The sequence below is a fragment of the Caenorhabditis remanei genome, chromosome III (genome assembly GCF_010183535.1).
Source record: "Caenorhabditis remanei strain PX506 chromosome III, whole genome shotgun sequence".
NCBI lineage: Eukaryota > Metazoa > Nematoda > Chromadorea > Rhabditida > Rhabditidae > Caenorhabditis > Caenorhabditis remanei.
In genome coordinates this window covers 9,498,706-10,572,363 of record NC_071330.1, presented here as the reverse complement: position 1 = coordinate 10,572,363, position 1,073,658 = coordinate 9,498,706, and the positions used below count along the sequence as shown (strand labels likewise).

Sequence of the window (1,073,658 nt, the reverse complement as noted above, 5' to 3'; positions counted from 1 at the left end):
AGTCAAAACATTCGATTGCTTCACGGTCACTAGGCACTCAAAACATAGCCATGACCTCTCCTCAAGTAAAAACAAAACATGTTGTAACAAGCCTCCCATGAAGTAATGAATACATAAAGTTGACTTCTTCGCCTCTCCAGAAACTGAATCTCTACCAAAAAGTTCAAAACATTATTTCATTCGTAATGTTAATCATTTTCCCACATCTCTCGCGATTGGATATGTCGATTCCTGTGAACTGCCTCCCACGGCAATGTGTAAGAATATAATCAAAAGTTTTGAGGCATTTTTGGAGAGAGAAATACTTGGTTTTTTTGCAGAAATGTGCCAGTGAAACGAAATATGTATATGTGTTGAGAAGTTGAGCTTCTAAGTAAATTGGCATTTGAAAAGTTCCAAGAAAACGGAAAGGATGAAAAGTGAATTCAGAGCAAGAAATGTAGTATTACCAATTATACTTTTGTTCAGACTACAGTAACCAAAACTAATCGTAAGCTTCAGTAATCATCTAAAATCGTCAGACTGTTTACGGAAAGCTTCCATCTCGGAGTACCGTAATCTCGTGTCCAACTTTCCCTTTTTTAAGTTGATTTATCAGTGAACTCAGAAGCAAAGGAGCGCACCTACACTACGTTTTAAGCATCTCATCTAAAAATGTCCACCTCTATTTCACTCACTTCACGTCATCTAACATATATGTCGCTTTCATTTATTTCAGGTGAATTTATACTATCCCGTACTCCCGTCACATTGAATTTCCTCTTCTAATCGCAACACTACGTGTATAAACAATAAATTGTCTTTTAAGTTCATTTCTTTTTTTTGGGTAGCTTTACAACAAAATATGAATTTTTTGCAAAAAGAAACGGAGTGTGTATGAAATTCGGGGTAAAAGCGGGGACACAAGATGTGACCCAGAATGTTGCAGAAATGACACAGAGACCAAAGCTCTTATATGACTGATACTCATTCAATTTCCGATCTAAAAATGCATCCGGCCGTGGAAAGTTTTCAGTATTTTAATTGGAGATTATTTGGGTTGTTTGTTATTAAGAAAGGTTTTCTACTCAACATCAAACATCTCATTCTTTGATAAAAGTTTAAAAGAAAAGGCTAAGAAAATTATAGGTGAAAAGGTAGAAATAGGTGTGTATTTACATTTGGAACAATACGATTTTGGAAGAGATCTCACGAAATTTTGCAGGAGAAAAATCTGAGGAAAGGAGTTGTGAAAGAGGGCGAATTAGGAAACTGGTAGTATCAGAATAAGGAAAAACCGACGAACAGAGAGGTGAGAAACCACCTGGACTTGATTACTATCTGGCAGAGATATCACTCTTGACACAGTTTCTGACTCCCATGCTCTTCGGCTCAAGAGATTGATATCTGAGGAAGTTATTCTTATTCTGAGAACAAAAGAGTTTTTCTCAACAACAAGAATCCAAAGTTCCCTAACACATTATCTCGAGGAAATGAGATGTACGTGAGTTTTTGAAGAAAAAAACGATGTGATGAGATATGATGAAGTGTCAGCAGAAAGCGTTGCAGCTTTCAAGAACAGATCAAAAACGGATAGATGAGGGAGCAGGGAGGAGGCGAGAGAGATCTGGAAGTGTGTGACTAGCTTGCACCTTAAAGTGATAGATAGAGATCAAAAACTAGAGGGAACAATTTCGTAAAATCGAGAATCGTTCATGCAGGTCACATGTGGAGCTTCTCTTTTGACCCTTCATGGGGAGTTACAGTTCGACAATGTAACGTCTCCCTAAAAAAATTATCTTTTCAGTTGGTACCTCAGATATCTGGTTCAATTTTTACAATCCCTAAGTCGTTAACTTTTCTTTAATCATAACTTCAAATGGGGATACATATGCTCTTGTGATTGTCTGCCAGAAACTCTTTACAGGATTACGGTAGGTTCATTAGCTGACAAAATCGTTGCGAGTAATCCGATGAAAGAGAGGAATTCTTTCCAGAATCTAATCCGCAAGTCACTTGATTTTCTACGAATAGCTCTTTCAGCAAAAAAGCAATTTCAGAATCTCCTCTTTTCCAGAACGAATAAGTCACACACTGGCACTAATCCCGTAAAAGTATCCGTGCACTTTCAACATTTTGAACGTCAGAAAAATCCAAAAATTCGGAATCGAGTGGAACAGTAAAAGGGATCAAACTACAATATATGAGTATTCAATTAGAATGAATTAAAATGAAGATGACGAAGAAAACGGGGTGAAGAAGGAAAAGAGAAGAGGATAATATGAAGAAGAAGAAGAGAAAAAAGAAAAAGGAAACAGCATTAAAACGCACAGGTAGGTTTTTTGGTCGGTTCGAGGTCAAACAATATGGAAAAAAGGACAACGTGTTTGCTTTTGTTCATCCAATTTAAAACCACCCGTGAGAGAAAACTAAAGAAAGAGAATCGTTATATTTCCGTGAAGTATGCTCGTACGTTTCTAAATTTAAAAAAAGAAGAAATAGAATATGAAGAGCATGAAAATGTAGATCAAATAACAGAAACAGATCAAAGGAAAACAACTGGTCTGATGGGTTGGATCAACTTTTATAAAGCAAGAATTTAGATTTTCTATAGCTTTTTTGTAGGGGGAGTCTCCCTTGACAGTAATATCCAATTAGGAAACAACTTTTTTCCTCTCTGGAGAGCTAAAATAGTAGTCAACTACTGAAAAAAGCTATGGATTTGATCAACGATTACTTAAAGAACCTGACAACCTGTAACTCTAGGATAACCTCTTAAAGTTCGTAAATTAAAAGTTTTATAAAATAATATCTGTGAAGAAAAACGAATAGCAAACTTGAGTGAGTATGAAATAGAAATGAACATGGTACATTTAGAGAGATGAATCACATTTTAGAAGTCATAATTTAATGTAAGATTACTGTATCTTTCAGTACATCTGAACCCAACATAAATAATGATTCTTGTTTCCAGATTCTAAAAGTTCAAAAACCGAATTTTCCCATTAAACGGTCAATCATGTAGATTCCGGGTACTGTTTCTCACGGCTACTTCCGATAAAGAAGTTTTATGGAAACTTTCGGAAAATAGTAGTGAGAGAGAACAAGTTCAATTGAAAAATTGAAGGTAAGAGAATGACGAGAGTGACAAAAACTAAGGAGATCAGAAAATGAAAAAAAAACAAGAAAATAGTTGCAGAAAGAAGATGTAAACAATCATAATTTGAATCAAAATAATTAGAAAAGTGAACGAATTCAGAGTAATTTATATCGAGCATAGTAGATAAAACAATGAGATCAAGTTCCCAAAAAAGACAAAAAGTTATAATAAAGCAATGAATATTTAAGAATGAATAGAATTCGAATAGAAGAGAAATGGAAAAAGTTGCAAATATATGAGAGAGAAATGATCGATTTTCGGATTATGAATGTAGAGAAAAAGTTCGGAACGAGAAAAAACCAATGCACTCAAAGCGATATTGAAGTCTGGTGTGAATGTATAGAAAATGATATTTGAAATCAGAGATGAATTCAAAAAAATGGAAAGAACAAGAAGAGAATAAGAATCTAGATAAGGAATAGTAGTACTGTAGTTTACAAATGATCATGAATACTTTTGGTTGAAAAAGATAAGAAAAGGACGACACATCAGGAAGAATTTGAATAGATCAGAAAAAGGAAATTGGAGGAAAAAAGAAGAGAAGAGGAGTTTGAAACGTTGAAGTTTGAAATCTTCGTCCAATTTTCTGCAAACTTCAATGTTTTCTTTGAAATGTCAAGAAGGTCAAAACTTTTTGCAGGAAACAGAAAACATTAGGAATGGGACAAAATAAGAATGAAAAAGAGAAAAAGGAACTGACAGTATTTGAAATATGAGGAATCCCTTGGACAAAGGAACAGCTGCACTAAAAGTTGTTTATGATGGTAACCGCCTGGCACCGTTAAGTACGAGAAGCACATCCGAGAGGACGATGAAGGAAAAAGAAAAAGAAGAAAGAAGTTGTTACTTAGGAGATGATGGACAACAACAGATTTATTCAAGAAGAGAAATAGAGAAATAAAAACGAACGGGGGAGTTTTTATGGGAACGGGGGAAAAAGGCGAGAGATTCGCACTGGATATTCCCTCTTTTGTCCCCTCCTCTCCAATTTCTATTTTCCCGCATTTTCTCGCGCAGTTCCCTCCTTTCCTCTAATCATTTAGTCGATGTGCCTGGGCATTGTGAGCCGTTGTGTGTTCGGGTCGCAAAACGGAAAAGGGAATCGCTGAGAGGGGACAGAAGATAGTGCTTCTCTCGAGGAGAAGTTTGACATTGGGCACGCGAAATGTTGACTTGTCTGCGTCTCACATTTTATAACTATACGGGGGCACCAGTTGGGAGTATTCAGTTCTTTCTCTCACACTCACATACAAATGCCGCCCATTCTTTCTTTCTCTCTATCTCTCTCTCTCTCTCTCTCTCCTTTTCATTTCCTCATATAATCTTCTCTTTCTCTTCTTTTTGATGCTTCCTCATCTCCTTCTCTCTCCCTCATTTTCAACCCACATCGACCACCACTCTCGCGTTCGATTTGCAGCAAAAACGAGTGAATTTTCAGAGAGCAGCACGTGCGAAAAACGGAAAAAAGAGTGTTGAATGGTTTAGGTAGGATGTGGATGAGTGAGTGAGTTACTCAGATTATGCAAAGCTTTTTCCCCGAAAAAAAACAAGAGGAGAAAAAGAAAAATAATAAAATATGGGGTGATTTTCAAGGTCGTATCCCGTATCCTCCGAGTAGAACAATCTTTTGAAAATAAGAATGTTTCGGGGGAAAGAGATCTAATATACAACGGAAGAAGTCTCCGAAACATTTTAGTAGATGGTATCAAGTCGAGTTGTACTTCGAAGTTACCGTGGAAATTTTGGAATTACGTGACAAAAAAGGTGTGGAGTGAGAGAGAGAAACAAGAAAGGACAAATATGCTCGGTGAGAAATAAACAACTGGAGAATGCGAAAACAAAAACATCCGGATCAAGAAGAGGATTTGATGGAGTTAGAGAGGGAGCTATTCCAAAATAGAATCAGATAAAAGTGATCGGTTGAATGAACACTTTTTGCTGCAATTAAATGTATTCAAACTGGAAAATACAAATGTGACAACAAGTAATCTCTACGGCTCCAGAACACAGTTCTGATTGAATATATCTGAAATCAACAGTTTTTTATCCCAATGAGATCTCCTACAAAATATCTTTCATCGTGTTACTCTGTATCACCCAACTAATTCCAAGACCTCTCTTAGAAACTAGGCAATCACAAAAATATATAAATTTTACTCTTTTTTTCGGACCACCAACTCCATTTCATTTTGTTAAAAGGGTTCTTTCTCTCTTCTTCCTCTTCAGTGTAATGCCCACCCGTGTGCAAAAGAGAACTTGAGCAGAAAAAAGACCTCGAGCAGAAAGAAAAAAGCTCTTTACAAATGAATGATGATGGTTCAATGGTTCTCTCTGCACTTTGTATCTTTTATTTGTAAAAGAAGTGAAGGGACAAACAATCAAAACACAGAGAATTGGTTGATGAGAGAAAAAGAAAAGGTTCGACTCATTGTAGTCACAAAACACGATTCGATGGTCAAATAAACACGAAACCATAATGAGATAATGCAATTTTATGGAAGTTTGAAAATATTTGGATAGCTGGGGGATTTCGATTGTTGTGAATATTACAACAAATATTGCAGAATTTATCAAATCCGACAGCAAAGTTTATTCTCATGAGGGACAAAATGACCGCATCGGCGATACTGAGGGTTACTGTAGCTCAAAAAAATACGAGACAGTCGAGTACTCAATTACAGTAGCCTTCAGGGGTACCTAGAAAACGAAACAATACGAAAATTGAGAATCGTACTCAAACTTTCTTAGGAATATGAAAACCAGTGAGCAGATTTTTTAAAGTACATTTCGATGTTACAAGTTTTTGATCGGTACTGTACTTCAGGAAGCTTTTATTAAAGATCCAGATAAAAGACTTTGATCATCAACTCTCTTTTTTGAGTATTCCTTGCGTGCGTCTAATTTATTCTTGAAAACAACAGGCATTCTTGTACATTTAATTGGAAATTTCGTCAATTTTTCAAGAAAAAAAACTAGTTTCAAACCCTCGAAAATGTCATTTATGGCATGAATAATTGGGTTTAAAGTCTGACATTTGTTTCAAATCCACATGAAAAAGGTTGGAAATATATTCGAAAGGGGGGAAGTTGAATGACTCAGTTATGATGCGAACAAAACTCCAAAATTGTCAATTTGCTCTATGGGACTGCTAGAGCTCAGATTTCCTTTACCAGTAACATTGTTCCTGAAATTCCTGGAACGTGAGAACGGAGAAGCCAGATTCGACAATTCGAATGAAAACAATAAGCTCTGAAAGGAAGTACTTTCCCTTACTCCTTCTTCTTCATTCTTCATTTCTAATCTCGTCCCTAGATAAAAGGAAACAGAACAGAGTGCAACACAACACGGAACTTCCTGTTCTTCATTCTGAGTAATCGGTTGCCCTTATCAGAGTTCATTTCAATACAGCTGTAATTTGTGTGTCCATACTCCTTCAACACTCAATTCATACATTTCGAAAATATTTGAGAGGAGAGACCGCTGTTTAAATATGACTTTAGAGTGGATATTTGGAGGGGAGAGCCATCTGTATGAATTGGGGATAGATGGTAATACTAGAGGATTATTGTAACCGGTATTACGGGAAGTTACATGAAGAATACACGGATAATTGATGCAAGGGACACCTGTGGATAATTAGAGAATTAGGGAAGAGAAGAGCCATTAGTAATGAATGACATTGGGAGAGGTGTTTGATTGAAATCTGATTAAAAAAGTGGTTGGCATTTGTTAGAGATTTCAGGTAATATCGCAAAAAAACTGAAAATGAGAGTGTGAAGTCAAATATGCATGCCTAACATCTTCTGATGTTTTAGTTCTGATTTCATTGAAATGCTCACAAAGTCTTAAGCTCTCCTGACATAAAGATACACTTCAAGCTAGTGATTCCATTTCACTCAAATGCCACGTCAATGCCGCTCTATTGAAAGTGGAAGTTGAAGGAGTAGACCGCAGTTGTGAGAAGCGAACGGCATGAATATTTAAAAACTTCACAATTTCCATTGAAACTTTCGAAAATAAAAAATTTTTCACGGGAACAAAAATCAATTCTTACAAGGGTTGGCATTAACGTGACCTTAGATTCAGAATTACAGTTTCTTGAATTCATTAAATAAACTATTCTCTATCTGAACGTTCATTCAAAATGCCAACTGTTACAACTCCTCTTCCAACTACAAAACGCGACCCACATTTCCAGGATCGATGTAATTTTTCAGCCGCATTTCAGATTATAATCAATAATGTGTGATTTCAGTCAAAATCACGGTTCATGTTGAACTATCAATCTACTTGTTCATGGGTCTCACACTAGCTTTCATTCTTATTATGATTGGAGTTATGATGGTTTTTCGTTGGTATTATCGTCAACAACTCGAGATTCGACTCAAAGAACTTCAACAAACATACGAACCGGGAAGAATCTTCCGTATGTTTCTGTTTCAAAGAGATTTCTGATATTCTCAAAATGAATTTTCAGTGATGGAGAATGCAAATGGAAATGAAGTTGTTCAAGTTCGTCCTGGTCCATTATCTCCTCCGATTACTGATCAAACCGAATACAACGTCGTTGCTGGATACCTTCGAGACGATAAAAGAGGGCAACTCTTTTAATTTTTCTCCTTATTTTCAGTTTTGTTTTTGTTTTTCAATTGTTTTTCGTCGGAAAGAAGTAAATAATAAAGATCTTGGAGTTTGAAAAAACACTCTCACACTTCAAAATCAATCACAAACGCGTGTTATTTACAAAATTTCAGCTTCACTGGGCACAAGAGGTGTGACACATTCTGACACATCTTTACTTTATGAAAAAATATAATCTATTTCGGCAGAAAAACGAATAATTCATTGAAAAGCAGATGTTTTGTATGCTTGAATGCATTCTAGCTCAACTTCTTTTCTGAAATAATTTGAACGTCATTTTGTGATTTTTGAGAAAACTTGAGGGAAGTTTTGTCATTGAACTTGGAACATGGACGTTAACTTTGGACTAGTTCCATTTTGAATTTCTGAAAAAAAAAACATGGAAATTCTACAAATTCGAAAAAACATAAAGACTTGCTCGATAAACAAATCATATTATAGTTTATTTTATTTGCACTTTTTAAACTGTCACTTCTGAAACAACTTGAAATAAACTTCAATCATAACTCTTCTCGCATGATAAATATCATCTTCATCTGTCAATGGACTTCCAACACAAAATCGAAGTAAGAAGGTTCCATGAACCATGGAAGGAACGAGATGAATACGACGATCTCTGTTGATTGCATCCAGAAAACGTTTGTTATCCGAATTCGAGTGCTGAAAGACAGAGATTTGAAGTCTCTATTCTTTGAACTTCTCACAGAAAAAACATACGTTTTTCAAACGAAACGTGGCAAGACCCAGATGGGGAGGTGTAAATAATTCGAATTTTTCGTTTTCGAGAATAATTTTCGAAAATTGCAAAGCCAGAGCGACCGTCTGAAAAACAAAGATTTTCAAAAGTTAAAACTAGATAATTCACTTTTCGCTGATACTCTTTAATCTTGTCAACTCCCATATTTCTCAAAGTGAACCATATTTTGAGAGATCTGAAACGACGTCCTAACGGTATTTCCAGATGCTGAAAAGTTCAGAATAAGAATTGTAATCTGAAAGATGTTTACTCTATAATCAGTACTCGTTGATTGATATTCATGAGCCAAGTAAACCGGGTCAACATTATAATATCTCGATGCATATGTTCCATTTTTGAACCAAAGTGGCGAACAATCGAAGTTAATCATTCCAGCTTTATGGAGATTTGTGTTATATGAATCTGCGTATTCAATCCCTTTCACTAGATATTTGAATTCCTCACAGAACGCAAAGGAACCTGAAAAAGCGAATAAGAATTACGAAAAAACAAATTTCTCACCAGCATAAGCAGAATCCACGTGTAGAAATAATCCCTCTTTCTGACAAATTGGTCCAAGTTTCTCGATTTCATCTACTCCACAAGTTGCCGTTGTTCCAACTGTGGCAACCAGCATGAATGGAATGAATCCACGTGCACGGTCTTCCTGAAAAATAGATTTCAAGTTCTATTTTCAACATGAAGGAAGAACTTGTTCAATCAGTTACTCTACCTCAATCGCCTTCTGAAAGACATCGGGATCCAATCCATAATTATCTAAATATTTTCTTGTTCCTTTTAGTTTTCGAAAACGAACACCAGCCAACATAGCTCCTTTTTCAATTGAAGAATGCCCTTGGTCACAAAAATACATTACGAAATCCTTGAAAACACGTGGATCATGATAATAGGGCGTAATGATATCAGTTGAATCATGAATCGACCGGTTCGATTGCCAATAGAATATCTTATAAAAAATGCTCAATGTTTCATCTTTAACCCATTTATAACTCGATGGATTATTCTTCACTTGTTCCACTTTCGCAGCTCTTGCAGTCATAATTGCAATTAGAGTAGAGTCAGATGCACTGCTTTGAATAATTCCACAACCGGGACCCGGATGAGAATTCTTGAAATATTCAGGAAGATTCATCAGTGTTACGAGCCAATCCAATGTCACTTTTTCAAGTTCTGTAATCGGAGGGCAGGCAATCCACGTGAAACCAACAGAGCTCAATCCACTACTAATTATATCTGCAAGAATCGAATGATATCCGATTCCAGCTGGAAAATAAGCAAAGAAATGTGGATGATTCCAGTGACTACTTCCATTGAATACAACTTCTTCCAAATCTCCCAGTATTGTTTCCCATGTTTCAGTGGTTTTTGGTGGGTGTTCGGGTACCTGTTAACTATGAAAATCTGGTATATTTCCACAATCGCCCCCCACTCCGGAAGGACCCCCCACGTTATGGTATCACCCCCCATCCCACAGGTTTGGGGTATGATTCCATGGTGGGGGGTTATAACAGAGCGGGGGGTGATCATGAACTTTCGACAGTCCATGATCGCCCCCCAAGAACGGGAATGGGGGGTCATTCTGAACCCTTAGGTATACTTCCACTATCACCCCCAATGAAGTTCACAATTGCCCCCCTACTTGTACGGTATATTATCTCCCCCCATGGGGGGCAATCATGGAATCACTATCAGAGTGGGGGAGGAAAGTGGAAGTACTATATGTTTCCACAATTGCCCCCGCCCGGTTCGAGTAAAGACTGGATCTTTGAACCTAAGCCTAAGATCTAGAAGAATCCTATGCCTAAGATTTAGAAGAAGCCTAAGCCTAAGATTCAGAAGAAGCCTAAGCCTAAGATTTAGAAAAAACCTAAGCCTGAGATTTAGAAGAAGCCTAAGCCTAAAATTCAGAAGAAGCCTAAGCCTAAGATTAAGAGAAAAACTAATCGATGAGCCTGAAAATGTGGGGGAGGAATGTGGAACTACTCCAAGTTTCCACAATCACCCCCCATAGAGTTCACAATTGCCCCCCTATTTTTACATGGGGGCAATTATGGAATCCTTATCAGAGTGGGGGAGGAATGTGGAACTAGTCCATGTATTCATAATCACCCCCAATAGAGTTCACACATGACCCTTACTTACCCCTAATGGTCCCTACTTGCCTCTATAACCATTCTGGAGTCTTCGATAAATCGAAATAAATAATAAAAACGAACTGCTACTACGAACACGAGGGCCACGCGGTGCATTGAAAGGTCACGAATTTTTAAAACTGAATCGATAATGAAAGGAAAATGGGGGGCCATTCCCTACCGTGCAGGTGGGGGGCAATTGTGATAGAGGAGGGGGGTGAAAGTGAACGTACACCGAAAATCTTTGTCTAGTATCATTTTTAGTACCAATTTATTGAGATATCCTGGTTTGACATCCGGAATCGGTTTTCTGTGCCGAATTTCTTCCCAATAATTCGCTACAATCTCAATCATTTTCTTCCCTTCAATTCGAAGTTTGACCGGATCCATTACTTTTCAAAATGAATATCTGTGTATTTTCTCATTATTAGTTGAACTAGCATGACCTTTCTAACTGCTTTCCACGTGTTTCCCATAAACCACGTTTCCTTACTGTGAGCCTAATTATGAACACACTACCCTTTCCGGTCGTTAGAATATAGTGATCTCCGTCATAATTGTTCCTTGTTCCCATGTAATAAACACCTGTTATTGCCAGCTCTATTATTCAACTATTACTTCCATCTGTCTTATTATCCATTTATTGTTCATCAATGTCAAAAATCATATAAAATTCCTTAGTTAGCAAAGCGGGGAAAAAGAGGAAAAATCTGAAAAGCAAGTAAATGATCAAAAGAAGTGTAATGGGAAGCATTTAGAATAATCGGTCAGCGATTTCATAGATGACGTCACGAGCATAAATGACATCATCAAGAGTTGTCAATTGACTACAGACAACCATTCGAAGGAAATAAGTTCCTTGAACTGTTGATGGAACCAGATGAATTCGACGATCGTCGTTGATTGTGTTGCACAATTTCTCATTATCAGCGTTAGGCGACTACAAATATATAAAAGTTATTGAAAAAAGATTTCAGATGTAAAGTCTTACATTTTTCAATCGGAAGCATGTCAAACCGAGATGTTGTGGAACAAAATGTTCGAACTTTCCATTTTCCAGAATAAGCTTTGAGAATTCAGCAGCCAAAACTTCAGTCTGAAAATTAAAATTAAAACTACAAAATGCAATATTATAACCCACTCTTCCCAAGTACTCTCTAATCTTATCTGCTCCCATGTTTCTGAGTACAAACCAAATCTTCAAAGATCTGAATCTCCGTCCGAGAGCTACTTGCAAATGCTGAAATTTCAAAATCATGGTATATATTTTTTATAAAAATTGTAGTACTCTATAATCAGAAGCAGTCGATTGATATTCATGTGCCAAATACAATGCGTCAACATTGAAGTATCTTGAAATATGAGTTCCATTTTTGAACCACATTGGAGAGCAATCGAAGTTAACCATTCCTGCTTTGTGAAGGTTGAAATTGTAGGAGTCGACGTGTTCCATTCCACGAATCAAGTACTTGAACTCATCACAAAGAGCAAAAGTTCCAGCATATGCAGCATCCACGTGGAGATACAATCCTTCTTCAACACAAATCGGCCCCAGCTCATCAACCTGATCGACTCCACAAGAACATGTTGTTCCAACAGTCGCAAGGAACATGAATGGAATATATCCACGTGCACGGTCTTCCTAAATATTCTAATTAGACGAAGATCTTTCAGAATTCAAACTGAAACCTTAATTGCATTCTGAAGAGTTTCCTTGGAGACACTATAATTTCCTAGAAATCCTCTAGTCGCTTTCAATTTTCGGAGTCGAACAGCAGACAACATTGCTCCCTTTTCAACAGAAGAGTGCGCTTGATCCGAGCAATACATCACGAATTTTTCGAAAACAGTTGGATCATGGAAGTATGGAGTTATGATTCCAGATGCTTCATCATCAATCTGAAAATGTTAAATTTATCCAGATTCGCACACAATTTATTTTTCAAAGTGTATCCACATCAACAACCACTACCACAATATTCAGCAACTTACATTCACTGAAGCCTGAGTAACCAAAGTCTACAAAATAAGAGAAACGGTAACTTATAATTTATCCCCTTTCAATTAATATTCAACCTACCTTATTGGTTTTAACACGATCGAAAATTCCCTTCAAAGTCTTTCCAACTCCAGTCTCAGAAACCCATTTCATGAAAGATGGCTCTGCTTTAATTCTCTCAACATGAGATGCTCTTGCAGCCATAATAGCAATCATTGTACTATCAGATGCCGTCGATTGAATTATTCCACATCCAGGTCCATCATGAGAATTCTTGAAATGTTCTGGTAATCCCATCAAATCAACAACCCAATCCAATGATGACATCTCCAATTCTGTCATTGATGGACACGATTTCCACGTGAATCCGATTCCAGCGATTCCACCAGAAAGGATATCAGCCATGATTGATTGATAGCTGAGAGCAGTTGGAAAGTAAGCGAAGAAGTGAGGATGATGCCAATGGGTGGCTCCATTTACAACCACATTCTCCAAGTCGTCAAAGATTTTCGACCAGTCTTCTGGAGATGATGGAGCTTGTGCGGGCACCTGAAACAAGGAAATAGATTTTGTATTTATATACGGGACTACAACTTTTCAAAAAATTCACGGTCCACACCCTAAAATCCCAGACCCGCCGGCCAGGCCCGTGACAAGTCTGTAAAATCCTAAAATCACTGAAATCCAAACTCACAAGTTCGTTGATATATCCTGGTTTGATTGCTGGAAGTGGCTTCCTTTCACGTATTCCATCCCAATAATCGGCAACAAAATCAATCATTTTCTTTCCCTCTTCTCTCAACTTATCCGAATCCATTTTGATGAAAATTGAAGTGGATTCAAGCTGAAAAACCAAATTTCGTTGGGATTACATAAACGAAAAAATAAGAAAAAGAGTTGTTCCCACGGATTTCCAAGACAACAAAATAAGAAGACGTAGAAGAAGAAAAAGAAATAATTGAGAATGTAGAAAAGAGAAAAATGCTATGGGAACCGTCAAAGGCCCCCACATTTCCGATACCTATCCATCTGAGACGCCGTATGCTTCATCCGGAAATGGGCGTCGCAAAGAGAGAAAAGAAAAGAAGCCGTTTGATGGATTTGAGAAGACAGAAAATGGAAAAATGATGTGGTTTGGATGCGAAGAAAATATCTTTTTGGTTTGTGTACCAAACAACACTATCTTGCAAAAAAAATGAAATGTATTGAAAATGGGAATGATGAGAAAGTTGAAGGAGGGAGACGTTGCTTATCAATTTGTTATCATTTCGGTCAGAGAAATGGGTTGTCTGATTGAGAAAATATTAAACGAGGAAGAAGAATAAAGATCATCAAAGAGTAGAATATGTGTTTTGTTTGTTTGAACTTTTAAAATATTTCTTGCATCCATTATATTCAAAGTAAAACTCCAGAGAACCGGATATCAATTTTCGATAAATTTAGACGGTAAACCCCAACAAGAATTATCTCAGTCCAATTGATATCAAATGAATTCTGAAGGTCATTTACTTTCCAAAATTGAAACGGCATATCATCTTTTTATTCAATTGATTTCTGCAGAATACAACTTGTGAATGAGGCAGTGCAGAAATGAAGTTAAACGTAATCTGAGTTTTTTCCCACAGGCTACCAGAAAATAAATTGAATTTCGGTACATGAATGAAATACTTTCAAAGTCTATACTCTCGGAACAAAAACATGAACACAAGCTACAGTAAGCCATTGTTTGAGAGGAAATTCAAATTGGTCTGTAACTTTTCAAATATCGTTTTTATTCTTATAGACAAGTACCAAATATTACATTCCGTTGGAAGGCAGATTGTATTCAAAATACCTGAAATAGAAGAAATTAAGAAGTCCTTTTTTGAAAATTTGAGAAAATCCCTTGCAGACTAAAAGAGAAAATCAAAAGTAATACAAAACTCGGTTTGCTTAAAAGTTCGAAATGCTTTTTGTTTTTTTTCAATGTAAACAGTAATTAACTAATTATCTTTAGAACTCGGTGAGAACAATAAAACAGTAGTCTCTCTTTCACTAGTTTTTCTATCTATTTCTCATGAGTAATGACGTGAAACAATCGGAATAGTCTTTATATGATTCGTTTGACATCTCCATCTTGCGTTTAGACCATTTTCCAGTAAGCAGTCTTATCAGAGAATCATAAAAGTTGTGCGGTCTCTCTGTACAGAAAATAATGCAAACTCGTTCAAACTCTGCTAGTACGAAACCAGTTTGCATGATTTATATAAACTTTTCATTCCAAACGTCTTCTTGAAATTGAAAAAAGAAAAAAGAAAATCAATCTTCTTCCAGAATGAATACGAATAATAAATGATTCTCTTTTCCTTTCTTCCCCACTACCTCCGACGCCTCTCTCCACAAAATTTTCATTGAGAGAATAAAGAAAAGAAATAATTAATTGAATACAAACAAACGCCATCTAACCGGTTGAATTCTTGAATGAATAATAGTGATGTAATGTGGAAAAGGACAAGGTCCGAATCGAAGAAAAACACGGGGACAAAACGAGCAGAGAGCACACTTTGTTATCTATATAGGCATAGTCAACTAGTGATAACGAACACTTTTCCGCTCATTTCTAACAAGACAAAACGGGTTTCATTTTGACTATCATCTCGTGTTTTATTTCATTTCGCTTTTCCAACTTCTGAATATAGAATAACTTCCAATTTCAGTCATGTTCTGGCTCTTTTTCGCGGGTGGGGCTGCCTATTTCATCCTCCAATTCCTTCTCAGACCAGATCCGATCAAACTTTTGAATATCTATGGACAACCTGGAAAATGGTATTCAGACTACTGTCAAATACTCGTTGCTTTCTCATGTTTTCCAGGTATTTTCTGAAATTTAATCTGATGAAATTCATCATTGACCGTCGTCAAAAGAAGAAGAATGCGAAGCCAGAATCATCTGAATCCAACAAAGAGAATCTGATGAACTCACAATGGGGAGGCGATGGAGGAGAGAGAGATATTCAGGAAATGGAGAAGAAACATGATCTGAAAGAGGTGAGAGACATTGGGATTCAAGTAACAAAGGGACATTCAAGCATACTTGTCAACCGGCCCGAAACGGGCCGACACGGGCCGGCGCGTAACTCGCGTCAAAATGAATATTATGAGCTGAAAAATATACCAAAAGGTAGATCTCGACGAGTTTTATGCCCGTGACCTACTGCGGGCCGGATGGCTATTCCTTAATGTGCCGCGGGCCGGGAAAAAGTACCAAAAAACGCGAAAATGGCCAAAAAAACCATTCTAGCCCGGCCCGCGGCATATTAATGAATAGACATCCGGCCCGTAGTAGGTCACGGACATAGAACTCGTCGAGATCTACATTTTGGTATATTTTTCAGCTCAGAGTATTGAGTTTTGAGCGAGTTACGAGCAGGCCCGTGTCGGCCCGTTTCGGTCCGGTTGACAAGTATGCATTCAAGTGTTTATTGGTGTGGGCTCGCACAACAATTATCACTTGAAAAATGATTCTAAATGATGGAATGATAAGGACTGAAAATTATTTTGTGACTCTCCGTTTTCCTATGGCATTCATTCTTCCAACGTCTAGCCAGATCACTCTCCGTAGTTCAACTTCTTTGTTGCAAAAAATTTAAAGTTTTAATTTCAAATATTCGTGATTTTTTGTTATGTTCTAAAATTCTAGGAATGGTCAGCTGACGCCGTGTTCTTCGATGCATCGAATCAAGATGGATGGTATTTTACACTTGGAACTGCACAACGATCAAATGATATCATCAATCTATTTTTCATTCTTCGAATTCCAGAAGTTGGAACTTTTGTAAACGAAGAAATCCACACTGAAACGAATGTCAAGGTAAAGGATTTGGATTTATCTCGAAACCTAAACTTTTTTAATTCCAGAGTATTCGTTGTTCAGAGAAAGAATGGAAAACTGAAAGTGGATTCGTTGTTTCTTGTATTGAACCAATGAAAAAATGGAGACTTCGATTCAATGGAAAACTGGCGACGTCTCCAGGGAAAATCAACTTTGTGGTGAGAGAGCAAGTTACGACGAAGCGAAATGTATGATTTTTAGAAAAATGGAGCTGAAAAAATGAAAGATGATGTTGAGGTTATCGATGCAAACTTCGATTTGACCTGGACAAATTTTGGTTTGGTTTGGAAAATATGGAACACGTTTTGAATGTTTCTTTTGTTTCAGGAGGGCAATTCGATTTCGATAAGATGTGTTCTCCGACAGCAATAGCTCATTCGTTGGCAATTGAACCATGGAGTCGAGGTCTATTTGATAAAATGAGAGCATCACATCAAACTCATTACGAACAATTTGGTAAACTAGTGGGAGATATTAAAATTGGAAATAATGAGAAGAAAGGAATTAGAATGACAAGTATGAGAGATCATACTATTGCAGGATATCGTCGTTGGTCTGACATCAGAAGGTTTTTTTCAGTTGATAAAAAGTAAAATTCTGAATTTCGGACTTTTCAGATATATCATGATGATCTACCATTTGGAAGACGGAACATGTATTCACACATCTGTAATTTCAATGCCAGAAACTGTTTTCAGTCATCTTGAATTCGGATATATAGTTACTCCGTAAGTTTCATCGCTCGTTATCTATAGAACTTTTATTTTTAGATCCGGAGAAACGAAACCAGTGGATCGTGTTCATTTCTCGCTTCCAAATCACGGAGAAGATCGTGATTTCCCTGATGATTTCCACTATTCCTTTGAAGTCGAAGGCAACACTTATCATGCTGATGTTCATATCAAAGAGGTTGTCTCGTTCAAAATGGGTTTGGATCAAGCTTGTCAGGTCAATGAGGGCATGTGCGAGTATCTTGTCGACGGAAAAAGGGGATGGGGATTCGCCGAGGTTGAGTATCGCATTCACCCATACTGACTGTTCGAAAAAAAAATAAATTCGTTTGAACAACATTTATCACATACTGGAAAGTGAGGTGAAATGTATTTTCCCCATGCTTTCCAGTGAATTAAAAACGAATATACAACATTTTAAAACAATTTTGAGAGACAAGGGGGCAGAAAAACAACAGGAAATTTTTTAATTCAGGCAGGCGGTTTATAAGTTTAAAAAAGCGCATGACTTCTCATTAACACGGAATGCATGAGTAGACTTGTTAACATAAACAATTTATGATTTATTGATGGAAAACGTTCCGGAGACTTTCGAAACAAGACCTTCAACAACGTCCACGACATCTTCATCAATCTGGAAAATTTTTCAAAATTTAGTACGTTGACTAATTTCAAAACAAACCTCACAGAGTTCCTTCTTGTAAGATCTCAAACGGCGAGTAGAAGGTTGTATAGGATGAACTGTCAGCTCAGATGGTCTGATCTTCCTTGGACGACCTCTTTTCCTCGGACCAGTCATAACTATTTCCTCCTTTTTGGGTGGAGTCGAATCTACTTTCTTCATAACTGGAATCACAGCCATCTTGGGAACGACGTATGATGGATTTGGTGGACGAAGTATTCTCGGAGTCTGGATTGATGTCCAACGTAGAACTGTTTTTTTCAATGGCGGAACCAATGATTCTGGAGGGCTAACAGACGGAGAAGAAGATTGAAAGCTCGTGGAAGATGGAAAACTGGATGAAGGTTGATAGTACGTGAGAGGATGATGTCTAAAAAAAAAGATAGCAAATGGGTGTTCTAAAGAAAACGGCAAGTACCTCCTATCTTCATCTTCGTTCTTCTCAGTTTCTACTGGAGGATTCCCCATTCTTGGAATGGGAGGAGCGATGTTAGAACTGGACGGTCGGCGGCTTCCTGCTATAGATTGCGATTTTTGAGCGTAATAGTGAGTGAGCACATGAGGTGTTCTCATGGTTTGTCCGAGAAATTTCTCCGTTCCAAATGTGGATTTCAATGAAACTAGTTCATTTTTCTGAAAATTTCAAAATCCAAGTGTCTAAACTGCAATCTTACCGAAACACCAATCCTATCAGCGCACCTTGGTATGATAGACAAGTTGGCAATCTCAATGCATCTGCGTACAGTGGCACTACAAAATCCAGTCATCTGAGCTGTCACTTCGTCCGGTCTCTGCCAGACCGTTCCTGCAGCACGATCACCGAGCCGCTTCGAGTATTCACGATTCCACATTGCTGTTCTAGCAATCATGACTCGTGTTTGATCACAAAGATGTGCACGAACAGATACGACTGTAGTATCATCGATAAATTTGAAAGTGGACATGTCTACTGGACTTCTATCTCGACATCGAACGCATCTACCTCGGACATCTTTAGATATACTATTCAGTGGCTTCTGTAAGAAAGCTCTGTTAAGAATATGGAAATAGTTTGATTACATTAATGTTTGAATACAATGTCATCGGTGTATTATCATTGTATGCAGGAATTTGAACACTTTTCGGAGCAACTGTGAAGTTTTTGAAACTTGGAGAGTTGTATTTTTTGATCACAGCATGTCTTGTCATTTCGATTGCCACTTTTTTCCGTTCCATTATAGATTTAGAAAGCGGAAGAACAGGTATAGTACTCGACGAGACTTTCGTTTTGAGTATTTGAGCTGAATTGAGCTCTTCCAATCTGAAATTAAGATAAATGAATGAGTGAACTTGGAACGATTTGATAATGTCACCCTAATCGTTGTTCAATCTGTCCGTCCTCACACTTTTTCTCTTCATCTGCGCCAGCATTGTCTTTGGCTGATGAAATGGAGCCACTTGTTGCTTGAGCTTCAAGCAAAGGTGGAGGTGAAATGTTGCACAAGAACCGTGCATTGATCATCTCTTCCTCTTCGGAATCGTAGCGGAAACGAGCTGAATGAAATATTTTTATTGAAAAAAAAAACTTTGCAATACAACTAATACCTTTTTTGGATTTGTAGCTAAATCGAGAACCAATTGAACTTTGAGGAGGTAGATCTGGTGGATTTCCATCTTCGTTTGCTTCTATCGAGCTGTAAAATGGAGCATGTAACCATCAATTCGGGGACAAACCTACATTGAATTATCTTCATCAATCCCGACAACATCCACATCTGCATCCGAGTCAGAAATATCATTGATAGTGGTGATTGGTGGACTATCTGCTTTTGGTGGGTCTGGCATGTTATCATTGTGAGTGACAACGTGATGAGATGTATCTTTCTCTCTATTTTGCTGACGAACAACGTAAACTTCTGAAAGCATTATATCTACTTTGTACTCCTAATAATGTAAATTCCCACTTCTCTTTAACGGAACTGGCGCAGAAGTGTGTTTGGCAGGCTCAGGAGGAGAAGGGGGTTGTGACGGTAAGATAGATTCACCGAACGAAGCCCATCCGAGATGAGCTTTTGGTTCAAAGCTATTTGCAGACGGTGGAGAATCATCATCATCTTCGTCGTCGTCGACGACAAGTAGATCATCTATTTTGAATGTTTTTCGATTGAATGGTGGAGTTGAATCCAATGAAGGTTCTGGGGTAAACGAAGCACTTTCTGAAAAAGTTATAATAAGGAAATAATAAAGAAACCGATTTGTTACTACTATAAACCACATATTGGGACTTTCACATACTTGAGATGTTCCCTGGACGATTTATCTCTGGTTGGAAATGTCTCCCGGGAAAATTGAGTGCCGTTCGTTCTTCCTCTGACATGAAAGCAAACGAAAGTGGGGATATTGGCGGTGCAGATATAGTTTCCTCTGTTGTTCTTACAGGCCAACTAACTCCATTTAAAGTTAGCTGACGCCGGGGTTCTTCAGAGCGGAAGTTCGGATTACAATTATTCATTATATCATTCATACTGTAATGAAGAATAATTAATGAAAAATAATGGGATACGAGTTTTCGTTTTCTTTTGTGAGGAAAAATTTATTACAGAAAAGCGTCAGTTGAAAATTGAGTGAAAACAGCTAAGATTACGAACTTTTTTGTTATTTTGTTATTTTTATTTTTGGGCGGGTAAAGAAACAATAAAAAAAATAATTTATGGCCAAAAAATGAAAATTTATGATAAAAATTTTCTTCTACAGTAATGTAGGGTCTCGAAACGATTGCTGTCTGTGGTCCGCAAGCATCATTGTTATTGCTTACCGTACTCACAAAGTTCAGATTTGTTTTTTTTAATATTTATTTCAGTTTTAAAATGGTGCAACTATCAAAAATCGTGGAAAAACCAGCTAATGATAAATTTGTGTTTACTTTTCAGTCTCCTAGTCAACTATTGTTCCCCAGGCGTAGTAGCTAGGGACATATTTTAGAGACAAGTTTAGTAACTTCTGAAATAATATAGTATAGGCGTCATTTCAATTTCCAGCAGAAGTTATTATATACACGTGGGAAAATTGCAGATTATTGGTAATTATTCACAGCTCCAGTGTTTCAAAACATTTTCCTTCTGTTTTTTTTTGAGTTCGATGGAATATCAGAAGCTCCGACATACATTTCGATAGATTTAGATACAGGTTCTATTTAAAAAATCATAGTATCATCCATCAATGACATCTTTCGAATTGGGATGAGTTCAAATTTCATGTGATTCCGGCTCCCTTAGGTTCCCTGACTATGTTTCTCGTGACAGTATACTTCAACACTCCAAACTCAATTGGCTCCATCATTCTCTGGTAATTCAAGACGGCGAGAAGAGGGGCTCCATAATATGAAACCATGAAATTGGGAAAATAGTGAAACTACGAATAGCAAACAAGAAAATTATTTTACGAATCGTTTTCATTATTTTTCTCAAACAGAACGAATAATTAATCAGACTTGTCAAAAATCGGGCCGGGCCGAGATTTTTCTTGAGTTCGGCCCGGGCGGGCCGGGCCGGGCCGAAATTTTTCTTGATTTCAAAAAATGGGAACCCGTTTTTACCAAATTTTATTTAAAATTTTTCGGAAAATAAGAGTAAAAATGCTTAAATTATTATACATATTCACATTTTTCCTAAAATTTCCAAAAAAAAATCAAAAACTCAAAATGTTTCAAAAGAGCCGGGCCGGGCCGAGATTTTTCCTGAGTTTGGCCCGGCCCGTGACAAGTCTGTAATTAATAATATGCTCAGAGAATAGTTTCCTCTGACTATAATTAAATGAGTTTCTGTTCTCTGTTTTCTCTTCGAATATCTGTCCCCCAGGAATTTCTATTCTCTCAGGCTGATATAGTTGAAATTTTTTTAATAACACGAAGACCCTGTAATTTCGAGAATAATGACTCCATGATTATTTCTCGAAACATGAAATTTCTGTCTGCATTTTGAATTACATCTTCGGACAGTGTGAATTTGTCGATTTTCAGTTATTCCATTGTTATCGAGACAGGTGTTTCACTATCCGACTCCTTCTCCTCAGAGGTTTATGTAGAAGCCGTTTCTCAGAGCATTTATCCTTTTATATTCGCGATGCACTCCAAAACTCTGAATCACAACTCTAGCTGCCTTTACGGCAAGTCGCTGGATAACTCCATCTGGTTTTGGAGTGCATTCTTTTTTCAAGAGACGCAGACTAGTCACACTGTCAATACGAGAAGGAGGCGGACTAGTGTCCGACCTCCCCATTTTCCTCTTCTCGGCCGTGTGCGCTCTATCGATGTTTTGTCGTTTCGCTCCGTTTTCTTTCGAATCTTGACCGCTTCGCATGCCTGTTCCGTTGCGGTTTCTGAAGCGTTTCGGTTGCGTCGCGGTTCCCAGCTCCGCCCTTCTTTTGAGTCTCAGTCTGTGTCTATCACCTGTGCGACGAATTGCACTGTTTCCTTTCTACTCGAGTCGGTTTCTTTGGCTCACAGTGTGACTCGAATCGAGAATGGTATGTAATTCGAATGCGAACTCGATGCAACCGAAACGTATGGGAAGCGCGCAGAAAATAGACTAGAAAAATAGTTTATGCTGTGGAAGGAAAAAAGTGTTACGTTCTTTCAGAATTTTGTCCACACGTTTTCAAATGACCGATCGGAGAAGGCACGGAGCGGATGGATTTCACTTAGCAGGGATGAAAAATACAATGACAAGTAAGGACAAGCGGGAATGCACTGAACTTGATGTTTCTGGTCAACAAACTGTCGTAAATATGATTTTTACCAAGACAGTCATTCATTTGAAAGCCATTACTAAAATTGATAGTCAACAATCGCATTTATTGCAAAATTACAGTTCTGGTTTTTTAAAATTTTTTATTCTCAGGCGTTGTAACCAGTTCTCATAATATTCCACGAGATACAACTGATCTCCAACAACAATTCACGCGAGAAGATGTTCCAACCAAAGCTACTCAATACACTCTTGTAAGATTTATTAATAAAATCAAACTATGACTGAAGTTTTATAATTTGCAGCTACAACTCATCACTATGGTACGAGATAACCCGATTCTATATGACGACGAATTACAAGCACAGATACCTGATAATCTGTTGAAAGCTCAGAAACGAGAAACTTGGGATCGAATACGTAATGATATAGTGTGGCAGGATGTATCTCTTGTACAAGAAGTATGGTCAGATCTTCTTGATCAATATGCCAGAAAATCGATGGATATGTCGGATAATCTTATAGAAGCAATGCGTTGGACTGATTCCATACTTAATAAGAAAAAAAGTATGTGAAATAACTTTCAGGTTTCCATAGTTACAACTTTAGTTTGCTGCAATCTAGTCTGCTCTCGCGTTGGCTATTCATTTCACTGTAAAATTTAGAGTTTTTATTGCTTTATTTTTTGAGGCGATTCTCGGCCTTCTTCGCAATTGAACTCAATGTCATCGACACTCGACAAAAATTTTTATGCCGACGTTCCACTTGCCGAAGATGTGTTAGAACCCGAGCAACCCATTGGTAACACTTCACCATCTCTCAAATATGATTATGTCGTTATCCAACCACAAGTGAATCATGGACGAACGAGTTCCCATCAAACGCATCAGCCAATTCAGAACAGTGCATCTCAATATTCGAGAAGAAAATCACCTTCACCAAGAGAAACCGAAGCGATTGTCAGAACATATCCACTTTCCCCGAAAAGAACAAACGTAAGTATCTGAATAATCTATTGTTTTATCAAAAGAAACTGATTCGCTCTCTGCAACCAGCGGAGAGGAGAAATAAGAACTACAGGCGTACAAATACATACGAGTCTCATTCGCCTCTCGCGGTGATGCACGCATGGCTGACTGGCTAACAGCCGCCATCACGAAACCGAAGAGGAGAGTTCGTATCCCTTGCAATGCTTTGTGGTGCAATACACATTGAAAATTACTTTGTGTGCGCGACTAATGAAGCAATATCAATATCTGCAGTATCTGCTCATTCGCCTTGTTGTAGTTGATGAGCTCGTAGTCCGATAACATTTTTCTCAATTTTCAGCATAGGATGGAGAGTTCGCAAGAACCGAAAATTCCACCTATTCACGCCGATATCAAGAAAGATATACCCTCGATGAATTTTGGGCGGCAGTCAGTATTGGTTGAAGTTGAACCATCGTCATCATCTTATTCAACTCCTAATTCCAAAATGTACAAAATGGTGAACACTCAAAGAGGTTCAACGCCTCAAGCAACAGTGACTGTAACATCAACTCGGAGATTAGTGCAGTTGGTAAGACAATATTTTTCAAATCACTGAAACTCCAAACAATTTTACAGCCACATCGAACAAGTAATCTCGGTTTTGAATCGATGCCAGATCAATTGATTGAACCGTAAGCCACATTCATTCATTCTAGATTCATATATTACTTTTTAGCCCAAACATGCATGCCGAACCTCCAAAAAAGAAAATGATGATGGACGTAGGGAATCATCATCAACATCACCATCATATCCATCATCGAAACAATACAATGGTCGGGCCTAGCTCGTCAACAATGCCGACAACTCGTTCTGATGATGCACTGCGGAATACCAAAGTTATGTCAGACGTAGTTCCGATTGCTGACGACGAAATTATTCTGGACGCAAGCGGAGAGTGTAAAATTGGACCTTCCGGGATGTTGTTGGCTTCTCAACAACCATCGAGTTCTCGAAATCTCGAGTTGAATCCGAATATGCCGTCTACATCCGAGGATGGAATGCAGCATTATCATCATCATGAAATCGGTATGTGCAATAATCTAGCAACAAGTTAAACTGTCGTTGAGAAATTATTGTAGAGGACGGTGGAGTTGTGGAAGAAATGGATCAGCAAATCGTCGGTGGCGCACAATCAGAAGAAATGGCAATTCAGTATGACGAAGATCTCTCGTTTCAACAGCATATTAATACAGTTTTAAATAGGTTAAATGATGAAGACGTAAGATACATACACTCATTACTATACATGTACCACTATTCTTTTCAGAAAGCCCTAATGAAATTCCAAATGCAAAAAATCATTCTTGATGCAAGATTTGGCGTTGGCACAGCCAGAAACTTGCTGAAAGACGAAATTTGCGAAGTGGAGCCACACGATGAAATCGATCCCACTCAAATGCCAAATGAAGAACCAATCTGAAAAATTTATTTGTCTTCTGATATTTATTTATTTCCGAAAAGATCATATCTGAACCGTTTAAGAAAGATATTTGACTGCTTGCTCTCGAACTCTGTATCGAGTATTTTAATTCAATTTTGCACATGTTTTAAAACTTTCTTGAATAAAATATTATTTTTGTTTTGTAAATTTTTCGGGTTTGTATTCACAAATGGTTCTTGCACCAGCCTGGTTACTGTTATAGTTTTTTGAAACGATCCATCTAGAATGAAAGTTCAGAGGGTCAATGCCGCAGGAAAGCTCGAGAGATGCGGAGAAGGAGAAAGTGATGCGTTCAAGAAGAGGAACAGTGGATACTGAGATCAGTGCTCTCACAGCATTTCAGACCTCTCTGGATGTAGATGATGCTCCGTACAGAGCTCGTCTTTATCAATTGTTTGGGCACATCGAGAAAGAATTCGACACTTTGTATGCAGAAAACTGTGCATGTCAGTTTACAAATTTCAACGGTCGCATTCCAATCGTATCATGTTTCAGTACGTGCTCGAATAGTCCAACTGACTCAAACTGAGGGAGAAGCAGGAAATGTTGTAGCCCAGGAAGTTTTCGGTGTGCAAGAACCAGGAAAATCAAGTCGAAAAGCCATTCAAATGGGTCAGAAGTTGCGAACCGCTCTTCGTGGGCCCCCAGTGTTCCGTGACGGCTCTAAATTCCGATTGAGTCGACTTCTCGAAGGTCACAAGGATGGCGTATGGCATGTAGCTGCGGATTCAACTAGAAACGTCTGCGCCAGTGCAAGTGCTGATCAAACTGCTCGTGTCTGGTCATTGGAGAGTGGAACATGTTTGGCAACGTATTTGGGACACACTGGAAGCGTTAATTGCGTTGCAATCTTAACCAACTGCGCAGTGGACACCACGGAAGGTTCCGGTACTGCCGCAGGACTTTTACTTGCAACAGCTAGTGGAGATGAGTCAGCTCATATTTGGAGAGTCCCCAGCAACAATGGTAAGTTGGTAGATAATTGATTCTGTCGGAAGAGTAATAACTGTTACTTGCAGCGCCACTGGAGCACAGCTCTGAAGAGGAAGAAGAGAATCATGGTGGCGGTGGAAACAGAGATCCAAACAACCTTCTTGGCCTCGAACACAACAGATTCACCTCGTCAAATGAGAAATCAGATGGTCACAGAATTCGAGTTCCAGTCATGAGACTAACGGGACATCGTGCACCTGTGAGTTGTTGTGAATGGCTTGCCGGAGGGCAACAAATGGTCACCGCGTCTTGGGATAGAACCGCTAATGTTTGGGATGTCGAGAAAGGAGAAGTTGTGAATATTTTGAGCGGTCAGTAACACCTTCAAGATGATTTAGTATCAAAACATTAATTTTTCAGGTCATGAAAGTGAATTGAATCATTGTAGCACTCATTCAACTCATAAACTCGTTTTGACCTCATCAAAAGATTCTACATTCCGTCTTTGGGATTTCAGAGAGTCAATACAATCTGTTGCTGTTTTTCAAGGTCATCAAGACTCTGTGACTTCTGTCAGCTTCAATACCGACTATCGTATCGTCTCATCGAGTGACGATGCAACTGTCAAAATATGGGATCTCCGAAATATGCGTACTCCTCTTGCCACAATACGCCTATCATCACCTGCAAATCGTGTAGCTGTCAGCAAAACACATGCTGTAATTGCAGTTCCTATGGACAATCGTCATGTCAGAATATATGATCTCAATGGAAATCGGCTTCCAAGAATGCCGAATCGCCGGTGTCACGAACGAATGGTGACGTGTTGTGCTTGGCTTGATGAACATCCAACCAACAACTTGCTCACATCAGGTTTCGATCGATTGGTAGCCGCCTGGAAAGTCAACACAACCACTTCATAGTATAATAATATATATATTTTAATCGAACATAGTATTTTCGAGACATTCCGTTTTATTTGCCCCATGTAAAAATTATAAAAAGAATAGCATATAAAATAGTGCAATATCAAAATGGTGAGTTCAAATATCCGGCAAGTACTCCGGCGTAGAACCCTTAAATAGCACAAGAATACATCAAAACACCGCAAAACAATACAAATGAGTTATTCTTTTAAGTTCATAACTTTGGGATTCAATCGATCCGATGGAGTTCCATACTCGCTTTCTCCTTCAATTCCTCCAAGATCTCCAGTTTGTAATTGGCCAAACACGAGTGTCCCGTTGTTCATTGCAGCCAATTTCTTTTCGACTTCACTGATCATCGCATCATAATCAGCCGCAGTTTTCTTTGGTGGGCCTGATGAATCAGAACTTGGTAATCTTGCAATTGCTTCAGAAGCAAGAGCAAGAGCTGAAGCAGATGGTGGTGCGGAGTTAGTGTTTTGAAGTGCTGGGAGAAAATCAGCCCCAAATGGATCTGAAATGAAAAATGGAATACGTATGATGGGAAGCATGAAACTCACTATAATCAGCTGCTTCAGAAACACTCTTCTTTTCTCCAGCTCGTGGATCGAATGAGTCATCAAACACATTGCTATGTGGTTTCTTAACTTCACCAAAGTTCAATCCATCCAATTGTCCAGCGGTTGAGTTCTTCGGTGACACCACAGGAACTCGACGAGGAGCGACAGGAGGAGGAGGAGCCAACACAGCTGGAGGACGAGGTGGTGGCATAGAAGGTGCAGGTCCTGATGGAGAATTTGATGAAGGACTTGATGGAGATGTTCCATTTGGTGAAGTAGCAATAGGTGGCATTGGAGCCATTTCTGTCGGAGCATTATCATTAGTCTTTGGCATCGAATAGATTGAAGATGGTAGAAGACTAGGTGGAGGCCCTTGAGGCATTGGAGATAGTGGGAGTGATGGAGGTGCAAATGCCGGATGCGGTGGGATACCCTAAAATCATTATTTCATTCGAATTTCGGAATTTTTAAATTCTTACGTAATCATTAGGTTCAGCTCTTCTTCCTCCATTTGTTACTTCCTGCAGGAGAGTTGCGAGTTTTTGATTCTCATTCTCCAACTCCACAATTCTTCTTTGAAGAAGATAAGTGTTCCGTTCATTCTCCAGCGACGCGCGGTTTTTATCGAGGAATCGTTTATAGGCCAGATCGAAAGCTTCTCCTATAGTGCAAGTGATATCTTCGGCTAGTTTCTCAGAAGTAAATGCATAACATGATGGTTTTCCATCATCATTACGAGCAATGAATGAGAACATTCGTTTATCCTAAATTTTTTTTAATGACATGAAAAAAACACAACTTTATATGTCTTACATCTTTATCATCTGCGCAAAATGATATTCTTGGAAGCGGGAACTGGTGCATCACTGCTTTTGTTTTCGAGTCAGCAATAATCACATTATCAATTGAAATTTGAATTTCAACTTTTTGGAGTTTCGCCGTTTCTCTTGATTGTTCGGATCTCTTCAAATCTCGTTGGAAACGTATGGCGTGAATTGCTTCACGAGCAGCGGCTGTTCCGTTTTCATTTGAAGTTTCGACGCATCCAAGAAATCGAGCGACATATTCAACGTGCCCGTTTATAAGAAAATCTGAAAAAGAACAAAAGGTTGCTTTCGAATATTATATGACTCCACTACTCAATTTTAAATTTACCTGGTGGATGAATCCATGTTCTTCCAGTACCTCCACGATACTTCACCTGACCTGTACTCGTAGAAGGACTCGATGAGCTTTCCCCATTATTACCACTTCCACCGACTATGCCAGATACGGATCTTTTAAAGGTTTTATAGATGTCTTTGGCCATCTGCAACAAACAACAAAACACTCAGTGAATGGCAAAAAACGAAGGAAGATTTTGCGGAAAAGGAGGAAAACTATGACGAGCAAACTGTGTAAACATTCAGAGAAAAGAAAAAAAGAAACGAAAGAGGGCTGTCCATTGGCCAAGAATTGATAAAAGATGAGTCATCGGAAATGAAAGAGAAACGGATGAAGAGACCCGAGTGCCGGCCTGAGAAATGTGCCTGAGAAATGGGTCCAATAGATCATGTTGTCAAATCTGAATATAATAATGCCTCGGGTCCATTATAAGAATAAACAACGGGAGCCTCGCCGGCAAAACTAATGAAGTCGTAGGTCCGAATGCGAATACAAACAAAGTACGAATGTAGAACGAAGAAACCAGAATCAAAGGAAAATGAGTTGAGACGCAGACATCTCAGCGGAAAATAGAACATCAACAAAAAGCTGCATGTGAGGTAGTTTCGGGTTGATGTGAAAACTGGGAATTAGAGAGAATCGAGGAGGAAACTTCTGAAATTACTTCTATTGAATTTATTCATGATTTTCAGTATACTGAAAACAAGACGAGAAATAAAAGAGGTCACATGACTGTTTCTCTCAATTTCTTACTTTCTCATGATTGCAAGCGAAAATAATGAAAACCTGTGATCGCGAGAGGTGTTGGAGGGAAAGAAGGATTGAATTCCTCAATATTGAACACCTTTTTCGAGAATGAAATGACGTTGGAAGGATATAATCTTTGCCAACAATGGTTTTTCAAATTGAACAATCTAGAATAGTGCGTAGTATATAACTGACATTTTGAGCTGTCCGAATTGATTTACTTGTGAAAACTATTTATACCCAAGCCAAAATACGGTCAAATAAAGGAAACGTTTGGCGCAAAGCGAGTTGAGTAAGCGGATAGTCTAGGTGGGGCTGACAATAAGTGTGCGAACGTGGTCAAGGCCAGTCAACCGGTGAAAGAGACACAACATATCGGCTGGAGGCACAGATATATGTTGTCCAAATGAGAGCGATTTTTTTTCCATCAGCACGGGTACAACCAGTGACGCTAATTTTCCTGTCCTTCTATTTTTTTTTAACTTCGGTGGAATTAATAAAAAAGTGCGAAACAAACGAAGCAGTGGATTGTAGATTTCTCAAAAAACTCTCCGACCAAAGAAACATTTTTAAGCTTATTCGTCAATTCATTCATTCATTCTGATTCCAACCGTGCAAACAAATAACGCTACTCTAATAAAAAATAATAAAATAATGGATAAGACGAACAGAAAAAAGTTTTTCTAAAAAAATCTTCATAAAGAGACGGGGAACGAACGGCGAAAGGTACATGAAGAATACGAGACGAGTGAGATGAACTTCGTATATCGACATCTCTTGGACACGATCTTCTTTTTGCTTACAATCTCCACCACGACATACCGGCACGAACGTGAGCGTAGTTGGGGAATGCTTCCGTGCGGCCTGAAATAAAGAGTTTATTTTCGGTAAAATGAACTGTTACAAAAATGAACTAACCAACTCCAACGGCAGCCAAATCACGATCGTATACGTGTCTGGAAATAGCCTCGCGAACGACTCCAGCATCAATCTTCTGAATTTGTGCCTCAAGTTCCGAAAGCTGTCGAAGTTGTCCAGAGTAAAGAAGCTGAAAAAAATTTTGAAACACCAAAAATTCAGTGTTACATACTTCTTTGGCGTTGAATCCAGCCTTTTGTGTGTTGGTCTCGAGGATTTGGTACAAGTTGGTTCTGAATTGGTTCTTGGCCATAGCAACCTCCTCATCAGTGGTAGCAGAAGCCAAATGCTTCCATTCGTGAGCAACGGATTTCATGATTCCACTGGTGTCGTTCAAGTCGTGAGCATCAGCCACAAAGTAAATTCCGAACAATCCAGTATCTCTAGAAAAGAATTGAAATATCAGTTCATACCGAAAAATGTTACTTATAGTTGATGTTGAAGTGTTGGAGGTTTTGAAGTCCGTGATCATGTCCGATCTTCTGAACGAGTCTCGAAGCAGCAGTTCTGGAAGTGGCGTGAGTTACATCCCATTGTCCTGAAAAATACTATTTTCCTTTCCCGAATTTCAGTATCTTTGTATGAAATAGAGAAATCTTAGAAACAAAAATACGCACCGATGAATTGATTAGCGATTTGAAGAGCAAGGGCATCTTTGTGAGCATATCCAACTCCCTAAAATTGTTTCTTTTTTCGATGAAAATCGACAACAAACTTTTACCTCAACTGCGAATGCGGCATACATGTGTGGAACATTATCATTACGGTATCTGTACTCAGATCCGGTAAATCTAGTTCCGTCGACTTGTGGGACTTTTCGTGGATATTCATTGCTCAAATCTCCAAAATATTTCTCAGCTAGACTTGGCACGTTCGAAACTCCTCCTCCAACGGCAGAGAGAACCATGCGAACTGGTCTGTAGTGGTCCTCTTGCCATTCTTTCAGTTGTTGGGCGGTGATGGCCTAAAAATTAAAATCAATTCAAAAGCGAAACATTCCGAAAACAAACTGGAATGCTATCGCTGGTTCCGAGAACACTGAGAGCAAGTGGTGTTCCTTGATAGGCAGCTGCGTGAAGCATATCGAAAAGAACAAGTTGATGGTAATTGTCGGAAGCGTCAAGCTCCTTCAACAGAGTAGCTCTCTCGGAATCAATGGTCGAAGCATCAAGTTTGCTGTTACGGAGAACATCGGCGAGGATGTCAACAACTGAACGAATAAACTAGATTTTGATAAGGGAAGAAGCAACGAACCTTTTTCAACATCTTGAGCTCCCGTTTGTACAAAAACAGCGGTTTGGTCTCGCTCAGTGAAAGAATTGAGTTTAGCTCCGATGGCGTTCAGCTCGGACTCAAGAGCAGCGGAGGCTCTCTTTCCGGTACCTTTATGGATGAGTCGTTCGAGGAAGTGAGCAACACCGTTATTCTTCTCGTTCTCAAAACGAGATCCAGTCTCAATCCATACTCCAACCTACAACAAAATTTACAATAAATAAATTCTGTAGGATCTATTTACAGTGGCAGTGGCAGTTCCATTGTCTTCGGTGACAACACGGAATCCGTTCTTCAAGGTAGTTACTTCAGCTTGTGGTGCATTGGCAAGGACATCTTTCACCGAAACAGCGGAAGAAGCATTGCGCACCTGAAAGATGTTCAATGATTTATTTCAGAAAGATTGGAATAACTTTCAATTGAAGACAAAATATTGGATTTTTTGCTGCTTATGATATTTTCCTAACTTTTTAAATTGAATATACCTGGCTGTTGATAGCCGGGCGAAGTGCAGAGCTGACGGCAAGTCGGAGAGCCATATCCCTCTAGTTTTCCCCTGTTCTCTGTAATTAATTAATTTGATGATATACCATTCGATAGATAAAAATGTTGCGAATTTTATTATTTTATCACCAAATTGAAAAAAAGCATTTTCAGATTTAAAATCTGCTGAAACAGTTATTTCCATGAAGCCGCCCAGCAGTAGAGAGACGCAGAGAAACAACTCGTGGCGAGACCCTCCCACAAAATTAAAGGCGCACCCGTAAATCGTAACGAGAAATGTTCGAAAATTGAAAATCCGAGACCGTACAAATCGGGAAGAATGCTCAATCGGGAAGAAACGGATCGGGAAGAAACAAATCGGGAAGAAGCAAATCGGGAAGTGACGAATCGGGAAGAACGCTTTTTCGCAAGTTTCAGTGTCGGAAATGAAAGAAAAGTTAATAGTTTTCTGTTTAGTGTAGTTATTTTGCTTATTAATGGTGTGTTTTCATGTTTTTGTATTGATTTTACGGAAATTCGTTTTGCGAAAAATTTTCGAAACTACGGTATATCGAGCGAAATTCAAAATTGTCATCAAAAACAGGTAAAGACACCATTAAAAGTGGCAATAATTACACAATACACCTTCAAATGACAGTTTCTTTCATTTCCGACACTGAAACTTGCGAAAAAGCGTTCTTCCCGATTCGTCACTTCCCGATTTGCTTCTTCCCGATTTGTTTCTTCCCGATCCGTTTCTTCCCGATTGAGCATTCTTCCCGATTTGTACGGTCTCGAAAATCCCACTGACAACGGTTTTGAATAAATACTTGTATTTTGTGTTTTGTCTTCAAATTCGTCATATTTGTTTTTAATTCGATCATTTCGTATTACTTTCGAATTTTTCGAAATTCTCCGAAAGGCGCTTGGTATATAACGGATTTTAGGAGGAACTTGCGATGTCTTCAAGGCACCGATTGGATTTGGACGGCAGCGGACGAGGAGATAGGAGAAGGTATTTAAACTTTGTATTCACCAATATTTTTCTGAGCAGTGAGGATTCCAGGTCTCGTTCCCCTAAAAGACGCTCAAGGTCTCGTTCGCCAATCCGGCACTCTTCTCCAGACCGACAACGACAAACAGGCGCAATTGGAAATATGAAGGTGAGCGAGCAATTAAGTTTTGTTTCGTCAATCTCCCACATTCAGGTTCAAATCAATCCTTACAACAGTCAGCCATACAGCAATCGGTATTGGACAATTTGGGAGAAACGAAGCCAATTGCCTGTTTGGGAGTACAAGGAGAAGTTTATGGAGTTGCTTCGAAACAATCAATGCATCACGTTGGTCGGAGAAACTGGGTCTGGAAAAACCACTCAAATTCCACAATGGGCCGTCGAGTTCATGAAGCAACAGCAACTCGGTCAACCTGCTAGTCAAGCCAAGCTTGTAGCGTGCACACAACCGAGAAGAGTGGCAGCAATGAGTGTCGCTACAAGAGTTGCTGAAGAAATGGATGTCGTTCTCGGCCAAGAAGTTGGTTACAGTATTCGTTTTGAAGATTGTATCAGTGAACGGACCGTCCTCAAATACTGTACTGATGGTATGCTTTTGAGAGAAGCCATGAACAGTCCACTTCTTGATAGATACAAGGTTCTGATTCTTGATGAGGCTCACGAGAGGACACTGGCTACTGATATTCTTATGGGACTGATCAAGGAAATTGTAAGGAACCGTGCCGATATCAAAGTCGTTATTATGTCTGCCACTTTGGACGCTGGAAAGTTCCAGAGATATTTTGAAGATTGCCCGTTGCTCAGTGTTCCAGGAAGAACATTCCCTGTGGAAATTTTCTTTACTCCAAATGCGGAGAAGGATTACCTTGAAGCTGCCATTCGTACTGTCATTCAAATCCATATGTGTGAGGAAACAGAAGGAGACATTCTTCTTTTCTTAACAGGTCAAGAGGAAATTGAAGAAGCTTGTAAACGGATAGATCGAGAAATACAAAATTTGGGATCAGACATCGGTGCTCTCAGTTGTATTCCGCTTTATTCTACTCTTCCTCCGGCCGCACAACAAAGAATTTTCGAACCAGCTCCACCTAACCGTCCCAATGGGGCTATCAGTCGGAAATGCGTTATATCTACCAATATCGCCGAAACATCGTTGACTATTGATGGAGTTGTTTTTGTGATCGATCCAGGATTCTCCAAACAGAAAGTATACAATCCAAGAATTCGTGTCGAATCTCTTCTCGTCTGTCCGATTTCGAAAGCATCTGCTATGCAAAGAGCTGGACGTGCTGGGAGAACTAAACCCGGAAAGTGCTTCCGACTGTACACCGAAACTGCCTATGGATCAGAAATGCAAGACCAGACCTATCCAGAAATCTTGAGGTCAAATCTCGGCTCTGTGGTTCTTCAATTAAAAAAACTTGGAACTGAAGATCTCGTTCATTTCGATTTCATGGATCCACCAGCACCAGAAACTTTGATGAGAGCTCTGGAGCTTCTCAACTACTTGCAAGCAATCAACGACGATGGTGAGCTCACAGAGCTTGGGAGCTTGATGGCTGAATTCCCACTCGATCCACAACTTGCAAAAATGCTGATTACTTCAACCGAACTCAACTGCTCGAATGAAATTCTATCGATTACTGCTATGTTGTCTGTACCACAATGCTTTGTTCGTCCTAATGAAATGAAGAAAGAAGCAGATGAGGCGAAAGCTCGATTTGCTCATATCGACGGAGATCACCTCACACTTCTGAATGTTTATCATGCTTTTAAACAAAGTAATTTAAAATTCGATTATTCATATCCTGACACAACATCAATATTTTCAGACGCAGAAGATCCGCAATGGTGTTACCAGAACTTCATCAATTACCGAACAATGAAAACTGCTGACACTGTTCGTACTCAATTATCTCGAGTTATGGATAAATTCAATTTACGCCGTGTCTCAACGGACTTCAAGTCACGTGACTACTATCTCAATATTCGGAAGGCTTTAGTCGCTGGATTCTTCATGCAAGTTGCACATCTTGAGCGGAGTGGGCATTACGTCACTGTGAAGGATAACCAACTCGTCAATCTCCATCCATCAACAGTTTTGGATCACAAGCCTGAATGGGCACTTTACAATGAGTTTGTGCTGACAACAAAGAACTTCATCAGAACCGTAACTGACGTGCGCCCTGATTGGTGAGTTTTCATTTTTACCTCAACTTTTTCATTTCCACATTTCCAGGCTTCTACAAATCGCCCCTCAATATTATGATCTCGCCAATTTCCCCGAAGGAGACACCAAACGAAAACTAATGACTGTGATGCAGACCTTGCAAAAGAATTCAGGAAGAGGATATTGAACTCATCATAATTTTATCTGAATTTGATTTTATTTTTCATAATTGTTTTTATTTATATTTGTTTTTTTTCCAGTTCTCCTAGGGGGCTCATCTCGTCTGTCCTATTTTTGTCTCCAATAAGATGAATAATTTCTATCTCTTTTCTCTTTTCTCGTGTTAAACTCTTCGGTCTGTTTTGCTTCAAGAAAGGGACCCTCAAGAAATTCAATACACTTGTCTATGATGGGAAATCGACATCAAGGTACTTCTGGGTATTTCCGTTGAATAGCTAGATACACTTCCAAAAACGGCTAGTAGCGTTTTAAAAATCGGCAATCTTTAAAATAATAAATCTCAACAAAACAAAATGTTTATATTAATAGTGTAATTCATATGACAAACCGGTTGATAATATAATAACAATGAAACAAGAAAAATATGTAAACTACTCGTAACTATTAATCACCGGCTTCCAAATCTCCCATTCCATCCGGTCCATCATCAAAGTGTCCCTCTCGTTCCAACCATTCTTCTAGCTGATCCTCGATTTCGAAATCGACCGAATCGTCACTCTCGTAATCGCTTCCTTCGTCGAATGCCATCTCGAACAGGTGATCGTCTCCCTCTTCTTCCTCCTCGAAGAAGTTATGAACACCTTCAAAGAGTCGACCAGAGCAGGTACCCTGAAGTTAATATTGTATAAAAATTAGTTTTCAAAGCTGTTCAAACTCACATCTCCTTGGAAGTGCTTGTAGGGATCTACTTTGTCAAGTGCAGCAGCGCAAAGCCAACAGAAATATGTATCGCATTTTGTGCAGTGCATCTTGTGACACCCTTCATTCTTTTCAATACTGACTGAGCATTTCGGACATGGTTTACTGTTAGAATCAAGCCATTCCTCATTGAGAAAACGTTCAACAAGAGCTTCAACATGTTTCTCTCCTCCAAACTGTCGACACATATCAGCTTTGATATGTTCATCGTCTCCTTGCCACTGTTTTACTAATTTCTCCTTATCTCCCTTCTTCCATTTGCATCCTGATATTCCATGAAACGTCTGCTTACACAAATTGCAAAAAGAGAATTGACAATATGAGCATTCGGCAAGATTTCTCTGTCTGAAACAAAAATTACGATGATTTTTAAGATGCATCATAAATACCCACCTGTCCGTAACATATGCCACTTTTTGGCAATTCTCTCTAGGACACTCAACACTGTCGGCCATCTCACGAATAGCCTTTTCAACCAAAGTAACTTCATACCTTAAAAATAATTACTTCTTTCATTTATGAGAAGAAAAAAAACAAACTTGGCATAAAGCTCGTCTCCTAGCGCCTCCTTGACGATATTTTCCTGTGCTTCGCTTTTGCATCCCTCTGCGAGGCATTGCATAGCTTTTGACTGAAATTGTAAATTAAAAACAAATTCGTACTTGTTTCCTCACCACAACTCCTTTTGCCATCGATCGATAATAATCAAATGTACAGGATTTACAGAAAACATGTGCGCATGGCTGGAATTTAATGCAGTTGTGTCCCATGAAACTGTCATAGCAGACCTACAATGATGAAGTTAGGAGATTTGATGAAAACGAAGAAATCTAACTTCACAGTCGAAAAGTGTGTTCACAAAGTGTTCTTCAGCTGCTTCCTCCCCTTTTCCTAATATTTTCTTTTTCAGTGAATCAATTGATCCTCCATTTTTGTTTAGAACATTTGCTTCGTTCAATTTGATTACTCTTGTCGGTAACTGGTCTATCTGGAAGATATTAAATACAAGTACAAATGTAAAACACTTTTCTGAATTTCATACCAAATCAATAATTGCCTGATAGCAAAGGAAAAGCACACCCATCATCAGATTATCTTCACAAATCTTCACAAGTTCTGCCTCACACGTTGTCATTTGTTCCTGATTCATCCAATCGCTTTCCAACTCTAGAATGGGTGATGAAACTGAAGGATAATCTGCAGGAAGGCGGAATTTCAGTCGAACAGGAGGAAGTATATCGAAGGAAAGAGAGAAGTTTTCGCCTGTTTCAGAAGTTCCTTCTATTGTGACTTTTGGATCGGAAATTGAGTCGAATCCCACCTGTAAAGTATTTATTAGATGTCGAAAGAATTGATTGAGAAGCTTTTGACAGACCTCAATGATTCCCTCAATCACAGCATTTTTATTTGTCCAATCACTCGTTTTTGTTAATTTATTCTCTCTGAGCACGCTTTCTAACGCTTCTAACTCGAATAATTGCGTCTCACGATCATCATCTGTCATCTGGAAGTGTTGAAAAATTAATTATTTGTTAAAATTACGAATATCGGAAAGAAGTCAGCTGATAATCAGCAGAAATTATAGTTCAAAGAATAAAAAGTATATTAAAAAGTAGTGGTGCAACAACGCTTTACTGCACCTTTGAAAAAGCGCAACAATTTAAATGCAGAAAAAGTGTGAATGAATTACGAGTGGAAGTCTCTAATATTAATATGATAACATGATAATATTAATATTTGTTATCAGTTGAAACTGTGAAGGAATTCAGGAACAAAACGAACAAAAATTTATATATTTATGTTTCTTGTTCTCTAGCAGATTGTGAAAGTTTTAACACAAAGTGAAAGATTGCGCAATATGATCAAGTACTTTGTTTCCATTAAACTGCGCCAACACTGTTTCAGAGACATTATGATGAGGAAGAGAACTTTTTTGCAGCAATCAAGATAGGTAGATATTTTTCCCGAAAAAAATTTAATAATTTCATTCTCATAATACAGTATGGAGTACTGTAGTGTCTATCTTCTGTAGTACGCATAATCTTCTGAAACATCACTGGAACTCCAAATGATTTTTGATCACATCGTGAGGAAACTGCCACGTCACAAACCTCCCTCCGCAAAAACAATTCTCGTCACGTCTCTTGTCAGTCTGATATCTCGGGAGGTGCACTTTCGTGTATACTTGCTCTCATAAAGTTGAACGTAAAAAGCCGGAAGCGGTTAGGTTTAGAGGTCGCGCAAAAGCAGCGCTTAGCATCGCCGTCAAAATCGTGTGAGACCGCCCATCTCACCGGACGGAGACCTTTTATTTACTCCCAAACAGTACGCGGACCGAACCGACAGAAAGAGAGCCTCCTCACTTGTCTCTCATTGCTTTTCTCAATTGTCCACTACTGTCCACTCTCATTTTTATCCATCATCCAACTAATATGAAACGTATTCTATTTCTTTCCGTTTTGACTGCGGTCAACGCCTTTTACTATAAGAGAACAATGTATGGAGATGCAAATGAAGGAGTTCCTTCTTCTCCAGATTATGTCAATGCTTACTATGTAGGTCGTACTGAAAAAAGATAAATAAGATCTATAACTGTCTACAGGGTTTCCCATCTGTACCTCCACAAGAGCCACGTCGTAGACCTTCATTCAATATGTATCCACCACAAGGATATTTCCGAAGAGAGCATCCATTTGATTTCGGACCATTTGGTTACGGTAGCTCCAGGTTGTTTCCGAGATAATTGACATTTCAAGAATTTTCGCTTATTCAGAATCGGAGATGCTAACTTCGGAGAAGAGAAGACCGAACGTGAACGTTCGATGGAGAAGGCAAAGCCAGGATTCTGGAGACAAAATCAACGTGAAACGATGGACAGAATCAAGCAAATTATTGGAGAGCAAAGAATGAATATGGAGCAAAAACACATGCAAATTAGACGAGTTCTTTCTCATGAAGGAGATGAGATTAGAGTGAGTCAGGAGGATTTGTCAGGGGTTACGGTAGTTTATGACAGCCCGAATTTAAATGATTTTCTTCAGTCCAAGTTCGCTGACCTCCACAAAAGACTCATCATGAAGAATAACAAAATGGCCTCCACTGTCTCTCCAGTTCCAGAATTGAGCAAACAAGCAAAGAAACTTGAGAAAGAAGCCAAGAAAATAATGGAAAATAGAAAGATGAGCGTCGAAAAGAAGCAAGAAAAGCTTGATAAACTTATGCTAAAAGCTCCAGAATCTGTAAAAAATGAATTGAATGCTATGAATGATTCCGGGTTAGAAACCCTTTCAAATGTTATGTAAATTCAACTTTCTTTTCAGATCATCCGCCCCAGTTCCAATTACAGCTCCAGCTCCAGCCTCAGGACAAATGGAAGCTCTCAATCGTGTCAATCCATCAATGACTTCACAACAAGAGATTCTGAACCGTACTCAACAAACTCAAGCAGTCGTGGAAGCTCGACAAATAAGAGTTTCTGAAGATGGAAAGACTGTCGAAATCTAAATTATTTTCTTATCAAGTAATTTTTTAAACCCTGTGATTTCTTTATTTATCTCTCAACTGCCCAAAGTCTTTCCTTGTGCTCTTTGTCTCGAAACCTTCTCGTATTTCTTCTTTTTATTCTCTCTTTTATTTCAAAAAGACCATCCGAAACGACAAGCTATCTGACTATTTCCTAAAGTGATTTCAGCTTGCCGTTTACCCACCTGCTCAGTTCGCCTTCTGTAAATATTCTAATTTATTCTGAATTTTTCTTTTTCTTTCGCCCTTTCCCCTTCTCATCATCAATGTTCTTCTGAAACTCAGTATATTTTCTTTCCATAATAAAAATGTTTTATCCGGGAAACATCGGGTTGGGAATGACAACAAAATAAGTGAAAAATGATAGGAGAAGCACGAAAAAACGAGAAAAATAAATTGTGACAAAAAGAAAATCCCTGGGTAAGAAATGAGCAAGAAACAAGAATTCAGAAACCCGTATTGGAAGAGAAACACGACATTTTAGACACGAGTCGCATCGCCAAAAAACACGTCTTTTTCGTCGTTGATGATACGTGGGGAACGGCTTATGGATCTGAAAAATACAATAAGTTATTCTGGAAATTGAAGAAAGGAAACTAGCAAAAATTCAAAATTAGGTGAAGGAAACTAGAGGAAAAGGATGTAACTAAATTGAACAAAAAATCACGAGGGTACTGTAGGTTTGGGCAAAATCTTGGAAATGTTTTTATACAAGCGAATAACTAAAGAACAGATTTTAAATTTACAAAAGTATTGACTTGGAAGTTCAAAGATGAGAGTCTACATGTTAAATTAACGATCGAACTAGTAACCTTATTTTGAGAACCATCGCCTAGCGCGAAATAAGATGGCAAATTCATGGAATATTTGGAATTTTCTCAATAATTTTAGAAGTTTTCCTGGCTTTGATGTTCTCTTGTTCTTTTTCGATTCTCAATTAGTTCTTCTCCAACTTTTAGCATGTATTCATCAAAATCATAATATTTTAGAAGCATTGATAAATGATTGTAAGTAGATTCTCCATGTTAAAGTGACACAGGGAAAAGTGCACAGCATGGGAATACACTGACAATCAAACCTGCGAAACTGACTGCCTCGTCGAATGACGCTGTTCCTCAGATTGTCCATTGCCCGTTCCACACTCTTTCGTCGTTCTCTTGTTTTCACATTTCCGCAACATCGGAATGCACATACACAACCTGAGAATAGAAATTATTTAAAATATTTAGATGATTCAGGAAGCTCACATGTAATGAAAAGAGTCAGTCCAACTGCTAATCCAACAGATAACAGTAGAGATAACGTCCCGGTATCAAACCTTGGTTCTGGTGGACCGTTCAATTCATTCGATATTTCTTCTGAAATTTCAAAATTAAAAATGGTTATCATTCCTGAAGAAATAACTAATTATCGTTGAAAGTGCTGGAAACCAATCATCTGTCTGCGCGTAATCATTCACTTTCGTAAGAATCGCCTTTCTCTCCTCCGTTGTTATATATTTTTCAGCCAATCTTGCAGGCCAAATTACCATCTGAAAATCATAAAAGAGTGATGCATGTGAAAGTATATCAAACCTTTTTATAATGTTGCCATACAAAAACAATGACTGAGTTTCCACAATCTCCGAGAGCCCATCTTCCCTCGAGAGCTCTACAAAAAGCTTCTGCTCGTTCCGTGAGTTGTCTGCAAAAAGAAAAAAATTAGTTGCCAGTTCACGGGATCAGCGGAGTATTACAATGACAGATTTCTCATTTTTACCATTTTCTTGTTTCGTCGTTCAAACAGTTCAAACAGTTAAATCAAATGGAAATCTTGTTGGAGAACAATGATGATACTGTGTTAGTTTCTCTCAGAAATGTTCTATTTTCTTTGAAACCTCATTTCTTAATTTCAGTGTACTGAAAGACGGAGTCGAGATTCCAAAGGTAAAACCCTATGTTCCTATTTTGAAAGATCGAAACGGAAGTGAATATCTTCGAAATGAGGAACTGTTCCGCGGAAAATTTCTTGTCAAAGTAGGTCTTCATTTATCTTTTTCTTTCTTCAATTTTTTTATTTCTAGGGATTGATCGGACGTGGTGGTTACGGTCAAATCTATTATGGTTCCGACGCCACTTTTCCCGAAGACGTCGTCATTAAAATTGAACCAGTTATCAGAAACGGAAAGACTGGAAGACGAATGCTTCTAGAACAAAAGATTTTGTATCGTCTTCAAGGAAGACCTCATGTTCCAATTATGTGTGCTTCTGGACATACCGATCATTTGAATTTTATTGGTATCTTATTTTTGGCTATAAAATTTTCACTTAACGACATTTTAGTAATGCAACTATTGGGCCCAAACATTGGAGACTTGAAGAAAAGAAGTCCAGTGAGACGTTTGAGTTCAACTACAGTAGCCAGAATCATGATTCAAGGAATTGCTGCACTTCGAGATGTCCACTCTCTTGGATATATTCATCGAGATGTTAAACCAGCTAATATGTGTTTTGGAGTTACTCAAAATGTGATAACTTTCTGTATAATCTTTTGGGAATAATCTATTTCAGACTCGTCACGTGCTGAAACTAGTCGACTACGGTATGGTTCGAAGATACAAGAATTCCGATGGGAATCGTCGGAAACCGAGATATCGACCTGGATTCAGAGGAACTCTTCGTTATTCATCTGTTCGAGTTCATGATGGAAAAGAACAAGTTCCTTCGGATGACTTTGTTTCGATGGCGTATTCTGGAGCTGAGTTGCTACTCGTCAACTTGCCGTGGAAACTTGTGTCAGTTGAGGAAATCAGACAAACAAAATTGGATTTTGTGAGTAATTCCACAAGACATTTACAGGTTATTTTTCTATTCTAGCACACCCCGAATTCTCCGTTTCTCATGCTAACTGGTCCGTATTTCTCAATGTTCTGCGGAGCAATTTTCAGTCTTCGTTCCCAAGATGAACCAGATCATTCCTCATTGCAAGCTCTTCTTTTGGTGAGGTTTGAGTAGAATTAACCAGAAAAGTGAACCAGTTTTTCAGGAAATGACAGGTGGAAAATCATTGAGAGAAGCCTACGACTGGGAAGAGAATTATCGTGATGCGCTAGGAAGTAAGTGAAAAATGATACCCTCATTCTATTCTTTTTTCTTTTTTTCAGGTTCCACAACAGAAAGTGTCTGAACTATTGAACTTGTGTTTATCCAATCATGAAGTTACTTCTCTTTCTCTTTTTTCTTTTCTAAGCAACACACAGACGAAAAAAAAAACAAAAGGATCTGGTGACCTGGAGAAAAGAAAAAATAATTTATGTTTTTTGAGGCGTTAGCTATTTGCGGTTATTATTTTTCTCTTTCATCAACTTTTCTTTCTCTTGGGTTTTCTTTGAAAGTAAATAAACGGACAATGGTCCTTTTTTCTCTAGAATTAGGTTGTTTTCCTGCGAGAAGAACTTACGTGTCAGATGGTGAGTGCATGTGCATGTAGAGATTTTTTACGATGGCAATGGAGACAATGAATCCGTGGAGACCCTCTTTACCACCGCTACCTGGAAAATTAATGTTGCGAGAGGGAGATAGAGAGAGAAGAGAATGAAGAATAGGTTAGAATTCTTTTCAAAAAACTCAGAAGCTCAAAGATTTAAATTTAGATAAGTGCCGGTAAAATAGGGGTGTACGTTCACTTTCACCCCCCACCTCTATCACAATTGCCCCCCACCTGCACGGTAGGGAATGGCCCCCCATTTTCCTTTCATTATCGATTCAGTTTTAAAAATTCGTGACCTTTCAATGAACCGCGTGGCCCACGTGTTTGAAGTAGCAGTTCGTTTTTATTAGGATTTCTTATTTATTTCGATTTATCGAAGACTCCAGAATGGTTATAGAGGCAAGTAGGGACCATTAGGGGTAATTAAGGGTCATGTGTGAACTCTATTGGGGGTGATTATGGATACATGGACTAGTTCCACATTCCTCCCCCACTCTGATAAGGATTCCATAATTGCCCCCATGTAAAAATAGGGGGGCAATTGTGAACTCTATGGGGGGTGATTGTGGAAGCTTGGAGTAGTTCCACATTCCTCCCCCACATTTTCAGGCTCATCGATTAGTTTTTCTCTTAATCTTAGGCTTAGGCTTCTTCTGAATCTTAGGCTTAGGCTTCTTCTAAATCTCAGGCTTAGGTTTTTTCTAAATCTTAGGCTTAGGTTTTTTCTAAATCTTAGGCTTAGGCTTCTTCTGAATCTTAGGCTTAGGCTTCTTCTAAATCTCAGGCTTCGGCTTATGTTCAAAGATCATGCCTTTACTCGAACCGGGCGGGGGCGATTGTGGAAACATATAGTACTTCCACTTTCCTCCCCCACTCTGATAGTGATTCCATGATTGGCCCCCATGGGGGGAGATAATATACCGTACAAGTAGGGGGGCAATTGTGAACTTCATTGGGGGTGATAGTGGAAGTATACCTAAGGGTTCAGAATGACCCCCCATTCCCGTTCTTGGGGGGCGATCATGGACTGTCGAAAGTTCATGATCACCCCCCGCTCTGTTATAACCCCCCACTATGGAATCACACCCCAAACCTGTGGGATGGGGGGTGATACCATAACGTGGGGGGTCCTTCCGGAGTGGGGGGCGATTGTGGAAATATACCAAAATAGGTGTCAGTTTTCGCAGTTTCGAAAGAAACAAGTGAATTTTGAGATTAACGAAAATCTAGTTGGGTGCCTCCTCATCTTTCTGAATAACGTTTGCATTTTGGGATATCTCAAAATACTCAAAATCTTCTAAACATGTTCAGTTTTCATCTCAAGTTTCAAAATAGTGGGCTTTCCATCCCCATTGCTCCCAAAAACTTCCAATAATTCACCTTCAATTCCAGTCGTACACTGAGATCTTCTCTGACAATGGCAAGGAGTTCCAACAGCCAATTCTTGTAATTGAATGTTCAATTGCATTGCTGTAAATTGTTCATTTAAGTTGTTCCATGTATTCGGATTGCTCTCCAGTCTCATTCAATACACTCACTCAAGTGCCACATGTTCTTTCTTTTTATTATTTCGCCTATTCTTCAGTCTTTTTCTTTTTATTACTATGCTTTCGAACAAGTCTTTGTTCTTCTCTTGAGGACAACAGGAAGTTTTTATGAACTAACCTTGTGTATTATTGAGCATGTGATCTGGGTCACATACATACAGTTGTTGCTTGTTTCGTGGTAAAACTGCCACACATTGATTGACAGAAGGGCCACGAAGATCCGGGAATTGTGATGATGTCCATTGTGATGAAAGGATTACGGTTACTTGGTAGACGAGGAGTAAGAGTAGAATACTCAACATCTGTAATACAGAAGAGATTTGGATGAGGAAAAACGGAAGACAAGCGGAAGAAAATTGATAAAATTATGAGCTTTTCGTTAAAGTTCACACATATCCATCAAACTGTCACTGCAGAAAATTATATTCCGATTCCTTGGAGAATAATAACTGCTTTGGACCAAAAATATGAATTTTTCCAAAAAAAGTTCGTTTTCAGAACAAAAATTAAAAAATCCTTTTTTTACAACGTTGCGTCCTAAAACCAGAGTTATACAGATTATAGTTTGGCTAATAGTAAGTTCTGATTCAGAAAGATTTGTACGACAAAGTTGCTCTTTCTAGCACTACACGGAACTTTTTATTTGAATAAGTTGAAAACAGAAATTTCTAAATAAAACGAAGGAAGAAATGTTGGAAACATTTCTGAAAAACTATAAAAAGTTGAAATTCAAATAAAAATGTTGTTACTGTAGTCGTCTAGATCTTCCCCGTATTACTCGAAATATGCGAATTCGAAAACTCAAAAAAAAAAAGAACAAAGTGAAGCATAAAGAAAAAAGAGAAAATATGAGATATTATTATGATATAGGTTATTTTGAAAAACTGCGGGTGGTTCTCTCCTAGCCGAGACAACTCATCTCCGACGGGAGCGCAAAACGAATTGTTACAACTGAAAATCGAGAGAAAGCCGTCGAATGAGACGATAAGAAGTAGAAGAAAAGGGAGAGATGAAGAGCACGGGAGCATTGGGGGGAGCCCGGTTGGAAATTAGTAGAAGGAGGGCATTATCAAGAAGAAAAAAGAGAGATGGGGGTGGAGAGAGAAAACTACTGACAGAAATCTTTTGCATTGCTTGCTCTCTTTCTCTTTGCCAAAACACAATATTCTGCATCTGCTGCTCCACCACGTGCACTTTTGAGGAAGGAAATGAGAATTATGAAGACGTGCTTCTCTTCAGAAGTTACGGAAACGAATCAAGAAAAAGACAAAAAGCAGAAGAAGTCACGGGGCCATCGGCATCGTAAACACACCTGCCACACAATGAGTTGACACAGAAAAAGAAAAAGTTCAAATGTTTTTACAACGAAATAAATGGGTTAGAGAGAAAAGAGCATTTGACTTCTTCTTCTCCCATCATCCACATTCCATTGTGTCTCTTTAAATTACCGTAATAAAACTGAGGAGAGAGCAAGTTGTTTATGTGTGTTCCGGAGAAGAACTTAAGATTTCTTTAGATTCTTTGGAATGTCTGGAGAGAAGGAATTTGGGAAATGAAAAGGAAGAAAAAAGAAAAAAAGGAAAAGTAAGAAGGGGAATGATTCATTCCAAATGGAAGAGAACTACTCAATCATTCTACTCATTATTCATCTCGTACGTATTCAATTTTCGAGTTTTTAAGAATTTGGATCTTAGAAATCCGAATTTCTGGGATCAGTATTCTCACTTGTTCAGCTTCAATGTTTGTTGAGATGTTTCTAAACATTTTGATCTACATGTTCTTGGTCATCCAGTTAAAATGATATGATCTGCGCTCGCAAGTAATCTTCTTTCCACCAGACATCTCCGAAAAAAGAAACAAGAACTAAAGATGTTCTACTGTTTCAATGGAGGATTCACATATCTCCTCCAAAATTTAAAAAAAAAACAGAACCCAGAAAATAATACGAACATTAACCAAGAGGCGGACACAAGCCGACAAGATTGTGTTCTAAATGAAAAATGACATTGGCTTTGGGTTCTTCTGATCTTCCTCTCCAAAACCCAACCCGAAAACAAACTCTTTTTCCCTTTTCTGGTCTTTTTTGTGCTTGTATGTGAAAATGAGGAATGGGTTGGATTAACGAGAAGAAAAGGAAAGAAGGGAGGAGTTACTACGACGTCTGACTGGAAGAATTATAATCCTCGCAGATTCCTACATGAGAAACGACCGAATTCTGAATACCAAACGAGTGTTTGTTTTTGTTTCCACCCAGAGACACCCATTCCCGTTCTTCTTTATTCTTGCATCTGATTGTGACATGTTTTCAGTTTTGTGTCCGTCAATTCCAAGTGTTTTCTGATTGTCGTCGTCTCGTGGGAAGATGAGAAAAAAGTAGAAGAAGAGGCTACTAGACGCATCAAAAAACGCTTGACAGCTCACCGAGCACGGCGATTCGTGAACACTGGATTGGATCATCGAGAAGCAACTGAATGACCGCACATCTTGATTGATTTCCTACAAGATCTTGTCACCTGACCTAGTGTTGCAAATGATCTGGAAGAGGAGGAGGATATGAGTTGGTGGGAGAGATACGGAGTGGGTTTCTGGATCATTAGTAGACAATGGGTTAAACATCCAGCTGATACAGTTTTGGAATACTCTAACTTACTGATGAAGACCGACAGATATTTCAATCATAATATTGAAGCTTCAGATTTTCAGATCCAAAAAGTCAACACATATCCTCCAGACTGTATCAGCCTCTTAGCAATCACATTGAGAATAACTGAATTCTTGTGAACTACAAATTTTTAAATAAACTTTGGACTTGTCGGGAAACAACTCAAAGAGAGCACTTTTTGATTGATGTGATACAAGATATCATGTCACCTGATCTTGTTCTTGACCAGCAAATGGGAAAAACGATGAGAATTGAGGTATTAAAAAAGATGAGGGGAACAAGTTGCGGAAAGTTTCAGAAAGTTTTCCAGAAAAACAAAAATCTTCCATAAATAGCCATTGTGTGGATGAGTTCATCTGTTCTTTGCACACGCACATTCGTGCATCTTCTCTTCCCGAATTTCCATTGTTTCCCACGTTTGCAAAAGGAAATCCGGAGAATCATAAGACATTTTCCTCATTAAGCAGATATTAGATGAAGTCATGTTTCAATTTGAAAAGTCACGAACAATCGAGACAATTTATGTTAGGATGCTGGAAAAGTCACGGATTCTACGGACAAATCCAAAATGAGAATAAGAGAGGGGAAAATGAAGAAAAGGTAATAGACCTGTTGAGCTGTTCTCACATCCGTATGACTGTATATCCGAATATTCAAGTAACTGACAAAGTGTTGAGACCAAGGCTGTCATAAAGGACGTCGGGCAGTTTTATATTGCAGTTTTGGAACTTAACAGTTTACCCAAAAAAGTCAGTCTTTAAAATAAACAAACTTTTTCTAAAAAGGAAACTGATTTCGTTGAGATCTATGCTCGTTGCTCAAGGATATGGCTGTTTCCGTTAAGCTATTTTTTCGTGTTTTTACTTGTGTTCTGGCTTTCCAACTATTTTAAAACTCAACTCAATGAGTGCTTCTGATACGTATTTATCTGAAACACCTTCCTCTCCAACATCCCATATCACATTCTTTCTTGTTCTTTCTCTCTTATTCCAACAATTTCTCACTAAAAACTAGCTACTACAACATAGATGCAACATTATTTAGAACATCTAATATTTGCTCTCTCCCCCTCTCTACTTTTACTTTTTTAGCTCCAAATGCCGCCAAAGACTCATGTGTCAACTACTTGAATAAATATAGTAGCTCATGAAAAGAAAAGAAAAACGTTTTGAATAAAGAGTAGGAACCAGTTTTTTCGGTTTTTGTAAAAGTTGTGTCTTGGTATAAAATGGCAACGTTTCTCCAATCAACCATCGAACTTTTCAAGTCGCTTCAACTCAATTCATCATGTTCGCTAAGTGGTAAGTTCTGACTTCTCTTGAAACTTTAATTTCAATTCTCAATGAATTTCAGCTTCGCCGCCGTCCTCCTCTGCGCCATGATCATCGGATCTCACCAACAAGTCGTTGTTCCAGCCTATTCAGCTGCCTATGTTCCATCTGCGTATGCTTATCCATCAGTCTATTCTCCATATGTTGCTGCTGCTGCCTATCCATCTGTTTGGGCTTGGGGATCCAACAAGAACAAGGATGACTCTGCTCCACGTGCTTTCGCCAGACCATCTGCTCTTCTCAACAACCAGAAGACAACAAGCGCTTGAATTTTCGAAATTCTACGAACGTTTAATTTTTTGTAAATTTGCATAAGAAATACAAAATAAACCATTTCCATCCACTTCGTCTGATCTCACAATTCTGTGCACAGAATTCTTTCTACTTTCCATGGAAAGAAATGATTTGTGAATTCTCTTTTTTCAGAGTTTAATGACGAGATTCAAATATAGTTTCAAATCACATCGTTATTAATCGAGACTTTCAGTTTGCACCTTACAATAAAAATCCGTACCTAATTTTGGAAAGAAATCAAAATCAACAGCCATGTTTTCTTGGTTTTCCTTGGAAGTAACCGTCAATTACAGTAAATTGACTCTGATAAATCGACCTCAACGTTGTCGAATTTCAGATTCAAATTCGATTTTTACGGATAGATATTTACCACAGAATCGAAACGTGAACCAATTTCTTTTTGAAATAGGATCGGTTACTGTTAAACCTTTGAATTTGATGATAATTGATTTTGGATTCCACTTTTTGAAAATTAGCTCCAGAATTTCACGCGTCATTGGTAAATGAATCGAATCTTAATGAGACTATTCAGAGGGAACGAAATATTGTAAGAGACAATATCTGAGTGATTCGACCATAGGCCCACAGGCCATGTTACACATCGGCCAAACTGATCCGTACCGTTTGTCCTTCTCCGCCCTTTTTGATTTATTTGAATTTTGGGGGCTTTTGAAGCAATTTTGAAGTTGACTACAAGCTATTGTAGCTATTTGGAGGGATACAAAGGAGAATAATGTTAATTAATAATTATATCAATTTAAAATAAGAAATGTTGTTAAACCCAACGATTTGATTTTAGTTTTGAATTTCCGGGATTATATTTAGTCTGTGAAGCATGAAGGAGGGAACGAGTTCCAACAATTCAGACTTCGGTAATATATCGAGAATTACGTTTGCTCGAATACTTGATGTTGTATCTTATAGAGTATTGGTGGCGTCTCGGTAGTTTATGCGTAAGGAAGTAAGTTATCGGATTATTATCACAGAATGTTTCGTTGCTAATAAAATATTTGAAAATCAAAATTTAGTCGCATAGAAGATGCCGATTTTCTGATGATTCAAGACGGTTATAATGATTCCAGTCTAAAAATCTCTCAAAATCTGATAAAACTTTCCCCGTTCTTATGTGTTTCCTTCGAAATGTTGCGAGTTCTAGCCATCCTTTCCACCCGTTTACTCAAATGTGCTCTCTTTTCATATCTAAAGTTTTGCCTCACCCCTTATCTCTCCCATCCAGAAAACATTTTTTGTGAATCATTCGGAAAATACTTCGGACGTTTGCAACATCGCCCTTATTCCGTTTGTTTTTAAGAAACGGAAAATGTTATCAAGTCTGTTAGCTCCCCATCTCCATGATTCTATCTACTTCTATTGTCCTTTTTGAATGTTTCAAAGTTCCAGTTTCACGAAAGTGTTTGGATATGCTCAACTGGATTCGAATCCTTTATGAATTCTGAACAAGTAGAATGAAATATTTTTTCCTATCAACGAAGGTGTTGAGGGTACCTTGAGTAAGTTTAACTTACCCAGGAATCATCCGTCAAGTGGTTTATTAAATTCAAGAAACTTCAATACGAAAGGTAATTTTTTCAAAATTTTATCAAAAGAAATCCTCTGAATTGACTCAGAGTTTTGAATGTATTTGAGAAAAAAGTGTAAAAGAAAACGAAAGATTGCAACTATTTTCTATGTTTGAAACAGAAAATTTGGGGGATGCGAATCTCCTTAAAAGCAATAGCAAGAAAAAAAGAATAATAAACGACTATACGATCCATTTATAAACAGAAGAAGACCGTTTTAGAACGGAAGAAAGAGCAAAATTCCAAAATTTTTTGATTGGGGAAAGGGTGGGAAAGTTTAGAGAAAAAGAAAGAAAGGTCATTAGTTTGGGTGTTGAATAAAGGATAGCACAGTGCAGAAAATGATGGTATGGGGGATGGAAGGGCGGGCGGAAAACAATGATTTAGTCCTGGTCTGGGAATGGTCCGGCCAAAACCTTCTTGATGAAATCTGAAAATGAAATGGATGATTTATGAATTCGAGAGATGAATTCGAGATGAACTTACCCTCGTACTTGACCATTCCTTCTCCATCTTCAACTCCCTTGAGGAGCTCATCAGCCTCATCAGCGGAGAGTCTCTCTCCGAGTGCCAAAAGGATGTGTCTGAGCTCAGCAGCCAAGATCTTTCCAGTCTCTTCCTTGTCGAAAACCTTGAGTCCCTCGTAGAAATCGGCGTAAGTTCCTTGCTCCTGTAATTAAAAGTTCCCTTTTTGTTTCTTTTCATTCATCTATATCTTTTCTAAACTTTTGCCAATAGACGTGTAGAATGATTCGCTTTTGTTACACTATACTCAATTCTCGGGAGTCGGTTCTCCCACACATGCTCTGAGAAAGAGAGAGAGAAAGAGTGGGATCTATCTCTGGATCTCTCTTTTCCGATTATTGATTCGTTGTGGAAGAAGAGAGATAAAGAAAGAAAGAGAAGAGATGAGTTGGCATGTGCCGTTGAGAAAAATGAGAAAAAACACATGAGAAGAGATGTTCGAAGATAAACATGATAGACAACTGAAACATCACGTCATCATAAGAGATTCGGAATTTCGGGGGTTTCCTCTAAATCGAAAATTCATAAGATTTAGATCCTAGCTTCCAGATGTACTAGAAACCATCTTCGAAAGTTGGAATCTAGGACTATACTATCCTAGTCTACAGTAGGAAAGATTTATGTAGCCTGGGAAAAAGCAGTCTACTACTGTACTCATTCGAAACTTATGAAGATTCTAGAATCTTCATTTTGATTTCTAAAAGTCGAATCTATTTCACTTGTTTCTTACTCTACAAATCCGCGTGTTAATGTTTGCTTACTCCGAGATATCTTACGTAAGTAGCTCTCTCTCAACTCTCTTTTTCTCAACTCTCTATTTGATTATCACTTGGCGCACACCTATCTTTAAACACCAAAAACTTCTAGACCCCCTCATCCTAAAATATTCGTACCTTTTCCTTGGAAAGTTGCTCGTAGATTGGGAGCCACTCCTCGAAAGTGATTCTCTTCTCTCCCTTGCGCTTGAACTCTTGTCCGGAGGCCTTCACAACCATGGCTTGAGTTGGCTTGAGTCCGGCGGCACGAGCGACATCTCCGATTTGGGTGCCATCGATCTTTCCGTCGAGTTCCTCGTCGTAGAGGTTGAAGATCTCCTTGAGAACGTCTACAGAAAAAGGAAAATGATGGATGAGAGAATGGAATTCGGATGGGCGAAGGAGGGAGTACTAACTATAATCCTGATTCTAGAAGTTTCTTATTATCAGTTGAAGATTCAAATGATCGTCTTCTCTAAGAAGGTTCAGAATTCAGAATGTTGAGTTCAGAATCTGGATGCTAGAATGAAGAAGAAATTCCTAATAAGGGGATGGATTCTATCAAAGAAAGCAATGAATAAGAGACTCACCTTGCGATGGAGCTGGCATTATGTGATGTGTCTGTTTGGGGGGACTCGAGATGAGGAAACTGAGTGAAAAGAGAAGCGTCGACGGCGGGCCACCCTAAGTGTACACTGTGTGTGGAAGCGACTTGCCTTCAAGATGGGGGCGGATGGATGGGGCGGATACATAGGCGATTTCTCTTCAACAATCATACTATCTCTACTGGGTTCCCGATCTTGAGAGAGCCAAGGAAGTCGGGATGTAAAGCCGCCGAAGAAATATTGTGCAATTCGAGGAGGGACGTTTCGAGGTACGGTAGGTTCAATGAGACGCCAGGAGCCCCGCGGGGGGTGAGCTCTTTTTTCAAGTAACTGTTTCTTTTAGAGTTGGAAGTAAAGTTTAGAAATTCTAGTTTTTCATATTACTCATACGAGGGAAAGTTTTGGTTTTCAACGTATTATTCGGGCAAAACTGACTGAAAAGATAGAATGAAAGTGTTTTGTAGCTATGCGAAAAACAAGATTGAAACAAAAACAAAAAGATAATTCTGACAATATCTGAAAGCGAGTAAAGATGAAATGGGAGAAGATTAACTTGAAAATGTTTAACAACGGGAAACAAAAACAACAACAATTACAAATAAGGATAACTGGATTTTGAAAAATCTACTCGGTGTATCGAGCCAAATCTAGACGTGGTACGATATTCATGGATTGAAGTTCCTGGAAGAGAAGCTTGCAGGCATATGGAATTTTGATGTTGGCCATCGACTTGCTGGAACGACACTTCTGACACCATCCCTTTGATCCGATCACTCCGCAACCAGTACAGACGTCAACCTGGAAATTATTTCAGATGAACTTAGTAATGTTATCCGCTTATGGAGATCTTTGTGTTTTGACCCTTTTTCTTAGAAGTTCATTTTTTCGCGGAGAACCCGATTAATTTATTGTAAACGCGTGTCGTCGTCTACGTTTCTCTAGATCTTACTCAATTTTTCTGCCCTCCAATATTTCGCACAATCTTTCTCCTTGTCTCTCCACTGCGTGCCACTTCAATTGCACATTTTCTCGGCATTCCACTCCTAGGAGCACAAAAAGCGCAGAGGACGCACCATTGCTACCGCCTCTCTCTATCTCTTTCTGTTTCTTCCTCCTCAGTTTTTCTTCTCTGCCAAAGCATTTACTCGAAAAGATCCCGGAGAGAAATGAACGGATAGACCATACCGATCAGTGGAGACGCAGAATCGCTGCCGTTGGGATATACACTGGTGAAATGGCAATCAAGAAGAGATCAGCAAGCTGACTCGTGCCTCCACCTTCTTAACGCTATTTTCTCATGCACCGACAATATTTTCTCTTCAATTCGTTGACTATCTTGTGAGCAAAAAAGTAGTAGAAGAATGAAAATGAAGAAAGGCGGGGAGAACTAGCATTGCCGCATCGGAGATAGATGGCTCATCGGATACCGAGCGGGGGTCACGTCGTGATAACTCTGACACCACTGGGATAACAAAGTTCGAATAAATCTGTTTGCTGATTCTTCCTGTGCACTAAAGCTACATCCAATCTCGATTCTTGTTTCTCTCCATGCTACAAAGTCTCATATTTTCAGCTAATACCATTTCCGCAGAAAAAGGATGTGCCAAAGTAGATAGAGGATTCCAGGAATAGCGAGTGCGCGCGCGAAGGTCTACCCACGCAGTAACATCAGCACAGTCTCCCTCTTACTGTCTTTTCGTCTCGCGCGGAGAAACTCTCGCAACAGTTTCGCTCCTCTTTTCGAATCCACTTGAGTTATGCTTGCGGCGAGGGCGACCTAGTGTAATGATGAGCAAAAATTGCACACATAAAGGGAAAAGTCTAAACGGCGATGTGGGTGAAAGGGGCGAAAGATCGACTTATTACCTTGAACTCATCGGACGACACCATGAGACGTTCAATCAACAACATCGATGCTCCGTAGGCAATAAGGCAATCTCTTTCCATTTCTCCGAGACGGAGACCTCCTTCTCTGGACCTTCCTTCTGTTGGCTGACGTGTCAAAGCTGCTCTGAAATTGCAATTTATGAAAGCGGTTGGGGAAACATTGTATCCTACCTTGGTCCTCTAGCACGAGCATGCATCTTATCCAAAACCATATGCTTCAGCTTTTGATAATAAATGGGTCCGAAATAGATGTAAGCAGAAAGTGATTGGCCAGTAATTCCACTGGTCAACATATCTTTTCCCATGTAGTTGTACCCTCTCGCAGCCAACTCTTCGCACACATCTTTCACTTGGTCTCCTCCAAAAGCTGTTCCATAGTGATATGTTCCATTCATGACTCCAGCTTTTCCAGAGAGCAACTCCATTAGTTTACCAACTGTCATTCGAGACGGATATCCATGAGGATTCATGATCATATCTGGCACCATTCCCAGATCATTGAATGGCATATCTTCTTGTTGAGCAATCAATCCACAAACTCCTTTCTGACCATGACGAGACGAAAACTTGTCTCCAAGCTCTGGACGGCGTGTTTGTCGGAGTAAAACTTTGATAAGATGGGCCTCGTCTTCGTTATACGTGAGCAAAACTCTTTCAGCATATGATGGTGTAGGCGTTTTGTAACTGATTGAAACATCTTTGTAATCAACTTGGCGACCAGCAATTCCAACTGAAAGTAACAATTTATTATGAACACCGTGTTATTCGAAACAATAACCCTACTTGTATTGGCAGATGCACAAGGCCCCGGACCACTTTCTCCGCTAACAACAGGCATATGCTTGTTGATGATAGTTTGCTTCGGAAGAATACGTGCTCCAGCGAAGACGATACCTTCTTGATCCAGATTCTTGTGTTTGGAAATCGGCAGTCTAGTGTTTGGATCGAGAGCAGGTCCAAGGAGACGGTCGAACGTCTGATTTGGGTACTTCCTGACTGTTCCTTTTACATGCTTGTACACTAAACAGCGACCATATCCACGATCGAGGGATGCTTTATTGAGAACAAGAGCATCTTCAATATCGTATCCACTGTACGACATTACAGCAATGATACCATTGGCACCGGCCGGAAGTTTTTCAAAGTTAGTCAACTCGATAGTCTGTGACGAAATAATTATGGAATCAGTATGTAAGGGGATAACAAACCTTAGACTTCACAAGAGGTCTTTGTGGATAACAAAGCAAGTACATAATAGAGTCAATTCTTTTCTGTTGATTGTATGCAATCGTTCCCATTGCTTGCTTACCCATAGCGCATTGATAGGTGTTACGAGGAGACTGATTATGATGAGGGTATGGAATGAGACCAGCACAAACTCCGAGAAGTGTGAATGGCTCAATCTGGAAAAAAACTTTGTAAGAATGTCAAAAAATATTTTAAATATTACAAACCTCCAAATGCGTAGTCTCTGGTCCTATTTCTTTTTCATAGACAGCGATCAAGGCATCATTCATTTCATTCACATCCAGATATTCAACAATTCCGTCGTCTACAAAATCCTCAAAAATTCGCTTCCCCTCTTTCAGCTGTTGTACATGGTCTTGTGTGAGCATAGGCTTTCCATTCTTGACAATAATGTAAGGACGACAGAGACGACCTCCATCTGAGGAAATGAAAACGGAACGATTCGTGATAGATCTGGAGACGGAAACGAACTCCGATAACAATCCGCTTCTGGAACAGAAACATTTGTAAGAAAAAAGTTGATTTCGTGTTTACCTTCTCAAATCTCTAACAGCTCTGACTACTCGCTCCGGATCAATAGCTGTCCCAATAAGTACTCCGTTCAAGAAGATCAACGTGTTTTCTCTGTAATATTCTCTGATATTATCTTTTAAAAAGTTATTGGGATTCAGACTAACGGTTTGTTAACATGAGAGAAATGAACATTGTGAAGATCTTCTACTCCAGAATTCAAAAGTAGACGTAATACAGGTTTCTCATCTGAATCAGTGGTGATGTGACTGATAAGTGCAAGATTTTTCACAAGACCGCAAGCCTCTCCTTCGGGAGTATCACTCGGACATAACATTCCCCACTGGGACGGTTGCAACGAACGAGGTCCCGAAACTTTTCGTGTCTTTTCGAATGTTGAGTTGATTCTTGTCATCATACCGAGAGCTGAGATGTAGGACAGACGACTGAGAACTTGAGTGACACCTAATCGTTCCATTCTGAATCTTTTGATAATCCAGTTTCCGGTCGACATTGCATTAACTATAGTGTTTGTGATCATATCTTGTCGCATGTGCTTCACAATATCCAAGGGAGCAGCCATTGTTTTCATCAGAGCATTATCCGCTATTCTTTTCAGTTCCGAATTGAATCGTTTGAAGACATCTTCGAAAAGAAGTGCTAGCAAAGATCCAGCCAACTCTAGACGTTTATTTCCATAGAAATCCCTGTCATCCAATTCATTCTCTCCAAGTTCTGTTTGAATCAATCTTCTTGTCATCAATCCCAAATAAATCGCCTTCATCTTGAAATTACCATCTGGGCAGGCGATATGAGTAATCATCGAGTTCGACAGGAAATCAACAGCTTCGTGTTCTTTCGGGGGAGTCAAAACACTGACAGACGTTCCTGGAAGCGATCCAAACGGGGTAAACTTGCGTGCTTTTACTTTGGAAGTCACGTATGCGAGAGCCTGTTGTTGAGTGTACACTCCAGCGTTGATACATTCTTCAAGAGTTTGTGCAAACGCTGAAACGTACTTCTCTTCATGTCCAATCGTGCTGACAATATCGTAATCTGATTCAACACCCATAGCCTGGAAATGGGAAAATTCTGTTTTAAAAGTGCTTTTAAACTATACCTTGAATATAATCGAAACAGGAACATCATCGGTGAGCTGATTATGACGAACCGAGTATTTTCCTTTCTTCATAGTAACGTATGTTTTGCTTTTTCTCTCAGATGTAGATGACAAAACTTCACACTGAAGTTCTTTGCTCGAGTTTCTTCCAACCATAATTCGATTCTTTGACAACTGTTCTTGGATCAGAATAACCTTCTCACTTCCTTTGACGACAAAATAACCTCCTGGATCATATGGACATTCTTGCACTCGTGCGAGTTCTTCTTCAGCAAGATCTCGGAGGATGCATTTGCTTGAACGAAGCATGATTGGCATACGACCAATAATGAGATCTTTTTTGAAAACTCGTTGATTTCCACGAGTGTACTCGATATCGACAGAAATTGGAGCAGAATAAGTCATATCTCGGAGACGACATTCTTGGGGAGTAATCTTGTCATGTGTCATATTGAGACCTTCTTCACTACTCGGGTTTCCAACTCTAATATCGAGATATTTCAGGTAGAAGTTTGGATTAGCATCAGAGGTGATTTTTTGGTTCGATTGCATAATGTTACGTATTTCTATGTTAACAAAATGATCAAAGCTGACTAGATGCTGCTTGACAAGTCCTCGAACCTAAAAAACAAAAGCGTTTCCTATAATTTTTAGTAGCTCTCTACCTTCAAAAAAGCCGGAACTAGAAGCCATTTGTCTTCCAACGGCATACATTTCTGATCTTTGCCGCACTCTGATTTGATCCGAGCGCGGCCATTCGCTTGGCCACCTGTCATCTGATCTGAAATGAATTAGGCTCGAAAATGCACTGAGAGAAAGTTAGAGATATCGAACAGGAAAAGACAGAGCGAATAATAAACATGTAATCATGTTTTTAAAAATTTATTTTCATTGAAAAGCTATTCACATGGTACGATAAAATAAAAGGCATGATTTATAATACACCCGAAAACTTTAAATTATAACTAGAATTTTAAAATACATCGGTTCCTAAGCACTAATAGTTTCAAATATTGAAATTTTACAGCTTCAAATCTGCATTGTTTGGCAACGGTGAGAAGTAGTGATCGATAGTCGATTCCTTCACTTCTGACAACGTTGCTGGATTCCATTTTGGCTTGCGATCTTTGTCAATAAGAACTGTAATTATAAAGATAATCGATGTAGTCCGAGTGAAAACATACTAGCTCGACACCCTTCATGGAAGTCTTTGTCAGCGAGGAATCTTTGTGTCAAACGATATTCCATGGTGAAGATCTTGGCGTAATTCATTTTGCTTCCCTCTGTGATTTGCCGATGAGTGACTTTCAAAGAGGTTGGGCTCATCTTTCCAAGAGTTGCTGCTTGTTTCTTCGCCCAGTCGGATCCGTCTTTTTCGAGGCTCAAGAGAATTTCTTCGACGCTCCTGAAAGTAGCTAAATTTCGAACGCTGAGAAGGATAAACTCACTTTGCCCCAAACGAATCTCTGATTTGAGCAAGATTCTTCGAAAGACTGAAATCCGGAATTTTCTTTGGCTCGAAAGAGCGGATGACTTCGTCGACTGCATTTTCGTTGACATCTTTCATATTCACAAGCTCGTTCTCCAATTTCGCGAGCGCAGAAGACTCAACAAAATGAGTTGCGAGTCCAGCGTGAAATGCATCAGCTCCAAGAAGACGATATCCAGAGAGTGCCAAGTACATTCCAAGATTTCCTTTCAGTCGAGAAAGGAAGTATGAACCACCTACGTCAGGGAAAAGGCCGAGAGCAGTTTCTGGCATTGCGAGCATTGTATTTTCCGTAGCCACACGGAATCGGCCATTCACAGAAAGACCGCAGCCCTACAAGAATGAAGTTAGAACATACTTATTTCATTTGCAGAATCCACTTACACCTCCCATCACTATTCCATCAATCAGACAAACATATTGTTTGTTGAAAGTCCCGATGAGATGGTTCAAAATATATTCCTCCCGGAAAAAATCTTTGTGCATTGTGCAGTTCTTACCGCTTTCTGCGTCTTTGAATGATCGAACAACAGCAAGAACATCTCCACCAGCACAGAATGCTTTATCACCGGATCCTTTCAAAATGACCAAATCAACATCCGACGAGGAATTCCATTCTTGTAACTTTGGATAGAACTCTCGGACCATATTCAAGTTCAATGCGTTGAGAGCCTTTGGTCTGTTGAGTGTTACAACTTTCTTCGATCCATGACAATCTACAAGAATCTCAGATTTGGTTGATCCGCTCAGTGAGAAAGACATCTTCTGGCAGACTCTCTGTAAGTAAAACTTTATGCTATTCAGCTAGGAAGAAAAGTGTTAGTATATTGAAAAAAATTAGAAATCTTTAAACCTTTCCACCGAGTCCGCGGAAGAGTGCGGGCAAGTTTCGTACAGAACTCCCCATGTTTCTGAAAATTAGATCAATCAATAAGAGAAAAAAGTGAAAGAGAGAACAATAAAATAAAATTAGCGGCTTTTAAAGACGAATGTAAGAGATCGCTGATCACAAAAAGAAATGTGCACTTTGTCTTGCAAAACACAATCAAGCTGTTTAACGAAAAATGAGAACATTCCTGGTTTTTGATTGGCATATTACAGTTAAACTCGGATGAAAAACTTCAACGTTTAAAAATTACAAAAATTACTTGATTCTGGTTTGATTCGAGCTTTTCGGATCCCAAGAGCCCAATTAAGAACCCGTGTATTGCAATATTAATTTATTTTTCATAAACTATGTTAAAACTTTCAAACGGAAATAGGATACCAATTTTTACTAGCGAACTCGTTAAGAAAGAAATTTTTAAAAATAGGTTGGGGTTTCCGCTGAAAACTTCATTATGGGAGGGGCTATTTCTTCAAAACGCAACTGCCGCACGCCTTTTCGCAACTCTGCTGCGCGCCTCTTCAGAAACAGAAATTTTTGCAGCTGGATTACGATTTCATCTCAGAAAATCAGAAAACATTATTTTTAAAAACTAAAAGAATAAACTGTAATTTTCTTAGCAAAAAATAGAAATGCCGTGTTTATTCTCATCCCGTTTCCTAATAGAGGAATTGCTCAAAGTTTCGTAATTGCAGAAACTTCATCTCAACATGGGGTCATCTGCGCAAGAATGTGGATGTAAAGGAGCCCGATTTTGTGCCCTTTGTGAGACTACAGAGAGAGTCAAAAAGTTGCGTGTTGAAGAAGACAAGCATACCCACTACAAGGTTCGTTCCATCAACAACGAAATCTTAAGCTAGCCCTTTTTTCAGGTTTTCATTTATGATCCTATTCGACAACTCGCTATCCCAACTTGCAACTTAAACTCCAAATCATCCCTTCTAGAAATTATCGACGGTGAGTATCGTACCTTTGATTTGCAGAGAGAAAAGCTTATAAGAGAATTGTAAATTCCTTTCAATTTGGATGTTACAATGAACGTTTTCGTCAAACTCTACAAACGTTTTTTATTCTTGAAATTTTCAGAAACTTCTGCCTGTCAATCTGTGACTTCTGATGATGCGATCGAAATTGACGGGCTCACTCTCATTCACGATTTTCTAACAGAAAGAGAAGAATCCAGTATTCTCGAGATGATAGATAATGTAGAATGGGTACAATCGCAGAGTGGCCGAAGAAAGCAAGTAGGAAGTAGATTTTATCAACTTTTAATCATCATTTTAAAAGTTTAGGACTACGGACCGAAAGTGAATTTCAAGCACAAGAAAGTGAAGACAGACTCGTTCATCGGAATGCCTGAGTACGCTGATATGCTGTTGAACAAAATGAGCGATTATGATCTGAAAAAGTTAGGAAACTATCAGCCATTTGAAATGTGCAATTTGGAGTACGAAGAAGTGAAAAAGAGTGCGATTGAAATGCATCAAGATGATATGTGGATTTGGGGAAATCGACTAATAAGGTACTGTTAGCTTCTTATTAGTTTTGCACTCTAATAACAATCAAACAAAGTTCAAGTTTAATTTTCAGGTTCCAAAGTCCTAGGTTGCATATTATCCATAAATAAAACAACTTGTTCTTAAATTATTCAATGTTCAGCATAAACCTCATCAGTGGTTCCGTCATGACTTTGTCGAATGACTCGAAAAGCTTCCTCTGCTACGTCCACATGCCCCATCGTTCTCTAATTTGTATGGCGGATGAGTGCAGGTACGATTGGAAACACGGAGTTCTTGCACATCATATTCGTGGTCGAAGAATAGCACTGACAATGCGGGAAGCTGCCAAAGACTTCAAAGAAGGAGGCGAGTTATACGAGAAGTACGGTGCTGAACTCATTCGCCTTGGAAATATTCGAGTGCCACTCTCAAAAACTTCCGCGTGATAATTTGTTCTATTGTATAATTTTGTTGTTATTCCTTGTTTCCACCACTTTGATTGAAGTCATTTCTGTGTCTGGTCTCGTTCAGGTATAAGTAATTATGATGAACACTCATCGGCCAACAACCGTCTTTCCCCATGGTCTAAAAACAAGTCGAATTATGGTGACGTTGTAGTTAGAGCCAGTGAACAGAGATCATCAGACAACCATGTGACTGACTAGATAAGTGGAGAGTTAAGATAAGAAGGAACAGGAGCAACCGTAGTTTGATGATAGAATTATCAAATACACTTCAGTAATCTGAAATGTAATGTGCACACTGCAAAACCATATTTCTCTGGGAAACTTCATTTTTAAGTACAATTCAGCAAGAATAACTCAAGTTCCTCAAATGTCACACTCCCTTTATTCTAAACGGTAACAAAGAAGAAAACGAAAGTCGTCCGTAGTATAATTTAGATAACCATCTCCATCACCTGTTTACCTATAGTTTGGAAAAAGACCACGAGACGAATCTATATTTGAAAGAAGTAGTTTTCAATGAAAATGGGTTCACTGAAATGTGATCGATGATTCTTATTTGTATTCCAGTTCACACCTGTTTACAGAATAAAACTTCAACGAAAAACCTATCAAAGAACATTTTATTTATTGCTTCATTTTTTCAAATTTCCTTTAATCGGAGTTCGAAAGAATCCAAAAATCCACTCAACGTGGAGCTTACTGTATAGAATATCCTAAAAACGCATTGCGTGGTGAGACTATCGGATTAGATAATAACAGTGACTGGCTGCCTAGAGACAGTGTACTCACCGTACGCCTCTCTTGCTCACGTCTCCAAATCTATTGACATTGTCGGATTATGGTGAGGTTTTCTCATTGACATCTCATTTTTCTTATTCGTTTTCCTTCACGTAAATTGAATCTGAAGTGCAGGTACTATAGTATTTTGAAAGCTGTAGTCGTGTAAATTCTGAAATAATATCCCATTTTTGTCGTTATGAAGATTTTAATGGTTCCACATGATGTAAAGGTTTCGAAAACTACGAAAGATTTGTTGGATGAATTTCTCTTTTCCGTCTTCCAGATCTCAACAACCCTCCTGAATGTATCAATTCCGTAAACCGTCAAAGTTCTCTGATCATTCATAACCCAAATCGATGTCTGATCGTTCATTGAATTACTCAGACAATGCAACACTTCTCCAACGTGATTCCTCTCAATTCTTACCTAAAATCAAAAAGCACACAAAGTACGTACTCGTACAGTCTGTGTCTCTCTTCTCTCGATCCGATCCATCCTTCAAAACCCTTCTTTCCATCTGTCTTATCTCTGTCACCTCGTGGTTCTCTGCGTCTCTTCCTCATTCACACACACTCACACACTCTCTTCTATCTGTTCTTGTTGTTGTTCTACAGTTTATTGCGTCTAAACTCCGCCTTCAGGCCCTACCTTCTCACATATTTTTTGATCATCCCCTCCTCTGTTCATTGTCCATCATTTCAGTCGACACTTTTTGCTTCTTTTTCAGTTTCCATTCTTCCTTCTTTCTGCCATCTTCTTCTTCTTCTTCTTCTTCTCCGGACAGGTCCATCCGTACGCAAAAAGAGATTCTATCTCCGAAAGGATTCACTAGTCCGGGTCACTTCTTTCTCTCTTTCTCAGTTTTCCTTCCTTCTTCTGATCTCCTTTTTCGAATTTTGATATTTTCAGAAACCATTTTCAATATGTGCGACGAAGCCGCCCGTCTTGCCAAAATTGGCCGTCAAGAATACGATCTGATTCGTATTCACGATGCACCAAACTGCGACGATCAGACGAAATTCGAGTGTGACTTGGAGCTTGCTCGATTCCAAGTCATCAGAAGTCAAATCGCGTTGGTAAGTTATTTTTCTTCTCTGATTGCCTTCTTGAATCTCATTCTCCTAATTTCAGAAGAACGTTTACAACGAGGAGTTCGTGACTCCAGCCAAGCTCCGTTATCTTCGTGACGATCTGGAAGCAGCCGAGGAGCATCTCAAGAAGTTACTCGAGCTCTCTCAATGAATATATTATCGACAATCGATCAAATGATTGATAAACTCTCTGTACATACTTTTATACTATTGTTTTTTGTTCACAACACAAAGAAATAAAGAACATTTTTATATTTGATTTGTCAGTTGAAGTTAAAAAAAATTCTTTACAAAGAAAATGGAATGAAATGGCACTGGAATGTAGTTTTGACTAGATTGATTGAATTCTCAGAAGACATGATCTAGAATCGGGTCACAATGAGCTCGTCGTGGACATCAATTTCAGATTCAGAATCTGAAGGGATTTCAGTGATTTGAAGGTGAGAGATCTGAAACGTGCGTTGTTGATCAAAGTTTTTTTTACTATGATATTTTTGTTCCCAAATTTCTTTTCTCTCTAAATCTCTTTCTTTCAGTCAGCTGCCCCTGGTTATTTGTCCTAGATCTCGTGATATGATTTATCCAGAAAACAAAGATTTTCCCCAAAAAAGTAAATCTTTAAAATGTTATTTTTAAGCATAAAGAATTCACCTTTTCTTCTTTCTTCTTCATCTCCACCTCTTCTTTTTTTTCAAACTTTCTCGTAATCTCTTCTTTTCGTCCATTTTCTATTTGTGAATCCACAACCATCGACGTTTCGATCACTTCAAACTCCTCCCCAATCACGTTTTCTCTTTTCATCTCTTCTTCTTCAACACCCTCTTCTATCATTGTCGGTTCCGTTGAGACCTGCAAAACAGAAACTGATTGTTGACTTTTTGGTGTTAGTTTCTTTGTGAATGACACATTTCAAAGATGAGGATGGAGGAGTAAGAGATCAATCAAGAAGTAACAGATGTTCAATTAGAAATTATCAGAAACTGAAATATAAAATACCTCTATCCCGGGAAACACTTTCTGTTGTGAAAATATCTTTCTCAGCGAAACAAGCAAAAATCATAATTTATAATATAATTAGTATGACTCACAGTTTTTCTAGTTCTTGGTTTCGGAACTGGCGGGAATTGCTCTTCGATTTCCTCATTTCTCTTCAGAACTTCCACAGGATCTTCGTCCAAAGCCGACAGAACACTTGATACTGCATCTGACCTAGTTGACGTGGTGGAGAGATCAGTGAATCCGGATGACGTTGTCATTCTACCAATTGACATCGGCATTGTCGCAGATTTGATTCTTTTATCGAACAAAAATCTTGCCATAACTGGAGAAACTCCTTCGTCACTTGAACGAAGATCCAGAGCATTTTGTTTTGTTAGATTTCTTCCGTTGATTAACCCACTTGGTTCATAGACTGGAGCATCAAAACTTGGTGCATCGTATGACGGTGGTGGACGATTTGGAGGCATACTAACTGGACGAGAAGCTGAGAATGGAGGAATTGAAGGTGCTTGGAACGTTGGAGAAGAGAGAGCTTCTGGTGGAAGACGTGGTGCTGGACCCTTTTTTCTTCTCAATCGAACAGTCTCTGGTTCGACTCCTAGTTCATATTTCTCTACTAAATGTTTCATAAAAACACGATCTTTTTCATGAGCGAGAGTCGGATATCCACTTTCATCTGTACTAATTGTAGATAGTTGTTCTCTATCATCGTCATCTAAATCATCCAACCAATCATCTAATTCATCCAAAATCTTCTTTCCTTGAGCAGAAGTACTTCTTATAGTTGACATATAATTTCCATCTTGATAATTCGGAGGACTTGATGGTGAGAGGATTGGAGTTTCTACGTTTGGTCTTGGAATCGCTAGAGTTCGATGTAATGGAGAAAGTGTTTTCAGTGGAGACGTATTATTCATAATTGGAATACAATCATCCAAGCCAAAACTGAATGCTACGCCCAAATTTCCAGGTCTCTCGATCACAACTGAATACGGTTTTGGTGCTTCAATTCTTTCAGGGGTGTGGATTTTTGGAGACGGGAGTGGTTCGGAAACATGGGAACTTTTAGAAATTGATCTGAAATTAAGGAATTTTAAAAAGGAGTGACGATGAAAAACTTACCGAAACACGACGGGAGGATCAGAAGCTTCGGCATCCGGGATGAGATTTGGTTTCGTATCTCTGAAAACAAGACAGTTTCACAATCAAAACGTATTAACTCACTTTGGCGGAGGTGTTGGCGGAGGTGGTGCTTTATAATTTTTTCTACTTGGTCTGGGTGGAGCAACATTGATGTATTGATGGGAAGTCGGCTGATTCTCGTACCCTCTCACATTTGACACGTCATCTTGATTTGGAGCAGGGAACGCGTCATCAAGACCAACTCTCTGGAAAACTAGGTTTGCTATCTTCATATTTTGAGCAAACTTCCCATCGATTGCAATTTAAAAACAAGACAATTTCAGAAAATTCAGAGTAATTTATTCAATCAAGAAACATTATCTTTTTAGCTTATAACTTTTATGTAAAAGGTCCTCCTGAAGTTTTTGAGAAATTTTGACAATTTATAATTGAAAAACATAAGTTCAAAGTTGAGTGATTTCAAAGATGAGAAAAAACCCAAACCATTATCTTGGGTTAGAATATAACAATATTTTAACTACACAGTTTTTACAGGACAGCTGGAAAAAAATATCAGAAATTTCAGAGCAGAACGCATCAAATTATTTCTTTTAAAACAGTTAGATAATTGAGAAATGACATTTACGATTGTGATACTTCTCCCATTAAAACAGTTTAAAAAGTATGACAAAATGACTTTTTAACGTTCTTTGATCTTAAATGTGCGAATATAAAGTTTTTGTTGAACTGCAGAAGATTACGGTAGCTACAGTATCACGATTTTACAGTTAAAAACAAATTCCAGGTGACCTCATTTCTGAGTTAAAAGAACAAACCTCTTTCTTTTGTGACCGAATAGTTCCATTGGAAGATGACGGTTTAACGTAATAACTTCTGAAAATGATATCATTTCACTGCATTTTCTCTTTCTTGTTTCTAATATTTACCCTTCATTGACCGCATCGATTACGTTCTCACTGTTTCGAAGATTCTCGATTTCAGATGCTCCCATTGGGCTGACATGAGCCAAGTGTCTGGAATCCAATAATACATTTTATACTAATAAAACCAAAACCCAAAAGAATTCAAACCTGAAATCGGATGGAAGTGAGATCATAGTTTTATCCAAGTGTTTGTGTTGGTTTTTAGGTGGTAACAAGGGTAAATCGTTGGGCATTTCGGATAGTATTCTGATCTCCTGAAAGAATTGAAGTTTATCTGAAACAGTATGAATTGCCACGAGTGAAAAAATCAATGGTCGAACCGAAAGTTGTTGCAAAAACTGTCGAGAACAGCAGAGAGAGGCAACCGTCCGATAACAACGTGTAAGCAGAAGTAGATGATAAGGAATAAGAAAACGGAGAAGAAGGAGAAGAAGAAGGTAAAGTGAACTGACTCATACGGACTCCCGACAAGACATTCAAAATGTCGTTGACTGCTGAAACGTCTCCCTTTTCCCTCTCAATTCCTTCCTCTACTAGTGATTCTGATGGTGATCTGAAAGTGAACTGAATCTGAAGAGACACAGAAAGTGAGAGAAAAGAAAACATGTGTCGATTTGATGAGTAATCTCTCAGAGGGAAGCAAAACCGGGTTGGTATTATGTAGGTTGGGTTAGCATTTTTTGATATGAGAAGGCGACATAAATTTTGAATATGATTTCGTAACACTTTCGAAACCGAGAGGATGTTACGGAATCAGTTGAAAATTAGTGGCACGTGAAATAACAAAAAAGTACAACATTTTGAGTTTGAATAACAATTTTCGGAACTGAAAAAACTGCCGAGTTTCAGATTCAGGTTACTGTAGGATTACAGTACATTTAAAATGTGACGGAGTTGTCAAAATAAAAGCGGATAGTTATGTTTATTTGGTTCAATAGAATATTAAAATCTCTATATTCTGAAGAATAGTAATTTCTAAAATTAGTTCATATACTTATAATTATATCTTCTCCAACTTCATTGCATGGTAATATCATCCAGAATCCCAATGGCTCGACTCAAAATCTCTTCTGCCTTCTCTTCTCTTTCTTTCGGTTCTTCCTTCATATCCAATGACTCGTCTTTGTACATTTTGTAGTAGTAGGTCAAACTGAAGAGTGACGTCGCATTTATATAGTTAAAATGATCAGAATATGATTGTTTGAGTTGATCAAATGTGAATGGGATTTTTGACTCAGGGAATTGTTGCTTGAAGATGTCATAGTAATGCCGGAGGTATCTGAAATTGAAAAGAAGTCAAATGGAGACAATTGAACTTCTTCGATTCACCTATCCGTATTTTCCTTTCTATTCTTCACTGATAATCCGAGACAGAAAATTCGGATGATATCATGTGTCACAGCTCCTTTCGATACATGTTGGAAATCTATGAATGCTTGAATCTGAAATTCCAAATAACATTTCTAATCTTCAGAAATATACACTTACTCTTCCCGTTTCAGTATTCCATAAAATGTTAGATGTATTCAAATCATTATGAACAATCACAAATGGCATTCCCGATTCTCTGTTCAATTCATCTGATTTTTGAACTGAATCCTCATCGAAAGCATGTTTCACTGCTTGAATTCTCCCCACCAACTTCTCGGGAACCAGTTTCTCGAAGTCCAATGTATCATTGTACTGAAATACATCCTTTTTGATAAACATATAGAGATCTAGAAATTTGAAAATCAACAACTAACCAACATTCTCATCCATTTCTGATCATATAAATCATTTGTGTACTTATCCAATTGAATCTCTTCACTTATTTGGATTGTTTTAGCATGAAATTGAGCGAGAGATTCCATCAGTTGAAGTGTTTGACCGGCATCAAATCCTGGAACAAAGTCAATCGAAGCCCCTATTCCAGAGAAATCTTCACAAGCTAATCCAGTCATTGACTCGTTTTCAAAAGACTCTCCATAATAGAAACGGGGAAATGGGAATCCAGGAAAATTAATGGTTTTGAAGTCTTTATAGAATTGTATTTCTCTCTGAAAATGAATTTGTCAACTTGGAGTAAGCTACTAGAGACATACCGCAGTGAGCGCTTGAAGAATTTGAGTATTCTCTTCAGCATTATCCGGATCGCATGCAAGATTTACAGCCGAAATACGTGGAATCTGAGTATAATCAAAACAAAGAAATTATAACGTAGATGAGTGAACTAACCTTTACAAAAAGTGGAGACACCACTCTATTCTCAAACTCTTCTGAATTCGATTTCACTATTATTTGGTAGCATTCTGACCAGAAACTTCTTGAATTTTTGAGAGGTTTAATGGTGACATTGAACTGAATATTTTGGTATTCCAGATGAAATAGATATTAGATGACTCACATTTTTGAAAGGTTCGGGAACTTCAGAGAAGATTTTTTCTATTATTTTTGGAACAACTTCCGCGACTTCTGACATTTCTGAACTGAGATTCGGTTGATTAATAAATACTTGCAAAAGGCAAAAAAGTTAAATTCGACGATAAGTTCCTGGTCAAGAATTAGCATAAACGATGAAGTCAGCGATTATTCAGATTACTTGTCTATTCCAGTTAAAAAAATTTAAAGCGAGAAAAATGAATGCGGAGACTAGTAAAGTGACTTCATTGTTTCACCAAAGACCAGGAAGAAGAAAATGTTGGTTGAAATTTTACACTCTCTGCCAGACTAAACCCATTTTTCTTATCGCATTCAGACACGAAAGGAAAGTTTTCGAGAACATAGATGATCAATGACAAAGGGGACATAATGTGAATTTTGAATTGGAACTAATCTTTGAACTTTTCCTCTATTTTTGTGACTGTACAGTTCTTTTTAATGTGAAAAAGAAAGAATGAGTTGTCTTCGAGAGTACTGTACTACATTTTAGCGTAATCAACACAGAGGAAACTCCAATTTGTTTCTACCGGGAACTGCTTCTGAAAAAGCCACAACTAGATGGAGCAATTTTATCTGATTATTCAAAAAATAATAATTTTAGTTGTTCGATTCACCTGCAAATTTATCTCTGATGGAAAACTGTTCAATACATAAAGTCAGAACACTTATCTTATCTTGTCGAGACCTTTTATTGAAAACAAATGTGCGTCTTTCGGATTACGGTACTTCTAAAGTCATTGCTTGTTTTCTTTCCCGGGAAATCTTCCGAAACTTTTATATTTTTCATTTTTTATACATTCGATTTTATTAAGCATCATCAAAATTTCCTCTCGGAATGGTTTATAAAGTGAGTTTAAAAGAAAACTGTGAAAATAACAAGGAAAACCAATATTTGTGGCTTGTTCTTTGTAGCGAGAGCTTTCCATTTGTGGACGATAAGCGGTGTGAACGCGCAGCGAGTGTCGTAGTGTCGATGTTCTGTTATTATCGGTCGAGGCACAGCAATTATCTCGAAGACCCAAAACAAATACTGTTGTTAATAAACACACCCCGCGGTAGGTGACTCTGACATGATCGATGTGTGGAGAGTGGAAGAGCGGCTGTGGGAAACTTTATGAACTTGAAAACTGTAAAATGCTGTAGTACGTCCGGTAAATCAAATGAACATGAATTTTACTTCTGAAAAATGTTCACCCATTGTCAGAAAGACAATATTCTTCTTTTGGCGTAGATTTTACGCTTCCATACTTTCTTTATTTGTTCCTGCTGCTGGCAGTTATCCGGTCACATTTGTAAAACATTCTACGATGTTACAAAAATTCGTCGTCTTTCTGCCTTCAAACATCGCCTTCTTCTTTCTGTTGAATCATATGTGGCAGGCCGCATCTGTCTTGCGACCTCTTGTCCGTTCGCAAGTCTGCGACCTCTTGCTGTGCACACTGTCTCGCTCAGCCAATTTTTTTGTGTCGATGTCGGACCATTGTATACACCAAAGTACCAGTTTACTTTTTTTTGAATTAGGAAACCTCGCCACATTAAGATCAAGCGAGACCTCTTCTTTCGTCACACTGTTCTGTAATCCGATCACCTTCTTTCACGCCATACTTATCAAACAAAAAACTTGTAGGTAGGAAACGCATATTTCGGTAACGATGGGAAAGAAGAAAAAGGTATTATTAGTTTGAAAAAAAAAAACTGCTTTGTATAAGGGTTTCAAAGTATTTTTCCAGCCACGTGTCCGAGAAGAAATACTCAAGCTGTTCGAAGTCTTCGAAGATGTGGAATTTCCACCGATACCAAGTGAGTTTACTGTCTATTGACTCTCAGCTGACATTCTAAACTTCAGATATGTTACCGCCTCAAAAGTCGCTGAAAGAAAGATTGCTTGAACAAGAACAAGAACGAATTGAAGAGATCAAAGCTTACGAGAAACGGTTTTCTGGAAAATCTCATATTCCTGATGATGTTTTCATGGCACTAGATCGCACATTCGGTGGATATGAAACTGTCAATGTGGAGCATTCCAACATTTTCAAGTAAGAATAAATACCTGACAAATCTTAATACACTTAATTGGTCACAAGTAAAAACATGAGCAAGCAATTACCAGATAAGCATCTGTCATTATGAAAAAATCCATGTTAGCGAGCGAGAAATATTTTAGGGCTAATTCACGGAAAAAATCATTTTTCATTACAGCAAAAATTGTTGTTTGCTATTTTTGCTGCCTCAGGAATAGGCCCATTATATAACAAATTATTGTGAAGCTTCCTAAACTGAATTTGAAAATGGCGTTTACTGTCGTAGATGTTATTAAAACCAAATAAACAAATATATGCAAATTTTGCCTTGAGTGATCCATGTTACAATATTTTTTGAGTATTGTTTTACAGGGAAGAGATGGATTCATTCATCAAAACAAGCGAGCCAGAGCCTGATCAGTTCATGACGGAGCGTCCACGTAACGCATTCGAATCACTTCATGATCGACGACCGTTAGTATACTGGCGCGAACAAGTGATCAAAGGTTTCAAAAATTCGAGTATGATTCTTGAGCGATTTATGGATGAACGAGATTTGGCAAGAGCTCCTAATGCAACCAAACGAATTGCAAAAGCGGAGTGTATCAATTTGCAAATTAGAAGATATAGTGAGATAATGAAAACATCTTTAAAGAAGCAAACTAATATTATTGCAGCTGCTGAAGAGGTTAAAGACCGATTACGACGCCAAGCTAAGGATCCTTTCGGGCTCTTTTCTCTGATTCCGCATACGATCAAAAAATCGAACAAAAGTCAACATGAGTAAGTTCAGTATTGATAGGTCTGAAGGTAGCATCTAATAAATTTTACAGACGGAAACAGATTCTTTTGGATTCTTATAAGGATTATCTTCAAGACTTCAATTATTCGGAAAGACCAGGATGTATCGCCATTTCGAGTTATTTGGATATTCAGAAACGAAGAAACGAATTGAAAGAGTTCCTGAACTCTTGTGAAAGTCGGAAAACACCAGTTCGCTCTGTTTCTGTTCCACCAAAAAGAGTCAAAGAAAACGGACATGAGAAAAGAATTGAGAAGGAAAAAGACAGAAACAAGAGGAAAATTTTAGAAAGTTCTGATGATGAGGTTATCGTTATTCCAAAGAAAGTCGGAAAGGAACAACGTTTGAGCAGGGAAAGTGGTCGTCTGAGTACCGATAATACTCAACCAAGTGCTGAAAATGGTCGTCCGAAAAAAGACATGATGAAACCTCTTCCTGAATCTGAAATTTTCATTCCGAAAAAAATCTCCAAGGACCGCTCAAGTGTCGAATTGGTTCGTGAAAAGAAGGATAATGTTGATCCTTCGCTTGAGAGAAAAAGAAAGGAAGTTGATAAAAGAAGAGAGTTAACACAGAAGCATGATCAGCAATACTGTGAAACCCTGAAAAAGTCACAAGAAGAGCACGAGAAGAAAATGAAAGAGGAAGAAGAAAAAAGGAAGCAGGAGACAATCAGAATGAGAGAGGAATACGTTAGAAGACAACTGGATCTTAACAAACGAATGGAAGAAGAAAAACGTTTACGCGTGTTCGAAGAGCAGGAACGAAAGAGAGTCGAGGAGGAGAAAAAAGAAAGAATCAGGAGAAAGGAAGAAGCTGCAGAGCTAGAACGAATCAAAAGAAGTATCACGCAGCTCAAAGAGCAAAGTTTGAGACAGGAAGAGGAAAGTGCCAAGAAAGTTGCATCGGAAGAGGATTATCAGTTCATTGTATTGTACGTTTTAGTCGGTGAAACTTTTGTACCATCCGTTCTTTCAGGCCGGCCCCAAAGTTTTTCGATGGTTGGAAGTACTTCAAATGTAAAAAACCGGACGATTGGACCCAGAGAAAAGGTAATAGAATTCTTATGACCAATTCGATAAATAGGGAACGTCGTACGATCGCAAGATTCAGTTCGTTTTAAAGAGAGTTTTATTAAATAGTGCTTCCTAAATCGCCAAAAGCAGCAAAAGTGACAAATCTGCGCCGTCTGAAAAATTACTTGTTACTTTTGTAAAATTTGCAGATGCGTTTTATATATGAGAACTTTGCGCGCACCCGTAATTCCCGAGTACGGGAGCATAACGGCCAAGTTTTGAAATAAAAATAATAATTAAAATGATATACGTGAGCCCCGGAAAACACTTTTCGAATACATTTTTTCATTTCCAAGAATTTTACGTGATAGAAAATGTTCCCGATACCAAACCTGAGTTTTCAGTTATCCCGCTGTTAGATTTTAAGCAAAATTTTGTGCGAGCGGTTATTGAGGTCTCCAAATTGAGGTATACAAATAGATAAAAAGAGAGTAGGAGGGAAGAGAAAGCTTCCGAGGGTCCCTATTTAAAGTTAATCGCTACTTCCGGGGGTCGTGAGCCAAGAGGCGGAGCGAGAGCAAGCTCCAGGGTGTCCATGTTTTAAGGTAATCGGTACTTCCAGGATTCTAAGCCAATGCGCGGGGGGAGAGCAAGCTTCTGGGTGTCCATGTTTTAAGGTAATCACTACTTCCAGGGTTCTAAGCCAATGCGCGGGGGGAGAGCAAGCTCCAGGGTGTCCATGTTTTAAGGTAATCGCTACTTCCAGGGTTCTAAGCCAATGCGCGGGGTGAGAGCAAGCTTCTGGGTGTCCATGTTTTAAGGTAATCGCTACTTCCAGGGTTCTAAGCCAATGCGCGGGGTGAGAGCAAGCTTCTGGGTGTCCATGTTTTAAGGTAATCGCTACTTCCAGGGTTCTAAGCCAATGCGCGGGGTGAGAGCAAGCTTCTGGGTGTCCATGTTTTAAGGTAATCGCTACTTCCAGGGTTCTAAGCCAATGCGCGGGGTGAGAGCAAGCTTCTGGGTGTCCATGTTTTAAGGTAATCGCTACTTCCAGGGTTCTAAGCCAATGCGCGGGGTGAGAGCAAGCTTCTGGGCGTCTCTTCGTTGAAATTCACATTCCATGGCAAGCGGAATAATTGGTAATGAACAAGAAAGTGGGAAACACGCGGTGAGAAAAAAAACCTCCCTGACCTCACGTGGTCTACAAAATTCTGAAAAATTAATGTGGCCTTTATGCTCCCGTACTCGGGAAATACAGAGAGGCGAACTTTGCTCATTCTTCTTTTTTCAACAGCGAAATCTCTGGAATATCGTAAAATGTTAAAATTCAAATTCCCTCCATAGGGGTCTCACACCGATCAGAACAACAAAAACAACATTCGGGCTTTTTTTTAGGAATCGTTTGAAATTTGAATTTCATTTTAGAAAAATTTTACAATCACTTCAACTGGCCTCTGGATGAAATGCAACGTGATTTGGAAAGAAGTGAAGCTAAAAAGTCAGCATCGGGTGAACCTATTCGAATTCCTCACGAAAATACTTCCACAACAAAAATAAAACCGCTTTATATGCCAGCGAAAAAGAACCCGAACCTTTCTGTCGCCATCAAGAAGCGTCCAACATCCCCGAAGCCGTCGACGATTCAAGCAAAGCCTGTCGAAGAAATAATTGGCGAGATAAAACTGTTGATGGCTCCCTCACGTAGGAACATTGCTCATAGTATTTCATTGAGTAAGTAGTTGAAAACAAAACCAATTACAAGGAGTGTAACTGTTTGAAAATGATGACCTGTGTTGTGAAGGGCATCAAAAAAGTTAAAACACAAAGTTGTTATCATTATTTTTCCAGGATCTCAAGAAGTAGATTATCAAGGAATATACTTGAACCGACTGAAGAATGGTTACATCTATCCGTTTCATTTAGCCGACGGACAGTACTGGCCATTATTTTTTACATTGGAAGATACTTCAGCTGTTGGCCACGTTGAATCTCTCGTTGCTTGCAGTTCGTTTTCCGGAAAATACGCTTCACGATACCTCTTGACATCCTCCCTTGAAGATGACGATCGTTCTAAAAAGTTTGATCAGGCCTACAGCGAGAGTGACGGTGACTGGTTTGAGTATTCTCAAAAACCCGGCAGATTCAGTAACAGAATCGGCTTCAAAGGACATTACAGTAAATCAAAAGAGTCTTTTGAGCAGCAGAAACAGCGAGCGAGAGATCAATTGCACGACGCGTTTGCTAACGAAACAAGAGAACAAGATGAGTTCTGCAGATACATGGAAGGTTACAGAAGAGGATCCGATCGGAATAGAAAAGAATTCAGTAAGCCGAGTCTTGGTTTTCAAAGCCTCCAGTTCACATGAAGCTATAAACTACTGATATTTTATAGAACAACATCTCTCCACTCATCTACGTCAACTTGTGAGAGACGCTCGACTCGATGTATATTCCATAAAAGAAATGTTCCATGATATCGAAGACGGAGTAACTGATCATCCAGGAACTCGGGACAGTCCGCTCGAATTGTGGTGGCATACTCATGGTTATAGAATCTATTTGCATACAAGAGATCATGAGTATGGTATGTACATGTACGATGCTTGTGCCGCATATGAGAAATTGTTGCCGCCACAATTGAATTCAGGAAATGTTGATAAATTCAACGAATGGTGTTTTACGCCGATGTTGGCTTCTCTTCACTATCAGGTAGTTCAGTTTCAATAGCACACGAAATCATAATATTTTGTTCCAGAGTAAATACAAACCTTTTGATGTATTTTCATCAGAAAAGGTTAAACGGTTGTCGGAAAGACATAGTAAATATACGGCACTAATCAACGGAAGAAAGTTCTCACTGAGTCAAGCCGTCGAACTCTGTCGATTGACAACTCTTGATAAGTACCAATGGACAATTCTTCATGATCAACTTGTTTCCCATTTCAGAGATTTTCGTAAGACTGCTATTAAAAAAAAACTTATTTTTATTTTTCAGCTGCCATCTTCCAGTTGATGTTTGACCTACCACTTAATTTGATACCAAGAACGGACAAAATTGCATGCAAACTCTTGAATTCACAGTTCAGATTATCCTGTAATTCGTGGAGTTATGGACAATCAATGTACAGAAAGGATTCTAAATAGTCTAGTTTTTTTTTTCTGTTATCAACATGTATCATCATTTTACTCTATTTTGCCCCCCACACGTGTTACATCCGGGTTTCTTCCAAATCCTCAGCGCGTTTCACTGCCATCCCACTGGTTTTTTTGCCTTTGTTGTAATCCGAGTAGTTTAATAATTGTTTACGGTTTTAAATGTTCATTCAAATAAAGATAGAATGACGAATATTGAGTTATCCCGTCAGTAAGCAAACGCTAGTCAATCAATTACAGGTAAAAAAATACAGGAAAAAGGGAACAATCGAAATAAATGATAATATGAGGCAATCTCTTGGCGAAAAGAAGACAATTATAACAAAAATAAAATTGCTTTTATTAATGGAATGAAATGGCTCATAATCTGACGCATTCGATCAGAGTGGATTCCGATGAAGACTTCTGAATCGGAAATCAATTTGACTTTTGAATAAAAGAAGTAGGGGAAAAACAAACAGAAAAATGATGAGAACACGCAAAGAAAAACGGTGAAAATGAGCATATGTGAATGTCACAACAATTGAAAAACAAAGCAAGTTTTTCGAGAAATCTGTGTGGATTCAAATTATGAATAGATTTCTCGAAAGACTCGTCTAGAAAATTATTAGTGAGAGAATTGAGAAAACACACACGCTTTGTGGTAGTAGTCGTTGATTAATAGTGCCCTGCATATGCGTACCGCTGAAAAAGAAGCCGAAATGCAGAGTTTTGAAAAAATATTATATTTCATTAAGACTGAAAACACACCGTCTGATTAGTATACCCGTTGTTAATGAAACTCGGCGGAGATTGTCGTTCTTGTGTTGAAAGACGTGCTGGTGAATGACTGGATAATGGAATATTCCAATAACTTCCGTATTGGGAGACTTTGCCCGCCTTAAATGGATTAGAATTAGGATTTATTAGATAGTCACAACAACAACAACAACAACCACACATCATGATCCTTTATTAGACAACACCACAAAAGGAGGAAAAATGGAAAACTGACCTGCTGACCTGAAAGAGCAGATTGTCCGTTCAAACGGGCTGCTCTTTCTAAATGATCCTCATATGTTGATTCTTTTCGTTTTGATTCGTAAGCTGTCGGACGGACGCCGTAAGCAGCTCCATACATAGCACGAAGTTGGGATGATTCACGTGAATTTCGCTTCTTACAGCAAACGACGGCTCCGATACATACTAGAATTACTAGCCATGCGAGGATTATCATTACTGGAAGCAGGATTGCTAGCTCTGAAAGAAAAATGAATTTGAATTGAAATACAGTGAAAACCATCAATAAAGATATACTTACTGGGCGATTGTTCTTCAGCATGTCCAACATTAACAGTTGGCTCATTTCTCTGTTTTGGTGGTTGTGAATTGACTATGACTGACGGTTGTTGCTGAATTATTCTTCTTTGTGTTGTTGTTGTCACACGTGGCTTCTGAGTTGTCGTGAAAACAAATATTGATGGAGGAACTTCTGTAGACATTCTCTCTTCTGTTCTCATCATTGTTGTCGTTGTTGTAGTTGGAGCCATTGTAGTTGATGTTGTTGTTGTGCTCATTTCAGTTTTCATCTCTTTTTCTTCTTTTTCTTCTTCTTCTTCTTCTTCAGAAGTCTCGACGACATGTGCATCACCAGTAAGGTCTACTTGTACTGGTTCTGGTGTCACTGACAATTCAGGTCTCTTTTTGGTAGTTTTGAACTGAAATCAAAAAATTAATTCTAAAAATTAAGGAACTTGATAATTTAAAAACTTACAGCATTATCGAGTGAATCCAAATCAAATTTCTCTGTTTCTCCATCAAAAGATCCAGTTTCAAACGGCGAATCTTCATTTTCAGACATCTCTGTATCGATTGGAGAACGAGATGGAATTGTTGTGGATCTCGAGTTGTTAGAAGACGTGACGCGAGAATTCGACTCTGTTGATGTCGATACTTCCTCTCTCAATGGCTGAAATTCTAATTTCTTCAGAATCCTCGACGTCTTCAAACTTACCGTTTTAATGGAGAAATCTGGAAGTGGTTTCTGAGATCCTTGCAGTCGTTGATTTGGTCGGAATAGTTCGGGTTGAACGGTAACAAATGGAGGGAAAGTGACTTCGAAAGCATCTGGTCCAATTTCAAAGTCTTCATCAGAAAGTGAGACGATTGGTCGATGTGGAGTACTTGAGAAGTTGGGACGAGGTCTTGTTGTAGTTTTTGTAGTGGGCCTCTTTGGTTGATTTTCAATTGGAGAACTTGTGACTGTCAGAATATTTCTTCCTCTCGTTACAGTACCACCTCCACGTACAAGAGTTGGAACTATTGTCTCAGAAGGCTGATCGATTAGGAATGCTCCAGGAGATGGAAGTGTCAAATCTTCTTTCTTTTCTTCGAGAAGTTTTGATGGAAGTCTTGGAGCTGTACTCAACAAGTGATCACAGTATGGAGGAACTTGAATTGGTTGAGCACAGGGCATTAGTTGTGGTTTATCGATACGGTAGAGCCACGTTCCTGGCTGCTTTATATTACTGTTCTTGGCTAATTGAGCAATTGCCTCAGTTCCAGATGCAGGAAGAAGAATAGAAGAAGATGTATCGGATGAGAGAATTCCTGCTTCTGCACCACTTGCCCATGGAAGATCTCTATACATCAACTCGACGAATGTCATTTTCTCGTTGCGGGCTCCAGAACCATCGATAAGAAGTGCTTGGAATGTGTTTCCCTTCTGAAAATATCAATGGTTAGTTCAAACAATCAAAGAAAAACTCAGACAATCAAAAATTGGTTTTTTTCCGTATCTAACGAAATTTGACGAAGAATTACGACCTTTACAAATTCAATTTTCAAGTGTCTTTTGAATATCAACCCCCATCATTACTTCCCAAGCCATAGAAATTCAACTAACCGCCTGTCTTCCATCAGTCACATTTGAAAAAGTAACAACGAGAGCACTCTTCGCTTCGAACGTCGGATCATTGTAGTTCTCAGCAATCGTTCTTGTCACTCTCCTCAACACTTCCACGTCATCAACTTCTGCAACACTGACAGCTCCATTTCTAGATAAATCAATCGGTCCAAAGAAGGGAGCAATTCCAATAAGCTTCATATCTTCTAATCTTCCACCATCCTTATTTAATTCATTTACAGCAATGAGTCCTGTTGATGTCACTGTTAACTTCTCTGTAGTTTCTCCGAAGATTTTCATCGGTTTCTTGAGACTCCACTCCATTTTTGAATTCTTTTTACGAGGAAGTTGATGATGTGTATCATATTGGAAAAGGAATGATTGCGAGCAGTCCGTCTGTCCATCTCCACTGAATCCCTCTTTACACATACAGAAATATCTTCCGGGAGTATTTGTACATACTGCATTTTTGTGACAGAGTGTAGAGTTAGCTCGGCATTCATCAATATCTGAAATAACTTGAGATCGAATGGTCCTTCGTGATACATTGATATATTTACCTTCACAATTATTATATCCATCTCCTTTGTATCCATTCAAGCATTGACATCTTTGAATTGGCTCGCCGCAACGATCATAATCATTGAATGAGAGAGCATTCGATGCACACTGAGTCTTTGTTGCACATTTTTCTTGTCTTGTTTGGCATGCAACACCATCCCAACAAGTAGCACATCCACGTGGACAATCTCCAGAAATCGGATGACAAGTTCCTTCGGAACAGTGACAGCAATACGCACAGTCTGGCCCCCATTCGCCGTTGGAGCATTCTGAAGTGAAGGATATTCGATTTAATGTTGTGATTACTGTTTTCAATAAAATTGGTCAATACCCTTTTCTCGTTTATTTTCGGAATTCCATTTCAATTCAACGTTTGTTTTCTCCCTCACCTTGATCACAAGTATCTCCCTTGATTCCAGATTTACAGCTAATAACTCTCAAATCGGACAACTCAAACATCCATTCTCCAGGTATTCCAGTGTTACCGTACTCCTCCAAATACATTATATTTGGAGTTCCAGATGTGGGAAGTTTGAAGTGACTTGTTGCGTCACCAGCATTGAATCCAGCCTGAAAATTGCATGGGTAAGTTCCCTGTTCATTCCTCTTTTCTCACACGAGATTTCAACATTCCACAAAGTTTCCCATCTATAAATCATAATTATTTTTGATGTTTTGCGCGTTTCCCCCTATTTCCGTCTCTTATGGATTCAGGTTAAATCAGATGAAAATCGGACGGAAAGACAATCGAATTGTCGTTTGATTTCATCTGCCTAATCTCGATTTATGTTTCCCCTCACTCATTTTCCTTCTCTCTTATAGTTTATCTCAAAAGATCTTAATTATAACTTCTTCCACAAACCTCGGCGCCTTGTGTCCATCCAATGTTACTGTAGATAAAATTGGCAAATGTTCCGTTGGCAGTGATGAAGATTGCTGCTTGGAATGTGTTTGTGTTCTGAACGAAAAAAGTATTTACATACATCTAATCTCGTTTTTAGACAACTCACTTCTTCTGGAAGGGCTGCTGTATTTAGTGGTTGCATTTTATCCCAAGTGATAATGAGAGCAGATTTTACTTTCACATTTTTGTCATATTGGTACCGAATTTCGGATTGTCCACGCTCCAGAACTCTTCCTTCTGAAAAAAAAGAAATGAGTCAGTTTTATTAATGTAAAATAGACATACTCGTCACTTCTCGATAGTATACTTTTCCTCCATTTCTCAGATCATTTCGATTCCAGAACGGTGCCAAAAACCGCGTTGATCCGGGGAGGATTCCAGATTTGAAAGATCGAGAACTCGCTTCAAAACCAACTGCACCATTCGACAAAATCTGTAAATAGGGATTTCAGATATTGATGGAAACAAGGAAAAACTCGTACATAAATAGTTTTATAGTCTGATCCGAAGAATTGAAGTGGGTGGACAAGATCGAGTTTCTTTCCAACGTCTAATGCTTGCGGAAGTTCTTGATCATCAGCAGTGGGACCGTAGTCGAATAGACGACTCGAGAATAGAGGAGCAGTCACCTGAAAATAAGGGATAATGAGTCGTTAGATTCCATCTCTAGTTGAAAGATTGAGTCTTGAATGAGAAGATTTTGAATAAAGTTCTAAAATTTTTGTGGTTTTAATAGTGAAATAAAGAGCGAGGTATGTGAGATTCACAAAGAGAATGATAATATTTCGAGATGTACCATTCCCACATCAAAAAAATAACGGGGAAAAAGTTGATGCACATCTATTTTTAAAGATATCGTATCCGTAAAAAAATTTCCTATTCAAAGTTTTTATTTGCACCATTTTCAAACAAATCAGTTATATAGGATTTTTCTAAAAAAATGTTGATTCAGCAGGAACCCGAGTGTAGATATTCTTAAGAGAAGCGTAATAATTAGGAGACTTATCGTGCTAGTACCATTCAAAAGTTTTCTCTTAGCTTCTAAAACTTTTCTCTTGGCATCTGATCATTCTTCCAGTCATTTTTTCAACTTATCTCAACCATGTGACCCAATGACACCCATTCAAATTGGCCCCTATCTCATGTAATACATCATTCTATTCTAACCCGTGTAATGTCTTTTCCTCTTTCCCTCTCTCTTCCGATTGCCGTATCGAAACGGCAGGTGTCATACGAAATAGACCGGTAATTGATGAAAAGAATGCATCTGTGCAAACATAACTGTCCACACCAAAGCTCGTTCGTTTCCGTTGGTCAACAGGAGGAAAAAGAGAAAAAGAAAATGATATATCTGACCGTCAACGGACAACATAAAAAATTACAAAAAAACGAGTAAATGACCTTCCATTTCGTGTCTCATTTTCCGTTAAGCAAACCACGGAACATTCGAATTTGTTCAATGCCAAACATCAAATACTCACCTGAATACTAATTTCTTTTGGCTGAATTTGCCGACCTCGTCTTGATTTAATAGATTGAAACGCTTCAAGTTCATCCCATTTTTCATCGATTCGTAGACGGGCTGCTATCCGTTCTGGATCGAATTTCATACATTCTACTGTGGATAAAAGTAGAAGTAGAAGGGGTGGCAGTGCCCCAATCAGGGCATGCCTTTGCATCAGGTATTCTGAAAAAAGTTGAAATTAAAAGAAAAAAGAAAGAAAACTGAAGGCGATGCAAAAAGAGAGAAGGAGACTGTCGAGAAGAAGCTAGATTTGAATAGATAAAACCATTTGAAATACGGAGAAAAAAGATCAGGAATACTGATATATCTCGTCACGGAGGGGGTGTTTTGAGTGACTGCTACAAATACTAAAAACCGGAGAAAGTAGTAGATAAACAAACGGTTTTTGTTGGAAAAAAGAAGAAAGTGAAAAAAAAGAGAAAGCATAAGCAATGGACATGTAGGGGTTGGAAGTTTTGTTTCCGGAGAGAGAGAAACAGAAAATGGCTAGAACCGGATTCTACTTCTGAAAGCGAAAATGAGAAAAGACGAGAAAGGAAAGAATTGAGTGGGATCTAAGGAAAATGATTCGTGAGCTCTAGACTCTTCTTGTTTTGAAAAACATTTTTTTTCGAAAAGAAATCTAGTCTTGATATTTTTAAAAATTATGAGAGAAACTATCGTAAAGTGGCTCAATTCGGAAAAGAATTGTTATAAGCGGAGAAATTTAAAATGATGATATTTAGATACCGTAGCCCAACAATTTTACTATTCAAAAGTCGTATATTTTCAAATTTCAAGTCAGATCTAATAGGAATTTTCAAAGTTATGGATACACTGTTACACTGTTTTAGTTCTATCGAAAAACCGGATATTTAAATTTTCAAATTGTACAGAAGCCTAAATATCATTTTATGTACCATCAGTAAATCATTCTAATATCACGGATCCTAGGTTTAATACAAACTTAAAATAGCGGTCTAATCTGATCTAAGTAGGTTAAAGATAAAATCTAACCCATAAGGGAACACATAAAACTGATAGAAAACGACTGTGACCTGTTCCTTTTTTAGAGAAGATATGCAGATGAAAGTTCAGAAGGTATCAATAGAAAAAGGTACAATGATAGCAAAGCTAATAGATTTATTAATTCGACAGCGTGAGCTCTATACCTATCCTCTCACAAAAGCTTCATAATAATATATTCGAATAGATACGGTGCTTGCATCCAATATGAAAGGGATTAGTGTGCACTTTCAATACACATGTCTCTCCGGATGGTAACAGTTGGAGAGCGGTATGGAGAGTCTCAAGACACAAAGAGCCTGACCGAGGGAATGTGAAGGTCATTTGAGGTTGGTCCGCATGTTCCTCCACAATAATTATTATCGATTTCATGAGCCATGAGGGTATTTGGAAAAGAGAAAAACGGGAATAAGTATGATCCGTTCTATTGAAAGAGGGAGAAGAGAAGGGGGTCCCGCCTGTTTGTACCAGTGTTTGCACTCAAATTGGTTACCAAAAGGACAGGGGACGACCTTCTTGAAAAGTAAGGAGAGGATGTCTTTTGTTTCAAAGAAGGTGCTAAACGGAGAGAGTGCAGACAAAGTCTAGTATGTACTCCCGCAAAAGGAAAAGGGGAAAGAGGATACCGTAACGGGAATAAGGAGAAGAAGAAGTAGGCATTGAGTAAGTACCTTCAGAGGAATGAGAAGAGGGAAAAGCTTCTCTGTAATCATGAATGAACAGGCTGAAACAGATGAAAGAGAGAGGATAATGAAGTAGAAAAGTGGAGAAGAATAACAAGATTATGATGGTGTCGTGGCTAGCAGAAAAAGAAAGGAAGAAGAAGAAAAAGAAGAAGATGTTGGACTTCTTCTGAATGCGTACACATATAACAACCACAACATAACATCACAAAACACCTCATTGTATACAAGATTACCATTTGTAGCTTTAGGGTGGAAATGGACATGATTATGACGCATGGAAACCACTCATTGTTCGAATGGACGAAGAGTCTGAATGGAATGGACGACGGGTTATGATTATGGACATTTAGTGTGGGATTCTGAGAGGAATTATGATAAACAAGGAATGGGTAAAAGGGGATTTTCTGGTCAGAGAAGTGAGGAATGAGTGTGGAGAGAAGTGAGAGGTTGGAACGAAGCACAGGTTCCAAATTCGAGCATTCCGTTTCTTGAATCTAAAGTGAATGTCTACCGAAACAAAAGATCAAGAGGTTTATTTTTATGGCTCCTAATAACTTCAAAAATGTCTTCCACACTGAAAAAATTTGTCTAGAATTTTCAGATGCAAATGGTCTTTTCTCAGTCGCAACGGAATCACAAAAAGTCAGATTATTTCAGATACACAAAAATTCAAGGTTTTTGATTTTTCAGTTGATATTACAAAAAAAAACCGTTAAACTTGTTCCAGACTGGAATTGATGCAATACTACAGAAATATTGAGATTTTCAACTGATATTTATGTTGATTACAGTATATCTGTCGGGCAAAGCTCTTGCAAAAGTAAATAATTTATTACCAAAATGACGTTATAGTTTTCTTCTGATGTTCTCACAAAACCGAGATCTTGAGAAAACCGGTATGTGATATCTTGCTCTCGAAACAAGCCAGTTTCAACCAAAAAATCTATGACTTTGTATCATTTTTGCCAGTCCTCCCCGAGATTTTTAACTACTTCCAGCAGAAAGAAACAATTGATCTACATAATCTTATCAAAACACAATGTCATTTTCCCACCTAATCAGATCTTTTGGTGAAATGAACGGGAAAAAAACTCAAAAAAGGAGAGAAGAGAAAGTGACAGACTGCTAACAAATCACGGCGGGCATCCTCGATGATCAAACTGTGATAAAGTGATAAGATGATAAGCGAATCAAATAAAAAAGAGCTGTAGGTGATGGCAGATGGAGGTGAGACGAGGGGATTTAAGAGAGAAAAAGGGATGAAAAGGTAATCGAAAGTGAAGAAGAACAAGAAAATGAAGGCAATTAAGGAGAAGTCAACAGTCAGTTGACAGGCTAAAACAGTTTAGAAACAAGACAACTATTTATTTCGAACCAAAATTATGAGAGAACATGGAGAAATAAAAGGAAAATAAAGTGAAGTACAGTGTGGATTACGGAAGAAAGTATGTCATTGGAAGGTGAGAATAAATGTTAGGATAATGAATAAATAAACCAACAAAATAACACTTGAGACTATCCGTACGGCACATTGGAAAACGGAAAAGAGAGGAGAACAGCTCGGATTACAAATAGGGAAAAGTACGAAAAGTGGGAATTAGGAGAAGAAGAAACTGAATGAACGTGGCAAAACGGGAATAAAAGGAAAAAGAAGAAGAAAGAAGAAGAATAAGAAGGGCGGTATGTTATGATGACCAATCGAGATGAAAAAAGTAGATATGCAAACGATTTGAGCTGCATCGAAACGGGGAGAAACAAATCGGAAAAGAGGATATTCATCTGACGCGGGGGGCCGACAAGGAATGCTGTATATTTAGAATGGAAAGGCGACTGGAACGGGTTTAGAAATACAATATAAGACAGGCCAAATTTGAAAATTTTTTTTCCTCGACAGTTTTTCCGCAAATTTTCAACTTTCCTGTGAGTTTTCACACAAAAAATTGAGAGGTGTGAAATTTCAAGAATTGATGTGATTTCAAGAATTGACTGTGGACATAGACCATTCATAAAACAATCAAAATGAAATAGAACGGCAGTTAAATTCTGGCCATTTCGAATGATTCAGATATTTCTTCAAACCATAAAAATGCAGTTTCCTCTGCTCCAATTGCATCTGAGTTTTTCCAGCAACCCTTACTCTCCCCCAAAATTTCTGATTTCTCAGCAGCAAGAAGACGAAAAAGACTTGAAAAGAGATAAGTAGACCTAAAAGATCATGACCATTAGAAGAAGTTACTGTCATACCCGGATTGGATGGAAAAAGGAGAAGGGATCCCCCTTCTTGACTGGATGTGATATGAATCACATACAAGTGTTCTTGAGGGCGACGCCAACCGATTTGAATTGAATGTGATGGAAAACAATGAAGTGAACGGAAAGAAATAAAAAGAGGAGGGAGATACATGAAACCATAATGAGGGAAAACGGTCATCAAAAAGGGAGAAATGAATTAGAGGACTGGCGAGAGAGATATGTTCGAGATTCCATGCTAACAAACATTCTTTTAACCACTTATGACTAATCCAGCCACTTAAAAATCGATGAGAAAAGAGAAGAAGTTGCTTCTGACTGTGTCACTACTCAATGACGAAGCGAGGAAAACTTTTGAGAAGAGAAGAGAGCTGTAGGGTCGACCCGAACGAAGACATCGACCCGACCACCGTCAATTATAATTCGGAAGAGGAGGTGGGGGTTGGAGAAGCATTTCGAGAAGGTCATGCCATGTGTACATACTTATACCATTATTTATGGAAACGTACACCTTCTTACGAACTACTATCCCACCCATTATTACATTTTACGAAATTTGCGACTCCTTGAAAACTGACCGTCAAAAACGACGAATGAACGCAAATTGAGAGGAAAAAGGACTCGAGATGAATGGGGTGAGGAGGGATGGCAGGTGGAAAAGAACGGAAATGTAGACGTTTTTGAAATGAAACTGTATCAAATAGGTAAGTGGATTCTGGAGAACCAAGGTCAAGTTTGTTGCCAATGGTAGATAATTTCGGTCAATTAAGATTCACAATAATGGCAGAACTGGTATAATTAGGGTTTTCAGATAGAAATGACCAAATTTGAAAGTGGGTCACTGGGCCAAGGAGGGTTTCTTACAAAAATATATCTTATTTTCGTATTGGTAGTTCAAAACGTTTTGTATGAGTCAGCAATATAGCCAGGCAAATGAATTTTCTCTGAAATAGTTGGTGAGCCAAAAAAAATTAAGCTTCAGGTGACACAACTTTTGTATTATACTTTGTGTTATTCGATAGTCTGGAGCTCCGTGACACACAATGTAAATTTAGTACTTCGAATGAAATATGGTAAAAAGAAACTCTTCTGAACCGTACTATCTCTAGAACACTTCAAGTTGATAAGGTTTCATTCTACCTAGTGGCTTTTTGGTCGCAATTGAAATCCGAAAAAGGAAAATTGCGTGAAATTAGAAATGTGGTGTTCTTCTAGGTTAAAGTAGAAAAGTAGTACGAATGTAGAACATGTAAGTTAATCTGTACTAAATACCTCTATTTGAAAAAAAAACAGGAACTGAAAAAGTTCAATACCTAAATTGGACGAATCGGGAAGTTTATAAGAGTCCAATATAATGTCCGGTTGATTCAATACGAATCAAGAGCCAGGAGAGTCCGTAACAGACAGTTATAGCCACGCCAGGACTCAACCTGAAAGCATTTCTAATACAGTTTGTATGTTTAGACAAAAAAAATTGAAAAGGGGAAACCCAACATTTCCAACTTCTGGAAGGTTTAAACAAACAAAATGACATTTTCGTCTGTAACCTATCTAGTTTTGGTATGAAAACCGAACGCACGAAACGTCGAAAAGTACAACAGATATTCTTCAGATGAATGAGGAGAAAGGCGTTTCCCTTGCGAAAGGGTCTCTTCTTTTCGGTACGTGAAGCTGTAACGCGGAAAGTAAACGTGCCGTAGTAGGTGTATAATGATAGGTTACTGTAGTCTCTGATGCTTTTTTCTCAGCCGTTTTCGCTTTGCCAATTCCTCCGAATCGTGTTGAATTTCTTCGTTTCCAGAAGTTCTTTTGAAATATCACACACCTGCGGCAACATTCTGTCGGAGTGTGATTTCAGGCGGAAGCATTTGAACAAACGAACGACCTGATTCAGATGAGTGTCACGTCATAAAGCAGATGACGTGGCGTAGCAACACTTACTAGTAAGTGGTACAAGTCAAAACAAAAGCATCTGCAAAGACGGTTTTTGCCGAACCGAACATCTCCAAACCGTCAAAGACAGTAGGAAGCTAATCGACTCACATGGACGAAAAGATCATAGAAGACAGAGAGAATTAGACAACGACCAGTTGTCAGCATCAGAAGGCACTTGGAATTGAGAAGAATGAGTAGAAGAAGCCGCTAGACACAGTGTCCCATGTCCCCTCCTTATTTTCCAAACGACAACGCCTGGGCCGACAACAGCGTGAATTAGAATAATGAGATATTTCGGGGGTGCGAAAAAATAACTGAAGAAAAAAGACGTACGGAGGTGAGTCAATCGATGACCGAACTAATTGCGAAACAGTGTGTTGCAATATGCTTCGAAGAAGATGAAGAAGCTTTCGGTGGGAAGAGGTAATTTGGTTGATGAGAAAAGACAGAGAACTGTGGGATGAAAGAGGAAGAAGAAGGTGAGGTGAATCGAATTAGAAATTAAGAGTGATTCAAAGAATGTTGCATTTTAAAGATTAGTCTATACGTCAGAAAGGTTGAGCTTGTCAGAAAATTTGAAAAGTTATGAACTGTTGCAGCTCAAAAAACATCTGAACACGGTCTTTGGATCTGTGTCCGCAGTTCACCACAATTCTTTTGTATAGTTACCAATCTCGGAGAAAGTTTCAAAGTTTGTCTAGAAAATGAAAATTTGAAAAACGGTCACACTTCTAATAGAGAAAGAGTGTTTTTTAACCCCCATCGGTTCTTCTTACCGAAAAAGAGGTCTGAATCAGAAGCCGCCCTAATTACAAAAGTGCAACGCCAGCAATAGTATTTGATGAAGAAGTAGACTGGAGCCTCTAACCTAACCGGAGTGATTCGAAGAACTTAGTTTCTGATCCTAAAACAGTTTTAAAACTGAAGAAAAGCTAAACTATTATTACTTTTCCCTACTCTCACTCGCTCAAAACGAAAACTGGCTAAAATAGGTTGAGTGGAAGATGAGTCGGTTTTATTGAAAAGGATGAATTGGATTGAATTGAGTAGTAGTAGTATGAGTAAGGAACAAAAACACAAGGTCAGCATTTGAAGAAGAAGAAGAAGTTGGGTCGTTTCGAGTAAGAAGCGAGGAAAAAGACGAAGGAAGTCTTCGTCTACTTATTCATGTCGAGGACGATGATCCACCACTCTCGAGAAAGTACACACGAGAACAAAAAGACACTTTGAGTGATTCAATCCATTTCTCTGAACTGTTTCGTTCTTTTCAATTCATTTCCATAAAGATTTTGAAAAGTTAATTCGAAAGAAACTATCAAGTTTATATCGAAAGATTTCGGATGGCAGATTAAAAAGAAAGAAGAAAAAGTATGAAAAGCTAAGGAGAGGGTGTGACTACTCGGGTAGAAATGCAATAACACAGCAGGTGATTTTCTAATCCGAACTTCTTTTGGATTGAATTATTAGTTGAAACAGAAATGTATTTTCTTTCTAAAAAAAGAACAAGTAAAGTTGCAGAACCTCTCTGAAAAATTGTAGACTGTCTGGATAAATCAGAAATTCAAGTGTCAAAACGAGAAGATTGGAGGAGAAAACCATTCAGTCCGTTTTTCTTTTCAGTCACTGAATTAGTTTAATTTAGCTACTTCAGAAACACATGGAGAAATCATAATCAAAATACAATATTTATTGCAGCTCATAGCCTTTCACAGGGTTAGTTCGAGTAATTGAAGTAGACTTTTTACTTTTTCTCTTCTTGGGTTTTGCCGTCTTCAAGAATATTGCTGGCTTGACGAGCGATGGTTTTAGTCTGAAATCAAACAATCTTATATCTTTTCAGCAAAATAAAACTGACATGACTAGTAGTGTTAGCACTGGAAAGATTCCATTCGGAACTCTTTTCCCATAATTTATTCCCTTTGAACGAGAATCCAATAATCTCGACTTCTGGTTGTTTTTCAGCCAAAAGCATGAAATTTACATTGAGAACAAGACGTTTCTTATCAATCATCATGTCCAATTGAACCTCTTCTTTGAATGCTTTTTGTCCAGAAACAAACGAAGAATTGATAGATGGAGAAGTGTCATCAGAGACTTTGATTGGGATGGCATCCAATGTTTGATGGGTTTCTTTCACTGAAAATTTAGAATTCAAAAGGAAAAATGAGAGAGAATGAATACCTGTACTCAAAGTGACCATATTCTGATTCAGAGTATTCTTCAGTTTAGGAGTTGCAGGTGAAATTGATCTTGATTTTCTATCAAGTTTAACCTTTTCCTCTTTCACAGTTTCTTCTTTTTTCTCATTCACTTCATCTGGTTTTCCTTCTTCTTGACGTACTTCACGTGTCACTTTTGTCTCTTTTACACGCAAAGTTCCACGTGGAGAAACCAATGATTTTGGAGCAGAAGAAGATGAAGAAATACGAGAATCATGAAGATCTTTAGCTGTCATGTATGTCGAGTTATTGGCATTTCCAGTTGAGTACATGTATACAGAATTACCAGGAGATGTTGGTGGTTTCGAACTTATTCCTTCTTCTTTTTTCTTCTGTGATTCCACGATTCGAGCCAAATTCTTAGAAGCTGTTGGTTTCTTTGAACTCAAACTTTTATCCAAATCAATTTCGTTATCACTGTGCTTCTCTCCTTGTACTTTGATTGGAATAGATCCATGACAAAGTGGACTTTTATTCGGAGTTGTTTTAGAAGCCGATTTGATATTTGATTGGAGAATCGTAGAGGAATTCAATGGAGATTTCGGGCTCTTCGGAGTAGAAGTTGCAGCTGGAAACGAGTGATAAAATGACTCGTTGGCAGTAGAATTCCGTTGATCCGTTGACTTGATTGAACTCAATCTGAGGGGTTCTTCGTCTGGACGAATGGATTTTCGAGATGATTCACGATCTGGACTTTTAGTTGTCTTTTTGAGAGAAACATCACTCTTCTTCTTCATTGTTTTCAGTCTTTTAGTTCTGAATTTAGCCCGTTTGGAGCTAATTGAACTACCAGAAGCAGAAGAATTGGAGGAAGAAACACTCTGATTGCTCGAAACATCACTAGATTTACTTGAGTTTTCAGTCGATTTCTTGGGAGTTTGGACAACTGAAGATACTGTGGCTCCAGCCGTCTTTTTCTGATCTTTTCCAGTTTTTCCATCATCAAAAAAGAAATTAACTTCGCGATATTCAGACTGTTCTTCTCCGAAAGATCCCACTTCATGATTCCACATCTTCTCCATTCTGGCAGTTGACTCGTGACGGATGTCAATTCTGAACGAAACATATATCACTGTTATCTTTTATTCTACTCCTACCCGATATTTTTGTTATCAAAAAAGACGAATTCATTGAATGAAATCGTCTTAGTTGGATCAAAAGTAGTCTTGAGAGCAGATATTGGGACATTTCTGAAATAAAAAATACATAAAAAAGCATGAGCATGAAACCTAGTTTACCCAAAAACACTCGAATCCTTCAAACCAATTTTGAAATGTTCAGAACGAGTATAATTCTGATTGGTGACTGAAACAGTTTCAGAACAAGTAACATTCAGAAATCCCTCAACTGATTTTCCCAAATCTCCCACAATTTTAGTTTTGCAGATGTTGGAATAACTCTTTTCCTCAGTGATTTTCGATGATTTTCCATTTCGAATTTTGTGAACATTCTGCACGGAATGAATGTATATTCCTTTTGAAGAATAATACATTTTCAATTGAAAATCTTCTTCTGGTTCATCATCTGATGATTGACTGAGATCAGAAGAAGAACGAGATGTTCCAACATATTCTGCTTCGACCATCTCTGCATACAACTTCTTTCGATCATCAATTGACAATTTGTGGGAAGTCAAAAGGATTTTAGTGACAAATTGAACCGTCTTTTTCTCACTTGCTCCAACGACTTGTTGTTCAGTTAGAATAAATAATGGAGATGGAAGTTGAATTGATTCGGGAGCAACTTTTGATCTACCTCCGAAAACGCTTTTATTCGAAAGATGAGTTGGAAGACGGATGGATAATGTTTGATCAATCTGAAAATATATAAATGTAAATTAATTAAATCATTGAAATTACCTTGTTCTCTTCTTTCTTTTCAATTGGAATCGGTGGAATTCGTCCACGAGATTTCGATCTAGAACGAGCCTGAAGACTTGTAGATCTCTTCTTTATCTTATCACCACTGGCGGATCGAGTACGAGTCAATGAGCGTCCACGAGATCTGATACGATTCCTCGAACGACTTCTCGAACGACTCTTGGAACGACTTCTGGAACGAGAAGAAGCCGTCGATTGAGCTGAACGAATTGCATTGTTGACAATGGCTTGACGACGAAGATCGACGGATCCACGACGAGGACGCTTCGGTTTCTCGACTTCACTGATGATCGTGATCTTTCTTTTCATGTCTTTCTCCAGATTGATTGTTATTTGACCTGGTTGATCAGAAGCTGACACGTAAACAGTATCATCTTCACTCATCGGAGAATCATCTTCGTTGTTCTGCAAGAAAATAATTCTTACAGTTCTGAAAAAGACTGAAAGGATACCTTATCGGTTGAACGATCGTTCTCCATATTTTTCGATTGATTCGAGTTTCGATATCTCGACGAAATTAATTTCTAGACTGATTTGTTTCACACGATTGACCTTTTGACTATGATAATTGGAACTAGAAGAGGGGAAGGACACGGGAAAAATACAGTCTGTTTGTGAAGTGCGGCCACATCGAAATTAAAAATGAAAGAGATAGAGTTCTACTACTTTCTCCAATTAACTGCGTCTAGATAGACTTTTTATTGACAATTCAGGACTACTTTTTCACCTGCACTCAATTTCAAATAATGAATTGATAGTTTATGCCATTCATTTTTCTAGTAAGCTGTTTTGAATATCAAAGTTCTGTCAGTTCTCTCATTTTGATGAAGTTTGTTTCTTGTAACCGAATCAAACTAAACTCAAGAATAGCTTCACTTATGTGGTATAACTACTCATTTCAACTTCCATCATCTTGAAACATCATAATGTTTTCTGATTCTTTTTCTCAACTCAACTCTAGTTTTATCACATTTCTATTTTCGCCTGAAAATATCTATTCTCGTCATTGATTGTTAGTTTCCCAAACCTTTCATATCGTATAATCTACGTCAGAAAGCTCGAGACTCGTCAAAAAACATTAGAAACTATTCATTTTCTCAACCGAAACATACGTCAATTCCCAACATTTTTGATATCCTTTTGGTTGGGTTAACAATTGGATTACTCTCACACTCTTTCCCTTATATATTTCATCTGCTTCTCCATTTGAGCAACATAATACGGGACGGGCTCAGTCGTTTTTCCTTTTTTTTTCTTTGCTCTGTGCTCATATTCTCGAGTTGTCAGGGGAGACGTGCTCTCTCTCTCTTTTTCCTTTTTCTTTTCTTTTCCTGCTTCCTTCCCTCTTCTATTTTCTATGAATTTCAACATAAAAACGTGCCAACATAGCAACTGGTGTTCTCTGAATCTCTTTTCTTTCTTCCCATACGTCTTCATTGATTTCATCTTTTTTAGAAAATGTTGTGATGGCGGAAGAAGAAGATCATCCGTTGCTTGAATCTTTATCTGTTTTCAAACTTGGTGAGCCGTCATTCGCTCGAAATGAATGCGAGCTTCTCTCCAGATTTTTGTAAGCTTCTCAACTGCAGAAATCAGTTTTTTACCGGAATAATTTCCAGAGAGGATCAACAAGAGAACAGTTTAGACAGCTTATCCCTTCATCAGTTGTGCACTAATGTCATAAGAAATCGGATTTGCAGCGGGTAAGTTAACTTGGGAATAGAGCGATGGGAAGTATTGCTGACTTGGTTTTCTGATGGGTTAGGTCTGACTGAGTCTATTTTAGAGATCGCGCTCGCTCAAGTCAGCTCATTCACAAATCAATTTTTGGTTTCTAGCTAAATATCTTTTCTTGATTTTAGATCTAATACTGTGAGCTCGTTTATTCAAAAAAGGGAGACTTTTAAGAAGTAACAAATTACATTTTTCCTACAATCAAAGTAGAGTTCAAGAGTTTTCATTACGTTTCTCAAGTCTACTTCAAACCCAGTTTTTCCTATTTGAATTTTCTTTGAAAGTTATAATTATATCGCTTGTTTCTTGTCCACATTTCGAGTTTAGAAATGTTTGTCGATTGCTTCTGTTTTCAGAGATTTCATTGGAAGCCGCCCAGCTAAAAAGTGGATATTCCTTATCTTCAGATTGACTCGAACTCTATTCAGAGAAAAGTCAAGAATTGCAACTTTTCATTCCATTAATTTGCATGCCAACTTTGTTCAGGTAACACTATTTCCAACTCCCACACATCATCTCATCCTGTTATTTTCAGACTTTTCAGTTCATTGCTTCTCGTTTTTTACGCAATGAGCATGACTGGAATGTGACGGTTGTTAACTGTTTGAGTGAGGGAGAACTTTAAATTTTTCTATAAAGTTCTTTTTTTTTTATTCAGATGTGACTCAAAAGCTGATTGACAATGGAGAAAATGCCCAAAAGTTTGTTGAATGTAATCTGGAAGATGGGGTGTTAGTACTGCTGGCGACTAGACAAATGACGGTTTTGCAGCATTCATTGGAGGTTGGAAATGCATTTCAAAGTTAGGGAATCAATCAGGTTTTCAGATTCTCGGAAGATTATCTGATTGGTCAACAACTTGTAGAGAGAACTTGTGTGAATCGAATACAATTGACGTTTGTTTGCAGCTGATTCCAGACGGAGATATATTGACACAAAAGTGAGTCGGTCTGTGTGCACGTTTGTCCAAATTTTTTTTTTCAGACTATGTGTCAGCCTTCTTCGGATACTTTCCTGTGAAGAACAAGCTCGGGAGCAAATCAGAATCTACGACGGTGTTCCAACACTGCTAGGTCTTCTCTCTATCAAGAATTCTCGTCTTCAATGGCATGTCGCATGGACACTTGCTCAACTTGCCGAACAACATGAAACATCTCTGGAAATAGCACAACTCGGTGGAATCAGTCTTATATTTGCTGCTATATCAAACCCGAAACCACCTGGAAAAGCAGTCGGAGACTGGGTTGCAATGCTCACTGGACTGACTGCTCTGCTGGCTCAATTGGCACAAGCAAGCAGTAATCAACAGTTGATGTCAAATGCAAATGGAGTGTATATTCTGGGAAAACTTCTGGCAATTCGCAAACAAGTGATAACAGATGAACCAATTGATTCGTGGCTTCTTCTTCAATGTTCCATATTTCGAGTTCTCCGTTTAATGTATACTTTTGAAAGATCAAGACAGTTATTGAAGAAAGTATTGCCGACGGAAATATTTGAAAAGTTTGTGGACGTAGGGAATTATAACAGTCTATTGACGGATTATGATGAAATTTCGAGAATGTATGATGATCTTATTGTAAGTCATCCACTTTTAAATCTATTCAACAGATTGGAAATTTCAGGAAGAGAATATTGATATAATGAAAGATTGGGAAAGTGTGAACGAGCGAAGACAAGCAGTTGGAGAAGTTGGCGAATACGAATTACTGGATCAACTTGGGGCGGGAGCATTTGGATGTGTATATACTGTACGAAAGAAGGCACAAAGTCATTCGGAGAGCCCAGCAAAACTGTTTGCTCTCAAAGAAATTTTCATGACAAATCTGAATGACCGAGAATCGGACAAGAGCTTTGGTGACATGATAAGTGAGGTTAAGATTATAAAACAACAACTCCGTCATCCGAATATTGTTCGATATCGGAGAATTTTTGTGGAAAATCACAGATTGTACATTGTAATGGACCTGATTCAAGGATGCTCACTCCGGGATTTAATTGTGACGATGAAAGAAAAAAAAGGAAATTTTGAAGAGAAGAAAATATGGGCCATGGTAGTTCAGGTTGGTTGGATTATTAACAGAGCAAGCTTTAAGACTTCTTATGTTTCAGATGATGTTGGCACTTCGTTACCTTCACAAAGAGAAACAAATTGTACATAGAGATTTGAAACCAAATAATATAATGATGACAACTAATGAAAGAATTGTCATAACTGATTTTGGATTAGCCAAACAAAAAGGACCTGAATACTTGAAATCGGCAGCGGGTACCATTATATACAGTTGTCCAGAGATTGTACAAAACTTGCCATATGGAGAAAAAGCCGATATTTGGTCTTTTGGTAAGATATTCTGCCTCCATTTCTCAAGTCATACACATGAACGTTCAGGATGTTGTATTTATGAAATGTGTCATTTGAAACCAGTGTTCCATTCAACTAACATGTTAACTCTTGCTATGCAAATCGTTGAAGCAAAGTACGATCCGTTGGATGAAATGTGGAGTGATGATCTTCGTTCGTTGATAACTTCTTGTCTTTCACCTGATCAAGCCGATCGACCAGATATTATGAAAGTTTCTGGAATGTGTGGCTCTCGGCTTCTGGAGTATCTAGATGACGTTGCACGTCAACAAGCCACGACTTCTGATATGAACACATCGGTGTCCAGTTATAGTATTTCAAAGTTTGATGAGTCACCCTCTTCTCTCAATTCCTCGACAAGTTCTTACAAACGACCGGGAAGATCAAAAGTTGCTGGAACTGGATTACTTCCACCCATCAATCCGGCCCCACGTGAGTTTTAGCTTAGCTTCAGTTGCATACTACAATGTAATTCTGATATTTTCAGGTAGAAACCACTCGATGTCAGCTGGAGAAACTCCACGAGTATTCTCAACCAGCATTGTTTCACTTCCCAGAATAACAAACGATCGATACGGAGTGATGTTTCCCTCTGCTCCATCGGCGATTCCAAATCGACGTCGCGTTCAAACATGCTCCACTGAGCATCCAGCAAGATCTTCTTCTTCTACTGAGCTGAAAGTATCAAAACAATCAGATGGACTAACGGTTAGCAGCAATGTTCTTCGGCAGATTCAAGATCCAGTTCTTACGATTTTGAATCAGATTCACAGAATTTTGGTCGTGACTGACAAAGAATCGATTTCAACAACAATGAATCATCAAAGAAGACTTGTTGAAATGTTTCGAAAGAACCTTCTTGGGAGAGAGCATGATGCAGTTCAAATGAAAACTCATCTCAGAAAACTGGCGTCAGAATCACCAGAAGAAATCAATATGAATTTGGGATTCTCGGATTTCCGACCAGTTTTAGTTCAGTCTCATATAAACGGATATCAAAAGGGTTTGTTCTGTCTGTGTGTAGGTTTTTCGAGATTTCAAATTTTCAGATCAAAAGGTGACACGAATAACATACGAACAACTATCTGCTTGCATCGAATGCCTTATTGTTGAGAATCCTCCGGTTAAATAATTTGTTAGTTCAATTTATCATTTCTATTTTTCACCGAATGCACAAAAAATGTGTTTTCTGTAAATTGTATTTTTCTAATAAAGGTTTTTCAAATAAGGAAATTTTCATTATTAGTCGAAACACCGAAAAACAATTTGAAGGAAAACCCTGAAAGAATAGAATTTACTAAATCATTCAAACAAACAAATTTAGATAAGAAAGACGGCAATCCTCCCATAAATAAAGTTTTCATATTTAGTGCTTTGTGACCTCCGCTCATCCTAGTTTTTTCAATTTCATTCTCCTAATTTCTGCTCAGTCATACTTTCAACATGGGGAGCAACCCCGTGAAATTTTGGGAAAAAAGCAAGAACAGGTGTCCAAATAAGGCAAAAAAAAGAGTGGAGGGGAACGAGATTCACGAAAAACTCAAATATTTTTCACTGTTGGCGCAAACCGATTCCCGTTTCGACGTGCCCAAAAAATCATGATTCGTTTCCTTTTTCTATTGGAACTTTTGGTGATAACAGGTAAGAACTGTTGACAATTTATTAAGGAATAGAAGAAAAACTACGAAAATTTCATAGAATTTCGAAACTCCTTCAAATGAATTATTTTTCTAGCTAAAGACTGTAGGATTACTGTCGTCTACCGTATCCACAACAATGAAAGATGTTCAGATATTGGAAGAGTTTGGAAATAAAAAAGTTGGAAATTTGGTAGTAGCAACAATGATGTCTCAAGATAGCGTTTCAAATAAGAACATCTGATTATTTGTTTATTTTTCAGTGTTATCACAATGTCCTCCTGGTCTCACTCCACTTTTCTCCAACAACAACTTCAATCAACCATTGGTAATCTATTCTTTAGATTCTAGATTTTCAAACTCATAATTCAGACGTGTACACCACAAGATTCATGCAGTTGCTATTCGGGATCATCTCGTTTTGGAACACTTTGTCAGTATGCAAGCACTTATAACAACTACATTTGCTGCTATTCTACAAATACACGTAATAACGAAACTATCTTTAAAATCTTCCAAGAACACTGAAATTTTCAGAATGTGGAACTAACTCAAGCCCTCAAATATCAGCATCTGGCCAAGTTGTTTCATGTTCCATGAACACCAACTGTGCATCTGGATACACTTGTAACAACGGAGTGTGTTGTCCCAACACAAATTCCAGTAAGATTTGTTCATTAATATTTCCCACTATAGTTATTTTCCAGATTCGTGTAGCAATTCTGGAAACAACGGATGTCTGACAGGACAAGTTCTCGTCAACGGCCAATGTTACAACTCAGTGAATATTGGATCAGCATGCCAAAGGACAGAACAGTGCACCGGCGGATCACAATGCCAAAATGCAATTTGTCAATGTCAAAGTGGTTTTGTTAATGTGAATCAGCAATGTGTTGTAAGCAATGGACTGAACTGCCAGCTCGGAACTGTATCCTACCAGTCTCAATGTATTAGTCTCGCTTCTCCAGGACAGAATTGTCTCACTTCTTCTCAGTGCATTGATAATTCGATATGTAACAATGCAGTATGCACTTGCAACAGTAACTAGTAAGTTTCAGACAAATCTTACCTTTTTCAAACACTTTCTGTTTTCCAGTCAACTTGTATATGGATACTGTGTTCCATTCACAACTGGAAACTGTCAGAACACTCAAACTCTTGTGAATAACCAATGCGTTCTCTATTCCATCGTCGGTGAGACTTGCATTGCTAACCAACAATGTGTGGGCGGAGCTATCTGCAATTCTGGAACATGTAGATGCCAATCGGGAGCCACTGCAATGTATGGATACTGTATCAGTTCCTCTTCAACTTCGTGTAATTCCAATCAAGTTTCCATCAACGGTATATGTTATCCCACAGTGCAAATCGGTGGCTCTTGCTCTTTTTCACAGCAGTGTCTGAACAACGCCGTCTGTACAAACAGTGTCTGCGTCTCATCTTTCTGTAATATCCAGTGCAATTCAAATCAGGTGGGTGATGGAAACGAACTCTCCTCTCTCCAACTTTTCATTGATCTTTTGTGCAGGTGTGCATCTCTAACCAATGCTATAATTATGTGTCCGTCGGGTCACAGTGTGTTGGTTCACAGCAGTGTCTATCGAATTCTCAATGTTCAAATGGTATTTGTCAGTGTCCGCAAGGAACTCAGATTTCCAATGGAGTATGTACATCCAATAACAATAACAATGGATGTCAGACAAATCAGGTAACAGGGATCAATCAGGAACGAATAAAATTGATTTCACTTTTAGATTTCCTACAATGGGCAATGTTACAATACCGTTTCAATTGGAAGTCAATGTATGATAACTCAACAATGTCTTGGAAATTCTCAATGTATCAATTCATTCTGCCAGTGTCCATCAGGATCAACCAATGTGAATGGATTCTGTCAGGGATCGAATATGAACTGCAATTCCAATCAGGTACGTTCTGGGAAAAAACAATGAGCCAACACGCAGATCGGAAACTGTGGAAGGTGCTTTGAGCTGATTTTAATGAAAATGGAAAAAAGAGACTTTATCCATATTTTGTCTGGCACTGAAGTTGATACAATTCTCTATCTTATTCAATACAAAAATGTGATCACGTTTCATTGTTCTCCGAATAATTTTTTCTTATAAATATTTAGTAAAGTGAAGTTCAGATTTCCTATAATGGACAATGTTATAATACCGTATCTATCGGAAGTCAATGCATAATAACTCAACAATGTCTCGGAAACTCCCAGTGTCTGAATGCTTTCTGTCAATGTCCATCTGGATCAACCAATGTGAATGGATTCTGTCAAGGATCCAATATAAACTGCAACTCGAACCAAGTTTACCTGATTTTTCTTTGCTTTCCTTTTTCAAGTATTTTAATCTTGTCTATATTAGATCTCTTACAATGGACAATGCTACAACACTGTTTCGATCGGATCACAGTGTGTGATCACACAACAGTGCCTCGGTAACTCCCAATGTTTGAACTCCTTCTGTCAGTGTGCTTCTGGATCCAGCAATGTGAATGGATTCTGTCAAGGATCGAACGGACAATGTGGAGTAAATCAAGTCAGTTTATCTTCCATTTTTTCGAAACCTTCCACTTTTCAGGTATTGTACAACGGACAATGCTACTCGACGGTTTCTATTGGCAACCGATGTACCATTACTCAACAATGTGTTGGAAACTCCCAATGCTTGAATTCTATTTGTCAGTGTCCAACTGGATCAAACAATGTCAATGGATTCTGTCAGAGTTCAAGTGGGAATTGCAACACCAATCAGGCTAGTATCAATCCTTTTTATTTGAAGTTATTGATTATTTCGAATTGTCAAATATAATCTCAACTTATGTTTTGCAGGTTTCATTCAACGGACAGTGCTACAATACAGTTTCGATTGGTTCCCAGTGTGTTATCACACAACAATGCCTCGGGAACTCTCAATGCGTGAATTCGTTCTGTCAATGTCCAACTGGAACCAGCAACGTCAACGGTTTCTGTACGACGACCTCAAATGCAAATCTGTGCTCGGCAGGTCAAACAGTTCAGTTGGACAACACAAATCAGCCAATCAACTGTTTGGTTTCCACGTGTCCAACTAACTCATTCTGTCAGTATTCGTCGAGTGGACAACGATACGTTTGCTGTAGGAGCACAACAGGAAAGAAGAAGTAGAATGGGGTCAGACGAAATCATTGATACTTTCCAATCAGATTAAATCAAAAAAAGGAGCCTATTTTCAGAATCAACAGAATAAAATCTCTAAAACCAGTTTTTAACATTAACATTTTATTCAATCATTATCTTCATTATTCCACAGTTTGAAGCGGAGTTCTTCAAAACATGATGGTATTTATGAACAAGCTTCGCAGGAAAGGGTAAAAAGGGTTGGGAGGAATCAATAGACGGTGTCTCGACTACAGAATTTTGACAGAGTATATATAGAATTTGTATTAGTATGAAAGGAAAAATGATGGGTTGAGGAAATGAGGAAAACGGCTAGACGACAGTTTCTACCTTTTTTGAACAGAAGAACGAAGATGAAAATGTGATTAATCATCGGGTGGGGGAATATCTGTCGCGGTCCTGCCGCTATGAAAAAGATGGAATTTGTGGTGGTGAGAAGTGAATAGAAAAGGAAGATGGGACTAATTACAACTTGCTGGTGCAATATCTTTGCCTAAAAATAGAGAACCAGCTCTATGGTAAAAGGGAAAGAGGAAAGAAGCCGAAACGAGCATTGAAGCACGGCGGACAAATCGTGGATGCATGAAGATATAAACAATTATTGTCTTCTCTTTCTGAACAGTTGAAAAAAGAAAGAAAGAAGAAGAGAAAGAATATTTATGCCAACACATTGGATGTTTCGTGGCAGGTGGTTGAACCAGTGTTAATGGTACACTGTTATGGAACAGAGAGGTGATGACGGATGGTATAGCTGATTAACACGGAGTAGGTTGTAGTGCCCGAGGGGCCGGCGAGGTGATGTACTCGGAGGCTTCAGAAGAGGGGGCCGGAGGATGAGATGATGGGTCGTATGAGAGTGGGCTGTCTGTGTCCATGTCGCTGTCTTGGTCGTCGAGGTCTGCGAGAAGATGGAAAGTCGATGGCATCGGAAGCATATGACGAGACCAGAGGTTAGAAATTTTCACTCGGCATCGGTTGACTTCGCTCATTGGAATCTGAAAGAAAATAATTATTAAAATGCTTCATTTTTACGGTTAACCTTGCAGAGACGAGCAAGCGCATTGATCGGATACTGCCAGTGCTTGTTGGTGGCTTCAACGAGAAGTGACACGGTGGAAAGAGCAAGTACACTCCAACGGAAGTTCGACGTCAGAGCGGAGTCACAGAGCAGAAAATCCAAGTGCTTTCTGAAACTAGGTGGGATTAAATTGGGAACATAGTACTTAAATCTTACTTGATGGATGGCAGAAGGAAAGTTGCTTCGAGCTCCGACAGCAGACATTCGACGAAGCGATTGAGATTAGGAAGATTTGCATCCCAACGAAGAACTTCGAGAATCTTAAGCTCCATGCGCTTCAGTTCTTGTGCGCTGTACTCGAGACGAAGACGACCAAGAAAAACTGGCGCATCTTCTTCGTGATCCTCGCAGAGCTTTTTGGCAATGCTCAAACTTCCGACAGCGACACAGTTGATGTACTTGCCGGGGATGCGAACACTGGTGACTACACGATCGAAGATGGATACCGCTAATGAAGCAGCGTCCATTTCAAGTCCGATTCGTCTCGCAGCAGCACACACCCAGGCGCATTCACGGTTCCGCTCTCGCCAGCCTATCATACCCTCCCCCTGGGCCAGACTTAGCGGGTAGTTCTGAAAATGGCATGAATTAGATTAATTGTGAGACAAATTTGATTATTTACCTGATAAAGAAGTTTCTCTCTTTGCAGCAGCATGTGGAGCAACTGCGTCGAGGAGATCCCATCTTGCATCAGCTTTCCCGCCGCAGCCGAGGAGCCGCTAGTCAACCCTGAAAATGAAACATGAATCATAAAAAACCTCGGGAAAAAGAAAAATGCATTCAGGCGAAAATTGCGACACAAGGAACTCACTGAATCTTATTTTTCTCATGACTGCACAAGAGAGTAAATTTGTTGAAGGACACCAAACAGAGTGCTAACTCAGCAAGAAATATTATGGAGTTATCGTCTAAATTGATTCAATACGGAAACATTTCGAAAAAGAATGTTCTCGTGTCACTAACACTACGCTATGTTTCGAAACTTTTTTGCATGCTGTCTCCGGCAAAAATGCGACAAGACGCAGATTGCGGGAGAAAGCCGTTGAGACGGAGAGAGAGAATATAAAACTTTTCATCGAGTGCTAACATAGACATTTTTAGAAAGTTATTTGGAAAAGAAGCATTGTGAAAAAAAGAAAACTTGTGAAATATCTGGGTTGCAAAAAGAAACGAATTCAGGAAAGCAACCACGACGAGTCGAAAGTTTTGAAGGCGCATGTAAATATCACCGTTGGAGGTCTCGCCCCGAAGAAAGAAAATTGCGGAAAAAATGGTAGAATTAACTTTATTCCAACCAAATGTTGAGAATTTCATGTGAAACTCTTTCAAGAACGATAAACGCTTCATAAATGAAAGAGAATGTGAAAATAGTTTATGTTTACATTAAGCTGTTCCATACTGATGACCACTTTCTTTTGTCTTGTAGAATAGTAGATTTCACTTTGAATAGAATAACGATTGCCACATTTTCATGAGGATTAAAGGGACATGAGTTCAAGACAATCAAAATGCTAGAAAACTATTTTCTCGAAAAGTTTAGCCAACAAGAACCATCATTGTTACAGCTACATGTGCATGCATGTGTAACTTTCTTTGATAGGGTATTCAAGACTAGGTTTTAGTGATTTTTTTCCAGTAAGTTCGAAAAAAAAGATAGATAGAGAAGGATACTGCGATCCTAAATAAGTTAGAGTGCAAACATTACAAAGTTTTCGAGAGCTCTCGAGAAATAGAGCAAAAGATGGTTCGCGACAGTAAGACATTTGAGTTTATATCGCTTTTGTCTGGTGACCCAAAATGTCCATTGAAATGCGGGACGCGCACACAAACCGAAGAGACCTTCGCACCAACAACGACTGCCCCGTGCTGGACTTGTCGTCGTTTCTTTCCGTCTCAACGCCGCGCTTCGCCCTCATGTCCTCTCTATCTCTCTCATACTCAAAACACTTTCTCATTTCGGTCTTGTCAGCCAGCCTTCACCGCCCTGCTGGCTGGCCGGCCATAGTTTCTCGTTTTCTCCCAACTCTCGTTATCTTTCGTCTCTGTCTCACCATTTCTCCTGATCTATGTTCCCAGGAGACTCTAACTCTCCACTCTCTTCACGAAGGACAGCAGCTCTTTGCGCTGATTTCAAGCGTTTTTCAACGACATCTGAATGTGCATTATTTGTGAAAAAAGACAATAGAAAGACGATGCCAAGTATATTGTAATGAAGCGCTCAGATTGCTTCAAACAAAGGGTTTTCAGTTAAAAGCATAAACCATCTGAATAGAAATCTCGCGAAAAAAATGCATATCAAACACGCTCATCGTGTCATTCCGAGAAGCTTCTCTTATCAGCACGGTCATGTGGTCACATGTTTTTGTGCGATAATCATCATCGACGCAATCTACAAAATGGGTAGAAAGTGGCGAACAAAAGGCAAAAGGGCAGAAACTGGAACGTGCGTGCCGCCCGGTACGCTTATTTATGAAGTGTTTCGTCAGCTGACGACACGAAAACGAAGCGAAGCTGTACGTCTACGCCGGGTGGTAAAGATTTCATGGACATATTTTCAAGTAGAAACTAGTGGTGGTGGCGGACAGAAGAACGATAGTAAATTTTACTTCCTACTTGCATATTTGTAGAGTCGAGGTGGCAGGCAGAAAATTCTATTGAAAAATTGTATGAATTTGTGAGCAGAACCTCTGCAGACACTCACGCGTTTGATTTGAAGAAAAATACAGTAATACCGTAAGCCGTAAAGTTTAATCGTGGATTATTTAAGGAAGTTGAAATGAAATAAACAAGTACTGGGATTCCAATTCTGACTATGAGAGACAAAATTCAAGAAAAATCAGACGAATATTCAAATTAAAATGAATCTTTTTCTAGATTCTTTCTGATACCTAAACTTGTTCATTCTTCTTTTTGAGAATCAAGGTCAGACTTGTGAAAAGTGAAAATCGAGGTTCTAGAAGAGGAGGCCTTTAACTTCAGCTAATACATCTTATGGCCTACGAGAGATATTTGAAATCTCACGTTTTTGGAAGATGAATCATCCAAAAGCAATATCTGAAAATCATGAGACTGCGCATCAAAAATTCCATGAAGATGCTTCCCAAATTCAAACAAAATTCCGTTAAGACATCAGAGATGAGTGTTTTTCTATTCTGTGTCGGCAGGCAGAGAAAGTGCGAAACGAAGAGGAAAACACAGAAAAATATCTATTAGCAGTTGAGAAGAGGAGTGGATGATACACTCACCATAGTCTGAGTCGTCGTTCATCTTTGTTGTATGTATTCGAGATTAGTGGGGATTTCAGAAGACGTCAATCAAAAGAAGCTCATCCTGCTTCTTATCGTCTTTCTGTAACATCAAGGAAGTTTGACGATTTTAGTGTCAGAAGTTGGCAGGTACTGTTTACTCGAACAATCACATGGGTTAGTCACATGGCACTCTCGTGCCAGCAGAAACTAAGAGGGAAAAGAACATGAAAACGGATAGAATAAGACGAAATGAAATTGAAATATTTTGGTGGACTTGACAGACCGATGAATTCTCGGAAAAAAGGAATTCTTTGGCAGAAATGAAGGGAAGATGATAGAGTTAGAGATATCTCAAATGCTCATTAATAGGGATGTATTCGCAGAAGAGGAGTCAAGTTTTCAAGAGAAAAGGAAGATTTATAAGGGAAAGAGATGAGAGAAGATGCGGAAATGTATGCACATCTTCTAACAGATGGACAACCAGATGCCGTTCTGGTGGGGACAGATGTGAGATAATGTTGATATGCATACAAGGGAGGTAGGAGGATAAAATGAGGAGATCGGAAGCTTATGTTAACTCCGGACAAAAGAAATGACAAAGCTCCAGGAATTAAGTCTGAGTGTTGTTCTAATAGGACAAGAGCTAATCTTCAGTCGTTTTAGCTGAATCACCGGATTTGAATGGTGGTTTAGAAACTCAAAGACTTGTAATTAAACCTCATTCAAAGCCTTTCTTGAAGAGATTTTTTCAATTTAGAAGGAAAAAACTGGACTGAGCGTTTGTTTGCTCTGAAAATTGAAAATTATCTATTTCTTTAGAGTCTCATTTCATTCCAAGGATTTCTCTCTCTCTATAATGAATCTTATTCAAATCCAGTTTTCTGAAAAAGAAAACGGGATTTATATTCTTTAATTAGCATTCCAAAGTTCAATGCGACTCGGAAAAATACGGAATTCGGAAATGTTAACAATTTCTGACAGTTGTATAATATCAAAATGGCATTCGCGAAAAGAAGACTAATAGAATTTATGAATACCAGAAGACGTCACGTTGCGTGTCGGATTAGAGTTGAAGCACAAGATCTTATTCAAATTTTGTATTCGAGAGGATATTAGGACTACAAGAACGTAAGTGAGCCAATTCTTAGAATCTTGAGATTTATTTCTGTCCGTTAGCTACATTTCCCAGATGCGAGAGTAGCTTTGTTAAAATTCGGCACATGCGAGAATGAAAAAATTGTTATGGAAACGAGAGGATGCCTGAAACAGACCGGATAATGATGAGTTTTGGATTATAAAGAGAGAGCAGAGAAAAAAGGTGGAGTTATCTTTCTCTAGAAGAAAAAGAGCAACGATGAATCATGGTTTTCCTCTCGTTTTTCTGTCAGAATCAGGGATTTCAGTTTGAAATGAAACAATTACTTCGTCTCAAGGAAACGGATGTTTTGAAACATATGCACAACTTGTTATTAGTTGTTCCTAGATTTTGCCTGGCACAGACATATAAACATAGAATCAAAGCCCCGTGATGAAGGCGTCTCTGCGGACCAGACAAACAAGAAGAGGTCTATGTTCTCTTCTTTTTTCTCTATATAGCACACTCTCTCGTCGTTCTGTCGGACCATTTCTCGATACCTTGGGGTCAACTAAAGGGAAAAATGGAGGTGGGAAGGATCATCCATACCTACGCATGGGTGACAGAAACAAATAGTGAAGAAGACATAAAGAGCAAAAACATGTATTAATCTCGGTAACAAAAACAACGGAAACCTATCTACTTCAGAATAACACACATAAAAGAAACACCGGAAATTATAGCTCCACAGCCGCATGTCTCAATGATTTCTTCTCGCTTGTTCTCCGTTTCTCATAGAGACGATGTTGCGTGGCTACTGCTGCTCTCTAGAATGTCGAAATTTAGAAAAACTTTGACAATTTGAATAGTATATACTAACCTCTCTCAGAATTTTTTCATCTTCTTCTGAGGTTTTTCTTTTTCCTTGTTCTTTTTCAATTGCGTAGATAGCAGATCTGAGTTTATCGAAACAATCGGCAACATTCAGATGGCGTTCCCGGGTTCTGTCACTGTCAATGATGAGCTGAAATTGAATTTAATTTCTTTAATTCGAGCTTATTTTTGGCAAAACAATGTGAACGGTTTTGAAAAGATCACAAACCTCTCCAGCGGAATTAATTCGGTGTGACAGCTTCTCTTCAATGGCGTTTCTCAATGTTTCAGATAACCATTCTGCTTCATTCACTTTGAAACGAATTTCTACTTTAGTTGCATTCTTTTGAACGTTTTGCCCTCCAGGTCCGCTACTCAACGTATATCGTTTTTCGATTTTTTCAGTGGGAATGACACCGTTGAAGGAAGCAGAAGAAGTGGCGGCTGATATCTGAAACCTGACATCACTAAAAATTGATACAATGCTTCGAATGGATTACCTTAATTTGTCGAGTTGATTTTAACACGAAAGGAGAAATATTTCGAAGCATCTCAATAAATACAGACTTTTTTCTAAACTTAAAATTAATTCAGGAGTAGTGTATATTTACGATAAACAACACGCGATGCCGTTAGATCGGAGCATCGTTGCAAAGTTTTTGGCAGCATTTTAAATTTAATTTCCCGATCACTGATTCACTGATTGAAACATGATTTCAAAAAATTAGAAACACACAATGAATGCATACATCAGAAACAGATAATATTTTATGACATAATTTCAAAAGTTGTCTAAATATCAATGAAACTGTGCGGGAAATGAATCATAAATCATCAAGTGATAAACAAAAAGAAGACGTTGACTGCAGGGTGATCACATAACTTCAAAAATCAGTGATTCTCTATCGATGTATTCTTCGAATGCAGTTCATCCGTTTGAAATGGATTCAAGTAAAGTGAGTGAAGTTGGAAATCCTACAAAATGTTGTCTTCTTATGACTTCCAGTCCACTGCAACATCTCATTCAAAAGGAATGGGATGGCCCAAAGCTTCATTATTTCTGATTGGTCATTCAGCTGGAGCTGGAATGTTAGCAATGCCAATGGCGTTCACTGTAATGGGTAATATTTTTTCTTCCGACTTATTTTTCATGGAAATTCTATTTGTATTTAGTTTAGAGAAGGAAGTCAACAGAATCTAAATTCATTTCATCATTTGACCTTGTTTCGTTTCTCTCATAGGGTTCATAACTTTAGAAAATAAAAGACTGTAAACCAAAGAGTAGACCTTAGACGAAAAAATATCAATAATTTTAGGAGTGGAAATGGGTACAATTATGACGATTGTTTGTGCTGGGTTTTCACTGAACACTGGTCTCCAACTAGGATGGATGTGGCCAATGTTACAAGAGATGTGGCCAGAATACAGAAAAATGTAGGATTTTAAATAAGAAGAGTTTGAAGATAATTAACTATAATTCAAAACATATTCCATTCCAGTTGTCAGAATCCATACGGAGAAATCGCCCTACGATCCTATGGACCAGTGGCTCGAACTGCCCTTGAAATAATGATTTGTTTTGCTCAATTGGGGTATGCTGTTGTTCTTTTACTGCTAGCTGCTAAAAATGCTTCAGTCCTTTTTCACTTCTTCTTGTCTGTAGAAATCAATCAATGTTATCTGATCATTGTTGTTGCTCTTCTTGTTTGGCCGACAACTATGCTTCGAAGTCCTGCGAATTTCTGGCAGATTGCATGGCTATCGACTGCTTCTAGTTGGGCTGCAGTTGTTTTGATAGTCATTGGTGTTCTTCATGATTCTCCTGTTTGTCAGAAGGATGTACAACATGATCCTACAGATTTATTCAAATCTTTTATGTCATATGGATCAATGGTTTTTGCATATGCAGCTCATTCATCCTTTCCAACATGTCAACACGATATGAAAAGATCTTCGGATTTCTCATACTCTCTTATTCTAACATGGACTATTATTTCAGTTTACTATTTGACAGTTTCATATCTTGGATATTTCGTATACGGTAGTTCGATTGGTGACTCTATTATATCTTCGATTCAAAATGTTACTCTTCAACAATTGGTAAAGTTTAGAGTTTCTGACTTTTCAGATTTTGTGAAAATGGTTTTCAGATAAACCTGATGTTTGCAATTCATGTCGCTTCAACTATCATTATTGCTTCATCCCCCGCGTTTCTAATGTTAGAAAGTCTTGCCAAAATTCCAAAAAGTAAGGATTGGAGGAACTTTGTAAACTCAAATATTCTTTGAATTTCAGATTTTAATATCAAAAGATTCTTTCTGAGATCTTTCGTGTTCCTACTCGTTACATTGACAGCACTCACATTTCCGCATTTTGGTCCAATGATAAATTTGGTAACTTCATATTCACTAAGTGATAAAAATTATCATTTTTCAGCTCGGCTCTTCTGTAAACTCCTTGCTTGCAATGATTCTACCAACTGTATTTTATTTATCATTGAGAACATTTCAGTTGAAATGGAAAGTGGATAAGAAGAGAAAAGAACTTCCTACTTTTGGAGAGTGAGTTGGACAACAAGATGAGTAAAGTTCTATAAAAAAATTTCAGAATTTTTGAATCAACGCCAAAGTCCATTCTTGCTTTTAATTGCATTTCTATGAGTAAGAGATATTATCCAAGTCAATATGAATAACTCATTTTTTCAGCTTTCGGACTACTCGCAGGCATAATTTCCACGATATCAGCCATCCGAACCTTCTCTAATTCATCACTTCCTCCTCCTTGTTACATTCAGTATTTCTCTTCTGGTCTCCCATTTTCATCTCCAAATGGAACAATTGATTGTTGTGGTACTTATCGAAATCTGACGGTTTCCCAATCAGATCCGAATGGATTCTGTTCTTTCAGAAATAAATGAAATAGATAAGATACACATAATAAAAATAAAATAATGTTACCTCCTTACTTTTTCACTCTTTACCTCTTTCCTCTTTTTCTCTTTACCTCTTTTTCATACGACGAGATTAGATAACACAGTATGGGAGTCCCAAGATATACTTTCCCAAGAGCAAAATATGAATATTTCCATCGACAGAACAAATACACGACATTTATTATTTGTATCCTGCCGAGTACTTTCGACCGTTTCTTCTCTATCTATTTAAAATATGTCATACACAACCCAATCCTCTGAATCTTTTTCTGAAACAATCCACTGGATATACTCTTCTCAAATCATTGAAACTTCTGAGGAAGTAGTAGAACCAGCTGATGTATGTTATTTCATTGACTGATTTATTATAACGCATTTCGTTATTTCAGAACATGGAGTTGATTGATAAGGTGTTCCAAAATGGAGAACTTCTCGGAAATATTTTGAAAAATGTCTCGAAAGACGGAATGAATCACTTGAGTTTGCGAGTGAGTTGTCTTCTTATTAGTCTCTTCATTTTTGCTTTGTTTCCAGTTGGTCAACAAGGTTTTCAACTCTGAAATGCTTCGTTTAATTCGAAGGAATCATCGTGGAATTAATGTCAGTAACGTTTTCAAAAGTGTTGACGATGAATGGAGAATGGAAGAAGAAGACGTCACGTATGATGTAGCAATCAATAACCAAAAAGTGAACAGTGCGAGAGTGTATGCATACTGCAGGTGACAATATAATGAAGAATACTTGAAAAATAACACAACGTTTTAAGATTTCTGAAAGAGGTCGCAGAAGTGAAGATTTGCAAATTGACAATTGAAACCCTACCTATGAAATATACCTATGAAGATCTTCATGATGCATTAATCAATATGTTAACAGGATCAGATTGTAAGGCTCAATAGGTATGAGTTGAAATAAAAATAACTTGTCAATTTTCAGATGAGATCGTTGAAGAATTTATCGGAACAAAACAAATCTGTAGATTTGGGTGTGACAGATGTTCAGATATTGTCAACAATGGAAAGTGCAAAAATTACGGGCCATTAGAAGAATATATCGTCTTGCATCCACACCACTTTCATTGTTTATTAGTGTCAGATGTGTACGTTTTTCAAATGTTTCTAAGAGAATTTTGAACTTCAACAACTGTATTGCAGGTTACTTTTCCAAATAGCTCAGAGATGCATCACATTCTCAGATGAAAAAGAAGAAACTTTGGAGAAATTAGATGAGATGATCAGTCCGTTGATATCTTGTGATAAACTCCATCTAATTCTAACTGACTCATTTGGAGCAACTCGTTATAGAAGTATTGGAGAAGAAAATCAATTATCTCACTCTTTTCCACGAGAAGTTCTAGATTTAATGATTGTTAAATGGAAAGTGAAATCTCTAAAGCTTGAATTCCAAGCAACGGATTCAGAGACATGTACTGTATTCCACTACGGTGATGTCTTCGCGAAAGGAAGTTTTGATACTCCTTTCGCAAATCTGAAAGTTTCAAATTACACTCTCGAATCGGTCGAAATTGATTTGAAATGTACAGAAATAGTTATCGAAGAAATGGAAACATATCTGAATACGAGACAACCTTCGCCGTTTGATAACTTGGTTGCAAATGCGAAAAGATTGTTTCCGACGAGAAATATGTTAGTGAAGTTTCCAAACGAATACTGCTTGATAACACCGGAGAACATAGCTTCATTTATTCTAAAGTTAATGAAGATGTCCGAAATGGAGAAGGATCGAAACTTCAATTCGACATTCAGAATTTACTCCCCAAACAATGGAAAAAATTACAGTGATTACACTCTGAACATTCCGGATATTTTGAACTTAGGAGTTCGTTTTTTGACAGAAGAAGGAGAAGAAAACAACCACTTTTTATTGGAAAAAGTTGTTCCTATTCCAGTCGAAGAAGAGAGATTAACTCTTGGAAACAAGTGCAGATGGCATGGAAAATCATTCCAATTGAAGAATGAAATGACCAACAATCGAATACATTTTCAAATCGTTTTTGAGGAAGAATTTTTGGAAATGCTGTCATCAGTTCGAGATAAATTGAAGCAGGTTGGATTTCTGGAACATTATCTTCCCTAATTTGTTGTTTCTGATTATATTTTCTATTGATAATATCAAATTGTGCATCCAATTAATAAATGAATAATAAACACAGTTTCATTACCACACGTCGTTGTTTTCCATAATGAGAGAGAATCATGAAAATTTCCAAAATATCAAATGATTGATTGCATCTGTCGATGGATCTTGTGTTGCAGTTCCATCGTCTAAACCTTCTCCACAGCTTACCAGCATTAACTGAAAATTGATTTTGAGTTTTATAGAATCATTAACTAAGTGATTACAAACCTGTGAGGATTGTTGCGTTGGAACATTCAGAGAACTTCGTTTTTGTTTCCGTGACGGATTATTGGAATGTGTTGGAGTTTGTACTGGTAGAAGAATTCGGCAGGGTCCACTGTGACCGATTTCACACACTGAAACCAATTCATTAATTAATTTCACATTTCGAGAACGCAAACCTCGAAGATCAGGGGTTGGATTCGATTTTGCTGCTTGAATAGAAGTCGATAACACGAAACCAGCAGAGGTACCAATCCATAGATGATGCCTCGCAACTGTTAGACAAGACACCCGAAGACATCCCATCTTATGCTCTCGAAGAATATGTTCTCTGCCTGATAATTGAGAACGAACGAATGAAGTTACGTTAAAATGATTGAGAACTGATAGTTCGAAAACATCGACGACGTAGATTTCAGTTGATTTTCTCCCGCTCAAAAATACATGTTGACCGGTGACGTTCATGAGTGTTATTACATCAGAAGATGGAAGAATTTCAACAGGAGGCTGCAAAAACATTCATTGATTAGACTTTTATTTTTGATTTCTTGTAACCAGGTGCTAGTTGGTGGCCTAATTCATATTAATAAACTTCTAATTCCTCACCTGAAATTTTCCAGTGTCCATGAAAAATGCATGTAATGAATTTCCACTAGCGATGATAACACGTTTTCCGATTTGTTGCATATTAGTAATCGGTGCTTGACAGACGTGTCCAACAGTCTGAGGATTTTCTAAATCCCATCCACCATCCGAAGCGGGTCGAAACAGAAGTAATTGCACTTGATTTGAATATGAAGTTGCTACTAAAACATTGCCGTTTGCTGCACACATTGAAGTAACACTATTCCGTAATCTAGCTAATCTATCTCGTGTTCTTGACCGTATTCTTTCAGTGGAATTTACTACAAACACTTCTCCATCGTCATTTCCAATCCATACAGTTGTTTGTCCAGCAGTTGATGTTCCCTCGTCTGATGATGATTCTGTATCTGATCCACTACTATTTATATCCATTATTGATTCTTTTTGCATTTGTTCGAGCGACTTTTGAGACTTGATTTTTCGTTTTCTCGGTCTTCTGAAATTCAACTTTTTATTTCTGAGTTGATCATGCAACTCACGTTGGCGGAGGTACTGTACACATTGCAGTAACTGCTGCATTCCCAATAGCTGAACAAGTTTCAATAGTGATATCTCCAGAATCCAACGCCATCACAGCGACTTGTCCACTGAATTTATCACTCGCACAAACCCAGAGGAACGGAGTACTGTCCACACGTTTTCCAGGGACTACTGTAGCAGTGCATAGCTGAAAAGGAAAGGTTAGTCAAGTGAGTGTAGAACGGAAAAATGCCATTCTGGAAAGTTTGAAAATAACAATCTTCAGACGAGCCATGTTTTTTTTATGGAAAGAAAACGATTTCTAACTGAAAGCTTAGTCAAAAGTCGTCGAAAACATTTTTAGATTATGCTCACTTGCACTTTCAAACATAAGAAAAAACCTTCTGCAAACTGACAGACAAAAATTGAAAAGTTATACAAAGACATTCTTCCATTTTTATAGAATATATATTTAAAACTGAAGATCAATTTACCTGTAATCCTGGTCTCGTTTGATGTGCAATAATAGTCTTGAGACTCCAACTAGGAGCCGCAATCAAATGTTTTGCCAGTGTAATCTTTGCATCTTTGAATGTTGCTTCCCATACACTCCTCTTTTCCGCATTTGGGAACTCGAGGACAAACGGTTCAAATCCATTTCTGGCAAAAATAAACCGGTTTCATTTTTTGTTTGTTTAAACAATCGTCTTACGATGTTAGAACATCCAAATTGACTGCACTCAAATCTGGATCATTGCTCATTTTTTCATTGAGCTCCCTTATGCTCATCGAGTTATCCGTCTCCATTGTCTCCAACATCTCCATCAGAATCTGTAAACCGGTTTCATTTCCTTCTCTTTACTTTTATCATATCAACTTTGTAAATCAACATTACACTCTTTTCTTCATTCACTGATCAATTCGCATTTCCATTTTTTCTCTCTATCTCTTTCTGAATCTGATTCAAAAGTTGAAGTCAAACATTTATTTCTCATGCAAATCAGTTTCGAGTCAACGTGATTCTAACACATATTGTCATCAGTTCTCTTTGACCTTTCGTTTCATTTTTGCCTCAAATCTCTACATTTTGAAATAGTAGGCGTGACGATAAATAAGAAGGTGTCATAAGTTTTGTTGTGATTTATTGTTTGTTTTTGGTCTAGTCTCTTATCATTAAAAAACATACATCATTCTTTTTGTTTTCTTGCTTTTTCACACCCTGTTTGATTGTTAAAGGACGAAAAAATTTCAGTATTGAACCAGAATCAATTTTAGACCGTAAATATGGGTTTGAGCAGAGTTTGGTCGACAACAGATGTAAGTATTTGAACTTTTCGAGTTTAGGAAACTGTTCTTTAATTTCTAGTTTAGTTGAATCGCAGATTTCTCTGCAAGGCAAAATAATGTTACAGGAACGGTTATTAAGCTTGGTCGCCACTAGTTTTTTATTAAACGAATTTCCAGAAAGATGGTCCGACTTCCCACATAAATGAAAAAGGAATAGGATGGATAATTGGAGCAATTTTCATAATAGGTGAAACTGCTGGTGGAGGGATGATTGCACTTTCTTATGCTCTAACATCAATGGGATTAATTCCTGGACTCATTCTTCTCATTTTGTGTTCTGTATTCTCTTTGTATACGGCCTTGGAACTTTGTTGGACATGGAAAATAATGCAGAATCGATGGCCGGAATATAGAGATCAGTAGGTTGATTTTGTTTTGAAACTGTGATAGAGAGACGGAAAAAGATACTTATCAATCAATTTCTTCTATTGATATAACTTCAGTATACAATCTAAACCACAGAAATACTTTTTGATACATAGACTATACGAGGAAGTTGATAACGAGGTAAAGAAAGTTCAGAAGAGATGTAGAATAGAACAACTATAAACATTCCAAAACTTTCAGTTGCCGAAAACCTTATGGAGAAATGGCATACAGAACAATCGGCCGGAAAATGAGATCATTCATTGCCTTCATGATTTGCATAACTCAAATCGGATTCGCCACTGTTTTAGTTCTTCTTGCTGCCAAGAATCTCTCAATTCTTCTTCACTTTTTCTTCCATCTGGATATCAATCAATGTTATCTAATTCTGATTGTCGGTCTCGCTGTCTGGCCCGCCACCATGCTCCCATCACCAATGCATTTCTGGCAGGCTGCACTGTTTTCCGCAGGTTCAAGTACTCTCGCAGTGATTCTTGTTGTTGTTGGATTGGCTCACGATGCTCCAGTTTGTTCACAAGATGCTCCTCATGATGAGCCGAATCTTATGAAAGCATTTATGGCGTTTGGAACATTTGTATTCGCTTTTGGAGGCCATGCAACTCTTCCAACAATTCAACATGATATGAAGAAGCCTGCTCATTTTGTGCACTCTGTGGTTTTGGCAATTATTTGTAAGTGCTTCGATCGGAATTACTACTGAAACTAGATGATTATTTCAGTCTGCACAATACTATATCTTTGTATTGCCGTTGGTGGTTACTTCGTTTACGGAAGCACAGTTGGGGAAGCTATAATTCCTTCGTTGCAAATAAAATGGATTCAACAAACAGTGAATCTGATGATTGCTGTTCATGTTATCACAACAATTGTCATTGTTATGTCACCACCAATTCAACAAGTTGAAGCATTATTCAAAGTTCCTCATAGTAAGCAACTAGGTTCAGGAAAAAAATCATAAATTAAATCATAGGATTTGGAGTCAAACGGTTCTTAGTTAGATCCGTTCTATTCTGGTTCGTCATCTTCATCGGCCTCACGATTCCTCATTTTGGTCCCGTTCTTGACTTGGTGAGTTCTAGTTTGAAGCACCGTACTATATCTATTTTTAAGATTGGAGCTTCAACAATGGTTCTCATGACACTCATTCTGCCACCAATTTTTTATATTTCCATCAGAACTCAGGAAGTGATCTGGCTCGAAGGAAACGAGAAATCAGATGAAGCTGAGCCAATTCATGAGAGAGCAACTTTGAAAGAGTAAGAACTCATTTGAGTTCAAAGGAGAAAATACGATTTTCAGAATTCTTCGAATTACACCAAAAGCTATTCTTGCCTTGAATGCAGCAGTACTAATCTTCGGAATCATTGGAGGAACACTTTCCACGATCACGTCTATAATCAGATTAGCTGACTCTGATATGGCGGCTCCTTGTTATTGGCAATACTTCACAAAAGGTATTGTTTCCGTTTCCGTCGCCTAATTATCTAATTGTTCACTTCCAGGTCTTCCATTCTCTGGTGATAACATTGGATCAGTTAGTTGTTGTGGAACATTCAGAAATCTCACAGTTTCTGGACAAGACCCGATAGGCTATTGTTCAAATCCCGATTTCTAGATATGAGTTCTAGCTTCTCTACGAGTATTTATATTACACTTTTTTTCTTCTTTTTCTCTAAAATAAAGTAGCAATTCACTTACCTTCTTTTCACATTTCAGAAGAGAACACAACTGAGACATCTTCTTCAAAACTCGGTCATCTTCACGAGACGATTCAAGTTTTCTCTCGACTGCTTCTAACTGAGAAAGTGTATCTTTTGATATTTGAACATCCTCGAGAGCAATTTTGTAGAGTAACTTGAAACGATTACTTTCCAGGAAATCCATGGAGTGTGATCTGAAGTTTCAGAACAATCAAGTGAGATTTTTAAGACAACTCACGTCATTTTAGTATACATAACCTTTGCCTTTTTCTTGACACTTGTCACAAGAAGAAGATCAGAAAGCATAAAAACGCATCGTTCTCTTTCTGTCCCTTTCAAAGTGATGATATCATGACGTAGCAGTGTTCTTTCTTTTGTCACCAACTAAAAATATGACTTATTTTACCCGATAGGGAGCAAAAGCTCACATCATCTAAGCCATCAACAATCGCTTCAATCTCTCTCAATCGTTGTTCCATTTGTTCACTTCCATCTTTATGTTGGTTAATTGCAACTGCTAAACAATGAATATGTCTCTGTGCACGTTGAAGACGTTCTCTATCTTCATGTTCCACTGGAGTATGCTTCAACATTTGTTTCACTATCAACTCGTATCTTGGAACCCGTTGAATTGGAGAGATCAGGAGAGCATCCAGGTCTAGTTTATTCGGATGGTCTCGGCAACATCTCTGTAATTAAATAGGATGAGTGATCTTGATCGGTGAAGAAAATGTGTGTGTTTCCTGCCATTTGGCTCTATCGATTTGGGAAATTTCTCCGATGTACATTGAAACGTTTAACTCAAAATTTATAAATGACTTACACTATAATATTTCTCAAATGCGTGTTTCTGCCTCGCTTGTGTGATCGATGCTTTCGCAAACTTGAAGTTATCCACGAATGCAATGTATGTCTCAATCATAGATTGCTTCGAAAACTGAAAAAAAACCTTCTTCATCAATAATTTGTTTACCTAAACCTACATGAGCTAACAACACATCTCCCAGTATTGCATCTTTATGCCATTGGTCTATTCGTTGACTCAATGTTGTCAGGAGAACTTGATGATGTGCTAGAATTTCTGGAATTCTGTAGAATATTTTGTCAACTAGAGACGCTTCAATGAGAGTGCATTCAAGTGGTTGACGCAGTGGTCGCATGTATTTCTAAAGATATTTTAATGGCTTCTGAAAAAAAGCAAAAAAAAAGGCTTACTGTAACAAGAAACTCCAGACCTTCCACAAACGATTTCTCAGTATCCAAAAGTTCTCTTGCAGCCAAATGCCGTACACTGTAATGTCTTCGTAAACTCGCTCGACTTCTCTTTTTCCATAACAAAATATCAGCTTCATGAAGTGAATCTTCCATTCCACATGTCTCCAAAGCTTCACCACCATCAGAATACACGTATGGATTCCAGGAAATAGAAGGATGTTGTTCTGGAGAAGTAGGTCGGCTTCGGAATGTGTCGAGAAGTTTTGCGAATCGATTCACTCCGGCAAGAGTCTCAGATGGACGATCAACAAGAAGAGATGTTGAAGAAGAAAACATCTCATCCACGATTCCACGTCTTCTGAACAGGGTATAACAACAGATTAGTTAGTAAAAAAGTGAGTTCAAATAATCAAAACCAAACAGATCGATGTTACCTATTTCTGACATTCGGGACTGGATCTGACTGTAATTCGTTGCTCATGAATCCATCTGGAACCGATGATTTCCTTGAAATCGAATTCCGACGAATTTCGGACGTTGGTTGGAATTGGTCATTTCTGATGGAAGGAATGAATTGCATAACACCACGTGGATGACCCAACCGAGTTGAAATTCCGGAACGTCGTCCGCCATCTGTCGTATCAGTTGCCAACGAGGACTCATCGACATCGGAAAATACTGAAGATTCAAGGCACGACTCAACTGGATCAACGGTTGGGAGACGACGATTACCTCCACGATCAGATGATACTTGGGATGGATATGCGAGAACTCTTTGAAGTGATTGAATACTTTTTGCTGCGTCTTTTAGTTCTTCGATCTCTGTCGTCATCTCTCCACCAGAATCAGAGTCATGACGATGATTCTGAATGTGATCATGAAATAAGGTACTGAATATGAAAACTCACAATTCTCGATCTAGAAGCAGATGCGAATTTCGGAAGGGATAGTAATAACTTCTGAAGTGCTTCAACGTCAATCTGAAACTTTTTTTTGTTTTCAAATAATCTAGATACTCTCTTACCGAAGGCATATCTACATTTGGTTCACTATTCGTTTTTCTTAAATTCTGCTGCGATGATCTTCTAGATTCACTTCTTTCTCTACTTGCTCGAACCATACTTCTGCGTCTCTCACGTTGCCGTTCTCTCTCGTTGAAAAAGTTCAGATTTGCATCGCTTCGTCTTCTGATAAATAAATTTTCAGTATATAGGATAAATGAAAGACAAACCTAGAATTGTAAAAAGAGTTCCTCGTACTCGGAGATACGGTAGCTGATCTTTTGGGTCTCGACACGACGGGCGGTGGAGAGTCAGTTGAACTATCCGAGTCATCCGCATCGTTCGGGTTGAGCATTGAGTAGTTGCCGGGAGAGAAAAAGAAATACAGTGGGAAAGTTAGAGACCCAGGATATGGGAAGAGGGCAATATGAGCTTGAAACTTTGCTGCAAAAAAAAACCTGAAATGTCATATGTCGTTTCTAGAAGACTTAGAAGAACAGAGGAGAGGAAAGAACAAAAGTTAAAACGAAGAAAGAAGAAGTAAAAGAGAAGAATGAACTTTCAATTGTGAAAAAGAGAGAGATTTTGCTAGGTGTAACTGACTCTTCTTAGTTGTGAGATCGAGTGATAAAGGAAAGGAAAAGAATGGGAAATGTGGATAGGGATGGGATGGGGGACTCGAGGAAGAGCATGTTCTGACCTGGAAGGGGAAAAGCTAAAAATAGTCAAATTTAACAAGCTCAAGGTAGTATTTCTGAAAACAATTATCGGATTGATGTGAATCAGGAAAGAGTCCGGAACTGGTAGTTCAAAATAACGGCTCAGCATAGTTAAAAATTTCTTATCTACACTAGTTCTGACTTCAGCCAACTCTGCTATCAAGTTCAAATTCTTGCAGTTTTGATCAATATCAATTTCTGAAATATTGATGCAAACAGTTCTGATACGGAACAACTCATTTTTCCTGAGGATCGTCAAGAGTTACAGAATACGTATTTCTGTGAAAGCATATGGTGGTGGTTAAGAAAAAGATAACATTTTTTAATTTTCAGATAATCACGACAACATCATGAGAAATTCTGAGGTTAAAATAATTGAGATGAGTGAAAACCAATGTCTCGCAGTTAGGTTACAAAGAGGTTTTTTGAGGAAAAATTTATCACAAACATGGCTGACATTAAAGTGGAGAATGTTTACTAACAAATTGACTTTTGATCTTGTTGAAAACCTCTCCTCGAAGGAGAAAATGAATGAGCTTGAAGTCGATAAATCGTTTGAAATGTCACTGGACACTCATTCTCTTTCTCTCTCCCTCATAGGCTCTATTACAATTGGTTTCAGAATCGGAAGATCATGATGACGTCAGCAGATTATTTATTACTGATACTACTACTACATGTCAGTCAAAAAAAAGAAAACATTTTTTCAGAAGGAAAAATGAGAGGGCGGATAGAGAATCCCTCTATACTCTTGAATGTGATAAAGGCCAATGAGCAGGCAAAAGTGACCAATCAATGCGTAGTCCAACTTGATGAAGAAGAGTAGTAAGATGACAGCTGACGGAGGCCTGCCGTTCCTATGTCTAGAGCCAACCTGACTGCCAGAGACGCACGAAAAGTGACATGATCATCACTCAATTGATAGAGAAGGTCAACTTTGTTTTCACTTGGTTCCTTCTCTAGAAAATGTTGATCCGGTTACTGTAGGAGGACTGCGGCCATGTTTTTCTATTGCAGATTCCGATACTTCTGAAAATTCTGAAAAACACTTTCATCACTGCGGCATATGCTAAACTCTCTTTTATATTACAAGTTTCAATATAGTTTATTTACAATCTGACAGGAATACAAAATTACAAAAATTTACAAATCTATAATACAAGTATGTGAACGAATAATCCAATCAGATGGTGAGAGTGAGGGTTTATCATTGACACTGAGCAAGGTTCGAAGCGTCTACACACTGGCCTTCAATCATCGAGAAAACTGCATTTGCGTCGGCACATTCATGCTTTATGAGTTGACCGCCGTGGCATCTATAGTAATCTCGAGAACAGAGAGAATTTGAGAATAGTCCATCAATAGCACAGTCGTATGTAGAAATAGCGGAGTCACGGATGAGAAGAGTATCTGCAGTGTTTAATAGTTTTATCAATTTTTAGTTGAAACCGAGTCATACCTTCAATTCGACATTTGAGAGAAGTTTCTGGAAAATCACAAGTGAGTGACTGCTCATTGAACACAAGACTTTGAGGACATTCGAAAACTCGTTCATTTCCATTCTGGCAGGATAAGACACGTGGAGTACAGTCAAGGGCATAGAGACCGTTTTCCATATGAATGCATGGAGTTAGAAAATTGTTACTTGTATCCTTTTCGGAATCATCATCCAAAGATGATTCTGAGAATTCAAGGGTCAGATTTCTCAAATTAAGCTATTACCTTTTCTATTCCGATCTTCGCACTCCAAAGTGTTGTACTCGTAATCACACATTTGAGTGCTTTGAGAAAATTTGAGCCCTGTGGGACAGAACATTATGATAGCTCGTCCGTTTGTGCATCCAGTAAACGACGAGGCGCATAGTCCGAACGAGAAATAACCATCTTCTTCACATGCAGGTGTCGGCTTCGGAGATCCTGTGCATCCAATAATATTTTGTTGCCTATCGCAAATAAGAAGAGAAGGATGAAAGAAAAGAGTTGACGGACAATCCATAATACGAGAGATTCCTTCAGAACATGTAAGGAAAGTTTCGGAACACTCATCAATTGGATAAATTCCATCAGATTTATCTTCGCAAGACTCGATGGGGTGACCACTACCACTTCCTGACGATTCGTCCCTATTTTGTTGATCATCGGGGATATATTCTTCTGCTGTTGTCGTTATTTCTTTCTGGCATTCTTCGACTGCTTCTTTCCACGAACACTTTTGTTGAATTGGATCATAAAAGAGAGGAGTTGGGCAACTTAGGAAACGTGGAGTGTTCGAACTGCAGATGAAGTAATAGTTAGTGCAGCGTCTCGAAGAGTATACACCATTAACCAGGTTTTCACAAACTGAATCGGAAACACGTTTGGGAATATGGTGGAAAAAAACTGACCATTCTCAAGAAGTTCATCACCTGAAGACTCTCCGGAATTCTCGCCACTCCCATCCTCGACCTCAGCACCGGAACCGTCTTCGGTAGCATCACCAGAGGCGTCACCGGATGATTCTGCAGAAGCTTCTTCAGCTCGGCCACATGCAAAAATATTGTGCCTCCAATCGCAAAACTCCAGGCCTTCGTGATAAATGAGATCATCAGGGCAATCCATGATAAGAGCAATTCCACCGGAACATGTCAAAAACCGTGGTTCACAGCTGCCTAACGGATACAACCCATCAGCTGTATTAGTACAATCTGAAATATTCTATTTGTATGATTCTAACAGACTTTTAAACCTGGTAAAAAATTAGTGTGAACTGCTGCTATTATCAGAGAAACCAAGAAAATTGTAGACGTCTTCATTTTATTCTGTAAAAAAACTGAATTAATTATCGAAATATGTAGTATCAGAAATTAGTTGAAAAGTATAACATTCAAAATTACAGCTATTATTGAACTCAAAAAGTGAGGAGAAAATATATCATGATATATCAGTCATGCCTAGAAAAAACTATTAAAGGAACATTTCATACATTCAACGTTGTGTCTCGGCGCGAACTGTAGCGGCGCGAAAATCTTCTCTCCATGTTGATTTGTTTTACTTCATGTCGGAGCATGATTTCTGTTATTTTTTCAACAAATGGGGGTCTTATATTCGTTTATTACAGCATGGCATCGTTGCCACGTTCAGCTCTCCGGGAATTACTCGTGACGCGTTATGTTCCGAAGATAGAAGATATCGAAGTAGAAGAGGTGGAAACGGCAAGAGCAGGCTGCTCGGTGCTCCAACCAAAGCGCACACTACAAAATGAAGATATTATAGAAGCACAAGGAGAAGATGTAGAACTTGTCGAAGATGAAAATTATCGGTCGGTGCACAGAATTGATGAAACACCAAAATTGATTGTCAAAAAGCCGAATGTATCTCAACTACGCGACGAAGCTGTGAAAGTTCTTCGAAACCTCAAAAAAACTCCAGCTGAAACATTACGCCTAGAGCGCTATGAGTACCTTGTACAAAGATGGTTCCACACGTCACGTGAATCAGAGAAAGAACTTGTTGAATACGTGCTTCTCCATCCAAATCATCGCCCATATCTCTTCACGATGCAATGCCGTCACATTTATATTGAGGATCTTGCTGGTATTATTCTGGTAAGTGCAACATACTTCTAGTAAATTGTCTCTAATTGGCTTTAGAAATCTCTCCTATCGGAGCCGAGAGAAACTGGGCAGTGTCTTGCAAGGTTTGCCATACAGACAACGATCGAAATGCCGTTTGCTGTGCTATACAGTGTTCTCGAAAACATGGTTGCTGAAAACGAAGGCTTCCAGCTCTCGGACGGAATAGTAACCGCTTCCATACTTTCACAGCGCGGAAATAGGGTCAGTTATAGTATATTGTCTTCTCAATTCATAATTGAACCATTCAGAGCATAACTCATCGTCTCAAAACCGATAAATGCAAAGAATATGGCCAGTTGGAACCAGAACTAGACAATAATGGTGGTCTGATTGCTTCGACCGCTTCAATAAGATGCTCCGTGAAAGGAAAACAACACGTTGAAATGCAAGTTGTCTACAGAAACAATTCAAGCTCAAAGAACCCAACTGCTAGGAACAGAGTTAGTTTTGACTAAGTGCTGGTACATTCGAGTATCTTTTTCAGTATATTGAATTGGAGCAGACAGTCAAATGCATGAACCGAAGAGTGCTGATTATGGAAGAACAGAACGAGTTGGTTGAGTTTGAAGTCGAAAAGGATATGATCCCTTTGAAGAATGGAGTTCCACCTGTAGACGATTTAATTTCATTTCTCAAGATGGATAACTCTGATATTGATAGCTATAGTGATTAAAATAAGCCAATGACAAAAATACTAATCTGTATCAATGTATATGTATAAAAATAACCAAAGATTTCTTGTTGAATATACTTCAACTAACATTTTCTATTTCCTTCCTTTATATTTCAGTCCTCACATACCCTCGCAACTATTTTTGTTTATGTTCAACATGTATATTGCTTGCCCTTATTTTGTCGCCTCAGAACCAACAATAAAACGTTCCCGACAAGAATATTGTTGTCTTTTGAATTTATAAAATTTGTGTGATTCTTCGCATACACAACCATATCTGTAATTTTCGTGTTCCGATTATGAGTAAGCGTAAACTTCAGAATTTAAAAGTGCCTCCGAAATCATAGTTCTGTAGAGCGCAAGTGCTAGTGCAGTGTTTTTCGTTGGAGACCCCTCCGATTCCGCGGAAGAAAAAAACGATGGAAAACGAAAACGATGGAAAATGGGCGGAGTCTTTAATTGCAATATCGCCGCGCACTTTTTTGGCGATTTAAGTTTCTTGTATATGGACGAATTTTGATATACTTTTTTGTTACACGAGTAGTAACACCTTCTGTTATCTCCACAAAATTAGTACTAGAACTATTACTTCAAGAAATCAAGAAGTTTCAGACGTCTAACGCTTCAGAAAAGTCCGTGCCGCAACATTGCAGTTTTGACTCCGCCCATTTTCCATCGTTTTCGTTTTCCATCGTTTTTTTCTTCCGCGGAATCGGTGGGGTCTCTTTTCGTTGAGACCCTTTGCCTCTTTGTGTTTGTTTTCACAGAATAATATTATTACGGAATTTATGTTTTCTGTAACTAGGACTCATTTATACTTTTTTTTAAATCTTAAAATTCATTTTTATAGATGGAGGATGCACCAGAAAAGAAGCGAAGGAAACTGACAACAGCCCTGAAAGAAGCAATCGGGGCGCACTCCCAAAAACCAGAAGAAAATATTGAAAAACCGATAGCTCTGGCATTGATTAGTAAGAAAATAGAGATTCAAGTTTCGAGTCTGTAAATTAACTTTTTCCGGTGATAACAAATCAGCTCAAGATCTTCTGAACAAGATTCAAGCATCCCGTCGCCCACAAACTGTTTTGGAAGTGACCTTGAAGATTTGCAAGGAAAAGGTGAGCATTAATTCCGTTTCACCTGCTTTGGAATGCATATGTTCTTTTAGAAATCAGAAGCACACGTCGAAGAAGCTTTCCTTTCGATTTTCCGAAAACACTTTGCCATTCTGGGAATTGATTCAGCAATCACATGTTGGAAACTTATTGAAGAACACTTGAATGAATCCGAGTCTTTGTATGCTTAACAATATTCTCATCGAACACGAATCGTCAGTCTGAAATTTTTCAGAAATGAAGTCACCATTGCGAATGAGTTCATCAAGACATCTAACCTTCTCGGACATGGATTCGGAAAATTGTTACAAACAATTAAGAGTAATTTGCCATCAGTTATCCGTAAAACGTGGAATCATGGGCGGCTAGGTATGTGTTCATCTTTTAACCTTCAAATTTAATAATGTTTAATTGTTTCAGCTGATTCTCTTTCCATTGCTTACTCATTGGTTTCTTTAATCTTGGCTGAAAGTGTTTACGGTGATGATCAGACAAATTCCGAATCTGTCTCCGAATATTGGAAGAAAGAAATTTTAACAGAAAAGTCGATGAAAAAAAATTATGGAATGCGTATGCTCAGTTTATTAGCTGGCGAAGAAGATCTTGGAAAGTATTTCCTAACCAAAACGGAAATCGACGATAACCAGTTGCAATTGGTAACTTGTTTTTAAAAAATGATTCTAAATATTTCATTAAATTACAGCTCTCAGAAATATATTTCAATCATATTGAGTTCTTCAGTGGAATACTTCACGAATCAAACTGTATTCAGTTGCTCGGTAAAGTTATCGACACTCATTTGGAAAATAATCAGGTAGGTGATATCTATTTTGAATTTTATCACAATGATCTATTTTTCAGCTGAGATTGTTGAAAAATCGTATCCGAACAGCGGAAACTAGCTTGTCCCCGATTTTGTATTACTCCATTATCGATTCTTTCCGTCGTTTCTTCGAATTTACGAACAACGAGTTAATCTCAATCGAGAACTTTGAATCGTTAAAGTGAGCAAACTAATGTTCTATTGTATTCAATTTCGAAATTCAGATCAAAAGAAGTGGCAAAACAACTCCCATCGATTTGTAGTATTTCTAAGAAACCTCATAAGATGACCAACAAGAACGCCAAAAAATTGGAAAATTTTCTTGATTTAATCCGACATGTTGCTGAAAAATCAGAGGACCACACGTGTTTAGCAGCTTTTTCAATTCTCACTATCAATATTGCTATCCTTTTCGATGATTCGAAAACATGGAGTGTTTGTAAAAGCATTCTAAAAAATCAGCCAATAGATGTTCTCGAAAAGTTGGTGAAGGCTGGAAAAGGATTGGATAATGAAGCAACGTCGATTTTAAGAGAAACCAAAAACTTGACAGAAGAGAGAAATGAGCCGAGGAAGTTCGTGAATAGATCTGGATCAGCAGTCATTGAGAAGCTGGAAGCAGATATTTCAGTCGAAGATTCCATCACTCTTCTTCAGGGTGTTCATAGCTCGGAAGCAAAGAAAGATGTATTTGGTATGTGTTTCTTTCGACAAAATCTGGCTTATATTGTCGGAATAAAAAACTTCCGACATTTTTTACCGACGCGCAAGGTTCGCGCCACTGATCTACGGTAACGCCCACTCATCATAAACATTTCTTTTGCAAGATCAGGGCACGGTTGGTTTCATTGATTTCGCGGTTAAAAATTTATTTAAAAATACCAATTTTTCGGTGCACTCTCGTTACCAAACTGTTGCATCGTAGAACTGACTCGTTGTAAAACTGTTGCATCGTAGAACCGTTTTCAACTGGAGCGCGATTGCTTACTTGGCCCCTTACGGCTTATTGCGCGAATAAAATGTTGACTTTTTATGAAAAGTAGGTTCTGTTTAGCTTTATTGTACTATACAATAAACAAAAACTAAAACTTATTCACGCAATAAGCCGTAAGGGGCCAAGTAAGCAATCGCGCTCCAGTTGAAAACGGTTCTACGATGCAACAGTTTTACAACGAGTCAGTTCTACGATGCAACAGTTTGGTAACGAGAGTGCACCAATTTTTCATCAAATTTGATCTACTTTTTTGAAATTTGACTTCAAACTTCCATAGTAGAAATGAAATTTCAAGGAAAATAAATCCAATTTTATGAAAAAGTGGTATTTTTAAACAAATTATTACCCGCGAAATCAATGAAACCGTGCCCTGATCTTGCAGAAGAAATGTTTATGATGAGTGGGCGTTTCCGTAGATCAGTGGCGCGAACCTTGCGCGTCGGTAAAAAGTGTCGGACGTTTTTTATTCCGATAACACCTTTTATTCACGTTTTTCAGATTCGATAGTCAAGTTTGTTGAAGATATTCCCGGTGGAGAGAGCTTGAATGAGCTCAAGTTATACAAACTTCTGATTGAAATGTATGGAGGAAGTCCCATTGAATCATTGGCTCTGCAAATTGTCTTCGCTCGAATTGCAGCAGATGGATGGGCAGATTTAGACCGAACTCCCGGAACAGAAAAAACTGATGAATCGTGGTTCCTTGTTATTGTGAAAATGATTGATTTACTCGAAACTGCAATGAAGTCGGCAAAGAATTCGATCATCAAATCGTACACAGCTTTGTATTGCCAACTTTTCAGTCAAGTTTTGAAGAATAGTCAAAAGTTTATCAGAAACAGTTTGAACGCTGTAGCTTCTAAAACTTTAACTTCGGAAATGGAAAGCGAGTTCGTACTTCGACGTCATAAATTGACTCAGGATGTGGCTCGTTTGGTTGATGCGATGAAAAGAAACGAATCTTATTTCTCTATGGTTAGAAATTCAACAATAATGTTTTCCAATTCATTAATTTTTCAGCTAACTGCATCTATCATCGGGGATGCTGTTTTCTACGGATCGGATAGTTTGCTCGCAATGTCAAAACTTCACTCATTGGCAGACAAAAATACGTCTGGTCTTCTGGCAACCAATCTTCCAGTTGTCGAAAGAACTAGATATAAAAAATTCTTGTCTACGATTACTAAGGCTTCTAAGAGAGTCTACTAAATTGTTGTTCCGTTTTTGTTGATTTTTAAATTTTGTTTTGTTGATATATGTTTTGTTCTTATTAGTAAATTTTTGATTAAAAAAACAATTTAAAAGAGAAATTCTTGCGTTCCCTGTTCACTATAACTGACAGGTAATAATAATTATCATAAAAACGACATCTGTTGATCCCGTTACTTCAACTTTTCGACGCTCTTTTCAAGAAATGAAAATTATTAGTAAAAGAGAAATCAGAGAAGTTTCAATCGAATAAAATCGCAACTTAGAGTGAACACATATTCGAAAAGAGCACGTTCTCAGCTTTTCATCAATATATAATTCGACCCAGTTCTCCAAAATATGTCTAGATCATTCCCTAGTTAGAATAGAAATTTCAGTTTGAAGAATATCCAGGAACGGAATAGGTGTTCGCATTAGATCAGTACAACAATGAAGCTGGTGAAGCAGTGGAATTTTTGGAAGTATGGGGAAGAGAAAATATTGAGAATGGAAGAATCTGGAGGATATGATTTGAGCGACAAAAATAATTTGTTGGAAACTTGCAGACTTGACTACTCCCCGGATGGAAACCATTTCATTTTTAATGTTTGAAGAAATTAAGTTAAATGCACATTCAAATTGTTAACCAACTATCGAATATTTCAACTTTTTTCATTCTTCTCACGTTATCAATTAATTTCATATTTTCAAGATCGTTAACTCCGTGTAACCCCTCCAAGTTATCTTTGTTCTAAATCTAAACCCCGCCCACTTTTTGCGAGTGCCCTATCATCAGAATTAGTTATCTGTTCAATTTAAATTTTAACAACTCACAAAACTACTAGCATCCCTACTAACACCACTCAAAATGTATTATCGTCCACCAGTGCGTTTCCTTTTTTCTCGAATTGCTCCACTTCCTACTCCATCAAATTTTCAGACCGTCGTTCCATGTGTCACCCCAATGGTCACTCCAGCAGTCGTCGCAACTCCAATGGTCACTCCAATCGTTGCTTCACCGGTTATGGCAACTCCAGTCGTGTCTCCTGTCGTTGCCGCCCCGGTCGTTGCTGCTCCGTACGCTGCTCCAATGGTTGCAGCTCCGTATGCAGCTCCCATGGCTGCTCCGTATGCAGCTCCCATGGCTTCTCCATACGGTGGAATTCGTTTCATGTGAACATATTGAATAAAAATAATAAATTATTATGTTTTAAAGTTGTTGTTAATATCTTCAGTTTGGTTTGAAAAAAGTGACACCCATGAGATTCAGATTTTCGATGATCTTACGCTCTTCACAAACGTGTGAACCAGTTCTTTCTAATTTCAATCTCTCACAACCAAGAAACTTTCAATCATTCCTATTTCTTAATTCTGACAATAACTACAATCAGTTCACAAGATACCCCATGTGTTGCGAATGTCTAAAGTCGCGTTGCTCATCTTGTATGGATACGTTAATGGGTAGACCACCAGGTGGTAAGAAGGCAAGCTCATAATAGTAATTGAACTTCTCTTTATTTCCAATTTTTCAGGGAAATCAGCCTCCAGTAAACAAGCAACCTGGCGCCACTCCTCCAAATGGTCCTCCAGGAAAAGCAACTCCTGGAACTCCGAATGGAACATCTCCTGGTGCTGGAACACCTGGTACTCCAAACCAACCTCCACCGGCTGCTGCTGCTCCTAATGTTCCGAAAGGACAAGCTCCTCCTCCTGCTCCAGTTAAAGCTCCTGTTGGCGGACCAGCTCCTGCACCGGCTGCTACTCCAGCTGCTGCAGCAGCAGCTCCGGCCGCTGCCCCGGTTGCAGCACCACCAGCACAAGCTGTAGCTGCAGGTGCACCAGCAGTAGCTGCGGGAGCTCCTGCCGTTGCTGCCGCTCCTGCAGTCGCAGCTGCTCCGGCTGTAGCCGCTGCTCCTGCTGTTGCAGCTGCCCCTGTAGTAGCCGCTGCTCCGGCTGTGGCAGCGGCACCGGTCGTAGCTGCGGCTCCTGTCGTCGCCGCTACACCGATGATCACCCCAATGGTTTATGGAGCTCCAATGATGATTGCTCAACCGATGGTAGCTGCTCCAGCTCCAGTGATCATACTTTGATGATATCACTTCTAATGTCTATAAAGTATGTATTCTCAAAAAAAGAAGATAAGAAACTCGCCTCGATTACATTCAAACATAAAACAAGAATGCAAGTAGCATCTATGAGTTCTCAACTTTATAAAAAGCTGGAAGAATTCTTGAAATTGGGTCTGCTATAAAACTCGTGGTTCTCCAAACTTCATAATCAGATGGTCACAGATCAAATGGTGTGAGAGATTAGACAAAAACTTCAGAAGTAACACATGACTATAAAACCTAGACTTTCGGAAAAACTTTCCTATCATTTTTGACAGAAGTTCAATGTTTCGGGAGAAATAACAGCAGTAGAAACGTAGAAAAGTTTGATGAACTCAATCGCCTGTGTAAATTTGCAAAATGGTAGATTGAATGAAAACACTAAAAACTGCGACAAGTTGTACTTTTTTATATAATATCAGTGTAAAAATCTCGGTATATCACCTATACATACACACGAATAAATAATGCAGCGGCATGCACCCGTTGGTAAAACAATCCAAAGTTCATCGGTTATATCGGGAGGGGAAAAGAGGTGAAGGGGGCGGGGAAAAAGGATTCAGAAGGAATGTACAGACTGCTTGAACGGATTTCCAGACGGTTTCTTCATCACAGAATTCATGCTCTCAGTCGGAATTGATCATCATCAGCTCCCTCCGCCTCAGCGTCATTCGGATCAACGTCCTCATCTGGAGAACAAGTCGTCGTTGGTTCTTCAGTTGTTGTCATAGTTGTTGAAGGAGTTGTTGTAGTTGAGTGTTCGTAGTTCTTCGGCATATAGCAAAGTCCTTGATAACATGCTGGAGCATTCGCTGGACAATTGGAGCATCTTCCATTGTCACCAGAAGCCCATGTGAAGGCTGGCATCTGGAGATATTAAGAAATTTAGAAGACGTTAATAAAGAGAAAATGTTATCAACATGGAAGATAGATATGAAGAGCTTGAGCTGAACCAATCCAAAATTGGATATAATAAAAGCTTCCGAGAATATTTGTGGCAAAGAAACGGACAAAAAACCAAGTTCACTGCACTCAAATTAGGCGAAGCAACGGTTAGAAACAACTCAGAAACGTAGATTTCGACAGGGGACAACGAACCGCATAAAGCTGTCCTCGCGCTGTGACGAATACCGTATTTCCTTGTGGATTATAGTGACAGACGAAGACATTTCGATGACCACGTCCCCAGACACCTTGAACATCACGACAACGGGAGAATCCACATCCAACGAGGTTGGTCTTAGCCCAGACAACCTAAACAATATTAGATTAACAATCAAAAAAAGAAAGAGAAGGGAGGTAATTAATAGAACCTGAACGTAGTGACCGCAGCAGTGTTTGTAGGCATGATTGCATCCACATCTTGGATTGTGGACCTGAAAAATGATTGATGGTAATTATGAGTAAAATAAATAGAAGAAGGAGATGATTACCTCATTGAACCAGATCGAGATGGAGTCTGAGTAATTGCTATAAGGCGCCGCCCATATGTTCTCACCGACGTTGATACGTCCACGTGAATGACGGAAATCACAAGTGTCAGCATGGCGTTGAGCAGAAGCTGCCAACTCATCAGACCAGTAAAGCATGTTCATATCGGAAGCTGGGACCTGGAAAAGGATAATTTATATTTGATATGAAAGAGATCTAAGGATTATAACTGGAACGAAAGATTGCTTACCATTCGCCTGTAGCGGTTGTGCTCATGAACAATCCATTTCTTGAGATACTCATTTGGATGCTCTGAACGAGCCAATAAACCACCGTCATTTTGAAAATTTGAAGGGAAGAAATAGCCCCTTTTCTCTCGCTTCACTTCATCATCACCACCGTGTTGAAGTTCTGCATCGAGATCGTTGGGGCCAGAGTGTGAAGTTACAGCTTCACCTGCAACAATAGACAAGATTTGGAAAAATCATCACTTTTGGTTATAGAAGAGAATAATGTTCCAGTGAGGGCTGGAAGATTCTGATTTCCACATAGATTGCTTTCCAGAAACCATTGAATGAACTTAAGTGTCCAGAATAAAGTATTCTTATTGTCCATATCAGGTTCTCATGCCCTTCAGTTTTGGGTTACTGTAGTTCTGAGGTTCATCTAGATGCAACAAAAACGTGCATGAAATCTCAAAACAGAATTCTAGAAAATTGTTCCTCTACCTGTGAGGAAGCCATGTGGGACATTGTACGCGAGTGCCGTTGGAGCCAGAAGAGTGAGAAGTGTCAAATAATTCATTTTGCCATATGATGTGACGTGTAACCCAGTTGTCGAATGTATCAATCTGCAAATACAAATCCATTTTCTCACAAAAACATATATGTTTCCACCCCTAAATGAATTGAGTGTTGCAAAGAAAAGATACGCGGATACCGAATAGGTAGGAGGGAGGTGGAGAGATCGGGACGTTGTCATCGGACACAACGAAGGAAAAAATAAGAGAAAAGACAAAAACTTTGTATCAATCGGAGGGAAACGAAGGACTGTGCGCTGATTAGGCGCTCCGTCAAACAACGAAACCAGCCAAATGACGGGCGGTACTCACTGACGAGATATATCAAATAGTGATGGGAATGAAAGCACAAGAAGTAGAAAAAGAGTGGAGTGAAGATTACAGTAAAAGACTGGAAAGAGGTATAGATAGTAATAGATGATTGATCACAAATCTAGAAAGGTTACACCGGAAGTATCTCTTCTGTAACTAGAAGATGAAGAAGAAGAGGAAGAAGTATTCAAGAAACTTCTAGAAGCACATCTTAAAGATCTAGATCAAAGAATAGAGAATACGGTAGTTGGGAAAGAAGAAGAAGAACAAAATGGTCATGTGTATTATCCATCATATTTATATATGAGATGCTGCAAAAAGGAAGAAGTAGGAGGTGGTGGGAGTGAAGAAGTTGGAGGGGGAGTTGTGGCGAAACAGACATTCTGGCGACACAGCAGACAAAAAACGGATAGTCGAGGGGGCGGAGCCAAGGCGGCCGCGGATTTAGGCGAGGCGCGACAAGGCGCAAGAAAACGGGCGGTGATTAGTTGAACAAGCGAACATTCTGCTGATTGTTAAATGTTTCGACCGGAAATGGAAGGGTAATTATTTGGATAAAAAAGGAGAAAAAGGAGAAGAAGAGATAGGGAAAGGAGGTAAAAGATAGTACCTCCGTGAGGGAAAAAGTCGGTTGAGAATCAGAGAATGGTCAGCCCGAGATGAGATCAAAAGGAAAAAAGTTTCTTTAATCTTTGCACGAAACTTGATGACTTTTCTTCTCGTCTAATTGAGATTTCAATGGATAGAATTCGACTGTTAAAAGATATAAAGAAATCGGAGAGGAAGAAAAACACTTTATTTTATGAAGGGAGGTAATACTATAACAATTGAACTTTGTCTGGGTCAATATAGAAAGTGAGGAAGTTGGAGAAGAAGAGAAGAAGAAAAAGAAGAAACTCCGAAAATGGTGTTGAGGCTAATTCAAATGAGACGGACGTTGTCTGGAGGGGGTTGACAAGAGGGGGGGGGGAGTCAAAGTTTGAGACGTAAAGTTCAATTTTGGAGGGATGCGAAACATGGAGCAGCACTAATTGATAAGTTAATGATCCATCTGGTCAGAGATTTAAGTACTCGTTCGGTCAATTGACACTGGGCGATGGAGCTAGTAATCTAGATTACTGTACCTAACCGATTTCTATTTTTCTCCGATTCTTCAGAATATTTCCGGGCCCTGTAATTCAATATCGAAGAATTGAAATGAAATAGCGAACAGATTTTGAAATGGAATGACTTCAAACACTAATTCGAGGTCTTTCCCATATTAAGAGTGGGGCCGAACATAAATTCCCGGTTGAGATCTATCTAGTAAATGAATCTGGCAAAGACCTAATTCTTCTTCATTTCAACCTCAACTACCACCTGCTGCATCTAGTTAACCTCTTCTGTCTCTCCGCCCAGTTAACTCTCGGGACAGCTGACCGAAAAAAGAGAGAAGAAAAAAAGAAGAAGTGGGATAGAAGAGTATTCAGAAGATACGGTGACGGAGCGGTGTCCCCCTCATCGTCCTTTATAGTCTTCGAATCACTTTTCGCGACTATTTATTCAAATTTAATGGGCCAACCCATTCCGCCCTCTTATCCTCCCTCACGCGTCAAGGCGGGAAAACAGAAGACGTCGGATGGATAGAAGACGTCGAAGGGAGAAGACCTCCCACGCACGCGTGATTTACGAGTCTGCTGCCGAGCAGCACCATCTGCAGAAGATGTTAACAGCTTCCGAATTCCGCGAATGCTTCTGATTTCATTCTGATCCGAACTACCCGATTTATTTACGATATGACTGTGTGGCATCCGATGACGATGATGTTGAAAACAGGCGGCATCTGAACCTTTCATCTTGACCCATTTGGGAGGAGGAGAGAAAGTTGGAAGAAAGTGGTGATTAGGTTTTAAACCAAACACGTTGAAATGGCAAAAAGTGGGTGGAGAAGAAGAAGAAGAGATTATGAAGAAGATGGCAGATAGTTTTCAGGAAGAGAGAGAGAGAGTCAAGAAACTGGATTGGGTTACAGTATGAGGTGATGAGACTCAATGTAGAGAAGAAGCAAATTCTGAAAAGTTCAGGTCGATTAGGCTCTCACAGGTAAACCGGAATGCGGAAACCTCATTGTGAAAGTTGCGAAATGAAGATTTGATGTATTCAAATCTGAAAAGAAGACGAGAAAATGAGCTTCATTTGATCTTTCATTCCTCTTTTATAAAGGAAAACAATCTCAAGAATGTTGCCGTACCCTCCGAATTCCATCGCCTTTTTTTCCCAATTTTTTCGAACGGATACCACGCCCGAGATCCCAGAAGATATCGTCCAAAAAATTCAAAAAGGAATGCGGATCGAGTGTCTTTTCCTTCATTTTTTCAGAAGAATGTTCCCGAATTCTTTTACTTCGAGCTGTCCATTTTTCGTGTTTTAGTCTTCGCCTTCTTCAGACAGTGGCCGTCCGATCACAGAATTATTTCGAGTGGATTCAGAAACATCCTCTAGTTATATTTCCGGTCGACACAAAAACACACACTCTAGTCCAATTCGTTTCCTTCTCTCTCAGACATGAATAAGATGTTCCTTTTGAGTTTTCGACCTTGAAAACCAAGTTTTCAAGTTGGCCGGCCATCCATTTTCTACATCATCTCATCATCTTTATCCTTTCTGATTGGATTACACGAACACGAAACAGTCGAATCAGATTAAATGATAACGGAGATGATGGTGCATCTGTCTCCAAAAAAAACGGAAAAGGGCAAACTTAAAATGAAAGAATGTCTTGGAAGAAGATTTGCACTTTGAGATCAAGACGAGCAGAAGAAATAAAAGAATTGAAATAACCTTGAAGAAGAACAGAAAGTGCAACACTACGGTAGTGTTGAGTCAAAAGAAAAGTGATGTGTGGAAACGGAAAACAGCTTGAAGAGAGGAGAAATACACGTCTTGTTCTTTGGATTTATGTGAATAGGAAGACATTGAATCTTGATTTTACAGTGTTCATTACTCATCGTTTTCAACAGGATTAGACTACGGAAAGGTCAATGAATTCTTGGGAAATGGAATAGGAATACAGTGGGAAGTGTCTAAATTATACAATGGGAAAGGCAATGATTCAGATCTTCTGTGATGTTTATTTCAAGACCCTCCTGAAAATGGAAAATGTGAACAAAAACACCAATTGAGTCGGGATTCAGCTGAAGTTTCTTCCAAATACTTTTATTTTGAAGAGGTCTATCTCAGGCAGGAATTAAAAATTCTAGAAACCTGATTTTGGTTAAAACTGAGCTCAATACGACAAATCTAGAATAGACTCTCTCTTCTGAAAGCTTCCACAACTTTCCAATTTTTCCAGAACTTCAAAAAGGATCAAAATACCAATACATTTTTTTCCTAATTTATCGTCACTTCCGTCAGCTGTCTCAACCAATTTCTCTCTCAATTTCCGATTTCTCACACCCTTTTTCGTTTCGTACTTTTGTATCTCTTTCGTCTTCTCTTCTGTTCGGTTTTGCAAACCAAACCGTTCAATGTGTTCTCTTAAATCATCAAACATCGAAGTACTTGTTAATAGTTCATTATATGACTCACAAAACACTTTTAATTCAAATTAGAAGGAGGATTTAGAAGGTATAGTCATAGGTGGATGATGAGAAAAAGAAAAGGAAACTGGATGACACGGTCATTCGTCATTTCCCTAATGACTTTCCGGGATTATTCGCGAATATTGAGTAAAGTATGATGTGGCATTTATCTTTCTTTCTTCGACATCAAGAAGATTTCGAAGATTTATGAAGGGTAATGAAGAAAATGAACTGTTGCTGTGACAGATTATCAAGGATTCGAATAAGGAATTTGTGTTGATGGAAACTGGTTCAACGTTCACAATTTTGATAGATTTCCGGAAATACAAAAACAAAATTTCTCGTTTTTCAAACCTTTCAAGTCTAACAAGTTCAAGTTCGAGTCAAGTCAGTTTTCAGTTATAAAAGAAGCATGATGAAAAGAATCTGATTCTAATATCCATGTATCAGACTGTTGTTTGAAGATTATGAAATCCGTCGAAAATGTTGGTATCAATATCTGAGCAAAATTTCTAAGTCTTCAACCTTCTTACTGTCAAATAGTTACTGTTGACTCTATAGGAACGAAGTAAAACTTACTGAAACGAGGATCTTTTAGATATCGATTCCTTTTTCTCTTCTAAGCTCCACCATAATTGTCTGAATACCACGTTTTTTTTAAATCTGGGCACAAAGTCACAATCCAATTCATCGAGACCCAGGTAAAGTTCCCAATACCTCCCCCGAATTTGCAATTGCAATTTTCTCAACTAACTTGTTTTTTTCTAATTGTTTCAAAAATTGTTATCAATTCGCTGACATTTCAAATCCTTTTCCCCATCTCTTCTTTTTTCTCATTACCTAATTCACAAGCTGGTGCAAATCTCTCGAGATCAGGGCGCCGTGACCTTGTCCTCTGACCACGGATGCGACCGACCGAGAGATGATCGAGTCTCTTCTTTTCTTTCTTTTTTGTCTTGATGCTACGGGCTTTCGAAGTGCATGAGAGATATTTGAGATTTGGTCGCACCGAATAAAAAGAGAGATGGAGACATCACAATATTTAGGAATTTCGGGGTGCGGCTAAATGATTGAACAAGATTTGACGTTGAATGAAGAGAGAGAGAGAGATGAATGATGAAAGGAACGGTAAGAGGGAAGAATAAAGAGAAGAAGGAGAAGCTGTCACGTGAATAGGAACGATCAACAATCAGAACACGCAACGGAAGTGATAAGAAGCCGAAGTGGGAAACCCAATTATGAAGAAGGGGACTCTCTGAAGACGTCCGATGACCCCGATGGGATAACCAGTTAATTGCAGGGAAGCATGTTATAAATTATCTCAATAATGATAAGCAATAATGATAAAGAAGAATGAAATACTCGGTCCGTCCTTCAGAACATCGGAATGTCGAGATAGGCTTTCCGCATCGGAAGTGACGCGCGCACCCGCACTCACATCTTCATATCCTTCTTCTTTCTTTTGTTGACTGCATCGTTTGTTTCGTTTTCTTGTAAACTTTTTCCAAATAGAAATGTTTCTCTATCTTTCTAATCTTGATAATCAGAAACAACGCCCGATTTCTGATCAAAGGTACGAACACCGTCCTTCCGTAAAAATGTAATCATTCAACAATTTTTATCAATTTACTCAACAAGAAAAGATACCGAAGAACCATTATCGAATGGCAAATAGCAATAGAAAAATGAAAAAGAGATCTATATATAACAAATAATGATAGGGATGAGGGATCATGAAGAAATAATCAAGTTAAGAATAACCGGCGAGCACATTGAAAAAATGATAAATTTCATCAGAATCCATCATGGCCACAATGGTTCCGCATGAAGAACATTTCACTTGCGTATACAGATCCGAATCGTCAGGTAGCGCCGGTGCATCTGCCTGTAAATCAAATGACAGGTGCATTTGCATGTCTCTCGACCTTCTTCAACTCACCTTTCCTGATTTTTTGGCCTTCTGACGCTCCCGTCTTTTCTCTTTTCCGGTCTTTTCGATTGACATTTTCTGTCCATCGAGTGTACAGTTTGAAACGAACATGGCTCTGAAGAAGTAAGGTTAAAACCGGAAACTAGTTCAAAAACTATACCTGTACTGGGTTTTGTAGATCTCGTGACGTTGACAGTCTCTTGTGAGCTCTACCATACATCCTGGACAAGAAAGAACGCCGTCTGCTTCACCATCAGGAACGTCTTGCCTGAAATTAATATGATTTCTTACTTATTCTTTATAAATTAAGCCGACCAACCCTCTTGCAATCTTGCGGTGCTCTTTAACCCATTTCTCATTATCATCGTCTTCTTGGTCATCATACAACAACTCATCGTTCTTCTCAATCTCTTTCATACGATCCATTGCAGCACGTTTGATAGGATTCTTCTCCTCCTCAACATTATCAACTTCCATTTTCACTTCATCTTCTTCCATTTTCATTTTCTTCGGAGAAATCTTCTTTTTCAGAATCGATGCAAGTGGCGAAGACGTTGATGCTCCTTCTTCATATTTCTTCTTGATGGGTCTTTCATGACTCTCAATATCATTAGTTTTGAAAGTATCCACAACAGTCTTGATCAAGTTCTCTCGTCGCTGCTTTTCTGGAAGACGTGAAGCAGCAATGCGCAATCGACGTTCTTTTTGTAACTTCCGTCTGGTTTCCACATCAAAAACCTCTCCGTTTTTACAACTGTACACCAACTTGACCGCTTGTCCGCTTTTATCTTTGAGAACGGCAGCTGGCATTTCAGGATCAACTTCACTGTCTGTAAGATCAACATCGAATGGAAGAAGTTCCAAAGCTGCCATTTTTCTCTCAACGTTCTCTGTTTCTTGACGCCATTGATCGTCTGCATTCCGACACTCTGCGTCCAGTTCAGGATTCACAATCTCTTCTTTCTTAGTCTCAACTTCTTTTTCAGGAGCATCTTCGATTTCCACAACTTTTGGTTTAATACCAAGATGCTCACTAGCGTATTCAGTGATACTTCTGTCAAGTTCATCGTCCATATCATCTTCGAACTCTGAACGTCTTCTACGTCTTCCGAATGCATCCTTTGTCACTTCCTTCTCAATACCGGCCAGTTTGCGCAATTGTGTCTTCACCTCATCATCCGAGCTGCAATCAAGAAGGCTTTGATGAGATTATCATTTCTAATGAAAAGTGCAAGTGTCGTGTGTTTTGGTTTTCTGATCTCTTTCGAGAGAATCATGTCTACCACGTCATTCTCCGCCTATCACTTTTTTCTTCTTCTTATATTCTAAACGCTCTTTAAACGCATATCAACACACTTGAATCGTTTGATGAATGGGTATAAAGAAACTCGGAAAAGGTAATTCCATTCTATCTTTTATTTTTTCTGTTAGTGACGCACTCAATGAACATGTATTGAGAAGACATGAAAGCGCTCTTCAAATGATAAATCTTCTCAAGTTTATATGTTGAATATATACGTGATGATTGTGATAAAGATAATGCGGAAATTTTTCGAAACAAAAAGTTGATGGAGGGCAATGTTCTTGCGCGATATCGAATCGGACTAGATTCAAAGTGTTAATTTGATCAAAGGGAACCGATAAATGATCTATGTACCTGACTTCATCATCCGAATCAAATACTTCATCACCAACAGCTCCCCCTAGATAGTAATCATCATCCATTTTTTCGAAAGCGAGCCTTCTCATCGTAGCTGCCGTCACTTCGTCAGCTGGCTGTTGGTCATCGAACGCTTCATCGTTGATCATCTTCCCTCTGAAAATAAAATACATTTATTACCGGCATCCGCGACAAATAAATACGATTACGACAGATTAAAAGAAGAGAAGAGAATAAAAAAGAGGCGACGAACCCATAAAGATGCTTATCACAATATAACAATTCTAGGATATAATAGTAAAACCACCAAACCAGTAAGTGTGTTTTAGGAAATGTGGATTATTCTACAGTACCTGGAGCGAGATGAATAGTGAGGAAAGTGAAAAGAGAAAGAACTGAATTCAAGAAATGTACTGTAGAAAATATTCACAAGTTATATTAACGGATGGTAAAACATGTGGAAAAAAGGAATTTCAGAGCTCAGAACGAGATGCATCAGTGGCGACTTGGAGCCCTGAACGTCCAGCAACACGACCGAAAACGACACATTCCAGGAGGGAATTTCCACCAAGTCGGTTGGATCCATGAACTCCTCCGGTAACTTCTCCAGCTGCATAGAGACCATCAATTGGTTTCTCCTGTTCGTCAATCACACGAGCATGCTCATCGATCTTCAAACCACCCATTGTATAATGAATAGCGGGAACAACAATAGCAGCATAGATTGGTTCATGTGGAGAGATAGCGGAAACTGGGAACGCCTGAAACTAAGAATAACTACGGAAGTGAAGTATTTGGATACCTTTTTCCCGAATGGGTCTTCTTTCTTTCCTTCGAAGATTTCCTTATAATCATCTAATGTCGCTTTGATAACAGAATACTCAACATTTAACGCCTTGGCCAATTCTTCGGAATTTTCGTATTTTTCTGCAAGCAAAGTGTTAAATTAAGGAAGATATTTTTTTAGCCACTTACTAAAGAACTTTTTCACAATGGCATAAAAATTGAACGCGGGTCTTCCGAAAGCATCAATAGTAGCTTCGTTCATTAACATGATTGCAGCATTTCTTTCAGCTGATCCACCTTGGAAATCCTCTCCAATTGGTTTCGCATGCTCTAGAATGCGGTTTGTCGTGTAATCTCGTCTCCCAAGTTCATTCCCGAAACGTTCTCCTTCAGAATTAATCAAAAGAGCTCCTTTTCCGCGAAGAGCTTCTGCAGCCAAGAATTTTGTACCGGCTGCTGGTTCCTTTGGATCAACAAAAGCTGTTGGGTGAATTTGAATTCGTTCCATCCCGACGAGCTTTGCTCCGAGGGCGCGTGCAATTTTAACACCATCTCCTTTAGCGAATGCCCCGTTGGTTGATGGAAAACCAAGAGTTTGCTTTCCGAATTCACTAAGAAGACTGTCATTCGAACGGTCAGCTGAGAATCCTCCAGTTGCCAAAATAACAGAATCTCCAGTCACTTTTGATTGTTCCCCTTCAGCTGATAAAACTTCAACACCAACCACTTTTCCTTCTTCTCTGACGATTCCAACCATCTTCGTTTGAGTCATGAGACGGAATGATTCTGGATTCTTCTCTTGCAATTCATTCAATCTGGTTCTCAGTCTTTTCATAATTTCGAATCCGGCTGGAATAGGTCTTCCTTCTTTTGGTGATGGAATCCAGTGTGTACGAGGAACAGAGTGACCACCGCACAAGTTTATATCGGTAAGATCGACTCCTACATTTCGCAAAAATTGAACAGCTTCCACTGATTTTTCCGCCAAGATTTTCACAAGAACTTTATCATTTTCATCATCTCCTGCACTGAGTGTGTCCTTGACAAGAAGTTCGGGCGAATCATGAATTCCTAATTTTTCCTGCGTATCAGTTCCCGCTCCATTGATTCCACTGGATGCCTAATAAAACGAGGTGTTTTAATGAATATAGGAAATCTGACTATTTTTACCTTTGCTGAGTTACCACCAGTGTTATTCTCGCCTTCAATGAGAATAACTCGCCCACCTTCAGTGATGATTTCAAGAGAAGCTGAAAGACCAGCCAATCCTCCACCGACAACAACAACAGTCGGCTCAGCAGCCATCAATGGAGCCATTACTGCAACCGAAAACAGAACCCAATTCATCAAATTCTGAACAGTTCAAAAGGTGAAAATCAACGGACAGTTACAGAGGGAAAAGCAAATGTTTGATAGAAATGGATTGAAACCAAAAAACTGGATAAAAATGAGAAAGAAAAAAACCCATAATTTTATAAACAGGCAATTCGAACATGGTTGGGAATGAAATTAAAGCTGATATTTCACAAAGAAAATGACAAATGAACAGGGAAAAAATAAACTAATCAAAACCGTAACTATTCACATTGATTTAATATAAATATCTGCACATTTTACAAGACTAGAATTTAAAAGAATATTTTGATTCAGTAATATTAATCTTTTTCTTCTTCTTCTCCAGCCTGGATGTCTTCCAGAAGTTTCTTCAAGTAAGCTCTTTCCGAATCCTTCATACGGTTTACTGTATCGGCTACGTCAAGAAGGCTCTTTGCCACTGCATCAAGCTCGTCACTTTGGACTTCATTGCCATCTGCGTCGAACATTTTGATTTGAACTTCAGCTATAATTTTGAATATTTTTTTTCTTCGAAAAAATTAAAGCTTACTTTTCTTGCTGAGTCCAGCTTTTTCTAACAAATCGAGAACATGTTGCATATCATCCAAATTGGAGAAGTCATCGTCAGTTAAATATATACTTTCCTTGATGGAATCCACTAAAAGGAAAATCGGGATTATCAATGTTTCAAAATTAAAAATTACCATCTAGGTCATCCGCAGATTCTAACATTGATAACTTCTTCAAAAACTTCTCATCGAATATTTCTTTCTTTTTGTTAGAAGAACCACTGTTACCACCTAATGAAACAAACGCATCACTGTCATCTTTGACCGACAAAAGATCCTTCATTAACCCTTGCATTGATTGAGCTTGCTTCCGCAGTTTCCGATCTTTCACCCAGTATTTTATTTTGTATCCTTCAACCTTTTTCTTCCAAAGAATTCTTTTAGCGGCGTTCACCATGGTAGGACCCATACGATCATAAAGAACAAACGCCGCAGTCTGGAAATTATTACCTTTAAACTAAATGGTTTCTCATATAAACTTACATCCATTGTCTCCTCATCAATTACTAACGGTTTTTCCATGAAAGAATTTTGAAGATCTTCATCCGTTATTATTTGTTCATCTACCACGCCATCTCTCCAGTTTTCAAAGCTAAAAAACAATTGAATTTTTCAAGAATTATCGCTTTTTGTCACTCACTCTTTGATTTTAGCCACGGTGGTAAAGGCCAACATTCGACCAAAAAATCCCATGTCACGTGCAAGATTGTAGTGGAATTTATAGTCGTCTGAGTCACTTGGTTTCAGAAAATCTCTTGACGTTGGACTAACATGGAAATAGTTTTCATTCTTTCGGTGGAACCAATTGATCTGAAGAGTTTTTTATAATAGTTATGTGATGGAAGATCCAATAGCTTACACTCAGAAGCTGATAAATGGGAGCGAGAAGATGGAAATATTCTGTTTCCATTTCATGAGCAAGTTTGTCCTCCGGAAGGAAAATCTTGTAGTTAAACCTGTGTTTTCCTCTTCTTTTAGGCTGATCTTTCGGGTATGGAATAATTTGAAGAATTTCATAAATTCCTTTCTGAGCGTTCGATTCGACTTGGAAGATTTCGCTATTTGGCCCATTTTCACTGATTTCGATCAAATCGTCCCACACTTCATCAATTACGTACGAAAGCGCTTCTTCTCTGGAAATAAACGAAATGATTAAAAAACAGTTATTCGAAGGTTTACTTACGATATGTTTCCCAATGGAAAATAATTTCTTTTCTTCTGAGGTTTCATAATTGATTCAATAATCTTCTCTATAAGCTCGAATTCTTCTCTATCTTCCGACAAACGTAAATAGATCAATTGAAGCCACGCGTATCTATCCATAGAAAACTCCGTGTTGATGTCAATAATAGTATCGTAGACATCCATTGCAGGAATAACTAAATTTGTTTCCGGAAGGACTACGCCAGTTTTAAGAAACTCTCTTATTCCAACGGCAAACCCATTCTTATCATAGTCTAAATTGTAACTTGACTGTAGCACTTCTCGGACCTCGTCGATGTACGCATTTTGAACCTATAAGAGTTTAAAATAGATCAATACTTTTGTTTGTTTTATACCGCTGTTGCAAGAATATCTTTCGGAAATTGATCTTTTGGCCAAGTTGGATCGTTGAAGTAATACCATAAATGAGCACGATTTTCGTCGGAAATGGAATCGTAATCAGCTGTGAAAAATAAAAGTTTAAGCAGTGATAATTAGAATAAGTGAATACCATAGAACATATAATCGCCCACATCGGCAGTGCTGAAAAGCTTCCACATGTAGTCTTGTTTTTTCTTAGTAATCGGTTCTCCTTCAAGTTCTGAAAAACAAACCTCTCATTTCTCATTTCCAAGAACTTAGGATCTTACCTAGACTCGCGATAAGCAAATTGAAATGAGCAGCGTGGTAGTCCATTTCAGCATTCTTCTTTTTAATATCATCTTTAATATACATATTTCGTGAAGATTTTGTGATTGCATTATATCTTGCAAGAGATCTATGAAACTCTTTGCGAGCCAATGCCACCTGCTTCTTATTGCGATCCTGTCGTCTCGTTTCTTCGAGCTGACGTTCCAGCATCAGACGTACATCTTTCTTGGACAAATATGGCTGGCATCCGATATTCTTAGTATTTGCTTGACTGGCGGGGAGAAATTCAGGATAATGGCATAATGTTCCAACTTTAATGATCATCAGATATTGACAAGGTCTCACTTCTGCTACTGATGAAACGTATGCTTCGTTAGTGCTTAGCTGAGAATCACATTCGTACTGAAAATTTCTGATCGAGATGGTGAAGTCTGAAACAATTTGAATACTTACTCGAACTGTTGTTTTTCTTGGTTCTCGATATTCTTCAAGATCACAGAATGTTCCACTTGTGTATAATTCTTCCACATAAAGAAGGCGATCTTCTGTTGATTCTTGATAAGAAGGCATTGTCAAACTACCATCATATAACCCGAGAATATTTTTTACATATCCTTCTTGCCCAGCTGTAAAATAATATATTTATATTTTCGTAAAACTTAACTTCTTTCTGGCGTACGTTCTCCATGGGTTTGCTCCACAGTTTGTCCTCTACAGAGAGTATATGCCCACCAGTGATTTCCACGTAGTTTCACACACTTATCAACATAGAAACTAGCAGCGAGAGCATCTCCGTATATTTTTGGGTTTTTGCTGCTTCGTGGAGAGTTAGGCTTCTGAAATTGTGATATTTACCACATATTAAAAGATAAAATTCAATTTATGTCAAAACATGACAGCTGATATACCTTCAATTCTTCGACATCCGGCAAAGAACATGCAAATTTCTGTCCGCCTTTACTCGTCACAAATACATAATTTGGAAGTGATTCATCAGGAATATTAGCTACAATTCGTTTCTCAAAATCATCGATATTCTTAACAGTCACTTCTCGAAGGTCCAAATCTGGAGCGAACCAAAGAAAGTCTTCTCCGATACTGGCGTCATAAGAAACCCGTCGGTATTCTGCAAGGTCAAACAGACCGGCAGTCGCTGTCGCAAAAGGCAAAAATAAAACGATTAGAAGGTAGAGAACAGTTTTCATCGTTTTGGCATATCAACTGCAAACTTGTAGACTGTAGTTTCTCTTCGTAATTTTTATCCAAGTAATTTGTCAGACTTTAACAACACTGATATGTTAAACGCCTTCCCGGATAACCTTCAATTTGATAATGACCATTTATTTCGGAAAAAATGATGAATGGGTTCAATCGGAAAAGTTCGGATAGGTTACAGAGAAAGGGAACGAGAGGAAGTAGGGCGTATGTTGAAAAGAGAGAAGATAATGTATAAATTAATAGATTTTGCAGTTAGAACTACAATAAGTTGTGTCATATATGTGGGACTAACATTTACACATGAATAAACGATTTGAGAAGGAAGCGAGGATGACACACCTCAAAGATTATTTGTGTTCGAGAGCAAGAAAAAAGAAAGAAAAAACTCGAGAGAAGAATGAGAAATGGAAATTGTTAGGAGATTCCAATTTGACTAGTGATATGCCCGATTACAAGCCGAGACCTGAATAACATTAGTGTAGAAAATACAATGGAATGTAAGAATAACCAACCGTTTCTGGCTTCCTCTGCAAAGTATCGAACATCAAAATCGGAGTCCTTTCCAAGCTTCTCGAGGAGTGGTTTCACTTCGGATGTCAGGGTGCTGTAACACAATTATACTACTGTAGCAATACTGACTACTAACCTGGCTGTCAGATTCTTTCCGATCCTCTTCAAACTTTTGGCCGCATTGAATCTGACATTTGGAACATCGTCTTCCACAAGCTGAAAGATAATTATTTAAAAAGAACTTTACAAGAACACAGTTTCAATTACATCTTTCACAATTGGCATTATCTCTTTGAGAATCTGTTCCTGTGTCATTGCCTCACTGAGTGTGTTCAGGCAGAAGAGGCAAGTCATTCTTTGCAAATAGTTGGTATCCTTCTGAAGTTTTTGCATTTTTGGAACGATATTTGTACTAGCCCATTGTCCTCCAAACTTTTGCGTCAACTCTTTCATTATGAGAGTAGAAGCCTCACGGATTGAGAAAACTGAAAAAAAAAATGCATTGAATATGAAACTGCTTAACTCAAATTACCGTGATCAGTAAGCCAATTCAAGCAGAGGGGCAACAGTTTCTCATCGAAGAACTCTTGTCCTAGTTGAGATGCAAGAAGTGGCATGAATTGAACGATTGCAAGTCGTACTCTCCACTTTCCGTCTTCAGCCAATCCGACAATTGCTGGGAGTAGTGAAGTCGACAATTGAGCGGCTCCAATCACCTCGTTCACTTTATCCAAACTGGAGATGATGTTTAGGCGGACTTCTGGGGTTTGATCGTTGAGGAGTTGCATGTACAGTGGGAGAAGTTCGGAAACAGTTTGTTCCTTGCCGATTAATGGGGCAAGTCCCATTATGACGCCGGCGAGTTCTGACTTAACGAGTTGATTACCGTCTGTGACGAGTTCTTTGGCAACTGCGAGAAGCTGAGAGCAAATGATATTTTGGCGCTTGTCCTCTGGCAAATTAACGGCGAACTCTTGAAGACGTTGAGTTGCAGCGCATCTAACTTCCCCTTCTGGATCTTTGAGGAGGTTGGTGTACAAAGCAACAAGATGATTAGCATCCATGTCCTCTCCGAGAACATTTTGGATCTCAATGAGCTTCTCGGCAACCATGTAACGAACTCTCCAGGACTTGTCGTCGAACAACTCGATAAGAATCGGCTCGACTAGTTTTTTCTTGTTAGCCTTATCAAGAAGGGTTCCAAAAGCAATTGCTGACTCTACAGTGAGCAAACGGACCGAATCTTGTTCATCAACGTGAAGATCAGTGAGACTTGAATGAAGTCCTTCGACAACTGTAGTTTTCTCGAAGACCTTGGCAAACTCTCCTAGCTTTGCGGCCGCAGCACGACGGACCATCGGAGTATCATCGCGGCAAAGAGTACGGAACATGCTGAAAAACATATATGAAATTTCAGAATTTTCATTGGAACTAATTCAAACCTTTTTAGTTCCGACTTGATTGCCGGACTAACACGTGGATAAACGACAGAGAAGAGCCCGCATGCCGAAGTACGAGAAGTGAACCAATCTCCAGTGGCAAGACGTCTGAGCATTGGGACGAAGTGCTCTTCTAATGAAGCTGAGCTGTGCTTATCAGCAATCTTGCGGAGACTTTCCACGGCCTTATCACGAACGACTGTTTCCTCAACAGTAGCCAAGTTCTCGAGTGGAGAAAGAAGACAATGAACGTGGTCCGGTCCTCCAACCTGCAATAAAAAACTGAATTGAAACTCATTTAATGGAACTTACTAATGGAGTGAAGTTTCCAAGTTGTTCAGCAAGAACAAGAAGAACCTCATCCTCGTCGTAGATAGTGTCGGTCAAAAATTGAATAAGCTCGTTGCGAGTACGCTCAACACCGAGAGCCAAAGCGATTGTAGACAACTTCCGGATGCTGTTGAGACGGAGAGTGACATCTTCATTGCGAAGTTCGTCGATAAGAACGGCGATCGGGTAAAGTGAGTCGTCCGCGGTTTCTTCGACAGCCGACATGGTTGAATGATATAAGCTGAAAACTGCATAGTTAATAAGCAGCAGAGAAACAAATGTATGCAACAAGTAGGTTAGCAAGGACTAAATATACAAATACGGATATTTGAAAAGAAAAACAAATGAATCTATATAGATAATCTCGTGGCTCTCAGAAAATGCATCTTGTTATTCACAACCAGAGAATTGAGAAAAAAGGGATTATCAAGAAATATCAGACGATAGACAGAAAGAGGGTGAGAGACGGAGGCGCAGATGTGAAAGAGAAGTGGAAAATTATTGATTGAAACGTTTAGTTTATTTCACCAGGAAGAGAATAGTCAGCCAAAATATTGAAGAGTAGTAATTTTGTTACTATTTTGAAGTTTGTTGTCATAACAAGGCGAGAAATCACGCACGATGAAATATACATACAAAAAGAGCGTCGAAGGGAAACAGCTGTGATGCGCAGAGAAGCAGAGCGTGGGCATCTCGCTAGCACAATCCGCCGCCGGCTGCAGTGCAAGAGCTACTATTGATTTGTCGTCGGGTTCGGTGTACTGGACGTGGCGCACATTGAATTGGAAAAATTGAAATTGAGAGAACGACAACGGCAATGATCGTGAATTAGGAAACTTCCTTCAAAAACACGTGAACACTCCTTATAACCAGATAGTCCAACGAACAAAACACGTTATGGAACAACTATCGCCAAAATTTCCAGTACTTGAAGAATCAAAACACCTTCACTGGATGCTTGTGAAGGAATTAAACATTTGCATAACTTACAACTTTTTTGAATATGTTTGAAAAACAATGAGCAACTAACGTCAATAGTCACAATGAAATATTCAGAACTAGGCACAGGCCGACCTTCTAGTCTTTCAGTTGCATGTTTTTTCCTATTGTGATCCACTTATTCTCTTTTTTAAATACAACTAACTATACTAACTGATAATGGGAGATGGCGCAAATGTTTTCAACACATTCAGTTTCAATAAATGGGCAGACGGCAAGCGCGAAGAGGAGATAGACAAGGAAAGCAGACGCCGACGTGCTGAGCAGGTTCGTCGCGTGAAATGTGCTTCTCTCACCATATTCTATTGGCAGATTAAACGGCTGAAAGAAAGGCTTCGAAAGGAGAGAGCTCTTAGAGAAGCGCAAGGAGACGGTGACCTAGATTTGGATGCTCTTATTGAGGCTATACAGAGAGGAGAACTTATAAATATGCGTAGGAAACGTTTTATTGAACCTAACATAACTTCTATATTCAGCTCAACAAACGGACGTGATAGTACCGACTACGTCTGAAGATTCAAGTCGTAGAAAAAGGGGAGTTCCGGATTATCTATCGGACGACTATATTTTTAATGAAATTAATCTCTACGCGAATCGCTCCGTTGGGCTCAATCAAGTTGCCGAAAAATTTGAACACTCAAGCACTGGAGGAAATGTGCCTCAAATCGGTAACCCTTTTGAAGTTATTCTATGTAGATCTTTTCAAAACTTTCAGATCCACTTTCTTGGAAATTCAACAGACGCAACCAAAACAATGAGATTTTGGCTAATGCTGATACCAGAGTTGAACAACGACAGAATAACTTCAAATTTAATAGAATGATTAATGAAATTCCAAAATAAATTCTTATAGAGCAGCTAATATGATGAAGAACATTACGCGGAGCATATTCTGTTTCAATGTCACGAATCTCGCCAAAACAGAGGCCTAAAAAAAATTTTATAGAAAATAGAAACTGAGCTATAGCTATAAGAATTCTACCTTTAAAACAACGAAAAATAGAAATCTATCGATGAGTCAGTTGTTTCGAAATAACTACATTGTAAATTGAGAAACATGATTGTTTTTATATTTTTGAATCAATTACAAACCAGACAGAATTTCCAACACAAACTTCTTGTAGCAAATGAGCGGAATAACAGTCGCGATAACGAGAGGAAAACAACACGAAGAGGTTGAAAAAATCTGCGAAAATCGAGAAACGTTCAAAATTGTATGTGCACTGGGGCGCGCGTGCTTGGACACAAATTCGCGCCAAACTTGAAAATGATTCCCGCGCCCGCGAAACTCATTCGAGGATAAAACATTTGAGTGATATTTCTCCAGACAAGAGCATATTAAAACATTCTCCATTTATTACAATATCATATTTATTGCAAATGTCTCGCTTTACTGCGAGATTTACTTCTACTTTTGAAGACAAAGATGACTCAGGAGACGAGAATAAAACAGGTTAGATCATTAGTTCGTCTTTAGCTAAGAGCAAGTACCAGAATAAGAATTTTTCAGTATTCGCGGATGAGTCTGTTTCTGTCTTCCCTTGTTATAATCTTTACCCCAGAAGCAGCAAACTTTCAGTCTCCGGAAAGTAAGGATTTTATTGAGTTAATCCCATCTACTTACATTTTTTAGTTCTGCTCGACTCAAATCAATCAGTCTCAACGATAACAATGATATTGAAGAAGATACTCTCCCAATCAGAAGAATCGGCGCTCGAAAAAGAGACAATCCATTCAAGAAGTACCAAGTCCCAGACGAAATAGTCGACGTCATCTTCTCCAATTTGCGAAAAAGAGATCTTTTGTCGGCAATGCAAGTTTGTCAACAGTTTTATGCTGTTGGACATGTGTCGGGAAACTGGAGAATTACTGATGTCATGGAACGTCCCATCACGGAGTTGACACTAATCACATTAATGAAAAGGAAAATTCGCATTCTCCGCCTCGCTGGTGCAAAGGTCAGTCAAAAATGGTCTTATAATCTCACAAAAATGAATTACAGCCAGATCCCATTTCACGCGTCAACGTCCGTATGTTTGCTTCTTGTATGCTTGGAACTTCACGCATTGAGTGCCTGGATCTTTCTCGTGCAAATCTCACTGTTAGACAACTTCTCATTTTATTGAAACCTTGTCGCAAACTTCAATGCTTGTCAGTTGAAGGAAACGTTTTGGATGATCAGGTTGCAAGCTGCATTTCGGACAATAAAAACCTTAGAGAACTAGATATCTCAATGACTCGTGGAATCTCGATCAACGGAGCCAGAATGATATCTCAAAAATGCAATAAGTGAGCTTAAATATGAATTCAAATTTCTCACCATCTCATCTGTATTCAGTCTCGAGCAGCTCAATGCATCATGGTGTGGTCTTTCTGAACCTATTTTACGCGTTATCATCGACAACATCACGGACAAGCTTCGAAAGTTGAACCTCTCCGGTTCGATTCGTGAAGACGGATTGAACGATGAACGTGAGCCATTAAAAAAGAAAGATATTTTATTCATCATAGAAGCTTTCCAGTAGTCGATGCGTTTTCCGCCAAAGCAGATAACATCACGGATCTCGATTTGTCAGACAATGGACAGTTAGGTGATGCCGTAGTTGCTACCATTATGGCTCGTTTTCCCAAACTGACACATCTCTCCCTCAATCGATGCTATGCGATGGACCCAAACATAATAGTGTAAGTTCTTTTTTTTTCAACCAGCTTTTAATATTAAAACGTTTTCCAGTCACCTAAACATCAAACCATCGTTAATTTTTCTAAACGTTCACGGATGCATAACGGAAAATAACATGAAGCTTTTCCTACAAATGTGTGATCGTTTGAAATGCAACACTCAACTGTTCAATTTTACTGCAAAACCCACTTCGAACAATGCTCCTTTCATCTGGGGACATAACATGCTCGAGTATTGAAGAATTCATCCTTATTCACATCATGTCCATGTTTAATTGCACTGATACCTTTCATAGTTTTAGTTTTCTAGATTCTGTTTCACACAATGTGCCAACAATAATTCTTATCTTTGTCAAAAAACCATTCAAACCGGGCAGACTACCAACAAGATATTTTTATTCTCACTCAGTTGTATTTTTTACACACAAGGTGCGATAACCGAAAAACTGGGATGAGATTAAATAAAGTGTATATACACTTTATGTATACGAAGTAATTTAGAGCAAAACAACGAGACAACAATAAAGAGATCATCAATTCAATAACACCGGAAATGACTATTCAAGAATTTTCGAGTCGGTTTCCATCATGTCTTTGAGAGTCGATCCGAGAATTTTTCGCTGCTCAAGTGATGGACGAAGCATAACGGCGTTGACGTCGAAATCTTTTACTGGGGTGAGAACCACAGAAATTACAGAGCAGATCTGTATAAGCGTCGAAAACTCGTCTTTGTTTCCAGTTTCTGCATTGGGATCGGCTGACCAGAAAAGAGTTAATTGGTCAGATTGCTTGTTGAACTCTCGCTTCATTTTCTGAAAAAATTAGACAATACAACATTATATCGGTTCGGAAAGCGCTTACATCAACATAAACTCGTTTCACAACACCGTACTCGACGATCAAAACGTCGAACGACGAATCCAAAACCCCGAGAACCACTGCTTGACAAGTCATTCGGCCTGTCGAATGAATGAACACGCCAAAGTAAAGCATTGCAGACTCTTCCGATGCCTCTTTCGACGCTTGCTTGGTTTCATTACATCGAGTACACTGAAGTATTATTTTTATTATCAGTAGAAGAAAGATGAATAGAAACGTACGATGTTCTGAATTTCTTCAGCACCTCGATTGCACTTCTCATCGTATCCTAGTGAGGCAGCAAGTTGACGGTGAACAATGACATCCGGATAACGTCTGATGGGAGATGTGAAATGGGTGTAGTGGTCAACATTCAGAGCATAGTGATGGAAAAAGGATGGTGCCATTTCGAACGTACAGAAATATTTGGCTTGCTGCATAGGTTTGATAGTCAACGATGAGATCACTTGACGAATGCACATGAAGAGACGAGAGTTGCCTTGATACTTGCGAAGAGAAGTCGATAGCATTCCGGAAGTCTTTCCGTCTAATGGGAAGCCAATTCTAGCACATTGATCAGCAACGTCTTTTATCATTTTTTCTTTTGGAGGTGGATGATTTCGAAGAAGAGCTTTATCTGGGAAGCAGCTTTCAATCTTTTTTGCTACTTCCATGTTAGCTAATAACATGAATTCTTCTACGAGTTTGTTGGAATCTTTTATCTGAAATTTTTTCGAATAAGAACTGACAAAACTCTGGATCAGAACTCACTTCATAAATAGACACTCCTTGAGGTCTTTTAGCTTCATCCATAACGAACTTGAGTTTTGGTAACTCGATACGCAGTGCACCACTGTCCTCCCGTTTTTTCCGAAGAATCTGCGCGACTCTATGAAGCATCAAAGTTTTTTCTTTAATCTCTGTTGGAGTATTTCCGTCGGAAATACCAGGCAGTTCGGTAACTTCGAATTCCTTATCTGGATTCTCGATGAAGTCTTGAGCATGTTCATAAGCAAGTTTCACACGTGAGCGGATTATGGAACGACCGAACCAAACGTCTTTCAATTCTCCTTCATAGCTCATTTTGAAGACAGTTGAAAAGGCCAAACGATCAACTCCGGGATTCAAAGAGCACAATTGTTCGCATAGAATACGAGGCAACATCGGAATCACCAGTTGAGAAAGATAAGTACTGTTTCCACGTTCAGAAGCCCAGCGATCGAGTTCCGTTCCTTCTTTTAGGAAGAAGGTAACATCTGCGATATGGACGCCGATTTCCACTCCTGGTGTTCCTTTTCCGTCACAGTCATCGATATGTTTTGCATGTAGAGCATCGTCTAGATCGCGTGCGGTTTTAGGGTCGATTGTAAAAACGATGTCATTGCGGAAATCACGACGATATTCGAACTCTGAATCCGGAATTGTCCATTGCTCTGCTGTTGAAACTGGAAGGGAAGAAATACACTCATCCGTAAATTCTCTGTGATCAATTTGATGTTCGTATACTATGCGCTCAGTCTCTGTGTCGATTTCACCGGATACTCCCAAGAGCTTAATTAGCTGACCATCAGCATAAACCGAATCAGCACGCCAATCGATGATTTTTGCAGTGTACAGGAACTTTTCAAAATCTTTAGGCCGTGAAAAGAATTCCTGATCCACCTCACTTTTCGGAATGAGAATTCTTGGGATTCTGGAATCGGTGGCCACAAATAGAACGTTAGGGTTGGCACTATTTGGCATCAGTTGAAGTTTACCAGCGGCAACTCGGAAGTGTTTCTTTTCATCAATTCTCACAATGGATCCAACAGTAATGAGACATGATTCAGGAACTTCATCTACAGTTACTCCGTTATCATCGATTTCATTTTGAAGACATCTCTTTTCCGGTTTGTTTGTATTGTTATCTGTTTTGCCCAATTTTCGCTCGACTTTTTTATTTAATCCCCACCACTTGACGTACTCGACGTAATTCACCTGAAAGCAGTTCGTAATTCATGTCAACCCAGAATAGTTGATTTACCAGCCACTCTTCTTTTGGACTCAACTGCACAATTACTATATCGTTTTGCATAGCTCGATTACGATTTTGACCCAACACCAGAACATCAGAATAACTTGTTCCTTTCGGATGATCCAGGAAACATTCTTGGTAGTTTTTTGGGTTTATCCGTAAAACTCCTCGGAACATAGACCCGTTCTTGATACCCACATTAGATTCTTCTTTTGAAATATATTCGGTGAAGATTTTCCGCTGATTTTTTTGGGGACTGTTGTAGTGGTTCTTAATGAATGGTTGCTGCTTTCTTGGTGTGCTTTTGACTCTGAATCTCAGAATTACCAACACTGGTTGTAACGTAGTACAACTCACGGAGCAGCTGCACCAAATTGGCCACCAGTAGCTGTTTGGCTGAACCCAACTGGTTTCAGAGAGTTAGGAGTGTTGTCACTAGCAGTGCCTGAGAACCCTGTTGACTTCAGCGAATTTGAAGTTGGTGGTTCAATAGTTTCAAGATCTGTGACTTCTGACATCTATAAATCAAATAATTAATTTCTGAAGCGGTAGGTTTCGTATCAAAATTGAAGGAAAGTGCTGTTGAAATGTTTCGATAGTCATGAGCAATAAGCACTGTATTGCGCTGAGTTTCGCAATTTGAGAACAACCATAATTTCACTTTAAAACTAATCATTTATTAAATATAATCACGATATATCGTTATTTTTAAATTGTTCAACACACCAGTTCGCAAGATATTAAAGTATTTCGATCTTAAACGCATCAAGAGAAGACTAAAAAGAAAATTGGAGGCAAAAATTAGGGATTTCACGGTGATTTTTTCGGAACCAGCTAGTGGGTAGCGCTCAAAAAAGTTCGGCCGCAGTGGAAAATAAAATGGGCGGAGTCTGGATGCAAGCTTGGCACGCGGTTTTTGCAGCTGCGGCACTTGTTTTTTCTGCGTCTCTTTTCTCTCGTGCATGCAGAAAGAGCGCGTTTGAAACATGGAATAATTTTTTACACTGTATCGAATGTCAAGTAAAGTAAATGGCCGATTAAACTATGAAACTGAGGACAGTATAGCATGAGACTTATTGTTAAAAATTCTTCATTATTTTCTTTAGGGAAACCGAAAGACAATTTGGGGAAATTTTAAGTAAATTTTTAGAAAATTCAAGACAAAGTTGAGGGTCTAGAAATTTCAACGGAGCATTGGAGCGGGTTTGGTCGCGGCCGCCAATGTGATGGTCTAGAAATCTAACCAAGTGGTTCCGGCAAAATCGGTGCACTCTCGTTACCAAACAGTTTCATCGTAGAACTGACTCGTTACCAAACTGTTGCATCGTGGAACCGTTTTCAACTGGAGCGCGATTGCTTACTTGGCCCCTTACGGCTTTTTGCGTGAATAAGTTTTAGTTTTTGTTCATTGTATAGTATAATAAAGCTAAATAGAACATATTTTTCATGAAAAGGCAACATTTTATTCGCGCAATAAGCCGTAAGGGGCCAAGTAAGCAATCGCGCTCCAGTTGAAAACGGTTCCACGATGCAACAGTTTGGTAACGAGTCAGTTCTACGATGAAACTGTTTGGTAACGAGAGTGCACCGCAAAATCACCGTGGGATTTGAGATACGGTACGCAGAGTCCGCAAACACGGTGCACACATTGAATTCGACCGTAGCCCCTTTTCTTCATTCATCCCTCTTTGCCGTGTTTTGAAGGCGGGCCTTTCAAAAATTGGAATATAATTCAAGCATGTTTTCCAAGTACTTCATAGAAAAGGCTAATTAGATCTTAGGTTAGAAGCACGAACACCGCATGACATACTAAATGTAATCGCTCCTATTTATTAAATAATAATGTCATTAAACAATGATTTATTGATTTTTCTTACTTGCAGATCGCAATTGGGCTAAATCAAACTTGACAAGACAGTACGTATTATGGCGACTGAGGAACCTATTACTTCTTTCCCGATGGATAAGGAGGTATTTAGACTCTGTCGAAATTTTATTGTTATTCTGTTTCAGGCTGCCGAAGAGGAAATCGCACTATTGGTCCGCAAGCCTGGATTCGATGATCTCACAGTTGCAGATATAATAAGACACATGAATGTGAGGGTTCAAATTTTGTTTGGAAAAACAAAGACAATTTAAAAAACTTTCAGAATCGTTTCAATACTAATTTTGATTCGTATAAGTCCCAGCTGAAAGAAATGGTTATCGAAGAAATCAAAAAGAGGAATCAGGAAAAAGATAGTTCTGATGAGAGCGGATCGGACAGCGACAATGACAGTGATCACGAAAAGGAGAAAAAAAAGAAACTGAAAACTGAAATCCCAGAAGAAAAAGAAAAAGTGGTGAAAAAGGAAGTCAAGGAGGAAGTGGAGGAGACAAAACCAGAAAAACCACAGAAACAAAAGAAGTCAGCAAAAGAGGACGATTCAGACTCAGATAGTGGAGTCGATGATGCAGTAATCAAGAAATCATCGAAAAATTCGGCTCCACGAGTTCAGTCTGATATGGCAACTACTATCAAATCATCGAGACGTGCAGCAGCATCTGATGCATTGAAACAAATTCGCTATACATCTGGTGGCGGAAGATATGCGAATAGCAAGAAAAACAAGGTCAAGGATCCAAATGCTGACAATTCTGGAAAGTTTGGTCCAATGACCAAACTTTGTTACATCAGCACGGAGTTGCAGCAAATCACTAAAGACCAGTGGATGAAGCGTTGCGATGTCGTTAAAGTTTTGTGGGACTATATTAAAGAGAAAAATCTGAAAGATCCGAAGAACGGACAATTCATCCTTTGTGATGATGTTTTGAAGTCAATTTTCAATAAAAATCGCATAAAAGGTTTTGGAATGACCAAGTTTCTCACAAAACACATCATTGGTACCTCTGATATGGTACCTGACATGAGAGAAGAAGCAGAAGCCGAAATGGATAAAAGGAGAAAGGAGTGGAAGGTACGTTCACTAGCTTTTCATTATCAATCAACGAACATAATTTAAGGAGAGACAAAGAAAGCGTGAAGCAGAGGCACGTGAGGAGTCAGCGATTTCAGATGATTCGGACGGTCCATCAGCGAAAAAACCGAAAACAGAAGAACCAGAAGAAGATGCTGACGATGATAGTGATGATGAAAAAGACGGTAAGAATAATGACGGATCGTCTTCATCTGACAGCGATTAAATCAGTAAAAACATCTCCGATTCTTATGCATTCTGACTCATTTTCTTCATTCCATTTTCTCTCGATGTTATTCTCTATTTCTCTGTAGAAACCTCAACTTCTTCCCACGCTTTTGTGACAGGTCAACACTTTTATTTAAAATGCAAAACTTGTTCATTTATGTTCGACCCTTATTCATACATCCCATTCTCTTTCGTACAAGCGTACACACACAATCGTCGTCTATTTACGACAGAACTCCCTTTTCCCCTGAACCTCAAATGTGTACATTCTTCTTATCCCTCTTTTGTTTTTATTCATATGGCTGAGCTAGAAGATGTTTGATGTTTTTTTCAATTGTTACTCTCTCCCCCTTCGAAGTACGTTATGCCTATTAAATCGACCGCTGCTCCCAGTCTTCTTCATTGTCCCGTATGTTAAATAAGTCTGCTTCCTTCGTTTTTGTTGAAAAAGAATATAAAAGACAGTAATAAAACATTTTATGAACTTCTTTATTATCTTACAGCTTCTTTTTCGAGTCTTTTCTTGTTTCTTCGCGAGAATCTATCATACTTCTATGCTAAATTTCATCATTTCTCATTAAAAACAACTTTGTAGTTGCTTAAGCTATGTCGGATAGGGAGTCTAGAAGTAAACCAAAAAAGACAGTTATTGGCAGCTTTTTGGGTCGATTGAGTCGAAGCAAAAGTCGCGGTGTTGACATCGACAGAAAGAAGGAGTGAGTAAAATCCGCGTGTTCATATAGAAACACAACAGCAGTGAAGGAAATGAATCGTAATCCGATTTTAATTTGTTTAGCGCTAATCAACATGAAGTTGCAAAAATAGTTCCTTCTTCGAAAAGCGATGGTAACATCAAATCAGTGAGCGACCGTCGGAGTTCAGAGACATCCCATCGAGGTATTCAACCATTAACTTACCCAATCGAAAACAATCCTTAAGTTCCAGAAACATCAGAGGCTTTTTTGGCTGAAGAAGCCAGAATGTCTCCCGCTCGACGTTTACTTAACAGATTCACGACTTTTCGTTCAACTGGAAGGTTCAAGGTATGCTGAAAAACAGTAGAAAGAAGAATATTTGAAGGAAAGTAGACAAGACCTTTTGAAAAATTGCTTTCCTATTCACACAATTAATCAAAGAAATTTAATGAAACTTTTCATTGCAGTCAGCATCGCGATCGTCTAAAGACGCCTCCTCTGACTGTCTCAATACATCGAGAAGTAGTCTTACCGGTAAGCTGGGCCCCTCACTCATTCCATACAACCTCTTTCTATCCTACATCCGCTGATTCATGCATTACTAAACAAAACAACATAACTCATCACGTTGTATTCTATGTTTGTATAGTAAAGCAATGTGATTGCAGCCAAAACAACGTCTGAACATGACCTCCATGCCATTACTTCCTCGAAACCAAACAGAATTTTGGTCTCTTCAGGAATACCGACCGGAGCGCAGTCAGAGACGGATTTACGTTTTGTGACCTCTCGTGACAGCCATGTAAGTAACAGCAGCTGCAATGAATCTGCACTCGTGCTTTTTTTAGAAGAGTGTTCCTCTCAATGAACCATTCGGGTTCAATGAAAAATCTCCACGAGCATTCATGTCCGAAAATGATTTATCTTCTGCTATTACCGATTTTCCTGAAGTTAACCGAACACCGAGTTATTTGAGAATTTCATGTGCTTTAAACGGGTACACCAGGTTGAGTTTCTAGTTATTGCAAAAACTTATGAAATTTTGAAATTTCAGATCTCCGAAAGCCGATCTGACACCTAAAGCTCCAATGGTTATGGGAGAGAGTATTGTTGAAAGGTAATAATAAATTCAATACACGAGTTGCCACGTTTCATTTTTAAAAAAAAGCTTGGTCTTGTTTAAAGTTTCAAGATCCGCTTTACAATTTCGAAATGAATAGTCCACTGTAGTTTTTCATAACTAAAAGCGAGTCTATGAGTTTGCCGAAATTGAAACTAATTAAACTTTACGAATGATAATTGAAAGATTGCGTCCTTATAACTTAATAAATGTAATTGCAGACGGTCAAAAATGTTCAACCATCCACAAGAACGAAAACCGGCGCCTGGATTCGGTAGTCCATTGACAACCACGAAGTCTAGCGAATCAAAGACTTCAGAAATTGAATGGTTTGTTGTTTAACTTCTGCCTTTTTCCTCATCGCTTCCTTTCATTTAATCATTTTCGTTCGCATACTTATACTTTTTGCCCAAGACATACGGTATCACAGTTGGCGAATCGGGGGAGCGTTCGGTTACCGCAGTATCAAATGTAATTTGATAAGCGGTATTAATTGAAAAGAGATAGAGAGAACGAGACAGAGAGAAAGATACAGAGATACTGCACTTATTGTGACATGGTGGGTGTGTTTGTCTCCGGACGAAGATGTCGCGACGATGACAGATTGGCGCACAAGTGCGAACACACGAAGCGAACAGGGTGGGTCCCTGAGACACAATTACCCGCCGGTTGACCGCCTTTTTCGCCACCCTCGCATTACTCTACTGCCTTTTTTGTATACTTTGGGTTTCCACCTACTTGGTTGCTGAGAGAGCGGCAGCTTTCAATGGGTGTGACCATAATTGCATGCCCGCGAAGCATGGAGCGAATGCCTTCAGAAGCATGTAGAAGCTGTATTCTTGAAACTTGTGGATTTTGTGTGTTAGAATAAACCAGTTCCATTTTTCGTTACGAATTTGAGGATTAGTGTGACAATTCAACGCCTCACCGTAACAGTTGTACAATCTTTTTTCATCCGATCGTGCGTGTCCACCAGCCTGGTTTTTTTATGACATGTGTCATCTTCTCGAAACATGCAAGACTACTCTTCTTTTCTCGGACCATATCCGATTTCTCGTTTCTTCTTCATCTTCTTTTTCCATCATTCTTTTGCTATTTCTTTCTTATATGTCTCCATGTTGTTCAAGAGCCCTCTGTTACCCCATGTGTCACTCTAATTATTCATCTTCAGAACAGAATTGCCCTCTTGGTTGGTGACACAAGGACCTTCTCCTCCTTTCTACCCTCTTCTTTTATTTATGAAAAAGGTCAAGCTTGAATCGTCACCAATCCAAAATTTGTCGTTCAGTTTCATATAAATTTAGGATGGTTGTTCCACATCAATGTGTACAAACATAACTAAACCTTTCCATAAATTCGAACAGCCGCGTTTGGTACCCGGGTGTTCCATTCTCCATTTTTTCGTTCAGTCTTCTCCGATGAACACCTGTTAGACTCAGCGTGTTCTTGTTTAACATCTGGTCAATGATAGTATTTTTACAACAGTACGTCAATGTGAGACTTGCGAAATCGTTTTTCTACTCGGTGAATCTTTTTTTCAATTCTAGAATGTTACCGTTTACTAGTTTGAAACATTAAAAAAGGTTTCCAATGGTCACTCTCATTTTCACATTACCTTCTTCAACTTAGTGTGACATTTTCAACCTTGCCCTCCAGTTCGTACAGTAGCTGCCTTATGTTTTTGTCACTGTTCTCCCTCTCATCACCACTCATTTTTGCTTTTCCTTCTTCTCATCTTTTTTCCATTCCCTCACTTTCTCCTATCTCTGCTTCCTACTGGTTGTCTTCATCGTCTTCCATTTGATTCGAAACGAAGCAATTGAATAATTCCTATAAATCCATTTGTCTACGAATAGAATATGCTGTTTGGGTTGGCCTTGCTGCATTGACTCGATTCTATCCCCATATACAATACAATCGTTTCCCTCACTGACAGATGAATTAATTCCGAGTTTAACCAATGTTTCGACCTTTTCTTTCCGCCAGATGGTCATATTTCAGTAGTCGATCCACTCCTCCAAGTAGGGATGTTAAAAATGCGTTTTACGGTAACCTTCGCCTTTTTCATTTTCGCCGACGGCGATATTTGCCGCTTCAATTTCAGGCGAAGGCGGCCTTCGCCTTTTTCATTTCCGGCGAAGGCCGCCTTCGCCTGATTTTAAAACGTAAATTTTTGACGCGTTTCATTTCCCAGTGGTAAAAAAATGCTATTTTTTTCTAATTTTGTGTAGAAATTAATTTCAAAAAGCGTAAAAAATGCTTGCCAAAAAATGAAAAGCGGTAATGAAAACCTGCGAGAAAAAAACTAAACAGGCGAAAATCGCCTGTCTTGGAAATGAATGCGGTATTTTTCGCCTTATTGGGAAATGAAGCTGGCGCAGCGTGAAGGCGAAGGCCGCCCGCAACATCCCTACCTCCAAGTCAATTCCGACGATATCCAAATCTTACAAGAATTGAATTCCGCCTTTCTCATAGTTCATTATAATCGCTATTTCTCATTCTCTATTAATTTATGATTATTATTTCGATAACCACGACGGGCACTTAATCCGACAACCGAATCGGTAGCTGACCTCCTCTTTATTCTTCAAATCGAACCGATCTAGATGCTAATCTCAACAGATTTCCTGCTTGGGCCATTGTTAAATTTCTTTTCTTTTCTTCCCGAAAAGTTGTCCGAATTTTCACTTCTACAATAGGATTATACCCGCCAGATTAATAACTATGTTGGTCAGCCAGAGGGCCATGTTGTGTTTGCATTTGGGTGTATGTTTGTTAATACAAATATCAACCCAAACGCTTTGTGAAATCATTCGACCGTCCTTTCATTGCTTGCGATTCTTTTGATGACCTACAGTTAGTGACCAGGGAGTGGAGGTACCAACGTTCATATTGTTTCCGTCTTCTCCCAAATATTACTTTTTCTCTTTCATATTTTTCTTTTTCTTTCTCCGGATACTCAGAAAGTCATAGAGGATATCCTCTAATCGCAAGCACGATTTCGGTTAGCCTTTCTCTCGTTCCTTTTCATGATAAGCGTGCCCGTGTGTTTGCCCTTTTCCCATTTTTCTTCACCTCGTTCTCGCGCTTTTCGGTTCCGCTCCCGTCTATTTCTTGTTGTGTTGACTTCCTCCAGGCGGTAGTAGGAGACGACACAAGGCGTTTACCTGGAGAAATGTATCATAATATGTCAGTGATGGATACATTTTCTCGATGACCACTACTACCACCATCACCATACCGCCTGTTGTCGTTTCTTTTCTCTCCCGATATTTTCTCTCATTTTCTCTTTTGACTTTCTTTCTCCTCCTACTCCTCCTTCTCCAGTACGAATCACTTCATTTTTTAACGTCGCTACGACATTCACTGATAAAAATGAGAGTTTATTTTTCGAAAAATTCTATTAATTGGCTCATCAAACCTATTTTATGAAACGTCACAAATGTGAACTTTCATTATTTTCAAGCGGTAACCAGTTTCATTAATCTCGATCATTTTGCAGTCTCACACCGATCCCTCCACAACATAACAATCGACTAAACTCTCTTCTTCAAAACGAGATGGGCAACCATGTCTCGACGCCCCAACCTATAAGAGATCTTATAAGTAAATTCGATCAGTTGGATCTTTGTAGTGCTCATAAGAATGAAAAAGATGGTGTAGAGAACATTGAACCACACAAGTTTATTATTAACCAGCAGCCGGTAAGTATTGAAGAAAAAATACGTTTGGTTTTATTGGTAAGAATATAGTATCAGTTTTTGAATGGGATGTTTCAGGTGTTCGATGAGATCGATCTGAAAAAGGATGCTAATGGAAATGACGAGGAAAAAAGTGTTGAAGAATCGAATTTGAAAATATCGACAACAGATGCAGAATCTGACAGTGGAATCTCCGGATCATCACCTGCAAGTTCGAAACGGAATGTTGAAATTCTGAAAGACACTAAAGAAGATGAACAGGAAGTGACAACATCAACACCATCAGATGCACATGAGTTCAGACGTCTTCACGATAAAGTGAAGGCAGATTTAAAAGCGAAGATGGATGTAGCGAGCAAAGATCTTGAACATGCTGACGATTTCCCTGAAAAGTGTCAGGAATCTTTGCGAGCAGCACACGGAAACGCGCATCTTTTGGTCAGAAAAAAGTTCTCGAAATTCAACGAATTGATAGAAAAGAACATTGTATGTCTTTATTGCATTTTATGGAACAAGTGGTAATGAGATTAATTTCCAGAATCCAATTGCAGACGATCCAATGCCAGTGACCGTTCAAGACTTGGAGGGTTTCTGGATGACAATCGATATGGAGTTGAAGGGAATCATGAAAGAGTTCACAAAAGTTGAGAAGTATCGAGCGGCTAATTGGGATCCGAGTGCTGTCGAAGAAGAAGTAGATGTTGCCGATACTACAGTTAAAACAACAAAACCAAGGCTTTTGATAACGAAGAAAGTTACTCCAATCGTATCAGAAGAAACCAAGAAAAAGTTAGCTGAGCAGGTAAATTTGTTTTCTTGTCATTCGTGGGAATGTAGTCGTATATGAGATTTTGGAATTTTCTAGAAAGAATGTACACAAATATTATTTTAGTAAATAAAAATATTGGGAGCTGTTGAAATAGAGGTTACTAGAACCAATCGTATAGGCTAATTGAGAGAAAAATTAAAACAAAAATGCATATTTTCAGAAAGCACTTGCCGAGCAGAGGAGAGCGGAAATGCGTGCTCAGATGCGCCAAAAAATGAAGGCGAAAAACCAAGAAGAGCCAGTGTTAGGAGCATCCGAAGAATGCTAATAGAATTAACCAATTCGATCTTTCTGTTCATATCTCATTTTCACTTTTACCCATAGACGCTCTTTAATTCTTCCCGTCCACGACACATCCCGAAAATTGCTCAGAATCTGTAACCGGGATCACTTTTTAAAGCTATAAATTATTACTAATTTGTTTTGACCGAATAATACGATCAGTAGATACAATTCATCCCGACGATATCACTACACTCGATGTGTGTACAAAGTACAATTTCAACTGTCCCAATCTATTCAAATCTTTATTCTTTTCTTGTTTCTCTAGCATATTTTAATGACTTGTTGACCAAAACGCGGGTCATCTCTTTATCTCTCTTTGTCGTTTTTAAAATTTAAAGATATCCCCCGTTAAAACATTTGTAAATGAATACTACGACTAACTTTGTTCTTTGTTTCTTTTAAAATCAAATGCACATAATAATGGAAATATAATATCTCACTAATCCTTTGGGAACACTTTTAATGTGAGACTTGTTTTTTCTTGTCTGACATCACATCAGAAATGTCTGCTTTTTGTTGCCATTTGAGTATCAAACAGCTACAAATGGTCACGAGTCTTTTTTGGAACATCTTCGAATGATGGATCAGAACGAGCGATACTTGGTCGAACAATGTTCTGCAAAGGTCAAGCAGTTCGAATAGCACATTTGAAAAAATAAGATTTGTTGAAACACGTTTCTCGAACGAACAATAAGGTTAAAGTTATTAGGTGAGTTTCAAATTATTTTTTCGAGCTCAGATTCTCCCGCAAAGTTCTGAAAAAGTGAGGAAAAAGGAAGTTTTATTACTCTTTTTGATTTGTAGGAGCATCAGAAAAAGGCGATTAAAAATGGAGTACCCTCAAAGCTGCGTACTCCCAGAAATGAATATCCAACTGTCCTCAGTTGTTCAATTTCAGAAATCATGCTATTCAATCCATCTGGCGATTTCAAGTTCCTCGAACAGTTCAGAAACCAACCACACCTCAAATTATTTTTAGCTGACTAACTTTTTTCAGAATAACCACTCCCAAGATTATTGCAACTGTTCCGATTACGTCAAACTTTTCCAAGATAGACATCAAATACCTCACTCTTTTCTCTTATCACTTCCGAATTTTTTTCATATTTTTTCGGTCAATGGAATGCTCGAATCTAAGAATGAGTTTTCGTCATTGATAACATTAGACCCCTCCCTTCCTGGACTACTGGGTGAAATAACAGCCGAAGGCACGCCAGCTCCGGTGTATAAATAGAACATACTGAAAAATAAGCTTTACCATAACTCTAGAAACGACATTAAAGTTCCTGAAGAAAACCTTTTTTGTTTTTTGATTATCAAAATTTGAACTATCCCATTTCCTATTGTTTTTTCCCTTTTTCTTCCCTACATTTCTCTTTTTCTTCCAGATCTTCTTGACCACTCCCCATTTCCGGACACTTGAGTATTCCCCTTGCCTTTCACTCGATTTCTTCGTCTTCTCTGTTCTCTCGATATGCTTTTTTTCTGACATTTAGAAGACATCTATACGATTTTTTTTCCTTCTTTTTTTTTCGTCTTTGATGTGGTCACTTTACGAGTGAGGATCTTGCGGACTGCCCCTTTCAATGTTTTTTGATGAGAGTGTATATTTGAAAAGAGGTCCCAGTTGTTGAGGAGCCACTCGAACAACGTGCACTTTAGCTCAACCCAAACTAATTTTTGATTCTGAAGAGACAACGAGAATCTCTTTTTTGTATTCTCATTCTTCTTCTTCTCCTTCTTTTAGATGAACTCTAGTCACACGCCAAGATTTGCACTTATTCTGAATCCTTTTGGGAATCGAAAAGAGATCAAGATGCACTCGAAAACCAGGTTACCAACTGGACCATTTCCCTTGTTCACTTCCCAAATCGGAGTGTTTTTTCAACAAAAAAAGAGTCAAAAACGTGAGTAAAATGAGTCATGTGTAGAATTTGAGAATTGCTCTTTTGGGAATTCAAGAGAACCTGGAAAGAGCAGGAAGTTCAAAAATTGACGTAGTATTTTGCCAGCTTTGTTAGTTTTCGCCTTTTTTGGAACAGAAATAGAAAAGGGGAAAACTCCAAAAATGATGTTCGAACCATTTTGTCACATGCAGAAATTGTACTTTTGGGAGACGTCTGGGAATAGAAAGAGCAATCTGAAAAAGGATAAAACGATGGGGTTGAATTGAAGAGTTTGTGTAGTTTTTCATTAGTGAGAAGTCCAGGATTTCCAGTTTTCCGCTGATTGTCTTTTAATTTTTATAAAATATACAGTAGCGATCATAGGTGAGTACACCTGCATACTTTCATATGTATCTCAGCTGAAGTCTGTCCGTTTTGCATAAACTTTTTTTTCAAAGATAGCTGAAACATTCAGCAATACGAAAATCGGTTTTTTGAAATAGTTCCAATTTTGATTTTTTTTGATAATCGATTTTTCCTGATCGTGATTTGAAAATTCAAAAAAAAACTTTTTATTTTTCTCTTGGAGTTATTGAGTTTTTGATGTCAAAATGTTGGAAAACACTCAAATAAACAAAAAATTATGTTGAATCCGCATTCTACTTTCTGAGCATCGTGCCACAGCTCCAGAAGTCAAAAGTCGCGCCCTCGGGAAAATCATCATAACTCTTCAAAAAATGCTTCAAATTAGTCGAAACATGTACCAACATGTGTGTCTTGAGTTTTTCTACAAATAAATATTAAAAAGTTACAATTTTAGAAAAATAATTTTTCAAATTTTTTTCACTCAAAGATTTTTTTGATTCCCATTTTTTCCTAATTTCCGATATTTTCTCGCTATAAAACGAGCATACGTCTCACAAACAGGATTCAAAGTGTTTCTCCACACGTAATCAAAGACATTTCTGCATTCTTTCTTTGTTTTATAGCGAGAAAATATCGGAAATTAGGAAAAAATGGGAATCAAAATAATCTTTGAGTGAAAAAAATTTGAAAAATTATTTTTCTAAAATTGTAACTTTTTAATATTTATTTGTAGAAAAACTCAAGACACACATGTTGGTACATGTTTCGACTAATTTGAAGCATTTTTTGAAGAGTGCTGATGATTTTCCCGAGGGCGCGACTTTTGACTTCTGGAGCTGTGGCACGATGCTCAAAAAGTAGAATGCGGATTCAACATAATTTTTTGTTTATTTGAGTGTTTTCCAACATTTTGACATTAAAAACTCAATAACTCCAAGAGAAAAATAAAAAGTTTTTTTTTTGAATTTTCAAATCACGATCAGGAAAAATCGATTATCAAAAAAAATCAAAATTGGAACTATTTCAAAAAACCGATTTTCGTATTGCTGAATGTTTCAGCTATCTTTGAAAAAAAAGTTTATGCAAAACGGACTTATTTCAGCTGAGATACATATGAAAGTATGCAGGTGTACTCACCTATGATCGCTACTGTACTTAGTAAAAGTTCCCACAGTGAAAACTTTCGATAATGCAGAGCCGAATATTTTGACTTTTCTAGAGCAAGAAAACCGACATTTAGCTGATTCAGGCTCAGTTTTAACAGAAATGAAGAACGTAGGACTATATGTATGTTTTTTCAGTTCTGAGAAGAAGGTTTTAGCGTGTCTAATAGTTTGATTCAAACAAATTTCGCTTACCAGTTCGCTTACCAGTTAACTTCCACAACAGTGTTATTGTTCGAGTTACTGTAGTTCCCAAAATGGAATTGTCCCTTCAGCAAAGAGTTCCAATCGTTTACCTGGATACAAATACCCTTCTAAACATAAAATCAACAAAGGCTCAATTGATTAGTATAATTATGTCTTTTTCTAAACGAAACTAGATTCACACGTTAAAAAAAAGAGTCTTACTGGGTTTATTGGGTTGGTTAGCACTCAATATCTGTCATGAACCCAATTTTCGTGTAATCTTCCTTCCTTCTCGTTTACGACTAAAATCTGGCCTCATTTTCTTTTCAATTTCTTCTTCTTTTCTTCTCATTTTCTTCTTTCTTTTTCTTCTACGAGAGCTCATTCTCGTATCAGCTGTTGACTATCTTCATGCATTTCGTGCAATTTGCATCTTCTTTTTCCCGTCATTTCACTTGATTTTCTTTGATAACTGGGACTACCCGCTGTGTGATTGTCTCATTTATGTTCTGTTCTGTTCATGAAATATTCAAACATCAATATCCACATACATATACTAACTTTTTCTCCTTCATCTCTTCCTCTTTTTTCCTTCTTCAAACGGATAAACGACTATCAGGTTTCGACACTTCTTGATTTTTCGACCGAAGAGTATATAGTAGTTTTGGAAGGAAAAAAGAGGATGAGATCTCTCTGGTGGATAATATTTTGGTTGTTTTTTGTTTGACACTAAGGATTGAGTACGACATCTTCTCTTTTTTTGCTCTTTTTTGTTGGTTTTTTGTAGGAAATGGAACAAAAAGTGACACGATTATATAATTGAGTTTAGGAAAGAAGAAGAAGAAGAAAGAATTCTAAAAGTTCAGAAGATTTAGAAGAATTTGGTCATGTGACTGCTCAGAAAACGAATTCCATCATCGAATTCTTCTCAGGATGTCGTCTATTTTAAAGAGAGCCAAAACATTTGATTTCCAGATTTGTATATAGGCATTTTGATTTGTAGCCTAAAATGTATATGAAAGATTCACAAATGTAACGATGGCCCAGTTTTCACTTGTTTTTAAAATCTAAACATTTTCCAATTCCGAACTCAACAGTAGGAACAGTTCTGCAGTAAATCCTGATTATCTCAGATTTTCGTTTAATGTTTCCATTTTTAGTTTTGGGAAATCATGATGAGTTCTAGTTCTTTTTGAAGTGCACAGATCATCTGACTCTTCCCCAAATTCAGATAGTTGTTATTTGTCGAAACAGAGATTTACCTTCAAATGTGTTTATATTCAAAATCTTCCAAAATGTGTCAAACTGATCCAGATGAATCTGACCCTAATTCATCTTCATGGTTCAGATTGAAATACAGTACCCCATCTCACTAACACCTGCTTGTCCCTAATGTTTCTCTTTGATCTACTTCTGATGTTTCTCATCTGATTCTTCTTTTTTCATCATCTTCTCAAATCCTAATTGTTCTTAGTTCTCGCCCCATACAATCCTCCTCAACTTTCTCTCTTTCTCTCTTGTTTTTCGTTCGCAGTTTCTTCGGTTGTCGGCTTCATTGCAGTTGGCGTCTTTAGCAGAAACATGTTGAGAGAAAAGTGAACAGCCGGACGCTCGATTACAAGTGAAAAGAGAGTGGAATCAACGTCAAGCACTATCATATATCTCATCACACACACATTGAGTGATTAGAGGATGTAAACGGCAAAAGGTTTCGGGCGGCACGAATGGGACGAAGAAGAAGAAGATTCCACGGGGGGAAGAAGGTTTAATCCGATATGATCCAGCGTAGAAAAACTGAACTTTGACATTTTTTGCTCAACTTCAGAAAATGATATTTCTCAATTATCAACCAAACAGGTTTACGTTTTCTGGGGGTTTTCAGTACGAAGCTTTTCTACTTTTTGAGTAGAGCAAACCTAAAACGTCTGATTCTGATAAGCCAACTACAGTAGGAATTTGAAACTAATTGTTTGAAAAGCTTAAGATTCTCATAAGAAGATTTCATTTCTTTCATCAAGTCGGCTTGTTTAGAACATTCTATTTCAAACGAACTATTCTTGATTGATGCCTCTTCTCAGCTGTAATGACATATCTATATTTGTCTTTCTCTTCTATTATCAGAACGTCTTTTGACATTTCCTCTGATAAACCACACCTTCACTTTTATATTAATTAAGCTGTCTAGTTTCTGAACGTTCTTTACACACACCCAACTTGCCAAACGTAATTCGATGATTTTCTCCACGTGTCTTTGGCGTAAAAGAGCAAAAAAAGGAGCTTCTCGAGCATTCCTCTAAACAAAAAGTGTGCGCGTGCGGTTTACGGGCGTATACCGTTTCAAGCGTTTGCCGTTCCGTCCGGTGTGATGATGGGGCGTGTTTCAAATAACTCGATTCTCCTCAACTCCTCTACTATTTCTGTTTATGCGCTCACGCACGAGAGCGCTCGCCGTCCGCTTGGTGCTAACCGCTTGGAAAAAGAGAAACAAGGCGTCTCGTCCAGTAAGAAGCCATCTTTCTTTTACCTTCTTGAATATTCTTTTCTCTTTTCTTCCTAGTCAAACCTGTAATCTTTTTGCGGTTTTGTATGTATGTATGTGGTAGTTACGGTTGTTTCTCCTTTTTTTTCCTTTTTTGTATTCTTTTTCTCGTTTTCCACCAATGCGTGACGACTAGTTGTTTCTCTTGTTTCACTGGAGGAAAAGTCTTCTAGAAGTACATATTTTTCCTTTTTTTTTGAATATTGACCGTTCGGATTGGATCACATGTTCATATAAACAGAGCTGTAGAATCTCAAAAATCAACTTTCTGAATAGTCTAATGATTTTATTTGCCCAGGAAAGTGTTTCACATTGAAAACCTTATATTCAGATCATTTTGATTCCATAAGATTTGATATCTGTCTTAGTTATTGGTCCTAACCAATTTTAGAATTTTTAGTAGATCCATTTTCAAAATTTTGTAGGATAAATTATTTCTAGCTCAATCGAAGAGCACTTTGAATTTCAAATTGCTCGTTTCCAGAAGATCCAGTTCATGGAAGATTCAGTAAGATGAAATTTTTTGAAAATTACAGACTAACTAGGTTATCATAGTTAACCTAAATAGAAATCTATGAAGTTAATTAAACGATGGATTCCGCCAATAAATTTTCAAAGAAAAAAATGAGACATTTATGGCATTATATAACTGGACACGCCCTTGACCACAACACCACAAACTAATAAACTACGGGAAATAGTTTCTCATCTATTTCTCGTTCTTCTTTCTGCTTTTTCCTTTACTTTCCAAAATTATATTGTACATTTCGTACAGTTAGCCATTTTTCCCTTAACGGAAACCACAAAAAAACACGGTGGTTCCGGGGGGAAGCGAGAAAAAGTGCAAAGACGAACGTGAAGTTTACCGCGCAGTATCTAGTTCTTCCCCAGTTCCCACCCACTCCCATCCCTTTGGCCCCTTCTGAACGCCCACAATCCGATTAGTTCTTTACTTTCCCAAATCGTTCCACGTCGTCGCCTCCTCTCGTATTACTTCCGTTTGGTATCGGCCGGAATATATTCAGAAAAGTAGTAATATGTGTTCTCATCATGTCATGACTTTCCATTTTCTCTTTTCACCGTTTCACCTCTTGTCTCACTCACAATTGTCCATTATTTCAGTTTTAGATACTTGAGAACCGGTCAATTGAAAAAGGAAGAGGTGAATGGGTTGAGTGGGTCATGAACAGTTGTTTCCACCTTCTTCCGTTATTCGATGAAAATATGTCGGTACTTTTGAAACCCAAAAAAGCTTCATTCTTTTCTTTCCATTTCAAGTGTCTATCTGTGTGTCTGTATTTCCATAAAAAGTGAATCTTGTCTTTCCGCTCCTTCTTAGAACCTAATACCCTAGTTAGCAGCTTCGGTTTCTGGCGGTCGCGTTTTCTCCGCCATTCGTCATAATGTCCACATTGGCCGGTGGGTTCTAATCCATCTTATGACCAAACCAAACGTCATTTCCTATTGACCGTTCGTCTCTTTCCACGTCATATCATTATCCCCTCTGTTTCGAAATCCGTGCTCCAGGTGGTACCATGTTCTCATCGAATGGCCTAGATTCTTCGGTGCGTGATCTTGTTCTTTTTTTTCAACATATTCTGTGGTCGCCGTCGTTGTCTTGGCCGTAGCCCTTCTCCATGACAGATTGATTGACCGCCGACGCCTCCGACGCTCCTCTCCGCTTCGTAAAATGACCTTGAATCAGTGAGACACCTACCAAAAACGGACCTCCGAATTCGATTCTTCTTTCGTTTTTCCAAAGTTTTCTTGGCAACATTCCAAGTGTGTTTGTTCGAATGTTCCCTCACTGTGTACTTTTCTTCAATCCGAGACTTACGGTGGGGTGATGCGGTACGATGTGTTTGCTGACAGAGGGAACGCGGAAAGGAATGAAAAACGAGAGAGAAGTGTCCCAGAAGAAGATTCTATTCATAACCATATGTGTATAGAATATCAGTTATGCAAGAGAAGAGAGCGCCCGTATTATTATTATGCGTGCTTGAATATTTTCGGAGATTGATGCTACTATATACACACTTTGCAACATTTTTTTTCTTTTTTCGCTTCAGACCAAAGTTTCCTTTTCCAAAACTTGCCTGAATCTCTCTCCATTTTCTGAGAAGGTCGAAGCTCTTCTCAAATGTTTCTTGCCCGCCCCTTATTGTCAATTTTATAACCTCATCCAATGACTCAGAATACCCAGAAAATGGAAATATATTTAAATCCCCCTTCTTTTCCTAAACTATTAGATGAATCAGTTTTCTTTTTCTTCCCCTTCGAATTGCGGAAAAGTTTTAGAGGTCAGTTTGCGGTAGACGAGGAGACACAACTGAAAACAGCTGTTCCGATAGGATCTGACGCGTATTTAGTACACAATGACTTCCTTTCTGACCCCTTTTCTCTTTCTGAGTCCAATTATTCTTTCACTTCATAAGATGTAATTCTTATTGACTTGACCTAATACACTTCATTTATTTTCTCAAACTAAGGTTATTTGGGGGAAAGTTGTCTCTTCTTTTTTCTTCACTCCACGTCACAAAAAGCATGAAAAATCTAGTCGGAGGTCATAAAGCAATTAAGCTTTCGGTCGTCGTCACATGAACGAATAATTATGGAATAGGAGGGCGCCAGATGTTGAAAGTTTTCGAACAAAGAAGAAGAAGAGAATCGGAGAGAATGAAAAAGTGAGAAAGTGTTCATAATCTCGCCGGACATCTGTCTTTCTTCTGCCCCCACCGGAAACTTATCTCTTTTTCAGAATCATTAAATTCGAATTCTCTTCTTTTTTTACCCATCATAATCACTAATACACTTAGTGACCCTTCAAGTACGAATTGCTTCCAAATCTTTCCATGTTTCTGCTGTAATATGTCTAAATCTCTTTAATTTGTGAACTATTTCCACTTGTCAGGGTCCTGACTGATCACAGAGATGAATCGTGTTTTCGGCGAAACACACACTCTTTCTCAAGTCAAGAAATGAAGAAGATGAAGAAGAAGACTTTCTTTTGTTTCTGTTCATTAATTTATAGCCGTTTTACTCCACCCAGTTTAACTTTTCATTTGCCCTTCTTCTTCTTTTTCTTTTGTGGTAGTCTATAGGTGTTGTCCATTTGAAACACTGACCGACAATCACCTCATCTGATTGCCACGTCACTCCCCCCTGTTATCTCGGCAGTTTTCGTCTCGCCCCCTCGTTTTTCAATTGATTAATCAGTTAATCATACTCCACTAAATGAGGGAAATAGACAGTCATTTGAAGTTTTATAGACTTTCATCTCTATTCTGTCCCTAGTTTTAGATGTCTACTTTCTCTTTTTCTCTGGTTTCTGGGGTAGGATATATCAATTACTGTTCTCAGATTCTTTCCATTTCAGATACTTTACAAAGTTTTTGAAACTTTTTAGGCTTTATTGACTTTTCTATTTTATAAAACATTTTCGAACACCTCCGCAACATACAAAAAAAAAGTCCAAACATTTTCAAATTGCTGTTGCCTTGCTCCCGAAGCCATCAGTTTTCATTTAACAAAAAGCAATTCTGAAATTCTTTCACACCCCACCCTTTAACTCTGACCATAATCTACTTTTAAGCCCTCTATTTTATATTTTTGAATCGATGGCATGCTCTATTTTTTCATATTTTCTGAAATTTCCACCTCATGCCCACCAATTTTGAACTAACTAACTTCACAGTTTTCTCTTTCCTATTCTTGTTTATTTACTCTTTTTCCATCATCAGCACTTCTACTTTCTTATCATCTTTTTCTTTTTTAAATTTAATAATTACTTAAAATTCGAGAAGAAAACTTTGATCGTTTCTGTTTCTTATCTATCTTCTATCAGCTCCTCCTCTCCATTTATTTACCAAAATATTATTCAAAGTTGTTTGCTGTCAACTAAAATCGTCGTCGTCTGCTTTTTTTAGAGAATTCAATTATCATATCATCAAAAAACTTTTTTTGAACGTGTACAACTTTATACTTTTTTAGACGTTACAACCTTAAAAGTGTATGCAAATAAACGGAGAAATGGGAAGAGCATCAAGTTTCCGGTGTAAAAAAAGTAAAAAAAAAGGGGGAGAGGAGCCAGAAAAATATTATTTTGTACTATTTCTTCTCTTCAATATTCCAGTAGAATAATTGAAAAAGTGTCAGTAAATGTAGAAAAAAGTGTGGTAGTTGTGCATAATCGACCGGTTTTTCGTCTCCTCCCGCTTCACTCCTTCTCGCCACTCACACAACTTTTACTCTGAATGTTACTCTCCCCTCCGTTTCACTTTTTTCGGTTACTGTCTTTTTTTTTGAAATTTCCTGCAAAAATCTCCATTTCTGTTGGTATTGAAGCTTATCCTTTTCTCTCTACCGCCCGTTCGTCTCTTCTCTTTTTGCCACCTTTTTGCTCTCTGCTCACAGAAAAAGGACGTCGTACTTTTACAGGTAAACTCGATTGGTTTGGTAATAAGATGGCACCAAGAGAAGATTCCCCATATACGACACTTGGTATTTCCTCAACTTCAGATGATGTCGAGATTAAGAAAGCGTAAGTGAACTCTGATATGATCTTGATTTTTTTAGTAGAGTCTCAGTGATAAAATTTGATCTTAAAAATAGGGAAAAATATAAAAGACAAAGTTTGCATAAGGAAAATGTATACTTTTGTATCATTTTGATTGCACAAGATCTTTCGAAAAGTACATACAAAACAAACAATGTCTGAAATTTAACAGTGTACATAAAATATTGTTTCTATCTGTCTAGGATACCAGAAAATATAGAATTTTTTAAGTTCAGAATATTCTGATCCAGTTGTTTTAAACAATTATATTTCAGATATCGTAAACTTGCATTAAAATGGCATCCCGACAAGCACACAGACGACAAATCGAAGGAAGAAGCCGAACAAAAATTCAAAAAGATTGCTCAAGCCTACGAAATTTTAACCGATAGTGAGTCTCTTTTCTTTTTTCTGAAATTTATCAGAAACCGAATCTGAAACCAAATGTTTTATGGGTTTATTACGTTGGTCGTTAACTGTTTTATTCTTGAAAAATTCCCTATCTATTTTGTAGTTCGAACTTCAGTTCATACCAGAAATAATCTAGAATCTGAATAGAAAACTGATTTTTCTCCTTTCTTACCCAAACAGAAAAACAAAAGCATGGAGGCAAATGAATAGATTCATGTTTATTTACCGAGACACTTATTCCTTCCTGTTTTTTGAGGACGGTGTAAACTTCTCAATACGGAAAAAAAAACAAAAAACATCCAATTCAATCGCCCATTTTATTTGGGTTTCGGACGGATGAACATGCAACAAAAAACAAATGAAAACAAAAACAATTATTACAATTACACTACAGAGAGATTCTCTCTTTCATTATTTTAACGAAACGAAAGAAAAGAGCAAATGAAATATGGAAACGGAGGGACGTAGAGAAGTGAAAACTAGTGTATTGTTGTGTAACAATCAGTGTCTTTTCAAGCACCTGCTCTTGAGAAGTTTGCCAATTAGTTGTTGAAAAAAGAAGTGTCGAAGGGGAAAGAAGAAGCAGATGGGCACGACTAAAGAACGGATAAGAAGAAGAAAAAGATGGGAAAGAAAGTATATGATATTGTGAGAACAAATAGAATCAAAAGATGAACTGACGTAATTAAGAAGTTTCGGGAGCAGTGAAGAAAAAACAATCTAATCGTTTCGATAAAACTGTAGTTGTGATAAACTCATCAAAGAAGTCATTTGGTCTGATGACGATCATTGATTCATCTTTGAGGATTTAGAAGCTTTTTGCTGTTCAGTTTTTTCCTCTCAAAGTTTTCTAAATCACTAATCAAATTTAATAAGAATCGGACCTATAATATTTTGCCTGTGGAAATAATGAACAGTTTGAAATTTGAAAGCTTATAATTTCCGATTTAGAAAAGAAACTTTTATCAGCACTTTGAATCTTGCAATCGAACTTTTTTAAACCGGTAAAACTCAGGCGACAGCAATATATCAGTTTTGGATTTCCATTTTCCACCGTTTCAGGTTTTCCTCTCTTTCCACCTTTTCACAATTTTCAAAAATGAAATATTACTTTCCACCGGTGGCGTATCAAATTACCAATGTCTAGACTATCAATCAAAGTTCAAATTCCCAGTTCAAAACAATTGTTTTGTTTCAGAAAAGAAACGCGCCGACCTCGACCGAACAGAGAATCCGGGACTTCATCGTCGTCGTAGTACACCTGGATACAGAATGCACAGTCACGATATGTTCCGTTCGCCATTCGATATTTTTCGCGAGTTCTTCGGAAACCGGGATCCATTCGAGAACGTATTTTTCGACGACGCTTTCACATTTCCCGATGTCGACTCATACGCATTCAAGAATCCACCACGGTCAGCGGATTTCACGACGAAACATCATTACCATCGATTCCCGTCAAGCAGAGTTCACATTTTCTACGATGAGAACAAAAATAAGGAGAGAGATGACAAAAAGTAAGTCGGTTTTATGAAAAGATTCAGATGATTTATATTTTTATTTCAGCTCATTCTCGACCGTAATCAGATTTTCGAGTCCAACAGAACCAGGAAAGAACGCGACAGTACGAAAAACTTCAACATCGACAAAAGTGGTTGATGGAAAGAAAATTGTAACGAAAACTGTAGAAAATGGAGATGAACATATTGTTGAAGTGAGTGAAATCGAAATGTGCTCTGATTTGAATCATATTTCGAAACAATTTTCATTAGTTCAAATTGAATTTTCCAGGTTCATGAAGACGGAGAATTGAAATGCCGAACAGTAACAACTCCACCAACATCCCCAACAACAGTAACAGTTGCAGCATAATCAGTTGGGCTCATCTCAAACATTTACTCGTTTTTCCAACTTCTTTTCTAGTCATTTTTTTTCATTTCCCTCAATATATTTCTTTTCTTTTTGTTTTGGGTATCACTCTCTTCATTCTTTTTTCTACCTTTTCCAAATCCCATCATGTCTTTTCCGTTTTCTATCCGTTTTTGTCTCTTTTCCATTATTTATCTATACTTAATTCCCTCCCAAAACTTGCTCTTTCACACAAAAAGCACACAAGAAACTGTTTCCTATTTGCCCCTTCCATCTCTATATTCTTTTCATTATTCACCGTCTCTCTGGACCCTCTGAAAAGTATTATGAATCGAATTCTGTCATGTACATAATGTGGTTTCCTCATATAATACTTTTTTCTGTACTATGTAGGTTTAGCTGTTGACACAATGAAACATGTTTTCACGATCTCGGTTGTTGTTGTTTTCATTGAACAAGAACTGGTTTGGATTGGGAAAAAATGAAACAATGGGAATGTGGGAATCATCAAAAATGAGTATGAGTCGTTACGACTGAAAACAGATTTCAGTGAATGTAGATGCTGTAGATTTGTGTTTTCAAAGATTCAGTATTTGGAACATATTATCTAAAATCCGACATCTGGCTAAAGAAAGGTTGGCTACTGAACGGCACAGGATTTAAACTAAAACTTGTGGCATCTAGAAACAAATCAAATGGGAGTTGGAGTTTTCAGACAAAAGCTGGAAAGTTGACTTCTTTAGGATTCAAAAATATCAAATATGGCCGAGTACTTTTGCCTTCTAGTCCGATTCATAAATCAGAATCCGCTGAAAGCATATGAAGAATCCACACAATGTCACCTTTCCAGCTATGTACCAAAATAATCTGGTTCAACATGTCTACTTTTCTGTAAAGCCTTCATTAAATGAGAGCAATCAAACTCCTTAAAAGAGCATTCCTATCATGATCTGAAAATCGAGCGTGAGTTCTCTCATTTTCCATAACATTTATACTACTTTACGTAAACTTTTGAGATGTTATCTCTCTTTTTTAATCACGTAAACAATAAAAAGAAGCAGTTCCAAATAATTCTTCTCATTCCCAACAATCGACGAAACCACATCTAGAAGCCTTGGTGAATTGAACACGATTTCATGATGAAAGTGAGTTTTATTTTGATAAGAGTATTCTGAAATTCTGAAATTATTCCAGTTGGAAGTCTCATCTTCTTCGTTCAACTATGTCATCTTTCATCTTCTCCACTTCTTCAACCTTTTCATCTTTCTTGTTGTGATCATGTCAACAGGATGTGGAAAAAAGAAAGCAATGAAGAGCAAGGAGACAAGTAGAAAGAGTTCAGAAACTGTTCAAAGTACGGCTACACCCGTGAAATCAGTTCAACTCAATCCAACTGAATCTCCAAAACCAGCTGAAGCTGAAGCTGCTCCAAAGAAAGAAGAAGCTCCAGCTCCAGTTCCTCCGGTTGAGAAATCAAAGGAGAAATCAAAAGAGAAATCAAAGATGGAAGAGAAACCAAAGGAGAAGTCGAAGAAATCGGAGAAGAAATCCAAAAAGTCTCAAAAATCGAAAAAGGGAGAAGAGAAGAAAGATGGGGTAAAACAGTCGACTTATGCTTGCGGTTTGTACTAAAAAAGTATTTCAGGACGATAACGGATACGAGAATTGCGCTGATATGACTCCAGATGAGTTGAAGAAGATTGCCGAGCAAGCAGATACAAAGAAGTAGTGGAATAGATCTCTTTATTTTTTATTTTTGAATAAAGTTTTTGTGAAAAACTTGTCATTATTCAGAAGCGTGAGACTCGGTTATGAAAAAAGCGCAATCAACTTGGCGAAGTCAAAGAGCAAAAACAAAAAGGTGATAGGGTATCTTTGATTTGATATCCCATTCTATCAGATGTTCGGTATCAACAAGAGTTCGATTTTGGCTTAACAAAAAAGTTTAAAGTTGATAAACGCAAAGTATAGGTCTATGAAAACCAGCTTCATGAAATGCTTCACGCTAAAAATTGTACCTATTGTCGTGGTTCAAAGCACAGTTTGACTTCTCTGAAGGATCAGTTTCACGTCTCGTTCTACTTCATTCTCAATTTCAAATATTTGACATAAACTGTACACAAATTGTTTGTTTGACCTGCTCATATTGTCTGGCTCTCCCCCTATCCAACAAAAAAATCTCAAATAAACCGGAAATTCCAGTTGTTGAGCAGCAGCGTTTAGTCAACACAATCAAATCTGAATCTTAGACTAAAAGAAGACAAATTTGTGATACTTGTTTGTTGTGAGGGATATTACATAGTAGTGACCTAATTCGCAAAGTGAGAAAAACTGGAGGGATGACATAACAAAGGAGGAAAGAACGGGTAAAGTAGCCGAATTATATGCATACTCGGTTCCAGATAAATCAAGGAACGGGATCTTGAAGGACACTATATAAGAAGTAGAAGGAAGGTTTGTAATCCCATCAATTCCAGCGCCTTCTTCATCTAGAAGAACGCCTTCGTCTTCTTCTCGATCTGTTGAACATCAGTATTTTTCCATTTCTCAGCTAGCTGCCAGATGACGTGGCAGTCATTAAACCGCCGTTTTCTTGTCTTGTACTATTCGACTATAAATATTTACAATCGTGAATAACACCCTCTCCAATCTTATAAAAGAGATCCAGTCCAACCACATATCCTCTTCTTTCAGAATAATCATCAGCAGAATGCTTCGTCTCACTCTTCTCTCTATTTTTGTTGCTTCATCATCTGCATTTTTATTCCCAATGGCTGGTGGTGGAGGAGGTGGAGGTTGTGCTCCACCACCACCTCCACCATCTTGTGGATGTGCACCTCCTCCACCCCCACCACCTCCATCATGTTGTCCACCTCCAGTGTGTGGATGTGCTCCCCCACCTCCACCTCCTCCTCCACCACCTCCAATGTGTGGATGTGGTTGTGGAAGAAAGAAGAGATCGGCTGAGGAGCCAGCAATTGAAGGAATTCTTAATATGGATAGTAACTTGGAATGTAATAACGAAGAGATGAAAAGTGCTCTAGAAAAGGTATGATCTCAGAGTATCAAAATGTGAATCTTAACTTCTTTCAGAACATGAAATCGACTCCATCTGATTCTCTTTTATCGATCCGCGCATCCCTACCCTCGGATGAATTCTTCGTGATGTGCACCCATGGATTGACTGCTTATTCTGCTCCAGCTGGAACCAAAAACTGCGCAATTCGCAAAGAAAATCATTTCTGTCAAATATTTTCATTGAACGAATATAACTAATTTTTTAATATTCTGTCTATCACATAAATTATAAGGCTCAAACAACTGTTATATTTATTTTTGTAAATTATGTGCTCAGTTCAATAAATATTTAAAACTACAGATGAAATCTACTCATTATCATGTAATTTCTTATGGTTGTTTGCCATTCTCTCTTTTCTCTGCTTCTCGGAAGTCACTTTCTCTCTCTGCTTCATTTTCACCTCATCTTCTCCATCCATTTCAATTATACTATCAAGAAAACGGTCAACCAATTCTCTGAAAATAATACAGTTCTCATCCAGTTTGATAGATTAAATCGAACCCGAAAGTCGGTCTATCAGACGGATGATATCTCATACAATCCAGTGCAACGTCATAGATTGTCTCCGACATATTCGGAAGTTCATAATGACGGAAACCATCATTCAAGTACTGATAGAGAGTCGATGCATTTATAATTCCATACGGTTCTCCCATTTTTGTGCAGACTTCGAAGCAGACTATTCCAAATGCCCAAATATCAGTTTTTAGAGACAGTGTCCTACTCGAAAGCACTTCTGGAGGCATCCATTTGAACGGAATCTTTGTTGGATCGTCGTATTGTGTATGCAGTTCATCAAGACATGGTTTTGCAAGACCCAAATCAGTGATTTTGCAGATATATCTGAAATTGATTGACTGAACGAAGCCGGATCTTTACAGAAAACGAACTTCTTCCAATAAACTGGATGCTTTTTCAGAAGAACGTTTCTAGCTGCAAGATCTCCATGAACAATTGATGGTGTTCTTGTATGCAGGAAGCTCATTCCACGACAGATCTGAGAGAGAATATCGAGTTGTTCATTCTCCGAAAGAATCGCATCTATTTTATCAATGAACTTGTCAAGTGATGTTTCCATTAATTCGAAAACGAGATTGAGAGTGATTGCACTGGAAACTCCATTCATTGAGCCAGAAATCATTGAAAATCCATAATACTCAACGATATTCGGATGGGAAACCATCTGAACATTTTTATGCTGACATAGTCTCGATTAGCCTCAAACCTCAAGAATTTCCATTTCAGTGAATGCAGGATGTCTCTCATCACTTTCATTCTCTTTCAATGCCAATTGTTTCACAGCAACTGGCACTCTATCCTCCGAGTTTCGAACCAAATTCCCTTTTTTTACGACACCAAATGCTCCTTTTCCAAGTGTGTCTTTTCCCGAACGACAGTCAAACTCCTTAAAAACAATGCATTAGGAAAATGAAAAGAAGAACTCACAATCTGGGTTTCGTCGATATAAAATAGAGAGTTTATTCTGATTGCAGTCTCATGAGGAGGGCATCTTTTCTTTCCTGTTTCCACGCTGTCGTCATCAGGAGATCTTGGTATGTCAAGGGTTTTCATGTAAGATGCCATTGCTGCCTTTTCAGGATCTCCGAGATTCAATCGATTCGCAATAGCTTCGTGACTTCTTTTCTCGATGTCGAACAGAACTTTAGTGGCGAAGAGTGTCTTCTCACCACATTCCACTCTACGTGTCACTTCATCAAAATGAGTTGCTGCCCATTGTTCAATAATCATTGGCTGGCATCGTAAGTCTTTTCGAAATTTTGGAGTTGGTGGGGGAACTACGTTCCGACCGACAACAAGTGGAGATGATCTACAGTAGACGAGTTTATGTGGAAGTGCAGAACGATGAGTGGACAGATGATGAACTAGATCGTACAGAGTCTCGTATCTATTGCCCATTAATTCATAATGTCCAAGAGGAGAACGATGAATTGGAACAACCTAAAATTATTTGATTTCAAATTAAGAGATATTAGAAAACATACCGCTGGTTCGAACGGAGTCGTTTCAATCTCTGACATGAATTCAATAAACTCGGTCGCATCTGATTTTTCTGGTTGTTCATTTTCTGGAAGCATCTCCCCGAAAAAGTGATTGATGGAGTTCACCATGATTCCGTAGTCTGAAGATTTGAATGATTCTCCGAAAGCTTCTAATTATCCTTACTTCCTCTCTCAATTTCAATTAATTCTCTCAGCTCATCATCATGATGTTGATCTCGTTCTATTAAGATCATCAGAAAGAAACAACGATGTTCTTCTAGATCAATGTTTAGCCAGACAGGAGAGAATATCGCAAATAGTCCAGGACAAAGAGCAGAACGATCACTGTATAGTTTGTGAAGAACTTCATGAACTTCAGCACTTCCATGATACCAGACAGGCCATTTGAATAGAAGGGGATGATCTAGAAAGAGAAAAAAACGTTTGAAGAGAAGTGAGAGATGATATACCCTCATAGAACTGGCGAGATACAATGTAATGAGAAGGGATCAATCCAAGATAAGTATTGACGTTTCGTTCAGTCATCCAACGAGCAAGAGACCATTGGAATGGCATCCGCATATAGTTTTTGTCAACTACTCGAACTCTGAAAGATAGGAAATTATAACAGAGAAATCAGAGTGGCACTGTCGATGTAATTTTCACTCACTGATATTCTTCTGCGATTACATTGATAGAATCTCCAGCATGAACATTCAAGTCATCATAATTATCTCCTCCAAAATAATCCCACAGAGCAACACACTCAATTTCGTGAGATTCTCCACAAAAAATTGGTTGCGAAAAAGCAGAAGCTTCATTGAATGAATCGAACAGAACGTCATCTGGAAAATCTCTTCCATCCACATCGTATCCATAAAGTTCGCAGAGTTGGTCAAGTGTATTTATAGTATTCACTCTATTATCTTCTACTCTTCTTTTCCCTTTTTCATTTTTCTTTTCTCTAGTTTTCTCAAGATGGTCAATCATCATTAGTTCATCTATATCAGCAGTTTCAACTATGCCTTCTTCTAAAGAAACATCACTCAAATCTTCTTCCAAATCTTTCGATGAAGGAATCAATCTGGTTGGGAGAAGAAATACTTCATTTCTCCTTACGACAATTCCCTGAAGACGTTGTCGATGTGACACTAAACGGTGAATTCTTGTTACCTGTTCTCCTGGTGGTGTTTTGGACATATCGATGGGAGGAAACTGAACTTTTTGAGAAGCTAGAAGACTTATCTTCACGAAACAACGTGGAACTTATTATTTTTATTATCGTAAACAACACGGAAATTTCATCGAAAAAAAGAGATCACGTGGAAATTCAAAACAAGACTAATTCACGTATCTTTGTGATAGTGGCGGTAGAGTTTCCTCGTCTTCTGAAGCATCGCTCGATTCAAAAACTCGTTCATTATATCCAGTACATCCACGAATAATCAGTTTCGGTGGTTTGAACACCATGAACCGAAATTCGAAAGCATCTGTGAGAAGGAAAACAGAGAATGCAAAGTAACAACACCACTCGTAAATTGCATCGATTGCCACATACTGTTTCGCTGGATCAGGAACCCAATTCGCTTGGATCACTGTAGAAAAATATAATTTTTTGGTTTGAGGAAACGAATAAACTCACTTGCAGCTGCTAATGAAAACACAACAAATGCGAGAGATATTCTGATTAGAAAAAGTATCCATCTGGGGACATTTGCATCATGAATTTTCAATGAAAGAAATGCATGAAACCATATGTAAAGATTAGCAAGAACAAGGGAGAGTTTGTTGCCAATCAGAGCCACGTGGTTGATTTTCGTAGCCTGGAATATTGAAGTTCTTAAAACTACAGTAATCCTACAGTAATCTCAACTAAAAGTAACGCTCGATTTACCACTGATACGCAAGGAAGAAACAGTAGTCTAGATTTCCTTTTTTAAAGGAAGAGTAACTATTAAGCTGTCCATTGTATTCTGAGACTAATGAAAATAATTCAAATTCACCGGAAAGTTGACAGCCAACTGATAAGACGTGAGTGCAGCAAGCCCAATGAATAGATTCACTCGACTCGCTTTTATGAACAATGCTGGAACATCAGCTTGACGGAAAAATGATTTCAGCTCTCGATACTTCAGATACATCCATACAGAAACTGTAAATTCAACTTATTTTTTAACCTAAAAATACATTTTTTACGTAAAAGAAGTATGTGATTTGTCATTATAGTGTATGCATTTTTGGCAGGTATGTACTTGGTGAAGTCACTGGAAAATCGGAGATTAGGATTCAGGAAAAATATTAAATTTCAAACCTCAAGTAAGGCCAATGACCGGGAAAATGTTTAGAAGTAATCGATAATATAACACTGAAAAAAATGCGAATTTAAGATTAGATTGAACATAAACCCACCAAACAAGTAGACAAATAATAGAATATAAAGATATCAATAGAGGAAAAATCCAAATATTGATGATTGCCATTGTGAGTTTATCGTGGAAACAGTCTTGCTTTATGCCTGTTATCAGTAAGTTTCACTTCGCAATATTTCCTATTTCCATCTTATTTCTCTTCTACTTCAAATTAGGCTCATGTTTTCAAAAGGAATGGTAAGTGATGGAACTCTTTCCGTTTTTATTTAAAAATGAAAACGTTCTTCAAATGCGAGTTCTCTCAGTATTTGCTTTCAAGAATGAGCAATAAAATTCTTTTTTTTGTGTTAAACACTATTTTCCTTATCAGAACTAACATTAGGAAGACACTTTGCGAAACCTTTTTTCGAACGACCGCCGAAAAGTGTATGTTTCTGTCTGCGTCTCCGTTCCCTAAAGCGTGTCAATGGAGTGCACTCGCATTTTTTTCTCACAAGAATTTTTTTCAAGTCGCAAGTAAATTATATATTTATTTGGATGCTTAATGTTATCAAAAAATAATTTTTAAATAAATTTCAGTTTATGCAAGAGCCAAGTCCTGGAAATGTACAGAAAAAAGCGTCGTCGGAAATACTCTTCGCCGATTATGGAAAGAATAGTACAGATGGAGAAGTAAGTATTTAATTTACGGCTCTTTTAATCTTCCGTTAGCCAAAATTACAGGATCCCACTCCGGAGAACAAACGGGTTATTGATTTGTACGATCCAGTAGACGCGATGAGCTTAAATCGGGAGAAAGATAGAGTAGTAGTTTCAGGAATTAGAGGCGGTAAGGATTTTGAAAAGATTGTTCTTTATGTATTTAAGTTCTTCTTGCAGTTCTTCAAATTATCAAAGTTCAAAGAAATAAGGATAGCGATGAAATAGAAACTCCTTCAATTGTCAAAGATCTCGATATGAGAGTCTATCGAAAAGGAAAAATAAACATTTTGTACTCGGCACAAAATGTGAAATGGAATCAACTTTACGGTATGTAAAATTAACTAATTTACTCTCCAAGTATTGGTTTATTTTTCAGATCAGTATATAGCTACAACTTCTTCCAATGGATCCATTGTTTGTTGGAACGTTTCTAGGAAAAATAGTGAGTCTTTGAAAACACTCTTCTTCTATTTTATACCATCCTTCGATGGTCTATCGTATATGATGCAGTTCAGATAATAATTAACAATTGTATTACAGAATCCGTTTTCAAAGCTCATGAACGGTCGGCAACATGTCTCGATTGGCACGCAACAGCTCCTTATATTCTCGTTTCTGGATCTCGTGACTGTACAGTTAAATCATACGATATGCGGGTGAAAGATAACCATCAGCTCACATTCAGGTATCTGAAATTTGTTTGGAAAAAACTATAAATGCACCTATTGTAGTGATCGAAATTGTGAATCGATTCGTGATGTTGCAATGTGTAAAGCACCTGGATTCGATGACTATTTCTTCACTGGAGATGACGGTGGAGTTCTTCGTTTGTGGGATTTACGACAAACAAGACGGTCAGTTTTTTTTCAATTTTGAAAAAAAACGTAGCATCATTCTGGAACTTATTTTGAGATAATTCAAGGAAAGCCCCCTACCTCAGTATAGCCCCTCACGTTGATAACAACCTTGGAAGAGCCCCCCACCAGTACTAATTTGGTGAAGGGCTTTATCTGGATTTGGGGGGTGATTGTTGAATGATCTGGTTCAATAAAAGACCCCCTCCAACGCAAAGTGGGGGGGGGGCTGTTCTTTAAGAACCTGGGATTCTTAAAGAATAGCCCCCACCCCCCTTCTGAAGAACCAAGTTTTGGTGAAAGATAAGCCCCCACTATTCAACAATGGGCCCCCACCTAAAATAGCCCCCCCACCTAGACATGATCATGGTTCAATTTCCTCCCCCCCCACCATTCAATATCCACCCCTCACCATTCAATAGTAATAAACGTGCACAATATTCAGCTAAAATGATATTTTCATCTAAAAAATGATATTATTTTGATAAAAGTAATACAATTTTCTAGAAAACCAATAAAAAATGCATTAAAGCGTGATTATTTGTTAATATTGAATGGTGGGGGCTCATTTTTCAATTGTGGGGGCACATTGTTGAACATAAGGTTTTGGCCTTCAAGAATACTCCCCCACCCCAGTTTAACAAATGGGGGGCTCTTCTAAGGTTGGTTTTGGGTGGCGATACTTCAATTAGGGTGGGGCCATACTTGAATAATCCCCTTATTTTGAATTGCATCGTAACATTTTGGAAAATATATTCAATTTCTTTCTTCTTCAATTTAAGGAAAAATAATCCATAACCTTTTCCTAAATACTAATCCGAATACACCCTACATCATTTCGTAAAGTCCTCGCCCTTTTCCTCTCTTTGTCATGCATATTTGCATCATGTGGATGCAGTCATAATTCGATGCTCCCTCTTTCTCCCTCCAAGAATTGTTCAATTGAGCAACTGGCGAACTCAATTTGGCAGTGCAGTTCCACTCGCTTGCTCTCTCCATCCCTCTGTTTACATGTCTAAGATTCTGCTTCTCACAATAATTGTTTCTAAAAGTAGATTTGAATTTTAAGATGGATTTTTCAAAAAGTTGCTCATCGATCGTTTGTTTCCACGCTTTCTTTGAATCCGCACAATCGGCAACTACTAGCTACTGGAGGTGGAAGAGACAAGATGGTGAAGGTAAACATTCACATACGTTGGAATTTCAGCTTCATGGTTTCATAATTCAGATTTGGGAGTGGTCTGGAGCAGAACTCAACCGTGTATCAGTGGTGGAAACAACAGCTCCACTGGGTAGAGTTGCCTGGCGTCCCGATAAACCATACCATCTGGCAACGTGTGCAAGTAAGATTCAAGTTTTGTTTTACACACGACATTGTTATTCATTGAAGGTGTAAACGAAACAACTGTTCATGTTTGGGATGTAAGAAGACCATATCTCCCTTATGTAACATATGACGAACATCGTGATAGTGTAACTGATGCCTGTTGGCCAACAAACGATTTCGATGTGTTTTTAACCTGCGGAAAAGATGGACTTGTTGTTCTTCATAATATTGATTCAGGACATGTAAGTACTTATTCAACGATCAAAGATTATTTTTATTTTTGTGAACACCGGTGAAACAAATCAACAAACAATACTTGGTTTCACATCATTTTTTATTTCCTTATAGGCACCTATTTCGTACGCTTGTGATGTTGCGTTTGATGTTACTCCCGATGGAACGATGGGAGTTGCCGTTAACTCGGAAATTCATGCCAAGAATGATGCTGAACTCGAACTGAATGCTATTCCCTTAAAGGGGAAGAAGATAATCCGTCAAATTCCATACGAATCATTTAACAAACCAATCAAAAGTTTGGTATGTTTCGGGGTCCCTGAATCTCTAACACATAGTTTGCCACCTACGATATTCTATAAAATCGCTGAAAAGTACATCATTGGTGGTGTAGAAATTATTCAACTGTGTGAAACGAATTCAAAAACTGCTCGAAAAAATGGACTCGAACATGTGGCACAAACATGGAGACTCGTTGAAGCTCTTTGTGAACAAGCAAAAATTCAAGAGGAATACGATAGATTATCAGTTGAGGAGAAGGAAAGAATTATTCGAGCATGGGCTGTGTAAGTTCTGAAAGATTCAATATGTTAAAATTATCACATAAAATTTACAGAAGAAAGAAAGAGCTTGCCGAGGAAGGTCGTAGATGGCTTGCCAATCTGAACGATCATTATCGAGATGATGTAAAGAAGCAGGTCACACAACGACTAGAAAACACTCAACATGTGACAGCTTTCTTAAAATTCTCCAGTTCCTCGGGATCAGAAGCCTCCGATAATGAGAAAGTCGGCGATACTGACAATAAGCGAAACGAGGTTGATAGAATGGCACCAAACTTTGATAGACTTCTTAGTAAGCAGAAGAAAAGAAAGAAGAAAAATGCAGCACCCATCGATTTCTATTTTGGGGCCGGAGAAGCGAATTTCAAAGGCGGCAAACGGTAAAAGAATAAATCAATTTTGTGTATTTTTCATATATGTTACAGAGAGCATCTGCATTACAATGAGTTCATGGGTTTGAGAGCGGAAGCTTATGAGTTGCGAGACGAAGAAAAAGAACGTAGATTCTTCTGTAAAGCTCGGAAACAACCAACTAGTGAGCATATTCAATCGTATTCATTATTATTTTGTTGATTTTCAGATGCTCAAGAGTATGAGGAATTTCTAATGCAAGATAGTGAAGCAGATTATCAAGCGTGGTCTCCAATGCTTGAAATTTACCGTCTTCTCCTATATCATGCTGAACAGGGAGACATGCAGACTTGTGCAACCGTTTCGATGGTTTGTGGAAAGAAACTTCTCGATGCAGTTGATCCATATACAGTGAATGGTTGGATCAAGTGTTATATGGGTATTCCGTTTTTTTAGTGACAGAACATAATATTCTCTTACAGAAATGCTCGATAGATTAGAACTCTTTCTGGTTACTGCAAAAATACGAAAATACTGCACTCTGGACAGTATTAGTTCTGTGTCTCGTGAGAACACTACAATTCAGCTAGCTCATGCTGATTGTGATGCACTGATTGTCAATGGACGGTGTACGAAATGCGAAGTTTTGGCACAAGCAGACTGTACTGTATGGTATGTTGAAAAGTTCCAAACGAGCAGTGCAAAATTACTTTTAGTCGATTCGCTATTGTCGGTATGACATATCAATGCAATCTTTGTGGACATTGTATGCACGCTGACCATGCCTATGAGTGGTTTCAAAAATCGAATTCTTGTGCTTTTCGTGGATGTCCTTGTCCTTGCGGAGGGAACACATGGCCTGATGGAATCCGCACGTTTATTGGAAACGACGAAGTGAAGAAAGGGCATAGGAAATTCAACCATTTAGAGCAGCAAGTTGAGCCCATAAGTAACAGTGAGTAGATGATCGTCATTTGGTAACTAATGTTTTGGTTACAGGAGTTGATGTTTCACGACTTGACACTGATTCAGAAGAAAGTCCAGATGAAGATTTAGAGTGGTCACCCGCCAATAACATTCTTAAAAATAAGTATGGAGAAGTTCCATGCAAAGATTGGAATACGGAATGGGCCCAACAACTTCTCCAAATGTGTTCATTGCGAAATATGAAACCACACGAAATCGCTGCACTTGAGGAAGAAAAAGAGAGAGAGCGAGAGAAAAGTGAAACTGAAGACGAAAATCCTCATATTTGGAGTCCGAAAACTCAAAAAGAGTTGGATGAAAGTGACATTCGAAGGACATTTATGTACCGCCTTGAAGATGACGATAGAGAGAAAAAAGAAGTAATTGAGTCCACGCCAACTGAAGAGGAAGCATACGATGTTGATCGAGAAGACTTCGTTTGGGATTTTCTGGCTTCATCTTCATCAGAAGACGAAATAGTAGAGACGGAGAGTGTGGTAGACCAATGGCCAAGATTAGAGCAGATTCCAGAAGAAGATGAAGATTTTATAGAGGATGAAGATGGAAATGAAATACGGAAGGTTTTACCGAAAGAAAAAGAAAAGAAGAAACCAAAGCTGAAACCGAAGCCGAAGAAAAAAGGAAATGAAGTCGCTCGAAAACGATTTGTGGAAAAAATCTCTAATCGAAGTCGCGGACCGGAAGAAAGACCTCTTGTTCTGTTCGATGAAGAAATGGCTTCAATGAAAGAAGATAAATGGGACATGCTCGAATGTGATGACTACATTCATTCAATCGGACACATCGGAGTTCCGCCACAACAATTCTCAGCAATATATGAAAGAAAGCGTCGAGATAATGAACGAGTCACTTCTCCGACATTAACATTTGCAATCAGAAATCATGTGAAAACTAAAAGTGGATTATATTGTAGTACTTCTGCTTCTGAAACTGACGTTGATGAAGAATTAGGGTTTGAGAAGAGATGTTGCGAAAGCCGTCAAAATGGTACTGATGGTATCGTTACGGAGAGAGAAGGAACAGTAAAACCAACACTGTCGTATGGAGAACGAGCTTTGAAGATTTTGAGCATGGTGACTTTACTAGCTTGAAAACAAAGTCTAAGCATATTTGTTTCAGAGCAAAAAGGAGCTCAAGAAACTAAAAGCCAAGAAAGAGAAGAGGAGAATCGATATAATCTATGGGAACATTTTTGGCAAATCAAATCAGCAAACAGCCGAATTATCCCCAGATGAATTTATTGTCTCTAGTTCATCAGATGACAGTGACTCAACTAATTCCTCTAAATCAACTACAACAGTTTTTAGTGAATCGTCTGCTTCTGAGCTCTTCATTCCTGTCCCAGAAGCGACGCCACTCAACGTCAATGAAGGTTACAAAGCAGAATCAGAAGATGGTTTCTCGTCAGAATCTACATCTCACGAACAGTTGTCAGCAGAGCCAACACTCCGATTACCTACACCACAAGCTACCGGCGATCTTTATTTAAAGCCAGAAAGTGTAAGTTTTTAATTCATAAATGACTGATCTGACAGTATTGTTTTCAGCCGAAGCGTGTGGTCGTTCACAAGATGAAGAAATACAAAAAGGTAAGAAGCGCACTGGCTTACTCAGTTGAAGATGTGGGAAGATATCCTGATGAGCATGCTGACAACTACTTCATATGCATAAATGGGGCAGTCCCTTCTCCTACACAATCCCGGTTATCCAGTCCACAAGTGTCTCCAATGCAATCAATTCCCAGTTCCCGGTTTTCTTCTGAACTGGATCCCCCTCCTGCGCCCCTTACTTCAATTATGGCACCAAGTAAAAAAGATTCAGAAGTTGAAAAAGAGTCAGAAAAACTTTCTGAGTCTTCTGAAGAACACTTTGATTCTGGGGTTCAAGAACACATACATTCTGCACCACCTTCTAGAAAAACGAGCTCAATAATTACCTCTGACGCTCCAATAATAGAACCACCTGCTATCACATCATATGCTAATCCAATATTCTCCCGAATCACTGGGAGACCTCGATCAAGGCCAGTCACTATTTGTGGGAGCGGGTATGAGAATGTTACTTCCGTAAATGGATCTGGTATGCATAGTGCTCCTGCAACAAATGCTGTCAACCAACTTTTTCCACCTAGCTCATCTTTACCAACACATTCAATATTTGCCGATAGTAAGAATGGGGATGCAAATGTGGTTGAAACTGGGAATCGTCATAAACTCAGTGTGCCCTCAATGCCCTTCGCCCCTCAAAAGAAACTATCTAATGGGAACCAGAATAATCTTCTGGTCACAGATTGCCCGCCATCATCTCCCAATTCAAGACGAGAAAACATTTATGTGGGGAGTGAAAGTAAAATGACAGGGTCCCATTCCTCCCTGTCTATTCATTCTAAAATCAATGGAACCGAGAACAAAATTATGCAGAAACAACCTGAAAAAGGAAAGAAGACAACAGAGGCTTCCGACTCGGATTTGTTCTCAATAGAGGAAGATCTCTTTGGATCAGAAGGACCTTCAGACGAAGATAACGGTGAACCGTTTTTCCCTGCATCCGAAGATATTCCAGTGATTCGAAGCACAAAGCATCCATGGGAAAACGAACAACAGTACCAACAACGACTTCTAAGTGAAAAGGAGGAAGAAGAAGAAGAACGAAGAGAAGAGGAGGAAAAGGAGAGAGAGATTGAAGCTCAACTCGCTATTCTGAACCGGCATACGCCGATGATGAGGGAACTTGCCAAACGAAAACGAAGACTGCTAAAACCAAAAATTCCACCAGACCGAAAACCGTTTACTAAAGCAATGACATCATTGAAACGTGTTAAATTCACAGAAGAAGATTATGATGTGGCAATGACAGTTGCACTTGGGGTATGCCTTCAGATCATCAGATACTAGAATGAACAATTATATTTCAGAATTTGGAATCGGATCATCCATTAAAGAGTGACAATTCGGACTTCGAAGAATTCGTGCGAGAGCAAGAAAGATGTCTTCCATGTCAACATGAAGTCAAAGAAAACAAACGAGAGAAAGAATATGTGAATTGGTTGAAAAATATGTAAGTTCTGTAAAAGTAGTTCATGTTCCCTAAAATCAAATTATTCCAGATCGGAAGAGAATCAAATGTTTTTTGCCAAATCTCTTAGTGATCCATGTGCCGTATTCCAGCTATCTCACCTAGAGTAAGTTTTTAACATGTTTCAATCTTATACTCAAGTTTCAGCTCCTACATGACTGATGCTGAAAAAGCCAGAAAAACTGCTTCACATTTAATCGAGTTCATCAAAATGTTCTATTTCATCAAATGGGAAGAACTTCTTAAAATCGACAATGATTTCATGCTGAAAGAAGTTTATGAGTTATGGCAGGACTATCGGAATAAAAGACCAAGAGTTTGCAGGACTCATTTCCGAGATTATCAGTTCCGATTCTTCGCTTCTTCGTAAGTTTTTCGAAATTCGCATCTTGTTGTATTAAACTTTTCCAGAATTGCCACCAAAATGAAACAACATCTTATCACGGATGAGTCACCAACTGTGAAGCAAGGATTACTCAACTACGATTGGCTGCACCTCAAACCTTGTGTTAATACATTAAATGATGATTTGGCAACAATTGATGACATGATGGATACTGTCGTTCAGCGAAATCCAAATTGGACAACAGAAGAGAAGGCAGTTGCAAATCGATATTGGGATTTATTTGGGGATGTTCCACTTCATATTGAAACCACTGATAGGGTTGCAGTCCCGCCGTTATCGGAAGATCAGCTAGAGATCATTGATGAATCGAACTGTTGGACGAAGAAAATGATCAAAAAAGCACTGTATAAAGCCAGAAAATACGATATCAAACTAACATACACGAAGCAAAAGAAGCAGAAGGATATGTTTTATGTACAGGACAGATCGGAGAAAGTGCTGAATCGAGAATGGCAAATGCGTTTGGAGAAAATGGTCAATGAAACTCGGCATGTTGATCTCGCAATGAGCACTTTTCGAATAAATCCCAATGATAAACTGATCTACACTACTGATGAACATCATCCCTGGCCAATATGTCAGTTTGATACAGGAAATCACTATGTGACAGTTCAACCAATGGTTTCAAGAAGATATGATCAGATGAAGTCTCGTGTTAGAAGGAAGTTTACATTCAGACGAACTCATAAAGCTGTCAAGAATGCAAAGCATATTGCGATTACAGTAAGACAAGAAAACATTAAAAATCAATCATTCGGTTTTTTAGACCGATGAGCTTCGCAAGTTACCTTCGTTCAAACGATTTGAGCCAAAGCTACAAAAAGCAACTGAGTTCAAAAATAGTAAGTGATATTGATTTCATTTGCCACCTACAAACATGTTCTTTCAGTGATGTCAAAACACTACAAAGTCGTTGATAGAGCAATTGTCGAAAACCGACATCATTTGAACACAATTGTAGAAGAAGATGACGAGGTGGCACTCATTGTCCAAATGCTCGAAAATCGCCCGTTCAAATCCGGAAAACGAAGGCTCGATTCAGAAGATGTGTTTGCAGAAAGACGTGAACAAATTGATTATAGAGATCGGGACGTTTTGGCGAGAATGATTGCAGAAAAGTATCGAAAACAATTGGAAGACTATGAAAAACACGAGGCAGCCAAAATGAAAATAATGAAAAAACACTGGATGCCTGAACTTCGGAGAAAGATTCATGTTGCTCGAAGAGTTATAGAAATCGGAAGATTGATGGTCGAAGAAGATGTGCGAAAATGGATGGAATATCAATATGAACTGATGTTTGCCAAAAAGACTTTCAGAAAGAATTCGTACATTACCAAAAAGCTAATGAGTAATAATGTTCCAGTCGAATGGCTTGACTCAGTCGACGACATCGATTTTGAAGAACCCTTTTCTCCTCCTGTTTACGCTAAACCGTTGACTCCGGTTGCAAGATACAAATGGAATCCTGGTCCTTCTGCTTACAATTCGTCTTCAGATGAAGAGGATTACGACCCAGATGATGAAAAGCCTGAAGATGACGTTTTTGTTACCTTTGAAACACAACCAGATTTACCTGTTATCGCTGGAAAACTGCAAAACATAATCAAAGAAAAATTGGAGTTAGCAGACGATCTGGTTGATGATGAATGGGAGTATTCTGATGATTCAAGTGTTTCCACGTGGTTTGATAACGATACAGATGACATTGTGAACAGACTGATTAACAAGGATTATGTGGACGAGCATATAGTATTGAAAGAGAGATTAAAAGGCCCGCTCGGAAGAAAACTGTGGGAAGTAATGGCTGAACGACAAAGTCCAGAACCGCTGTCAGATGAAGAAGAGAATACGTCATTTGATTTGATGCTGAGAAAAGATGAAGAAGAGAAAGAAAAGAAACAAGCGGAATGGATGGAAGAGAATGCTGATCTTGATGATATAGGCGTTTCTGATGGGAAAACGAGGAAAGAAGTAACGAAGATGGAAACAGAAAGAGATTCATTGAAGTATTTCAAGAGAGAAGACAGGAAAAAAGAGATGGATCAAATACGATGGTTTTTCAAAAAATTTGCATTGGACCATAGTTACACATCTGAACCTTACGTGTGGAATGATGAGTTGCACGAAGCGATCGCCACGATGCATCGAAGTGAGTTACGCAGAGTTGGAAATCGAATTCATCAAAACATGAAGAACGACTACGAGTTGAGAATGATGCAAGATGACATGGTGACTGAAATCATTCCTGCGGATGAGACTAGTCTTCAATACAAATTGATCAACTTTTTATTGTTCCGAAATGATGGAGAAAATTTCGAAAAGTCTTCAATGCGAGCTGCTGATTGCTCCAAGATGTTAAAACCCATTCAACAGTATGAGATGTTTTTCGGTAGAGAAGGAGCATACAAATTAAAATCGATAGGCGATGATATGCTGGTGAGATTTTAGGAAAGTTGGGAAACATTTTATCGAGTTTTTCAGGCATATCAGGATATTCGTAATTCTTTCAAATATCTTTCTCGACACTGGGGTGACAATCGTTGTATTTCGGCAGAAGCTGTACGTAGATTCGTGAAAGTGTGGTGGTACAATTCGAAAGTCACACTTCAACGTTTCCTTTCTAGTTGTAAGGTGAGAATGGTTATGTTGATTCTTAGTTTTGGAAATTGAAATCTTATTCCAGGAGACTATGGAAACTGGTGGTCAGATTTTTGACAGCATGGTGCATTGGTACTACAACTGTCAAAACAGAAAAATTGCTCAAGAGACTTTTGATCAGCTAGAAATAGGGTGCCTAATGAACGATATTCTGCATACTGTGGACGAATATGTAGAGGAAACGGAAATGCTGTGCCGTATGACAACATCATTAGAGGAGAAAAAAGCATATTCGACAATGGATTACTTCGATTGGTATTATTTCAAGCATGGATATCCAGATTGGTACGAAAGCGAAGAAGATACTGAATCGGATTCGTCTGCTTCGAGTGTTTCCGAGATTATACCAATCACGGAAGACTCGAAACCAAATTCTCTCAAAGCAAATGGTTTGCTCTCTGAAGATCATGCTTCTCCTATTAAAATAATGCCGGATCAACCTCGAAGAGCATCGGAGATTGAGGAGGAAGAAGATCATCAATCAGTTAATCCATTCACCAGAAGAAGAAAAAGTGTTCTAACCGGAAATCCTAACAAAGAAATGATGGATCATTACTCTAAAGTCTACAATAAACTGAAAGAACTTGAAATTGAAAAACGACGAAAGCAGGAAGAGGAAGCTGCAAAGCTAACAGTAGCAAGGTGGGAACAGGCAGAAAGAGAGAAACTATGGGATATTGAAGATATGGAGAAAAAGGTTCATGATTTCTTGATGATGAATTTGTCAATAAAGGAGAAGAAAGGCAGAGAGGATCCTGATAAGATCCCATATAAAGACTGGAGAGATGTTATGGAAAATTCAGAAGAAGACGGATATAAAGACGTCCCGAGTTGTGCGATGTACGGAAAAAGTGACATGTCAACTATCAAAGTTCTAGAAATGTGTGGACTTCCACTTAGTTTGGACAACCAACTGTTTGTAATGGAAATGGATGAATGCCAGTCAGCTGCCACGTCTGTTTCTGATGCTGAAGAAATAGCAAGTGTCATCGAGAAAGACTTCGTAGATGACAAATTTGGAACTAGTCCTGACATTGATGACGACGCAAAAAGTTACTCATCGACCAGGCATGTTCTTAAACATGAACTTCATTTCGTAAGTGATAGTAGACAGTAATCATAGTACTACTTACATCATTTCAGCAGCGAGATCTGGAATGCCGAAGACTCCCTTCGTGTGTTCTTCTCTTCAAACCAGAAGAGTTCTTCGAAAATCCAACCGACACTACTCGAGAATTCACGAAGTGGAAACGAATCATAGAAGCAAGCGAATGTCCATTCTCTTTCAATAAACTTGTTATGAGAGAACGATTGATTCAAAAGTGTAGAGAAGAATGTCAATACGGTCTGATGGAGAGATACTTTGCAACAAATGAAAGGAATCATAAAAGTGTTATCGAGGTTCGTTGAAAAATTCCAGAAAAAACAATCTTCACAATTTTCAGGTTTTCAAGAACTGTTTTATTCTAGTCGTTGTGGATACAGAACTCAAGCCATGGGATTGTAGAGTTGTTTCTCTTGATGATTTATCAAAACCAGCAAAGGATAAAATTAGTTATCTCAGAAAACTAATGGTCGAAGAGTATGTATAAGTTTCCCATTTGCAATACTATCATCTTTTCGAATTTCAGCTCTCAAGAACAATTGCTCAAGTGGCTAGAGATCAATAAAATCGACACGGAAGTTTATTCTCGTTGTCCTGTACTCATTGTCACAGATGAAAATCTAACATTATCTCACGCAACACAAATGTCCGAATTTCTGATTGAAGATCGTGTGAAAGATGAGTGGCTCATTATAAAGAGAGAAGAAGGAGTTCGAGCATTAGATGTAATTGTTTATTATTCCATAGTAAGTAGTTATTGGAAATGTTTCAGGCAATAATCCGAATGCCACCACCGCCGAGTCACAAGCTTGAAGCCTATAAAGTCATATTCAAGCCAATCTACGACGCGTGGTACAAGGTTTGGAGCTTTGAAAACGCTCAATCAAATGCAAGAACACCCGTTGTTCGGAAGTTCGATCCGGTAAAAGAGTATTTGCATAAAGCTAGAATGATCGTGAATTACGCTCATCAACATTACCGTATGAAGAGGTTTGATTCATTAATGTCGAAAGATCCAACCGAATTCCAATGTAGGTTTTTCATTAGAGTATATGAATTTGTAATAATATATTACAGTGGTGGATCGATCAGATGTCCCAAGTGCTTCGTTGTTCGATAGTCTTGACGCCGCTGTCAGCAAGTTCTGCAATGAAGATTCGAGTTAGTAGTTATTCATTTCTTTCTCTTAGTTATCGTTCTTCCTTTCAGCTCATCTCGACGAACCCAGTAAGCAAGTTGTCAAAGATACACTTATTCAATTAGCAACTGGAAAGATTCCATACTTCACAACTAATTATTTCGGTGGATATGACTACACTGAAAACGTATGTGGTCTCTTTACCCGAATCAAGAATTTTATGTCTTTTTTTCAGTTGGGACTAACCACACAAGAAGACGAGGAGAATGACGATGACAGGCTGCCAATTTTGAGAAATACAGATTTCGTTCAACCAGATACTCCTAATGCCAAATATTTGGATATGGAAGACTGTGAAGAAGAAATAGAATGGCTCAGGAATATGTATGAGGAGTCTGATTTCCATAGACGGCGATTCATGGCTGTACTTATGTTTGAACTTGCTCAGAAAGCAATGTTCAAGTTTGCACCGAATATGGGAGATTTCGAGAAGGCTAAGAATAGATTCGAACATTTGTTAACTATGCACGCTAAACAGAGACCATTGCTTGACATGATGATAACAAAAGTTCGAGGAACTTACTTCATGGTAATGCTTTTCACGGGATAACTATTAGTCAAACAGAATTTTGTTTTCAGCCACTCGAGACAAATCTCTTCCTCTACAATTCTAAGCTTATCACGTTTGGAGAATTGGTCGATTCTGAAATTCATCCGGAAGATTGGAAGAATAAAAAAATAAGTTTCGAAGACTACAGAAGACAGTTTCCAAAAGAACCACACGCGATGTCTGATTTCTTAGAAATGAATGAAAATGATAGTGACACTGACAGTGGATCAGAAGTCCGTTCAGATACTTCTTCATCGTTGGGAAGTTCTACAGAATCTCTAAACAGCTCGAAGAAAGCAAGACGGACTCGCAAGACAATCAATAAAGCACAAAGAGAGCTGATGTTGATGAAACTTCGATCAAAACCTGTCAATCCGGATGAAGTGTTTGCTCTGGAAAAAAGAGCGCTTGGACCTAAAAAGTGGAAGTTAAGAAGACGGTTGAATGAATATTTGGAGTCCATAGCAGATCTTGACCGTAACAAACTGGAGGCGAAGTTACCAGCGAAGAAGCAAGATCTTCTCAAATATATAACTGACCTTATTGTTAACAACTCGGATACTGCTCACTGGTCATGGGGAGACCTGAAAATGAAAACGAAAGTCGGTTTAATCCCACCTGTAAATAGGATGAGACCGAAGCATTTCAATAGGATTATGAAGGGAAAAGTATGTTAGCCAATGCATTAAATATCAATCATATATTCTGTTTTTCAGAAAATGTACAAACCTCCGAAAAAATATGATCTGAATGATGCCCAATCCAATGGCCGCAAGTGGTTCTAATGTTTCAAATGTTTTATTGTAAAAATTTGTTATTGTTTGTTATCTATTCTACTCATGTTTTCATTATTCCAACTGCCACGACAATTTTTTTAAGGGTATGTTTCAAACTGTGATATCACTTTATTAAATTGCTCAAAACTCGTCAAAATTCTCTGTAAAATGATTGAAACATAACATATAATTTCTTTCTAATCAGTTACTCTCTAAAATGGTCTACATATCCATCGAAACTTTCTTATTTCCCATCAGTGTTGAGTTAATAATGTCACTTTTAAGTTCTAAACGTTTTCAGGCATGATATCCGGGTCATCAAAAATATTACTGTACAGATTATGGATTCAGAGTCGGGCTGTTTACGCGAAAACTATTGTGCCATCCAGAAAGATTGCAATTGCGTTGGGAATCGGAGCAGTATCAATAAGTAGACTACGAACAGTGAGGTGCGATGCTGACCATCAAGACCCATGGCTGCTGGTTCCTCAAAAGGTGAGTCATCGTTATGAAGCACATTTCGGTATTTTTAATCATTAGATTTCAGAAGGTAATTACTGAAAAATCAACGGCGATTGGAATCATCAGTTTGCCAATAACGTTAATTGCCATAACCTATACAACAATCAGGAAATTATTGAGGTGAGGCTCATTTAGGAGGTCGAGCTCAAAACTTTTTCAATAATTTTCAGGTGTATTGGCTTATTCCTCCGATTCTCTCCACTTCTTATCACCTATCCTCTCACTAAAATTGAAGCATTTGAGAATGTTTGGTGGAGAATTCTTCTTTGGTCTGTTCAAAACTCCGGACCCACATTTATCAAGTTGGGACAATGGGCTAGCACAAGAAGAGATATTTTCAGTAAAAAGTTTTGTGATAGGGTTGGTTATTGAATCGAATTACCGGGATACAAATATATTTTTCAGCTCTCAGTTCTACACATTCAAACGAAGAGGAAGAGATACTTCCGTGATAAGAAAAAAATTATTGATGAAGTGTTTGGAAAAGGGTTCATGAAACACCATGGAGATCGAGTATTCCTTGAAATCGAACCGTATTCTATCGGATCAGGATGTATTGCTCAAGTTTATAGAGGAGTTGTAGATGTTGCCGAATTAGAAAAAGCTACAGGACGTCATATTCCGGAATTGGATGGAAGGTCAACTCAAAAAATAGCTATCAAAGTTGCTGAAAAGGATGTAGATAAACAGATTGAACTCGATCTTTCAATTCTTCGCAGCGGCGCATGGATTATGCAGCAAATTGTACCTTCCCTATGGTATCTGGATCCAACAGGAGCACTGGAACAGTTTGAAATGGTTCTCCGTCGTCAAGTTGATTTGAGTAACGAAGCAAAGGCTCTACAGAAGTTCTCGAATAACTTTCAACCTAAAGAGACTGGAATTAGATTTCCCATTGTGCTTGGCTATACTAAAAAAGCAATTGTGGAAACATATGAAGAAGGAATTTATATCAATAAGTTGGTAGCAGAAGAAGGACAACCAGAGGTATTATATTACCGAGCATTATGCTTTTTTAAATATCAAATCGGTTTCAGTTAACAGCCAAACAGTCACAAGCGGTTCGCCGACGGATCGCATTACTAGGAGCCCGAGCACTACTCAAAATGATTTTCGTCGATAATTTTGTTCATGGAGATTTGCATCCAGGAAACATTCTGATTCGATTCAATGATAGTGAAAACAACTTGAGAGGAGTTCACAAAGCACCAAAAGCCGAAAGTATTGTGAAAAGAGGGGTGAGAAAGGATATATCTAACTAGTTCTATATTTCGTGTTTGCAGTTTGATTGGTTCCGCTCACTTGTGAATTGGAGATCAACTCCACGTATTCGATTCACTGACTCACCTGACCTTGAAGATGAACCCACTCTTGTTTTGCTTGATACGGGAATCGCAATCTCAGAGACTCCAAAAAATCTTCATAATTTGAAGTCTCTCTTTCGAAGTGTGGTTGAAAAGCGTGGGTACGATGTCGGTAAACTTCTACTCACGCAGTCTCCGTTTCAACAGTGCAAAGATCCAGAACGTTTCTGTCGACAAGTGGAAAAGTTGGTATTGAAAGCGAGGAGTGAGAAGAGTTTGAGAACAGTAAGTGAGAACAGTCATTCAAATGCTAATGATTGATTTTACAGCTGAATATTTCTGCATTACTTTCCGAAATGTTCACAATCGTCGCAGAGCATAAAGTGGAACTGGATTCTGCATTCACTACAGTAATTCTGTCAGTGATGGTTCTTGAAGGATTCGGACGGTCTCTTGATCCAGATCTCGACTTATTTCAATGTGCAAGACCATATCTTTTGAACGTGTTTGTATAGAATCATAATAGTTGTACAGTTGCAGTTATAGAGCTTTAATCAACAGGTTTAGTTATTAGATTCTTTTTTCATATTTTCACTTTCCGGTTTGTATTTTACTTTTAATAAAAGTTGCATTTCATTTCTATCTTAATTTAATTTGTAACTGGTTTATGTATCCAGACTCGTTTTCTTCAAAAAGTTCGAATAGTTTTTTGATTGCATTTTAATTTTAATTTATATAGATGCCTGTCGTGTGGTTGCATGAGTTGACATGTTGTGTTGGTATGATTGTACTTTTTGATCCTGAAATCAAAGTATTCTGCTTCAGATGACCTATCAAGTTCCACCACTTCGCCCTGAAGGAGGTCCGCGCGGAAAGGAATCTTTGTCATGGTTGGAAGAATACTTGGAGGGAAAAGATGAGATTCTTCTTTACGTGACAGCTGCGCTTGGCGTTCTAATGCCCGGATTTGTCTATCTTCTCTATCACAAATGTCACGCCTACTATGAGAGATATGCAAAAGTGAATTGCTGAAACCAAAGTATATTTAATGCAAATGCTTTCAGAAAAAAGAAGAGCAAAGGCTTGCTGAGGAGCTCGCACAGTCGGAAGCAGTAGTCATAGTTCTCGGAAAAGAAGATGGAATAGCAGCACCCTGGGCAAAAGTGATTCATGACAAACTTTGTGATGAAATGGTTCGAAAACCAATGATTTGGTGGTCTGATTCTTTGAATGTCAAAGAATTAATGGAATTCAAAGGATTCTGTGTTTTCATTGCTGAAACTACAGCTGGTGGACAACCAACTCCATCATCTGAATGGTTCCTTGAATGGCTTGAAGATTTGGCTGCGGATTCAAAGCTTCGGAAAAAAGCGAATTTTGATAAGATCCGGTTTTCGATTGTTGGCTTTGGAAGCAGTGATGATGGGCCTGCTGGCTTCAACAAAGTTGCTCGCACTCTTCTGAAACGTTTGAAAATTCTCGGATCGAAACAAATAATAGAAGTGGAACTTTTCAATACTGCCGAGACAGGTTTGGGTATGATAAGAAATGTTATATTCTTCAGTCTATGTTGCAGACAAGAAAACTATGGAGAGGTTCATTGAATTTTCATTTGAACTCCTTCTCCAAATGGACAAACATCTTCCCGGAATGGGCGGGGACACCGACGAGTCAGAAGCTCCTGAAGGTTCGAGCTCCGAAAGCAGTTCGGATGATGAAGAAACAGATGAAAAGCACAAAAAATCGAAATAAACAAAAATAACAATTTGTTTCCTTGATTTTATTTAATGTCTCCTTAACTATATAATTTTAATAACCGATTAATTTCTCACTGATGTGGAAAAATAAATCACTCATCTTTTTATACCTGTATCTAGAAATGTATTATCAATATGTGGAAAATAAAGTAACTTATGAGATAACAACTATGCTTGGAATTTATTTTTACGTTCAACTGATACCATGAGACCAACTACCGTAAAAACTGTATTATAACGGCACTTCAAAATTCTCACTCCTAAATAATATTCCTACTGACCCCAAATAGTCTGGTTGCACTAGACCCAATGGTTGCACCAGACCCAATAAATAACGCCATGCCGTTAAAATACAGTTCTTACAGTATTTTTGATGGAACATGTTGCTTTAAGCATGGGTCTCGCAGAGAATGTTTGAACTTCTATTTTTCCAACCTTTTGTTTAAACTATAGCAACAGTTTCAACATATCCAAAATTAAAGCTATTAGTGAATTAAAAAATCTGCAGATTTTCCTTCTCAAGTACTTATTTTCTCTTTATTGCATAAACTTTCTCTTTCAAGCTTTCTCTTCTCAGTTTTCTTTTCTCAGTTTTATTCGTCGTCAACTAATATACTTCTTCATCCATCTCTAGTCTTGTTTTCTCTACCCCAGAGATTCTATGAGATTCTCGAGACTCTCGTCATTACGAAAAATGAAAATGCGCTCCATTGAGTGCTTCCAGCACGAGATGTCTGCTATCGGCTCCGTTCCCCTCAGCTTCTTCTGAAATAAACTAGAAAAAAATTTCGCACCTGTCGTGCACTTTGAACAGCGAGAAAAATCAATAATCGTCGCCTCTCCACTTGTTTTTCTGAACTCTATCGATTCTTATCTCTCCTATGTTTGTTTCGAGGCAGGCGCCTGACTGTTCATCTTTTTTTCCATACTTTCCGTGAAATTGAAACTCTGTTGTATTGTTGTATTGATATTTTTCAGTCGAAAATGGATGAAGATGATTTGGAATCAACGACTCCGGCCGAAGCACAAAAGCTTCTTCAAAAAGGAAACAGAAATTCGTTTGACGAAGTGAGTGATTCGCGTGAACACGTTCAACTTGATAACTAGGCTTAAAGTAAAATGAAAAATACTTGCATTTCAGAGAGATATGGTGATGGTGTTGGACAATGACCAGTTGATCATGGAGAATCGAAATAGCAGCGATTTGCAGAGTCCATTGAGGAGTGTCACTGTATGTTCAAAATTTGCATATTTATCATTTGCCGTATTGATGTTGGCCCTTTTTTCTCTTTTGTAATGTAGTTATGGTTTCGGAACAACAGCCAAATGTAGATAGTGACGCTCACACAACACCTGTTTTTCTCACGGTTAAAGAGAGGCAAAAAACAAGTAAAATGAATGAGGTTTGTTTTCAGGATGTGCTCCGAGAAGCAGAAAACATTATCACTGACGGACCGCTTCAACAGGCGACTACACTAGAAAATCAAAATGTGATCGTTGATCAAGTAGATGTTGAATTGTGAGTTTTTTTTCTTTTGAAAACAAATTATCACATCTGATATTACAGCCCAAACACTCAACCGGCTGACGGACAACGGTTCGAGATTATCGTTCGACACAGTAAAGTAGTTGAACAACCAGCAAATCAACAAAGAGACGAATCGATGTATGCCACCAGACAAAATAGACTTGCGACTGTGCTCGAAGGTTTGTGTTTTTTCTTCAGAAGACAAGTCATTTCCTCTATCAAATTAATCAAGTTGATGTGAAATGACAGAAATGCACTCGCTCGGTTATTTATTGGTTTTTTGGCGAGAAGACTATTTCCGTCATTTTTTTCAAATTTCTCTTCTGAATGACAACCAATTCAGGCATCGAGATAGATGGCAATGATGGTCCATCGACATCTGCATCAACCAGCACATCTACATTCAAAAAGGGACATCGTAGAGCATGGAGTATGCCAAATGCCAAAGGAGAGAAAATGACAGTTGCTGTGATCCATGACAATCACGAAGAAGGTGGAAACCAACATCGACGGCGGATTGTGAAGTACAAATTACACCCACAGCGAAAGACTGATGAATCTGGAGCTCCACAAAAACACTTGAGATTTGTAACTGCTGGTCATGATGCAGAGATTCAATTAGATCATTCGGATGATGATGATGAACTAGAAGTGGAAATCAATGAAGAAGAGGTCATCATTGCGAGCGAAACCGGAGAAGGCACTCGTGCTGTTATCAAAAGGGTTAGCTTAATTTGCTATTCGGTTCAACTTTTTCACGGATTTCTTTACAGTTTTGGGAGGCACGTTGGAAAGCAACCAATTTTGAGACGCTCCCAGATTGGCTTCAAGACAACGAATATCTTCGCACTGGACATCGCCCACCACTTCCATCATTCAGTAGTTGCTTCAAAAGTATTTTCGCTCTTCATACTGAAACTGGAAACATCTGGACTCATATGTACGGATGTGTTGCCTTCTTTGGAATTGGATTATGGTTTCTCACGAGGCCAAGTGATCAAATGCAATGGTTGGAGAAGCTGATTTACTCTGCCTTTTTCCTGGGTGCAGTAATATGTCTGGGAATGTCGTTCCTTTTCCATACAGTTGCCTGTCATTCTGTCGAAATGAGTAAACTGTTCAGTAAACTCGACTATACTGGAATCTCATTACTGATCGTGGGATCTTTTGTCCCCTGGATTTACTTTGCCTTTTATTGTCGACCTCAACCTATGATCATCTATAACGCAATGATCATTATTCTGGGAATTGCTGCTATGGTAGTCTCATTGTGGGATAAGTTCGCAGAGCCCAAATTTCGTCCAGTTCGAGCAGCAGTCTTCATAGCAATGGGGCTTTCAGCTGTGGTCCCTGCATTCCATTTGTTAGTCGTAGATGGAGTCGATTATATGATGGAAGAGTCACAAGTTCATCTGATGATCTTGATGGGTGCAATGTATATCGGAGGAGCAACTCTTTATGCAACACGCGTACCTGAGCGATGCTTCCCTGGTAAATGTGACATATGGGTAAGCTACCTTCATAAAGAAATAGCTGTGATTTCTTTTTTTTTTTCAGTTTCAATCTCATCAATTGTTCCATACTTTTGTCGTTCTTGCCGCTTTTGTTCACTACCATGCGATATCGCAAATGGGTATGAACAAATTGATGAAAGGATCTTGCCCAGAACAGCTCAAGATTCGATATGGAAACGAATCGAATTCGTCATTTCTGGGAAGATTACTAGGGCTCGACGAGCCAGATGGCGTACAGAATTGGTCCCCCAGAGATATTGGAATCTAGATTGTATGTCGTACTAAACGTTAAAAAATTAATTAATCGCTTTCTTTCAGAATACATGAGGATTTTGATTCGTGTAAACATGCTATGCTTTTTCTGCAGCTGCGTTCATCCTTCTACTACCATTATACTACTCTCGTTCCCGCTCATACCCATCTTTCATGTGTTCCTGGTATTACCCATCTTAACATTCTCACCCATTCTATTGTGATATTTCCTCTCGATTCCGTTCGTGTTCTTCTCCGTTCCGCTCCTTTTTTTTCCAATTTGTTTTCTCTGTTCGTGCCCTCCTATTCTTCTTATTCTTCTTTCCGAGCAGCTATTCTTGTTTGTTCCAGCTTTGAATCTTTCTTATTTTAAAGGTCTTGTGTGCAACTAAATTTCTCACTTCCGAGCTTTTTCTCAAAGATCACAATTTATTTTTTATTGTATTGATATCTTTTAAAACCTATCCTTTAGATCCATTCGACTTTTCTCGTAACACTACATTTAGGTTAGAGATAATCTTTGTTAATAAACAATTCATTTCTTATTTCTAACTGGACAAACTTCAAATAGTGGGCAATTGAACCATCTATCCTAATACCGTAGTTGTATAATTGTTTCCGTTGAAAGGCAGCTTGATGTGTCGTTCTGTTCTCGTGTGAATAATTCAAAAACACAAGCGATCACTTGCAGGTCACCATATTAATCTCTGAATTGTTTATTTTTATTTCAATTCCACAAAAGTTATGCCATTGAAAATTGTCACGCGCACTCATCCTGTTCCCTACACTTCTTTGCTTGTCTGCGCCCTCTGCTCCCAGTTTAGTCTCTCGTTTCACTGGTTGCTCAATTTTTCGTTTGCGGTCATCGTCCTCGTCTTTTTCTTCTTTCCCTCGCCTGTCTCTTCTCCTTTTTCTTGTTTTTCTTTCCTGATAAAAACAAAAAATTCGATTTATTAGCTCCAACTTGTCCCTCTTTGCCTTCCCTGCATCGGCAATTTGTCTTCCAGCGTCCTTTTTTGATTCCTCCTTGTTGGAAGAAAATAATAGTCGGTTTCTCTTTCCCATTTTGCAGAATGTTTTCCTTCCTTCCAACTTATAAAGGAGGTCTTATTATCTATTCTTCTTTTGTTTTTTTAAAGAAAAAATATTTTAGTCGGGCCATGAAATCCTCTTTCTCAGGGTGGTTGTGGTGGACTCACTACGTTTCTTTCCTGGAATCAAGTTTCCGTCATTAAAAGTTTTCTAGTTTTGTCTACACTCCTCTAACAAAAAAGTTCCTTTTTGAACTTTCCGACTTGTCACCCACGTATTTCTATTGAGATATGGATAACACAAGTTTAGTTTTCAATTTACGTAGTAGAGAGGAAAACTTTTCTGTTATGTGAAACTAGCTGAACAGGCAGTGGCGAACAATAATTCGACTGTCGCCGCAGTTCATGAACGCATCATCGAATTAACCGCATAACTTTTGTATTTGTTTTGTCTAGCAAGTGAATAGTAGTTAATTATTTTACTGTCAATGTTCAGTCTTAAAAGATAATACTACTATTGCTTCAAAATCATGTTCAGAATCAATATAGCAAAGTTTTCATATTATCATAACCCCTTCTCCTTTCCCAGCGAGTTCTTCTTACAAAATTATGGCCGTCTCCGTCTTTTGCTGAAAATGATGCTGATGTCGTGAACACATTTCATATACCTTGCTTATTTTTCAAAGTAACTAAACCGGCTACTCACATGAAAACATATTTTGAAATGTACGCATTTTTTTTCTCGTATTCCCCTCATCTATCTTTCAGTCTCGTCTTCTTTTTAAGTAGTTTTAGATTTGCTCATGCGCGTTATTATCATCTCTGTAACCCATAATCTTTAACGAGTGGGCAGAGTATATTCTCTCAGAGTTAGTAAGTCTCTATCAAGGATCATAGATCGAGGAGTGCCGATATTCTGGAGGCTTGACTAAAAACTTTTTCTTCTCGGTGGAAAAAAGAAGATGCGACAGCAAACAAGTCCTGTTTCCGAGGGAAACGCTATACAGTTCTGTCTGTCAACACAGTGAATTGGGAAATCGGTCCGACTGTGATGTCACTTTTGCCATCATACTCAATGTTTAACTGACCCTTCCTTTGTGGCTACAGCTACTCATATTGAAGTCTCAGCTCGTCGCCCTCACTATCAATTTCACTTTGCGTCACGCGACGACTTCTTTTTTTGTGCGACGTAGCAAATTCTTCTTCTTTTCTTCCTTCGGCCATCCTTTGCTTTTTCGCTTGAACGCGTATCTGTGTAAGAAAGGAGCCGCCAGAAAGAGAGAGAGAGGGAGAGAGCACAAGTGGCTGAAAGTAGGAGCACGCGCATGTACAGACATCAAGAGGCGCCAATTGCATTATTGCTCTTCGCTAGTCCGCAAAGACGAGCTCGGCCACCCACTACGTCGTCTTCGTCCAACGGTCTCTTCTCAACTTAGTGGACTCGTTACTCTCGTAGAGTTGCTCTCACACACTTCCGTAAACAAATTGGTAGCTTCTCGAACGCTTAAAGAATGTTTCTAAATTTCCTATACAGGGGGTTTCCTTATGAAAGCTCAGATTGTACTTTGATTGTTTTCTATCGTTTTGAATAAGTTGTAAAAAATTCACTCTACTAAGAAATTACTTATCCACAAAAGCAAAAAACTAGAAATATGCTTATGAGTGGACGGGGAAGGCCATTAATCATTTGGGATCTACTAGAGGCTCTTTTGCGGAGTTTGCTTTTGCACAACAATCACACATTCTCCGAGAGAAACGTTTTTGTCCAGAAGAGCTTCGTCCCGCCCTTGCTCGTTTTTCTAATTAATTCTTTCTTTTAGGTTGCAACCATTCTTTCACTCCTTTCATTCCACTCTCCACCAAAAACTCGTAGTGGTATATTCCATCTAGATCCTGAAAACCAAAGTACAAGAAAATTATTTTGATAGGGTTTCAAAGTGTCTGCAAAATCCAATGTTCAGCTCGAGATCTTTCTGAATTTTAAGGATATGTTTTTTTTTTTAATTTTCGAAACTTTAAATTAGAACTTCTGATAAGTTTCTTTAATTATTTAATCAGTTGTTGTCCCCTTTTTTCTGAATCTTCAGAAATATTTAGTTAAACAATTTTTTCATTGGCATAAACATGAATTTACCGAAATTTCGTTTCCCATTTACTGCATTTTCAGAGAATGTCATCACCTTCGGCATCTGCAGAAGACGTCAAACTTACCGCTGATGGTAAGATTTGCCTCGACGACCCTGCTGAATTCCTGAAGAGAAAACCCAAAAAGAGCATTCTCAAGATGAAACAAGACACATCGCTTGAGGGCAAAGATGGTCGCGCGCACTTTGACGAGATGAACATTCTCGCCACTTACCATCCCGCTGACAAAGACTATGGTAGCATGAAAGTGAGAGTCATGTTCACTGCGAACTTCTCTAAAAATTTCTATTCTAGATTGATGAGCCAAAAACGCCATATCATCATTCGGATGGAGAGAGCGAAGGCGATGAGGGAGTTCTTGGAGTGCCTTCAACTCGGCCAAGAAGAGTCTCTCTTGGAAATGCTGTCGACCCAGAAAAGGTCGCCGAGGGACTTGCGCATCCAGAGGTGCTATAAAGTTGAATGTGTTCCTCTCTAACATTTTCCTATTTCAGTCAGGAAAGTCGCTTTCATCGGCAGAGGATTCTGAGGATGAAGGGGATCTAACAGAAGAACAACGAGGTAACTGATAATTCGAATATTTGCGAATTAATTATGCTTTTTTCAGCTCATCGTCGCGACTTCGAGAAGAAACGTCGTGCTCACTACAACGAGGGAGCTGCTTTGAAGATGCATGCTGATTTGGATGTTGAAGAGGAGGAGACCGAAGACGGAAAAATGGAACACTAAAAAAGCATATTTAATTATCTCATCATGTAACGTACAATTGGGTGTTCGTTTCATTTGTATTCTATCCTCTTTCCTAATTACTATGTGAAGAAGCTTTTTTTCTTCCTCTCCAAAGACGTTTTATTCCATCCCAAAAGCATCTGAAACATTTTGTATAATTCTCCGATTATTTATTTCTCGTCACTGTCCCTTCCCATATTTTATTAAGAAGATTCTCGAGTGTTTTTCTTTGAATCAATACATTATTCACCAGTAAAATTTATCGTTCCATCTTTGGTTTTAGAATCGGATTCGATTTTACTACCTGAAAATTGCAGTTTCCTTTCCGAGTTTATGTCCTTTCCGACCAAAATTATTCAGAATTGAGAAAGCTGCGAATTTTTGAATTCATATCTCAATGATCTTACACTCAACGAACTGATATCGTTGCCAAAATGTTGTCAATTAATTTATTTTGAAATCAAACATTAAAATAAAGTGTCTTGAAAATGTCACTTCTGTCTAGACTATCAGAAATTGTAAAGTCTAGACTGATTGCAAGAAAAAAAACTTATTATTCTGTTATTGGTAGTAAAAAATAGTATAAAAGCTTCATCCAAGTGCCCATTTGATGTAATTGATACATTATTTGTCATCAGCCATCAAATACCCTACAGCGTAGAGATTTGTCATCATAGATGTTCTCGACACAATGGGGTACACTCTAGCCTGTCGTTAGTTTTTATTTTCACTCGTTTCCTATCTTATTTCGTTTTTCTTCCAATGCCACACACGACATGTTTTTTTTCTTTTTTCACTCACTCGAATGTTTGGTTTCTTCTCTCGTGGTCGTTTCTGATAAGGTTTCTTCTTTTTGTTGGTTGGTTTCACATGAGAATCATCAGAAAACTGACAGCTGAACGAAAGATTAGTAAATTTGAGAGAGTTTCATTCTATGTTCATATGTATTTCCAGGTGGAAATTTTTCTTGAAAATTTGTCATTTATCCGTTTTTCCAGCTGGACGTTTAGTAATCATTTACAACTTTAGATTTTAAGGTATCGAAAGCAACATGTCACTTGCTGGACAAATTGCGATTGTTACGGGAGCATCTCGTGGAATAGGTAATATAAGATTTCCTTAAGTTTGGGTTCTAAACTACAACAGCTTACAGGACGTGGAATCGCACTCCAACTCGGTGAAGCTGGAGCAACTGTTTATATTACCGGACGTAAACCAGAAGAGAGTTTGAACGGAAAAGTTGGTTTGACTGGATTAGAAGAAACTGCTGAGGAGATAACGAAGAGAGGCGGAAAAGGAATCGCTCGATATGTAGATCATCAAAATATGGAAGAAGTCAAGAATTTCTTCGAAATCATCGAAAAAGATCATCATGGACAACTTGATATTCTTGTTAATAATGCTTATCAAGGGGTTACGGTAAGATTTGTTTAGCAGTTTACGATTCTCAGAATAATTTAAATTGTAGACAATCTCTGAAAATATGGGAAAGCCATTCTACGAGACTGATCCGTACGTTTGGGATACAATCAACAACGTCGGACTTCGCAATCATTACTTCTGCACCGTCTATGCTGCTCGTTTGATGGCTCCACAAAACAAAGGACTCATTGTGAATGTCAGCTCAGCTGGAGGTCTTCGTTATCTCTTCAATGTTGCATACGGTGTTGGAAAACAGGCTCTCGATAGATTGTCAGCAGATACTGCAGTTGAATTGGCTGTTAGTTTGACTCGAATTTTCTATTTACTAGTTATTTTATTTCAGAAAAAGAACGTCTGTGTCGTGTCAATTTGGCCAGGAGCCGTGAGAACTGAACTTGTCAGCAAGTTCTTCAAAGATGCTGATGGAAAACCAAGAGCTGATGTAAAGAATTCTGATATATTTGCGAACGGAGAGACTGTCGAATATCCAGGAAAAGCTGTAGTAGCACTTGCTTCAGATCCACGAAGAATGGATAAGACTGGCAGAATTCTGGTTACCGAAGATCTTGGAAGAGAATATGGATTCGTTGATATTGATGGTAATGCATGTTTTGAAAGAGTAGTTGAAAATTGAATTGTTTTTTTTCAGGACTCAGACCACCAAACTTCCGTTCTCTCACTTTTCTTCTTCAACATATGGGATGGAATACCACAGCCAACTTCGTCCCAAGTTGGGTTAAACTACCTGGATGGATCATGTGGGCCGGAAGCAGTCGTTTGTAAATAGTTACTGGATTTCTCATTAAAAAGAACCACTTTCAATTGTATCTCTTTTTCTTTGTAAAAAATATTTTTTGAAAAATTTATCCAAACAGTTTCAGCCGTTTTATTCAAAAAGTATTCACAGATTGACAACTTCGTCAGAACTTCCTTCTGAGAACATTACTTTTGGATGGGCAGATAACTTTCTGAAAATAATTGAATGTTTTCTTTTATTCCCAAAAAACTTACGATAAGATGAGTCGGTAATACTCTTTGAACATTTTTCGGTACGGCCGGAAACAACAAATTGCAATGACTGGATTCAATATATTTATAGAACTGGAGATCGTGCCTGTAATCAAATAATTACATCTCATGAAGTATGTGATTTAGCTCACCTAGAAAATACTCGATAAACTGTGGAGGTAGAACTTCTAATTGACAAAAGAAATAAATTAAGACATCAGCAAGAAGGAATAGTGGAAGAAATGCTTTCATTGTGGACACTTTCCGAAGAGTTGTATGCATCCGAAGGGTCGACGTTGACATTGTTCGTCGTTTTAGATCATGATTCTGTTTGTGCCGGAAGCAGTAAGCAAGAAAATAATGAGGAACATTTGGGACTAATAACATTACTATCGTAAATGGTAGTGGAGAATTGTAGAATGATTCATATCCACTAACTGAAAGTAAATGTGAAAAAAGGAAAAAAGAGAAAGGGACTTACTGTAACTATAGGAGAAATCTTCATCATAGCATCTATGAATCAGTTCGAGTAGTCGAGGACGCGAGAATTTGTAGGTAACATGTAATACCTGGAAAAATACTTATTGCGCTAATAGGTTTCTTGGGACGGTTATACGTTAAAAAATTTAAACTAAAAGATCTGACTAGAAGTGAGAAATCTAAAACTACAGTATCCGACAAAAGATCGAGTCGTTATCTCTAGTCAAAAGCCGAGTCTTTTTCTCTGGTTTGATCTGACAGATTTTCTCAATTCGATTCATCTTCTTCCAGCCATTCAAATCAAAGTTCCTAATGAATCATCAAAAGACTCACCAATGAGACAAGACCGGGAAGCCATGCTAAAACACAGAAAAATATTGTTCGTTTGACAGAAAGAAACGACTGAGCAGATGAGAGCATTGCTGTTCGAAAACCAATCAGCAGAATCTGGGATAATATCCAATTCTGAAGGGCATGAAGGTGAACTGCATCAAGAACATGACAAAATGAAGTGGATATATATGTACATGGACCAAAGAAAACCATTGCGAGAGTCTCATGACATTGAATTATTCTGGAATAAAGAGAAAGCGAGGGATGATCATCGAAACAAACATCAACTAACCGTTTAATTGTTAAGAGAAGAGTAACTGAAATGAGGCAATCGTTTATAAGAGTGTATGTGAGGAGGATGCTGAATGTCTTGTGCAATTTTTGATAGTTTTGAACAATCATGTAGAGTAAAAAACAGTTCAGAATCAATCCTATCGAATTCAATATTATTTTTATTGTCATCAGAGTGATAGCGAGAATTTGATGAAAGGTTGGTGGGGGACCAATGAATGTGGCATTTGCAGAATAGTGAGATGAATTCATTGCTGAAAAATAACTGTTTTGAGAGGGAGAGGGTGAAGAGAAAACAGATCAAAAGAAGACGGTTGAAAAAGAAAAAGGAGAGAGCAAAGAGACGTAACCGATTGGAATGTTTATGGTTTGTATTTTATAGTTTGTAGGAGAAAGTGAAAAAGGAATGAAGAATATGTGTGAGAGGAAGGAAAAGTTACTTTTTAAAGAGAGAAACGAGAAAATGAACAGACAGAAAACGGATATGTTTGGGAAATGTCGAGTCTCTTTGTTTTTTTTGATGATCACTTCGAAAACTTGGGATCCAGGATCTAGCTTCCGATGTTTTCTTCTCAAGGTTTAATAATTTTATGTTTACTTTTCTGGAGAATCCAAAAGGAAACATATTAATTTGAATTTAGAAACTAACTTAAAACTCTGATATTAAATTTATTTCACCTGTAGCCAGAAAATTCATAAAAAATAGGAATAGAAAATATATAATGATCTAAAGAGTACGTTGGTAAGCTATCTCGATGTTCGACAGGAAAATATTTCGGTTTTTGGACTATGGCATCAGTTTGATGTCAGATGGAACAATAGTTTTCTCTTCTAGAAACTCAAAAGTCAAAGCGTCGAAAGAAAAGAGTTGTTTTTGAAAACTTGGGCGGATACAATAAAAAGAGTAAAATAGATTTTGTTTTATGCATAATTTGCATATTTTTTCTTTCAGGACAGACTACATTGAAGAGAATAAAGAGTTGGTTCATTTGCTTATTAGACGACACCTAGAGTTCCAATTTAATGAGATTGTAGAATTAATATTTTCAATTCTGAAGGTGTCTCTGAAGCAATAGGATTCATCGGAACTAAGAGAGGGATTAAGGAGAAACACACACAGACAGAAGTTTAAAAAAAAACTATGTTTAATCAATAAGTATGTTTCTATTATCAATAAGGCAAATACGATTTATACGAAATTCGAAAAATTACGAATTTTAGAAACTTGAAAGTCAAATAAACGTGTGATGACAAAAAGGAAAAGATACGTATGTCTGGAGAAGTTAGGAAGAGAACCAGTCAACAAGAAGGGCAGCGTTTTGGAGTTTACAACGAAACGAGAGTACTCATGGAATAACTCGAAGGCACCCAATTGAATGCAGAAAAAAAGAATTCGGAGAGGGTTAAAATTGAAACGAAAAATTGGTTAAGAACACATAATTTAGTGAAGATTAGAACGATTTGGTGGCGTAATGTTTTCTTTTTCTTTTTCGTTTTTGTCGGCAAGAAAGCGAATAATCCGGGCGGTCATAAGGGGTACAATGATGGACTCAGAAGCCAATTTAAAGGAATCTAGAGGAGTTGAAGATGAAGAGAAAAGGATTAGTTAATGTGAATGGATGACGAGAAGAAGGAAGAGTTATTTTGGAACTAAAGATCAGTTGAAAGAGTAACTTTTGCTACAAGTATTGTAGTTCAGAAATCAAGAAAACCCTTGGAAAGGGAGAATTTGAAATGATGCTGATGCAGAAAAGGAGCAGAATTCATTTTTAATAATGTCATCATCACGAGCCAAGTTTATAATAACTCCATTGCAACAACAAAACCTCCCATTGAAAACTTGCGACATCATTATTAAAATGGAAAGAAATTAAATTGAACATCAACTTTTTCCAGGAAATCGAAAGTTGTTCTTCTTTGTTATTTGAAAATGAACATGGGAAAACTGGTGTTTTCAGCTGTTTTCTTTTAGAAGAAATGTTTGACAGTTTCTAGGATTCAAGCATTTCGATATTCATATTAAACTAAATACTTGAAAAATAATTTTTTTAACTGAGAACTTTTAGAATGAAAAAAGGAAAAAGGAGTCGAGGCGTTGTCGTTTTATAGTGTTTTCGTTTTTTCAGTTCGCGAGACTTTTCTCTTCTTCTCAATTTGACCACAACACGGAATTTCATTTCAAAAGAAAAGAAGAGGAAAAGGTTTCAGCTGTTGTATCTTTCGAGCCACTTGTGATCTATTTTTCGAAAGGAATTTGTGATAAATTTCACACGAGTCAAATAAATAATTGAGAGACACAATAGGGATGGGGACTAAAAGGAGGAGAAGCTATAGTTTCTCGTTGAAGAGAGAAGAAGAAATGAATACCCATCAGGATTATAGGAGACAATGGATAGAGGAAACCCAATTGAGACGGAGAACATTCAAATAAGATTTCGAAATGACCAATGCTCCAATTGTGAGATGTTTGGATCAGAACATTGAAAATTGAATAACTCTTTTTCTTAAAAACTCAAATTTCGATTCATTAGATGATTTTAGACAAGTTCAAGAGGACAGTTCAGACTTTCTTTGGTTTCATTGTCTTCTTGGATGGGGCCTTCTGACTTTTGGTGAACGGTTTCTTGCTCTTTGATGGCGCTTTCTTGCTCTTTGCTGGAGTCTTCTTGCTCTTCTTGACAGAGACGCTCTTGGTTGCTGACTTGGTACTCTTAGTTGACATAGTTGCTGAAGTAGTCTGGAATTATATCAATATGCGATTCTATAACAATATGAAATGTACGACCTTGGAGATGGAACCAGATTTGGTGGTGTCGCTCTTCGAAGCAGCGGTTGCTCTCTTCGGAGCTCCAACCTTGAATCTTCCACTAGCTCCACTTCCAGAGGTTTGAATGATAGCTCCAGAAGTGACACCTTTTTTGAGAGCAGCAGAGATGTGAGTACGGGATAATTTAGCATCCAAATTGTAATTCGTATTGATATTCTTGTGAATTGCTTGATGAGTGGCACCTCTTCTATCGTCAATCTTCTTGATGGCTTCAACAATCATAACTAAATACGATGGATGATCGACAGCGGATTTTGGTTTCTGGACTCTTGGAACTGCATTGCTCTGGAATTGACTAGATTTTAAAGTTATTGGAAATTCCGTTTTTACCTTATTCCCTTTTGCAGACTTTGTCGACTTCGCAGTTTTCGGTGCTGATGGTTTTCGAGTCGCTTTGGCAGATACCGCGACTTTGGATCTCGCCGCTTTGATGGAGACAGTTGGAGGATCAGCAACATCGGCCATTATAGCGTGAAAAGAAATCAAAACTTTACTGATAGTGATTTCAGTTCCGTAATAACACTTTTTTCCAGACTGTGAAAGCGGACCATTGAATCAGATGGAACACGTGGAGGGCGTGGAAAGGTCACGCGGAAATTAATGTAGAGGAGACTCAAAACTATTCTTCAACTTTCTAGACAAATTTAGAGAGGGAAGTATGTGATTCAGAAGTTTATTTTGAGAAGATGTCAGTTTCAGGAGGCTACTTCTAACTATTTTCAGACATAAAATTATGGCATATTGACATAATTTTATGAAATGGGAAACAAAAAGGCAACATTCGAATGAAAAAAGGACTAAAAACATGTTTGTTTCAGGATATAATTGAGCTACTTTATCATAAAGTTGTCGTGTGAGCTATTTTTGTTTCAGACGAATCCTTAGAAATCTCAAGAGACAGAATCACAATCTCATCTGTCTCGTGAACTTTTGCTGTTTTTCTTCATTTTAAGATTTTCATATTCTGATATATTGCTTCATCTCTATTCTAAAAGCTTTGTGTTAAAACGCTTTGTTTCGGTTTTTTTTTCAGATTAAAAAAAATAAAATGAAACAATGTTGAAGAGTTTATTCACAGAGTTTAAAATTGAGAAAATTGAGAATATCTTGGCAATCTTAACATGGTCAGAAGAAAGAATGAAGACTGCCTTTGAAGTTTTCAGAACGGGGAATGAGAAGAAAGAGAAATTGGACAGAAACTGGGGGATTTGCATTTGGAAATTATAACATTGCATAAAATTGGAAGACCTAGAAAAGTGATTAATGAATATAAGTTTTGGAAACTGATTCGAGAAGTTTTGAAATTTTTACAATGAAAATTTGAAGTTTTACAAAACCTATTCCCTGAGTTTTTTAAGCTTTGAAACGTGAAGTTATAGTGAGTTTTTACATGAATTACATAAGTCTTTCTGTCTTTTTGAGTGTCTCAAGATACTAAACTGTCTAGACAAGAGAAAGAAATTCGATTTGTGTCCCAGAAGTCATTGATGTTCCAACTGTGAACCCAATTGCTCCATTCTGATAGAATACATGTCCGTTTGCATGTCTCTGCTGTAGATCATCAATTAGCGAATACGCAATTTCTCGATCCATTCTCTCAACTTTCAAATATCGAAGATCTCTTACATTATTCGGATTCTGAAATGTTCTCGTGAATGTTGTTTTTTTCGAATAACTGAATAAACCAACTTCAAAGAATTTCAAGACAGCAGCTCTGTTGAGTGTTTCCTCTTCTCCTTCTTCTGCTCTTCTTATCAAAAGAAGTCGTTGTTTTGTGATTCCACGAGCCGATAAGAACTCTTCAACAAACCTCGGTGTAAGATCAGCATTTACATTCATACTGAATAACAATTCATCGAGTTTTTCACATCAAAATATTTGATACCTGATACTTATATATTCTTTCATATTTACATCCAAATTGAAACTTCTGAAAGCTTCCAATAATTGAGCTTCTGTGAGATTTTTGATGTGTAAACTGAAAGAAACTAATTCACTTTTAAAATAAAACCTTCCACTAACCATAAAGATTCAAGTTTGAAACTTCTTTTGGCTAACTCAAGAACAGATTGAAAATAATTTTGAGATTCTTCTTTTTCAGATTCTAAATTGATCTGAAATTGTATATTTCCAAGAAATAAATCAACAAAAACGGATTCCTCACCGATAAAAGATTCTTACAGAATGAAGTTGAAACAGGAAGAATTGATGTTTGTATAGCTTCTAAATTGGCGTTGACACAACAAATGACTCTTGGAGAAACCCATCTCGTTTGTTTCGTTCCTTTCAGTGTTACCTGAGATTAACAACAAAATAATAAAAGGTTTGTATATGAAATCATACAAATGTAGGCTGATCGTTCTCATCGTATTGAGATCCGATTCTATCTTCTTCAATCCATACTGTTCTAACTTGCCATTTTCTGAAAATCTTAATGTAAAAAGACTCAATAGTTGACTATTCACTTTGTTCCCTGAACCGGAGCTCCGTCTGAAATCATTTTCAGAACTTGATTCTGCCCTCGAATTCTCCAAAGATTTTCAATTTTCATTTGACAAAGAACTGTCTCAATTGATAATAGAGACATTGGTTTCTCCATTGTTCTCTGCAAAAAATAATAACTATATGTAAAGGAAGCAAAAAAGAAAAAAGGCAGCAGCCATTTCCATGAAACATTTGAGGAGAAAAGTGTAGGAAAAGCAGAAAATAGTGGTGGTGTTGAAGAGAAATGAGAATGAAAAAGAAGAAAAATAACATGTGTGTTGTTGGTCTATGCAAGTGGGAATAGATACGAAAACGATGAAATGTCAATAGAAAAAAGAGAGAAGTGAGAGAGGAAGATAGGAGAAATATGATTTTTGGAGTTGAAAAAGCTGCTTTTGAAGGATTCAGGTTAGGAAGAATTATGAATCGGAACGCTTACCTCGATGCAAAAAAGAAGAGTTGAATACTCTTCGAGTTTGCTCTCTGCACTGTATTTTTATACATTTTCCTATGATTCAACGATCATGAACTCTTTTTTAGGTCATTGTAACCAACATCACACAAAAATTCACAAGTTTATGAATACAGCAGACTTAGACATACAAGTTTAGAGGTAGGTGAGTTTTGGGCTAATTGAATGTATAAATAATCGAAAATTATGATTATTCGTGAGGGGCGTTCTCTCCAGTACATTGAGCGATTGCTTCGAAGAGGTGACCAGAATTGCGGAGAGCATCAAGTTCTGTGTATCCACCAACGAATCTGCCGCAAATGAAGATCTGAAAATTAAAGTTGTTTTTAGAACCATAAAGTCTATGTGATACTATATTGCTCATTCATTTACGAACTCTTCATTACAATTAACGCATTTCACCTACCTGAGGCACACTTGTCTGTCTTGTCGTGTAAACTAGTCCATTAACAATTCCGAGATAATCGTTTGGTTGAGCTGCTTTGAGATTGTCCAAGTTCACTTCTTTGTATGCGACTTTCACATCAGCGAACAAATCCTTTGCTTTATTACAGAATGTGCATGACGTTTTTGTGTACATCACCACGGGATCTTTTTTCACCTATAATTTTTCAAGTACGAAATTTTCAGCGAATATATTGTTCACCTGGTCTTGCACAACGTCCACGTTTACTTTCGAAGTGACTCCTCCCATATTGTCTGAAAATGAAAGATTGAACACTTTTTCACAACATCGATGCCGTTAGATAATAAGAATCAGGAGTAAACCCCTTTAAGTTTATGACGACATTCATCTATATTTAAAAATGTATTGGAATAAAAATTCATGATGAAAATTAGTGGGGAAAGAGATCACATAGGGAAATCAAGAAAGATCAAAGTGTTTCAGTAGAAGGCTCAATTGCTCCTTGAGACTGCTTGGATTGTCTACATATAGCGACTCGTCGTTCAAACGTTCTTCAATTCCCTGAAAAATATACGTTGAGATTGGGAAAATGCAATTAGATTAAAAAGTACATACGTTGACTATCTCCGAGTTGGCATCTTCCGGTGCATTTATTCCGAAAAGAGCTGCGTGACGAGGATAATCTGAAGGGATAGACAAGAATACGATGAGTCTGTAAGATGAAAATTATTAGTTTGTACAGCTCGTGAACAGTTACTTTTTATTATCACCATTCGTAGCTTCTAATTTGAAAGAAAAACGATCTGATGATGTCCCTCCAGATATTTGATCACGCAGAGATGTAGGAATCGATGCAATAAATGCTTCATCTTCACAATTCTTGAAAGAACAAATCTTCACATCCGTTGCAACTTCGAGTCCCTCTGTTTTCTTCGATTCCAAATCCCGAATGATACTGTCCAATGCACATCGGTCTGCTACTCTCTGTCGAATTGCTTTTACTATTTTACGCAGATGCTCCGTGACAGCGACTCCCTCGATTTGCTGGTCAGAGCCACTCAATTCTTGTATGAATAAATACGGTTTTCCTGTGCTTTTTGCGTTTGAATTGAAATTGAGTCTGAAAATTGTATACGTGTTCAAGAGATGGAAAAATGGTACATACTTCAGATGCTCAATCTTCAAACTTCCAACTTTGTTAGGGCATTTATCTCCGGAGTCATTCTCGAATAAGTCAGACATTAACGAATCAGCGCAGAAAAGAACTGATTTCCTAGCTTTGGAATCTCCGTGAACCATCCATTTCGCTGTTGTAACCTTCAGCTCTGTCAGATATTGGATTGTCATCGTGATTTTTATTTCATTAGCACATTCAATATCGAATTCAAGACTCATAGGATGAACATCTAATATTTTTGTGGCCGTTTCGTTAATCTTTTCCTGAGTTGATTCGTCTTCTTTTCTTCGACGTTTCGTTTCTGCTTCATCCTTGGGATGTTTAACAGTGTCATTGCTGCCGACAATACGGAACTCAAACATCTTATCTGCAATTTCAAATATTGTTTTACCCATATACAATAAGGCATACTTGTCACGGCCCGACCCGGACAAGTATGAAATAAGGTGAATTACCATCGTGTATCTCCTTGTACGCTGTTGCGTGAATATGAGCAACCGCGAGAGGAGCTGGCAATGCCAGTGATAATTTTCGTTGTTCTCCATCTAATTTGAGATCCTTGAACTTCGCACCTACTATGTCGAACACTGGTTCTGCCACTTTAGCAAGATCCTCGAGTTTTGGTTTTAATCCTTGAAGACGAACTTCTTTGCCACGAATATCACTTTGTAGTACATTTCTACGCCCTTCGAGTTCATTAAGCGTAGATAGTAATCTGGAGAGTTAACACCAGATTTTAATATCAGTATTGTTCAACCTAATAACTTACTCTCGTCTTTGATCATCCTCGTACTGCAGTCTGACTAAGTACTGTTCGTGTTCATTGCCTGTAGTTTCATCTGGTTTAGATAGTGTCACTGGAGCTTCTGCGTAAAATTCTTCAACTGGAATAAGTTCAAGTCCTTCATCGCCGGCGCTAAAGTCCAAACAACGATCGATTTCTTTTTGAATATGCTGTACTTCGCTTGTAACATTTTGTAACTGAAGAAGCTTGGCATCTACGAGATCCATCCGTTCTGCTACTTCTTTTCTCATTTGAGCGGTTGCGTAATGACATAAACGAGTATTCCGCCTCAGACGGGCTACTTTTGCAAGTGAAGCTGTGGTGGTCGGCTGAAATATTTCTTATCTTTTATGCCCTGAAAAAAACTGGGCTCACTTTTCCTTCCATATACTCTTCTAATGCTGCTCTGAGAAACTTGTAGTCCTCATTGAACTCTTCGAAAATGGCATCATGAGTCATTTCAATCGCAATTTTGTCTTCGAGATTGAATAGTTTCTGTTATATTATTGGTTCTAGCTCTTAATCATATTATTCAATTAGTTTACCTCGGCGACATCCATTTTTTCGATGCTCTCCAACAGTTTAGTTGACTTTTCTGTTAGTTTCACCTCAGGTTCTTTTTTCTTCGTTTCCTCCGTTGATCGTTTCACCACACGGACATTAACAGACATCTTAAGAAGGTTATCAGACAGTTTGAAAAAGTTCGAGCGAACCAATAAATGTGAAAATATTTTCTGTTAACAACTTGTCCACGAGGACTACACAGTTGACGGCCGAGGCAAACCTAGACCGCACGCACAAGATTTTCGGACGGCGCGTTGTTAAAAAATTTGAAGGCCTAAAATCCTAAACGTATGGGCACAGAAAAAGAGGAAAGATGGATCCGGGAGTCTATAAAATTGTGTCGCTTAATTTTACTGTTATGCTCAGGTAACATGTTGAAATTTATACCATGATTGAACGAATTTATATGAAGATTTGAAGCAGTTATATGATTTATTGTATCTTTTTATTAGTGATACGAGTAGGATTGAGCTTCATGTATGCTTTGAGAGAAATGTTGTTTTTACTACCAAATGGTATTTACAAAAAAAGAAGGCCTAGAGAAACATGTGACAGAGGCCACAACTACAAGACATGCTCAGGGGTTAAAATGAAACAGAATAATTAAGGCCTAGACAGCCACCTCGGCTTTGGCGGATGTCTTCTTGGTGACTGGCGCCTTCTTGTTTTTCTTAGCAGCTGGCTTGACGGCAGCCTTCTTTGGCGATTTGGCCTTCTTCTCGCTTGGAGATGGAGCAACAACAGACTGTAAAATTGAAGTCATTGACAGAAGCTGCATATTCAGTTACTTACCGTCTTCTTTGCAGCCTTTGGTGTTGATGGAGCTTTTGGAGTCGCTCCAGCCTTGGCGAGCTTGAATCTTCCGCTCGCTCCGGTTCCCGTGACTTGGAGAAGAGCTCCAGAAGCCACTCCTTTCTTGAGGGCAAGAGCGAGCTTGCTGCGAACTTTTTTCTCGGTGTTAACAGCGTTGACGAGATGGAAGCTGTTGGAGATGTGCTTCAAGATCGCTTGTTTAGAAGCACCCTTTCTCTCCTTCAAGTCGTTGATTGCGGCGGTAACCATGACCAAGTAAGCTGGATGATCGGCGACAGCCTTGATCTTCTGAACCTTCGGGATCTTGCTTGCAACAGCAGTCTGTAAAAATTACAATGAGAAACGCCTAATGGGACGAATCTTCTTGAAAACAGAGTAGCTTTTAACAGAAAACCAAAACCGAACGCATATAAACAGTCATGCGTAAGATTTTTACGGGCACTGATGGAAGTTTATCCGGTTATACCGATTTTTTGGACAAATGCTCCCTGATCGTATTTTCGAAAACATTTTGCTTACCTTTTCGGCTTTTGCTGCCTTTCCAGCTCTAGCTGCTGGAGACTTTGGTGACTTCGGAGCCTTTGGGGAAGCTTGCTTAGCTGCCTTCTGGCGTGGGAGAGCGACGCGATTAGCCATTTTTAGTTAGGGAGCGAAAAAAATGAAAGAAATGAACAGTAAACAGGTTTCAAACACCTTATGTACTGGCGCTCTACCACCCTGTCGGGACACCATAAGTGGGCGTGGCACAAAGTTCCCGCTCCCGAGAAACTTTTTGTTGCCAAGTTAACTTAAGTTTACTCATTCAAAAACATAGTGGCCTAAATTATATTTTAAAATTAGGCTTTGCTGACAAGATAGTCTTTCAATAGCGGAATAAAACAAGGAAACATCTAAAATTGTATGAGAAATGAAAACACTTACGAATCCCAGGTTTATTTTCAAATTCAGACAAAAATCATAAGCTTTCATATGATTTGTGGCGAAATCGAGAGAAAATTTTGTTCAGAGACAATATTGTACAGAGGACAGTAGCTAGAAAAAGTAAGAATAGGGAAAAAGATAGAAAGCGAGAAACATACAAAAATAAAGATATCTATAAAATGACTAGAGATGAAAAATCCGTATTTCGAATCATATTCATAATCGTAATATTCCGTTCGGATCCAGATGTTTGGCGATATCTCGTTCAATTTATCACAATCTAAAGCGCGCTAAATACGGAGTGAGAGAAAGAGAAAAAGGAAATAGCAATAGGAGAACAATTTTCAAATCAAATCTGCGAATAAAATTTACATTAAGAACAAATTATTACTGCGAAATTTCCTCCACCTTCTCAGCGTTACCAGAGCTCTCCGTTTCTTGATTCATGCTTCCGTATCCACCATCAATGCTCGCCTAAATCTTTCTTCTATTTTCAACAACTATGGTCATCTCATTGTGACACACTTACCTTTATAAAACTATTCGCAGTTTCCGCTTGGTGACATGATGCATATCCTTGTTGTTGGTCAGCTGGAGGCACCACAAAATGAGTAACGGGTGGGAACGGTTGTGTTTGAACAGGATCAACTATCACTTCAACTTCCGGATGAACAATCGGCTGATATTGAACATATTGTGGTGCCCCATACATGTACTGCATCCCAGCAGAAGGTGGTCTTCGCTGGTTATAATCATGAGACATGTATCTTATCGGACGAGCGTACTGCTGAGGTTGAACAACTTGTGGAACATATTCGTAATATGTTCCTCCAGGAGAACACATTCCAGGTTCAGAAACTGGTGGATAATTTGGAGATCCCATTGGCATTTCATCAAATACTTGGTAGCCGGTATAGTTCGATGTCGGTTGTTGGACATGAGAATGGTGATGATGATGATGAACCATAACAGATGGAGGTGTCTGACAAACCATTGGAACATTCGATTCATAGCATCCATGAGTTATTCCGTTTGTCATTCCGCCGAAACTTTCAGCTTTCTGAAGAACACTTTTTTATTTTCAAACACTTTAAAAGAACTCTTACCCTCATAATTGGATGTTTTCCAGTACATAAATAACTATTATTAGAACAATCGAACGATCTTTGTGGTGCCCATTGATGCCCATGCGCTCCACTATTTGGTGACCCAACAATCTGTTGTTGTGGACAATTCAATGAAAGTTGTCTCATTGGAAGTCCTCGAACATGCTGAGTTGGTTGAGACGACTGCATCACAGATGGTCCAGTAACAGGTGCCACGTCGAACGATTGAGCTCTTCTCATCATGAGTAAATCATGATTTAAACTCGCCTGACTTCCATATTGGCTTGTTTGATCTCCAAATGACTCCATATGATGTAATTCTTTTCTCGATCCACCAGTATTTTGTCTCTTGAAACCGTCCTCTACGTAATTATTATGACGAATGAAGTCAGTGAAGCACTCGTCAGGCCTGAAAAATACTCAAAACGTGTTGAATTATATATAGGAATATCGAATACATTTTAGTTCTCTCCGATTTGTTGACTACAATATCCGTCTGTTTGTTCGTTACATTATGATCCAAACCGAACCAAGCAGCACATCTGTGAAGAAGCATACGATGATAAGATGACGGAAGTTCGAACTTTTTGGATTGAACACTGAAATCGATTCATTTATTAAATTCATTCATTCAATGCGTCTTTCTAACCTTTCATCAAGAATAAGATTTTTCAGTTCCTGTTCGAATTCCAACAATTGTTTCCTGTCTTCTTCACTTTTATGAAGTGTCCGATCAACAAACGTGCGTAGATCAGTTCCACTTCTATCCGAATACTCTGTTCCATTCGATTCACGACTCAATGATTTCGAAGTTGACCACGTCTTTTTCTGAGCAAGTCCCGGTGGGCGGAGCTTGTGATCATCACTTCGTTCGATTGGTGGTTTTTCCCCAGAATCTTCTTTTCCCTCTTCTGGATGTTCCTCTATACACGGAACAGTTTTATCAGAACTTTCCGATGGATCAGAAATAGATAGAAGAGAGATTGGCTGAAAATATTGAGAAAGAAATAGAGGAACACTAGTTGAAATAGTTTGAGACAGATCACTCACTTTCATAAAATATACAGGAATGAAATGATAAATGAACAGAAAGGATAAGAATTTCAGGAAAATATAAAAAGGAATTGTGTTAACTAAGATCAAAGTAATCTCTAACTATCCCTATTTTTCTTAAATCGGATCAGAGTGATGTATCTTCTGTGACTCAATATAAAATGATGACATGAAAAGTAAATGATTGTGTTCATAACAAATTTCCATCTCTATCTCTCTCACCTCTTCGATAGTTGCATTCTGTTTGGATAGTCTTCTTCTCATACTTCCATTTCTTCTCAATCCATTCGTTTCTCCTTCAGCTGGCATTGTCACATTCATTGTCATTATTACCGTAGTCGATCGTCGCCGCTCATTTTGTTTCGAGTCATCGATCTCAGAAGTCTCTGGAGATTCATTCTCAGTGGTCATCTTGTTACCTGAAATCTGTTTTTTTGAACGGGAGAGAGGAGATAGTACAGAAGAAAAATTGAGGAATGAATAAGAAGAAGCAAATGGGTAAGCTCTCTAACTCAACATTGAGTACCGCCCATTTCGCCCCCCTATCCTACTAAGCTCCACCCCCTTTTGAGAACCAAAAAAAGAAAAAAATGAAGGAGAAAGGAGGTTTCGCAATAACCACCTAGATATTAAAATTTGTTTTTCTTTCAGAGTTCTCTTCTATAAAAACGAGATTTTAGCCCGTTCCATTCGAATGAAATTCGTAGATAATCTAGTCTGATCAGCACGAGACTTACAGTAAGACACGACTGAAAGGACCTATTGACAGAGTCACAAGATTTTTCTGAAACTCAAAACGAAATAAGCATCAATTATCACCAAAAGGACATAGTTTTGATGTTAATATTAAAGAAAATTGGCACCTTGTTTCAAAAAGTTTTCAAAAATTTCACCTTTTTCCCGACTTATAGGATCTACTTTTTGAGAGCTCAAGATCAAATCAAAATTCTCTGTGAGGAGGATTTGGAGAGGATTAGAAGATGAAATAGTGATGTGCTTTGAGTAGATAAAATATGGTGTTCGGAAAGGAAATTGGAATAAAAAAAATGTAATAAAGAGGATGAGTTTTCAGGAAATTGACAGAGATACGTTTTCGATGAATCCTCTTTTTTCACTTTCAGTTTCGGTCATCGAACTAATTTTCAACTCTATTCAGACTTCTGATAATGGAGCAGGTGTTTTTCGAGTATTCTTTGACGTATATTTTGCTTTGTTTCACTCACTATCAGATGACGTGAATGGAAACAGAATGAATGGAAATGTGGGCGCAGTGAAAAAAGAAAATATAATGAATGAAGTTTAAAGAGAGATGCAGCAGGAATCGACAGAATCAGAGTTTAATTTAAAACTTTTCAGATATCAAAATACAGAATATTTTGGGAAAGAACGAATGAATTTCAGAAAGCCAAATTTCCATTTATGTTTTTTTCTAGAAATTGTCTCAGGTATTGAAGGCGGATCTTCGAGAAAAACGTTTAATCATGCTGAATTCATTGATGCTCACTTCTTGCAGTTGATATCAAAAGAGGAAGTTTTTCAGACTTCCCACAACTTGTCCATGTTTCCTAGTTCTGATCTTTTAACAAAACACTGAAGAAGCACAGATCTGAAAGAGTGGTTTCATGTTGAGATGTTGCAGTTCAATAATAAACTTATGGTTCTCCAGATTAACAAAATCTTCCAATTATTAGCCAAGAGCCCATCAAATTTCAGGTAATTGAACCACTCCCCAACTATTTAATTGCTCTCTCATGTTCATATATTTCCCAAAAACTATTCATATTTCGCAAACGAAACCTCTTGTTTCCAGGTGAGTGCACAATTACTCTTGAACCCGATGACTCACCGAAAAGAGCCTCGGACCCTCGAAATGTTTCCTCAAATGCTCATAAATCAAAAGTGATCCACGCAACCAATTTTGATCCCACTCGCCGTGGCACCATCTCTAATTCTCTTCTTCTCTCATACTATTTTCTTGGGTTTTTTCCTATTCTCAATGTGTTCTTTTCACTTTTCATTCTTTTTTCTTCCCTTTTCTTCTTCTCTTTTCTCTCAAACAACAGAAAACTACATAGTAAATATGAAGAAAAAAAAGAGAGAGCAAGAGCAGGAAAAAGAGCAGAAAAGGAAAGGCAAGTATTCAATGTGACACCATAGAAACAGATACAAACAACGGGTTTTTTGGATGAAAAGACACAAAAAGAATAAAATAAGAATCGCCTTGATTTTTAAAGAAGAACATAAAAAGAAGATGCAAAAAGAAGGATTATCGAGAAAAAATAAGGATAAACGAAGTGGAAGTTGAATATAATCTCCTCGTAGAGATCAAGATAATGTATCGTTTTCAGACTTTTTAGATCAACAATATATTAGTTTCAGAGAATATATATATATATATATGATTCTCTAGAAGATTGAGTGGAAGTAGTTAGCAATGAATGAATGGATGATGTTTGAATATTGAAGAAGGAGAAAATGAATTAAACATTCAGAAATTCAGCAGGATACTTAAAAATGTACATCATCTGAGAGAATGTATATATCTGAAATAAATGAAAACGACGTTTGAAGTTTAAAAAAAATCAAAATTTATCAAAAAAGGATCTCAACGAGAGCAGATTTTTGTAGTTTTCGAAAAATTGAAGAAAGTTGAAATTAAAAAGTTTATGTTCGGGAGTACGTTACAAAATCTTCATTTATCTCTTGTTCAATGAAAGTTTCAGAATGCACGAAAGTCTTCATTTTTGAAATTCCTAAGAAGTTTCTCAAGTTCGTCATGACTATCGTTTCACACGTTTTTCTTTCCAATGGAAAGTTCAAGAAAAGAGACAATTATCCATCTAAAAGTATATAATTTCCCGACTAGTTTCAACATTTCAAGTTTGAAGTTTATATGAATTCTCAGAAAATTTGAGAGAATTCAAAAAATCAAAACTGGGACTCAAAAGGACAGAGAAAAGAGCACACTCGAAAAGAAAACTTTCGTTTTACATTCCCTTTTGAAATGAATCAAAATTGACATAAAATGAGAGCAGGTGAAATGGAGAAGTGCTCGATTTAAGTACTAAATGTTGGTTGAATAATAAAACAAATCTTTGAAAATCTCCGATTTTTATTGGAGATGAATAAGAAAAGATCTGATCTCGAGAGCGGAAAAAACTGCAGGTGCTTCTCGAGGAAGCCAACCATCTGGTGTACTTGATGTAGGTTGTGTTAAATCAATTCAATTATTCTTTTATCAGGAAAAAAACGAATAAAGTTTTGATTGAGTAGGAGGCTGGGAGACACGTCACACGCACTTTCAACTACCGTAATCCCGTTATTCGTTGCCTATAATTTTCTGAAATTTCGAGTACAACCTAGTAATTTTCTTGGCATCATCTTGACATCCATATATCTCGTGTTCCTATATTTGTACTAATTCAATTCAGAATTCGTGGAGAGAAACAAAAATAGATAAATTGGAAAAATGAAATCAATCGGTTGCCGCTTCTTGATTTTTATTTTACGAGCGAGTTTTGACGGGAAATGAAAAACGAAGAAGAAAAAAGAAGAGAGAACCAATAGGATGCGTTTTATAGGATTTTGGAGAAGAGGAATGAGCCAAAATCATTGGAACGGATTGATGATTGGAAAAGAGAAATGGATGGATGCGAATGAAGGACGTCATCTAAAAATGAGATCAACTTTCGACCGTCACTGTTTCCGAGGGACACACATAGAATGAGGATATCTTTGTTTTTTTGGTTGGTGACACCATCGAAAGGATAAAAAAAATAGGAGAGATTTAGATGACACAACATCAGTTTCAATCAAATTACGTATTTGGAGATAGGCGTAAATAAGAGTTAATACTTCCATTTAAGAATGTCTGAGAAATGAAATTGTCTGCGAAAGTAACAGTTTCAGTGAAACGAAAAGCAAGACATTCCCGGTGGTCTCTGATTACACACAGAACAAAAGATGTGCACGGTAGGTTGATGAGAATTTTGGCACTTTTTGAAAACGTAACTTTCGAATTCTGCAATTCCAGGAGTATTTTTTCTAGATCTGACATCGCATAAACCATTGAGAAAGATAAAAAGTACGGGTACGAAATGGAGTTGTTAATATATATTTTTAAATTCTGTACAGCAGATGATTGATTTATACTGGAAACATAATAATCGACGTCTATAAATCACGAAATAAAATCAAAAGAAATATTTAAAAAAAAAAGAACTTATTACGAGGAAATGGAGCGAAAGACCAAGGTTTTCTTGGAATTCTCTTTTCGTTTTTTCTTTCCTTTGCAAGATCAAGACTAGAATGGAAACCAAACTATCGAGAAGGTTAAGGGGTCAGAAACATTTGTGGTAAAAACGAAAAATGTGAGAATTCATAAACGAAACATTGCGATATCGATCCAAACTGTTGAAAAGGAAAAGTATTGAAATCTCATATGCAAATTTTGGTTTGAAAACCCATCATTCGGAAGAGAAGGTACTCATCTCAACTTTTGAATAATCCAATCAAAAATGCAACATCAAATCAAAGTTTCTATCACAAGCTCTGTCATCATTAGCAAAAAGTGTTCCGCCTGGATTCCTTATTTCTACAAATTCTGCAGAAAGTCATGTGTTCTCTAGTTTCCCCCTATTAGTTGAAACCTATTCAGAATCTCATCAAAACGTTCGGAATAGCTATAGTTTGGATTCAAATAACTTGATAAATCTGATTCGGAGATCATCAAAACGAACAGACAATGAATAATACGGAAGTCTGAAATTTGAAAAAGGAAAAAAATAGAAAGACTAGGAAGTGATTCTCATCTGACAATGAATAGGTTAGATTTCGAATTGTGTGGGAGAATACTAGTCATCGGAAATGATTACTGTGATTCCAGAAAAATTAAAATTTGAAGTCATTAGAGTAGATGAAAACTACATATTCGTATTTCCAATTTCTGTAAACTAGTAGAACTACCGTACTCCTTTAGCTAACCTTTAAACAGTTTTCAGAAAGCATAAAAGTTCGATTTCAAACCCATTTTGTTTTGCTTTTTCAAAACATGAAAATTCTCATTTCAACAGAGTAAAAGAAAAGGAAAATAAATGCATCGAAACGGAAAATTAGTGAGTAGATTTGAAGAAGGAAAGAGTATTTAACAAACTTCGAAATATATCAAAATGCGATATCTGTAGACGGTATTTATGAGGAGAACGGCTGTAGGGGAAATGGGTGGATCTTCGTAAACTCAGACTTCAAAAACTGAGCCAGCAGTTGAGAGAATACAAATTGATATCATTTATTATGGAGGCGTGGAGGGGCGGTCGAAAGATTTATAGGAGGGGGAAGAGGTGACTCCTTTGCAGGTTCCATTCAAAAAAGAAAACTACGAGGAAATGTATTTGACGAGTCACAGGAAGATAGAAAGGGATACAGAGCTCAATTGAGCCCACGGGAGAAGAATGACAGACAAATGGATAGATCAGAGGTTTAATGATATGTGATAAGAGAGATATAGAGAAAGATAGTGGTAACAGACAACTGGCTCATTGGGGGGCAAAAAGAAGAAGAAGCCCGCCCAGCAATACACACACTCCAACTTATTTTACTGCTGAGAAAAAAGAAAAAGTTAAAAAGTACGTGAACCCGGGAGTAAAGACGATAGGTTTGAGAATCGAAGTGAAATAACTCCCCTCTTTTATCCGATGGAAAGCAGTGTTCTCAGAGAAAATCAAATGGAAAAGAATGGATAAGAACGGTATGGATCTAGATACAATTATAACAGTAAAGATGTGAGCTTGATTTAAGATTTCTCTTTTGAAGTTTCAAAAAGGTGTTTAAAATGAGTATGATTGCTGTTAAGATTGGTTAGAATACTGTAGGGTTTTCAGAAGTTTCATGTTCTGTGAAGTATTTGAAACTGAAACTATCCATCTCAGTATTTTATTTTCCAAATTGTTTTGAGTTTTCGATCTACTCAATTTCTAGAAATATCATAGCCATCACTTACCAGTTTTCTGGGATTTTCCCTTGGATCAAAAACTGAAGAAATCGTTTCCCAAAATCTTTTCTAATCCTTTTCCGGTTCAAAATGAAAGTTACTAAACAAAAGATTATGTGGGTGTCTCGTTCTAAATCGAGCTTAATATATGATTTATTTTGAGAAATGATATCAGAGATTCTCCCATAAAAATAGATTCGAAAACGTGCATAATGAGGTCAACACATTGATCCGGAAGCTCTTAATCTAATCCTTCTTGGCGACTCGGAATTCGGATTTTGAGCGTTTGCTGAGAAATTGAATGAGTCGTGGTATAAATCAGATTTACAATGAGAAAACTTAGAAAAAATCTAGACTCGAGAATTTAAAGGAGGACTGAAGTCATATTTTTTTATTTCAGATTCTGATACTTCAGAAAATTCTGAGCAACTTTCATCATTGGAGCATGTGCTAAAAATCGCTCTAAATGCCCTAAATTCACGTTTTCCCGGCTCAAAAGGAGCCTAGGTGGAAGAGTTTTCACACGCGAATTTTTGCCCCCGTGTAGTCCTCTCGGACAAAATTATTTATTTTAATTTCTCGATTTTTCGTTTTCTTGCTTTTTTCAACAAAATTTCGTGTTTTTCTTCTTTTATTTACGATATAAAGTGAAAAAAACACGGAAATTTGTTGAAAAAAGCAAGAAAACGAAACATCGAGAAATTAAAATAAATAATTTTGTCCGAGAGGACTACACGGGGGCACAAATTCGCGTGTGAAAACTCTTCCACCTAGGCTCCTTTTGAGCCGGGAAAACGTGAATTTAGGGCATTTAGAGCGATTTTTAGCACATGCTCCAATGATGAAAGTTGCTCAGAATTTTTTGAAGTATCATAATCTGAAATAAAAAAATATGACTTCAGTCCTCCTTTAAGCATCAATGGAAACACTGAACTAAAATGACCTCGAACTACAGTTTTAACTGTTTGTGTTTCGGTTCTTCTTGTCATTTTTTCCGATTCGTGTGAACAAGAGGAAGAACAGTTCGACAAATGTTACTCGTTATTTGTTTAATGAGGAACGAAAAGCTCAAAATGGTTCAAACGAATCACAAGTTATAACACAATTCAATCACAAATAAGTAGGAAAAATTATATGAAAGAGAAGGAATATACATGAAGCCGTAAAGAAAATATTCATATTTACAGATTATTTAACACATCAAGCGAATTGCTCCATGACTCGAACCAATCAGATATGAGCAATTAAGGGGAAGCGGAAGAACTGCAGTGGGAGTTCCTGGTAATTCATCAGGGCGGATCTTAGTTTCTATTTGGAGCTCTCCACTATTTCGGTACACTCTGAAGACATTATAATTAAAAGATGAAGAGGAGAAGGAGGAAGAAGCGGCAATTACCTGAGCATGGAACCAGTTTGGAGAGTGACCAAAGAGTTGTCGGTCAGAACTGCAGCGCTTACAGGATCTTGAAGTTTTCGGACAATGTGAGCTCTCGGGTTAGTTTCCAGAAAAACTCCACATTCATCAGCATCACACACGAGAAGTCGGGAATCACTCAGCCAGTTCACCTGGAAAATATATTAAGCTTCTTGGATCTTAAAATATTATCGGTTCACGATGCCGGAATTTTTTTTAGAATGGTATCGTAGTTGAAAACCAATTTTACAGTAAGAAACTATTGTTTTTCACTTGTTCAACTACGAGACCATTCTTAAAAATTAGATATGCCCCTAACTCGCCCGGCACAGTGTCGTGAACCGATAATAAAAGAAAGCGCAGATCATTGTTTGAAAATTGTAACAATTATGTTTTTTAACTATGAATTCAGTATTATAGGAATATTTAATTCTCCCTTTCTCCGTCTCATTTATGGGATTGGAACACTATAAATTAAACCACTAAAACCATCTAATTAACTTCTGCCCGCGTTCGTTCCCTTCTGTCAATACGAAACCAATGAAACAAATGAACAACAAAACAAGATCATTTGAAATCCATACATCCCATAATACCTATATTCTAAATTCGAGAAATTCTGAATTCATTTGATGATAAAGTTGTTCTCTGGATATCGGAACTCATTTTTTATTCCTACTTCGGAATTTAGAAGTCAAGAAAAGTGAGAAAAACGATGACAAACCGAAACGGTGTGCGTGGAATTCGTTTGAGCAAGAGCATTGATCTTTCCGTTTCGTGCATCGAGAATTGCGAGAGTTCCGTTTGAGAGAGCAACTGCCATTTTGTTTCCTGAATAAGATATTGAGATGAGAATCAAAAAATTAATACAAACCATTATCTCTGACTGTAATTGCTCTTGTTAATCCAGGTCCAGGAGACACTTTCAATTCACACGTCCATCCACCAACTCTACTATCGAATAGTTTAACAGTGGAATGGAGACTACAAATAGCCGATAGAATGTGTCGATCGACATTCTCAATTCTCATTATATTTCCACCATTTCCCTCTTTCGAGTCCCATTCTAATTGTGCCAGCAGTGTAGTTCTAAATGGATCCCATACATGAAGGACACCATCGGTGGAGGCAATTGAATTATCAGCCAGAATTGTGACATCGTGTACAGATCGAGTGTGATTTGGATATGTCCATTGACAACCAATCTCATCTTGTTCCGGTTTTATAGACCAGAGTCTGGAATAAGACTTTCATAACAAATGAATTAAGGAAGTGCTTACTTGACAGTTTTGTCTGACGAAGCTGACACAAAAGAGTTTTCATTTGATATTGCAGCGAGCTTTCTGATTCTTTCCTGATGACCAGTGAAGTTACAAAGGGATAAATGATCGAATCGGTAATTGCTACAAAAACAGTTTTAGGTACTTCAAAACGTTTCAAAAACCAACTCGACTCCGCAAACAGCTGCTGAAACCCTAGCACACCAAACAGCACTCAATGATCCAGAATCGCACAAGCTGCAACATAAGAAGTTCTCCTCTTCTACGAAACAAGAAATTACCTGAGGCCGCCTAAACTGTTCGCAGAACTGACAGGACTAGAAGCAGATAAAGAAAACAGACGGTTTCCAGAAGACATGCTTCCAAGAGAGTATGCTGTGAATGAAGAAGGAGGCGAATGGGCCATTTGTGATGTTATATTTGGAGAGGACGATACCGTATTTGATATGAATGGAATCAAAAATGCAGGATCGTCACAAAAAGAAGAGAGAAATGGGACTCCCCACTCTTTGGCAAATTTGTCAACGACATCTTCAACCATCCACAATGGAACTTCGAAGAGAGTATTTTCAGGACTTCTTCGTCTCACATTTATTCTCAATTCTTCATTTGTTTCATATATTTCACTGAATGTTGAGAAGATCAGTTTGAAAGGTTGACTTGCGTAGATTCTAGAGTTCTCTGTTCCAATTTTTTGAGTTATCGAGTGGAGAAGTTGACAAACCTGGAAATTGTATAAAAATAATTGAAGAGATTTCTGATAAATACCTTGCAAATGACAATGTTACGCACTCGGACGGACGAGAATTGAAAGCTGACATCAAGGAGAATGGTGAGTACTCGATATATCACTTTTTGTATGATGAACTCCTGTAAGAAAAAAGTGAAACTGGAAGGGATCTCAGTTTAAATCGTACCTCCAAGTAATTCATAAGTTGATGATCGGACATGGATCGAATCGAAAGTTCAACTATTCGAAACACGGATACAAGTCCTGGCTCGAGTTGGACAGATGGTCGTTTGTGAAATTGTTCGATGAGATCAACACAGAAAGGAAGAAATTGAACAGTGATGAATGTGACAGTGTAGGTCAGCACTATTTCCGACAGCAATGATTCGATTCTAGAACATGTTTCGTCTCCTTGAAGGATAACACCAAACACTGATTTTGGTTCTTGATCAAATCCAACCAACTCGAATCCTTCGTAACAACTAGCCATGATCCGGAGAAGATTTGAAGAAATAAATTTGGCACAGATCACTGGTCCATATCGCTTCGCAAGCCACATGATGCTCTCTTTTGCAACAACTGATCTGTCACAGTTCATTGATGCACTTGCTTCAACAATCGGTGGGAGGAAAAGATCTAAGAATGTATGAGTTCCATAACAAATGGAAACGTGCATTAGGAAGCGACGATCGAGAAGCTGAAATTGGTCACATGATTTGTGGGAAGTTATAACTGAAATCCTACTTTAACTGAAGTTTCACATTGTATCAGTTCAATCATTGGATTAATAAGATCTTCAAGTGCTGATTGACTCAAACTTCTTGTAATTACAGGCATCAATCGATGAACTGCTTGAATACATGCTTCCTCATCTTCCAGTAGTTGTTGAAATGCAGCAACTACACATAGTTCCATATGATCACATAATCTAATCGACTTCTTTAAACTTTCCACTTCTTTTATCAGTAATAATTGTGATCGTTTTGCTGAAAAGTTGAAATTTAGATGACAAAAAACCTATAATTCTTACAAAACGGTGGGATTACATCCAAGTTTCTCAATAGATGTAGAGAGACACATTTAGAAAACTCTTCTGAAAAATTGGAAATTGTCGTTGGAATATTAAGTCGTACGGAGAGGAAGAATGCAAATTCATCACAATCTGGGAAATCTTGATTCAAATTCAAAAGAAAATCGAAAAGTTTTCGGTAGTTGACTGGAATTCGATACGCGAATAGACGAATACATCGACGGATATGATTAGGGTCGTCGAATCGACCAACTAAATGTGGAGCTAACACGATTTGGGCCATCATTTCCATCAAAGAAACCATCGACGAAAAATATGTTTTATGACGAAGACGCTGAAATTAGTCTCGTTTTCGCTGGAGGAGAATGAATTTTTCACTTACTCGAACTTTTTTTATTTTTTGAAACATTTGGCAATGACTGTCTTCATCAACACTTTCTTCGACATCTTCAATTGTCTTCTCTTGTAGATCCACTTTCATTCCGTATCCAAAAGATTCCATTTGAAGATGATAAGAGTCGCTTTTCGGATTCTGAACTTATTTGTTATATAACATATATTTTTTAACAAAAGAGCAATACATAATTCGACGGGATTCTTGATGGATGGGGTCTATTGAAAAGTTGAACCATTCCGTTTGTTCGCAGACCTCGACGATTTTTCTCAACAAAGCAGAGATGAAGGTTCAGGGAGTTTTTACTGTCTTCTATAGAAAGCTGAAAACAAAAAAGGAATATTAAAAAAAAGGTCAGATCTAACATTGAATCCAAAAACTAAATCAATCCATCTATGAAGATTCATCGAAACTTCTTCATCCTCCAGCATTTTCCGGTGCCAAATAATGAATTCTTCAGGGGAGGATACAAATTCTGGGTAACGGAGATCTGACATATCCGGGTGACAAGATTCTGCAGTATATTACTTTATGACTGTTATCACAGACTAATTGTTACTGAATATAGAGGGATCATCGTAAAACTCTGGAATACATTCATCTGGAGTCCATTGAAACATTCGACTCATAGTTGATGGATACTCTTCTGGAACCCATTTTCTCCGTACATGACGACACAATTTCTCTTTCGATTCAACGCGAGCACGATACACCATATAGCCAATGTCGGAAAGAAGTTCAGGAACATGATGAGATGGTTCACGAGAATACATTTCTCTCAGTTGATCGTCGCCTTTACATAATCGATATTTTGTCCGATTCAACTGTCGAAATCCCGAATTTTCAGATGTGAAATCACAGACCCATGGGAATATCGGATGATTGTGAACTTCTCCCCTCACTCGCCCAGTTATCTCATTGAGATAAGTCAAGTACTCATAGTTCGTCCATTTCCTTTTGACCCAGTTTGCAGTAGCTTCGTCCAATGGAATTACGGTACTTAAAATATTAAAAACGTTTTTTTTTCATAATAAACAAAGCTTACATTTTCGACTGATGATCTCCTTCAATTTTATCTAAAATCGGTCCAACCACATTGTATTGAAGCCAAAGAGAAGGCAAACACCGAAAATGTTTTGTTTTGAATTCGGGTGCTATTTGCCTCGAGAACAATTGAGAGTACAAATCCAGAAGGTTTTTGGATAGAAAGTGGACTGTCTGAATTGAAGGAAAATTTATATAATTTATAATGTTCAAACCTGTAAACTTCCATCAGGAATATTGCTGTAAGAATGGCGAAGAATAGTTTGTAGATCAATTTCTTCTTTTAAACTTTGTCGCTTCCCGTAAATAATAATTACATTTTGAGGAGCTGTATGAGCTATGACTAAGATGGGCAAAACGTTTGGAAGAATTTGGAGTCGTCGAAATGTGACTGTATTGGTGTTTTTCTGAAAAATCAAGATGTGTTAAATGAAACTTGGTTTAAAAAATTTACATCTATGTGTGAGATAGACAACTTTTCTGCAATTTTATACCAGTCTGAAATCCAGTTAAAATTGTTCTTCCCGGATGATATTTCTTCTTTCACTTTCTGATGTTCTTCATAATCCATCAATGGATCAAATGAAGTATTCAATCTGAAAACACTCTCAAACATTTGTTTTAATTTGCAAATCTTACAATCTTTTGAACTCTTGTTTGACTCCAACTGTATCTGAACGATTTGTGAGCCATCTTATTTCAGCTTCTAATTGAACTGATTCAAGTTCTATGGGATTTTCGATATTTCCAGACGCCCATTTCGGAAGAATATTAGATAAGGCTTGTAATTTTGATTCGTTCCATTCAAACTCAACTTCGGTCATAAAATCTGAAAAATAAGAATTCGAACAATTATTAATCATTAGATTGAATAGCGATTATAAAATTTATCGATTGAATGACTTGTTTATATTTCCTTCTGCCAATTCTCTGCTCTCATTTAAATAAACAACTCGAGAAAACGATTTTATGAGGGACGAAAAGTGAAAACTTGTGTGTAACATACTAATCTTCATTAAGCTTATAAAATGAAACGGAAACATTAAAAACAAACAAATAGGGTCAACAATTTTTAATCTAAATCCTAATTATCTAGAGTTTTACAATTCCAAACGGATGCTAGTTGGGAAGAATACATCGAGTTTCTTTTGAGTCCCACGGATTGTAATTATTCTGTCTGTCAGCTCAGCATCTTTTGGTGTTGGATTACTGGAGATGTAGAGGCGATGAATGTACGACTGAAATAGTTATCATTTGGAAATGAAATTTTACCGTTATCCCCGATTCAAAATGTACTTACCGGTAGAGATGTAATTTTAAAAGAAATAGAATTTGCCAGAATGTCTGTGTTATAAAACTTCTCATCGGTACTTCTTCCGACAATATTCTTCGAACACCGCTTCAATCCATCAGATACCACTCCAAACCGTCCAATGTCATTACCGCCCATTCGGAAACGAAGTTGCGAGTAATCATTCATCTGCTCGTTTTCAATCAGAAGTTCAGCACCTTTTGCATCAATCTCGTGCTTTTCTCCACACTTGACGTTAATAATTCCAGTGTAGTCTTTTTGTGCTGAAGGAAGATACAGTATGTGTAATGAGAAAGAAAAACCAATTTAATATTAGCTGAGCTATGCAAAAAGGAGGACATTATATGAAATTACCATCATTATTCTTATACTTCGGTGTCCCAGTCAACACGTGCCACCATCTCCATGTTGGTGCCTGAATGACTGGTTTCGGTCGACACTTCTCACATCCTGAGCACGTCTCCTCATACTCCACGTGGCATTCAATTGGACGTGGTGATCTTTTCAGCATCTCCCAAACGTAGGCCCACCGTCTTTTGATCACAGAGAAGTACCAAAACTTCTTGCGAGTGTCCTCAATTTGTCTAAACCATCCAGCACTAACATCTCCGAGACCGTATTCAGGTGCCACCTCAGAGTTTTCCGTTGTCAATTCAAAAGCAAATACACTTTGCTTCTGATCCTCTATGACGGCCATAGCAGATTCACATGCATGTCGAACGTCTTCTGATTTCTCGAAAACAGTCGGAATCATTCGTTTCAGCCACAGATTATCATATCCGCCAGGATAAAAACCGACAGGAAGTTGCGCCTTCTCTCTGAATATTGACTTATACAGTTCGGTTATACAGTTCGATTATTCGATGTTCCCCACCTATTTCTGAAAATCCCAGTCACCACTTTTCCTATTGTTCCATCTCCACCCACAACGTATAAAACATCAGCTTCTTGTGTATCCACGGCTCCAGCCAACGCTTCAAGTTGGGCTTCGTTATCCGCCTTTAATAAACGAGACAATTAAAATAATCCGAGTATTTTTTTTTAATGTAAAACTCACTTTGACAACATCCACTTGAACTCCTGACAACAGGAACAGTGGTAGAGCATTTTTATTGAATGCGTCGAAACAACTTCTGGAATTTCCTTCGACATTGACGAGAACGAAAATTCGTTTCGGGCGGTCTTCCGCTAGAAATAATTGGATACTTTGATGAAGTTTTAAGACTTAAACTAACGCGAAACAGTTTTTTGTCCATATTTCACTGCAATATTGGCATAATGTTTTCTTATTCCTTGGTTCTTATCCCATCTATAAACCCAATCAGCTCCAAGATATCCGAGAAACGATATGAATATTGCCTTCTTTTTATGCTCATACAACGTCTTCGGTATTCTCGATATCTTTCCGATTATTTTTGACATCCTGAATGTTCTCCCTAATAAATTAGTTTTTTTTTCTGTCTCGATCCAAAAATCAATCCGGCTTCTTGTAACCATTCATTATTCTAAATAAACACTAAATCAAAAATGAAATCCATTCAACATTTTATTCTCCAGTAGTATGTGATTGAAAACTAGCAAAATCTATTACACTAGAGAAGCAAAAAACAGGAATATGCTGAAGCAATATTTCAGATAAAATATACGATTGCAAAACCAAAGGTATTACAAGATTAACGAGGGAAATTATTAGATGGGGAGGAAAGTGAAGAAAGTAGAATAAACCGAGAATTTAATTAATAGGGAAGATCTGAATTCAGTGATTGAAGTACAATTATCGAAAATAAAAATACAAATGTGAATTTTTACTGTTCACATTTCAATTGCTTTGAGTTTGGAAACATTTTCTGGGTTTTTCAACGCGAAGTAAATGAGATCGACACAGGCAACAGCGTCTTCATACGAATCGTGTCCAACAGCATCTTCATTATCACCTTGAATCATTCTCTTGAGATATGTGAGGGTTAAAAGTCTCAATGAGAGTTTGGTGTTCGATTTGCTTGAAAAAATAACCGAAGTATCGATCACATTCTTGTGAACAATTCGCATCGCTTTGAAATCAGACTCGAGAGATTGGCCGATTAAGACAGTCTCGGAGTTTACGAACTTGAAAAGCTTTTGATGACACTGAAAATGGAAACATTAATTAAAAAATGTTTTGAATACTTACCGTTTGGAGTGTATCTGTTGCCTTCTGAACATCTGCCATTGTGAGTCCTGAGAATTCCGTATTCGGATCGATAACTTCCGTTGGTGGTTTTACGAAAACGTCCAAAACTTTCACATTCTGCATATCAACCATTGTCAAACGAGCCAAGGCAGGTCCAGCGATCGTGTAAACCATTTCACAATCGAGAGCGTAAGCCTAAAGATGTAAAACAGTTATTAAAACATAGTTTAAAAAATATATGAATAACCTTGTTGGTTCTTGGATCATTATGGGATGAAGGGCGTGGGGTAGAGACAAAAGTTGTAAGCTCTTTTTTGAAAAGCTGGTCGAAAACATGAACATCACTGAATTTACAGCCAGGAGGACTGAACTTAGTTTCTTCATTACAGCAGGTGTAGCGCTTTTGGAATGTTTCTGAATCAAACAAAACAAATCAGACTGAAAATCTCACTAATGTTACTACTAACCTTTTTTTCCATTTGAGGATTTTCCTCGGTTGTGGTATCGGCAGATATCTTTCTCGCGGATAATGGTGCCGTCAGGATTGAGTCGAAAATCTTTGTTGCATCTGCTGCATGTACGAGTCAAATCATAGTCCTCAAGGAACAATTTTTTATTTTGAGTATACTGATTTTCCGCAATCGTAGCTCTCTTTGGATGTTTGTTGAACAGTGGATACCCATTTTTTTCAAGATCGTCCTCGGTCATTTTGAGTGGTTCAAGCAGTGGACCAAGTTGTTCTGAAGTCATCTTGCGATGATCAATGTGCACTTTTCTTCCTTTTTCGACAGTACAATTCTCCTTAGGTACACCGGTGAGGATTTGTTGATGAGAAACAGCTGAAACTCAAAAAATTAGTGGTGAAACAAAAACTTTTTGATTGTATTTGTCTGTTAAACTTGCTTCGTATTGGGGTTCTTGAAACTTGTTGTGGAGCTGGTGGTGATGGTTGATATACATACTGTGGATATTCCGAGTAATGAGGGACCGGATCAAAAGAAGTGCTCGGATAACTAATATAGCACGGAGATGGAGCAACCCAGTATTGCATGGGAACAGGAACCGGTTCTTGATAATAAACAGGGTAGTTCATATAAGGAGCATAACAGTAATCCTGCGTTGGTTGCATTTGTGGTTGCGGAGCCACCGTAACCATTTGATTACTGATATTTCTAAAGGGTGGCGAGCCCGAAGAAAAGTACATTGTCAAGGTAGGTACCCACTCTGCAAACCGTGCACTTTGATACAAAAGAAGAGATAATTGAATATGAGATACGGAGAGAAGAAGACAGAAAGAAGGGTGCGAACCTTTTCGAAAAACGCGCCCAGACGTTGGGGTACATTTGAACGAACGACTAGGAACAAAACAAAACGGTTAAACTTTCGGCCGATAAACAAAAACACATACTGCCGTTATCAGTAAAAAATGTCGCGTTGACTCGTGAAGAAACACATGCGACAGGAGAATTAAAGCGGCACAAACGAGTGTAGGTATGAATCGATAAGGTATATGAACTATCAAATGTGCGATGAATCCAATCACATGGCTTCGATTTGCGTGAGAAAGTTCATTAATGTCAAAAATATCAATTGAAATGAATGTTAGAATCATCGAATGAAAAAAAAAACATGCGACTGTTTTTCCCCGTATTCGGTGAATTTTTTAATGTGAAAAGACACTTTTGAATATAAGAACCATTCACAGAAATACATGGAAGGTCTTGTACTGAAATAGGAAAGAACGCATTTGCCTTGGAGTATACAGTATGACAATGCAAGAGAGTGCAGACAACGATACACCAGAGAGATACCAGACGCTACGAGCAGAATAATGTTGGGTCATTCAATGAACTATATAATCGTTTCGTTATTGTCTGAGATATTGCTAGTTTAAAATATGCGGAGTTCGAAACTGTTATTTATCCAATTTAAAATAATAATAAAAGTTCCTACAGTATCGCACATAAAACACTTTCAGATTATGTGCTAATAAAAGTGATTAATCCTGATTGGCAGCATTTTTAAAGTATCTTCTATGTGATCGATTCGAACAACATACTGAATGCAGATAATCTAACAGTAGAAGAAAGAAAGCGTGCGTATTGTGTGATTTCTTTTGGTATGACGCAAATTCGTTCGAAACATGAAGAAATAGAAAGGCCTGGGAAACGTTTCGTTGTTGTTGGAGGTAGCCAAGGGTGTAGACATTAAATGAGAAAGAAGGGACAGCAACATGTTGCCAAGCGCAGCGAAACAGAAAAGAAGAATATCTGCGAATACGGGCTGAAGCCATTTTTTCGGCAAACACATGCACAAAGTTTGCAGAGTTTTGTAAACGACTTTATGCGCTTCTCACTACTTCCTCGTATTTCACAACCACATTTTACCCACCAGTCTCCTTACAATTTTCATCTACTTATTTGGGGTTGTGATATAACTTACCGTTTTTGTTGACTTCGATGATTCCAGAATTGCATTCTTTCCGTAATTTCTCAATTTTGTGCGCAGCATTAGTTCTATACTTCTGTTCATTGGTAGGGTGCAGTGTGGCAATCTCGAGCTCAATTCTCTGTGCTTCTTCAGAAGGATTTGGTTTATGTCCTTCCAAAAGAGCACTATGAATGGCATTGATGGCCCATTTTCTGAATTTGACGAAACTCTGAAACAGCCGGCAATAAATATATTAATATAGAGGTAACTAACTCTTCCTTTTGTTGGATCAAGATAATCTGGCGGCGGTGGTGGTGGAGGTAGCCTTTTGACTGGGCTCCCAACTTCTTGCTTGATGGTAACTCGTTTGAAGCTCGATGAAGTTGAACCAGATGCTTTAGATGTTGCCGCTGGACGTGAAACTTGGTTTATGTTTAATAACTTTTCCAGTTTATTCATTCGAAACTTCTCTAGATCCGTTAGTGACTTCTATAATGAGTTTTGTAAAAATGGAGGAAATGAAAATACTGAACAGGTACCTTCGCCTTGAGTGAATTGTATTCTTCACGATCCTTCTTCTTTTTATCAGCCGATTCTTTTTGGCGTTTCGCTTCTATTTCAGCTTGATTTGGACGATTCTTCGAGAGAGGAGGCTTTGAAGTTGTTGGACGATCTCTAGACCCCCCTGGTACTGAATTTGCATGAGCAGTTCTCTTAGCTGGTATGTGAACGCCGTCGTCGTCCCTATCATCAGATACAGATGGTGTTGCACGTTTCTGAAACTGATCAGATGGTTTCTTAGTTTCATGGGTTGTTGTATTACATTTAACTGAACCGCTTTTTCTCGTCTGTTATCTTTTCGCTGCTCCTCTCGAGAGCTCCGTTCATTGCTCTTCGGGGTTTCCTGGAATAGCAAAGTTTTTGTCACATCTGTCTTCTTTTTTTCAACGAGCAAGCTATAACTAGTATTTTGAAAAAAAAACCTCATTCTCAATCATATTGGTGCATTCCGTATAGGATTGTAAATTAATAAAGCAACATGATATATCGGATATGTACATGACAATCGAGTAGAACATGTGTGAAGCGGGGAGAGCGTTTGTTACATAAATAGATGTCATTCCTTTCTCCTCACCTTGACTGCCCGATTAAATTGGTTTATTGTAAAGCTCAATGATTCATTCAGCGGATCAATGACGGACAGCTCACTGCATCGTGTGCGTCTACCTACTCTGGCCTGATACTGATTCATTCTCTCTAACTGCGCCAGCCGTACTTTTTCTCGATTTTCTTCCTTGGTCTTCATCGATTTTCGGCGCGACGCTGCTTTCTTCTCCTCTGACGTCATCGGTTTAGACGGGGTCGATGGTCCTGCTTCTGAACTGTTTCTGTGCTCATCCACACTTTTTGACTTTCCTTTTCTTGTCGGTAAACAAACGGGAGAATCTCTTCTTTTTTTGACTGGAGTTGGACTTTTGCTTCTCGGAGTTTGACTTTTTCTATCATTCTTGCTGCTTTTAGAATACCGATCACTTCTGCGTGTTCTATCATCCTGATCAGAATCTTCGCTATCTTCTTCTTCTTCTTCGATCTCATCTCCATCATCCACAATGAAGTTGCTCAAGTCATCATCATCACTTCTATCAGTTCGAGCATTGAAATTGTCATCGTCATCAGTAGAGATAGTTGCACCGTCATCCCACTCATCATCATCATCGTCGTCATCAGAAGATTCTTTATTCAATCTCTTTTTCTTATTGCTGGTCGGCATTTCATCATCGGATTCCTCATAAGTCACAGGTCGTTTTTCTCGCTGATTTTTAGGTCTCGTCGAGAAAGCAAAAGATCTCTTGGCAGAGTTTCCTGGTTTCTTATGAGTAGTATTTTCCATCTCATCATCGTCCTCAGATTCTTCGATAATCTTCTTTCTGGGACGCATCGCTAAAATGTCAGAGCCTACAGAACTAGTACGTGATCTTGATGCTTCAGAAAGTGGCGAAATAGCCGGTGGTTGAATGCATTGTTCACTAGTGCTAACTTGTGATTCTTGTACATTGATCTTTATTTCCACTGGGCCAGGTGTTTCGACCTCTTCCGGATTGATTTGATGTCTATTTTGGGCGTCCTTCGCTCTCTGCAGTTCTTCTAGTAGTGCACAGTTCTTAATCCTCAGTTCTTCCACTTGTTTCTCAGCAAGTCTATTTATTTCGGTTTGCTTTCTTTCTTTTTCGATTTTCGCATCGAGCACCGCTTTCAGTCGTCTCAGTTCTAACGTCAATTCTCTGTTACTCAATTCCTCCTGTTGCGGTTCTACAGGTTCTACAGGCTGAACAGGCTCTGTCTTAACAGAAACATTATTTGCAGCTGATCTCGGTTGCTGAGGTTGCTCCTGCTGGTCAGGTCGTTGATAGTTTCGGGCGCATGTTGCCTCTTCATTGCGTTCTTGTTTGATATTAGGAGGAAGACGAGTTGATGCAGAACTAGATGGCACATTCGAAACGCTTTCAGATGTCGAAGATACAACTGCATCCAAAGGCTCTGTTTTGATAAGAACTCGTCGAGGCTCATCATCGTCTATGGTAATAACTTCTGAAAAAAATAATCTAGTCTTATATACTGCTATGCAAACTTACCAGGCACTTTCTTCTTTTTTGTTGGTTTGCGTTGATGGTGCACAACTGGCTTCAGTTCAGCTGCCTCTTCTGCCTGAGGTGATGATGAAGTGGGCGAAGGGGTATACGCACAAGGTGGTGGTGGTTCGTCAGCTGAAATACCGATATTCAGAATCGACACAATTGGTGTCTCGATAGATCCGTTTAGTCCAGATTGATCTGTCAAAACTGGCGTTGGCGGTACAGGAAGAGGAAGGTTCTGCGATTGAAGTTGGGTGCCAGGTACGTTTGGGGGTGCAGGTTGTTGTCTGGATTCCGGAGGGTGTTGCTGCAGCTGTTGATTATGTGGCTGCTGACGTGGTGGTAGATTTTGCAGTTGTTGATTCTGTCGATGTAGTTGCTGCTGGCGTTGTTGTTGCTCTTGTTGTTGACGTAACTGATGCTGTTGTTGTTCCTGTTGTTGACGTAATTGATTACGTTGCTGTGACTGCTGATGTCGTTGTTGTGCCTCCTGTTGTTGACGCAATTGATTCTGTTGCAGATGTTGCTGCTGTTGTCGCAACATATTCTGCTGTTGCAAATGTTGCATTTGTAAAAACTGAATATGTTGTTCTTGCGACATTCCATTCGGGATCATTTGCATTGGATGGTGATTTTGTTGACCAAAAGGGACTGGTAATTGTTGCGCTCCAGCTGGATGAGGGAACCCTTGTTGCTGAGGGTTTCTTTGAAGAACTGCTGCACCGGGGACATTCTGTTGCGACAGGTTGGGAGGTGGGCCTCGAGAAATGACTGCGGTTCCAGCACCTTGCCCTGGAATATTGGGAACTTGTGGCTGTTGCCTTCTTTGACCAGACGGATTCGCAGCCCCTAAAGGCCACAAGGGTAATTGGCCTCCGATCAGACGTAACCGATGGCCCGGTGGTAGTCGAATTCGGAGTTGAAAAGCGGCCTGTTCTGTTATGGCAAATCCCGAAACGGGAATGCTCTCCACGAAATCCACTAATGGCACTATATTATTGTTAACAATAACATGGGTATTACAGCTAGGATGGTTTTCCAAGTACACATAAATGTCGGGATTTTGTTGAACCCGATATATTCTGGACGCATCAGAGATAGGCATTTGACCTGGTGGTCTCTGCATATTCTGTCCTTGAACCTGTTGTTGAACGTTCATTTGAACTTGTGGTGGTGGCACCAACATTCTTGGCATTTGAGCCAAAGCATTGAGTGTTATGTTTGAAGTTGAATTTCCGGGGTTCAGTTGAGCATTATTCGCTGGATTGCCTGTGCCATGTTGATTTGGAAGAGGTGGTTGATGAATCATCGGCATGAAACTGCTCTGCATGTTTGGCAAATTTCGTTTCTCAATTCGCTGTTGTTGCTGATAAGTAGGACTTGAATTAGCGGATGCATTTTTTCGAGCGGCAGAAGGTCGAGTGTCCCTGGGTTCCGCATTGCGTTGTTGCGTAGGACGTTGTGATTGCTTTGGCTGCGTCGCCGAGCTTCCAGCACCGGTAGAGGTATTCTGAAGAAGACCACACGGAATAAGCGACACAGTAAAGAAATATTAGGGGAGTGAATGTGATGTCCGATTGATACTGGCACTGTATCCGCACAAACTGACTGATGTTCTACTTTCTTTACCAACAGGATGGATTTTTTCTCATCTCACATTATATGATCAAGAGATATAATGACAACATGTACAGTGGAAGAATAAAATAAATGTGAGGATAGTGCATAACCAATAGACCATTCACAGATTAAGAGGGGAATATTCATTCAATTCAACTTACATTAATCGGAGTTGGAATATACGGAACACTCCTTGCAATCTCTCGTCTCATTTCTTCTGTGCTCATATGCCGCCTGATTCCACCACCCTATAAATTGTGTTTTTTGTAAATAAATTTAAATTTCAAAATATACTTACGTCTCTAGCGGGATTCTCATCTCTCCCCGATGACTGTGTGCGATTCATTGGTGTGCCGGTCTGAAAAATGTTAACGCTTTTGAAAATCTTATGACGTGTTTCTACACTAAAAAAGTGAAAATAATAAAGCTTTTCGCCTCCGGAAAAAACGCTTCTTCCCTCGATTCATTTACCGGAAAAAGTTTTTTTTTCGATTTTCGCCGTATTTTCCGGTAAATGATTGAGGGAACATTTTTTCCGGACGTTAATAGCCCATCACGTACTGCAGACGGGCCTGGCTGTGAATTCCTATTCGGAACAATGGCAGGTTGCTGTGCCGTGTTCTGTGTGGGTGTCTGGGGTGGCACCATTCCTTGTAAACCGTCTGAAAAAAGGTATTATTGGTTGCAAAACAGTAATAACTCACTCAGTGGATCTACAGGAGCATAATCCTGAATTCTGAAGGTGGAGGAGCCTCCGTATCCTCCGTTGTACATGATTCTGGAGTTAAAGATATATAAATCCGGCTCGACAATTTAAATATAAGCAAGTGGTAAAGATACTATATCGGATGGAAACCGTGAGAAGAAATAAAAATGGGGAGCAAACAATGAGCAATCAACAAATTTATAAACAATTACATATATTAACGAGAAGGAAATCATTTCTTTGCGAAACTACGATCCATGTACCCGTGAGATCGTTGCACACCACGTTTGTTGCTCTGAAGTCGCTTCTCGACAGTCATGTCATCACAAGCCTCACGCATTTGGCTTCTGAAAAGAGTATTGATGTGAAGAATGTGAGTCTAACAGCCTGCGTCTCTTCATAGTCACACATTCAAGGACATCATACGACCAGCGTGAATAAAGAAGAAAGAAGGAGAGACTAGCGAGGAAGTTCTATGAAGAGTCTCCCGTTTTCGTAAAATACTACAGCTAGAATAAAACTTGGAGGCTCAATGAGCAATTCCTTTCATCAACTCTTTATCCTCTATTGAACCTCTCTGAACTTTTCAGTTTCAGATTTTCAAAACCAACCTTATGAAAGAGGGAGCATATCCAGTTTTGTCAGCTTCTTCTTTTTCTTCTTCATCTTCAACCCTTTTTCTAGCGACATTAGTTTCTCGAATCTCTTCCCTCCATTTCACGTTTGCCTCCATTTCAGCTAAACGAGCAGCCTTTTCCTCGTCGGTCAAAGCTTTTCTTGCTTCTCGCTGCTTTGTGATGTTGTTACCGCCTCGCCCAGTTGGTATCTTGATCAACTTGTACTCTTTGATTGGTGCTTTTGCTTCTTCTTCTCGTTCTTCTGATGTCCGCTTCCTCATCTGAAAACGAATGATTACTAACTAACTTGTCTGCCCCGCCTTCGGCAGTTCATCCGGCAGGCCTCTCCTCATTTACGTGGCCACCAAACAATGTCCAAGATACTAGATTTTTACAAAAAAAGAAAAATAAACAAACCTCAACCAATCCGTAGGATTTCTTTTTCGCGTCATCTTTTTCTTCATCACTTCCTTTTTGCCTTCTTTGACTTTTATGATCTGATTCAGAATCAGAACTCTGAAAACAATCAACATTGTAGAAATTAACTTCACTACTTACTGAATCGTGCCTTCTTTGCAAGTGACGTGGTATGTGCGAATCAAACTTCCTTGACCCATTCTTATTTGATGAAGACGGTTGGTCTGAAGATCTCGAACGAGAACGCGATTTTTGGAACTCTTCTCTGGAACGTTTTGCTGGCAAACGATTGCGCTCGACACTTCCTGCCCTATGTTGTCTTTGAGACGTCGAACTCCTGCGTGTTCTATCCGGGCTTCGACTCCTTGAATGATGTTTTGACGACGGGTTTCTCTCGCTATGTCTGGAGCGCAAAGGATTACGTTTTGGTGACCTTGAGTTCAGTCGACTATTCCTGTTCTTATCAAACGAACGAGATCTTCCTCGCTCAACTTCTTTTCGGTTCTTTTCAATAGATCTCGATCTCGATCGATGTCTCCTTCTGATTTTTTCAATCGACCTCGATCTTGACCGTTGATTCCTCCTGCTTCTTTCCACTGATCTCGACCTAGAGCGATGTCGCACTTTACTATTTTCGCCACGGCCAGAGTTGATATCTCTTCCACTAACATATTTTGATTCTGGACTTCGATCGCTCATTCTTCTTTTCCTTTTAGAAGATGGTGACCGTTTATTCTTTTTCGATCGCTGAACATCATCATCACTGCTTGAGCTCGAAGAACTTCTCGACCTTTTCTTTTTCTTCTTCTTTTTGTCCTTTTTATCTTTTTTGTCTTTGTTCTTTTCATTTTTCGAAGTCATCATGGTTTTCAGCATGTTTTGCAATCTCATTTTCATCAACGGATTATCCATGAGTTCGCGTCTTTTTGTCTCCTCGCGGACCTTCACAGCGACAAAAGGGTCTTCAGACTTGATGATATCTTTTTGAAGAGAAGAAGTTTTTACCCCAGTTGACTGCCCAGAGTTGAATACTGCTCTAAAGAGATGCATGTTGTGAAAACAATCAGAAAATTAATGGATTTTTCTAACAAACCTTGTACTAACAATTGTATCGATTGTCTCCGCTTTCTGTGTGTTGACAACATCGGAGTACTTTTCGAAATTCTTGTCAACCTTTAAAATAAAGACTATTTTAATGAACTTTCAAAATCTTTCACTACCTTCTTTCCAAGCAAGTAATCTTCCCGATGCGTACTCCCTTTTGCTCCTTCATACATCCATCCAATGGAGGCATCTTTACTCATCTGAAAAATAATCGATATATTTTGGAACAAACAAACACAAACGCGGGAACATGAGAAGTTTACAGTCAGCAAATTTGGTACTTTTCCTAAAAATCAATAAAACGTTCGTTATCGCGATCTCAGCAAACTAGACCATGCGCACTCGGCCATGCGTTTCCTAGGCCACATGGGGGGGGGGGGGTTAAAAGCGCGGAAATTCAAATCGTACTCCTTTGAGTTCCCGAACTAGTTTATTAGTTCTTATAAGACCAAGGTTGCGAAATGTCCGGTTTCAAAATGACCGGTTTCGAAAGGTGTGGTTGCGAAATGTCCGGTTGTGAAATGCCCGATTTCAAAAGTACAGTGGCGAAATTTTAGGTTTCAATATCACCTGTATCATATTAGTTGATGTTCATGACCGTTTGGATTACACGTAAATATCAGAATACGATGAATCATTTGAATACTCATTACATGGTATGGGAACGCTCCCGATAAAAGTCTGACTATCCGGTTGTTCCTTCCAAGCTTATCCTTCATTTCGGTTACTGTATCGAATGAAAAGATATTTGTTTGTAAATAGTGTTCGCAAACATCACAATTCACGATCACTTTAAAATTTTCCAGATTTTTTCGGCTCTTCCATTTTGAGTAGTTAAAAAAACGTGCCTCTATGAAGTTTTCTTTGGATAGCGAAGGCCAACCCAATCATGTGGATTAATCCGAGTCCATGACGACAGCATACCTCCCATTCAAGCAGGCGAGGAATTGAAGAAACAGAATTGTGAAGAGCAGATTGCGAAGTCACAGGATTTTATACTATTCAAGAGCGTGGGCAACTCTGAAATACAAGTGTTAGAGACAATCTAGATCGAGGAGAAAAGGAAGAACACGAATATATTGCAAGAATAATAAAAGCGTGCTTCGCGTTTCGATTGAAAAGAAATAAACTTTGGGTATCTTTCAATTCTTTGTCGAAGATCAAGATATCAGAAAATATAAAGAAAAAGTGCACATATTTTGTGATAATTTGAAAAGAAATGTAGATAGTTCTTCAATTGGATGAACTTTGATATGAGCCTTCTAACTCTACAGACCAAATACAGCATGACCAATAGCTCATATTCTCTGCTGGGGGGATTACAAATCATTACATTTTATAATGAAAAGGTGGTATTCGCTTTTGGAACTCGGGGAAATAGAACTGTTACAAAATAGAATTGTGAGAAAATGGAACTGTCTAATATAGAACTGCTACAATTTGGAACTGGGTAAAATGGAACTCATTAAAATGGAACTGCTACAAAATGGAACTGAACAAAATGGAACTGCTACAAAATGGAACTGCTACAAAATGGAACTCTACCACTGGTTTTGAAAATGCTTATTGGGCTTATATAATATAGTTTTATTCAGTTTTTTGTTGACTATTAAATAGACAAAGACAATCTCTTCATGATGTAAGTGTTTTTAAACCTTAAAAGTCGACTTTTCCCCACAAAAATTGGTTCTAATTCTTCTAAAAAGTCATGAATGCAAACGCGCTCCATTCGAACAAGAGTTCCAAATTGTAGCAGTTCTATCACGGTGATTTTTTTGCTACATTTCCCGTTGACAAATTTTCGCCTCATGGCGCACGGAAAAATGGGCGGGGCTAAGGAATCAGAAAGATGCAACCCTGCGGCACAGAAAAATGAGGTTAATAAATTGCATAGGAAGTGCAGAGGGAGTTTTATGAAAAGTGTTCGTTTGGAATCTAAAAATGGAAGATAGGTCAACAATCGTTCGAAAAAGAGATTTGGGTTATGAAACCGGAAAGTTTCAAGTGGAAAACGTCTAAAATTTGACAATTCAGCTGTGTTCATCTGTTCTTCGGTGAAAAGAGGCTTAAAAAGTGCATTTTAATGTTCAATTCACCTCGATTCTAATAAAAATTTTAAGACATCTAGGAGATAATCTGATAAATGAATTGTTGTTAACTCCTATTTACATTTATAATCACACAAAAACAGTTTTTGAGATAAAAATCAAAAAATAAAGTGGTCGAATTTTCGCCCATGGGCTGGCCACCAAAAAACTTCAGAGTTCGTCGAAAAAAACGACTGAAAGTGTTCTCCTGTCGTTTGAAGCGCACTATGGTTCATTTCAATCCCTCTGAATTAGCTTTTTGGACGATTTTCGTAACTTTTCCATTTTTATTACCGAGATCTCACAAAAACCTGAATAACTTTTTTCACAGAATCGTTCTGAAAAATTTGAATACAGATTTGAAATCAGTGGAAAATTTCCGTTCTATTGACATATGTTTCGACCCATAACTCCATTTCTTTCCCTAGTTAAAATACACGTAAAAGCTGAGCTTCTTCGTGCGCTGCCTCAAATCTAGGCCATTTCAAAAACTAGGCCATCTGGTTTTAATTTCAGAAGAATCTCGTTTTCTATATGAAGGAGTTATCAAAATGATTAGAATTTTTTTCCACAGAAACTAGATCTAAATAAAAATTTCCTATGGAAGGTTTTTTTCAATTTATGGATTCAGTTTTTTTTAAAGCCTCTTCAAAGTTTGTGGAAGAGAAATTAACACTGACGATTGTGACTTCAGAAGAATCTCGTTTTCTATATGAAGGAGTTATCAAAATGACTAGAATTTTTTTCTACAAAAACTAGATCTAAATAAAAATTTCCTATGGAAGGGTTTTTTGAAAATTTTGATTTTAATTTTTTATATAGCTGATAAAAGATTATGGCAGAGAAAATTACACTGCGTTGTCCGGCGGAGCGCATTCGCCTCACGGGGTCGTGTCCTAGCGAGAAGCAAAAATATGGAAGAGAAACCCAAATTTAATGTAGCAAAAAAATCACCGTGTTCTATATTAGACAGTTCCATTTTCTCACAGTTCTATTTTGTAACAGTTTTATTTCCCCGAGTTCCAAAAGCGAGTACCACCAATAAAAATGTAAATGCTTTCTTTTATCTAGACGAATAGATAGGCGGTATCGGGTGAGAGTTTCCAGGACGAGAATTCCCTATCAACCGCTGGATGCTTCCTATTTATACTGCTATCAGAATGTGGGCGGACGCAATATTTCAAGAGAGGGGTGGGCGGAGTTTCGTTTGTTGGATTGTCCATACCCCCAGGGGTACATTGGTATAGGGGACATCGTGCTCAAAGGGGACATTCACTCAGAGGGATCACTAAATCTTGGGGGCATTTCTCATATGCTCCTGGGGGACATTGACCCCCCATTCTCAGAGGGTGCATAGATATTCTCGGCCCATACTCAAAGAGTACAACGGATTGAGAGTACAACGACTTTTAGAGTATAATTCATAAAGATTGGAATCCTTGTTTTAGTGCGTAACGTAGAGATGTATTCATATAAGAAATTGGAGAACTGGTTCCTTCACTTTTAGAGAACCATGACTCAGAGGGTACTATTCTTTTAGGGTGAAACGAAGTATCACCCTTGAGTAAAAATTGAAAATCTGGAATAAATTCACTGGGAAGCAGTAGCCAAACCAAATAGCCTTTCCAGTAAAAATGTAGAATTTTTATTCCAGATTTTCAATTTTTACCCAAGGGTGGACACCAGTGATTCTTCTTTGCACCCTAAAACTAAAGTACCCTCTGAGTCATGGTACCCTAAGATCCGTACTCTCAATCCGTTGTACCCTTGGAGTATGGACCGAGAATATCGATGCCCCGTCTTAGAATGAGGTCAATGTCCCCCATGATTATATGAGAAATGCCCCCAAGATTTAGTGACCACTCTGAGTGAATGCCCCTTTGAGCACGATATCTCCTATACCAATGTACCCTGGGAGTGCCTACGTGTACGAAAAAAAGTAGATCATAAACTGAACTTCAGATCAACATTTGGTGAACAGATGTGTGAAATGTTAAGCAGGTAGATATTCGAAATCTTTGTTATCGAAAGAAAGCTAGATTATGTTCTGAGAGTTCCAAGAATCTTCCAGGCACGGTTCAGTGAAAACTCAGCAAGACCTCTGCGTGTGCCTCGTGTCTCACCACAATGATAATTCAAGTTAAAGTCGAGCGCGTTCAACAAGCCTTTGGTGCATTCGGAAGTCGGAAGTCGGAAAACGGAATTCCGTGCGGATGTAGATGTCAGCTGATTTTTCGTTATGTATCGTTCGGGAAAAAACATATAAACAAGAACCGATCAAGACAGAGTGTTTATATCTTCTGCTGGGCATCTGCCAAAAGTGTTTATATAGCAGGTCTTATAAATAAACAATAAGGGACTATCGAAGGAGGTACCAATTGGCCTATTCCCAGAAATGGATTTTCTTTGTTCTTGAGGATTATTGAGAACTGTGACATGAGAACCTGCTTTGTTGATCTTCTGATACTTCTTACCCAAAATGGCAATCAGAAAACATATTTACGAACTCAACGACTTTCCTCAATCGCGTAATAAGCTACTATTTCAAGCAGATGACACCTGTGCTGAGATAAGAAATAAAGGGAAAGGAGAGACCAACTCTGGGCTACCTCCGATTAAAACATACACTTTACAGCAGTTTGCAACTTTACAACAACCGGTGACACATGATATAGTATTGTAGGATTGGAGATCATAGGAAATTGATTAATAAGTACAACAGCTGTGCAAAATTGTGTGAAACAGTTGGCGACATGACAGACGAACGCAGTGAAGAAAAAAGACGCCGAAACAGTTGGAGGTGGATTTGAGCGCGTTTGAGCGTGCCGTCTGATGCATTTGTGTTGTCGTGTGGAAATACTTGTGGGAACATGGGTGTTTGGGTCATGTGCTTGCGTGGGTTTGGTGTCACTCAAGACAATTTTTGGGAGTGTTATGATGTGGAACTTTTGCAAGAGAGTCTTTGAGTACATCCGGAATTCCGAATTCAGGTTACTGAGAACTCATTCCTAGCTCTGAATTCCGTGAATGGAAATGAGCTTCCGGAATAAATGTTTATCAAAATCCAATTAGTTCTAATTTTTTCCATATCCCAGTTCCGGCTACCGTATTCTAAATTCCTCTTCCGGATATTTTTTCAATCAACTCTGCCTCGCAATACGATACGAACCGAGGGTTTTGGATTCCTGCTACGGAATTCCGAAACCCTTTTCAATCTCGGAGTTTTGAAAGTTCGGGTTTAATAGCGTCAAGTGTAGTAGCTGGAAATCTGTTGTACAGATTCAGAAATTCGAAATTTAGGAGAGAAGTACAAGTTAATCGGAAATCAGGAATCCAGGAACCGAACGCCAAAAACACCAGAATAAGGAATTTCGGATTCACGGAATTCCGGGTTCCGGGTGTTTCCCAGTCTGTTGCCCGTGAGTCGTAGAAATGAATAGCTTCCTCGGTCTCTCCTTTATCCGTTTCTCTCATATCTTGTTTAAAGTGAAGGAAGGAAATCTGAGATCTCGGAATTGTTTAAAACGATTCTCGGAAGAGTAAATAAATCCAATCGAGCAGGTGGTCGTTACAGTAAACTTATTTTTTAGTGTAAATAAACATATGTTGAGAGGAAAAGTGACTTTAGTGTAAATAAACAGTTGTTGGGAGGAAAAGTAGCAGGGCAGCTGTTGGCACGTAGGATCGTAGACGCCTTCTGGTGTAACAGACTTCTTATATATCATCTGGAGCTACGCAACGAGCAAGCAAACCCAGCCGGAACCTCTGATGTTTGCACCGCACCACAGATCAGTGAATCCTAGGGAATGATTTGATTAATGGATTTGTAATAATAATCTTCTAAGAGATCGGTCGAATATCAATCATATTGCATAACTCTGCTGATGCAACAAACGATTAAATACCACAGCGGCAAACGGATATTCCATGTTTCATATGTACAATTTGGTTTGCAGAATGAAGTCGATGTTATGATGACGTGTCATGAAAAAAAAGGATTTGACTACTTCAGTTAGAGCCTCAAAAAGAAACAAAAATTTGGAAATATGAATTTTTAAAACTAGGAATATGACGGTTGAGAAATCAAACAAGCATTTGTTTCCATCATTTCATGATTGATCCAAAAATTCGACAAGAAGTTGGCATCAGAATACAGAGGCACAGATTGAAGTTGAAGTGAATCTCTGTTCAAAAACAAAATTAACATTTTCACGTGAGTGTCTTGCTTTCTAATCTTGAACAAATACTCCAAAAGGTCGACTTTCCAAAGAATAAGTGTTGAATTTATTTCGCCGAAATATCGCTACTCGAATCAATCGAAAAATATGGAGAACGATCGTCCAACCGATAAGGTATCCTTTCAGTCTTTTTCAGAGCTGTAAGAAATATTTTCTTACAGAACAACGAAGATGATTCTCCAATGAGTGAAGATGATACGGTTTACGTGTCAGCTTCAGATCAACCAGGTCAAATAACAATCAATCTGGAGAAAGACATGAAAAGAAAGATCACGATCATCAGTGAAGTCGAGAAACCGAAGCGTCCTCGTCGTGGATCCGTCGATCTTCGTCGTCAGGCCATTGTCAACAATGCAATTCGTTCAGCTCAATCGACGGCTTCTTCTCGTTCCAGAAGTCGTTCCAAGAGTCGTTCGAGAAGTCGTTCGAGGAATCGTAGCAGATCTCGTGGACGCTCATTGACTCGTACTCGATCCGCCAGTGGTGATAAGATAAAGAAGAGATCTACAAGTCTTCAGTCTCGTTCTAGATCGAAATCTCAAGGACGAGTTTCACCGATTCCAATAGAGAAGATAGAAGAGAAAAAGGTAATTTCAACGATTTAATTAATTTACATTTATATATTTTCAGATTGATCAAACATTGTTGCTCCGTCTTCCAACTCATCTTTCGAATAAAAGTGTTTTCGGATGTCGATCAAAAGTTGCCCCCAAATCAATTCAACTTCCATCTCCATTGTTTATTCTAACTGAACAACAAGTCGTTGGAGCAAGTGAGAAAAAGACAGTTCAATTCGTCACTAAAATCCTTTTGACTTCCCACAAATTGTCAATTGATGATCGAAAGAAGTTGTATGCAGAGATGGTCGAAGCAGAATATGTTGGAACATCTCGTTCTTCTTCTGATCTCAGTCAATCATCAGATGATGAACCAGAAGAAGATTTTCAATTGAAAATGTATTATTCTTCAAAAGGAATATACATTCATTCCGTGCAGAATGTTCACAAAATTCGAAATGGAAAATCATCGAAAATTACCGAGGAAAAGAGTTATTCCAACATCTGCAAAACTAAAATTGTGGGAGATTTGGGAAAATCAGTTGAGGGATTTCTGAATGTTACTTGTTCTGAAACGGTTTCAGTCACCAATCAGAACTATACTCGTTCTGAACATTTCAAAATTGGTTTGAAAGATTCCAACGTTCTTGGGTTAGTTTAATAGACGCATTTAACAAAAAATTCATGTTACTCAATTGCTTTTTTTCAGAAATATTGCCATAAACTCTCTGAACACAACTTTTGATCCAACAAAGACAATTTCATTCAACGAAGTGGTTAAATTTGATAACAAGAACATCGGGTGAGGAGGTAGAGAAAGAATAGTACAGAAAATTTTATTTTATTTTCAGAATTGATATCCACCATGACTGTATTGCCAAAATGAACAAAATGTGGAGTCATGAAGTGGGATCTTTCGGTGAAGAGAAGTCCGAATACCGTGAGGTCAATTTCTTTTTCGATGAAGGAAAAACTGGAAAAGATCAGCAAAAAACGGCTAGAGCCACAGGATCTTCAGTTGTCCAAACTTCCAAGAAATCGACTGAAAACTCTAGTAAATCTAGTGATGTTTCCAGCAATCAGAGTGTTTCTTTATCCAATTCTTCTGCTTCTGGTAGTTCAATTAGCTCCAAACGGGCTGAATTCAGAACTAAAAGACAGAAAACATTGAGTTCAATCAAGTCGACGGATCAACGGAATTCTACTGCCAACGAGTCATTTTATCACTCGTTTCCAGCTGCAACTTCTACTCCGAAGAGCCCAAAATCTCCATTGAATTCCTCTACAATTCTCCAATCAAATATCAAATCGGCTTCTAAAACAACTCCGAATAAAAGTCCACTTCGTCACGGATCTATTCCAGTCAAAGTGCAAGGAGAGAAGCACAGTGATAACGAAATTGATTTGGATAAAAGTTTGAGTTCAAAAAAACCAATAGCGTCTAAGAATTTGGCTCGAATCGTGGAATCACAGAAGAAAAAAGAAGAAGAACTCACTTCGAAACCACCAACATCTCCTGGTAATTCTGTATACATGTACTCAACTGGAAATGCCAATAACTCGACATACATGACAGCTAAAGATCTTCATGATTCTCGTATTTCTTCATCTTCTTCTGCTCCAAAATCATTGATTTCTCCACGTGGAATTTTGCGTGTAAAAGAGACAAAAGTGACACGTGAAGTACGCCAAGAAGAAGGAAAACCAGATGAAGTGAATGAGAAAAAAGAAGAAACTGTGAAAGAGGAAAAGGTTAAACTTGACAGAAAATCAAGATCAATTTCACCTGCAACTCCTACACTGAAGAATACTCTGAATCAGAATATGGTCACTTTGAGTACAGGTATTCATTCTCTCTCATTTTCCCCTCTGAATTCTGAATTTTCAGTGAAAGAAACTCATCAAACATTGGATGTCATCCCAATCAAAGTCTCTGATGACACTTCTCCATCTATCAATTCTTCGTTTGTTTCTGGACAAAAAGCATTCAAAGAAGAGGTTCAATTGGACATGATGATTGATAAGAAACGTCTTGTTCTCAATGTAAATTTCATGCTTTTGGCTGAAAAACAACCAGAAGTCGAGATTATTGGATTCTCGTTCAAAGGAAATAAATTGTGGGAAAAGAGTTCCGAATGGAATCTTTCCAGTGCTAACACTACTAGTCATGTCAGTTTTATTTTGCTGAAAAGATATAGGATTGTTTGATTTCAGACTAAAACCATCGCTCGTCAAGCCAGCAATATTCTTGAAGACGGCAAAACCCAAGAAGAGAAAAAGTAGAAACCCTTCCACTAGAACTAACCTTGTGAAAATGGCCAGAGCCACAATGAATATTGAAAAATGATTCTATAATGTTCTGTTGTCTCAAAAAGATTAGCCTGTCGCCTTACTGAACCACAGAAAACCAGGCAGTCGTGCACTGAACTTCATTCCGTTTCCCGACCACACCCTCCTAAATTTTCCGAATTTTCAATGACCGGATTTGCAACGATCTTTGTTTTTTAAGGTTGCTAAAGTCTCGAAAACCTATCGGATAACCTAAACCAGGCCGTAGCGGTTTGTTGGCGATCGGGTTAAATAGGTAGAATACAAGATTCAATTTTACGATAAAACGAGAAAAGGCGCCATTTCATTCAACTTGACCACTAAAATCATTTCCGTTCTTTTCTCATTTTTCCTTGAAGTTTACGACTTTTTTCTTTTTTTACCGTTTTTTCTCCCGTTTCTGATCAAAATGGATCAATCGATTCGTCCTTTTTCTCTTTCTTTTTTGATCATAATAGTTTCATTGGTTCTTCTTTTTCTAAAAGCTGTAATCAGAATATAAACTCGTTTTCTCTTTTTTTTTCTCACTTGTTAACAATGACACCCGTTGACCATGTCATCACTCACCTCTTCTGTTTGTTTCAATTCAATCATCACACAAATTTCTCTCATTTTTTTCTTCATTTTTTCAGATAATTTTTCAAATCACCGTGATGAATTACTAGCCTTTTTCTTCCGTTTTTCCCTCAAAATTGTTGTTTTAAAGTGATTGAAACAATTCAAATGTGTACTCTTTCGGTTTAAAACAATTAACCTTTTGACGAGAAAATCATCAAAAGAAAAGAGAAAAATGATGCGGTTTTCCTATTTGGGTCTGCGAACAAAACTTTGATTCTGGTCATTTTATTTCACGTTTTCTCTCTACTACTAGTCGAAAAGGTATTCGCTTGGACAGTTTTCAGATTGACACAGTATAATTCGAGATTCCATTTTGTTGATCGGTTGAAAATCCCATTTTTGTAGGAATCGTAATCAAAATAATTTTTGTAAAACCTTTCAGAAAAATGAAAGACATTCGAGATTTGACACTGAAGTTTGTTTTCGATTACATCTAATTTCTTATAAATGAAAAAAATGAATGGGTTACGGTAGGCAAAGTGCAAACTACAATATACAGATTCCACTTCTCATAGTCATCATCATCATCTCAAAAGACTTATGAAACACTGAAATCATAGTCTACTCCTTCTCGTCTTTCTGTTCTCGTTTCTATTGGTTTCCATGATGACAAGACTTCGAGACACTCCAAAAACATGACTGATTTAATTATTGATCCTAACCTTTCGTCAATTCATTCTTCCAGTTTCAAGTGTTTTTTATTCTCCCATTAAGTGCACTTTCCACCTCCGCGCATTCCGATAACAGCCTCCCAATTTTCGAAGAATGGTGGAAAAAGGCATTAGAAAATGTCAGAAATCTTATCAAATTTGTGTATTGTTTTTTTTGAGAATCAAAGTTCTTTTCCATTTTTGAACAATCTCTGAATCCACACATGGTCACCATGTGATTCTATTTTCATGCCTTCTCTCATCCTTAAAACCGTTTATTTCTTTCTTTTCTGAAATCATTGAGATCAACTTTTTTACAAAAGAAAACATTCTGAATATGTACTTGGAAAAATGATGGATTGCAATATTTTGAGAAGAAAAAAATGGAAAGAGACCAAAAGAGAAAAAGAGATGAAAGAACGTGACGATTTAGGTAAAAGAAGAAAAAAAGACGAATCATCGAATCAGTGGCAGAGAAATGATAATGTACCGCGCATGAAAAAAAAGAGATTTTGTCGTTTTTTTCTTTCTCGATGACGATAAAACTTTTGAATAAGACCACCTCGATTGAATGAATCGGAAGGATAAAACAAAATATATCTGTGATACGTGAATCACTGTCAAGTTTCTTATCTTTTGATTTCAAAGTTTATTTTTTTCTCTGTAGTTTTGTAGTTCTCTCAAATATCATCGTTTTTTTCCGATACGATCATTCATAATGTTAAATTTAATCTCGGTCTGTTGCATGGAATTCCGACTTCCGAACATGAAACTTTTACTTCCGTTTCTCAATTTCTGAATTCCTGTTCTTTGTTGTTCATCGAATCAGTTTGAGTTTTCGGAACAAGCTTTAGTATCTGCACTACTGAAATTATTCTAATTGTTCTACCGAATTACGAGATTGTTACTCTCAAAATAGAGAATGAAATATACGCTGAACTTCTTGGAATTTTCCAGGAAACGTGGCTGAATGTATACAACTTCACAAATAATGTTAGGAAAGCCGTTTTCCTGTTGATTATTTCAGTTCCGTCTGTATTTGAATCCATTTCTATTTCTGTTCTCTAATTTATCTCCACATTATTTTTGTGTTCTTCTATCCATGTCTACTCAAACAAAACGTGAGTATCATCTTCTTCCCAACTTTCCGATCCTCCGCCCAAAATGAACTTTTATAAAAACAAACACTTCTAATGGTCGTAAAACCAAGTTCAACCGCACGACGACGACTTCTTCTCGATAAATCATTCCATCGATGTCACATTTTGATTTCTTCTTCCCAGCCAAAAAAACAAAGAAATTAAAAGATTGGATCAAACCTTCTTCCTTTCTGACGATTAGGCGCTTCTGGAATATTTGGGAAGGTTAAGGATTTTCCTTTTCCAAAGTTTCTTTTTTTCTGGTATAAAAAGAAAAAAGAAGAAACCTGTTCCCAATTTCCCGGTTTTCACAAATCATATCAGTCGATTTGAGTTGAAAATGGGGACGAAAAGAACTAACTGCCGTCGAAAAAAGAAAATTTTCTGAAGACGTCTAGACACCGGATTTCGGTCAAAGATTGTGTTCCAAGGGTTATTTTTAGAAAGTAATTGATAACTTTTAGAAGTTCTCAAGTGCAAAGAATAATTGAACTCTCCATGTTAAGTTTCAAGTGGAGAAAATGACTGTCGCCTGTGACTCATAAGAGCGTATTGTTTTTTTTTGCTATCCGAATATCCAAATTTAACAATAACCCGAATCCCAAAAGCAGAACATTGCAGTGTTTGCTTATAGAATCACAAAGATGAACTAACATAATATCATTATAAAATATACACTTTAGAAGATGAATCCAGATGTTTTTTTTGTTTAATGACAACTATTTCTGAACAGAATTTATTGTTAGCTCTTTGTTGGATTATGATTAGATGTTTTTTGATTAAGTCAAAAACTGAATGATAACCTTTCTGAAATTCAAAAAAAACTAAACTTTCCCGAGTGATCTTCTGATCCTCTCTCCCTCCAACCTATTTCTCCACAGTAATTACACATATTTTCCTAACAAGCCATGAATCTTTGAAATACCTTCTTCTTCTCTTCATTTTCTTCTTCTAGTCGACGGCATCGCGAACATTCCCAGTTTTTCTCTCTTTTCTCCGCCTCTAACGATTGCCATCAACTTGTGATAACTTTGTCATTTTCACTTTTTTTGTCAGAAGAGTGTCTTTTTTCTCTTCTCTCATTTTTTGCCGCCCGTGAACGTACACCTCTCCAACAAAATAATTCACCCCATAGACAGGACGGTTTACTCTATTTGAATAACAAATTCAGTACAAACTTTTTATGAACACCTCTTGATTTTGATGACTGCAACTCTTAATTCTCTTCTTCCCAACCTCAACTTTTTGTCATCATAACAAAAACATTTATGGCCAATTAGTGATTTTTGTGTTCTTCTTCCTTAAAAATGTTTCAAGTACTTCCTCATTTCGAAATAATGTATTCAGATGGAAAAGCACAATGTGCAGGATTTCGAAGAACCCGGCGAGAATCTCAAACACAAAATAGAAGATGAAGACGATGCTGACAAGTTATTATGCGGGTACGGAGCATGTACACCTAGATGGCTTCAGGGTTTTCATAATGCGAAATGTCTACTGTTAGTTCTTGGAATTTGTGCTTTTATTCAGGTATGTTAGGTTCTCGATGTTTTCAGCAAATAACAGTTTTCAGAGTTTTGTTGTCAATGCCATTTTTCCAGTTGGCTTATCGACACTTGAGAGAAGATTCAAAATGACGAGGTGAGGGGTGTACTAGGTTAACAACGGACGATAATAGTAGAGTCTAAAAGATAAATACAAATTCTACTCAAATTTAAAAAAAAGACAACCTAATCTTTTACTGAAGTTGTAAAAAGCTAAAACATTTTCTCCAAATGTTCTCTCATGAAGAAAAATAATAATTAATCTTTTCAGTACCCACACTGGAATCATCTCCAGTTGGTATGATTTCGCTGTACTTCTTGTCGTTTTCCCAGTCTGTCATTGGGGAAATAATGGACATAAAGGACGTTGGATTGGATGGGGAGGTGTCATAATGGCACTTGGATCACTTATTTGTGCACTTCCTCATTGGATGGTTGATATCTATCATCCAGATGGAAACAGTCTCGCTAACCAAACTGATTTCGGTCAATGTGTCAATCGAGATGACCCAGAATGTGCTGGAAAACCACATTCATCATGGTTTAATCCTTATTTCTGGATGTTTATTTTAGGTAACAAACGATTCGATGATTCCTAAATAGTCCTATCAACAATTTCAGGTCAAACCCTCCATGGAGTTGGATCAACTCCACTTTTCTCCATCGGAACAACCTATATGGACGAGAATGTTTCTCAAAAAGCATCTCCAGTTTATCTTGCAATCCATGCTGTTCTCACTTCATTTGGTCCAGTTATTGGAGTGTTTGCTGGTGGTTTCCTTCTGAATCTTTACGATGATTTTGATAGAGTTGATAGGTAAATTGTTGGAAATTTGCTCTAATTTCAAAATTAAATTTCAGAATTCCAATGGAAAGATCTGATCCAAGATGGGTTGGTGCTTGGTGGGTTGGATTTATCATCTCTGCAATTTCTGCTCTTCTAATTGCTTTCCCAATTCTTGGATTTGCTCGTGAACTCCCAGAAGCAAAGAGACATCGAGCAAAAGATGTGAATCAATGTCATATTGCAAATGGAGATGTTAATGCAAAAGCACCCAGAGATTTGACGAAGTTGCCAGCTTGTGTTTGGGTGTGTTCCCAATAATAGGCAGATTCCGTAATCATTTCGGTATTCCAGAAAATTCTGAGCAATCCAACATTCCTTGTCTGTATCTTCGTGGGAATATTCGAGTCTATCATCATCAACGGTTTCGCTGCGTTCATGCCCAAGATTTTGGAGACTCTTCTATCCACGAATCCAACATTGGCCTCATATCTTTCATGTAATTCATTATTTTTTTGAGAAAGAAAGCAAAGCGTTTTTGTTTCAGCTGTTGTAATTTTCGCTGCTGCAACTGGAGTAATGGTCGGAGGAACAATAATTCGTCAATTGAAACTTCAGGTATCATTTTCTTCTTCTTCTTCTTAAATATTTCCTCTCTACACCATGTGACTATTGTTATTTTTCACAACACACGAAACCGTTCACTCCAAATTTGGGAATGTTTGCAGAGATAAGATAAGCAAATTCAAAGAACACTCAATTCTTTGTTGTCTCATTTCGAATTCTCAAATCACCGTGTTGATCACATGGCTTTTTTGATCCTCTTTTCCATCTACCCACCACCATCAAACCGTCATTTAATTGTGTCTAATACAAATCCAATTATTCCATTAAACGGAGAGAACAAAAACTTTCGTCAAAAAACTTGTTAAGTGGATTGAGATGGTGACGAGAAAGGTCAAAAATGGTATGACTTAAAATTAAAAAAAGAGAAATTGGAAGACAGAAAATGGGAAAATTCAGGTCGGAGGGATGCTCAAAATGATTATAGTCTGTCATTTCTTTGCACTTATCTTCACAACTGGACTACTCAGTCATTGTCCACAAAGAGAATTCGTCGGAATTAACTTGGGATATGAGGATTTGTAAGTTATCTAATAAGCCAATTGATGGAAATACCGAATGTTTTCAGAACTATCGAGAAATCTCATGACTTCAGTATCGCTTCGAAATGCAATTCAGATTGTCACTGTAAAATGGAATGGAATCCAGTTTGTGATCGGAACACAGGACATATGTACTATTCGGCGTGCCATGCTGGATGCACAGCAATGACAAAGAATCAGGTGAACTAGGGGAACGATTATAATTACAGACACAGCAGAAAAAACAAAACAATTAAAAGTGGTTAGAACACAAAATAGAATATTGAAATAGTCATTGAAAGTAGAAGGTTTTCAGGTAGATTATCGTAACATTTTTGTACTCATGTGCGATCAAATATTATTCAATTTTCAGTATCTCTCATTGTTTCAGGGAGCAACCGAATGGTCTGGATGTGGATGTTTGACTTCGAACAACACGTTTCACAATCTAATTCATGGAATAAAAGAGCATCCAGAAGTATTGAATCAAGGATATTGCCACCAAGACTGTGGATACCGGGAGTATATTCTAATGGTTACTCTTTTCGTCACCGTAGTTGCCAGTTTCGCTTCTGGAATTCCAACTCAACAAATCATGCTTCGTGTCGTTCCATTCGATCAGAGAACCCTCGCACTTGGTGTCAATTGGACCTTCGTTCGTTTATTGGGATTCATTCCAGGAGGAATTCTTTTCGGAGTTATCATTGATACAGCTTGTTTGGAGTGGGGAGAAAGTTGTGGAAAAGCTACTTCATGTCTAGTTTATGATCCTTTCAAACTCAGTTGGACTATCACTGGACTCGGTAACGATTCATTGTTTAACTGATTTCATTGGATTTCTTTCAGCTATTGTCTGTAAACTTCTTTCGATTCTTGCAACCATCATTGGATACATGACGTATCGTCCTTCCGATCTTGATAATGCCGGTTAGTTTATTTTTGAAAAAGAAACAATTAAACGGAATAGTGGTTTAATTTAATTTGATCAGTTTGATCCCGCCTTACTCAACTTAATTAGTTAATTACTGTAGGAAAAGGTGCATACCGTCGGAAATTGCGTCGAAAACAAGAATCTACCAAAGCAGCTGACGAACCTGAGCCACTTTTAAGATCAATTTAGACGGTAAGAGAGTTCGTTCTAACTCTCATCGTCTGGCTCTCACTAATTTTTTGTAATGAAAAAGGATAAATTATTTAATGGTCGCTTTTTGTGTCCAGTTTCTGAAAATCACTCCAATTGTTTTCATATTTTTATTAATATTTTTCAGGTTCTATCCAGACAGTTGACAGTCATTGTCATACAGCTCTTCATCTTGTTGTTAACGACGATCGTCTTCCTGAACAGGCCATCATTCATGCAAGCTACGGTCACATGTGATTTTTCTCTTTTTCGTCTTATTTTCCCAAAATAATATACGGTAGTAGATTATTCCCTTTCCTAAACGGGTGTTCTTCTTCAGCCAATTTTTGTTGTTCCCGCAATTTGTGCATCTCTACCGTAAATTATTGCACAATCAGGTTGTCCTCTTGCTTTATGTTGTGCCTTGTCTCAAATGCTTGTCTATGTACATACCGTTGATCGATGAATCATAAATCAGTTTTACTTGAAGTATATAGCACAAGTATAAAAAAGTATGAATATATCAAAGTGAATAAATTAAATTTTCATAAGTTGGATAAGGGAATAATCGGCAACTGTTTCTCCTGGCATCATTTCTCCTGCATGCAAATTGATCGACATCTTCACATAGTTCCCAGTTGGTCCTTTGGCCAATGTTGAAGAATTTATGAAGACGCTGCCATTTACAGATTTGGCAGATGGAGCGAGTTTTGTAGGTGCGAACACAATGTGTGGGCTTGAAGTGAGGCGGCAGACTTCGAGAAGATCTCCCATTGACGATGGAACATCTGTCGGCTCTAATGGGTACAGAGTTTGCTGAGTGAGCATATGACTACATAGTCGAGCAATACGATCAATGTTTTCCTGATTTGCTGACCGATGGAATTCAGAATTGCTCAATCCTTGAATTGGTTCGCTGCTCGTTACTGCCACTTCGATGCCTTTCTGTCCAATACGAAAAATACACGGGTCTGATACAAAGTGAATTTCTTTTCGAATGGAGTCCAGTTTTCTATTTTTAAACTGAAATGGAGGACTGGGAAACACGGAGGGAGTGCAGAGATCACGGGACGCACTTGGTTGGATGATAACTTCTGTTCTCGTACTGAAAACATTGCCATGAAAATTTCAACAGTAGATTCCGACTTACTTGATAAGCTTTTCTTTTATTTTGCACAAAAGATCTTCCATCAGATCATCATAAGTGATATTGAAAGTAGATTTGTTTAAGAAAGCGTTCTTCTGATCGACAAACGGGCCCGCCAAAACCAAAATATCAGGTTTTTCGGCTACAACTTTATCGAGCAATTCACAAAGTTGCTCGTATCCGCAGTTATCCATTGCAGTGTATGGTCCACACGCAAACCAGATATCTTCTGAAAAAATGTATTCATTTTTAATAGGAATCAAAGCTTCTCACTCGTAGTATCGCTCTCAACAGGTGAAACTGGGAGTGCCGATGGTGTAAAGATTTTGTCAACTTGAAGCTCTTCGCCAGTTTCATTAGTTCCCCGAACGGCAATAATCTGTCCCGGGAATAGTGTCACGTCTTCAGTGATTTTACTCAAATCTAATCGAATCATCGTTCCATCCTCATCATCTGAAAAATATGAGCACTATCAAAAGTTGTACTAACCAGTAAGACTTACTAATCATCAATGCGACAGAATTTTCACCGAACTTCTCGTTGTCTTTTGTTTCATCGTGAACAACCTGTCCATATGTATAAACGATATCCACTGATGGAATCAACGGATTTCCCCAATCAGCGATTTCTTCAAACACTTTCTGTATGTGTTGGGAGATATCAGTCATTCTTCTTGATTTAGCTAAAAGCTTGAATGTGAATTCTGGAATACAAATATATATATCTTACCATCGATAACCATTGAACATTTGTCTCCTGCATACAAATTACTTGGTTGCTTTGAGACAATTTTCATTTTGTCATCGTTCTTTGAAGCTCCTTTCAGTCCCTTGTCTTGATACTTTCTGCCACGTATGCTGCTGATCACTTGTCCTGGATCAGCGCGCTTGAAGAATTTTTCATTGGCAGGTGAATTCTGAAATGGCGAAAAATCCAGATAGTGACCTTCGAGTTTTGCATTCGATGAACTATTCATATGGTGAGGCTTATCGTCATCTCCAGGACCTCCGCTCAAGATGAAACCACTTCTTTCAGCAAGAGGCATGCGCCTGAATAGAAACATGGTTTCAGAAATATCATTTTTATGTTAAATTCTTACGTTGGTTTTTTGACTGATCTAGGTGTGTGAATTGTTTTCTTCGCTTCGGCTTCAAAAAGTTCTTCTAATTTCTCGAGAATACTCGAGTCGACAACTTTTTTGTTCTCATTCGTCATCACTGAAGCGATATCGTCGCATATGTCCTCATTAGTTTTTCTAAAGTTTCGGCATAATTCATCCACTGAAATAAATAAAAGGGTCAGAAAAACAAAAAACCAAAAGATCAACCTACATTTTTCGATGAGATTGGTTTGATTAGGACATTTCAAACTGAAATGTTCAAGATTTTCATTCAATGTATCCAAATCAAATTCATATGCCATTTTCTAGCCAAATATCAACAAGATACAATTGATAAGTGATTCGAATTCGATAGTATCGGCAGTCGATCGTGTGAAAGTTGGTGGAAATTTGTTTAATTCTTATATTTCGCGCGCTGTATCGGTTGCAACAGAGCGCGTTTTCCCGCACCGTATGCTGGCTGTGACCGTACCCGCAAACAGTCGAAGCATCTTTCTTGGAGCCCCCGCAATAAACAAAGAAACAAAAAGAAATAGTTTACTCGGAACTTTTAAAGTGAAAACGTGTTTTACTTCACAGGTAGCATTTCGCAACGTCAAGATCACGCTCCGTTCAACGGTGCACTTTCCAGTTTCAGTCTGTTTGTATATGTCAGTGGGTGTTCTTCTTCTCCTTCGGCTCTCCCACCCGTTATCAGTGGATTTGCCAGAGCTTCCGAGGATTTTAACTAAACAATATCTAGACGAAATATACGCAGACAGCAAGTTGAAATCTGCCGACGGGAGCCAACAAAAAAGTAGTGTAACACACGGGAAAGAAGGGGCAGCGGCATATTGAAAAGAGCATCGGAGCCGGAGAGTTGCAGAGTACAGGAGCTGATGCTGCTGCCCGCGGGAGAAGAAATAGAATGAGAGAGCATCTCAGAGGCAGAAGGCACCCGCAAATCCTTGCATATTTACTCCTCACACTCTCTTCTTTTCGCTTTTATCTTTTTAGAAAATTGACTGAAAGTTGCATTTTCTCGTTACAGATCGAAATGGCTCAAATTGTGAGACAGAGTAAATTCCGGCATGTTTTCTGTAAGCCGGTCAAACATGAAAGTTGTATGTCTGACATTAGGGTATGTGATTGGGACTCGCGTTTGGAGATTTAAATTATGATGGAGTTTTGTCTTGGAATCAAAAAATATATCGACGCCGTCTAGATATAACTAGATCTCGATATGATAAACCAGAAGTTGAGGTTCACACTCTAGATATACCCGACCTTCCAAATTCACATACTTTGGAAGTGTTAGAGGTGCTTACAAGTCTGGAGTGTTTCATCTGATTTGAAATTGAGTAGAGGTTCATGAAGTTCGAAACGAATTTGTGATTCAAAAACTTTGATTTAAAAAATTCTGTACTGTTAGATTATAAGCTGAAAATCGAACATTGAATACATCTATTTTGGTATGAGAAACCTAAATATCATTTTTCCCAAAAAAGGAGTACTGTAGGTCTCAGTCCAACATCATTCTTCCATTTCCAGGTAACAGAAATCACTTGGGATTCTCTTTTCTGTGATGTCAACCCGAAATTCATTGCATTCATCAATAGAGGAGCTGGTGGTCCGTTCATGGTTGTTCCAGTAAACAAGGTATCATTTCTTATTTCTTTTTCTTCATTCTTTTTTCCATCAAACAACCCACACATATGTTTCCACTAACCTATCATGTGGGCTTGTTATTTCATCATTTCCCATCTTCTCTGATTCTCATTTCTCTTCGTTTCTGATCATTACAACAGTTGTTATCTAAGGGAACACTTCTAAAATTTCTTAACATTCTTAGATTGGACGTATCGATAAAGACTATCCGTTCGTTGATGCTCACAAGGCACCATGTCTTGAAGTAGCTTGGAGTCCATTCAATGACAATGTGATTGCTTCGTGCTCTGAAGATACAACATGTAAAGTCTGGGTAATTCCGGATAGAGGACTCAGCAGAAATCTTACGGAACCAGCTGTCGAGTTGACTGGACATCAGAAAAGAGTTAACACCATTGCGTGGCATCCAGTGGCGAATAATGTTCTTCTTACTGCTGGTAATTTATTATATTTATTAGTACTTGGAAGTCTACAAAATTGAATTTTAGGAGGCGAGAATGTAATGTTCATGTGGAATGTTGGAACTGGAGAAGCTCTTCTCGAAATCTCTGGACATCCAGATCAAATCTGGAGTATCAATTTCAATTATGACGGAAGCCAGTTTGTGACAACTTGCAAAGACAAGAAAATTCGAATTCTCGATTCTCATACCGGAGAAGTTCTTCATGAAGGAACTGGACATGAAGGTGTCAAACCACAAAGAGCTATCTTTGTGAAAGATGGACTTGTTCTGACGACCGGCTTTACGAAAAGATCTGAACGACTGTATTCTCTTCGTGCTCCAGAAAATCTCTCAAATCCAATTGTTGAAGAAGAACTGGATACATCGAATGGAGTACTCTTCCCATTTTACGATGAAGATTCTGGTCTGGTTTATCTTGTTGGAAAAGGAGATTGTGCGATTAGATACTATGAAGTTAACAATGAAGCTCCATTTGTTCATTACATCAATACCTATACTACAAATGAACCGCAAAGAGCGATTGGATTCCAATCAAAAAGAGGAATGTCATCAGAAGAGAATGAGATTAATCGAATTTATAAATTGACAACTAAGGGAGTTGTTGATATTCTTCAGTTCTTCGTTCCACGAAAGTCTGATCTTTTCCAGGTAACAATCTTCTTCTTGAATAAAAATGAATAGTTCTCATTTTTCTAGCATGATCTTTACCCGGATACCCGATCAACTATTCCAGCTCTCACAGCTGAAGAATTCATGGAAGGTATGATTCAGAGACTTATTAATCAGAAATTAACAAAAATAAGTTCAGGAAAGAACGCTGCTCCGAACCGTCAACCAGTGAATGCTGCCGCCGCCGCAGCTGCTGCGAAACCAAAAGTTCAAGTTGCCAAGAAAGCGAATATCTTAAGCACATTGGCTCCAACTGCGTCAGTATTAAAAACACTGAAATATACTGTAATTTTAAGAAATTGAAAAAAAAAACGACAAAAAAGTTTTGATTATTTTAGAAACAGGCTTCACTAGAGAAACAACTAGAATACTCCTTTTATTTAATTTTTCCAAATAAATTTTCAATTTCAGCGCTGATGTAGTTCAAAGTCAATCGTATGCTGAACGACCTCCATCATCTCAACAACCATCTCCTCGTCCTTCTTCTTCTCCGAGACCTCGTCCTGTCGTTGACGAAGATATGGGAATTGTCCCAATGAGAGAAGCTCCACCAAGTAGGCCTGCCTCTTCAAGAGCATCTAGAACTGAAATTCCACCGAAAGAGGAGAAAGGACCAGATCCAATGAAACCGAAACAATCTGTAAGTTTTCTCATTCAGTTCCCTCAATTCCATTCACAGCACACACTTCTCCCTTCTCTATCCCATACTCACCGACCCGATTTCAGGTAACTCTGAAGTCTCGTGCAGCTCGAGATGAGCCAGGAGGCGGTTCTCAGACTCCAGGACAAAGAAGAGCTGCAGCTGAATTAGAGAGAATCAAGAGAGATCAATCGAGAACTGCAGATGAAGATACTCTTGCTCCACCACCTCAACCAACAAGAGCATCTGCATCACCACGTGGAAGTGTCTCATCGGCATCGGATGTGGGGGCATGTGTTTTGTAGATAGTTTTGAAAATAACAAATACTAAGAACGGTATTTAAAGAGGCGTGGATTCAGTTTTTATTATCAAAGATTAAAACAAAGCCAACTTGTAAAACTCCTAATTTTTATGACTTCAAAAATAATTATGACCTCAAAGCGTATAACAACCAGAAGAAAGTTTCCTATTTCGAATATAATTCTCAAAAGCTAATCCTTCTCATACCTTGAATTTTCCTACTCATCATAACAGATTGAAAACTACTCCAACTTATTTGATTTATCAAATTGTCAATTTTTAGCATGTTCCTCAAAATATGGATGAACTATTGGAAGATTTAATGAAGATGAAAGCCGTACTTCGCCAACATGAACGACGCATTCGGATGCTCGAAGAAGAAATCGCTGATCGAAATATGAGCAACGCTTATTCTTTCTAATTTTATGTTTTCTATAAATGTTTGTAAAAATGATTTTTTTTGTAATCCACATATTCATTCAATAAATAGTAACTACTTTCATCTCGAATCTCTCACCCACTCTTCCCTTTTTTATCCCAGGGGACACTCTGATTCCGGTTATTTGGAAGAGAAAATAGACGAGTGTTGTTATAACACACGCCTTCACTTTAACCACACTTTCGCCTTTCTCTTTTCTCCCGATTTGTCTCCGTTATCATTGTTTTGCGACCCGTATCTCTGTCGATTCACTGATTTCCTTCTGGATAATCCGTTCTTTGAATGGCTCTACTTATTCTAGTGTTCTCAATTATTATCTCATTTGTTGGTCCGCCAACGGCTGATGCTTTCTTAGCATCTGCGTTTTCATCGGTTTCACAAGCTGGAAAAACTTCAAATTGTCATGATTGGAGTGAATATGGACCATGTTTCAGGTAACTTGAAATATTTTTCGAAAATTTACTTTTTGAGTAAGAGAATCGGAGAATTAAGGATCACAGTATCTGGACAACCGAATCTCTACGGATTACTGTAGTATTCTGTCAATTTTGAAAGTTTAACGCGTCAAAAGCCAAATAACATGACCTTGATGAACTGTTTTTGGGAATCTTTGAAGATGATACTTACCTTTTTCATCATTAGACAGTAGCTTCGTTGGTATTCAAAAATAGATATCGTATCTTTCCAGTACATCAGATCGATCATTCTGGCGGAACCTTCCCCAACAATGCTATCAAAACCGATACATGTCATTAATCACTGGAATAGGAAACCCAATTGTTCAAAAAGTGATGGATTACGCTGAACTATTCAATAAATCTGCAACTGCGTGTGGAATGTGCAATGTTCAAGTCGCGTGTTCACCTCGATGTGACTATGTTGCAGGGTAATTATGAGTGTGAAAAAGAGGAGAGAAACATCAACAAACATTTACTTTCTAGGGGCAATTCGTTCGGAGTCGTCGACCGGATTTGTGATCTTCCGACCGAGAAACAGGCATGTGCCATGACTCCACAGGCATATGATGAGGACAGTGGATTGTGCAAAGTTTGGCCACCGAGGTAAATTGAAATTAATTGAAAAACCGGAAACACTTTGAAATTTTGAATTGGATACTAATTAGGCGGTTCGTTAATTTTTCCAAAACTCGGTTTGAATTGTTGAATTGGTTTAGTTTTCAGTCATCAAACGAAAGTCTTAAAACTTATCCAGAAACTCAGAAACACCACCCCCTTTGTTTTAGCTACATGGACGAACGCTCAGCTTGTTTTTTCTTCTTCTAGACACACAACTGCTGTTGATTTCTTGGGAGCACTTGTTCCTCCAAACATTCGTGATCAAGTCTGGTCTCTGAAACCACTGAATTGTATCAGTATCAGTGGAAAATGTTATTGCTGCTGTGCTCCATATACTCCGAACCCTTGTGATGCTCAATGTACTCTACATCCATGCTCTAGAAGACAAACTTTCTCAAAAACACAAATCAAAATTCTTCGAAGAAAATGGCTACAAAAACAAGAGGAGCAACAGGAAGAGAGAGAAGAATAAAAGACGATTTTGAGTTTTAATGTTTTTATTTCTAATAAGGAAAATGTAATACCGAGAAGATTAATAAATTCCACTTTTAAAAATTCCAAAATTAAATACAATTAGAGAACTTTTCACCATCGTACATCAACACATTTCTTGTATACATCGCAGAAACATTCTTCAGCCTTTTCAGCAAATCTTCTGGAAGTATTTATCAAGAAAATAGTTACAAATATATCTGGATACCTCTCTCTTTTTCTGTTTCCTCCACTACAGAATTTCCAGTTTTCTCTTCTTTTCCCTCTTCTTCTTTCTCCAAAAAATCCCAGTTTTCGAAGGGGTCAGTCTCATCAGGATCACCTTTCTCGCATGCCTAAACAAGGCAGTTTGTATTGAGATTTTGTAGTTTATAGTCTCTGATACCTCTTCGCTTTCCCGTAAATCAATAACAACGACAGCCCTTCCATCATTTCCATGACAAAAGGAAGCAAGTGCAGCCAATAATGATCCAAGTTGTGAGCAGTTTATAGGGAGATTGCATGAGCAGATGAAAGCAGCAATCTCAGAATCCATACTTGCTTTAATTGCTTCATCGATACATGCATTCATAAGATTTTTCTTGTTATATCCGAATCGAATTCTTCTCAATGCTCTGACTTTTGAAGACCACTCAACATCTACTTCAGGAACTCTGAAAATCGAAAAAATGAAAAATTTTTACTGGAAAGAGCAAACTTTTCTAATGCTTTCCGCCGAGCCCAAAAAATAGTGTCTTCTGGATTTTGATCTGCCCAACGAATCGCTTTGGCAAAGAGATGATCTTCAATTTTAGGTGAACCTGTGTAGACAACCGACAATGAGTCACAAAGTTCAGACATTATCTGAGAATCCTTTTTAAAATGTTTTTCGTATTTTTATTGAAATATCTGAACTGGTTTTGAAACGAGAAAGAGTCTTCATCGCAAAATTAAGTCAGAGAGCAAAGTTTATTTACAAATTAAAACAATTATACATCAACATGAATTGCCCACAAGTCTTGAAGAGTGAATCCATTGCGAATTGGTTCCATTGACAATCCAATTTCTTGATTCAAGACAGGAAGTTTCTTTTCATCAGTTGTACTATGTTGACCGTCGAAATACGCTGCGAACGGATCTGGACGAATATTTTTCTCGATTTCCACATCGTCCTCATTAGTATCAATAATATCAATTTCTTCGTCTTCTTTGGTGACTTCTTTTCGCTCTGTTTTCTGAAATTAAGAGGTTTATGAATACTAAAATGCTCGCTTCTGTAACTTACTTCTGATTTTTCTTTAATAAATGTAACACCAAATATAGGTTTCATGCTTTGTGCTTTATGGAGTGTTTGAATAGTTTTCACCAAGTTTTGGAGTCTTTCAGGTGGATCAACTTTAAATCCGAGTACGTATTCTCCACTGCTGGCAGTCGTCTCCAAAACCAACGCCATTCCAAACTTTGACTCTCTAACTCTTGCAGAATAAAGAGTGAGATATGGGACAGACACATTGTATCCGGTATTCAATTCAGCATACCAAACAATACGAATGTTTGTGATAACGAATACTCCAAGACTTCCCTGAATTAATTTTATAAAGATCAGAAAATCTAATCTTAAACAAACAGTTTCCGTTGACAAATTCCATGCACCTGCGACGATTTCAACAATATACTCTTGAGGTAGAATGCGAAGGGTTCCATCTTCACGAATAAAAATTCCACGCATCTTCAGTTCTCTATACATTTTTGTGGTTTCGTATGCGCGGTTGATAGAAGAGATTGTGTTGAATAACTTTGAATGAGAATTCGGGCTTGTTGCAGTGAATATAAATTCAAACTTGGTAGTCGTCGAGGAAAGTTTGGCAAGAATATAAATTGCTTCATTGGTTCCTCCACGGTTTCGTGCCGCCAAAGATGTAGAGGTTTTGCTTTGAGTTCCAGTGATTGTGTTCCATCCGATTGATATATTGATACGTGGCATATTCATAGCGTACCAGATTAATCGTAGATTAGTCACCTTCATTATACCTTCAAAATATTATCGAATTCCACTTCATTTGTATTTACAATCTTACCTTTATCCCCATTATTTCCTTTTGTGTCTTCCACATGCTCAACTTTTGCGACTGCGAATTCTCCTTTTGCCATACGAAGAAGTCTGAATTATTTTCGTTTTTAATCAAAACTCTCAATACTCAGACTTACTTGTGATCCACATCGAACCTAATCTCTCTATCTTGCCAGATATCCTCTCCATTGACTCTTTCCACACGATCCATTTTGAAGAAAGAAAAAATCGAAAGTTGTTAGGGCGGTACGTTGTGCTGGCGAAGCGTGCGCGTGACGCGTTGTCATGGTAACCGAATGCAGATGCGAGAAAGAAATGGAGAGTTTTATTTTGCGCAAAATTATACATCAGTTAGTCAGCATCATCACGAGAAGGTTGGGAAACCGGGGAGGATATGAAACATCAACAATCGGGGAATGAAAAATGTGGTGTGCATGTGGGTCACAAAGCTAAACCGTGGGTTTTTAGACAAAAAAGAACATGATAGACATACTCAATTATTAACATACCTAATTAGTCTTAAAAAATACAATTGAAAATCTAATATAATCGAAAACAAAATCAACTGGCAACTCCTTTGGAATATGTTCCAGATGGTGGGCGAAAAGCTTTGGGAAGGAAGTGCATTTGGAAAGGACTAAACGAATAAACTGGTTTTCCCACATTCTTCCGACAATTTTCACGACGAACTCCATCTTTACGCAGTGAATTCACTATTTCCGATATCTTAATAATAACAAATAATTTTCGCTCTAAAAGAAGAACAAACCTGCGTGGTGTTGAATCCGCAAGTTTCACGAAGAACCCTTCCTTGTTCCAATGTCGAAGCCATTCCTGTTCGGTCTTTTCCACTTTTACAAGAAATGACTGCTTCAGCACCAAGCTGTTCGCTTGCCATCATTGCCCATTCGAAAATCGAGAGATTTTTCCGCGAAGGTTCGGTTGAGACCTCATTCACCACTTCCATAACTGCTTCTCGTGCACGCTGACTAGCTTCGTTTCGATTCGCAAACATGTTCAACTTCTCAGCGGCATCTTGATTTACACTACTTTCCACGGCTACGCCTCCGAAAGATTGACCGAGTGTCGCCTCATGATTGACTCCGATATTGAAATAAGATGTTACAACAGTGAATTCAGAAGTCCATTTGAAGTTATCAGGCAAAGCATCGAAATACTCGTGGGGAAGAGGAATAGACACTTTGAGACTACTTCTAGTTCCTTGCACCATAGGAATACAAGTGCGACATACTGCAGATGGAGCACGAACCAATCGAAACCGAACTCGTTGCTCCAAACATTTCCATGCTTCGACTGCATCCTCGATCATTCCTCGCTCATCGCCATAAGCACTCAAAAACGAGAATACGATTAGAAGGAAGTCTGAAAATTGATCGTCATGTAATGAGAAACACTAGAATAAATACCGTTTGTGAATGGTACATCCTTCTTCTGAATTCGATTCAAAATAGCAGTAGTCGCTATCGTGACAGCTTGAGAGAGAACGAAATCAGTCCTAATCATGATGTGTAGGTAAGACTGAGCAACTGATGGTTTTTGTAGTGATTTTACCAGAGAGAATAGCTGTGATTCCAGAATAGAATCAGCTAATACTAACAAAATATCTAAACACGTAGAAACAGCTTGGCGAGTGTTCTTCTCACAAGCTTCACGTTCGTGTGGTGCCTCATTAAGAGTGTCAATAACAGCTATCTTTGTATTAAGACTAACAATCATCGCATCAATTCGATCGATTTGATTTTGAATGTTGTCATAAACACGGGTCTCTGGCATCTGAAATAAACAGAAAGATAAAAATGAACTATCAAATTTCTACATACTGTTCTTCCTGACGCTTCCCTCTTTTTTTCTTCTTCTAGTAAAATATCAGAGCATCGTTCGATATCCGGAAGACTTGAAAGGACGTCTTTCAGCCCTTCGTAGACTTGTTTGATTCCTGCATGTACTTGAAGGCATATTTTATCGGGACTGCCGAACTTGGCAATTTTCCACTCTTTTTCAATTTTATGACTCAATTCTCCGATAGTCTTTTTCAATTCGAGGATAACTTGACGCTTATTCCAGAACGTATAATCAAAATTGTAAGGTTCAACATCTAACTGGGTATATAGTTTCACAAGTCCACCATTCTGGAAAGTTGATATAAAAAGTCTCTTGTGCTTTAACTTACATGATAACGATGAGGAATGGCCGACGCTGTTCCGGCTGTGATGAAATCTCTTCTGTCATTAGAATTTATTTCATACGAATGTATGTGAAGATTCGTCGGAACAAGTCCGAAAGCCACGCGATGTTTTTCGACTGACTTTCGGAAGCTCGGACCCTGAGAAAATTATAGTGAGATATTTTGATTTGAAACTAGCTTACAGAATAGTGATCCACAAATTCAAAACATTGTTCATAAGTTTCTGACATTTCACGAAGTTGTCTGATGACCTCATGAAGCCAGGAAATCGACACTTGCGGCCATACTTTCAGACGACTTTCTAATAACCCGGAAAATCTGTGAACTTTGTTAGTTTCAATTGTTTCAAACTTTAAACTTACTCAGATATTTTCTTTCTATTCAGTTTTATTATTTCTTTGGGAACAATCAATGAAAGCTTGGACTCGCACATACTTTCTTCTACAATCACTCTTCGCGGAGGCAAGTTGTTTTGTTGCGTAATAGCAAAACTGTGCGTCACTCTCAACGGGGCCGATTGATAGAAATTTTGAAAAGAAGATGTTTTCGGGTCAATTACACTATCTGTTTCAGAGGAAGCAGAAGGAGACATTGTGTAGAATTTATAAGCAACCTCATCCAATTCAGCACGAGCCATTTGATGAGAGCAGGTGGCAAGCTGAACGTAAACAAAAAGATTATTATTTTGGAGAAAAATGAATGACTCACTTTTACCATCCAATGTTCTCTTTTCTCTTCGCTTTCCAATGTAATTTGAATATTTTCTGCTGGCTCACTAAATGTGACAACGAATGAGAATGTTGGAGGTACTTCTGACTGTAAGTATTTCTGTTTTTTCACTCGAAACATGGAGTCTTACATTTTCTTCAGCCTTTACGATTACCACTTGCTCCAGAAGAAAAATGAGAGGAACACATGCAGTGACAGCTTCAGTTCCACTAGACTCGGAGACACAGAGAACGTTACCATGGAGAAGAACCTGAGAGTGAAAGTTAATATACGACATGATTTTATGAAAAGTAGAATAAAACTCACTTTTGCCGAGTACGTTTTTGATTTATAGCATACTGTAGCTGTCTCTTCTAAGTCATATTTTATATTCTGTTTTGTGAACGCCTTGAATATTTCATTGGCGTTGTCTTCATCCATTGAACCTGCAAGCACGTTTATGATGTAGAACAAAAATAGTTTTTATAGAGAACTAAATAATTTGTTTAAGTGCAAATGAATTAGAAAGCCAGGAAAAGCTAAGAAAGTGTGTGAATAATTGTGTTGAAACACCCCGTAAATCCACATGGAAGAGGGAACTTATCGTTCACTAGGCCACAGACTTGTCCGAGAGGAGTACACAGGGGTCTTAGTAGGACCCGCTCGATAATTTGAGCAATGCTCCTTTTTCATGAAAAGTTTTGTTTCTACTGTAATTTAATTTTTTTAATAATTGTTCATTTATATTCAGTTGATGAGTTTCGATAACAAAACACTAGAGTTTGAATAAAAATAATATGAGCTAATGACAAAAACTACTCATTTATTAATTTAACGGACACCATTGTTTTTCAGCTGTTTTCCGGCCAAGCTAACATTATGTGTTGAATATTGCGAGTGTGAATATGTTCTCAACCACAATGGGATTTCCGTCGACGCCACTTGAAGCTAAACAAGCTTTGGGAATCTCATCCGCCATTAATGCGGGTAAGCTGGCCATGTTCTGTTAATTCTTCAAAAAATCTGACGGCATGTTGCTTACTGTAAGGACTACTGTAAGCGCGTATTTTTGAATTTTTTTTTAACCCGCGTTTGCACCACTACAATTTAACATGCAATCACAAACTCGTCATTTAAGTTTACGGAGAATAGGTGAAAAATATTGAAATTGAAGAACAAGAAAACAAAATTTCAGTTTCGGCAGGCCTTCGAGCGGGCAGTCCTATGCTCTCGGCCAGCTATGAGCCCCAATTCTCGTTTGCTCGATGTATCGAACAATGGAAAGGAAAAGAAATCACAAGATGGATTGAAGGTCAGTGTTCAAACGAAAACTGCTGAAAAAAGTTCAAATTACAGGTCTCGGCGATCAAATGCATCCATATTTAGGCTTGATTCGTGAAAATATAAAGTGTGGAAAACAACTAGAAGCACTCGACGATGATTCACTCAAAAAGATGGGAATTTCTGCTCTTGGAGCAAGAAAAACTATTCTACAAGCTGTAACTCTTCTTCTATATTTTGTGAGTTTTTTAGTTCTTTCAAAAAAATGAGAAAAATAAACTTTAGTGTTATGAATCTGAGCAAGAAAACTTGCAACGACTGGCACAACAAGTCAAAACTTCGTGCTATTACGTCGAAAGAACAATGACAGCAGCAATGCGAATGCGTGAAAAAGCGATTCGTCGATCGGAAATCGTCAATATTTTGAATAGTGTATCAAATGCAGTTCTTCAACTCGCCGAGCACACGAAACGACTCGTTTTTTGGCTTGATCGAACTCCATTTGATGAAGAAGAAGAATTTAAAGCTGTTCGAAACAGCATTTCTTCATTTATGTGGAATCTGCTACGAAATGTGAATGTTCAACCAAAAGCATTGTTCGAGACTGGAAGTCAGATCGTTCGTGTAAGTTTTTTAGTTTTTGAATGTTTTTCGATTGTTTTTTTCAGATGAGCAAAGAACTCGCCTACGAATCACAAAAAATCGTTGACTGTGAAGATCCGATAGTCTTATACGCATGTTTCGTTGAGACGGCTCAACTTCGAAGGAGATCAGGCACTATTAACTGGGTATGCGTTTTTTAAAATAAAAATTCATTTGAAGAAATTTTAAATTTTCTAGGGTCTCAACATACAATCGTCATATCGAGGTGTACATGTCATCAGTGAAATTAAAGAAGGCTCTCCAGCTGATGCTTGTACAAAAATCGATGCGGGGGATGAGATTCTGATGATTAATGGAAGAACTTGTGTTGGTTGGGATCTAACAAGTGTTGTTCAACGTATCGGAGACGCAGATGTTACTGAACTTTCATTAGTTATAAAACGACGACCTCGAGAGCCGCAACTACCGAAACAATCTAAACTTGCTGCTCGCGCACTTGCTCCGTCCAGTCAAGCTGCAAAAACTTATTCCACTGATGATTATGATCCGTTTGGACAATCTGAACCTCTGAAAAGGCATCGTAGTTGTCATGTAATATCAGAAATTATTAAAGAAAACGAGAGGAGAATGTAAGTTTTCAACTTTAATTTGAACCTGTAAGATTATAAATGAATTTGTTTCAGAAGGACAAGTCGTCGTCTCGCCCGTCGTTCTTCAATAGCATCTGCGTGTCCCCGAAAAGAACGGAGAAATATGGAAGAACCATCTTTAGATGAAGACGAAGATGATTGGGATGTTCATGGATACATTCGCGACGTTGACGGCGAAGAAGAGGCTCTCGTGCCACGTATAGCAAAGAGAACTCGCACGATGCGTCATCAACCGGATGGTTATGTTCGAAGTTTCATAGATAATAAATTAGTTACTGACATAGAAGATGACGTCGTAAACGATCAGTTAACATTCAATGTAAAATGTAAGTTGATCCTATTCAGAAGAAATGTTTTAATTGAAAAAATCTTCAGGTCCTAGTGAATTTGCACAAATTAAAGAAGTAGACAAAGAAGAGCTGAAAATACTGAATTTGCCCGAAGCGAAAGTATCAGATGAGGAATGGAGAGCTCCATATCAGGAGTTTTCTGGACCAAGTTTTCGTGCTGTCGGTGATTCGAATCTTTCTGCGTTCAGTCTTGATTCACCAAGGTTACTCCCTGTTTCGAGGTACTTCCATTCTCTTTTAGTCTCTGTTTGTTCAGCTTTGTAGTGTTTCGCTCTGTAAAGAAGGGAATACGGAACTTCAATTTATATGTTTTATGTCAAATCAATAGTAATTTTTCAGTCGAATGAACTCATCAGTCGACGATTCCACCTTTGGCGTTCTTCCGAGTCCATCAACATCTTCAATGAATAGTGTCAGTAGTCCTGCCCCATTCGGAAAGTTTCAAATGAGTACAAGTCAAACGGAATGGTCACCAAACCCTGACGATCTACCTGGTTCACCTCTTACTGCCGCCCATTCATCAATGGATAAATTATTCGAAGGATGGGTCAGAAGACGGAAAACTCGTGCGGAGTTGAGTGCAAATGAATTAACGAATAAATGGCCGAAAATCTGGATGTGTTTACGTGGTCACTACTTGCTTCTCTATTCAAATCAAAATACGAAACGACCGGAAATGACAATAAATCTAATAAAAGCCACAATATCTGACTCTACGGATTTGAAAACATCAAAAAAGAAGTGAGTTTCATTGGTTATTAACTGAATATTTTCACACTACTAAATGTATTGTTTTTTTCAGCATATTTCGCATCACTAGTCCTCCGCTGGACTATCATTTCTCATGTTTCACTTCATTGGACTGGAAAAAGTATGTGTTTGTTCTCGTAGAATTCTTAATATCTATTCCCTTTCAGTTGGATTCAAAAAATGAAAATGTCAAAAGAGATATATTCGACAGCCGCTAATCAGTCAAGAATCATGTCACAATGTAAGTGTTTCTTAAATTTTGAAATATTTAATGAAAAATATTTTGTCTGTACCTTCTTTTTCCTAAATCTAAAACCAAACTAAATTCTATGTACGTTCTAAAAAATATTTCAATTTTGCGAATTTTCAGCTGTCTCCAGTTACAATAATGATCTGTCCGACCAAAATTTCTTCCTAGGACAACATCAAATGAGTACAAGTCATCACGGAGAGCTCAGCACATTACCACGTATCCAAAACGGAATGTCCTCTTCTAAATCTGGGTCATCTGGCTTCAAATCCAAATAATTCATGTTATTTTTCATCCTGTTACTATCAAATCCATGTGAATGTTCGTGTTAAACCAATCTGTAAATTCTAAACTCATCACAATTTTTTCAGTTGTCGAATGCTTTATATTTCAACTGTCACATCACCTCCCCCAGCTTTTCTTCCCGTTGCAATTAGATCCACGATCTTCTTTCCTCCAGTTTTTTTCCTCTGCGGCGTCTCCAAACAACACACTTTCATGATCCTCTTACCATCATCTCCTTTTCAGTTTCACAAATTTCTAGTCGCACCATTAAGAAAACCTGTCACCCAACGCGTTAATATTAAGAGAAAACAAAGCAGTTGCCCTCCATTTCCATCTTTTTCTTCCTCATATCCGCTCAATACTCAGTCGATTTATAGTCAATTTTATGTGAATCTGTGGGTATTGAAATGATAATAAACCTTTCTCATTTACACTTTAATAGTTGTCTCGGATGTCGTTTAAAGCGGAAATTTCCTGGAAATATCTAGGTTTTCACAGAGAATAATTTGTGCTCTCTCATTGCTATTTTCTAGATGCACTTTTCCTTCCTGTTACTGGTATTAGGAACAGTATTAGCATATGTTGATGACAGTAGTCATAACACAGTTTCACGAGTAGACACAAATAAATATTCTGTTGCAACCGAAAAGAAATTCCTTCTCTATGATGTGAATTTCGGAGAAGGATTCAATTTGAGAAGAGATGTCTACATGAGACTTGCAAATACAGTAAGATTACTTCGAGAATCTGGAGACAATTGGATTCTTGTTCTCCCTCCGTGGGGACGTCTTCATCATTGGCAACGAATGGAAGTTGCACTTTCATGGAGACTTTTCTTCGATTTGGAGAGTCTGAATCGATTTGTTCCGGTTATTGAATTTGAAGATTTTCTTGATGGTACCGATATTTACTGTATTGTTTTAGAAGACTCATATTTTTCAGAAACTGAGAACAAGCCAATCGATCAAGTGGTATATCTTCAACATTATGAAGAAGGATGGGGCACGGAATATGTGAGAAAATTTGATGAGAGAAAGTGTCTTCCACCTGCAAACTCACATTATAAACAGGAAGGAGACTCTTATTGGTGAGCGAATTGACATTGTTTTTAACTGTTTTTACATTTTCAGGAGAGGATGGTTTTATTCATATGAAGATGTACGGGCAACAAATTTCAAATGTGTTTCGATTCAAGGAGATTCTGGAACATTGAGGGATCTTCTGAAGCAATCCAACTTTTCTGAAATGAGTTCTGTGATGATTGACCGAGCCGAAACTATCCTTCATGAGAACTTTGGAGATGTGAACTATTGGAAAGCGAGAAGAAGTATGAGATATAGTAAAGAATTGATTGAAATTGCAGACACGTTCAGGTTTGAAGTTTCATTTAGAATCCAGATATATTCTACAGTTTCAGAGATAAATACCTGGATTCTGACGATGAGAATGATGATACCGGAATGACGACAGATTGGAGAAAAGAAAGAGCAAAAAGAAGTGCAAAAGGTGGACCATATATTGGAATTCATTGGAGAAGAAGAGATTTTCTTTATGCGAGAAAAGAGCAATTACCATCGATCAAAGGCACTGCTGACATTCTTGAAAACTTAAGTGAGAAGCTGAAATTAAATAAGATTTATTTGGCAACAGATGCACCAGAAGAAGAGATTAATGAACTGAAATATTACTTGAGAGAAGAATTGGAAGTGTTCAGATTCACGGATTCACAGAAATTCAATGATGGACAGATAGCAATTATTGATCAGGTAAGTTGTGAAACATTGGAAACAAATTTAATTTAGAAAATGTGACGATTTTCTCAATCTAACTGTTATTTCAGTATCTCTGTGCTCATGCCCGTCACTTCATCGGAAGCCACGAATCTACGTTTTCCTTTAGAATACAAGAGGATCGAGAGATCATCGGTTTCCCAATTTCTTCTACTTTCAATCGTCTTTGTCCTGATAACAACTTGGAATGCGAGCAGCCTTCAAAATGGAAAATTGTTTTCTAAAGCTACTTATTTATTTATTGAAATTCCCACCCTTCAGTTGCCTTCAAAAGTACGGATCTTCAAACTCGCCTGTTCTCTTTTTTTGCATAATACTAATAATAAACATTTCGTGTGTCGATCATCTCTGAACCGTGTCCAATTTGAATGCCTTCCGCAACACTGCTTCCGAATTAATGTCCTTTGTACCGCCCGTTCGATGGTCTTTTCTTCTCGCTCATTTCCACTTTTTTGTTGTTTTAATCTCTACACAAAAAGTCAGATAAACACCTTTTTTGTTTTCGTTTTCTCGGTAACCAACGGACGATTCAAACTCAAAAAAAAATTGTAGAAAGGAATGAGTAAGAGATCATGATAAATAGTAATATCAGCATCGTATCCAATTTTGATTTGCGAAATTTCAGAGATTTCGGAAAATGACTACTGAAATTCAAATTTTGGAAATGTGTTGAAGTCAACAAGATGATCGTATTTTTGTGTTTTGGAACATTTCATGAGACGGCGTTGAAGAACACTGCGAGGTTGCTGTCTTCAGACTTCTGAGTTTTTAAGTTCAGTTTTAAAAGTCAATAGGATGAAGAGATATTTTTATGTGTAATACATTATCCAGTTTTGCAACACAATAAATATAACTTCTAACGGAAAATTTCAATATTATTTCGAAAAACCTAACTATTTCGTAAACTGCAACTAGACATCCACAGACTAGACAGACCCTTTTTCCATCCGAAAAAGTCGACGAATCCCTTGTGAAACATCAAATCTGTCTTCTATTCAACCCCAAACTTCTTCTTTTTTGTCATTCTTTCTCTCCTCCTCTTTTCGGATATTACGAAACTCAAAAAAGGAACGTGATTTTATCATTTTCTGTCAATTTGGCATGAGAAGTTCTAAAAATAAACAAAAGAGTTTCCGAATGAAACTAGTTTCAATAATCGTTTCGTCCTTCCAGCTCTTCTCCGTCTTCTCTTCTTTTTCAAATGTTTTTTCTCTCACTTTTTGGTTGCATAATATTCAAATACGTCTGCCTCTTCTAGTAGGTTGAAATGGAGGGTTTTTCTATTTGCCCTCTTCTTTCCCTTTTCCACTTTTTCCCTTTTTTCCAAAGATTTTTTCATATTACTTTCTCCTTTTTCTCATATTATTCCAAATACATATTGATTTCAAAGCTCTTTCTTTTCTCACGAGGTCATTGACCATTGGGTGCTTTTAATACAAAAAGAGTAAAAGAAAGTCTTTTGACACAAATACTTTCTTTTTCATTAGATTGATCAAATTTGTGCGAAGAAGGAGATGGTTGTAAGTGAGAATCAAGCTTTTTTTGAGAGATGGGGGACGTCTGAAAAGGAGAGAAAGAAGAATTCCAGAAGACTCGTGACATTGACTCGTGTGGGATGCCTCAATAATTAATGAGATGAGATGGGCAAGAGATGGGGGGAAGGGACGTTGAATTGAAATGAGTAGATTCTGATTCTCTTCTTCTGAAGTCCCTCGGGATGCGCTATTTTTGGAGATGGATCAAGTTGTGTGCTCTTCCGAACTTCTGTTGCTTCATCCTCGTCCTTAAGATGAAAGTTTTAAGTTTAATAGAAAAGTTTTTGGGTTTAACTGGGAACCGTTAAGCTTTAAAAAATCAACCCTCAATTTCCAAATAAAAATATTAAATCGGAGGGTTTTATCGGTCATCGAAACCATCAATAACCATGTTTATGGAATCTTTTCCTACGAAAAACGGTATAAAACCGAGAATCTTTCAACTTTTCTGAAAGATAGTAGAGATTTTCAAACCAGGTGAACTTGATTTCAAACTGATGCAGAATTTTGAGCTCCGAGCAAAACACTTTTTAAAAACTGCTTCTTTAGGAAAACTTGATATCTTCAAAGAAAATACCTAGAAGAAACAGAAACTCACATTTCTTCCTCCCTCATAATCCTATAGACGATTTACAAGAGATTCCAAAAGTTGGTTATAATCATTCACAGGATTAATGAACATCGTGATTCATGAACAATCGTCATTTAATCTCTTTTTTCAATGAGCAACAGCTGAATATGCTCTTTCCACTTCATGGCTAAAATCCCTTTATCAGTTGTTTTCGTTACTAATAACTCCTTCAATGCACTTTCAGTTTTCAACGTCTTCTTCTTTTACGAAATCCCTATTTTCTCATTTTCGAAAATCAAATATTACGTTTTTCCTAGTTCCGAAACGAAGAAGCCTAAATTTCTCTGATCATTTGGAACATTCAGAAGATATCTTCTCTAGGTTCAACTCATCCTTTTCATCAGTTTTCTCTCAACTTGCCTCTTGTGTTTTGCTCCTTTTGAAGTGCCTCTCTAGTCAAGTTGATTCCATTTAGAATATTTCCGAGTATTCACAACATAAGCTATTTTATATCAGGTTTCACAGGTTATTTGGTTGGAAAGAGAAGGAAAAACATGTTCTTTTGAGACAAAAGAGTTCACAAATGGTACTAATTTTCTATGGAGAGCCACTCTTCATCATGTGAACACAAACGTTTATTTTCTTCTTTTCATAAACTTCATTTTGTTTTTCATGCACAAAAATATTGGAAGAAGTGCTTGCAATTTATAAACTCTTTTAGACGAGCTATCTCTGGGCAGACAGTCATCGCTTCAAAAACTCTAATAAACTGACCTATGGCATTATGACGGTTACTCAGAGTTTCCCCTTTTCAATTAAAAATTGCAAAACATAATATTTCATATAGACATACCAAATTTGAAAGTATTCGATAGATACCGTAACCTCCGGATCGCCCCGCGACTTACTAAAAACGTTGCGATTCCACCTGGCAACGCAGGATTTTGGACTTTGTCATCTAGTATTAAACACGGAAACATTCAATTTCCTCCTGAATATTCATATATCTAAGATAACCAATTTAAGGTTTCAAAGTTCATGTATATTTCTGTTTTCTCGTGGTCTCTGCCCCCTTTTCCTCTCCCATCTGATCCTATTAGTAATCAACAAGTGGTGGTTGGAGCAAGGTGCTCTCCCTTTGCAGAACGTCATCTCTAATTGTCTACGTCTCTCTTGAATCTCTTATTCTATCACTGATTCGATCCTATTCCCAATTCAGTGTTCTTCTACTTATTTCTTCTCTTTTTGCCATTTTTCATCTATATCTCTGCTTCTCTCTATCTCTCTTTTCATTTTTTTCCCATTTTTGTTGCTCCATCTCTTCGCGAAACCCCCTTTTGACGGGGGGTCAGTAGTGCGTCTTAATGAGAATTCCATAGTTGTCATCGTGTCTCGTTTCTCTCTATTTCTCTCACTTCCATTTCTGGATTCGTCCTTCTCTATCCTTCTGTTTCTCCGTCTCACTTTGAGCTCATGAGGAGCCCGCCCGACCACAACCACACGTCTTCTCCTTCTTTTTCTTTTTCTTCTTCTCCGTTTCTTTTCGATCGCCGAGTCTCGACACGAGACACTCTCGCACTTTGTCTCACACTGCCTCTCAGTTTTTGTCAGTTGAATAAAAAGAAGAATCCTGACGGGAGAGGGGAGGAACATGCCCCAGAAGACGTTTTGGCACAAGTTGATGACGTCGTTGAGCTGTGTGCTTCTCCTTTTTTTCTCCCTCTTTTCCATATCTATTTCTTTGTCGTCGTTGTCTTTTTTCTCTTACAATACCAAAGGGAAATTAAGAAAAGTGCAGAGAGCTATTGTTCAGGAAATTGAGAAAAGCTAAAGACCTCTTCTCTTCTTTCTTCTTCTCTTTTGTTCTTCTCATCAAATGAACATTCACTGAGTGATAAGATGCCACTGAGCAAGGTATATCTTCTATCTCTCTTTAAGTTATGACTCGTTTTGAGTCCAACTCTCTCCTCTCGAGAGATAGAGAAAGCTCAACACCTGTCTTTTTCGTTTCGTCAGTAGTTCCGCTTTAGTTGATTTCTCTTTCAGGTGGTGTTTCCCACACAAACTTTTTTCTTTTTCTAATTTCTCCACTATTTTCTCACACAGATTTGGAACGAAAACCTAATTTTAGTCTACCTTGATAATCTTTTGATTTATGATTCTGTAATTTTTTCTGGTCTAGTGAGACTTTACGAGGGCGAAAGCTGATTAACATTTTTTGATTGAATCAGAGAATGAAAAGAATGTTTGTAGTAGTCAAATGATGAATTGGTTTTATTCTGAAATAAATAAAGTGTGGTTGGTAGATCACAAAAAACGCGTGTTGATTAAATAAACTAGCGGAAGTAAATTGAAAATGATAACATGAAGATCCAGATTTCATCAACTCTATTTATCGTTTCCCCACCAGTGAGCTTCACAAATTTCTGAAAGTTCATGTCGCCGTTTATCTTCATTTTCTCTAACCATTCGCAACCATCCGAACAGCAGCCTCTTCCGATCAGACATCATTTTGATTTGAACTTTTTCATTCGATAATTCATCAAGATACAACTTTCTCATACCAACTAAACATCTCCCACAATTTGTAGTTTGCTCTTTTTATTTTTCTTCTCGAATCGTAACAAAGCCAACATATACTTCTTCTTTTTCTCTGCTCATAGCTGATTCACTGTTTTCGTCAAAAAACAAAAAACTACGTGTTGATTCTTCACTTCTCTCCTTGTTTAGCTCTCAAGTTCTTTATTTCTTCACTTTCTTTCTCTTTTCTATTTCGTTTGATCAAAAAACACCATGTTCAAAGTCTTCACTCTTCATCCGAATGACCTAAAAATCCGCGAGAACGTGTCGAGTTAAGCTCTCTATTTATTCAACTTCTATGTGATCATTTATCACTTTTGTTTTCCACTTGCTCGCTCCCGGAAGAGAAATATAATTGAAATTGGAGATAAGCAGAGAAAAATGAGAAGAAAGATTCAGAGACGCAGAAGAAACTTGTTTTCTTGGGACCACTTGGACATGGGTGTCTTTCGTTTTCTTTTTCTCTCGTTCCCTTCTTTTTCAATTCTGTAGTTTTTTTTTCAATTAACAATGACACTCCGAACTGACAATTAGATCCCTCTAGCTGAAAATGGAGCATAAAACGCACCTTGTTTTTCTCATTCTCTTTTTCCCATTTTCTCTCTTTTTTTCTGAATTTCCCTCAAATTCTATTGATATGAATTGTGCACCAAATTGAGTGTTTTCTTTTCTCTCCCCCACACATTCCTTTTTTCAATATCTCACCCACTCAAATACATTTTTACTTTTTTTTTCAGAAAAAAAACATACGAGACACTCGTATTCAAATTGATTCAATCGTGGATCTGATATCCTGATCCTCGTCGGATTCGACGCGGGGACACACATCTTTCAAAACGACGACGACGGCGATCAGTACGACGATTGCGAACTCTTCGGAGACGCACGTCTACACAACATCTTCTGGTTTTGGGAACACTTTTTGGTCGACACAATCGATGCGGTGTAATGATCTCAAAGTAGGACTCTGTTGTCATCTTCTGAAGTCTGGTTATTAGCCAAAATGTAGTTGGGAGAAGCTCATTAAAGTGAAATGAATTCAGGAGACGTAACCGGTTTCTAAGATTTCAATGTTTCGTTTTATATTATGTGACCGTAACCTATTCTAGTCGAACTACCGCGGAAATTTATTTTTTCTATTTCAGTATGAAACTAAATTCTAGACATGATTTCAAGTAAATCATCGCTGCAAAACTTTTCACCTTCCCCATCTCAAACTTTAAACCATTTTCTTTTTTCAGCGTGCGGTGGAAGATGTAGTACTCCGTCCAGACGAGAATCGTCTCCAAGATCTCCATCATCGAGATACAATAGCAGCTCTCGATTTATGTCAGTTAGAATCTTCATCCACTTCCGCAACTAGACCAGATGAAATAACTGCGTCTGCAATGAATGCATGTTCCTGTTCAAGTGAAATCGTCGGAATCCAAACATCTTCGACCGTAATGGCTGATTCCTCTCGTCCACCACCTCCATTGTGTGCAAGTTCTTCCCTTGATGCAATTATGTTTCGACAACAACCGATTCCATCTCATCGTCATTCGGCAAGTGGATCCAGGAGACAATCGAGAGTTTATTCAAATTTACATTCAAAAAGGAAGCGAAGTAACTCGCTAACTAATTATAATAAAGGGTAAGTGTTGAAACAATCAAACAATTATAGTTAATTTTGATTTACAGTCAATCTTTATCTGTTTCCCTGCCTCCATCTGCACGTCACACACCACATCGATTTCCGAATGAGGAAGATGCATTTCGAAGTAGGAATTGTTGAGTGTAAAGATGCAAATAATTTGAGATTCAGATTCAATAGTTTCGTCCGATTCTCATTCATCAGTTGCTCGAAGTGACGAGTACAACAATGGTTATGTGCTAGAAGAAGAGGAGTCTTCTGTTGGTTAGTTGCCTTTAAATATGACTTCTGGAAACATTTTCTCTCATACAAAGGGCGGTTTTGAGTTTTTTAAAAGGGGTTGTCTTATTGGCTTCTAAAATTTTCAGAAAATGTCCTCTGCTTATTAAAATGTCTAAAAACAGTATAATATTAAAAAGTCCAACAACCATTTACATACATTATTATATTTTCAGTGCCAGGAATACCAAATGAAGCACCTCCGCCATCTCTACATCATTCAAATCATTCAACATGTTCTTCATCTTCTTCATCTAATCCATTCACTTCTTATCGTCAACCAAAAAATGAATTTGATGATGATATGATGGATTGCGACTGACACATTTTAACCATTTTCCTTCTGATTTTACTCTCATTTCTCGAGCTTTTCCTTGCCGTTTTGATCCATGTCATCCGTTTTGAAACTATTCCGTTTCCTTCATTTTCCATCCTAATTTTAGTCGTTTTCCATCAGATTCTCGTCTAGAACCGGTCGTTTTCATCCTGTCCCTTTCTCTCTTTTTGTCATTTTCTCGGCTGGGTCTTCATTGTTTTTTCTGCTTTTTTGTGATTCTGCTGAACTGCTTTCCGATTAAAAACAACAAAACAAATTGAATGTTCTGTTGTGTAACTAGTTTTTAATTTTTGTGATAACTTTTTTTTTAATGAACAATGTTTCTTATGCAAACGATCGAGGTTTTTGAAAATAAGGTTATGAAGTATGGTAGGCAAACAACTAAATTTTAGATTAAAAATAACCGAGTTTATGAACGAAACAAAATCAACTACAAAAAATAATCAAAATAAAGAGTGCTTTAGCAATTGCTCAATGACCTGATAGTTATAGTTTGAGACACAAATTTCTTCTTAAAATATGGATGAGTCAAAAAGAAATAACACGAAACGATAGTCACTCGACAATCCAGAACAATCGGTCGAGCCAATATGATGTAACAAGAAAAACTGGTTGCAAAAAGACTTGAAATCTGGAATGAAAACGATTTCATCTATGGTGTGTTTGAGATAACGAACAGCTAAAACTTGAGTGAAAATAGCTGGAATCAGAATAATGAACATTGTGATTGTCAACGTTTTTTCTGCTTTTCTTTTTCGATTCGAACTGTTATTCCTGGAAAATTGTTACGAGATGTTGACAATTGGAGAAACTTACATCAACTTCAATGTCTTCAATTTTGACACCATCAGTGATGTCATCACAACTATAGCAATTGTAACTATAATGGAGAAAATGCCGTTTCCAATCGTTTGAATACTCTGAACATTAAATACACTACTTGAGAGAAAACGAAGCGGAAAAGTTATTGCAAGAACTACTTCGTATATTATGATTTCAAGAATTTGACTTTTTCTTTCTTGTCTAGACTTATCAGTTCAACTGTTTCCATAGCTGATATGCGTAGGTTTACATCATATCAAGTGATACTCTGTTTTCTCAGAAATCCTCTCTGAACAACAAATATTTCAACATAGTTCTTACATTTCCGTATGCGAAAGTAGTTGTGAGAAACATAGCACCATACTGAAATGGAACATCCAATTGCATTCCCATTGCATTATGCTTTATATGGGGAAACGACGCTACAAAACTTAGAACTAACGATAAAAATAACCAGATCATGAAGATGAAATCATACATCTGAAAAAGAAAACTTCGAAACTTCAAGTATTTTAAATTTCTGAACAAACCTCCAAACGTTTTCTTGGATTGAAAAGAACCAAGACTCTAATGAAACAGAAAATAACGGTGAATAGTTGAGAAAGATACTCATATCCATAGAAAGCAGCCACGACATATCTGATAATACTATCTGGTTTCATTGAGTAGAAGTAGGAAGTGACAAGAGATGTACTTGGAATTCGAACAAGGAAGAAATCCAATGTTGTATAAATGATATTACTCGATTGCATGTAGAGAAATGATTTGAATACATATGGATGAATCTCTTTCGAAAAGTTTCTAGATAGGTTTTTCTGATAAAATATAATCATATTCGTAGTGGTAATCACTGTTGGAATGAAACAAATGAACGTAGCGACCGTGATGATTGAGACATAATCAAAATGGTAGGAAAAATTCTGATAGTCAGGGTACGTGTCAATTGGGAGATAAGCATTCGGAGGGTGTTCTGTGGGAGATGCCATTTCAAAAACTGAGAAATTCAACTTCTTCGTTTGGACTTATTATTCAGTTTCCACTTGATTTCTTCTTGATTTCCTTGTCAGAAACGGGTGCATGGGAGTAAAGTTTGTCTCATTTCGTTCAGCAATGAGACACCCTTCAGTTGGTGAGAAGGAGATCATACGAATCACTGAAATGGAAATGAATCATTCAACGTCAGAAGGTACCATAGGAGGTACTCCTTCTGCATATTACATAATAACACAAAACGGAGGAAATGAAGCAAAGTAAATCACAATTTCCAAAATTGAAACTGTGACATCAGTTTCAACGTATCGTCTACGGAACGTGATTTATATGATGGGTTCATAATTTTCCGTTTAGGCAAAAAAAAAACGAGAAAAACGCGCACCAGATAAGCTTTATGTGAATAATAAGCAATATTATGATTATATTCTGATTTTGAAAGATTATCAAAGTTGGACAGGAGCACCTACATTAAATACCCGTTTATATATTAAAACAGGGAAAATAAGTACAACTGACATCCTTACAGACAGATTCAAAATATTAATGCTACAAAAGGGTAATAATTTGCTAAATACTGCTCACAGATTTGACATTCACTGATTTTAGACTTGAACTGTTTTTGAAATATGGATGAGTCCAATAGAAATAACAAGACACAATATTTACTCTGCAATCCAGAAGAATCGGTCGAATCAGTATGATATAACAGGCATATTTCGCATCCCCCAAGCACGTAATCTGCATTTTTTTTTGTTTTTCAGTTTGGATGGAAACAATAGGAAACTTACAGTCATAACTTGAGAAAGAACTGATGGAATCAAAATAATACACATGGTTATCGCTAGTGTTGTTTCAGCTTTTGCTTTCCGTTTTGAATTTTGATTTCTGAAAATAAATTATATGAAGAATATTACCGGAGCTTACAGAACTCACATTAACTTCAAACGCTTCATTTTCAGTACCATCATTAATGTCATCACAATAATGCAAATTGTCACAATAAAGGAAAAAATTGAATTTCCAATAATATGTAGAGGCTGAAACATGGAATCGTGTTGAAGTTTTTTGAACATTCATTTTGAAGATTATGGGAATTTTCAAAAACTTATGACTGTTGGTTGACGTTCTGTATAGACATAACGTATTCAGCTAACGAATTCAACGTATATATTTTCTTTTACCCATTTCATGCTACAGATAAGATTCTTACGTTTCCATATGCAAAAGTAGATGTGAGAACCATTGCACCGTACTGGAAGGGAGAAGATAACTGCATTCCCATTGCACCATTTATGACATGAGGAGAGCAACCAACGCAACTAATGACCACTGATAAAATGGACCATACTATAAAAATATCACTGCATATCTGAAATTTATATTTTCGGTTATTTCTTTTTAGTTTTCAAGACTCGCCTCCAAATGTTTTCTCGGATGATAAAGAACCAGAACTCGAATAAAACAGAACAAAATTGTAAATAATTGAGCAAGATACTCGAATCCATAGCATGCAGCAATAACAAATCTCATCAAACTATCCAGTTTCATAGTAGAGAAATAAGAGGTGACAAGTGATGTACAAGGAATTCTGATAATAACAAAATCCAGAATTGTTGAAATTATATTACAGGATTGCATACAAACAAATGATTTGAATACATATTGATGAATCTCTTTCGAGAAGTTTCTCGATAGATTTCTCTGATGAAATATCATCATACTTAAAGTGGAATAGATTGATGGAACAAGACAAATGAAAGCTAGAAGGATAATGATTGTGACGTAATCAAATTGATAGGAAAACTTCTGATATTCAGGAAATGAACCAATTGGTAAGTATGCATTGCGAGGTTGTTCTGGTAGAGAAGCCATTTCGAATAATGAAATTTTCGAGTTCTCGGTGAAATGATTCGGTTCGTTCCTCATTTTGTTGTCGTTCCTTGTCTGAACAATACGAGTATAGGAACTACGTCATGTTCGAAATGTGTCTCGTGTCTATGAGACATCTGAGACAAAACATAGACCAGCAAGTTTTGGTTGAAATATTTATTTCTTATTCATAATAATAATTTTCAGATTTCTGTAAGAATTAAGATTTGATAGCCAAAATTTGTGGAGGGTGGTGATAGGTTGGGAAAATTTTTTAAAATTAACCTTTCTGATTGGGCGGAAAAAACCAGTTTTTCCTCCAGCAGAAACACGTCTGACTCTGATCTTGACTCGTCAGACGACTTGGTTTCTAAACGCCCCCGATTTGAAACGTCTCGGAAGTCCACGTTTCCTATAAAACATTAATACTCGCTGAACAATAAACAAATCCTATTTTATACGCGACTTCTCCCTATTTCTTCCTTCAAAACGTGGAATTTCCAAGACTCCCGTGACACGTTCTCGTTAAGAAAAACTAAACCAGAGCAAAAATGATTGGAAAAGAGATAGGATACAACGAATGAAATCAGATCCAATTCATTACAATCTGATAAGCAAATCGGATCGACCGAAGCAATCTTCAAGAGAATACTACGGTGAGTTTCAGCAGACTAGGGGGTAATGCCAAAATAACAGTACGGGGTCCTCCGGCTTCAGAAGGCCGCCGTTCAGTCTGAGACTGATTATGAGATTTTCAGGTGATTCTGCTACTACGATACTCAGATCTAGACGATCCAGACGATGAGCCCCGACGCCGAGCCAATCAATCTATCCATACAGGAAATTGCAAGTTTTTTCCTATCCATATAGATACTTCTAGTGATTGGGGGACTAACTCTCAGCCTGAATCATCGGTACGTAGGTCACGCCTATGACGTGTCCTCCTTGATACTTTCCGAACAAAAACTTTTTATTATGTTGACTAATTAGTAGCTTGAACCATGGTACTGAAATACTGTACGTACGCCTCGCCCACGACGTGTCTTGTGATCATAAAGCTCTAAAATAAGCCGCTCTTATCGGAGGACTAACTCATAGCTTGAATCAATGTACTGAGGTCATGCCTGTGACGTGTTCTCTAATCTTACTGTAGCTCTGATTGTATTCAATTTAATCCGTTATTTCCTGAAGTTTTGAATTCTTGAGTTCATGACTCAGAACTCAAGAATTCAAAATTTCGGAAAAGAATATATTGAGAAGATGGGTATGATTGTTGAACTTGCATTGTTTTCTCATTATTTTTTAGCATTATTGTTTACCAATACGTGGCACATTGCACGCGCGCGCTTCTAATAAACTCGTTCTTTTTGGAATGACATGGTTACAGTGCTCTGAATGCGTTCACATTTTAAAAAATATGGGGATTCTGACACTAACAGACGAAGACGAAAAAAGAACATGAATCGGCACAATCTTCTCTAATAGAGCTGGCCAAATTTTTTCTGTGGTTTTCCGAAAAAAATTTAGTTTCAAACTTTTCGAAAAAACCGTTCGAAAAATTTTGGAAATTTCTTTTGAAATTTTCAAAAATTAAGTAACAAAAATAGTGATTTTTTGGTGTTACTCGAAAGTTTTTCGAATTTTTTACTCATTGTTGATATCTTTTTAGATTCCAGGTTTTAGATCAAGTGTATCTGACAACGGAAAGATGTTCTAGCAATTAGGAATGGAGCATGTGAGTTTATGTTGACCTCATGCTCTTTCGAACAATTTTAACCTGATTTCAAACTGATATTTTTCAAGAAAATATTGAAACTCTGGTGAGCACCAGTACTGATGCTATTACATACATTTCCTCGTTCTAAAATATGCCTTCCATACCGTCCGCTTCAGATCTACAAACCTTAAGACATCCATATAACAGAAATCAGGTCAAGTTTATCTCACAACTGAAAAATAAACTCATAGACCCTGGGTCACAAAATTCCCCGTATTATTTCTTGTTGCTAGCTAGAAAAACTTTGGCAAAAAAAGTAATCACAAACAAAATAAGCAAACTTAAATTCCCATAAACACAGCCAACAGCACAATGATTTATTATTCTTTGTCCATCTTTTGTCCGACTGTTCATTAAAGATCACTCGTTTTTATGATAAGGGAATTGACCTCGAGAAAAGGGAAAGATAGGATGAAATGGAGAAGAAGAAGATGGAAATTTTCCGGAACAGTTATTTGGAATACAATTCACTTGATAATAAACACTTTTCAATGATCACATTATAGAAGTCTGGGAATCTGAAAAATCTGAAGAAGAATGATGAAAAAAGGGAAATGTGAAGAAGAAAAAAAACAAGTGCAACATCCCTCGCATCATAATTTTAGCTCCGATTCAATCTGTCGATCCTGTTCAAAAATACACCATCTCTATCTGCGTCAATACATATCCCATTGAGGTTTTTTCGTTTCTGTGGAGCGCATTTATGAAAATCATATTCTGAAAATAACAAGTTAGAGAACGATTCTCGAATTTGAGTATATAACCAAGAAAGTTTGGGAACGAAACATTACTTACGGATTTTCATACTTATGATCATTTTCGTTTTTAAATTGTGGAACACTGAAATCAATTGTGAAAAAATTTGTAAAAGACTTGAAACACCGAAAAAGCGTACTTTGATATGTTCTGATTGCAATATATTTTTTGAAAACTCCCAAAATAAGTAAAAACTACACATCTCACTAGAAAATGATGCAATTAGGTATCATATCTTTTCTTCGCACTCGTCACCAATCAATTGTCATCCTGGAATCAACGAACCGCCCATCTAATATATCATATCTAATCGTCGGCCCTTGTTCGATTGAAATCTAAAATCTCCTCACTGAATGATATTTGACAGATGAAAGTCTGTTTAACAAGAGAGAACATACTTCTTCTTCTTCCCCTTTTCTTCTTGTTTCCCATTTTTACGATCATCGGTATCTTTGAAAGTTTCCATATACTTCTCTAATCCTCTCTGATCTCTAGATCCCTTACTAACCGAATTGTAAACTATCCAAATTAGAATCTTTTGTCACACTTTCTCATTTCGAATTGAAACTAAATGATAACGAATTCTATTCTTCTTCTTCTTCCTCTCATCGGTCATTACTTCTCGTGACCTTCTTTGAACTGTAATAATCTGAAAATGCCCATTCCATTCCATAGTCTGACCATTTCGGTTTTTCTGATTTATCGCTTTTTGTCATTGAATTCATATCATTCAGATGTCTTCTCCCATCAAAAGAATCCGCATAATTAATGATCGAGTACTTTGATGGGCGGGTGAATCTTCTACGGGCGGTCTCTTCTATCTCTGACTCATTTTCTCTTTTTCCACGTGTAGATTAAAATAAATACAAAGTGTCTTGATATTAAACCAGTTCTTATTCTCTAAAAGATCTCATTAGATGGGGAAAAGAACGAAAAGATATCAGTCGAATCAAAATTGTTGTTATGAAGGTTACCTACTGTCATTGATGCAATCAATCTTCTTTTGGTTTTTTCACCTTTGTTTTTCTCATCTTTTCTTTCATTTCCTTTTCAGTTTTAATTATCACTAAAAATAGTTAGTGTTTTTGATTCAATGTCTTCATGTGATTTGATATGTGTTCTAGATTTGAAAATCAAATGTGATATTGCTAAACAACGTGTTTCTTTGTTTTTAAAACATCAATGTGACAAGGTCATCAGGATGGGAATGACCTGTTTTATATCGGAGGGATTCCCCAGGTTTTACACGTTTCCGTCTAGGTATTCACATCTGAAAGCATGAAGATGTTTCATCAATTCATAATTGGTCAGTGTTAGACAGTACTTCCCAAAAAATGATATCAGTACTTCCTTAAAATTACCGTAAATACTGTAAGGCAAACCGTTATATTTTTCAACTGCCTACGAGAGAAATTTAGTGGTTTTAGAAACTGATTTAAGTTAAACGGAAAACTTTTTTGAACATTCTATTTGCTGATTTAGAAGTCACTAAGCCCGATTCTTCTAATCAGAACCAATAAAAACATCAGGATAATCATATTTATGAATTCTGGGTATGGATAAAGTGCCGTTATAACACAGGTGCCGTTCTATTACAGGTTCCGTTATAATACAGTATTTAGGTATCTTATGATTTTTCCGTATTCCTGACGAAAACTTTAAGAAAACCAAACCTTAATCAGGTTCGACAGTCTATAAAGTTTTCTTCTCGACTTTCGTGGCAAACTAAGATTTCGACGTTTCCATGCTTATAAGGTGAGGCTCCGAGGCCTCATTACGGCTCTTTTTGCGTTTTTCCTCTCAATTAAGTGTCATGGAATCGCCTAAAAATTAGACTTATTGTGAGCGTGCCAAAACTGATTTTTGAAAACCCCCATAAAATAATTTCATCATCCCATGAATTGTCTGATTTCAAAAAACTGGATTATAAAAAAGAAGGTTGCCCTCTGAAATAGAATCATCAGAGATCAATACAATGTATAACTTTGGTTGTATCATTGATCTACTATCATGCCATATTTCAGAAAAAATTCCCCGACTCCGCCCCTATCTCATAAATTCTTTTGAATTCAAGGATACATTTGATCAACTTCTTCTCGAGAATCGGTCGTACTACAATTGCTTTGTGTCCTTTCTTCTCAAATAAACTATCACTACTTTCTCTTATTTTCACACAAAACGCTATCATCAAAATGAAGAGAAATGGGCCCCTTGTATTCGATAGTTTCAACGTACGTCACAGTTTGTCCGGGGCAAACATTCTAACCGTTCATTTCATTTCTCTTTTTCTTCTTCTGCCTTCATCTCTTTTTTTGTGATTTCCATCTTCACTCTGAATGCGTTGAAAACATACAGTAACTGTGAGTTGATTTGAGAAAAGAGAGTTGTAGTGGGTTTGTTTCAATTCAAAAAAAAGAACGGACTGGCTACTTCTACAGTATCTTTTCGCCGAATTCATTGTCAACTAATTCTGGTTTTGATCTTCTTCTCTTTTCTTTTGTTCGTACTTTCTATCAGTTCATTTTTATTTTTTCTGTTGCATGCTGTCTTCTATTCTAGAATGTTCCTTTTTGAACTTTTCTGTTGTGTTTCTTTTTGAAACGTGTTTTGTACTTTTAGAAAAACGACAACTTAATAAGAAGTAAAACTTCTATAATCTCGAAAATTTTCCAATAGTTTTCGAAGTCTTGCTTGCAACGCTTAAATCATCTAAATCATTTTTCTTCAAAGGTCTCATTCTGTCTACTTTTGACGAGAAAATCATCAGTCTCCGTGTTTTTCGATACTTTTCTGCTGTCTGACCTTTGGACATTCTTTTGATGATTCTTCTCTGTTTTTCATCGGAATGATAGTTTTTCAAAACTATCAGAATGTGACTATGTTACTTTGGAGAAAACGTTTCTGTTCATGACAAGTCTCACTCAGAACTTGCATCGGAGCTGTTATCCTTATCAAGGAGTGTCAATTATAGAAACTTACAAATTCCGATTTAGACTGATTGTGATCGCTTTTCCATCAGTCTAATGTATCCCAGCTCCTGATGATTGTGACCCACCGAACAAAGACAGATCGATGATAGCTTTTATTCCGATTTGGATAGGAGCAGAAATGTGAGTTTCAATTCTTCGAAACGCAAAATCTGACAAGGGAACCTCAGGGGGTCGCAAGTTTGGAATCGTTCCAAATTTTTACCAGGCAATAAGGATGAGGACAACTTGATTAGGAAGATCCCAAATTTTTGTTTTGTGTATGTCACTTCCCGCTGAGAAAAACCGTCTTCACCCCTGGCCTTCCCGGGCTTTTACGACAGGGGTGAAACTTTGAGACAGTTTTTCTCAGCGGCAAAATAATATGTCTATTCAAGTTTTCCTCAATACCTGGTAGCAACTTGGAACGATTCCAAACTTGCGATACCCTGAGATTCCCTTGTGAGACATCAAAAAAGTGCCAATACAGTTAGATCTATGTTTTAAACGATAAAGAGAAACTATATCTGATTGAGTCACTGTCCATCTCAATTTCCCAATCTTCTTTTCATTGGGTCTGATCACACTACACATATTGGTTAGCCTTGAGACTCCAGACATCCCATTTCTAAATTTTGTTATTGAATATCGTAAATGATTGGCATGATGTCGTGGTCTGTTTCAACGGCTCATTTCATATCAGATATCTGATCCATAAAATAGAAAGAAAATGATCCCAATTAAGTATATTTTGTTTATCGTCTTCGATGTCCGTGTCCTTTTTCTTTTTTCTTAATTGCTTCTTCTCATTCTCCTTCGTCTTTCTCTTCTTATAGTTCTCCTATTCCATATTGAACAATTCATTTCTTTTTCATTCGCTATACGGTTGTAATCATCTCTCAATATTTATTACTCATCATGCAGAAACCAATTGAACACTTTACATCGTTTTCTTCAATTCGAATACTTCCGCATAGCGTTTCAAACCAGAAAAAAGAAACATTTGTGGCTTGGAATATAAAAATCGAAAAACAATTGAGTTCGCTGATCTTAGAGAGAACTTAGTTGAATCAGTATCAACTTATCAGTGGACGGTCAAAAGATCTTCTCTTCTCAATTTTTTCCGCCCATTATCTCTTTTTTTTCTTCTTCTTCTCATCAAATTACTGTAGTTTCTCCCCTTTTCCTGTCAGGCGGGGAGGATAATATCAGCTGAATTGATTGCGTTTTCATTGTCGTTGTCATACGAACCAATATCACTCTTCTTCGGCCCCCGAAACTTGTTCCCACGCCTTTTCATCTCTCCGCATATACATTCTCTTTATCCATTTTTATCGTTTCTTTTTGTGTATCCATTGGCTATTTATCAAATCAGAAAAGTTCGATTTTTATCCTTTTTTAATGATCCCCACTTTTTTAGACACAACAACAATCAGAATCTAATCTCATTATTCGGTGGTATCGTATTTCAAAACTACTAGTGGACTACAGGGATCTCCATTATGGCGAGTAAAACGCTGAAAAAGTCGGCATCGGCGATTTCGGACACTCTTCGAAGAACTTTCTCTTCGAAAACGTGGGAACATCGAGAACAACTTCATACTCTTACTGAAGATGTGAGTCTTTTTTTTCTAAGTTCACGTGTTACCGTATATTTTCAGAATAAGTTCTTTCTCCGTAAGGTTCGATGGCAGATAGCTCTTCTAGCTCATTTAGGATTTGCAATTTCATTTGGAATTCGATCGAATTTTGGTGTGGCAAAGAATCGAATGGTCAATAACTTCACAGATGCTTACGGAGAAGTTCATGTACGTGTTTTATTTTCTTAATCGTTGGAATAAGAGGATTCTGAGTCCGAAGCCTTTCTGCATCAACTGATTTCCTAACCAATAATATTTTAGGAAAAGGAGTTTTTCTGGACTGGAACTGAAGTCGGAATGATGGAGAGCTCATTCTTCTACGGATACGCTGCTTCTCAGATTCCGGCCGGAGTTCTCGCTTCCAAATTCGCTCCAAATAAACTCTTCATGCTTGGTATTCTCATCGCCTCTCTTCTCAATATCCTGACTGCCGTTTCTCTGAAATTTCACCCATTTACTGATATATTCGTGATGGTTATTCAAACAATGCAAGGGCTCGCTTTGGGTGTCTGTTATCCAGCAATGCACGGAGTCTGGAAGTTCTGGGCTCCGCCTCTCGAAAGATCAAAGTTAGCAACGACGACATTCACAGGAGCATCGGTTGGAGTAATGATTGGATTACCGGCATCTGCTTATCTAGTATCTCATTTTCACTGGAGTGCTCCATTCTATGTATTCGGAGTTTTGGGAATTATCTGGTCTCTCGCATGGATGTACGTAGCTGGAAGTAGTCCAACAACTCACAATTACATTAGTGAAGACGAGAAGAAATTCATCACTGAGAAAGTAGGATCTGTTGCTGTTAAAAACATGACGGTGAGTATACATATTTGCAGAAGAGTCCATAAAAACCAATTTCTAGTTAACCACACTGCCATGGCGTGACATGATGACATCTACTGCTGTCTGGGCTATCATTATCTGCTCTTTCTGTCGTTCATGGAGTTTCTTTTTACTTCTCGGAAATCAGCTCACTTACATGAAAGATGTTCTTCATATTGATATCAAAAACGTGAGTTTCATCATGCCACGAAATTCCAATCAATTCTCATTTCAGAGTGGAATAATTGCAATTTTCCCTCAACTTGGAATGTGTATTGTCACTCTCACTAGTGGTCAACTCTCTGATTATCTTCGTTCGTCTGGAAAAATGAGTACAGAAGCCGTGAGAAAGTCAGTGAATACATTTGGATTCACTGTTGAAGCTGTCATGTTGGGAAGTCTTGCATTCATTCGGGATCCTGTTATCGCTGTAACATGTTTAATCATTGCTTGTTCTGGAGCTGGAGCTGTTCTTTCCGCTTTCAATGTTAATCATTTCGATATTGCTCCAAGATATGCACCGATTCTCATGGGTATTGCAAACGGTTTGGGTGCGATCGCAGGAGTCGGAGGAATCGTTACGAATTCGATGACTTTTGAGGTAAGAGAACTAGGTTACTGTAGACGTTTGAAAGATTTATTGTCTGAACTTTGTTAGAATATACTTTGTTCTTTTTTCGGATAAAAAAGGAAGTGATGTTTGAAACTTTAATGGCTTGTCTAGCGAGGAAGAAATCGAACGGTATCAAGATTCAGTTTATTTTTCTGTGATTCAAGATCTGATGATCAGAAAACGAAGTTTATGATTGACTGAACTGAAACGGAATGAGTGATTAGAACTTGAGTACCGGAAACAAACGAATCAAGTTTGACAAATAACTGAAACATCTTTTCGGTTCTATTAGCAAGCTGAATGAAATCGGTTTCTCAAAATTCTAAAGTATTATACACAAAACTGTGGAAAGAGGTGTAAATCCTGACAATCAATCAAATTTGTACTTTTCAGAACCCGGAAGGCTGGAAATGGGTGTTCCTCCTTGCCATGTCCATCGACATTTGCGGAATCATTTTCTTCCTAGTTTTTGCAAAAGGAGATGTTTTGGTTCGTACCAAACTCCCGAAATTCTCTTCCTAATTTTCAATTTTTCAGCCATGGGCGCGTGAGCCAGAAAAGGAAGAGACATTCAATGAATTTGTGCGACGAATGTGTACGTTGCTTGGCATGAACTTTTCAATGAATAAACCAACTCTCGGTTTCTACTAACTCTCTTTCTTTTTTTCTATTCTTCAGTTTATTTTTCTTCCTTGGTTCCGTCCGTTTTTCTGTTTGTTTACTTCTTCTTTCGATGACATTTCGATGAGATTCTGAGAAATTTCAGCCACAATGGTCAGAAGTTTGTCAAGAAGAACAAGGAGTCGCAGTACTGATACCAACTATGCAAAGTGAGTTATCAGTGAAGTAGTAGCTACAGATGATACTGTGTTCCAACCAATTGAAAACTATTTCCAGAATGGAAGAGGAAAGAGTCAACTCATCAGAAATGAAAGCATGTAATAAAACAGAGACACCAACTGAAGAGGGAGTTCTGAATGAAACGAAGGCAGTTGGTGGAAATCTTGAAGTTGTTCCAGAAGAACCATCACAGAAAAACTTGAAAACGGATAGACCAGAAGTCTAGAAATGTCTCATTTGGCATCTTATTTATGCATATATTTCCATTCCCGTCCAACCGATTCATCGATCTCTCTGTAAGAACCATTTTCCTTCAGCGAGCCTTTTTCTTCTTTGTTTCTCTTGACTGATGACCATGTCATCACAAATTCTCTCGTAACTTCTGACACCATGAATCTACTTTTTGACGTCTTCATATTCAGATGTTTCCGATGTCAAAAGTATATTCAAACCTCTCATTCTTTGCAATTATCTTTTCATTTCCTTTCTTCAAATTTCTTTATACTCATTTTTCTCCTCTTCCCTTTTTTCAAGCTAGTCACGTTTTATGCTCTCAAAATTCAATACATCACATAAACTTGTTCCAATTCTTCTTCTCTCCATTCTCCATTTCTTTGTACATTATTGGCTGAGTTTTTCCAATTATATTGTGAACTTGGAAGATCTTCATACCATAAATTTCCGTATTCGAACTGAAAGTTTTGTGTTCAAGCAAAAAATAATGATGGGGATTGCCTTACAATTAGCATTTTCTGAGGAGAACAAGTTACCCAAAAGAGGTATCCATAGAGATCAGCGGCACACCAGGGATCATATTTAGGATAAATGTATTTATACTTTAGGGTATAACCTGGAAAAGATAAGCTAGACTTTTCAAAGACTCGGATCTTGCTCACTTGCTCCTCCAACCCAATTTCGAACATTTCCATTTCCATCAACAGCTTCGTACATCAAAAACAAGTCTGTATTTACCTTGTATCCGGTTTTGGTAGTCACGGTCAATTCGAATGAGTCATTCAGCTGCAAAAATATCAATTGCTCATAGTAAATTATCAAAGTTTCTGACTCACCAATCCAATTTTTCTCACCAATTGGAATGGCGAACTTCTCGACTGTAGAAATTTGACCAAATCCGGGCGAAAGTCCTTCGCAAAAACCGCAATATCCATATCAGTTGTATGCGGAATGATTCCGCATTCTCTGTACCAACCTGAATAAAAAAAAGAACGTTTCCAGACTTTAAGAAAAAAGTGAAAACCTAAAAGGGTTCCTCCATTCAAAAACGGGAACATATTGAATTGCAACATAATATCCCTGAATTCAGCCAACTTCCCTGCTGCTTCTTTTCCATTTTCAATAATATGATGAGTCTATAATTTGTTTGGAACATTATTGCTAATCATAACTTCAAAATGACATCATTCACTTCCTCTCACCATATTCCTGTTCATTGGTAAATTCAAACATTTCAAGAGAGTTGATCGCTTCCACATTTCAAGAAACAACGGTATGTTACTCGGAATCTGGATATTTCCCACGAAAAAAGTTTTGAAGTTTCTGAAAATTACTTATTAAACCCTTGCCTGTTTTCAGAATTAAAACTTTGGAATCGCTCGTATCGGTTGTGTTTTGAATTGAAAATAATCTTTGTTTGCATGATTCTCCATCCCAAAAAATTGGAAGCGTGACTCATTACTATCTGTATTGTTCCGAAACGTCTTATCAATTGCAACCTGAGAAAAAATGTGATGGGAACAGGGAAGTAAAGTTCTCTTTTGTCTACCTTGATTCTCTGTGTTGATAATTTCTCACATTTCTCTTCATGAAGAGACTGTAGCACGTGGATATCAATCAAAAGAACCGGAAAAGAGACAGAGAGAGATTCAAGAAACGAGATACATGGAGTTGAGGTGACCTGGAATAAAACTAAAAATAAATTATGAATCTACTAAAAAGAATAAAAATCTTTAATGCCAAGCTGCCTGAAAGACATAACAACCTGTTAGAAACGTAGGATATTACCCTAAAATTCTAGGCATTGTTAGTTGTTTCGCATATTTTTCAACTCGGGCATTCCAATCACTGGCAAACTCTTCGATAAGTTCTTCCAAAGTTCCTCTTTTTCCTCTTGCCAAACCCTTATGATTTTCACGTTTTTCTTTACCAGGAAAAGAGTCTGGCTTTCTTCAAACTACAGTAACCCCTTTTTATCTTAACCCAATAAGCTTTATGATTCATTCTATAAGTTGAACCAACGTCTTCTAAAACTTCACATTGAGTAATATTTCATTGTGGCGTAACGATTTGTAATAAATCAAGTGAAATCTATATAATTTCGTTTGATCTTTGTATCGTTTTCACATGATATAGTGACGATTTGCCAGACTGTACTCGTAAACTTAACAGGTTTGATTGGTCAAGTATGGTTTGAAATGATCTTAGTGTCGTTTTGTTCACTGATTCTCTTTTTTGGGTTTATTGAATTCGGGGATCCGACTTGACTTGAAAACGAAAATTAAATTGAACTTACCCCTTTCAAATCAAGAGAAACAATGAAAACATCATAATTATCCTTGCTAAATATGAAATTATAAACGGAATAAAATGCAGATGAAAATAAATAAACAGTAAACATTGTAGCAGCTCCTATCGTCAAAACATTCCGAATCATTGGAAATAATTTCTTGAGACTTTGGTTTAGTTATGAATGGAGGAATGACCTTTTTTGTAGATTTCGATCTCTTCAATCACGGAAGACTTATGTTTTTTTGGAATACCGATTCTCTAATAGATCGCCGATCGAAATAGTGGAAGAAGGTCAATTTTGTTTTATCGAGCACAATCTTTTATGAAATGTTTATTAGAATTGAAGACAGCTAAACGACTAGTAACAATAGATAATGAACGAGATTGACTAGAATGAAAAGGGAATATAAAGTTTTTTGAGGTGATGAATAAATATGGGAAGAGTAATTGCTATACTTCAGCAGGGAAGAATTAAAGTTGTACATAAATTAGAGAAGAGGGTTACGTGCGTGATGTTCTTGGAGAATCTGCCTTCAAAATATTGCAAAGTTGATCGAAACGTTCTTTTCGAGACCGTGGAAGGCTGATATACTCCTCGGCTCCAGCATATCGGAAGTTGAAGATTGACGCCATCTGAAAAACATTCCTTTTTAAATTTTCGGTTTTCAGTTAATTGCTCACCTGTCTTTTCACCATCTTCATCAGGTTCGTTCTATCCGAATACTTGGTCATTTCAAACTGCAGTTCCGCCAGTTTAAGTTCAAAATGAGCAATTCTCATACTATGGAGAGCTCGAGATTTTCTGGATCCGTATGTATTCGTATTCATCTGAAATTAACTGGATAATTTATATCGGGATGTTGGAAATTACCCTCTTTAGTTTTTTATCATTTTCAGCATCTGTGTGCTTTTTCTTTTTCATTTGATAAACCTGAAATTTAAAAGTTTTGAATTGGAATTTCGAAGGTCGTCGGATTGTTACCTCTGATAGTTTTCTGAAATTTGCATCTTGAGACTTTCTTTTTAAAAACTCAGAATCGATAGATTTGATTCCGTTAATAAAAGTTTCTTCGTCCATCAAAGTGGGGATTCCATCCTCCTCAGATACTCTAACAACGGTTCCTGTGTATGTATAACACTCCAGAAGCAAATTCTTCATTTCTTTTTCCTCATCTTTCATCCGCTTCAAACAAGCTTTCTTCTCTTCGTATTCTTGATTTAAACTGATTTCTTTCGACTTCTTATTCTTGTTATAGTTCTTACTATTCTTCTTGTTCGCTTCTTTTCTTCTTCTCTCCAATTCTTCATCTGTCATTTTCCCTTTCTGAGTTTTCGAAAGACGACGGGGTTCTCTATCAATTTCAGGTAGCAGTGGAGATTCACTGGCGTTTCTTGTTGTATCTGGAAGAGAGAAATGTTCAAGATTTGAATATTAAGAGTTCGAATGTCTCACCAATAGACGATGGTCCAGGGTTCCAATCAGAACCACTGTCGTCTGATTCTGTAGAAGAAGGACTGGTTGAACCTGGAATTTGATAGATAAGAAAGACAAAGAGTTAGATTGTACTTATAAAAAGACAACGACTATGTGGCTCCAATCTACAGTAACTTTGTAATCAAGAAAAACAGAATTTAGAAGAACTTGATACAAAGAGCTGTCAATAACTATTTCACATTTTGAACTACTTATCTGAAAAGTATGAAAGATCAATCGGAAACCTTAAATTGCTTATCAATAAAAAGATAATCATTCCTAATCGCAAATTCCAATTTAACATGTTCCTCTCTTGTTATTAGTCATTCCTCAAAATGTAAACCATTCAATTTCCGATATTTCCCACTATCATCCTTGGTTAAAATGAGTCAGCAATCAGTGATCATCGATAAACGTAGACGAAAAAACGGAAAAGAAAATGAAAGAACGAAGTTCTACAAGTTGTCTAGTTTGCTGCTAATAAGATTTACTCACCTTCACTTTCCTCAGGAAATGGTGGCATCATTGACATCTCTCCCATTCGGATTGAGACTGAAAATTTCAGATTTTGGGGTGTTTACAGAATTATGAGTAACAAACTGGATTCTGGAACATTAGATAAGTTCTAGAACTACAGAAAACCCTTTCATTGAAGTTAAAATTCTAACTCACTATCTTGATACATATAGTGATATTCAGTCGACGGAACATCATTTCCTTCAGAAGTCCTCGACGACTGACGTCGACTCTCTTCAGAAGCAGTTTGAGATCGTCGACGCATTTCGAATAGGTCTGAAACTGACGACGTAATCAACGAATGACCTCCTCCTCTCCTATTATTTCCCTTTTCTTCTATTCGTTTCATTGCTCACTGTTAGAGTTTCCTCAGCCTTAGAGAATCCCGAAGAGGCGGAGATTGAAAAGGGCATTACTCACTTCTTTTCAATTTTTCCGAACTTTGTAAATATTGGTCTGGCATCTGAATTTGATTATTTTGCATCCATGATCTCATATCCGAGTCTTCTGTTCTCAATATTGGAATCGTTGGATAGGCGGAATGTGTGATCACTACAACATCATCTTCTGGAATCGCTCGGTCTGTTTCTGTCTGAAAATAATATATTTTGAAATTTGAGATGCTAGAATATTGTTTACCAAATAGCCCACATTATCCACAAGAACATCCATTATGTCATCCCAATCATTTTGATTGTTTGACATTTTTCCAAGATTTCAAACTAGAAGAAATGTTAAATTTATTGAAAGAAGAAGAAGAAGAACAAGAAGAATATTAGGTCAACGTATCAAATCAGTCCCACGTGGGAAGAAAAAGAAAGAAGAGAAGATGAAAAAGAGAGACAAAAGACGGCGATTGGCCGCGCTGAAAAGGTGCAGACAACAGTACTGTAAGAGCTCTTTTTCTCTTCAATTTTTGTTATTTTTAATACCGATTTAGTGATGAATTCACTCATTTATATAACTTTGCAAAAGATGAAAGGCGGAGTCTTCGTTTTCTACGGTAGCAAATTACTCATCAGATCGGATGACTAATTCAATCTTTAGCCAGAGAAAGGCGACTTGTTTTATGTTGATTGATTGGGACGATTGTTGATTGGAAATCAGTATGAAGCTATGAAGTTTATAACTCATTTTACTGGAGAATCATTGTCTTAAAATTATGTCATTTTCTCAAATGAAATCATGAAGCGGATTCATGTGAAACAGATGTTCTCCTTTCATCTCATTAATCAGAAAAATTTATCAAACACCGATCGGAAAAAGAAGAATCTGAGGATAAATGATAGTTCTCAAAAATCTGATCCAATTTAAAATTCCCATCTCATTATTACAAAATTAATTTTCTCAGTATAAAATCACAACCAAAACACGCAATGTGGTTAGATGTTATTACGTAATATTACTCATCTCGTTTAGAGGAAATCTCAGTTTTTGGCGGGGTTACGGTATTAGATGAAATGAACTATCCTCACTCTAAAAAAGAAAGAAAGAACTCCTTCATCAATCAATTAGTGATTCGAATGAAATGAGGAAAAATCTGAGGAAACGGAAGCTTAAAAAACAACATCAACAAACATTGTTGCGATAGAATTTTGAGAAGTAAACTGAGGAATACACTTTTTATCTCTCCTATCTCTTCTTTTTGTTTACTGTCGTTCATAGGGAGATCTCTTAGAGAGGTTCAAAGATGCAGGTGAATCAGAAGTGGTCACCAACTTTTCTAGATTTTATAAGAGTTTTAACATTAGTAAGTCAACCCACGACAATTATTAAAATCCAGATTTAGATTTTTGAACCGTGTAAGAACCGCGAGGTCACAAATATTATTTTTCTGCGTTTTGAATACTGTGGCCCTGACTAAATAGTGAGATTTTTATATTTTAAGGGAACTTTCGGAAACCAAGTTGAGAAATAGTTAAATGAAAAAAAGTGATTGTGGTGCAGAATGATTAATATCCCTCTAAATATACATGAAACTGTGAGCCTAATTGAATTTTCAAAAATACTACCACCTATTACTGTAACCTCACTATCTCTAAACGAACATAACATTTGGTTCTTTCAATTTTTGAACACCCTTGCTTTTCTGTTGTTTTTTGTTCTTCTCTAGTCGTGCTCGATCATACTATTATAAAATTACCTCTGTTAAGTTATTTGCGTTAAAATCTGTAGAAGAAGAACAAGGAAAATCATAAATGACGTTTTCGAGAGGAAGAAGACTATTCTTATCAGCGGAAGTATTGGTTTGAAGATCGTTTCCGAATTTGAGGTTTTCCTTTTTTATCGCGGTAACCAACTATACATCAACTACACTTTTCGATCCGGAATGGACGTTTTATTTTTATCAAGGGAATAAATTATGTTAAAAAAGAATCAAGAAAAGGGACACGTTTTAAACAAAATCAGTTAGCTGTTCGGGAATTTTTCGGCACACCATGCAATAATTTTTAGTTTCAAAGAGCACACACCAAGTTAGGTTTGTCTACCATCTACAATTTACAAACACAGGATTAATTATTTCACTTCTTACAAACTGTTGTGTTGAGGAGCGAACTTGTGTGGCTCAGCACGGGAATGGTAAAAATAGAGAGCTGTTCTGGAAATGTTCCAGCCGGCAGTCAAGGTGGCTACAAAGAACATAAAAATAAAAGAGATGGGATATAGGAAATATTGCGTCTTGTGTAGAATCGGAAGAGCAGTGTATCCGAGGAACGTGATGTAGACATAGTAGCAGGCTGCGAGGAACCAGAACGTGTTCCCGAGAAACACGGACAAGAATGATGGTGAATCGATCAATGCTGAAAAGTTTTAACTAGATTTAGGTTAAACGAGTTTGAGATCTATTAAACAGCATTTGATTTTTATTCGCTTTAAAAATGAACATTCCAAGGTCCTCATTTTCACCAGTCAACTGGAAACATATTTTTACGTTTTAAGGGAAATGGTATATGACACCTTTCGGTTTATTACAGATTTAATGTTAAATCCCCTATGCTTCTGTCTATTGGTTGAAAAAAAAACTTACTCGGATAAAGAATAGGAACGATAACATGAAGGAGAATGAGCATTGGGAAGAAAGCATTGAGGTGTACATCAAAGCAGTATCCCCATTCTACATCCTGGTCTCGAACTTTTCGAAGAAATCGGTTCGATACCCACCAAAGAATCGTGGCGATAACGACTCCAACAGCGATGCAATCCACAAAAACTGACCAAAGGAAGAAAGTGAAAAAGCCAGTTTTCGAAAGACCGAGAGCATACGCATAGAAAATCGAAGAAAACAATAGTGAGAGAGACAGAAGTACTAAGAATGCCGGATCATCTCTTGCAAATTGATCTTTGGTACCTGAAACGTAGAAGTTTGGCCATAATATATGTACATGAAGTCTTACGTTTTCTGTAAATAAAGTTTTTGTACACTTTTGAAGGCTGGATAAGTAGATAGAGCATTTGCCAAAGTGCGAACTCGAAATCCATTTGTCGGATATGTACCAGACGACGTGTGAATCTGGACAGCTTCGCAAATGCAGACATTCTTACTGCTGTGAGACAGCCGACACGATCAGCAGTGCTGAAAAATTACAAACTGTTCTAGTTTTAGAAAACAAACTAAAACCTCGTTGAATAAGTTGAATACTGTCCAGGTGATGTGTAACCGCTTCTTGCTGGTTCGTATCGGAAGTTTCGTTGTGAAATCGGTGAAGTCACCGGACTGAAGGAAGGACCTGGCTGTGAACCACGTGGCTGAGAGCTCATGACATATATGATCTGTATTCAGACCAATTCTAAACAGAGTTAGTAATGAAATGAACGTCGCAATTTTAAGAAATACTTCAGGCGTTTGAAACACTGGAACTAATGATCATCATAGAAAAAATGAATGAATAATTTATTAACTTTGCTTAAAACTGATTTAACCCATCCAACAAGAATAAATTATTGTCGATTTTTGGTAGATACTATCACATTGAGAAGGTGGTTGGAGGTCTGAAAAAAGAAATTATACATTTTGAAACTTTTTACATGAAATGCAAACCTTCCTTGGAATTACTTATTCTTCTGGTTGGCATTCAAGTAGTGGAAGAGAACCACGAGCATGAGCATGGCGATTCCGAGAATGTTAGCAGCAATTCCGAGTTGAACGTCACTGATCATGGCTGGAAAAAGATAGAATTCAGATGAGAAATAAGGAAAAATGAAATGCAAAGTGGCAATAAGTGACGAATAACAAAGCGGGGCGCGATTGCATTGCCAAGCTGGCGTTTCTCTGCGTCTCTCCAATTTCACTACTTTTATTGATTTTCTCTTCGGACACTCTTTTCCGCTATAGTGACCCTTCCCGAACCGACCACTACATACACTCCCTGCCTTTAACACGTCACATTTATTCTAGTTTAAACTAACTTTACAATGAGCCAGAAAACTGAACAAGACGATATTCCATTAGCCGACGATGGTAAGCGATTTGAATTTTTGTTAAAGTTGTTCAATTTCATAAATAGAAAACCATTTCCAGATGATACGGTGACAATAATCAGTGGCGGAAAAACTCCAAGAGCCGCACAACCGTTGCCCAAAGAAGAACCGCCAGAGGATCCAGAAGAAAAGGCTAGATTGATAACGCAAGTTCTTGAACTGCAGAACACTCTAGATGGTCAGTGCTTATGGTAGTCAAAGTTGTCAAAGTTTAATTAATTCAGATCTCTCCCAACGTGTCGAATCAGTGAAAGAAGAAAGTTTGAAACTGAGATCGGAAAATCAAGTTTTAGGACAGTACATTCAAAACTTGATGGCGTCTTCATCAGTCTTTCAGTCTTCGCAGCCACCCCGGCCTAAGCAGTAGGTGTTGTGTCGTCTTTCCCTTTTTCCCCAGCTTTGTAGGAGCTTACGGCATTTTTTCAATTACCCTGTAACTTTCTCAGTCAATGTGTATCAGATTACTTTGAACACTCGATTGTAACCTTGTGACCATAATTTAAAATCAGTTCCTTCTCAACCTGTGCATGATTTACTTACCATAATTGCCTAACTAATCCAGCTTTAAACGCTTCATTCTCCCCGTTTCTTTGCCTATGAACGTTCGGTTAACGAAAGTTTTCATTTTCCGATGCTACACGTCTAAATTGATCGTTGAATAAAAATTTTAAATAAATCATATGTATGACATTGCAATTATTGACATATCAAAAATATATATTTCCAGAGCCGATTCAGTTCACGATGATGAGTTTGGAGAGTACGAATATTAAAAATTATCAAAAAGCACTTGTACATAGAAGATGATCGATCCTCGAGGATGCCTTTAACTAATGTCTTTCGTTTCACATGTGAATTCACATCTATCGAGTTTAACAAATGATTATGTTATTAGAATGCTTTAACTTTTTCTTATCTTTTCTGTTCAATTCGTTTATCAATATTGTGTTTGTGTTGAAAATTCGTGAAGTAAAACTATCAACTATTCCCTTTCGAAAGGCTTTCCTCTTTCTTCTTTTTCCTGTGTTTCGTTTCAGTGTGTTGTCATAGCCTCCAAAACGCAGCAATCATCTCAAAAAATCAACTGGTGAAGGAAATACCTTGAGGATCAAATTTAGAGAACTGCCATAAAACAACTAAATATTGAACACAATTGATCTGGTATCTAACCGAAAACAAGCAAGTAAAATTTGAGATAGAAGACGTTTCTCAAGTTGTGGATCCTGTGTACGCAACAATCCGTAACGGTGTTTGCACGCTTTTGAAAATTTGAAAATATTTTCGACCGAGCTCGAGCTTTAAAAATCGCGAAATATTTCCGCTTCCTTGCTACATTCACTACTGTTTTCAGTCATAAAATAACTTATGAATGTTTCGGAGGTTCCGACCACAGATAGTGGTTATCCGACTCCTCGAGATGACCTCCCATCGTCGGTAAGTCGCAATAGTTTCAAATTCTTTCATTGAAAAATCTATCCTTTGTAGTCTCGCTCAGCATCTCCAAGGAGTTCTCCCGATGAGCATCAGCTGACGTCCACGCCAGTTCGAGGGCGAAGAAACATGCCGATGAAAGAGCACTTTTCTCATTTTCGCCACGATCTATCCATCATTGAGTCAACCGGTTCAGACTCCATCTCGACTGCAAATGATTCTAACGTTGTCATCGGTATTGTTCCCCAACATTACTATCGCATTTCGTTTCCTTTAGACAGTGTAAAAAGCTTGTTGGCTGTATCCAAAGAGTTGAAGAAAAAATCGCGAGAAAATACTGTTCTTCGCGGCGAAAATGAAACACTTCGTGGAGAGAATGAGTCTCTCCGAGAGGAAAATTGCTCATTGCGTGAAACCTCACGACGGACTGAAATGGACAAATCAATCAGCCCTGAAATGGGTTACGAAGGAGTAGTATTTCCAGTCATTCCCAGGCTTCAACTTCATGATGCGAGCAAGGAGAACGATACAAATACTGCCACAGAACATCCAATGTCTAGTGATGACATCAAGAAAGAATTGCTCTCAATCATAAAAAGTGAAGAAGATCGAACTATTCTCGAATCGAAAATGGAGAACGTGCGTGTAATTTTAATAGTTTTATGAACGAACAAAAACAATTTCTATTAACAAAAGTTGTTTCAGATGGTGATTAGCGATTCTAAACCTTCTGCCAAAGTATTCACTGGTACAGCTACAATTCAATTAAACACCGAGAAAATTGACGCTGATGTCCAAACTGAGAATGACGATCATGTGAAAATCGTAAATGCAAACTTACAAATTGTGAGTTTATATGATCGCATAATTGCATAATACATAATTTAAATTTTTTAGGAAGTTGATCAGTTGCATTCGGAAATCGAAATAATCGGGAAGAGGAAAAGTGACTTGGAAAATCGGTTGTTTGACTATGAGAAAATGAAAGCCAAGTTCGAAGAAGATGAACAGAAATTGAGATCAGATCTTGAAAAAAAGCTAAAAACAAGCCAAGCACAAATCGCACGATCTGAAGCTAAAAACGAAGAGCTTCAGGCTCGCTTGAACAGCAAAAAGAAAGAAGTCGAAGAAATTTCAGCTGAGAACAGACGTCTTCTGGAAGATAAAAACACGCATGAATTCGAAATGGATGAAATGAAAGTCCATGAAGAGCACCTGATGAAGCAGAACTCTGATCTCGAAGTGAAGTTGGATGAAACAGCGAAAAAAGTTAACGATCTCGAAGATGCTCTCAAAGAGGAAAAATTCAGAATGATTCAATTCGAAAAAGAAGCTGAGAATACCGCCAAAGATTTTGAGCTTAGTATCAGTGGGCTCAAGAAAAAAGCAGATGAGGCTCTTGAAAAAGAGACTGAAGCCATGAAGAAACTCGAAGAAATTCGGAAACAGAACAAAGAACTTGTCAAAGAAAATAAGGTATTTGTGTAGTATAGTAATCGTATAACTTTAAGTTTTCAGTATCTCTCCGATTCCCAACACGTATTACTCGATAGCGAAATAAATTCGAAAAATGAAATCAATGTGTTGCAAGCAAATATTCGGAATATTGAAGCACAGTTATCAGTGGCAAAAGATCAAATAGCAGAAGAGAAACGTCACAAAGAACTGTTGAATGAAGATGTGACACGATTAGAAATTCAAAACCAGAAGGTAAACAACTCCCGGTAAAACAGTGCTATAAAACGTCATTTTTAGCTGATAGAAGATAAATACGATTCTAATGAACTCATGGATGAGCTGAAGAAGGGAAAACTTGAAATTGATCATTTGCGTCAGCAAGTCCAACTTCTATCTCAAGAGAGTAACGATGTGGCCCAACTGAAAGAAGAACTTCAATCTAGGACAGGCGTAGAACAACGATTAAGAGAAAAACTAGAGCAAGCACTCAGAAAAGAAGGAGAATCCGATGTCAAGATAGAAGGATATATTCGTTCTGAAGCTGCTGCAACGGCAGAGTTAGAAAGATTGAAAGTTGAATTAGCTGAGCAGACTTCAGTGTTCGTCGCTGCTCAGCAAGAGTTGACACAAAAAGAGGCTACGATTTTAGAATTGGAACGAGCATTCGAAGCTCTGAGAATAGAGTTTGAAGAATTCAAGGCAGATGCAAACGCTCAATACGAAAATGAAATTTTCGTGAGAGAACAGGAACTGAATCACCTACGTGCTCGTTTAATTGAACTGGAGACATATCCTGGACATACGATTTCGGTTTCCCGACAAAGCAAAGAGGTTCAGACTGATGATATTGTACTGGAAGAAACAACAATAAGTCCTTCACATGTCGTGGAAGAACAAGTTCTCAGTCCAGTAGTGTCACCTGTCTCTGAAGAATTAATTCCCCGTCATCTGATCCGCTTGGATGAAAAATTGAATCGGTTGATAGAAAAACTGAAGCAAGTCGGAACAGTGGAAACTATCGGAGACACGTCTGCTGATAATCAACTTTCTCCGCTTTACCAGTCATCTGAGACTGTCAAACAAATTGTTGAGATTTTGGAATCGGTGTTGCTTGATTCTCAAGAAAAAGATAATCAATCTTCCAACTACATCGACAACTTCTGGGCATCTTTGAATAAGCGTGCAGAGCATTTAGTGCAGATTATGGAGGAGAAATTTGAGACAGCTCACAGAGAGTATGGAAGGAACGTTCAGAAAATTGATCAGAAATGGAAGATGCAGAATGAGAAATTGAGAATGGAGCTAGACAAGGCTAATGCACTCAGCGAGCAACGTGTATATCTTGCAACGCAGTTCCGGGAGCAGTATGAGGTGAGTATTGAGCAGTAATATTAAATAAAAACTAAATCATTCAGATGGAAGAAAAGATGAAGGATGAAGCTCTTGCTGAGATTGAGCGGCTGGTTGGTATGAGAGACGAAGAGCTTGCGGAATGGGAAAACAACGAAAAGGATCTTCGTAAAAGACTAGAACGAGCTGAGCATGCAATACAAGTGTTCGTTTTATACTCTCACAAAGTTTATATCAAATTCGAGTTATTTAAGGAATGCTCGTGACAAGCTGAATCGTACAGAAGAGTTTGAGGCAGAACTTGAGCATTTAACAACGAGATTACAAAAGTCGGAGGTCGATCATAACAGAAAAGTCAAAGAGTTTGAAAAACAAATTCATGAAGAAAAAGGAAAGCGGGCGTTTGAAAGAGAGTCATTGAAGAGGATGCATATCAGTTTTGACAACACCCTTGAGCAGTGTGGGTATCTGAGAAAGCGGAACACTTCCCGTCAGAAATTGCTAAATCACATGCATGCTTTTTTGCACGGAATCAACCTCGGCAATTGCGATGAATCAATGCGAAAACGGAACGAGTTGATTCATCGAGTAGAAAATGTAGGTTTTACAGTCTAGAAAAGTTCTTCCAATACTTTGCTTTTAGTCCGGTCTTCTAAAGCTTAACCGCGATGAAATTGATGACGAAAGGATTGATCGTCGCATTCTTGGCGAACCGAATCGCTCACAATGAAGTACTTATTATTTTTGTATTCCTTAATTTCTGTATATTATGTTTGTACTATCTTGAAAAATCATGCGGGAATATTTTTGATCGTAAGGTTATCATATAGATAAATTCGAAATGTGTTTATTACTTCTTAAATTCAGGATCAATTTCACAACTTGCAACGAACCGGGCCGAGCCGAAAATTCTCCGGGCCCGGAAGTTCAGTACCGAGAAAAATTCAAATTCTGTTTCGAAAATATCCTAATTTTCTCTTGTAGATTGAGAAAACAGTAGTCGCTTCCAGAGTTACTTGAGTTCCAGGTCTTCTTCCAGAATGAGGATTACAATTTGCAAATATTTGTATCATAAATTGAAGGTTTTACTCAGTCTGTCTTCTACAAAATCTTCTTCGTCTCACTCAAAATAATTTATTTGTCTTTCTGAAAGCGGCCATTGACTGCTATCTTCTGATTAAGACGATTTCATGGGTTATCATAATACGGAGTGTTCCATTGAGCACATTTCCAGATTGAACCGTCTTCATTTAAACCCGAAACGGGGATGACAATGTACATCCTTCATTAGAGTTTCTTCCATGTTGATGTAACTATTCTGCAATTTTTCTATTTTCCATACTTGCAACGGGCCGGGCCGGGCCGTGACGAGAATTTCCAAGGCCCGGCCCGGCTGAAAAATTTGAACTGAAATTTTGAACGAAAATTTGAATTTTTTCCCAAAAATGTCGAATTTTTGACTATACTTCAGAATTCAATCAAAAGATAGTTTTGCATCAAAAAATTGAAACTTTTAATGTAAAATTTCAAAAAAAATTCAAAATATTTGGCCAAATATTTTGAATTTTTTTCCAAATTTGGTAAAAAAATAGGTTCTTTTTTTGAAGCCGGGCCGTAAATTTGCAAGTATGCTATTTTCAAATCAACTTTCACAAACCGTTTCACGCCTTGAACTCTATGAAAGAAACAAGCAAACATCAACGATGTCACGTTTTCCTATAACAGAAAAACGCAGTGTTCATCTTCGTTCAACCTTCCTTTCATTAATTATTTCCAATTTTCATCGGAGTCAGTGTACGAAAAGAAGAAAGAATGACTTCTGAAGTTGTTCATTTCACAGGGTTCGTTCGATCTTTTACCTCTAACTGAAGAAAGAAGTTTCAGTCAAGAACAACTTCCTCCTGTATTGAAACTTATCGCTGATTCGAGATACCAGTTTTCAACACATAAATATGCGATTGAGAAGTCTGAAGGTTAGCAGAAAAATGATGGCTTCGATGCGCTTGAGAATCCAAACAAAAAATTTTAATTTTCAGGTGGAGCTCATCACATTTATATAGTGACAATGTCATATGAACCTCTCATAAAAGAAGTAATGACAACTGCTCGCAGTTCTTCAAATATCAAAGAACAAGCACTTGTTAGTCAAATTAAAAGTTTGACGACCAGCGAGAAGAAGAAGAAGAAAAAGAACAAGTCTCCAGTTGTCCATCAAATGAAAATCTTGAAAGATTCGACACATCCAAATCAGTATTTCATGTTGCCAGATGCCTCTTCTGCTGCTTCTTCAATTGCCACGTCATCTGATTCCTTTTCTTTCTCTTCGATTTCAGCACGAACTGGATCGAATGCCAAAAGTACTGGAAAAGCTGTGACGATGGTTCATGTCAAGTTCATTTTACTCTATCGTGATGTTTGTAAGAGACGGTGATTGTTGAGAACTGTGTTCTTTCATCCAACAAATAGTTCTAATTCTCAGCGTCCAATCGAACTTCGCAGACGAGTTTTCATCTGACACTCTTCTCCAGGACGTCGTAATCAACTTCCAACAACTATGTAGTCGCCAGTAAGATCTCCCTCTCATATTCTCTCGAATTTGCCTCATATTCTCTCGAATTTGGTGCAGAAATTTTAGACTCCGTGGCCAAGAGTTTCATCCACGTCTTGCTTATTGTATCGGAGAAGTCAGTGAGAAGAATTCGAAGCCAGTTTTGGATTCCGATTTGGGAAAGAGTTTGGCTCAGTTGGCATCGACTAACTCGATTATTCAATTCTCTTTGATTGCGGATAATGTGAAATATGGTGGAGAGTGAGGAGAAGAGAGAGAGAAGGAAATTGAATCTTTTTAAAATTTTGACTTGAGAAAATGAAGTGTTATGAGGTGTTAATCATTTGAAGTTTCTTGTTTTTAGTTTATAGAATCAGCTTCCGGTTGGAACATACTTGTCATCGGGCCGAAACGGGCCGACGCGGGCCGGCTCGTAACTCGCGTCAAAATGAATGTTACGAGCTGAAAAATATATCAAAAAGTAGATCTCGACGAGTTCTATGCCTGTGACCTAATAAGGGCCGGATGGCTATTCGTTAATGTGCCGCGGGCCGGGAAAAAGTGCCGAAAAACGCGAAAATGGCCAAAAAAGTCATTCTAGCCCGGCCCGCGGCATATTAACGAATAGACATCCGGCCCGTAGTAGGCCACGGAGATAGAACTCGTCGAGATCTGCATTTTGGTATATTTTTCAGCTCATAATATTCATTTTGACGCGAGTTACGAGCCGGCCCGTGTCGGCCCGTTTCGGCCCGTTGACAAGTATGGGTTGGAAAAACAATAAATTTCTATTGTTCTAATCTGAGGGTGTCTGAAAATAGATTTTTTGTTGTTCTTTTTACAGTTAAATATGTGAATCGTGAGCAACTAATCTAGATATTTATAGTCGTAATTGACTCAAAAACTGGAAATTCATGATGATTCGTGTCTGAAACCGGGGATTCTGAAATCTTCAGGTCTATCATGAGCTTTTTTCTGAAATCAACAGACCCTCAAAATTCGGCAAACAAATTGTTGGGTTTTGACTTGAAAGAATATTCAACTTTTTTAGAATATTTCAACAAGAATATTCACTGATAATGTTTATATTAATTAATTGTTTTATACTATTGTCATGTAAAAGTTTTGATCGTGAGGTTGATATAGTTGAAATTCGATATTTATTCATTACTTTATTTTTGAATCAGGATAAATGTTATGCGTATTCTTTTAGAATTGTTGTGATTCTCAAAAACACAAGTTGAGATTGCAGTTTTAAAGTTGTAAGCGAAATCAAAAAGGGAAATGGTGTATACTGTGTGGAACTATCACATGGTTCCACGATTTCCATTGACCAAAGCGATAAGCCCCTCCTTGTAAGCTCCAGAGCAATCACCCTTGATCATGTTTTCCAAAGTTGTGCGATAAAGAGATTGGAACATATTTCGGATGTCAGCCATATCATATTCAGCACGTGTCACACACAAACGAATCAAATCATTATCACGAGTGCCGAGACCTGCAAAATTAAAGTTTCAGAATTCGGAAAAATCTAATTCACAAGAATACCTTTCATACTGTCATGAAGAAGTTTAGCGAAGTAGGCTGGACGATTGCGAACGACTGCAATAACAGCCAGAAGGCCATCACGCACATCTCCACTGAATTCAGATTCAATGGCTTTTTCGATTGAGTGATTGGACACTTTCTGATATTCTTCGAAGACCATTCGAAGTTGATTGAAGTTTTGACTGGCCAAAATTGCATTGAATGTGGATTCATCAGTTCCCAAACGTTTTTCTCCTGCTTGATAGAGTCTGCGAGCATCTTGATTAGCCCGAAGGGCATCCGTTTGATTGGATTCGTCACGTCCTCCGGCACACAATGAGACAAGAAGACGCTGAAAATGTATAGATGAATAACAATTCCTTTTCTGAAAGTAAATACCTTGAAATGTCCGCTGGTTTCTCCAATCAAATCACGCTCCAAATCCTTCTTGTAGAGCATTTTGTATGCATCTCTGACTTGTTGAATTTGAGCATTAGTTCTTGATGTCATAATCTCGATAAGAACTGATTCTTTTGTTCCCAATCCATCCATTGCCTTATACAACTGCTTTGCATCATAGATAGCTGGAGCCTCCATCAATGCTAGAATGAGATCTTCGAAGTCTCCATGAAGTTCTCCTTTCAGTTCTTTGATCAAATCTTTTCCATACATAACTTTGAAGGCTTTCGAGATTTCTTGCCTTTGTCCATTTGTTCTTTGACAGAGGACACTAATCACTTTCGAGTTATTACATCCGAGTCCTTTCATTGCTTTACGAAGGACTTCCGCGTCAGCATTAGCATTGAATCCAGGAATCGGGAAGAGAGAAGGTGTTCCAATCATCACTGAAAATGGGAATGAATGTGAATTAATGGAATTTCTCGAGATTTTATTTTTATTTGGTCAATGATTGGCGACCTTCGCGAAGTGTTGAAAAGTAGAAATTGCGGGCAGAATAGTGAATTGTTTGATCAATCAAAAAATGAGAGGAGAGAGAGAGAGGATAGAGAAAAGAGTCGAAGAATTCGGACATGAAGTGGTTGATATTGAACTGTAGTTTAGAGAGAGTGGATAGAAACTGTTCTATTTCGGAGGGTCAACATGATAATCCATATTTGTATTGTAGACATGGAGAATGTGTGATGGAATACATTATATTTATGTTCTGTTCAAACAAAAACTGAGAAGTATGTTTGGGATGAATAAAGAGTGTTATGAGTTATGTCTGGGACTCAGGAACCTGAGAATTTGGTCAACAAAACTTCAGTGGTAGTTTCCGTAGGCTGACTCTAGGAAATAGGGTGAAGTGAGGATTATGATTGGGAGAATAGGCTTCAATCTACTTAAGTTAAGGTAATCAACCAACTCTAATGTTTACAATCAAAATCTGACCCCTATTCGAAAAGTTATCAACCTGATGTCTGTTTTCAGTTTTGGGAGTACAATTCTAACTATCTCTTCACTACACTACTCCACACCTTTTTAGGTCAGTTTCTTATTCTGTCGCTATGAAAAGCTTATCATCTTCCTAGAAGTCGTTACTCTAATCCTAGAACTATACAAAATGATGACTTCATTCAAAAGTGAGTGAGTTTCCAAGTTTCCACAAGAACAAAAGTATTCAAGAGTGGATGAACAGGTTTGTTATATTTACGCCCATCCATTTCTCATTTTCTTTCTTTCTCTCCGCCTCTTTAACAATTTCGTAACGCAATTGAAATGGGAATGTTGTGTGACGTATGATGAATCATCTCTTTTCTTCTCAGAATATAATATTACCTGGTTGTCCGTATCCGTGATTTGGGAAGAATCCCCCACCCATCTGTGGACCACCTCCTTGTTGGAAATTCTGTTGTGGGGGATATGATGGTTGTTGATGTTGTTGTTGATAGGGTTGTTGTGGTGGATATCCACCAGACTGTGGTCCACCTGAGAATCCATATTGCGGTGGTTGTGGATATCCTGCACCACCACCACCTCCTGGATATGGTGCTCCTTGTCCTTGGTTTGGATAACCTCCTGGGTACGGTGGTTGTCCACCTCCACCTCCTGGGTATGGCTGTTGTTGTTGATGGTTTTGACCTTGACCGTATGGATCGTAGCCGCCATTTCCATATCCAGGTTGTTGTGGTGGCATACCTCCATATCCTGCATTCCCATAGGATGGCTGATTCGGATAACCTGAATTTGATTTCGAATATGATAATTGTTTTGACATGAGATTTGACTACAAACCTCCTGGATTCATATTGTAATCTTGTTGTGGTTGATTTGAAGAAGACGAAGAAGAATTGTCCCTTTGTTGACCGTTATTTGGTTGTTTATTTCCGGAGAGTCCACCGAGTTTGTTGTCCTGTAAGAAAAAAGTTTCAAACTGGTTGATTGTTTTCTGTGCTTGGCGCTGAGCACCGGGCACATAAACTGCCAAGACATTAGAGGAAAATGATAAACTCAGACGAGCAGAGCAACTCGAGATGAGCCGCGAGCCGCTGGCACTTTCAATACACGTGTTCATCGATAGGAAGCCTTCAGGACAGAAAAAAAAATGGAAAGAAGAGATCGAAAAGCGAGAGATAGAGAAAATGTGTTTGTACAAATCGAAGAAGAACAAACAAAAAATGGCGTCTGACTCACGAAAATAAAAGATATTGAATTCGATGATTCTCAATTTCCGGCGATGATAAGGAAATTATATGATAACAAAAACTGGTGTTTTATGAAGCGTGATAGGGACTACGTGCTAGTTTTCGTTTGAAGTTGGTTTGATTCTCTGACTCAACGATTAAATAAGACCGCCCTCGCCAGTTGTATTTACTGTTAAACTGAAAATCTATGGGATTATCTATCTAGCGCTTTTTTGTGACCCTGAATGGAGACTATGTCGTTGAAAACAGGGTATCTTACATTTTCTATCAATCACAAAGCTAGATTAAATTACAATACTGTGAAATTCAGAAAAAGAAACTCCATCAAAATAGACGCAATTTGTTTTTATGCGACAGTGAAAATAATGAAACAAGATTTTTGTACTGTAAATCGACACGAATCACGGCTCTTCCATGCGAGACTAAGTTATTTTTCAAACTCACAAGAACGTCCTGAATTCCGGACATAACAAATTTGCGAAGCGACATAGTTGTTGATTAGGTGTATCTGAAATTTTGTTGTTCATATCAGGAATGAAGAAAATCAACGGAAATTGAAGCTACGTGCAAGGTTATAAAATTAAAAACCGAAAATTTTGAAATTGCAAGAGAGATAAGAGGAGGACTTATCCAGAGAGATCTGAGTGCCCGACATGACAGCAACTCTCGTTTGGTCGGTTAAATACGCACTGTTTTGAGTGGTGAAAAGAATAAGAAAACGAGAGAGAAAAGATGAACAGAAAGAACAAAACATGAGTCATCAAGAACACTTGGGCAGGACAAAGTGTCCAAAAAAATGAAACGAAATTACGAAATTGATGAATAAAACAATTGGAAGAGTTGAGGGGCGATGAGGTTGCTCCTCTTGTGAAATAGAAATCCATTCGGTATGAACCAAAGAAAAAGGTTGAAGGGTAAACATTGAAACCTTATTGTCCTTTCAGTGAATGTTTTTTGTTTGGAAACTGTCATGTGGTTGGCAATTGGGGTAATCTGACATGGTAGGTTTTCGTTTTGAAATTATTTTTTTTTGTGGAATAATCGGGAATAGTTCAAAAATCATCTTGAAAATAAATCAGGATAGTTTAAGATCAACTACGAGTAATATTGCAAAATGACATAATAAGTTACAAGAAAAAATATATTACAGTTTTATTTCTTCTGGAAAAGGTGAACTTTATTATTGATTGTTACTCATTGTGTTTTTTTCTTGTTCCAATCCACTTCGGGGGTCATTTTCAATGTATCATAAACCGAGTTACTCTGGGCTTTTGACGTCTGAATTGGTTATCACATAATTATTTTTCACGTAGGAAAGTCTACCGTATCCGATGGAGGAAGAATAGTTGGGACTCCGACCACTGGATTCAGAGGCGGTTTATTACCAGGAGAAGGTCCCAATTCAGTTGATACTGGGCATGAAATGTTATCATACTTTGAGATATTTTCAGGAGAACTCGGATTGTTTTCTGGTTTATCTGGACCAAGAAGAATTCGAGAACTAATCTGAAAGTATGATAGATATAATTTTGAAAAAAAAGGGATTCTTCTGAGAAATTACATTATCGTTCATGTGAACAGTTGGTGCAACAAGACTTATAACGAGACCCATTTGTTGAGTTGAACAATTTTTCGACTATCCAAGAAAGGAAAAAAACTACTGATGTCAAAACAAATATTACGGGGAGGTCACGGAGTGTAACCAACAAAATGAGTAATTTTTCTGAAAGTGGTACATGCTGCCTTTGGTTCGGACGGATTCCAATGACACAATATTCACTGATGTGCCGAATTTTCATAGAAAAAATAGTTTTATTTCAAAATGTTTTGTAATGAACAGAATGTACATGAAGAGCAACGAAACGCTTATATGTATGTTTACAGTTATCTATAACTCTCTCTACTCTTGTGGATTGACAGCTAATACAGCTGAAGCAAGTTGTTGTCGAAACTGTGCGAACGAATCAATGTCGAATTCGAAGGTTTCACCCTCATTTGTCGGCATTTTGATGGTGATGATTGGACGGAGGCTTTTTGCAACGTGTGAATTCCCAATCACTGTGAATTTTTTCATTTATTAAGTATATTTTTAATTAAATACCTATATTGACGTTCCAGTTTATGTCATCTTTTCCAGAAGCCTCCACTAACTTTTGGGTTACAATATTTTTTAACTGAACTTTTTCTTCCTCGTTCAGATCAGCAGCTTTCTGAATGTAATCGGTGGAGTAACAGGACTGGCATGCTTTGAAATATTCCCCTAAAATATATTTTTATTAATCTTTGTAGACATTTTTGTAACATTACCGTATTGAATAAGTTTTTTAAAGTCTTTTTCACCGTCAGCGAATTCATTCGGGAGCCGCTTCGAAGTCGTCGCGCAGTCATATAGTTTGGACAATTGATCTTCTGTGAACATCTGTAAATATTCTATTGGCACATTGTGATTTCGGCACGATTCACCTAAATAGTGAGAAACGGTAGAAAATTCGAGTTGTTCAATAAAACTTGAGCACTTGGAACATAAGGATGTGGAACAAGAGCATATTGACGATATAGAAGAATAACAATCAGGAGAAAGCATGCATTGCCAACTGAAAAAAAAACGAGAAAACAGTCAGCATAAATCTAATTTCGAACGCACATGTCTGAGCTATGAACTTTACATAAATATTCATGTTGACTTTTGGATCTCGATTCCTTAACCAGTTCACATAGTTGAAGAAATTTTGAGATGTTGAGTCTAGCATCGATGAATAGAAGTTCCTCCACTTTCTCGTCAAATTCATTCTTCTGAAACGAGTCAAGACAGTCGCGAAGTTCATGCTTGACATCATGTTTTCTTTGGTTCAAGAATTTGTGAACTATGTGGAGATTTGTACTGTTCATCCAATTGTGATTGATAGAAATCGTGTCAGCCTGCAAGCAGACAGTTTATTTCAATCTTTAGTTTCTGCAGTACCAAATTGTGAACTTGATGATACCAATTGGAAGGAACAAATACGATTTCTCCTGGTTCTTGGATGAATGTAACTACTTCAGCTTGTTCAAATAAATTTGGAAAATCGCGAATATCCTCAACAAAACCCGATTCCGAGAAATTGCATTTGAAAAAATGTTCTTTTCCCGGTGGCATCATGAACCACTTCTTTCTTCCGCAGATATTAGCAGACCAACTGTAGGAAGAAACGACATCTGCATGAAACTTAGTCCTATAGCAAAATTTGAGAGTAGGTTTTCTGTTCTTAAACTTGATGAATTACCAAGATTCTGCAGCTCCAATATAAACAAATCTGTAGTCATCGCCGAATGGATTCTTGCTTTTTTCGGTTGTCCATTTCTCGCAGTTCACGAAATCTCGAGAAAAAAACGGATGAAGTTTATACACGGAAGTTCCGAATCTGAACACGTTCAATATGTGGAAGAATTTTCTAATCCATCTTACTGATTTTGAAAGTGCCAATCTTTGAGGTATACTTTCGGATCTCTCATGTTTTCAAGGAATTCTGTTAGAGTTGTTGATTTATAATCAGATCCATTCATTAGAATGGGTACTAGAGAATTTCCTAAACATTCAGATAACTTGCAAAGCTTCTTCAAGTTTAAAATTCGAACCATATGCTTGTTTAAGATATTCCTTGTTTGGTTGACCATCTGGGAGGACCCACTCTTTTCTAGCTAACCAAGAACTACTGAAAGTTTCGCCGAGAATAAACGGTTTGTTTTTGAATCCATGTTCTACAAGAATATTCAACCAAGGAGTGAACTCATCTTCGATTCGAGGGATTTCAAACGTCATCTGAAAAGAGCGAGTCTAGACTACTGTAGAAAAAAGGAATAGGAGTATTCCGTGAAAAAGCAAGCGATAACAAAACATGTAATGACTGCATTCGAACGAGTAAAGAATATACTTTTCTGATTTTTCACAGTCTATTCTCTTAAACTGTCAAATAACAATACTTGAAAAAGATGAAAAGTTTGCATTTTTGGCAAAAAAACCGAATGCGCCTTCCTTTTACTGACACCTTACTTCAAACGCGCGCTGCTGGCGCACTTCTGGTGCACGTGCGTGCATTTTTCAACAAAATAAAAGCCTCTTTGAAACTGCACCGCCTTGTTTATCCGATGAATCTTTTTGTTTATGATAAGAAAATAAGTTTGTTTTCAGGATGATTAATATTCCAACTTCGATTCTTTGCCGTTTGGGCGCCAGATCATCGATTTCCCGTTCATTTGGAACATCGGTAGTCACCAAGGTTAGTCAAGTTCTCATTATAACTGTATTCATAAGTTCTTCGAATTTTTCTTTGGTTTCACCCTGAAAATACCGCAACATCCATTATTAAGCTATAATCAGCTAATTGCGGGGCAAAGCTGCGTTCGCTCTGATAAATCGATTTGTCAAAAATGTAATTTCTTGGACCAGATTCTCAGCTTATAAAACAAAGAAAGAAGTCCTCCACTTTATTTTGAAAAACGCTTTTCCTGTAAATATTTTAATTATTTCTTTAAAATTATGGTTCCAGTCAGAGGCAAAGACACCTATTCAAAAGTTCGGATGGGAATACCTCATGAAGCAGCGCGCCAAGAACCGCCCTATTGCTCCACATCTCACCATCTACCAACCTCAACTCACCTGGATGCTTTCTGGATTCCACAGAATCAGTGGATGTGTTATGGCTGGTACTCTTCTCGTCGGAGGAATTGGATTCGCCGTTCTTCCATTCGATTTCACCACTTTTGTTGAATATATTCGTGGATGGAACTTACCATGCGCCGTCACTGCTGTCTTCAAGGTATTTTTTTGTTCTGATTCTTATCCAAACTCTAATCAAATTGTCAGTATATCATCGCGTTCCCAATCATTTTCCATACTCTCAACGGAATTCGATTCCTAGGATTCGACTTGGCTAAAGGAGTTGATAACATCGGACAGGTAATATCATATACCGTAAATACTGTATTATAACGGCACCTGTAATAGAACGGCGCCTGTATTATAACGGCACCCCATCAATACTCAGAATTCATGAATATGAATATCCCGGTGTTTTTTATTGTTTCTGATTAGAAGCAGCGTGATTGATAACGTCTTGATCAGCGAAAAGAATGCCCAAAAAAGGTTTTTCGTTTAAGTTTAGTGAGTTTTTAAAACCTCAAAATTTCTCTGGGAGGCAGTTGAAAAATATAACGGCATGTCGTTATAATACAGTATTTACGGTATGTGTCAAGCTTAACATATACTGTTTGCAGGTTTACAAGTCCGGATGGTTGGTATTCGGAGTGTCGGCTGTCATTGCTCTTGCCATTGTCATCAACTCTTGCCAGAACAAGAACAAGGCTGTCAAGACTGCTTAGGCACCAAGCTCCGCCTTTTTTCCTTTTCTTTACCCCTTTACGCGCGACCATTTAATCTGTATTCTCACTAGGTGTTCATAAATCCACTCTCCCAACTGTTCCACCCGTTCATCCGTAGCCCGTCGATTTATCACCGTTGCTCTTTTTTCCGTAGAATTATCGTTTCCTTTTCAAATGTATATTTTAAAACGAATAAAAATTTTAGATCAATGACAATGACACGCGATGGAAGGTTCGATTCAATGGATAAGGCAGCTCCACAATTCTCGTTTCGCAGGAGGACAATGGCAACCAGCGAGATGAAGGAATTTTTATCAACAAAAGGAGTAGAATCTACTAATTTAAACTTGGATGACGCTCCAGATCAATCTCCTCCTAGTACTTCGACAAGAAGAATGTCATTTGGAGAGACGATGCCAGAAAGAATTTATGACTGGGAAGATCCACGACTTGGAATTCAAGGATTTGTAGTAAGAAATTTGAAAAAGTATTTTCGTATACCAAAATTTTTAAAGGCGGATTACTTCACATATCGTATCGAACAAAGCGGTTTAGATTGGTATGATGCACCAGCACTACCAGATGGAGTTCAGGATGAATTCAAAATGATGAGAAGTTTAGCGACGATTTTTGAAAAGAAACATACAGAAGAACTTGAGAACTGCTCGGAACAACTACTCGCTGTCCCCAAACTCACATTCCATCTGTATCAAGAAGTTGCTAAATTTTTTGACCGAAGTATCGGACCTGGGCATTGTTCGATGTCTTACGGACATCTGGTAAGAAAATCACTGGTCAAATTATAATTAGAAGTTCCACCACTTGGTTTCTCCACTTTTTACACCATTATTAAATTTCTTTTTCTTTGCAGATAGGTCTCATTTCGTTTGGTGGAATGGTCGCAGCCAAGATGATGGGGACCGCTGAGCTACAAGGACAGGTGCGAAATCTACTTCTGTACACATCGCTCTTCATCAAAACGAGAATTCGGCAATGTTGGAAGGAACACGATCGTAGTTGGGTAAGAAATATTTGCATAGACATCGAGAAGAGCACTTGACTCAGCAGGGGACATCTCTCCTAGCAGAGGTGTCGTGATCCGATAATTACAGGGTCTGGGAATGTGAAGAGTACTATTAAGAAATAATAAGTGACTGGCAGGTGGAGAGAAAAAGTGTCTTCAGGACACTTCATAATAATATTATTCTTTTTAGGCTGGCTTTATGGCTCTCGGAAAACAAATGAAAGAAGATTTCGAAAGGGACCAAGCAGTTCAAGAAGGACGACTCCGAAACTGGTCGTTAATCGGAGCAGGTGTAATCGCAGCGATTGTGTGTGGAAGGATAGTTTACAGCTTCAAATAACTGTTTTCCCTTGATATCTGTAAATATTTTCTGTATGTACGTTTACTTTCTACAAATATTTCTTCTGTTTCTTCGTACAATTCTCCCACCCATCAGTATTCATAATCTCACAGAATCTCATTTTCCTCGCCCTATCTCTCATTGTGGCGTGATACTTCTATTTCTCTTTCTTAGTCTCATTGTGTTTACTCGAACATTGAGCTTCTCCTACAGTTTTTCACTTCGAGTTTTAAAGTTTTGTATTTATAGAAATAAACGGTTCTTTTCAACTTTTCAACCACACAGCAATTATGATAATAGCCGTCTCTGAACAGAGAATCTTTCCGGTTTTTCTGTTTTCATCACGTCACCAGTTATTCTTTCTCCCATGAAATAATGATTCATGATTGAACTGACGTGGCATGTCTTCTGACAGTTTTTTTTGGGTATCAAGATTTCAACATTCAATCAATTGCCTCTCTCTCTCCCTTCTTCATTTTGAGAAATGACCTTGTTGTGTCCATCTCTCTGCTTTAGAATTGTTTTGTTTAGAGTGTAAAATGCGATTCGAGACTATCGCATTTTCATCTCACGTCGCCTTCAAAGTCTCCGCCTACTATTGTCAATGTTGGGTCATATAAAAGTGTTGAAGACAGGAAGTTTTGACTAGACACCTTTCTCAAAATGCGTGCTCTTCTATTCACTTCTGCCGTTCTTTTGGCTATTGCCTTCGTTGAAGCTAAGAAACAAACGATTACTGTAAAGGGAACAACCATCTGTAACAAGAAGAGAATTCAAGCTGAAGTCACTCTTTGGGAGAAGGATACTCGTGAGTTTTCAATTCTTTTATTTTGGAATTCACTATAGAAAAAAGTTTTGTTTCAGTTGACCCAGATGACAAACTCGCCACCATGACTTCCAGCAAAGAAGGAGAGTTCTCTCTCACTGGATCTGATGATGAGATCACTTCAATCAATCCATATTTGATCATTACTCACAACTGTAATGTCAAGAAAGCCGGATGCAAACGTGTCTCTGAATTCGTTGTTCCAAAGGAGAAGATTGGTGGAACTTACGATATGACTTACGTGACTCTTGATATTCTTTCTGCTAAAGACAAGGAGAAGTGTTAGGTTTAGTGATAGACATTGTCCTTCATTTTCTATTTTTCACTCATCAATAAAATATTTGAAGAAAAACCTTGGTTTTTTGTTTTGTTTTGGTTGACCAGGAAGAGTCAAATAAAATGACGTAGAAGAAACGTGAACTGAAAGATAGAAGTAGGTGAAAACTCAACCATGTCCGGCCCGAGTGAGCTCAGCGGGCAGGAACAAAAAAGTTAGAAAATTAGTTCCTGGTAGCCTTTTCAGCGATGTTGCTCGTAGAATAATGTAAACTAAAAAAAGTTTAGCCTGCATCATTCAAACTAACGAAACGAGTATTTCTGTGATACAAACTAAATTCTTCGTCGAATTTCATCATAATCTTGTGATACTTTGGTCACGAGCATACATATACTTGTCATCCGGGCCGGCGCGTAACTTGCTTAAAACGCAACGTTATGGGCTGAAAAATATACCAAAATGTAGATATCGGCGAGTTCTATATCCGTGATCTACTCCGGGCCGGATGGCTATTCGTTAATGTGCCGCGGGCCGGGCTAGAATGGCTTTTTTGGCACTTTTTCCCGGCCCGCGGCACATTAACGAATAGCCATCCGGCCCGGAGTGGATCACGGATATAGAACTCGCCGATATCTACATTTTGGTATGTTTTTCAGCCCATAACGTTGCGTTTTAAGCAAGTTACGCGCCGCCCGTGTCGGCCGTTTCGGCCCGGATGACAAGTATGGTCACGAGAATAGTAGGCCAATCGATGTTCTCTTGAGAATAAAAATGGAGGAACGTGCATCGAGAAAGTACGAAATTCGAATGATCTGTGAAGTTAATTCTGATTCTGGTAGCTGTCTTCATGTGAAATAAAGATTTACCAAAATTTGTCAACTGTAAAATGGGTCTTCTGAACTGAAATTTTGAAGAAGGATTCCTTTAAACATTTATTATGTGACAAAGAAAATAAATATTACATTTTAAAAATAAGAAATTCACAGAATTCTATACGAATATTAATCGAAGAATTAGTTCAGAACATCAATGTCTTCCTCAGATTCTTCCGGCTCTTCCTTAATCACTGTCAATTCTTTTTCGGAAGAATCAGAAGGAATCGAAATTTCTGGAGAAGACGATGAACGTGGACTGGATTTAGGAGAAGACGGAGTTGGAGTTGTAGAGAATGGAGGCATTCCGAATGGGAAGAATGGGAGAGATGGCATGTTTCCAGAGACCATTTGAGAAAATGGAGGAAGAGAGAATAGGAATGGATTGATTGGTTGACTTGGTGAGGGTAGATCAAATTCGGGGGGAGATGAAGAGCTTGCACGAGAATATTTTGGTTGCGGAGAAGAGGATTTTGATGTGCTTTCCGTCGAATCTGTTGAGTAGTCAAAGTCGGATGGAGATCTTCTCTTTCTGTTCTCTTTCTCCTTACGGAATCCCTTAGCGTAGTCATTGAATTTAATCTTCAACTCGGTCACTTTTTGATTCTGAAAAATGAAAATAATATTAATTCGATTTTTTTTTAAAGAATGAACTCACCTGGTATGCTGTTACAGCAATAAACTCAGTATGTGGAATTCTGACTGACGCGATACATTGATTCGATGAGTTTGCGACAAATGGACTCTCGGAAGGAGATTCATAAATTGTGAGCACTGGGACATACTTGTGCATGGAATGAAGTGGAATCATCCACGCATTTCTTGTCTGCAAATCGTTGCTGATTTTGAGTCGATCGAAGGCTACTGTAGTGTCCATCCATTCTCTGAAATTAATACAATTAATACCAAAGTCGAGCGTGTAATTGATGTCTCAAACTCACTTTCCAGATCTAACTCCATCAGCGTGCCACGCCTTCTTTGCTTCTGCGTGAACATCTCCTTTTCCCGAGACCGCCCATTTTCCGTTACTGAATTTGTAACGACTATCTCCGACAGGTTCAATTTGAATCATCATGGCGTACAACTTGCTGGGATCGAGTCCTTCGACTATGTACTCCAGTTTTGGGAAGAAATTGCGACCAGTTTTCGTGACAATCATTTCGTTGACTTCCGAATGGAAAAGCATCCATTTTTCATCATGACTTGGGACAAGGGAAACTGTCACTTGGTTGAACATTTTTGATCTAAAATGAATTATTCGTAAAGTGTTAGAAGAGATTGATAAGATAAAGAAGGTGAGAAAAAAGAACGATTGTGAGAACCGAATGATATCATCTCGACTAGAACATGTAAAAAAAAGTGCGAATCCGTTACACATAGCTACAGTACCAACTAACTAGTGGGGTCTCCTACGTGTTAAGTCTGAGTGAAGATGGGATGAGGAAGATAAGGAATCGTCCCAAAGGAAGGGTGAAGTTACACCAGGCTCAATGCATGGGAGAATGAAAGACTTCTTGGCTGGAAGGAGACTACAGAAGAATGGGTGGAAAACGAAAGTGGGAATGAGTAACATATTCCATCTGACCCATCTCCACCATTAAGCCACGCCCGCCTGTACGCAAGAATGGCAAAGCGGTGAGAAAGTGATCAAAGAAGGCGGGGCTTGTAAATAGTTTGCCGATGGGAAGATTATAAATGGATAAGAATATGAAAAGTAAGTGATAGTATGCGGTAACCTGTAGATTCATTGATGAAACTCCAAAGAAAAATGATATATTGACGGAAATGTGTAGGAACTAGCATCAACAGAGAACATATCGAAACGGAAAGGGACTGCGTAGAAATAGCTGAATTCCAATTAAAATTGTTTGTCACAATCGGAAAGAGTCAGAACCAACTCATCTAAAATGAACACTTTTCTGAAACTGACTGAAGTTTAAGGATGATTCCTCAATATCATTTTCAGATTCAAGCTGATAGGATTGCTACCAATTCACGACAAGAAACAATTTCCAGAGAATAATGCAGTCACATCAGAGAATAATCCTTATCAAAAATGAGAAACAATCGTAATAATTTATCACGATGTCCTTGTTTTCATTCCCTACCGTAGGATATTGAGTCGTGAAAATGACATAAAACTGATTTTATGGAGTCCGCAAATGAATGAACTGGGTTATTGTTAGGAAAGAGACAAAACGAGATTGATTGTATGATATAAATTTACAAAATACAAATGTCCACTTAAATCTCGAACTCATTTTTTTCCCACGGTATAGTGACCTATATATTCAAAAACAGTTGTAAACCTGTTATCTATCTTTCCCTTGGATCTTATTACAGGAGGATGTTCCTTTTTACAACTATCTTCAAATAAGATAAGCTAAAAACAACAACGTCAACAAGACTATAAACGAACTCTTTTGAATTTTACAATGGGAAACTGAGGGATGAATGAGAATATTTGGTTTGAATGGAGTTTTCTCCAGTTGAGACGAATGATCTAAAGTGTGAAGTGTGAATAGACGGCGGCTTTAAAGAATCGAATTCACACTTTTTCTTCTCTGATGAATCGTGACATTCGTTGTTGTCAATTCAGTTGTTTCCAGACATGTGCCATACAGTAATCCAACATGACATGAGTTACACTAGAACAATAGAATTGCCATGGAGAAGAATGGTTTCATTCAATAACTTCCACACATTCACTTCAATAAGAAGAAACATCAGCGGGTCATATATAACCTCAAAGAGGGCACGGTTTCAAATCCCGCAAAATGAAAACCGTTTGTCGGAATTGCGTGATTATCCACTGAAAGAGTAACTGTTCCATGTTACATCATCATCTACATGAGTCCAGTCGGGTTCCGACTGTCGGCTGTAAACTTGAGCAGACGTACAACTGGCGCATTGCGGGGCGGCTCTTTTTTATGTTGTTGCATAACGAAAATGGATATATGGAGTGATCAACAAGTAGGATAGGATAAAAGCGATCGAAAACACTGTGATATTACAACAAAAAATTTTTAACAGTTTATGTACGCGCTATGTATATCACGTCATCTGAATAATCTCCCGTAATGTGCCGGCCAAAAATGTTTGTTTGCACAGTTCTAGTACAAAAATACTAAACTTAGAAAGGTGTAATGGGTTTTCGATAGTTTCAAATTCCAGAAAGTGAGTAGAAAAAAACAAGAACTTCATTTTTTCAGAGAAAATTCAACATGTATTCAAAAAAACCGGCTACTTTAACTTGAAAATATCTTTGGTTACCTGATGCATCTATTTGATCGGCTTTTCTCAAAGTAAAACCAGCACAACAGGAAACTTGTCGCGATTCAACATAATCTGATTGAGAGAGCTCCCGCTGTTCTGATGATTGACTTTTTCTTTTTTCTTCCGTTTATCATAATCTTTTTGAGTCCGACTCTGTTATCTCGAAGGAATCTCCTGATAGTCTCACTTCGTTTTATGGTTCCGGCACAAATTACAAAACGTATACGGTAGAAACGGTTTCTTGTCTCCAACACTTCGCTGATTCTAATCACCATACTAACAAATAAGAAGAGTACGAATGTGTTCATCCGGTCGGATTCTTGCGTCATGGGCCGCGCATGAGCCGTGTAGATTGATTGAGTTGTCATCGGAGATGGTATCAAAGAGAATATTATGATAACCGTGCATAAGAAGAAGGTGGTTCTTTTCATTCCGTTGCGCTTATATTGGAGAAAAGGAGGAAAGCGGAAATGCACTGATTGAAATGATAAATGTTCACTCTTAGTTTACTGATCTTTTAAGCAATAGAACTAAAATTCAACTAGCAGATATTTTCTCACTGTAGTAACCAGAAAGTCTTCCAAGAAAATGTTCATAATCAAACCCCCTCCGTACCACTTTAATTGGGCACACTTGTTTTGACTTTTCCACGGTGTCATAAACAAAACACCATAAAAGAAATCAAGATTTCCTAGAAGGATTTTCGGTTTGCTTCTTTCAAAGGTGATGAGTTTTACAGCCAGCAGACACCCCTAAATCAGGTGGTCGATAAACATCCGTCGGTAAGATTTATGATAGTTTCCTCCTGTCTCGATATGGTGGTTAGTTGGCAAACTGATCTATTGGTGATAAGTTTTACAATCACAGATAACTGATCAATTGGAGGAATGTCGAGGAGAAGAGGTTTGGAGAAGAGGAACCTGGTTTTCAGATTGAGAACGAAGAAAGTGACACAGATTGCGGCTGACTTCGTTCATTGAATTTTAATAATCTCGATAAACAATTCTCTACAGAAAATGAAAATAAACTGTTCTCATTTCATGTTACAGTTACCTTTTAGTATCTACATTTACCTAACACAATGACGACATTTCTCAATTTTTCGTTCAATACCCTTCTTACCACCCAATGAACTCCACAGATGCGCTCGTGTTCACCAGTAGTGTGAAACAATCACACTATGTTTTGTTGTGATAGATCGGTTAGATGAAAGTGTTAACACCAATTATCTCATTTTCTGAGATCCATGGGGTGTTCATAATTATTTACCTTATTGAGGGAAAACAATAAGATTGAAAGATATATTTCCCGTCAAGCAGTGGTATCACCGTTTAAAACTTCAAAGGGAACTGACTCGTAAGTCCGCGAAATGAGAAACTATTGCCGAAATTGCGTGATTATCAACTGAAAATGAACCTGTTCCCCGTTACATCATCATCCATCTATTCGGGTGCCGACTGTCGGCTGTAAACGTGAGCAGAGGTATGGAGACGGGCGGCACGTTTCATGTTGTTGCACAACTCCTACGGGTCTCGTTAGAGAGTGAAAAAGAAAAGTACCAATTACAATAATAGAGTTGAAAGGGCTTCAAGAAGATGAACTAATATACAAACTACTTGAAGATACTGATTTTGATCTAAAATATTCTGATTATTAGCATCCTGAGCGGTATCTTGAGAGAAAAATGACTTGGCCTCCTGCTGTTCGGTTGATTGACCCTTCCTTTCTTCTTCCGTTTGACATATTCTTTTAGGCAACTAAATTGCTATCTATGTGTATAAAATGTCAAACCAATGTCACTCACTGCTACACCAAATCGAAAATCTTGAAAAACGTTGGGCCTAAAACTCTAATCAAACTCATTCATGAACAGAAATCTACAGTAGCGAGCATAAGTGAGTACAGATTGATACTTGCATGTGTAACTCTACTGGAACGTGTCCGTTTCGCATAAACTTCAAGACACATTTTTTTTGTACATGTTTCGACTGATTTGAAGCTATTTTTGATGAGTTATGAAGATTTTTCACGAGGGCACTACTTTTGACTTCTGGAGCTCTGGCACGATACTCAGGAGCTGAAAAATCACAATTCAACATAATTTTCTGTTTATTTAAGTATTTTCCAATTTTTGAAAAAAAAACATAATAACTCCAAGAGAAAAATGAAAGTTTTTTTCTTCGAATTTTCAAATCCCAATCAGGAAAAATCGATTATCGAAAAAATCAGAAACGGAAAAATACCAAAAAACTAATGATCTTGTTACTGGATATTTCAGCTACCTGTCAAAAAAAATTTATGCGAAACGTACACGTTTCAGCAGTGTTACACATGAAAGTATCAATCTGTACTCACTTATGCTCGCTACTGTATAGGAAATAGAGCAGTAGCGAAATTTATGTACAGGAACCTGAAATTTTATTCTAGAAAGTCAATAAAAGAGTTGATAGACCGTTTTTGTTTTTTTATTGATCAGAAAACAGAAAAATCGTGATTATGATTAACAAAATGGATGATGAACATGTACAAACAATAAACCCGAACGAAGGAACATGAGTAGTTTTGCATTTAGACAACATTAATCTCCGGCTCAATTTCTTCCTGATCTTTCTCTTCTACTTTAACGGAAGGTTGCGGTGGAAATGAAAGAGGCGAGAAGCATGGAAAACCAAGAGGAAATGGAAATGGATTAGGAGGTAGGACTCCAGTGGAAAACTGAGTGAAATAAGGAAGAGTATATATGAAAGGATTGATGGGTGTAGAAGTTGGAAAATGAGAATTCGGGAATATTGGAGGTGGTAGACGTGGCATTAATGGAGGGGAAACTGAAGCAGTTCTTGATTTCTTTGGTTGAGGGGAGGAGACTTGAGACGTACTTTCATCTGTAGTTGAGTCATCTGCAGACGGAGAACTTCTCTTCCGGTCTCCTTGACTTCCTTCTCTGAATCCTTTGGCAAATGGATTGAATTGAATCTTAAGCTTGATCACAGCATCATTCTGGAAAGAGAGAATAAGCGTTAATAAAAAGATTGGAAACATCGATTACATGAAAGTTCACACATGTGTTAATACACGTGTTAATGCAACAACAAAAGTTATCTAGATATGCATCAACTAGTTGTGTTTTCGGGTGTTACCTGGTATGCAGTGACAGCTATGAATTCTGTGTAGTCCAGTCGTACTGAGGTGACGAGACGAGTCGATGGTTGAGGGATTCCCATTGGAGTCTCGGATTGGCTCTCGTAAACAGAAAGCACGGGCGTGTATTTATGCATTGAATGGAGGAAAATCTGAAATATCAGTAAATACTTGAGTTTAAAGGGCATTTTAGATAACTTACCATAGAAGCATTCGAGGAATCAACGCTGTTTGTAATCTTGACACGGTCGAAACAGATTGGATTGGCCATCCAGTCTCTGGAATTAATGGATAAACTGCGGAACCTTCTCAACTGTAATTGTTCTATTAACATTCCAACAAACTCACTTTCCACTTCTCACACCATCTGGATGCCACAGCTTCTTTGGTTCTTTGTGTTGTTCAGCTTTCCCAGATTTCATCCATTCTCCACTACTAAATTTGTATCGACAATCATCCGACTGCTCGATATGAAGCATCATTGCATAAAGCTTGTTCTGATTGAGTCCTCGAACTACGTAGTCCAATTTTGGAAACATTTTTCTTCCGGACTTGGTCACAATCATTTCATTTCTGTGAGAATGAAACAATCTCCATAGTCTATCTTGTTCTTCTTTGAGCGAAACTTGAACTTGATTCGACATTTTTTACCTTGAAATCATCAAGTTTATTGAGTTATCAAATGTTGAAAAACAAAATGCTGAGAAAAATAGGAACGTAGCGTGAAAGAGAGAAATGAATAATAACTCTTAGTTGTGAGCAGAGAGAATCGCTCAACAACGTCTTGCCTCGTTGCCACGCCTACATGGGCGGAGACTCGGGATACGGTATCTCGGTGTTAAGGTGGGAGAATCTTTCTGCGTTCAATCGATAGAATGTATCATAGGCGTGGTTTTTAGGAGTTTAGCGGCTGAGTGAAAGAATTTAGGAGACAAAACTCATAATGGAAGCCAAGAAATTTACTAGAGAAAAGCTTCGCCTCAGGATAAATCAGCTAGTATAATAAAACTCATTCTTTGAATTACGGTAATAGAAATTTTACAATATATTTTTTTAATCATAATCTTCGTACGTATTATCCTGATGTCGCCAATTTACGTAGGCACAAATATTACATTCGGTGCGCTTTAAAGAATACGTCTAATCAACGTTCACAATTCATTGGAAATCGTACACTAAATTGCTGGAATGAACTTCCTGAACATGTTTTCCCCGTTAAAATTTCTTCCCGGTGTTTTAAATCTAATATTGCCAAACTAAATCTTACTAAATATCTTACCCTCAATGCCCATACCATCTAATTCTGTGACCCGGTCTAATTAAAATCTCACTTAACTCCTCTTCTGAATGTAACGTGTCAGTGACTTGTTCCTTCGTTTCAAATAAATAAATAAATAATCATCTCAAATTTCTTTTTTTCAATTCAAACAATGAATCCAGAAGAGAATCTCGAATGTGAGAGACATTTGGATAGATTTATCATTTTATTGTTCCTCACTGAAAATACCGTAGAGATAATGTCAAGGAGATGTCATAAAATGCATTTTATAGGCTTTCTAAACAAATAAACTGGGTTATTGCTGATATCGAGATTCTGGATATCAGAATGAATCAGATCAAGGTTAAGAGAATTGAAGCCGACCGAATTCTGTAAATGCTTGTATAAGTTTTAAAAATGCCAGAAATAGGAGTATTGAGAATACGGTCGCTACTGTTTCAAAAAAGCTCTGGGTGCCGATGTCATCTGAGCTGAATTAAAGGTGTGAACGAACTCATGATTATTTGACTTGTTTCGGGCGGATAGTTGAAAAAAGTATGAACTTTACACTTGTGCAAAGAAAGATGAATTCTTCCACTTCAGAGGGCTGTTTTTTCAATTCAAGACGAAAATTCCGAAATTATGATTAAGACAACTAACAACGAGTTGAGAAAAGATAGAAACCTTTCGAAAAGAAAACAGTTTGTCAGCATCGCGGGATTATTGAACGGAAAAGAAGTATTCTCATATTAAAACTGTTCTTCCCACGATATAATAAACGGAATACACGAAAATAGTTGTAAATCTATGACCTATCTCTCACCTTGGATCTTATGACAGGGTGGTGCTTCTTTTTAAAACTATCTTCAAATAAGATAAGCTAAAAACAACATCATCAACAATACTATAAACGAACTCTTTTGAATTTTACAATGGGAAACTGAGGGATGAATGAGAATATTTAGTTTAAATGGAGTTTTCTCCAGTTGAGACGAATGATCTAAAGTGTCAAGTGTGAATAGACGGCGGCTTTTAAGAATCGAATTCACACTTTTCATTCAATGATGAATCGTGACATTCGTTGTTGTCAATTCAGTTGTTTCCAGACATGTGCCATACAGTAATCAAACATGACATGAGTTACACTAGAACAATAGAATTGCCATGGAGAAGAATGGTTTCATTCAATAACTTCCACACATTCACTTCAATAAGAAGAACCATCAGCGGTTCATATACAACCTCAAAGAGGACCCGGTTTCAAATCCCGCAAAATGAAAACCGTTTGTCGGAATTGCGTGATTATTCACTGAAAGAGAGCCTGTTCCATGTTACATCATCATCTACATGAGTCCAGTCGGGTGCCGACTGTTGGCTGTAAACTTGAGCAGACGTGCAACTGGCGCATAGCAGGGCGGCTCTTTTTATGTTTTTGCATAACGAAAATGGATATATGGAGTGATCTTAACAGAGAAAAGTAGAGGAGTAGTTGTTGTGAAGTTTAAAGAAAATAAGAAAACGAATAATCTTGAACTCAACAAGTTCAATCCATGAAACCTTCTCATATTCAAATTTATTCATAATTCATCGAATAAACCAAAACTGAAATTCTCTTCAGAATTAAAAGTTGGCATGAATTCTAAATCCGCCGTAGGAGACCGTGCACCTGTATGTCTCCAACACTTCCCTGATTCTAATCACCATACTAACAAATACGAAGAGTACGAATGTGTTCATCCGGTCGGATTCTTGCGTCATGGGCCGCGCATGAGCCGTGTAGATTGATTGAGTTGTCATCGGAGATGGTATCAAAGAGAATATTATGATAACCGTGCATAAGAAGAAGGTGGTTCCTTTCATTCCGTTACGTTTATATTCGAGAAAAAGGGGAAAACGGAAATGCACTGTTTGAAATGATAAATGTTATATCGTAGTTTCATGATCTTCTGGGAATCAAGAGTAACCATCCAAGGGAATTGGAGAGCTGAGATTATCATTTTCTATTAACTGAAAATTTCAAATTTTTTGCTCGAGTATTATCATATCAGTTCGCCAGAGACCTTCGCATCCAGATCTCAAATTCAAATAACTTTTCGTCGCCCTCGATGACGTGGTAATAAAATTACACAAATGATGTGTCACCCTCTCGCAACCGTACTACCTATTCGCGAGCGCCCATTCTTTTCCCATCAGAGACACTTGCAAAATATTCATACACTTTTGTTCCTCCTCTTTCCCTATGGTTGCTCCATACTACCGCCTCACTCTCTTACTTTCGGTAGATTATCATTGTGTTTATGATCAAAGCCGAGTTTGAAGTGTGTGCGGATTTGCATAACACACAAATCAACTTCAATAGAAGGAGTACCGTCTGATAGATGTTACGCGTATAGTCGGTCATGTTCGATCAGTTAGTTCAGTTGTTTCAAAAGTGCATCTTCCCACTTGAGATACGTTTGCACCGATGTCTCAGAAAGAGAACAAACGGCGCAAGTTGAGTTATTTCGAGATGGCTTTCACAAGTTACTATTTAGCAACGTTTGACACTAACGTTTTTTTTGTTTGATTATGCAACTAGAGGATATTTTTTATTAACTAAACTATCTTCTTCATTTTTTGGCAGAACTCAATTATTTTTAAAACCATCATTGTATATATAAAATTCCCTTCTGAAGATTATTTGAGACGGCCGTCAACTTCACTAGATTTTCTTCACTCCTAGTAGTGCAAGAAACCATGTAACAGTGTGAAGCGATAGAGGCGGAGGCATTAAGCAATTAGAAAAGTAACGATGTTCATGCTTGTTCAGCGACGAAGTGTTTGCTTAACGGATCAAGAACTTTTAAATCATTTGTTCACTCCCGGTTAACAGTGGGTTTATGGAGTTCAAGCGTGTTTCCGAGATTTCCGGTGACATTTTCATTTAGAAACTGAGAAGAACTATCTCGTTAAACGACAAATTTAGTAGTGTGGCTTCTTTTGGTAAATATTTTGTACACATCATTATTCTCATGCTACTCTGCAGACAGATTACTGTAGTTCACATTCTGTTCCTTTTTTCGTTATGGTGTTTACGGAATAAATTGCACCGCCTATTTTGAAAAAAATCTGCTCATTTCTGTGAATTTCGTTCTTGTGTTTGCTTTTTTAAACTTAATTTATTTGATTGTTAGACCATAAACGTCTTGTAACAGCTGTTGAAGTGACTTGCGACCGAAACACGCGCCTGTTTTTCACACACTGTTCCACATTTCGGGTTATCTAGACCACAAAATCTAGCCACCACTCTTTTGAGAAACCACTCGTTTTGTGTATATGTACATCTTCTATCTTCCATTGAAAAACTTCAAAAATTACTCTTTTAGGTGGTCCCCCATATTCGCTTACTCAATTGAAATCAGATACCTTAAACTTGCATTTTTGTTTCCGCTAACTGTTTGGTTTCGTTATTTATTAGTTCACTTTTCAGACTCGTAAACGAATTCTTTGGCATAATACATAACTGCGAAACAAGTATCAAGAAAAATGACGGATTCTCAAAGGTATGGTGCATGTTAAATTGCGTCAATTTTTGTTATTAGCTTCGATGTATTGTATCCTCCTCTCTTTCAATTTTCTTTCTCTTGGCGGTGTGAGCAGATGCCAAAACCCAATATGTACTTTTCTCAATTCAACCGGTGCTTCGCACTGACAACAGATGTTAAAAATAACTTTTATTTTAAAACCTTATAAAGCGTCGGCCTGACTGGTACTACCGCCGGCTGTTTGGCACCTGGCATCGTTATAATAGCTTCTATGAGCCTTTTTATTCATTCAGTTTAATTATTTGTAGCACTCAAATGGCTCGTGGGAGGAATGCGAAGCGGAATAAGAGTACCGCCTCAGTGGGTAGCAAGAAGAATCGGACGCAATCGACAACATCGACGAAATTTCAGCAAAGTGTTGTAAGTTTTTCAACGTATATCCTTTTCACAGTTAAATTGGGTTTCAGGACGGATTCAGCGCTTTTATTGTGTCTGTCTCAAAACTAGGAAAGAATGGACACGAATTCACCTGGCACGATCTAAGAAAGGTTTACCACAAAGAGACGCAACGCCAACTCACTGCTGAAGAACTAAACGCGATTTTCTCCGCGAAAAGTTTGACGAAGTGAGTGACTAAATGAAAGTGCGGCCAGAAGTACTATAATTTTCTTGCAGAAGAGAAATCTTCGAGTTGCCGAAAGTGAAGCGATTCATGGAATCTATGGATGGTAGTATGATGTGCAGATTCCGGTTGATTGGAGAACCAGACGGATATCAGTCCGAAAATGACGATATTCCTCCACTGATGTCCACTTCACTCGAAAGCGATGGTAAGATGCCTTCGGACATTTTGAAAACAGTATAACTTGTTCAGTCGTCACTCAAAATTCTACTTCTCCTAATTTTTCGCAAGCAGCCTCTCCAATAATGCCAAACGAGAAATCCATTGCCATTTCCACAGATTGTGATGACAAAACTGGTGGTCCAACCTCGGATTTGAGCAAATCTGACAATTCTCCGTCACAAAGATCTCTTGTACAACAGTCATCTATGACTGACGATGAAGGATGGGTTTCAGGAAGGGATGTGAGTAAAAATTAATTTTCTAGATTATTTATTGATGGTTCTGATTTTATAGACTCGATCAGATAATTCCTCTCCGGTTGAAATCCACACAGATAAAGATGAGGTCGATGGAGGCTCCAAGATGGAATTAGACGACGAAGTGTTTGAAGACGAGCATAGAATTGAAGCGGGCAGCGATAATGTTGATGGCCATCTTGTCACCGATGTGCTGGTTGTAGAAGAAGCAACTGTTGAGCAAAAATACAAAGAAGCTGAAAACTCGTATATTGCTCCGATTGTGATGACCGAATCTATAACTGCTGCTTTCGAAGCCGTCATTCAATCAGTACATGCGAATGCAACTCTTCCTGAAACACAGTAAGTTCCGATACAAGACGATTTTCGACGTCTGGCCTATGTTATCTTCAGTCATCATCTTTCTTAATGCTTTCCATTTCAGAAATTCATCGGCGACGGCGAGAGTGCACGCGACGCCGCGGAAAGTTTTGTCGCCTCCAGTGCCTGCCGAGAGAACGACTGTTTCGTCCGACGAACTGTCCACTGGGGCACCAATCAAAAGATTGATCGAAAAATTTGACACTGCTGTCAATTTTGTCGAACAAAAAATTAAGAGAGATGGTTCACCTCAGAAGTCGATTTATACTCAGGTTCTAGAAGAGATTAAAGAAACGGAACATTCCGTAGATCAAGAGGTTTTGTCAACGAAGACTGAAGAGCATGAAGAAGCTGAAGTGACTAATGTCATATTCAGAAGCACTTCTACCCACAGCAGCATAATTGCTAACGGGAAAGAGCAACTGGCAGAATTCGTCGCAGAACAAGAAGCAAAACATAAAGAGAAGCCTGCTACACCAAAAATCACGAACGCCAACACCACCACAGAGGAAACTGAAAACGCTTTCTGCGCAAAAGAACAGTCTTCTATGTCATCGTTGGATCGTGAATACTTCGATTCAAAAACCAAACACAATGTGGATCTCTTCGCAGAGGTAATTTTGGCTCAATTAAAATTCGAAAGAAATATTTTTAGCTCGGTGTGAAAGATCCTGATGGTTTCCAACTGAAGACTGTTGACAGCTGTGGAAGCGGTCCGGCTTCTTCAGAGATTATCACAGTGATCGAAACTCCTTCAAAAGTTTTAGACGCTATGAGAAAAAGAACAGACTCTGTTGAGGTAGGATTCTAAGAATAAATACTTTTCGATTGAGTTAGTAAATTTTCAGAGCGATGCCGATGTACCATACTCTCTCTGCAGTGAAGACGAAGGCGAACCAATGACTATGATAGAAAAATCCATGAAAGCTTCTCAAAGTGCCGAGCAACTATCCAAACCAAAAGAAGAAGTCAGAGCAAAGACAGTAGTAGTAAATGTTGAGTTGGATGGGCAGGCAAAACGAGACTCGAACGATACAAACGCAGTTCATGTCAAGGATAGGGTTGCTGCTCTTCAAGCTCTGGTCGTTGACAAATCCGTTCCTATCGCCAAAATTGACAGTCTCGACAAAGAAGAAGTTCTAGTGCTTAGCCGTAACGAAGAGCTACCACACATTGCACTTGAAGCGAAGCCAGCAGTAAGTTATACCAAAAATTATGAGGACAAGATAAGTATTTACAGACTGGAACCATCCGTCGCCGACATGTCAGATTCATGCGTGGATGCTGTGTTGTTCAGTAATTCTTACGTAGCTGATAATGTCACACATCTTCTCCTCATTCAAATCACGTGTCAAGTGCTAATTGGTGCTCCTCCACTTTAAAACTCCCGCTGTAAATGATTTCCGTAAGCGCACTCTTATTTTATCTCGACTTTTTCGTGCGTAGATGCGATCCAATTCTCGTTTTCAATGATATACGTTATTTTTCTCCCCTCTTAAATCAACAAACTATTCTTAATCACCCTAAAAGACATTGTGTCTGGTTTGAAAATCTTGAGTTTATTTTTCTAGTTCGCTTTCGAGTGTTCTCATGGTAGGTGAGAACTCAAATTACTAGACACTCAACTGCCGCTTACCCCCAAACTCTTACACAAATGTTCCCTTTTTATAACTACTGTCCCCGAACTAATTTCCTCTTTATTTTTGTTGTTGTTGAACCGAGAATTATATGATGAAACTGATTAATCATTGTGTTTGAATTCATTTGGAATCATATTTTCTGTAAGAGTCTTGTATTCAGAAGAGATTAGAGGTGCTCAGGATAGTTCATTTCAATCTAAATGGAAGTTAACACAAATCGACATCCTTGCAAGCTTTCTCTGGAGCTTCCTTATTTTCAATATCCTTCTTCAACTCTTTCTTCACTTTCTTCAACTCTTCTTCGCATTCGTGGTGAAGTGGGAGAAGCATTGTCCAGCAGAGAGTTCCAATATTCACATCGAGCCATGCATCGAGATCATCATCTCCAACTTTCTCTCCTCCCTGAAATTGGTTATTGAAATCAAGTTTTAAAAAAAACTGAACCTACATCGACCAGAGCCTTGCAAACATCACACATAGCTCCATGATGCTTTTTGAGATTCAATGGGTTTGATGGAGAAGCGAGGAATGGAGAAACAGCAAGAAGGACAAGGAAAAGGCAAGGAAGAATTCGAGCCATTCTGAAAACGGAACTAAAATTTTAAAGTTGAGTATGATTCGAATTTCAACCAAATAGGTTGAATGAAAAACCGATAAAGACAGAAAATTTATTCGAGAATGTAAAATCGGCCTGAAGACTTAACTGATAAGAAACAGTCGATTCTGATGTTGATTTAAATAGGAAACAAAAAAGATCAAAGGACATTCTAGAATACACCAACCGTTCACACATCCCATGACACTTTTTCACTGAAAAAGAAAAACTCAAATAGGTTATAGATAGGGGGATTATATTCTATAATCCATACAGATTGTGATGATTTTGACAGAGAACATTATTATCAGTTGGCGGAAAGCACGAGGTCGGCGTTTTGCTGATTTCTTGATTTAACAAAAATTTGTATTGATAAAAATTTGAAGGGGGACATTTAGACATTCCGATGCAATTTTTTGAAACGCTCGCTCCTTTAACTAAAAAAACTTGATAAAAAATATTCATAAAACGTATGAAATAAATAAAATATTGAACACATAAAATCAGTTACAAGCTTTACAAACAATTTTCATCCGAAAGAGCTAGAAAGCTATGAGCTTCTCAGTGGATGCTTGTGTCGTTTCTGGTAAGAGCTTCCCACGCGATTTGACGATATCTGAAAACGGAAGAATGTCATTTCAGAACCAAAAAGCTGGAGAAAATGTACCTCTTCAACTGTTGAACTGGTTCACTCGAAGAAGTGACACCTCTTCCAACAATGATAATATCGTTCTGTTGGACATCGATAGCTTGATCGACTCCTCTCCACTGTTGTCCAGTTGAATCAGTTTTTGCATCGAGATTAACACCGGGAGTCCAATTCAATAGATCAGAGCATGCGGACACCCTTGTCTGAGTGATGAATCCTGACACTACATCACGATTGTCATTTCCTATCTCCACAGCGCGTTCAGTGTATCCATTTAACGCAGTCAATGATCCTTTCGTACTCAATTGAGCGATGAGAAGAATTCCACTGAGTCTATAGGCTGGATCGACGGCTAATTTTCTGAAAACTCCAGCAATGCTGTCGCTTCCTTGCACTGCGTGAACTGTCACAACATCAGCCCAACTAGCAATTTTCTGTGCACCAGTAAGCTGAAGAAGATTGGTATTTCCAGTGTCTCCAAACTTCCGATCTTCAAAGATAATAAAGTTCATGTCGTTCGCCATTGTCGTTAACTTTCTAGTGAAATCTTCATTGAAATCGGTGATTGCATCTGCATGCAACTTGATAGCCAATACGAATGGACCCGCTAACTCAACCATCTGGAGCACTTCAGAAGTTGTAGTGTAATCAACGGCGAGACACAAATTAGATTCCTTATTGCGCATGATAGATATTATTTTTCTGTTGAGTGACGATTCGGTGAGTGATTCTCGTTCGGCCAATGGGGTACGAGCATTCTCAACATATGGGAGATTGCTCAAATTCTCAAGATCCTTGTCGATGATTAGTTTTACAGGAGAAGTATAACTGAGGTTGAGAGCCTATAATTTTAATTTTGTTCGAAAGTGTTTGTATTATATTTATTCTACCTTCACAATCCCGTGCCATTGTTCTTCTGTAACCGCACCAGTAGACAAAAGGAATGTAAGAACTGTATTCATGTCAAGGAGACTGTGAAGTGTAACTCCTGCATCTATCAGCTTTTGACTTCCTCCTTGCTCTCTGTCCAGAATACAGAAAACGTCGGAGGCAACCAATGATTCAGCTTGAATTACTTTCAAAACATCGAGAATACTTCCTCCAGTTGTGACAACATCTTCGATCAGAACGAGTTGATCATTTGGTTGGTAGAGTCCTTCGATTAGTTTCTTCGTTCCATATGACTTCGCCTCTTTTCGAACAATCAAAAGAGGTTTTTTGAGATATTGACCAGCCGCTACTGAAGCATAAGGAAGAGCTGCATATGGAATACCAAGAACTCCAGTATATTGAACTCCACTGCTCTCAATCTGTCTAGAGAGAGCTTCTGAGATCAGCATCTGGAAGAATGAATTGATTCTACTGACGAAAAGGCGGTCAAATGACGAACCAGTAGCTCAGGATGTCCGAAACACTCACGAAGATCAATGTAAATTGGAGAGATTTGACCAGACTTCAGTTGGAATTCACCAAATTTAAAAACACCTGCCTTGAGCATCTGGCGAAGCAGATTTCTTTTGAGAGCGCCATTACGGGTGTTGTCGGTTAGGGCACTCATTTACTCTGAAAACGAAACTAACGATATTATACGATTCTTGTAAAAATGAAGAATGAAGTGAGAAAAATTTCGAAAGAAATCGAGATAAGATGTAGATAACATGCTTTTCAAACAGACAAAGAGAACCAAACGCAACTGCAGTAGTACGATTTGATAACAAGTTTCATTGTGAAGAAGAGTAGCAAAGTTGCAGGCAAGACGCAAAGAATCGAGTGATAAGAAAATCTTCACACCCAACTTTGTTGTGTTAACTTCTTTATTTTCAAACACCCGGATAGATTGGAAAAAATCTGCGATGTACAGTATCGAGAGATCGGATCCGTAATGCATTTAGCAGAAGACGCAGAGAAAGTTACGTAATGTTAGGTGTTTTGTCCGCATTTTCCCGCAATCACAGCAAAGAGCGGGAGTTTGAATTCAATTATTTCACACATCAAGTTGATCACCTTAGAAACAGTTAGATTAAATCTGTGGAACAAGAACAAGAATGTAAACTTCATCTAAATTTAAATTGATGTCTCAATCAGAATTCCAAATGTCCAAGAAAAGTGAATGCCGATCAATAACATGAAATAATATCTTCGGTGATACGAGAAGTCTCCGAACTGTTTCAAAACATTCCTGTAATCCCACAATAAACATAAACTAAGAGCCCAATTCATTAAACTCATCACCTTTCCCTTTTCTAACCCAACTTCCTCCACCGCCACTTCCTCATTTTTTCTCCCTGTGTTCAGTGATGCGTTGTCAAATTATGAGTGGATGACGTGCTCACTCAATGCTCTTTTTTTGAGTCCGGAATGGGACGACATAAGCAACAAATACACTCACAATTTTCGCAATTTACTAAATTGAGTGTAGAGTGAGTGCGTATGACCAGGAGAAGAAAAAAGAGACAGGAGCAAACGAAAAAACGGAGAAGAAGTAGAGTCTTCTCCCATCCACAGATGACAGGCACTTTTACTCATTTCGACCCTAAAAATGAGTTTTTGAGAAAGATAAAAAAGGCTCCAAAAATGAGTCGTCTAGCCTCCCGAGTCCCGTTCTAATTCAAACCTCAAACCACCAAATTATAGATCACTTTGTCTCGCTTCAATGGAGTCAATTGGACTTCACTAATTCATTCCATTCCAAAGGTTTTTCTCTCCAAAGATCCATGGCCTTTCTGAGGTTCTTGAACCCTTTTAGGGAGAGCAGTTTTTGACTTTTACTTTTTAGGTGACCATTTTTTTTGTTCTTTTTTTTTTGTTTGAGTGATGTTTGAGGATCAAGAAAAACGCAGAAGAGTTCAGTGATTCACTCTTTTCAGTAAAATTCCGTGCTTTATCTTTCCTATAATTTAGAAAGAACTATTTGTTTTGAATTGTGGATTTCTAGTGATTTTCGGCTTAAATTGGCTTTTGGTGTGATTTTTACTCCAAGTGGCAGGGCGAGGTAATCTAAAACTCTTTTCAGATGTGCCTGGTGTGAATTTTCTGATTCTGATTCTGATCCCAAACGCAGTATGTATCACAGTTTCTATAAACATAATGTTTTATATGTATTTTTCATCTGCAGGACACCTCGGATCCCTACAGTTTTGCATTTTGTTCTATCTAGTAAAAACGCCTACATGTCTCAAACTCCAATCATTCCCCGACAATGTTCCACAGAACTTTCAAATTCGACTCTTCTCTGAAATTGAATTCTTCGAACTACTCCACTTTTCTTTTCCTGGAACTCTTCTTTTTATTCCAAAATCCTTATTATTTCTTCTAATTCTTTTTCTTCTCCGCCCATAATTGCATATCCATTCAATGTTTTATTGCCTTCCTTTTCTTTTTTTCTTCCTAAAAATCTCTCAATTTCCACCCACATCTTCTTCTTCTTCTTCTTCTTCTTCTTCTTCTTCTTCTTCTTCTTCTTCTTCTTCTTCTTCTTCTTCTTCTTCTTCTTCTTCTTCTTCTTCTTCTTCTTCTTCTTCTTCTTCACGTCATCCCAATTACCACACCCCACTCTTTTTCCCAAAATCAGATGAGAGAGTTGTCGAGGATAAAAACATAAACAAACTATGTCTTATTCTTTCTTTGATTGTTATCCGCCGTTCCCAATTGTTTTCTATTTCTGCCTCTGTACTTGTTTCTTATTCTCTTTTTCCATCCTTAACCTAAACTCTTGTTTCAATTAAAACTATAATCAGTCGTCCCTCATTTATGTTTTGTTTCTCTATCCCTCTAACTCTGATCTTCTGCTCCTTAATTCCATCCCCTCAAATTGAAATTCGACACTTTCGACAAATGAGATCTAATTTTCCTGATCTTGGATCACTTGAGTTCTACTTTTATTTCTAAAACGAAAAGTGGTGTTCATCTGAAAAAAAGGGGATGAGGTTGTTGACGAAAGAAGGAAAAAAGTGATGGATAGGAGAGAAAAGGAAGCTTCTTTTGATTAGATAAGTCAACAAACGAAGAGATGATGTGACTCTTCTCTTCCTTTCTTCTTTTTTCTTTCTTCTCTTCATCTATCCTCTCCACCACTTCTTTCTCTTGTTTTTATTTCAGAATGTGCTGTTTCTCCATGTCCTTTTCCATGGACTCATCAAGTACTATCGTCAACGATACACTAAATTTTCTCTTATTTTCTCTCTTTTTTGTTGAATTGACAAAAATGGGTTCGAATCTCTTTTTTTTCTGGTTTTCAGAACAAATTAGGGCTGAATCCATGTTCAGAAACTCTTCTATTCAAAACTCGCCATCGAGAATGTCCCAAACGGTCCCAGTTACAAAAATGTCGACTTATTCTGTCTAGTTACCGAACATTTGTTTATGAGACTTCAATTCAAAATCACTGTTTTCGGTTTAAGCATTAAATGCTTGAAGATTTTTCAGAACAAACTATAATTTGGATTCTGTAATACGCCAAATGCTATATTTACACTATACTACTTTTACTGAGCCAAGACGGGTTTTTCGTTATTTCACCCAGAAATTCGATGCTCCGCCCACTTTTCTTTAATTGGACCTACAGTATGCAAAAGACGCTGTTTCATTTATTTTCCGGCTATTCTCGTTCTCTCAGAAACTGTAAGTCCCAAAATCTCAAGACAAAAACTTCACCGTTTACTTACCGTAATCTGGATTCGGAGTAAATTATCCTTAAATGTTTAATTTATTGTGACTAAAAGGAAAACATATAGATGCAAAAGACTAGAAACGATCACGAGACAGTTTCGAGTTAAAAAATAGTGGATGACATGAAACGTAGGAAACGGGGAATGAGGAAAAAAATAATAAAACGGAGGGTAGTAAATACAGACATATTGGCAAGGGGGAAGAGATAACCGTAACAAAGGCAAATTAAATGAGAAAATAATGATATATATTTAACAAAATGACCAGATGAGGTAATTAATTAAAACCGGGTGATGGCAGAGTCAAGAAGAGATATCCTTACTTGAAAAAGTATATAGGTTTAGGTAGTGATTTGCATTCTGCAACCTTAATGAAAGCAACATCATTCATCTCTGAACTCTCTTTTTTTTCATTTTTGATTCCAGACACGTCTATATTTCTCCTGATTCTAATACATCGACCTGTCACTCAACTCGGACTTTTTTATCGTCAAATATTCTTTGAAAATCGAGTAAACTCCTCCTCCTTCTGTTTCCTTTTCTACACAAATTTTGTGTTTGTTGCTTCTTTTTTCGATTCTTTGGCACATATTGCATTGGACGTATTATTGTTTTTTAGAAGAAGAAAGGGAGAGGGTGGACGTTGTTGAGAGAACAGAATAGGGGTCCACGGAGACGAGAAAAAATAAAAAAGAAGAAGAACGCAACCCAAAATTCTTTCAATTCTTAAATCTTCCTGGTTTTCACTTTTTATTTTCTTGTTGGTTTTTATTATTTATATTGTGACTATACATCCTCTCTGGTTTAATTTATTTGCACTTCCTGAATTATTATGTTTTTCGAACTTCTTCAGTGAGAGTGTCGTCTTGAAAATACGAAGGGAACAATCCGTGCCAACCACTTAAACTTATTCAATTATAGGATACTCATTCTTCTGAAAACAAAATAATTTGGAAACTCAATTCAACTTGTAAATACTTTCTTTTAAATAGAACCTTGGTTTCTGGAAAAGAACTCAATTCTCTCTTTCCTAATCACTTCATTTTCTGACCAAGGTTCACTTGACCAACTTGTTGGAATTCCCTTCTTTTTCTATTTTTGGGCACCGAGTAGTCGCCTGAAACATGTTTGGGATAGGGTACTTCATTCAAATTGTCTCAAATCAAACTGTTGAGGCATTTGCATGCACCGTTCCATTGATTCAAAACTCCAGCCGACTGCTCTTTCGTGCAAGCTTTTGCACTCAAGAGCGTCGAATCTAGGATCTATTTTATACTCTTCAAGAAATTATGAAAATGAATGAAAAAACAATTATTCGGTTCGAATATTACTATGGAAACTCAGGATACATCCAAATTCGTCTCACGGGAGATGTGTCTTCATCAATACTTTCTGATTCTTGTTCAGATATATATTTTACTTCTGGGATTATACTCTTTCTCAATAATCATTATTGCCAATAATACCGTAATCTTCAACAATTTTTGGTCATTCTATGAAAACAAGTCATCCCCACTAAACAACTTGTTCTTCCTTATTGCTTTTAATTTTTTTCTCTTTTCAAATCTTCCAAGAACTAATGGATGAACTCAAAAGAAAACGTTCTTCCGAGAACATTCTCATGCTTTTAACAAGTGAATCAACCGAAAAGAACCCAGTCATCTGAAAGTTGTTTGACCGAAAAAGGAATTAAGAAAACAGCTGGTCGTTTAAGAATGAAAAAAAGAAAATTAAAGAAAAGAAACAGGTGGACTTAATTCTCCACTGCATTTTTATTTGATTTCAACCGATTTGTTCGTACTTTTGGGCATTCTTTCTCCTATTTTCTTAGGTTTTTATCTGCTACATTGTTCCTATATTCATCTGAAAATTATCATTCTTCTTATACACCAGGCTTACACATTATCATTTAACACGTTCGTTTTCTGATTAATCCTCAGATTGCTTATTTTTTCCCTTTTTTCTTTTTTTTCCTTTTTCGGAGATGCACACCGATTTTTTGACCACCTCTTTGTTTTTCAAGGTCAAATTGAATGTTCATTTGTTTTTTTATTTTTTTAAAGGAAAATTCTTGACAAACAAATTCTCGATTTGTGTCCATTTAATTTTCACAATCAAAAAGAGAGAAAAAGAGAGTCGGAAGTCAATATTACGTGTCACTTTTTCTGGAACATTAAACACATTAAAAAGGAAATGTGACTGACTTCTGAGTGCTTTCCACAGTAATCCATTGGAAAAAAGAAGGAATCCTCTCAGTTCGGTGCTTGACATTTATGGGGTTTCGGAAGCATTTGAGTGTATTAAAATGTTCGAAATTGAAAGAAATTGAATTAAAATGACAGACACAAAAAATTCAGCGGATTAGATTACAGAGTGTTGCAAACTATGAGTTTTGAAAACTTGAATATGATTGGCAAAAAATGTTTAGCGAGTTACTAGAAGATTTGAGAAAGTGACGACTCTTCAATACGCGTGGTACGGTATTTTCAACTTTGCTCCACTGGAACTACAAATTGTAAAAAAGAAACCAGACCCAGAAAAAAAGAACCAGACCCAGAGAAAACTTTAACTGTTATAGATATCTAGTTTGACACGTATCGTTAACTCGGAGAGTAAGTGATAAACTACTAGCATAAAATTCAGAACAACACACGATAAACTGCCGAAAATCCCCATAATAAATCAAATTATTCCCTGAAAAAAGGCGATTGACAAGTCGAAACGTTGATTTATGAGTTCTCCTCTTCTTGACTTTCCAACTTTTCCTCTCTCTCCTTCTTCTTCTCCACCCAATTCAATCATATTTTCGTTTTCAGCCATACACGTTCGTGTTTATTTGAATGTGACAAGTTCAAGTGTCCTATCAGAGAAAAACATCTTCTTTTGTCTTCCGTTCACATAAATTCAGATGCATTTTTCTTGTGTTCCACTTCTTTTTTTCGTTTTTCTTCTTTTTATTCACTCTTGAAAATTCATTTCTTTTCACTTCACTGCTCTCCAACGTTTTCATTTTTCACCTAATTTTTTATTCTCAGAGAACAGGTGGAACCAGTCAAAGAACTTTTTCTACTTCTTTTCGCACTTTTTGTTTCAATTTCAATATTTGTTTGGTGGAATAAAAAGAGTGTAATCCAAATTTCCATTTCTTCCCAGACAATTTTTTTATTGGTATTTCATGTCAATTATTTTTCTTTTCTCTTTCTTTTTGTTGAGATCTCCGATGTCTTTTGCTTCTTCCTTCTGCTTCCTTCTCCCAAAAACTACTGAATATTCAATGCCGATTTCAATTTTTGCTGGGACGCTATCTTGAAATGTTTCCCCAATATTCCCCTCGCTGTCAGCTTCTTTTTCTCTTTTCTCATACATTTTACAATGTTACAATAGGACATTTTAAACCATTCTAAATCTAGGAATGACTAGAACTTTAAAAAATTAAAAACTAAATGACTGGGGTGCCTTCGACGCGAAAGACTTCCATCAAGTTTAGCCAACGGACTACGATATTGAATGAGAGTAAGCCAGCCGATTCCGGTCTTGTTCCAATCTGTATCTAGTCTTGAGAGCAGAACTATTGGAGGATACAAAACAAGTCCTGATAAACGATTTGAATTTTGTCCCCACTCTATTATCAAACATTTCGAAACGTCGAGAATATATGGTTTGAAACTAATTGCCACTTTTAGAAAACTAAAGTAGAATATTCGAAACTCCTCACTCTGTTTACACTCAACAGATCAGCCACCAAACGGACTTTTCCAACTCAGATTTCTCCATTTTTGTTATTATGAATTTTCGCCCAATTTCCCATTTCTTTGCCTTTTTTCTGACTCATCACCACAATCATCTCTTCTTTTCTTTTCCTGTTTTTTATTCCCTGTCGTTGAGCATTTCCAGTTTCCTCTTGATTCATGTTGATTTTCTTCTTCTTTGCAGACTGACGTGTCTCGCCGAACGGCCAATTATCTGTGTGGTTTGGAGTGAACTCCGCCTCTGAGCACACCTCGTCCGCCCCAATTTCTCTTTTGTCTCGATAATCTTGATCCGTCGAAAAGATGCAAATGTTTCGACATTCATCTGCGGATATGTGGAGAGCGAAGAAACCGACATTGGAGAGAAGATCAACGGATGGAAGAAGAAGTTCAGTTGTTGATTGGATCAATGGTTTATCAGATAATAACAACTATAAAACTGATACTTGGGTTGAAAAGTAAGTTCCGGTGTCTGTATTCTAATTAGCTCTCTATCTTTTAGAAGATTTTAGTTTTCTGACGAATACTGTATGTCAGCTATCTTCTAAGATCTTGTGAAAGTATATACTGCGTTTTCTCCAATAGACCGGCTCTCCATGTAATGAGTTTGAAAAAAATCATTACTTCGTTCCTAGAAGTTCATAAAATCTTTCAAGTTTACTCGTGAATAGTTTTCTGTTCAGTTCAGTTTCGTTTTTTTCAATGAAGTCTTAAAGTTTTAGAATTTTTGTAGAAACTAGTGACATAGTATTCAATGATAAGTATGTCTTGTCACTTATAATAAATCATAAATCCTTTCGTTTCCTGGTCTGACCGAAAAACGAAATACCCACGAGTTTCAAACCATTCATTATACTCTTGTCATATCATTTCTTTCTTTTCTAACTCAACAAACACCAGAATGTTTTCAAGTAGCTCAAAACTTTCTAGACATGATGAAGGGTGTGAACGAATGACAAGAAACGGAAGTGTGTGTGCTGTTGAAGAATCAGAACCAGATATGCCCACGCAGCACAAAGAAGTTTTGCTGACGAAACTCAAAATTGAGGTTTGCTTCAGAAATCGAACTAAAGGGTTCTATCAAGTCATTTTCAGATCAAAAACATTATGGCAGAGCATGGAGCAAAGAAGTATTTAAATTTGAACTCTCCCTATGTAACTTCTCTATGTGGTACTCATAAGTACGCTGATTCACTTCAATCCAGATTTCTTTTTAGTTGCTGTCGACGCGTGTCTCATGGATGGACTTCGACGACGTCTTCTCACACTTTTCAATAGTCCTTCTTCAATGTCTCTTCTTCAAATTATCGCCAAATCAAACGGGTCAGCACAGCAGGTTTTAGATCAAACGAAAACGATTGAAGAGCATCATACGAGTGTTATTCCGATGCATTTAATATGGATTCGTGAGGCATTGTATATGAAATCATTGTCAACTATTATCAATCATTTCATTGATTCAAAGAGGTGAGAAATGCAATAAGAAAGACAGAAAAATGAAAAATCTAGATCGAAAGCTCTAATTACTTCAATAGGTATTTTCTAATCACTGTTACTTGCTAGAATTTTATGAAATCCTCGAATAATAATTAGGCGTAATCTGTGAAATTCTGCCTGATAATGACCTAGAAACAATATGCCCTGTATTTCTCCATACGACCTGAACCAATAAAATAATTAATGAGATTTCTAAACTCGAGAATCTTTTTTGTTTGCAAATATTTTTCGAAATTGCAGTGTTCGCCGGTACTACGATAGCAATGCACTTCTAATGGATCCTGTTAAAGGACGACTAGTGGCTACACTTTTATGTAAGTTAGACTCTGAAACACTTCTGAAAAACAAGGACTGTGAGAACAGAATTCCCCGGATTAAGTAGATTATACTAGGTTGTAAAGCTTCTGACGTCTTCCTCAAGCTAATTTTTGATTAGTGTTTTTTTTTACTTCTGACAATGATGTCTCTTTTTCTGTTTGGCTCCACGACTCGGTTGGAAATAACGGGCGGGCTCCTCTCGTCCGTCACCACTACCAAATAAGTGAAAGTGGAAGCAAGAAAATGGAGACGTAGACGTCAAAAAAGAGAAAAAAGAAAGAAACAGAGAAGAAAAGCATGGCGAATCTAGAGAAAAGGAGCCTGAGCCCCACACGAGAGAGCCCTCATTTCACGTCTCACATGTAATTCTATGTATGTCTATGTGCTCTTCAACTCACTGAGTCACTGAAAAAATGAAGAAATAAAAGGAGAAAAAAGGAGATTTCTCCAATTCGTCGTCATTCACGTGATTTATTCGACATTTATTATACGAAGAATATCCGGTCTTTGAACTTTCTCCTCTCTCTCTAATTTGTCAGATTTCTCCGTTTTTTTGCTCCCGCGCATCAAAAATCATCTTAAAATGTAGATTCGGTCTGCATCTTCATTCTTCAAACATCTATCATTTTGGAGAGGAAAAAAACAGAAACCGCCGTGTGAAAATGCTCATAAATAGAGAATTACGCCCTTTCCGCCTCTATTTTGACGTTTTATTTTGGAGGAGAAGCAGTAGGCGAAATGCAAAAATAGAGAAAAAATTCGGAAATTTATTCGTGTTACGATTTCCTAGCTTTTTGAGTTCTATATTTACTAGAGCATATCAATTCAGCGAGAGAATATAAGTTTTGCAAAAAATAGTTTTATGGGAATATTAAGATCTTCAGAATCTGTAACACAAGGTTTTGAAAATCATTTGTGAAGCCCGATTTTTACATTTTGATACTTAGTGATGTGAGGACTCAAACCATATTGTGACTTTGAATTTCTTGGTTAGGATTCTAGGATTATAGCCGTAGTCGGTAGCCCTTTTGTGCTCATTTACTAGCGGGGAAGAGATTTGGTTCCTAAAAACCGTCCCAAACTCAAATAAAGGTTTCTTTAGTTTCAGTATCCAGAAGACACGGCAGAGTAGGTTGCATGATAATGATCCAGATAAAAATGCAATTAATTTCAGCTGTAAAATTCAAAAAAATAGTCCTCTTCCACATCACTCACACCAATTTCCCCGGCTCGATCCATTCTTGTTTCGAATAAAAAAGGCGTTCTTGGGCCATCAAAGTAATTTTAAAAAGAGACTCATCTGCGTTGCAGCGTATTTGTCCCTGTTTACAGACTAATCGAGTTTTCGTTTTCTCTTAAAAGACTAGTCGCATGCTGCTGCTTCTCGCATATCTCCAACTAATGGAGCAGCAGTTCTGCCTTCTTCTTCTTCTACTCGAAAAAAGAAAAGAGGCACTCTTTCTCTCTCGTTTTTATTATACACACACTAATGAATATTGCCCCTTTTAGCAACTATAATATATATATATATATATATGGATCGCTCTTTTTTCTTTCTCTTCATCTTCATTTTTTTTCTTCATTTTCATCTAGAATTTGTGCTCTGAAATGAGACAGATGATGAGCAAAAGAGAGCTATTTCCCTCCCCTCTCCTTCATTTCCTTTCTCCAATCTAACTAGTTTCACATTTTGAATTCGTCTTGTTTTTGCCAGAAGAGAGAAGAAGCCCTTCTATACGAAATCATAAAACAGAATCAAATCTCTTTCAATTCCAATTTTTAGTGGCTCCGTGTATGGTAACATATCGAAGAATGAGCAGCCGAAATGATCAAGAAGCGACTGCTGAAGAGCTTGTTGAAGGAGCCGTTCGCGTGAGAAACGGGGAAAATTCTGGATCGACGTCTGGTGTCGGATCAAGACCTCCACTTTCTGTGAGTCATTTTTATTACTTTAAATGACAATGAGATTTAAACGGAGATTTTAAATCAATTTCGATTCAAATGTGATCTATAAAAAACCTTCGAATTCACCAAAAAGTTTCGTTTCTTGTCATCTAGAAAATTCCAATTTTGAAAGTACTTCCCATGGTCTTAGATTGTTCCATCAGTGTAATCCGTAATAATCGTTTATATATAGTTTCAATTCGCGTAGCGTACAATTTTTTTGTAGTTGACTACTTTTCTGTACGAGCCATCCCGAGAGAGGCACACTATAATGTATCTGTCAGGTGAGGATTTGTACTATAAGGAAGTCACTACAAAAGTAAAGATATTGTTTTGTTCTATATATGCTACAAATACTATCAGATACTACCATTATTTGATCTATCAAGTATTTTTTTGTAGTTCATCAATGCTGCATAACCTTCCATCTCATCTCGCTTATTTCAGATAACCCGTCAAGTATCAAGTATAGCTGCATCTGTAGAAAGAAATGGATCAGTGAGTCGTGACTACGTATTCTCATTGCATCACAGCTGCAAATCAACTCTGCTTTATGGAAAGAATAATGTTTGTGTTGCAATGAATGGAAATGATTTTGCAAAGGGTAAGCAAAACAAGTTCTATATGTCTTTCTCGTGGGCGTGTTTGAGAAAGAGAATCAAAAATTCTGTTTTTTGAAACCTTTTCAATGTTTTGTTATTCTTTCAGGATACATGTCACTTCAAAAGTTTTACGATGGAAATCTTTCTTTGAAATGGGTGCCTAATCAGCTTATGCATGCAAGTTCTCAGCCCTCTTCAGGTCACTCAAACAATGGAGAATTCACTAATATTTGGAAGAATACAATCAATATTGAAATGCAAGATATCATATACATTCATCTTCATCAAAAAGATGAATCATCTCCCACATGTCTCACTTTTGTTAATTGTGAAGGAGTTCAATCAGCTCCGTTCCAATTACCAGCTGGACAACATTCAATTGCATTTCTATCTTCTCTTGAGACTGGTTTAGCTCCCCTTTTACGACTTGATCCTCCATTGTGGACTGGTTCGACGAAAGGTTCGTTTCCATTTCCATTCTTATTTTTCACCTGACCAGCCCTCTAGAGAGCTAAGATTAATGAGATGGACAGCTGAAATCACTAATAAGAATTTCAGAGAAAATTCTACCTCGTCTTCGAAAGAGATCGACTGCGGTTGCTAATCCAGCTATGCTTGATTACGTTTTCCGGTTGGTGAGAACTTCTGGAATTGAACCGGCACCAGAAGACATTGAAGATCCGCTGGCTCCGTCGCCTATTCCACCGATGCATGATAATTGGTGAGCACATTTTTATACTTTCTGAATTGAGTAAAACAACAAACGGGGAGTGTTTTCTCCACTTACACTTACAGACTGTGGAGTATTCCAAAACCCTGTTTCAAAATTTCTTTTTCAGTGTTTCCCTTCCGAATTCTCCATATATTGTGGACAATGTGGACAGTATTGTCAAGTAAGAAAAGTTTTCCTTCTATAATTTTCAAGGGTTTTATGATTCAGCTTCCAAATCGGAAAGGCTTGTCAATCAATGAGAAATCAAATAATGGCACGTGCATTCTACGGATGGTTAACATATGTTCGTCATTTGAGGACTATTCGAACCCATTTATTGCATTTGGTTGACACGAAAACATTGATTTGTGATGATGACTGTGATCCAGTTGATGAGAAATTTTGGAAACAATGTAGAGCGGAACCTACAGTAAGACCAAAAAGATAAGGGAATCAAATGCAAAATTCAATTAATTTTCAGAAAGAAAACGAAGAAGAATTCTTGAAAAGGGTGTACTGGAGAGGGATTGAAGGGGTGAATTCGAAAGAAATTCGAAGAATGGCATGGCCTTATCTTCTTGGATTATTCGAATGGGCTGAATATCCGGAAGGAAGATTGGAACAATTCACAAAACGATATTGGGAAGATATTGAGGAATGGAGAGTTCTGGAAGCAGAAGTCAGAAGACGTGACGAAGAAGCATTCAGAGCAGCGAGAGCAAGAAAAGCCGCCTCTCCAGTGAGAGAGGAATCGTGTGAAGTTTTTGAAGATCCGAATGTGAGTGCAATATAGATCTCTCAAAGTTTAAAAAATAGCGTTGCCCATCTTCCCGTAGAAGGTTCACATTTGAGAAAACCTCAACATGAAATTGAAAATCATAAAAACTTCTATAAATTCAGGAACCAACATGCTCTCAGCACTACGATCGAGAGAACCTGATTTCTTTATTTCGAGCAAATCTTCACAGAATAGACAAAGATGTTGAAAGATGTGACAGGAATCTGATGTTCTTCTCGAATAAAGATAATCTAGAGAGCTTGAGGTGAGGATTCTAATAGACCGATAACAAGATGAACTGAATTTCAGAAGAGTAATGTACACGTATGTTCGACGTAATTTAGAAGAAGGATACACCCAAGGAATGTGTGATCTTTTGGCACCTCTTCTTGTCACTTTTGAAGATGGTCAGCTCAATTATACTTACAACAGAAAGTGCATTAATTTGATTTCAGAAGCATTGACTCTTGAATGTTTCTCAATTCTAATGATTCGTCAACGCGGAAAGTTCCCACAGAGACCGGGAATGTCCAAATGTTTACTTAATTTAAGATCTTTGATTCAGGTAAAATAATAAGAATGTGTCTGATAATTACAACTAGATGAGAAATTTCAGGTCGTGGACCCTCAGATATATGCATTGATAGCTGATATTGATTACGCTCAAGCACTTTCATTTGCCTTCCGATGGTTTTTATTGGATTTCAAGAGAGGTGAGTTTAGGAATTCAACAAAACATTTTGAAATTCCTTTTATTTCTTTCACATATTGAACCAGAAACCTTACTATTTTCAGAATTATCCTACGAATGTACTTATAAAGTATGGGAAGTCATATGGGCGGCCCAACGTCTTCGTATTTCCAATGATTTTTCCATTTTCTTTGGTCTCGCCACAATCACAAACTATCATGATGTTCTTATAACAAACAATTTTGATTATACTGATATGATCAAATTCTTCAATGGTATGTCATCTATTTCCATAAATATAAAACATATATTTACATTACAGAAATGGCAGAAAGGCATGATTGTTCACGTCTTCTCTCTTCTGCTCGGACTCATGTTAAATGTTTGCAGAACCTTGTGCAACATCTCAAATAGAGAACCCATCCCATCGATTTTTCCTTTTCTCTTCGGGTTTTTTCTTTCCATGTGTAATGACTCCAATTCTAAATTATATTTCAAAATCTCCCAATGTATCTGAAAATCTCTTTCAACATAATCAAATGATTTTTCTTTTTCCAGTGTCCCATTCAAACCATACAGTCTCTTTCAATCCCGATTTTTTATTAGTTCCGATTAAGTTATTGCAAAATTACAATAAAATTGGAGCAAAACAATAAAATATGAGTATGGTTCAACCATTTATTCACAACAGACATCCGTTTTAAAGGAAGAGACACAGATGGTTTACGAGCTTAGAGAGAGGGGCTCTTGGAGGGGAAATGAACAGATACATCCATTCATTTGACACCCCTCAAGTGGGTAACACATTCGGAATACAATCGTATTATTTCTTCTGAGAAGTGTGAATGTTTTTTGAATAAAATCAGTTAGCTCTAGTGTAATAAGCATTTCTCTTGTAAAGCAAGAATGTAATAATTGAGGAGTGCCAAAAATAGGAACCTTATTTGTTGGAACGGTATTTTCCGATAGAGTGAAAAAGATACATTTTAAAAAAGAAGATAAATTATTGTATCTGAAACTGCTTTTTCTTAGGTATTTTTTTGGAAAATTAGACTCGAGTGCCACACAATACGGCTGAAAAATTTTAAGAAACGAATTTCAGTTTTTGAATAATAATATTTCGAATCGTCAAAACTCGACTGGTTTCGCATCGAATGAATTTGTACTTCTATCATCTAGACGAGAGATTGTGTGTCAAAAAACGATGTCTCCCAAATAGATCACTCTCGCATTTCATTGATCCGCCTGGTCATACTACAGATATCTTTTAATCCAACTTTCCGACTGTTCTCTCGCCTTTTGAAATGTGAGAATATGTGATTTGATCCCGGAAAGAGATTGAGAAGAATTTGATCATTTTCCCATTTGAACATCTTCTCCTTTTTCTCTTCAATTCCGTTTTTGGTGCATCAAACCGAAACCTGTAAACCGGCTATTTGAAGGATCAATTAGCCGCTTTCTTGCCGAATCCTTCAATTTTTTGTTTCTTCCTCTCGTCTTCATTTCGTCTCTAATAACGTGTATGACTTCTTTTGGGTGAAGAAGAAAAAAGGAAAAAGAGGATGCCCATTCGGAGTGTTTCGTATCGTGGATACTAGAAGAAGTTGTCCGTAGTGACCGTTTTATTCACTTTTTCCTCTCATTTTTATTGGATTTATGTAACTGAATCTCAGCTTCTACCACATATTTATATGTTTCTTTTAGAATTGAATTATCTGATGATGTCTTCATTCTTAAACTTCACATTTGAGAAATGTGTGAATTATTTGACGATGGAATAGAAGACATTCCCCGTTATTTTCTAACTTTTTGAATGATGAAAACTGACTTCAAAATCTCTTATTTTGGAATTGTACTCCTCAATTTCATTTTGAAAACGCTGCTTGGGTGGCCTGCGATTTTCATCCTCAGATATTTATTTAGTTTTCACTATTTACGGTTTTTCATCTCCCAATTTAAAAAACAACGTCTCCACTATTCGAATTCCTTCATTTCAAAGCGTCTTGTATCACTTCTAAAGAATCAAGAAGCTTACCATCAGTTGGTTCCTCTTTGACAAAAAAACCACTTGAAAACAAAAGACAGAAATAAAGAAATGTGTTACACTTAGCACTTCAAATCCAACTGTTTAGTTTAACAACTCTTCAACTTGATTCGATTTATTCAAAGGTCATAAGTCGACTTGATTCCTAATTTATTCTCATATGATTTCACTAACATATTTGAAGAAAACTTCCGGTTTACTCATTTTCAGAAAATCTTCACCGAGTTAAAAATCGTAAACTTCATACTATAAAAGTTCCGCTTATCCCTCACATTCAATGACCTAAATTGTCAACTCTCTAGTCTCATCCACCAAAAACTTTTTGCAGAAACAATCGAGAACTAATAAAAAGTGTGTTGGTGTTGCGCAAAGCTACTCGTAAAGCACCGTCTCTTCGCTTCTTTCCCCGGTTTACAATCACTATTTGCACACCTTTATTCGTCCATGTTCCACGTTTTGAATCTATTTTCCGGGAGGAGGAACAGAATATTTGCAAAAGTAACAAAAGACCCTCTCTCTTCGCCCCTAAACGATTTGAATTAACTACACTCTGAGTTCTTATTTGCACACTGACCACACCCTTCTGCTGCTCTAAAATGATAACAACTCTTATCATTCACATACCTAAACCCCCGCAACATCTTCTTCCTCTCTAATCAATATTCAAAATGTTCGACGTCATGTGATTTCTTTTCCAATCACTTCCGTTACTCTTTTCTCTTTTGTACTTTTCTCTTTGTAATCCACTCCAATTGTTCTTTCTGACGAACGCGTCCGGGAAAAAGTGGCCAAGTCACGGCCGAACAGGTAATCCGATGGCTTCTCTGGCAGAAGTTAAACAAAAATAGAATATTTTCTCTGATCCCAATTCAACGAGACCTATTTTTATTGTGAGGAGATCCTGAATTTAGTATTCTCAGTTTTGAATTTATAATTTACAGCGAAATTATGGTTAATTCTATTCTTGATCTTTCTGCACACTCAATTTTTTCCAATTTGTCCGTATGAATACCGAAAACAAATAGACAAAATATTCAACATTTTGAATTCATAAATCTCAATTATGCTGATTTTTTTACTTTCCAAAAATACAGTAATGCTGAATTAGAATATTTCGCTCCAACGTAGAGGTACACCAGCTGAGTAAACAGTGCTTCATAGTAATAGAATGTGTTGAAATTCATCGGGAAATTGATAAGAAATCTGAATATTTCACAACTTCCAGCAACCAAAAGAAACCATTTGCAGACATTTAAACACTTGTTGCGAACTTCTTTTTTCTCTTGTCAATATCCAAATATTGGTTCAGTTTGACCATTTCATAAGAGGGTCGAGACAAGCTTGTACAATCAGTGGATAACTGATTCGTGCGGACTCGTCCTCGAATCTTTTTCTCTCTCTCTCTCATTTAGCCTTTCTCATTTATCTTTTTCAAACTCTGACATAGTATTGCCACGTCAGTTTTCTCCTCTCGCGCACCGCCCGTCATAGGACGAAAAAAGGAAACGGTAGCGCAATTATACGCGATTATTGAAATCGAAACCATCCTATTGTGAGGGATGGCGAGATATATGTGACTGACAGTTTTTCAATTTCTCCTCTCTTTTTATTCGTTTGTCCTTGGAAAAATGCCAGAAAAACGAATCTTTGTGTGTGCCATTTCTTCCTGGACTAATTCGACTTTTTGTGTATTGAGAAAAGGAAAAGAGAAGAAGAAGACCTTGTCATTTGTATGACGTGGCAATTGGATTCTCGACAGAAAAAACGAAAAAAGAAGGTCAAATTTTGAGCGGATTAGAGTAGGAGATAGAGTACGAGAAAAAGAAAAGGCCACGTTTCATTTCGAGAATGAAATGGGTCGTTCAGCTGTGCACACAGTAGACTGTCTACTGAAGAGATGGACATTTTGGATCATTCCAATTTATACGAGTTTTAATTGTACTACTTTTAGAAATTCCCTGTTCCAAATTTCGCTTTTTTTGGTTCTTCAGCATAAAAATGTTTTTGAAAAGGTTTTGTGTCTCAAAAGCTGATTTTCACCGTACCGTTCCTGTAAATATTTAAAACTTCCTCTCGTAAAACGCTGTAAGTAATTCTATTCTTGGTTTCAAAAAGTTGTAACTTTGCTCATTGAACTCACTCTCACAGTACCGATTGTACGTATTTTGATTGTTCTTTTTGAAAAGAAAGAGTGCGAATTATTTCTTTTGAGTAAACAGCATGAGGTTCTGGCATCATTCGGAGGAAGAGAACAAGATAGTTGATTTGGCAAATAGTCCAGAAGACAAGAAGAGAAAGAGTACTACTTTTCAATCTCGTCATCACTTTTTGTTCGCAAAGAGAAATTTGACACTTTCGTGTTCGAATGCACTTTAAAGTGAGTCGTCTACACTGAGGGAAGATATTTTCCGGCTGAATTTCTTGATTTTTGGAAGGGTTAGAATTGATGAACGAGAAGATTCTAATAACTGAGAGTTGACCTGTGGGAAGTTATCTATGTATTTCCGTTTAGAGTTATGAAAGTTTCGCATCTCTCATCAGACTTCTTTCAGGACTTAACACCAGAGAGCCCTCCAACTGTTAATATGTTTTTCAAAGTCTGAATTTTTCTGTTAGTTTCAAATTTTGTGTCAATTCCATTTTTCAAGGTTCTCTTTAGACATGTCAATGCCATTTTCTATATATTTTTTCTTATTCTTCCTGTCCTTTCGAAAGTACACAATTTACCAGAATCGTCTTTTCATTCGTTCAGGTTCAAACAGTTTCTTCGTCCGTATGGAAAGAGAGAAATGATCCTGATCAATATATCAATGCGTTGATTATCGGCAATCCAGAGAAATCGAGAGAAATAGAGAGAAACTGTCCTACGGGAGCGAGACAAAAAAGACCGAAAAAGCAGCTTTTCGTCTTCTCCAAAAATGACATTGCGCCTAGAGAGAGAGAGAGAGAGAGAGAGAGAGAGAGAGAGAGAGAGAGAGAGAGAGAGAGAGAGAGAGAGAGAGAGAGAGAGAGAGAGAGAGAGAGAGAGAGAGAGAGAGAAGAAAGAGAGAGAAGAACGATTTGATGCGATGCTTTTGGTGGCGATAATCGAGACACCCTCCTCTATTTCTTATTCTTCCGATGTTTTATCTCTATGTTGTTTCTTTTTTCGTTTTCCATATTCCATTCTCTAAACTTGTTCATATTTTGATTCCGGTGTCAACCCACGTCATCTCTCTCTGCCAATCATTTGTATATATTACGTAGCAGACGTGGACTGGCTAGCAGAAGGGACACATATTTCTGCACCAACCAAACTAAATATCATTGAGAACGAGGAGAATCAGATTCACGCCAGATGCTTGCACAACTGACACTCACAAATAAAACTTTTGTTTCTTTTTTTTGTTCTTTCTTGATCCGTTTTCGAATTCTCTGTATATTTCGATCCGAATATATGAATAAGTATTTTCAGATAGATCCCAATAGTCTTCTGATTCTTCACTTGACTTTTATTTACTCATTTAACTTCTGAACCTTTTTGAATGTGGTCATGTGTTCCAATTTGGCAAAGACAGCATCCACTATTTTTGGAAAGTTTTATGAGGAATAATATCATGTTTGGGCTCAAAACCCATTCCGAAGTTCTTTCTAATTTCTTTCTTCTCAAATCAATCTCAGTTTTATAATAGAAAAAAAGATGTCGAAGGAACCATGTAAATCTATATCAATCATGATCCATAAATTGTTTCATTCCGGAATCAGAATACGTTTAAACTATCTTTGTTCCTCTCTTCTTTTTCATTTCTTCCTCATCTTCTTCATCTTATTTTCTTCTTTCACTCTGCGCTTCTTCATCCTGACTGTTCCCTTCTTTTCTCTCGATTCTCTTTCATTTCAATACTATTTCTCATCAACATATTTCCCCTCTGAATTCTTCTCATTGCCCAAGCTCTCTTCTCGCTCGAATTTCCATATTTTCGGGTACTCTCCTCCCTCCTCATCCTCTTTTCTCCAATCGTTCCCTTTTGACAATACATCACAACTACGTGGCACACGATTTGACTGTTTTCAAAATATAAATAAATTCAACCCCTCCCTTTCTACCAAAAAACGAAAAGAGTAAATCTCAGTTCTCCCTGTTTCAGGGTCATCTTAGTTGGCTAGAGACCGATTCCTTTGAGTACTTTTACTTTTATTTTGATTTTCACACTTATCGTCTTTATATCGGTCTGTTATATTTGGTGACAGCATGGTCATTTAAAACTGCTTACTTCTATTAGTATTTATATGAAATCCTTCTTCTCATGAAATTTGTTTCACTTCCAACTTCTAATTGAATTTCTGAATGTTTCCTTTACTAGTATTGCATTAAATCTTTCTAATTAAAACATTTCAAGGATACAATTACTTTCAAAATGATTTGGCAGATTTTGAATCCGAACGTTGTGCCTTCCACTTTTGCATTCTGCCCCTTTTGACCTTCGCTCCATTCCAACGACACGAACGTGGATGCCACAATTTTGTGTTAATTTTTAAATAGTTTTATCTTTGAAGAACTTTTTCCCGTGTCTTTATTTCATTAACCCTTTTCTGCTCTATTTTCTCAAAACCCCCTTCTTTCTATCTATAAAAAGTTTTCTTTCAGATGTACTGATATGGCAAACTGGCCACGAATTTCTCCTCTTGCCTACGTGGCTCTCGGTGTTCTTCTTGGCTTGACTTTGTCAATCATAACTCAATCGGGAAACGTGAGTTTTAAAAAACGGTGTTTATGGAAGTCACGAAACATATTGTATCAAATCAATTCACTTTTAAATTTTTAAATTTTCAGTCAGCCTACGATGCAGCATCTCGGATAGCAATCATCAGGGCGAACCGAAATGATCCACAACTAGAAGAGCATGATCATGCACATGGAAATGATCCAGTGAGCCTTTTTTTCTGTTTTCTGAATATGTAATTTTCAAATTTTCAGCACGGAGATGAAGAAGTAGACGACAATCATGCGGACTTCGCTCCAGTTCAATTCCATTCGAACGATTCATCACACAGTCATGATGGTGAAAGCATAATTGCTGATGAAATATCGAAGAAGGTTCGAGTTTTCTGTTGGATTCTCACGGGTAAACAGAATCATGAGAAACGAGCAAAACACGTGAAAGCCACGTGGGCTAAACGGTGCAATAAGTGAGTTTTTTGTTCGTGGAAGAAGAGTTTTTAGCACAATTTATTTTCAGATATGTATTCATGTCATCTGAAGAAGACGCCGAACTTCCAGCCATCAATTTGAATGTTTCTGAGGGAAGAGATTACCTTTGGGCAAAAACGAAAGGAGCATTCAAATACATTTATGATCACCATTTGAATGATTTCGATTGGTTTTTGAAGGCTGACGATGATACATATGTAGTTATGGAGAACTTGAGATTCATGCTATTAGCTCATTCTCCGGATGAGCCAATTCATTTTGGATGCAAGTTTAAACCATTCACAAAAGGAGGTTATCATAGTGGAGGAGCTGGTTATGTTTTGAGTAGAGAGGCACTCAAGAAGTAAGAGAAATGAAGAAAAAGAAATATGCAACATCTTATTTCAGATTCATTGAAGTGGCACTTCCCGACAAGTCTTTATGCTCTCAAAATCATGGAGGAGCAGAAGATGCAGAAATGGGAAAATGTTTGGAGAAGGTTGGAGTGAAAGCTGGAGATTCGAGAGATGCTGATGGACATCATAGGTTGGAATATATTTGGAATATTTGATAAAGTGAATCGTTTTGCAGATTCATGCCTTTCGTTCCGGAACATCATCTCTCTCCTGGCCACGTGGATCCAAAATTCTGGTTCTGGCAGTACACATACTATCCGATGGATCAAGGACCGACATGCTGCTCAGGTTGGTTTTTTTGGTTTTTTGATGCTGATCTTATTCTTCTTCTTCGTTTTTTGTTTCATCTTCCCTTGGCGACCGTGTAAACAAATGGCCTCCCGGTCCGTAGGAAAGATGAAAAAGTTGAAGAGTGATCAATTGTTTTCGGCTTGACTATTTGCTCTCATTTTTTCAGATTATGCCGTCTCTTTCCACTACGTCAGCCCGAACTTGATGTATGTTCTCGAGTATCTCATCTATCATTTGAAGCCATTTGGTGAGTTTTACAAGATTTTGGGGAAGAATCATTCGAAATTTAAGAGTTTAGAAATAGATTTCTGCTCATATTCGAAAAGATTATCCATATTTTTAATGACTACGATACCACTTGTTTTTTAGAATGTAAAAAACGGAATTTCTCATATACAGTTATCCTATAGTAAGCCAATTCGGGATAAACGGCGAATTTTTATCAATCTGTATAAAGAAAACTAATTAGTTTCAATTATATTAGCAACAGTTCAAATATTGTCATTTCGATTCTCAGTTAATCCTCATTTTCAATTTCAGGTATCGATCGTGCAATTCGTATTCCAAAGAATGATACAATTATCCATACAGCATATTCGATCTCTCGTTCTGAACGTGGTCAAGATGATGCTTTCCTAGAGAGACCCGAAGTTCCTCTGTAACTTTTGATCCTCTTTTATTCTTATTTCCAATTGTTTAGTTACTTGTTAGCTAGTCCTCTGACAATATACCGGGTGATTTATGTTCCCATTTCCTCGTATTCTCTTCCCTAACTTCCTGTGTTTCCGCTTCGCTTTGGGCTCTCTCTTTTCTCTCTCTCACCGTCAAAAAAACATTCCATGACTGTTTTCATTTGCCTCCTCCATTCGCATTTCTTTCCTCACTCTTTTTCTGTTTTTTATCACTTTTTTCAGTGAACTTAATAGTTTCATTTGGATGTTTATGTTTTTTACGGGAATCATCAGAGTTTTACATGTAAATTGTGGTTTTTTTGAGTTTGAAGGGAACCGTATCCGTGATTTCTAGTCAATCTTGTCGCTTTCTGTGTCTTTTTTCTTTCAAAGAAAATGAATAAATCGGTTTTATTATTTAGGAATTGAGCAAAAGAAACAAAGAATTACACCGTACGATATTTAAACGAGGAGAAAAAGAAAAGAAAATATGAAATTATAAAGCAAAACAAATGGACAATTTGGCCATGTGACATAGATGAATTTGAGATGAACTCTGTACGAAATTAGATTAAAATTATGAAAAAATGACAAGAAGAAGCATAAAAACAACTGCGGTGAAGACGAGAAGAGCTGCAATTATAGCGACCATAAGACTTCGATGATGAGTATCTGGCATTGAACGGACGGCTGTCGGAAGGACAGTTATTGGAGTTGCATCGTCTTTTGGTGGGCTAAAATTTTTGAAATTTAATTTCTAGGAAAAAAGTCTCAAAACAGAATTAAAATTAGAATTTCATGAACAAGCGTCACGGAACTAAAACAATTGGAAGAGTCAACAATCGAAAACAGTCAACAATTGATTGATAAAAAAAAGAAAAAGTCAAAGTTACCTGATGACAATAAGTGGAGATGAGGAAGGGAAACGAGATGATGGAGAGACTGGAACATTGTATTCAGAAGATGTTGTAGAGAAACGTGGACTCTCGATTCGTTTCTCTCGCACTGCTTCGGCTCTGAAATTGAGAAAATATACTACATTGAATCTAGGGAAAGAGAATGTTTGTCTATGATTCATATCCGGTAAAGAAATGTCAAGTATACGGTAGAATAGATAATTCAACAATGCATCTGTTGAGTTGGCAGCTTCGGAAATTAGTTCAGGAACTATGAAACTTTCAATCCAAAAAAACGAACTCTTTGACAATATTCTGATTAAGATATCCTTTTGGAGTAAAATATCCGCTGTTCGCAGATCCATTCTCAATTGTTGCAGCATTCGGAACAGGAACCACTGTGTCCATTTTTATTCTGAAATTCAGAAAATGATATAGTTTTAAACGAAAACTAATGAATAGACGAGGAGAAATGAAAAGAGAAAACAATGAAGAAGGCGAAGAAGGTATTTTCACATTACACTCTTCATTCATCTTGCCCTCAAGAAAAACGAAATCAAGTTTATTCTGATGATGACGTGGCGGAAACAGAAGTTGTGAGAGTGGATTCAGATGATCGTTAGACTCCGGAAGAAACGAGTCATACGTGTTTGTGGATATCATTAAATCGCTTTTCGTAGCAAACGGAGATTAGAAAAAACACAGGAAAAGAGCACATCATTGTAGTGAAAAGAGTTAGGAAAAGAGGGGGATAGAGAGGGCAAAATAATGATAATCCATGGACAGGAAGCTATTGAAAATGAAATTGAAATGAACTCGTGGGGGTACTCTTGTATCGATACATTCTTTTTTTGATAAAGATGAATCATTGAAAAGTAGAAAAAGAGACGGAGACCGAGAAAGGGACAATTTGTTGATTGACATGCATTCTTTTGTATTCGAAAAGAAAATGAAATGATCGAACATTCTCAAATAAACATATTTTATATCAGATCTTGTGATTGTTCATTCTGCGAAAAATATGTTTGTGCAGGTTGAAAATAATCTATCAGATTCAGGAAAAAACATTATTAAAACATTGAAACAATCAGGGCTGGCAAATAAAAGTTTGCAAAATCTGTAGAGCTTTTGGATTGTTGAAAACGGGAAGTTTGCTCATTTTGGTATTGGAAAACAATCAGTCGGAAGATGTTTATTGATGAACTAGAGAAGAGATTTTTTTAAAGTAAAATGTGAATATATGTTTTCAAATTCCAGTTTTGAAGGTGCGTATACCAAAGAACCATCTTAATGATTTGTGAAGACGCTTATTTATTCCAACTTCAGAATATTTTATCATTATGAACTTAGGAATTTCAGATCTTGAGCATGAAACTATGTCTTGATTTGAATAGAAGAGGACAAATGGACATTCCGAAAGTGAGTTTTTAAAAAATTTTGACTAGAATAGAGTAGGGAAAAACATTGATTTGGCAAAAGGTAATAATCAATTTGTGAGATTTGAAGAGTGTTCAAAAGTAAAAGAAAAAGGATATCTGGCGGTGGGTGAGAAGTTATGGTAATGATTGGCAATTTAAGGGTAGTAAAGTAGGAATGAAGATGAATGAGGTAGGTGGCTGATGGATAATGAGAAGAGAAATACGAAGAGATGAGGATTAGATTATAAAGGATTTTGGTGATGAAGAGAAGAGAAATGAGGATCATTGAATTGGGGGTGGAAAGAAAAAAGAAGAAGAAAGAGGGTAGTTGATAGGATTATCTACAGACTGTACGAGAACAAAACCACTGCCTTCTTGTCTCTTTTTGGAAAGAGTTCATTTCTTTTGAAAAAGTAAACGAAGAGGTCGGGAAGGCATCATGGGAAAATGGTCAATAATCAAAGGAACGATGAGGATTCTTTTCATTATGAATAGGAACTGATCAGGATGACCAAACATTTTTAATGAAGAATTTATTTTCTTGCAGAGATTGTTATCGGGTATTCCTCTTTTACCACTTCACAACTAACCGTCCTCACCACTAATTTGTGATCTTCAATCTATCGGAACATTGAAAACGTCTTCCCAATAACATTCTAAAGTTATCAATATCGACATTAGTCAGATTTTCTCATTTGAAATTATCAAAAGTTGCAAACATAAATGTGTCTTCCTCATCCATAAATAGGAAAAAGGATAATCCAAAGACGCAAGTTCCTCCTTTTCCCACGAAGAATTATAAGATGAATATTTCCGAAAATAGTTTTTTTTTTTGAAATGAAGGATAAAAATGCATCAGTGATGAGGGAAATGAGGATTTAAAATTCGGATAAACATCTTGATGAGGTGAGAAATTGAATGAAACGGCTTCTGAGATTAGAAATTATTTTAGAATAGTTCAGAGATGACCGGATGAATGTTGTTGGGGGGGGGGGGGGGAGTCAAAGAAAGAAAGATTTCTTTTTCAATGAACACATTATATTCAATTTTAACAATGAAAATAAGTAGAAATCACTCCTTAAAAAGGGTAAAAACAATCAAGAAACGAATTTTGTACCTTTTCAATCAATTATTGAGAAAATCGAGCACTTTCTGAACAGGAACATTCTACTCTCCGAGCTTTCCAACATTTCATCAGAATTAGGATTTAGAGACAAAGAGATATGACTGGACGATAGAAAACTGAACGATAGTGACTCATTCTCTTCATTTTCTATATAATCCCAGTTGTTTTTTGTCCCTTATTTTGTATTTTCGATCCAGGATTGATGTTGGGAAAAAAGAGAAAAATTTCTTCTTTCACATTTTTCTTGGATTCACACGGTGAAGAAATAGAGAACAAGAAGTGGAAGAATTCAAATAGAAATAAAAATAACTTTAAAAGCAAAATAGAGTCAATCAGATATAGGGGAAATATTATATTTTGACAACATAACATTTCGGACAAACAAGTACAATTGATTGGCCAATCCTTCTCGGTATTTTGAATGAACTTGTTGATTCTGATTTGATTTTTCAAGAATTCAATGGATTTGTATTTTCATTGAATATGAGAAACTACAAAGAACTTTCTAGAAATAGAAATATTATCTTAATGGAAAAATGACAAAAACACGACGATAGGAATTTGAAAATTTCAAGTGTGACTGTACCAAAACAAGTGTAGAAATCCTACTTCCCGTCTGATGGAAAGATTGAAAGAAGCCTCGAACAAGTCTGTAAGAAATTTGAATAACAGAAAATATTCTAAGCAAACGTTGAAATTAACTATAAATTCGAAATGAAATGAGTCAGTCACTGCAGTTATTAACAATTTATGAAGGGGTTGTTAGCCATCAAATGTTCCTTTTTCCAGATTTCTAGTATTTTTTTCGATTAGATGTAAAATGTTGATCTGGATTCTGTATTTTTTTTCAATAAAGGAAAGTGTTTTTAAAACCGATTGTAAACAAATTGAATTCTAGATTCATGTGTTTTCAGATTGTGCTGCACATCCTTCAGAGCAACACCATTTTGTAGTTTCCATCTTTAAAATACAGATTTTCGGCACTAATTTTATGGATAACAGCCACAGATGGGAAACCACACATTCATAATTTGTTTCTGAATGAATGAGATAATAAGAGCTCGAAAAATGAACAAGGATTTGAGATGAGTGGGGGATTTTCAGGTAATTTTTTGATAAATGATACCTTCTTATAACATATTCTTGAGAAAACGAAGAAGGTGGACTCATCCTGATAAAAAGAAAAATATGAAAAAGTAAACAAGACGATGCAAGAATCATTTGTTCGGCGTCACAGTTCCATGAAATATGGAAGCAAAGTTTTTAAGAAAAAGCAAGGATTTTATCAGTGAAATGAACAAACAACTTGGACGTGCATTTCTGATGATCTTTTTCTGAAAACTGACGTCTGTCAACACATTTAGTCGTACCTACTATAACTTTTGTGCGCAATCCTCTCTTCAACGTGGGAATATTTAAAGAAGAGGCAGAGATGAAATTGAAAATATACCTACTCGAAAACGAAGATATTTATAAATTATAGATAAGTGAAATAGATGGAAAAAGAATGAAAAGAGAGAGAAGTGAGTAGTTGAACACAGAACTGTGATGAGCAAATAACAGGGAGAAACTGTTTGATTTTTTGGGAAAAACGGATCAGATTTCAACTTTTGTGGAGTGTTAGCAAGTTGGCAAATGTAGGTCAAAAGTCAATAGGGAACGGAACGAAAATGAGGAATTAGGGGAAGGGGATTCGTCGTTTTTATTTCTATTTCTCACTTCAGATTTTTGACTTTTTGATAATCCGAAAAAGAAAAGAGATTTTTGAGTGGGTTGAGGGTTTGGGAATGCTCTTAACATAAAATTTCTATTTTTACTTTTATGGGAAAACCTTCTGATGAGAATCAGTTCGATCAAATAATTTTGCAAATTCTGAGAAAAATAATGTAGTTTTGGCTTTGAATAAACAGAATTGAATTGGTTTAGTGGGACAAAACATTTGCTTCTCGGAAAATGTTGCAGGATTCGATTTGATTGCTTTCGCTCGCTAGTTAATAATAAAAAACGGAGCTTAACAGAGAGAAATACATCAAAAAACATTCAAAAAATATTTCAATTGATGTGATTGGAGAGAGAAATGTACGTTTCATATTAACAAAACTTGGGAAAAAAGAAATTCGTTGTCTGGAACATTGAGCAGGTGCTCATATATTAAGCTGAATGTTTTTGAATATGGAACATCCTCACAATGATAGAAAAATAAAAAATATTTTTGAACATGTTTTGGATGATCTTCAATTTGAAAAGTTCATCAAAAACAAGTTTGCATAAAATTTTATAAATATTTCGGGTTTTCAAGAAGAACATGAAATTTGAACAACTCTTGACAGGAAAAATATAACTGGAGCTGCATTGACAATTATTAGTCCGGATTATTTTAATAACAGTAAGGAAAAAATCGGGAGAAGAGAGTCTTCACATGAAATAGGAACTCCAATTTTGTTGTGAATGAGACACCGAAAAAGTATAAAAGAAGGATTCAAGACAACTGAATAATAGAATATAACTTCCTTTTCAATACTGAAAATGTTTCTTTTATAGTCAATACGTCAATAACAATTCTCTTAAAATTGTATTGTTTAGAACATCATTTTGTCGCCAACGACTTCTTTTTGTTTCATTCAAAACGTCATTTTCTATGAAAACTTGACTTGTAAACGTTCTTGCTTTGAACAAAAATGGAGAAGAAGAAGAAATAAAAAAAAGGGAAAATCTGGAAATAAAAGGTCTTGTTTTCTCTTATTTTCAGATATTTCCCACAAGCACTTTGCACTTTTCTTTCTATTTTCAGATAGAGAGAGAGAGAACTTCTAAATCTTTGAGGAAGTGAAGGAGTCTCGATTCTGAGGAGGAAAGTGCCACTTCGTAGGTGGTTGAAAGCAATGAGAAGGTAGCCAGTTGTCTATCTAATTGTGATTTCTTGCCCTGATTCATCAGTGCAAATATTTGTATAGACTGCTTGCTCCGCGACCGGAATATTGAAAATGTGGAGAACGACTCATGTAAAACTGTGTTCTTTTTTTTATTACTTTCAACAATTATGGAACCGTATCAATGTTATGAAAAGTAGGATAAAAAGGAAATAAAAAACAGAGAACAAAGAAATGAGATTACTAGTTTGATCTACACAATCCATTCGGCTCAATTTTCATATTATGACGGGAGAAGTCGATGAATGCCTGAAAATAATGTTTTGAGGTCAAGAAATATTTCATTTTCGATTAGAAAAACTTTTCAGTATTCTAACTTGCCGGGCGCTAGCAACTATTTCTGACTGCCGGCTCCCCCCTTTTTCACTAGCCAGCATAGAGTCAAATTCATCAAAGCTTACTTTCGAAACTTCTACCAATGCAGCATTCTGTGGTTCACTTGAACTTCTCCCTGAACTATTATTATGATTTGTTCTTCTTCGATGAATTGGTGTAGAAACTAGAATTCTCTCTTCAAGTTCATACATCGGATCACAGTTAAGACCCTCTTTACATGGAATGAAAACTGGTGCAGGTTTTCTGAAAAAGTGGAAATATTACGAAAAAGAGTTTTTGCTCATACCTTTCAAAAACACTTTTGAAATCTATTCTCTCTGTATACGCATGTTTTTTGATTGCTTCTAAACCGATTATTCTTTTTTCCTTGTCAAATTTAAGCATCGTATTAATAAAATGAATCAGATCAGTTGGCCAATGAGCAGGATAGGGTATTGACGATTCACGGAATGCAACATATGCCTGGAATCACATCAACTTTTCAATACTCCCTTGAATCTTCTTCTCACCTCCTCTGGTTTCGTCCTCGAACTAAATTCAAACGGAGTCCTTCCTCGAAGCATTTCATAAAAACATACACCTAATGCCCACCAATCAACTCTACTATCATATCCATCTTCTAATTCCAAATACGTTGCATATATCTCTGGAGCCATATAAGGTCTTGTTCCCGAGTATGACGTCGCCAATTGATCATCTTCTAATTGCGTGGCTAAATTCAAATCTGTCAAGTGGGCGTGTCCTTGTTCATCCAACAAAATGTTCTCTGGTTTGATGTCTCGATGCACTATTTTCATCTCGTGTAAGTACTCGACTGCCAAACAAATCTCACACAAATACAATTTCGCTCTGAATGAGAGAATTTGAAAATTCATCACATGGAGACACTCACCGATCCTCTGCGAATTTTCCCTGCTGACTCAAATGATATCTGAGATCTCCGCCAAGTAATAGATCAGAAACCATATACATATAGTCTGGATCCTGAAAATCAAAAGAGTGGATGAATAAGAAAAAGAGAGTAAGAGAGAACTCACCTGGAATGTATACCATAGGTTTACAATGAAAGGGTGAGAAATCTTACTAAGAAGTGTCAGTTCACGGATTACATTTGCAGCGACACCCTTCTCAATACACCTTCTTTTATTCATATATTTCAACGCAAAATACTTTTTTGTTTTCCTTTCTTGCACAATGCAAACCTGAAATCTCAAAAAAGGAAAATTATTTTGTCTGCTTCACACTCACTTTCCCGAATGCTCCTCTTCCAATACTTCTTATAACTGAAAAGTGTTGAAGACACGGTGCGGCTCCAGATTTTCCAGAGCTGGAAACGTGCGACGTGACGTCACTGCCACGTCTGACCACGCCCATTCGGCCTCCCATTCATCGATGGACCTGGAATTCTGAAGAATGGAATAGATGGAAGGAAATAGGTTGATAGACATGTGATAAAGGGTATTGATAAGAGATAAAGAGAAGAAGAAGAGAGCATTATTTGTGTTTACATTAGAAAGAGAAAAGAAAAAGGGAGTGAAACTTGAAAAAGTTCAAAACAAGAGAATGAAAAAGTCAAGTTTGAAGAGGAAGAAATCAAGAAAACGAACAAAAGAGTTTCCCACGGTCATACTATTGGAAGAGAATCGAGAGAAAAGGGAAAAGAATACGCAGTTTGGTGCAAAACTGTCATAAGACTGGTCGATCAGTTTGTTTATTCTGCATATCCTAATCTGGTAGGTCAGTGTTGGCGGTGGCTGGTTTCTAGATTATTGTGGTTTTTGTATTGTTAGTGAACGGTACTGCTAAAAAGAGTGTCTTGCAATTTTTAGGAGCGAATGACGCTTATCTAGAAGAGGCCATTGGATGTCAGATGACTTTTTATGGGAGTTGTATACTCAGGTACAGAATGGACAGATTTCGTGTTTTTCAGCTCCGGGATGCAACTGTCAGGTAAATCTATAAAAGGATCAAGTAGAGTAATCTTTGGCAACAAAAATTCTAAATCGATTCTACAATTTGAAGGAAATACAAACTTCATCTTCAATTAGTAATACGGGGTAAAAGTAGGAATACTCTCACATGAATATACAACTTAAGAGGCCCTCTTTTTATTTTTCTCTCATCTCCAAATTTTAATTAAACTTGCTCGCGGCCTCCCCTTTCTCGTCCAACCTCTTTTTCTCTCCCTTCTTTTCTTCAGTTTCTTCTAATTATATTCAGAATTGGCATTATTATAAGTAGTAGTAGTAGTAGTAGTAAGCAGAAGTAGTAGATGACCCGAAATGTGAAAAAATAAGAGGAAGAATAAGTTGAAAAAGGAGGAAGAAGAAGACGAAAAAGAAGAAAGAGAAGAAAAAGAAGAAGGTCCGTAAATACAGAGGAAGAGAGAACGAAGAAGAAGAAAACGGATCGAATCTGTTGGAGCGCCACGCCTAATTGTCTGCATTCAACTTTCTCCCACTGCAAAACCATAGAAAAAATGAACTTTCTGAGAAGAAAACGAAGAAATGAGACGACGACTTCGGGGGAAAAGAGATAAACAGATGTCTGAATTCTCAGGATGAAGTTTTCTTTTTTCAGTTTGATGTGTTTGCCACAAGAAGACACTAGAAGACGTCGAGTCGATAGGGAGGATTATTTTTGAGAAAACGAGGTGACAGGCAACGACTCTGGCAAATTGTTTGGGAATTCATTTCTTTTTGGTGGTGGAATTGGTGGTAGGCGGTTTGAATGTAGTGGTCACTGGATCAAAAAAGGAAAAGAAAAAGAGAGAGAGATGGAAAGAGTTTCACGGTTCAGTGGAATGACGTATGAACTTATATAGATTGGTTCTGGTTTCAGTTATTTAGAAGAGATGAGTTAAAGCTGAGTTGAGAGATTCATGACTCGACACTCTTCATTCCTGATAATGATGTGAACGATTGGAAAAAAAATCTAAAGATCTACCTTTTCCATGAATGTTTTATAGCCTCGCATATGTTTAGTTTGTAGAAGCAGTTGGAACAACTGAATAGATGACGTCATAGACATTCAGAATCTGATTCCAAGTTTCGACTTTACTAGACTTGACCTAGTTACAAAGTGAGGTGTGACTACATTTCAAAGTGAAGCACGGTACCCATTCATTGACTAAAATTGATTTGTTCTACAATTTAATTCTAAACAATCTAGAAACCTTCTAAGTCTTTGGTACCTTATATATCTTCCGTTTACATTTCAAAATTTTAAAATTGAAATTTGCAAACAGCCAGGTACAAAGAAACAAAAAGTTCTGGAAGAAGTGTGTCCATGGAAAGTTTGAAATGTTAAATCATAGGAATTTCTGGCATTTCAAAAACGATTGGACTCTCTGCAATAATTAGACAAATATCTTTCTTTTTTTCATCTTTTTATTTTCTTGATTTTTCACTTTTCACGAGATTTCTCTCTCATTCTGCTCTTCTCTCTCAATAAAATAAAACCAACGAAATAAACAAATCTTTGAAGCTCAAATGCTCAAAGCCCTCCACACTGACAAACATTCCTCACCGGAAAGACGGAGTGGTGATTCTTTTAGAAGAGAAACACAAATTATAGATTCCAGGTTGCCTGCTTGAAAAGAAAAAAAAAGTATCAAGTACGAATCGAAACTGATTGAAAATGTATGAAAAAGGTAAAGTGTTCTCAGGGAGAGTTGGGAAAACGTGTCCGAAGCATTTAATATGGTCTTTGAATGAGGACTGAAGTCTTTTTTTATTGCAGATTACGATACTTCAGAAAATTCTAAGAAATTTTTAGTATTCTAGAGTACGCTAGTATCGTAATCTGCAATAAAAATATGACTTCAACACATCTTTAAAGTGGAGAAGTAGTCCCTCTAACCAAAGAAAATATTGGAATTGCCTAAAATTATTATTTATCTACAGAAATTTCCATTCTTTATAATACAGAATCAATTGTTCAGAAAACCTTCACGAATTTTCGATGAACGAATTTCTATATTTTTGAAACCGAGAAGTTTTGAAAAATATTAAAACAAATAAACCATTTTAGTCTAAATCTAGAACTCCAGAGTGTTAAAATTTTGGCTCTTTATGATTTAACGGGGGTTTTAAGAATTAACGGGGGTTTTAAAAATAGACGGGGGTTTTAAGAATAGACGGGGGTTTTTAGAATAAACGGGGGTTTTGAGAATAAACGGGGGTTTTCGACAAGTTCTATTTACTTATACTAAGAAAACCCTAAAATGGTCAGAAATGACTACACTCCCTCCAGTATACATTTTTTTCATAGGCTTTTCCAATTTTTTTGGTTTTTTTGTTTTTTCTGCATTGGAAAGGAAAACTAATAAGGTAGATTCGATAATCCTGCTGCCCATAATCAGACGTAATCTGAAACCTGGTATGTTATGAATACTAAAGAAAGGCCTTCCTTTAGTAACACAAACCAGACATTCTGCTGAGTTAGAATTTTTGAGTATTCTCAGCTCCATCTCTTTTTCTCGTAGCTGTCATTCGGCGTCTACCTTTTTCATCAGACGTAGAGGACAGTTGTGGATTGCGTATAGGAGGGACGTACATTCCATACATCTCCCTGTCGTGGCACAGTATCTCATGAGTACACCCTTATTCACTGTGCAAGCGGAGAGAGGATGTCTGCCTTGGCAGAGTTCGCATGTAGTTTGGTCGATGTTGCTGTTCACCTTCGATTCTAATTGGTGGTTGGACTCACTAGTGAAGCGTGGATAATTTTGAAGAAACCGTTGTTGATTTGAGACGGACTCATTGTCATGACTTCTCGAACGTTCCAGATTGGTTTCTGGATTCTGCGCATTACGGTCATCTTGAGAGTTTTCTCTGTATGCCGAATGTTCAGGTTGTTTAGAGTATTCGGTGTTAGTTGGATATCTTGGCGTGTTTTGTGCTTGTTGATTACTATAGTTGTTGGTGTTATGTGTGTTATCGAAGAGTTGTTGTACTCTTGGGTTTCGGAAGTTAGTCCAAATTTTCTTCTGGAGAAGCTGGAACGCTCACGTTCAATTCATGAAATACAGTATAGTCCGTTTTAATACGAAGTAGGTCGGCTATGATACCTTTCTTTTCGTCGATAATCGGAACATAGCTTTGGACTAGAGCTCTCCCTAGTGACTCGACTTCTTCTGGGTCGGTGCCCGACTCAGAAGCTTCAGGTTTAGCTCTATTAACCTTTTTTCCTAGTAAATCTGGAAGCTCACCGATTTCTAGCAGATGTCTTTGGAGGGATTCTGCGATACGGGGAGCGTGGACCTGCAGACTGAAAAGCAACTTTTTCGATTTTTCAAGTTGTGAAGCTTGGAATTGGACGAAAAGGGACTGTCTTTGACATAGTTTGTCGGACTTGAGGTCGAAGTGCCTTTTGACGATAATTTGGACACTCCCACGATTGATTTTTAGAACCATAGCGATCTTGTTTATGCTGATATCATAATTGCGGGAGATTTTTCTTTTGATTATTCCTCGAGTCCTACAAGTGTTGCCTGTTGCTGGTCGGCCGGATTTTTTTCCTTTCTTAGAGACTTCCATCCTTTTTGAAGGTAACCAACATCGTACTGATGCTGATGGAATGTCAAGACGTTTTTCAATGTTGGCGCTCTTCATTCCCTCCTTGAACAAAGCCCCTTTCGCTGATAATCGTTGTTCTTGCCAAAATCTCCTTTTTAATGTATTTTTTTTCAGAGATCATACCAGGTTTCAGATTACGTCTGATTATGGGCAGCAGGATTATCGAATCCACCTTATTAGTCTTCCTTTCCAGTAATCCAAAAACCCAAACAGTTGGACGATCTACCATATGATCTCGATTATATTTCGCCCGAAACATCGCCGTTTCGTCGATTTCAAATATAGAGCAAAAGAAGAAGGAGGACAATTATTACACTTCTCTGATCAAAAAACAATGCGACGTACAAAATAGATAAGTAAATGAGAAAATGCAGAAAAAACAAAAAAAACCAAAAAAATTGGAAAAGCCTATGAAAAAAATGTATACTGGAGGGAGTGTAGTCATTTCTGACCATTTTAGGGTTTTCTTAGTATAAGTAAATAGAACTTGTCGAAAACCCCCGTTTATTCTCAAAACCCCGATTTATTCTGAAAACCCCCGTCTATTCTTAAAACCCCCGTCTATTTTTAAAACCCCCGTTAATTCTTAAAACCCCCGTTAAATCATAAAGAGCCAAAATTTTCACAAGTATAATATATGGCTACAGTATCCCTCACTTTCTGACCAAAAGAACACTGTTTAAGGCATTTCCAAAGATTGAACATGTTCTATCAATTATTCTTTGCAGAACATATAATTAATCAAATTCTCGCAATCCAGCAATCTCAGTTTATGTGACGCGCGAACGAGGAGGCGACAGGAAGAAGAGAAACGGCGACAGGACGACATCTATATTAGCAGTGCCGTTGTCCTCATGTGCCCCATGCTCACAGCACGCCGCCATCGATTCTTCCCTTTTCTGTGCGTATATGTCTCTTCTTTTGTGCTTTCCGTCGTTTGAGGAGCAGAAAAAGAGAAAATAAATGGCAGCGTAGAGAAAAGAAGATTCCTACTTTGTTCAGCATGTCAGCAGGCGAAAGGAAAGAAGCTCAGCTTAAACCTAATCATATTTGCAGCGGCGCTACGACCGCGGGGCAGGAGGGCACCACCATATGTGTGTCTTTCCCCAGTTCCTGAATTCGTGGAAGAGGTCAGAGGATCTTTCCTTCTGCTGACTATGAGAGAATGTGATCATGGCATGAAAAAAAAAGAAGAGTATCAGAATAGAAATACAATGACACGCGATTTGTTATTCATTTAGTGGAATTTGCTTTAAAAAATAAATTAGACTTTTGGATGATTTCTGAGAATCCGAGATTTGTTTGGGTTCGATCACCAATCCACGCGGAGAGCTTGCATCGTGTGGACTCTTGTGAGAATCTTTCGTCGAAAAGGTATACTGCTGCATAGTCTTTCCTGTGGCGAATTGCTCTACCGATGGATTGATTCACAGAATGCATACACATTGACTCATAAAGCATGTTTCCTCCATTTGGCATTTGTGAATCGAGGAACTGAAAATAGAAAACTCATGATTGAACAATCACTTGAAGACTGACCCGCATTCTTTCTCGAAGTTCAACTCCTGTCTTATTCGGATATGGTAAGCCGATCACAATAACAGCACGACCAAGTTCATCTGAGAAATTGATTCCTTCACTCATCTTTCCACCCATCACTGCAAATAGTATTGCTCCTTTCGGTGTTCTGGCTGCAGTACTGTAATCTGCCAGCATGTTCGGAGTGGAATGGCGAGATTCGGCGAAAACTGTCTTTTTCCTCTGGAAATAAAGTGGTTCATTAATTATGTTTCGACTTCGACACAACCTCGATTTGTTCCATTATTCCCGTCTCTTTCGCTTTTCGAATGATATCAGCCAGAATTTCATAAGACGGAACAAAAATGACGATACCATTCGGCAGATGTTGAGTTAGTACTTGTAGGGATCTACATAATGCTTTCAAGGTTTCGTGACTTTTTCGAGTTTCAAATGTTAATTTGAATGGTTTTCCATCAGTAGTTTTATTGATTGTTACTGCCAATAGTTGAGAATCATCGATGACATGAGCACATGAGAAGCGACTAATCGAATCTTGTCCAATTGATCCACGAGATAAAGTTTCCACAAGAAGTTGAGAAGGTTCCATTGTTCCACCGATAAGGATTGTAGCTCGACAGGCCTTCACTACTTCAGCCAAACGATCAGCTGGATTCAGAAGAATGTAACGGAATCTGAAAAAAAAAATTATTTTAGTAACTCTTCACTATCCATTACTTTGAACCATTTGTTTTATCAATAATAATTCTTCCATCTTCACATTTATTTGTAAGTGCATCGATGAAAGATTTTAAAGAAAACAGTGGTGATGAAACTGTTATTTGTGGTTGTACTTCTTCTGATTCATCCGCTTTTTGTTTCTGATTTTCTTCTTTTTTAACCATCAACTTTTGAATTCCGGTTAGTTTCGGTTTGTCGTTTTCCTTTTTAGTATTCTACAAAGTAACTAAATAAAACGAATTTAGAACAATCGAATATGCTTACGATCTCATTGCGTTTCGACTGCAAATAAAATCCATGGAATTTTTTGCACAGATCTGTTTTCTCGATGTAGGTGGCCAATTTGAACAAGTTGAGCTCCAAAATATTCAAATTTCTTGAAAGCTGCGCCATCGTCATCACATCTTCTTTCGATTCACTATTTAGAAAAATCAGCATTTTACTGGTGAGTTGTTCCAATTGTTTCATATACAACAAGTTCTTAGCTTTTAAGAGTAATTTGTATTTTGCATTGTATTCTCTGATGAGTTTGAGAGCCAGTGTCAGCGATTTTTCAGAGACTTCGGAAGAGTAGATGCTATCTGAGTCACAAAAAGTCGTTTACGATATAGGAAATCAACTTACTGATTGTCGAAAGAACATTGTGAGCTTCATCAAGAACAATGACATTATCTTTCAGATCGATTCCCCATGCATTTCTAGTTCCTTCGTGAAGAAGAACTTGATATGGTAAAAGCACCAATTGACATTGAGGAACTGCTTTTCGAGAGGCAAAGTATGGACATCCTTTCGAGGAAATTCCTTCTTTTGTCAATTGAAGAGCCGTTTTTAGTTTGTTTGCTAGAATTCCGTTAACTAAGTCCTCAATTTGAGAAGAGTTATGAAATTCACATGATTTTGTGCAGGATCTGATTTTCTTGGCGCCTTCTTCGGTTTTCTGCTTTTTGTCTTTTTCAGAAGTCCCATTTTTTCGTAACTCCATACATTTTTCGTTAATAAGATGATTTAGTTTTAGCTTCTTCACTTCTTCATTAACACACAAGTTTCCTCTTGAACTACAAGTTACGACACGTGGCTGGAATCGAGTCTTTCCTAGTTCGTCGATGAGCTGTTCTAACTGAGAATGAGTTCTTGAAGCATAGAAAATCTGGAAAGACATTTTTCAATGCTCCCTCTGTACTTTTTTCTCACTTTGAGGCACTTCGGTGGCTCATCTTCTTGTTCAATTTCACAGTTTTCGTCCAATAGTTTGGCAATTGACTGTCCATTCTCTCCGTCAGAGTGATATTCTTCTGATGGAGATGCTTCCTATACGTTTTATTACAATGAGTGAATCGATTTGCATACAAAACACATTTATTTATGTTATACTGTTTTCGAGTGTTATCATTCACTTACATCTGTTGGTTCATCATCTACGAGCGCAAAGTCATTGTGTCTTGCTGGCGCTTTTCTCTTCCTGGAAATGTCGATCACTCCCTGTTTCGCCTGATCGATTCTCTTTGTTAATCTAAATGTTTATTCGCATGTTGACAGTTCATTACATACTGATGGATTACCTTTTTCTTTCTTCAATTTTCTCAACGATTCCTTCTTTTTCTTTTTCCGATTTTATTTTATTTTTGAGAGCAGCTTCCCAATTTTCTGTTGTTTTCTCGCTTTCATTCAACTCAAGTTGAACTGTTTTCAGTTTTGATTCTAATTCTGCTTCGATCTGTTTATCTTCATTTTCTAGCCACGTCAATGTCGCACACAACACACTCAACGATTTACCAGTTCCCGTCGGCGATTCAAAAATACCGACCTTTCCATGCTCAATGCAGCTTCGGATTTCGCGCATCAGTCGATTTTGAATGTCATATGGTTGAAATGGAAACGAAAACTCTTCCATTTCTCTAAAAACACCATAATAATTTTAAATAGCTGGTCCAAGATTTATTGGTGAGTTTTAGACAAAATATTGTTACCAAGCTCAGAACTGGAAAAATCAATATATCTCTTAGTGCTGCAATACTTCAAGATCATCATTTTTATCAATCATTCACATTAAATGTAAATATATTTCAGAAATTTAATTGTAATGAGTATAATTTCATGTTAGAAAATGTTGGGGTGAGCTTCGATGCGATCGATCGTCTTTTGATAAGATTCCATGAGTTTGTCATACATTTGCACCAGTGTTAAAAATTTATTGTCCTCGTCGATTTCTCCACAAGCAGCCTGGCGGAGTTCCTCTGCAGTCAGAGCCATATTCAAACGACGCCAATCTTTATCCGATCTTTTCATGGGTACGTAGAGCCGTTTCTTGACATCGATGCGTTGAGCTTTAAGAGCTTCCTTGTCCTTCTTGTTTGTCGCACGGTAACGAAGAATTTCGTAGACCCGACGAGACTGCATCTTCGAGATTTTCAGCTTCGTAAGACACGCCGAACGCATGTCTTCAGTGTAGCCATTCTTGAGGTTTTCCGACGAAAACTCGGGGAGAGACATGCAGTTAACACAATCAACATAGTCGCGAAGATATGTGAATTGCTCTCCAGGTGATTCCACGGTCACATCGAACACTTCAGGAGTAGCACGGAGATCGCGAAGAAAAGACTCCATGAATTGAGCTCCGATTCCAGATTTTCTGTACTGTGGAAGCAGAAGCATTTGGGCAATACGAGGACGAATTTTGTCACAGTAATTATAAAACTTGTACAGTGTCGCGAATCCAACCACGTTGGCAACTGTACTTCCATCTCCTTCGCCGGTATCACATCTCTCATATCTACAAAACGGTAATGATAGGGGTTATTTGCTTATTAAGGACATACATGAAATAGTGAAGCCAATTCTCTTCAGAGTTATCCGTCAAGCTACAGCATTCAATGAAGCTGTAATGTTTCAATTGGGAGAGTATAACAATTCTTGTCACTTACAACATTCCAAGAGTTTGAATTCTCTCGAGAAAGAGGTTGAACTCTTCTGACTGTTCAGAAACTCTGTATACTTCAAAATCTTTGCCCTTGCTTCGGAACTTGTGAACCATCTCTCCAAACGGTTTGAAATCTTTTTGACCCAGAAGCTTTTGCTGGAATTCTCCTTTTCCAGAAACGAGCACATTGGGTCGAACATCGGGGTGAACAAGTTTCTCGACAATATCATCTGCTTCAAGTCCTTTGTCGTTCTTAACTTTCGAGGAGTAACTTATGTTAACGTAACAGTGAAGAGTTTGAGCAGTGTGGTGAATTGTCACTTCTAAATCATCATAACCGTAAATGGTTTCCTCATCACCGAAGTGTTGGTACACCATTTCCGGAGAGAATCGGGGAGCCGTTGCCATATCATTCATATTTTGAACTGAAATGATTATTAACTTTTATTTCAAGATAATAATTTTTTAACTGACGGAAAGTCATTTTGACAGCACTCAAGCCATCCGAAATATATTTTCGATTCCTGTTGACGTTCGTAAGATCTTCCATAACCATCCTGAAACTTGAAAACTATAGTTTTTTTTTAAAAGTTAATCATTCTTATCAGTTTACCGATTTCAAGGTAAATTGTTGTGTCAAAGTAAGGAAAAAGAGGAATCGGAAGCAAGCACAATATAAATTCAAATGGATGCGAATTTTTTCGCGGCAATGTCTCGTAAATCAACACCAAGGTATGCCTTTTTCCGTGCGAGACCCCATTTTCTCACTTTCTCTGCACCCTCTCACGAGCGGCATTTGTCTTTTTTTCACCTAGCTGTCTAGAGTATGGTCGTGGAAAGTACTCTCTCGTCATTAGGGTGGCCATCTCTCTAGCCATCGGCGCTTTTTTTTTCGAAACACCCTCTGAGAGTTGGCATGTTGCCAGAAGCATATTGAGGTATCTGTTCTGTTTGATTCCTTGGTATACGCTTGAATCGATTCAAGGTGTTTAGTTCTTTCCGAATACATGTCGACTTGCTCTTCTCCGTTATCATAACTTTCGAAAACTCATTTTTTATCAATTCACTAAAAGTTTGATTTTATTATCTTACCCTTGATTGCATCATTAAATACCAATAACTTTTTATTCTGAGTAAAACAGTAGCAAAATTCAGTATTGTTGGAATTCCGGAAAATTGTTTATTTTTAACCAGACGATGTTTTTATTTCAAAATTGTAAGCAACCAATATTATCAATTTACATCGTTTGTTTTTCTTTTGTTTCAAAACTTCTTTTTAATCTTTTTTTCAGAAATCAAACAATCTGTTTGAAGTTCATCTTCACAAATTGATGGGAGGACCATCAAATAATGTATGAACGTTCGCGTCGAACAGGTTTGACTTTTTTCGAAACAATGGACAACCTGTTTCAGTTTAAGGAGAACGTCAGTCCACAAGTTCAATCTACGAGTCCATCAAATTGTATGGTGGTGAGAGGTGGCACAATTCCCGCCTCACTTCAGCCGTTCCCTGGTATGGAACATGATCGGACGCTTTTAAATGAGCTGTCGCAAGAAACATCTTCTAATGGTTTCTCACAGTTTGTTGAAACTCCGAGGGAATTCGATGACGATAAAGAAATCGAAGTAAGTTCGAAGCAAAAACATTTTTCATTATAAATAACTTAAAAATCTATTTAATTAAGACGAAGATTTGAAAATTTTAGGCTGCTGCTGCTGCCTCTGAGAATAAAGAAAGCCCAAAAACCTTGCCAGCTAATCGAAGTCCAACACCTCCTGTGATAAGAATACTACCAGAGACCGCTCCTTCTAACCAAACTCTTTCACCTCTTCATATAAATGTTAATGACTGTTCAAAAATTGATTCAGTGAGTTTTTCCATTTATGATATGGTTCTTAAATAATTTTTGTAGCAATGTGACAGCTCTCGAGATTCGAAATTATCAAGCAATGGATCATCTGTTCAAAAAACGGTTTTCCAAACACCTTCGCTTCGAATTACCGACCGGGCAAGTACCTCGACGGATTCAAATCCAATAGTGATGGGACCTCCAAGCAGTACAAACACACAGGTGCTACTCAGTCCTGCTGGCAATTTGCACAATGGATTTCCGTTAGTTTTCATTTGTCAGAAGAGTTTTTAAAGTAATCAGTTTTCAGTAGAAAATCATCTGGTGACTCTTCCCCTAGTGTTGTACGAGCGAAGGGCAATAAATCTCCTCATCAATTCTCATTTCAACGGAACCATCCATCTCAACGTTCAAATAACATCTCTGGGGTATCTAGTCGACCTTCGAGCTCACTAGCTTCTCCGCAAGGAGGAGGACGTAAGGATCATGAAATGACACGACGACGAGCTCTAGTAGATCGAATAACAAAATGTCGAGGTTCTGATTATGTTCACTTGTTACCACAAACTGAGGGCTTATCGCATACTCAAACTTCTATTCTTTTGCGTAAAAATCGAGGAACTCTGATAACCGAAGGAATGCCATATTCTATGCAGAAGTTAATAGATTGTGGACCTGAAGCTGACAAGACAGACAGAGCCTTCGTGGAAAAAATTAGGGAAGCGAATCAGAAACGAATCCGGCACAACAATCAGGACGAGCTTACTGATGTTAGCGACCTCGAAGATGATCACGAAACTTCAAATGCAGAGCCTAAAAACAGAAGATCTCCAAAAAATTTCCCTCGTTGGACACCAAAACGAATGAGATATTCTGGAATGTTGTCAAGAGCGGAAACGTTGCTTGACGAAAAAATTGCCCTTCTAGGAATGCTCAAGAACCAATATTCTGTAATGGACGGTTCAGCAGGCGTGAGGTTCGAGAAAGAAGAACCAATTCCACGTCGCAGACGGCAATTAAACGGCATGTACTTCCTCTACGATAAATCGGCATTTCGAAGAGTATCAGCAAATCATTTTGGCTGTTCGAGAGCAATGCCGATTCAGTCATGGACAAAACGAAGTTTACAACAGGATATATTTGAGTGCGTTATTTTTTTTTGTTAGAAGTGCTCATAACGAACACTAAATGCATTTTAGAGAGTCGACGAGTGAAAAACCACAAAGCGCAGGTCCGGCGGTAGTGAAACCGTCACTGAATCCAAGCGACAAATGGGTTGCCACAGCACAGAAAAATGTAGTCACATATCTAACGAATGGAGAAAAGCGAGAAATCACTGAATACGATTATGAGGAATACAAAGCTGGTGAAGGAATTCAGAGAGTGAATGAACTGTCTTCTTTAGATCCCATCGAATTCGTTGTGTCCTCTGACTGTGAGAGAACATTCGTTTATATTATACATCAATATTCTTGATTTTCAGTCAACACTTTCGAGGATCGACAAATGTCTTACCTTTACCGGCAGTCCACTGCGCCGTCGTGTATTATCCGTAAGAAACATGGAAAATCTGTCCACTTCGAAATAGACGATCGGAAGCCTTTGGATCAAAACTCTGTGTTGAAGTAAGTTTTGAAATTGAGCAGATTGCCTAACTTAATAGAAAAACATCTAGGAAAAAGACCGATAAGAAGAAAGAACGAAAACCAGTAGAAGAGGACAGTAGTAATGATGAAATAGAAGAAGAAGAAACTGAAGAACCGAAGGTTCCATCAAAGAAAAGACCACGCGGGAGACCTGCAACTACAAAAAGGAAATCTTCAAAAATGTCTGTGGCAGCAAAACTAAGTAATGGAATCTATCTAGATTATTTGTTCGAAGACTTCATGGCTGAAGATGTATGTACGAAACAGCTTCCCAACAAGATCACATACGCGGTATGTTTTGTTTTCAAAGCTGTTAAATGAGTTAATTTTTTTACAGAGTATTGCTGTTCCCAATTGGTACAAAATTCCTGAAGACTATTGGGATGATGTGCCGGCAAGTTCAAAAACAGGTTCTGATGATTTGCTGATACCTGTTGCTAAACAACATCATAAACTGATGCATGCTGAACGAGACAGAATAAAGGTACTTAGCTTTCTATACATTCAGTAACAGTTTTCATATTCAGCGAGAAACTGATAAACGCATAAGGAATCGGCAGGCACCTACTTTGAACGAAGATGGCTTAGACGCCGACGGATATCCTCCATTTGATATGCAGCAGTTCGAGCCAGATATCATAACTTCCAGACGCCTCTACGTTTCTGTCGTAACACCGTATGAACAACGTGATTTTCTCAACAATCTAAATTCCCAGTCAACAACATAGTGTCATTTGTATCTCATTAAAATGTACTTGTCCCTCCAATTTATTCAATTTCTCCCATATACTCTTGTACGATCACTGAATCTCCTTCTCATCTCGCTCTTCCTAATGAGGATCTCATTGCAGCGTTAACCCATTTCCCATCTAACTGGCAAGTTTAGAATTGTAAATTAAAATAAACATTAAGCTCGTTTTTCTTTCCCGAATTGCCCCGGTTCCTTATTGTTAGATTATTAATTCGGTTAATTCCCCCCTCCCCTTTTATCTCACACCTTCACAATTTTCGCTCTCAGTAACTTCTTCTTCTTCCTCTTCTTCACTTTTCCTCCAGACTAGGTTAAGTTATTTTCATTGATTTTCACATTTTGCCACTGTTGATTTGTTGTTCTCACAAATATCTTTTCTTTAGAATTACATCCACAAAATCACATCTTCCAACTTAGCCCTCCTAACTATACACATCGTTATCTCTTGTTTTGATCATAAAATCAATTTCAGAATTTTGATGCATTAATATTGATTTTTCTACTTTTTGTTGATTATGCCGGTTTCTCCCCGTATATGTGTTGTTTCTTGAGAATATGAAACTAAATTGGAATTCGTTTCTCAAAATTAGTCATATGACCTGGATCCAATACTTGTGTATCTAGCGATGACGGCGGCGTCGCGTGTGAGACCCCACATATTCCTGGGAAGAAAAACTCCTGTGAAAAGGGCGGAGCCAAGCGCTGTGACTAATCAGTTGCTAATTAGCTTCGAGCAACCAATCAGCAGTTTTTTCCTCAGAATTTGTGGGGTCTCGTCTCGTTTGCGTCATTGCTGCAAATGCGCCCTGCTGGCTGTCCGGCTATGCCCGTCTTGCGAGTCTACGTTCAGTTATCATTCTCTACGGACGAGCTGTTACTCTCTTTCTCTAACTTACAGCGCACTTAATACGTTCACGTATCCAGTTTTCTTTCATCTGAACATTTTGATGCAATTTCAGAAATACACATTTATGCAGGCTGTCAATCTCAACATCGGAGGTCTTCTTCAAAATACAGGGTTGCTTAGAAGTCGTAATGGTAGGCATATTTTAAGATTGTGCCTGGACATTCAAAAAAATTTAAATTTTATCAGGAATCAGTCGAAAGCCATTGGATATTGATAAGAAGGCAACTTCGCTCTGCAGAATATACTATTCAGTCTGGAGACAGTTCAGCACAGCGACACCGAGCGAAATTAGCAAAATGAGTCAAAATCTTAGAGGTGATTCTGTGAAAATAATGTCTATCATACTATACATTTTATTCTTGTTTTAGATAGTATGCTGACACGCAGGATGGCTAGGAAATCAGAGATATTCCTAAACTATGATGATGCAATGATTCGGATAGTTCCATCAACGTCGTCATTCTGTAAGTGAGGAGAGAATAGCAAATCTATAAAAATGAATTTCCTAGATGTTCAACGTCGCGGCTTCAGAACTAGAAAACAAACTTTTGGAGTTGGAAATCCAGGAAAAACGCAAGAAGAAGAAGTCAAGTCCCCGTTGACATATATCTCAGAGTTATTAGTTGGAAAAAAAGTAAAAACCTCGGAAGGAGGAGTAGAAAGATGGAATCAGTATGAATCAGATCTCAAAAAGCTACCCGAAGGCCAACAAAGAACCTACACAGTAATTCCCCATAAACAAATAATCATATTATAAAGTAATTATAATTTTAGGATGGCTTCGTAAAAGGTCTTTTATCGAATGGTACTTCTGGAGCTGGAAAAGATGTGAAGAAGTCAAGTACTCTCACCCGTTTTTACATTTTTCTGGTGTTTTGTATTTTCTTTGGCTATTTGACTGGAAGTAAGTTTTTTTCTCCTTCAAACTCTTTAAACTATTATCGAAACACGATTCATTTTGAAATTGCCTATGTAAAAATGGGTTTAAAAACCTGAACCTTATAATGAGACCCTCACTCATTATCCTCCCCTAAAGGAATTCGTGTGCGTGTAGGCGATCGACAAATCGGATCATTGTTCTTCTCGAACCCACAAGAAGTTAACCCTGAGGATGTACAAGTAACATTTGACGATGTCAGAGGAGTGAGTATTGTATAATCGGAATAATTTATTCAACTAAATGTTCAGATGGATGAAGCTAAGCTAGAAGTTGAAGAAATTGTCGATTACTTGAAGGATCCTGAAAAATATTCTCGTTTGGGTGGTCGATTACCGAAAGGAGTTCTTCTTGTTGGGCCACCAGGAACAGGAAAAACATTGTTAGCAAGAGCGATTGCAGGAGAAGCACAAGTGCCATTCTTTCACACTTCTGGATCAGAGTTCGATGAGGTTCTTGTAGGTCAAGGAGCTCGTAGAGTTCGAGATCTTTTTGATAAAGCCAAGGCTCGGTATGATAATTTTTAATTTTTATACATATATAACCTTCTTTGCAGTGCTCCATGCATCATTTTCATCGATGAAATTGATTCAGTTGGATCAAAACGTGTTTCCAATTCAATTCATCCATATGCCAATCAAACTATCAATCAACTTCTCAGGTATGTTTTGCGATAATACCAGTTTGTTTAGAATATGACTGTTTCAGTGAAATGGATGGTTTCACACGTAATGAAGGAATTATCGTGATTGCTGCTACAAATCGAGTTGAAGATCTCGACAAAGCACTTCTCCGTCCCGGTCGATTTGATGTGCGTGTTACCGTACCAAAACCTGATCTTGCTGGACGAGTCGATATCTTCAACTTCTATCTTTCTAAAATTGTACACAACGGTGCTATCGATCCAAATATTCTTGCGAAAGGGTCCACTGGATTCACTGGGGCCGATATTGAGAATATGGTTAATCAGGCTGCTCTGAAAGCTGCTACAGACAATGCAGTAGAAGTGACGATGGCATATTTAGATGAAGCGCGAGATCGTGTTTTAATGGGTCCTGCACGTACTGGTGGACGAATTCCAGACGAAGAGGCTAACAGAAACACAGCTTATCACGAGGCGGGACATACACTTGTTTCATTATACACAAAAGATGCTACTCCATTACACAAGGTAATGATTACTATGCATTGTTTTCTTCATGTGTTTTTTTCAGGTAACAATCATTCCACGTGGACAATCTCTAGGACACACCGCAATGCTTCCGGATAAAGATAGTTATCAACTCACCAAAGCACAAATGCTTGCCACTCTTGATGTCATGATGGGTGGACGAGTAGCTGAAGAACTCATTTTTGGAGAAGACAAAGTAACAACTGGAGCAGCCGATGATCTGAGCAAAGCTACTCAATTGGCTATACAAATGGTGAAAGTTTTTGGAATGAGTGATAAAGTGAGCTGAAATAGTTATCATGTCAATCTAGAAATTATCGAATTCAGGTTGGATTACGGGACTTCACAGCTGAAGATAGAGACAGTTCTCTCGTGAAAGTATCAGATTTGTCACCACAAACAGCGGAACTAATTGATGGCGAGATTAATCGTGTTCTCCAAGAGAGTTATAAACGAGCAAAAGTTATACTGGAAACCAAAAAGGTATACATTCGTGTTTCTGATATCGATTTATTTTTCAACTCTTTTCAGAAAGAACACCAATTGCTTGCTGAAGCACTTCTTGAGTATGAAACTTTGTCTGCTGATGAGGTGAGACGAGTTATCAGTGGTCAGAAGATCAAAAGGCCGACTCCTGCCGCTGTGAAGAAAAGCAACGAAATGAGAAAAAATCAACCTTCTCTTGTGCTTCACTTGTTTGAGGAAGAAGGTCGTGGAAAACAATAAGTGATAGTTTGTCTCTCGTCTTGTTCTCATCTAACTTTTCGAATGATGTTTTTTTTTCGTCTACTGGTTTCGCCTATTCCCAAAGGTGGTAGGACATAATAAAAACTTTTTCATAAATTTCGTAGGGAGAGAAGTTGAACTCATAGTCACATGCGCGTGAATGCAAATACATTGCCTACTTCGCCACGTAGCGGCGATAAACATGAAAATTTTGTGATTTTCAAAATCTAACTTAAACTCCTAACACTTTCATGTCCCACCACCTTAAAGTAATTATATTTTTCTCTTGACATCTTTCATTTGCCCGTGTAGTTTCCCTTGTTTGTGAAAGTTTCCTTGTCAATCATGTTTCCCATCTTATTTAATTAACCAGCCTGGCTGCTGCGCCTTCGGCGCTTCATCCGGCTGGCCTCTCCTCATTTACTTGTTCAACTTCTCAAAAATGTGTCCGCGTGGCCGAGTGGTCCAAGGCGGCGGGCTTTGTGCAAAGAGCGCAAGTTAGATTTTGGGCCCGTCCGCTTTTCTTTCTCATTTCTCAAAATTTGCGGACATTGGGACAGATGGACAGACTCCACATGCGTTTTATATATAAGAATGATGTTTCTCGGTTGTAGCTGTTTCCCGATGGATATGTAAATGAACTGGTTTGAGTTTAAACTTTATTCAGTCTTTAAAAACATTTCTCATTGATAATTTTCAGAAACTTCTGGCAACAAGCAGTATTATTTGCAATCACTCTACTTTTCATGACATCTCCATCAATTTGAGTGTACACAAAAATTCCTTCAAATCGGTCACTTCCAGTATATAAACGCCACGTTTCAAAATCGTTCTCAACAAAAGTTGGAAAGTTCCGTCGAAAAATCGAAAATTTTAGAGACGATTGGATTTCTATGTGACTGTAGACCACAAAAAGCGATTGAACAATTCGAATGGCACCTTAAATTCATTCAAATTATTAAATGTGAGATAGAATTACTTCAAACGTACTCTTTTCGTCCATATACTCAATTGCCTTCAAATCCAAGTCTTCAGTAGCTTCCGCAATAGAAATCAATTCGGAAATACATGCTTCCGGGGGAGCTGCTGCTGTCTGATTACATTCGATAAGGAGCCGGAAAGGGGAGTTGAATCTGAAACAAGATTTGGGTTGTTTTATTCGAATGAAATACAAAATGAACATACATTTGGCTTTGAGCCTGGATGATTTTGCCATGAATGCTAAGAGAGATTTTCTCGTCATCAAAAAATGCGGAGAACGATGCAGAGACACAAAGAACAGCTGACTGGTGAGAGCTGTAATTAGAATAGGTTATAGAGAACAGTGAACGAATCTACCTACCCAACAACTGGAGAAACAGTAGTAGATGATTGATTCTCGAAAAGAATCCAGCGAGCGGAACAGTCTTTAGCGCCGACGGATATGTTGATTGATATGAAATATTGGACGAAGTTTAGATCTATCTGTAGCACAAAACTCACAAATCTCCTTCAGAAGTGTTGCGAATTTTGAATCTGGCAACAAAGTGAGTTTCAAACCGAAAAGATTCAATTAAGTCTGCACAGAATATTTCATTTATGGAGCACGGCATCGATACTTCACAATTAAGAATCTGCAACAAACCATGTTATAAAACATTCTCGGTATATTCTCCTTACTTCTCTTATGTAAACCCTTTTCTTTACACTACTTGATTTATCCTGATCTTTATCAACTGTCCGAAGAACTTCTTCTAGTATTGCTTTCTTTGCATTGATCTCAGTTTTTATTTGCTTCACTAGTCCTTCCAACTTTTTAGTTTCTTGTTCAGGCATCTGAAAAGAATCGGTCCATGTATTCAGTTAAGTTATTTGTGCATATAATAAGATGATATCTACAAAGAAAACTTTAGGAATCAAGAAAATAAAACGAAATGTTCATTCAAAGAAAAATTATAGAACAAATAAATAAATTCTAACATTCGAATCAGGCTGTTGGAAGAATATCTTGTCCCTCCAACAGTACAGTGGTGCTGTAACAGAGATCCCAATACTGAGCGACTCCATGTTTCTCGAAAAATTCTCGAGCTTGTTTCTCAAGAGTCGCAGTATGAACAGTGAAGTCACGGAAGTTCCGGCGCTTTACTTGTCCTTCCCAAATCTGCAAAAGGGAGAATTAAAGTTGTAATTAGAGTAACGTGTCGACCAAATTTTCGATGATTTTTGAATCGATTGTTGAAGGAGAACGGTCGATAGGTGATCGAGTCGATGTTCAGAAAATGAATCGCGACTCGACGATAAACAAAAAGTCATGCTTATCGTCTCAAAATTATCGACGATTATCGACGATCATGATCACTGGTGATTATTGATAATTTTTCGACCGGCGATTATCGATAGTCGGTCGTCGATTATCGACGATTTCGATAATCGTCGATAATGAGCAAAAATAAAATACTCCGGAAACGGTTTTAAATGGCTCAAACTGGTCAAAAATGGAGTTTTGATAGATTTCTGAAGCTACTCTATCAATTTACACCAAGAAAAACATTTTTAAACAAAATTTTTTTTCTTTTTTTTTTTGAAAATTTTGAAAAAAAAACTTCTTTAATTTTTTAATTTTTTTTTTTGATGGAATCAATAGAGGACTCTTACAAGACTATCAAAACACCATTTTTGACTAGTTTGAGCCATTTAAAACCGTTTCCGGAGTCTTTTATTTTTGCTCATTATCGACGATTATCGTCGATAATCGACGACCGACTATCGATAATCGCCGGTCGATAAATTATCGATAATCATGAGTGATCATGATCATCGATAGTCATCGATAATTTTCAGATGATAATCATGTCTTTTTGATTATCGTCGAGTCTCGACTCATTTTCTGGTCATCGACTAAACTAAATTTTGATCAAATCGAAATAATTTTCCCGATTATCGTCGACTCTATCGATGATCATAGCGATCGACACGTTACTCTAGTTGTAATTATGAAAACAAACGATTACCATTTCACAGAGATTTCTCTCTCCTGGTGCATCTTTCTCCGCGTCTTTCTTTTGTCCGACGATTTCATCAGTCCATTTGATTCGATTCAGCATCAGATTTTTGTAAAACTTTTGCTGTTTCGGACCACCTTCCACCACAATAACATTTTGAGCCTTGTGCATCATAATAGCTCCACTCATTTGCAATTGCTTTGCATTCGTCTCCACTTTAAACTTTTTCGATGGATGAGCCAACGATTTGACTCTGAAAAATAACAATAAATTGAATAAGAAAAATAATTTTCTTACCTATAAACAGAAACATTAACAGCAGTCGAAGTATCTTCCGATAATTTTTTCGTTTTCTTAGCTCTTTTCTGATCTTCAGTGAGCTTTCGTTCAGCATTCAGCGTCTCGTGCTTCTTTAATCTTTCAGCCATCTGTTTTCTCACTTGAGCCTCCATTTTCGTCGGGTCTTGGATCGCTTCGTTTCCAAGGACTCTCATTAAGTTGCTGATCTTGACTTTTGGTTCCGGTGCTTTCTCTAGACCAAGCCTAATCTTTTCAGTCTTCTCTTTCAACACTTCTTTTCTATTCTGACGACGAATCTTCTTCTTTTCTTTTGTTGTCAAGTAAACTTTCAGATATTGTTGAGTCAGTGGTTCAGTCGGAGCTCGCATGGAAATTGGATGCTCAACGAGTTCGGAAACGGTTTGTGAGTATCTTTCGACATCATCTTCGGGCGGAATCTCATCGTAGCTGAAATTATAAAGAGTTATAATTAAATATCGGTGAATTATTCTTGAAATATGGAAACAGAACTTACTTGACTTTGTCGAGTACCAACATATCCCACCACTCGATCTCTGGTACACCATTCTCAATTCTGGCCGTTCCTGAAGGTGTAACCATTGCCAGTTTGACAGCTGATGAAATTCCTGTTGACTGTGCTGCCGAAGACACTTCGTTTTGAAGTCGTTCAAGTTTTGCCAAAGCTCGCTGCTTATTAGCAAGTTTCTCGAATTCTCCTTTTTCGTGAAAGTTGAATCCACGTCTGCGTCTATCAGCAGTTTTTGCATTGATACGAGGATCGAGATACTCAATCAGTTTCTCGGGTTCTTTGGACTCCTTAGTAATTTGTTGTTGCACCTTCTTTTCAACTTGTTGAACTGCTTCTGACAGTGGAGCCATAACTCCAGCTGGTGCGTTAGCTACTAAAGCATTCAGTTTAGCGACAACAGGTTGTCTGGCTAATTTTGCTTTCAGCTGTTCAATTCTAGTTGTTTTATCCATCGAGAAATTCACGAACATAGTCGCTTCCTCTTTACCAAGTGACAATCCTTTTGCTCCCGCAGAAACTTGAGCTGATGCGGAATGGGAACTCTTAAGTTGATGTGTTCCTGCAGCCATTGCCATTTTCCTTCTTTTTTCTTCAATTTCTTGTTGAGCTTTGTACATCATCTCCTTGGCTCTCAATTGATCTTCAACAGATGCATTAACCGTTGCCGATGGCTTTCCCTCTTCCAATCGCGGTTGTTCCACATTTTGAATACCTACATTTGTGTCTTCTGGCTGATCTTTTCTGTTGTTTTCTCTATCTTTCTCCTTTTCCATTCCCCGATCCTTTCGATTATCACTTCTGTTCTCTCCTCGATCTCTTTTTCGATCACGGTCCCGCTCTTCGTCTCTGTCATTTCTAGTTCGCTTTCTGAGTTGTGGATAGTGATCGCAAACAGCTGAAATCACTTTTGTAGCTTTGTGTGAATCCTCAACCACATCTTGCACTCGTTCTCTCAGCTTCTCGAAATCGTATCCTTTTTTAAGACATCGTTCAACCGCTTCGATCACCTTTTTCTGTTCTTCTCTTCTATTCAAATATCGATCACAAATATCTTCGAGCTTTCCCATCTGAAACAAAATGTTGTTTTTCATATCGAAAAAGCATAGTTGTCACCGGGCCGGGTCCGGGCCTTGAGATAACTCGCTTCAAAATGATTCAAGGCCCGGCCACTAAATGGATTGTACAGCGGCTCTCACTAAACTCACAAAGAAAGTAAAAATAGAATCGAGTAGAGCTCACCGAGACCTAGAATTTGACAGGTTGATCGACTCCACATTTTCATTTTGAAGCGAGTTATCTCATGGCCCGGACCCGGCCCGGTAACAACTATGCGAAAAAGTATATACAACAACAATATATAACTGTGAAGTAACAAGATTTACGAGCAGGCGTAAGAAGAAATCAGAAACCCCCAATATTCATTGAATACAAGCAGATGAATCAACTTTGTCAATTAAAGAACAAAAAACGATACTAAAATAAGTTAAAATAGATAGTGATACAGAAAGATAAAAATATAAATTCAAAGTTAAAGAATGTTATCGAGGAATAAATTGTAGTTTTCAACAGGAGAAACAAAATATATGGGATTTTTAAAGAGTTCGAATTAAAGTTATCCGGTGCGGTGAGATATAAAAGAGATCTTTTTAAAAATTGGTACTATGGGATGAATATGAATTTTAAAGGGATGACAAAATAAATTAAACCGAGGTGATTATGCAGATGTAGAGGGTTTAGATTCGTCTTCTTTAGCATCAACTCCATTTGAATCTCCAGAATCTTCTACATCATCATATCTGCCATTGATAGCAGATGAGAGCAGTTTACTAAGATCTCTCCCTTCTATTTGTTCCCCACCTTCCTCTTCTCTTAGCTCACGAAGTGTATCTGTAATACGAGCAAAAATAGAAAAAATGTTAAGAAGTATTTTACCTTCATCAAGTTGTCCTTTCACTCCATCTGTCACTTGTTTCTCTAATTGTAGTTTCTTTTTAGCTAACGCAAGCATTCCGATTTCAACAGTACATTTGCTGACTAGACGAGTGACATGAACTGACTTCTCTTGTCCCATTCGGTGACATCTGTCCTCAGCTTGCTTATCGTTGTAAGGATTGAAATCGATATCATGAATGATAATATGATTCGCTGATGTCAAGTTGATTCCTAGTCCTCCTGCTTTTGTGGATAAAAGAAATACGAAGAGATCTTTTGATATATTGAACTCATTGATCATTTCTTGTCGATCGAGAACAGGTGTCTGGCCATCAAGTCTTTTGTACGAGTAGCCACGAATGTTGAGATACACTTCCAAGATATCTAGCATTGACGTGAATTGAGAAAAGATCAAAACCTTGTCTCCCTTCTTTTGGATTTCTGGTAACATTTTATCGAGTTGCTCACATTTTCCACTTTTGAGAGCCAATTCCTCATTCAACAAAAATTTACTGGTACAACGGAATTTTTCGCAAAGCTGGTGAATTTTAATATCTGAGAGCCAGGCAAGATCTTCAGATACATGCTGCCATTTTTTATCGGCGTAAGCTTTCTCTCGTAGGCAAAGCAACTTCGCTATCTTATCCAACTTTGCATCAGTGTATTCAGAGCGACGAAGCAGGGGATGATTGGCTGCTTGACGAAGCCTCATGAGTGAACCATAAGAATCGCCGGCTTCTTCCGGTCTTTGTAACCTGAAATTTTGAAAATAACACACTTTGAAAGTAACAAAAACTTACACATCCACGATATCATCATACAACTGTTTTTGGGGTTTCTTCATTTCAACTTCAATAATTTGTTCTGATTTAGATGGTAAACTGCTTAGAACTTGATTTTTGAGACGTCGAAGAATGTATGGCTGAAGAATGGATTTCGCTTCTTCAATTCTGTCCTGTTGATACAAAGCTTTATCCTTAGATTCGAGAGCAGGACCCAGTTGTTTGAAATGTTGAAGAAGATGTGTGATGTCTTCGCAATACTTGTTGAAAACTTTGAACAAAACAAAGTACATGAGAGAGATTAACTCAATGAGATTGTTCTGGAGTGGTGTTCCCGTTAATAGAATCTTTCGTTTTCCTTTGACTTTCATCAATCCTTTGTAGCGATCGGAGTCACAGTTCTTGAGCATGTGGCCTTCGTCGTAAATAACATAGTTCAGAGAGAAGTTTTTGAAAAACTTCTTGTCATCAGATTTGGATGTGACCATGTTGTACGTAGTCAGAATCACGTCAATCTGAAAGTTTAGACATAAAAATGTCGTTCAATAGAGCGTGATGTACCTCCGGGGAGATAATTCCTGTTTTCTACTCAAGCTGATAATTTCTCCCATTTTAAGGCATCAGTGACATGAAAATCGTCTGATGGAAAGATAATGGGATTACACCTCGCGTCTACATTCTACTGCGCCCCCCTTAACCAACTGCGCCACGCGGACGCTCTGCTTTGCTCAGTCTCCCCTCTATACACTTACATTGTCTTTTTGCTTCTTCACTCTATGCCGCAAATGTTTCCTCTCGTCTTGAGTTCCGTAGTATGTGAGCAACTTGAGGCTGGGACACCATTTATGAAACTCGCCAATCCAATTCTCGATAGTAGATGAAGGCACGACAATAAGATGTGGACCAGTTTTACCTATTTGTTTCAGGTAAGACAGGAATGCGACGATTTGAATGGTTTTTCCTAAACCCATTTCATCTCCAAGAATTGCATTCAGTTCTTTATTGTTCATCATGATGAGCCATTTGACTCCAACGAGTTGGTAATCATGTAAAGTACATCCTTCTTTCAACAACGGCAACTCCAACGGACCTTCCGTACATCGTTCGAAGTCTTTCGCTACGGTTTTTGCGTGATCTTTACAGTCATCGAGAATACGTGACAAGATGCCTCGTTTCTCCAAATACTCCATGTATGCTTCAATTGCATTCGTACCTCTTGTCACACCTCTCATAGTATTCATCATTACGTTGTATGTTTCGAATGGTCTATTCGCAATAAAAAACTCAGCAATCTTATCGTTGACACGAGCTTGTTGAAGGAGTAGTTCTTTTGTAGCAGAGTTGAAAAACTCTCGGCATTCTTTTTGATTCTTCGTTTCTCCACGTTTTGCCCGGCGTTCTTCGATCTGGAGTTATGAAACTGATAAAGCAAACCAACAAAATTATTCACTTACGTCACTGTCATCGGACGGCGTTTCGTCCCCATCAGCATTAATATCGTCCTCGTCTTCTTCCCAATCTTCATCAGATTCTACCTTCTTTTTGACTTGTTTCTGTGTCTTTTCAACAGCAGCTTTCAAACTTTGTCCTTGTCTCATAGTCAATTCTTCGTTGTCCGAAACTTTATCGGAATCTTTACTCGAGCCTTTTTCTGAATTTTTCCCAGACTCCTTATCGGATGCATCATCATCGTTGATGAAATCATCATCACTTTCGTCGTCTATTATAATTTTACGTTTAGAAGCAGCTGAGCGTTTCGCCATTTGTGTTCGCATGACATTCTTTGGCGACACAGAGCCGTTAAAACGAGGTTTGGTCAGCCATTCATCATCACTCGAATCGGAAAGTGTCCTGATTCTTTTCCTGTAAAATAAAATTAATGCAACTAAACTTCTGTTAGTTCCTACATTTCAGGTTCCGGAGTTTCAGAGTCTTCTCTTCGATAATTTTCACGAGGAGCGGCCGTCTTTTTCCTGAAAATCAAACGCTTTGAAATAAAATTCTGAAATTCTCACTTCGCAGGAGTTTTTCTTTTTCTAGAAGTTTCCTCCTCCTCATAATCATCATCATCGTCTTCTTCTTCATTCACATCGAAGTCTTCTTCATCTTCACTTGGAATTGCTTCATCAACATAATCTTCGTCATCCTCATCACTTCCCTTTTGTCGTTTAGGTTTCCTCTCTGCAATCATTAGTTCGCTTTATATGAAACTTTGTGATACTCACCACCATATTTAAAACCGGCACCGGTAGTTCTTGGAGGTCGAGCTGCCGAGTGATTCAATGAACCGTTTATCTGAAAGAATGATTATAAAATACCGACACGTTCTTCCTTCAATTCTCACATTTTGGGAAAGTAGGGCTTTCTTGGCATCCATATCTGCTTGCAAGCTAGACGACTGCGGATTCCCTTGGTGAGCGATCCGCACCCGTTCTCCAGTCTCAAAGTTACTCGAAGACATGACTCCTATAATTCAGAAATGAAATTCCTAAACTTAACTATTCAATAAAATAATTATAGCTTAAGTATAATGAAAAAAACATTGATTTCTCTGAAATTCTCAAAAAAGTCATGAAATTTTCCTGCATTAGGGTAACGCTAGTAAGTTCTAGCAATCGATGTGACAAGCGCGAATTTCGAAAAAGAATCCTGCCGTCACCGTATGCGAATTTTGCCTGCGTACGTAAACATTATATTTGACGACAGTCCGCAAACATCACAGTGCGTTTTTGAGTTCTTTCAATTTAGAAAAATACACACGAAAGTTATGAAAAGTGACACCTGGAAGTTTCCGGACTATAAACATAAATTGGAATTTTACAAATGCCAGATATCACTATCTACATTTCGACAATGGGCTTCGGAAACTAGTCCAGGAAGAGCAGGAGATATCAATAGCAAGAATAAATATCTCAGGGACCACATAAAAATGTGCTTTCTATCCAATTCATTTTAATATTTTGACCATTTATTCAATTGAAGGAACAATAAATACTATACAGATGCAAAATAAATTAATATTTAATCTATCTCCATTTTGATTTCAAACCGACTTCCTAGTCCGGTTATCTGTCCAGCAGTCCCTCTCATGACGCGATCTATCACAGTTTCCCAATCGACTCCGAATTGTTTCGACCTGTTCTGAGTGCGAAGAACTACTTGTAATGCGTCAGCAGCAACAGTTTTCTTTTGCTGTGCACATAAGTCATCCGCTTGTTCGAGAAGATTAGTAATAAGCTTTTCAGCATTCACTGTTTCTTCCGGATGCCAATTTTCAATAGTTTTGACCAACTCGTTGAAGAAGAACTGTTTCGATTTCCAAGCAATTAAATTGTTATTTACATATCCGGCAACTTGATTCAAAGACTTTTGAGCCTGTTCGGAAGTGTTGAAGGTAGCAAGAGAGATAGCTAGAGCAGTCAGATTGAGAGTAACTAACTGCGAGGCCCGAATCTCTTTTTCCAAATTAGATAGTCCATCCATGTTATCATCTGATTCATTCCCTTCGCGGATACTGAAAATTATTAATGAGCATTTCCAAAATCATTCTTCGCATTCACCTTGTCAGTTTTGTGACATTTTCGTCTACTTTCTCAGCCAACCAGTTTGCCGATTCAATGTCCTTTGTGATAACTGACCATGCAGCAAGGGTTGAGAGACCAGCACATGCGTAATCAGCATTTTTCTTTGAAGCTTCTCTTCGCAAAACTTTAACTATCTCTTCTGCTTCACTAGATTGCAAATTTTCTACGAATTGAATTCCGCCAGCTTCGAAAGTCTTCGTGAGAGCTTTCAGAATTTCAACTTTACCGTCCCAAAGCCGTCCGTTCAGATTTTGAAGCAAGCAAAATGCGGATTTTTCTGAAAACATATAACATCATTTTTCTAACCAATTCAGACATACTGGCAATTTCAATTCCCGCCTCACTCTTCAGAGTTTCGAAAAGGACACCAATCATAACTGCAGCCTGTTTCCGTACTGCCCATACTTCATTGTTTGTCACCAACTTCATTGCCAATTCAAGAATCTCCGATTTGTAAAGTCGCGCTGCAGCACTAGTGGATGGCACCAGTTCTGACCAAACATCGTTCCATTTTTCTTGTTTCTCTCGTGCAACATCGTCTCCTTTCGGTACTTCTCTGCATTTCTCGAGAAGCACATATGGCACAATTTGAGAAGTGTAACCTTCAAGAACTTCTGAAGAATTGGCAGCTAAATTGCTGATGACGTGACAACTGGAAACTTTCAGTTCTTCTGAAAAAAATTTTTTACAATCTGAATATTTGATAAGATTAAAATTACCATCACTACCTGTTAAATCAGCAACAACCGTTTTGATAAGTTTCTTCATCTGATTCGAAGACGAATACTTTGCCAAATAAGACATTGCGTTTGCAAATTGTTTTCGAATAGATGGATTACGATCTCGAACTCCCGGAATTAATGCTGCAAACAGTTTATCACATTGTGCTGTGTGATCATGAAGAAGTTGTGGAGCACGAAGTGCCAACTGGGTGACAAACTGAGCTGCTGACGAACGTGTTGATGTTCCAACAGACGATCGAAGAGTTTCAGCCACTCTTGGGGTCATTTTGATGAGAACTTCAGAATCAATATGAGGTAGTAAATCGTTCACAGCTGTCATCATTGGAGAGCTTCTAGCAAGACTTGCACGTGCATCATCGAGCATTTCAATCTGATGTTGATCAGATCTAGCGGCAAGGTAGTTGAGAAGTGGCGTTTCGTTTTCACTAACAGCATCCATGAGTATTGGTATGAGATCGGCCATGTAAGGTTTCAGCTGTTTTCCAGCAGATTTTGTTAGTTCGAGTACTAGACTCAAACAGAATATCATGTTGGATTTCACCGTTGATTTTAAGATTCCTTGATCAATTATAGCTGGAAGTGCAACCGAAAGAAAACGATTAGCTTTTTCCAAGTTACTGGATGACCCAAGGCGAACTATCAACTTGGCGATTGCGTCGGCAGCTCTGTTTGCTGCTTCTCTGACGGATTCTTTGACATCATCTCTTACTCGAAGAACAGCTTCAAGGTATTCCGGAATCAACTGATGCATCTCAACGGTATCATGTCCACGGAATAAATCTGAGAGCGCCAAACATGCTGACTCTCTTACTCGGTATTCTCTGTCCGTAAGAGCGGGCAATAGTTCTTTTGAAATTTCGTTTGCAAATTCATCCACGACATTCTTCCGATCAGCTGTTAAGATTCCCCAGATAGACCTCATGGCATTTTGTACTTTAACATCTGGATCGTAACGGAATCTAGAAAGTGACAATGTTGTCTACATTTTCTTTCATATTTTCGAATACCTGAAGAGTTTCGGTACCAGCTGCTTAAAATAGGGCTCAAGTTCTTCTTTCGCGTTCTCCAATAGTGCACCGAATCCATGAGCTGCTCCCATTTTCGAATTCCAAGTAGCATTGTGACGAGCAAGTTGCATAAATTTGTAAACTAGATCTGGTTGATTCAGATCAGAAGCCAACGTAAGAAGTTCTTGATATGTGGTGAGCTTTCCTCTGTAAAACCATTGATGGCGTTTAGTAAGATTAACATTCCGATCCATTTACCCAGTTGGAGTTGTTCCCAGTTGACCAGCTTCAAACAGTTTCGTATCTTTTTCAAGTTTTGTTTCGGATCTTTTTCCTTCGGAGAGTGTATTCATAAGAGATTCCACCAATCCTTTTTTAAGAGATCCATCTGCTAGACCGTAAACAACACCCATCCCTTTAGCAGAAATATCCTGTGAGAATTCATCATTCTCAGTGAGACCATCTGCGAACGATTGCTGCAAAGCTCTCAATAGTTCGGCTTTCTTCAAAACTTCTGCCTTCAAATTTGCGAAATTTTGAATGACAATCAGAAGCCAAATGAGCTCTGCTTTGCGGAAATGTTGGTTGGCATTTGTCTTCTTCTGCAAAAATACAATAGTTATGGGTTTTTTCGTCATAATGAACCTACATGTTCTAAAGTCTCTGTGATGAACTTGATGAGTCTTTTATTCACAATTTCCAATCGGACATCAGTTTCTAACCGCTGTACCAAAGTCAAACCAGTTCCATCTACTAAGTTGAAATCTCTTTTCGTCATTGCTAAGTTTCCAAGAATGGAGTCGACAATTGCTTCGCCAACAACCATCTGCAATTCCTGTTGCGGGGGACCTTGACCAATACGATTCAAACTTTGTGCTAAATGTTCATAACTTGACTCATCATCCTCAATACGTCCTCCCAATAATCCTATGACTTTCGCTGAGAATTCTCTCGTCTTTTGAGTGAACGAATCCTGTCTTGAAACAGCGATCTTCTCACAGTTTTCAATCAAGGAAATAATTATGCCGCTGTGAGCTTTCTGATCCAATGCTTCTGTATTGTTTTGCAGAACAAAATATAATGCACCAAGAGTGGATTCCAGGGCAGAAGTCGGACGATGATATCCATTTTTAATGAGCGGGAGAAAAACCTCCATGATGAACTCCGAAGTGCCTACTGGTGGGATGAACTGTGCACCTAACACTGGTGTTATGGCAGCAGCGCAGGTAAATGACAGTCCCGGAATTTCTTTTTCGATCAGCAGTGATTTTGAAGAATTGAAAAGCTCCACACGCGTGACCTGATCTTCGTGGAGTAAAATGGACAGTAGATAAGTTAATGCAATAGAATACTCCATTCTCGTAGAATCTCGAAGCTTCTGCGAGCACTGTTGGACGGCATACTGGAAAGGGGGGTAAGATGAATGACCACTGTTGTGTTGAGGAAAAGAACGATATGCAGCGATAAAACATGAAGCGATTCGAACAAGATGAACATCTGGAAAGAATATGTTTGTGAAAAAAGTTAGTTTGAAACACAAACCTGTTGAGTTGATAGCCGAAAACAAAGCAATTTCCGCTGCCTTTCGGACCTTTTCAGCATTTCCTTCTCCGTGTAACAACTTGACAATCCGTGGAGCGACAGTAATCCAATGATCATCTCCATCCACTATGCGGAGGTGAGCCGGCTCTCCCATCACTTTCGTTTCGAATGTTCCATAGAGATATCGAGATGCCTGAAAAGAACGAAACTAGTATTCAAGAAATAAACGATTCTCACAGCCTGATGAATCAGAATATTGAAAAGGGGAAGAGTACCCTCTCCCTTATTTGGTGGAAAGTCGGGATGAAGATTTTTCCAAAAACCTTCGATTATTGAAGAAGTGTGAGGGGAATGTTTCTCCAAAGATTTTTCTAGTTGACGAAATGCTTCTGATCGAATCGTATCTCGATTATCACCGGCAGATCTGATCAAATTCCAGAGAAGAGTCGTGTTTCCATCTCCCATCATTACTTCCGCATATTTCATTGCTACCATACGCGCATGGTTCTCTTTCGACATCATAATTTCAGAGATGACTGTGGTCGTTTTTTGTCTCAGTTCTTGATCTTTAGCTTCAGCGAACAACGGAATCCATGAAATGAGACAAGCGGCGATTGCACTTGCTACATCTTCAACAGTTTCCTAGAAAAACATGCCTAAGTTATCAAAACATTTATTCAGTAATGTACAAACCGTATCGAGACTTATAAACATTTGGTAAGCTACTCTCCAGTTTTTCAAGACATTGTCTGGATGTTTGATACCCAGGACTGACAAGCAACGGTATATTCCACATAGCGCCACTTTGTTCGGAGAAGAAGAAGCTGCATTCTGGAAACAACATAACCTTTTTTATAAATAAATCTGCTACGAAAAAAAGAATACGTATTCACATGAAAAGAGAAGATTCGCACCCTTCCGTTGAAGAAAAGGGAAATAAATAGAAAGAGAAAAAACTTACCTCTGGGCGTGGGAGTAGCTCGAAAAGTTTTTTGAATAATACGGCAGCGAAAAGTTTCAGCGCTTTATCTGGCATTTGCTCGACAACAAGTTGAAAAAAGTGCATTGTGCTGACTTGAACTCGCGAGCTTGGACTTTCGCATCCATGTAGACATACCTGAAATGTATTTCAAATGTATGAGTGTTGTCTTCATTCCATACCTTGACATTATTCATATATGCTATTGGAGCGATTTTTGATTTTGACAAATAAGTCAGAACAGCTGCCTGAGAAAACTCGTCACCATGAGCAACCTAAAATGTGATATCTGATTCTCGTTTGAATCATTGGTAACTTACCAACAGTTCTGCTTTGCCAGGCTTAGTAGTCAAAGCTTCTGAGCCTAAATAGGCGTACATCAGCTTGTCTACAACAGATCTTTCATTGACCAAATTTTCAGTCGGAATTTTTTTCAGAAGACCTTGCGCTAAATCATCTACTCTGCAAAAAGGAAAAGTAAAATTCATATCAAAACTTACGGAACGAACTCATTCAGCCTCGAAGCAGTCGCCACCACGATCAGTGGGAATGCAACTTTATCTTCAAGAAGTTCTTTTCCTAAGAGCTTCAAAATCATCATTTTGGTCTCTGCCAAGTTCAAGTTCTCATGAAATAATTTCTTTCCAATATGGATAAACTCGTCTACACAGAGGCCCGGGATCTTCGGTTTTTCTGCCAATCCAGCAATCTGCTCGAGTCTCCTCCCGAGTACTTCGCTAAAATAAAATCTTTCACCGTGAAGGGACTGAAAATAACAAACAAGTTCTTGACGGAGAAGGTGAGAACTGCTTGAAAACATCTTGCAAGAATTTCAGCATCTGTAGAACTTATCTCTATTTTTGGCCAGTCTTTTCTCTCCATTCCTGCCAATTCGTGAAAGCCAGGGAAGCAAATTGTGAAAACACTGAAATTACTCTATAAGTCAAAGGTCTTATTTGCAAAGTTCTCACTCATATATGTAATTGAGATCTGTCGGTTTTTTGCTGAAATATTTCATATAAATCGGAAGAACCTTCAATTGTTCGGGCCCGTCCATTCTCTCTTTTGCATACTTCAAATAGATGAGACTCAAATTCTGAAATTAAACTGTTGATTTTAAGGGAAAAGCTTCTATCGTGATACCGAAGAGCAGGCACCATTTTTTTCAAAAACTTTTATAAGTTGAGAAACTGGAAGACGAATAGCCAGGTTACTCCTGACAACTTTGTTGAAATGGTTTAAAAACTCGGAAATCTGAAAAAAACAGGTTCATTTGTAGTTTACTGGAGAATCAACAAGATTTACCAGATTAACGAGTTCTGTTTTCCTGTCAGCTAACTCAAGAATATCACACAAATGACGATCAGTTACCGATTGCAACTTTACATCGGTGTCAGCATGGACGAGACGAAGAAAGATACGCTCAACTGAAAATAGTTTTTATTTACGTTGATGAATGTTTGTTTTGATGAAGCTTACCATCATTAGCTGTTTCTAAAGAACTAGAAGAAGTTGACTCTTTGGGAATAATTGCTTCCTCGGAAGCCATTCTGTGACTTTGATACTTGAGTAAAACTGAAAAGTTTCCAATTACAGAATATGATCGAAAAATAAAAAAATGATATCAGAAGATAAACTTTTTTCGGAAAAAAAGAAAATTGAGAAATCGAGCTTCTAACTTCTAACTCTCGAGAACATGTTCTTGAATTTAGCGAATGTCATCAAAACTCTTCCACATTTTCCTACGTCTCGCATTCTCTACATAGTGTGACAGTAGAGCGCAAAAGACTCGATCAGAAAATGTCGGAAATTTTCCGGAGGCCCTGCAAATTCCGTGGAAGAAATTTTCCGTGGAAAGTGGGCGGAGTCTGTTTCGCAACATCGCCGCGCAGTTTTTCTGAATCGTTAGCTGACTGAAACTGGTTGATTTCATAAAATGCGAATAATTTTTATAATTTTGCCGGTATCTTAGAGGGTGCCGCTATTTTTTTGTGAAAAAATTTTAGCGAAATCCCTTCGCCTGAAAAAAAAATAATTCGGAAAAAAACTGCGCGGCGATGTTGCGAAACAGACTCCGCCCACTTTCCACGGAAAATTTTTTCCACGGAAAATTTCTTCCACGGAATTTGCAGGGCCTCATTTTCCGCTGTCTTCAGAAAAAAGTAGACAAAATATATAAATGCGAAGAGCGCAAATTTCTCAATGAGCTGTTATCATTTTGAAAAAATTAGCGTAAATCCATTTTCAACGTGCAGCAAATAATGGTAGCTAGCACAGTTTGGGATGAAAAGGTTTCAGAGTTGAAAGTTTGAAAACTTTAATTTGAGCAATTGAACTTCAGGTTTTCATTCGGGTACATCTGCTAATTACTGGAAAACGAGTTCAAACTATCTCGTAATGTCTTCACCTGATACCTATTTGAGAATAATTGACAAGTTTGCTCGTTCGACACGTGAATTATGCTGGCATATGCTGGCAGACAATCCGTTAGAGTTTGAGGTACGGCGTTTTGTGGGGAGATAAAAATCCAAAATACAAATTTTGCCGGGTGGTAGTAGTTCAGAATCTCGAACTGAACATATCGACCACTTTTTGTCCTCCCGACTAGTCTTAGGCTTGTCTTACGGTCGATCGTGAAGTCTAAAAAGAATGATGGAAGGAGAAAACAAACTCGGGACTCTAAGTTATTGAGGAAATCTTTTTCAAAGCCAAACTCTCAAATTCCCTGAGAGAACTTCTAGCACATCCTAAACTCCCCCTCAAAAAATACTCAGAAGATCCGTTACGTTTACGGGCATGAAGTCACAAATCTAACGGCAAAACCAGACGACGCTTCCCTCTAAAATTGAAAATGAACTTTTCAAATGTTCTTATCGCAATCAAAATCTGACGTGACCTCAAAACCTGACCTTCCGATAACGATCTGTCCTAGAAACGTGGAATCGCTGCATAAAAGGAAGAGAAATCACCAGTTGAAGTCAGTTTACTCTTCATCCGAGAAACCCTGCTGTCTCAGTCGAAGTTTTCCAATGTCCAATGGTCCCAAGTTGCCCAATTGCCTCTCGATGACTGGGTCCTTGCCTTCAGTGGTTACGCTGCTCATGCTTGAGGTCGTGTCATCCTGCTATCAGCCATGAAGCACACAACTGGATTTAGCTGGAGAACGGTGCAAGGCAGCGCAACGGTGCAAGGTGACACTGGATCTGTGACGTTGTTTTTGATACCAATCATTTCACCAGGACTCGAATCAGAATATATGTTAAGATTGTTTAGGAGCTAACGAGTTTAGGAAGAAGTTCTAAAATGTCTAAAACGTAATCTAGGCCTAAGCCTGCCAAAAGACTAAAAGCCCAAAAGCATAAAAAGCCAGAAAAGCCTGAAAAGTCCGGGCCGGCCTAAAAAGCCTGAAAAGTCCGGGCCGGCCTAAAAAGCCTGAAAAGTCCGGGCCGGCCTAAAAAGCCTGAAAAGTCCGGGCCGGCCTAAAAAGCCTGAAAAGTCCGGGCCGGCCTAAAAAGCCTGAAAAGTCCGGGCCGGCCTAAAAAGCCTGAAAAGTCCGGGCCGGCCTAAAAAGCCTGAAAAGTCCGGGCCGGCCTAAAAAGCCTGAAAAGTCCGGGCCGGCCTAAAAAGCCTGAAAAGTCCGGGCCGGCCTAAAAAGCCCGAAAAGTCCGGGCCGGCCTAAAAAGCCTGAAAAGTCCGGGCCGGCCTAAAAAGCCTGAAAAGTCCGGGCCGGCCTAAAAAGCCTGAAAAGTCCGGGCCGGCCTAAAAAGCCTGAAAAGTCCGGGCCGGCCTAAAAAGCCTGAAAAGTCCGGGCCGGCCTAAAAAGCCTGAAAAGTCCGGGCCGGCCTAAAAAGCCTGAAAAGTCCGGGCCGGCCTAAAAAGCCTGAAAAGTCCGGGCCGGCCTAAAAAGCCTGAAAAGTCCGGGCCGGCCTAAAAAGCCTGAAAAGTCCGGGCCGGCCTAAAAAGCCTGAAAAGTCCGGGCCGGCCTAAAAAGCCTGAAAAGTCCGGGCCGGCCTAAAAAGCCTGAAAAGTCCGGCCTAAAAAGCCTGAAAAGTCCGGCCTAAAAAGCCTGAAAAGTCCGGCCTAAAAAGCCTGCAAAAGTACGGCCTAAAAAGCCTGCAAAAGTACGGCCTAAAAAGCCTGCAAAAGTACGGCCTAAAAAGCCTGAAAAGTCCGGCCTAAAAAGCCTGAAAAGTCCGGCCTAAAAAGCCTGAAAAGTCCGGCCTAAAAAGCCTGAAAAGTCCGGCCTAAAAAGCCTGAAAAGTCCGGCCTAAAAGGCCTGAAAAGTCCGGCCTAAAAGGCCTGAAAAGTCCGGCCTAAAAGGCCTGAAAAGTCCGGCCTAAAAGGCCTGAAAAGTCCTGCCTAAAAAGCCTGAAAAGTACGGCCTAAAAAGCCTGAAAAGTACGGCCTAAAAAGCCTGCAAAAGTACGGCCTAAAAAGCCTGCAAAAGTACGGCCTAAAAAGCCTGCAAAAGTACGGCCTAAAAAGCCTGCAAAAGTACGGCCTAAAAAGCCTGCAAAAGTACGGCCTAAAAAGCCTGCAAAAGTACGGCCTAAAAAGCCTGCAAAAGTACGGCCTAAAAAGCCTGAAAAGTCCGGCCTAAAAAGCCTGAAAAGTCCGGCCTAAAAAGCCTGAAAAGTCCGGCCTAAAAAGCCTGAAAAGTCCGGCCTAAAAAGCCTGAAAAGTCCGGCCTAAAAGGCCTGAAAAGTCCGGCCTAAAAGGCCTGAAAAGTCCGGCCTAAAAGGCCTGAAAAGTCCTGCCTAAAAGCCTGAAAAGTACGGCCTAAAAAGCCTGAAAAGTACGGCCTAAAAAGCCTGAAAAGTACGGCCTAAAAAGCCTGCAAAAGTACGGCCTAAAAAGCCTGCAAAAGTACGGCCTAAAAAGCCTGCAAAAGTACGGCCTAAAAAGCCTGCAAAAGTACGGCCTAAAAAGCCTGCAAAAGTACGGCCTAAAAAGCCTGCAAAAGTACGGCCTAAAAAGCCTGCAAAAGTACGGCCTAAAAAGCCTGCAAAAGTACGGCCTAAAAAGCCTGCAAAAGTACGGCCTAAAAAGCCTGCAAAAGTACGGCCTAAAAAGCCTGCAAAAGTACTTCCTAAAAAGCCTGCAAAAGTACGGCCTAAAAAGCCTGCAAAAGTACGGCCTAAAAAGCCTGCAAAAGTACGGCCTAAAAAGCCTGCAAAAGTACTTCCTAAAAAGCCTGCAAAAGTCCGGCCTAAAAGGCCTGAAAAGTCCGGCCTAAAAGGCCTGAAAAGTCCTGCCTAAAAGCCTGAAAAGTACGGCCTAAAAAGCCTGAAAAGTACGGCCTAAAAAGCCTGCAAAAGTACGGCCTAAAAAGCCTGCAAAAGTACGGCCTAAAAAGCCTGCAAAAGTACGGCCTAAAAAGCCTGCAAAAGTACGGCCTAAAAAGCCTGCAAAAGTACGGCCTAAAAAGCCTGCAAAAGTACGGCCTAAAAAGCCTGCAAAAGTACGGCCTAAAAAGCCTGCAAAAGTACGGCCTAAAAAGCCTGCAAAAGTACGGCCTAAAAAGCCTGCAAAAGTACGGCCTAAAAAGCCTGCAAAAGTACGGCCTAAAAAGCCTGCAAAAGTACGGCCTAAAAAGCCTGCAAAAGTACGGCCTAAAAAGCCTGCAAAAGTACGGCCTAAAAGTCCGGGCTGGCTCAAAAGTTCGGCTCGAAAAGTGTCACTGCTCTCCAGCTAAATCCAGTCCTGTCTAAATTGTGTGCTTCACGGCTGATGGCGGGATGACTCCAACGACCACGAGCAGGAGCAGCGTAACCACTGAAGGAGCCAGTCATCGAGAGATGAGAGGGCAGGATCCCGGGTCCAGTTGGAGTTACATATTTTCAAGAATGACGCATCTACAAAAAATTGTCTGATTGTCTGATTTATAAGAAGTCCCAACACAAACAACACAATCGACATGAGTGGAAATACACGAACATATTTGAAATCAGCAAACATTTCCGTTCTAGTGATATACGTCCCGACATGTAACTCCATCTTGACTAGGGATGCTTCCCTTGTGAGACAGCAGGGTTTGGGCATATGCTTCGTTGGAGTGAGCCGTATCGGCTTAGATTACTTTTTAGAAGTTAGCGGGCCCTTCCATAGCTCCTAAACAATTTTAACATACATTCTGATTCTATGGGTTCTGGTGAATTTCAGTACGTCTGAACCAGATTAGCTTGTACGCGAGTCGAAGGTTGGGCTCGAAAACGACATCACAGCACCGGTATCCAGTCCCGCCTTCTAAATTGTGTGCTTCATGGCTGATGGCGGGATCACTCCAACGATCCCCAGCAGGAGCAGCGTAACCACTGAAGGAGCCAGACAAGGAGCCAGTCATCGAGAGGCAATTGGGCAAATTGGGACCATTAGACATTGGAAAACTTCGACTGAGACAGCAGGGTTTCTCGGACTGACTTCAACTGGTGATTTCTCTTCCTTTTATGCATCGATTCCACGTTTCTAGGACAGATCGTTATCGGAAGGTCAGGTTTTGAGGTCACGTCAGATTTTGATTGCGACTATCATACGGTATTTAGTTCATAAATCCTCTCCTCCCATCTTCTTCTAGGCCATCTGGGCATTCCAAATTGAGACATCAGCTGATTCCTCCAAATTTTCTTTATAAATCATTGTGTTAACCCTTCCCTTCCGTTTCCCTGTGATTCTAAATTCGGGCCCTCTCCTCCTCTTTTCTCCTAATTCTCCATAATCTACGATTGACCCTTTGATTCTGGTCTCAACTCGAACTTAAAACTCCAAAAATTGCTTCATTAAATATTGAAAAAAATTTAAAAATTCTAGTTATCCTCCGATACAGATGACTCTCGTCGTCTTTCTTTGACATCTTCCAATAATTGTGTGAAACAATCCTCCAACAAGTTATTATCTGCTGGACCCTGAAAAACTTTAAATTGCAATCAAATAATCTAAAGAGGAAAGCCTACCTTTACTCGAGCTGTAATCTTCTTAGTTTTTAAAAAGAAAGTCCAAGAACAATCCTCGTTGAATTCTGGCTCAGTTACTGAAAAACAAAAACAAAATATGTCAAAATGTCGAACTTCCTCTCACTTAAAACAAATGAAACAAGTTTATGATGGAGTTCTGCGAATTCTCTGAACTTTGTTTCACTGAAATAGTAGCATTGACTTCCATTCGTTGCAATATAAACTGGAAGTCGCAGCACAACGACTGGCTGAAAAATATTCATAGTATACTATAGTATGAGTTTTTAAGATTTTCAGCCTACTTTTTCAGTGGCGAAAATATACTTCCTCGCTTCCAAAACTGTAGAAACAACGTGATAATACGGACTAATTGATGTTTCCAATCGCTCTTCGCATAACTCAATAAGTGGGTCCAATAAGAAATATCTAGCTTCAGCGAGAACTTCTTTCACTTCACGATCAGAATCTGGTAATGCCATTTGGCCATCTCTCAAGAAGTTCAAAATCAATCGAAAATGTTGAGAGTCTCTGTCAATAAAAATGCATCCTTCGTCGTCTTTTTTGACCTGAATAATATGAATTTGAAAAAAAAAAAAGAAATAAGAAAACTTACTGGAATTCTGGTAACAAACATTGTTTTCAGCATTGAATCATGTTTAGTCAATGTAGAAATTGAAGTCTTGAATATCTTTCCACCAACATCTAGTTTTACAATTCTAGAGCAGTGGTCATCATCATAAGCGGTCATCGTACAAAATGAAATTCTTCTTCAAATCAGAATGTTTCTACAAATGACTGATAACTCAGTCTTTTATTGATAAAAATATTCTCTTATCACTGAAGTTTATTAGTTTTTCGAAAGAAATAGACACATGAGATTGTTTGTAAACCAAAAGTAAGTATATTTGTTCGGAATGACTGTTGATATTTACAGAAATAGAGACAAGAAATTCAAGAAGAATTCAAGAGAAGGTAAATCAGTCATATTCAATTAGTTTGCCTCATCGCCAAATCGAACTCTTCATCAGTTATTTCTCTTTGTTCATTTTCAGTTTTCTCGGGATCTATCAATCCTATTTCCGAGGGTTCAGAATCTGATTTGTTCCAATTATCCAATAATTCAATAACTTTGATTCGTAATTCTCCAATGGTTGGTCTCTTCTCAGGATCCACTATCAGTATTGATTTGATAAGTTCGATTGTTTTCTGGCTCACAGATTTTCTGAAAAAAATTCATTTAAATCCAAAACAGTAGTCTATTCCATTTATTTTGTCATCTTTTTTTAAACGCCATGTGACTTTCCAGCCGTTATCAGGAAGAATGTGTTTTCACAAAATACTGCCCACACACCTTTTTTTGTCTGATAGTAATAACTCGAACTCATGACAGTAGGGAGAAACGTGATTCAAACCATTCGTTTCAGAGGATTAATTTCCAAGAGAAAAGAGTGAAACGTGCGAGGTGTGGGTGGACGATTCGTATAGTTGGTTTCTTTGTTACAAGATTTCTGTTTGGAATTGACACGAAACACAAGTTGATAAAACAATTATTGATACGGTTTTAGTTTGAAAATTTACTTTGAACTTTGTATGATCGATACAAAACAAGTTTCGAGAAACTCCAAACTAGCTTGACTTTTTATATTGTAACTTTCTACAAATTTGAATTCTTTGGCTTACTGTAGCTATATTAATTGTATACTTTTCTTTTATCTGGTCAGTTGAAACCATTTTCAAAAGATGACATTCGCGAAAATCGTTGGATAGGCTCACAACAATTGCTTCCATTACTAGAAACTACAGTAACCCGGAGAACTTAGCTGGGCTAACATGCAAAAGTCTAGAAATACTATCGATAAATAGCTCACTCTGAAATCCATTTAATCATGTGAGGACTTTGGGTCGCCAAGGCAATACTTCCTCCTTGTTCGTAAGTTTTATTGAATGGATTCTCAAGGTACATGAATTCATAAAGACACACACCGAGAGCCTGAAAATTAGAGTTGAATAAATAAATTTGTATTGGAATGTTTACCCAAACATCAACAGCTGTCGTCAATGTTGAACCAATTTCACAATTAAATAATTCAGGAGCTCTATACATCATACTGCATAACTCTTCTGCATCTTCTTTATGTTTGTGATGATCTGCTGGTGTTTTGATTTCAATTGGCATTCTAAATAGAAAATTGGTTATTTCAGTTTCCGAGGACCCTACTTTGTGGCTGAACCGAAATCAATCATTTTGATTTCTTCTCCAGATTTCATTATATTTGCTGGTTTGATATCCAAATGTGCAAACTCGAAACTATGAAGTTCTTCTATTGCTGAGACGATTCCAAAAAAATATTTAAGATGCTGAAAATACAATTTTAGAGGACTAATCAGATTATCAAATTACCTGAAGTTCATTGATTGTGTCTCTCGTTTTTTCAGTTTCTAGATACTCTGAGAAGTTCGTTGGATACCGTTTAAAGAGTAAATAATGATTGATATCATCTACAATATGGGCAACTAAATCAATGACGAATTCATTATTTGCAAGTTTCTTGTATAGATCAATCTGAAATAATCCCTTCTGATTATTATTTTCTCCATCTTTTCACATACTTCTTGATTAATTCTTTCTTCTTCTCTCTTCGAGAATGCAACCATTTTCTTGACTATCATTGATTCTTTGTTTCCTCCTGGATCCACTTCCATTATCTCAATTAAAAAAGATTACGGTAGAACAAAGAGCGCGTAGGGAAAATTATTTCCAAAGTTTCGTATTATTGAACTTCTTGCGGATTTGAATTCGATGTTTTCAAGTGCAAACGTGCAACCAGCTGAGGAACTCGCCCGTATATCTTTGGGTCGATGCCCCAGGATTCGATTCGATGTGAAATGCAATCTCTTTTTATGAGAAATAGAAAATACCTTTGCTGATCCGCCAACTGCTACAGTCTTCTTCACTTTCAAATGATATCCTTCTCCAATAATAACTGGTATTCTTGATGACACACATCCCATATTCTGCCACTCTTTTTTGAAATTCAACTTTATTTTGTTTATATTTTCCTGAATGAAAGTATCATGTGTTGATTTTAAATAACAACTTTTAGCTTAATCAATTTCAATCATTTAAATATTTAGAATCAAAAACGAATCATAAAAACAGGAAATCTAAATAAGATACTCACTTCAAAAAAACTGAACATTTCTGAAACGAGAAAGGCACTTGGAGAAACAATTCGTAGAGAAAAAGAAATAAATTAAACAATGACAATTCAATCAGAGTTCAGTGTTTTTAGGTTTTGGTGTCACGATCACTGAATCTTCTGTGTCGGAAACGTATCCGGGTTCATTTGTATATCTTTGTGGGAATACAACTAATGGATACAAAGTGAAAGCATTCAAATCAAGCGGTTCGAAATGTGAAGACCATTCCTGGAAAATGAAATATTTGGATGATTTGGCACACAGATAGAGACAGAATTACCTTATTCGGATGTTTATTGAACATAATTGGAAGATATTCATCAACTGGAACCACTTTCTTCAATGGTTCTGGAACCAATAGCTTCTCTGCTCCACTCAAAGATAACATATAGCCAAGTGTCCAATACGAATATTCAACACTTGATAGATGTCTGTGAAGTGGAATCCACAGTTCTTCATTATCCGATTGTTTCTTTCTGCCCAAATAAATCAAATCCCATTCTTTCTGAGATGCATCCAAATCTTGTAAAACTTCCTTTATTCTCGTCAATCCATTATAAGAAAACCGAAGATCGTCCTCAAATACAATCACTTTTTTCAACTTGTTCTTGACCACATCTTGCCAGATTCTGGAAATCAATTGATGGTTTTAATCAAGAAAGAACGATTACCTATAATGACTCAAGAAACATCCAATCTCCCCTTTTTTCATCGGTCTCTTCGTAATTGGATCCAGATATCCATTCAATATATGATAGTTCTTCAGATCTGCGGGAAGATCTTCCAGTTGTTGCCCATCGGTTGCTTCTAATAAACTGTATTCAACACCAAGAAGATCAAAGATTTTATGCATTCGATTGAGACGTTCCGATCGTCTCTTCAAATTTATCAGATAGATTCTGAAATGAAATTATAAACTCAAAATTGATGTCTAATTGAAGCATAAAAAACAAAACTCACTTATCAACCCCTTGTTTCGTTGATTCCGGTTGCCATGGTCTAACACTTCTTGATACAAAAGGAAGGGTTTTTTCATCTGCTATAAGATCAGCAATTTGATATCTAATTACATTTCTTCTCTCCTCAATATCGAGTTCTGGGTTTACAAATATTCCGTAATTCACTTGATTATCTGCCCATAATGATATTCCCATATTCTTCGCAGACATCACAAATACTTCACTTGGATCATCTGCTCCTTCGTAATACGGTAGATTATTTTTATCAAAAGTGAGATAGGAGGAATCCATTGAAACAAGATTGATTACCATCGGAAGTGCAAATGAAAATGTTTCTTCTCTTAAATTGATCCTTCTTAAGAGATTCTCTGACGGTTCTTCAATATTTGATGAATCATCAATCGATTGAAATAGTGGAGATACTGCCACGTGGCTTTTCTCATTCGATAACATCTATAGCTTAATATCATGATGGAAGAATATGAATGAACTAACAAACCTGTATCATATTCATTTCTGTTGGTACAGTATCTCCTGAAATCAGAAGGCATCTTTCTGTTTTCTGAAGTCGTGCATTCCGCAGGGCAGTTTCCAACCAATTATCCACATCTTCTGTCACTTTCACTGACTTGAAATACTGTTTGGTTGAATCAAGCCACCTGTAACTTGTATTTAAAAACTAAGTTTCACAAGAAATGTTCTAATTACCATTTGACTTGATGAACAGTCGCATCTTCCTTGTTTAAAATAAAGAATTCTAGCTTAATTCGATCTTTCGGATAATCCAAATTCTCCACCCATCCCAGTAAATACGGAATCGCATGAGCATGCTCTGCTAATCCAACGCCAATATAAATCGGTGGATACAGATGACGGACATCTCCTTCATCTGGTTCCGCACCAGGGAAGAGAGAGGAAGATAATCGGATACAGTTGAGTAAAATAACGTAAGAGAACATCAGAACATTATTTGTATATTAATTTATCTGTAATTGTATATCTCAGTTCTAAAGACTACGAATAAAGTGAGAAGAAAATGCAGAAGGAAAATCGCGTATGTTTCTTCTGCTCATAGAAAGTATACAAAAAGAAGAGACAACAGAGTGTGCATTTGGTGAACAGGAGGACCTTCGGGTCACTCTGAGGAGACAGAGAGAGCAAGGGGTTGTCTCCAATCGTTGTAATAATTCGTCATCGATTTTTTGTTCACATCTGACCTTTAGAACTATTTTCAAGTGGACGCTCACCTTTTTTCATCTGTGTTTTGGACGAGGACTATGAACGAACTGAAGTTTTTCATATCTTCAGTGACAATACTTTTCAAGTAGCACTTTATGTCTGCCGTGTCGTCTTTAAGATAATGTTCTTATTTGTGAAAAATCTTGGACCGAGTATACGGCTCTAAAAATTTCAAGTTTCGGATAAAAAGAACCTTCATAAGTCCAATATCATTTCGGAGGGAGAAAGAGAGAGAGAAAACGAAGTCAGGAAGACACCCGCTTCAAAACAAAAAATAGGAAACGATCAATGGTCATAATAGTTAGGGCAGTTATCGAATTGTCTGAAACGATAATCTGCTATGATTAAGCAACCAAGTAGGTTTGTTTCAGGCATATCTAATGATGAAAGAAAAACAAAAGAAAATTAAAGAATTATAAAGACAGTAAGATGAGGAGAGAACTGTTTCGATCTTATTGAGCCTAAAATGCTGGGAACATTTTGAAAAAATAATATCAGGCGTATAAAAGTATTCGGATATGCTTGAGACTTCAAAAAATTCACAGAGTTCGTAATGAAGAAATCGCAAGTTTAGGCGATGTAATCGTAGAGATCCTTTTGGTTTTCTACCCGAAGCATGTACTCTTTCTCGATGAGTGATCCTATGCACCTTTTAATCATGTCGACCTTCGGCTTGAATCTTCCTTGCAATTGAACGATTACCTGAAATTATAGAATTTTAAATGTCATCAAAATAAAAACAAACCTCAGAAATTAACTGCTGATGCGGAACTCGTTTTCGTGTCTTCATGATTCTTACAATGCAAGCCTGTAAAAAATTTGAGATATTCTGCAATAAAATCAAGTGAAACATACGCTGATAACACTCTTTCTGTCTTCATCGACGTTTTTCTGCACGCTTTCAGTGTCACGAACGGCATCTTGCTTCATGCTTAACTTCGACAAATCTACACGGACTTTCTTGTTAGAGTATGAATCGCTGAGGGTAACGGTCGCATTCATTGGAATATCATCACCTTGAAGAGGGACATCAGCTTTCAAAACTTGGTTCTTAATTAGAGATCCAACTATCATTGAAGACGTTTTCGCATCCATTCCCGTAGCTGCAGAAATCTGTTCCATGTTGTAGCTGCGTTGCTCATTGAACAACAGCAAGGTACACATTTGAGCGGTTGTTACCTGTAAATAAGACATTTGATGTAATCAAGATAGAATCTCAAACAAACAGTGAATACGTATTTCTTTGAGAAAGCAGACGAAGTGATTTCTCCTCGACATTGCGAGTATACCCAAGTCAATCGGCGGCCATTGAATTTTTCATGATAATATTGACCAAAAACTTCGATTGTGCTCGAAAGTTGCTGTGGAAGTGTCAGAGTGCTGTTAGGAAAAGTTGGCCACGATCCTGAACTGAGGACGAGAACGTTGAACTCAATGGCCTTCTCTCCAAGCAGATGAGCTTTCTTCTCTTTGAAGTCGGAAGTAAGATCTTTACTGACTTGTGTATCATTAACCATTTTTGAAAGACGAGCTGTATATTCATAGCCACACATGCTCTTCAATTTTGATATGAAGTTGGCTTCTGCTTCATCACTAGCTGACAGATCACTAATTAATCGTTTACTGAACATTTTTGTGTAAAACTTCGAGAAAACGTCCTTATCATCAATATACTTGAACACGATCATCTGCAAACTTAAATAGATTATTATGAACATTAAGCTAAACAACTCTACAATTTTAGTCTGCAGATCTTCAAGTTCATTTTCGTCTGGCATTTTAGAGCTTTTTCTGAGAAGCTGATCACAATATCTGGCGAGGAGTTCAGCAGACTTGGTCAGTTGAGCAGCCGGGGGAGCCCTTTTGGTAACAGCATTGGCATTGATGAATGAAGTGGCGGCTTTGTCGAGGGATTGCATGAACCCTGGCTCATTTTTGAAAGACCGATTGACAAGCATTTGATATCTTTGGTGAACTTCAAGGAGGGTCTTGACATATAATTTCGCATCATTGCTGGCCTCTTGTGCAACACGTTCTAATGCTTCAAACCCTTCTTTGGTGATATGACGTTCGAGTGAAAGTCTCAGCTGATCAAGTCCATTTTGAACTCTGTCGCATAATTTGAACATTCTGGACAGATCATCGTCTCTTTTGTCCACAAGAAGATTTCCAAAATGGCTTTGGAAGAACTCGAGCTGATTAGCAATAAGAACAGATTCGCAGCAATTAGCCAACGGTGTTTTGGTGGAAGAATTAAGATATAGGAGACATCGATCATCTTCTTGTTGAAGCCGGGTTTCAACTTTTATCATGTAGTCGGTGACGTTACCGCCGTTACCCAGAAAGTTTGATGCTTCTTGTGCATAAAATTCTCGTGTCGCCGCGAGGAACTTATTCTCGAAGCATTCTTTATACACACTCAGTTTTTTAGCTTCGGCGTCTTTCTTAGCTTCTCCAGAATCGGTATCATCTACTCCGAGTTCAACGAGACACTCAACTACTCCCGAAATGTATCGATTGTTAATTGTGGAACCAGTTCTCTCAGATCGAATAAGTTCGAGCATAGCGTCGATGACCTTTTCTCTCAACTCGTTGAACACATTTCGTTTCCACACGACCAAGGCAAGTGTGTAGACCATGAAAATGTTCTCGTGTCCTTCATCGAGCTCTCGCTTAATCCAGTGACGATTCAAATATGCGAATATACCATCCATGACTTTTGATGAGATACGGAAGTTCTCCCATTCAGTTGTGTAAAATTTGAGAAGGTCCTCTCCAGAAAGTTCAGCTCCCTTTTCACGGACGGCTGTGACGTATGCACTGACGTATTCTTCGACTTTTTGATACATTTCGTGCCCGACGAAATCGGCACCAGTAATCCTTTGTGGGTTGACCATATCTGCGCCAGAAACTCTCTCATCTCCATCTCTTCGATTGGTGGACAACGTGATAGAGGTGCAATAATCATATACGCTCCTGAAATATGTAAATGTTTCATCAATGTTCCATGGTAAGGATTTACTTACGTATACAGAGTCATATATGTTTTGGGAGACATAAATTCTCGGCGGTATGCCACATCGAGTCCTTCGCGGAGATTTGTCCATACTTCTTCTGAACCCGCCTGAATCCGTCTTGCTTCAGAATGGCTCATCTGTAGATTCTATTTTGTACTTTTTGTATCGGCAAACGACAAATAATCAAAAGAAGCAGAATTAGAAATAGAGCAGAGCAAGGTATATTTTAAGCTTTATTTACGCACGTTTTTTTTAAATTGAAAGTTGAAGTACACTGAAAGAGAAAAGTGCTTGACCGAACACGGAAAAGAGAGTTGAAGTGAGAAGGAGAGGTAAACCTAAAAGAGAATATTTCGACAAGTATTCGACAAAAATATGACTAATTTGATGAACACCGCAAAAATTAATAGCAACGAAATCACTGAAAAGTGGCCTTGAGCGTTCATCATGTCTGAGAAGCGATTGGGAATTATGGATTTAAAAACATTCCACGGACTTCACATTCCATGAATTGCTTCACAATAGGAAGTTTTGACTTGCCAGTTGAAGCTTCGATATTCGAAGTTTCAAAAGATCGATTTTAAAATTCCGGATGCAACATTCAGATCTTCTCAGAAACATATTTTTTGCTCGCAGATTTTCATTTTAAAATTTTGAGAAAACACTTTTATTTATCACTGCATTTCATGCATGGTATTGCTGATATTTCACAGTATTTCATAACCGAAAAAGCGGAAGAATTCTAAAAGTTAGAGTGAGAAAATTGGCAGACACGAGAGGGAAAAATGAGCTGACGCAGCGCCGACGCAAGCGCGCTCCAATCCGAAATCATCATGTGTATTGCGAAAAAGACAGAAATTGAGGTGGAAAAGGGGAAGACGGCGGTGGAGAATGGCCATAGAATAGGTAGTTCGAACTAATCTAGGATATTTCGAGGACGTTCCGTATCTTTCCGAAAATAAACGTACAGTAGCGAGATACTTCAAAAACTGGAAAATATTGAGTCGATTAAACTGATCGTAAGATGCTAGGTGGTATTGGAGTTGGCTTGAAGTTATCAATGTTTATTTTAAAGGTTACATACCGACTTAAATATAAACTTTTAAATATATTTTCAAGCGTGATTTATCAAAACTTTAAAAAAAGAAAGACGAAGAGACGTAGATGAATAGGATACATATTTTTTCCAGGCCTTTGGTAAATCGTAATGTAAAAAGCTTTTCTGTTTATTGGAGGATACTATGGGAATAATGTTTGTCGGACATGAAAACATTCATAAGAATGTAAATACAACTGTTTCAGATAATGAGGTTTCGCAATTGACCATACGTTAACACTACTTGCGTCAAAATTGAATTAATGAAGAACTGTGTTTATTGAAAATTCATTGGAAGAACTGTAAGATGGACTAGAAATGCGCAGTTTCGGTTCTGGAGCCCAGAAACGAACAACATCCAGAATCGGGATGTTGTTCGTTTCCAAAGAACTAGAGAGCCGCCGCCTGTTCTAGTTGGAACGCTCGGAAATAGTGTGCGAGAGACGAAGGCGGCGAGTGTAAAGTGTGAGACAACGAGGAACAACTCGCGGAGAACGACGCCAGAGTAGGAGGTCCGCCGGTCCAACAGGCCCGTTTGTGCTCATCTTGCCTCATTGATTCTTGGGTCATACTGAGAGTGCATGGGACCTTGATAGTCGGTCACATGGTTGCATTGAAAGTTATTTGAAAACGAAACGAAAGTTATCTTAAATCTATGAAACTCTGGTTTCAGGGCGTTTCATCTGAAAACCCAACCGAACCCGGATACAGTAGGATTTCATAAAAGTTCTCAAAATTATGCTATTCACTGTGAAAACTTTGATCCGAAAAAATGATGGACATAATCTCGAGGAGCAAAGTATAGTTGAAGGTAGTTATTTCAACTCGGGTTTGCATCTGAACATCAGATATTTCTGTGACATGTCTAGGTCCTAGGAGAACAAAGCAAGTAGTTCTCACGACTTTCAGTAGTTTATATTTCCAAAACAGGGATCAATGAGCTCGCGGGAATAGTTGATGTGGGATCTGCTAGACATCGCAAGAAACTGGTGTGAACTTATATTCAATGTTCTTCTCTTTCAAGAACTCATTTCACAACGTTTCAATGAAAACAGCTATACCGTATACCTTAAAAAAGGTGAAACTAATGGTATTGAGTTGGTTGAGAAGTAATCTCTAAATATTTTTAGTTGATGGGCTTCACATTCCTCTGAAAAACTCGATTTTATCATGTGTGAAATGGTTTTCTATTATTGCATTCATTTGTATTTTATTCCTCGTGAAATAAATATTAAGAGCACGAACTGAGAAAACGTCAAAATTCACAAGGATAAGAATATTCAGTCAAACATGAAATTCATTTCTCAAGTTACGGTCGATTCTTCTTTGTTGCCAAGGCAAAATGGAAGAAATTCAAGCGATCACCGAAGGAAAAGTAAGGACTACTGTGGGTTGTTTAATCGATGTAGAGGTTTTAGATAATCGCTAAGCGATGGAAAGTGGTCGAAAAACTCGGTGAAGGTGGAATGGGAGCTGTTTTCAAAGTTCGTGACCTCACTCGTTTTCAAACATATGCAGCAATGAAAGTAGAAGGAGACGTTTCTGATGGCGGCGTTTTGAAACTCGAAGCTTATCTTCTCAAAGCTTTAGCTCCATTACCGTTCTGTGCAAGATTGATGGATGCAGGTGATCGAAAGACGTATTGTTTCATGGTGATGACTCTACTTGGGAAGGATTTGATGGCTCATAAAAGAGAAGCAAATATCCCAAAACTATGTGATCAAACAACTCTTCGTCTTGCAATGGCTACTCTTTTTGCAATCAAACAGGTCTTTTGTTAATTTCAAAGTTAAAAGTCACACTTAAGGTTTCAGATTCACGAAGTTGGATACACACATCGGGATATTAAACCTGGAAATTGTGTAACTGGAATTCATGGAAGTGATGCTAAAAATGTTTATCTCATTGACTACGGTAATACTGTCAAAACTTATAAATTCATTCCAACACTTTTGCAGGAATGGTTCGTTCGTTTACTGCTAAGCGTGATAATGGCCAACTTGCTCTCAGAAAAGCCCGTTCTGGTGAACAACTGTTCCGTGGAACTCCCCGTTACTGTAGTATGAACGTTCATAATCGAAAAGAACAGGGACGTGTCGATGATCTTTGGTCGTGGCTTTACATGTTAATCGAGTTACACTGCGGATTGCCATGGCGTCGTTTGACTGATGAAAAAGAAATTATGCAGGCGAAAAGTACATGTCCAATGGAGGTGTTGCTGAAAGGATGTCCCCAAGAGTTCACAAATATTCACAAGTATTTGGAATCGTTGGAATACAAAACTCGGCCCGATTATTTTGGATTGTGGAGTGAATGCTTTTCTGGATTCAAACGAGTCCGTGGATCATTTTTTGGACGTTTCGAATGGGAATTGGGCAAAGCTGGCGGAGAAGAAATGCTTACGGCGCTGTCGATTAGCGAGAAAAGAGGTCCGAATGATTATAAATGTGCTACCAATATGCAAATGGCGAAAAAGATTTGGCCATATGCAGACTCTGCTCACTTCAAGAAGAAAATTTTGAACTTGTGATAGTAGAACTTGTATTCTTGAGACAAACATGAATTGAGCAGTAAAAACATTTTATTACATCAGAATATTCACTAGAAGATGAGTAGATCGATGCGCATCTGATGATGTTGAATATGGAAAAGCGAATATAGAAAACGATTTTAATAGAAAAGGGGATGGACTAGTTGCTCATAAGTCAATGCACAATTTGCAAACTATTCCATGAAATAGTGTTGTAATCGCAGGGCACTGTCGAAAATGAGAAAAGTTGCTCAAAAAGAAAAAGAGCACATACGTTAATGTAAACGCTGTGACTTCGCTGTAAAAAAGTGGAAAGGGTGGAAGGAATAGGAGCGTAGACTTTCAACTTTAAGAAAACAGTTAGTAGGTGGAGCTTTTCAGCCTTCGTGTACATCTTTTATGCATCAGATCAACTAAGGCCGTCAGCAATTTAGGGTGAGCACTACAAGTAAGTTTTGTGAACTTCCTCAACACTTCAGGCGCGCAAAGGGATTATGATAACTGTTCAAAAGGAACGAGTGAAAAGCGCCTGAAACCGGAGGGTTCTGTAAACTAGGATCACATTAAATTCGTGTTTATGACTATACAAAGAAGTTCTTAAGTGTACAGGAGTTTTGAATTTTTGAAGTGGAGTCAGGAACAAATTAGATTATACTGAGGCGCTTCCAGAAGAAAATTGAATTTTCAAAAGAAAAAACGTATCAAACGCGACGAGAGGATATAAAAGCGGATTGATTCTAATGCCGCCGAGAAAACACTTTTTGAGTTCGGCTTATTGAAACAAAGAGGAAGGAAGGATGGGGAATTGAAAGTAAAATAATTTTTAAAGAAAAAAGGAGCATTACAATAAATATTGAAGCACTGAAGAGCGCAAATTTAGATAAAAGAGAACACACAATTACTGTGGACTTTGAGCCTGTTGTTGATGTTCTCTTGGTGGACCACCTTGCTGCTGTTGTTGTTGTTGTTGTGGAGGAGGAGGAGCAGACGGTGGAGCTTGTTGGGAAGAGGGATTTACACCTTCAAAGCTTGATGAACTGTTAGAGAGGCAGTTTATAAACTTGACGTTACCTTGATTTCCTCCAAACTGTTGCGGCAGGGAGTTTTGACGAGGAATGTGGGGTGGATGCATTTGTTGATGTTGCTGTTGCTGATGTGGTTGGTTGGGTTGATAGTTTGGCATTGTACGATAATCGAAAATATTGTTTTGTGAATAACCGGTATCAGCACGTTCTCCCATTAAACTTTGCTGACCTGAAAACCATAGAAAAATAATTTTGAGGGGAAATTCTTAATTCTCACCATGTTGATTTTGCGGTATCTGCATTTGCTGTGGAACCACCATTGTTGGATAATACATTTGCTGAAATAGTAATAATATTAAACAATTTTTGATAGAATTAAGTTTGCAAACGGAAATTGAACAGAAACTGCATGAAGAATAAGATAGAAAGTCAAAACATGCCTGCTGTTGATAATAATTTTGCATTTGCGGATGCATTTGATGATGCGCTTGCATGACCATAAATTGCATTGGTTGTCCCACCATGGTTGCCTGGGGTGGTCCAACATGTGGCGGGGCTGCATGAGGTGGCACAGCATGTTGGGCTCCACCATGTGGTGGTGGTGGACCGTGCGGTGGTGGTGGTCCCTGTTGGTGTTGTTGCTGGGGTGGTACTCCAATGTTTTGAGGCGATCCACTACGTTGTCCAGACTGTGAACTTGCCGATCCACTCAAACTCGCATTACTACCAGCTTCTGGTTCCCGATGCATTCCATTGTTACCATTCTGAAACTAGCACATTCACAATATTCAGAAGCATTGAAGGGACAGATAAGAGTGAAGCGGATTATATCATGCAACTGTTTTTGTTCTTCAATTGTACCTGTGATTGTGGCGGTCCTTGCTGAACTTTCTGTCCATTGATTTCCCCTCGTGGACCCGGTGTCGTTGGTTGACTATTTGGATGTGATTGAGGTGCACCCTGTTCTCCAGCAAATTGATGTGTTTGTTGTGCGACTCCTTGATATCTTTGCTGTGGTAACTGTCCTTGCGGAACCATGTAAACTTGTTGCGGTTGTTGTTGCTGGAATCTCTGAGGATAGCTTCCTTGCGGACCCTGCTGTGGAATAAGTTTCATCGGATACTGCTGTTGTTGCATGGTTCCTTGATACTGCTGGGGGTAGAATTGCTAAAAAAAAACAAATGTGAAACCTTCACTTGCCGTGTATCTAATACCTGTTGAACTGGCATCATCTGCCCTGTTTGTCCATAGGATGGATAGAACAATGGTTGGGCTTCACGATACTCTCCATCTTGTCGCCTACCATGAGCATTTCCTTGTCTTCCGTCTGTTGGTGCGCTGCCAGCAGTGCTCGTCGGAATTTGCTGAGTTGGCTGATTCATTTGGTTGACTGTTATCGGATTCGTAGCGGCAGGACCATACATCTGACCAGGTACTCCTGGGACTGCAGCTTGTTGGGCGGAAAATTGATGAGGTTGGGGGTATCCTTGTTGATTTTGTTGCCACATCATAATAGGTTGACCTTGATTTTGTGGGACTCCTCCTGGAGGCATATGTGGCACCATACCTCCAGGCAATCCCATCGGTGAGCCTTGTGGGCCTACCGGTTGAATCATCCCTGGATGTTGTTGATATTCTGAAGCTTTAAAAAATTAAATTGAGTTTTTTTTTCGATTCATATCTCTTACCAGCAGGAATGAACTGCTGAGAAATCTGTGGCATGTTCTGTGAAACGGGTCCAGTTGGTGTCGTTGGAGTGGGCGTAGCTGCCGCAGCAGGACGTGGTTTGAACTCCGGGGCGTTTATATTGAATTTGAAGGATGAAGATTTCGTTGTAACAACAGAAGACGTTTCAGAACGATCAGTGATGGAAACATTATCTCCGTCCTCCTGATGTCCATCTGTCTCGTTGTTGCCTTCTCCGATGTTGGACGGCGAATCTTCTGAATAATACTTTGAGCATTTCCATACTTGATCAAATTACTTACCTTTTTTCTGGGGAACTGTTCTAGGCACACTTGACTCCTCATTTTCAGTTGCCAGTGGAGTTGAGTCTGTCGTTGTTCCTTTTGCAACAAGTGAACTTGGCGGCCCACGGTTCCAAGCACTACCCGAGTTTCCTTGAGGTGCAGGCGGGGTAGATCCTGGAGCAGGAGATTGCTCTTTCGTAGCAATCGAAAACTCATTGCCCCAATTTTTAAGTACCGTAACGCGAGATCCAGAACTTTGACTCTTCTCACCTTCCGGTTGTTTGGCACTTGGCCGTGGGTCCAGCATCTGTTTTTGTTGTTGACGGAAAGACTGATCGTTCCCCTGGTTTTGGCCCTTCCCCTTGGCCATCTGCCAGTCTGAAATCATAAATAATCATGGAACAGTAAAGAGTGAATCACAAGTAAACGAGTAATTAGAGAATGACTCGATATAATTATTTGGACAAACGCCTGCCGGCCAACAATGTGCTAGTATTTATTGCTCACTCTCGGTGTTCTCCCCGTGAAGAGAATGAGAAGATAGTGATCAGCTGATGATGCAAGGCACGTATTACATGCCACTTGTGGGGGGAAAAGTTTTAAGCGAGTCGGCCAACGTAGACTGTTTCGAAATAGTTTCTTAGTCTCTCATCCTATGATATAAATCTGTGAAATTCAAGTTGCAGACAGACTTCTAGGGGGTGATGAAAAAACATGTAGCACAAAAAACGCGAAAGTGTTTGGATTGCTATCTAACGAAAAAATCAGGAAAATATGAACGACTAATTCCGTTAGAAACACTATGAGCTAACTATTTAGATAGAAAGTGAAATCAAACGAGAGACGCAGGCGGAACAAGTCACATATAGACATAGATGAACTTAAAATTAACAAACAAATCGAACGAATAGAAAAAAGGAGCCTCCGGAAAGGGAGTGAAGTGGTATGAAAACTATGGCAGGCGGGGCGAACGATGCACGATGACGTGTGGCAGTGTTGCAGCACGGACAATCAGGGGAAAGGAAAAGAGAAATAGAGAAAGTGGCGTCTACTCGATCGATTGGAGAACACGGTTTCGAGAAGAACAACCAGCAATTGATAAGCGTAGGAGCGAGGAAGAAGCGGCGTGCATCCAATGAATCAGTCAGAAAGAGCCTACAAGTCACAGAGACGCAGCTGAATGAACAGAAAAAAATCAACATGTACTAAACGAAACCTACGAGGGATAATGAAGATGTAGGAGAAATTTTTTACAATAACTAAGAAAACTTGATTAGTATGTCCTGAATTAACAATAATTGGAACCTAATAAATCAGTTGAGTGGGTAGAGGAGACAGATGCAAGAAACAACGGGAAAAACTCTTCTCTTTAATGTTTGCAAACGAAAGAGAGAACGGTTACATCAGTGGTTAGCAGTTCGCATTATGTCATGCGAAATGGGTCAAGACAAAAGAATACCCAAAAAAACTATGGAACGAAGAGAGAAAGGAAACCGAGAGTAAAACAGATAGTGTGAGGACAAAATCGGTCATTTTTCGCTTTCAATAGAAATTAGATAATAATCAAGAGGTTTGATGGAGACAAATACTTGGCAAAAACTCACCATTGTCACGATATTCCTCGTTCTGCCGTCGGTTGTTGTGACTGCCACCGCTTTTTTGACCTTGTTGTGGCTGATAATTTTGTACGGATGTTGGTGGACCGTATCGGCTGTTATTCGCTGATGAACTTCCACTATTTCGACGATCTCCACGTAGCCCCTCGGCACGTCGATTAACAGGTTGGCCATTGGGTGTGATATTCGGATTGCGTCGTTGTTGTGGTGGCTGATTGAAGTTATTTCTGAAAATACATAGTCTAACATTTTCAGATCCAGTTGGATAAACTGATGCAATATGAACAAGACTGACCTTTTGCCACCACGCTGATTGCTTCCGTTGTCGAAGTCTTCTTGACGAGTCATTTTGTCTAAATCACGTTCGTCGTCGTCATTTTCAAGATTTGCCATGAACTTCGATGAGGAGTTAGACTCGATTTCTCTAGCGAGTCGTTCAGCACGGGCTCTATCTTCTTCACTTCCCACTACTTCGACTCTGAATAAAAAATTGTAAAAGGAGTTATGCAAGAATAAAACTACGTTGTGTATTGTGTCAAGTCTTCTTTGAACGTTGAAACAACGTTCATCTTTTCATTAACAGCAAACATTTCGTTCACTGACCATCCATTTCCATTATTATGATTATTACGTCGAGAGCTTTGTGAGCCAGTTGTCTGAAATTAGAAGTCATATATATTTTAGTTCACTTCCCTTAACACACCACTACATCATCTTCGATAGATCCTCCGAGGCCATCTTCGTCCTCTCCTCCATTCCATTCCTGGAGTTCCTCGTTGTCATTTGGAGCATCTCCATGATATTGCCGATCAGTAACAAATTTGCTGACTGAAATCTAATGTTGAAGATGATTAATTTTTAAAACGTAACTGACCAAGATGATTCTTTGTGTCTTCTTGAGTGACGTAAGCGAAGTCAACGATATCTTCGAAGTTGAACATCATCTTTTCGACTACTTCTGATTCCGTTCTTAGCAAATTGTTTTCATTCTCTTTTGTGAGTTCGACAACACATTGAAGTCCAAAAGCGAGCTTAAATTTTTAAAAAATTGATATACAAAAACAAAAATTTTGTTAAATTGGAACCTACATCTTTAGAAACCGCATCAAGAACTCCGGAGTACCGTTTTTTATCTGTAGTGCTGACCAAAATTACGCGTCCAATCATATCATTGATGGCGCACAAAACATCACCATTTACTGCACCAAGACCCGTTTGAGATGACTGAAAGTTTTTATAATATAACATTTGCTCACTTATGTGCCCTGATGTTTCAATGACTCACCATTTTTATTCACACGTTGGATGCAAATAAAACGAATAAATATAGAGTTTTCTTCTGTTGTAGAAGTCAAAAAAATTCAGCCTGGGTACTGGAGAAATGTACCTGAAAAATAATGACGAATAATCTAAAGTTAATAAAAATATCAGCGGCCAGTTCGGAAGTTCTCTGGCTTCAGAAATACAACACAATTGTCGAATAATTATTGAGAGAACAAATAAATACGGAAAATCGGAACAACAGCTTCAAACCGATGAAAGACCATGAGCACAAAAATAATTCAGATTCAGAGATATTTAAAAAATAAGTTTGGAGCACCTGTTTATGAGACACACATGAGATAACAAAAATCACTAAATTTGAAAGAACGCGTTGAGAGAGAGGTAGCGCACAAAAAGAGGAGGACATGCAATGCAGCGAATGACGCGCCGATTTCCGTCAGGATTGCCACTCGCACCGCCTCTTTGCAAGTGTGCGCGCAGTATATGCGCAACTCGCCGCACATCACAGAGTTTTCCTCCTTTTCATCTCCATATTCGATGGATCCGAAGAATGAGAAGGGTGAAATAAACGGAGAAAGGTCTTTCACAGAAAATGTTTAAGGTTACGAGAGTTATATTAATGCCGTGCGAATTGGAAGTTTCGGTTAGATATAATGTCACATTCTCCAGAAAAACGTATGGGCGCGGGAATGTTATTCTTAGGTAGAATATTCAATTCAAAAGGGAAAACTGACTGAACCAGAAAAACTGGAATAAGCAAACATTAGAGAAAAGCATCTGCACTTCATTGTAATCTAATTGTAAAAATGAAGAAGAAACAACAAAGTTCCCTTCTAGAAAATCATATCCTCAATTGAACCTTGAAGTTCGCTTTGGTGCAGTTTTAAATTTAACCATTAACGTTTATAATCTGAAAAGAAGCTTTGAAATATCTTCCTCGAGGAGGATGAATGTTCGTAATTAATTAAGTAATTAATAATAGTTAAGGAACACGTCAGTATCAATTTTCTTCGTTTACATAACCTGCCACGTTTCACAACGTGTAATTGATATAAAAGATTCCGATGAATTGATCAAATCAGTTTAATTAAATTTCACAACTTCTGTGATCTGTCATTAAAAGTGCTACTAGTTCACTGAATAGTCTCTTCGATGTGAGTTAATTTCTTTGGACCGTCTAGAATTAAGCTCTAGTTCTCAAAACTTTTCTAGAGCTGTTCTCCAGGTCCAGATGACGAATAGACCCTCTAAAAGCAACACAAAAAACAGTACTCGTGGAAAGCAGAACAACGATGAGACTTCGAAACATCCTAAAAAGTCGAAGCATCCTAGAAAGGTTAGAGAAGTTAAACAGGAGCAAGAACAGTCTTCTGCAATGTCAATCAAAGCAGTGAAGAAGGGCAAGAAGGTATCGAACGCACAGGTGTGTCTGAACCTAGTTCTTCTGTACATTTTGGCATCAGCTATTCTGAAGGAAATATGTTTCAATTTTAGCAGTCTGTTGACGGTCTTGGAGGTGGAGTAACTAAACCGGTCCATGCAAAAAAGGAGAAGAACTTGACGATAAGTGACGATGAAGCACCGACTGCTGGAACTGCAACATCCACTCTCAGCACAGTTTCCACTGCTGGATCTTCAGATGTTCCACCCCAAACTCCGCCGAGGAAAGAACTCGGATCAATTCGAAAAACGAAGGGTAATCATGGAAATGATCATATTCCCTCATCTATCAAACATCATGCTACCACACCTACCACTCAAGATAAATGGGTTGGAGAGGCTGCGGCCAGAAGTTGGATTGAGAAAGCTGGTTAGTTTCTGATTTTCTGATTATATGTTTTTCTTCATATTTGTTTAGACTTCGAAAAGGCTAAAGCTGACTATGCGAAGATACAGTCAATAGGTGTGAACGTCGAAAAAGAATGCAAAATCTGGAAATCGAATTCGAAATGGAATCAGTCTGAAGAGTATCCAACTTTGGATTCGAATTTGGTGAAAGTGGACAATGAATATGTCAACATGGCTCAATTAGACACTCCTTTTGGAAAAAATGTTTTTTTGGGACAGTTTCCAGTTAAGAATTCCGAAGAAGCATTCTGGAAAGCTGTATTCGATAAACGAGCCACCAATATTCACATCATCGTTGGGAATGAATCTTTCGACTTCTTTCCACAAAAAGCTGAAGACTACAGAAACTACGGTAACATGTGGATCAACAATCGTAAGGTTACTCAAATCCATGGAAATGACGATGTCTGTCGGTATCACATTGAAGTTCTGCCGCGTGATTGCTCCAACTCGATTGTCTGCGTTCTGGATGTTATCAAGAATTGGAACTTCGAGAATGTTCCTGTAAAGTATGCAGTTGCCATCAAACAGACGATTGAGCTGACCAACTTTTTCTCCAACGCTTCATCCGATGAATCTGCATTGATAATGTCCCAACACGGTGCAGGACGTGCTGGATTTCTCCTCGCTCTTACTGTAGCGGTAAACAAGTTAGACTCAAAAACTGAACCGTGCATCGCTGATATCGTCAAATCGATTAGAGTTCAACGTCCAAAGGCGGTTGAATCATTGACTCAATACGCTGGTTTGTACACTTCGTTGTTTTACTTCATTAAAGTAAGACCACTGAGAACTCCCAAATTTCATATTAATCATTTTAAGAAAAAATTGGGAAAGTCCGATGGATTGGTAAAGAAGTCAGCTGAATTGACCCAACAGTTTACAAATGCGTTGAATGCCGAAATTAATCAGCCAAGTGTCATTGGGTCAGTAGCATCTACTGTAACGAATACAAACAATGGATCTGCAGTTATGAGTTTGGCTATTTCCGGGCAGAAATAAAATAAGGAAATAAGAAATCGATATGAGCTATGCATTGATTCAGTCACCAAAATAAATTATTAGTTCTTTATGTTTTTCTTTTTTGTAATCTTAAACTGCATTTTTACAGCAGAGAAAGAATGAACCGCACCATTTGGCCCAGCTTCTTCAATTCAGATAACCAACTGTTTCGTTTTAGTTTCACTCGATAATGCATGAAATCAGATAACTCAAATAATTTAGTAACGATTAGAGTTCCTTTGATATGTTAATGAAATAATATTCGAGTGGAATATTTTGTTCAATTTTTACGGAATAATTGTTTAGATCATTTTCCAAGAGTGTTGAGAGAAAGTGGACACAATTAGCGATTGACCTCGAAATGATAATAGTAGTTTCCGTGAATCGGAGGAGGAAAAAGAAGGGAGTAGCCACTCAAATGTTAGTTTTTTTTTGTTCTGTTCGCCACCCTTTTCACATATTCTTCACGTCCAAAGTGTTCAAAGTGCAACCAGTTTTCTTGTGTATCGTGATCCCAAAACATAATAATATAGTTTTTCTTTTTTGTCTTCTTTTGATTATGATTTGATTCTATTCTATCACATATGTATTTCTATCAATTGTATGCTGTAATGTCGGAAAACTTCAAGAAATTAATCTAATCTACCTATTTGAGTCTGGAGAATTGATTCAGAATTTTAAAATCACAATGAAGAAAGTCTGTTTTTGATGTCCTATTCTCATAATGTCATTTCTTTTTTCCTAAAAATAGACACTGTTATGTAGATAACGTATTCTTCATTCAAAATCTCAACATTCTTGTTAATCTTCCTTAGTGTCTCTCCAATTTTCAGTTACGTAGCTTTCTTCTGAAATCTATAACAGGGTCTTGAATTATCCCCTGGTTTCAATTGTTTGAGCAACAACTGAGTGAATAGAAACAACTCGAGCCAGTTTAGAGAGAGCTACAAAATGTCGTAAAAATAAGGTTCAAAGATTGATCTGAATATCCTAATGAGTAAAAACTATTGGACATTTGTGAATTCGTGATATCAAACTTATTTTTCATTTCAAAACTAGAAGTCTTTCTTGCTCAAGTACGTTTTTAGGCATGACACACCATTATTGTACAATCTTTCTTACTTTCAGAATTCAACTTTTCTATTCAATCGGATCACTAGTTTCAGATTCTTCCTCTTCTTCAAAAAATGGTATCTTCATCATCAGATTCATCATCTTCTGGAGAAGACCACTGGGAGGTAAGAGAAAAGATAATTGCGACAGTTTTGTGTTCATCTCTCGAATATCGCAATTAACACATGATATGACCTTTTCCTTTCATCCACATGCCGCCACCCCGTTCCTCTTCTTCTTTAACATTTGCAAATCGGAATGAGAATTGGAATTCTCCGTGTTCTTTTAGCGAAACACAATTCAATTGAATTGTCAACCGGCTGTTTATTTATCACTCTTCTCCTTCTTTTCATCTAATAATCGCTCTTTTGTTTTCCGAAACGCATTCCTATGATTCTTTAATGACTTTGTGATGAACTATAAGATGAAGAAGAGCGGAATGAAATGTTCATTTGATAGCGGGTTATTTTGCATTTCTAAGCTTTCATGCTACTCATTTACAGCTAAAGATGTTTTAAGGAATTTGGGGTTACTATAGTTTTCAGAACATGTTGGATTTCAACCTAATTTTTTTCGTATTGCCAATGTTCTACTTTTCTCAGTGATCAGTTTCCATAATGATTTCAAACGGAACTGCAACCCAAACGGCGGAAAGTATACTGTCGAATGGTCTACTTATTCTGTAATTTTTTGAAAGTGTAACCACAGATACTATGTGCAACTGATGTGTCGATTTAGCCCCTCCCATTATACAGAGTGTTTTTTGATTAAAAATTCAAACTTTTATATTGAGTGTCGTCATGATCTCTAGGTTGCTTCGATAGTTTACTGTCCAGAGTCCGAAATCCTGTGGAGAACTGAACCTTCAGTCACCGAAAGAATGGAATGGAAGAAGGTTTCAGACGGAATGAAAGAAAAGAAACAAAGTACTTTCTTATTGTTATTTAGAAATGAAGTGAATTGCGGTAGTTGCGAACTGTAAAACTCAGAAAGGAGAAGATTCCAAAATGAAGTTGTTTCGTACTTTTTAAAAAAATTCAAGATTTTTCTACCTAGTGTTTTCCAAGTTCTCTTCCCTATTCTCCACTTGTGTCATCAGAATAAATGGATTCCCGAACACTTACACTTTGAGTATATTCTTTCCCGACCCAACATGAGAATATATCCTCTACTGCCCACTATTAACTTATTTTAGGCGCATGGAGGGCGCCAATCTTTCCTTCATTTACTCAATGTGAAGGTGTTCAGATCAACTATCAAGATAAGTAATTTGATTGATCAATCACTTTGACATGAAAACACAAGTTTCGAAATTTGGGGAGAAAGAGAGAGATGAGATGGTTATCGAGATATGGCATTACTGTAAATTCCGAATTGAACACCATTTGTCAATCATATCCGCCTCTAGTAGTATCAGTGTGAAACGAACGAGAAACGCGTTGAAACTGTAGTATTTAGGTCAATTATTCAACATATCCGTCCGTCCGGCATACCGATTTCTATGTTACAACTTTATCAACTGTACCGCAGCCCGGAGCGTCCAGTCGTCCTCTTCTATGCACTATATCTCTTATTTATCATATTGTTTACCGTGTTTCGTCTCTTTCTTGGTATCCAGCGTATTCTTCAAAATCATCGGTACCAGCCATCTTCTTTCTCCGATTTCTCTCTCTTTCTTATCAAGTTTGATTGACGACGTGGCAAATTTTACTGTTTACCTTCTTTTTTTCCCCTAGACATTTGTTCGATATCATTCACCTTCACAGTCACTTTATTTTTCTGATTTTATGAATCATCTACCTCCTTATCTTTTCTCCATTTACCCGTCGTTCCCACCTTTTTCTGTTATATCTGCATGGGAACATTCAAATAATTCATTTACCTCCTCCCATCCCCTCCTTCAGTGTCCTCCATCTTCAAAAGCCTCCCCGCAATCAGTCATTTTTCCAGGAAATGTCCTCTTACTTTGGCGCCTCTGGTGCCTTGGGGCCTGATCACGTATCCCGACAAAGTCCAGCCGCAATCAGGTTTCAGAGAAAAACTTCCACAGGATCAGCACCGGTTAGTTATCTTTTAATTTTTTGAATGATGTAATTTTATAGATAGAGCATTATCTTCTATTTTTGTTGTGAGAAAATAGATAGTTTGAAATGAAATATAAATGGAAAGAGTTCTATAAATTAAAATTTTACTCTGTATAAAAGGAGGAAAATGCGATTTAAAAAGGTTGTGTTTTTTCAAAATAAAATCTCCGAAAATGCGGTCTCAGATATTTTAGACTTCAGATTTATTGCAGTTTCTTATTTTGTCTGAATCAAGTGTTCAACTTACCATGAACTTGCCAATTTACCCTTTCCTAATCACATCGAATGTTGTTTTTAAACACTTTTCAAACTCGTCAAATAACTTCTTTTTCCTTTTTTCTTTTCCCCACACTATCCGAATAAAAAAAAACTCGGGAGTCCATTTCCTATTCCCACGATAACTCCGCCTCTTTTCCATCTTTTTTTCCGTCTACAGTCATTGAATCCGTCCGGTCGTTTTCCACTTTTCTTCACTTCTTGTTTTTTTATCGTCAGTTTCCCCGTGTCACCACTATCATATCCACTCTCTCTCTCTCTTTCTTTTTCTGTATCCATTCACCACCGTTTTGCACTTTCTTTTCGTTTCTTTTTCTAGCTGGTTTAGACCATGCGATATGGTTTGAAAAAGGGCAAAATCTAGAGAAAAGGAACAGAAAGAAAAGAGAGGAATGGATGATGACACCTTATTCTGTCCAAAACGTGTTGTTTCTTTTTTCATCGTTTCCTTTTTCTACTCCTTCTAACACAACATATCCCGTTGTGTCACTCCGCCTGATTGCTCTAATTTTCTTCGTTCCGAGATCTCATTTCAATTAACAAGTTGTTGAAGTAGCTGGTGATCTACCCATTCTTTTGTTAACAAAGTTCGCTTTTAAAGAGATTTTGAACTGAAATTATTAGTGACAGTATGATAAAATATACCTTTTTATCTCATCAGTAGCCTTGAAATTTCTTAAATGTAGGGTTTCATCTCGTATCTCTTCGCAATGTTTCGGATATAGTAACATTGTTTCCTCACACTCCGTCTTGTCCAAATTTTACCTAGATTCGTAAGAACTACCTGATTTATAACTTCAATCATCTAAAACGTTTTGTATCAATTTTTATTTGCCCTTTTTTAATTTGACCATTTTTGGTTTAATTTCGTCTTCTGACAATAAATTATTTCCTAGTGCAACTAGATCTTCCTATTTTGATTCTGAAATCACAATATTAAAAGGGAAATTCCTTTTTTAAAGTAATAGGTGTTTCACAATTGAAAGTACCCGTTGCTGCTTGCCTTATGATTTGAAAAGAGCCTATAAAACCCGAGTCATTAGATGCCCAGACTCAATTAATACCGTAAAATGTTCGGTCTTTTTTTGATCTTTTTCTTTATTTATTTCATTCCACTTTTCGATTGTTCTGAATGAGAAACGAAACTGAACTTCCCGTTGATATGATCTCTTCCTCTTCTTCTATCATCCGATATATATATATATATATATATATTTCGGAAAAGTTTCAAAACTTTCGTCCAATTTCTCAACCTTCTCAATTTGATCTATTCTCTCTCTTCTGTCTCCCGTCGCCCATCTGTTTATCACTGTTCCTCCTCACTCCTTTTAAATGGGGTCAAGATCATTTAATCAGTGTCTCTCACACTATTCTTTCCCTCTTTTATAACTGTTCGTTATCTAGATGATAGGCGGTACAAAACGAGGGGAATAAGAAGGAAAAATGAAATAATACAAGTGTTAGTTATAGAAGCTAGCTTATCATATCAATCACGATGAAACAATATTTGACATAATAAATCATTTCACAGAGAATGATCAAGTTGATTTCAGTCAGTTCCACCTCCATCAGTACCTCCACCGGAGAGCAGTGCAGACGAAGAAGAGCCAAGAACAAGCTCAAACAATAATTATTCGTCGACATCTACAGTAGCTGCTCCAGTTAGAGAACCAACTAGAGTCTCAACTCTGAAAGTAAACACAAATAAATTTTAAAAACAGAGAAACTTGATTAATTGTTCAGAGAGAAGAAAAAGAGAAAAAACAAAAAGAACGCATGGAAAAAGAGAGAAGAGAATTAGAAGAAAAGAGAGTTAAAGAAGACGAAATGAAGAAAGAAGAGAATAATCTGAATACAACAACTCATCCAACACTTGGAGAACGAACGAGTTATGTAGAAGAGCCTCCATCAACGACGACAACTTTGGATCGGAGAGATCGGAAAGCTGAAAAAGCATTGGTAAGGCTTGATGTTAAAAGTTACAGCTTGTAGATACAGTAGACAAATACAGTTCTGATAAATAATGTTCTCGTTCATGCAGTTTTCAGTTGGAAAATTTGACTATGTCACGACGTGACGGATTGTCTAATGCTCTCATTTTTGAGTTTTCCACGTATTGACGAATATTTAGTTCATTGAACTAAAACTGATATAAAAATTAATTTATTGCCGAACTGTTCGTCTGTCGTGATCAACTTCATCTGAAACTGCAATCCTAAAATAAGACCGATTTTAAATATTCAAAACTTGCAGGTGCGAAGGATCACGAATGAAATGCAAATGGCTACATATGTTCAACAAATAGATTTATCGACAGTGAAACAACCAGTTGGTGCATATACGCAAGGTGTCTACAGAATCAGAGCGTTTCGATTCGCTGAAGCAATATTCCGTCGAACATTCTGGACACTCGGAAAGTTTATTGCAAACCAAAAGATGTTCTCAATACTCGTAGCTCTTTTCTGCTTTGCGAGTTCTTTCATTCTGCCTAGTATTCACAGAGAACAAATTTATATCGACCTTCCATTCAATCATCTTCTCGGTTCTGATAGTGATGTAATCTCAAATGGAATTGGAATTACAACCAAAAACCAAGAGTTTAATTCTTCAAATCCGGCATTTTCATGTATGAAATGGCGAGACAACAACCGTTTTGCAGTGCTTCTTAAGACAATGTAAGTGGTGGAAAAAGAGAAAAAAATGAGAAATGTTTTCAGGACGTCAAGAGATACAATCCTAAGAAAAGATGCAGTTTTAGCCTACACTGCTCTCAAGAAGAAATTAGATCATTTTCCAGTTGAGAAGAGAGAATTTATGAATCAATGCTCATTGGAATGTGAAACTGATAAAGATATGGTTGATAGAATTATCAAGAAAAGTCCACAAGTTGCACTCACTTATCCAGAAACATTTGTGAGTATGAGCAAGGACTCAACTAATCTGACACGTGTCTATCTTGGTGCATCAATTGGAGGAGTTGAAACAGATACAGATGGAGCTATTTCGAAGGCGTCTTCACTTTTGATGAATTTCGAATTGAAGAATGATTTGACTGGAAAAGAGCATAATTCATGGCACAGACATTTCGAGGAACAGGTATTTTAATTGTTGGTTTGATGGTATTAAAGAGGAATTTCTGAGTTTCAGACGAGACTCACCACTGCTCCAAATATTTCTTTGATGTCGTGGTCTCCAGAAACATTCAAAGATGCTGTCGTTTCGTCACTGAAGGACCAGTATTGGTAAGAATTGTGGGCGTACCAAATCCGTACCCGCACTTTTGACGTGCGCACAATTTCAAAAATGTGAAATCAATCCAACTAACTTCCGTATGCAATAAAAAAACGTAACTAAAACATTCTGACGCATTGAATTGACGTCTTCATCTGTTCTTCGAATACTACTTTTATGCTCATTATCAAAAGTCAGTGGTCAAAAATGTAATATTGAGAAGACGGGAAATCCTTTTTGCTCAATGAGCCCTAGGGTCTTCTGCACCCACTATTTATTTTCCTTTCAGGTGTCTTCAATTCTGTCTCATCATTCTATTCGTTTTCTGTCTCATCTGTTCGTTTGGTGCTAATGCATACAAGGTACAGTAATCTTATTCAGAATTTACATCCTTTTCTGTGTTATTTTCAGTCGAAGCCATGTCTTGGTATCATGATATTCATCACAATTTCCGCCGTTTCAATCACAGGTATGACGGAATGAAGTTTATGAGATAAAAGAAGCCCTTCACAACAATTATTCCTAAATTTGGATTCCAAATCTTGAAAATTTTGAAATATAATCCATGTCCCCAGTTCTTTTCGTTTTTTTCTTTTCCTTCTTCTTAGTAAAATCACTTCTTTTTTTGCAGGTTTTTCAATGCAATTCTACAGAAATCTTCCAGTTGATCCATTGGTTTATCCAATTTGTTTTGTAACAATTGGTAAGTTATTCTCCTTTTTTGAATATTCTATGACTCCATAACAACGTCTTCTTTGTTTCTTCCCTCTTCAGAAATGCCCTAAAATGAGAGATCTTGAGAATCGCAATCCGAGACCAATTATCGTATTTTCTGACTTTTAACGAGCCATCTCTCATTTCATATAACTATATTTTTCTCTATTTTCATAGGAAAGGGAAAGCGAATTCCGTCTTATTTTATACGAGTGTAATTTAGATTTTATGACATGAAATCATTCTCATATGTCAATTTGAAAAATCTAAAAAGTATTTTTATTTCGAGAAAGCTTGAAGTTTTCATACCCACGAATGTTTGTTCGAACACTGTTATGATAAATATGGAATCCAACAAAGAATATTATAATGCTGTTTGTTTTTTGGTTTGGCGCTCTCCGAAAGTGAAATTCCGTTTTTTATCAAATGTTTTTTTTACACCGAACAACAAAAAAACGTATTCAAAGAGAATCTTCAGCCACTCCCCAAGAACTTGTAGGTAAGAGTTCTTTTTTTAATAGACTTTATTGGCTTTTCCGCAGCAGGTAATGCTTTTGCAACTATGAGCATCCACCCATGATTCCTCCTGATAATCATACAACACTTAATCAAACGAATTTCTTGTCCCACCACCTCAAATCGCCCAAGATTACTGTATTTGCACTTGAAAACTTTTTCCAAAACCGTTAATTTATACTCTAATCATTCTCAGGAATCGGTCTTCTCTGGTTATTCCAATTACACTTGAGCTGGTCTCGATATTCATCTGCAGCCGTCCATCCAACTGAAAAAATTGCGTTCATTTTGGCCCACGATGCTCCAGGAATTGCTGCTAGTGCAGTTGTCATTGTCCTGACATTCCGTTAGTTACTCTAGATCTGTCCTTCACTATATTATAATAATTACAGTTGCAATGGGAGCTGCCATTCAGAATGGACATATGGTTTCATCGTTCCTTGGTATTGCCTCTTCTGTTGCTATTCTTCTAGTCTTCACTGTTTGGTTTGTTTCTTTTCTGTTGATCTTTTTCATCTGTTTTCTCTATTTCAGTTTCATCTCTGTCTTCGTGTTCATTGGTGGAAGTCGTGAAGCTCGCGGCGTCAAATGGTATCAAATTTTCAAGACAGGAGATACTCATTTCACTGCTCCACAACTTGCTTCTTTCGATTCTGCGTCTCTTTTCTCTCTTCATGATCGTCTTCTTGATTCTCGTCCATGTGCTTCAAGAGCCATCGGAGCATTCGTTATCAGCCCAAAAATCCGCTATCCAATTCTTGTTTTGTGCACCGCCTATGTGTTCTTTGCCATCTACGGATTCTATAATACTGGGTAAGTTCATGAAAAGGAAACTATCTAATTGCAGAAGTTTACTTCAGAATTGACATCAAAGAAGAATATTTCCTTCCATCCGGATCATCGGAGAAAACATTCATCGAACAATACAGAGAACAATTCGGAAAAACAACTCAATTCATTGAATTGACAATTGAAAGCAACATTGAATACCACGATCATAATGTTCAAAACAATATTTTCGATATTATGGACTTTGCAATTGTAAGCTCTTTTTCATGTGAAGAGATCTCAATACATTTCTTTGCAGGCGGAAGGATATGCCACGAGAGCTGTCAACTGGCTTGCCGAATTCGCGAAATTCGAAAAAGCGAGCATTTACGATGTGAATCCGGTGCGTTGAACGTCTCCATGGAGAAGAGAAAATATTATATTCTCTCTTTTTTCTTTCTTTCAGGATACTTTCGTGCCAGTCGTCAATCTCGTTTTTCTTCCATCAGAAACATATAGAAAATACACTTCGGATATTGTGATGGATCGTTTCCAAACTCAAATTATTAAATCGAGAATGTATTTGGAGCTAACTGCAAAAGGATTCTCTGAGAGGTTTGTCTTTCTTTTCTGAATAGATAGAAAAACTATTTTTTGGAAATTTTACTAACAGAATTCAATTTTCAGAGCAGCATTTGTGGATACAATTCTGAAGAAGGCTGCTACGAAGGGAATTCCACTTTCTGTTGATATTCCATCTTCAATGTCTCTTCGTCATGATATCAGTGTTTGTACTTCTGGAATGGTTGCATTTGGAGTGGCTATCCTCATGTTGTTCATTCTTTCATTGCTTCTTCTCGGTCAACCAGCTCTTACTGTTCTCCTATTAGTTACTTCTATAGCAGGTATTAATCTTTTTTCATATTAAGACTTTCTAATTCTCTGAATTTACAGTACTCGTCGAAACAGTTGGATACGCATATTTCTGGTCTGTTCCCATGAATATCGTCACTCTTACGATGGCTCTGGCTGGAAATGCGTTGACTTGTGTCATTGTAATGGCATTCTGTTATAGTTATTCAATGTCTGGAAAATCACAAATTCGTGCAGGAGTGAGAATTCAATACACTTTCCAGGTACACTTCTGTTCTCATTTGTCCTCCCATTACCATTCAATTTACAGGCTACTCTTGTCCCAGTTCTTCTTGCTTGCATTGTTCCAGTCATTACGTTCCTCCCACTTCTTTATGTTGATGTTCCAGTTGTCTACCATCTTTGCAAAATTATTGTACTCAATGCAGCTGCATCTCTTATCAATTATCTTTTCTTCTTGCCAAAGTAACTACCTCATTTCGGTATTTTGCATTTCCAGTTTTGTGAATTTCAGCTTGATGGTCGCATTCTCTGAACGTTTCGGTTTCTCGTGCACCTCATTGAATTGTGCTGAACTATGCTGTGATATGGATGATGAATCTTCAATATATTATATTCCAACAGGAGGACGTGCAATCCATCCAGAAGGTCTTTATCATCATCCATCATACACTTATACAGTACCGAAACCCCTCATGAATGCTCCTCCACCGCATTATCTTGCTATTGCTGCTCCACCAGTCAACTCAATATATGGACAAACGGAATATTCATCAAGAGGAGAATTGAAGAGAGAATCTAGAAGACATCGAAGACATAGTGAATCGGGAGCATCTGAAACTGATGGAACACCAAGAAGAGACCGAGAATCTAGAAGACGTCGACAGAGAAGAGCAGTTAGTAGAGATAGTGAAATTTATGAGGATCTTCCGAGTCCGGTACTTTCGATATTCCACGTTTTCAAAATTTTCCATTTTCTGTTTTTCAGAGAGTAGTAACATCATCTCGCTCAACATCTCCACGTCGACAACAACCAGGAAGTATGCGTCGTCAAAATCATCCATCAGGTTCATCGAATCCACGTCCACAGGCATTCCATTACGATGAAGGAGCTCAATGGCGTCCTTACGTGCAGCCATCTCCTTATATGTTCTATCCAGGACCAGTTTATGGACAACAAAGGCGCTAGTTTCTTCATTTTATTTCATTTACCACAAACCTCTCAGGGACTCTTTTTCAAATCATAATTTATTTTTTACAAGGTAAGTTGTGCCTTCTGGAACTCCTTCCTCTTTTTTCTTTTCAATTTCCTTACTTCCACCGTGACAATATCATACACTAACTCCCCCACCCCCTCCTGCCAAGTTCTTTCATTTTGCCGATTGGTGCTATTACAATTATCACAGTTTAATTTATTGAAAATTTGCGATCGAATAAAATATTAATGTTGAGAAAAGGCAATAAATGATATACATTAAAAAAACATTTTCACAAACACACGAGTAACCCAGAAATTGAAATTTGTCAGTTAGTAGAAACAGAATTTTAAAGTTTCTGCGAATAAGGAAAATGTTAGGGGAAATGTATTAAAACCCATTGAAATCCCGTTTGAAGGTCAGCAACAGAAGCCTTCTTCTTCGACGTTTCCAGTTTCGTTCGCCTTCAGAATTAACCGTTCCTGCTCTTTTTGCTGCCTTTCATCTTGTGATTGTACATGCATTGGTTTGCTCTGCTGAAGTTTATGGAGAAGTGTCAGAAAGATGGATTCGACGTGATCAGCTTCAGAGGCAGCTTTAGCAGACGTTTCAAACAATGCCATGTTATTTCTGTCGGCAAACATCTGAAACAAAAATAAAATTACGAGCTACCCTTTTGTGGAGTGATTCACCTGTGCTTCATCAGTAGAAACTCGATTTTGACATTCCACGTCGCATTTGTTGCCTATCAGAATTCGAGGAACCTGAAAATAAAGCAATAAGTTTATTAGATGAAAAAATTATCTAGCTTGTTGTGAAAAAGTTCTTACCTCACTATCGCTAACCAATCCATGTTTTTCACATTCTTTGATCCACAAAGCTAGATCGTTGAACGACTCACGACTGAAAATTATTCAATAAGACTTGCGAATGCATCAATAGAAGGTTACCGTACCATGTAACATCATAAACAAACACAACAGCGTTGACATTTCGGTAATAGTGAGCCACAATAGATTGCCGATAACGTTCTTGTCCCGCTGTATCCCACAATTGCACTCGGAGAAGCTCATTCTCAATAACACAACTTCTCTCTCTGAAGTCTACACCGATCGTTGCTTCAGTGTGTTCAGGGAATCGACCACAACAAAATCGGAAAGATAGACATGTTTTACCAACTGCCGCGTTACCTACTATGATAACCTGAAAAATTGAACTAGAGAAATAAAAAGGAGGGAAAGAAAACCTTGAAAGTTCGTTTCAGTTTATAAGTCTTGTTCGACGGCGGAGCCAGAGCCATTTTCTTTGGAATAGACGCTGAAGGTGTCGGAACTGGGGGAGATACAGAAGAAGCTGCAGGTGGTGCTGATGGATACGGTACACGCACTGGTGTCGATGACACGGTAGGACTCACATCTTGTGAAGGAGGGTTTTGAGTTGATTGAGTTGGAGTGACCTTAAATAATTCTTATCTACCAATGCGTTTAAGTAAATTACCATTTCATCTGGATGTGTAGCTGTAACTTGCTTTGGAGGATCGATGACAGTAGCATATGTGGAAAATTGTGGAGCAGGAAGGTTAACATGATGCTCGGACATCTATTTAGATTTTTGAATAATCAGGGATAATCGGTGAAAGAAAATAGTTTAGTATGTTGTGAACATTTTAGTCATAGTGATAAAAACGAGTGATTTAACAAGAACCGTATACCGATTTATTCAAAAATGACACAGGTGAAAAACATAGAAAAACAAAGAACAAGTAAAAACAAGGAAACCGTCTATTTAAAACTTCTTTCCATACGGAGGCCATAGTTTTCCATCCTGATTGAGCTTATTAAATGCAGCTATAATGTGATGTGGTTGGACTGGTCTGTTCTCTTCGTTAGATGCATCACGTAATTCCACAGCTTCTTCCACTAGTTCACCAACAAACAACTACAAATTGCATGCGTTCCGGGGATTTCTATCAAAGAAATTCACTAACCTTTGCAAGACCACCAACAGCCAACGCGAGAGGATCGCTTACGGCACTTCCTGTAGCTTGCGCGATAATGTTTTTGACAGCTGGCTTATTGAACTTGGACCTGTAAATATGTTGTGTTTGTTGGGTTTTCTACTTTGAGTTTTTTCAACTACTCATACCTTCTGAACGCAGCATATCGATCCAGCTGTTCGGTTGAAAAATTAGCAATCAGAACTATATCTGATAAAATCTCTTGCTCTTTGATTTTCTCGGCTAGTAATTTTTCCTCTAGTTCCTAAAATATTCATTTTTCAAATGCTCTAGAGAAAAGACAAACCTCATCTGTGAGTGATGAATTATTTCTAGTTGGAAATTTCCTTTGTGTGAAAGAATCAGAAGGTTTCGACATCATGAAGTGTGATGGCGCATTCGCTTTTTGAAGAGCCTCATGGCGTTGCACTTGAATCTGATGAATTGGCGGTGGGATCGCTGATTCTTCGACTTTTATCTCTTCTGTGGAGTCAGGAATGGGGTCTTCTATGTTACGTCTATCCTGATTGTCGACTGAGTTCTTTAAGACCAATTCTAATTACTTTAGCTTACATTAAAAAGATACCTCTGCATTTTCACCGATCATTTCAATTGAAGTGTTCGGGATTCCTGTATGTTCATAGTACGATGAATGACTGGAAGAAGTGGAAGCGGAGAGAAAACTGGTTGAATATCCATTTTCAGAGCGGTTCGATTCATTCTGGAATATAACAACTTCAATTTCAGAATAATAAATCTTATTCTACTCTGTTGTAACGATACTCTTCGAGCGATATTGACTCCGGACTTGGAGAAAGTTCCATTGGCTGTGTATCTTCATGACCCAATTCTTCTTCACTGCTGCAGCTGTGTAGAATTTCAGGAAACGTAATTTGCTTGAACTACGATTACCTCATTTCTAAATCTTGAAACACAGTTGCAGATGCTCTTTCATTTTCGATTCGGTCCTCGTTATCACTGCTATCGCTATCGCTGAGACCTCCAAACAGGTCCGCCGACGATAGGTTTGATGTCATTCTGAAAAATAGGTATTTAAATAGTTCTTGTCTTATTTTTATTCAGACGCAAAAGTTATTCATAGTGGAAAAAGCATAGAATAGCAACGTTCTTTTTTAGAGAACACGTCATGAACAGAGGTTCTCTGCCGTCTCCAAACTCTTATACGTGTCAATCAAGCAGGTTTGTTGCATCTGCCCGTGTACTCCTCACGGACAAGTCTTCTTTTTCTTTTTTTAAAGAGAGATTTTCTTTTTTTTAATGGACCCATTTCCAAAATGTTAAATTTTTCGTTACGGATCGACGTAGAATTTCTGGTAAAATCGAAAATCCTCATGGGGTTAAATCTGAAAATCGGTCTGGAATAAGTTATTCTCAAAAAAGGGAATTTCGCATGACAAACCCCTACTTTTAACTCTTTTTTGCGAAAAACTTCTTCTAGACCACGGTATTCCAAACAGCGAAATGGAATTTTTCACGATTTTTCTCATTAGAGCGCATTTGCAAATTACAAAAATTAAAAATTATTTTTTGCACTGAAAATGCTGTTTTTCGGCTCTTGTGCTTCACAGTCCTTCAAAGTGATAATCCGCGACAGAGCGCGATTGCGACGATCGCTGGCGCGATTCTCGTTTTTCAGCTTAAAACCGATTATACACCGATTTCTCGAAATTTCAGCATTTTCGCTGGTTCAAAAGAAGTAACAAATGTTCTGCGGACAAAAATACATCGTTTAAGTGTAACCTTCTCTCACATTGTCGAAAAATAAGAGAGTTGAAAGACTTTTAAGAAAATCAACTAAAAAAACCATTTTTTGCCATTTTCAGAAGAAATACGAAAAATTGGAGCGATTTCATTTGTTCTCGTTAAGTAACATTTATGAAGATGACTGTTGCGAACATTTTAAGCCTAAATACGTGTTATAATATTCAGAACTGGAATTATTGAATCAATTTTTAAGTTCAACTTTTTTCAAAAAATTCAGTTTTTTGTTAATTTTTCGGTCTAGAAGTACTTGAAAGGATTCAAAATAGCATAACGGCAACTGGAAATACTTAATTAGCAGGAGAAATGCATTTTTTATTGAAAATTCGAGAGTTTTTTGTTTCTTCAAAAAAAAATAAAACTGACTTTTTGGCGTTGAAAAGCGGTATATCATGGTTTGATGGGCACCTATTCACTTCTACACCTTTTTTTTCGACGAATTCACTCGTTTTATCATAGAACTCGGCAATTTTGCTCGCATGCTCAATTAATTGAATTTCGGGTTACTGTAGAATTTAAAGGGAGGCGACACAAAACTTTAAAAAACGGGAAGCGCGCCAGCTATGTCTGTTGTGCGCATTATCACTTTGAATGACTGTGTGCTTTTGTTTCGAATTTTTCTCAATTTCTGCAACGACAGTCTGATAGATTGGCTCAATACCTATCATTTGAGCACAATTTGAAAAATTTCTGTCGGAAATTGTTATACTTTTGCTCCGAAAACACCGTTTTTCCTGAAAACTACATTCTGAGCCGTAGCGGCATTTCCAGACAACCAAAATTAACAAATGATAGCTTAAAATGAAGCAAACAACATTTCCTATCAGATGGTCGTTTTGGATTTTCGTTAAAAGCTTTTTTTAAGCCAAAAAAGCTCAAAACGTGCTTCATGTGTCAAAAAAGCGTTCCCACGTGAATTTTAGATCAAAAAATTTTTAGAGATCACAATAATTATTCACGCGGGAAGCTTCGCGGGCTGCACGTAAAACGCGTCAGTAACCGATAGGCTGAACTGGATTCGCTGTTTGGAACACCGTGTAGACCAATTTTCAGATTGAGCCCCAAAAGGATTTTCGATTTTACCAGAAACTCCGCGTCGATCCATATTGAAAAGGCTAACACTGAAAATGGTTCCATCTTTAAATCTTTTTTGTTCGAAAAACTTTCAATTTTCCAGATGAGCAGTACAATCCCAGTTACAATAGATTTTTCTGGTGGAGCAGAGTTCTTGGTAAAAGCGAAAGTTCAAAAAGTTCAGATTCCAGAAGGTATGGCTTTTAATGAAATGTATTTTTATTTCGACCTACACTAACGTAAATATCCGACACTAACTGGGGGTTATGCAAACACGCTCTTTTGAACTCTAAAAACAGGCGCGAAATTTAAATTTTTTGACTATATTTATAGAATTATAAAGCTAAAGTCCCCCAAGTTTCGTAACCAGTTCACACTGGGTCAGAAATCCTGCATGTATAGAAAAAAACAACAAGAAAATATCAAAAATTTTAGAAGAAACTTCAATAAAGGCACAAAGTGAAAATCTCTCGAAATAATAATTACCAAAGACATCCGACAGGCTTTAAAAGCAGAAAAAATGTTCCTAACTTACTGAAGAACTGAGAGTTAATGTTTAAAAATATCAACAAAAAAATTCCGATAGCATAGGTTCGAACCCACAACCTACTGACTACCAGCCGCACCCTCATCCACTGAGCCACCGAGGCACTGAAACAAGAGGGTGCGGCAGCTCCCTATGTGTGGGATTTTTTTGATAATTAAAAATATGGGTGTGTGGGTGGTGCAACGGGGCGCGTTTGCATAACCCCCAGTTAGTGTCGGATATTTACGTTTATCTTTTCGACCTTCAAAATTTATATTGCAAGCATCCAAGAAGAACCCTCTTCGGCTCGTTTTTAATCCATTTTATTGTCTCTATTCTGGTAATCAGATTTAGTCGCTTTTAGTTCCCTCGTCGTTCAAAATTCTCGGTGCTGTAAAAAATAATTTCCAGAATCAACACTCCGCGACGTTCTCAAATTTGTTCGCGACAACCTTGTCACCGATGTTCACAGGATAAACATGTTGCTAAACGATGATGCAAGTGAAGTTGCACATGGAGTCATCACATTAATCAACGATACAGACACGGGATTGCTATCCGAGTATGATACCGTAATCGAAGCTGGAGACACTATCACTTTTGTATCAACACTTCATGGAGGTTGATTATAGAAATTTGTTATTCTTCAGAAAATAAAATGTTTTCATGATATTACCGATTTCAAGACTTCCATATTAACACAATCTCATCCATATTTCAATGGTGTGAACAACTTTCCGTTTTGGAAGTGTTTCAGTTTGATGACAACTGTATATTCTTCTGTTTTTTTCTTTTTTTTGGAATATTGTGATAAACAAAGGATAATTAAAATATATTTATTGAGCAAAAAAGGCATCTGTGCATTAGCTAAGAATCCGTACTGAACCAATCAAAAGGCGTTTTGAAAGAGATATTCAAGAGAAAAGGGAAGAGGATCGAGATTAATGAAGGTCTGGAGCTTCGCAACGGTCGCCTTCGTGCTCACTGATATATGGAAGACGCTTTGATTTATAGAGAAGCATCAACCAGAAGACGATGTTGAATACAATAAACTGAAAATAAGAATTGAATGAACAGTAACCTAAATTGAGGACTCTGACCACAAGAGGAAATGCAGCACGACTGACAATGTCAATGTGACTGTGACTGACACAAAAACGATTCGGTTGTTTGATAACAGCAATGATTGAAGTAGGAGCTGCATTACATGTACATTCCGCCAATCGAACGTCTGGAAATAAGAAAAATATTTAAAAATTCAAAATCTCATGTTACCGTGTAGAATATCAGGAGTAGGTGGAGCCGGTTTGTGCTCCATCTTCTTTTCTCTTCTACGACGATCTTCGTTCTTCTTCTTGGAATATGCAACACACGCATACTCAATCAATGCTAAAATAACCAACAAATAACAGAAGCCAAGGAAAACATCAACTGCTTTAACATAAGCAACTGGAGGTAAACGACGATTCGTTCCAGTCATCAGATGAGTCTCAGTGAGCACAGTCATTGTGCCGATAAGAGTACGAGATGGCGCCGAGTCACGATTGATCCAGAATGAGATCTAAAAGAGATGGGAAGTTAGAATAAATGAAGAGGCCGTTGAATCTTACCCATGAAAGAACAACGACAAGACTGGCAGGAAAAAATATTTGAAGAAAGTAAAAGCCGCTGTCGCGATCAAATATGAAACTGACCCGTAGACGAGAGTAAGTCCCTGAAACGAATTAGAATTGAATAAAGATTTGGATCGAGCAAACGAACCCGATGAAGTGCTGGCAAGTGTCCGTTTTTGGCAGATTTTAGTAAACTGATAGCTCGACAATTCGATGTTTTCGTCGGCTTTCACCGCTGTTGCACAATTCGGCTCCTTCGAAGTACACCAGTTGTATTCAATTTCGGCCGTTGAATATGCATCTGAATTATCCTGATTTATTGATTGATTTCCCCCTCTACATACACGTGGAAGCATCTATTCTATGAGCAAAGGCAACATAATTACGACTAGTTTCATATTGGCAAAAACGAACAACAATACTCGAGACAGTTCAATGGCACTATTTAAAGAAATGTCACACACCGGACAAAAGTTGTACATGAGAGAAAAAAGAATGAAGAGTTATATACAGAAATGGGAGAATTGTTGGGACAAAACGGGGATGATCAGAATGAGAGAAAATTGGAAAATACATGACATGCGAGGGAGTTGTTTGGAAGGATTTGGGAGTAAGCTTGCACACAGAGAAAATCACAAAGTTTGATGATGTTGATGATGTGGAATAGATGATGTTGACGTCATCATGAATATTCTGGAAGTTGAGAAGAGAGTACACTGCAAACCATGCAAAAGCGAGAACCGGGCGAGACAAGCCGATTGCACTGGGAAGGTAACAACGAGAAAGGCGAGAAAAGAGTGAGAAAAGTGAAATAGTTTGGTTTTGATGGATGGAATGGCAGGAAGGAGAGTTTTATATCAACTGTTCACCAGTGGATGTGCTGCCATTTGTCGTTTTCCTGGATTTTGTCCGAGGAGTTTAGACTTAGATATTTCATGTACAACCAGTAGACTACTGAAATGAAAAAACAATAATTAAGATGGTGAAGGATAGAGAAAAATGACAGACCATTGAAGATAGAGAAAGAAAGTGGAAAACAATATCGACTCAGTTTGTCTATTTTTGCAGGTGTCCACCGCTGACAGCATGTTTTTGATGCCTGAAGATTTAGATTTTTGCTGAATTGAGACAAAAATTATTATTCGAAATCTACAGTAACCCGCAGAATAGGAAAGATAATTTATTTGGTGCTTACTTTCTTCGGTCTTGCAAACGGAGCTGGCCATAAAGTATGTGCTCCATCTGTGACTAGACGAGGATGTTGCATCATTGGAATCGTCCGACAGTCACAGTTTTCAGGAATTTCCATTAATGGGTTCTGAAATTTTGAAAAGCTTTACTTTTGATTTCCTTCTGGTGGGAAGTAACTGACCATAGAAGAATTGTGACCAGCAAAGTACAAATCAGCCTGAAAATGGAATTGATCAGTACATTTCATTCTTTCCGTAATGATAGCAGTCTACTGTGGGACACCACACTCTGTGCTTAAAAAGCGTGGAACACACACACTCTGAATAACTTTATCTTTCTTCTAAAAGTGCTTCTTTTATTGATTTACAACACGACATTTACAAGGCGGGATTGGCCTGAACAAGCTATTACAAGTACCTGTACATAGCTCTTGGCAGGTGTCGAATTTTGCGACATTAATGTCATTTCGTATGACTATAAAAAGGTTAAAAATATAAAAGAACTGTCTGAATGGTTAGTGAAAGAAGAAGCTATTTGAGATCTGACTCACATTGTTATTAGCTGCTTTCGGACTCGCATTGAACATTGGCATCTCATTTCTTTGTTGTTGTTCTGCTGCTTTCCTTCGTTTTTCACGGCGAAGAACCAATCTTTTGTTCATGTAAGAGACAATGGCGTATTCCAGAAGGGAAGCAAATACCATCACGAAACTGAAGAATTTAAAATAAATTAACATATTTCAAACTTGTTGAGTTACTGTAACTACGGTAGCACGTATCTTCTCATTAGAAGAAAAATGACCTTACCAAAAATTGAGGAACACATCCAATCCTTTCACATAAGATACTTTTGGCATCGAGTTGTTGGTTGTCGTGATAAGAGTTGTCATTGTCAGCACAGTTGTCACTCCAAGACCAACACGAGCAGGTGAAGCTTCTCGATTCAACCAGAAGGAAACCCATGAAATTGTGACGATTAGAATAGATGGTATCACGATATTCATTGTATAGAATCCCATGTTTCGAACCAAAATTACTTCCAGAGCAAGACGAACGTATTTTCCTGAAATTGAGATTTTGAACATGTTGAGTCTTCATAACAGATCAAAATCTCACCTGATGAAGTTTCAGCCTTTGTCGTGTTCACAAAATAAAGAGTTGGCTGGAATTGTGGCAATTGAAATGTATCGAATTTGACAGCAGTTGTCTCCAAATCCGTTCGTTTCTTTCCCCAATAGTAGTCGATATCTTTTGTTTGATACCCATCTGGAAATCCGTTCTTTCTAAGAACTCTTTCTCTTTTTTTCTCTTTTTAATATATAAATTGTTCTAAGTGGGTTAGGCCGGCCATCGAGAAATTCAGATATGCAAAGAAAAGGTGTGTGGTGGTTTACAATGAAACGAGAGAACTTTGAAACGTTTTGAAACTTTGAACAAGGGATCAAAAGGAAGAAGATTTAAAGAATTTGACTGTTCCGTTGTTGCTCTTCGATCTGACTGAGACGTATGAAATAAGCCCAATAGCCAACATTGAAAAGAACGAAAATCTGAAAAGAGACGGACGGTACAATGTGTGAAAAGAGGAGTGCTCGGTTACAGAAGGAAACAAAGATCGTGAGTACTTGTCGATATTCGATGGGCGGAGCCATCTCCAGAATCTTCCGAAGTCATCATCTGGTATAATTGCAGCTGAAATTGACCGGATTGGTCTTCAATCAATTCATTCATAAATATCTCACTCTGATACAGAAATACAGATGCTTGTGAGTTACTCCGTCCAAGCATCGGAGTCAATTCGTTAGGCACTGCATCTTCATTCTGTAAATAGAAACATGCATAGAGAGAGACACTGTTAGTCCACATACTGCAAATATAATTGTACGTTGTGACTCCGGAATATATAAATTAGAAGTTCGGTCTGTGGAAGAATAAAATGGACGATACGTGGTGTTGTTGAAGTAAGATGGAACTGAAACTGTCCGTTTTGGAGGTGGTTCGAGATGTGGAAGTGGAGTTAGCATTCTGAAATTATTAGGGTGCACAGTAGAGGGGAAACCAACGGAATAATCAGAGATACCTGGATTCTTTTCTAGCTCGAACAAGCTTCATTCTTTTGCTTATATATCCAACCGCAGCATACTCTAGAAGGGAACAGAACACCATCATGAAACACACACCTGAAATAAGAAGTTGATTAAATTGAAGCATGATCATCTACAATATTTACTGTGATCGTAAAATGCCTTGATTTCCACAGTAGACTTTCCCTATAAGCCCCGCCCACTTTTATCGCGACTACTGTAGATTTATGACTTGAAATTTCACACTACTGTTTCCAGATTTCAGTCCCTCTTCAGTTCAGTTCAATCGTTAGGTTTTATTGGTATGTCGTCAGTGTGTGGTGACATGTGCGTTTTTAGTTGGCAACAAATCCGAGCACATGTCATCGACACACACAGAAATCTGCGTTTTCCGTGTCCCTTTCTCTTCCACTTTACTATCTTTTTTCTCTTCCAATTTGACGTAATATTTGCCGGCAATTTGCCAGTCAATAGATTGATGACAACACTCTGCGACTCCAAAAAACAAAAGATATCTCTGGGGAAAGTAGCTAAAGGAGATGATAGAGACCCCAGGCTTGTGTGAAACAAGTGTTAGGAGGGATGGGTGATAAAACAGATAGAGATGGATGTGTCGACACGAATTGCAACAATTTGTCGCATTGGACTCTCTACATATACCAATGGAATAAAGAGAGAGGGACCCCCACGCAATAAAGAAAAGGTGAGAAGAAGACATGATAATTGATTTGGGAGGATCAGAAATCTTGACCTCCTTTCTATTTTTCTTCTCCCAATGAAATCAACTGACTCACCTAGAAATATATCTATACTCTTCACATACGACACTTTCGGCATGGAACTCTGAATTTATTGAGATTAGAAGTTGAACAACTTAACAGGAACGAACATTTGTCATTGTCATCAGAGTTGTCATTGTGAGCACAGTGGTTACTCCGAGAGCAACACGAGCTGGAGTGGCATCACGACTCAACCAAAAAGAGACCCAGGAAATGACAACAATCAGAACGGATGGGAGATAGATTTGAATAATGTAGAATCCGATGTTTCGTTTGAACAAGAAAAACCAGCAGAGGCGAGAATATTCTCCTGGAAAAGTTGGAATCAGATCGGAACTCTTCTCATCTGGAATCTCTCTTACCAGAACTGAGTTTCTGTGTTTGATTGACCACTTTGATGGATTGAAGAACGAATTGTGGTAGTTCATAGGACTCTGTGGACACGGACTTCTTCTCATGCGATACGTATACAATGTCCAGGATACTGTAGCCGTCTGAAAGCACGCAAAGCGACGCGTCACCCACCACATAAGTCGGTTAGAGTATCGGCAAGCGCACTCATTTTTTGGTTTTAAAAATATGAACATGCGCTTCGGGTGGTTAATTAATGGAAACTCTTGTGTCCATTATTTCAAAATATGAGTAACAAAAAACTGCCTTTCCTTGCGATGGGTTAACGATAAAGACACGAAACGAATTAGGATTACAACAAGATTCCATATGGTTACTGTAGTTTTTGAAAGGATGCAAGTATGCTCCACTGATAATTTCGCAAAAAAAAACAAATTGGATAGTATTAGCATGAACCGAAAAATATGCAAGCAACGAAATTAGAATGATTATGTGAATTCCGAACGTGCAATACAGAAATTAAACTCACCTGTATTATAACTGATTCCGATATTCAAATCAAAATGAGTGGATTCTTCTAGAGAATAAAATTACAATTGAAGGGAAGGGACAATAAGAGGAAAAAACAAACAATAGAGACATGGGAATGGATTGAGAATAAATCAGATGATGATGATGTTTCTTTTCTTTATTCAATTGAAACATTTTCAGAGAAAAAATATTTGGAGAGGATGAAGAGGAGAGATGATAAGAAGATGTGCAATCGACCCTTTTTTAATGATTCTCTGGCTACAAACGGCACGCCTACCCCACGACTAGGTTGAAAAACACACTCGAGATAAAAAATGTCCCTTGGACATGACTTACAGCTCTCAATTTCCAGTTTACAATGTTGTGAATCCATTGGAAAAAGCTTCAGATCCATTGGACATGTTGCTGTTACTGTTAATCTGAAAATATCGGGAATTGGTTGGTGAAATGATGCATTTGAATCGCAATTCATTTTTTGTAGTTCTTTTCACTGAAAAGACAAAACGCTTGAGAACAAAACTCCCAAAATCTTATCTAAAACGTAAAAGTTATTGCTATGTGTTATTTTCTGACACCGAATCTGTCCTTAAATAAACTTCACTAAAACTCATCAGTGTTAACATGAAATCAAATATTGAAGTCATTTGATCAATTCTTTGAATTTAGGATTTGTTTCTTTATGTCAAATCTCCCAATTCCCAACATTCCTTTTCAATACATTCCCTTCTTATTTCTCTTCAAACCAGAACACATCGCAACTTTCATGAAATCATTCATAAACCATTATAATCCCTTTGACCATTTCTCTTTCTTCTACACATTTGCTCGTAAAAAGGCCGTAAAAATGAAACATCATCTAATCCTGGCCGGTCCGTTTCTCTTTTTTTCGTACTGCTCCTTGAATGGGTGGTATTAGAGAAATGATAGAGAGAAAGGGAGTACGCTATCTGATTGTGAGCCACTAAGAGATTATTCTAAAATTTATTTCTTTTTTCTCTCTTTTTCTTACCTTTGACTAGTATAAACCGTTCCATCACTGTCAATTCTAAGAAAAGAATTGTGAGTTGTTGCCAAGTGAAAGAATGATTTTTTCTCGTTTGGAAAGAATGTATCTGGTTTCCAAAGTTTATCAAGATAATCCACGCCTACAGTAAGCGAATCGATTTCTTTCGAGAGGCCCAAGTCAAGACTTCCGAATGCTAGACGAGGATCTTGCCACGTTTGACGCATGTAGAAGTCTAGTGTGAAATCCTGAAAAAAGAGATTTATGATTGAGAAAATAAGTACTTGCAGATGAGTCAAGAGGATCCCCCATTCCGGATATTCAGTCTGCCATTCTATACTTTAGTCTATCACGACAGTCAGGAAGTTTTTAATTTTAAACACCACTAAATGGGGTTGTTTGTGTTTTTTTTCTGAAATTTGTGTAGTGTACAATTTCCTCATGCTTGGTTCTACAACAATAGAGAAAAAGACAACAGAGATTCAGATAGTCAAATCAAATTTAAAACAAATTGTAAAACACTGACATTTTTTATGCGAGTTTTCCGGAGACATATAAAATTTTTCGTTGTGGGGCCATCAAAACTTCACATTAATACTTAAAATCGGGATCTAATTGATTCAACAAGAGCTAGCTCAGAAAAGGTTTTCCACTGAAAATTTAATTTTTTATGTTTAAACTGTTGTAGCTTTCTTTAGAGTTTTGCGCAGCTCTGTATACCTACAAAAAGTAATATCTGAACTATTATATCTGGCTTCAAAGTGTACATCAAGTCTGCTTCTTTGTTCTTTAAGTCATAATAATCCTTTCAAGTTTTTTTAAAGTCTTGCCAACATCATTCATCTTGTTTAATCAACTTCTTCTATCTCAGACTTCGCCTTACCATGTCTACTTCTGAAACTGCTGAAATTGAAGAGACGTGTATCGTGATTCCTACATCAACCGGTTTCTCTCCGTACCTAAATATTTCTTTTTGTAACTACATCCATCTCATTTTTCTATTCACCTGGGTCGTAACCTCTTGTCATAAGTTGTTCGATTCGTTAATCTATCAAGAACTGTTGAAAGAAGTGAAGTATTGATGTGTGAGTCCCTGCAAAATGAAATGAATTGAGAGAGAAATAGTGCAAACTTCTTCTCTTTTCTTTCTTTTTTGCATTCAACCGAATCGAGAGCTCTCCCAGTTTTCTTCTTCTTCTTATTTGTTCAAATTGAATTTCGACTACCACCGCCATCATTTTTTTGTGTCAGGGAAATGGCAGAAAAGGTGTTACAAAAACGGAGAAACGAACGTGAAATTGACAATTTCTGTGCAATGTCAGTTGGCGGAAATTGGATTTGATGACGCGTTGGTGGTGGATGTAATGGATTCTTTTTGAGAAAAAGAGATACATGTTCTTTTTTTATTTTCTATTTTACAAATATGTCTGAAGAAGAAGAACTTTTGGGAGAAAACTCAATTTTAGAAACAAGTTTTATAAGCTTTAGAAGTGGTTTTTTGGAAAAAGTATATCATTTGAAGTTTGAAAAATGTAATAAAATTTTCTAGTGCTATTTTGGAAGCATTACTCTTCTGGTCCTTTTTTGAAAACTCCATGTAAATTTATTTCACATGTCTAAAAACTTTTGAAAGCATAAATTTATGAGAAAGACTTTGAAATGAAAACTTAAAGATAATGGCTTCAAACTGAAATTATTTTCCTATTTTCTCTGCTCTGTTCACATTCAGAATTGAGTTTTGAATAGAGTCCATCTCAAATATCTCCGAGTGAACATACGCCCTTTGTGAGTGTGTCACGGAATCACAGATCGTAACATGATTACTAATTTGCAGGGTATTTAGAATAAACCTAGAGCGTATTTGATGTTCAGATCATCTCTAGATGGTAATCGTTTGATTCACTACAATGTCATTCTGAAGGTGAAATTCTATTACCGAGTTGACTTATGGATAGATAAAAATGTCAGCTACAAAAATTCAGATCAAAATTTGTTTTAGGTATTCTACAAAAATCAAAGAGAATTTGGGACTCCTAGACATAATGTCAGAGCTTGAATTCTGCAAATTGAAAAAAGAATACTTACTCATCCTGACACAAGACGACGTGTAGACAAAGTTGTGCAGAAAGAAGGATAACAAATATGAACGGTCGGGCCATCGAAAAAGGAGTTGGTTGTCTCGATTTGTCCTCGTCAACTACTGCAGAAGATCATAATCCAGTTGATAGGAGGCAATGGGAGGGCTGTCTCCTATCGATAGAAGCAAGGAAGTGAGAGAGAGAGATCCGGTGGTGACAACTAGATGAGTAGGGAGGCCCCGGGAGCAAGAAATGAAGAAGAAATAGATGTAAAACACGCACAAGTTGAGCCAACACGGGAGAACACGGTGTGCCTCCGGCAGAAGTTGATCGCCACCCGAAATGAGATGATACGTTGGGGACGGAGGGAGCAGACGTGCCCCAACTGTTCGGACTGAGCCAGAAGTTGAGGAAAGAAGGAGAGAAGGATGAGTCGATACAACCTGAGACGACCCTCTGGAAGGAAAAGATAAAGAAAAGAGAAAGAGATGGTCAAGATATATAAACACTCTGAAAGGACGGGAAAAGATCAACCACGTCATTCGAAAAGAGAGAGAGGGGAGCATGCGATTGAAAAGAGAGCAAGATTAGGATCAGTGATTGGAAGATAATGAATTGAAAAGAGTACAAGAAGCAGATGGAAAAAGTACAAAGAGCGGAGTAGGGATGTCACTGACATGTGATGAAAGTAAATATCAGAGAATGAAATTGACTCAAACAAATCTGGTTTCTCTTGATGATTTTGGTTTTCTGGAAGCATCAAAAATCTTTTTTGGATGCATGATATATCTCAACGTCGCTGAGATTTTCTTTTCGCTGGTGAGATCACTTACTGTTTCAATCCTGTTAGATCCCAACGATGAATCAACACAATACTCTGTCCCAACATGGAATCTTTTCTCGTTTTCTGAATCAAATTGAAGAAATCTACGTATTCTACCACTTCCAGGTCGAATCCAGCCTAATTTTCCCACTGTAGAATTCATAAAGTTGTCAGCATTTTCCTTGCTTTTGCAAAGCGCAATGAACTTACGACAAGCCTTTGACTCAACTAATGGTTCACTAGTTTTTTGAATTCAGAATTTCATGACAAATTCAAACAAAACACCAAAAAGGGGTTCTAGATGTTTCAGAATATTCAGAACAATTCTGAGCTTTCTCAATGACCAATGAATTTGATGTCACATAAAACGAATAAGGAACTAAAACATTTTGAATCCCCATCTTTCTGTCATTGACACATTCTACACATTTCAAAATCAGAACTTTTTTCAAATTAGAATGTTCAGAACAAAGTAATTTATCGACAAAAAAGATGATTCCACGAGACATTTCTTCTCATACATCATGTCAGAAGTTATGAAAGTGAGACCACCTGATGTTTCATGTATTCCAGGAGAAACAACTTCCCCCTTTAGCTCCAGAACTCTTTTTTTCAATACGTTTCCAATTTCGAATTCGATTTCTCATTTTTCCTTTTGCTTGATGCGACACGACACCTGTATCAGATTTCTGCCGTTGGAATGATGATAGGCCGCGAAAAATGATATTCGATACAGAATGCATCTCACGGAGCTGTGGAAACTTTACGCTTCTCTTGTTCCGAAAAATATTGAAAGAAGGGGATGAAGGGTGTCGTCGCCACTCATTATAAATCAATAAAAAAGTGATAAAAGAGAAGAAATCAGTTCTCATCTAGAGAGAGGGAAGATACGAAAGGGAAGAAAGAAAATGAATGGAAATGTCTGATTGGAAGAAGAAGGGGGAGGAGCTGAGTAAAAGATCAAGTGAAAGGGGAAAAAAGCATCTGGATTTCATTTAGTCGAGGCTGTCAACGATCGGTGGGTAAGTCAGATGGCCAACTTTAATTGTTTCGGGTCACTGAATGGATCTTCTTTGAGGATTTCCAATCTCTAGATTAACTGAATGAAATCAGACTCTAAAGAGAAGGGAAAAAAAACTACGAAGCAGATCAAAAGTTCACGCCTGAATTGACAAGCTGAAACTTTTTGGAACAATCTGAATTCAGGAGATTCCCCACCATCGCAATAAACATCTGTGTCTATATATCTTCTCATCTATTTCTCTTGTTTTCAACTCATTTGCTCAAAGAGCAGAAGTTCTGGCTCTAATTTCCGGCGGATCTCTTTTCTGATTCATCAGAAACATTTTTTCTATTCTTTTTTGAACCATACTTTAACCACATACACACTTACATGTAGCTTACAATAAATAATAACACAAAAAATTACACAGCTAACACCGACAATAGTTTGATAAAGAGATGGGAAAGCAAAAAAATGTTTGAATATATTTCACAAGAAAAATTGAGGGCGTAAGAAAAGGGAAGAATTTGAAAGAGAGAAGGACCAGAAAAGTGAACAGAAGAAAAGGGGCGTGGCTCTGAGAGCTGATGATGATGACTCCGCCTCTATTTGGAGGGGGGGGGGGGGGGTTGCAGAAAAAAATCGAGAGACGAAAAGACCAGTATGGTTCGGGACAAAGCAGCACATCTTCTTTTAATCCGAGGCGCGTCCGAGTCGAGTGAGCTGAAAAAATGCATAATTATTCAAATTGAAAAGGAGTTTTGCGAAAAGCGCCGAGCTTCAAATGGTAGGTGCCTCAGATATAGAATGTTCTTTGTTTGCAGAATAACTCGAAAAGTTTTCTAGAGAAGCAGAAGAACTAAAAACATGTAACTAAATTAAGACAAAATGAAAAAATTTCAGAGCTAAGAAACAAAGAGAATGAAGAAAAAACCATCTTGAAAGAAATCATAACATTTTTTGAAGTTTGAACATTTTGGAAGAAGGAAATGAGCCGAACGAAAGTATTGGTTTTTGATATGTTCGCAAAGAAATGGTAATCGGACCCGCTTTTTTCCAGCCGAGCAACTCACACTTCCGCATTAGAAACGCTTTGTGCTCTTCGGAAAAAAGGACTTCTTCAGACAAAAAAGTAAAGCAAGACCGTCTTGTGATGTGTGTACTTCATAAGCACCAGGTCCATCGTAGAAGAAGAAAAAACTAGGCAAAAGAAGAAGTAGTAGACGACGAAGAAGAAGCTCAACGAGAAGTGAAGAAGAAGAAGAATAAGAAAGGGATGGGTCCACCCGGGCGGCGGGTGAAGAGAAGGACAGATTGTGCAAGTGTATGTGGCCCGGAGGAGAGAAAAATGCTTCGCACTGAGTGATTCAAGCACCAGGATGATGAGTAAAGTGGAATAAACTATTTTAGAAAAGGGAGAGACGGAAAAAAGAAACACATTTTTAGAAAACGTCAGCAAGCGTTTTGGAATTCTCATGAAAATACGATACCGCATTTATGTAAGGTATTTGCTCCAGACATATGATTTTTACATTTTTAAACAGACACTTCAGAATGTTTTTAGTTTCCACGCTCTTCTCACGGTTATTTTCAATCGGAAACCATAGCCCAACTTCTCCAAACAGGTCTTATGATAGATCACAGGGACCCGGAAAAGTAAAGAACGTGTCAGGGTAACTACAAGATTGTTTCCTCAAATAGGCTTTTGGCACCCATGTTCCCAGAGGTTGCCCTGCGGCGGCGCCTTTTACTTCACAGCTCTTGTTCACGAGTCATTAAATTTCTGAACCGAGAAGCTGCTCCAACCCTTACCAGTACCAGAAGCCGTCATTGTTATGTCTTCTCGGATCAACTCCCGAAAAATGACTTGTCGAGACCCGAAAAATATATTTGAATTGGCGTACGAGAAACTATTAGAAACGACTCAGTCTCCATCGCCGCCAAAACGATTTTTTTCGTTGCACTCCGACCGAGAAAAGATGATGAGAAGGCTACGAACGGAAATTAAATGACGCATTTTTGAATGAGATCAGCCGAGTATTTCATCAATAGCAAAATGATACTATTGAACAGAACCTCTCGTCTGACTAATGCACTCAGTCGATTGGATTAGACTGGTAGGACGCCAAAACGTCTAAAACCTTGCAATGGTTCGTCTTTGTGTTTTCGGCAAACCCTAATCGACTAATCTGCCAAATGCATTCTGGCGCTCATTCTTTCTGCGAATCCCATTTCCATATTCGCCTTTAGAGGAAACCAAAACGAGTGAGTATGCAAATTTCAGACGTCTTGTTAATTGTTCTAAGCTTGATCACAGTCCTCTGAGGAAGATAATTAAGAACGTCTAGATATTCCGGAATCGAAAATTAAGCGAAGCTTAGTTCCTCAATAGCCTCCCATTTTTATTTTCTTGTTTTCATCCAGTTCCAGTCAATTTCAGTGAAATCAGTAATTAAGCACATCTCAATGCTCCTTCTATTCGTTTGTTGTCTCTACTGCTACAAACTGAAGAAAACAATTTCAGAGCGAGGCACCAATAGTAATTCGAGTTTCAATGATGAAGACAATGAGCATCACGTGATAAGCATGAATGGAGGTCTTCTTGAGTGGCCCATCTTTGTCTATTCTTTGCTTTCCCTCCCTCACTTTCCAAACAAACTAGGAAGAAAAAGTAAAATAAAAAGGAGAAGCAGCTAAAAAAGAAGTGTCTCTTCTTATTCTTCGCGCCACGCACAGGGAGGCAACGGCGGTTTCTCCGGGTCGGGTCGTCCAGAAACTACTTTCTTCTATCCTTTTTAGGCCACCGCTAAGAATCCTCAAAATTTTTTTCACACTTGCAAATTGTGGCAACAAGCGGAGGACACAAATAAAGACGAAAAATGAATGAAGGAAGAAAAAATGGAGAAGAAAGGATGAGATAATAATGAGGAAATGAATCACGTCATGGGACGGAGTAGTGACGGAAGTGCAACGGGAGGTCTGGAGAGCTGAGAGCTAATTTTGCAACGTAAAAACTGTAGAACGGAAGTCAATTTGCAAGACAATTGAAAAATTCTGTTTGCCGTCTTGCAGTATTGTAATGACGATAGCATTGTAGTGATCATGACTTTTTCAGATTTCCGTGAAATCGTGAGATTGGGTATTTTTTGAAATAGAAAACAAAAGAAAGAAGAAGAAATATTTTGAATTGCAAATGCATTTGGACCAAAGTGAATGTTTTTCGTTCTTTCTAACGGCCATAATTCTAGACTAAATTCTAGACTACTCAAAATTATTTTTCTAGAACAAGAAACAGAAAAGGAGAAAATCGAAAACTAAGAATCCACTGAAAAAAGTTTTCACTTTTTTCAACGAACAGGAACGAATAGGAGTGAAAAGTAAATAGGCATTTAATTTTCATCAATGAATAAAATATCAAACTGAAAATGAGTTCCCAGGAACGCGCTACCACCAGTAGAAAGATAAGAAGAAGACGTCTGACATCAGATCACTGTTATGGTTATCTTCGACTAAAATTTTCTTTGAACCGAGTCAAGCTGGAACTCAATAATTCGATAACTAAACAATGGACAGACACAGATACTCGAAAAAAATGAAACGAGCCGAGGAAAGTTGTCGGCGACAAAAAGACGAATGTGTTTTGTCCGCCAATGTTCGTCATTCTGCTGCTCCTTTCTTTCCGAACCCGGGACTCTTCACTGGATTATTGTTGGCGTCCCTGAGGGATGATACGGCGCCCACTCCGCCTGCTAACACGTCGTCCGATGCTGATGGACGATGTGTCCGGACGGACATGACACCACGAGGAGAATGAAGTTGAACTATCAGTCCATTCACAAAGACAACGTGATTATATGATATCTCTTTTTTGCCCTCAATATGTTTCTCACTGCAAAGACACAAAAGTTTGCAGAAGATACGTCGTCGCATCATTTCCTATTTCATGAAACAGCACGGAATCTGGAGACTCATCGGACTTAATTGGAGAGAATTGTGCAGAAACATAATTGTTCTTCTTCGTTTTCTACTTTTTCTCCCAAAAGAATACTGCTCGTTACGAAGGAAGACGGCTCGTTACAAAAGCCATAAAAATGGGGATAACCATGGGAACTGGAAGGAAATAACGATAATAATAATAAAACGAACGAGTCCCATGACTACCTACTTGTATGCACAATGATTATACATATAACTCCATAGATGGATTTCTCGGGATCAGCATAAAGTTCGCAAATGTGTTTTTTTTTATAATGATGAAAATCAATTCGAAGAGAAAAACAGTAATATATGACAATTTCCGAGTCTTAATTAGTTAAACGTGAGATAAATACGAGTTAAAAAAAATATTGCCCACTAGAAGATATTCTTAGCAAGTAGAATCATCTGAGTAGGAACTCACGTTAAGCAAGCGTCTCAAAGAAATATGGAGAAACACATCAAATCAGATGGACAAATCGAAAGGAATACTTGTCAACTGTCATCGCTCAGAATGTAGTCTCAAGGGACTGTGAAGAACTACATTTTTCCCAATTTAAGAGAACAGAACGGGAAGCCAAGAAATGCCGACGACGACAAAAAGATATTGAAGACGAACGAAGTGGGGGAGCGTTCACACGACAGGAGGGAGGCTCAATTCGATTTGACTTTTACGGCTGCGACGTCGACAACGTGAAAAAACGAGAAGGACGTTGAGGTTTCGAGGTTCAGATTTCATCTATCCATTATTCCAAAATAAAGATAAACTTTAGACTTTCTATGTATAAAAAACAGAGAATAGAAACAATGTTTCAAACCGATCGGCTCGTCTCTCATCTTTTAAACTAGAAACGTGGTGAAACAAGCATCCAGTATTCCACAGGGCTCAGTTCCGGTCGAACGGCGTTTATTCGTAGAGGCCGTTTTTGTGAGGGCAAAAAAGGAAAGCAAAAAGTATGTGGGAGGAAAAAATGAAGAAGGAGGATGTAGAAAATGCATTATCAACAAGGTCAAAAGTTATGGAATAAATTGAGTTATGATAATAAGAAGAAAGCATCGTTGTAGTGACGTAGATCAAAAAGATTACTAGGAATAAACGTTTCAGAGTGAACAATGAGAAGATATATTGAGACAAAGATGGTTCAGAAACTATCAATGTGAAAGTTATAATTTCCAATCATCGTTTGTTGACAGTTCTGTCATTTTTTATGTCGTTCCTTCTTCTCGCACCATGCGTTCTAATTCGATTCACGCTGGTTATGAAGGAAAGAAAGAGCAGACGAATTTTCGACAAAAAACTACGGTGAATGGTGAAGCGAAAGAGAGGAAGAGAGTAAGAGGCTGAAGGAAGGGATGCGTTGAAAATCAAATCAAGTCAGTTCTGCGTCAGAAAAAAGCAAGAAAGAATCTCAGGAAGCACCCAGTCAACAAGGGCAAAAAGCTACAAGAAAGGAAGAATACGGGGACGAACCTGGTCGCAAAATTGAGAAGGGTTGACAAGTTCTGTGCATCCGTATGTCACTCGCATCAGATTTTTACGTTTACCTCAAAATAAATAAATGAAGCAAGAAAAAAACCAAATAGATACCGTAATCTACGAGATTTTGATATTCAACGTAGTTTCCTCCACCGACAACAAACAATACAATGTCTTGAGCAGGTTGCTGACGAGCTGATGTGATAGTTCTGCAGTTAAATTGAAGTTACAGGACCAAAGAAGAAATATACGTACTCTTTCGTGGGTTGATGCATTAGCTTTGGATCGAAAAAGCAGTATGTATCATCAATATCTGGTGCCTGAGAAGAGCCTCCAATCATCTGATTTATTCCGACAGCAGATGAAATTCCTGTCGACGATGGAGGAGTATTTAAGGAGTCAATCATTTTTGTAAGAGGAAGATTATGCTCTTTCGGAACAAGATTCTTCACTCCTTCCATCACAAATTTCGAGCTATGACTCAATAGTTTTCCAAACATGCTTATTGTCTTTGTACCAGCACCTTGATGTTCTTCAGTATGAGTAGAGTTTGCTGCTCGAGAACCGAGTTGGGAAATCGATCTGAAAGTTTCCGATGAATACTAACTCGATTTTCAACGATACTCACTTGAGCTTCTGTACATGTTTCAGCGCCGATTCTTCAATTCCTCTTTCTCGAAGCAAATTCATCATCTGATCGTAGCTATTTTGACTGACAGTGTCTTGACATAAAAAGGCAATAATAAGTACACGAAGAACATCTTCTTGATGGCTGATATTGGTTAAGAACTGTGTTACTGGCTGATCTGAGATTTTGAAAATATAAACACGTTGAGGTTGAAATATAGTGAATACCAAGTTGGGAGTGTTGCAACAACTTTTGCTCAAGTTCGAAAAGAACATCTAACTTTCGTTCTTTTATGACATCCAGTAAAGTAGTTGCAACATTTGTATGCAAATCAATAAGTCGTTTTGCTTCCAACAATTGTGGGAGACTGGTAACTGTAGACCCAAGTTTAGCAGTAGTATCAGCGAGGAGACTCGTCATAGCTTCGTCAGCAGCGTCATTTTCACCGCTCATACCCTGCAAAAAACATAGAAAAATTATATTTTTCTTAAATTAACATACCATGGCTTGTTTCAATCTTTTTATCTCCTCTTCACTACTTCTGTAAGCATCAAGATCCTCCTGAACAGCTTCGGCGACTGTTGGGAAAGCACTTCCTTTGTGATTGTTCCATAGCTTATCCGTTCCTCCAGTTCCCATATCGTACTCCTTTTTCTTACCAGCTGTCACGTTGTTGATAGTTACACGGTTTTGGTCGAGTTCCTGTAAAATATATAACTTTGGAAAAAAGAAATTAAATGTTATATATTACCAAAACATCGTGCATCAGAGCTTGATATGTCCATGTATGATGTAGCATTGTTGCGAGATCAGCACCACGATCACCAATGACCAGAAGCGGGCGAGTAGTTTGCATATGACCCATTCGAACACCATCCATAGTGAACAAGTTGTTACGAGAATCTCTCAGATTATCACGAAGCTTTTGGTCGAGTTTCTGTTATAGAACCTTCGATATCGAGAAGAAAACTAGAAAGTTACCTTTGCAACCATTTCTGCAGCATTTCCTTTCGGGCATCTGATTATTGGAACTATTCCCATTGTAGCACAAACAGCGAAAAGACCATCGGCGATTGATTCTAGCATTGAATTGACGGCAACATCAGAAGTGCCAGGAGAGTTCATAGAATAATATGAAAACAAGCTGTTCTCATTGTAACGACGAAGAACAAAAAGATCGTCTTCTAGAGAAATGAAGTTCAGATATTGGTCGACCACCTAAAAAGATTTTCTTCAGTTGATCATTGCTCGCACTTTCTTACTTTTTGAACTTGAGACACAGCTCCACCGTGAACAGCTGCTGAAGCAAGTGATTCCAAACGAGGACGTGCAAGTGGTGATATAAAATTACAGAAAAATGAATCATACATCGCTTTTTTGAGATCTTCACTCATTAGATCAATGTTTTCATCAGTAGGAGAGACAAAATAAACTGCGGGAACATCAGTGAGTGGCTCTCGACGATTTCCGAGCATCCTGAACAATACATTTTTTATGAAACTGTTAAATAAAGAATCTTACAAATGGAGAGTAACTCCGAGATCCCTGAGTTGCTTGACTGGAAGAAGTGGTGAGATGATATCTTGTCCAGTTTTATCGAGGATCAAGATTTTCCAGACCTGAAATATTCTTGAAATTCCAGAAAATTGCTTATTTAAATTTACAGGTTCTTTCACTCCTGAGCTGACGACTGACTCATTCAGGTTGATCATTGTCCGTAACGCGACTGCAAATTAAATTAACACAGTTGTTTTTTTCTAATAGAACATACCAATTTGTCGTGTTCGGATGCTTTCTAACTCCACAGGCATGATTCTATGAAGTCCCTGATGTTGAATACCTTCTTTCTATCTTGGAATTAAATCTAATGTAGATTTACGGCCACGTTGAGAAAAAAACGAGAAATGTGTCGGCAGGAGCGTTGGCGCCTCTCCTGCGATGTGACGCGATTCGCGAGACTTTTGGAGGGTTTTTGAAAAAACTAAGCTGTTCGCTATGGCTTTCGCAACCTGAAAAATTGTTAATATGAAAAACATGTGAAAAATTATGTAAAAAAGTTTTTTAGGCGAAAACTCAAAGGCGCATAAGATAGTTTCACAATGTCTGTAAGTTGTCGTCAATTAAAGCGTTTGATCTTCCAAAACTTTCTGGAATTGTCTCGATGATCTCGTAAACAAGTAAACATGTAAACAAGACTAAACTATAAACAAACGGTGGGTATAAAAGCCGATCGTTTTCGACAGTTTCCTTAGACGATTTCATTTTCTTCTCATCTAACTTTACTCAACTATGTCTATCTGCCCATATACCGGTCGCCCAATGGGACTTCTTCGTGACTTCGAGCCAATGATGCCATACTGGGCTCAGCGCATGAGCATGCTCAACGACTTCAACAACATCGTTCCACAGCAACACAACGAAGTCGAGAACACCGACAACAAGTTTGCCGTCAAGCTCGATGTCGCTGCTTTCAAGCCAGAGGAGTTGAAGGTCAATCTCGAGGGAAACGTTCTCACCATCGAAGGCCATCACGAGGTCAAGACCGAGCACGGATTCAGCAAGAGGTTTGTTCATTCTTTTGGAGTCTTTTCTGAAAGTTTCGCTTTTCAGATCTTTCACTCGCCAGTTCCACCTCCCAAAGAACGTTGACTTGGCTCACATCCACACTGCTATCAACAAGGATGGACAGATGACCATCGACGTTCCAAAGACTGGCTCCAACTCCTCTGTCCGCGCAATCCCAATCCATGTCTCTGCTGGACACGCTGTCACCCAGAAGCCAGCCAACAACACCAACAACACTACCGGAAAGCACTAATTGTCCCCTATCCCCCTATCTATATTGTACATTGAATTTGCACGAATAAATGTGTATCATTCCCCAATGCGTTTTGTAATCTTGATTCGCGGGCATGAGTTAATCTGCCGTAAATCTATTCCGATTCTTCTGTCTGCTTGTGATGCTCTTCCTTAGTTTTGATTGACTCTCCGTCCGAAGATTTCCACAGGTAGCTTGCAGTTCAATCCGGTATTCCAGTACGACTGAAACATCGGTTTCATGATTCGGTATAGTAGCCTAGCCTTAGCACTTTGTGATCCATTCTCCATGAAAATTCAGACAACAAAAATTAAATTTACGATTATCCAAATAACACTTCAGATGGACACCTCTGATGATCGTAATATTCATTCAAATACCTATAGATTATTGACTGATAGTGAGCTATTATTTTCTCGATATAATCGAGAACCCTAAACATTCCATATATTCTTTCAGCTGGAAGAAGTCTGTTTACCTGTCCTTTTTATCCGACTTCAATCCTCCGTACTACATGCGAATCCCATCGACGTCATGTTTTTTCATGGCGTTGTCTGGGCGGTCATAAAAAATTTATATTCATTTTTGGTGATTCGTAGTAGTGGCGTTGTGAGTTGCTCGTGATCAAAATGACTCAACAACAGGCCACACAACAAAAACGTTCAGAGTCGGGTGGTCGCCACCACCGACAAATTAATTCCATCTGGATGACCTCTGGCTATTTCGAAATAGGTGTGTGACGTAATTGGCGATTCTCAACGAACTCTTTCGACCGAATATTATTCGTAACAAAGAGCAAATGTGCAGAGACTTTTCGCAGAATAAATATATTTCAAAAAGAACATTTTGCAGTCCAGAGGTCCGAACACACTTAATTTATGTACGAAATGAGGACCACATGTGCCGAAACGTACACAATTTACGATGCAAAGGGAAAGAACGAAGTGAAACACTTGTAGCATTTTTTAGTTTACAAAGTAGCTCAGCTACTATACATTCCTAAACAAAAATCTCTGAGGTCTTTTGAAATTTTCGGAGTTGAGCTTTTCCTGACTAAACTTTTCTAAAAATTCAAGGCTACCGTATCCCATATAAGCTCAGCAGAACAAGAAACCTGAATAGAAACCTATTTATCTTATAATTACATCTCTCTCTCTCTCTCTCTCACACACATTTTCTATCTGTTCTGTTCCCAATATAGCCTTCTCATCATGACCCATAAATCTGAAATGGTAGAATAGATTCCACGTCAGATCTCTCTCCAGATGCAGACGACGTCACACTGGCTCCACGAGGTCCATTAAAAAGGCGGGTTTCCCTCGTCCAGAGTAGATTATTTAAATGTAAAAACACTTTTTGGTTTACTTCCATTCTCTGTTCTCTGCTTTTTTCTCCTCCTACACTTATCAGAATTCGGGTACAAAGACTTCTTACTGAAAATAAATATTTCTGAATTATAATAAAATCGTATTGTTGTGAGGTTAACAAGAATACTTCCACCACTAACTTAAAAAATACACAACATCGAAAATCATCTCATTTTCGTTCTCTAAGTTTGTTATTCCATATTCATTTGGGATTTCGAGACGTTTAGGTATTTTGAGTATTTTCGTTAATCCTTTGGATTTGGAACATGAAAATGAATGACGAGAAAAAAGAAAACAGGGCTAAATCAATGGTCAATGAGACATTCTATACATTAATTCCTTTGCTGTAAAATCTCAAAAAATAAATAGAGAATTACTCAAACCAACCACCACCATCACTTAATCCAGATAAACTTCTTGCGTATTTTATCCCACGCAATTGAGTTTAAATGAAGCATTTTTCTTGGATTTCTTGGCTGAATGAGTATTTGGGGAGTTCTGTAGGTTTTGTTTGGAAGATTACGGTAGTCTAAATTTTGAAACTGGGAAGGTATGTTGATATCAGAACCATTTTGGATAATAATCTAGACAAATAATTTCAGAAAAAGTTTAATTTTGTAGATTTTTATACCTGGCACAATGTCTTCATTATTCCCTGTTCCCTTGAGGAAAGACTCTTGCTGACATGAATTTTCACGGTTTTAATTCTCCAGAAATACTTTTTTTCCCTCTATCCTGCATCTATACACTTCCGTGTTCCCTTCTATTTCGGACCCATTTCTCTCTAAATTTCGTTGACCGACTTATCCACCACCCTCCTACAAATTCATTGCCTTCGGGCCATTTTGCATATGACCTACTCCCTTCAAAAGTAGTCAAAACGCCCACGAGAAATCACTGATAGACACCAAAACACTGCTTTTCTTATGCTGTTTCGACGTGTCGACCGATTTGCAGCATAGACATCTTCACCAACTCTTACCGATATTTATATGCGTCGCCCGTTTTCATTCGATGCTGTACTTTCTTTTTTGTGCATTTGCCTAATTTTGTTACGACTCTTGTTAGTTCCTTCTGACCTCTCTTGTTATTCTTTTTTTTTGTTTTCTCATGTCATTTCCTGAAGTTTTCCAGTGTTGCAATGAGGTAATTGAGACTCTATGAGTTCAAATAATCAACTTTTCTCCGAAAATGAACTTCAATGCAGTACCAAGAATTCTGAAATAGATGTATTTGTTCTGATCGTTCCGAGAAAATTGTAAATGAAAATCTCTTCGTCCCTCATAGAAATCAGTCGCCTATCAAAACAAGCGAGATAAAAGGTCATTGAGCTCATCGTGATGCTCTTCGGAAATGACGGAGTCCAGTTTCCATTCAAATATCAGTGCGAAGATCGACGACGAGCGACGTTAAACTTGCAGTAATCTGATGCTCCGTTCTCTCACACCCTCCCAAATTTGTTCATTGCTTTTTTGTGTGTTTCGTGTTGCAATGGAAGTCCTTATCCTGTGTCACATTATCCCATTGTAGTTTGCTTTTCTTCTTTACGAGTGCGCGTGTGGATTCACGCCCCCAGCACAATTACAGTAACCCATTGAATGGGATATTTGATTTGTTCGAACGCGTGGATAAATCTAGTGTCCAGTTTCCGTTGGAAGACCTCTCGTATTCTGTTTCGATTTGCAGATTTGAATTTAAGTGAACTTTTTTGTAGAATCAGTGCATGTGACCTATCAATTCCAGGTAAGAATCCAAGTATTTCTTCAAAATGTTCGGAAAGTGACTGATTCTAAAAGAATGTTTAGAAGCCAATGATATAAGCTTTGAACTCAGACAAATCGAAGAGACGGGAAACTTGACCTTTTCACTCTAAAAGGAGAATAATGAATTATCTGGTAGTTTTCTGTCTGTAGTTTTGGTACATTCATATGACTCAACGCTCATTCTTCAATATTTCAGAAACGTATTCAACTTTTTCTTCTAATTCTTTCGTAGAACTGCACGTGCTTTCTCAAATTATTCTGGTTCCTTCCTCCCATTCCAAATCCCAAAAATTGTGTTCGTTTCTTTTATTCTCAACACTAAATTTGTGACGGGAGGTACGACGTCGCAGACATAATTGGTATGTTTATGGCGACGACGTGTACGTAGGTCAAAAGTTTAGATGGGCGGAGTTTAGTTGGGGCCGTGCAATTCGGGTACCTTTAAAGATACAATCGAATTCTATTTCTATCTTTCCGGTTGTCAAATGTATTGAAGACTTGATTCAACTAGTCGATTTTTGATCTTTTTTGACAGACAAATATGATATTTATAGATTCAATCATTTCACCAACAAAACAATTGCTTTCGTATCATTTTTTGTTGTTCTTTTTTTGTCTCACACAAGGTATTTTGGACATGGATTCCTGGAAACTGAGAGGTCGCACTTTCTGTAATTGATTCTAGATTACTGTAGCGATTTCACTTTTGTCTGAAAGTTCAGAACAAATTCGGATTCTGAATATCTCATAATACTCATGAGTTTCGACTAATAGCATTTATTTTTGCAACATTTTGATCTTTAGATTCCCACGTTCTTGTCATCTAATTCCACTCAACCTTTTCCTTCATTTTTACCACCCAATTCGTATTTCTAACTACTTAATGCCACAAATTCCCACGCTTTTTCGTTGTAACCTGAGCTCGTCTAAACATGTTTTGTATCCTCCCCAATTTCTGAATCTCTACGGACGGTCCTTTTCTGACGTGTTTCCTCTCAACTTTTCTGCTACTCTTTTTATGATTGACATCTGTTTCCGAAAGGTTTCTCTATTCTTATTCGTCTAATTTGCTGTTTTTTTTTAAACTCTCTTGGATTTGAAGATGAATAATTCAGAGTTCGAAGTACGATTGTGATTCGGCGGATATTTTGACCGATTAACATGTTGAAATTGTCGATAACTTTATATTTCGAGCTGAAAATCAAAGGTTTTCCAGATGGGAAATGGCTGGAAATCTCATTCGTCAAAATTGATTTTTATTGAAATGGACTGGGTCCGCAACGTTTTGCAAATATCATATTTCCCAACTAGCGCTTCATTAGCAATCTATTTCGGTATTTTATGGAAAGTAACCTCAAGTTTCTTTCAAAATGAATTGCAAGTTGACTCTTAGGAGATTGGCTTGGAGGTATATCTACAGTTACAAAAAGTATCTCTTCTGCCATTAAAGACTGATTAAAGATGGTTTCGCTGAGCACCGTAACAAGCGCCGAGACGAACACGTCATTCGTTACAATCTAGAAAAGAGTATAGGTATAAAAAAGCATGAGAACAACATTATATTCCCTTGTTTCCTTAAGATCTTTGTAATTATAATCTCCATATTGACTCATCTCTTTTCCAAATCCAGAGTTTCATGCTTCAAGAACATTCATTCATTAGGTACGTCAAAGGGATGAATACTCACAAAACAAGTTAACACAATAGTATAAAAGGCAGAAACCTTAACGCGCGTCATTAAATCAAGAGAGAGAGTGAGTGAGTTGGTAACCAGGTAACTGGATCAACATCCTTCATTTTATTCCTTCTTTCTTCACCACTTCACTTTACTATATTATTCTGAATCGAGTGGTTCACTTCCCCGTTTCCTTAAATCTCTCAAAATAGTTTTTTTGGTAAGGGCGACCACCAGAATTCATTCATTTTATTCATTTTTCTTTCTTCATCTTCATCTTCACACTCCTCCGACATTAATCTTCGACACATGACGTAGTAAAAGGATTCAATTGAATGGAGAACTCTAAACGAGAAAAGAAAAACGCGCGAGAAGGACCTGAATAGGTGGGCAACTGACGACGTAGTGGGGGTCTCCTCTTCTTCTTCTGAATCTTATAGAAATCCGAAAAAAAATCGAGGGCCCACCAATTTTGTTTCCGTCTCGTCCCGCCATAGTCGTCCAATTTCCGGTCCAGCTACTATTATTTCTACGATTTTAATTTTTATTATTTTTTGTTCAATTTATAATTGCAGACTAGGCGATTTAAGAAGAGGGGCCGAAACACTACAAACGTAGTTGTTTTCTTTCTTTCAATCTCGCAAAGGAGTTTCAGAATTGACACATCGAAAAGTATACATCTCAGGATGGATGTAGGCGTTACTTTTCTCTTGAGATGATGTTTGTCAGATCTAAATGACCTCGTTCCATCCACATCATAATTACATTTAAGAGGAAGATCTCATTAACATTTTAGTCTGGAACATTTCGTCTCATTAATTTTCCGTTATTCTGTTGTTTTATAAGTTGACTTTTTTGTTCTGTGAAAGAATAATGAAAGCTTGAACTTCCTGAATGCTTCTTTTGAGTTTTTGGTCAAAATATTTGGAAGTTAACACACCTGAAAATGACATCTTTCGTTTTTTGGTTACTAAAAATTTTGTTTGGATTCTAGTGAGTCTAGGGAACTTGGCCATATCATCGAAAACGTGCTTCTCGGTTGAATTTAATCTCACAGACAGTCTTCTATCAATTTTATCAAAAGAGCAACGACCAAACATTAACAATTCAGTAAAATTTAGATTCAATTTTTTGATTGAAACCGTTATTAACATAAAGATCTTGAAAGTGTTCCGTCTTTGGCCGCTGGACTACTGTAGTGTTTCAATTTTCAAAAACGGGAAACCACCCTGAGAATGTTCATTTCCTCCCTTCATTTTCTCATATTACCAATTAAAATCCCGCTGCAAAAAGCTCTTCAACTTGTTGTTTGACATTATCTTCTGCTCTCCTCGTACTACCGTCTCCTCTTCAACTCGAACATTTTCATTCATTATTCATCAGATATTGTTACCTAATCTCTCTCTCTCTCCCTCTCCTTTTCTTCTTTTATTGTCAAGTGCTTTTTCGGGAAGAAATGGGCGGAGCCTAGGAGTCCACCAGTCGTTTTCCACATCTCAAATTTCGAGCTCTTCAGTCTCTTCCACTCAAATTTTTGCATGAGTTCGCACCCCCTTCTTTTCTTTTTTTCCTCTTCAAACCACCACCGCAAACAGCTGGATTCATTTGAATGAGGGTGGGAAGGATTGATCTACATCAGACTTCATCAATATCCTATTACTTCTTGTTGCATTGACATCCGACCTCTTCGTACTTCCCACATTTAGATATGGCATTTTCATATTTTTCATCCCGTCATTTCTTCGTTCCAGTCCATTTTTGCCGGTCCTTTATTTTGCTCTTTGCTCCATTTATCTGCTCTTCGTTTCCTGTTTTCATTGCATTCTTCACAAACGCATTCTGACGGCGTCTTCTGAAATCTAACCAATTCTGAAAATGTACATTTTCTTATTCTCTTTCAGATGCTGTTGATTTCGTTGTTCAGTTTGTTCTCGATCGGTTTCGGAGCCCGTATCCTTCGTCGTGAACTCGATGATCAACCGACAGCTCTTTTTCTCGAGTTGGGTCCCCAGGAGGTAGTCTCAACCTCTCCGTCTGACGATGATGTCTTCATGATTCGTGATTCTTCGCCTTTTTTCCCAACTGGTGATTCATTCCGTGACAAACGAGGTGTTGATCCTATGAGTATTCCTCGACTAATCAAGGAACCACCACTGAAGAAACGAAGTGGTGACTTCAAAAGAGGCGACGTCGTCTATCCATCGGCTGCGAAACAGACGGTTCCGTTGGTTCGCGTGAGGGAGCCACCTCTTAAGAGGGGACAACGTAAGTTTTGAAAAAAGACGGATTGAGTGGGTGGAAAACTGATTAGAATTCGTTTCAGTGTTCCTTGAAGAGCTTCTTCAATTCAATGATGACGCCCACAAAAGATTTATGAATCCTCTTAGAAGGATACGGTAAGTAATGGGAAACTATTATACGTGAGCGGAGAGATGATGTAGTCAAATAGAAGATTGAAGATCAGAATATTTAATTATTTATATTCATTCAAAGGCATACTATAATGAATCAAACTCTTTGATATTATAAGGTTTTCAATAAGATTTTTGAAAAGAGCCCGCGGAAAATATTGAACGGCATTTCTTCTTTTCTATGGATTTTATTCAGATCCTGTTCTCAGTCTCTTCTTACATGTTTCAGAAAAGTGTTTTCAGATGTTACATTTTTCAATCTAATTGTTTTCCAGATATGGCTCAAACCGACACATCTACGCGTGGTAGACAATCAGACATCTTTCGAGCTTCTACCAGTCCAGCAACCAGATACTACAAAAGAAAAAAACAAATTAGTGCACATTTGGGTACCACACTTTCTTCATCTTTCCCTCCATTCCCCCAATTATTTTCGCCATTCTTCAATCCATTTTCCCCCAGATTTCTTTGTCGAGAACAATAAACACGTGGCAGAGTTTGAATGTGTTTTGTCTGTGTTGATTTTAAAAATGTTGCGGAACTTTCGGAAATTTCTGGAAGATACGTCAAAGGACTTGAGGAAAAATGTTTGGTCTCAACCGAGTTTTTTCAAACCAATTGACTATGAATACGTTTTTAGAATTTCCAGATGTCAATGCACAGTTAAAAATAAGATTTAGTTGTTTATTACGACGAAATCTCTTTTTTAATGACAATATATGAGTGAAAAAGAGAAAAAAGTAACTTATAAAAAAATAAAACGAATTGAGTAACCGTTCGAAGGAATGGGTATCTGGAGTTTTATGATTGTGCAGTACATTTCAATTACCACACTTTCAACTGAATAACGACAATTTCATGGCACATTGAATTCACTTTGGTTGAGAGAGGTTAAACAAGAAACTGAAAGAAAACACAAATTACTTCTTCTCTCCGTCTTTCACATTGTCATAGAACAGATTTCCTCGTTTTGTTTGTTCCAATTCAATTGATTCGAAAAGAGCTTTGAAGTTACCGGCTCCGAATCCTTGATGATTTTTTCTTTGAATAATTTCCAAGAAAAGAGTTGGACGGTCTTGGCATGGTTTACTGAAGATTTGAAGAAGGTATCCATTCTCATCGAAGTCGACAAGAATATGAAGTTTCTGAAGACGATCCATATCTTCCTTGATTGTCATTGATGATGCAGCAAGTCTTTGTCTCAAATTGTCATAGTAACTCGATGGAATCGAAAGGAATTCACAACCACGAGCTCTTAATGCTTCAATTGCAGTGATGATGTCAGTTGTGTTGAGAGCAATATGCTGGACACCGGATCCTCCGTAATAATCAACGAATTCTTGAATCTGAGAGACAGCTTTCTTTCCAGATGAAGCTGGCTCATTGATTGGCATTTTGATGGTTTCCTCAAAGTTAGTGACAACAATCGAACGCAGAGCAGAATACTCGGTATGGATCATTGAATCATCAACAGACCAGAATCGATGGAACTTCAGAATATTCTCATACCATTCGACAGCTGAGTCCATTTGTAAATCTGGTTGATTTCCGACACAATGATCAAGGAAGTTGAGACCAACACGTGGAAGTGTTTGGAAGAAGTTACGTGGCATTGGATGTGGCTTGAATCCAGGAAGGAATGCTCCTTTGTAGTTCTTACGTTCCAAGAGAGTGTGGTTCGTTTCTCCGTACTGAAAACTTGAATAATAGAAGAAAAAACTAAACGTTTATTTCACATTCCTTTTGGCTATAGTCTTGTGGTTTTTTAATCAGTTTCTTAGTGTTATCAGTTAAAGATCAGTGCAATGCAATTTGCAAGTCTTATCTGACAAACCGTCGCGAAATGTATCTAACTCTGGAACTAAATGTCCTTATTTTGATGTTTAGCAAACATTTTTCAAGGCATTGAAGTAGTTGAAGTTTCAATTCAACTTCATTGTGTTTTGAGTCAATGAAACTTCAAAAGAAGAACCCTTACCGTTCTGAGCGTGGCAAATCGGACAGTTCCATCTTCATCTGATTCTTCCGTGATGTCATGAACAATCGTGGCTCCAGCAGTCTTAGCGTGAGCAACAATTGAATCAAGATCTTCAACTTCGAAACAAACATCCTTGACACCATCTCCATGTTGAATCAATTGATTTCCTAATTCACTGTTATCTGGTAGGAGAGCAGACTCGAAGACGAAGACAATCTTATCTTGTCTCACTGCGTGTTGAGCTGTGATTCTGGATCCAGTCTCCAATCCCTTGTAAACGAATGGCTCGAAACCAAAGTTAGCACAATACCAATAGGCAGCCTAGAATATATTTTAGATAGAGATATTTTCAAGATAAACCAACCTGTTTAGCATTTCCGACGACAAATCGGACATGGTCAAAGGCGACGAATGTACCAATATCTGGCTTATCTCCTTTATCGAAAGTAGACATTTTTGGAATTGAGAAGGTCTGAAAACAAAGAAATCAGTTAACGGAGACCTTCTTTGATTGAGTTCAGATAAGAAAGGTGTAGGAAATTAGTTGAGTAGAAAGGAAAGGAAAACAATCAGATCAGAAGGGTCTTCCGAAGTTTCGGAAGAACGAAAAGTTTCAATTCTCACACAATCAAATGACTCTTTTTATAGCGTCAAGTAACAGTTGGATCAAAAAGAAAATTCGTCGACAAACTGAAAACAGTCGACGTCGAAAGAGGCGGTAAATGGGCGGAGCCTAAAGGGGACACGTGACAATGACCAATCCAAAAATAGTGATGCAATCTAGAGAGACAATAAGAATGGAGACTGATAACGCACGTGGGTCTGTGAGATGATAATGTTTCGTTGAAATATGGGCGGACGCATGGCGACGAAATATCATGCCAGTTTTAGAAGAAGAGAAGTGTCTTTGAAGATCGGAGGACTAATAGAAAACGTCATTGATAAGAATAACCGTGAGAAGAAGTCCTTAAAGTTTGTGGCCGTGGAGTGTAATGATTCAATCTCTATATTTTGATTTATGATGTCTTCTTGGTCTGTTAATCTGATGGAAAACAACATATACTGTGTATAGATGGAGAATTGGGTACACCGAGAAGAAGAATATTTGGATTATTCGAACAAAAGAATTGAAACCGTCAGGGAAGAGAATTGTTTTCAACGGCAATTTTTTCAAACAATTTCAAGAAGCTTCTACATCAACGATCTTTAGTGTATGTTGCATGTATTCAGCTGTTCGAAGAAATTGAAAACCGGGAAGAATTGTCAATAAAAGAGGATTTGAACATGTTGAGATCCATACCATCATCATCATAGTTTTCCTACATTTCATCATTCTTCTCCGATCTATCTGTCATCATAAATCAGTGTCCATCCTGTTTCTGTATATTTTTCTTATCAATACAAAATCCTTCTTTTCGATAATACCTCCCCCATTTTAAGACATCTATGATTCCAATTGATCTCGTGTCGTTGCTGAATGATGACCTGAAAGTTGTTTATGATGCTTATTCTCTTCTCACATTAATTGACATGAAACCAACGTGTGAAGCGACGAAATAATTTGGAGATTCAGTCGATCAGAGGAAACGATTGACTGTTTTTTGATAACGATACGTGTTGTTTGTTGCAAAAGAAATGGAGAGAAAGAAGAGTTGATCGAGGAAGCAGTTGATCAGAATGACGGAACAAATAGTAGATAAACGTCAGAATTGGGTTGAAATTCTGCACGTATCCCGCTACTCGCATACTAGATTCCCCGATAACCATAAAAATGAACATAAACTTTATACAAACATAATCTTATTTACTTAGATATTTAAAGAAAAAAAAAGTTATGACCCCTGAAAACGTCCGGAAAATCTTCGTTTCGAAAAAAGTCCACTGGCAACAAAAAGAGATGGCACTCAATTTTAATCCCTTGTGATGAACGTGATGTCCTTCAGAAATCGCTGAAAATTTAGAATAATTCTCACTTGAAAAAAGAAAGGTCAGTGTTTCAAGAGTTTGTTAAATTTCAATCATTTCCTCATATTGATTTGAGACTTCTAACCATTGCCAAAAGAACGGGTTCAAAGTGAGTGAATCTCTTTCTCAGAGATAAATTACCAATTCTTTCAGATGCCACTTCCAAACAAAGGAGGAGAGCCAGAGTTCAAGTTGAAAGTGGAGCCAGCTGATATGATAATCATCAAATATAAGATGAAATCAGAATCACATGTTCCGCTGAATATAACGAATCCAACCAAAGATCGCGTCTGTTATAAAGTCAAATGCACTGATAATGAAATCTTTCGTGTCCGTCCACCACTTGGTTTTGTGAAGTCTGGAGAAACTGCATCGGTTACAATCACTCTGAAACCAAAATCTGGAATTGACCCGAATCGGCATTTCTTCGCCATTTATCATGTTGCATGTGTTGATAAAACTGATCCGAAAAAGATATGGAATGTGAATACTAAACCAGATGGAGTTATTAGAATGCAAGTACAACTGGAATGTGATGAGAAAGAAAAAAATGAAGAGAAAGAGAAAAAAGATGAAAAGAAAGAGGAAAAGAAAGATGAGAAAAAGGACGAGAAGAAAGATGAAAAGAAAGATGAAAAGAAAGATGAAAAGAAAGATGAAAAGAAAGAAGATGAAGAGAATAAAGAAGAGAAAAAAGAGTGAACTGTATTTCCAGACCAGAGTTATAAACTGATTACTCGTTCTTTTATTTTAACTTGTTCCAAGTTTTTCTACAACAGATGTTATTGAAGTTCACTTTCTGTCCCATTTTTGAACCAGTTTATTACTACGTCACCCGATCGACGTAAACAAATTCATATCAGAAAACAATCTTCAGATTCAACAAAATTTGAAAAATTGGTCCCTCACCGGATACATATTTGAATTTAAAAAAACACTAGTCCGATAACAGATTGGCTATTCGACGTTTACACATGCATACAATTTTGAAACTTTTTGACAGATTTTTACACAGAAAATGTATTGTTGGACGTGTTAAAGCTTTGATGTACAGTACTATTTTCGTGGTGAGACCCGCCAAAATTTCGAAGAAAACGACAATAAACTTTTGTTGCCGCGAAAGCTGGGGAGTTTAGAAACTTTTTGATGTGACGCACGATTTTCTTCATTTTTTCCGCAAAAATTTCGTCTAATTTTAGTCTGACAGTTTTTTGTTATTTTATACGTTTTTTTTCAGAAAAAACCGAATAGCGAAATGTCTCCATCTTTTTCTATGTTTTCAAGTTTTTAAATTTTCTGTCAGTCTGTTATAATTTTTCCGTTTAGTTTTAATATTCTCTGAAAGATTCTACTTTTCTTTCCTTCTGCGATTCCGTTACTCTCCACAATAAAATCGCGTACTATTTCAGGATGGAAACCTCATCCATTTTCAAACCTTACCTCAGCTATGATACATTACGCGGAGATAAACAAACTATGCTGAAAAACTCAATCGGTCGGCAGCTGCCATATATAATCAACTTCAAGGAAAACTCTTGTCAAGTATTCGATATTGAATTAGAACGGATCACTCACATATTCACATTCCCTGATAGTTGCCACTTGGTAGTTGTCGATTACTTTCCTACAGCAGGTACCGAATAGAAAAGCAGGCAATAATTGAATTCATATTATATTTCTAGATGGTCAATTCGGAATAATCGTTGGTATCGAAGACAAGTTGAAGACTTGGGGATCGGAAAACTTCGTAGTTGCGCTGGCGGTCACCGAGAACTCGCCCAGGATGGTGATCACGCATTCGATAGAAGTTCCTGACAGAATTACAGTCATCAAAACTCTATTCTCGAACGTTGATATGGCGGAAGGAAAGGAAAAAAGATCATTGCAATTATATCATCGATTGCTCTCGTGGCCACATGTCATCGCAATTGGTTGCAAAGGCACAAAATGTTTCTTATCAAGTTTACAAAAAACAGACGAATCACAAGAAGTTCCCGCAATAAATACACCTAAAAAGCCATTGCTCGACTTACTGGGTAAGCTTTGGTTCCAAATGACCAAATTTCTAGTCATATAAATATAATTATTCTATCTCACAACAAAAACATAACTTTCAGCATGCTATGTGGAAAACGATAATTTACGGTATAGCAATGAAGACGGGACATTTCGTGAGTACACTTCAAGTGGTGTCTATGTCTCCGCATTGGCTCTGATGCCACGTAGCCGAACACTCCTCGTCGGACTTTCTATGGGAGGTATTTTGGCTGCCACATTAAACGCATCCAATCAGATGAATTTGATCGAGTTGAGACATGAGCGGCTGATTCACGCGATTGCACCATTAGAGCCTGAAGATGATCCGGACAAGTTCGAATACTTTATTGCCGCGGTTGACCGCGACCCTCGTCATTCGATAATGATTCAATTGTGGCGTGGATCATTCAAATCATCAGAAGAAGTGAGTGATGATGAGAAGTATGATCGACCTCAATACAATGTATGTCTCGAACATAAAATACCATACGGAGAACGGTGGCTATCGGTGAAAACAATTGTAACCGAAAGAGGTGTCATGGATGGGGTGGTTCAACGACGAAGAAATGATAGCTCAATGGATTCCACGGTTCTCAATGTGACACAATCATTTGGTTGCACATCCGATCGAAGTAACGTCTTTCTGGCTTACGAACGTCGAAAACCTGAAGTAATCAATCCAGAAGAAACTATGTACATTGTCGAAGCTGCTATTTTTGATATCGATGCATGGTATTATAAAAGAGTCCCTGGAAGAGTAACAACGGATGGACTGAGTCTCAGACAAAGCCCATTTATGTCATGCATTAGATCGGATATAAATTCTATTCAAGTGAGCGACATCGGGATTCTTACTTTAGATTCTATGGACATATCAAGATTCACAAGTAAAATCTCAGATGCTGATCAGCTTTTTTATCCATCTTCCGTTTCGTATGATCGGGTATTTGTGGTACACAATACGCACATCGACTGGATGAAGATTCAGAATATTCAGGAAACTGTAAGTGAAAAATAAAATATTACTGAAAAAGTTCTAATGTTTTTTAAGGATGCTCTTGAATTATTCACTAAAGTGACACTCATTAAATAGTAAAAATGGTTTTACTCCTTTTTTCAGATTCTTCAAAGATGTGCATCAAAACTATCATGGATCGTTCGATCGCCAGATTCAATGGCCACAAACATTATTGCAGCTGGACTCATTCGAAAGAACATTTTAACAGGATCTCCAAACACAAGTGTCGCCGAAATAAAAGATGATGATCAGAAACTACCGATGAAACTACGTGTTGTTTTAAATGCAATGATGTATTACGGGAAGATCAACGAGTTCACTGGTTTAATCAGCCAGAACGACTTGAGTGACAAAATCAAGTTAGAAATTGCCGATTGGGCTTTTTTTGAAGCTGTGGATTACAAACGAATAATCTCCGACAGAACTGTTGCGTTGTTTCAAGGGAGTACGTCTGCATTAGCTCCGTTGGCTGAAGATACAATCTACCAAGGAATCAAATTATTCCGAATCGTTAACGAATACCTCAAGGGATGCTGTAAATACGTCAGCAATAGAGCTTATCTTCAAAATCTTGCTTCATCTGTGAAGTGTATGTTCAATCATACGAAACTTATGAGTCGATTCATCAATGTTCTCATTGTCCCATTAAGTCGGCACGATCAAACTATTATGCGTCGAATGCACGAAGACAGGAAAAGTGCTGCGTCAAAAAACAAGTGAGTCGATTTATGGCTTGCTCTTTGAACAGGGATGTGGAGATGGAGGCGCTTTGGGCGCTGTAAAAATTAAAAGTGCTCGAAAATGCGACGAGAGAGAGTGTGTGAATTGGAGAGAGAGAGTATGTCTGCGTCTCTCCAATTCACACACACTCTCTCTCGTCGCATTTCCGAGTTTTTTGAAAAAAATGCGAGGCGCTTAACGCCACCCGGGTCTTTGAATACGGAATCAGCACGCATTACGTACGATTTCTCTTTGGGTACAGTTTTCGAAAATTGACTCATTGGGTTCCTTTAAAATTAAAGACATCATCAGAAATCATCATTAAATATAATATACATAAGAAAAGTTCGTAGTTTGAAACTTACTAGTTATTTCACCACATCACTTGTTATCAGAAAAAAAAGATTCCGAACAATTCGATGTGATGGACCTATTCTCGACCTATTCACAAGGTAGCAAAAAAGCAAAAAACTACTTTTTACTACTAGCAAAAAATAGTTTTTCGCTTTTTTTGCTACCTTGTGAATAGGTCCATGAACCACAATCATTCTTATATATAAAAGACAATTGGGCGTTGTCTGAGGCGATGTCCGCAACGATTTTGGAAGGAGAAGATAAACTGAGCCAGCGGGCAAAACCGAACTGGCGTGCTTTGGACAACGACCGCCGCTTTAAAGCTTTCAGATTTTTCATCTAATTAGACCACTCGGCCATGCGGGCACATTCGAAAGTCAATGACCACGTGAATGAAGAGAGACCAGCCGGCTCAACCGCCGAAGGCGGGGGAGACAGGCTGGTTTTATCATAATGGAATATCCCTATCTCATTTTTTAGGTTTGAAAACCAGTATCGGTCGTACCAAATGAGAAATTTGCTGTTTCGGTACCCGGAGAGTAGTTGTATCCAAATAGCAATCCATAACCATTGAGTATTGGTCTTTTTGTTTTTGATACTATTACTTGTGTTTCAGAACGGCGCTTCCAGTTCAACTTGCCGTTCGCAACATGCACCGAATCTCTCCTGATGCACAATTCTGGAATGACTTACCATATGACGACTGGTATCCTCCAACACCGTTAGACCTCCTCGAATCCATTCTCAATATCTCGATATCGGAAAGAATCAAAAGAGAAGTCGTTATTCAATACATTCTGGATTGGCTTCGCGCAAATCCGAACAAGTCTGAACTTTCTGATGTAAAGTTAGCTGTTGAAGTTATTCAAGTGATGACAAATCAAATGCTTGACGTTGACTTGGAAAAAATCTTATATGTCTTGGATCAGGAGAAAACAGCATTAACACGAAAGGCCAACGTAACACTGACAGACGATAGGAATAAGAAACACGTGTTCTCGCTGGAAATTGAGGAACTCACTTATGATCAGTTATGGAGCGGAGAAGCGCATTTAGCTTCAACAATTAATTCAAGAGACTTGGAACGTTTTCAGCAGAGGTTGAAACTGGAGGAAGATAAAGAAAAAGGGAAGTTGCCAATTTTCGATTCCGAAACTGAGAAACTCTATCAAGTGTTTCTTTTCGAGAAGCAAAAATACCGTCTTATGTCTTCGGAAGCTGTCCAATCTCATAATCTCCTCAACAGTTTCCTTCCAACAATGCTCAACAAAACATCTATTGAACCAGTGCAAAAAAGTTCGAAAGAATTATCAATTGAGAAATCTGTGAAGGAAATGTTTGAAAAACATTCGCAGAAAGAGATAGAAGCTATGCCACAAATGTTTGCAAAGTTCGATAAGAACAGTGTTAAGAAAAGAAAATCGGACGCAAGAGAGTTTAATTCCAGCCCAATTTCTTTTGTTCCACCGGTAAGTACTCTATTTATGATCTCCTAAAATAAAAGACAATAATAAGTAACAGTATTTAATTTTCAGACTGCTAAACGTATCCAACAGAAGACAAAAGATGAAGAAGATGTTCCAGAAGGTATCGATACGGAAAAACTCGAAAGTGTAAACGAAGAAAATCTGAATAGAATGATTGCCACTCCAGCTCGTTATTACAAGCGTCCGGTTGAAACAGTGAATTACACATCACCGTCCGATACTCAAAAGATGCCATTCGTACCACAACAAAATAGCATTTTGAAGACGGCAAAGACTGTGCAGTCACCAAGCCGTGGGCGAATCAGATTCGATGCCAGCGTGAGAAAGGGAGCGAATGAAAGTATCGATTCAATTGTAGCAGAGGAGAACGAAATGGAGAACGCACCAAAGAAGATCAACTTTGCTATTTTGGAAGATGCTGAAGAAGAGGAGACGCGTATTGTAAGAAAGTCTAGAAGTAATTCGGCAGCTCAAGAGACGGAGAAAGTAGCTGAAGTTCAGTTTGAAGTGTTGGAGGAACACCAAGATGTGACTTTTGAACTTCAAGATGACGAAGATAATCAAATGAGTTTGAATAATGGGGAAACATTCGAGTCTATCAGTGCAGCAGAAAATTTGCAAACTCTTTCGGAAGTTAATGATCCAGAGAAGATTCCTGAAGTTCCTCTGCAAAACGGTACAGTTGAAGTGGTTGAACAAGAGTACGAGGAACATTTATGGGATGGAGTTCATCGCAGTTTCGAAGCCCAGAATGAGGACGATTGTGGATCATATCGGGTTAAAAAGCTGAAAAACGTCACCAATGAAGCTGAGATTCAAATAGAAGCAGAAAACGATCCAGCTGTAGATGTTCCGTTGGATCGAACATTCGAAGCTCAGGAAGAAGAGGAAACGGGACCGCTCGGTGACACTGGTGGCGCGGAAGCTTCATATAAACCTGTATACATTTATACTGTAAAACCCGCAGCGCCATCACAGACGCCAATGACAGAAGAGGACAGGCCACCATCTGTGAGTTCAATACACAACTGAAAATAACTGAAACAGCATGATCTTTATAGGCTAACACACGCTCTCGGAAAAAAGAAACGAATTCTCGTTCGGCGACACCTGTGGAAAACGAAAATGAGGCGGAAAAGAAAAAAGTACGAAAGCCATTTGCTGCGTCAGTCAAGACGACTTCGGAAACACGGGATTCCAAGAAAACCGACGAGGAATCCATTCCAAAAAAGAAGATGGTCAAAAAATCTCGAAACCGTTTGGAATCGACGATAATGAGCGTCCGTTATCTAGAAAAACACGCGGTGTGCGAGTTGAGAAGACAGTAGAAGTCCAGGAAGATGAGAGACATGAAGACGAAATTGTCGTTGTGGTGGCTCGTAAAACACGAGGTGTTGCCGTTCAACAATCTTCCACACCCGATGAGATCGTGGACAATCAGCTTCCTTCCTCCAGTAGAACACGCGTTGGTTCTGAGAAACGGAATCGAATTGCAGTGAAAAGGGAAGAAAAGAAACCAGTGCCAACTCCTCGAACAAGATCTTCATCTGCGAGTAGATCTACTCAAACTGAACTAAATGTCGATAGTAGCAAAGACGACGTGGAGTCGTCTACTCCAGTCATTACTGGACGTATCACCCGATCCAGAGCCAACTCACGCTGTCAAACTCCATCGAGAAAGGAAGAAGTGGACAAACAAGTATCACCAACCAGGAAAGACGAATCGTCAGTTGCAAACCCCAAAATCCGTGCTGCATCTGTTGTGCCAAAAAATACTCCAGCTGCTGTATCCTCCAAAAAGACGACACGAGTGTCCGTGTCTGCACCATCAACTCCACGACGCGGAAGATCAGCGACAATGTCAGAATCGGAAGATCCGGTTGCGACTAATAGAGGATCGACGGTATGCTCAACACGGCTGGCTTTGTTTTCTAAAAGTAAGTATTTCAGAAACGTCGAAACCCAACACCAGATGATACTCCACGTGAAGATGTTGTCAAAAAAACGCGTGGTTGTGCACGAACACCACTATTGAAAGTGATACCTGAAAGTACGGGAGATGAGCAAGATAAACCAACAGATACACCAAAACGAGGTCGCTCACGTACCAACAGTGTTTCGTCTTCTGCTACCACGTCCCGTTCAGTGCCTACAACTCCGAAACGAGGAAGAAAAGCAGCATCTGTAGCACCAACTCTTGAAGAGGTTGTCGAGGAGCATGAACCAGTAGTACGTTCGAAGTTCAACTGCGCTTTCCTTATTAGGATTTATTTCAGACTCCAACTCGACGATCGGCACGTCGTCTCCAACAGAAGCCGTGATGATTTAATCATCCAATAACAAGACCAACATTTCATAACTGCGAGGCCATAATTTACTTTCCTTTTCAAACTTTTTTTTCGAAATTATGCCTGTAACATGCTAATTTTCAACAGTTATTCTCAATTCTTCTAATGTTAAATAAATATTTGAATGGCCCGCTTGGATGAAGAGATTTTATTAAACGCGAAGTATTCAGTATTTAGAAAATGGCTCGTCGATTTTATCGGCCCACCTTCTTACAGTTTCGGCAAATAACTAAAGTCTTAGATGATGAAGAATTTAACGAAAATCAACAAACTACCTTGAAACTTTATTCATTATAAAGGTTTAGAACCATTCTTTTTCAGAAAAAAATCAATAGTCTCGTCTATCAGGTTTGAAGAAATATTGTTCGGTCATCAGAGTAATCGCCAGAAATATAGAAAAGACGAAGAACGAAATGAAGAATTTAATTGCAACATTGTAGAAGAAGATGTACCTTTCTGAAGTGAAACAGTATTATGGATGAAAAATCTGAAACTTACTTCCATCATTATTGACCTCCCGATGATTGAGTCGACATGAAAATAGTCCTTGAAGAGCGAGATCCAGGAGAATACCGAGTGAAATAATGGAAATAACAATAGGAATGATACTAGAACCGAGAGATCTCTCCCAAACAAATACTTTCATAATTGTCATCACACTGCTACTCAAACCAGATTTCAACTCTTTCATGGTACCCATACATTTATGACGTTCTTCTGGAATACATGAATGAATTATGTCAAAATGATATCATTATTTTACCTTTGACATTCATTAGTTCCCTGTGAGCTCGCAGAACTTCATACATCCAAGCGAATCCGAAATTATCTTCACTGAAAAGATGACGTGTATTATGACCAGTTGTGTGAAGTGTCAATTCAAAGAGAAGAATGAGCCAAATGACTGGAAATATAAAGATGAGCAATCTGAAATAAAGTAGGTTCTTTCAATGAGTTCTTGCTTCTTCTCATACAAATAAAGCTGAAATTTCATTTTCACTGGATACGGAAAAGAAGCCAGCTTGTCACGTGGAAGGAGACCAAGAAGCTCTTCTGAATTCACGTTTTCTTCAAGAATCAAGTAGAAAGAAATGGGAACACTAACCAGTTTCTCCTTCAGCATCTTCCGATCTTGTTGTATTCTGAGAAACAGCTCGAATTGTCCCGGGTTCATCGATGTTGCTATCTAGAAGGGATGTATCGAATAGACGGTTTCTCTGGAAAACAGAGAATTTTCAGATCAAAAATATCAAAATGGGAAATAATAACCTCAAGAATATCCAATCTTTCTTCTTTATCTTCAACCTCTAAACACCAATTGTGACGAAAGAGTTCAGCTTGATGAACCAATTTTTCATTGGTTAATAGACGACGAAGGTCTGGAATTTTTCGAAAATATCGGATATGAGAGTAGCGAAAAACGGTACATATATAGAAAACAAGACAAATGACAGTTCCAGTTAACAACCCCATTCGAACAGAAACACGACGAAAGAATACGGTAGTCGCGTGGATATCATGACCCATTGCGAAGAGATGACACTAAGAATAATTTGGATTTCGTGACATTTTCTAGTCTAGATAACCAATATACTCACCGGAGCTTTGATTGTTCCATTCAGAAACATTTCAATTTTATTTATTGACCTCATTTTTAAATACAAATCGACTTAAAACAGAAAATGATTCTTTATTCTCGTTTTTTTTTCAAAAAACCACAAAATATTCCACATGGAGTCACGCCCATGTTCCATTTCTTTCAGACACGTGAACATCTTTTCTTGCTCTTTTTCTCTTCAATTTGAATAAATTTTTCCACGGTCTTTTGATTTTTTGAAACGGTTTCGGTTTCTCTTCATTCGCAAATTCTTCTTCTTCTTCTTTTTGGGATTTTGGTCTAAAATATTATTGAATTTAAAAGTTTTTCGAGAGAAATCTCACTCTTCAACTTTTTCCCGGATCGATGACTTTTTCTTCTCCAATTTTCTATCTGATTTCTCCATTTTCTCTTTCTTGGAACTCTTCGAACGATCCGATTTCTTACTTTTTGTCATTTCTTTCTTCGATTTTTTTGATTTTTTCGAAGATTTTGCTGACATTTTCTTAGATTTTACAGAACGATTCAACTGATCATCTGATCTTTTACATCTTGCAGTTGTCTTCGAATCATATTTTCTGTTGTTTTCCAATCCTAAGAAAATAAATTAAAAGAATAATGTATGCAACCAACTTCTGACACTTCTATCATTTCCCACAACATATCCCTTCACTTTCTTATTTCTATTCTCATTTTGTTGCCTTCTTTCTGATCTTTCTTTTATCATTTCTCTCACATCTGGAGTCTTCTCTGATCCCTCTACCACAGGAAAAAGTTCTTCAGCTTCCAATGGTTTCACTCTACTACTTTTGGCTGGTGAACACTTTCGAGGAACACTTTTTTCCGATTTATCTTTTGATCTGAGAAAATTTATAATATTTTCTGAAGTGGACTCCCAGTCTGGACACCTACTCTTTCTTTACATATTCATTGCTTGCTCTGGTTGCACATAAATTGAACATTGGAATCGAGAATAATAAAAGAAATGCTATATTGAAAATAACATCTGAAATAATACATTTCTTAGCTGAAAGTCTACAACTTCACAACTTACTCATGAACATGACTTCACTTCTGTTGCAAGAAATAATTGAAAAAATGAAACTATGAAAAAAAGGAGAAAAACTAGAACTTTCTTGCGTGAGTATTTTCGATTTATACTTTAAATTTTATAAAATAGTCCAATCAATTCAATTTTATATTGTAGTCTAGGGACTAGTTTTTAACTACAGTAACCCGAAAAAGAAGGGCTCTAAATTGAATGTGAAACCAAATTTCGGAGTGAACAGTTTTGATACTTTAGTTTCATACTCAAAATAGAACAAAAAGATTACTGTTGGATTACAGTAGTCTAAACACAAATTTATTACGAAAAGACTGTTGAGTAATCAAAGAGAAGAGAGCTCTTCTTGAATTGCTTTCGAAATAAGTTCCATCAAGTTGATACCATTGATTGGGAGCTTTGTTTGCTGTTTTCCACGGCATTGTTTTATCGGAGTTTCTTTTTCAGAAATCAATGAATTTGAGTGTGGAATTGGATGCAATGAATTCTTTTTATTTTTCGGACATCCTTCCTTGTGAACTTTCATTTCTGTAGAATTTCCATCAATACTTGGAACATCTTTGAAGTTAACAGTTGGAACGGTTTGATTAAAATGATGCTCTGGAGCATAATGATCATGAGTCAAACTGGCAGTTGATGAAATCAAATCTTCAATTGAAGAAGCTTCTGAACAGACAATATATGGTTTACGGCAGTCAATTCCTGTCTTTGGTTCTCGTTTTGTACGATCCAGAATGTCAGAAACTCTGAAAGACTATTTCATTGTATCGTAGTGGTTTCAGACTGTTCACCTTCTTTTTTCGACATTGAGAAGCCATCTGGAAGCATCGAACTTCTCAATATTTCCCTCCATTTCCTGTACATCTTCATACAAATTGGCCTGCTCTCTTACCAACATTTCGTATTTTTTCTGAGCTTCATCAGTTTTCAGGGACAAGGAAGTTCGGGTACTGATAGTCTCTCTCAAACGATTCTCAAATTCAGCCTCCTGATGTCCAATCTCTTTGCACATTGCTTTTTCATTGAAACTGGTTCTCACAATAATTTCATTCAAAAGAACTTTCAGATGACACATTTTCTCCCGATATGCTTCTCCATAGACCATATCAACTTCCTAAATAAAACACTTAAGATGTAAGCGATTTTTTAGTTACAGTACCAATGGTTCTTCAATTGAATGCATCAGCTCTTTTCCAACATCTGGTTCAGTTCTCATCGCAGCATCTGTCAGTCTTGCCACGTCCAATTCCAGCGAATCCTTCCTAGAATCTATTCCGTCACTCGTACTAAACCATCCTAATACCTTTTCAGAAGTCTCTCTAACTTCTCTTCGCTATTCTTATTCGCTTTGCTCAATTTTCGAAGTTGCTCATTCATTTGTTCAATTCGCATCAATTTCTGTCGTGTATATTCAATTCGACGTTGCGTTTCGACTGGAATAAAATCACAATCAACCCCCATCTCTCGTTTCTCCCCTTTTTCTGAGCTTTTATGCGTTCGGAGCGGCACAGACTATTCATTCAATCGCCTCACTATTGTGACTTTTCCTTTCACAAAACTGTCGACTCCTTTCCTCTCTCAACTATATTTCAACTACTTTTTTTCTTGTTATTGTCCCTTCGTTCCATTCAATTTACTAAATTTGTTCATTGATTTTTCATCAATTTTTACTCCTGTCTCTTCCAAGAGGAAACAACAAGTTCGAGGAAGCGTCACTTTTCTTTTCATCTACTCCAATTCAAGATGTACAACTCGAACCATCGTCCGGTGAGTAAAATTGAAACGTGGCAGCTTTCAAACAACGCATGTCGGTTTGATGTCAGTCATGTGGAAACTGGCAAGTGGGCCCATGGGACTTTTAGGGTTGTAGACCAACAAAAATTTATGACCAACGTCAGAAATGAATGAGTGTGAGTGTACATTTACTTACCATCCATGATATAATCACTTGCTGCCATCTTGCCAGTTTTGGTTCCGAAAATAACTTGATTTAAACAAATGTTATGTTTTTTCGAACCTCAACGTGTCTTGCCAAGTATTAGGAAAGGTCATATGATAAATTAAAACTTAAAACATGGAAATTTGAATTGTATAACGTGAATCATGCTGTTTCCACATTAGGTCATACTTTTTCACTAATCGGGAGTGCCTTGTAATATTGAAAGGGTACTGTATGTTTAAAGGAGCATGTTTTGAAAGATTTAATCGTGTCAAGACTACTCGTTACATCAAAATGTTTTTGTTTCTCTCAATTTCGCATTAATTTTCAGAACCAGTATTTTATCTCCATAATATTTGTAAGAATTTTCTATAACCAAAAACTTTGAAAAGTACATTTTTGTGTTACATATCGATAGAAATTTACTGCTAGAAACTGAAAAAGTCTTCGAATATAACAGGTATTCGCGTAGATACGTACACGCTCTCTCTGCTTCTCTTCACGTGTCGGTATCGCGAGGCGATCTCCGGCTGTTGAATTTCTCCGTTGCAATACGTGTGTCATCATCTATTCCACCGGCATCGATTCATTCATCCGATCCGCTCAATCAATATTGTAATGAAGGACAGGAAAATAGAGAAGGGTCGTGGCGTCCGACTGGTCACCGAAAGAACTGCTGCTGCTGGTGGCCGCGCATTCCCGTACGGGAACATTTGCCTTTGGACGTAGAAAACTGAGCGTCGCAATTGGCTATGCAAACATTCCTTTGTTGCTGTGTCTGTGTGTCGACCCTATTTTTCATCATTATTATTATATGAATTGCCCAATTTTTCGCGCATGCGCCAAGTCTTTTATACTAGCTTGTCCAGCTCAAACTTTTACTCTTCTCCAGTTGGCCTAGAAAATGAAATCCCAGCCACGTCTTACACCCCTCGTTTCTCTCTACTAACAACAATGAACCGCAAAACGTGAAATAACAAGAACAACTAAAGAAAAACTTCCGCTTCCAGGCTCGCCATCATTGGATGGAGGATTACAAGTACCTGTTCAAAGTGGTACTTGTCGGAAATGCTGGCGTTGGTAAAACGTGTCTAGTCAGAAAGTTCACACAGGTAAAAACTATTCACTACTGTCTGAAATCGAACTGAACGAAATACTTCCAGGGTATCTTTCCTCCAGGTCAGAGTGCAACTATCGGCGTTGATTTTATGATAAAAACTGTCAAAGTAGGAAATGATAAAATAAAAGTGAGTGATAATTTCTGACAACTGATAAGAAACTACTGATTTTCAGCTCCAAATCTGGGATACAGCTGGTCAAGAAAGATTTCGGTCCATAACACAGAGTTATTACAGGTAAATCATATACTTTCTTAAATAGTAGTGGTAAAAATATTATTTTTTAGAAGTGCACATGCAATTGTCTTAGTATATGATGTATCATGCCAACCATCATTCGATTGCCTTCCAGAGTGGCTTGGTGAAATCGAAAGTTATGCAAATCGACGTGTGCTGAAAATTCTCGTTGGTAAGTTGCCAGGCTAATGGTGTGTCCAAAGTTGCTACAACGACAAATCTGCGGCGTCCAAAGTTGATTTGTAGGTTTGTAGGTTTTGCAGGTTTCGCAGTTGAAAAATTAAGGATGAGCAATAACGCATAACTGCAAACCTGCAAATCTACAAATCAACTTTGGGCGCCGCAGATTTGTCGTTTTTGCTGTTTTGTAGCAACTTTGGACGCACCATAACTATTTCATATTTTGATCCGATTGGTATTCACTGTTTATAGGTAACAAAGTTGACAAAGGAGATGAAAGAGAAGTTCCCGAACGCATTGGAAGTGACTTTTCCGACGTATGCTTTTCCATTTTTGCCATTTTTTCATTTTTGCCATTTTTCAGGTCAATCATTTCGACTATTTCCTTGAAACATCAGCTCTCGACGCTACAAATGTAGATCAGTTGTTTGAACAAGTTGCCACGAGGCTAACCAACGATATGAAAATCACAGATGAAAGGTAAGCACCATATGGTGCACCATCAACAATTATTGGTGCACCATCAACAATTATTTTCACTGTGAAAATTTCACTTGAAAATTCTATATTAGTATCGAGAACAGAATCGAATGAAACAGTAATATTTATGAGACCATTCACCACATTCCTTTTTCAGGGTTCATCAATACCGTGCAGATGCAACCAATACATCAAGTTCAGGCGGTCCCATAAAACTAATCGATCGTGCACAGACGCAGCTGAATTCTTGTTGTAGTCGACAATGAGTTGAATACAAATGATTAAATTGTTTTTACCTGTGATATGAGCTTCTTTCATCTTCTCACAGACCTAGTCAATGTTGAAATATCGTCAGTTTGTTATATCCTGTGCAAAATATCTCCAGTATTCCCGCATTTCCATTTGAAACCCGTCTCCCCACACCCAGTCAATCTCAAAATGCTCACATAATTTGCCTTTATTTCTGTACACTTGGGTTTAAATGTTCGTTTCGCTGTATTTATCTAGTTTATAAAAAATGTATTTTGTTACAAATTCAAATAATTACAGAACCTGGTGCTTGTAGTATTTCAAAAACCGATTTTTACTTGTGACCAATTAAACAACAATCTGGCTACACGTAAGAACTGACAGCAATCAGTAGTGATATCAGCGAGGAGAAATAAGATAGTTCTATATTATTAGAGACTCAGACACACTCTCTTCTTTGCTGATAGTCGTTCTTGATTCTCTCACGTTCTTTTTATTGACTACACTAATATTCTTTTCCATCAGAATATACCCGCCCACTACGTTCAGTTATGCATCGAATCAAGCACGTAGTTAGGTAAAGATCTGCTTTTTGGACCATTTTCAAGTCTGCCTTCCTTTCAGAATGGCGTCATCGTCCAGTACAAATGCGACTATCGCTTCAAGGCATACACAATACAGTCATGCCAAAACAGGCGGATTCAGTCAGGAGGCTCCCACTTTACACAATCCATACAGGTACTAAAACAGTTTGATCTGTTTTTTTCTTTTTTCAGACAAGTTCTAGTCTCTGTCCAAATCTATTCTTATTTTCAGAGATGACCCAATTCTTGACCGCGTTCTCCGTCGTCTGCTTCCTGAATCCCAATATGTGAAAGTTTCTGCTGATTTGACCAAGTTTGGAGATCGCATAACTTCGGAAATTGAACATTTGGGTAGACAAGCTGAATTAGAACAACCGAGACTGGAACATCAAGATGCATGGGGAAAAAGAATTGACAAATTGGTTGTCTGTAATGAATGGCAAAAATTAAAACACATTTGTGCTGAAGAAGGTGTTATCAGTATTGGATATGAGAATGATGTGGATCCATTTGTTCGTCGTATTCATCAAGTAGCCAAGCTTTTCCTCTTCTCTCCATCTGCCGGTCTTGTATCTTGCCCAATGGCTATGACGGATGGAGCAGTCAAAACTCTTACGGTTGGTATCCCTTATGCATTTAAAAACATTTCAAAAATATTTTAGTCTCTAAACCTCTACGGGAAACACAAGCTCGCTACAGAGGCTGTCGATAGACTGAGATCTCGTGATCCAACCAGCGCATGGACAAGTGGACAATGGATGACTGAAAAGAAAGGAGGAAGTGATGTTGCAGGGGGTTGTGATACTTATGCAGTTCAAATCGAAAACGATACAGTAATCCATTTTGGTTTCCTTTGAGTGAATGCAACTCATGTTTTCAGTATCGTTTGAATGGATACAAGTGGTTCAGCAGTGCAATCGACGCGGACGTTGCATTAACTTTGGCAAGAATTGTCGATTCAGACGGGAATGCAGTTGAAGGTTCTCGTGGATTGTCGTTATTCTTGCTTAGAATACGTGATGACAATGGAAATTTGAATGGGATTCAAATGGTTCGTCTGAAAAATAAATTGGGAACGAAGCAGTTGCCGACTGCGGAACTTCTTCTCGATGGAGCTATTGCGGAGAGAATCGGAGAACCAGGACGTGGAGTTGCTGGAATTTCAAATATGCTAAATATTACTCGTATTCATAATGCTGTTGCATCTCTTGGATACATGAGAAGGTTTTCAGCCCTTTTTTCGTTTCTTTTCAAGTGTTCCTTTTCCAGAATAATTTCTCTGGCCAGAGACTACTCTACAAAACGTGTTGTATTCGGACAAACACAGGTAAAATATGTTATTTAGCACGTTAAAGTATTCAAGAATTCCAGTCTAAATGGCCTCTTCACACCACAACTCTTGCTAAAATGGAAGTCGAAACCCGTGGATCAATGCTTCTTCTCTTTGAATCTGCTCGACTTCTTGGATTATCGGAAGCTGGAAAGAGTAGTGATGTTGATGCAATGATGCTTCGTCTCATCACTCCTGTTCTCAAATTGTATGCTGGAAAACAAGCCGTACCTCTAGTTTCCGAAGGAATAGAGTGTTTTGGTGGTCAAGGATACATGGAAGATACTGGACTACCAACTATTCTTAGAGATGCTCAAGTGACTCCAATATGGGAAGGAACAACAAATGTATTGTCACTTGACGTTCTTCGCGTGTTCTCTGGAAAAGAAAATATTCTTCTCGCATTTGGAAAACGAGTTTCCCAACTTCTTTCCAATACGAAGTCAGGTAAGTGAAATATTTAACCTGAGAGACTTAGAAAAAATAATTTCTGTGTTGCAGAAGAGCCAAAACTCCAAAAATCGAAGGAATCGATTGAATCCGCACTGAAAGAACTTCAAAAACTTCTTGTGAAAGCAAGCGATTCCGCAGTTCAAGGAGAAACTCGAATCGATACTGTAGCTCGTCACATCTCTTTTGCAATCGCCCGAATTTATTCCGGAGCACTTCTCATCGATCATGCTTCCGATTCCACAGTTGCTAATCAATCCGATATTGAGGTCGCTTATCGTTATTGCTGTGAACAGCCACTGATTGATCTTCGATGGGAATGGTTTGCGAACGAAAGAGTGAAATCTGACAGAGCGATCGTGTTTGACAACTATTTGGGACTTCAGAAAAGCAAGATCTAAAGACTTACAAAAATATACCCTCGATGTCTTTAGAATTACATTTTTATCATTTTTCTTGTACAATAATGTATCCGCGAGTCCTAATTTTCAACCATGAAATCAAATGTATTGTTTATAAAAGTTCATAAAATATAAATGTGTAATGTGAATACTTGAAATCGCAATTCAAAACATTGCGAAACGAAAAGAAATACCCTTTGAACAGTGAATTGAGACAGAAGATGAAAAAAACTTTGAGGAAGTAAATAGAAAGAAATATTTTCGAAATTATCACAAGGTGGAGCAAAAACGGAAGAAAAAGAATTGATTAGCTCCAGGAGCCAAGCGACTAGAATTGATTTCCTACTGAAATAAGTTTAAAGAAGAAAATAGAAAACAGGGGAGACGAAAAGGGAGAAAACAGTAGAAAGTGAGGAAACTGAGTTGATTGTTTCTTCCTGAGTCTGTTCATGTTGTTTATGGTGATGTTTATGGTGATGGTGAGCAGATCTGAAAATTACAATTTTCCTGTTTTCATGATTCTTCTTGTTATTTTGTAATCGAAGCAATTCAATGATTTTCGAGCGTTCCGAACTTTTTACACTCGAACGAAAATGTAATTGGTTATTTGTCAAGCAGACTTATCGTTCAAAAACTGATTTTTATAGATTTTTATAGAATACTGATAGATTTTTTCACTTTTTTTCACTATGTTTCCCAACGCTTTCATATAAATGATGTCAGAATCTGATCTAAAATCCTAATTCAACATAACTTTTTTCTGACTTCATTATGACCTTTTGACTCGTTTCAAGTTACGTTTTCCCTCCATTTCATGACCTAGTTCTCTCCCAAAAATCAATCTTTCGTCATTCCATTTCAGTCACCAAAATGCCTTCTTCCGATTCGATTTATGCGTCTAGAGTTACCACAAGAATCGAGAAATTTGACACCTGATTTCCGGGGACATTTTTGGAATCGGAAGAAGATGAAGGAGTACTTGTATATAGATATATTCGTGATACTTACTTGTCAGGCCACATCGAGAAATTACAGAAATCTTGAGAGTTGCAACCACAAATTCTCACTTCAGCTCCACTTTTCGATGTTCTGAAAGAGGAAGAATAGAAGGGATATTTAGTAGTTGTCTAGATACTTGTTATGACATGATCCATCTTTCAATCCTCTCGTGTGACATGTGTAATGAACTCCCATTGTGGGATGATCCAACATGAGACAAGCTGGAAATAAGTACAAGTTATTCAGAAGTTATCTGAGAAGAAGCAGGTCTCTCCCCTCGCGTTTTCTCGGTTCTCAGATATCCATTTGCCCTGTTTGTATATGTATTATGCACACTTAGGATTTAGGTGACTGGAGGGACGAGGCGGATTTGTTTATAATAATCTCGAGTGTATGGCAGACGACAAAGAATCGAATGGACAGCCATTGTTAATTCATCTCTTCTGAACAGAAAGAGAGTGAGACGGAAGACAGTAGTAACACCTCGTATAATTACTTGTTTTCCATCAAAATATGGCACTTTCGAAAGTAGAACGAGGATTATTAGGTCGAAGGATTTCGGTATTCCAAATTAGTTCTGACGTGAGAAAGATATGCTCATTCCGAAAAAGCGAAAGAATGAATCGGTGTCTGATATCACCAATTTCAGAAATCGAATTGATTTGGATATCTATTGGGACTAGAGTGTCGTATCGCGAGACGATTCCAGCTGATTCCAGCATATTCTCGCAATCGTCTCGTTTTGCTCTGTCTCGTTTTGTCCAGCATAAATTTCAGCATATTCTCGTTCAGCATAGTTCAGCAAAGTTCAGTTCAGCAAAAGTTCAGTTACAGCATATTCCAGCACGTTTAATTTATTTTTCATTCCCGCATAATTTCTTGCTGGACATTGCGAGAATCACGCGAGACAAACGTGAATTATTTTTCTGTGAGAAAAATAGAAAAATCTATGCTACAGTGTTACTTCCGTGATCTTTCATTGTGAATCAAGTACAGTGTTCCTTTATTTTGAACTTTTTTCGAAGGTCACGGTTCTCAAAATGTCAATTTTGCTTTATTTTCAACATTCATTTCGTAAAAATTTGCATGAAAGAATGATTAGAAACGTCAAAATTAAATTTCTTTATACAATAGAAGGACCACGTTCGTCTCGCGAGATTCTCGCAATGTCCAGCATGAAATTATGCGGGAATGAAAAATAAATTAAACGTGCTGGAATATGCTGTAACTGAACTTTTGCTGAACTGAACTTTGCTGAACTATGCTGAACGAGAATATGCTGAACTTTATGCTGGACAAAACGAGACAGAACGAAACGAGACGATGATGGATTCAGCTGGAATTCTCGCAAAGTGCTGTAACTGATTCTCGCGAGACGACACTCTAATTGGGACGCAGAACGCAATGTTCCTTATAAGCAAAAGCCATACCTCTTGCTAAGGGAACATAAATTGATATGACATCGCTAGATTACGAGGTGCCAAATTCAGTCCGAAATTGAATGACAAACATATACCGAATTATGGAATTCCAATGAATTACCTACTGTCACTACATTAAAGAAGACTCGAATCCTTTGATCTGTTCATTCCATAAAATGTGTCTTTGGCCTCACATCATCATTTCAATCAAACTGAATGTCCCTCCGTCTCAACGCTCAAAAAACGCTCATTAGAGAACCCTCCCATAAATTATTTCGTCGTCTGTTTGGTTGCTCCCTTTTTCTCTTTTTTCTTCTTGTTCTCTCATTTTGACTTGTACATAAATGTACCGGAAGTTCGGTCGAAGAAACAGATTGAGTCAATTTATGTGGAAACAGGGACAACACATTGGGGAGTTACCTCTCTCTCTTTCAACTTACATCCATTTTCAGTTTCACATACTCCATCTGTACATGTCACTGTTTCAGACTCTTTTGTACATTTGCAACGAACAGCAGCCACATGGGATACTGTAGTGAGTAGAAGGATTGCAGAAAGTGCCAGAATATAGTCAGATGGATGCATTGTTGAGAGAAGCGAAGAAGCAGCTGAAGTAGATCAGAATAAGAAGAAAATTGGAGTGAGAGAGAGAACTGAAAAGATGATAGATGATAATAGATTCAATGAGTTGGAAAATTGGATAAAAAGAAATAGAACGGGAAGAGAGGAGACGCAGAGAAGTCATGTTTCCAAAGATTTGCATTTGAGAAAGTGAACGGTTCGAAAAAGAGGATTGTATCATCTCATAAGAATGAAAATTGGAAAATGCGATTCTAGAATATTCTGGATTCAGCTTATTTAGAAAACGTGCCAAATAAGAAAACGATTTTAAATTTATTACACTTTGGATAACTATTTCTGACATGATTAAACTAATTTCGAGTTTAAATTCTCAATTCAACTTCCAACGAAGCCAATTTTAATGTATTCTGAAATCAGAATCTTTGAATGAGATTCGAACGAAACCAGTCGGCACTCAGTGAAATTGGAGAGGAAGTTGTCGTTCACGGGATTAGCAATTCCAGAATATTTGATATTGAGTCCTCAATTCTTCAGAATCTGGAACCACATTCCTTCTCAGTTCAACTAATTTCGTAATTCGAACCAAAAGAGATATATTGGAACTCTCGGAGACTCGTAAAAGTTATATATTCTGTGTGATTCAGAAGACGAACTTCTGGAGAAATGCCATCTGGTCACGACACTTTTTAGCAATAAAACGGACGGTGCATGGTTTAAAAATGATATATTTATTTATTGTTTAAAGGGAGGAGAAGAAGAAAAAGAAGATGATAACGAGTTGGAAGAAACGCCAGCTGCGAATCTTCTTAGTTCTTCTGGTTTAATTTTTTTTTTGGGAAAAACTCAAAAGTCGAGAAAATGGATGGATGAAGTGTGTTGGTGGGAGAAAGTGGACTGATCGGACGGAAAATAAGAAAAAATAATAGATAAACCAAAATGTTTCTCTCATTTTTCTGGTAAATTGAGAAACGAAAAAGAGAGAAAAAGACCTTGAAATCAGAGAATCGGTGCGATATGAGAAAAATAAAGAGTAGATAGGAAGGGGAAAAGAAAAGAATTGAATAAGTACCAATGGAATAATGAAGAGAAAGAATGAGAGTCTCCGTGGAAACAGGTATTAAAGAGGGAAACAATAGGTAGAGAAAAGGTTTATTAGTTACGGGGAGGTCCGTTTGAGGGGTGTAGCTCTCTCACTCGTGAGAATGAATTGTATAGGAAAAGGAAATTAGTCTCAAGTGGAATGGAAAAGAGTGGGACCACTTCGGAAGAATTAGGATAAAGAAGAAGTTGAAATGGAACACAGAATCAAAAGATGGGAAGTAAAGAAACTCGGACTGGAACAGTCTCTTTGATCGTGGAAATCTAGAAGAACACGTGAGACTACGGTATCAATAATATGAAACATTTCCTTCACGAGATTGGTTCACGGACCCAAAAATCAGAAGCTGATAACATTTGATGATTCTATTGTTTTTATTCCTACAAAAATAAACAGTTCCATTCAATCATCAAACAGAATAAACCTTTGAAAAGTCATCAAAATTTCCGGATTTTTGAGAACTTAGATTAGTGATATCTCAACGGGAAGTTGATTGATATTTCTAGAAATTATCACTGGTAACAAGAGACGTTGATTAAGATGGAAGGAAACTTTATAGAAGGAGACTGAGTAAATTCGTGTACTCCTGTTCCAGAAAACCTTAATATCTATATAATTACAGGATGAACTCATATCAATTAGACAATTTTTTGGATTTTCCCCAAAAAATGAAAAAGAATCGTGCAGTAAAAAGAAGAAGAAGAAGAAGGATGCAGAAGATGACTGAAGAAGCAGAAGAGGCAAACGCCCCGACTGACTCCGCCCACTTTCACCCGTCTCGCGATGAAGTTTGCCCGTCTAATGAATAGGGTGAATAAGGAAAAGAGAGCAAGATGTTGAAAGAAAGTATTGCAAAAATAGAAGGCGTCAAAAAGAAACTTCTAGGTAACGTCATCCGATCTCACGGAAATGGTTGAGAAAAAGAAGGAAAAGAAGCTCTTCAGTGGTAATCGGATTCGGAAATGCGTATAGTGCAAGAAGGGATTTGAGATGAAATGATGATGATGTTGATGGGTGGGAAAAAACTAGAGATAGAGGGTGTTTTTGAAATAAAAGGAGAGGAGATTAAAACGTCCCAATTGTAATCAGAAATAGATTAACAAATAGAAAAAGAGGGAAAACTCTGTGATGGGAGATAACTCGAATCTCTCAATTTTGTAAATCGATAGTTGAGTACATACGCTGTGTCTACATTACTGTTTTATCAAATTGACTCAACAAAGTTGATTCAAAAGGGGATAGAGAACCAGTGGGTTCGTTTAGAAGGGAGAATTTCGCACGTTTCAGTTGGAAAATCTGAGAAAAGTTATGTCTGTGTAGAAGGGCTACAATGTGAAAAACTATGCTTTCAAGGTTTTTTTCTGGAATTAAAATTTCCTTGAGTTTTACATTCATTCAGAGGCAAGATTCGGAACTGGGAATTTGAAAATAAGTCATGAAGATTTCCAAAGTCAAAACCCTGCCAACACAGCGGTTGAACTATTCTTCAATCGGAATTCCCAGAAAAATCTCTCAATATAATCGAGTTTAGTGTACCCTAGAAATAGCTGAGAGTGCCTAGAAGAAGCAAGGTCAAGAACTTTGATCTAATTTTTTTCTTGTTGGAAATTGGTTTTTTTCCAATCGGAGCATGATTCGGCAGATGACATATTACAATAGCTGGATGATAAGATGATCAAACTATCATGTGATCCTACTTGATCAGGATACCAATGACTGTTGACTCAAGATGAAGGAGAGTCTTCGATTAAAAAAGGGAATGAGACGAATCAAAAATCGAAAAACGTACGACCAGAGCAGAAAAACTCACAATATTCGATTATGTGTGGCTAATTCGATGTCGAGGGAGTGCGTGACTCTCGAGTTTTTCAACGAGAAAAAGGAAGATTGGAAGAAAAAAGTGAATCCCTCCCAGTCCAGATTGACACCCAATAATTACGACCGATCCGATTTCCTGTTTTTCGTTAAAAAAGAGAGAAAAAAAATAAATACGGGGAAGAAGAAGAAGGAAAAACAAAAAAGGGAGAAGACGAATAAGATGGAAGAGCTTCCAAAACCAGGAACTGTTGCATAGAAAAGAGATAAACAATGAGAAGAGTCACCTTTTAAACTCCTGATGATCTCAATGTTTATTCTGAGATTACCACTAAATATTAACAGATATCGAAAGAGAAGAAAATGGAGGTTGAAGATAAAAAAAGTAGAAGAAGAAGACGTTATTGAAAAAAAAAAGTAGAAAAAGAGAATCCGGAAATCGGAGACCAACTCGGTTTTCTCTCAACACAAGAAGTCTTCTTCTTCGATTTCACATATGTTGAAACACCGGTGGAAATGGAGAGAAAAATCAGAAGAGATGGGAGGAATGACAAGAAGTTCCTACCAGGAGACGGCAAAAAATGAAATGCGTTTTTCTTTTTTACCTCATCTTTTTTGCTCTCCCGAACACTTTTGATCCCACTCATACATCAACGGGAGTTTAGAAAATAGAAATAGAGACCTAGAATGTTAGATGATACGGGGTGGGATGGGGAGGATTGACAATGAAACAAGAGATGGGGGAAGAGTAGTGGAAGAGAGTCAAAACTCATGTTTGAGCAGCAGTCTCGACCTTTCCGAAGAATAATACAATTGGACATTGTGACGTGGATATTTATTGTATTTGAAATCCACAAAAATCCAAAAATCAAATACATATTAAGAGAAAAGGAAGTTAAAATTAGACGTTAGAGTAAGACAGAATTGTGTGGGAAGGAATGACGAATGAAATCTGAACTCTTTCGATTCGCATCAACAGTTACACTTATTACAAAGAACAAGGTTAAGAGTGTTTTCAGTTCAAATTATTAATGGGTAAATGAGGGTCTCAATGGTTGAAAATTGTAATTTCGGAATTGCATTGAAACGAAAAGCGATTTATGCTTATTTTACCAATAACTTCAGAGTTGAATCTATTTTACATTTCCTGACAAACATCCAAATTGCTCGATCAGATCTTGAATCCTTACGGCGTCAGGTTTCAAGTTCCTTTTATTTATTCTAGACTGAATTCTGATAGCAATTTATAAATTCGATCTAAAATTGTTCAAATATATGAAAAACAAGAAGAGTCGTGAGAGAAAGAAAACTTCTGATTCGTGTGTGTATCAGGAAGTCAACTTCTTCTTCTTCACCTCTATATTTAATGACAGGTTTCTGTCTGAAATAATAATTTCTTCTTTGCCGTCAGAGCTGACGTGGCAAATCAGTCTTATTGACGAAAAAAGTAAAGGTGAAACCAAATAAGAGAGGAAAAAAAGTACTTCAAAATGCATTGTTCTGATTGAATGCATTGCTCCGGAAGAGTTTTTGAATGGCTTATTTTTATGAGAACCCCCACTCAGAATACTATTAAAAAGTTCAGATAAAGTTTTAGTGTAGCTGTAGTTCTCCGATTTATGGTTTTGATCTTTAAATTGATTTCATTTTTCAGAATAGAATGATTCAATTCCAGAATGAAATTATATTATTCTCATCTCGGGCGACACAAAATAAATAGAACGAAGATTGTTATTTTCCCGGCTGTTAATAAGCATTCTTTTCAATTTTCATCCAAATTGGAATGTGCAGAAAAATGTGAACTAGAAACGGGAAGGAAATTCAGGAATTCAAAAAGTGTCTCAATTCTTTTCTAGATTCACAGATTCTTCCCAATATGAACAACTTAAAGAGACAACTGGGAACTGTGTGAGTCCAATAAAATTTTATGATCAGTATTTTTTCATAACTTCTGACCATTGTAGGTGAAATAAAACGGAAATACTCAAGTTTTCAACTTTTGAAACGAAACATCTACTGACCAGTTCCCGCTTCGAATAGAATCATAAAACTGACCCATAACTGTATGTATGAACTTTTCACCTCTCCGAAAAATCAAAGAAGTGAAAGTTTGTAACGGAAATAAGCAAGTGAAAACTTTTCCCTTCCACGGAACCTACGTACGTCATTCATACTTCTGAATTCTATCCGGTTGTGTTCAAATGAAATTTAAAAGTTCAAAAGTGTTGAAAGATGTTTGAACGAGAAGTTGAAAAAGCAACAAAAAAAAAGAAAATAAAAAAGGAGTTTCTGGCTTCAAAACGACACAAACACTCGCGAGTTTCGGGACGACGTCTCACCGCAAAATTAAGTTTATCTATCTTTAACACGTTTTCTTTTTGAAGAAACAGACGAAGGAAAACATGGAAGTATAGCATGTTATAATCAAATTTACCCTTTTAAAATTTCAAAACTAACAAAGTGAAACAGGGCGGAACATGAACACATAGAAGGACACTCACTCGATTTGTCGACCTGAATGAATCCATTTCTGGGTCTCTTTGAGTATTTGTGGATTCTGTAATTGGTGTGTTCTACTCCAACTGTTCAATGAACACGGAAAGGTGTCTCATTGACCCTCCAAAGATAGAAACTGATTGGTTTGTTGAGGTGAAAATAGAACAGAGAATTAATCCAGGAAAAGACAGTTTTTATGAAAAAGAAAGTGAAATGGGTTGAGGAAAAATGAGAAAAGAAGGAATAAGGACGGCTCCTCTCTCGATTTCAAAAAAGTGAAATAGGCGGGTCGAGTGTGTGATAATCCAAAGTATGCAAATAGGAAAAGTGGAAGGGATCGGTCTTCCCGGCCGACTGGCGGCGGTCATTGAAATTGACGAGTGTGGGAAAAAACGAACTTATAAGAGGTTGAAAGAAGAAAAAGAGTCTGTGAGAGTGATTGAAAACGAAACTAGATTATGATGTACTGTAGACCGTATACTCTCTAGAAGGGCGTTTTCTAATTTGTTAAATGTATATTCGTTTTTCCGAGAAGTGGAGAGCCATAATTTTCAGCTTTCAAGTGATATCAGTGTTAAAAAATTCGAAATTGAAAAACCAATAATCCACAAGACCACTCAGAGATGCATGGAAAAGAAAGGGCATAACTCTGAAAACTTGTTCTTTTATTTTTCAACGTCGTTCGATTCAACGAAACTTATTTTTTATTCGCTGAAATAGGTTTTTGTTAAATCCTATTTTGGCGACAAAATATATTTTCTGGTGATAAGTTCTGAGAATTTCCTCTCAAAAAAGACCTTCGTCTTATTCGAATCAAAAAATGTGAACAAAGTTTTGAACGTGTTAGAGTGGCTATCATGTACTACAGTATCCAAAAAAGCCATACTTGCAAATTTACGGCCCGGCAAGGCCCGAACGCCCGGGCCGGGCCGGGCCGGTAGAGAATTTTCAAGGCCCGGCTTCAAAAAAAGGTACCTATTTTTTACCAAATTTTTTTGAATTTTTTTGAAATTTTACATTAAAAATTTCAATTTTTTGATGCATAACTATCGTGTGATTGAATTCTGAAGTATAGTCAAAAATTCGATATTTTTGGGAAAAAAATTCAAATTTTCGTTCAAAATTTCAGTTCAAATTTTTCAGCCCGGCCCGGCCCGTTGCAAGTATGAAAAAAGCTAACACTTGAGAAAAAGTTTCTGCAACACTCAAAACATTCACTTTTGGAAAATGTACTTTCCATTAAACTCTCTAAAAGTTTTGAGCAGGCATTTCCGAATCGAGTAGACAGTTTTTTTCTCTTCACACACCCACATTATTTGAGAAATCGCCGATTTCCTGCTGACTCAGCCTCTCCTTTTGTGTGCATTTCCCTAATAATTGAATTCTTGTTTTTAGTGGTTTTGGCTGGTCTTTATAGTGGTAGAACAATTTATATACAAATATGTAGAACCAATAAATAACAAATCGATTTAGCAGAGAAGACAAGTTGCTCCACACAGATATTTTCGTTCGTCGTAAGTGTACATCGTATCATTGCAGAAGCCATCATCGAAGAATTGTGGACAACTTAATTGAGTAATTAGAGGCAAATTAGGAGAATTAGCGATAAACTTACTTTTGATGACGATCTCTACACATTGGAATACAGTGTCCACATACTTTTGGACAGTAGCTCTCCATAAGAGTCTTGTATTTGGAATGTTGACACAGATCACGATAATTCTTGCAATCTGGAGTCATATCCTCACAATCCTCTGAAATAAAAAATAAATGTTATTAACATGCCGAAAACAAAATGCTTCTAACCAGATCCTTCTTCAACCCTTTCGACATCATCACATCTATCACAAGTTAGTGAACAATGAGAAGCCATAACTTCAGAGAATGCTGGATGAGAGCAAAGAGAAGTGAACTCTCTACAATAGGTGTACTCATCGAAACAAGTTCCTCGGATTACTGTCTTCGAAAGAGAGTTTGACAGGGAACTCGGTTCGGCTGTTGTGATTTTTGGCATTGTGTCCTGAATGATTTTTTTTCGTAAAGTTCAATAAGAACTGGCTTACCCTAGTCGTCTTCAGCTCTTCTAAAGTAAGTTTTCGAACAACTTTTGTTGAATTGAATGAAGACGGCAAAGTGATAGAAGTGGTTGTTTCATTGTGACGTCTAGATGCGAACGTCTTCAATTTCTCATTCGAATCGAATGAATCTATTGTCTTTGGGACTCTTGATCTAGTTGTCGAACTTCTTAATGTAGTCGAAGTTGTCGATTTTCCGACGGTTTGAAGAAGAGTTTTCAAATCAACTGTCGTGATATTTGAGATCTCTGAAAACAAATTCTAAAACTATTTTTCTATAAAAATCCAACCGTTAGATGTCATTGGAAATTCAGTAGTATTATTGTATTCGGGGACATTTCTAGCTGATCCTACTGTTGTTGAGTTCCAGTTAAGTTTTGATCTGTATGCAACAATTGGATCAACAATAGTAGCAGTTGTGTCATGATTAACCGAAGGAGTTCCAGTCGAATTCAACATTTTTTCTTTTGGAAAAACACATTTTCTTGGTAAATCACACTCTTGTCCTCTTGCCAATTCATCAATTCGTTTCCTTGTTTTCTCTACTTCTTCAAATGTTTTAAATCCGCAAAATCCACACGTTGCTTCACATTTGGCTTTCATTTTTCCAAAATCTGATTCATTCAGACACAATTGTTTTTTCAATCGACAGAATGAACTTCTGTCTTTACATTTGATTGTCGACTTCTCACCTAAACATGAAGTGTTTCCTTTTTGAGCGTGAAATGTTTTTCTAAGAGTCAATTCAACACTGAAATAAATTCTCATAAGAAATCGAAATACTACTCGTTGAGGAATCTTGGATCATTTTGAAGATCCACATAATCTCAGAGTATTTTTAAGAGTTCACAAGTACTCATCACGTCTTCATCAAACTCACAGCATTTGTATTTTCCATTAAAACTTTCACACCAACTTGCTGATGAGTTGGAACTTGAGCATTCATAGCCACTAGATGGTATGAGTTGGCAGACTGAATTTCATAAATTTTCCGAATACTTTTAATTATTTAATTTCTTACGATTTCCTGCTCGAACTCCATTTGAACAATATTCATCAGTTGTATTATTTTCAACAGCTTGTAATACAGAAAATGATGAAAATAACAGATAAATTAAGAACATAACTAGGATGACAAAATTGAATTAGATATTGAAAGGATCTGAGCGGTCACTCGAATATATAGTACACATGCCGACTAAAAATATCAGAAAGAGAGCAGGTGTGCAAACGTGACACCGAATATCCTAGTGGACTACCGTCTCCAAATCGTTGTTTCAATCTGTACGGTTGTGTAGCGAAATGTGGTGAAGTAGAATGCCTGGAATAGATTTTTTTAGTAAAAAGCATAAGAATTGGAACATGAGGAATACCTGCCACAACGGAAACATTCAAAGAAGTAACACTTGATTGATGTTCTCTGGTAGGAGCGATTGAAATTACGGTATCACAAAAATTCAGAATTTCTTTACTGATTCCAACTCCTTCATCTCCAAGAACAATTCCAACTGTTTTTTTGGGCTTCCATTCATTTAAAGATTTCACTGTAATTCCAGCTTTTTCAGCTGCCAACGGATCACATGTCGCTACTAACCCTCCACTATTCAATTTGATAGAATCCCTGAATTCGTGAAAATTTTCAAATTGTTGAACTGGGAGATGTTCCAGAGCGCCACATGACGACTTGATCATAGAAGGAGTGATAGTCTTTGGTCTGGAAATAGAGAACATATATAGAAAATTCGAGATGTTCTAACCCTCTTCCTTTAACAAGACAAATTCCATCAGCTCCAAAATACCAAGCACTTCTTCCAATAGCTCCAAGATTTCCAGGATCTAGGACTCTGTCGACGAAAATAGATAAGTTCTTTGTTTCAAAATTTGAAAAGTTCAAGGGACTTGCATCCATACAAATTCCCTGAATAAAAATGAATATAAAATGAAAATCGAACAAAGCGATACATTATGAAGTTGATACTCCGTAAGTCTGTCCAATTGATCGTCTGTCAACGATTCCTTTTTTATACCCAATTCTTGAATTATTTGCAAAATTTCTCGGATCCGTGTATCCGAATCTGCCCGTTTTCTAAAGAGATCACTTTGATGTTATTTATATTGAAGTGGAACTTACTCAATAGCTTTCTTCAGATAAATAGAATGAAAATCTCGTTTTCCAGACCGGATTGCCTCTAATACGGCGTGTAATCCGAATAGAGCTTCTCCTTTTATTTCGGGAATTTCAATTCTGAATTTTAAATTTTTCAGGATTTTGAACAACTTACTCTTACTTTTTCGCTTTATATTTTTCAACAGATTTCTTTGCCATTTTCGCTTTTCGAAACAACAAATTTGGTTTGATTTCAGCGTAGTTTTGAATGGTTCGGGAAAACATCTGAATATCAGACACACAGTACTGGATCTTTATTCTTTCTGATATAATATATTGAACGACTTTACTCATAACTGGAGTATTTTTAAAATTCTAGAAGCGAGGCATTCATTCATTGATTTCAACAAATTAAAACAAACAAGCGTAAAAATATCAGGCAAAGTGAGATTCAGAGTTGGAGAGCTTGCAAAGTTTCGGCAGACTTTTGAATAACAGTAAGAAAATCGAAAACACGAGATGTGTCTTCGGTTGAATCTAGCTGAGAAGTTGCCCATTCTAACTTCCGCATAACGGCGCTTTTCGCTGATACAATTGTATCAGTATAGTCATTTCCGTTGGTGTTCTCAGCGATCTTCTTCGATTTCTTGACCACAGGTGCTGCTTTTGGAACGATTGCTTTTCTAGTTGCAGGTGTTGTTTCTGCTGAGGCGGTTTCCCGAGCTGGTGACTGATCGACTGCCTCTTGGAGATCTTCTTCTTCTGAAAGCATAAACGTTTATTTTTAATTTTTAAACATACAAACGGAGTGGTATCTCAGCAACGATATGTGATGTTTTCTCACGGAACAGTTCACATGTGACGCAACGACGAACACCTGTACGATCTTCCATTAGAATTCCCTGGAAAATTAATCGTATATAATTTTACAGATGTTAAAAAAACCAACTTACACTGCATGTTGGACAGTATTCATCGAGCATAGTTTGTCCTTTCAGCAACAATTCACCCATTCGTTTCGATACTTCATCACGAAACGAGTCACGAAGACGGATCGCTTCGTCATTATCCTCGTGAAATCCGTTGATCGGTGCCATTTCGTCGAGATAATTTCGTGCTGATGGGTGGGGAGTACGGTCAATCCAATGAGATTCCTTGGACGAAATTGGATTTTCGAATTTTTTGTGAACCATAAACCTTCGAAAAATCAACTGGTTTTTCGAACGATGGGACTATAAGTTGAATGACGTGATATTTTTCGAGACATTTTTAAAAGTAACTTGGATTCCTTGTCAATGGAAACAGGAAAAGGAAAAAAGTTGAAAAAAGAAACAATAAGATGGTTTACTCTATGGGTGTTAAACCACCAAGAAAGATCAACAATGATGTACATAAGATTTCAATACACAGAACACGAGCAAAGGCAACTTGGGAATTGAAAGAGGTAAAAAAAGTACCACATATATGTAACAAAAAATAACATGATTAGGGTAGTTTCGAAGCAAAAGGCCGTTGAGTATGTATATATTTACACTGGGTAAAAAATGACGGAAAACTTCAACGTTTGCATTTTATCGATTTAGTCCAAAGGAGTTCGGAAAAATGAAGCATCGGCTGAGAATTCTAACAGCTCCTCGTAGAATGGTGGCGAGCTGTGTACTTTTCCGTTAACATCTTTGCTGAAATGGTATCTCCAATATGATGCATCTGAGCAAACTGCCACAAGACCGGTAAGACTCTTTGCTGTTTCTGAAATAACTTTTTGGATTTTCATGAAATTTTGTTTCAAAGACTCACGTTTACTAAATCCGAGAGCCAAAACCTGACGATCAAGTTGAATCTTGAGTATACTGCTGCTTCCAAGATTCCTTTCGAGAACTGTCATTCGTTTTTGTGGTTCCGCATCTCGAATTCCGAAAACATGAAGAGTTCCTTTATCACTAGCAACAGCAAGATAACTGGAACATGGTGAGAAAGCAAGGCATTGTAAATGCGCATGAACTGATCCACGACGAAGTTCGTACAGCATTCCTTTTGTTCTCGCATCATAAACTCGGATAACAGTTCCCTTCGTTGATCCGGAAGCAACAAGAGTTCCCTGGCAATTCAACGCAACTTGAACAATTTCTGTGACATGAGCATCGATAACAACTGGAGACTTTGATTCACGGGCAGTGAGTGTGTTCAAATTCATAATTTGGATACTTCCCGTTTTGAAACCAGGGTAAGCAAGATAACAAGCTGATGTTGTAGGATCATAGCTCATCGCAGAAATTCCTTTTGGGTTCGGACGGATATCTTCGGATCTGATTTGATTAATATTGTCCGGGAACTGGTAAACGAACAGTCTGGTGGCAGTGAATACTGCGAGACGGTTGTGAGAAACTTGAATATTTGTCACCGCGCCATATCGTGATGGTGTTGTAATTTCAGTTTCGTCACTGTTGGTTTCCACGTTGAATACGATCACATTATTCTGTGAATATTTGCCATTCATCATTGATACGTAGCACACTTTATTCGATACTCCCATCTGCTTGGCAATTCGAACTGGGCCAACGTCCGGGACTGAAAAAACAAGTTGGAAAATCTGAAATTATCAATCAAGCTACCAAAGTGCTCATGCATTCGGTAGTGAAGTGGGAATAATTGATACATTTGAAAACCATTTCTATCTGCAGTTGTGAAACCCGACTGTTCCAGAGTGATGGCTGCATGAGATATAGTACTCATTGTTTCTGAAATTTATGATTGAAATACATGCGTTCATGAAAAAGAATAATTGGATGAGCAAGACTGAATATTTCATGCTAAAAAAATCACATTTAACCAGTGTGAGACCTTTTCTATTCGAATCTTGTCAACAAGTTTATCGATCGATTTATTGTAGCTTATTTTTTTCTTGAGAATAGCTATCAAAAATTAAACGAAAACGTTGAATCTGGTCTAAAAGATTGGCGATTCAAATGAATTCAAAAAGGAATGAAATTAAGTTCTTTCTAAACTTTCACTATGCGATCGATTTCTTTCTGTCGTTATGAAATTACAAAAAACGAGACTATTAGACATTGATCAGAGTACATTCAACTAGTCAGCTGGTAGAAGTTGAATGTGAGACAGAGAGAAACGGTTGAAGAGCGTCACGAGAAAGAGTGCACACACCGATGTCCGCAAATGCTGCAACTGACGAGCGACTGGCTATGATTCAGCGTTTTTTCATTGTTGAAATTCAGCAAAACTTTAGTTTTTAATTATTTTTTTTTCATTGAATGACAACTATTTAAAATATCAACGCCATCGGCTATTTAGTTAAGATGAGTTATAAAATTACTAATATATCGTTTCATTGAACTGATTCGATTTTTTTAAATCTTACTCACCGAGTTTTCCAGTCCATTCTCTTCGAAATTATATTTTTCTTCTGACCCGGCTTGATTTCTTCTGCTTTCTCTGTTCGAAACTAATAGAGCTGAAATATAGAAATAGGCAGAAACAAGACCATAAGCGGAATATTCAGAAAAATCAAACTTTGAATAATTTTCTACCGGTATAGATAGAAGAAAACTGAAATTTCGAGATAGATAAATGCGGTATTACTGTATTCCATTCGGGACCATGCCGCAGATTTCTCGACATGTTCCTTCAAACTACGGTAGAAAGCTTCAAAAAGCTTTAAAAGTCTGCAACAATAATTTCTATAATGCGTTTTTCGTTTTAAAATTTTCTTCGAAAACAATTATTTTCTGAGAAGGAAAGGTCGATTTAAACACTGTTTTGATCACGAATATATTCATAGAATATTCATTGATTATCCTTAGAATTGTGTTAGTGTAAATACTTGTACTCGGTACTGATTCTGTTCGTCGTATTCTTTTGACGAATTTGTATTCCAGGTAGTTGTATCATGACCAAAGTTCAATATTTTCTAGTCATTCGTACTCGATTAGTTATCCACTTCCGTGCATAATCCGAATCATGTGAATAAGAAAGAATCTTCAGCTCCAAAAAATAAATAAAAAACCACGCAAAATTTTCTCTCACCTAATCCAGTCGGCTAATTAATTTCTCTTCCTTTTCTTGCGTTTCATTCTTTTTCAATTTCACTTCTTTCTTACTTCTTCAATTATTCTAAGCCTTTCGAGTGAAAATTAAGCTCATGACTGGAGTTTGTGAAGAAAAGACATTAAAATCCAAACCCCGACAGCCTCATTCTCGCTTTCCATATTTCCTATCATGCGAAAAAATTATCGGATTTCCGGGTATGCACTCGTATTCTGTTCAAACGAGTGTGCTTTTCCTTTTTCAGCTGTTTCCAGTCTTGAAAAGCGCACAGAAGAGGGGAGGAGCTTGAATTTTGCGATTGAAGAGAGGCGCAGAGAGGCGCCGTACAACTTGTGACCAGCGTTTCTTCTCAGCTCTCCCACATCTTCGTTCCTCCATAAACGACCAATGGGGCAACTTTTTTCTTCACGGTCTCTTATAAAAGGCCTAACTTCTTTTTTCTCTTTCTCTGTGAAATATTTTCTATTTTTCTTTTAATAACGATTGTTTCAGATTAAAATATTATGTCAAATAAGTATGGAGACGAGGATGAGAGCAAGAAAGCAAAAATGCATTTAAAAGCAAACGATTTGGTAAGTTATACTATTTGATTCCACAAAAAAATTATTTCAGTTGTGTGTGAATGGCTGTGGATTTTATGGAACACCTCAATGGGAGAATCGCTGCTCGAAATGTTGGAGGGCACATCAAAATGAGCTTAAAAAGAGTCAAGACTTTGCTAAGAACAAGTATTAACTTATTCAAAAATTAAAAAAAAAACAGGATTGATTTCAGGTCTTTGTTAAGCTTCGACCAATTCCAAGAAAGAAGGAAATCAACGACTGAAAGCAAGTCTCGTGGTATCAAAAATTTATTTAAAGCATCTCCGATCCCTGGTGAGTTGACGTGCTCGAAGAAAGTAATTAGGTCCCTTCCCTTCTTCTTTTCAATCTTCAATATCTAATATCTGTTACAAGGAAAGTTTGGGAAAATTATCCAATTCCATTTTCAGAAAGCGGAGCAAGTTCACCGACTTCAACATCTCCTGCAAGCACACCAACAAGGTGAGTAAATACTATATGAGACTCAATAAGAATCCAGTTGTAAACTGATTTGCATTGTTGTTGTTTTTGCTTTCGGTGAGGCGTTTCGTATATTTTTGCCCGTCTTCGACTTCTTGTTTTTTCGAGTACAAGTCCCTATATAGCTGTGTATATTTATCGAGACCCCCCCCCCCCCCCATGGCGTCGTCGTTTTCTAGTCGTTTGTTGTTCTTCTATACGAATAGGCGAAGAGTTTTCTGAAAAAAAGAATTCATCAATATAAGGACTTTGTGCTTTTTCTACTTTCGATTCATTTAATTGAATTAGAAACAAAACACAATGGTTCACAGCTGAGCCGCGTCGTCGTCGTCGTACTCCCTGCTTGACTGAATACATAATGAGATGTGCTTCACTGCAATGCGTTGTCCTTCAGAACTACATTCTAAGGGCAAGTTTCGATCTGGTCCACTACTGAAATATAATCTTTCAAAAAGTATACCAATGATCTGAATGCTCTCGACTTCCTTCTTAAAGTATGCGTCATGTTTTTCATTGGAAAACCTAGTAATTCCGAGGAAACTTGAAATGAAATAGCAATCAAATCCGCTATTCACTCACTTCAAAAATCATCGTACTTCAGCCTGACTCATACGTTTTCCGAGTTCCCTTTTCCCAAGAAGTGTGCTCTCGTATTGGCACGTTTACATCGGTTTGTATTTTTGTGTTCGGGTCGTTTGTAGTTGTGTTTTTTCCCGTTCAACTAGTGAAGGAAGAAGAAAAACAAGAGAAATCCACTCTCAAACTGAACAGACAACAAACTCATACACGCACGAAGCGGATATTGTCATGTTTTCTGTTTTATCGCTACTCAGAGCTCATATTTTATAGCTTTTAAAGCAAAGTGTCGTCGTGGATGTGTACTTCATTGAGATAGAAAGAAAGGATATATTAGTCATTATTCGGAGAGTAGGACAAAGAAAGTACATAAATTTCAAGACAGAGACGAGAAGAAGGGACTGGACATTTATATGAAAACGAGATATAATTGAGTAGAAAAAAGAATGAAGAAGCAAACGTTGTCTGAATTAAATGATGAGCTTCGCACTACCAAAATTGTGCCATAGAGTAATTTTGAAAACAATTTCAGACGTCGTGACCTCTCACCAGACTCGTTGGAAGCCCGTAAGCATTTCACCGACTTCCTCGTTGCGAATTTATCAACAGCGATGGCTCAAGAAATTGCACGCTCTGTGAAAAACGCAGTAACGAAAATATGTGAAATGCGAATGAATTCTGATGAGATGTCGGAACTCGTAATGAGTTATTATCAATATCTTGGAGAACGGATTGGTGGACATTCTCTGTTCGATTCACCAGATTGTAAAGTGAAAGTTGAAGATGTAATGGATCAAGTGGAAAAGTATATATCAACATGCTGTTACACAACATTTTTTTGTGCAAGTCATGAAGAAGAAGTTGCTGATGTGTCATTACAGGATCGAATCCGTTCTCTTCACTGGGTTACCGCTGGATTTTTAGAGACAAAATTAGTGTTCAAAAAGCAAACAGTTCGAGACAAAATTGATGAAGGAATATCCGAATTGATTGAAATAAATGCAAAAAAATCGGCGTTTGAGAAACTCGAATGTCTCACCCGTTCTTGCAAAGCAGTATTTGAAGCTCTAAAAGAGAGTGGTGAGTTTTTTTTTTCTCTTGTAAGACACGAGATTCTCAAAAGCGAATTTAAGAATCGTCTATGTCGGCTGATGAATTTCTTCCTACTTTAATCTACATTCTCTTCCGTGGAAATCCCCCTTTGATTCAATCAAATGTTAAATTCATATCCCGTTTTGCCATTCCGGCTCGACTAATGAGCGGAGAAGCTGGTTTGTATCCCTCTTCAACATAGTAAATTATCGACTTTCTTCAGCCTACTTCTTCACCAATCTTTCTTGCGCTCTGGAATTCGCAAGAAACATGAATCATGAGAGCCTTCAAATGGAAAAAGCCGAATTCGAAGCATACACAACAGGGCATTTGGCTCCTCCTCTTTCAGTCATAAATTCAGCATGCAATCAAGCAATGTATGTATTGGAAGGAACTATTGAAACGATCACTACTGTCGTCAAAAAAGCAGGAGGTCTGGCATCAAATTTGACAGGTGTTCATGGAAAAGCTGATGAGTGAGTAAAAACGCGAAAATATTCAAAAATAAAATTAAGTTTCAGTGACCTGGAGAAAATGTTGATAGTCATCAAGGAAACAGTCGACTTCTATCCGACGGAAGAGTATTTGAAAATGAAAGAATCTGTGAGTTTTATGTTCTACATCTGAGTTTCACATTAAAATTTTGAGTTTCAGATATTTGGCGAAGAACAAGAAACTGCTGATCTTCTGGTTTCTCTATCTCGTCAATCTTCTGAATCTGGTCGTGGAACGCTCTCAACATCTGCTGATTCCGAACCATCAACTCCACAACCACAACTTGAACCATCTCTTGAGTCTCCGCTCGCAGCCTTCAGTCAAAAATAAACTGAATAATATGGTTTTCATCAAGAAAGCCCAAATCGTATGCCATTTGCTTTACTATTTACTATAGGTTTTGTATATATGTATTTTATTTTCCATACTCTCCCGGTGATAATTTTCTGCTCTATTAAATTTTAATGTTGTGCCAAAGCTTTTTCTCCGTTTAGGGTTTCAATTGTTCTAATTCCTCCGCTCGAATGCCTTCCTCATAGTAACCTTTAAATATGATTTGGAACGGGTTGTTTCTAGACCGATTGCCTTGTCGCTTCTTTTTCATGCTTATACTTTTCCTACGTGTCTATAATTTCTAATTTTCCCCGTGCACCAATTCTAATCGCGTTGTCACCTTGTCGCTATTCTGTTTTATTTTAACATTCCCATTTATTCGTGTATTCGTCCTCAACATGCTACTCGAACTGATTCTTCTCGGACTAGTCGCCTACCTCCTTCTGGCTTGGCATCGCAAGGAAGTCGAAAAAGTGAGTCACTTCAATAAATTTATTAATCAAACGTTAAAATTCAAGGGTGGTGAAGGCCTTGGAGCAGCCGGTCCTATTCTCGAAGAGCTGGAGAATGTCGTCTTCAAGATCATTGACATTTTCAAGAAACAGGCCAACTCTACGTCGACATCTAAGAGAGGGTGATCGCATCTTTCTCTTCTTCGAAAATCCTCTAGACTAAACACTTTTTTTTCAGTTCTACGAAAAATACTACCCCGATGTTCGCTGAGGAAGCTTCGACTCAAAGATCGTCACCGCGAATTGCTCAGATCGAAAAATTTGAAAGTGTTCGACAGCCAAGAGAGAAGAGTCGATCGAAACATCATTCCAGACATCGTTCGAAGATGGATAGTGCTCTCAAAGCTGCACAAAAATAAATAACCATGTCTCTCCTCTTCGATTTTATGTCAGGAATGAATGAATGAGCTCACATTGTTTGTTTAAATGTATTCGTAATTCAGTTTGGTTATGGCCGTTCTGATTCAACTATTTTTTTAAATACTGTATTCATCATCACTAGTTTTAGTTTCATCAGAATGTTGCGAGTGCTGGTTCGTACTGGAACCGAGTCATGCCGAGCAGTTAGCACATCTTCCGCTGCTTTTTCAATTCCGGTGAAAAAAGACGAACTCTCTGCGAAGGATGTTTGGGAGAGACGTTCGAAACTGCGTATTCCAAAGCTTCAAAAAGATGAGCAATTATCGTCGAAAGTGTACTTCGCACCAGAATGGGATCTCGAAAAGAAACCTAATCTGGACGAAGGGTTTGTTGATCCATTGAAAGGATACGGAATGACACCCGAAAAGTGGGAATACTATAATAAGGTGAATTCACAACTTTCATCGACAGGAGGAAAAAATGTTGGACGTTTTCAGGTTGTCTGGCAGCCAAATTACATCGTTCCTGAAACAGGACTTCCGAAAGCTAAGGAAGTGTTTCATTGCAAAGAGTCTGTTCATTTCTCACCGAAAAGAATGTGGGCTGCTTGTCAATTGGTTTGGAAAATGAATGTCGATGAGGCTATAACGCAGTTGGATATGCAGCAGTTGAAGGTTTCTCCAAGCAAACATCAACCTTGCTTAATCATTTCTTTTTCTAGGGATGTACACTATTAATGGAAACATTAAAAAAGGCGAAAACGAGAGCAGCCAACGAATTCCACATTGAATATCCTTCTCAGATGTACGTTGCTGATGCTTTCCCAGTTCAATCAAATATTGTCAAAGGTATGAAACTGATGACAAATGTTTGAAGAGTATGAAAATAATTTCCAGGAGCTCGTCGTCACGCGCACGATAACTGGAACACTATCAGATATAGGTACATTCATATTTTTGTTCGACTTGAAGAAGGGCCTGCTCCCGCTCAAAAGCAACGTCATGCAACGAAAAGCGGATGGGATCACATGGACGCATACTACAATTACCTTCGCTCAAGATCCGTCAAGTATAGTATTTAGTTCTAGATTTTTTTAAAGTTTTTGTTATTACTCTTATTGTTTTTTCTTTATTATGAAGGTTCAGTTTAAGAACGTTGTTCAAATTGGTAAACTTGTATTCTTAGAATTCTGAGGAATAAAATGCGGAAATGTACCGTAATCTATAAGTGGGCGTGAGATACAAGAGTAAAAATTATGCGAATCGATTAGAAGTTTAGCCAGGAAAGTATAAAGTGAGAAAATTTACATGTCGTGATTCATATTTCAAAAATTAGTCGGACAGCTCTCCAATAGCAACCTTGAATTTTTTGAATTGAGCACTGAACCAGCTCTTAGCAGCTTCAATCGTTTCTTCAGCTTGCCATTCCTTTGCTTTTCTGTTGACAAGATCCTTGAATTGCGCCCACATCTCCTTCAGCTTCGTGAGAGCACGGCACTTCCAGTCACAACTCTGAGAATATATTGTAAAAAATAACTAGCGAAAACTTATTGCTTACCTTGTCAAGCTTGTCACATTGCAGTGGGTGTTCATTTTCACAATCGGACAGAACGGGGATTTCGGTGTGCAAGTGTGCGATATCAGAGCAATTCAATCGAGTATTTCCTTGAACATCTATTCCCTGAAGATCTGGGAATGAAGCCTTGATCATACTGATAGCTGGGATCGTTTCGATGTCATTGCATGTCAATGCCAGAAAATGAAATCCACGAAGTGGTGATGAATGAGGAAGTGGGAATCGCTCCAGACCAACGCTATCGCATCTAATCACTGGATCATGTTCTGAGAGCTCACAAGTGCAACCGTCTAGACATGGAATTGTTCGTGCAGAAACTGTAAAGAGAAGGATAAATTATTTTCTTCATCCAATTGAATCTTTTGTCAACAAATGTACGATTTTAATTACGTAACGTCATTCGATATGACTGTTGTTCAAACAAGATTTTCCGCTTATTCATGACACTCTTTGTTTCACGACAAGGTGTTTAGTTTTGTGAGGCTGAATGTTTTTAACATACGAACAGAACGTACGTTCACATCTGACTGATGAAGTTCTCAGACTGAACAAAACCTGACGGGTTTTTTTTTCAATTAGAGAAGATTCTAGATGTTGGATATTAAATAGAGAAAATTACTTTTAAACATTAGAGATCTTGATTACATCTTACCTGAAGCAATGCACGAGAGGAGCACGAGGATCAATGCGGCACGAGTTGTCCGAGTCATGCCTAAAAATGAAATGAAATGGATCAAGAGAAGTGTCAAATTGGAAAAGCAAACAAAGAAAAGTGGACATGGCAATAGAGACAAACAAAGGGAGTAAAGGGTCAAAATGGCAATACCCCAATGAATGAGAGATATATATCAGAGAAGACGCAGACAAAAAGTTATATTGATTTGTGGTCCGAAGGAAACGAGAAACGCCAGCAATTTTACAGCGAATGTTGAGGAAATATTGGGACGGAAAGAGAAGGTTTTAGTTTGAGAAACAATTTATTGCATTTTGTGGAAGGAAGACGGATAGAGGAGTGTGAGCAATGGAGAAGAAAAAATACAAGCACATGACATAGAACCAAAAAACGGGAATCGAAAATCGCGACGACATCGGTTTATCATGCGTGAGCAGGCGAAAAGGGGCGTACCTGAGGGTTAAAAACGTAGAGAACGTTATATGACGCATCGCTGGTTCGCATGTCATCGCCTGTTCGAAAAACCGGTTCTCTGGAGGGAAATACGAGAATCATGCACGGATTTGACGACGCAGCGTATAGAAGAGTCAGAAAACAACAAAAAATATGTTGGGAGGAAATTGTTCGAGAGGAGTACACTGATGTTGGTATCCTAGGCCAGAATTAGCGTAGTCCGCGCGGACGATAGAAATTTTGATTTACTTTTTCGATTATAAAAATACATACGTGAATTTCAGATTGATCAAATGCAAGCTACTCATGAAACTTATGCAGATCCGTCTTCATCCACATCGAACTTCAGAAAAGGGATACAGCATGAAGATATGAAAGGCGCTCAATTTGTGGTCCAGTCGAACCTAAAGAGTAAATAAACATACGCAAGTTAAGCCAGTAATGTATCTGTTTTAGTTATGTCAAGATCAATTGCTGCGCTGAGCAAAATTTCTGAAGATGTTTTAATTGAAGTTTCCGATAGTGGGGTGAGTCTGGGAAGTACATTAACACAGCAAAACTAAACATTTTCTTCAGTTATACTTCAAAATTGTCAATCGTTCAAAGTTTTGTGTCTTCCGATTTGCTCCAGAATTCTTCAACGCTTGTGACGTTTCATTGATTAATAACAACTCTGTCAATATTTGTAGACTGTCTATGAAAGTATGTTTAAAAAAGCAATTATTTAAGATTAGAATGTGATATCTTCAGTCAGCTCAAAAAATTTTCAAAGGCGTGGCGTTTGGTGAAAAGAATTTCGTTGGGTGCGAGTTCCGAATCGATCCAAGAGCCGAGAGAATGATGGTTAAATTGCAGATGAATTATGGTGAGAATCGCAGTTTACTTCATAGCTTTCGAAGTACACTATGAACAGAAAGTTTAAATAAAAATTATTCAGACATTGACCGTACAATCCATGCGAATCTTCGTGAAATGGGATCCATTCTTCATAAACCAACTTATGATCGTTCCACCTGCAGAAATACAACCGTTGTGTTTGCTTCGTATATATTTAAAAAATCAAATTTCAGTACTTTAAATACCCGTTCAGGACTCTTCTCCCTATTCTCGCTCAAATGAAATCAGATATTGAAGTGACTATGAATGTGACTAAAGATGGTCTTACCATTCGAAATTTTCATTCAATGGATGGAATCTCAATGTTCAATATGAGTGATCAAAAAGGAGGAAAGAAGGTCAAAACAGAAACTACGATCACTGCTGATAAACTGACTCGTCATAAAATTCAAATTCCTGTAGAATTTTCATTTTCTTTTAAGGAATTTATGGTAAGATTCAATTACTATTTTACGGCCTGGAATGTTATTGTTGCAGGCGATTGTCATATTCGCTGATCAGTTGGGCTCTGAAGTATGTCTTTACTATGATCTTCCTGGCAGACCTTTCATTCTTTCAATCGAAGCCCATCCCAATTTCGACATTGAACTTGCTCTTGCTACCATGGGAAATGACGACGAAATTGATCTAGATGGTGGCATTATTGTAAGTTTAATACCAGAACAACAACGCCTAATTAATGAACACATTGCTTGTTTGTTTTCAGAAAGAAACTTTGATTCATCACGAAGTATTGAAGTCCACCCAATCCTCTGGATCCCATAAAAACTCTAAAAGAAACTCACCATTGGATGAAATAAACATTTCGAGTTCGAGCTCTCGTTCAAAACGAGGACCAGTGCCAAACATTCAAGATAATCATTCGCAGTCACCTTCTCAACCGAGCAAAAACAAATTTATGTCTGGCCAAGAAAAACCTACTCCACCGGTTGCTGATATGTCATGGAGAGATCACGAAATAATTGAGTAGGTCATAGATTGTTATATTTCAAATTTCCAACATCTCAGTTTAGTGTCGTTGAACAAAGAGAACCATCGCCGGATGACGATGTTCAACCTGTAGAAGAGAGAAATACTCCAGGAGAAGTCTTAACCGATATTATGGAAATTGAGGAACCAGCACAGTGAGTCATAATGTAAAATAACGTAAGTTTTTCATAAAAATTACAGAATGCTGGGTGATAATTTCTCAATGCGTCAAGAAATGACCGACTTTTCACAAATGAATATGTCAAATCCCCGCGATGCTGCGCAGAATGAATTGAAGAAGCAAACTAAAATAGAAAGAGAAAAAGAGAGAGGGAGTACCATATATCTTGCAAGTGATGAGTACAACGAGCGAAATGAGATGTTCAAAATTCCGGAACCAAAGAGAAGAAAAGTCGACGACAATAGGAACACAACGGTATGACTCGAATGAATAATTTATTAAAATAAAACACGAAATTGACCCAATAGAAAGAGATCTAAAAACCAGAATGACATTCGTAGAATGTAATAATTTAGATACGTCGGATTCTGATGGGAACTGGGAAGAAGCAGCTGATGCGAATGAGCCAACAGTTCAATGGAGCACCCTTGGTGCCGGATACGCAAATTTGAATCGGTATGTTTTAGATGTGCTCGTATTTCTCAGGAAATACTCCTTTTGGAGAACCCGGATATATGATGAATAGTGAAAGTTGCAGAATCGAGATAATCGTAGCAATAACGTTAGGAACCTGAAGCAATCACGGGATAAAACAATGCATAATACCAAGGGTTTTTGTTTTAAACTGTATAATGAACGATTTTTGTTGCTTACCAAGATAACAATATCATCAACGATGTACCCATAGAACATCCACTGGAAGCAGACCACAAAACACGCAATGCAAAGAGGAAGAGGCAACGATTCGCTTGATTTATTTCGAACAACCTAAGAAAAATACAAAACAAATGTTTAATTTAATTTTCAAATAAGTATTGTTACCTTTCCTATATCGAACAATGGAGCAGCAACACTACAGATGTTAAGGAAAATACAGTAGTTACCAACATAGGTTTGCTTCGTCAAATGAGAATTTGAGGAGTGGCGAACCCAATACACAACTATTCCGATAATACACATCTCAATAGCGATCACCTTATTCAGGAATTTCTGAAATTTTCAGATAAATAACAATGGATTTTCTGCCTGCTGGCTACCCTATTCCTCGTTAATTTGTAAAAATATAGGAGATAGCAGCCCTGTAGAAAACATCCTATTCCGTTCGTAAAAGTGATAATATCATCATCTTTAAGCAGTCCATATTGAATGAACAAACCACACGACAAAAATGCTGGAATATGGATTGAATTGAGAAGAGAGACAGGTAAGATGAATTTCACAAACAAAGAAGAAAGGGAGCAGGGCTGGTGCCTTCAGACGATCCACGAGTTTTTATGCGATGACAAATTTGTAGGCCGCATAAGAAAAATGCTGCAAATTTGAAGAAATTATTTATAAGTTAGGGCTGAAGTGTGAAAACTAACCGACTGTAGATGAAAGAGCAGTGAATGAGAGATACGGTAGAATAGTTTGACCCAACGACGTCATATTTCTTAAAATAACGATTCTGGCTCGTTTTCATAAAGACAAAGTCGGGGAAACCCAGAAAAGAAAAACAAGAAAAAGGACGAAGAGAGCAATGGGAAAAGAGAAAGAGAACACACTTGGAGAAGAGACGCAGACAACGAGAGAAACTATGATTGTAAAGGAAAGAACGTGGCAACTTGTGTTGATCAGAGATCAGAAGGTGAAAAGATATATGAGGAAAAAGTGCACATTGAAATCACGTGGAGAAGAGAGACATATTCAGAAAAGATGTGAATTTACAAGGAACGGAATGTCGTTTCGGGAGAAATGAAGAATAACTTATCTGGGTCAACAATCTTATTAAATAAAATACTTCCTTTCCCTCACTTTTTATTTGATTCTCATTTTTTTCCGTTACCTTTTTGTTCGTATTGTTTTGCAAAAATGTTTATTCGTAGTCGGACGATAAGTTTGTGATGCAACAGAGAGATCAATGCTTTGAACACTGAATTTGTAAATGTTTTAATTTTAAGTTTTATATTCAAAAACACAATTATTTTTGGACTGAAAACAGCCATATTCGGTTCAGTGTATTAAACACACTCACACACTGATTTTAAACAACCAGATGACAAAATAAAAAAGTTAGTTTGTTTGGAAAGAGAGGGAGTGGGAGACAACATCATCAGGTAAAGAGAGAAAAAGAGAAAATACTTATTATGATAATGTAAATTGACGAAGCAAAAACAAATGTTCATGAAGCTGTTGAAGTTGAATACTACGCGATACTCGGCTAAGATTTTATTTGATGGAAAAGCTCAAAAGTGGAGAAGAAGTCTGAGAAAATGAATCAGGGATGCAAATGGGAAAAATCAGTGCGCGGATTTGAGGGTGAAGACGGAGGAGGTAAAAACTAAATATATGTACAAATTCTGGGGAGCAAGACAGGGGGAATGGGTTTCAGACGGGGGAAAATAAAACTAATAGCTAGAAAGCGGCTGGGCCGTGATGGTTTCAAAAAAGGAAAGGTCTTCTATTGGGTCCAGCCAACTAGGAGGGAACAAAAGAGAATTTGTGTTGCTAGGCTACAAAGAAGAATAAAACATTTCAAAGAAGGTGTGTCACAAGACGACAGAAAATATTAAACAGGGCGAGGTCTTATTGGTGGAGGTGGAATGGTGTAGTCAGAGGAAACAATTTGATCCATTTGCATTCTTTGGTTCGCGTCCAATGGTCCAAGTGTTGTCATGAGACAATACCAGTTGGCAGCACGGACTCGAGTGGCTGCTTGTTGAACAAGGCAGAGAATCTCAACGAGGACTCCGGCTTCTGAAAGTTTAAATTATATTAGCTTCAGGGTCTCGGAAAGAAATATGTTACCTTTTTCCTCATCATAATGAATAGCTTCTCCTCTCAACTGTTGCAGAATAAGTGCTCTCTCATGAACTCGGCTGTGATAAAGACTTGAAATAGCCTGAAGAAGTTCGGCAAGCGTCTGATGAGCAGCTATTGGCATCGACATTCCAGTGAGTTGCTCCATCTTTGCAAGAAGTGTGCTGATTCTCGCATGCTCACGGAAGAAATCAACGACCATTCGATCAATTCTTGATGGAGCAGTTGGAAGTTTTGGAATTGGAAGGCCATTTGATGAAGAGATTTTCTTTCCAAGATTATGACGTGCCAATTCCGCTTCAGTTTGTTTTCTCTCCTTCTCCAATTGTCTGTATTCATCAGTCACTTCATCAACTTTTGATTGAAGTGCTGCCATAAATGAATATCTTTGAAATACTGCTTTCGGTGGCCATTGTCGATTATTTTGTTGCTGCTGTTGCTGTTGTTGTTGGACTGCGAGTGCCTGTTGCTGCATGATATAGGTCATATCAACTCCTGATGGTTGGGTCTGTTGGGTGACTTGACAGGCTGTCAGTTGGTTGCTTAGTGCTTGAAGGAAATCGACATCTGATGTAGAAGTCTGACGGCTTGCAGGTGTGTTCCAATATATATTCTGATTCATTGAGGTTTGTGGAGTTGAGCGTATGACTGGAGCAGGACGATGGAGATGTGTTTCGTCTTGAGGAAGTGACCAAGGAGATGAAGTTGATGGAGAGGCAGAGGAGAAGATTGGGTTCGTTGTCGAGATGTTTGAAGCTGTTGGTGGAGAAGTGTTGAGATTGAGACGGAGAAGCTCTTGTAGAAGTGCATAGTCTTTTGATTCACTCTGAAAATTATAAAATATAACTAATTAAAATCGAATTGTTGATATACCTCTTGTTTCTTTTGTTGCTGAACTGGAGCAAGAGCTGGCGTCTGAATGAGTGGAGAGGTGATTGGTGGTGGACTGAACCAGCTGGTGTTCAGATCCAACTCGGAGCTCTTATTATTGTTATTAAAAAATGTTGGTGGATCAATTGGGCTGCTTGGAGTATCACAAAGAAGACGATGCTCATGATCATCTAATCCAGAAGATGGAGATGTCTGTGGTTGTGAAGAAGTTGAAGAACGGATACTGTCACCATTGTCGGATTCATTCTGAAATAAGATTTTGATTGAACTTTTTATTCTTTTCAACTGATACTAATCGTAATCATTCATTCCCGTTCTATTCACTTCTTTTTTTTCCTCAATCTTCCATTTTCCCATCATCATTACATTCATCTCAAAGGAGAAACGAAACACAAAACGCGTCGAAATTTATGGGCCAGTCGTTTTTGCCGTGTCACTGACGGACACCAAGCTCGTAATGAGAAGCAAGGACATCCGTCGTTTCCTTTGTTGTAAATTAGAGGGACAGACGTACGGCGCAACCATAAGATAGAAGGACAACGATTTATAGCTCTCATCGTCAAGGATGAAATGAAATGGGCGCGCGCCAGTCCGCTCTTTCTCACGGCACGGTGTCTATGATGATTCATACCAGATGCCACGTCATCAATGGAACTGTAGAATCTAGAAGAAATGAGAGACAGGTGTGCTACAAATGGGCTGAGAAACCTTTTTCATGGATGTTTGAATCATGCCGACAGCTGGTGTTAACCATTGTCCTTCATGAATACCAACAGGTTTTTGCTATCTGATTCAACTCGATATACCGTATACCCTTCAGAATTTTCGAATGTTTTTCAAACCCATTTGAGTTTTGAAGTTTTCGGCGGATTGGCCCATTATACTTGAACTGTGAACCCTTTGGTTCTTTTCTTCCGATTCCGGATGTCCGTGCACACAGTGCCAGGTCGTGAAGCCGTCTGACAGAGGTGGTCAACAAATTTGAACCTCCTTTCTTTCCCAAACTACTTTTTCTATTCTCTCACACTATATCTCATCAACAACAACAATGGATTCCAGTAGCTAACATGGAGGCGGGACTTGAGAGGATGTAAGGGGAGGAAGGCCTTTCCAAACGATATCAACAACAACAACAGAATATACGTAGCGAGAAGCGCGGTGCCAGGTAGTGGACGGAGCGAGAGAGCCGCGAGAGGGCAAGACATATTTTCTCTTTTGGCGCAATGTTCTCTGCTTGTCTGAAGAAGAAGAAGAAAAAGAAGAAGAAGAACGCCATGCTTTTGCAACATTCAATGGTGTGCTAGATCAAAGAACTTCTCGAGTTTCTTCATCGTGTGTGGCTCTCCGCTCTTTTTTCTAATTCTCTTTTGGCGTCGTGCCAAGCTCTTTCTATTCCGAACTTAGGAGTGTGCGCGTGGAAAAGAAAACGTCGTCGCACCGGGAACGAGGCGACACCTCCCTTCCGCTTCAGTGTCATCAAACTTCAAGGTTTTGGTTCGTCGGTGACTGTCGGAAGAGAAGTTTTTTTCTGTTCACTCTGATTCTCTTTTGTCCAATAGACCTCCCCTCATACCTATACCTCTTCTCTCTAATTCTCTATATCGGCCGTTTTGACTGGTACTGTCGGGTACGCAAATAAAACGACCAACTAGTGAGAGAATAAGGAAATAGAAAGTTTAAAAAAGAGGTGATGGACATGAAAAGAAAATGAAAGGAACAGTAGGTGACTGATAACTTAGTTTTTCCGTCGTTTGTTTTGTTCGTGGGAGGAAGAAAAAGGACTTCTGACAGAAAGTGCAAAGAGGAAATTAAAAGAGTACAAAAATCTTCGCATTTTTTGATAAATTGGTTGGAGAGAATTCGATTATTCTGATAGACAGAAGACTAGATTACTCTAATGAAAATGTCTAGAAAATATTCCAAATCAGATGCTACGGCTCGATTTGAATTATCCGGTAATTTCACTCTAAATAGGAATCTATCAAGAAGCTACAGTAATCTAGTCCACGTCAATCTTCTGAGTAATGTGCACACTATGAATCAAGTCTACCACTTAATCTTTTTGCACCAAAAGTTCTCAGAGGTTTTCAATTAATTCATTTCTGCAATCTCAGAACACAGCCCGAAAACTCTGACTCTCTTCTTCCCTTTTTCCTCCAAGGCCTTCTTCTAAGTGACCGCCGGATGTGAGTGTCTTTCTGGTGCTCAGTGGAGCCAGTCCGATTTGGAGGGGAGCCAGATGTCCGACGTGGTGCGCGGCCGCACTCTCCCTTTCCCACACGATCCCTTCAGATTTCCATCCGGACCCCGTCGGTCGTCAAGGCAGCTGGCTCAGTGCCAGTTCGTGCCCCGCCGCTTTTCCGCGTCATTACCAATTTCAATCATCTTTTCTCCTCGGCGCCCTCCTCTGATTGACCGGAGGTGCCCGTTTCAAAAGTGCAAACACATTGAAATTGCACCCTTTGATTCTAGAAGAAAAGAATAGGAAATGAAAATGTTCTTCTTTTTTTACTACAAGGACAATCGTCTATAAATCAACGCCCGGTGAAGAATACGCAGAAGGCGCCAATTTGAAATGCGCAGACGGCCGTCCCGATGCCAGTCGGTCACTTGGTCACTCTGCGCAAATCGGGTAAAAAACAACTGTATACCTACAGTATCCCCCACTTCCAAAAATTAAAAAACTAACCTGTGAGTAGACCCACGAGTACACATTGTACCATGATTCCGTTCCATTAGCCCATGTAGACGCAGCGAAATCAGTTGGGAATGTCGCTTTGCTAGTTGGATCCATAGTCCGAGCCATTTCTGACAAAGGTGAGAATGAGTTGGCAGTTTATAGATTCAAGTTACAAATGAACGTAAAGTATAATAAGATGTTAGGGACCAAAATGTCTTTGAGTCGGCACGGTCAAAGAGAAAACGTATGTGAGTATTGATGAATCACACACAAAAACTTTAGCATTCATCTCGAACGGGAGTCACGGACGCCGTCGATGTCGCCAAGCAACTTGGAGAAGTTCAGTGTCTAATGGGAGAACGACAACATTTATGGATTTCACCGTAATAAAACTCAAATCCAAAAAAAGCAATATTAAAATCTACATTAGAAACTATTCAGGTTCTAGAATGTCTCCTATTCATTCAGACCACCAGTCACGAAAAAAGGACTTTCACGAGAAAAAAAAGATAAAAAAAGGGCAAACTAGATGAAGACCGAAAAAAGAGATAAGAGAGGAGAGAGTGTATAAGACGAAGAAACGCAGAGTTATTCAGTGTTCCAAGAGTGAAAAAAAGACATTTAATGGGATGGAACCGAGTGATATATGGACAAGAATAGGGTAAAGAAGAAGGATCAAGAGATGGTGAAAATATGAATTAAAATACAAAAAAAGGGGCAGTAGGATAAGAGTGATTAGATGGAACAAAATGGGAGAAAGAGAAGAGAGAATACATAAAACTGATAAGATGAAGATTTAGAAGATGTTCCAGAAGTAAGATGATCCGAAGCATTCGAAGGATCTTCTGAGACCACCAGTCAAACTCAGCACTCACTTGTCTCTTCCTCTTCCCAGCCATCATTTCAGTTGCCTCCTCCCCCAGTTCCCTCTCTCATTCTGCGTACCAATCCCTCCCGAATTCCCATCGTTTCTCTTCCACCCTCTTTGGGCGCGGCTCGGTCGTGGATGTCGGCGCCCTGGGTAGGCGCCGACTTGCACCCGCGGCGACACAAAAAATAGGCGGGGCGTACCACCCAGCGACTGGCAGAGCGCCCATTCTCGCTTCGTCTGATGTCTCTTCAGGAGTCACTCAGTGTCTGGCAGCCAGGCGAGACAGCATATAAGACGAAGAGATTTAGAGAATGGGACTTGCAAAAATGAACTGCTAGGTGAGGTGGATATGGTTAGCATAACAATTAAGGATAACATATTGATAAGGATTAAGAGATCTAGATTCCAGCTGAAAAACAACGGAAATGTTACAGAGAACAAATTGAATTGGAAAAGATAAAGGATTGAAATTCTAGAGTTGTCAAAAAGTGAGAATACAGTGAAAGTGAACATTTCGGATGAAAGGTTTACCTGTCTTTCAGAATAAGATTATACAGGTCTGTAAGAGTTTATCAATATGAACAAAGAGAGGTCAGCACCATTTACCATCACAGATTGTCTAACAAGGCGCAAAAGCATCAGCACGACTGACACAAGCACCGAGTTTGTCATATGTGTGGAGAATGAGACGCAGAGAATGGCTAGTGGCCGAACAAACTTAAGAGACGCCGAAAAGTGGGAGGGAGAAAAAAAGAGAAGAGAAATGAGTGTATGTGGAAGAAAAAAAAGAGGAAAAAACGAAACAACATAAAATGTTGCAACATCAGAGCAGAACATCAGGATGTTCTTGTCTTGATTCCACGTGGAATGAGATTTTTGTTACTTCTCCAAATGAATGGACAACCTTCTTTCCAAATCATTCTCCTTTTTGGGGTGAACTGGGCGGAGTGTTCTAGGGGCGGAGTTTGCGCTGAAATGAGCCATCTGGCATGTACTAACCCATAAAAAAGTAAAATAAGAAAACGATGAAGACGAAGAAGAAGAAGAAGACGACAGCTGGTGGTGGGTTTTCATGAAATGGCCATCTTCTAAATCGGGTTGAAATCGTCCAGTTGACCTAGACGACTGGTACAGACTGGCAGGTGTCGAGATGATGGTTGGGTTCGTACAAAGATAGAAAATAATACAGAAAAATGAATGAACTCGCTGAAAATGAACGACATATGTGTAGTTCATCAGGATAGTAGATTCGCTGGTGCGACTCTGACGCGATGTGCACTAAAGAGATTTAGGCTTCAAATAGAAAAACAAGTTAGAAGGAAGAGAAATAACAAACGACTTGTAAACACTGATATCCCATTACGTTAAATTGATACAAAAACCAGTGTCTTCAAATCTACAGTAACCCAGCGTGTGCTTTTTTTTTGAAAAGCAGGAAGGTGAAATCAAACTAGAGACAGATTTTCGAATCTTCTGAAAACTGTGAATGATGCTTTCAAATTAAGTTCTTGAAATGACATATTTGAATTCCAAGATGCTCTGATAAGATTTTATTTCATTATTTCGAAAATGTTCTCCAGCAGAAGGATACTATATTTTCCAGTTTCAACATTTATCAGTGGTGCTCCCAATTCTTATTGTACATATTCGTTTTAATTTAAAAAAAATACTGCTATCACGTTCTTCATCAGAACCCATTCCTATTCCATCGACTCAAGAGTTTTTTTTCATATTTCTATCGTTCATCATCTGAATCCTTCCTTGAGAATTCGTCCGTTTTTCTTGCCTTTTCTTCTCAAACGTCCTCTTCTTCTTCCTTCTTTTCTCCAATTGAAATGAAAAAAGATGTGGTGTACTCGCATTACTTTTGTCGGCCACCGGTGGTCTCTTTTTTGGTTTTTTGCCCGTTTTCCATCTGCAAGGTCGATGAGGATGGCCCTTTTTTCTTCTAAGTCAGTCAGCAACCAGTTTGTCGATGTGTTCTTTTTCGAGAAAAGTGCAAAGTCAGGGTAAACTAAAAAGAGAGAAGAAAAAAGAAAACGGTTCTCTTTTCGTAACCCGCAACAGGCGATACGGCGCCCCCCGATGAGCATGTGTTCGCAACAGTTTGTTGGCAAGTTGAGCGGTTGGGATAGAGAAAAAATGCTGGGGGAGAGATTGAGAAAACAAATAAAAGAATAGGGCAACTTTCCAAAAACGTGCTTTGCTCGACTTTTTGATCGGCGACGATGAGAGAAGGAACACTAAATAAAGATGAACTTTCTCTAACTAAACCTTATTGTAAATTAAAAATTAGACAGATTTTTAGAGGGAGTTACAGATCTCAAAACTTCTAAGTCACATTTGAACTTTTAGAGTTTAATGTTCTGGAGGCACAAGCGCATAGATTTTTCTAACAGTTTCTTCAACTCTCAGATCTTATAAACGTTAGCAGAGATGATTAAATAATTGATGATGTTTATTGAAAAAATCATTCATTTCTTGTTTATTATAACAACAACTTATTTATAAATAATTAATTTGTGTGTTCTAGATCTTTTCCAAAACTTCATACGTCTAAATAGCCGTGAGAATCTCCATCTAACTCTTGCTCTTTCAGAACTTAAATTGGTTGTCAACAACAAAATAAACGTTTTCCCAACTATTTTCCAAATTACCACTAGCTGTTCTTCTCTTTTTCTGACTTTCTCATTCACAGGTTTTTCTCTTTTTTTTCGTCTTCATGAACTGTTCACCTAATTATTGTTGTTAGTCAGACTTGTCAAAAATCGGGCCGGCCCGAGAATTTTCTTGAGTTCGGCCCGGCCGGGCCGGGCCAAAATTTTTCCTGATTTCAAAAAATGGGAACCCGTTTTTACCAAATTTTATTTGAAATTTTTCGAAAAAATAGAGTAAAAATGCTTAAATTATCATACATATTCACATTTTTCCTAAAATTTCAAGAAATTTCCAAAAAAAAATCAAAAACTCAAAATGTTTCAAAAGAGCCGCGCCGGGCCGGGCCGACATTTTTCCTGCGTTTGGCCCGGCGGGCCGGGCCAAAATTTTTCCTGATTTCGGCCCGGCCCGGCCCGTGACAAGTCTGTTGTTAGTCAACAGCAAAACCAACACTCATTCATATTATTTTTCAACCATTTTGTCCCACAAGAAACAGCCGAAAAGAGTAGGCTTAGGTCGTCTCTGTTCGACTTTTGGATGTCAGTCCAAAAAAATGCCGGACACTCTCAGAAACGTTTGAAATAAATTGCAGATTTTTCCTTGTGTTTCTGGAATTTAAAACAATACTTTCATTTGTATAATATATTCCATAAAACTCTCAAATCTTACTGGAAAAAATATGCGTGTCTTCAAGAAAAGAAGAAGACGACAAAACCATTTCGTAATTCCGAAGGAGCCAAAGAAACAGAATTTCGTAACTATTTCAGGATAACTCAAAAAATTAATTCTCAAAAAAACAATCTAAAACCTAGAATCAGTAAATGATTCGTCGGTTCCTTATAAATGCAATGCCTACATATTCAAAGATCATCATTCTTATATATAAAACGCATGTGGGGTTTGTCCATCTGTCCCAATGTCCGCAAATATCATTCTTATATATAAAACCAGACTTGTCAAAAATCGGGCCGGCCCGGGCCGGGCCGGGCCGGGCTGAGATTTTTCTTGAGTTTGGCCCGGCGGGCCGGGCCGGGCCGGGCCGGGCCAAAATTTTTCCTGATTTCAAAAAATGGGAACCCGTTTTTACCAAATTTTATTTGAATTTTTTCGAAAAAATAGAGTAAAAATGCCTTAATTATCATACATACTCACATTTTACCTAAAATTTCCAAAAAAAAATCAAAAACTCAACATGTTTCAAAAGAGCCTGGCCGGGCCGGGCCGGGCCGGGCCGAGATTTTTGCTGAGTTTGGCCCGCCGGGCCGGGCCAAAATTTTTTCTGATTTCGGCCCGGCCCGGCCCGTGACAAGTCTGTATAAAACGCATGTGGGGTTTGTCCATCTGTCCCAACACAGGTGAACCGCGATGGATCCTATATGTGAAAGTGTGCATATAGCGTCCTATATGTGTCCCCAAATGAAACGTGGACCGCGCGTGTGGCGTATATGTGCTGTCGTCTTTTCCTTGTACTGGCCGCGCGTGCATCCATATAGCATCCATATACGTTCCATATATGGTCCATATTTGAGGGTGGCGGCCGGCCGTCGCAACGACGCTCCGGAATTACACGTGGGCGTGTTGTTTACCGTAAATCTACGCGACATTATTTTTTATAAGTCCGGGCCCATTTTCTCCGTTTCTCGAAGTTTTTCAGCGAATTTCTTAGTTATTTTTGCTGAAAACAGATAATGGCAAATTTCAAAAGTAAAAATAAAAATATTTAAATTTGCGGAAATTTCTTTTTTCAATAGAAAACTTGTCGTTTTCTCAAGAAACTAGAATTTTAAGTTTTTGTTGAGAAGTTCGGGTCTGATGTTCCGCTTCACTTCGGTATGATAAGAAATCATATTTTTTCAGGTGGATTTAAAGGTAAGAAGGTAAGTATTTGTCATACCGAAGTAAAGTCAAAATACCGGACTTCGAATTTCATCGACGGGTATCATTTTCTTTCAGAGCTCAAAGAAAAGCTCGAGCATCAAAAATTGTTTTATAACCGCCAATCTAATGTTTTATTTTTATATGAAATCCTGTGTGGTTTTCAATTTTTCACGAAATATTGCCATTATCTGTTAAAAAATGAAGAACTTTGAGAAAAAACGGAGAAAATGTACAAGTCCGAGAAATGGAAAGTGAACAAGTTGAAAAAGGAAAAGTAAAACAACATTATAGCATTACATAACAATCACAACAATGAATTAGGCCTTTCTAGTGTTTCATACGGAATAATCAACCGAATACGGTTGGTAGAATTAATGCTGATGTGCTATCCATATACGATCCATATGCGCCACACGCTTTTCGGCCGACCGCGCGTGGATCCATATGGACACATATAGGACACAACCCTGATTCTTTCTAGCTGCATATACGCCACCGCGCGATCACATATAGGATCCACAGCGGTTCACCTGTGTAATGTCCGCAAATATTGAGAAATGAGAAAGAAAGGCGGCCGGGCCCAAAATCGAACTAGCGCTCTTTGCGCAGAGACAGCCGCCTTGGACCACTCGGCCACGCGGGCACATTTCTGAGAAGGTGAACAAGTAAATGAGGAGAGGGCAGCCGGATGAAGCGCCGAAGGCGCGGCAGCCAGGCTGGTATAGGAATATGGTCGTCAGTTTTATGAAACTGCGGCTGAAAAAAGCGTTGATGTGGTTTCTACGATTCTGGAAATAAAATGATCAACCAGCTCTCCGAACTCTAATCAAATAGTGTGTTTTTCAATGTGATCGCATGAGATTCGATGAAAGAATGTACAACTCTGTTTCGTTTTAGGTAGTTATGTTTGCTGACAGAAATTCCCACGCTTAACAAAGTCACGGAAAGTCGGAGTACCGTGCAACTCTGATCCCAAGATTTGGTAAGCCTATTCTTGAAGAATTAACTTGATTCCCTTAATTTTTTTTCTTTTGTAAGTTTATGGAAAATAATAAATGGTTCGTTTTTTTCTAAGTTTCACGTTCTTTGTTCTGTGCCATGATTGAAAATCTACGTTTACTTTTATTAGCCAACTCACTGTGACTACGGTATCCACAGTATTCTAGGTACTTGCAGGCATTCTGGATCTTCAGTTTCAGGCTGAAAATATCAATACTCAAAGGATATTCAGGATTATATTCCATCTAAATTTCACTCGTACACCTGTCTTTTGTGAGCAATGACTCATATCCGTGTGTTTTTTTCAATAGTACATGCCCATTCCATTCGGATAAATGACGAATAGTGAAGCTAATAAACATCTTTCTGATGACTGACTTCCGTATCCTCCGTCAGACTGGTACGGCCCGCCTCTAGGAGAGTGTATTGATGTCAGAAACAGAGTTTCCAATAACTATAAATCTGAAAATGTGTGCACGCGTGCTTGCACTTTCCGAGTTTCTTGTTGGCGCACCCCGAAATCAGAGAACGAGACATCACGGAACAAACGGAGAGTTGTTCGAGAGGACCACCCGGCACCGAGCGTCCCGGTTTTTTTTATATCAGGGAGGGAGTATTGAAGTATAAATAGACGCAGAATCTGCTCAAACCATTACATTAAATGAGATTGAGCACGGAGTCTTGCAGGAGAAACGCCCCGAGAGGACGCTCGAGACATTCTTTCAAAAGGGCAAATACTGAATGAAAGAGAAAATTGTAAGGGATCTGCAAACGTAAAAGACTGACTATACGATTTCAGTTAAATAAAATTCAATTTTTCAGAACATTGCTTCGATCTCTGCAACATTGGATGTCAGTATTTACTGTACCTAAACCTTTAAGCCATTGTCCTTGATTAGTTGGCAACTGGCAACAAACGATTTTATTGACATATCGGAAACACGTTTCTAAGTTCATTATTTCTTTTACATGCCGAGTCCACCAGTGACTTCGATAGTTGTACCAGTAACATACGATGACATGTCTGACGCAAGGAACAATACTGCGTTGGCAATTTCTTCTGGCTCGCCAAGTCTACGTTGTGGAACCATAGAAATCATCGCCTCCAGAACCTTTGGTGGCATCGCTTCTGTCATTGGAGTACGAATGAATCCCGGAAGAATAGCATTGACACGAACGTTCTGAAGAAAACATTATAATTAGCTCTTATCAACGAAGCACTTACTTTAGTAGCAAGTTCTCTCGCCGCTGATTTTGTGAATCCAATCACTCCAGCTTTAGTTGCAGAATAATTGGTTTGCCCGAAGTTTCCAATCTTTCCAACAATGGAAGACACGTTCACAATTGAAAGTGAGGTTTGGCTTTTGACCGATTCACGAGCTATCATTTGAGACATCATGAAAATACTATTCAAATTGACATTGATCACATCATCCCATTGTTCTCGGCTCATTTTCAGTAATGTAGAATCCTAAAGTTATTAATATTGTACATTTTAACAGTTATTCCAACCTTCGTAATTCCCGCGCAATTAACGAGGACTCTAGGATGATGACCGGAAGATTGAATGAATTCTTTGAGTCGTTCCACATCGTCATACTGAAAATTGCCATTTTTGTTTGAAAAATGACTTGGTATATGTAAAATTTAAATCCTACCAGAATAAAGTGTAAGCGTTTTCGTGAGATTATTTACCTTGCTGACATCTATTTGAAATGCAGTATGACCACTTCCAGGCAAGAGTTTTGCTGTACTCTCAGCAGAAGATTTCTTCAGATCAGCTACAATTAGTTGAGCACCAGAAGAAGCCAGTTTCTTACAGATTTCTTGTCCGATGCCCGATCCACCACCTCAAATATTTCTTTGGGTGCTACTCCGTCTAAGAACCGTGTGAATAAGAACGGGTTCTACAGAAAAAGTATTTCTACCAGTTTCAAGGCTGTCGTACTTTTGGAGCCGCGGATTCACTAAATGGGTTGAATTTTTGAACATCGTTTTTTTTTTGAACATCTATAGATGCATCTACAAACCCGCCAGAAGAAGCGAAAAATTTCCATAGCTGGGAACTCCAATTTAAAATTGCTCCACGGTTTTTTTGCCTGTCTTGACTAGTTCTAAAACGGTAAAGTTCTTGTTCGCGCAATTCTTAAACGAAGCATCAAACTTTCATTAAGTTTGTTAGAAATACATTTTGCGAATAAGATGAAACACTTACCTGTCACAATAGCAAGTTTCGAGGACAACATCAATCAGTATACCGTTTCTCAATAGAAGGAGCTTTTTGTTTTAGTGTTCTTGAAGATTTTCTTCAAAAATAATCGAGATCGATTAAGACAAAGAGACGTAGACAACCTACAGAAATCTGAGACTCTCTCCCGCTACAGTAGTACGAAGAATGAATAAAATTAAATATCAAGTTATTCATTTTTTTCAACGTTCAATATTTCTTATTTTTCAAGACTTTTAGAACTTTTAGAATAGTACTTTTTCTACTCACGAATGCAACTTAATAATTTTTGCGTTTTTTTTTTCTGCCATACATTATTTGCGTTCGAGACAAATTTTCTTCGTGAGTAGGTCCATTACAAATTTTTATAGCAAGAAACAATGAAATATTCTTTAAAAACCTATATTTTAAATTAAAACATTTGTTTGGAGAAGTTAGTTCAACACTATCGATGCTATATGGATGTATAACTCCAGAAATTATTTGCACCCTTTTGATTTTTCCCCCAACCGGTTGTTATCTTTCTGGAACTCATCCCTGTGCATGCTTTCCCACTTAAATTTTCCTCCCTTTGCTTTAAAAATAATGTAAGAGGTTTTTAAGTTTTTCTCCTGATCTTGCAAGCTTGCCTTGTGCAAGGCCTTGCTTCTCTTCTTCTCTTTTTTCTCTTTCTCAAAATGTCCTCTGAGAGTACGGTGCGACAATCTGTGCAAACACTGCTGCAGACCCGCGATTTTCAAAAAATAAAGACAGACGATTTTAATTTAAAAACTTAGTTTTTCGCGCATTCCTTGGCGAACATCTATTGTTAACGAAAATTTACGATTTTAAGATGTTTTTACAATGTTTTCATCTTTTTTGATTTCAAGGCATGATCAGAGGTGCTATCTAGTTTCCATAGTCGTTTCCCGATGTGTTAAAAATCAAAAATAAAGATGAACATCAGATGAAAAAGCTCTATCCTCGTGCTTGTGGGATCAGTTAATATATGTGCTCTTTTTTATTTTCGTCAGTTGAAGTTGCATACAAATTTGAACATTTTAATAAATATAATGATCTTTTTTCTAGATGACACTCACTGAATCTTCTCAAAAGCTGCAGAAACGGCGGTCGACAAGAATTTCTCAACTACCAACTAAAAAACTAGATACAAAGAAACCGGTCCGTCAAGTCAAGCCGAAACTAAGTAGAGCTCCACAACATCACGAAATTTCTGATTCATCTTCTTCTGAAGATGAGGAGGAAGAGTATCAGATGTCAAGCAAGGATGAAGAGGCCGACGAAAAGATGGACGCAGAAGAGTTCTCCGAAGAAATCGGTGAAGATTTTTCAGACAGCGAGCCAGGAGTTTCAATGACGACAAGAAGTAACTCGATTGGTAGTAATAAAGAAAACAACAGGAGACGTACAAGAAGCCAAGTTTTGGTGAAACATGGAGCAAATGAAACTCCTTCAAAAAGGCTCGCTGAAGAGTTCAGTAAAACATCTTTAGCAACTCCATCGAAAAGGAAACTATCGAAACAGTCTCAACTAACACCAAAACAACAGAAAAATACAACTCCACGGAAGAATATCCAATATTCGAATATAAGAATAAATGGCAAAGTTTTTCCTGATTCAAAAGATTCAAGCGATGAGTCGGACGCAGAGTACTCTCACGCTCCGTATGTTTCTTCAATAATAATCTAGATCTCGTAATACTATTTGCATTTTCAGTAGCAAAACTCTACGCACTCCAAGGGAACGACTAACTGTGAAGATACCAAAACACCTTGTCGTCAAACAGAAAATTACTCCGGTGATTATAAGCAAAACTCCAGGTGGAACACTTCGTACCAGACGACGTGCCAGACAAAACAGTGAAGAATTTAATGAAATTATTGATCCACTGGATTCAAAGTCAGCTACCACTTTGAAAGAGTTAGCTAGTCGCTTGCATCTTTCCAAAGTTCCTGAGAAACTACCATGCAGAGAGAACGAGTCTCGGCACATTGAGAATTTTATTCGAGAAGTGATTGACAAAAAAAGAGGCGAAAGTTCTGCAATGTACATCAGCGGAGTTCCCGGTACCGGAAAAACCGCGACTGTCAGAGCGGTAAGTTCTTTATTTGTAGGATCATTAAGTTAAATTTTTTTAGGTAGTGAATTCAATGAAGAAAAACAATAAATACCCGAAGTTTGTGTATGTAGAAGTGAATGCAATGATCTTCAAAAAGACTGTCTTTGTTGAAGTTTACAACGGGTAAGTTATTTTCTACTGTTTAAATATGTTATAAGCTTTTATTTGCAGAATCCAAGAAGAGTTCGACATTTCTAAGAAAACGCAGCGGTCTAAAATTTCTGCAAGTTTTGCACGTCAAAAACTTAATGCGATATTCAAGGAGGAGGACTCAAAGCGACCACCAATCGTTGTATTAATTGATGAACTTGATAGTCTATGCAATCGCAAACAAGATGTTCTCTACGATATTTTCGAATGGACGGCCCTTCCACAATCAAGAGTAACTATCATTGGAATCGCTAACACATTGGACTTTCCCGAGCGTATGCTCTGCCAAAGGAATGCTAGTCGTCTTGATAAGCGTCGACTTGTTTTTCAGCCTTATCAACATGGACAAATTCAACAAATTGTCCGTTCACGTTTACAAGGATCTAATTTGATTGAACCGAATGCTGTCGAACTTGTTGCAAAGAAAATTGCCGCAAATACTGGAGATTTGAGACAAGCTCTCGATTTCCTGTGTCGTGCCATCGGAATCGCTGTTGAGAAGAAATCGCAAAAACTAGAAATGAGCCATGTCTTGGCAGCTCAAAATGCTGTTCTGGAATCTCTAAAGTATCGTCTCGTGAAGGGTCTTAGAATTCACCAGTTCACTATGTTCCGTGCTATCGAGAGCTTGGTATCGACTTTAAAAACTTATATATTTAATATTGTAATTTTTCAGACTCGAGAAAACGAAGAGACCATCTTCGCTGACATTTACAAAAACTACTGTATTATCTGCTCCGAGGTATCAGGACTCAAGCCAGCATCTGATAATTTCGCGTATGGAATGCTTCTGCAACTGGCAAGTACTTCTCTAGTTGTATTGACAAAAGGCGATCATGGAACAATGAATCGACGAGTAAAACTCGGAATGACAACTATGGAAGCTGAGAAAGCAATTAAAGCAGCGACCGAACAAAACAAATCATATTATTCACTTTAGAACTTTTATTGATACTCGCGATTGTCTACTTTTGATTTTTCGATTTTATATCATGTTTCCCTATAAGGGTTGGCTATTTAGTTTTTTTTATGTGGGTTTTTTGTATATTTCTCATAGAATATCTAAAGATTGAAGATTAAATATTGATGATGAAAAACTGTGTACTAGCTGAAATCTCGGAAACAGTTCTCCCACTGTCTATGTATTTAACAACTCTTTTGTTAAAAACCACTAATCTCGATATATTTAGAAAATGTTGAATGAGGCTGATAAAAAGTCAATAAAAGAGAACGCACAAAAAGCCCTTGATATACTCGATGATCAGGTCTTCGGATTGTCAGAACAAGAGAGGTATCTTTTCCATCGGGATTCCCACAATTGTCGCAGAGGGGTTTCTCAAAGCCCAAGTTGTAATCTCTTATTTTTCGCAATAGTTCGATACAAACATGTACATGGATTTGAATGAATTTTTTTTGGAAACAGTTTAGTTTTCAATTGAAAGTTTAAAAAAGAGTTTTGTATTTGGGTCGAGAGAAAGTTTAGCCCGGCCCGGCCCGATTTTTGACAGGTCTGTGTATTTATTCACCCCACATATTATGAATTCATACTTCTGTGCAAGGAAAGCTCGCCCCGACCCCTCCGGGCGGCCACGCCCACTCCCATTTTAGCAGAGCGTTCAATTTTTGAACACTGTCGCAAGAAATGGGCGTGCCCGCCGCAAGAGGCCATCTGTAAACGCGCTCTGTCGCTACTCTTCGCTTTTGCAAAAAATTTTGACAATTGTGCGACAATTATTTTTCAACCTAATTAATGCTATTTCAGACAAATTCACAACATTGTTTACGATTTTCTCCAATCAAAAGACGGGAAATGCTGTCTGCTCGAAGGTGGGGTTTTTTCAATGCAAGAGTTATCGATTTATAACACAGGCGAACGGAATTGTGGACGAGAGAGCATTCTTCAAAAAGTGATGAACAAGTTCCGTAAAGAGTTACGAGTTATTAACGCTGGATTTGTTGCTGCCGATCCAAATTATCAACAGGAGTTGGCTAGAGAAGGAGACGATGGTTATTCTGTATTCTTGATACGTGATGCTGACAAACTCATTACCCCACAGCAACAAAAATTCCTGTATACAATGGTTGATAAAGCGACACATTATTCTTGGCTTGTTTTTTTCTCCATTTCAAGACAAGACTTTGCACAAAATCTTCAGAAACAGGCAACATCTCGTATTCCTAAAGTTCAGGTTTCATTTGATATGACTCACGATTTTGATGAATTTTGCTCGACAATGCAGAAGTTTTTGATTCCTACTGAATGTGGTCAGTTTAACTTTTACAAACTTTAGTAATATCCAATATCTAAAAATACACAGAAAGAGACGAACGCTACACTAAGTTCATCCTCAGTCTGAAACTGGAAAAGAAGTTGAAGCCTGTATTCCAAGTTAGTTTTTACTTTTAATTGAATAGCACAAATCGTTATAATTGCAGACAAGCCAATATGTGACCCTGAAGCAGTTGGCAGCACAACTCCTTATGCTGTTTGGATACTATTGTGAGAACAATGAAGATTGGAATACCACTGTAATTAACAAGAAAGTAGACGAACTAGTCGAGAAATGTTTCCCATATCACAATGAAAAATCTATTCTGTTAAAAGGTGAATCACAAGTTGGAAGTATAATATAATTTGTTTGAATCAATTCCAGATCAGACGTTGAGATCTCAAAGTGTATTTTTATGCGTTTGGAAGCTTTTGCAAGATAAGGAATCAGAAGGACTGCTACTTGTTCCGAAAACATCGTACAGAAATGTGTTCCTCGGTAAGAATTCATTGTAGTTTTACTTCATTCGTATTGTTGTTAGCAAAATCAGACTTGTCAAATAAGAAAATTTGGATCACGAAATTATTTTTAGCTTACAAAAAACTTGCCAACAATTATTACAAGCCTTTGGACGTAAGAAGCGATATCTACGTTTACCGCGAATTAGATCATCTTGTTACAATGGGACTTCTGAAAGCGGACGAAAGCACAAACGTAACCAATACATCCTTCAGGTGATCGTGAAATTCTTTAAAATTAAATTTTTTTCGTATTTTTTCAGAAAAATATGGCTACACTTCAACAATAAAATCGTGCAGGAAACGATTCCACAACTTTCACTTCCAGAACGGATTAACGTCTTTCTCGATACCGTATTGTGATCATAATATCTTTGTCATTTTGGTACAATAAACATTCTTCTCCGAAAAAAATTGAAACTGCCTCCAATCGTTTTAAAGCGTTACCCCATATTTTCGATTTGGCTATTTAATGTTCAATTTCATATTTTCTTCTATAATTTCTCAGATGTCCCACGAATACGACACCGTAGCTCCACCTAATGCAAAACGCATGAAAACTGATGCGCAACTGGAACTGAAAAAGACACTATATGTCGTGCTCGAGGGATGCAGTTTGGAAACTGCCAAAGTTGGAGGTGAATACGTTATTTTGAGCAGTGACAAACATGCAAACTTCCTTCGAAAGCAAAAGAAAGATCCGGCTGACTATCGTCCAGATATTTTGCATCAATGTCTTCTCAATTTGCTTGACAGTCCACTCAATAGGGACGGAAAACTTCGTGTCTTTTTCCGAACAAGCAAAAATGTGCTTGTAGATGTTTCTCCACAGTGTAGAATTCCGAGAACGTTCGATCGGTTCTGTGGGTTGATGGGTGAGTGAATGTTCCTGTCAAGCGAAACTGGAAAAAGAGTAAATTTATCTGTTATTAATTTTCAGTTCAACTGCTGCACAAGTTATCCATTCGTGCAGCTGAAACTTCCCAAAAGCTGATGTCTGTTGTCAAAAATCCAGTATCAAATCATCTTCCTGTCGGTTCTCGTAAAATGCTCATGTCATACAATGTTCCTGAATTGACACTGGCTAACAAGCTTGTGTCACCAGACACTGATGAGCCACTGGTAGTTGTGATCGGAGGAATTGCCAGAGGAAAGGTTCGATACAAATGTTTCCATAATGTTTTTTTTTCCATTTTCTTCTAATAATAAGAATTACAGATCGTTGTTGATTACACTGACTCAGAGACGAAAATCAGCAGCTATCCATTGAGTGCTGCATTGACATGTGCCAAAGTCACCAGTGGACTCGAAGAAATTTGGGGAATCATCTAAGCTTTAACTTCAAACTTTTTCTTCTTTAATTTTTGTCGATGTTTTCGTTGTTGTCTGTTATTGTCTGTTATTGTTGCCCACACATAAAAATACAAAATCCTTTCATTCAACTGCTTCATAAATCTGAAAACTGCCCTCTGGACACGATTCTTCACCATCTGCGTCTCATCTCCGAAAAATGAGAATAATTGGTGATGAATAGGTCATCCGGGATAAAATGAATGACACGCAATTCGGATTACGACTGAGCTTTCCATTCAAATAATGAGTTCCTGATGCTCCTTCACCTTATGTTGGCAGACTGTTTGCGGAGCCGCAAGACAAGAGAATGCAAACAAAGAACACTGCGTCATTGCATTATGTAAGCAGCCATGAGGGACCCTCTTCGTTTCATTTCCATACATGTCAGGTCTATGGCAAAGAGTCGAAGCAGGCCCTCACTCATTCTGCGTCTCTCTAATTCTGTGCGCATCGATTGCCGCAGCCATGCTGTGTCTCTCACCTACCCTGCACTGTCTCACTCTCCTGACGCTTCACTCCGTATGCTTGTGTGAGACGTTCTGGGAGGCCTGCTTGAGGACACTGCTGTTCGTTTCAAAACTGTTTAACCGTAATATGCTTCACCCTTAACTATTCTTTTTTCTCTCCACCTAAAGTATGTTTCAAGTAAATAATGTAAATTTTTCTAAAAAAAACATAGTTTAATAGCATTGGTTTTTCATTAACTTCTTTATAGCTTCCAATTTAACAGTTAATACATCATGTGGTTCAAAATGTTGCTGTTTAACAACCTGAACGCGGCTGAACATTTAGTATGAAGCTAGATGAATTTTGTGGGGGTTGATAACAACATTTTTCTTTCTTTGAGTTCAATTTCAAAATTCAATTTTTTTAAATTGAAAAAATTAACGTACACCGTGACGCAGATTTGTACACAAAATTTAATTTTTAAGTATATGAAATATTTATGACTACTGTAGTTCTATCGTTACCGTAGTTCTATCGATATTTCTCACAATATACAATGCCTAATTTATAGTTTTTCTTTGTACTTTCTTTGATTTCTGTCACAATTCTCATAGATTTTTCGTTTTTCTGAGGAACTGAAATTTTGCTACTGTCCTCATTTTTTGTTTTCTTCGTTTCAAACATTAAAAATTGTAAAACGTTAATTTCGGATGAAATTCTTCATTTCAATTCGAACCTTACGTGTTTGCTCAGCTCCCTAGAATCAATTGCGCAACGTGATTCGATTTTCGGGAAAACTTTGAACATTTTGTGTTGGTTTTTCTTTTTCGTTTTCTTGTTCTTGAAAGTTTCGTCTTGCCTCAACTTTCCTTTTCCGATCGCAATCTCCCGTTTCACTGAGTCCGCGTGTGTCAGGCTGACGGACACAAGCGACGCGTAAAACGAAACTTTTTAATGACATTATCTCCACTTTCGCCGTGTTGCGATGAATACAACGCATCTTTAATATGTATATGTATTGGGATGGCGGCGTAGAAAGAAGGCGCAAGGAAGAAAACGGCGGGGAGAACAAGAAATTCAAAGGATAGAAATATATTGGCATTGTCCCAAATATGATATTGCATCGATAGTGAATTCCGGATATTGACAATTGTTTAGAGAATACAATCACCAAAATGTATAAACCTTCAGTAAAGTTTTCTTCAGAACTATCTTTCAAGCTTTCAGGTGCGAAAATTTCAATTCATAGACGGAAACGTGAGAGTTCACTCTCTGGTCTCTTTACCTTTCTCTTCTGTAAACTTCAGGCCACCTCCGTTTCTGTTTCGAATTCGAAAATGTGACTCCTTTCTCTCTTCTCCCTTTCCTCCGACCATGTGTTTTGTCTTCGTGTCTCCACCACAAAGAACTATTTTTTATTTCATTTGTTCTTATTTTCCACTTTTCATAGGTTCCCACAAGGACGTGCTCCCAACGAAGATCAAAAGCTTGTGACTACCACAATCCGCGTGATGGAAGATAAGAACGTAAAGAAGAAATTGCTGTAAAACACGTAAGGAACATTAAAATTATGGATTCTTTTCAATAATGATTTTTTTCAGTGAAATGTCAAGACATCTGTTATCAGGTGGCAACAACACGCTTCATTCCGAACAGATTAGAGCTGAAATACAACGATTCGAAAGTGTGCATCCATGTATTTATCAGGTTTGTTTTATTATCTTTCTCACCATCTCCGTGTTCTATATCATACTAATGGACCTATTCAAGAGGTAGCAAAAAAAGCAAAAAACTATTTTTGCTATTTAGTAGTAAAAAATAGTTGTTTGCTTTTTTGTGAATAGGCTCATAATAAAGTCGGTATTTCAAAAAAGAACTTTCGAAAGAATGTCTCTCCAGGAAAAATTTACAGCCATCGTTTCAAAAATATTTCTTGTACATTATCCTAACATCGATTAGTCCGTATTCTTTGTTTTGCTTTCGTAGATTGTTCTCTATTTCTGCTCTGTAACAGCGAGCCCGATATGAGTCTGACAGTCCGTGTGTCTCTCTTCTCTGCGTATATCATCAATTCTAGATCACTCCACTATTTCGTTCTTCTAACTGTTTTCACATTCGACCGTCTTTTTCCTTCTGTATATCACTGGGCGTTCTCTTTTTTCTAACATTGTCCTGACAATTCCACTATGGGGAGCAAATTTTAAGACAGTAGTTGTTAATTCTTTTTAATTGAGCTATTCACAAGGTAACAAAAAATCAAACATCTATTTTACTTCTAACAAAAATTTTCCCTTTTTTTTGCTACCCTGTGTCCATAAAAAGTTGTTTCTCACATAATTCATTTTACAGATCTACGACTTGCTGAATCTTCTCCCAGATGGATGTCATGCGATAAGCGAACAAATTCGAGAACAAATCGTTTCAGTCGAAGGTATGTTTTCAATTTTACTTCTCGAGTAAGGTTTTCTGAATGATCATTTTGAAGTGCGACTTCAATAAAAATGTTTTATTGAAAACCAACCAATATAAGTAGAGACCGCAACATTTTTTTCAAACTCATTTTTTCATAAAAATTCCCATCCAGGCCTGTTCTTCAGGTAAATGGAAGTACATTCCCAAATTTTTTTCCGAAAATATTCACACTCTCCGAAGTTACAGGCCTTTTTGTGACCCATGGTTTCTACTGAATTCTCTTGGGCAATTCTTTCGTTTTCCTGACCACGCAAAAAATATTGTCTGTTTTCACGTTCAATCTGTCAAATTTTAGCAAAATTTGGGAAAGTTCGAACCAGAAACTGTTTGATTAAAAACCCAGCGTGTTATCCACTGAACTAAATGAGCACAAATGAGACGCTGATAATAGGAAAATATATTTTTGACGTGATTTTTTAAAATTCAAAAGAGTTTTTTGAAGGATATTCAGCATATTTCGAGATAAAACATCAAATATCTAAAATTCGACAGCACGAAATTTTTTGTTTCCAAGTGCATCTAGATCGAAATTTTGCGTAGAATCTGAATCCGTCAAGAAATGATGCGTGTTTGACCTCCTTTAACCTAAACTGTCGGGAAAACTGATTTTCTTTCTGAGTCTGTTGTCCTCCGACATCGAAAAAATCACATTTTACGAATCAATAAGCTTCCAAATTTTGGCACGATGTACCTGAAGAGATGACCAAAAAGAATATGTCAGAAAATAGATATGTTATCACATAAAGTTTTTTGATGTGATGCCTCGAGTATGTCCAGAACTATTAGAAACTGTAAAAAAGTGATGCGTGTTCGACCTAGAACGATCTAAACGTGACATTTTTCTGAAAAAAGCAAAACGTTTTTTCAGTTTTCTGAGAAAACTAAACATTTGGGTGAAAGGAAAGTGTGTTCATTGAATTCTACGTACTCGATTACATAGGGGTAAAAAGTTTTTATTGTGCTTTAGCGTTCTGGGCTCTCAGGGCAGACCGTCAAACATTTCGATAATCTCCCCATGTCGGCCCAAGAGAAGAAAATGAATAACTCCGCCCACGTTCATTGCGGTCCCTAAATATAAGTACATTGATTTTATTCGAATTCTGTATTACTATCCTCTACAAAATCTTGAAGAATTTTTTCTGAATCTCCACCAGTACTGGGAAAATGGAAGCCAATTACAACCTTCCCTCCGACATCATATTTCTATAATAAGCGCGTAGTTACTCATGCGACTACCTCTTCGCTCGCTAATTGTACTCGCGGTTCTCAGAAATTTCCAAAAACTGTCAAGCACTTCTTCGATCGTCTTCTCTGTTCACTTTCATAAACAGTGAATCCTTGTCGTATTTCTACACGAATTCTAATTTTTGGCAAATGTGGAAAACTGTTGTCGATAGCTCAGTTTGTTCTTAACTAATCAAGATTTGCTGAAAACGCTCTGAGCTGAGCAGATCCGGAATAAATCATACATGCTTCAGCAGTCGATAAATTGAACTACCGCGTTCTCGATTGTTTCTTTACTTTTTTCGTGGATTTACAAACCGAAATATAACTTTGGATGTGATACTCCATGGTGTTTCTTCGTCTCATTTTTCCTAAATTTTTTCCATAGGATAGCGTTCGCTCGTGCTTTTCAATGAAAAAAGCCATGCATGCTCTCCATTCATTTTCCACTGTTACGCCTACCCCGCTCGCTCTCTCCTCGTTTTCTCCCTCTTTTTTTTATTTGAATAAAAAATTGAATGGCATTTTAGCCGGGAACCCATCTAACATATACATTGCTGCTGCACGCATTCCAGTGGGGTTCTTCTCATTCTCTCATCTCTTCGTTCATCTGTCTCTGTTTTTTCTTGTTTTTCGCAGTGTCCGAATAGACAATCATACATGGAGCCCATCATATGTTTTTTTTTAAATAAGAAAACAATAAAAGAAGATTTCGGGTATTTGGAAATACGTTTGAAAATTTGTAAAAAAAAAAGGACATTCCTATGATAATATATACTAAAAAAATTTAGAAAAAAATTGCCAGTCGGCGAATTTTCAGCCCGAAAATGATCATTCCTTGCTGAACTTTTGGTTTTGTGTTTTAAGGCTCCGGAAAGTTCTGTCTCGTCCGTTTCGCTATTTTTCGTTCGGTCAGCAGTGTTGGAATTTCGGTCATTTTCGGGCTGAAAATTCGCGGATTGGAAATTCTTCAGGGTTTGAGTACCATCATAGGAATGTCTATATTATGCTACACATTTTAAATCATATTCCCAAATTCCAGGAGTCGGCTCCCATCATATTAGACCATCTCCTATCATATTAGTTTCTTTTATATTTCATACTTCTCTTCCATTTTCCAATGCATTGTTTTTAAACCTATTCCCACCAAGTTGCAACTCACTATCTTCTTTTGTTTGACCGTCCTGGTAATCCGTTGAGTGCGCCGCTGCATATGGTCACCCAGTCGAATAATCTGCTCGTGCACCACGGACGATATAGCGATAGCGATTTCAAATGAGAATGCCGCCCCGATTCGGTGGCTCGTTACGCAATTCATTGCAATCTCTTCTCTAGAACAGCTGTTTTTCTCATTCATGTAACACCGCAACGACAGCATCGGGATCATTAGAACAGAAAAATTGATATACTATTTAAATATTATTCATTCGATGTATAATGAAACCACTGACCTCACCCGAGCGATGAAAGGCATGATTTAACAAATTTGAAGATTTTTATTTTATTTTATATTCTAAACAACCTCCACCGTCCAAATCTAAACTTATGTGAATCTAAAGTTTTAACATCATAAGATTATTATATCACTCTTCTACCTTGAGCAATTTTATTTTTTCTCGAATGATCCTCACCATAATTAACTCATATTTACTCTATCACTGTTTTTAACTACGATATCATTTCTCAGCTTTTCAAACGTATCAAGTTCTCCTCATAGCTGTCGGACATCTTTTGTTCTCATGATAACCTTCATTTGAAATCTTCCGCTTGTGTTTGTTGAAGAAGAAGTCGAGAATAGTATTGATAGGTCATAGCAGCCAACATCAGCAGCGGAAGTCTCAAGTGGAACAATAAGATGTCCATTGGGGCGAAGTGTGGATTAACACACTTGAGGGTGAATAAAGAGAAAAATGAAGAAGAAGAAAAAGAAGCCATATGGTCTTGCCTTTTTTGTTCTTCATTCCATTCGAATTTCCATTTGTTCATCATTGAGCACGCATTCGAATTTGCTGTAAAAATTGTTTTGCTAGAGAAAGAAAAATAATTAGTAGTTTGACCGTTGAAACGTTGACACGGATTGCCGATATTTGATCCGCCGAGAGAAAGGTCGTAAGAGGTTTCTGCTGCATCCTCACAACTTTTTTTTCCTCGCCTCTTCATTCTCAGTCGATTGATTCAGATTCCGATTCCAGGTGTCTGATTTCCCATCAATGAATTACGAACAGTATTTTATTTCTACCCGATAAAAACAAATAGTGTGTCTGCCTTTTTTCTAGTCTAGAAAATAACACCGCTTTTTTCCACCGAACAGTAATGCTAGTCTTACTGTATTTGTGTGTCCGAATAAGCCGTCTTTGCCATATTTTCCCTCTCAGCTCTTTCCCTTATTTGCTGTATTTCTTCGTATCGTTTCCTACTCCTCTTTCGGGTTTTTTTTTCACGAAGTGTTCTCTCTTATTGCTAGTGTCCTCGTCTTGTTTCTTCATATTTTCTCATATTGTTATTTCTTCCTCCCGATTTATTGTCTGTCCATCGAAAGTCACGATGTTAAACGCAGTCTTAGTTGGGTAAATTGACTTTCATGATCATCAAATCTTGTCGAACGGATTTCCACCGAACTTGTTCACAATTTTTTTTCAAAAAGTGTACCATAAGGTTAATGACTATCCATAGGAGAAGAACTAAAGAGTCTGCTGGCGAATTATTCTATAAACTTCAGTCGGTCTATATGAAAACCGCAGAAATATGTCACCCAACTTGTCACTTTTTGCTCTTTTCTCCGGACATTCTTATCCTCTATTCTCTGCCAGTTTTCACATGTCAAACAGCTTGAAAGATGTGTAAACTAGTGGGCCGGGAAATAATGAATAACGCAAACATTAAAAGAAAGAAGTCCGAGAAGCCTGGTACAGTCTCATTTCAATTGTTTTGCCTCGTTGTTTCGTCTGAATTGTTACATTTTTCATATTCGTCTCTTGTAAATTATCATTCGTGTGCAAGTCAGTCATTTGTTTGTTATCGTTCTCTCTACTCTTCCCAATACCAGTAAATACACAGTAATCGGATTATATTTTTTTTCTCCGTTTGTCTCTTCCACCGTTCTTGTTTCTTCCATTTTCTCAATTTCCGTTGCACATCCTCTAGCAGCTATTTTCAATTCATTTTGTGGAAGTTTTCACTCACATTTTCACTTCATTTTAAACCAAACGACTGCACACTTCTTGCCCTCGTTCACACCATAAAGTTGACTTGTTTTGGTTCTCTTCTGGGAATTCCGTATTCCGCTTTTTCACTCCTTTTTTATACGGGTCTGCTCTTTTATTTCATCACCACATCTCAGTTCAACTTAGTCGAATTTTTTTCAGAAATTTAAGAGAAAATAAATATAATTAATTTGTAACTTTTATCATAATAACATTTGCGAACTCAACATGATTCTCAGTTTCCACTGAAGTTATAATCATCATCACACACTATATCTTTGCCATTTCTCACATGAAACTATTTAGTCCGATTGTCAGATTTGTTGTTTATTTTTAGTTTGTCAGGTTTCAAAGCCGTTTTTGTCGACAAATGTTTCTTCCTATTCCGAAGTTCGTCTTTTGCCTTTTCGCTCTAGTTTTTCGATTGTGAAAAGACTTTTAATATTCTCCATTCCATGACTGGTGTCCTCGATGCATGTCCGCGTATACTTTGGTTTTCTTTGCCTCATCGTCTGCTTTTTATTCAGTTAATTTTGCATTCGGTTTTTCACTCACCGCACCATACCTTCTTTCAACCCACTTGTTATTCTTTCCCGATCAACAAGGTCAAATTTCTTTCTTTTTTTTTTTAAATCATTGTTCGCGTCTTCTTTAATTTTTTCTCGATATATCAAAGCCATCTAACCTCCTTTCAATGTTGGCTTCGAAGTCTTGTGCCGGAATGATGGATGTATTTTGTATCGACTCAAAGTGTTAGCAGAAACCTAACCATGATCTGCCAATCTGATGGGTTGCGTCCCAAACGATTTGTCATAAATCAGTCGGCCGCTGTCTTTAACGATGCCTTGTTCCTTCTCTTCATTTTTCCATCATATCAAATATGTCTCCTACTTTTTTTGCTCTGTGAGTTGCTTCATCTTTGCTTAGTTTCTCTCAAACAGTCCAACTAAGAGTTTTGATTTCCAAAAAGCCGCTTGTTCCACTTTTCCCAACTACCACCATATGCTACATATGTTATAACCAGACTTGTCACGGGCCGGGCCGGGCCAAAATTAGGAAAAATCTGGGCCCGGCCCGGCCCGCTCGGCCCGTTTCGAAACATTTTTTGAAAACATTTTGAGTTTTTTAATTTTTTAAAAACATTTTTTGGAATTTTTTTTGAACAAATTATAGTTTCCGAATAAAAATTCAAAATTGAATAAAAATGTGAATGTGTTCAATAATTTAGGCATTTTTACTCTATTTTTTCGAAAATTTTCAAAAAAAAATTGGTAAAAAATGGGTACCCATTTTTGAATCCGGGCCAAGAGAAATTTCGGCCCGGCCCGGCCCGGGCCGGCCCGATTTTTGACAAGTCAGGTTATAACTAATGAGGTGTCAATTCTGGCGACAAATAGTGTTTCTAGTTACGATTAAACTTGACCCAACTCTTTTCTTCAAGATTCCGTTCAGATCAGTGTATTTTCCTTAGTTTTCGCCGTTGATCCAAGTGTATCAAAAGAATCCATTAACTCTCTTTAATGAGGCTGAATCGCTCCTCGCGCATTTCACTCAATTGCCCTCTATCTTTCTTCAGACTCAGACCGACTTTCTTTCCGTTGTTTGGTTTTGTTCATTGCAAGAAAGTAGCAGAGAAAGAGCGAACGGACACAGTTGAAAAGATGAATTCGTTCTTACTACAAACCGATTTTTTTCTTCTTCTTCTTCTTGTTCTTCCTTCTCCGTCGGGCGTCGCCCGCTTTTTCTTTGTAAGGTCAGTTGCATTGCAAATTGACCGTTCGGTTGCCTTTGCGTCAGCAAATTTCGGCACCTACTTCGTCAATCGAATATACATACAAACGTTCTTCAGCCGCCATCATGACATTTCCGATAGCTATTTTTTTCTCACTTTTTTGTTCAATCAATATGATCAAATAATTGTTTGCTTTAGAGAACTTTTCGATCTCAGCATTAGATGACAGGAACTTTTGAAACCAATCTTTCTCTTCCTTTTCCTCAATATTCTACTTATTCCATTTCTTCGAAGTTTTCAAAGTTTTCTTCCAGATTTATATTGTCTTCCTGATGATAAACTTCTGATCATTGCTCTCTGAAAATGCCTTTAATTCGAAATTATGACTACTACGATTTCATTGATGTGATGCCCTGTCCCTCACATCATCCGGTAACGGTGACAAACCACTCCCACGTGGGGAGCACCCGGCAAGCGTCATATTCAGCAGTACCATCGAAAGGAAGAATGTATTATGGAAAGAATGAATATAGAGGAAATCTGAATGCAACAATAAATGATCCAACTGAGTTTGAAGAACATTTTGACATAAATGCAAATGATCCATTAGAGGGAGGAGATGATAAACGAAAAAAGAAGCGATGGAGAGATCTTCTGTTTCCCAAAAGTAGACATTCATCCAGAAAAGATAAAGAGAATTCAAATGTCAGTGTGACAACTCGAAGTCTTTCATCCGTTTCATTTCGATCGGAAAAGCCCGAAAGAAGTCGCCGAAGGGAATCTGGATCCTTATCACGTCATCGATATATTCCCCCTCCACCTCTCCCGATGCCTCCCAGAAGAGTTATGACAAGTACTTCTATCGGATATTCAGATGATGCTATGACATCTTCTTCATCGCATACAGCTACAGATTATGATGATATTGTACCCACACCTTCTTACGTTATTTATCCCGCTTCATCAATTGCTCATGCAAGAAAAATTGGCGATAGGGGAAATAATTCAATTAACCCATCGTTACCCGCAGTTTTTCTGGGTCGTAAAATTGTAGAAAATGGAACAACTCATAAGTTGTTTAGAAGTCCTACTTATCATCACGGTTGGTTTCAAAACTATTTTAAAATCTTTGAGTGATCATTCAGAAATTCAAAATTTTCAAAAACTTAATGTCTTGTTAACAACACTTTTTTCAGATGCATTTGTGAATTCACACGAATGGACACTGAGCAGATCGATCAGCGAAATGAAATTGGTTAGTTTTCATTATTATTTTCTTTCGTTGTTTCGGGAACCCCAATAATCGTCTCTAAAGTTGGTAATAGTCTGAGTTTTTAATTTCCGAGTTTCTCTAAAAGTGCCGGTGAGAATTTAAAAAAAAACGATCACGCCTCCGTCACCAGATGGACTGTATTACGTGTACAACACACGGGGCATTAATCTCAACAAACAGCAGACCTCACTCGTTCTTTTCCACCCAGAAGGCACACCCCTCCCGTTGTTTTGAAATTTTTTCAAGCCTGCCGCCCGAAAAAGTCGGGAGTTCAGAATCGCAAATTTGGGAAAATCGTTTGCGATATAACTGCGTTCGATTACTAATAGATAAAAATCATGAGGTGCGAAAAAACAGTGTTCCAAGGTCGTTTCGGACTCTTTGAGCAGTCCTGTCGTATTGACAAATTGCATATTTCGATAAGAAATATTGATAAGATCAAAAAGATTCATTTTTATGCAAAATGTTTTTTTCTGTATTGAGAAATTAAACAAAAAAACTGTTCAAGTCGATGGTCGCAATCAAATAATGTGATGACAACTAAAAAACGACTAATCTCTATTACGTGGATCGCCAGCTGTGTCCTTCTTTGTTCTCAGATTTTTTGAAGAGGATTGTCGGTCACTCTCATACAACTAGATATTATAGGCACCTGCGTGTAGACAAATCCTTATTCAAATTGGAGAGCCATACCAAGTGTATTACATAGCTTTTTTGAAATAGAAGGCATTCATTTTCTGACGGTTTCTTACAGACCCGTGGGTTATTGGATTCGAAATTGCATGTGTGACATTTTCTAGAAACACTGAATACGATTGCTATTTTAAATAGTGTATATAATTTTCATATTATAAAACAATGCTAATTGAGGCGGTAATTCTCAAAGAACTATTGCGTATTATTTCTTATTTCCGTTCACTAGATACAATGAAGAAACGCCGGATTTCCTCTCTTCTCACCATTTCTTTCGGCACCCTTTGATGCAATTCTACTTCTCATTCGCATATTACAGTACTAGATTTCTTTGTAATAGAATCGAACTACTCTTGCAAAAATAAATTTTGTGTTGCTATTAGAACAATTGTTCTTATGAACAGTTGTACCTTCTTCTGTTTCTTTTTAAAACATAGGAAATTGACAAACGAAAACGAACACCTGCTTCTAAAGAGAATACACAAAACCCTATTACCGAGTATCCGAGCGCTGCCAATTAAGAAAATGATCATTGTTCTCTTAGCTGGGAAACGTATCCTTCTGGACCATCTCTCAAAGAAGTGGGCAAACAAATTTAGCGGTTCTGAAAGAGTATTCTCAAACAGAAGATCCCTTTTATCCCAATCTCCTGTGAATCTAAGGAGTCTTTTGATTTATTGTTTCGTTGGTGACATTCTCGGAATAAGATGTCCTTCAACGAAAATTAGTTTAGAAGTAAGAGAATTTTGGATTAGAAGTTCATTCTACACTCAAAAATTTATTCAATAGAGCTATGTACCCTACTCTCCAACTCTCACTATATCACTCAGATATAATTTCTCTATTTTGTTATTCTACGATTGTCTCTACTGCCTTTTTCCTTCTGCTTATATTAATCATTGCGCATTCACAGTCGCAACACCGTCCCGTTCTCCACGAAGACAACTTTACAACATGCGGGACGGCAGGTGTGGCTAAGGCGGAGTCGAGCGGAGGAGACGTCATTGCTCCGCCACATTTTTGTCAGTTGCCACAATATGACTGTCCCTATTCACTTCTTCTATGACTTTCTCCACTGGTACAAGACTTTTGATTCTTCTGCATTGTATTCTAAATATCGAAAGTGTCAAATCGTTAGTTATCTTTCAAAAATGAGTTTCCGCAGTCAGTTTTCAGGAACACACAATTTTTCAAATAAATTGTGTTCATCGAGCAATTTTGTTCTATTTCAGGGTATTGTTGGAACATCACAGTCCGGCAAAACATCTCTTGTACACCGTTATCTAACAGGAACATACACTCCAGATGAGAGTCCTGAAGGTAGGTCAAAATAAACATTGATATCATTGATTCGCCAATCACGATAACCTCTTTTAGGTGGTCGATTCAAAAAAGAAGTTGTAATCGAAGGGCAAAGTCATTTATTACTGATTCGAGACGAGGGACAACAACATTTGGACGTTCAATTCTGTCAATGGGTTGATGCTGTTGTATTCGTTTTCAACGTTTGCTCCATCCAAAGTTACGACAGTATTCAAGCATTAGCACACGAGATGAGTAAATACCGCAATATTAGCGATTTACCGTTGATTTTGGTTGGAACAAAGGTTTGTTTTTTCTATGTAAAATATGGCGTTTCGGGGTTGAATTAAGAGAAACATTAAAAAAAAATAGGCGGAATCGGACTCGAGTTTCCTATATGAACATTAGTATATTGTTAAAATTTAACACCGTCTGAACACGATTCTCTTGAACAAAAACGTTTGTTTTCTCTGTTAACCGGCCCGAGATTTTTTGGCCATAAGGTGTTCTGACGGAAATACACATATTGGGTGGGATAAGAATCTTGCAGAAAGACATATGGCAAGGTGGTAATCCGAACAGTCTGTCGTAATTTGAACATCCGATTTGGAGTAGACACGTCAAAGATTAGTGAAGGGAGGTTCCAGTTGTCACTGTGTCTCCGCCTTCACTGAAAACGAGTATCTTGACAATTACCTAGTTTCAGGATCATATCTCCGAGAAACGAGCACGAGTCATCACAGAAGACGAAGGTCGACAGTTGGCTGCACAGATGAAGAGGTGTTCATATTTTGAGACGTCAAGTACATATGGAACAAATGTTGAACGAGTATTCAAAGAAGGTGAGTTTTTTTTTCGTTGAGACATTTGATAACACAATTTTCGATTTGTTGCTCGAGTTTATGTTTTTTCTCCCCCTCTGTCGTAATCAAATATGCTTATCTTTCTAACACTAATGCTTATACAACTTTCTCGTTTCCTCCCACTCATTTGTGTTCCATAAAACAGAACATTATGAGTCAGGAAGGAAAGAAAAAAAATGCTCGGTACATCATCAGTGTACATCATCACGTCACAGTCTCTTTTCTTTGCTGTCACCTATTCATTACGGTGGCACTTGAGTGTTGTGCGAAGGTTGCGCCATTCGATTTACGACACGTGCCACGTAATAATGGTTTATGACCACAGGGGCTATATTATGACGTAAGATTAGATTACAATAGCAGGTGAGGACACGCTGAGAAGAAGAGGCAAAAGTCAAATTGGCATAAGATGAAGTTGTTTACTGTAGACCTATGAAAACGACAAGCAGCAAGTGTACTGTATTGTTTTAAAAAAAGTTTGCTGAGAATAGTCAATATTCCATTAAGAAACTCATAGTTTCAAACAATTAGTTCAAACCAACGAATAAAAACACTATAGTTTGTTGCTTCTAAGCAAAGTATCTTCTAGACCCAATATTACTGTACTGAGCAAGGACAAGCTTTGATGATCCTGGCTTCTCCTCTAAAGTTGTTGCTTTTGACGTCGGGAACACCGATAAAAACGACCCGTCGATGAATCTTGACTTTGAAGCAAAAATTATTATAAAGTGTTTTCTGTGTGTCTATGGAGGGAGTTTTGTTGAGTTTTCGAGTAGAACACGAGATGCAAACACGCATTGCGCTCGGTCCGTTGACGAAATTGACGAAAGCAAACAGTGTCTTTTGCGATTTCGGTCGGAAAAGCTCGGAGTCTCGGTGCCAATATTTTCAGATGTTCCCTTTGACTTTCAGACATTATCCGGTGTGCTAGTTTTGAGTACAGTATCTTCTTCAAAGATCATTTTTTGCGCCATTCATCACTCCTTATTATTGAAATTCACTAGACTAATCGAAGGCACTTCGTTGAAATGATCGTTTGTTTTGAAATGATTATCTAGTCAAGTGTTCCGGTTTTGTTCGATTTCTTGGAGAATCCGGAGAAAGAGAAAAAGAAACACGGATGTCTTGTATTGTCACACAAAGTGGTTATAGCTTCATTGAGAGTGGCAAGTGTCATGAAATCGTCAAAACTCGCAGCTGCCTGCGCCATCCGAGTCTGACCCGCATATCTGACCATGGCGCACGCTTATGTCCGTGAAAGAGGGTAAACATGAAATCGAATTGAACAGACGGTTGCTTTCAACGTTTTCACTGTCGAATCTATTCTACTAGCCTCGACACTTACTTTAAAGAATTCAGAGAAGCGTGTCAAAGTTGTTCGTATGAATATCACGCCGCGTTGCCGTTCACCTCTTCATAACTAACCGCTTCTTCCCTCCTATTTTCATCATCTTTCTGGCTTTCTCTTTCTCCTCTCTTCTCTTCTCATTTGTTTCAACCGAATTTTCTCTTTCTGTCAAGTAGAGAAGGCAGGCGACAGAATCCCCGTGGGAGGCAGCCATACTTTTGCCCTTTTCTGGACTCCCAACTCACTCTCGCATTTCTAAGTAGTTTAGTCTGAAAAAAGAGATTTGTACAAGTTATGGGTTTGAGAGAATGAATGATCATCGAACGAACACCTATCGTTTTCACTCACATTGCTGACTGACCCTGAAGTTTTTAAAATTTCGCCTGAGTATAATTGATTTTATCTCTAAACACTCCCAACTTCCTTCATTCATTCGCAATTTCTCTTTCAGCCTGCTGCAAAATCATCCAAAGTCGAATACGAACACAAGTGGGCAACGCCACTTCACAAGCCAGAACGCCAACACCAACGCACACGGAAAGTGGAAGAAAAGACTACCAGGATCCACGATACATCAGTTCAAATTCATTTGTAATGCCGTCCAACATGCGACCATCATTCCCCACTAACTCTTCCCGTCGGAATACAGTGCACCATCGTGAACAACCTTCATCATCCAGAACTGCTAGTGAACGTTCAATGTCTGCAATGCTTGGTGCTCCATATGGAAATAGAATGGCTGCTGGTGTATCCCCGTCTGCCAGTCAGAAATCGGTCCATTCAATTGCTAACGGATGCTATTCAAGATCTTCCGCTGCTCTGTTAGATTCTGACACTCCCGCCGTTAATTCGTATTTGATTGACTCGATGTCTTCTGCTGGAACTCCCCTCAATCACCAAAACAGTACAAATCAAGTATCAGCTTCAACATCTCATTTACCGACACCCTCTTCAACACCAAATACACAAAGAAAGAATAGGCGGATTTCAAATATATTTGTTAGTTTGCAACTTGTAGGAACATAGAAAATTTTTAAATATTTCAGAGGCAGAAAGATCATCAAGAAGAAAAGTCGAAGATGATCGAGTCGTTGAATCTTGGAATTGGTCGAGCAATTCCAATCAAACAGGGAAATCTGTACAAGAAGAGTTCAAAGTCGGCTTTGAATCGGTATGTTGTTTTCATTCAAATAGCTGCCCAAAATATGAAATTGACAGTTTCGGTTTAATCAGTTCATTATTTTCAGTGAATGGAAGAAGAAATACGTCTGTCTGTACAGCGATGGTCGTCTAACTTATCACACTAATCTGAAAGAATATATGGATAAAACAGCCCAAGGAAAAGAGATGGATCTGAAATTGGCAACTATTAGGATAACAGGAAGACTTCATCCACTTCATTCACATCGAGTAACAAATGCCAGTTCTTCAACAGATGGTAGTGGAACTCCAACATTGAAAAGTTATGAGCCGAGAAGGAGTGACGTCGGAGTTGGGGCAAATTCAGGTGATGGAACATCAGGAGGTGGATCAGATGACGCTATTAAAGAGAATCAGAGACAGCAGTTCTCACCGCCTGCTATGCCTCAAACTGTTGCTGGAAAAAAGAAAAGAGAGTCGAGGAAGATAGGATCCAATGCGAAACCCAACGATGAAGAAGATGAATGCTTCGAAGTGATAAATAATTGTTTGATGCGATGGGAGTTCTGTGCTGGATCATTAGAAGAGCGAGATGAATGGATTCAAGCAATCGGTGGAGAAATCGAAAAGTCGTTGGGAAAAGAAGTAGCAAATGCGAAAACTAACAATCGAGCAGTTGCTGATCGCCCAGATATTGCTGCATTACGATCGATACCTGGCAATGGAAAATGTGCCGATTGTGGGAATCCTGCTGCCGAATGGGCATCTATTAACCTTGGAATTGTGATTTGCATTGAATGTTCAGGGATTCATCGGAATTTAGGATCACACATATCGAAAGTGAGAGGTCTCGAACTAGATCAGTGGCCTGTTGAACATTTAGCTGTGATGCAAGCAATAGGAAATGATAAAGCAAATGAGATGTGGGAATACAGTCTGATGAATGAACGAAAACCAACACTTGACAGTTCTCGCGAAGAAAAAGAACGGTTTATAGATAGGAAATACGTTCAAAAAGCATTCCTCAAACCGATTCCAACTGGAGAGCCAGTAACTTCACAACTCATTTCTGCCGTATTGGCTCGCGATGTAATGTCATTAAATGTTCTTCTGGCTAATGGCATGAAAGTTGAGGAGGTAAATACGACAACAAAAGATGGTCGAACAGTTCTTCATTTGGCTGCAAGTATTGGAAGTGTTGAATTGGCTCAATTGTTGATTTGGCACAACGCTGATACTCGTATCCTAGATAATAATGGCCGGTCATGTCTTTTCTACGCCCGATCCAATGGCTTCCGAGATGTATTCGATATGCTTGTGACATCCGGTTTATCTCCTGATTATGGATTACCACAAGAGAATAATGATTATTCACAAATGCCAGAGGTATAAGATAATTATCAGTTTTCAATTTTCAATGCTTTCTCATTTCAGTTCTCTGCAATGGGATCTACATCAAACCGAGAATATTCCATGTCTGGAGATGACACCTACTCTTTACGGAGAATCTCCATGGCTCCTCCACAAGTTCCAGCCCGTAGATATCTTCCACAGCAGCCAGAACTTGATGAGACGAGTGTCATCTGAGAACGTTCTCATCTAGTTTAGTGCATTTCTGTTCATATCAACTCAACGTATTTTCTAGTCAATCATCCGCTTAGTTCACTTCTGTTTTGGTCAGATCTCTATCTCGAGTGTTGCCTTATCCTGCCTTCACTTCTTTCATTTCATTTTTAATCTGTCGCTGATCCTGCATCCTACTGTTCTCTTTCTCTCATTCTGCATTCGTTATCCGTTTAATATATAGGCAATATGCTTCTCTTTCCTTGTTTCTTTGTACAATTGATTATCATGGATCTTTCACTTTGTTTTTATTCAAAAATGTCTTATAAATTGAACGAATTATTAATTTTTGTTTTTGGAGGTAGACATTTTGAATTAAAACTGCATTCACCGATTGTTTATGAAAGAAAATGGGAGTTGTTTCATGAAAAAAGCTTTGCTGAATTGAACAGACGTTTTCCGCTTCAAACTTCGAGCTATTTAGTTATTCCATTATCACCGAGATTCAAGAAGCTGTAAACAAATAGATAAAGTCCAGAAGTTGGTATGTCATGAAATGTTCATTATTTTATGTTTCCTGACTCCGAAGTGTATCCATTATCTGATCAACACTACATTTTTCTCTATTGTGGTCACTGGAACGTGACGACTCCCTACCTTACACAAGTCTGCGTCTCTTCATTCTCAATATTCTCTTTTTTGATTTCTCCTGTAGTCAGTCTACCCAAAATGATAACATTTCTATTCGACGCAAACCTATAAAAGGCGGGTTTAGTGATCAATCTCATCAGTTTTTCTACTTTCGATCCATCGAATGTCTTCTGAAAAGAAACATCTGCTTGTTATTGGAGCTGGAGCTTCAGGTCTTCCTTCAATCAGGTTTGTATTCTTCTTACAGTATTACTTGTTGTCTTTTATGAGTGTTCATAATCAGAGTTCTATTGAGAATCTAGCTGATAAACTGATATCTGAAAGTAATGAATGAATCAGGTCCAGTTAGTCGATTTCTATATCTACCGTACCCTTCACTTCGCTATTCATTTTTCGAAAAGAAAAAACATCAAAGCTGAACCGAAAAACGAGAAATTGATCTTTTGAAACACTGTAAATTTGTTTCTTTCATGTCCTTGTCTATTTAATGAATAACCAGTTACTCCCTTTTCGTATGGCGAATTCATTCACTCCTATCAGTTTTTATACTTCATTGTTCATGAAAGTTTTTTTTTCGAAAACAGAAACCAGAATTAAACAAAACATAAATTTCAGACATGCCTTACTGTACCCGAATGTCGAAGTTACCTGCTTCGAAAAATCCAATGATATTGGCGGATTATGGAACTATAAACCTCACAAAACAGACCGTAAATTTCCAAAAATAAAAAGAGAGGTGAATGAAAAAATGTTTCAGTGTCAACTGTAATGAAGTCTACAGTAATCAATTCATCGAAAGAAATGACTGCATTTTCTGATTTTCCGCCAGAAGATACGATGGCAAACTTCATGCATAACAGAGAAATGTGTAGATATTTGAAGAATTATGCAAAGAATTTCGGACTTTTGAAGTATATTATGTTGAATCATTCGGTTGTTTCAATTGTTCGAAATGATGATTATGAGACAAGTGGAAAATGGAAAGTACGATATACCGATGGGTTAGTTTCTTGATTTTCTGATTGTCGCGTCTGGAGAGTTCAGAGATGATACTGTTGGAATCTCAAAGTCATCTAATCAATTTCGGAACATGAGGAAAGAAAACATTGAAGCCATTTTCTGGATATTTCGTTTATTCTGTCTATTTTGCAGTCTTCAATTATTTCAACTTCGAGAGGGCCCATAATCCAGGGGTACATCGAAAAAGGGTACATCGTGATCATAGGGTACATTGAATCGAAGGGTACAGTGAATCTTGGGGTACATCGAGGACCAATGATCATGGGGTACATCAATGGGGTTATCACAGGGTACATTGAGTCAGAATTTTCTTAAAATTTCAGAAGTCTTAGAGTTTTCATCAATTTTTGAGAAAAACTTTACAGACGGAGTTCAATTAACATGTTACTGCTTTTTTCAGAGGGATAAAATAACATGAAAACTATTCTAATAACCGTTTGCAAGATGACTATATTGGAGCTTCTAAAATTGTTTCAAACATCTTCATTAATGCTAAACCTTATTATTTCATCCCTCTGAAAAAAAAGCAGTAGCATGTTAATTGAACTCCGTCTGTAAAGTTTTTTTTCAAAAATTGATGAAAACCCTAAGACTTCTGAAATTTTAAGAAAATTCTGACTCGATGTACCCTGTGTCACTCCCGGAATCCGGAGAGCGCTTTGTAGACCTTTGAATGCTTTGCTAGTTAGACGACAGTAACAAGTGATTCAATTGACATCTTTATTGATGGCTAGTCAACGGTCAAGGGTTACAATGTAAGTTGAGCAGTGATCCGTGAATCACCACTCGCGGCGGCCACAAAAGGAAGAAGTGAGGGTTAAAGGTGAGAAAGGGCGAGAGGGGATGACGATGAGAGACGCAGAGAGCGCAGAGAGCTCGCGGCGAGACCCGCTCAGATTACTGTCGCATCCGTTTCCTGTGTGTCGCTGCGTCGAGAGAGTGTTTCGGCGATGGAGACGCAGAGACAACATTGGCGGTAGTTTGAATTGGAGTTGTTGTTGTTCCGTAATGAGCTTGTCCGAGCGAGTTGGTGACCGTGTCCCTATGAGTCGTGTCACTAGCGTAATATGATGGAGCTAGGGACGCGACACTGGGGGGGTAGAATGAACTACTTTTCCAGATTGACATGATGGGAAAGTAGTTGTACACCATTCCAGACGTTGATCTTTTGCTTGTCTTGGTCTTTTGACTCCCGTTGGTGTCCTTTGACTTTGTTGGCTTGTTAGATGTTGATGACGTGATGGTGAGTTGGTGACATTGTTGGCTTGTTAGTTGTGGATGGCAACCATTTTCATGATTACGCTTCTCCTGGGCAGAACCTCCTTCACAGATGGATAGTTCTTCCCTTCCTGACATCTCACTGTCAGATACTCCTGACTTCTCACTGTCAGGTTTTAACTTGAGAACCAAGTTCTTCAGGCTTTTGGTTTCGATCGATGAGATTTCGATCTTAACCTTTTGAGAGGAAGGGCCTGGTCCTTTTCCTGCTGTCGATCCGGGTTGCTGAATCGTTGTTGACAGCCTTTGCTTGTGCATATCAACACATGCTTCGGTAGTTGACTACGATCAGCTTGTCCTCCTGGTCGTTGACAGACTTTCAGCTTGTCCTCCTAGTCGTTGTACTGACGTATGGGTAGGTTTAGCACCTTTGAACAAATTAAGAATGTCCTGATGGTGTCCGGTTTGACTGACTGATCTGCTGAGCTGGTCCTTCGATTGCTCTCGAACCTTCTTGCAGATTTCTCCTTGTCTTTCGAAACCTCAACATCCGCTGAGTTCCGACTGCTTGTACTTCTTGACTGAAGATCCTTGTTTTCTTCGATCCTTTGACTATCGTCTTGAATCCTTGCGCTGGTTCTTGAGTGAAATAGATGATGAAGATAATTGAACAATTGACATAAATTATAAGAAATTTAGACATTTGTTTGTCAGAGCTTATCAATTACAATCTTTCGACTGCAACTGATACCTACCTGAAGCAAGCTTCAGTTGGACATAAGATTCTAGGCACCTGTGCTTCTAACTGAATGGAATTGTTAGGATGACTTGCACAGATGCTTCGACCCCGTATCTCTTTTAGGTCCCGAGACTGAACTAATCTGCTATTGCAAACTAGGATTCAGTTGGACTTTCGTCTCTTTTCGGTGCTCTGAATCTTTTACCTTTCAATATCGTACACAAACAAGAATTAAATCCCTTGTCGTCGTTGTCAGACTTTCCGGCTGATGACGCTGCCTGACGTTGACGATTTCGAATCCGCTTGTGATGACATCGTGAAGTAGTGTCAGAGTCGGCTGGTGTCCAGGTTGATGTTGTTTCACTCAACTTCAGTTGAGCTTGTCTCCTTGACTCCACGCTCCTCTGTATCCTCCGACATGAGCTATTCCTTTGACTTGACAATCTTCCGGAATTACTCCTTCTTCATCTTTGTGTGACATCTTCCGATTTCAGGCTTCTGGCTTGATGTTGAAATGATGACTTCCATTGCGAAGGTCCTTGGATTTTCGCAGTTGAAGACTTGAAGAAGAATCCTTGGTTTGACTCTCGCTGAGTGTTGACTTTGGTCAATACGATTGCGACCGTCTTTCAAGAACTTTGTCATAATCTTCTGGCTTGTCGACTCTCCGAATCCACTGTTGTCCTTTAACATCCACCGGTGAATTCCGATCAGCTTTACTCCTTTCCATTGCGATGTGCTTGTACTTGGAGGTCCGGCTTCCTCGTCGAAGAGTTTCGAGCTTCTTTTCTTGTTGAAGAATCCTCTTCGCTGTGACAACTTTCGTAGATTGTATACGTTTTGTTGCTAGTCTATCGCGACTCCGGGGATGAAGTCCTTCTGCATCGGGTATAAAGTCCTTTGCTTCGTCGCGCTACTAGTCAACGTTGTTCTACGACTTCAGTGTCCACTTTCTTCTCTGCTCCAATGAGCTGGCTGTTGGATGACCATTGATGACTTCTGTGCTTCCCTCCAACTTTGCACGGGGTATTAAGTCCTTCTTTGTTAGCATGTTGGCGAGCACTGAGTTGGTGTCACTTTGTCTCCAATTTCCATACGAGTGGTCTGATTGTTGCATCACCGAATAGAAATACTTGGAGTTGTTCTCAGGAAAATCAGCTTGTCTGAAGAAATGATTATGTTCTTCTTTGAGAAGTGATCCTTCTTTTTCAGCTAGTCCGAGAATTCCGAAGAAATCTATCTCCTTTCTTCAGAAGATTCTTGACAATGTCGACTCGACGAAGATCAGCTTGTGAAGAATTGCTTCTGTTCTCCTTCGAGAAGATTTTTCAGCTGGTCCAAAGAATCCGAAGAGGAATTACTCTCTCCGTTCTTCAGAAGATGGTGACAGTGTTGTTTCTTCAGAAATTGGTGGCAGAGTTCGACTCGACGAAGATCCGCTTGTGTGGAGACTTCTGCTCTCTTTCGAGAATTTGCACTCATCCTCTGCAGGTCCGACACGGTAGAAGAAGAAGACTTCTCACTTCGTTTGACAAGCTTGTTGACTGCGTGTTGGCTTCGACTCCTTGATGTTTTGTACATTGATAGTTTGAGAATACTATCTTGGGAAGGCGCCAAAGTTGACTTGATTGCAGTCGTAATGCATGAACAGCTAGTGGTGATGTCTTCATCCTGAAGATTCAGCGTATCTTTGTTAGTCGTTACTTTTGATTTGGAGAGGATTAGCCTTTCTCACTAGGCGTCATCATCAATCCAAACCTTCAGTAAGCTAGATGAAGATTTGCTTTGACTTGTCTTCTTGCACCTCGACTTGTCTTGTACGTCACGAAGATGTTGTAGACGTATACTGCTTGTCGATGTTGAAGAATCTTCCTCGACCTTCCTTCAGCTAATATTGTTGCGACGAAGCACATCCGATGTTGAAACTTTAGATGGCTTGTCAGCGCTGTAGGTGTCGAGATCTTGTTTTCAGCCGAATGAAGTTGTTCTTCATCTGCATTGTTTCTGCACTTCTGTGTCAGTTTCCCGAATCAGCGTCTGATGTTGCTTGTCCTGATTGGTGCTTTTGTTTGCACAGTTTCCTGTGACTTTGATTGTGGAGAGTTCGTTTATCGGTGATCATTCCCGTCTTCGTATGGTTCGACAGGTCCGATCGACAATCCGAATCTTCAGTTTTCACTCTTCCAAGAGTATATGGCTTGTCTTCTTGACACTATCTCGTTGTGTCACGCCACGAAGAATGATGTGCCTTGAAGTAGAGATGTTTGTCTACGTTTGAGCAAATTTTGCTTCCTTGGCATCTGGAGAAGAACCCTTGTCTTCTGGTTGAATATCCAAAAGACGACGGCGAGCGAAGCAAGAACAGTTTGGTGTTCTTGTGTAGAAGCTGTCTGGTCGTCGGAGTATACCTTCGCTAGTGTTTTTACCACAGCTAGGGTGTCGGCTATCTCTCGGAGAGAGAACATACTTGCTCCCGACTTCCAGTGCTTATCTCGTGTTGACTTCTTCGTCGCGTTCTCCTCCTCCTCTGCCATGTCTGCTTACATCTTGGTACTTGAATGGAAGAGTATCGGAATTTGTTTAAAGAGTGATTCCGATGAAGTTGACTGACTCTTTGACCTCCAGCCTTGAAGCTGCTTGTCTTCCGGAGCGTTCTCCGTATTTTCCACAGTTTCTGACTGAAAGTGTCCACATCTGGCGAACCATCCGTGCTTGTCTTCTGCATTTGAGTCAATTCCAAGCTCCTTTCTCATAGGATCATGGAGGTTTGACTCTGCAGTTTGCTTTCGGCTTTTCATACTCCTTCGCCGCGAAGGGTCACGATGTGCTGGTCGATTTGCTAGTGTCCCGCTCCCGACGCAGCATCCTCGTATCTTAATCACCGATGAAGACCGAAAAGATTGCCTGAAATCAAACAAAATTAGCGGTGAGTCGAGGAGCTAGTCTCCTCTTCTCCTTACACACACAAGTGAAATGAAAAACCGTGTTGCCTCCCCTACTCAGAGAACTGTGTGCTAAAACAGCTTCCTTTGGGTCGCCTGCAACCACGGAAACAATACCTGTTTGCTTCTTTATCGACCTCCCCAAACATTAGAAATAGGACGTAAGGTTGTATACTTCTTAAGCCTCCCCAACCTGGGTGGCATCTGTATTTTTATTGACCTCCCCAGACCGGGACGTAACGGACCTGCGTACAAGCGCCCGTGCTGTGACTTCTGGCACACAGCCAACCCAGGCTAACGGCCTGAACCGCCCAAGGCGTAGAGGGGAGTGTACGCTCCGGTGGACCTCTACACCAACTTCCGTCGGCTCCTTGGGAGTGAACAACGATGGTTTTCCGAGAAGATCTAGCACATGGTCTATTGGAATCGATCCTCAACCTGCACCTCTCGAATCCTTTCCACCCATGAAGTCGCTGTCACATCACTGGATTTTGATAAACCACTTCTCCAGCGTAGGGGTACAAATCTGTGGTGGGGACTTTCACCCCAGGATACAAGGAGATGCAAGGATAGTACCTAATTTTAAAGGAGACTATAGTAGCCAAGCGGCCGCTTGAACTACAAAGTCTAGTTTAACATTAGGGCTAGTCACCACTAAAGTGTGGGCGATGTGACTAGAGTATTTAAACTTACTACCTATTATCTAATCATATGACCTAGTTTTTAGTTTTTTGTGTGGTTCACACGTCCATGCGCCTAGCTACACGTCCTCTGTCCGCCGGCAGGTCGTTTTGAGAGAAAACGGCGCGAACCAACGAGTCGAGGGAAAGTAGCACGCAAGCAAAATATTGCGTTCCTGGCTGACGAGTTGCTTGTCACACCACACGTAGTCCTGACGATTGCAGGTCCAGCTTCAGCTTCAAACAGTACGCAACGATGACGTCGACGATTGCGATTCCTTCTGATATCGCCATATCTCTTCCTTTTACTCTCCTTTTCCTTTCTTTCTTCGTCTTCGTCTTCGCTTTTGTATGCTTGAGCTGGTCAACACGTTTACCCGGCTCATTCCGAGTTCTCCTCATCTCTCTTCCCTTTGTGCTTCTGTCCGACGAAAGTTTGTGAATCCTCCGTCGCTTAAGTGACATGCTTCCCGAGGGGTTTGATCTTCTTTATGCTTGTAATCGGTGTGACATGCTCCGGGCGGGGGCTGAATTCCTCTTTTCCTCCTTAACTGACCTTCCGACTTTCTCATAGTCATCCGAATCCACCAAAATTTCCGTGCAAGCACGTACTCTTCCGGTGTGCCAAGAAGAAAAACGAAGAAACAGCTTACCCGACGACTGCCTTGATGTTGTACGGCTTGTTGTTGTCGACTCCGATCACGTTGCATGCTGATCCTTGAAGAAGCGATGATGTTTTACGATGAGAACACCAAAGTTGTAGAGAATGAGGGAATTTTCAGATATTGATCCGAATTTGTTGCAACAAATGGACATCGAGGGTTCCTCTAGTGCTGGTAGGTGCATGCAGCTCCTAGAGTCATCCAACGATGACATCGAGTTGATTTCGTTGATGTTGCTGGTCACGGCTCCTTTCTCCTGGTTATTGCTTGTCGCTTGGAGAGTCATGTTGATTTCCTCCTCCTGACTGAATTGCGTCATCGATTGTTCCATTCGATGTAGAGCCATGGTTGCTTGTCGACATTGTGTGTGTGGTTTGCATCACGCCGGTCCATTCTCGCGAATATACCGGGCGCCACACCTCAGACTCCTGACACATAGAATTGGATGAGCTATGTTATGGTTCAGTGGCAGTTTATGTCCTGTTTCTCATCTTTTCCTATGGCCTTCACTGAAAGACATCTGGCCTGTGGATCTTGCTGCCAGCCCGGTGCACACGCTACCACGTCGTCCTGTCCACCAGACACGTGTGCACCTTACCTCCTTGTCCGACACTCTCGGTTTCACACCACTTCGTGAAGTATATGAAGGACCCAATGAATCAGGTCACTGAGGATTGAGGTTCATGCTTACTTTCCTGTTGAAGCGCCCTACTCCTTTGCAATTGAATGCTTCTGCCCACCTCTCTCTTAGGCTAGCTCCACATCCAACTACTAAGGGATCGATAGGCCTTTTTTAGAATTTTCAGGAGTTTTCAGCATACCTCGCTCCTTTGCTGGTCTCTCGCATTGAATCCTTTCCGCTGAGTTCCGTCCGCACGATTGTCTCGGTTGCGATCCTCGAAAATCGATAATTGCATCATTTGTATGACGACGGCTTGTCCTCGCTTCTGACGAATCCAATGCTCGGTGAACGATCCACTAGGTGACTTCGTTCCATATTGAGGGAACCATACAATGCTTCCGCTCGACAATCGATTGATTTCGCCATATTTTTGTAAAATTTGAAAGAATTTTGGCGAAATTATTGAAAATTTTAGGCTAAATTTTAGAATTTCATTGCGAAATTTAGGCCAAATTAAATTCAAATGCTAAAGAGTCTAACTAGCTTGTCAAACAAAGGTATTTCGGGTTATTTTAGGCTAGAAAAAAATATTTTCTGCCAATTCCCGGTCGTTTGCACCATGTCACTCCCGGAATCCGGAGAGCGCTTTGTAGACCTTTGAATGCTTTGCTAGTTAGACGACAGTAACAAGTGATTCAATTGACATCTTTATTGATGGCTAGTCAACGGTCAAGGGTTACAATGTAAGTTGAGCAGTGATCCGTGAATCACCACTCGCGGCGGCCACAAAAGGAAGAAGTGAGGGTTAAAGGTGAGAAAGGGCGAGAGGGGATGACGATGAGAGACGCAGAGAGCGCAGAGAGCTCGCGGCGAGACCCGCTCAGATTACTGTCGCATCCGTTTCCTGTGTGTCGCTGCGTCGAGAGAGTGTTTCGGCGATGGAGACGCAGAGACAACATTGGCGGTAGTTTGAATTGGAGTTGTTGTTGTTCCGTAATGAGCTTGTCCGAGCGAGTTGGTGACCGTGTCCCTATGAGTCGTGTCACTAGCGTAATATGATGGAGCTAGGGACGCGACACCCTGTGATAACCCCATTGATGTACCCCATGATCATTGGTCCTCGATGTACCCCAAGACTCACTGTACCCTTCGATTCAATGTCCCCTATGATCAAATTTTTCATGGATGAACCATTTTTCGATGTACCCTTGGATTATGGGCCCTTCGAGAGTGGGTTGAACAGAAAGAGTCTAGTGCAATACAGATATAGCTTTTCTTTATTTCTATTTTAAATGCTCGAAAAAACTCTCTAACAACTTTCTACCGTAGAATACAATTATTTTTCCAGAGATGGAAAAGAGAGTGAAACAGTATTCGATGGAGTAATGCTTTGCTCTGGACATCATGCAATTCCATATATTCCATCTCCATGGCCAGGACAAGAGAAATTTAAAGGAAAGATAACTCATTCTCATGAATACAAAGATCAAAGAGGATATGAAGATAAAGTTGTAGTCGTTGTTGGACTCGGGAATTCTGGAGGCGATTGTGCAGTTGAATTGAGTCGAGTCTCGAAACAAGTCTATCTGGTTACTCGGCGAGGAAGCTGGGTTTTTAATAGATTATTCGATAGAGGAGAGCCAGTTGATATGGTTTTTAATTCGTGAGTTGTGAGAATATGGTACCTAAAAATCTTAAAAACTGAATTTAGAAAGTTTCAAATGTTTCTTTCTCAAACAATTCCTGCTCCACTGGTCAATTGGAACTTCGAAAGACTACTAAATTTGAGATTTGACCACGAGAAATATGGACTGAAACCGAAACATCCAGCTCTTGGGTATGCTCGAAAATTCATAAAATCTGAAAGTTTAATTGAGATTTCAGAGCTCACATCACGATAAATGATGAATTGCCAAATAGAATTGCATGTGGAACAGTTCGAGTAAAGCCAGCAATCAAATCATTCACTGAAAATTCAATTGAATTCGAAGATGGATCAGTCGTTGAAAATGTTGATGAAGTACTTCTGGCAACTGGATTCTCATTTCATTTCAATCTTGTCGAGGGAGGAAATTTGATAAAAGTGAATGAGAATAAGACGGATGCATATAAATACATGTTCCCATTGGCTACTTCTGATCATAACACTTTGGTAGTAATTGGTTTGATTCAACCAATTGGATCAATTATGCCAATTAGTGAAATGCAAGCAAGAGTTTACCTGGAAACATTTGCTGCTGGAAGGAAATTACCAGATAGAGATCAGGTATTTGAATATTGAAAGTCTGACTAAAAAGAAGAAACAAATATTTCAGATGAAAGCAGATGTGAATGCCAAAAGAGAAGAAATGAGTAGACGATACGTGGAAAGTAGACGACACACAATTCAAGTGGATTATGCAAACTATATGCATGAACTCGGAGACTTGATTGGATGCAATCCTGATATGGGAACTCTTTGGAGACAGAAGCCTTTCCTCGCTTGGAAAGTATACTTCGGGCCATGTGTTCCCTATATTTTCAGATTGAATGGTCCGAATAGTTGGGAAGGAGCAGAGAATGCAATCTGGGATGTGAGCTATCGAGCTGAAAGACCAACTAATAATAAGCTGGAAAGAAGAAACGGAGGAGAATCAAAGAAGCAGAATTGATTGTTTATAAATGTTCAATTTTCCTAATTTGGACTGTTACTGAATAAAATTTCATAGACTCAAAACTATTTATTGAAGCTATAACTGTACTCAAATTAAGATCATCGAGATGTTTCTGCTGGTTTTGGTTCTTCTTTCGACATGAATGGAAACCATAGTCCCTTTCCTGAAAACGAAAAGTCGCATTTTGTCTTTTTTTGATCATTGGCATACCAAATTTTTGTCGCTCTAAAACCACTGCATTTTGTTCTACTCGATACTGCTCAAACTCGTTTTTCGACATTGTCATGTACAGATAACACTGAAAAATTCATGGATTATGGAATAATATTAGCATTGAAGTGACAAACTGAATGTAGAACAGGAGCGACCATTGCGGAAGAACAAAGACCAAAAACAAGATATAGATGAGCACTTGGATAACGAAGCAGAAAACGTCTGGACATAAATAAAACGAATTATATTTAAAAATAGAAATACTCCAAACAAACCGAATGAATGCCGGTGGAAAACTTCTATTTTGCTGATAATAGGTGGCCCGATAGCGACTGCTATCCAGTATTTGTTTGGATGTTTTCAATAACATTCTGGAAAGAAAATCAGAGTTTGCCAAATTTCTTATATTATAGGGATATTCATCGGACCATCTCGACTACAAATATTCATTATTTGATATTTGAATAAATTCAATTTATTTTTTAAACAAACAACAAGCTGTAAAATAACAAAACCTATCATGAAAAGTCTATTTAACAATCCTATTTCAGTTTCTCTTATAAACCCAGACAGCATCGATTCCTTCTCCGATTTGATGTTCCTGAAAAAATCAGTTTCCGAAGAAGCGAAAAGAGGAATCTCACAAGTTTCCAAGCGTCGTTCTCTGGAAGTGGGAATCGGCAAGCCAGAAGATTAGTATTTGATCGCATCTCACTCAGTTTCGGTACTAAATCACCCATTAAACTTTCTGCTCCAAATATGACTGCAGTTTCATACGGATTGAGATCAGTTTTGAATATATTTTTTCGCATAAATCTGAAACAAAAAACAACTTTTGAAGTCGTTTTGATCAATGGAAAATACCTAGCTTCTTTTCCCAATCCCTCCTTTATGGATCGGTATTTCGAATAAGCTACGAGGATTGAATTCAGTTCCACGCCTATGCTTCGGTATCCTTCCTTGGCACATTGAAGAACCTGCAAGATTTCGAAATTGTTGAGTTTCAAACCACACTAATCATTCAGATTCCAGAACAGCAAACACTTTAATTTTAAAAATCACTTTATTATTAAAACTGTAACTTACTATTGAACACAACACAGAAGACTAGAACAAGGTACGAAACGGTAATATGAAGTCAAGGATGAGCAGTAAAGCTGGCGGGGGAAAGGGATTGACTGAATGGAATGTGATGAGGGATTAAAGTCAATAGGGAATAATGAAGGAACAACCCTGAAGATGATTCGATTGGCTAAACAATCGAAGATAACCGAGGAAAAAGTTAAGTGAACCGTGCACACGCTGAAACAGAATTCAGTCAAAATGACCGACTCATTCACTAAGTGTTAGTATTTGTAGTATCAATGAAAGTAGTAGTGACGACGGGAGCAGCAGCAATCATCCTGTTGAAACGATTCTTACGGAGCAGCTGTCTTGAAGCCTTCGCTGATTTTTTCTGTTTCTTGACACGTTCCATGAGATCGTGTCCACGATGAGTGACGCCGTCCATTTGATCCATTTTTGAGAGCAGCGATTCCAGATCGCCTTTTCTAATCGGTTTGACAGAGATATCTCTGACAGCACGGAACTGACCGCAGTTATTCACATGCTCGTTTTCAAGACGGAAATAGTTCCAAATGAATCTTCTGAAAACTTCGAATGGAGCAGTGACGGTTGTTAAGAAGTCGGAATCAAGAGTCCAGGCTTCCCCAAGTGAAACATTGAGGACCCAAGCAAGACGAAGAACAAAATCTTGCGCGATGGCGAGATAGTAATACCATTTGCTACCATAGATCATCTCTTCTCTCAAAAATCTAGCTTCTTTCGGTGCCCGAGGATCAATGAGACCCCAGTCCATGAAAATGTCCCATAGGAATGTATATGTGAATGACATGATATATGATAGAATCCAGATGTAGAAGAATATAGAAGTTGAGTTCGGATCACTAGCTTCGTAGTACTTGTTCAGAGCTCCACAGGCCACAACGAAGAACGTGGTTGAATATTTTCCAGCATTAACAAGATGAGGGTGGACTCGTTTTGTATCACGGTAACGCCTTAAGCATTGCAGAAAACGAATCATTGCAGGAATAATAGACATCAAAGAACGTAATCCAGCTGCAGATGCACATTGATCCTTTCCATTCGATAATTCAACACTTCCCCATGGAACTGATCCAGTCGTGGAATTTATTCCCTTTACCTCGATCCACCCATTTGAATAATCAACTTCCGTGGCATAGAAACATACGAAGTATTGAAAATCGAGAAATGCAGTTGTCAACGAATTCATTTGATCTCCAAGCCAGAAATCAGTGAATGTGACGAAATGGAATGGAGATGTAAAGCATTTGTAGCAGTGTTTCAGTAACCAGAAACGTGAATTCCTGTGAAAAACAGAATCTGGTTTAGCAATCGGGTTGAGCAATAACACGAGGCAGATGATCATGAGTACAAGTGGAGGAGCAAATGGAGGAATGCGCAACATGTGAGCATATAAATATGCAAGTACTGCAAACGACCAGAGCATAATCATGAACGAAGCTATTTGCATCAATGTTTGATAGGATAAATGGTTTCGAGGATCAACTTCAAAAATCAAAACGTGATTGACTCCTGCTGCAGCCCATCCTGCCATATTGACTCCACATAGAAAGATGGAAAGGAAAAGTAGCAGCGGTCCTCGGAACAATCGAACTGCAACCCACTTAGGTTCTTGTGGTCGAGCTGGAGAAGCCATCCATGTTAATAGAATTGCCAAGAGCAAAACAATGCTAGCACCTATGAACAGTCCCAATGAAAAGGTAGTCAATGGTTTTTGTTTTTCCGAAAGTGGAGGTACCTGGAATGAAAAATTAAATATGAACATTTAAAAATCCGTTTAAATACAAACCTTCAGCCTTTTCATTCCAGCTTGTCGGTTTCCACCTTCCAAATCATTGATAACACTTGTTTCCACATTTGTGATCAATGTCTCGATTTCCCGGTTCAGAAAGAAAGATGATTTCTCAACTTTGTTAATACGCCAATCGAGTCCTCTCTCATTTCCGGTCAACTTGTCGTGTTTCTTCAATATCTTGCGGAAACCTGTAGCGTTCAGTTGCTGGTAGTTTTGAACAAGAACCAATGACAGATAAAACTCGGAGAACGCGAGCTTCAGCTGTTGTTCATTACGAGTAGTTTCTTTGTGAAAACGATCTTTGCCTCCAAATCTCCTCCGGATACCACTTGGTTCGCTTCGAGACCCGAGAACATCTTTGAATACTTGGAGTTCAGTTTGTAATTCATGGTGCTTTCCTTGGCCTTCCGCAATTTTTTGAGAAAAGAAAAGATTGATTTTGGTTAACTCTTGGTCACACTCATTGAAAAATTTCTCATCGAGGCGAGATATGTGTTCTTCTCTTCGATCATCGTCAGCGGGAACTTCCATCATGTCATCGTACAAAAGATTTTTCAAACGCTCATAGTCTATGTACTGTTTTCGCCACTCAGGAGTCAAGTGGCTGGCTAACTGTTCGCCGAATTTCATCTGAAACACACAAAAATGAACACTTAAAAGTACTTACAACGCGGCCATCGCCGGAGCCTAGATCAATGAGGGTGCCTTTTGAGTTCTTTGTAGCGAGTGAAAGTGCGCGTGATACATTCGAAAGCTGTTCCGTTGTGGCTGGAACGTACGGTATGCAGACGCGACGCAGTGCTGGAGCGACGAAAGGAACGGCCGCTGCAGTAATGACCAGCGCCGTTGCGCCTGCCACACCGGCAATCACCATACCCGTGTTCGTGCCCATACTGCAAAAAAGACACTGTATACAAAAAAGCAGAGCAGAAAATTTCAAACACCCTCAATGATTTAGAAAGATTAAGTAAATGAATATTCACTCCAGGCGGTAGACCACATTCTCAGATTTTTAATAAAAGTTGAAATTTTACCTTTTTCAGTCGATACTACGTTGAACAAGATGAAATCGACTGTACTCCTCAATTTTTCATGAACTACCTGAAAAGAATTTCTAAAATTATAATACTCCAAAGTTTGAAAGTAAGAGAACGAGCATAGTTTTGAACAAAATAGGCATTTCAACATCTTTTATTGAAGTTGAACTTGTACTTATTCGACAAAAAGGAAGAGATAGAAGCGAAATTCGATAAGGACACAGCGACTAAAAATCGCGGCCTCAGCTCGCGCACGAGAAGTGTGTCAAAGCACGAGTGATGCGTATGCTAAACTTTCATTGACGTGGCCTCTGCAACCGGACAAAAAATTAGAAAGTTATTCCCAACAGTTGTCTTCTTCTTAAAATTTGTTGTGCTTTGAAATTGTTTTTATCCATATTTTTGGCAATATTCATAAGAATAATTTTTCATATATTTCACTACTCAATCGCCAAAGAATTAACTAGAAACAACAGTTCACCTTTATTTCATCAAATCTTTATTTCGACTTGTGCTGCTTCTATATGTTATTTTTACAGGTTACTATGTTGGCCAGAACACTTCGACCGATTTCTAAGGTGTTCAGAAGCAGTGCCAAGTATTCTCAAGCTGCTGGTAATTTCTATTTGTTATTACACAACCGAATCATCAACAGTTTTTCAGGTCTGCCATTAAACGAAGGAAGCGCAGCTCCACTACCATCAGAAGACAGAGCCATCTCATCGAAAGTTAGCTCTCTGGTAGAAGAAATCGCTAATCTCAGCTTGCTCGATGTCTCCGATCTCAACTGGGCTTTGAAAAAGCGGCTCAACATCCCAGATCAACCACTGATGGCAGCTTCCGCGTTCGCACCAGCTGCTGCTGCTGCTCCAGCAGCGCAAGGTAAGTCTAACTGTTGCAATATTCTGACAAATCATCATATAATAGTTTATAGCTGAAGCCGAAGCAACTTCCGATGTTCCCCAAAAAATGACATTCACCGTGAAACTCACAAAGTTCGACGACACCAAAAAGATCGCAATTATCAAAGAGATCCGTAATGCGATTCCTGGACTCAATCTTGTTCAAGCCAAGAAATTTGTTGAAACCGCACCAGTCAATGTAAAGGAAGATCTCGGAAAGGCCGAGGCAGAAGAATTGAAGGGTATCTTGGAGAAGGCTGGTGCTGTTATCGAAATTGTTTAAAAATTATCAGTTTATTTTCCCATCGTTGTTTGACTTTTCGTAGTTAGTGTAGCTCCTGATTCAATTTCTGTTAATTTATCAATAATACACTTGTTCGAGCTCGTTAAGTGTTTTCTCTACTGATTCCCAATTTCAAAACAATATATGATCATGCAAGAAACTCAGAATCTTCAAACCATACTTGCAAAATTCCGGGCCGGGCCCGGTTTCAGCCCGGCCCGGATTTGAATTTTTTTCAATAATTTTTTTGTCTGAAAATTTTCCACATTTTTTATCAAGAATATCAAAAAAACAGTTTTAAGCGAGTTATGAGACCTCAAAATTCCAAAAATCGCTCCCCGTCGTCATTTTTTCAGTACATTTCAATAGAAATTCTCCTCGTCTGAACGTGAAATGCATTCATAAATGTTCATTTTTCGAATTTTTTCTTGAGAATTTTTGAAAATATTGCTTTCACGTGTAGGACGAAGAGAAATTCTATTGAAATGTACTGAAAAAATGCACGACTAGTATAGATTTTTGACATTTTGAGGTCTCATAACTCGCTTTAGACGCATTTTCAGACATGAAACCAAAAGAAATGTATCTTTTTCCTGGCTTTCTGAATCGATTCATATCAAAAACCCTCAGTTTAGAAGTAGTTGTGTCCCCCTTTAAAAATTTTTTCCCAAAAAAATCGGTGCACTCTCGTTACCAAACAGTTTCATCGTAGAACTGACTCGTTACCAAACTGTTGCATCGTAGAACCGTTTTCAACTGGAGCGCGATTGCTTACTTGGCCCCTTACGGCTGAGACCCCACAAATTCCGAGGAAAAAAAACTCCTGGGAAACGAACTCCTGGGAAAAAGGCGGGGCCAAGCGCGCTGATTGGCTAATCAGTTGCGCAATCTTGCTAATTAGCATTTTGCAGCCAATCAGCGCGCTTGGCCCCGCCCTTTTCCCAGGAGTTCGTTTCCCAGGAGTTTTTTTTCCTCGGAATTTGTGGGGTCTCTTACGGCTTATTGCGCGAATAAAATGTTGACTTTTTATGAAAAGTAGGTTCTGTTTAGCTTTATTGTACTATACAATAAACAAAAACTAAAACTTATTCACGCAAAAAGCCGTAAGGGGCCAAGTAAGCAATCGCGCTCCAGTTGAAAACGGTTCTACGATGCAACAGTTTGGTAACGAGTCAGTTCTACGATGAAACTGTTTGGTAACGAGAGTGCACCAAAAAATCGGAAAATTTTCGAAAAAAAATTTTGAATTTTTTTAGTACTGAAAATCCGGGCCGGGCCGGAGAAATTCTGATTTCGGCCCGGCCCGGCCCGGCCCGTTGCAACTCTGCTTCAAACTACACCTGTATTTATAATTATAAGACTTTATTGAAACATATTGAATCACAGGTTTGTTTAATGAAATTGATTCGATTGATAAGTAACTAGACTGAAACCCGACAAAAAAAATGACACGTCCTGATGTGGAATACTTTAGACGCCAATTATAGTATCAACTGCAGTAGTCATAAGGCTGTCGTATTAGATTCGGAAGTCTGGAGACCTGGCAATTAAACAAATTAGAGGCACGGTAGCAACTAGACAGCACAAACCTCCTCTTCCGAATACTTTCAACGACATACCGTATTCGAGAACTCGCATATCTTTCTCAGAAAGTTGACCGAACGAAACTGCATGATCAGAACACTTTTCACCTATTGTAGGCCTTGATCGAAATAATTTCGAGTCGGGGGCAATAATCTGTTTAGGCGGGAGGTCGTTGAACAATCTAAGTGCATCTTCATCGAATGGATCTACAATTTGGACATCGTACTCTTCACTGCAGTCATACAAAGCATAATCCGAAGCTCGTGCAAAAAAGAAACCCCTGGAAATTTATACCGTAATCAAGAATTGTCTTCAATAAACTAACTTGCATGCTGATAACCTGTCGATTGCTGAATTTGAGAGAACAACTCCACCGCGTACAGAAATTTTCTTGAAATTGCTCAATGGGAAGAGCCAAGAGAACAAATTACTGAAAACGAAACGTTGGAGAATAATAATTCCTATGAGCAATGATTACCTAGTATCTCTAACTTTTCCAAGAACAACAGGCTTATCTGAATCGAATCCGGTTAGTACATTTCGAAGGTTTGGAACGATCAAATAAGTTTGATCGTCACCAATGAATGTCCATTGAGAAGGAACTTTTGATGAAAATTCCATTACATATTGATAAAAAGACCAATAAAAATGATTCAGATTTGAGTCCACGAAATACATCGTATAGTTCTCTAAAATCAGAAAATATAAAAAGACGTTCATCTCTACCGAAACATACTCTGAAATTTGTCGAAAAACTTCTGATTATTTGTGAAGTATATAGTTTCCTGACATAGCTTCGTGTATCCGTCGTCAAAAGCTGATATTATTTTTTCTGGTTTCTGCAATTGTGATATTTGGAAGATTTTGAGATTAAAGTTAAATTTACATGAGTGGCTTTGTGAATAATGATCACGCAACGAAGATTAACACTATCGGTTTTCTGAGTAGGCTTTTCTGTAAAACGAAAATTCTACGGTTTCTAGGTTCTCGGAATCTACGGTTCTTTTGAACATATAATAACTAACCGTGTTCCACTAGATGAATATGTTTTGAAATATCATAGTCTTCATCAAATAAAATTACTATTCCGATCAAATATCCGATTGCACATCCAAATGCTAAATGTGTTAATATATCTCTGAAATTAAATAAACATTAACTGGAATTAGAATTCAAACAACTTTGGACTTCTGATTCTTGATTTGAATATATTGATTGACATCTTCTTCCTGCGCTTCCTGTGAAAGTGACCAAATTGAAAGACGACCGAAAGAAGGCAGCAAGATTCCCGACTGTCTTATTGCGTCTCTTGTAGTCTAGGTCTCTCCTCAATCAAACAGTGTTTCTGCAATACGTTGTTTATTCGGACAATCGATTCAACTACATTTATTGTACGGAAGAAAAGAACAGTTTTGAATGCTGATTGAGAACTGTGCTCAGCGATTAATTAGTAAAAAAGGTATTAATTAGAAAAACAAAAAAGGAACAACAACATTTAACTCAGCCTCAACTAACCGAACAATGAAATTTCTAACAAACCTACAGCAGCACAATATTAATGAAGAATTTGAAACTGCCCGAAATAATAGTAAAGACCCTTATGAAAATACTCCGATTACGTGGGAGCCACTTGAAACGTGGGGCGCCAAAAAAATCTCATGAGAAATGAAGATAACAGAAAAAGGCACAGTTTTGAAGACAGGATGACATAAAAAATTAAGGAGCACAAAATATGAGAATGAAGAAAGAGATCTCAAAAACAGACGATACAATTCTTATTTGAGTACGAACAGATTCAGAGAATGGGAACAACTTTGAGGAGAAGGAGAAAATTGATATTTGGTGAAAAGGAAACCTGTAATAAAAACACTAATCTACATTAACTGAAAAGTTAAAAAAAAACTATTAAGAACATTTTAGGCGATGAGAAGAAGTACTAATGTGATGTCATCTGGTTTTCCTCCAGGAGCCAAAAATCCATGCTCACGAGCTTTCATTGCAAATGGACTGTTATGTTTCGAATCAAATGCTAACCTCCGTGCAGTCAGAGCTAATGCATTGCAAACCTTGAAAAATAGTTTAATTGCTATATATTTAAATCTACGACAACTCACTTCTTGAACATTACTCTTTCTCTCATCCAAAGCTTTTAACTGATCGAGTACTTGCTGCTCACTTAAATTGTCCCAGACACCATCTGTGGCTAGAAGAATAAGGTCTCCCTTCTTTACATCCATTTCTTCTTTATCAGCCATATCTGCCCTATCTCCGATGAATCCTTGATATCCTTCTGGTGGGAGTGTCAGCTGGAAAGGTGCATTGAAATAATGCACTTGCTCACGACTTTTTGAGATTATCTGAATACCACCGGTTTTTTTGTAACAAAACTGTGTTATGTTAAATACCTTTCCATTGCGCACGACCATGAAACCAGAGTCACCCAGATTCGCCGAATACAACTTTTCTTGATGAACAACAAGAACGCATGCTGTTGATGATCCTTAACAATTTTTATTTTGAATATATGTCTGATGAACTGTTCTCATACCAACAGGCCTCGGCGCCTCGGCTGATGCTCTGAATGCGAAGTCGAGTAGCGAATCAGGTCTTTTTGGATCGAACTCTCCTCCTTGAACGCGTTTTTCGCATTCTTTCATTAGCCTTCGTGAAAAGGCTGAGGGATCAATTCCATATTTTCTCCACCCACCAACACCATCAGCTACTCCTGAAACATTTAAAAAAAATTATTCGTTTTTATAAATGTCAAGCTTACCGACTACGAAAGTATTTTTGAACCTAGATATAAACCAGGCATCATCACCAAAGACTCCTTTATCTTGAACAGTAGATGGGCCATTTAGCATGTCTTTTGGAAAGCCTGCACAACTCGCAATCACATTCTCGACGTGAGGACTGTGAGCAGGAGATGGAGATCCTTCAGTTGGTGGTTTTCCAGGTTTAGAAGCACTGCTAGAAAGCCCTCGTCTACCCGAACTGATTGCTTCTGGTCCTATTGATGATCCTGAAAACGACACATCTATAGTTTTCTCTCTATTATTGAAATTTACCAAGATCTAAAGCAGACGCTGAAAAAACTGCTCTAACTGCTAATCTCCCGTATGCGAGTAACCTCACACCGGCCACCATTTTTCGATTGTTCACCGGAATTTCGAAACGAAGTCGTGTATTTAGCCGTCTTTAAAATCGAACAACGTTCAAAGATACATGGAAGAAGGCGTCCGAAGTCTGCTGGAGGGTGACAAGAATTGAGGGTCTTACAGATCACTCCTGCAATTGAAAACAAGTTGAACCACATCAATAAGAGTCGTAAAAATATTATGAAGAAGAAAAAGAGAGATAAAATAAGAACAGACGAAGAGAATTCATGGACGAGAAGAAAAGTGTAACAAGCTCCGAAAGTTAGTCACCTGAGCTATGAGGGAGGATACGAAAAAACAAAAAGAAGATTGTGCGGAAGCATTTTTCTCGAATTAGATTGATCGTTCGTTCATTTAGTTATTATAACGAAAGGAAAACAGGTCGGAGTGGGAAAGTGGTCAAAACATCATATATCGAGAGAGAGAAAAGAAATGTGTGCAGGAATAATGGAACTGTATTTGACGGTTGAGATAATGTGTTTAAAAGAGTGAGAGTAGGAAAGAATAACTAACAACAAGTCACATGAATTGACTGATCTCTCAGGTTTGATCTAGAGATTCAAACCGTTCTTCCCGAGGTCAAGAAGACCGATGACAATAAAAACGTGGGCAGATAGCCATTACTAGATGAAACTGAAAGGTTATCAATCATTTTGAATTTCTTTCCGATGCAATTGATCGATAATTGAATGTACTAGTGATAACATGTAACTGCGAATCGAAGATCATTGATGATAGAAACCATACAGCAAATGACAGGAATGGAAAGGTCAATGTCCGAATTAGGATCGAACAGCTGGTTGATCTGAGCGTCATTGAATCGGAGAGTTTTATTAAACCTTTTTTCTTCTGTTTCTCACGTATACACAAACAAAACAGAGAAAAAGAGATAGAAGTGAAAGAAAGAGATAACGGAAATGCCTTTGAAGTTTTTGCTGATGTCACTGGCACAGGGACGAAAGAATGTGTTGAACTCAATTAACTAAACGCCCTTAATCTGATTGAAATAGTTGGCAAAAGCAGGTTACAGTTTTAATGACCATGAACCGTAGAGAACAAAAGAAACTGTTTTTCCTACAAAAATCAATTTTGAAAGAAGAGAAGAGAACAGAACACTTTTCAAGAAAAATTACTATGAAACTGATGAGAAAACCAAAAGTAAACAAATGATAATACCTCGGATGAAATCAGAGCTGATATATTTTAAATTACAATAAAGACAGATTCCATGATGAATAGACAAATATTCACAGTTCATCAAGAGAAACCAACCAAACTAGACATCAGAAAATGATGTCATTAATATAAGACGACATCTTTGCCTGTCCAATTTAAATCGAAGATACGAAATTTCTGTGTGTGCTATGATATGAGAGTTTTCCTCTGACGAGTTACAATGGTTAACCTATTGAAGACAGTAGTTTGAGAAGGTTCAGTATAATTAAAATTTGCAAATTGGCTGTATACCATTAACATATGTTTGACTTTAAGTAGTTAGAACAAAAAAGTGGCAATACAAAGATAAGAAGAAAAGAACAGAGTACGATCACACACGTGGCAAACAGACTACAGATGACATTGAAGCGTGTTTATCGTGTTGCATGAGTTTCAAAAAGACCGGTCGAGGAAAATCAGTTCAAAGACGTGCAGCATCATCAACGGGAACGAGTGACGACGGCAAGCTTGATCAAATACAGAAGCAGCAAATAGAGAGCTCTACGAAAAGAAAGTAGAAAAGAAAAACGTGCGCGAAGATTGGCAAAGGCTGGGAGAAGTTGAGTGTTGCAATGTGAAAACGCCAGGCTGACGAAATTGATACATTTTTCCTTTCTCAATGTTGAGAAAATCATGGGGATTTGAGGGGAACATAAAATATTTCATCCAAGATGTCGTGCGAGCACAAGAGCGAATATGTGTGAGCACAAAATCACAACTGAGAAGTTTCAGAGAAATAGGATGTTTCACTGGACTGTAATGAATGAGAGTGGCTCTCAATCACAATTCCTACTATCACCACTTTTTTTCTGTTTTCACCAACTTCGAGGAGATGCACTTTTAAAGATTGAATTATATTCTTAATTCAAAAAGTTACGAAATGATAATCAAGTTGTGATTCTTATTCACAAACACTGCAATCAAGCTGGGAACAATTAACGATGCTGGAATTCGAGAAAAATTGGTATATTTTACAGAAATATCTTCAGATTATGAAATAAACAAAAATTTTAATTTCAACTCGCAAGATAGAATTCCTACGAGTTGTAATCATTGTGATTCTTTGTAACTGTATCGTTCTGAATTAGGAAAAAAATGGCGTTCACGCAAGAACGATAAAGGAGAAGCAGAACAGTTTTCACGATATTAAAAATAATTACGAATGAAATCGTTTACTGAGATGGTTCACGGAAGGGTTCATAGGAAACAGTAAACGAAAACATGATCGGTTTGAAAAATACTTTGAACTTTTCCAGAAAGTCGAAAAAATTCAGAAGAGACTTTGTCTGCATCTCCAGCCGTCTGCCCGGGCGGCCCGATCAATAGGCGTGTGTCTGTCGTCTCTAACTGCTTCAGCACTCTATCGTTCCCCACCACTCAGCTGTTTCGTGGGGGCGCTCGATTCTCGTCGCAAATACGTAGGAAGTGCAAGAGAGCGAAGAGACAGAGAAATGCCTGTGCCTCTATTTTCAACTCAATTTTTTTCCTATTTGATGAGAGCAAGCAGATGCTACCCTATTGCTAATATCAGTACGTTATCCGATTTTAAGTTCGAATATTCAGACCCGACTGAAACAAATTGGCAAAATATATTTATTCGCTGTGGAATTTTGCTAATGCTTTTTTAAAAAGAAACTCTTTTCCTGAGATTTATTTATACTGTCAGGGAACTAGAAGGCACGACCTGTCCACACGAGAATAAGAGCAATAGTAAATCAAGAAACAAATTTCATAATTTTATTAAAAACTCAAGGAAGATCTAAATAGAAGCTCTAATAAAATTTTCCACACCTCGTATTAACAAAGTACTGGGATGCTGCAAAGAAGATTCCTGAAATCAGGAAGAACGAAAATGAGTCATTATTGTACAGAGAGTGAGAGAGGATACGGTAGGCATATGATAAAACGGAGCAATAGTGTACAATAAATGTCCAAGTAAGGGATGTCGAGTTGATGATGCTCAAAAATGCACCTATTCTGAACCGATAAAAAATACGCGAATCGAGAGAAAAGGTGGCCCGTGTGAAATTGGCAAAGCTCATGAGATTGGGAAAGGGAGTGAGAATGATATGGAGAGATGATACAAAAATGAAAAGAAGAATTGGTGATCAATAAGAAATGTGGATATTGACCATGGAAACATGATAGGGTGAATGAGATGAAGAAGAGATGCACGGGCCTCATTGAACTTGTTCGAGCTGGAAATACGTATTCAGTTTCAAGAAATGCACAAAATATAATCTTACTTGAGCTGTCGCCTTCTTTTTACAACATAATCTCACGCACTTGAATGGAGCTGATAGACATCCAACGGCACATGACGTGAATCCTGAGAAATGAATGATCTTTAACCGGTTTATATTCAATGCGTACGTGATTCAGCCTTCTTAATACCGTCTTCTGCGCCGAGCCTTGTTCGAAGAGTAGTTGATGGAGAAACGGTATTAACAACAGCAGTGATCACATATCGTGGGGTCAGACAAAGAATGACGGAAATCACGAGAGCCTGAAAGTTTATGTCTTACAGAAACTGTTGAAGTAAAGTCGGTTCACCATCCAAAACTCGAGGCTCGAGAATGATTTCAAAGAGACCATAGATGGTGGATCTTTTACGTTAGTCCATGTCCAGTTCGCAGTGACAAATCCATTGTACAAAAGAGCACATATGAAGAATAAAAGCACCGAAAGGAACATTGACCAGAACATAGGCCAAGTCCAATACTGAACGAACAGAGCCAGATGAAATGTGTTGACAATTATCAGCTGAGTGACTAGAAGATGTCCAAATGTCCACATATCTACATTACTTCCACGATATGTCTACAATTCAATTCTTTTGAATTATAACTTGAAATCGAACTCACAAAGTAACATATAAAATATACAACCAGACTTTGCCAAATAGCATCCAGCATATTGATCCAAAACGAGTACCACCTATACCGTTTTCCGAGCCGACCTTGTTCATATAGTTTGGGACAGTCTAGAAGTAACTCTGCACTAGCATCCTGATCAAGACAACCAAAAAGAAGTGGTGGAACCGAAGTGAATATGAGATTGTAGACCATGAGATAGACAGGATCGATCGGAACTTGAGCTGAGAATCCATTGAATATCTGATACCAGAAGATGACAAATACGAGCATCGCGTTTTTGTAGAAGAAATAAAGAATAGTCTGTGCCAGACGGTAGTAATTCCAGTGTCCATGAATCAATAGAAGATTGGACAAGTAACGGAAGCGAGCCATAGCAAAATCCGAAGACATCACAGCTTGCATTCCTTCTTGTCCAGATAATCCGACACCTACATCAGCTCCCTGAAATGAAGATAAGAATATAGGAAATACAATTTTGTTATCATACTTGAATCATGCTGACATCATTTGCTCCGTCGCCAATCGCAAGTACTTTTCCTTTTAGATGGTTCTTCGCCAGATTCACAAGTTGTGCTTTTTGAAGAGGGGTTGCACGACAGCATAATACCGATCGACACCCACGGAGAAGTTTGACAAACCGATCGATGTTGTGTGGATCAAGACAATAATTCATCGTGGCAGCATTCAGAACGAGTCCAAATGAATCAACAGCATCGACTGATACTTCTTGTGCTCTTGCGATTCTCTTCAAATGTTCTCCAAGTAGATCAGAAATCGCTCTAACTCCATTTGCTCCTATATTGAGAAGATCCATAGAAGGTGAGAACAGTCTTGATGAGTATGCGATGTTCACTGCTGTCTCAATTTTATCTCCAGTCAAAACCCAAACTCGGATGCCAGCTTCTCGAAGAGAATGTATGCATTCTGGTACTCCATCTTGCAATCTGTCTTCAATTGCTGTAACTCCAAGTAGTTCCAAGTCTTGTTCAGCACGAAGAGTACTCTCCACAAGAAGAGTATCTTTATCCACCATATCAAGTTCAGCTTCTTCGTGTTTTTCTTTCCACTCCGCATATTCCTCTTCCGACCAAACTTTCATCGATAGGCATAATGTTCTGAGACCTTCTTTTGCGTATTGAGTCAAATGTTCTTGGGCTTTGAAAATAACTTCTTCTCCTCTTGTAGATGTACAGAATTCATTGCTTAATACTGGCAGAACAGTTGCATCTGCTCCTTTCGTCAAAACAATTATCCGTTTTTTTCCTGTAACTTCTCGAATAATCACCGACATACGCTTCCGATCAGCATCGAAAGGAAGAGTGTGCAATACCTGCAATTAAGAGAATCAAACCCTTTCAGCCCATTAAGTATCTCACTTTATACTTCACACTTTTGGTCGAGTGACGTAAATATACTATGACATCATCAAACCGCCTCTTCAACAACCGAACACCATATTCTCTAGCAGCTTCCACAAGGGCTAGTTCGTCTGGTGACTCAGAATCGTAAAACGAATGCGGTGGTGGTGCATTGACCTCTGATGAACTGGAACGTTTATCAACAGATCGGCGAAACGGGCTTTTGATTCCTTTCAACTTGGCAAATGGAACGGAAAGAATAGATGGTCGATGAAGTATTCCCTGAAGATCAGAATTGTTTTTTAATGACTCACAAATCTTTTCAAACCCATTCATTTTTCAGAACCTAAGAATATTGAGGGGTAAAACTCACAAATCCTTTTCCTTCCTTCCGTTCTCCATTGTAATTGTTGGTTCCTTCTTTTTCGTCATCTTTCTTTTCGATTACTTCAATATCTTTATCAGATGGTTGTGTATCTTCAACCTTAACTTCTGGGAATTCTATCAGCTCAATTTCTTCGAAACCATCGTCGACGACCTTCTCTTCTGCAACGACTGGAGTGGAAGCATTTGATGATAAACTCTCTTCTTCGACATCAGCAAGATACTTGTTTCCCGTGATACTCTCTGAACTACTTTCTCGTTTTGGCGATAGAGCATCTTCCTCCGTTGCAAATCGACTGTTTACAATGTCTCCATCTGGATCCATCAAATCTTCGTGAGGTTTGGCGTTGACGACAACAGTGTTACAAATAGCCATCGTCAGGAAGAATGCAAAGACGGGATCATCGATATCGCTCCCTTGTTTCAGAACACTGGAAGCCAAGTGCGATTCTAGAGTAGGATCACGGGAAGGACGAAGTCGACCAGTGTTTGCAGCCGCTTCAGCCAATGCTGCCAGCTGTAGTTTCTTTTCTGTGGGTTGATTACTCCGCAAGTTAGAAGCGACGAGTTCGAGAGAGGAATCAGTTGCATCGAGAACTGGACGACCACCATAATCATTACCGTTGACAGAGCATCTTCTGAACACCATCTGGAATTAAAGCTTTTTGTATCAGGCCGTCCTGATGAATTGAGATTAAATACCTGGTTCTCTGTTAATGTTCCCGTTTTGTCAGACATCACATATTGAATTTGTCCCAGCTCCTCTGTGATGTTCAATGCTCTGCATTGGAGTCTTTTGTCTACTTTATCATAATACATGTTTCTGTCCTGAGACATGAACCACACTTGGAATATCTTGATGAACTCAATTGAAACGTACAAGGAAATGGGGATCATGACCTGAAAAATCAAAACAATTAAGAAATTACTTATCTTAGATTGACTTACTTGTAAGACAATTATGTAACTCCAAAAGCTGAACCAAGACTCATATGACGGACTATATTTATATTGCGAGTCGTTGTTGTTGTGATACGTGGAATTTGGTGGGATGAAAACCAGAAAAGGAACAGTATATGGAGCTGAGTAGTTACGGAGCCAGACACCAGATAGAACTGCTCCGAGCACACAAAGAGCAAGAAGTGTACACACGCTCCAGAGAATATCTATGTTCGTCATCTTCTCTAGTGAACTTCGTTTATATCTGGGTCCGCTGTTGTTGAGCATAGCTTTTGTGTCTTTTCCGGCATACAGTACAATTCCCTCGACAAAATCTGTGTTCTTAACCACGCAACCACGCAACAGAACATTTTCCTTTGCCAGAATTGTGAACTCGCGAGCCAATGGTGGGCCACCTTCCATTGCTTCCAATCTTCCTTCAAATTTATAGACATCGGTTGTTGGTTGTTCACAGGCAATCTGAAAATTCTCATATGAAGTTGAAAAATTTCCATAATTGATACTCACTCTGTAATTGAATTCAGCTGGTGAATATTCTAACGGTACATTCGCGTTATGATATTTGCCCATCGCTCGGATTGCTTGTCTCTGTTTAAGATTGCTTTCCCCGTCGAGGTTACATGTTTCCACATAGCAAACTCCATTCACGTCACTACTTCGGAGCAGAAGAATATCCGCGGGAATTATTTCGTCATGAGATAAATGAACAAAATCACCGACTAAAATATTTTGCCACTCGAGCTTTCGATACCTTTGTTGACTAGCATCCCACACACGACATGTGGAATGGTTGATTTTCTGATCTGATTTGTAGCGGCGATAGTCTTCGAAGGCATCTTTTATAGCGGTTATGCCGAGTACAAAGGCAATAGGCATCACAGAAATGTACTTTCCAAATGCACCGATAATCATATTGAGGATCACAATGAAGATAAAATAAAGGTTTGCAGCTCGATGTAGTTGTTCGAACAAGTTTTTAGGAATGAATGTGAGTACACTGTACTTCGTTGTAGATATTCGGTTGCCACAGTATTTTCGATTTGGTTGTTCGTATCGCGGAGGAGGTTCTTTCTGATTGTTCGGGACTACAAGTCGTTGCTGTGGAAGAATCGGCTGACTAGGGAAGAGCCATCGAGTCACTGGATGTGCCTTTAGAATTCTTCCACCGTTTTCGGCTTTCTCTTTGATCACCTGAGTAGGTGATGAGAAGATTGGTCTGAAAAATAAGCATAACAATTCAATTTTTAATCAAGGAGCAAACCTTGTTGGCGGCACCCATAGTGAAGATGTTCGCCTATGATGTCCTTTTGAAGTAGTCGTATCATACAAAGCACTACTCGAGTTCGACGTTGACGCTTCCACGTCTGAGCCCGCCGATTTCTGAAAATTGAAAAAATATATCTGCTATTTATTGTATACATAGCAGAGTTGCGCGGGAGTAAACTCGAAAGTTAGACGGAAGTGAGTTTTATTTCGACAATATGAAACAAACTTCAAAAATATGAAGTTAATATGTTGTATTGATGGTATTACTACCCTTCGAGCATAAAAAATTCCGAACTTTTTCTTATCCCCTACCAGTAGACCCGAAAAAGCAGCCGAATTTGAAACCCGGAAGTCGGAAGTCGGAAGTGAAGACTTTTTCAAGTCTACTGGTAGGGGATAAGAAAAATTTCGGAATTTTTTATGCTCGAAGGGAAGTAATACCATCAATACGACATATTAACTTCATATTTTTGAAGTTTGTTTCATATTGTCGAAATAAAACTCTCTTCCGTCTAACTTCCGAGTTTACTTCCGCGCAACTCTGATACATAGGATAAGCTAGTTTCTCATTTTAATTTTATTCACCAAGATTGGTTCGATAACGCATAAATATTAAAATGCAGAAATATTCATGGCGATCGTTTAAAATTTGCCTTCACAGCACGCGTGCTAGCACGGGAAAAAAAAAGAAAAATTGTTTTCGGTGTTGACCGTAAGCAAAAAAATAACTAATTTTATTAACCAACCAATTTATGCAAACCAACCTTGCTCATTCACAATTCTCTCGAGAATGCAAAATAATGGGGTTATAATACAAAAATAGTTGTGAAGATGGTTTTCGAGTTGTTCCAAGTGTCGTTCACACTCTCCTACATTTATTGGAACCGAGAGGCGTTTTCTGTAAAAAAAATTCATGAAATAACTGAAAAGAATAATAAGCAGAAATTACTAAAGATTAACGAAATTTTAGATTTATTTACTAAAACTCATTCGGTAAAAAAAATGGAGGTACCGTAGTAAGTTTTTCGTGGCGAGATATTTCCAAGTAGAATTCTTGCAACAGTATCACTCAAAGTTAAAACAAAGAACGAGGATGTCGAGATAAGAGATAGAAACCAATAATAAGTTCAAAGTTTCGAATTGTCTCATTGAAAACTGGGCACAATAAGTTCACGGGAGGTGAGATGAACACGATTGGAAAATAAACACAATATTTAAAACTTGTCAAAAAGAACACAATTCAAACGAATTCTCCGCAGAAGTCAGAGATTTCGACACGAAAGAAGAAAGATAGGTTCACATACCAAAAAAATCAGCCAACGAGATCACCGTGTCGTTTCAATCTTTTTCAATTTATTTCGCGCGAAACGGAGACGTCTACAACCCGGAAAATGTTTGAAAAAAGAAACGGTTAAAGAGATTGGAGAAAAGAAAGAATTCGAGATATGAACAGCTGCAATGCGCAGTGTCGCCGGGTGCGGAAGATCTCGTGTTAGCGCAAAAACGAGTACTTTTCGGTGTCCCTCTTCGTTATCTATCTAGCCGTCTCTTGTATTATGCTTATGTTTCTCTAGATTGAAGATGTGAATAGCCATCTATTATTTTATGGTTTTATGGTATTGTGAAGCTTAAACCTTTTATCAATAAAAATAAGTAAATTAGCAATAGAGAAAAATGGATCAAATGAAAAAAGAGAAAATAACGGATGCTCGTTGTTGTTTATGATCTCACACTGTGAAATTAACAGTTTCGAAACCAGTAATCACTAAAAGAGAGAAGATGCCGAGAAGACACAAAAATTCTTCTGTCGTCCCGCCAGCGCTCAGTTCCTTCGTTTTCGATGGTCTAAGTAAATATACCAGCCGAGGGCAAAGGCAGAAAGTAAATTGGTTGGGTTGAGGAGGGCGCGAAAATGAAAAGGTTTCGGCTCAGAGAGCACGCGCACATAGAGATAGGGGAAATAATACAGTTTATATATGATAAAAGAAAAGAAAATTAAGAATTAGCAGAACGAGGGAAATGTTTCTGAACCCCACATTTTCCTATCTTCAAGATGCCTTTATCTTTTCCTGTGGTTCTGCTTTTTTTTTAAATATCGAAGTATCCAAAATACTTCTGTCATCCTTTAATTTTATCGGAAACGTGGGATATTTCCATGAGACTGGACTAATTGCAGCATGTTTGTAATGAATGCTTCCCATGAGATTACTGTACTTCTAATACAATTCCAGCCATACAACTAGTTCATTAGAAAAAGTTTACTTGTTCATAGAAGAATAATTGGAATGAAGACCAATAAGAGAGTGTGAGAAAAGATGGAAAGTGAAGAGGAAAAATAAAAATAAAAGAGACTACTAGATAGATAAGATAGTGAAAAAGAAGAGGAACGATTGAGTCAGAAGAACACAGGAAGTTGAGGGAGGTTGTCAAAATAAGAAGGAAACGGAAATGTGAGAGGAGTGATTTACAGATAGCAAAGATCCCTCTGATTTCATATGCCATTTCATCCAGATTTTGTAGTCTCTGGACAAATGAGCGTAGCCTCTACAACGATTTGGGGAGCATGACAAATAGAGAGAACACTTTTGTATTTACAAGTCTAAAATAAACTCAGGCGCCCAGAAGAAGAGTTTCTTTTTCTATTTACTATTGTACCGTTTGGTTTTCTGTGTTGGCTTACAGGTGGCCCGTAGTTTGTGACTTATGTGGCCAAACGAGTAAACGTGGTGGTCTGGCAGCAATAGATTTGTTCTGATTTTTCAAATAATAATAATACATCTCGACAAATTTCATCAAATTCTCGGGACATTCAAAAGTGAAAGAACTCCAAAAATAAGGAAAGAAATGGAGAATTCAGTAGATAATACTTTTCTTCAATGTGTAGATGAACTTATGAATCACATTTACTGCGTCTGCTGCAGATGACACTGAACTTTGTAAAAAAAGAGAACCAGTTAGAAACGCAGTTGCATATGAATTAATATAAGAGTTACTTTCGCAGTTCATCGATAATTGAAAAAAAAAGAATTGAAAAATGTACGATTCTAACTTTTTTCTATATTATTTGCACAGAAACCATGGAAATTGATTATCTGATTGATTGCTTTAATATTTGATTGATATTCACAACAGTCGAGATATTTTTGCCTGACTCTCCGAGTTTTATATTTGAAGAAAGTTCCCTGTATAAAAAGAAAATAGATGAATTCCGTCTGCGTTAATTGTGGTTTCTCCTCTTCGAAGACGAATTCCTTCTCGCGAATTCCGTTTATTTTCTCCACCGTCTCCCCGATTCTTGTACTCTTTTTGACCGGAATCAGGGCGAACACGTCTGCGTACTCTATGATTCCAGTAACATATTTCAGGATGTTATAGATGGTAAATAGATGTTGTAGTTGTTCAACAATAAAAACAAAAAAGTTACAGACGATGTTTGTCTGTAATTGCAGTTCACCGAAAGAGAAGCGGTCACTGGCAGTACACTCATTTTCCGAAGTTATCGTCATAAACTGGTTTGTTTTGTTTAAAACGAATGTCTCCACGTGCTCTTATCTCAATTCAATGCAATAAATATGATTTAATATGAACAGAAATGGGGAACATTCAACTATATATTCCCTTATATATTCAATATATTCAGAATATTTTCTGACATATATTGAATATTATACTCAAGAAAGTGCGTTCATTTGCTAACCGGAACAATCTCTGCACTTCGGGTTAATGTATTAATGTATTGGCGTAGCTACATTATCCCACAAATTTGCAGCTATATGATTTTTCCGCTTTCATGTGTTTCGAATGTGGAAACGAGTCGGTTTCTATAGCATTCATTCCGAGATTAGACATTTTGTTACAATAGTGCCAAAAGTGTTTTATATCTATTGCTCAAGAATATACATTTTGTAAATTGAGACGATGAATTGCTCGCGATTCTCGGAAAATTTCATTCGATAAAAATATTTAAGCATGAATTAGTATGGGGAAGAAATTGCTGGAAGAGTAGGATTAATATGAAAACAACCGAAAACAAGGAGAAATATGGAAAAGAAAAGCCAGAATGTTTGGAAATTCGGTGGGATTTGTATTTACTCACTAGAATCGATAACCTTTTTCACTCTTACCAAACCTTGAACACAAAATTATTTAGATATGCAATTGGGGTGAAGGAAATAAAAGGAAGTTCAGGAAATAGGCTCACAACCAAACAAAAGTGACGAGAATAACTTACTAACTTTATCAAAAATGATAAGTACCTAGAGATGGGGAAGGAAAGAGGGAAAAATCACAGCTCACATTATGCAATTTTGGGATGACTAGTTATGGGAAAAAGTGTCTAGAGTCCTAACAAGTCATCCAAACCGGAAGAAGAATTGACAGTTACAGGTACTGGAGGTGGAGCTGATGCGAACATGTCGAACAAATCGTTGTTGGTCGCAGTTGTAGTCCCCATGGAAGAAGATGACGTGGACATTGGCATAGAATACATATGATTGACGGATGAAGAGGTCGGCGTAGAATGCAGTGCACTTTGTCCATAATTCGTTTTCATAACCTGCAACAGAAAATTACTTATACTGAATCGGGAAATTCCTGCACCTTCCCGAGAGCCAAATCAGCGAATGCATTCGATTTATTTGGGATGTTGAAGCCTTGCGAGCTGGTTGGAGAAGTTGGGGTGGGTTTGGGACTGAATGATGGTTGACTTTGATTTGATGACATCGATGCGAATGCGGAACTAAAATTTTGCGGAGGATTGTGGGACATAGTCATTTGAGGGGGAGCTGCCGAAGGTGTTCCGAAATTAATTCCCGAAAGTCCACCGAACATGTCATTTTGTGGTGGTTGAACGTGTGGTGTTCCAAATGCTGGGAATGAGTTTTGAGGAGCTTGTGACTGCTGTGGGCCTGCTTGCAACCCAAATCCAGCGAAGCCACCAGGAGCCACTACGTTAGAAGCAGCAACCCCTCCAGATGGCCCAAACAGCGACAGAATGTCGGCATTGGTCTTTTTCTTGTCTCCTCCATTTTCGGGGGAAGCCAGAGAAGTAAGATCTGAAAACACATGCTTCATTTTCAAGTTTTCGAAATTTAATAAATACCACTAAGTCCTGAAGAAGGCACTGCTGATGAAGTTGTAGTAGTAGCAGATGAAAAGTCGGCGAAAGCAGCGATCGTTGGAACTGTAGCCGCTGCTGATTGTGCGTTCGCTGATACAAATGATCCAAAATCATCAAAATCGTCATTAGATGCATGAGTGGGTGGTGCAGCAGTTGAAACCGAATTGTTAAGACTCAGTCCTTCAAATTCGTCGAAGAAATTGACAGAGTTTTTAGTGGCCGATGTGGGGGCAGGTGGATCAGAGAAATCAAGTAGCGATGGAGCCTGCAAATATAAAATATTTTATACAAATGAAAAAGGTGGAACTCACTGCGGAGGGGCTAGCAGAACTATGTCCATTACTAGTTATAGCAGTGTTTCCACGAGTTGTTATGCTGACCACTGGCGTTCCATTTTTTTTCGAAGCTTGTGCCAGAGATTTCGGCAACTCACTAGCATTGACTGTTGGATAAACGAAATCGCGAAGAATATACCGCTTTTGCTCATACTTGCTTCGAATGAATTGTTCCATTTGCTGATCGTTGGTTGGTCGTCGGAACTGAGCAGGAAGATCATGCTCGTATACATGGCGAGCTTTCTCGTTTCCCATCACTCGCATTGTCTGCACTTGTTCGGGTGTCCATGAATCAAGGTTTACTGACCTAACTTTTGAGATATGAACACCGAGGTTACGGTGAATTCCGGCACAACGAATACATATAAAAACCCCAAGGTTCCAAGCCGCCCATCTGAAAAGTGAAGAAAATTATTTTTAAAAAAAGAGCAATAGTTTGAAACTTTCTCTGGCTTGAAATGTTATTTAAAATATAGTCACTTTTGCTTTGCAAGGTTTCTAAAAATTTTTTTTTTAATCGAAATAATATTTTACTATTTTGAAGTTAGTTATCGCAGAAACAACTTACCTAGGAGTCTTTGCTTGACAATCTGCACAATACTTATTCTCTTCCTCCTTTAACATTTCCAACAAAAAGCCTTGCAGTCTTTCCTGCTCTTCTTTTTTTGGATCTACTTTTCCACGTAGCATTTTTGTCTGTATTGAGGGGGAATGTAGTGCTAAAACTCGTAGACTGTCCAAATGCACCCTGAAACAATTGATAAAAAGTAAGAGCATCATAACTGGAGAGCGGAAACGACAAGATGATAAGCACACGCAATCAATTCTAAAATGATAAAATTGAAACGTGGGAAACGTCAAATTAACTTTTCAGTTGATTTCTAAAAATGTGTCTTTTCAACTCTAGGTTAAACCGAAGCGTCCAAATTGAATAACAGAAAAGCCGATGAAACTCGAGAAGATGTGAAAAAGAATAATCAATGAAGCCGTCACCGAAGGAGCCTCACGGAGATGTTGTCAAGCTCATTGGACGAGAATGAGGGGGAATGAAGAAAAAGAAAACGAGAGTGCAGCGGTGGTTAGAAACGCAGACATTGTTCGCAAGCACACTCTCCGAGGATGCAACGAATTTGACGCGAATTGGACGCAATTTTTACAGAAAAAATGACGTGGAATAGGAAGCGAAGAAGTGATGTAGAGTATATTACTGTACTGAAGGCTATGGGGTAATTTTATATTGGGGTTCCCAGTTTAGTCGATGCCAAAATTCAGCCTTTTGGTTGATCCGCGGCCGGCCGTACGACAGGCCTAACTGTACTTGTTGATTGAAAATCCAAGTTTGAGAAAAATAAGTTGATACTGTCGAAAAAATAAAGTTTCGACAAGGATTTTCAAAAAAAAATTCGCGCGCTGAAACGCGCAAGCGCATAAAGTTCTGGGCGGAGCTTAAACTGCAAGCTTAAATAAGCGGCGCGATTCTAATTCCAGTTGTTTTTTCCAAATTAAGTACCGCGCCGCTTGCAGTTTAAGCTCCGCCCACAACTTTATGCGCTTGCGCGTTTCAGCGCGCGAAATTATTTTTGAAAATCCTTGTCGAAACTTTATTTTTTCGACAGTAGATTGTGCATACATATAAGAAAAACCATCGTTCACTAACACGTAAACAATTTAAGGACTTTGACAGTTGTGATTTCTTTATTGACATTTATAGACAAGGATAAAAACGAATAATGTACAATGAGTCACGGCCGGAGTTATTATTTGGTCCAAGATACTTTTGGAATATCGTTGAACTCAGTCATTTCTTCCATCTGCTTGTTGAATTTTTCTACTTTCTCACGATGGCTCACGGCGGCCCTCTTCAACATTCTCTCCGCCTAAAGAAAATTGTCAATATGCATAATGGGAAACAGTGTTAATACCATATTTGCTTGCCTTCTCGCCTCAAACCGAAGCTCAGCTTCGGTTTTGTGTGGTCCGCTGCTGGACACGTTTCTGGAATCTCTGGGACAGTTAGTCAATTTTTAAACGCTTGGCATACCTTCTTATTGTCATATCAACTTGCTTCGGATCCACTGTTGGTTTGCTTTTTTTCGCTTTCTTGGGTGCTTCGGTTGAAACTTTCTTCAACTTAAGCGATCCTTTAACTACGGTATCTTTCATTGTCTGAAACAAAATTAATTATGCAGGCCTAATCTAGGTTTGTCAAGCTCAATATTTAAAAATTCTGGAAAAGGATTCTACTTATCGTATCTGATAAAGTATGATTATTCAGCAAGTATTGAAAAGATTCTTACTTATCGAATCTGATAAGAAATAGTATTATGGTCAGGTACATATTTTATTCGACAAACTGGGAGTCGTACCGAATGAAACATAAAGATCATGGGACAGTTAAACACAAACGTGAGCACAATAAATTAAATGTTCTGCACGAGCGAGTTATTGTTCAGACTCGTACGTCTCTCCTTCTCCGGCGTACTCGTCGAGAGGCTCGTCCTCGGCTGTTGCCTCTTGGTACTGTTGATACTCGGAGATCAAATCATTCATATTACTCTCAGCTTCAGTGAACTCCATCTCGTCCATTCCCTCACCGGTGTACCAATGAAGGAAGGCTTTTCGGCGGAACATAGCAGTGAACTGCTCCGAGATGCGCTTGAACAACTCTTGAATAGCTGTCGAGTTACCAACAAACGTGGCAGCCATTTTCAGTCCGCGAGGTGGAATGTCGCACACGGCAGTCTTCACATTGTTTGGAATCCATTCAACGAAGTATGAAGAGTTCTTATTTTGAACGTTGAGCATCTGTTCATCGACCTCCTGAAAATTACTTATTTGAACAGCTTCGAGAGTGGAAACAACTCACTCTCATAGACATGCGTCCACGGAACATTGCGGCAACAGTTAGGTATCTACCATGTCTTGGATCGCAAGCAGCCATCATATTTTTGGCATCGAACATTTGTTGGGTGAGCTCAGCGACAGTAAGTGCACGGTACGCTTGAGTACCCTTTGCGGACAATGGAGCAAAGCCTGGCATGAAGAAATGGAGACGTGGGAATGGAACCATATTGACAGCCAACTTGCGGAGATCAGCATTTAGCTGTCCTGGGAAGCGGAGGCAGGTTGTAACTCCAGACATTGTGAGAGAGACGAGATGGTTCAAGTCTCCGTATGTTGGGTTTGTGAGTTTGAGAGTTCTGTAGCAGATGTCGTAAAGGGCTTCGTTATCGATACAGTAAGTCTCGTCAGTATTCTCTACGAGCTGATGGACGGAGAGGGTGGCATTGTATGGTTCAACTACAGTATCGGAAACCTTTGGAGATGGTACTACAGAAAATGAACTCATGATTCTGTCTGGATACTCCTCGCGAATTTTTGAGATGAGAAGAGTTCCCATTCCAGATCCAGTTCCTCCTCCAAGAGAGTGGGTGAGTTGGAAACCTTGAAGACAGTCGCAACCTTCGGCTTCCTTGCGGATCACGTCGAGAACGTTGTCTACAAGTTCAGCTCCTTCTGTATAGTGTCCTTTAGCCCAGTTGTTTCCAGCCCCGCTTTGTCCGAAAACAAAGTTATCAGGGCGGAAAAGCTGTCCGAATGGTCCAGCACGGACAGAGTCCATTGTTCCCGGCTCGAGGTCAACAAGAACAGCACGAGGGACATATTTTCCATCTGAAAAACACAGTTAAGAGATATCTCCTATATTCAAACTAACTATTGGCCTCGTTGTAATAAACGTCAATTCTTTCGAGCTGCAAATCACTCTCTCCTTTGAATGTTCCATCGGGTTGTATTCCGTGCTCATCGGATATGACTTCCCAGAACTTGGAACCGATTTGGTTTCCGCACTGTCCTGCTTGAACGTGGACGATTTCTCTCATTCTGAAAATAAATAGAAAACAGTTAGAAAAGCAGATGCATTGATATCTTTTACGGAATATGTCAGTTATATCCGTTCATGTCCGTAACAAAAATAACATTTTCGAGAAAGAAGTAACAAGAAATGATTCACGAGAAAAATAGGAACAAAACTGATAACAACATGCTTCAAAACATCAGAAAATGGCGGTAGTTCCTCAAAAAATGATTCAGAAAAACGATTCGAATGCCTTTTTGGCGCCACGCGTCGCAACACGCACGCGGGTGCGTCGGAGCGCATTTTTCCGGGGGACTAGGAATATTAATGGAGGACTAGAAAAATAGTATAAAAAAGGAGAAAAAAGAGGTGAAATAAAAAAAAGAGTGAAATCAAAAAATAATGAATTCAAAAGGAACAACCATGTGAATGCTGGAAAATATCATTCCTATTTTTTAAGCTGCGATCATTTGTGTCTCTGAACTAAAGCTCCTCTGTCGTTCCTCTCCCAATTTAACATTCTAAGCCTGTGAAGGTTTGAAGTTTTCTTTGAATTTTCTATTTCAGGAAATACAACTGATGTTTAAGAATTACAACATCTCTGATTTGAGCCGATAACGTAGATGACGATAGTATTCAATGGTAGGGTTAGTCTGAAATTCAAGCTCATACTGTAATATCGTAATCTTGAAGGTTTCCATCGGAGTCTCATACCGCGTCTGCGGGTTTCAGCATTCCTCATCCTAATTTTTATCATGATATCTTCTCTCATAATATTCAATTACTCCTTTTCTGATAAATCTCCGTCGTGGATACCTCAGTCAGGCGCACTCATACAGTAAGGCTTCCAGTTCTGTATTATTGATCAGCACGAATTACTTCAGAAACGTCGAAGAAATTAATGATTATGACGCAGCATGTAGTGGTTATTCTGTTGGTCGAATCCTCCGGGAGCAAAAAAGGTAAAGAATCCAGACCAACGTTGTTTTTATTTTTATTCATTTATTTTCAGAGTTTTGGCATCGGTACGTTCGGAATTAGTTGAGTCTCAAAACAAAATTGAAGAAATTCGTGCTGTACAAGAAGAGCTACAAAGATTAATCCCGCAAAAACGTAACTCCTATCATGTTTAAGCTTTGGCAATGTTTATTTTAGAACTGGAACTATCAGCTCTAGAAGGAGAAATCGAGGCAGCTCAAAGACAGTTGGAAGAGCTACGAGAAACACAAAACGTAAAAGTGTTTTTACCATATTCTCCTTTGGTACATCCCAAAGTTTCCCAAGAGTAAGAATTCTGACCTAATTGAATGGATAATTTGTAAATTTTCAGGCTTCCTCAAGTTCCTCATTCCATTCTAAACTTTGATGATGTGATAGATTATAGCCGCTGCTCGATATCATCTTTTATGCCAATTTTTGTTGATAGGATAACGGATGGAAGATATGAAAAAGAATGGGAAAATGTGTTCCGAAAAGCTGCTTCAGTCTTGACTGAGAAATCGGATGAGGCTTGTTTGAAAGTATGTCTCTTACCACGTGAATGAAACGTAAGAAGTATAGCTCTTTTTCATAATTTCAGATACGAATTACGAACGGCATCTTGGACACTGATGATAGCTATAATACGGTTTTATTCAATACGGGAAATCCGCTCAAAGTGCTTCAGAATCTAAAGTTAATCATGGTTCAATCATCCCAACTTCGGTAACTGTCTGTCTTTTTTCTTATGTTAGTAAATCAGTTATTTCAGCTCCTTTGATCTCGCTGTCCTTGCAAACTATACATCTCCAATACAACAATCTCCAGTCCCATTATTACCCATCAAACGGAAATATCTGATTGGAATGGTTGTGAGAGAGAATTCGCGAAATTTGGATTTGTCAACACTGGAAGATTCTGGCAAGAACACATCACACAAGTTCATCATTAGAAAATGCTACGAAAACAAGAGTAACTGTTCTATAGAAGAAAGAAGGCGAATACATTCACAGTCTATCTTTTGTTTTCTGCTCGAATCTGATGAATTTCTTCAAGATTTTATAGACTCTATTGAATTCGGATGTATTCCCATCATTCTATCGATTAGCGCGCGCCTTCCATTCGAGGATCTTATTGACTGGAGACGTGCTGCCCACAGACTCCCGATTGCTCGGCTACCAGAAGCTCATTTCATCATTCGATCTTTTGAAACCAGTGATATTCTCGAAATGCGTCGGATTGGACGAACTTTCTTTGAAACATATATGGCTGATCGAAAGTCTATTGCGGACAGTTTGATCGCGGCACTTCGATTCAAACTTCAAATACCTACGTTAGAGACACGTTCCAATCAAAAGAATCAAGCAGTACCATTGTTCAATTCTTCGTTCACATCTCCGAGAGGTTCATTAGTGAATGTTCAACCGAACTTTGATGATGAATATCTTCTCGGACCATTGGAATCTCGAGTGGAGTCTGTCTCTTTTGCGTATAATTTCACAGAGTTCCAATTGGTAAGTATCTGATTAGCTTGTACTCAATACCTTTTTGTTTCAGTATTCTTATGAAATTTGGAACACAGTATACTCACCATTCCGTTCGAAGGAATTTATTATCAATGCTGCTGAGCCTCCCGCGGAAGCTGAGTTCCATGAAGATACTAAAATTGGATTTCGTGCTATAGAACCTGGAAGTGGTGTAGAGTTCAGTAAAGCACTCGGTGGGAATCGTCAGAGAGAGCAATTTACCGTTATTTTATTGACATATGAACGAGATTCAGTTCTCGTCGGCGCACTTGAACGACTTCACCAACTACCGTATCTGAACAAAATTTTGGTAGTTTGGAATAACATTCATCGAGAGCCGCCGGATACATGGCCGTCGCTTCATGTTCCAGTAGAGTTCATCCGAGTGACTGAAAACAGCTTGAATAATCGGTTCGTTCCTTGGGATAGAATAGAAACGGAATCGGTGTTGTCATTAGATGATGACATTGATTTGATGCAGCAAGAGATAATTTTGGCCTTTCGAGTATGGAGAGAAAACCGAGACAGAATTGTTGGTTTTCCTGCTCGCTATCATGCTAGATATGGAGATTCTATGTTCTACAACAGCAATCACACTTGTCAAATGAGCATGATTCTCACTGGAGCCGCATTCATTCACAAGGTAGTAAGCAGTTGAAAAAAAATCCTATTTATGCTAATTTTAGAACTACTTGTCGGCTTACACGTACCAGATGTCTACAGCGATTCGAGATCACGTGGACAAAATTAAAAATTGTGAAGATATTGCTATGAATTTCTTGGTGGCACATCTCACCCGAAAGCCACCTATAAAAACCACATCTCGCTGGACCTTAAAGTATGATGTACCTGATATTTATAAATCTAACTTCTTTCCAGATGTCCCACCTGTACAGAAAGCCTGTTCAAGGCAGACTCTCACTTCGAAAAACGTCACGAGTGCATACGACTGTTCACCAAAGTTTATGGGTATAACCCATTGAAGTTCTCCCAGTTCCGAGCGGACTCTATCCTTTTCAAAACTCGCCTTCCTCAGAATCATCAAAAGTGTTTTAAATATGTTTAAACTGGTTGCTCACATTCCCTCATCTGCCGGTATATTGTATCAAGTGGTGCTATTATGTTTATTGCAGCAATTTGTTTCAAAATTTTAGTCGAACATAAATATGAAATCAGCATTGAGATTGAAGGTGACAAACTAACCATTTCTTAAATTCATTCGCACAATGATCAAACAGCAAATGTACAATCCTTCTTCTACCCAATCCAGTACTGTGAATTGAAAACACCGGTTGGGTATGCTAATTATTTTTTAAGTTAAGAAATTAATTGGCATATGAAATGTATAAAATGGTAAATTTTTAGGACAGGGTGGGTTTGTGAGATTTAAAAACAAGGATGTTGAAAGGTTAAAATGTTTAAAGATCATCGTCGTCATCCGGAAGATCGGCCTTTGCGGCATTGTCCAGATCCTTCTCGTATTCGGCAATCATGGCTGGGTCCATTTGAACCTGTAATAAAATATTTTTAACTCATTAATTATGCTGCAATATATACCTCTGGTGGAGCCAAAGCTGGCATGGCGACAAACTCGAGGTTTGGATCTCCGAGCAACTTTCTAGCGAGCCAGAGGAATGGCTTCTCGAAGTTGTAGTTAGACTTTGCAGAAATGTCATAGTATTGGAGGTTCTTCTTTCGATGGAAAGTGATAGTCTTGGCTTTGACTTTGCGGTCCTTGACATCGACCTGAATTGAAATTTTTAGCGATTATCCAAATCGAACATGATTACCTTGTTTCCGCAGAGAACGATTGGAATGTTCTCGCATACTCTCGCCAAGTCGCGGTGCCAGTTTGGTACATTTTTGTAGGTGACACGAGCGGTAACGTCGAACATGATGATAGCACATTGTCCTGAGGAATTTGTAGCATTATAAATATTATTTTTTAAATGTTACCTTGGATGTAATATCCGTCGCGAAGACCACCGAACTTCTCTTGTCCAGCGGTATCCCACACATTGAAACGAATTTGTCCACGGTTGGTGTGGAAGACGAGCGGGTGAACTTCGACTCCGAGAGTAGCTGTAAACTGAATTCCAGGAAGGACGCAAAAGCTCAATACTCACCGACATACTTTTTCTCGAACTCTCCAGTTAAATGACGTTTAACGAAGGTTGTTTTTCCGGTTCCTCCATCTCCGACAAGGACAAGCTTGAAAGTTGGGATGCCGTCTCCACCAGACATGACTGAAAAAGAATATGACAGTGAAACAAAAAATTAAGAAAACGAAAGGAAATAAGACGAATTTTTGCGAAATCATTCTGAAATGTTTTTTGAAGAGACCACGAGACTGAATGTGTCTAGCAGATGAGAGCGTCTTTAAAATTATTTAGAGCTAAAAATTCTGAAAAATATGAAAAGGATAACGCATATTGGTGCATTATAGAACAAAAATGATGACAATACATTCACGCCAGGGTGCTACCCAAATGGCGCTACAAGATGGATTTGCGCGCCAAAATAATAAGAATTCGAAAATATCACTGCGTAGCGCCCTTTCTGTGTGGTGAAGATAGGGGCACCTACGCAGGGCAGCAACTCATTGCTTGGCACAATGCCAGTCGAAGTTAACGCCTCAGATTCGCAAAAATCGATTGACACCTAATGATTCTTCTCCCGGAAAGATGATTTAAATTCCAGTAAAATTTCATAGATGAAAAATAAAAAATTCTATTCAATAATTGTTTTCAGCGTCAATAATTTTATTTCATACCGCAACTTCACAACATGTAAGATAAGATTTTTCAGGTACGATCTCATCATGGGCAAAAAAGACAAACGTTCTAAACTCGAAGGAGATGAACTAGCTGTAAGTTAAAGAAAACAACATGTTTGTAAATAAAACATGAAGAATATTTTAGGAAGCTCAACAGAACGGATCATTCCAACTTCCTTCATCGACTGAAATAGCTAAGCTTGATGCTTCTCAGTGGCCACTTCTTCTCAAGGTAATTTGATCACGTAGTTTCATTAATTTTAAAATGTATTTTATAGAACTATGATAAGCTCAACGTGCGCACTAACCACTATACCCCCCATGTAGAGGGAGTTTCGCCACTAAAACGTGACATTAAAAACTACATCTCATCTGGTTTCTTCAATCTGGACAAACCATCGAATCCTTCGTCTCACGAAGTGGTTTCCTGGATTAAAAGAATTCTTCGATGCGAAAAAACAGGTCACAGTGGAACCCTCGATCCAAAGGTTTCTGGATGTTTGATTGTTTGCATTGATCGTACCACTCGATTGGCTAAGTCTCAACAAGGAGCTGGTAAAGAGTACATCTGCATCTTCAAACTTCACGAAGAGGTTGAGGATGATCGTAGAGTAAAACAAGCTCTTGAAAAACTCACCGGAGCATTGTTCCAACGTCCACCACTGATCTCGGCTGTCAAAAGACAGCTTCGTATTCGTACTGTATACGAGAATAAGTTCATCGAGTATGATCCAGCTCAGCAAATGGGTATTTTCAAGTTAGTTTTAAAAAACTATATAATTACCGTTGAAAAATTGTGAATTTCAGTTGCATTTGCGAGTCGGGAACATACGTCCGTACTATTTGTGTTCATCTCGGTCTTATTCTTGGATGTGGAGGACAAATGCAAGAACTTCGAAGAAACAGATCTGGAATTTGTGACGAGAATGAAAACATGGTCACCATGCACGATGTTCTTGACGCACAATATCTTTTAGACACGCAGAAGGATGAGAGTTACATGAGACACATTGTTCGTCCATTGGAGGCTCTTCTAACTCAACACAAGCGGGTTGTTGTCAAGGACAGTTGTGTCAATGCGATTTGCTATGGTGCTAAAATTCTGATCCCAGGAGTTCTTCGTTATGATGATGATATCGAAGTTGGAAAGGAGATTGTGATTATGACTACAAAAGGAGAAGCCGTTTGCATTGCTATCGCTCAAATGAGCACATCCACTATTGCGTCTGTCGATCATGGAATTGTAGCCAAATCAAAGCGCGTTATCATGGAACGTGATGTCTATGGAAGAAAGTGGGGATTAGGACCAGTTGCATCAAAGAAAAAACAGATGGTAAAGGATGGCCTCTTGGATAAGTTCGGAAAGCCAAACGATTCTACTCCAAAATCGTGGGCCAAGGAGTACGTGCAGACCGACAAAAAAGCTGCCGTCAAAACCGAAGTAGTCGAAGAGGAGGAAGATGTAGCACCGAAGAAGAAGGCGAAGAAGGCTGTAAAGGAAGAGTCGAGCAGCAGCGACAGCGAATAACTCTTTTGAACAGGTAACAAACCTGTCCCACTTATATAAATTACCCTTATTGTTGACTGTTTTTTTCCTCTTCCCCACAATTAGGCCATGCCGGATTGAGCTGTAACACACTGTTCAATTTTTTTGTTTTCTATGTTGTTTTGTTGTTCGCGATTCTAAAATTCGTTTTCATTGTTGAATCAACTTTGTTAAACTTTATATAAATAAAAAGGTCACTGAATTATGGAAGTCCGGGGAAAAGTAGTTCATCGTCGTCTGGTACGGTGTCGATTACAATGGGGCAAGGTGGGGGACTGTTGGAACTGTCATCGAAAACTGCTAAGACAGAGTCGTTGGTTTCGACACTGTCGAGCGTTTCTTCTGTAGAATCATGTGGGAAACTCGATAGCATACTTTCGTTCGCTTCTATATGTATATCACGAAGAATATCTGATGCAGTGGGCTGAAACTAGTTCAGAGGTATTATAGAAAGTCGTTCTATTTTTCTCGATAAAAAACTACGGCTCGTTGTTTTCACTATGCTAGGCGGGCTTTGCCACCTCAAGAAGGCTCCTAATTCATTTTATTTTCATTACAAAATATTTATTCGTGAATTATTATTTGCAATTGCAATGAAGAAGAGCTGTGAAAACACTTGAAAATCGCGTTTTTATTTTCTGCTGGCTTAGTTTGAGACAATTTCATGTCGAGAGATAGGGTATCAACTAAGAAAACGACTGGCGTACTATTAGAGGTGGGGTGTTCTAATTTCCGAACCTCGGCTAGGTTTTCGTTATAATGCAAGTGTTCTACCACAGATCTTACGGTAAGCAAAAAGTTTTAAAAAAGTTAAGTAAGTTACTGTTTCAGAAATATCCTTATCCTGCGAAAACCTCGTTTCTTTCCCCAGGTGTCGGTCTTGATCTTCCACATTCTGAAAAGTTTATATTCAACAACTACCACAAAGCGATAATCTCACAAGAACATTATAGCCTGGAGGAATATCAGGCCACTCATCATCATCGTCATCTGCATCGATACTCTTCTTTTTTCCTTCTTCTAGACGTTTTTGACGCTTATCCATTTGTCTTCTTAAGAAGATTCCATACTCATCGACGAACGGCCGATATCTGCAAACAAGAAGAAGTTCCGAAAGAATTTAAAAAATATTTATTGTTCTTTTAAGATTTGACATTGTTTCGAAATATGCCTGTTCAATAAGAGGAATGAATGATTTGAATGGTCGGGAAGAACGCCTTATTTTAAAATTAACACAAAAATCGGAGAATGAGAAAAGATGGTGAGATGATTAATATAATGGAATTGGAAAACACGCCGAGAAATCCGTTTTCAGACCAATTTAAGAGCTAGTCAGTTTTCGCCTCTTGGACTGTTAGCTTTGACTCGTAGTATTTGATTACTTGATTGGGGTAGCTGAAATTACGGTTATTTACAGCCTATTTGAATAGATTAAACTAATATTAGAAACGTAAAAGTCGGATTATAATGAAGCAGCTACTGACCGGTTGTTTATTTCCTTTGCCGGCAGAAGACGAGCAGTATCATCATTGAATTTGCACAAGAAGTGAAGCTCTCCCGGAGATCTGGTGAGGCCAACAATGCATTTGAGCTGTTTCCCATTCAACGAGAACTTGTCGCTTGATGATGGCTCTTCTTCGGCTGGGCCTGCAACCACATCTTGTTCCGGAGACTTTTGTCTTCTACGAATCGGTCGATCGCGCTAAAAAATTAGAAGTTAGATATGATAACTTAATTTTCGAACCTTAGCGTATTCCTTTTCGAATTCTTCCAGCAACTCTATGCAGTGCAGGTTCTCCCTCGGCTCCCAGCTGGAGTCGTCTTCAGAAAAGCCCTTTAAAAATTATATGAAATGAATAAAACTGATAATTTTTATTCACTGGCTGATCATTATTCTTGTTGATTTTGAATTGGAACTTAATTTTCAATATAGAACTATTTTCCTACTTCGAAGTTTTGTTGAAAATTTTGATTTTAAATGAGTCAGCTTTTTTTTTCCGATGAAACTCGCCTGCCATTGGATGAGAAACTCTTCTCTCCCAGCTTTTCCGGGTCTTTTGTCCAGTACCTTCTCAACGATGAACACGTTGTTCTTCTGAAAATTAATGAATTTACTTCTTTGAGAAATATGAAATTACCGAATCATCCAGTTTGGGTTTTTTCGCCAAACTTCTGGACATCACTGGCTGAGAGGTTTCCTGCAATTGTGAGGATCAGCACATTAGCAAAGAATCGACCGCAAAGGTGAAAGAAGAAAATCTTACAAAACTGGTAAGTTGAATATTTCGGACAGAGGAAATGAGACCGTGCAAATCGGGAAGAAGCAAATCGAGAAGAACGCTTTTTTCGCAAATTTCAGTGTTTGAAAGGAAAGAAAAATCAATAATTTTCTGTTTAGTATAGTAATGTAGCTAATTAATAATGTGCTTACATGTTTTTGAGCCGAATTTACGAAAAAAAATTCGACACAACCGTACATCGAGTGAAATTCAAAGTTGTCTTGAAAATCAGGTAAAGACACAATTCAAAGTGACAATAATTTCACAATACACCTTCAAATGACTGTCTCTTTCATTTCCGACGCTGAAATTTTCATTCTTCCGATGTATTTTTTTCTTCTCAGTTTCTTCTCGATTGAGAGTTCTTCCCGATTTGAACGGTCTTTGTACGGTCGCAAGGAAATATTTAAAGACGCATCTAGTTATTTAGAAAGAATAGTTTCGCAGCGGAAAACCAAGTCTATAAAAACAAACATCTTTAGAAAATAAACTAATCAATAATTCATTTTCCGACGTCATAAATATTTGAGACTTTGAGACTTGTTACAATTCACAATGCAGGGCCGGCCCGGATTCAAAAATGGTACTCATTTTTTTAACAGAATATTTGAAAATTTTCAAAATTTTAAAGTAAGCGTGATTAAATTATTACACATATTCAGCTTCTGATTAAATTTCAAACTTTTATTCGAAAATCACAGGGTTCGAGGCGTAAGGTCCGCAACGGAAAGTTTTGAATTTACCGGCCGAGTCGCGATCCGTGCGCGCCTGCGAAAATAGACATTTTCAGAGACCCCACAAATTCCAAGGAAAAAAAACTCCTGGGAAACGAACTCCTGGGAAAAAGGCGGGGCCAAGCGCGCTGATTGGCTAATCAGTTGCGCAATCTTGCTAATTAGCATTTTGCAGCCAATCAGCGCGCTTGGCCCCGCCTTTTTCCCAGGAGTTCGTTTCCCAGGAGTTTTTTTTCCTCGGAATTTGTGGGGTCTCCATTTTCATTAAAAAAAAACATTTATCATTTGGTTCCATAGATTTTCATGTTTTAACAGGATCCGAGAGTAATTTTGATTTTCGCCCGGACCGGCCCGTTAGAAATCCGGAGACATCGGACTAATACTTAGAACGTTAACGTTTTTGAAGAGGGCAAACCGCCAAAAATTCGATTTGCCACGGTGATTTTCTCGAAACGTTTGCGTAAAAAATTCGGTCACTGGGTGTAAAGAGGCGGAGTCAGATATCGCAAGCCTGGCATGCGGTTTCCGCATCAGCGGCGCGGATTGTCGCTCTGCGTCTCTTACTCTTTCGGGCATCCTTTCGTTGAAGGCAAATAAATATTTTGTCCCGATTCCCAAGGATTCACAGAGACACAGGGGTGCGAGGCGTAAGGTCCGCTTTTGAATTTACCGGCCGCGCCGCGATGCGTGTGCGTCGCGTTTTTCATTGAAAAATACGACAAGCACACGGTAAACTTGAACTTGGCACTTAGCCAATCACGGTGATTTTTTCGCTACATTAAATTTGGGTTTATCTTCCATATTTTTGCTTCTCGCTAGGCCAACGGCCCTGTGAGGCGAATGCGCCCCGCCGGACAACGCAGTGTAATTTTCTCTGCCATCATTTTTTATCAGCTATAAAAAAAAATTGAAATCAAAATTTGAAAAAAACGCGCTCATACGTAGGGACCGCAATGAACGTGGGCGGAGTTTTTCATTTTCTTCTCTTGGGACGTCATGGGGAGTTTATTGAAATGTTTGACGGTCTGCCCTGAGAGCCCAGTACGATAAAACAGAATGAAAACTTTTGACCCCTATGTAATCGAGTACGTAGAATTCAATGAACACACTTTCGTTTCACCCAAATGTTTAGTTTTCTCAGAAAACTGAAAAAACGTTTTGCATTTTTCAGAAAAATATCACGTTTAAGATGTTCTAGGTCGAACACGCATCATTTTTTGACAGTTTCTAATAGTTTTGGACATACTCTAATAGGTTTTGAACGAAAATTCGATTTTCGTGCTGTTGAATTTTTTGGGAGCCATCTGAACTGCGAGGCATCACATCAAAAAACTTTCTATGATAACATATCTGTTTTCTGACATATTCTTTTTGGACATCTCTTCAGGTACCTGGGACCAAAATTTGAAAGCTCATTGATTCGTAAAATGTGATTTTTTTGATGTCGGAAGACAACAGATTCAAAAAGAAAATCAGTTTTCCCGACAGTTCAGGTTAAAGGAGATCAAACACGCTGTCGCGTCCCTAGCTCCATCATATTACGCCAGTGACACGACTCATAGGGACACGGTCACCAATTCACCCAAACAAGCTCATTTCGGAACAACAACAACTCCAATTCAAACTACCGCCAATGTTGTCTCTGCGTCTCCATCGCCGAAACACTCTCTCGACGCAGCGACACACAGGAAACGGATGTGACAGTAATCTGAGCGGGTCTCGCCGCGCGCTCTCTGCGCTCTCTGCGTCTCTCATCGTCATCCCCTCTCGCCCTTTCTCACCTTTAACCCTCACTTCTTCCTTTTGTTGCCGCCGCGAGCGGGGTTCTACGGAACACTGCTCAACTTACATTGTAACCCTTGACCGTTGACTAGCCATCAATAAAGATGTCAATTGAATCACTTGTTACTGTTGTCTAACTAGCCTCATTCAAAGGTCTACAAAGCGCTCTCCGGATTCCGGGAGTGACATGGTGCAAACGACCGGGAAATGGCAGAAAATATTTTTCTAGCCTAAAAAACCCGAAATACCTTTGTTTGACAAGCTAGTTGGACTCTTTCGCATTTGAATTCAATTTGGCCTAAATTTCGCAATAAAATTCTAAAATTTCGCCTAAAATTTTCAATAATTTCGCCAAAATTCTTTCAAATTCCAAAAAATATGGCGAAATCAATCGATTGTCGAGCGGAAGCATTGTATGGTTCCCTCAATATGGAACGAAGTCACCTCGTGGATCGTTCACCGAGCATTGGATTCGTCAGAAGCGAGGACAAGCCGTCGTCATGCAAATGATGCAATTATCGATTTTCGAGGATCGCAACCGAGACAATCGTGCGGACGGAACTCAGCGGAAAGGATTCAATGCGAGAAACCAGCAAAGGAGCGAGGTATGCTGAAAATTCCTGAAAATTCTAAAAAGGCCTATCGATCCCTTAGTAGTTGGATGTGGAGCTAGCCTATGAGAGAGGTGTGCAGAAGCATTCAATTGCGAAGGAGTAGGGCACTTCAACAGGAAAGTAAGCAATAACCTCAATCCTCAGTGACCTGATTCATTGGGTCCTTCATATACTTCACGAAGTGGTGTGAAACCGAGAGTGTCGGACAAGGAGGTAAGGTGCACACGTGTCTGGTGGACAAGGACGACGTGGTAGCGTGTGCACCGGGCTGGCAGCAAGATCCACAGGCCAGATGTCTTTCAGTGAAGGCCATAGGAAAAGATGAGAAACAGGACATAAACTGCCACTGAACCATAATATAGCTCATCCAATTCTATGTGTCAGGAGTCTGAGGTGTGGCGCCCGGTATATTCGCGAGAATGGATCGACGTGATGCAAACCACACACACAATGTCGACAAGCAACCATGGCTCAACATCGAAGGGATCGATCGAGGACGCAATTCAGTCAGGAGGAGGAAATCAACATGACTCTCCAAGCGACAAGCAATCGATAACCAGGAGAAAGGAGCCGTGACCAGCAAAATCAACGAAATCAACTCGAAGTCATCGTTGGATGACTCTAGGAGCTGCATGCACCTACCAGCACTAGAGGAATCCACGATGTCCATTTGTTGCAACAAATTCGGATCAATATCTGAAAATTCCCTCATTTCTACAACTTTGGTGTCTTCATCGTAAAACATCATCGCTTCTTCAAGGATCAGCATGCAACGTGATCGGAGTCAACAACAACAAGCCGTACAACATCAAGGCATCCGACGGGTAAGCTGTTTCTTTGTTTTCTTCTTGACACACCGAAAAAGTACGTGCTGGCACGGAAAATTTGATGGACTCGGACGACTAGTGAGAAGTCAGAAGGTCAGTTAAGGAGGAAGCAGAGGAACCCACCCCGCCCGGAGCATGTCACTCGGAACAGCATATATTTGGAGCAAAACATACATCCGCTGCAACATATATACGGATTGCTTCACCTTCGCTCAATTCGGGAGACGTTGGCGACCGATCACCAGCATAAAGAAGATCAAAACCCCTCGGGAAGCATGTCACTCTTGAAGAAAGCGACGAAGGATTAACAAACTTTCGTCGGACAGAAGCACAAAGAAAGAGAGATGAGGAGGACTCGGAATGAGCCGAATAAACGTGTTGACCAGCTCAAGCACATAAAAGCGAAGACGAAGACGAAGAAAGAAAGGAAAAGGAGAGTAAAAGGAAGAGATATGGCGATATCAGAAGGAATCGCAATCGTCGACGTCATCGTGGCATACTGCTTGATGCTGAAGCTGGACCTGCAATCGTCAGGACTACGTGTGGTGTGACAAGCAACTCGTCAGCCAGGAACGCAATATTTTGCTTGCGTGCTACTTTCCCTCGACTCGTTGGTTCGCGCCGTTTTCTCTCAAAACGACCTGCCGGCGGACAGAGGACGTGTAGCTAGGCGCATGGACGTGTGAACCACACAAAAAACTAAAACCTAGGTCATATGATTAGATAATAGGTAGTAAGTTTAAATACTCTAGTCACATCGCCCACACTTTAGTGGTGACTAGCCCTAATTTTAAATTAGACTTTGTAGTTCAAGAGGCCTCTTGGCTACTATAGTCTCTTTTAAATTAGGTACTATCCTTGCATCTCCTTGTATCCTGGGGTGAAAGTCCCCACCACAGATTTGTACCCCTACGCTGGTAAGTGGTTTATCAAAATCCAGCAATGCGATAGCGACTTCATTGGTGGATGGAGCCGAGAGGAGGGTGAGGATCAAACTAGCATCCAATAGTCCACGTGCTAACTGTTCTCGGAACAAACATCGTTATCGTTTTCAAGAAGCCAGCGAAAGTTGGTGTCGGAGGTCCACTGGAGCGTACACTCCCCTTCACATCTTGGACGGCGCGGACCGATATCCCAGGGTGGTTGTGAGCCACAAGTCACAACACGGGCGCTTGTACGCAGGCTCGTACGTCCCAGTCTGGGGAGGTCGATAAATATACAGATACGTCCCATCGCCAGGGAGGTCTATAAAGAATTGGTGAATTACGTCCTATTTCTAATGTTTGGGGAGGTCGATAAAGAAGCAAACAGGTATCGTTTAAACAGGTATAGTTTCGCCGTTGTTGTCACCTGCTGTGGGACTGAACAGCACACAGTATCCAAGTAGGGACAAATCGGTTTTTAACTCACTTGTGTGTAAGGAGGAGAGGAGACTAGCTCCTCGACTCACCGCTAATCTTGCTGAATTTCAGACAATTTTGCGGACTTCAACAGTGATTAAGATACGAGGATGCTGCGTCGGGAGCGGGACACTAGCAAATCGACCAGCACATCGTGATCCTTCGCGGCGAAGGAGTATGACAAGCCGAAGGCAAACTGCAGAGTCAAACCTCCATGATCCTATGAGAAAGGAGCTTGGAATTGACTCAAATGCAGAAGACAAGCACGGATGGTTCGCCAGAAGTGGACACTTTCAGTCAGAAACTGTGGAAAATATGGAGAACGCTCCGGAAGACAAGCAGCTTCATGAGTGGAAGTCAAAGAGTCGGATAAATTCATCGGAATCACTCTGAAAACAAATTCCGATACTCTTCCGTTCAAGTACAAAGATGTGAGCTGACATAGCAGATAGGGAGGAGAAAGCGACGAAGAAGTCAACAGGAGATAAGCACTGGGAGTCACGAGCAAGTATGTTCTCTCTTTGAGAGATAGCCGACACCCTAGCTGTGGTAAAAACACTAGCGAAGGTACGCTCCGACGCCCACACAGCTTCTTCACAAGAACACCACACCGTTCTCGCATCGCTTGCCGTCGTCGTTTGGACATTCAAACCAGAGGACGAGGATTCTTCTTCAGATGCTAAGGAAGCAAACTCGCTCAATCGTGGACAGCCTTACTGCTTCTAGGCACATTATTCTTCGGAGATTGTGTCAAGAAGACAAGCCACATACTCTTGGAAGAGTAAAAACCGAAGATTCGGATTATCGATCGGACCTGTCGAACCATATGAAAGCAGGAATGGTCAATGATGAACGAATCCTTCACCACCAAAGTCACAGGAAACTGTGCAATACAAAAGCACCGATCAGGACAAGCAACATCAAACGTCACTGATTAAGGAGACTGACACAGCAGTGGAGAGCCAAGCAGATGAAGAACAACTTCAAAGCGATTCGGCTGGAAGGAAGATCTCAACACCTACAGCACCGACAAGCCATCTAAAGTTACAACATCGGATGTGCCTCGTCGCAACATCATTAGCTGAAGGAAGGTCGAGGACGATTCTTCAACATCGACAAGCAGTCTACGTCTTAAACAGCTGCAGGACGCTCAAGACAAGTCGAGTTGCAAGAAGACAAGCCAAATCAAATCTTCTTCTAGCTTACTGGAGGTTTGGATTGATGATGACGCCTAGTGAGAAAGGCTAATTCTCTCCAAATCAAAAGTAACTGCTGAAAAAGATTTACTGAATCTTCAAGATGAAGAAATCTCCACTAGCTGATCATGCAATCACGACTTCAGTCAAGTCAACTTCGACGCCTCTCACGATAGTATTCTCAAACTATCCGTGCAGAAAACATCAAGGAGTCGGAGTCAACCCTCATGCCAAAAATCTTCTGTCAAACGAAGTTAGAGTACATTCTTCTTTCAACATTTCGGACCAGCTGAGGATGAATGCGAAGTCTCGAAGGAGAGCAGAAACAATCCTCTACACAAGCTGATCTTCGTCGAGCCGAACGCTGCCACCATCTTCGGAAGAACGGAGATAGTAATTTTTCCTCGGAGTCTTTGGACCAGCTGAAAAAGAAGGCAATCTTCTCGAACAAGAACAGAGGCAATTCTTCAGACAAGCTGATTTTTTCCTGAGGACAACTCCAAGTATTTCTATTCGGTGGAGCAACAATCAGACCACTCATAAGGAAATTGGAGACAAGATGACACCAACTCAGTGCTCGCCAACATGCTAACAAAGAAGGACTTAATACCCCGTGCAAGTTGGAGTGAAGCACAGAAGCCATCAATGGTCATCCAACAACCAGCTCATTAGAGCAAAGAAGAAAGTGGACACTGATGTCGTAGAACAACGTTGACTAGTAGCGCGACGAAGCAAAGGACTTTATACCCGATGCAGAAGGACTTCATACCCGGAGTCGCGATTGACTAGCAACAAGACATACACAATCTGCGGACATTCCCGAACAGTTGTAACTTCAGGAAGGATTGTTCAAGGAAAAGAGGAAGCTTGAAACTCTTCAACGAGAGAGGAAGTTGAAAACTCTTCGACGAGGTAGCCAGATCTCCAAGTACAAGCACATCGCAATGGAAAGGAGTCAAGCTGATCGGAATTCACTGGAGGACGTCTATAAGGTCATCAGATGTTGAAGGACAACAGTGGATTCGGAGAGTCGACAAGCCAGAAGAAGTGACAATATTCTTCAAATACGGTCGCAATCGTATTGACCAAAGTCAACACTCAGCGAGAGTCATGTCAAGATTCTTCAACTGCGAAAATCCGAGGACCTTCGCGATAGAAGTCATTATGTCGACATCAAGCCAGAAGTCTGAAATCGGAAGATGTCAGACAAAGATGAAGAAGGAGCAATTCCGGAAGATTGTCAAGTCAAAGGAATAGCTCATGTCGGAGTAAACACCGGAGCTTGGAGTCAAGGAGACAAGCTCAGCTGAAGTTGAGCGAATCACCATTAACCTGGACACCAGCCAACTCTGACAGCACCTTCATGATGTCTTCAACGCAGATTCAAATCGTCATCGTTTGGCAGTAGGAATCAGCCGAAAAGTCAGACAACGACGACAAAGGATTTAAATTCTTGTTTGTGTAAGATATTGAAAGGTAAAAGATTCAGAGCACCGAAAAGAGACGAAAGTCCAACTGAATCCTAGTTTGCAATAGCAGATTAGTTCAGTCTCGGGACCTAAAAGAGATACGGGGTCGAAGCATCTGTGCAAGTCATCCTAACAATTCCATTCAGTTAGAAGCACAGGTGCCTAGATTCTTATGTCCAACTGAAGCTTGCTTCAGTAAGGTATCAGTTGCAGTCGAAAGATTGTAATTGATAAGCTCTGACAAACAAATGTCTAAATTTCTAATAATTTACGTCAAATGTTCAATTATCTTCAGTAATATTCACTCAAGAACCAACGCAAGGATTCAAGACGACAGTCATGGACCAAAGGAGTCAAACGTCTTCATGCAAGAAGGACAAGCAGTCGGAACTCAGCGAATGTTGAGGTTTCGAAAGACAAGGAGAAATCTGCCAGAAGGTTCGAGAGCAATCGAAGGACCAGCTCAGCAGATCAGTCAGTAACACTGGACACCGTCAGGACATTCTTCATTTGTTCAAAGTCCAGAGGTGCTAAACCTACCCATACGTCAGTACAACGACTAGGAGGACAAGCTGAAAGTCTGTCAACGACCAGGAGGACAAGCTGATCGTAGTCAACTACCGAAGCATGTGTTGATATGCACAAGCAAAGGATGTCAACAACGATTCAGCAACCCGGATCGACAGCAGGAAAAGGACCAGGCCTTTCCTCTCAAAAGGTTAAGATCGAAATCTCATCGATCGAAACCAAAAGCCTGAAGAACTTGGTTCTCAAGTTAAAAACCTGACAGTGAGAAGTCAGGAGTATCTGACAGTGAGAAGTCAGGAAGGGAAGAACCATCCATCTGTGAAGGAGGTTCTGCCCAGGAGAAGCGCAGCCATGAAAATGGTTGCCATCCACATCTTACAAAGCCAACAAAGTCAAAGGACGCCAACAGGAGTCAAAAGACCAAGACAAGCAAAGGGATAAAGGAACAATACAAAGGAGGATGAGATGTCATCGCAGAGGATCTACGTCTGGAATGGTGCACAACTACTTTCCCATCATGTCAATCTGGAAAAGTAGTTCATTCTACCCCCCCAGTGTCGCGTCCCTAGCTCCATCATATTACGCCAGTGACACGACTCATAGGGACACGGTCACCAATTCACCCAAACAAGCTCATTTCGGAACAACAACAACTCCAATTCAAACTACCGCCAATGTTGTCTCTGCGTCTCCATCGCCGAAACACTCTCTCGACGCAGCGACACACAGGAAACGGATGTGACAGTAATCTGAGCGGGTCTCGCCGCGCGCTCTCTGCGCTCTCTGCGTCTCTCATCGTCATCCCCTCTCGCCCTTTCTCACCTTTAACCCTCACTTCTTCCTTTTGTTGCCGCCGCGAGCGGGGTTCTACGGAACACTGCTCAACTTACATTGTAACCCTTGACCGTTGACTAGCCATCAATAAAGATGTCAATTGAATCACTTGTTACTGTTGTCTAACTAGCCTCATTCAAAGGTCTACAAAGCGCTCTCCGGATTCCGGGAGTGACACACGCATCGTTTCTCGACGGAATCAGAATCTACGCAAAATTTCGAACTAGATGCACTTGGGAACAAAAAATTTCGTGCTGTCGAATTTTAGATATTTGATGTTTTATCTCGAAATATGCTGAATATCGTTCAAAAAATTCTCATGAATTTCAAAAAATCACGTCAAAAATATATTTTCCTATTATCAGCGTCACATTTGTGTTCGTTTAGTTCAGTGGATAACACGCTCGGTTTTTAATCAAAGGGTTTCTGGTTCGAACTTTCCCAAATTTTACAAAAATGTGACTGACTGAACGTGAAAATAGAAAATATTTTTTGCGTGGTCAGGAAAACGAAAGAATTCCCCAAGAGAATTTAGTAGAAACCATGGCTGACTAAAAGGTCCTGTAACTTCGGTGAGAGTGAATATTTTCGGGAAAAAAATTTGGGAATGTACTTCCATTTACCTGAAGAACAGGGCAGGATGGAAATTTTTATGAAAAAATGAGTTTGAAAAAAATGTTGCGGTCTCTACTCATACGCCCTCCGTTTTTCGATCAAGTTTTTGTAGGAAAAAATTCTAGTCGTTTTAAGGCCTCCTTCATAATGAAAACTGGATTCTGCTGAAGTGACTATCGTCAGTGTTAATTTCTCTTCCACAAACTTTGACGAGGTTTTAAACAAAACTGAATCCATAAATTTCAAAAAACGCTTCCATACGCCCTCCGTTTTTCGATCTAGTTTTTGTAGGAAAAAAGTCTAGTCGTTTTGATCCCTCCTTCATAATGAAAAGTGGATTCTGCTGAAATTAAAACCCGATGACCTAGATTTTGAAATGGCCTAGATTTGAGGAAGCGCACGAAGAAGCTCATCTTTTACGTGTAATTTAACTAGGGAAAGAAATGGAGTTATGGGCCGAGACATATATCACTAGAACGGAAATTTTCCACTGATTTCAAATCTGTATTCCAATTTTTCAGAACGATTCTGTGAAAAAAGTTATTCAGGTTTTTGTGAGATCTCAGTAATAAAAATGGAAAAGTCACGGAAATCGTCCAAAAAGGTAATTCATTGGGATTGAAATGAGCCATAATGTGCTTCAAACGACAGGGGAACATTTTCAGTCGTTTTTTTCGACGAATTCTGAAGTTTTTGGTGGCCAACCCATGGGGGAAAATTCGACCACTTTGTTTTTTGATTTTTATCTCAAAAACTGTTCTTGTGTGATTGTAAATGTAAATAGGAGTTAACAACAATTCATTTATCAGATTATATCCTAGATGTCTTGAAATTGTTATTAGAATCGAGGTGAATTGAACATTAAAATGCACTTTTTACGCCTCTTTTCACCGAAGAACAGATGAACACAGCTGAATTGTCAAATTTTAGATTTTTTCCACTTGAAACTTTTCGGTTTCATAACCTAAATCTCTTTTTCGAATGAATGTTGACCTATCTTCCATTTTTTAGATTCCAAACGAACACTTTTCATAAAACTTCCTCTGCAATTTATTAACCTCATTTTTCTGTGCCGCGGGGTTGCATCTCTCTGATTCCTTGGCCCCGCCCATTTTTCTGCGCCCCACGGGGCGAAAATTTGGTGCACTCTCGTTACCAAACAGTTTCATCGTAGAACTGACTCGTTACCAAACTGTTGCATCGTAGAACCGTTTTCAACTGGAGCGCGATTGCTTACTTGGCCCCTTACGGCTTTTTGCGTGAATAAGTTTTAGTTTTTGTTCATTGTATAGTATAATAAAGCTAAATAGAACATATTTTTCATGAAAAGGCAACATTTTATTCGCGCAATAAGCCGTAAGGGGCCAAGTAAGCAATCGCGCTCCAGTTGAAAACGGTTCCACGATGCAACAGTTTGGTAACGAGTCAGTTCTACGATGAAACTGTTTGGTAACGAGAGTGCACCGAAAATTTGTCAACGGGAAATGTAGCGAAAAAATCACCGTGTCTATAATTATAGTCAAACAATTCAAATCTCGCGCCTATTTTTTGAGTTCAATAGAGCGCATTTGCGGACGGTCATTTTGTGTCGGCGATTTCACGGCGCGGCGGCACAGACCTATGGCCTAGAAAACTCCAACTCGGCCACTTCAATTATTTAATACATTACGTGACTAAGTATCTTCGATTTTCAGGCATTTTGCTATAATTTCTTCGTTTTTTTTTGTAAATAATAAAGAATACCTTTATTTAGATGAATTTTTTGCTGTAGAACTTCAAGCAATTCATTCCACCGCCGACAAAATCGACATAAGGAAATTAGCTATAGAGGGCTAGTATTTTGATTTGTAGAAGCCCAGATGAAAATCTCGTTAGTTGGAAACATTTCAAAATGATCGATGAATATATAGTGGTGATATCGGAATATAAACCTGCTTTTACTCTTTTCCCTCCTTAAAGAGACGACTAAAACTTTCTTGAAAATGAGTGAAAAAATGACAAATTTTTATGTATCTCAAAAACGAGTAACATCAACTTTCTGAACGTTTAAGGGAAACTGTAACAGGTAATTCTCAATCTTTTAAGAAAAAAAAATTGAAACCCACCGATCGTATTTTTGAGAAACTTTTGAACATAAGTTACCGTTGGCTTAGAAATTGATATTTTTTCATGTATCTCGAAAACGAGTAACATCATCTTTCTGAACGTTTAACAGAAGTTGAAACAAGTCATTCTCATTCTTTTGAGAAAAAAAAATCGGAGGCTACCGATCGTATTTTTGAGAAACTTTTGACAGAAAATCGCAAATTGACTGATAAAATGACATTTTCTTACGTAGCTCAACAACAAGTAACATCATCATTCTGAACTTTTACCAGAAGATGGAACAAGTCATCCTCATTATTGTAGAAAAAAGAAATCAAAAGCCACCGATCGTTTTTTTGAGAAATTTTTAATAGAACATCGAATTTGGCTGAAACAATGACATTTTCTTATATATCTCAAAAACGCGAAACACCATCTTTCTAAACGTTTACCAGAAGATGTAAAAAGTCAATATCAATAACGTAGAAAAAAGAAATCAAAAGCCACTTATCGTATTTTTGAGAAACTTTTGATAGAAAATCGCATTTGGCTGATAAAAAATGAATTTTGGTCGGGATACGGTACGCAACTCTGCAAACACCAATGACAATACCACGCAAATTTACAGACAAATTTCGCTGCGTACACTGAGTACTCAACGTTCAAAAAGTTCGACCGCGAGTCGCGATTGCCAGGCCGTGATTTACGTTAGAGTGGTAATGTATTAAATAATTGAAATGGCCGAGTTGGAGTTTTCTAGGCCATAGGTCTGTGCCGCCGCGCCGTGGTGAGCAAAAAAAATTTCAGTGTCTAATGCAAGTGCGCTCTATTTGCACGCGTGAGAGATTGCTCAGCGTTTCGTTTCAACGGAACGGCAACGAAACCGCAACGAAACGGATATGCCACGCCGTTTCGTTGGGGTTTCGTTGCCGTTTCCCCGGGAATAGCGTGCGACAGAGCGCGGTTGCCCGTTTTACACTGATCGCGCTGGTATCCCCCCTCCTTCCTTCCGTAAATATAAATAACTGTATGCAATATTAAAGAACAATTTAGATGAGAATATAATTTATTGAGAAACAAAAAATTAACAACCGAAATCATTCTCGTTTTCTAATTGAATGCCGGAAGATGTCCACGTATTTAGCGAGATGAATGTCATCGAAGACTTCCTCCTCTTGAACAAATTGGCTTTCGACGAGCTGTGGACTTTCAGAATTGCGCAGCTTTTCCATGTTGTTCGACATGTGTGTGACCTAAAACCGAATGATTTTCTATGAAATGTTGAAACATTGAAATTACATTTTCGTTTTCTTTCTTCTCGTAGACTTCCTCATTGACGAATTGCTGTATGTTGAGTGTGACAATGTCGAAGCGTCGTAACTCAATACTGAAAACAAATTACACAAATTTTTAAATACATATACAGTGCTCTCTGTACCTTGTCGAAAACAATCCCAGCGAACTTGGTGATGTCGGAAAGGAGGTTCTGAAAATTAACCTCTGAACTTCCATCCTGACTGAGAGCAGCGACTAGCCTGAAAAAGAATATTAGTTAAATACTCGATATTCGACGTCGTCACCTTTTTCATTTGGTTTCTGACAGAAAAGGCTGTGACAACATTTTTCTGCTATTTTGTTCCATTAGTGCACGGCTACCTGTAAAATAGTTTAACTAATTTTATTTGCAGCATTAATTTTTCTCGCTGAAAACTCTAAGGAAAATTTTATTTAAAAAAAAACTGGAAAAACATTACAAAAAAAATAATATTTCAACAGAGCTTCGTTTTGACATTCGCGCAAAGTTTAGGGACTCTATGCCGATATATCGATTGATTTCCGATTCGTTGTGGTTTCGTGGTGGTTACGTTGCCGTTACGTTGAGATTTTTTTCCGTTTTCGTTTCGTTAAACCGAATTTCCGTTTTCGTTTCGTTGCCGTTTCGTTGCCGTTTCGTTAAACCCTTTCTTCCGTTGCCGTTCCGTTGAAACGAAACGCTGAGTGGAGACGGCAGACGTCGCTTTTCTCGTGCATTTATCGTCGCTTTTCTCGTGCAGGAAGCAGTGGGTCCCCACTGCCTCCTGCACGAGAAAAGCGACGCTAAATGCACGAGAAAAGCGACGTCTGCCGTCTCCAATCTCTCACGCGTGCAAATAGAGCGCACTTGCATTAGACACTGGAATTTTTTTTGCTGAAATTGAAAAGGTTGTCGGCGACTAGAAAAACATAATATTTGGAGACTGAAAGTGGTATAAATGAAATGAGGGGATTTTTAGCTATAATTTGATATACAAAACATACACCAACACTGGGACTAGAATAATTATGGCGAGACACCATATCGAATTCACATTTTCTATGAATTTAGAACATTTTCCGAAGTTTTTCTTGTTTTTTTGTTATAAAAATCATAAATTGTGTTGATTTGTGCTGTAATATGGATGATAACCACAAAAAATACAATATGTTCACTCTCTTCATATCACTCCATCTACAGTATGACCGGTATAGACCGAAAATGGAAAACGACCCTTTTTTTCAAAAAAAGGAAACGGATACGTTTTTCAGAATATCTTCACCGTCATTTTCCACTATCAAACATTAAATTTGGTTGAAAACTGAGTTCAGTATAAAATTTGGAGAAATCAGTTGAAAATCGTGAAAATAAGGCGATTTTGGGAGGTTTTCGAGGTTTTGTGAAAAACTGAGGACCATATTCAAAAATCGGAAACGGATAACTTTTAGCGACTGTTATTAGCTACATTTTGAGCTATGATACAAAAGTTTTCTTTCAGAACGAAGTGAGTTAAAACTTTTTGAAAATTTCGAAAAAGGCATAAAAAGGAGTAGGGTTACTGTAAGACACTTCGTCACGACGTCTGAAGAAATGATTGTTTTCCAATCTTTGGTTTTTTGAGTAGAGCACATCTCGATCTTCATTTTTGTAGTTGACAACATTTTTGTACGGAGTCTTCTTAGAAAGATATAGCGCGATGAATGAAAACATCCGATTTCCCGAACTTCGATTAGGGAATTCAGGGAGCACATGCTTTCATGAGCCATAACTTTCCAGGAACGCATCGTACAAAAAAGTGGTCAACTAGAAAAATGAAGACCGGGTTGTGTACTATAGAAACAAAGAAGGTTTGACAAAAAATAATAATTTCTCCAGACGTCGCGACGAAGTCTTTTCCAATAACCCTATCATCTCTTCTCTCATGGCATTTGAAAACCTCATACCACAGTTCATTCTGAAGCAAAACATATATTTTATAGCTTAAAATGTAGCTGACAACAAGTACTATAAGTTGTTCGTTTCAGTATTTTTGTGAAATGCATCCAGTTTTCTGAAAGAGTTCGAAAACATCTCAAGAATCTCAGTCCTTACGCGAGTTTGTACCGATTTTTGTAAAGTTTATACTGAATTCAGTTTTCAACCAAATTTAGAGTTTGATAGTGGAAAATGACGCTGAAGATATTCTGAATAAGATATCCGTTTCAGATTTTTGTATAAGTTGACTGCTTTTTGACCGTTTTCGATCAAAACTGACCATATATTAGCTGTCGTTTTATCTACTGTTCAGTATTATTTTCCTCTTTTTTTTTGGATTTTCTAACATTATTGTTATTGTTCTTTTGATTTCTATTCTTAAAATCCTAATTTTTCTCTGGAAATATCAAAATCTGACAGTTTTCAATCAAACACCCTCAAATCCCAGTGAGAGAGTGAGAGACGTGCCTCCCTGTAGGAGACGCAGACCGCGTGCGAAAAGAGAGGCGCTTTTCTCGTGCAGGAGGCAGTGGGTCCCGAAAAAATCACCGTGAAATAGTTTTAATGAGAAAAATTCGAAAGTCAAACGAAAATAATGACAAATCGTGTTTTTCATATCAAGTTTTTTGTTATGTTACTAATCTATATTAATAATAGGTCTTAAATACCGTTAAGGATGAATTCTTAGAATTTCTCAATTTTCAAAGTTTTGGTGGCACATCATTCTGTGGAGCACTTTAGAGACTACTCAAATGAGAGACACGAGTTGAGAAAATATACTTGTGCTCTGAAAGGAAAAACACAAGAGATGGTTGTAAATAATAAATAGTTTATTTAGGAGCGCAAAGCTTAAGACATAAGAATTTCAAGCGTCTGATTCTTCGCTGTCACTTTCAGAATTGTTTTCTCCGTCTTCAAGACCTTCGACATCTTCCATTACGATTTCTTGTTCTTCATCGTTAGCATTGTTCTCAGAATGATCCAGATTGATATTATCTTCTGATTGGTTCCCATCTTCCTGATCGAGGTTGTGGTGGTTGTGATCATGTTCCTCTGTACAATTTTCTCGCACCGTATCATCATCTTCCTCATTATCCTGTTGAGTTATAAATTTCTCGTTGTCTTGTTTTTTCTTTCTTTTGAGGAAGTTTATCAGGTCTGAAATGCAAAGTTTATCATCAATTTAAATGATGGGAAAAAACCTTTAGCTGCATTCATAATTTTTTCTGTATTTTGATGGCACACTGGACATTTGGATGACTTTTGAAACGCTTTCAACGCACAATCAGTACAGAAATAGTGTTTGCATTTGGTGACAATTGGATCAACAAACGGTTTTCCGCATATGAAACAGTCTTCTGGGAAAGCATCATCTTGGTCGCGGATTTCGTAATCGGTGTCATCTTCCACACCATACTTCCCGGCTTCGTATTCTTCATCAATTTCCCATCCATGTTTGTAGTCGGAACGATCATGAACAAATTTACAAGAGTCTGAAAAAAAAAGTTTAAAGAAATTTAGTTTCATCAAAAACATACTTGTCAAGGCCCCCTCAGCTGGAAAGTTTGGAAGGACGCCAGAAGGTTTATGGATGGAAGGGGATATCGGAGTGTCGTTGCCACATTTTCAAAAATTCAAATCGTTTTTACAACTTTATTTATCACATTGTATGACGCAAAGCAAGAAAAAACACAAGAAAACATGAAAGCTTTATTTTCTGACATTGATTATCAAAAGACGAAGTTGTAAAAACGATTTGAATTTTTGAAAATGTGGCAACGACACTCCGATACCCCCTTCCATCCATAAACCTTCCGGCGTCCTTCCAAATTTTCCCGCTGAGCCCCTTGGAAAATTTTTGAATGACCGTCCCCACAGGGTCTAGGGGTGAGTAGTGAAATCGTATGCGCTCCACTAGACATTGGCGGCAAATTCAAATTTTAATTTTTTTTCAATTCGACCTTAAGCACTGCATTTTGATACGCAGCTTAATCGAGCGCTTCTGAACCGATTTATGTCCGTTTTCTCTCATTTTTGGCCAGTTTTTCGACTGCCTCGCATATTTTCAAGATCAATTCTATTAAATAAATGAATAAAATTTTAAAATAAAAATTTTATTTTGAATTTCGCGCTAAAATTTTAGCTGATTTCAGCGGAGCGCGTTTATTTTCACTACTCATCTCGAGGAGACCCCACAAATTCCGAGGAAAAAAAACTCCTGGGAAACGAACTCCTGGGAAAAAGGCGGGGCCAAGCGCGCTGATTGGCTAATCAGTTGCGCAATCTTGCTAATTAGCATCAGCGCGCTTGGCCCCGCCTTTTTCCCAGGAGTTTTTTTTCCTCGGAATTTGTGGGGCACGGCCTGACAATCGCGACTCGCGGTCGAACTTTTTGAACGTTGAGTACTCAGTGTACGCAGCGAAATTGTCTGTAAATTTGCGTGGTATTGTCATTGGTGTTTGCAGAGTTGCGTACCGTATCCACGGTGATTTTTCCGGAACCAGCTAGTGGGTAGCGCTCAAAAAGTTCGGCCGCAGTGGAAAATAAAATGGGCGGAGTCTGGATGCAAGCTTGGCACGCGGTTTTTGCAACTGCGGCACTTGTTTTTTCTGCGTCTCTTTTCTCTCGTGCATGCAGAAAGAGCGCGTTTGAAACATGGAATAATTTTTTACACTGTATCGAATGTCAAGTAAAGTAAATGGCCGATTAAACTGTGAAACTGAGGACAGTATAGCATGAGACTTATTGTTAAAAATTCTCCATTATTTTCTTTAGGGGAACCGAAAGACAATTGGGGGGAATTTTAAGTAAATTTTTAGAAAATTTAAGCCAAAGTTGAGGGTCTAGAAATTTCAACGGTGCATTTGAGCGGGTTTGCTCGCGGCCGCCATTGTGATGGTCTAGAAATCAAACCAAGTGGTTCCGGAAAAATCACCGTGCGTATCCCGACCAAAAATCATTTTTTTATCAGCCAAATGCGATTTTCTATCAAAAGTTTCTCAAAAATACGATAAGTGGCTTTTGATTTCTTTTTTCTACGTTATTGATATTGACTTTTTACATCTTCTGGTAAACGTTTAGAAAGATGGTGTTTCGCGTTTTTGAGATATATTAGAAAATGTCATTGTTTCAGCCAAATTCGATGTTCTATTAAAAATTTCTCAAAAAAACGATCGGTGGCTTTTGCTTTCTTTTTTCTACAATAATGAGGATGACTTGCTCCATCTTCTGGTAAAAGTTCAGAATGATGATGTTACTTGTTGTTGAGCTACGTAAGAAAATGTCATTTTATCAGTCAATTTGCGATTTTCTGTCAAAAGTTTCTCAAAAATACGATCGGTAGCCTCCGATTTTTTTTCTCAAAAGAATGAGAATGACTTGTTTCAACTTCTGTTAAACGTTCAGAAAGATGATGTTACTCGTTTTCGAGATACATGAAAAAATATCAATTTCTAAGCCAACGGTAGCTTATGTTCAAAAGTTTCTCAAAAATACGATCGGTGGGTTTCAATTTTTTTTTTCTTAAAAGATTGAGAATTACCTGTTACAGTTTCCCTTAAACGTTCAGAAAGTTGATGTTACTCGTTTTTGGGATACATAAAAATTTGTCATTTTTTCACTCATTTTCAAGAAAGTTTTAGTCGTCTCTTTAAGGAGGGAAAAGAGTAAAAGCAGGTTTATATTCCGGTATCACCACTATATATTCATCGATCATTTTGAAATGTTTCCTACTAACGAGATTTTCATCTGGGCTTCTACAAATCAAAATACTAGCCCTCTATAGCTAATTTCCTTATGTCGATTTTGTCGGCGGTGGAATGAATTGTTTGAAGTTCTACAGCAAAAAATTCATCTAAATAAAGGTATTCTTTATTATTTACAAAAAAAACGAAGAAATTATAGCAAAATGCCTGAAAATCGAAGATACTTAGTCACGTAATGTATTAAATAATTGAAATGGCCGAGTTGGAGTTTTCTAGGCCATAGGTCTGTGCCGCCGCGCCGTGGGGGTCTCATCTCGAGGAGACCCCACCGATTCCGCGGAAGAAATTTTCGATGGAAAGTGGGCGGGGTTTAAACTGCAACATCACCGCACAGTCTTTCCTGAAACTTAGAAGTCCCGAATCCGTTTATTTTTTGAAGTTTTATTGTCGCAACAAAAAAGCCAAAATTATCAAATTTTGGCTTGAGTCTGCAAACACCGAGGGGGAAAAAATGTCGGAACTTTTTTATTTCGATAATATGCTTCGGTATGATTTTTAAGGAGTCACAGAAGCCGGCTCTCTCTACCGAAAAAAATATCACAAAATTAGGCAGCCTGCGAAAAAAATTAAATCGGGAAAAAAGTGTGCGGTGGAGTTGCAACTTGAAACTCCGCCCACTTTCCATCGAAAATTTCTTCCGCGGAATCGGTGGGGACTCATCCCGAGAGAGACCCCACAAATTCCGAAGAAAAAAACTCCTGGAAACGAACTCCTGGGAAAAGGCGGGGCCAAGCGCGCTGATTGGCTGCAAAATGATAATTAGCAAGATTGCGCAACTGATTAGCCAATCAGCGCGCTTGGCCCCGCCTTTTCCCCAGGAGTTCGTTTCCCAGGAGTTTTTTTTTCCACGGAATTTGTGGGGTCTCTCCCGAGACGCGCCCCGGTTTCAAAAAATGGACCAATTTTCAGATTTTTGTTTGACTTTTTTAATTTTTCATCGAAAGTGTGAACATTTCTGATGATTTTCAAGAACATTTTTCTAATTCTGAATGATAGTCGAAAGTTTGACTTCTTCGCGAAAAAAATTCAAAAAATTTAAAGAAATTCGAAAAAATTTGGCGCCAAGTACCCGGGCCGGGTTTTGATTTCGCTGACAAGGCCCGGACCGGGCTTTGACAAGTATGGTCAAAAACGTACCTCCGAAGGTACAGAATCCAGTCTCCTTGTAATCCTTGCAAATATCGGGTGCGAAATCCCAGCGAACAGTTTGACGGAGAAACTGTGGTGCTCTTACTGGTCCTACTCGATTATATCCACTAGCAGCATTTCCTTTTGCGGTGTCTTTGGCTTCTTTCGCACCATACAGAGCAGATCCCTTGTAGAGAATTTTCCCATCTTTTTCTACACCGTCTTTAAGTTGCTGTTGAACTCGCTCGAATTGAGCTTGAGCATCTCGTGAATAGTCAGTGTCCACTTCAAGGGTTGCAGTTGCGCCTTGGTCGGAAGGGCCCGACGGTCCTGCTTCTCCGGATGCAGCGAAGGAATGAGTTGCTACAGCTATACTCTGATTATCATCATCGTCAGAGTCGTCAGAGTTATCAGAAACATTTTGGAGTCTCGTGTCGTCTTTTTTTGTCTGCAAAACATGTCGAACGATCAAAAATTTTCTTCGAATAGCTGGAAGATAAAAGTACCAAGATCTCACCGACTGGACCATCGGGTTTGTGCGACGTCGCTTTTTCGCAAAATCTTTCACACTGTCTTCGGGCTCCTCATCACTGGAACTTTCTTTCTTCCGAACGAGCTGAGTCGTCACATTGCGCTTTTTAGGTTTTCGGAATAGATCCATTATCTGTAAGAAAAACGTTTATCTTGATTAATACAACTTCAAATTTGATAAACGAGAAATACGATCAAACGATGGAATGGATGAGACACAATGAGGATCAAACAATAACGATCTACAACCAAAACTTTTAGCACCCAGAAAATCATTTTTGTAATTATCGCCTATATGCAAAATTTCAGATGAATGAGTTAGTTCGAAATGATTGACAATCAGTTGGTAGATTCTTTTGTCGGGTTTTTCGAAGCCGATTTCACCGGAGAGAATTATCATAGAGAAAAGATCTGTGAGGTTGAATTGCGCGAGCAAAGATTTCAGACGGCTGTCGAAATTGGATGTAACCACCAGGACAATTCCCTTCAAGCGTAATCGTTGGAGCGACAGCTTGACCTAAAACATATTCAATATTTATGTTACTTTTTTGTAGTTACTCTATCTTCCACGAGCTTCCAGGGGTCTGTTGTAGCATAGTAGTCGTACAAATTATCAGCAATAAGTTCTAATTGTTTTATATCAGAGTTTGGAGAACACTGAAACACATAACTTGTTGCAAGGAAAGTTAGAATGTCACTTCTTACGTCCATGAGGGTCGATGCGACCACTTCCGTCCACCAAGCCCTACTTCCACCGCTGTTGTATCCAAAACATGGTGATACAGAGGACATCCGTTTGTAATGTTTTAGAAAGTTTTCCAGGATATAATCAGGTTCGATATTGAGCCCACTATTTTTCGCGAAGCGAGAATACACTACAGATGGGCTTTCTTTCAAACTAATAAGCGTATCCCGAGCATCTAGAGAGAGAACTTTGAGCACTGGGGGAGTGGAGTAATTACGGAGAGTTGTCCGTAGAAATTGCGATAACATGCCTACAAGAAGTTGGAACCGTTGCTCGTTCGAAAAGTTTAAAATTGTTTTGAAATCGTGAAAAAACTTGATAGTGATTCGTTATTCTATAAAAATTGTGAAGAGAAATAAAATACCTGATATTTTTTACAGTTTCGAAATTTCTCAGTGGTTCTTCTCTCGGAACCTTTCGAAACGAATTTTACGGACGCGGAAAACGGCCCGCCGCCGCTTCTCAAACGGGTGCACACGCTACACACTCGGCCAATACACGCTCCGAGATGTGCGGAGAGCGCGCGAAGTTGAAAATGGCCGAATGAGTCTCGTGCTCAGGTCACGCGCGGCCTAGTTTTGCCATGTGATTTTGACGCCAATTCAAATGATCACATTTCCTCGTGCTTTGCAGCGCTCTTTCTCGTCCAAACCCGTCGAACTCGTGCTTTTTTCCACCGAAAACTGCTCATTGTGCGTCCATTTTCACAGGCAACTGAAAAACTACGTCAAAAAGCATCCAAACGTAACTGTAATCGAGAAAAATCTCGCAGCACAACCTCCTGAAGTTATTGAAGTGAGAGTTTTACCCAACCTTCTAGGTTTTGATGTCTTCCCTTATTTATTTTTTAGTATTCAGCCTTTACAGAAATTCAAATTCGACATTCCTGTATTGGTGGACGGTGAAAAAATTGTATTGAAACATCGATTCAGTGGTGCGATTCTAAACGAGAATATTTCGAACCGCAAGTGATGAGCAGGCCAAAAATCAAACCCGATTGTACTGAATTGATTGCAGTACATGGAGGTTTGTGTTTGAAAATATTGATTTTATCCTCAGTTTTGTTTGACAGGTGCTTGTGCTAAATATGATCCAAGTTTGTCGGAAGATTGTCGTTATGTGTGTGGTACAGGCTCAGTCGAAAAAGCTTTGACGGTATTTTGCTCAATTTTACTTTACACTAAAAATCACTGCTTTCAGGACTTTGAAAGAATTGAAAAATTCAACTGTGGATTCGGTTCACATTTGACTATCGATCAAGAAGTTGAATGTGAAGCCTCTTATATGTCATCCAAAAATATGAGGTTTCAAAAAACCATAAATTGTTTTTATAAAAACTAGATTGTTCAGCTTCGGCGCTGTTGGTGCTATGTCAAACGTTTTCCACCCATCACGTGTTGCGCGACATCTTGCTCATAGTAACTGGTGGAAACAACGACGTCTGCTTCATCCTCTCATACTTGTTGGTCGCGGAGCAGAGAAATATGCTGTTAAAAATGGTGAGTGAGTTTTCAAAGAACTACACCGTCTTCATGGATTTCCTAGTAAAACGTACTCATCAGATTTCCCAACGTGCAATCCAGAAGAACTCATCTCAAACGCAGCGAAAGACAGCTACGAAAAATATCTGCATCGAATGCTTCACCCTTATGACACTCATGACACTGTAGGAGCTATTTCAATTAACACAAATGTGAGTCCAAGAAACTCAATATACAGGTTACCGAGAATATTTAAAACCTCACTTATTTTAGACAATGGAGGCCGAGTCCGGTACATCCAGTGGTGGAATCGTCTTGAAACATTCAGGCCGGCTTGGTCATAGCTGCGTGTATGGCAGTGGCACGTGGTCAGAAAGAAGGCAGTACGAAGAACCTTTTGATCAGTTCAGCGAGCGAACAATTTCGATTTGTTCAACAGGTCATGGAGAATCTCTTGTCAAGGCTGATTTCTGCCGGGGAATCGCCACTAGAGTTTTGTAAGTGACTGAATATGTGAATTGTGTGTGCGCATACTTGCAAAATATCGGCCCGGCCCGGCCCGGTCGGCCCGGAGTCAAAAAATGAGCACAATTTTTTCACAAAGTTTTCGAAATTTTTTGAAATTTTCATCAAAAATAGTCAAAAATCCTATGTACACTTGAGTTTTATCGATATATAAAAACATAGTCGAAAATTCGACTTTTTTGCGAAAAAATCAAAAAAAAAATCAAATTTTCAAATTTTTGTACTGAGACCCGGGCCGACCGGGCCGGTGAAAATTCTCAACAAGTATGCGTGTGCGTGAGCTCACTTTTGATGTTAAACGAGATTACGAGGGCAGAAAACAACCAGAGGTTTTTCAGAGACGACGAAGAAGGAATTATGTACAGCGAAATCATTCGAGAATTTATTCGGGAGAAAATGGAGCCGTATGTTATTCCTTTTAAAGATTCATCTCCTTTCAAAAACTTTTTTAGAAGTGCGCGCTTCGGTGGTATCGCTCTAATCGTCGACAAGTTCAAGGAGCGAATGTCTTTAGAGTTTTTAATTTTCCACAACTGTCGATATCTTCCTGCAGCAGTTCGTGGAAGAAATAATCAAATTCGTGTGTTCGAATCAAAGTTCGATCCAGATAATTGCACTGATGACAAATTTGTAATTGAATCTTTCAATATGTAATAATAATATCAATGAAGGTTTTCGAAAACATTCCCTCGATAATATTTATTAAAATTGCATTCTATAGTCGTTGTTCCCCCTCGATTCTGTTATTTCAAACTTGTTTTATTCGTCCGCGTAGTTCTTTTTTCTGAAGTTCTTTCTCAGCTCTTCATCTTCACATGCCAAAGAAACAAGTTCGGGCGGCGGTTGCCCCCGTGTCACCTCCTCGCGACGATGATATGGCTGCACAACGAACACTTCCCAGCAGGTAAACAACAGTTTGATGTTTAGAACACATGGTTTCAGTCTGTATTTTATGTATTCAATTAACCTTCATTTCTGAAAATTTCAGCGGATTCAAACTGATCGCGGAACTGATCGCTGAAACAGATAAGAACCTACCGAATGATGAAATCGATCGTGCTATTGAGGACTTTTCGAGTTTCTCTGACGTTTCTGACTGGAGAGGAATCCCTAAATATTTTCTACATCTCAGCTCCCTTTCTCGAAGAGCTTCGACGTATGATAACTGGCACAACCGCTTCAAAGTTGTTGACTATCTTATATCATGTGAGTGAGGGCCAATACATCTATGCTTATTTTCTCTAATAGAGTCGGTTGAAGATGGTTCAATTTTTCTGTTTTCCAGGCTTCAATTCTTTGAAAGAGTCGGTTATCGAATATATTGAAGATGGTTTTGCAAGGAATAAAACTCGCGAGCCTCATGAAATGGATATCGATCTAATTCATTCCGTTAACATGTTTGTTATTCTCGCCCAAAGATTGACCGTTCAGTTGCAACTCTACGTTTCAAAATCTAATGCGACATCTGGTCAACCAAAGACCAAAAATGCGAAAGTTCGGCATGCTCTTGAAAATGATATTACTAAATGGAAGGATGTCCAGCGACATCGAGTAAGTTTATATATTATCTTTGCATTATTGAATGTATGTTTTCAGATGATCAACTGTCTTCTCGAGCTACTCGAGCTTCCTGTCGAAACCGTTACTGGTCCTAAGCCCGCGGCTATCCAATATGTATTCGCCCCAGATATTATTGAAAAGGACTTCACTCAGTAAGCCTTGCATTCGTTTCCGCAAATATTTGTGTTTTCAGACGGTTCATGGATACTGTTTCTGGACTGCTGGAAGATCCTGAGAACGCTGTTCGAGTTAATCAACCCTGGATCACTCATTTTTTTCGAATTTGGAGGGTTCTCGCAAATGACTACTCAATGGGAACGCGTAAGTTAAAATAGGCACATATTGAGAAATACAAGGAATTTTCAGAAATTGCGAACAGCATGTTCAAAGATACACTCGAATTGGCTTATCTCGAAACATCAAGCACTTTTCCCTTCATTGAGCCTTTGGTTCAACTGATGAAAGAAGGTGACGACAATAACCAACCTAGAATCAACAGTATGTTATTTTAAAAAGTTTTGTTCTACATTATTTTGTTCAGAACCTCTCTATCATGTACTCGAAATGATCGCTCATCGAGCATGCTGTCTCTACAGTGGTGACCGAGCTGATCGTCCACCACCAAAAGCATATTGTATGATCGTACAAAATCTGGCTGTAAACTGTCACGATATAATGCTCCACGATGTTGCTTCGGTTTACAAGCTACTAGAAAACCCACACCCAAATGTTCGTATGTCTACACTTCAAGCACTTGCCGATATGTTTTCTTCACCGTATCTCAGTCAATCTTTCTGTGACAATTTTGAGCCTCGAGCAAAAAAACGGAGAACAATTTTCGAAAAAATAGTTGCACACACCAACGATGAAGGAACAAACGTTAGAGCGAAAGCGGTCGCTTTACTGCGTAATCTTATGGAAAATCGGAGAATTCCAGAAGAGTTTGAAAGTTCTGGTTTCGTAACAGTTGTTGGCAGTCGTCTTCAAGACAGGTCTGTTCAAGTGAGAAAGGCAACAATACAATTCCTTGCCGCATTTCTTGACAATAACAGACATGGTCACGATGTAAGTTTCAAGAATGTACTCAATGAACCTTCTGTAAGTATGATAATTTATAGTTCAATCGCGCAGCCCACGTGGAGGTGCTTGATCAAAAATCAAGAGAGTTGAGACTCATGAACAAACCTCGATTGAGAGTAATGCAAGAAGCTGAAAATACTATGACCCGACGACAGTTCCAGTTGAGAAGTGAAATAAAAGATCAACTCCTAGCATTATTAAGCGGAGAGACTGAGTTGGATGGAACAGCAGGGTAAGCAATAAATAGTTCACATTCAGTTTTTACCCGTTTCTAAGTGATTTTAGAAGGCTTGATGAAGTTCTCCAATCTATTAACGAGGATGGTGCTGGAGCAAGAGTTGCTAGATATTATGCCCGTTCCGACAGATTTCCCATGTGAGTTCAATTATTCGTTTTTTAAAGATTCTTTTCTTCGAAGAAGCGTTTTTCAACCAAAACATGTTCTTTTAAGACACATGAACGACCCAGAACACAAAGAAAAACATGGATTACAGTTGGTGGACGAATGTGTGAAGTTCATACTCGAAACTTTAGAAGGCGATTACATTCACTACAAAGTAAGTGTAAAACGCTTAAAATTTTAAAAAATTCTTATAACAAAAAATAACTATACCTATTCTTCAAATATAACTGTTCAGGTTCAACAATTGCAAATGGACGATGATCAACTGCTTGAAGATGAACAGCAAGCTCGGGATCGTTCTCACGAGTCTCTTCAGTTGAGAGCTCAAATGCAGCAGCTCATAGACAAAATGTGTATTGAGGTGGAACTAACAAAGTGTGTAGAAATGACTTTGAGATGTGTTCTCATGGGCGATTCAGCTGAAATCAAGGAGGGAATCAAGTTTTTGACACGTTGTAAATTGTTCGGGATCTCTGGTGCTGATGATGCTATTCGATCGATGTGTTGTTTAGTTTGGAGACCAGCTGCCGATATCATTTCCGAGTTGATTGAAGCTGCCGAAAATATGTTCATAAGTCGACTGGAGGGAAATGAAAAGGCATCAGAAAGAGATAAATCAACAGTTGAAAATTTGATGTCCGCAATGAAAGGAGTAACTGAAAGAGACCGTTCTTCTGTTGAGGAAGTTATTTATCTTTTGGCCGCCGTCGAGTTAGAACCAGTAATTGATGATAAATCGAAACCTTCGAGAAAAAGAAAGACAATTGAGAGTAATGTCATCGCAAAGTTATGGAACATTGCGTTGGATACATCAGTTGGAAACGAAGAGAGAAAGGCTGTCGCACTCCGCATTCTCTATCCGATTTCTAAAACGGAAAAGGGCCTTCCAGAAGCACGTAGTCGGCTCCGATCGCTTCAAAAGAAATTAGTAGAAGGCCCAGTGCTAGCTGTTGAAGCTCTCCGCATCATCTCTATTCTAGGATTACCGACAAAACAGGAAAAAGATGCCCACGCATACAACAAGCCCATCTTCCGTATTAATCCGGAGGATTCTTTATTCAGATCCATTGAGCAGGTCTTTTTCCACGGTATGGTTTTTTTCAAGCTTTCTAACCTTTAAAGTGTGTTTCAGAAGTAGTGAAAGCGGACGACGATCCGAATCGTGATTGGTTCGGAATCATGCGTTATTCCATCAGTAGTATTTTGAATATATCTATGGATGTTAACGTTGTGCTTCCAAGGCTCGCTTCACAATTTCTCTTCAGAGCCAAGAGAATCACCGAGTTCTACATTTTCTACAGTAACCAAGCAAACGAAGCAACAGATGCTAACAAAACCGCTGTCGCTGCTCGACGCAGAGACTATTGGGCGTTGACTTGGTGCCGAGTAATGGAGAAGTTAATGGCATTTTGTGGAGAACTCGCAGTCCAACTGCATGCGTTTATTCAAGTGAATATCCCACGTTTACATAACAGATATGCTAACAAGATACTGGACGCGGAAAAGAATGATTCAAAAGCTCGAGAAGAGGCGGTTCGGTTCCTTACTGATCTCGAAAAGTCAATCGCACAAAGAAAGACGATTTTCGAGGTTCCACAAGATCTCACGCCAGGCACCTCATCAAATACTCTTCATCATCTGGTGGCTCTAATGTGTGATAAGAGAATGTTTGTTCCAAACAGGCTTCTTGGAAGACTACTACCAATCATCGTTTACTCATTGCGTGCGAATACAATGCCATTGCGTGTCAAACAAGCTGCTCTCGTTGCTTATGGAAAATACCTACCTTTGAGGTGAGCTTTCTTTGTTCGGTGTTTTGCTTTTTTGAGATTCATATAACATGAGTGAAACATGTTCTTGAAAAAAAACTGGGACAGCTTCATGAAGTTCTTGAATTCGTTATCACAATCATTTATGAGAACGAGACAGAATGAAAGGAGTCTCAAAGATAGGTTTACTTTTGAAGGGAATAACTGGAAACAAATCATGTAAATATAGATCATCCATGTTTTCAGTGCCGACATCTCTTCCTTTGCTGCCCCATCATTCTTCACAGCAATGATGGGATCCGAATCGACTTTGGTTCGGTGCAATTTGATTGCTGCTTGCTGTGATTTTGCTTTTGCACAACCGACACTCTTCGAGCTTTACGCTCCGAGCCTATTCAGAATGTTTGTTATTCATTAAACCATTAAATAAGATATACTGGTTGTTCAGGTCTCAAGACGAATCTCCACTTGCACGCGAATCGACGATTCTCGTCTTGTCTCATCTCATGTCCAATGATATGATTCAAACTCGTGGAGTTCTCTCAGAACCTGCACGCTGTATAAGCGACTCTGTTCGGTCTGTCAGGGAAGCCGCCGAGTCCTTCTTTAGGGAATTGAACCAAAGAAGTGATACAATAATTCAACTTCTCCCTGAATTTTTGTACCGACTTTCTTCGAAAACAGAACGGCTGCCGATGAAGGCGTACAAAATAGTCTTTGAGTAAGAAAGCCTTAATAGTATAAATTTGAGTTCAAATGTATTTAAGATTCCTGATCCAGTTACTCAAAGAGAAGAGCAAGTCCAGTTCGGACACGATGATCGATCGGGTCTGTTTGAAATTTTCGAACATCGAGTATGTAAATATTTTTTGCTTCTAAAAAACATTTTTTCTACAGCATGAACGATACCGAGGCTCCGAAATATCTACTCATAGCTCTTTCCAAATTCGCTCAGAGCGATGGAGGTCTCACAAGAGTAAGTTCTACCGAATTCAACTGCAGCATTTTAATCTATACATTTTCAGCTTCAAGATAATTGGCGTCACTGGAGTAAATTTCTCTGTCAACCACAAGTGGCTAGAGAATTCCGCCACATGGTTGAGCATTTGCAGTCCTCTTCAAAGAGTGAAGATTTCAAGAATCATTGCAGTGAGCTCATTGCCAATATTGATAAGATCCAAGAAGAAGGTCTCCGAAAAGAAGATATCACTGCTGCACCTGCGGCTGCAAAGGTATGTTCCATCCATTTTGTTGCAACGGGCTGTAAAAGTTATAGTCGTCACTGGCAGGGGTTGATGGTTTCTTCGCTCACCTTTCCATTTGAGTTTTCTGATCAAAATGCGAACGGTTTTCACATTCCTTTTCTTCTTTATTCTAACTTTCTATTGCGCATCAACTGTTATTATTGAGAACAAAGATGGAAAGATGAGACGAGGATACTCTGGAATGCCTTATTTCGGATAAAGAAGTTTGAAGTTAAAACTGTGTGACAATAAAATGTTTCAATGTTATTGTGTTTCTTTGTTCATTGATTCTGATTAATTTTTAGAGAGGAGGTAGAGGACGAAAGCCAGCTGCAGCTGCTGTTGCGAAAGATTCTGACGATGTCCCAGGGCCTTCAACTCGAACTCCAAAAAAACGACGTCGTCGTGCAGTTTCCGAAGAATCGGAAGAATCCCCTGCGGCAGACTCTGATTTCGAATAAATAACCACCGTTTTCAAAAAACAATTCTAACTTATCTTGTTTTAATCCGTGATACCTCAGTATTCTCAAATTTTTACCTTCTGTGAATATTAATTTAATTTTTCCCAATCTCCTTTTCACATCTCTACAAATCTCTTGTAATTTATGTTTCGATCTCTATTCCATACCACCATATTGATGAGAAACCTGAGTACTGATTTTCTCTCATTTATTTTTTCGGCTTGCTTTTGTTCATTTGTTTTCTCTGTTCCACATATTTTTGCTGATTGTTGCCGGAACTCGAAAGAAAACTTGTTTTGTAAACAGTTCTCAACGATGCACTAAATACACATCTATGTAACCCAAGCCACGTATTATGAAGAATATGATTAATTTTCTAACATTAATGTACAGACAAAATCATCTCTTGAATCTCATCGATTGCTTGAAAAACTGAAAGAGTCGGACGATTTGGTTTCTCAACGAATTGAATCGACAATGATGTTTTTGTGTGTCGAATCGAAGTGCAAACAAGCGGGAGCACATTGACAACCCCGTCTTTTCTCCTCCTACTCCCATCTTCTAAAGATGCACAATACCCGTCTGGATTCTTTCTTCAATTTGACCTTTCTGACCAATAAATGTCTAAAGAAAGATCGTCTCTAAACTCATTTAATTTCTCATTAATTCAAACAGTAGTATCTTCTAGTTTCGAAAATATGTTTATTTATATATTCGGATTGAGAGCCACCCTCTTTTAGAGTGACCAATCTCTCGTATCTCTTCAATTTTTTGTGTATTTCCTCCTCTCGAGTGCTCGGTTCACGCTCAATTTTTCGGTGATGGTGGTGGTAGAAAAAGGAAAAACCTCTTGAAAAAGAAGAAGAAGAGCAGCATCTCGCATTTTCACTCATCATTCATTTCTTGCATTCTTACCGGTGAAAACGATACCATTTCTCTTTTTTCGAGTTCATGTTTCTTCTATGTTTCTTTTTTTCTTTGCTCTTCGATAGACTACTCAGGTGTCGATTTGTTCAACCTTGAGGCCACTTCATGTTCACTTTTTCAAGTTCAGTCGGAACTTTTTGGAACCAAACCGTATCAAATTACCAATTGACCTGAATCGAAAAAAGGGCAAAGACCAAAACTATGGTTACTGTAATTACTAGGCAATACAAGGTCGGCTGTGATAATTGATTGAGAGACTCTGGATTGCAACCGAAAATAAAAAATCAGTCACAAAGAATCACAGTATTTTCTGATAATTCGGCTACAAATTTTGAAAAAAATTAACGAAATTTGAAGAGAGCTCAAGTTGTTTTTGATTATCGGATACCTTGTGATGACCCATTTCGATAGTCCACCTCTAATATAACTTTAGAATCATATACACTTCAGAATGTAGTATTCGGAAAATTCGAGCTCTGAAATACTTCAAAAAATTCTCAATTTTCATTTTTCCAGAATTATTTGCTTTATTTATCGCACGGATAACCAAAGTTTTCAAGTTAAAAATCATATCCATATCACAATTGAGTGAAAGACATAAACACAGTCATGTTATTATAATGAGAGAAATTCAATCAAAAAAGAGTGTTGGGGGCTTACTGTACGTCCGAATGTTGTCTTGATATGATAAAACCTGACAAAATAAAAGAATTTTTTCGTAGCTGTTCTCAAATCAATCGTATTCGAACTTTCAATCCACTGTCCTACATTCTTTCCATTCCATAACAATTAACTTCCACTCTATTATGTAACCTGTCCACTCATAGAGGCTAACTTGCAGTTCTTCGCTTCTCTTTTTTTCCGTTCGTGCCATTTCAACCTGTCATTTCTCTCTTCCTCTCTCTCATATAAAATTTCGAATCAGTTTCCGAATATAAACCTAAAAGTAGGCGTGTATCTCTCTCCCATCCGTCTCTTTTCTCTCCTTTCCGTTGCGTCTCCGCGCGGCTCTTCGAGCTGCCAAACAACCTTTTGTATCGAGACCGCATTGCGTTGTTTCCAAACATTTTTCGCGCTCCCACAAGAGGGTTTTAGAGTCAACTCAAAGGGAATCCAACCCATGCTTGCTCTTTCTCTCTCTCTCACTCACTTTAAATTTTTTAAATCTATGCGTATTGTTCTTTTCTCCTCCTAATCCTTCTCTACAAATGTCGCAAAACATCTCTTTCAAAAAAAGATAATTCCTTTTCCTTTTCAGACGACAAATAGAAGAGAATGCTGATAAATAGTTGATAACTGAATACAAAAATGAGATTTGATTGTGTTGAAAGGCGATTTGCGTATGCATTTGGAGCCTATTCAGGAGTTGTTGTCCGTCATCCATTCCCATTTTTCATTATTCCAGTTCTTGTAACTGCTGCATTGACTACTGGATTATTTAGACATGAACAAGCATTTATGAAAGATGAACTTGAATTATATACACCTACAGATGCTCAAGCAAGAAAAGAATTAGATCAACTTGATCGACTGTTTCATATTAATGATTCTGATCCATTTTATGCAACAAGAAGGTTTGTATTCTTTTGTTGAGGGATTTGAAGTTCTATGAAATTTCACGATTGATCATCAAAAGCTCGAAGTGATAATTTATTATTGTTCAAAGAGTTCGAAATTCTAACAGAGTTGTTCAACTTTAAACTTGCAGGTATGACATCAGAAGAGCAGGTTATATCATTGTGACGAATCAAGAAGAAGACGGAGATATTCTGAATCCATTGGTGATGCACGCAGCTATGCAACTTTGGAGTATTGTTCAGGTTTGTCATAGTTTTGTAATTAAATTGTCTTCTTCGTGTTCTCCAGAAAACATAGTTTCATTTGTCAAAAACCCATAACGGTCCTCGATTTGTATGGAAATATGTTGGTATTCTTCTTGGTTTCAATTGTTATGAAATATTCCATTTCGGGTTGAAATATCTTCATTTTATGTGCTTGTTTTGTATAGTTAAAGTTGAGCTCATTATTTAGAATCGAATTTCCCTGAGCTCAGTGAAATTGAAGTTCTTTTTTCCAGTCCCTGACAGTAGAAGACGAGGATGATCGTCGTATAAACTACCCGTCAATATGCGTGAAGTTCCCAATTCCACCAGAATTCTCCAAGGCTCTTCACTCATTATTCTCACCGAATATGACCACGTAAGTTCTGGATCAATAACTTTCTCCCATATTCATTTTTCGGAAAATAGGTGTATGTCTCTTTTGTACCGCAACAAAATAATGCGCGGAGCAAATAAAAGTAAGCCGGGAGGCCCATGATGTTCAGAATTAAGAAAGTGACAGAAAGAGAATAGTGAAGGAAAATGTTCGTCCGTTGCAAAAGGGATTACGGTAGTAACGACACGCTACTGAAAAGTTGCAACGTTGCGTATCGAAGTAACCCTTTTATTGACACTCACTTATCACCTTTTGAGATGATCTTGTGCCAAACGGTCAAAATATTTGAAAAGAAGAAGAGTAATAAGATGATGAGAAATACTTTTGTTATATTGATCAGTAGGTCAGAAGATTAAACATCAACGCCATTGTTGGCACAACATAACAATTACTCAAGAGCTCTCAAGAGAACGGTTCAGAGTTCGAAATGGTGTGTTTTGTGTCCAAATTTGTCACTGATTTTGTTTTGAATATTTCTCGTGTCGGCGGGAATTTGAATATCGAGAGAAGTGTATTGTAGTTTGTAGTCTGCACAGGGTTTGTTTGTGATTTCGGAGTAAAATAAATGAAGTGGAACATAAAAAATAATATTGAGCCTTTAGTTTATTCATTGTTCATTGTGAGAAACCAAAGACGTTCCTGTGGTGCAAAAAACTTTAACTCTAGATTACGGTAGCAAGACTCCGAGTAGTTAGAATATTTTTCTGAACTCAAATCCTTGCAGTGGCAGTGCGTCTGTTCAGAACGTTTTCAAAAGTTTTCCATTATTTTGTAAGAAACATCGAGTCACTTTTTACTCGAAAAGTAAACATTTGAATGGTTAGGTCAGTCCTTTTTTTTCTCCGATAGTTTACACTATCGTTTACATAGTTGTTTTGTTTGATTACCAAAAGTGCAAAAGGTGTCATCGAATGGTCACTTCCCGATTCTTAGCAGGTATCGTACTCCCTTTTTTCAACTCATAATCCTTCCTGCTCTTTCATTTGTTTGAAGAGAAACAATACAAGTTCGTGTGTCCGAATGAATCTTCTTTCTCTCAAAAGATGAATATTACGTCAGAAACAAATAGATATCGGAAGAAAACGCAATTGAGAGTGACCCATCAAAAGTGTCAAAAATGAAATAGATTCTCTCATTTTATTTGCTTATTTCAATTGGAAAAATAGATTTAGATTTGGATGAATTGAGGGGACAGGTGAAGAAATAACTGGGATTTTTGAATTTTCAGGCCAGAAGAAATATGTGTTTCAAATCCACTCGTCGAGATATTCAAACTGCTTCTCGTCTCGGATCGATCATTTCTCAATCGGTAATTGAAAATGGAATTTCATTTTTTTTGTTGGAATTTCATTTATATTTTCAGATCAATTGATGAAATGACTCTGTCTCAGATATCAGATGCAATTCAATTTGATAGCGGAGGAATGACACATTTGTTAGGAGGTGTCACTTTGGATGATGATAAAAGAATTGCAGGTGAGATATGACCTCTCGAAAAAGAGTAAAGAAACCGACTTGGTTCTCAATACATGTTTAAAATTAAACCTACTGGAATACACCACCAAAATGCTCTGCATATAAAAACACACAAATCCCATATTATCCGTGCATCAAGTTGAAATAATGTATCATATCTTAACAGGAGCAAAAGCAATGCTTCTACCGTATGCTCTACGACATTCCTCTGATGATGAAGATTGGGTTGCTGAGAAATGGGAAGTACGTCTTGCTGACTTCCTTCTGCAGTACGACTCTCCAATTATTCGTGCGAGTTGGTGGACTTATGAGACATTGGCAGCTGAGTCAGCAAGGGATCGACTTCAACTTATTAAGTGATTGATCTCGGAAGCCAATCAGCTGTATAATTCATTATTTTCAGTATGCTTCTTCCTTGTTTTGTTTGTGTTTCAATATACACAATCGCCTGCTGTTGCGTCTTCTCTTGGCGTCGTTCCAGACCATGGTAAGTATCTGAATTCTCCTTTCCAACTTCATTTCCTCTTGTTCCAGGCTTGCAATCGGTGGAGTTATCTCAGCAGCGATGGCTATTGCGTCAGCAGTTGGTCTATTGCTACTTGCTGGTTATGGTATGACTAGTGTTGCCTACTCGATGCCGTTCATTGTATTTTGTAAGTGTATTCAAAAGATATATTGTGTATGTGTGTAGGTGTGTGTCGAAGTGAGTGTCAGTCAATCCTGTTTGCAAATATTTTGGGTCGAAGCTCTAAACAGAGAGAGAGAGAGAATACGCATGGTATTGGATAGAGCGAATGAAAGCATAGAAACCACTATTTGCATTTGTGTTCGCACATTTTGAACCTTGTGTTAAATTCCAGGAACCAACGAAAATAGAGGAAGCACGGGGAAAGGAAATAGGTCAAAACACAAGTGATCTTTTCGGGTTTAGAGAGAACATTCAGCAAATGTTGCCAATGTTTTGAGCAAGAAAAGTTCTCATAATTTTCTAAATGGTATCAACTTTTCGCGTTTTCAAACAAAAAAAAACCTTTGAATTCTGCAAAGAAGACTGAAAAGATGAAGCAACGTTTCAAACATTTCTGTCTAGGTTTCTTATGAAAATAGAATAAAAATCTGACATAAGTGAACAGAATGACCCCTTTCTGAAACTCTTAAATTCTCTCATAGAAACTTGAGGCCTTTCAATAATTCTCCTTCAATTTCAGCTGTTGGAGTGGATAATGTGTTCATTCTGTTATCAGCATGGAGGTCAACATCCTCAACAGAAACATTTGAACATCGAATGAAGGAAACATTCGCAGATGCAGCAGTCAGTATTACAGTAACATCTCTAACTGATCTCATTTCCTTCGGAGTTGGCTGTGCAACTCCATTTCCAAGTGTCAAAATGTTTTGTGCGTATGCAGTTGCAGCAGTTATATTCACTTATATTTATCAACTGACATTCTTCGCCGCAGTCATGGTTTATACAAATCGAAGAGAAGTTAATAATCGTCATTGTATTACATTCCATAAACTAAAAAGAGATACACTTCCGGAGAAAGTGGCAGCTCAGGGAGATCGAAGTTTCGAAAAGAATAGTATGCTGGCTCAGTTCTTCCGAACAACTTATTCTGATTTACTTCTCAATCCACTTGTTCGAATTTCTATTTTGACATTTTTCTGTTTTTATTTGGTAAGGTTTCATTCGAATTTTCATTTAAAGAAGCTCTCGATTTTTCAGGGAATCGCCTCGTATGGATGCACAAAAGTGAAATTAGGACTGGAACCAAACGATTTGCTTCCTGAGAATTCATACGGAAAACGAACGCTAATGATGGCTGAAAAATATTTTTCAGGTAACAAATATGATTTGAGAATTCCAATCGGAATAAAATAATTTAGATTACGGTAGTTCTCTGCACGTTTGGATGTACAACCTATCTGAAGTGAATGTTGTTCCAAGAAAGATTTGGAATGTTCTGGAAAAAGAGATAGAGCTATACGAGCATACAGAATTCACAGCTGGAAGTGATTCGTGGCTACGAACGTTTCTTGCTTTTGTGAAACAGGCTGGACTACTCATCACACCCGAAAACTTTGTATACATCCTCAAAAATGTTTTTCTATCCCAACCACAATTCGCAAAATACAATCGAGATGTCGTGTTGACTGAAAATGGAGAATACCTTGAAGCATCGAGAATTCCAGTTCAACTGAGACATGTTGGATCTGCTAATCAATCGAGAGCAATGCGATTGTTTAGAAGATTGGCTGAAACGAGTGAATTACAAACTGGAGTTTACGCTGACTTTTTCCAGGTAACTTTCGTTTTTTTTCTTTTTTGCTAATACTTCAAATTCTCTGAGATTTTCTAAAATAGGTCTATTAAAACTTGTTTCTTCCATCTTTCTCATTTTCAACCGTTCAGTTTGCTGAACAATACAATGCGGTTCTCCCTGGAACACTTTCTTCTATCGCTTATGCTGGAGTTGCAGTTGTTGCTGTTTCTCTTATTCTTATTCCTGAACCTGTTGCCAGTCTTTGGGTATGTTATTTCAGCCTTCAAATCACTGGTTTTATCTTTTCCAGGTGTCATTCTCCATTGTATCCATAAATATAGGTATACTAGGATTCATGACATTCTGGTCAGTCCGTCTCGATTTCATTTCAATGGTCACTATCGTTATGTCAATAGGTTTTTGTGTCGATTTCGCGGCACATTTGGCATATAATTTTGCAAAGGTGGGTGATTTTCTTCGTCAATCCTCTACAGTTTTTGTAATTTCAGGGGGAAAATATAGATGCACCGGAAAGAATGAGAAATGCTCTTTATGCTGTTGGTGCTCCGATATTGATGTCCGCATCCTCTACGATCATCGGAGTTTCTTTTATGGCATCTGCTGAATCTTACGTTTTCCGGAGTTTTTTGAAAACAATTATTCTCGTTATTCTACTCGGAGCACTTCATGGATTAGTTATTTTGCCTGTTTTATTATCAATGTTTTATTGTGGAGGATCTTCGAAAGCAGCGAAGGAACACATGGATGTAAGTTTTCCAATTCACGAAATCTATTCTCATTTCATTATTTTTCTCAGGCAGTAGATCAGAAACTGCAAGCTCAATACAATAATCCAGCACGAACAGCTTCAATACAGTATCTGAGTAATCCAGATTTATACACTTTGCCTCCACCTCCAACTGTCGAATATTCCCTTTCAACACTAGAATTCAATCGAACACAAACTCGATCTCTTGGAGCTCCGCCTCCATTATCTGGAAGTCCGAAACGTGAATTATCTGGATTATCCGGACCACCAGAATACGAAGAACACGATCCATCTGGATTGAGCACATTTGGAGTTGCTCCAGCAGTTGTTGCCAACACAACTGGAATGATTCCAATGCGTGCCAAACTGAAATATCCGACAAGCATGACGACAGCACAAAGAAGGGAAAGTGAAAATAGATCAACACCAGAATTATACTATCCTTCATAGCTTCTTTTTCTTCCTTTTTTCTAATTTCTCATTCTCATTATCGGGTCATTCACTCTCTCCCATTTTCCCATTTCGAAATGTATCACTTTCTGGTGTTTTTAAATTTAAGTTCTTCCTTGGTGATCAACATCGGCGTAATAATTTTTTCGTAGTATTTGCCACTCTTTTTGTATTTCTTTCGCCCAATTACATGTCTTTCTTTTTTTTTAGAACACTTTCAAAACTTCTTTCATTCATTCGGACACTGGTATATTGTTTCTTTGCAACAAATACAAAAATACTTTAATTTATAATAAAAATCTAAACTATTTCGAGTTATTTCTTCTTTTCTCCTTTTCTCTATTCAATAAATTCCATTTTTTCTACTCCACAGACAACAGTTTTGAAGTCGTCGATTCTGAAATAATTAATTCATAATTAATTTTCATTAATCTCACAACTCACAACTCAAGGATATCATCAATAACAGTCCAAGGCTTTCCAATTTCCTTTTTCACTTTCTCCTTCTTTAATTTCTTTCCATTGATTTCAGTCATTTGCCACGCATCTGCAGCAACAATCAGAGCAACATTGTATACTCCAAGAAGAGATCCTTGAGGTGCAGAAGTGACACAAATCAATGCTTTCACACACTCAGCAATGGTTTTCAATGAGTCCGAACGCTAAAAAGTTTGCTTTGAAGTCAATTACATTATAACTTACATCAAGTTTTCTGAGATTCTTGATAATTTCCGCGTTCCAACTCTCAAAGAATTTCAGAATGTCATCTTTGAACAGCAACGACAAGACTTTTCCAATTCGGCTGACCGCGTCAAATTCAGGAAGAACGAAACGACGATGATAGATATATGTGAGAATCTGAAGTTGACGATAGTGTTAAATTTTCAAGTTTACGTCGTACCACACGCATATCCTTTGATTTTAGACTAGTTACAACGAAACGGTTTTCATGAGAAATCATGGCAATTTCTTTGGAAATACACATGTGACTCGTGACAGCAGCCTGAATTGAACGAATAGACTTTCAAGAAATAGGGATTCTTACTCTCAATGCATAACTCGAATCTGCTAGAACAGGTCCATGAACGTGAAAATCTCGTGGAAATCCTTCACTCGCAGATATAACCCAATCACTTTTTGGAACTTGTTCTCCCATCAAAATCTTATCGAGAATCTTATATGAATTCGGAGCAACATATGCTTCTTTTCTGTGAATGGGAATTTGATTTAGAAAAATTCTTTATGAAGAAACTAACATATCCAAATCGATGTATTTCTGAATATCGAAATATTCTTTGTCAATAGTCATCTCAACTCTCAAAACAGCGCATCCGTTCTGAACAATAATTATGAGTAAGAACATATTTAAACACGACAAAATCATAATGTATACCTCGGTAAACTCATTCAATGATTTGAGAGGAATCATCGAAACACATGAATAATGTCCATTGTCTTCTTTGAAAAGATCGTCAGCAGTTCCATCTTCATGAACCCATTTGACATCTTTCAATTCAGGAACTTCTGGTTTGAAAGTGATTTGGACACCTCCTTTTGCCATTTCAGTTGGGTATTTATAAGTGTAACTGATAGGAGCAATACTCAATTTACAAAAGAGTCCTGAAAATTGAATGAACAATTTAACTTATCTTATTTTTTACCTTCGGTTTCATTCTCTCCAACAACTGAAAGTCCATAAACAAATGAATACATAACAAGATTATGTTGAAGAATGCAGGCATTTGAATGCACTTGCTGACCAATTGAATCCAATTTCTTGACTGCATCCGGGTGAAGTTTAAAATCAATTCCGAAGTGAATTCCTGGCTCTGTTCCAGTCTCAATCGATTTCTTCTCCAAATCATCAAAAGATTTTCCATTCGAATAGTGATTAGAAAAGGCATTTACTTCATGCTGAAGTAGTTCCACTCCATTTGGCAGCTTATTTTCCTCCACCTGAATTTAGTCAACTTCATCAGAATCTCGTTCAATTCTAAAAACTCACCGGCTTTTTCGGATCAATTATTTCAAAGGAGCTCATGATCGTTGAAGAAAACTCGAGAAATCTGTCTTCTGGTTTTCTCACTTTGAACTTATCTTCAGAATTTCTCTGATTCTTCTGGAGTGTTCTAACGACACGTGGATGTGTACGTGAAGGATGTCACGTTTAAAACCTTAAATTTCGAGTTTATTTTTGGCAAGCGAAGGAAAAATAATGAGTGAAAAAGACAAGAGAAAGCTAGTTAAAACATGGAATTTTGTACAATGAAAGCACTATTGATCTGATTTTTGAGATGGTTTTTCATCAATCATCGGTGTTCCTTCTTCTGAAGACGAATCGATGTGAACGTTGTCCAGATTGACATTCTTTGTTTCAACCTGAAAATAAAATATTCAAAATGAAAAGTTTGAAAAGAGACAGACCAAGAAGAAATATGAAATAATGAGATTTATAGTTCCGAGAAGTACAACGGTGAGATAGACAGATGGAGGCCACCACAGATTTGCGTAGTTCAGCTGAAAAAGAAGATTGAGCATATGAACCCTGATGTGACTCTACTGAAATTCTGATTTAATCTGATAACATTTGACCTACCATTGGTGCAAGAATAGCTCCAATTCTTGCAACAAGAGAACATGTTCCAGTTGCAGATGCACGACAAGCAGTCTCCATACTTTCAACGGCACAAAGATAACAGGCATCCCACGTATACTCAATGAATACAGTTCCAATCAGATTGACAATCAGGAATGCGAGACCCTGGATGAAAGAATGGGTTGATTCATGTGACAAATGAATAAACTCACAGTATATCCATAGAAAGTCATGAATGTCAAAAGAAGGAAGCACAAACAAACAACAAGTTGGGCTCCTTGATGAAGAGTTCGTCGACGGAATGATGGAACATGAGTGTCAAAAATAACAAGAACCATTTTGGAAACAGCAATGAGGATGGAGAAAAGAATTTGATTGACGAAGAGATCACCAGAGATTGTATTCGAATTGAGATCAGTTGCATATCCACAGATTGAAGCAACGAACCACATGGACCAGAGAACGAACAGACGACGCATTAATCCTTTCGTTTGGAGCATTTCTCGAATCGTCTTAAAGTATATTATACATGACTTGCAAACTCTAGAACACTTACTTTGGAATGTTCAATTTTCTGATGTTCCACTGGAATATATGGTACTCCAGCCATTTTTGCAATGTGTTTTTCACTTCTTTTCATTTGTTCCAATTTTCCCTTATTATGTAACCATGTTGGAGACTCTGGGAATACAAAAATAATAATCAAAAGAGCTGGAAGAGCAGCAATTGCGCAGGCAATCGAAGAAATTCTCCATTCTGGAAGAGCCATTGCAATCAGTGTCATCATGAGTCGAGCAACTCCCTGAAATTAACGGTTAATTGAATGTAATGAAATAGACGATATACCCAATTAAAGAACGCCCGAAGTGCCATTCTCTGTTTTGGAAGAAGCATTTCCATGACAAATGTGCAGACAACAACAAGAGTTCCACCGACGGAAAGACCCAAAAAGAAGCGAATTCCCAGAAGAAGTTGATAATTTGGAGCCAAACCTAAATGCAACTCTACTATTTGAATTTCTCTTTTTCTTTTCTTTCACCAGTCACAAAATTCATCAAAATTCCAAGAGAAAGAGCAAAAACTGCGACAGGTTTTCTCCCAACAACATCAGAAACAGCTCCGAACGAGAACGTTCCACAAAGTACTCCGGCGAATTGAATTTGAGAAAAAAGAGATTTTAGATATGCTGACTTTCCACAAATCCAATCATATTCCATCGCAGCTGACTTGAATGCCACGTTTACGAATGTTAAGTTGGATTTACATGTTTCGTAAACTGCGCAATCTGATGACGGTTCTCCGTTTCCTGGAAAAATTCGAGATTAAAATTGTTCACGATATCTTGCAGGGGACTCTAAAATATCGGTTTCTCATTTCGATTAGCCAGCTACTGTAAAACTGTTTTCTGCTAGGAAGTTATATTCAGTTCAAGAAAAACCAACTTTCCTCAATTCGCAGATACTGCGAATTGAGGATAGATGCGCACCCGCTAGCAAGAGTTTGGAGCATCCTGCCGCGGCTGTCTTTAAAGATATAAAAACATTTCAACTGAAGAAATATTCTATGAATATTAGGCTACATTTTGTCAGTTAAAATCTTTTTGATATTTCCTTTGGGAACCGAGATATACCGCTGCGAACAGGCACCGCTAGGTTACTGGTTTTACGGTAACTGTTTAGGAAGAATCCGTGAATAAAAATGCTTCAGTACAAAGGTGAAAATAATGCGTTTGTTGTAATTGTCCTACTAAAAATTGAGAAAATCTGTAGATCCGTGGCAAGCCTATGTCTTTTGGGTTTGTGAGGTCAGCCGTATCAAAAAGAGAATTTCGAGAACCAAAACAAACCGCATTTCCATTGTGGAACATAGTTCGAGAAAATTGGGAAAATCTGTTGAGAAGCAAAGAATATGGAGAATTGCCAGGTGAGGAGAACGAGAAGGTGGAATCGATTTATATCGAACCACATCCTGAAATTAGAAAATTAAAATCTATCTGTTCATTTCTTTTTCAAAATGAAAACTGTGCTGATTTTTTGATGGATTGATAGGCGAATGGTGAGGAAAGATAGATGAGAAAAGAGTGAGAAAATTACACAAAAGAAGAGAAAAAAGAAAACGTCGTCACAAGAGAAATTCGTTTTTCTGATCTTTTTGAGGTTGGAAATTGGATTGAAAATGGGTAAAATGAGAGAAGAAGACAAAAGGTACTTTTATTTGAAGACTTTTAGAGAGATGTGAAGAAGAAGAGAAAAGGAGAGAAGATGATTAAATAATAATTGATAATGTCTGAAGAGTACTTGATGATACAACTATCTTATTGCAGATAGTCTGAACGATTTGACACTATGAAAGATGTTGGACGAGTCTAGATTTGAGAATTCTCTTACCAATGCCATGATGATCTGGTTCGCATGCAACATTTGAACACAACTATTCTATTTTGAGCATTTTTGAAAATTTTCGAAATGTGATGTGTACTATATTTCACTCATAGTAATCCGAGTATCTCAACCAAATAAATTTATCGAACTAGTCCGGTTCGCATAAGTTGTATAACTATATAAAGATCAACATAAGGGTGGTTACAACAATACATATAATCAACTCATTTTAAATGCTGTGTAATTTTTATATTTAAAAAAGCTCTGATTGTCAATAAAATTTTCTTAAAACCAGAGATCTAGATAGTACGTTTTATGAGTCTATTCAAAAGTTAGCAAAAAAGCAGAAACTATTTTTGCTAGTACTAAAAATAGTTGTATTTTTGCTTTTATATTATTCATTTCGTATTCTTGAGAAATGAAAATGAAATTTCAGAATAAACGACAAGTCATGAGAATGTCTCACACAAATCCATCAAAAAATCATTTGCCAATGGACCCGAAGATCTCCCGTCAGAGCTTATCAAAACAGCTGTCAATTGGAAGATAATGAATCACAATGAAGTGGATTTCACCTAACTTTTGACCGATAAATAAACACAAAAACTCTTATTTTCTTCTATTTTTCTCATCTTCTGAGCTAGTGAAGATATCGGAAAAAAGATAGAGAAATGAAGGCAACTGTGGCCAAAATTACAACTGAAGTGTACTCTTTCTGGGATATATGTTCAGAGATGGAATCAATTCATCATCTATTATCAATCAAAACGAAGAAAAATCAAAACGAAAAGTAGGAGAAAAAGAGAAATAAGTAGAGAAGGGGGACGGGAGAAGATAGCTGTTATCAATAATTGAATGATTGGGTTGCCCAAAAAATGTGTTCAAAACGAAGTTGAGCGGAGAAATGAGGAGAAAACAAGAGGAAAGAAAAAGAAGAAAAGAAAGTGATTGGTAGGAGCACAACAACGAAAAATTGACAAGAAAATACGAAGAAGAACAAGAAAACTGACAAATTGAAGCCAATTTTGTGATGTCTTTGTCTATTTCTAAATAAGGGATACTGTAGTTTCCTGTTTTCACATTGTGGAAAGATACGAATGATGGAAGTTCTCTGGAACTGTAATATTCAGTTGCCTGTAACACCAACACTACGAAAAATTATTATCTCTAATTTCAATTTATTTCAAAGTGCCAGATTTATTTTCAAAATTGCTTCAAGTTTATCCAAAATTTCACCTAGTTTCTGAATCTGAACTAATCTCGCCGGAGTCCATTTCAGAGAGTCGTTATCAAAAACGGTCAAAATTCTAAAATTTTAATGCTTGAAATTACGAGCCTAATGGAATATGGCATAATGTTCTCAGAATTGATTGGGTACTATGTCTGACTGATACCAAACTCTAGAAACGTGTTTAACTTTCTATGTACATCACTGTGCTCACTCATAAAAGATAATCTGTTTTAAAAACTTCACAAACAGCTGAAAATGACATAGAAGAATTTATCTGAAAACAGAAAAACAAGAGATTTTAATAATGTATACAAACAGAATATTTCAGTAAAAAACAAGTATTGTTTAACTTTCAAGACAAAAAGTTGTCGTTTTTCTCGATTTTTAAGGCATAAACACTGTCTTATTTCTTACATTTTGAGTATGCATAAAGGCCAAAAAAGAGGAAAAAGAATTGAAATGGGAGGAACAAAAAATAAAAATGGAAGCAATAAAAGAACGAGCCGACAGAAGGTGAAAAAAGAAGAAGAAGAAGAAGAAGAAGGTGATAAGAAAAAACAGGACAAAACTAAAAAACGAGGCGTGATTGTTTATTTATTGGCAGTAAAAATGCACTAAAAGAAGCAGTTTTTAGAGTGAAATAGATCGGATAATAACTACTCGAATAAAAAGAATCAATCGGATTAAAACGGTAAATGTTGGAAAGTATTAACTGGGAAAAGATAGAGAGAGAGAGAGAAATGGCTGAAAACAACAGCAATGGGAGTTCTGATTGAATATTAATAGCAAGTGAAACTTTGGTCTCAGTTTACGAATTGGTGATACGAAATGATAAGAATGAGTCTCGTCACTTTTTCTTTGAACGGGTGCCGCTTTTTCAGGTGGTCATTACTGTGTCAAATCGCTGGGGAAGAGACGATCAGTTGAAGAATATGATGGAGAAGGAGATGTTAGTTTGATGAAGGAATCTTGGTAGTGTGACATCACATCATTTACATGATTCGTGGCTTTTTCTTCTGATTTGAGGACCATAGTTTTTTTTAAGTCAAGAACGATACCATTCGTGCCTCCGAATCCCGCTTGAATCATATATTCACCGCCATCCCGGCGAAACTGCACTGTTCTTCTGGAACAATACATTGGGAAGAAGTTGGTATCGTGGAAAGTTGGTATCGTCCACATGCTTTCCTTCTTCCAAATCATAATCGAACCAACAATTATGTTCTTCATTCCACAGAACCTGACGAATTATTGATCTCAGCAGCCGATGATCATTGTAGAAGTATTGTGTCAGCCTCTTCACAAGTGACGTACATCTCACTCATCTTCATATTTTCAGAGATGAGTTCAATTTGTAATCAGTTTAGATGTTCTTGTACTTGCCAATAGTCCAGCATCTATCTGGCTGTCATATTTCTTAGAATCGAGATTAGAAGTCACCAGAGTCTAGCAGGAACTCCTTCTCTCCAGTTGCTTCCTAATAAGCTACTATAAAGCTGGAAAACTTCATCGAATTGTATCGGATACAACTGTTATCAAAATGTCGAAAAAACTAATTGTGATATTTTATTACCAAAGATGAATACAAAAGCACAAGGAGCGTCGGAAACTCATAATTTTCAGAATGGAGAAAATCAGAACTTCGTGAAATTTTCTACATCTTCCAGATGATTGGAGGGTTTCTTTATTCCAACGTGATCTTATAAAAACATTTCACCGTTCACGGTATCCCACTCAGCGAAAAAGAACTGCAAGAAACGTGAAGTCGAATTTTTCACGTTTTAATTCAATTCTTTTATTTTTTTCACTGAACATGCAGTATTTTCAGGTTTCCAGATGTCGAAATGGATGAGTAAAAAATCTCATCCATCAGAATTGTGTAAAATTAAATTCTCTATCGAATGACCCAAAAAACGTGAATTTTGGTAAGAAATTGACTTTTTTGATATAATACAGAAAAACCGCTTTTCAGAAAAATGAGATTTTCAGTAATTTCAGCCGATGTATATCTTTTCTGAAAATTTTAACAGTTTCAGAGCTTCCTCAAGTACATTATGTGCAATTTTTATTCGAAACAAAGTTACACACATTTTTCTGCAAATCGGGTTTTCTGTATCAAAAAAGTCAATTTCTTACCAAAATTCACGTTTTTTGGGTCATTCGATAGAGAATTTAATTTTACACAATTCTGATGGATGGGACTTACTACTCATCCATTTCGACATCTGGAAACCTGAAAATACTGCATGTTCAGTGCAAAAAATAAAATAATTGAATTAAAACGTTAAAAATTCACGTTTCTTGCAGTTCTTTTTGGCAGTGTGGGAGGCCGTGCCGTTTCCAACTTTCCAACTTCTTCAATTCATTTTGATACCACGTAAATAATCTGATGAGTCACTGTCGACGGAAACTGATCGGCTGTATGTCATGTCGAGTAAAGCAAGAATCTGGGTCATATAGACGTGAAAAACCGTGGATAATTTCGAGAAAAACGAAACAGAAAACAACTTCAGTCGTTGCTATTCCAACCTCTTCTAAAATAAGGAGCAGTTCTTCCGAAATCGAAATTGAACTTTCTTGTAGTGAGTCTTTCAAACCGTTGTTCATCGATTACTAGATAATTTTATTTCATATATTGATTCCATTAGAAGCGGGTTCCTTCTTCTTGTTCACAATTCCGTCATTTGCCCCACCCGTCTCCCTATCATAATCCTTTCCTTTCACTTCCTGTCCACCAACATACGAAAAAAAAGCTCATAACCAAGAATGTATGTGGTCCCGTCTCTTTCTGTCTTTTTGTGGACTTGTGTCCTATTCAGAAAACTGCATTTTTCTTCTCGTTTCCGACGTCTTCCGGCTCTCTTTTTGGTCCTGCAGGCTATTCTTGATTGCGAAACACGAGCTCTATTGGAACCGCGCCTTTCCCGTCCTCTCGGACATCCTTCTTTTTCATTTATGTTCAAGCATGTTCCTTCATTTTCTGTTCAAGCATGTTCCTTCATTTATGTTCAAGCATGTTCCTTCATTTTCTCAAGTTACGTAGAATATTTATCATTCGAAACAATTCTTGCTCTGAATCATTAGGTTTTTCTTTAAAAAATGATGTGTAGAATGGTTATGTTCGTTGAATATTCAAAAAATTTAGATCAAAATCTATTTTATTAACTCAGGTTCTGAAAAAAAACTGACAGAAAAGTCGATTTGATAATTGATATTGAACCAATCATAAATCTACCGTACTCCATTCAAAGGACTTTGTCTATCGAAAAATAACAGGTCTCAACGCGAGGAACAAAATTGAGCGCGTACATTTGAATTTAGAAATTATTTTTTGGAAAAAATAAAGGAACGTGACCCGTTCGGATCTGTTGTCCCTCTTACCCCCTGATATGCTATTATTCAAGAATCACTAATAAACGAGTGATTATATAAGAGTGTTCCTATTAGCACCAGAACATAATGGGCCTATTCTTGGCGCTTGCCAAAAAACGTTTTTCGCTGGTGTTTCTACCGTTCGCTTCGAGACCTGCGATGCCGAAAAAGGCATGTGCCAGCGAAAAATAGTTTTTCGCTGATTTCCTTTTCTCGTAAATTGGAAATTTTTCTGGTTCCGTGAATCGAAAAAAAAACAGCGAAAAACGTTTTTGCTTGCGAAGAATAGGCCCATAACCTTTAAAATATTTTTCTTAAAACAATTCCTGTCTCTAGTTATAATCCGTAGGCAGAAGCACTCCTTTGTGTGTCCAGACCCGCGTACATTCTCTGCCCAACGAGCGACCGCTTGCCTGCGTTTCCTCGCTCCCTGCTTTCCCTTCCATCCCTTTTCCTCTCTTCTTCTTTCGAACGCAATTTTCGCGCCAATTTCCCTAGCAGTCCTCGCAGTGTCACCATTTCATAACATCTCAACTGACTAATACTTTCCAATTGTTTCTCATCAATTATGTTATACAATTTTCCACTCAAATTATTTCATCCATCTTGATAATTTCCAGGTAATATGATTGCGGTTGGAATGCATGTCGAGATCAAAAGGAGTGACGGCCGCATTCACGGGGCAGTAATCGCAGAAGTGAAGTCAAACGGGCGGTTTATGGTCGAATGGTACGAGAAGGTGAGCTAGAATGGTCTAATTTGTCAACACGCATCCGCTTCCTTCTGCTATCTTCATCACAAAACCATGCATTTTTTATGTCCCCAACCAAAAATCATGCATTTTATTTTTACGTTTGGAAGACTATTGTTTTGTACTTTTCTTTTTCAGGGTGAGACGAAAGGAAAAGAGTCTTCACTAGATGAACTTCTGAAATTGAATCCAACTCTGCAAACTCCTAAGCCAACACCTGTTCAGCCACCACCACCTCAGAAAACACTTCAGACGTCAACGGCAGTCAACAGAATGAATACGAATATGCAAAACATGCTATTGGATGAAGACGACACTTTTTTGTTAGATCATATTAAAAGTAACAGTTAGTAATACAGTATTAATTCGGTAGTAATTTAAAAGTTTCAGATACTGCTACTAACAAACGTCAGTCTGGGCTTTTCAATGTCCCTCTTCGATCATCATCTCCTACTGAAAAACCAGCAGCTCCTGTTCGTCGTGCTCCATCGCCAACGGAGAAGATGGCTTCTACACGTCGCGCGACATCTCCGACTGAAAGAGCAGTTCGACGGGCGCCATCTCCAAAAACGGAAAAATTCGCGGTTCCTGCAGCTCCTAAAGCTCCTTCCGCTCGCTCGGTTCTCGCACCAAATGTGAATTCTTCATCTAAACTCGAATCTCACCCTACAGTTACACCCGCACCAGCTGAAGTTCCGAAACAAACAAGTAGACGTTCTGTTATGCCACAACCAGCTGCTCCTCCATCGGCTCCGGTAAACATGAACACTCAAAGAGCTCCGTCACCCGTCGCTCGGGCACCGTCTCCCAAAAATGGTCCGCGATCTTATCCGCAGCAAGAAGTTTCTCCTTCAAACGGAAATTTTGCGTTTGCCGAAATGATTCGTAATTATAGGGCTCAGGTTTGGTGAATTTCTAAAATTAAACGTTATTAAAATTGTTCAGATTGACTACCGCCCACTTGGAATGTTTGACAGTGTGAATGAGAATCGCATTTCGGTTTGTGTGAGAAAACGTCCTTTGAATAAAAAAGAGCTGACGAAAAATGAAGTAGATGTTATCACTATTCCTTCTCGTGATATCACCATTCTCCATCAACCACAGACACGTGTCGATTTGACAAAGTACCTTGACAATCAGAAGTTTAGATTCGACTACTCTTTTGATGAGTACGCAAACAACGAACTTGTCTACCGGTATAGTTTCAATAATTTGTTTGTACTGTAAATTCATGAATTTTAGATTCACTGCTGCTCCACTTGTGAAAACTATTTTTGACAACGGTAATGCCACTTGTTTCGCCTACGGTCAGACTGGTTCTGGAAAAACTCACACAATGGGCGGAGACTTCTCTGGAAAAAAGCAAAACGCTTCAATGGGAATTTATGCTTTGACAGCAAGGGATGTTTTCCGTATGATCGAGCAACCACAGTACCGTCGAAAGGATCTCTCCGTTCATTGCGCGTTTTTCGAAATTTACGGAACAAAGGTAAGAAATGGACACTTTGAGAAATTAGCTCCTACCATGAATAATTTTTTAAAGTATAGATGTACACGATTTTTTAGACATTCGACTTGCTCAATGAAAAAGCAGAGCTTCGTGTTCTTGAGGATAAAATGCAAAAAGTTCAAGTTGTTGGATTGAAAGAAGAGCAAGCAATGAATGAAGGGGACGTTCTAGAATTGATCAACAAAGGAACACTAGTCCGAACAGCTGGAACAACGTCAGCCAACGCTAATTCTTCACGTTCTCATGCAATCTTTCAGATAATTCTGAGGCAGTATGTTTATATATTTTATTCGAATATTTAATTCCGAATTTACAGGGGAAAGAAAATTTGGGGTAAGTTCTCGCTGATCGATTTGGCAGGAAATGAACGAGGACAAGACACCAGAGAATGTGATCGTGATACTCGTAAAGAAGGAGCGAACATCAATCAGTCGTTACTTGCATTAAAGGAGTGCATTCGAGGAATGGCTCGCAACAGTTCACACGTCCCATTCCGTCAGTCGAAGCTAACAATGGTTCTTCGAGACAGTTTCATTGGTGATAAGTCACGCACAGTGATGATTTCTATGATATCGCCTGGAATTTCGTCCAGTGATCACACTCTGAATACACTTCGCTACGCAGATCGGTCAGTTAATTGTCATCAATTTCATTTAAATACATTCTGATTTTTAGGGTAAAAGAAATGGGCGCTGACGGAAGCGGCGAGGCTACTCCAATCCGCGACGAAGAACTGTTCATTCCGCCATCTCTCGATAAATCCGATGATGATTATGACGAGGAAACGGAAAAACAGGAGCACCGTCGTTTGGCAGCTGATCATTTCCGAAATCTTAAAGACATGACAGAAAAAGTGAGTATTCGTTGAAGAAACTACATGTGTGAATTATTTTAATTCAGCTATCACGTGAATCGATCACCGTTCTATCAACCGACGCAAGTGCAGCTCAAAAAGCGGAATGTCTCGCCAAACTCGATCAACTTGCTCAAATAATCTCGAATACTCGTGCCGCTGTTGAGAATGTTTGAACGTCAACACACGCTAATTTTGTCTACCCACTTCATGTAACATTATTTTTCCTATTTGCAGCATCCCTTTTCGGTTTTAATATCCATCCGCCGTTTTTGCAATCATTGTATTTTATCTCATGAATAGCTTGTTTGTTCTAATTTATCCTATGTGAGCCCTTGTGAATAGTTTACGGGTCTTTTTATGTATGGTTTACTCGGCGAAAAAAATGAATCATTTTATCGTATCATAATTGTTACAGATAGATGGTCAGCTCGGAAGAGAATTGGACGCTTGTCCAGAAGTCGATTCTTTCTTTTTCTTTTTGACAACAGGAGGCATTTGCCCGGAAGAAGGTTTTTCTGGTGTAGCTGGAATCGGGGATTCCTTCTGAAATCAGATAGTAATAAATATTTATTTTCTTGAGTGTCAGCTTACTGGTGTTCTCTGCCTTTCTTTGGGCGCTTTTTCAACTCCTTGTATGGATTGAACCTGTTGTAGAAGTGGAACCAACTGTGATAAATCACTTGATTTCTTTGAACCCCTCCGTTTCGATGAATCTCTTCTTTCTCTTTTATCCGCACTTGCAATTGTTATTTTACTTGGACGAGAACTTGATCCTTGTTGCTTTTCTTCTAAACTGTTAGTTGCCGCAGATTTCCCTTTTTTCTAAATAAAGTAATTTCATTAGATAAAACGATTTCTAAATACTCACAAATGATCTTGGAGTTGGTGGAACTTCAGCTTTCGGAGTTTCTTTATTTGGAATCGATGTGAGTCTGAAATAAAGATGATTTTGCAAATTAGGAACTCGTAAACTAACTCTGAAACCCTAGCAGGTAGTCCTGTCTTTGATTGTTCCACTATTTGTGGTTCTACTTTTACAGAGAAAACGCTCATTAGCAGATGAACTGGTTCAGTCATCTCAAGTTTCAATTCCAATCGAACTTCACTGAAAACTTCTGATTCGAGACTCTCTGATCCACATAAAATTCGTGTTCTTTCTTCCAGAAATCCATGTAAAAACACTTTCTGTTCAGTCATTTTCTCGACATGTTGCTGCACTAATTCCATTGCATATTTCGCTTTTTCTTCTGAACTTCCCAACGTCGGAGGTACATCTGTATCATTTATGAGTGATATTAACTCTTTTCCTCTTCCCCATTTATCAGCTGTTATATGTATTTGACATATCATTGCTTCTTCTTTTTTCACTGTTTTCGTTCGACTTTCATATAAACCATTTATAGATGTTGCTCCCGGAGCAGGAGTTATTATATGGGGAATCGGTTTATGCCGTTTTTCGAAAACTGTTGTCACTTTTCCAGCTGGGGTTTTGCTCTCTTCAACTAGATACTAAAAATATAATTTTAAAACGAAATTTGCTTATATTCAACTTCAAAAATGTACCGTATTCGTTGGCATTCCATAAGCAAGTCGAACTCTTCGATCTTCTTCTTGTTCTGCATTGTGTTCATCGATTGGTTCTTGATTTGGATTCATCTCAACTTCTGCACTTTCTTTCAACTCCTAAATTCGTTTCATTTAAATTTTTAGTTGAAAATAATTCAAACTAACTCTTGCTTTCTTCTCTTCCAGGTAAAAATAATGAATTGTTTGTCCAAAAATAAAACAAAATATGATAAACACTCCAATATATTTATGAGTTGCGGGAGGAATTTTCAATGAAAATGCACATTTTGAAACTGTTGTCCCATTTCTGAGCAAATATTGAGAACAGATAGGCAATTCATCTGTTGAATTAATAGAAGATGAAGTTGAACTGATAGAAACTGTTGAATTGGAAGTCGGAAGTGCTGTAGATGGTGTCACCAAAACTGTGGTTGGTATTGAAGTAGTCGATCCATTTTTTAACTGTAACAAACCGACTTTCTACAAAAGATGCTCAATCGAACTGACATTTTGAGTTTGAGCAAACACGACAGCTAACGCAGAAGTTGATATAAAGATAATTGAATTCAGTTTCATTTGTTTTTCAATTCCACATGGATATAAAATAGAAATAATACAATTTTCGCATCTATTCGATCCACAAGATTTCCACGTTTTCTCCATATGTTATCAAGTAATTTTTATAATTTTCTCTTGTTTCTATCATTCACTGTGTGATTACTGTAGGAAAAGTGCTCGAATTAGATGAACAAGTGTTCTCGCATATTTATATTCAAAAAAACATCTGAAACAACCTGAATGTTGAAATTTGAGCTCTGTTTGACATATTAAAATTTTAAAACTTTTTTATTCCATCGACACACTGAGAAGAACACAAATTATAATCGAATTTGAGAAAGGAAAGTACACGAATTTAGAAGTTTAGTATCCTAAAGGAAATGTATGTAATTCTAACAAAAAATTTCAAAAGTGTTTGATCACCGTCAACAAGATGAAGAAGAGTAAAAACAGCAAAAAAGAATGATAGAGAAAACGAGAAATTGAGCAAGAGGAGAAGAATCGGGTGCTCTCTAGAAGAGACCTTTCCGATTTCGAAGTTTCGAAACGAAACGATCGTACTAAAATGAGGGAGAAAAGGAAAAATGAGACATGAAGAAAAATGATGAAAGAGTTGAAAGAAAAAGATTGAGATGATGACGAACAGGCGGGAGAACTCAGAAAACTGAACTCTCTTTTGGTATTTAATCGCGCTTGTCCTTGGCTGGAGCTTCAACTGAAATAAACATTCATTTTTACTTTTCATGAAAACGGTCCCAAAGTTTCCTGTTCCACTTGGTTTGACAGATGGACGCAGGTTATATGTCGCAAGACGAGTGCACACCATTCGGTAAAAGAAGAAAGATCAGAACCATCCCTGAACAACAATCGGATGAAAAAGGGTTAGCAATAGACACTCGGAAAGGATAGCAATATTAGGATCTCTTTATTTGTGAAATCCCTTTCACACGCAACAAATGTAGATAATAATAAATTATTATGGGAAGACATATAATTTCAGAGGACAAGAAGGGTAGACATTGAAATGAAAACAAAACAATTATTAAGAGAAAAAACATGAGAAAAAAGGTTACATTGACGACGGGAGAGATGTTCTGAATTGGCTAGACTCATGAAAAGTTTGGTGACCGTAATCCGTTTGAAGGGGGTTTAAAGGGTACTCTGACATACAATAGGTAAATCTTTTTGGACTGAATACAATGAGCAATGGGAAAAATCCTATAAAGTATGTATTACACGGAGGATTATGGTTGAGTTCACACACTGCAAAGGAGTAGGCCCATTGGAAAATGATTAGAGGAAAAGAGAAAATCATCACAAGTTGATTGAGGAGAAGTTAGCATGAAACAATCACAATTCGTTATGTTTCTCTGCGGCGATCGTGTCGAATTTCGACGGATCAACAGATGGACCGACAAGAGCATGGTTGATGAGCTCGGCGTACGGGCCCAACATCCATGCGAAGTAGGCGAGAGTAACGGAAACCCAGGCGATTAACGAAATAGCGCTTCGCGCTTTCGCTCCTGTCGTTTCCGGCTTACCATCGATATAGTTTCTAGCGATGAACTTGAGAATTTCATCAAGAAGAAGCACTGGCAATGAGATCTTCAACACAGCGACCCATTCGACCACGTTGAGTGGGGTGATCTGAAAAATGAGTTTTAAATATTGAAACAATTAATATATTCTCACCTGGAAAATGGTGGCCATGATGTCAACGTAGAGAATAACGAAGTGAAGAGACATCGAAAGAGTAATGGCAGCCATGAGCCAGATATTCTTCCATGGTGGCATCACGAAGAGAGATTGGTTCTCAGAAAGTGAGTTGATGGCGTTGAGCATTTCGATGGTTACAAGAACTGAGAGAGCCATGGCGTTTGGATGATTATCTTCAAACACGGCACAATCAAGGTCGGCGAAGTTATCAGGCTCGATCTCGCATCTCATCCAGTGAGTGAGTTGGTAGTAAGTGATTTGTGGTCCTTCCTCATACAGGAGGAACCACCACATAGAAGCTCCAACAGTAGCAACACCGACGTATGCTGCAATGGAAATTATAAATCATGATTTTTAACAAAATTTAAGCTTACTTCCAACAGCGAGGTATCTGAAGAAGAGCCATCCAGAAATAAGTCCGTCGTTGGCTGAGCGTGGGTGTCTGTCCATGATGTCGAGATCTGGTGGGTTGAATCCAAGAGCGGTAGCTGGAAGTCCGTCAGTGACCAAGTTGACCCAAAGAAGTTGGACTGGAATAAGAGCCTCTGGAATTCCAAGTGCAGCAACCATGAAAATGGACACGACTTCTCCGACGTTGGAAGAAATCAAATATCTGATGAATTGTTTCATGTTGTTGTAGATGGCACGTCCTTCTTCGACAGCAGATACGATGGAGGCGAAGTTGTCATCAGCAAGAACCATTTCAGAGGCAGACTTAGCGACAGCGGTTCCAGATCCCATAGCAATTCCGATTTCGGCCTTTTTCAAAGCAGGGGCATCATTGACTCCGTCTCCGGTCATAGCGGTGATCTCTCCGTGGGATTGCAAAATATCAACAATCTTGGACTTGTGGGATGGCTCGACACGGGCGAAAAGTTTGGCTCTACGGCAAGCTTCGGATTGTTGCTCTGGTGGAAGGTCATCGAATTCACGTCCAGTGTAAGATTTTCCGGTGGTATCTTCGTTCTCTCCGAAAAGTCCAATTCTTCTTCCAATAGCTTCTGCGGTGTTCTTGTTGTCTCCAGTAATCATGATAACGCGAATTCCGGCGTGGTTGCAAGCCTTGATTGAATCCATCACCTCTGTTCTTGGGGGATCAAGCATTCCAACGACTCCGACGAAAGTGATATCTTGTTCGTACTTGACGAATTGAGTCGAGTCTTCAAGGTTCATGCTGCTGACGCTGACTGGAGTGTCAACGGTTCCAAGAGCAAGGCAACGAAGAGTATCTCTTCCAGTTCCGTATTGTACACATTGATCAACGATTTTCTGAGTCATGGCAGATGTAAGTGGAACCTTCTGTCCGTTGACTCTGACGTGGGTACATCTTCCAAGAACTCCTTCTGGGGCTCCCTTCACGAACATCTTAGCTCCAGATCCCCCGGTGGCTGGGAGGCAATAGGCCGACATGGATTTACGATCACGGGAGAATTCAAGAGTGAATTCTTTCTTCCATTTTTGCTGAATGACACGATTGCAAACTCCTCCAAGCTCCTTTGGTGAGAGTCCAGCTTTTGAGGTACCGAACACGTTCAATTTCTCGGCAAGAACAATGAGAGCAGTCTCTGTAGCTTCTCCGACCTTCTCGTATTGTTTCTTTGATTCATTGTAGTCAACAGAAGAATCGTTGCACATAGCACAGATCATTGCCAATTCAGTCAAAGATTCGAACTCTCCAGCAGCCGGATTGATTTCACGTCCGTTGTTTGTAATTTTTCCGATTGGTTCATAAGTAGATCCAGAGATGGCAAACTCAGTGAAGTTGATGTTATCTCCCGAAGCGTTTCCAGCGATGAACATTTTGGAAACTGACATTTGGTTGGTGGTGAGAGTTCCGGTCTTATCAGAGCAGATAACAGATGTGCATCCGAGAGTTTCAACAGATGGAAGAGATCTGACAATAGCATTCTTCTTAGCCATACGACGGGTTCCCAAAGCGAGGCAAGTGGTGATAACGGCTGGAAGTCCCTCTGGAATAGCGGCGACAGCAAGAGCAACGGCAATTTTGAAGTAATAAATGGCTCCTTTAACCCAGGATCCTCCGTGAGCTGGATCGTTGAAATGTCCGATGTTAATTGCCCAGACAGCAACGCAAATAACAGAGATGACTTTGGAGAGCTGCTCTCCGAATTCATCCAACTTTTGTTGAAGTGGAGTTTTCTCATTTTCAGTCTCGGCCATTTCAGTACGAATTTTTCCGATTTCTGTGTTCAGTCCGGTCCCGAAAACAATTCCGCGGGCCTTTCCGGAGGCAACATTGGTACCGGAGAAGAGACAGTTCTTCTTGTCCTGGTTGACAGCGCGTGGATCTGGAACGGAGTCAGTATGCTTGATGACAGAAACTGATTCTCCGGTGAGAATAGACTGATCGATACGAATGGTAGTGGAGTAGATCTTCACGAGACGGAGATCGGCTGGGATCTTGTCTCCGACTGAAAAAGAAAAATGAATCTTCGAAAATCGAAGTTATATATTACCAGAAACTTCGACTAGATCTCCTGGCACAAGTTCTCTGGCGCGGATCATTTGGATTCCATGGTGTCCGGAACGAATGACCTTGGCCATCTCTGGTTCGTATTCCTTGAGGGCTTCGATGGCAGATTCGGCATTTCGCTCCTAGAAGGAAAAACTTATTAGATATCTTGTGGTGGCTAATTGGCGGCTAATTCAGATCAGAAAAGTACATTCGGGAGACCTCATCCATCACTTTTCTCGCGCCATTTGCCACTCGCTCACGGATCCCTTCTCTTCTTTTTTTTTTCAAAATCAGCTCTCGCGTACGTAAATGCACTGCTCATGACGCACACTTCTCTTTTTTCTTCATCATTTTCTTCTTTTTTTTCGAAACCCAGGCACAAAGAGCAGTCTTCCCTTTTCACTTTGGACCGCCCGTTACACTCTTCCCTGTCGTCGTTGGGTTTTACCTATCTCTCACCATCAACCCCAACAACAAGTCAAAAAGACATTATTCCTCAGTTCTTTTCTTCGATCTATAACACAGAAAACAACTGTGCTTTCTCGCGTCTCGTGATGTGTTTTTGTCTCACCTGCCACACTCCGACGGTAGCGTTGGCAATAAGAATAAGAAGAATGACGAACGGTTCCACGAATGCTGTTACTGCTTCTGTTTGATCTTCGTGTTCTTCAAAAAGGGCGAGGACAAAGGAGATAATGGCAGCAAGGAGGAGAATCTTTACTAAGAGATCGTCGAATTGTTCAAGGATGAGCTCCCATAGGGACTTTCCTTCTTCGGCAGGCAGTTCTGAAACAAGAGAAGATGTTTTTCAACTATCAAAAACTGGAAGTCCAAAAGCAAACATATTTCTAAAACTTGAAAAAGTAACAATAGAACTGAAATTTTGTTGATGATGAAACAAAAACTGCAAGTAAAAGCCAACTGTAAGAGTTAGAACAAAGCTTAGGCAAAAACCTGAGACTGCAAACCTCTGAGTTAGTAGTGGGTTAAAATCTTACCATTCTCTCCATATTTCTTCCTCAGTGTTTCAACTTGCTGCTCAGATAATCCTTCTGGACCCGTGCCGAAGAATTTACACACCTGTAAACCAGTAGATTAAGTTGTTCTTATAAGTAAAATTGGTTTACCTCCTCGGCGTCTTTGGAATGCGCGTCCTCCATGTTGACGGCAGTAACCCAAGTAGTTGTTTCTTCTGAAATTAAACAGAATTATATAAGGCTATGTTTCATGTTAGAAAGTAACGAATAATATGTGAATGATAAGGAAAAGATGAAGCGAAGAAGAAGGGTCGCCGGTGGCAGGAGCCCGAGCACACAGCCCGTGCCTACTGATGTGCTGCCAGCGGCAGGACCTGGGTGTGTAAAGTAGAATGAAAATAAAAACATCTCTTTACATCGAGAAATAACGGGTTGGAGAGGAGATTCAGATGGAGAAGTTAGAGAGATTAGGTAGCATTCGCAGAGAGATCAGACAGACCAGCGGGAAGAAGCGCCTCCCGTTTCTCCTCTCGCGCCATCTCTCGACGACATCGAAGGGAGCCGGGAACCTGACGAGGCAGTGCTCCATTCTCCGGAGTGAGCTCAAGCACAGCTCAAAAGATGAAGGCACGGGGACGTCGCTTGGAACAAAATCAAGCGGATAACACATAAAATCGACTTTGTGTTACGACAGCGGTGGTGACCTTTAGTCCTATGTGTAATAAAGCAGACAGTGGTCCTACGAGAATAAAATTTCAGCGATATAAAGACTGACACCAGAAGATACGAAAAAAATCTTGAAAAATTTTTCTCCCTGAACAAAACGAGGAAAATTGGATAGATGCAGACACTAAAAACTAGGAACCTTAAAAACTTTTTAAAAAAATCATCAATGTTTCATAAGTGAGGTTTCTGTGGAGTCAACTGAATTAAGCCTTCAGATGAAAACTAGATTTACAGATAACTTCGTCGGTAAACCGAGAAACTGAACAATGATGTTTCTATCTTGTTAGTGGATAAATTTCATTATTTGGTGACTCGACTTTTTTCCGATTTTGTTTGTAAACTCTCTCATCTTTTGCTCGGACATTCGCGGAGTCTCAATATTAGATGCCAGCATATACAAAAAGTTGATCGTATTTTGAGAAACAGAAAAGGGAAAAGTGAGAGAGAGAAAAAGAGAGAATGGATAGGGTGGTGGTAGATAGACAGAATGGAACAGAAAGTGCGAATCGAAAAGAATGGCATGATCGGAATCAATTTCGATCATTTCTTGACACAGTACAACGTCACTTAAAGGCAACCAGTTCTTTTATCAAGTTGACGAGAAATAGATAATGGCAGTCGGTCATCAAGAACCTTTCTTGATTTTTATTTTTGGGCCTAAATAGTAAAAGACAACTATGAGAGATGAGATATACAATACCATGAACATGAAATCGGAATACATTTCAATAATCAATAGACGCGAAATAATGTGGGCTAGTGGTGAAATAGTAGGTAGACTACGAACGATGACGTGTAGTAATACCGAAAGAGAGTGTGTAGTTGCGCGTAGAATCTGGTGTATGCACAGACAAAAAAGGGAAGAATTGATGGAAACGTCGAGAACATACGAAGATTGTGAGGTGCGACGAAAGAAAGACGACCCACAAACTGCATCATCATTTTTGTGACCTACATAGAAAGTAAAGAAACCCAGAATGTGTGACGAAGAGTCGCGAGTTGAAAAGTTTTGATAAGACTTCCTCCATATAGGTTGTGCACCCACCCAGACTTGATCTGTTTTTCTAGAGAGGGTCATCACGGTGTGAAGAGTGAAGGTAAACACGGAGTGATAACAACAATTTTGTTCAGTTTGAGAGTAAAATACATCATCTGCTTGTTTCGGAAAAAAAAACTCCATCCAAAGGGAATCGGCTTAAAATGAGATTTTAAAACTGAGAAAGAGCTGAAGACTTACGACTTCAACGGATGTTATTTTTCGGTTTAAACGTCATCATCACTTTCCTCTATCTCAAGACGCGCGAGAAATTATAGGGTTGATAGAAGGCTGGAAATTGAGCAGAAGCGGAGTCTATGAATTTATTAGTTTGTGAGAGCAGTGTAGAGTGCATTGAGGAGGAAGAAACAAAGAACGACCCATTGGAGAAGCGTGTTCGATAAGGTCCCTCACTCCTTCCTTCCTCCTCCGTTTCCCTAGTAATAGATTGACAGCTGCTGGCTGGACTCCAAATGTGCATAAATACACACACAATTGAGTCTCTTGTTTCTTGCATTCAATCGATCAATAATAATCCGTCCTTGTCATGTACTGTTAGGCGCGTGCCATCGAAACATTATCATCTAACGGCGCGTTGGAAAGAATACCGAAGAACTCTGTGCGTAATCAAATTATCAATAAAAGTGTTTGGCGGGAAGAAACATAGAAATGCAAAGAATAGTAGAAGGAGGAAAAGATCTGCTCGAGAAAAGAAATATCGCATGGAAGTGAACTGCAAAAGAAGCAACCCTGTTTTTGTTTGGACCAAAAACAAGTTCGATCCGTCTTCAGTCTAAACTCCCCTTTTTGCTTGCTTTTTGAATGGAGTGAATGCGGAAGACGAAATAGTGTTAGAGTTGAAGATGCGTAGAGACAATGAGCATCTGTCGGGGGTAGAAGGGGTCGTGGCGTGATTGAATGAGCTCAAGACGAGAGAAGACAAGTTGGCAGAAGGCGGGACTTACCGGCAAAACAAAAAAGAAAGATCTGAGAGGTTCACGTGAAATGAGAATGGATCAGAGTAACGAATGAGAGTGAGAAAAAGAAACAGATTACGGTAGCTGAAGGGATATCCTAGTGATACTAGTGAGAAATGATTCAAAGAAAAAAAAACAAACTGAAGACGACCGAATTCGAAACCAACCACTTAGATTACGGTATCTATATAATTTTCAACACAAATGGAATTCCACTGAAGAAGAGAAATTAAGAAACACTGTCGACTTTGGAGAAAAAAAGAAAACTGTCAGATTTTTTCTCAAAATATTCAGGCTTTCAACTACGCAACTCGAATCGAAATCAAATCAGGCGTGGGAGCAGCGCACCGGTGGCGACAGGTTGACAAATAATGATTGATAAATCCAAGATATCTTGGGAAAAAGCAAACAATATAATACGAGGAGAGGGATCTCTAACTTTATCTTCGTCTCTTTTGCTAAAATCGAATACTTTCCTTTCATTTCAACCCTCAAATCCCCTCAAATGACGACAATTCTTTTCACACCTAAACCCAGTCGGATTGTAAATATTTGAGAGTTTCGGGGACAGGTCAGAGTTTCATCCAGATATTAAAAAAAAATACTTAATTTGAAACGAATTCGAAAAAGTTATTAATAAAATAGGGGAACTGATTACAAGGAGGAAACGACGTGTGATTCAAACTGTATTGTTTTGATATTAAACAGCATGTGATAATGGTCAGGAGCCATTTGCACGTGTTCTGATTGTGTTCTTGAAATGATTATCCTGCTCTTTTTTCTTTCAAAGTAGTAAGAAAAGAGAGAGACTCGTCTTTTTTCAAAGTTCTTTAGTCTCATAGCGATAAAAGACAGATGCTTTTATATTTCACTTTGAAGAGAAACACTCACAATTTTATTAGAAATAAAGAAGAGAAATCCGGAAAGAATCTGGCTCATATTCCAAGACAAAAATAATGAAAACACGACATTTTCATGGAAAAAATCGAAAGAAAGTTTTGGAAACGAAAGAGAGAGGGAGAAGAAAGATATAGAATGAGGCCCGCACTTCTTCTTCGGTTTTTCTGAACTTCAGAATTGCTACGCCTTCTGACAAAAGGATGTTCCATTTAATCCTCATGAATCTAGTCCATAATAACTTGCTCAACTCATTCTGGGATTCTATTGTGAATCTTTGAAAAATTTAAACGACTTCTGTAAAAAACCGATTGGATGACAGCAAACTTTTTCTGAATTCTGGAGAATATTCTCGAGATCTCGAGAATGCTCGTTCCCACCACGAGATGATGATATATTTCATTCGAAAACTTGGAAATCTCTTGGGAATCTCGTTCTTCGATTTTTTTTTCAGCGTAAAAACAAGTCGATTATTATTTGAAAGAAGAAAAAAGAGATAGAAAAAGAGATGAAACGACTTGCGGATTTTGTTGAGAAAAGAAAAGCCAACAGGCGCAATTTATCAAAGTTGAGCACACAGGTCAATTGACAAAATGATGGCAGAGATAGGATTGACAGAAAAAGAAAGAAAAAAAATCAGAGACATACTATCAATAAATGTAGATGAAAATTGTGGGTGGAAGAGGTGATAAGAATATAAAAAGTGCTTGCTGATAAATCGAAAGACTGCGTCACAAACCATTGATCATCAAGACAGTAACGACGTAAATCGGTGCACTTTATTACGTAAATTGTCTCATTTTTTGAAAGTGTGAAGTGTTTATCACAGATATTCTCAATTAATTTAGGTGATAAAAAACAATAAATGACAGTTTTGATCTTTTGAATGAACATAGTTCTTTTCTAGTTTTTCTAGTCTAAAACAGAAATGAATTCCAGTATTAAAGAAACTATAATCGATGATTCTGGACGATTTAAAGTAATGAGAAAGAGACTGATAATAATTATATAATTCATAAAAATCAGTCCGGAAACTCCTACTTCCGGAAAATCAGAACAATAGAGTACAAAGTCCAGGAGTTTGAGAAAATGACATTGGAGGGTTTCTATTTGAAACAAAAACTGAGAAAAACCGGAAACGATTTCTGAGAGCCATAAAAAACTACTCATTTATGAGTAAATACATTTTCTGATGATGTCATTCATCTTTTCCAAATTCAGATAAAGTTTGAGATTCGTGACGTTTCTTTTCAGAATAATACTTAATTCAGAAATGTAAATAAAGAATCACCTGTTGTGATAATTTCAGCTTCTTTGGCTTCTTTATATGTATAATGGACCTCGAATTCTTGATTATAATGCAAGGTTCTAGAGAACATGCACTTTCTCAAGTTCATCTAGACTGAATTGCACTTCGCACCAACGAAAAACTTGGAAAGAAATGAAAAAACCAATTTTTTGACATTATTTTCATAATATACAGACAAAATCAATCAGAATCTGGAGTGAATCTTCAATGATCTGAATCCGAAGAGAATATTTCTGAATGTTTTCGATCTCCTTCCGTAATGTAATCCAATTCCTCTTTCAATATCTTTTCGTGTTCCAAATACCTTTTTGCAACCTGATCCATCACGTCTTCATCTCCTTCTTCTTTTTCCTCTCATCAATTTTCATGCGTCACTTTACACACACTGCCACGTCTATGTGTTACTCTGCTCCTGGTTCGAGACGATATCCCAAACGACGATATCTTTTTCCAATACCTTTATCTCCCGACATATGGTCTCTATCCCTTTTTTTCTGTTGCTCTCAATATATCTCTTTCAAACTCTGAATCTCTTTTTAGTTTATCTGTGTTTGCCACTGAAAACAGATACAGTGTGATACGAAAGAAAAGAAAAAAGAAAAAGAAGAAGAAGATTCTGGAGTTCTTCAGTGTAAACTTTAAGAAAATGAAAACGATGAAAAGAAGAAAAGGAACCGAATGAAGTTGTGAGATATTCGGCGTCTCCTTTGGTTACTTTGTATATCCGAGGAACAGATAAAACAAGACTTTGAAGCGAGAAAAATGAAAAGAAAAAAGAAGAAAAAAGAAGAGAAAAGCATATGTAAATGCCACATGTTCAACCAGTTGGGAACTTGACAATTAGATCCTCATTTCATAGAAAAAATCGACGAAAAGAAGCGAAAAAACTTGAACACTAGGCTTTATACTCGGAGGAAATGTGAAAGGGATTGAAAAGTTTCTCGAATTTTGGGGTATTTTATTTCTGACAGTTGGTAGTGCATTGAGTCTACATAAACTATATGTTTATTTGAAACCTATAATCTTATGAAGAAATAGACTTTTTAGTTTAGAAGAGTTTTATTTTCAGATTTGCACGCTAAAAAAGATTTGTAAGCAGACAGTGCGATTGTTACCAGAGATTGAGTTGAAACTGTCATGTTTCGAATGCATCAAAAAACGGTTGGAATTGCTGATTTTTAATGGAAGCAATTTACCTTTCAACCAGATGTCCAAGGAGTTTGAATACAGAAAGATCAACCATTACTCAAAAAATAAATCTGCGTCATCGTGATGCACTATTTAAAAAACCATTCTCTGCTGAAAAGTGGAAAAATCCTAAACCTTTCGGGCCGGTAGTGTTCTTTTGAATTTTTCTGAATTGTTTTTTTTTCTTGGCACTTTTTTCTTGATTAGTGATGAACTCAGTTGAACTTTTTTGTGATCCAAGTTGAAAGGTCTGACAAGGCATATAACTTCCTCCGAAATCACACCACATTTCATCGTCTTGTCATGCTTCGATTTTTCCAAATCTTCAAAGACAATTGTTTTCCTCTTCTTCTTCTTCTTCTTTTTCCTTGAGACATGCAGCTGTTTCATATAAAATACTTTAGTCTCTCACTCTCCTAGATCAGGGAAGAAGTTTCCACATGCCAATCTGTGTTATTTTTGTGATTGAGTTGTGTTTGCTATTGGTGGATAGATCAGCAAGAAAGTGGAACGATTTGAGTCAAACAAAAACAACTCAGGAGATAGATTTGTGTGTTATTGGTTATCTGCTTTGAGTGAGGAGTTGTTACATGATACGGGAGAAAGTTTTTTCTGATGTCTGAGTGAGAAAGAAGGAATGATAACAAATGATAGGAATTTTTTTGAAAGAAACTTTGAATTCTTTATGTTCTTTTGTAGGGATTGAACGAAAGAAGATTGACGAACGATCTGGAATTGATTACTGAAATAAATCAGTTGGCAATTATAAATTGAATCGAATGAAACTCTAATGAGAACTGCTACAAAAATATAAAAACTTGAAGTTACTGTCCCACCTCGGCCACATAAAAAATCATGACTGGAGGTTATGTTTCGTTTCTTTTCTGATTTGGGTTATCGAATAAGAACAAGAAATTAATTGTAATTGAATTACTTCTTACTATGTGTATAAACACGTTCAGTTCCAACTCAGGGAATTTTCCGCAAGGGTTGGGCATCAGGTGGGCATAAAGGAGGCGAATTGCCTACAGTATCGGCGATGTGCCTTCATTTAGGGCGAATAGCCGGCGTTTTGGGCGAAGTGCCCAGTGGGCGAGGGTTGGGCGACGGTAAGATTGTAGAATTGAGAGTGGAAGAGTGGTGGGGCAGGGCGAAGTGCCCATTTGTAGGGCGATTCGCCCAGTTAATGAACACGCGCTCTTTCGTACTGGAAAAATCATTTCAATTTTTCTTTGTTTTTCATTATTATTCTGTATTAATTCTTTGTTTCAAAGACACTATTCCGTTATGAATATGAAAAAAGAACACCATTCGATAGAAGAAGAGATGTTTGTAAGTGAAAAATTACACAAATTAATCTAAAAAACACGATTAAAATTTCAGAAAATTGTTCGTCGGAAAGGATAGGGGGTCATTTTTTGGTTGTGAGCAACAACCGCGTTAGTTGCTCAATCTGCAACTCATACCTCGAGGATGAATTTCTAATTGAGGTTAGTGTACTTTGATAGAGCAAAAACGCTCGCGAAATTTATGAAAATATGTTTTTCAAAATGTCCACTCTGCTAAATCGTTTCTTTCTGCAAGTGATCCGCCGGTTGATGTGAAAAAAGATTTCAAAGAGGACCAAATGTTATATGGTTCTAACTTTTCATGCTTTCATAATTCATATTACAGATTTCTCCCCGATGAATACGGATCATCATGAAACCATACTCCCACACCAATTCGTGAATCGATGGTTTTCTCTGAATCACCAACTCCTCCTACAGCCAACAACAAAAAGAAGTGCCAGAGACTTGATAAATTTTTTCTTTTTAATTGAATTAATAAATATTGATGAAAACAATAACTGCCTTCTGTTTTTTACAAGCAAAATATATGAGAATCGGCAAGGAAAGCGAGCGCTAAAAACATCACACGTTGGGCGATTCGCCCTTGATTTGGGCGGTAGTGCTCAACCCGGGTGGGCACGGCCGCCCAATTGGTGGGCAAATCGCCCAAAGGGGCGAATCGCTCAAAATTCCCTGAGAAACGAGTCGAGTGAAGTTGTTATTAATGGATATGAAAAGATTAGCTCAATTACTGAATTCAGAATCAATTGGCAAATCAATTAAATTCGTCGAACTTTGTAAAAATAAAGTTGAGCTCCTGAACACAATATGATGCTTTTGGCAAAAATAAATAAATAAATTCAATTGAGAATTCGATATCTCCTTGCCAACATATATCTCACCCAGGAGGTAAGAGTGTGATATTTATATATATAATAGTTCTCCTAAACTTTTCGACCGAGTCTCTGCTATTTCTAAATATGCAGATAACATATTCAAACCGTACAGAATACGCAACAACGGAGGAACATTCGAAATGGATTATGCACCTTTACATTACACGAATTCATCAAAAAAGAACCTCTTGAACTGGAATAAATTAAAATTTCATCGAAAGAGAAATCTATCGACCAATATACTTTTGTAATGCCCTCTGATGTTCAGTTACTCAATAAATGTTTTCCCAAAAGCATTCCTTTATGTTTTGGTTGGCTCAAAATAGTACGGTATTTTTTAAAATATTTCTAGTTTTTTGTTAGCTCTCAACTATTTGAAATCCCTCTAAACAATGAGGAAAAAGGAAAATAACTTATGGAAAGGTTGAATTTAGGCGATTCCCATCGAGTATCGTATCGATGTTGATTCATATAATAAACTGAGCATGCTCATTGAAATTTGACACTTTCTTTGTTTCTCGGTCAATTCGTGAGTATCACTTCAATGAATTCCAACTTTTTCTATTTATTTTTTCTTGTTTTCATTTTCGAATATATCTTCACAGAGATTTCCATTGTCGTTTTTTGATCTTCAAAAGTTTTAAACCCTTAGAAACAAATAGATGAGAAAGTACTCGAAGAACACTTTTTTCTTTGTTCTCTTTCTCTTTTTCTGTTAATTTCAAATCCAGTAATTGTGTGTGTACCTGTCTCGTGTAAAAACAGAACCAGTAAAATGACAAAATGTTGTTTCTGAGCACTCTCTCTCATATCTGCCTCAAGTGCCGCAATCAAACATGCTCTTTCTCTCTGAGCGTACTCTTCACGGAAATAGATAAAGAATCACAAAAGCGGTAAATCGCCATTGTGTCTTACTGTCTCTTTTTGTTGCACAATTTGTTTCAATTCTCTGATAATAGTTTCTAACTGAAAGACTCATTCTTATATGGTTCCCGGTGGGAAATAATTCAAGCTGGACCATTAAAAGAGTACAAACAGATACCAACAAAGTCAAAGACTGCTCCATAATCATTCCGTCCATTGATAAAGTTATCAGTTGATTAAAAGGTTAAACACACTGGGAACCGATTGATCAGTTATTATAGTTATTAGTATCCATGAACAGTTCTTTTCACATTAGTTTCATTTAATATTCAATGAGATAGACTGTATTCAGAAAGAAAATTAGTAGACAGCGACGCTCATTCCTAGGTTATATAGCCTTCTTTTTTTTTTTTAGTTATTTGTTGATTTCAAGAAGAATCTCATTCGTGAAATTTATATATTATCTCAAGAGATCGCATAAATTCAATGAAAGAGTTCGGTATTCATTCAATCTACAGTAAGGTCCCCAAACTCGATTCGCACAATAATAGAAAGGTCGTTTCAAAATATAAAAACACTAAATCTCGACCTCTTTTCGGACTAAACTAGCAGAAAGCTCTTATGTTATTGCAGGTGCATTAATAGAGTTAGCACCATTATCCATTTTCTCATTTTAAGGACCATCAGTCATACAAAAGTGCAATTGACACCATTAGCCTCGTCGGAATAAGACAGTCCTCCCTTCAGTCAACATATACCTTTATTTATTCTCCATCCGTCATCCCTTACCAATATAAAGAAGCTGAAGAATACAATACCTCTTATTACTCGACACATATCCCCCAACAGTTTTCTTGTTTTTGTTTCTATTTTCTACCAATTTCATTTTCAATTTCATCATTTCATTCCGACACAAAGAGGGAAAGCGTGGAAGGATGTAGACAACCAATAAACCTCAATTCCCTTGAAACGGCGGACAATGGTTTTAGGGGTTTTAGTGATGAGGTTGTTGCCAGATGGAGAAAATAAGAAGGAGGTGACAATACTTGCAAATTCTAATCCGTTTTTCTGTGTAATATTGAACAAAATGAAGGAATCCTATCCAACTCTTCTTAAAGATTAATTCTCTTTGTTCTTGTTTCCGTGTCTTTAGATAGGATCAGTCTTTTAAAGGACTTTTTGAATTCATTTATATTTTCAAACAAAGGTAGAAAGTTGGATGGTAACGAAGAGAATATCAACTTGAAGTCTCAAGTCTTCTTCTAATTCAAACTTGGTTACGATACGCTAGTGACTGAGTAATTTCATTCTGGGAAAATGCCAATATTCGCTAGCTTTCAGCAATTCGAAAGTGAATAATTCAGAAAGAACAACCGTTAAAACAAACTTTCTGAATGCCTCCATTAAGATTTCACTTTTCTAAATGATATCAAGAAACTAAAATTTTAGCTAAAACTTTTAGCCAAAACTGATAAAACAATACTGTATCATAACCCAGAGTTCTTCTTTCCTTTTTCATGAGCTCACTATCCACTTTCAATATCCTTTCCATTCGTCCCAACCTAGATATAATTCTTTTTTACTCAAAAAACGACGCGAACACCTGGTTCAAAGTTCTCCAAAAATGTAGTCGCAGGTGCCACTGGTCGAATCCAAAATCTCGTACAAAAAGTTGTGTGTCTGACCCTAAAAACGATGAAACTTCTCTTCTTCCTCACATCGCTGGTACCAATTGACAGCTGTACTCACTATTATTTATGTGACCACTGACCACTTGTCATCACCATTTCCTTTTGAGATTACTTTCTTTCGGTATCCTCTCTTCTTCTACCAAATTAGAAGAAGAGAAAGAAGAAGGACTCGCTGAATTATTCAGATATCGAATGCGTTTGTGTGTGTGCATGTTTGTGTTCCATCGGATACGTTTCTTCCGTTTCTTTGATTCATTTCGAATCATTCTAAATTTCAAGTTTCGAATCGGTTAGATGTTTATGTTGATTAAACCGTTACAGTGACTCTCCGATTTCTCCGCCCATAGTCTCACTGTCTCTTCGGCAGGTAATATATCAAATGAATCCATTCGATAAGACATTATTACGTAACTGAAATAGATTGTTATCTGAAAACAAATGAAGGATCGTGACCTCTTATGCTTTTTTCCACCCGAAAGGAGTTCTTTCAATCCATCAAAATCTATATTGTTTCTATCAGTTCCTGTGACTTTCTTTCTCTTTTTTTAGATTCGGAATTTTGGTCTCCGAGAAAGGAAAAAACAGGCAAACAAATAAATAAGTTTTTCGTTTGGAATCTGTTTTCAACCAACAACAACAAATCAACAGAAGTATTCGCTTTTGTTGGAAAAAAGCAACGAATGGAATCCAAAACTTTACTTTATCCTCTTCTTCTTTTTGATGTAACACCAATGTATAGTATGACACATCTTCTCCTTTGAACCCATTTATTTTTTTTAGTTTTTTCTTTCGTTCCAGATTTTTTTTCCGAATCCTTAAAACAACTGCTCATATAGCTGTTGATACTTTGAGAGAAAATATTGAATAGGTCGGAGAGATTTAGACAGTAAGCGATGAATTAAACGGACGCTTATCAGAAAAAAATTGGCGGTGGGAGGGAGGGGTCATAGGGAAACGAATCATGAAAGAATCTAGAATCTAATAGTACTTTCCTGCTAGGATATCTAAAGTTCTGCTGTTGAATTGGATAGACGAAGTACGATGATATTTGGTGAGTTCTAAGAATTTTTAAGGATCGATGTGAACCTAGGTATACATTTGTTCTCAAGTTCTAAAATTGTAAGAACATAACTTATAAGAGTTTTAAAACTGTATTTATACTATACGCCCCTAATACGGTTTTCTGCTGCTTGAAAGGTGACTTTCAATGGATTACCCGAACTATCAACCACTAGAATTGACGGAATCTTTTCGTAACTTTCAGATATCTTTTGATTTGAACAAGGCGTTCCCAGAACACTCAATAGGAAGTGGTTCTAAATCAAATGCAGTTTCTTGTTCGGGTCCGCCTTTTTTCTGAATGACTTGCCTTGAAAATTCATATGAAAGTCGTGCGTCAACCTTCCCGCCCACTCAAAAACTGTTTGAACTTTCCAAGTTTTCATAGCCCATCGTTTTCCTACCTTCTTCTTTTTTCCTTTTTCATGCAAATAGCCGACTCTCACGCTTCGAAGCTTTCCGGTACGTACCGTCCAAAACTTCCATTTCATTTTTTCTTCCTGTTTTCCAACTTTTTTCCTTTTCCTTTTTCTTTTCTTTGAGAAAAAGGGTGGTCAGTTTCTTTCATTTTCAAAATTTGTCATTAAAACGGTGGTTTATCAGTTAAAATGAAATGGAGAGGGGTAATAATTATATATTGGATTGCAATTCCTGCATTTTATGGCCTCCCGACAGCCTTCCGATATGGCAAACAAATAAGCAAATTGGACAGAAATTTTCTGGAAACTTTAGTTTTCGATTCTTCAGTTTTTCACTCACAGAAAGGAGTTTTGGTTCAGAATACTGTATTCTTCATCTAGAAATGGAAGTCATAATTCTTTTCGAAAAAGTTATTAAAACTTGTATTTTTTACTACTTACTTTCCCGTTTCTCAAATAAAAATTGAGTAGTTTGACAGGTTGGAAAAGAAGAAAAGGTTATAATTATCATGTCACATTCCAAATAGTTTTATGAACTTTTATTCTAAATTATAAAGTGTCTGCAAGGAAAGCGAATTTGTATATGAAACCACCAGATGTATCACTTCTCAAGAAGTTTCCTCATGTGTTATAGTTTTGACTAAATATATATAAATAAACATTTCAATCGAGATTTCAAACCTTAATCTGTCACTCGCTTTCTAATCGAAATATAGTTATTTTCAAATATTTTCGTAAATGATACCCGAAGTTTTGAAAAACTCATCCGAAATTCCAGTTTTCATTCAGAAAATGACCTAATTCTCTCTCTCTCTCTCTCTCTCTCTCTCTCTCAGAACCAGCATAAATTGTCCACAACCACTCCCGTGTTAGACGTGTTTTAAGCTCATTAATAGTGAAAACCAGTGACAAAAACATTGTTTTAATCGGATTCATTTCTAAAAACTTTGATAACTTCCAGTGTAACCATTTCACCTTTTCCAGAAACGAGAGACATCATAAATTGTTGACTTATCCGGTTCAAGTGTCACATCAGATTAAAATGTTTTTTGATGCCATCAGCACTTTTTCCGTTCCCTCTTTTTCCACTGTTTCTCGATACGTTCCAAACATTTATTTGTATTTTCAGATGCTCTGGTGATGCGCCAATTTCTTTTTCTTTCACTTCTTTTTGCCATACCGTACTCTTGCCGTGCTGGATGTTATCAGAGGAGATTGTGTTGTTCCGGAAGAAATAATACGTGCAAAGTGAGTTATAAAAATTGAAATTAAAAACTGTTTCTAACCTCCATGTATGTCTTCTTTTAGGGAGTCGATGATGGAATATCTCATCTTCCAACCGTCAGTACAATACATAATGAAGAAGCACAAACATTCCATCAACGCCCAATAAGAGTTGAAAAAGAATACTATTCACCGCATTATGAGTCTTCTGGTGATGGATACGATTTCATTTTTCCAGATGTCAGTTTTTTTCTGAGAAGCGAAAAAATATAAAATCTCGTAATTTCAGGTTTTCGATGGAGAAAGCGATGAGAAAATTGGAAAATTGGTACTCCCAGATATAATAGAAATGGAAGGATCTGGAGTGGATAAAGTTTATCAAAAATACGGTTTGTTGGGAGAATAGTTCAGTTAGAGACCCTCTTTTTGTTAAGGTCTTGGAAGTGGAGATGGTGAACCAGAGTCAGTAAAAGAGATTCCATTGACAACTCCTGCTCCAAAATTGAAAACTTTAATTTTCGGACAAAAAAGAGATCAAAGGACTCCTCCAGAAGAGATAACGCGGTATAGCGAGAAGCCAAAGCATCTATTAATACGGTTTGATTTTCTGTTTTTAACAAAATGATTAATAATTCAGCATTGTCATTGACACATCCGAAAGAATTTCTTTAAAAACGGTTTCCTTCATGTTGTTTGAAGTGACTCTTCTCTTTTTATAACATTGTCTTTTGTCCATAGAAATAATGTTCTTGGTATTTTCTGAAAGTGAGTTAAATCCAAATTTCAGATACTCACTTCTCTCGAAATATATGCCATTAAAAGTTACTTCAACTCCTCTTCTTTACGAAGAGAATCGTGTTCAATCAGCCAATAATTTATATTATTTGGAAAGTTCGATCAGTGAATGTTATTGTGATGAACACTGTGTTGCATTAGGAGACTGTTGTTCTGATTATACATTTGTATGTCCACGTAAGTATCATCTGCTCAAAAATTAGAGATTTCAAAAAGGGATTTTCAGCGAGAGACTGTGTACTAACTGATTGGGATCAATGGACAAAATGCTCTGCTGATAATGGCATATGTGGAATTGGGACACAAAAAAGATTGAGACACGTCATACAAAATGCTGAACGGGGAGGAGCAGCTTGTGAGCCATTAAAGGAAATGAAGACTTGTTTTGTCGAGTGTAGACCAAAGAAATCTGCATTGGATGGTTAGTTATGCTCGAATACCGTAGTCCTACAAAAACCAAATATGAAAATTGCTGGCTGTTTCATAACGGAAGCTCTTAGTGATTGTTTCGAACTGTTTGTTTTCATAGTTCTGAGATCAATCTGTGTACTCAAGAACTACTGTAGTTTCGGTTACAATTATCTCCGAATGACACCATCAACTATTTCCAGATTTAACAACAGTTGCTTTAATTTTGGATTACAAATACAATCAGACACGTTCAAAGTTTGGAAGAAATAATATCTACTGGGATCTTCCGAAAATTGCGGAAAAAGTGAAAAAGGCGTCTTTGTGAGTTGAGTATCTTGGATAATTTAATAAAATTCTAATTTCAGTTATTGTGTTCACTATTCGATTGAATGGGTCAATCGTAATTGTGTTTCACGCCTTCTGAATAAAGGGTTAGCCGAAGGAAGTGTTATGTGTGCTGAATGTCAACCAGAAGCGACCTATCACAGAAATAATGGGAGATGTGCTTCTGATTTAGAAGATGGAGATCAAGGATTCTGGAAATTGATCGGTCCTCAGTCATGTAATGGAATTTGGACGAGGATCAATAGAACAGAGCATTGTCAATGTCAAAATAAATATCCAGATAATCATCCGTTCTTACTTGTTTAGATCAACATCCTAACAGTTTGCTGTCGGAAACCACTATTTCAGTTTTCTCCCACCTTAGCTAAATTCTAATTCCCGGTTAAAATTATAGCAGCTCCAGTGTCGTACCGTTTGTATTTTGTTTCTTTTGTGTCCTGCCTCACCGTTTTGCATAATTTCCACAACTTGTGTTTCTTTTTTACTTTCATATTTCTCGTCTTCAAGATCTTCAACTGTATTGCTATTCGACCCTAATATTGCCTTCTGATGAATCGGTGGAAATAAAAATTGAAAAATAAACACAGAAAACAGCTACTCGGAAAGTTTTCAAGTAATGAAAATAAACCGGGGTGAAAGGATTCAACGGAGATATATCACAACTTGATATCACAGATAATGGGTAGATGATCGGAAGGTGAGATTCGAGAGGGGAGAGCTGTGTACTTGATGACTTTTTTGTGATCTGGTGATGGGCATATTCGTATAGACTCGACATCTGAAAAACATAAAATGGTAATAACCATAAAATAATCGTTCTAACCAATTCCCCAGATATAATCAAGACATCCAACGAATCCTTCTTTTTGACTGGACGCGGTGTAGTTCGTGTATTCGGGAGTTCCGGTTAGACAACTCATTTTCTTCTCGATAAGTATGTCTTCGGCGTCAATTTTTTCATCACATTCCCATACTTTATGATCATTCGGAAGGAATCTCTACAAAGATTTAGCAATATGGACAGCTAAACACAATTACTTACGTTGGACATCATCTGGAAAACAGCGCCATCCGGAGTGCTGTTAAAATCTCCACCAAATATTAGGCGACATTTCCTTTCTGGTTCTGACTCTTTCTTTTCATTAAACATCTTCATCAGTTTTCGGACACAAGTCAGTGCTTGAAGTACTTTTATATGTTCATCTTTAGGGTTATGATGAAGATGAGTGTTACCGCACACTAATATCACCCCAGTTTCGACATCTTCGAGCATTACGATTTGAATAATTGTAGGTCTTGTTTTAAATCGTGTTTCCGATTCAGCTGAACTTTCCAAAATTCTACGGATATCCGAATTGACTTCCTCTTTTTCTACTAGATCCGCCAATAAAAACGAGTCCGAATAAATTGTTCGATATCTTGTCTGGTCGAAAACCACAGCAACGCCTTCACTGATTTGTCCGCCCTTCTTGGATATTTCACTTGAATAGTTCAGAGTTTTTAAGAACGGATCGATATAATTTTCGTGACGTCGCAAATCAACTTCCTGGAGGAAGAAGATAGAAACTTTTGAGTCGATGAAGTCTTTCATTTGCTTCAAAAAAATAGGAGTTCTATAAAATACTCGCTGATTTGCTTTCGGGCAGTAGTTGAAGAAGAGCTCATTTTGTTCCAAATTCAGATTCAGATATAAATCAGCTAGAATGTTGTAGCACATTATGCGAACCCTAAGAAAATCAGGTTGAATCGAAGTTATCTCATTTTTAGAACTCACACATCTTTGTCTTTATTCAACTTGTTCACTCTACACCATTTGACCTGGTCATCTGTGATAACATCTTCTAGTGGTTCATTGATAGGCCTCGAACTGATTGCTGCACTGAAAAATTTCGTGCTTCGATGAGTTTGATTATTTTAAACTTACTACACAGGATTATCAACTCCAGTGTCCACGACAACGGCCACTAATCGGCCGGAATCAGTAGGATCTGGGGAAAAATACTCGCCTTTGTGTTTGAAGGAATATCCTTCCAAACTGTACTCTCGTCTCTCCTCGTTTGAAAAAGATAGATATAATGAGTCGACGTCTTTTTTTGTGGGCGCTATCTTTTCCGAACTCTCCTTTTGCTTTTCTGTTTTCACAAACCAATGCGATTGGACGGATTTTTTCTTGTTGAAAACTATTGTTGGCATGCAATATTGGTTTGCAATTGGTGTTAAAGCCAAAGTAACTGAACTGATCGGAATTCCGTTTCGGACAATTCGGAATTCAGCCTCATTAATAAGCAATGTTTCAATTTCTAAGTTGTCTGCTAGTGTACTGATAGATGCGGTATCATCGATCTCAGATTGCGAATCTAATTTAATTGATATCCCATTTTCAGAAGTATCTGCTTTGTCTTTAAACACTTTCTTTTTCATGAGGACAGATATCTGGAAAATAATTTTTGAATTAACTGGGTAAATATATTCAGCACAAGCCTTTGAGAGAGCAACGGACAACGGGAGTTCAAACGCTTTTTGCGTCTTCACAATATAAGGAATATCATCGTAGGTAAATTTAAACATCATGTTCAGTCCGGTCTGGGATTGTTTCTTCTTGTCTTTCTCTTTGAGAGGATCTTCCGTTTTCCATAATAGAACACGATTGGATGGCAACAGCATTGTTCTGCGTTTACTTTGTGGACGTGGAACGCTTTCTTCCTGAATGAAACCCATTGCAATGCATTGTCATTGACATTCAAACCAAAAAATTAGCTTACTTTCAGAATATCTTTCCAGGATATAGTTGGTACTTGGTTTGCTGGTTGTCTTTTTAGCAGGCCTTTAAAAAGACCAGCTAAATATTTTAGCATTCAGGAACAATACTTACTTAATATTTCATCAAGACTGACAAAGCTTGACTAGAAAATTTTGTCATCAGCTTCTTTTCTACTCGTCCTCGCGGAATACACCAAGGAGTGCACGAGCAATGTGTCAGCCGACATATCAAATAATGCGCAAACCTTTTTTCCTTAAAAATTTTAGTCTATAGACTGGGAGTTTCATAAGAAGTAAAACAGGAATTCGTAACCGCTAGCCGAATCATTGTCGAATTTATAAACACAATAATGGTGGTATTCATGTCCGAAAAAAGTTTTTCCCTCGATTCATTACTCAGGAAAAACCGTTTGTTCGGTAAATGAATGCAGGAGGCAGTAGGGAAAAGTTTTTCAGGGCCTGAATAGCCCCAACAAAATTTTTGAACTAACAAAATCTTCTTTAAGTGGACTGTTAGCAATAGACTTCATTAAACGTTTAAAAAACAGTGATTGCATTAAAGAAAAACACTAAAACTACATTTGTTTCACAGTTAGTTAAAAAGAATGAGCACTGTTCCCGCCAACTAAGCATGTTTTGACTCGCCGAACAGTCTCGAAAAACTATCTTTTTTTCTATTGAAAACACGTCACTGTCTTTCACTGATGACGTGTTATAATTAGTATTTGCCTCGAAAATGTATTGTTTTTTCTTTCAGGTTTTATGCGACTCAATCGAGCTGAATAACGACCAATGTTTCGAGGATTTTTCGGCCGACGTTCGCGATCGGTATGGGTTCGCCTCACGTATCTTTGCATAGTCACTATAATATTTCTATTCGCTACATCTCAGTTCAAAGGTACAGCAACCCACGCAAGATTTGTTCCAGAAGTAAGTTGTTTTAGAAAACTATTTATGTTGAGCATATCAGCAAAACCTTTTTTATCTGCAAAGGATTTTTGACTAACCATTAACGAATTTTGTCAGCAGCAAAAAGGAAAAGGTTTACATTTTACAGCCGATCCAACCAGTTCACTCTATAGATCGAGCCGCAGATCCACGGATACCACTAAACCTAGAACCACCAAATCTCAAACAAGAAGAAGTAGATGAACGCTTGAATTTAGATGTTCATAATCCGACTAGTAATGCGAAATTGTCAACCAGGAAACTCACAACTGAACAGAAAACAACAAAGCCAGCTCAAAATATCATTATTAATGGAGAAAAGTATCCGAAGCTGACGCCAGATGGAAAATTAATACCACAACGCCGAATAGTTCATTTAGATCTGAAAGGAGCCCCATACAAACCTCAGTATTTCACTGAACTTTTTGCTTTTTTCAATAGAATACAAGCCACTGGAATACTTCTGGAATGGGAAGACATGTTTCCATTTAAAGGACGACTCGCTGGCGCAGTTAATAAAAACGCATATAGTATGGAAACCGTGGAGACGATATTGAAAGAAGCTCAAAAACATCGCCTGCATATTATTCCGCTTGTTCAAACAATGGGACATCTAGAGTGGATTCTGAAGTTGGAACAATTTTCTCATTTGAGGGAAGATGCTAGATTCCCTCAAGTCATTTGCTTCTCGGATGATGATGCGTGGGACTTGCTCAAGGAAATGATTGAAGAAGTAGCCGAAGTACATAAAAAGTATGGAATGCCTTTCTTCCATATAGGAGCAGATGAAGCTTTCCAAGTAAGATATTTCAAACACGGTTTCAAACATCCTATTTTATTACAGATTGGTATATGCAATGCCAGTGTCACCCAAATTCAAAAAGAATATTCTAAAGAGCGTCTGATGCTTTGGCATATTGCAAGAACGGCTGAGTTTGTGAAGGACACATATTCGGATACACAAGTTCTCGCATGGCATGATATGCTGATCAGTGCAATGGAATCAGACATTGAAGATTACAAGCTGACAGAACTCATACAACCGGTTCTTTGGAACTATGCCGAGGACCTCGATGTTTATCTCCCAAGGTCTACATGGATGATGCTAAGAAATTTCGGAAGTGTTTGGGGAAGCTCTGCGTGGAAAGGAGCGGATGGTCCAGCAAGATACTCAACTAATGCTAATCATTATGTGAAGAACCACGAATCATGGATAAAACAATACACAATGGCTTATCAAGATTTTAATGTCTTTGAAGTGATAATTTGCTTTTTTTTTCAAGTTAATATTTATCGGTATTCTTTCAGGGTCTCATTATGACCGGTTGGTCGAGATATGATCATTTTGCTGTTCTCTCGGAAACTATCCCAGTGGCTCTCCCAACTCTCGCAATCAGTATGGAAACTATACTCGAAGGTCGTCCATTGCTCAGCAACCACCCAGTTACTGCAGAACTTTTACAATGTTCTCCTCCCCTTGATCTTGGTTTTACTGCTTCCGGATGCCGCTTTCCTGGAAGTCGTATCTACGAACTTGTGAACGATATGTATCAAAAACAAATGCAACTCCGAACATACCGACAAGATGACTACGAACTGAATGGATGGTTATCAAGAGTTTCTGATGAATATTCAGTTTCCAGTCATTGGTATATAGATGTGGGTTTTTATTTGTCTTTGTCAGAGATCTGGAGAGATTAATTCCTGTCTTAATTTCAGAAAATCGAACAGATGATAGAAATGCACGCCGCTCCACTGGAGCGTATCGCCGAAGATTTGAGATTTGAAATGGAAAAAATATTCTTCAAAGATATGATCGACGAATTCTTATTCACTTACCTCGGAGAAGATTTGGAATGGTTGAACAAGAAACGTGCAACAATCAAGACAATCTCAACTTCAAAAAAATTCCCAAAACGACCGTTTGTTGAATCAGCCATATCGCGGAGTTCTGTATCAGCGAAGTGTCGATAGGCAAGCTAATTTTTATTTATTTAGAAGCTTTGGATTCAATTCCATTATTCATTTTCAAACTCATTGAAGAGTTGTGTGTATATAGTACATTCTCCTCCCTGCTCCCCAGTGCTCTGCACTACTTGTTTCTTGTCAGCATAATTGTATTCTCCCATACCGGGTATTTCTGTTTTTTGGTGCTTTTCTATTTCAAGTGTTATTAAAAATCATGGAGGACGGCTAGGTTTGGGCACGAAGAGAAACAAAGCAAGGTAGTTTCTAACATGTAGGTGCGTCAATACGGGAAGTATTCTATTTAAATAATTGCAAATACTACGAGAAGAAAGCGGTCCTCCTACTTTCCCTTTACATCTCACCCTGTCTCTCTAGTAGCTCTCTAATATCCTCATTTCTTTCTCTTGCACGAAATACACGGAGCCGCTGAGAAATAAAGGGAGAGAGGGAGTTGGTGGCTGGTGAAGCTGTCGCAGTTGCTTTCTATCTTTCTATCCTCCGTTGCTCTATCCTATTGCTGGTGTCTGTGACATAAAGACGAAGATACTGCAGCGCTTCTTTTTGCGTTCCATTATCCTATCCGTCTCTCTATCTCCCTGTTCTTTTCCCTATGGGAAAATATGTAGAGTTTTTAAACGTCTTTTTTCCTCTTGCTCCCTCTTCCAATAAATTCATATTGCATGACACTGGGTTTCTTTGTAACAAGTGTCAATTTGAGAAATTGAAATATTTGTTTACTAGGTTCCAGCACAATTTCATTCTCTACGTTGAAGAAGAAGGTAATCGTGAAAAAGCTTCAAAAAATCTAAACTTTCAACGCCTCAGTTCACAACTTCGATTTCCTCACTGGTCTGCACCACTTCGCAACTTCCGGTTTTTCTTCTTCTTCTTCAATTTCGTTTAAGATAGTGGTTCCTTTAAAAAAAAATTCTGTCAGATAGAAAATATGCCTTCTGGAAGTGATGAAGTGAATCACTTATCAGCTCTTGATCAGTTTGTGGCGCCTGGATTACGGTTATGGATGCTAATTGCTTTGGTTGGAGGAGTTTTGCTGATTATGAGTGAGTTTTAACTATCTTTATATACATTAACTTGTTTACCTTTAGTTGTTATCGTATGCTGTTTCATGAGAATCAGAATTCCTCGTACCAAACGGCAGATCGACTTGATCGCAGCGAAAAGAAAATTAAGGAAAAGCAACAAAACGTCAACTGACGGGAATGCACATAGTGAGTTTTTCCACTTTTCGAATCCAGTAATTCACTAATGTGTCAGATGATGAACGTGCTCAAGCCATAGTAATGAATAGTATGCCATCGGGAGGCGGGGGTGGAGCGAGCACGAGCAGCTCTCGTCACACTGGATCACGACTTCAATCACAAGTTTGAATAATTGTATCTATCCCTGTAATATGAATGAATGAACATTTATATTTAACACATTCATTAGATGTTTCAATTGTACTGATCATCTTTAACATTCGGTTAATTATTCCGATTTTCAACTACTGTTTGGTAGATAGTAGTTCTAGTTGTGTAGACTGTCAGTTGTATGATTGAAAATTGAAGCCATTACAGTATGGAACTGCGAAGATAGGTAAAAGGACACGTGTAAAGTATGGATAACATTTTACGTACTCTCGAGAAGAATGCGAGAGAACGTGAAGGGGAGGAGACACAGAGAAGAAGAGTGGAGTTGGCGGAGAAGCTGGAACCATATATACGAGGATATCTGATACGCAAAAAATATCAAGGCAAATTTAAGTTAGTACTTTGAATAAAGAATTTAAGTGTAGCAAGTAGAAACGGAATTGGAGTTCGTAATTACAGATTTTTCCGACCAAACTTCTTCAATGACTTTGAAAATCTTGAGAAGAACAACAAAACTCTTCTTACTGTGACTGAAATGCTCGCAAAGGCTCCGAAAGTGATAGAATCAGCAAAAACACAGAAAGATACAAAGGTTTTAATACTGTAAAATCCAGCGTTCTAATAAAAAACTTCAGCTTCTCTGCAATATCTGTCGTCATATAATTATTTCGATTGATTCTACGTCAAAGGATATCAGTTTCGTAGCTGCTTTTCTCAGCAAAGACACCATAAAAGAAGCAACTAACTTGATAACTTCGATTTTCTCTCAAATTCCCTCGATCCTGAGTTCTATTAATTCAGAGAAAGCAGCAGAATTGAAACATTGGCAGTGTCTTATTCATTTTGTTATCGTTTTTTCTTCGAGTTCAACATGGCCATTAGTTCGGAACGCAACTCAAGTTCACCCCGTGTTAAACGGTTTATGCGTGAAAATGATGAGCATTTTCTATGAACAGAAGAATTATGAGCAGTTGGCAGTGAGTTGCAAGATTTAGATGTTATTTCCTTTTTCTTTTTCAGAGTTCACTGTTCGTAGCTGTCAATGGCCACAAACCTATCATCAATGTGGAAACAGTGAATGCTCAGTTTTCAATACTCTACAGACCTTTGAAGACGAATAGTCCTGAAACACCGGAACTATTTTCAATATGTGTTCTGAAGGTGTTAACATGTCCAGCACTTCTTCTTCATCTGAATCAACAGAATATCGAGCAAATCAAAAGTTCACAATTGTTCGAAAAGACACTTTGCTGGTTGAGAATTAATCAAGAAGAAATCGAATCGGGAATGGATGTTCGACTTCTGATTAATCTACTGGCAAATCTAGTTCATTTTGCTTATATTGATGATCAAACACTACAATCGAAGATATACGAATGGACTTGGGCGGTTGGAACATCACTCTCAAGATGCACTGAACTTACAGTAAAACACGGGGAAGCGAAAACAAGTCTTCAGTATTGGCATCCTGTCTTCGGTCATTATCTTCTTCCAATAGACAAGCGAACAGAAGGAGCTCTCCGGAACGTCCTATATCAATTAAAAATGCTGTGGAGCTCACGAGTTGTAAAATGTCTTTTCGGGAAAATTATGGAAAATAAGACTCTTTCACCATGTTCGTCATGCGACAGTCAATCGGTTTCGAAAAATCAAAAAGATATTAGTGCTGCTTTCAGCAGTAAGTTTTGTTTCAGATTAATAAATGCCAACTTTTTCTTCAGAGTTGTGGCGCAAGCTTGGTGGAACAATTGATTCTGTGACATCTTCGAAATCAGAATGTGAACCACCACCTAATCTCATCGCAATAGTGTGTCAAGTGTATATGACAGCATTAAGTACAATGGTTCATATGAAAGGAGAAATCGTATCAGGATTATGTCGAGATGATCAGTTACTGAAGCAGTTATGGTTATACTTAAAAGAATGGGGAGAGAAGTATGGAAGTTCAAGTGGATTATTATTTAACTCTTCTAACGCTGAACAGTTCGGGCCGGTAATAAAAATTGTATAATTAACGATTAGTATTATGATATCTTTAGGTATCTGCGTCACTACTATCGTTGAAGAGACCCACGTCTCCACACACGGCTACTCTTCGTTTGTTTGTTGATTGTGCATCTGCTATCATTTCGTAAGTTTGATTTTTATGGGGCTACTCATGTCCGGAAAAACGTTTTTTTTTTCGGACGTGATTAACCCCATTACATGATTTTATACTTTTCCTTCCAGAATTCTCGACGAGGAGGAAATATTTGAAAAAGGAACTCCATTCTCCAATAAAGAACTCGAATCAATTTGTAAATATGTAAATGTGTTCTGCTTTCGTGCGATTTGGAGTGGAGCTGTCGGTAGGAAAATTTGTTCTCTATACTATTTTTATAAACTGTAGTGTTTACAGATGAAACAACATCAAATAGTATTGGGCTTTTCCAGAGTATGCACTCACTTCTCACAATTCTTTACGAAAGAGATAGTCGAAGATCTTTTACTAATGATCCCAGGTTCTGGTTGATCTCGTGAGTTGGTCCAATATTATTCGATAAACTTTGGGAATTCTTGTTTCAGAGAAGTGAAACCTTCATCTGTAACAATTGAGTATGAAAAAAAATCTGGAAAAGGAATTTTGATGATGCGAAAAATGGCCCATCTAGTTCCTATTAAGGATCGGATGCTTCTTTTCCGTCGCCAAGTTCAAGATGATAAGAATGGAGTTGCTTCGAGTATAAATGATTCTCAAATGCAAACGTGGATCACAGTTCAAAGAAATCGAATAATTGAAGATGGGTTCAATCACTTATCGAAGCTAACTATTCCTGCATTGAAATCAACAATCCGAGTTAAATTTGTGAATGAACAAGGACTTGATGAAGCCGGAATCGACCAAGATGGAGTTTTCAAGGAATTTCTGGAATTAACACTGAAGAAAGTTTTTGATCCGCAACTCAACTTGTTTTCCACCACTTCTACAGGTCAGAAAGAAACAAAAAGTTGAAAACAATTTCATAATATTCAGGAGTTCTGTATCCTTCTCCAACTTCTTCGCTCCACGATGACCACCTGGCACTTTTTACGTTTGTGGGCAGAATGCTTGGGAAAGCAGTTTACGAAGGAATCGTTGTTGATGTCCAACTAGCTCCAGTTCTTCTTGCTGCTGTTCTCGGTTGTCATCGATTATGTGCATTTGACGAGCTGAGTCAACTTGATCCTGAATTATACCGAAGTTTGACATTTGTAAAAAGATACGAAGGTGATATGGTAGACCTTTCGCTTACTTTTTCCGTTGATGAAGATTTCATGGACAAAATATCCACTGTCGACTTGGTTCCAAGTGGACGAACTATTGCAGTGACAAACGAGAACAAGTAAGTAGAGTAAACAGTTCAGACCTGTTTACAGTATACAGAATCGATTACGTTCATCGAATGGCTCACCATCGTGTGTTCCGACGAACTCAAGAACAGTGCAAAGCTTTTGTCAGCGGTATGCAGTCAATTCTTCAACCTTCATGGCTCTCTCTTTTTGCTCCAAACGACTTGCAATGTTTGATCAGTGGAGTGAACTCGTAAGTTACATTAATTTGTAAATATGCAACATAAGTTTACAGTGACATTGATCTGTCTGATCTAAAGCGAAATGTGCAGTATTTCGGTGGATTCCACGGAAATCATAGATTAATCAAATGGCTTTGGGACATTCTCGAAAACAAATTCACCTCCGAAGAAAGAAAACTTTTTTTGAAGTTTGTCACATCTTGCTCTAGGCCGCCCGTTCTTGGTTTTTCTTATCTTGAGCCACCTTTTTCGATTCGATGCGTTGAAGTCTCCGATGATCAGGATCAAGGAGATACACTCGGCAGCGTTGTGCGCGGGTTTCTTGCATTGCGGAAGGGAACTGCTGCATCTCGACTACCCACTGCTTCCACTTGTTTTAATTTACTAAAATTGCCGAATTACAACAAAAAGTCCCTTTTACTCGAAAAGCTTCGTTATGCGATTCACGCAGGAACCGGGTTCGAGTTGTCCTAATTGTATAATTTATAAATATATTTGTCACCATTCATAATTTCGTTTACTCGTTAATAATTATTTTTTTGGTGCACTATTTCCCCATTGTGATCACGGGTTGTTGAATACATTGTACATTTTTCAAGTGGAAGTTTTACTTAATAAAAAACATGCTCTCAAATAAATCTTGAAGACCTACATGCAGAACAATATCAGAGACAGACATGGCTGTCTGAAGGACAACGCAAAAAAAATTCGTCGAAAGGACAAAATCAAAAAAGTTTAATTAGATAACAAAAGTTGATGGTAGGTCAACAATTCGGCCTAGGCCTTAGTTGGGGCAGCTTCTTGATTCTGCTCTGTTGCCTCTCCTGCCTCTTTCTTTCCCTTGATGTTACGACGACGACGAACTTTCTTTTCTCCTTCAACAACTGGAGCACCGTCGCCGTTTCCTTTCTCTTGTGACTTCTCACCGATCTCCGCGTCTGGTTGGAGCTTTCCGCGGGCACGACGTGGACGACGTTTTCCACGAGTCTCTCCGTCTCCACTGCAAAATTACTATTGAATAAGGAAAATAAAAGTGATTTAAAAACCTCTCCTCCGGAGCATCTGGCTTTTCCTTGTCGTCACCAGAAGCTTCACGTGGTTTGCGTCCTCCAGAAGCTCTCGCACCGCCACGGCGTTGACCTCCAAAGCGAGTGAGCAAGGAACGAGCGTATCTCGATCCACGAACGTTCTCCCCGTCTGGTCCGGTCACATTTGCAGCTTCCGGGCCCTTACGTCCTTCAACGATGTCGAAGACAACAGGCTCTTCGTCATCAAGAGTACGGAGATAATACTTGATAGTGCTCGATTTTGCAATAGCTGTCTGATGAACAAAGAAGTCTTCTTTTTCATCACTGGCGCGGGCAACGAATCCGTAACGTCCACGAACTGAGAACCACTTGACGATTCCGTTAACTCCCTTCTCGAGAACCTTCTTTGACTTCAAATCCTCTTCAATTTGTTTAACCTGCTCATCATATGGTGGTCTTGGTTGGAATCTTGTAGTGGCGGTGCGTCCTCCACGACCGCGGCCGCGACCACGACCACGGAATCCGCGTCCACCGCGACGGGCTGGTCCATTCTCGTTCGCCTCGTTGGTGTTGTCGACGGCGAGGTTGTCCAATTTCTCGGACACCTCGGCAACTGGAAAAAAGGAACTATAAATACAAACCTATCAGTTTTAGTACCTTTGTCTTTCTTCTCCTCAACAGTTTTTCCGTTAGCTTGTTCAGTCGACATGATGTTTCTTGGCGTTGGCCTTAGATTTGATGGTGTCAAGGGGGTGAGGAAAATCCTCTAAGCCGATTGTACACAGCTACACTCTGTAAAAATAATACTAAGAGTAAGTAGGAACACGACACAGAATATGCAAAACAAAATGCCACGATGTGTCAAAGAGTGCATATATGAACTGATAAAGAAGAAGAACAACAAAAATGATCGATAATATGACAAAATTGATTGACATAGGACGAGAATTTTCTCTGGACATTGTTTCACTATCCGATTACAGCCAGCGACCATTTCGCACGGTCCATACAACTAGTGCGTATGGAAAAGGGGAGGAATGGTTATGAAGAGAGATGTATCGATCAATATGAGTGCACAACAGCTGGTTGCCGGATGAGTAGGCTAATTAGCTCGGAAAAATCGTCACATTAAATAGAGAAAACAATGGCAGAAGAATAGAGAATACAATAGTATCGAATGATTTCAAGTATAACTCTTGTAACAAAGTGATAAACTACGGCTTTTATTCTAATTGAAAAACTCGTCTTATATGGAAACAATCATCACAGTGGAAAATAAAAAATAACGGTTCCGCTAGATGTACGTTTAAGAGTTCGAATACTTCTATCTCCCATATTGCTCAGAAGCAGCTGATATTTTTTTTCTATTTAGAAGTTGTGAAATAAGTATTTTGACCGGAAAATAATTTTTAGGCCGGATTCAAGATCAGTGTTTTTTTTTTTCATTCCAGAGTAACTGTTTAGTTCGAAGTTTCATCATCAAAACAATACAAATAGAGAGAAAGAGAGAGAGCGATTAGATAAGTACGAGAGTTATGAAATTACCGTCGAAAACCAATAAAAATGATTATTTGAAAAATGTCGCTGTGCTCTCAATGCCGCGAGGGCGTGCGCACATTGCAAGAAAACGCAACCCTGGCACACTTTTCGAGGATTTACTCGATATCATGTATCCAATGTTTTTTTCATTATTACTGCAGGTAATTTGATGAACGTAAAAATAAAGCATAAAGCAACTCTTCGAAAAGAGTATGGATACATGGGAAAATATTAAAAAGATGAGCGATATGGTTACACATGATTTCGCTTCCAGATATTTTGTTCTGACAACTCGATGCTCCTTTGAAGTACTGTAAATCAATCGCTTCATATTTCAGTTCATAGCTGAAACCGAATAGAAATGGAACGATTCAAGGAGCAAATAGCGAAGAGAGTCAACCAAATAGGAGAACAATTTTCATCAGATAACGATGTGAAAGTGAGAGACCTTCTCACTCCTTTTACAACCTTTTCATTTTCAGGTGATGTTAGACAATATGAGTGATAGAGTTGGTAGCTCGTATGATGCTCCATCTACTTCCGACGAAACAGATGAACCGATAGCTCCTCTCAATTCAAGTTCACAAAATTCATCACCGAAAAGACTAATTAAAGCGAAAGTATCAGAAGAAGAAGAAATTATCAATTCAATTGATGCTGCTTATTTTATAGATAACAATGAATTCGACGCGATCGACTATGAACTGAAGGTTCGTGATCATGTTGAGCTAAATTTGAATTCGCTGTTTTCCAGAAGCTGTGTGATATCGAGATGTGTTACGAAGATATTCAACGAGAGAGGTTTCGACTGAAGTCTCAGCATACAGTCGTTTCAAAACAAATTTCTACCCTCATCATGCAAAAGTCTTCGTCTTATACAGCACAAGTTGGAGAAATGGAAAAAATTCGAGACGATGTTGGCGACGTTATCGAAGAGATTTTGAGTATTAGAAAGGCACTCTCACTCGCAACTGAACAAACTCGAACATGTTTAGGATTGATTGCAAACGAAAAGAAGAAGAATGTGTTGAACACTCTGAAAGCAACACTGACGACTATAAAGTCCTTTTATGAAGCTGAAAATCATATTAGAGAGACAATTAATGAAGGGAATTTTCCTTTAGCTATTCAGATGCTCATTGAAACCCAAATCAGAGCAGCTGAATATTCTGAGTTCACTTGCGTCAGGTTCGTATAGTTTTCTTTTTAATTTTATTTAATATTGGTTTTTTTCAGTGACGTTTCTTCAAAACTGAGAGAAATGAGTTGTCTTTTGGAGACCGAACTCGCAGCTCAATTATCCACAATCGCGGTGGTTTTCGACTCTGAGAAGTATCGTTGTTTTTTTACAGCATATGAAATGCTTGAAAAATCTGATATCGTGGCACAAAAATTATTAGCTGCATTCACTGAAGCTATCGAAACAACCACAACAGCTGTAATATTAGACAAAATGAGGGAATCTGACCGACAGGAAGATGCCACGTACACGAGTCTTTGTTTGAAGCTAGATTCGGAACAAGCTTCAATAACTTTTCGAGAGATGGGATTTGTATTGTGTAGAAGCTTTCACGCGTACCATAAAATTCTACAGTTTCATAGCTCAGAATCGGCATCGGAAACATCTCAAAAAATATATAAGAGCCTTCTCTCTTCAAGAGCAGATGTGTTCCTCTCTGCAACTAAACGTCTACTGGTTCTTGTTGAATCTAGGGATTTCGTGAGTTTGAAATTCGAACATATATTGGATATCGTTGACTCAATCAATCGTTTCAATAATATTGGAAAAACATATTTTGCATGTTATCAGCAGAAACTCGGCGAATCAATCGAGAAGAGAACCGAAATTTACTTCGAAAGATATCACATGGAAAGAATGGAAGAGCTCTACATGTTCATCGAAAACGAATCTTTTACACTCTGTCCTGTTCCGTTTCAATTCACAATTTTCGACTTACAAGATTTTGAGTTCTTGAAAGAATCAAGACAGGAATTCAACAATATGAATAAAACAGAAGAAGCTGCTGAGAACAATCTGGAAACTTCAGTCGAATTGATTAAAAATGATTGGCAGAATCCTTTCTGTCAAGCTGCGATAAGATCACGAATTCAATCCTCTTACAGTCAGAAATCATCTGATGAGAGAAGTTATTCTACATCTTCTGCACCCGAAAACTTCAAATCGCAGGAAAGCTTTTCTGAAGATCCATTAGATGAACCAGTTGGTGCACCAACTCCCAATCTCTGCAATACTGCTTTGAACTTACTGAGATTTTTCGGAAGATATCTGAGAATGACAGCACTACTTCCAACGCTTTGTGCCAAATCTGCACCTGCTATTATTGATCTATACGAATTCTTCTTCGCATCAGTTAGTTCTACCCCCAATCATGTAAATAGTAAACATATGAGTTTTCAGATTTGTCACATATTCGGATCAGAAGGTGCTGAATTCATAGGAAGAATTCCAAGACTTGTTTCTTGTTTGGATGGAATTTCGAAGAAATTCTCAAAAAACTGTGAGGGTAGTTCACCATTTCGTAAAGTTTTCCAAAAAGACGACGACGGAAAGATCTACCCAACTTTATCGCCAGCTGTTCAAATTGCGTTTATCGATAACCTTTATGGTGCCTGTGAACGGATTATTGCTGTTAATTCCATGTGAGTTGCATCATTAGACCCGATACTACCTCTTCAAAAGCGTTACAGAGAGTTCGTAGCTCGCCAACTTGATCTCATCCGTCCGGTTATTGAATCCTTGCTTTTGGAAGATGTCCGAGACTCGCTCTCCGTGTCACTTGACATTTTTTATTCACAAGTTCTTCCCTGTCAAAGCGATGCTAAAGTCCTTATTGTTGATGCGTCCGCTTCTAGGTCTCTCCGTTTGAAAAGTCTCGTTGAAAACGTTTCTTCTGTGAAATGGGACATTGGAGAACTGAAGAGTGATCATAATTTATATGTAGAGCTCCTTATACAGGACTACGAACTATTTTCAATTAGACTGAATTCAATCAAAGAAAATGGCTCAGTGAGTTTGTCGGAATCAATGGAGAACTTTTTCTGGAATCGTGCCATCTACTATTCCTTCAAAGCGCTTGTGCAAGGGTACGGTGATGGTGGAAAATGCTCAACGGAAGGAAGAGCACTTATGCAACTTGATTTCCAAAATATTCTTCTGAAGTTAGAGCCACTGTGTGGAATCAAGCCCATTCCACATGCTAATTTTGTCGACAGTTATATCAAAGCTTACTATTTGCCGGAAAATGGATTAGAGCAATGGATTAAAACCCATTCAGTGAGTTTGTTTCTACGTGGTCAGTTTTCAATACCAGTTTTAGGAATATTCTTCGAAACAACTATCATCCCTTCTGGGAGCGGCTGCTCATGTAAGCAAAAAGGCAAGACTTCGAATACTGGATGCTTTGAAAGATTGAACTGTAATTGTAGTATTTCATGTGCATAATATTTTTTTCTTAGTATTTATTTGCATTTTCTTCAAATTCTCTTTTCATGTTCTCATTCTCCATCTCAACTTATGTCATATTTCAAGCCATAAAAACACAAAGTATTAATTATGATTCATTTAATTATCGTTTCCAACTCATCCCTTTCGACGTGAATCCAAATCAACGAAAGGTCGAATGACCACGAACACCACGTGGTCGCCGTTTTTCAAAAAGAAGGATGAAGATTAGTACTACTTCGCAGTGTGCACCGGAATGTCTTTGCGAAACCAGAAGGGGTAAGTTTTTTTTTTCTATAATATGATTAGTAAATAAATTGGTTTGTCCTCAGCGACAACCCGACTAATGTCCAGAAACGTGGAACTCCTGAAGCACCCACTTCATATTCCAACAAATCAAACACCTTCTCAAAACCTGCACCGTTTGCAGTGATGTCCGTTGAATTGCCACCGTATGTTTAATTTTTAACCCTTTTCAAGTTTCCAGCCTTGGAAAATTTTCGCATTTCCGGTCGGCCTTATAGAACAGAAGATTAGTCGATGTTCAAAAATTCAGCTGATTTAGTTTAATTTTTTAATTTATCATTTAGAGGATACTGAAAAACAACGTCACAGCAGAAATTCTTTCGTTGTTTAAACCATAATTAACTAATTTGAAAGACTTCTCTCAAAATCTATTATATCTGTAGACCCGGTGCTAGTTTAGTGCCAACACATTTAATTGTAATATTCCAGCGGCCTCCCAACAGTTAACGATCCTGTCTTCAATGACTATTCTCCACCAGCCCATATTCCGTTCTCTGGGGCAAAGCCGAACACCAACAACAATAACAACAACGGTAGCAATAACAAGAAAAATCACCAGAACCTGAAATCCGGAAAGTCCAAGTATTGTACGCCTAAAAGAGATAACAATCGCTCACCAGGTCAGATTTTATATTTTTCTTGAAATCAATGCGTAATATTTTTCTCAAGTTTTTGCTCCAAATGCGGTTTTTTCTCAAGTCCACGTCTGAAAAAATGCTTTAAATTTTACGTTGCTGTTTCATTTCACTTACGTTTTACTTGCTTAGTAGGTGGGACGCCAGTCAACAACCACAATGCCATGCGACCATTCCAGTTGGTCAGTCCGCTACCGTTTGCCATGAACTCCGTTCCAATTCGTGGAATCCGGAATGATGAAGGAGTCGTGAAGTACCCGTTGCTTCTTTGCTCTCAAGAAGGAACTTTGATGATCTCTATGGCTGCTGGGGTTATCGTGGAACTCTGTTTGGATCGTAGCTTTCGTGTTGTGTGTAATACAGACTTCATGGCATACGTGAACTCCAATGGATCTGTATCCAGTATTCTTCACAAGTACGCCAAAATTGTTCACGGAAAAGAACACGTGCATTGCAAGTTTGTGAATTCAAACGATCGAGTAGCTGTTTTGGGTCCCGAAGGAATTCTGTTTAGTATGGATTCTTTATCAGAAGCATATCTTCTCAGTGGAGCAAATGAATCGGGACCATCGGCGATTGCTCTCGAGAAACCAGAGTTTCCGATTCAGAACATGGATTACACTATTCAACAGATGTACGGAGAATCTGATATCGGAGTTGATGTGAGGGACGCTAATAAAAAGACAATGGTTATGGTATTTCAGAATATGGAGAAATGTAAGACGGTGATGCAGAAGGCACAGTACGAAAAATATGCAGACGGAACTCTTGTCGTTCACATCAATGGAATGCTTTTGAAGAGTAATTCTCAAACGGGCGATGTCACGATTGAAGCAAAGCCAATCAAATTGTCTGTGAATCCAATAAATCTCACAGCTCAACTGAGAAGTACCCATATTGATATGGCTATCCAGGTAACATAGAAATCTACGTTTCTAACTGTTTTTCATCGTTTTCAGGATAAAGATAAGTGTTATGTGAAACGAGGAGACAAGAGAATTCACACGTCTCGTTCTGGAATGGTCGTTTCGGATGGTACTTGTACTATTTCCATGGATCAACTCGGGCGCATTCTTGCTTGCTCATAAACTACCCTCTATGTTAAATCTCCTAATTTATTGTTTTACTTCTCCACGCATCTAACCTTTTCTAAATTCTAGAATGAATTGGGCTGATCCCGCATCACTGAGGTCTATCATATAGTATCAAAAGTTCCATGTAATTTATTGAAATTATCAAAATAAAAAATAAGAAATACAACAACTGAACAGTATTATAGTACACGAACTAGCTTGGCATATATTATAGATCTGGGAGGATTATGACACTAATAAAAATTAAACTTTAAAACTCTCTCAAAATAGAAGAATTATCAAAATTATTACAGGGAGGCATTTCCAGAATCACTTGAGTCGTCTTCTTCTTGAGTTACTCTATAAACGCAAGTGTCTCTTGGCGAAATAAATGCTGCTTCAACATTGAGTGGTTGGAACGATGCCCATGCTTCTGAACCATATTCTGTCCATCGTTCGGATGATTTTGTGGTGAATAAACCTATTTGGTCACTATAAAAATTTTGAGTTGTTCGTTTCACAATTTTAGAAAAAATGAACAAGTTGGGTAAGAAGAACTTACTTTCTAGCAAGCACAGTGCTATTCGCTTGTGGTGGTGGCATATCAAAGTATTCTGGTTTCTTTCTATCCATGATGTAAACGATGAGAAGTATTGTAGTAGCAGTGAGTGCCAAGAATGAAAAACTAGCAAGAATACTCATTACAATGAGGACTGATGTGTTGGAAGAATCGAATGAGAGGAAGGCGGCAGGAGAATCGGTTGATGGAATTTCAGTTGTAGTTGTTTTGGTTGTTGTCTTCGAATCATCAACACACCACGGACATACTTCATTTGACGCCTGAACTTTGACAGATGCGATGAAACATTGCCCTTGAATCTGTAAAAATTGTATTGCTTCTCTAAAGTGGTGCCACAAATTAACACTAACCTCTAACGTCTTTTCCGAGAATTCTCGTTCCCAATTCAATGTTTCGTTTTGAAAAACTCGAACATATCCAGATCGATCACATGTTCTAGCCAGGCCATATACAGGATCAACCGAAATAAATTGAATAGAAACCATCCAATCAGCAAGTCTTCCTTTTGGCCAATGAGTTACAGTAGGTCGAGCAATACCGTTCACATATTCAAAACTAGATGATCGACGTTCGTGATGAGGAAGAATGCGTTCGTCGAGCTAAAACAATAACAAATGAAAAGGGCTATATTTTTCTATAAACTCACTGTCATATAACTCATCGACGCACATCCACTTGTTTCAGTTCCCCACGATGTTTCATCGATTGGACATGCCTTTCTTTCAATTGAAACAACGTTTACATGTATCCACATGTCGGCATGAACATAGTTTAAGTTAAGAATCAAAGATATCAACGTAAATGAAGAAGTGATGGTTGTGGAGCAAAACATTGCGTTTATTCTGTAAAAGAAAATAATAAAGCAGTGAACAAAAGGGTAAATACGAGATATCCAAGAAAGATGACTGAGAACTGAAAGAGAGCGACAGACTGAGGTATGTCACCCAATTAGGGCGGAACGAGAATATTAGAGGACGCGAGAGGATGGGCGGGGCGTGTGCATACTGTGTTTAGATCTCTATCTTGTCATATCTACAGTAGGATTAGCACCCAACAGATGAGCGAATTAGGACATGGGTTTTACGACATAATTGAGCAAGGGGTTTGAATAACAGAAACAATACAAGTTATACGAAAATATGGTTTTATGACACAATCGTCAAATTCGATATGAAGAAATAATTGCTCCATTGTGTTTTAGTACGTGTTTTTATTTGCATAGAAATTGAAGAGAAATACATTTTGGATCGAAGACTTTAGCTTCTCAACAATTAATTGAATCTGAAAAATAATATCGTCGGTTTTCCCGTCTGTTGAAGCTGTGATCTAGAAACTCAAAATGAACTTTTCAAAATAGGAACCGACGTAAAATAAGATTTTCAAAATACAAAATTCATTTCGCTCGATTGAAATATATAAAATTTACAACCCATTGTTTTGCTAATGTCGTCTACGAACACAAATATCTTATCTGAAAAATGCCAATCAGAAGACATTGCACTTTATTAACATAAGAGCAGTAAATCACATCAAAGGTTTATGGTGCCGAATGTGAAGATCACACTCATAAACAGTTATTACGGACGGTGAGAACAAGAAAAGGATTTGACAAGTAAATATAAACAATTTCCAATTGTACTTTGGTTCAATCTGTCCTGCTCTACAACAATGGCGCGAGTGTCGGATTCGAAACGAGTGACGTGTCTACAAAACCTGTAAATAATTCTCTCACTGCATGTGAATTTGCTTGGACTGTCTGAGATAAATATCTTATCTCTTTTTGTTCTGAATCTTTTTATTTATATTTTTATCCATTCCACATATATCTTATCTTTATGTGTTGATGAGTAGCTGTTTTTTTCGATAAATTATTCTTTGAGATAAAACTTTTTTTTCCGGGCGTGAACAGCCCCATAAAAAAGGCGATATGCAAATGGCTTTCAAATGATTTAAAAATTTCGCAGTTTGTTTAATACTTCCCAGTTGCAGTTCATGGCTTGAACTTCCAAATCAAATTCGTCCCCGGAAAAAGCGTATTTTTCTCTGGATTTATTTACCGTAAAAACCGTTTTTTCCATTAAATTACTAAAAGTAATCGAGGGAAAAGCCCCACAAGATCTTTCGTCAAATGAATGCGTCGCTTTTTTGCCGGGGATCCCGCGCGCGCGGGACATGAAATGAATGAGTTGAATATACGCTCTGTTGACAATTGTAGGAAATAGTGTTCAAAATGAAGAGAGTGGTCGTCTGGGCAACCATAGCGCTGCTGAAGATTTTATTCGAATTAAACTACTTAAAGTTTTCATTAGTTCTTAATTCAGAGGTCCTGTTTCATCTCCACGGGCTTGAAATTTCTTAAAAATCGAAGCCAAGTTATTATTTTCTTTTTTGTTGCGTCGTAGCAGTTGATTTTCATTTTTAGGAGCCTTAAAAAGCTTCTCATACTTTTGATGTTCAGGCAAAATGCAGAGGAAGGAAAAAGAGGCAAAGAAAAAGCTAAAATACGACTCAACAGATGGACTTCTATTAGTAATATAGTTTGACACACATCATACTCTGGAAAAAATAACTTTTCAGGAAATACGAAGGATGTGTGGATATCCAGAACAGACAGTAGACGAAGAGAGGTCTCCACGAGGTGATTCATTGAAACAGTTACGTGCTTATCATAAACAAAATTTCAGTGTCTTTGTCTGGAAAGAAAAAGAAACAGATAGAGGAAGAATGGAAATGGATTGAAGCGCAATTGTGTGGTCTGTGCTCTGTAAGTGTTTTCTTTTTATAAATTTCACTGCGTACATTAATTTTTTTAAAGCTAAAAACTTCTTTTTTTTCAAAACAAAAAGGGCACTCAAATTTTCGAAATTTTAGATAATTTTTTGGCTGAAGGTGTGTGGCTGAAGGCGTGGGAGAGACAATTTCTTGTCACCGAACCTTTTTCTTATGCTTAGGTTTCTTAGAAATTCGGGAAAAAAAATTGGCAAAAACAATTAATTTGTCAATTTTTGTCGTTTTTGTCAACTTTTTTCCGAATTTTTAAGAAACCTAAGCCTAAGAGAATGGTGAAAAGTGGTCCCACACAAGAATCACACAGCTTATGTAAACTTTGTTCCTCTTTCAGCTCACTGATTCGAAGTCCCCAAAAAATTTTTTTTGAGTGGTACTGAGTATTCCTAGCTTAAAAACGCAACGCAAGTTCATCTAAATTTTCAATCTTTACAGATTGGAGGAGACATATTATGCTGCGAAACGTGTCCTGCTTCTTTTCATCTCTCATGTATTGGAATAGAAGCATCTGAAGTTCCAGATGGAGCTTTTCACTGTCATCGTTGCACTAGTCTGCCAAAGGATGTTCAACTATTTGCACCTGAGACATGTACTTCTACAACCCCTCAACATCGAGTAGGATATGAGTTTTATAGAAATTGGGAAGCGATTCGCTGGCAATACAAACGATTGAAAAAGGAACCAACAAAACCGGTTCAAGGACCATTAACAGAAATGGATTCAATCGACAATACATTCCCAGATTGCCATCTTAAAAATGCACTAACGCTGATCAATTCTTTAAATGTAAGTTTCAGTTAAAAAAGTGGAAAATATTTATTCTGCTTCGTTTTGCCTTCAAATATATTTTTCGCTTTGTGTGCGATCCTCGGTGGCCTAAAGTGCAATACATAGATTTGTGTATTACTTCTGAAAAAAATTATCACAATTCGATCGTTTGTTTTTTTACAGTATTCATTTCCCTCTCGGTATACTGATGCGGTAAAAAAGTATCCAGATGATTCAATGGAAGTCAAGCGAAGCTATAAAGCGGGAGAAACGTGTGTCCAATGTGAATTGTAAGCTTTATCGGACAATTCACACCTGGGAAAAGTTTTTCCTCGATTCATTTATTGGAAAACGGCTTAAAACGGAAAACATCTATTTTCGGGTAAATGAATCTAGGGAAAAACGTTTTCCGGACGTTCATTACTTTTATAGACCACTTATTATCATTTTATTCGTATATAGTTCGAAAAGATTTGAGTCGTTCCTAGGAACGCTCCTCAAAACTCAAGACCCAGAAAATAATGATTCTTAAGTGAAATACAATAGAATAATAAGTTTGTGCAATATTTTCAGACAAGATGACTGGTCACCCATGTTGTTATGCGATTTCTGTGAACAACCTTGGCATCAAAAGTGTGTATATCCACCTATGATAACCATGCCGAAGAGAAATTATTGGATGTGTCCGAGACATACAGCTGTACGTATTGATAACCTTGTACTCGGTGAAGAATTAACTCGAAATGAACGAAATGTGTTAATAGAAAAGTACGGCGAGCCTGAAGTTTCATTCGAATTGTTCGAAAAGTTTTGCAATGCAACAATTGAACGCCGGATCGGTTGCAATGGTATGGTGACGATTAGATAGATGATGATTTTAAATGAAATTTGTTTTTAGATAATCTCGATGTAATCTATTATGCTCCTGTAAGAGAAGAAGTAGCTTCTTGTGTATCTCCGGTTCTTATTCACAAGAAAAATAATTGGCGAAAAGGAGGACGAGGAAAGAAGAAAGCGGAGAGTCGATATTTTGACACCTCTTATGGATTAGAAGATATTCCAGACGCATTTTCATCGTCTTCCTTGAAGAATCTCCGGAAGATTTCAGATAATACTCTCGTAGAACGGAAAGATAGAGTATTGGATCAATTGGATCAGAAGAGAAGCCAACAACTGACCGAGGACGAACTGTTATCAACTATTATGCCATATGACGGTAAGCGGAGGGTTTTTTGAAGTACAAATAGCAGTCTTTCAGAAGATAAACGATTAGAATACACAACACAGAAACAACTAGGAACCGATATGGAAGCTTCAAAAAGCTTTTTGAATCGCCAACTTTCTATGACTGGAAGAAGTGCCATATTTCATAGCAATTTTTCCGAAAAAGGCAAGAAGCTTGTTTATGGGGTTATTAACCTCCGGAAAAAAAGTTTTTTTTCCGGAGGTGAATAACCCATTATATTTATAATAGCAAATTCGTTTTCAGAAGTGATCAAGATGATGCGTGGAGATTTAGATCCAAAAGAGACCATACGGGGTAGTGGAATTCAGTCTATATGTGCACTGCCGGATAAAATTTATCGGAAAAAATTAAAAGCTGATATTGATCTTCTTATTCAATTCTTAGGATTTGGAAATGATCATGATGAAAGAAAGTTCAGTTCTTTCCAGACGGAGGCATTTTTTAGAAGATGTACACCCCCTCCCAGTGCTCAGAATACTCTGTGTCAAAAATCTCTTCGAGAAGTTCTACTCAACTCTCAAAAAGAAGCACTTGAATTATCGCAAGTTTATAAATATCATCCTGACTCGACGAAAATCGATCATTTTGTTCTTCTCGCTCATGACATATATTTTGAAAGTGCAGAAGAGAGGGATTCATATTTCCCATCAAGTATGACAATTTGGTCGAAGGAGCCGATCATGGCGTTGACAGCGAAATGGGCCAAACAAAGTTGTGTCAAAATAAAAGAAGAATCACCTGCAGAACCTGTTGACGATAAAATGGTAGACGGAGGAATCAATGCAATAGTAGCTTCAATAAACGAAACAACTTCTTCTGGACCTATACTTGGTGTTGGCTCTTCTGAGGTCATAGCGGCTCATTATGTTGTAGATCCAGCAGAATTGGAGTCAACTGGAGGAGCCCTTGAATCAAATGAGCCACAAGGACCACTGTATGCATCATCACAACATTCGTCACTACAATCGCCACAGCAATCACCACAACAAGCATATCTAAATATTGAATTCAAAGAAGATGGACCTAATATTGCCCAGTACATAAATGATTCAGGACCCCTTGAGCAGAATATTGGTAACGTTTTTCATTCGTTTTTTCTCAAGTCTTGAAAATATGTGGATCATTTTTAGCTGAAGCTGTCGGGAGATTATCATTGGATAATTTTGAGGATTTGAAGTATAATGATTACCAGGAGAAAGCTGTAAGTATTTATGAATATCCAGGTTATCTCGGAGAAGATGATTGGTATGAGGCAGATGTACGAAGAGCAAAAAGTTTAAATGATCTTGTTGATAAACCCATCTGGTCACATGTCAACGTAAGCCCTGTTCAGCAAATCAATTTCATCTGGCTAAATTTTTTAGAAAAACATGCAAAACTTCCTGCTCCGGGAACAAATTGAAACAATGCAATTCGATCATGATTATGCGGCAATCGATAGACGTCAAATCTCAGATGATTCAGTACCGAATGATTTGCATAACTATATTTCATCAGAAAGTGTGAAAGATAGATATGAATATGAAGAGAGAGAAAGTCAATCTCCAGACACGGAGTTTCTTTCTCCAAATCCACCCGATGGTTATGAAAACTATGACATAAGAAGAAGAGGTAGACCAAAAGGCTCAAAAAATCGAAAAGAGGGAGAGCCTATTCGCCCACGGAAAAAGTATCCGACCAGTTCATCTGGTAGATCTCGAGGTCGCGGAGGCAGACCGAGAAGTATTCGTGGAAGCAGAGGTACACCATCAGCAGCCAGTAGTTTTGACGAAGAAGGACCATCAAGAAGACGGTCTGTGACATTTTCATCGGATGCTCCGGACTCTCCTGAACAGTCTATAGCATCTGTATCCAAAAGAATACAAGAGGAGGTCGACGAAGCACGTGAGAAATATGCAAAATTGATGCTTACGAAGAATTTAGAAGAAGATAAAGATACCTATTTCAGGTATTGCTTTTTTTTTGAAAACGCCTCTAATTAAAATTGTAATGTTACAGCACAAGAAATGATGCTTTAGAAAGTTGGACAGCAGAACAACGAAAGGAATTGACGAGACGAGTTATAACAGGGAGACTGAGCTCATTGATCCCTTTTGAAGCCCGATATTTTTTACCAAGTCAACGAGTTTTAGCTCGTGTTGAAATAGACGATTATCATCTTTCAATTGCAATTCAAAGGTGTTTGACGAAAATCGGAACAGCCCAGGATTGCCATATTCGAATCGATAAATTAGCTGATTCATTTTGCAACGATCTTGCTGATTATCACTGTGACATCATTCGGGAATACCATTCAAATGAGTTTTATCTTTCCACTCTGGCTACTGAAATGGTTATCGTGAATGATGTTGTGATCTGTCGTCCTCGATTAACACATTTTGAAGAAGCCGAACGAAACAGATCAAACGGTAAAAATCAAAAGTCGGGTTCAATGACGTGCAAATTTGTTTTCAGGATCTATCCCTTTCATTCCGTCGAATATCAGATGCCAGTGCCGAAAACGTTCGGACCAGCGGATTTCTAATTTAGAAAACAACGGACAGGTGATAACGTCAGGAATAGTCAAGCTGGAGGACGGAGCGCTTATTCAAATCGGATGCGTTGTTTTCAAATTTTTCAAAAATAGTTAAGAAACAAATTATTTTTCTGTAGAAGTACCGCTGAAAAATGTTTCTGTGCTTACTATTAGAGCTTAAAGACTGTTTCATAGTATGTCTCCGATTAGTAAACTTCAGAAGCAATTTCGAACAATATTAGTGCGAATCATGTTACTGATTAGATGAATAAAAAAACGTCCCGGTTTCTACAATACTCCTTTCCTGTTGCACATAATTCCAATGCCTTTGGTTATTCAGATCTCTTCAGTTTTTTTCCCACGTTTTCTTGTCTTTCATTTTTACATCTCACCATCAACGACGAGGTTTTTTTCTAGATTTTCTCATAACACTGATCATACCTATTTATACTTTCTTAAAGCTCACTCTAAATGTATTGCGAATATATCCTTTCATCAACTTGTATTTTTATGTTTAATATGATGAATATGTTTGTTCTGAACACTACCGTTTATCTAGTTTGTTTTCAAGGTCAAAACGAATCCGACGATTGTATCTCATGGTGTCTGCACAGTTGCCAAGTTCATTAATTTGTTCTTTCAGTGGTTTCAATAATGAGTGGGTACTACCGAAATTCATCCAACTCTAACTATCCCAGAGTCAATACTAGTTTTGATCCTTTCTCTTCTCCACAGTACTCAGGCTACACCAACTATCAGAGTGTTCAGCAGTCTGTTGATGTTTTCGCAGAAACGCAGAAAAGAAGATCTTCCGGAGAGGTATTCCTGCTAAACCTAAACGTGTTTCTCATTAGAAAAAATCTCATTCAGACAAATGGAATATCTCGAGCAATTAGAAATGCTTTGGACCCCGAATACCAATGTATGCAATCAGCCATGGATATCTTTAATCCTTCTACTTCTTTTGATTATAATGACGATGCTTCCATTCTAGCTGCCGTTTCATCAGCACATTCTTCGCAAGAAATGGAATTAGAACTACCGTCAACCTCAATTCAGAAGACTAAAAAGAATGAGAAATCAAAAGCAAAAGCTAATTTTGCACCAATTTTCAACACAGCTTCAAAAAAAGATTATGACGATCAGACACTGCAAGAAGATTTTTTATCGCCAGATAAGATTAGAGTGAATTGAATCACTGGTTTTAGTAGCTTCAAATAGAAATTGAGGAATTTCAGGACTACTACAACAAAACTGGTAAACAACGGCCAAAACAAGTTCGAATGGATGATTTCCTATTCAAAGCACGTCGTGTTGATAAAGGAGCAAGAGAATTTGGGTTGCATACAACTCAAGAACCAAAAAGAGGAAGTAAAAAGAAAAGAGATTCGATTGAACAATTAGAAGTGGAAAAATCAGTTTTTGAGACAGTGAGACTTAAGAAAAAGGAGGAAGTTATAAAGAAAAACAAGTCAGAAGTGGAGCAACTGGATTTTTCATTGGCTTTCGGAACACCAAGTCCTGCGAGAAATAAATCGAAAAATCTGAAACTAATAAAGTTTTTTGAGAAAAACGAAACTCCGAAAAACGGTAGATCACTGCGAAGTTTTCTATAAATGTTTGTATTTCAGTATCAAACTCCACCTCCTTCCAATCTCCGAAATGTTCCATCACTTTTAACGATCCCAGTGTGTATACGAGCGAAACAGTTCTAGAAGATACCATTTACTCGACTCCAAACAAAACAGTGCTTTCTGAAACAATTCCTCTCTTCACTCCAAGTCCACAAAGAACTTCACAGAGGAACGGTAAAAAGTCAAATATGGTTCAAAGATCAATCCTAGAGTGTGTCAAACCAAACCCAATAAAACGAAAAGATCCAGAATATGATACACTGCATAAAGTAAAGTAGTAATAGTCAATATAGAATCTCAGTTTTAATTTTCAGGACCGACAACCACTGGTTCAAGCGAAACGGCAAAAGTGTTTAAATAATAACAAGAAGGTTAGTTCGTCATAAATCAGCATTTGAAAATAAATTTTCTGAGCGACATGATCCTTCGAGCTTTGAAACTCTAGATATCTTATTAATGTCACCAAATATGAATTTACGATTTCCAGCCCGAGTTTGATTATTCATCCTCCCCAATCACTCTTAATGACGATCAGGAAGATATCAATGTACGTCGAAAATCCCCGGAACGTCCAACCCTGCAAGAAGAAGAAGCTCAGAGAAAAAAGTTTGGAAGAAACGTTTCAGAGCGTGAACAAATGATGCGACAACTCGTAGATCAAAGGTTCAAAAAAGAAAGAGAAAATGGAGGACTTCAAACGAGGCGAGCAGAATTGAAAGACGGTGAAGTAATTAGGAACAAGGAAATGAGAAAGAATCTGATGCATGGAGCTGCTTGCAAGTGTTGTCGAGGATATTACGATGGATTAAATATGGAAGAGCAAGAGAAAAAGGATTATATCAACAAGGTTTTTATTTTCTATTCTCAAAAAAATTATTCTCACACGAAACCTGCTGAACGCAATATTTTTAGATCAGTCGGCACAGGTACGTGCATCAACCTCTACCGGATACTCCGGAACGATATTGGGATTTAACATTAGGTCGACGGGACGAAGATGATCGTGAACCGTTGATGACTCAGGAACGAAATTGGGAAGAAGCTGCTAAAAAGAATGCATTGAAATCTGAAAACCAGAATGGAATTCACAATTGGAACTAGCACTTTTCTATTCTACTAGCGGGTTATACTGTATACAGATTTCGGTTCAAAAATTGATTAATATCGCTGTATTTTACTGTATTTAAATAAATATTTCCGCTGAAAAAAATTCAGAGAAACAGAAAATTTCGAACTGGTACTATACTTTCATGTCAATATTTACTTTCCTCATTTTATAAACTTTTTTTCTGAATATGTTACTGCCCCGTTTTGTCCATCCTCGAATTGATTGTTGCCATGTGCTGTTTTCTTTTTTTCTCGTTCTTCCTCTCCACACATACGTCTCCGTCTATATACATGCTCTGTCATAATTCTATGCTCCGTGAGCTGCCGTGTGCTCATGAGCATCGTGGCAATACCACTGGTTCTTTCTTTTGTTTGCTTAACCCGTTTGATTGGTTCAACTCATTTAGAATTATTTTTCCTAGAAGTCTGCCTGCTGAATTGCAATGACCGTCGGAAGTGATGATGTCGAGAAAAATAACGGACGTCGTGGAATCGAAAGTGAGTTTTCAGACTTCTGAATAAATTCTAATTCTAAAATATCACCTGCTCAGAATATAATATCACTGTCAAAAATAGAAAATTACGTCGACGAAAAACGTTTATAAACATGATATTTCTCCATTCGTATCCGAGTTGAAGTTACCGTGTCAAGAATCTTGAAATTCCCCCAAAACTATAAATCTTTCAAACCCACATTCGAAAAATCCTTCGAATTACCCTTAGAAACACACACTAAATATATCAACCGCTTTACTTTGAGATGATATTCTGAAACTCTGCTCAAAATCTGAATTCAGTCTTTCTCAATCTCAAATGAGTCTTTCATTCTCACGTGGCCTGTGTATAGGAATACAGATTAAAGATGTCTAAGAGATCGGATATTTTCTCTCTACTGGCGTGAAATCTCGTTGGAAATTATTTTTTATCTCGTTTACTGTAGATACCAGAATCGCCTATTGTTCCGTTATTCCTCCCAGGGGTCGGAAATGTTTATTCCTCTCATCACAATTTCATTCAACACCCTAATTAGTATGGAGAGCGTCTCTTTTCCTCTTTTTCTCTATTTTACACCCACTCGTTTCACTTATTTCCTTTCGCTTGTCCACTTTAACACTCTATTTGTCAACTTTCGAACTGCTTTTTCTCATCAAGTGTAGTATTGAATATAACATCAAATGCTCCCCTCTCTCCCTTGTTGTTTCCATGACAACAGGAAGCAGCACTCAGGTGCTTTTTTGTTTGGAGGGCCAAACAACACAATTACAGAGAAAAGCAATATAAAAATGATGTATTCGATACAGAGAATACTTGATTTTTTTTTAAAGTTAGGAAATCGTGACACTAAGGTTATTGAGAATAAAAAGTATAAATCCACACTTATGGTTCAATCAGAAAGCCTCCCAAATAGTTCGTAATTTTGTGATTGGATATTATTCAGAGCTGTGCGGAAGTAAAATTTCCAAAAAAGGAAGAAGGAAAAAGGAAGAAGGAATAACATTTTCAAAAAGGAAGACGGAAAAAGGAAGAAGGAACGAAAATTTTCAAAAAGGAAGAAGGAAGTGAAAAAAGCCCGGAAGAAGGAAGAAGGAAGTTGGGTCCGAACCCGGAAGAAGGAAGAAGGAAGTTGGGTCCGAACCCGGAAGTCGGAAGTTAATTTTGAAAATGACAAATTTGAGGAAAATTTTTTCTAGCCATCTCTGAAAGCGAATTTTGGCGTTGTTTTTCATACAAAATTCCATTAAAAATCACCAAAACTCCGCTGAAATCCCGTCGAAAATTACAAAATTTTTGCGAACTTTTAACACGGAAGTCGGAAGTGGCGAACAATTTCAACGGAAGAAGGAAGAAGGAATAAAATTTCAAAAAAGGAAGAAGGAAAAAGGAAGAAGGAAATGAAAAAATGCCCGGAAGAAGGAAGAAGGAAGAAGGAATTCCGCACAGCTCTGTTCGATAATATTCGACGTGGAAAAAGATTTTGGAAAAAAGGAACCAGAGAATTATTTTTTCCAATTTTTGTCTCTTCCAATATTCTTCCGAAAATTATTTGAAGTACTTGTAATCTGGAAATTGGCTTAAAATTCGGTATCGACGGAAAGAATTAATCTCGACTATTTCGAAAGTTGGAATTTTTCACGAATGTTTCACTTGGGGCTTTTTGTCCCTATTGCAAAACTTCACTCATTATCCGTTTTCATGATTTTGAGTGTACTAGATTCATTTCGTCGTAGATTTCATCACAAATTCATCACCCTTCTTATTCTCTCTTTGCTCATCATCTGTCATTCTGTTCTTCTCTGTCTGTACACTCCCAACCTTCATACTCTCTCATTCTTCACTTCCCAAGATGGTCTTTTCTTTCCTTTGCTCTACTACTTCTATGACTTGTCCCCACCATTTCTCGTTCTTTCGTCGTCTCTTCTGACGTCTTCTTCTTCGTTTTTTCTTCATCTCCTTCTTTTTCTCTTCTATCTTCTCTTCTCCGTGCTCCCATCTCTGTCAATCATTCGTCGCAAGAAGACCCATTCATTTCATTTTTCGGTGCTCCTTTCCCTGCTCCCTCATTGTTCGTTCCTTCCAGGCGCTGCCCCTCTTATTATTCATTCTTAACAGGTTATCTTTATATAGGTTTCACAATTTCGAGTTCGGGTAACAGGAGTTCAACGAATTCAAGGTTGTTAATTAAGTATTATTATTATTAGTAATATGCAACTTAGTTATTACAACACTTCATTTATACAAAGCTGTTATTTTTTAATACTTATCTTCTTGTATTTTGACAAATCTCAAAGTCTATCGATCGAAACCTAGTAATAAATTTATCAGCCGCTTCTTAAATTTATTTTCAGTAGAAAAATCTTCGGAAATATATACTTGCTTTTTACTAGAAATGTTCTATATTTTCATTTTTGAACTTTTGGAGACCTCTTTCATAAACTTTTCACATGGATGCTTACTACTCTTCATCAGTCATGTGTCTAATACATATCATCTTAGGACCAGTAGTTACAGCCCTTTTTTGAAAAGAAACCCTAGTCTACATCCTCAAATTGGTGCTTTCTCGCGTCTTCTTCGCTCACTTCACGGCATAATTTTCAGCCGCATCTAACCAAGGAAACGAGATGAAAGCGGAGCAACAACAATCGATTCCACCCGGCTCGGCTTCATTCCCGTCGCAGGTGAGAGAGGCAGAAAAAGAGAGGAAAGGGGGAAGAGAGCGTATGGAAGCACGCAGCTCGACTCACTAACTCCTGATATCCGATTTCATTTCGATATTCTTAACTTTTTTAGATGCCGCGACCACCACCAGTCACCGACCAAGCAATCACAACGGAAGCAGAGCTTCTAGCTAAAAGTCATATCACACCTAATGATGTTCTTGCACTTCCTGGAATCACTCAAGGTAGTTTGTCTTAGAAATCGGATACGTTGTCGTGTTAACACAAATGCTTTTAGGTTTCCTGTGCTCGCCATCAGCAAACATCTACAACATTGAGTTCACGAAATTCCAAATTCGTGATCTGGACACTGAGCACGTTTTGTTCGAAATCGCGAAGCCTGAACACGATCAAGAAAATGAAGAACCTCCTACTGAATCTGCAAGATATGTCCGTTATAGGTTCGCTCCAAACTTTTTGAAACTCAAAACAGTTGGAGCAACTGTCGAATTTAAAGTTGGAGATATTCCAATCCATCATTTCCGAATGATCGAGCGTCATTTCTTCAAAGATCGTCTCTTGAAATGTTTCGATTTTGAATTCGGATTCTGTATTCCAAATTCGCGAAACAACTGTGAACATATCTACGAATTTCCTCAACTCTCTCAACAACTCAGTGAGTCATAAAATTCAATTGTATATAACCCACTATTAATAAATTTTCAGTGGACGACATGATCAACAATCCTAATGAGACTCGTTCCGACAGCTTCTATTTTGTTGATAATAAACTCGTCATGCATAATAAAGCCGACTACTCATACGACGCATAATTTTGGAAATCTTCTCTCGAATAGAAACTCAATGTGATGAAAATCTGATAATTCCTGTCTAGTCTCTCACCTTCTCCATTAATGCATTCCTTCTTTTCTTCTCACAATTTGTACCAATTTCCGCATAATTTTTTTTGATTTCAAATCTTTTTCAGCTTATGAATTTCTCTTTTTCTCTGTCTATACGTAATCGATATTAACTTTGAAATAAACAATGAACACGTGCTAGCAGCAAAAAAAGTAATCAAATTCATTTTCAGTTTTTCATTACTTTTTATTTACAAGAATGTCCAACGAGGATTCGATTGTTCCCATAAAACTTGCACAAACTTTTATTGTGAGTGTTTGTGAGTCTATTTGAATTTCTGATTATTAGTCTAGAAAGTGGGATAAGAAAAGACGCGAAACAAGCAAATTCGAATCTTTTGATCTGAGAGAATGAAGCCAGAAAATTCTAATGATACAGCATGTCATCGACTTCCATGCTGACCCAGTAACATGTGTCAGTGCTTCGTCTGGAACAGTCTCATATGATTCAATTCTCTCGGCACGTCATGGACGTGTTGATCTTTTAATGAAACAAGATGCAATTCATGTGAGAGTTCACTATGGTATTCATCTGAAAATATCACGTTCGTTGCAGTGTACTCGTCAACCACCTCGTCCTCATCACGTTTCGAAATTGAAAAGAGTTTTTAATAAAGATCTAATTGAAAAACCAGTGAAAGTTGATATTGAGACATTTCAAGCAGTGAAAAAGTGAGAAAAGAAGACGATAAGATGTGAATGGTTTTATTGTTACAGGGAACATATCATCAGAAAATTGGGAGTCAAGGAGACTTCGAAACCTGTGAATGACTTTGTGGAAGTATCAAAAGAAGTGGATTTGGCACTGAAAGAATGTCTTCTCAATTTCCAAAAACCGGAAGAGGATGAAACTAAAAAAGGAGTTTTCAATATAACTATTGAGTTTCCTTCATCCATTCCAGTTCCGGTTACAAAACCAAAAGAGAAGTTCATCATTCATCAGAAAGTAATGCAGCTTTAAAATGAATCACTGTATCATTGGACTTTCAGGCATTAACTCGAAATCTTTCTTCACAAATTCGGGATTCCTTTGGGTCGAATCTTGATGGTCAACAGCAAACGGAGGTTGCACTCAAAATGTTTTCTCATAAATCTGAATAATATTTTATACAATGAAATTGAGACTATTGTGTTTTTCTTAAATATCTTGAAGTATATTTTCAACAAGATTTTTTTAGTGCTCACAGTTTTAACTTCAACTGTTCCAGACACTTTGAACCACAAATCGTGAAAAATTGTATTCCGTATGGCGATCAGTGTCACCGGGACACACTCTGACAGTATTGTAGTAGTGCTCGTACTCTGTTCCAATTATTTCAGCAGTTCGTATGAGATAACTTCGTTCGGGAACAGAACCACTTCATTACTTTCTCAGATGTTCTTTATATGTAGAGTGTGTTGTGAAATACCCTAGTTACAAATCGCATAACTGTATGATTGGAAATGTAGTGATGATATGAGATCATTGGCATCCGAAAGAATATATATATATATATATGTGTATTTCTCTGCTTCTACCAACAATCCCGAAAGAATAAAAGAAGAAGAAGAACCCATTCAGTTGTTATCAAGATAAGCAATTCTTTCCATCATTATCAGCCAGCTTGATGCTTGCTTCATCTATTCTTCTTCTTCTTCTTCTTCATTCTTCATACCATTTAGATATATCATTTACATAAATCTGGACAGCGCAAATGTCCGAAAGAAGACTGATATTATTATCATGAATCTCTCCTCTTTTCTCCATTAATTTCTTCATTCCATTTTCATTTCTTCCCCTTTTTTCACTTTCTTTATTGTCTTCCATTTGTCTTCTTTTCTCATCCAAACAAATACGGGTCAATGGCTTTTTCTCTTTTCATCATTTTTTAATTGAGATCTCCTCTTATGAATCATGACGTGGCAAGTGGATGCCACTGAAATACTTGACGTCTTCAACTTCTTTCCACGTCTTCTAACCAGTTGATGTTGTTTACAAAACTCGTTCATTTTTCTCCTTAACTAGGCCATTATCATTCTCTTTTTCTCTCGCTTACTTACTTTATCACTTTTTCCTGTTTTCCTCTTCTGGTTTCCAAGTTTTATTGATTGATTGTCCATTGATGAAGCCTTGTCATATCCGTTCACTTGTCATATTCCCTCCTTTTCTCTCACTCGCTTTCAAATTTTAATTCGCCTTGTTTTCACTTTTCTCCCCCCTTCTTGTCAGCTAACGAATTAATGATCACCACTCGATTTGAATAGATTATTTCATTTTTCAGAAACTCTCTCCTCTGCGAGATGAGATGAGACCGATCCCACGCTATGACATTATTATATCGGTGTGTTTTTCTTTTTTTGTTGTTGTTTTCAGAACTATCCGAATAGCATTTCTGTGACAACATCTTTTGTGAATATGATAGTCTCAAGATGTCGTATTTTCGAGTCTGTGATTTATATAAATCAATATTATTCACTTGATATCATTTTTATATCAATATTTCAAATTCTTTTCAACATGAACAACATGAATTCAACATGACCAACAGTACAATCTCACCTGAAATTTGAATGCTCTTTAGTTGTCTAGTTAGTTCAGATATTCCTGAAAACCTTCTTTAATTTTTAAAAGCTTTTATGATGGCCCCTTCTTTTGTCAACGTTGAATAACTATAGTTACGACAATTTTGAGATTTTGGAAATCAGAACAAGACTGTTCAACTTCTCCTGTATACGAGATTGTGAAATGAGAAAGTGTCATTGTGAAATAACAAACAATTATGGCCTTCAAATATGGGTTGTTAATTAGAGCTACTTCAGTTTCAAAATATAAAATTAGAAGAATGAATTTACAAAAAATATTACAGTTCTCTTTCTGATGCCGTCCCGTACGTTTTTGTTTACAGATTATCACTTTCCTTACTTTAATTCAAACAAACTCGGCAAACCCAATTGATAACGGACTGGTTGACTCGGAATTGATTCATGGTGAGTGTCTTATTTTGAATTTCACAGAATCACGTTTTTCACTACAAAAACTCAGAATGCGTAACTCACAAAGCAGTCGAAGTGATACTTCTTCTGGATGCAAGTGGTTCAATTGGAGATGATACATTCAAAAAACAACTTTCTTTTGCAATGCATTTGGCATCTCGATTGAACATTTCTGAGGAAGGAAGTCATATGGCTCTGATACAGTATGCTGAAACACCTAAACTAGAATTTTCATTGGGACAATTCAATCATCCAACCCAGGTGTTTCTTTTTTCTATCTATCATTCTATAACTGATTAATTTTCAGTTAGAATGGGCAATTCAGCGAATAGAATATCAGAGTGGTGCCACGAATACAGGACAGGCTCTGAGACTGACATTGGAAAAGGGGTTACAAGGAGCCCGACCTGGAATTCCGAAAGTAGCAATTGTTATAACTGATGGACAGAGTCAAGATGATGTATCAGAACCATCTCAATTACTTCGAGATGCAGATGTTATGGTGTATGCAATCGGAGTCACTAACCTAGTGAATGTTCATCAATTACATCAAATGACTGGAAATCCTGTTCGAGTTTTTACTGTTGAAACATTCGAACAGCTTGATAGAGCATTGGCTGATTCATTGACTTGGAGCATGTGCAAGACTGAATTCAGTGAGTGTTCTCTTTATGACAGTTATGATAATTTTGAATTTTGAGGGCCCGGAGCTCCTGAAATAATCTGTGGACCTGATAGAATAGGAGTGAAAGCTTCCACGAAGCAGCCATTCGAAGGAAATGTGTTCGTTATGGACCATTATCATGACGAAGAATGTAGAGCTGGTCCAGAGAAGTTTCCAGATTCCAGAAGTATCGGATTAACTGTACCATTCTCTGCTTGTAATGTCCATCGATATCGTTCCGTGAGTTGTTTCTTTTCGATTTCAGAACACATAAATCTATTGAAAAAATGAAAATTTACAGCTGAATCCAAAAGGAATCTTTGTGGAAGTCAGTATTGTGTTCATGTTCCATTCGCTTTTCATGACAAAGACAGATCAAACAGTGAAAGTTCAATGTTTTTATATGGAAGCAGATAAACATGTTACTGTTCCATTATCTGTTAGGTAAGTCATTTATTTCTTTAAAGATCCCAATTTCCTTTTGATCGTTTTCCGATACCTCCTTAAAAATTTACGGTTTTTCCAGTTTTCAAAAAGAGAATATTTGAAAACAAAGTTTCACTCGGATAGTAAAACGAAAAATCAAGTTATTCCAGTATGATCACAACAGTATTTCGTGAACAAATATATCAAATGCCCCAATGTGCTTATACTCTTCGAAAAGGAGCTCCAGATGGACCGATCGTTCGTTTCGCAACTCTCGGAGAAAGTGTATACCATCGATGGGAATGTATTGAAGTTGAAGGAGCAGATAAAGATACATTCGGAATGTTGGTTCATTCATGTTATGTCGATAATGGATATGGAGATCGTGTTGACATATTGGACTCAAATGGATGCGGACTTGACGCAGTTCTTCTTTCGACTCCAGATTATGATACTTCACTTCGATTGGCTACAAAACCTTATCATGTTTTCAAGTATGCAGATCGTCCTGTTCTCCAATTCCAATGCCAAATCACTCTTTGTCTGAAATATGATGGAGGATGTGAAGGAATCACTCCTCCACAGAATTGTAAAAAGTTACCAGGAGAAGATGGAAATCATCATCATCACCATCATGATCACTCGGAAAGAAGAAGAAAATTAGTGAGGAGATTGGCGGATGGAGTTGGAACAATCGATGTTTTTACGGATTCAGTAACTGTTTTAGAACAGGAACCAGCATGTCAACAGGTATGTGATTTGCTCGTTCAACTTATTTTAGATGCCAAGAAGAAGAAGAATGAGTCCTCGAATGAGTACGATAGATATAATTCAAAAGTTTCTTTTCCAGCCACTTCCATATCCAATCACCAATACAAATATCTGGATAATGGCCACCATCACCTTAATAAATATATTTGTTTTCATTGTGACCATATGGTTTACATTCCGAAAACGACGATGTAAGCCTTAACTTCTCAATTTTCCTATTTTTCAAATGTCTTTCCTCACAGTTTTTGTTGTGCAATATCCATTCTGATACGGTGTATTTATTGTTTTCATCTTCTTCTGAAATGTATTTGTTAGTCAATCCATGAATTCTTTCCCGCTTACATCAATCTTTTCTTCTTCTTTTTCCAATATATAATTTGCCTTAATATTCTCTGGTTGCTCACCTATTGAGACCCTTTTCATCACTCCTGCTCACTTGACGGTCCCACCAGAGAAAAGCGGCACGTTCTTTTCATTCATTTTTATGACCATGTCGTAGATCTGTCACTATCGGTTGTCGGTGTCACAACAAACTACGCAACAAAAATGACAAGAGTTTGCACGGGGGAAGAGAGACTCGTAATGTTGCTCCTGTAATAACCGTGCCGCAAAAAAGATTACAGTTGTTGATCCGTGTGGCGTAAGAGATGTCATCAACAACTGTGGTGTGAAACATTAGAAAAACGGATAAGAACACAAAAGAAGAGTTTGAATAATATCAGTGTCCGAATATAAATCCCAATATATAATGATGCCTCAGTTTTATAAAATGGTTAAGAATTTGAACAAGGGAAAAACTAGCTCGATTATGAAAGCCAAATAAAAAATTATTAATTAAGGAAAAATTATGAATAAGAATCGAATAGGAACTCAAATATGTCGATATATTAAACCATCACTAACTAGCAAAAACACCGAATTCTAATTCTCCATCATTAATGGTAATTGAATAATGATATCCCTCCCCTCCCCCATACTAATAAAATCGTTCCGTCAAAATATGTAGTATATCAAAACTTGAAACTCGAAAGCCATTCATCGATGAGGTCTTGAATCCCCTCGGGAGTAATGAAAGACACGCCTCTCCCCCATTTACCATATTGTATCTATCCGTTTTCCTTGTTTTCCCAAGGGTGTCACATTAATATTTTATTAACGGAAAAGGTGTGTATCTCCTCTTCCGGTATACAGATATTATCATTTCGGATAACTGAATCATAAAACAAACTAAATAATTATAGAATGTGTTATCTCCTCCTTCTTCTTCACCTCATTGTCTTCTTTTTTCTCTGTTTATGTACGTGTATCGATACCAAAAAGTAATGAAATTGAAAGGGAACAAATGATTCATTCTATCTCGATTGAGGCAACATTTTGGATGCATACAAGACAATAAAAGAGCTGCTTAGTCATGTCAATTAATGACTTTTGATGAGGGTTTAGGAGGTGATCAGAAATAGAAAAAGACAGTCCCCATTGTTTTTGGTTCTTTTCAGAAGATTCGTTCCGTTTGAATTGACCGTGACATGAACATCCAAAGAAGGTTGTTGTATAGCTTTGAAACACTCTCGAGCTCCAGAAAAAAAGATAACATTTCTAGGTTCGAAGCAATGAAAAAAGTTTTCGGATTTCGTATTTTACCTATCATCTTGAATCTTTAACACCAAATAACAACTCTCTTTCTTCAGAAAAGTAGGGAACTATTTGTATTGGAAAATAATTAGTGAAGAAAGTTTCGGGACTGGCGAATCATTGTTTTACAGTATATGAAATATTGAAATTTCAAAAAGATAATAATTTTCATTATCATCACTAATTATACATGAATTCGTTTCCAAAACGCTCAAGTTTTCAGAGTTAGATTGGTATCAGAGTCGAATTATTTTTTGGCACATTTTTTCATCATTAATTTTTTTTTCACCTACTCATAATCACAGTAACTCACAACAAATTACCTATCCTTGGCTGAATTCGTTCCAGACATTCTCATCTTTATCCTCATTTTCAATTGGTTAGTACTCGCCTCTCAATAAACCAAAGGAGGCGTGGCCCTCATCTACCGTAGTCTTCTTCTTCTTCGTCTCCTCAACGTCTTCTGGCTGAAGGAGAAGAAGAAGAAGAGAGCCCGCCTACTTGATCTCAATTGTCTTGTTTCTACTCAAATTACTCATTTCCCAGAGAACAAAAAAGAGTTTATCAGCATGCAATCATTCGATATTGAATCATTAATTGGAGCAAACAAGGTGAGTGGAATATTGGAACTTTTATCAGGAAACTGTTGATTATTCTGGTATAAAATAATCTGTTGAGTTTGAATTTTTCTAAATATATTCAGTGTACTTCTGGATCTGATTTTTAGTTCTGTGGAAAATACTGAAAGCTTTCAAAAGTTGAGAATTATATTTATTCATGATTTCCAACGATCCTAACTAAACTGTTGCTGTATGTAGAGTGAGTGAGGGAAAATCATGTATTCGAATACAACGTAGCTCTTATTTTTCCCGCTTTCAACTTCCATAAAAGTATTATAAAGAGAAGATCCTACGCCATGATTCTTCCAAAATTTATGCTCTGCCCCTCCACTCTCAAGAACATTCCAACCAGTCAGTTTCCTTGGACACACGTATACACCCATAAAACATTCTCGTAATACAAATCCATCTCCTTCATCTCTTCCTTTTTTTCAAATTTTCTAATTCTCATTTCCAGGTCCCATCACTTGTTGTGGCTGAGATGGTTGCTGCATCCCAAGCTTCTCGTTCTTCCTCATTTTCTCCTTCATCATTTGAACATCATGATCCAATGGGAGCAGCAGCGGTTGTGGCTGCAGCAGCCGCTGGACGTCATCATCCGTATGGTAAGAAAAATGAAGTCATGAAACGGGGGGAGAGGTTAAGGAGGAACATAATTATTCAGTATACTTGTCTTCTTCTTCTTTTTCTGCTCTTCCCTCATTACCCCGTATAAGAAGGCGTGAGGGGAACAGCCAAAATGACAAATTGAAGGAGATTGATTGAGTTGAATCTGAGGAAGAAGACAAGATTGGTGTGTTTCTGAGATGCAAATTCACAATGAGCACCTATTAGAATGACGTATTGCAAAATAAGATTTCTAGAATTCTATAAAAGTAGAAAAGGTTGGGATCGAGAATTGTTCAGATAAGGGGATTTTTGAAGTCATCCTTCCGATTCTAGCGTTTCACTAAAACGATAAAACAAATTGAGATTATGAGAACAGTATTTAAAAGTAACATTTTTGCCGAGTTCTGATGAAAATGTGAAAAAGAGATGGCGTAGGGGTTTTCAGAAACTTTTGACTATAAATATTAGGTTGTCTGCAATAAAATCAAGAGCATGACTGCGTAACCCAAGTTTCTTTCTCTATAAGATCTCATGCTCAAGTCATCCATCACTCATTCCTCGACACAAAAGTGTGTATGGTAGGAATCAAAGAATTTTTTAAACTATGAATACTCTAAAACTGTGAAAATAAATACGGTTTGGCTAATCTTCTTTTTATCTTTCAAATTTTCATAATTACAAATTTTCAAATCTGACACCTGACTCTGATGACTTTCATTCCAGTAGAACATACTGTATCTCTAAAATAATCTTTACAACCGTTTGATTGGATGTTTCCTCTGTTCTCCAATCATACTCCCACGTGTTTATCAGGAGCATCAATAACTCTTTTCCTTGTCATCTAATCTTCCATGATCATGTTCTTGTTTTCCTTTTCTTCTTAAGACAGCCGCTCATCATAAACGATCCAAACGTTGCGGTTTGTATGTATTGGAGGAGAGGAGTACGTGTGTCGATTTAGCTATTATATCGTAAATGTTCTCTCTTTTGTTTTACAACTCCTCTCACCTGCTTTGAGAAGGAAACGGATTACTGTAGATTGTTTCGTTTAGTGGTCAATTATCATGCAATCACTTTAGTTTCGTGTTGCAAAAAGGGTTATGGTCACTGATAGGAATAGAGAAAACATGTTCTTCAGTGGTGTCTGTCACCTCATAAAACAGCTCTAACCTTTTCCTTCACCCAACAATCGACACACATTTTTCAATTTTTCATGATACCTCAATTCTTTCATTCGATTCACTCAATGTTGCCATGTGCCCCCTTTTGTTAATTGGTGTTGCGTGACGAATCAGTTTTCCAATGGGGCCACTCTCACTAAACATGTCATAAAAAATCGAGCCAATTATCTAATTGGAACAAACCAATCCGAATGAAATAAGAATCTGCGAATGAAAAGGGAAAGGTGTTAGGTTTTGATTTCCGGGAAACGAGAAGATAAGCTGAAGGTATCGTAGTTTCGTGAAACTGAAATTGAAGGGAAAATCAAGTATTTTTGCTGAAAACTAATAGACTATTATACAACTTCTGAGCACTTCTCCTGAATCCTATCACTTCGAGAAAAAGAAGAAAACATATTATGTTTTTCGTTATTCATTTCATTCAAAACTACTCGTTCAAAATTCATCAATAAACGCCACAAATTACTCAATTCTTTTCTTTTCCCTTCGTGTTTTTCATTATTAGTACCACATCGCCATGTGAACCGGAATGAAAATGGAAAAATTTAATTTTCTTTCAGATAACCGAGATGATGGACAAATGAGAAGATATCGAACAGCATTTTCAAGGGAACAAATCGGAAGACTTGAGAGAGAATTTGCTAAAGAAAATTATGTGAGCAGGAAGACACGTGGAGAGTTGGCAGCTGAATTGAATCTACCTGAAGGCACGATTAAGGTCAGTTTCTGAGAACTCTGAGTTTAATCTTTTCGGTTGTCATCCCTCAACAAAACAACGATCTGTGAGCACTGAAATACAACATAACAAAAACTGGTTCATAATTCGTTACCGTAATCCCTCTAAATGCTTTTCTAAAAAGTCGGAGGCCTCTCTCATCGTCAAAGCCAAATCATTTCCCATGACATACATGCGGGACCCGCTCTCTTTTCTTTTTGGCTCCTTTACATACACACACATATCAATCTGTCTCCTCCTCACTTGAAAAATGAAAAACGCTCGGACAAGACAACGGGAGCGCCCATGAGTGATTTCGGAGTATTGCTTGATTCCCACTGGCATACTTTGAACTGCCGACCGACCCTTTGCAAAACTAAATAGACGTCCTCTTCAGCAAGCAACAATATGATTTTGAAATTGTATATAAATGAAAAATGGAAGAATTAATAGAATCCAATTGGAATATTTCAGGTATGGTTCCAAAATCGGCGAATGAAAGACAAACGTCAACGAATCGGCGGTATCGGATGGCCTTTCCCTCCTCAAATGGCTGCTTATATGTTGAATCCATTCGCCTATGAAATGTGGGTCAAAACAGCTGCTGCTTCTCAATTTGGAGCATCTGGAACACCTGGAACATATCCAAGTGGATCAAAGTGATTATTAATTGTAATGAATCTTTCATTTAATTTTCATATTTCAGCAATTCGAGTGCATCACAACTGGCATCTGCATTCCTCCCTCAACTCGGTTTCCCTCCATTCCTTCAATCAAATTCAACAATTCCAACATCTCCATCATCTCCCCACTCGGATGATTCATCGAAATCAAAAAATACTTCAAGTGATGATGATGATTCAAAACCTGTTAATTTCTCAAATAGTCCATCATCTAGTTCACCTTCTCCATATTCTACTGATTGAATTTACTCCCGATTTCTTCTTTTTTTGAGTTATCGCCCGTTTCAAATGCCATTTCTTTTTGCTTTTTTCTTTCTCATTCTACAAAAATCTCTAACAAATTGACGGTGAATTGTTCTTTTTACTTCTATTCTTCAATTTTTTGACTCCTATTAGATTCTGAACTTGCTTCTATTTTACTGCATCCTTCCTACCACATTCTGATTCCTTTGAATGAACTTTTTCTATTTATTTGGAGTTTATGTTCTCTTTTTATCAACATTTCAAAAGTTTTAAAAATGGAAAGGGTAAATATTGTAACTACAGTAACCCAAAAAATGAAATAATTACTCAATATTTAAGACGGATAAAGGCAAACTTCGGTGGTGATAAGTGGTATTACCTCAGTTGTTCTCAACTTGTAGATTACTGTAGGTTTACGGTAGTTCCGAAAATCTAAGAATCAATAAAGATTACACAGAACACATGTCTGGATGGCTAGTATAATCTGTAATTTTGTTGTTTTGTGGACCCGTGTTTCTGTCAGTGTATGAAGAAGATGACCGTTGTTTTCTCTGAACATTTTTTGCAGAACATTTTTCAAAGTCTACGTTCTTTACAGTCATAAATTTACAATAATCTCAATCTCTTTATGAAATCTTTTTCAAACCAAAAAGTCATCGTAATATACTAGTAGATAGAAATAATTCAATCGAGAATGCCATGCACTAGATATCTCCAGAAACAGAAAATTTATTCGTTTTCGATTTTTTTCGAGATGAAACGAAAGAGCAAATGACAGCTGGTTGACACCCAGTTATGGAGATTTATCGACTAGTCTTTGGGTATCTAAAAGTTTATCTCAACCTATTGAATAAGAATTCCGAATGGAGCTGAGGGAACCGAAAACTTGAAATAACTAATTGGTTGTTCCTTATGAAGACTCATTTTATTACATCTTCCTCTCTTTTCTAATTTCATCTCAATTTAGCATCAGCTAACATAAACGAAATGAGGTACATATGAACAATTAATAAATGGATGATGGCTCATAAATTGTGTGGTTCTCTCTATTTCTCGATATGCTCCAACGATCCGATATACTTTTCTCTAAATGATTAGTACTTTTGTGTCCTTGGATCTCAATGCGCGGCAGCAGATGATGATAGATGACGTGCGGGAAGAACAGACATCTTAACTCTCAAGTAGTTGACACTGATTTGCATATGGAGGTCCACTCTGAATTATACTCCCCTTTGGATGCAGAGAGAAGAGGGGTCATTTGTCATGGAATATGTTGCGTAGTTGAGAAAATGAAACAACGAATTGGGTATGAACAAGAATTTGATGGGGACTGCATAATTAGTGAACGAGGTGAACTTGTTTTTTCGCTTCACAGAAGGCATGAAATGAAACATTTTTTGCAACTATTTATTACCGAGTGGCTGACATACAAAAAGGAAATAATTCATATAGTTGAGATTAGGGCGGGTTTCAGATTTCATTCAGTTTGTTTCCCTTGTTAGCCGTCAAGTTTTCAGAACTCAATTCACACTGCGTTCATCATAGTAATGAATACCAAGTTATCATCATGACGATGTTCATTTTTGTGTTATATTTCTACTCAGTAAATTGTTTATATCTAGTTTTTCACTTCAGAAACTTTAATTTTTATCATAATTCACTTTTTCTCAACACATTGATTTTTAGATGCTCCATGTTTTCCTAGCAGTTGGATACGACAGTCACGACGCAAGCCCAGAGTCCAACGCGCTGCAGTTTTTAGCGGTTTGCAGTAGAGCGCGCTTTCTTTACTCCCCAAATTCGTCGTTATGCGCGCGATCAACGCAAAATTCTTCTTATTTTCGTTTATTTATTGAGTGTCTCTCTACCAATTGTTTCTTTTTTAGTGTTTTATCCTTTCTTATAATTTTTACCAAATTACAGAATGGTTTCGTGTAATTTAACCGCGCCAGAAGTTCAAGTGGGAGCAACTATAAAAATTGAAACAAATAACGGATTGATTGCCGAAGGAATAGTTATTTCGCTCGATGCGCTCCGTAAGGTACGTTTTCCTCAGTTCAATATATTTTTAAAAAAATCAATATATTCAAAGTTCTGAACAATCAATAATCGAAACATTAAGTTTCAGGTTTTGGTTCTCGATACCAAGGAAACCACAGGAAGCAAACCAGTGGTTCGCATATTCAATTCTGAACATTTGAACAGCGTAAGTAATGTCTTCAATAGAATTATGTTATATGAATCCTAATTTAAGATAACAGTTGTAACGGCAGCACTCGAAGAAGGTCAGAAACACGCAATCAATAGATGTGAGCAATTCCGAGCAAACAATCCGGTTAATGGAGCCAAGACAGCTGAACGCTTGCAGAAAACTCTTGGAGATCTACGACCAAATTTGATGAAGTCATCAAACGTCTCTATCAAAGGTCAACAGGCTTATATTCAGCTCAAACGTACAATCGCTGAGACGTACTGGTCAGGAGAGGATATTCGCGTACTTGGACTCGTTCTGGTTCAGAAGCCATATGATGTTGACAATGTGACAAAAGATGCGAAAGCAACAGGATTTGATGAAACAAGGGCGAATAATGCGCTTCTCCAAGTTAAAAAGATACTTTCCAAACCTGCAACCGGCTACACATCACGAGCTCCACTCGATTTCACTATTGGAGCAGTGGTCACTAATTAGTCGACTTCTCACTTGTTTTTTTTCTTAATGTGTATTTACCTGAAGCCGATCAATCAATATATTTTTCATTTTTCAAAGCCTCATTGTCCGTCTTCTGATCTTGTTTTCAAATTTCCAACGAGGCTTTCGAATTTTCAATGGAAATAGTTGGTTATTTGCTGCGGGTTCATTTCAGGTATCTGTTCTCCCTCTCCCTCTAATTTATGCAGTCCCTTCATAATGTATGTACCCTTCTGTGTCAGTCGAGCTGCTTGACTAGAAACCTACTTCCCTATCCCCCATTGCATTTGATTATTCAATCGCATTTGCTCGCGTAATATGTTCCGTATTTTATGAAGAGAATGTGACACTATTAAAGATTTTCTGATTCACTCTTTTTGTAATAATTTGTTTGAAGTCGGTTTAAGACTCCGTTTGATTTTTGAAACCAGATATCGTCGATCTAGATGATCTTCGAAATTTCAGTATGTCAGACGATGAAGATGTACCGCAACTCTCGGCAGACACCATGGCTGCTCTTTCAATGTTTCAAGCCGAACAACAACAGAAGCTGGAGGAGATGAAATCTGGAAAAATTGAAAAAATTGATGAAGATTGGCAATTAAGCCAATTTTGGTATGACGATGAAACATCGGACAAATTGGTTGCTGAAAGTATTGCAGCAGCATTGACTTTTGAGTCGAGGCCTGCGAAGATTGCTTGTGTCTCATCTCCGACCCTCGTTAATTTTTTCCATAAAACTGAGGTTACCACCATGAATATTACGGTGTCTGAAACGATAAATCATTTAGGAATACAAAAAAGGAGAAATCGAATTGATATTATTCGAATTTGATCCACGTTTTGGTATGAAGTTTCCATCTGAATTTGTTTTGTACGACTACAATCAACCAACCGAACTTCCCGCTTCTCTCCTTGGGAAATTTGACGTTATTGTTGCTGATCCACCTTTTCTGGCTGCAGAATGTCTTATTAAAACTGCTCATTCTATACGCTTGTTGGGAAGAGAAAATGCGAAAGTAATATTGTGCACAGGAGCCATCATGGAAGACTATGTAAGTTCCATACTGAAATTTCCCTATTTGAACTCCGGAGGAAAGACCTTCGATTAGTGAAAACAGAACAGTTAATGTAAATTACATTCGAAAAAATATTATTCTACTCAGAATTCTATCAGTACACCTAATTAAACCCGCTAGTATATTTTCTCAACAGGGATTATCTCTAGTGCTCCTGTTCTTTATGTCTTCGAAATTATATTTTTAATCTTTGTTCCAGGCTGCTCGGCTAATGGCTATGCATCGAACAAGTTTTGAACCGAAGCACTCCAATAATCTGGCCAATGATTTCTCCTGCTTTGCTAACTATCAGACTCTCACATTATAGAGATTCCTTTTTCATTGATTCATGTCCGGCTTTCATTGTTTTTCTCTACGAAATTGTTATTTGTGCTGTTTTGATTATTGCTCATCTTCTTGTTGATTCTTTCTCATGAAGTTTAAAGTGTTATATTGAAATTGTCTTCTCTGTTTGTTTCTCGTGTTTTTCTCACATATTATCTTTCCCATCGTTTTGATTTCGCGAAGAAATATGTTTTTTCTTCCAAAGCTACTGTTTCAGAGTCTCTTGATTGAATTCAATGTGAACTCTGGTTGCGACGGATCTTCAAACCTTTCCTCTCTTATTTTTATTGACTTCTCCAATTACTGTAAGGTTTCTAATGTTTTTTCTTTCATAATTATATTTCTATGTTTCAGTGTATACCGTGTATACTACTCGCTGATCACTGCGTGATCAAATCATGGCACCGACGGGTCAAGGTGGGCAATGGCAGGAAGTGTTGTGCTGCTCTGTATGCAACAAAGTAAGTTGAGGCACAGAAGAGAGTTACCATCTTCTTTAACTGCAATTAAATTTTCAGCATTTCAACGAAACATTCCTTCCAGTGAGTTTGATCTGCGGACATGTTATATGTCGTAGATGCGCAGAAAAACCAGAAAATAAGAACAAACCTTGCCCTCATGATGATTGGAAACCGACTACACCTCTTTCTGAATATCCCAACAACGTAGCTCTTCTCTCTGTCATATTTCCTCGTAAACAGTGTATGTCATTTTCTGGAGCAAAAACCAACGATGAGAAGCGAATCGACCAACTTTCAATTCAAATCGCAAAGTTTTTCCGGGAAGCAGACAGCGAACGCGGTGGTACTGTCTCTAGTAGAGTAAGTCAAGAATAACAATTCAGAGAAATTTCACTACATTAATCGAATTATTATAGGACATATCCCGGACGCTGCAGAGAAAAGTTCTAGCACTTCTTTGTTATCAATGGCGTGAAAATGACGGACGTTTGAAAACTTTGAAGATGTGTCGTGGAATCAGTGAACGAGTCATGATAGAGATTATTCTTTCGATTCAAAGCAATACCCATGTCAGCAGCCAGTTGTGGTCGGCTGTGCGGGCTCGTGGATGTCAATTCCTGGGACCAGCTATGCAAGATGATGTTCTACGATTAATTTTAATGACATTGGAAACTGGAGAATGTATAGCTCGCAAGAATCTTGTTATGTACGTAGTTCAAACACTGGTATCCGATTATCCGCAAGTTTCGAAGACATGTGTTGGGCATGTTGTTCAACTACTCTATCGAGCTTCATGCTTCAATGTAATTAAAAGAGATGGTGAATCGTCATTGATGCAATTGAAAGAAGAGTTCAGGACATATGATTCCTTGCGTAGAGAACACGACTCGCAGATCGTGCAGATAGCATTTGAATCAGGACTTCGAATCGGACCTGATCAATGGTCAGCTCTTCTTTATGCAGATCAGTCTCATCGTTCACATATGCAATCCATCATTGATAAACTTCAATCACGAAACACTTACCAACAAGGAATTGAGGAACTTCGGACGCTTACCACTTCAAATTCTTCAATGTTGATCCCTGCTTATCGATACTTTCTGTCTCAAGTGATATCATGTCTTGAGTTTTTTGCTGCACCAGAGCACGAGGATACTTCCCAGAAAGCTGTAGCAGAATCGTTATCTCAAATAAAAACACTCCTAAAGCTTCATTGCTCCCAAGACGACCTAAGGAAAGCTCCGAAAGAAGATCGGCGAGTAATTATAGCACATTCACCTCTGATGCCTCACGGAGTTGTTCAATCCATCTCATATGTCGATGAAAACGGCCGTTCTTCGAGCAGAACAGCTTTCAAACAGTCATCTGAAGATAAAAAGAAAGATCACTCTGCACCTCAGACAACACCAAGCTCAAAAAATCAGCCTCAGCTACAACAGCAACAATCTCCATATACTCCTCGGCAAAAGCGTTATCAAATGGGGATCCCACCAAATCGTATGGGGTACGCACCACATCAAAATCACTTTTCTGGTGGTCCACCTCAAATGCAACCTCATTATTTCGCTTCTCAACCAATCGGATCTCCAGCAATGCAACGAATTCGGGGACGACAAATGAACGGGATGCCACCACAACCGATGCCTCGTCCTGGACCTATGCCCATGCTGATTGGATTCTCACCAGAAATGATGGGACCAGGAGGAGTTCCCCCGAATAGTTCTATGATGCAAACAGCGGAAGTGTTAACAGCAGATGGTCAACCAGCTGTAATCAATGGAACGCCACAGAGAGTAGTAATAATGCAATCACCAACACATATGCCTGGTGGACCTGTTGTCATGGTAAGATTAAATTAGTACACTTCTAGTCTTAAATCTTTAGAAAAATGTTGAAATACGTCTTTATTCTCGTCAGTTCAACTAAAAACCAACAAAGTTCAATTATAGATCAAATTTTAGATACCACAACAGCCGCTAGGTTCTTCGCCTACACCAGTTCCTATGGGTGCCATGACACCTACAATTCCTGTTCAAGTTCCACCGAATGCGATTTGGACTGCAACATCACCTACTGGAAGTGTTATTTATCCTGCTGCTTCACCGCCGGGCCAACAGCCGCATACCATCTGGATACAATCGTAAGAAAACAATACAAAACTTGAAGCGAGAGTATTGTCAAAAATTTAATAGAAAAAAAGACACTAGTTGTTTTCGGAGCTGCTAGTGAGATTCTTTGAAACTTGAAAATAGAAATTGGAGCTTTGTAATTATTTTTAGAACTGATGGAAATGTCTTCCCAATGTTCGATCGCGGTACAGGAATGGTTTGGGGACCAACAACAATGTTGCGAGAGAGTGGAGCTGATGCAGAGCAACTTCTTGCGAAAAGACATGAAATTTTGAAGCGTTTACAGCCTTCAGAAGACGATGATGATCCAGAAGATGGTGGAATAGGGCATGTTTCGTATACTGTTGCCTCTTCGGTTCTCGATGACAGGTTTTTAATTTTTTTTAAAGTTTAATTTCTGAAAATTATATTTTTCAGAATGGATCATCATCCTATGGCAATGATACCTGTTTCGAACATTGATCTTCCGGCGATTCCAATAAATTTTGCTAGTATGCCCACTGAGGAGACAATGACAATGATTGGGGAAATGGTGCAAAGTCGTTCAAGGGCTCCTTCTCTAACTGCTCAAACAAGCGGACAACAGATCATTGCTCCGATTGTTTCATCATCCACCGCAACTGTGCAGTCGGAATGTGGTACGATGAGTGTCATGGATAGTTATTACCAGCCGATTACTTCCTCGGCTATTCAGAATTGTGGGTGGAGTTGGTTTGCATGTTTATTGTTACTAAAAAGTCTTAAAACGATCGACACAGGAATTCACGACTGCTGACAAGATTATTGAATTTTAGTTCTGTTAATTCGATTGGCTGCTCATTCATTACTTTTAATCAATTTGCTACTAACCTAATTTCTGTTACCCACTACATCTATCTCTAAAATGTGTACTATCTAATTCCAGCTCCCACCATGCCTCAACCAGGGATCCCAATGGTATCTGTGCCTGTTCAAGTACCCGTTGTTCCAGCTGAACCGTTCAATCCATCTGTACCTCCACCACCCCAACCTGGGCAGACAATGCTTGTGGATAGTGCGACTGGGTTATTGACTCCAATGAGACCGATTCTTGTTGCTCATCCACAAAATGTCGTTTCCAATTCGCTAGATAAGATTGTGGATGTCAAGGAGAGGCTGAGCGAAGCACAAGGTAATTGATGTGATATAGTTTCTACTATATATTATTTTTTAGGGAACGTATCGGAAGCTGAAAACGCTCATTTGCGAATGGAATTGCGAATGGCCGAAAGTGAAATGGCCCATCTCGATCCGTACACAAAGAATAACTGTTTACTTCGTGAACTGCATCAAGTTGATATGGAACTTCAACAGCTTCATATCAATCCGGCAGTTGAAGGATAGCACTACCTGCATTTCACCAGACCCTTTTTAATTAATTTATCAGATTTTTTCATAGATGGCAGTGCCACCGCTCGATTAAGTTTAATTTGAAATAGTGTTATTTATCCGCCTTGCAGTAGTTTTCTTACATTTTTTATTGCGTGGCCAATGACGCAGAGAACCCATTGAGGAGGTGTTCTAGCGAATACATCCGGTTTATGGTTTCCGTTTTATGGTCAACTCATTATCATTTCTTGAGCTTCGTAAAAAAATACAAGTGACATATTTAAAAATTTTCAATTCTAACTATGTTTTCTCACGAAGCTCGTTCCGCTTTTTTTCTAATTACGCCGTTTTTTGAACATTTCCTTAAACCCAGTCTCTAGTGCCCATATCATTTAAACCTTTTGTAAGTTTTCAAATGCATTATTTTTGTACTTTCCATGCTAGTCCATTCATTTCATGTTTCCACTTCGTTGGATCAACTTCATTTTCTATGAAAATAAAGCTACCATTGTTCATATTCGAAACTTTTCTTCTAGGTTAAATCACCCTAGAGTGTTCGTATTTGTTTGTTGCGAATTCCAATCTCGGATTTAGAGAATTATTTTCAGAATGGCGAATGTGTCTATTCTTGATACAACATCAGCAACATCATTAGCTCCCAATGTCGCATTCTCTCGAACAACAGATTCAAAAGTTCAACCCACAACGATCACAGAATCTTCCGGAGTTCCCAATTTGAAAGCTTCCGGATTCGACTGCATCAGATACATGGGTTAATTGAAACATAAATTAGAAAACTGAATTGATTATTTCAGGAACATGCAATGGAGGTCACATATATCTTGGCCGACAACAAAGAAGGTTCAAGGAGTTTGTCGCAATCAAAAAATTCTCTATCGATGAATTCGATGATTATACTGCGATTGCTGTTCGTTTTCAAACGTACTATTATTCAAGTATGTCGCCTTTTTTCAGAGAGAAACCGCGCATTTGAGGCTGCTGAGCCACCAAAATATCATTGAGCTCCAGGAAAGCTTTGTATTTGAGAAGTCTATATATCAGATTACGCCAGCGATGAATCTCGGATCCCTGTTCGATATAGTTTGTGAGTACAAAAAATGGGGCATTAATGAAAAAGCAACTGCTGGAATCACTGTACAAGTTCTCGATGCTCTCATATATCTTCATCAGAAACGATACATTCACAGGTACTGTACCGGATGAAATTCTCTTTGTAATTGTTATTTTTAGAGACGTGAAACCGAAACACATACTGATTGATAGTAAAGGAAATGTGAAATTGACAGGATTCCGATTTATGATAGAATTAAATCATCATCTTGATTGTGTCTTCGATTATGACACTCATCTCCAAAATCAGATTTACTACCTCGCTCCCGAAGTTCTCGCACAGAATATGCACGGTTACACAGCAAAATCCGACATATACATGCTTGGAATCTCGATCTGCGAAGCGATAAACGGAGTGATGCCATTTGCTGAACTGGAACCATTGGAAATGTTGCTTAGGAAGTTGAATGGACAAGTACCGAGACCAGTTGACAAATTGAGTTTGCAAGATGATGAGAACATGGGAATTGATATAAGTAGGTGTTTTTTCTCGAATGATACAGCATCTCTAATTTAGCGATAGTTTATTATGAGCCGGCAGTCACATGCCATACTATTAGAATATGGCCACAACAAATTATCATTTTGTTTCCTAAACCTCATCATACATGAGATGTGACTCAGTATCATGTCGCGTCATGCTTTTCACCATTAGATTTCTATTTCATCTCCTATTTTATTCTCATTTCACACGTAGTCATCTTTTTTCAGCTCTTCGCCCACAAGAACATTTGACTCGTCAATTCTCGGGTGAAATGCACGCATTCATTGCCAACTGTCTCAATTATGAGCCACAACAAAGGTGATTATTTCAGTTAGATGAATTCAGTCTGCTATGTATCACACATGACTCACATAACATTATTCATCTTTTCAGAAGCTCAGCTTCCGATTTGAAAGATTCCGACTGGCTTACCATGAAAAATATCAAGGGTGTTGGACCGAAGGAGCTCAGTCAAGAACTTCAACTCGATTACTCTCATTTCGACTTATCGCTTTGGGAGCAAGAACCAGTGATGCCTTCAGAACCCGAACAGAAATTTGAGACTGCCTTCGATTACACATCAATTTCTTAAAGTTTACATATTTCCATTCATTCCATCTCCTAACTTTTTTTCATAGCTGTTTTATATTTGTGCGAGATCCTTGTAAATCAATTTCCATTCAATGTTCAATTAGCTGTAAATATTTATTCTGATATATTTCAATAGTTCAGTTGTTTAGACTACAAACAGAACGCATTATTTATTCGGATAATGAAACATTTCATGGTATGCAACGTTTAGGAGAGATAATATTTAATTTTTAAAAATGGACGAAGCTAAATTATAACAGCGCGAGACAGTTTTAGAACTGAACCCTACCGAAATCACTTGAAGATTCTAAAATTCTCTGCGCCTCTCCACTTTCCACACAGTTTTTCTTTCAGTTTCGGTAGAGCGCAGGTGTGAAAACTGTGTCGTGCAAGTAGGAGATGATAAAAAGTTGGAAAAAAAACAACAAGAGAAGAGATGATTTTCTTTTTTTGCAGACAGATAATTTAAGACATTACGTAGTTTGAGCATTCAGATTCAAGCCAACATGTAGATAACTGACGAGTCCTGGTGAACAGATCCAAGGGAATTTTCAGCAACGCATCGGAAGGATTCAGAGATTGTTTCTTCGTCACCAACTATCAAAAGATCGCCGTTTGGAAGGTGCTAAAACAGAATAAATAATATAAGTGTTGGTACTCATTCTCTTACCATATAATTCCGTTGTCCCTCAATTGAACTCAGTGATTCATCCTCTTCAATCTTGTACCATTTCGTTTTTGGTGCTGGATTTCCACGTGTTCTGCATGCCAATTGAGTCACTCCTCCCGGTAATTCGATACGAGAAAGTGTAAAAACAGAGATTAATGGAGGTGATTGGACAGATTGTCGATGGGCTTTACATGTTCCGGTGATCGATTTTGGGGCTGAAATTTGATATTTTCAAATAAAGTTTCTAACCATCTTTTTATTTGTAAAAAAAAACATCTCAGATTTCACAACACTGTTTCACGAAATAAATATTCTGAAAGCGAGCGGGTTACTGTACTCAAATCTACGGCTTCTACCGTAACCTGTCAGTTCGAATAAAGTGTTAACTATAATCATTTTATTTAGCTGAAGTTTTCGCAAAGTGTTAATCGAATTTTAATTAGTTTACCTTTAATAATTGATACAGTCGAAGAAGTGACAGCTGGTTGAGTACACGGGGACGTGGCTTCGCAGAAGTATTCTCCAGCTGTACGTTCATCCAAACAATCGATACGAAAAGCTGAAAGAGTAAGCTATTCTTCGAAAAGTTTCGGAAAACACTGAAATTAATTATATTGTGATGCACACACTGGTACGAGGACCTTTTCCATGTGACATAAAATGTTTACTCTTATTTCATGGAGACAAAAGAAGTGCTTTTTTGGAGTGACAAACAAAGGAATTTTTAAAGTTTGAAAGCAGTGACATCATCCATTTCTTACCTGATTCAACAACAGATTGCCCGAGATTAGTTGCAGAAAGAAGAGTTTCGAATTGAGCTGCTGGATGATTTTCCAGACGTTTTCCACGATGATACCAGACAATATTTGGTTGGGGAGAAGCATAGAATGCACAACGAAGAACTAGACTGTCACCTCGATTCGCTTTTATATTTTCGAGTGGTTTGTCGATTGAGAGGACACTTGGCTCAATCAGAGCATCACATACCGATGGAACATCGGCCGCCTGAAACATTTACTCTTTTCAAATATACTTTGGACTTTGATCAAATCAAAGTTCCACAACAATCCAGAAAAAGGAGTGGAGGCGTCTGAAAAAGAAGAAGAATAATTTCATACCTTTGTCGCAAAGACGTGGGAACCCAAAAGAATGATGGACAAAACACGAAATAACTGGTGGTTCAATGGTGATGGCATCCTGAAATTCAAATGAGTAAGACTCAAAAAAGAGAGAAAATTAAAGAACGGAAAGAATGAGACATCAAGTTCATACTTTTTATAAGAATTTAAAGACAATCTTACTTTATTTGACGAGATTCTCAGAGAAAGAGGATTTTATTTTGGATCATCCGTCTAGGACTCTTCTGATGTGATGTTCACACTTTAGAAGACAAAAATCTAAAAGAAATTCGAAATGATTCATGAATTTTTAAATCAAGCAAACGAGATATTCGAGGTCAAAATATCAACCGATTTCTTATCAATCAAGCCGGATGGGAGAAGACCGGAAGGAATAAATAGAAATGCGAAATAATGCAAAATTGAATTTATTTCCGGATGAACTTTCATGGAGGAAAGAATAGACAAGTTCAACTGAAAAAAACGATAAAAAATGAGAGAAGATATACTTCTGAAGGCCTATTTAATGACGACCGCGATGATGAAAAAGCCATTTTGCCGACCTATTAAATGCTTCTGTCTCATATTCAAATACGAGAAAAAATATAACTTTTTTTAGTTTGTTATTTTAATAACTACTCGTATATGAAGACAGGTACGACTGCAGCTATACTGAAATTTTTTTTAGATTCCCACTCATAGTCAGAAACGGAGGAGGAGACGGCTGTCACTTCATATTATTACAAAACTTGTAGTTAGTACTAATCTTCAATTTTTTAAAGCAGATTTCGTATCAGTCGGGGACCCTTTTCCAGGATTTGAACTGTCTCAAAATTCTGATTCTTAGCCGAAAACTTGAAAAAGATACAATTCAGCTGCTCAGAAAAATGTCATTTCTCGTCATATACAAACCAAATAATTTGGCATTTCAAAAGAGACACTCTTTCTTCTGAAAATCCCGTTTTTTTTTTCGAAAAATGAATAAAAAATAGACAATAATTGAGTGAAATGGGAATGAAAAAGCAATGAGGAAAGGCTAAAGTTAGAATAAAACAATGAATAATTTATAGAGAACACCCCCTGGTTCTCAGAGAATTCAGATGAATAAAAGGGAATGACGTATAAGAAGAAGGATAAGCAGGAAAGAAATCAGAAGTGAAATGAGTAAGATAAGCGAAAAAGGGGAAAAGAAGAAGAAGGATAATCGGGGTGGTCCAACGACTCCTACGCCATGAAACACGTCATTTGAATTGAAAGGTTGAGAGGAAGAAAAGGAATGATGTTTCGAATTTTTGAAAATTCTTAATCCGAAATCTTCATTTTTTGATCTTCCTGATCTCATAATAATTCCATATAAAACATAGATTGGTTTCTTTTTTTCCAATCTGTCAATATTCGAACAAAACAGAAAAGTATGTTTTTCGAATATCCTTGTATAAGACTGAGTGAGTGAGCAACAAAACCAAAATGATAGTCTTCATTACGAATTCACCGGTCTTTCACATATTTCCGTTAATCTGAAAGATCATATCAGTCTTTTCTCGAAGCGAAGACTACATTTCGACCGAAGTATCTTCAAACCAAAATACATACCAATAACCAAGGAAGTTTTCTGGATAACTTCGAAATCCAGGAACAACAAACACAATTTTTTCAGCGAGAACACGAGGACAAATTGGTTGGCCAGGATGAGTAAAACAGAAAAGAAATGAGGCGGTTTATGGGCGGAACAATGGTAATTCAATACTTGTTTTTCTGACATTGTCAGGTGTTCAGATAACTGAACAAGAGATTGAAAAAGTAGGAAATTGAAATCAGTCAGAATAATGCAAGCATTTTTGATCGAATCTACAGTAATCCATGTGGATTTTTGTGTATTGAATCATTGAAAACTATGAAGAACGTCACCGGAAGTTTTGGCTGATACCAAGGGAACTTCGTCTGATTTCCGTTTGGAAGTAACTACTGAAATAGAAATATCCAGGGAACTTTTTGCAAGCTTTTCAATTTTCACAAGAAATTCATATCCCCAAACTTTGCACTTGTCCAATACGTCTGTTTTTTGATGAAACATGTATTCGAACGGAACTGAAAACTATAAATTTTTGGTTAAGCTCTCGAAGAGCGGCCAAATACTGATCACACTAAATGAAACTTCTAAAAACTAAATCAAAATCATGAGCATGCTCAGAAATCAAGAAAAGATGTGTCAAGTCCTTGTAAGAATACTAGTTCTCTTTGAAATAGATCATCTACAATCGGACTAAAAATCAAAATGGAGACCGTGGGATTTTCCGAGTTCAAAAAACCTTTGACAATTTAACTGAAATTTCTAGGAAGTGGTCACTCCCAGGAATCGATGAAGATGTATTTTTGATTTTTCAAACTTTCAATAGGCTAGAATCATGCAAAGGCAACGGGATTTTTTGTATTTTCGGGAACCCAATGAAACGAAAAGGAAATGAATTTTTATTTTTGATACTTTGTGTCTTCTGGAAACAGCTGAAAATAAACGAAAACTTCTGAAATCTGAGTAAAATGTGAAAAGACGATGAACAGGTGATGCCTTTTAATGAAGTCGTAAATGAGACGAAGTGATGAAATATTCGTCGGTGAAGCAGAAAGAAAGTTAACGATTCGATGAGTTTTCTAATAGGAACCCATCGTGATTTTCTTGTGATGCTCAAAGCGGAAAACGTACTATTCTCGATGTTTCGTGTGACGTCGTCAGGTTATTCAGAATCAAAAGAAGAATCTGGAGAAGCGTAACGACGAAAATAAGGTGAAACTATAAAGAAACAACATGATGGTGATGTCAGAGTAGTAATGAAATTGTTCTTTGTTTTGAGTTCTTCTTCTTCTTCAGTAAAAAGTAATTCTAGAATACTCACGTCTCGGACGTCACCGTTTTTCACAGGAACAGAGTAATTTTATGATGCGGAAATGAGCTAAAAACCCCCAGTTTATGAGTCTAGACGAATTGGATACGCTTCAATTTTTGAAGGAAAAGGAACATCTTTGTGGGTGTCGAAAACATGTCAATCTTTTTTCCGTCCATCTGTCAATTTTCCGCAATCTTATTGGACGCCCCGGAGGAAAAAGGGAGGAAATTGGATGATTTTTGGTTGATGTACAGAAGAGAAATGACCACTTGAAAAGCACAAGAACGATAGTTTCCGAGAGATCAATTCAGTGGGAACATACATAAATTGGAGCTACTCATTTGCAGAAAACTGAGAAGTTCTCTTTTCGCAGACTAAAAAGTTTTTCGAAAAACAACTCGAAGTTTTCCAATATCTTCGAAAGTAAATACAGCAGAAGAGGTTATTTTTCACAGAGGAATTTTTATTAGTATTACACCGAAATAGTTGAATATAGAAGTTTGCGTGGGTTTCACTTCACTGAGTTTGTTACCATTTTTCTATTTCAAGCGGGGATGACTACGAGAAAAATCACGTTATGCTGTTTGAATTCTGAAAGTTCAGTGTCTCGAGAGTTGATGTTATTCTAGTAAATTTTCTAGGGAACTCAGAAAAAAACATTCAGGAAAGATTTGAAATGACGAAATAAAACTTACACTAGTTTAGAAGCTTTGAGTAGGCAACAAGAATCTTTTAGGACGATTCAAAAGAAGAGACGTTTCTAGGAAGAACCTACAATTCATGTACCAACGGAGGCTGCGACTTTGAATATTTTTCAACTGATTCTGATCTAGACAAGTACCATTCTCATGAACTTTTTCTTTCTGACAAAGGACAGAAAACACTAGAAAACGAAAAGTGTAAAAGGGAAGATGACGAGAGAATCTCAAGGATGGCTGAAAAACAAAACAAGAAGAGATCACGTTGGTTGGAAAGTTTTACGAGAAACAAGAAAAAAGAAAGGAGCCACAGATAGAGAGAAAGAAGAAAAACAAACAAATGAACGTACTTGATTGAATTCGTTGTGCCTCATTGGACGGAAAGAATTCTGAGTAACATGTCTCCTTTCTTCTTTAATTTTGCCTTTCTTCTCAAACTTTGAATCCAATGAAGAGAATTCTGTGGATTTCCACGAAATGATGAAACAATGAAACAAAACAAAAAAATAAATTCAAGTTTGGAAATGGGGACAAAGAGATAAATCAGTCAGATTCTTCAATATTTTTGAGGAATTGATTTGTGTGCAACAATGTTTTTGTGATCAAGAGTTGTTTTGTAAACCAATCCCTATCTATTTCCCTCTCGCGTGTTGGTTTTTTTGTTTCTCAACAACATTTATTGGCAGGTGGCAAAGATATTTTGATACTGAAGATGATTTCCTTCGATCAATTATTTTTTTAATGATTGATTTCAGAAGAATTCTGAATTGAAACTAGTAATCTGACATCTTATCTATACTCTACCTGGTAATATTACTAGAATTAATATTTTTCAAAACGTTTCTTCAGTATTTTTTGGTATCCACAGTTCAAAATAGATGTATTGATTTGGATTAGAAACCACCATCAATAGTTGATTGAATGAGGTAAATTTTATCGAATCCAACTATGTTGAGACTGCTTGATTGATTCTAGTAATATTTTTATATTCTCAAATTCGGATTTACCAAGCCACGAGTCTATTCATAATGTACTTTTAGAGAAATTTAGGTTAACCTGAAAACGGATTCATTTAAAATATGTCATTTCTAAATGAGAATAAATGTTTAAAAACATACAAAAAAGAGAACATGAAGAGTTTATAGTTAAAAAAAACAAGAAAGATGATGAGTCCGTGCGGAAACCCGTAACACGAATTGGTGTGAAAGAAGTGCGTGAGTAAAAATAAATCAAATTGAAATGAAGTGAAAATAGAAATCAGATAATCTTCTCTACTTTTCTTCTTCTTCTGCTTCTTCTTCAAACAAAATGCAAAAAGTTTTCGATGACGTTGAGGAGAGAAAAAAGGATGGGCGGAGACTAATCCATGCGCGGGAAACAAGACATATTCTTGTTTCGCTCATACGCAAATTCCATTTTGGTTTTTGTAGAATATTGGACATACTGACGCTGAAAAGGAGAAAGGAAGTGATTAGATTCAATAATTTCTTTTGTTACTTCTATTCTGACAGAGAAAGAGATTATCGGCGGATTACTGTGATGCTCAAAATAAAATAAGAGGGAGATATATCTAGAATTTGGGGGAGAATGTATTGAATAGTCAGAAATATATAGTTATTGGGAATGAGCTTGATGTCTCATGGATGGGATTAACAGATATCTTCTCTTTATTATCTGCCACTTTCAGAATTCATGAAAACCTCTGTTACAGAATTCAAATTTCAGATGACAACTATTTGTGATTTGATCAAATATTCCAAGATCCAAGAAATCAGCCACAGTGACCTCTTTTTTTCATAATTCCTACTAATATCTTACCACACATCCTCCTAAATTGAACTGTTCCCTCTGGACAAGTACAACGTCTTTCGTTACAAGTTGAAGATGAAACACACTGGCTATCCACCTCACATTCAGTTTCACCTGGGAATAATTCTGCAAAAAATTGAATTAATTCTGAAAATAGACGAGGAATCGACGTACTTGGTAGGCATGAACCCATAGTTGATTCAACTTCCGATCTACATATTGGCTTCCTAATCTGACCTTCGGATAACGGACGGATTAGTAGGCGTGCTGAAAGAATAGATTGAAAAAGGAAGTGGATTAGTTTGAATGAAACAAAAAATTAGATTTTCTTTGAAACTAACTTTTTGGGATTCTTCTTTGACAACAAATACTGTATCTCAACACTGGACTCTGACGACATATTCTACTCGCGCAACGACTGCTCGATGAGCATCGAATCGGATTTCCAGATTTATTTAGTGTCGGCTGATAACTGGCTCCACATAAATTATTCATTAACATTTGAAATGACGGCGGATGTTGGCAACACACATAGTTTTTTCCCGTCGTTGTCTTCAAACAAGTCTCCGAATCAGAGCAAGATTTGAGACTTGTGATGCACATTTGTGGATGATCCAAAGGATTTACATATGGGTGTGGACACTGAAGATCTTCTTCGCTAATTTGACTCTGAACACACATATCGATACAAGAAGAATGATCAGAGAAGTGATTTTGAGCAGTTGACGATTGTCCAGTACCCCTGAGATAATTAAACGAATGGCATGTATTCGTTTCTGAATCATAATAATATCGAATTATTGATTCATCTAAATCTTTGTCATTATTTAATTCAGGGATTGGTTGGGAGCAGGCAACTTCTTTCTGTGGACAACAGTAATTCTTATGACATTCATATCCGATTGCACACATTGAACACTTCTGAACTCGAATTGCCGGATATACTCTTGTCGGACAAATTTCATTTATATCGAGACCACAGCAAATTGATTGATATGTTGATGAAGCTCCTTGTGATGTGCATTTATAGAATTCTGGGCAGTCAGCGTCAACTTCACAATTCTTCGCTTCTCCGTCTATTTTCAATATTTTCTCTCCTTTTGGACAACGATCTTTAATTTCGATATTATCGAAGTTTCCCCTATATAATCACTTACATCTTGAAGTTTGTTTTCTTGACGCTGCTCCAGCTTTTCTTGTTTTCATTGGCATCACCCGTTTCAAGCTGAAAACTAATAAATTTCAGATTTCCTCATAACATTAATGCGTATTTTGTTCTCATTTTCAACATAAAACACCTGTTTTCACGTTCAAAGAAACGGAAATACCTAGGATGCCGGCAGCAAATTCCTTTCCGATCTGTTGATTTCTTCATACAAAAATGAGTTTTCGGACAGGGATTCTCTGGATCACAATATGTTTTTGTGAGCTCCATTATCGAACCAGGAGGACACTTTGCGAGTGCTTGAATCTGACGAGCTTCTCGACGACAACAGACGAAACGATTCTTGACGTCAGAATATAAGCATACTGATTGTCTGAAATATTCCAATTGAGACTCTTATAGTGTCTCTTCAGATATCCAGATATCCAGATGTCTCCTCACCCATCTCTTCCACAAGTATTCTTTTCTAATGGGGAACATTGTCCATCTGATGATTTTTGTTCGTCATAAATAAACGTTGCCGGACAGATTTCATCAATTCTAGCACAACAAAGACCTGATGAAAATGGAGTTGGAGCAAAACAAGAAGTTGTTGAAGGGCATTGGGAATCACGTGAACAAGCTCTTGGTTCTGCAGTACTTTGCCATATTTCTGGACGAGAACCTTGAAGACATTTGTCAATTTTTTCGATGTCACGACAACAGAAGTACAACATTCGGATGGAACTGTACGTACATTGAAAGCTCAATGGACACGAATTCTGAATATATTGGGAATAAATGAAGACGGAATGAAGAGATTTAATTAAACTAAACCTGACTATTCGGGGTGCATGACATTGGTTGTTGAGTACTGAAAAGAAGCATTGGGTGCTGAGTTGATGAGCAAACTCCGAAATTCGGGCTACCACAACACACGTTTTTCGTTTCATCCCACACATTTCTGACACATGAGAAATGTCTTGGACATGTTTTGAGAGAGCAATCGAATGGTTCATCAAGATTTGATGGTTGATACACTACTTCCGATGAAGAACAAGCTGGAATTATGTATTAGAACATGTTTCTTGTTTTTTGACAATAAACTTACAAGCACTCTGACAGAACTGATAGCAAGCCACACGATTCGAGAAACTATTTGCATTTCCAGCACATCCGAGATAGGTGAATTGAAGGCATGTTTCCGTGTTGGCATCGAAATAAAATCTCTTGGAAGGCGTTCCACAGGCAACTCCTTCATTTGCATCATGGGAACAGATCCATTTACGGGATGGACAACATGATGTACGATTCGAATAGAGCTGAAATAAAAGCTGATTTGATGAAATAGGAAGGAATCTCGTAAGTTTATTTCTTGAAACTTCAGATGATTCACATTTACAAAACAGTATTCTGTTGTGATATAATTGCGTTTTAGTGGTACGAGACCGATTCACAGTGTCAGAGATCATCCCACATCTCATGTGTTTTTGGATTTGTAGGACAAAACTAAAAGTTTTTTGTTCTGCCTGATGTCAAGGTCTGTAGTAGCCTCCGAACATCTAACAAAATTGATCAAGTTTTATAGTTTCAAAAAATGCCCCGGACCAACTGGACACTCTAACACTCGCAAATTTGTATCTTCTTACGAAACAAAACAGAACAGATGTGTTTTCTGCGGTAAAAATGAAATATGTACCTGTCTTGTACACATATGAGTACTTGGACAATCGTCATTCCTTTCACATGCAATAACTCTTCCATTACTCGAATCAACCAATGCTTCTCCACCATCAGGACAATCAAATCGATGACAAGTTTCAATACAATCCAATCGAGTCACAAAATTGTTATCATTTCCATTACATCCTTGATATTCAAATTGATTACATCTGTTATGTGATGGATCATAATACCATCTTTGTAAAGTTGACATTCCACAGGTTGTTCCTACTTGAAGTCCTTGATTACATATGTTTTCTGAAATGAATTAAAGTGAAAGTACTGTAACTGAATGAATCAAAACCTCTCGAAGGGCAACAAGCATGTACTGTTCCTGTATAAATACATTCATAATTAGACGGACATCTTTTCAAAGAAGAACATCTGACAACAACTTGATCTGATCCTTTATAAGCCCTTCCAATCGGACACTTTGGTTGAGCTTGAACACTCGAACAGACTGTTTGGCATTCTTCTATCGATTCGAATTGGTTATCTCCAATCAAACACCGGCTTGCAATTACAGATTTACACATATTGTGTTCTGTCGAGTATGTCCATTTCGTTGTTGTCTCTCCCGGCTCACACTTTTCTCGAGTCTTTAAAGTTTGAAGACACGTGGCAGCTGGTCTCGGACAACATATTGTATTCTTACACTCGTGAGTCTCTGGACATTGTTCTTGTCCTTGACATCGTTGAATATTATCACTTGGATCATTCAACGGAGACCCGTGAGGACAAAGGCCAGCAGTGCAGAAATCAACACATTCTTGTTTTTCTCCAAAGTTATTGAAATTTCCACCTTGTCCATAATATTTGAAAGTCTTGCATGCTAACTCATTTGTGTCCCAATACCATCGTTGAAGTACTTCGGCTCCTCTTCTCGGAGATCCATTTGAAAAGGGTCTCATTGTATTTTTATCCACGTTTACTCCTCCTAAACTGCTACAAACAAATGATGGGGTTGGACAGCACAATTGACGATCTGATTCATGAATTTTACAGAAATAATTGTCATTTGAGGGGGGAATTGAGTCCTCCAACGGTAACGGATCGCCACGAATACATCCTAAAATCATTGATAATTCAAAATTATTGTCTCTTAAACTCACTTCCACCACAATAAGATTCACATTGCGTTTTAGTCAAAAAGTTATTTGAATTGCCTCCATTTCCAGAATATTTGAATGGGAGACATTGTCCAGATGCACTGTTATACCACCATCGTTCATCCTCATTTGTCGAAGAATTCTTCGTTTCTCCAGTACTCAATGGTTGGATACACGTCATTCCACGTGTCGGACAACATGTTCCAGCAATACAATCATATACTTCTGGATATTCATCACACCCGATAAACTGAGTGTTTTTTTCTTTTTTTGAAGTGAAAGTTAGACAAGTGGACACTCGATGAGTTGCTCGATCATAAAGTGCGCCGTTCACGTTGTTCGTTGGACAGTTTCCTGTGAAAAATAATGAGATCTGGAAGTGATTATTTCAGTTACCTGGAACAACACAAACATTTCCTTCGGGAGTTTCTATAAGTGTTTCTTCTTCTGCACACGCACATTGACCACTTTGACAAGTTGTCATCGGCCAGACACCTTCACATTGCTCATCGAATGTGCATCCAACATTTCCAGGTTCCACTTCTGAAAAAGACTTCGGGATTGAAACATTTAAAGTATTTTCTCACTTTTCCAGCATTGCTCTTCAACTGATACATGTGTATTCCTACATCGACACGTGCCAAGACAGACAGCTCCAGACACACATTCAGTGTTTCTAGTACAGTTATCTCCAAGCTTTTTGACGTCTGTAAAGTAAGCATGAGTATTTTGGATAAGTTCTGAATTAAATCAAACCTGCGGCATTCCTTGCATAAATTTGATGAAGGCCTTCTGATAATGGAATCGTGCCAAATGTAAGTGACACTTGGATGCAGATTATTAAAAAACAAGTAATTCGATTCAGACTGTATATCATTCTCAATACTATTATAGACTAGACTTTTGCAGTATTTGAGAGAATAGTGAGATTCATTTGAATTGAATTTTGGAAATTGAAATCCGATTCTCTTGTGTTTTTTCGATAGGAATAGCAAGTGAGAAGATAGAAAAAAGAGGTGGTAAGAATGGTCAGTGAGTCCTAGTGTGGAGTAGAAAGAGAATAAGAAATAAGAGTGAAGTAAATAAATATAGTGACCACTTCAAGTTTTTGGCGGAAAGAGGAGGTAGAGCAGAGGCTAAAGAAGGGAGAGATATAGATGGTAATGTGAGAAAGCGTCTCATGTCGTGTGTCCTCTAGCACTTTGATTGTTGACAAAACAAGAGGTCAGAAGCTACGAAACGATATATGGATGTGTAAAACACTCATCAATTAGGCCAATGATTACGCGGTAAATAGAACAGAAATGCCAAAAAATGTGTAGAATTCGAGCGAATTCTATATTATTGTCAGGTTGGAATGTCAGTGAGATCTAACTTCTCCTGAAAACTAATAAAAAAGTCTACCTTTCGTTGGTTACTGTAGGTGTTAAGTATTCAAAAGAATTCCTATTTACGATTAAATGGTTTATAATAGAAACTTCAACGTAGTGGAAGTTCAAAATAATAGTAAAATCATTTATAATCGTTCTCCATTTTATCCAAATACGCCTTCGCATCTTCCGGAATTGCTCCTTTCAAATCTCCTCCACACATATAACAGTTCTCATTTATACTCGAAAGTTTTCGAAATTCCGAATAAAATCCAGGCAGTTCACAGTGTGGACATCTCGAGAAGTCATCAGTCACAATGTGTCGTCCCTATAAAATATTCAGTTTGAGTCTGATCAATTTAAAAGAATAAACTGACTGTAAGAATGCAATACGGAACAAGATTATTGCAATTATCACAACTCATAGCATAGTCAGGCATCGGAAAATCACAAATTGGACATGGAGTGTTGTTTTCTGGAACATCGTTTTGATTTCCTCCTTTTCTGACGATATCTTCAATCTTCTTTTTGTATTTCTCGTGAATTTTTGGACGATATTCTTGACTCATCAATTGAGATGCGAATTTATGTGCAGACTTTTTCAGATTAGCTTGAGTGCAAATGACTACAGCACTTGTTAAAATGGAGACAACATCTGAAAAAGCAAATAATAAGTAGTAGAGAACACAAATGAGAACTTACGAGTTGGAAACCTCTGAACTTCTCCACAAGTTCTGATTAACAGTCTCGCCGCCAGCAAAATCTCTTTTCGATTTATGAGAGATTTGACAATAATATATGAATGGATAGCCATCAAACTCTTATTCATATCAAGTGGAATTCTCATCATTTGTGCTCTTAATTGTTGATGCATTTGGAATAAAAGATCTCTTGCAACTCGATAAGAACCCTTTGCTTGATGTATCTCTGCAACCACCACTGCTGTGTTCGCAGCATCTCTCGTTCTTCCCAATCCAACATACAATCGAAACAACTGTGAAGGATCTTTTGGATTTCCGTCTTCTCCCAATAGAAACTTTATCAATTTATTGGTCAATGCTTTGTCTTTTGATTTAATTCCACAATCAACTGCCAATGCAACACAATCTTCATCGTCTCCGTTCTTGAACAAAAGCGACATTGCAGTTGAATATTGTCCTGCCTGAGTGAAGAACTTTGCAGCCATGTACATATCATTCAGACGGTTATAGTACTCAGCAAGTTCCAATGACTGACTGATGTTTCCGTGTTTCTCTATTGCATTTGCATATTCTTTCAATGCATTGTTCTTTTCAGCCAGTTCAAATGCTTCTTGAACACATTGAGACATCACAAGAAACTGGATTGCCGAGTTATGATCACCCAGTTTCACAAAGAATTTGGCCACTAATTTGGCTCCTTCAATACTTCGACTCTCTCGAACAACACGAACGGCTTCATCAGGTTCATTCAATGGGTCAAGTAGTAGTCGGACTTGGTTATCATAGTCTCGTCCTTTCTCGTAACACTGAAATCGTGGAATCGAAGTGCATATCCATGAAGTGAACTTACCTGAACTGCAATTTTATATTTCTTCTCCTTTTCCATTATCTTTCCATATTGAATATGAATTTTTGGGCTTTTTACTTTTTCCAAAAGTTCACCAACTTTCGCCCAAGCGTTGGCTTTCAGACATACTGCAGCAGCACGATCATAGAAAAGACCAACTTCATATAACTGAGCAGCTTCAGTGAATTGCTGAAATAACATAACTTTTATCCAACCAATTTCCCAAATAAACTCACTTTCATTTGCTCTAAAATGATTGCACAATCTCTTTTGACAACTCGTCCTTCTAATTGTTTGGCCAGTTGAACCCCTCTTCTCAAATCTCCAGTTTTTATTGCCATTCGAGCAATTCCAGATTGACAAATTTCATTGTGTTCTTGTAGTTCTGGTGTATTATTCTCATTCTCAACAACTCCTTTCTCATAATTCGCCAGAGCATTCGCATGATCACCACTAAAATTTAGTCGTTGAAAAAAAGGTCCCGAGATTGAAGCCTACGTTAATTCCAGTTCTTGTGCATATTCTTTCGACAAGAATGGAATCTCTTTTGGATCCATTGTTTCAGCAAGAACCAGTGCTTTCGGCCATTCCAAAAGATCACGACGCATCTGAATAATATGATACATTTCAGAATATAATGTTTCAAACTAACATTCAATGCTTCAATAGGTCTGGATGAGTCTAAATACAATTGTTCTGCATCATCATATCTACTCAGAATTGTGTATATTTGAGCATGAAGTAAGTTCTTCTCTTCGATTGTTTCAATCTGCTCGAGGGCTGCAACCATTGCTGCATCTTCAATCTCACGGAAAATTCGAATTGCTGAAAATGAATTGTTTTTCCAATAATTTATGTTTCGTTTCCAGCTGAACTCTCATTTCTCACATGTTAGTATTAAACATATGAGTCATAACACTCTATCAACTTCACCAATCAATTCATTTTCTTATCAATTTTCATTTTTGTACACGATGCACAATTCGTTTTGAGCATTTAGAAACTCTTTAGTAGAGAGGAAATGAACACATCATTTCATGTTTTTATATTCTGCTGTTTTAATTTTGAAGCTTCTATTTTAATAATAACAATAATAGTAGTAATTTAGTTGAATCAATCATAATCATATTGATAGATTTCAGCAAAAAAACCAATAGATTCTTTGTAAATTTTATTACGAAATTTTGAACTGAATTATAATTATTGATAATCTTAATAATTTGAGTGTGTCTAGTTTGTTATTGATATTGATTGCTTGGAAATTGTTTGGAAATAGTTCTCAATTGAAATGATTTTTCAATTTTCAACAAATTAAGAACTTACCCATTGTAACATCAGAATCTAGAAGTGCAGCCATTGCAAACTGATTCCAATGAGCTCCATCATTCGAATGTATACATATTTTCCATGCTGTGGACCATCTGAAACCATGAAGTTAAAATATAACCTAATTTTCAGAATGATTCGATATCAAACACTTGTGTTTGCCCTTTTTCTTCTTCCTGTTTTCTGGTGTTTTGATAGTTTTCTCATAACTTCAATCGAAATTCGTAACGATGTTGGGGATATTAATTGTACTTCATCTAATTTAACAGTAAGTGTAGACTCATTCTTCAACGTTTGACCTACTCTAAAGCTTATTTCAGATCAATGAACTTGCTTTCAAACCTTTGTGTCAATTCGAAGAAGATGCAAACACAAATAGCTCATACGTGACATTGACTTACAATGAAACTGAAAGTATTCCAAATGGAAAGAATATAACATTCAACCTAGAAAGCAGTGTGACTGTCAAAAACTATGAACCAAGTCAAAACATGACGAATTCAGCAAACTATCAATATATGGGAATTTTCGTGCCTGACAAGAGTTCAAAGGCAAATACAGTACTAGTTCGAAATGTAACTCTGAACAAAGTAGAAGCCCCTGCGACGGCATTAAAGCCCAAATTCAGTGAAGCTGATGTTCCTATTCCCGTTCCTATTTCGAATCAAACCATTCTAACAGTAAGTTATTAAAAATTAGGTTATTTTGTTTCTAGCAATTTACCAAGAAATTCGCGCCAAACTATTTTAGATATGCTTCTTCCGGTTTGCAAAAAGTGAAAATCTGAAATATTTTGAGAAAGTTACAATATTGTTAGAACAAAAAAGTATTGAATCTTGAATTTGTTTATTATAGATAACCTACATCCATATTCAATACGACGACAGTACAAAAAAAGAGGGAAATTCAAACGGAGGAGCTGTTGCAGTTGCAATTATTGAAGGAATTGCTCTGATTGCGATTCTTGCTTATATGGGATACAGAACGATGGTCAAACATAGAATGAAGGAATCGACTATGAATGCGGCTCTTTATGGATACGATAATAATTCTAGAAGTGAGAAGATGCAAAGATTTATTTCAAGCTTTTTGTCTTTAGTTACCGTTCCAGACTCAATTCGGATGAGTGATATTCCACCACCAAGAGATCCAACCTACGCGACTCCACCAACACCTACAGTAACCCAACAAACACCAACTAGGAATACTGTAATGACAACTCAAGAATTAGTTGTACCCCCAACACAAAACACTTCTGCTCCCGCACCAACGGTACTTTTTTGTTTTTTATTTGTTTTTAAACTATTCATTTAATACATTTCAGAGACCAACAACTGGAGCAAACGGACAATTCAATGATCCATTTGACAGTTTGGATAGCTGGTAACTTCTAAATATCACAATTCATTTCCAAATGTACCCATTTTCGCCGATTTTCCTCGCTAATTTGTTTTCTTACCTGTGCATCAATAAAGATCTTGTGAGAAGCTCATCAATTACAGTCTCTGATTTATCAGTAATCACTGATTCTGTTTTATGAGAATCCAGAAGAACGGAAGAAAGTTTTCCATTACTCATCAGACAAGTCACAATTCCTTTGTTCAATGACAAGGGAACATATGCATGCGGAAGACGTGTTGCACTGACATAAATCACCGAATCTCCTTGGATATGCTGTTTACTCAATAGGAAGACGTAGATATTCTGAGTATCAAACACAGCAAATGTGTTTTTATCTATTGTGAATGTTTCCCATAAAGCACCTTTGTACTGAAATAATTCCTTGATTCATGGAGTGTGTCTGTAAGAATACTTACGTGAGCACTTGATCCAACTGAAGGAAGTTTAAAGACTTCATCATCAACAGCTCTGCAAAATACGTTTTGTGAATGGGCGAAGATATTCGATGTTTTTGGAAAAAAGAATCTAGAGTGCTCACGTGTAAATGAAAGCTTCCAATCTGTCATCGAAGCAGCAGCAAACCACATTCGTCGGGTGTGGAAAGACAAAACGAACTGGAACAACATGTCGATATTCACTTACAACCGCCCATTCAGACAAAGAAAAGTAGACAATGTAGTTGCTCTGAAAGGCATTTGTTAACTCAAAATGTCTCAAACGATGTATTGGAATCTTGAAATGACTGTCCTTTTTATTTATTACAGATGTTTCGATGCATATTGCTCGACGAAGGACTCAACTAATTATTCGTTTTCCAGAACTCTATAGAATAAATAAAAAGAAGAAGACTTATTGTTGCTAACTGTTTATATCCAGAGACATTCGGAGTTACTTTCACTAAGGTACTCTTTTGAATAGGGCAGTCGATTTTGTTCCGTGAACAAGTTTGTAATAAAAATTCTAGATTTTTTTTTCATTTTTTACCCAATTTTTTCACATTCGTTTCGAAGCGCTGTAAAATTAGCTCATCCCCATTCGTCGTCTAATTTGGCGCACACTCACACACCAAAGTTTTTGGTTTTTTGCACGCGCCACAGTAGCTATTTTTCTTTTCCTCTCTCCCTTTTTCACTCTCTCTCACAGAATTTAAAAAAAATGTACTTTTTATTTGCATTTTTCCATGTTAACGATTTTTCGACTTACACTCGTTGTAAAAATCAAAAAGTTTTCTGTCAAAGCATAAGCATAAAGCGTTGCATTTCTGTTCGTCTCCGGAAATTCGACAGACACGTTGTCTTCCGAATTCCGAATACGATGCAAGCGAAGTTTTCCTCCAAAGTTAACTGCTGCATACATATAATTCAATTGAATGTTTGCAACAGTCGACAAGTATTCGACTCGATTTATCGGCTCTGCATTCACAACCGATGCTGTAATTTTTTTTCACTTTTAGTACCCTGTCCTTGAAATTTACGTTTCTCTGCAGCGGATTGCGCCGACTGGAGCTGCTGGGCAGCTTGCATTTGAGCCGGAGTGTGATAGTCATAGAAAAACACTGTGTTGTTGTTAGCCACTGCTAAGTTCGAAGGTCCCAAACCCATAATTGTTGGTTCAATTCCAAGTTCCAGTGTTGACGATCCTTTCTTTTCAACTTCTGCTACAACTGTTACTTGTGTCAGATTAGTGAGATAGCAAATTGAGTTGTTGTAAGAAGCAGCCAGAATTGGCATTTTAGTGACAAACACTGATAAAACTCCAGACTGCGAAGATACGGCAACTAGTTGTCCGTCTTCAGTGACTTCAATTTCGCTGAGATCTGAATATATTTTTCATTCCATGACCTTATGATCGAATGCTTACTTTTCTCCGTTTCAATTTCCGTTAGCATTGTTACAGTTGTCAGATCATCCAAATCTCGAACTTTCACCCTAAATAATTGTTCTCTATTATATTTATCAATCTGATTATGTTACATATTATCTCCAATTGTGAGCAACTTGTTGAATGATGTACTGACTGCGAGTGATGCAAGATATCCACGATACTCTAGAAAACTAACGATCTCTGAACCAATTTCAACTCGATGTGCTGATATTGAGATAATATATCCGCAGTCGAACCCCATCAGAATGTAGCCGTCGTTAAACCATTTATATGAATGTATAATTCCATACTTTTCTTGAAATTGAAGGTTGACTGGGTCATCTAGAGCATTCAGAGGTGCCAGCATCAAAATTTTCTTTCCAAGAACCGCGCTCACCTATAAAATCTTTTTACTTATCTTCTAATTTGGAATCAGTAGTTACCATCGTTAATCCGTTTCCACCTTTTCGGTTTACCGAACCGTAATCCATTTTAGTCGGCTCTCCATTTGTGGTTGTGGTGCTTACAGTAGTTCCTTCCAAATTCGTCACTAAAAACTTCTTATGAACGACCAAAGTTGAAAGGAATGCTTACCTGAAATTGTGTTGTCGTCGCTACATGATATTATCAGATCTTCCGGGGTGACTGTAATTTGGGTCACGCTTCGTTGATGTTTCCCCATCACAGCGATTCTTCGAGAAGTTCTATGATTATAAACAACAATGTTTCCTGCATTATTCCCAATTACTAATGTAGGGCTTGTTGGAGACCACGCAAGGCAAGTTGGAAGCTCTCTAGAAAAACGTATGGAGATTTTTACTCAGTGATTCAACCCACTTCGAAGAAGTGGCACAACTTTCGACAGTATCTGTATTCCGAGAATTCACATCCCACAGATAAATTGTTCCTGTGTTTGCCACTGCAATTGCGAGTACATCCCCTTCTTTATCCCAAGCAATATCCACAATTTTTCTGAGATACACAGTCTATAATGCTCTTCAATGACATCACTTACCCAGTTGGATTCAATGCGTCAATCACGTTTCCTTTCTTATCGTAATAGATTACACTATTATTCGCGCTGAAAAGACATCTTTACTACATGCATTCTATATAACTACATTCAAACCAAGCAACAGCCAATGTATGTCCATGAGGTCTCCATCGATGTATTATTGGGCCTGTTCCGTGCTCTTCCTCGCCTTTTCGATATTGAAGCTGAGCGGGTTTAGGATTTAGAGAAAAATCAGAAGGAGAGAGATTACACGGTGTTACCTTGAGTGTCATATTTAAGAGTGTATGACTCTTTCGAAGTCAGTGCAAAGAAGATGATGGCAAATTGTATTCTGAGTACAAATTCAAACACAAAATTGAACGACTTAAAACGGCAGCCTTCAATGTGGTTAATGTCGTGAGCTGTCTCAGCGAATTGTTTCCATGGTAACCAAACCCCGCACGCCGAGTCTAGTAAAGGAATATACTTGGGTTACTGAGATGAATAATTGAATTGTATAGTGATCGGTATTGATATGAAAAGGATTATTTTTACAAGTAGAATATTTTTCACAAGCACCGATGGCAATTTCAGATTTGAAATCGTCCGAGGAATCAAACCACTTCCTATCTACATAACTTGGCAGATTATCGTTTGAATTATGAAGATTTTTTCTCTGAATATACTTTTAATTGGCAGTGCTGTTCTCGCAAAGTTTTTTTCATAAGAACTATTTAATAGTATACAGCTCATATTTTGTTATGGAATTTATTTGTTTGAAATGCTGTGTTTCTCAAGTTTCTTTATATCTTTTTCGATCTTCGCTTTTTCGTTTTTATATAATTATTTTAGCCAGCCTTGTTCTTCAATCTTCATACGAATTCATCGCCGACCTTCTCTATTCCATCGTCTCAAACCGGTCTGAGGTTCACTCCGTAGCGAAATGGCGTCGAATACACAGCGTGCATCAAACCGCACGACACTTGGTCGTCGGAAGGCCGCACGCTCAGTCGATTTTGGCTTACTGGAGCCTAATTATAAAAAGGGGTGAGTTTTCTGAGGTAATTGCCGGCGGCATATTGTTTGATAGTAATACTTTCAACTACTAAATTAAAAAATCCTATAATGTTTGCGCTTTCTGTTTATCGACGAAAATCTCCAGTGTCATGTGATTTCGAATTTTTATCTAATCAAGTTACTTCTCAAGAGAACATTCAGAATTCATCACTATCTTTTCAATTACTCGTGACCTCTTCGTTTTTATTGGTTTCAGAATACGTTTCGAAGACCTGAAGTATTTTATCGATTTTCGTGAATTGTCAGCATTATCCTAATCTTTATTAATTTTATCAGGCGATCGACATACTCAGTCATGTACTCTCTGAAACCTAAAGTTGTGGATTTCGATCAAGTTTGGGTGCAGCTCAGGCCAACTATCATCGATATTATCAATTTGGTACCAATTTCAAACGTTCAGTGGCATCACAAGTTCAGGTTATTAGTTTCTTTTCTTTCAGAAAAACTTTTTGAAAGCATTTCATAAACTAGATTAAAGTTCTATTTGTCGACATTTGTCATCAACCTGTTCCGGACCTCCGTTATTTTTTTCTGAAAGTTATACTATGAAAATTTTTTTTTGTCAGTAGAAATTTTTTTTGCTGAGTTTTTGGACTTTTTGAAAGTAAGTATGTAGAAATAAATTTTCGAACCAGGAAGTAAAATTTAAGTTTTGCACATAATTTTTTTTCCGGTAAAAACATTTTTCTAGTGACGTCTATGATATCTGTGTATCAATTCCCACACCATTGAGCGAAAGACTGTATCAAGAGGTGAGAATCAATATTTCAACTACTCAATTTTCAATTTCTGTAAATTATAGGTGAAAGCTTGTATTAAAGAGCATGTCCAACAGAAACGAGCTGAAATTCGTGAGGTTGATCCTGATTTGTTAATCCAAGAGTATAACAAAATGTGGAACATCTTCCACCAAGGAGCGATCTATATCCATCTTCTTTTCGGGTAATACATATAAATTTTCTATTTAAATTTGAATAATTTTCTTTCCAGATACCTAAACAAGCAGTTCGTTAGACAAAAACGGTGCACAGATCTTGACAATTTTGCACAATACGCTGCTTTTCTCCAAATTCCGGATGTTAAAGAAATCGGATGTGTGAGTAATTTTTCCTATGAGAGTTTCGAAAATTAATTTATTCTGCAGCTGGCACTTGAAATCTGGAAAGAAGACCTCGTGAAAGAAATTTTACCAGCACTTGTTAAGCTCCTTCTTGCCGCTATTGACAGTGATAGGAAAGGAAACTACCCACAAGTTGCAAATGTTGTTTCCGGTGTAATCAACAGTCTTGTCAAGATGGAAGAAACTGCGTTTGATGCACCACCAGAAGGTACAAGATACAAATCTCGCGAATCGATGACTGCTTTTTATCAGGAAAATTTCGAAAAACCGTAAGTTATATTTTTCTGTCCATCTACCATTCTTAAAGCATTTTTTAGAATGCTGAATGATACAGAAATCTATTACTCTTCACTAGCACAAAAAATGCTTGCCGAACTCAGTTGTAGTGCATACATGGAACAAGTTATCATAATGTTGGAACAGGAAGAGATTCGCGCAAAGAAATATCTACATGAATCATCTGTAGAGAAGGTTATCTCTCTTTGCCAAAGGGTGATGATCAAGGCTCACAAGGAAAAACTGCATTCAGTATGTCACGACTTGATTACCAACGAAGAGAACAAGGATCTCCGGAACATGTACCGTCTTCTGAAGCCTATTCAAGCTGGTCTATCGGTTATGGTCAAAGAGTTCGAGGAGTACGTCAAAGCGAAGGGACTGGAAGCTGTATCAAGACTTTCTGGAGATAATGTTCCTCAACAATTTGTTGAAAATGTGCTGAGAGTTTACAACAAATTCAATGATATGAAAACAGTTGTATTCATGGATGATGGTGAATTCTCAAGCGGTCTTGACAAAGCTCTTCAAGGCGTTGTCAATTCTAAAGAATTCGGTCAATCTGTTCCAAAAGCAAGTGAGAGACTTGCTCGTTACACGGACAGTTTGTTGAAAAAGACAACGAAAGGATTGTCAGATGCCGATCTGGAAACGAAACTTGGAAGTGCTATTGTGATCTTCCGTTATATTGAGGATAAGGATATTTTCCAAAAGTTCTATTCAAAAATGCTCGCTAATCGTCTTATCGCTAGCACTTCTATTTCAATGGATGCCGAAGAGCTGATGATTAATAAACTGAAACAAGCATGTGGATACGAGTTCACTAGTAAGCTCTCTCGAATGTTCACTGATATCGGGTTGAGTCAAGAACTTTCTTCCAACTTCGACAAGTATATATCTGAAATAAAGCCTTCTCGGCCAGGAACCAAGTTTGTTCCAACTCAGGCTCTCATTCTTCAAGCTGGAAGCTGGCCACTTAACGCTCCTCAGTTGTCCACCAACGCAACAACTAATCAGACGGCTCAAGATGTCGCAAACTTCCACTTACCGATGATTTTCCAACCGGTCATCCAGGAATTTGAGACATTCTACACCGGAAAACATAACGGTCGTAAGTTAACATGGTTGTACAACATGTCACAAGGAGACGTCCGTTTGACATATCTCGACAAACAGTATGTGGCCCAAATGTATGCGTATCAAATAGCTGCTCTTCTATGCTTTGAAAGACGCGATACCGTTGTCGTAAGAGAGATTGGAGAAGAGATCGGAGTGAGCGGAGAATACCTTCTCAAAACGATTCGCACAATTATCGATGTGTCAATTCTCATATGCGATGAGCCAACTCTTACAATCGATTCTCCGTTGAAGCTAAATCTTTCACTGACTTCAAAACGAATGAAGTTCAGACTTCAAGCTCCTCAAGTGAACAAAGTTGTCGAAAAAGAACAGGAAGCAGTTGCAAACACAGTAAGTTGAATTGATTTACATTACCTTCATATCTCAACTTGATATATAACTGATATTCTTGAACTCTGTTTCGACTCACAACTGTTTTTATTAGTTCCAGGTAACGCAAGACCGCAAATACTACATGGAGTGTGCCATTGTGAGAATCATGAAGACACGAAAAGTATTGAAACATAATGCTCTCGTTTCAGAGGTAACTTTTTTTTTCAATGTACCGATTTTATTTGCCTTAAAGGAGGTGAGAACGCAAAAAAATTGTGATCGAAATTGTGATTGAGAAGCATCCACATTTATCACAGCCCCGAGTGGGCGGCTGCGTTCTCGGCCGTGTAGCTCAGCCGGTTGCGGTTTTGTACCCATGCGCGTTCGGTCATGTGTTCGGGTCCCACAGAGCAATCACTTACCAAATTTTGAGCCAACATTTTTTTTTGAGTTCTCACCTCCTTTAATTTCCAGATTATGGATCAAACCAAGAGTCGATTTACACCGGATGTCGCATTCATCAAGAAGAGTATCGAAGATTTGATTGAGAAAATGTACATTCAAAGGACTGATCAGAATGATGAATACCAATACTTGGCATGAAATGTTCATTATTTCCCGAAAGTTTCAGTCCAATTTTCCATTCAAGACTTCATATGTTTTACGCCTCTATCTTCGTCATTTTTTCTAATTAACCCATAACCGAGTTTCATTTTATGTTTATTGATTATTATTTATCAGAAGTTCAACTCTCCAGGAAGGTGTACAATCTTCGTTTATTCTCACCCACTTTATAACTGTTTGTCAGCGTATTCCAACTCCGCCATCATTACCCATCAATTTTCCACATCTCCATATTTTCACCCGGTCTTCGTCCCAATATTCCCCATTACCAATTTGTATATGTAATATATTGTGTGTGTGCTCCTCTGTGTTCATGGTTCCTTGATGAAATAGTCACTAGATTTTTTACTATCTTCGTTTTTCAGGGCCATTTTTTCAATAGGTGCTCACGAGGTGAGCACCAATCCACATGTCATGCTTGACAACGATTTTTCAAGTCGCAACCAGCCACATACAGCAACGCACAGATATATTAAAGAGAAAAAGAGGCGAGTGGCGTGTACAGTCCGCTCCTCTGCTGCTTCGTGTTCATCTGCGTCTCTTCTTCTAACACTACCTTTTATCATTTTGCTTTCCGCTCTCAGCACTTTTCGGTCAAACGACAGGCGGTCGAACCGGGGAGAAACATAGAAAAAGAGGGAGAGTAAGAGAGCTGAATGATGACTGCCCTCTCTCGAGTACTGACTTTTTTGGTTGTTTCAAACATACTCATTTCTTGAATTTCTATTTCATTTTATCATTCCCTTTTTCTCTTGCCACGTTTGAATCGATACTTGGAAGAAAACTGAAACTCAAAAACTTCAATGCTTTGTAGTTAAAGAAATCGAGTTTCAGTTTTTAGACTTTTTGTTTCGTTGTGCTGATTTAAGGCTATCTTATCTTGCACTGTACTTCTAAAAATCCAGCACAAAACACGGCATTTAGTCGGATAAAAACTTAGAAACTTTAAAGCATTTTTAAGTTTTGCGGTACCTCTGAATATGCTGCTATTTGAGAAATCTGACGTTAACAGGTAAGTGAATGAATGGGTCTCCTGTTGGAAGCTTGTTAGATTTCATTCTGTTTTAGTTCTGGAGATTTTTACATTTTTATTCATCGCCTTTTATCGTCTAATCTATTTTTCCTCCTATCAACATTTAGGAACCATGAACTTTGAACCTAAGACTAGATTACTGAAGTTCGAGACGTTCAATTTTCAACTACATTAGTGCAACTACTGTAGTTGAAAACAGAAGTAAGATGAAGTATGTTTTTTTAAACGTTTGAAATTATTATTTATTTTCGAATCTCATTTCTTTCGAATCAGTCAGTAACTTTATCTATTGTTTTGAAGGACTTCGGATAATTTGACTGAAATCTAAAATGGAAAAAGCTGAAAGAGAAGAAACAAATTCAGTGAAAACTGCTGGAAAGTCAAGCAGAACTATTGATAAGAAGATGCGACTAATAAAATAGATACAGTAGTTCGAACAATTTGAAGAAAAGAGGGTTCCGAATATAGGAATAACATCAATAGTAAAAAAGAGGAAGAGGCAGAGTAGCATGCCAATAATAGTTTTTAGAAAAGCATATATTTAGTACTGGCAGAAATGCTAGAAACTGTTTTAAATATTAGACTGGAGACGTCTGACAACGATATCAAAAGTGCTTTTGATGTCGCAGTTTGTCATAATTAAAAAGCAACATTTGTAGCCAACAAACTAAGAAACGAACCAAGATATAGTTGGAAACGTCAAAATAACTTTAGGACAAAGTTAGTTAACTTTGAATAAATGGTGATCTGATAAAAAGGAAAACAACTTGAAACCGAAATAATTCCACTTTTTGGATGTTTTTCGGTTTTTGCATGGTTCCTGGTCGTCGATCGTTATCCGGGACAGTGCGAAAAGAGAGATGAAGAAGAAGAGAAATCTTCGTCGTGTTGTTTAGTGTCACTTTCTATTCGTTTTTCCTTTCGTCCAATTCTTCACTTTCCTTCTTCTTTTATTCGCAATCCACGAATTTCCCTTTTCCTATCAGGATTTTCGATTTTATTTTCGTTTTTTTCTCGAAATGTGGGGAATGAAATGGTGAGAGGAGTGAGTTGGAAGAAGGGAATGGTGGATGGTGGTGACGGGTAATTGGAAAACTTTTTATTGGTTTCCACATTCTCCAAAAAGTTTTCTTTTCGTTCAGGTTTCTTCAGAGATTTACGAGAATTTCGGTTTTCGAATAACTTGTATAAACTAGTCCATAAGGAAAATTGGTGAGAGGGGGTTATTTTTAAATAGAAAGTTGAGTGCATACCGTATTTTCTTATAGACCAGCACCCCAATATTATGATTTTCAACAAATGGTCACTTTTTTCGAACAATAATGCGCTCCATATAAACACATAGATGCAGTTCCGGTCTATTAGAAAAAAACTAAAGTTGGCTAAGCTACTTTTTCTGTCTCCAAATTTGAGATTAGCGTTTACAGTTTCATTCTTTCCCAACGTTGAACAGCGTAAAGTCATACATACCCTAAAAGTCACAAATCTTACTATTCATTCAGAAAGAATTAATTTTGTATTTTATAATTGCTGCACAAGGCCATTAAAATTCTTTCAAATTCGTATTCATTTTCGAATGGCCGTTTTTCAAATGTTCAATTCTGAAAATAGTTTTCTATGAATATATATTGGCTTCAAAAATTTAACTGACATTAGTGAAATTGTATGTCATACTGTATGTGCATTCATTTTCAGATGTGATCCTGCAATATTTTCCTCTCGAGTGAGAAACTAAAAATTTTAATAAACCTTTCCGATTTCCAGAAATACTTATATTCGTTCGTTACTTTGGATACGATTTCGACGACACTTTCTCCCACGGTTTTTCTTTTTTCATCCTTTTTCTCCTAGAATGTCATAATTTGTTAGTAAAATTTACTGCTACTCACCCATATTGTTCTTATGAAAATGTGAGTTAATGTACGACGATTCTAGGTTTTATGAATAGTTGCTGAGTTCGTGTGATTCTGAGACTAACATGATTCCTTTTCAACTACTAACATGTTCTGTTCCTGCCGGTCCCTTCTCGTTTTCACCAATTCAACCATTTCCATTCCTTCGTTTTCTCTCTTCAATACTTCATTCACCTGTTCGTTTTCCGTGTCACCATTCCATTTCGAATGTATCTTTTTCATTACCAATTCCCTTTCCCTTCCAAGAGAATCCACCATTTTTCAAAAACCTGTTCACCAAATGTTTCCATTTCTCTCATTCATTTACTCTGTGCTGACTGCATGTTTTTCATTCATAAATTAGACATTTTCTCCTTTTCCTTCAAACCATATGTTTTCCTTCTTCACTCTCAATGAATTATTGTCATCATTTTATGTCAACGGCAAATTTTTTGAAAAAAGAGAAAAAGAAAAGCTTATTTTGTGACCTGAATTTTGTGCTTCGTGTGACTTTGCGAAAGTTCTATTCAAAGTTTTTCTCTCAAACTTTTGTCTGAATTTTCAACGTTGGCTGAGTTTGAGAGTGTTCTCCGAACAACTGTTCTTAGGGAACTTCTTCAGTGACGGCATTTTCTGGCCTTGTGGGATTCTTATCATATTCAGCTCAAAAACCTAAAACATCTAGTTCCTGTAGAACTAACCACCAAAAGTTATGACCCAGAATAGTTTACGTGTCAAAACCGAATAAAACTCAATTTCGACTTTCTTCTGTTCCGTTCTTTTCTTTGCAGGTTAATTAGGATTTTGTAGGTTAATTAGGATTTTCAAGCTCATTCTAACACTATTAGGATTCTGAATACTTCTGAGAAGGATCATCTCATGCTTCGGAGATAGTTTGAAAGCTACGCATCTAAAAACGTCTCCTTCTTCTTCTTCTTTTGCATCCAAAAATCAAAACTTGCATCGGCGTTTCCATTGGCTCCGCCGCCATTTGTCTCATGTTTCATCCGATACAAAGCACCGCCACCAACCACCACCTACAAAAATATTTTTGGTTTCGCTCTCCATGAAAAAGAAGAAGAAGACGTAGTCGTACACAAGAATGTGTTCTTCTTCTTTTTTGTTCCCAGTCAAGATACTACTACCGCATCGGTTGCTCCTCTTCTTTTTTGTCGCCGCCGGACGCCACTGGACAAGACCAACTGCTTTATTCTGTGCCCGCGCTACGAACCTCCGAGCAAACGGGATAAGAGGGGAGCAGAAGATACGAAATATTGAGAAAATAAAGAGAAAAAGAGACAGAAAGAGGGTCTGCCCGACGCCCTTGTGCTCTTGTTCTCGGGCGGCTCGCGGGGCTACTGCTGACTGGGTCCCTCCATGTGGACACTCTCTCTTTCTTTTTTTATTCTTTTTGGAACTTTTGGAGACTGAGAGGCTGTATAGTCAAAAACTTGATGTGTACCTGGGTGTCATATAACATGATGTTTACGATGTCTTTCAAAGTATACTAGTCCGGATCACAGATGAACTTTCAGTTACTTCTCAACATCTCCAAATGAGTGCTCGAACGAATAAAGTTTTGGGAGACGTCGGACTCAGGAGATCTAGAAGTTTAATCATAGAAACTTTCGACTGTGGATGGTATACTTTTGCACTGGGAACAGACCAAAGGTCCACTCGCTCGAGTTGTGATACCGTAACTTATGATCAATCTTCCAGAACTCCATTCCGGGTTTCAATATTTCATTTTAAGATCACCTAACTCACTCTGAATATGTTTCAGAACATGTCTAGATATATTCTAGTCTACAATGCTGCGTCCTGTTTGCTTACTTTTCTAGATTTAGATCATTCAAGTTTTCCTTTCTACTTCACATTTTCTTGAAAACTTTGCATCTCCACTATATGCCAATTTATATTCCCTGAAACTTATACACAGGTGTGCTTGTATTCCTTCTCTGTCTTCAATTCTCTCAGTTTGATTTATAGAGATTACACAATTCGGAACAACTTTTTTCGTGAAAAGTAGCGGCAATTGGCTCTCGTGTGCTCTCGGTTTTTTATCTGCTCATACTCCCGTCCGTGCTCTTTCCTGCAATATTTTTTGCTCTTTGAAGTGTGTTGGAAACTCTTGTTGACCTGATTTAGTTGACCTCGTTCACGAGAAAATCCGTTTTTAAAAGTATTTTGTCTGATTGCACTTTCGACGGATTTCAGAGGAAGGAGCTCATAATTTTAGAGTTTTTGAAACGTTTTTTTCAATAAAGTTAATGAATTGAGTTCAACAAGACAAGTATGTATTCTTTCCAATGAAAATACTCAAATCATTAATAGGTAGTAACTTCTAGATATATGTACGTTAGGTGATTCTGGAAGCCGAGTTATGGAGGTAAGTCAATGAAAACACTGAATGTGATAGTTAGTTAGAATTGCGAAGTGCTGAATTACTTTCACTTCAACTCTTTCATCAATTACTTCCACTGTAAGGTTACGGTGGGTAGTCCACAACAGAAAAACTCTTCTTTCTGTTGAACTTTCATCATATACGGTTTAGAAATTCTCATTCTGGAAATTACAGTACCGCTCAAAAGTATATTAAGTGTGTCGTGGTAATATTGATAGTCCCATCAAGTAGTTTTTTGATGAGTCGTACAAATCAAGAGCAGAGTTCAATCTTTTTAGTTGACAACTTTTTTGTACGGACCCTCCCTAGAGAGTTATGGCCATTTTTAGACGACAGCTCAAAAAAAGCACTATTTTGGGTCGATTTTAAGGAGAAATTACTTGGACGATATGTAACTTGCTAGGGAGCGTCCGTACAAAAAAGTTGTCAACTAGAAAAATGGAGTTCTACTCTTGGTCTGGTCGATCCATAAAAAATTATTTTGTGGGACAGTTAGTTTTACTTTGACACACTCTCAAAGTTCGGCGTTTCCAACTGAAAAAGGCAAAACTTAATACCTTTGAGCTATACTGTATTTAAAATTCGAAATGTATATGAACAGTAGCTATCACACTTTGAATGTACCTTGATCTCCTCGGAATGCGGGGGAACTTCAAAACCATTCTTCTCCTTCTTTTTATTTCTTTAATAAAGAATCTTTAGAATGTTTCAGATCTAGAGATATATAAAAGTCTCGACATCCGTTCTTTTTCCCTTCTTCTTTCTCTTTTTTGAGTTTCCTTTACACTGTTTCATCACATTGAATAATTCTCTACTGTCGACATTCCGAACCTTTTTCACACTCTTTTCGGTTAACGACATCTCTTTTTTCTCGTTTCTAGTCATCTTCCCGACTAGTTTTCAACATAATCCGGTCAGTTTCTCTTCTTCTTTTTTGTGTCTACAACATTCCGAATAGTGGACTTGCCCTTTTTGCATGGAAACTGTGATCGAATATCAGATTGATTGTTTCAAGGATTATCTGTTCGAATTGAACAAGTTATTCTTTTTTTCATCCAGAAAGTTTCCTTTTTTATTAAATCATAATTCCCATCGCTTTACGTTTATTACTTTTTTAACCACCACCATCGTTCGCATTCATCGTTCAGAGGGAGAAAAAGTAGAAGAGGGAAAAGAGGCAAAAGCAGACCAAGACTGGTTTATTGCTTCTTCGTCTTCTATTCCATCTTCAATCTCGAGAGAAATGATGGAAGGAAAAGAAGAAAAAGTTTAGACAGTACAGGTTCTCTTTTAGTACTATTTCATTCCTTTTACGGAGTCCTTTGAGAAGTTTTTCAGTTTTAGAGTTCTCAGTATTGACTTCTGTATATTTTCAACTCTGAATGATGGTTTTTTCAATAAAAGAAGAATATAGATAGAGTTGTTTGTGCAATTCAACTTTTCCGAATAAGCAAATCTGAACGTTTTCAAAAAGGATTTTTCCTATTTCCACACTGATTTCCCACTCCTTCTTTTCGTGATCTTTCTAAAACATTTAATGGTTTCTATTCTCAAATACATTTGTTGAGAGACCAGTGGGCTCATTCAACTCTAATTTTTTGTAGAGTAAGAGTCAAGGAGAGAATGAAAGTACATATGTCCTAGACAGTGCAAATGTATTCTTATTACTAGATGCATCCATACACATTTTCTTATGCTTCTTCTCCTTCTTTCCCAATTTTTTGTCCGTTTCTGAAATGTCTTCATCTTTCATTTTTTACTCTTCCTCTTTCCTCTTCTAAATCTTCTTCTTCTTCTTCTCCTCTACTATTGTCTGGAGTATCCCGGACACACGTACACTATGTCATTGTGTGGTTGGTGCAACTGAGAAGAAGAGGATGGAGCAACGGCGGGAAATGCCTCGTAGCTTCTCCTCGTCCGCCCGTTTTCGTGTCAGTAGTGTATATGTTTTCGGGAAAAAGGAAGGACCACAAACGTTTATAAAGCTATTGCACTACAGTGGATCCGACAAAGATTGAGAGAGAAAAAAGGAGAGGCTCCTCGAAATTAGTCACCTTCCGTCTTAGCCAGCCACCAACTATTTTTCCCATTTTCTGGGAAGATCTTCGTGAAAATGGAATGGAATGCAGGGGAAAGAAGCTTCTTGAGTCTGGTTTGGGTGCATATATTTGTCCAAATATTGTTTCCAACTGTAAGGATGATCTGATCTTCATTGAAATCAGTTCAATCTTGCAATTTAGCGGTCCTAGAATTCGACTTCGCCTCTTTCGTAAAAAGAAGTACGTGGAAAAGAACTGTACATTTAAGAAGTACTTGGAAAAGAACTGTAAATTGATTACGTTGAGCAATGGAATTATCTTTCTTCTGATAACCATTTAGCTACTGTTCTTCTCCTCTTTTCACTCTTTTCTTCCTATAATCCTCGTTCAATATTTATATATTTTTCAGTTTCTTCTTCTTCGGGTCCAACCGTCTTTCAAATTGTCAAGTAGTAGATATCACGCAACAATAATATATTGCAATACAAACAGGTAATCCTCATTTTTAATTTGTCAGTTCCAAATATAATGATTGAGCACATCAAAAATATCAAAAATAAAAGTTTTCCCACTCAATTATATTTGGTGAATGTTAAAGCCACACATTGTTTAGAACCGGTTCTTCATTAAAAACAAACAAATTTGGGTGTTTACAGGTGCAGTCAACACAGTCTATTTACAAAAAAGAAGAAACAATAACTTGAGACAAAGAAAAAACTACAGAAGAAAATGGGAAGAAATCAAGAGGGACAGTTTAATGGAGCTGGAAACTCCGAATCAGCAGGTGAGCACTTTCAGAATTTCTTTTTTTAATTATTTTTCGTAGGAAAGAGATTACTTTTAGGGGGGTTTTCTAATTTACACAAGACATGGTTTCTGTTGAAATAGAGAATTTTCTATTTCTTCATCTCCGGACACACTTATTAAGTGCTCGAATCTTAACTTCCTTTTTAGCATCATATACGAATTCCATATATTCTTAAACTGAAATTCCATTTGTCAAACCGTCTCTTCCCCTTTTTCCTTCGCTTTTCTCAATATAATTCCTATTCCCGAACACCATCACTTGAGCACTGTATTCAGTAGTAGTGACAGTGGCGCCGTTTGTCCCAATCAGAGTGAGAGAGAGAAAACACTCTGAGTACGTATCTCTCTCTCTCTCTTTTTCGTTTTTCCCTCTGTCAAATGTGTGTATACAAACATGAAAACAGGCAAATATGCATCACATGTACCGCCGCTTCGTCGTCGTCAGAGACCTCCGCCAGACAGATTGTCAGCGACTGTATTTGTGCGCGCGGTGGCGACGCGCCATAGTATTTGGTAACAATCCATTTGGGCATTGGTTTCTTAAGGGTATCTTTCACTTTTTTACCACTTCCTTCAATTCTTCTTTTATGAAGTGATTCCATTTATTTGGCATTTCCTCAGATTCAAGTTTCCCCCATTTGGATTGCTCATATTTAGTACCTTCAACCTCATTTTATAATTACTGGACCTAGAAAGAATCAATATTTTTGTTTTAACATTATCTAGCCTAAGCAATTCAAATTAAATCTAAACATCTCTACACTGTTTTATTTATTTTTTAAATTGAGATCTGATCTCCAAGTTCATGATTTCTTACATCCCACTTCTTCAAACTTATTTCCTCTTTTGAATGACTCCACTTTTTCTGAAAATCCCATAAATCATGGAACATAAGTAAGCAGAGTCAAAAACTGTATCCCTCGCCGTTTTCTCGTCTCCGACAATCCGAAACCAGTTCAAATTCTTTCTCAGCTTCTTCTTTTTCTACGTCGTCTACAATGATTACTGTCGATGTTTGCTTCTTCTTTTCTACTACTACTACTACTACTACTTCTTATTCTTCGTTTATTTCTTCTGTATTCTCTATTTTTGTATTTTCTGATTCTCCTAGTGTTGTTGTTGGTTCACTAAGTTGTTTACGTAATAATCCTTCTTCTTCGTCTTCATCTGAAGATGACGTCGACACTCGTGTGACAGTCGCTGTGACGGTTTTTGTTTAGAAACAGAATAAGTGAAATCCATCGTGATATTGGCTTTATCAGTTAAATATTTTATTTTCTGGATATTTTGGAATTGATTGAATCCTTGAGTACTCAAAGAGTCACATGAATCCACCGAACACTCGTCACAACCAATAATAATAATAATAATTGGGAAGATTCCGGTCAGCTAGGTGGAATCCGGTTAGAGAAACACTCAGAGAGGGGCTTTCAAGTGATTCCAAATAGTCATCAGTGGGGCAAAGTTGCATCATTCCTCGAAATTACGAAAAAATATCCTATCAGAAAGATGTAGTGATTTGTTCAAAGATCTGATAACTTCTTGTTCAAACTAGCAAATAATTAGTCGTTTCTTCTTTTTACTCTTATTCTAAAAAGAAGGGTGTAAGCAGAAAAAACTCTTTCAGTCAAGGGAGAAGTCTAGAATCTTGATTTTTATCATTTTCTATAGATTTTCATTTCAAAATTTAAATAGAATTCGAACAAGCTTAAACGAGCTTCAGTTTTTGATCCCCCGAACATTTATTCTCATGTCCAGCAGTATCAATTTTACTGGGCTGGAACTTCTAAGTCTCTTCTTTCATTTTTCTTCTGAAAAATATCAATTGATTAGGGACGAGTTGACTGTATGTGGTTGTTAGGTAAGATAGATATTCTTGAGAAAAGTTTTTATCGAGCGAGACAGCCTCCATTCAAGGTAATCTAAACAAAAGTACTCAACATTCATTCGTTGACCGCTAATACTTTTTGAATCTTGACTCAAAAAAGCTTTGTTACTGTACGATTTCTTCCGAGTTCAAGACGGCTCGTTCTGCAAGAAACGATTGTTGGAATGGGGGTTTTATGGTTTTTAGTTCTCTTTGTGCGTATCTGAATGATATATTTCAAACTGAACGTTAACTCTCTTTTTTCCTTTTCCGTCAACTATCGTCATTGCGGTCGAAGGCGCGGAAATGCGGACGTTGCGCAAACATAATGCACACAGACAAACACAGAGAGAAAGTACGGCAAAATAAAAAGAAGCAGCCCTCTTTTGCCCAAATCGTCGTCGTCATAGAGAGAGAAGAAGAAGAAACTAGTCCTGGATGAAAAAAGAGCGATTTCTCTTCTCTCCGTTTCTGGAACGTTCAATAGAAGCACGTCAGGAGTGGAGAGAACCGAAGGCTCCGCCCACTTTAGTCGACATCATTAGTGAACGGCCCAATGCACTTTATGATGTGGGCAACTTTTCAAGTGGACTCGAATCTCACTTTCTAGAATTATTTGGTCTTGATTTCCTTTTTTTCGTTTGAGATGAGAAAGTTAAACTTTTTTCAAGTTTTCTGATATTTTATATTTCGGAACTGACTCTTCGATGACGTAGAATAGAGAATAAAATGTCATGATCTGAACTGTTTTTATGAGTTTCCAGTTTTCGGTGCTTTCACTTTGTTTCTTATTTGAAAGAACTTTCAGAAATGATAACTGAAATAAATGATAATTTGAAAATCGGTTTTAATTCTCAACCTGAATTGGCTAGATCCACCTCAAAATGACACTATTCGAAATGAACTCTCATCTAATCGTGTTTTCTAGAGAAGGCTTTTCAGATGGGTATTAGATCTCCCTGTTTCAGTTCATAGTAGCCTGAATCGGATGGTATTCGTTTGGCTAGTTCTGGTCCGTGTCACCAGTTTCCATGCGGACGCAACTCTTCACGGTATCGTTTAAAATCCAAAGAATGATTCTGGTGTTAGCAGAATGTAGCAGTTAGCCTTCAGCTTCTTCTCATAGAAATGTAATGATAGGTATCTCTTTAATTTCGAGTTATTCTTGTTATCTGATCATTCAATTGACCTGCTCAATTAATATAATTATTCTCAACCCCCGCTTCCGTTTTCTCATATTTTCTTTTCCGATTTTCTCACTGTTTCTTGGCTCAAATCAGCTCTCTCTCTCTCTCGTTGTTCACATTTCTCCACTCTAGTTTCCATTCCATTTTTTGCTCCGATAGCCTCCCCAAAGCAACTCTTTTTTTCAATCCTGCTCTTTTCTCTCGTTTTCTCTCGTGGAGACGGCGGCGACCGTTACCCCCAGGATGGTTTATCTATTGACTCAATTGGTTGGTTTAAGTGCTGGTTGGTACCCGTACCATTTCGAAGAAAAAGAACATTTGTCACTTTTTCTCTGATTCTCTGTGTTTCTTTTTTTGTTGCTCTCATTTTCTCTAGTTCATCAATCATTACTGCTAACCGAATAGGTATTAGTGCCAGGCTCTGTCTTCTCGATCGAGCAAAGTCACCGAGCAACAGTTATAATTACTACATAGGTCATGCCGAGCATATCCTAGTCTGAAAGTAATACTCCATTTTATGAATAATTTCTAGGTGATTCCATAATACTTTAAGATGAAACCACAGACAGTTACTTCATACAGTTTTCAATCTGAACCATCTATGAGCTTAATTATTTTTATTAGAAAAAACAAAACAAATTTCCATGATTTTTGAAAATGATACTGCTTAGTTTGAATTTTTTTTTAATTTTAAAAATTTCAATGTTTAAAATTTGCTCCGTGTATCAAACTTGTCACTTTTTCTTCTTATTTTCGGTCATCTGTTATGCCATCTGTCCTCGATTTTCTGAATATAAATGAGAGTCAATTGGTGGCAATTTCACAATGAATTGAAGGATTTGAGGGGTTCCGAGTGGTGTCTGGACGCGTAAGAAATTTCGGAAATTTCGGAATTCTTGTGGCGGATGACTCTTCACACAGTGTGATAATGTATCCATCTCCTCCTCCTTCTTCTTCTTCAGAACACTTCTTTTCAACTCCTCCTGAATCTCTCTCTCTTTCTCTTCCTCAGACTTATTTTCTCTCCCTTGTTGATGTTATTGTTGTTGTTGTTGTCGTTTATTTGCTTATCATCATGGCTCCGTCTGGTGAGCCAAAAAAAAGAAAAAAGAGAGTTCGACGGGTCGAATACTTGATTATTGTCATTGTTCTCCAATGGCGTTGTTGATGATGGCACCTAGACTTGAAGCTGTACTATTTTTATGAATTCTATTGACTTTTTTGATCTCTGAAACTTAGAATACCATTTGAATTGAGTTCAGAGGTTAACTTTCATCGAAAATATCACTAATCCTGGAAATGTTTACAGTTGAAAATTTAAATAAAATAAAAACACAAATTGATTTATTCGTGTCAAGTTGTCATTTGATGCTAGTTGGTTACTGGACTGTGAAAAATACCGAAAAGTAATTTTTGAATTCTCAACCAACAGTAATTTGTGCTAGGACTTGAGGTTTCCAACATCAAACCTAGTTTCAGGTGGAGATTTCTTATTCTTTTCCACTTAATCCAAACGATCAGACTTTAGAATATCACGAATTTCCAAATCTTCCGCAATTTATTCACACTCTTTTCGATTAAAGAGAGAGAAGAGTACTGTGTAAGCTTCATAAGCACTTCTTGCCCTCGTTTTCAATTCATTCGCTATGTGAAGCCGAAAAGAGAAAAAGAAGAAGCAATTCGTCGTCGTCGTCGTCGTTGAATCGAAGGAAAGAGACCTGTTCGATAAGCCTCCTTTCGTTTCCACGTCTTCTATTTTCTCTTCCTCATTTTTTCTCTCGTGTATCTTCTAATACAGTATACCCTCACCGTTAGTCAGCTGACGATGTCGATCGCGCAACCTATTTGACGACTACATTCCATCTCGCCCACTTTCGTCTTCTGCTTACAAATGCTTGTCTTCTGCTTCCCAACGTAATCATCGATTGTCGATAATTCTGTTGCAGAGAGAAGAAGTACTTCTGGAAGCGGTGATGTGAAAGCTAGAAAGTGAAGAAAGAATGATGATGAGGAAGAAGATATAAAGTTTGTGATGAAATGAGAGAAAAGAGAAAGTTGTGTTCGGCTTTCCATTATGAGAAAGTATCTTATCTTTTCTTCATTTCCTTTTTCTATCGCTTCCGATCGAACATTTATTCCTTTTTCTTCCTGGAAATCCTGCGAAATCTAGAGTTAGTTTGGATGATGTATGTAGACTTTAAGATGATTCGAATGAAATGCGTATTCTGAATAGTCAAAATACAATCGTTCAGAAATCAAAAAATGTTCGTATATGTTGTATCAATAGCTATCTGTCTTTTATCTCGAAACAAAATAAATTTATATGTCTATCAGTGATCACCAGATCAACAATAGATCAGGAGAGCTCGTCAGTTTTCCAAAAGGAAGTCTACATCTTTAGATTGTAGATTTCTTTTAATCAGTTAAATTAATATGAATACGGAATGAATTTGATTTTCTGAGCTGAGAACTGTCCGTAATTCTTAAATCTTCTCCTTTTCCGAATACGATTCGTTCTTTTTCTTTCATTCTTTTTCAATGGAATTTGGTAGAAATATTGCACAAACAGAGACAAAAATCATGCACCTGCATGTTCAACGTCAAAGTTTGCTCCCTTTTCTTCAATAGAATCTTCTCCTCTATCCGCATCGTTCTATTTTCTAATTCTCTATTTTCCGGAGGGGAGGAGAAGAGGACACGAATAGAAACGGTCGAGTCACGGAGCGAACCCTGCGCAGATAAAAATAGAATCTGAACTGCTGCGAAAAAGAGAGAACGGGAATGGTAGAAACAACAAACATTCGTCCCCCAGGCCGCTAGATAGCCCTGTTTCCGTGCGCATGCGCCGCGTACCGTGCTCTGTACCGGAAAAAGATTTCCCGAATCGTTGCGTTTTGTTGCTATGTTTAGAACCTATCTGAGCTATTTTTAGAGTTCTTCCTCTCTCCACCACAAATCGGCTGCTTTTGTTGTCCAACGTCGTTTTTTTGGGGTCTTGAAGACTTTTGCGCGGTGCGCTCAGGGCCTCTTTTCTTTTCATCGACCTCCCTACCGACTTATCAGTAGTTTATCAGTGTCTCCTCATTTGTCGCAACACTTGTTGTGTTGGATTGGAATAGTTGTGATCATCGCTTGTTTTGAATCTAATTCGAAGTGTCATTTTTTGAGAGACGACCTTGGTTCTTTTTAACTATGCGTTGCATAGGCGTATGCTCGTATTTCCGTGTATTCACTGATTTCGTGATCATATATATTAAGTTAACTTTGATATCGATTGAAATCTCGTGTCCATTCTGAATAGTTTATTTTGATTGTTAACAATACTGTGAAAAAAATAAAGTTTCGACAAGGATTTTCAAAAAAAATTTTGGCGGGAAAAACACTTTAGTTCACAAATGCACTAAAGTGTTTTTCCCGCCAAAATTTTTTTTGAAAATCCTTGTCGAAACTTTATTTTTTTCACAGTAACAATATTGTTCTTTCGGAAAATACCGTAACCAAGACAGGATCGCAAGTGGTTATTTTCGAATACCCGCTCAATTCTCTTCAGAGCGCGTTTGCTTTTTATGAAAATATTCAAATTTTGTTCTGAAAAAAAATGCTTTCAAGACTACTCTCGATGATTTTCCCGTGATATCGAGGTAATCTTCAGTCTGAGATGTATAGTGTACGTTTTTTTTGTAAATCATACTTTTTCATCACTTCCAGGCGACTGATTTCACTGATTTGAATGTCCTGTCAGTTTTTGTTTGTTTCTTAGTCTTTTTCTTTTTCTTTTCCACTTCTTGTATAGTAGTCGTCGGAAAAAAGCAGTCCGTGTTCTTTTTTGCTAGCTTTCGTTTTTTTTTCTCGTGTGTTCAATAACAACAACAACAAAAATACCACATATAGCCGTCCTTCCTTGTCTGGGATATTACGCTGGAACTTCAGAAATCAGCAAAATCAAAATATTCACAAGGCTTTAGTTGGCTTATTCAAATGCTCACATATTCAAAAGTTTTTCCTTGTCTTGGAAATTTCAATCATTGCTTGTCTTTAAATTTCTAGAAAGTATGATTTTCAAAACTCTTCTCGTTCTTCACAATGAAATCGGGAACGCACTTAAAATTAGTCAAACTCTCGTTCGAAATGCAAATTTGAAATGTGAAATCGTAGTAATAGTAGTAGTTTATGTGTTGAAGAAAGGGGCAGCCAGCAATTCGGGAGACCCTAGTTCATCTTTTCTGCTTCTTCTCGGCTTTCTTCTCCTCAATTCCCGTCCGTTTTCCTCCCATGTGAGTGGTCAGTCAGATGTGTGAGGATGGAGTACTTGTCTCTGCGTCTTCCGTGTCTTCTGTATCTTGACCACTCTCTTCTCGTCGTGCTCTCTTCGTCTCTTGTCTAGTTGATGTATCCTCCAAGAAGAGTGACCACTGCTGACTGCATACTATTCGAATTCGTGGTTCGTCTGTCTACTGGGTGGCCGTTCTCTTGTTTCTCTAAGTTCTCTCAAGTTCACGCGCTCTCTAATTCTTTTATCGTCTCGGGCTCTCTTTTGTTGGCTGACGATCAGCTGTAGCTTTCTTGTAAGTCTCAGAGTACAGTACCCCCATTTGTTTCTATTTATTTTCAATCAGCTTTTCTGTTTCCAATTCAATTGGCATCTCATTCGGGCGCGGCACCTGAATATGTGGAATCAGAGGCTGAAGCAGAAGCTATATCTTAATCTAGATCCGGTTCTTGTTGTTCAAGTCTTCGTAACCGCATTTTTTTTGAAAACTTTTTATGTGCCACGTGAAAAAAGTTTTCTGAAAATAATCAAATATTAAGAATTGTCGGGAAGAATAATCATGTACTTCTGAAATCTATTTTTCTCTATGTCCTACTTACGGTCAGAGATGTTTTTTATGCACTTGAATAAAAAACTGAAAGTACGAAAAACACTAAGAATATATTACTGATACTCAAAAGTTCTGCATACCCTAACTGAAAAAAATATTTTCTGCACTCTTTTTTGTCACGCTTTTTTCTGAGTTCTGACTTCTTATTATGTGTACTCTTGAACATACTCGATTTCGAAAGTTCTCTTCCTAGACCGTTCACAGCACTGTACCATGTACCATTATCCTTGAAATATTTCGAAATCTCGACAGGGCATTGTCGGGTCAATGTTGCGGGGGTTACCCAATGTACATGGTACGGCCGTGGAGGCAGCAGGTATTGAGGGACAAGGAGGTCTCTCAGTGTTAGCACACAGACAGTCGGTCGACCAGGCGGTGCGTGCGCGTAGATCCGAGATGGTACGCGAAATAGACGCAGCGAGTAGCAGTAAACGAAGACGAAAACGGTGTTGGTTGGTGGTGCGCGGATGGATCGGATGGTTAGAAGAAAAGATGCGTACTATCTTCGATTCACTTTCTTCATCGTTCTCGTCTCGCAGAAAGACACGGAGGACACATTCCATCTTTCCTCCAATTCATTCATGATTGTTCATGTTCTCTCAGTATAATATTTTCCATTTATTTTTCAAAATCATCGCAGAATGAACTCTAACCTTCTGAAAATAAAGTAAATGACTCATTTGAAGCGAGGGTGGTAGCTTTTGAGTCAGCGACTCTCGTCGTCCTTATTTAGTTTCCTCTTCCTCTTTCTTTTTTTCTTCCTTTTTCTGAATTATAGAGGAAGAAAAAGAAGAAGTGTGTGCCGTCGTCATGAATGAATAACTCCAGCTTCTTCTCTTTTTTATGTTCTTTTTTTCCGAATGTCCATTCAAAGATCTTCCGCGTTTCTTTTTTCTTCACAAATTATCTTTTTTGCAGGCTCAAGCAGTTCATCCGGCTGTAGTTCATCGTCTACTGAGCTTTACGATCTTGCAGCAGCTCACGCAGCCCTCATCTCCAGACAGCAGCAAATTCTAAGTCAAGGTTAGTCTTCATTAGTTTTTCTTGAAAAAAAACTCGAAAAATTATTTGAAAGAGATTCGAAAATGAAACACCTAGGATCTGGAATTTTTTTTGAAAGGCTTCCAAAAACTTCTGAATATTTTCAGCGAAAAACTAAGAGTTTTTCGCTGATTTTTTTGGTTCCGTGAATCGAAAAAAAACAGCAAAAAACGTTTTTTATTTGCCAAGAATAGGCCCATTATGCAAATTTCAATTGATTTTTCCAGCTATACCTATAATACCAGAGCATCCATTGGCAGCTGCAGCAGTCGCCGCTCACCATCACCATCATCAACTTCATCCATCCGTACAGCAGCAGATAGTCGCAGCTCACCATCATCATCATCATTTGCCTCAATTAGGACATCACCAAATTGTGTTACCACGATCCGACGGTACAAATTGAAAAAGATAAACTTTGATTAAATTTTTTAAAGTTTCAGTGATTCAACAACCTCCTCACTTCGTTCTACAACAACATCTTCAAAATTTAGTGCAACAACAACAGCAGCAACAGGCACTCCATCATCATCAACAATTAGTTGGTAAGTATTTTCAAAATTATTCGAAACATACTATAAACCAAAAAATGCATTAACGTAGTTCTTGTACACAAATTTGATCAGTGTGATCTTCAAAAGTGCGTTTGAACTCACTCTGCGTTGCACTTTCTCGCTATGTTCTCCCTCTTTCGACAGAACGAAAAGACCTTAAAAACTACTATTCGAGCCATTTCTCTCTTCTCAGTTAGCACTTAGATTGTTTTCGACGTTCTTTGCCTGTTTTTGTTGTTGTCATTCACTTTTTCTCGTAGGAGCCGACCACGTCGTTTTCTGAAATTCTCAGAATCTGTCTGAAAAGAGCACGTATTTCGTGCATTATGACTCATTGCTATTTCTTGAAAAATGAAAGTAAGAGTGAACAGAGATACTAGATTTCCGGAATCCTGAAGATTATTGCGAAATGGGTTTACTTATTTCTGTGAAAATTGTATCCTTGACGGCATCATCACGCTTTATTATAAAATTTTTGAAGATTTCATATATGAGAACGCAAAATGTCTTCTTCCTCAAAGTTTTTAAAATCTTCACTTTCGATAGTCGATTCTTTCCTGTATGCACCTTTTACATCTCTAATCATTCGTTAGATTGATTGTGAATGTGTTTGCCGACTCAATCTATTTACGTCACCAACTTGTTACTCTCTTTCTCTTTTTCGACATCTAGATTGGTTCGTCATATATTAGTTTTTAGATCAATTGCTTCTGTTTTAGACGCTCTTTGAAAACCGGAAAGAAGTGGCAAGCGTCATAATTTTGACACACACACACACATACTCGTCATACAACATTAGACGTCAATGAATTCAGTGAATTGGTTCAACATTCCGCCTCTAAAGAAACAGAGTTTTGATCTTCTTTTTTCCGAGTCCAGTGGGTATGTGTGCAGGTGTTGTCCCTTATTTCTACTTTCAGGGCATCGCCCTTGAATTGAATAGCTTCGTGTGAATCAGAAGAGACGCTCTGAACTTGTACTTTGTGGGGACGGCTTCAGCTTTTCCAACGTCGTTGCACATACAAAAAGTGCAGTAGTATTTCTCTTTCTACACAAGGGCATTAGAATATATAGGCGTGGTCTTCTTTCCCCTCCTCCTTTTTCCTATTTCCTCCTTCCCTTTTTCTTTTTTCTCGGTCTCATCCCCCCCCCCCCCCCCCCCAAAGGTTCACTCTTTTCTCCCACCGGGGCATAAGAAGACCAGTAGTAGTCTCTATTCCTACTCGCTGCGTCTCTTGCCTCTTTTGTAGTATCTCTCACGAGGCTCTCTCATTGTGTCTGAATCTCTTCGGTGTTGGGTAGTGGTGTGAGACAGCGAGGAACTGCCTGGCATTCAAGGTTAGCCCCACAACGGCCCGCCTTTCCCCCTTCCTTGGCCCGCACCATCACACCCACATTTTGTCACACTGAGTAAAAGACGCCCAGTTTGTGTTGAAAACGCTAATTTATATTTGAAATCTCGATTCACGATCTTCATCACTACTTTTCATCGTTAATCTATTTCCTTTACTGTATTTATTTCAACTTTTTCAAGAAACCACAAGATTGAAAACTCAAACGAAGACTACTGTCAAAAAATGAGAGATCTCATATATGGTAAATAATTTCAAGATTTAAAAAAATGATTGATAGTTTTTGTAGTAATGTATTAAATTTGTTATTAATTTTGTATCATTCATTGCTTTATTTTTTCAGGTGACATGGCTCTCGTATCACATACACACCCGGCCGCCGTCGGTTCGACGACGTGCTACGAAAAAAATCAGCAAAAACAGCAACAAGTACCTCAAATTCCCACCCAACCACAGGTATTTTTAAGTTTCATATTGAAAATTGGGTTACAACCAGCAACGTTTATAAGTTTGAGCATAGTTTAGCTATTATGACCTCTATTAATCTATCTGAAACTTGAATTTTGGTCTGATCTTACTGGTACTCTGAATATGACACGTATTTTGCCTCCGTGCCCGGGCGCACCAGTCATCATCGCTGCTGCCACTCCAAAGTCTTGATGTCCTTTTTTTATGCGCGTGTTGCACTTTTCGCTCGGTTTCTCTATCCTCTCTAGTTTGCACAGTCTTATTGATGTGACGATTGAACTTAATGTCCTTTTACTTTTTCCTACGAAGCTTCAGAAAATTTTCCAAAAGAAAAGTCTGAAAAAAAAACAAAACAGATCACTTAAACTGGTGACTGGTAATTTTGGCGCTCGCAATTGTTTACATGGAATGCCAACCGATTCAACGAGTCACCCATAAGAGGAAAAACGGAAGTTTATGGGCGTCTGGAATTCCTCCTCTCATTTTCTGAAAATCCATGACACATAGACATTCTCTCAGCTGATGATGTTCGGTTCTCAGAAGAAAGAAGAAAATGACGCACGTGTGTGCGCACACGACAGAAAACGAGCGAGGGAGGTATTTACGTTAATTGTGTTTTTTTCTGCTTTCTTTATTTCTGAACCTTAAATCCGGATAGTAAGAAAATAAAAACATTTAGGATTCAAGAACATCATCTGAACTTCGAGTTCTAAGAACGATGAGTCCTTGAATTCTCAAAACATGTTTTTGTTTTTGAAACTTCTAAAGCTCTAAGAACTCTTAGAACTCTTGAATTTAGTTAGTTAGCTAAGGGCTGATCACATCAACTGACCTCTCAATAATCAGTTGACTAATTTTCACCCGAAGGTCTGATGCAGTTTATCAGCAGTCTTCTAAAACACAACTGTTCATCGCTGAGACTTTGTGCTCTCTGCTCCCGTTAGGTTCATATATATTTTTCGGAATTAGAGACAGTAAACATGCGGGAGCAGCATCATTCCGTCATTAGGATCATAATGATAAGATCAGATGATCGGTTTTCTCTCTTCTTTTCTGCTAGTGTGTTTTGCTTTCTTCTCTAGTTCCTCTCACTGTCCACAATCTTCGCTTTCAATGAAACTCTGCTGGTGGCGCCACCACTGTCGAACCACGAAGGGGGAACATTTTTGCGGAGCGAAACGACACAACTATTCGATTTTGGCTTTTTCGACGCCTTCTCCATCTTTTCGGTCTGGCAATCGTCGATAGCTTCCAATGGCTATCTGATTTGCTTCATTCTTCTCTTTGTTTCATTCCATCGAACGATACTACGTGTATTTATATTTCTATCTTCTCACTATTCAAACACGTTTCTACACCTCCTTCATCTACCACGTGACAATTTGAACCACGTGCTCCGTCTGCGTCTATGTGATCTACATGATGTACTTGCATTAAATTCAGACATAGCACTTGAGACTCAAACTGCTGATTGTAAAAAAAAACGTACTGTTATGATTTTGATTGCTATTATTGAATCTTTTATTGAGTATTTGCGGAAATTAGTTTGGGTAGGCTCATTTTTCTACAAAAAAACGCAAAGTAGAAATTTATTAATCATTCTCTTCTAGTTCCAGGTGGCACATGTTTCTTCAAATGCGATTCTGGCCGCTGCTCAGCCCTTCTATCCTCCTCCAGTTCAAGATTCACAACCGGACAGGCCCATTGGCTATGGAGCATTTGGAGTAGTATGGTATGTTTGAATAAAGTGAATTTTCAAATAAACGTTTTGTTATATTTTCAGGTCAGTAACAGATCCGCGGAGTGGAAAGCGAGTAGCACTGAAAAAGATGCCAAATGTATTTCAAAATCTGGCTTCATGTAAACGAGTGTTTCGAGAAATCAAGATGCTCTCCTCATTTCGACATGACAATGTGCTATCTCTGCTGGATATTTTGCAACCAGCCAATCCCAGCTTTTTTCAAGAATTGTAAGTAATACAACAGCTGACAAAGAGAAGGAGGGGAGGAGGGTAGTTGACCACTAGGAACGTCCGGATACGAAAGGGAAAGTAGTGAAATTGGGATGAAAGGGAAGGAAGTGAATGGGGAGAAAGTTAACATAGTGGAGAACGACGAGACCAGCCGTCGACGGTTTGTAATAAATGAAAACTTTCGATTTTGTGGGGTGGAAACTAGGTCTTGTGGATGATTTTAGAAGGTCAAATACAGTATTTTAGGTTTCATCTTTGGCAACTTTTAAAAGACAGAAAATAAAGTCAGGGGACCAAAAAATTTACATCTGTATCGAATTTAGCATACTGTAGTTTTTAACGCTATGTTCATGCTTGATTCTTATTGTTAACACACTTTTATCGATATACTTAAATTGATATTATTGCAATACAAAGATGGTACGAGTTGAGCACCACTTGTACCTTTTAGTACCAGCTGGCACCTTACCTCTCCCCATACACCCAAAGGTTGATTAGTCATCAAACCTATTTGCCTATTTTTTGTATTGCCAAGTGCCATTGGTGTCTTCTGCGTATGTCTTGTGCGCATATGTGTTTGTATGTGGTGGCATGGCACTGCCTTACTCGAAGGCAACTCGGGCGGGCGACCGGAGGCGATAACGTTTGTTCCACCACCCATCATCATCCTCATCATCATCATCATCCTTGGAGTCTCCTCCCTATTTTTTCTCAATCACGTACTGGTACGTTTTGCGCAGGCCCTCCTGTGCGATATAGCGTACTCGTATACTCGTTCCTCCCATCTCGCACAATGACCTTTTGGCGGGAGAGTGGACCGTGTGGCGGGTGACCGGCCGGGAATAGTGTTGGTGGCAGTCACCCAATGGTACGTGCCCTCGCCCGGGGCGGGAATGCGTACATACTGGTTGGAGAGACGCAGACAGTTTGAGGAGAGACATAGACACTGAGACACTGGCAGACACGGGAACAGACACCACCACCGGGACATCGGGAGCTGTTTTTGTCACGTGTGGTTGACCTTAGATTCTTGTTGTGACTGCCATGGGTCCTTAAAGAAATTCTTCACACGCGCACATGTGTTCCGGGGCTGTCTGAATAATAATTGAAAGTCAGAAGATTATATGAGTAGTGCAGTGAGGAAGAAATCAGCAAACAACATTTTATTTTCAGATATGTTCTCACCGAGTTGATGCAGAGCGACCTCCACAAAATCATTGTTTCCCCACAGACACTGACAATTGATCATGTCAAAGTATTTGTATATCAGATTCTCAGAGGTAAGAGAAACACACGAATGAATCTGAGAACACTTAATTAATTTCAGGATTGAAATATTTGCACACTGCAAACATCTTACATCGAGATATCAAACCTGGAAACTTATTGGTTAATAGCAATTGCATACTGAAAATTTGTGACTTTGGTCTTGCACGAACGTGGGATCAACGAGACCGCCTCAACATGACCCATGAAGTTGTCACCCAGTACTACCGAGCACCAGAACTCTTGATGGGCGCCAGGAGGTATACGGGAGCAGTTGACATCTGGTCTGTCGGATGTATCTTCGCCGAACTTCTTCAACGAAAAATCTTGTTCCAAGCTGCTGGACCAATTGAACAGTTGCAAATGATTATTGATCTTCTTGGTACACCATCACAAGATGCGATGAAATATGCCTGCGAGGGAGCAAAGAATCATGTCCTTCGTGCTGGTCCACGATCATCTAATGTGCAATCATTATATCGGTTATCACCACAAACAACAGATGATGCAGTTGATTTGTTGGTGAAACTTTTACAATTCGATCCGGATAAGAGAATCAGTGTACAAGAAGCACTTCAACATCCATATCTGGAAGAAGGACGTCTTCGATTCCACTCTTGTATGTGTACATGCTGTTATACGAAACCAAATATGCCATCGAGGATATTTTCGAATGAACTGGATCCCTGTGTGAGTTTTTAAACTTTAAAATATGATGAAAAGTTTTAGAAAAACTTCATAATAAAATATTTGTCAATGACTCAAAAAACTTCAAATAATTTTTGCATTTCAGCACGAAAGTCCGTTCGATCCAAAATGGGAAAAAGATATGTCAAGACTATCAATGTTTGAACTACGTGAGAAAATGTATCAATTCGTGATGGATCGACCAGCCCTCTATGGTGTTGCTTTATGCATAAACCCACAGTCAGCAGCCTACAAAAATTTCGCAAGCTCATCAGTAGCACAGGCATCAGAATTACCTCCCTCACCACAAGCATGGTGACACAATTTCAGTTACCATCCCTGATATTCGTTTGTTTTTTCGCCTTTTCTACTCACCTATAACCACTTTCAACTTCTTCATGTTCATATACGTTTTTGTGTATGTATGTAAGAGTCCCTCCACGCCACCCTATGAGCTTTCTATGTGATTTTTGTAAATCAACTTCTTCTTTTTGATCCAAATAGTTTAGAAGATTTTGTGATTGTGCTGGTCGCTTTTGCATCAAAAGTGCTCTTTTCCCTTTTTCTCATCTTGTATCTTTCATTGTTTGACAAAATGCCACAGTTCTTTCAAACAAATTCCCTCTTTTGGTCGTACACATCGCGGTGAAAAACAGATTTTTATTTAATTTATCTACCTTCCACTAACCATCCCTTACCCTCCTTATTTTTCAACTGTATTTTCATGTTTCATTTTGACCCACAACCCCTCCGAATGCCCAAAAAGTGTCTTTCATTTCAACATTGTGCTTGTTTTTTTTCTTTCTGAAATATTTTATATATACATATATTTCTTTCTTGAAGGCCATTTCAGGCCGTACAGTGCCAATACCTACCGAGTTCTTTCAAATTCACGAAACTTTTCCTCTCGTTTTTGTTCTACTCCAAACAAAATGCTCACAAATCACCAAGTTCTTCTTAAGACTTTTCATTGACGTCTCGGGTTACTGTACAATGCAGTAATCACAATCGTGCGCCTTCCCATGAATTTTCGAATGTTTTAGCTCTCACTTCTCAGATCGTAATAGCTTTAAAAGCACATGGTGATGTGATTGTTAAAATATTCGTTTTCCTTTTTCTATCAAATTTAGCTTTGAGGATTAGTTTCGCCAAATCAAAACCTTCAAACATAATACTTCATATGATTTCTTTCTACCTGCACAACTTAATAAAAGTTCGAAACATTTGTTTATGTTGAATACATACAAAGCATAAAAGAACACAACTACAGTGAAAAATACAGAAGGACACGTTGCCACGAGACAAAGAGAAGAACAAAAACAGTGAAAATCACTTTCAGTTCTTACAAAATGAGTGCCGAAGAGAAGTCGAGTAAAGAAAATGTTAGTTTCGGTGGATTTTTGACTGAAAATGTGAGATTTTTCTCAGAAAATGAAACTATTGGACGAAAAAGAGCAACCGACACAACAAGAAAGTGATAAAGAAAAAAGTTCAAAAGATTCTCGAAGAAAGAATAAATCAAAATTGAAAACAGCTGAAAAAATACCTTCTTCAAGGAGAAATGTAGACGAAAATAACTTCAAAAAATCAAAATCTATACATGTCAATGGGAAAGGAACGAAAGAAAAAGCAACGAAAGAGGGATCAAAAGAAGTCGAAGAGATGCCACCAACTGCGAATTCTGCAAGGTCTCCAGCACCGAATGCTCAGAAAAAGAAGGCAAAATCAGCATTACCATCAACAAAAACGAATCAAACACCTTCTGCAACTCCAATTGATACTGCCAAAAATGGGTCAAATGAAGATGGAAAAAAACCAACTATAACACCAACTCCAGATGTTGCACCTGATAAGAATAGTAGAGTAATGGGAATGAATGAAGTGGCGGAAGAAGTTAAAAAACCAATAAATACACCGAAAAAGAAGAAAAAGGAAAGAAAGGAATTAGTGAGAAAAACTAATTTGATTTCTCATATCAGGCCTGGATGTCCAAGAGACGTGGATATTATCAGAAGGCGTGCATTCGAAGATGAACTCATTCAGTGTAAGTTTTATGGTTTCCCGTTAGATAATTTACCGGAGTTTCTGCTCCGCCACGGAAAATCAGAATTAAAAAAAACATGCTCTTCGCCAGCTTTTTTCTTATAATAGTGCTTGTCGTGATCCCGGTTTTTGTCCGTACAAAGGTTTATCCTAAGCCCGACACCTTTTCTCGTCCTTATCGCTTCTTCGGCTTATTAGCTAAGATCAAAGTGTATTATCTGCTCTTATCGTATTAACCTACTGTATACAATCGAATGAGTGTAATAAAGGTTATATGATTTTTGGAAACTAGGAAAGGGCTTGCTCCGACTTTCTAAGGGTCGTCCCGGGGTTGCACTGCTGCCGGGCTCGGCCCAGTCCCCGCCGGGACAAGCAAGGAATAATACTTAGTGAAGAACAAGAGACATTTAAAAAAATTAAATTTGTAATTATCTCATTTTCATATTTTCAGTTGAAACCGGAGAGTTCACATACTCAACAGACCCAACTCGTTATCGTTTCCGATCAATACCACCTCTAGAACTGGTTATTCAATTCGTATTTCCATCACTTCTTCTACTTGCAATCATGCTCGCTTCTGTTTCCTGTATGATTTTTCTAACGAAAGAATATGAAGTTGAAGTGGGTGATCCTTTAAATAAGAATTTAAATTTACTTCATTCAGATGGAATTCAACGATATGAGTGAAGTATCATTCTCGAAATATGATAGTTATGTTATTGTGGATAATATGTAAGATTCAGGAATTTAAATATCAGTAATTATCTGAATCTGATTTTCAGAGATGCCCATTTGAAAAATGAGACTATTCTACGACATTATAACTGCCCAGGATGTAGGTTTTCATGTGGGATATTCTAATGGTTCATTCAATTTTTCAGTGGTTCAAGGTCCATATAAAAAACTGGATGAGCATGAATTTGCATTTTTGAAGTTTGAAAGTAGACGGATCAAAAATGCGATGAAGGCGTTGACATATAGATGGGTATGAGGATTTTAATACTTGTTCCTCTGAAATGTTTTCAATTTTCAGATAGTTCAAACCGAGGTAGTTATGAATATGAATTTCGATTGTCCTCCCAGTGTAATTCTCGAATTGGAATAATAAATTTGAGTTTTCTTTTTCTGTTGTTGAATGAAATCATTTATTAAAGTGAGATAAGACCACATATGTATAGAGAAAAGGAGGGAAAGTCATGAAAAATGAATTGAAAATTGCGTGAGAAAAGCTTGGAATTCTTGAGTTAAAAGAAGATGTACTTTGGAAGCGAATGAATAGAACCGGCCTATTGAACGTGCTGTATAATTATGAGGTATTTACAATTAATTTCAATATTTCTAGATTAAAAAAAAAAGGTTTAAATGGAAAAGATGACGGAATCTATAGAGATCTTGATTCGTTTAGAACGTTGATTGGATTGGCAGCTGAAAAAAAGAATTAATGAGGTTACTGTAGACAATTTGATTGGACGAATAATCAAGTTTTTTGAAGATTTATCTAATGCTACACAAATTATTGGAAGTTTAAATTTGGACCAAGAAGTTTATTCAAATTATCTAAATATTTCAGAATAAGCTGGATAAAAAGTGTCGAAACTTACAGGTTGACGTCTTCTAAATGGTTCTTCGATCGTCGGTTGTGGTTCTCGTGGATTCACAACCGGACGTCCATTATGATCATAATTTATTGTAATCTCCGAATTGATTTGATATTTTTGTGGAACTGGTTCTCCATTTGGACCTCTTTCTCCGGAAGATGGTGGAATTACAATATGTTGTGGGATTGTGATCCCTCCGGAAAGTGGAAATGTCATTTCTTGTGATCCTCCTGAATTCTCAAGAGAATCTGGATGACGGCTTCTTCTATCGCCCTCTCTTCTTCTTGGAACTTCACTTTCTCGATCATCTCGATGATCTCTTCGTCTTCTTTCATTTTCTCGATTATCTCTTTCTCTGTCGTCTCTCTCTTTATCACGATCCCTCCTCTCCCTGTCTCTATCACGATCTCTCTCTTTCTCTCGTTCTCTGCCACCTCCTCGATCATCACGCTGTCTTCTCGAAGAACTTCTCTGACTTCCTCCATGTCTGTGTCTCTTCGATCTTCTTCTCTCTCGTTCTCTTTCTAATTCAGAATCATAATTTGTCACTGATTCATCGAATCTCGAACGACTGCGATGCCTTTTCTTGCTACTCGAACGGTGACGATGTTGTCGAGTGAAATCAGATGGATCTGATTCAGATGAATATCCATCGTATTCATGGCGGCTTCTAGATTTACGACGTCGGGAAGATGATCTGAAGCATAGAGAACATAAGAAATAGATGAGATAAGAATGATACCTGTGTTTGTCGTCTCGATGCTCACAATCTCTGTGAGAGACAAGAGTTCCTCCGTGCAGCGATGGAACTGATCGAGAATGCTGAAAGTATTTTCTTTCGTTATGAATCCATTTCGAGTTTGTTCATACCTGAAGAGTTGTTGGATGAACTTGTTTACTCACAGTAATTGGTTCACTTCTTGCTTCATGACCCCGGTCTGAAAGCAACGCTGAAAATGAGAAACCGTTCGAAACTGAGAGAGCATGCAGTTAGAAGAGGGAGAAAAGAAATCAAAGAATCAAAACTGAAAAAAGAAAAACAAACCAATTGATTGTTGATCTCGAACCCAGGAACCAACTGGATCTTCCTCCAATTCTCGAATATTTTTCACAATTGGTTCCATTTGGAATTGAACTTCCAACGGATCAATTGGATATGGAGTATTGATTTGTGTTGGATGTAACGGAATTGGAGTTTGTGGAACTCCTGCACGAGAATAACTTGGATAGACAGGATATGGTTGGGCAAGAGCTGCAAATTAATAACTCAAAAGTTGAGAGTCGATCGAGACGGTAACCTACGTTTGTACTTCATTGGCGGACTGCGATGAACTCCTTGTTCTGAAAAATAATTAGAGTAAAATATATATTCAATGCATTTCCAAAGAGCAGAGGAATCTAGAGTGTGTTTGAAACTAACCATAAGAATCAAGAAGATCTCTTCGACTATTTCCATTTCGATTGATCTTATACCGTACTCCTCTCCTATCTTTTCCTTCGTATTCATCAGTTGTTGCATTGATTCGTCGATAATACATCATTACAACAACCACGCAGTATATCTGGAGATTTTTTTTTGAAACTTTCAAGCAAAAAGAGAAACTTACATTAATAAAGACTACAATTATCTCAATTATTGTAATTGCTAACCAATAATCTCTAACATCTCCACACCACCACATGATACAGTATGCCAACGTGGCAAGAATCGAAGAGATCATACATGGGAACCATGGCCAGACCAGGTATTTTGACCATGTATGGACTCCATATATCATGGCAGCTGCTGCGAAAACAAGGAAAAATGCAGAGATCAAGCAGAGGACTTGGATTACGAACAGCCCTGTAAACGACTTGTTTAGATTGTTCGGATCATTAAATCTTGAGTTTTTATCATCTGTAATTTTCACAAACCTGTGTAATATCTCTCTTCTGGACTCTGCCAATAACTTTCGAAATACGAAGGAATATCAAATCTTCCATACGTATTGTAATTTGGTAACAAAGTGTTCGCTGCTCGATCTCTTTCGTATTTGATTGCTGCCATTTGCCACCCCATAATTCCTAATTGAGCTATCGATGATACCTGGAAAGCAGGTTTCGAAATAAATAAAACTCAAAGAAACACACGAAAACTAGGGATCTCTATGGGGTGGCAAACAGGCAATGCGCGACGAATACTTTATTTTTTTCTTTTCGTTTCTACTTTTTCAACGAAACTTGCCTTCGATAATTGCAGCGGTACGTTTAGTTGAAGCACCAACACATGGACAATCCCATTCACATTGTAAATTGGATTGAGCCATTGTGACGGCACGACAATGATTGAGAACGCCTGTTTGCCACCCGAACAGGAGAAGTGACGCCAGTGAATACACCTAGAATATTCAGATAATCGATTGAACTATAACTAATCTAGTAGATCAAACTTTCACGCAAGACATCCAATGTTAAAAACGAGGACAGCCTCAATATTAACTGGAAATATAAATTTTTCATTTCTCATCTTCTTTAAACCTTTTCTAGGGAAGTGCTTTTCTTCAAACTATAATCTTTCTCGATAGCTAGAATCTCTAAATTCAATATCTATAAACATTTAGATCTAAAACTAGCTGAAGCAACAAAATCAAACCGTTTCTAGGTTCATTTTAATATTTTACTCAATCTGGAAGGAACGAATAAAAATTCCTTCAATTATGTTCACGAAAACAGCAAGCTGTGCAGAGCAAATCAGAATTTGGGTGACCATATTCGAACTTACAAGTGACCATATTCCAATTGTAATTGCAGCATCTTTGCTGCTGCAGCAGCAACATGCTGTTATTCCCATTGAATGAAAATAATTATAAACTTCTTCTTCTTCTTCTTTATTTTTCAGCCGGGCGAGAAAATCATAGCCCCAATGACTATGGAGAATCTGAAATTTATTGAGTTTAGAGTATTCACTGTAATAAGAAAAGCGAGGAAAGAATCACATGAGTCACTCTCTCGTTCACTTTCGTATGATTCCGTTCGGCAATGATCGGTGACGAAAACGGGAGCACTTCATTAGTGAAACATTAAAAGTAAATAGAACATACAACTGGATCATCGGTTACGCTATGTGCTTTCGGAGAGAAAGGGAAAGAGAGAACTCATCAATACTGTTTCAGTGCGAAAAGAAGTATGTAAAGGAGTGGAGGAAACATCTATGATTATGACGTATCATATCAAGAAAAGAGATCTATGAGACTCTTGGTCTTTTCTAAAGAAGGTTCAGATTTGTAAGCCTCTGAATTATGTTGAGGTAGATTGAAACTTGAATAAAAATACAGTACTCTTTGATGAAAAAAGGTTGGAATCCTCTGCGAGTGTCGATGGAAAAGAAGACGAGTTGCATCAAGTGAACTCTTCGAATTATGAATGAAAAGGATAAGACGAAGAACCCGAGAGAAAACAAAAACAAAGAAATGAAAAGAGCCTGAAAAAGCACAAAAGCAACAGCTCACTCATATATTGTACGGGTGGTGGGTATGAGTCATGCGTATTCTCATGTGCATACACATACATCGACCAGACTTTACCTCACCATTCCCGGAGTCTTCTTTCCTCTCAACCGCCATGCGAAATTCGTAATATTTGTTGTGTTTCACTTTTTCTATAGAAACTCTCTCAGTCTTGTACACTGTTTCTCTTGGTCTCTTACAGTGTTTGCTTTCAGAAACAGCCGAGAAACATTCAAGCGGAGAAGAAGAAGAAGAAGAAGAAGAAGGAAAACACAACAACATTTTCAATGAATTCAAAGATTTTTAGACCGAGAAAAAAGTTGGAGAAACTGAATAAGATGGAGAGGTGATCAAACAAAAATCATTTTGTAAACAGGAACAAAATCAAACTTTTATCAGTATTGTTGAGCTTTTCAGTCTGTGAATGGAAGTGGTTGGAAAAAACAACGATTTTGTTAGAATACTTTCAGTTTTCAAACTGATTTGACTGAGTTGGATGGAATAAAGTCAAATTATTGAAGTATTCGAATTTATATCAAACCCCTTTCTTTTAGCTTTGAAGTGATTACCAACTGATTCAAGCCGTACTTGGAAATCCAGTAAAGCTCTAAATGTTCGCTTTCAGAATCTATGGAACAAGTTTCTATGATTTTTGAAAATCTACAGAACAAATAAACTTGGCAAACGAAAATTAATTCATTGTTATCCCGTTATCTACACTCACAATCTCACAATTGCCAGATGATTTTAAACTTTAAATTGGAAAAATGGGGTTCAAGAAAGTCTTTTACATATATCTTATGTTAAAAACAATGGAAGGAATCGAGAGAGCCGTCTTCTAAAAGAAGTTTTTGAAAATGTAAATGTATGTGTATGAGTCAAGAATGTAACCGACCATGTACCATCTCTCAATATGATTTCAAAAGATATTATAGATTGAAAATGAGTCATCTTCAGAAGAACTCCCACGTATTGAAGAGAGAATATGAGTGAATCATCTTCATAAGTTGTAAAATATATATGCAACACTTACTTAAATCAAGATGGACAATCGGAGAGAAAAAATGAAAACGATAAGAATGATAACGAGATTATAGAGCCGAAAAAGACTGAAATCTCTCTTCTTTCCTCTTTTTGATTTTTTTACTGAATGGTTTTCGGACGCGGAGTGAAGCGGAGAGGAGTGGTGATAACAGTGATAAAGAGCGATGGAGAAGGGAATAAAAAGAACAAGAGGCAGAGAAAGAGACAGGAAATAGTTTTATGATTGGAATAATAATATGAAGAAGACGAGAATAGAAATGAGAAACGAGCAATTTGGGAAATGGGGAAAAGATAACAAGCGGTGACGTGGAAGTTTGTTGTGAGGTCTATTTGTAGAACGATTTTTGATAATTCATTTGATATGTAGGTCCAGGAAAATAACATTTTTCTTAAAAAGTAGGAAACGGGACACGTATATCGTCTGGTAGAACGTTAAGATATCTTTATCAAAGACGAACATTGTTCTCAAGATATTCCAATCGCAGAATTTCATATGATGATGACTGTAGTCACACTACAACATTGTATAGATGAACTCACAAAGTATACCTACAGTAAACTGTTCTGCATGTGACTACAGTAACCTAAAACGAATATGCGTCGGGGATGGCGGAAATTCAGAATAGGGGAAGTAGTGCTTGATTTCTTCGTTCACATTCAGGGTTCTTAAGACCCATTTCAAAAAAGATCAGATTAACTGCTTAATGAAAACGGCTTCCCTCAAGATTCATCGATCAAAATGGAAGTAAACATTTGATACAAAATGAATGAAACATTACGAAATAGTATTCCAATTATAATGAGAGCACTCTCTCGTCATTTGAGCTTCTTCTTCTTCATTCTATTCAGTATTTACCTGGGAGCGCCATGAGGTTCTCCGCTCGGAGACCAAGCGGATTGTATCTCGTTCATTCAATTTCCACTCCGTCTTCTTCCTACCTTTTGCCTAACTATTTGTTCAGTATGCAAATTTGAAAGCAAACAAAACAGCGAAACATGTGGGAAAGAATGAAACGAGATAAGAGAAATAGAAGAAAACGAATCGTCTGAATTCAGGAATTAAGAGAAAACGGGATAAACGAATTATGAATATTCTGTGACAGAGATTGCTTCATTTGTATCAAAAATCCAAGAACAGCTATGATTTTTATAATCAAATTCGACTTTTCTTCTGTCAGAAAGTCTTATGCAAAAACATTATTAACGTGAACGAAAACGGGAAAACTGCAGTTATATTTCCACGCCACAATATTCACCACGTTACAAAAAATAAAAAATCAAATTTCCACGTTGACCATTCCAAAATCCCAGAAACCCAGAAATCCAAAAACCTAAGTTTTTAAATCGAAAAAAACAATTTCTGTTGGCTTTTCTTCGTTTGTCTTCAGTTCTCAATTACTCTGTCGCAACAGAAATAGCATTCTAAAAAGGCTTTTTGTTGATACACTTCGAACGATGAGCAACAATTACAATTACGGACCTCGCATGAAATTCGAATCTCATCAAATGCTTTCAAGTTTCACTCCTCTTCGTACCACTCTTTCTGAATACGTGGATGCTGGAGATATGAAAGAGTAAGACCGTTTGATTTCAGACATCTCACATATTTTTGTTTCAGAGAGAAAATAAGTCATTCTGAATCGTTTGTCACCACTAACAGTATGTCGAGTAACCTGAATCATTATTGGAAAAAGGTAAATTCTTTGAATAAAACGGACTCTTCCATGAGTAGTAATTCGACTGTCACTTCGATTCCATCTGCTCCAAAAACGTTTGAATCTTCTTCAAATACACTCGATGGATCTACAATTACTCCATCAACTCATTCTTTGAAATCAGCGAAATTGAACAATTTGAGCGATTGGCAGTATGATTCCAATAGAAGCGATTCGTCAATCATTGGAAATCGTATGATTTCATTGGAGAATTTGGCAGATTCCCTGATTGAACCAACGGAAACTCGAGAGGAAAATCAATGCTTGAGTCTCCAGAAGCAAGCCCTTGATGAGTTGGAAACGGTTTGAGAGTATTATTTTTTTTTCGAAAACGCTCATTTCAGCCACTGAACCGTTCGATTAATCAGTTTTCTGAGTTCACCCGAAAGCAGAATGTTGCTCTTGACCAAATTTCGAAAGAAGGGGGGAGAAAATTAAAGAATTGCAATGATCGAATGGCATATTTGAAGGAATCAGGAGAGGAAGTATTTGCTGATTTCGATAAGAAAACCTCGGATCTTTTGGACCCTGTAAATGAGGTTGAATGTATCTAAATTACAGTTTAACTTGTGTTTTCAGACCATCAAACTGTATGAAACGAAAGCAAAAGTAGAAAAGTTTGTTGGGAACAACGAGGAATTTTACAAGGAGAACCAGGCAACTGGTACAATGATTTCGGAGAATGAGAGACTTTTGGCCAGAATTCGTCAGAATTTGCCGACAAACAAAGCGAGCTCCGTTCGATTTCCTGCTTCTGTACAAGAGGAAAAACGTCTCGAAGCTGCACTTTCTAGTATCAAAAGTTTACTTCATTCATTTCCATTTGATGAAAATGAACGTGCCGACTTTGAGTATACCATCAAAAAGATAGAGAAGGATGCAACTTTCGAAAAGAAAAAGAAATGTGAATTGATAGTTCGTCATTTGTTGAGCGTGATGAACAATTGGGAAGAGAATCAGTCTACAGTATCTTTCGATAGTGATAACTGGAATAGTGTATCAACGATTGACAGTAGAGATGATGTTTTGGATTTGAATGTATATGAAAACGGTTTATCCGATTTGAAAAATTCAAGTATCTACGATTCGAACTTGAATGATTTGGAAGGAGAACTGCGTAGTGCAAGCATTCGAATGGCTGTGGAAGGACCGAATGAGACTATCGAATGCAGGTGAGACAAAATATACATAATCTCAAAGTGCGACATTAAAAACGTCTTGCAGCCCATGGAATTCTGCTTCCAACTACTCCGGATGGTCATCCAATTCCAATTCGCTCGACAGTATCCAACCTGATTCTTCAATGGAAAATTCAACTTTATCGTCACGTGAGTTAATGTAGACTGAGAAATTGAGAAGACAAAATGTTTCAGTTTCTTCCAACTCAATTCCAAACCAAACATTCGATGATGCTCACAGAAATCTGATTGCCAATGCTTCAACTAAAACTGCCTATTCATCAAGTAGCCCTGTTTCTCCCCGTCCACCGAGATCAATCCATGAAAAATCAACTCTTCAGTCTGCAACTGGAACTCGTTCAGATTCTATTCCTTCTTTCAATTTTTCATCAGTTTCTCTTTCTGATATGGTAGATGAAGCACTCCATACTGCTAAAGATGCTGGTGAGTAACAAAATAAATTGATTCATTTTCTTTCCACTCATCTTTTTTTTTCAGCTGAAAACCAAGCCACTCATCTGATGACTGCTCTTCAGAATTCGGCTCGTCAGTGCGGCGTCGTTTTTTCGGATTTGATGACTGCGGTTTCAACAAGTTCGGAAAGTATTTCGGACACACAATCTTCTCATCATTCTATCGCCCATTAGTTTTTATGAATGATTCTTTTGTATTGTAAGAATATAGTTTTTTAAAGTATAGTAAATAAAATTGTTTAATTTTAATTTTTGAAATTTGGGTTTTTCGCAGAAACTTGGAACTGTTATTTGAAACCGAATACTTGTTCACCGTGTCGGTGGGAACGTCTCGAAAGAATCTTCTGAAATCAGGCTATAATTTCTTTTTCTGAAATCTCGGGAAATAATCCATTTACAAAGTTCAAAAACTATCATTGTAACAATTTCATTTCATTTCTAGTATTTATTGAGTTGCTTGATCAAGTTTTCATCTGTGAGCAATGAATCAAGTAAGAAAATCATCAATTCCTCGGGTTCACATACGATATTTTTCTAGTTGCACTGTCAGAAAAATGCTGAATATTATCCAGCGGAAAGAGGAAAAACGGCGGCCCCATTTCTAGAAAACGGAATGATAATTGGAGTGAAACGATCGTTTCGTGTGGAAAAAATGGTGGGAGGAGGAGGATTTGGACAGATCTATAGAGCTGTTGATTTGGTTTGTTCTTGAATTAAACTAACAATAATCGTTTAAATATTCCAGGAGTCGAAACTTGTTGTGGCAGTAAAAGTAGAGCCGAAATCATCAGAATCTGGAAGAATCGTTCTAGAACTCAACATTCTTGTTCAGCTTGCACATTCATCACATATTCCGAAAGTGGTTAGTTTTTATTTGGTTTGAATGAAAATAATGACTTGTCTTTCAGTATTATAGTGGAGAAGTCGGCATCTACAATTTCATTATTATGCAACTTCTGGGATCGAATATTGCTGACTTGAGAAAGTTTCAGAGAAGTCGAAGTTTCTCGGTTGAAACTGTAAGAAGAGTTGGAAAAATAGAAGATTTTATTTTTGATTTTTCAGACTTCGAGAGTAGGAATACAATGTCTGGAATGTCTGAAAACAATTCATACGCTTGGATATATTCATAGGTAGATAAATTTCAAGGAAACTCCTCATTCAGTTTTTCCTATTTCAGAGATATAAAACCATCGAATATTTGTGTTGGAATAGGAGAACATAAACGTGTTCTCTACATCGTTGATTTCGGAATGGCTCGTCAAATCCGTTTCTCTGATGGAACATTTCGTCCAGAACGTCCATATGCATCATTTCGTGGAACAACAAGATACGTTTCATTGACGGCACACGAAAGAAAAGAACAAGGATTCGTTGATGATATTTGGTGTCTTTTCTTCTCTTTACTCGAATTAGTTGAAGGACTTCCGTGGAAAAATATTGTGGATCAGGATCAAGTGTGCAATGCCAAACGGCTTATGTTAAATAACTTCCAGTCGAGGTACTCAAAAAAAAACAGTTTGATAGGTTCACATTATTTTAATTTCTCAGAAAAATGGGTCGTAACTTCGAAATGTTTCCTCAAATTCTGGAACGCACTAAACGGATTGAAACACCAGATTATGAACGCTTGATTGGAATTCTGAAATCGTGTTGTCCGAGCTTCAACGAGTTGGAAGAGTTTGAATGGGATGATCACGATGAACAGTATCAGTAACATTTTTTTGAATATTCAAATGAAGTTTAGTTTATTTAAAGTGTCTGCACACAACCGGAACTGAATGAAATTGTTTGATCGATCCTCACAGTTGTCCTTATTTTGACTTCTTCTTCTTCGCAGCTTCTTCCTCCTCCATCTCCTTTTTTTCACCTTGCTTCTAAAAATGGAAACATTGTTCAATTTCAGAAGGCCTTGATGGTGGAATTCTCAGTGAAAATCAAACAATACCAAGTTGTCATCGTAGTCCAATTACCAAAAAACCGCAAAAATGTCTCCGTCATTTCTCTATTTCGTCTCTTCTCTTCAAATTTTCCCATTGTTCTTCATTTCATTTCATCTCAACTTCTCTCACTCTCTTTCCCTCTTTTCAGGTGGACACATGCCGAAAAACCGTATTACACTAAGGTTCTGATGACAATAGAATTCAGAAGGCGACGTCTTCTGCTTCTCCTTCTACTTGTAATTTGCGTGCAATGGACAATGGCTAGTCGAAGAGTGTGCGTCACCTTGAAAACTGTCAAATTCTTTTTACTTCTGTTTTCACAGATTTAATCAATCACAATAGCCAAACAAATAGTGGGATCAACTCCTCCTTTTGTTCAATATGACATGTTTTAATTCTCAATTTCTTCTCTGAAAAGAAAAGAGATTTTTTCATTCTGCTTCAATGGGCATGTTCGGTTCCGTATCAACTTATTGGCGGTATGAAATAGAAGATTGTGTAAAAATGAAAGAACATTCAGAACAAAAGAAGTTCAAATTTACTTAAGAGAACGATTGAAGGTCGACGATTTGTGAAGATAAAGAAATGATTGATAGATCTTTTGTGTTCAAGAGAAGAAAAAGAAATATCCATCGGTCACTTCGAAACAAAAGAAACTATTTGAAATATGACTAGAGTATAGATTGAACAATTCTACTGGACGAAATCAAACATTTCATACTGGTGATGAATAAAGCTTTAAAAATGAGAAGAAGTCTGAAAAAGATGGGAGAATTTGTTGATTACAAACAGTTAAAAAATATATACCGGATGTATAGAGGAACGTACAGAAAACAGACTTCCAGAAAAGTTGTATTTATACTTGAATTATTCAATATGACTTAATTCCGTTTGGAAAAAAATCTGAAATGATTTAATTTCAAATAACATCAGCTCCAACATGTCTGGTTTCATACTGTACTGGAGTCCACCAGCTAGATGATGCTACTCAATATCAAAGTGCCCGATTTGTCCACTCACAAATTTCGAACACCTCTCTCCGAACATATCAATTTGCCATCTCTACCATAAATTAGCACTGAATTAATTAGAAACAACGTATTTTCTTCCCAACATTCCACAATACAATTATCTCCTTCAAACTAACTTCAACAACACTTTCTCTCCTTTTCCTCCCAATTTTATATACTAATCAAAAACTAATCAAAAAACTAATACTAATCAAAAAACATACTAATCAAAAAACAAGACGGTTCAAAAATCAAACACCTTTTTTGTTTCATAACTGACCTTCTCCCTTCCTTTTTAATTCTCGTTCACATAATTTCCGAATCCACTTCAATTCAACCGTTTGTCACATCAAAACCCATATAATAGATGGCAAAAAAATCAGAAAAAACTCAAGAATTTTGATGTTTTGTTTTTTGTTTTCGGTACATTTCGGTACGTTTTGCAGAAATCCCGAAGAAGAAGAAGAGTTACCAGAGGTCATCAAATGAAACGTTCTTTTACCACAATTAGTTTCTGGTTGAAAGTTAATAAAATGAAATGTAATGGGCAACTTGAAAAGAAGAGGGAAAAGACGAGTTAAAGTAGGAAAATGGAGAAAAAAAGACATGTTCAAATGGTTATACAGTTTTTAGAAAAAATAGCGAAACCAAAAATCGGACCTAAACTCAAAAAATAACAAAGTAGAAACCGTGTCGGAATGTTTGTTGTTTTTGGAATAAAATGGAACAAAAGAAGAAGAGAATCGCTTTAAGACGCGAAAATTAGTGACAAGCTTCACAATAAATATCTGAATGACGTATTAGAGATCACGGACGTCTATGATGCTTCTACTCAGAGTACACGTCATTTCCAGATTAAGGTTTCTGTGGAGTAATTCTGATTTCTCTTTGAGAACCGCAGCACTATATTTTCAGAAATTTTTTTTCGCGAGAAAGAGATGCGAAGCTGGGATCCAATCACAGCTAACTACCATTTGATTCAAGGAACATTCCTGATTGGTTAAATATCTGAAAAAAAATCATCGAGAGTAAGCTATGAAGAAAACCAGAGATATGTATCCTTCCCGTGTTGAAGTTCACAATAAAGAAACCTCTGAGAATTTCGATCCTGATTCCGAGAACACCTTTTGAGATATTTTGGTCTGCCCTTCGCCGAAAATCACAAAACTTCATCATCCAAATCAACATTTTTTCACATTAATAGTTGAAGCTTCTCCTCTTCTTTTTTTCATCATTTACTTCTGGGGTCACCAATAAGACAATGGCCGGTGACTGCGGTCGGAGGCCAACGGCAGCTAGAAGGTGTTGTGTAATACATGAAAATGTAGGAGGAAGCAAGAGAGAGGAGGAGGTTGGAAAAAAGAGGTTGTAGTAGCCAACAGGCACGTACCAATTCAACGAAGCGTCGAGAGATGGACACTATAAAAGAGCGGACACAGGTCACTGGGGTTACTCATTTCTTCTGAAACAACTAAAAAAGCTTCTTCTTTTCCTTTTTCACTTATTTTATTGTATTTTGAAATTGGTTCCGGTTTTGGAACTTCTAGAAGTCACTATTGACCACTGATCGTTCTAGGTCGACGAACAGTTTCTTTAAATTTCAATTCTGGAATTTCAAAGTTTTCGTTCTTGATCATTATCTTACAATTAAATTTTACTCTAGTTTATAGGAAAATGATACAGTAAACTTCACATTTTGATACTAAATGTAGATCTCCAGAGGGTCTATAAGTTGAGCATCTAAAACTTTGAACTACAAAATGGACAGGTTTATTCTTAAAACTGAAAAACTACAATATCTGATTTTTCCGAAGAGACTGCACCGAAGATCAAGAACACAGGTTAGTACTTCCAGCATTTAAGTTTACGTGCTCATTCAGCATTTCGAAGCAGAAGTTCAGAACTTTCCACTGTCGAATGTATCTATAATCGGAAATAATAGATTACCTTGGCACAAAATGGCTTCAGGTCGAAGGCTTGAGTTCGAAGAACAGGTCGTCATTTTTGATAGTTCACTTTCAAGCTCTAAATCAAAAACCCAGATAATTTTCCATCAGTTATAGTGAACCATTCATCAATGTCTTCTCTTTCAATATCTGCAACAATTGAACCTAAAACCTTGCGGAGTGTGATCTACAGTATGATATCACCTGTTCCGATCTTCTCCGTCCTAATCATTGTTTTCTTGGCATTTTGTCGAGAAATCATCTCACATTGAAGTTTTTTTCTCTCTCAATTACAAAACTGTTTTCGCCAAACGGTTTTCATTTTTATCTTCTTGCCATCCGAGTAAACACAGATAATTTTTGAAGCGAACCAAACGCGAAATTTTACAAGTTTTTCGTGTCAAAATAGCCTCTCTTTCCCTCGCCTCTTAAAAAACCGTTTCGATTGTAATCTGGCACCTCTCTACTCGAGGGAAAGGTCATTTCATTCCTTGACCCGCCCATTTGCCTCCTCTCACCTCTTTCTCATTCTGTAAAGCGGCAAAGGCCATGAGTTTACAATGGCGACGATGGTCGAGAAAGAAGAGGAGAAATACCAGTTCCTTCTGATTCCTCTTCTTCTCTGAAATTGAGTACGTGACAAGAGGTCACTCTTTATTTAATACTCTTCTTATATATGCTTCTAAAGGACTTCTTCTATTTTTAGATTTTCCGATTCTATTCAGTCTCCTAGTACCTCTTCGTTCCTTCCATATTGTTTCTTCAGGAATAACCTTTGACTTCCAAACAAAAAAACTGGGACTGTAGAAGTTTCGAATATCACGTTCCCTTTTCAATTTCTCATAATTTCTGTTGTTCTGAGTCATCTGAAATTCCTTAAGAAATCCTTTCTTCTCCTGATTTACCAGAAAAAAACACAACAGACACTACAAAAAACTATAATAAAAGGCGCAACACTGATGATATTCGTCACTACTCATTTCTCTTTTAACCATTTTTTTCTGCTTTTTTCTTGTTATTTCGTTGTATTTTTACTCGCAAATGAGAGGGAAAACTGAGAAAAGTGAAATCTGGAAATTTTCAGAACACAGAAAAAATAGAGAAACGATGCGTTGGACACCAATTTTGGCGCTCTTATTATGCGCAACGATAATTTCTGTTTTGGCTGTAAAATCAACGACGAAAAAAGGAGGAAATGTAGTTGGAGGGACTGCCGTGAAACGACCAATGGTGAAGAAAGTTCCGATGGCAAATAAGAATATTCAAAGATTGAATCAAAAGAGATGGAGAGAACCACCAAGAGATTGTTCAGATGCACCAAAACATTTGAAGCAAACTTGTTTGATGGTGGGTTCAAAAATTGTTGAAATGGCTAAGCATTATGTTTTATTAGAACCAAATAACAGCTATTCATCATTTGAAAGACTTACTGGAACTTGATTAGTATTAGAACATCCAAACTTTCAGATTCGTCGAATGGATCTCGCTACACGCCGTCGTTTGGCTCGTCAATCTGTCCGTCAGACCCGTCCAAATCAAGTTCCAAACTGGCTTCAACCTATTCCAGTGCCAGCAAATGCTCGTGGACAAGCTGCTTATCACCCATATGATTGCATGACTCTTCTCTGCTTGTGCCCATTTTTCAATGTGAGTCACTCGAACCAAGTGCAAAATGAAGTTCATGTCCAGAAAACCAACGATTCAGTTGGTCAAATACTTTGAGGGATTATCTTCGTCCCTCATAGAACCCTGACCCCACTTTTTTTATTTAGTTGTGGCGAAAAGAAGGAACAACAAAAAAATCGACACAAAACATTTTTTCGATCACCAAGGCCATATTTTTCTCAAAATCCTATAACTGTCTGATCCTCTCAGTATTAGAATTTGAACCTCACGTTTTGCTTTGCAGGGAAGAAATGTGAATGGACAATGCGTTTTGTCAAATGGTGTTGTGTTGCAAATGTCGTGGAGAAAGGAGTATCGTATGATGAGTGAAGATGAGAGAAGAAGGTAGCTTACAGATTTGATTGGAATTGAATAGAATCAAATCAAGGTATTTTCAGATGGCACAATGCATTGAATACATTGAAGAGAAACGGAGAGTACGATCGCCTTTCACGCCAGCATTTAGAAGTTGGAGTAGGATCAGGCGCTCATTCTGGACCAGGATTCCTTCCATGGCATAGAGAATACTTGAAGAGAGTTGAAATTGCCCTCCGAATGGTTGATCCACTTGTATTCATTCCATATTGGGATTCTGTTATGGATTCATATCTTCCTGATCCAAGAGATTCAATTCTTTTCTCTGATTTGTTTGTTGGAGGCACTGATTACTATGGAAATGTGATCACTGGACCATTTGCTTACTGGAGAACAATTGAAGGAAGATCAACTATTTTGAGAAATCTTGGAGCCGAAGGGCAACTTTTCAATGAGAATCAAGTCAACACAATTGTTGCTCAGAATACAATTGAGAACACTTTGGCCTACACTGCTCCACAACCAGGTTCTTATTCGTCTAGACATGTTTATTCAGAATTAGAGACAATAGCTTCATTTCCTCTTAGTTGACCTTCTCAATCATTTTCTTCTTGTCAACAGTTATCAACATTTTGTGGTTAAAAAAGAAGCGAGAGGTCTTCAAAAATGTCTCAATTCTTTTGTTCCGATGAATGATCGAAACCAGTTTATTGGCCACACTAGTAATTTCTGTGAAATAGGAAATGTGTTGATTGTTATCGTAAATTTGTATGTTTGTAAATGACCAACACATCCCTCATGAGTGGGACTATTTATGATGTTAATTACGGGACTTTTTGCAGGTTGCCCATATCCAAATAACTATGGAGCCATTGAATATTCTCACTCGAACATTCATCTTTGGATCGGAGGAGACATGAAACCACCAAGCACTTCTGCCAATGAGGTGAGGATTCTAACATTCAAATCGTGAATTCCAAACTATTCTATTTCAGCCAATCTTCTTCATGCATCACTCATTCGTCGACTATCTTTGGGAACTCTGGCGTCAACTTCAACAACCAAGATGGCTCCGCGAGCAAGCATACTCTGCTGATCACCCAACATGTGCCAACTGGCAACATTTCAGTTATGCTCCAATGAGACCTTTCCCATATTTGGTTAACAGAGATGGACTCTCCAATTCGTACACCGACCAGATGTACCGTTACGCTCCACGTGCCACATGCTCCCATCAGAGACCAAACTGCGGATCCCCTTACTTGTTCTGTGATACCAGAGGATATCCACATTGTGTCTCAAAGATCAGATTGAATGGAAATTGTCGTGGATTCGAGCAAAACGATGCCTGTTACGCTTCAAGATGTTGGTGGGGAAGATGTGTAAATGCTGTAAGTTTAATCAATTTCAGGGCAAACAGTTCTTATTATTTTTTCAGAACTTTGCTGCTGCTCGTATGAAGGGAGCTCGTACCCATTCCAACTCTACTCTGATTGACCTCGAACTTGCAAACAAAGTGACTGTAAATGGAACTAAAGTTGAACGTGTCCCCCTTGTCAAGCGAATTTCCGTCAAAATGACAGCTCCTCTCTTCGTTGACTGCTACAACCGTATGCCATGCTGTGATTCGTGGGCAAAGACTGGAGGATGTCAACGTGAACCAGAATTCATGAGTCAATACTGTCAAGCCAGTTGTAACACTTGCACTCCATCATACAATACAACGGATTCTTGCACTGATAGACATGTTAATTGTGTTGCATGGAAGGCCGACAAGATGTGTTCTGGAAAATCAGCTGATTTCATGTCAGAGAATTGTAGACATAGCTGTGGAAAGTGTGAACTGGCAAGAGATTCTCAATGCTTCAAGAATGGAAAGGTTTGTTTTCTCATCCCCCACTATTTCGGCTCTAACATTCTGAGATTCCAGATCATCTCCATTCCAGTTTCCCAAAATCTTCGTGAATCAATTTCCGATTCTCTAATGTCAGAAGTCACGAACCGAATCAAAAAAGTCAAGAAACAAGAGATTGATGCTACGAAAAAAGTTCGTCATGGTTAGATGGATCTAGTCATTTCTTTTCCAACTCCAGCATAGGACCCCTCCCAATCTATTTGTACACACACTGTCAATTCTTCACAATGTTTTTCATTTACTTGTAAAAATGCTGCCTTTTTTCCCTTCTAATGACTTTCCGGTCAATTCGTTCCGATTCCTGTTTAACTTGAGTTATGACAAATGATCTCGCCACGTGTAGTTGTATATTATTATGAGTTTTTTATTTTCTCAAAATAAATATATTCTCGTATCATTTGTTATTCCAAAGAGACAAACGTGCAAATACAGATTAAAGCGAAACTCGACATTTATTTTTTTAATAAAACTAATTATATTAATAAGAATCAAGTAGATACAAGTTTGACAAGGACATCATTTCCAGTTGTCTTGATTTGTTTGAATGTTTTTGCCATTTCGAGTTCTTTTCCCAACATTTCAGATGATACAATCACGAGTTTATCTTCCCTTTTGCCGGATGGACGATGAGTTATCATCACATCAGCAAAGTTGTTTGGCTCGATTTTCCCGAATACCGGATTGATCCTGAATTGAAATTTCATTCTAAATGAGAGACATTCTACTTACAAGTAAGTGTTAGTTGTTGTTGATTTCACTTTGAACATCAATTTCTTGCCGGTCAAATTCTTCAAACGGAGTTTCTTTTGACTGGTTGTAGCAGATTCGAAAGAGAGTTCAGTAGGATCAGCACGGACTGAAATAGAGAAATCATGAGTTGTGACAAAAATTGAAAAATAAGAAAACAAGAGTAAACTGAGGATTCAGATGAAACGTGGCGTTAAATCATGAATCCTCAAAAACTCTTACTAAAATCTTCTTTCTTCTTCTTGTTCTCATTCTTATTTTCTTCCTTTTTATCGTTTTCTTTCTCATCTTCTTCTTTCTTTTTTTCCCCATCATCCTGAAAGAATTCTAAACAATTTCAGCTATTCTAAAACCAAAATTACTTTCTTATCGTCATCTTTTCTAACCGTTTCTTGTCGTGTTTCATCCTTTTTTGCCTCAGTTTTATCATTCGTCTCCTCATCCTGAAAGAAAATTAACATTTCCGAAATCCAAACAAATCTTACATTTCCCTTTGTCTCTTCATTCTTTGTTTCAGCATTTGTTGTATCCTTCGTTTCGCCAGTTTCTGTTGCCTTTGTCTCTGTGGCCGGTGATTTACTAACTGTAGATTTTGCGACACTGGGTGTTGTAGCTGGAGACTTCGAAGCACTTTGTGGAGATGGTGCCACAGAAGGAGCCGCTTTTTTCTTCGATGAACAGCCAGTCATGAGAATGAATGACGTCATCACAAAGGTAGATCCAAATAGAATCGATTCGTACAGCATATTAGAAGAAACAAATGGACGGTGAGTAATCTGAAATGAGAAGTAAGGTCGTCTAGAATTGAGTTAAACTTACAACTTCGAAGCTGTCGAAATATGCTCATTGATGATGATTAGATAAGAGATAGAACGTTGATAAAGGTTTTAAGGTTTTTCGATTTCCGTATTTTGCGAAGGTGTTCACGTGATTTCAATCAAGTTATTTCATTGATCTGCTCTCAATTTCAGACTGTCAATCACTGAAGATATCTCTGAACTTTTTTTCAATCCTTGTCATCAAACTTCCCCATCATTCAAATATTCTCGCTACTAAAACTGAAACATTGTTCTATTCTTTCTGAAAGAAACTCTGATGAGTCACGATTGTTCCTCCCATTTTATATATTGTTTCTTTGTCTCTTGATTTGATTTTTGTATAAAAATGAATCACCGTCGCACAGAACATACGAGAGCAGTCGCCTTCCAACCACAGCAACTTTCAGCTTTTTTTAGATTCGTACAAATCTTTCTCATTTTCATTATACATTTTCAATTTTTCTAGATATGGCTCCACCACCACTTATGGAAGATGTTCAAGACGTTTTCCACTTCCACGATACAGTTGGAGATGGAAAAATAGCGGCAAATCAAGTACTTTAGTTTTTTTTGAAAACATCTGAATACTATTTCCAGCTTCCAGCAGCTCTTCGAGCGATGATGCTCAATCCGACTGAAGCTCTTCTTGAAGAGTTAATCAAAAAAAGAACCGGAGGAGCACGAATTTCAGTGGAGGAGTTCATTCCAATTTATAAGAACGTGGAGACTGCATGTGGAAGAAACACCACTCTCAAAGAGTTTCAGGTACTCATAATCTTTTTAAACTTTGAGTGAAAAGTTTTTTTTAGACTCTGTTATCGCATTTTGATAGAGATGGAAACGGCCAAATCCCGATCGTCGAACTTAAAAGTATGCTTCAAAACGGAGGAGAGAAAATGACGAATCAAGAAGTGGAAAGTCTACTTTTTGGTGTGGAAGTGGTCGACGGAAAGATTAATATCAACCACTTCTTGAACAATCATCTCCAGATGGGACTGCAGGAAGCTGAAAAATAATTTACAACAAATTCAATCATGCTTTTTTGCTGTGTTTAACTAATTTTTATTAATTATTGCTTCTATGCTTTGGAACAAACATGGGAATAAATGAATAAACTGTTCATGTTTTAATCTTCAATCTTCCTCGGGGTACCGGTCTTTTTTCAGAAATAAATCAGCTTTTCGTAAAACTACAACTACCGTAACTTAAAGGCGCATAACTAAAAATTTTAATATGACCTCAACACGATATGCTCCAACAATGTTATTTTCCACGTTAAGAACACAAGCATTTTCAGAATCTCTGGGAAATAAGTTTCGATGTTCAAAAATTTGCGATGATTCCTGTATCAAAGTTCTTCACTGTTCAGGTAATTTTATTTTATTTTCAAAAATATGACCCGTTTACAGGACCCATCGAACGCTCTCCTTTCGTACACACAGAAAGGAATTGACTTTTTCGAAAAAATCGGTCAATTTTCAAAAGAAAAAGCGGCTATTGAGGAAGAGTATTCAACAAAACTAAAGTTAGATAATTCTTCAGGTGCACCATTTTTTCATTAATTTTCAGAAACCTTGCGAAAAAATATGCGAAAAAGTCCGAAGAGGAAGATGAGGTATTGAAAAGCGTGAGTTACATAAACTCCTTCAACTCATATCTCCAACAGCTTGATCAAATTGCAGGAAAACATCACGTGAGTTATTTGTAAATCAAGTAGTAGAATCGATTGTGTACTGTTCCAGGCAGCTGCAGAAAGCACCCGAGAAGATATCGTGTCATACGTTTCGTCGAAAACGTGTCAGCTAAGAAGCTCGCGCAAAAATGCAATAAATGATCTCAAAACAATCAATGATATTCTTGAAGATCAAATAAACGAAATGTGGAAGTCTGGAAAATTCTACTCGTAAAACTTATGTTATAATGGTTCATCTTATCGAAACGTTTCAGAAAGTCTTACAAAGAAGCAGAAAATGCTTATCAGAAGTTCTACAAAGCGGATAAAAATCTCGAAATATCTCGGCTTGAGCTCGAGAAAGCGAGAACACATGCAAACGTAAACAACTACTGAATCAAGTTTGTTTTGAACAGATATAACTTTTCAGACGCGAAATGAGATTTGTGAGAAATCGAAGAATGACTATTCTCGCACAGTATCCAACACGAATTTAGAGCAAAAGAAGTATCACGATGAACTGCTACCCGTCATATTTTCAAGATTGAAAGAAGTAGATAAAGAATGTATTGGTGACATGAGACATGTACTTCAAAAATTGATTACTGTTGATGAATGCCTGGCAGAAGGAATTGGAAATTGTCGGCTAAAAATGCAGAATAGTATTAATCGTATTGATTCCGAAGCTGATGCGCAGCTTGTTCTCGATTCTGTTGAGTGAGTTTTCCTAGATAAAATCCATTGATTTTCTTCTCTTTTCAGGGCAACAATAGAAAAACCAACTTCATTTGATATCGAAGATCTTGGTGATCCAAAAGATTGTGATAGCCGGGCAAGCGGTATGTGTAATAATCCGAGTATTTTCTCTTTCAATAATTGTTTTCCCTAGATTCTATCGATGGGAAGCAGCGTGTCGAGGTAGCCATATCATCGTATCATGTCCTGAAAAGTCCAAACAAGAAAAAAATAATTCGAAATTTTCTGGGTATGAGGGAAAAGGAGTCAGAAGTACCCAGAGAGGTTAGAAAAATAAGTAAATTATACAAACGATTTTGAAGTTTTTATTTCTTTAGTCAGAATCTCCAAAAGAAGCATATACGGATAACTCCAAGCCTCCTCAAGTGCGGCTCTCTTGTCTCCGCTCTAAAATTAAAAACATGGAAAAACAACTGGAACAGGCTGTTCAAGGGAGGGAAGGTATTACAAGATTGCAAAAGGCTTATTATGCGAATCCACAACATGGCAATCCTGCAGCTTGTACGGAACCACTGATATCATATGCGAAGAAAATCGAAACGTTAAACACGAACATACAGAACTTGAAAGAGTTTTACACACTATTAGAGATGAGTGTTGAAGGTGAGATCAAGTGAAAGATTAAATTAACACCTTTTTTAAAGGTATGCCGACCGAAAGATCTTTCGGAGGAAGAGACACACCAGACACAACGAGAAGCGTTTCAGGATGTTCCACAAATTTATCATCTTTGAGAACTCATGAAGACGGAATAGTATAGTTTCCTTTCATAATACAAGCCTTAAATTTTCATTTCCAGAGTGGAGAAAAAGGAATGTCATCAGGAGACGACTCGGCAAAACAAATAGTAAATCCCGGACGTCGTTGTGTGCGAACCAAATTTTATTTTTAGCTTCGCCAGTTTCTGTCCTCCCCGAAACGACTCCTGTCTTCACCAAGAACTCCCAAAAGTGGCCAAAAACCTATTTCAACTACACCGATCCGTCGAAAAAATGATATCTCTTCGCCAGTTTTGAGATCTTCGTTTTCTGGTATTCATTTAAAGCATTTAATCATAAATTGTGCAGTTTATTATTCCAGGAGTCATAAGAAAAACGCCAGTATCGAATTCAGTTATTTCATCACCACACCGATCCGTTTCTTCTCCCATGAAAATTGACAAATCAGAAATGCTCGTAACGGTTCTTTTCAAATTCGAGACGTCATCTGCTGAGACAATGTCTATCTCACCAGGTGAAGAACTTTATATTCAAGAAGGAGACAATGGAGATGGATGGACAAGAGCTAGAAAGTAAATACATATCTACATTATACATTTAAAACTGATTTTTTAGGAAGAAAGGACAAGAAGTTGGATTTGTTCCAACCTCATATCTCCAATTTCCCGGATTATCTACAGCAATCACTCCTCCGTAATTATTTTCACTGCTCCCAATTCATCAAGTATTCATGTTTCTGCCACGTCTTCATACAACTTATATTTATCATAATTCAACTAGTTTCATCTAAAAGTTATACTCGAGTAAGAACTCCAATTCATTTTAAGGTCGTGTATTTAGAAATACATTACCTATTCCTTCTCCTTTGTCCTGTGAATAAAGTTATTGAAGACAAAAACAGATTTCAAGAATTTTATAATTTGATTTAATACAAGTGCAAATAAATAAGGCAAATAATATGATAGGAACCGAGGTGTTGAACAAATTTTTCAAAGGTTACAAAGTACAGGAAATATAGAAACACCGCGGGTTGTTGAGTTTTGTTGGTTAGTATATTGCACAAAAACTTAGTACGGGGAAATGGGAAACAAAGTTAACAGTTAAATCAGCTTGACGTAGTTTGCTGGGAATAGTCCAACGCGACCATTTGGAGCACGTCCTTTCCACCATCCGCTGTCAACTTGATCAATATCAGTAATGATATCATCCGGATCAAACGAGATTTCTGTGTCATCAGCTGCCTGGTAATCCCACAGAGCCATGGCGTTTTGCTCTGTAACGGCTGGCGGGAAATCGTACTGATCGATTGGAGGAGCAGCTTTAACCGTAGATTTTACCACGATGGGGGTAATAACTAAAATAGGAATTTTCAAATTAATCATATATCTGACTAGTGAGCTTAAGTTTACCTGGTTCCTCTGGCATTACAGGGGGCATATCGTATTGCGAAGCAATGTGTGCTGGCAGCTGGGAGTTTTCACCATAGGAAGCAAATGACTCAACAGGCTCTGGTGGAGCATCATATTGGGATGCATAGTGAGAAGATGCAGGAGCAGGCGGGATAACAGACTCGAATGGTTCTTGAACTGGCGGAGCATCGTATTGTGATGAATAGTGGGTAGGGACTGCTTGTGGAGCACCGTATTGAGAAGTAATATGAGCTGGAGTTGGTTCTGGTGGAGGAGGAGCAATCAGAGGGGTTGGAGCAATAAATGATGGTGGGGAGATTGGTGACTTGACGACTGGGGCAGGTTCTGCAGGTGGTTCTTCGTATGCGTCATAAGAATGAGTGGCAGGTTCTGAAACACTGTGATGAGTTTTTGAAATTGTTTTTAACTACACTCACTCATAGCATCTGGCTTGTAAACCATAGGCTCAGGCTGATAGACCATTGGTTCAGGTTTGTAACTCATTAGCTCTTCAGTCTGACCTTCATCAGTATTCGATCGATTTACCGGTTCACGTGGAGCGGAATCTTGATTTGAACCAACTGGTGGCCACTTTTTAACAGCTCCTCCACCATTGGTCTGTGCTTTTGGAAGAATCGGATCTGACGGTTTTGCACTGAACATTTCTTTACGACTTCCAACAAGTCCTGAAGATGTGGCAGCTGAAGTTGACGACGTAACATTCGGAACATGAGATGAAGCTGATGCAACCGGAACAGCCGGCTTTTCGCTCAATTGCAGCTTTTCGTGGAGGTTATCGGCAATACGTTTCCGATCGCTTTCAAACTCTTTCTGCTTCAATTCGTATGATTCTTTCTCTTCAGCTTGACGCTTCTTTTCTTCTTCGTTCATTTTGTTCCAAAACTCTTCGCGAGCTGTAGAACTAATTTCTACATGTGGTTTTGTTGGTTTGTAGACAGAAGTCACTTTATCCGGTTGATAGTTTTCAGCATGAGAATGGATTTCGGCAGCCATTCTTTGTCTATCAGCCTCATATTGCCTGTGCGCTTCTTCACGAGCTACCTTTTCTTCTTCTTGACGCCTACAATTATACAATGGAAATGCGTGACGCTAATTTCTATACTTACTTTTTCTCTTCCTCGTTCATTTTGCTCCAAAATTCTTCACGGTTAACTGTTTTTAATTCAACATGGGGCTTTGTAGGTTTGTACACAGAATTGACTTTATCGGGCTGATAATTATCCGCTTTGTTTTGAATATCAGCCGCGGTTCGTTCTCTGTCAGCTTCATATCGCTTTAGTTGTTCAGCGTGCGATGCCTTTTCCTCGGCTTGTCTCCTATAAGTTGATCAATTTATCAAAATTATTCAGTTTAAAACTCACTTCTTCTCTTCCTGATTCATGGAACTCCAGAAATTTTCTCTGGCAGACGAACTCAACTCAGACTGGGGATTTGTTGGCTGATACACAGAGTTTACTTTCTCTGGGAGACTGTAGGTAGACTCCGAATTGGTACTTGCATTCGCAGAAGGCAATTTTCTCACTTCTTTTCGAATAACATCTGGCTCGACATCAATTTCAGAACGTGCGTGTAAAACTATGTGAACCGTTTTCAAAAATCTTCGGAATTCTTCAGCGTGAGATGTAGTAGAAGCCAGACGAAGGGTAGGAACTCCTTCACCTTGCTGAAAACAAAACGCGTATTTGTTTCCAAATCAAAGTGGGAGCACAGCCCCTTATCTTTTTTAAAAACCTAATGAAGGTCAATTTCGCTCTCAGAAATATGAAGGTTTTAAAATAGGACTTACCCAATGAACCAGCACAATTTTTGGAAACACATCACTGCTGAGACGTACTGAAATCACACCAAACTGTAGTTTTCCTGAGCTGAAACTATCGGCGAACTCTTCAAGGCCACCCGCTGTAATGTTTCTATTTTAAGACTTCAAGTGAGTTCACGAAAACTTACTTCCTTCTTCCTTTACTCGAATAGTATTGGAATTCCCTTCATAATCGTAGATCACCCATTTGTCATGTTCTGAATTATCACTGACACGACGATATGACGCCTCAATTTCTTTACCATGTGCGTGATAGTTGAGAGTCATCTGAAAATCGATCAGTGAAGAAGGAGAAAAAAGAAAACGGGTTTCTTAAAGTGACGTGTGAAGATAGAGTGCCTCCGATGAGTCTCGTTATCAGACCGTGCTCGTTTTCTCTGTGTCTCATGTTTTAATAATTAGAAAGTCATGATTTCTACTTTCTTGTCGATCAATTCAAAAGGAGATGAAATAAAAATAACATGAGAATGAGAAAAGCGTTTCAAAGTAAAGCTCTTCTACACTGCTTATCGAGGAGAGTAGCCAGCAAAAATATGAATGGGTTCGACAAATAAATAGACGAGAAGAAATTTTTTTAAACTTCTGCTGACTCTTTTTCCACCGATCTAGTCGCAGAATGTGCCGTCTCTTCAGCGATAATGACCAGAAAAATTGGAATATATTCAGGAAGATAGCCACGAAAATGAGAGAAACGAGTGAACAGATGGGTGATGGATTTATAAGTGAATCTTTGAATGATGAGTGCGATTTCAAAGCGCATACATCTAGATGTAAGCCTATTTTGACTTGAAAGTTCATGACAACGCTTTTTGTATGAAATTATTTATTTGTCTATGGCTAAAAGTACTGCAAAAGTTTGAATAAAGTTTTTGGAATGAAGAGTGGTTGTAGAAATTCGACACCAGAAGCAATAAAAGTACTCCAGGAATATTAATTCTCAATGGGACATTATAAAAAATTATGTGGATTATCGTCGAAAGCTGCCCGTTTTGATCTCAGTTCTGTAGTTAACAGGAAATAAGAGGAAAACGGAACGGGTGTAACCAGCAAACATCCCGTGAGAGGCATTTCCCGGGCGGCGCGGACACTCCAGAAAACTGAAGAAATGAAACAGAAACAAAAAATGAATGAGAACGACAGGAGAAAGCTGAGATTTCTTTCCGGTAGTACACAATTGAATAGAATCAAAACTTAATCTTCTCAAGTGATTGTTTTGCAAGCAGATGGACAAAACTGAGAAAAGCTTTGAAAGCGGAAAAAATGAAGCACATGAAAAATATACAACTCTGGTTTAAAACGATGAGTAATTTCAACTTTCGAATTTGCCGCCAAGTGGTCACGATGCGAAGTTAGGATATCGGGGAATGTGCCTTTAACATTACGGTAAAGGTATTTGTTCACGATCTGCGACAACACAGTATAACATGTAACGCCTAAGTTGTCCAGATTAGGGTATCTGTATTGAAACTTTCAGAATAAGTGTGTTTTGAAAATCTTGATATACGAAAAAAGAAAAGAAAATATTGAAACATATTCAGAATTCTAATCAACATAACAAGAAACATTAGGCCCTTGAGTGACTCATACATTTTTGATTGCGGCAGTGGGTCGAGCGTCCCCTCTGTCCAGTCCAAGACGGCAAAAAAGATACGGAAAAAATGGTAGAAGACTGAACAAATGTAATAGACGCAGATAGAGTGAGAGGTGGAACGACCGCCCTTAATGGCTGTCGTCTCGCAGTCGACACAAGAAGAAGTGGTTGTAGTTGTGGTAGTGGTATAATTGTTTGTGAAGAATCTATGAATGAAAACTTTTCGTTTTTGCTTTCTCTAAAACTCTCTTCTTTTCTATAGTTCCTTGATGAAGAGAGGTTTGAACGATGATTTTAGGGATTTCCTACTTCCTGCAATGACTAATCTCTTGATGACTTCTTACAATATTTGAGTATGTCTGTTTGTTGTTGAGTGAAATTAAGACAGTATGCTAGAAGAAAGAAAAATATGAGTCATTCAATATAAAGCAAAAATTGCGAAACAATCAATCTATTGTGTTTATTTTTAATATATTTGTCACCTGTGATCACGAGAATGTCTGTTGTCATACTGTAACCGGGTTCTGGTAGATTCCATCGATCCATATCAAATGAAAACTTTCTTTTTTATCGAACAAAAATAAATAATTCACTATCAGGTTCCATTCTTTTGGGATCAGATAACTTACAAGTAAGAGGTGGCAACATCAGCTAAATAGCAAAAATGCCAAAAAGGAAAAATTCGTTGATGGGCCTACCCACGAAGAAAACTTGTACCATTGAATGCAATTTAATTCTTTTCACGAATGCAATTTAATGCATTTTTGTGCCATAAAAATGCATTATTTTGCGTTCGTGAATAGGCAAGTTTTCTTCGTGGGTAGGTCCATAACTAGTCAATGCAGGATCCTTCACTGTCAATCGATGAGAAAAAACCTATATTTACATAAAATGAACAGAAAATAGTCTCTGGATTCTCCATTGCTGTCGAAAAAGCAAACAAACCGCGTAGAAAAATACAGAGAGAAAGCCATTGGACACACTCATTTTCTTTATCTCTCACTTCTTCTCTCAATGACTCACTGTGCTCAATGGTGCACAAAAGTGTGTGCGTTTGCTCTCCGAGGAAGCATCTTCCAACATCCGGAAACAGAAAACAAAACAAGGACGGATCCAAATACTATACGTAAAGAACTTTTACTACCATTACTATTATACCGAGTTGCAATAAATATATACAATTTACGATTAGAGGTGAAGATAAGAAAAAGGTGCAATAAAAATTTGAGAAGCTATTCAAATATTAGTTAAAGAAACTAGTAATAACTGGGATGGAAGAGGGCAAAAACGAACAATTCAAATATAGGAAGAAGGAATGAAACGGTGAGCAGTCTCCTAATGCTCCAGAATACGCAAGTTTCCAGAGACAATCTTGTTTTCCAGAATTGATCCCGGTGGAATATCGATACGATCTCCATGATTAGCAATGATGATGACAGTGCCCTGAAAATCCAAATAAATTTGTTGTCCAACTATTATAATTTTCATACTTTCAACGACACGTCTTTACCGAACCAGACGTCTCCAGACACAGTTAAGTGATCCAACTCGAGCAAATCTGGGATTCCATTGAAGCGACCCAAGTAGTCCTTGACTTTATCGAAGGATGATCCCAATTTCACTAATGGAGTAGTTGGGAAAGATCTCTGGTGAGAGAGTGTCAGTGAACCATTATCAATATCGTACAGATTCGACATCAAAAGCAGAAGATCGGAGGTCTTTTTGACAGGCAAGAAACGGGAACGTGGCACATTGACTCCAACAGCTCCACGGAATGACTTGATGGCTGCCCCAGCAGCAGTTTCAAGCTGAATGACGTCAAGACCGCGATCAAGGTGTTTTGGATTGACAATGACTTCCATTTCGAGCTTGTTCTCAGTCACTATTCTCTTCATGGCACCAAGTTTGGCCCACAAGTTGTTGGTATTGAAGATGCGGAACTTGCTGATCGACTTGAACTCATCAACATAGTCTTTTGGCACCTGAGCAATCTCAAGAAGCATAAGGCGTCCTTCATATTGAATGAGTGTTCCACCCTTAACATCAGCCCGTGTCTTATCAGTGACTTCCATCAAAAATTCTGGAGCCTCATGATCGGATGGTGGGTTGAGAACAAAGTTGAGAATGGAAAGGTCAACGGTGGCTCCCATGTTGTCGATGTTCGACAAGAAGCAATACTCTTTGCCATCAGCAATGAACTTGTCGAGCAATCCCGAGTTGTGGAATGCTTCATAGAAGTTTCCGTGGCCAGGTGGGTACCAGCACTCATTGTCGTCTGCTTCCAATGATTTGACAATTGGAAGAAGAGTTTCACGATTGATGCGTGGGTATTGTGACTGAGAGAATGTGTGAACGGATACCTGAAAAATTATGTAATACATAATGTTTTCACGTCTTCCATGTTATAAAATATTTTAGAAATCAGAAACATAAACGTATTTTCAAAAATCTTCCTGGCTCACCTTCACGTTGGCATACTTCTTGAGAACTTTCTGGGTGTCTTCGTTTGTGTTGAACGAGTTCATGAGAACAAGTGGAACATCAACTCCGTAAGTTTTGTTCAAAGTCTAAAGTTGAGAAAAAGTTTTAATTAAAGATCATGAATCAAAATACCTGGATCTGTTGCATGGTCAGATCGAGGAATGTCAAATCATTACGGACAGAAATGACGGATTTCGGTCCCTTGCATCCCATCGAAGTTCCAAGTCCTCCATTGAGCTTCACTACAACTAGCTTACGAAGTTGAGCAGCAATCAACTCTTTTTCAGAGACAGTTCCAAGCTGAAAGAAAACATTGAGATATAACGATTGGATCTTAAATACTCACGCTTTTGTAGGAACGAATAGCCCCTTCTGGCAATGGCTCAATCTTAGACCAGTCGACAGTTGGTTTAGCACGAAGGAAACGGGCGAACAGGTTACGGAATCCAGATAGCTCAGTTTTGTTGTGAGCAAGTTTATCAGGTTTGCAAGTTGAAAGCAAGTGAGCTAACTCTCCCTCCATAGTTCCGAGAGCTTCGAGCTTTGTCGAAGTTTTCCATTCTTCAGAGCTCTGAAAGGAATCATTTGTTTGTTTTTCAATTGGAAAAAATAAATGTTTTTATTTCATTTTTAGCCATTCGCATGCTAAATTTATAGTTTTTGTACCTCATCCGCTTTATGATCGAGAGAATGAAGACGATGCACAGGCTGCGGAGTCATTTTTGTTACGATTTCTAGAAATTATTCTTTCAGTTGAATTTTTTTTTAATTGAGAAAATATGAAAGTGGAAGAAAATCAGAAGTTGATGTCTTTGAAAGAAATAAAAAGTGATCCGACTTCTGATGTAACAAATCCTTGTGAACCAAAGAGATACGAAGCTGTCGCCGGGTACGATCGGAAGAATAGATATGACTTATCGGGTATCGGCAACAAGAAAAACTGGATGAAGGAAATACATTCACGCATACATACAAATATATTGAAAATCGCACTTTGCCGATGTAGACCTAGCTATTGGTGAACAATAAGTTGTTTAACAACTGTTTTTATGACTACGGTAGACCAGTGATCAGAGTAAGTCAAGTAAACTGAAAATATCAACAGTTGAAAAATAAAAAAAGATGGTCAACAGCTCAAAGTACATCGCTGCCAAGAGGTCCCAGATCGCAGCAGTTGTCACAATGAGAAGATGAAAAAAGATGCAACTATTTCTCGGTCTCCGACCCTGCATCTTTTATAAGCGACACCAATCGTTTCATGAGATCATTCTGCGTCTCGAACTTTCCTAATGCACCAGCACATACTATATTGGTGGCCACGTACACGTGGTCACAAGATACCAATCTAGGTTCAGAGAACACAAAATAGCCAATACACCACAACCTACAGACTACATATGATGACCGTATTAAATGTATTCTTCACAGTCTTCAGCTAGGAAGACCTTATCGGCATAGTAGTCTGGTAGTTCCTTTTTCGGAAAAGAAAAAAAGCTTTTTTCATCGTTCGAAACAAATTTTCGAATTTAAAACCAACCTTCTGATCACCATGTTCTGTTTCACGGAACGAAATTAATCGCGTTCTGGAATTCGAGACAGAAAGCGAACTAGTAGAGAACGAAACGTTCATAGTGCCACAGGGGGAATATCAGAACTACACAACTCTTTCAAACCGAAAACGATTTGAACTGATAAAGAGTTTCTCGAAGATGCAGAAGAAGAAAAAGAAGATGAAGAAATTGAGTGTGAGAGAGCGATGAGATAAAAAAATGGAAAAGCGCATTGATCACGTGATGATAACAATTTCGCAAATGGACAGATAACAATGGCACATAATCGTAAATACAGTACGCGCTTGGCACGCCTACGTTGCAAATCTAACTTCGAAAGATGAACATACCGGCATCCTGTCTGTGAAGCTAAGAATATAATAAAGTCGGGAATGAAGAAACTGTTATTTTTGCAACAGCGATTCTATTTATATGGGCGGTCCTAGGTTCGGGACGAAAAGAAGTAGACGCAGAGATTCTACTGTTTTCTTTTCATTGGTTTTTCATCGATATCTTGGTGGTCGTAAACGAAACAAGACGACAGGCGCTTGTTTATTTGTACAGACAATCTACTAAAACGGTCGATGGACAACGGGATGCTCCAGAAAGCAAATCATTAAATTTGAAAAGTGATACGGTAACAGCGAGAAGTTTTGAAAAATATTATCCGTAGAGTGTTCAGGATAGCATTCAGCTCAAATTACGCTAATCGAGATTTAACAATAAACTGTTTCTACAATTTCCGAGAACTGTTCTTCTAGACTCAGCTCCTTTCTTTTATATGAAACAGGAGACATCCCACTGAATTCCTCGCCTTTTTCTTGTATACATATTTGTGTATATATTTTTCCGCCAGAGTCATTCCCACAATTTCGATATTTGCACTTCTGTGGGTGGCTGGTTGGGAGAAGACGAGCATTTTGATCTTAGTCTTTGTAGTTTACGACTCATTGTTTTTGCGGTCAAACAGTTGACTCTTTAGGAAATGGCGTCACTTTTTACAGAAAATCCGTCCAAAAATATGATACCAAGATCACGAGCATAAATTATAATTGAAGACTTAAGTACTCACCGGAAAAGGGGTCATTTCTAGAATATCTAACTTCTGCTAGTTTCTGAATCTGCCTGGAAACTGGCTGCAAAAAATGAACTGTTTACACAACAGCAGGTCCTTTTTGAAACGTGTCGTTTTGTTGGAAAAAGAGGAATAGCGGGCAACAAAAGGGAGAACAGAAATCTTTTGTATTTTGCAGAGTTTTTATTATGATCGAAACTGCGATGGTTCTATGGGCGGTATTATCAAGATTGGCACAGTTATCAGTCAGACGGAGGTGCTTATGTTTGTGTTATGTGCTCTTTTTGTAGCACGTTTAGAGTTTTTGACTAATTTAGCTAGATTAAAAGTGACTTGTGCTTGTGGCTAGACGAACGAAAAGAGTTAAAAACTATAATTTCACCTTAGCTTCGGCTTCACTGAAAGTAGAGAAGCATCCGACGCTGACATGCCGCTGAGCCATCCTTCCTGAAAGAAAATGTAATTATCATATTCCACAAAACAAAGCATTATTAAAAACGTATATTTTTATGAAAACAACCAGAAGAATGAAGCAAGGTGATCTGAACGACATCTGTAACTTGTTTGTTTGATTTCTCGCGCCAAGATTCAGAGATTAACTTCGGTAGTAGATCGAAAATGTGTTATCGAAATAGGTGGTGAGTACGTCTGTTTAGAGAGCATAGTTCGATGTCTGTGAATTAGGGGCCCTATAGGGGTTAAATTTCGGTGTGTGGCATTTTCTGTTTAGTACCGATTCTAATTTTTTCCGTAGGAAAATTTTTAACGCTTAATAAAGTGACTGCAAAAGCGCTTTTAAAAGCCAGAAAGAAATTCAGGAAAACAAGATACTGACAAAATGTAGAGCGGCTGCTCATTTTCTGTTTCTCTGGGTCTCGTATTCGACGGAAATGTTGGTCCCGTTGTTGAGAAAATGCACGTTTCTTGTGGATGATCAATGTTTATTTGAAGTGTTCTCTGACGAATTCGTCATTTTAGGTTTATTAAAATATGAAATGAGGATTGAATTAGGGTCAAACAAGAATGAATGCATAAAACGTATGGACGAAGTGTCAGAAATTAGATGGTGTAGAAAATCTAATAAGCATTTATTTTACAAATTTGCTGCTCAGACAGGGAATGAGTGAACGACAATCGAAAGAGAATTATGAACGGTTTTATAAAGAAATTGAATAGAGACAGTTTTTTGAGAAAGCAGAGCGGGAAAACGACAGTGTTGCCAGAAATAAGTAACAAATAATATTAATGCGTGTGATAAACAAAGTTGATAGGATTAGATATCTTTCCATTCTTCAGTAGCACTTCGAAACCTCGTGAACTAATCGTGGAACATCGGTCCCAACAGATGTGCTCCACGATTTCGTGTTGCTATCGCAGAACGAGAGAGCAGGGGAGTAGCCGGCGACGTAGTCACAGGTCCAAGAATGCTGCGATCGCAAAGAGCAACACTTTCGTGACGGGCACTCTCTATTTGATTCGAAGATGCGTGTGATGATGTTGATGTTCCCAAGAATCTTTGCCAATACACCTGCAAATCAAAAGTGAGAAAATAACAAAACAGATTTGCTTACATCATCAAACTCAAACAGGGCGGTAATTGCCCTATGACAATCTTGCATATCCCGACCAGCTATGGCTTGAGACTGAGATTGCTTGATAGGATGTCCCATTACAGCTGGTGCAACCATTCGTGCCATAGCTTCACAGTTCATTTTGTTCCGATTAGACTGAGCAATAACTTTTCGCCAATGAATGAATAGATAAGCCAGCGTATCTCGATTAGCTTGTGGAAGTTCGCAAATCACTCTATTCAAGGCGAGTCTGCCGTTGTCTGGATCTGTTGAGTACAAATTCGAAGCAGCGATCAGTTCCTGACGAGAAGTTCTTGGAATCAATGGGTCCTTCAGGTCTCGTAGAAATCTTTTCAAAGTATCTGTGATAACCTCAACATCATGAAGGCTCACATTGGGAACAGTTTTTGACCTCAGTTCATCAAGAAGCATAGTAACTGTTCTAGTCGATCCTGGTACACGATAAATACCCTCCTGAGTCAAACCTCTTGCTTCGAGAGCTACGACACAATGAATAACAACAGCTGGAATCATGGGTTTGGCGGCAGTACAAAAATCTTGGAGACGGAATTCTCCAGCTCCCGTTTTGGCCCCACGCCCAGCTGATTTCGGTGTCATCATCGTTTTTGGTCGAGGTATGCATGGAAGATGGAGCTTGTTGCAACAATTCCTGTGAACGACTTGATGACAATCTCTGCATTTCATAGATGTTGCTAGTTTCAAAGCAGTTCCGCATTTATCGCATTTTCTCATCTGAAAGATAATAGCTTGAAAATTGAGAGTTTCAAAGTAATAAGTCTCGTTCGAGCTTTTTCAACCTACCGCTTTGATTCCGGCTTCTACGAACGAATGTGGCCTCATTGCAATGTCACGAGTAGTTCCATTAGTCCAGGCTGGTGTTCCACGTTTCAGAGTACGAATGTCCAGAGTACTTTTGGTTAAAATAGCCGACGACATTCCCATCCCGTTGTTATTAGTCGTCTGCCCTGGAGTATGGTCACAGGATGGGATACTCCCAACGCTCAAACTCCTTCTCGTGAGTTGGCGATGTATAGACATGCGTGGTTGTGCAGAATTTTGAACAGTAGTTGTCGTTGTAGTTGTTGTGGTGGTTACTTCTTGATGAAGTGTTGGAGACGCTGCCCCATCATCGCGATAGCGCTTCGGCGGTGTCCCTCCTTCATTCTGAAACTAGGCATAACTTTTTAAAAGTGATTTCGTGAGCGTCAATAATTTTTTTGCAATTTCCGATTGCTTATCTTCTCAGAGTTTGTTTTTGTCAACATGGATCTTGAGGCGGACGCGCCTCTTCAAGATTAGCATGATTCTCATCACTGAAGATAGTTATATTTACAATTCAAAATTATTCCGACACCCACAAACCCATAGTCGGCACTTACCGGTTCTTCATCTATGGTAGCCGCCATTACGCGGCTTCTGCTTCTTTTCGAATTAGCGTTGGCAGCAATGCTCGCAGCGTGAGCCGATGCACTTCTTCTTTTAGCACCTCCTGGGTTTCCAGCAGCTGAAGATCTTCTAACTTCTCTACCGTTTCGTAGAGTATATACTTCTTCAAAACTGTCTCCAGTTACGTCATAATCAACCTCACTATCGTCTTCCTCGTCCTGTGTTTCCTCCATCAAATGTGGATGTCTTTGTTGCACCCGTTTCGAGTATGTTCGAACTAGTGGTTCATGAAGAAACTGAAACTGGTCACGGTCCTCCTTAGTGAGACTGTTGAAAATTCCATTTTTCATAGCATCTTTAAGCTGTTTCTCGCGAGTCTCATATACGTTCAGATCCAGTTTCAAAGCCTTGTTTTCCTCCATCAATGCGCGCATGTGCTTCTGAGTATCTTTCACATCGATGTCAAACATCGCCAACTTCTTTCGAGCTTTTCTAAAACTTGTGGTTGTAAATATTCAATTAAAGAAACTGTTACGTACGCTAGAGCTTCTTCTGTCTCTCGCATCTCTATATTCAACCGTTTTTTTGATTCTTCCGACTCTTTCCATAGCTTCCGGAGCCGTTCAATTTCATCGATTAGATGGAACATTCCTGAAATACGACATTTGTTCAAAATACATATTGTTTATTCACCAACCAATATCTTTAATATCGAACCGTGATTTTTGTGAGTTGATGATCATATTGTACATTTGCCGCGAATTTTCGCCGCATAACTTTTCTTTTGAAGTACTGGACTTCATTCTGAAACAAGAAATAATTGAAAAATTACGATAGAATAGTTAAAATAATTATGAAAAGATTTCGTGGAAAGCGATAACGGTTTCGGAATTTGAAATTCCCTGCTTTTGTTTTGCCGCACCGCGACACGCATCGCAGTCCGTAGAGCGCAACTGAAAGTGGGGGACTAAACTTTTCCAGCGAATGTTAGTCCCCGCAAGCAAACTGTATTTTTCTCTCGCACTCCCCACTCTCTCGCCGCCGAGCCAAATTCCACTTTTCTGGTGAACAACTTAAGGTATGCCGAATGTCGTCACAATACTTCTGCAAGACAGAAAAATGGATCAGCGACGAAATATTACTTTAAACGTAGGTTCCGCAAACAATCATGAACACGAAACGCATTTCAGGTTGATAATAATGAAAATATTGCCGAACTTATGAAGAATGTAGAAAAGTTAACGAATATTCCCAGTGAAGAGTTGGAAGTGGTTTTTTGTGGAAAGAAGCTAGCCAAATCAACGTTTATGAAAGATCTATCGTTAACCCCAGCAACGTAACGCAGTTCAGTAAATTCAATTGTTTAATTTAGCTTTTTCAGACAAATCATGTTTCTGCGACCCAAAAATCTTGTTCAGCTGACAAATTCGAAATTTGATAGTAACAACAAAATTACCGACACATCTATTTTAGGAAGCTTTTATGTCTGGTGCAAGAAATGTGATGACGTTCAGCGAGGGAAACTTCGAGTTTATTGCCAGAACTGTGCATCTACCTCTGTTTTGGTTAAATCAGAACCGCAGAATTGGGTAGATGTTTTAAAAAGGTTGGCAACAAGTTTGAAACGGTTTTCATATATGTTTCCACAGCAAGAGGATACAAGTTACATGTGAAAATTGCTTTGCTCCGGGACTTTTCGCTGATTTCAAGTTCAAGTGCCTCAAGTGTAATGATTTGGCCGCCGCTTTAACACACGTTCGAGGAAATTGGCAAATGACAGAGTGCTGTGTTTGTGATGGAAAAGATAAAGTTGTAATTGATCTCGGATGCAATCACATTATCTGTCAAAACTGTTTCAAAGTGAGTCAATTTCCATTCATGAGAGATAGTCCCATGTAGTTCACAGGAATACTTACTCAGTACGTTAGAAGAGTTTCGTTTCACCAACCGTCCGCCTTATGGGTTCACTACTTCATGCGTCTATCCAGGTTGTAATCGTATGTTTTCACAAAATTTTTGAGATCGAAACAAGTAAATCAGATTTCAGGAGTTGTGAAAGACGTTCATCATTTTCATATCATGGGGCAATCATCATACAGTGAATATCAACGAAAGGCAACTGAACGGCTTATTTCCATTGATGATGAAGGAGTGACATGCCCCAATGCTGCATGTGGACAAAGCTTTTTCTGGGAACCATATGACGATGATGGGAGATCTCAATGCCCAGATTGTTTTTTCACTTTTTGTAGGTGAGTTACTCCACCGAAGAAAATAATATAAATTGTGTTATCTGAGTTCTTTCAGAAAATGTACGGAACGAGAGTGTACATGTCAAAGTGATGATGATTTGACAAAAATAACAATTGATGCAACAACTAGGTAAGTTTATAGACGCTGATGATTTTCTTTATTTTATATAGTTAATTTTAGACGTTGTCCAAGATGTAATGCAGCAACCGAAAGGAACGGTGGATGCGCCCACATTCACTGCACTTCATGTGGCATGGATTGGTGCTTCAAATGTGTCACCGAGTGGAAAGAAGAATGTCAATGGGACCACTGGTTCAATTGAACAAATTTCAGTTCTTTTTTGTTCATAGCAAATTTTGTAGGCTTTAATTGTAAAAATTTAGCTTCAAACTCACAATTTTTACCCATTTTTATTTGTACAACAGCTTGAATCTACTCAATTCGTTGAATTACGCTTGAAATCTTGAAGTGCCTTAAATCGTTTCACTTGTTAATTTTGTTTTAACAGAGTTTTTCACTCTTTTGATATATCAGTTACTTGTGATCAAAAAAAAGATCTATTTTTACAAGTTTACAGAACTATTAAGCAAAATATGTCAGGGCAGGGACAGCAACCGAACTTGACTGCACAGCAGCAACAGGTTTGAAATACTTCTTTCATCATTTTCTAACGAATTAATAGTTTCCAGATGATTCTTCAACAACAACAGCAGCATATGATGAGACAGCAACATATGCAACAACAGCAAATGCATCAGAGACAGATGCAGCAACAAGTGCAGCCCACGGGGGTTAGTTTAAAAATCATAAACAGGTAAACAGGTTTTCCAAGATTTTCAGCAGTTTCAACGTGCTCGGACACCACAGATGCAACAACACGCTCCAGGTGGATCACCTGGAGGGTCTCATCTTCAGATGCATCCACATCTTCAACCACCAGGTCATATGCAGCCTAGATCTCCATTAGTTGGATCGCAGCTTAATGCTCCTGGATCAGTCCCAGCTGGCAACCCAGCCACACCACAAATGATGCATCAACAAATGGGAATGAATGTATGTGAATCCGATTTTTCTGAATGAAGAAAACTCTCCCATTACAGCAACCGATGTCTCTTCCTGCACATCATATCTCGCGTCCAGCATCTGTTGCCCCTCCTGCATCAGTTCCACCTAATCTGCAAACCACAGGAGGGGGACCACCAAGCAACCAGATGGATTCAATGGGTGGTCAACCACAATATCCACTGCATCTCCAACCACAACAAACACCATCTCGTCCAGGGTCTCAACAAGGACAGCATGTTAATAATTCTCATGGTGGTCCACAGTCCGTGCAACAACCGACGAGTATTCAAAGACCTGGATCGGTAAACTAATTGAAACATGTCGGTTATTTTAAAGCTACAGTTACAGGTTCTTGCCCCAGGATCTATCCAACAACCAGAATCACTCGGGGCCCCTCCGTCGAATAGTGTCATTGGTGGCCCACAATCTGTTCAAGGCTATGGGCCTGGATCTGTGCAACCACCTGGATCAGCACAAGCACCTTCGTCTGCTCAACCGGGATCAGCTTTTGCTCCAGGATCAATTCAAGCACCAGCTAGTCAGCAGCCTCCTTCTTCTATTCAACCTCCACCTTCTGCGGCATCAAGCTCTGCGGTTGGTGGAGCCACTGCTGCGCAAAATAGTAAAGAGCCATTGAAACCAAATGAGGAACAAATCAGAATGGTACAAGATCCAGTAGATTTAGTACGCAATTTAGTTCAAAAGGATTTGAGAAATTCGGTGGTGGTAAGTTTTTCTTTTATATTTCTGGTTTTCGTAAAACTTATTTCAGGAAATGAACAAGCGTGGTGCTGACCTTGTGAGGCAAAGAGAAGAAAAAAATGTGAATGAAAGTGACAGAGCACAATTCAAGCGGGCAGCTAATGACTTTCATGCTGTTTGCGATGAAATTGACCGTACACTAACTACAGTTATGGAGACTGCCAAACAATTGATCAAACTTGAAAAAGTGTTCATGGACCGAAACTCAAAAGAACTTGATGGAGAACTTATGGTGAACTCTGTTCAATCATTCGTCGATAACACTGATATTGTAAGACATACAAGAACTATCATTTCGACAATTTCGCGATTTTGCAGGTTCAAAAAATGTTTGACGAAACAATCGGCGGTGTAACAGCTTCAATGGAAAAAATGCGGAGACGTCAGAAAAAGTGGGAGGACTTGCAAAAAGAAACACAAAATAACGAGGATGTCGAAATGATTGAATAATTGCCCAGTTCACTGATTTCGATCAACTGCTAACCTAACTCAATTTCCATTCAAAAAATTTCTTTTCACTGCTCAGTTTTAAGTTATTTTCTATTCTTACTTTATTTCATAATATGTTTATGATTGAATAATTACCCAGTTCATTGATTTCCACCAACTGCTAACCTAACTAAATTTCCATTCAAAACGTTGCTTTCCACTGTTCGCTTTTAAATTATTTTCTCTTCATATTTTATTTCATATTATGCTTATTCTGGGACAAATTTCCTCTACTATAAATGTTATTCAACATGAATCCAGTTTCAAGTGGATGTTGCCATTTGCATAGCTTTTCTTGACAACTCTTTTGATTCCAAGATATCGGCTGCTGTGAATTCCCCCAGAAGACTTGCAAGCTCGTTCCTAAATTTATATTATGTCGGGATATTCCGTCTAACAAAATATGTACCTTTCAGTTTTTTCGGCATCATCAATAGGATCCAAGTTGCTAGAAACAACAATAACTTCCATCTGAAACAATGTCACCAATAATTATAAAAAAATCTCCAAAATTTACCAATTTTTTAATCTGATCCGGTATATGACTGATACTCTTTGCAACGAAAACAAATAAGATGTCATCTGGTAGCTCATATGACTTATTGTGATAACAAACTTCTCTTTCCTCGCTTTTCATTAAAATCTCGTACATTTCCGGTGGTGGAGCTTCAGTTATATTGAAGAAAACAGTTGGAACAATTGAGTAAATATGTTTCGGAAGTAATAGTGATATCTGTGAATCTTTCCACGTAAGCATGCTCATATCAAGATACGTGGCACTCGGTAAGACTGTCCGTAAATTAAGAAGAAGAGATTCAGATGAGCTAATGAATAAACAGAACTTTCGTGATGTTTTCAGATTACGAATAATCCTGTTTATCGCGTTGGAAGGCGTAGCAACAGATGAATCAAATGGAACGGAAACTGAATTCAGATGAGATGAACACATGGAAATACACATCTGAAATTCAAAGGGATTCAAGTGACTCTTCGTTTCGAAACTTACGGATGAAACTGTTTTCTCTTGACACAATAAATGAGATCTATGAATGGAAAAAAGCAGTGTGTTTCCAATCAGTTCGTTTTGTTTTTTCTCATTCTGCTTCAATTGAGACTTCCATTGCTTTCTGTGTGGTTCCAAAGCAGTCAATAGATCCCCACTACGTAAACGATAGTCACACAATCTTCTATCATTTGCCAGAGTTTGTTCGTTCTCTCGAATCAAATTTGTTAGCTGAAATTAGTTGTTTTCCTAGATATTTCGAATCGAGACATTTGGAAATCGAATAATCTCAAAACTAGGATCGCATTTTACTCGCCTTCGTTAATTTTCAAAACAATTTGAAACCTTCTTTTTGTTCAATTTCGAATTATTCTCATATTCATATTGTAAGTGTAAGAAAAAATAATACCTTCTCTACATCATTCTTCAATTGTTGCATTTCATTTGTTTCATTTTCACATTTTTCTTCAGTTTGTTTTATTTGCTCACGGAGTTCTTTACTTTCTTCAACTTGTTCTTCCATTACTCGCAAAGTGCTGAAATTGTATGTCTCTCATAAAAAGAAGTACTGTAACTCCGCCCATCAAACTCACCAAGCTAATTCTAAAAATGCACTAATCCATCTGCAGAGACAAGCACAAACAATTGATTCGTGTTCTATTTTATTCGCATTGAATTCAGCTCTTTCCACATATTTTTTCAGTATTTTCATTTGATCCACACTCAAAATATCAGCATCACAAGTGGCCAGTTTGATGAAAAATGACTTTTCGCTTACGAATTTCACAGATTCTTGCCACGTTTCTGCAGCGTGTCGTTCTGAAAATGAATCACTTTTTAGTAAAAAAAAACAAGAGAATCAGTTGACTTGGTTTGAAATTCGGCTCAAAAATGGTTCGAAGCATCTCACAGCAAAGACGTATTCCAACAGATGGCTTCGTTATTTTCGAGAGATTTTTGATATCCGCATTCGAGAACTTCAGAAGTTCCTCTACACATCGACGGAATTCTTCTTGAGGTGCCTAAAATTATTCAAATATTGAATTGAAATCAGTCTGATAAAAACGTTTTCTAATATGTGAGACTAATGTTCGGACTAATGTTTCTGTCAATTGAAGTGTCTTTTCTTTTCAAATATTTTCAAGCTAATTTCTTATTATAAACCATTGGGAACAATAATGAAAGAAATTCTCCAGAAAACTAGCACCCATTATGTACTCTACGTAACACAATTACAATACCGTTGTCTCATGTTCTGTCGTACTATTGCCACTATTTTCGAGTAATTTTTCTTTTTCAAATTTCATTTTCGAAAGAAATAAGTTCATTATTGACATCCTCACCGAAACCATAGCTTCTACAGCGGTTTTCAATGCTTCTTCTTCTGTTTTCATTGTTTCCAAATTCGTGTTTTTCACAGTAATCAACTCTGAAAGCACTTCAACTCTGGCGCTTTTCATATTTCTCTCTTTATTCATCTTCGATAATATCTTCTCTGTTTCAATAATTCGTTTCTGCACTGCTTCAATATTAACTTCTTTTCCAATTTCAGCCAATTTTTCAATTTGATCCCAAGTATGAAGTGCTTCATTTAACCGTGTGCCTTCTGCTACTAGTTCTCTGAAAAAAAGAAATCATCAGGTAGGTATCATGTTTGTAGTAATCTAGTAGTAATGCGGAAGTGTTTACTGTTTTCGATTTGATCGCTTATCTTCTCTTTTTTCTTTTACTTCTTCCTTTTTTCTCTCTCCCTTTTTTCCATTTTTCAGGGACATTTCTCTCATAAAGATTCTGCCGTAGAGGTTACACAAAATAGTGTGTAAAACCGTCTAAAGAGAGAAAAGGGGTTGGGCATGAAAAGGTAGTATAAAAGGAATCGTCAACGACATGTTAGACACCTCATCTGAAAATGGACGAGAAGCAACGCCTTCAGGCTTACCGCTTTGTTGCCTACTCGGCAGTCACTTTCTCGACTGTTGCCGTGTTCTCTGTAAGTTTCTCTTTGAGAGGTTTCCAGACAAATTAACAAAAAAAAGGTTTCAGCTGTGCATCACTCTTCCATTGGTGTACAACTATGTTGATGGAATCAAGACCCAAATCAACCATGAGATCAAGTTCTGTAAGCACTCTGCTCGTGACATTTTCGCTGAGGTGAACCACATCCGTGGATCTCCAAAGAATGCTTCCCGTTTCGCCCGTCAAGCTGGATACGGAACCGATGAGGCTGTTGACCAAGGAAACCACGGATCCCAAGGAGGATCATGCTCCGGATGCTGCCTTCCAGGATCAGCTGGACCAGCTGGAACCCCAGGAAAGCCAGGAAGACCAGGACGTCCAGGAGCCGCTGGACTTCCAGGAAACCCAGGACGCCCACCAGCACAACCATGTGAGCCAATCACTCCACCACCATGCAAACCATGCCCACAAGGACCAGCTGGAGCTCCAGGAGCCCCAGGACCACAAGGAGATGCCGGAGCTCCAGGAGCCCCAGGACAAGGATCAGGAGCCGGAGCCCCAGGACCAGCTGGACCAAAGGGAGCCCCAGGAGCCCCAGGAAACCCAGGACAAGCTGGAGCCCCAGGACAACCAGGATCTGATGCTCAATCTGAGTCTTCTCCAGGAGCCCCAGGACAAGCTGGACCACAAGGACCACCAGGACCAGCCGGATCTCCAGGAGCCCCAGGAGGACCAGGACAGCCAGGAGCCCCAGGACCAAAGGGACCATCCGGAGCCCCAGGACAACCAGGATCCGACGGAAACCCAGGAGCCCCAGGACAACCAGGACAATCTGGAGGATCTGGAGAGAAGGGAATCTGTCCAAAGTACTGCGCCATCGACGGAGGAGTCTTTTTCGAGGACGGAACCCGCAGAAAGTAAATGCGATAACCATTCTTTCATTAGATTCAATAAACGATTTGCATTTAAATTCCACTTTTTCTTTACAGTATACCACAATTCCTTCTCAAAACACAGAAACCTTTTAGCACTTTACCGGTTGAATCGGGCCATAAAAAAGAAAGAGACACGAAAAGTGAAAGTAGCTGCCGTTGGTTTGGCAAGTCATTGATTTTCAAGTAGCCGCTACAAAAAAAAAAGAATTAATGATCATCATGAAAAAAAAACTGTTTTATTCTGTTAAGTTGGTGGCTAATCACTAAAGCATTCTCCCACTTAGCACCCATCTTTGTTTACAAAAAGACAAATTCGTGAAGCATAATTCAAGAGAAAACTGAATGTTAAAGAGACAAAGAAAACTTGAAGGTCGTTGTGGAAGTTATCGAGGGTTAATTGTTTGAATGAAGTATTGTAAAAATCTAAGAATTTGTGAATCAAATGTAGAAGAACATGATAATTGTCAATATGAAACACAGTCTAAACTGAATATTTCTGAAGTTCTAGATGACAAAAGATATCAGCAATTCCGGTGTTTACTCAAATCTAAAAATTGAATCATATATTATTCTATGAATTTTAGGGTTATCTTTATTTTTCAAAAAATCGTATGTCTTTATCTTTCTATCTTTACCTTTCTCACAACCACGACAGATTACAGTACTTATAAGCAACAACTCGAACCAGGGGAGACACTGATACTCTACTTCCATGTTCACATTTTGACAGTCAAACTGCAAAAGGATTGAGCGATCCGTGTAGACTTCTGGTAGTAATTGATATCTTGCTTTCTTCTCGCTCTTTTCAGACCAGACAGCACATAGTTCACTATACAAAACCTTTTCTTTTTAGCTGAAGTGAAAACAGTAACCCAATTAAAGTTTATCAGTCAAGACTTCGCTATCAACCCAACAGTTCATGGTCATTTTTCTTTGTGGCCTCTGGTTGCCATCTCTTATGCAGCTAATTCTAAATCACTTCCTCTTTTCTTACAATCTCTTCTTTTTCTCCACTATTTCTTAGGGTTTCAATGCCAATAGCGCCATGAAAATAAGATGATACGAGGCGATTCGACAGCAAAGGAACAAACGATTTCTGAACAGCCTTCGTCTTCATTTTTTTTTTCAAATGCTAAACCTAATCTATACTCCGCCTACAACTATTTGAGTGTAAACTTAAACATTACAGTTTAACGGAACTGAAAAGTATATAATGAAAAGTGGGGGACACAGAAATTGCGCATTTGCCCAATCTTCATTGCAATGGAGGAGCAACAACGTCTTCACGCTTACCGCTTTGTCGCCTACTCGGCTGTTACCTTCTCGGTTGTTGCCGTGTTCTCCGTAAGACAAATTTTAGACGAAATCAGTCTCTAAGAAAATTTTTTTTAGCTATGCATCACGCTTCCAATGGTTTACAATTACGTCCATGGAATCAAGACCCAAATCAACCATGAGATCAAATTCTGTAAGCACTCTGCTCGTGACATCTTCGCTGAGGTGAACCACATCCGTGGATCTCCAAAGAATGCTTCCCGTTTCGCCCGTCAAGCTGGATACGGAACCGATGAGGCTGTTGACCAAGGAAACCACGGATCCCAAGGAGGATCATGCTCCGGATGCTGCCTTCCAGGATCAGCTGGACCAGCTGGAACTCCAGGAAAGCCAGGAAGACCAGGACGTCCAGGAGCCGCTGGACTTCCAGGAAACCCAGGACGCCCACCAGCACAACCATGTGAGCCAATCACTCCACCACCATGCAAACCATGCCCACAAGGACCAGCTGGAGCTCCAGGAGCCCCAGGACCACAAGGAGATGCCGGAGCTCCAGGAGCCCCAGGACAAGGATCAGGAGCCGGAGCCCCAGGACCAGCTGGACCAAAGGGAGCCCCAGGAGCCCCAGGAAACCCAGGACAAGCTGGAGCCCCAGGACAACCAGGATCTGATGCTCAATCTGAGTCTTCTCCAGGAGCCCCAGGACAAGCTGGACCACAAGGACCACCAGGACCAGCCGGATCTCCAGGAGCCCCAGGAGGACCAGGACAACCAGGAGCCCCAGGACCAAAGGGACCATCCGGAGCACCAGGACAACCAGGATCCGACGGAAACCCAGGAGCCCCAGGACAACCAGGACAATCTGGAGGATCTGGAGAGAAGGGAATCTGTCCAAAGTACTGCGCCATCGACGGAGGAGTCTTTTTCGAGGACGGAACCCGCAGAAAGTAAACACTCAGGAAGACCTATTAGTCTTTTATCGTCTAGTCGTTTTTTATTCAATAAACCATTCACTGCCACTTTTTTTGTTTCAAAGTATGTCTACTACTTGAATCTCTCTCTATACAAAATCTACTTTACGAAGTCGAGCTAATGTTCGAAAGAAGTTCAAGAACATTCCAATGCAAACAGTCAGTAATTAAGGGAACGACGTGCAATTCAACATTTGGATCAAAGATCTCAGCATTGGCCGCATATTTAGTAATAAAACAAACGTTTTCCAAAAAACTTTATACTGTTTTTCATAATAAAAGCTGTCTACGTTTTCAATCATTTCTTAGATGACCAGATGGTTACTTTTACCTGGGTTGCAAACTTTTCATGTTTTTGGAAGCGTTTAAAGAAATGAACTTCTTACCAAGAATGTCCGATCCCAACAGTATCACGTAAATAGCAAAGAACATAACAATAGAGAAAATCAAAATGTGAGCATATGGATCGTGGACTTCGATGTTGTAGGAAATGCTGAGCTCATTTTGAAGGATTAAAAAAACAACAGTGCGGTTTAACTTTCAACAAATTAAAACTCCCACGCAGACTACTTTTTACACTGAATTTGTGTACAGAGTTTCTCCTATTACATGTTTCATATTTATGCTCAAGTCTCTAATTTTCACAACAAGAATTAATTTTTTGGACAAAGAGCTTGATTAATTTATGATCTTCTTCTTGTAAACCGAATAGTTCATCCTATCTCTAAAGAAAAAAAAACACAATTATTCAAGTCAGAACTTGCCGATTATTGAAGGAACAACTAAGAAAAAACAACAATAAACAATTTTTGTCAGAGTTAAAAGTTCGTAACATTTTTTCAATCGCTGAGCGTCTAGTCTTCATTTCATTATTTTTTCAATAAAAGCCTAAAAGGTTTCAAGAAGTTTTACCAAGAACCAGTAACCTTGAGAAATGTCGTTGACCCACATCAAAATGTGTTGATTCTAGCTTTTCCGTTTTTTTCAGTTCCTTGTGTCTTGTTAAATCACACAAACTGTTTACAATAACCTCTTTTTGTAAGAAGTACCATTCTTCTCAAATTCTCTTATCTCTTTTTTTCTATTACAATCATCAACTTCCTCTCTTATCCTTTTACACCCTCCAGTCAAGATATATAAGAACGGGTTGATAGTGTGAGAACGTCATTCAGCAATGGACGAGAAGCAAAGACTTCAGGCTTACCGCTTTGTTGCCTATTCGGCTGTTACCTTCTCGGTTGTTGCCGTGTTCTCGGTGAGTTTATTTATCAGAGAATTTCAGTTCAAAAAAGAACGTTTCAGCTGTGTATCACTCTTCCATTGGTGTACAACTATGTTGATGGAATAAAGACCCAAATCAACCATGAGATCAAATTCTGTAAGCACTCTGCTCGTGACATCTTCGCTGAGGTGAACCACATCCGTGGATCTCCAAAGAATGCTTCCCGTTTCGCCCGTCAAGCTGGATACGGAACTGATGAGGCTGTTGACCAAGGAAACCACGGATCCCAAGGAGGATCATGCTCCGGATGCTGCCTTCCAGGATCAGCTGGACCAGCTGGAACACCAGGAAAGCCAGGAAGACCAGGACGTCCAGGAGCCGCTGGACTTCCAGGAAACCCAGGACGCCCACCAGCACAACCATGTGAGCCAATCACTCCACCACCATGCAAACCATGCCCACAAGGACCAGCTGGAGCTCCAGGAGCCCCAGGACCACAAGGAGATGCCGGTGCACCAGGAGCCCCAGGACAAGGATCAGGAGCTGGAGCCCCAGGACCAGCTGGACCAAAGGGAGCCCCAGGAGCCCCAGGAAACCCAGGACAAGCTGGAGCCCCAGGACAACCAGGATCTGATGCTCAATCTGAGTCTTCTCCAGGAGCCCCAGGACAAGCTGGACCACAAGGACCACCAGGACCAGCCGGATCTCCAGGAGCCCCAGGAGGACCAGGACAACCAGGAGCCCCAGGACCAAAGGGACCATCCGGAGCCCCAGGACAACCAGGATCCGACGGAAACCCAGGAGCCCCAGGACAACCAGGACAATCTGGAGGATCTGGAGAGAAGGGAATCTGTCCAAAGTACTGCGCCATCGACGGAGGAGTCTTTTTCGAGGACGGAACCCGCAGAAAGTAAACACTCAGGAAGACCTATTAGTCTTTTATCGTCTAATCGTTTTTTATTCAATAAACCATTCACTGCCACTTTTTTTTTTTCAAAGTATGTCTACTACTTGAATCTCTACTATACAAAATCTACTTTACGAAGTCGAGTCAATGTTTGAAAGAAGTTCAAGAACATTCCAATGCAAACAGTCAGTAATTAAGGGAACGACGTGCAATTCAACATTTGGATCAAAGATCTCAGCATTGGCCGCATATTTAGTAATAAAACAAACGTTTTCCAAAAAACTTTATACTGTTTTTCATAATAAAAGCTGTCTACGTTTTCAATCATTTCTTAGATGACCAGATGTGTTTCGCTGTATTGTAGAAATAAAGACTCTATCAAACTTACTTCTTTTGTTGCCTAAATACAATTTGAAAGCAATCAGCAACTTCAAATAGTTGACTGAAAACTGTTCCCGGAAGAGCAATTCCTATTGATTGCAGATATTTTTTAACTGAAAGTTTCTGCTGGAATGAAAAAAAGAAATACTCTTACCTATGAAAAACGTAGAAACAATAATCTGCGCAGCGTCGTCAACTTTGCAATCCGATATAATCTTTGAAACTTTTGAAAGTAAATCTGATTTTTCAATTGCCTGAAAGCCACGAATAAATCCCGAATTCTCCGACCAAATACAAGATTTCTCACCGGGACATGAAATATTGTACACCAAGAGAAGTCACTTTTGAACTGTGGATCAACAAGAAACATAACATGAAGGGCATCAAATATCCTTGCTTCCAACACTTTTCTCAATGCTTGTGGTTCTTTCAATGTTTCAACTGGGAGATATTTGCACATTCTTTGTCCCGGTAGTCTCAATCCAATCGTTTGCATTTGTGTCGCCAAATTCTTTTCGCATTCAATCAATTGTTCTCCCATTGTGTGTAGTTGCTGGAAACAAAGAGATGATGATGAGGTTAACACATTGTTACTATTTTTACACTTTCTCAAAATACCTCATCAGAAATCAAATGTTGGGTGTTCGGACACTCAATCCAAAGTTTGATTTGTTCCATCCACCGAGGCTCCACTTTTTCGTACTGAATAGAGAAGTTTAGTTAGTTCAAAAGAAGAAAACAATCATACACAAAAATCGAGATGAACCAAAATAACAACATGTTGATTGGTATTTGCTATTATATTAATAGCTCGACTTAATGCGTATTCCCATCTTGAAATGAATGTATCGTAGCATGTTGCATCCACTTGCATGTGTGTCATCTGGAAAATTTTGATGTTGACTTTTGGATCATAATTATCTAGATTAGTAGGAGAGAAGTAGATCAAATCCTTCAACGATACCTTGTATTTTAGTTGAATCGAATCAACAAATTTTTACAAAAATATCTAGCATCCGGTAATTCCGACTCACCGTTGCATTACAAGCAACACATGCTGCTTTAACCACTTGAGTTCTTCCACTATTCGGCGGAGCAGTCAATACCATATGCTCTGATGCCTGTCTTATAACTCTCATAACTCCTTGAACCCATCCACTTGTTTCCCAATCAACGAATAATCGGATTCTATCTTTCGGATGATTTCGATGATGTTCAAACAAAAAGTTTTCAATACTTCTTTGGAATTGAACTCTATCAACGACTGGTTCATAACTCAATCCATCAACAACATCGTGTGCATCTACTTCTGAATATATTAAATCAAACATATCAATTATCGTTGAAGCTCTTTTTTCTTCTCCTTCTTGTTCTTCCTCCTCCTCCTCATTATCCGATATTTGTGCGATATGTTTCAGAACTGCCTGTTGAGTTGTACTGAAATTCTGATCGATGAGTGCTTCGAATTCTTGTGCAAAAATAGATCGATGCGATGGATCAATTGCATTCCCAATTACTCGTGCTGATTCATGAATAAACAGACGAAGAAGAGCATTTGGATCGGGACAGTTATCGGGGAAAGCAAAGAAGAATGACTTGGCCAGACGGGTCGCCAGTGCCATCGAAGACAAGTTTTTCTGGAGAAAAACAGATAAAAGAAGTTGAAACTAGTAGCAATTACCACATAAGGTTTCTTGACAATCTCAACAATACAAGATGAAAAAGACTCCAAATGATGATGATACTCAGAGCTGAATGATCTGGAAGAACGAACACTTTTTTCTTAAAAAATACTCGAAAAATTCAACAAACTTAGCAGTGAAGTTGGCAGCAATCAAGCTTTGAACCAATGGCTTTTGATCTTGAAATTTAGTTGAAGGAGGCATTGCAATACCAATAAAAGTAGAGAAAAGTGCTTTTGTTTTGTGAAGCCACGCGTAATCTTCTTCATCTGTTACAATTATCATTCGAATCTGTGCATCTGATTTACAAAGTTTCCCATCTTTCCAAAATGTTTTGTGATCGACGAAAAATTCAATAATTGGGAGAAGTGGTTCGGTGAATGAGAAGCGATCAATGACGATATACTGAAATAGTAAGTGTTATTTGAGATTTCATTCACTACATTTTTTTATTCAGATTCTTTCGTTTTTGAAGATTTAAAAAAACCCAATTGTTCATAATAGTCAGAGAGTTTTCACGTGAGTTTTTTTCGAAGGCTTCCCTCTCGTATTCAATTATTCATTTTCTTTTGAGCATCTCTCAATAGCCAATTCAATTTTTATTCAATTCCCCGTGACCTTGACACCCTAGTCTAATCTCCTAACCCACTAACCCAGACTTGTTGTGAATAAAAGTTGTAGAATTCAGAGGAGAAATCAGTGCCTTCAAATCGATAACTCGCAAAATGAAGCCTGCAGAAAGAAGAAGAAGAAGCCGTGCGGCCTCACAAGCTCCTCGTGACAGTGTTGGACGCTTCACTCCAAGAAAAAAGACCGCTGGATCTAGTCGTCTTACGGCCCGTTCCGTTTCACGCCAAGAAACTTCTCGTCAAAGTCGCCGTCGCAGTCGTAGTGCCAGATCGGCGTCTAGCTACCGTAGCAGCCGCAGTCGCAGTGGCAGTCGCTCCCGATCTCGATCTTCGTCTCGTCGTCGTTCGATTTCGAGAAAACCAGTGAAAGGAAGAGGACGTAAAATTGGAAGGTATGAAGGGAAGAAACGTATTGTATAATCATCCAAACTATTCCAGCAAATCGGTTCGTGCTCGCAGCTCCCGTACTCGTTCTCGATCTCGATCCGTTTCTACTGCCAGAGAACCAAGTCATCGTCGCGTTCGTCGTGTTCGCTCTACAAAAGAGAAATCTCGCAGCAGAAGTCGTTCAGTTTCATCTCGTCGCTCATCCAAGAGAAGCGTATCAAGACGTTCTTCTCGTCGTGCCACTCCAAAACCAAAAGGAAAATCTCGTCGGGCAGCTCGGTGAGCACAATAAATTTTATTTTAAAAATACATGTTCTCTTTCAGCGAGACTTCAATCCGGAGTTCAAGCAGTCGCAGTCGCAGCCGTAGTCGCAGTGGATCTCGCCGCAGATACGGAAATGCAAAATCCACGAGAAGTCATCGTATGGGATCTCATTGTGGATAAGCAGAAACCCAATTAATCAACTAACCGATCAACTAACCCTTGTACTAACCAGTCGATCAATAAACATTTCTGAGGGATTACCAGCAAAGCATTCTACAGGTTTCTGCAGGAGTGCATAAAAAGACTTGCCGCCGAAAGACTAATTTAGGGTTTTATTTTATGTGGCAACCCCGGTCTGAATACGTGGCTCACAGGAAAATGTGCACTTACCAGCTGTTTACTCTGATGTGTTTTCTCACAAGTATCCACAATGTTTGCAAATACTTTCTGTGCGACGTCATTTCCAACTCGACTTTTACCATCTAACCATAGGAATTCAACTTGAACTTCTGATCCACTTGATGAAAGAAACTTTGAAATCATTTTGACAAACATTGTTTTCCTTGAATATGGCGGTCCATGTACAAGAATATTATGACCAGAACTGAGGAGGCGAATACTGTAGAATAGAAGACGATCCATATTTGGAGTGACTATCTAAATTCATTTTTCTTTAAATTTGACTTCCTCTCTTTGATTAAAACCATTATATTCCCAATTGCACTATCTTTATCAATTGAACTCTGACAGAATGGTTCTTCTTCCCATCTCACTAATTTTGTTGCATCTTGATAGGATATTTTCCAATTACAGACATCTTCTGGGATTTGAATTGATAGTTTCCCTCGTATTGAAACTAAACATTTCCCAAGTTTTGCTTCTACTTTTTTCTGATCATCACAAAATATCGAGATGTAATTAGCAGTAGCTAGAATTACAGTAATCCGAAGTGTATCATTTACAGAAGTAGTTCGAGATAATGGTATAACTTCTGTTAGATCTTGATAAATTACTTGAAACAGAGTCGAAGGCCATAGAAAAGTTTCAGAGAAATATGATGACATTGGTGATAGAATACGATCCACGAGTTCATCCATTATTTCGATAAGAGAGATTTTCTGAAAATATTCAAAAATTGTATCCTTTTGTGATACGAATAAACGTACATTGAACAGTTCTGTATACTTTCTCTGCCAGATTTTCCTCCAACTTCTTGCAACGTTCATTTTTAAATTTTCGTTTACAACATGAAATGGAATATCAAATTTCTTAACAGTATTCAAATGAAAACCTTCTTCATCTGGAATACACATCAAAAATTGAACATTCTCTTGTGGCCAATATGTACTGCCATCGTCAAGCGTCAGAAATGGAGGAGTTTGAGATGAATATCCATTTTTCTTCAGGAATAATGGAGAAATAAATGGAAATATATTCCAGAATTCTGAGAACCCGTAGAACACAACTATTGTGTTGATAAAAACTGAGTTCGTGGAAATAGTTGAGTGATAACTCCGTTCACTTTCAGATCCATTTGATGGTTGAATATTTGGAGAAAGTACTTCGAAAAGAATTCCAGATGGAGAAGCTGCAAACTCATCAGAGTGAACAACCAATTGATCACGAACAAAGACGTCAATGTATATCCAAACCACTTTTTCAGCAAAATGATCAAGAGTTTCTTTCAGTGTTTCCTTCGCCATTGGGCCGACACATCCTGATATTTCTCTGAAAATAAAATGGGTAACTCTTGAAATTGTTGCTGAATGTAGGCGTTAACAATCTCTAAATTATTCATATTTTAACTAGAAGTTTTTCAAATCTTCCCACTGCACCTGACGTGTCATCTGTTCAATGAACTCGATTCATCTCGTTAAAAGTATGTTCACATCTTTACTAATTCCATAGTGACTGGCGGAACCCGTTAAATGTCGGTTGCTTGTCCACCCAGAAGTATATAAACGAAAAGTGAATTCAAGTGAGATATATCTGTTATGAAGAGATGAAATGAAGAGACTCGTCATGAAGAGACTCGTCAGGTTCAACATCCATGTTGCAAAAGAAACAATGACCGAGCAGCATTTTGTACTCACCTATTTCTAATTCGTGTTCCTAGTTTCTCTAAAAGTAAAGAATGTGGAGAAGACGGTGGTTGGATAGATGGATTCCCTTGAGCTGGTAATCTGGATGCAGTTGGAATCGAAGCAGATCGAACACTTGATAAAGGAGTAGTTGTTTCAAATTTGAACGAGGGAGATGATTTGTGTTGGTCATCGATTAAATCACGAAATCCACCCAAATGTTCAGAAGTTGTTCTCAGATGTTCAATAGCAATTGCTGTCGGAAGTTGATTCTTGATTTCTTCAGTTGATGAAATGAATAATCGAGGGAATGGAACAGTTTGAGTTGATAGCATTTTGAATAGGTTGAATGCAATTTGAGACGTCAGTAAATCAACATTTTCCAGCAGAACAAACCAATTTGTCATTGGAATACATTTGGTTAATCTCTCGAGAAAAGCAGATTCCAGAAGATTATGAGAATTGACGATTCGAAGGTTCGAACACAAACAATTAGATAGTTTCAAAACAAAAGATCTCGTAGAACAAACTTCTCCAATAAGAAGAATAATGTGTCCACTGCTCCAGTTATCTGCCAAACTTTTCGGAATGAAACGGTTCGTTTCGTTTGAATAAACAAAATCAACAGTGAGAAGGGACTGACGTTGGACACTTTTATGTTGAATATAGTACGCTTTTTCCTGAAAAATAATATTATGAGAACTAAAAATGATCGGAAGAGTGACATCACAACATGAACTGTGACTACTACTAAATAGCTGCTGTTCTAAATTTAATTCTACTTTCTAAATATGTATCTATTACTACATGTAAGCTTAATTGAATCTCAAAAATCAAACCAATGATTTCAATTTGATAAGTTTATGTTGAACGAAGTAGTTTTTATCCTGAAAATATGTTTTTAAAATTACTGGACTGGGAATAGAATCGTGGTTTCAGAAAAGCATTCTGGTTGTCTTCCTGTTCACTTCAGAATATGCTAATCGGTTTGAACAAAAGACAAATGAATTCACAATTCGGGAAATTTTTAAAATCTCAATAAATTCAGTCGCAAAACGTTGAATAAAAATTACCACTCTGCTGAGAAACAATGGGTCAAGAGTCTGTCTTGTCTCAATCAATTCTCCAACATTTGCTCCGATTCTACTCGCTGCTTTTGATCGATCTTGTCTTTCATATGTGATTATCTGAATCTTTGTTTTCAGAAATGACTACAGTAGTCTTAAACTAACATCAGTCAGTTTCGATGCAAACGCAGTCTCGATGCTTCTTATCAACTCACATGGTTCTTGGTTTTCAATTTCAGTTTTTGTCAGATCTACATTAACTTTCTCTCCTAATAAATCCACCAATTCCAACTGATTTCTTCGATTGAAACATAATCTTCTCAGCGAAGGAAAACAATCTTTTAGTAGTAATTGTAATCTTGTATCGATGGAAGTCGTTGAAAATAAGTTGAGAAGATGTAGTTCAGAAGATAGGCAAAGCCTTGAATTAATCATTCTCATCCCATCCAAAAGTCCACGAACTCCTTGTATTATCACAGCGACCATTTTTCGAATCTTTTCTATCCAACACGGAAGATGTGGTAGCTGCATTACTCGATATATAGTTGCATCTTTCACAACATTTCTTTCTAATTTTATGAAGTATTTTGCACAAGTTCTAAGTAATTCGTATTCTTTCTGCAAAAAATAAAACAAGTCTCGCTTCATATTAGAATCGAATGAAACCTGTAAAGTGTTTCTACAAGTTACGAAAATATTTGCAACTCGCATCCATTTTTGTTGAGTTTCACACCATGCTTTGAGAATTGTTTCTGTTCGACATGTCCACTCAATCCATTGTCTGAAATTCATTTGATTATATTGAGTCACTCTCTCTCTCTCTCTCTCTCTCTCTCTGATTCGACTCACGGTAATGAATCATCTGTTATCTGTTCAACATTTGTCATATGTTTCAACGTATTTAAATCCGTTTGAACTCGACTGTGCAGATCTCGAAGTTTGACAGCTAGAGATAGTTTCCATTGAACGTGAAATCTCATTTCCAGATGCTCTTGGCTCCAAAATGTTACGATTGAATGTAATTGATCAGCTGCAGTTGCTTCTCTTTCAGCAGAAAAAGCTATTGGTTTTAGTTGTTGAAGGTGTGCTTCCAGACCCAATTCACAAATTTGTGATATCGAACTATTAGCATATGGAGTCAGATCAAATCCTGAAAGAGAATGATGTTTTATGAAGTAGGAAGCTTGAACTGACCGACAATCTCTGACATTCTCAACCAATGAGCATCCAACAAACGTCTACAGGACATTACTTCGGCAACTGAGAAATTCTTTTTGAATGTGTCCACCTCGTTTCGTGCCTGAAATAACATCTTCAGCTCTTCTCCTAATTGTCAAAACTCACGTATGCAATGAAATGTTTTGCAGCTCTATGAGTTGCCAATGAACTCTCAAAAACAGACAATTGGACTGTAAACTGTTCGATGAAGTTGCTACTTGCATCAATATTTACAAGAGTTCGGCGAGATTCAAAGAAAGCGCTGAAATCATTGTTCGATCGAAAAGAGCAATTGGATGATAACCCACTTGACATGCTTATAATACCCACTTGTCGCCACGAATAAACTTTGCAACGACTCGATTTCTCCCACAAAAAGTCTCATTTTTGTCACATCAGACACCTGGATATCCACCGCTTTTTCAAACTTATTCAAGTCCTCAATTTCAGTTATTAAACTGTCAAGCATTGGTCTCAATTTTGCCATTTGTGTCAAATATGTTTCGACTTCTTGTGGATTCCCCATTGTTTGTACAATCTTGAGTTTATCCATGGCTTTTTGGACACTTGCCATCACTTTTGCTTGTTTTTTCTGAATAAAAACAAATAGAACATGTTTAAAAAGGATACCTACATTGACAAAATGCAGAAAAGTAGATATTCGTTTTTGAAAGAAATGAGCATGATCATTAATGCATTGTGGAAGAGAAAGACGAAGAGACGCAATTTGAAGAAGAGTATCCATTTGAGAAGTGTCGAGAGAAATATGCTGAACTCATTTAAGTCTGAAATCATTCTAAAAAGGTTCAATTACCTGTGTTATCTCAAAAACTTTATCATAAACATCTACAAATTGTCTGGCACTGTCTCCTATTTCATTTTGAAGCATTAAATCAACTTGTGCTTTGTTGTTGAGCATCATTGAAGGATCAATTGATCGATACTGCAGTGCTCGATCGTATTTCCGGAAATCGTGGAGTAACTTATTAAGTAAACTGAAACGAAACATCTAGAAAATACTCAAAACCGGAGAACAAACGTTGTGAATTTTCTTCTAATAGCCATTTTCAATTGATTTCTAAAACTTCGAATTCGTCGTTCCATCTCGGTCCATACACTTTCCAAACGAAGAACAAAGCAACGAACAGTGAGAAATTTTGGTGCTTTCGTCAGACGGATTTGGAGATGTGTTGAGTCGTCATACATTTTTATGAGTTCTTCTTCGGTTAACTTTGGTGATACCTGAAATGAGTACGGTGGATAAAGCCACTTCTCATGAGAAGACTTGATTTTCAGAGTACCTTATAATCGTCAACCAAAAATGCGTATGGTTGCAAGAACTGATGATTTGAAATATTTTCATGAGATAGGACATCCACACTCATCATTGCTTCCTCTTGCCACGTTTCACAATCTTCAGTTGACATTCGGACACTTTCCAACGAGCACATTACACGGATAGGTTCTTTCAATAATAAACGAATCTGTTCGGAATTGACCCATAACTTTCTGTCTACTATCATACATTCGATTGCAATGAATGATGACTGAAACTCATATTTGATAGTAGATCTGAATGAAACAAAACCTTATTTCTCAGTGTCTTCAGATACGATTGAATTGTTCCGAATGCTGCATTCGTTGTTTCTTGTACTATACAATTTTGAACAATGTTTCGTTTCTTTTCATCCTTCCAATTTTTTCTCAATAATCTATAAAATGTTTATTTTTCCATTTCAATGATAATCTTTTCCACACTTTGTGTTGATCTCATTGGAAAACTCTGTGATTTTGGCAAGTAGTGTTTCTCGAAATTTTCTAATTGCCATATTTCCAATTTCCGGGTTGATTATTTCATTGATATCAAATATCAATCCTTTTCTGAATAAAAAATATATATCAGCAAGTTTTTTAAATGAATTGAACTACCTGTGCTCAAAAAATATCCGAATTTTCATCGCTGCCAAAGATTGAGATCTGAGAAGAAGTTCTCTGTTATTGTTCACTTCTAAACGATATCTTTCTATTTCTAAAACATCATTGTATCATTCCGTTTTTATAATTAGGAACTCACTTTTTAATTTCATCAATATTAATTGTTCTTTCTTTCGAAATTCATCTGATAAATGCTCAATCAACGCATATCTTTCAGCGCAATCGATCAATTCTTCTAACTCTTGAGCAATTCTTTCATTCTTTGAACTCAATCTGAATTAAGTTCTTATGAATTTAAAAACCATTTTTTTGACCTACTTATGAACTCTCTGATAACTCCATTCAATTCTTGGTTTCAATGGATGTTTCTTCAGAACGTAATACCATTGTTTTGCCACATAGATACTCTCATCCTGATTCTTTTCTCTCAATCTTCTAATTTTTTTCCTTGCTTCCAACTGTTCTAGATGCCAGCGAAGAAAATTTTTTCGACATATCTTTGGTATTTTTCGATTTTCCCTTCGAAGACGGTCCTCATAGGCTAGTTGATGCCAACTCTTTTGTTCAACAACTCGATGGATTGTCAAATATCGAGTATGTTTCCTTACTGAAATCCGTTTGGAAATAAAGATAAAGAAGATATGACTTACACTTGAAATGTTCCTTTTCCAGTAGATTAGACATAATAACCTGACTAGCGAGCGATTCGAAAGTAATGAGGTGAGAAATGAAGGGAGTATTTTGGGTGTAGAGAGGTTTGACCAACTGGAAATCCGGTTTCTAGGCAATAAGAGAGGTCAGTTTATACGAAGTGAAATGAACATATGTTGAGATACATTGAAATATAATTTGTTCTGAAATAGAATATTTCATTGTACATGTTCTTCAATACATCAGATCCACAGTCTCCAATTGAAAAATCCGAACACCCGGACTAGATTGTAAGTACACTATTTATATTGCATCTGGGTTTATTAACTGACTTCGCCTCGAAATTCTCGATATATTCTCAGTGTTCCGTTAAATTATACACTTCTAAACAACATAAATAATCTAGATTTGTGGATTTCAGGATTATGGATTAATTTTTTTTAAATCTTCAGAATAGTTAAAAACCATGATTCCGTGTGATGCATCATAAATGTGTCGTTGAATGTGATTATCCTCTTTAAAAAAAACAGACCACAACACGTTTTATTGTGGCCAAATCATAAATAAAAAACGAAAACAAGTTCTTGAAAATCTGAAATTTGTTAAAAACATGGAACCGCCTAGAAAAGAAGGCACGAAGTTGGGAATGAGGAAAGAAAGATATAAAATACATTTTTAAAGAAATAAAGAGATTTAGAAGCATTTGCGGTGAACGATTGATGGGCCAGACTCGTCGTATTCTTGCTTGGAAATCCACATTTGTTGGAAAGTGGAGAGGGATGCAAGGATGGATCCTCCGATCCAGACGGAGTATTTACGCTCTGGTGGAGCAATAATCTTAATCTTCATTGTGCTGAAAATTGAAGAATTGTTAGATTCTTGAAAGTCATATAAAGATAATTTACCTTGGAGCCAAATGTTGAATCTCCTTTTGCATACGATCAGCAATTCCTGGGAACATGGAAGTACCTCCAGAGAGAACAGTGTTGGCATACAAGTCCTTTCTGATGTCAACATCACATTTCATGATGGATTGGTAGGTGGTCTCGTGGATTCCAGCTCCTTCCATTCCGATGAAAGCTGGTTGGAAGAGAACTTCTGGGCAACGGAATCTCTCGTTTCCGATGGTGATGACTTGTCCGTCTGGAAGTTCGTAACTCTTCTCCAAAGAGGAAGATGAAGCAGCTTGAGCGAGCTCAGACTCGAAGTCGTGAGCGACGTAACAGAGCTTTTCCTTGATGTCACGAACGATTTCACGTTCGGCGGTGGTGGTGAAGGTGTATCCACGCTCGGTGAGGATCTTCATCATGTAGTCGGTCAAGTCACGTCCAGCAAGATCAAGACGTTGGATGGCATGTGGAAGAGCATATCCCTAAAAGGTTGTTGTAAGTTGTTTTAAAATTAGAAAGATAGGTTGAATAATCACCTCATAGATTGGCACAGTGTGGGTAACACCATCTCCGGTATCAAGAACGATTCCGGTGGTTCTTCCGGAAGCATAAAGGGAGAGAACAGCCTGAATGTTGACGTACATGGCTGGAGTGTTGAAGGTCTCAAACATGATTTGAGTCATCTTTTCTCTGTTACTCTTTGGGTTCAATGGAGCCTCAGTGAGGAGAACTGGATGCTCTTCTGGAGCAATTCTGAGCTCATTGTAGAAAGTGTGATGCCAGATCTTCTCCATATCATCCCAGTTGGTGACGATTCCGTGCTCAATTGGATACTTGAGAGTGAGGATTCCTCTCTTCGATTGGGCCTCGTCTCCAACATAAGAATCTTTTTGTCCCATGCCGACCATGACTCCTTGATGACGTGGACGGCCAACGATCGATGGGAAGACGGCACGTGGAGCATCGTCTCCGGCAAATCCGGCTTTGCACATTCCGGATCCATTGTCAACAACGAGAGCGGCGATTTCGTCTTCCATGGCTGAAAATAAGATGATTTAGGACTTGGAGGAAGCTCGGAGAATAAAAAGAGTTGAAGATAAGTATAATCAGTTTTAAAAGTTTAGAATTAAAGTTGTTTCTTATCAAATTCGTACTTTTAATATGCACTATTAGAAGGTCTATGAAATATTGAATCAGTGGTTCAATCAGTATAAAGTGAAGGTCAATTCAACTTTAAAATATGACTCTTACAACCACAAAAGCCTTTAGAATTCTAAGAAATGACAAACATAGAAATGGCAAATGTCAAAGAATAAATGTTGCCATTTCTCGCTCTCCCGTCTGAAATGATGGCAACACATCGAAATGCAAAGTATCTGTTAGAAAGAGTGAGTGTTATCAGCCGCCAATACGGGGCCAGCTCAGCAAGAGAGAAGAAGAGAGAAATGGAGAGAATATGGCATATTTGCATGTATATATGTGTCGATTTATACTGATAACTCCCCTCGTCGTTTCGTTCTAAGAATTGGAAGTACGTGTCTCACTCCGTATATGTACACAAATGATCACGTCACAACGAGTGTGAGAGGCATACAATCACATTTTAAGAGGGAAAAAAGAAGAGAGATGACGATGATGGGAAGTGAGCTGTAGAGTTTGTAACATGTCATCAAATGGTAGAAATCTAGTTAAACGAAGAGAGAAATTGTGACTAATACTCTGATTCTTTCCCAAATTCGAAAATGGATAATGAATTGTAGGAAACTAGTTTGGCATTCTGAAACTTCTGAAACTGCTATTTAACTGATTTCTGATTGGCGCTATCTTGTTTTTTTAATTGAGCCTAAAATATATGAGAAAGTTGGAAACCATAAAAAAGTATGTTTGAAATAAAACATCTGGATACTTCAGAATAATAGAAACTGATAGAAAATGAAGCCTCTCCCAAGTTTTAAATACTCCTTTCAGAATGTGAAGTATCCGCCTCCAAAACATTAAGAGCTCCATACTTGGAAAATGAGTCATTCCCTACTGATAACTGGGAACATCAGAAACAATGACTCAAACTGCTTTTGATTGAGGTATTGAAAACAGACGGAAATGAGGTTGAACCAAAACTTTAGAGTAGTCTGCCTTCTGAATGGACACACACTGAATCTCTAATTTGAAAACTGATAATTAATATTTCAGATTCCACACTACATAGTAAATGTTCCCGAGTCGATTCGCTTTCGTTCTGGAAATGATTACGTTTTTCATTTTCTTTGAAAATCATCTTTACTAGATTCCAAAGTAGAAATCTGATTCCATTTCAATGATTTCATCCCAACAACTTAAAAACTTCTGTTTGAACTCTGTCATCTCATTTCCGTTATATTTTAAAAATCTGAAACCCCAAAAACCTTTCTCATTAAGAATGTGACTACTACCGCGTATCACTGATAATGAAAAGGTGAAAGATGAAGAATTGGTCGGTAACTGAAAACGAGAAAACACACGGAAAGAAAAGACAAGAACTGATTAGACCATTGAAACGAGCATCTTGATTACAGTACCCTGGGAAGACCCCTCTTATGAGAAGAAGGAAAAATGAACGATGTAAGGAAAGAGAAAAAATGAGAAACAATATTTCCAAATACCTGAATTTTCAAAAATCAAATGTAAAATGATTCAGAATTGTTCAGGGAATCTTCCCAAAGTTATGCGAACTTCTGATTCTTCAGTAACCGAGCATGACCTTTCAAGACGACATTGGATGTTTATAAATCAATAAAAATCACATCTGCACTAAAAAGAGAAAACAACTAAAATCCATCACCTGATTTATACAATTTTCTACTTTATTTTCGATCTTTCGTCTTTTTTCTCTCTTCCCTAAAATGCAAATTTCGTGTTCAGTATTCTCCACTTTCATTACCATAATATATGTGACTTCGATACCCAATTCAATTCGATTTCTTCACTGTCATCTCAATTTCTCTTATCATATCAATTAAAAGCTTCTCATTCCAGGAAACCTCGCCCGAAACAACTTTATTTTCTTATCAATTTCATCGTAAAATGACGACGGAGAAGGTTCATGTTGGAATTGATATTGGCACAACTTCGGCAAAAATATGTGCAAAAAAAGGGAAGGAGTAAGAAAAAGAAGAGAAAAAGAGAAACCCGAAAGTAAAAAAAAATTGTTTCAGGGTGATCTTCGAGGGCAAACGAGTATATGAAACCGACGAGATTGAATCTGAAAATGGAATTCAGAATACGAAATTAATTCTGAATACTGTGATTGGTCTTTTGAAAGTAGTTGATTTCCGTATCCGTGTTCAAAATATAATTCCTTAATTTCAGACAATCAGAGAAAAATTTGAGAATGAGAATTTACAAATTTCCGATATTTGGACATGCGGACAGATGCATGGAATCGTTTTTTGGGATCAAGACTTTGTTGAGACATCAGGTTAGGACTACCAGTTTCCATATTACAATAAAAACAATCTCAATTTCTCAGATTTTCTCAACACGTCTTCTTTATATAACTGGACATACAGCACTCCAAACCTTCAGAACTTTTTGAAAACTCTTCCAAAATGGAATTCTGGAGAGATCCATCCTGGATTTGGACTGGTCACACTAGCTTATTTAAACAACTCTTCTCCAGATTCTTTGAAAGTGATTTATTGAACTTTTAAAATTTCAGAAAACTTTTTTTCAGAAATACAATCGATGCGGAACAATTATGGACTTATTTCTGACCTATTTGACTCAAAATTCCAAATGTTTTATCAGTCAACACAATGCTTTCAGCTGGGGTTACTGTAGCTCGGACTACACGTGGCAACCAGAAATTCAGAAATTCCTTCCCAATTGGATTGAACTTCCAACAATTGCACAAGACAATTCAAAAGTTGTTGGCACTTGGAATGGTATCAGATGCCACGTGGCTTCTGGAGACCTTCAGGCATCTGTTGCTTCATTGGATTCATTTGAGAAGACTGCATGTCAGTAGAATGAAACATTTTTGTAGTTTCTAGTTCAAGTTTTCAGACATAATCATCGGAACATCTGCTCAATTATGTTGTCTTGTGGATTCCAATCAATTATCAACTACAGTACTCCCATCTACAATAGTCCAATTACCATATTCTGATTCGCAGAAATTAATTGCAGCGTGTTCAATGAATGGTGGAAATGCTTTGGAATCTGTTTTGAAGGTAAAAACAAGAAAGTGTTCGGTAAAAACAAGAAAGTGTTTTTAATTAATTATCAATTTCAGACAAATGCTGATAAAACATTTTCATCGGATAGACTGTGTCAACTTCTCGTTGAATTGGATAACACAGGTCATTATCAGTAGTTGTACTTCTTCTACTTTGATTTTTTCAGTACCCCGGCTGCCGACAAACCTCAAAATCGATCCGATTTTCATCCCAGAACGTGGAGTTTCAAAGGAATTGTCAATCCAAAATGTTCGTTCAGACACCACTGATATCCAGATATTAGAAGCCACTCATGAAGGCATCATCAACAATTTGTTTTCGTTGTTCCCAGTTTCTCTGTTGTTCACTTTGAGCATTAAGACCATAGCACTTGTTGGATCTTCACAATCTACACGATTCAGAAGACATATCGAATCCGTAATCGATGCGAATTTTGAAGTTATAACGTCAGCCTCTGCCATTTCAACTCCAGCTGGCGCGATTAACTTTTCCAAGATTTAAAAATATGCAATTTTATTTTAGACATGGGAGATACAATAAATGATTTCTGTAAACAAGTAAACGATATTGGTAGAGTAATATTACATGGTCATTGTGAATCAACCGAGCGATTAAAACTCAGTCAAGATCCGGTTCTGGAGCTCTGCGTGGTGGTGGAGCAGAACCTCCTCCACATGGACCGCCACAATCGGCATCATCGCATCCTCCGGTAGCTCCTGGTGGGGCTCCTCCGAACATTCCTGGCACTGAAAAGTATTGATGTAGAGGGGTGGCAATTTTTAAATGTAAAAGTGTGACTACTTACTGCCAGCTCCTTTTGCCTGCAACTTGCTAATCAAGGTTGCAATCTTCGGATTGCTGGCGTATTTCATGATGTTCGATGGGTTCTTCATGATGTCCATCAGAGCTGGCATTACTTCCGGGTCTTGGAAGGCGGCAAGAATATCCGGATCACTGAATAGTGAATCGAGCCCTGGACCTCCAGCTCCTGGTCCGCCACCAGCACCTGGGAATCCACCTGGCATACCGCCTGCACCTGGGAATCCTCCGGGCATTCCTCCGGCTCCTGGGAACCCTCCTGGCATGCCACCAGGGAATGCACCAGGGAAATTATCGTCGAAGTCGTAGTCTTCATTTTCAGCTTGACGTTTTGCTTCTTCCTCAGCAGCCTTCTTGTTAGCTTCTTGTGCACGACGAACTCGTTCACGGCGTTCGGCAAGCTCAATCTCAGCTTTTTGACGTTCGACGGCGCGATTGTATTCTTGGATCTTGTGAGCCTGAAAACAACGAAACATTTTCAATGATCAGCAAAACATATTTGTAAACATTTCGAATGTCCATAATAAAAAAACACCCACATATCTCATGATTTACTTTTCATTCACCAACTATTGCTTCTCAGAAGATTATATCAGCTGCAACCTAGTGCAAACACCGAAAACACTGAGAAAAGAACAAACACTGCGGTCATCCATTTAGTTTGTCGGATTTATATTTTGAAAAAATCATTGAAATCTAATGCAAAATGACAGTCAACAATATCATCAACCCCTTTGCACAATAACAATATGAAATAAGAAGTTCAACTTCCGACTGGTTTCAAACTCTTGACAATCTATTTTTTCTGAACTCGATTTCGCAGCTTCGTTGATGTGTTTCGATAAACAAAAAGAAAGGAGAAGCGAACTGAGAGAAAGAGCTGTGTACACAGAACGGATCGAGCTAAGGAATAGGCTGCTGGCATCGCAGAATCAGTGTTGTGTTGGATTGGCGCAGAAGATCGTTTGACGAAGGAAAAAAAAACTATTTAATATTCTACAGCACTGAGCAAAAATGTCAACCGAAAACAAGAACTATATTGAGATAGAATGGCTGACTACAAGTTATGAGATTGTCCGATTTACAGACTGCTGCAAAATACTTGATAGCACGATTACACACATTTCAAGAGGTGTTGTTCGTCTAAAATCCATTTGATTGACAATGGCGTAGTCTGTCTGTAATACGTTTTTAGTGTGGATACATAGACATACAACCGAAAAGTAGAAGGAAACAACAGCTGCTTTCTCAAGAGAGCAACAAGGAAATCAAAGAAGAAAACGAATGAAAAGAGAAGAGCTTCTTCTTCTTTTCTTCTCTCTGCATATGTATCGAATCAGAGATAACTCTATCTCTTCTTCTCTCGATTTTTTCTTTTCTTGTTGCTCCATTCCGCATCATCACAACTCGTCGGGTCCCTTCTGCCAACGATACCGCCCGTCTCAGCATCAGTTTTGATTTTATTTATTCTGATTAAATCTTCGAAACGAACCTATTGTGCGAACCCAGCAGATAACATTTTTTAAATCTTTTTTATTTACTCCCCAACCTCGAAATCATAAGGATATATAAATTCGCTGCCCCGCTTGTGGCGACAGCATTTATTTGATCTATATCAATACTGTACCTATGTGCATTATCTACTAGATGCCCAGCTTTTATCCCATATTCATTTTTTTGCTCTTTTTGAGCTCCTGTTTGGGTGAGTAATTATTTCAAAACTGGTTTCTAAACTAATTGATCTCCTATCTCAAAATCTTTTGTCAAATATTTCCAGCTGGTCCAACCATCATCATCACCGGTCCAGCAGAGAACAATGAAGCCAAAATCGAATATCTTGGTCGTTATCTCCCACAAGCTGTTTTGAAAAGTGAGTGTTCGCTAGTAAACTCTCGTTCATCACTGCGTCTTTCCGCTTTATCTGCGCCGGTGATGCGGCAATAGAACTTGTGCTCATAACACATCTGTTTTACAAACCGCCCACTCTTGCTCCGTGAGCAACACATCGAAACTACTGCGGAAAGTTAAAGTGAAGAGGGACGGAAAAACAGAAACGATCAATCTTTTTGACAACTCAGAGAAAGAATTTCTGACAAACTTTAAAGTTCGATCTAATTTCTATTTTGCAGATGTCGCTTCAACTGAATCAGATATTCTGATTTATAACCGAGTTGGAAACCGTGATACCTTGATTGAAGATTCTAACAAGGTTCAGCAACTTGGTGGTGTATTTTTGGAGAAAAATGTATCAACTGTTGTCTTCATAAGAGACAAATATGAATACTTGAACGCCAAAGAGCTCTTTGTTCTTGAACACTTGCTCAGAACTGATAGATCATTGTCCGTCGTCCATTTCGAAGAAAAAGCCGAAAGTTCACCCATTTGGTTGGAACACTCCGACTGTTTTGCTACTGGTACCGTTGATTCAAAAATTGGAAACACAGTCTACTTTTGCAATAAAGTGAGTTGAAAACTTGTTTCTAAACATTATTTTTCATTATAGGAGACCGATTCTGTTCTGAACGAAATTTTGAATGAACGCATTCCAATTGATAAAGTTGTCAGTTTACCATCCTCTTCTTTTTTCTTCGCAAACGCCGCTTCGAAGAAATACCGTATTGACAAGAAAAAGGTGTGTAAAGAGGAAACCGACTTATGATTGAAATGGTTTTTTTTAGATGGAAGAAGAGTTGGAAGACGAAATCCAAGATATTGTAGAAGAGTCAATGAAAACTGTTGAGAAGAGAAAGAAGGATTCGGAAGATGACGATGACGATGAAGACGACAATGATTTTGACAACAAGCATGATCCAAAAAGAGACCACCGCCTTCATTGCAAGTATCGTAAATCTTGTTATGCGACTGGGAAGCGTGGGTTGATCGAACCGTATGACATTTCGTTCGATCATCTTTTCCATTTCTGGAGAGCCCCTTCGTCTCAACAACATCATCTTCCAAAGACAGAAGATGCTGATCAAGATGGAGTACCAGATTCTGAAGACGATGATGTGAATCTTGCTGATCGGAAATTAGTATGCAAATACCGAACTGCGTGCTACAAGGATCACAATATTCCACTCAGTGACAAACAGCAAGAACGTGAGAGAAGTTTCATGAGTGCCAAACTTCAAGCGCCTCAAGGAAAGAAAAGAACGCTGAAGGAAATTGCCCAAAAAGCAGTCAGTGGAGTCGAAGAGAGAGAGAAAGAAGTTAAAACGCGTCCTCTTTCAAAATCTCTTATCGTTGAGAAAAAGTTGCAAGAAATCGAAAATCAACTGCAAAAGAAATTGGACTGCAAATACCGAAGATCATGCTATGAAACTGGAAAACTCCCGGATATTGAGGAAACAAGCTTCTCGATTCCATTTTTGTATCCAGAATCCGAAAAGAATGATGACGACGATGATGAAGAAGACAAAAAATCGTTTGAGGAGATGAATGATTTGGAGAAAAAGAATTATTGCAAATATCGCAAGTCATGCTACGAATCTGGAACAAAACCAGAAATCGATAGTGAACTGGCCATTGAATCATTCCGAGACATCCTAGACATGCCGGATGTCGTGGAAACTCGTAAACTGACTCTTCAAGAACGTTGCAAGTACCGTAAATCTTGTTACAAGACTGGAATTCTCCCAGATCTCAGCCAGGACGACGAGCACATCGAAAAAGTAATCAACAAGGAAGTGAGCTCAGTAGTTCCATCAACTGTCCAGGATTTGAAAACTTTGTGCAAATACAGGAAATCTTGTTATCAGGAGATTAGTGAATCTTCTAGTGCTGACATTGTTCAAACTATCAGAAAGAGGAGACTAATTGAGAAGGAAGTCAGAAAAAGAAGAACCAGACGTCACAGAAGACTCCATAAGCGACGTGCCATGATGACAAGATACGGAATGACAACTGGATCCGGCAGCAAATATGACAAGGTTGAAAAAACCCAGAAGGAGCTTCAGGATATCGCTGACGCAAGAGAAAATAGGAAAGATGCTCCGGCTCCGAAGTCTGTCAAAATTCATGGAAAGAAAAAGGTGGTAGAAGAAACGATCGAGACAGAGGGAACAACTTCTTCACAGGAGCAGGAGCTCAATGAAGATGAAAAGAAAACGGAAACAGAGTCAAAGAGGAATAAAAAAAACACAGCGAGCTCAGAAAAAGACAAGGAGAATGAAGAAGTAGCAGATTTTCAACCAGAGCCAGAAACTGTTAAAAAAACTAAGAGGAGTTTGAAGAAAGTTAAGAAGCCGGAAATTGATAAGAATGAGGATGATGAACCAGAATCAACTCCAGAGCCAGTCAAGAAGACCAAGAAGAACTTGAAGAAAGGGAAGGAAGCTGAATCAGAAAATGATCAACCCGTGATTCCGGTACCAATACCAGTGAAATCTGGTATCAAAAGATCACAGAAGGAACCGGAAGAAGAACAGAAGACGATGAGAACAACAGAAGACGATGACGATATGCCACTACAAGAAAAAAAATCCAGAGTAGAAAAAGTATCTTCTGTACCTTCCAAGAAAAGTGTTTCTGATGAAAATGATGATGACGACGATGGAAATGAGTTCGACAACAAACACGATCCAAAGCGTGACCATCGATTGCACTGCAAGTATCGCAAAACGTGCTATGAAACAGGAAAAAGAGGATTGATTGAGCCCTATGATTTCTCAGTTTGGCATCTCGTCCATTTTTGGGCAGCACCCCCATCTCAACAACATCACAACTACGGGAAACAAAAAGATTCTGATGGCGATGGTGTTCCAGATATAGAGGATAAGGATACTGCAATGGTTAACAGAAAACTATCATGTAAATACCGTCCTTCATGCTACGAGGAATATGGTATTCCCATCGAGGAGAAGTTTTTGGAGAGGGAACAGAAAAGAACTGTGAAGCCAGAAGCGTCAGATGATGATGATGGTGGGTATGAAGATGAAAGAAAGATTGATTTGAAGGCAGCCGATCGTCGTCTTGAGTGCAAATATCGCAGATCTTGCTATGATAGTGGTGTGCTCCCAACCATCCAGCAATGGAGTGACGCTCCGACACTATCGGAAACAATCGAGACCAGCTCCAAAAACAAGAAGTTCCAGAAATGCAAGTACCGTAAATCATGCTATGAAGCAGAAGGAATCACTGACAAGGATAGCGACGTGGAGAATAAAGAAGAACTTAAGAAATCTCACATTCAAGAAACAATGAAACCAGTTGAAACACAGAAAGATCGTCATCATCATCAATCGAAACATGGAAAAAAGAAACATCAGGAGCCAGAAGACAGTGATGAGGAAGACGATGAGAAAGAAGACCAAAAAGAGAAACAAAAGAAGAATAAAGAAGAAAAGAAAGAGGAAGATAAAGTTCAAAAGCAAAGTGATAAGGAAACTTTGGAACAAGAAGTGAAAGAAATTTCCCTTTCTGTGGCAGAAAAAAGTTGGTGTAAATACAGGAAGTCATGCTATTCGTCTGTTGAACCAAAAGCTGCCAAACAAGATCATTCAGGATCTATGGCCAGGAGAGGTGAGTTCACCGCTGATTTTAAAACTTTTCGTTTTTTTTTAGCAGGAAGCGGACAGAAATGTCACATCTACTACTTGTCGTGCCGTGAGGCAATGGGTCTTCCACCAAAGGAGAAGGCACCAATGGGTCCAAATGGCAAGCGGTTGTGTCGCAAAGTGAAGAAAGACACCTGATTTTCTGATCTCACTTCTTCTCAATCCCTGTGTGCCTATGTAGATCTATGATTTCTAGAACTGACCGAGTCAACTAATCGGTCTTCAATCGTCATTTTTGTAATTATTCAGACAATAATGATGATGTAGAATTTCTCATAAACATAAAATAAACTTATTCGTATTTTCATACTTGAAACTTACATTTGGTTCAACCTCCTTCAGCCATTCGTTAGCTGCTTCGTCGTAATCGAGTTTGCAAGCAGTAGCCAAATCGGTTTTAGCTTCAACCCACTTTCCAAGAAGTCGGTTCGCGCGTCCACGGAATTTATATCCTTGAGCTGAGTCAGGATTGATAGAAATAGCCTTATCACAATCGGCGATTGCGGAGATTGGGCGTTTCAACTTGAGAAGCACACTGAAATGAAAGTAGTTGTAGTAAATAATGATCCAATCAAAAGACTAAGATTACTAACTTTGCTCTCTTAGCATGAAGCATTGCAGACCCAGGATTAGCTTCAATTGCAGCCGTAAAATGAGTGAGAGCCGCGTCGAAATCTCCATTAGAAAATGCCTCCTGAGCCTTTCCTCTCTCCTCAGAAGCTTTCTCCACTTCTTCATCAGTTGGTTCCTTGCTGGAATCTCCCATTGGAAGAGCGACTGCCTCTTCGGCTTCAATCACTCCTTCGTTGTCAATCTCGGGGAACGGAATTTCAGCTGGCTTAGGAATCTCAGACTCAGCTGGTTTTTCTTCGTTTTGCTTATTTTGCTCCTTTGGTTCTTTTGGTTCCTCAGACATTGGACACTTTCCTTCTGGAGCTGGTTTCTCAGCTGGCTTCGGTGGGAGAGTCGCTCCGAGACTGAAACGAGAAATGATTAATGAGGTTCATCAGCAACACAAACTTACGACACGAGATAATCTTTGAAAAAAGCGAATTCAGGGGAATGGAGAACCCCCGGGTTCGTTTGGCACATGCCAACAAATTGCTTGAGCAAAGAGACGTGGTCCATTCTGAAATACATAAATACATTTATATGAGGTCAGCGAGTAAGAAAATAAATTGAAATTGAAAATTGCAGTCTTGTTTGTGCAGAACAGGTAAACATCGATGCAACAGCACGTGATAAAACAAGCCCCTTAGTCCTTCAAAGAACGCGGCGGAAAAAGATGGAACATTTTATTAGAAGCTTAATACTTTTATCTATTAGTTTTAGACCGCAGGAAGAACGAATATATTTCGGAATTTTCCTTCAAATAAGGCGATCGAGAAATTTCGATGAAAATTTCAAAACATGCTGTGTGCACTTGCGCGTAGTCTCTGGCGCCGACTCTGCAATAACCGACTAGTTTAAACTTCGCGCCCGTTTACTTAATGAAAAAAATGTTTTAAAAGATCAATTTATTTTAATTTTCAATGATTGTTTGCTATAAATAAGTGCGAGGTCGATCTTGTCGCATGATATTCTTAAGATCTTTTCATCACGCAACGTTACCCTGGCAACCAGCTTATTTTTTTCTCCTGCGTCTCCTGCTCTTGGTTATTTTAGAGTGAGCTAGACATCTCAATGTGCACATATGGGTTGCAAATACGTAATGCGAGAGTTGGAGAATTTGAGTAAGTAGTTCATCGGAGAATTAAAGATGATTAAAAGATCAAATGATGATAATTTTTCTATTTCAAAGCAAGGAAACCATTACATTACCTCTTCAATACTGTAATGAACTGGGATCTTCCTTGGGACATCAACCATGACGCGGAAAATTAGACGAGAGCACAAATGTATCTCAGTAGAAGCTCCCTCTTTTCATAAAGATCCAAGATGGTTATCTTACCCATCTTATGAAATATAGTTTATCTATAGAATCTATTCTCGCAATTGTGTTGTATAACCTCCAAAATGAAGGTATCTTCATGATGAATCGGAAGAATCATTCAGGATTCCGAATAACAAGACAATGACTAAAATTCTCAATATGACGACCGTTCTCACTTATTGTCTATGCCTCTTTTATTTCCACTCTCTTTCCTATCGTATGTGAACAGAGTGGACAGTCATCGCGGAAAACGCGCGGGAAACATCCCGTTTTGGTCGTTTCGCGTCTCAGTCGTGTCTACTATTCAAATAAACTCATAAATCGATCGCTCTCTCGTTGTGGCTGTTTTACTACGAAATTGAGTTATGCAACTTCTTTTCTAGTCAATGTTGCAGCTATATTTTTGGTTCCATTTCTTCTTTTATAAATGAATTATTAAATTCATTATTTGTTCTCCAAATCGTTATTTTTTTTAACTGACTATATTTCTCAATCGGTCTATCGACAAGGTATCAAAAAAGCAAACAATTATTTTCCGTGAGTATTGTTTAATGACCAGCCTATCTGCCCCGCCTTCGGCGGTTCAGCCGGCTGGTATCTCCTCATTTACGTGGCCACCCTTTTCAAATGTGCCCGCATGGCCGAGAGGCCTGAATCGGCGGTCGTTGTCCAAGGCACGCTGGTTCGGTTTTGCCCGCTGGCTCAGTTTCTCTTCTCTTTCAAAAACCGTTGCGGACATCGCCTCAGACAACGCCCAATTGTTTTTTATATATAAGAATGATGTGTTCGATATACAGAATGAAAATACTAAAAAATTGAGAAGAGTAACGGGAAATTATTCATTTATTGCGGGAAAAGCTGCAAAATTTCCCGTTACCCTTTTTATCCTTTTCTGTCTTCATTTACATTGTTTGTTAATACATCAAATGCGCGCGTTAACGCGTCATTTAAAAAAAAACGATTTTGCTTCTTTGCTATAATAGTGCACCAAGGTTTCCAATAATTGTTTCTTTGATAAATCGTTTTGCTCCCACGCCTCTTTTTGTTGATAATTCGTGGATCATGTTTGACTCCCTTTGCATCCGTTTCTTTCTCTTTTCTCTTGTGACTCATTCTCTTTTTTATCAGAAAGTTCTCACCGCAATCGATTCATTCTATTTTTCAGTTGTGAAACATGGACGATTTGGCTGATTGCCGTGAAGTGTTCGCATATTTCGATAGCAAGGGTGATGAGCGAATCTCTGTCCAACAGGTAGTTATTCAGTTTAATTTTTTCAAGTATGCCGAAAATCTCAGAACAGTGCCATTATTTATTCTTAATATCTTATAATTTTCCGATTACAGGTCGGCGACGTTCTCCGTGCTTTGGGTCAGAACCCAACAGAAGCCGAAATTCACCGGTGTGTCGGTTCTTTCGACAAAGAAGCTCGTTTGTCGTTTGAAGACTTTGTTCCAATTTTCCAGTCTGTTTCTAAGAACCGGTAAGAGTGGTTCAACTGTACTAATTTGTATTGATACCTTCGGATATTCGTATACTATGTTTCAGTGAGAAACACACCGTTGAAGAATTTGTTGAAGGACTGTCTCATTTTGACAAAGAAGGAAATGGAATGATCAATGTAGCCGAGCTCCGACACTTGCTCACAACACTCGGTATGTTTTTTTTTTGAAATATCAACTATCAACTGAATTTTTGAAAATACAATCCAGTTTTTTCAAATGTTTTTTTAGGAGAACGTCTTTCTGACGAAGATGTTGATCAATTACTTGCCGGGCACAATGATTCGCATGGAAATGTTAATATTTCTGACTTCGTCCGTGCCGTTATGAATTCATAATTATTCCGAGTACTCTCGATTATGTATCATAAATACTATTTTTGGGCTCCCACTTTATTGCTTCCTTCCATTCTTCATAATATCCCGAATATATTCCAAAATCCCGTTCACAGTTATCCGCAAGAGGAAACTCTTTTGTTTGAAGCCCACTGAATACCTATCACTAAAAACTTTGTATCTTACGAAATAAATATTTTAATGTGTTTTTCTCTAATTAGTTTGAATCTTCAATGAGTTGTATTTCTCCTATCCAATTTCTCCTACAGTGCGAAATAACTGATCGTGCCTCTACTTAGCAAATTCAGAAAAATGGCTGAATCGGGAGAAAAAGACGCAGAGGCGACTACAAATGCAGCAGATGGGTATAGTAAAGAAGCTGTGACAATTATAGGATTGCTTGGTGAATGTGGGATTAATGAGTTTGATCCACGTGTCGTGTCAATGTTAATGGATGTACGTTTTTATATTCAGACTCGAGATAATAGAAGTCAGACTCGAGATAATAGAAGTTATTTAGACAATAACTGCATGAAAAGACTCATCTGTTCTTATTTCAGGTACAGTACGCGGTCACATCAAAAGTTCTTCAAGTAGCGAGTGGACTGTCAAGACACGCTGAAAAACAACGAATTGAGACAGATGATGTACAAACAGCAGCCGATATTTTAGGAGTGCTATCATCAAACACTCCAGACAGAGAGAAAATATTACAAATGGCAAATGACAAAAATCAACAGCCACTCCCTCAGATTCGACATAATTATGGATTGAAACTACCGAATGATCGATTCTGTCAATTACAACAAAATTTTGTTTACAAAGCAGATGATAGTTATCAAGAGTGAGTCGAAAATTATTACCGTAAAAACTGTAATAGAAGCGCCCCTTTATTAGAGGCGCACCCTGAATAGCGGTTTGAATAATAGTGGCGCACCCTCTAATAGAGGCGCCCCCTTAATAAGCATGAAATATTTTTTCTGAATTTCAAGCACTCTTTTTCAAAGTTCGCGAAAAAACAAAACAAAACCCCTTTTTTTCGGTCAAAGTACTGCAACAACTTTCGCAGTTTTCGTGTAATTTTGTCAGAGAAAATATTAGTTTGGTTGAAAATTGATGACTTAAACGTTTAAAAAATAGCCAGAGAACAGGTTGAAAAATAGAGGCGCACCCTCTATTAAAGGCGCCCCTGTAAAAGAGGCGCACCTGCAAACGAGGTTTGAAAAATAGAGGCGCATGCTCCTATATTACAGTTTTTACGGTAAATCTCAACTCTGTTCCAAATTCAGAATGGAAATGCAGCAAGTTGCTCATCCTCCTCGGATAATTGAACCACCTTCGGCAGTTTTGCGACCGGAACACGTTCAGAATATGCTGAAGCGAAGAGCGCCGGAGGACGACTTTGATTCATGAATATTCTTTTGTTTCTAATTGTTACATCCAAACATCGATTCATACTGATCTCTATGGAAACATGTCAATCTTTTTTTTTGAATTTTCAGCATTGAATTAAAAACTTTTTATTGAATTTTCAGCATTGAATTAAAAAAAACAATTTATTTATTAATTATTCATTATCGCTTGCTCCTCCAGTCACAGCATTCTTGAGTTCACTTGTTGACTCAACAATTTTGTTTGCAGCCATTTTGAGATGGTCGAAACGGCTAGCTGAAAATTTGTAGAGTGTTTAGCACGCATCTTCAAATTGAAATCTACCTCTCCTGGCAGTTGGGACTTGCCCCGCAGCTTCAGCTCTTTCTGGTGCAATTTCTGGAGCATCCACATTTTTATTGTGATCAGCAAGCAACTGCTCTGCTTCTTCTAATTCCTGTTTTAGTTGCTCAACACGGTCTTTGGTTGATTGTGCGTCTCGTTGGATTCTGCATTCTTGCTTGCACAATTCGTATTCGGTGAGCTGAATCCAGAAGAATATTCTTATACAGCCTCAGCTTGTAGAATAATAAGATTTGATTTTGAGATTCCTGTGGTATCATTAGAACCACAAGAATGAGATTGTAAATACTGTAGGCTTGAGCGAGAAAACTTACAGGTTTTGGGGCAGCTGCTACCTTCTGGACATAAATGACTCTCTGAGCTCTAAAGATTTCATATATAAGACTCATTCTGGGAACAACTCTACTCACTTTGGCTTTTTCGTCTCTCCTAGACTGCAAAACACAAAAAATACAACTACGAGAAGAGCCACAGACTGCTTCATTCTGAAATTATGATAGTTGGGTGAAAGGTGAAATCTGGGAAATTTGACGGTCATTCATGTTTGAAAACATCTATTTATAGACTGAAAATTGAAAAAGACGTTGACTAAAACGTGAAGAAACCCATAACAACAAGCATCAAAAACCGTATGACCGTCACAATTGACGTAAAACAAAAAGAAGTATGTGCTCGGAAGAGACGCAGGAATGGGACACCTCAGGTGATTAAAAGTATTGAATGATAACGACTTTTTTGAGTTTCTGTTTATGATTATCGGAGGAGAATCACGACGAAAACAAGTAGACAGTTTTCGAAGATCAGGAGTTTTGGTCTATCGGAAATGATTCATTAATTTATGGTTAAAGGTGGACTCTACCCATCCACAAAACTCCCCAAAAATACTTTATTCAGTTGTTACAATTCTGAAAATTTTGACAAGGGGCAGTTCGGGAATTCTTCTCTCGGGAAATTTCTGGAAAAATTTTCGATGCGTGCATTTTCTGAAACGCTGTAACTAATGTTGTTCTCTTGTAACTGGCTCAAATATTTTTCTGAAATGTATTGAGGTGTCAAGGTTGTCACTACCAAAGTTAGAGGCCACCACTTTTAGGTTGAACCTTTTACTTGATATTTGGGTTACTGTAGCTACAGTACCCCCTTTAGAGGTATGACAATTAAAAATCTTGCCCCAAGGAAAACAACGGTACTACAGAGTTCAAAAAGTTGGTATTATCCCAGTATGGGCTTCTCTCTTTCAGTTTGGAATCCTTTTTCATTTTTTGGGTTACGGTATCTACAGTAATCTGTTACCCAGTGTCCAAAAATGAAGCACTTGGACACGGCCTCTAGCGGAGGCCCTCTCAATGCACTGCGCACAGTACTTTGAGAGGGCCTCTGCAGGAGGCCGTGCTTGGAGGATCATGGATAAAAATATTAATAATAATAACAAAAAGAGGATAGACATTTAGGAAACTGATTCGAAAAACAAGTATTCATTCATAAAGTCAGAATAAATTTATGAAAACATTCATAGGGATCCGAGATAAAAACTTTTAACCTCTAATCTCCTTTCGATTGTTTCTCATGTTTCTTCTTGAACACTTTTAGTATTTTCTGTTTTGCTCCGCCCCCATCCATTCCACCATTTTCACACATCAATGTAAGTCTATCAAATTCAACAAGTGCCATCGACATCGTTGCACGACGACCTCCGTCGACAAAAATAAAATTGCCCATGTATTTTCTGATTGCTTCAGGACAATTTGGATGCATCGGAAGGAACTTCAACGCCATGGTATCAGCCTTGACAACGGCATTTGATACTCCTTCAAATGGTTCAGCACCATCAGCGAACACTTCGTTGCAAGTGATTCCCCAACTGAAACAGAGGAAATTTGAATAGAAGAACCAGCTCTTAACTACCTGTAAACATCCGTTGCGTAGGAAAATGTGAAAGTGCTCAAAGTCTCCGGTGCTAGCCATTTGACGGGCAGCTTACAACTTGTCTTCATTTTGTAAGATGGTCCAGTGCGAGAGAGTCCAAAATCTGTGATCTTGACTTCTTTGTCGTGAAGGAGACAATTACGAGCGGCGATATCTCTTAAAGTTGTAGAGGTTGTTTGAAAGATCCGAACATAATTCTGAAACAAACCTATGAATACAATTATTACGATGCAAGTATTCAATTCCTTTTCCTGCTCCAATACAAAATTTGATTCTTTCTGCAACCGTCACAATGGTTCCATTTGTCTTTGCAGCCTTCAAATGATCGAGCAAGGATCCTCCTTTGACGAGTTCCAAAAGGATGTAGAGTGGCTGCTCATCATGAGCAACTCCGTACAAACGAACAACATTTTTGTTATTGAAGTTGCGAATGAATCTTGCTTCATTCATCATTTCTTTAATCTTTATTTTACTGAGAAACGCAGAAACTTTTGTCATTTTGATTGCCACTTCTACAGTACTTCCGTCTTTGAGCTTCAATGTACCCTGACATACTTTCCCAAATGCTCCTTCTCCGAGTTTATCACCAACAGTTACATCTGAATGCATGAATTCCCATGGTTGTTGGAGAATGGGAGTTTTCAGCTGAAATGTTCCCGCTGAACAAGTTCCAGTGTTCTTTGTGTAGTAATTGATAAGATCCGAAATGGAATCGAAGAGTCTCGTCATTTCACAGAAGAACTTGTTGCTTTGTTGAACACGTTTGATACATACATTTCGACACTGAAAATAAGAGAAATACGGGAGTTAAGATTCCAGTTTAATGCCTCACTTTCTTTTTATCATCTTCATCTTTCCCTTCAACAAGAATAGGGATCAACGACAAAATCACTTCACGATTAACTTTAGTCTCCCCCTCAACCACTTCCGAAACTCGAAGCAAATAATCTCCTGGGTTTTGCAACGTGGATTGAAGATCTTCACGTGGGAGGAATCCGTGGTAAAAGTTGAATTCACGGAGCTTCTTCTCTAAAACTGGAAAATCGTCCCGTTCGGTAGCGTTGACAGTTTTGTCATCAGCGACTGAACACGACCCTGCTGACGTGATGCGACCACGCCCTTTCTTTTTCTTTTTTTTCTTTTCGGCGTCTGGTGGAGCCTTTCCAAGAAGACTGTTTTCGGTAGGTTGTTGAGTTGTCTGTAAATGATTAAGTAACTCAGAGATGAAGACGGTTTTACTTCTTGTTGTCTCTCCCTTTCACGTCCTCTGTCACCCATTGTTTTCTCTTCTTTTTCTTTTCTATCATCTCTTCTATCACAAGATTTATCATTTCTCGGCATCTCTCCTTTTGATGGTGTAGTTGCAGGCGATGAAGATGGATTTCTTGACATTGAAGTACTTGTAGGAGTCGGTGTTGCAGGCATACTTTTTGGCGCCATGCTCATATCTTTGTCTTTTTCCTTTTCCTTTCTGAAAAAGCGTTCATCGGGTTTGGCACCTAAAACTTGTCTTTTACTTTGCTCCAACTGGCACCGATTGGGCGTAAAGAGACTGCGTGAAGAGTTCTCTGGATCCGTTATCTCTCGATCCCATATTTTCTGTTTTCGTTCTAAAATGGGAACACTTTGTTTTCGGAAATCTTGATGTGGTTACTACCTCTTTTAATAGAAATGAATCCTATTTGACTGATGTTTAGAACGTATTCGATTTGAAATAATCAACATTTGATCGTCAACTGATCAGTTGTTTTGAACACGTGGCTTCTTTTTTTATGTGAACGTGGAATTATGGTTCTCATTACTGGATTGGAACACGCATAAAACGAAACACTTTTAAATTATCTAGATGCACTTTCTAGAGTTGGATTCTATTAATTTCTTTGTTGAGAATTGAACATTAGTATATTATAATTATTGAAAACATGTGATTACTGAATTATGTTCAAACTCTGAAATCTGAACTTCTCAAGTCTTTCGAAATTGATATCCAGAAATCGATTCTAAATCTTCACAACTGAATAAGCTAAAGCAAGTAATTTATTAAAATGTCTCGAAAATAACTCGATAGAATGATAAAATATGGAAAAAGAAGAAAAATGATAATCAATCGGTATAGAAAGGATATTTCGGTGCGAAAGAAGTTTCTCCAAACTGTGCTTGCTCTTTCTCTTCTGATATGTCACTCGGACCAAAAAACGATTCTCTGAAAATAGGGAATAAGCAGAGAAAGTTGAGGAAAGTCTCACTTATAATACGGGCTTGGCATTGTTGGATACAACTCGCTGAGAATTGAAGAGGGCATTCGAACACGTTTTCGAGCTGACAGAAGAGCTTCCATTTCGTTTCCAAGTTCTTCGACTAACTGACCACTTTCGTCTGTTATCGTCACCTGCAATAGATTAACGTGATTTGGAAATTACATGTATCCTGGAAAGTCTGATAAAAAAGAGTTTTATCACTAAAGTATTTAACAGAATGACTGTAAATCTACAATCAACTTAAATTCGATTTGATATTACCGTAAAAACTGTATTAGAGCGACATGTCGCTCTATTTTTCGAACAGGTTTTTGTTGTCGTTATATTACTCACGTAATTGATGGGCGAACTGCGCTATCATTGGGCAGTTTGCGGGACATTTGGGCAGCGCTGCGGAGTGGCGGCGGCAACCCGCCCATTTGAGGCGCAGTTCGCCCGATCCCCGCGCATTGCCTGCCCAGTAGCTGCCCATTCCTAGCGCCGCCTGCCCCAACTCATGCCAGATCTCGCGTCACAGCTGCCCAACTTCGCGCATCGGCTGCCCATCGCCGCGCATTGCCTGCCCAGTAGCTGCCCATCACCTGCCCAGTAGCTGCCCATCACCTGCCCATAATTATTGATTTTCTCAAAAAAAGTTTATTGGGGCAAATGAGAAAGGAAAACATCAAAAAATTAATTAAAGAAATATGAAATTAACAGTGGTTTTGGAGGTTGTCGACCGTCTTGAGCGCATTGTATGCTTAGAGTTTCTAGGTGTTGGATTCCATGCGGAGAGCCGTCCTTTTACCGTTTCGCTGGAAAAAAGTTGTTGGTAATGTATGATAAGGAATAATGAAAACTGCAACTCACGTTTCTCCTTTTGAATGCTCCTGAGGAGCCGTCTGGCGTGGGGACATAATCTGCTCTCGAAAGCTCATATCTGCAAAGGAAAAGTTCATTAAAGAAATTTGACGTAGATCGTACAGTGCAGACTTTAATCCACCGGCGAATAATGCGAATTTCAAAGCAACAAAAATGGGTACTGTGGAGTACTATCACAATGAAACGCAAAACTTATTATCAATAATTGAAAAAATGCGGAAAAAAACCTTTAAAACTTGAATAATGCGGAATAATTGAACGGGCGGTTCGTTCCATCCACGTGGATTCCCATCTCCGCGCACAAGCTGCCCATCTCCGCGCGGAAGCTGCCCATCTCCGCCCACAAGCTGCCCATCTCCGCGCATGTCCTGCGCATCTTCGCCCGACCACACCATGCGCTAGTGTCGAGCTCGCTCGCGCATCGGCTGCCCAGTAGCTGCCCATCACCTGCCCAGTAGCTGCCCATCACCTGCCCATGCGCAGATTGCCCAAAACCGGCGCGGTCGCCCAAACCACTGGGCAACTGGCGCACTAGCTGCCCATCTGCTGCGCAAAATTATGTGAGTAGAGGCTGTCGTTCCACTAGAGGCTTCGTTTTATTTTTCGAACGAAGTTCTAAAAGTCAGTCAGGTTCGATTTATGCGAATAAAAGTGAAATCAGAAGAAAAAAACATGAAAATTTAATGAAAAAACAACGAAAATACCCAAAAACAGGGTGTCGGTCTATTAGAGGCTGTCGTTCTACTAGAGGCTGTCGCTCTATTTTTCGAAGCTTAATCTTGCTGTCGTTCTATTAGAGGTGTCGTTCTATTAAAGGTGTCGCTCTAATACAGTTTTTACGGTATATGGAAACCCTGAGAACCGAATGTGATGAACTAACCTGCACACAACTTTCACTGTCCCATTTCGGCGGACTATCCTTGATTGAACTTTTCGGAATTGAACCATTGCCAGAACTTTGAACAGACTGTTTTGAATGTATGAGCAATTGAGCAAGTTGTGGAATCGATCCAATAACAATAGAGCATGGAACTGTGAGAGTTTGCTCAACCTGAATGAAAGTATCAGTGTTTTGTTGTTTTCTATTCCACACTCACTTCTAATTCCACTGCATAATTCACTGAAAGTATTTTACATTTTCCCAATTTCGGAGGTAGTGATGGAATAATAATTGATTCTTCTTGCCACTCAGTTGTTGTCCCTCCAGGAACTTCTCCTTTATCTATTTTTGAAATGACTCGAACAACAGTTTTGATGTGCTCGTGACCAGCAAATGTTTTTGCTTTGTATGTGGTCTGTTGTACGAATCGGAGAGCCGTGTTCCTGGTTTTAGAGCTCAGATTGATTACTCTGAAAGTGATGATTGATTGATATCAATTTCAAAGAAGAAGCATAATAGATCGAGTCTAGTCAAAAGTCATTAGTTCGTCGAATTTTAAAAAGTTCGGAGTCTAGTATACATCCTATTTTAACGCTCTGGATATATGTGTACGAGACTAATAACTTCTAGATCAACAAATATAACTCCAAAAAAGTTTTTCCATTTAACTTTGATTTGTGTCTTAAACAACAAAATTTTTCTGAAAGCAATAGGAAATTATAACGGCAGACCGTTATAATACAGTTTTTATCGTAGCTTCAATTCCCCTAAAATATGTTTTTTTCCTGTTTATTATTTTTTGTATATAGTACTAGATGTATAAGAGATCCCTCCTTTCAATAAATAAAAACATAAACCGAAAGAAGAACTCACTTATAGCTGACATCAATCTTTTCTCCAGGAGTGAATCCACACTTCGGTATGCGAATTTCTCCTGTTACACTGCCCGTTGAACGACAACAGAATGTGACGGCATGATTTGATTCAATGCATGTTATTGGCTCATTTAGCTGAAATTTGTTGTTTTTTTCTGTTTTTTTGAAAGTCAAAGTGTTCCAACCTTCGGATCCGAGTTTATATCTTCAATTCCAACAACAGTAAATGCTTTTCGACTGACAATATCAAAATCCCAGGGTCTTTCACAAATAGCTTTACATGTGTATCGAATATGCCCGAATTCTCCTTCGAATGATGATGGCAGTGATTTTGGAAGTGTATATGAAAATGGAACCTGAATTGTTTGAATTTAATTTTAGTAAAATAAATTTTTTTTAAACCTGATGAATTCCAGCTGGAAGAACTCTTTCTTTCTCTTTTCCATCTTTCACAATTGTGAATTTATGAGTGTAGCCTGTGTTGAATTGTTCAAGAAAATATGGTTCCGAATGGGAGCAATGTTTACGAGATTTTCCTGAAATGACTTTGGGTTGTGTACATACAGTTTGGAAGGCTGTCGGCTTCAACCATTTTGACCGAGATTTCAAATCTTTGAGAGTGTGTCACCCTCTATTTAATGAAATATTTTAAGCTAACCTGAATGTTTTGTCCAATAAGTTCTTGCTCTTCCTTTCAGTTCCAACAGAATTTCATTCACTTTTTTTGGCTCTTTGTTTTCGATTATTACCTGAAAAATGGCTTTATAAAGTTATTCTCAATCTAAAAAAAATCTCACTTTTCCAGAAATTTCTTGTCCAGCAAAATAAGCTTCTTCTGGATTGTTGAAGACAATTTCGAATCGATCTAACTGAACCATCTCCTAATTTCACTTTTGTTCACAAATAACAGAAACTCTTCTCTTCACTTAAAGATTCGATCTATATTATTTTCATTCTTATTGGCACTTTTGACGTCTGAAACTTGGATTGTATTGGAAAAAAACGAGTAAGCTGCCACCAAAAAATAAGAAAAAACTAGAGTAAAAAGTTGGAGAAAAAGAGCAAAACGGCAGCATAATTGGCTCAATTTGGGTGTGTGTACTAACGTGAAACCAAGTGACATTTGCATTGAAAATTGGCATGATTTGAGAGAAAAAAGGGAATGAAAACAACAAGGTAATTGAAGGTTTTGGTAGAAGAAAAAGATGGAAAATATGGAAAAGAGAAGCAGTATATTTTGGCGAATTCTTCTGAATATCTTTTAGGTCATAGAAGAACAAATCTGTCCTTTTTCTGTGTGCAATTCCGCGTGAAAAAATGTGCAAAAGTGCAGAAAAATGTTGTACTGAGCAAGAGGAGATGGAAGGTAATTGAGGAAAAAGACGGGAAAAAATGAAAGAAAAAATGGAAAATGGATTGGAGATACAAGAGGGTACACTGTCGTGCAAGATGAGAGTTGGGATCTTAAAATCTAAATCGAGAATGATCTGTGCACAAATGACAGTTCGGAAACAAGACTCATAAGATTTGAATGCTGAATCGAACCTAGCACTGAAGTCGACGTCTTTAAACCCAGATTAATAAGTGTCTGTTCTTTTTCAAATTATTTGCAATCTATTCATTAACAGAAATAGTTTTCACATGGGGTTCGAATATGCAAGAGGATTCAGTATACTTCGTGGCAGACGATTTGAGGGTTCAGGTATTTCAGTTTATAAAAGACAAGACATGAATGTTTGACAGAATAGTTCAGGACAGCGCTGGGAATAGTTAGTCATTAAATTAGAGCGTCTTATTCTCTTATTTACTCTATTCCAAACAAGCGTTTATAAAGCTTGGGGATCATTTGGATATTCCAAAGGAGAGAGTCTGGAACAATTCAAAAAAGGAGACGAAGAAGAAGAAGAGAACTGATGAACTCTAAACAACTACCGTACCTCATTAAGACCTTCTTCAAAAACAAGAAAGAAACTCATCAATGAAGCAAAAAAGGAAAAGACATTGTAAAATGTCAGAAAGCGTAAGACTAAACAATTCTACTGCTCCATAGTAAAAGATGGAAGAAAAGCAAGCGATGAGACGGGGAATGGACGAAGAAAGAATTGAATTGAAATGTATTCGGAAGCGGGGAGAAAAGAAGAAGGCTACGACGACGAAGAAGAAGATGAAACCGAAAAATGAGAAAGGACGGGAAGGAAAGGAAGAAGAAAGAAATTGGTTGGAAAAACCGAAAGAGAAACAATTTCTTCTTGTCCGGATTAGTTCTCGTTTTCTCTTTTTTCATAGTCCAATGCCGCCTTTTACTCTTTTTAACTGGTCGTTTTGCATTCACTCCTCCGACTATTCATTGAATGAACAACTTCAAAGAAAAGTGTTTAAAAGCAGTGGAGGCAGCGGATTCTCAGATATCATTGATGGATTCAGATCACAGAAAATGATAAATCAAGTCCTCACTGAACTGTCAGATTGATTCTCAAACTATTTCTTACCAAGGACAGTTCATTTAAAGTTCCAACTTCAGTTTCAGTTTTTGGTTGACTGCTAGTCTACATCCAAGAAAGAACTCGTAGCTATCCAGCATCTTGCTTTTTCTTGGAATAGAAAAAGAAATCGTGCAGAATTGTGTTCGTGACAAACATCAATTGAAACCAACCACAACCAACCAAAACCAAAAAAAAATCCGGGAGCAATGGATTTTGTGGCCAATGAATGGGTGTTGCGTGGTGGAGCAATGAATTATTCGAGGAGCATAGAAATGAAAAGAAGACTCCGCCCTTCATCTTGAAACGTTTTGTTTTTATTTCTCTCTTTTTTCGAACCTTTTTCTTCTTCTACAGAAGATCCTCCAAGAAGAAAAGGGAAAAAGACGTCAAAAAAGAGAGAAACAGGAAATGCGTCTGTCTTTCGATCCGAAAGGAAGTTTCTTTCGAATTCATTTTGAAGTGAACACAAGAATACGTCATTTCGTTGTTTATTGTTGATAAGAAAAGCAAAATGTTTTCTAACTATTCTTTTTCTAACTAGTAAGTTTTTCGAAAAAAGAACAGAATAGAGATGTTTGACGATTTTCTACAGTACTGATCCGAGTTTTTATCTTTAAAATGCTAGCTTTTGCTAGTGATAAATGATAGTCATACAGGTTACCTACATCAGAATACACTGGTTCCGAAAATTCCTGGATCGAGTTATGGAACCAGGGGCACGTGTCTCAAGAAGAAAACAGAAAAATTATTGTTTTCTATCCGAAAAAGCCACAAGAAAAACAAGAGAGAAAAACGTGAAATGAATCGATCATATCAAAATTGAGTCATCGTTGTCGGATGAGGGGTTATCTGAAGGAAAAGAAGATGCGAAGGAGCCATCACACCAACTGTTCCCTTGAGAGAAATGACACTTCTTCTTCTTCTTCTTCATTTCCTTTCCTTCTCTTGTTTTATTTCAAATTATCATCATCAAAATGTTTCAATGAAACTGATATTTACATAAATTTGATTTCTCGGAAACGATTTTCACAACGTCATCAATTATGAGTATTCAGAGAAATGACTGTTTGGAGAGTTATAATGAACAGAATACGAAATCGTCTAGACAAAAATAAAAGAATTCGTAAAATCTAGAGAAACGTGCTTATTCCGAAAATAGCAGACTTGTCAAAAATCGGACCGGGCCGGGCCGGGCCAAAATTTTTCCTGATTTCAAAAAATGGGAACCCGTTTTTACCAAATTTTATTTGAAATTTTTCGAAAAAATAGAGTAAAAATGCTTAAATTATCATACATATTCACATTTTTCCTAAAATTTCAAAAAATTTCCAGAAAAAAATCAAAAACTCAAAATGTTTCAAAAGAGCCGGGCCGGGCCGAGATTTTTCCTGAGTTCAGCCCGGCGGGCCGGGCCGGGCAGGGACAAAATTTTTCCTGATTTCGGCCCGGCCCGTGACAAGTCTGGAAAATAGGGATATGGGGGAATATTGAGATTGTCACCATATTCCACCGAAAAAACTCGTGAAAATCGAATAGAGCAAAGATGAGAAAATACAGATTTTGCAGAAAATACATAGTAAAATTTTAAAAATTGTTGGTTCTCAAGGAAAAAATCGTTCGAAAATTAGGGATTCATTTGATAAAAAATCAGAGCGACAGAACATGTAGTTTGAATTGATCTGGAAAAATAATTTTTTTTCAAAAGTTTCCAGCACAAAAAATAAAACCTGAACGGGATTACACAGACGGAAATTTCGAGAAGACTTCGTTTACAGAAGACATTTTCTGTTCTCCGCAGATTTCGTTTCATTTCATTTTTGAAAAACAGGAAAAAACTACTAAAACGAACTGTCAAAACTGAAGCTTTGAACATGTTCTAAATGAGTTTGTATCGATCACAACCAAAAACTAATAAAAGAAAACCACAGAAATATGAAGAAAAGCTGTTCAAATAAAAGATCGGAAGCGAAAAATATTGAGAGTTTTCATTGGTTTTGGTTGGTCCGAAAAGCAATAAAAACATGTCAGTGGGAGGGAAGAGGATATTCGAAACGATGTTCGAAACGTGTGCATCAATATGTCTCTAGAATCTCTTTTTCTTATTATTCTAAAAGTTCGCCTGACATTTCGCACCGCCCATCTGATTCGTTCATTCCCTTCGGCTCTTTTTTTGTGAATTGTCAATCAAAATGTTTGCGGCGAGAATTTTTGAGATGAGAGAGCGATGTTATTTTTTGTCATTTCTTTTTTATGCTCGGAAAAACGAAATTTGACAAATTGCGTAGAAAAGTTATTCCTCGTTTGGAAGCTCGAAAATATTGAGACTTTCGAAAAAGGAGAGGGAGAACTTCTGAAATGAGATGGAAATAGTTTAGATCTCGAAATCTCGAAAAAAGAGTAAAAATAAATATGTGAATATATACTTTACACATCTCATGACCTCCATTTTATTCTTGAGCTCACCAATATTTATTGACACGCTATTTCACTTTCTCTCCTTTATTTTTTCTTCTTTTTACGACAAAAACAAGTTCTTTTTGTTTTTGGAATAACATTAGAATAGGGGAATATGAAATAATAGTATTTGTTTCCTTGGTTACTTTGAACACGATCAATCAGCTAAGAAAAGAAATAAGGCATCTGAAAAAGAGAAAGAAGTCTCCTGAATTCAACGGAACTATGTTACACGAAATGTTCCGAACGAGACACATTCATAAATTATTCTCAAGTTTCCTCTCCGAAATCTCAGTTACAAAATTAGAAGAATCTCCGATTTTCTCAGCTTTGTTACATTAAATCTAGATCTAATTCTATTCTGAATTAAGATGAATCTGTTTGAAAACACTTAGTAACAAATGGTTTATAATCGACAGCTGAAATACTAGAAAACTTACTAGTAGAATAAAATTGCGAAAATTTCGAGATTGAAAAAAAAAGAAAACAGAAAAAACGTCTCTGGGTGAAATACGGAAAACAAACACAATAAGCAAAGAAGTAGTGGAATGAGAAGAGCAAAAAAGAGAAAAAAAAGGAAGAGGTCCCTTTGCTGACCGCTTATGGAAAAAGAAAGGGATTCAGATGGGGAGTAGAGACGAAGAAAACAGAAAAAAAAGATAGAGAAAAATGTGAGGATAACAAAGTTTTGGATGGCTAGACTCTCAGCTTCTTTTCCTTTTTCATTTTCCTTTTGTTAAAAGTTCGTGAAGTGTAATTTTTTCTATGCTTGTTACTGGCAGAGTCTCTTCGATACTTTTAGTACATTAACATGTTTTTATTTCCTGTCAAATGAGCTTTAAGTGGGTCTTTTGTAATTTTTAGAAGACTTTTGAAGCAGTTTTCTGTCAATTCGAAAAATAAAGACTGGGTAATTTAAAAAAAACCAAAGATATAACTTGCTGTTCTAGTTATCTTGTCTATATTTCAGTGATACTCTTGCAACGGGGACAGGATTACTGTAGGTTCACAACCGAAAATGACAAGTTAATAATCAAGTTTTAATTTTCTCTAATCAATTGAAAATCGAATTTTTTACGAATGAAAATTCTGAAAGAGGTTTCTAGAAAAGAGGAGAAACATGAATCGCCTTTTCCTGAAAACTGAGTGAAATTAGTAGTAATCACCCATCATCTTTTAATCGAATCCTATTTCTTCAACTTCTGGAACAAATGACGTCATAATGGGAAAAAATAGAAGATGTTGAGATGCGAATTTCCGGAATTCGTGCCGATTGCTATTATATTGTTGATTTTTCAAGTTTTCTTCTTTTTCTCTTTCTTCACGTTTCGAAATGAAAAAAAAAACTTTTAGGGCTTTGATGGCTGGATGGGAAGGGAATAATTAAGGATGAGTATACAAAATTTGAATTTATAATTTCATCTCATCTCATTGAATCTTCTGTGTCGATATATGTGCATAGTGGTCGAAGATGGTGAAGGAATTAATTTATTTCAAACACTTACTAAAGCTCATTTATGTACTCAATGAGGAATATTCACAGAAAAAATGAAATAAGTAGAGGCCTAAGAAAAGTTGGAAGAAATTAAGAATCTATGTGAAACGGATTTGTAACACGAGAATGTTGGTCGATTTGGGAGAAAAAACAAAAAAAAGAAGCAAAAGTTGAGAGGAAAGATAGGAAATAGAGATGAATGAATGGTGGTGGAGAGATGGATGCAGAAAATGAAATTCGATATTTACACATTCAGAATCATGAATCAAGAGAGAAGAGACTAATCTAGTCATGGAGTCAGTTTTTCACGGAGTTCCGCATCATCGCAACAGTCAGCAGGTGTTAAACCATCAGCATCAAGTGCACTTTTATCGGCACCGGCTTGAATAAGAATTTCAGCAAGAAGTGGACGATGGCACTGAGCAGCTGAAATATGAATATTTCGGGAAATTCAAATATCAAGAGCTATGAAAGAGCCGAAAGAAATAAAACTTACTGAAGTGTAATGCAGTCTGAAGACACCCATCTACGGCATTCACATCCGCTCCATGATCGATGAGAAATTTAATGACAGGGTCACAACCAAGATCAGCCGCCCACAATAGTGCCGTCATCTGAATATAAAATGTTTAAATGCAACTCTTTTTTTCAGTCAAATTACAGCTAAATGTTGGTCTTTGGCCTCAAGAATATTTGGATCTTCATCCAGGAGTTGCTTCATTGTGGCAACATCATTCACTCTCATTGCGGCGAACCACGACTTCTCAGTGTCAGTCTCCAGCCGAGTCGGTTTTGGAGCCACGAATTCATCGAACATTTCTGGCTGTAAAAGCAAAAACATTACAGCATTTCAAATAATGTCTAAATAACCTCTATAACCCCCATTGTGCTTGGTACTTTGTCCCATGTCTGTTTTTGAGTTTCAGCGTTCGGATCCCAATCTTTATCTAATATTGACAACATGTCACAATACTTTTGCATTGCTGTTCCTCTACTCATCTTTCCATTAGCAAGCCATGCATTGAACTTCGTTCGGGCTTCTGTCTCATACCAATATGGTCCCTCTTTCGCATCTAAAACTTGTATATAGTATAAAATCGTTTATTTTTTAAATTAGAATTTACTTGCTGGTCCCAGGATAGCCTGCTTGTACAATCCGTAGAACTTAAGACCTGTTTTTCGATCCAGCTGCAATCGAAAAGCCGGTAGTCTCGACGCCGCGGCATTAAATTTCGCTTCTAGCAGTTGGTCTATCGGTTGTTCGGAATAAGTCGAATTATTTTCCCCCGTTCTGTTCTGAAATTCAGAAACGAACCAAGCTATGAACATTTCGTTTGATTTTCTGTAAATATTTTTAGCACTTTGATTATAAAGCATGCTTTAAAGCATTGGTTTAGATTTTTAAAAACTTTAGATATGTCACGGACTTATTGATATATAAATAATGACCAAAGTTAAAACCCTGCAAAGAACTTTTCAAGAGACGTGATCAAATTTTATTCAAGTCATCAAACTAAATGTAATTCGAGAGATTGATAGCCCGTAAAAACGTAGCAAATGGTATACGACATTTAATTGTCATCGGCCAAGTCAAGGCATCCGGCGTTTAGACGATCATCTGATGTCATCTGAGACCACTTTTCAGGAGTGTAAGCGCAGATTGTTAATGCGTGGGTTTCGCCCATCATTGGGGCCAAAGCAGCTTGAACCATCCTGAGTATAGAAATGAATTATATTTCAAAAGCTACATTTGAAAAATGCACCGTACCTATGTGATTGTAAAGTTCTTTTTCCCCCGAAAGCTTCAGAAATTATCAAAATTCGAAATTTGAATCCTTCACATCCACCGCTTTCGTCAACAACGTTCTGCAATAAGAAATGGACTTCATCTCGATTAAAAGTAAAACAACTCACTAATTTTTGAGGTTTGATGGCGTTTGTGAGTAGCTCTTTGACCCTGTCTGCAGGAGAACACATAATTTGTTCCAGAAAACTGCAAATAAGAATTCAATCAATTTATAACAGCGCACTGACGGAAAACAAAGACAATCTGTATTACTCGGAGGAAAAACCGTAATAAGTTTCATAGACATTTCATCTTTGACAATAATGCGCATTCATTATTTGTATGTACTTTCTGGAGTGCTAAAAATCTAGTAAAAAAACAACAGAACAACAAGTAAAGGGTAAGCGGATCACCGCAGTAGGTATGGACGTTTCGTGATAATTCTATGAAGAATAATGAAATAACAAGAAAGAAAAAGGAAAAACAGAACAACATGTGCAGGGCTTCTGATGTACAGTTTGATCATGAAGAGAAAAGAGTTTTGAAGAACTAGGTTATGGTCAGACCAAGCAAATATGGGAATAAGGAAAATAATGATTTTTTTTTACACCGTTGGATCGGCGGTTATAAGAAAACAACTATGGGAAGAAATAAATATAAAGGGAAAAGGATTCCTATTGCGAATTGAAATCGACTATGAATAATCTCAATTTCAAACTCAGTTAATAATTTTGATTGAAATAGGTTTTTGGGCGATATTGCTTATTCGTGCAGTTTACCGTCTTTCTGGGACATTTATTGATCAGGATCTATTGGAATAGCTTTTCTTGTCTTCGCTTCGTTTCTTCTTCTTCAAGTTTCTTTCGAGCCTCAATTTCTGCAGCATCAGTAGTACGTGGTTTGAAGTTGAAACGGGGGCGTTCAGCAGCTGGAGCAGATGGAGCGCTTCCTGGAAAATCGAAGACTCAGATTTCTAGTTAATATAGAGTTATCCACGAACCTTCTTCCGAAGGACGGCGATGACGTGGATTATGACCATCTTCGTGTTGACTTCCTCCAAACTCTTCACTTTCCTTTCGCTGACGCCCATATCCACGGTTTCCCCCTCCTCCAAAGCCACCCCGACCTTCACCATCGTTGAAACGTCCTCCGCCTCCCCGACGGAAACCTCCACCGCCACCACCTCCCCGACCTCCTCTTCCTCCACGATCTCCAAAGTTTCCGCGTCCACCTGATGTATGATTTTTCAGATCACTAATTAAGCACCTAGTTTTTTTTACCTCCGCGTCCACCACGATCACTGCGATCGCGCTGTTGTGCACGGTTCACTTTGAGTACACGCTTCGCAAACTCTACTCCATTAAGTTTTTTGATGGCGTCATTCAACTGTTGCTCGCTTTGAAATGTGACATAGCCGAATCCTTTGCAAGATCCAGTCTCTCTGTCGTGTACTAAATGGATCTCGAACTTTTTGATCTGGAATAAAGAAATCACGATCCATTTCACTAGCGATACTCACATCTTCCTTAGTGAAATCACAATGTTCTAACAAAGTTTCTATATCACTTTCAAGTGAATCGAATGGGAGTCCACCGATGAATGCCTAAAATAATAAATTGTTTTTCTATAATCCTTCATATCTCACTTTGAAAATCTCATCAGCCATCCTTTGAAAAAAAACTTCCCCAAGTGAGATTTATCTGTAATTTTATGCATATTACAGACTTTTTATTTCATGAACACGCATAAGTCTAAAACCTTGAAATTTTTTAATTTCCTTCAAAAATTTTTTTCACACCGTATTTTTGCGTAAAATTCGAGGCATTGGCAACGTGCCAGAGAGACGCAGACAGACGAACAAACAATTGTGCGTAAGGTCCCCCCAATCGTAGGTCTAACGTTGAAGGGGGAACCTACGAATTGCTCGCTGTGGAGACGCAGACGGGAAACATTTGGCAAAATGCCAAATAATCGATATAGAAGTGTCCCCGCCCTTTTTCATCCTTTTTTCTTGAGGATGGCGGAAATTCGAACAAAATCAAGATATAAAAAACTTAACGAAGCCTATTAAGTAGTTGCTATAAAATGAATTAGTTGTTTACTTCCTATTTGAATGGAAAAAAGAAAATAAATACTGCAACTAAGAATTACAGATCTCTTCAACTCACTGTACTTCAAAAGTAAGAAAAGACTACAGTCTATATGAAGGGATTTAATTTCAAAAAATGATTGTAAGTACTTTATGCAACAGAATTTATGAAAATCTTTCTCTCCAGTGTATCGAATGCGGCGGTGCTGCTGTCAATAATACGGAGCTATGTCAAAGCTGCATGGAGATGAATAGTACTGGAACCATGTCGTTGGATATGGCCCGGCAGGTATATATTATGATACTTAGTTACATATTTGAAAGAATATTTCAGTGCGATATAACAATGAGCTGTGGTTCTTGTCAGAGGATGGTCACTGCAGATTCAAGACAATGTTCTAGTTGTCAAAAGTAAGTATTTTACGTTAGAAACATCATTGGAGAATGCTACTATTCGTTCGTATAATTTATTTTCAGAAGTTTTCATTTGTCTTGTGATTCATCAGAAGTTTCGCATTTGAATGGGTTTATATGCTCGCTCTGTCGCCGTCGGAATCAAATTCTCAGCGAAGATGTGATGCTGTCTGCATCTGTTGTATCGTCTCGTTCACAGAATGCTCCGTTGTCACCATTCAGTGATCCATCAGTTCAACAAATGTCTCTGCACATGTCTTCAGGCACGATGTCGTCCAGTTTTCCATCAAATCCCGACTTTGGAGGAGATATCTATTCTCAAATGACGGTATCCTCTAGCATGAACCAGCATCAGCACCACGTTCAACAAATGCTCACAACACAATCACAGCTAATGGACGACATTAGTGATGGAGGAGCTACAAACGATAGCGACAGGAACAGCAGTCCATTTTATCAAGAAACTTCCGACTATGACGAAGATTTTGTTCTAACGAGGTGAGTGTGTATCGTATTTTAAACTAGTGCACTTGAAACTATTTCGTTTCAAACAAATTCTGCGTCCAAAGTAACTTTTCCGCGGAAAAAGTGTCCAAAGGAGCCATTTCTTTTCCGCGTTTTCCTCTGCGCCTTTAAGGTGATCGCGGTGAGACCTGCGCATTTTTTTAGGAGGGAAAGTTAAATGGACGCAGCAAAATATATTTTTGATCTAACTTTTTACCAGTTAATTATTTTAGCACTCGAGGGCGCGGTCGTGGAAGTGGTAAGAAAAAACCGGGAAGAGGTCAGTCAACCGGTTCACGTCGTCAAACGAATCCTGGACCAACTGGGTTTTTTTCTGCAACACAATTTCAAGCAATGGGTGATTTTTCACAACCTACACCAACCCGTGGAAAGCGAGGAAAACGTGGAAACGGAATAACTACCCCTCGATCATCGGGAAAAGGACCTGGTCGTGGAAGAGGAAGAGGACGAGGAAGTGCTGCACAAATAGCATCTCAGCTTCAACAAGTACAGTATGGAAATCCAGCGCCAATGGGAATGCCTATGTATCATCCAGGAAACCCTCAATTGATGCATATGAACTCCGTTGGATTCCAGATGATGCCTCAAAATAGTATTGGGCTTTCAAGTACCATCCAATCGACCCAAATTCCTCCTTCTGTACCTCTTCCTTCCAGCATTATGAATAATGCCGTTCCCATTGCCCTTCCCCCTCCAGTTCAGACTCCACTCCCCGAACAATCTCCAACTATTGTGCCGAATTTTCAAGAAACAAATAAAATTGACACTATCCGCGAAGTTGATGAATCCATTCTCGAAGATGAAAACTCAAGACAATCAGGTACATCAAGATCGGATGAAGTTGAATACACTAGAATATCAATTGTGTGCAGATCAAACGACGAGTTCATGGGAAAAGTAAGACAACAACTTGAGTTTCAATAGTTTTTATAATTTTTTAGGCTCCACTTTGTCTGGTTTGCGGATCGATTGGAAAAGGAGTCGAGGCATCGATGGTTGCATGTTCAAACTGCGCTCAAACTTATCACACGTATTGTATAAGCCTACATGATAAAGTTGGTTCACAAATGATAATAAAAATGTTATCAACAATAATTTTTCAGAAGTTTCAACTAAATTCTGCAGTTATAACACGAGGTTGGCGATGTTTGGACTGCACATTCTGTGAGGGATGTGGTGCTGGTGGTGACGAGGAGAAATTGCTTCTTTGTGAAGAATGTGATGTGTCTTATCATATGTATTGTATAAAGCCACCATTGGAAGCCATCCCAAAAGGTCCCTGGAGATGCCAATGGTGTTCACGATGTCGCCGATGTAATCATAAATCAACGTCTGGAAACGACTTAACTTCAAAAGGGCTGTGTCATTCGTGTCAATCCCTGCAAAGCTGCTCACGTTGTAATAGAGGATATCATTTGAACGAGAAAATAATTAAATGCAGTCAATGTAGCAAGTGAGTTTGGAAAAAATTTCCCGAATTATTGTTGTTATTCAAATATCGGAATTGAACGAAATTTTTTTTAGATGGCATCATGGATTCTGCGAAGGATTACACACCGACGAGCAACTGGAACAAGCTGCACTGAACCGAATGCGGTGCACATCTTGTCGACCAAACCGGGCGCAGATAAATGGTTTCTCTGAAGCTGACACAGTGTGGTGTGATAACGTTGCACTGGACAGAAACGCTCATGAGATTCTCAAATCGAAGTACACTCCATCAGCTCTCAAAAGTCAGATGCAAGAGTATCGCGAATCGTTTGATCATTGTAAGCGTAGCAATTAAAACATTACTAGTGTCTATATTTTCAGACGAAGAAGATTTTACGCCCCAAGACGATGCTTCGGAGCCAGGTTCATCCTTATCAATCTCAGGACAGAGAGGGCGGGGGCGAGGTAATCCGAGCGGTCGACGTGGAATGAATCGAATAGGTATCGGCGGATTCTATGCGAAACTCCCACGCCATCGGATTCAAGCCCTTACCGAGGAAGCTGCTGCGGAAGAGGACGATACGAAAAAAGCAAAACGTCCAAGAAAACCCCGAAGATCTCAATTGGAAGACGCTTATCCGCCTCAAATTCAAGAAGCATTCTTTGGGATTAAAGCAGTTGAAGGAAAGTCTCTAGTTGAATATAATATAGAAGAACCTATGCTAGCTGAGTTCAATGGAAGATATGTAAGAGAACGCCCACTTAAATCACACACGTTGTGTAAGGATGCCGCAGAAATGTTGAGAAATGACCAAACAGAGAACGACATCTTAGAAGGTATAGATTTCGGAAACATGGACACAGACATTAACTTCGACGAGATGGATTTGTCTATTTTCTTTGATGAAGATGATGAAGAATTGGAAGATAGTCTCCAAGGGGAAACACATCCCAAACGTGAACTACCGGAAGGAAGTTACGGACCAACTAGTGAGTTTAATCCAATTGATTTCATCTTCTTATTTTCAATTTTCAGCTTTCAATCTAGATCAAAAACCATCTACATCAACAGGAGGTATGTCAAGTGGTATGCTCGGCCCGCAAGATGGTAATCTTAATGGCATGAATCCAGTTAACTTCGCTCAGCATGCACCGGGAGTGCGAACCGCTATTGCAAGAAGTGGAAGTCATTCAGATGCTCCAGATAGATACCAATTTTCTGCTCGATGGGAAGAAGATGAGCCGGCGGGGTTGATGGCAACTACGGCAGCTGTACTGTATGCAAATGAAAAGCATCCTCATTTAAAAGTGCAACTTCCAATTTGGAGCGATCGCGTCAAGCAAATTCAAAAACTATGGCGTAATTTGAGCTCAGATGATCGCCAAGAATATGTTAACCGTGCTCGTGATAACAGAACGAAAAGTGGGAGTAAACCTCGGCCGCGTAGAACGAATGTTCAAAGCACAAATTCTGTTGATAGTCCAACTGTTCAGTCTCCAGCTCCCCATCAGTTCGGATTCAAAGTTCCAACAAACCCAGGAGAACCATCTTCATCAAGTGCATTTGGTTCTCAGATTGAGCAATCGCAGCAACCTAAACAAGTTCGAGTAACCAATCATTTGTCTGCTGTGTTCTACAATACCTGGCAAGAAATGAGAAGAGTAAAACTCGATCGCGAAAGACTCCTTGCATCCCTTGAAGAACAGTTGAATAAAGCTCGTAAGCAGAAGAAGAACTTGGCCGCGAAAAAACGCCAAATGGTGAGAACACAACAAGCAGCACCTGATTATGATGGACGACAAATTGATTTGAATGATAATGATCAAAAAGTGCTGGCGCAGCTTACCGAGCAAATCAAATCAACGCAAGGAGAAATGGAAAACATGAAAAAAGATGTGAAAAGTCAAGACACTGCTTTACATCAATTTGAATTGCATAACAAAATTCTTCGAAATGAATCAGAAGTCACACCTCTTCAAAAAGAACAAACTCATCTGCGAGAATTACAGTTTGCTGCCCATGCTGAGCAGATGCTGGCTCAACCTCCACCACTGGGTCTAGGAATGAATCAGTCTCAAGGACATCCGCAACCAGGGACTCAGGCTCCGATTAATCTTCCACTTTTACAACAACAACAGCAAAGGATGTTGCATTTGCAAGGAGTGCCAATGATGAGACCTGGACCTGGACAGTTTATAATAAGACAGCAACCTGGAGCACCTCCTATGACGATGCAACAACATCAGCAGCAACAACAGGAAATGCATAGGAGAATGGTAATTATTCGATTTCCGCATTTTGAAACTAACAAAAAGTTACAGGTACAAATGCGACATCCTGCATTAATTATGGGAGGAGTTCGTTTCGATGAGATAACAGATCCAGTAATGAAAGAAGCTTATCAGTGCCTTGATGCTATTCTGGCCGATGTTCATCAACATATTGAGTCTCAGAAAGAAGTTCATCATCCAATGCATGGCGGTCCACCAGCTCACATAATGCAAAGAATGATGCACCACCAAGGTGCTCCAATTCCACGCCTCATCATGCCTGGTCAGATTCCTCAAGGACAAATACCACCACAACATCATCCTGGTGTTCAATTAGTTCAACAACATCCTCCTATGACGCCACAATCAGCTCAGCCACTTAATATCGCGGAGGATGGACCGAAACCTAAGAAAAAACGAAATAATCAGAAGAAGGCTACTTCCTCTTATCCCGCCGGTGGCGAATATGAATCATGGCTGGAAACTATGCGAACAAGATTCCGATTGTGTGGCGATATTCCAAAGAAACAGCGTGAGCCTCGTTTGAACCGAGCTGGATGTGAATTTGTGAAGTATGGATTGACAGAGATGGCAGTTGTAGGAGAGCGAAAACCATTGCTTGGAGAATTCGGTGCCATGCACGTTAAACGTGGAACAAGAATTTTCGGGAACGAAGAGAGAGCTCAGAAAGCACTAATTTTCAATGATGTAAATATGTATCAAGTAGAACCACCGATTCGTCTTGTGGCTCTTTACAACAATACGATGCCAACTTCTGAAGACGATGTAATCCAAGATGAAATGGATGAGAACACATGTTTGAACCCAAATGCAGCCCTTTGTAAACTTTTCAATAAAAAACATACCGTTCGAGATCACATTCGCTGTTGTGTTCGTTACATGGATGAAGGAAAGGCTCCTATACAACCGGAATCGAGTATGTTTAACGAAATTATTGACCGAGATGAAGAAGTTACTGTGGAACTAGTCTTCAATACAAGTGATATCGGAGAAGAAAGTTCTGTAGAAGACAAGAAAGACCTAGTGTTCAAACTGAACGAAAAACTGAAGGATCTTTTGGCACTAAAAGAAGAAGTTCCATGGAAGATGGAAGACACACCTCCAGAGTCACCAATCTGTTTCTCACCAGAACCAGAAGGAATTTCCGAAGGTATCCGACAGACAACTTCCACTTCAAGGGCACCGTCAGCATCTGTTGAAAAAGAAATAAAGAAAGAGGAGGATGAAGATGCTTCTGCGGCCCCGGTTTTCAGAGAAGTCAAAAATGAAGTAGTCGATTCGACTCAACAGTATCAGTGCAAGCAGTGTAACGTATCAATCGATGGCGTGCCAGCTCTTCGAGTTACGATGGCCAAGCTAGGAGTGCTCTCACAAGAGGCTACTCTGGAAGAAAAGGACGAAATGGTATCTTTCTGTTCTAGAAAGTGTTATTTCGAATTGATGTCACTGAGTCGATCGGCATTAACTCATGAAGAGCTGACTGCTGCTGAACAAGTTGTTTCTGAAGAGATCTATAATAAACTGAAACAAATTTATTCGGATAATATCGTAAAGGCGGTCAATCAAGGAAAGAAACCTCCTGCTGCTGCGTTTTCAGCTTCATCGCTCATCGGCAGCACGGAACATTTGGTATCACCAAGAGATACTCGTTACATGATGGATGAAGGCAAAAAAGATAATATCATAATTGTGCCAGTTTCCTCATTAATTGGGGCAGTTGATGCTCCCAAAGAAGCACCTCCTCAGAGAACAGCCGCAGGAGAAGATTGGAAAGCGTACACTCAAGACATTCATGAGTCCTTCATCAATATTCAACAACAACATGTGGTAGGTAAACTGACTAAAAGCAGGTTCAAAAGTACACGATTCTTAATACGGAAATTTAAAGAACAAATAACGCTCCGAATACAGGTCTTCGATTCTTAAAGTTAATTGTTTTTCCTATGTGTTTTGAGTATTTATCAGATGAGCAAACCTAGATTTTACTATAAAATGGTTAAACTTCTTTAAAATAGCGAACTTGTTCTGTATTGTGAAGGTGAGCTCCAGTTATAGAAAGTATAGTTTTAGTATAGTTGCTTTTCTCCCGTTGTTTAATACTCAAGTAATTCATCACAAATTTTATAATTTCCAGCAATGCATTCTTTCGCCGAAGATCGGAGTTCCTCATCCACCCTATGAGCTTGACAAGCGTATTTGTGTGTTCTGTGGAGGAGTCGGCGATGGAGAAACGTTCCGTTGTGGTCGTCTGATTTCACTGACAGAATACTATTGGGTACACGTTAATTGTGCATTGTGGAGTGCTGAAGTGTTCGAACATCCATCAGGGTGGCTTACAAATGTAGATCGAGCAGTCGTTCGAGCTGCTCAGACAGCTTGTGATCATTGCAAACAACCAGGAGCCAGTGTGAAGTGTCATAAAATGAACTGTGGTGCTAATTATCATGTGTTATGTGCAATGCAGCACAACGGATTCTTCATCAAAGATAGAGTAAGTTTCGAAACTTTGACTCGTCTATTACAGTTAATTTATTTCAGACTTTCATATGTAAACTTCACGAAAAAGTCACAAATGTTGTTTTACGGCTGGATGCTCTTCGGAAAATCTACATTAAACGTGATGAAAATTCGCTGTTGATGCGCCTTTTCGATCTATCCGATGGACCAAACTTGTGCCTTCGTATTGGTGCATTCGCTTTCCACAAACTTGGATCGATCAATCCGTCACAGTTGAAAAAGTTCCACAACAAAGATTACATCTTTCCTAGCAAATATCGAGCTACTCGTCTTTTCTGGTCTCCAAAAAATGCTCGAGAAAGAATGATGTTTGAATGTCGTATTGAGGAGAAAAACGACCTCCCCTTCTTCGTCGTTCAAAGTTTGGAAGATTCTTCAATTTGTCATCGTGGTTTTTCTGCAACTAAAGCATGGCAGCCAATCTTCGAAAGAGTGAATCAGCTCAGGGATCAACAACAAGGAGAGGTACTGAAATTTTTCGGTACACAAGTTTGCGGAGAAACATTATTTGGACTGAATGAAAATGCGATTACTAAAATTACCGAGTCTCTACCAGGCTTTGACACGATATTCACATATCAACACCGTCATCAAAATAGTCCTGTCTTGGAGTTACCTCTCGTGGAAAATCAAATGGGATGTGCCCGAGCAGAACCACGGAATCGAACTATCGGACAACATTTCCGCACGAAGCCTCAGCCGATGGGTGGTACAAGTCATAACCATCATGGCATATTAGGAGTGATATCAGCTCAGTCTACGCTAGCTACTGTAGCTACTTCAGCACAACTCGACACGTTAGCTTCTCGGCAGGCTGCAACTTCTGTTACCTCTGCCAACAGTGGACGTACGCGTGGAGTAAGGTCATATTATACAGAAGAAGCCGCAGCTCGTGCACGGGCATTCGGTATTCCTCCAGAAATAGCTTCTTTGTCACTAAGAATGGAAACAAATCAAAATAACCAAGCCGGATTTTCGGCTTACCAGAAGATGAGAAGGGAATGGAAAGATCGTGTTTATTTGGCCAGATCACGTATCGCCGGCCTTGGTTTATATGCCAAGAACGATATCTCAATGGGAGAGTTCATTATTGAGTACAAGGTAAAGAATACAACGTCGATTGAGCTAAATTTTTATAATTTCAGGGAGAAATCATTCGTGCGGAAGTTTGTGAAGTTCGTGAAATACGCTATACTGCTCAGAATCGTGGAGTTTACATGTTCCGGATTGATGAGGAATGGGTGATTGACGCCACGATGGCTGGGGGACCGGCAAGATACATTAATCATTCTTGCGATCCAAATTGTTCCACCCAGATATTGGATGCTGGTTCCTCCGGACGTGAAAAGAAAATCATAATCACGGCTAATAGACCAATAAGTTCCAACGAAGAGGTAAGCATCGAATCCCTCAAAATCTTTCTTTTTTCAAAAATTCCAAGTCTGTTTTTGTTTTTCCCTGCCGTTCGTATACGTTCGATGGCCCGCCTTATCCACTAAAACAGCAGTGTGAATTGAAAAACCAATTTCAGCAGCATTTTATGGCCTAGTGACCAGTCGGAAAACACTTGAGACTGCATTATATACGATTGCATACACATATTAACTAAAATCATCCTCTTTTTCAGCTTACTTACGATTATCAATTCGAACTGGAGGGCACTACAGACAAAATTCCATGTCTTTGTGGAGCACCGAATTGTGTAAAATGGATGAATTAATTAGATTTTTACATTGCAGTTTCTAACATTTTTCAAGTTTTTTTTTGCCGCTGGTCGGTATTCTTTTTAGTTCCAATTATTATATTGTTATCAATAGGGTTTGCTCCATGTTGTCAAATTTCACTCACTATTCATAGTTAATCTGTCAAAATTTGTTCTCCATTGGTCTCACAGTTGTTAATTCTGACGAATTTATTAGAGTTTTTTTTTACATAGTTTCTAACAACTCTTCCTATGTGTTTGTATAAATGATCCCACTCTATTGCTAACTCAAGAAATGCTCAATAAAAATGTTTTAATTAGAAAATATAGCAATATAAAAATTGATCTACTAATTATTCATTTTTCTTCACCCGTTTCTTTTCTGCTTTCTTCTCCTTCGCAGCTTTCTTTTTCGCATCCTCTTCTCCTAATGAATCCCAGTAAGCTGATGCCATCCAGCCGATGGTTGGAGCGATCTGAAAATGGAATAACCATGAAGCGACGCGGTGGAAACATTTCTCTCACCCAATAAACAAACATAAAGTTCTCAAAACTCAATCCTCTACATCCATAGAAAAGTGTTGAAGCTACCAATGGATCAAGTGCTTGATCTCCAACGAATGTCACAGCTGAAAGCAATAAAATAATTCAGTTGTCATTTTGTCTCGAATACATACTTCCTGTGAAAACGGCAGCCATGAAAAGAGCAGGGAAAACGAATCGAATTCTCGAATCACGAGATTCTGAAGTAGCACGTGTCAAAACGTGTCTAACGATGAATGTTCCAATTAGTTCAAATGCCAAATGATAGTAAATTGGATACTGAATTGAACCATATACAATTATTTCCAAATTAAATGAAACTAACTGGATGATTGAATCCACAAGACTCCATTAATCCAAGAATATTCGAGTGAGCGTCAGTTGTACTGTAGGCTCGAAGCCAGATAGTTCTAGCGAAACTGAATGCAAAATAACCAGCAGAAAACTGAGCAACGAGAGTTTGAATCAGTTCGGATAATCTGAAATTCCATGTGTTAATGAGACTAAAGAATGTTGAAAAAATATACCGAAGTCTTCCAAAAAGGAATTGTTCAATTGGTGCCAACGGACTACAGAAAGCAGTGCGATTACAGAGAGCAAAAACAATTCCCATACTAAAAAGAGTGAATGCAAATGCTTGGCGACCGAGATGAATATCGATAACAGCTGAAATTATTGTTCATTTTCGACTGGTTTCGTTCCGGAGAGTAGGTTTCTTTTATACTTTTTGACGCCTTGCTAGATCTTGCTAGTCCTTACTATACGGAATTCATAAAAATGTTCTTAATTTTTCGTTTTAAAAAACTGACCATTTTCATAAATTGTTGTAGTAACCTGAAGTGTTCCTAGAAATTCAATAATGAACCGATGAACATTTCCTTTTTTGTCGAAAAGACGGTCTGCCACGTGTCGTGCTCCTTCACAAACAGCTATAACTGTGATGTAGTAAATGAATGCATCCAGCAGAGGTCCAGGAACCTCCATGATTTCTGAAATTATGGAGAATTCAACGTTTCATTTCAATTCTATCAATGAATGTAGCCACCGGAAACTGGTTGAAAAATAAAGAAGAAACAAGAAGAGAGACATAAACGTTCATTGTCATCATTCGTTTTTATCACTAAAAGTTTATAGAAACTATGTCTCGTTGAATTGATGAATTGAAAAGATAAAAAAGAGAGAGTGTGTGATGAGAAGAGGAAAAAGAAAAAAAGAAAACAGTATGGAGATGGGAGAGACTTAGAGAAACGAATGTTGCAATTGGACTTGATGGAGCAGAAGAAGAGCAGGTGTGAAGGAGGGGAAGGAAGAGGAACAAGAAGGAAAGAAAACAAGATTCAAGTGTTGAAAAGTTGAAAGAAAAAACAACTTTGAAAGGTTGAAAAAACTTATTGTAATCTTTGGAAAATCAAAATTAAAAAACAAAATCAGAATGAAAAGTCTAAGAGAACAGTGATCGGTCCCAGACCTTCTCTGTCCGGCTTCGTGAAATGAGTTCCTAAGTAAATATAACGAATAGATTCTGTCAGTTGATTCATTTTTATCTCAAAGTTTTCAACAAGACTCAATGTACTCAGCAAAACGAAGTTTCATGTATTACGAGAAAGAGATCATGAGTTGTTTGTTTTCAACCCATGTTCTGTTGTTCATGATCTACTAAATGATAGTGAATGACAGATAAGATTTGAAAATATCTTCTCGATAAGGTCAAATGAAAATTGGAACTTGAATAAAACGAAACTGTAAGAAAATAAGAGAACAGTTTCAGAAGAAAATGAAAAGAGATAAGAGAAATAGAGAAGGAAACAAACAAAGTGTCGTTTGAGTGTCTACTCTCGTTCTTTCCAATTGCCATTTCTCTATTTGGTTCTTTATTTGTTTTGGTTTAGACTCACACTACGAACATACTTTATCACTTGCAGAAAAGAGAGTCATGAGTTCTGACGGTTTATAAACACTGGAACATATAGGTGAATAGAAGAAAATAAAGGGAACTGGAGAGGAATAAAAGTGAAAGTGATAACCTTTGACCAAGTTTTTTCCGAAAAGGGAGAGAGAATAGTCACGTTTTTCAAAAACGTTTTTGAATCTACATTTATTGGACTGTACATGAGAATTCCTAGTTTTCAGTAGTCGTGGTAATTGGACAATTTGATTCGATTAGCATTGGAGAAACTCGAAATGAAACAGATAGAACAGAAAACAGTAGATGATTGACGGGGAAGAACAAAAAAGATTGGAAACGGAAACGGGAATGGAATGAGAAAAGTGAAAAAATTAAACAAAAGAAAGAGAAAAAGGATTTATTAATTAGGAACAATGTCTGTTTGGCAGTTAAAACTTAAGGGGGTTTTAAAGATGAAAATGGTGAAATTGAAAAGAGAGATACTATGAAATATGGAGAAATCTGAGTTCCTCTTCTTCATTCTTTTCTCCAACTAATTCAGTTTGAAGAACTGAAATTCTGATGATCGAATAAGTCTTTTTTCTCTTTTGTAGAAAATGTTAACTCCGAGGTCTAACCTAGTTTCCTCGCCAGATTTGCCACATTTCCGTCGAAATCCTTATAATAATCAGGTTTCTTTCAGGACGTCTAACTTATGCTTGATGCTGATTGTGAAAAAAATCAACAAAATTTCGTTTTGATAATTTTATTCTATACAAGAAAGCGATTAAAGTTTCTTGATAAGAATTATTGTTATCCATATTCAAGCCATTTTCATCTTGTATGAAGTGAACCATCCATCAAGTTCACTAGAGGATGATGTGTACTCATTCTAAATCTTATTTCTTCATGAAACAATATTCATCGAGAGTATTCTAACCTAACGTCATTCTCATATGATATTCTGAAACTTGACAGTCAAAGACCCCCCGTCGTCATCTTTTTCTTTGTTTTCCTTTCTTCCAATTCCTTCTTTTTCTCATTTTTCTTTCCCGTTCACAACCATATTTTCACAATTTTTCCGCGTTCCCTCGAATCGTTTAATCACCTCATAAAGGCTTTATGGCATTGAATGTTGTCTGACATTTTTCTATTTTCTTCTTCCTGAAAAATATTTGATATTTCTCTGAAATAATCATCGAGCAATCCAATCATATTGCTCCCTGTTCATTCTTTTCACAATTTTCGAGATTCTGATGATCTACGTCATCTATGATCTATGTCGAGAAACCACACAAATAAAACAGAAGAGGAGGATCGAAACTGAAAATATTGAATATTAAAATGTAGATGTGAACACTCTGAAAATAAGGAGAAGAACGATGACGTGGGAATGAAAACAAATAAATAAAACTGAAAACTTCGAGAGCTCAGAAATCTAAACTGTCACTTCGAATCTCATTTTTCTCTCATTTTTCCCTATTCCAATTGGTTTTGATTCCTTCCGAAACTCGTCATAATCTGCGCCTTTTGGCAAAATTATTTACCCGTCTGACGCTGATTTACGATGACAGATTACGTCTAAATGTATCTGCTAAACTCATGATTTCTTGACAAATTGAAAATATCCAAGATTCGTGATTTTCTAGATTTTCTTGAGGTCAGAATCCGATGGAAAATGTAGTTCTGACGGCAAAGGTGATTGGATACAAAAATATTTGAAAAATAAGGTTTTGATTTGAATGAAATACGTACGTGTGGTTTGGTCTGAAAATGACGAAGAGATCAAAATAACAGAGGATAGTTACAGAAGTTGTAACAATTATTTAAAAAATAAGTTTCAACAGAAACAAGTATTAAAAAGGGGAAGTTTCTTCTAGGGGCTTCATCGCACTGGGCTTCATCGAAGTTGGACAATTTTATGGGAAAGAGAGAGAGTCTCAAAACGGGTGTCATTCAAATTTTGAGAAACAGAGCCTCACTAAATGATCTTGAGTCATCTATACAAAAGGTTCGGAACTCAGCATTTTCAATCACACAAGAACTGAATAGTTTCCGCAGTTTCCAATCTTCTCAGTGTTTCTTATTTCAAAACTGTACCTGCAATCAGAAGGTTTATCCTCGATCTTATGATTTTTTGAGTTGTAATCTGTAAAACACTAGTCCGAGTTATTTTATTAAACTACGTTTCTCGTAAACCAAAACATTGAGGAAACATGAACGCAGTGTTTCTTTTCCCCGATCCCTTCAACTCATTCTTCGAATACATAATTTTTTATCTACTTTCACAAAACTTTTCCACTTTATTATTTCCGTTAATTGTCGTTACAAACAACGGTGAAAAGTCAATTGTATCACATATTGTGCCGGTTTCATTTGAAATATGAGATGATGAATACCGTAATCCAACACCTTTTCAAGTAACAATCGTGTCATAATTACTCTCTGAAGGTGCAATTATGACACGCTCTAGTTTTTAGTTGAGTGGATTCTTGGACCCAATCATGAGCGGAAAAAGATTACGGTAGTTACTGTAAAAGAACCACGCCTACATTAACGTAGAATCTGATACCAAGTTTGCCACTTAAACCAGGACCATAAGTGATAAGATTGTCACTTAATCAGACAGAAACTTCCAAAAATTGATATTGAAAGAGAATTCATTTGTCCTGACATCTTTTCTCCAAGTTCCAACAATTTTTCAAATCTTCCAGATTAATCCGGCAACAAACATCAGAAATATCGAATTCCGTTCCAGAACACACTACTTTTAAAGTATCATATTATTCAGCTTCAATTCAAATTCAGGTCAAACATTGTTCTTTTTCTCTTTCCTCCCTTCGTACACAAACTATTTCTCCAAAAAACCAAATGCTCACTGAAAAAGTGGGCGGAGTCTTGAGCCTCGCTGCCCGCCCACCCTCGTCTTGCTCTCGAGAGCTCCCGGTTGCTTCACTCATTTTTGGAAGAAGAAGGTCTCTTTTCTCTTTCCACTCACATCACTTCTCGCACCTCGTCATGCAGTTCTCCACGCTTTTCCGAGTCGTATTCCTTGCCGTTCTCGCCATCGTAGCATTGGCAGGTAGGTCAAATTGTATGAAACAAAGGGCATAGTTAATTGAAAAATTAGGAATACTGTAGAGCATTGATGAACTCTTCAGAATATCTATGTGACCACATTGTTCCGTCAGCGATGGGGTCTCTCGAATGACCTAGATCAACATTCTTAGAAGTTAGAATATATTGTAGTTTAGTAGATGCTTACAGTGACAATTCTAAAATTCTAGTTTTACTATACGAATTCGTACTAAAACTCTACGCTTTAAAATACAATCCTCGTGGGTGTATAGTGACAAATATTTTTATGTTTGTACATGTGGACTAAAGGGTAAAATAGTAGAGTAGATAACATTTCCAACAACTTTCAATCATTCAAAGTGACATAATTTCTTCTTCAAAAAGATAATTTCTAGAAGTGTCTTAGCCTATAATTTAAGTTCAAAATGATGTTTTCTTTGAGAAACGAAACTAATAACAAGGTTAACAACTCTCTAGATCATGTGAAATGTCATGCAAATTTGTCCTTTCTGACATGCAAAATAATTTTGAAACTCGAAATGACGTCATTACAGTAATCCTTGCAAATGCCACTTCTGATACATAACTCCATCATATTTCTTCTCTTTCTCTTCTCCAACTAATTCCTTTTCTTGTTTTTAAAGAATTCCCATTTATCATTCAAAACGGCCCTCCTTTTTGTTCTCGAAAAGGAAATCGGTTGTAGTAAAATTGTGTCGAAACTTTGGTGAGTAAAGGACTTGCTTCTTTACGGATCAGCGGAGAGGGAAACGGAAATAAGAAACGAGAGTTTCAAAAAACGGAGTGTGAAAAGTTCGAAAAAAGATTGAAAAATGCACGAACACTGTAGGCTAATTATGGTTGAACGAAAGATAATTTGAGTTGAAGGAACTGAAACTTGGAACAGAAAACGTGGATTCAGTTTTTAAAAATTTGGACATGTGCGGATGTATCGTAATTAACAACAGACATAAAACAGGTCATCCTAGTTTCATGGACTTTACCAGTTGTAGAGACTTAATCCAAATGGAATACATGGGCTCTGTGATTGACTTAAATCCCAAATCAAAGAATAAGTTTTATACTAGAACATGATATTCTGTGTATTTCGGTGTATTCTTCTCTGGTTTGAATGACTCAACAGAAAAATATCAAAATATCTTCCTCATTGTATTCGTACTTTGAATGGATTAACTTTTGAGTGGAGAATCAATGTTTTATTCTGAAACAAAGCAAGTTCTCAATTATTAAATTTCTTCTGATTAAACATTTCAATCTATTTTGAAACTGCATGACATGCTTCGACTAATCACTCAAACGGATTTCAATTTTCATTTTTAAATCCTAAAACTTTACAATGAAATGTCTGCTAATGCGTCATTTCTCTCCTAAGTCTTCTTTTTCTTCTTTATTTTTGTTTTGACACCCCCTCGAATTCCCAAAACTTCCCACTGGTTTTGTGTCATCGATTTTCAGTCTTTTCCAGGCATTTCCTCTTTTTTTCCATTTTGGAGAAGAAAGGTTTTTATAGTTTTCGAGGGGTTGTGGTCTCTTTTCTCCCATTAATTCCGATTAGTTTCGGAAAGTTTTGGTGCTTACGGAGCCGATGAGCAGCACATGGGTCCGCTCCTCTATTAGTAAAAGAGTTTCAATTCCATGCATTCGAATTGGAAAGTAATAGAAAACGAGAGAAAATGGAAACTTTCGAAATAGAAATGTGTAGATTCAGATGAGTTGATCAAAATGATCTCATGGTGACTTTTGAAAGATAAAGATGAAACCTAAAAAATCCCTTTTTCTCATTAATTTTTCATCGAAAATCTCAAAAATCTCCACCCGCAACTTGATGCGAATATAAACAAAAACACACTGAGAAAGTGCTCATTTGGGTTTTTTCTTGAAGAGAAACTATCATACTTTGACTTAGAAAAAGCTATCGACACGAGTATAAAACCAACAAAAGAATACATTAAGACGAAGGTTTTTTCTCTTTTCTCTCGGTTCGAAACGAAGAATTTTGAATTTCAAATTTTCTAACTAATTCATCTGAAAAGAAAGAAGTTTTCTGATGTTCAGAAGGAGTTTTCGGGCACTACTGTAGTTTTGAGATGACCAATTCATTTAATATTGAAAAAAGATACTTTGTAAATGGAAAAGAGTATGGATTCAATTACAAATGATGCACCTTTTTTCTTTCTAAAAATGTCTCTAAATTTCCAAATTTTCACATGGGTTTCTAAGAATAATTCATGTTGAAATGATACGCGAGAGCAATATGTCGGAAGTGGGTTTCTTTTCTCGGAGTGCGATTCGTTTGAATTTTTAAAATTTGGGTTTGATATGGGAAACGTCATTTTAAGATAAAAAAGTTTATTTTTATTTTCAGATTACGATGACAATTCGGTTGGAACAATTCCAATTGCTGTCGATTTGGATTACTTCTCCAACTGTAAGTTTTGAGTAATTTCCAGAATGAACTTTTAGAACTTTTTCGTTTTTTTGAAATTCAATATCAAAAAGTTTGAGTCATTCGATATTTAGATTGAAATCTGTTAACGAATTTTTTCCGGAAATTTGAGTAGAATTTGTCTGATTAGAATGTAATATTAGATGTTTCATTTGACAAGTCGCACGTCGTTTGGAAATGAAATCATAATGTTTCAGATGTGAAGAAAGGAGGACCACAAGGACCTCTACGTTTCGGAAAACGACGTGGACCATCTGGACCTCTTCGTTTCGGAAAAAGATCATCATTCCACGCTGCTCCAGCTCCAGAAGACGTCGTCTCGTGGTATCAGTGAACAGAGAAAAGTGAAAGAAACGGAAAATTAAAAATAATCCTCTCCCTGCTCATCTGTTAATAACAAAATCACCTATGAAATATGAACATCATTCCATAATTTTCCCGTCATTTCCCTGTCTTTTTCCCCATTCCATTCTCGACTGTGCTGCTTGCGTTTCTATGAAATAAATAAGATGATTGGTTAATAATTGATGTATTTGTTTTATTCTGGAACAAAATTGACATTGCTTCGACAAATACGGAACATCATGACTACCGTAAGAAATCCCGGTGTATATATGTAAAATGAAGAAGCGTGGAATATGAATAAGAACATAATGTATATTTCGGAAATCACTATAGTAACACTCCATTATTTCAAATGGATTCTTAATGAGTGTCCGAATTCAAATACACATTTTAATGCTCGAAGAGACAAACAGAAATGCGTTCGGTGAAAATTGCGATCTTTTGGGGTAATTTGAATTAGCTGGTTAGTTTAGTGATTCTGCCACAATGTGCCTTTAAGGATTACTGTATTTCTTCGATGCTAGAACCACACATTGGGAATGCATTTACTGTACCGGTCTGAAAAATGTTTCGACGTTTTTTCTCACAATTACATCCAATCGTTTTTCCCAAGAAAGAGCTTCATCGAGATGTAGTCTACAGAAATTAAAGCTGGAATGTGGAAAAAACCTGTTTATTATAACAAAAATGAAGTTTGTGCGCTATTTTTATTCTATTTTTACGAACAAAGGGCCTTTTTGTCACGAACTGGAGGATATCTCAACAGTCAGAATCCGAACTACTTGTTTTTTGTTTGAAAGTTCCAGTTTTATACAAAACGTTCTTGACATCGATTTGAAGAGCCAAAGTCCTTGCCGCCATGATTTCAAACCCAACACATCATAGAAACTCCTGTAAAAATCCGAGTGATCCAAGTGAAGAATGATCAAGAGAGTACATATGTTAGTGGATGTTGTTACTATTTATTTATGTTTGTATTCTATTTCTATGTCTCAATTAATACAAAACGGAAAGAAAAGATAGATGAATAGGAACAAGAAAAGGGAGTGTTTCCTCCTTCTACATCTACTTCACACCTTTCCAACGAACTATACAAACATTGGAAAACCAAAAAGAAGGGGAAGAGAGAGAGAGAGACTTGCCGACAACCTTTCCGTTCTTAATTGAGTACCGTAACCTTTTTCTTTTCGCCACGATTTGTCAGTACGTTTTGACACGTAGATTTCAATTTAAAGTGGTCTCATTTGAGATTCTATCACATTAACAATGATGGGTTAATGTTATCTCTGTAGCTCCAATATTTGAATATCGATGAATTTTTCATAATACATGTTCGAAAATTAGGTCAACCAGAAAATTTCGACAAAATCGCCATGAAAAAAGCTCTGGACAGACTTCGGAAGTTTTTCTCAAAATGGCGTTTCACATACCAAAGAGGTAATCTTGTGGATGTTTGTATCATTTTCATGGGGCTACATTTTGATAACGAATGCTCAGAAAGCTCAGAGAGTTCTCAGAAAGAGCTGTTCGTTGACATCAAATGCGTCTAGATTCAAAATTCCGATCACTGACTGAAATCCATTTAAAATCCACCTTCATTTCATTCGTTTTCTTCTTTTTCTTCCAACGTTTCCCAGATATAAATCAGGTCGGTAGTCGGTAGTCCACCTAATGAATGAGTTAATCAAGCGTAAAACAAATTTGCGAAAACGACGGAAAGGTGCTGATGAGGATGGCCAAGGACACTTCTTCTCTTTTCTTGCCATTCATTTATTTACGAAATCAAAATATTTATTGATTTAACTGCAACTCCATCTCGTCTCTGATGTGTATTCAAGTCTCTTCGTTGTTACATCATGTTTTCTGAGATCCCAATAAGAGTTTAGGTGAAAGGCATTCTGAAGTCCTTTGAATGTGTAAAACGAATTTTTTAAACGTCAGAGGAACTGTTGGAAACGCTATAAAATCGGCCGCGATGAACACTTTTATGGTTCCGGACATTGAAGAAAGAGGAAAAAGAAAACAGACAATGAAATCGTAAAATGGACTTTTTTGTGAAGAGTGATACTTGCATACGAACATGGAGTACAAAAGAAATTGGATGTTGGGTTTAAATACTTTAACAAAGAAGAAACGAGACAATTCACCATGGGTGAACTAAGATAATAATCAGAAATGTTTGAGAATGTGTTTGGGACAAAATACTGAGCAACTGGTTTTTAACAACTAACTTGTCGATGAACAAGGATTCTTCTTTTTTAAAACTGACATCTGTAAGTATTTTCAATTTATACGTTGTCACACTTGCAGAACAAAAGCTCTATTTTATTTTGCAGTAAAATTCCCATTACATACATTTTATACACGATGCACCCAATAGATTTCCCACGGGTTTCCGAATCTGTGACCAACCTTCACTCGACACCTAGGATGTCTGTAAAATTTAGTCTCGTGAGGAACTTTACCTGACCTCCAGTGACATTTACTGTATATTTAAATAGTTAAATAAAAATATCAAATATCAGATCAGACGACACCGCGCCAAACCTACATCGAGTGGGCCTCTTTCCAAAAAAAAAAAGAAACTGGACCAAAGCGACATCTGCATGCAGAGAAGTTTCTTGTAAAACTCTTCGAGAATCTAAATTGAGATCACTCAGTGTAGTTTGTTTTCATACAAGCCATGTGAATTTCTAAGCAATCGATCTATCCTTGACTGTTGTTGTTACAAATTAAGTTATGCAACCATCGTTTTCTTATCTGCTTTTTGTATAATCTTACCTTTCCGAATGTCTGTTCACAACTCTCGAATACTCTGTGATCCATCACCTGTCTCCTCATATCGACTGCTATCGCATTGTCCCATCACCTGTTCTCATCTATCAAAATGACACAAAAAAAGAAAACAAAAGACGATAAGAAAAAAGATAAAAACCTTGAAAGGATCATCTGAAGAGAGCGACTCCATGACAGTACATAAGTATAGAAACGAACTGTCAATAGACGGCTCTCTTCAGCTTTACCTCTTCTTATTCGGTTGAAAACTTACTTGTTTCATTAATTATTCAGGTGAATAGAATGAATATAGGCGAGAATAAAAAAGTGAGAAGAAGGAGAAGAAAAATGTTTTCTCGGGAAGGTAAGACCCTCGAATGAATGAACGAAGGACACGACACAACGGTTGTCCGATAGAAAAAAGGTGGGCGGGGCAAAGGATAGAAAGGGCGGAGCTTTAAAGTTAACAAGCGTGACGACCACAGACCAAGAGAAGATCAATGGAAGAATACGGTAGTAGAATCTGGATTCGAAGTTCCCAGAGAAGCTCAGAAGTATGGGTTTCAAGCAATTCCAACGGAACGGAGATTATTTTCTTTAGAGAGATTTCTTCACATAAAGTGGCTGAAAAGCGGTGGTTCTGAGAATAGGAAATCGAAATGATCAGAATTAAATTGAGAGAAAACCTTAGTTGTTCGTAGGTAGTGGTCATTTAAATTCCCATTCAAAAGGAAAAAGGAAAGAAGAAGGACCGAACCTAAGTAATCTTCCGCCGAAATCAAGTTCAGAAGGCAATTCCATTTTCGGAGAAACAATAATGAGTTGGAAGGGGACGTCGAAACCAACAAAAAAACCGAAATTAGAATCGAGAATCCATTTATTCTTTGACTTCCAACTCACTGTTTCTCTCAAACACTCGCATCGATCACAGTTGTCGATAAGTTTTGATTGACGAATACATCCACCTAGGGAAGATTAAAAGAAGCGATTACAGATGGAAGAAAAGAGGAAAAGGAAAAGAGAATACAGGGAGAAAACTTGGATGGGATGGTCTTCTTGCTATAAAAACCACGTAGACTTGCAGTTCGGAGCAACAGAGTTACAGAATAGAAGGGTAGACGGAGGGTCGAGGACAAGAAGAAGAAGTAGATTACGTATAACGTAATGTCGAATGAGCAAATGAACTAAGCCTTTGGAAACAGACTATGCAGGGAACCGTAGAAGAGCGGGTATATCAAAAATAAGTAGATCAACAACAATAGTAAACAAATTTGTGTGTCTAATCCACAGATGTCACAACAGTGAATTGGAATGAAGTGATACACAGGTTTTGTAAAAAAGCTGTAAGACAATGCCCCTGTCTTCATAAGTAAATGAAAATGTATAGCGATTATGATGGGACTGGGACCATTTCCCATGCTATCTTTCTTTACGCTTCCCTATCTGATGATCATAGAAAAAGTGATCGTTACCTGGTTTCTACTGGTAGCTGAGAGTCTCAAGTAGCCCATATTTTCAGTCATCAGATACCTGACTCTCATCCGAACTTCAACTCAATCCGAGAATCAAAAATCGAGAAACGGCACGTCTAGACAGCTTTTTGTTCTTCTTTCACTTGTATTTTCTTTTTCTTTTCATCTTCATCATCATCTTCTTCTTTTTCTTCTATTTGACTTTCTTTTTGGTGCTTTGTAAATGAAAACGGAAACACAGAAATACTCAAAAAAGAGATCGATGAACGTCGGGGAGGTGGTTGGTAGGGTGACAAAAAGGAGAATTGAAAAGGGCGATGAATGAATGAGTGCACAGTGTACACATATAATACAAAAGGGCGACGAATGAGAGAAGAGAAGATGTGTTTTGTTTGAATGAAAAAGAGACGCAGACACAGTGTGCACTCTTTCAAATTCAAATCAAAAGTTGTTTCATTTGGAGTGGAAAACGGAAGAGACAGAGAGAGTAAGGAGGTGATGGACTTGTACAAAAGGTCAAGTGACTTCATTTATAGAATATCTTCCTGGTACTCTTAAGATAAAACTATTCTCATTATAGAAAAGCATCTGAAAAAATCTGATGTCGACTAGTTATATGGAGCTAGAGGTGGGAAGTAAATAAGAAAAACCATAAGAACACCGTCCGAACAACGAAATGCACGTTTGCTCTTACGAAGTTGATACACTCAGTTTGATTGAAAACTCCTCAAGGCTCAAAAACTTCTAAAAATGGCACTGGACTGAAAAGTTAACTGCATGCTAATGTTCTAACCTACTACTTTAATAAAGTTATTGAACAATTTTTTCCCAGTGCCGCTTGAATTGGTTCTTATCAGAGTTATGCAATTTCTGAAAATAAAACTGAAAATAAAAACCGATACTCGAGTTATTGTGTAATCAGTTTTTCATTTCCTGAATCATTACTATTTCTTGCAACTCCTTTCCTCCTTGTCCTAAAAATAGTGTTCTCAAAGAAAGTAATGTCATTCCTCTCACTAGTTCGTTTCAATTTTCCATAAAATATCGTATCCCTCAGTCATCAGATCTTCCTCAATAAGATGAAAAGAAAACGGTGCGAGAAGAAGAGTTGGACACGGTGTGAAGACCTTGGTTATATCGCCTAATTGCCACATTTATAGTCTGTTTCTCTCTATTCATTCTCCGTCTTTCATATACTATTTCATTGGTAAAAGGACTGGTGGTGTGTCTGTTAATGGCTGGCCGCAATAAGCGAGAATCTCGACTACTAAGATTGGAAGAAAGAAAATAAAAAGGAATGGATGAGGGTAAATGAACACATTCCAAAAGGATTGGGTCATCTAAATGTAGCGTCCTTTTTTGAAAGAAAGAGAGTCCGACGAAGATTAATTTTGTAGATTGGAGAGAAAGGATATTTCTGGGTGAACAAAGAACAAAACAAAATGGAGAAAGCTTTTTGAGGAAATGAGAGGAATCGGATATTCGCTTCCCTTATTTTGTTTCTGTACAAGTGGGAACAACAGTTGATTATAATTTAGAATTTATTGAAGAAAAAATAGAAACATACAAAAGAAGAGAAAACTCGTAATACAATAAAGTCATTCATGAAAAGAGATCTAGAGAAAAAATAAAGTTAATTAGAATTAATCAACTTCTTCAACAGTTGGTCCCTGTGGATAATTAGAAGAGTTGAAACCAGCAGATCCAGGATTTCCACATCCAGATGGTTGTTGATTGGCAGATTGATGCATTTTGGAGAGAACAGATTGACAGATACTCTTCAATTCCTTATCCTTCGATTCAATTTCATCTTTTTCAGCCAGTGAATTTGAATCCAACCAACAAAGAGTCTCTTCAACTGCTTCTGTGACACGTCTCGCATCATCTGATTCCAGTTTTGATCCATGTTCATCAATTGCTTGTTTCACTTGGAATGCATATGCTTCCAATTGATTTCGAGCCATAACACGTTCCCGTTGTTCACCATCTTCTTTCTCGAATTGCTTCGCTTCGTTTACCATTCGATCAATATCAGCTTGCGATAATCGTCCTTTCTCATTTCGAATTGTGATTCGATTCGTTTTTCCAGTTGATTTATCCTCAGCCGACACATTCAATATTCCATTTGCATCGATATCAAAAGTGACTTCAATTTGAGGAACACCACGTGGAGCAGGAGGAATTCCAGAAAGTTCGAATGTTCCGAGACGGTGATTATCACGAGTCATGGCACGTTCTCCTTCGTATACTTGGATTGAAACTCCTGGTTGATTATCAGCATATGTTGTGAATGTTTTCGACGCTTTCGTTGGAATTCGAGTGTTTCGATCAATTAAGTTGGTCATCACACCACCAGCTGTCTCAATTCCAAGACTCAATGGAGCAACATCAACCAGTAATACATCTTTAATTGTTTGATCCTTCACTCCAGAAAGTACAGCTGCTTGAACTGCAGCTCCAAATGCAACTGCTTCGTCTGGATTGATTGAACAATTCAATTCCTGAAAAACAAAAAGTTAGAAAAAATGAAATTGAGTTGAGATAATAACACTTACCTTTCCATTGAAAAAGTCTTTGAGCATCTTCTGAATTTTCGGAACACGAGTTGATCCACCAACCAAAACGACTTCATCAATCTTCGATTTGTCGAGTTTTGCATCTCGAAGAGCCTTCTCAACTGGTTCAAGAGTCTTACGGAATAGATCAGCACACAATTCCTCAAATCGAGCACGAGTTATTTTCGAGCACAAATCAATTCCTTCGAAAAGTGAATCAACTTCGATTGTGGCTTCGGATGAACTCGAAAGTGTCCTTTTGGCTCGTTCACATGCAGTTCGAAGACGTCGAATGGCACGTGAATTCGGTGAAATATCTTTGCCAGTCTTTCTCTTGAATTCATTCATAAAGTGTTGAAGCATTCTCTGATCGAAATCTTCTCCTCCAAGATGAGTATCACCAGCTGTTGATTTCACTTCGAATATTGATCCTTCAGAAATGGAAAGAATTGAAACATCAAAAGTACCTCCTCCAAGATCGAATATCAATACATTCTTCTCTTCGCTTATTCCTTTATCCAATCCATAAGCAAGAGCAGCTGCAGTTGGTTCATTGATTATTCGAATTGCATTCAATCCAGCAATTGTTGCTGCATCTTTTGTTGCTTGTCTCTGACTGTCATTGAAATATGCAGGTACAGTAATCACTGCATCTTTTATCGCATGTCCAACATATGTTTCCGCCGTTTCCTTCATCTTCTGAAGTACCATTGCTGAGATTTCTTCTGGATTGAATTGCCGTTTCTCTCCTTTCATTTCAACTTCAATCACTGGTTTCCCTTGTTTTCCTTTTACTCCAAATGGCCAATGTTTGCAGTCTGATTGAACTGTTGACTCATCGAAACGTCTTCCAATCAATCGTTTTGCATCGAATACAGTGTTCTCTGGATTACGAGCTGCTTGATCTTTTGCCGCATCTCCAACCAAACGTTCTGTATCAGTGAATGCAACATATGATGGTGTTGTCTTGTTTCCTTCTGAGTTTGCAATTATCTCGACCTGAAAATATTTTATTAGATGGATTCATAATTAGGAATTATAGACACTTACCTTTCCATTTTGATAGATTCCAACACATGAATATGTTGTACCAAGGTCGATACCAATAGCTTTACACGAAGACATTGTAGTTTGTAGTTTGTAGTGAGAGCAGTAGAATTAGATTCTTCTGAGGGTGACTTCTACTCAATCCTGTCCAGCTTATATACTTTAACCAACAACATCTTCTGGAACCTTCTGGAATATTCTCGAACGTATTTTGCCCAGCGTCTCCTCTAATTCTCTCATTCTTACGTTATGTTTCTCCTTTCTCTGCAGTATTTGTTCGAGAACATTCTAGAACATTCGAAAAAGAGAGGTGGAAAAGAAAGAAAAGACTGTGGGGGACTGCAGAGACGCAGGAAATCAGAAGACGGAGAGTACCCTCGGTGAAGAGGCAACAGAAAAATCAGAATGGGAAACATCAAGAATATTCCAGAAGGTTCCAGAAGATGTTGTTGGAAAAGTATATAAGCTGGACAGGATTGAGTAGAAGTCACCCTCAGAAGAATTTAATTCTACTGCTCTCACTACAAACTACAAACTACAATGTCTTCGTGTAAAGCTATTGGTATCGACCTTGGTACAACATATTCATGTGTTGGAATCTATCAAAATGGAAAGGTAAGTGTCTATAATTCCTAATTATGAATCCATCTAATAAAATATTTTCAGGTCGAGATAATTGCAAACTCAGAAGGAAACAAGACAACACCATCATATGTTGCATTCACTGATACAGAACGTTTGGTTGGAGATGCGGCAAAAGATCAAGCAGCTCGTAATCCAGAGAACACTGTATTCGATGCAAAACGATTGATTGGAAGACGTTTCGATGAGTCAACAGTTCAATCAGACTGCAAACATTGGCCATTTGGAGTAAAAGGAAAACAAGGGAAACCAGTGATTGAAGTTGAAATGAAAGGAGAGAAACGGCAATTCAATCCAGAAGAAATCTCAGCAATGGTACTTCAGAAGATGAAGGAAACGGCGGAAACATATGTTGGACATGCGATAAAAGATGCAGTGATTACTGTACCTGCATATTTCAATGACAGTCAGAGACAAGCAACAAAAGATGCAGCAACAATTGCTGGATTGAATGCAATTCGAATAATCAATGAACCAACTGCAGCTGCTCTTGCTTATGGATTGGATAAAGGAATAAGCGAAGAGAAGAATGTATTGATATTCGATCTTGGAGGAGGTACTTTTGATGTTTCAATTCTTTCTATTTCTGAAGGATCAATATTCGAAGTGAAATCAACAGCTGGTGATACTCATCTTGGAGGAGAAGATTTCGATCAGAGAATGCTTCAACACTTTATGAATGAATTCAAGAGAAAGACTGGCAAAGATATTTCACCGAATCCACGTGCCATTCGACGTCTTCGAACTGCATGTGAACGAGCCAAAAGGACACTTTCGAGTTCATCCGAAGCCACAATCGAAGTTGATTCACTTTTCGAAGGAATTGATTTGTGCTCGAAAATAACTCGTGCTCGATTTGAGGAATTGTGTGCTGATCTATTCCGTAAGACTCTTGAACCAGTTGAGAAGGCTCTTCGAGATGCAAAACTCGACAAATCGAAGATTGATGAAGTCGTTTTGGTTGGTGGATCAACTCGTGTTCCGAAAATTCAGAAGATGCTCAAAGACTTTTTCAATGGAAAGGTAAGTGTTATTATCTCAACTCAATTTCATTTTTTCTAACTTTTTGTTTTTCAGGAATTGAATTGTTCAATCAATCCAGACGAAGCAGTTGCATTTGGAGCTGCAGTTCAAGCAGCTGTACTTTCTGGAGTGAAGGATCAAACAATTAAAGATGTATTACTGGTTGATGTTGCTCCATTGAGTCTTGGAATTGAGACAGCTGGTGGTGTGATGACCAACTTAATTGATCGAAACACTCGAATTCCAACGAAAGCGTCAAAAACATTCACAACATATGCTGATAATCAACCAGGAGTTTCAATCCAAGTATACGAAGGAGAACGTGCCATGACTCGTGATAATCACCGTCTCGGAACATTCGAACTTTCTGGAATTCCTCCTGCTCCACGTGGTGTTCCTCAAATTGAAGTCACTTTTGATATCGATGCAAATGGAATATTGAATGTGTCGGCTGAGGATAAATCAACTGGAAAAACGAATCGAATCACAATTCGAAATGAGAAAGGACGATTATCGCAAGCTGATATTGATCGAATGGTAAACGAAGCGAAGCAATTCGAGAAAGAAGATGGTGAACAACGGGAACGTGTTATGGCTCGAAATCAATTGGAAGCATATGCATTCCAAGTGAAACAAGCAATTGATGAACATGGATCAAAACTGGAATCAGATGATGCGAGACGTGTCACAGAAGCAGTTGAAGAGACTCTTCGTTGGTTGGATTCAAATTCACTGGCTGAAAAAGATGAAATTGAATCGAAGGATAAGGAATTGAAGAGTATCTGTCAATCTGTTCTCTCCAAAATGCATCAATCTGCCAATCAACAACCATCTGGATGTGGAAATCCTGGATCTGCTGGTTTCAACTCTTCTAATTATCCACAGGGACCAACTGTTGAAGAAGTTGATTAATTCTAATTAACTTTATTTTTTCTCTAGATCTCTTTTTATGAATGACTTTATTGTATTACGAGTTTTCTCTTCTTTTGTATGTTTCTATTTTCTCTTCAATAAATTCTAAATTATAATCAACTGTTATTATTATTGGAGCTATCAAGCGGGAAACCTAAATGATTGACCTCTTTCGCATTGAAGATTGAAACATAGCTCTTGACGAAACAAGTGTCAATACACGTTTTATGTTATTTTCAGTAATAAGAATTCGAATTCGAGAAGAGTTGGACATATGTACAAACACTATAGATTAAAAACAACAATAGAATTTCATGAAATAGAACAACAATTAAAAATAAATAATAATTTTGATCCCTGATTTCAAAGTTTTTTGCATCGATTCCTAGTTTTTTCTGATATTCCTTTAATCGTAATCATCCGGAATATTCAAGAATGATCCAATTGTCGGGAAATGTACAGCACTCATTCCAGCAGTTCCTCCTGCTCCAGCAGCCGGTACTGCCCAATGTCCACCCCATTGAAGTTGTCCATTCAACCAATCAACTCCAACTGATTCCGGATGATACCAATACTTATTAGCAGGATCTCTAGAGTGGGGATCAGCCGGATTGGGCTCCCAGAGACCAGGTTTTGTGAAGGGAGATCTACTTCGAGGTGTATGAACGAGACCACGACTATCAGATAGTCCATCAAATGCACGGAATGTGTCATCACCTCCTCCTCTTGCTGCAAATGCTGCATCTGATGGAAGAATTGGAATATTTCCTTGATGAGCTCTAAAGTATAAGCAAATTAATCATTTCTCTAAATTTTTAATAGAAGGATTATACTCACTTTGCCCTTCCACTGGACGCCTTCTTCGGGCCGTCGGGCTGCTCTGGCTGCTCGTCAACTATCGCCGTCGTGGCAGCAGAAGATGAGAATGTCCGCGGTTTTATCTCTGAAAAATCCATTTTCAAACTTTAATTCATAAGCTCACATACTATTAAAATCAGGCTCTTCCTCTCCTTTTTTCTTTTCTCCTCCATTTTGTTTTTCTGTTTGATCATTCGGTTCAGTTGAAACTGCATGTACAATATCTTCTGTCAGCTGCTTTGGATTTGTTGCTGAATTATACTCTAGTATTCAGAGTCATCCATTTTAAAAGGGCTATTGCAGAAGGAGATTAATACAATAAGGGTTAAAAAGGAACACATTTATTAATATTAATAGAAATCACGACATGGTTAATATATTAATTGTTATAGACCGTGTTATCCGTAATACCCACCAACTGCCGCCCATTGTCTCGCTGTTTCATCTCGTTCCGTTTGTGGTTTAGTCACTGAAGCTAATAATCCATCTAGACCTCCTTGAGCTTCGTTTCCTCCTTTCAGTGTTGCTGGCGAACTTTTTATTCCGAGAGCTCCAGGGCCAGAGGTTAAAGAATTTAGTTGTCTGGAAGGTAACATCTGAATCATTCACTGAAAATTCAGAGAACTCACTTCAGAGTCCTCCATAATTCTCTTGGTGTTGGAGGTCTTTGTGTAGTTGAAATCGTCTCAAAATCCTTATCAAAACTATATCTCTGTCGATGACGACGTCTTCTTCTCAGTTTCTTTCTTCTTGATCTTCTCTTCTTCTCCTCACTTTTCATTGATTCATGATAGTTTTGAAGAATTGCTCTTGATTGTGGAGCTGTCAATGGAGCTTCTTCTCTGAAAATATATTTTATGAAAAAGAAAGTCTCAAGTAGTAGGATACTACCTTTCTGTCTCTATCGGTGAAGACTTTGCTACTCGAGTAGAATCTATTTCAGATGCTGGAACTGGAGGTGGAACCACCAAATCTTCATTATTTCTGAAATGAAAACAAATGAAAATACAAATGGAAACTAGAGAAAAAAAGGAAATTACTCAGAATCGTCGACTGCGTCTCTCTTTTGACGACGAATTGGAGCCAATGCGAGAGCTCGATTTCTGCGAAGTGGAGCTGGTTGAGGAAGTCCATATGGGTTGACTGCACTTTGTTCTGGTGTTCCAGCTGTAATAAATGTATACGTTTTGTGATATTCTGTTTTGAACCCCGTGAATTAGTCAGTTTATATCTCGCAAAAAACTTACGCAACACTTTTCCTTTCTCTGCTTTCGAATAGACAAATTGAGAGGAGTAATGGTACCGTTCGTACTTGGGACATCCATGATACCATAATCTGAAATAACTTGGTCGTGCGTTTGTAATGAAAATAAGTTTACCTGCAAGTGTTGAGAAACATTGGCATTGGAGGTGGATTACAGAATCTTTGAACAACTGGATATATGTAATCACACTTGCATTCTTCTGTGCAATGAGCGAAAATTCTTCGATCACAATCTGGTTTGCATGGATATCTTTTCTGGATATATTCATTTATAGAACAAATTGAAACCCTCATCTAGATGTTACCCTCAATTCCGCATAATAAATCTCCTCATCTTCAGCTGAATCTGAATCTGAATCCTCGTCACTGTAACGTCTTCTGGAATGAGATGGTGTTCTTCCGACCGTGACTGGTCTAGTGGCCACACTGATTTCTTTGGCGAATGGATCAGTTGGCCACGATGTTAGAGATACGGATGATCTGAAAATCGGGAATACGATACCATCTGAAAATGTAAGATCTCACGTGACAGCTTTATGTTTGCAGGCATTCTTGTAACTCGGACAGAACTTCTTGATGACGTATGCATTCTTGTCAGTTTGATCTGTTTCTCCGACACAGAAATATGAGAAATGTTGCTCGAATTTGTCACAATAATCGCTTGCGGACCCTTGGAAATGTTCCGTTTTCTCATGACCACCTTCGCTCTGAAATCGATTAATTATTGAAGGAATCAACTGAATTTCTCACCTCTTCATCTCCTGTATTATCTCCATTATCATCTTCCTTTTCTCTTAAATCTGAATCCGAAGACGATCTTGAACTCGTAATTTCGTCTCTTGCAAATGGATTCCTCTTCACTCTCTTCACTGCTCTTGCTATTTCCAGAAGTACTCGTCGATCAGAATCCGTCACTTCTCCATGATTAATTGATATTTCATAAGAAGACGAGATGTTTGGAAGAATGAATAAAAGGAAAAGAGCACTTGAAGAGAGTGCCCGTAAGCACCCAAATCTCATTGAAAGAAGTTTCTGAACACGTCCCAAAAGTTGAGAATTTCTGAAATTGAATCGATAGGACAGATGGAATCACAGACAAAGGAGGTTCACATGGTCTTTTTTCGTCAAAATAAACCCTAAATCTTCGTAAAAGTGAAAATAAAGAACAATGAATAATCATTTTCTTCGTTTTCGATTTTTGTATCAAACAGAGAGAAAAAAGGGAAAAAGAGAATGAAACGGGTTGAGGGATGAAGTCATTTCTCAAGTAGAAAAACGAGGTATCATCTCCCATTTTTGTAATCTTTTTTGCTTTATTCTTCCCTCAAAAATATTAAGTGATGTGATCAGAAGAGAAGAAATAGTTTGATAAACTCATAGATTTAGAGACACGAATCGAAAAAATAGATTGGGAAAAAGGGAAGATTTGATATAGTTTATATTGATGGGAAGGAAAGAGTAAAAAGAAATGAAGACTGTCTAGAAATGATAAATTAGACAAATGATTTGATGAAAAGGGTCAATTTGGGGATTAGAGAGAATTTGAATTCGGGCCGATAGACCATCTAAGCCTATCAATTGATATACGAGGAATTTTTGAGTCGTTCTGTCTAGTCAGTACTCTTGCAAATATGAAGTCAGACAAGTTCAAACTCCGATATACAGAAATTATGTCAAATATTCAGATCAAAATGATTCTGATTTGGTAGAGTACCATATTTACACTTAGATTGAATAACAATATATCAGTAGATTCGATTTCATTTAAATCAGCTCAGCGTTCCAAAAACAAAGAACTATCACTGTGAAGACATGTAAAGATCTAACTTTGATTACTGCTCACGATGAATAAGAAATGATGTAGAGGCCACCTCTATAGAATACGGATCGACAAATTTGAGACTTAATTTGGATCAATTTCTTTGTAATAAGTTCGAAAATCAAGTGAAAAAAACGCAAGGATGATTACGCAATGATACAGTGAAAGCGCCGATTTCCGTTCTTCTTCTCTCTCCTCTGATAAGGTGATAAGCGGAATCAGCAGCTTGAATACTATCACTCAACACTACACTAAATCAACTGATCCATTTTCTGTTTGACGATGAAAATGGGCGGAGTCAAATGGAAAATAAGCAGACGACGGTGAAGAAGATGTACCTGGGTCGACGAATGGGTGTGTTGGTGTAAGTATTGTGTGCTAGTACGTGAATTCACTAAATGATTGATTATGAAGATGAAGAAGGACAACTTCTTTTTATTCTTTTCTGGGCTGGATTACGTATCTTTGAAGAACACGTTGGAGAGATGAAGAGGAAGAGAAGATCAAAAGTTTCGACGTCGATTTTCTATTTTTGGAGAATGATAGGAACAGAGAAACTGATATGATTAGAGTGCGGTAGATCCCATGATGAACAAGTTTAATTAGGAATTGAAACAATTGAAAGTAAGTAATCACAAATCAAAAGAAAAAGGTTTCATTGGCCATTTGATGGTAGCATTCAGTAGAAATCTAAATTACAGACCAGTAATTTAGTTTATTTATCAAAAAGGATAATTTGTAATCTACTTTTCAGATCTTGTTTTGAGATGTTCTTCTGAACAATTCTCTCCGAACCTTCACATCATCATCATCTTCTTCTTCTTCTTTGTGACATTGTCATCAATTCTGTGACGTAAAATTGAACTTCAAAAATTGTCAGTTCTATTCTCAGTTTGCCATATCAGTTTGTCTGTGAAAAAAGCCGAAATAACCCGTTTTTCTTCTTTTTCTCTCTTTTAAAGAACAAAATTGTTGTACATTACAACGATGATTATATTCTGCAAATGAGAGAAATTGGACACGATTTATTGACACGATAATATGTATCTATTTATTTCATTTTTAATGACAACAATTGCAACAAAATATTGAAAAATAATGAAATAGACCCGGCAAAACTAGAGGAATTGAGATTACCTATACATGAACTTCCTGAGTTCTTCCAGTAAGAACGGACCAAAGAGATTGCCAACTTTCCATTGAAGCCAACGCTCCAAAGTCGATAAACCTGTAAAAAAGTTATTTGTTTCTAGTGTTTATTCCGTCACACAATTTAGTTAAGCTCGAAACGAATAATATATAAACTACTGTGTTCGTAAACTTCTAGAAAATATTCTTTTTTTGAGACCTACTGATCTCAAACCGCCGCAAAACACCAGAATACTTTTTGATGGTTTTAAATAACAAAAGTTACCGAATCTTGCTTAAATCCTTCGGTGCATAAGCTCCTTTCACAATAATTGTGTCATGCGTCTTTTTTTGTCCATATTTCTGTTGAAGAACACTCGCATATCTCATCAAATCAGGAACATGAACCATCTTTCCGCCCACATTTACAAGTGCAAAACGGGCGTCCTGTGAACAGAAAAAGATTGAAATCTAAAAGAAAAGTTGCAACGCACTTTTATAGCTCTTCCGAAGTAATGCATCTTCCGGATATATTGAATACCTACCAAATCGATACACATAGTTCTGAAAATATCAAAAAAAGAGTTGGATGATGTATGAAAGGATCTTACGTGATAGATAATCCAATGATAATATAACAAAGATCTAGAATATAATATTCTCGTTTTAACGGAACAATATCTCCGAATCCAACAGTTGTCATTGTGATAAAACTGAAATAGAATCCAGAAAAGAAGTCCCATCCTTCCCACATGCTCAATACAACTGCTCCGAATGTTATATAGCTCAAAAGTATGGCTACAATTAAAAATATTGGAATCGAGATGTAGTTTTCCAGATGATCCTGAAAATCTCTTACATTCAGAACACAACGATAATTTCACATTTCCCTTACCAAATTCAAGTCTCCTTCTTTATTTTTATCGTCTTTGTTTGAAATTACACTGTATTTTTGCTTTGAACATTTTTCTCTTAGTTTTCGGTACCTGAAATCAACTTGACTTGGATGATTCATTCAAATAAAAAACACTTACCAAGTATATAATTGAACAATATTCTCCGATAAAAACTTTCCAATATCGGCCACAGTAATCAAAATAAGTGGAACACCAAACAGTGCATACAGTATGCAAAGAAACTTTCCTCTTCCTGTTACGGGTGTCAGATTACCGTAACCAATCGTAGTCAAAAGAGTTGTTGTGAAGAAAAGGGCTGTCATGTAGGTCCAATTGTACTAAAAAAGAAACATTTCATAATTTAAAACGAGCAAAAGAAAACTCACATCTTCATTTTCTCCACCTGGTCTCAAATGTTTTGCACCGATACAATGAGTGTCGAATGCTTCGAATAGAATACGAGTCACATTATCCACGTATTTTACAGCCATATCTTCGACGACATCTGGAAAATGGAAATTGATTTTTACATAGATAATAAAGCATAGACATTTTGAAATTGAAACTTTTTTAGATGTCATAAATATTAAAATTTTGCCAAAAACTATTTTTATAAAAGACCTACGTTGGCCAATTCCACTGCTTCTCATTTCCCACAAATGATCGATCATTTGTCTTTTATGAACATTGAATCTTTCAATATTTCTTGCTCGAACTTCAACTTCGTTTGGTTGCTCCAACTGATAAAATAGAAATGCTCCGAATCCAACATAAACAACCGAAAGAACGATTAGACTGACATGAGCAAGGATGATTCGAGCATAGCTTTTCCACGTGGCCATTGGACGAGATGTGATCTGAAAATTGAATGTTTTGAGTGAATTACAGAATAAATATCTGATTGTTTTGGAGTTTCAGTTTACTTTTGTCAGTGTAGAGTTTCTAGATTTGGAAACAGATTTCAAATATTTCATTTTAAAATAAATACATCATTTTCATTCTGATCTTGATGTCCCCTTCGATGATGATGCTGATGTAATGGTCTCGTGAATAAACCAACTCGTCCAGGGGTGTACGGTAGATGAGAAGTTACAAATGGCATCTGAATCAATATATCATTAAGAGAAACATAAAAAAGAGAACTTTCAGATTATAACAAAACATTTCCTATTTGTAAATATTGAAAGGGAAAACATTCAAAAATCGTATAATCCGGAACTGGAAATTTTGTTCTTTTTCTAAGACATCAACTGGTCAAAAAGGTCATAAAAGTTGAAACATTCATTCCAGGGTGCGAATTGCTTCTTCCGTCTAAAATGAGTTTTGTTTCTTTTTTCTTCTTTCCTTCTTCTCTTTTTCCTTGTGAACAATAACAACACCCTGGAGACATTTTGATGAATTTCATCGCCAGAAACAGAAAAAATAGAAGAAGAACACGAAGAAAATCTAGAAGAAAAAGGAGAATCTCCAGGGAGAATGGTCTCTTTTTTCATAAGAATGAACTCAGTTCCTGAGGTTTTGTTCGTTTTAATTTTTGACTTAGATATTAAGAGAGTATGAAAATTTGTTATGATTTAGAAAACGAAAAGCGAGCAATATATCTCTTCAAAACTGTAAATGTTAAATTCAACAGATAAAACCAGTAAAAATTCTGTTATTTCTGCTGGTCAGCATGATCAAGATTCGTGAAAAAATTGAAACTCAAAATCATTTTGACCATGAAATATTCAAAAAGTATACATCCATTTTTTGTTACCAACTGACCAGTCAAAAAAAGTTTAGCACAGATATCCAGGCGGTGCAAATCAAATTTGCACAAACAAAAACAAACAAATTCGTTTATTTTCTATCTTCTTTCAGGAGGAAATGATTGAATCAGAAACTCTTCTTAAAACGGTAATAACTTACATGCATTTTCAGTCTTTTCTTCTTTTCTTCTTGAATTCAGAGTCAAAATATAGGAGTTGGAAGTGTAGTTTCTTGAAAGAAACAAGATCATCATCATCATTTTTCTCCAGTTTTCTTCTTCTTTTTTGTTTCAAAATGGTCCCAAAGGATGTGGAATGGGCGATATTTCACACGGACTCACTTATATTTCGGACATTTAAACTTTTTCGAACAAAGAAATATAAATAAAAACCAAGGAAAAACTGTGAAAAATAAAATAAAAACAATGAGAAAAAGTATGGGAAACCAACATGAAATAGTTTTGAAGATGAACAATTAAAATCTTGTAATTTCTGTAAAAATGCAAGCAGAACCTTCTGAAACAATAACAGAAACTTTTTTTCGTAAAACCATTGATTGAATAATTTTTTTTCAATTTTTGTGGGTAGAGTATCTTTAGCTTATTGTTTATTACCATAAACAACTTCTTCAACTACTTACCTTCTTTTTGAAATAATTTTTCCGAACAGTATAGTGATCCTAATCCTTTAAAAACAGCCTCTTTTCCCCACATGAGAGCTGTCACTTTTCGCAGTTTCTCTGGATCTCTTCCTCTTATGTATTCTCTAATTGAAAGTTTATTTGATGGGTTCTTTTCCCCCCTTTTCTACTCTTTCGTCCCTCAGTCAATTTCTAAATTAATCCTTTTCTCCGCCGAATTCTACGGACTCTCATTCGAACCAAATTTAGAAAATTGGCTGGGATCATCGGATGAAATGGAAGAGTTATTTGGTTAGTTGATGATCAGATGTACTTTTACAAAATTAGTTTTTGACATGGTTTTATTTGACACAAATTGAAAACTGAATGAACGGCGCCAGTTTTCCAATGAGGTCACATCTGATAACTCGAACTTATATTTAATCATTACCTAGTAATACAATCAAAATAAGCAACAAAAAAGTTACCTGTTCTCCACTGAGTAGTTGATCCAAATCCCATGGATCTGCCTCAACCATTGGTGAATAATCATCACTTGATATTCCGTCAATAATCATTTTGCTCTGGAGGGAATACATTGTTGAATCACTTCTCGAGAATATGGAAGTAAGGAAGAAAAGGGAAAAGAGAAAACACGTTCTTTGAGAATTTATGATACCTCGTTTTGGTTGAAATGGCATTTCAAAAACGAAAAATGAGGACGACAGGGATTGAAAAAGTACACGATGTTATGGAGAAGATTTATAAATAAAAAAGGCTCTCTGTTAAATTAAAACTTGCTGGCCTACTGAAGATTTACTTCAGATGTTACTGTAGAACGTTTGGAGACCTTTCGTGAGTTTTCGTGGGAAAACATATAAACAAATTGAGACAAATTTTTTTACAAGCACGTTCTGCCTTGAAAACCTTTTTATTTTCTAAAAGAGAGCTTTGAAAACATTCGAAAAACCGAAAGAACTTTATAACACAGTTGCTCAAAAATGGGTTTATGAATCAAAAATATAAGAAAATGCCTTTAAAAAAACCAAGAAATTTCAGGGACTACTTGAAGTGTCTTCGTCTTTTCAAACTGGCTCTCATAGATGTGCGGAATGAAAACTTTTTTGAAGACTTGTCGACATTATCTCATCAGAAGTTGTCAGAAGTCCATCCAAGTTTTTATCTCATTCGATGAAAAAACATAATGAAATTTCGAGAGAATAAGAATGAAACCGTGGAGACTATGTAGACTTATATTACCTGAGAAAGGAGAAATCAAGAAGGTTGAGCATTTGAATAAAACCAGAGACTCCCACTCTCTCATTTCCAAACCAAAACCGTTTATCTGGTTCAATATATCTGGACTTCCAATTTCCGAAAAAGAAGGGAAAAGAGACGAGAGTTTATGAGCAATTTGGAAGAAGAAGGAAGAAGAAGGGTACCCTTCAACAGACCACATACGGGAAAACTCTTTGAATCGAATCGAATCTCGTTGTGTTTTGAGAAAAGAAGAAAGTCTCTTTTCCGATTGGAATACTCTCAAGGGAATTGTAAAAATGATGATGAAGATGATGATACACCTTGAAAAAAGAAGGAAAAACGAAGAGACAAACAGCAAATTGGCGTTTTGAGACGAACGAGGAAACATGAAAATGTTGACAATTGTTCTGTAGAGGATGGAAAAAGAGCAATTTTTGATCTGGGGAAAGTGAAGAAGTCATAAATAAATTCTCTCCGTCAATCTGAGAACATGGAAACCTGTGAAATTTAAATATTAAAGAGGTTTCCCGAGAGAAATCTTCATAATCAGAAATAGATCAGATGCATCCGAAAATTTCCGTTATTCTGATGGTTTTGAATTAAAAAGTACAATGATTTGGAGAAAGAACTGACATGCACATGAAATAAGGCTTTATATTTTCGTATCAAGTTAGTCTATTTCTGGAATCAGTTTTCAGTACGGTATCAGAACAAGTCAGAGAGAAATTAAACTAAAACTGATATGATGAGCTGAAAAGTTAGCCGACATAACCCCTGAAAACCAGAAAATGAAGTGCAAAGCAAGAAATTCAAATTCAAAAAAAGAAACAAATAGATTTGAATCTAAAGGAAATAGAAACCTCTTCTTCTTTTCGAATGATGAGCAGAAGGTGCTCAGAAGAAGAAGAAGAAAAAGAAGAGAAATTGAAATTAACGAAGTTCTGGTTTAGTGCATCAATTTGAAATAGAAACACACATACACAGCAGATGCAAACATAGAATTATTTAGGTTTTTTGGTGAAAAAAAACAATAGTTTTCGAATCAATGAAGTCACTTAGTGCTCTCAACAATCATCATTTCTTCATTATATTCGATTGGAATCCAGTTTGGTAAATAGTAATCATCAGGATTCAGATCTCCAGTTTTCTGAAATAAGAGGAATCAACAAAACAAAGTAATTTTCTTCCAGAAAATTTACATAGACACTGTCGTTTGTCACTCGAATATCTGAGAAATAAACACGATTTCCTTTTGAAAAATATCCCATCCACCAACCAAAAGTTGAGTGGGCGGCTGAAAAAATGCACTTTTTTGTTTCTTTTCACAGTTTCAAAAGTTTGAATAAAAAGTTTTCGTCGTTTTTAATAGCAAACAACTACATGATTAAAATTGCTTACCACTAATGAACACTGTGTCACAATGATTTTTCGAATAAACTAATTCCTCCGTTGCAGAGTTTTGAGATATGAAATGGATCGAGTTCTAAAAGAGAAAACGAGAACTTTAAGTTAGAAATATTCAGATGAATACCGAGTGGTTTGTATATTCGTTGGAAACAATAGAATCTGTGAACAGCTCTTTCATGAACTGTAGGTCATCTCCAAACATTATAAACACCATTTTCTGATTTGGACGGCTTTCTGAATGAAAGAAAACGCTGATTGAATCATTAGAGTTTTGAAAAACGAGAGCAATAAAATATCGGGAACCTACCTGTCCTCTCGATATAACTCATCGCTTTCTTAATAAAATCAGCATCTGCCACATGGAACCCGACATCAAAAAAGTCACCTCTTCGAATATGAACACAATTTCTGAAAACGATTATACATCACGATTATACACTAATATAATTAAACTCGCATAAATGTTTTGCCAGTTGATTTTGGAAGGTTTGAAAAATTATTTGAAGATCTCCTGATGTAATTCTGCAGTTCTTCTTGCATAGCCGGGAAATATTTGTAGCTCTGAAATTTTCAGATTTATCTCAAAAATTAATAATTAATTCGCTAACCTGGTAATATAATCCTGTTAAATGCAGAAATTTGTCTGTTATTTCCATCAAAACATTCGGATTTTCAAAAATGCAACATTTTAAATTGAAGTCTTCGTCTCTTGCAACTTCTGGAACCTGAGAGAGAAAAACAATTGAACATTACAGTCTTCTTACAGTTCCTTCAATAATCAGATATTGATCAAGTAAACCAGGAATCGTGTCATTCACTCTTTCTAACATCTCTTCATAGGTTTCGTTATGAGTAAAAATAACTGGAGTTCTATGAAGCATTCTTGATATTCCGAGTATAGAAGCTAACTCAAATATGTTGTTACCTGAAGAAACAAGAAGTTTCAGTTCGAATAACAGATGAAATTACCTAAATGTTTCGAGACTGCTAGATTACTGAAAATATATTTTCCAGAATCGAGATATGATGTGACTCTGAACGTTTCAGATTCAATTTTAAACTACTTTTCCAACATTTCACAACTCTCACCCAAATCCACGGTTACTCCGGTTAGCAAAAATATAAACAGTTAAAACGATTACTCCAATTAATATAAAAGTAAATTTAAGAGATTTATAGAATGAATTAGAAGAAAATGTTGCAGAAATCATACGAGTTAATGATGACCTGGCCATAAGAATGGAGGTTTTCGCAAAAACTGTCGCCACGAATCCCTTTTTATTATTCTCCATAATGATTTTTCATTGCTAATAAAAAGACAGTTTTTGGAAAAGGGTGCAGATATTCGCTCAAGTCGGCACTCAACTGTGAATAGATTCAATCAGAGATTATTACTAACTAATATTAAAATACTAGTTAGTTCTACACTCTCCATCAGTTAGAAAGTGGGCTCCTCAACTTTCTGCAGATTATGTGGGTAAGCACTCAATTCAATTTGTACGCGCTTCGGATATGGCGGTCACAGTACCCGATTACGCATTGAAGAACATATTGAAATGCTCATAATTTATTCAGGAAACAAAGTAATTATTTAATCTCTGGACGATCCAATGATGACTCCTCCACTTCCATATCCATTAGATCCTCCACATTTCTTTCCTCCTGGATTGAAGATTCCAGAGACAGATGAGATGGCCAAGACAGCGAAGACGAATACAGAATACACATTCATTATTGAAGTATTGAAAAGAAGAAACTTCTGATGAGGAATATGTTGACCGACTCCTTCTTTTATACTATCCGAATAGATAATAAAACTTTATAGTTTCAGAGAGAAACGTATGCAAACATCCTCGATCAATGATGCAACTGCTGGAAGACTTTTGAACAAACCATCTGAACAAGAAATCATGTTAAGAAGCATATAGGGAATATTTGCCAAAGTCAGATAAACATATATTGCTCTCAATTGTTTTATATTCTGCTTCAGGAATAGCTGGAACATCTTTAGGAGATTCACTTTCTTTTGAATTTCCAAAAAATATGCCCGTTTCTCAATCAGTGGACGCTGAAATCTGCAATGTCTTATAAGAATACATTTCGTAAAGGTCTGTAGGATATTATCGAAGTTATATGCGATTAAAGCACTTTTTCTTTTATTTATGTACGTAGAATAATCAGAAATTGTTCCGGTCAATAAAATAAATAGGATAAACAGAAAGTCAGTTATGATCCAAGAATGCAATATCTGTAAATCAAGTAGACGGTTGGAATTCTTCCCAGGATCAAACGGTTTTCTGAAAATGAAAGATTGAAGTTGTCTGGTTTTGATGCTTCAATAGCTCCGGTAAACCCTTTCGGGTGCACTCGCCTTGTACTCGTGACATCACGCTAAACACCTTGGTCTTGGACGCAAAGAATCGATTTCAGCAAGAATGTCATCTCGTTGTGTTTTAATCTCTCTCACAACAGCTTGATAAGAAGCCAACTCCTCTTCACAGCGTTCTGAATAATGACAAAAAGCTATTCGATGTGAAGAGGTTGAGAACTCACCAAGTTTATCAAGAAGAGCGTCCTTTCTTCTCGAGTTACGAGAACTTTCTTGCATCGGAGAGTCTCCAAATTCACGATTTCTAGACATAATATCTACTATATTCTGATTCAATAAAATATATATGTAAGGAGTTACCTTCTTCCTAATGGCTCTGGCATCTGACGGTTGTAACGACGAGACTCACGAGGCATACCGTAATTCATTGAATCACGACGACTATCAGATGGACTCATCATTGGATTTTCATATAGATTTGGCTGAACTCGTTGACCGGAAGGAACACGGTTTCCGTATCGGAATGGAACAGCTCGTTGATCAGTACCATAGTGAGAGAATCCAGATGGATTGTGTCTAGGGGAGTCTTCTATTGGATACGGATTCCACGAGGGTGGGCGATTCAATGGAGGAGATGCCCTGTGTCCACGGCGATGATATGTTGGAGATGGAGAACGAGAACCAAAACGTTCGGGAGAACGTGCTTGATGTATCGAACGGTCACCATTGAGATCATTTCCAGATGGCTTTCCTCCTGAACGTCCGAAATGATACCCACCACGAGAACTTCTCATCATATTCTCTGAATTAGAATATGTTGTGATTGAACAAATCGAAGTTGAGAATGAAATAGTCGAAAATAAAATTTAAAAATAAACAAAATACATTCGAGATACTCCACACAAATGAAAAGAATAAAACGAGGTCAACAAATCATTTGAGAGAAAGAGAACCCGATGAAAACAACTCTCTTTTCTGTGGTAATATTGAGGTATTGATCGCAAACAACGAAGTGATAAACATAGTGGGCACAATAAACAAAAACAGAAAAACTGAAAAATGGGATTATTTTGAATTTCTCATATGTAGGAAACCATTTTAAACCAAAGAAAGTTATAAAATTGACTTGATATTCTAAAAAGAAAAAGAAACGGTGAATGAAAAGAAAAGAAAGGAGAGAAGCACCGAATGAAACGGAAAAAGGATGTGCGAATTATCGAGAGAAAGAAGAAATTTGACGAAGTGATGGAACGCAGACAACGAGACGTTCAAGGCCGTTTTTCCGTTATTTTCAAGAAATGGATTAGAGAGGAAAATGGGAGTTAGGATTTGAGGAGGAGAGGAATTAGCAGAGGATCACTCATCAATCACTGACTATTCTCATGTTCCTTTTTATGCTGAATCTTGAACAAAAAGTCGATAGAATTTGAATTGAATAGATTCTTACTAATACTTTCAGAGAAGTATCATCCTATATACTCATCATCTGAAAATTTTCCAATAAAAAAATTGAAAATGCTCATAATTTATTTAGGATGCAATATAATTATTTAATCTCTGGACGATCCAATGATGACTCCTCCACTTCCATATCCACTAGATCCTCCACATTTCTTTCCTCCAGGATTGAAGATTCCAGAGACCGATGAGATGGCCAAGACAGCGAAGACGAATACAGAATACACATTCATTATTGAAGTATTGAAAAGAAAAAACTTCTGATGAAGAATATGTTGACCAACTCCTTCTTTTATACTATCCGAATAGATAATAAAACTTTATAGTTTCAGAGAGAAACGGATGCAAACATCGAAGATGCAACTGCTGGAAAAAGGGTTTGGTTTTATCATTGAAGTTTGAGTTTTGAACAAACCATCTGAACAAGAAATCATGTTAGAGAACAGATCATGGTCTGCTAAGAAAATGATAGTTGAAACATGGTTTTGAACAATTCATCGGAAAATTATAATGAAAATTGGACGAGAACGATTTAGCACCCATTTCAAAAAAAATTGTATTGAAAAATATCATAAAACAACTCCATCAAACAACAACAATAGTTCCGTTTTCATCCAATTTGATCGATGTCCATCTCGGAACGAAGAAGTCATCGGGATTCAATTCTCCTTTTTTCTGAAAAATAACTCTGTGAATGATCGCTTTTCAGCCCATAAAAAACTGTACATAGTTGACATCATTAGTCGATCTTATATCTTGATAATAAACGTTTTGTCGTTTCGAAAGGTATCCAAGCCACCATCCAAATGTTGAAGAAGGGGCTGGAAATAGTCATAATTCCAGTTGATTTGAGAGTCCGAACTACAGTAGCGAGCATAAGTGAGCACCCCTAGATACTTTTATGTGTAACTCAGCTGAATCATGTCCGTTTTGCCTAAACTTTTTTTTGAAAAGAAGCCAAAATATTCAGCAATACGAATATATGTTTTTTTAAAAACTTCCATCACTGATTTTTACGATAATCGATTTTTCCTGATCTTGATTGGAAAATTCGAAAAAAAACTTTTTATAATTTTACTCATCAAAAAAGGTTTCAACTTTAGCCGAAACATGCACCAAAAGACGTGTCTTGTGTTTTCTACAAACCAACATCAAAAAATTACAGACTAAGAAAAAATAATTTTTCTAATATTTTTCACTAAAAATTTTTTTAATTCCTATTTTTCTCAATTGTCTGGATGAAAAACAACCATAACTTTCAAAAACTGCATGCACGATGCTTTATCACACATAATAAAACACATTTATGTGATCCTTGTTTGTGTTGTAGTCAGAAAATACCAGAAATTGAGAAAAAATAGGAATTAAAAAAAAATTCTAGTGAAAAAATTAGAAAAATTATTTTTCTTAATCTGTAATTTTTGATGTTGGTTTTGTAGAAAAACTCAAGACACGTCTTTTGGTGCATGTTTCGGCTAATTTGAAGCCTTTTTTGAGGAGTTATAAAGATTTTTCCGAGGGCATTACTTTTGACTTCTGGAGCTCTAGTACGATGATCAGGAGTTGAGAAGCCAATTCAACATAATTTTTTGTTTATCTGATCATTTTCCAACATTTCGAAACAAAAAACTCAGTAACTCCAAGAAAAAAATAAAAAGTTTTTTTCGAATTTTCCAATCAAGATCAGGAAAAATCGATTATCGTAAAAATCAGTGATGGAAGTTTTTCAAAAAACATATATTCGTATTGCTGAATATTTTGGCTTCTTTTCAAAAAAAAGTTTAGGCAAAACGGACATTATTCAGCTGAGTTACACATAAAAGTACCTAGGGGTGCTCACTTATGCACGCTACTGTATAACTGTCCGCATCATCCAAACGGATTGTTTAATAATCTTTCAGAAATGTCACTCACCGGTTATCAGAACAGTATCGCAATGATATCTCGAGAAGGCAAGGTCGTTATCTGGAGAATTTTTAGATACGAAATATTCTGCCTGAAAGAATCAACTGTTTTTCGAATATCTTCTCCTTTTGTTATCTTTCTTTTTTTTATGTAAAAGATTAAAAAACACTCACTGCGTTCTTGATTTCAGTTCTTTTGTCTGCTATCACTGTATTTTCATAAATATTCGCCTCGAAGTTTGGATCGTCTCCCATAAGTACAGTCAACATATTTTTCCGTCCATTTCTTTCTCTTTCTGATCATAATTTTTTAGCGTAATTAAAAAAAGTTTTTCACCTCTAGATTGTATGAATTCCAGAGCAGGTTTAATAAATGTAACGTTCGAAGAATGATGCTGTCCATCGACAAAGTCCGTTCTTCGAATGTGAATACATGTTCTGAAATGAGAAGTTTTTAAAACTCGACTGAAAAAAGACTCGTAAAACTTACATGAAGTTATTTTCATCTGATTCTGGTAAAGGGCTGAAATCAAGAAGGGGCTTCACGAATGATTTAATTTCGGATAAATGCTGATCAAAATATCTCCAACTCTAAAATGTATGGTTTCCCTTGAGTTATTTATTCAAATCACCTGATAAAAGTGCCCAGTCAAATGCAAGTATTTGCTTGTGATATTCTCCAATTTTGATGGATTATCAAATACGCAACATTTTTGACTGATCAACTCATTTTTTGCTTCTGGAAAGACCTGAAATAGTTGACAGATTGAGTGAAGCAGAAGTATTCCTCACTGGTCTATCGAAAATTTGAAATTCGTTCAATAATCCAGGCATCACTTTTCGAACTCCATTGACAAGAGAGTGATATTTCGAATCTTCAATAAAAATTGCAGGCTTTCTGTGAAGAGTTTTCGATATTCCATATATTGAAACTAATTCGAAAATGTGATTGGCTGTAATTCGTTCATGTTTTTTTGAAGATTTTGACTTCCAACCTAATCTAGCAGAGGACGCTAGCTTCGAAGAAAGATATCCTTTTGGAGGATGTTTAGGAGTTGAATGCATTATATCCGAACTTGTTTTCTCAGTGAGAAAAGAAATTATTCGACTGAAAAGAAAATATTACGAGACAGAGAGAGATTGAGAAACTAACTTTGTACGGAATCTACGTCCCCATTGATACCTGCCTTCAAGTTGATCATTTAAAAGAAATAAAACTGAAACTCTATACAAAAATGGATAATTGAGAAGTTAAACTAACCTAAAAGAAGAAGAACGATTACTTGAACAAGCTTCCCGTGTAACATTTGTAGATCTTTTTAAAAAGAATAAGATATGAGAGATATATACAATAGGAACAGTAGAATCCTAAATTTCCTTCTTTAAATGTCGACAGAAAAAATATCAAAATTGAGACTCTACAACAGAAGATCCATTATGAATGAACGTATCAAATAGAAAGAAGAAAAGCAATAATCGTAATGTTTACTCAACTGTTTTACAATTGAAAACGAGGGTGAAAATCAACGAAAAAGAATCAAGAGTATCAAAACAATTATTATAAGGTTTTTGTGTTCGGTCTTGTAAATAACGCTCTAATAAAAAATACAAAACTGTTTAAACTTTCACTTGTTTTCCAAACTGAGAGAAAAACGAATTTCCCCTTTTGCAAAACAAAATGAGAGCTTCTTTCAAAGATCTCAAATGCTGGTCGCTATGGATATTCGTAAGCGGCTTTCCATACACAACTGGCATTTTCCTTCACCTTACCAACGACTTCAAAAAACTGGCTTGGAGATGGCTCACATTCTTTTCACTGAAAACAACAAAACAACCAACTTTAGCTAATGTTAGCCGGAATGTGTTTTTAGACTCATTACTGTAGGTTGTATCAAACGAGCACAGTCTCCCACACGCGAAATGCGCAAGCGTTTTCACGAGAAAAGCGACGATCTGCGTCCTCAAATCTCTAACGCATGCAGAGCGAGCGCGTTTGCACTAAAATTAATCTGAAATGAAACATTTTGGAAAAATGTCTCGTACAACGAGTAGACAACGAATTTCGAAACGGTAAAAAAATAATAAGATAGAAGATGATCTGAACTATAATTATTATAAAAATCTCAAACGAACAATATTCAGAACACGACTTATGGACAACTGAAAGAGGCGTTCAAAGAAAAGTGTGTTTGAAGGACATGTCTAATCTGGAATGAAAATTTTTTTCTTTAGATAGATTCTTTGATATCTGAAATACTTCGAAAAGTGAGAAATTTACTAGAAACAAAACAATTAGTTATCCATGTAATGGGTAATATCGGTATTTAGCACCTTTTGGACGGTTTTAGTCTGGAAACAAAAAAAATCGAAAAAATGAAACGGAGCGATTGTAGAGGGTCCCGAGAGAAATATTTACCATTTTAGTTTGATTTATTCTGTTCAGTCCTCAGTGATTCATGGTCATATCAAATTTCAGTTGAAAAAGTTGAAAAAACGGCATTTTTTCGGGCTTTTTTCTATTTTTCAGCCGAATAAAAAAGTTTCTCAAAAAAATAAAACGGAGGAAAAGTTTGAAATTTCAATAGGAATCTATTACTTTTTACAGCTTGTGATTTTGTTCACTACAGATCGATTCAGGATGCTTTTAAGTGTCCCAACTTTTACCACTGATATTACTGTATTTGGAGAAAGTGATGCCAGAGAGCCAACTCTTTTTTGTTCTAAAACCCACAACTTTGACAAAAACGTAGATCAGGCATAAAACTTCACTTTTTTAGTTGACAACATTTTTGGACGAGACCTCCCTGAAAAGTTATACTCCTCCTCCTATTTCAGTGCAATGCTGTGAGCTTGTCTATTGTGATAGACTGTAACTCGCTAGTATGCGTTTGTACAAAAAAGTTGTCAACTGTGAAAATAAAGCCCTATACTTGATCTACGGCCCTAGTAAAAATTAACATCTAGCGACACGTATTTTATTCGTTATAAACTCCTAAAAACTTCCGAGTTTGACAGTGCATCACGGTTCCCTGATTGTCAGAATGAGCCAATTTTTTAAGGGAATGTAGATTAGACGTAGTGCTTCACTTTTGCAGTTGACAACTTTCTTGTATTTCTCTTCTCTGAAAAGTTATACTCCTCCATCGAATCTACCTAACTCTCCACGAGATTGTGACTAAGTCGACTGTTTTAGATGGTAACTCGCTAGTAAGCGTCTGTAGAAAAAAGTCACCAACTAAAAAAGTGAAGCTATACACCTGATCTACATATCCCTCAAAAAATGGCTCTTTCTGACAATTAGTGCCGTCGTGATGCTCTGTCAAACTTGGTAGTTTTTATGAGTTCATAACGAGTAAAATAATTGTCCCAAGATGTTAATTTTTACTAGGGCCGTAGATCAGACATAGGGCTTCATTTTCACAGTTGACAACTTTTTTGTACAAATGCTTGCTTGCGAGTTACAGTCTCTCAAAGATCTTCTACAGAACAGTTGAATTTGGCTTGTCGGCGAGAGAGTGGAGAGTGCTAGAGAAAAACACAGTTTGCTTGCGCATTTCGCGTGTGGGAGACTGTGAACGAGGAACTCGTAGAGCAGAAGAATAGTATTTTATAAAATTAAGATTTTAAGGTTTTTAAACAAATTTGTAAGTCTTCAAACTACTGCGGTTTGTTCTACATCGATTCCCTCATGTTTTCTCCAATTAAATAGTTGCAAAAAATCGTATTTGAACCGCCGCCAACAGTGAACTCGTGTCTCCACGATTAGCTCACTCTCTCGTCAAAATGAAAACGCGCTCTTCTGTATTCCGATTGCATTCCAATTTTTTGTCGTCTCGAATCTTCATCGATATTTTTGATTCTTAAAATAAATTACCCTGAGTTTATCGAAAAGAATTACTAGAACATTTTTCTCAAAATTCAGTTAACTAGTTAGAAACTTAGTTATTGTTTTAAATTCCTGTTTTTACCAGAATTTTAGGAGAAATAGGATTACCTGCTTTTTATCGATTAAATTTGGCTTTTTTTAGTTAAAAATTGTTATTTCCATTGCATATAAATTTGTTTCAGAAACAGAAAATGGGCAAGCGTAATCTCGATGAGACAATGAACGATTCGGCCGTTTCGGAAACTGCCGGAGATGCTCCAGCTCTTACCACCGAGAAAGACGAATATCAAGCACTCTGCGAACTGGTATGTCATTAATTTCTTTTTTTTAACTAATGTTGTGCTTTTCAGGTAAATCCAATTGCCCAACCACTAGCAAGTCGTAAGCTCGCTAAGAAGGTATACAAGCTTATCAAAAAGGCCGCCGCCGGAGAGAAGACCCTTCGTGAAGGAATCAAGGATGTGCAGAAGGAGTTGCGCAGAAACGAGAAGGGAATCTGCATTCTTGCAGGTATGAAATCGGTTATCTAGATTCTGTTTAATAGCTTCATGTTTTTTCAGGAAACGTTTCCCCTATTGACGTCTATTCGCACATCCCAGCTATCTGTGAGGAGAAAGAGATTCCATACGTATACATTCCATCTCGTGAACAACTTGGACTTGCTGTCGGTCACCGTCGTCCATCGATCCTGATCTTCATCAAGCCTAACGGAGCATTCCAAGAGCTCTATGACGAGGTCGCCGAAACTCTTAACCATCTCACCGTTGAAGCTGCCTAAACTTTGTTGTTATACTGTTTATGTTGTTGAGTTTTTCATGAAAATTGTTGTTTCTCTATTTTTACCTTCCAACTTGACCTCATTTTTTTCTGTTTTCAACCAATAAAATTTTGTTCTTTATATCGACGGGAACTGAACGTGTATGTGTTCTAAGTCATTTTCAGTACCGATCCGTATTGTAGTTCAGAACACATAACTTTGTTTGTAGCAGAAAAATGATTAGTGGAACTCTGGTGGCTCCAGGTGACAAAGTTCTTGATGGAATCGGCGATTATAAAATGGGAAATGGATTGTACGAAGCGAATCGAAGAGTCTATGCATCTGTAACGGGATATGTAAATGTTTATGGATTCAGAGATGTAGGGACATATTTTTGTTACGCATCAACAAAAAAAATATTCAGAAAACTGATAATCTCGTTCAAGTGATCGAAGTAAGACGAAGTGAGAATCAACTCGACAACGAACTTCTTCCGTTCAACGGAGCTGTTGTAACTGCTAAAGTAATGGCTGTTGGGTTGAGGTGCGTAGGAAGTGACAATTCTAATTAGAGACGACTTTGTTTCAGATTTGCAAAGTGCGATATTATCAGTATCGGAGACAAAGTGTACAAGAAACGATTTTCAGCGTTGTTGCCGAAGAAAAAGTTGCGACCGCTAGAACCTGAATTGGTGAGAGTTCTTTCTCCTAAATAAGTATTGAGAGGTTTCTCAAAATACCGAAATACAAAATACAGTAGTAATTGGGAAATTAATCAAATCCGGAGAGTAGAAACCCGGAAGTTTTTAAACCTGTCTTATCTGATCACAATTATAATCTGAAATGGTTTCAGCTCTGCAAAATAATTTTGATTTGATAGTCAAAACAAATTCCATTATTTCAGAGTGAACCATTCAAAAACTTCGTTCGTCCCAACGACTACATTCTTGCGAAAGTGTGTGACGATGCAGGAATCAAAGATAAATTTGTATTATCAATTGCCGAAGACGAGTTAGGAGTTGTGTTATGCCGAGGAAAGTACGGTGAACCTATGCAAAAAGTGGATTGGAATACAGTTGTCTCGACAAGAACCGGCAGAACAGAATTGAGGAAAATGGCAAAAGTCCCACAAAAGTGTATGCTGCCATCATATTCTAATCAGACTGATTCAGCGGCATAATATTGTTGTTCCATCGGATCATTTTTGATTCTTGAGCTCAAAAATTGATGGTTCATAAAGATCTTTGATTCGTTTTTTACAACAACTTTTTGTACTTTTTGAAGACCTTTTCACATTCCTATTGTTCCAAAACGATAATTACACTTCTTCTCTTTCTCTACTTCTTCAAATGACCTATCCCCTTTTTAGATTTTTCTTTCTCGAAACTTTTCTTGTTTTCCACGGCTTTTAGTTCACTGTTCCATTTCGTTGTTATATTTTTTTTCAAAAATCGTCCCTTGGTATCATCTCCAAATAAATGTTTTGCTGATGTTCCACCCCTTTTGATTCTCGAAGAAAGAGGACTTTCATGAATTTTGTGTGTTTTGGAACGGAGCAAAAATTGGGCGGAGTCTGATTCGAAATGCATTGAGGATAGGCTCAGAGTGTGAATCCCATCTTAAAACAGACCTCTTTGGTGCCACAAAGCACCGTTGTGTCCTATCGGAATCACTTTGTTTTCTTCGAGAGATTTCTTGTTTTGCAGGGATTACTGTAGAAGCTGCTATATTCTCCAGTTCTTTTCTGAAAAAAAACCGAATTCTCTTGAACAAGGCTTTTCACAATGCTCTTACATTGGAAGATTTTATTCCGCAGTAAACCTGCAGTCAATTTCTTTCCTAGATACAGTAAAACAAGATAATTTTCAGTACCTAATTTTAGTCTTATCCAGTTTTTTTCCCTCAGAAATACGACATTTTTCCGAGTTTTCATTATTTTTACTCTTTTCTGATGAAGTTTCTGCTGTATGAAACTACCGAAAAGAAAATTACATTTAGCAAGTCTGAATAATCAAATTGTTTCCAAACTTATTGTGTTACCTTTTTCAATCAAATGAACAAAATATGCTGATTATAAACTCGATTAACTGGTACGTATCGATACTTATTCCAGTGCCACGAGTCACTCTGAAAAACAATTCAAAATCGCGCCGCCTATTCCTCAGAACAGGACAATTATGAGGTAAGAATGGAACAGGGAAAATTTATTTTCGGAAAAAAAGAAGAATTTTCTCATAAATTCGTCTATTCTGAATACGTAGAAGATGACCAGGTTGCCATGGAAAACTGAAAAATGCATCTCCTGAAGGTGCAAAATTGTATATGTTCACATCCGAACGTTAGTTGTTTCAATGAATCCAGTTTCTTTTTCTGACTGCTGGACTAACCATTGTTATCAAAACTTTCAACTTTTTTAAAAAAAGAAACAAAAGTATTTTCAGTCATCAAGCAACTCATTTTGGGGTAAAAAAGAAGTGGAAAGCAAACGGATCAGCTGGTGGAGGAGGTGGTGGACTCTCAGCATTCTCCAGAATGAAACGTAAGTTAAATCAGCCGATTTGTGGGTTCTTTGAGTTTATTTATTTATTTTCTCTCACAAATTATATTAAATCTTCGGCTTATTTTTAGAAAACCGGGAAGAATGAAGTACAATTTCCGACAAAAGACAATAAGTAGAAATAGCTTCTGAACCCGGAAGTATTCTGAAGTTACTTCTTTTTTCTTCCAATTCATTTCTTTTTCGTTTCTTCCAACATCTTCTATTCTTCTGCTTATTCTTATTCTCCTTCTTCACATCATCCCTATCCCATCTCCTTCTTTTTTTCCGATTCTTCTACGTACTATAATATGTATTTGATCGCCCTGGTCACTCCAAAAATGGAAACTATTGTTGCACGTCACCATCATTTTTTCTAAAAAATGTTTTCATTTTTGGCGAAGGATCACAAACAAACAAGTCCCTCGTTTTGAATTTTGGGTCTCAATATTATTTTTCGAGATTATTTTGGATAGAGGAATCTCTAAATATAGATTGAACAGCGAAAAGTCAAATCGTTGAAATGTCTAAATATTGAGAAGTTTCCCACACTTTCCGAACCTCCAGCTTATTTTGAAAAGATCGAAGAGTAAAAGGGGAAAAAATAAAGTTTCTTTTATATTCATGAGGACATGATGAGAACGACAGAGACAAGTAAAGTAGAAGGAGATGAACATTTGAAGGATAAGTGAAGAAGATTCAGAGAACTCTCAAGGATCTAGTTTTTTTTACAAAACGTGTGTGATAAGAAAATAGATTTTCTTTCACTCATTACTGAACTCCATTCGTAATGTGGAGATAATTATCGCTGATTGAAATGGTAATAGATAAAATACCGTAAAAACTGCACTATAACTGCACCTCATCTATACTCAGAATTCATGAATACGATTATCCCTGTTTTTTTTTGTTGTTCGGAGTAGCGTGATTAGAAACTTCTAGATCAGCAAATAGAACGCCCAAAAAAGTTTTTCCGCTTAATTTTAATGAGTTTCTGAAACCACAAAATTTCTCTGGGAGACAGTTGAAAATTTAACGGCATGCCGTTAAAATAACAATTTTACAGTATACTATCTCTTGATTCGAGTGCTTAATGATTCCTAAAATTTTTCAGTGTTCAAGTTTCCTTTTCATCTTACATTCATTCCAGTTCCTTTTTCAGCAGCTCTTGATCCATCGGCTGATCGAATCTGGACAATCGGTCAAATTATTTATCAGCGACATCAAGATTTTGAAAGAAATGCAGCCATAAAAAGCCGTGAGTTTCTTCTGGAAAGTACAAGCCGAAACACGTTTTTCTTATTCAATATTCCGAGAAAATCTTATTAAGAAGGAGAAATAAAGTTGACGTTTCTTACTGAAAATACCACCTGTTCTCAGATACATAGCATTATTCAATTTTGAAAAAAAGAAAATTTTCTTCGGTGAGAAATGAGAATTTCAGAAGACAATGGAAGTTTCGACTACATCGATATGGTCTCTCAGAACTCGCTTATTCTCGACAGGTATGTTCTCATTTTAGGTTTTGAAAAGTTTTCAGCATGATAAAACCATAGTTTTACAACTGGATTCAACCAAGAACAGGTTTCCATCATGATTGTGTTTTTTCTGTTTTTAACCTCGATTAGGTGTGAGAAATAATCTGTAAAGTAACTCTCTCTCTCTTTCTCTCTGACTCCAAACTTAGAAAAAACCATGTGACTTTCTTTCCAATAATAAAAATTCAATTTATTCTTCTCTTCTCTTACCACTTCATACCTACAAACTCACCTTATTTTCTCTCCGGCTCCGCCCACTTTATTCAATTATATTTTGGGAGTAAAAAGCTAGGTGGATAGAGAAAACGGGGAAAGAGAATAATCACTCTTTCTCTTTTCCCTTTGTCTCTGATTCTGGAAAATTATAAGGGAATTCTGAGTTTCAACGGTATTCTGATTATATCTGGAAATGTGGAAACAGAGAATAATCGAAGCGGCAAGAAGAGAAAAAGAAAGAGAACAGAAGGATCGGTGGAAAGAAATTACAAAAAGGCTCGTGAAGTAAGTTGCGGAGAAAAGTAATTTGGGATTGAACACTTTGTAGGGGAAAAGTTTGTTTTCATATTTCCCTGATCCTGTTGTCCACGTACTTTTTTCTTCCTTCCGCCATGAATATTTTGATAAACAGAAATGACACAAGGCTTTTAATTTTTGTATTCTGAATGGCTTTTTTCTGAGTTTATGTCTCATTCCCGAGCTACAATCGTAAGTTCTTTCCACCAAAATAATTGCTTCTCACAGTTTAAAAAATTAATTTCATTCCTAACCAAGAGATGAAAGTTCATCAGCTGACGCCTGGGGAATAGCTATTTTCTTTTTTCATGACGTGGTGAGAATGTCATCTGTGTGCCAACTGAGCACTGAAAAAACTCACAGTTTTTATAGAAAAAAGGTTGTTTTTGTACTTTGAACCCATCTTTTCATCTCCTTTAAAAGCATGCAATTAGTTGAACGTAGCTTGATTCTCTTTTCTCTCAATTTCATGCTTTTCGACTCTTTTACGCTCATCAATATTCATATTTTCTTCTTTTTTTAAATGGAAATGGAGAGAGAAAATGGACGTTTTTCTCTCATCATCAAGTGTTCATTTTATACGTTCTTTCGTTCATTTTCTTTCTCGATTACAATATTCAAAACATTCAATTTTCTACTCAGATTGAGTTATATCAAGTGGCGGCTAAAACAAGAGAAAAGGGAGTAGTATGATGTTGAGATAATTGAAATATAAATGAGAATACGGAGGTTTCAGAGAATGGAGCAGGTGCTCTTGTTTAGGAAATCTATCAAGCAAAAATTTTTAATTTATATAACAGATTTTTGATTTTGAGAGAAATTTTACTGGAGCAGAAAACTTCCTTTAAATGAGAATTAGTCAGAAGTTTGTCTAGAAAATGTACGCAAAACTCCGAAGCTTCAGATCATCGCCAAAAATTCTGTTGTCGCAGTTTTCATTTAATAATTTCCTCTATGCCTGAAGTTTCTTGCTATGAATCACAACGTACTTTCCACATGACGTTATATTCTGATGACTAAACTAAGCAATTCCCACTTCGAAGTATATCTCAATGGTTTTTAGTTATGATTCATGTCGTAAACTGTTCAAGTGAAACATCATTTATTTCGGAAGGATGTGTCATACATCATTATAACTCTTTAATATTCTTTTCATCTTTAACTCCGTCCAAATCCGCTTTCCCACATGTATTCACTTTTGAATCACATCCAAAGAAAGCAACGAATGGAGTTCAGACATATCTCGAGAAGTTTTTAATATCATTTCTATTTGCTTTCATTATTTTTATTCAAAGTTGAATTCACATGAAGAAGTTTCAGTTGAAATAAATTAAACTGGAATATCAGAAAAAACCGAAATTAGTTTGGCATTCTTATAAGTAACACATTTTCGATCAATAATAAGTTCGAGAAATGCATCCAGTTAAACTGAAACATTTTTTGTTATCCAGACAGCAAAGCACACTTTTTTCATTTGAATTGATCATAAAAATATATAAAAATATATGTAATTCTCTCGGCTATAAAAGAAAAAGCAATTTGGTTTCTTGGCAACAAAAATCTTTTTTTCGTAGAATTAGAATCTGGAATGTACTAAAATCGTCTTCTTTTCATTCAATTTTCTGTTGCATTATTCGATTATCAGAGAGCAAAACGGACAAAAGGAAACCGAGATCCAGAAAGGAAAAAGGATTTTCTTGGTCTCTTTCAAATGTTTTTGCTTGTTATGAAGAAACCAAAAACACATATCTTTTCCCCTTTTTCGATACAAATCCTCTCGTCTTTTCTTTTCTCCATTTTCTTTTTGTCTGCCTTCTTATCACACTCTGGAGTCTCGACGCCTTCCTTTTCTCCTAGTATTATCACATGGGTCGAGGTAGAAGAAGGTGTGAGAATTTTATAGGAATTTTCCTTTTTTATGTTCTTTTTTTAACTCTTCAATTTAAAATTACTAGGTTTTAGTAGAAAGATAGATGAATCCTGACTACTGTTTTTATTGTCAGCCTCTTCTGAATTGGGAAAAATGGAACCAAGGACTGAGTTGAATAAAATTGAGCTTTCATTATGTAGTGCCAGAAAATTATTGCTCTATCTTAATTCTTTGAAATTTCAAACCAATATTTTTCGTTCTCAAACACATAATAAAATTGATATGTCCCCACAATCGTCAACCGTTTTTTTTTTCAATCCTTTAAAGATAAGATTACAAAATTTTATTAAGTAAAGTTCATTATCTAGAAGAAGGGCAAGGACATGCCAGTGCATTGTTCATTTTCTCTGCCTAACAATGCTTCTTAATCCAAAAATCCCATTTTTCTTTGAACCTTTTCATTCTTTTCATTAACCTAATCTCTAAAAACTTCTCTTTAGAAATATTCTGAACACAATAGAGTCTGGATAAAATACTGAAAATGAAGAGAAATGAAATCTACAGAAAATCAAGAATAGGAGAGAAGAAGTATATATAAAAAGAGGAATTGAATGAGCAGTTGATGACCGGAAGTTCAGAATAGAAAACAGGAAATGGAGTCACCAAATGAGACTTTCTATGCACTTTTCTCTTCTTTTTCTACTCCAATTCTATGAAACTTTTTCACTATTATTTGGACGTTTTGAAATTCGATCAATTGCATCAAACCAAGTTTCTAACTGAATGAATTTCTCGATTCTTTTGAATTGGTTTGATCAAAGATACAAATTCACAATTTGTATTTTATTTTGACTATATTTGTTCCATATTCTGTCTTTCAAAACTTCAATTTGTTATTTTTCCGATGACGAGTTTGAGGAAATCAAAAACAAAACAAAATGGAAAATAGCAACCAAAGTTCCTTTTTTAGAAATAATTTCGAAAATTTTAAAGACAAGCCTGCAAACACAAAAGGCAAACTTGAAGACTTGCCACTTCCCCCTGGAAAAGTTTTCAACTAAATTCAAAGTTTTTCCTCGTTTTCGAAATGTTTTATAATCCAATTTTGATGAATGAAAAAAGATTAAAATGAGAGTTCTCATCTTGATCCTTCATTTCCTTCTTTTATTTTCCCGCCTTCTCTTTTTGATTAATTAGGAATTAGGAGATGGACTTTGTCTGTCTTGGTTCATAAAAACTATATGTATAGAATAGCCATTTTGTAATTTTGTGAATTAGGTAACGTACTACCAGTTTCTTCTGTCCAAAGACCTCAAAAAGGCTAAATGGCATTCCTTTTCATATCGTGACTCTCTTTTTATGAAACTTTATACGTATCTCTTTCTAACACTAAAATCTATCTTCTGTAGCCATGAATTCCGCTATTATGCAAGGAGCCGCAATGGCTACTTCGCATGGAATTGCTCGTCTTAATCGGCACAATGCTCAACGACAACATTTCCATATTCCGACTGCCAATCGACTGTTTTATCAACTACAGACGGCTTGCACGTCAGTGCGTTTTTTCGTTTGAATCTATTTATTCCAGGGGAAAAATAATGATCTAGGAGGCTGTTTTCTTTAGAAAATAACATACATAGGTATCGTCTAAAAACTGTTTTTTTAGAAGCACAGAGGATGAACGGCAAACAATTCAAACAGATGACGTGGCAGAGATTGGAGTGCAGAAACCTGATTATCAGATGTATTGTGGAGAAACTGAAATTAGTGAACAATTTATCAAGTTGAATGTTGGCGGACAAAGATTCATGCTTCGAAAAGATACAATTCGGAAACGAGGAGTCGGAAGACTGATGGACCTTGTCAATAAGTCGGTGAAAGATTCGAATGCCGACGCGTTCTTCAGTGAAACTTCTGAATTTTATTTCGAACGACCACCTGCATTGTTTCATATCGTGTATCAATTCTACCTCAATGGTAAGTAATTTATTTTTGCTTCATTTCAGCTTTTTATAATTCAGGAGTAATCCATCAACCTACCAATTTATGTCCAGTTGATATAATTGAAGAATTGGAATACTGGAGAGTCATTCCCGACGAGTATCTGGCATCGTGTTGTTGTGCTCAGCAGATGGTGAGATTTACTAGAATGTTTCTTAGTTCAAGTTAAATTTTTTAGGATGACGATGATGAGGAACAAGAAGAACAAGATAAACCAAACCTTTTTAAAACTCTCAAATTCGGAGAAATTCGTAGAACAATCTGGAATATCATTGAAGAGCCTGCAAGTTCGGGAAAAGCTCAAGTGTTTGCAGTCTTCTCAGTGTTCTTTGTATTGATATCAATCAGTGGACTTGTTTTGGGAAGTCTTCCTGAACTACAAGTTCCAACTCGACAGAAGAATAATTTGACTGGAGAAGAATACGTTGAAATGGAGCCAATGCCGATTCTGGGATACATAGAATACGTTTGTATTGTTTGGTTTACGGTGGAATATAGTAGGTTTCAAGTTCATAAAATTGTATGTTTATTTTGGAGTTTAGGTCTGAAAATGTTGGTGAGCGCTGAAAGAAAACGGACATTCCGACAGCTATTGAATATCATTGATTTGCTGGCAATTCTTCCGTTTATCATCGAAATGTTACTCCTTATTTTTGGAATATCAACAGAACAATTGAGGGATCTCAAGGTTTTTAATGATTTCTGATAATTTCAAACAGTTAAATGTTTCAGGGAGCCTTCCTTGTTATTCGAATATTGCGAGTTCTTCGAGTTATTCGAGTACTGAAACTAGGAAGATATTCAAGTGGATTGCAGATGTTTGGAAAGACACTCAAGGTGAGAATCCAGTTGTATGGAGCATCATAGAGCAGTCGCTTGTTTTCTAGGCTTCATTCCGTCAACTTGGAATGATGGCAATGGTTGTGATGACTGGTGTTATCTTCTTCTCGACGTTGGTTTATTTCCTGGAGAAAGATGAACCTGGCTCCAAGTTCCATTCAATTCCAGCAGCTTGTTGGTGGTAAGTTGACAAGAATCTCTCTTTCATTGTCGACTTTTTTTCAAACTAAAATCTTTGTAGGTGTATTGTAACCATGACTACAGTTGGTAAGATAAACATATTGTTTTGTCAAGTTGTCTCTGTTTTTTTAAATACTTTGAACAATTGATGTTTTTCAGGATACGGTGACTTGACTCCTATTACAGTCCGTAAGTTATCAACCCATTCAACCAATCAGTTTAACTAATTTTATTTTCAGCTGGAAAACTAGTCGCTACTGGAGCAATTGCTTGTGGAGTGCTGGTATTGGCACTTCCAATCACAATTATTGTAAGTTGATTGGTTGTGAATAAGATTGAATTTTCGATTAGCTTTCCTTCTTTCAAACAAAGAAAAACAGAAATCTCCCGTTTAGGCTCAAGTCGCATTCTCATTGAAATCTCGAGAACGTGAGAGATTGGCAAAAAGTTTGTTTTAATATTGAATGAACATTTCACTTATTCGTGGTGTTTCAAGCAGCTTTTTGATAAATTCATAGTTAATAGAACCATGCAGCAGCTGAAAAATCCCAGAAACACATCTGTTCGAAATTTCAATTTCTGATGTCAAAAAAATTGAATTTCAAGACAAGTTCAATATTTGACAACTAATCTTTCAGAGCCTAAAAGTAATATATTGTGTCTTTTGTGTCATAGTTCCGCCAGTGTGTCATTCGAAATATCACTCTTTCTAATCAGCTCAAATAACATTTCCGTTTCCAGGTCGATAATTTCATGAAAGTTGCGGAAACGGAACGCCCTGGTGGTGGAAATCGTTACAGAACTTCTCAATACAAGACAGAACCAAAAGCTACAAAATCTGAACAAATGGTTCTGAAAGTTGCCTGAATTCTTTAACTTTCACCCCTTCTATGCGTTTAATTGATCCTTTCCTCTCCTCTCATATAATTGTGTACCTCTATTTTTGATATTTTATCCTTTTAATATGTAATTTTATTTCAATAAAACTGTGTTTAATGGGGCAAAACCAACAATATTCAATATTCAGTTTTGTCTGGTTTGTTGGACCACATTTGGAATGGAAGTAGGTAGTTGTCAGCTGCCAAATGCTCCAGTTTTCTGATATCATCAGTCTTTGGATCCTTCAGGAAGTCGTGGAATGCTTTGTCATCGAACCCGATTTCAGCTGCCTGAGAAGCATTTATTGATGATATAAAGTATTTCTACCAAAATTGAAAACGTGGAATTTAACAGCTTTTCAGACCTTCAAATGGGATTTTCAACTAACCTGTTGAGCAGTTGCACCATAATAAATTGCATCAAATCTCGCCCAAAGACTTGCTCCCATACACATTGGACATGGATAACAAGATGTGTAGAGAGTGTGTCCAGAGAGATCGAATGTTCCTAAAGATTGTAAGTTATGGAGAAGTCTGAAATAATCTTGGATCCCTCTCACCTAACGCTTTACATGCATTTCTGATAGCAGTCATTTCGGCATGCATTGTTGGATCATTTGTAACTATGACCATATTATGTCCTTTTGCAACGACGTTCCCCTTTTTATCAACTATAACAGCTCCGAACGGACCTCCATCTCCACATTCAACTCCACGACATGCTTCAGCAACAGCTTCTTCCATTAGTTCCTTATGATGAGGAGGAAGTGATTTATCATCAACCGAAGGCGTCATTTAGTAGGTTTATGAGATGGTAATGGTTCTGAAACAAACAAAACACAATTTTATCACTAGACATATTAAAAGAAAGCACCGTTCCATAAAAAGAAGTTAATAATCAAAGAAAGAGAACAAATGTCGTTGAAACAGGGCAAAGTTGTCTGACTAGCTAGCTGATTGCTGTCTTTTATCAATTTTCGATTTGATTCCTAGTTATCAAAGAGCTTTTTCTATTTCTCAATCAACCACGTGATACTTCATTTTTACCCCTTCTAAATGCCTTCTTTTTTGTTCTCAAACACCAAATAAAATCAGATTAAAATGATAAGAAAAGAAAAATGGGGGAATTTATGTCGGAAAAAGAGAATAGGTTAATCAGGTGGGAGTGACAGGGTGAACAAAATTTGTACAAATTGAAGAAGCAATCTCGTTGAAAAATCAAACAATCAATTATATTGATATGAAACTTTTACAACTCCTATGTTGGACGATGGAATCATTCACAAAACGTCAGAATCATACTTCTTAGAATACAAATACAACAGATTGGAAACTTGGTTGACACTCGAGATTGATTCCAATTTTCTACAGTACAAGTATACAAATGGAAGGAATTTGGTCTGAAAACGAAGCATTAACAAGAGCAATCGGTTTGTTTTTCGGCTTAAAAACAATTTGAAACCTTGTGAATGATAAAAGAGAGGAAAATAAAAACAATGAAAAACACTAGATTTGTTACACAAAACGTGACGAGAAATGGAAGAGTACGACTACTCCATCATAGATCCATCTATCTTCCAATTTTACATTCTTAGCTGATAACTACAGTCACGTCATCGAATACGCGGTTCACGCGTTTTTCATGAAAAAGTGCAAGAACTGTTTGTTTAAGTCTGTTTGTCTCTCTTAAAGTTGATCATCTAGATGTTAATGATCAGGTTTATTTTCTTCGAACTGATAACCAAAGTAATGAATAATGAAACAAAATATACTCAAATTTACAGGTGTGAGTTAGAAGACGTGGAAGTTGACGAGTTGATGATAAAGAGTTGTTTGATACTCCTTCCTTCCAGAGACTTTTTGATTGCTTTTTTATGTTCTGACATCCTGATTTTTTCCATTGGAATGGCGGTGAGTTTCCCGGCAACTGCTAGTTTCTGAACCATAAGAATATTTCAAGTTTTTGGAGTTTTATAGTAAAAAAAATTAAAAATTAGTTTTAAATTGATAACAATTTTTAGAAGCTAGGAAAAATTATGTTTGAACTACATATTTTCTTTCTCACAGACCCGATCAATACTGATCCCACCATCTGTCGGTTACCTGAACTTCATCGATACAGTGATTCCATTCATCCAAATTTTCCTCTCTTCTCGCCCACATTCCAACCGCAACTCCTCTCACTTGAATATCATTGAATACCAATGCAGAAGTGGTGAATTCGTGTGCTTTCTTCGACATTCCACCTGTTTTATTCAGAATCAATTCAACAAATATCCCCCTGATTTGATACATACCATACGTAACACACGTCCCAGATCTTTCCAACACTGCACTTATTTGCAATGCACTTTTGCCTCCAACCCCGTTTAATGCCAACTTTGGTCTGGTTTTGATTGATTTCAGGAACTGCATATTTCCAGTTTTAATTTTTCTATAATTATGTAACACTTACTTTCTTAGAAGTTTCTTTAAATTCCTCTTCAGTAAACACATGATCTGCTCCGATTCTCCATAATTCGGTTTTCAACTGTTCAATATTTGGTCTACTTCTCACAATATTAATACTCTTGTATCCGAAAACTTTACACATTTCAATCACACTTCTTCCAACTCCCGAATTTGCGGAATTCTGTATGACATAATCGCCTTTTTCAAGCTTCACATATTTTTGCAGCATTATCCATGCTGTCGGAGGATTAATCATAAGCGTTGCTGCCAGATCCTGACAAAACAATCGTATCTTAACTCAAAAGAAAGGTTTTACCAATGGGATTCTTTCATCCAAATGAACAAGTTCGTCATCATTAACAATACCGTACTCTGTCCAAAACGGAGTTTCAGCAGAGAAAATAGTAACGTGGTCACCAACTTTGAAACGAGACCCCGATCCTGTCTGAATTTATGGAATATATCCAAAGTATGGCATACAATTAAGTAGTAAATTTTACTCACCTTCACTACTCTTCCAATTCCTTCACTTCCTCCTATTACAGGTGGTTCTGATTTTAATGCGTAATTGCCCTGGATTCTGAGAAAATACAATTGACCCACAAAAATAAAACATATTAAATTCTTTTATGAACTTCCGAAAAGCAAAACCGAACCTATTAATATCGAGCGGATTGATAGGAGACGCTAGCCATTCAATAAGACATTCCTCTCTGCCCGGCTCAGCAGGTACATTGATAGTTTCAAGTTCCAACACCTCTCGTGGGTCACCAAATTTTCTGTATATCAAAGCTCGTGCCTGAATAAACTTCTGCATTTGAGAATGTCGAAATTATAAGTAACAGGATAGTTTCGCAAATGTTGAGAATCACTGCAGAATACGACGGATGTTCCTAACCGATGATGATTCTTTATAATGATAAGATCACTACAATGTAGTCTGAATTTTCCGTTGATTTCACTACAAAACTAGTTACAAGAAATTATATTTTTATTGAACCCGGTGATGCCCTTCGTTGATAGTCCGGTGAGTGTGAAAGATGAATAGAGTAAACCGGGAACAGACAACGTAAACCATACTCAGAGAAGTGCATTTCAGGTCCGAATTTTTTGAGGAAAGATTTGGCGAAAACCTCATGTTTCTCAACTTGAAACCCAATCATTTGACGTGCTCATAACTTCCTTTTTCATTTCATTGAAAAAACAGCATGAATTCAGAATTTTCAACCAATAGGCTCATGCATGTTCAACTTTCAAGAAGTGCGGATTTCTTTTGGGCGGTACGGTTTTCTACTCTGCAACATGTCGTAAAATTCGATGTTTGCGAACGCGAAACAACGTGCAAATCGAGAGACGCAGAGAATTTTACGCGTCTCTTCTTTTTTGTTTCAGAAGTTTCCCAGGAGGCAATTTCGGTTTTTGCAGATCATAGAAGTTGCTCGTTCAACGCCGCATTTATTTCAGACACAAAAATTATACATGTATTAAAAAGTCATAATTACAGTTTTTATTTCAATTTATTTTCGAAATAATATCAACGCACATAGTATTTTAATCTGAAACCGAGGTTTGAGGGTGGGTACTGTACTCGAACATCTTTTTTAACTGTTGGTGGTATATTTTAATTCTCTCGTGACGAAAACAAACGGTTATTTTGTATTTTGATTTTTCTATTTTGCGTACAGTAAATAACCACAAGTTTCGCACTACTTCGCGGTTTAATATCAGATATCAAAAACCATTATACGTTGAGTTAGTTTTGCATCATTGTCGGTTGATTTCTGATGCACGTCATTCTTTAACTCACTTGAAAGTAGTTTATTCTCTCACCTCCTATCTTGCCTTCCGCGTTTCTGTTGGCTAGTCCCTACTCAGCTCCTACCTCATAATCAGTACCTCCTCGTGTCCTTTATTCTCGTCGTCTCAGTCGTTGCCGTCGTAGTCTCCGGCTTTCTTTCATTAATCTCCTCTCTCTGTGCTTCTTAGCTCCATGTGAGCTCTCTCTCCATAACAGCACCCGTGTCGTCGTCATTTCTGGTGGCGTCTCCGTCTCTTTCACACTTCTCTCACTTCCATAGAAAGAGCCTCATTTACTCGCTCCCCGTCTGTCCCATCATACAATTCATCTCTTCCTATTCATTCAAAACCTGTTGATTTGAAATAAAGAACAACGAAAATAGTATCTCAACTCAGTGAATCAAATAGTGTTCATCAAGGACTTGATCCATGAAGTTTCGTGCTGTAAGAATTAGTTTTCTTCAAGTTTTCGTGCACTATATTCTCATTTTCAATTTGTCGTGCTTCTTTCAGAAGACGACTTCAAAAAACTTGGGCAAGTTGATGAAAAACGGTAGAGCGGCAACAGCTCATCCCACAACTAACAAGGAAGAGAGAAACAACGGCACTATTGCTGAATATACCGCTGAAAACAGAGAGGTATCTTTAATTTTCCTACCTCCCATTCCACCTGTTCAAATCTAGAACTTTAAACTATCTCACAATTTTCTAAAATTGGAAAACCACCTGACCATCGTTTTATAACAGAATAAGGGTTAGTTTCCTCCTCTCGCATTTGGTTTCCTAGGTGACCATTCTGCTACATACATTTTGAAATAGTAATTTCACAGTTTAGAAATTTTTGCGGATAATAGTTTGGAAGAGTTCATGGTCATGTTAGCATTGTAAAATTTAAAGAGTAGTTTGTTTCGTAACTTAGTTTTCTTTTACAGGCCAGGATCGGAGAAGAATTGGCTCAGTTGGATACGGAATCATTCGAAAGACTTCTTCAAGACGCTGCAACTTCAAAGACTGTTAGTTCCAAGTTGCATCCTTCTTTTAAAAAAGTGATAACACATTATTCAACAGATTATGTCTTTTCCTCCTCTGTGCTTTTTACCGATATTTTCACCGAAAATTTAACTGTTTATAGTTCCCAGCTAGATATTAATTTTATTCTGCACGAATTTATTTGAAAAAGGAGGTCTGTTTTCAGTTGTTGTGAATAATTTCACTCAATGCGTTCTTTATGTTTCCCATTTCTAGATCAGAAGGGACACTTAAGAAGAACCGTTATGAACACACTCTACTTCTTCTTCTATCCCTATCAAAGTGCATTGAAAAGAGCTCATGTGAGAAACTCCTACAATTTCGGCAACCGCGCTCCGTAGTGAAGCACGGTGATCTCTCTTTCTCTTCTAGATACATCTTATGGCAACAATGTAATCTTTCATTGAAGGAAAAATGTTCTAAAAAATAAATCGAATTCGATGAAAGATTGTTAGGAATTTAGGATTGATAAAATCTGTTTCATTCGATAAATTATTATAAGCAGTCCATTTCCTCGAGAAATGCTTTTGAGTTATGTAATTAAGAAGCGGGTTCATTTTTCTCAAAATCCTCAATTCTAGATTTTCCATCTCTAACTCACAGCTTTCGCCTGAAAGCTCGATTTTTCTCGATGTGACTAAATTGGCTGGCAGTTGTATTTTTGTGGTTTTCTTGGTTTTCAATCCGGGTTTTTACAGAATTTGCTGAAAGAAGATTCGTCTGAAGAGGATCCAGCAGTAGTCGCCTCTATAATGGGTCTCATCGATGGAGGCAAGGATCGTCGTCTGAATACCGCGACAGAGCATAATGACACCATAAGCACCAAACCACCGTAAGTTTTCTTTTTTATGATTGGACGCTTTGAATGTTGTATTGTCATTATTCGCTTCTATTCTATTTCCACTCGAAACGTCCGGTTTTTCAGTGTCAAGTTCGACGAGATTATCGATTTCATCGATGATGGGTACTAACCAAACTAACTCTTGGAAGTTTCGTTGGGTTTTCTGAAATAATTTATTACAGAGCTGAAGAAATTGTAACCGAAAAACCATCACCAGCAATGTCCAATAAGGAGCCAGTGCTCGTCAATATGAAACTACCAATTTGCGGGAATCCTGTTACTGATTTGGACAAAATGAATGGGTAAGCATACTCGGATATTTGTTTGGAAATAAATGAGTTTGTATTTACAGTTCGAACAACGACACAATCGCGGGGACTGACCAGGATATGGTTTCTCGTATGGAAATGGGTGAAAACTTACAACATTTCACTCAAGAAAAAAATGCGGATGTTTTGGATATGGAAAAGGTGGATAAAAGCCAGAAAAACATAAAATGTGACGAGGTGAGTATCGATCAATCGCAAGAAAATGCTCGTCAAGTTTTGTTACAGCCGGAACAGCTGCAGTATCTAAAACTTAAAGGACTTCAAGAGTTTGAAAAGTTTGACAATGTACTTGGGCCAGGTAACTTGTTAATTCATTCTGGATATGATTTAAAACAATCTTTTTTTAGCTTCGAGAGGAGAATTCGCTTCATTCCACCAAAACATGTCACCTGCTATATCCTCTGAACTGGGAGTTATTAATCCACTGAGCACCTTTAACTTTAACACGTTCCAAACTTGTACTCCTAACGGTCGTCTTTTACCGGCGGTACCACGCAAGTTCTTCTCTCCTATTGAAGGTGTTCCGGTTGTCAGAAATCGTCCACCACCACAAAAAGGCCCTTACACTTTCATGCTGCACACTGTTTCCAATATTTTGAACGTAAATGAGTACTCGAACCGGAATGTTCACTCGTCACATTCTTCGATATCACCGCAGTCGGTTTCTCGAAGCGGTCACATAGAATCGGCGAGTCAGAAGAAACGCAACAAATTGAAGGCTAGAAGAGCTGCTACTGCTGTCTCAGTAGCAGGAGGTGAAGAAATGAATAGTAGCGTTGAAGACGACGGCAAGGAGGATATTTTGGACGTAGAAGAGAAGGAGAACATTGATGATGATGATGGGTTAACTGAAGAAGAACTAGAGGCTCGTCGTAATAAAAACAGAAAGGACAGAAATAAGAAAAAGGCTAGAAAAGAAGCAAAGGCTGCTGAAGAAGCAAAGGTTGCTGAAGAAGCAAAGGTTGCTGAAGCGAAGGCTGCTGAAGCAGAGAAACTACGAAAAAAACAAGAAGCAGGAGTATCGCCCAATAGTGTTCGTGGAAATCAAATCAGCGGTCGGAGTTCTGTCGCGGTCAGAACTTTTGCGAAAAATAAAAAAATACTATTCCAATGTCGTTTTGGGGAAACCAATTTACCTTCATATTATTCATTTTGTTCCATGGTTATATTGTTTTCAAAGGTCAAACCGACAGTGTTGTTCTGATGGCTATTAGGTTGCCGTTTCTTCTATATCTTCTCATTCCTTCTTGCGTGTTATCAACTGTTTTGTTTCGGAATTCACTGTTCAGCAGGTTTTCATGTTCTGTTACATAAGGTAACAATATTTCACAATTTCTAGACTTGCAACGCAATTTCGCGGTAGATCACAGTAATTTTTTTTTCATACGACACGTATGCTCTACTTCTTCCGTTTCCGCGAACTCGTGTTTGCGAACAGTTTTTCGCCCAGTTTTTTTTCGAAACTTCAGCGTTTATCATTTTCTCCCTTTAAATGCCTTTTTTGGCTCGCAATCTTGTTTGATGATTTTCGTCGACTGATTATCGACAATAGTGCTCGCCGCTTGTCACTAGAAAAAAAACAGCCTTTCACCTGATTGTTGGTTATTGTTTGAAATTCGATTTTTCTTATCCGTTCTATGGTCTGGCAGACATCGGTTTCCTGTTCTGTCAATCGCTTCTTGAGCAAGCGTGTTACAGGAAATTTTTTAAACTTTCAAGTAGCTTGCATTCTCGCTGATGGTACCAACACGCTTTTCTAATGTAATGTTATGCGTCCGTAATTTTTATCCGATTTTTTTTCACTATTGTTTGAATGTTAACTTAGTATACCGCAAATTGTCTCTTTATCTCAAAGTTTATTTTATTATTCACAGTGCGCATTTCACTCATCTTGGAGATCAGCGCCGAATCTTCTAAAACATCCCATGATGGCATCGCTCGATACATCTACATCATCTTCACTTCACTGTATCCAACCTAACAACGTTGCCGATTCGGAACTACCGGGCAAAGCTCCGGTCCGAATTCACGACGATTTCGGTGACGACGCGCCACCTCCAGCAAAACTTTCGCAGCGTCATCAACTCGCGCGTTTCATGAATGCTGAACAGCTTGGAATCAGTGAAAAGATTAATTTCTGCAACATTCTCGGTCTTCCTCCATGGAGTTTCTTCACTGTAAGTTCATATTATTCTGATTTCTTCTCACGGTTGAATCAATTTATGTTTTTTTATTTCACACGATTTTCGACTCCCCCGTAGAAGTTACCGTAAATACTGTATTATAACGGCACCTGTAATAGAACGGCACCTGTATTATAACGGCACCTCATCAATACTCGGAATTCATGAATATGAATATCCCGGTGTTTTTTCTTGTTTCTGATTAGAAGCAGCGTGATTGATAACGTCTTGATCATCGAAAAGAACGCCCAAAAAATGTTTTCGTTTAAATTTAATGAGTTTTTAAAACCTCAAAAGTTCTCTGGGAGGCTGCTGAAAAATATAACGGCATGCCGTTATAATACAGTATTTACGGTATTTATGGTTTCTATCTACTGAAAGTACTTGAATTTTTTTTGGTCTAGAGTCTTCAAAGCTTCTGAATTCTTTGACTAATATTTCTTGACAAACAGTCTCCATTTCCATCCGAATAGTAATATTTTACGAATTTTTTTCAACATTTCGTTAGGCTGCTAAGGAGTTCTAATAATTTTTGACCCGGAATGCGCTGGAATATAAACAATGGTTAGTCATCATATTTCATACGATGGCTCTATTTCACTGACTGCGACGTTAGTTTTCATTTCGCTTCATTCCGAAGAACTTCTTTTCAATCACATAAACGATAGTCATCAGTGAAGCATCAGCGGTAATTTACTCTAACGAACTAGTATCAAGCAGCAGTTTTCTATGTTAGGAACGACTATCGTTCGTACATTATTTCTTTTCATCCTAGCGCCTCCTGTCCAATTTGGAAGTGCACTCTCATTCTCGACGTCGACAGCACAGCCACCGCGCTCGTTTCTGTCCATTTTCTCGAATCGACTCTTTCGGTGGCGAGCACTCACGAAAAGAGCGTTGGAGACTTGTCTAGAGGTGTCCCCCATGCTCCCGCTTCTCTGCGTATTGTATATTTCTCGGTTTCCTCGCAAGGCGGAGCCGTTTTGCAGATGGCGTATTCACTGGTGCTGCATGCACTTTTTCCAAAGTCTGATGAACATTCGTTCACGTTTTGGGGGAAATTGGTAGCTTTTTTAGTTCAATAGAAACAAGTTTTGTTCAATCAATGAGATTTTTTCCTCGTTTGGCATGAGCTTTGCGATTGAAGTAGACGAATGAAAAGAAGAAACATAATAACATGTTTTGTAGTTCCCTTGAAAATTGAATCGACCGATTCTCGATCATTTATGTCATTTTCTATCTCGATTGTTCATTTCCCAAAGAGACTCAATCCGTTTTAAGTTTATCACCCACTTCCCGGTAATATTCTGTTTTTTCTTCTGCTCAAACCTTCCTGGTGCTACATACAGAAACTTGTATCTTCCTATCTATCCGGCAGTTGGTTGTCTTCAAACGGCTAAAGGTTCAATGAACCTTGCGGGCATCACAATCCGCCCGCACCCTGTAGATTGTTTGGTTCCTATTCTACTAGTCATCATGCTTGGATTCAAATTTGTTTGTTTGTTGTATCAAAAGGTTTGTTAATGTTGTTTGTTTTCAGAACAAAATGAAAAGAGGTTTCCCAAAACGCATTGGAATAAATATTGGCGCGTGTATTCATTCTCTCTAAAACCTATTTAATGTTTCAGATTGGATCCACATCGCAAGATGAGCCGCAAAAGAATCACCAAAATGGTGGTCGTCGTTCTAATGGTGCCGGCGCTGGTGGTAAGAATAAGAGAAACGGGAAAAGTGTGAGCTCGGAGTACACAGTCGGAATTAATGGTAAGGAGGAAACTGTAAAACGTGCTTTGATTATCTACATTGATCGTCTATACTTGTTAGTATTAGGAAACATGTTTTAGTAACTGTTTAATGTCAGTTTTAACATTTTCTAGAAATGATAGTAGCCTTTGTTCCTCTCATCTCATTCCTTTTTTTCACTAACTTGTCAAATATGTATGAAACCGGTAGTATCAATTCTTTTCTTCTTCTAGCTTCCTACCCTCTTTTCTTTTTTTCTAATTCTCAAAATTCTCCCTTGCGTTCCCTCACATTGGGCCATATGTGTTAGATATAATATTCTTTTGTGATTTATATTAAGATCTTATCTAAACCAATGTTTTGGATTAGCTATATCATGTTAGTTGATTTATGTGTTCCTCCGAATCTGATGCTCCGTGTTCACTCTATCGGGAAATAGTGTATCTCACAATCAGTGAATATCGGAAATTTCAGCGAAAAATGATAATAATAAAGGAAATACTCCTGCAGGATTCGGTATTATAGATGGTGAGTGGATATTCTCTTAGTCGTTCTCAAATGAATGCTGCATGTTTTAGTATTATAATATTCTTGTTTTCTGTTATGACCCAGCATGCTCAGAAGACCAAAAAGACGAATTGACCCTATTTTCCTTCTTAAACTGTCTCACGCTAATCCGCAAGAAATTTAACAAGTAAAGATATTTAACTGAGTAAGAAAATTCTTCTGCAGAAGTTTATTAGTGGTTTATACGTATTTTCTGTCTGGAATTGTAAACCTTTTAGATCGATATTTTTTGGAAAAATTGCTTTCAACGGGTTTTAGGTCAAAAAATTTTCTCCGAAATTGCAGACTTTTCAATCAAGTTTGTAGTGGTTTAGCAGGAAATCCATGAAAGGTTGTATGGAATTTATAGGAAGCTTCCGTTAGTATCTGGGTTAAGAAATGTTATTCGAGTAATTCTGGATTTTCTTCGCATGATCCACAATTCCCACATTCAACTGTACTACTATAACCGCTCCCACCTCAGTCGGCTATGAGGTTTCTGAGTTTTTGCTGATAACTTGGTCAACATATTTGATGGTAGAAAAATCAAAATTTTTGAGGACGCCTGCGTCTCAAAATTGACGCTAACCCTTATATTATTTGTTTACTTTTCCGTCGCCGACTCTGTTCATCTGCCTCTAGTCTATTCATTCCGACCAGCCCTCTCCCTGTTTGTCTCTGTTTCCACGAAACCGCGGTCCACCACGCAGTATGTAGACGACGCTCCCTACGACGCCTTCTCATGTTCTCTGTGCCTCTGTTTCCTATTCTGTCCCCGTGACCTTGCTTGCTCCGTCTTCGTTTTCTTTCTCTGTCTGCGCATCAAAGATTCACATGCTCGTTTTACCATTTTTCGGAAATGGAAGGCACTACGTTTTCTTTTCGATATTAGACGTTTTCATATCGTTCAGTACGGAAAGCTATCGATGTGACTCTAATCTTACCCTCAGCTACTGTGATCCTGGCAGCAAGCGCCAGGGTAATTTTTCCTTGAACAGTCTACGTCTCTCGCTACCGCAACCATTTTTATAGGAGGCGCGCATCTCGCAAAACTAGTGATGAATCTTTGCCGTCAGTTCCCTCATGTTATCGTTCTTCAGACATTTGTTCTTTTCCCCAAGATCAAAAAACAACATAGAATTGAATACCTCTCATTCTTGAAATTCTCGATAGGTCTCTTCTTTTTTGTTGAAAAACTCACTATTGACACATACCTGTGAACTCACATTCCTATTGAGGATGTTCCTTTTTCACCCGCTTTCTAATTTTATGTCCCGTCCGTTTTGTGATTTGCATGGCCGTAATTTGCAGGGACTGCACCGAATACGTTGGAGGAAATCTTGAAAGATCTTGGCATCAACGACATTTCAGAACTGACCGAGAATCCTGGAAAAAAGCACAAAAAAGGAAACAACAGTAATAACGGCGCGAAAAAGAACAATAAGCAGCAACAGAACCATAAGAAAGAGGAACAGCAGAAAGAAGTTGCTCGGTCGCCTCCATCTGACAACGAGAGCATTTCGATCGACTCCGGAGCGGACAAAAGCAAAAAGCCACTGCAAGGAGGTGGAAAGAAGATGGATGAAGGAGCCGTTGCTGCTTCGATCACGTAAGTTTATCAACATTATCACATTGTTTCCAGACGATATTCTCCACTAACAACAATTTAACTTCAGAAAGCGTTGTTCATCTGGAGTCGGTCAACAATCAGAAGAGGACGATGATCAATCATATGTTTCCGCACAGGAAAACCTTGGAGGCTCAAACAGCCGTCTGTCGACTCCACCTGTATGTTTAATCTTTTATAATATTTTAAGTAAAAAACTTTAATTAATCATGTTTCTGTTTTAGACCGAATTTGTCGATGCTCGTCAGTCTCGTGATGAAGTAATTGACAATGTGATGCTTGATCCAAACAACTACCGTGACGATGAAGACGTCGAATCGCTTGCCAGGCAACTTCAAAAAGAAGAGGATGAGTTCATCACCGTCGGAAAAAATAAAAAGAAAAACAAGAAACAGTCATCTGTTCAAGAAAATGTATCTGCTTCTTCAACAGCATCCTCTTCTTCACCGCCAAATCGCCGTAGTGCTCAGCCTGATACTCGTGCCACGTCCACAACAAATTCGATTCACGCTTCCCCTGCTTCGGGTAATAATCAACCACAACATCATCAAAACCAAAGAGGCAACAACCGCCCGGTTGCCCATCCAACTACTCTCGGTGATTTCATGGAGACGACAAAGAAAGAGACTCATAAGAATGTGAAGCACAAGAAGATTTCTCCTTCTACGAGCACAGTTCCTCAGAAAAAACAACCATCCATCGAAGAGCCTACTCCCAGCTCTCCAACATTTGTGGACGCTCTCGAAGCACCGATTTCTATCAACACGGTAAGATTTTTCAGTTTATGTTGTTTATAACACCGATTATTCAACTCAATAATTCGTCCATAGCAAACTAATCAGGATCTATTCATAAATGATATTTTACACCATTGTTTTTAGGCTCCCGCTTTCTCGTATGCCGATGCTGCTAAGAAGACATCTGGCGAAAACACCCCTACTCACGAAATGTCACCAGTGCCGCTTTCAACCAACACCAACTCTGCAACAACATCCAACATGGATCAATCATCATCTTCGCACCCACAAACTAGTGAACCTTCTAAAGAGAGCAAGTCGGGGGAACCTTTGCCACCACGGGCATCTCCTGTTTCTTCTAAAAAGTTCGTCGCGACAGCGTCTTCCGCCGTACAGCTACCTCCATCGTCTGCGGTCGCTGCCACTTTTGATATCTCTTTTGGATACGAAGAAACTCCAGGTAGCCATACAAGTCTATGCACATAAACTACTTTGTTCTCGGCATCAACTGCCTCTCAATCTCAACCCAAAATATTTTCAGAAGACAAACAGAAGCGCCAACAAAAAGAGACAAAGGTCGTTACGCCGCCACCTCAAAAACCTCAGAAGCCAACTCGAATGAACGGGGTCGACTTGCTAAAATCGTTCACTCAACTTGACGAAGCTGGCATCAAGAAAGAAGATAACTTGCAGGAGATGCCTAAAAATGGGTCGAGAGAGGCTAACGTTCTAGATAATGAAATGCTCGCTCTCTGGGAAACTCGTTGGAACGTGTACACTAACACTGGAACCAGTGAGTATTTTTGAATAGAAGATCTAAATTATAAATCGTTTTGTCACCAATTGAAAAAGTAGCATCGGAAAGTTATTTTATTCTGATGTGTACGTTTCTAACCAACTTCTGTATTTTTCTCCATGTTCTTCATCTTGTTTTTTCAGAGCCAATCGTGTACAAACCGTCGCAGAAGAAGTGAATCTGTTGCTTCAAAGATATCTAAATTAACAAAGCTCAGTATCGTCACGATTCTTATGTTTGTGTTATCACTAAATTGTCGATGAATTATGGTAAAAATACATTGACGTTTCCTCGCTTTCTGTTCCTCTCACGTACAATCATTTTTCATATGAATTGAATAGTATTGTTTTTTTCGTCTCTAAAAGCCCAGTTCAATCAAGTTTTCTTCTTCCCACCTCAAATCGCCCCCCCCCCCCCCCATCCCCTAAAAATCTCTAAATCTGGTATTACTTCCCCCGTTCTTATGTGTTTCCTTCGAAATGTTGCGAGTTCCACCCCTCTTTTTCACCCGTTTACTTAAATGTGTTCTCTTTTCGGTATATCCCCATAGTCGTCTTCAATTTTATGTTTCTCGACTATATTGCTGAGAATTCATCTTTGCAAGCTCATATCTAAATTATTTCCATACCCCTTATCTCTCCCATCCAAAAACTTTTTTTGTGATTCTTTCTGAAAATGCTTCTCCGCCACTTGAGTTTGTATCACGCTCAGAGTGGATGGAGACATTTTCAACATTGCCCTTCTCCCGTTTGCCTTTAGGAATCTGAAAATGTTATAACACTTTTCAAGTTTATTAGCTCCCCATCTCAATGATTGCATAGACTTCTATTTTCCCTTTTGAATGTTTTGATGAAATCCCTTCATTTCTTAGCTGCAGTTTCCCGAGAGGAGCTTGTGCTCCATATAAAATTGAACTTGAATCCTTTCCGCATTATTAACTCATAAAATGGTCATATGAACAACCAATTTTCCAAACGAATGGGGTTATTCATGCCTAGTAATAAGAAGTTTTTTCTTTCAATTTTAATTTCGGAAAAAGTGACGTCAAACTGTGAATTTTCCAAGCTTGAATAGCCTTATAAAAAGGGTTTGGTCGGAAATACGATAGGTTCTACTGCTCAAGGGCTATTAACTGAAAAATAAAATCACGAGAAGAATCCTAACTAGGGCATGCCCGGGCACAGGTGAAAATGAGCTTAAAACTCTAAAGTAAGGCTCACACAATAATTTGAAGGGATCTGATTACTAAACCTGTCGAACGTCTCTGTGAACCGACAAGTCTAGGCAAGAAGTTAGACTGATGACATTAAATTCTGGTCCTATTTCTATATGGGTCGACTCAGAATTTCATGACAAAAATAAAATGCAGGGGCACCTTGAGAGTCGATTACTGTCTTCAACCCTATATTCTTACGGCTCTAAAAAGTATATTACAACCCTGAAATTCTGCGTCAACCCATTTAAAATATAACCTATTCGCGAGAGATGGGATTCTACCAAACTTCTGACTCAAGAATACTGAATCATCGGTTCCAAATAACTGTAAATATGTTCCAGTTCAAATTATAATCAATCATTTTGAGTGTGTGCGATTTGGCGTGCGCGTGTCTGCAGACAATCGAAACGGCGCGTATGGCTCAGTTTTTGAACGTTTCTCCAAAGCGCCAATTCTCAATTATATTTAGCGCCGCATTCATTCACTGAAAACTAAAAATGTCTAAAATTCCAATTTCTAAAACTGGATTCAGATCGTGGCTGTCAGCAAACGAAGGAAGAGAATCGAAAGGTGTATTGTACGAACAAAAGTATCAAAGTCATCACGATCGCATAAGGTACATACTCCATAGCAACAACATCCCCTTTAACAAAAATCGATGAAGCGTTTCAGAAAAAAAGAGAATATGTCAGAGAACGAAAGACCGTCATCCTCCAGTTATGCGTCGTTGAGTAAGTAGATTAAATTTTTGTGTGCGAAATTAATTTGTTTTACTTTAGTTAATCCTAGCCCAACGGCAGAAGATTACGAAAGATACGACGTTGACAGGAGGATTCGAGGAAAAGCAAGAGATATACGTGTTGCCCAACGTTCTGCATCATCGTCGGCTCGAAACTCGCTTTCAATGACTCCAGAGCCGAACGAAACTTCTCCTACTAATGATCAGTACTTTACACCGAAGCGTGAAAGTGGCGGAGGTTCACAAGACGAGGAATTTGTGACTCCTTCGACTTCGAAGAAGGATCTACGGAAAAGTAGAAGAATGTCTGAAAGTGGAAGTGCAGAAGTAACACCGGTGTCAACGAAGCCACCTAGAATAATGAAGAATGAAAGTATGAATTTATATAATAAAACACGACATCTTTGGTAGGGAATAGAAAGCTTCGGTTAACATTTCCAACTGCTCTTGATCTGAGCTCTTCTATAACATTGAGAGTTCTTATTATCACGGCACGCTTCGTACAACTGCGCTCTACCTAAACCGGAGAAAATTGCGTGTGAAATTGAGAGACTCAGAAAAATAGACATTTTTCAAGAGCGTTTCGGTGGAGCGCAGTTGTAAGAACTGTGCCTAACTAATAATTAGAGACTTTCCAAGATTCTAGTAAAACAAATTTGTCCCGTACTACACACTTTCACTGTCGTTTGTACGTGAATAATCTTTCAAAGATGTCTTGTGAAGTTGGTTGTAATTTTTTAAAGCTTTTTCAGAAACTTCTGATGAACAAACATATTACACGAACTGTCTCAGTCGGAAAATGGAAGAAAACTTTTCTAAAATGAAAGACCTTGTATTCTCCGGACATTCAATGCAAGAAGCTCGGGAAAAGGTACTTTCTGACACTATTGTGGACACGTCGAAATGTAGTAGAAGTCCTCGAAGGTCTTCACGGATTACTTCGCGAAGTGATGTTATCGTTGATCGAAGCTCTTCTCAACCACCTCCCATGGAAACTCTCAACGCTGTTCCACATTTCCCACGTGCAAAATCTCCCGTGATTTCGTGTTCGAAAGAAACAACTATTATCAGAACATCTTACGTGGATACATTGGTGGCTGCACATCAAATGCATATGCAATATGCGGATCGAACTGTTGTTACTGTTGAACAACAAATGACCAAATTGGAAAGCATGAAGGTACTGTTAGTGAGCTAAACTAGATGGGCTTTTTTGGTTGGTCATTTGTAATGGCCCGATTCGCAAGGTAACAAAAAAACGATTTTTGCTAGTAGTAAAAATAGTTTGTTTTTTTTCGGTTTTTTCTACCTTGTGAATAGACCCATCAAACCAAAAATGGACCTTAGTTTTTAAGATTGTACTTGAAACTATTTCTACTATCCCCGTCTCCAAGTTATTGCAGAATCTTGCTGCGTTGAGTCCAGCTGTTCAGGAAGCGAAGCGGAAACGGAATGCTGCAGAAGCATCGAGAAAATTAGTAGAGACTAACAAGCAGAGAGAAAAAAAGTTGGAAGTAATTAGCGATTTGAAGGATCGAATCGGAAAAATCACAAATGTTCAGTTTTCCACTCATCAATTAGTGTCCAAGTAAGAAATCATAAATTAATTTATCACACAACTTCAATACGAATTTCAGTCGGCCGTTTGCCGGTGATCCAGAGAATGAGAAGCTCCTGAAATCCCTCGATGGATGGGTATCGCTACCATTTCACGAATTTGATGTTCAGACAGCTCGAGAACTGCAAAGTTTACAAAAAAAGATGTTCGTGACTATTAATCGATTCAAAAATGTGGCATCTCTTCACCGGCGAAATCCAATGAATCGTTCATTCGGCACAAGCAGAAAAAGTATTGCAATGAAAGTGAGTTACCATGATGAATACATCAATGATATTGGTTGAAATTCAGATTGTTCCTTCTGATTTCGCCACTGCTGGAACGTATTCTGATTCTCATTCTCTGAACTCCGCGTCTCATCCAAATACAAGAGAAGTTTCAACTCAAGTTACTGCTCGGTTGGCTGAAACTGCAATGACCCAAACAAGCCCACGAAGAGTTGGTGTTGAACCACTTGATCTATCGTCCCTCGAAAAAATAAATTCTTCATCACAAACTACGCCACCGACTGCTCCAACAATTGTTCCGGTTACCCTTACAACAGAAGACTTTGCTCAACAAACTCAACAAACGGAAGAATTTGTAGTAGCACATTCCAATCCTTCTGCTGTGCCCACTTCTACTCTCTCGATGACTGCAGCGACAACTCTCGACATAGACGAAATGCTTGAAAGCATTGTCCTGCGCAATGAAAGTCTTGAAACTCTAGATTCATTCACACATTTCAAAAGTGATATCAGTTACCCGTCAATGCCATCCACTCTTTCGGCTGATAGTACTCCCAGAAGTGAGCGTGTTTCTTTGGATCCTGAATCAGCGCGACGATTATCCGCAGGAGTTTCACATTTTCTTGAAAAAATAAAGAAGGAAAATGAATCATTCGAGAAAGAGAATGAGGACGAAGAAGAAAAAAGGGCAGCAGAAGTGGAAGAAATACCTGTACCTGATTCTGCCGCTGTTGTTGTACCTTCGATTGATTCTGATGTTCCGAAAGTAGAGAACATTTCTGAAGAGAGTTCAGAAACCCAATCACCTCCTCTGAATGATGAATCAGAAGTTGAGTTGAATGTCGATGAGCATGATATTACTCCATTCGAGCATGAAATGGAAGAGCAAGAAGAGCAAAGGCGTCTTCGAGAAAGTGCCCTCACTCCTACACCTCCGAGAAAACGAACAGAAGAAACGGTTACTGATGAATACAGACGTTACATAGATCCAGATGACGAAGAGGACGAAACAAAAAAGTTTGTAAACAACGATGAGTTTGAAAGAAGTTTGGAAGAAGATCAATTCGACCCACGCGGAGCTGACGATAGCGCTGACGACTCAGGATTTTTGCTGAATAACAAGGTATTTTTAGTTTTGATAAAAACAATTTTCAATTGAAAATTCATACTTGTTCTATATATCTAATCATTAAAATGTTACAGCCACTTCTTCCATTGAAGTCTATCTTTGATACCGGAACACTAAGTCCATCTACTTCTCCGGGACTTCAAACTGATACACCTCGAGGTCCCGATGAAGTTAATGAAACAACAATCGGAAATTTGGATATGGAAGATTATTGTCAGAAAGAGTATTTAGTAGAAATTGGCCCAGTCATGGTTCAAAAAGCTATCGAATTTCAAAGTGAGCTTCGTGGTTACAACTGGGTCTCTTCTCCAAATGTATGGAAACCTCCATCATTGGAGCAAATTCAACTGGATTTATATGATCAATTTGACTACTTCGACTCGTATTCCATTCTTCTATGGGGAGCAATTGTCGATCTTATCAACGCCAAATATCTGAAGTTCGGTCGAAAACTAAACAAATTAGAAGAAGATAGGTTTGAAAAAGAAGCACTCGAAATGCTTCAAAAGGAGTATGGTCCAGAATCGAAGAAGAAAGAATGGAGTAAAGAAGTGAATATGAGCAAGAAATTGGCTGGTATGATGCCACTTGATCTCGATTATCGTTTCGATGTCCGACGTGGTCTTGCTGACAATGAGAAACAGAAATATCAGTGGCAGCAAATTCAGATGACAGTTATTGCTGAGAGATACCCGAGGAAAAAACTGGTATAAAATCTAATGTTGAAAATTTTTGAATCTAATTTCGAAATTACAGAAAGATGAACTTGATGTTGTCTACAATACAGAGAAAGAGAATTTGGGTCAGATTGTCATGGAGCGAGAGCTGGAGGATGTTTCTTTTTCAAACAATCGAGAAAGTCGACCAGAAGCAGGACAATCTGATTCCGATCAAAAAATGATTGGAGTTTCCAATGTGTAGCCCTAATTGAATTAATTAAATGTAAACTACGTTTTTATGTGACAGTTATTCAATAATTTAATCTTTATCCTTATTTATTTGTATAACATATTTCTCAATATTTCCTTCCCTGTCAAGTATCTTTCAGAATATTGTTCCGCTTTATTACGGTGAAAATCTTATGAAAAAATTTAATATTTCTATTACTGATTGGTCTCCACAGAAATCACATCGTGTACGCGAACTGCGATCGCTTAAGACATTTTTCAATCAAATCCGAATAAATATTATGTTTTCGTTTTCTTTAGAATGATAATCCAGTACAATGCGAACTTCAAGATTGTTGATGCCAGTTCTAAACAAGAAGTACGAGTAGAGGAAATAAGGGACAGAGTTGCTAAAATATCGAGATTACTTATGAAGATAGAGATTAACAAGTCAGATGTATTATTCGTTAAAGTAAAACGAACTATCGACACTGTGCTGATAATTATTGCGTGAGATTCGTGATAAACTCCAGAATCCTTACGTAGTTAAATTTCAGATGTATTCAACTTCGAATCACTTTCACTTTTTGTGAAGACAATTCTAAAGAATCAAGTCTCGAATCAAATCAAAAATTTCGAACAACGTTGGTATATGATGGAAAACAGGTAATTTTTGGGCAAACACTCTTTGACTACACCACTCTTTGACTACACTTGCTCTTTGACTCTACATTCTCTTTGACTATAAAGTCTCTTTGACTTCACTTTTCTCTTTGACTACATTTGTCTCTTTGACTTCAAAGTATCTTTGACTACAGTTTTCTCTTTGACTTCTTTATACTCTTTGACTACTATCTCTCTTTGACTTCACTTTCCCTATAATGACTATTTGAATACATACATTCTTCTAGATAGTGGGAGGATCTCTGAACATTCAATACTGACTAGAGCCTCTGAAAGTTAGTTAAAAAACTTGCATGTAACTAGATAGTCAATTTTGCTAATGAATAACAATGTGTTATAACCATAACCAATTTTACCATTTCCCTTTATGGTCTAGATGTTTCATGGAATTCCGACTACCGACTGCCGAATAAGAAATGTTCGTTTCCATGTAACTCTGGTCTAGATAGTCGAAACAGTGTTTTAATTAGAAAATGGAAGATTCTACAGTTCAAACGTTGAAAAGAATATCTTATTTCCCAATATCTCAAACAACTTAGATTTTTTGAGTATAATGAATTGTCATGAGTTGTTAATCAAAACTTGAGTAGATACCAAGCTTCTCGGTTTTTGCATCTCATTATTCTTAACTATGAATCAGAGTATAGGTTACTGTTGTGGCGTGAACTAGCATGGCCTAGCCAAGTGATCGCCTAACCCTGAGGTCACAAGTGGCAAGAAGATCTGCCTGTATAAGCCTATAGAACTAATAGTTTTGGGTTATTCCATATGTAAACAAATGGTTATTTATTTTCCACTCTCCGCCACCTAAGAACATAACAGTTTCTCACAAAAATATTCTTAAAACAGGGAGAACGGTGATGGAAGCTGTAATTTAATAGAAATTAATGTTGTTTCTCCCGCTCAAGATATTCAGTTAACGATCCCGAATGATTCTGGAACGCGACAAAAACTAATTTATGATTACTGGAGTCAGGAATATTTAGATCTTCTCAAACTATTTAGAAGAATGTATGTATTCAAATAGTCATTATAGGGAAAGTGAAGTCAAAGAGAGCTAGTCGTCAAAGAGTATAAAGAAGTCAAAGAGAAAACTGTAGTCAAAGATACTTTGAAGTCAAAGAGACAAATGTAGTCAAAGAGAAAAGTGAAGTCAAAGAGACTTTAGAGTCAAAGAGAATGTAGAGTCAAAGAGCAAGTGTAGTCAAAGAGTGGTGTAGTCAAAGAGTGTTTGCCTAATTTTTGTTTTTTACACTCAGAAACTCACAAATGCATCGAACTGTGGATCTATGAGAACAGTTGTTTCATTCGTAATCAAAATCAATTTCTAGATTTTTCGAATCTCGGAAAACAACGGAAATGACAGTACGATTGATGAAATTTGTTATGTTATCTACACGAGTGGAACTTCTGGAAATATAAGGAAACAAGTTGCAGTTCCAGTCTCATGTATTGAAAAGAATGTTGAGTATTTCTGGTTTGTTTTTCTGGAACTGTGGGCACCCGAAAAATAATGATTACAGTTCAATATTCCATGTGGAACCATCGGATTCAATTCTTTTTTCCACTTCCCTACAATTTGATCCTTCAATTATTGAACTGTTTATGGCATTTCACGTTGGATGTCAATTGGTCTTAACTCCCGATAATTTTAGAAATGAACCACATCGATTACAAAACGCAATTGAAGAGTTCAGGCCCACCATTGCACAGGTTTGGTTTTTGGGAATGACTCACTAGACATTCATTCGAACATGCGTTTTATCTAATTTTACACATTTTTATTGGTGTACATTTTTGAAAGAACTCATTCGAGAGTGTTCATATTGATCAGGGCTGTGCGAAAAAACGTTTCCGAAAAATTTGCGAAAAACGTTTTTTTTTTCGAAAGCTTGGTACCGAAAAACCGAAAAACTTTTTTTTTCGAAAACTTGTATGTATTTCAAAGAAAGACTCATAGAAACCTGTTTTTGAGTACAAAATTTCAGGAAAAATCGAAACATCACTATTTTTGTCACTTAATTTTTGAAAGTTTCAGAGGAAATTTCCAAAATTTTTCGTCCGAAAAACTTTTTCGAAAAGTTTAGACCGTAAAATTTTTCGGAAACCACCGAAAAAACCGAAAAAAAATTTTCGTCCGAAAATTTTTTCACATAGCCCTGAATATTGATGTTGAAAGGTTGTGAACCTATGTGGAAGTATGTTTTCAGTTCACTCCAACGGTATTTGAGATGCTCCCGTCACCAGATTCATTGCTCTCCGCCACATCATCTTTGCGAATTCTTCTTCTTGGAGGTTCAAATTTCCCATTATCATTCATCAACTCAGTCAGAAGTCCCGATAACCAAACACGAGTGTTCAACGTATACGGAGTGACTGAAGTATCATGCTGGGCTACTAGTTTCGAAGTTGAAGTTGATTGTCCAGAAGTTTTGATTGGAACTGAAATCACTGGAACAACACTCGAAATAGATTCAAATGATCAATTGGTTTTAGGTTAAGAGCTTTAATTTGGATGATTATTTGAAATGAATAACTTTTAGGTGGTTCCAGACAGTGTTATGTGAATGGGCGGAAAGGAAAGAAACATGAAACAGGAGATCGAGTGAGAAGAAAAGAAAATGGAGCAATTAAATTGGTTGGAAGAGTTGACAGAATGGTGAGATAACGTGTTAAGAATATTAGAAACTTCATCAATTTCCAGATTAAACATAGAGGGATCCGAATATGTCTGGATGATCTCTCTGAATTGGCAAACCGGGAGAATTCATCAATTCAATCGGTTCATTTCATTCACTTCAACAATCGACATATTGTGCAATTCATAAGTGGACCTGATTCGACGCCATCCACAGATACTAGTCATACGAAAATAATGAAGTTGGATGACTCGAATTCCATCATTGTTTCTGTAATTCACGTGGCAAGTCTTCCGATAAATTCAAGTGGAAAAGTGGATGAGAATGAATTGAGAAGAATTAGCAATGAACACTTCATAAAAGTATGCAGAGACACCTCGAGTATAATTCAGGAATTTTTGAAAAAAAGACGGGGAATCGATCTGACAAACGTTTTGGATCAGAGCTTCGTGTCAATAGGAATCAATTCATTGATGGCGGCAGAGTTATCTATATCATTTGGAGAAATTGAAGAAGTTGCAATGAGAGAAATTTTGAATGATAAAATAACAATTCGAAGTTTTTTGAATCAGTTTATATCAGAGAAGTTGGAAGAATTGGATCATGAAGAATCAGAAACAATCAAAATCAAAGTCTCAATAAGACGACAACCGAGAATGAATTGGGCAGTGGATTTATGTAAATGCATTGATGGGAGTATTCTAGTGTTGAAGTGATTTACAGTTACCTGAAAATGTATATTTTGTAATTTTTGCAGCGTAAATATGATAATTTGCGCTTCTCATTCTGGAATTGTTGTTGCTGTCAATCCACTGACTGGTGACTGTTTATGGAGAACTAACTGCGGGGTTCGATTTGAATGCAAACCGATTTCAGTGAAGAATTTCATAGTTATTGGTCAGTTTCAAATTATATGTAATATACAATCCCTTGACGATCATAACATTAAGATATTATTGCGAACCACACCCATTAAAATATTTATTTTTTAGGTTCAAAGAAAAGTGGACTATATTTTCTGAGAGCTGATTCTGGTGAACTTTTCAAAACCCAAAAATACGAAGAAGATTTTGGAATACGATCACAATGTGCTTCCGATGGAAAACTGATTTACTGTACAACAGAAAACGGTTACTTTCACGCAATCGATTCTGAGGTAGAATAGCTAAAGTTGAAGTAAAAAAACACGTTGAATTATAGACTCACTTATCAATATTCCGTCAACTGATTGATGAAAATGGCGGAGGGACGTCAATTGGACCAGTGATTTCTTCTGATGGATCTATACTTGTGACAACAACTTCTGGTTGTTTGACTAGAATTCTCGTAAAATATGATAGTCAGAAACACCCAGTATTCAATATTTCGTTTTTCAAACGGTTTGGTCCAATATTCTCAGAAGTTGTATTTCTCGATGGCAACTCAATATTGATAAGTTCTGTTCATGGAGTTTTGACGATTCTAAATTCCACAACTGGAGAAGAAAAGGTAGGTGACATGCGTTCAAATTAACCTGAAAACCCCTATTTTACAGGAATCTATTTCGTTAGAAAACGAGAATTGTTTCTGTGCTCCATTGAAAACTGGGAACAAACTAATTGTTGCTACTCAATCTGGCAAAATTATCACTTTGAACATCTCTTCGAAACTAACTGTTTCGAAAATATTCCAATTTGATGTACCAGGAATATCATTTGTGAAAACCCCGAAACTAATAGATCCATGGAACTCCTTAGACAATTCTCCAAAACTTATGATGATTTCAAAAAATGGAATGCTTCTTTTCGGAAGATTTGAGAATCGCGAAACGTTGGAAGAAGTGACCGCATTTCCAATTTCGAATAAAGAAGTTTTCACATCTCCGGAGTTTTTTAACTACCATGATCAAAAGTTTATTCTGATAGCTGGAAGGGATGATTATTTGAGGTCTTGGAAGTTTGATCAATTTTGAATGAACTTGTCAATAAAGTACTTTATTCTTGTTTCAACACTATGTTCCATTTGTTAGTATTTATAGTGAGTCAGAATTGAAAGAATGATAAAATGAAGACCTTATTCATTTGGACAGCCCATTTTTTCTTCTGACATCTTGCTTCTCGTAACCAAGATACACGAGGGATTCCTGTTTCGGAGGACTTCTCAGAAGTTATATTCCCATTGTTGCAAAGGTCATTCATGTTCTCTTTTGTATTCCAACGACGTCTATTACATTCGTAAAATAACGAAAAATAAATAAAAATGTTGGCAATGTTCGAATGATAAGGTTTCCCTCTGTTTGCCAACTCTCCTTCAAGTTTCAATGTCTTTTATCAGTTTCATGTTGTGAAATACATTGCTTGCTCACTCTTTCCCTTGACTCGTTTCATTTTCTTCAATTTTCTGTTCTAGAATGGAAAAACGTTGTCTGGTTCTCGATTTTGACTCAGTTTCTGGAGTTGTTAGATGTTTCAATAGAGAACATCACAAGCTTATTTATGTGAAAATTGGAAATGGAGAGAGGTTGGTTGCTAAGAATCTTCTAGAACTATCGGTTTTTCAGTGCATCTGCTGGTCAGTTTATAATATATAATGCTGGAGAATCAAATGAACAAAATGGAATATTGAGAGTTTTAAATCCGAGAATCGTCGATGCAGAAAATGGCGATTGTGTCAAAGTAGGCGAGAATGGAAAGCTGAAAATATCATCTTGGATTGCATTCAGTTCAAATGAGAACCATCTCACATTCGATAGACAATTTGGATACGCGGATTGGTATGGATTCGTGGACTGTTCTGCTGTTCGTACCAATCCATCATTTTCTGCATTTAAAACTGATATCACTGTGTAAGTGATCTATTAGTAAAGATATACTTATAATATTTTTATTCCAGTAATGACTCGAAATTCAATATTAATCAAATATTCAAAGTGGTTCGAATAAAATCTAAGATAGATCCAAGATCTAATCGAGAGGAATATGATTTGTTGATGAAGAAAATGGAAGAAGAAGAAGAAGAGCAACTTCTGGAAAAAACAAATAATTTGGATTCTAGTTCAGGACAATTGAATCCTGAAAGACCATCAAGAAGTGTGGACGCACAAAGTGCTCAGAATAAGATACCATCAATGCATAAAAAGAAATCAAGGTCTCGGAGTAGAAGCTCAAAAATTAGAGCAAACATGCAGTGAGTATAGACTTTATATGAAATCCAAACACGTTTTTCAGTGATTCCGGTCCTCCAATCAACATCTTAGCAGGACTTTCATTTATGAACATTTCTGGACCAGTCCCCCCAACGCAGTCTTTATTTGAGACGAGGTGATTCCATAGTTCTTTTTCATAAAATCAGAAAAGTATTATATCAAAACTCTGCAAAATGAAAATTCTTACTTCGAGCACTTTTGAGTATTATCGAATTTCAGTTCATCTGCAAACACTTCCAGTCACTCTCCAATTCCTCCTCCACTCAGTTCTCTTCCACCTGCGCCTCAATTCGTCGTGCATGGATTGGTGATTCAAAAAGAAGCGGATAATTGTTTCATTGTATGGTTGTTTGATACCAAACAAATTGCTTATTTGCCAATGTGAGTATGAAACAATTATGTTCAATTCCAAATTCGGTATTAACTTTATAGATCAACTCAAGGATATGTTATTGTTGGAACATGTTATGAATTCAGTGTAATATCCAAAAATGATGGATCTGCATGTGAAATAACGGTATGCCTCATTTCAGATTTCAATGTTCTCATCTGTTTTACATTTAGAATGTCGGAAAACATCTAGAAATGAAACCTGCGAATTCATTCGAGATTCATCAGACGATGGATAAAATAGTGGTTGGAATCCACGTGGATCTCTGTTGTCCTAATACAAGATGTCAATTATGGTCCTTTTATATGGGAATCCCATTCTTCAACTCTCCAGATGTTGGAATAGTTACTATGGCTGATTATGTTTGTTTGAATTCAAGAATTTCAATTTTCTTTTTTTTTAGTTGGATACACCTATTGGATTACATCTACAATGGCAGGAAACGCTGAGATTATATCTGGGAGATCCACGTGCTAAAAATATGCAATGTATTTGTCAATTAGTGAAACAAAAACTGCCACAAAAGTTGCACAATTCTTTCAAATCCGATGATTTCGTTAGTTCTTCAAGATATATTTGGCAGATTGTGGAAGTTTGTTCATCGGAGCAACATCATCAAATAAGAGAAGCCCAGTTGAAACGCGAGAATGTATGGTTTCGACACTGAACCGATTCACTTCAAGATTTATTTTCAGCTTGGATCGAATGGGGGTGAACTTGAAGAAGAAGACGAAATTGCAAGGCAGAAACGAAATAATCGCCCTTCTGTTCGCTTTGAATCATAGAATAAATCAGCTCTCTCTCTCTCATTTTTCTCAAATCGCTTTACATTTTTTAATACTTTTTCTCGACTTTGGAATGATGCAAGTTGTCAGAGAAAAAGGGGTTACATGAATTACGGTCAATCTCATGAAATGATGCAATTCATTATCACAAAGACTGTAACTCAGTTGGTAGATTGAATATTGATAACATTTCTGAAGTATCTGAAAGAGCTTGATCAGTTCTATAAGTTCGTGAAGTTTGAGAAAAACTGCACACAAGTTATCTGAGGTTTCCTTTTTCAGAGGCCGTATCCATGAACGCTTTCCCGGAAAACATATTTTCCCAGAAAATGGCTCGGAAACCATGTTCCGTTTATACCGTTTTCGGTATTAACGGAACGAATACCGTTTTCGGTATTCACGGGAAAACAAGGAGAGAAAATGAATTTAAAGTTTATTTCTTCAATGAGATTCTTCCTAGTAAACATTTAAAACAAAGGGTTTCAAGCATGATAACTAGGAAAAAGACAGTTTTGGATGAAAAATTCAACCGTAATATCTGGCAAATAAACAATTTTAAAGAAAAAAAAATTCGCAAATAGGAAAACAAAGTTTCTAGACTGTAAAAACATTAATTTCATCTTTATTCATTCGGAATTGTTGTGAAAACATTATTTTGTAGAGATTCCAGTGGTTATCTGCGTAGAAAAGGCTGACACTTGAGTAACTCTTGTTTCCCCCAAAACACAATTTTTGAGTGACACGAAAACATCTGAAATTGACTCCCAATTCAAATGAAAAATGTAATTAATTTCCTTACCTTTCAAAGCTTTTCTATAATTTTTAACGATAAAAATAGTCGGAAGTGGGTTGAGTGTTGGATACATTGCAATTGTTAAACTGAGAGTTTCTCCGACAATTTCAGTCGATTTGTCGAAAAATATTGTGATATAAATGGCAGAAGCAGGGATATGCATTAGAACGACAGGAATGAGAGTTTGGAATACAAGAGCATGAAATAACTGTTTTTGAACACTTTTGAACTTTTCTGAGCAACTTGTTTGAGCAATTAACCTATTCATACTCCGATATCCTTTCACTCCGAAATATATCATTATTGAACTGGAGAGAGACTGAAAATTAGAAACATTTTTATGTTTTATTTCAGAAAAATTGAATTTCTTCACTTGTCATCTGAACGTAGAAATGGAAAAAATCAGGATTTTATCAAAATAAACTCACAATTAATCCCATAACAATGAGTGAACCACCAGCTCCTTTCCAGCTGAAATATTCTTCAGAAGAGGAGTTGGCTAACTTTGGCCAGAAAAACGGGCCCATGTAATACAAGTCATCGATAATTGTAGTGTTTTCGATCAGACCTGGATAGTTTTCCCTGGAAAAAAGATGTTTTCAATGAGTGTTTTTCTGAGAAACTCACTTCATAAACCAATTCGTTTCCTGATCAGCACACAAAATAATGCCACCAGTGATCATAAATGTGACTCCATTCAACAGAGGAATCATGAACCATAGAATGATTTTCCATGAGTCAAATGATTTTAAATGTCGGTTACTGTAATAGAAATGTGAATTGAAATGAATGATGAGAAGTTTTCTTACTTTGTAATACTTAAGAACCGATAAATAAAATGAAGAGCAAGAATTGCTATTGAAATTCCAAAGAATCCAACAAAAAGTACTGAAATCATCTTTTTTAATTTTCAAGAATGCAATTAAAAGATGACTTACAATCCAAAATACATGCTACGAATTTCGGGAAAATGGATTCTCTCCAATTGACAATTAGAAAAAATGCTGATTTTTTTGTGAATAGATCCTGAAAATAAGGACTGGATTCCTTCACATTTCGAATCAGATTTTGTGCAAAATTGATCTAAAACTTACTGGCTTTTCGGCAAAATATAAAATAGCATACGTGAATTCGAAGAGATTAATGTAAATCATGAGATATTTGTACGATCCAAGAGACTTTGGAGACTTTTTTAGAATCAAAACAATCAGAAGGAAATTGATTGAAACAGCACAGATTGCAGATATATTCAGCCATAGAATATCGTCGATTTCCATTTTAGAGAATTATGAAAAATGAAGATTTATTATTTACTCAGATGGCTTTTTTTCATGATTCATATACTATGTCTAGTCGTAAAAACAGAAATTGTAGTTGTTATGAATAAAGGAAATTGAAAAATACGAGGAAGGATATGTGATTCAAAAATTCTGATTTCTAATGACAGTTCTTTTACAAGTGTGTAGGCGGGTATGTTCAATACTTTCATTACACATTCACTATCAGTTTCATTTTTAAATCTAATCCAAGTAATCCCTTCTTGTAATCCATAGATTCTTGAAACGAAATAAGAAAGAAAAATTATTTGACGAAACAGCATTTATTTATGAAAAGTGCAAAAAAATCAAGGTTCTGAAAGTTCAAACTTCGTCTTGAAATTAATAATGATATCAGTGGATATATGTGGATACTGTTGGCAATGGATATTGTGTCATCATTTGACTATTCAAGCCTAGAAGTGAATTATCCACAGGTGCCACTCTTTTGCGACAGAACACGAAATCTGAAAGTTTGAAGAAGTTTTAGTAACTTCAACTAAGGATATTCATGGGGAACAAAATGAAATTCCATCATGTTCCTGCATCTTTTTGCTAAAAGTTATCTTTTTTGTAGCTCAGAATTATTCATCCTGTTCAACCACCACAAACCACAAGTTTTCATATTTACCAGTAACCGCTTGTTTGTAGCTTTTGACAATGAAAATAGTGGGCAAAGGATTCAGAGCAGGATACATAGCGATACTAAAATTCAGAAGTTCTCCCAAAATTTCAGTGGAAGAATTGATAAAAATGGAGAAATAGATTGTAGTTGCTGGAATATGCATCAGAAAAACTGGAATAATGGTTTGAAAAACAAGAGCATTGAATAATTGAGATTGAAGATTTTTATACTTTTGAGAGACAGATGTCACTTTCATCAATCCCTTCATTGTTTCATAACCTTTCAATCCGAAATATAACATTGTTGAAAAAGAGAGAATCTAGAGAATCGAGAGTTCCGGATTAATTTTAAAATAAAACTGACAATGAGTGTCAAAACAATACCAGTCCCTTCGAAAGCAATCCAATTGATATAAACTTCTCCATTTCTATTCGTCATATAATAAAACGGTCCTCCATAATATAAATCTTCAAACCTTGTTTCATTATTTTTCGTGGGCAGATAAAATTCTCTGAAAATATGTCCTGGTACGGTATAATCTGACTTTTATTGAACTTTAAGAATCTATCTGAATCTTCTGTCGATGCAAATATAACAGCAGCTGCATAAATCCATATACCTGCATTTATAATGGGAAACAAAAGCCAGAGAACTAGTTTCCAATTTCTGAATGAATCGAGTAATTCACTACTGAAATTATGGTTTGGAGCGGCAATCAAAATCGTATTCAAACTTAGAAATTGCGAGGTATCGATAAATGAAATGAATAGCAAGCAGAGCAATTGAAAGACCATAGAATCCAATGAAAACAACTGAAAAATAAAATTTGAATCTAGTTTTTAAAGTTCTCTACCGTCTAGCCAAATTGATAATGTGACGGGAAACACAGACTCTTTTGTATTTGTTATAATCAAAAATGCGGAACCTTTTGTGAAAATATCCTGAAAATCACTGAATGCTTCAACCAAGTTTCAATTACTTACAGGTTTTTCAGCTACGTACGATATAGCATACGTTAGCTCGAAAAACGCAATATAAATCATGAGGTGTTTGTAGGCCCCAATTGATTTCGGAGATTTTGTGATAATCAGAACAACTAACAATATATTAATCGAGATTGCGAAAAATGCAGAAATATCAAGTGTCCAAGTCTTGATTTTATTGATGAGTTTTGCGTCAGATCTCATGAAAGCTTTTATGACGCGGAGTAATTTGTTGTCGACGAATATTGTGTAATGAAGAGAAAAGGTTTTCTGTAATCATGCGGAAATGACCAAACTAATTTCCTCAGTTGTCATGTGCTTTTCGCTAAGTAGGAGAATCTCTTAAGATAATCAGACATCGCAGAAAAAAAAACAATTTTATTAAAACACGAGAATTTCGAGGATACTAAGAAACGAAACAATGAAATAAATAATACATTCTGTGGGATTATTTTTGAATAAATTAGACTATTCTAAAAGCTTCTACTTTTCTTGTCTCGATTCGAAACGTAGCTCAGAAATGAACTTTCCACCGTCGCCAATATCCTTTCGATCGCAGTAGGGAACCGCCTTGAATTGACAAACTTTATTCCCATTAACGTCGAAACAAAACTCTTTGTAACATGATGAACATAAATATGCAGGAGAATTTGGTAGAAGATTTTCGTGGTCTACAATCATCCATCTGAAAGTTCAAAGTATTTCTGAAATAGATATTCAAGTGTTTAAACATACTGAGCTGATGCTTCTTTACAAATGTCGCACGCAATCCTTCTGAAGTTGCGCTCGACAAGACGTCGTGGGTATTTGACGTTTTGATGTGACTCATCTCTGAAAATATAGTTGATCAGTTTTCTAAACTCGTAGCAGTATCCGAACTTTAAAAAAAGATCATTGAAAACGATGAGATGTTCACAAACGCCCTGATGAATGTATACATATGGCTGACCGAGACGAGCGAACAATTCTCCAAGCTTCTTATCAACCATCGATCCGACATTCATAGGGCCAATGTAGTTACGCTTTTGCGCCCAGTTTCTGATAGTTCTGAAAAATAAAAAAAGAATTTTCGTGATAGAAAAATACATACACAGAGGGATCCTCCCATCCTGGTTGATCCTGTGGCTCTACATAGAACGTGTCATGAATGAAAAACATTGACGACGGCCACTTATTCTTTGCGAAATCCTGGATAGTTGGCTTTTTCTCACTAAAATCTTCAGAGAATGCAAAATCCGCAGGACAAGAAAACGCGTTCTTCAAATCTAAAAGAGTATGTTCTCCAGTCAGTTCCAATCGATCCGTCACTTTTAAAAGTCTTCCGAGACGAATTTCGTGATAGTGAAGTTCGCGAGTGTAACCGAGATACACTGAAACGCTGACTATCAAATGTTTTTCATGGTTTATCACTTCGACAGACTCCGGTGTTGGTATAATTGCGCAATCCATATGGCCCTCTTGTTCACGTTCTGGCTCGGGCTCTGTGGTTGGAACATCATCTTCGATAGATTCATTGCTGTCTTCATTAGGGAAGCTATCCCCAGGCAATAGCAAATGTGGAGCTTTCCTTGCCAATGCACTGTGGTCAATATGATCATATCGAAGAGCTCGCAGCGCGATGGACTTGAACTGTGCGTTGCGTCTACGTGAGTTTTCGTCTAATAGTAGTGCCTGCGAGCCTAGCCCATTTCTTTCAAGACCACCGTCCATTTCTCGATTGAACACCATTGGGTAGATATCAGAAACGCTGAAAAATAAGGCTGTTGACTTAAGACTCCTATAAAATTTTAAACTTACTCTAAAACGCCGATAATATCATCGATAATGGAATCCGGAATTTTGGTTTTTTCACGAAAGTTTTCAAATGCTCGTCTTCTGGGTGCAATTTTTCGACATTCGTCAGATGAGGCTTTTGCAAAGTATGCGAAATTTCTGAAAATATTAGTCTCAAAGCGTAACAAAACATCTTGAAAAGTCAAACCCGAAGTACACTGGCGGTGAGACGAACGGTTGTTCGTCAGCCTTCATCATGTAATCCATTGACATGGTTGAGATCTGAAACTAAATCATTAAAGTGAGCCCGGATAGCACAATTTTTTTTTGAACAATAACATTTAGGAAACAAGTCTAAATGAATAAATCGACAAATCCGTTTGAGACCTTCCGGGAAAACGTTGTGCGCCTTTGAACCTACCGTACTTTAGCGCGAAGATTCAATTTCAAATTCTTTCGGCGCGAGAAAATACCGTCGATGCCAATGACTTGCTTCACTTTTTCGTTATATCGTGTTATCAGTTCAACAGCGTTACAAACTTTTCCAGTACATTTTTTGCTTACTATTTTCGAAATTATAGTTTACAGTGGCTACTAACCTGTAAACATATCCTTCTGTTCCACAGTGTTCTGCGTGATGAGTCAACCATGGATTCGTAGGAGCGCAGCTACATCATCCGGATCATCTTCGATAGGCGGAACTGGTTACAACTTGTTCGGAAACGGATCTCTCGACGGTGTGAACTCATTTCATTTAGATTTTCCGCTGGTCAACAGAAATTTCTACAACAACGTATTTGTTCCTCAGCCGGTAAATTCTAGTTTGAAGGAATTTCCATTGAAAGATCTCCAGAGCACCAAACCACCAGTCAAGCTGCTTCCTCACGCCAACCGTCGTTCAACACTAAATAATCTCATCCCTGATTGTGACAACTTCTTCTTCAACGGGACGGATGTTGAAAGCTCATTGACATCTCTCGTAGACAACTCTTCGTTGAAGGACAGCTTTCAACCATCCAGTGTTTCTCATGTTGTTGATAATTCTTCCGATTCACTTCATCAAGAAATCACTCTTCAAGATGTTATTGCAAACGGACAACTATTTGATTTCGCTCTTGATCGATACGGTGTGAAGTTTCTGGAAATCCACTATCCCCAGGAAGCGAAAGACGATCTTCATAAATTGGTATTCGGACAGCTTACCGAGTCTATTACTTTGTTCAATGGGTTGTGTCATAATTCAAACGGTAACTTCATAGTGCAGAAGCTCGTTGAATATGCTTCCATCGAAGAGCAGAAGGTTTTACTGATGAAAATGATCGAAGGAGGATTGCTTGAAATGTGCAAAGACAAGTTCGCATGTCGTGTGATTCAGTTGTCAATTCAGGTACGTTTATTATAATTTATTTAATGCAAGATAAAACATTCTGTTAGTCAGAATAACATTCATGAAATTCAGAAGCTCTTTAGTACCTCGCATTTTTCAGAAGTTCGATCGTCCCAATGTTACCCAACTTGTCCATGCAATCAGTAACTTCGACTTTGTCGCAATGTGCACCGATCAGACTTCCATACATGTTGTGCAACGTATCGTTAAACATCTTCCAGTTGACCTCTGGAGATTTTTTGTCGATTTTTTGTACACTGGAGACAACTTGATGTCCGTATGTCGTGACAAATACGGTTGTCGGCTTGTGCAACAGGTCATTGATAAGCTTTCTGAGAATCCAAAATCTCCATGCTTCAACTGGCGCATTCAACTTTTACACACCTTGATGTCATGTGTCGTTCGAAACTGCTTCCGTCTGTCGTCAAATGAATTCGCCAACTATGTTGTACAGTATGTCACGAAGTCGTCCGGAGTTATGGAGATGTATCGAGATATGATTATCGAGAAGTGCCTTCTTCGTAATCTTCTATCGATGTCTCAAGACAAATACGCATCCCACGTGATCGAAGGGGCTTTCATATTCGCTCCACAATCATTGCTTGCAGAAATGATGAACGAAATATTTGATGGATACGTCAAAGATCAATCGCATCGCGATGCATTGGATATCTTGTTGTTCCATCAGTATGGAAATTACGTCGTTCAACAGATGATAACCATTTGTACGTCGGCATTGATGGGCAAAGAGTGAGTTTCCATAAAAAATAACTGTTAAAAAGATTACCTTCTAAAAGCGGTTAAAATTCCCTTCATTTAGGGAACGCCAACTGACGCCTTCTGATCTTGGAATGTACGCAGCATGGTATGAAAAAATAAGAAGTCGTGTCCAGCATCATTCTGCCCGTTTGGAACGTTTCTCATCGGGAAAAAAGATTATCGACTCTCTTATGAAACTTCCACCCGTCGGATCACCTGCTTCAACTAAATACTCGTCAAGTTTCCTGGATTTTTCATCGCAACTGGATAGTATGTTTCCATCTTTTCTCAGTAGTTCATTCATGTGCTGAGATGTATGTATAAATTTTGTATCAAGGTCCCCGTTCAGAATATTCCCTGTCGATCTCACTCATTTAACCACCATCTTGTCCCACTGTTTTATCCAAAGTAATCCTAGTTATAGTAATCATTCCTGTGATGATAATAACGAGAAACTTCTTTATTCTTACTTCTACTCGCCACTACTGTTCATGTGTTATATGTCTTCCCCAGATTTCTTTACATTGAAACGTGTACATTATCTCTGTTCCCATTTGTCAACACCGTTTTTTCAAGCCGTGCTGACTCATTTTGTAGTGCTTGAGTTTTTTAAAATTGGAATGAAAATATTGTTATTCCTCCATCTATGCTGTGTCTCGATAATGTTTTCCTCACATTGTCCAGCTGGGGAAAAGAAAAATAAAAAAAACAATAGACTCCTACAACTCTCGGGAGAGATTACAGTATTTTAGTTTCCTTTTCATATTCACTCGATGGAAGTTACTAACTTCTCTCACTTATTATGCCAATGATCTGTTGCTTCTGTAGGGGCTATACATAATCTAGTTCTGGTTTTGTTGATCATTTTCAAATCTCCAAAACAGTTAGGACACTATAAGTGTCTTATGATTTATATTTCAGTTTTTGAAATATTATATTCGATTTTGGATTTCCTATCAGTTGCAGTAAGAACTAAAATCGAGAAACAATTACACACCCCACGCATTTTGAAAGTTTCCTGAGTTGATTTGTAAATTTTCAGTGGCTTTTTGTAGTCTTTTTGGCATGTCGATGGCAATTTTCGCTATTCACTTCGTCTATAGATATCTTGTTATAACTGGGCAAAAATCTCAAATTCTACAAATTTATTTTATTTTTCAGTTTTTTCAGAAGTCGATTTCTCCAGAAAAGACATTTCGAAAAACTTCGAATTTCCTCCGTTCCAACCCATTTGCTGACAGTATTTTGAGAGAAGAATACCTGAAACAACGTCATTTAGATCTTAGTGAAATCAATTATGTGGGTCCATTATTCCATTATCCAACAGGAAATGAAACATATCGTTTGAATTGGGATGCAGTTGTTCCAATTGCATTCATGACTATTCTTATCGTTTGATTGCTCTAGTATCTTTATTCTAAAATATCAAAATTTTCAGGGGCTCAGCGTCTCCACTGTATTCTATTGTGGATATTGTATTTATAATTAAATGAAATCAATGACAATGTTATGATCATCAATCGATACTTCTCTTCAGTCTCAATTATTTTGGGCTCTTGTACTTCAGACACTCATCCCTGTTATCCTAATGCATATCCCCGCGAGTTTTGGTTTCTTATTTTCAATGTTAGGAATGTCGATTGAACTGTTTGGTGGCCTTCCAACATTCACTATATTTATATATCCAGCTCTCGATCCACTTCCTAACTTTTTCATTATTAAGAACTACTGACAGGCGATTATGGGTTAGTTCTTGATTACGGTGTAGGCTTATTCATTTTTTTCCCAGAATTTTTTGGTTGTTTAAAGAAGAAATCAACTCCAGCAACAAGTAATTAAAGTAATCCATGTCAGAGAGTTGCAATGGAAATGCAGCAGAGAGTTTATGTGATTTAATCTGATTGACATGTTCCAGACTGATTAATCTTGTTTTTTGTTCAAAAATTTGTAAATTTTGAAGCATAAAGATTAGCTTTTGACTGATTCTGATTGCAGAAATATATTCGTGGAAGTCGAATCGGTGCCTTACTCAATGAAACCTTTATTGTTTTCTCTCGATTACTGTAATCTGTCAAACATGAAATGAATGTTTCAATCCAATCGTCCTCTCTTTGATCTGTCTTCTTCTTCTTCTTTCAACATGTTCTACATTCACTCAATTTGCATATTATATCCGTTTTCCATCTCATTTCCTTTCCTCAAGTTGTTGCATACGCTTACACCGAAATGGGGTGTTAACAGTTAACGACAATGTGAGAGAGTGTATAGAATATGGAGACGCAGAGAATGGAATGATATTTCGGGAGCGAATCAAGGGGATACTTTACACTGATCGTTTTCTCCTTTTCTTCTTCGTTTCCTTCGGTAAATATACCCTCTCTCTCTCTCTCAAAACATCGTTTCTGGTAGAAGGGAAAAGAGAAAAAAAAATGGAAGAGAGAGGCTAGTTATGAACGGTTTTAAACATAAGTGACACCCACTTGACACTCACTTTTCTTGCTTCATCTTCTCATTTTCTCGACTGTTTTTTGTTTCTTTGTCTACCTGTCATCTGTTTTCTCTAAAAGTTTACTAATCAAAATTTCACCGTTTTGAGATTGAATATGACTTAAAATTTAACACACTTCAAACAGATTTTCAGTGAGTTTTCTGGGTCGTTCCAGTTTTTGAAACTATACTGTGAATCAGTTATAGCTATAGTTTTCGAACTTTTACCGCGAAATCATTTCTTTTCTTGTGAAATTCTAGTTTTGATATTTCCGTTTTCATGTAGAACTACAGTATCCCTCAATCATTTGATTCATAGATTTCGAAATAATCAACACATTCATTCAAATTTGAATTTCTAAATCAAATGTATTGGTGTGTGTTCAAAATTATTTCGATGTTCCTTTTACTGGAAAAGTACGGACTGTAAAATCTCAGTTAATCACGGGACATGGAAGAACATTTCATAACCTATTTCTTCACAAACAAATTCAATTCTGTAACATTTAAAACACTCAGTCAAAATTGCATCCCTTTTGATTTTTTACGAGAACCAATTCGTTTCATGATGCCCACTCATAAAATGTTTTTCTATAAATCTCTTTTTCTTCTATACTATTTCTCAATAACCAACTGCTTTTTTCTCTTTCCCGCATGCTCCTCTGGCTCCCGTTTGATTCCTTCTTCTACCTATTGGGCCTCTCGCCACCGATTGCAATTGTCTCAAATTTCGATTGTATTCGTTCGTATTCCCTTCTTCTTCTATTCAATTCATTTTTTTCCGTAGCAAACATGAAAATAGTAGGTCAAATCGAGAGGTTCTCCTAGAGCTTAGTACAGTTTTCTCACACCTCCGGCTCTATGGCAAATAAAAGAAAGAAAGGCTGGTCTAGAGTTGAAAAGGACAAGACGAGAAATGAGCAATTCAAAGAGCAACTACAGGGAACAATTACTCTTGGTTCAAGTGTACAGAGAGTTCTTTCCATCAACTCTGATCAATCTATCACTCTATTCTTCAACGTACCTCAGGAGTCTGAAAGTCGAGAAATTTCATGAGCTCTTAGTTTCAATTCAAAATTCATGTGACAAGATCCTTTTGTGTACGGAGTGAAATGGGGAAAATTGAGATGTATTACCTTTTCCTCTACTTCTTCCACTTTCTTTTACGTACTGGAGCTCTCAAGTACACGTATCGAAAGTGTTTGCTTTCTCACCTTATCACTTGCACATTCAGAACAATTGACCATAACTTTTTAGGTGATTGGCACTTTTGAATGTAGTAAGTTGGAGCTTCGGACTCAATTTAAGTTTCATGATTTGGTTAAGCAGAACTTCATTTTATGCTCTAGTTATTCAGAGCCAGCTTATATTTATTTCAAATTTAAGTGAAGTCCTCCCATCCTCCTACGTGAAATTATTTCGAAATAAATTTCAAAAGGATTCAAAAAATTTCCCGCCCAAACATACTTCCATTTCTTCTTCTTTCTCCCTATCCGTTACCTCAAATTTATCTTTTTCGAAGGTAATTCTCACTTTCAAAATGACGATACAAAGAAAAAGAAGAGGAGAAAAAGAGGGTGCAACCAAAAAAGTAGAAGAAGGTAGAGGAGAAAACAAAGACCAAATGATAGTGACACCTTTTATTCTCTTCATTTCTATCACCTTCTTCCAAAAGTTTGCCTCATTCGAATGTTGAGGTCACACTTGCGGCTCCATTAACATCTGGAGTCAGTCACCACAAACCAGATGCCTCATTTTGTTTGGATAGACTTGTCCATTTTTTCTCATTTTTTTCAATTTGTAAAGACATTTTAAACGGAAATACTTTCCAAATCAATTTGAATCAGCTGACCTTTTCTCTTTCTAGACTTGACACTTGAAATTTTGAAAATCTTCAGAACAATGAACTGTGTTGAAGTTCTTAAATTAATTGTTGCAATTCAATTTCTCTTTCAATCTCGATAATATAATATATCTGAACCTGCCCTAGCCTTTTTTGTATTTCTCATTTTCATTGTTTTCTTTTTTGAAACCTCCGTCATCATCACTCATCTCGTCATATGTTCCCTTTTCCCCGTGTAGGTTCTATTCATACAATACATATAACAAAACTAAACCCTTTACAAAAAAATTGAAAAAAAGTATATATGACACACATACCGTGAGAGAAAAAGGAATAATACAAACTGACAATGTCTGCATCTCTCTTCTTTCTGTTATCTCTAATTAGAGGGTAATTGAATAGAAAAATGAGAAATAGGTTGAGTTCCAAGTTGGTTACAGAATACTTTTGGTTTTCGCTCTTTGAAACTTTCAGAGTGTTGATCGAAACGTCTGCCAATGTTTTCTCTGAATTTTGGATTACTGTAATTTATCTGAAATGTAACTTATGAAATTCATCTGGAAGTTTCTGGAACTAGAATGTAGCATTTACATCATTATTGTTGCATTATTTGGAGTATCGGGGCATCTTTTTTCAGATCTAGTTCGTCAATATTCAAAAAATAGATATTCATAATGAATTTCATTTGAAAATAGGCATTCAATTGGAAAATCATTTTCTCGTTTACCTATTTTCCTGCTGTAAACATCAATCAATTCGTCTCTTTTCTTCTTATATTATCACCATATCATCATCTTCATCAATAAAAAGTGTACGGAACCCGTTTCAGATGACAACCATCAGCACTTTTATGATTCGAAATTCCGGGCGTTGTGTTCCACAAAAAGAGAGAAGAATTTATCTTTCATATGGTACAGAAATCTTCTCTCTTTATCTCTCCTGACGGATCTCTTCTTTTTCACCGAGAAAAGTAATAAGAGATTAACTTATTGCTACTAATACGTTTGTATTGTTTCAATCAATCAAATCAATTCGAAATTATATAATTATTTCGTCGATTGGTTTCTGACTATTTTTAATTGGATCACTATCTTTTTTTCTACATTTTCGATTTTCTAGATGATCTACGAAATGTCTGAATAACCATTCCATTTAAGATTCGTCACTCCTTCATTGTCATGTTCATATTGAGTTATTCGTGAACTGGAAGCATAGAGTCCTCATTTTTATAGATCAAAATATCTTGTCAGCTTTTTTCAATTTTCAACTAACAACCGACCTTACACGCCATAAATTTTGAAACTCTTATCATCTTCTATCTACTTTCAATCTGCACTTCATTCGCTCGTTTCACCTATTTCTTCATTCAACTGTCACACATTCCACACAGTTTTACTCCCTTATCTTGCCACGTCACCATCTTTTTCTCATGTTCCGCTTGTTTTTTCACATTCTTCTTCTCTCCGTTCTTATCGCCTTTTTGCTTTTTCTTTTTCTCTCCGTCTCTCCATCTCTCTGTTATCTTTTTTCACGATCATCATCATCAAAAACCGTCGATTTTATTCCCTTTTCAAGCTATCCATAAATATGTCACTGTATCCTTTTACGAACGTTTCTCACATCATTTCAATGATTAATTCTCTTTTTTTTCACTTTTTTGTTTCTTTTCCAAACGGATTACTGTAGAATCTCGAATGTTCTTTTTCGTCGCCAATTCATAGCTTCATAATAAGAATACATTTTTGCAGGTAATGGACGTTCCAGTTGCACCGCGACCACACTCCAAGTTGGTTTCAAATCTCATTTATTCTCGAATCCTTCAGATAAATCATTATTTATTTTCAGCACTCAGCGCCCTACACAGGCCTATTATGTGCCTCGAAAGCTGCTTGAGTGTGGTCGCGGCCCGCAATCAAAACCAACGAATACTGAAAAAAATGAAAAGGTAAGTGACGAAATTCGAGAGAATAGAAAGAAGAGATTAGATCTATGAAACAAAAGAAAAACTAACTATAAGAAGATCCTGCTTCTTCGATTTCTTGAGAAATATTTCCCGAATAAAAATAAGTTCAAGATCAAAACAGATCCATCTCATCTCACTTTTCAGCCCATACAAACTTCTGTCCAGAAGCAGAAGCCCCGCCCACTTATGGATAATGTCATCACGACTCCGACTTCTTCTATCAAGGTTTATTTCATTCGTTTTACTTTTTTCCTTTTCTAATTTTAATTATTCAGGAGAAGTCAACCCAATCAAACCGTCAAAAATCAAACGCCCCTGCAACGAAGAAATCATCTTCAAATTCTTCAAATTCTCCACGAAAATCTCCACCAGCTATGACAGCATATCAGCCACCATTACAGTATCCTTCTTCGCCGCGAGACCTTCATCTCGTATCATCAACTCCATCATCTCGTTCTTCATCTTCAATGAGTTCTTCTGGAATTGCTCCACAAATTTCTCCAACTCTTACCGTTTCATCTCCACGTGTTCTTCATGTTAAAGGCGGACCACAGAAATATTCATTGCCTCGTCCGAATGCATTTGCACCAATGATTGCACAATCAGATGAGAAAGAATGTATTTGTGATAGAAAGAAGACTCATGTTGTTTGCAAAAGGTTAGTTCAGAACTGATTGTGAGATTGGAACAGAATTAGAATATACCCGTGGTTACTATAGTAACTAAGAATTCGTGAGAATTCTACTTGAGTTCAAAACTACGGAACGCTTTCAGACTCTAGGTTTGAAATTCCCTGAAAATTAAATTAAAGCGTTGCTTTACAAAATTAAACGAATGAATTCAGATGTGGTTACGAATGTATTGGACGTGTTCAAGTGACATGTGGACAACATCCAATGATTCTTGCATTAAATGATCTTCGTGAATGCCCGAATCCAGTTTGTCACAGTGTTCAACTTCTTGAATTTGATGAGTTCGGAAATGAAGATGTTCATGATGACACTATCGAACAATTGCTCGCCGAGCCCATTGAGAAGATCGATTTACAATCCTAATTTTGTTTTCTACCGAGAAATTTATTAACTATTATCTTTATTGAAACTGAGTTCTAATGACAAAACTATTGCTAAAATTTAAAAAAAAACAGACTAATGCACTTTTGACACCTGCTCATCCGGGTAACTCTTACAGTTCATTTTCACATTTTCTTCGACTAATTTGCCATTTCTCCTTTATCTTGCTGTACATTTGTGAAGCTTTTTTTATGTTTGAAATTAATATTGACAGAATAATTTTTTTTTCGAATTCAAGAAAAAATATATTGAAACTTAATAAGAGATCTAAGCAAAATACAGTGCAAAGAATGAACAAGATTGAACTTAACAAAAGTAAAAGACGCTAAACTTTCAGAAAATATACCATAATTAACTGCTGGAGTCGCTTGGAACGTCCTCGCCAAGTTCGATGGATTTGGCACGTTGCTCGGCAATTTGCGCTTCCCACATTGACGCGTACACTCCTTTTTGGGATAGGAGCTCTTTGTGACTGAAATAAAACGATATCCTTCAAAGCATGATATTGAAACTACTCACTTTCCTCTTTCAAGAATGATTCCTTTATCGAGAACAAGAATAAGATCTGCATTGACTACAGTACTCAATCGATGAGCAACCACGACTCCCGTTCTGGATTTACACAATTTCTCCAAACATTTTTGAATTGCTCTCTCCGTTGGAGTATCCAACGCAGAAGTAGCTTCATCCAGAAAGATAAATTGTGGTTTTTTAAGGATTGTTCTTGCGATCGCAACCCTTTGTTTCTCTCCTCCACTTAATTTTAATCCTCTTTCTCCGACCATTGTTGAATATCCTTCTGGAAGTGACGTAATCTTATCATGAATCATTGCTGCTTTTGCCGCTTCGATAACTTCTTCATCTGATGCATCTGGTCTTCCGAATCGGATGTTATACATAATAGTATCATTGAAGAGAACTGTATCTTGAGGAACGATTCCGATTTGTTGCCGAAGGGAATGCATTGTGTAGTTACGAACATCTGTTCCATCGAATTCAATACTTCCTTCTGTTGATTCGAATAATCGGAACAGAAGTCGAATGAGTGTACTTTTTCCAGATCCAGAGGAACCAACCTGAAATACTTTTAATCCAAACTCAGAGTATTACAAATAGATGTTCTAACCAATGCGACAGTTTGACCATTTCCGATTTCGAAACTAATGTTCTTGATAACAGGTAGTCCCGTGTTATATTCAAATGACAGATTTTTGACTGAAATCGTTCCATGTGGATCATTGTATGGCAGTGCATGTGGCAGATCTTTGACTTCAACTTCGTCATTCATCAAGTCAAACATATTTTCCATATCAACGAACGCTTTTTGAATGACTCTGAAATATTGTTATTTTTTTGAAATAAAACACAACCCTGAGTACCTGTAAATAGTTCCAAAGAAGTTTAAAGGAGTGTACAATTGAAGAAGATAGGTGGTGAATAGCACATAATCTCCAACAGTTAAAGTCTTCTCGTGTACAATCATGTAGACTACAAAAACAGATCCAACAATCATTCCGATTCCAATGATTGCATTCTGAAGACAATTTAGAAAAGCCAACGACGCTTGAGTTTTCCATTCGGTCACTTGATAGCTGGAAGAAATTGGTCTGAAGTAAGATAAATGAAAAAACAGACCTTTCAATAGCTTTCTTGAATCGGTTCACTTCAAATTCTTCATTTCCGTAGTATTTTACAGTCTCATAATTAATCAAAGAATCCGTTGCAATAGCTGATGTTGCATTGTCCTTTTCATTGGCTTCGCGGATATATTGAGTACGCCATTCAGTGATTGAAATAGTGACAGCTGAAAAAGAAGATGTATGGATTAATTCTAGATGATTGAAAACCTAAATACAGAACCATTGTGGCGAAAACAATGAGACCAAAGTATACGTTGAATGCGGAGAAGAAGAAAATGACAGCTATTATAATATCAGCAATTGTTGGAACGACATTGAACAGAATATAACTGAAACGAGATAATTCGTTTAGATCAATTACAAAAAAACGAAATTTACTTTAGGATGTTATTGACTGAACTTGTACCTCTGTCCATAACTCTCAATACTTGCCCAGTCTTTCTCGATAAATGCCAACGAAGAGAAAGTGAATGAAGATGTTTGAATAGTTCAACTTCGAGTTCTCTCGTTGTGTATTGCTGAATTGGAATCCACAAATAAGTACGCACCGTATTCAAAAATCCACCCATCGCACCGTTTCCTTGGAGAAATTTCAAGAAAGTGGCAAGGAAAAGGAGAGAGTAGTGGAAGTTGTCAGGTGTTGAGAGTTCATCAACAATCCATTTGCTGAGAATTGGTAGTGAAACGTTGATTAGTCTACCCATAATAAGCATGAACAGGCAAAAAACTACTCGCAGTTGGAGAGTTATTGACTTTGTTGGCCAGATGTACGGAGCCACTTTCACTACTTTCTTTGACAAGTTATTCCAAGCCTGAAAAATTGCAGTCAATTAGAAGGATTCAAATTATAATGATTACAGATTCTCTAGAAGAAAATCCTGAACAATTGAACAAGCCGTTCATGATCGTGAAGAAGAAGACCATGCTAACAAGAGTCAACTCGATGATATAAAATGTAAGATCTCCTCGATTTTTCGTTGTTCCATCGAAGTACTTCTTCCAATCAGTCAATGGAATACAGTCTATGAGAAGAGCAGATGAGAAGGCGAATGCCAATGAAATAGGGGTGCTCGATTGGTTTCGCCATTTGGAAAATGAGCATAAGGAGAATATCCAGAAAAACTGAAAAAATCTAAATATTAACACGACTTTCTTTGTGTACTGTACTTACAAGTTTCGAGATACAGAATGCAAGAAGGATGTGAGAGTACGGATGAAAATAGAACATGAAACAAAAATAAAATATTGATTGGCAAATTATTGCAAACAGTGAGCAAATTGAAAGAATTTTTGACATCGTCAGTTTGGAAGTAGTCCGTCCTTCATCATCTGTAATCGATTTCTAACATACTTTCAATTACGCAAGAACTGTTCTCTGAAAATTAGATGATTGATAACCTTAATTACCTATCATCTGCATGTAGTTGTTTCCAGTGTTTGGGATACATAAAACGATGAAATTGACAACAATGAAAAATGAGTATATTCCGAATGAAAGTATCTGAAATCAAAAATCTTGAATTTTCAGTTTTCAGACGATAAGAACCTTGTTACACGATGGCCCAATAGGCCAAAATCCTTCTGCCCGGCACTCGTCCAAAAACGGTGAGAACCCCATTTTCTGAAAAAGGAAAACTAAGAATTACGGAAAAACGAATGGCAATGAGGGATAGGAAAGGGCCGGTAAAAGTAACCATAAAGTAGAATGTTTTTTGATTATTTACTATGTTTATTTTATTCCAACAACAATCATAACAGTATAAAAGAAACAAGAGTATACAAAAAAAAACTAAGTGAACAAAGTTTGCATTGAGAGAAAAGTAGAAAATTTCTGATAACCGACACTTTTGAAATATACTGTCTGCCATTTTTGTCGTTTATCAGCAATTTTTCTCCTCAAAGAAAGGTGAAAAAAGTTCAATGGAAAATAACATGCAGAAGAATGAGGGCAGAGAAACTTGGGTAAATATTGTTCTCCGAGCAAAAAAAAAGACGGGGTCGAAAAGCGACCCTGATCTATTTCAGAAATCAGAGGAATAGAGCCACGAAGCTGCAGTTTTGAACCGTTCACTTTTCCCTTGTCGTTTTGAAATGGCGATTCGAACAGTTGACATCGAATCGTAAACTTGCTTCTGGAATAGTAAAGAATGTTAGAAACTATAGATGTTTTAAAGCATTTTCAAAATCTTATTTCGCAATACTTCAGGGTCAGTAGAATGGAAATGATGATAAAAGATTCGAGAAAAATCTCATGATCAATTTTTATATCAACAAGCTTGAAACAGATTTAGAAAACACAAAATCATGAATGTGTCCCATTTTTGCGAATCTTGGGGGAAAGAATTTTAGACTTACTCTGAAATCTTTAAGCAAAAAATCATTCGGTTGATTTTCGGCTCCTCTTACTATTGATTCAATCATTTTCACCCCTTGAGTCAAAAACTGGCCACCGGTGTCTTCCAATACAATATTTGCTGGAAAATGAAGCTCATTATTTCACCCCACTCTGAAAAACTAACAAATAATCGGTGCAAGAACAGCTGAAAGATTGAGAAGAGCGTCTGGTAATTCAAACGGAGAAACTGTGTGAGATTTTGAAGAACTAGTAACACCGAAGTCGAATGGACTTGAATCGGTGTTCTGAAAGTTAAAATTCTATTAAATTTCCTGCAAAGAAAGTAAATCACCTGTGTGAAGAGCTGTTTCAGATTCATAGTTCCTTCAACTGTTCCAGTTTCGTAATTGACTTCGACATTGGTGATGATCACTTTTCGTTCTCTATTCATATCGTAAACCTGAAGAATCGGATCAATTTATACTTCAAAAAAAAATACTTTCTTACATTAATAAAATTGAGAGTTGTATCAATGAGACCTGGCTTATTCCAAGCTAAACGTTTCGAACTTCCAAGATAATTGATGAAACAGGGGAAAAGATCAGCGTGATTACAGCAAAGAGAAGGATATCGATCGAGCAGGATAGACAAAGTATTCAGGGCAAGATGACGAACTCTGAAAAAGTTTTCAATGAAACAAGTTTTGAGAAATAAAACTTACTCAGTGACGATATTCGTCAAAGCGCGAAGTACGTGGGCCAAGAAAAGCGTTATATGTGCAGACATTGCTGAAGTGGACGCAGTGCACAAAATTTTGTAAAGATTGAGCAGATTTTGACGAGTTTGAGGTTCAAATGTCGCATCAGAAACATGAACAGCAACACAAGGAACGAGAAGCCTCAAGTGGATATTAACGAGATCAGGACGTGATGTGAGGATTTGTTTTAATCCTTGAATAGCATTCATTTTGACTTTCTGAAAACTGAGAATACACTAAGAAGTGAAAATTCGACCTGACCGAATTGAAATGGCCCATCTGCTTGCACAACTCTTCTAGAGTCAATCCGCGAAAGCTTAAAGGATTCACGTCAGTTTCTACTTTTTCTTCTAATTGACTGGCCAAAACTACTCGTTTGGCTGAAAATTTTATAATTTTGAGACTGTCACACTAGCTTTCTATTGAAATATCTCACCTTTGATGGTTGTATCGGTGGTAGTTGTTTTTTTCAACTTCTTTCCAACCTTCAGCTTGACTTTCTTGAAATCTTCATTTTTTCGTGCTTTTTTTTTGGTAACCATCTGAAAAAATGTGTATTTGAAAAATGCGATGAAACGTGGATTAGGGCTCGGCTGAGAGAATCAAATCACTTCGAATGTTTTAGATAACACTCAACTCCTGCTTTTTTATAGAACGAAATTCTACAAATCAACGCAGGAAAACTGAGCTAAAACAATACAAAATTGTCTAAAATAGAACTGCGACAATATAAAACTAGAATTGGACACAATAGAACTGAAAATCGTAAGTTTAAAAAAATTTTATTGCAAGACGCCCTGCGAATTCCGTGGAAGAAATTTTCAGGGAAAAATGGGCGGAGTCTGTTTTGCAACATCGCCGCACAGTTTATTCCGAAACGTTAGCTGGCTGAAACTGCTTGATTGCAAGAAACGCGAATTATTTACATAATTTTGCCGGCATCTTATTGGGTTCCGCTACTTATTTGTGAAATAATTACAGCGAAATTCCATTACCTGCTAAAAAATTAATTCGGGAAGAAACTGCGCGGCGACCCTGCAAAACAGACTCCGCCCATTTTCCACAGAAAATTTCTTCCATGGAATTTGCTGTGTATCTATTCTATCAAGAAGACCCGCCGGTTCCGTGGAAAGATTCAATGGAAAATGAGCGGAGCTTCAATTGCAATTTCCCCACACTGTTCTTCAAGTGACAAAAATATGCTGATTTCTATAAGTGAGAAGTTTTAAAACATTGTTTCTGGATTCGCAGTATGCGACACTTTATATTTGTGAAAAAATACTATGCTGAAATACATCCATGAAAGAGCAAGCAAAATCGCTGGCAAAAAGGCGCGGTGATGTTGCAATCGAAACGTCGCCCATTTTTCACTGTATTTTTCCATTGAATTTTTCTTCCGCGGAATCGGTGGCGGTCTAGGCGACCTAAGAGACCCCACCGATTCCGAGGAAGAAAAATTCACGGGAAAATGGGCGGAGTTTCAACTGCAACATCGCCGCATAGTTTTTTAGATGTCTAAAACGCACGGATTTCTTAAAGTGAGAGGTTTGAAATCATTTTTATAGGATTTGTAGTAGGCGATTCTATATATTTGCAAAAAAGTATGCTGAAATTCGTCCATGAAATATAAAAAACTTAAATTGCTGAAAAACTGCGCGGCGATGTTGCAGTCGAAACTCCGCCCATTTTCCCGTGAATTTTTTTTTCCCGTGAATTTTTCTTCCACGGAATCGGTGGGGTCTCCGACCTAAGAAAAAATTAACGAAACGCGCTCTACCGCACTGAGTAAACAGGCGCGGGAAACGATCTTTCAAACATCTTTTCGGCATTTTACCTCACTTTCCGACTGAAATTCTCAAAATTTAATTATTATTTTGTACTGAATAACGTTTTACTGAATCTGAATTCGAAAATTTCAGATGTCTGACTCTGAAAACAACGCGGAAGGAGATGTGCGGCGCTCATCTCGCCGTTGTGGAGTCAGTGCGAAGAAAACAAAAGAACTTTCGGCCATGGAGCAGTTGAAACAAGCCCGTGCATCAGGAAGAGCCTATAAACCAGATGTAAAATATTGACTTTTAAAGTTCATAGGAAGTATCATGTATTCTATTATTTTTAGATTGAAGTTGAGGACGTTTACGACACAGTTGACGATGACGAGTATGAACAAATTGTGTCGAAACGACAAAACGATAACTTTGTCGTTGATGACGGTATTTTCAGGGTTGTTTTCCGATTCATGTTTAAAATGTTACAGACGGGATGGGCTACGTGGACACCGGGGTTGATTTTGAAGACGACGAGTATGGGGATGATTGTGAAGATGATGTGCCGAGAGAATCTTCATTTAAACGGGGAGACAAGAAAACGAAAAAAGAGAAGAAAGATAAGAAGAAAGGAGCGATGCATGCTTTTTTATCATCGACTATGTCCAAAAAGGCAGTTATCGACGAGTCTAAAGTGAAAGCAAATCTTGAAGACGATGAAGAATTAAAAAACATCTTGGAGCAATTGGATAAGGTAGATAGCGATGCAGAAGTGGAAGAGCAACCGATAAAAGTGTCAAAAAATCCGTTCAAAAGAGGTAGAAGTGTTGATTCTCCGACTTCTGATGCTATAGCTCCACGACCTATTGTGAAGAAATCAAAAACGTCAAATGTGACAGGACTAGCACCCCATCGTTTCCAAAATTGCAAAAATCAAGTGATGGCGAAAATTATTCCGGAACCAAAATCTGATGAAGATAACGACGATGATGATTACGGTGAATAATTTCAACTACTTTGTTTGTTAAGCTATTTGATATTTTCAGGCGTCCCCGATTTCGACGATCTACCACCGGTATCTCCGATCAAAACTGAAATTAAGACTCCTTTGATTTCTCCTCAAAAAGAGAAAAACTTAAAAGTTCCGCAGGAAGTTTTGAAAATGGAAGTGGACAATGACGAGGTAGAAACTACTGGAAGAATAAAAGAAGTTGAGGACACTCTCGCAAAGTTCCGCGTGATGGAAGATGTTTGGACTGAGAATTCTGAAGAAGAGTCAAAGGAAGCGAATGTTGCTGAAGTAGAGACGGGATCAGAACCATTTTATGTAATGAGTGGAGAATCCGAGGACACAAAGGCTATTCGTATTTATTGGATAGATGCCTACGAAGATGTTCATAAAGCAAACGGAACGGTTTATTTGTTTGGAAGGGTGAAAGCGAGTGCAACTTCGTGGGAATCATGCTCAATTGTAGTCAAAAACATCTGTCGGAAGGTTTACTTCATGCCAAGATCCCACAATTTGAGAACAGGAGAAGAATCGAACCTGGCTGAGTTGCATAAGGAGATTGGAGATGTTCTGAAAAATAAATTCAATACACACGAATTCAAGTGTAAAATGGTGGAGAAAGAATTAATCCGAGACGAAAGTTTTGGAAATGGCGGAGGAACGAAAACACCTTTAATGGAAGTATTGTATCCGGTAAATAACATATTTTAGTGAATTTAATCATTTCGTCTGATATTACAGGCTGACAAAGGAAAACTTCCAAGTGATTTGAGAGGTAATACCTTTTCACACACTTTCAACACTTCTGTTACTCCTCTCGAGCGTCTTCTTATCGAGAAAAAGTTCATGGGACCTGGATGGATTGAACTATACAATTATGGTGAGTCTTTGTTTCCTATCGACCAACTGAATTAGTTTTTCAGCGAAACCAAAAGCACCTACAACCAATTGTAAGCACGAATTCGAAGTTGACATGGAGAAGATGAGAAATATTAGATATCTGGAAGATGATGATTTGGAGAAAATGAAAGTGTCTGCTAATTCAAACTTGGCGATACCTTCAATCAAGCTTTTTGCATTGAACATTGTGACAACATTAAATGAAAAGAAGGAAAATGAGATTTGTATGATTTCTGTGTTGATCAATCCAAAATGTGATTTGAGCCACCCAAGTGGTGATCCTAAAAATTTCCAACGCAAATGCTGTAAGTTTCCGCATGGAAGTTGAAAGTTTGTCAAATTTCATTTTTCAGTGATCACCAAACCATCCGGAGGATCTCTTCCGTATGACATCCAAAAACGACTCGAGACTGGTCACATTTCGAACTGTGTTCAAACTATCGCAAATGAAAAAGCACTTCTCACTCGTTTCCTCGCCTTAATCAATGAACAAGAACCTGATATGGTAGTTGGTCATGATTTATCTGCCACGATTGCACTTCTCGTATCTCGTCTTGAAAAATTGAAATTGCCAAATTGGTCGAGGATATCTCGTCTCAAACGTTCCATCAATATCGGAAAACTGGGGCATTCAAAATCTGGACAATGGGAGTTGACTGCAGGTCGGCTCATGCTTGATTCCAAATTAGCCGCAATGGAACTTGTTAAATCAAGAAGTTTTGATTTAACTGAACTTTCGCAACAAATTCTTCAAACGACTCGGAGAGAGATTTATTCAAGCGAAATTCCACACCTCTATTCGTAAGTTTTCTAAAGCTCTATTCAACTGATATGTCATTTTCAGCGAGTCAAAAGATTTAATAAGTCTTATCAATTGGTCTTGGCATGATCTTCTGCTCTCGATTCGACTGGTCAATCACCTCAACGCTCTTCCCCTTTATCTACAAATTTCACAAATTGTTGGTGGCATTACATCAAGAACAATGATGGGAGGACGAGCTGAAAGAAACGAATATCTATTGCTACATGCTTTCGAAAAGGCTGATCTCATTGCTCCTGATAAATACAACTCTTTCGATGCTAAAAAGAAAAAGGAACAAGAAGCAGAGGATAATGCTGAAGTGACAGAAGAGAAAAAGAGCGGAAAGGCTCAATATTCAGGAGGATTGGTGTTAGAACCAAAAAAAGGGCTTTACGAAACCCTCATTCTGTTGCTAGATTTCAATTCATTGTATCCTAGTATCATCCAAGAATACAATATCTGTTATACAACGTTGGAGTATGCAAAAGACAGCGACGAGCAACTTTCTGTTCCTCAAAACACCGATATCGAAGGAGTTCTTCCACGTGAAATCCGAAAACTGGTTGAATGTCGTCGGAATGTGAAGGGTCTCATGAAAACCGAGCGTAACGAAGCGAAAAGAAAACAGTTAGATATCAGGCAGATGGCTTTGAAACTCACTGCAAATTCCATGTACGGATGTCTCGGTTTTCAGTATTCTCGGTTCTATGCCAAACCACTTGCTGCATTAGTTACAGCTAAAGGAAGAGAGATTCTTATGCATTCAAAAGATCTCGTGGAGAAAATGGGATATTCTGTTGTGTACGGAGATACTGATTCTATTATGATTAACACAAATTCGGTTGATTTGGGGGCAGCGAAAAAGTTGGGATCTGAAATCAAAAAAGCAGTGAATAAGTGTCATCGTTTATTGGAGCTCGATCTCGATGGAGTGTTCAAAAGAATGTTGTTGCTGAAGAAGAAGAAGTATGCCGCTTTAACAATCAATCCTGATACCAGAGTGGAAGCGAAAGAATTGAAAGGACTGGATATCGTAAGAAGAGATTGGTCTCAATTAGCCAAAGAGACGGGAACGTAAGTAGAATTGTAATTGTTCTAATTGAATTGTACTGTTTCAGAGCGGTCGTCGACAAAATCCTTGATACTTCACTGACTCGCGATGAAATGATTTCATCAATTGATGATCTTCTCAAAGAAATTCGTCAAAAACTGGATTCAGGGACTATTCCATTGGAAATGTTCCAAATCAGTAAACAGTTGACCCGTAATCCAGAACAATACTCAGATGTCAAAGCACAATCTCACGCAGCAGTTGCCCAACGACTCAATAAAAGCGGAAAGTTTCACTTCAGGCACAATGATATTGTCGAGTACGTGATTTGTGACGATGGATCAGATAATGCTGCAACTCAGAGAGCTTATCATCGTACTGAAATGATTGATAACAAAGATCTGAAAATAGGTAATAATCTCGAATAAGGTTAAATGAAATAAAGTATACATTTGCAGATCTTCTATACTATCTTGCCCAACAAATTCATCCTGTAGTCTCTCGTCTCGTTGAGCCAATCGAAGAAACTGATGCTGTTCGAATTGCTGAATCCCTTGGATTAGACTCGGCTAATTATAAGAGAGCAGCAGCTGCACAGGCATCTCAAAGGGCAGCTGAAGAAGATTGCACATGGCAACAAGAAGTCAGCACCGATTATGAATAAGTCTAAAAATTTGTTTTCAGAGTTATGAACTTTGCGAGGGAGTGATTGTGGTTTGTCCATATGCAGAATGCGGAGAAACTAATGTAATTCGAGAGACATTTGATAGTACGGTAAGTTTATGAGGAGACGCAGATGAAAAACCTATTTTTCCAAGAATAGCACTAGAAATAGCCTCGGTTTCATGTGTTGAATAATTTCAGTTTTCCTAATTTTCAGACTGATCCTACATGCCCTCGTCTTTTGCTTTCCGGTTGTTCAAAATGCGATAAATCATGGGAATCCTCAGAACACCAGGCGGTCATTTTCAATCAAATTGATCGCCAACTGGGTGAATTCGTATCCAGACATCATGCCGCTGCGTTCAGGTTTGCTTTTCGGTTATTTTGATCGTATTTTTGTTTTTCAGATGCGATGAACCTACTTGTGAATTCAAAACAAGAGTTCGAACAATGAAATGGTGTCGTGAAGGATTAGAATGCGTTCGTTGTTCTACTGGTGTTCTTCGTCGAGAATATACTTCCAAGCAACTCTTCGATCAACAGATGTTCTTCCGCCAAATTTTTGACGTCGAGACTGCTATCCGCAAGTTGAGCGATTCACAGAAGAGTAAGATTTTTGAATTAATCATGGGGTTTTATATTTTTTCTTTTCCAGAAGCGTCAGAGAATCGTGACCGTCAGCGCTTCACGGCATGTCGTATTGATTCTATGGAGATCGTTAATCGGATCACTAAGAAGTATCTTGAGCTCAACTCCTACAATCGTGTGGATCTTTCTTATATTTTTGCTCCAATGCTAAAAATTTAGTCAAATCTTCAAGTTGTCAGTCATTTCTGTTTAATGTTTTTCAATTTGAAGTACTCAAATCATATTTGTATTATGTTGTGATTTTCTGATTTGTCTTATCTAACTATTCAAATAGACCTTACTCATTGATAAAGATGGAATCCATTATCATTTTCTGCTACACCAAAGAGTATGTTTCACTCTACATTTCCATATTTCAATACGTAATTATGATCAACAAGGGGTTTCGAAGTTTCAAATTTTAACAAAAATTTCAGTGAAGTATTTCGAATTTAAAAAATGAGAACATGTGAAAGTTCCAAACACTTGAATTATCATCAGAACATTTTAAAACTTTATTTGTAATTCGAAAAGTACATAGTTTATCGGGCATCAAATAATCGAGTAGGAAATAGAACCCGAAATTTACTCCACTAACTGAATTTCCTACATAACTTTTTTTCTATTATGGGGCTATTCACTTCCCGAAAATACATATGTTTCCCTCGATTCATTTACCGAAAAAAAGAAGTTTTTTTCCTTTTTTTGCCGTTTTTCCGGTAAATGAATCAAGGGAGAACACTTTTTTTTCCGGACGTGAATAACCTCATAAGTTTGGTGTTAGCCAACAAGTCATCTCGCAAAGATTTTCATATTTACGATACTATTCTAAATATGAATTTTTCAGATGATTACCAAAAAAAAAACACGAAAAAATGATGATTTCAAAAAAGTCAAGCCGAAGGTTGAAAAAAATCTGAAAAAAACAACTACCACCGATACAGCCATCAAAGGTAAGCTATTTCAATAGTAAGCTAACAGTCTCAAAATGATCATATTTTCAGCCAACGGAGTAGTTTTGGCCAGTCCATTAGAAGAAAGAGTAGAAACTGTTGAGAATCCGTTGAGTTTTGGCGGAGTGACGCTAGAAGAGTTGTGCAAGCAGGCGAGTAATTTTTTAAAGGTAGGTTGAAATGCAAGCAATATTGAAATATACATTGGCCCTTCAGGCTTACGATATGAAAAAAGAACGAAAAGTGAACGGCACAAATGTCGAAGTCAATTTCGAAACTAAAAAAGTTGAAGAAAACGTGAATCTGAAACAGGTCTTCACACAGGTGATTCACTTTTCTTTGTCGGAAATGTAATGAACTTATAATTTTCAGAACCCCAATTCAAGTTCGTTCGACTTCGGTGTTACTAGTTCTTCAAAATCTCACACAGTTTCTCCACTGCCAGAATTACCAGACGCTCTTCTCCATCTTTCAGTTGTTCTTGCACCGATTATCCGTTAGTTTTTCTGACGTGATAAAATAATCAGCTTCAATTTTCAGTAAAGATACTTTTGGAACACAATAGTTGTCAGCTTTTGAATCAAGATGTGAAAATCAGTGAGCCGAGAGTGAGAGGTCCCGAAAATCAACAGGGTAATTTGTTGGTCAATGATTTTGGAACTACTGTTCAAAGAGTGAAAGAACTTATTCCCGTTTCACATCAGAATAACAATATCATTTTACCTGCGAAACTGAATACTAATAACGCCGGCATGATGGTCTCAACTATTAAGGTAAGTGCCAATGAATGCATCATTTTTAAAGTTTCTCAGGTGAGTAACTACGACAAAAAGTATTAAATCGCATACTTGATCTACAGCTTCATCTCATATTTACTCACAACTCATTCTCTGAAATTGAAGTTGTTTCAGGGTAGAAACATGGAGCCACTCACGGATTGTATGACTGCGATGGTTGTTGATGATCATATTTTCAAATCAGGCAAGTCGTGTGGGTGGATTCTAAACTATAATTTTCTTGCAGATGGTTCTGGTAGCCCTCTCAAAGAAAAAAGTTTATCGCTTGGATCAGCAACTGCCAATTTCATTCGTTCATCCGTTGCACCATCCCATCAAACCGCTCAAAATCCATTACAACTTCGTCCACCATCACCAGGCTAGTTCTTTACTTGCACTTTTATCAGAAGTATTCAGGTATAATTATTAAAAAGATATAAGGGCTCACGAGACATTGACACCTACAATTTAATCGTATAGTGGCGAATTTTCTTGATCTCGGTCATCGAAAAATCGGTAAAAGTACATGTAGCCATGTACAGAAAATGATAGATTCATATAGAGTAATCCACAAATAGTAAAAGTTCGAGCGAATAGAACAAATGTGTTTAGCTTGAAGATAACGTTTTCGTGAGCTCGGAAGTTTCTATATGATATATACAAATGAATGTCATTCTGATTGGCAACAATGTACTCAATTATTCGGTTCAGCTCTCACGACTGGTCTACCTAAACATCGAGAAGTCCCAACGTCATCTTCTAATCCAAGTCCTGTAGTTCCCGCTGTCGAAAATAAAACAGCTCCAAACGGAACTACTGTAGCCACTGCACTTAGACAAAACGTCCACCTTTCCGTCAACGTAAGTCAAATTATATACTTGAATAAACAGATAAAAGTTATAATTTGCAGGGAAAAAGAGTCGGACGTCCACCAGGAACATTCAAAAGAGCACCGTAAGTTACCATTTGAATTAATAACATGGCATACCTTGAATCCAATTATAATCTAATCATTCTAGAAACCACATCGCAAGCTCGAATAATAACGGAGACGATGTTGATGTAGAGACGGCAAATGATCTGACTTGTCGATGGAAGGATTGTATGATGAAGTTCTCGACTCTCAAGGTACAAACTGTCTCTCTTCTTCTATTTTACTTATTTTTTAATACAGGGCTTGGCTGATCATGTTCAAGAGATGCACGTTCGATCAACATCTGAAGATCAAGCAATTGCAGCGTCATCTTCTAATCCAGTTTCTGTGGTTCCCGTTGTCAAATTCTCAAATCAAACAGCTCCAAATGGAAATACTGTAGCCACTGCAGTTGGACAAAACGTCCTCCTTTCCGTCCGCGTGAGTCAAACTATACGCTTGAACAAACTGATAAAAGTTATTATTTGCAGGGAAAAAGAGTGGGACGTCCACCAGGAACATTCAAAAGAGCACCGTAAGTTACCATTTGAGAATAGCAATTAATTACATAGCATACGTTGAATCAATTTATATTTTTTTCTAGAAACCACATAGCAAGCTCGAACAATAACGGTGACAACGTTGATGAAGAGACGAAAAATGATCTGACGTGTCGATGGAAGGATTGTATGATGAAGTTCTCGACTCTGAAAGTATACACTGTCTCTCTTCTTCTATCTTAGTAAAATAATGTTTTTTTCTTTTTTTGATACAGGGCTTGTTTGATCATGTTCAAGAAAAGCACGTTCAATCAACTGAACAAAAGCACCATGCATGGCGTTGTGAGTGGGAAGGATGTGACCGGAATGAGACGTTTAAAGATTTTTATCAGCTCGTTGTACATGTTCGTTGTCACACGGGAGAGAAGCCGAACAAGTGTGAAGTAAGTGAAATCGGTACTTTCCCCACTCTGATAATTTCCTTTTAGTATCCTGGGTGTGGAAAAGAGTACAGCCGTCCCGAAAATCTCAAAACGCATCGTCGAACTCACACCGGAGAGAAACCCTACAAATGTGAATTCGTTGGTTGTAAAAAAGCGTTCAATAATGGTTCTGATCGTGCCAAACATCATAATCGTACTCATTCCAACTTGGTAAGTTCGAAAAAAACATACTTAGATTCCAAACTCGTTTGGATTGTTTCACCACTTCAGAACTAAAATTATTCGAACAAGATTCCCATTTCAGAAACCATATGCATGTCAAATCGTTGATTGCAAGAAGTCGTACACTGATCCATCTTCACTCCGAAAGCACATAAAAATGGTTCATGGTAATGGCGAATATGAGAAAGCGAAGAAGTCATGTCCACCAAATCATTCAAAACGTAGACGTCCAAATCCTCGAATGGCTCCACCAACTGGATCCCTCTCTCATCCATATCTCTCAACACCTCATTCCATGACTTCAAATGCAGTTCCAGTTCACCAGAACAACTTTGTAAGTGAATACATCTGAGAAAATGAAAGACCATTATGTGTTTTGCATGAACTTCTTCCACTCAATGTACACATTTTCCCCCATTTCCCAACTTCTCCTTCTCACTTTATCTCCCTTATTTTTCCGTTTTTTTCCCCTGAATCAAATCAATTGAGTGAGCCATCCAGTAAATCTTTATTTTTCAGAGTAATGGAGCGTTAAAGAATCCAACTACAGCCGTTAAGGTGTCTAAATCTCATCAATCTCATACGATCCAGCAATCTCACATTAATACTGTGGTCGCTGCTCAAATCCAAACTCCTATTCGGGAACCAATTCGAGTTGATACTGTCGCTCCGCCCACTGGTGTTCATCCGACGAATCAATCAGCACGACCAAATTTCCCATCTATCCCTCAACAGATTCATTTGCATAACGCAAATGTCGCAGCGGCTGAAGAAGAAGATGAAATGTCAGAAGATGATGAAGAATCTCTTCAACCTGCTCAGGCAATCCCTGCTTCCCGTCCCAGAGACGGATCAGATGACGGGAACAGTGGTTCCGGAGCTGGTTCTTCTCGTTCGAGTGTTTCGAGTGGAAGTGGAACTTTGGAAATGGCTGGAAGAGCAACTCAGAGTGAAAGCAGAAGCAGCGGATCTGGTGAACGTGGAAAGAGAAGTGAGTATCTGGCAATTTTCAGTTTCAGACGTCTATTTTCTTTCTTTCAGGTTTCTTAATTGCTGATCTTCTTCAACTCGCCAGTGAATTCGGAAATGATCGTATCATTTCAGACGGTGAGGAGCTTTCATCAAAAGTCTCTGAGTAATTGTAATATATTTCAGCTCTCAATCTCTCCATCTTCGAAACTCGTGATATCAACACCGTCTGGCATATATATAGTCTATTCGACAATGCTTGCTCCCGAATGGATCATTTTGAAACAGGAAAACGTCTTCCAACTTGGCAAGAAGTTCGAGTTCTTCATTCTTATTACCATAGTCCACATTACAATCGTAATCTTTTCCACGATTCCCCAGCTGCCCGTACTCGTGAAACTCTTTTCTGGCGCGCGATCAACTCTGCAAATAGCCGCAGAGAACATCAAATTCAATCGATTTCACTTAACTCTGAAGTTGATGAAGGATTTGAAGATTATGCTCTTCGAGCAGCTCGTGACGGTAGACGTGCTACTTCGAATAATCAAAGTGCTGCTGTTAGAGTTGGAGCTCAAGAATCTGAAGATGAAGATGATGGTTTTGGTGATTCAGATGATGACCTCCCAGGTCTCGGATTGGGAGGTTTGGATGTTATTGTTCGAAGAAGACGTCGAATTGTCCGTCGTCAAGCTTTGAAACAAGCTTATATGGAGATTGATGAAAGCAATACCGACAACCAGTTTGGAGTTGTTGGAGGAGGATTCGGTGGCGAAAACAATGAAAATGGAGACGACCGAAGCTATGATAGCTTTGTTCATACACCTCGAATCGATGATTCAGATATCAATTTTATAAAGTTATTCAAGAGAGCCGAGTCTGATCTTGCTGAGAAAGCAGCAAAGTTGCCAAAAATTACTGAAATGGTTCCAATAGATCAAGTTCAGACATCTCAGCAAATCGTGAGTTTGAGCTTCTCTTTTCCAAGATCCAACTATTTTTTTCAGCAACCAGAACCAATCAACCCTCCAGCTGCCTGCCGATCGAGCACAACTCCTTTCAGCGTTCACAGATTGTTGGTCGAAGAACCGGAATTTCGTCAAAGTCTTCTCCGTTTCGTAACAATTCATGTTGACAACGATGAGATTAAAAATAACGTCTCATCGGATGAGTTCTACAAATTGCCATCAGACGAGAGACGGATGATTGAAGAAGCTATGTCAGCTATGGATGGTATGGAGTCGGCTGAAGCTGCCCAAAATCAAGCTGTGATTGAAGAACCACAAGAATCGGTAAGATATTGTGATTACCTCAATTGGTGTCCTCGTTCTACCCCCATACAATTTTCCTTCGTTGTCGAAATCTCTTTAAACCTTCCCCATTGAAAACCATCAAACTTTCAGCTGTTCGCAGAAGACCAAGAATCATCATCTAATGTTCCAAGTGACTATTCCATGCCTTCCAATCCACGTCGTCGCTCCAGTGATTCGGAGCATTCAGAAGTCATCCCAGAGAAGAAACAACGCAAACATTAAAGTAATCGGAAGCTGTTTATTTTATCTCGACTTACAGTAACAGGTTTTTATGATTGTGCAATTTCGTACTTTTTACGCATTCAATTTAAAATAAACTATTTATTAATAAAAGTTTCCATTTTGTAAATTAAAGTGAATGCACATAAAACGAAAAATAAATTATGAAGAAATCGACACCGAGAGGAAAAACTGCCAATTGTGCGAATATATGCTGTGTTTGTGGCACGGTGAACTCTGTTTCAGAAGACGACGTTTTTTGCGCTTTTATTTTGTGAAGCTTCCTTCGCTTTATCTCATACAGAGCTCTTTCACAACAACTTAAACAAATATCTAGCTCCGTTCGGCTTCTCAAAATGCCTTCCGTTCTCTATTACGAATTCATTCTGATCTTCTGCATATAATTTATACCTGCAGTTCATTCACAAAAAAAGTCGAGATGTCTCCGAAAAGTACTCAATGGGATTTTGTAATGAAATTCTCAACTCACGAAGCATATTTTCTCGATTCAAAAGTCAAAATACTGTTCTTCAGAGTTACTCAAACTTTCACCATTTTCTTTCAAAATAATAAAATTTTAAAAGAAATTTATTTAAAAATTTCTTCTTCCAATGAAAACTATTTCAGTTTTCTGAATGTACAATGAAGTATACTCCTCTCGAAGATTTCAAAATTCATTCATGTACAAATGTTCTGATTCACACTGGAGATAAATTCAAGTTCGCAGAGTGTGATAACAAATTTACTTGTAGCTCGGATCAATCTTAACATGACTCATCTATATGAAAATTATTTGAAGGATTTACCATCAGAATTTCCCTGTCATTGATATAATTAATATTATATTTTCCTTGCCAATTCGACAATTCTGAAAAGATTATTACCGATGAATGATCACATCGGGAACATGAACTAACAGTTTATATCATCTGCTCACGACGCGGTTCCGGGTGATTTGAACGCGAATACAATTTTTGGGACTTTTGAAAAACAAAATTTACAGTCAGAAACTACTCTCAGTTTTTGAACAAGTAAATGTACATCTTAATCTACATCAGAAGTATTCCTTCCATAATCCGTCGAACCAAATCAGTTTCAATCCGCAGTGAAGGAAAAAGAACAATCTGCAATTAAAATGAGATGTAAGAACTAATTTAAAAAAATTAAATAGCTATTTGATTGCAGACATTCTCCAACTGTATCAAAAACGTATTTAACCGAGTTCTTGTCTGCGCTTTTTACCCATTCATAATGACAAAATTGAATCAGGTGTCTTTACAAGAAAGAGTTTCATATAACTTGTTGTGCATGACGATTACAAATTTGGAAGGATACTGTAGTCGTCAGATACCGAGTAGAAATGAGACACCATTATTCGCACAATTAACTGTTTCATTCTTCCCCGTGTCGATTTCTTCAACATTTATTTTTTGATTTATGTGCATTCACTTTAATTTTAATACATTGGAGACTCTTTTGAATGAATAGTTTATTGGAAAGTGAGTGCGTGAAAAGTACAAAATTGCACAATCATAAAATCATGTGAATTGGATTGTAGAAAAAGAGAGAGAAAGGGAACGAAGGACAGATATGTAAACGACAGACAGGAAAAAAGAAGTGCTCGGATAGGAAAGTAACAGAAAACAAGCGAGAAACTATGGTACTAGGTGAAGGGTGTTTTTGAAACTAAGTACGAATTCTATACATTTTTTCATTTTTTTAAACTGTAAAATGAGAGACAGGGGAGACGGAGATGCTGGAAAAGAAACGAATCATGGGGAGATGGTACAAGTTTTCGAGTTGGGGATGGGGGACGGGATGTAATTAAACAAACGGAAGGAAATTCAATTCATAGAGGGGAGAAGGAGCTCAATTTTTGTGGCTCAATAAAATAGAAAAAGATTAAGAAAAATGTGTGGGCAACCCTGTGCTGATTTGACCAACAATAAAAAAAGTGGTGGGGGGGGATGATAGAGATCATTTGTATTAAAAGATTTGTGTTCTCGGGATTTTGAAAAATAACTGGCGAGAGTGTGTAAAAAGTGATCGGGTTGAATTAAAAAACAGGGCAAGAATCTATAACGGAACAGAGTGCAAAAGGGGAGAGAGATAGTGAAAAAACAGGGAAAAAGAACGAAAAAGAAGAAATGATAGAAATAAATCTGAGGAAAGGAAGACTACTAGGAAAACATGAATTGTGGTAAATTTGGAGATATTAGAATGTCACAAACTACAGTACGTCATGTTAGAAGAATAAACTCCAATGGAAGTTGAAATGAATAAATGAGAAGGTTGGAAAATAGATATTGTATATCAGAGATTATGGGAATGATTACTGTAAATCGAGAAGAAATAAACAGCTTCCGATTACTTTAATGTTTGCGTTGTTTCTTCTCTGGGACGACTTCTGAATGCTCCGAATCACTGGAGCGACGACGTGGATTGGAAGGAATGGAATAGTCACTTGGAACATTAGATGATGATTCTTGGTCTTCTGCGAACAGCTGAAAGTTTGATGGTTTTCAATGGGGAAGGTTTAAAAAGAGATTTCGATAACGAAGGAAAATTGTATGGGGGTAGAACGAGGACACCAATTGAGGTAATCACAATATCTTACCGATTCTTGTGGTTCTTCAATCACAGCTTGATTCTGGGCAGCTTCAGCCGACTCCATACCATCCATAGCTGACATAGCTTCTTCAATCATCCGTCTCTCGTCTGATGGCAATTTGTAGAACTCATCCGATGAGACGTTATTTTTAATCTCATCGTTGTCAACATGAATTGTTACGAAACGGAGAAGACTTTGACGAAATTCCGGTTCTTCGACCAACAATCTGTGAACGCTGAAAGGAGTTGTGCTCGATCGGCAGGCAGCTGGAGGGTTGATTGGTTCTGGTTGCTGAAAAAAATAGTTGGATCTTGGAAAAGAGAAGCTCAAACTCACGATTTGCTGAGATGTCTGAACTTGATCTATTGGAACCATTTCAGTAATTTTTGGCAACTTTGCTGCTTTCTCAGCAAGATCAGACTCGGCTCTCTTGAATAACTTTATAAAATTGATATCTGAATCATCGATTCGAGGTGTATGAACAAAGCTATCATAGCTTCGGTCGTCTCCATTTTCATTGTTTTCGCCACCGAATCCTCCTCCAACAACTCCAAACTGGTTGTCGGTATTGCTTTCATCAATCTCCATATAAGCTTGTTTCAAAGCTTGACGACGGACAATTCGACGTCTTCTTCGAACAATAACATCCAAACCTCCCAATCCGAGACCTGGGAGGTCATCATCTGAATCACCAAAACCATCATCTTCATCTTCAGATTCTTGAGCTCCAACTCTAACAGCAGCACTTTGATTATTCGAAGTAGCACGTCTACCGTCACGAGCTGCTCGAAGAGCATATTCTTCAAATCCTTCATCAACTTCAGAGTTAAGTGAAATCGATTGAATTTGATGTTCTCTGCGGCTATTTGCAGAGTTGATCGCGCGCCAGAAAAGAGTTTCACGAGTACGGGCAGCTGGGGAATCGTGGAAAAGATTACGATTGTAATGTGGACTATGGTAATAAGAATGAAGAACTCGAACTTCTTGCCAAGTTGGAAGACGTTTTCCTGTTTCAAAATGATCCATTCGGGAGCAAGCATTGTCGAATAGACTATATATATGCCAGACGGTGTTGATATCACGAGTTTCGAAGATGGAGAGATTGAGAGCTGAAATATATTACAATTACTCAGAGACTTTTGATGAAAGCTCCTCACCGTCTGAAATGATACGATCATTTCCGAATTCACTGGCGAGTTGAAGGATATCAGCAATTAAGAAACCTGAAAGAAAGAAAATAGAAAAAAAGAAAATCGCCCTATACTCACTTCTCATTCCACGTTCACCAGATCCGCTGCTTCTGCTTTCACTCTGAGTTGCTCTTCCAGCCATTTCCAAAGTTCCACTTCCACTCGAAACACTAGAACGAGAAGAACCAGCACCGGAACCACTGTTCCCGTCATCTGATCCGTCTCTGGGACGGGAAGCAGGGATTGCCTGAGCAGGTTGAAGAGATTCTTCATCATCTTCTGACATTTCATCATCTTCTTCAGCCGTTGCGACATTTGCGTTATGCAAATGAATCTGTTGAGGGATAGATGGGAAATTTGGTCGTGCTGATTGATTCGTCGGATGAACACCAGTGGGCGGAGCGACAGTATCAACTCGAATTGGTTCCCGAATAGGAGGCTGAACCACTAGGTTAGGCATAGTGAACATTGGACCATTCGATCCCATCGGAGTGATTGGAGTGATTGGAGTAATTGGAGTATGTGGAGTCAACTGCATCATTGTTGGAGTGGGCGGAGTCAATTGTTGTCCTTGTTGTTGCTGTTGTTGTTGTTGTTGATGATGAATAAGAGCCATCATACTCGTTGGTCTTGGTGGAAGTAATGGAGAAATTGGTGTGAATGGATTGAGAAGTCCCTGTGCCGACAGGATGTTATTCTGGAGAACCATGGCTTGAGCTTGTTGCATTGCTTGTGCATGTTGCATTACTTGAGCCTGTTGCATTGCCTGAACCTGCATTGCTTGATGTTGAGCTTGAATTTGAGCAGCAGCCACAGCATTAACATGAGCTTGCTGCATCATATGAGATTGCATCATATGAGCCTGATGAGCTTGAGATACTTGAACCGCCGTAGTTGGATCCATCAACGCTCCATTGCTCTGAAAATTATAGGTTAACTGAATGTCTCACACAAGTTTGGAAGTAATTATTTGGTTGATTAAGTTAATGATATTCAAATCACAACACTGAAAACCGCAATTTTTTTGTCAAAGAATTAAGTCAAAAAATTGATAAACATTAAACTAGTGACAGGTGTAGAAGGGGCAGAATATGTACAGAATCGTGCTGACATTATACGACAATGATTTCAAACAATTGTCCATGTTCGATGTTTCCGAAGATAAACTTATTGAACTCAGTTAGATTAAAAATAAAAGAAAACCCCGTACCGCCATAAGTTGAGCCCGATGATGATGTTGAGCCAATGCCAAATTGATCTAGAAAAAACGGAAAAATAAGGGAGATAAAGTGAGAAGGAGAAGTTGGGAAATGGGGGAAAATGTGTACATTGAGTGGAAGAAGTTCATGCAAAACACATAATGGTCTTTCATTTTCTCAGATGTATTCACTTACAAAGTTGTTCTGGTGAACTGGAACTGCATTTGAAGTCATGGAATGAGGTGTTGAGAGATATGGATGAGAGAGGGATCCAGTTGGTGGAGCCATTCGAGGATCAGGACGTCTACGATTTGAATAATTTGGTGGACGTGACTTTTTTGCTTTCTCATATTCCTCATCACCATGAACAGCTTTGATGTGCTTTCGAAGTGAAGATGGATCAGTGTACGACTTCTGGCAGCCGATGATTTGACATGCATATGGTTTCTGCAATGGAAATCTTGTTCGTGTTTTCCCCATTGTCACCATCAGGGATGAACTCTGAATCAATTTCTGAACTCTTAAGAAAAGGTCTTTTTATTCCCAAAAAGGGATTTGAACTTAAAAGTTTTGAACACATAATTTAAGTTCTGGTGGTGAAAGAATCCAGAAGAGTTTGGAATCGACTTATGTTTTTGTTTTTCAAACTTACCAAGTTGGAATGAGTACGATTCTGATGTTTGGCGCGATCAGAAGCATTACTGAACGCTTTTTCACAATCAGCGAATTCACATTTGTAGGGTTTCTCTCCGGTGTGAGTTCTTCGATGCGTTTTGAGATTTTCAAGACGACTGTATTCTTTTCCACACCCGGGATACTAAAATGAAGTTACCAGAATGGGGAAAAACCGATTTCACTTACTTCACACTTGTTCGGCTTCTCTCCCGTGTGACGACGAACATGCACAATGAGCATATAGAGTGCTTTGAACGTCTCATTCCGATCACATCCTTCCCATTCACAACGCCATGCATGGTGTTCTTGTTCAGTTGATTGAACGTGCTTTTCTTGAACATGATCAACCAAGCCCTGTATTAAAAAATAAGTAAAATAGAAGAAGAGAGACAGTTTGTACCTTGAGAGTCGAGAACTTCATCATACAATCCTTCCATCGACAAGTCAGATCATTTGCCGTCTCTACATCAACATCGTCTCCGTTATTATTCGAGCTTGCGATGTGGTTTCTAGAATGATTAGATTATAATTGGATTCAAGGTATGCCATGTTATTAATTCAAATGGTAACTTACGGTGCTCTTTTGAATGTTCCTGGTGGACGTCCCACTCTTTTTCCCTGCAAATTATAACTTTTATCTGTTTATTCAAGTATATAATTTGACTTACGTTGACGGTAAGACGGACGTTTTGACCAACTGAGGTGGCTACAGTACTCCCATTTGGAGCTGTTTGATTTGTGAATTTGACAACGGGAACCACAGAAACTGGATTAGAAGATGACGCTGCAATTGCTTGATCTTCAGATGGGGCAGTCGCGGGAGCAGATGATTCGACAACTGGTTGAGACGATTGAATCGCTTGAGCTGTACCAACTAATTGAGTAACAGTGTCTGCGGATTGGTTCACTGAAAAGTTATTATTAGAATAGAGGCCAATGAGAATAATGCACCCATTTGTGTTCGATTTCTATAAGTTTCAGAGCCCACGAGATCATTGTTTTCAGCCTAAAACACTAACCGACTTCTAAATTTTTCAACAAATTCGAAAGCACAATCACAAACACATTTTGACAACAACTAGCCACATCCGACTCACGAAACGATTCTGAAACATGTTGCAAAAGTTTTCGAATATCTGGAATCCAACTTTTATCGAACACAGCTATCTGTCGAGGCTGCACGGATTCTTCTGGAGACGTGAAGGTGGAAGATGTCAAAGAAGAAGGCCATACAAGGGAGTTGTTAATTGAGGAAGGTTCAGATGATGTCGAAGACGATGATGTAGAAGATGATGATGATGAAGAGGAAGATGACGCCCACAGAAAAGCGGAAGAATTCGGAGAGTCTTCAGGAGAATTCGTGTTATACAAAACATTTGGAGTGAGATATAGCTCAGTTGCTGGTGGTAATTGCTGTAGATTTGGAGGCTCCGAATATTCCATTTTTTCTAAATGAGGAGGTGACATTGCCTCGTTCGAATCTTCATTATCATCCATATTTGTCTGAATGTTTTTCCAGTGAAGTTTTGAAAAAAAAGAAGTAAAATAGAGAGAAAAAGTTTTGAGAAGAGAAGATACATTATACCTAGTCAAGAAAGTTGGGCGAGAAAAGGAAAACAATTGTTGATGAGTGAAAGTATATTAACCATCTGTTGTCAGGACCTGCCGAGAAATATCTGGGTTTTCCGAAGAAGAACAATGTCAAAAAGGATAGAAATGATATTGAAAACGAAATTGAGGTAACGTTGAAAGATGTGTTTGGTAGATTACGGTAGTTATCACAAAATCATGCATATGTATATGTGTTTAATTGTTTTTATTGATGACGGATTCGTGTGTTTTAAAGTTGTAATTTTAAAAAGAATATCAACGCTCCATATTAAAAAAAAGCAAATGAAGACCTAATTTGTGAGTAAAAAGAAGAAAGCGTCAAAATTCAAGACCCTGATGATGATGATGAGAATATGAATGCGTAGAGCTAAAAAACGAAAGGGAGTCCTCTCCTCTCCTCTTCTTTCTCATCCAATGAGCTGAAGCTTTGCTCAAAAAGATAGAACTCTGCAACACTTTTACTGGTTTTTGAGCCTCAATGTATTAAGAAGGAAGAAATCAATTTCGAGCTGCGAATTAGAACGTTTTCAGTCAGCGACGGAGCGGAGCAACGAAGAAAACTTCCGTGAATAAACTCAAAACGGAGTAAAATTTCGTGACGAAGATGCGTCGAGATGTGAAAAACTTTCTTCTGCTTGAAGAAATGGGGTGGAGCCGAAGAGCTTATTAAGGATTGACACAACTTTCGAAAGTTGTGTATTGGCTTGAACGAACGAAGAGTGGAAACAAGTGTGAAGACACATGGCGATGTAAGTTCGACCGGATTAGAAGTAGCATGTCAGTTAGAAAAAAAGAACATGGATTAGGGTTTATCTGATGAAGTAGGTCTAGTCTCCGAATATACTTGAGAATCCCTTTCATCTTCTGAAATAATCGGAGGTGCTGAGCACTTTCAGATGCGATCAAAGACTTATCCCGTCTATTCAAAGAAGAAAGTTCCTATTTAGGAAACATCATCATTAACTCAATTCTCAAAATCTCTGTTTTTCTTTATAGGAGGTCGAGTACTTCGATCCCTTCTATGTGATCCGTTATGTTCCTTTCAAAATGTGGCACATTCTGATTGGGACCACTTGTTTACCACCCTTGCATCTCCTCCTTTTTGCCCTTTTTCCTCCTCATCATCCACATATAAACATTGTGAGAGCAACACACGTACTCTCGTTTCTCTCGTGAGCCATGGCGCTGCTCCCATCGTTCTCTTTCTCTGTGTCTCTCCACTTCTTCTTTTGCCTACTTCCCAACGTGTGTGGCGCAACGACGTGGTGGTCGGCGCGGCGCCGAGACTCTCAAGAGAGTGTGGGAGAGGAAGAGAATTCGTGTAAAGAGATCAGTAGAGCGGATGGAATATATGATTAGAAAAGGAGAGAAAGACAGAATAAGAGTGCAGGAGCGTCAGAGTTGTGTGTGTCTTCGGAACAAGAGGGCCGCCCTGACTGGTCGCCGCGCCGCCAACGCCTTCTACGGGCTCTCTGTAGATGATGATGGGCGGTCGCGAGAAGCCGGAGCAGGAGGGTCGCCGTGTGGTAGTGTGCGTGTGCCAGAGAAAAAGCTTCAGTGCCCTTTTTGTGCACTTTTTAAGTTTCGACTCGGCTCTTTCCACGTCGTGTGAGTCTCGAAGATGTTTGTGAGCAGCGAAGGGGAAAATGTGATGAGATATGAAGAAATGTCTTACTGTAATCAGAAGATCAAACGTCTAGAAAATCTCAGAAAAGGAATGATCCACTATGAATTTACTCATCTTCTGTCATCTTTTTGATCAGACTTCATCCAAAAAATAAGATCTCGAGCAAGGCAATTCTACCGTAGTCCGAAGAGAATTGCCTCGAAACTGAACGGCTCTTGTGGAATAAAAGAAAACTCGACTCTTGCATATTCCGATGATTCACCCTTGACAAATTCTAGAACAGTCTCCACTCACTGTCGTTTTTTGAAATTGGACTACGGTGTAACATCCATAGAAGGCCAGATACAGAAGAGAAGAAGTTGAGAATTTAAACAATTTTAAAACTTTTGAGAACATGAATGATTACTGAACACATGTTCATTCTCCGAAGAAACTAATAATTTCGGTATGAATATGAGCAACCTAATTTCATGTATTACTGCTGTGAGAGGTGAAACAAAATTATAGGGTTTTCTCCCGCGAAGCCAGTGTAAAGTTAGTTTAAGTCACGCCCACCGAAGTCAAGAGAACAGCTGAAAACGGAGAGTTTCCAACATTATCAGAAGAAAAATGCATCTGAAAAGTGTTCGAAAGAAAAAAAGAATACATTGAGAATTTGTGAGTGTTCACAGAGGAAGAGACTCAACTCGAGAGTGAAAAAGTCAGATCAGTTATATTTATTTCTCTCTTTTCCCTATTCTGGAAGTCAAATAAGAGAAAATAACCATCCAAACAAGTGGGTGGTCATGCCCTTCTGGGCGGTCTCCAGAATTGAGTGCTGCCCTCGAATTCGTGTTGTCGTCGTCGGAAACGGAGGAAAAAATGAGGAGAAAAATATAAGAGAACGAGTGTGCCAAAAGTGTGTGCCAAAATAAGGATAGGCGAAACGAATTTCACCTCGTTAATAGGTCTTTTTTGTCCGATGAACACAAAAAATGAAAGAAAATCGGCATGGAGGTATGCATTGTTTCGCCTTGAAAGATGACAGATAATGAAAAATGGGCGAATCGGAGAACGGAAAAAACGAAGGAGAAAGTACTACAGGGTGGCCTGAACACATGTTTCTCTCAGATCTTTATTTGTAGTTCTTATTCATTTTGTCGTCGGAATATTGAGCAGCTGTGTTGGTGTGAAATCAGAGAGAGAGAACGAAAAAACTAAATGAGACGACTGGTCAACAACTAATAACTCAATTTGGAGCACAAATATTTGCTTTATTAATTAAGAAGCATCCAAAAAACAACGAGAAGAAGATCTCAGAGTTTCTATTCAATACTGATACGTGCATCAAAAAGTCTAAAAATTCTCTGAAAGTGCTTGTGAGCATCTCCATCTATATGTGCTCATCAGAGCGAGAATGCCTTCAGTTGCGCGTTCTTGCACTCTAATTAGCATTCCCCCGAGAAGAAGGAAAAACCGAGTTTTTTGCGTTTCTAATTTCCACTTCGACTCCTCCGCTCCTCCTTCATTCGCTACCAATTTTTTCTCGTATTCTAATTTTTGGCTTTATCTTCTCTTCTTCTCCTTTTTTCTCTGTTTTCAGAAGAAAAAATACGACGAGTCATACGTATTCTGTTCCATTTCGAAGGATAAGCCTCTTAAGTTTTTGATTTTGAAACGAGAGAAAACATATAAACTACAGTAATACTCTATTTGAAAACGATAATGGGTTTCGGTGGTGGCACAGTGCCACGAGAAAAACTGATAAGAACTCAATCAAGAGACCGCCGATTGGGGAAACCGAAAGAGAATCTTATACTCCGCCCATTTCAAAAAAGAGTGAGCGTCTGGAACTCAAAGCTCAAAAATTCTGAAGAAAAAGTGCAATTTCTGTAGTAACCACTACAATTATCTTAGTACTAAAACTGGGTGATTGTAAGATTGACGTGAGAAAAAAGAAGAAAAAATATGAAGTTCATTTCTTGGGATTGAACGAAAAACTGCAGTGTGTAAAGGGTATGATTATAAATGAAAATGAAAGAGGACACCAGACAACATGTCATTCTGTAGAAGTTCAAAAAAAGATTCAGAAGTCTGGAAACAGATGGAAAAGGGTGACAGAACGATGTGCTGGGGTTTTGATCATTAGGTCCAATTTATGGAAAGATGACTTCGAAACGAAGAATATTTCATGTGGTTATTTTAATGATCAAAGAGTCTTAGAATAGACATGTGGCTACCGTAATCCTCCCATTGACTTCTCATCTTTATCTTACCTGTCAATTTATTCACAATAGCTTGTAGTAACTCCTCGACAGTACTCATTTCGAATAGTCGTCACTGTCTAATAATAAAAGTCGTGTAAAGTGCCAATCATGAGGTTATCAGTAAAGACTACCTTCTTCTTTCATTTGGGTTTACCATCCAGCGAGTGAAATAAGAGAAAAAAGGGGAAATTGATAAGCGTGCCGGGTGGCCCCTCTCTTCTTTCTTTCATCGTCTACTTTCCCTGCTCCTCCTCCCAGTTTCTCTCATTAGAACGCACTATTCGTCAACATTTTTGAGGGATTCTCCATCTCTCTCTGATCCCTCCGCCCATCCTTTTTTTTCAGTAACAGTGTGTAATCATCACGGTTTGATGTATAAACCCATACCCGCGACTACGAAAACGTCTTGGACGACAACTACCGTATGTCTCCAGGTAAGAAAAAACTGAAAGAGAGAAAGGGGGAGAGTAGGTAGACCCCTTTTCACTTTCTGTTGATCGGGATGGCAATTTTGAAAAAGAGAGAAAAGGGAAAAGTTGATAGAGAGATAAGTATCTTTCATCGAATCGAAAGGGGTTCCGGGTGAAACAAATTATCAAATGAAGAGATTCGATGATTGACTGGTTACTGTACAATTTTGATGCAACCGAAGTTGTTGCCAGGATAAAAAAGAAACTGGTTTTGTCACGGAAACCTTCTTTTTAATGATGAAAACTGAAACTCGAGAATTGAAGATCGCTATCTCTCTCGCCACGTCATCTGATTCTGCTAGCGGGAAAAAGAAAAAAGCCAACGAAAAGGAGAAATTGGGCAAATTATGAGGAAGAGAAGAAAAAGAAAACACTCATTTTCTGAAGATAACTGAGCACGAATCTCCTAGAAACCACTCTTGTTTTTGTATGATTCCTGCCACCCACTCAGATAATGTCTCCTAGGAAACAAAACATGGTTTGTGTTGTGATTGTCTCTAGAATTGACATCTTGAATTGTTCCTTACACAACTTCATACATCTAGACATATTACACTGCATGATACCGTTTTCAGAACCTCCCAGCCTCTTCCCATCGTCATCATCAAATAATCCTTTGCCCCTTTCGACCAGGAAAACGACAAAAAAGTTGCCATTCCACCTGTCATCGGTCTTATCTTCATTGGTCTAAAGTTGCAAGTTTTCTGCGTCTCTTGAAGATGTCTCACTATCTCGCGCCTACAGTATTCCAAAGTTCTAACCAATCGTCGAATCGAGAGTGGGATGAAATCAGAGGACACAAATCAACGCGACCGAAGGAAATGCACAGATTCTACAATCATATGCATTGTAAACTAAACCAAAACACTCGGAAGAAGTCAAAGGATTTCGTTGAAAACTTTGATGCAATCAATCAAAAAACGAAGAAGAAGGCGAGTCGAAGAGCACGATCAGAAGAAAAGTACGAACATTTCTCATTTCTCGACCTGATTTGCTTCCATCACAGACCCTCCCGATGACAAAAAGTGAGCAAAAAGCGAGAGATAGGAATCAGTTGAAAAGAAAGGTTCGGGAGGCAAATGGGACCATCATCAGTCACCGCGAACGAGAAAAAAGCACAGAAAAGTGTGTTTTTCAATGGATTTTCGTTTCAAGCGGCTGTTTCCTCAGTGTCAGACAGATAAAACACACGCAATGTGGGGATAGAAATCAGGTTGATGGGGGTTGAACGAATAATTTTCTGATTTTCAAATGAAAAATAACAGTCAGAAAACTACTCCAAAATCTGAATATCTTCTCAGAAAAAGTAATGTTTCTATTCGTTCTGACTTTTACAATTCGCGGATTACTCTAGATGAATCTATCATTTTCTGTTAAAGTCTACATGTACTTCTACGGATTTTTCGATGACCGAGATTAAGAAAATTCTCCACTATACGATTAAATTGTAGGTTTAAATGTCTCGTGGGCCCTTATATCTTTTTAATAATTATACCTGAATACTTCTGAAAAAGTGCAAATAAAAATAACTAGCCTGGTGATGGTGGACGAAGTTCCAATGGATTTTGAGCAGTTTGATGGGATGGTGCAACGGATGAACGAATGAAATTGGCAGTTGCTGATCCAAGTGATGGGCTTTTCTCTTTGAGAGGGCTACCAGAACCATCTGCAAGAAAATTGTAATTTAGAATCCTCCTCACACGACTTGCCTGATTTGGAACCCTGATCATCAACATCCATCGCAGTCTTACAATCCGTGAGTGGTTCCATGTTTTTAGCCTGAAACAACTCCAATTTCAGAGAATGAGTTGTGAGTAAATATGTGATCGAGAATCTAAAAGACGTATCTAGATCCTAGGATTTCAGATGAATGAAATCTTGAAATCAGACACGAGACAGACTATGTAACATCGTATATATCTTTGTCTGTTGTATCTAGGAATCAGAATTCCTTCGATTCTTGTCTCAAGTACAAAGTCTTTCTGATTATTCCTATCTCTGCTGTCTTCTACCACCACATTTCTCTCAGCTCCAACGACAGCAGCGGCGGCCGGTGCTCGGCGGTACCAGTGGCTGAAGAAGGGAAGAAAGAAAAGGGCAAAAGCACTTTTTGTCGAATTATAAAATTTCAGATAAAACGCGAATTCATCAAGGATGTTTGACTTTGGTGTATATAAGAAGTCAGTAAACAAGCCTACATGTATGTGGGCAGAAAAATGGACAAAAGAAAAAAGAGAGCTGTAGTTCGATTATGCAATTTAATCTTTTTTGTCAGAGTTCCTTATCAGAGAAACCTCAAAAAAGAGAGACGTGGCATGAAGAGAAGCGGCACAGTGTTCGATGATCGAATGGCGTAAAGTTAGAGCGGCGATGAAGAAAAGAAATGGGCGGTCTAGACATGTAGGCTCAACACTAATATTTCTAATGAGAACATTCCGCACGAGTGACGAAAAAAGAAATGTGAAACAAACTGAACGAATGATCAGTGTGGGAAAGAAATAGGTAACCGAGGCGGGAGTTATGATTCATTCTATCTCATTTCTCCGTTTGTTCTTTTTCTGATACCAAATCACTTCCGATTCTACTCTTATTCATTGAAACCCACCAAATCATTCTCATTTCCCAAACTCCATCCATTTCCATTTTTCTTCTTTGAGAAGCTGCCACGACGTTGAGCATCAACAACAGTTTCGGGGTCCTGAAATGTCATTTGTGAGATAATGTAGGGGTTCTGTTCTGACAAATCCGAGCAAGATTTTGACGCTACGGGCAGAAAACGAATAAAAGAAGTCCTACAGTATCTGTTTATTTTACTCACTTCCGTATCTTTTAACGTTCTATAGTGCTACTGTCTAATTAATAGAAAACAACTAAAAAGAACGATTGGAACTTACCTCAGTACTTGGGGCCATCATGCCGCCGTTATCAGAATTCAGTTTCACAGGAAAATTGATATTATTATTCTGATGCGAAACTGAAATCAATCGTTCCACTCCTCGAGTTAAATTGATATTCGATTGATGCTCGAAATGCTCCGAACGATTTTGACTATTTAGAAGATAACGTGAAGAGCTTGCTGGCACATTCTCTGCAAACGAAGTACTTTTTAATCACATTAATTGAGAGAAGAGTTGTTGATTTATTTTCAGAGAAAAGAAACGAAAAAAGGAGTCAAAAAGTTTCTCGAAGCCGTCTTGAAATAACTGATAAAGGCTGAAGAACTCTCTGTTTCTCCCTCTCTTCTAACCCTTATTTGGCCTCGAAATAGTATAAAAGTAGAAGAGACGCAGACAATTGGCATACTGATTAAAAACTGATAAAAAACTCTTCAAACCACCATCGGCCCGCCGCCGAATGTAAAATATTGAAAACTAGAAAGAGTGAGAGAAGTGGTACTGTAGCCACCTGTCTTTTTTCGATGGGTTGAACGGAAATTAGTAGAAAAAAGAAAGAAGAAACCAGTGAAAGTCGTGACAAACTGAAAAAAGAACACAAGTGAAAACGAGACAGAGAGAACGAATCGGAGGAAAAAAAAGGTGGATGATACAGTTGATAAGGAGAAGTGAAATATAAGGTAAATTGGACATGAGAAGAGAAATATTGGAACGGTTAAAGACTAAACCCTATATGAATCGGACGGTATGAAATAGGAAGGAATGAAATCTCAAGAATTTTGAAAAGTGACGAAAGAACCAAACTAATAATGTCTCATCTCCTCATCAATTCGAGTTGATGAATACTAAATTCTTTGCTGAAAGTACTGTTTCGGTTGTGTCCATTTCTTAGGGATTGGGATTACTGTAGGTCGATTAGAAAATATGAGCACGGGACTCAAGTTCAAACTACATTTTTTTTGTTCGGTACACTGAGACTCCTCGCTGAAACTAACAAGAATCAGATTCCAGAAACCTCTTCATTTTCCAATCTAAATCTCATAGATTCCAAAACTCATCTCCGGTGACTATCTATCGATTCTTTGCAAACGCATTCGTTCAATAACCAGTAAATTTCTATCGTATCACCACTTAATATTACTTATCATCGTTTTTCTTTTTTCTCGGGTTTCGCCAATTTCGATGCGTGCACTCAAAAGAACGCAACATTAATTTTTCGATCGTCGGGGCAGCGAAATTCATTGACGGCGGCGGCGAAATAGGTTGGACGGACACGAAGAGCTAATCAAAAGAGCCAGAAAGATGCTTCTTCTTATCGCTATCTATCGGGTGATGACACAGTCGTTTTACTTTTTAGACACGGTCAAATTATTTGGAACGAGAAATAATGAAGTGAATGGAATGGGAGTGGAACTCCACTTGTAGAGGCTTTCTGTCTATCCGTACAGAATAATCTTAACTTATAAGACATATCTTAACAGGGATCAAAGTCCACTGAGTTAACTATAGAAGGAAAAGAGAGTGGTCAAAATTCTGCTGACCAATTGAATCGTCATAAAACATTGAGAACTGTCTAGGAGGTACATAATGTCTGAATGAAGCTGTCAACTATGGATTCAATGGCAACCATCATCATCCTTTACACAACCTTCCGTTTCTTTTGTCTGCGTCTCTCTCTGATCCCAAAAAAAACTCTGATGTTCTTTTCTTTGACTGCTTCTCCTTCTTCTTCTTCTTCTACTACTTTTTTCTTTCCTGAAGAATAAAATAGCCACACGAAGAAAGGGGCAAACAGTTTGGTTCAAAGAAGGGGAAAAGTGAAAGTGTAATACACCTTATCATCCATCAAAATCATCTATTTTTTGAGAATGTTTCCATACCTTCAACCTAATGATTCGAATTGAGAACATAGAAGAAAGGGAATGAGAGAGACAAGTTAATGTACTGGTCATGCCTTCTCATATCTATAAAGAGAGATGACGGGAAGAAGTAGTTTCGAGAAATTCGAATTTTTGATCTACGAGGGTAAATTTGAACAGGAATAGAACGAAGATTAGTTCGTCACACGTCGAGATTTAGATGAATATTTTCAGACGGATGAGGGATTTCAGCAGAAAAGTGTGAACATATTAATCCTATTCAGGATGGTTACCTCCGAGAAGAATAATAGAATACTTGTATGAATAGATTAGAATAACAAGAGATGCGTCTTAGAATTGTTTTATGAATATTAATATAAAATGATTCGAAGAGGGAAAGAGATAAACAAAAACAAAAGAGATGTTTTAGAAAGTAGAACAAAAAATATTTGAGTTGAGATGGCTGTAAATGTCACATAGACGAATGATAAGGTAGTCAGAGGTTATCATTCTTATATATAAAACGCATGGGGAGTCTGTCCATCTGTCCCAATGTCCGCAAATTTTGAGAAATGAGAAAGAAAGGCGGCCGGGCCCAAAATCGAACTTGCGCTCTTTGCGCAGAGACCGCCGCCTTGGACCACTCGGCCACGCGGACACATTTCTGGCAAGGTGAAAACGTAAATAAGGAGAGGCCAGCCGGATGAAGCGCCGAAGGCGCGGCAGCCAGGCTGGTTTTTAAATAAAAAATTATGAAATGCGTTTTGATTTTTTAAAAGTTTTGTTGAAAATAATTGATTTTAGAAATTACACCAGAAAAAAAAGAATTCGATTCTGTTTCAGCTTCATATTAGTGAGCCTCAAGAATTAAAAGAAAAGATGGTCAAGAAATGGAGCAAAAAAGAAACCGAGAAATGCTTTTTTTTGCAACATTGAGCCCTCGAATACCCGTTTTTCTTGATACTCTCCACTTTTTGAATGCACTTTTTCTCATGAGAACACTTTGAAATACCGCCCCCCATAAACCGACGGAGGCGCACATTTTATGGGTTCCGACGCAGAAAACGTTGCCTCCGCGCCCGGCGTCAGTTCGTTTTTTTCTGAAAGAGAGAAGACAGAGATTTCACTGCGTCTCTTCAGACGAAGAACATCTTTTGTAAGTTTTATGGAGTTGCACTATTCTGGTAAAAAGAGGGAAAAAGAGAATGAGAGTGACACTGAGAAACACAAAAGAATTGACAGAAAGAGATGAAATAGACAGAGAGAGAGAGATGGAAATGATTATGCTAATTTTCTGGTCGGGTCGTTTTTTTCTTTCTTGGAGAACGGTTGGAAACGAGGAAGAATTGACACGGAGTTGTATAAAATAAACAAAAATAAGAAGGGAGAAATCGGAACAATATTTATCTCATTTATAGCCATAATTTTACTGGTATGTGTTATGTGAGGATCACACTGAATAACTCTTATTTCGTCTCTTTTTCCTTAAAACTTGAAAATTGAGTCATGGTTTTTTGCATACTTGTCACGGGCCGGGCCGGGCCGATTTCCAAATTTTCACCGGCCCGGCCCGGCCCGGCCCGGTCATCTCGGTCGGCCCGGCCCGGCCCGGCCCGGCCCTGGCCCGGCCCGGTCGGCCCGGCCCGGTCGGCCCGGGTGAAGCGATTTTTTTTCGAAAAACATGTTTTTTTCAGCAGTAATTTTTGAAAAAGTGGTTTTTGGGGTATTTTCTGCAAAAATTCTACTGAATTGATGATTTTTATTAGTTCTACAGTGGATTTAGTGATAAAAAAGTACTTGAAAATTATTTTTGGGGTGCAAAAATTTTGAAAAATTTTCCACCCGGGCCGACCGGGCCGGGCCGGGCCGGCAAAATTTTTCCTCGGCCCGGCCCTGGCCCGCCGGGCCGGCCCGTCAAATGACAAGTATGGTTTTTTGCGTTCTTTGAAACTTCACAATTTTGAGAGCATACTACAGTAGGTTACGGTAAGTTCAAGTACTGAAATTTTTTAAATGTATTTTCAGTTTAAAATGCACGGGAGACGCTCCAGACACACACTTCTGGGAATTTACAAAAGCCATTGAAGATCCTAGATCCCGAGTTAAAAATCATATGATAATCTACAGTATCCGTTCTCTCTCTCTATTACACTAAACGTATCTTTTCTCGTCTCTTTTTCTCTTTTTTTCTGCTGAGAATCCTTCATTCCTTCATTCTTTTCTTCAATAAAACTTCTCGGAGCATCACTCGTTATCTCATCTAATTCGCCTCCGACATCACTTAATTCTTCTGAATCATCACGCATTTTCTTCTTCTTTTTTTCTCGACACCCGAACTCTTTCTAGAAATGAAATGACAACTGCTTCGAGTCTTGAGTCCAATCAGAAGTCATAAAAAACTCGCCGGTTCCCTGAGTCGTTTGGACTGGTGGCGCCAGGTAGCACTAGTTTCATTAAACATTTTATACATCTAGTGTCTCAAAACTTTCAACAAAAAAAGTGATTGGAGAGAAATAAGAGAAGTTGGATACATATACTTGAGTCTTTTCTCACCAATATATATATATATATATTTAGAGTCAAAGATTTGTATGGATAAAAACTAGAAAAAAGAGAGAAAAATGAAACTGATGAAGGCAATTCATTGAAGAATAATAGTTGAGATATGAAGAGAGATGCTCTCGAATGATTTACAATTGAGAACTTCTTCATTAATACATTTTATCTACGGTCTACAAATTCAATAGTCTGAAAATCTATGGGATGTATGCTCGGAGCTTCATCTGGAAGCTAGAAATCATTATGCTGAAAAATCAGGTAGTGGACAATAACTTAACTGATAACTATCGGATACTGTAACTAGCACGATTCCCCGATTTTTTCAACAAAAATGATTCATGATTATGTTAGGTCAATTTTTATGAAACCTAAAAAAACTATGAAGACAACCTGAATGTGGCTATTTCGTTTTTTGCACATTTTTTGACATGGAGGTACCGTAACCCAACACTTCAAAAAATCAGGTATTAAAAGGGCTACTACCGTCATATCTGTCTCTAGTTCCATACTTTCAATTTCTTGAATTCTTATTAATAATAATTTATTTTAACGAATTATGATAAATTTGAAATAGGAATAGGTAACATGGGAATACCGAATTTCCAGATTTTGTAGATTACGTCAGATATTGAAAAGAGGTTTTCCAAACATTTAGAGATGATCTATAGTTTCCGAAAACAGATTTATGCGCCGTTCAATGCACAAAGAACTGACAAGAACTCGACTAAAAAACCAGAAAAAGAGAGGAAGAAAAAAGAAAAGAAAAAGGACGGCGTCCTCCTCTTATAAAACGAAGAGAAAAGAAAAGAGCTCCTGCTCCTCCGGAGGCTCTCGCACACCCATGCACTAAGAGAGGAGAATGAGAGGAGCCCTCCCCGACCCTTCTTCTTCTTCTTCGTCCCCCGTCCCCCCCGTTTTCGTCGTCGTCGTCGTCGTCGCCCGTCGCCGCGGAGCCAAGAGCCAACGGGCGCCAAAGAGAAAAAGAGGAAAAAGAGGAAAGAAGAACACGAAGCGAGAGAGAATATATCTGTGAGTCGGTTGGGGCGGGGACGTAGGGCGAGAAACTGAAGCAGGAGGACCTCCGGCCGCCCGTTGGGGTCCCTTTGAAAGAAAAGAGGCAACATGATACAGAATTGTTGAAACGTATGTGTGGGGTATTGGTAGATGAGCGGATCTACAAAAAACGAGAAGAACACATGTGCATTCTCAATAGAAATGCAAGAAGAAAGAGCAGGAAATCATGGAAAAAAACGAAGTAGAATCAGAGATTCGGCGATATAGTGAATGCAGAAATGACAGTAAGAATGATGATTACCTATATCATAACGTAGGTATGTTTGAGTATGACTTGACAAGGGTCACACATCATTTGATTTCAGATGTTACACGGATAGGATTATGTCATACAAAACTGGATCATTTTGATTTCGACCTCCGTCCATTTTTTTGAATGCTTACATCATCTCCCACTTCTAGACCTACGTCAATACCTTCGGTTACCCAACTTTTTAATTGGAAATATGAGTATTCGAAAGAGAGAACGCTCCGCCCACTTTTCAAGACTCAATCGGAAGTGTCGGTCGAAACTTGATTTCAGAGAGGTCCTTTCGAAAAAGTTTTTATCCTAATTAGCTTTTTCTTCGTCGGTTTCTTTCACTTTCGACGGGTTGAGCTCTGTTGAAAGCTCAAATAAATTCAGAGAGACACAAGATTTCATTTGAGAAAATGAAGGAACGAGAAGGGAAAAAGAAATAGAAGTTTCTTGAGTTGGCACCAGCTTTTCTATGAAAATGAAAGGATTACGGTAGAAGGAAGAGGGGGAACGAGAGTGGAAGAGATGTAGGCGTGAAAAGAAAAGAAGGCAATTATTGTTTGAGAAAAAGAAGATGTAAACAGAAGAGTTAGATGTGCAAAAGGTTCGAACTGATGACGTGAAAAAACGAATGAAGAATTCGGAAATTTTTAGCCGGAGGGGCCGAAAAAGTGTCAAATTTCGAAGAAGGAAAGTGACTGGGTGGGGGGAGCGGAAAAGAGAATCGGATTGTTTCGAACGGATTCTGAGAGTCGTTTCGTATGAAAAAAGTTAGTAGTTTGAATTAGAAATTGGAGATTTTCAGCTGGTCAGGACATAAAGTTATGAATGTAGCTGTTTTATATGGATTACTGTTATAATAGGTATCTGAGTCTTAGTAAGAACTCTTTTGAAGTCATAATTTAATAAGAGAAATCTGAAGGTGACTACTTTTTGGCTGATACCTTTAAGTGAAAAGAAAAGAAGTGTTTTTTCTAACTAATCCCTTTGCTTGAGAATGTTTGGAAAAGAGCTCTCCAGATGCTTCAAATAGAAAAAGAAAGAAAAGGAAGAAGACGTTGAGGAGACACGGCGAGCATTCGTTTCGTCGGCGACTTCAGAAGGCCAAGTGTTCTTTTTTGTAAAGTTGTCTGTGTTTCTCATGTTTCTCATGCTATTTCATCAAAAAGAGAACACTAGAACTCGTGAGTAATAGAGAAAAAGAAAAAAGAAACATCTGCTCGAAACTGGCAGTGCTCTTCTCGTTTCGGTCAAAAAAGGGGAGAAGCAGGAAAAAAAAAGAATGAGAAATTGTGCTGAAAATGAAGAAATGAGAAAAATGAGAATGTGTGCATGTACGAAAAAAGAAAAGGATTAAAACCGGAAGTTCTAGAAAAGGAAGAAATACGGTAGAGGATATGTCGAAGATTCTCATTAAAATAATTGTTTTTTCAAAGTTAAAATTAGAGATTTATAATTCTACGGTTTCGATTGAGAAAAGGGATTGATCTGGGTTACTGTAGCTACCCTAAACAGTGCCTTCATATACATCTTCATTCACTAAATCAATATTATTAATTACATCTGCATCCGAATGCATACATCATAGATTGGAACATTCCCTCTTTTCTAATATTTCCTGTTGCGAATTAGAGAAAGAGTTTCATGACGTTTTGACACAAAAAACGGAGAGAAATTGAAGCAATTGATGCTCAAAAATGTTCAATTCAACTGAAAACATGCACAATTCATCGAATATTCATCCATGGCCACCGCAAAAAATGAGAGAAGGACATGAGTTGACATTTTGGAATAACTGAACGGAAATTGGAATATGAACAAGTGTCTATTGAAGAGAAAATAATGGGTGGGATGAGGGAATATATCAGACAGGAAGAGAGGAAATTGAAATTTCAGTGGAGTGAGAAATGCTTGGCCACGAGGAAAGGTACAATATGATGACAATCAGGCAGAATGAATCTGAAAATGACGAACTGAAATCTCGAGAAAAATAGAAATAGAAAGCGATGATGTAGATTTGTTGAGAATACAAAGACAATCAGGTGATGGAAAATAAAATGACATTTATTTCTAAGATACAGTATTTTTGAATTTCGGAATTCTTCAGTTGAATCAGAATTCACTGTGTTAGGAAACTAGTCTGATATCTCCCAGAACCTTTTGTATTCTCTCATTTCGTTTGAGGATACTTCTTTTTCTTTTTTGAATACATGCCCAAATTAAAGTGAATCATTCCATAATTTCGATAATTTCCAAAAAAATGAAAATGAGAAAGTAATTGAATGTTCATTTCCGATTGAAAAGGGATTGAGCCAACTCGAAAAAACAAAAAAGCTACTTCTAGAGAAGAAAATGTGGGCGGTCCCAATGTGTTGCGTGTTAGTGAAAAAAGTCAAATAAAAAAGAGAGAAAAAGAAGTTCTAGGGTCGTTTCGGACCGAGATTTATAGTGCCTTCAGGGGGCTTGTCTTGTGTTGTGTTGGACCTCGGCTGGAGGCAATCTGAAGAAAGGAGACAGCAAGGAATCGACGATTTATGGGCCACCCGACAACACCTAGGCGGCATTCGGATAGACACAGAAACGGGGGTGAATTTCAATTGGAAACAGGCAGAGAATTTGAAAATGTTGCATTTTCTTAGGCGGCGGTATAAGAAGAAAGGGGTAAGAAAGATACATAACAGATTTGTTTTATTACGAGTTAGGTGAAGAAAATAGACAAATAAAGAGAAGAAATGTGGAACAATTCGGTATGTTGACTGGGTGGCCTTTCGGGATGAGAATATCTCAAGATATTTGCAGAAAAATGAAATAATTGGGATAAATTATTTGAGAAGAATTGAAAAAAAAGTATTGTTTTCTCCGATCAAGTCGGAACCATAATGTTCATCTGAGTCTACTAGATCTATTTTTCTTGTCGAAACCCTAAAATTTCCTATAACTTTATAGTAACTCAGAATAATTAAAACAACAATTATATACTCCCCAACGAAAAGTAGACTGAAAAGAGCTGAACTCCATCTGTTTTGCTTCATTTATTTTCAATTTTCTAAGGAGTTTTCTCACGACTGAATTCCAGAAAAAGTATACATGTTATTGATAAGGAATATAGTAATCGAGAGACAACAATGGATGTTTCTCACGCTGGGGAACTATCAGCACTTGAGTAAAACTTGTTGTTTCTCTGTGTGTTTTGGTCAATCTGACTAGAAATTTCAGATGAATTGGCAAATAAGAGCAGACAGTGAGGAACACCTCAGAAAGATTCCGGTATGCTTCTATCAGAAGCTCACGGCACAATCCAAAATCTAGATTTGAAGCAAATGAAAAAAATCGAAACGAGAATGAAAAATGAGTTAATCAAATTGATAATGGGCTCTCGACCCCGTCTTTTTCTCATTTTATCTGATACCACCATGAAGAAAAATCCACATAAAACGTTGTTCTTCTTGTTTCTCTTTTCAATTCGATTCTTCTCCTTCTACCAGTCTCTTCTTCTTTTTTTCCAAAAACGGACGAATGTTTGAAAATGGAAGAATCAAGAGAAATAGGGTAAAAAGTTGAGAGATCCTAGAGAAACTCTATTTCCTCTCGTTCCTCTTTTCGGGTCCTCGCCCGGCGACATATCAAAAGTGTCTGGCGAACTCAGATAGTTTTCGAAGACGAGAGACACAGATTATTCTTCTCCCGGAGGGAAAAGAGAACGAGACCTCCCAGACATTTTTTCGCTGTGAGGGCGCGGGAAAAATGGATGAGGAATATGTGTGAGAAGAGGAAAAGACATTATCAGAGATAAATTAAGAGTTCACTATTGTCAATGAAGCACGAGTTAGTCACTAGGAAACGGTTTCTCTGAAAATGTTTTCAATATAGCATGTTTCCAGTTTTCAAACTTTACCAATAGATCAAAAAAACAACAACCAGTACACACACGTACACTTTGTCGTTCATTTAATAAACAAAACTACAGTAACCCGACACCTATTTGAAAACTAACGAAGACCAACAACCACCAACAGGCATTGTTGTAGTTTTTTAAAGTGAAGAGACGGGGGGAAACGGTAAAATAAAATGCGGGCGGCCTATGAGTTTTGTCTGATAAAATATGGAACACAGTTCGTTTCTTTGCCTCGTTTCTCTCCTTGTTTTCTCTGAACATTCTCTCATTTTCAGACAGTCTCTTTTTGAGTCGACTCTGTGTATGCTCACTTCCCGATAGGAGCTAACGGGGTGGCCACGGAGCAAATATTTGAAAGAAGCCCTCCCCGGCGACGGGGGGATACCTCCATGTCGCTTTTTTGTGTTCGACTCGAAAGAAAAAAAGGAACTTTTGAGAAGAGAGCGTGAAGAATGAATAAATGAATATGTAATAGGTGAAAATGTATTTCTTAAATTATAAACTAGTGTAATTGTTGACTGGCCTTTTTAGATGACTCACAAGAAAAAGTCACAATGAGAAATATTAAAATTATGTTCCGAGTTATGTGATTCTACAGCAGACAGTCCGTTGAAATCATCTTATAAATAGCTCAACGTGAGGCTCAGATGGCTGAAATTCTTTTAAACATAAGTACTCTTGAATCTTTCAAATCCTAGAGCCAACACTATTTCCGTTCTCCCGTGAATGGAAGTATTATTGTTTCGAAAACGGACAAATGCTCAATAAAGGGTTCCAAGTGTTTCTATGTCTATATCAAACAAAAAAATCCATGATGTTTGTGTATTGAAATACTGAGAATTCGTGAATAGTAAACCTCCCGATGATGTCCCCCACAACCTCCTTTTCTGCCCTTTTTTTTCCACTCGACAACTTTTTATTGCATTTTTCGTCTCCATTTAATCCACCTCCCTTTTTGATTCGCGTGTGTCTCTATGTGTGTTCGAAATCGAAACGATTGAAGACGAGAAGAAAAAGGAACCAGACCTATTTGAGTGGGGTCTGATTCTTATCTTTTCATTTTTATTTGCTTGTTTTTGGGTAAGTTCTACCTACTTGTGTACAAATAATGAGTTGTTCTTTTATTCAGTAGTGCAAAAAAATTGAGTTCATTTGAACAGTTTTTTGGAATGAATTAGGACAAAGATCGAGAAGAGAATTAAAAATACACTCGAAATGTTTCTCCTTTTTCCTTTTTTTAAGGGAGGTCATTTCGATTAGGGGTGATTATTTGAAAAAAGCGTGGAGGTATTTTTTTAAATTCAGATGGAATTATCTAGGATTACAGTAATCAGGGTTTTCTTTTTCGATCAGAACTATACTGATTTCGTCAAAAAAACAATCCAGACGGATGTTGACCTACACATAAAAACAGTATTGGAATAAGATGTTTCATGTCGTTCCGATCGTGTCAATGATAAGAAATAACACGGAAAGGCGGTATTTGGTAAAAGAAAAAAAGACAAATGAAGATTGAATGACGATTTTGACGGAGATGAGGACCGGCAGGTGACGATGAATATAAGTAAATGAGTCTCTCGATTGTTGATATAACAAAAAATAGTGAAGTTTTCCAAGAATTTCTTAACGGAATGAGAGAGAATCGGAGGGAATGAGCAATAACTGAGTGCATTGATATAATCACATTTTAGAAGTGACGATTCGAGTTACATTGTATTTAAAGAAGTTTTATAGTCAATTTTCTCAATTATGAAGCATTTGATTTTCAAATATAACTGGAAAATTCACAAAACGAAGTACTTGAACTGAAGGAAGTTTTCATCACCTGGACCTACAGTATTACTTTAGTTTGCTTGTTTCCTTTGTTCATTCAATAGAAATTATCGAAACACGTAACCGAATGCAGGTTGTGGTTTCATAGCCAATACAGATTTCATGGAAAGATCCTTGTTACCACGAAGAGCATTATCATTCGAATGATTTCATGTGAGCTTCTGCTCCACTGCATAATTTAACCCCTGACTCATTCGGAAGTAGGGAAACATACTCTTTTTCAATATTTCAAACTCCATGAGGTCAAGCCCTCGTTTTATTTTGTTGTCCTGAGAAATAGTACCTTCTCTGTGCCTCTCTACTTTCTATTCTATTTCTCATCTCTTTGGAGACACAGTAATCGAGAGAACGAACGAGAAAAAGACTTTCTTTCTATCGGTGCGACATGTTTCACTGGAAAAATACTAAAAAAGGAAAAGAAGAAGAAGAGGAAATGGAACGAGAAAAGAGGAGAAGGGAACGAATGTGCGATGAATCGAAAATGTTGCGGAAAAAAGAGAAAAAGAAGGATGCGGCTGGTTTAATGGACCGTTTTTTGTCGGTTTGCAACGCCAATTTTACTCCTTCAATTTCCTTTTTTCTCAAAGATGTCCACACCAATTTTCTTGGGACTTCTTCACGAAATTGGAGGGACCAATGAAAAATGGAAAGTCATCAAAAACTGGTGTGAGCTGGGGGAAAACGGGGGAATTGCACGATTTTAGTTCTCCTCATATTGAAGTGTATTTTTTAGAAAGACTGCTCATAAAGGGATCGGTAGGGGAATACGGAAGTTATTTAGGCTATCAGTTCCTCGTTCAACATTGTGGATGTGAAGTTCAGTCGGATACAGTGTTGCACCTATCGTTCAAATCCACCAGAAGACGCAGAGAATGTCAGATAGTTTTATTTTGAAACATTCTTCCTCCATAGAGAAATGTTTATGAATCTTACCCTGTTATTTAACTCTTCGACCCATCACTACAACTATCAATGAGATCTCCCATTTATTCTATGTGATGTACCGGAACTAACAGGAAATCAGTCCACTTATTATTCATTTGACATCAGTTTTCAGTCTATTCTCAATCGAAACAATCTCTTAATTTCCTTTCCTAAAACGGTCTTCTATTGCATTTCTCACCTACGCTATTATTAACACGTGCGGCACAATCTGAAGAAGAGACAATAACAAAAAACAATGAATTGTGTCCGGTAGACAAGATATAATCTGATTTTAAATTATATGAGTATTATAATAGTATGTGAAGTTAGAGAGAGTAGAGAAAATAGAGTCAAAAACAAAGACAGAATGGTACAAAACTGATAAAAGACTGGTAGAAAGTAGGAGTGAAAAGTGGGTAAACAGAAACAAAAAGAGAGCTCAAATGATTAGAATACGTTAGATTATCAAGAACAGAGCATACAGGGAACCAAGTTGGGATCAATGATATGAAATTGTCTTTCCATTCCAAAAGTTGTTGTTATACAAGAGATACAAGCCTTAAAACCAACGGTGAATCTTAGATGAAAAGCGATAACCGAAAAGCGTTCGGGCGTAATTAGAGTTTCATGTAACCTAATGACAGCTGACCGACCACCCGACATGGCTCGGTATCTCAGAGACAAAATTACGGGGTTATACGGGACCACCCATACTGGTCCCCTATTCCATATGCTCTCTCCCCTTGAAGTTTAATCCTAATCTTTCCAAACTCGAACGCAGATCTCACCTGTCTCCTGAAATCGGATTGCTTCTTCTACCAAAAACCGAAATTTATCTGTCGTTGGAGTCCTTCCTCTCTTTCGCAGCATAATGCAAACGGTCGTTGAGTTGACAATAGAAATAAGGTAATGGAGAAACCGTGAGACGAATAAAAGGTAATGAGGAGGACAGCCGGGTGGATAGAAATGAAGCTCTCTTTCTGTCTGACTGGTTTTGAATGGAAGAATTATTAGATGAATGAATGAGCACAACGATATCTTGAGAAGAGGTAGGTATCGAGAAATAGAGTTAAAGAAAGAGAGATGAATTAGATAGAAACTACAAACATCTGAAATTTGAAGAGAAAAAACTGAAATCGAGTGATGACCAATGAGAAAACGGAGAGCAAAGAGAAACGAAACTAATACAATAATTTGAAAATGAAGGTTCGCGATTAATGAATTTCTTGTTAATCGAATGATCTAATTGAAAACAACATTTTCAAAACGACAAGAACCTGCTGGAAATAAGGTGTCAATATAGGTCACCAATGGGAGCATTACTGTCACATGCTTCTAATGAGAACTGACTCCTCCCCCTTTTTTCTCTCTTTCCATTCGGCCTCTTACCCCATAAATCTCCAAGAAGACACAACACAGCGGGGGTTTCTAATGAAGTCTCTCTCATGGTTCCTCGGTTTGGAATTAGATATTTTAATAGAAGGGAAATCGACTATGATCAGTGTTGTTTTTAAAATGATTATGAATCTGAAACATTTTAAGAAACCCCGGAACTTACGTCTGAGACGAGCCAGAAGTGCGGCAAAGTTTGGAGCACTCTCCATCGTCGTCTCCTCGTAAAAAATGAAAGTTTATACTTCTTCTGATTGGATATCTGGAAAATGAACGCATTGATGATGAGAAGTGAAATTTGAAACTTTGCGGCAGGTTTGTTTATATTGTAAACAAATTCAGATGAATGTTCGTATAGTTCACATTTGGCTCAACGATTTCAGAGAAAGAGAAAGATTTCTAAAATTAGAGACGCAGAGAATGTAACCAATTACCATATAAGACATCTAACTAGTAAGAAGTCAAGGAACTGTCGGAGAGAGAGATAATTTAGAATAGAGAGACACAACCAACCCATTTTCTTTCAACATGTGTCTACTGTATCCATCTTTTACTCACTTCATTAGGGCCACCGTGTCAAAGAGATGGCGCCCGCAGAGAGGGGAGAACCGACTCTTTGGAGCCAAATGATGGATTGACTGAAGACATTTCGAGGGGGGGAAATAATGGTTTGTTGATTGGATTCTAAATGAATATTGATGCGAATGTGGGGTCAGAAGGAAACAGTCATCATTCAAAATTGTGTCAAAATCCCGCTCGTTTTGCTGGAAAACATGTAAAAATTTCAACATATGACCTTCAACAAAACACATTTTCTGATTTTTTAATTTCTTTTGACTAGCGTTCTGAAATTCTGAGTAAACTACAAAAAATTCTATGATCAATGGGATAACTACGATATCTGTCGAGACGTTTCTAGAATTTGGAAAGACAAAAAAAGATATTTAGAATCAGTCGAAACAGCAAAAGAAAGAAAATCTGAATTTTTAGAACTCAAAGCTCTCTTTTTCTCTTCTTCGAATGCGACCTATTATCAACATCTGTTTTGTTTTAACAGATGAGAACGTCTACATAATGATAAGTTTCAGCTCAGAGAGTGGATTATGACGTTCGATTTGATTATTGAGATGAAAAGTTTTAGAAAGAAGGGATGAATCGAAGAGAATAAAGAAAGATTCTCTTGATAAAGCCGTGCCAGATGTAGACAGTCGGAAGATGAGATATGCTCCGCCCACTGCTCGGCATCACGAGTCTATCCGAATATAAGTTTCGAAAGAGTGTAATAACTAAAATTAAAAAGTGAAAGTTGTCTTCGAACAACCTCGATTGAAGATCAAAAGAACGATAAGTGAGCAGTTTGTAACTTTTCATTGTACGACGTAAGTCTAATGAATAGACACCTAGATTGAATGAACACATCTGCCTGCTTCTATGAAAATATAAACAATTCGAGTGTCCGGGCGGCGAGAAACTTTTATTGAGCCGCCTGAATCACCAAAGAGAAGATATGGTGTTGGCAAATGTAAACATTTTTTAAAAGGAGACTGACCTCAAGACAAAAAGAGCAGATGGATTAAAAGGAAAGAGGTACCAACGGGTGGGTAACAGGCGGTACATGATACGAATCTCTTAGAAGAAATAAATGTACTTTTAAGAAGAATAGAACGTTGGATCAATCTACAGTAATCTTTCTTCGGTCAGTTATTCAGCAATCTAATTTATCGATAATTCATGTTTACATCTCCACGAGAATACTCTAAACTTAAACTTGTCAAATCTCGGCCCGGGTAGGTACAGGAGTTACATTTTAAAAATCCAATTTCTTGATGCATAACTAGCTTTTGATTGAATCCTGAAGTATAGTCAAAAGTTCGACATTTTTGGAAAAATTCAAAACATTTCAAAATTTAGCTCAAAAAAATTTGAATTTCAAACCCCGCGCCGGGCCAAGAAAAGTTTCAATTTCGGCCCGGCCCGTGATACGTTTGCTCAAACTATCCGGAATTGATCCGTTGCTTCCTTGCCACGTGACTTCTCATAAACTTTTTGAATTCATTCTCTTTGATAGATCTGAAGATAACAAGGCTACTGTAGTTTCTATTTTTATGTTAGATTCGAAGTAAAAATGAGAAACAACGACTTGCTTTCTCTCTCTCTCTCCTGATTTAATCATCTATTCGTGTGCTTTCAAGGTTGTTCCGTGCTTCTCGACTTGATGAAAGGCTGTTTGTCGCTTGATTTGATGTTGGAATATCGCGCCGAAAAGTGTTCGAAAACACGTGATAGGGAAGGTTACTCTGTTGGAATTCGTCATAAATGAGATGAAAGAAAACTGGAGAGAGAGAGAGAGAGATACTTGAAGGCTTTATGGAAGGGAATATGTTGACTACATGAAATTAAAAGTTATTTTAAATAAAAACATTAAAACGGACGAAACGTGATTTTCTGATGAAACTGTAAACTTCCAGCACTTCTTTTCTTCATTTCCACGTGTAAAAGCATACAGTTTTACCAATCTGGAAGAACCTTTCTCCTCCCTCCCTATTATTGCTTTCGAATGAAAAATGCAAGTTTATTTAATTGACGAAGAGAAATATGAGGAATTCGAACCAATAAATGAGATGATTGTGAACAGAAGTGGAGCGAAATTAGATCCTGAACCAAAGTTTATGATCAGTGGATTGGTTTCAGATGAAGAATATATTATGAAGTTGAGAATTGAATTGGCTGATGAATTCAGGTTGAATTACCAGATGAAGGAGGGAAATTGAAATCTTTGTTTTCAGATATAAATTCAGGAAAAATAGTTGGATTCCAGTTGCTGGTTCTACTAAGAATGCAAGTCTCTCTAGAAGAACTCAAGCTGAAACTAGTAAAGAATACGGAGCCACGTGGCACAAGAGGGTTGTTCAATTCGAAAAGATTCGAATAACGAGAGAATTCAATGAAAAAAGGCAAAATATGGTGAGTTTTCTTCTGGAAAGCACTAACTATTTTCTCAAAGAATTCTTCCCATTTTGAATAATTCCGTTGTTACGTTTCAGGCATATGTGGAACCTGGTCATAAATACATTCCTATTCTCACAATTTTCAATGTTTCAACTGGAATTTCAATCGATTATCGTTTCGATTTACTCGTTTTCATTGCTGTTAAAAGTTATCAATCGATACCTGTTCGTCATGCAAAACGAAGGAATCAATTGAATTGTCCACTCATTTCTCTAAATTCATTTGAAGAAAATGAGAAGCCAGTCAATCTACTTTCATTGGAATTGTCTCCAAAAGAATCTCAACAGATGACTTCATTTTATCCAACTTATTCGAATGGATTTCCGAATGGAATTGGAGAAACGAGTGTACCGTATCCACATAATTCATATCCATTTGATTATTTTCTCCTCTATCCACAAGTACAGTATCCACTGAATCAACAGTTACTGTACTCAATTCCTACTTCTTCAATTCATTATTCTCATATCGAAGATCAAATTGTTCATCGATCAATCCAAGACAATAGAATTGTTGTTGAAGAGCTCATTGAAGATATTTATATTCCTGTGTTTGGTTGGAATTCAGTTCTAATTCCAGGATGCAAACGAGAACAGATTAAAGAGAATGTTTATAATATTTTGGGATTTCATCATGAGATATGGTCTCCACAGGAAATGGAACTTGAAAATTTATATTTTCAAACTGAACAGGTAGTTTCCATTCGGAGAAACCATATTTCAAACGATTTCATTTTCAGAATTATCATCCGTTGGAAATGGAATAACAGAGGAAACACAAATTATTGAACTATTCCCAAATATTACTCACTGAAAAAAGTCTGATTGAAATAAAATTCGAAAAATACAACCATCTTAAACTATCGAGCACAGAAAGTTGTTACTGAAACTGGAACTTATTCTGATAATGATTCGAAAATTCTCAAATTGTAAGGGCAAGGAGGCATCGAGAGATATTGTTACAATTATATACCAAACAGAAGATTTCAGTTTCAGAATAATTAAGAATTTCCAGAAAAATCATTTTTTATGTTGCTTCTGGTTGGAAGCAAGGAAGTACTCCTTCGTCATTTCTCGGCCTCACCTCTTCTTCTTTCGGGATTTCAGTTCATGAAGAGATGGTATACCGTTTATAGCTGTTGAAGAGAATTCCGTGATAATCTGGAAATTCCATTACAAATCTCCACGTTTCTATTTTTGTGTTTCCTTTCCTACGTATAGTGGATTACTTATCTTCCTTTTGTTCGAATTGCTCATTTCTATAATATGGAATCCTCAAAAAATGGTCAGTGTAAAAAAGTTTTGTAACAATCTTTGTACCTAGCTGTCCGTTGGAACCGTAACATTTGAAAACTGCAAAGCTTTTTTGTCCACACAGTTACCCTCATCCTCATATCTGATGAGTTAATTTTCAGAGACAACGAAAACGTTATTGAGTGCGAGAGAGACAGAAAACAATGATATTGAAGTTGGAAAATGGGACAATTTGGTGACGTTGCAATGGAAAAATCTGAAAGTTGGAATCTTAGATTCAAATATTATTGTGAATTGAAAACTTGTAGGTAACAACAAAAGCAGGACGAGTTCTTCTAAATGGAGTAAGTGGATGTGCTGTTCCAGGAGAAGTAATCGCTTTGATGGGAGCCAGTGGAGCTGGAAAGACGACACTTTTGAATACCCTTTTACAAAGAAATCTGAAGGGACTTGACGTGGAAGGAGAGATATTAGTCAACGGACAGAATATTGGAAAGGGAGTTACGAGTGTGTCGGCTTATGTTCAACAGGAAGATTTATTCATGGGCACACTAACTGTGAGTTCGAGATTGTAAGAGATGGAAAACCTTCTGAAAACAACTATTTCAGGTGAAAGAACATTTGGAGATTCAAGCAAAACTTCGACTTCCACCTGGAACTTCAAAATCAGAAAGAGCGAAACGTGTTGAAGAAGTGATGAATGAAATGCTATTGGAAAAACCAAAAAATAGTCGGATCGGGATTCCAGGGATCAAGAAAGGAATTTCAGGCGGAGAGATGAAAAGACTTGCATTTGCAACGGAGATGATCAATAATCCACCAATTATATTTTGTGATGAACCAACTACTGGATTAGATTCTCATATGTCACTTCAAGTTGTCAAAGTTTGTGTTTTTCCAACTAGAAGATCGGTGATTCACGATTTTCAGACTTTGGAAGCCATGGCTTTAGAGAAAGGGAAAACAATCATTTGCACAATTCATCAACCTTCCTCTGAAGTTTTCGAAATTTTTGACAAGGTACGTGTCAGCTGAATATATATTTTTTTCATTTTTTCATCTTAGGTTGTATTCTTGGCTCAAGGAAGAATTGCATTCCACGGAGCCATCGACGAAGCAATTCATCATTTCTCTGCCTGTGGCTACCAAGTTCCAGACCATACAAATCCTGCTGATTACTTCATTGATGTATGTTTCTTTCTTGCTTTTCTCATTTGGTTTGAAGGAAGAATTCGAATATGTTCGGTTCAGACATTGGCAATAAAACCATCTGAAGCAGAAACATGTAAACAGAGATGTCAGGAGTTGTGCGACAAGTTTGAGAAGAGTGTGTATCATGAACGTCTTCTGAAATTAATGGATCAGACAAAAGATGTTCGAGCAATGACTCCACATCATTCAGCTTCGTATTTTGTTCTCTTGATGGCACTTTTCAATCGGTCGGTTTCCTCTTTGTTACTCCATTCAATTAAATAAAGAATTCAGATATATGCTTGATAATATTCGAAATCCAGCAATAATGAAAGCAAAAATGATTCAAAAGTTGTTTATGGGATTGTTCATCGGATTACTGTTTTATGGATTGGAAGTGGATCAGGTACTTGAATGATCTATCCTCTAATCACAAATCAAATATATGTATTGTAGGATGGACTGACTGGTTACAAGGGAGCTCTCTTCTATTATATTTCTGAACTGACTTACTCTACAATCTTCGGAATTCAAGCGTTTATGCCTGCTGATTATCCACCATTGGTTCGTGAATACGATGACAGAATATATCCAATTTCGGCTTACTACATTGCTAAAATCCTTTCATTTCTTCCAATTTTCACTGTTGATGGAATTGTTCTCGTGTTGTCTTCCTACTTTTTCGTTGGATTTCCTATCAATGTGGTAACTTTTTTGAGACAAATGATTACTTGTATGATTATTGAATGGAATGTTGCTGCATTAGGAATCGCCGTTTGTGCTGTTAGTTTATATTTATCTTCTTTTACTTTCTTCTATTATTTCATTTCTAGACTGCCCCATCCTATGCAATCGCAGTGACAGTCACTGGACCTCTTCTGACTGTATTCTCTCTAACAGGCGGTCTCTTCACTAATGTTTCTGAAATGCATGTATGGATCAGTTGGGTTCAGTATCTCTCATGGTTAGTCTCTTTCTCGATTTCCGAACTTATTTCAATTCATTTTCAGGTTCCGTTATGGATATGAATCGTTGGTTGTTAATCAATTTGAACACGAAAAATTTGACAACATCACGTGCCAAGCTCTTGATCGGCATGGACAGAAACAACTGATTCCGGATTCTTTGTGCGAAGAAAGTGGTCGAACCGTCGTCAACAACTTTTCATTTGAATCTGCCAATCTTTATACCAATTGGATTGCAATGATCTATTTGACAATTGTGATTTATATCATTGGATATGTTGGTCTCGTTCGGAGAGTCATTGCGAATAGATGAACGTTGAGCTTCAGTTTTTAGAAAATATCAGTATGACTTGAAAAATAAAGTACTAGAATTGAAGTTTTCATAGCTCTATTTTTAAAGTACATGAATATACATTTTTCTCCAAAACAGGTAGACCTTCAAAACAGGTAGAGGGGCTGTGAACAACAACAACAGAGAGTCTCGCGTTTCAGTTTGTAAAGTTAAGTTTGGTAGTTTCTCGCCCCCTCTTTGTTTTCTTTTACAGAATCTTCCTTGGTCGTTTCATTCATTAAAAATAGCCTCGAACGGGCTCCTCTAACACCCGAGTGTAACATATAGTGTTGGTGTAGACCGTTGAAAGTGTGACCCGTACCTAGACTTGTCCTTCTTGAGTCTAGAGTTGTACGGGTTTTCTACTGTTCATGAAAATTGAATGAAGCTGCTCATTCATTAATCGTGTTAAAAAGCAAACAAAAAACATCTTTCATTCAATAAAAATCATAATTACTACTACTATCGGAAGACACGATTCTACTCATTTTGGGGGAAGGTACACTTCTTTTCGTTTGGACTCTCAAATCAGTTCAGACGCATCTCGACATCATATTTGTCGAGGAAACTGAGAGCTTGTTTGTAAAGTTCGGCAGTTGCTTCATAATCAACGTCTTCATTGACTGATCTCTTTCCATTATTATTTGTCCATTGAGATGAATGGATAGCTTGTGGAAGGTCGATAGAGGCATGCAACTTCTCAGTATCATCCAACGTAAGGAAGTGTTCAGCAGCCTCTTTGACATGCTCCTGAAAGAAGAAATTTTGATAAAACCCCTTCTCAACCACATCAATCAAGTTACCTTGAGCTTCTCAACAATATCCTCCGAAGAAATGTGATGTCTGTTGACAACCACATCTGGCACCGAAATATCAGATCGGATGATATGATCATCGTTGTTGTATCTGTTGAGGTTCAGTTCAATGAATTGGTTGTGCTTTGCACTTGGCATCAATTGAGCACTGCTCAACGAGACGGCGACAAAGAGAATGGCGGAAAGAGTTCTAAAATCAACCATTTAATCCAAATAGGGAATTCCAACTCACCTCATGACTTTTCCGATATTGTCCAACTGTGGCAATAACTTCTTTTTCATTTTCTCACTTCTTTTATACGAAGAAAGTGGGCGGAGCTTCCAGATGGATTAATTGATAAGATAAGGGGAACTAGGAAAGGTCACGTTTGGGCTTCATCTTTTTATGAAGTGAGAAAAAATCGTGGGTTTCAAATCCTTCAAAAAGCAGTTGTGGCAACGTGGCTCTTTTTTGAAAAGTTTCTAGAATAATGGAGTGGTGGGGCTCAACACATGAGTTTTCGGCAATGCGAAAAGGTAACCGACTGATTTATTCCGGTGCTGCACTTACAGCTTTTCATACTTCGGGGATAAACTAGAAGTAGTTTCGACGTTCTTTTTCATTTTTCCAGCCTTCCCCAAGAAAGGATTAGATTGTTTAGTTCACACTTTTGACCGTTATTGAGATGAATCTACACCAACACTTTCCTTCACACTCAAGTGTTAGCCGGCTCTTTTCGACGCCGTTCAAAGGAAATCAAACAATGCTGAGAATAATTGGAAACCTAACTGAATTCATAAAAAATGAGAAGAAAACTTTCATTTACTTCAAAACTTTTGGTTCTAGAATAATTCTGGAAGATTCGGAATAGAGGTATCAATATGATGGGTAGCCAATACGTATGTCCTAGAATGAATGTGAATATGTGACCTGTCATGACTGGGAATTCCTTTTATGTCTAGCGTATGGCTGATGAACACACGTCGCACGATGTGACAAACGTGTGGATTGAGGGTTCAGAGAGTCTTGAGAAAGTACTCGGATAGAAATCAAATTGATCATGTTAATTCGTTAGGGTAATGACCACGATTAAAGTCGAGTGCTGAAAAATGGGTTGCGAGATTTTTCGGAAAATTTTCAAATTTCAGTAGAAATTACTTTGAATCGAAGGGTGAGAAACTGTGTCTGAAGCGTAGATGGACTTCAAGTTTATGTTCGCCCTCAGCCGGCGTTGAATCGTGGCTGCGTAGCTCAGTCGGTTGAGCTTTTGCATTGGAAAACGTCGTGTGGGTTTCGAACCCACACCAGGATACATCTTTTACGATCTTAAAGATTTTTTGTGTTATTTCTTCCCTTTTTCGATTGCTCTTTTTATTTTTTCTCTCAATAAAGAAGGATAATTATTCACTACGTTTCCGATTCAAGAATCTTGCTCTAATGTAGATTCGGCGGTAGGTGAACGTGAAGTTCTCACTTTCTATTTCTGTTTATCCTAAATATAAAAAATGCAGTATAATTAGTATAGCATTTTGGTCAAGAAGTCTTGTTCTTCATTTCTTTGATTCATATCACTTAAGTGCTAACAGATTCTCTTTGATATTCCGAGAATGCATCTGGTCAGAAGGGGTGTGACTCAAAGAATACATTTTATTGTAGACTACTCTACTGGCTGTCATTTATTCTGCCTTACACTTACTATTAAGTTCACATTTTGCTCTTTTATTCCCTTGTGAAATCATTTCTCCATTTTTTCAATGACACGGTGCTGTTATTTTTTAAAAATTCACACACGAATAGTTCAATTCAAAAATCTTGAATTTCTTGACGGTGGAGTCTCCCTCTTCCACTCTCGCTCCCCTTCTTTACCCCTTTTTGTGTTCCTTTTTCACGCTCGCGCCAGTCGTTATTTTCTCTATCATTCTAGGTCTCTTGCTAGCTCTGTTTTATAACTGCAACGTAGACCAGTTCACAGCGCAGCCCGTATAGCTCAGTGGCAGAGCGTCTGTCTCGTAAACAGAAGGTCGGCGGTTCAATCCCGCCTGGGGGCAATTTTTGGAATTTCGAACCACATGGAAATGGTAATCGAATTCAAAAAAGATGGAATTGAATCCTAATTTATGAGCATCTCCCGAGACTTTGATCGACTTTGCGGACTGTGAAAGCGCCTACCCGTAGGTAACGCACCAGTGGCATTAAAATCGTGGGGCCAACCTTATCATCACAAGTAATGTAAAAAAGGAAACCATTTTACAATTTCGAGTATGTACATTTCTATTTTTCATACTTTTTCCTCAATACAGTGTTTTCTCATGAGTCGCGTTTCAAAGACAGTCCGCTAACACTATAGTGTCATCCAACCTCTTGGGAAAGGTATATTTTAAAAAATATTGGAAAGTGTGAACTACACGTTCAGATTGCTGTGAAAAGCGGATACATAATGATTCATAACGCAGTCAGCAGCTTACAGGCTGGTCATTTTTTACCATTTCTTGTTGGCAGAACGTTCGTTCCTCCATAAACATATATTTTTTCTATATTCCTTTTTCGCCTTAATTTATTCTACCGAATTTATGATGAGTGTGTTGGAACTAACAATGTAACCTTGCTGCCGTGATGTTTTCGTTTTATTATCGTTTAGTCTTTTCTGAGAAGAATATTTCGGATGCGTTCATTGACTCAGACAGACGTTAGTCCCATCGAAAGACACGATTGGGACCTCTCTCTCACGGTCATCTCAAATGTGTCTTCTCTGCATGGTTTACTTCCGGCTCCGCCCACTTATCTATAACCGTGTGTCACGTCATTTCTGTATTCATTCATACAGTTCACATTCACCGTTCACATCCGTAGTTTGCTCTCTCTTTCATTTTATTCTGTTCTCTTCTTCCTCCGCTTCTTTTCTATTTTGACTATTAACTGTTCTTCCAGATCAAAAATGGATAGCCTTGAGTCTCCTTCTGGGATTCGAATCTCTTTGAGCGATAAAAAGACGTGGAATGAATTCTATCCAAAAACTGAAATGATCGTAACAAAGAAAAAGGGAAGAGTCATATTCCCTCATTTGAATTATAATTTGAAAGGAATGGAGCCAGGAACACTTTATACAGTACACATTCACTTGGAACGCGTCGATCATATTAAGTAAGTTTAGATGAGACAATTCATAAAATGGGGGAATTGGACGAGGGATCGGAAAGATCTCTAGGTACTCAACACAGCGGTTTCGGACTCACAAACGTCGGGTGATGGGTTCAAACTTAGCATATATGAATACGGGGTTCCCTATTTTGATTGATGATTACCTCGGAATCCCCAAAGAATATGTAATCTAGTGCGTCCAAATAATAATTTCAGATATAAGTTCGACGCCGGAGAATGGCAAGAATTTGGAAAAGGAGAGCCAGTTCACCCGATCAAATACAAAGAACATCCAGATGGAGCACGTCCAGGATCACATTGGATGAAGGAAACTGTCTCGTTTTCTCATTTGAAAATCACAAACGATGCAGAAAACAAAGACAACAAATTGATTCTTGTCCAAAGTATGCACAAGTATCGACCGGTTGTTACAATCACAAAACATGGAGGTTATCCGGGAGAAGAATTTCGATTGGCTCTTACTGAATTCATTGTGGTAACTGCTTATCAGGTACGCATATAATCTTTTGATCTCTCAAAGTGAAAGCAATATTTCAGAGTGATGAAATGATCAAATTGAAAGTAGCTCATAACAAGTTCGCCTCTGGATTCCGTTCGAATGGAAAGAGAAGAAATTCAATTGATTCCGAGAACACATCGCCAGGCGACGTGAAAAGAAGATCCACGTCATCTGAATCATCATCTTCTAGTCCACTTCTCGTATCTCCACCGAATTTTGATTCAGTAATGAATCCAATGAATCCATTGACTCCAATCGAGTTCAATCAGAATCCATATCCAACTCAACCAATTTATCCGATGCAAAATCAAGTGTTTGATTTTAATTCCGCGTATTGGAATTCATATTATCAACAACAACAAGCGTACTGGAATCATAATCAAATGAATATGATGAATCAATGGAGTACTGGAAATCCAATGAATTCTGAGAACGCTCACAATGGATTCGGAGGAATTTAATTTCGTCCGTTTGTATCAAACAATTCCCCCCCCCCCCAGATCTCTTTCACTTTTTAATTTCCGATCTCTTAATTTCTCTTTCTTCTGAATATCAGATCGAGTTCAAAATAATTGTCATAATCTCTTCGATTTCAGCTCTCAAACTGTGACAGCTCCGTTTTGAAAAGTATTGCGTTTGATAATTGTATTGTTTCTTGTTAACTTTGAATAAAATTTTGAAAAATCAAAATTTCGAATGTTTATATTTGCCTCACAATCTTTAGATCATGATTCAGCTAATATTGATGAACCCAATTGAGAAAACAGTTCGAATCCTTTTGGAAAATATCTTATCAGATTACGGAAAAACTCAGTATAATTACATCAGAGGTTCAAAGTCAGTATAATGTATTTGTTTTCCAAGATCGTATCATGTGATATTTCAATATGTCCGCGTGACAGAAAATTATTCTAATTTTCATAAACTTTTTTGTTTTTTAAGTGTCCAATATCATAACGTGGTTTAATTTTTCTCCCATATAAGCGTTCAAATTCAGTTATTTTCACTATTTCATATTGGTTTTCTGCGCATTTTACAGCAGTTTGAAGGCAAGTTCTAATACCACAAACCGTCTTAGAAATATATAATTTGTCTGCAGAACTAAAAATGGCTGACAAAAAATCAATTAATGTTTCGGCAATAGGAACTAGCGCCGGAGCATCAATTGCTCCACCTCAAAGCCACTCCAATTTCATTGATGCTGGAACAACATCGCTGCTTAATAAAGCCGGCGAACCAGCGTTTAAGTTGTCACTGAATACAAGCAAAGTGAGTGAATATCAATTTTTGAGAAACATTTGGAAATGACGATTCCCAGATTGAATTCAAGTGTACGGATGACAGAAAACCCGCATCAGTTTTCGTTAAAATGCACAATCCAACGTCTGAAACTGTTTCCTTCAAAGTTCGTTGTACATCTGCAGAAATCTTTCGTGTGCAACCTCCACTTGGGTTCGTCAAACCAAATGAAACTGTCTCGATTGTGATTTGGTATCAGAATCAAGACAAAAGAGATGAGATGTTCAAATCTCATTATTTCGCTTTCTATCATACTCGTAGTGATGGACGGACTGCTCGTGAACTTTGGACTAATTCGAAAGCTGAAGGTACTTAGATTCTCGATGGAAATCATTTGATATATCGAGCCTATTTCAGGTGTTCGTCGTATCCCAGCTTCCTTCATTTCTGCTAAGTAAACTGAAAGTGAATAAATGGGTTTCGTCAAATTTTAGTCATAGTGGAAACATAAAATATCTGCTAGAACAGTATAGAACAAAAGTTTTAGAACTCTTCTGAAACACCTTTGAATTGGAATCTCGCTTTTCCCTTGGAGATAAATAGAATAGCTGAATTCATTCTAAACGCTACAAAGATATGTTATCTTACTGTACAATTACCTCCCATCACCATCATCTCGATACAATATCCTTCTATGTTCTGTCTTCTCTTTCTAATCTCTTCACTTCTCTCATTTGACCCAACCAACCCCGTCCTCTTCCTTTTCTTCTTCGTCACAACTTCCAACGTGTCCTCCTTAGCAGCTGTATCTCTCCCTCTTCATTCTGCCCACTATTTCTCCAAACAGAAGAAAAAAGAAGAAGAGAGAAGAGAGGACGGCTGTCAGGAGGTGGCCAGTCACCACACAAAATATACTCAATTTGTCCCACTGACCCTTTCCTTCCTCTCGTTTTCTTTTCTTTTTTGCAAGTTTTATCATTATGATGAGCTGATCGAACAGTCTGAAGCTTCCCGAATCTCGTTATATTTTTTCGAATCTGTTGTTTTCGATATTTTTCGGAGTATGCTATTTTATTTGTCTGAGTCGTTGTTTGATTCATTCTAACATGCAATACTATTCAATTTTATAAGAATTCAGCAGAAAGTTTTTCAGAAAAATATTCTAGAATTGGATATAATTAAAGTAAAACTATCTGCCTCAGTGTTGAAAGCTCAAAATGGGAAATCTGTTTGTTTTTCATAATCAACTTCTACAGTGAAAAGTTGTTATTCCAATTTCAAGATTCAAGAGATAGCCCTATCTTGAAAGCAGATTTCTTTCTTATTTTCCTGATTTTTCATCTTTTAAAATGGAGTCTTTTGATTTTTCAAACTGCTTCAACAGGTTTCAAACTGCTTCAGGAGGATTATCCTTTTCATCAGTTAATTTCAAACCATGTCAATTCCATTTCAACCGACCATTCATCTTCTCCATTCTCTCCTTCTTTTTCTCTCTTTTAACCAACTCATCTATCCAATTATTTCTCCAATTTATTCTTTTCATACCTGACACCTTTTGTTCATACTCACTCACCAATCTACCCTTCTCTTCTTCCTTCTTCTTTTTGTCAATACTTCCGATTCAAAAGAATACGTGTATTTCTTGAGAAGAAGACGATGAAATTCCGCCAATTGAAGGAGGATTCGCGCAGATCGTAACTGGATTTGAAAGCTTTTTCAAAGTTTTCTTTTGTCGATTAGCGAATTTTGATGTGTGAAACTTGAAGGAGGATGAATTGTAAAACTATTTCTTTATAACGAATAAAAATAGTCAAAGATTGTTATTCAAAGAAATACTATCTAGAGTTTTTTTTTAATAGAATGAAACTTGTTGTCAATTGTACAATTGGCCTCTAGCAATCAGTTTTCTTCTGAATATTTGACTTGATGATGTATCAATGTTTGTTTATATTCCGTCAGCTTTCAATAAGAACAAAATATTTCTAAACTTAGGTTGTTAACTCATTTGAAGATGTCTCGATAATATTGTCAGGTTGTTTTCGTCAGTAGAACTACTATGTTTGGAACTTTTAAGGACTTGTCCATCATACTTCAAAAGAAGAAAATCTGCTCGTTCTATCAATTCAAACATCTTCAACTTTCACCTTCATCAAGTCAACGTCATTCACTCTGTCTGCGTACTCTCTGATTTCTAAATCTCTAATTTCATTATTGTAAGTCTACGTGGAGAAACCAGACCTTGTCATATATAATCGACTATCTCTAAACTTCCTCTTCCTCGTTTTCTGATGATTTTACACTTTTTTCTCTTATTGTTCAATATATTTTTCTCAAGAAACCTGAAGCATATTTTGTATTTTCAGAATGCGTCTAGCACTGCTCGTGCTAGCCCTTTTCGGCTATACTCATGCCGACTTGTTCACTTCAATTGCAGATATGCAGAATCTATTAGAAACAGAAAGAAATATTCCAAAGCTTCTTGATAAATATATTCACGAGGAAGAGGAAAGACTGGTCCAATTGAAGAAATTATCAGAAGAATATGCAAAGAAGAACGAGCAATCGATTGAGAACGGAATGAAGGATATTGTGAATCCAATAAATGCATTTTTGTTGATTAAAAGAAAGGTTTGTAGATGAGAAAACTTTCAGATGGGCTCTTTTTTCATTTAAACCACAAATTAGTTTTCAGATCTTTGATTGGAAAGAAATTGAATCTAAAATGAATGCAAACAAAGCTGGAAACGTGGTCAATTCAATCACAGATGATAACTACGGAGTCCGTTATCCAACAGCAGATGATTTGAGTGGAGCTGCGATCGGATTGCTTCGTCTTCAAGATACTTATCGACTGGATACGAAAGATTTGGCTGATGGAAAGATTTATCAAGATCAAGGAAACTACACGTTCTCTGCAAAAGATTGTTTCGAAATTGCTCGTGCAGCTTATAATGAACATGACTTCTACCACACCGTGATGTGGATGGAAGAGGCTAAAAGAAGACTTGCAGACGAGGAAGAACCATCAGTTGAAGTTGAAGATGTTCGTTTTTATTATAAAAAATATTATTTTCAATTATTTGAATTTAGATTCTTGAGTATTTGGCGTTTGCTCTCTACAAGCAAAACAACTTGAAGCACGCATTGAAGTTAACTGAGGAGTTGTACAAATTGAGTAAGTTGAATTTTTATTAAACTCTTTCAGTGGATCCCAAAACCTCAATTTTTTTTGAATTTCAGATCCATCTCATCCACGTGCTAAAGGAAACGTCAAATGGTATGAAGATCTTTTGGAACAGGAAGGAGTTCGTCGAAGTGAAATGAGAAAGAATCTTCCAGCAATTCAGAACCGTCGTCCAGATTCAGTTCTTGGAAACACTGAGAGAACAATGTATGAAGCGTTGTGTAGAAATGAGGTTCCAGTGTCTCAAAAAGATATTTCTCGTCTCTATTGTTACTACAAAAGAGACCGCCCATTCTTGGTTTATGCCCCAATCAAAGTTGAAATCAAAAGATTCAATCCACTTGCTGTCCTTTTCAAAGATGTTATTTCTGACGATGAAGTGGCTACAATTCAAGAACTCGCAAAACCAAAACTTGCGAGAGCAACAGTTCATGACTCAGCAACTGGAAAACTGGTCACTGCTACATATCGTATTTCGAAGAGTGCTTGGTTGAAGGAATGGGAACATGAAGTTGTTGAAAGAGTCAATAAGAGAATCGAATTGATGACTAATTTGGAAATGGAAACTGCTGAAGAGTTACAAATTGCAAATTACGGAATCGGAGGGCATTATGATCCACATTTCGATCATGCGAAGAAGGAAGAATCGAAAAGTTTCGAGAGTCTTGGAACTGGAAATCGTATTGCAACTGTTCTGTTTTATGTAAGTTCTCTTCATTCTGATCTCATCCATAATTCAATTAATTTCAGATGTCTCAGCCATCTCATGGAGGAGGAACTGTCTTCACTGAAGTCAAATCTACAGTACTTCCAACCAAGAATGATGCTCTTTTCTGGTATAATCTGTTCAAACAAGGAGATGGAAATCCAGATACTCGACATGCTGCCTGTCCAGTTCTTGTTGGAATCAAGTGGGTTTCAAACAAATGGATTCACGAGAAAGGAAACGAATTCCGTCGCCCATGTGGTCTGAAGTCATCTGATAAAGAACGATTTGTCGGAGATCTCGGAGTTGGACCAGAACCAAGAGATGCTCCAAATCTTTCTCCAGTTCTTGCAAAAGATGTTTGGGAGACTCTTTGAGTTGAATTTGCTGTTGTTTTTTAATTGTTTTTCTATCTACTTATTTCATAATAATTGCATAATTTATCTTTAAAACCGGGTGGTTTTTACATGTTTCAGTTTCTCTTGTTGCCTTCCTTCAATGAAGTTTTTTACTTGCCAATGGACAATTACAGTTAGAAATTATTTATTTTTGAAAATAAGCGTAATCATTCCAAATCGAGAATAGTCGAGGGTAAATCTCTTGGTAACGGAGGAACACAATATGACGGAGGTCTCGATGAGAACGTGGATACTTTTCGAACTTGAGTTGATACTTTACATGGTAGAATGTCATCTAATTCTCTATAATGTCTTATTTGAATTATTCTTCCTTCGAATGCTCTTCGTTGAATTGTTGTCGTTTTAGATGGTGTTGCATCGAGTGGGAAGGCTGTTGACCTGAAAATCTCGAATCTAAAATCACTTTTTCTAAATGAAAACTATACATTTGTGGACAATCCTTATTTGTGATACATCTCATTCGATTCAATTGAATAAAACAATCCTCGTTGTTCACCTGAAAATTGTATATTCGAAATGAAAAATTACTGAAACTAGCCTCATAAATAATAGCTGGCATAGCTCTATGATGTTGGAGAATCACAGTATGAAGTAGAAAAAGAAACAATGGAAAATTAAAATTTGGAAAGAGAACTGGAAAACCAAATATAGTTTGATGACAGTATATTCCAAAAGAGACGTCCAGAAGTTCGATCTGAAATCATTTAAACCAGAGAATTGAGTTATCTTGAATTCAGGAAACAACACTTACAAGAACGGTCGAAAAATAGAAATAAATGGAGATAAAGGTGTAGATCATGGATCGATTATAAAGATAGTGTCGTCGTTGAACTGCATTGTAAATCAATCTGAAATTCAATGATGTACTCACTTTCTATCCGATTTCTCCGTCCACTGACCTGCTCAACTTCGCAAAATCTTTCGCGTAAGGATAGAATGCAATCGAGGTTGAAGCAAATATAATGACAAGGAATATAGGTGCAGATGCTACTCGAATACTATTTGAGAGAGATCTTGTGAGAAATGGAAAACCGAGTGCTGCGCCGAAATGGCGTCCGGGAAAAGTTGCACGAACTGAACACGTTTTCAGGCTGAAACAAACTAATAGTAAGTTTGGTCATTCAGAGGGAGGAAAACAAACAATTTTGATCCAATGAATCCTTCGAATTTATTCGAAATAAGTCGAACCAAACAGAAGACAATGAATAGGACAGTTGCACGTCGTTGGGACTCGCATTCTTCTCGTGTCACATCGAATGATGTCGTGTTTCTGAGTATAATATTTAGTTTCAATTATTCTTTTGATGACAAATTGAAATTCTGACTCTGAATCACTGGAATATTTGAACACTTACCTATTATCGTAGAAATCGCATAAATGCGCAATTTTCGGAGTCAAAAGGTAATTAATTACAGATGTAGCAAACAGTAATGTGACGAGAACAATAAAAAATGTTGCAGTTTTTAGAATATTCCATGATTTTTGAATATTTGGATGCATTCATAGAAGCATTCAGACGATAAAAGTATTCAACAAAAACGGAAAATTTGAGAAGAATAGAAACTTTTGAGGAATCAGTGGATGAGAAAGAGCGAAAAAATAGGGTAAACGGATTGTTTTCTGGACTTGAAAAGAAGGATTTCTAAAGAAGAATCAAATTGAATTTCGAATTTTGTGAGAAATTTTGAAAAAGAGAACGAGAAAGCGAAGAAAAATTGAGTATTGATTCCTGATTTTACGAACACTTTGAATATTTTTGAAGCAAGTACTCAATTTTCTGAACGACAAGTTTTAGTTTTGTTATAGATAATAGTTCGGTATTTAATTCTGTCTTCTTAGGAAAGTTAGTTCTTTCGTTCTATTTTCAATGAGATTTTACAATAACTTGACAGAGTTTAAATGTTTCATTTAATACTGATTGAACGGAAAAATTAATTTCAGAAAATGGATTGATACAAAAAACGCATTGGGATGTAGGAAATAAGGAAATATTAATAGAGTTTTTACCGAGTTAACACAAAAACGAAGGAATAAAAGACTAAAAGCACCGGTGAAATAAGATCAAATATTGAAGTAGACTAATTATTTGAGATCACTTGAAATTATTATCAATCCGTTGACTTCTCAACGATGACGTGGCTCTTATCTGACGAATTCTTTGTTTACTTGCATCCATTGGACTGTTTGGAACACTACTTCCGATTCCAGATGAGCCAGATGAACCATTTGCAGTTTGTAATAGAGAAACAATCGAATCATTTCCAGATATCAAGGCAACATCCATTGCTGTTCTTCCCATTGAATCTTTGATTTTTGGTTCCGCTCCGAATTTCAAAAGCAGATTTACAAGGTCACGATCTCCGATTTGAGCAGCTATTGAAAGAGCAGTTGCACCCTAGAAACACTATTTTCGTACTCTGTTCGTTGCTTTAAATTCAGAAAATAAACTCACTTGTCGATCAATTCGATTCGGATCAACAGCACAACAATCCAACAAGAAAACAGAAATTGCCACGTGTCTCGACCAGACAGCAGTCATCAAAGCAGTCCTTCCACCTCTATCAACTGCTTCAAAGTTCACTCCTCCGATCCGTTTTAACATTTTCGCTGCAGCTACATCATTCGTTGACGACACGACATGAACACATGTTCTTCCGTGAGCATCTGAATCAGATGATGATCCACCATGCGTCAGATAGACTTCGGCTACGTATATGAGATTAGAAAGAATTAAAGTATGGATAAGAGGAGTTCCATCTGGATCTTTCTGACTCCAATCGGTGATTTTCGGTGCAATTGATTCGATTATCTGGGTATGAGCAGCCATTGCAGCGAGTGAAAGAGCTGTTCGACCTTCATGGTCTGGTTGATTTATTATATCAGATACTTCCATTAGATATTCGAGAACCTGAAAACAATCAAGATAAAGGGAATATAGTTTCAACTTACTTTCAAGTTTCCATTAGCAGCTGCAATCATCATTGGATGTTGTCCATATCGATCCTTTGCCTCAACCGTATGCTTATTTGTCAATGGTTTGACCAATTCAACATTATCATGAGTGACTGCATAGTGCAATGCAACTGCTCCATCATTATCTTTATGACCTTCATCTGATCCAATTCCACAAAGATATTCAACTACTTTCGAATGGCCATTTATAGCTGCCCATTGCAATGAAGTTCTTCCATTATTATCAATTGAATCTACGTCGGCATGAGCAGTTTCCGTTAAAAATTGAACTGAGGTCAATTGTCCTTGACTTGCAGCTAACATCAACGGAGTTTGTCCCATATTATCCATGATATCAACTATTGGATTCTTTTCGAAAATAAATGAAAGACAAGGGTCACCATGATACGCAGCGAGATGAAGAGCTACTCGACCATTTCCATCTTCAATTTTACAGTCTGCGTTGTCTGAAATTGCTGAAATTTCCTATTCGTTCTCTAATAAAAATACTTACTTTCCAAAAGAAGTCGAGTTGTTTCGGAATGTTCATCTTGTTTTGATCCGTTCGAAAGATTCAAATGTAATGCAGTTGCACCTGACTTATCGACTGCATTCACATCAGCTCCATACTGTATTATGACAGAGACAACATCTCGATGACCCATAAACGCAGCCGCCATCAATGCAGTTCTTTGTTCTGAATCTCTTCTATCAACTTGTGCTCCAGTTTGTAATAATAATTGAACTGCCGAAAGTTGTCCTGACCATGCAGCTGCTCGAAGAGCTGTCCGATCGCTATGTCCACACTCATCGACATCAACTCCTTTATCAAGAAGAAGATGAAGAATTTCGAGTTGTCCATAACAAGCGGCACTTCTCAATGCATTCCATTCTCCACAACAAGAAGAAGTCACCAATTGAGGAAAGTGATCAGCAAGGAATCGACACATCTCAATGTTTCCACGTGCTGCTGCAGTCAGAAGTCCAAAACAAATTTCCTGAAAAAAATTGAGATTTGAAAAGGAGAGCTGGGAAACAGACCATGGGAATTGGTTTGATTTCTCTGAGTATAGCATCGAGATAAGTGACATCTCCAACTGAACACGCATACACAATATCATAATTATTCTCTTCCAGTCTTGCTCCTGCTGATTTCAAAAGTGCAGTTGTTGGTAGATCAATGATATGGCATCGAAGAATCAAGTCGCCAGCTCCAACACTTTGTAATGTTTTGATTGCATTTATAGGATTGGTTGTAGAATGAGATAAATGATATGCAAGTTCACAAATATCTTGAGCACATTTTCTTCTTTTTGTTTTGAAATGTTCCGCCCATGCAGCATGGCATCGGAGGTTCTCTTCCCCAACAAGATAGAACCATATATCAGGAACATCGAACAGTTCAGAATCAGAATTCGAGAATTGAGATGTTCCAATTAACTGCCTGATTAGTCGAATATCTTTCTCTAAAACTGAAATATCTCGTGCAATTAACATTTGAGATACAGCGAGTAGTTGTTGATTCGTTGGGCGGCATCGACTTGTCTGAAAATATCAAAAATCAATTGAGATCTTTCTCGAAACAACTCACTTTAGCCAGTCTCACAATATCTGCAAATGCCCCAGGGAGACTTCTTGCTATCAAATGCATCATTTTCTCAACTCCGTTCGGTGGAATCACATCACTCGGAATCAATCCATGTTCTACAGCTCTCGATAATTGATCCACATAAAACCAAGATCCTTCAGATGCTTCTCGAATTTCTTCAACATGACAATGAGGTAATTTTGACCTAATAAATCTTTTGAAATCCACGTCGTCTATTGAATCCAATTCCAAAATCTCATTTTTGTTTTTTTCCTTATCAACTAGACTCTCCTGTTTTGCAGTTGTTACCATTCGAGTCCATGTCGGTAAAATATCCATCAGCATCTCAATCAGAATCTGCGTCTCTTCTTCATCTACACTATCTATTACAATGAAGACTTGTTTAGATGAAGAAGGCATTGTTTCGAGAGGAAGGCGTAGAAAGTGATCGAGAGCAGATACTGTATCTTCCAAAAGGGTTACGGTAGTTAATCGTGGCAAGACCAAATTCGGAAATCGGCGCATCAGCTGTTCTCCAATCGATCGTATTACTGTAGCTGGTTCAGAGGATTGTGGTTCATCTGGACGACAGAAGTGAGATGCAACACATTCGGACATTTCAGACAGCTGAAAGTTTGAGATATTGTCATCTTTTTGACTGTACCATTCTTGTCTCTCAATCTAAAAGCATACGTTTCCCTTCCCCTTTTCTATTCAATTATTCCTATAGTGATTCCCTTTTTCTCAAGTGTCCGTATGCATTATAGCTCACTCCTTGACACATGCTCCATCGCCTTTTCAAGTGTCATTCAACGCCTTAAACGAGAGAAAGAAAGAGCATACAACTACAATTTACCGGACAATACGGACTCTCTGAGAAAGAGATTTTCTAGTCAAAAGAAAAAACGTAATACCTTTTTAGCGAACCAAGTCTTTCCACAATGTTCTCTTCCAACTATTTCCAGTCTTTTTGTTCTTTTTCCTACATTTTCCGTGTCTTGAAACCATTCCATGAATTTTCCAACAGCCTCATTCTTGCATACTTCATGACTTGAAGCACCATGGGAATGGGCTCCGTAGCTCAATGGCTCACGCATTTTGTCACTTGATCATTTGTAGAATAGGGATGGAAAGTTTTCTGGAAATCGAAATAGAAAAGTTGAAGCTAAACCTAAGCAGGAAAGATACAAGGAATTTAGAAAAAAACAACCATAAGGAAATTATATATTTCAAACCTTCTAGCTTTTTCGAGGGGCCAGATCTCATTTCTCTTCCGCTTCCCAAAAACTCATAAATCAAGGAAAAGCGGCTCTGGGACAAAATTGACATTGACATGTCATCTGGAGTCGAGGAGAAGAGTGGATGAGCAAGAAGAAATGTCCCGTAACAGGAGAGCACAATGAAGAGCAAGAAGAAGATGGGTTAGAAGAAGAAGAGCAAACATTTGGGGAAGGGCATTGAGTGTCTCTATGGGTGTTTCAAAGAAGGATTTATGTAGATTTACGTGGGAAAATCAGATTCCGAGTGTTAGGTTGAATGAAAACTGAAAAGATTGCTCCGAAAAAGGGGATCTGAGCAAGATATTGTATGGATATACGACGTCTAGTGGGTGTTCCAACCAGTTAGAGGATAAGGAATTAGGATTTTCAAATTTTTCGTCATGTGTCATTTCTTTTAAAAATGGACACAAGTAGAAAAAGAAAGATCAAAATAAGAAATTTTGTGGAAGATGGGTAGTAGTAAGTTGGATAATGTAACTTGGAATGATCACCGTGTCAAAAACTCATTTTCTCAAATTGAGTCGAAAAACCAAAACACGTTAATACTAGAAGAGAATGAGAATAAAAAGAATAATATTTCATAGCGACATATGGAAGAATCGGAACACAATTATATACTTTTCCTCCTCTTTTTCACTTGATTGTCACTTTTGGAGCAAGCAGGGTGTCAATAAAATTATAAATCGGATTGGGGAGTATGTCAAGCAAATAACGAGTTGGAACGCTGTGGTTTGGAAACTATTTCTCTTAGTTTCTATAAAAGTTATTTCGATAGAAGTAAACCCGGCTATTGTATTCTGACCTAATTGAACATAACATTTACCGAACAGTTCGGATATAAAAGTCAACTGAAAAAAGGAGTTATAACTAAACCCGAAATACACATTAAAATTACCAGTTTTCGTATGTTCTCTCGAATTATCCCGACAAAAAGTAGGGCGATAGGAGGATGAATGAAGAGGAATCAGAGGAGAGATTCTCGGAAAGAATTGAGATGATGGGAGAGATGAAGGATGAGAGAATGACATGGTTTAGAGGATACAAAAGTGAGAAACAATAGAGAAAATAGGATTATAATGATCTGGGAAGAAGAGGAAAGAAAAGGCCTTAATTATTATAGGAATTCCTCAAGAGTTGAAATCAGTTTTGATCTCCAGGAACTCGGATTGATGTTCTGAAAATTCACAGAGACGATTCTAAACGGAAGAGTAACATTTTATTGGATTTAAAACTTTGCAAGCGTTTCAACTGTTTGATCAGCTTATGCAGATCAGAACAGAGGATTCGAAAAAGTAAATTGAACAATTCAAAAAGTCTACCTCTATCTTCGTAAAATCCGGAAGTACTCTTCATTTCTTTTTCTATTTATTTTTGTTTCGGGTGTCGATGTAAGTGAAATTAAATAAACATAATTGTTGCGAATATCCAAAGAAATTGATATGCGAAGGTAGACTTTCCGAGAGAAAGTTTTGAATGGTTGACAAATATTCGAGAAAATGCTCAATTTCGAAAGGAAGAAGATTGTTGCTTCTGCTGTGTGTGTGTGTCAAACTAACCTAATTAGGGACCGCCCGTATTTCATTGTTATTATTATTATGAGGCATTTCATGAGGTTATGAGAGACTGTAATGAGGGTGATGATGACCGTCAAAATGTAATTAAAACTAGGAACAAAATGGAGACAGGAAATGGGAAATGAGAGACTCAGATTCCAGAATTTGTATACTTTAGTTTCTGAAAAAAAGTTTCGTATCAGTAAATAAAAAGAAGAGACAAAAGAAGAAAGAATTGAAAAAGGGGGAAGAAAATGTGTTCGCATGACTAATTGCCACCCGTAACATGTCTATTGTTTGGGTTGACTGATAAGGAGAAAGTGGAGAAATAGTGTGGAAGAACAAGAGGCGCAGAGATGTAGAAACGGAAAGAAAGAAGGGTTGACATCTGGGTGATAGGTATAGAAATAGAAGAAAGAGAAAATGGAAAGAAGGGGCATGTAGATCTACAGTGTGGGAAAAATGAAAAGAAAATAGAGATATGATGATAGGAGAGACGCAGGAAAATGTAATGATTGAGATATATTAGCTTCGTAGTACTAGACCTTTAATTTCCAGAATACATTTAAGTTTTCAATACTAATCCAATTGGTTATTTTCGAAATCTAGCACTAAAATATTCAAAAATTGATTATCCAATGATTTTTGTTCAGACGAAGCAAATAAATAGAATTAAATGAAAATTTATTCATAGGTATTCCAGTTGGTTAGATAGGCAAATTCGGCTTAATCCTCTTCGTCTCGTCAAGCTTTACATACAGATGGATTAGAGATTAACGGCCAAGTGGGCGTGGTTTCATCTGTTTTAATTTCCGAATAGAGTTGGTGGATAGAGTAATGTCTTCTAAGAAAAAGTTTTTGCAAGAAAAAGAAAGACCTAAACAAAAAAAGAGGAAAAGATGAGTGATGGGAAGAAAAAATGGGAAAAAAGGAAAAGATGACAAATTGAAGAGGAAAAAGGACATCTTTTAGTGCTTTTCTTATGAATTTTTAATGGATAAGTGGATTGTCAGAGACGTTTTCAGGATAGTTAATCCGTATGAGAAAGAGTAATCTAAAAACTAGTTTATTTTCTGCCGAGATCTTGTTTTCGCTTATCAAAAATCAGAGCTCTGGCAGTCGGTCTGGCTCCAAGAGCAGAATGGCACGGAATTTCGAGTGGTCAGAAATGAGTGGGAGATGATAAGAGAGAGTGTTATCAGTGTAGTAACAACGAAGAGACACAGAAAAAGAGAGATAGATACGCAGAGATAATATTGAAAATGTTGAAGTGGAAGAAGATTGGAAGAGAGCTCGAACACCTGTCTATTTCATGAAGGAGGGCAAAGAGAAGGGGCACGTTTATTGATACAATTTTACATACATGATCAGGATATGCAATACGGAGAAGAAGGTTAATAAGATACATGAAGGTACTAATAGGTTTTCGGAGAGAAAGAGCAGGTGCTGGTCAAGGGGAAAACGGACAGAGAGAAGGGTTTAGGGACATGTTGTTCAAAACAAAAAACAAGAGTTATGTCTTGTGTTACAAATAAATTTAGGGGAGGCTTTTGAGTTTGGGATTTATAAATTCATAAAAACCTATAATAGAAAACTCGGATAATCTACAGTAACCCGCTCAGTAGAGATCTGAACCAATTTTATGTTTGTCCGTAAGTTATTCACATTTGTTCGGCTGAATTTTCTTAGGGTTAAATGGTTTTTGAAAGTTAATCATACTTTCCAAACCTCAAAACAAACCAATATTATTCCCGGAGGAGCCCGAGAGCCGGAATATTTTAATGATTGTATGCAGAAAAGGAGGAATTGGTCTAAACGAGACAGTTGGTGGAAACCAGATAGTTGTAATCCAAGGTTCGTTAATTGGAAACATTTCATGAAAATTCCGAAAATTAGTGTTCAACCAAATAGTAAAAGAAGACGTGAGATGTCATCTAGAAAAGGTCATAAAAGGGAAGCGATGTCAGTTGAAGACGACAGACCAAGACGAGGGATAATAAATAGTTTATGGGCGATGTCATTGGACTTTAAAAGGAAAAAGGGAGGAAACCATCTGTCAATAGAACAGGCGGAAAAGAAACATTGACTAAGGGTAAACGAAAGACATAATTATCGTCTTATTTGCGCAATATTTTCAAAAGAGTTGAGGGCGGATTATGGAAAAGAAAAAGTTCGAAATATTTAAGTGGTGTTTCAAAGAATATTTGAATGTAAACAAAGTTTTCGAATGGTTTTACTCGAGAGTTTGAAACGAAACGATCTTCAAGACACTTAAAACTACAGTAGGAATAAAACTTTTCGAGATAGTTCGAAAATAATCAATTAGATTCAAAGTATAATTCTAGTTTCAGAAACATTCGATTTCTCTTTAAGCGGGGAAAAAATATGGAAACCTAAAATAGGAACATTTTTCTCTTCCTCTCGCCTATTATTGACCGACCAAAAAGGGACGGTCGAAATGCAAACAAGCGGTTCTTTTCTTTTTAAGGAATACATTCAAAAGACGGCTCTTTTCTTATTATTTTTTCTTTTCAGTTCTCTTATTTCTTCAGTACCGAACTTTCGAAATTACATTGAGAGCCTTTCACGAACAAATTCATTCTGAGGAAAACAGTGAGTCGATTCGAATGAACTACACATTACTCTCCCAAAAGTTCGGTTACTTTTACAAGAAGAAAACGAAACGAAAAGACAAATTGCATTTCGGAAGACAAGCTACTACCGCCCCACAACGAAATCGAACACAATGAGATTAGACTCACTGACTAACTTCTTCTTCTTCTTTTCTATTCGTTTCGATTCCTTCTAAAATTGTTATGGAACAACGGAAAATGAGGGTGAATAGTTTCACGTCTACATTCATAATTGATGTTTTCGGGGCTCTTCTCCTACAAAAAACGAAATATTTCGAGTTCTCTTCAAGAAACGAATGAATATTTTATGAAATTTCATTCGGATATGACCTATCGTAACCCTGATTCAAATTTCAACTTTCAGTAAGTTTGGTACTTGATCATATTTGCGAATAGGAACACCTGGTCAAATTTATTTCTGATTATTTTATTGGAATTGAAATGTTTTCCGTTTCTGATAAGACTACCTTCGAAAGGCATAAAGAGTTCTTTGTTCCTGACTAGAAACAGAATTTTATGAGAATGAATAAGAATATTCAGGCTTCTGGGTTGTAAGTCACATGAAACCTAAAGAAACATAATATTGTTAATGGAATATCTGAAAACCGAATGCGAATCGAATAAAAAGTGAAGGAAAAGCTGAGGAGAGGGAAGCGAAAGTAAGAGTGCAAATAAAGATTTTTATGTGATAGTAAAACGTATACACAACGATTCACACCCATTTACACATGTCAGTTTCCTTTTTTTCAATCTGAATATGTTAGAAAAACATTTCAAGAGTGGGCAACATTGTTTGGAAAAGAAAGAAGAAGAGACGGAAGAAAAACAAAAAAGCAATGGAAGAGCCGAGAGTAATCTTGGTTTGAAAAGAAAAGATTGTCACAACAGATACTCTTTTCCATCTCATCGTGAAACAAAACAATTGTTGCTCGAGAAAGAAAAAAGAAAGGAAAGAGACTTCGAATCTAAAATTAGGAATCACAAAAGAACACTTTTCTTTTATGGAAGGTGTTCTGAAAAATACGGCTAATATAGTGAAGAATTGAAAGTGAAAAAGAAGTGGACACTGGCTAAACGACTCCTCAATAATGGGAAAAAGGAGAAAAGAAGAAGTGGACGAAAGAAAAGAGAAGGTTTTGCTCTCGGAGCAGCGTAAACTTTGCGGGCGGTCTGTCAAAAGAAGCCAAATTAGTGGTCGGAGGAGGAGAGAATGTATTCCAGTTACTGGAATGTACTCTATGTACTTTTATTCCAAGTTTTTGAATACTCGAAAAATCATAGATCAGTGGGTGAACTCATAGAGCTCTTAGAATGTTTCATGCTTTACTGGAGTCTAGCAATATTTACTAGGGAGACAGCTTCAAATAGTTAGCATTTGTATTTAAAAAAACAGTCCAAAAATGCTAGGAATTTTATAAATATGTAGAATTAGTTTTTATTCGAAGACTGTTTCAATAATCCCTTTTCCTGGGGGAGTGTTGAGAGAGTGGACGGAGTTTCGTTACGTTGGAAACTCCGAAAAAAGAAGGTAATTAGGAGAGAAAAGAAACGAAATATTCCGTTTCCAAATAGTGAGAATTGAGGAAACAAGATCTGAACACGTGGAGAATGTTCAGTTGTCGGGATTTCAAAGTAAAAATTACAGAAAATCATCTTCGGATATTGGAAAGTAGACTAACACATCAATTGAAAATTATGAAATGTAGAGTTCAATTTTCTAAACTGGAAAAATTGAAAAGTGAGGATTGTCACCCAGAAAAGAAATGCATCAAATTCTCGAAATGGGGTGCCAGAATGGGAATGAGAAGGCGACGTAAATTCTCAAGAGATTCAAGAAAAAGCTAACAGAAAATAAGAGAATGAAGAAGGTTTTCCATCCGGATAAAATGTGTCAAATATGGGTGTATTTGACATTCCGTTTGACGTGTTAATTCGATTGGAAACTAAACTAGCTCGAGATAATAGGAAATGGAGAGACGCAGAAAATAAGAAAGAGCAGCTCCTGTGAGTTGAGAAAGTTTTCCGATTGTTTTTGAGCTACGAAAAAGTAATATATGAGAATATGATTGTAATCTATGTTAGTTCAATACTATTAATGACGTTTCGAATACTTTCATCCATTTTTACACGGAAACAGTAAAACATTACCTTTAATTTAGACATCCCAAGAGCTTCTCCTTGTTTCGAGAAGAATATGCATCGAATGAGATGAAACAGATTGTGAATACACAATGAAAGAGTTCTTCATTTTTTCCCATCTTCCCCCCCCCCCCCCCCCCCCATTTTCTCTATTACACACCGGAAATTAAAACAAATTTTATTGTTTTTGATCGAATCTTTTTTCTTTTCCGACGGAAATTATTGAGAAAAAGAAGAGAAAAGAACGCATGAATTCTTGAATAATAGCTGTACAGCATCTCCTATTCTTCACTTTTTCTTTTTTACGAATTCTGAAATGATGAGAAATCGGAGAGAGGAGGCGTAGAGAAGAGTGGAACGGAAACAGAAATAAACGAACACAATTTGTTGGAAAAATTATTGGATTGTGATACAATTTAATTTTTTCTTTCTTTGAATATCGAGAGACGAATTGAACCTTTTCTTTTCTAAATGACCATCACAGCCGGAACAGAAAAGTGATAAAATCATCGGATCGTTAATATTATTTGCCTTTTTTTCATCTTCTTTAGTTTGATGCCGACCTGAATGTAACGAGTGAGCCATGACTAATTTGTTCATTTGGAATGAGAAAGACAGATGCAATTTGGATGAAATCAAAGGGAGAGAGACAGACAGGCGAATGAATAGAAAACTTAAATATGATTGTTAGCGAATCATTATTTTAAAGATTTGAGATTCAGACAGGGGATTTGATTTAATTTTAAAACAGATGCTTGTTAGTCTTCCCTGAAAACTGTTACCCCTTTTTCCATTCGAGAAGTCATGGGTTCAGGAAGTTGGCGGAGTGTCGTCATGCGAGGAACAAATGCCGGTGGAATTCGGATAGTGTCAGCTGCTTAATAGTGATCTTCTACATTATAAACGGTTATTTTGAAAAAGTAGATGATTTGTTTCCAGATATAAACAAAAACATTCGAAAAAATAAGAAAGATGACTCTTTTATTTCACTGTATTGGAATCAAGGACGATGTACGAAGTAATGATTGTACTTTGTGGACAGAAATTCATAAGTAACTGGAGGAATTTGATGAGCAGATGGAATCCAGTAGTTTTCATGCAATTAACTTGAAAAAAGCGGCGCCGGCTTGCCGGCGATTGCCGCAAGTAACAGCCCTACTCTGACAACACCATTTATTGTGATTGTGATAATTCTCTAATGGTTGCGCTACAAGAAAAATAAAATCGAATGAAGCTTACATATCGGGAAAATTGTTATAACAGCGTGTGGTATATCAAAACAGACAAGACTAGCCTTTCAGGCAGGTTTCGATTAAGTTTTCCTATTTTAACGAAGAGGGAGGACAGACGGAATATTATCAATACTCGATATGCAATGAATCTTACTTTCTAAATTTGGTGATATCCGTTTGGATAATGTTGAGGAATATCGAGTCAATTTTGTATCATTTTACGATTGAAAAAAAACTTTCAACTCAAAAAGCTTCGAACTCTCACTGTTAGATTGTAACACAAACAGGTTAACCACTAGACTTACTTAATTAAGTCTCCCATACAGGTTGGTGGTGGAGGGCAGGGTTAAAAAAAGCAGACTTGTCAAAAATCGGGCCGGCCCGGGCCGAGATTTTTCTTGACCGGGCCGGGCCGGGCCGAAATTTCTCTTGGCCCGGCCCGGCCCGGTCGGCCCGGATTCATAGATGGGTACCCATTTTTACCAATTTTTTTTTGACATTTTTCGAAAAAATAGATAAAAATGCTTAAATTATCATACATATTCACATTTTGATTCAATTTTAAATGTTTATTCGAAAACTATACTTTTTTCAAAAAAAAGTTCAAAAAATTTCCAAAAATTTCCAAAAAAACTTGAAAAACTCGAAATGTTTTGAAAAACTGTTTCAAAACGGGCCGAGCGGGCCGGGCCGGGCTACGGGCCGGGCCGGGCCGGGCCGGGCCGGGCCGAGATTTTTCCTGATTTTGGCCCGGCCCGGCCCGTGACAAGTCTGAAAAAAAGTGAGTTGCGCAAAGGGTGGGGTGGTACTCGCTTTTGGAACTCGGGGAAATAGAACTGTTATGGGCCTATTCTTGGGCAGCGAAAAACGTTTTTCGCTGGTTTTTTTCCGATTCACGGAACCAGAAAATCAGCGAAAAACTCTTCGCGCGCAGGCATTTTTTGCTGGAGTTTTCTCTTCCATATTTGGTATGTTAGGCCATTCACTTCGGGACCATTTTGTTTAAATCAGTGATCCTTTAATTGTCGATTTACGCTTCACTGAAAGTTAAAGGATCACTGATTTAAACAAAATGGTCCCGAAGTGAATGGCCTAACATACCAAATATGGAAGAGAAAACTCCAGCAAAAAATGCCTGCGCGCGAAGAGTTTTTCGCTGATTTTCTGGTTCCGTGAATCGGAAAAAAACCAGCGAAAAACGTTTTTCGCTGCCCAAGAATAGGCCCATTACAAAATAGAACTGTGAGAAAATGGAACTGACTAATATAGAACTGCTACAATTTGGAACTCGGTAAAATGGAACTCGATGAAATGGAACTGCTACAAGATGGAACTCTACCACTGGTTTTGAAAATGCTTATTGGGCTTATCTAATATAGTTTTATTCGGTTTTTTGTTGACTATTAAATAGACAAAGACAATCTCTTCATGATGTAATGGACCTATTCTGGGGTAGCAAAAAATAGTTTTTTGCTTATTTTTTGCTATTCAGAAAGTAGCAAAAAAAGCAAAAAACTCCTGGTTTGGAGGTATTTTTTGCTTGACCTTTTCTAGGCCAACCCGCGGTTTTCTAGGCCATTCGCTGCAAGACCTGTGTTTGGTGTAGATTTACGGGAGCTTTTTTTGGGTTTTTTTCAGCAAAGTTCGGAAAAAATTCATTTAACGATTACAAAGTATGGAATAAATCAATAAAATTACGAATTCAGTTCAAAAGTAGCGATAAAGTACATGAATGCTGAAAAAATCGCAAAAAATTCTCCCGTAAATCTACACATGGCCTAGAAAACCGCGGGCTGGCCTAGAAAAGATCAAGCAAAAAATACCTCCAAACCAGGAGTTTTTTGCTTTTTTTGCTACTTTCTGAATAGCAAAAAATAAGCAAAAAACTATTTTTTGCTACCCCAGAATAGGTCCATAAGTGTTTTTAAACCTTAAAAGTCGACTTTTCCCAACAAAAATTGGTTCTAATTCTTCTAAAAAGTCATGAATGCAAACGCGCTCCATTCGAACAAGAGTTCCATTTTGTAGCAGTTTCATTTTACCCAGTTCCATTTCATCGAGTTCCATTTTACCGAGTTCCAAATTGTAGCAGTTCTATATTAGACAGTTCCATTTTCTCACAGTTCCATTTTGTAACAGTTCTATTTCCCCGAGTTCCAAAAGCGAGTACCACCAAGGATGGGGTAGATTGGTGATTGCTTTTCGGAGGAAAAAAGAAAATAAATAAATATTATTTACGTGACCTGATCTTTTCAACGTCATTTCACGCGGTCTCCTAGGATGATTTTGAAGCAGATTTTCGATTATGAAAATCAAATCACTCTAAAAAATCACAAATACTCTTCTCTTCAGTCACCTAATTCCACGCCTTGCTTATTCATTGTCCTCTTATTCTTCTGGTGAGTTGCATTTACCGAATTTTGAGTTGTTATAGTAAAAGTGGCTACGAAAATAAGAGCTGGCACGTTGAGGCCCAGACTACCTATGCGAACACGCTCTAACGAGAAATTACGTGGAAATGGAAATATTTTCACGTATCCTAAAATTTTCTGTAGGAAAATAGATTCTAATGTTCACCGCCACGTATTGCGGACCATGTATTTTTCAGAGCGCGTTTGCATAGGTAGCATGGGCCTCAACGTGAGCTGGGAGAATACCTAAGAACCTAAAAATTCGGATTTCTTTTAGTATATCGGTGGGAAGGCAGTTTTTGCCAAATTTCGGTTTTTGTAGCTACAGTAATCCTTGAGTAGTTGACTTTTTGGTTAGATTTTTGACGGGAAGAGGAGTGGTGTCACCGGCTGGCCATAATGCCGTTTGGACGATACACAATTAATTCATTTCTCTTCTTTCAGAAATGTCATGCAAAATAAACTTCGGCGTACAAATCAACTCTCTGAGCTTCTGTGGACCTTACAATATAGCAGGGCTTTCCAAAAGTAGTGTGAAAATGGCGTCATCATCAACCGGCACAATATTTACCTCAATTGAGATGGACAAGTTCTCTACCGATATATTTGGCTGTTATGATGGTAAGTGGGAATTTTCATTTATAAAAATGAACAGTTATTTCAGAAATGTTTATCGCCAATACGAAGATAGGAATACAATCATTGGATCTGGAGACTTCAAAGCTGCTTCCTGTCTACTCCTTGAACAAGAAAAACCGAGAAGAACTGAGTTGCAGTTGTTACAACCCGATATCGGAGAACATGCTCACTGCTGTTTGGTGTCCGACACTAGAGTTACAAGATTGAGCAAGATTGATACAAGATCACCACAGGGATCACATGATTTGATCACAGTGAGTTTTCCCTTTGGAGCTGCTTAGCAGCCTAACTGTTATGAGCCATTCGGTGCTGTTCAGTTAGTCGGATATACCCAGTGCTGCCTAACTTTTGGAGCTGCTTAACGTTGGTTTTTGGGTGCCTAAATATGTTTTTAGGCACCCAAAAACTTTTTTGGGTGCCTAAAAAATTTTTTTTTTTTTTTGCTGCCTAAATATGTTATGTTGCATCTCTGTGTTTTTTACTCCGGAAACGTTTATTACTAGCAAATTATTTCAGTTCAATCGAACGTCTGTTTCCAAAATGACCACAATTGGTGATCATGGGATCGTACTGGAGAAACGTGATGGACTCGTACAGCTTTTTGATCTTCGCCAGTCGAATCGTGCCCGGTGGTCATATGATGCGAAAGAAACCTGTGCATCAATCCAGGAAGCTGGTGAAGCTATCTTCTTGCAGACGAAATCAGGGATTACGGTTCTTAATGAGTTGTCTGGAAAGGAGAGCTTTTCGTATGTTTATAGTAGAATTTCATAGCATGGAAGTCCCTCTTCTTGCAGTTTCAAAATGAGGAAGGATCATGAGTTCTGCGGGTCTCTTCATGGTCAGGATGATGAAGAAATGTTCCTGGTCACCCGAACGCTCAATCGATCGAGTATGCAAATTATTGGTGCTCGGGAGTACGCTGGAGGAAAAGGAAAACCTCTCTTGAATTACTACGGAAACTCACGATCGATTACCCATTTTGTTCGATTTCAACGAGATTTGTTCGCAACTGCTGACGAGAGTGGACGAGTAGTGGTGCAATACGAAGATACCCGGTAAGCAGTAATTCGATGCTCTCCGAAATACTAACATTATAATAATGGCTCCATGAAAAACGGAGTAAATGAACCCTCGAAAAACCGAAAAGAGAGTTTTCAAAATCTGCAATATTTTGAACCATAGAAACTCCCTATCTCTCCCCTCTCCTCTTTCCGAAACACACTCTCTTCATCAACTCTGGAATAGCAAGCCCCATGATGTTTTGCTTGGCGCAGTCGCACAGGGTCACAGAATGTCCATATGAAGCAACTGCGCTCCAAAAAAATTAGCGTAAAATTAGCGAAATTCAAAAAAAATTATCCAAAAAAAAATTGTGTGTATTAAAAATTTGTATTTTTCTCTTTTTTAATGATTTCGATATTTTTTGTGCGAAGTTTTCTCGAAGATAGCGAGAAAAATGGAAGAAAAGTGAGCTTCATTCGAAAAATTTGACTCCCTATCGTTCGTCTTACTGTGTCCACGTTATAAGTGCCGCATGCGGGTCGCATTTTGCTGATCGGCAACTCGCTTGGCAATCTGCCACGTCGTGTGCAAACGCGCTTCACTGAGCTTCCGGTTTCGCGGGAAAATTATTTGAATTCATATGGACAAAATTTGACCCTGTGAGTCGGTATATTTACGTCACAGGTAGTTGACCAGCGACAAAATACGAACCATACAAGCGCCCGCGCGCGGACTCCAAAAGAATTAGCTAAGGACGAAATGTGTGCGTCATATAAATACGGTCCGTTTCGCGTCCGCGCACCGAAAAAGTCGCTCCTCTCCCTCCCACCGCCAGCCCTCTCCCTACTTTGTTCTCCGGTTCAGATCATACTTGCAACGGGCCGGGCCGGGCCGGGCCGATTTGAGAATTTTCACCGGCCCGGACGGCCCGGTCGGCCCGGGTCACAGTACAAAAATTTGAACATTTGAATTTTTTGAAATTTTTTTTGATTTTTTTTGCAAAAAAGTCGAATTTTCGACTATGTTTTTATATATTTTATATATATATCACAGTACCCTGCACGAGGAACAAGCTCGCAAAAAACGCGAAACGCGCACAGCTTTCAAAATTTCTCCCACTGTCTGCGTATCTCTCGTTCGCATACTCTCTCGCTTAGTGATTAGAGAAATCAGGATAGTTTTGCGATTTTCTGACATTTTCAGCATTATTCCCCATCAGAAAGTCATAAAAATTGAAAAACAATTCCTCTTGAGAATCGGCAATTAGCAAAAATCAGATTTTTAGAATTTTCGAAAAATTGAAAAATTTGCAAAATCAGAGGTTTTACACTATTTTTTCTTCATTTTATGGTTTGTTTCTGTTCAGAAACCAATTTCCGACTTCGAAAATTGAAAATCCAGCAGAAATAATACTGAAAAACTGGTGCTACTTCGCTTAAGAACTGCACGAATAAGAACTGTGTTGCTTAAGAACTGGGTTCGCAGAAGAACTGCGCGAAGAAGAACTGTAGTGTTGAGGAACTGCGCGTATAAGAACTGTTTCGTTTAAGAAATCTGTTCGCATTGGAGCGCGTTTGCATCAGCCACATTTTTTTCATTATTTCGATGGTTTTTTATCTGTATTTTCGATTCTTTTTTGATTAAAAATAATTTTTCAACTACAATTTAATTTTTGAAAAATTATTTTTAATCAAAAAAGAATCGAAAACACAGATAAAAAACCATCGAAATAATGAAAAAAAATGTGCCTGATGCAAAC

The 1,073,658-nt window shown here is 37.9% G+C and overlaps 284 protein-coding genes across 284 annotated transcripts; 138 read left to right on the top strand and 146 right to left on the bottom strand.

Annotated features, from left to right (window-relative positions):
- Positions 1–7,283: 7,283 nt before the first annotated feature.
- On the top strand, positions 7,284–7,750 carry GCK72_010583 (uncharacterized protein; the record flags this gene model as incomplete). Its single annotated transcript, XM_003110716.2, has 3 exons — positions 7,284–7,344; positions 7,395–7,565; positions 7,617–7,750. The coding sequence occupies 3 exons, from the start codon at positions 7,284–7,286 to the stop codon at positions 7,748–7,750; spliced, it is 366 nt and encodes a 121-aa protein (XP_003110764.1).
- Positions 7,751–8,248: 498 nt separating this feature from the next.
- GCK72_010582 (uncharacterized protein) lies at positions 8,249–11,059 on the bottom strand (the record flags this gene model as incomplete). The annotated part of the gene is made up of 7 exons (XM_053727940.1): positions 8,249–8,440; positions 8,498–8,602; positions 8,646–8,744; positions 8,788–8,996; positions 9,039–9,183; positions 9,250–9,921; positions 10,937–11,059. 7 exons carry the CDS (start codon positions 11,057–11,059, stop codon positions 8,249–8,251), a joined length of 1,545 nt encoding a protein of 514 aa, XP_053587517.1.
- Positions 11,060–11,423: 364 nt separating this feature from the next.
- Positions 11,424–13,485, bottom strand: GCK72_010581 (uncharacterized protein; the record flags this gene model as incomplete). The annotated part of the gene is made up of 7 exons (XM_053727939.1): positions 11,424–11,609; positions 11,661–11,765; positions 11,811–11,909; positions 11,958–12,311; positions 12,359–12,568; positions 12,750–13,217; positions 13,363–13,485. 7 exons carry the CDS (start codon positions 13,483–13,485, stop codon positions 11,424–11,426), a joined length of 1,545 nt encoding a protein of 514 aa, XP_053587516.1.
- Positions 13,486–15,366: 1,881 nt separating this feature from the next.
- On the top strand, positions 15,367–17,574 carry GCK72_010580 (uncharacterized protein; the record flags this gene model as incomplete). Its single annotated transcript, XM_003110649.2, has 8 exons — positions 15,367–15,473; positions 15,521–15,695; positions 16,348–16,518; positions 16,566–16,697; positions 16,741–16,816; positions 16,867–17,107; positions 17,157–17,267; positions 17,310–17,574. The coding sequence occupies 8 exons, from the start codon at positions 15,367–15,369 to the stop codon at positions 17,572–17,574; spliced, it is 1,278 nt and encodes a 425-aa protein (XP_003110697.2).
- Positions 17,575–17,826: 252 nt separating this feature from the next.
- On the bottom strand, positions 17,827–20,455 carry GCK72_010579 (uncharacterized protein; the record flags this gene model as incomplete). The annotated part of the gene is made up of 10 exons (XM_053727938.1): positions 17,827–17,904; positions 17,953–18,322; positions 18,371–18,585; positions 18,696–18,968; positions 19,012–19,252; positions 19,305–19,485; positions 19,537–19,625; positions 19,670–19,847; positions 19,896–20,147; positions 20,227–20,455. The coding sequence occupies 10 exons, from the start codon at positions 20,453–20,455 to the stop codon at positions 17,827–17,829; spliced, it is 2,106 nt and encodes a 701-aa protein (XP_053587515.1).
- Positions 20,456–22,590: 2,135 nt separating this feature from the next.
- GCK72_010578 (uncharacterized protein) lies at positions 22,591–25,130 on the top strand (the record flags this gene model as incomplete). Its single annotated transcript, XM_053727937.1, has 9 exons — positions 22,591–22,657; positions 22,830–22,930; positions 22,982–23,243; positions 23,367–23,671; positions 24,006–24,236; positions 24,284–24,339; positions 24,384–24,736; positions 24,790–24,929; positions 24,978–25,130. The coding sequence occupies 9 exons, from the start codon at positions 22,591–22,593 to the stop codon at positions 25,128–25,130; spliced, it is 1,668 nt and encodes a 555-aa protein (XP_053587514.1).
- A 265-nt stretch (positions 25,131–25,395) lies between these two features.
- GCK72_010577 (uncharacterized protein) lies at positions 25,396–27,007 on the top strand (the record flags this gene model as incomplete). Its single annotated transcript, XM_003110764.2, has 4 exons — positions 25,396–25,597; positions 25,647–26,117; positions 26,171–26,455; positions 26,505–27,007. 4 exons carry the CDS (start codon positions 25,396–25,398, stop codon positions 27,005–27,007), a joined length of 1,461 nt encoding a protein of 486 aa, XP_003110812.2.
- Positions 27,008–27,210: 203 nt separating this feature from the next.
- On the bottom strand, positions 27,211–28,879 carry GCK72_010576 (uncharacterized protein; the record flags this gene model as incomplete). Its single annotated transcript, XM_003110999.2, has 5 exons — positions 27,211–27,524; positions 27,571–28,003; positions 28,050–28,334; positions 28,384–28,661; positions 28,726–28,879. The coding sequence occupies 5 exons, from the start codon at positions 28,877–28,879 to the stop codon at positions 27,211–27,213; spliced, it is 1,464 nt and encodes a 487-aa protein (XP_003111047.2).
- A 1,401-nt stretch (positions 28,880–30,280) lies between these two features.
- Positions 30,281–32,210, bottom strand: GCK72_010575 (uncharacterized protein; the record flags this gene model as incomplete). The annotated part of the gene is made up of 10 exons (XM_003110938.2): positions 30,281–30,345; positions 30,400–30,529; positions 30,572–30,782; positions 30,826–30,937; positions 31,017–31,074; positions 31,121–31,363; positions 31,410–31,609; positions 31,654–31,870; positions 31,916–32,041; positions 32,157–32,210. The coding sequence occupies 10 exons, from the start codon at positions 32,208–32,210 to the stop codon at positions 30,281–30,283; spliced, it is 1,416 nt and encodes a 471-aa protein (XP_003110986.2).
- A 903-nt stretch (positions 32,211–33,113) lies between these two features.
- On the top strand, positions 33,114–35,526 carry GCK72_010574 (uncharacterized protein; the record flags this gene model as incomplete). The annotated part of the gene is made up of 5 exons (XM_053727936.1): positions 33,114–33,169; positions 33,221–33,317; positions 33,363–34,950; positions 35,002–35,362; positions 35,409–35,526. The coding sequence occupies 5 exons, from the start codon at positions 33,114–33,116 to the stop codon at positions 35,524–35,526; spliced, it is 2,220 nt and encodes a 739-aa protein (XP_053587513.1).
- Positions 35,527–35,963: 437 nt separating this feature from the next.
- On the bottom strand, positions 35,964–38,926 carry GCK72_010573 (uncharacterized protein; the record flags this gene model as incomplete). Its single annotated transcript, XM_053727935.1, has 9 exons — positions 35,964–36,188; positions 36,239–36,623; positions 36,672–36,770; positions 36,818–36,909; positions 36,953–37,066; positions 37,114–37,266; positions 37,321–37,599; positions 37,654–37,782; positions 38,897–38,926. The coding sequence occupies 9 exons, from the start codon at positions 38,924–38,926 to the stop codon at positions 35,964–35,966; spliced, it is 1,506 nt and encodes a 501-aa protein (XP_053587512.1).
- Positions 38,711–39,782, top strand: GCK72_010572 (uncharacterized protein; the record flags this gene model as incomplete). The annotated part of the gene is made up of 5 exons (XM_003110805.2): positions 38,711–38,833; positions 38,881–39,005; positions 39,052–39,250; positions 39,320–39,552; positions 39,599–39,782. The coding sequence occupies 5 exons, from the start codon at positions 38,711–38,713 to the stop codon at positions 39,780–39,782; spliced, it is 864 nt and encodes a 287-aa protein (XP_003110853.2).
- Positions 39,783–40,280: 498 nt separating this feature from the next.
- Positions 40,281–45,117, bottom strand: GCK72_010570 (uncharacterized protein; the record flags this gene model as incomplete). The annotated part of the gene is made up of 8 exons (XM_003110694.2): positions 40,281–40,353; positions 40,879–40,999; positions 41,048–41,158; positions 41,205–41,331; positions 41,375–41,483; positions 43,239–43,329; positions 44,649–44,738; positions 44,934–45,117. The coding sequence occupies 8 exons, from the start codon at positions 45,115–45,117 to the stop codon at positions 40,281–40,283; spliced, it is 906 nt and encodes a 301-aa protein (XP_003110742.2).
- GCK72_010571 (uncharacterized protein) lies at positions 41,604–42,902 on the top strand (the record flags this gene model as incomplete). Its single annotated transcript, XM_053727934.1, has 7 exons — positions 41,604–41,638; positions 41,695–41,815; positions 41,863–42,076; positions 42,122–42,306; positions 42,350–42,610; positions 42,656–42,778; positions 42,825–42,902. 7 exons carry the CDS (start codon positions 41,604–41,606, stop codon positions 42,900–42,902), a joined length of 1,017 nt encoding a protein of 338 aa, XP_053587511.1.
- Positions 45,118–48,764: 3,647 nt separating the features above from the next.
- On the top strand, positions 48,765–49,077 carry GCK72_010569 (uncharacterized protein; the record flags this gene model as incomplete). The annotated part of the gene is made up of 2 exons (XM_003110958.2): positions 48,765–48,778; positions 48,831–49,077. 2 exons carry the CDS (start codon positions 48,765–48,767, stop codon positions 49,075–49,077), a joined length of 261 nt encoding a protein of 86 aa, XP_003111006.2.
- Positions 49,078–51,065: 1,988 nt separating this feature from the next.
- GCK72_010568 (uncharacterized protein) lies at positions 51,066–52,571 on the bottom strand (the record flags this gene model as incomplete). The annotated part of the gene is made up of 4 exons (XM_003110686.2): positions 51,066–51,112; positions 51,169–51,352; positions 52,101–52,312; positions 52,553–52,571. The coding sequence occupies 4 exons, from the start codon at positions 52,569–52,571 to the stop codon at positions 51,066–51,068; spliced, it is 462 nt and encodes a 153-aa protein (XP_003110734.1).
- A 620-nt stretch (positions 52,572–53,191) lies between these two features.
- Positions 53,192–53,603, bottom strand: GCK72_010567 (uncharacterized protein; the record flags this gene model as incomplete). The annotated part of the gene is made up of 2 exons (XM_053727933.1): positions 53,192–53,365; positions 53,547–53,603. The coding sequence occupies 2 exons, from the start codon at positions 53,601–53,603 to the stop codon at positions 53,192–53,194; spliced, it is 231 nt and encodes a 76-aa protein (XP_053587510.1).
- Positions 53,604–54,388: 785 nt separating this feature from the next.
- On the bottom strand, positions 54,389–58,108 carry GCK72_010566 (uncharacterized protein; the record flags this gene model as incomplete). Its single annotated transcript, XM_003110988.2, has 9 exons — positions 54,389–54,578; positions 54,626–55,184; positions 55,238–55,616; positions 55,663–55,857; positions 55,909–56,191; positions 56,237–56,326; positions 56,380–57,287; positions 57,333–57,953; positions 57,998–58,108. The coding sequence occupies 9 exons, from the start codon at positions 58,106–58,108 to the stop codon at positions 54,389–54,391; spliced, it is 3,336 nt and encodes a 1,111-aa protein (XP_003111036.2).
- A 245-nt stretch (positions 58,109–58,353) lies between these two features.
- GCK72_010565 (uncharacterized protein) lies at positions 58,354–59,728 on the bottom strand (the record flags this gene model as incomplete). Its single annotated transcript, XM_003110905.2, has 5 exons — positions 58,354–58,472; positions 58,517–58,737; positions 58,781–59,154; positions 59,206–59,598; positions 59,675–59,728. 5 exons carry the CDS (start codon positions 59,726–59,728, stop codon positions 58,354–58,356), a joined length of 1,161 nt encoding a protein of 386 aa, XP_003110953.2.
- A 689-nt stretch (positions 59,729–60,417) lies between these two features.
- On the top strand, positions 60,418–61,652 carry GCK72_010564 (uncharacterized protein; the record flags this gene model as incomplete). Its single annotated transcript, XM_003110901.2, has 5 exons — positions 60,418–60,534; positions 60,580–60,664; positions 60,794–60,951; positions 61,000–61,229; positions 61,367–61,652. The coding sequence occupies 5 exons, from the start codon at positions 60,418–60,420 to the stop codon at positions 61,650–61,652; spliced, it is 876 nt and encodes a 291-aa protein (XP_003110949.1).
- A 1,724-nt stretch (positions 61,653–63,376) lies between these two features.
- On the top strand, positions 63,377–63,695 carry GCK72_010563 (uncharacterized protein; the record flags this gene model as incomplete). Its single annotated transcript, XM_003111027.2, has 2 exons — positions 63,377–63,529; positions 63,585–63,695. 2 exons carry the CDS (start codon positions 63,377–63,379, stop codon positions 63,693–63,695), a joined length of 264 nt encoding a protein of 87 aa, XP_003111075.2.
- Positions 63,696–63,906: 211 nt separating this feature from the next.
- GCK72_010562 (uncharacterized protein) lies at positions 63,907–66,842 on the bottom strand (the record flags this gene model as incomplete). Its single annotated transcript, XM_003110796.2, has 8 exons — positions 63,907–63,993; positions 64,196–64,393; positions 64,633–65,620; positions 65,666–65,725; positions 65,768–65,931; positions 66,502–66,559; positions 66,613–66,699; positions 66,757–66,842. The coding sequence occupies 8 exons, from the start codon at positions 66,840–66,842 to the stop codon at positions 63,907–63,909; spliced, it is 1,728 nt and encodes a 575-aa protein (XP_003110844.2).
- A 784-nt stretch (positions 66,843–67,626) lies between these two features.
- Positions 67,627–69,070, bottom strand: GCK72_010561 (uncharacterized protein; the record flags this gene model as incomplete). Its single annotated transcript, XM_003110749.2, has 7 exons — positions 67,627–67,888; positions 67,939–68,051; positions 68,098–68,292; positions 68,355–68,648; positions 68,694–68,777; positions 68,827–68,949; positions 68,996–69,070. 7 exons carry the CDS (start codon positions 69,068–69,070, stop codon positions 67,627–67,629), a joined length of 1,146 nt encoding a protein of 381 aa, XP_003110797.2.
- A 1,612-nt stretch (positions 69,071–70,682) lies between these two features.
- On the top strand, positions 70,683–77,974 carry GCK72_010560 (uncharacterized protein; the record flags this gene model as incomplete). Its single annotated transcript, XM_053727932.1, has 12 exons — positions 70,683–70,700; positions 70,761–70,830; positions 70,877–71,066; positions 71,424–71,680; positions 71,729–71,834; positions 71,885–72,787; positions 72,832–72,905; positions 74,295–74,600; positions 74,718–75,194; positions 75,262–75,578; positions 75,625–75,823; positions 77,859–77,974. The coding sequence occupies 12 exons, from the start codon at positions 70,683–70,685 to the stop codon at positions 77,972–77,974; spliced, it is 3,033 nt and encodes a 1,010-aa protein (XP_053587509.1).
- An 11,539-nt stretch (positions 77,975–89,513) lies between these two features.
- GCK72_010559 (uncharacterized protein) lies at positions 89,514–92,350 on the bottom strand (the record flags this gene model as incomplete). The annotated part of the gene is made up of 7 exons (XM_053727931.1): positions 89,514–89,582; positions 89,628–89,908; positions 89,954–91,044; positions 91,089–91,181; positions 91,230–91,807; positions 91,851–92,276; positions 92,324–92,350. 7 exons carry the CDS (start codon positions 92,348–92,350, stop codon positions 89,514–89,516), a joined length of 2,565 nt encoding a protein of 854 aa, XP_053587508.1.
- A 987-nt stretch (positions 92,351–93,337) lies between these two features.
- GCK72_010558 (uncharacterized protein) lies at positions 93,338–100,770 on the top strand (the record flags this gene model as incomplete). Its single annotated transcript, XM_053727930.1, has 22 exons — positions 93,338–93,441; positions 93,491–93,574; positions 93,962–94,091; positions 94,141–94,213; positions 94,264–94,388; positions 94,433–94,545; positions 94,590–95,184; positions 95,231–95,668; positions 95,718–95,949; positions 95,998–96,402; positions 96,458–96,973; positions 97,871–97,935; positions 97,980–98,094; positions 98,145–98,270; positions 98,315–98,654; positions 98,704–99,079; positions 99,136–99,315; positions 99,362–99,535; positions 99,757–99,930; positions 99,989–100,162; positions 100,205–100,355; positions 100,406–100,770. The coding sequence occupies 22 exons, from the start codon at positions 93,338–93,340 to the stop codon at positions 100,768–100,770; spliced, it is 5,055 nt and encodes a 1,684-aa protein (XP_053587507.1).
- A 767-nt stretch (positions 100,771–101,537) lies between these two features.
- Positions 101,538–102,551, bottom strand: GCK72_010557 (uncharacterized protein; the record flags this gene model as incomplete). The annotated part of the gene is made up of 4 exons (XM_053727929.1): positions 101,538–101,777; positions 101,822–101,969; positions 102,017–102,432; positions 102,483–102,551. The coding sequence occupies 4 exons, from the start codon at positions 102,549–102,551 to the stop codon at positions 101,538–101,540; spliced, it is 873 nt and encodes a 290-aa protein (XP_053587506.1).
- A 4,369-nt stretch (positions 102,552–106,920) lies between these two features.
- GCK72_010556 (uncharacterized protein) lies at positions 106,921–107,607 on the bottom strand (the record flags this gene model as incomplete). The annotated part of the gene is made up of 4 exons (XM_003110944.2): positions 106,921–107,010; positions 107,064–107,207; positions 107,286–107,507; positions 107,557–107,607. The coding sequence occupies 4 exons, from the start codon at positions 107,605–107,607 to the stop codon at positions 106,921–106,923; spliced, it is 507 nt and encodes a 168-aa protein (XP_003110992.1).
- Positions 107,608–107,964: 357 nt separating this feature from the next.
- On the top strand, positions 107,965–109,973 carry GCK72_010555 (uncharacterized protein; the record flags this gene model as incomplete). Its single annotated transcript, XM_003110867.2, has 9 exons — positions 107,965–108,012; positions 108,063–108,177; positions 108,373–108,490; positions 108,556–109,156; positions 109,207–109,303; positions 109,352–109,449; positions 109,493–109,617; positions 109,664–109,716; positions 109,762–109,973. 9 exons carry the CDS (start codon positions 107,965–107,967, stop codon positions 109,971–109,973), a joined length of 1,467 nt encoding a protein of 488 aa, XP_003110915.2.
- A 250-nt stretch (positions 109,974–110,223) lies between these two features.
- On the top strand, positions 110,224–112,085 carry GCK72_010554 (uncharacterized protein; the record flags this gene model as incomplete). The annotated part of the gene is made up of 6 exons (XM_003110744.2): positions 110,224–110,328; positions 110,378–110,476; positions 110,523–110,707; positions 110,755–110,873; positions 110,925–111,087; positions 111,143–112,085. 6 exons carry the CDS (start codon positions 110,224–110,226, stop codon positions 112,083–112,085), a joined length of 1,614 nt encoding a protein of 537 aa, XP_003110792.2.
- Positions 112,086–112,202: 117 nt separating this feature from the next.
- On the bottom strand, positions 112,203–114,278 carry GCK72_010553 (uncharacterized protein; the record flags this gene model as incomplete). The annotated part of the gene is made up of 7 exons (XM_053727928.1): positions 112,203–112,304; positions 112,356–112,483; positions 112,529–112,856; positions 112,956–113,430; positions 113,474–113,661; positions 113,948–114,113; positions 114,166–114,278. 7 exons carry the CDS (start codon positions 114,276–114,278, stop codon positions 112,203–112,205), a joined length of 1,500 nt encoding a protein of 499 aa, XP_053587505.1.
- Positions 114,279–114,737: 459 nt separating this feature from the next.
- GCK72_010552 (uncharacterized protein) lies at positions 114,738–116,802 on the top strand (the record flags this gene model as incomplete). The annotated part of the gene is made up of 8 exons (XM_053727927.1): positions 114,738–114,770; positions 114,918–115,159; positions 115,368–115,858; positions 115,907–116,113; positions 116,158–116,255; positions 116,298–116,443; positions 116,487–116,641; positions 116,690–116,802. 8 exons carry the CDS (start codon positions 114,738–114,740, stop codon positions 116,800–116,802), a joined length of 1,485 nt encoding a protein of 494 aa, XP_053587504.1.
- On the bottom strand, positions 116,664–119,458 carry GCK72_010551 (uncharacterized protein; the record flags this gene model as incomplete). Its single annotated transcript, XM_053727926.1, has 11 exons — positions 116,664–116,758; positions 116,882–117,081; positions 117,126–117,271; positions 117,316–117,576; positions 117,711–117,824; positions 117,871–118,053; positions 118,103–118,460; positions 118,537–118,967; positions 119,011–119,082; positions 119,127–119,289; positions 119,334–119,458. 11 exons carry the CDS (start codon positions 119,456–119,458, stop codon positions 116,664–116,666), a joined length of 2,148 nt encoding a protein of 715 aa, XP_053587503.1.
- Positions 119,459–121,029: 1,571 nt separating this feature from the next.
- GCK72_010550 (uncharacterized protein) lies at positions 121,030–122,614 on the bottom strand (the record flags this gene model as incomplete). The annotated part of the gene is made up of 4 exons (XM_053727925.1): positions 121,030–121,232; positions 121,545–122,162; positions 122,207–122,491; positions 122,548–122,614. 4 exons carry the CDS (start codon positions 122,612–122,614, stop codon positions 121,030–121,032), a joined length of 1,173 nt encoding a protein of 390 aa, XP_053587502.1.
- A 306-nt stretch (positions 122,615–122,920) lies between these two features.
- Positions 122,921–124,109, top strand: GCK72_010549 (uncharacterized protein; the record flags this gene model as incomplete). Its single annotated transcript, XM_053727924.1, has 4 exons — positions 122,921–123,406; positions 123,452–123,637; positions 123,685–123,876; positions 123,921–124,109. The coding sequence occupies 4 exons, from the start codon at positions 122,921–122,923 to the stop codon at positions 124,107–124,109; spliced, it is 1,053 nt and encodes a 350-aa protein (XP_053587501.1).
- An 850-nt stretch (positions 124,110–124,959) lies between these two features.
- Positions 124,960–128,249, top strand: GCK72_010548 (uncharacterized protein; the record flags this gene model as incomplete). Its single annotated transcript, XM_053727923.1, has 10 exons — positions 124,960–125,080; positions 125,151–125,227; positions 125,278–125,405; positions 125,460–125,593; positions 125,645–125,880; positions 125,928–126,038; positions 126,086–126,228; positions 126,272–126,741; positions 127,540–128,015; positions 128,061–128,249. 10 exons carry the CDS (start codon positions 124,960–124,962, stop codon positions 128,247–128,249), a joined length of 2,085 nt encoding a protein of 694 aa, XP_053587500.1.
- Positions 128,250–129,096: 847 nt separating this feature from the next.
- Positions 129,097–129,405, top strand: GCK72_010547 (uncharacterized protein; the record flags this gene model as incomplete). The annotated part of the gene is made up of 2 exons (XM_003110932.2): positions 129,097–129,114; positions 129,169–129,405. 2 exons carry the CDS (start codon positions 129,097–129,099, stop codon positions 129,403–129,405), a joined length of 255 nt encoding a protein of 84 aa, XP_003110980.2.
- Positions 129,406–130,954: 1,549 nt separating this feature from the next.
- On the bottom strand, positions 130,955–132,571 carry GCK72_010546 (uncharacterized protein; the record flags this gene model as incomplete). Its single annotated transcript, XM_003110669.2, has 6 exons — positions 130,955–131,203; positions 131,435–131,590; positions 131,650–131,712; positions 131,770–131,946; positions 132,018–132,223; positions 132,496–132,571. 6 exons carry the CDS (start codon positions 132,569–132,571, stop codon positions 130,955–130,957), a joined length of 927 nt encoding a protein of 308 aa, XP_003110717.2.
- Positions 132,572–138,188: 5,617 nt separating this feature from the next.
- GCK72_010545 (uncharacterized protein) lies at positions 138,189–140,177 on the bottom strand (the record flags this gene model as incomplete). The annotated part of the gene is made up of 5 exons (XM_003110752.2): positions 138,189–138,323; positions 138,378–138,483; positions 138,529–138,636; positions 138,688–139,551; positions 140,026–140,177. 5 exons carry the CDS (start codon positions 140,175–140,177, stop codon positions 138,189–138,191), a joined length of 1,365 nt encoding a protein of 454 aa, XP_003110800.2.
- Positions 140,178–140,501: 324 nt separating this feature from the next.
- GCK72_010544 (uncharacterized protein) lies at positions 140,502–142,131 on the bottom strand (the record flags this gene model as incomplete). Its single annotated transcript, XM_053727922.1, has 4 exons — positions 140,502–140,699; positions 140,831–140,955; positions 141,004–141,934; positions 141,985–142,131. The coding sequence occupies 4 exons, from the start codon at positions 142,129–142,131 to the stop codon at positions 140,502–140,504; spliced, it is 1,401 nt and encodes a 466-aa protein (XP_053587499.1).
- Positions 141,956–142,171, top strand: GCK72_010543 (uncharacterized protein; the record flags this gene model as incomplete). The annotated part of the gene is made up of 1 exon (XM_053727921.1): positions 141,956–142,171. One exon carries the CDS (start codon positions 141,956–141,958, stop codon positions 142,169–142,171), a length of 216 nt encoding a protein of 71 aa, XP_053587498.1.
- Positions 142,172–142,469: 298 nt separating this feature from the next.
- Positions 142,470–145,777, bottom strand: GCK72_010542 (uncharacterized protein; the record flags this gene model as incomplete). The annotated part of the gene is made up of 13 exons (XM_003110691.2): positions 142,470–142,654; positions 142,700–142,807; positions 142,854–143,154; positions 143,202–143,310; positions 143,359–143,528; positions 143,578–143,851; positions 143,902–144,233; positions 144,278–144,384; positions 144,433–144,522; positions 144,572–144,974; positions 145,026–145,198; positions 145,252–145,408; positions 145,481–145,777. The coding sequence occupies 13 exons, from the start codon at positions 145,775–145,777 to the stop codon at positions 142,470–142,472; spliced, it is 2,706 nt and encodes a 901-aa protein (XP_003110739.2).
- A 462-nt stretch (positions 145,778–146,239) lies between these two features.
- On the bottom strand, positions 146,240–148,294 carry GCK72_010541 (uncharacterized protein; the record flags this gene model as incomplete). The annotated part of the gene is made up of 7 exons (XM_053727920.1): positions 146,240–146,253; positions 146,303–146,394; positions 146,437–146,516; positions 146,568–146,785; positions 146,833–147,692; positions 147,743–148,008; positions 148,052–148,294. The coding sequence occupies 7 exons, from the start codon at positions 148,292–148,294 to the stop codon at positions 146,240–146,242; spliced, it is 1,773 nt and encodes a 590-aa protein (XP_053587497.1).
- A 933-nt stretch (positions 148,295–149,227) lies between these two features.
- GCK72_010540 (uncharacterized protein) lies at positions 149,228–149,911 on the top strand (the record flags this gene model as incomplete). The annotated part of the gene is made up of 4 exons (XM_053727919.1): positions 149,228–149,335; positions 149,381–149,501; positions 149,545–149,736; positions 149,784–149,911. The coding sequence occupies 4 exons, from the start codon at positions 149,228–149,230 to the stop codon at positions 149,909–149,911; spliced, it is 549 nt and encodes a 182-aa protein (XP_053587496.1).
- A 537-nt stretch (positions 149,912–150,448) lies between these two features.
- Positions 150,449–151,989, top strand: GCK72_010539 (uncharacterized protein; the record flags this gene model as incomplete). The annotated part of the gene is made up of 7 exons (XM_003110937.2): positions 150,449–150,521; positions 150,579–150,657; positions 150,702–151,026; positions 151,071–151,357; positions 151,407–151,540; positions 151,591–151,753; positions 151,803–151,989. The coding sequence occupies 7 exons, from the start codon at positions 150,449–150,451 to the stop codon at positions 151,987–151,989; spliced, it is 1,248 nt and encodes a 415-aa protein (XP_003110985.2).
- A 318-nt stretch (positions 151,990–152,307) lies between these two features.
- GCK72_010538 (uncharacterized protein) lies at positions 152,308–155,140 on the bottom strand (the record flags this gene model as incomplete). Its single annotated transcript, XM_053727918.1, has 6 exons — positions 152,308–152,562; positions 152,612–152,800; positions 152,851–153,330; positions 153,380–154,585; positions 154,632–154,932; positions 154,980–155,140. The coding sequence occupies 6 exons, from the start codon at positions 155,138–155,140 to the stop codon at positions 152,308–152,310; spliced, it is 2,592 nt and encodes an 863-aa protein (XP_053587495.1).
- Positions 155,141–156,548: 1,408 nt separating this feature from the next.
- GCK72_010537 (uncharacterized protein) lies at positions 156,549–164,420 on the top strand (the record flags this gene model as incomplete). Its single annotated transcript, XM_003111012.2, has 16 exons — positions 156,549–156,593; positions 156,636–156,719; positions 156,773–157,579; positions 157,626–157,764; positions 158,412–158,523; positions 158,604–158,704; positions 158,753–158,850; positions 158,970–159,036; positions 159,171–159,304; positions 159,351–159,508; positions 159,557–159,619; positions 159,844–159,951; positions 163,125–163,326; positions 163,402–163,809; positions 163,862–164,125; positions 164,313–164,420. 16 exons carry the CDS (start codon positions 156,549–156,551, stop codon positions 164,418–164,420), a joined length of 2,898 nt encoding a protein of 965 aa, XP_003111060.2.
- A 10,620-nt stretch (positions 164,421–175,040) lies between these two features.
- Positions 175,041–177,415, top strand: GCK72_010536 (uncharacterized protein; the record flags this gene model as incomplete). The annotated part of the gene is made up of 5 exons (XM_003110804.2): positions 175,041–175,117; positions 175,408–175,523; positions 176,742–177,060; positions 177,110–177,257; positions 177,335–177,415. The coding sequence occupies 5 exons, from the start codon at positions 175,041–175,043 to the stop codon at positions 177,413–177,415; spliced, it is 741 nt and encodes a 246-aa protein (XP_003110852.1).
- A 1,133-nt stretch (positions 177,416–178,548) lies between these two features.
- On the top strand, positions 178,549–179,141 carry GCK72_010535 (uncharacterized protein; the record flags this gene model as incomplete). The annotated part of the gene is made up of 3 exons (XM_003110956.2): positions 178,549–178,557; positions 178,607–179,008; positions 179,058–179,141. The coding sequence occupies 3 exons, from the start codon at positions 178,549–178,551 to the stop codon at positions 179,139–179,141; spliced, it is 495 nt and encodes a 164-aa protein (XP_003111004.2).
- A 981-nt stretch (positions 179,142–180,122) lies between these two features.
- GCK72_010534 (uncharacterized protein) lies at positions 180,123–180,688 on the top strand (the record flags this gene model as incomplete). Its single annotated transcript, XM_003110818.2, has 2 exons — positions 180,123–180,461; positions 180,506–180,688. The coding sequence occupies 2 exons, from the start codon at positions 180,123–180,125 to the stop codon at positions 180,686–180,688; spliced, it is 522 nt and encodes a 173-aa protein (XP_003110866.2).
- Positions 180,689–180,798: 110 nt separating this feature from the next.
- On the bottom strand, positions 180,799–183,691 carry GCK72_010533 (uncharacterized protein; the record flags this gene model as incomplete). The annotated part of the gene is made up of 10 exons (XM_053727917.1): positions 180,799–180,946; positions 180,993–181,334; positions 181,382–181,674; positions 181,717–181,893; positions 181,938–182,450; positions 182,495–182,631; positions 182,676–182,915; positions 182,962–183,098; positions 183,162–183,619; positions 183,665–183,691. The coding sequence occupies 10 exons, from the start codon at positions 183,689–183,691 to the stop codon at positions 180,799–180,801; spliced, it is 2,472 nt and encodes an 823-aa protein (XP_053587494.1).
- A 141-nt stretch (positions 183,692–183,832) lies between these two features.
- Positions 183,833–184,632, bottom strand: GCK72_010532 (uncharacterized protein; the record flags this gene model as incomplete). The annotated part of the gene is made up of 3 exons (XM_003110656.2): positions 183,833–184,086; positions 184,134–184,314; positions 184,495–184,632. 3 exons carry the CDS (start codon positions 184,630–184,632, stop codon positions 183,833–183,835), a joined length of 573 nt encoding a protein of 190 aa, XP_003110704.2.
- An 810-nt stretch (positions 184,633–185,442) lies between these two features.
- On the top strand, positions 185,443–199,658 carry GCK72_010531 (uncharacterized protein; the record flags this gene model as incomplete). Its single annotated transcript, XM_053727916.1, has 35 exons — positions 185,443–185,532; positions 185,584–185,689; positions 185,740–185,889; positions 185,939–186,004; positions 186,103–186,247; positions 186,294–186,416; positions 187,486–187,594; positions 187,645–187,759; positions 187,807–187,985; positions 188,092–188,543; positions 188,594–188,920; positions 188,966–189,075; positions 189,121–189,330; positions 189,374–189,563; positions 189,608–189,846; positions 189,891–190,951; positions 190,998–191,378; positions 191,426–192,745; positions 192,793–192,935; positions 192,985–193,059; positions 193,131–193,319; positions 193,365–194,082; positions 194,126–194,201; positions 194,249–195,798; positions 195,844–195,993; positions 196,046–197,116; positions 197,164–197,421; positions 197,466–197,602; positions 197,652–197,850; positions 197,898–198,156; positions 198,203–198,286; positions 198,335–198,450; positions 198,499–198,852; positions 198,903–199,541; positions 199,590–199,658. 35 exons carry the CDS (start codon positions 185,443–185,445, stop codon positions 199,656–199,658), a joined length of 11,460 nt encoding a protein of 3,819 aa, XP_053587493.1.
- A 294-nt stretch (positions 199,659–199,952) lies between these two features.
- On the top strand, positions 199,953–201,990 carry GCK72_010530 (uncharacterized protein; the record flags this gene model as incomplete). Its single annotated transcript, XM_053727915.1, has 7 exons — positions 199,953–200,144; positions 200,197–200,291; positions 200,342–200,531; positions 200,577–201,158; positions 201,209–201,409; positions 201,455–201,760; positions 201,805–201,990. The coding sequence occupies 7 exons, from the start codon at positions 199,953–199,955 to the stop codon at positions 201,988–201,990; spliced, it is 1,752 nt and encodes a 583-aa protein (XP_053587492.1).
- A 224-nt stretch (positions 201,991–202,214) lies between these two features.
- GCK72_010529 (uncharacterized protein) lies at positions 202,215–203,227 on the top strand (the record flags this gene model as incomplete). Its single annotated transcript, XM_003110792.2, has 4 exons — positions 202,215–202,250; positions 202,301–202,495; positions 202,540–203,005; positions 203,052–203,227. 4 exons carry the CDS (start codon positions 202,215–202,217, stop codon positions 203,225–203,227), a joined length of 873 nt encoding a protein of 290 aa, XP_003110840.2.
- A 989-nt stretch (positions 203,228–204,216) lies between these two features.
- Positions 204,217–206,542, top strand: GCK72_010528 (uncharacterized protein; the record flags this gene model as incomplete). Its single annotated transcript, XM_053727914.1, has 7 exons — positions 204,217–204,300; positions 204,374–204,463; positions 204,648–204,751; positions 204,800–204,939; positions 205,104–205,483; positions 205,534–206,268; positions 206,318–206,542. 7 exons carry the CDS (start codon positions 204,217–204,219, stop codon positions 206,540–206,542), a joined length of 1,758 nt encoding a protein of 585 aa, XP_053587491.1.
- Positions 206,543–209,727: 3,185 nt separating this feature from the next.
- On the top strand, positions 209,728–210,431 carry GCK72_010527 (uncharacterized protein; the record flags this gene model as incomplete). Its single annotated transcript, XM_003110983.2, has 4 exons — positions 209,728–209,949; positions 209,997–210,149; positions 210,197–210,263; positions 210,310–210,431. 4 exons carry the CDS (start codon positions 209,728–209,730, stop codon positions 210,429–210,431), a joined length of 564 nt encoding a protein of 187 aa, XP_003111031.1.
- Positions 210,432–211,482: 1,051 nt separating this feature from the next.
- Positions 211,483–212,636, top strand: GCK72_010526 (uncharacterized protein; the record flags this gene model as incomplete). The annotated part of the gene is made up of 5 exons (XM_053727913.1): positions 211,483–211,534; positions 211,585–211,850; positions 211,900–212,151; positions 212,197–212,452; positions 212,503–212,636. The coding sequence occupies 5 exons, from the start codon at positions 211,483–211,485 to the stop codon at positions 212,634–212,636; spliced, it is 960 nt and encodes a 319-aa protein (XP_053587490.1).
- Positions 212,637–212,754: 118 nt separating this feature from the next.
- On the bottom strand, positions 212,755–214,217 carry GCK72_010525 (uncharacterized protein; the record flags this gene model as incomplete). The annotated part of the gene is made up of 6 exons (XM_003110928.2): positions 212,755–212,821; positions 212,865–212,967; positions 213,014–213,298; positions 213,343–213,430; positions 213,675–213,915; positions 213,967–214,217. 6 exons carry the CDS (start codon positions 214,215–214,217, stop codon positions 212,755–212,757), a joined length of 1,035 nt encoding a protein of 344 aa, XP_003110976.1.
- A 2,308-nt stretch (positions 214,218–216,525) lies between these two features.
- Positions 216,526–217,257, bottom strand: GCK72_010524 (uncharacterized protein; the record flags this gene model as incomplete). Its single annotated transcript, XM_053727912.1, has 3 exons — positions 216,526–216,702; positions 216,751–217,077; positions 217,123–217,257. The coding sequence occupies 3 exons, from the start codon at positions 217,255–217,257 to the stop codon at positions 216,526–216,528; spliced, it is 639 nt and encodes a 212-aa protein (XP_053587489.1).
- On the top strand, positions 216,742–217,267 carry GCK72_010523 (uncharacterized protein; the record flags this gene model as incomplete). The annotated part of the gene is made up of 2 exons (XM_053727911.1): positions 216,742–216,850; positions 217,140–217,267. The coding sequence occupies 2 exons, from the start codon at positions 216,742–216,744 to the stop codon at positions 217,265–217,267; spliced, it is 237 nt and encodes a 78-aa protein (XP_053587488.1).
- A 968-nt stretch (positions 217,268–218,235) lies between these two features.
- Positions 218,236–219,391, bottom strand: GCK72_010522 (uncharacterized protein; the record flags this gene model as incomplete). Its single annotated transcript, XM_053727910.1, has 7 exons — positions 218,236–218,430; positions 218,482–218,632; positions 218,678–218,770; positions 218,815–218,906; positions 218,957–219,088; positions 219,136–219,214; positions 219,258–219,391. The coding sequence occupies 7 exons, from the start codon at positions 219,389–219,391 to the stop codon at positions 218,236–218,238; spliced, it is 876 nt and encodes a 291-aa protein (XP_053587487.1).
- Positions 219,392–219,938: 547 nt separating this feature from the next.
- On the bottom strand, positions 219,939–220,442 carry GCK72_010521 (uncharacterized protein; the record flags this gene model as incomplete). The annotated part of the gene is made up of 3 exons (XM_003110835.2): positions 219,939–220,055; positions 220,155–220,349; positions 220,395–220,442. The coding sequence occupies 3 exons, from the start codon at positions 220,440–220,442 to the stop codon at positions 219,939–219,941; spliced, it is 360 nt and encodes a 119-aa protein (XP_003110883.2).
- A 171-nt stretch (positions 220,443–220,613) lies between these two features.
- On the bottom strand, positions 220,614–222,786 carry GCK72_010520 (uncharacterized protein; the record flags this gene model as incomplete). Its single annotated transcript, XM_053727909.1, has 8 exons — positions 220,614–220,715; positions 220,770–220,866; positions 220,912–221,274; positions 221,320–221,698; positions 221,787–222,046; positions 222,101–222,444; positions 222,491–222,610; positions 222,661–222,786. The coding sequence occupies 8 exons, from the start codon at positions 222,784–222,786 to the stop codon at positions 220,614–220,616; spliced, it is 1,791 nt and encodes a 596-aa protein (XP_053587486.1).
- Positions 222,787–223,289: 503 nt separating this feature from the next.
- GCK72_010519 (uncharacterized protein) lies at positions 223,290–224,128 on the bottom strand (the record flags this gene model as incomplete). The annotated part of the gene is made up of 3 exons (XM_003110851.2): positions 223,290–223,424; positions 223,472–223,813; positions 224,012–224,128. 3 exons carry the CDS (start codon positions 224,126–224,128, stop codon positions 223,290–223,292), a joined length of 594 nt encoding a protein of 197 aa, XP_003110899.2.
- A 672-nt stretch (positions 224,129–224,800) lies between these two features.
- Positions 224,801–226,983, bottom strand: GCK72_010518 (uncharacterized protein; the record flags this gene model as incomplete). The annotated part of the gene is made up of 6 exons (XM_003110704.2): positions 224,801–224,887; positions 224,943–225,473; positions 225,520–225,928; positions 225,978–226,118; positions 226,169–226,506; positions 226,795–226,983. The coding sequence occupies 6 exons, from the start codon at positions 226,981–226,983 to the stop codon at positions 224,801–224,803; spliced, it is 1,695 nt and encodes a 564-aa protein (XP_003110752.2).
- Positions 226,984–233,753: 6,770 nt separating this feature from the next.
- On the bottom strand, positions 233,754–239,277 carry GCK72_010517 (uncharacterized protein; the record flags this gene model as incomplete). The annotated part of the gene is made up of 19 exons (XM_053727908.1): positions 233,754–233,901; positions 233,958–234,127; positions 234,700–234,806; positions 234,850–235,211; positions 235,256–235,378; positions 235,424–235,492; positions 235,537–235,979; positions 236,024–236,125; positions 236,173–236,682; positions 236,730–236,971; positions 237,016–237,349; positions 237,398–237,547; positions 237,597–237,731; positions 237,775–237,923; positions 237,969–238,408; positions 238,455–238,627; positions 238,771–238,860; positions 238,908–239,049; positions 239,093–239,277. The coding sequence occupies 19 exons, from the start codon at positions 239,275–239,277 to the stop codon at positions 233,754–233,756; spliced, it is 4,074 nt and encodes a 1,357-aa protein (XP_053587485.1).
- A 276-nt stretch (positions 239,278–239,553) lies between these two features.
- Positions 239,554–241,187, bottom strand: GCK72_010516 (uncharacterized protein; the record flags this gene model as incomplete). The annotated part of the gene is made up of 6 exons (XM_003110973.2): positions 239,554–239,691; positions 239,754–240,028; positions 240,120–240,583; positions 240,640–240,764; positions 240,823–240,953; positions 241,001–241,187. The coding sequence occupies 6 exons, from the start codon at positions 241,185–241,187 to the stop codon at positions 239,554–239,556; spliced, it is 1,320 nt and encodes a 439-aa protein (XP_003111021.2).
- A 16,687-nt stretch (positions 241,188–257,874) lies between these two features.
- On the top strand, positions 257,875–260,627 carry GCK72_010515 (uncharacterized protein; the record flags this gene model as incomplete). The annotated part of the gene is made up of 7 exons (XM_053727907.1): positions 257,875–257,901; positions 257,949–258,374; positions 258,418–258,995; positions 259,054–259,146; positions 259,196–260,187; positions 260,233–260,513; positions 260,559–260,627. 7 exons carry the CDS (start codon positions 257,875–257,877, stop codon positions 260,625–260,627), a joined length of 2,466 nt encoding a protein of 821 aa, XP_053587484.1.
- A 3,799-nt stretch (positions 260,628–264,426) lies between these two features.
- On the top strand, positions 264,427–267,930 carry GCK72_010514 (uncharacterized protein; the record flags this gene model as incomplete). Its single annotated transcript, XM_003110924.2, has 12 exons — positions 264,427–264,609; positions 264,653–264,720; positions 264,895–265,196; positions 265,245–265,440; positions 265,485–265,713; positions 265,762–265,906; positions 265,955–266,025; positions 266,431–266,552; positions 266,600–266,753; positions 266,944–267,355; positions 267,399–267,479; positions 267,821–267,930. The coding sequence occupies 12 exons, from the start codon at positions 264,427–264,429 to the stop codon at positions 267,928–267,930; spliced, it is 2,073 nt and encodes a 690-aa protein (XP_003110972.2).
- A 279-nt stretch (positions 267,931–268,209) lies between these two features.
- On the bottom strand, positions 268,210–270,241 carry GCK72_010513 (uncharacterized protein; the record flags this gene model as incomplete). The annotated part of the gene is made up of 7 exons (XM_003110706.2): positions 268,210–268,777; positions 268,823–269,048; positions 269,093–269,272; positions 269,322–269,501; positions 269,549–269,868; positions 269,919–270,099; positions 270,151–270,241. 7 exons carry the CDS (start codon positions 270,239–270,241, stop codon positions 268,210–268,212), a joined length of 1,746 nt encoding a protein of 581 aa, XP_003110754.2.
- A 734-nt stretch (positions 270,242–270,975) lies between these two features.
- GCK72_010512 (uncharacterized protein) lies at positions 270,976–274,080 on the top strand (the record flags this gene model as incomplete). Its single annotated transcript, XM_053727906.1, has 9 exons — positions 270,976–271,059; positions 271,470–271,577; positions 271,771–272,023; positions 272,075–272,697; positions 272,746–272,809; positions 272,858–272,975; positions 273,130–273,358; positions 273,445–273,648; positions 273,943–274,080. The coding sequence occupies 9 exons, from the start codon at positions 270,976–270,978 to the stop codon at positions 274,078–274,080; spliced, it is 1,821 nt and encodes a 606-aa protein (XP_053587483.1).
- Positions 274,081–274,380: 300 nt separating this feature from the next.
- Positions 274,381–275,646, top strand: GCK72_010511 (uncharacterized protein; the record flags this gene model as incomplete). Its single annotated transcript, XM_003110848.2, has 4 exons — positions 274,381–274,532; positions 274,787–274,984; positions 275,040–275,159; positions 275,382–275,646. The coding sequence occupies 4 exons, from the start codon at positions 274,381–274,383 to the stop codon at positions 275,644–275,646; spliced, it is 735 nt and encodes a 244-aa protein (XP_003110896.2).
- Positions 275,647–275,737: 91 nt separating this feature from the next.
- GCK72_010510 (uncharacterized protein) lies at positions 275,738–277,927 on the bottom strand (the record flags this gene model as incomplete). Its single annotated transcript, XM_053727905.1, has 9 exons — positions 275,738–275,829; positions 275,875–276,001; positions 276,052–276,319; positions 276,364–276,509; positions 276,641–276,880; positions 276,931–277,227; positions 277,273–277,676; positions 277,724–277,806; positions 277,854–277,927. 9 exons carry the CDS (start codon positions 277,925–277,927, stop codon positions 275,738–275,740), a joined length of 1,731 nt encoding a protein of 576 aa, XP_053587482.1.
- A 350-nt stretch (positions 277,928–278,277) lies between these two features.
- On the bottom strand, positions 278,278–281,071 carry GCK72_010509 (uncharacterized protein; the record flags this gene model as incomplete). The annotated part of the gene is made up of 10 exons (XM_053727904.1): positions 278,278–278,442; positions 278,486–279,099; positions 279,144–279,510; positions 279,558–279,836; positions 279,908–280,060; positions 280,105–280,240; positions 280,285–280,580; positions 280,631–280,738; positions 280,782–280,901; positions 280,958–281,071. 10 exons carry the CDS (start codon positions 281,069–281,071, stop codon positions 278,278–278,280), a joined length of 2,352 nt encoding a protein of 783 aa, XP_053587481.1.
- A 479-nt stretch (positions 281,072–281,550) lies between these two features.
- GCK72_010508 (uncharacterized protein) lies at positions 281,551–284,792 on the top strand (the record flags this gene model as incomplete). The annotated part of the gene is made up of 12 exons (XM_003110943.2): positions 281,551–281,617; positions 281,826–281,942; positions 281,987–282,150; positions 282,197–282,535; positions 282,580–282,699; positions 282,752–283,143; positions 283,198–283,490; positions 283,540–283,735; positions 283,854–284,255; positions 284,317–284,385; positions 284,432–284,505; positions 284,635–284,792. 12 exons carry the CDS (start codon positions 281,551–281,553, stop codon positions 284,790–284,792), a joined length of 2,391 nt encoding a protein of 796 aa, XP_003110991.2.
- A 540-nt stretch (positions 284,793–285,332) lies between these two features.
- On the top strand, positions 285,333–286,813 carry GCK72_010507 (uncharacterized protein; the record flags this gene model as incomplete). The annotated part of the gene is made up of 5 exons (XM_053727903.1): positions 285,333–285,696; positions 285,742–285,886; positions 285,930–286,172; positions 286,217–286,565; positions 286,640–286,813. 5 exons carry the CDS (start codon positions 285,333–285,335, stop codon positions 286,811–286,813), a joined length of 1,275 nt encoding a protein of 424 aa, XP_053587480.1.
- A 5,400-nt stretch (positions 286,814–292,213) lies between these two features.
- GCK72_010506 (uncharacterized protein) lies at positions 292,214–293,509 on the top strand (the record flags this gene model as incomplete). Its single annotated transcript, XM_053727902.1, has 5 exons — positions 292,214–292,234; positions 292,517–292,908; positions 292,956–293,035; positions 293,080–293,172; positions 293,364–293,509. 5 exons carry the CDS (start codon positions 292,214–292,216, stop codon positions 293,507–293,509), a joined length of 732 nt encoding a protein of 243 aa, XP_053587479.1.
- An 827-nt stretch (positions 293,510–294,336) lies between these two features.
- Positions 294,337–295,098, bottom strand: GCK72_010505 (uncharacterized protein; the record flags this gene model as incomplete). Its single annotated transcript, XM_003110654.2, has 3 exons — positions 294,337–294,444; positions 294,668–294,826; positions 294,877–295,098. The coding sequence occupies 3 exons, from the start codon at positions 295,096–295,098 to the stop codon at positions 294,337–294,339; spliced, it is 489 nt and encodes a 162-aa protein (XP_003110702.2).
- An 808-nt stretch (positions 295,099–295,906) lies between these two features.
- GCK72_010504 (uncharacterized protein) lies at positions 295,907–296,621 on the bottom strand (the record flags this gene model as incomplete). The annotated part of the gene is made up of 4 exons (XM_053727901.1): positions 295,907–296,077; positions 296,128–296,224; positions 296,273–296,376; positions 296,550–296,621. The coding sequence occupies 4 exons, from the start codon at positions 296,619–296,621 to the stop codon at positions 295,907–295,909; spliced, it is 444 nt and encodes a 147-aa protein (XP_053587478.1).
- Positions 296,622–296,737: 116 nt separating this feature from the next.
- GCK72_010503 (uncharacterized protein) lies at positions 296,738–297,265 on the bottom strand (the record flags this gene model as incomplete). Its single annotated transcript, XM_053727900.1, has 1 exon — positions 296,738–297,265. The coding sequence occupies one exon, from the start codon at positions 297,263–297,265 to the stop codon at positions 296,738–296,740; it is 528 nt and encodes a 175-aa protein (XP_053587477.1).
- Positions 297,266–304,209: 6,944 nt separating this feature from the next.
- GCK72_010502 (uncharacterized protein) lies at positions 304,210–306,848 on the top strand (the record flags this gene model as incomplete). Its single annotated transcript, XM_053727899.1, has 9 exons — positions 304,210–304,323; positions 304,369–304,515; positions 304,609–305,163; positions 305,210–305,359; positions 305,405–305,770; positions 306,176–306,271; positions 306,320–306,377; positions 306,549–306,612; positions 306,680–306,848. 9 exons carry the CDS (start codon positions 304,210–304,212, stop codon positions 306,846–306,848), a joined length of 1,719 nt encoding a protein of 572 aa, XP_053587476.1.
- Positions 306,849–307,182: 334 nt separating this feature from the next.
- Positions 307,183–308,115, bottom strand: GCK72_010501 (uncharacterized protein; the record flags this gene model as incomplete). The annotated part of the gene is made up of 6 exons (XM_053727898.1): positions 307,183–307,314; positions 307,363–307,472; positions 307,519–307,642; positions 307,693–307,832; positions 307,881–307,992; positions 308,059–308,115. The coding sequence occupies 6 exons, from the start codon at positions 308,113–308,115 to the stop codon at positions 307,183–307,185; spliced, it is 675 nt and encodes a 224-aa protein (XP_053587475.1).
- Positions 308,116–309,649: 1,534 nt separating this feature from the next.
- GCK72_010500 (uncharacterized protein) lies at positions 309,650–311,843 on the bottom strand (the record flags this gene model as incomplete). The annotated part of the gene is made up of 9 exons (XM_003110812.2): positions 309,650–309,781; positions 309,830–309,976; positions 310,020–310,079; positions 310,131–310,549; positions 310,602–310,673; positions 311,118–311,174; positions 311,295–311,414; positions 311,559–311,730; positions 311,778–311,843. The coding sequence occupies 9 exons, from the start codon at positions 311,841–311,843 to the stop codon at positions 309,650–309,652; spliced, it is 1,245 nt and encodes a 414-aa protein (XP_003110860.2).
- Positions 311,844–313,667: 1,824 nt separating this feature from the next.
- On the bottom strand, positions 313,668–314,897 carry GCK72_010499 (uncharacterized protein; the record flags this gene model as incomplete). The annotated part of the gene is made up of 4 exons (XM_003110894.1): positions 313,668–313,939; positions 314,167–314,487; positions 314,534–314,712; positions 314,758–314,897. 4 exons carry the CDS (start codon positions 314,895–314,897, stop codon positions 313,668–313,670), a joined length of 912 nt encoding a protein of 303 aa, XP_003110942.1.
- Positions 314,898–315,551: 654 nt separating this feature from the next.
- GCK72_010498 (uncharacterized protein) lies at positions 315,552–316,390 on the top strand (the record flags this gene model as incomplete). The annotated part of the gene is made up of 4 exons (XM_003110883.2): positions 315,552–315,597; positions 315,658–315,795; positions 315,842–315,980; positions 316,345–316,390. 4 exons carry the CDS (start codon positions 315,552–315,554, stop codon positions 316,388–316,390), a joined length of 369 nt encoding a protein of 122 aa, XP_003110931.2.
- A 592-nt stretch (positions 316,391–316,982) lies between these two features.
- Positions 316,983–320,586, top strand: GCK72_010497 (uncharacterized protein; the record flags this gene model as incomplete). The annotated part of the gene is made up of 9 exons (XM_053727897.1): positions 316,983–317,051; positions 317,103–317,687; positions 317,754–317,894; positions 317,946–318,524; positions 318,567–318,758; positions 318,804–319,877; positions 319,922–320,061; positions 320,111–320,453; positions 320,500–320,586. 9 exons carry the CDS (start codon positions 316,983–316,985, stop codon positions 320,584–320,586), a joined length of 3,210 nt encoding a protein of 1,069 aa, XP_053587474.1.
- A 1,082-nt stretch (positions 320,587–321,668) lies between these two features.
- On the top strand, positions 321,669–322,669 carry GCK72_010496 (uncharacterized protein; the record flags this gene model as incomplete). Its single annotated transcript, XM_053727896.1, has 5 exons — positions 321,669–321,697; positions 321,741–321,829; positions 321,893–322,283; positions 322,336–322,422; positions 322,483–322,669. The coding sequence occupies 5 exons, from the start codon at positions 321,669–321,671 to the stop codon at positions 322,667–322,669; spliced, it is 783 nt and encodes a 260-aa protein (XP_053587473.1).
- A 3,125-nt stretch (positions 322,670–325,794) lies between these two features.
- On the top strand, positions 325,795–326,151 carry GCK72_010495 (uncharacterized protein; the record flags this gene model as incomplete). Its single annotated transcript, XM_053727895.1, has 1 exon — positions 325,795–326,151. One exon carries the CDS (start codon positions 325,795–325,797, stop codon positions 326,149–326,151), a length of 357 nt encoding a protein of 118 aa, XP_053587472.1.
- A 1,619-nt stretch (positions 326,152–327,770) lies between these two features.
- On the bottom strand, positions 327,771–328,188 carry GCK72_010494 (uncharacterized protein; the record flags this gene model as incomplete). Its single annotated transcript, XM_003110770.2, has 3 exons — positions 327,771–327,854; positions 327,900–328,082; positions 328,138–328,188. The coding sequence occupies 3 exons, from the start codon at positions 328,186–328,188 to the stop codon at positions 327,771–327,773; spliced, it is 318 nt and encodes a 105-aa protein (XP_003110818.2).
- Positions 328,189–328,476: 288 nt separating this feature from the next.
- GCK72_010493 (uncharacterized protein) lies at positions 328,477–328,995 on the bottom strand (the record flags this gene model as incomplete). Its single annotated transcript, XM_053727894.1, has 3 exons — positions 328,477–328,634; positions 328,678–328,836; positions 328,884–328,995. 3 exons carry the CDS (start codon positions 328,993–328,995, stop codon positions 328,477–328,479), a joined length of 429 nt encoding a protein of 142 aa, XP_053587471.1.
- A 209-nt stretch (positions 328,996–329,204) lies between these two features.
- GCK72_010492 (uncharacterized protein) lies at positions 329,205–331,505 on the bottom strand (the record flags this gene model as incomplete). Its single annotated transcript, XM_003110821.2, has 7 exons — positions 329,205–329,495; positions 329,539–329,788; positions 329,840–329,977; positions 330,022–330,142; positions 330,192–330,375; positions 331,213–331,365; positions 331,452–331,505. The coding sequence occupies 7 exons, from the start codon at positions 331,503–331,505 to the stop codon at positions 329,205–329,207; spliced, it is 1,191 nt and encodes a 396-aa protein (XP_003110869.2).
- On the top strand, positions 330,746–331,934 carry GCK72_010491 (uncharacterized protein; the record flags this gene model as incomplete). Its single annotated transcript, XM_003110946.2, has 4 exons — positions 330,746–330,832; positions 331,103–331,372; positions 331,420–331,512; positions 331,830–331,934. The coding sequence occupies 4 exons, from the start codon at positions 330,746–330,748 to the stop codon at positions 331,932–331,934; spliced, it is 555 nt and encodes a 184-aa protein (XP_003110994.1).
- A 209-nt stretch (positions 331,935–332,143) lies between these two features.
- Positions 332,144–333,298, top strand: GCK72_010490 (uncharacterized protein; the record flags this gene model as incomplete). Its single annotated transcript, XM_053727893.1, has 4 exons — positions 332,144–332,404; positions 332,450–332,713; positions 332,806–332,955; positions 333,149–333,298. 4 exons carry the CDS (start codon positions 332,144–332,146, stop codon positions 333,296–333,298), a joined length of 825 nt encoding a protein of 274 aa, XP_053587470.1.
- Positions 333,299–333,961: 663 nt separating this feature from the next.
- Positions 333,962–334,410, top strand: GCK72_010489 (uncharacterized protein; the record flags this gene model as incomplete). Its single annotated transcript, XM_003110836.2, has 2 exons — positions 333,962–334,106; positions 334,163–334,410. 2 exons carry the CDS (start codon positions 333,962–333,964, stop codon positions 334,408–334,410), a joined length of 393 nt encoding a protein of 130 aa, XP_003110884.1.
- A 1,004-nt stretch (positions 334,411–335,414) lies between these two features.
- On the bottom strand, positions 335,415–336,510 carry GCK72_010488 (uncharacterized protein; the record flags this gene model as incomplete). The annotated part of the gene is made up of 3 exons (XM_003110910.2): positions 335,415–335,879; positions 335,932–336,157; positions 336,215–336,510. The coding sequence occupies 3 exons, from the start codon at positions 336,508–336,510 to the stop codon at positions 335,415–335,417; spliced, it is 987 nt and encodes a 328-aa protein (XP_003110958.2).
- Positions 336,511–341,117: 4,607 nt separating this feature from the next.
- Positions 341,118–342,331, bottom strand: GCK72_010487 (uncharacterized protein; the record flags this gene model as incomplete). Its single annotated transcript, XM_003110806.2, has 4 exons — positions 341,118–341,546; positions 341,687–341,839; positions 341,890–341,965; positions 342,036–342,331. The coding sequence occupies 4 exons, from the start codon at positions 342,329–342,331 to the stop codon at positions 341,118–341,120; spliced, it is 954 nt and encodes a 317-aa protein (XP_003110854.2).
- A 4,453-nt stretch (positions 342,332–346,784) lies between these two features.
- On the top strand, positions 346,785–349,230 carry GCK72_010486 (uncharacterized protein; the record flags this gene model as incomplete). The annotated part of the gene is made up of 9 exons (XM_053727892.1): positions 346,785–346,889; positions 346,937–347,094; positions 347,145–347,299; positions 347,344–347,555; positions 347,608–347,912; positions 347,995–348,526; positions 348,586–348,729; positions 348,779–349,126; positions 349,171–349,230. The coding sequence occupies 9 exons, from the start codon at positions 346,785–346,787 to the stop codon at positions 349,228–349,230; spliced, it is 2,019 nt and encodes a 672-aa protein (XP_053587469.1).
- A 547-nt stretch (positions 349,231–349,777) lies between these two features.
- On the bottom strand, positions 349,778–350,150 carry GCK72_010485 (uncharacterized protein; the record flags this gene model as incomplete). The annotated part of the gene is made up of 2 exons (XM_003110898.1): positions 349,778–349,972; positions 350,019–350,150. 2 exons carry the CDS (start codon positions 350,148–350,150, stop codon positions 349,778–349,780), a joined length of 327 nt encoding a protein of 108 aa, XP_003110946.1.
- A 567-nt stretch (positions 350,151–350,717) lies between these two features.
- GCK72_010484 (uncharacterized protein) lies at positions 350,718–350,948 on the top strand (the record flags this gene model as incomplete). The annotated part of the gene is made up of 1 exon (XM_053727891.1): positions 350,718–350,948. The coding sequence occupies one exon, from the start codon at positions 350,718–350,720 to the stop codon at positions 350,946–350,948; it is 231 nt and encodes a 76-aa protein (XP_053587468.1).
- GCK72_010483 (uncharacterized protein) lies at positions 350,727–352,372 on the bottom strand (the record flags this gene model as incomplete). The annotated part of the gene is made up of 4 exons (XM_053727890.1): positions 350,727–350,781; positions 350,833–351,656; positions 351,705–352,154; positions 352,205–352,372. The coding sequence occupies 4 exons, from the start codon at positions 352,370–352,372 to the stop codon at positions 350,727–350,729; spliced, it is 1,497 nt and encodes a 498-aa protein (XP_053587467.1).
- A 6,869-nt stretch (positions 352,373–359,241) lies between these two features.
- On the bottom strand, positions 359,242–364,069 carry GCK72_010482 (uncharacterized protein; the record flags this gene model as incomplete). The annotated part of the gene is made up of 2 exons (XM_003110717.2): positions 359,242–359,661; positions 363,953–364,069. 2 exons carry the CDS (start codon positions 364,067–364,069, stop codon positions 359,242–359,244), a joined length of 537 nt encoding a protein of 178 aa, XP_003110765.2.
- On the top strand, positions 359,534–366,186 carry GCK72_010481 (uncharacterized protein; the record flags this gene model as incomplete). The annotated part of the gene is made up of 17 exons (XM_003111037.2): positions 359,534–359,688; positions 360,161–360,278; positions 360,326–360,401; positions 360,448–360,697; positions 360,968–361,041; positions 362,829–362,977; positions 363,437–363,593; positions 363,698–364,051; positions 364,150–364,312; positions 364,431–364,484; positions 364,532–364,733; positions 364,785–365,081; positions 365,204–365,346; positions 365,391–365,646; positions 365,698–365,794; positions 365,877–366,047; positions 366,095–366,186. The coding sequence occupies 17 exons, from the start codon at positions 359,534–359,536 to the stop codon at positions 366,184–366,186; spliced, it is 2,808 nt and encodes a 935-aa protein (XP_003111085.2).
- A 6,267-nt stretch (positions 366,187–372,453) lies between these two features.
- Positions 372,454–374,355, top strand: GCK72_010480 (uncharacterized protein; the record flags this gene model as incomplete). The annotated part of the gene is made up of 8 exons (XM_003110868.2): positions 372,454–372,546; positions 372,630–372,725; positions 372,774–372,985; positions 373,036–373,350; positions 373,395–373,532; positions 373,578–373,690; positions 373,860–373,940; positions 374,234–374,355. The coding sequence occupies 8 exons, from the start codon at positions 372,454–372,456 to the stop codon at positions 374,353–374,355; spliced, it is 1,170 nt and encodes a 389-aa protein (XP_003110916.1).
- A 586-nt stretch (positions 374,356–374,941) lies between these two features.
- On the bottom strand, positions 374,942–375,668 carry GCK72_010479 (uncharacterized protein; the record flags this gene model as incomplete). Its single annotated transcript, XM_003110779.2, has 3 exons — positions 374,942–375,098; positions 375,258–375,380; positions 375,562–375,668. 3 exons carry the CDS (start codon positions 375,666–375,668, stop codon positions 374,942–374,944), a joined length of 387 nt encoding a protein of 128 aa, XP_003110827.2.
- Positions 375,669–380,917: 5,249 nt separating this feature from the next.
- On the bottom strand, positions 380,918–382,456 carry GCK72_010478 (uncharacterized protein; the record flags this gene model as incomplete). The annotated part of the gene is made up of 7 exons (XM_003110698.2): positions 380,918–380,983; positions 381,136–381,313; positions 381,357–381,532; positions 381,580–381,919; positions 381,963–382,054; positions 382,108–382,272; positions 382,319–382,456. The coding sequence occupies 7 exons, from the start codon at positions 382,454–382,456 to the stop codon at positions 380,918–380,920; spliced, it is 1,155 nt and encodes a 384-aa protein (XP_003110746.2).
- Positions 382,457–385,559: 3,103 nt separating this feature from the next.
- GCK72_010477 (uncharacterized protein) lies at positions 385,560–386,168 on the bottom strand (the record flags this gene model as incomplete). The annotated part of the gene is made up of 2 exons (XM_053727889.1): positions 385,560–386,069; positions 386,142–386,168. The coding sequence occupies 2 exons, from the start codon at positions 386,166–386,168 to the stop codon at positions 385,560–385,562; spliced, it is 537 nt and encodes a 178-aa protein (XP_053587466.1).
- A 1,714-nt stretch (positions 386,169–387,882) lies between these two features.
- GCK72_010476 (uncharacterized protein) lies at positions 387,883–390,748 on the bottom strand (the record flags this gene model as incomplete). Its single annotated transcript, XM_053727888.1, has 9 exons — positions 387,883–388,143; positions 388,189–388,410; positions 388,457–388,862; positions 388,906–389,123; positions 389,173–389,489; positions 389,533–390,055; positions 390,100–390,216; positions 390,307–390,418; positions 390,468–390,748. 9 exons carry the CDS (start codon positions 390,746–390,748, stop codon positions 387,883–387,885), a joined length of 2,457 nt encoding a protein of 818 aa, XP_053587465.1.
- A 257-nt stretch (positions 390,749–391,005) lies between these two features.
- On the bottom strand, positions 391,006–392,381 carry GCK72_010475 (uncharacterized protein; the record flags this gene model as incomplete). The annotated part of the gene is made up of 4 exons (XM_003110700.2): positions 391,006–391,678; positions 391,725–391,784; positions 391,830–392,250; positions 392,300–392,381. The coding sequence occupies 4 exons, from the start codon at positions 392,379–392,381 to the stop codon at positions 391,006–391,008; spliced, it is 1,236 nt and encodes a 411-aa protein (XP_003110748.2).
- A 798-nt stretch (positions 392,382–393,179) lies between these two features.
- GCK72_010474 (uncharacterized protein) lies at positions 393,180–396,049 on the top strand (the record flags this gene model as incomplete). The annotated part of the gene is made up of 10 exons (XM_003110778.2): positions 393,180–393,200; positions 393,245–393,451; positions 393,532–393,693; positions 393,739–393,938; positions 393,986–394,819; positions 394,875–395,110; positions 395,159–395,300; positions 395,351–395,612; positions 395,659–395,805; positions 395,849–396,049. The coding sequence occupies 10 exons, from the start codon at positions 393,180–393,182 to the stop codon at positions 396,047–396,049; spliced, it is 2,412 nt and encodes an 803-aa protein (XP_003110826.2).
- Positions 396,050–397,043: 994 nt separating this feature from the next.
- GCK72_010473 (uncharacterized protein) lies at positions 397,044–399,813 on the top strand (the record flags this gene model as incomplete). The annotated part of the gene is made up of 12 exons (XM_053727887.1): positions 397,044–397,110; positions 397,166–397,294; positions 397,348–397,443; positions 397,489–397,703; positions 397,754–397,883; positions 398,016–398,122; positions 398,168–398,427; positions 398,473–398,577; positions 398,625–399,087; positions 399,131–399,367; positions 399,415–399,570; positions 399,619–399,813. The coding sequence occupies 12 exons, from the start codon at positions 397,044–397,046 to the stop codon at positions 399,811–399,813; spliced, it is 2,160 nt and encodes a 719-aa protein (XP_053587464.1).
- A 958-nt stretch (positions 399,814–400,771) lies between these two features.
- Positions 400,772–401,628, bottom strand: GCK72_010472 (uncharacterized protein; the record flags this gene model as incomplete). Its single annotated transcript, XM_003111003.2, has 4 exons — positions 400,772–400,946; positions 400,999–401,109; positions 401,296–401,426; positions 401,473–401,628. 4 exons carry the CDS (start codon positions 401,626–401,628, stop codon positions 400,772–400,774), a joined length of 573 nt encoding a protein of 190 aa, XP_003111051.2.
- A 151-nt stretch (positions 401,629–401,779) lies between these two features.
- GCK72_010471 (uncharacterized protein) lies at positions 401,780–404,690 on the bottom strand (the record flags this gene model as incomplete). Its single annotated transcript, XM_053727886.1, has 4 exons — positions 401,780–401,953; positions 402,804–403,047; positions 403,092–403,541; positions 403,609–404,690. The coding sequence occupies 4 exons, from the start codon at positions 404,688–404,690 to the stop codon at positions 401,780–401,782; spliced, it is 1,950 nt and encodes a 649-aa protein (XP_053587463.1).
- A 647-nt stretch (positions 404,691–405,337) lies between these two features.
- Positions 405,338–408,798, bottom strand: GCK72_010470 (uncharacterized protein; the record flags this gene model as incomplete). Its single annotated transcript, XM_003110963.2, has 9 exons — positions 405,338–405,510; positions 405,556–406,310; positions 406,356–406,852; positions 407,090–407,743; positions 407,792–408,200; positions 408,245–408,310; positions 408,353–408,518; positions 408,563–408,632; positions 408,682–408,798. 9 exons carry the CDS (start codon positions 408,796–408,798, stop codon positions 405,338–405,340), a joined length of 2,907 nt encoding a protein of 968 aa, XP_003111011.2.
- Positions 408,799–409,358: 560 nt separating this feature from the next.
- On the bottom strand, positions 409,359–415,741 carry GCK72_010469 (uncharacterized protein; the record flags this gene model as incomplete). Its single annotated transcript, XM_053727885.1, has 19 exons — positions 409,359–409,851; positions 409,898–410,198; positions 410,242–410,592; positions 410,641–411,623; positions 411,672–411,878; positions 411,930–412,273; positions 412,321–413,168; positions 413,214–413,406; positions 413,451–413,855; positions 413,907–414,044; positions 414,175–414,330; positions 414,375–414,467; positions 414,513–414,654; positions 414,702–414,929; positions 414,974–415,117; positions 415,164–415,288; positions 415,336–415,446; positions 415,498–415,619; positions 415,672–415,741. 19 exons carry the CDS (start codon positions 415,739–415,741, stop codon positions 409,359–409,361), a joined length of 5,454 nt encoding a protein of 1,817 aa, XP_053587462.1.
- Positions 415,742–420,995: 5,254 nt separating this feature from the next.
- Positions 420,996–421,890, bottom strand: GCK72_010468 (uncharacterized protein; the record flags this gene model as incomplete). The annotated part of the gene is made up of 5 exons (XM_003110837.2): positions 420,996–421,094; positions 421,143–421,219; positions 421,267–421,390; positions 421,445–421,708; positions 421,756–421,890. 5 exons carry the CDS (start codon positions 421,888–421,890, stop codon positions 420,996–420,998), a joined length of 699 nt encoding a protein of 232 aa, XP_003110885.2.
- Positions 421,891–422,129: 239 nt separating this feature from the next.
- On the bottom strand, positions 422,130–423,318 carry GCK72_010467 (uncharacterized protein; the record flags this gene model as incomplete). Its single annotated transcript, XM_053727884.1, has 3 exons — positions 422,130–422,364; positions 423,011–423,132; positions 423,178–423,318. The coding sequence occupies 3 exons, from the start codon at positions 423,316–423,318 to the stop codon at positions 422,130–422,132; spliced, it is 498 nt and encodes a 165-aa protein (XP_053587461.1).
- A 38-nt stretch (positions 423,319–423,356) lies between these two features.
- Positions 423,357–424,154, bottom strand: GCK72_010466 (uncharacterized protein; the record flags this gene model as incomplete). The annotated part of the gene is made up of 4 exons (XM_003110926.2): positions 423,357–423,500; positions 423,544–423,705; positions 423,753–423,848; positions 424,062–424,154. The coding sequence occupies 4 exons, from the start codon at positions 424,152–424,154 to the stop codon at positions 423,357–423,359; spliced, it is 495 nt and encodes a 164-aa protein (XP_003110974.2).
- Positions 424,155–424,415: 261 nt separating this feature from the next.
- On the bottom strand, positions 424,416–426,261 carry GCK72_010465 (uncharacterized protein; the record flags this gene model as incomplete). Its single annotated transcript, XM_003110951.2, has 6 exons — positions 424,416–424,571; positions 424,624–424,972; positions 425,015–425,242; positions 425,304–425,755; positions 425,802–425,961; positions 426,011–426,261. 6 exons carry the CDS (start codon positions 426,259–426,261, stop codon positions 424,416–424,418), a joined length of 1,596 nt encoding a protein of 531 aa, XP_003110999.2.
- Positions 426,262–427,111: 850 nt separating this feature from the next.
- Positions 427,112–429,695, bottom strand: GCK72_010464 (uncharacterized protein; the record flags this gene model as incomplete). Its single annotated transcript, XM_053727883.1, has 6 exons — positions 427,112–427,243; positions 427,287–427,349; positions 427,397–427,720; positions 427,768–428,229; positions 428,278–429,517; positions 429,568–429,695. The coding sequence occupies 6 exons, from the start codon at positions 429,693–429,695 to the stop codon at positions 427,112–427,114; spliced, it is 2,349 nt and encodes a 782-aa protein (XP_053587460.1).
- Positions 429,696–431,996: 2,301 nt separating this feature from the next.
- Positions 431,997–433,184, top strand: GCK72_010463 (uncharacterized protein; the record flags this gene model as incomplete). The annotated part of the gene is made up of 4 exons (XM_053727882.1): positions 431,997–432,029; positions 432,073–432,423; positions 432,469–432,568; positions 432,613–433,184. 4 exons carry the CDS (start codon positions 431,997–431,999, stop codon positions 433,182–433,184), a joined length of 1,056 nt encoding a protein of 351 aa, XP_053587459.1.
- Positions 433,185–434,082: 898 nt separating this feature from the next.
- On the bottom strand, positions 434,083–441,604 carry GCK72_010462 (uncharacterized protein; the record flags this gene model as incomplete). The annotated part of the gene is made up of 17 exons (XM_053727881.1): positions 434,083–434,204; positions 434,256–434,438; positions 434,487–434,547; positions 434,650–434,973; positions 435,071–435,376; positions 435,424–435,845; positions 435,898–436,152; positions 436,198–436,353; positions 436,450–436,557; positions 437,784–438,022; positions 438,091–438,273; positions 438,318–438,451; positions 438,499–438,623; positions 438,670–438,826; positions 438,885–439,019; positions 441,216–441,429; positions 441,477–441,604. 17 exons carry the CDS (start codon positions 441,602–441,604, stop codon positions 434,083–434,085), a joined length of 3,252 nt encoding a protein of 1,083 aa, XP_053587458.1.
- GCK72_010461 (uncharacterized protein) lies at positions 440,311–441,929 on the top strand (the record flags this gene model as incomplete). Its single annotated transcript, XM_053727880.1, has 4 exons — positions 440,311–440,502; positions 440,574–440,889; positions 440,938–441,704; positions 441,750–441,929. The coding sequence occupies 4 exons, from the start codon at positions 440,311–440,313 to the stop codon at positions 441,927–441,929; spliced, it is 1,455 nt and encodes a 484-aa protein (XP_053587457.1).
- A 3,066-nt stretch (positions 441,930–444,995) lies between these two features.
- GCK72_010460 (uncharacterized protein) lies at positions 444,996–452,693 on the top strand (the record flags this gene model as incomplete). Its single annotated transcript, XM_053727879.1, has 20 exons — positions 444,996–445,103; positions 446,956–447,096; positions 447,146–447,361; positions 447,656–448,077; positions 448,120–448,498; positions 448,550–448,644; positions 448,923–448,995; positions 449,045–449,102; positions 449,265–449,336; positions 450,060–450,209; positions 450,256–450,349; positions 450,398–450,676; positions 450,724–450,904; positions 450,951–451,034; positions 451,098–451,246; positions 451,319–451,536; positions 451,586–451,767; positions 451,815–451,969; positions 452,019–452,442; positions 452,493–452,693. The coding sequence occupies 20 exons, from the start codon at positions 444,996–444,998 to the stop codon at positions 452,691–452,693; spliced, it is 3,681 nt and encodes a 1,226-aa protein (XP_053587456.1).
- A 426-nt stretch (positions 452,694–453,119) lies between these two features.
- Positions 453,120–454,299, bottom strand: GCK72_010459 (uncharacterized protein; the record flags this gene model as incomplete). Its single annotated transcript, XM_053727878.1, has 6 exons — positions 453,120–453,344; positions 453,393–453,464; positions 453,531–453,603; positions 453,656–453,903; positions 453,947–454,156; positions 454,225–454,299. The coding sequence occupies 6 exons, from the start codon at positions 454,297–454,299 to the stop codon at positions 453,120–453,122; spliced, it is 903 nt and encodes a 300-aa protein (XP_053587455.1).
- Positions 454,300–454,485: 186 nt separating this feature from the next.
- Positions 454,486–455,733, bottom strand: GCK72_010458 (uncharacterized protein; the record flags this gene model as incomplete). Its single annotated transcript, XM_053727877.1, has 7 exons — positions 454,486–454,638; positions 454,688–454,787; positions 454,846–454,961; positions 455,004–455,237; positions 455,283–455,417; positions 455,464–455,563; positions 455,609–455,733. 7 exons carry the CDS (start codon positions 455,731–455,733, stop codon positions 454,486–454,488), a joined length of 963 nt encoding a protein of 320 aa, XP_053587454.1.
- On the top strand, positions 454,590–458,704 carry GCK72_010457 (uncharacterized protein; the record flags this gene model as incomplete). Its single annotated transcript, XM_003110913.2, has 6 exons — positions 454,590–454,789; positions 455,444–455,584; positions 455,640–455,706; positions 455,834–455,896; positions 457,656–457,746; positions 458,490–458,704. 6 exons carry the CDS (start codon positions 454,590–454,592, stop codon positions 458,702–458,704), a joined length of 777 nt encoding a protein of 258 aa, XP_003110961.2.
- A 315-nt stretch (positions 458,705–459,019) lies between these two features.
- On the bottom strand, positions 459,020–460,047 carry GCK72_010456 (uncharacterized protein; the record flags this gene model as incomplete). The annotated part of the gene is made up of 5 exons (XM_003111025.2): positions 459,020–459,130; positions 459,179–459,309; positions 459,354–459,639; positions 459,689–459,792; positions 459,840–460,047. 5 exons carry the CDS (start codon positions 460,045–460,047, stop codon positions 459,020–459,022), a joined length of 840 nt encoding a protein of 279 aa, XP_003111073.1.
- Positions 460,048–460,556: 509 nt separating this feature from the next.
- GCK72_010455 (uncharacterized protein) lies at positions 460,557–467,785 on the bottom strand (the record flags this gene model as incomplete). Its single annotated transcript, XM_053727876.1, has 19 exons — positions 460,557–460,645; positions 460,700–460,790; positions 460,887–461,009; positions 461,064–461,099; positions 461,433–461,592; positions 461,689–461,944; positions 461,998–462,147; positions 462,445–462,570; positions 462,621–462,699; positions 462,747–462,903; positions 462,959–463,058; positions 463,757–463,805; positions 463,852–464,051; positions 464,104–464,235; positions 464,960–465,042; positions 465,633–465,874; positions 466,510–466,585; positions 466,633–466,719; positions 467,712–467,785. The coding sequence occupies 19 exons, from the start codon at positions 467,783–467,785 to the stop codon at positions 460,557–460,559; spliced, it is 2,310 nt and encodes a 769-aa protein (XP_053587453.1).
- A 5,402-nt stretch (positions 467,786–473,187) lies between these two features.
- Positions 473,188–473,463, bottom strand: GCK72_010454 (uncharacterized protein; the record flags this gene model as incomplete). Its single annotated transcript, XM_053727875.1, has 1 exon — positions 473,188–473,463. The coding sequence occupies one exon, from the start codon at positions 473,461–473,463 to the stop codon at positions 473,188–473,190; it is 276 nt and encodes a 91-aa protein (XP_053587452.1).
- Positions 473,464–474,946: 1,483 nt separating this feature from the next.
- GCK72_010453 (uncharacterized protein) lies at positions 474,947–477,421 on the bottom strand (the record flags this gene model as incomplete). Its single annotated transcript, XM_053727874.1, has 12 exons — positions 474,947–475,050; positions 475,094–475,191; positions 475,238–475,564; positions 475,611–475,788; positions 475,838–476,066; positions 476,112–476,312; positions 476,362–476,547; positions 476,592–476,828; positions 476,873–477,086; positions 477,132–477,229; positions 477,275–477,336; positions 477,382–477,421. The coding sequence occupies 12 exons, from the start codon at positions 477,419–477,421 to the stop codon at positions 474,947–474,949; spliced, it is 1,974 nt and encodes a 657-aa protein (XP_053587451.1).
- A 472-nt stretch (positions 477,422–477,893) lies between these two features.
- On the bottom strand, positions 477,894–478,184 carry GCK72_010452 (uncharacterized protein; the record flags this gene model as incomplete). The annotated part of the gene is made up of 1 exon (XM_053727873.1): positions 477,894–478,184. One exon carries the CDS (start codon positions 478,182–478,184, stop codon positions 477,894–477,896), a length of 291 nt encoding a protein of 96 aa, XP_053587450.1.
- Positions 477,900–478,428, top strand: GCK72_010451 (uncharacterized protein; the record flags this gene model as incomplete). The annotated part of the gene is made up of 2 exons (XM_003110813.2): positions 477,900–478,174; positions 478,221–478,428. 2 exons carry the CDS (start codon positions 477,900–477,902, stop codon positions 478,426–478,428), a joined length of 483 nt encoding a protein of 160 aa, XP_003110861.1.
- Positions 478,429–485,134: 6,706 nt separating this feature from the next.
- GCK72_010450 (uncharacterized protein) lies at positions 485,135–485,953 on the top strand (the record flags this gene model as incomplete). The annotated part of the gene is made up of 3 exons (XM_003110736.2): positions 485,135–485,498; positions 485,557–485,629; positions 485,920–485,953. 3 exons carry the CDS (start codon positions 485,135–485,137, stop codon positions 485,951–485,953), a joined length of 471 nt encoding a protein of 156 aa, XP_003110784.2.
- A 611-nt stretch (positions 485,954–486,564) lies between these two features.
- Positions 486,565–488,076, bottom strand: GCK72_010449 (uncharacterized protein; the record flags this gene model as incomplete). Its single annotated transcript, XM_003110790.2, has 3 exons — positions 486,565–487,335; positions 487,623–487,943; positions 487,987–488,076. 3 exons carry the CDS (start codon positions 488,074–488,076, stop codon positions 486,565–486,567), a joined length of 1,182 nt encoding a protein of 393 aa, XP_003110838.2.
- A 1,664-nt stretch (positions 488,077–489,740) lies between these two features.
- Positions 489,741–490,289, top strand: GCK72_010448 (uncharacterized protein; the record flags this gene model as incomplete). Its single annotated transcript, XM_003110914.2, has 1 exon — positions 489,741–490,289. The coding sequence occupies one exon, from the start codon at positions 489,741–489,743 to the stop codon at positions 490,287–490,289; it is 549 nt and encodes a 182-aa protein (XP_003110962.2).
- Positions 490,290–490,997: 708 nt separating this feature from the next.
- Positions 490,998–497,524, top strand: GCK72_010447 (uncharacterized protein; the record flags this gene model as incomplete). The annotated part of the gene is made up of 10 exons (XM_053727872.1): positions 490,998–491,220; positions 491,270–491,623; positions 491,705–492,627; positions 492,745–493,358; positions 494,333–495,185; positions 495,252–496,214; positions 496,265–496,483; positions 496,540–497,106; positions 497,154–497,432; positions 497,480–497,524. 10 exons carry the CDS (start codon positions 490,998–491,000, stop codon positions 497,522–497,524), a joined length of 5,040 nt encoding a protein of 1,679 aa, XP_053587449.1.
- A 355-nt stretch (positions 497,525–497,879) lies between these two features.
- Positions 497,880–500,110, bottom strand: GCK72_010446 (uncharacterized protein; the record flags this gene model as incomplete). The annotated part of the gene is made up of 8 exons (XM_053727871.1): positions 497,880–498,007; positions 498,050–498,268; positions 498,315–498,478; positions 498,526–498,604; positions 498,657–498,768; positions 498,821–498,930; positions 499,782–500,008; positions 500,061–500,110. The coding sequence occupies 8 exons, from the start codon at positions 500,108–500,110 to the stop codon at positions 497,880–497,882; spliced, it is 1,089 nt and encodes a 362-aa protein (XP_053587448.1).
- Positions 500,111–500,536: 426 nt separating this feature from the next.
- On the bottom strand, positions 500,537–501,672 carry GCK72_010445 (uncharacterized protein; the record flags this gene model as incomplete). Its single annotated transcript, XM_053727870.1, has 4 exons — positions 500,537–500,957; positions 501,003–501,325; positions 501,371–501,473; positions 501,536–501,672. The coding sequence occupies 4 exons, from the start codon at positions 501,670–501,672 to the stop codon at positions 500,537–500,539; spliced, it is 984 nt and encodes a 327-aa protein (XP_053587447.1).
- Positions 501,673–503,175: 1,503 nt separating this feature from the next.
- Positions 503,176–504,431, top strand: GCK72_010444 (uncharacterized protein; the record flags this gene model as incomplete). The annotated part of the gene is made up of 7 exons (XM_003111026.2): positions 503,176–503,262; positions 503,314–503,397; positions 503,444–503,505; positions 503,556–503,677; positions 503,938–504,002; positions 504,050–504,165; positions 504,323–504,431. 7 exons carry the CDS (start codon positions 503,176–503,178, stop codon positions 504,429–504,431), a joined length of 645 nt encoding a protein of 214 aa, XP_003111074.1.
- A 534-nt stretch (positions 504,432–504,965) lies between these two features.
- On the top strand, positions 504,966–507,179 carry GCK72_010443 (uncharacterized protein; the record flags this gene model as incomplete). Its single annotated transcript, XM_053727869.1, has 8 exons — positions 504,966–504,991; positions 505,039–505,152; positions 505,231–505,615; positions 505,661–505,831; positions 505,879–506,222; positions 506,268–506,325; positions 506,370–506,775; positions 506,830–507,179. The coding sequence occupies 8 exons, from the start codon at positions 504,966–504,968 to the stop codon at positions 507,177–507,179; spliced, it is 1,854 nt and encodes a 617-aa protein (XP_053587446.1).
- A 1,004-nt stretch (positions 507,180–508,183) lies between these two features.
- GCK72_010442 (uncharacterized protein) lies at positions 508,184–510,184 on the bottom strand (the record flags this gene model as incomplete). The annotated part of the gene is made up of 3 exons (XM_003110731.2): positions 508,184–508,268; positions 508,315–508,399; positions 510,040–510,184. 3 exons carry the CDS (start codon positions 510,182–510,184, stop codon positions 508,184–508,186), a joined length of 315 nt encoding a protein of 104 aa, XP_003110779.2.
- Positions 510,185–517,060: 6,876 nt separating this feature from the next.
- On the bottom strand, positions 517,061–519,992 carry GCK72_010441 (uncharacterized protein; the record flags this gene model as incomplete). Its single annotated transcript, XM_053727868.1, has 10 exons — positions 517,061–517,157; positions 517,207–517,345; positions 517,398–517,611; positions 517,655–517,914; positions 517,957–518,358; positions 519,040–519,380; positions 519,424–519,584; positions 519,629–519,752; positions 519,798–519,911; positions 519,955–519,992. 10 exons carry the CDS (start codon positions 519,990–519,992, stop codon positions 517,061–517,063), a joined length of 1,890 nt encoding a protein of 629 aa, XP_053587445.1.
- Positions 519,993–520,224: 232 nt separating this feature from the next.
- GCK72_010440 (uncharacterized protein) lies at positions 520,225–520,966 on the bottom strand (the record flags this gene model as incomplete). Its single annotated transcript, XM_003110884.2, has 3 exons — positions 520,225–520,535; positions 520,579–520,675; positions 520,727–520,966. The coding sequence occupies 3 exons, from the start codon at positions 520,964–520,966 to the stop codon at positions 520,225–520,227; spliced, it is 648 nt and encodes a 215-aa protein (XP_003110932.2).
- A 158-nt stretch (positions 520,967–521,124) lies between these two features.
- Positions 521,125–527,389, top strand: GCK72_010438 (uncharacterized protein; the record flags this gene model as incomplete). Its single annotated transcript, XM_053727866.1, has 9 exons — positions 521,125–521,217; positions 524,448–524,563; positions 524,610–524,710; positions 524,827–524,878; positions 526,005–526,552; positions 526,606–526,743; positions 526,788–527,040; positions 527,086–527,167; positions 527,219–527,389. 9 exons carry the CDS (start codon positions 521,125–521,127, stop codon positions 527,387–527,389), a joined length of 1,554 nt encoding a protein of 517 aa, XP_053587443.1.
- GCK72_010439 (uncharacterized protein) lies at positions 521,353–522,506 on the bottom strand (the record flags this gene model as incomplete). Its single annotated transcript, XM_053727867.1, has 3 exons — positions 521,353–521,522; positions 521,571–522,341; positions 522,386–522,506. The coding sequence occupies 3 exons, from the start codon at positions 522,504–522,506 to the stop codon at positions 521,353–521,355; spliced, it is 1,062 nt and encodes a 353-aa protein (XP_053587444.1).
- Positions 527,390–527,790: 401 nt separating the features above from the next.
- On the top strand, positions 527,791–528,263 carry GCK72_010437 (uncharacterized protein; the record flags this gene model as incomplete). The annotated part of the gene is made up of 3 exons (XM_053727865.1): positions 527,791–527,865; positions 527,911–528,026; positions 528,083–528,263. 3 exons carry the CDS (start codon positions 527,791–527,793, stop codon positions 528,261–528,263), a joined length of 372 nt encoding a protein of 123 aa, XP_053587442.1.
- A 159-nt stretch (positions 528,264–528,422) lies between these two features.
- GCK72_010436 (uncharacterized protein) lies at positions 528,423–529,345 on the top strand (the record flags this gene model as incomplete). Its single annotated transcript, XM_053727864.1, has 4 exons — positions 528,423–528,710; positions 528,762–528,938; positions 528,986–529,112; positions 529,161–529,345. 4 exons carry the CDS (start codon positions 528,423–528,425, stop codon positions 529,343–529,345), a joined length of 777 nt encoding a protein of 258 aa, XP_053587441.1.
- A 250-nt stretch (positions 529,346–529,595) lies between these two features.
- On the bottom strand, positions 529,596–530,549 carry GCK72_010435 (uncharacterized protein; the record flags this gene model as incomplete). Its single annotated transcript, XM_003110787.1, has 3 exons — positions 529,596–529,775; positions 529,822–530,156; positions 530,492–530,549. The coding sequence occupies 3 exons, from the start codon at positions 530,547–530,549 to the stop codon at positions 529,596–529,598; spliced, it is 573 nt and encodes a 190-aa protein (XP_003110835.1).
- A 465-nt stretch (positions 530,550–531,014) lies between these two features.
- On the top strand, positions 531,015–533,464 carry GCK72_010434 (uncharacterized protein; the record flags this gene model as incomplete). The annotated part of the gene is made up of 12 exons (XM_053727863.1): positions 531,015–531,155; positions 531,250–531,376; positions 531,422–531,492; positions 531,542–531,667; positions 531,716–531,830; positions 531,903–532,008; positions 532,056–532,293; positions 532,340–532,507; positions 532,569–532,828; positions 532,876–532,986; positions 533,033–533,267; positions 533,369–533,464. 12 exons carry the CDS (start codon positions 531,015–531,017, stop codon positions 533,462–533,464), a joined length of 1,794 nt encoding a protein of 597 aa, XP_053587440.1.
- An 11-nt stretch (positions 533,465–533,475) lies between these two features.
- GCK72_010433 (uncharacterized protein) lies at positions 533,476–534,440 on the bottom strand (the record flags this gene model as incomplete). The annotated part of the gene is made up of 6 exons (XM_003110799.2): positions 533,476–533,583; positions 533,667–533,780; positions 533,835–534,002; positions 534,050–534,183; positions 534,237–534,323; positions 534,377–534,440. 6 exons carry the CDS (start codon positions 534,438–534,440, stop codon positions 533,476–533,478), a joined length of 675 nt encoding a protein of 224 aa, XP_003110847.2.
- A 1,120-nt stretch (positions 534,441–535,560) lies between these two features.
- On the bottom strand, positions 535,561–539,508 carry GCK72_010432 (uncharacterized protein; the record flags this gene model as incomplete). The annotated part of the gene is made up of 4 exons (XM_003110684.2): positions 535,561–535,748; positions 535,800–536,637; positions 536,685–536,948; positions 539,392–539,508. 4 exons carry the CDS (start codon positions 539,506–539,508, stop codon positions 535,561–535,563), a joined length of 1,407 nt encoding a protein of 468 aa, XP_003110732.2.
- Positions 539,509–546,753: 7,245 nt separating this feature from the next.
- Positions 546,754–548,034, bottom strand: GCK72_010431 (uncharacterized protein; the record flags this gene model as incomplete). The annotated part of the gene is made up of 5 exons (XM_053727862.1): positions 546,754–546,969; positions 547,014–547,259; positions 547,325–547,387; positions 547,484–547,638; positions 548,004–548,034. 5 exons carry the CDS (start codon positions 548,032–548,034, stop codon positions 546,754–546,756), a joined length of 711 nt encoding a protein of 236 aa, XP_053587439.1.
- GCK72_010430 (uncharacterized protein) lies at positions 546,758–551,224 on the top strand (the record flags this gene model as incomplete). Its single annotated transcript, XM_053727861.1, has 6 exons — positions 546,758–546,928; positions 549,084–549,679; positions 549,732–550,110; positions 550,154–550,257; positions 550,306–550,915; positions 550,961–551,224. The coding sequence occupies 6 exons, from the start codon at positions 546,758–546,760 to the stop codon at positions 551,222–551,224; spliced, it is 2,124 nt and encodes a 707-aa protein (XP_053587438.1).
- A 253-nt stretch (positions 551,225–551,477) lies between these two features.
- GCK72_010429 (uncharacterized protein) lies at positions 551,478–553,435 on the top strand (the record flags this gene model as incomplete). The annotated part of the gene is made up of 8 exons (XM_053727860.1): positions 551,478–551,575; positions 552,047–552,111; positions 552,154–552,549; positions 552,603–552,673; positions 552,721–552,889; positions 552,939–553,052; positions 553,147–553,288; positions 553,336–553,435. The coding sequence occupies 8 exons, from the start codon at positions 551,478–551,480 to the stop codon at positions 553,433–553,435; spliced, it is 1,155 nt and encodes a 384-aa protein (XP_053587437.1).
- A 145-nt stretch (positions 553,436–553,580) lies between these two features.
- GCK72_010428 (uncharacterized protein) lies at positions 553,581–554,404 on the top strand (the record flags this gene model as incomplete). Its single annotated transcript, XM_003110964.2, has 3 exons — positions 553,581–553,947; positions 554,013–554,227; positions 554,291–554,404. The coding sequence occupies 3 exons, from the start codon at positions 553,581–553,583 to the stop codon at positions 554,402–554,404; spliced, it is 696 nt and encodes a 231-aa protein (XP_003111012.2).
- A 1,979-nt stretch (positions 554,405–556,383) lies between these two features.
- Positions 556,384–557,332, top strand: GCK72_010427 (uncharacterized protein; the record flags this gene model as incomplete). Its single annotated transcript, XM_003110820.2, has 3 exons — positions 556,384–556,415; positions 556,474–556,579; positions 557,222–557,332. The coding sequence occupies 3 exons, from the start codon at positions 556,384–556,386 to the stop codon at positions 557,330–557,332; spliced, it is 249 nt and encodes an 82-aa protein (XP_003110868.2).
- Positions 557,333–563,866: 6,534 nt separating this feature from the next.
- On the top strand, positions 563,867–571,709 carry GCK72_010426 (uncharacterized protein; the record flags this gene model as incomplete). The annotated part of the gene is made up of 9 exons (XM_003110715.2): positions 563,867–564,605; positions 564,700–564,758; positions 566,702–566,789; positions 566,847–567,076; positions 567,478–567,613; positions 569,434–569,981; positions 570,029–570,153; positions 570,230–571,508; positions 571,557–571,709. 9 exons carry the CDS (start codon positions 563,867–563,869, stop codon positions 571,707–571,709), a joined length of 3,357 nt encoding a protein of 1,118 aa, XP_003110763.2.
- Positions 571,710–572,499: 790 nt separating this feature from the next.
- Positions 572,500–573,350, top strand: GCK72_010425 (uncharacterized protein; the record flags this gene model as incomplete). The annotated part of the gene is made up of 3 exons (XM_053727859.1): positions 572,500–572,564; positions 572,952–573,046; positions 573,094–573,350. The coding sequence occupies 3 exons, from the start codon at positions 572,500–572,502 to the stop codon at positions 573,348–573,350; spliced, it is 417 nt and encodes a 138-aa protein (XP_053587436.1).
- A 903-nt stretch (positions 573,351–574,253) lies between these two features.
- On the bottom strand, positions 574,254–574,892 carry GCK72_010424 (uncharacterized protein; the record flags this gene model as incomplete). Its single annotated transcript, XM_053727858.1, has 1 exon — positions 574,254–574,892. One exon carries the CDS (start codon positions 574,890–574,892, stop codon positions 574,254–574,256), a length of 639 nt encoding a protein of 212 aa, XP_053587435.1.
- A 121-nt stretch (positions 574,893–575,013) lies between these two features.
- GCK72_010423 (uncharacterized protein) lies at positions 575,014–576,006 on the bottom strand (the record flags this gene model as incomplete). Its single annotated transcript, XM_053727857.1, has 3 exons — positions 575,014–575,213; positions 575,519–575,700; positions 575,771–576,006. The coding sequence occupies 3 exons, from the start codon at positions 576,004–576,006 to the stop codon at positions 575,014–575,016; spliced, it is 618 nt and encodes a 205-aa protein (XP_053587434.1).
- Positions 576,007–576,244: 238 nt separating this feature from the next.
- Positions 576,245–578,111, bottom strand: GCK72_010422 (uncharacterized protein; the record flags this gene model as incomplete). The annotated part of the gene is made up of 4 exons (XM_053727856.1): positions 576,245–576,549; positions 576,675–576,984; positions 577,104–577,317; positions 577,858–578,111. The coding sequence occupies 4 exons, from the start codon at positions 578,109–578,111 to the stop codon at positions 576,245–576,247; spliced, it is 1,083 nt and encodes a 360-aa protein (XP_053587433.1).
- A 1,523-nt stretch (positions 578,112–579,634) lies between these two features.
- Positions 579,635–579,943, bottom strand: GCK72_010421 (uncharacterized protein; the record flags this gene model as incomplete). The annotated part of the gene is made up of 1 exon (XM_053727855.1): positions 579,635–579,943. The coding sequence occupies one exon, from the start codon at positions 579,941–579,943 to the stop codon at positions 579,635–579,637; it is 309 nt and encodes a 102-aa protein (XP_053587432.1).
- Positions 579,944–581,604: 1,661 nt separating this feature from the next.
- GCK72_010420 (uncharacterized protein) lies at positions 581,605–582,870 on the top strand (the record flags this gene model as incomplete). Its single annotated transcript, XM_003111015.2, has 4 exons — positions 581,605–581,882; positions 581,931–582,056; positions 582,104–582,485; positions 582,535–582,870. The coding sequence occupies 4 exons, from the start codon at positions 581,605–581,607 to the stop codon at positions 582,868–582,870; spliced, it is 1,122 nt and encodes a 373-aa protein (XP_003111063.2).
- A 101-nt stretch (positions 582,871–582,971) lies between these two features.
- On the bottom strand, positions 582,972–583,456 carry GCK72_010419 (uncharacterized protein; the record flags this gene model as incomplete). The annotated part of the gene is made up of 4 exons (XM_053727854.1): positions 582,972–583,036; positions 583,084–583,171; positions 583,221–583,308; positions 583,362–583,456. The coding sequence occupies 4 exons, from the start codon at positions 583,454–583,456 to the stop codon at positions 582,972–582,974; spliced, it is 336 nt and encodes a 111-aa protein (XP_053587431.1).
- A 177-nt stretch (positions 583,457–583,633) lies between these two features.
- GCK72_010418 (uncharacterized protein) lies at positions 583,634–586,877 on the bottom strand (the record flags this gene model as incomplete). Its single annotated transcript, XM_053727853.1, has 6 exons — positions 583,634–583,687; positions 583,731–583,902; positions 583,951–584,063; positions 584,471–585,928; positions 585,980–586,615; positions 586,731–586,877. 6 exons carry the CDS (start codon positions 586,875–586,877, stop codon positions 583,634–583,636), a joined length of 2,580 nt encoding a protein of 859 aa, XP_053587430.1.
- Positions 586,878–587,567: 690 nt separating this feature from the next.
- GCK72_010417 (uncharacterized protein) lies at positions 587,568–588,207 on the top strand (the record flags this gene model as incomplete). The annotated part of the gene is made up of 3 exons (XM_053727852.1): positions 587,568–587,637; positions 587,686–587,904; positions 587,957–588,207. The coding sequence occupies 3 exons, from the start codon at positions 587,568–587,570 to the stop codon at positions 588,205–588,207; spliced, it is 540 nt and encodes a 179-aa protein (XP_053587429.1).
- A 1,518-nt stretch (positions 588,208–589,725) lies between these two features.
- On the bottom strand, positions 589,726–590,412 carry GCK72_010416 (uncharacterized protein; the record flags this gene model as incomplete). Its single annotated transcript, XM_003110859.2, has 3 exons — positions 589,726–590,071; positions 590,117–590,221; positions 590,270–590,412. The coding sequence occupies 3 exons, from the start codon at positions 590,410–590,412 to the stop codon at positions 589,726–589,728; spliced, it is 594 nt and encodes a 197-aa protein (XP_003110907.2).
- A 1,295-nt stretch (positions 590,413–591,707) lies between these two features.
- On the bottom strand, positions 591,708–592,938 carry GCK72_010415 (uncharacterized protein; the record flags this gene model as incomplete). Its single annotated transcript, XM_053727851.1, has 6 exons — positions 591,708–591,857; positions 591,906–592,148; positions 592,197–592,291; positions 592,340–592,516; positions 592,565–592,813; positions 592,860–592,938. 6 exons carry the CDS (start codon positions 592,936–592,938, stop codon positions 591,708–591,710), a joined length of 993 nt encoding a protein of 330 aa, XP_053587428.1.
- A 3,406-nt stretch (positions 592,939–596,344) lies between these two features.
- GCK72_010414 (uncharacterized protein) lies at positions 596,345–601,781 on the bottom strand (the record flags this gene model as incomplete). The annotated part of the gene is made up of 13 exons (XM_053727850.1): positions 596,345–596,362; positions 596,411–596,493; positions 596,538–596,670; positions 596,718–596,984; positions 597,029–597,481; positions 597,528–598,370; positions 598,417–598,680; positions 598,772–599,431; positions 599,485–599,682; positions 599,731–600,201; positions 600,250–600,958; positions 601,004–601,122; positions 601,773–601,781. The coding sequence occupies 13 exons, from the start codon at positions 601,779–601,781 to the stop codon at positions 596,345–596,347; spliced, it is 4,227 nt and encodes a 1,408-aa protein (XP_053587427.1).
- A 3,563-nt stretch (positions 601,782–605,344) lies between these two features.
- GCK72_010413 (uncharacterized protein) lies at positions 605,345–607,152 on the bottom strand (the record flags this gene model as incomplete). Its single annotated transcript, XM_053727849.1, has 5 exons — positions 605,345–605,563; positions 605,608–606,062; positions 606,110–606,392; positions 606,439–606,856; positions 607,031–607,152. 5 exons carry the CDS (start codon positions 607,150–607,152, stop codon positions 605,345–605,347), a joined length of 1,497 nt encoding a protein of 498 aa, XP_053587426.1.
- A 1,067-nt stretch (positions 607,153–608,219) lies between these two features.
- Positions 608,220–608,625, bottom strand: GCK72_010412 (uncharacterized protein; the record flags this gene model as incomplete). The annotated part of the gene is made up of 3 exons (XM_053727848.1): positions 608,220–608,339; positions 608,385–608,457; positions 608,504–608,625. The coding sequence occupies 3 exons, from the start codon at positions 608,623–608,625 to the stop codon at positions 608,220–608,222; spliced, it is 315 nt and encodes a 104-aa protein (XP_053587425.1).
- Positions 608,626–608,904: 279 nt separating this feature from the next.
- GCK72_010411 (uncharacterized protein) lies at positions 608,905–610,343 on the bottom strand (the record flags this gene model as incomplete). The annotated part of the gene is made up of 3 exons (XM_053727847.1): positions 608,905–609,282; positions 609,329–610,134; positions 610,178–610,343. 3 exons carry the CDS (start codon positions 610,341–610,343, stop codon positions 608,905–608,907), a joined length of 1,350 nt encoding a protein of 449 aa, XP_053587424.1.
- A 730-nt stretch (positions 610,344–611,073) lies between these two features.
- On the top strand, positions 611,074–613,805 carry GCK72_010410 (uncharacterized protein; the record flags this gene model as incomplete). The annotated part of the gene is made up of 10 exons (XM_053727846.1): positions 611,074–611,156; positions 611,203–611,280; positions 611,331–611,431; positions 611,474–611,603; positions 611,649–611,838; positions 611,898–612,022; positions 612,069–612,268; positions 612,362–612,810; positions 612,854–613,465; positions 613,509–613,805. The coding sequence occupies 10 exons, from the start codon at positions 611,074–611,076 to the stop codon at positions 613,803–613,805; spliced, it is 2,265 nt and encodes a 754-aa protein (XP_053587423.1).
- Positions 613,806–614,240: 435 nt separating this feature from the next.
- GCK72_010409 (uncharacterized protein) lies at positions 614,241–615,066 on the bottom strand (the record flags this gene model as incomplete). The annotated part of the gene is made up of 5 exons (XM_003110753.2): positions 614,241–614,333; positions 614,380–614,568; positions 614,613–614,734; positions 614,779–614,904; positions 614,949–615,066. 5 exons carry the CDS (start codon positions 615,064–615,066, stop codon positions 614,241–614,243), a joined length of 648 nt encoding a protein of 215 aa, XP_003110801.1.
- Positions 615,067–615,643: 577 nt separating this feature from the next.
- Positions 615,644–617,126, top strand: GCK72_010408 (uncharacterized protein; the record flags this gene model as incomplete). Its single annotated transcript, XM_003110998.2, has 4 exons — positions 615,644–615,691; positions 615,744–615,830; positions 615,877–616,355; positions 616,406–617,126. The coding sequence occupies 4 exons, from the start codon at positions 615,644–615,646 to the stop codon at positions 617,124–617,126; spliced, it is 1,335 nt and encodes a 444-aa protein (XP_003111046.2).
- A 220-nt stretch (positions 617,127–617,346) lies between these two features.
- On the bottom strand, positions 617,347–619,324 carry GCK72_010407 (uncharacterized protein; the record flags this gene model as incomplete). The annotated part of the gene is made up of 7 exons (XM_003110982.2): positions 617,347–617,568; positions 617,968–618,039; positions 618,085–618,235; positions 618,629–618,846; positions 618,889–618,978; positions 619,156–619,239; positions 619,283–619,324. The coding sequence occupies 7 exons, from the start codon at positions 619,322–619,324 to the stop codon at positions 617,347–617,349; spliced, it is 879 nt and encodes a 292-aa protein (XP_003111030.2).
- A 5,633-nt stretch (positions 619,325–624,957) lies between these two features.
- On the top strand, positions 624,958–625,173 carry GCK72_010406 (uncharacterized protein; the record flags this gene model as incomplete). Its single annotated transcript, XM_053727845.1, has 1 exon — positions 624,958–625,173. The coding sequence occupies one exon, from the start codon at positions 624,958–624,960 to the stop codon at positions 625,171–625,173; it is 216 nt and encodes a 71-aa protein (XP_053587422.1).
- A 283-nt stretch (positions 625,174–625,456) lies between these two features.
- Positions 625,457–626,028, top strand: GCK72_010405 (uncharacterized protein; the record flags this gene model as incomplete). The annotated part of the gene is made up of 2 exons (XM_053727844.1): positions 625,457–625,561; positions 625,660–626,028. 2 exons carry the CDS (start codon positions 625,457–625,459, stop codon positions 626,026–626,028), a joined length of 474 nt encoding a protein of 157 aa, XP_053587421.1.
- A 51-nt stretch (positions 626,029–626,079) lies between these two features.
- GCK72_010404 (uncharacterized protein) lies at positions 626,080–628,414 on the top strand (the record flags this gene model as incomplete). The annotated part of the gene is made up of 5 exons (XM_053727843.1): positions 626,080–626,235; positions 626,816–626,968; positions 627,265–627,380; positions 627,741–627,919; positions 628,170–628,414. 5 exons carry the CDS (start codon positions 626,080–626,082, stop codon positions 628,412–628,414), a joined length of 849 nt encoding a protein of 282 aa, XP_053587420.1.
- Positions 628,415–632,604: 4,190 nt separating this feature from the next.
- GCK72_010403 (uncharacterized protein) lies at positions 632,605–633,019 on the bottom strand (the record flags this gene model as incomplete). Its single annotated transcript, XM_053727842.1, has 3 exons — positions 632,605–632,760; positions 632,807–632,894; positions 632,946–633,019. 3 exons carry the CDS (start codon positions 633,017–633,019, stop codon positions 632,605–632,607), a joined length of 318 nt encoding a protein of 105 aa, XP_053587419.1.
- Positions 633,020–635,640: 2,621 nt separating this feature from the next.
- GCK72_010402 (uncharacterized protein) lies at positions 635,641–640,990 on the bottom strand (the record flags this gene model as incomplete). Its single annotated transcript, XM_053727841.1, has 6 exons — positions 635,641–635,933; positions 635,978–636,268; positions 639,677–640,115; positions 640,185–640,331; positions 640,757–640,855; positions 640,904–640,990. 6 exons carry the CDS (start codon positions 640,988–640,990, stop codon positions 635,641–635,643), a joined length of 1,356 nt encoding a protein of 451 aa, XP_053587418.1.
- A 924-nt stretch (positions 640,991–641,914) lies between these two features.
- On the top strand, positions 641,915–643,603 carry GCK72_010401 (uncharacterized protein; the record flags this gene model as incomplete). Its single annotated transcript, XM_003110872.2, has 8 exons — positions 641,915–641,969; positions 642,016–642,098; positions 642,144–642,247; positions 642,294–642,442; positions 642,506–642,636; positions 642,698–642,921; positions 643,288–643,353; positions 643,402–643,603. The coding sequence occupies 8 exons, from the start codon at positions 641,915–641,917 to the stop codon at positions 643,601–643,603; spliced, it is 1,014 nt and encodes a 337-aa protein (XP_003110920.1).
- Positions 643,604–643,764: 161 nt separating this feature from the next.
- Positions 643,765–644,665, top strand: GCK72_010400 (uncharacterized protein; the record flags this gene model as incomplete). The annotated part of the gene is made up of 4 exons (XM_053727840.1): positions 643,765–643,853; positions 643,938–644,155; positions 644,235–644,500; positions 644,546–644,665. 4 exons carry the CDS (start codon positions 643,765–643,767, stop codon positions 644,663–644,665), a joined length of 693 nt encoding a protein of 230 aa, XP_053587417.1.
- Positions 644,666–644,709: 44 nt separating this feature from the next.
- Positions 644,710–649,466, top strand: GCK72_010399 (uncharacterized protein; the record flags this gene model as incomplete). The annotated part of the gene is made up of 14 exons (XM_003110741.2): positions 644,710–644,830; positions 644,876–645,007; positions 645,051–645,574; positions 645,628–645,821; positions 645,875–645,964; positions 646,041–646,146; positions 646,228–647,080; positions 647,125–647,785; positions 648,008–648,163; positions 648,210–648,482; positions 648,529–648,615; positions 648,659–648,737; positions 648,787–648,993; positions 649,311–649,466. 14 exons carry the CDS (start codon positions 644,710–644,712, stop codon positions 649,464–649,466), a joined length of 3,639 nt encoding a protein of 1,212 aa, XP_003110789.2.
- A 2,235-nt stretch (positions 649,467–651,701) lies between these two features.
- Positions 651,702–657,569, top strand: GCK72_010398 (uncharacterized protein; the record flags this gene model as incomplete). Its single annotated transcript, XM_053727839.1, has 15 exons — positions 651,702–651,967; positions 652,102–652,213; positions 652,471–652,592; positions 653,839–653,919; positions 653,974–654,086; positions 654,253–654,442; positions 654,490–654,573; positions 654,621–654,739; positions 655,295–655,764; positions 655,813–655,927; positions 655,974–656,389; positions 656,500–656,616; positions 656,661–656,813; positions 656,860–657,117; positions 657,168–657,569. The coding sequence occupies 15 exons, from the start codon at positions 651,702–651,704 to the stop codon at positions 657,567–657,569; spliced, it is 3,018 nt and encodes a 1,005-aa protein (XP_053587416.1).
- A 339-nt stretch (positions 657,570–657,908) lies between these two features.
- GCK72_010397 (uncharacterized protein) lies at positions 657,909–659,610 on the bottom strand (the record flags this gene model as incomplete). Its single annotated transcript, XM_053727838.1, has 9 exons — positions 657,909–657,966; positions 658,014–658,201; positions 658,272–658,427; positions 658,471–658,572; positions 658,615–658,777; positions 658,826–658,905; positions 658,963–659,189; positions 659,330–659,525; positions 659,575–659,610. The coding sequence occupies 9 exons, from the start codon at positions 659,608–659,610 to the stop codon at positions 657,909–657,911; spliced, it is 1,206 nt and encodes a 401-aa protein (XP_053587415.1).
- Positions 659,611–659,843: 233 nt separating this feature from the next.
- On the bottom strand, positions 659,844–662,132 carry GCK72_010396 (uncharacterized protein; the record flags this gene model as incomplete). Its single annotated transcript, XM_003110878.2, has 8 exons — positions 659,844–659,948; positions 659,994–660,086; positions 660,166–660,330; positions 660,378–660,677; positions 660,722–660,967; positions 661,012–661,157; positions 661,205–661,471; positions 662,012–662,132. The coding sequence occupies 8 exons, from the start codon at positions 662,130–662,132 to the stop codon at positions 659,844–659,846; spliced, it is 1,443 nt and encodes a 480-aa protein (XP_003110926.2).
- Positions 662,133–667,774: 5,642 nt separating this feature from the next.
- Positions 667,775–670,439, top strand: GCK72_010395 (uncharacterized protein; the record flags this gene model as incomplete). Its single annotated transcript, XM_053727837.1, has 9 exons — positions 667,775–667,888; positions 668,039–668,246; positions 668,291–668,802; positions 668,846–669,096; positions 669,143–669,389; positions 669,467–669,681; positions 669,727–670,038; positions 670,086–670,263; positions 670,311–670,439. 9 exons carry the CDS (start codon positions 667,775–667,777, stop codon positions 670,437–670,439), a joined length of 2,166 nt encoding a protein of 721 aa, XP_053587414.1.
- Positions 670,440–670,689: 250 nt separating this feature from the next.
- On the bottom strand, positions 670,690–671,922 carry GCK72_010394 (uncharacterized protein; the record flags this gene model as incomplete). The annotated part of the gene is made up of 5 exons (XM_003110661.2): positions 670,690–670,809; positions 670,858–671,088; positions 671,135–671,198; positions 671,243–671,775; positions 671,830–671,922. The coding sequence occupies 5 exons, from the start codon at positions 671,920–671,922 to the stop codon at positions 670,690–670,692; spliced, it is 1,041 nt and encodes a 346-aa protein (XP_003110709.2).
- A 1,818-nt stretch (positions 671,923–673,740) lies between these two features.
- On the bottom strand, positions 673,741–677,742 carry GCK72_010393 (uncharacterized protein; the record flags this gene model as incomplete). The annotated part of the gene is made up of 7 exons (XM_053727836.1): positions 673,741–674,037; positions 674,083–674,432; positions 674,481–676,538; positions 676,584–676,722; positions 677,154–677,368; positions 677,581–677,662; positions 677,710–677,742. The coding sequence occupies 7 exons, from the start codon at positions 677,740–677,742 to the stop codon at positions 673,741–673,743; spliced, it is 3,174 nt and encodes a 1,057-aa protein (XP_053587413.1).
- A 13,350-nt stretch (positions 677,743–691,092) lies between these two features.
- Positions 691,093–693,033, top strand: GCK72_010392 (uncharacterized protein; the record flags this gene model as incomplete). Its single annotated transcript, XM_003110734.2, has 8 exons — positions 691,093–691,200; positions 691,261–691,416; positions 691,466–691,565; positions 691,611–691,773; positions 691,964–692,148; positions 692,198–692,392; positions 692,583–692,703; positions 692,748–693,033. 8 exons carry the CDS (start codon positions 691,093–691,095, stop codon positions 693,031–693,033), a joined length of 1,314 nt encoding a protein of 437 aa, XP_003110782.2.
- A 350-nt stretch (positions 693,034–693,383) lies between these two features.
- Positions 693,384–695,582, bottom strand: GCK72_010391 (uncharacterized protein; the record flags this gene model as incomplete). The annotated part of the gene is made up of 6 exons (XM_003110858.2): positions 693,384–693,505; positions 693,551–693,725; positions 693,770–694,454; positions 694,502–694,606; positions 694,652–695,430; positions 695,490–695,582. 6 exons carry the CDS (start codon positions 695,580–695,582, stop codon positions 693,384–693,386), a joined length of 1,959 nt encoding a protein of 652 aa, XP_003110906.2.
- Positions 695,583–696,279: 697 nt separating this feature from the next.
- Positions 696,280–698,409, top strand: GCK72_010390 (uncharacterized protein; the record flags this gene model as incomplete). The annotated part of the gene is made up of 5 exons (XM_053727835.1): positions 696,280–696,417; positions 696,545–697,234; positions 697,280–697,693; positions 697,744–698,094; positions 698,155–698,409. 5 exons carry the CDS (start codon positions 696,280–696,282, stop codon positions 698,407–698,409), a joined length of 1,848 nt encoding a protein of 615 aa, XP_053587412.1.
- Positions 698,410–699,349: 940 nt separating this feature from the next.
- GCK72_010389 (uncharacterized protein) lies at positions 699,350–699,791 on the top strand (the record flags this gene model as incomplete). The annotated part of the gene is made up of 3 exons (XM_003110861.2): positions 699,350–699,464; positions 699,510–699,632; positions 699,679–699,791. The coding sequence occupies 3 exons, from the start codon at positions 699,350–699,352 to the stop codon at positions 699,789–699,791; spliced, it is 351 nt and encodes a 116-aa protein (XP_003110909.1).
- Positions 699,792–700,020: 229 nt separating this feature from the next.
- Positions 700,021–703,139, top strand: GCK72_010388 (uncharacterized protein; the record flags this gene model as incomplete). The annotated part of the gene is made up of 10 exons (XM_053727834.1): positions 700,021–700,166; positions 700,233–700,365; positions 700,409–700,750; positions 700,794–701,451; positions 701,495–701,766; positions 701,813–701,904; positions 702,003–702,121; positions 702,172–702,289; positions 702,339–702,742; positions 702,787–703,139. 10 exons carry the CDS (start codon positions 700,021–700,023, stop codon positions 703,137–703,139), a joined length of 2,637 nt encoding a protein of 878 aa, XP_053587411.1.
- Positions 703,140–703,195: 56 nt separating this feature from the next.
- On the top strand, positions 703,196–703,798 carry GCK72_010387 (uncharacterized protein; the record flags this gene model as incomplete). The annotated part of the gene is made up of 2 exons (XM_053727833.1): positions 703,196–703,335; positions 703,378–703,798. 2 exons carry the CDS (start codon positions 703,196–703,198, stop codon positions 703,796–703,798), a joined length of 561 nt encoding a protein of 186 aa, XP_053587410.1.
- A 303-nt stretch (positions 703,799–704,101) lies between these two features.
- GCK72_010386 (uncharacterized protein) lies at positions 704,102–705,061 on the bottom strand (the record flags this gene model as incomplete). Its single annotated transcript, XM_003110735.2, has 3 exons — positions 704,102–704,324; positions 704,371–704,965; positions 705,010–705,061. 3 exons carry the CDS (start codon positions 705,059–705,061, stop codon positions 704,102–704,104), a joined length of 870 nt encoding a protein of 289 aa, XP_003110783.2.
- Positions 705,062–711,676: 6,615 nt separating this feature from the next.
- On the bottom strand, positions 711,677–712,702 carry GCK72_010385 (uncharacterized protein; the record flags this gene model as incomplete). Its single annotated transcript, XM_053727832.1, has 4 exons — positions 711,677–711,860; positions 711,931–712,247; positions 712,299–712,547; positions 712,595–712,702. 4 exons carry the CDS (start codon positions 712,700–712,702, stop codon positions 711,677–711,679), a joined length of 858 nt encoding a protein of 285 aa, XP_053587409.1.
- Positions 712,703–714,537: 1,835 nt separating this feature from the next.
- On the top strand, positions 714,538–719,379 carry GCK72_010384 (uncharacterized protein; the record flags this gene model as incomplete). Its single annotated transcript, XM_003110918.2, has 11 exons — positions 714,538–714,586; positions 714,633–714,712; positions 715,171–715,521; positions 715,687–715,793; positions 716,077–716,351; positions 716,402–716,719; positions 716,993–717,823; positions 717,880–718,067; positions 718,114–718,697; positions 718,748–719,157; positions 719,204–719,379. The coding sequence occupies 11 exons, from the start codon at positions 714,538–714,540 to the stop codon at positions 719,377–719,379; spliced, it is 3,369 nt and encodes a 1,122-aa protein (XP_003110966.2).
- A 539-nt stretch (positions 719,380–719,918) lies between these two features.
- Positions 719,919–721,999, top strand: GCK72_010383 (uncharacterized protein; the record flags this gene model as incomplete). Its single annotated transcript, XM_053727831.1, has 7 exons — positions 719,919–720,083; positions 720,135–720,449; positions 720,503–720,635; positions 720,896–721,167; positions 721,213–721,269; positions 721,386–721,745; positions 721,811–721,999. 7 exons carry the CDS (start codon positions 719,919–719,921, stop codon positions 721,997–721,999), a joined length of 1,491 nt encoding a protein of 496 aa, XP_053587408.1.
- Positions 722,000–722,448: 449 nt separating this feature from the next.
- On the top strand, positions 722,449–725,993 carry GCK72_010382 (uncharacterized protein; the record flags this gene model as incomplete). The annotated part of the gene is made up of 5 exons (XM_003110955.2): positions 722,449–722,503; positions 725,102–725,181; positions 725,294–725,405; positions 725,459–725,836; positions 725,887–725,993. 5 exons carry the CDS (start codon positions 722,449–722,451, stop codon positions 725,991–725,993), a joined length of 732 nt encoding a protein of 243 aa, XP_003111003.2.
- Positions 725,994–726,279: 286 nt separating this feature from the next.
- GCK72_010381 (uncharacterized protein) lies at positions 726,280–731,116 on the top strand (the record flags this gene model as incomplete). The annotated part of the gene is made up of 12 exons (XM_053727830.1): positions 726,280–726,330; positions 726,460–726,588; positions 726,637–726,752; positions 726,798–727,026; positions 727,071–727,145; positions 728,966–729,047; positions 729,103–729,314; positions 729,361–729,709; positions 729,755–729,957; positions 730,019–730,161; positions 730,314–730,893; positions 730,994–731,116. 12 exons carry the CDS (start codon positions 726,280–726,282, stop codon positions 731,114–731,116), a joined length of 2,292 nt encoding a protein of 763 aa, XP_053587407.1.
- Positions 731,117–733,115: 1,999 nt separating this feature from the next.
- Positions 733,116–736,597, top strand: GCK72_010380 (uncharacterized protein; the record flags this gene model as incomplete). Its single annotated transcript, XM_003110785.2, has 5 exons — positions 733,116–733,157; positions 733,624–733,771; positions 735,517–735,674; positions 736,146–736,330; positions 736,378–736,597. The coding sequence occupies 5 exons, from the start codon at positions 733,116–733,118 to the stop codon at positions 736,595–736,597; spliced, it is 753 nt and encodes a 250-aa protein (XP_003110833.2).
- A 1,924-nt stretch (positions 736,598–738,521) lies between these two features.
- On the top strand, positions 738,522–739,286 carry GCK72_010379 (uncharacterized protein; the record flags this gene model as incomplete). The annotated part of the gene is made up of 3 exons (XM_003110897.2): positions 738,522–738,638; positions 738,726–738,803; positions 738,852–739,286. The coding sequence occupies 3 exons, from the start codon at positions 738,522–738,524 to the stop codon at positions 739,284–739,286; spliced, it is 630 nt and encodes a 209-aa protein (XP_003110945.1).
- Positions 739,287–739,752: 466 nt separating this feature from the next.
- GCK72_010378 (uncharacterized protein) lies at positions 739,753–740,672 on the top strand (the record flags this gene model as incomplete). The annotated part of the gene is made up of 3 exons (XM_003111035.2): positions 739,753–740,031; positions 740,078–740,341; positions 740,565–740,672. The coding sequence occupies 3 exons, from the start codon at positions 739,753–739,755 to the stop codon at positions 740,670–740,672; spliced, it is 651 nt and encodes a 216-aa protein (XP_003111083.2).
- A 415-nt stretch (positions 740,673–741,087) lies between these two features.
- Positions 741,088–744,641, top strand: GCK72_010377 (uncharacterized protein; the record flags this gene model as incomplete). Its single annotated transcript, XM_053727829.1, has 8 exons — positions 741,088–741,150; positions 741,208–741,510; positions 741,567–742,994; positions 743,112–743,290; positions 743,430–743,648; positions 743,697–743,917; positions 744,184–744,429; positions 744,472–744,641. 8 exons carry the CDS (start codon positions 741,088–741,090, stop codon positions 744,639–744,641), a joined length of 2,829 nt encoding a protein of 942 aa, XP_053587406.1.
- A 594-nt stretch (positions 744,642–745,235) lies between these two features.
- Positions 745,236–746,833, top strand: GCK72_010376 (uncharacterized protein; the record flags this gene model as incomplete). The annotated part of the gene is made up of 6 exons (XM_053727828.1): positions 745,236–745,398; positions 745,442–745,554; positions 745,602–745,834; positions 745,878–746,233; positions 746,469–746,559; positions 746,635–746,833. The coding sequence occupies 6 exons, from the start codon at positions 745,236–745,238 to the stop codon at positions 746,831–746,833; spliced, it is 1,155 nt and encodes a 384-aa protein (XP_053587405.1).
- A 495-nt stretch (positions 746,834–747,328) lies between these two features.
- Positions 747,329–748,698, bottom strand: GCK72_010375 (uncharacterized protein; the record flags this gene model as incomplete). Its single annotated transcript, XM_003110980.2, has 5 exons — positions 747,329–747,457; positions 747,503–747,717; positions 747,951–748,061; positions 748,264–748,507; positions 748,621–748,698. 5 exons carry the CDS (start codon positions 748,696–748,698, stop codon positions 747,329–747,331), a joined length of 777 nt encoding a protein of 258 aa, XP_003111028.2.
- Positions 748,699–753,599: 4,901 nt separating this feature from the next.
- On the bottom strand, positions 753,600–758,861 carry GCK72_010374 (uncharacterized protein; the record flags this gene model as incomplete). The annotated part of the gene is made up of 15 exons (XM_003110844.2): positions 753,600–753,649; positions 754,019–754,135; positions 754,184–754,276; positions 754,351–755,121; positions 755,167–755,234; positions 755,338–755,547; positions 755,616–755,935; positions 755,991–756,214; positions 756,265–756,475; positions 756,853–757,133; positions 757,180–757,944; positions 757,988–758,338; positions 758,381–758,527; positions 758,572–758,691; positions 758,741–758,861. 15 exons carry the CDS (start codon positions 758,859–758,861, stop codon positions 753,600–753,602), a joined length of 3,849 nt encoding a protein of 1,282 aa, XP_003110892.2.
- A 635-nt stretch (positions 758,862–759,496) lies between these two features.
- On the bottom strand, positions 759,497–762,259 carry GCK72_010373 (uncharacterized protein; the record flags this gene model as incomplete). Its single annotated transcript, XM_003110683.2, has 8 exons — positions 759,497–759,682; positions 759,732–760,009; positions 760,057–760,861; positions 760,906–761,091; positions 761,139–761,355; positions 761,401–761,510; positions 761,555–761,727; positions 762,226–762,259. The coding sequence occupies 8 exons, from the start codon at positions 762,257–762,259 to the stop codon at positions 759,497–759,499; spliced, it is 1,989 nt and encodes a 662-aa protein (XP_003110731.2).
- A 102-nt stretch (positions 762,260–762,361) lies between these two features.
- GCK72_010372 (uncharacterized protein) lies at positions 762,362–763,615 on the top strand (the record flags this gene model as incomplete). The annotated part of the gene is made up of 5 exons (XM_053727827.1): positions 762,362–762,496; positions 762,549–762,908; positions 763,084–763,285; positions 763,340–763,500; positions 763,553–763,615. 5 exons carry the CDS (start codon positions 762,362–762,364, stop codon positions 763,613–763,615), a joined length of 921 nt encoding a protein of 306 aa, XP_053587404.1.
- A 68-nt stretch (positions 763,616–763,683) lies between these two features.
- GCK72_010371 (uncharacterized protein) lies at positions 763,684–766,779 on the bottom strand (the record flags this gene model as incomplete). Its single annotated transcript, XM_003110720.2, has 12 exons — positions 763,684–763,998; positions 764,046–764,097; positions 764,168–764,313; positions 764,833–765,059; positions 765,104–765,445; positions 765,490–765,557; positions 765,603–765,889; positions 765,936–766,042; positions 766,087–766,286; positions 766,330–766,464; positions 766,508–766,573; positions 766,622–766,779. The coding sequence occupies 12 exons, from the start codon at positions 766,777–766,779 to the stop codon at positions 763,684–763,686; spliced, it is 2,103 nt and encodes a 700-aa protein (XP_003110768.2).
- Positions 766,780–767,429: 650 nt separating this feature from the next.
- GCK72_010370 (uncharacterized protein) lies at positions 767,430–771,014 on the top strand (the record flags this gene model as incomplete). The annotated part of the gene is made up of 9 exons (XM_003111032.1): positions 767,430–767,533; positions 767,840–767,980; positions 768,255–768,315; positions 768,366–768,505; positions 768,554–768,659; positions 768,708–768,952; positions 769,001–770,429; positions 770,530–770,622; positions 770,886–771,014. 9 exons carry the CDS (start codon positions 767,430–767,432, stop codon positions 771,012–771,014), a joined length of 2,448 nt encoding a protein of 815 aa, XP_003111080.1.
- A 25,132-nt stretch (positions 771,015–796,146) lies between these two features.
- On the top strand, positions 796,147–797,632 carry GCK72_010369 (uncharacterized protein; the record flags this gene model as incomplete). The annotated part of the gene is made up of 6 exons (XM_003111001.2): positions 796,147–796,528; positions 796,979–797,148; positions 797,192–797,259; positions 797,310–797,362; positions 797,409–797,512; positions 797,561–797,632. The coding sequence occupies 6 exons, from the start codon at positions 796,147–796,149 to the stop codon at positions 797,630–797,632; spliced, it is 849 nt and encodes a 282-aa protein (XP_003111049.2).
- Positions 797,633–797,928: 296 nt separating this feature from the next.
- GCK72_010368 (uncharacterized protein) lies at positions 797,929–800,955 on the bottom strand (the record flags this gene model as incomplete). Its single annotated transcript, XM_053727826.1, has 11 exons — positions 797,929–797,952; positions 798,129–798,822; positions 798,868–798,947; positions 798,996–799,063; positions 799,171–799,377; positions 799,428–799,466; positions 799,546–799,687; positions 799,733–799,968; positions 800,040–800,211; positions 800,390–800,503; positions 800,887–800,955. The coding sequence occupies 11 exons, from the start codon at positions 800,953–800,955 to the stop codon at positions 797,929–797,931; spliced, it is 1,845 nt and encodes a 614-aa protein (XP_053587403.1).
- A 3,154-nt stretch (positions 800,956–804,109) lies between these two features.
- On the top strand, positions 804,110–807,737 carry GCK72_010367 (uncharacterized protein; the record flags this gene model as incomplete). Its single annotated transcript, XM_053727825.1, has 13 exons — positions 804,110–804,228; positions 804,273–804,672; positions 804,840–804,899; positions 804,949–805,541; positions 805,594–805,697; positions 805,743–805,991; positions 806,046–806,150; positions 806,593–806,720; positions 806,766–806,882; positions 806,929–807,039; positions 807,086–807,153; positions 807,201–807,521; positions 807,572–807,737. 13 exons carry the CDS (start codon positions 804,110–804,112, stop codon positions 807,735–807,737), a joined length of 2,541 nt encoding a protein of 846 aa, XP_053587402.1.
- A 4,289-nt stretch (positions 807,738–812,026) lies between these two features.
- GCK72_010366 (uncharacterized protein) lies at positions 812,027–814,961 on the top strand (the record flags this gene model as incomplete). Its single annotated transcript, XM_053727824.1, has 8 exons — positions 812,027–812,266; positions 812,387–812,566; positions 812,829–812,929; positions 812,983–813,425; positions 813,742–813,845; positions 813,895–814,290; positions 814,338–814,778; positions 814,830–814,961. The coding sequence occupies 8 exons, from the start codon at positions 812,027–812,029 to the stop codon at positions 814,959–814,961; spliced, it is 2,037 nt and encodes a 678-aa protein (XP_053587401.1).
- A 341-nt stretch (positions 814,962–815,302) lies between these two features.
- Positions 815,303–816,307, bottom strand: GCK72_010365 (uncharacterized protein; the record flags this gene model as incomplete). The annotated part of the gene is made up of 5 exons (XM_053727823.1): positions 815,303–815,501; positions 815,544–815,670; positions 815,784–815,877; positions 815,924–816,004; positions 816,047–816,307. 5 exons carry the CDS (start codon positions 816,305–816,307, stop codon positions 815,303–815,305), a joined length of 762 nt encoding a protein of 253 aa, XP_053587400.1.
- Positions 816,308–816,847: 540 nt separating this feature from the next.
- Positions 816,848–817,395, top strand: GCK72_010364 (uncharacterized protein; the record flags this gene model as incomplete). The annotated part of the gene is made up of 3 exons (XM_003111024.2): positions 816,848–816,934; positions 816,977–817,144; positions 817,189–817,395. The coding sequence occupies 3 exons, from the start codon at positions 816,848–816,850 to the stop codon at positions 817,393–817,395; spliced, it is 462 nt and encodes a 153-aa protein (XP_003111072.2).
- Positions 817,396–817,773: 378 nt separating this feature from the next.
- Positions 817,774–820,223, top strand: GCK72_010363 (uncharacterized protein; the record flags this gene model as incomplete). The annotated part of the gene is made up of 13 exons (XM_053727822.1): positions 817,774–817,904; positions 817,949–818,072; positions 818,122–818,282; positions 818,327–818,432; positions 818,482–818,768; positions 818,814–818,890; positions 818,941–819,071; positions 819,125–819,248; positions 819,452–819,561; positions 819,607–819,654; positions 819,700–819,838; positions 819,888–820,098; positions 820,142–820,223. 13 exons carry the CDS (start codon positions 817,774–817,776, stop codon positions 820,221–820,223), a joined length of 1,731 nt encoding a protein of 576 aa, XP_053587399.1.
- Positions 820,224–820,626: 403 nt separating this feature from the next.
- GCK72_010362 (uncharacterized protein) lies at positions 820,627–823,042 on the bottom strand (the record flags this gene model as incomplete). The annotated part of the gene is made up of 7 exons (XM_003110688.2): positions 820,627–820,880; positions 820,936–821,325; positions 821,373–822,016; positions 822,063–822,272; positions 822,318–822,619; positions 822,743–822,855; positions 822,904–823,042. 7 exons carry the CDS (start codon positions 823,040–823,042, stop codon positions 820,627–820,629), a joined length of 2,052 nt encoding a protein of 683 aa, XP_003110736.1.
- Positions 823,043–825,701: 2,659 nt separating this feature from the next.
- GCK72_010361 (uncharacterized protein) lies at positions 825,702–827,567 on the bottom strand (the record flags this gene model as incomplete). Its single annotated transcript, XM_053727821.1, has 6 exons — positions 825,702–825,809; positions 825,857–826,726; positions 826,829–826,933; positions 826,980–827,147; positions 827,194–827,418; positions 827,514–827,567. 6 exons carry the CDS (start codon positions 827,565–827,567, stop codon positions 825,702–825,704), a joined length of 1,530 nt encoding a protein of 509 aa, XP_053587398.1.
- A 3,223-nt stretch (positions 827,568–830,790) lies between these two features.
- Positions 830,791–833,253, bottom strand: GCK72_010360 (uncharacterized protein; the record flags this gene model as incomplete). The annotated part of the gene is made up of 6 exons (XM_003110842.2): positions 830,791–831,000; positions 831,044–831,796; positions 831,866–832,228; positions 832,444–832,942; positions 832,990–833,101; positions 833,148–833,253. The coding sequence occupies 6 exons, from the start codon at positions 833,251–833,253 to the stop codon at positions 830,791–830,793; spliced, it is 2,043 nt and encodes a 680-aa protein (XP_003110890.1).
- Positions 833,254–833,670: 417 nt separating this feature from the next.
- Positions 833,671–835,025, top strand: GCK72_010359 (uncharacterized protein; the record flags this gene model as incomplete). The annotated part of the gene is made up of 7 exons (XM_003110816.2): positions 833,671–833,786; positions 833,832–834,056; positions 834,100–834,310; positions 834,357–834,447; positions 834,498–834,702; positions 834,758–834,832; positions 834,884–835,025. The coding sequence occupies 7 exons, from the start codon at positions 833,671–833,673 to the stop codon at positions 835,023–835,025; spliced, it is 1,065 nt and encodes a 354-aa protein (XP_003110864.2).
- Positions 835,026–835,296: 271 nt separating this feature from the next.
- On the top strand, positions 835,297–836,980 carry GCK72_010358 (uncharacterized protein; the record flags this gene model as incomplete). Its single annotated transcript, XM_003110976.2, has 7 exons — positions 835,297–835,344; positions 835,393–835,494; positions 835,544–835,756; positions 835,804–836,070; positions 836,117–836,494; positions 836,541–836,801; positions 836,849–836,980. The coding sequence occupies 7 exons, from the start codon at positions 835,297–835,299 to the stop codon at positions 836,978–836,980; spliced, it is 1,401 nt and encodes a 466-aa protein (XP_003111024.2).
- A 302-nt stretch (positions 836,981–837,282) lies between these two features.
- On the bottom strand, positions 837,283–839,500 carry GCK72_010357 (uncharacterized protein; the record flags this gene model as incomplete). The annotated part of the gene is made up of 8 exons (XM_053727820.1): positions 837,283–837,382; positions 837,429–837,490; positions 837,537–837,980; positions 838,026–838,253; positions 838,432–838,558; positions 838,616–838,841; positions 838,891–839,044; positions 839,366–839,500. 8 exons carry the CDS (start codon positions 839,498–839,500, stop codon positions 837,283–837,285), a joined length of 1,476 nt encoding a protein of 491 aa, XP_053587397.1.
- Positions 839,501–839,931: 431 nt separating this feature from the next.
- On the top strand, positions 839,932–840,899 carry GCK72_010356 (uncharacterized protein; the record flags this gene model as incomplete). Its single annotated transcript, XM_053727819.1, has 2 exons — positions 839,932–840,012; positions 840,066–840,899. The coding sequence occupies 2 exons, from the start codon at positions 839,932–839,934 to the stop codon at positions 840,897–840,899; spliced, it is 915 nt and encodes a 304-aa protein (XP_053587396.1).
- Positions 840,900–842,176: 1,277 nt separating this feature from the next.
- Positions 842,177–843,139, top strand: GCK72_010355 (uncharacterized protein; the record flags this gene model as incomplete). Its single annotated transcript, XM_003110775.2, has 2 exons — positions 842,177–842,257; positions 842,306–843,139. The coding sequence occupies 2 exons, from the start codon at positions 842,177–842,179 to the stop codon at positions 843,137–843,139; spliced, it is 915 nt and encodes a 304-aa protein (XP_003110823.2).
- Positions 843,140–844,616: 1,477 nt separating this feature from the next.
- Positions 844,617–855,617, bottom strand: GCK72_010353 (uncharacterized protein; the record flags this gene model as incomplete). Its single annotated transcript, XM_053727817.1, has 27 exons — positions 844,617–844,942; positions 845,824–845,923; positions 845,977–846,222; positions 846,288–846,371; positions 846,418–846,552; positions 846,704–847,306; positions 847,351–847,429; positions 847,482–847,756; positions 849,023–849,289; positions 849,646–849,750; positions 849,799–850,360; positions 850,726–851,393; positions 851,787–851,900; positions 851,946–852,398; positions 852,447–852,561; positions 852,630–852,930; positions 852,975–853,080; positions 853,125–853,260; positions 853,307–853,590; positions 853,633–853,767; positions 853,813–853,993; positions 854,038–854,240; positions 854,300–854,570; positions 854,928–855,027; positions 855,073–855,206; positions 855,252–855,540; positions 855,584–855,617. The coding sequence occupies 27 exons, from the start codon at positions 855,615–855,617 to the stop codon at positions 844,617–844,619; spliced, it is 6,306 nt and encodes a 2,101-aa protein (XP_053587394.1).
- Positions 848,077–848,812, top strand: GCK72_010354 (uncharacterized protein; the record flags this gene model as incomplete). The annotated part of the gene is made up of 3 exons (XM_053727818.1): positions 848,077–848,372; positions 848,419–848,646; positions 848,692–848,812. 3 exons carry the CDS (start codon positions 848,077–848,079, stop codon positions 848,810–848,812), a joined length of 645 nt encoding a protein of 214 aa, XP_053587395.1.
- A 660-nt stretch (positions 855,618–856,277) lies between the features above and the next one.
- Positions 856,278–857,511, bottom strand: GCK72_010352 (uncharacterized protein; the record flags this gene model as incomplete). Its single annotated transcript, XM_003110740.2, has 3 exons — positions 856,278–856,437; positions 856,490–856,956; positions 857,011–857,511. 3 exons carry the CDS (start codon positions 857,509–857,511, stop codon positions 856,278–856,280), a joined length of 1,128 nt encoding a protein of 375 aa, XP_003110788.1.
- On the top strand, positions 856,501–857,517 carry GCK72_010351 (uncharacterized protein; the record flags this gene model as incomplete). Its single annotated transcript, XM_053727816.1, has 3 exons — positions 856,501–856,733; positions 856,785–856,969; positions 857,018–857,517. 3 exons carry the CDS (start codon positions 856,501–856,503, stop codon positions 857,515–857,517), a joined length of 918 nt encoding a protein of 305 aa, XP_053587393.1.
- Positions 857,518–859,534: 2,017 nt separating this feature from the next.
- GCK72_010350 (uncharacterized protein) lies at positions 859,535–861,189 on the top strand (the record flags this gene model as incomplete). Its single annotated transcript, XM_053727815.1, has 8 exons — positions 859,535–859,611; positions 859,666–859,771; positions 859,820–859,928; positions 859,980–860,140; positions 860,184–860,469; positions 860,516–860,682; positions 860,745–860,811; positions 860,855–861,189. The coding sequence occupies 8 exons, from the start codon at positions 859,535–859,537 to the stop codon at positions 861,187–861,189; spliced, it is 1,308 nt and encodes a 435-aa protein (XP_053587392.1).
- A 117-nt stretch (positions 861,190–861,306) lies between these two features.
- On the bottom strand, positions 861,307–862,055 carry GCK72_010349 (uncharacterized protein; the record flags this gene model as incomplete). Its single annotated transcript, XM_053727814.1, has 3 exons — positions 861,307–861,434; positions 861,494–861,965; positions 862,047–862,055. The coding sequence occupies 3 exons, from the start codon at positions 862,053–862,055 to the stop codon at positions 861,307–861,309; spliced, it is 609 nt and encodes a 202-aa protein (XP_053587391.1).
- A 1,099-nt stretch (positions 862,056–863,154) lies between these two features.
- GCK72_010348 (uncharacterized protein) lies at positions 863,155–867,200 on the top strand (the record flags this gene model as incomplete). Its single annotated transcript, XM_003110857.2, has 6 exons — positions 863,155–863,209; positions 863,285–863,377; positions 863,637–863,968; positions 864,011–864,139; positions 864,186–867,027; positions 867,070–867,200. 6 exons carry the CDS (start codon positions 863,155–863,157, stop codon positions 867,198–867,200), a joined length of 3,582 nt encoding a protein of 1,193 aa, XP_003110905.2.
- Positions 867,201–870,169: 2,969 nt separating this feature from the next.
- GCK72_010347 (uncharacterized protein) lies at positions 870,170–870,833 on the top strand (the record flags this gene model as incomplete). Its single annotated transcript, XM_003111002.1, has 4 exons — positions 870,170–870,247; positions 870,340–870,476; positions 870,542–870,648; positions 870,727–870,833. The coding sequence occupies 4 exons, from the start codon at positions 870,170–870,172 to the stop codon at positions 870,831–870,833; spliced, it is 429 nt and encodes a 142-aa protein (XP_003111050.1).
- A 309-nt stretch (positions 870,834–871,142) lies between these two features.
- GCK72_010346 (uncharacterized protein) lies at positions 871,143–872,243 on the top strand (the record flags this gene model as incomplete). The annotated part of the gene is made up of 3 exons (XM_003110970.2): positions 871,143–871,286; positions 871,391–871,674; positions 872,120–872,243. 3 exons carry the CDS (start codon positions 871,143–871,145, stop codon positions 872,241–872,243), a joined length of 552 nt encoding a protein of 183 aa, XP_003111018.1.
- Positions 872,244–872,397: 154 nt separating this feature from the next.
- GCK72_010345 (uncharacterized protein) lies at positions 872,398–873,048 on the bottom strand (the record flags this gene model as incomplete). Its single annotated transcript, XM_003110968.2, has 4 exons — positions 872,398–872,498; positions 872,547–872,745; positions 872,879–872,927; positions 872,975–873,048. The coding sequence occupies 4 exons, from the start codon at positions 873,046–873,048 to the stop codon at positions 872,398–872,400; spliced, it is 423 nt and encodes a 140-aa protein (XP_003111016.1).
- A 1,058-nt stretch (positions 873,049–874,106) lies between these two features.
- GCK72_010344 (uncharacterized protein) lies at positions 874,107–876,084 on the bottom strand (the record flags this gene model as incomplete). The annotated part of the gene is made up of 6 exons (XM_053727813.1): positions 874,107–874,425; positions 874,470–874,646; positions 874,699–875,273; positions 875,323–875,649; positions 875,730–875,961; positions 876,008–876,084. 6 exons carry the CDS (start codon positions 876,082–876,084, stop codon positions 874,107–874,109), a joined length of 1,707 nt encoding a protein of 568 aa, XP_053587390.1.
- A 509-nt stretch (positions 876,085–876,593) lies between these two features.
- GCK72_010343 (uncharacterized protein) lies at positions 876,594–880,242 on the bottom strand (the record flags this gene model as incomplete). The annotated part of the gene is made up of 9 exons (XM_003110655.2): positions 876,594–876,693; positions 876,737–876,879; positions 878,490–878,660; positions 878,707–878,959; positions 879,363–879,499; positions 879,550–879,720; positions 879,767–879,900; positions 880,023–880,113; positions 880,162–880,242. The coding sequence occupies 9 exons, from the start codon at positions 880,240–880,242 to the stop codon at positions 876,594–876,596; spliced, it is 1,281 nt and encodes a 426-aa protein (XP_003110703.1).
- A 5,843-nt stretch (positions 880,243–886,085) lies between these two features.
- GCK72_010342 (uncharacterized protein) lies at positions 886,086–887,125 on the bottom strand (the record flags this gene model as incomplete). The annotated part of the gene is made up of 5 exons (XM_003110966.2): positions 886,086–886,222; positions 886,293–886,410; positions 886,458–886,619; positions 886,667–886,869; positions 886,921–887,125. 5 exons carry the CDS (start codon positions 887,123–887,125, stop codon positions 886,086–886,088), a joined length of 825 nt encoding a protein of 274 aa, XP_003111014.2.
- Positions 887,126–887,367: 242 nt separating this feature from the next.
- On the bottom strand, positions 887,368–887,773 carry GCK72_010341 (uncharacterized protein; the record flags this gene model as incomplete). Its single annotated transcript, XM_003110808.2, has 3 exons — positions 887,368–887,509; positions 887,565–887,662; positions 887,711–887,773. The coding sequence occupies 3 exons, from the start codon at positions 887,771–887,773 to the stop codon at positions 887,368–887,370; spliced, it is 303 nt and encodes a 100-aa protein (XP_003110856.2).
- Positions 887,774–888,391: 618 nt separating this feature from the next.
- GCK72_010340 (uncharacterized protein) lies at positions 888,392–889,248 on the bottom strand (the record flags this gene model as incomplete). The annotated part of the gene is made up of 5 exons (XM_003110693.2): positions 888,392–888,531; positions 888,583–888,813; positions 888,863–889,058; positions 889,102–889,185; positions 889,228–889,248. 5 exons carry the CDS (start codon positions 889,246–889,248, stop codon positions 888,392–888,394), a joined length of 672 nt encoding a protein of 223 aa, XP_003110741.2.
- Positions 889,249–889,807: 559 nt separating this feature from the next.
- Positions 889,808–898,570, top strand: GCK72_010339 (uncharacterized protein; the record flags this gene model as incomplete). Its single annotated transcript, XM_053727812.1, has 15 exons — positions 889,808–889,813; positions 889,859–889,960; positions 890,006–890,082; positions 890,149–890,583; positions 890,823–891,507; positions 891,552–891,665; positions 891,714–892,063; positions 892,135–892,379; positions 892,423–893,031; positions 893,078–894,318; positions 894,364–896,160; positions 896,468–896,824; positions 896,872–897,951; positions 897,996–898,244; positions 898,478–898,570. 15 exons carry the CDS (start codon positions 889,808–889,810, stop codon positions 898,568–898,570), a joined length of 7,440 nt encoding a protein of 2,479 aa, XP_053587389.1.
- A 335-nt stretch (positions 898,571–898,905) lies between these two features.
- GCK72_010338 (uncharacterized protein) lies at positions 898,906–900,079 on the bottom strand (the record flags this gene model as incomplete). Its single annotated transcript, XM_003110665.2, has 6 exons — positions 898,906–899,028; positions 899,078–899,181; positions 899,230–899,374; positions 899,421–899,574; positions 899,623–899,761; positions 899,905–900,079. The coding sequence occupies 6 exons, from the start codon at positions 900,077–900,079 to the stop codon at positions 898,906–898,908; spliced, it is 840 nt and encodes a 279-aa protein (XP_003110713.2).
- A 3,919-nt stretch (positions 900,080–903,998) lies between these two features.
- Positions 903,999–906,859, top strand: GCK72_010337 (uncharacterized protein; the record flags this gene model as incomplete). Its single annotated transcript, XM_003110671.2, has 3 exons — positions 903,999–904,062; positions 906,445–906,507; positions 906,723–906,859. The coding sequence occupies 3 exons, from the start codon at positions 903,999–904,001 to the stop codon at positions 906,857–906,859; spliced, it is 264 nt and encodes an 87-aa protein (XP_003110719.2).
- Positions 906,860–912,760: 5,901 nt separating this feature from the next.
- Positions 912,761–914,797, bottom strand: GCK72_010336 (uncharacterized protein; the record flags this gene model as incomplete). Its single annotated transcript, XM_053727811.1, has 3 exons — positions 912,761–913,618; positions 913,673–914,671; positions 914,723–914,797. The coding sequence occupies 3 exons, from the start codon at positions 914,795–914,797 to the stop codon at positions 912,761–912,763; spliced, it is 1,932 nt and encodes a 643-aa protein (XP_053587388.1).
- A 462-nt stretch (positions 914,798–915,259) lies between these two features.
- On the top strand, positions 915,260–917,296 carry GCK72_010335 (uncharacterized protein; the record flags this gene model as incomplete). The annotated part of the gene is made up of 3 exons (XM_053727810.1): positions 915,260–915,334; positions 915,386–916,384; positions 916,439–917,296. 3 exons carry the CDS (start codon positions 915,260–915,262, stop codon positions 917,294–917,296), a joined length of 1,932 nt encoding a protein of 643 aa, XP_053587387.1.
- A 406-nt stretch (positions 917,297–917,702) lies between these two features.
- On the bottom strand, positions 917,703–920,438 carry GCK72_010334 (uncharacterized protein; the record flags this gene model as incomplete). Its single annotated transcript, XM_003110891.2, has 12 exons — positions 917,703–918,075; positions 918,134–918,239; positions 918,283–918,405; positions 918,570–918,736; positions 918,784–918,996; positions 919,046–919,138; positions 919,195–919,321; positions 919,402–919,490; positions 919,534–919,673; positions 919,724–919,898; positions 919,944–920,125; positions 920,169–920,438. 12 exons carry the CDS (start codon positions 920,436–920,438, stop codon positions 917,703–917,705), a joined length of 2,058 nt encoding a protein of 685 aa, XP_003110939.2.
- Positions 920,439–922,374: 1,936 nt separating this feature from the next.
- On the bottom strand, positions 922,375–926,227 carry GCK72_010333 (uncharacterized protein; the record flags this gene model as incomplete). Its single annotated transcript, XM_003110672.2, has 10 exons — positions 922,375–922,465; positions 922,652–922,812; positions 922,860–922,929; positions 922,977–923,209; positions 923,261–923,351; positions 923,400–923,599; positions 923,648–923,766; positions 923,887–924,118; positions 924,250–924,363; positions 926,117–926,227. The coding sequence occupies 10 exons, from the start codon at positions 926,225–926,227 to the stop codon at positions 922,375–922,377; spliced, it is 1,422 nt and encodes a 473-aa protein (XP_003110720.2).
- A 3,659-nt stretch (positions 926,228–929,886) lies between these two features.
- Positions 929,887–932,311, bottom strand: GCK72_010332 (uncharacterized protein; the record flags this gene model as incomplete). The annotated part of the gene is made up of 5 exons (XM_053727809.1): positions 929,887–930,112; positions 930,695–930,800; positions 930,849–930,928; positions 930,985–931,426; positions 932,188–932,311. 5 exons carry the CDS (start codon positions 932,309–932,311, stop codon positions 929,887–929,889), a joined length of 978 nt encoding a protein of 325 aa, XP_053587386.1.
- A 356-nt stretch (positions 932,312–932,667) lies between these two features.
- GCK72_010331 (uncharacterized protein) lies at positions 932,668–934,256 on the bottom strand (the record flags this gene model as incomplete). Its single annotated transcript, XM_003111005.2, has 4 exons — positions 932,668–932,757; positions 932,809–932,903; positions 933,997–934,078; positions 934,161–934,256. 4 exons carry the CDS (start codon positions 934,254–934,256, stop codon positions 932,668–932,670), a joined length of 363 nt encoding a protein of 120 aa, XP_003111053.2.
- Positions 934,257–934,352: 96 nt separating this feature from the next.
- GCK72_010330 (uncharacterized protein) lies at positions 934,353–935,051 on the bottom strand (the record flags this gene model as incomplete). The annotated part of the gene is made up of 4 exons (XM_053727808.1): positions 934,353–934,424; positions 934,619–934,735; positions 934,779–934,939; positions 934,982–935,051. 4 exons carry the CDS (start codon positions 935,049–935,051, stop codon positions 934,353–934,355), a joined length of 420 nt encoding a protein of 139 aa, XP_053587385.1.
- Positions 935,052–938,063: 3,012 nt separating this feature from the next.
- GCK72_010329 (uncharacterized protein) lies at positions 938,064–938,650 on the top strand (the record flags this gene model as incomplete). The annotated part of the gene is made up of 3 exons (XM_003110935.1): positions 938,064–938,177; positions 938,223–938,382; positions 938,433–938,650. 3 exons carry the CDS (start codon positions 938,064–938,066, stop codon positions 938,648–938,650), a joined length of 492 nt encoding a protein of 163 aa, XP_003110983.1.
- A 215-nt stretch (positions 938,651–938,865) lies between these two features.
- Positions 938,866–939,808, top strand: GCK72_010328 (uncharacterized protein; the record flags this gene model as incomplete). The annotated part of the gene is made up of 4 exons (XM_003110885.2): positions 938,866–939,009; positions 939,054–939,172; positions 939,218–939,320; positions 939,533–939,808. 4 exons carry the CDS (start codon positions 938,866–938,868, stop codon positions 939,806–939,808), a joined length of 642 nt encoding a protein of 213 aa, XP_003110933.1.
- A 997-nt stretch (positions 939,809–940,805) lies between these two features.
- Positions 940,806–944,309, top strand: GCK72_010327 (uncharacterized protein; the record flags this gene model as incomplete). The annotated part of the gene is made up of 5 exons (XM_003110746.2): positions 940,806–940,810; positions 941,070–941,167; positions 942,327–942,422; positions 942,609–942,669; positions 944,279–944,309. The coding sequence occupies 5 exons, from the start codon at positions 940,806–940,808 to the stop codon at positions 944,307–944,309; spliced, it is 291 nt and encodes a 96-aa protein (XP_003110794.2).
- A 2,187-nt stretch (positions 944,310–946,496) lies between these two features.
- On the top strand, positions 946,497–948,973 carry GCK72_010326 (uncharacterized protein; the record flags this gene model as incomplete). Its single annotated transcript, XM_053727807.1, has 11 exons — positions 946,497–946,636; positions 946,752–947,062; positions 947,107–947,219; positions 947,265–947,583; positions 947,629–947,774; positions 947,819–947,923; positions 947,974–948,107; positions 948,168–948,193; positions 948,266–948,295; positions 948,346–948,416; positions 948,848–948,973. The coding sequence occupies 11 exons, from the start codon at positions 946,497–946,499 to the stop codon at positions 948,971–948,973; spliced, it is 1,521 nt and encodes a 506-aa protein (XP_053587384.1).
- A 149-nt stretch (positions 948,974–949,122) lies between these two features.
- On the bottom strand, positions 949,123–949,779 carry GCK72_010325 (uncharacterized protein; the record flags this gene model as incomplete). The annotated part of the gene is made up of 3 exons (XM_003110719.2): positions 949,123–949,275; positions 949,374–949,492; positions 949,545–949,779. The coding sequence occupies 3 exons, from the start codon at positions 949,777–949,779 to the stop codon at positions 949,123–949,125; spliced, it is 507 nt and encodes a 168-aa protein (XP_003110767.1).
- Positions 949,780–950,762: 983 nt separating this feature from the next.
- Positions 950,763–952,252, bottom strand: GCK72_010324 (uncharacterized protein; the record flags this gene model as incomplete). Its single annotated transcript, XM_003110841.2, has 7 exons — positions 950,763–950,921; positions 951,088–951,230; positions 951,282–951,393; positions 951,440–951,709; positions 951,752–951,880; positions 951,940–952,015; positions 952,092–952,252. 7 exons carry the CDS (start codon positions 952,250–952,252, stop codon positions 950,763–950,765), a joined length of 1,050 nt encoding a protein of 349 aa, XP_003110889.2.
- Positions 952,253–953,661: 1,409 nt separating this feature from the next.
- Positions 953,662–963,241, top strand: GCK72_010323 (uncharacterized protein; the record flags this gene model as incomplete). Its single annotated transcript, XM_053727806.1, has 18 exons — positions 953,662–953,676; positions 953,746–953,871; positions 954,165–954,245; positions 954,960–955,093; positions 955,187–955,225; positions 955,285–955,404; positions 955,455–955,608; positions 955,657–955,729; positions 955,779–956,503; positions 957,306–957,608; positions 959,243–959,378; positions 959,832–959,885; positions 961,215–961,512; positions 961,580–961,691; positions 961,755–962,297; positions 962,412–962,727; positions 962,809–963,060; positions 963,207–963,241. 18 exons carry the CDS (start codon positions 953,662–953,664, stop codon positions 963,239–963,241), a joined length of 3,516 nt encoding a protein of 1,171 aa, XP_053587383.1.
- Positions 963,242–964,964: 1,723 nt separating this feature from the next.
- Positions 964,965–968,913, top strand: GCK72_010322 (uncharacterized protein; the record flags this gene model as incomplete). Its single annotated transcript, XM_003110959.2, has 8 exons — positions 964,965–965,010; positions 965,059–965,391; positions 965,771–966,198; positions 966,422–966,606; positions 966,656–966,881; positions 966,928–967,986; positions 968,067–968,699; positions 968,749–968,913. The coding sequence occupies 8 exons, from the start codon at positions 964,965–964,967 to the stop codon at positions 968,911–968,913; spliced, it is 3,075 nt and encodes a 1,024-aa protein (XP_003111007.2).
- A 288-nt stretch (positions 968,914–969,201) lies between these two features.
- GCK72_010321 (uncharacterized protein) lies at positions 969,202–976,562 on the top strand (the record flags this gene model as incomplete). The annotated part of the gene is made up of 19 exons (XM_053727805.1): positions 969,202–969,389; positions 969,437–969,545; positions 970,895–971,040; positions 971,087–971,276; positions 971,795–972,059; positions 972,107–972,222; positions 972,268–972,914; positions 972,960–973,099; positions 973,195–973,358; positions 973,403–973,690; positions 973,737–974,137; positions 974,742–975,026; positions 975,074–975,328; positions 975,409–975,501; positions 975,606–975,767; positions 975,819–975,903; positions 975,951–976,121; positions 976,181–976,426; positions 976,473–976,562. 19 exons carry the CDS (start codon positions 969,202–969,204, stop codon positions 976,560–976,562), a joined length of 4,041 nt encoding a protein of 1,346 aa, XP_053587382.1.
- Positions 976,563–977,212: 650 nt separating this feature from the next.
- Positions 977,213–978,632, bottom strand: GCK72_010320 (uncharacterized protein; the record flags this gene model as incomplete). Its single annotated transcript, XM_053727804.1, has 7 exons — positions 977,213–977,313; positions 977,362–977,674; positions 977,784–977,937; positions 977,983–978,117; positions 978,165–978,243; positions 978,294–978,381; positions 978,450–978,632. 7 exons carry the CDS (start codon positions 978,630–978,632, stop codon positions 977,213–977,215), a joined length of 1,053 nt encoding a protein of 350 aa, XP_053587381.1.
- Positions 978,633–980,762: 2,130 nt separating this feature from the next.
- Positions 980,763–982,325, bottom strand: GCK72_010319 (uncharacterized protein; the record flags this gene model as incomplete). Its single annotated transcript, XM_053727803.1, has 6 exons — positions 980,763–980,964; positions 981,015–981,110; positions 981,159–981,326; positions 981,370–982,026; positions 982,077–982,211; positions 982,261–982,325. 6 exons carry the CDS (start codon positions 982,323–982,325, stop codon positions 980,763–980,765), a joined length of 1,323 nt encoding a protein of 440 aa, XP_053587380.1.
- Positions 982,326–982,689: 364 nt separating this feature from the next.
- On the top strand, positions 982,690–984,509 carry GCK72_010318 (uncharacterized protein; the record flags this gene model as incomplete). The annotated part of the gene is made up of 4 exons (XM_053727802.1): positions 982,690–982,863; positions 982,906–983,439; positions 983,540–984,189; positions 984,260–984,509. 4 exons carry the CDS (start codon positions 982,690–982,692, stop codon positions 984,507–984,509), a joined length of 1,608 nt encoding a protein of 535 aa, XP_053587379.1.
- Positions 984,510–985,263: 754 nt separating this feature from the next.
- GCK72_010317 (uncharacterized protein) lies at positions 985,264–985,687 on the top strand (the record flags this gene model as incomplete). Its single annotated transcript, XM_053727801.1, has 3 exons — positions 985,264–985,308; positions 985,360–985,590; positions 985,637–985,687. The coding sequence occupies 3 exons, from the start codon at positions 985,264–985,266 to the stop codon at positions 985,685–985,687; spliced, it is 327 nt and encodes a 108-aa protein (XP_053587378.1).
- Positions 985,688–990,279: 4,592 nt separating this feature from the next.
- GCK72_010316 (uncharacterized protein) lies at positions 990,280–991,546 on the top strand (the record flags this gene model as incomplete). The annotated part of the gene is made up of 5 exons (XM_003110992.2): positions 990,280–990,314; positions 990,374–990,473; positions 990,636–990,716; positions 990,767–991,149; positions 991,336–991,546. 5 exons carry the CDS (start codon positions 990,280–990,282, stop codon positions 991,544–991,546), a joined length of 810 nt encoding a protein of 269 aa, XP_003111040.2.
- A 369-nt stretch (positions 991,547–991,915) lies between these two features.
- GCK72_010315 (uncharacterized protein) lies at positions 991,916–994,822 on the bottom strand (the record flags this gene model as incomplete). Its single annotated transcript, XM_053727800.1, has 11 exons — positions 991,916–992,036; positions 992,084–992,640; positions 992,691–992,898; positions 992,944–993,156; positions 993,200–993,368; positions 993,412–993,533; positions 993,583–994,016; positions 994,063–994,326; positions 994,376–994,533; positions 994,612–994,705; positions 994,751–994,822. The coding sequence occupies 11 exons, from the start codon at positions 994,820–994,822 to the stop codon at positions 991,916–991,918; spliced, it is 2,412 nt and encodes an 803-aa protein (XP_053587377.1).
- Positions 994,823–995,225: 403 nt separating this feature from the next.
- GCK72_010314 (uncharacterized protein) lies at positions 995,226–996,838 on the bottom strand (the record flags this gene model as incomplete). The annotated part of the gene is made up of 8 exons (XM_003110745.2): positions 995,226–995,336; positions 995,560–995,678; positions 995,724–995,844; positions 995,892–995,999; positions 996,047–996,215; positions 996,261–996,514; positions 996,558–996,676; positions 996,733–996,838. 8 exons carry the CDS (start codon positions 996,836–996,838, stop codon positions 995,226–995,228), a joined length of 1,107 nt encoding a protein of 368 aa, XP_003110793.2.
- Positions 996,839–998,215: 1,377 nt separating this feature from the next.
- GCK72_010313 (uncharacterized protein) lies at positions 998,216–1,003,294 on the top strand (the record flags this gene model as incomplete). The annotated part of the gene is made up of 14 exons (XM_053727799.1): positions 998,216–998,359; positions 998,416–998,509; positions 998,554–999,060; positions 999,109–999,764; positions 999,813–999,951; positions 999,995–1,000,276; positions 1,000,325–1,000,772; positions 1,000,816–1,001,847; positions 1,001,892–1,002,235; positions 1,002,283–1,002,359; positions 1,002,509–1,002,598; positions 1,002,705–1,002,847; positions 1,002,895–1,003,094; positions 1,003,143–1,003,294. 14 exons carry the CDS (start codon positions 998,216–998,218, stop codon positions 1,003,292–1,003,294), a joined length of 4,308 nt encoding a protein of 1,435 aa, XP_053587376.1.
- A 667-nt stretch (positions 1,003,295–1,003,961) lies between these two features.
- On the top strand, positions 1,003,962–1,005,227 carry GCK72_010312 (uncharacterized protein; the record flags this gene model as incomplete). The annotated part of the gene is made up of 6 exons (XM_053727798.1): positions 1,003,962–1,004,067; positions 1,004,119–1,004,237; positions 1,004,284–1,004,391; positions 1,004,440–1,004,563; positions 1,004,608–1,004,840; positions 1,004,979–1,005,227. 6 exons carry the CDS (start codon positions 1,003,962–1,003,964, stop codon positions 1,005,225–1,005,227), a joined length of 939 nt encoding a protein of 312 aa, XP_053587375.1.
- A 266-nt stretch (positions 1,005,228–1,005,493) lies between these two features.
- On the top strand, positions 1,005,494–1,009,422 carry GCK72_010311 (uncharacterized protein; the record flags this gene model as incomplete). Its single annotated transcript, XM_053727797.1, has 14 exons — positions 1,005,494–1,005,703; positions 1,005,754–1,005,797; positions 1,005,863–1,005,971; positions 1,006,018–1,006,197; positions 1,006,248–1,006,291; positions 1,006,361–1,006,469; positions 1,006,532–1,006,699; positions 1,006,745–1,006,909; positions 1,007,004–1,007,255; positions 1,007,441–1,007,912; positions 1,007,963–1,008,028; positions 1,008,077–1,008,849; positions 1,008,895–1,009,179; positions 1,009,291–1,009,422. 14 exons carry the CDS (start codon positions 1,005,494–1,005,496, stop codon positions 1,009,420–1,009,422), a joined length of 3,009 nt encoding a protein of 1,002 aa, XP_053587374.1.
- A 2,369-nt stretch (positions 1,009,423–1,011,791) lies between these two features.
- On the bottom strand, positions 1,011,792–1,016,591 carry GCK72_010310 (uncharacterized protein; the record flags this gene model as incomplete). Its single annotated transcript, XM_053727796.1, has 13 exons — positions 1,011,792–1,011,923; positions 1,012,037–1,012,321; positions 1,012,367–1,013,139; positions 1,013,188–1,013,253; positions 1,013,299–1,014,139; positions 1,014,431–1,014,478; positions 1,014,615–1,014,866; positions 1,015,072–1,015,236; positions 1,015,281–1,015,448; positions 1,015,495–1,015,603; positions 1,015,669–1,015,712; positions 1,015,763–1,016,001; positions 1,016,114–1,016,591. 13 exons carry the CDS (start codon positions 1,016,589–1,016,591, stop codon positions 1,011,792–1,011,794), a joined length of 3,600 nt encoding a protein of 1,199 aa, XP_053587373.1.
- Positions 1,016,592–1,022,577: 5,986 nt separating this feature from the next.
- GCK72_010309 (uncharacterized protein) lies at positions 1,022,578–1,023,963 on the bottom strand (the record flags this gene model as incomplete). The annotated part of the gene is made up of 4 exons (XM_053727795.1): positions 1,022,578–1,022,714; positions 1,022,770–1,022,827; positions 1,023,654–1,023,746; positions 1,023,943–1,023,963. 4 exons carry the CDS (start codon positions 1,023,961–1,023,963, stop codon positions 1,022,578–1,022,580), a joined length of 309 nt encoding a protein of 102 aa, XP_053587372.1.
- Positions 1,023,964–1,040,280: 16,317 nt separating this feature from the next.
- On the top strand, positions 1,040,281–1,041,491 carry GCK72_010308 (uncharacterized protein; the record flags this gene model as incomplete). Its single annotated transcript, XM_053727794.1, has 4 exons — positions 1,040,281–1,040,456; positions 1,040,515–1,040,680; positions 1,040,761–1,041,417; positions 1,041,465–1,041,491. 4 exons carry the CDS (start codon positions 1,040,281–1,040,283, stop codon positions 1,041,489–1,041,491), a joined length of 1,026 nt encoding a protein of 341 aa, XP_053587371.1.
- Positions 1,041,492–1,041,990: 499 nt separating this feature from the next.
- GCK72_010307 (uncharacterized protein) lies at positions 1,041,991–1,044,447 on the top strand (the record flags this gene model as incomplete). Its single annotated transcript, XM_053727793.1, has 11 exons — positions 1,041,991–1,042,009; positions 1,042,140–1,042,240; positions 1,042,287–1,042,535; positions 1,042,588–1,042,863; positions 1,042,909–1,042,998; positions 1,043,044–1,043,166; positions 1,043,230–1,043,417; positions 1,043,464–1,043,575; positions 1,043,626–1,043,952; positions 1,044,003–1,044,133; positions 1,044,180–1,044,447. The coding sequence occupies 11 exons, from the start codon at positions 1,041,991–1,041,993 to the stop codon at positions 1,044,445–1,044,447; spliced, it is 1,884 nt and encodes a 627-aa protein (XP_053587370.1).
- A 546-nt stretch (positions 1,044,448–1,044,993) lies between these two features.
- GCK72_010306 (uncharacterized protein) lies at positions 1,044,994–1,045,562 on the bottom strand (the record flags this gene model as incomplete). The annotated part of the gene is made up of 3 exons (XM_003110915.2): positions 1,044,994–1,045,215; positions 1,045,269–1,045,470; positions 1,045,513–1,045,562. The coding sequence occupies 3 exons, from the start codon at positions 1,045,560–1,045,562 to the stop codon at positions 1,044,994–1,044,996; spliced, it is 474 nt and encodes a 157-aa protein (XP_003110963.2).
- A 2,633-nt stretch (positions 1,045,563–1,048,195) lies between these two features.
- GCK72_010305 (uncharacterized protein) lies at positions 1,048,196–1,049,379 on the top strand (the record flags this gene model as incomplete). Its single annotated transcript, XM_053727792.1, has 3 exons — positions 1,048,196–1,048,401; positions 1,048,615–1,048,909; positions 1,048,957–1,049,379. 3 exons carry the CDS (start codon positions 1,048,196–1,048,198, stop codon positions 1,049,377–1,049,379), a joined length of 924 nt encoding a protein of 307 aa, XP_053587369.1.
- Positions 1,049,380–1,050,025: 646 nt separating this feature from the next.
- Positions 1,050,026–1,050,615, top strand: GCK72_010304 (uncharacterized protein; the record flags this gene model as incomplete). Its single annotated transcript, XM_003110766.2, has 3 exons — positions 1,050,026–1,050,187; positions 1,050,237–1,050,525; positions 1,050,575–1,050,615. 3 exons carry the CDS (start codon positions 1,050,026–1,050,028, stop codon positions 1,050,613–1,050,615), a joined length of 492 nt encoding a protein of 163 aa, XP_003110814.1.
- Positions 1,050,616–1,052,521: 1,906 nt separating this feature from the next.
- On the top strand, positions 1,052,522–1,054,424 carry GCK72_010303 (uncharacterized protein; the record flags this gene model as incomplete). Its single annotated transcript, XM_003110743.2, has 5 exons — positions 1,052,522–1,052,785; positions 1,052,850–1,053,200; positions 1,053,248–1,053,332; positions 1,053,398–1,054,044; positions 1,054,092–1,054,424. 5 exons carry the CDS (start codon positions 1,052,522–1,052,524, stop codon positions 1,054,422–1,054,424), a joined length of 1,680 nt encoding a protein of 559 aa, XP_003110791.2.
- Positions 1,054,425–1,054,612: 188 nt separating this feature from the next.
- On the bottom strand, positions 1,054,613–1,057,360 carry GCK72_010302 (uncharacterized protein; the record flags this gene model as incomplete). The annotated part of the gene is made up of 7 exons (XM_053727791.1): positions 1,054,613–1,054,844; positions 1,054,892–1,054,962; positions 1,055,218–1,055,314; positions 1,055,366–1,055,557; positions 1,055,608–1,055,736; positions 1,056,564–1,056,862; positions 1,056,920–1,057,360. 7 exons carry the CDS (start codon positions 1,057,358–1,057,360, stop codon positions 1,054,613–1,054,615), a joined length of 1,461 nt encoding a protein of 486 aa, XP_053587368.1.
- Positions 1,057,361–1,057,407: 47 nt separating this feature from the next.
- On the bottom strand, positions 1,057,408–1,060,104 carry GCK72_010301 (uncharacterized protein; the record flags this gene model as incomplete). Its single annotated transcript, XM_053727790.1, has 5 exons — positions 1,057,408–1,057,886; positions 1,057,934–1,058,417; positions 1,058,461–1,058,964; positions 1,059,011–1,059,634; positions 1,059,922–1,060,104. 5 exons carry the CDS (start codon positions 1,060,102–1,060,104, stop codon positions 1,057,408–1,057,410), a joined length of 2,274 nt encoding a protein of 757 aa, XP_053587367.1.
- Positions 1,060,105–1,070,902: 10,798 nt separating this feature from the next.
- On the top strand, positions 1,070,903–1,071,956 carry GCK72_010300 (uncharacterized protein; the record flags this gene model as incomplete). The annotated part of the gene is made up of 3 exons (XM_053727789.1): positions 1,070,903–1,071,148; positions 1,071,411–1,071,643; positions 1,071,692–1,071,956. The coding sequence occupies 3 exons, from the start codon at positions 1,070,903–1,070,905 to the stop codon at positions 1,071,954–1,071,956; spliced, it is 744 nt and encodes a 247-aa protein (XP_053587366.1).
- Between the last annotated feature and the right edge of the window lie 1,702 nt (positions 1,071,957–1,073,658).